General features: G+C 35.3%; 1 protein-coding gene, 2 long non-coding RNA genes and 2 pseudogenes across 6 annotated transcripts; 2 read left to right on the top strand and 3 right to left on the bottom strand.

Moving 5' to 3' along the window:
• Nucleotides 1-92,085: 92,085 nt before the first annotated feature.
• Nucleotides 92,086-204,957, bottom strand: LOC135969815 (uncharacterized). Its single transcript, XR_010585221.1, has 3 exons — nt 204,702-204,957; nt 96,191-96,325; nt 92,086-92,484 (listed from the first exon to the last, which is right to left on the bottom strand). It is a non-coding gene; the product is annotated as an uncharacterized lncRNA (long non-coding RNA).
• On the bottom strand, nt 116,670-118,860 carry LOC102130964 (uncharacterized). The gene is made up of 2 exons (XR_012433150.1): nt 118,788-118,860; nt 116,670-117,415 (listed from the first exon to the last, which is right to left on the bottom strand). It is a non-coding gene; the product is annotated as an uncharacterized lncRNA (long non-coding RNA).
• An 18,883-nt stretch (nt 204,958-223,840) lies between the features above and the next one.
• On the bottom strand, nt 223,841-224,301 carry LOC135969814 (ATP synthase subunit f, mitochondrial pseudogene; annotated as a pseudogene).
• An 8,953-nt stretch (nt 224,302-233,254) lies between these two features.
• LOC102129925 (heat shock cognate 71 kDa protein-like) lies at nt 233,255-235,691 on the top strand (annotated as a pseudogene).
• Nucleotides 235,692-295,260: 59,569 nt separating this feature from the next.
• NCAM2 (neural cell adhesion molecule 2) lies at nt 295,261-865,894 on the top strand. Of its 4 annotated transcripts, none has more exons than XM_005548903.5 (18): nt 295,261-295,564; nt 607,858-607,932; nt 611,646-611,852; nt 613,772-613,915; nt 620,640-620,777; nt 652,937-653,054; nt 663,204-663,364; nt 665,895-666,040; nt 705,796-705,946; nt 737,547-737,734; nt 746,032-746,128; nt 758,905-759,078; nt 795,078-795,197; nt 797,121-797,242; nt 806,288-806,468; nt 838,273-838,477; nt 861,627-861,746; nt 864,964-865,894. In XM_005548903.5, exons 1-18 carry the CDS (start codon nt 295,510-295,512, stop codon nt 865,073-865,075), a joined length of 2,514 nt encoding a protein of 837 aa, XP_005548960.1. In that variant the 5' UTR covers nt 295,261-295,509; the 3' UTR covers nt 865,076-865,894. The 4 variants fall into 4 exon arrangements, with proteins under 4 accessions (XP_005548960.1, XP_065397541.1, XP_005548963.1 ...); XM_065541469.2 differs by having other exon boundaries at nt 861,627-861,782; XM_065541470.2 differs by lacking the exon at nt 295,261-295,564 and adding an exon at nt 595,705-595,891 and having other exon boundaries at nt 861,627-861,782.
• The last annotated feature ends 287,539 nt before the right edge of the window (nt 865,895-1,153,433 follow it).

Here is a 1,153,433-nt window from a genome sequence, read left to right as displayed (position 1 = left end):
TCATGTAGCATAGCCAGGCACAGAGTGAGCGATGCAGAAGCAGTTTGTACTAAATGTTATGACTTTCACCTTCTAACCAGTATATTGTCACCAAAATAAAAATAAAACTAGCAAATCTCACCATTTCTCCCTAAACTACCAATTCCTTTTATTTGCCTAGCTTCTCTAGAATAGTGGCTTAATTAATTAGAAATAATTACCTTTACTTAAGCATACCACACCGATGTTTTTGAATACTACCTTCTTCAAATCCTATAGCACTCTGTTGCTTTTTATCGGGACATTTAAGCACGCATGGGGAAACATTTCATATAAAAGCTATTTATAAAAAATTATGCCATCATTTCTTTCCAAAGTAGATGCTTCCTATTACTAGAGAATACATATTTCAACTTGTTATAATTATTACTATTACTATAATAATAATTTAATTGTGTAAATTTATACATGTTAGTGCTTAGGTGTTTTTTGTTATATTTTCTATGTTATATCCTGATTTCTGAAAAAGAATATTACCCAAAATAGTAAAAACAGAGAGCTAGAACTGAATTTACACTTTTATAATATATTAATCATACTGTATTTTTGTACTACTAAATTCACAATAAATTTTTATTACTTCTTCATTTTTAATATGTAATTGAATTTTATATGCATTTTAAAGTTACCTAACTACAAAAACAGGAAAATATAGCAGTGATTATCTCTCAGTAGTGGAATTATAGGTGACTGTTTTATTGATAGCCTGTAGTTTCAAATTATTTTAAGTAACTATTTATCATTTAAGAACATAAAAAATGATTAAAAAATCCAAAGCTGGCATCTGGACAGTTTTGAAAAAGATAAAGACTTTTTCACCAGTCATTATCAAACAATTTATAGGGAAAATAATGTCTTGACTCAGGCGCTCTGGGAGGAAAGTAATACAGAATATTTAAAAAGCAGGACACACCAGATAACTTTTTTCTTTTTTTCCTTAGATCTCAACCGAGATGAGTCAATCACTTTAAGACCCAGGGTTTTAATTTTCTCATTTAGGTACTCACCAAGTACATTCACTACTTTATCACTTTTTAATATCTGAATAATAAAATTATTAAAATAATAAATAAAAGAATAAAATTGCAATGTTCTTTTTACTTGAAAGAACTACTCTTTTAATACCCATGATTGCATCTAGGTCTTTGTAAAATAGCACATATATAACTATAACTCATTGTTTTCTATGTACCGGGAAGTCGTATTTCTACTTGTCAAAAGTACCAAGAAGTTTTGCTTTAATTAGCCTAATTTTAAGGCTAATGAAGATAGGTATCATTACAATAATTTGCCCAAGGTCACCTACAAGTAAGCAAAAGAATTAATATTCAGATCTCGTTCTTTCTCCAGGGTCACCACCTGCCAGCTCCAGGGAGTATCCTTCACCCGGTAGCCTAAAGGACAGGGCACCTCCATTCCATCAAACACGACTCCCCTCTGCTCTGACAATATGCCCTCTCAACATGCCGGGTTGCCTCTTAATTACTGACCGCCAAATGTGGCCAATGGTCTTGCCTTCAAGCATACTGCTAAGTGCCCAAGTGAGCACAGACTTATCTACTCCTCCTGTGAATTCATCAATGAACAGACAGTTGCATTATTGTTGCTATGAGAGGGGAAGCTACTGATGTAAGGTTGAATTTGCCATTACTCTCTTTCTGACTGACTCAGAAGATATATAAGACAGCTGTTTTGTTTGTGAATTCATTTTTGTACAATTTTCTTTTACAAAAGCCACAATCAATAAAAGTTCTAACATTCATATTTCCAGCTACTAGCAGGTAGTAAGGTTGCTCAATCTCTGCTGACTGTGCTGTGTGAGAGACTAAATTCCCTGAGTTCAAATTATCCTGGAAATTTAGCATAATGCTGAGGCTACAGGTCTAGACCCCAGGGAAATTTGCTTTTACTTTGATAAACTGAGATTTCTCAATACTCCTGTAACAGCTGAGTGACTTCCCTTGTTCTGGAGAGAAAGTATCCTTCTTTAATTTCTTCAGGGGATTCTCCCACTGGGTTAAATCAGAGCCTACTACCTCCTTCAGATAACACCAAGTAACTGGCAGCAGGGGAAGTGAGGCCAGAGAATAAAAGTCAACGGCATTTTTGGCATCAAGTAAAGCCTCAAGTAAAAATATTAATCACTTTGTGCTTAAGTACTTACAGAAAAAAACCATTGTTTCAGGAAATTACATGTTTTGAAAAATGAAACAAAAATCTGTATGTAGAAGCTTAATACTGCACTAACTGTTTACTGAACTAATATATTTTTGTCCAAGATTTTTACTTCTAAAGAATATACTCTAAATATTGCCATCTTTTCTATTCTGACTGATTTGTGCTGCATTGTACATAATGAAATCACACTGGACTAAGAATTAGTAACATTAACAAATTCTAAGATGTTTCAGTACCTCTTATTGATCCTTTTTTATATTAAAAGTGATTTTTTTTCATTACAGGGGATTGTAGAAATTATATAAACAGTAATATCAGTAAAATGAGTTTAAAATACTGTTTGTAAAAACTACAACTTTCCTCACAACTAGTTACCTTCACTGAAGAGAATTTATTCATACTTCTGTGGCAATGCATTCTCCAGGCTCCCAACAGGATAGATAATCTAGAACAAAAATATTTTTTAAAGTGGCAGAAAGATATACCCACTTTGAACATTCATCACAATGTTAGAGTCCATGGGAAAAAACAAAAGCGATTACACTAAATTTTAATGCACCTGATATCAAGCAACTTCAACCATGCTAAACAAATTTAGGTAGGGGATGGGGCTGTCTGGTATTGGCAAAGACAAGTGAGCAAAATATCTCACTTTACAGAAACCATTATTAACAGACATTGGTGTCTTCCTGACTCAGATGACTCTTTCTCTAATATTTGTTTGTCGCATGACATTCCTTACCCAATGGGTTATCCTAAACTTCAGTACAATGCACTGACCAGCTCACCTAAATATTTCCAACAACAAAAGTTAACAATGTAAGACCACATTTTTTCCCGTTGTTCTCAATTTCACAAGTAGTCTCCTTGGAAAGGGTCAAAACATATCTGGATCAGTTTCCTTCTAATATATCCACTTAGCTCAGAAAATTGCTCTGCATTTTTGCCAGATCCAACTTTGGAAACAAAAGTGGCTCTTACCAAAGTCTAAAATGGAAATTTTAACTAACATCACGGGTAGCTCCAAGCAGAGTCTCATATTTAGATGTATCCAGGAGACCGGGTGTGGTGGCTCACACCTGTAATCTCAGCAATCCCAGCACTTTGGGAGGCCGAGGCAGGCGAATCATCTGAGGTCAGGAGTTCAAGACCAACCTGGTCAACGTGGTGAAACTCCCTCTCTACTAAAAATACAAAAATGAGCCAGGCCTGGTGGTGGAGGGGTATGTAATCCCAGCTACTCAGGAGACTGAGGCAGGAGAATTGCTTCAACTCCAGAAACGGAGGTTGCAGAGAGCCAAGATCATGCCAATGCACCCTGCCTGGGGGACAAGAACAAGACTCTGTCTCAATAAAAAAAATAAATAATAATAATGAAATAGATGTATGCAGGAAAAATTCAGGCAGTTTTTATGCTCCCACAATCCCAATAATTTAAGTTGACTTCTAAAACCTCTTACACTGCTCTACTCTGGTCCCATAGCTGTATTAGACTATTGCTAAAGAAAAAAAAGTCAATGACATCTAAAGCATGGTTAGACTAACTTTTTTCAGGACTATCACAATAGATACGGGGACTATGGCAATGGGGCCTTGCAGTGGGGAGCGAGATTGGGCTTTGCTCCAAATATAGCAAGGGAAAATAAAAATTTATGGAGAAAGAGAAGGGTGGGGGTCAGTGGATGGAAAATTACTAAGAAAGGTCAGGGTTAAGGGGATTCCGATTCAGCTGATGTAACAGGATTCTTGCTGAAGACAGGCCCAACATGATTAGACATCACCTCGGGGAAGGTGGAAGATGAGGAACCCAACTAGATATCGAGCATGATTTGATAATAAGGGTGGTGGGATCTTGCTAAACTGACTTAGCAGGATTCTTGCTAAAAGTGAATTTTACAAGAAAGCAAACCTAGGTGAATACTCAGAGCATGACTAAAATTTGGTAAAGGAAGAATCTATGTCACCGCACAAGTCAGTGAGTATCCAGCTTCTTCCTACCTGGTAGGCACTTCCAAATTTTACTGTAAACATGTGTGACTTGAAGTTACAGAAAGGAGAGAGGCACAGCAATAGCTACCACTGTCTTCAAAGAAATAGTACCCGCCGTCCCAAACCTCTTCTTTGGTTGTATATACTGGCTAAAAGTGGTTGGTGGATGTGAGTCAGAGAACCTGTTTTTAGCCATTGCTCAGCAAGTCCTGCTAATGACACTTAAAGAAGCTCTCTTGAGAATGTCATCGATTGTCCCTAGCTTTGGAACTTTCTGAGTTATTATGAAAAAATTGTCATTTTGTTTTACTCGAGAGAAAGGCTGAAGCTATTCAAAAATGAACTGGTTCTTAAAAATATGTTAGGAAGTTTGAAAATGGACCTATGCAGAAGGCTTTATGCCTCACATTTCAGAGGGAAAAAAATCAGAGTGTATAGGCACAATCTCTTCCCTCAAAGACACCACAGTTTAAAACTAACAGCAGTGCTAATAGCAGGAATGAAGGAGACACAGAAAGTCAAAGGAAGCAAAGCAAGCTTTTCATTGAGGTATGCATAAAATTGTGATTGAATCCCTAAAGTAAGAAACATGATTGACATGGGCATAAAGCTTAATGGTAAAATGCAACTCACACCCTTCATATTTATATGTGTGTGTGTGTGTATACACACAAAATATTTTTGCATCAGATTCTACCTCAGAGACAAGAGTCTACAATTGTTCACATCTATAAAAAAGTTGCAAATTCAGTCATAAGGCAAATTGAAAAACTAAAACCTGCTTAATGGTGAAGTGCGGTTGGGGGTAGGGAAGAAAGATAAGTCAGTTGAAACTGAGATATAAGAACATTTGTATAAAGTCAGAACTAAGAATGCAGGGAGAAAAACACAAAAGTTAGGATTTTCTTAACTGATGAGACAGTTACCACATCTCAAAGATAATTTAACACAACAGTTCTTTAGATTTGGATTTTTTACTTTGATAACATTAAGCACTACTCACTGCCTACCAAAGAAAGAAAAGCAAGTTGACTATTCCTTCAGAAAAATAGTCTCTACTAAAAAGAATGAAAATAGTACTCAAATGCATACTGTGCCCAGATAATTAAGACTTATCAAAGGAGTATTTTGAAGAAAGTTATTTTGGGTCCTGGGATTTATTTTAAAAATCCAAGCCTTTCAATAAACTGCTTTTCCTAAAATTCAGATTTTTTTTAAAAATGTGATATAGGTTAGAAATTTTCAAAAATCTTTCTCTCTCTCTCTTCATCCACATTTATTCCAAAATGTTATCCATATTTATCTCTACATCTGGGTCCCTGGAAATTCTGGACTCTATGTTACCAGAATGAGGTATTTAGAACAGCTGAAAACATAAAAATTAACACATTTTAAATAATAACATGAAAGGATAGTCCATTCATTCATGAATTCATGTATTGAGAATGGATTGTAATCTGGATATATACGAGGTAGTGAGAATTCAGTGGTAAATAAAACCAGACTTTTTTCAATCTCCATGGAGCCCCGGATTTAGTAAATAAAACAATATTCAGATAATCACACACAAATAAAATACAAAATTACAAACTATAGTATCACTAGAAAAGAGAGATGAATTATGCCAGTAGAGTCTTAATAGTAGGATTTGACTTGGTCACAGCCATCATGGAAGACATCACCGAAGAAGCAACAACTGAGCTAAGAAATAAAGAAAGAACAAATGTGAACTAGACGGGAAGTTGTTCTAGTGCAAGATCTGCTTGGGTAAAAGTCCTGTCTCAGAAGACACATAGAGTGTTTGAGCAACGGAACGCTGATAGGAAGGTAGGAAATATTTGACTGAGGTTGATGAGATCATTAGATGCTTGTTTCAAAATAAACAATCTATTTTGTGATGTGTGAACAATTGATTTTATTGGTATAATATTAGATGGAAAGTTATTGTTTAGGAAGGTATTGCAACATACCAGATGAAGAAGATGTTAATAGTAGAGACAGAAAGAGAAAGAAAGATACCTTGAGATACAATTCTGATGTAAAATTGACAGGACTTAATAAAGAGTTTACTATTGAGGAATCTAAGAAAGGAAAATGTCAAAGAAATCGTCTAGTATTCCAGCTTTTTTTTTTTTTAATTGACGATGTTACACTAAAGTGAGTTCATACTGTGAATAAAAGAGACAATCATAATGTCAATTGGAAACATGTTGAATTTGAGCTACTTTTGTTCAAACCAAGTGAGGATTTCATACATAAGTCACATGCAGATTACAAAATAAGAGTATAGATCAGGTGCAGTGATTTTTTTTTTTAAAGGATCTCATGGATATAGGTAACAGTTTATTTTCTGAGTAGTAATGCTATAACTTAATAAAAACTATGGAAATTTTAGATTTTTGAGAAGGACTAGAGAAAACATTTTTTGTTTATGCTCTATTTCCCTAAACAGAAACAGAATCCACATTCTACCACAAGCCTCCCAGTTCAATGGAAAGAAAATGTGACAGAGCCGAATGAAATGGAATGGACTGAGAGAAATAAAGAAAGAAGAAGTATTTCCTATTGCAAAAACTGGGTAGAAAGGTTTGAGACAATGAAGAAAAAGAGAAAGAGATCATAGATAAGGGACTTCTTTGTATCTATATTGGGTTGCATGTAGATATGGATGGATAGGATTTAAAAAATAGAATGCTTTCTGTACTTTAAGTCAGAGCAAGAAGGGAGGACTGTTTGATCATCCAATGAGATCTATAGCTATACTTTGCTTTCTTCTAAACTTTAAGGATCAATCTTTAGAGCAAGAATCTATAGGAAAATTGATCTGAAATGTGATATGTAAATTTAAACTTGAACTCAAGCATACCTTAGATCTGAGTTTGATTCAAAGCTTATTATAGAATTAAGTCAGTTAGCAGGCCAAGACATCAACAAAACTGTTACTTATATAATGTCAAAGCAGAAAAGGCCAAAGTAATACTGGTCCCTGGAGTAACTGTCTTTGGAGATGGATATCAATGGAGGACAGTGATTGCAACTATAGAGCTTTGTTGATTGGTGGGCCATATTCTGAAGCTATCATTGAACAATAGTGAATCTTTTGCTTTGTCATGTGATTTTATCAAATAAAGCCCTGGAGGAGACACCCAGGGCAAGGCAGCTAACAGACAATGGTTCACATACATGTAGTGTCCAGAACATAACTATTAAAAAGAATAGAGTTGCCTTTGCAGAAGGAAGGAAGACTCCTGAGCAATACTGTGAAGTTGTGGGAAGGACTCAGAGCAACAGATATGGTACAGGAAGTGCCAGGTTTCTGGACTGATACCTTGGAATAAAAGATTCATGAAGTGAAACAACTTCACATGGGTCTCCAGTATTGACCCCCGGTTTAGTCGTGATTTACTAGGGGAACCCACAGGGCTCAGCATGTAGTCACACTCATGGCAATAATTTATTACAGCAAAAGGATGAAGCAAAATTAGCCAAAGGAAGATGTGCACAGAGCCTATTATTGACCAAATATTTGTACTTCCCCAAAATTTGTATTTTAAAGTTGTAACCCTCAATGGGATGGTATTTGGAAACGGGTCTTCTGAGAGGAAATCAGGATTTGATGAGGTTGTGAGGATGGGGCCCTGGTCTGGTGGGATTAGTGCCCTTAAAATAAGAAATGCCAAAGGGTGTTTTCTTGCTCTCTCTCTCTCTCGTGCTCTCACTCTCTCTCCTTCTATCTCTGCCACATAAGGATATATTGATAAGGTGACCATCTTCAAGCCAGGAAGAGGGCCCTCACTAGAACCTGACTTTGCTAGCACCCTGATCTCAGACTTCCAATCTCCGATACTGTGAGAAAATAAATTTCTGTTGTTTAAGTCACCCAGTTTATGATATTCTCTTATGGCAGGCCAAGCTGACTAATATAAGGCTTTTCCAGAGTGAACCAGGTGCAAGCTTCCAAGAGTGCTCCCTTAATTGAGTCACACAGTATGTGCTTAATTCCTCCAGCAGTAAGTTATGACAACACATGTAAAACATTGTCTACCAGAAAAACTCATTAGAGACTCAGTGCCCAGGGCTTTAATTGAGGGCTGCTCATGGAAGCAACCTCTGCCCAGTATGTTCCAAAATTTCAGACTCCTAGTAGTAAAGCAGGTGTTCAGCTATTGTTTGTACAAACAGATTAGGCATAGTAAGCCATTCTTATTAGTTCTGTGAATGGTAGAAAGCCTCCCTAAATCCCATATGCCAGCTAAGGGCCAGTCTGGCTAGCAGGCATTTCCAAAGATAGCAGTTTCAAGCCTGCTACGTTAACTCTTTTCTCCATATAGCCCAATCTAGACCCTGCCAGGTACAGAAATCCAAGGAATTTTTAAGGGAAGCAAAGTGAGTGTTGAAAGATGTAGCATTTGGATGGTGTATTGAAGATAAAGAAGAAAACAAATGACAGCATAAAATCTATAAGAGCTTGAGAAACACAGACAGTTTTTTGTAAACTGCAGTGGCCTTGCTTTGAGGTGGTAACTGGGGTGAAAGCCAAGACTGCAATGTTACCTGGATTTGACTGGTTACTGGCATTAGATGAAGAGTTTGACAGCATAGAAATTGCCAAGGAAACATATGCATATTGTGAGGCCATCTGGTATAAGAAGTTGAAAAGAATTTCAGCTTTGTAATAATATGAAAATATTGTTTGCAAAAGGCAGTGAAAAGGAAGACTGGGAAATATGGCTCAGAAAGCCAAGCAATGATCAAGAACATGTAGGTGGAGCTTACTTCATTTAAAACTTGGTTGTTTTTGCCTCATCCCCAGGCTTTCAAGGAACCTGAGAGCTTCTCTCCAAGATCTCTTTTATTGTTACAATTAATTTGGGTGAGATATTGCAGGAGAAAGTCATAACTGTGACACAAACACATCCCAGTCTTGGGATGACAGTATTTTCACTAACTAATAGATACTTTAAGAAAGTACAGGCTGGGCATGATGGCTCATGCCTGTAATCCCAGCACTTTGAGAGACCGAAGGACTGGCCCTTAGCTGGCATATGGGACTTAGGGAGGCTTTCTACCATTCGCAGAACTAATAAGAATGGCTTACTATGCCTAATCTGTTTGTACAAACAATAGCTGGATCACGAGGTCAGGAGATCGAGACCATCCTGGCTAACACAGTGAAACCCAGTCTCCACTAAAAAAAATACAAAAAAATTAGCCAGGCATGGTGGCGGGCGCCTGTAGTTCCAGCTACTCGGGAGGCTGAGGCAGGAGAATGGCATGAACCCGGGAGGCGAAGCTTGCAGTAAGCCAAGATCGCGCCATTGCACTCCAGCCTGAGCGTCAGAGCGAGAATCTGTAAAATGAAGAGCGAGAATCTGTGAATGAAGACTGAGGACATTGGAGAAATTGTCTAGCATGAGATTCCCTATTCAGGCACATTCCAAACAAGGGAAATGATGCTGAATTTGTTATTTTTAGAATTATTCAAATTGATGGAAATCAAAAATTCAACGACTATCCCCGGTAATGTTCAAGGATATTCCTAAACAAGTTATTTAACAGAAATGGAAAAAGAGAGAATTTTCAATACAGAACAGAGCAGTGAAGCTTTCATGTGTATTTTCTTCTGTCATCATTCAAAACCATAACCATCGGAAGCATCAGTTTCATACTTCATCTCTTCCAATTCAGGAGAGAGAGTACCCTAAGACCCATGCAGAAGTATATGATAAATTTAGGAACTATTTTCCAACTGGCATGTTAAGTATCAGCTTTGGCAGCATACCAATGACTTATATCTATGTGCAAACTCATATGAATAGATAAATCATGTATACATATTTGTGTATACACATACACACACACATATATATTTTAAAATTTATTAATATGTTGGGTCAGAGAATGAAAGTTCGGATATGGAAACTTAGAGTAATAAGTAGATATAAACTGCCAGGCTGCTACTGTGCTGCAAGTTCAATTTTTATGTCATTATGGACTCATTCAAACTCATTCATTTATATATTTAAAAAATGAAGCCAAAAAACATAACTAGAACCAGAGTCACAGTTGGAGTTTTCAACTACTTATTCAACTGCATATAATCAATCAACTAGGGAGCTGGCTTGTAGGGAATCTTCTAGGCTTTAGGACACTTATGATAACAACTATGGTCAGATTACCACTTGTCCTACCCTACAAAGATTGCACTTGAAAACCAAACTTTGAGATAATGCAGGTGGAAGCAACTGGCGCTACTCAGTGTAAATGTGTATTTCATACAACCACTACAACCACTGCTTCAGGAACGGTGAATGCCTTCTATAACCTGCTATTGAAGGTATAATGATCAAGAGTATGAGGCACAGTCAATGTGTCTAAGTCAAACAAAAGAAAGGGCAATTGAATTGTGTGAAGGGAGAAGGTAAAATTTCAGAGAAACACAGGAACATCTTCTCATAAATACAGACACAAATACACACACACACACACACACACACATAGCCCAAAGCATCAACAAATAAAAATATACAAGTATTTATATCATGAGTTAAATTTGCATCGGAACTGGTTTACAAAAGCTAAATTCAAGTAGAAAAATATATTACATGCTCAGAGAAAAATTGAGAAGTACCTGGGATTTACCTGTGGTTCTTTGTGGATTTTACATATAATGCTTGAATTAAAACTCTTCTTTCTTTTTCTTCCTAGAAAAGTGCTTTCCTAACATAATGTAGAAAAGAGATAAAAATAAAAATGATAGTTTTCTAAAAATATATTCTTTAGAACCATAATGTCCTTGGGCTAGTTAATAGCCATTATGAAAGCACACAAAAATTGTTGTGTTTAAATATGTGAAAAACATTAGATCAAACAATTACACAGATTTTCTTGGTACAGATATGGAAAGAGCTATAATATGATATTGCATATACAATCAGCAAAGAATATATGAAGTCTTATTTTCTAAAATGAAATCTGAGGTAGGGAACACTAATAAGCTACAAAAGACATTTGGAAAAATATTAATCTTGGAAGGTTTTCTCAGGCTTTTTCATACATAGAATGTTATTTTTAGGGCATGTGGTATAAAAATGTGTGTTTAGTCATTGTGGTCAGCTTCTGACATAGAGTTCCAAAAGCCCTTGGAATTCCGTGAGTGATAGGAAGGTCTTTTGTTATTCATAAAGAACCCTTTTAGACCACACCTGAGTTTATACTTGAGTTTATACCTTGGTGAGGTCCCTAGATAGCTTCAGGATGAGGACTGGTCACCAGAAAGATCAAGCACATAATTAGAGAACTGGAAATTTCAGCCCTACCTCCTGACTTCTGAATAGAAGGAGGGGGCTGTAGACTGGGTTATAAAAACTCCTCAATAGCAAGATTTGGAGAACCTCCAGGTTGGTGAACACATTGATGTGCTGGGAAGGTAGAGAGCACGGAAAGGGTATGTCAACTGTGCCACCGTCTGCCTCCTATACATTGTTTTACGTCTTCCATTTGTCTGTTTCTGAGTTAATCCTTTATAAAAAAAAAAACTGGTAATTTTAAGTAGAGCACTTTCCTGAGTTCTGTGACTCATTCTAGTAAATTGTTGAACCTGTGGAGTAGGTCCTACTACCTACTTCTCAATTTTTCTCTGAGCACGTAGGAAGCCCTGAACTTGTGATTGACTGGGATGGATGAAACCATGGGGAGGCCCCGGAAGTCCATTTGCAGTTGCCAGCTGAAGTGGGGGCAGCTTCGTGAGACTGAGCCCTTGACCTGTGAGTCTGCGCTAGGTCCAGGACTTAGTGTTAAATTCGAGTTGTTAGACACTCAGTTGATGTTGAATAATTAGAGCATGGGTTGTTGGTGTGGGAAATGGCCATATATTTTGTGTCACAGAAAAAAAGTACCACACAGGCTGAGGGAAGCAAAATAAAGAAGCCGATGCTGCCCAAGGTGATCAGTCCCAGCCACCAGTCCTCAGCCAGGCCTCACTGCCTTAAGAACTGGGGATGGTGAGTCTTAACCCTGGCAGCACGGAAGCACCATTTCCCCAGGCCCCATTTCAGAAAATGTTACTTTTAATTCTAAATGTGATTCTCCCATAGTATATAGAAAGTTCATATTTTATAGTGTACAACTTGATCAATTTTCACAAGCTAACTCATACAATCTAGTAAACAGCTTTTCCTTGATTTGTAAGCTTTCTTTATTGGTTCTGGCTATGAGATTTCTATTGGATATACGAAATGTGAAAATCGTTTTGCACTTTGTAGTTTAAATTTTCACTCTCTTCATCATGTTTTTGACGAATCAATGTTTTTAATTTTAATAAAGTTTAATTTGACACTTTTACAAGTTTTGGACCCTGCTTCAGAAATTATTGCCTATTCAGAGGTCAAGGTTATCCTATATTTCCCTCTGAAACCATCACCCCTCAAACCATGGTAATTTTATTATTAAAAGCACACATGCTATTTTTTTAAAATATTAAGATCTGCACTCCATCTAGATTTTATTTTTGTCTATGGTATGAGGTTGGTGTAAAGATACTATTGCCTGCTCCAAGATTAAAACAAATTTTTCTTCTTGAACCTTTATTATTATTATTACATTTAGATCTGCAATCCATCTAAATTTTGTTTTTGTGTACAGTGTGAAGTAGGGGTGAAGATACTACCTTTTCATATATCGATGTCTAATTTACATATATTGACAACACAATTATTTTCTGACTTCATTGAAGTGCCACCATTATCACAAATTAGATGACATTACATGTTTTTGAGGTACCCGTAGAATCTGTATTCTGTTCTATTTTTTTCTATCCTTTTGTCAGAATCATAACGTTTTAGTACAGCTTTATAATTTCATAGTAAAATCACAGCTGTTACTACAGTTTCCCTGAGTTTGTCCTTCTATGGGAGATAACTTTGTCTTTTCATGGCACGTTGTGTAAATATATGGATTCATAATCTGTCAATGTCTGAGAAAAAAAAAGCCTATAAGTATCTTGATGGTTTTGCAAATATATAGATAAATTTGAGCAGAACTGACATCTTTGCAACGTTCAGTCTCCAGAACATGTACATGGTATGTGCTTTGGTCATCATTAACTTATTTCAATTATATTTTATAGATTTTAACGTGATTTTACAAACTTTTGTTTTATTTTTAGATATTTAATTATATTACTGCTTTGTAAATAGTATTACATAACCTTTTTGCCCTTTATTCTTATCTTAAATTTCCAACTGTGTTGTTTTATTTGTGGTAGAAATACAATTGTTCTTTTTTCTATATTAACCTTGGACCCTGTGATGATTGTAAATTTGCTAGTTTATTGAAATCATTTCTAAAATAATTTTAGTGTTTTTTGTTGCCATGTTATAGTCAAGAAATTGACAGTTTTATTTATTTCTTTCCAATCCTTATGTCCTTATATATCCCCCTCCTTCTTTTACTTATTTATTTTTGCCTTATTGCAATGGTTAGTTTCTCCACCACAATATTAAAATAGGAACAGTGAATATGCTTATTTTCTTCCTCCTCTACAGGAAAAAAGTTTTCTATTTTTTTCTTTTAAATCACAGAATGTATACTCACTCTGGTTTTCTGTAGCTATCTTTTGCCATTTTAAAAACTTTACTTTTTCTCCTAATTTACTAAAAGATTTTTCTTGAAGGGGTGTTAAATTTTAGTCTAATGCTTCATTTTGGCTTCTATGATATATTATTTTTTCTCTAATGTTCTTGACAGGATTTAGAATTATGGTTTTGTTAGTTACCAAAAAGTAGTTAGGAAAGGTTGTCTTCATTATTCTATGTTTTGTACAAGATTGGGGTTGTATCTTTCTTAAATGTTTGGAAGAATTCACTAGTCTTTACCATCTGCTTCTGGAGTTTTCTTGTGGAAACTTTTCTGAAATAACAAATTTAATTTCTTTGACAGATGCCTCACTACTGAGATTGTATATGTCATCTCTTAACTTTGGTAAGTTGTACTTGTATAGTAATTTGCTCGTTTTAACCATGTTATCAAATTTCTTTGCTTACAGTTGTTTGTAGTGTTCTTTTTTATTTATATGTGTAGAGCTTGTGTTTATGTGCCCATTTTGATTTTTGTAATTCTGTTTTCTTCTTTTTCGTCCTCATCAATATTATTTATAAAATTGATTAATCTTTCACGTTTCAACCATTGCTTTGGTTACATTCTCTATTCTGCATTCCTTCTTTCTTTTTTCTTTTTTTTTGAGACGAAGTCTCTCTCTTGTCCCCCAGGCTGGAGTGCAATGGTGCAATCTCAGCTCACTGCAACCTCTGCCTCCCGGGTTCAAGTGATTCTCCTGCCTCAGCCTCCTGAGTAGCTGGGATCACAGGCGCCTGACACCATGCCCTGCTAACTTTTGTATTTTTAGTCGAAACGGGGCTTCACCATGTTGTCCAGGCTGGTCTTGAACTCTTAACCTCAGACAATCCACCCACCTCGTCTTCCCAAAGTGCTGGGATTACAGGCATAAGTCACTGCGCCTGGCCTATTTATTTCATCCATTGCTATTCTTTATTATTTCTTTCTCCTTTACATAGTTTTGATTATTTAGAAGAAAAATTAAATTGTTGATTTTTACCCTTTGTTCTTTCTCATATATGCAAACTGGGCTGTCGTTTTTTTTCTTTAAACAATGCTCTAGCTGCATCGCAAAATTTTTTATCTTAAAATTTAGTCAAATAATTGTATAATTTTGTGCTGATTTATTCTTTGATCCATGAATTGTTTACAAGTATATTCTTTAATTTCCAGGAAGTAGAACTTTTTTTATTATAATTTTGTTGTGATTATAATTAATCCCATAATTAGGGGACATATTTTAAATTATTGTGGTAACTTAAATTTTGGTGAGGCTTTGTTATAGCTTATTATATGATTGATTCTTATTAATCTCATAATTAAAGAACATATTTTAAATCATTTAAGTATTTTAAATTTTTTTGAGACTATTTTATAGCTAATTGCATGGTTGATTTTACTTAAGCTCAGATGTACACCTGAAAAAAAAGATAAATTCCGTTTTTCTTAGGTGCAGTGTTCTATGTTCTAAATATATCAATTAGTTCAAGTGTATTCATTGTGATGTTCAGATCTTATTTTGTCTTTTTTTTTTTGTGACTTTCTATCAACTATGTAAATACTCCAGACAATTAAAGTCAAAAATCCTTCCAGGTGGGCTTCAGGCAAGTGACTGTTTTAATATTGCCTCAGGTGATTCTAATTTTCAGCCAGCTTTGGGAAGCTTCAGTTGAGAAATTAATGTCTTGGTCATTGATGTAATCCTTAAACAGATGACAGTAATCCATTTAATGCATAAGTTTGTACTAAACACACATCTCAGGATGTTCTGCAGAATAATCCATTGGCATCTATTTTTTCAGTAAGACAGTTTTTCCAGTAAATTTAATAATGCAAAGGCATACTTCTTTCATAGAAAAACATTATTTTCTCTCTAACATTACAACATTTTCTAAATGGTTAAAATAGTAAGGGAGCCTAATTCCATAAAATCTATCTTGAAAATTTCAACTGTTGAAAAGAAAATTCAAATACAGTATTCTTCTGTTGCCAATTATTCAATAAATCACAAAAGGAATTCTTTATTGAGATTTATTTTTCTCACTAAATATGCTCAGCTTACGTTTGGTAATAGCAACTCATCAAAAAAATTTTTATAAAGAGGGAATAAAAGAGGCAAAATGAAATCCCCAAATCAGGCAGGTGTAACTGGTAGCCTAACAGCAAAATTCGGCCCTCAGACGTATTTTGTTTGGCCTGTAGAATTTTTTAAAACTTTGCCAATATTTTTAGTCGTTATATAAAAATGAAGATTCCAATTTGTTGAGCTATTAGAAACTTGATGGGACCACTACCATAATTTTATCAGCACCCCACTGCCTCCCATGTTGGAGCAAGCATCTGCATCCTAGTAGTTTTATCCACATAAGGATATTGGTTGGCAGTGTGGGTAGATTATTTGCAAGCCCAGCCATAAATAAGTTCTATAATTTTAAGCATCCTAATTATCACCATTCATTCCACACTTTGTCAAGTGGAGTGCGTTTAGGGTGCTGATTGGGTGGAAGATATTATAGATCAATCTATAGTAGAGATTGTCAGAGGCAACTGCAAATAATATATGGAGAAATATGCATCAAACTTGTAAAATTATATGATTGGGGATATTTCTAACACAGTTGTTAGTGGAATTTTAATTAGATGTTAAATCTGAGGGTTTTTAATTTTAAAAAAATGCAGATATTAACACAATCCTAGTAGGTGGAGACATGGTGTTAGAAATAGGAGTAACAATGCAAAATAGACCTAGAAGAAAAAACTGGGACCTAGTTATCGCCCTCTAAGAAATCTCCCTCCCTTCCCCAAGCTCCACGCCATTGAAGCAGAGCAGAAAAAAAGAATTTCCCACCATAAGCAACATATGTACATGTTGTATGGGTTTCTTGAAGTAGCCAGAAAGTTCAGTATTTAAAATCCAGGGTCAATGTCATGTAGCACTTACTGTTAATAGAATTTAATGAATGTGTTTGGAATGATGACTATCATAAAAGTGTGCCATTTCATGGAATCAGAAAATTAGTTTAGAGCGAACCTATAGGGAAGCAGACTTGATTACAAGCCTCTGAGTTACATAGAATCAGTTTATGGCATCATTCTGCCTAAAAATATTTTTAGTCCCATTATCTAAGATAGAAATACATCTTCAGGGAGGAAGGAGTTAAACTGCCCAGCAGCTGTGGCAAAATAAATATTCACATTATTTTCCAAGATGAAAGAAAGAATTTGTTTTGGATTCTATTGCTTCTTTAGATCCAGAGAAACACAGAGGACAACAGAATTTGGATATATTTTAGAACTAAAAGAAAATCCATAACCAGATTCCTCCGAGTCTGTGTAGATTCTAGAATGTGTATTAACTGGAAAAACAACAACAACAACAACAACAAAAAAAAAACAACAACAACAACAAAAAACCAGAAAGCAATATTGTGAATACCAACAACTCTCTCTTTCATTAAGAAAAATGGATAAGATCAAGTCATGGTTTAAATGTGAGACAGAGAAAGAAACCTAATTGAAAAGAGTGGAAAACATTCTAGATAACTAGACAAAAATGTTGAAACACATGGAGAGTGTTTCTATTTATGAACCTTACAGATAAAGAATAATTTCTTTCCTAACTCAATGCAATTATCTTTAGCTGACAGGAAGGGAAAAAATAATAATTAAAAAAATGTAGTATAAAAACATTTGAAAAAAATACTACAGTTAATCTTTGGATAACAGCACCAATGTAGCTTTAAAATTTGTGATAATACAGACTTTCTTCCACCTTAATTTTATATAATTTACTAACATATATAGATTGGAAAAGTCTTTATAATCCTCCAGCACTGTGTTTACTCACCCAGATATTTCCAGGATTAACTATTGAAGGCCTCCACAGATGTCTATATCTTACTCTTCACCTTCCATGAAATTAGAAACCATTCCCTGTGAAGAAATATTATGAAAAGTTACACAGATGGCCTTGAAACTTAAATCTGGAATTTCTCTTTTCCTCACCAAGAAAAAGAAACAGTTCTGGTTGGAGGTGGGGAGAGCTAGTTATCCATGACCCAATTTATAGCTCTATTTCTAGCCCATTAGATTCTATATAGGCAAAAGTTTAAAACTAGTCCAAAAAGGCAAATGACACACTTTTAAGCATTTAAGAGAAATTACCAACTTGTCTACTTTCTCATTGTAGGATTACTATTTTTTGGGTTGTCTTGTTGTAAAAATTTTTAGCGTTGAATGAATAATAAAAGCAATTACAAAATGAGTGAGCATCCCTTAACTTATTCCTAAGAAAAATCATTTCTTGTGATACAGCCTCATTTTCATATGAAAAAATTTTACTGATTTTTATAAGCCTTTTATAAATGAACATTTCAGAAAGAAAATGTGTAGTCTTGGGAAGCGTGTCTCCAATAATGCAAACAGTCTTTATTATAATATCGTCCTGGATTTTCTCATAGCTTAGACCCCTTTTTTGTTTTTAATTGACGCTCTATTTACATTATGCCGACATAATTACTCTTTGATATGATGAAAATTTGATGGCTGTTCTCTTTATCAAGATGTCAAGATTTTTTGGTATATAACACTTTATCATACATACTTTAAAAAATGGATACATGCCCACAGTCAACATGTAAGTCATTTTATTAGGAATAAATTTGTTCATTAAGCCAATATTTATTGAGATATTTTAATGTATTATAAACAACTCTAAAGAACTGCATGATCTAGAAAAGTAACCAGACAAGAAATATAAAATGAAATATACACATGTTATAGTACAGAAGAGATATTATTTGTTCACCTAGGCATGCCTCCCAAAGGGGATGTCTATGCTGAAATTTTAGAGTTGAGTGGAAATTAACACAGGAAAGATTTGGAGAGGCTGTTTGTGGTGATGAACACACAGAGGTGCAGGAGGATGGAATAGCTGTATGAATAACAAGTAGTTTGCTGTGTATGGCTGGCACAACGGTCTGAGTGGTGGATTGGTAAGATCTGAGTTAACTAGGTCATCCGAGACCAGCTCTCCATAGGCCAGGTGAAAAGTTTACATGGAAGCTGTTGAAGAATTTTGAACAGAGAGTAACCACGTAAGACTGTATTTAAAAACTAATCCAACAGCTGCCATGAGAATTAATAGATTGGAGGGGTTTGAGACAGTAGACAGAGAAAAATAAGGCAGTGAAAAGGAGAGAAAGAGGGAGTGAGGTTTATTACAGGGATAACAAGCACAATGGAAAGGATTTGGGTATGGAGAAGAGATAAAACTATATAAAATATTTATTGGGCAACAGACTGGGCTTAGTGGTGACTTCCTCTGAGGCAGAATATAAAAGAGGAAGAATAGGTTCTGGAGGGAAGACAGAGATGGATTTGGGGGATACTAATGGATGTTTCAGTATGACCCCTAAGTGGATAATTAATCAGTTGTGATATTCAAAATATTTAATAACTAATGCAACAAAGGCAATGCTTAATATCGTGGATGTTGGCAAATTTCCTACAGTAAAATGCTGGAGGCTTCCTGACATGCCAGGCAGCAGGAAGGGAGAAAGAAACTTAACTGCTATAAGGTTGGAAGGACCATCACACCAGAGTTGGAGAATTGCCAGTCCAGACAGAAGGTACTTAAAGGGTGTGACAACAGCTTTAATTGGCTTGTTAGTGCCGTTGACACCTTCACAGCCATACCAGTACACTGGGATGAATATCAGCCTTGTACATGTGCATCTGCGTATCAGGAGAGCAACCTGTATTAGACATTGTGTTTTGGGAGCCTTTCCCTTTGTGCCAGTTCCCAGAGTTCTTTGTAAGAAGACACTTCCTACTATTTCCATTTTATTATTCAATAATGAATGCTTTTACTCCATTTCTTACAGGTTTATTCCTAAAGAACAGGAGATTCCCCTTTCTCCATGCTCATATTAAATTAAGTGGTTCTTTTTTATCATAGTATCAAAGACAGATTCAAAACTAAAACAAAGACAGACAATGATATGGCATTTTAAGGAGGATTCTTTGAATTTTCTATTTAGAATAATATTAAGTAATGACTAAATATTACCTACATTGTTTCTAAATATGTTCTTGGTAATTTCTTTTCTTTTTTTTTTTATTTTCTCTTCTTTTTTAGAAAATTAGAACTGGTATAACCTAAGAGAATGTTTCAGAAGCACCAAGTACTGTAAAGATTCTTAGATTGTATTCTTCTTGCAAGCTAACAAGTTAACCTGCCACTGCTTCATGAATGCTGACACAAGATACGACACTCCTGAGTGAGGCACAGATACCTTTATGAGTCACAACAATTCCAGTAGCCCGAATATCAGCATTTTCTTGAGCAAGTTTCTCAAACTCCAATTCCCAGAGGGCAAGCCAGAGACAGTAGGTGAAGCTCACACCCGAAGTGAGTTGTGTTAACAGCAGAAAAGCCCAGAGTTTAGGGGAGCTAATTCTTCTATAAAAGCAGAAAGCGTGCCTTCACCTTGCTCCAGAGGTAGACATTATTTTACTTTACTGGACAGTAAACAAATCTGCCCTTTGTGCTTGAGGGAGACATTATTCCTATCATCCAAGGCTGTGCATTGTGCAAACATCATTGGAAGGAGTCCAGACCAACATGTACAGAAATAAACGAGATCATAGGGGGATTGTCTTCCTATATTATCTGCACATTCCTTTACTGTCCTGACTTCTGGACAATTTCTCTGTAAGTACAGCTCTTCATTGACCACTTCGGTTCAACTGACCGTTAGGAGCTGGGACCAAATTTGTTCAATTTGTCTCATTTAGCATTTAACTTAGGCCACTATCAGCATCACCTCAAGCAGCAGGATGAGGCCTGCCTGCATATTTAAAGCACGCCCCAGCATCCTGGTCTCAACCAGTTGAACAAATCCCATAAGCCATCAGGGTCTACCTTGGAAAGCCATGTAACTTTCTCCTTAGGTTTCCAAATGGACTGTTCCATAGGGCTGGAGACCTTAATCCAGAATAACAGAATATATTAACAATTACACTCTCCACCTTTGCATGCAAGAAGGAATTTAGGGCATTTTTAAATCTAAAATAGGTCACTGAATTGAGGCTGACCTGAAAGTCTTCTATGGCCAAGTAGTATTTCCTTATACACTTGAAGTTCTCTTATGACCACATCTAATGAGCAAGACATGTTGTTTGCAGAAAGAAAAAAGTTAACAACTGGCTTCTACTCAAGAAATATAGTCTGTAGTTCTCAGGGTTCCCAGTGTTAGCTTGAATAACTCGGTTTAATCCCTGTTTGCGGGAGCCTACTGGGGGCACTCAGTTCAAGCTATAATGTCTATATTATCAGCCGGATGGGATGCCTCTCCCCAGGGAATGACTAAGGAGCAGCTGTAAAAATAGGCATGAAGCAGAGACAGCACTCCTGCGTTGACAGGTTGCTTAGAAGATTCAGAAGAAGGAGCCATTCTTTACAGTATCTATAGATTTCTCCATAAGATTAAGGCAAATAGTGATCAAATTGTGGACAGAGATGTCTGTTGGGCATAACTAACCCAGCAGGTGGTTAAACTGAAACTTCTTGCAACAGTTCCAGAGAGAAGCCGCACGGTGATACTTTCATGAGGAAGGCTCCAAAGGCAGATCTGAAAGACAAAGGTCACCAATAGTCCTCCTTCCCCTACGCCTCTCTCAGGATCTGATATACTTGTCACTTGGCACATTAGGTACCTGGTTGTTGCTCTCCCTCTACTACCACAAAGTCCATGTGCCACGTTTCAGTGGATATAATTTTATCTATTTTCTTATCAGAATTTTTGTCTGGAAGAGTCAGGTGTATGAAGAACAAGGACAGTTTTATAGAATTTACAGAGATTTGTTGTGTTCTCTACATTGGCCCATGTCGCCAACAGTAGTGGATTGAACCAGATGATCACTATCTTTGTGATCTACGATTATGCCACTATTACAGGAGAATACAGGCAACTGAGCCAGAGTTAAGCCTAATTTCCCTAGGCAGGCTCAGTGTGTATTCCAATCAGGCTGAATTGGTGTTGCTTTTACAGGAAAAAAATGAAGCATCAGATCCAGAAGTGGTAATGGCAGAAACCTGAAATGCTTGTATATAACCTCTGACTTGTTTGTCCTGGTAATTACCCAGAAAGCATTTGAGAGTGGATTACTTATTTCTGGTGATAGCCACATTCATTCACAAAACTGCCTTGTATGTGAACCAAAAAGAGGTAAGGATGGTGGCAAACTTTTAATGTCAATTTTTAATGAGGCCTTTCTAATGCTCAAAAAATACTAGATGACTGTGGATGAGAACTGTGGATGACCCATTGAACACCTTGACAATCACTTATTTTTTTAGTAGGTTTTGTGATTAAAGGCCCACCACTGCCAAATTTCAAATGGTCCAGAAAATTGAAAATGTGACCCACGTTAGATTCAGGAGCTACAGCGATTTGGCCTGAGCCAGCAGCTGGACTACAGCTGCCACTCTCTAACCTAAAAAAGTGTCACTGATGCTGAGGCATGACTGATAGTTCCATATGAGGTTAAATGCCTGATATATTCATTCCGCCAAGAATGGGCCAGTGCAATACTGCATGCCATGCAGCTTCTTTACCTTGACACAAAAGAAAAAAGTCAACATTTTTGGGGAGTCACATAAGTTGCGTGTAGCGGTAGCCTCTGCACTAGAAACACAGAGTTTTTATTTTGTATCTAGTATACAATGGAGGATGTGTTGTCATGCACATGGGGACAGGAAGCAATGGTAACGGTCTAGGTGGTTGTTGATGAGCAGGTTGATTCCAATTGTCCTTATGAAAAAATAGACTCCTATTGGGGACATCTAGATGACTTACCCAGATCAGCATCATGATTTATTTTCGGTTTGTGGTTTCAAAGAGGGGTGATTTTAAAATGCTAGTCTGCAGCTTTCCAAACAGCAGATCCAACACTAAGCTATTGGAATGGACCTAAGAGTCAGTGCTGGAGAAAGACATTATGTTTAGGATAATGGACTATAAATAACCCTGCACTGTGCTGCAGAAGGACATACAATGTCTGTCTTCCAAGTCTGTTCACACTACAAACTTCATGAAACAATAGTCCAGAAGAAAGGCAGTCAGATGTAAAGAGATTTCCCAATGAGTAATAGTGGACAGAGGTTTAACTACTCTGAAGACATCATCTGTTAACTGCTTCATATGGTTGAAGTACCTTAATTCCTTTTTTAACCAAGATAACTGACAATGACAACCACCAATTACAACCTTTTATTCTCTAATCAGACCAATGACAAGTGGGCTTCCTCTATTCTCTAGTGGAATTTATTACAAGAACTGAGCATATACTTTTAAATATATAAAACTAAAAGAAACAATTTTTTTCAGAGCTTACCATCTGTTCATCCTCTCTGCTTGTTATTAGTTGTAGAAGTTATCTTTTGCAAACATAATGTTTGAGTTCTTATAGTAATATTTGTTCAAGGTTATACTTGAGCAAGCACAACTTATCCAGAGGAAGAAAGAATTGCCACATGAGGATGACCAAAAGACTTTTTAGAGTAAAAGTAAAGGATTTTCCATGGATATTCTAGGACATTCACACATGCTAATAGTAGGTGTTCTATATTTCAAAGTAATAAGTATTTTACATAATTGATGCTAAAATGGTTACTGTGGAGCAATTCCTAGCTCCTGAGGTCTCCTATACCATTTGAGCATGGGTCTTCTAATTTCAAAGGTAATTGAATGCTAATAGTTATTACAGAAAGGATGAATAAATTCTCTCTTTCCAATGCAGTCATAATTTCAGCTTTCACCATGAACTTCCCTATTTAGCATCTACATTAGTTTGCTAGGGCTGTCATAACAAAATACTACAGAAATTTATTTTCTCATAGTTCTGGGGGCTTGAAGTTGAGATCAAGCTGTCATCAGATTTAGTTCCTTCTGAGGCCTCTGTCTTGGGTTTGCAGATGGCTGCCCTGTTGCTATGTCTTTACATGGTCGTCTCTCTGAACATGTGTACCTTTGATGTTTCATTGTGTGTCCAAACTCTTGTTATGTGGACACCAGTCAAATTGGAGTAGGGCTCACACTAACAGCCTAAGTCAACCTTAATTACCTTTATAAAGACCCTGACTCCAAAGATAGTGACAGACTGAGGTACTAGAGAGTTAGGACTTCAACATCTGGCTTTTAAAGGGACACAATTCAGTCCATAAAGCATGTTTCTTTAAATATTAGCATTTGAGGTGTTCATTTCACCAGTGCTACCACCTCTCACACACTAGGTATCAGGGCAATTTCCATAATTGCCATGCACAGTCTCAGAGAAAGGACAATTAGAAGCCAAGATTCAGCAAAGAAAGAAAAGGTGTGTTTTGCCCATCTTCCCATCATCCCTCAAAGAGACATGGGGGTGGGGGCTGGGTGAGCTCCTGATGACACACATGGCTTTACAGTCAAGTGAAGGAAACTTCGATAAGGCAAGCATGAGAACAAACTGATTCATAGATGGATATGCACGAGTTTCAGATTTGAGAGCCAGGCTGTCTGCTTTGGTTGATAGCTTTTCTTTAGAGTTATCTGAAAACAGGGGTGTCTGGGAAATTTAATCCCTGTCAGCATTCAGGAAAATCAATGTCAGTGTAGTTCCTTCCATGAGAAGAGGAGTGGTGGCCGAGGTCCTGGGAAGCACATTTCAGACAAGGCCAAGGTCAAGGCCCGACTGATTCAGCCAGTAAAAACACAATGGCCTTTTTAGGTTCAGACAGTTTTATCACTTACATAGACCGTGCAAGTAAGTATAGCCAAGGATGCCAGCCCCCTAGCTCCTTATCCCACACACCAAACAGGATGACACTGACATAAAAGTCACAGAATCATCACAGTACCAGTTGTGGAAAACTCTGCTGAGATTCAGTTCTTGAATGCAAATAATTCCTTTTATGATCTGCAACTGTACCCTGAGATGGGGTAGGGACATACACCCTCAGAACCCCGGAAACAATGAGAAACTGTTTCAAAATAGCCTCCCAGGGGAAAAAGAGGATGATTTGGAAATGACCCTGAGATAGAGCCTCACAAGCCTGCGGTCTTTGCCTGTTGAGGGAAAATCACAAGCTATTCCTCCAAGACTCGAGGAACAGGGTTTTAAGCCTTTGCCTGTATGAATATATGGATAGGTGTAAGGTCTCCAGGCCACCATGCTGGTGTTGTTCCCCAGCAGATCTCCCTGGCTCACTGTCCATCAGCACAGAGTGAAGATTTAGGGTCATTTTTAGACAATCGTACCCTTTTATTACAGATGGATATAGTAAATCAATAATAAATACCAAATCAACATCCACCTGAATCATATGCAAAATAAATGATTTCTGGATATTGGTTTGAATTGCAAAATACAATTTAAATATTCTGTTGTCCTAATTTGATCCCCAGGTCACAACATAATTCATTTTAGGAAAAAAAGAAATCAAGTTTAAGACTGGAAGCAAGGATGCATTAATGGGGGTTGCCTATTATTTTCCTCTTTGATCTCCCTGACCGTAATATTACTGACAGGAATCCGGTCATGCTGTGGGAGGTTACAGGGTCTTTTGTGAAAAAACAAGTTTTTGTAGATGTTTTAAATTTTAAAACACCACAGTCCTTTTAAAGTCATTTTGCACTTAAATTATTCAATGTTGGCAGATAGTTGAAGTCATCTCATTAATGGCTGTATCTGTGGGTTGTTTTTTTCCCCTTTCATGTAAATTATAACACATTGTAATGATGGGTTAGGTCATGTAGGGCTTCTGGAGGCCAAAAGCTTTGAAAGAAACACAGGAATTTTTAGAACTGGACAGTGTCATTTTACATTTCACTCTGAAATATATTAAAAAAATGAGATTGGCATCCTCATGCTGTGATTAAAATAGATTCATTCGACAAAGTATCATTTTAGTTATGGCATGTGTATGATGTGATTTTTTTTCAAAATATAAGAAACTTCAATTTATTTCCTGCCATAACAGTATGTGATTTTTTAAAATACATATTCACACTGATAAATTAATATCATTAACCAAATGATCATATAATTTTCGTTCATCACCTTTGCAAGTTAAGAAGAAGATATATTGCATCCTAATACCTCTCACTAAAATACTGCAGAAGTAGACAATTTTAATAAGCTATAGTGCTCAGGAGACATGAAAATAGAGTACTGGGAGTCAGCTTGAGAATGCACAATGAGGATTAGTCACATTGCTTATTCTGCCTTATACTCCATAGCACCTAACTAAATCTGTACTATATTTGTCATTAACAGCAAAACAAGCTCACAGTAGAAAAAGGAGAAAATCATTAAATAGTAGGAAAAGATATATATTGGTCATTTAATACAGCAGTTTGTAATGAGAGGAGCAGAAATTCAAGGGATCTGCAATATGATCCAGTGATTTGCTGAAAGAAAGTATTAGATATTTCAATCACTTGTGTTACATTGATTCCATTTTCATCTTATTTTTTATATTTTAAATGTGTACATTTGTTTGTATAGGTATTGCATGAATATGATTATACATTATACAGTTGCACATGAATATAATTTATAAAGAAATATAAATATGTTATATATGTATGCTGAATTACTTTCGTTCTTGAAGATGAGAAAACAAATAAGTTTAGGAAGTGAAGGGATAACATATTTGTCTTCTTTTAGGCAAATCATTGAGTTATTCTTCATGTTGTGCCTGGAGAGGGAGAAGGCAAAAACTGTCACGCTACTTATATTACTTAGTACTGAGTATTCACAGTGTATTAATGACAAAAATATTTTTAACATCCAGTGAGCTCAAAAGTCAGTTGTTAACAAAATAAATACTTAACTGGCTTCTCAGAAAAGTCAGATTTCAAAATAGCACACGGTATTCATTTTTTATTGCTGCTGTAACAAATGCCTACTAGTTTAGGGGCTTGAAAGGACACATATTTGTACATATTTGTAGAATTTGATCCTTCTGGAGGGTAGAAATTTGAAGTGCATCACCTGGGCTGTGTCCTCTGCAGATCCAAGGAGACTTTGCTGCCCTGCACTTCCCCGTTTCCAGAGACTGCCTTTCTAGATGTCTTCAAAGCTAGAAGCACAGTGTCTTCAAGTCTAATTCTCTGCCCCTTTGCTTCTGTAATTACATTATCTTCTGACTTCAGAGGGGCCCACCTGGGTAATCTTGGATAATCTCCTCATTTCATATACTTTAACTTTATCACAACTGCAAATTTCCTCTTGTGGTATCAACTAACAGTCACAGATTCTGGGGATTAAGCCATGAACATCTCTGGAGACCATTATTCAGCCTCATAAGTCATTTTTAGCTTTCTAAAATCATCCTGATCAAAAATATTTTCATTTTGTTCTAATATCCACTCAAAAACTTGTCTTTACTCTCTTCCTTCCATTAATCTCTTCAACAGTCATTTAAAAATCAAGTTACTTTTCTACGCTGAAAGTGTAATCCAAGTGTCAGTAATCAAAGTGTCAGCTTCAACATCTTCATTTCTTTGAAAATCCCAAGAAGATTGTGTTTGAACATAGCATTTTTAAGTGATGGAAAATTTACTGAAGCTTTTGTAGCAAAGAAAGAAAAGGTTTACATTATACCTGCCCATTATGTGATTCTGTGGCCTAAAGAAAGAATACATGGTTTTGCGATACAAGGAAGAGAAGCAGAGGTCATTATTCTAATGACCCACCATGGGACTTTGTACTTCCCATGCCTGCAACTCTGGACGCCTTAGAGCAGACATCCAGGTTCTCAAAGGGATTAGAAAAAGCAAGTTTCCAACTGAGCTAGAAACTGCAGCTGTCCCCCCGGGCACTTTGAGGTTTTTGTTCCAAGGACAAGCAGACAAGAAGTGGAGTCACAATCTTGGCAACGGTAATTGACCTTCATGTTGAGGAAAAGGCAAAACTGCTGTTATGTGATGGAGCAGTGAATATTCGTGGCACCAAGATAATCTAGTTAAGTAGGTCTTGGTAATTCTTCACCCAATTGTGACAATTGTGAAAAGACAGATACAGCAATCTGGCCTGAGAAGCTGTGACGAACAGGAAGTCACACCCTCAGGGATGATGGTCTGGGTCTAATCATTAGGTAAGTCATCCATGAGGCCATCAGAGGGAGTAGCTGAGGATAAAGGTGAAAGAAAATGAAAAGTGGAAGAGTCTGTAAGTATCACTTGGTCCCTGAGAATTAAGTACAGCACTGGGGCTATAGTTCACTCACTTAACTAATCTGTTACTTTTACCCTTCAAAAAAAGAGTGTGGTGAATTCATGGAGAAGCTAATTGCTGAAAGTATATGAAAAGGTGGACCCAAGAGGCACAGGGGGTGCATTGTGGTAGAACATCAGGAGGATGTTCCATCTAGATGCCCCTTCGAGAAACTGCTCACTGCCAGGCTTCAGGGAACGCAGTCAGTAGACATCTCCAACTGTTACCTTTCTTGTGGTTTGTCTCAGCGGCAGACGGCTGCCTCCCTGAAGGTCACATGTCCGTATCCAGTTACCAGTGGAGGTGAGGATGTAAAAGCCTGAACATTTTATCTTGATAGGGAACAACACTGGCCAACGATGTTTGCTCTGGAGTTCCAGCTAACATTGCCCAGAACACTGTCATGCTTGCATTGCTCGTGCAACTGCCAAGTGGACAGAAAACTGAAGCAAATGCAAAGACATACACCGAAAGGAGCGGTGTTGTGACTTCACGCTAGATTCCCAGAGATTTTTCCCATTTGTCTGCAGAGTCCCTTCAGAAGACTGGTTACCCTTGAATTCTGTGGCATCGCCCTGGATACTTTCATAAAATACTCTCCCTATTCTGCTACTCCCTCCCTTCCCAGTCTTGGTTGTGGGGATTTCTAGTAATTTCAACCAAAAATTCTTAAATTTGGGCAAACAACCTATTTTTTGCTTACTCATTTATGTTTTCCTTTCATAAAGTCCACTTTTCATATGAAAAAATACACCCATTCTTTTGGGTTTCTGCAGTAGGTAACTTTCAGGTATTTGCTTTTTTCATTCATTTTTATGGTATCACTTTCTTCACTTTATAGAAAATTGTATAGAAACTGTGCTGCCTTTGTTTTATTATATTAAATTATTTATTATAGCTATAGCAAGAAAAATATTTTATTCAGATCCATTATTTTCACCAACCAAGAATATATAAGAGTATCCCCACCTGGGCATACTTTTCACATAAGTGCCGGTTAAATCTAGACTTGCCCATATCTACACTTGACAAGTTTATCTTTACAGTATGGTATTCTGTTCTATTCTCATAAGACAATTGCCTTCACAGAACACAGGTTTCCTGTATGCAGCCCTAAATAAGATTATTGCTTAGTTTTGTGATAATTTAAAATAAAGAACAACATGATGTTGAGAATTCACTATTTCCAAGAATATTCTCATAACCACCTTGCTGAAAGTGATTTTTTTTTAAAATAAAATCGCTTACAGGTTGTAATACTATATACTTCTACACCATTTTCAGTCTTTCTGACTCCCTGCTGCATTGATTTCTTAGAATCGAAATCCCCAAATGGCTATAAAACTGTGGGCAAGAGTACAAAAACCTCCTTAGAATGTATCAACTGTACATCATAATGGTAACTATCTGGTTTTCCAGTTAGTAGCAACCTGGGTCTCTGGGTAAGACTTTAAATGAAATTTATTTCTATCTTTTGTTGCTGACTCTGCTCCATTACATAAGTAAACTATTTGCAAGTGCATAATTACTTTTCCCAACCTAGTTCCATTAACCTTCTAGTTAGTGGAAATATCTTCCAACTGCCAAATTCGGATGTCAGTTATCTCAGTGTTTCTACGCTGGTGTTCGGTTGGTTTGTTTGAGCTAGCTTCTGGTCTGAGGCTACCACAGCTATTTTGAAGTCAACAATTATTATAATAACCTTTATATTTACCTCTTGGCTTGTGCCAATTCTTAAGCTATTGTGTCTCTGCTTCAAACTCAGCTTTCTGTATTCAGCTTTGTTATTCTAGGAACTCTACAAACGATCATTCCCAATTAGCTTGCTGGTGCCTCTGAGTTATGAGGAAACATGGATGAAATTTTGAAATGACATCTTGATTGTGAAAGAAGTCAGACTCCCCCATAATATGCAAGCTACATGATTTCATTTATGTGACAGACTAAAATTGGGCAAAATAAATTTAAGGTAATGGAAATCAGAAAATGTTTTTGTCTGTGGTGTGTGGGGACTGGCTATAATAAGAAAGCACAAGGAAATTTTATTAGATGACTCTTATAATTGAAGTATGTACGGAGGTAGGTACACTTGTAAAGCTCATCAAATTGTATACTTAATATTTGCAAATTTCACTGTGTTCAGATTTTAATTCAATTTTAACAATGTCTGATAGAATTGAATCATGGCTGAGAAAAAAAAATAAATTAGTTACAGAAAGTAAAAAAGGGGAAAATTCAGAGTAATAGTTTTGTTTGTTTGTTTGTTTGAGTCTGGGTCTTGTTGTGTTGCCTAGGCTGGAGTGCAATGGCACAATCTCGACTCATTACAGCCTCTGCCTCCCAGGTTCAAGCAATTCTACCACCCCAGCCTCCCGAGTAGCTGGGATTACAGGTGTGCGCCACCACGCCCAGCTAATTTTTTTTTTTTTTTTTTTTTTTGCATTTTTAGTAGAGACAGAGTTTCACCATGTTGGCCAGGCTGATCTCAAACTCCTGATTTCAGGTGATCCGCCTGCCTCGGCCTCCCAAAGTGCTAGGGTTACAAGTGTGAGCCACTGCGCCTGGCCGTAATGGTTATCTTTTGAGCAGGCAGGTAGTGATCTGAATGAAGTATTATAGAAATTTCTGGAATGTTGGCAATATTTGCATTCTTGATTTGGAGGCTAGTTTTGTGGGTATGTTCAATTTGTGAAAATTAAATATATATATATATAAAAGTTGAAAATGGCCTATAAATATTTGTTTTCTAAAGCCAATGATGCAATATTCAAATACTTCTTGAATTATTGTACTAAGGTAGGCATTGAATAATACAGTCATCCATGAATTTTATTATTAATAGTAAAAGAAATAAAAACAGCACAGTAGGGGAGATGAGTGACAAACAAGAGGAAAATAAAAGGTAACTTTGTGAGAGGCAAAGTTTTGAATCTTAAGGAGTAGCAGAGTCTGTTCTATGCTTCATGTGATACGAGCAATAAATTTCAGCTCTGCCCTCCTGGCTGACAGCTGTTTTCAAGATGAGAGAGAGAAATAAGAATGATTTTTTCTTGAAGAAAACAGATGGTTACTCAGGTGTGTAAATTTTTGCAACTGAAGATTACAAAAGCAGAAAGAAACATGCTTTGTACACAGTCTTTTGTTTTATACTTTTATTGAAACTGTTAGCTACATTGCCAACTGTCATTTTCAGTTGTCACTAATGTAACCAATGTAAAAATGAGAAATAAATATTATGGCCACTAAAACTGCTGTTGTGTTTGATGTGTATGTATATTGTCTGTTCGATAGATGTTTCTCTCTTGTTATATGTTTATTTTTCAATTTTACACATCTGTCTATACACATTGTCTTTCCATATATATTAACAGATGCACTGTTAAACGATTATTGGCATAACTATTAATAGTTGCAAATCTGCTCTAAAACCACAGTCAACCAATTTTTCTACACAAGAGAAATGATTTTACTCCAGTTTAGTAACTGAGCTACATTGGTATATAGCTGTAAGCACTTACGTTATTGCAAAGGTGTTTTAGCGATTTAGCAATATTCTTTGTGATCTTTACTGGAGAGGAACCAAAAATACTGAGGCTGTTATTCTATTGTAAATCTGTTACCCTTACTCTCTAGATTTCTAGCTAGTTCCTTCCTCAGGAGCAGTCCTAAATTGTACTCTGGTACAACAAGAGACTTAGGTGTAGGCTCTTGTTGAACCAAGTTCCTTTAATCCCCAAATGACAAAAAAATTAAGAAGCCATCTCACCCCCTCTCTTCAGCTCTTTCTAAAAACATGGAAAATATTTCAGCAGCGGGCTTACTTAAATGATATACCAGTTCACACTATCATAAAATTCTCAATATCTGGGTCCCCGCCCTTTATGATAGTAGTAGTGAGGGGAATCAAGTCATTGAGAGTAGTGTTTAAAGTTCATCTTCTGGCTGAGCCAGGGAGAAGACCATTTTCTCTGGAAAGTTTAGGAAATCTGGGTAAGTCTGAAAAACAAGGTTAATATCAGAGTAATGTCCTTCTATCTAACCCACAGGCATATAGGATACCTTAATTTGAACAGAATGATCACATCCATTCTGTCTTTATTAAGCATGACCTATTGAAAATTCTGTTTACATTGGCTTATATACCAGGAGACACATCCAGTCGCTCTCCAAAAAAAACCAAGGACACAAACCAAAACAGAGAGGAAAGAATCCAGTAAATTACAGTGATGTCATCCTACCCAAGGAATTTGAAATGTAGCAAGAGTAACATAGCTGCCATAGGCACCTCAGTGTTAAAACAAATACTCCCATCTTAATTTGGGCAACTTTATATTCTCCTGTCCTTAAAAATAAAGGTTGTTTTCAGTAATTTTCCGTTGCATTATGTCTAAATATTGAAGCATAATTGGAATATTTATCTATTTTATATATAATAGATATGCATGTACACTTAGCTTTATGTATATACATATATTCACCTGTAAAAAAAAAATATGTATCTATAAGTATGTATATATACTAAACTTGAATTGGGAACATGATCTTCTAAGCATGTATGTAACTAAAGATATCTATATGCCTAAATACTTCTCTAGATACTTAAATATATATTTCCTTCTTTCTTAGCATTGTGATTATTATAACTCTAGACAACTTCCAGCAATAACAAATGTTACATGCAGTATAAAGATTTCACATTCAGTGTAAAGATTTGAGACGACATTAGCTGAGGAATTATGTCAACTCTTCATTTTGTTTTGAATGGAAGTATCAATCACTACATGAACATTTACATGAAAACAGTGTAACTTAATTTCTTTCTGAAACAGAATGTTTTTGGTATTAGAGCATTACATTTGAAATTTAATAACTGTGTATAACTTAGCCACTTTTATAAGCTATATTCAACTCGTATGTCATGGAAATAGATAGGAAAAACCATGAGTAAAATACAGAAAATAAATTATTATCAAATTTTGTTTTATAAGAATGGAATATTAGTAACTAATACTTGAAAACAGATAACCTTTAATCATTATTTAATATGTGCTATGTGTTTTTCTAAGTAATTTATATCTCATAATTAATTTAATCTTTACTACGCTCCTGGCAGGTAGATGATCTTACAAATGAATGACATAGGGCAGAAAGAGAAAACATATTTTTCTCAAGTTTACCGCTGCTTTGTTGCATAACAGGAATTTGAATCCTGACATTGCAGCTAGTTTAAATCATAGGCTTAATTCTGTGTCATGTACTTTCTTTACTTCTCTTGTAACTGATTATGTCTCTCTAGATTTGTATTTTTAAATCTATGTTAGATTTACTTTCTACGTCTTTCAGTTAACATGTTATTAAATTTTTCAAAAGTTTTAAAATTATGTGTAATTTTATGTCACTTTCAAATTTGGGGAAACAAACTTGGAATGTAAATAAGTCTATAATACAATTAGAAGCAACCTTGTTATTTAAATGACTTCACTACTATGAATCAGAATTGTTTTCATCTTTGAGACAAATATATTAGAGGAAGTGGCAAATGCCCTACTATTTAGATTCTGAAAAATTCAAAAGCAGTGATTCAAAAGCAAAAATTCAAAAGCCAATAATTTCCTTAACATGATATGAGGAAATTTTCTGACTTTGCTTTCTGCTTTCAGTGATTGGTGATATGTTGAGGAAGATGAAGATTATGCAAACTGGTTCTTGACACTATCTTATGACTTTAGAACTATTCCTCATCTAGAGCTTGCTTTCAAAATGCTTTGTAAATTATAAACAGAGACAAAATGCCCCCAGACAGTAAGTAAAATGTAGAGACTTACATGATATGCATTCCCTCAAAATAACAACTACAAATAAAATACCAAGATGAACCATAACTTTAGCTATTCTTTCTGGAAACTCATTCCAGATAGCAAATGTAAAGTTTTCGACCTTTAGTCTCACCCTATTGCACTCTGTGCTTGAAGTTTCAATAAGTTTCAAGTGACACATGAGACTAGCTAGGAGACACCGTTAAGTGATGTTTACGTCTCAGTTCTTAATGGGGACTCTGTTCTTCTTTGGGTCTTATAAATGGCATTTCTTTCTTATTCTTCCCTCAGTGATGGCTTTAAATCCTTTGAAAGACCCTCTACCAATCACTCTTGTCATACTTCATGCTGAATAGCACTGTGCTGCCCAGAAAGGAAGAAACCAAATGTGTTTGTGGCACCGACCTGGAGGCATCTGTCAAAATATATATGTACAAAGCCATTGTCATTGTCAATATTTTGCCCTTGAAAATTTACAATTAGCTACATGGGAGTATAAAGTCATTCATCAAACTCTTTTGACTCATTCTTCTATAGTGTTTTCTCTTTCTCTCTTTCTCCCTCAATGAGAAGGATAAAAATATCATAATTTAGATGTGATGCAACATTTATCTTTGTAAGAAAAGAGACCAATAATACTGACATTTCAAGTAAAGTCTATAATTTCTTCAGAAAAAAAGACAATGCCATGTAAACACAGCCTGTCACCAGTCTTAATCTTTAGAAAACAAGGCATTAAATTCCACCAAAAAATGATCAATTACACTTTTCCAATTGAGAGGCATTAACTTTATTATCATTCATCTGTGTTCTATTTATCTAATTAATATTAAAAATATTACTATTTTCAATGATGAATTAAATTTCCTGTACACACATATACCCAATTTTCTATATTTTTGATATTTTTTACCTCTTGAATATCCAAAAATGAGCTTAAGTTAGCATACTAAGATTATGCAACATTGTTTCTATTTCTCTTGATAATTATCCATAACCAATTCAGCAAAATTTATCTCTAAAATATTTGCCTACCTTCAGGATCATCATCAACGGTGTCCCATAACAATCTCTCATCACCTTTCACTTGGACAATCTCATAATGGTTCTTTCTCTATTTGGCCCCCTTAAATAAATTTCCATGAAGCCTCAAGGATGATACACCTAAAAGGATATATGGCCATGCCATAACCCTGATTTAAATGCCTAATGGTCACCCTGGTACATATTATTGTTCATCAACAGCAAGGCTTAGCCAAAGAAACTGGTTTTCTTTGTTTTTTTTTTTGAGACAGAAACTCACACTGTTGCCCAGACTGGGGTGCAGTGGTGCGATCTCCACTCACTGCAACCTCCACCTCTTGGATTCAAGTGATTCTGCTACCTCAGCCTCCTGAGTAGCTGGGATTACAGGCACCCGCTGCCACGCCTGGCTAATTTTTGTTTTTTTTTTTTTTTTTTTTTTTTTGTATTTTTAGTAGAGACAGGGTTTCACTATGTTGGCCAGGCTGGTCTTGAACTCCTGACCTTGTGATCTGCCCACCTCAGTCTCCCAAAGTGCTGGGATTACAGACGTGAGCTACTGCGCCTGGCCAGCTGAGGAAACTTTTTTCCACTTGAAATTTGAGCCTACCCTGCTCCCTTCCCCACTACTATACAGCACCAGCTTAGAAGCTATTCCTTTCAATATTCTCCTAGGCAATTCTGCTTCTAATATCATCACTATAACCCTTTAGCCATTCTTCCTCACTCTGACTTACTGACAACAGTCAATCTGCCAATAGTGACAAAGTTTTTCATTCTTCCATCTCTTTGTATCACCTCATAGAACTCTCATGACTCTCAAACTTCCACTGTACACATTATTAATAACTGAAGAAGTGGTTATTAATAGGGTTAGGGTTAATTTTCTTAGAATTGGTTATTAATATGGTTATCAATGTTGGCACATTGATGATCAAACAATTAGTTATTAATAATGTGTAAAGTGGAAGTTTGAGAGTGATGAGAGTTAAACTAGGTGATACAAAGAGATCCCTCTGCAAACCATATTTATCTACCCTTTCATGCTTATATACTCGCCTACAACAAGAGTCAGTCCTTTGCCTGTGTGATTTTGTTAGAACACAGTTACCCTCATTACTGCATATGTTGTTAATGTCTGTTTTTGCACTGCAATAGTAAAGGTGAAAAATGTAAAGCCCACCACATGGCTTTCAACGCCTAAAATATTTGCAATTAGGACTATTATAGAAAAAGTGCCAACCCCCGACCTACAATGTACTTTTGTTCCTTTAACTATCTAATCTCTACTTACATTCAAGATTGAGACGCATTCGTTCTACACGAAAACAAAAGATTATGCATACTGCCCATTGAAATTAGGTTACCACTACTTCACTAAGCAAGCCTTTTTTCCCTGAACAGCCATATTCTTTACGCACACATTTATTCTGTAGAAATTTCCTGTATATTTTTCTGTCTTTGCTATAGTCCCCTTTGTAAGAGACACTTTTCCTTTTTCGATCTGCATCACAAATACCTAGAGCATAGCAAGCAGATAATATTGTTTGCAGACTTGAAATGCCAGGAATACTGCTGGCAAGTGAAGATCCCACCATTATTATCTGCGTAAAGTCAACGGATGACAAAGTACTAGGAAAAATGTTGTGGTTACTAATTCTTACAATACCGCATTATAATGGCACTAGTAGAGATAACAAGCCAAAAACAATGGAAGTTAATAAAGAGAAAAGACTTGATTGCCAGAAAGTAAGTCTGTCAGGAAAGTTCTGTACTAAGAGGAAAAAATAGATTTGAGATCCCAACCATGTGCCAAATGCATCTTGCTAGGATGGTATTAATGTTCCAATTTTCTTATTTAGCTAAAACCCCAAGAAAAGGAATAATATATCTATGTCCCCAAACTAGGAAATAGATGAATGTTATGCTCTGTCACTTTCTGAAGTTCACGGCTCTTTAGACTAGATGAGACCAAGTTACTTGAAAATCTCTTTTCCCAAAGCAGTGATGTGGGATCTGAATGGTTATTAAACAAGCTCAAGTATGGAATATACACATACAAAATCGTTTGATTTATCTCTTTTTACTACCCTACAATGTACAGTTTAAAATTTTCCTTTCCTAATGGGAGGCAGATTCCTTAAAGATATTTTAGTGTGATACCATGACTTTTCATTCACTTTGATATTCTAAGGATTCTGCCCAGCCTGAATGAAAATACTGACCTCAACCCTCCACAATCCTATCTCCTACACTTCCCTCAGTAGGCTTGTACTTGGGATTGTGAAGTGGGTGAGGAAAAGTAACTGGGTTTTCACTAGGTTTTGAACTATAGATTGTTAGAGTGGTGGATGAGGGGTGGGGAGGGTATGATTTGGTTCTAGGACAAACTTTTCTCTGTTAACTTCCAGTATCCAGTTCTCTCTTTTTAATATAACAGCATTTTAAGTATTGTTAATCTATCTCTATCCTATCTCTCGGTTCCTGCATCAAGAGAAAAAGACTAGATACAAATAATATATCCCTCATAAGTATCAAACTCAATAAATAATTGTACCCAATAAATACAGTATTAGAATATAAGAATAGATTTTCAGTATATCTGTTAACTATGTCATTTGAATAGATTAACTGAACACATTTTTAGTGTATTCAGGAATGTGAAGAATACATTCACAGAAATACATTTTGAAATGTTCTGCCATATTTTCAATAAAAGACATATGAGCAATAACACATATGCAGGGAAAATAGTCTTAAGGTTTTTTTTTGTTTTTGAGTAAGGAATTTATAAGGACTTTTAACATCCTCTATTTGTTTTTGAAGGCTGTTAATAACTCTGGGTTTGAAGGTATTCTCTTCTCCTTTGCAAGCATACGACTATCCCTTCTCATTCTGGAGACACGGGCTGCTTAAACACACATTTCACCCTCCAATATTTCCAGCAAAGAAAGAACCAGGCTCTGTGCTCATAGTTGCCCCCAACAAACAAGTGACACATGTCAAGTGTTCCTATGAATATTCTGCCCATAATGTCCCCAGCCTGGTTATACTGCTAATTCCACAACATAGCAAACTCCTTGCCAGGGATCAAAATCTCAGTGTCCTCTATCTGTACACAATGCAGCCATTACCAAGAAGGAGATCGTGTCCTTTGCAGGAACATGGATGGAGCTGGAGGCCATTATCCTGAGCAAACATACACAGGAACAGAAAACCAAATACTGTATGTTCTCATGTGTAAGTCGGAGCTAAATGATGAGGACACATGGACACATAGAAGAGAACAAAAACACACACTGGGGCTTTTTGGAGGGTGGAGGGTGAGAGGAGGAAGAGGGTCAGGATAAACGACTAATGGGTATGAGGCCTAAAACCTGGGTGATGAAACAGTCTGTACAACCACCCCCATTACAGGAATTTACCTGTGTAACAAACCTGCACGAATACCCCTGAACTTTTAATAAAAGGTAAACATATATAAATATACATATGGATATAATCTCTTGATATTGACATGTGTGTATATAATATATATATTTCCTTAATATAATATATATATTTCCTTAATTTCATCCCATCTCACCTCACTGCAGAAAGCCCTGCTCTGTCCCGAGTTTCCCTGAGCATTCTTGCAGCCCTGATTGCTACACTTCATGTATATATAAAATAATAAAATATATAACATACACTTATGTATTATATTTTATATACTTTTATATATTATATATAAAATTTTATATATATAAAATTTTATTTATAAATAAATAAAATATATTTATATATTATATAAATATAATATATATTATATCAATATATAATATATTATATAAATATAACATGATATATTATATCAATATATAATATATTATATAAATATAACATGATATATTATATAAATATATATTTATATAATATATCATATATTATATTAACATATATAATATACAAAATATTTATATATTAATATAATATATTATATATACACAAAGTGTGACAATCAAGGCTATAAGAATGCTCAGGGAAACTCGGGACAGAGCAGGGCTTTCTGCAGTGAGGTGAGACGGGATGAAATTAAAGAAATTATGGAAATTATGTTATTTCCATGTTAAAGGCGACCCAGAAGGCACAGAGCTTGGGGATGCTCAGATCACACCAGTTATCAAACTCTAATTCAACATGATCATATTTTCCTCCATCTTAGAGGTTCAGGATATTTTTTTGTTTTAAGAGATAAAGTCTTGCTATGTTGCTCAGAGCTCAAATGATACTCCAGTCTCAGCAAAATACATTTTAGTGGCTCATTTTCAAGTCTTAAGAGTTTCTGGAGTGATCATCTATTCTGTTCTACTCTAAACACACACACACACACACTTCAAAATCAAGAGATTGCCCCCTTCCTTGGTTTGAGAAATGGAAAATAAAACATTTCAGAAATCCCAAAGCAACATAATTATTCATTTATTTTTCTCTAAAGGCTATATAGATGGAGATAGATAGGTGGGGAACTGAGTGATGGTTGTGGAATACCAGTACCAGCGTGGCCATCTATTAATAAATTCTCAGAAACATTTTTGCCTATAATTTTTACAGTTTCTTGGTCATGTCTTTGGACTATAAAGTATTTAGTGTCTCTTTCTCTTCATTCTTGAATTCTAGTTGAAAAAGCCAAAGCAATTGGAAAGATCCATTCAAAATTACATCTCATAAGGATTAACAATTGAATTGTCAGAGAGGGAACACTGGTTGAGAAAGTCACATGGGTCTGAACAGTAAAATATATGGAGACACAAAAGGACATGGTATGTTGAACAATGCTGAATGCTTAGAATTTTGGAATGTAAAAATCGAAAAGTAAAGAGGAGAAGGTGAAGAGGGAAAGGTTTTCAGGAAACAGATGAACAAGTGTCTTACATGCTCTATTTAAAGTTTCAAACATAGTCAAGAAATGTGCTTTTTATATTAAAGCATATTCTCATCTAGATATAACAGAATTTTTCAGAAATGTGTCTCACATTATTTTCTGTAAGCAATTCTACCAAAATTGGATATCTTTATCCATTGGATCTAAAGAGCCTCACGGCTGGGCAAAGTGGATCACACTTACAATCCAAACACTTTGGGAAGCCCCAGAGGGAAGCCCTCGAGCCCAGTAGTTTGAGGCCAGTCTGGGCAATATAGGGATACCTCATCTCTACCAAAAATAATAAAAATAATAATAATAATAAAAATAACGAAGCATGGTGGCTCATGTCTGTGGTCCCAGCTACCCAGAAACTCAGTGGGAGAGGATTCCCAGGAGGCTGAGGCTGCAATGAATTGTGACCGTGCCACTGCACTCCAGCCTGGGCAATAAAGCAGATTATCTCAAAAGATATAAATAAATGCATAAATAACTAAATAATAGAGAGCTTCACAAGTATAAAGGGTAAAATTTATGTAAAACATATTTTTATTATTTTCACAATGTCTTTAAACAGGAAAGATTCTCAACATGATTTTTGTACACTTTAAATTTTAGCATCGAAATTTGAATAAAGATGTTGAAAATAGTTCAGTTTACAGCTCTGTGGGGAAACTCCCGAGAAGTAGATGGTTGGAACAAATATCAAATCAGAAAGATATTAAAGATGACTGAACAAGAGCAGACTATTAGGTGGAATATCTAGAAATCAGTTACTCCAAAAAAAGTAAGTGTGCTGCATGTTCTGAAGCTATAAATTACCCTGAATTACTCACCTATCTAAAGAATATGATCTCTGTGGGTTTTTAAGTGGATATTAAAGGAAGTCTCATTATGCAAAGAGCAGATTTTTATAACTCTGGAAAGAATATGCCAAATAGTATAAAAATCTGGAAGCATGGTTGAATAACATTATCAGTTTCCAAAGATAAAATAGGAAATTCTAAGAATAAAAGTGTTGTCCATTTTTATGCTACATTCTCCAGTAAAAATAGCCCATGTTTCAAGTGCTGACAATAAGTAGGGACTGAGACGTACAAATTTATTCTATAAGTAAATGATATTACATTGTCAAAGTGAACAATGTATATTTGATTAGAATGTAAAACTATGAAGAATCACAAAGTAGAATCTTTATAATAAGACTCAAATATTGAAATTTGATTAAAAATAAATGAAGCATGAACATGATTTTTTCTTTTTTATTGATACATATTCTCTGATGGGAAATATCTATTGAAATCATTTATTGTCTAAAAAGTTGTTTTTATTTGTAATAAAATGAATATTAAATAAGCATAAATATTTTACATATTAAATTAAAAATTTTTATATGCTTCAATATTACATCCATAAAAGATGTTTAAATAATCTATTGACAAGATAATCAGTAGAGTTACATTTATATTTTACAAATTTAAAAAAAGACCAAGTAAAAGGTAATTTTAATGTGTAGATAAGGTTTTTGAAAAGAGATGAATAAGTCTAAATATGTATGCCAATGAAATTATCTATTGTAATTGGATAAATTTTATTTTGAGATGTTAATATAAACTTTATTTAACTCAGGAGAAAAACATATTTAGGCAAACACTACAAAGCATAAAATTTGATGCTCAAAAACTCTAGATGGAAAGCTAGCCTTTAGAGAATTATACTTTAATTGTATAATTTTTCTTTTTTTAAATTATACTTTAAGTTCTAGGGTACATGTGCACAACGTGCAGGTTTGTTATATATGTATACATGTACCATGTTGGTGTGCTGCACCCGTTAACTCATCATTTATATTAGGTATATCTCCTAATGCTTTTCTAGTGTGTTATATTTTAGCTGAGAGTAAGAACCTAATTTCTTAGTGGAAAAAAGCAAATGTAGACAGTCAAGGTAAGGTGTTTCAAGTGAAAGCAGAAAGGAAAAGTCAAGCCTCATGGCCATTGTATCACTTAGAAGTCATACTTTATGTCATCATCACTAGTGACAACACACATCTCTTAATGTCACTAAGTCCTCTGGCTCTACTTTGTGTATATGGTGTGTGGCTATCAATCATTTCTAATATTTGAGTTTTGGAAACAACCTCACACATTAAGTTTATGTAATCTCTAATCATCAAAAATTGCAAAGTGTTCATTGTGCCCTGCAAGTGTCTGCTAATCTTCAGGTTTTCACTAGCTCTAAATTTACTCTTACAGTAATTTATATAAAACCATTTTATATAATAACTGCATATATAATTGAAAAGGATTTGCAATTATGATAAAATCGTTCTCTAATTGCTTTAATTCTCCATTATTTTCCTAGTAGACTGCTGAATTCCTGAATTTCCAAATCAATGTGTGCCCTAAATTTAACACAGTGTTACTGTCAACAACTTACTCTCCACATAGATTCTCATGCTATTTCATTGTAGTTATGAGCAAATATAACTATCTTTATTGAATCATGTAGGATGTTGATATAAAATTTGTTTTCAGCTTATCTATTATATTTTGAGAATTATAATACAAATCATAATACAAGAGATATGTGCGAGACATGAAGATCACGGAGTTTTAACCCACAGTTTCACAGTCTTTCAGGGAAGGCAGACACATATCAGGTAGTATAATAACATGTGACAAGTGCCATAACAAAGATTCAGATAACACCGTGAGTCCACAATGAAAATACACTTCTCAGACTTGGGAAATAAGAGGCAGTTTTCTAGGTAAGGTGATGACTAAGTTGGCCCTAAAAGAACACACTAGGAGAAGTGTAGTGTGGGACTGGAGAGATGAGGGAAAAGGTGTTTCAAGTTGAAAAAGCCATAGGAACAACAAGAAATAATTATATACAGTGGAAAATGTTCAGGAAATTAAAAGCAGAAACAGAAGCATAAATTCTAGAGGAAAAAGATTCAGATAATAAGGTAGAAGAGTGCAGTCATGACGATTCCTCTCAAGTGGTTTTAGAAACTGAAAGATTGGAATATAGAAATATATTTGATGTAGGGAGTTAGGGAGAGCGAGGTTGTAAACCTTACTCCAAGATTTGGACATTGGGTGGAAGATCATAATGGCAAAAAAACCACATAGGAATACAGAAATTAAAAAAAAAGGGTACTGCTTATATAGTTTATCCATTAGAGTTGTAAGGCTGCAATCAGTAGAAGACAGTGTTGGCTATCTTAGGTAATAAGGAAACATGTTGGGGATAGTAGGCAGCCTGTAAGATGTTTCCCAATCATGTCTCTCCCCGAGGATTCAGTCTTGTATAATCCCCTTCCACTGACTGTGGGCTAAATTCATTGACTTACTTCTAATGAATAGAATAAGCTGAAGTGACAGGATATTACCTCAGGGATTAGGTTAACAAGAATGCTGTGGTTTTAATCATGGATGTTCTCTCTTTCCCTCTTGGACCACCAACCCTTGTAAAAACCAGCTGCCATGCTGTTAAGAAAACCTTGTAGAGAGGCCCACCTAGCAAATTTGGAAACAAACTTTCTGAGGTCTGCCAACAGCCACATGAGTGAGCTCACCTGCTCCAGCCGAGGTTGGCAATGGCTGCGGCCCCGTCAACAGCATGACTGCAATCTCATTAGAAAACTTGAGCCGGAGGCACCCAGCTAAACCACTCCCAAATCCCTGAGCTACGGGCACTGTAAGAAACAATCAACGTGGTCATTTTGAGCTGTTTCATTTTGAGGTAATTCGCTTTACATCACCAAATAACTAACACAAGAAGATATCAGATGGGGCATAGTTAGAATAGTAGCCATGAAAATAGGACAGCATCCAGAAAAGAAACTGAAGCAGCAAGAACTGCTCAACCATGCAAATGGGATGACATCATTGAAATAAATGGACTTCAAGTTTTTGGTCCTTGTATTACAATATCCAGAATGATGGAGAGAGAATCCAATTGTCTGTTTCAGAAACATGCTCAGGCTTAGGCCACAATATGGTAAATTAAAATCCTGCAAAAATGGCCTTTTACCTTCTCTAAACACTCCTTTGGCATCTGCAGTGAGAGGGCAGAGCTCCTGGACTGACAAAATTGTATTCAAACGAGAGAGAGAGATTTTTCCAAAATAAAACCAAGCAGCCATTAAGAAAGACAACCTGGTGTTGGGTAGACAATACACAGGAAATGCCCACTGTCTGAGGAGGAAGGAATCTAGTATTGGGCATAGCAACATTTTTACGAGATCTAGGTGAAGATGTGCATGAACAGTTTAATATATGGGTCTAAGTTTAAATGAGAGAAGCCAGGACATAGTTGAGAGTCATCAGCACTTAGCTGGCATTGGAGTAAAGATAAAATTATTTTTTCATTTGTGGAAAGCAGGTCAAATAAGAAGAGACTTTAACTGATGAATGGATGCTATGAAATACCAATGATGCAAAGAAATATTTCAAAGAAATATCAACATTTTAAAGAAAAAAAGAAGCATGTAGTGATGAATAAGACATAACAGTAATTTGAGAAGAATTAGCAGAATCTTGGGCACCAAAGTCAAGAGAGAAGAGAATTTCAAAGAAGTGACTGGCAGTATCAGTTGTACTAGAATATTTCAGGAAAATATCAACTACAAAATGGCCTTCACTTTTGGAAATCAGTGTTGATGCATACCTTTCCTGAAAACATGTCAGTCATATCAACATCAATATCAGAATTGTGTTCATAAAAGTTGGTGGCTATTCTTTGCACTCAGAATCAAGTTCCAAGTTCTAGGCTTACTTTCAAAATTCTCACATAATATATCTGCTCAATTTAGCACCTGTAAAGACTGCTTATCTCCCTGGCAAGATTATATTTCACTTCAAAGACGGAGACTGTATCTTGCTTTTCTATCTACTATAATATCTACCTTAATATGAAGAATGTAGGAAGTTATCAATAAATCAATTTTTGATAAAAGATGTTTACATTGTTCACTCTCTCTATTACATATCATTTATCTTCCTCTGTATTTTTACAAAACCTAGACCATTAATAAACCAACTTGAATACAGTTTAAATTACAAGCTGACACTAAACAAAGTCTGCCTTTCTAGTTCACTTGCTCTCTCTCAAGCATGTGTGTCTGAATTTCCATGGAGTCAATAAAACAGAGTTATAGAGTTCACCATATCTTTAATCTTTTCCCTCTTGTCTACTAATTGCAAAGAAGGCAGGCTGAGTCTAGATACCGTTAGGATGTTTATAATTATCCACTTTTGCTTGACTGTGTATCCTTTTTATTACAGAAAACCAATCAACAAACAAAAATAAAAACAACCAATTGTGATTTATTTCCTAAACTAAACCACCATCAAACAGATAGCTACACTAATATGAACACAATTTTTAAACAAGAAACATTAAGTAATGTGTGAAAAATAAGCTTTAATATTGGGGAAAAAAAGAAGTAAGCCTTAAAAATGTTGTAATGTGTGCAATCTACACTATTTCTCTTTTTAATTTAGGAGGTGCTATGTTGGAATATTTGCTGGTCCATTGTAACAGCACAGCGAAGGGTTAGAAGAGTACTCGGGGTCAACAAGATTCCAGCTTTTGTTTACTCTTTAAGCCACTTTTCTAATAATCATGCAAACTTGGGGGAAATATTTCATAAACCTAGTTTTAAAAGTAAATCGTTTTTAGTGTTTGTTTTAGTTACTTTGGTTATATATTTGGAAGATCTTTTCCCAGGTTAATAGAAATACTGATTTGTTTCAGTGTCTTCCAATGTTAATATTTTATAAGTCTTACATGCAATTTGTGACATGACTTATTTAAAGTTAGCAGGAGAGCAGCCATCATCCTTTTGCCAATTCCAGTTCGCATACTAAACGCAGGTATTGTCATGCAGTACAGCACCTGCATAAATTTGAAAAATTGAGAATCATGAAAATGGTATTTCAATAGCAGTTCGGTTCAGCAAAGGGACAAAATTTATCATGCAACATCACACCTTGAACAAGGTTAATGCCCTGTGGAAACCACATTTCCCTGAAAAAGATTTTGTTGTTGATGACGATGATTTTAAATAAATACATACATAATCCTTCAATTACATATTTTTTCTCTCATATCTAGATAGTGCTAAATTATAGGTCAATATCATAAAAGGAAGAAAAAACTATAGCTGCAGTAAAAATAATGTATAAGACGCGTGTAAACAAATAACATACATACATAGCTAAATGGGAGAGAGCCAACAACTCTTTTTAAATAGTGAGTATCTGATGGAATTTTATTTTGCAAAAGGTATTAATGTTTGCTAATGTTTTCAATTTTTTTAACCATTCCCAAATCCAAAGGTCATGACATTTCTGACAAGAAATTATAATATAGTTACATGAATTACACAGCTAATAGTCATTTTGTGCTCTTTCTTTTTAACTAGGGAAAACTGTCCCATTTTAGTACACACACAAAGAAAGAGACACACAGAAAGAGTGAGAGACAGAGGTACACACACACACACACACACACACACACACACACACACACACACACAGAGTTAAATAGTCTGCCCCTACTGTCAAGTTAGAAATTATGAGGAATTTGGCAACTGCGAATACTTTGTAGAACTTTCTCTCTCTCTCGTACACAAACCATAGAATTTTTTTCCATAAGGAATCAAAGCAAATTACTGAAATTTCTGGAAGAGCTCGGTCTTTCTTAGCACTTAAAATAACAGATATGGGCAGAAAACTTCATAGGGAACTCTGGAAATAAAATAAATGTATTTTTGAACATAGCAATAATTTTTACTTGCCCTGTAAAAAATTGTAAAGTTTCTCTTTTGTTTGAGATGGAAGGGTTCATATGGTATAACTGCCCCTATGTTTAAAATTGCACCTATATAAAATTATAGTCTTCAAGGTAATTAATGTAGTACTTTGTAATTCCTATTTTTACAATTATTATTATTATTATTACTATTATTATTATGAGATGAAGTCTAGCTCTGTCGCCCAGGCTGGAGTGCAGTGGCGCGATCTCGGCTCATTGCAACCTCCGCCTCTCAGGTTCAAGCTATTCTTGTGCCTCACCCTCCTGAGTAGGTGAGACTACAAGTGCCTGACATGACGCCCAGCTAATTTTTTGTATTTTTTGGTAGAGACAGGGTTTCACCATGTTGGGCAGGCTGGTCTTGAACTCCTGACCTCGTGATCTGCCTGCTTCAGCCTCCCAAAGTGCTAGGATTACAGGCATGAGCCACCACGCCTTGCCTTAAGAATTCATTTTTAAGATGTGGGTTAAAACATGAGCTTAAAGCCGCCATTTTCAAAGGAAAAGTGAAAATTCTTTAGGGGGATATAGCGACCATAGTTGTCCCAGTAGTTGATGGGAACACCTTCCTCTTCAGTTGGGAAACTACCAGGGAGATGACAAAAGAAAGTCTGGCAGCTTTTCTGGGATGCTTATGCTTGATTTGATTTAACAATTATTTAAACGTTGATAAGTATCTCTGGAACTATTTTAGGAAATTATATTTGAACTTTGAATCTTCTTATTGTGCAAGAACGTATCTGTGATAGTATATATAATTGTATATACATATGTATCTTATGTGTATATATATGAATACACAAACGTATACAGATACATTTGTGGGGGATATTGGAACTGCCTCAAGGGCACACATACATACACACCCTCTCTCTCTGTCTCTCACTATCTCACACACACAAACAGGCACGTTAGCCTTCATTCAATGGTTTAAATTTCCTGTGGAATCTTATTTAAAGGATTTTATGGCATAATTTTTGCATATTAAAATGGCATAAGATTTTCTTTAATAACATTTTATTTGGATACTGTGAACTAGGTAGTACGAGAATATGATACATTTCTCACATTCAACTAATACAGGCATGTCTAACCTTATTAGCAGTGCATAACTGAATATCTATGACGTGCTAATAGGTAAATGTATTATTGCTATTAATATAAAAGTGACCTGAACTCGTATTACATGTATAGCTTATTATCCTGCTTATATAAGAAGGATATAGCTTATTATCCTGATGACATATAATAAATACAAAAATAAAAACAATATTATAGTTTGATAGATAGTGGAAAGACAGTAGTTTGCTTTGGAAGTACTAAGAGATGTGAAAGTCATTAGTATCGTCTTTGTACCATTTATCTTTAACTCTTTCTTCTGTCAGACACTGGTGATAGAAAAAAATGATCAAGATATATTTCTTCCCTCAGAAAATCTAGAGTCTTATTTTCATGTTCCCTATTTTCTGTCCTTCCCTCCCAAACATATTTTCCCTGCTTACCAACATTTCACCTTCTTTTCTGGCAACAGACACAAGCACATTCATACAACAACATCGTAGAATTTCCTTAAAACAATCTTGATTGTGTCAAGCATGTCAATGTCAATACTTCTGTGGTAGTCTCTTTACATCCTAAGTAATCTTGGACTAGCTGTAGTCAAAGATAATTCATTTATAAGAATAAGAAAATGCTCAAGAGCCCCTGTGTTTTCTCTAATGAATAGTTCAAAAATTCATTTGTTTTACAAATAGATGGGTTCATTTATGCCTTTATTCACTTTAGAAATATTTATAATCTGATCTATCTGTGCTGAACACTGCTATGAATTTAAAAATCAGAGGATTTAAGAGTCTAAAGTAGAAACAATTAAGTGAACAAGTAAGATACAAAGAAAAAAATGGCTACAGAAAATAATTTCAGACAGGGAGAGTATGCCAACTCTTCCTGCAGTGTTGCAAGAAAGCTTCTGTGAGGAGGTCATAATTGAGTTGATTATTTAAGGTTGAGTAGGATTTTACCAGATGGTACCTCATATTGGGGATGTGGGAGGGGAAGTCACTTCTGCCAGAGGAGAAATCACATGAAAAAGTGTAGAAGAGAGAAAGGATAATAATTTTAGAGACTTGAAGTATATAAGAGGCTTGTGTGTTAACACTAAGATACATAAATCCTAGACAATAGGAGGTATTTAAAACATAAAGTAGGGAAATGTCATCCTTAATTTTTGTTTTATGTTTTAACTTTTAAGTGTTTGAGTGAGCATTTTAATTTTGTGCTTTTAGTTATAATCCTCACACTTTATAGGGAAAATATTTTGAGTCATGTAAGATTGGCATTCCTCTGGAGTGTTTTCATAATATGCTGAATCTCATTTGTCCTTTAATTTGTCAGACTAAATTGTTATTTCTTGCTTATAGCTTTATATCCCTCATGATTTAAGGATAAGAACGATATTTCTTATACACTTAGAAGGCCCCTAGGATTTCAAATACAATAAAATTGTAACAATTATTTAGTGTATAAATGAATGAATGAACCACTCTTCCTCTTTCTTTGCTCCTGGGGGATACTTGCTCTTTACTCAGTATCTTATATCTCAGTAAATGTCACCACAATTTAATCAATTGCTTGGGACATTTACCTGGATTTTTGTTTTTGACTCCTTTCCTTCACAACACACATTAATCCATGAGAAAATCATATTATATTTTTTCTTCATATTATGTCATGAATTTAACAACTCTTCACATGCTCAACTATTGCCTGAACTATTACAATTCCTTACTGATTGATGTTCTCAGGTTACACTTGACAGTTCCCATACAGCAGTGTCATCTTTTAACATAAATGTAAATCTGATCATATTGCTATGATCTTCAACATGGTTTTTTTTTGGTTCCACATTTGTTTATGATATAGAAAACTGAAAAGAGCATCATTCCCACTTAAACAATTAAAGGCCATTTACACTACAAAATTAAAGCTTCCTTTGAACCCATAAGTCAATTTCTACTATTCCACATATAATATTTGACATTCCATAACAAAATAAGAAATAATTAAACCACAAAAAGGAAGAAAAAAGGATTACTAACGGACAAAGCAATCACTAGACCCAGACTCAGGAAAGACCCCATGTTGGAATTCACAGAGAGACAATTTACAATAACCATTATTAATATGGTAAAGTACCAAGTGCAGCATGGAAAAATACATGGGGAATTTCAAAAGATACAGAAAAGATATTTAAAATGGTGAAATGGGGATGCTAGCCAAAACACAGACACAGACACAGACAAACACACACACACATCAGCATTACTGGGAATAGAATTACTTAACTGGAAGCCAAAGCAATATACATTACACAAACAAAAACATGAGAAATATAGTATCTAAAATAAAAGAATTGTGGGACAAAAAACACACAGTATAATCTGCATGTAATTGGACAGAGAAGAGAAAGGATGGAAGAGAAAAACAGGACACCAGACCCCCCCACTAAAAAGCACATTCACACAAACAAAAAATGAAACTCTTCGGAAACTGTTAATGTAAAAGTAAATATAAAAATATTTGTTTTACTTATGTTCAATGACTCTAAAACAGAGATTCTCAAGCAGGAAAAATTTTGCCCCTCAGGGCACATTTGGAAATCTTTGTAAACACTTTTTATTTTTACGTTGGAGAGTAGGGGGTGCTGCTAGAATCTAGTGGGTAGAGACAAGAGATGGTGTCACTAAACTATATGTAGTATTATAACACAGGACAGCTCCCAACAATAAAGACTTACATGATCCAAAATGTAAGTAATGCCGATACTGAGAAACACTGTTAAATATAGTTGATGTTCTAAAGGAAAATGGTTGTGTATTATGTGGCTTTATAACATAGTTAAAATTAAAATATGTGAATATAATAGCACAAAATTGGAATAAATGGATTGGAAATAGAAATCTATGAGGTTTTACAATAAAAGCACATTGACATAATATTATTTGAAGAAAGGCTGTAATATTAAAGATGATATTGTAAATTCAAAGGAAACTATTAATATTGTTTTCACAAAGAAAATATGTGGGTCCAAATAACAAGGAAATATTGGAAATAATATTTAATAAAAAATAACCAAACACACATGACTAATCCACAAGTGAGAAAAAATATTTTAATGGAGGTCAGGGGATGGAAAAAAACCAATCAAATAGAAAGAAGTTACCAAGATGGTGGATTTAAATCCAACCATGTCAAAAATTGTATTAAATGTAAATGGTCTAAATACAACTATTTAAAAATATAGATGGTCAAATCAGATAAATAAAGCCACATTCAATACAAAGACATATTCAAGATTAAAGTACAAGGAAAAAAAAAACAAATACCATGCAAACAATAACAAAAGAATGCCATAGAGGCAAATTTTTAACTGACAAGCTTGACATTAGAACAAGGAATGTTATTAGGAATGAATAGCGACATTACATAACAAAAAAGATTAATTCACAAATAAAAACTTTAAACTTTATAAATGGGTAGAACTGAAATTAGAAATACAAAAATGTACAATTATCACTGAAAACGTGAACACTCCACTCTTAGTAATTGGTATACCAAATAAAGAATATAGAAGACCTGAACAATGCTCTCAATCAATTGACCTAATATTTATACCATACTCATTCTAAAATATCAGAGTGTATATTATTTTTATCCGCACAGATCATATTTAAAAGATAGATGGTTTTGTCAGCCAGACAAAACCTCAAAAATGTCAAAATAATTAAAATTAGAGCAACTGATGTTCTAATTTTAAAAGAATTAAACTGGAATTCAGTACCAGAAATCTGAAAAAATCCCCTCAAATTTAGAAGCTGAGCAATTTATTTTTAAATGGCAGATTTGTCAAAAAGAAAGACACCAGGGGAATTGACAAATACTATATTTGAATGAGAATAAAAACAACATATCAAACAATACTAGTTTAGTGTTCAGGGAAAATGTTACAGCCTTAAAAGTTTACAATAGAAAAGAGGAAAGGTAACTTCTCAAATAGAGGTTTAAATGTTCACCTTAAAAAACATTAAAAAGCAGAGAAAATTACACTAGAATAAAGTGAAAAGATTCAAATAATAAAGAAAAGAGATAAACTAAATTAATTTTGTAAAAGAAAAATGGTAGAGAAAATTTTTTTTTAAAAATGTGGTTATTTGAAAAGATCAACAAAATTTATAATCCCCTAGCCTAAACAGAAAACAATAAAGAAAGAATACATAAATCACCAATACCAGGAATGAAACAGTGGCCATTGTTACAGGTCATAAAGACACATTAGAAGTATAACAATACACTATGAGAAAAAATTAATGACCCTAAACTTGACAACTGAGGTGGAAGAGCAAATTTGTTGAATGACAAAAATTACCAATGCTCACTCAAGAAGAAATAGGTATAGTAAGCAGTCATAAGCCTATTACAGAAACTGAATTAATTATTAAAATATTTTCTGTAAAGAAAACTCTAGGCTCAGATGCTGTCAAAGCATTTTCCACCAAATTTTAAAGAAAAAATAATACAAATTTCCCAAAAACTCTTCTAGAAAATACAAGCAAGGGAAATAATATTCACCTCATTTAATGAGGTCATAATTATCCTAATAAAAAAAAAAAACTAAGGCCATCTACCAAAAACATACAAATACTATATTATACAAATATTATATGTAATGATGAAAGACTGAATTCTTATATACAAAGATCAGAAACAATACAAAGATGACCATTCTATATATTCTTACCACTTCTATTCAAAATTGTACAGTGTGAAACATCGATGAGAGAATTAAATAAAACGTATTTGTGGATTTGAAAATTCAATATTTTTAAGACGGCAGTTCTTCTGTAACTTGTCCATCCATTCAATTCAAAGACAATAAAATTACAAAAAATTGTTTGGCTTTTGTTTTTAGAAAACAATAAATGGATTCTAAATTTTATCCAGAAAAAGAAAGGAATTATAATAGGCAAAACAATTTTGAAAAATAATAAATAAGAGTAATATCGGCCGGGCATGGTGGCTCACGCCTGTAATCCCAGCACTTTGGGAGGCGGAGGTGGGCGGATCACGAGGTCAGGAGATCGAGACCATCCTGGCTAACATGGTGAAACCCCGTCTCTACTAAAAATACAAAAAATTAGCCGGTCGAGGTGGCAGCGCCTGTGGTCCCAGCTACTCGGGAGGCTGAGGCAGAAGAATGGCGGGAACCCGGGAGGCGGAGCTTGCAGTGAGCCGAGATCGGGCCACTGCACTCCACTCTGGGCAACAGAGCGAGACTCTGTCTAGAAAAAAAAAAAAAAAAGGTAATCTCTTCGAAGACTCCCTTAAAAAAATAAAGTGACAAGCCATTGATTGGAGTAAATTATTTACAAAACAAATTTCAACATGAACCTCTAACCAAAATACGTAAGATATTCTCAAAAGTCAATAATAAGACAAAAAGTAGTTCAATTTATAATGGGCAAAATATTTAAACAGAGAGTTGATTTTAGAAAAAGATATATGAATTGCAAATAAGTTTTTAAAAAAGAGGTTCAATATCATTAACCTATATGGAATTACAATGAAATATCAATATGCTTGCAAGTTTACACAAAGTTTTGGCTTATGGTTTCTTCTAGAAATGTTAGTCTTAACTTTCCCACTGAATTTTGTGATGCATTTTGAGTAAATTGATAAAAGACATGGGTCAAGTCAATGCTTTTTAGTTTTCCATACTGAGATCAAATTTTCTCAGCACCATCTGTTGAAAAGACTATCATATTTCCATTTGAATTTTCATTAAAATTTCCTTTGCATCTTTATTAAAAATTATTTGACTAAATATACCTGGTCTCTTTCTGGAATTTCTATTTGTTCCATTGTTTTAAGCTTCAATCCTTTTGTCAATGCCACACTATCTTAAATATTGCAGCTTTATAATGTGTTAGAATCAATTGTCATGACTCCTTTAACTTTATTATACTATTTGCTTTTACATTTTACTTATAATCCATAATGGCAAAGGCAAATATTGTCTATTTATTTCGATTTTGTTCACTCCATTTTTTTCTAGTCACTAGAATAATGCTGGGCATATGACAGATGCTCAATGAATATTTGTTGAATGAACAACAGCATATGAAAAGCCTTTCTTAATTAGAAGCACCATATGAATGAAGATATTTGTTATCATCAAAATTTTTTAAGAATATCAAGAATCTAAGACTGCTTAGACTTCTAAAGTTTTATGCTGCATGTTCTTTGAGTTTGTTTGTATGGACTCTTTTGGCAGTTGTATGACACCTTTCATGCCCTTCTCAGAATATTTTTAAATCCTTATAATAAACTCTTAAGAAAAAACCTACAAATATGTTGAAATAAATATACAAAATAATTTATAAATTTTTATGTTATACTAATATGAGTGTCTCACTGTTAAGCCCATTAATATGTTTTAGCAAGATGCAGTCTGGTAATCACGATTGCAAAGTAGCGATGAATGCAAAATTACATGTATATACAGTATCTCTAATGGGATAGTACAAGGAAAATATGTATGATTTTCATTCGTAACAAAGTACTCCAAATACTGCTGTGATCTGTTATCCTCAATTATAACTGAAATTAAAAAGATGTTAAATTTCAGTTGAAGACTAGAGAAAGCAAATGTATAATGTTTTTATTATTTGCCCATCTGAGTTTATGAACTCATGCAGGCATACCTGGAAGATATTGCAGATTCAGTGCCAGACTATCTCAGTAAAGCAAATATCTCACTAAAGCAAGTCACACAAATCTTTCGGTTCCTGGTGCAAATAGAACTCATGTATACAATATACAGTCGTTTAATAAGTGTACAATGGCATATGTCTAAAAATGTATATACCTTAATTTAAAATATTTTATTCATAAAAATTATTTAATAATCATGTGAACCTTCATTGAGTCTTTTTTGTTGTTGTTGTTGTTGTTGTTGATGGAGTGTCTCAACACAGATGGCTGCTGACTGATCAGGGTGGTGTGCTGAAGGTAGGGGTGGCTGTGGCAATTTCTTAAAGTAACACAAAAATGATGTTTATCAGATCAATTGACTCTTCCTTTTAGGAAAGATTTGTCTTTGACACACAATGCTGTTTGATAGCATTTTACCCATAGAAGAACTTCTTTCAAAATTGGAATCAATCTTTGCAAATCTTGCCTCTGCTTTATCAACTACATGATGGAATATGCTTAATCCCTTGTTGTCATCTCAACAATGTTCACAGCATCTTTGCCAGGAATAGATTCTGTCTCAAGAAACCACCTTCTTTGCTCATAAAAAGCAATTCCTCACGTGTTCAAATTTTAGAATGAGATTGCAGCAATTCCTTCACGTCTTCAGGCTACACTGTCAATTCTAGTTCTCTTGCTATTTCTACCACATCTGCTGTTAATTCCTCTACTGAAGTTTTGAAGTCCTCCAAGTTATCCAAGAGGGTTGTGATCAACATCATCCGAACTCCTGTAAATATCAATATGAATCTATCTCCCATGAATCACTAATGTTCTTAATGGTGTCTAGAATGGTGAATATTTTCTGGGGGGCTTTCAGTTTACTTTTCTATAATCCATCAGAGGAATCATGATCTATGACAGCTATAATCTCACAAAATAAGACTTGAACAGAGAGATTTCTCCTTGGTCATGGAGTGCGGAATGGATGTTGTGTTAGCAGGCATAAGAACAACAATCTCGTCATACATTTCTGTTAGAACTCTTGGGTAACCAGGCACATTGTCAATGAGCTGTATAATTTTGAAAGGAATCTTTCTTCTGAACATGAGGTTTCAACTGTGGACTTAAAACATTCAGTAAAGCACGTTGTAAACAGATGTGCTGTCATTTAGACTTTGTTTCATTTCTAGAACACAGGATATGTAAATTTAACATAATTCTGAAGGTCCCTAGGATTATCGGAATGGTCAGTGAGCATTAGCTTCAACTTAAAGTCAGCAGTTGCATTAATTACCCCACCAAGAGAATCAGCCTATTCTTCGAAGCCAGGCATTGAGTTCACTTCTGTAGCTTTGAAAGTCCTAGATAACATCCTCTTCTAATAGAAGATTATTTTCATCTACATTGAAAATATATTGTTTAGAATAGTCACTTTTTATCAATTATCTTACTAAACATTTTTAATAACTTTCTACAATTTCCACATCAGTACTTGCTGTTTCACCTTGATCTTATGTAGACAATTTATTTTCTTAAACCTCATTAACTGATCTTTGCTAGCTTCCAGTTTTGTTTTTTTTTCTGAAGCTTTCTCACCTCTCTCAGCCTTCATAAAATTGGAAAGAGTTAGGGCCTTGCTCTGGGTTAGGCTTTGGCTTTAAGGAATGTTGTGATTTGTCTGATCTTTTATCCAGACCACTAAAACTTTCTCAATATCAGCAATAAGGCTGTTTTGCTTTTTGATCATTTGCGTGTAACTGAAATAGCACTTTTAATTTTCTTCAAGTACTTTTCCTTTGCATTTACAAATTGGCTGTTTCACACAAGAGCCTTAGCTTTCAGCCTATCTTGGCTTTAGATGTGCCTTCCTCGCTAAGCTTTATTATCATTTCTACTTTTTTGTTTAAAGTGAGAAGTGTGTCTTTCCTTTCACTTGAACATTTTGAGGCCATTGTATGGTTATCAATTGACCCAATTTTAATATTGTTGTGTGTCTCAGGGAATAGAGTAGTTTGAAGAGAAGGAGAGTGATGGGGGATATGACAGTCAGTAGAGCAGTCAGAAGTCACACAACCTTTATCGATTAAATGTGCCACATTATATAGGCACAGTTTGTGGAGACTCCCCCCCGCAAATTACAATAAAGCATCAAAGTTCTCTGATCATAGTTTGTCATAACAGGTGATTTTCATGATGAAAATGTTTGAACTATTACAGGAATTATCAAAATGTGGCACAGAGACATGAACTGAGCATACGCTGTAGGAAAAATGGCACCAATAGACTAGTTCAATACAGAGTTCCCACAACGCTTCGATTTTCAAGGAAACAAAAAAAAAGAAAAGAAAAGAAAAAGGAAAGAAAAAATCCCACAATAACTTCAAAGGGTAATAAGCCTAAGTTCATTAAAATAATATATACCTACATTCTATTAATAAAATTCTTTATTTTTAATGCCTAATAGAATTCTATATTTCATAAAACCCTTGAATGACTTGAGACACCAGATTAAGAATCCCTGTCTGATGAAAACATATATTTCTTGAAATGCTACTCATTTGCAAGAGTAGAAGATACTGTCTTTAAAAACTTAGCAGCAAAGATCAATATCATAGAATATCTAACTATATATATATAGTTATATATATATAACTATAGTTTAATATATAGTTATATATATATAGTTATATAACTATATATATATATATATATATATCTCCACAGGAATTTTATGAAAGAATACAAGATAGTAGAAATAAAATTCGTACAAATTTTCTTACTGTGAATGAATCAGGGAGACTTCCCTTTCCTTACAAAATGGTGTTTGCTTTTAAAATAGGTGTCTTGGGAACCGTAGCTATTTCACAGAAGAAAGATCTGAAACAGTCTAGTGCTTAGGTTTCCAGAGTTGGCTGCAAAACAGCTGTCTTGAAAGCTTCTGATAGAATCCAGAGATAAAGAGCCAAAGGTAACAGAGAGGTCTGCCAAAAGAGTCTATAGAATAGAATGTATTTGTAGAGAAGTGCCCCTAAGGTAATTGATAAAAACTAGAGGTATAGTCCACTGAGATAAGAAACTACCAAGCATAAGAGAATAAAACATTTCTTCTGGGAAATACTGAGCTAATCCATCAACTTTATTTTTTTTTAGTACCTTTCTATTTCACTTTTCTTCAATAAAGTCTTTATTTTGACATTGTAGAAGGGTTTTCACAAACAGTTAGTAATGGAAAAATAAAACAATCCTTAAATTTACTTCCGAAGACAAGTTTACGTGCTACAAAAGAAAGTAGAAAGTTGACAATTTTTATTATATTTGAGCTAACTATAAGTAAGTAGAGTTTACAAAACCATGGTGGGGATTTATGTAGTTGGTTTAGCTAAATGGAATTCTGGCTTTTAGTGGAGAAAAAAGTAGAGGATGCATTAGACAACCAAAATTTATTTCTAGGCTAAGTATGGTGGTTCATACCAATAATCCCAACACTTCAGAAGGCCGAAGGGGGCAGATGGCTTGAGTCCAGGGGTTTGAGACTATTACATGCAACATGGCAAATCCCTGTCTCTACAAAAAATATAAAAAATTAGCCAGGCATGGCGGTATATGCCTATAGTTCCATCTACTCGGGAGGCTGAGGTGGGAGACTCACCCGAGCCTAACAGTTTGAGGCTACAGTGAGCCATGATCATGCCACTGCACTTCAGCCTAAGTGACAGACTGTGACCTTGTCTCAAAAACAAATAACAATAAAACACAAAATTTATTTCTCTCACCCAAGAAAAATGGCTGGCTTCATACAATATAACTCATATTTAGTGAAAATTTGTACATTAAAACTACTTTCTACTTAGATAGGATAGATTATAGAATTGTGAGGGAAAGAATCAATATTTCTTTATCGTTAATGTTTACCAGATATTTTACTTGGTGTAAACAAATGTACCATAAAAACTGATTGCTTAAGAATCATAGAAAAGGCACTTTAGATGCTTAAGAATCATAGAAAAGGCACTTTAGATGTTTGCCACTAATATTCTTGGATCACTGTACACCACTTTCCAAAAATAAAAACCTCACACCATTACTCTGCTTAGGACTCCAGGAAACCCCAAAGTTAGAAATTTCTCAAAAAATCCTACTGCTTGATGGCCTATAGATCTCTGACCTAATTGTTCTTTTACCATGCTATTGACTCTGGTTTCTTCTATTCTGTATTAATTCATCTGCAGCAATCTGCTATGTGAAGAGTATTTCTGTTGTTGTTTTAGCCTCACTGAACAGTACTTGATCTCTGACAACCTTAGAGAAATTAGTCACTGCAGTCACAGCTTTGAGCTCACCACCATCTTTGCCCACTTCTGTATCCCTGGGTTTACTTCTCTCTTCAGAATATAGGAAAATAATTCCCTTTACCATGTTTGACTAGTGTAGGAAAACATTAGAAAGCAGAAGATCTTACCACACAGTTACACAGGTGTTACAGATCTTAGCATGAAGTATTCTTTCCAGGATTCCCGAGATGAGAATGTTGACAGGTTCAGGAACCACCTTATACTCTATCCAGAATGGCTGCTCCATTCTAGCATGCAGGCCCTCTGCTGAGTCTAGCTCCCTACCCCAGCATTCTTCCTCATTAATAGGCAAATTTTCTCTAAGGCAGCTCATTGTGTTTTCCTGTGATCCATATTTTATGGCATTCTATTCCCACCATCATTCTGTCAGATGGGTTGTTGTTTGTTTGTTTGTTTTGAGATGGAGTCTTACTCTGTCGCCCAGGCTGGAATGCAGTGGCAAGATCTTGGCTTACTGCAACTTTTGCCTCCTGTATTCAAGCAATTCTTTTGCCTCAGCCTCCCAAGTAGCTGAGATAACAGGCGTGCCTCACTATGCTTGGTTAATTGTTTTGTAGTTTTAGTAGAGAGAGGGTTTCACGATGTTGGCCTCGAACTCCTGGTCTCGAACTCCTGACCTCAAGTGATCCACCTCCCACGGCCTCCCAAAGTGCTGGGATTACAGGCATGAGCCACCACACTTGGCCATCAGATGGGTTCTGAGTCTCTCTTTTCCATATTTCATGAGGACTTGTGACTGTAAATCTGGGAGTGTTGGGGTTACATACAAGCCTAAAAATTCTCACACATTTTATAATAAGGAGTTTGTGCTTGCCCAGAAATACATTTGGTAATTCTTAGGAGGCAGACTAATGACAGTGGCCAGCTTAATCAATTTATCTCAGACTCAGGGCAACCTGTTCCACAGTCCCTGACACACACATCATTTCACCAAAGTTCTTGCTATAACTCAGTGTTGTTCTTTAGAATTGTCATCTTATGTTTAATAATTTAAAAGATTGAAGTCAAATAAGAAATGGCAAAATTTGAGCAAATAAGTTGGATGTAAATCCTCAAATACAGATACCACCATTCAAAATGTCATCGGCATCTTCGTAACAATTAATTGACTAAAAAAAATAATACAGTGTAATGTTTTTCTTTGTAACCTCAGCACATGGACTAACATTATCAAATGAACTCAGACTGAGAATCTTTTTTCCTGAGTCAAAATCAACATAATTTTGCTTTCAATTTTGGAAACTCAGGAGAAAATATGATCTTCCTTATTCATCCTGACTCTTTATCAAACTGTTCAATCTCTTTTCAATATTTTGTGGAAGGCAAGTGGTTATATTCATGGTCTCTGGAAACCACAAACATCCAAATTCCATGTCAACTACTGACTGCATGATTTGAGATTTCAGATGAAGTATTTAACATCTTTGCCTTCACTTTTTTTTTTTTTTGAGACAGTCTCACTCTGTCACCTAGGCTGGAGTACAGGGGCGCCATCTTGGCTTTCTGCAACCTCTGTCTCCTGGGTTTAAGCGATTCTCCTGCCTCAGCCTCCTGAGTAGCTGGGATTACAGTCATGCACCACCACACTCAGCTAATTTTTCTATTTCTAGTAGAGATAGGGTTTCATCAAGTTGGCCAGGCTGGTCTTGAAATCCTGACCTCAAGTGATCTGCCCATCTCGGCCTCCCAAAGAGTTGGGTTTACAGGCATGAGTCACTGTGCCCAGCCAAGTCTTGTTTTTGAAGAAAGATGATGATATTTATCATCCCATTACTGGGTATATACCTAGAGGAGTATAAATCATTCTACTATAAAGACACGTGCACACATATGTTCATTGAAGCACTATTTACAATATCAAAGACATGGAACCAACCCAAATGCCCATCAATGATAGACTGGATAAAGAAAATGTGGTACATATACACCACGGGATACTATGTAGCCATAAAAAAGGAATGATATCATGTCTTTTGCATGGACATGGTTGAAGCTGGAAATCGTCATCCTCAGGACACTAACACAGGAACCAAGCACCACATGTTCTCACTCATAAGTGGGAGTTGAACAATGAGAATGCATGGACGTGAGGAGGGGAACATCACACACCAGGGCCTGTTGGGGAGTGGGGATTGAGGTGAGGGAACTTAGAGGATGGGTCAATAGGTGCAGTAAACCACCATGGCACACATATACCTATGTAACAATATAACAGGTGTATACACCTGCACATTCTGCATGTGTCTCCCGTAACTTAAAATAAATTTTGGGGACTGAGCTTGGTGGCTCACGCCTGTAATCTCAGCACTTTGGGGGGCTGAGGTGGGCGGATCACGAGGTCAGGAGATCGAGACCATCCTGGCTAACACGGTGAAACCCCGTCTATACTAAAAATACAAAAAATTAGCCAGGCGTGGTGGCGGCGCCTGTAGTCCCAGCTACTCGGGAGGCTGAGGCAGGAGAATGGCGTGAACCCGGGAGGCAGAGCTTGCAGTGAGCGGAGATCGCGCCACTGCAGTCCAGCCTGGGTGACAGAGCGAGACTCCGTCTCAAAAAAAAAAGAAAAGAAAAGAAAGAAAGGACAGATGACCAGGAATCTATAAATAAGAGCAAAAAAGAAAAAGAAGGAGAGAGATGGGTAGTAAAATCTGATGATAAATGTTTGAAAGCAGTGATGGGGAGGAGAGTGGGGAAGTTGAGGGGTCAGACAGGTGGAATAATAAATTTGAAGAAATGAGGAGCAAAAAAAGTAATTGTTCATTTTCAGGTTTAGTTTTTCAAAAACTTCAGGAGAAAACCACGATCTCAGATGAAAGCCAAGTATCATTGGAACAAAAAGGCGAGGGAAAGATGAGGGGAGATTTTTTGGCTAAAAACATTTCACTATTTAATAGCAAATCGTGCGATTTAAAAATACAACGGAAGAATTTCAGAATGTGGGGTGAATGTCAATGGGGTCAGGTTAAGCAATTCAAAGATACATATAGATATGTGTTTCAAGGAAACGAAACTTAACAGAATTTCATGGAGTTTTATGATACCCGATAGGCAAAAACAAAGGACATAATAAGATTTTTTTCCATGCTTTCTAAGGCTGATTGTCATGGCGACATTGTAGGAAGAAGAAGGAGGCTTTTGCTGGAAACACGGAGAATGTATTGGTTCCATCTAATCTTCATCGCCTTCACCATCACAAGTGTTGAAGAAGTCAAAAGGGTGTACAGAGTTATAGGATTGCACTATGGTACCAACAAATTCAAACAATAAAATCTTGGGATGCATTCAACCTTCCATGTAAGATAGCATTCCAGTTTACTAGCAAATCTTACCAGAGTTTATTTTCTATGTGGATGACGAGTCTAATAAAAGTCCCAATTAGCTTGACATTCACTTCTGTGAAATAAGTAATGGGTATGTACATAATTAGATGTTAGACTAGAGAAATTACTGGAATCATGTGTATGATTTCATTGCTAAAGATTTGTTACAGAGATGAGGTTTTTGCCTTTATATTTTATCTAGTAGAAAGGTTGAGTAGGTAATTATCTTAAAAAATAGATCTATTCAACTAAAGGATTAGAATTAAAAGCTATTAAAGAAGATAGTGATGCAATTGGTTTCTGAACCAGTAAATGGAAACTTGAGGAAATAAAAATTTTTAATCATTTAATTTATCACATAACTTTCTTTATTTTCCTATAATTTAAAAGCCTCATTTTCCCTATATTTATATTTTAAAAACTCTCTACTGATTAAATCAATCTGACTCTTCCTCTAAATTTCAATTATTAGATGCTTATACAGTAAGCATATCTATTGTATATTTCACATGATCAATTAAAAAGTCTACTATAAAATAAAAGGTTTTGAATTAAGGAACTTTTTTTTTTTTTTTTTTATTTTTTTTTAATTTATTTATTATTATTATACTTTAAGTTGTAGGGTACATGTGCATAACGTGCAGGTTTGTTACATATGTATACTTGTGCCATGTTGGTGTGCTGCACCCATCAACTCGTCATTTACATCAGGTATAACTCCCAATGCAACCCCTCCCCCCTGCCCCCTCCCCATGATAGGCCCCGGTGTGTGATGTTCCCCTTCCTGAGTCCGAGTGATCTCATTGTTCAGTTCCCACCTATGAGTGAGAACATGCGGTGTTTGGTTTTCTGTTCTTGTGATAGTTTGCTAAGAATGATGGATTCCAGCTGCATCCAAGTCCCTACAAAGGACTCAAACTCATCCTTTTTTATGGCTGCATAGTATTCCATGGTGTATAGGTGCCACATTTTCTTAATCCAATCTTTTAAAAGATGAACATTGTATGGTGGCCTTGGAATAAAAGTGTTGTAGTATCTTAAAATTAATAGTTTGACACAGTCCCTACAAATAATACAAAAATGGATATGTTTTATTAATATCCAGAAATGAATCTCAATAAATCATTTCTAAAACTTAATGGTAAAAGAACAAAAAACTAAATAACAATTATTCTAGCTTTATAAATAACAGACATTTTCAAGTCACTTTCTATTTGCCTCTAAAAATCAACCCACAGTGAGATTTTGGTTGGCAATGTGGAATCACCAGGCAGCCTCTCTTATACTTACAAGACAAAAAATGATGTTATTTACCAGGTGGGCAAATTTAACAGTATATTTCACCTGATTTCTATTTTTAATAAGTGTGTGTTTGCCTGATTAGCTTGTTTAATAAGAGAAGGTCTTAACCACCTTAAAGTAAAAAACATTTATAAATAGCTCAGGTGGGACATCTGAAATGTACAAGAAACTAAGGTTCATATCAAAAAAGTAAGTGTACTAGGCACCTTCTGTGTGCTTTATTATAGAAGTTTGTGCTCTATGTTTGTAAATCAGATTCACTGCTAGCTGTGAAAAAAATTAAAAAGAAATAAACATTTTGATATTTATACTCTTTAAAACAGATTTTGGGGAGAATTTGAAGATGATCATGAAGATTTTATTTACTTAATTAACTAAATATGCTGACTTGTGGTTAACAGAAATACAATTTATTTCTTCTTAAACAAGACATATAAATCCATTAAACTTAAAACTGCTGAGAAAAAATTCCATTGTTGATTTTTTAAGAGATTGGATGTCTTCAGCATTAGACTTCATTAACATGCTGGTAGGTTGATATTGTACTAATTTTCCATGGCTGAAATGCCATCAACTCAATAAAATCACACTTACAAGAACTGCTGAGTCATTTGTTGGTAATTCAATCACAATTGCAAACATGATTCCCTGATTTAGATGGGGAAAATTGTTTACAATATGTGTGAATGAATTATAAAGCTTCTCTCCTATATATGCATTTTAGATTCAAGTGTAACTGTTTGAAATAAGAGAAAACTTTTGCCGCAAAACTGATGGCATATCTGTAAGGTTTGGGGGACAAGTTCATGAACTGAAGAGCTATTTGGAAATTTTTAAACAACTCTGCTTCAGTTTGGAGCTTCTTGAACCTGTTTAACCTTTGATCATATAGAGGTCACTAATGTATAGTTCTTATTTTAAAAAAAACCTCCAATTCTCACATACCAGATTATTAAACACCTTAAAGTTTCTTAGATTCTTAAATACTGTCATTTTTCAGTGAAATTACTAGTAAGTACCTTTACTCTAATTGAATTAATAAAAACCTATCAATGATTAATATAAACCCTAAAACCATGTCATTGCTAAGAGTAATGTCAGTTTGAACAGTAAAAGCTATATTTATCCCTGTATCTTACATAGTTGATTTTGAGTTCTACAACATGATATTGCAAACCAATCATGAGTTGTACCTACCTATGCGTTCTAAACTTATCTCTTCAATATCCCACCTTATTCTTTATATACTATCAATTCAAATTTATTATAATGTACAGAATCAATCTGATACAGGAATTTTTGCTCCTTTGTTCAGCTAATATCTGGGTTCTTGTCTCATGACCAGGAAAAATTAGGCCCACAGACAATGAAAAGATGAGGAGAACATAATTTATTAAAAGAAAGCTCTCAGGAAAAAAGAGGGGGTCCTGCCAACAGACTCCCACCTCACAGAGTGAATACCAGGCCACCACACATGAGCAGAAGATGCCAGGCTCCTCCCCACTGCATAAGGCACAAATTCCTGTGGCTCCACCCCATTCTCCCAGTGCACAGGTGGGTCCTTAGTCTGAGCCATTCCATATTGATTTATCTCACTTACTGTGCATATGTTAAGGGACAGATTTTTTCACCATGGGCATGTTTAGGCAAGACCCTATGCAGGTTATCCTATGTGCCTCCTACCTCTATCATTCCCCCATCTAAAGAAGTACATCTAACTTCTGTTAGAATAAGGATAAGGATGAAGACCGATCTTAACTGCTTCCTGCTGAAAAGGAACACTGTTTTGGGAAAACAGCAGTCAGAGCTGCCTCAGAGGCCTATGCTAGGGTCCCTAGCAAAAGAGGCCATTGGCCGAGGCTCTGGTTGCATGATTCTTTGCAGTTTTATGGCCTGAGGGCAAGAAGAGACAAACCGGGTTATTAAAAAACATGTATCAAAATAAAACAAGGGGGTGCAGTGGCTCATGCCTGTAATCCTGACACTTTGGGAGTCCAAGGCAGGCAGATCACTTGAGGTCAGGAGCTCAAGAACACCCTGGCCAACATGGGGAAACCCTGTCTGTACTAGAAAAAATACAAAAATTAGCCAGCCATGGGTGGCATGCACCTGTAATCCCAGCTACTCAGGAGGCTGAGGCAGGAGAATTGCTGAAACCTGGAAGGAGGAGGTTGCAGTGAGCTGAGATGGCACCACTGCACTTTAGCCTGGGTGACAGAGTGAGATTCCATCTTAAATAAATAAATAAATAAATAAATAAATAAATAAAATTAAACAAGATCAGGGTAAAGACTGCTTGAAAATCTTGAGGACTTTTACCACTTTGCACAGAGAGAGGGAGTCCAAGAGCCCAACTGATTAGAAAACACTTTTACCCTTTTTGCCAGCAGGTCAGGCTCTGGATCCCCTTTCCCTGAGCCCAATCCTAAGTCAACCAGTTTAATGTTTGGGAAATTAACTTTTCCCAGTTTGGAAGATGCATCTGAGGTGAGTGTCCCATGGTACAGAGACACAATTACCTATCTGTGAAGAGAGAACTGAGGAGGAGAAAGTAAAAAAGATTTTTTTTTTTTTCCAAAGGAGTCCCAGGGGTGCAGGATGCATTTGAAAGTGGTACAGACTGAAGATGGATGGCTACTCATGTAGAAAGAGGGGAATGAGGCATCTCAGGTTGCCTTATCTTCCTAGTGAATACCTGAGGTATGTGAGAGAGAAAAAGTGAGGCACCCTTCTTTCTTTCTTTTGTCCTTATATCTCTGAGTCCCAGCAACTGTGACAAGGGTTTCACACATGGGTGTCAAATCAGCTTTCATCTATGTTAACAGGGGAGCTTAGGAGATAGGAATATCTGCTCTTACCCATGTACACCTATCTCCTCTGCTGCCAGTAGCCTTCGAGTTCCCTAGACCTTATTTATGCCACAGATACTAGCATGAACTTCATCCTTAAAACAGGAAGCTTGGCTCAATTGGCAGGAATTAGTCATACTCACCTATGCTATACCTTTTAACTTCTGTTATCATCTGCCTCTGGATCCCTCAGATCCAGGTTTTCCTAGAGCTTTGATCTGAAGCTAGGAATTGAGTTTGAGACAAAAATGTGCCTCAGGGTGTTGCACGGACTCCTTAACATAAGCCAAATGCTGAGGTGAGGATGTGGAATTGAGTCATCCTCCAACAAGGGAGAGAAAAGGATGTCTTGTGATATGCCCAGGTAACTGGTGGCTATAGTTATGCTTGCTAAGATGTGAGTGCATAGGGCTTGGCTTTGATTAGTTCCCTTGGTCTTACTTTCCTAAAAAGGAAACCTCTGGGTGATGGGCACCTTATTTATTCCCATTACCTGATTGGATTTGCAGAATAATTGATTAGAATTAAAATATTAATCCAAATTTTTACAATACCTATCCCTTTTGTTCCTGTGAACTGCAGCCAGAGATCACTGGTTGGCTCACAGGAATTAGCCGGGTTAGTCTAAAATGTAGGCAAAAACTTAAAAACAGCTAATAAGTCTAGAATTTAACGAAAAATGTATGATACGTTTTGAAACATAATTTCTTTCTCCGGTTCTCATCTTTGTTAAAAACAAATCATGATAGAACTGAGCTGTTTGTAAAAGAAACTATAGTCTTACACTTGGCCTGATTATTTGCATACAGTGCAGCAAGAATAATTATTTCTACATAGGCTTTTTAAATTGGCCTTGATGAAACACTGTTCCACACAGAATCTCACATAGGACTTCCTGAAGCTGAACCCACCCATGGGATTTTACTCTCAAATACCTGTAAATTGGGTAAACTCCACTCTTCTTGAGGTCCCAAGAACATAGAGTTCCTGGACCTGTTAGAAAGCGGCGTGCTTTACTCACCACAGGTTGGGAACCCTGTATGGAGACTGTGTAGACAAGGTAGGAGGCCAGTTTTTCCAGGTGGGTTTTATCAGCTCTGCAAGTTGAGCTTGGTTCCTCAAAGGGAAGTATATCCTTCCAGCGAAAGCCTTGGTAGAACAACCAGTTTCTCCAATTGCATCCTGTTGCAAAAGCAAATGGATTCTTATTATACTGATGCAAACAACTATATTGCCATAAGTTAGGAATACTTACAACTAGTTTCCAAATTCTGAAGAAGCCAGGCAGAGAGAGAGACAAACATGCTCTAAATTTTGTTCACAGGAGTATACCTTGCTCAATCATTAAATGCTATACATAGCTCAAAATAAATTTCCTTGACTCCAAAAAAGAAAACAAGGATCAGCAATGTTCCAAGCAAGTGTCAAAAAGATTACTTTCGTTTTATATTAGTCTGTTTAGTTAACTCTTGCTTTGCTTGATATTCGTGAACATTTCAACTCTTCATGAGTCCTGTACGTTTTTCCTTTATTCCAATGTCACAATCTCTAAAGTTATCAGAAACCTGCATTGGAGAGCACGTGTCAAACTTCTATAGCTGATTAGAAACCATCTTTTAAAGAGAATAAAATTAAACAATTTTCTGTGAATAACAAAATATCTACAATAGTTACAGTCAGAAACATGATTGACAAAGAAATTTGATTATCTCTGTGGTTTACAATAACTTAACCTAACAACCTTAATTGTGATTGATAGCATATATTCAGACCTTAGAATTTTAGACATCCCATACAATTTTGAACACATATTAATATTATTCCCTAAAATATAACCTGAAGAAGATTAAACATCATTTTGGCAATCCCATGTACCCAAACGTGTCAAATAATCCTGTTTACCTATCTTCTAGATGCTCCATGGGCCCTCTGTAGCAACCAAAAACTAGGGGTCAGGAAAGACAATTTTTGAAACTGAAGTTTGATTTTAGGAAGATCCTTAAATATTAGAGGCTTAAAACACTTGAGGTTATGAGATAGAATTCCAGAGTATCATAAGTTATTTATTTTGCCAAAATGTTGACTGGGAAATTTTAAAAAAGCAAAAACCTTTTATAACCCATTACAAATTTTGCTAAAGAGCAGATTAGTGCCTTAAGAGAACCGTTTTGGGCTTTTATTTCAATTCTCAATTTACGGAAATGCCATATAATACCCTTTTGAATTCAGTCAATATTTTGCACACAGAATTTCTTTTTCAATATTAACTTTTACAAAGCTTCTAAAACTTGTTTGAACTTTTAGCTTTATCTTATCTAATTCAAAACAAACCTTAACCCTAGGCAAAAATTCATATTTTGATGACATGTGCATTTTATCAATAATCTTTAAGCCTGTTTTTCATTCTCAAAGACTAAAGTCACATGAACTAAAAGGTACCATAGCTTTTATCTTTCCTTTAAATAATATTAGATCCAAGCACTTATCCTTCAAGTCAATTAATTAGAGCTTTTTAAAATACACACCATGCACACAACACTTACATAACTACAGAGACAGGCAGAAGAAGATCCAGTAGCTATAAGATTTTTTATTTGCCAATCTGCTAATTGGACTATTGGCCTCTGGGTTGAGCCCTATAAGAGCAAGGCAAAGGAAGCATGTGGTTTCTATTGCCCAAGAAACAGGTATAGCCGGAAGACAAAAACAGATTTTGAGAGGGATCCATCTGCCTCTAATTTCTGGGGGCTCCGTGAGGAAAACAGAGGTTTCTCCAAAAATGGAATCTGTGGCATCTTTTCTGCTTTTCCCAAAGAGTCCATCAGAAATTACCTTAGGGCCTCTCATGTGTGCATTAACAGTGGCAAGGCAAAATGGATAACAGGCCACCACACAGGAGCCAGGCTCCTCCCCTCTGTACAAGGCGCAAACTCCTGGTGGCTCCAACCCATTCTCCTAGTGTGCAGGTGGGCCCTTATTCTGAGGCATTCGCATTGATTTGTTTCCCTTACTGTGCATGTGTTAAGGGATGGAATTTTCCAGTGACTGAGAAAAAACCTTTTTCCAGCAAAGCAAGATCTAAGAAGAGAAAAACATAAAGGCCTTTTAAGTATACCTAATATTTGGATATCCACTTTTCATTAAGCTGAGCACTCTTTAAGAAAATCCTTTTAAATCCCTTATTACCTGACTTCAGCCATGCCAAGCGGCCAATAGTTCTGGCTTTTAAACTTTACCAAAAGTAACCTCCCAACTGCTCATATAATGGAAAATTCAAGGTGGCTCCTGGAGGGGAAGAGAATCAACACATGGTAAAGTTCACACAGATATCAAACCAGAAAAGACTCATTCTCTAAGCCAGGATTGAACCTGGGCTGCCATTGTAAAATGGCGGAGGCGAAAAGAAAGCACTGCCACGTCCTTACAGGTCATGCTTCCGAGGACACAAAACAAGATGGAGACCTACAGCAAAGTGTGCCCTTAAGCAAACAGCGCCTTGAGCAGTTTGCAGGACTGGCTTGAACAATGGGCCTATGGAGTCCTGTGCCGGCATTCCATCCAAAGGTAGCCCTGGTTCTGACAGAACCATACAGAAAGACATGCAAAGCACATCAACTGACTACAGCTTGAGACCAACCTCAAATCCTTTTTCATAATTAAATCTTTACAGAGAATATTAACAGTGATGGTCTCCTGACCTAGTAAAACAACTTCTAAAAGGAGGGGGAAGCCTCTCACATAAAAGTTAACTCCTGACCTGGTGGAGAAAAGAAAACAACAAAAACAAGACAGCTTAAATGAAGTGCTGGAAAGATGCCTGGGGGAAGAACCTCTATTCTTATGCAAATGAGTTTCTCCACCAGGGTGAGAAACCTTTCAATGCTGTTTCTTTTCTGGGGCTGGGACTGAGCTGGAGCCCTGCGCCTGGAGAGGGGAAGACGCCATGGGTAAGTGGTGGGGAAAGCTGGCCAGCTTGCTGCCTGGGGCCCTTGGAAGGGCAGCGGGGCAAGGAGCCACTGTTCGCCTGTCTGTCCCGAAAAAATAAGAAAAATACCACAGAAAAGACAGGTTTGGGGCCGAGGCCTGGTGGCTGACGCCTGTAATCCCAGCACTTAAGGAGGCCTAAGCGGGCAGATCGTAGGTCGGAGGTTGAGACCATCCTGGCTGACATGGTGAAACGCCGTTTCTACTAAAAACACAAAAAAATTAGCCTGGCTTTGTGGCGCGGCGCCTGTAGTCCCAGCTACTCCGGAGGCTGAGGCAGGAGAATGGCTTACAACCAGGGAGGTGGAGGTTGCAGTGTTAAATATGAATTCTAAATTTCTCTTCAAAGAAACAGTATGTCAGTATGTGCAATTTTTTGACTTCTACTTTAAACATCCTCTAAAGCAACCGTTTTCGATTACCTACCCCATCCTGACTCATTCCGATCACCTGATCACCTGCTCCACCACAACTCATTCCGGTTACCAGCTACCTGCTCCACCCTGACTCATTCTCCACCCTTCCCCCCGGCTCCGCCAAAGCACTCACCCCGTCACTCTCTTTAAATTAGCCAATCGGAATTAGTTCAGCCTGTGTGGTCTAACCCTAGCCAATAGGGGAAGGACAGGACACAGCAGCAGGGGCCACGTGCATCAGGGATAAGAACTGCTTCCCCTCCCTTGTTCAGGTGTACATCACTATTGCTCCAACGCCGATTTCTTCGTGTAATACTTTCTCTTGTATCCTCAGGTAGGTCACTTTAGCCTAAATCTCCTAAGTGGTACACATTATTTTGTTATACTTCTAATTTTATGTTTAACAAACTCTTTTATTGTTTACATTTTTTGCTACATAGCTCATTTTTAGATAATTAAATTATTAAACTAAGGACTCCATTTTTATCCATATATGACCAAAATATTTCCTGTACAAAGCTATATGCATAACAACAATTTATCACTTGAATGCATAAGCTAAAGTATACCAATAAAAAGTCAGGTACGACAAATCCATATGGTTACATCATTGAAAAAAAGCTTTTCTGTAGTTCTAAACAAATATTCCCTTGTAATAGGAATGCAAATAGTTGACGTTGTGGGCAAAAACGTTTTGGTGTAAAATATTTTATGTTATCTTTCCATGAATTTTCTTAATGTATTTTTCTCACTATTTATATTTTCCAAGACTTTACTAAACATAGTTTCTATGTTATTAAACAAAAACAGTCTATTTTCAGTTGGAATTTTTTTTAACAAAAATATATATAGGCTTCTAAAAAAATCAGTTAACTTTTATTTCACCTCTATCCTTGTGGAACTGATAAGAACATAGTAATTCTAATGTTTTATGAATCATAATATTTGAGAAACAACTGGTCCTCGATGTGTAAGCAGAAATCCTTCAGGGATATTGAGTTCATCCACCAACATGATTGGAATACAACTGATAAATCCTCATGGAAAATAGATGTGTTGTAGTCTCTGAAATATACTAAAAGTTGTAGAAGATACTGAGTTAGCATCAAAGTAGTCACAATCTATTCGAGAAGCCAATATTTACTAACCTGGAACAAAAGTTTGAAGTAAAAAAGAATGCAAAATTTAAAACATAAGGAGATATAACATTGAAGGAAATAGTGATTGAATAGATTATTGCACCATAGTAGTCTCTCATAGTAGACTTATACATTCCCACCCACTATCATACAACTTTTTCAGACATTCTGTGGGAAGAAATTATGCACTTATCTCCGTGGTTTTTAGCTTTTTATCATGCAGTGTGCTTTGATCAATGGAATGTGAGTGAATGTGATATTTATGTCAGAACAGACTTTTAAAGATTACTGCATGGTCTGACTCAGCCCTTCTCTTAGTTCTGTATTTTTCCAGGACAGAATACCATGTTCCAGATAGGGGCTGCTTCATTCAGTCCAAGAATGAGAAGAGACGGGGGAACAGAGCTAAGCGGCACAGCTGCCAACTTGTCATCCTTATTGTACCATGAGTGAGACATAAGTGTTGTTGTAAAATGCTGATATTTTCAGACTGTTGTAATTGCAGGACTCATACAGAAGTTAATACAACAGTAAGAGTGCTACCATAGCAATATAAAATCAATAGGAGTGACTGCCTTTGGGCTGACTGACAGGTGGTGTGAAAACCCTGAACGAAGTTTACACAAATGACAATCCATGTATTCAAGCCAAAATATTTGATAAGACTGTTGTCTGTTATAAAAATAGGTAATGGATGTCATAAATTTGTGTCCCTAGCTTTGTTACTAGCTGTGTTTGCTATGATACCGCAGGAAAGAGACAAGTTTGTAAAAAACTTAAACTGTGGGCAGTCAGAGATGAAAGAGACAAGAAGACAATCCACGCGATTCAGGACTTGTACATTTGAAAGATGTACTCAACTCCAATCAGTAAGAAGTAACCCTGAGAAAAGACATGAGCCACAAAAGCCAGTGAAGACAAACTCTGGGACAAACATCAAATCAAGGCAGCAGTGATGACAGGTGATCAAGCTCCTTGCTAAGATTTCCCATTTACTTATGATCAAGGGAAAGAGACCAAATATGTGGTCCTAAAGAAGCCTGTTAAGATCACCATTCCTATCACAAAATTTAGACAAGAGATATCATATGTCTCAAAAAGAACTGTGGGTGTGACTATTGGCATAAGGAGCTGACTAAAATCAAATAGCTAAAAGCCAAAACGGTTTTGCAAGGTATATATTTTCAAAAATGCTATAAGCCTAGTTTAAACGGGACTATAATTAGAAGGCAACACAATCCTTAGGCCCTCAATTTCCTAATGGTAGAAAACAGGCAAAGTTGCTCACCTGCCATGATTGACATATGCTCCATATGCCTTTCTGATATGGCCAAGGAAAGTGAGGAAAAGAGAAGAACCTCCCAGAGAGAAGAAACAAAGTTTTGAGAAGCAGAGATGGGTAATCAACAGGCAGGGATTGGAACTGGAGTCTAATCAGGAAACATTGCCTACATTCAGAGATGGCAGACTTTTAAGTGTCACAGAGAAATTAATTGCAACAGAGCAGTGACTTTGGGTATCATCTCTTCTTCCTCTATTTGACTGGGAGTGTTTATTTTAGTATCCCTGTTTCACAATCAAATATGGGGAATAGATAGAGAATATACTTATATTATTATTTCATGTTTCCAGATCAAAAAGAGCTGCATCTGCACCCGATTGAGATAATGAGCTACAGGACTTCACATATTATGTCTTGATTGAAAGAGTCATTTGCTTTATTCCTAGGGAAGTATTGAGTGTATTTTTCATGCAGGGAGAGATCAATTATGTGCCGTCAAGAGCACAGACTGGGGTAATTGCCATTACTATTTGAATATTGATTCTCTCTTCTTTAAGAGTATTATGTAATAGTATCTCCCAGAAAGTGAAGTATACTTTACTACTGCAGTTTGGTTAAATTACTTGTTTGGGAATGAAATAAGAGTAGACCTGACATTTAACAGGACAGTTCAGCAGGATCCTTGGGTACAACTATGTAATATATTTCAGGCATTTGCCTTAAGAGCAATAGGTCCGAGATAGTAGTCAGTCCTAGATTGTGTTCTGGAACTAGAAGATACATGGAGACAATCAGTCCAGTCAAATCCAGCCTAATCCAGTAGACCTCAGTTAACCCAGAGCTAACCTCTAACTTACCTTCAGTCAATACATATATAAACACATATAGTTTTTTTTTTACTAGAACAAAAATGGATGCTTCCTTTTACAGTAAAGAAAGAAATAATCAGAAAAAATTTGGTAGAAGAGGTGAAACCTAAGCCATATTGTGAAGAATCAGCATCTAAATAATAAGGAAATGAAGCAAAATATATTTGAAGCAAAAATAAGACCAATTGCAAAGGCAAGGGACTCGGTATAAAGTTGGCTTGTTAGAGACAAAATACAGAAATAATTCTGATTAGAGAGCCAACCACATGATGGAGAACAAAAAGAAATAGCTTAAAACTCTAAGCAAGTTGGTAAGATTCACCATCTTGGGGCTTTATGAATAATATAGCACAGCCAGCCTATATTGTATTCATGTGTTTCTAGCTTCTGTAGTCTTATGACTTCTTGCGTACGTGGTGAGATGTGTTTTCCTCTTAGAGTGCTCTTAATTGTCACAGATAGGATCTGGAAAAGGAAGCATATTTCACTGTTTTCACATTCATATTGCAATTTGTTAGTACCTATTTAAATCTGAATTTGTTAATGTGAAATCTTTTAAACTTTCATTGACTCTGAGTTCACACGCTTAGAAATTGGTGTCAATATTGATCTGAACATAAAAGAAAAACAGTAATGAAGTGGCAGAAAACAATATTACAGTTATCTCCAGCATTTAGCTAGATTTTTACACCTCAATTTAAGTATATATTAGTTTGTGTAACAGTAGTAGTAGTATCTTATTCAGTGAGAGAATAGCACTGTCAGCTACTGAGAAAGGCTATATTTGAACTATGTGACCTAAGTCCTGTGGTCCAGAGGGGAGAGACATCAGTGACATTTCTTTCAATCTTAACGTCACCAGAGCCAAAGTTTGGGGAACAAGAGTTTATTTTAAAATGACAGGTGAACATTGTAGCAATTTTTCCTTCTCCTTTTCTGAGAAATATCTTTCAGTACAGTTACATTATTTAATAACTTATAGATAGTAAGTAGCCTACAATAGAGAATTGTATGTTTGTTTTTATTTAACCTGTAAATTCTCTATGCCTTTGACCACTGAACTCATCTTCTAAAACATGCAAGTTTATGTATTGCTACAAAGAAGAGTTTTAATATGGACAGACATTAAAGTATTTGACAATGTGGCTCATTTCAATAATTCAGTGATTCCTTGATTCAATTTACTTATTTCATTTTTTATCCCCAACTGGCATCAGTTCTCTAGATTAAGATGTTACTTTACAGAAAAAATGAGCTGTTTATGTTTTCCTTTTCTGTCCAACTGTAAATCTGAGATTGGCTTAGCAAACTACATTTGAAAACTAATAATGCTACTTTAAGCCTCATGTAGATATTTACATATATATGAATTAAAAAGTAATTTTTAGAGTATTTATCTAGGCAGTGAGTGTTAAAAATATACTACATTGGTTTAATTGACTTAGTAATATAATTTAGGATTTTCATTGTGTAATACTACAATAGACAAAATGCATTTAGGTTTTCAGTAGCCCCCTCCAAATGCTTGTTCCTGACTCAAAAAGAGATATTTCCAGAGAGCTAGCCATGCAACTCAGAAAATTCCTTCCTTCATCTCCCTGATACCTGCCTACTCCTCTTACCATTTATCCTGGTCCTGTTCCCTGGAGGGAGTATGTGAAATTCCAGTATTATGATTTCTATTTAGTGTTTGGATGCTTATATATCTTTAAATTAAAACCTTATTAAAACACATATCAGATATTTTAGTACCAACAAAGGCTACACTTGACCAAACTCTGCCAAGCTCCTGTAAGCTCTCCAGGCTTTCACCTTAGGATCGGTGATTATTGAGCCTGCATTGCTCAACTGTAGTGAGAATCTTGTCCGGGTGTGGTGCTCACTCCTGTAATCCCAACACTTTAGCAGGCCAAGGCAGGAAGATTGCTTAAGCCCGGGAGTTAATTAAGAGCCTAAGTCACAAAAAGAGACCTGGTCTTTAAAATGATATAAAAAATTATCTGGGCGTGGCGACACATAACCTATAGTCTCAGCTACTTGCGAGGTTGAGGTGGGAGAATCCCTTGAGCCCAAAAGTTCAAGGCTGCAGTGAACTATCATTGTGCCACTGCATTCCAGTGTGGGTGAGAGCGAGACCCTGTATCAAAAAAGAAAAAAAAATCTTACTAGGTCAGCTTAGGAAACTTCACCATCCTTGATACCTGATCACTTTCAATATATGATCAAAGTTCTCATCCCCCACTACCCCCTGAGTGATATCTAATCATCCTGCCCTGCCTTCAGCAAAGAATCCAACCTAATTGTTAGAGTCAGAGTCTTCCCTTAGGCATAACGTTTCTGCTTATAAATATTTGATCCATCAACCCGGACCCACTTGGCTACGAATCCCCACTCTTCCTGTTATATTTAGATTTGGGCCCAGTTCTAAACAGAGGTCTCTTTTCCCTATTGCAATAGCTCTGAATAAATCTGACTTCACCACTTTGACTACTGTCTAGCTCTGATTTTCTTTAACATTACTTAGCAAGTGCTATTTAGAACTTTCAGACATTTTTCTTGCTTATAAGATATATGCTATCCTCCATATAATCTTGCTAAAATAAATTATTTAATGATATTTTGTTAAAGCAAAGTAAGGATGACTTTATTCAGGGCCATCATGACAACTATAGGGACCACTGCAACGGAATCTTGCAGTGGAGGAAAAAGATTGAGTTCAACTTAGAATATAGCATGGGCAAGTGGGAATTTATAGCAGGGAGCAGGGTGGGGGTCAGTGGATCAAAAATTACTGAGAAACTTAACAGAATTTTTGCTGAAGACAGGCCAGGGTGATTAGACATTACTTCGGGGAGAGCAGAAGACGCGAAACTTGATCAGATATCAAGGGTTAGTGTTCTTGCTAAACTGACTTAGCAGGGTTCTTTGCTAAAACTGGATTTTACAGATGGGCCTAACACAAGAATGAGAAGCCTGGCTGAAGTTTGGCCAACCAAATAATTTTTATCAACCTCAAATGTCCTGTACAGCCTTGTCTATGTGGCCTTTCTCTAGTATCTTTCTCTAGATGTATTCCATGCCACATATTGGGTGGTCCATTGGGTCTTCTTTTTATTCCTGGAAATTTTCACACATCACAGAGCCTCCAACTGCTGGAACACTACTGGTCCACCACACTACGCCTCACTAATATTGCCTCAATCTTTATTTCTCAAAACCCATGTCACTTTTTCTATGAAACTTTTGCTCAAGTTTCAGACTAATTTAGGTAATCTCATTACATACACTCTCAGAAAAAAGAATTGTTAACTCAGAAAATAACCCAAAATATGGTGCTTTGACATGTAAGTGCTTTGGAATAAAGAAAATTGAAAGTCCTCAGAAATAAGCCTCAGAATCAACAGCTCTCTCTAAGCTTCTCCTATCTCCCCATCCCTCTGATTTTTTTTTTTTCCAAAGAGGTAGGAGGGGTTCTCTCTGAACACTACCTTATCTGACTGAGGAAACTTCTTTCCAAAAGAAATGCAATTTTCTTAAGACCTCTTCCTATGTGTCTCATCAAATAACCAGAAAAGGTGAACCAGTGGTGAAGAGAAGAAACTGGAAATTATCACCATGACCAGATAGGCTTTTCCTCTATTTTTCTGAGGGTAATTCCTAGAGATTACCTGGAAGAATGTATCTGCATAATAAGATAACCTTGGTTCACAATGCAGTTCTTCCCCTCACATTCCTGTAACTTGTCTATAGCTGCTATTTGTCCTTTGGCCCCATTTAGCATCCAAAGAGAAATCATTTACAGTCCATTGTCTGGTCTTTTGGCTCATACATTTACAATCTCCCCACTTTCCTCACCCCAATGAAAAGGGTATTTAAGTGTCAATTATCTGGTCCTTCTCTGAGTTTGCAACTTTTTTATGTAGCCATCATGCTTATACATGTTAAATTTGTTATGCTTTTCTGTTGTTAACCTGACTTTTGTTAGAGAAGTGTTGGCTGTGACCCTTATGATGAAGAGAAAAGGGATCATTTTCTTTCTGAGCATAGACAGTACATCTTCCTAATGTTTATATTTTAATCTTAATTAATTAGTTTATGTTTAACAATATAATAAAGCATAGTATACTTGTCAAATTCTTCCTATTTCTTTATATCCGGGAAGAATAGCAGGCATCATTAATTTGTCTGGAAGTACTTACCTAAGTTGAAGAAAAGGTTTCTGGCTGAAATGGAAAGGTTGCTAAATTTTAGAATTACAAAATCAAACATGACTCAGGAGAATGTCTAGCACATAGGCAAAAAACATGTGACTGACTCTGCCAAATATTTTTGGAATTAAGTAAATGCCTTATTTCATTTAAGAGTGATATTTTCATTGAATGCGAACTCTTTACTAGCCCACTTTAATTGCCTATCTTGGGATATATTTGATCATTGCAATGCATAGGTCAAATAAACTTCCTACCCTGTTCTTGAGCAATTTCAGTAGGCTTCCTGCAAGTTAAATGAAAGTATCAAATAAAAAATTGTAATATCCTTTTTTTTTCTAATTGGAACATAGTTTCTATTACCACTTTGAGCATTGCTATTTCATCGGTGATCTTGAAGTAACTACTGCTTGATGACTCTGATAAAGGATAAAGGTCATGGCTAACTTTGTATTAGCATCTTGCTTTGGTCTGGTAACAGCAGGACCCCTTGCTCCCTGGCATGTTTAAAGAAAAGAAGAGATCTGTGGTATTTATGATGATTGAGAAACTGTAACAATGCCTGGATAGGGGGTTAATTAGGAATGAAAATGGCTTAACATCTCTCCAAAACATCTCTTCTGGGAGGTCATTTTCAGAGGAATGCAGACTTATGCATCTCTGAAGTGCTCTATAAAAAGCATACTCTTTTAGAAAATGAAGAACCAGTCAATAATCATGAGGCTCAGAACTAGGAAGGATTCATAATGAGTGAAAAGTAATTTCAAAAGTACATTAAGAAATCTAGTAATTCCTGTCTGTTAAATCATGCAGTTTGCATGTATTTTACTGCAGATATGAAAAAATAATCCTAATTTATGGAAGATATGTTGTAATGGATTGTTTCAGTCATTTTTCTCAGTTTGCACTACATGAGAGATACTATTTTGTTTGTATTTATGATTAAATTGTGTTCAGATTAATGAAAGATAATTATAAATTGTCTGCCACAGAGAGTCAGTTAATTTTATCCTATTCACATCACAAAATATAGACAAGGCATTGTTGTGACTGCTAAAGAAAGTTTGTTTATTCACTGACTGTCAAGTGAGTATAGGGTGCATTAACCACAAGAGAAAATTAAAATGTAAATTTACAAAAAAATACTTTCTACCTTATAGGATCTTACAGTCTACTAGAGGGTATATGATAGTTTCAAAAATTAATAAAAGATAGTAGTTGTTTATTTCCAGCAGTTGATGCTAAAAATACCATCAAAATAACCAATGTATAAATCAAATTCAGATTTACTCCTTCTGCAACAGGGGCAACCACTACCTTGACCATCTTAGTCAGTCGCAGATGGAACACATCAGTGGCAGTATATTCAAAAGGTATGGAAGATCTCATTTAAGATGGCTCTTTTCTAAGGACAAACACAATTTAAAAGTAAGAGGCATAGTCTTCCATGTTGAAAATAAGGAAAGAGATTTCCCTCCCCTCTTTTTACTTTGAGCATTTTGTTTATAAAACATGTAATTTTAAGTAACTCTTTCTCACTTTGAAATGTATATATATCATTTTGAAGACCAGATTGGCATTTTGTCAGCTTTGTGATCTAGGTATGTATTTCTAAAGGACCAAGAACCGTGTCTTTGAAAGGTAAACATCAAGAAATGTAGCACCATCCTCTCCCAGGTTCTGTGGAAAGTTAGGAGAATATCTTTAGTGGGCACCTGGCTCCGAGTTGCAAAACTACCTCTTGTCATAAAGATAGGAAAAGTTTGTTTCTTCTTTATCTAAAGGTCACCCCAATTATCAAGTAAAGTCAAGAAGAACTATGGGTGACAAATGATGCTGTCAAGTTCTCTGATTTCAGAACTAGTTATTGTTTATCTTGAAACATATAGAAACGTTCTTTGACTTACAACAGTTCAGCTGACGATTTTTTGACTTTACTATGTATATTAATGGTGAATACTCATACAAACATTCTGGTTTTCACTTTCACTGCAGTATTTAATAAATTGCATGAGATATGCATCACTTTATTATAAAGTTGGCTTTGTTTTAAAATGTTTTGTCTAAATGTAGCCTAATGTAAGTTTTATGAGCATATTTAAGGTCAGTTAGGCTAGGCTGTGATTCAGTAGGTAGCTAGTCAGACATGAGCGTGGCAGGAGAGGGCCCCCAAACCCCAAACGGGAATGTCAAATGACCATCAGGTGATGTCAGGTGGTTGTTACACGAGCTCGCTCACATAATAATTGGTCACAGCTGGCACCAGGCAAAGGCAGTCTCCCAAAAGATAGAAACACCTAAAACTAGTAATTAGCAGCTTCCTGATGCGATCTCAGAAGTTCGGTGAGTGGGCTCAAACATGTGCACTAAGAGGCAAAATGGTAGCATTTAACTGGTATTGGCCTTCTTCTACTTGACTAGTAAGGGAAGAAGGCCTCAAGTGAGCATGCATCTGTCAGGCCTCTGAGCCCAAGCCAAGCCATCGCATCCCCTGTGACTTGCAGGTGTATATCCAGATGGCCTGAAGTAACTGAAGAATCACAAAAGAAGTGAAAATGGCCGGTCCTTGCCTTAAGCGATGACATTACCTTGTGAAATTCCTTTTCCTGACTCATCCTGGCTCCAAAAGCTCCCCCACCGAGCACCTTGTGACCCTCACTCCTGCCCGCCAGAGAACAACCCCCCTTTGACTGTAATTTTCCTTTACCTACCCAAATCCTCTAAAACGGCCCTACTCTTGTCTCCCTTTGCTGACTCTCTTTTCGGACTCAGCCCGCCTGCACCCAGGTGATTAAAAAGCTTTATTGCTCACACAAAGCCTGTTTGGTGGTCTCTTCACACGGACGCACATGACAGCGTCCAACTCCAGTGAACACACTGCCCTTGTGGCTCCTCCCACGCACTGGCAGGCCGCTGTGTATACAGACTGCCAGTGTATAAGACCCCAAGTCAAAGGTCAAACTGCACTTGATCTCTCAGGTTGTCCATTTGGCCGTCTTCCAAGTATACTTTATTTCCTTTCATTCCTGCTCTAAAACTTTTTAATAAACTTTTACTCCTGTGCTAAAACTTGCCTCCGTCTTTCACTCTGCCCCGTGCCCCTCAGCGGAATTCTTTCTTCTGAGGATACAAGAATTGAGGTTGTTGCATACAGGTTCACCACTGCTAACAGGTTAGCTGTATTAAGTGCATTTTTGACTTATCATGTTTCCAATGTATGATGAATTTATTGGAATGTAACCCCATTAGAAGTCAAGGAGTATGTGTCTATAATGATATATGTGTTCTTGACTATATAAAAGGGTGGGATTTCTTTTTGTCTTTGAAATCTTTTAACGGATTGTCTGTAATGCACATCACATTCTGGTTTAATGCTTATTCAATAATAAAAGTTGTGTCTTTCCCCACTACCTTTGAAGAAAGGAGTTCTAAGTTGAGAGATGATTTTGTTTTTAATTGTATTTCCCCAGTGCTTCCAATGCACAGAGCGTGTTTGGAACTGGGCAAAGTTTGTTATGTGATAGTTTAGAATTCATGGGCACAATGAAAGAACAGCTTTAAGTAAATTTTGAACTGTAAAGATTTGTTTATTCAGCTGATTTGAGCCTGTATTGTTCTGAGAGAGGAGGTAAAGTAGACTTGTCTATTGTTCAGATAAATGGACAGTCAGGAAGTTTTTAAGCAAACCGGAAAGTTGTTACAGTGGTGGCTCAGAAAACAATACCCGCAAGTGTGACACTTTGACATGCTGAGCTACACAAGCAGTTTCAAGGGCTCGCTCTGTCCTTCCCCCACCTCCCTGTGTCTCTGATCTTCTTTATGAAAGCAGCAAGATAAACCTTTCTTGGAATTTCTTTGAGAAAATTTATTTCCAAAAGAAATGCTACTGCCTTAACATCACTTCCCTACGGATCTCATCAAATAACTGGGAAAGATTATCCACAGGAGAAGAGAAGACTGGGGGTTTTCACGATATCCAGACATATTTGTATCTATTCTTCTTGGAGCATCTCACTGAGAGATTATCTGGGAGGCTTTATCTGCATAATAAGAAAACCTTGGTTCCCAGTGAAGTTTAGCCCCTCACCTACCTGCCACCTTCTTCAGTGCTCAGAAAGATTTTGTCTCAAGTCATTGTTCTTTGGGCTCATTCGTTTCCCTTGAAAATCATTATGCCTACCTGCCTCACCTATCTCCTCTTGCCCTATAAAGGAGGATATATAAGCATCTGGAACTCATTGGGTTATTGAATAACCATTCTCCTGTGATTTTCTCATGCTCTGCATATTAAATACATCTGTATCCCGTTTCTCTTATAAATCTCTGTCTTTTGTCAGTTCATTTTCAGTGAACCTTCAGAAGGCAAAAGGGAAGCTTTCCCTTGGCCCCTGCAACATCTTCATCTTCCTGGCTTAAAAACTTTTGGACAATTAAATTCTTGTCAATTGCAGGCAGTGGAGTAGTAAATTCATGTTAGTTTAGACAGCAAACAGTGTCTGTGTGTAATGGTTTTAGTCCTCTTGTGTGAAATTGTCATTTGAATGATAGAAGCCAGATGTTGTTGGTGTTCAGGGTGAAGAGACATTGTGAGATAGAGCAAGGACCCTTGTTGGAACCGAACTGTCGATTCCCTCCTGGGCAGGGGTCGCCGCGAAGGATCACCGACACGAGATTCACAGCAGAGAGTTATTTATTACTAGCGCGCTAGGGTCCCAAGCTCTAAGTTGGCCCTGGGACCCCGACTGCTTGTTACAGGCTGTTTATATAGGCAAACACAAGTTCAAACACAGCTTAGGGCGCGAAATTCAAACAAAGCTTTAGGCGCGTGGTAATTGGGTCTGTCTATGGCCTGAGCAAGGTGTCTTGTTCTAATTGGTTAGAGCAGGACCTTATGAGGTTTTTTTCCTGGAGTTGTTGATTCCGGGAACTTCGAGGCAGGGTGGGACCCCCGGAATTGGCAGGGTGGGACCCCATGAGGTTGTTTCCCGGAATTGGCAGGGTGGGACCCTATCAGGGTGGGACCCTATCGAGGCAGGGTGGGACCCTATCCAGAGCCACCTGGTGTTAATTTTTTTAAGTTCTTTTTTTATGAGGCCTAGTTTCTAAGTTTTATGCGGCCTAGTTTCACCCCCTTTTTAGGAACCTGAAGTCCCCCAAGCATGGAAATAAAAGAAAATCCTGAGTTCCTTAAGGATAACTTCAGGTATGAAGCTAGCCCCAGAACCAAATAAGTAACTTGTTAAACAAGAAGGTAATAGTAGCTTAAAACAATAGCCAAAGAAGTTAGAGTTCTGGAGATACTTGCTTTCCTCATAGAAACGAAGGATAACATCATAACATGCGTCCCTGACTTGTCTTTCAGAAACTTGAACCCCCACTGAGGACCTTCACCAAAGGGATTTGTGGGAACAGAAAAGGGTGAAGTGAAGATGAACTTTAACCATTGTCTTTTTCTCTAAATTTCTTCCTGAGGGAATTGAAGAAATCACTCCCCACCCCCAGGCAGTTAATGTTTTTCTACTGACCCCACATTTTTAAACCAAACTTCTCTTCCTTAACTAATTGCAAATCAGAAAATCTTAGAAGCTATCTACCACCTGTAAGAGCCGCCATCCTTCCTTCAAGATATCCCACACTTTTAGGCCTAAACCAATGTGTAATCTCCATGTATTGATTTACGATTTTGCCTGTAGCTTCTGCTGTCCTAAAATTTATACCTGCCTTTAAAAACACTTGCCTGCAAGCCATTGGGAAGGTTAGGATTTGAGCACTTAGCTGCCTGGTCCTACTTGCTGGGTTCCTTGCAATAAACGCCTTTCCTTCTATTGCTGCAAACCTCCATGTAGATACCTGGTTTTACTGTGCTTTGCAAGTGGACCCCAGTTATTTTCTATAATATAACAATTATATTTAAGTTATGCTGTGATAAGTATGTTCATAAATTATTGGAATGCATGGCTGTTCTTGAAGACCAGAGAGAATTTCAATAGGAAGGAATGAGTAGGAAGGATGTCCTAGCTAGAAATGGCTATTTGCATGACAAATAAAACTATATGGAATGAAAAGGAGGTAAATCTGAATATGCAATTCCATTAAAAAAAAAAAAAAACAGCCAGAAATTAGGCTGGAAATAAGATAAGGGAGAGAACCTGACATTGACCTAAGAACTTTGGTCTTTACTTGGTAGAAATCAGGGGAAAATTTAAATCAAATGTTGGCTCAATAAAGACATGTCAGTTTAATAAAATCAGTAAAAAACCAGCTAGGATGTTCTTAAAAGCTGGATGTATTATTGTTGGTTTTAATTATTCAATATTAAAAGATACCTATAGTAGGTGCTTCATGGGTTAGATAATTCAGCTTCTCAACAATTCCAGGATTCTGGGGCAGCTTCATATTATTATCTTGTTCACAGGACAGCTGTCCTGTAGACCTGGCATACTATACTCATAAAATTAAGTGAAATCCAAGATTTAAAAATGTGGATCTCTATCTGCTTCTCTCTCTCTGCCTTTGTTGTTGTTGTTAATCAGAAAGGCAAATCTTTTCAGAAATCTTCCAGAAAACTGAACTTTAGGTCATAAGATGGATAGCATTAGGACACAGGCCCATGTCCTTGTTGTAAGGAAAGGAGTATGAAAGTAACAGGAAAGAAAAAGGAATGAGAAAAAAACTATTATCTTTTTCAGAAATCAAATTATATTCTACAAAGAATAATGTTCAAAAGTTTTATTTTACCTTCAGAAATGTTATTGAATTGATAGACAACTTAATGATACAGTCATGATAAGATAGAAACAAATGATAATGATTAAATGAAATATCAGAGAGGTTGTGATAATAGTTTAGGAAACAATTAAAGTATGCTCTAATCTCATGTCTTATTATTGCACAAATTCCAGAGAGATTAGCATAATTAATTGAATAACTTGAAGCCATAAATTAGATTTAAATAAATATATTTTCGATATTGAGATCAGAATATGTCTAACAATAAAAGTGAAATCACAAAGGAAAAGAGAGATCACAAATGGAAAACATATATATATATGTGTGTGTGTATGTGTGTATATATATACACATTTGGTTTAGTGACAAGATAAAAAGATTTAAAAGAAAAATGCTCCAAAAATATTTGCCATTTATTTGATGAGTAATTATATATTATTGCTAAAGTCAAAGAGTTTTATAGAATATATTTTTTAAAAAAACCCACATAATTTTCCCATAAAGGGGCAAAGAGCAGAGAAATGCAAATCACAAGCACAATAAGATACCACCTCACACCAGTCAGAATGGCCATTATTAGAAAGTCAAAAAATAACAGATGCTGGTGAGGTTGTGGAGAAAAAGGAATGATTTTACACTGTTGGTAGGAGTGTAAATTAGCTCAACCATTGTGGAAGACAGTGTGACGATTCTGCAAATACCTAGACGCAGAAACGGTGTTCAATCCAGCAATCCCATTGCTGGGTATATACCCAGAGGAATATAAATCATTCTGTTATAAAGACACATGCACACATATGTTCATTGCAGCACTATTCACAATAGTAAAGGCATGGAATCAACCTAAAAGCCTATCAATGATAGACTGGATAAAGAAAATGTGGTACATATACACCATGGAATACTATGCAGCCATAAAAGGGGATGAGATCATGTCCTTTGCAGGGACACAGATGGAGTTGGGGGCAATTATCCTTAGCACACCAATGCAGGAAGAGAAAACCAAGTACCACGTGTTCTCACTTATAAGTGGGGGCTAAATGACGAGAACACATGGACAGATGGGGAGAACAACACACTCCAGGGCTTGTCGGGGGGGGCGGGGGGTGAGTGGGAGGAGGGAAAGGATCAGGAAGAGTAGCTAATGGATGCTGGGCTTAATACCTACGTGATGGGATGAACTGTGCAGCAAACCCCGTGACACATGTTTACCCATCTAACAAACCTGCACACCCTGCACATGTACCCTTGAACTTAAAAGTTGGAAATTTAAAAAGAAAGTAAATTAAAACAGTAAAAAAATTTGTACCCCTATTTTTATTTTGACAACTTTTACAATAAATAGTGCTGCAAATGGAAAAGTGTAAAGAATAAATTATGAAAGAAAAACTATTAAAAACCAAAATTGCAAATTTGAACATGATTATATTTTCTATCATATTGTAAAAGGAGAATAAAAATGAATATATATAAGAGGTGTTAAGAATGTTGAAAATTGGTCTTTCATATTTAGCATGTTGAAACCAATTACAACTACAACTGTAATCTCAGCACTTGGGAGGCCAAGGCAGGAGGAGGATAGCTTGAGGCCAGGAGTTTGAGACCAGCCTGGGCAACACAGTGAGACACTGTCTCTACGAAAAATTTAAAAATTACCCTAGTGTGGTGACCCACACCTGTAGTCCCAGCTATTCAGGAGGCTGAGGTAGGAGGCTCACTTGAGCCCAGAAGTCTGAAGCTGTAGTGTGCTATGATCACACCACTGCACCCCAGCCTGAGTAACAGGCTATCTCAAAAATCTAAATTTTTTTTTAATTTGTTAAAAAGGTAACACTACTGCAACTAATTTCTGGAACATGTTTCAGTAACACATATTAAAATATTAAAAAATGCTTTTGACTTATTAGTTCTGTGGTCAAAATACTACTCTACATGCTTTGAAAATATTAACCTGTATAATCTTTCAAGTCTATTAAATAGTTATTTTTATTTCTCTTCTGCAGATGAGAAAACTGGGGTACCAAGGGGTTAAGTAAATGAACTCTGGGCTCACAGTTGATATGTATTAGAGTGAGATTTCAACACCATGGTGTCTGTCTCAAGAGTTCACATGCAGTTTGCCTCTCTACTCTTAGTAATCTCACTTATAGAAATAATCAGAGGCATTATGGAGATGTACATAGAAGGTATTTGCATAAAGATTTTCAATGTAACTAAAACTTTGATATGAAGTAAGTTCCAAACACAGGAGAATTTTGTTTAAAATGTTTACATTCATGACAATTGTCAGTGGTAATCTTATGCTTCAGGCTGGTGATTAATCCCATCAGCACTTTCTGTATCTTAAGTAAATGACGAAATCCATGTTCCAAAAACATCTGATCTGTAGTCTTTTTTAGCAAGAGTTTGGCAAATTCTTGGCAGTATCAGCAAAAGCATGAATCTTTGGACAGAGGAGGTAGGCTATAGGGAGAAGGAAGTGTTCAAATTGTATGATTGCTTGGTAGACATCTTCCTTTCAATTTTCATCCTTGTCTCTTCTTACCAGCCAAAAGATTTCATTGCAAAATTCTTTTTCTTTCTCCCTTTCTTTCTTTTCTCTTCTTTTCTTTTCTTCTTTCTTTCTCTCTCTCTTTCTTTCTTTTTTCTTTCCTTCTTTCTTTCTTTCTTTCTCTTTCTTTCTTTTTCCTTCCTTCCTTCCTTCTCCCTCCCTCCCCCTCTCTCTCTTTCTCCTTCCCTCCCTCCCTCTCTCTCCCTTTCTTTCTTGCTTTCTTTCCTTCCTGCCTGCTTGCTTGCTTGCTTGCTTTCTTTCTTTCTTTCTTTCTTTCTTTCTTTCTTTCTTTCTTTCTTTCTTTCTTTCTTTCTTTCCTTTCTTTCTCTTTCTTTCTTTCTTTCTTTTTCCTTCCTTCCTTCCTTCCTTCCTTCCTTCCTTCCTTCCTTCCTTCCTTCCTTCCTTCCTTCCTTCCTTCCTTCCTTCCTTCCTTCCTCCTTTCCTTCTTCCTTTCTTTCTTTCTCTTTCTTTCTTTTTCTTTTTGGTTTTTAGATGGAGTCTCACTCCGTCACCCAGGCTGGAGTGCGGTGGTGTGATCTCTGTTCACTGCAACCCCACCTCCCGGGTTCAAGTGATTCTCCTGCCTCAGCTTTGTAAGTAGCTGGGACTACAGGTGCCACCATCATGCTCGGCTAATTTTTGTATTTTTAGTAGAGACGGGGTTTCACCATGTTGGCCAGGATGGTCTTGATCTCCTGACCTTGTGATTCACCAACCTCAGCCTCCCAAAGTGCTGAGATTACAGCTGTGAGGCACCGCACCCTGCCACAAAGTTTTATTTCTGCATTGTTTTCTATTCAGAAAATATTTTGTCATTTTCAAATAGGGATCATAGATTCAGTGTGTTTCTCTGCCTAGTCTCTCTTTTACCCTAACCTGTCTTCAGGAGATAGACCAAAAGACAGATAGATGAGAGAGAACGATGTTATAGACCAGGATAGAGAAAGAGAGCAGGAGAACATGGGAGAGAGAGCAAGGCAGTTTTTTCCTGTGTGCTCTAACTTGATCCCTCTGTTTTATGGACTTTCTGTGTATGCTCTGCTGTCTAAAGTTTAGGGAAAAACTTTACCATGCTCAGCTTAAGTTAAGCATGTTTAATCTCTTAATCTATGTTAAGTGGTAGAACTGATAACCCTAAGAGAGTAACCATCATCTCCACTTTCCCTTGATGGCTCCTGGAATACTATATATCCTGAATCATCTAAGACAGGGGTCCCCAACCCCCAGGCCATGGACCACACAGCAGGAGGTGAGCTGCGAGTATTACTGCCTGAGCTCTGCCTCCTGTCAGATCCGCGGCAGCATTAGATTCTCACAGGAGTGCAAACCCTATTGTGAACTGTGCATGTGCGGCATCTGGATTGTGTGCTCCTTATACTAATCTATTATAATGTCTGATGATCTGAGATGGAAGAGTTTCATCCTGAAACCATCCCCACCCTCCCAATCTAAGTGAAAACCTGAACAAATGTTATGAACAGATGGGAACACTATTTTGCAGAAGATGGGGATTATAAAAGACATGTCATCATGAATTGATCTCCTCACATGTGGAGAGTCTGAAAATATTAATAAGAAACTAGCAGGAAACCATGCAAGAGAGAGAGAGAAAAAAACTCAGAGAAGTAACCATAGATCCCAAACAAAAACAAAAACTCCTCTGTAATGATTAAAATCTCCTGGCAAAAATATAGACATTGCCCCTTTCCCAGACCACTCTCCGTGTTATGCCCAGAGCATAACAGTTCCAAAGGAGTAAAATAAATATTATGTTTGAAATGCAGATGAAGTTTAACAAAGGGGCATTTAATGGATGCAGAGAATTTTAAAATGGTTGATTCCCTATTAACTTGGTGGGTGATCTCATTTACAAAGAGAGGAGTTGAGTTATTTTTGAAGAATTTAGAATGGCAGAGAATTTAAAGTTGTAAGCTTGTTAGATTAGAATTATGATAATTGATATCAAGGTCTAAGAGACTTCTGTTTGGGGGACTTCCAAGCAAACGTTTACTATATAGAAGTTTAAATTACAGAACCATACGAAGAAAATTCTGAGTTTTGGAAACATGAGTAAGAAGATTTTAAGCAAAACCTCAAAGCCTAACTTTGCATGCATTTGTTTTTGTTAACTATGTGGGGTTCTAAATTACATTAAAATTATCTCCTTGATCCCAGTAGGAAAATGCAAGGTTTTGATTGGTATTTGTCAAGAGGATACTTAATGTTTATATTGCATGTCTTATTTTAAAAATACGTAGCATGATGTATTAGGTTTGTAGGGGAAAGCAGTATAAAATATATAAGCCATATAAAATATATCTGATATGGTTTGGCTGTACCCCCACCCAAATCTCATCTTAAATTGTAACTCCCACAATTCCCACGTGTTGTGGGAAGAACCTGGTGGGAAGTCATTGAATCACGCGGGCGGGTCTTTCCCGTGCTATTCTCGTGATAGAAAATATGTCTCGTAAGATTTGATGGTTTTAAAAAGGGAAGTTTCCCTCACAAGCTCTCTCGTCTTGTCTGCTGCCATGTGAGACATGCCTTTCTTCTTCCGTCATGATTGTGAGGTCTCCCCAGCCATGTGGAACTGTGGAACTGTGGAAATTTAAGTCAAAATTTTACAGAGGGGATTTAAACGTTTTTTAAAACATGCAAAAATTGTGGGTTTAAAATTAAATGATTGGGAGGTAAATTCGTTTACGGAGCCAGATATCATGTATATACAACTTGTATCTGAAAAAAATGAATTACGGAATTATAGACTAATAAGTGTGCAGCATTTTGGAGAAGGTGTTATTAGAGCTTTTCTCATCATCTCTAGGTGGAAAAGAGCCTTATCTCCAGGTGACTGATAATCTCCACCAAGACATGCCTAGTAATAGAATATTAACTTTTTGTAATACTTTGGAAACCTTCATTTTTTAATATTTTAATGAATTCCAATGTCTTTCCATTAAAAATAATTGAATTAATGCTGTCCATCCCCAGTGTGAAAATATGATGAGAAATTCATATGCCACTTCATCAACGGAACTTTAGCTACAGGTTTAAAAATATAACATTCAGCTAGCAGAAAAATTCCTCCATGCGTTACTGTTTGATTGCGATATTACCCTTTGTTCTTCTGAAGAACTTCTTTTTTCTTTTTTTTTGCAGCTGTGTATCTGAATTACCTTTCAGATGATTGCCGTGTTGTCTGTGATTTCCCTTATAGTTAAACACTTTATGAATATGTGTTTTACATTATGAACTCAATCTCCATATTTTCAAAATCTACATTTTTGCTTTTCAAATCTGTATTATTAGCTTTTTAAAGTTTGTCAACTTGTGAATACAGAACTTTTTCCCCAAAGGGATCCTTAAAGTCCTGGAAGTGTGTGTATTGTGTACTGCGAAGGCAAATTTACATCAATGTATTAAAGAGAAGCCCCCCAGTTATGGATGGTAGTAAATTCCCCTAATTTCTTCTTGTATATGTATCTTAAATGTTGGGAACAGGGAGGTAGGAGGGAGAGTCTTGCTAAAACTATAAAAAGAAAAAAAAAGAGAAGATTTATGGATTTATTCTTAAATTAATGGTCTTTTAAGAGTGTTTAATATTATAGAAGACATTAGTTGTATTTAAGCTTTAAAAAGAGCATAAAATCTGTGTATACTTCCCATTTAATAAAATTTAATGTATATTCTACACATAAACATTATGAATTTGATAATGTTTTATTACTAAAATCCTATGTGTAGAAACAAGTCCATTAACTAATTTGTTTTGGCTCAGGAACCCAGTTGCGGGGTAACAGAAGCACAAAAAGGAACAATTAGCTAAATCAATGACTTTTAAACATCTGTTTTAAAAACAAGGCTTGGGTAATAAAACCATAAGTAATTCTTATTATTTTTAAATAAAAATGCGTACTTACTTGAATTTCTGCCCTTCCTCTAGCACTTCTCTAAGATGAGTTTTGGGATATCATTGAGAGCCTTGTACAACCGTAAACACTGTGAGCTCTACCTCCTCTTTGATTTTCTGAGCAGTGGTGTACGACTAAATGATTGAAAATTGTCTCTCTGAAAAATCTGCAAACAAATAAAAATCTGACTTGTCGCATTTGCCAGTTTCCATGGTGTAAATACTCTTATGATCACTTCTAAAACTTCCAGTATGCAATTGTTGAGAAGAGATGTGCACTACTGGCCCCAGGAAGCCAGCAGGAACCTCTGCCATACTTCACTGCTTCTGAGGCACAGTCTGCTCCAAGAATACCTCTCCCATATCTGGCAATTTTTGGAGGTGGTTTAATGTGTGACCTGTTTCTTCTAGGCTTACTCAGGACTGCTCTACTAGACCTTACCTTGTGCCCTGTCAAAGCTCTAGAATAGGGGTTAGAAACTTTTTCTTAAAGGTCTAAAGAGTAATTAATTTTAGACTTGCAGGCAAATGGCTTCTGTTGCAAAAAAAAAAAAAAAAAAAAATTAACTCTGCCCTTGAAGCTCAAAGGCAGTTACATAAAATGATGGATGTGGCTGCGTTCCGGTAAATTTTTATTTATAAAAACAGGCCCTGCAGCTGTTAACTGTCCCTTGTTCACAAACTCCTGAGTTTCTGCTACAGCCTTCGACCAGCTCAGTCCTGCAAGCTATGACACCATCAGGACTGCCATGAAAAGTTATCCCATCCCTGTATTCGACTGCACTGTGTAGTCAAAACCACTCTGCATTCTTCCTCAGTTCGAATTATCAAACGCTACACCAAGAGATGGGAGAGCAGAGCTGAAAATTTTGGCCACTTACCTTCTGTCTGTTTTCTTGTGTTTTCTTTTCTCTTGATCCATGCCAGAAAGAAAAGGCAATATTATTCCTGCTATGTCATGTTATCTTTCTACTAAAGAACAAAAATCACACAGTCCAGCTGGCATAGGCATCATTCCAGGGTGCAGTTCTCCGCTCTGAATCCTTCAAACTTGTTCTTCAGGAGCTTGAAATATCTTTCTGTCTAAACCCGAATTTCAAAATCACTGCCTTGCTAAAGGGATCAAATACTCCACCTGCTTGGAGATGGTAGCCTCAAGATTCAGCTTTCAATGGGAGATGATTGAAAAGGGAAATGAAAATTCATTTTAATAATTTCTATGATATATGCACATTAATATTAGAAAAACATCAAAATAACAACAGTACTTACGTGTTTCTGGTTTAAGTAACTTTTAAAAATTACACAAGTTATCACACAAATAACTGCAAATTATTTTAAATCAGAATAATTAAAACCTTAAAATAGTTAAAACTGAGAAGACTATGAAGAGCCTGTACAAAATATTCTACAAGAAATTCCACATTATTTTCATTATAATTAAGTGGAAATTTAGGTGGTAGACTAATTAGCAAATTTAAAAAAGAAAATATGGTTCTAGCAAAATGAAATAGACTCTCATGCCAAAGCTTGCCTGAGAGTTTTAGCTGTAGACAAGGGGGAATAGCTGTGTAACAGGGATGTTGAAGATGGTCCGATTTCCCTGAACCTAAACTGATCACTGCTCCTGCTTTGGTCTAAGAGAAAAAAAGCATCCCTTCAAAAGCATTAGCATGTGTGTTACATAAACCACTAGTTCTTTCTAATTCTTTTGCTCAGTCCTATCATTTAAAGCCTGAAGAGATTAGAAATACTCTATTTGAATTTTTACATTTAAACAGTAGTCAAATATATCTCACTGTTGTATGAAGCTTGATATTTACATGTGAATTGAGTTTCATGAGATATCGAAGAATAAAGATGTAGAAGATAATCCGTCAAATACACTTCTGAAGTATATTTTTTTATGAAAAAATCCCTTGCATCTGGCTTTGTCTGTGTTTTACTTAAAGGTCATTATATTTCATCCACATGAAACATATTCTAGAACACATTTTCCTTTAACTTTATAGGAGACAGATAAGTATTCTATGCATCATTGATATCTGAACATGATTAAGAAAATTAAATTGCCCAGACTTAAATAATTCCTTAAAAGTGTCCCATTAGAAAAATCAGAACATGTCACATTGTAATTATTACCTTTTATAAAACATCACTATATTTAGAAAAATAAGTACATTATGGTGAAATAGCCATTAGCTTTACAGACAAGGAAAACCCTACACTAATAAAATATATGCATACAGATGATATTTCTGAGTATTTTTAAATCACATTTATTAAAGGCAAGTTTGGATAAGTACTACTAACATTTGTATTTCAAAGAGTATTCTTCAATTGATGATATTTTTAAGTCTAGAGGTACTGTGGCATTTTTTTGAAATATCAGTATCAATGAGTATATGTCACAACTCACTAGCATCAAATTAATTGAAAGAAAAAGCATAGATAAATAGAAATTTAAAAATTCAAAGATGTCACCCAGCTCATCTATGCACATTTTCTCAATTTACAATTGAGGAAACTTAGGCACCTATATTTCCTGAACTCACAAATACTAGCAAAGATAGATACAGCACGTGAGTTTAGATTGTTTACATGAGGGTATTGGGGTATAGACAAAAAAGGCATAGGAAAGAAGAGGTAAAATTAAAATTATAACCAGTAGCATTTTATTGTCATTGTTCAAAGATGAAGAGGTGGGGCTGCGGTTTAGCCCTTTATTTTCTTGGCATGCTTGATTTTGAGATTTTCATTTCTTTAAACTGAAGAGAAACCACTGGCTCAGGGGAAACCAGGTTTGTTATTTGATTCCATGTGTGCTTGCTTGCTTGTTTGTTTTCCTAAGACTAATACCCGGGAGAAATGTCTCCAGGGAGCACCTAATGATATGGAGACATTTGTCCCCAAGGGTGTTCCTTCAAAACACTCAAGTGAGTGTTCATTACTATTGTATATAACCTTCCTCAGCGAAAGACAATTTTCCAAATGGCCAAACCACTTCTCAGCGTTCTAATTGTTTAATTTGATGGAAGAGTAAAATTGAGACTAGCTTGAGAAGTGATTATTTGATCAAGGCCAGTCACACAGTCTTTACAAGACTCCAACCCAGATCTCTAGAATCATACGTAAGAATATCACCAGTACTGAATTTTAGGTGTAATTGAGAATTTGCTGAACAACTGTGTAGGTTCAATCTCATTTTGCTTTCATTTTCCTTTATTGCTGTATTTATCAGGATAGTCTCTGGTAGTTTAATTTTTTCACTTTAGAAGGTTTATTCTTTGTTATTCTTCAGAAGCTCCTTATAGATTTCCCATGTTACAGCTGAGTAAATATATGCTATCTAAAAAATAAATTGACTGAATATTCAATTCAAACAACTGCATGTAGACAGTTTGAAAGGAATACATTTGCTAAGAATAAAGGTACAAGTTTCTTGCATTACCAGTCTTGAGACCAAGGTTACCCACAGCTCAGGTACTTTGCTATAATTTTACAACCTCACTTTATCATGGATTTGGGTACAGACAATTTGTTTTTTAACCCTTTATTATTTATGGTACTTCAAATAATGTGTAACATAGTACATGTGCTATGTTTACTGGATTTTGCATGAATAAATGATACATATAATTTCATAAATATTAAGTTTATAGGATTACATAAATTATAAAAGTCTTAAATCAATCACCCTGTTTTACTCTGTCTATAATTTGGTCCATCCATTAATTAATTATTAATATGCCATTCATATAATATTTCAGTAATGGGAGTAAGTCTTCTTATTGGTGTCTTTTAACAATGAAGATGATTTGGGGTATGAAGTTATGGGGGAAATAACAGTTGTATAAAACAGTAAGGAGATTTATTTATTCAAGTAACAAGAATATATTTTTGGAGGCTGAGGCGGGAGGATGGCTTGAAGCCAGGAACTGGATACCAGCCCAGGCAAGAAAATGAGATCCTTACCTCTACAAAAAAAAAAAAAAAAGTAACACGAATGATCCAGGGAAGGATGACTTTTCTATTGGTTAATTCATGGGCCCAGCGATATCGTTAATTACCTGAATCCATTTCACCTGTCTGCTCTGTCATTCTTAGTGTTTTTCCAGTGTGCCTCATGGATGCAAGAGGGCTGCAGTGGCTCCACACAACACATACTCACATTCTAATATGTAGAATGGCATGAAATGTCTAATCCCTAATGACTGCAATGGAACCACCAATCATAATTCTCCTCTGGACCTGGGGCTAGTTATTGGCTGTAGTGAAGAATTCTAGGGTTAAATACTGTTAGCTGGGAGCATAACTAAGAGTCTGCTGAATATCTGCATTGTACTGAGTTAGAAAGTTATTTTAATTTTCATAGACTGTGGCACAATGAATGATCACTGCTTGATGAGGAATGATGTAGGCGTCATTCAATAAATGATTTGAGGAAGCTGCAGAGACTAAAAGGTCTGTATTGTTTCCATTCAAACAGGCTGAGAAAAGCCATGTTATTATGTGCAGTCACAGTATTAATACCAATTTTTCAAGATGAGACATGAAATTAACAAGAAATGGAACATTTGACAATATATAATATGAAATGATGATCCGTAGGCCTGAATAAGAAAAGATGAGTTAGAATGCTACGAAGAATCTTTCTGTTCATTGATGGGACAATTATCAAATGCATAAATACCTCTTTCCTACCCATTAATTTAAATCCTCTTTAAGGCCCTGTGCGGTGGCTCATGACTATAATCTAATCTCAGCACTTTAGGAGGCTGAGGCCGGCAGATCATTTGAGGTCAGGAGTTCCAGACCAGCCTGGCCAAAGTTGTGAAACCGCATCTCTACCAAAAAATACAAAAACTTACCTGGATGTGGTGGCACATGCCTAACCCCAGCTACTTAGGATGCTGAGGTGGGAGAATCGCTTGAACCTGGGAGGCAGAAGTTGAGTCGCGATCATGCCACTGCACTCTAGTCTGAGCGACAGAGTGAGACCCTATCTGAAAATAAATAAATGAATAAATAAATAAAAAAAAATGTTTAATGTAATTTAAATCACTTTATTTCACATGAGTTCATGCAAATTTTAATACATCTTTTAAAAATCAAATTATGTATATGTATAAAATTTGCTTATAGACCACAAACATTTGGGTCAGTCCTGCCCAGAAATATGATAATGGTATGCGTGATCAATAAAATCATATGATCTGGAATCTGCTTTCTAATTTCCACTTCATACTCCACTACTGTGAGATTCTAGACAAATTAATCACTTTGTATTTCATTTTTCCCGTCTTCAAAATGGATAAATAATAGTACTTACATCATTGGAATAGTGTGAAAACTAACAATTCACATAGAATGCTTAGTAACTTAGTAACTATTATTACTGCTAGCCTAGTGCACTGATTAGTATGATTAATAGCAGTAGTGATGTGGATGGGAGGTTGGAACTTGAAGAGTTGATCAGGGAAAATTTCCTAGAGGCAGAAAAGTTTGAGGAAATTTTAAGAACACATTCTTTACAGTTTAATATGAGACTGCCACTTTGCCACACTCTTTTGTAAAATTCCTCTGTTGCCTGTAAGTTGAGTAAAGTTGGTATACACACAGCCTTGGGTCCAGGTCCCTGAGAGGAGATGGCTGGTGGGAAGTAGCACTGTGGAGAAATTGACTTCTGGAGAATGATATCATTTAGAAAATGGACTGTAGGTGCAGAAGAAAAAAAAGATCCAGAAGACAGATAGAGAAGCACAAGTATGAATTTAGAGGTTGAGGTCAGGAGAAATATATGTAGATGATCCTTCATCCATATAACCAGGGACCTCTAGGGGCATGGGAAACAAAGTATTCCCTCCACCCCCACCATTTATGGAGAGGTGATTAAAGCAAATTTTACCTAAACAGTAAAGGAAAAGGTGACACAAGCGAGCAACCTGGAGAACTTGGGAACATACAGCAAGCTGGCGTATCGGTTACATATTGAGTTATCTTCTATATTGTCAGAGTGAACAAGCCGCCTTAAAGCAACTCTCCACTAGTATAACAAATTGAAACACAAATTTGCTACTCTGTGATAAAACATTTTGATAATGTTGAAGGTTGAGTCATGAGCTCAGCTACGCTTTTTAAATAGTTCAGTCTGCTACTTATGACATATTTGTTTCATTAGCATTAATTTGCTTCTGCAATAAAACCTCCCTGAACATTATTTTGTTGCTACTATATATCAGGAGGCACCTCTGCGGCAGGAAAGTGTGAGCATTTCAAGGTTTTGGAACAGCTAATCTCTAAACCAGAATATCATTAGAGAACTTACAAGTTACAACTTTTGACCCAGCTTGAATTTGTCTTATTACTAGTAACAGATATACACTTTTCAGTGGCCCACTCAGTGTTCACACTCTACTATCGGCATTTACAGGTCTAGTTCCTCAGTATGCCACCCTGACCTCGTGAAATGGCCCTTCTATTCCTCTGTATTTCTCCATCCTTCATATTTAAAAGCTACTTCCAAAGCCTCTTTGTCAGATAGTTATTTCTGATTATATCTGTGCACTCATTCATTTATCAACACATATCACTTATTTTCTAATATGCTAATGCAGGGGTGGTCAACCCCTGGGCTGCCAACTGGTACCAGTCTGTGGCCTGTTAGGAACTGGGCTGACAAGTGAGCATAACCACCTGACCTCTGCCTCCTGTCAGATCAGCAGTGACATTAGATTCTCGTGGGAACATGAACCCTATTGTGAATTGCACATCTAGGTTGCACACTCCTTATGAGAATCTAATGACTGATGATCTGAGGTGCAACAGTGTCAACCTGAAACCATCCTCACCCATTCTTCCTGCCACACACACCATCCATGGAAAAATTGTCTTCCACGAAACCAGCCAATGGTGCCAAAAAGGTTGGGAACCACTTCACTAATAGCGCTTATTAAATGAATATTTTCTAATATTTTAATAGTACTGACTTGTGTCATTGTTATTTTTCCTTGTACCTAAAAGTATTGTGTTCATTAGCAGATTATGACTTAAGGAGGGTTAAGGTCCTTGTATTAGATTCCTTTGCTTAGCACAGTATTCAACATGTAATAGTAATGATGGAAGTCTGATTTCATATTTTCCAGTAAATTATATTGTATATAACAAGGTTGGGGAAAAGCTCTAGCAGGGTCACTGGTGATAGTTCAATAATATGAAATTTAAATCAAATTTTTAGAAATTAAAAAAGTAAAATATACATTGGAATTTATGATACAGCACGGTTATATTTTAGAAATAACTATAAGTTCTTTAGTAATAAAAAATGCATGAAAATTCTCTAGGCTTTTCATAGATGAGATGATAAATGTCTTGTCATGTTAATTAACAAATAAGCTAATAAGATGCTGATGAACAAATATTCATGAATTGGAATAGAGATTGGTAAAAATATTGATGGTCACTTAACTGGGAAAAAATGCACAGTTTTGAGTTTGGAATCTGAGACTGTTTGCAATGGAGCATCTACAAGATGTGTCAAATGTGAATATAAGTAACATTTTTTGTTTTGGAAAGAAAATGTTTTCTATACTTGCAGACTTTTTCTATGATGGCAAAAGGCTGTCAGAAGTACAGCAAGTAGCAAATTTATTTAAACATGTCTTATTCAATATACAAGTAATACTGTAACAATATGTGAACAAGAAATATCTCTGAAAGAGACATGCTATGGTGAGAGCATTTTGAAACCAGAATTTGGAATTTCTTTACTATATGCATTTTATGGTTTAAAGTGTTATGTGTATAAGGGTATCACATTAAAATTCTTATCTGTGAAGCGTAAGTACTTAAAAATCGTATTTTACAGCCTGTTGAAAATTTTAACATTTGAAGGGTTTCAGTGTGTTTTTCATTTATTTATGAAACAAAGAATGATAGATATGAAATATTAAAATAGCCGATACAATAAGCTATTAAGAATAACTTGGTAATAGTTAAAAAGATAGAAATTTCTTAGTTAAATTACAACTAAAGCCTTTGTTAAATTTTTAGTATTTTAGAGATCTAACTGAATCAAAATTGGTTTTCGAAAATTTGACATTTTCTTTCACATACCCATCTTTGATAATGATGGCCTATTAACCAAGCCCCACTGTCCTTAGAAAATGACAGAAATAGATTGAATTATGTGGTCCTGATTCAAAGATACTATTTGGTGAATTTAAGAAATAAAAATGAAAAGTCTTGGCCATATAAGAGGAATTCTTTAAAAGCATCTCAAATGATACATAAGTATATTATCAACCCCTGCAAATGCCTACTTGACATCACAAACAATTCAGTCATTACATTTGTTCATGATTCTATATGTTTGAGGCGATGTTAATACCATAAAACCATAAATAGTAAAATCATAAAATACTGATTAAAAGAAAAATCAGAAAAATGTACAGCTGATCACTGATTGAATATTCATATTGGCAAAATTGAGAGTTGAACAATATAGGATGCTCTAACTTAAATAATATCAATTTGTTATTTAATTACTAAATTAAAACTTTTAAATATATTTCAGTAAAAAGTCTCTTATTTAGTATGCTTTGGGCTACAAATAACAGAAAACTCAAGTCATGCCTTAATGATAAGGTTTATTCTCAGAACAAGAAATATTAATACAAGGACAGGTTATAGTTTGCCTCTGTGGTGTACATAGTTCTGAGCAAATATTTTTGGCAGAGACCTTGTCCATATGAACAATCTGACTAAAAAAAATAAGTCTTAAAATATCATGGTCCATATGAGATGTGGTGATTTATGGATGACTGTGTATCCTGATAGAGAAGAGGTCCATAGGTATTTGTTTATTGTACCAAAAATGCACTTGAAGATTTGTCATAATGTCCAGGCATTATCTCTTGTTATGCAGGTCCAGAAATCATTTCATCACCTAGTTCATCAATTAAGCTGTTCCTGGCTATATTATTTTCTATTGCTGCATAACAAACTGTTGCAAACTTATCAGCTTAAAACAACGTAAGTTTATATCTGTTTCCAAATGTCAGAATTCCAGACACATTATGACTACGTTCTCTGCTGAAGCTGTGGCTGGGCTGAAAGTAAGGTGTTGGCTGGGACTATGGCTCTCGTCTGGGGCTAGGGGTCCTCTTCCAGCTCTCAGGATAGTGGCAGAATTTATGTTCTTGCAGTTATAGGACTGAGCTCCCTGTTGTACTGACAAATGTTAGGTATAGATGGCCCTACACCACTAGAAGCCACTTGGAGTTCGGTACCACGTGACTTCCATAGACCGGTCACAGCACGGATATCTGCTTTTTTCCAAGGCAACCAGGCACGTCTCTCTGACTTCCTCTTCTGCACCCAGCCAGAGAAAACATTCAACATAAAGGGCTCACCTGTTTACATCAGGCACACCAATAACAATCTCCCTTTTGCTATGTAATGTAACATAATTACAAGAACAGTATCTCTTTGTGTTCACAGGCTCCACTCACACTCAAAGAGAAGGAGATATTTTAAGGGCAAGAGTCATCAGGGTTCATTTTAGAATTCTGCCCACCACACTGCCTGACTTTATATCCACCACAATGAGAAGAAGGTAGTGATATTATGTGACCACTCTGTAGAAGTGATTTGTACTAAAACAGTAGCAATCTTACTGCCTCTACAGTTCCCTAAAAGCATATTTTTAAATGTTTGGCTTCATCATTTTGCATGATGCTGCATCAAGCATTGTGCCACCCACAAACGCTGGCCTCTAGTGACTCCTTCAGAGGTTGCTATTGTGCTTTGTGTATCATGGCCACAAATAAAAGTCTCACCAAGATTATGCAGAAAAATGTGAATGATAGTACAGTTTTAGATTATGTTAAATATAATGTTCTGTATTTTATAGCAGTAAATCTCAATGGCACATTTGTCATCTGTATTTTCTCTTGAACTCCTTAGGTCATAATCATTCTATTTCTAGAATTTGATCTTTCTCATTGTTGGCCACATATCTGTCATCCACATACCACTACCAGTGGAGAGGCTAAAGAAGGAATGCATGATGTGTATCTATATCGGTCACATGTTGGGGCATTTTTTGTGTTACAGCAATAATCTCAAAAACTCAGAGGGCATAGGTGCAGCCACCCTTGGAGAACTGGTAGATATGTCGTCAGGAGCCTGAAGCAGTAGTGAGGTCACTGCCCAGGTGCCAGCTGTGGTGGCCCACAGGGTAAGGGATGCCTACTGCTATTCCTATGCCCTCTAATGTCAGAGACCAGAGATACAATCATGGTGAACACACATCTTCGCTCCCTAACTCATCACTCAATCCAAAGATCAAGAGATGAAATGTCAATAATCCAGAGCCCTGCACTGTAAGAGTCACCTAAATGAGGAGTCAGCACCATTTTGGAGTATCCTCATCATTTGTGATCCTGTGGAATAATATAGTCTTGACTAGTGAACTGATTGGCTCCCTGTGCCACCCCCTGGAACCCAGCTGTCCAAAGGACTTCATGTCACTCCATAGGGATGAGCCTGGAGCTCTTCTGGGCATCTAGTTGACTCCACTGAAGGGGTTATGAGCATGCCAGAGAGGCTCTAAAGGGGAGAAAAGGACCTTGAACCCATGCAGATCCTTCTCAGTCATCACAGGGCTGCATGAAACAACTACAGGTAATGGCAGGACCCAGACATTGGAGGAGGCCTTGGAACATTTCAAGGAAGGGCAGGGGAATGCTGAGGACAAGGCTAGAGCAGGATACATGCCCTGATGCTGGATCTATGTAGGTTCTGGGTCCCCTTTCTTCCACTTAGACTCTCCTACCCCTTCTCTGACTGATTTGCAGTTCATCCAAATTTCTTCCTGATGATCTGTGTACTTGCCTCATTCCTGGCCCTCAGGGATTATTCTGTTAACTTTCTACAACCAAAGTGGACCACGAAAATATTTTGCTAAACCCAGGGAGTCTTTCTGCATAAGAGAAATTCTGTTACCACTTTCTTTTTTTCCCCTGCTCTCGGCTGCATACACTTGTATGTAGCCACGATATTTTTTCCCCACAATATTTCACAAGCGTTATTAGAATTTAAAAGTCTTGCTCTGTATATGATAGAGACGGACTGCGTTAACGTGAGGTAGACAATAATTTCCTCTCATTTTTCTTGCTCAGAAATATCTCAAAATCAAATTCCTCCTCTAGTTGGATTTTATAATGAGGCATGACTTTTAAATCTGATTTTTATCATAGCCTACAAAATAAATCTTAAACCCACAGAGTTAGAAAATGTCATTTGTATTCATCAGATCTATTATTTTGCCTGTAGTCATAATCTCACCCAAACCATCACCTCTAGTGTAGCTAGGAGAATATTTTATTTTTCTAAAGTCCTCCAGTTCTACAAACTCCTTTAGGAACTTACATATTTAACAAGCTCTCCAGTCAAGAAATTATTTTCCTATGTCTCCCTCTTTTAACCTTGGTTATTTGCCCTTTGAAAATCTCTATAAAACTTGAGCTTAGCTGTTTTTTTTACCCTTTTAGTTTAACTACACATATATAGAACATAGTTAAATGAAGGAGGAAACTACAGTATCAATTTAAAATTCCTCAAGATTTGATTTGATAATACTAACCTGAATAAAAATGAAAAGATAAAGCTGGCATATGGGATAAAATATTTAGAAAGTTTCTTCTCTCCTTTAATTCTCCTTCTTTTTGAATACAAAAGTCATATTAAATTGCTGCAATAATGTAACATTGAGGTTGCATTGCAATTTCAGACCATATAATTATTAAACTATGAAAAATTGTAAGACATATATTTAAGGTAAGCTAAAATATATAATTATTTTACTTATGCAGGCAAAAATGTGCTATCTTCAACTTACATGTCTGAGTTCTAAAATAATATTTTCCAATTATCTGTTGATTAAAAATGGACACAATCTATTGCAAATAAATAAGATTAAGTAAATATGTGTTAGCTGTTTAGGTTTACCTCATACTAAAGGTAAATGAATAAGAAGTTTTCAGGTCCAATGGTCTCCTTTCATGAAAAAAATTAATAACTTGAGGTGTTATGTGATTTGTATACTGAAATGTACGTGCAATTTAAATCAGGCAAAAACATGTCTCATACTTCTGTGCTGACACAGCAAATCCAATTATTTGTAAATATATTGACATAAATATACATTTGTCATTTTCTGATATGTTGTCAAAAGAAAATCCCTGGACTTCATGGAAAGAGCACGAAATTCTCCATCCTTTTGTTTCACAACATCGTTTGCTTATGTAAGTATTTTATGACCATGTAATTCTTGTTTCATTCTTAGAAGAGCCAGTACTATATTGGAGTATTTGGGTAAGTGGTAGGAAATTTAAAGTCTCTACAGTGAAAAGGCAGAGCTAGAAAACAGCAATGGGCTGTGTGAGAAGGACAACCAGAGAGGGACAGTGATCTGGAAAATGGTAGATAAGGCTAGGGTTGGCCTGGTCTACTTCTCACAATGTTGCCCAGCTGCTAGTGTCATGTATACCCTGAGGAAGATGGGAAATAAACACAGCTTCCACAAACTTGGACTTGTCAGTTGCCAAATCATTAAGAATATTGATCAGGAATGTGACATACTGATTATAATTTTTCATGATATGAAAAAAGAGTGTTTTTGTCATAATAACTAAGTGCTAAGAGTAAACATTTTGTTACTGTTCCAACTTTTCACTCTACTGGGTCCCTACTCCACACTCTGCCGTCACCACATGTGCACATATGGAAAATAAATAAAAATTCAAACAACGGAAATTTTAAGCTTTTGAGAGGCTAGAATATCATAAAGATACTCTCAATTTCTTGGAACAAGATAACTACACAAACAGGATTTGCTATTTTTGCCATACAAAGAATTTTACAGTCAGCTATGAGAAACGAACAATAAGTAGCCTAAAATAATACTTAACTGGAGAGCTGTGAGTCGAGTTTCCAGGAGCTGCATATTCCTGGTCACATGTAGTGCGTACTTTGTTAAGTCTATGTTGAACCAGACTCAGTGTGCTTCCCCTGTCATTATAGTATTGCAGAAGCCTGCATTTTATTGTTACAGCTCTTGTGGTTTTTTGCTCTATACAATTTTCTTTTCTTCTCGCTTTCCTATGAAAGTTAAAAGAAGGTAGAAAGAACATAAACAGAAGCAGAGGGTATGATGAAAACTGTGTCTTAGTCCATCTGGGCTGCTATAACAAAATGTCAAAAACTCAGTGGCTTATAAACAACAAAAATTTACTTCTCATGGTTCGTAAGGCTGAGAAGTCCACAATCAGGGGTCCAGAAGATTCAGTGTCTGATGAGATACTGTTCCTGGTCATAGATGACACCCTCTCTCTGTGTCCTCACATGATGGAAGGAGTCATTTTACAGGGAATAAAGTAATGGCTTTAAGGAGATAAGCAATTTGCCAATTTTTACACAGCTAAGAACTGGTTTAGTATGGACCCCATGTCTCTATTACTTCAAAGCTTTGGTTAACATGTCTTATAGTCCTGCTCTAGTAAGGGAGGCAGTTAAGATTTATTAAGATTTATTTACAAATAACATGTTACATGGAGTAGAAAATGGTGGGAAAACTGCTTTGAAGAAGAGGAAACTTTGAAAATACAACAGACAAATGTAAAGGAACAAGTACGCTAATTGTTTCAAAGGTTAAAACACCATAAGAGGTTGACAGGTGCTGTGGGAATGGGACAGTCTCAGAATGGGATCTTACTACTGTGAGACTCAGAGTGTATGAGGATTTCATGCTTTCTTACTTCTTTTTTTTTTTTTTTTTTTCTTCCTCATGTACTCCTAAGCATCAAAAGGGAAATGTAATGAGAGTTTGTTCCATATGGTCATTCAGGAATCCAGGATTCTTCCATCTTGTGGTTTTTGTTGTTGTTGTTTTGTTTTTGTTTTGTTTTGTTTTTTCTCCGTGGGCTCCTTTAATTACTTTTCAGCTAATCAGTTAATTAGACATGAAAATAGGATTGGGTGAGAGAAGATTTTGTGATCTAGGCCTGCAAATGTCACACTTTAATGCATAGTCCATTCCCCACACCTAATTTTGGGTGAGGCTAAGGCAAGTAGGTTAGCTGTGTGTCTATTTCTACCGCTATATTTATACTGTAAAATATCATTTCTCATCTAGGCCACTTCAAAAGCTTTCTCACCATACTCCTCTCCTCAAATCTTTCCCCTCTCCAATATCTTCTCCAAAGAGTACTTAGCTTTGGAATCCTTAATATTGGCCTGTGATTCCCTCTATGTTCTCTCTCTTTTAATCTCATTTCTTACTACATTGCCCTTGCCTTCCAGAACTTAGGACTCTGTGCCCTTCCTGCACATGCTCTTCTCCCACCACAAGTCCTCCATTTCATTGGTTAACTTCGACTAACATTCAAATCACATAAAGTAATAATTAGCAAAATGAGATTATTAATACTAATAATATATTTACAGAGTATATACTATTATAATACATGCCAATGCTGAATACTTTATGAATATTAACTAATTCGATCTTCCCAATAACTCTGTGGGCAGGTACTGTTATTCTCCCCATTTGATGAATGACGTACTTGAGTATTAGTAAAATGGAAAAACTAGCAAGGTCACTAGGCTCATATGTGGCAGATCCATGATTCTTGAACACATGCATTCTGGTCTCTGATTCCAAATTTGCAATAGTTGTGCTATATTGCCCACAGGATGCTTTCTTGGGGAAGTCTTCTTAATACTCTAGTTCAGGACAGGTTTCCAAGGTATACATCCTTATGATGCTATATACTGTTGCTTCATAGCACAAAAGCAAATAAAATTTTTATTTTAAAAAAAATTTATTTAATTGATTATTTGATTATTGTCAATCTGACCTTTTGAGCAGTATTTTTATGGCATCTAAAACTATTAAACACTTCTGCTAACGTGTATGTTCCTGACACGTTACCTCAGTGGCTGACACATAGTATATGCACAACAAATTTATCTATAGCAAACAGTAGCTCCATTTTCCTAAGTTCTAGGTGGATATCATTTCACTGATTCTCAAATTTTAGAATTTTTAAAATTAAAATAACATGTCTGTCAATAACTAGATAAACATCTAAGAATCACTTGGAAGTCATGCCCGGTTAACTTTTTAAAAATATGTATATGAATTTGTTATTGTTAAGAACATAACTAATATTTTATTATTTTATTTATGTTTTATAGTACGGATTGCCATAATTTATGTTTTTTAAAATTTTCTTGATTTAGGGGGTGCCTGTGCAGGTTTGTTACATGGACGTATTGTATAACGGTGAGGTTTGCACTTCTAGTGTACCTCTGATCCTAATAAAGAACATTATACCTGATAGGTAGTTTTTCAAACCTCATCTCCCTTTCATCCTCCCTTTTTAAGAGTCCCCAGTGTCTATTATTCCCCTCTGTATGCCTATGTATACCCATTATTTAGCACCCACTTACAAGTGAGACCATGCACTATTTGATTTTCTGTTCTGAGTCATTTCACTTAGAATAACGACTTCCCATTCCAACTGTGTGGCTGCACAAGACATAATTTCAGTCTTTTTTTTGACTGTATAATATCCCATGATGTGCATATATCACATTTTCTTTATCCAGTCTAAGTGTCTGTTGATAGACACTTAGGTTGATTCCATGACTTTGCTATCATGAATTGTGCTGCAATAAACATATGAGTGCAGGTGTCTTTTTGGTATAATGGTTTCCTTTTTGATGGGGCATGGGGTTAGATGCCTAGTAATAGAATTACTGGATTGAATAGTAATTCTATTTTTAGTTCTTGGGGAAATTTCCGTATTGTTTTTCATAGAATTTATACTAATTTACATTCCCACCAAGGGTGTGTATGTTTTCTCTTTCCTCTACATCTTCTCCAACGCCTGTTGTTTTTTGAATTTTTAATGATAGCCATTCTGACTGGTGTGAAACAGCATCTCACTGTGGTTTTATTTGCAGTTTGTGATGATTAGTGATGTTGATCATTTTTTTCATATGTTTGTTAAACACTTTTATGGTTTTTTTTTTTTTTTTGAGAAATGTCTGTTCATGTCCTTTACCCTCTTTCTAATGGGGGTTATTTGTTTTTTATCTGGAGAGTTGTTTCAGTTCCTTGTGGATTCTTGATATTATTATTTTGTTGGATGCATAGCTTGCAAAGATTTGTGTGACAGACACTTTAGTTAAATGGATTTTTCTTATTTAATTTTCACAGGAAATTATGATATAGATACATTATCTTATTAACCCCTTTTTCCTGATTAGGAAATACGGTTAGTTTGGGTAATTGAATTGTTTAAGTTCACATAGACACTAAGGGAAGACAGGGAACACAACGAGTATAGCCAAAATCAATGGGCTTTTTGCCACCTATCAGCCTTCACTTGCAAAGATCTGGGAGAGAAGACTGGGACTCTGGGGACCTTCAAAGATTTGTGAGTGAAGCACTTGAGAGAGATAGAATCCACATAATCTAGAACCTAAGCACAATTTCCCCCTCACCCAATCACACCCTGTTTCTTACCACTACGCGTAACCCCTTTCTGAGGAGCATCCCAACTGGGGAGGAAGCAGATACTGATATTTGTCAGAAGTGGGCTAAGAACAGATTCCCCCTCTCCTGGGTTCTGGGAGGCTTTTTTAACCTTTCATTAATTATGTTCATACACGTTCAAAGTCTGATCAAATCAAAGCCTAGACGGGAGATTTGTTTCCAGGCCAAGAAGAAAGCATAGGAAAAGCATAAAGATATTTCTCATCCTCTGAATAGCATGTATGTTTTGAATACAGTTTCACTACCATCTGAATAGAGAGTCCACTCTGGAAAGACTAACAGCTCAGAGACTGTCCACCCTGAGTGTACTGGCCACACAGATATGCTCAGAACATAAACTGAGAGTCAAACTTGTCTCAGGAAGACTAACCTTTCCTGAAGGATGGTTCTCTCCAGATATTCTGAATGTCCTGATTCTAATACATACACATTAAAAACTTCATACACCCCAGTATAGCCATCTCAGATTCATGAACATCTCTGGTACCTTGACTTCTTCCTCACTCCCAGCCATCTCCATGATGGCATGAATGGAAGAGACTCTTACCTAATCCTCATGGGTAACTTATGAACGTTGAAAAAGTTAGCACCCCTACTTAGGAGAAGAATAGCATAGGATTCCAAAGTTTGGTCCATTTACAGTCTCGTACTACTTCATCAGCTGCAGTTTTGGGCTATTTACATGTTTTGCTGTCCAAAAAAGCATACAAACTGGCTATGATAAACTGGACTGACCAAATCATACAGATATGTGTACATTGAATCTCTTGCACATATTTCCACATTTTATGTGGATTCAGTTTACACCCTAAAAATAAAAAAAAGAAGATCTCTACTGTAGATTTTTTACTTGTTTTTTTTTTTTTTTTTTTTTTTGTACAATAACTCAGTATTTAGATCATCATTTTATATGGATATTAATTTTTTTGTCTTTTTTCTTTTTAATACAGATACAAATTTTGGCTACTGACAGACATATATAGTCAACATATCCCATCAGAAGAGATATTTTAACATAATTCTTCAAGGATATTAGTTCAGTGAAAACTCACAGGGTCCCTTTTTTTCTTTTTTTAGATTTTTAAATGACACATTTGACCTAAAAAAAAGATTTTCTTCATATAGAGTTTTTAAAACACATATAATTTTACAATAATGTCATTTCTAAATATATATCTAGAACACTTAGTCATCGGATGTACAGTTAATATAGCTCTCTCACATGGATCTTAGAACGAACTGAAATTGTGTGGATTTGCCTAATCTTAAAAATACTCACTGGGTAACTTTGAGATATGTATAATATCTCAGCTCAAACTTTTACAAGTGCTAAATCTTTAATAGGATTCTTAAAGCTACCCTCTTAAATATACAAATTTATTGAGAATATATTTATCCAAAATAAGACAGTAGTTCTTTAAGGTTAAAAATATTAATTGTACAAAAACTAAGCCTCATTTCAGAACGAATTTGAAAAAGTTTACAGTAAAAGTTCAAAAACATGTCCTCTCTCTTGTAATGTCTCTTAGAAGGTGAAAGAAATTCCAGAGGCTTTGACTGGATGATGTTTAGTGTGTGTGTGAAAAATGGAAAAATAGGGAGTGTCATTGCCCCTGCAGAAACTCTACTTTTTTTTTTTCCTGATATTCAAAATCAAGAACCAAAGCTGCACAAATACAGGTATAGTTTTCAGTTCATCAGAAGCAATGATTTTCTCTGAACTTTGCAATAGGTTTTTGGCCAAACAATAATGAGTCAAGGAAACTTTTATTTTAAAAATTTAGGAAAAAAAAAAGATAGTCCAAGTCATCATAAGACATTATTTTGGGTTGGTGTGCAAAGGACCAACAAATCTGTCAAAAAGTATTCCTTTGAAACTCTATTTTCTCTTGATTACAAAGAGAGTTTATATATTACGGTAATATTACTACCCAACCTCTGACTTTCCCCAATTTTTCTTTCCAGCCAAATATTTCTTAAATATTTCTACTTATTTTATTCCTCTATGTTCTTGTTCACAATGTTCCTTCTGCCTGAAATACTACATCTCCTAAAAACCTCTCCTTCCTTTTATCTCTGTCATTTTTTATTCAGTGTCTTGTCCTCCTTCCTTAGCCTTTTTAGAAATTTTTTAATTCTCATAAAAACAAAATAGTTGTACATATTTAGGGAGTGCATGTGATCTATTGATACAAGCACACAATGTGTAATGATAAAATTGGGGAAATTGGGATGTCCATAATCTCCAGAACTTATCATTTCTTTGTGTTTAGAATATTGTAATTCTATTATTTTTACCATTTTGAAATAGACAATAAATTATTGTTAGCTATAGGCATTCTCTTGTGCTACTGAGCACTATATTTTATTTCTTCTATTTTTGTACCCATTGGCCAACCACTCTTTATCCTCCCTTTCCCAGTACCTTTCCCGGTCTCTGGTAGCCATCATTTTATTCTGTGTGTCCCTGAGTTTGATTTATTTTTTAGCTGCCACAGATGAGTGAGAACATGCAATATTTGTCTTCCTGTGCCTGGAGTATTTCACTTAACATGTCTTCCAGTTCTTTTAATGTTGCTGCAGATGGCAGGATTTTCTTTTGTACGGCTAAAAATATATTCCATTCTGGATGTGTACTACATTTTCTTCATCCTTTTGTCTGTTGATGGACACTTCGGTTGATTTCATATCTTGGTTATTTGAATAGTGCTGCAGTAAACATGGAAGTGCAGGCATCTCTTTGATACACCAGTTTCCTTTTTTCTTGATATATGCCCAGTGGTGAAATTGCTGGATCATAGGGTGGTTCTGCTTTTAGATTTTGAGGAACTTCCATACTGTTCACCATAGTGGCCATAACAATTTACATTCCCACCAACAGTCTCTGAGGGCTTGCCTTTCCCACATCCTCACCAGCATCCATTATTGCATATCTTTTGGATCAATGCCATTTTAAAAGGAATAAGCTGATACCTTATTGCAGTTTTTATTTGCATTTCTGAGATTGTTAGTGATATTGAGCATTTTAGCACATACCTGGCCTCTTGGAAAGCTTATGCTTACATGTCTTAATGACTTCCTTAATTATGATTACACTTGTAAACTGTAACTGTCCATGTTGTATTTTCTATACTCTTTTACAATCTAAATTTCCAATTTAAGTTTTTAGTATTTATTTAAACACATTTTTATGTTATTCTAGGCCCGGGAATATTTTACTTATCTTTATACTCCTACCCAATCTCCATTCCCACGATAACCCCAAACATACAGTGCACACATTCAACATTTAATAAACATTTGTTTCCATTTATAGACTAAATGACAGTTCCTTTTTACTCTCTTTTTTCCTGTGCTGTTTTCCTTTCCTTTCTCTTGTTCCATCACAGTCATTAATATTTTTTAATATAAATTCCATATTGAAGCAATGCAAATAACCTGGGGCTCCAAGAAGCAAGAGTCCTAATTATTAATGTGAAAGTTTCAGAAGCAGTGAAGTGACAGGAGTACATTCCCCTCATCAAACAGGGCTGGGATTACAACAGGCAGTTTCCAGCTCATCTTGTTCAGATCTACATTTTCATTTCATGACTCTGGAAATTTGGTAAGAATAAGTTACTATTCGTTTCTTTCCCTTCATTCGTATGTTCACTCCATACAGTTATGTATGTGTCTCTATTAAGCTTTGCATTTGAAACCAATTGTCCCCAGTAAAAGCTCAAGTGGACAGACATTCGCCAACAAATACTTTTTATGAAAAGATCAATGTCCTATTATGCCGTACAGAGAAGAAGTATCTAAGCACATTCTGGTTTTTAACAAGCAGTGGGAAAATTACAAACTAAATCAATATGTCCAACAGAATGCCTGCTCATTTGCCACTGACTCAGGCTATTCCTGGAGATTCTTGTGCAGCTGTCTTTTTTTCTACATTTTGTTTTCGGAACTGACACATGGAAACTTGAGGACTGAAATACTAAGACTTCAAAGCTCCCACTCTGTGTGGGCAACATCTTTCACTGGCGGCGGGGATGACACAAACACTTTCATCATTGGGCTGAATAATAAGCCTTCCTCCAGGGGGTAACTCTATGGAGAAAGCGCCCTGCACCCATTATGTCAGACTACAATTGAGCAACTTGAGGAATTCTGGCCCACTTGCACATACGATATTTGTATATTTTGCAGGCTTTTGTCCCAATGATTATCGTAGGGCTATATTTTGAGGTTAAAAAAATAGTCATTGAAATTTCTGTTCTGGGCATCTAAAAAATACTCTGAGTCCTACAAAATGAAATTGTTGTTTTGTGCTAAAATATGACTCTTTAGATTTTCTTGCAGAGACTATTACAACCATAAAGAAATCAAAACTATTTCCCAAGCCTTTGAAGCCAAAATATTTAGTTTTTTTTTTTTTCTTTTCAAAAGCATCAGTTTGGTGAAAAACTGATTTTTTAAATCCAAATACAACAACAAAGAGCATGCATTACTGCTTGTAAACATTTATGTTTATATCGCAATGGCAATTAGGGTAATAAGAATTTCCGAGTGGTTATATTGTGTTCACATTTTTGGATTATACAAATATAGGTACTGCTTTTAAAGAACTACATTCAAATATATTATTCACAAAATTTCTGAATATGTAGCTTTTTATGGACATGGTAAATGCCTTCATTTAAACATCTTGCAGTCTATCTGTAACATTACAATCTTTTACGTAAACCTAAGTCTCCAAGGCAATGGTTTCAGCTACCTTCTTGCCACATAAGCCAACTGTCTGCAAACTCATCATATCTTTGACTCAGGATTGAAAATATAACCTTGAACTACAAAACATGGTCAATCTCTCTGTGGCAGGTAGAAGCTTAGCCCTTTTACACAAGTCTACCTAAAAGGTTCTACCTAAAAGGTTCCCTTACAGATTCATTTACTAATGAATCTACCTAAAAGGTTCCCTTACAGATTCATTTACATATATATGTGTATATATATATATATTTTTTAATGTGAAAGAAAATCACAAATGGTTCTGGAAGTTCTGGGACTTGTCTTCTGCAGCAAATACAATGCTTTTCTAAGACTACCAAGAGATGAGAAGAGTGCCTATAATTCTAGTATTATATAAACATTTGATATACTAAGGAATTTCCATTTAAAAAAACACAGAACCATTTCAACACCCTATCAAATTGGAAAACCTTATGAAAACAGTTACTACATAAAAATAATGCATGGAAGTGAAGAAGTTCCACTCACTACCTAGAATGAATAAATTAGTATTTATGTAAAGATATGATGCAAAGTTAAAAAATAATAATCATGTATTTTGGCTGTTGGATCTGACTTAAATGTGACATAATTGGGATTGAAGTGATGCAGAGAATGAGTTTGTGGTTGCCATAAGCAGTAGTAACATTAATTTTTTGTTGTTGTTTTTTTGAGAAAGGTCTTTCTCTGTCTCCCAGGCTGGAGTACAGTGGCACAATCATAGCTCACAGAAGCCTCAACCCTCCCTGGTAGCTGCCAAGGGTAAACTTCCCTTTCACCTTGTGAATTGTTGCAAAAAATCAATTCACAAAGGCAGATTAATAGAAGAAAAGGCATTCAAACATATTAGCGTGCCTGGAAATTAGAGAGTGATTTCCCCACCGTGCAATAGGGAACAAATTGTTATGTATTGTTATATAGCCTCCTTCTTAGAGAATAAGAGATGGGGAAGTGTGGATGATTTTAGGGGGTAGTAAATAATTTTCGGGGGAATTCCATGGGCTTAAACAACATAGAGTGGTGTGGGATAAAGTCTCTTGAGCCCCTGAGCAGACAATGGCTTGTAACAAAAATCTGTCCAGGTGTGTTGACAGACTTCAGTCTTTCTTCCCATCATATGATTTCAGTTAATGAAAATTCAGGGAAGACACCAGAGGTAATTGTTTTCTTATTTTGTAAGTCCAAACTTTAGACAGATAAGAGAACTTCAGAGAACAATTTGATCCTGCGACTTGGGAGACGCAGAAGATTGAGAGCCAGGAAGTGTGGTGTGGTCAGAGAGATCTTGAGTCTTTTTTAGTTCAGCGTGTCAAATAACCCTATTTTGGGGTATTGGTTTTTGAGCCCCAACACTAAAAATGGAAATGTATTTGAAAATAGGGTCTTTGCTTTCCTCTTCAGATATAATTAGTTAAGGATCTCAAGATGATATCATACTGGATTTAGGGTTATCCCTGAAGTCAAAGGTTGCTGTTAACCACCAGATGCCAGGAGAGAGAGAGGCTTGGGACGGTTTCTCCCTTAGAGCATCCAAAAGGAACCAACCTTGCCAACAATACTTTCAGACTTCCAGCCTTCTGAACTGTGAGAAAATACACTTCCTTTTTCTTAAGCCATCTAGTTTGTGGTAATGTTTTGATGGAAGCCCTAGGAAACTGATACAGCATGTAAGTAAGGTGAAAGCTAATAAGGACTATATTAGTCTGTTCTTATGCTGCTGTAAAGAACTGCCCAAGGCTGGGTAATTTATAAAGAAAAGATGTTTAATTGGTTCACAGTTCCACATTGCTAGGGAGGCCTCAGGAAACTTACAATCATGGTCCATGGCATAGGAGAAGCAGGCACCTTCTTCACAGGGTAGCAGAATGGAGTGGTTGTCAAGGGAAGTGGAAAGACCCTTATAAAACCATCAGATCTCTTGGCAACTCACTCACTATCACAAGAACAGCATGGATGATTCTGACAATTCTGATACAATTATCTCCACCAGGTCCTGCCCTTGACACACAGGGATTATTGGAACTACAATTCAAGATGAGATTTGGGTGGGGACACGGCCAAACAATATCAAGAACAAATTAAAGAACATAGGTCATTATAAAGAAATAAATTTAAATATTACAAAAATAGAGCTGTCTATAATGAACATCAAAATCCATGATTTAATAAGGCAGTAATGTTTTATTTGTGTTTATTTTATATTTTTAAGTATTCAACACTAGGATTGTATTTTTTAATTAAGGTTTTTATGTGCAAGAACTACATGTTATTCCAAGCATAATCTATGATGTTCATTGATATATTTTCATAGATCTGTAGAATTTTTGAGCAATAAGGCACTTTGTAGTTATCTATTCTGAACTCTTAATTTTGGAGAAAGTTCTGTGACTTATTTCAAAATCATGCATCTAGACAGTTATAGTACCTGGTTATGAACCCTTACCCTCAATTTCCAGTCCCATAACCATATTATCAATTAAAATAAGCCTGAAAAATTATTAAAGTCTAGTTAGTAAGTAATAACTCTGGTTCTGTTTCTATTTATATACTAGGAAATAGCATTTATTTTTTTACTTTGGGAAAAAAAGGTTCATTGGATATTTTTAAATTTCAGTGTGTATTTGGCTAGTCTCATGCTACTAATAAAGACATAACTGATACTGGCTAATTTATAGAGGAAAGAGGTTTAATTGACTCACAGTTCAGCATCGCTGAGGAAGCCTGAGGAAATTTAGAATCATGGTGGAAGGGGAAGCAAACACATCCTTCTTCACAAAGCAGCAGCAAGGAAAAGTGCAGGGTGAAGCGGGGTTGGGGGAAACCCCTTATAAAACCATCAGACCTTGTGAGAACTTACTCACTATCACAAGAAAATGATAGAGGTAACCATCCCCATGATTCAATTACCTCCCACTGGGTCCCTCCCACAACAATGGGGATTATGGGAACTAAAATTCAAAGATAAGATTTGGGGACACAGCTCAATAATATCACAGTGTTTTGTTGCTTTTTCTCTCTCTCTTTTTTTTTTTTCCTCTCTCTCTTGCCTTCTTTCTGTCTGCCATTTAAAAAATTTTTCTTTCTACTTCACAGGAACAGCATTTTCCATATTTTTTTAGGACTGTCGAGACTATTATGTTAGTTTGCCTGCTCAGTGGCCCCTTAATCAAAGAGATTTAGACAGAATAAAGAAACATCAGGAGGTAGTAAAATTACAGGCACAACAACAGATTAGAAGGCTACCAATGAGCATGGAGTCTGAACTACACTAGACATTTTTGCAACCTAATAGACAGTAGTCTGAAGAGGCACAACATCTCAGTTCTACAGACAAAACACTATGGACATTATGACAGGTTTCCATTATCACTCTATATAAGTCCATTCTCAGGCTGCTGATAAAGACATACCCGAGACTGGGTGATTTATAAAGAAAAAAAGGTTTAATGCACTCACAGTTCCATGTGGCTGGGGAGGCCTCACAATCATGGTGGAAGGAGAAAGGCATGTCTTACATGGCAAGAGATAATGAGAACGAAGAGAAACAGTTTCCCCTTATAAAACCATTCGATCTCATGAGACTTATTTACTACCATGAGAACAGTATGGAGGAAACCTCCCCCATGATTCAGTTGTCTCTCACTGGGTCCCTCCAACAGCACATGGGAATTATGGGAGCTACAATTCAAGATGAGATTTGGGTGGGGACACAGCCAAACCATATCTCACTCAAATTGAAAACATGTATATATCAATTTTCTAGAGAATTGTTTTTTGTAATGGCTATGCAAAATATGCTCTGCTAATTAAGTTTAAATAGGCCCAACCAAATGTGATTCTGCCCTCCTCCCTCAACCCCATCAGTAAAGAAAAGGAAAGATATTGACGGTCTTCACTGGTATGTAATTTTTATGTATTTTTATCTACGAGAATATGCATTCTTTTTGTAGTAATTCTTTTTTGTTGTTAGTTTTTATTTCATAATCATAAAATTAACTCTATAATCCAGCTAAGCATGGAAGGGAACAAGAAAAACATGGAACACAAGGGAACTGCAGCAAGAGCACAAAGATGATGGGATATTGCGAGCAAGTGAGGTGGAGAGGTGCTCTCCTGAGCAACAGAAGGAATGGTCTAGTGATGAAGATAAAACACAAGTCAAACTTATTAGAGTTGTTCACAGTCAGAAATGGTGATCTTCTTGCATGTCTTGCCATTCCCGGACCCAAAGCACTCCATGGCTTCCACAATACTCATGCCTTCTTTCACCTTGCCAAAGACCATATGCATGCCATCCAGCCATTCAGTCATGGCAGTGCAGATGAAAAACTGGGAACCATTTGTGTTGGATCCAGCACATTTTCCATGGACAAGATGCCAGGACCTGTGTACTTTAGTGTGAAGTTCTCATCATCACATTTCTCCCCATAGATGGACTTGCCACCAGTGCCATTGTGCTGTGTGAAGTCACCACCCTGACACATAAACCCAGGAATAATTCTGTGAAAGCAGGAACCCTTATAACCAAATCCTTTCTCTCCAATGCTCAGAGCACAAAAATTTTCTGCTGTCTTTGGAATCTTGTCTGCAAACAGCTCAAAGGAGACACGTCCCAAGGGCTTGCCATCCATGGCGATGTCTAAGAAGATGGTGGGGTTGTCCATGGCTGAAAATACTGGGCTCCTGGCAGTGGTGGCTTCTGCAAAGCCATAGTAATTCTTTTAATTTGTTGGCAATAATTAAGTAAAGTTAAATTGGGCATCACTTATGTTTTATATGAGAAAACAGAAGCAAAGTTAGGAAGGTCATTTACTTTATTTTTTAAAGATTTTCTAGCCACTATATTCATGGATGGTTTGCTGTTAATTCTGTCTAAAATATGCTTTGTAGCTTTTTTATTCACCATATTACACAGAAATTACATTGACTGCTGTTTCAAATTAATCACTAAGATTTTAGAAAACAGATTGTTGTATGAACAATATTCACATTTAATATTTTAGATAAGCCTCATTTTGTCTAACAGCTGATAAGCAGGAACGCTATAATTAGAATATTACAAAATATGGTCTTAAAATTCAGGTTGAGCTGTCCTTTGAATTCATCTCCACAATATCTCCATACATTCATTAACTTCAGATGTAATTGGAAGGCACATAATTAATGCAATGGTTCTGAATGTTTATCAAATTACCACCAATCATCACAGTTTCTTGATGATGCTCGGCAACACACTGCATGGACATCAATAAAATTCTAATTATGAATTACTAATTGTAATGACTCCACCAGGCCTAAAAAACAGCATCACTGTTTAAATTAAATTAAGTTCATTTTATTGACTTAATTATTGAAGGATGAGCTGTTTCAAGCAGTAAAATTTTGAACTGACATTTTAAATGATTTCTACTGTTATGATGAATGTCAGTTCTTCTGAAAGAGGGTACAACAAACAGAAAGATGCTGAGGATAATAAGTCACATGAATTAACACATGCTTGCTTATCAGATGCCTGAGGAGAAAGGAATGTTAAAATATATTCATCCATTTTTATTTTAGCTGTTCATTTTAAAAATAAGAAACATAAAATTATAGAAACAATGACCCATCATGGATTTCTAGACAAACCTTTTTTACATTCCATGAATGTAAATACACATAAAATTTATTAAAACAACAACGAAGACCACCACCCATTCTCTATTGTTTTCATGTACAGCACTGTTATGCTGAATCTGCGTCTCTCCAAGTTTGAATTCCTCTGCTTTCCATCAGTGAGGTGATCATTCTCTAGCAAGTCTTTTCATATCATAAACTCTAGAAGAGTAATCTTTTAATCAATTACATTATGAATTTAAGGAACAACTCAAAATTAATTAATTCCAGACCTCATCACATTGAAACTTGCCTCAGAAATGCAGGCAAACCCAAATTGTTTCCAACTTCAAACTATTAGTTGGAAACACATGTTGTTTAGGTATACCAAAATTAACGTCTTAATTATATTTTTCACATTCTTTCTGACAAGTGAGTACATTTGCCATAGAAGATATTACCTGTATTAAAAATACCTTCTGTCTGATATTCACATACTCAGCTCTCTTCACAGGTGATTTATTCATGTGCTCTCCGGCTATGAAGCTTTGGGTAAAAATAAGAACAAAACAAACAAACAAGAAATAACTTCAGTACTGATCAGCCTTCATGGTTTTATTCTTGGCAGTTTTACCACTATGAAATTTAAGTAAATATTTTCTAGACCTTGTAAAGTTAATAAAGGCCTCCTAGTTTATATGAAAGATGCTAATGCCCTCCTTCCTCATCTAAACAGTTTTCACTTTGCAACAAAGCTACCATATTTACTGCCTGTATATGTTCTTAGTGGTAAAATCAGTCTAAGAATAACAATGTTTTATCTTTCAGATTGAAGTAATCTACTCCTAAAGCTGAACCCATTAGAATTCTGGATCATAATCTTGGTGATTTCTTAAAGCTTCATTGCAAATTTTCCAAGGCAGCAATTTTGACTATAATAAATGCCAGCTGCTATCGTCTTTAAAAGCATAAAATACTTCAACATCTCAAATAGCATATGTCTTTTAAAATCTACATTACCCTATTTGCTAATTTGTTACTTCTCTCTTTTGTTGCATCATCTTGAGAGAGGAAGGGAGCTCAAATATCCCAAACACAGTTGATATCATCATCCTCTGACCCTGCTTTTTCTTTTCTCCTTTGTTCACAGAAGGCAATGGATAAACCCATGCCTATATCACAATTCCAAAGTAGCCAACCAATCATTGAATCTCGTGGTTCTCTCAGCAAGTATCATTTCTTACCAGTCCTTGTATTGCTAAGCTTCTAGCTATTATTTCTTCTGATTTTTTCCTTACAAAATAGGATATAGTGGCATTTATGTGAAGACTATTTCATGAAAGTTTACCTTGGTGCAAGTGATAAGAGCTATTAAACCCATCTTTTGACGAGATATTCCATTCTGCCTTAGAAAACCCAATACTAATCCAAGAAAGACATGGAAACATGAAATTCACACTTATTTCCAAGAGCTGAAATTGCTATGAGTTTTCAGAATATCTTAGCCCATTTGGAAAGATAGGGTTTTCTTGAAGCTTTCTCGAACCTGGAGAGCTTTTGGAATAGTACTTTCCAAGGAGTCCATGATATTTCTTTATTTTATTTTAGGATACCTTTGGTGCTCTCTCTGAGGGTGACTTAGGGTGAGTGGTGCTCTCTCTAAGGGTGGCTTAGGGTAAGATGGCCTTAAAATTCCCCTTAGCTTGACTGAACTTTATGCAGGCTTCTTTTTGTCTCTAGGTAACTGACCTCCCTCTCACTCTGGACCACGTGGGCTAACCACAGAGGATCCTGTCCTTCCTTCCCCCTATCCCTTACAGAACCCAGGTTACCCAATCACAAAGCAAAACATTCCAAGAAATAAGCCCTAATCACAAACTTAATATATAATTTAAGGTACTTGACACACCCCATTAATCAACCTCCCTGCAACATCCTTTGTTACTTTTCCACTAACTCACCACAGCCCTTAAAAACCCTACCATTCTTTGTTATAGCAGAGGTAAGTTCAGACTTAATTATTGCCTCTCTCCCCATTGCAGTAGTCTTGAATAAAATAATAATTGCCTGTTTAACATTGTCTGATGAAATGTTTCTTGACAACCATGAATAAAGGCAGTGATGTTACCATACCTGTTGCATGCAATGCTTGAACAATGATGTTCAATATGAGAATTTGAGTGACACCTTGTCTGTGATCACTCCAATAAATATGAACAGTGGTGGCTTCTTTGGAATAATTTTAATTCACTTTAACAAATAATTGGAAGTTGTATTGATTGTTGGTGTTAAAAGACAGAGCCTGAGAAATATATTAAAGGATAATGGAAAAGAGCCAGAAAGCAATAGATTTGCCAATTAATAGAAATTATCTTTATTAAGCTCTTACAGGACCCTTTAAAAGTGTTGAAATGGGAGCTGCAACAATGGACATGCCCATCAAATAGAATGTCCTGCTGTAATTCTTATTTACTAACCTCTGCAGTTAATATCAATTACTACATGGCATCAACCCAGTTCTGCACTATATTGTTGACAATAGGACACCTGTATTCTAGTTATTTTTGAAGTTAGAGATATGTCCAAGGTTTCCTCTCAACAAACCAGTATACTCTGTGTGGACATGCTCCCCCTGGCCTACTCTCTACAGTATTTATAAAACAGGCTTACAACTGAGATTTATTTTTCTCTGTTCAAATGAAAGACATGTTGTATTCTGATATTAATACTAATGAAGACTTTGGCTCTATTCACTCTGCAAATGATGCCCCCAGGGTAGATGAGGAAGAATCTTCAATCAGCGTATGCAGTTTTGTATTTGCTTATTTATTTTACTTTCACTGGTGTCCATAACTCCTGGCACTATTAGAATATTCAATTATAATTTAGTCCAAAGTGCTATAAAAATAATTTTCTCTTAATTACACTATGTCCTTTTATCTGCACATTACTTTTAAAAAATAACTCAATGTATTCCTCTTATGGTTATTCTGAACAACAATATGACTTTTTGAGTCTTTGGCAAGTCAATGCATATTTTCTAAAGAAACCTTAATGTAATTATTATTTCAAATGTGAGTATAATATCTTTCACAGAAACCCAGGAAATAACTGGAATAAAATATTAATGAGAAAATCTTAACAAAAGTACACACTAAAATATTCTAATAAATAAAATATAATCAAATTATCAAACTGGACAGTCTTGACTCCAGAGTCCTTGCTCTTAATTATTTTGTTCAGAACATACGTTAAGAAAACGGGCTTTCCTTCAAAAAACCTCACAGACGGGCCGGGCGCGGTGGCTCAGGCCTGTAATCTCAGCACTTTGGGAGGCCGAGACGGGCGGATCACAAGGTCGGGAGATCGAGACCATCCTGGCTAACACGGTGAAACCCCGTCTCTACTAAAAATACAAAAAATTAGCAGGGCGTGGTGGCGGCGCCTGTAGTCCCAGCTACTCGGGAGGCTGAGGCAGGAGAATGGCGGGAACCCGGGAGGCGGAGCTTGCAGTGAGCTGAGATCGCGCCACTGCACTCCAGCCTGGGTGACAGAGCGAGACTCCGTCTCAAACAACAACAACAACAACAACAACAAAACTCACAGATAGGTAGATAATAAAGATATTGCTTGGTAAGGATGAATGGTGGTACATGATTATGGGACATTTACATTTGGTAAGCCTAATATGGGTTAACTAACAACAATAATAGTATCAAAACTAATAATAGTTCTGGAAATAGTAAAAGCTAACATGTGATTAGCACTAATCATGTGCTGGGCCTTTTTCTAAACACCTTCCCTGAAGTATTTTTATGTAATTTTATTTAATCCTTTTTAAAGGCTAGGTGAGATTTACAGATGAAAAAAATGGAAAAAAAAGATACAACGTTTGTCCAAGGTCACATTTGTAGTAAGTGAGAAGACACCTCCTATATTTTCTATTCATTATTATTACTTTTTTACAGAATACTGATCTTAGCTTGGGGAAAATTTATACCGCACCTTTGTTTCTTTTCCAAGAGTTCCTAATTTGGTGTACAACCACCCTTATGTGTGTGTCTTTAAGAATCATCTCTAGTAAGGTAAAACAAGAATTAACTTACTGAATTCTAACAAAATACGCTATTGTCAAAAGTTTAAGGAGATTCTTCCTAACAATCTTCTCACACAAACACACACACACAAACACACACCACAACACCACAAACACAGACGTTTGGGACTCTTACATCTCCACACTTACAGATTGTTATTATTTTTACTTTTAAAAGCATTTTTAATATGTAGCACCACACACAGTGTCACTAAACACATTTTCTGGATTGGAAAATTGAACTAAAGCCTAGGCGTATTTCACTCAGACTAGAATATCATCAATGACCCAATGAATTGTGTGTTTGTGCCACTCATCACTTACCATTTTCCTTTAAGTGTTTTGGAATTCACTCTGAAAATACACAGGTGTTGTATGCTACAGTAATTTCTGCAACAGATAAGTTTTTATCTTGATCCAACACATTTTGGGTTTTGTTTTAGTTTTAGTTTTTGCTGTCTTGTATAATTTTGGTAAAGGAGTTACCATGAGAATTCATTGGAGATTGTTTTTTTCTTTTCAAAATTGTTGCAGGCTAGGTTCTCTCATGCTGATTTATGTTAGTTTTCTCGTATTAGAAGAGATGCATAACAGATGTATTTTGAATTGTATCTTCCCTGCTATCTAGAAATGCTTTTGTAGCTTAAAGGGGTGTAATAGCTCCCCCTTTCACATTATCTATTAAGTCTCTTTTGTGGCTGTTAACGGGTATTCTAAAGGCACAGACTTTGATGCACCATATTAGGGCTAACCTCTCAGAAGTGGAGGTTTGTTGTTTTTTTTTTTCAAGAAAACACTGTTTGAAAAGGCAAAGAAATATAGCTTCAGTCAAAATGGTTTGATAAAGAGCCAATGATTTTCCTTTTAGTGAAACAGTCTGAAAATCTTAGAAAATCACATTCTGAATGTCTGACTGGTTATGTTACTATTTATGTCACTCTAATGAAACAGACCTATAAGAATATCTACTACTCACTCTACCAGACTAAATCAACCAGACCTCATTAGTTCCATATAGCTAGAGAAATATCAAGCAAGTATATGTGTACACACACACGCGCACACATGCACACACACATATATTTAACTTTTATTTTAGGTTCAGGCATACATGTGAAAGTTTGTTACATAGGAAAACTCATGTCTTAGGGGTTTGTTATACTGGTTATTTCATCACTCAGGAATTAAGCCCAGTACCCAGTAGTTATATTTTCTGCTCCTCTCCCTCCTCCCACCCTCCACCCTCAAGTACTCAAGGAGACCCCGGTTTCTGTGACTTTATGTTCATATGTTCTCACAATTTATCTCTCACTTTTAAGTGAGAACAATGAGAGCAAGTGCATTTTATCAAAATTAAGACCAAAACATCTTGTTTTAAAGGATATGCAAATAGTTACTGGCATTAATTACGATTAGACCTAAGTGGAATCTTTTTATAATTTTGTGTCTTGTTTTAATTTGCATTGCCACTTTCAAAATAATGGTTGTTCTCCATATCGTCTGGTCTGATAGCAAAGCTCTTTCTTCTATACTCAAGATTAGCAAATAGAGAATATCCTGCAATACAAAATGTGTTACTTCATCTTAGGTTCTCAACTCTGTACAATCCTGTCACCCTTGTAAAGTGAGAGAGCTGTTAACAGCAGTGGTCTAAGAAATGCTGACTGAAATTAAACTTCATTTTCAAGTACATTTCACAGCACTTTGTGGTGACAAGTCCTTTCTTATTTGATGTGCTTGGAGACTGCCAGACAGGCCAAAATGGTAAAAGTTCATTATCATTTGGATAAAACTTCCTTAATTATTAAACAAAGTGAACAATACCTAGAAATTTATGGCAAGAAGGGAGAGGAAACGAACAATTAAGAACTCTAAACAGAAGAATCTAATGTGGGGTTTTAATTTGACAGCAACAAATGACAGGCCAACGTTTTCAATTAACAATTTTTACAATAATTCTTTTCTTACAGTGTTTGTTTTGGTTGTTCTTACTTGATTGGAAACATGAACCTAATAATTATATAAAAATTAAGAACACCTGAAAATATACACTTCTATTTCACAGGCAGATTGTAGAATTGCTGTACATACAGGGTTTTAAAAATATGTTGCATAGATGGGTACGGTGGCTCACTCCTGTAATCCCCGCACTTTGGGTGGCCGAGGCGGGTGGATCACCTGAGGTCAGGAGTTCGAGACCAGCCTGACCAACATGGTGAAACCTCGTCTCTATTAAAAATACAAAGGTTAACTGGGCGTGGTGATGGGCACCTGTACTCCCAACTACTCAGGAGGCTGAGGCAGGAGAACTGCTTGAACCCAGGGGTGGAGATTGCAGTGAGCCGAGACTGTATTGCATACAAGCTAATCCCTTTATAGCTTCTCATTGAATGTTCTTCATATTCTTGCCCAATTTATGTCCCATTAAAAAAATGTCTTAAAATCCTTCGAGGTTGCCATGTAGATTTATAATATGAGCTTACACGTGTTAGAAAGTGATTATTTTGTTTATTTGTTTTGTTTTGGTTTGATTGCCAGTCATGCAGAGTATTCTGTGTATGAAATACCTTTTACAAACTGAGGCTTACTAAGAAATAATAGAATCTTAGCACAATAGGCTTGGAATACATATTTACCTTTCCTTCAAGGTCAGTTTTCTCAAGGCCTTACTAACAAGTGAGATTCAACGTACTATTGCATAGACAGAAAGTGATCTGTCCTTTTTTGTGAAATTTCATTATTCAATATTTGAACAGATAGAAATGCACGTGGAATACATATCAAAAGGCACCAACAGGGCTATATCAACATGCTGGACTCTCTTCGTCAGTATCCCACAGCTGCTAGATTCTAATATCATAGATAAATTATATTATCAATTCCTCTCTATTTTTCCTGAGATATAATATGCTTTTATAAACATATGCCTAAGCACTATAATATTTAATGCTTTTTAAGTATCATAGCTTAGATATAATATATTATCAGTATGTAGACAGCTCTGTCATTTATTTTAAAGGAAGCTTAGTATTTCATTGAAAGAATGAACTTTAATGTGTTCTATCAATCTTTATAGATAAGCATTTAAATATATTTGCCTCAGGAGGCTGAGGCAGGAGAATTACTTGAACTCAGGAGTTTAAGAGTAGCCTGGGCAACATAGAAAGACTCTCTATAAATAAAATAAAATAATATGAAATATTTTCCCCCAAGTTTTCCTTTTACAGACGAAATCCAGTGGATATCTACATCAGTATGGGTTCTACCAGAACCTGATAAAAGGACTAGGGTACAAATAATTTATTTGGTAGTCATCTCAGAATCACATGAAAGGGATTGAGGAAGACACACAGGGAAAAGAGAGAATCTAATAAGGAGTGCAGTTTCAAGACACTTACCACTGTGGGAAACCGAAGCGCAGTGTTGCTGGGGGACTCTGGCAGACAGGGTAGAACATGCCTTGGAGTTATTCCAACTCAATGGCCAGGAAGCTAAGCATTTCTCCCATAATTCCCCATCCAGTCCATCATTAATTAAAGGCGGCCTGCAGGGGGTTCTCTCTCTAGCAGTTTCGGATTTCTTTGTGTATGGTCTGACCATGCTTTCATAGCCAGAAAAAAATCCTCAAACATAAAATGCAGGCTTTCACATGAAGTAGCCTTCTTCTTGTAAAGATGTAGAGAGAATATAAATAGGGAAATTGAAGCTATCATTTACATTATCCTTATTGATATGTCTTATTGTACAGGGGTAGGGCGTGTCCATTTTTGATTTTGCAAATGACCCTATGTACTCCCACCAGCAATGTGTGATTCTTTCCATTCATTTTTCCAATAGCAGAAATTTAATCAATTTCTTGATATTTGTTAATCTAATAACTGAAACAAATGTTCTTTTACTTTAGTTTCAATTTTCACTAATTTCATTAAGGTTGACATCAAGCTATTTCTTTTTTAATTGTCTGAATCACTTTGTTTTCTTTGCTTTTATTTTTATTTTTATTTATTTATTTTTTTTGAGATGGAGTTTTACTCTTGTTGCCCAGGCTGGAGTGCAATGGCGTGATCTCTGCTCACCGCAACCTCTGCCTCCCGGGTTCAAGAGATTCCCCTGCCTCAGCCTCCCAAGTAGCTGAGATTACAGGCATGTGCCACCACATCCAGCTAATTTTTGTATTTTTAGTAGAGACTGTGTTTCTCCATGTTGGTCAGGCTAGTCTCGAACTCCTGACCTCAGGTGATCCACCTGCCTCGGCCTCCCAAAGTGCTGGGATTACAGGTATGAGCCACTGCGACCAGCTGGAAGTCTGAGTCACTTTTTTTTTTTCATGAACTGTCTGTTCACATGTGACAATGTAAAAAATCAGATTGTTGGTCTGTTCCTTACAATTTTTATAAGCTTCTCACATATTGAATAAATAAAATACTTACAATATAAGAATTACAGTTAACTAGCATCATTCAAGTGTTTCAGGCGTTTAAGACTGCAGAAAAAGAGCATGGATTTTCACAAACTGATGGGTACGTGGATATTATTCAGCTCGGAGGAGAAATTTTCAAATTTGTAATATAGAAAGTCCTATCAGTTTGCATTATCTCCAGCAACTTGCATGATTTAAAAAATTATCTCATACTATTTTCCATGCCCTAATTTTTTAAATCTTATTTTTAATTGACACATAATAATATGTCCATATTTATGGGATACATAGTGATATCTTCATTCCATGTATATATGCATAGTGATTAGATCAGAGTAATTACCATATCCATCATCCAATTGTACACTTAATCATCTCAAACATTTATCATTTATTTGTGTTGGGAACATTTAATATCCTCCTGCTAGCTATTCGAAACTATATATCATTGGTAACTGTAGTCATATAACAGTGCTATGAAAATTAGAACTTATTTCTCCTATCTAGCTATAACAGATCTTTCCCTATTCCCTTTTCCCCAATCTTTCCGGACTCTAGCATATTGTGTTTTACTTTTACTTCTACACAATCAACTTTGTTTAGCTTCCACATGAGTGAGAACATGCAGTGTTCATTGTGTTCCTGGCTTTTGTATTTAACACAATGGCCTCCAGCTCCATTTCTGTTATCTCAAATGATCCAATTTTGTTTTTGTGGCTACATAATATTCCAATGTGGTGTATATGCCACATATATTTCATTCGTTGTTGGATCCCTATGCTGATTCCATATCTCAGATATTGTGAATAGTGCTGCAGTAAACCCTGAGGTGCAGGAGTCTCTTTGATGTACTGATTTCCTTTTCTTTGAACAAATGTTCAGTACTTTGGTAATGGATGATATGGTAGTTCTATTGGTAGCTGGCAGAGGAACCTCCATACTTTTCACCATAGTGTCTGTATTAGTTTACATTTCCACCCATAGTGTGTAAGAGTTCCCTATTCTCCACATCCTCACTAGCATTTGAAATTTTTTGTCTTTTTGATGATATCAATCTTAATTGGGGTGGGATGATAGCTCACTGCAGTTTTGATTTCTGTGTCTCTGAAGATTGGTGAAGTTGAGTATTTTTTAAATATATTTGTTGGTCATTAGTATGTCTTCTTTTGAGAAATGTCTGTCCAGATCATTTGCCTTTGTTTTAATTGGATGTCTGGTTTGTTTGTATTTTCTTTTTTTGAGAAGATTGAGTTCCTTGTATGTTCAGGATATTAAATTCTATCAGATAAATAGTCTGCAAATATTTTATCCCACTCTATAAATTGTCATTTTACTCAGTTGATTGTTTTCTGTGCTTTACAGAAGTTTGTGAGTTTGATAAAATCCCATTTGTTTAATTTTGCTTTTGTTGCCTGTGCTTTTGAGGTCTTATTCATAAAATATTTCCCCAGACTGATGTCTTGAAGCCCTAATTTTTAATATTAGAAATATCTGACAATTTAATAGAGTGCTTACTATTACAATAAAGTGGTATTAAAAAATAAATATCATTGCAGAACAATGCAATACAAAAGAAGCAGAGAGAATAAATAGAGGTTTGTGGCCTGCAAAAACCTTAGAAGACTCTGTGGAAACAGTAAGAATTCAACCAAAACTTGAAAGGAATAAAATTTAAATGGGGGAAAAAAAAGTATTTAGAGTTTGTCTGTTCTAAGAATGGCATAAGAGAAATCATGACTGTAGGGATAAGTATGTTGTACTAGCGAGAAGACCAGTCAGGCATCTATTAAAAATATTGATGAATGATAATGAATTCTGAAGACTTTGAATATATTAATACTTTGGGCAGTAGAAGGTCATTGGAGATTCTTGAATTATGCAGGAGAAAGGTGTTTTAAAGGATATTCTCCAATGCTAACCTGGGATATCAATATGATTTGTATTGAAAGCAGGTGAAATAGTAAACAGAGACACCAGATAAAATAATGTATCATAAAATATCTACTTAAAAGCATTACTAAAGAACCAGGTGTGGTGGTACATGCCTGTAGTACCAGCTACTTGGGAGGTTGAGGCAGGAGAACTGTTTTAACTCAGAAGTTCAAGTCCAGCCTGGGCAACATAGTGAGACTTTATCTCTTAAAAACTCTTTTTTAAGTAAATAAAGTCCTATGTCACTTAATCGTACACTTAAAAATTGTAAAGATGGTAAATGTTATATGTATTTTACCTTAATTAAAAAATTGGCTGGGCATGGTGACTCACGCCTGTAATACCAGCACTTTGGGAGGCTGAGGTGGGCAGATCACCTGAGGTCAGGATCCTGGCCAATATGGCAAAACCCCGTCTCTACTAAAAATACAAAAACTTGCTGGTGTGGTGGCACACACCTGTAATCATAGCTACTCGGGAGGCTGAGTCAGGAGAATCACTTGAATCCCAGAGGTGGAGGTTGCAGTGAGCTGAGATTGCACCACTGTACCTCAGCCTGGGTGACAAAATGAGACTCTGTCTCAAAAAAAAAAAAAAAAAAAAGAAAAAATCCACAAAAATTAAAAATAAATGAATAAATAAAAATATCTCAAGATAGTGAAAAGAAAAAAGACTTGGTAAAATTCGAGTGGCTCCATGATATGCGTATAAAACAATAAACTGAATGTCTTTAAAATATACATTTCAGAATGATCAGAAAAGATCACATCTTGAGATTATCATTGTATAATTATTATATTTAAACTTTCAGTCAAAAACTCAAGGATTATTCTAAGAGTATAATTATAGAAAAATATTAAATATGTATTTGTTAGCCCCTTAATATTCCGATATCTCATTGTAAGTGTAAAACACTGTCAAAATTTGATACTCAAACTGAGATTTAGTACCTGTATGCTGGTTTGTTTATGCAGATAAAAAAAAAATATTCTGTAAAACTTTATAATATGGATTTTGAGAAGTTTGGTTTTCTAACCTAATTTTGCCTCTACAACATTCAATCTACAGTAGAATTTTGGGATGATTTCCGTAACCTCTTTCTCATTAGAGAATGAAATATTCAGTCAACTAGAACATTAAAAGAAACTACTGTGCTCTTCCTCTAATGAGAGGAAGAACTTCGACCACTCTGGTTTGAGCTCAATTAATGAACAGATCCCCTTTTCCTTACTGGAGTATCTGTGATTGACCCTAACTTTTCTTGCCCTAATACAAAATCATGGAGATGTGATTTTCAGGGCATCCCAATTTGCTGTCTCATTAATTCTCATTTTTATTTGATGGCTTCCTAGGCACTGGTGCCTCTGCTTCTTTCATCAATACTACTATCTCTTTGACTTGGTCTTGGTGTTGGCCACTTGAAATTTCATAGCACATAAGTGTTGATGAAAGCTCATGGACATAAATCATTTCATCAGAACTGTTGTAATCAGATATTCAGCATCAGTTTTCTCTTTGTGAAAAACTAATGGGTTTGGTAACAAAGTGGTTATGAAATGCAATGGAATGAGATTTGCAGTTTATATTTCTCATTTAGCCCAATGCTTTTCTTTAAAGTATGTGTCATTATTAAAAGACAGTGTTCAATATAAAATTATGTTTATCACAACATTGAATATGTATACTCAAAGTTCTATTGATGATGTAGTAATTTGTTTTAAAGTTAACTTTATGTTTGAGAAAAATAGCAAGAATATTGATTTATTTCAAGGTAATAACACATTATCAACTGGAATAAATAAATATTACAAAACCACCAGAAGTCATAGAAAATTGAACAGTTGTAGGGGATTAGTTTAATATCAAATAAGAACCAAGAACTTTGACACAATTACTTTCGGTGTGGCAAAGATTGCTAGCTAACCATCAATACCATTTTTCTTCATTTTGGGCACACAGACTATATTTTACATCCTCTCTTACAGTTAAGAGGAGCAATATGGTTAAGTTCTAGCCAATTACTTTTAGCACTGGCCGCTTCCATGTGGCGTTAAGCCTTTCAATGCAGACGGCAAGAATTGAGGCTTGCGAGCCTCTGCCTAGATGTCCGAAGATGTATGGAAAAGCCTGAATGCCCCAGCAGAATCCTGGAGAACATCTATTAGGGTAGTGCAGAGGAAGTGTGCTTGGAGCCCCCACACAAAGTCCCCACTGAGGCACTGCCCAGTGGAGCTATGAGAAGAAGGCCACTGTCCTCCAGACTCCAGAATGATAGATCCACCAGCAGCTTTCACCCTGCACCTGATACCAAAAATCTTCCCACAAACTATAGTTCACCTCCACCTCCACTTTGTGACCTTGGAAGCCAGGTTTTAAAGATGAGGGGACCGAAAATACAGAGGGTGAACACAAGCCTTAACTTGCCACTTGAAGTCAATCTGCCTGTCAATTATGCATATTAACTCTGAGCTTTCCATGAGGGAGAGTTTACACTGTTTTAAACCATTGGGATTTTGCAATTTATGTGTTAGAACAACTAGTTTAATCTTAATTAAAATACTTAGAAAAAGTTATTTAAAAAGCTATCTTAATATAGTTAGGCTGCTTTAACAAAATACTTTAGATGGGGTAATTTTTCCATGATAGAAATGTATTTCTTCAGTTCTGGAGGTTGGGACGTCCAAGAACAAGGCGCTAGTAGATTTCGTGTCTGGTGAGGGCTTGATCCCTGCTTCATAGATGACACCTCTTGCTGCATCCTCACATGACGGAAGGATGAACAGCTCCTCAGTTCCTCTTTTATAAAGCTGTTAATCCCATTCATGAGAGCTTCACTCTTGTGACTTAATCACTTCCTCAAAGCCACACCTCTTAATACTATCATATTGGTGATTAAATTTCACATGAAATTTGAGAAGGTACATTCAGACCATAGTAAAGCAGAAAAATGGAGACAGACTTCAAAAGTGACTAAAGTTGCATTTTCCATCCATGTGGAAAATAGGTGGTATGGTTTGAATTTGTGTCCCTATTCAAATTTCATGTTGAATTGTAATCTCCAATGTTGGAAGTGAGGCCTGGTGGGAAGTGACTGGATCGTGGAGATGGGTTTCTCCCTTTGGTGCTGTTCTCGTAATAGAGTTCTCATGAGATCTGGATGTTTAAAAGTGTGTAGCACGTCCCGCCTCACCCTCCCTTCCTCCTGCTCTGGCCATGTGAAGACGTCTGCTCCTGCTTTGCCTTCCACCATGAGTAAAATCTCTCTGAGACACCCCGAGTCATGCTTCCTGTATAGGCTGTGGAGCTGTGAGCCAATTAAACCTCTTTTTTTTTTTTTTTAATCATGTAACCGGTCTAAAGAGTTTCTTCATAGCAACAGAAAAACAGACTAATACAGAAAATTGGTATCAAGAGTGAGGTATTGCTATAAAGATACTTGAAAATGTGGAAGCAGCTTTGGAATTTGGTAGCTGGCAAAGGTGGGAAGAATGTGGATGGCTCAGAAGAAGACAGGAAGATGACAAAACATTTGGAAGTTCCTAGAGAATTGTTAAATTGTTGTGACCAAAATATTGACAGTGATATGGACAGCGAAGGCCAGGCTGAGGAAGAGGTCTCAGGTGGAAATGAGATACTTATTGGGAACTAGAGAAAGGTCATTTTTGTTATGCATTAGCAAAGATCCTGGCAGCATTGTGCCTCTACTCTGGGGATCTGTGAAACTTTGAATGTGAGAGTGAAGATTTAGGGTATCTGGTGAAAGAAATTTCTAAGCAGCAAAGTGTTTAAGATGTGCCATCTTGAAAAGCCCGCTTTCATGGGTGGAATGCAAACTGGCTGCAGAAATTTGCATAAGAGGAGACAAATGCTCATAACCAAGAAAATGGGAAAAAAGCATCCAAGGCATTTCAGAGACCTTAGTTGCAGTCCCTCCCATCACAGGCCCAGATACCTAAGAGGGAAGAAGGTTTCATGGGGCAGGCCCAGAGCCCTACTGCCCTGCACATCCCTGGCTTACCGTTGCTTGCATCCCAGCTGCTACAGCTCCAGCTATGGATGAAAGGGCCCCAGATACAGCTCAGGCCACTGCTTCATAGTGTGCAAGCCATAAGCATTGGTGGCTTCCATGTGGTATTAAGCCTGTCAATGCACAGAGTGCAAGAATTGAGATTTGAGAGCCTCTGCCTAGATTTCAGAGGATGTATGAGAAAACCTGGATGTCCTGGTGGAATCATGGAGAACATCTACTATGACAGTACAGAGGGGAAGTGTGGGACTGGAGCCCCAACACAGAGTCTCCACTGAGGCACTACGCTAGTGGAGCTATGAGAGGAGGGCCACTGATATGGTCTGGTTCTGTGTCCCTACCCAAATTTCATTTTGAATTGTCATCCCAAATATAATCCCCATGTTTTGGGGGAGGGACCTAGTGGAAGGTGATTAGATTATGGGGTAGCTCCCCCATGCTGTTCTCCTGATAGTTTGAGAGTTCTCATGAGATCTGATGGTTTTTTAAGGGGCTTTTCCCAACTTTGCTCTGTATTTCTCTCTCCCCTGCTGTCACGTGAAGAAGGATGTGTTTGTTTCCCCTTCTGCCCTGATTGTAAGTTTCCTGAGGCCTCCCTAGCCATGTGGAACTGTGAGCTAATTAAAACTCTTTCCTTTATAAATTACCCAGTCTTGGAGAGTTCTTGATAGCAGTGTGAGAATGAACTAATACAGCCACCATCTTTCAGGATCCCAAATGGTAAATCCTCTGGCAGCTCACATCCTGAACCTGGAAAGGCTGCAAGCACTCAATGCCAGTCCTTGAGAGTAGCCAAGGGGGCTGAGCCCTTTAGAGCCACAGGGGCAGATCTGTCCAAGGCCTTGGAAGCCCACCCCTCGCATCAGTATGCCCTGGATGTGAGACATGGGCTCAAAGAAGATTACGTTAGAGCTTTAAAATTTAATGACTGCCCTGCTGGGTTTTGGACTTGCATGGAGTCTGTTGCCCTTTTATTTTTTTGACTGAGTTCTCCGTTTTGGAACAGGAGTATTTACCCAATGCCTGAACTCCCATTTTATCTTCCAAGCCACTAAATTGCTTTTTATCCTACAGGCCATATTCAGAAGGGACTTGCCTTGTCTCAGATGAGACTTTAGATTTTGGGTCTTGGAGTTAATGTTGGAATGAGTTAACACTTTGGGAAACTATTGGGAAGGCATGATTGTATTTTGCACTGTGAAAATGTCATGAGATTTGGAGGGGCCAGGGGCAGAATGATATGGTTTGCATTTTTGACCCCGCTCAAATCTCATGTTGAATTGTAATCTCCAATGTTGGAGGAGGAGCCTAGTGAGAGATGATGGGATCATGGGGTTGGATTTCTCCCTTTGGTGCTTTTCTAGAGGCAGAGTTCTCATGAGATCTGGTTTAAAAATGTGTGGCACCTCCCCGCTTCCCTCTCTTCCTCTTGCCCTGGCCATGTGAAGACACCTGCTCTCGCTTTGCCTTCTGCCATGAGTGAAATTTCCCTGAAGCTTCCTGAGCTGTGGTTCCTGCACAGCCTGCATAGCCATGAGCCAATTAAATCCTTTTTCTTATGAATTATCTAGACTCGAGGATTTCTTTATAGCAAAGCAAGAATGAAATAATGCAATAGGTAACTTTCAAAATGAAAATTTAGTTAAATTTTAGAACTGAAGTGTTACTGAACATATGAGTTTAAGGAAACAGATTTATTGAATTCACTTTCTAGAGCAATGTCCTTCCTTACTTTTGACTGTGTTCCACTCTGGGTCAATACTTAAGAAGAAAAAAAAGGAAGAAAGGAAGAGAGGAAGAAAAGGAAGGAGAAAAGAAGGGAAATACGGAGACAGTAAAAAAAAAAAAAAGAACAAAAAAGAATGAAAAAAGAAGGAAGATTGTGAAATTAAGAAAAACTACAACTTTATTTTTCCTTTCATCCTTTTGATCATGATTTATAAGGCTTTTATATGGGAAAGTAAATTAGTTAAGACAAGTCTCCATTCTCAAGTTGCTTATACTGAATGTTTGATATTTTTCTTACTTTTTAAATATAAATTTTACAGTTTATAGTCTTCATGCCTCTATATATGAAATCAGAACTTGAGAGGTTCAGTTGAAGTGAGAAATAGCAAATTCTCTTCACTACATTAGGTAGATAAATGCCAAAATTTCAGGTAAATATGGCATAGTAAACAAATCTATTTATTCTCATATACTTTTGGATCCCAAAAGAAAAGACAGTCTAGGGATACAGTTCTTTTAAAAACATAATATCATAAAGGCAGGCAACATTAAAAAGAAAAAAGTACAACCTTGAACTTTGAGAACAGATGGAGGGTTAGTAAAGACAGAGCATGCAAGATGCACGAGTGTGTAACCAGTGCAGTCACAGAGATCCCACACATAAAGGTGCCCAGCAGTTGGTTTACTGGTTTGTTGTTGTTGTCTTAAAATTATTAATGATTTTTGAATAAGAGTGTCACATTTTCATTTTGCATTGTGTCCTGAAAATTATGAAATTGTAACTTATATAATCTGGCAAATCTAGGAAAATTGAATTATATACCAAAATTGCAGACTGTGTGAAACACATAGAAGAATTTTGCATAACCCCAAGGGTTGAGGCATTAGGGTTCACAGAGATCCCAGGTTAGTGGGTGGTTGGTATAAAGTGATGAAAATGTGTAGAAAGTGTGTTAAAGAAACCACCCAAACTCTGATTTCCCTCTTCCACCCAATGAAGAGAGCTGCTTCCGTAGACTCCTCTTTCTAACATAGGAAATGATTGTGGTGTTATTTTCTGGAGAGTAAAAAATAACAAGGTTTGATGACTGAGAAAACTAGCAAGTTAGTGGATAGAAGGTAGAAGTATCATACTCCAAGGGTGGATATGTCAGTTATCCATTTATTGCCTTCAGCTCTAAATTTATACTTCATGGCCTATTCTGTGATAGTGGAGCTGAATCCTGTAAACATTTGTCCTTTGTAGTAGGCACAATGTTAGACTTTAGCAATAGAGGCTGCTAGAGATTACACTGGAGCTAAAAAGAGCTTTCTTTCCTGGTTTTGATGAACTTCAATTTGATTTTTTTCTCATAGCTATGAGCAGCTCACAAGGGAGACATCTGTGATACTCACCCTCGATCAAATTTTAGCAGCATCATGATGGATAGCTTCTTAGGACATTTCAGTATCACCTTCTTATCTGGATTTCTAGTAAATCTACCACATTGGTCCCCAGAAATCATTTTTGCTGCTTCACTCTCCTGCACCTTAGAGAAGTACTTCTTTCTAGCTTGTCCAAGACTTAGTATCCTCCCATCTCTAGCCCGAATGGGTATTCTTGATAGTTTGGCCTGTGGTTCCCTGACCACCAGCCTCAACCACCTATACCTCACAGGTGTGTTTTCTGTTCACCTAGCAACTGTGAACTAGCTCTGGCCCAGGGAAACCCAGCTTCTCCAGTGATACCGGAACTCCAGCCTTGATGAGAGGGCCTGTCTTCCAAGTTTGTTCGTTTCTTGGGGACAAGATATACTATTTAGAAGTTTCCACCAAGGTATATTCTTTGGAATTTTCCAGCAAGATATATTCTTTAGAATCTGCTTTGCCTCTTTATGCTTAACAATATGTTATAGTCAATATTTTTTATATACATATTCCCTGTTCAAATTACCATATGGTTTCTGTCTCCTAATTAGACCCTTATTGAAACAATAAGATCAATTTAGACTAAATAGCTTTATTTTACCAATAATATTTAAAACTCTTCATTTCTCAAAGTCACATTAACTAAAAGGCATTAATTACAGTTTTTATTTTTGATATGGTTCAGCTGTCCCCACCCAAATCTTATCTTGAATTGTAGTTCCCATAATTCCCATGTGCTGTGGGAGGGACTAGGTGGGAAATAACTGAATCATGGAGGTGGTTCCCACATAATGTTCTCATGGTAGTGAATATATCTCATGAGATCTGATGGTTTTATGAGGGAAAACCCCTTTCATTTTGTCCTTGTCCACCACCATGTAAGACATGCCTTTCACCTTCTCCTGTGATTATGAGGCTTCCTCAGCCACGCAGAACTGTGAGTCCATTAAACCTCTTTTTCTTTACAAATTACCCAGTCTTGGGTATGTCTTTATCAGCAACATAAAAACAAACTAATATAGTAAATTGGACCAGGAGTGGGGCACTGCTGTAAAGATACCCAAAAATGTGGAAACGACTTTGGAAATGCATAGCAGGCAGAGGTTGGAACAGTTTGGAGGGCTCAGAAGACGACAGGAAAATGTGAGAAAGTTTGGAACTTCCTAAAGACTTGTTGAATGGTTTTGACCAAAATGTATGTATCTTTGAGATACCCAGACATAATACTACAGGATTCCCTAATTGTCAGCAGCCGTAACTATTCTCTACAGATAGGAAATACCTGAATGCTCTGCTGGATACCTAATCAGCCCCAATGACACTGACAACTAAGTTTCTCCAACTAAATAGTTGAACCACATTACCCTACAGTGAGGCACACAGGAGGCAAGTGACATCCACAAGCCCAGGATTTAAACTCAGGTTTTCATTCTTCACTTTAAATATAAGCAGACAACAAAGGATTACCAAACATCCAAGGAAAACTTCTTAAAAAAAAAAAAAAGGCGAATAAAACAAAGAGAAAACAATTTGAGAAGTGAAAATTATGTAAAAAAGGAGAAAAGTTAAAAATAAACTAGCATTAATACTGTGAGAGTTAAGAAAACATAATACATGGCAACCATGAAAAAAATGATACTATATAAAAGATCAAAGAATATTTTGGTAATTGAAGCATAAAAACATAAAGCAAGGGTAAAATAATTAATAAATTAAATAGACAAATCTAACCAAAATTACCATGTAACAGAATTGAGAAGGCGAGAGCATGTAAGTAAGCAATGGGTGAGGAAAACAAAAATTTAATTATTCTTCTATGTCAAAAATCAATGTTTAAACCTACAAAATCAAAATTTACCAACCTAATCACAAAATTTAGCAATGAAGAGGTAAATTGAAAGACTGAACTGATGGAGAAGGAACCATAGAAGAGAAAGGAAAAAGAAGTGGAGAAACAGAAACCACCCTTTCTTTCCTTCCTTCTTTCTTTTTCTTTTCTTTTCTTTTTTTTTTTTTTCCCAGAGTTTCACTCTTGTTGCCCAGGCTGGATTGCAGGGGAGCGTTCTCTGCTCACTGCAACCTCCGCGTCCTGGGTTCCAGCGATTCTCTGGCCTCAGCCTCTCAAGTAGCTGGGATTACAGGCGCCTGCCACCACATCCGGCTAATTTTTTCTTTTTTAGTAGAGACAAGATTTCACTGTGGTAGCCAGGATGGTCTTGATCTCCTGACCTGGTGATCTGCACAACTTGTCCTCCCAAAGTGCTGGGATTACCGGCATGAGCCACCGCAACCGGCCTCCACTGGTTTTCATGAGAAGCCTTGGGGAGTTATTTTACTCTTTGAATTATATGCATGCATTAATGTCATAAAAACACTTTAAAAATACTAATGTTGCTGTATTTGTGGGTTAAATTTGAAAAACGTTGTTCTAACCACCTCTTAGATTGTTTCACATTTCTCATATATTTTGTAGCGGCAGTTTGAAGAAATGAAATGTTGATTATGTTAACTAACTTAAAATTATATAAGATAATGAAAGAACAAATATTCGTATGGTATAGAAATATTTTTGCTATTTACTGTAAACACCATTTTCTCTATAATTCAAAGATAGTCTGGCCATGATTTAGCCAGAGCGTTAGGTTCCTTAAAATGTTACCTGTAATGACAGAAAAATATATTTAGCTATTCTTCATAAAATATGTTCATCTTTACTAGAGTTTCACTTTTTGTAACAAATAGCTTCATTTTATTGTTAGCATAATCATGATAACAGAGGTGATGTCTTCAAGGGGTATACTTTCTGTTTTTATTTTTTATTTTTTTCCGGAGACGGAGTCTGTCTCTGTCACCCAGGCTGGAGTGCAGTGGCATGATCTCAGCTCACTGCAACCTCAACCTCCCAGGTTCAAGCGATTCTCCCACCTCAGCCTCCTGAGTAGCTGGGATTACAGATGCCCGCCACCATGCCAGACTGATTTCTCTATTTTTAAGAGAGACACGTTTCGCCGTGTTAACCAGGCTGGTCTTGAACATCAGGTGATCTGCCCACTTCAGCTTCCCAAAGTGATGGGACTACAGCCGTGAGCCACCGTGTGTGGCTGAGGTATACTTTTGAATGCCTTTGTTTCAGTCAAATGTTGATGGTATTACATAAATTGGATACACAATTTTTTTTAAGAGCTGAACTTAGTGTGTTTTCATGCCCATTACATAGGTTAATTAATAATAATTCTGTGACAGATTAGTGGGTATAGGGGGTATACCAGCATAGTAGGCATAGTAGCTATATCAGCACACAATTTGTGAATCTCCTCAAACTACTGATCTTGAATTCACTTATAAATTGCCTCTTTATCTACGGCTGTTTATGTTTTACACTTTTATTTTTCTGGCCTATGAATTAGTAGTCTCCAGTTAAAAATACACACTTTTAATTTGTGCATATGTGGAGACAAAGACTGCAGGTAATAAGTTACCCTTAAGATTACAGATGTAAATGCTAAATTTGCTAGGATACTATTTGTTATTGTATTTATTCTATTTCACTTTTCTTTTAAAAACAACAAAACCTCTATCAACGTGTTGCTTCAAATTAAATTTGGTTGCAGACTAAAAAAAGTTTGCCAGTTAGGTAATGTAAATAGGTTTTTTTCCTGTTTACAAGGAAAGAAAGGACAGTTTTACTGCTTTCGCTTTATCCGGTCACACTTTTATCTAGAAAATGGATTTCATTAAAAATACTTCTAGGAAAATAAGTGGGGGCTTGTTGCCAGTTGTCCCCCTTATAGCTCCTCCTGAATCCAAAGTTTTTTTGTCTTCTCCACAGCTATTTCTATTCTGTCCTATTTCTGGCTTCCAGATTTTAAATTAGTAAAACAAAAAAATGATTCTAGCAACTTGGGTTTTCAAGCAATTTAATAAGTTGCCTTAAATATTCTTTACCTCCTTTTCGTTGGACTTATTCAAGTAAAGATTGGATAAATTTTTTTTTGTCAGGAATCTTTAAGGAAGAGTTCCCATATTTGAAAGGAAACCAAATCACAGTAACTCCAAAATTCCTTCTAATTCCACATTATTATGGTTTTGAAGTCACCAACATTCTTACAAATATTTCCATATATCAGATGAACCTAACATGATGAGTTCAGAGTGGCAATAAAGTCGAGAATAGATGAATATACACAAATGGTTATATTACAAGATTTACACTACAACATAGCTACAATACGAGGTAATATTATATGCTTTATGTTTTCAGACTTTAAGTTCATGCTACATAATTTCAATAATAATGAACTTTTAATTTTGTCCAATTAGTACTGTGCAGGATATAGAATAATTCGAAATTCTCAGCCATTATACTTAAGGTTCATTCTACATAAATGTTAGATAATTATGCTTTTTAGCTAATTAAAACTGCAGTAATTGAATTTTGGACATCATTGTCCATGTAAAGCATTTTATAAAGAAATAATGGAACCTAAGGTCTTGGGAGCTGTTGGACAAAGATCACTGTGGAAAATCCAATATTTAATCTCACTACGAGCAAAAGTTGAAAGTAGAGAAGTCCATTGAAAGAGCAGCAATATCTTAGAGGTTCATCTGAATAGAGAATCAAAAATGATCTTGATCCAAGTTGTGTACATCTAAATATAACAAGGTCCTGCCACTAACTAGAGACTGGGCAAAATAAATACACATAACAGGTGAGATGAAATCTCATGTTTGTATTGAGACATGAGCATCATGGGCCTGGAAAGGTTTCAGCAGGACTAGTAATATTCTGATATTATACAAAACCTGTGTTCACCTGTTAATCTGCCTGAATATGCCATGGCTTGTTGTTTGTTTGTTTGTTTGTTTGTTGTGAAGAAAATATGTGAGTTGTTCCCTTTGTCTTTGCCTTTTTTTAAAAAAAAAAATCTAAACAATAGGTCTATCATTTGATATTTAAACCCTCTCTCTTTTATTAGTCCACAATTTCTTTTTTAATAGTACAGATGTTTTTGTTTTTCTGTAATGTTTCCTTCAGGGATTTCTTTTCCCCATTTCATTCATTTCTTACTCCTTCAACCCTCGTACTGATGCTGACCATTCTCAAAGGTAAATCACCTGACATTTAAAAGTGCTTGGCAGCATCGACGGCATTTCTAAAATCTATAAGAACAGCACTTTAAATTTTAAAGGATTTTTCCCTTCTTTCTGAGTAACAGTAAATCTGGTTGATGTCAATCTTGGACTGCTAGTGTTGAAGTCACTTGGAAGACTGCATTCATTGAGTAGTTCTGATGAGAACAGAGTTCTCTTAATGCATTTTCAAAATGGATAATTGCAACATCCACAACAGAAACTAAGTATTATTCTACAGAGAAAATGAACTAATTAGGTAGGAAGAACATGTAAAAATATTGGAGCAAAACCGGTTTAAAAATAGACAATGATGATGCATTCATATTTTACAATGGGTCTAGAATGAAGTTTGAATATGGGAAATTCTATCGAATTTTCTTTTAGCATTTTGACCCAAAGAACCAAGAATTAGATATGATAATAAGCAAAGTTTCTTCCAATTCAAAAAGTCTAAAATTCTAAGAAATGCTCTCATCTAATAAATCTCATTATGATATTGAATCATTATTGGAAGTGCTGAAAATTAACTCTTCTTTCTTACAGATATGTATTATGTTGTGTTAGAAATAAAAAGAAGACAGAAAGACACAAATTTATCTGCAATTCAACAGATTCTGAGAAACTTATGTGTATCTTCAAGCATCCATGGGAAAGTAGCCCTCCAAGAGATACGAAAGATATTTCAGGGTACTTTTTTGTGACAATTTTGAATACTATAGAGTTCAAAGAATGTTTGCTAGATTTATGTATTAGGTCCTTATTGACAAAAAAAAAGTATTAAATATTTTTGAAACCTCTTTTAGTTGAAAACAAAATGATAGTTTAATATTAAACAGGTAACTATTCATATAAATAGTTCTTAAAAATACCTGATGGCAAACATATATCTCAAATAAAAGGGGTGCAAAATGTTAACTTTCTTGAAATGGAGAATAACTGCTAATGTTATTACATTATTTATGACATTTATAGTCCAAAATATTTTCTGTGAATTTGAACTTTAAAACATTGAGGAGTCTCACTGGAAATTCACACTTGATAATTTGCACCCAAACTCCATAACTCTACAGTTTCCACAAAAGCCACTGAGTTCATTTGTGTTGCCATAAAGGAATACCCGAGACCGGGTAATTTCTAAGGAAGAAACGTTTATTTGACTCATGGTTCTGCAGGCTGTACAAGAAGCATTGCAGTGGCATCTGCATCTGGTGAGAGCCTCAGACTTCTTCCGCTCATGGTGAAGGGAAAGGAGAGCTGGTATGCTGAGATTATTTGGCAAGAGCAAACCAAGAGAGGGGAGGGAAGAATCAGGATCTTTTTAACAATCGGTTCTTGTGGGAACTAATAGAGCAATAACTCACTTATTACCTCAAGTAGGGCACCAAGTCATTCATTAGAGATTCACCCCCATGACCTAAATACCTCCCCTCAGGCCCCACTTTTAATATTGGAAATCAGATTTCAACATGAGATTGGAGGTGACAAGTATTCAAACTATATCACCAACCTTACTTATACAGATATTTGTTTAATTACAGTTATATTTGTGATTCCGTTTTAAAATGTAATAGTTGGTCAGTTAAACTGCAGACCTTACCCCTGAGATGCAATTGTTACCTCTGAGGTCTTAAGTAACTTGTTCAAGATCACGCAACTAGCACATCATCAAAATAAGGATGTAAGTCCAGGCATCTACCTAATGCTCTTAATCACTTGGCTGTATTGTCTCTAATCCATGGATTTAAGAAAAGGAAGTTCAGAGTTTTCAGCCTATATAAGCATAACTCAGTATCAAAGTATAGTTTGACAATGCATGATTTTATAAATTTAACTATACATCGGGTGAAAGATACCTCACTTTAGAGTAGAAACTCAAATGCTCAGAGAATATGGGAGGCATTCCAAGGACAATCTAAAACAAAATTAAATACAGATCAAGCAAATTTTATCTTTAAAGTAAAACTAAACATGAACCAGCTGTCAAATAAAATGTAAGGCTGAAGTAATGATTAGTGATATTCATAAGGTTTAGTCAGTGGTTTGTCACCATAGCTGAAGACTTTATTCATAATTCTACAAATAGTGTTGGAAGTGTGTCTCTTGAGAAAGAGGTAAAGCCAAATGGTGATTTTCTTTTCTTTAATTTAGAATAAGAAGGCAATGGATAAGGAATTAAAAATATTTAAAAAAAAGAGTAATTGATGGCAGAATTTCCCACAGCAGGCATTACCATCAATAAACTAGGATTCTGGATTATATTTTCAAAGAGTAATATGGAAGAAAAGAAGAATGACTAAGAATTGAGTATATAAAGGGGAGCAAATTGTGAATTGCTCATGCTTGATGTGGGTATGTTCAATTAGTTAAAGCGATGTCTTTCATCCTGTGAAATTGTCATGACGGTGAATTGAGTAATCTTTCACAAAGGAAGAAAAGCCTCTCAATGAATATCCAATTTTCCTCTTGAAAAATGCAAAATCCTTCTGATGTACAATTGTTGTGGTTAAACCAATAAGTAAGAACAACAACAACAGAGAAAGGAACATCAAATTTGCATTTGATGATTGCTTTTAAAAATGTGTGTGAACTATCATATAATAGATCTGCTGGCATAGGCATCACTTTGTTTCTATGATTATTTTAAGCAGGTTAAATAAGGTCTTCTCTTTACTTGACAATTACCAGCAGTAGACATGACATAATTATTAAAAAGTGAGCAAAGTTATGTATAAGATCTGACATCTTTGTGGAATCCCAAGAGTATTCCCACCCCATTTAAAAAATTTGTTTAGCTTCTATTTTATAAAAACTTTAAAAAAAAACACTGCTTAATCCATTTTTAAAATGACAAATAATACGTTATATATATTTCTCATTTCTCCTTGATTTAAGAATAAACGTATTTATGCAGCATGAGTCAGCAGCATGCTGTAATGTAGTAACGATCTGATCAGAGTGAAGTACCTATATTTTCATCCTTAGAGCTTGATCTGTCAGACAAAATGAACTTATATGGTTTTCACTCCTGTGTGGTGGCCCTCATTAGTGGCCACCATAATTTATAATATGTGCAATTATAATATTTATAATATGTGTGATTTTTTTATATGACTGGACTCTCCCAGTAGGTTCATCTGTCACTGCCCAAATAGAGCTGATTTATCAAGACATAGGAATTGCAATAGAGAAAGAGTGTAATTCACGTAGAGCCAGCTGAACAGAAGACCAGAATTTTACTATTACTCAAATAAGTCTCCCTCAAAATTTAGAGAGTGGGGTTTTTTAAGGATAATTTGGTGGGTATGGGGCCAGGGAATGGGGAGTGCTCATTGATCGGGTTGGAAATGAAATCATAGGAAGTCAAAGTTGTCCTCTTGCACTGAAGCAGTTCCTGGGTAGGGCCCCAAGACCACATGAGCCAGTTTATTGATCTGGGTGGTGCCAGCTCATCTGTGGAGTGTATGATCTGAAAAATATCTGCAGCCACAATCCTAGGTTTTGCCATATTGATGTTTTCCCTAGGAGCAATTGGGGAGGTTTTGAATCTTGTGGCCTCTCGCTGCATGACTCGTAAACCATAATTTCTACTCTTGTAGCTAATTTGTTAGTCCTACAAAGGCAGTCTGGTCCCCAGGCTAGAATCGGGGTTGTTTCAGGAAAGGGCTGTAACCATCTTGCTTCAAAGTTAAACTATAAACTAAGTTCCTCCCAAAGTTAGTTTGGCGTACGCCCAGGAATGAACAAGGACAGCTTGGAGGTTACAAGAGAGATGGAGTTGGTTAGGTCAGATCTTTTTCACTGTCATAATTTTCTCACTGTTATAATTTTTGCAAAGGCGGTTTCATGACCATCTCTATTTTTGAAAGACAAAACATACATTTTTAAAAAGAGAACATTTTCAAAAATAACTTATAGTCAGGATTTTTTTAAGCAAAGATAAGAATCTACATATAGAGCTCAATCGTGTTTGAAATTAGGAACCCAATATTATAAATAGTATGTTTTATTAATAAATGTAAGCTCTTGATAAGGTTAGGCCCTAGAACTCTAACTTATACAATAACTTCCCAGTTCTTCACATGAAAACTTTATTTTCATTCAAATGAAAAGCGGGCTTAATACAGTTTGGATCAAGTTTTTTCCCCAGTCTTGGAAGATCTGAGGCTATTGTATCATGCAGGATAGAATTATGTACCCTTTATCTGTTCCTCCAAGCAAATTATTGATATTCTTTTGAGAAACCATTATGGAATGTGTTAATAATGATAAATTACTTAAAATTGTGATCTAACACATACAACATATTAATGGATAATAAGCTAACATATATTGATTATTCTTGTGTGACAGCCATTCTTCTAAATGCTTTACATGTATAACTCATGTAATGCCCACAGCAACCCTGTGAGATAAAGTGTTAGTTGCTGCTGTAACAGATTACTATAATCTTAATGGCCTAAAATAACACAAACTGATTTTCTTGCAGTTTGGGAGGTCAGAAGTCTAAAATGATTCTTATGGAGCTAAAGTCAGGGTGTTGATAAGGATGGTTTCTTTCTGGTGGCTTCCCGAGAGAATCTGTCTCAGGCCTCTTTCAGTTTCCAGACGCTGCCAACATTCCTTGGCTTCTGGCCACATACTCCAATCTCCCCTTCTACTGTCACATCACCTTCTCCTTTTTTGTAGTACATCTCCCTCTGTCTCCCTGAGGACACTGTTGATCCAGTAGGCCCACCCAGATAATCCAGTATAACTTCCCTATCTCAAGAACCTTAACTTCATCACACCTACAAAGTTCCTTTTACCATGTAAGGTAACATATTTCCAGATTATGGGGATTCTGGTGTGGACATCTTTGGGGCACTATTATTCTGTCTATCACAGATAATTATGATTCTCAATTTATACATGAGAAAATTGAGGTTCGGAAAGAGATCAAATAACTTGTTGAAGATTCTACAACTAATGAACAGTGGAGCCTGAAATCAAATACAGTGAGTCTCCCACTCCTGGCCACTGTATCATTCTGCCTTTATGTTAGTTGGAGGGGAATAAAAGCACCAAATGTAAAATCTTGGATTATACAGCGTAGCTCTTATTTCCAGAAAAAAAGGATCTATATCCTAATACTGAGTCCAGCCTGAAATGGGCTCCGTAGGTATGGATAACCTGTGGCCCTCATTAATTTATACGTCAATGGTAATGTTAATAATGTCTCTGTCAATTGTCCCCAGGCTCCTTTGGTGACAGAAATATCTTTCTGACTCAGGTGTCCTCGATAACGTGCAGCAACCTTCCTACGCAGCAGACTTCCTATGATTTCTTTATTGCCGAGACTCTACCTTGTGTTCCTCTAACAGCAGAGCTGCGTGTTCCTTCTTCTCTGTGGCGGCCCTTTCAGCCTCCTGTGTGTGCCCAAATCACCTGGGGACCTTAGTATGAAAGTGACTGTCTGGACCCATAGCAGAGCTACTCATTCAGGACATTCAGAATCTCCCAATATGGGGCCCAGATAGGGGTGTTATAGCAAGGTTTTCACGTTTATTCTGATGCATGCCAAATTTTGATTGTCACTCGAGGATTATGTGTTGATTCGTAATCTAATACGAATGAGTTTACAATTCTAATACGAGTTGTTCACAATATTTTCCCCAGGGAACCTTTGCCAACAATTTTTGGAGATAATTTTTGCTCTCTCAGATGGGAACATGCTTTTGGCACCTAGTGAGTAGGGACCAAGAGTCTCTCCAAACATCCTGCAATCCACTGAACAGCCCCTGATAACCAACAGTTGTCCAGGCCAAGGGGAACTTTGTTAAAGCATGTGAAGAGAGGAGGAGATAGCTTATTCTTTAAACTAAATCCAGTATTCTCTGTGTAAATGTGTTTCTTCACATCAATAACCATTTAGTTTGGAGTCTGAAGTGAAAAAAAGGAAACAAAAAACATGAAAAAAGTTGAGAAACTTTGTACGTGTATAGGGCTAGAAGATATTAAGCTTTCCATGCTAATATTTAAAAAAAAAATGTTTTATTAAAAGGAACCGTGTAGTCTACTGTCCCCCGGAATGGACTCTAGGAAATAGCTGAGCAATCTTTACTCCTCTAATTGTGGTTCACTGTCAGTGTATGAATGGCTTCAGGTCTCTGATATAATAAGCAACAGATTGAGGCTGGGCACGGTGGCTCTCGCCTGTAATCGTAGCACTTTGGGAGGCCAAGGCAGGTGGATCATGAGGTCAAGAGATCGAGACTATCTTGCCTAACGTGGTGAAACCCCATCTCTACTAAAAATACAAAAATTAGCTGGGCATGCTGCTGTGCGCCTGTAGTCCCAGCTACTCGGGAGGCTGAGGCAGGAGAATCACTTGAACCTAGGAGGCAGAGGTTGCAGCGAGCCAAGATCATGCCATTGCACTCCAGCCTGGTGAGAGCGAGACTCTGTCTCAAAAAAAAAAAGCAACATATTGAGAGTGGGCATTTATAAACTTGTACCATTAGTCATTGCCAGAATACCTCAGCTTGATCCCCACAAGCTGTGGGTCCATGGGCGTGTTAATTAACCTCTCCAATCTCAGTTGCCTTATCTATAAAATGAATGCCAATTCAGGAACTCAAATATCACACAGATTCCTGCATCTGTAAATGAAAAAGGAGACTAATATATACACGGAACCCTATCTGTTTTATGGGAAAGTCTTTTTATTGAGAACTTATTATGCACCTAGCACTGTGTTTAAGAATGTATAAAATTCCTCTTCCATTTTTCCCCAGCCTCATTTTTAAAAATAGCAAACCTAAGAGAAAGACAGTATTTTTTTTTATTAATTCTGAGAAGCTCTACACATGGGCTTGCTTCCAGGAGGTAAGGAGGTATAAACCAAAACAGTGAGAAAAATGAATCTCTGAGCTGCTGACTTTCTGGTGGCAGGACAAGAGAAGACATTAGGATTCTGTATAAGTTGCTGTTATCTTACACTGTTAAAAAGTGAGATCTTCAGTAATGAATATTTATATTTTGAACAAGAGACTAAATAATCTAGACATATGAAGTTCATCAATTAAATTATCCAACAGAATTTCTGTTATTGATTTACATTATTTTAGACCATTGGAAATATAAACACAGAGAAGAAAAAGCCCATGATTGGTTCAGTTTCTCATCTAAGGTAACTAACCTTTGCTCTGAAGACCCACAAAAGTACCAGAAGTAAGATAGTAGCCCAGCTGTAGAGTTTGTGAAAGATAAGAAGAGATAGTTTTGGATTTTGAAATATATACGTTTAAAAATCTGTGTATTTTAGTCAATGTTGCCATTTTCAATCTTAGGAAACAAAAATAATAATAAACTTTTGTTATTCAAAATGTATAACACTAAAATGAAAGCAAATTAAATCACAACTTTCAAATTTTTAAGGTTATAGTATTTATACTTCTGAGGTTATTCAAACTTAAATCTGCACTAAGACTTTTCAAACATGGATATTACTGTTTCACCCTACTGGCCAGAGTAATCAACTCATAATCAAATATTGCTCTTGACAGAAGTAGAGAAAAAGAAAAGTAGTAGAACATACTGAAGTGTATCCACACAACCTGGTCACTTAACCTCCCTAAGGATTTCTTCCTACCTGTGACTTTATTTTGACACTTGACTCTAAATCATTTTTTAAGTCATAGCATCCCCTGTTGTGTCTTTAATAGAAGCAATAACAAGTGATTCTCATTTTTAATTCTTTTAGGCTCACAGAAAACCTGGGTACCTGAAATACCTAACGTTTTATTTATTTTAATTAGGCAGAAGCTGCAATTCATCACTTGCAAAAATATGCCACAGGCAAAAGCTATCAAAAATCTCTGTGACTCTGCACACCCTACTCTTGTTTGTAAAGGTAGGCCATTAAAAGGCAATTTGCTACATGAAGGGTGAATTGCAAGGCACATAATATTTACAAATATGAGCGATTAAATTTAAAACCATTCATTTCTGTTATAATACTCAACCATATGACATTCAATCTATAAATACTAAACTTAAATTGTATTTAAGGTCCAACAAAATTTTAGGGTGAAGGGGCAATTCCCCAGAATGCAATTTGAAAGCAAAATTTAGAAAAGTAAGAAAACAGACTTGAGAAAAAACTATTTATTAAGCACAATACTCTGCAATTTAAAGTAGAACATGTATTTATAGTTTGCAGTGTGGACTTCAGTGGGTTTCAAATGCTCTCAGTATAAGCATAAACAGAAGTCATATCCTTATGTTTTAATCATCAGAGTGTGGAGAAGCAACTTCAATTTAAAAACTCACAGGAAATTCTTCCATGCAACTTTCTTGGTATGGGATAGTCCCTTCAAGGTAAAAGGCATATTTCTGTCTGTATACTGGTTACTGTTATTTAATAATTTTGATAAATTCAACGAGTATCGTGATAACTGACAAGGAAAAATAATTCTTACTGAAAAACTTTATCCCATTCTTCACACCTCATCCCCAAACATATTGGTTGTTAGTTCCAAGTTTTTTTGTTCATGCTTTTCCTTTAATACAAAATTATCCTCTTCGTTAAGATGGTTGCATGTATTACCAAAACTATTGTTGGTAAGATGAAAACTGAGAGATGCCAGGGCTGGAGTAAAGCATCTGCTTCCAAGAATGACCCTTATCTTATTTGCACAGTACTCTCCAAACATCACAATCCCCATGCAGTCCCTGATTGCTCTGTCTTTGCGGAGATGTTTGTTTTACATGTTGAAATATCTGTTGTGTGTGTTTCTCTATCTCCTGTTTGCAATTAAGGCAATCTCAACAGTGTCCACTTTAGAAATATTACCTCTTCCACTCTCTCCCACATGAGACCCGTTAAGCAACTGTTACAGGACATTTTAAAACACTCAGTTTTTACCTGTATGATAATGGTAATTACATTGTGTTATAATAAATATTTATTTATAAATTATTATAAATAATTATTAAAGATATATGAATTAAAATAAAAAACTTTCTAAAATTGAAAAAATCTTGAAGATGAAGATTGTTATGTTTATTAGAATCTTTAGCAGCCTATCACAAGAGTTGATGCTTGGAAATTTAGGATTAATAATGACATTTTTATTTTTTGCCTTCAATATTGTTGCATTGCCCAGGCATTTAATAAATATCCAAATAGGTTTCTGTGAAGATAGATGCACACATGTATATCTGTCTACATAGACACCTATTTGCATGTACACATGTATATGCATATACATGTATAGCTACACACATAATGAGTAAATGCAAATATATGTCTATTTGTGTTTACATACAATTATGTATTAAGTAGGCTTTCTTCCATGCTCAACATTTCTTTTTTTGTTCTTGTTAAATCAGTACACCTATAGCTAGAAGAGAAGAATTCTAATGTTGCCAACACAAAGAACAAACAAATGTTTGAGGTGATAGAGACTCCAATTACCCTGATTTGATCATTATACATTATATACATGTATCAAAATATCACATATACTCTCAAAATCTGTACAACTATGACATAGCAATGGAAGATCTTGAAGAAATTCAGAATATCTAGCTTATGCTTGATCTTTAAATGGACTTCACAAAAGAAATCAAAAGTATGGTTGGAACTTATTTTTTAAATATTAAATAAATTTTAGAAATGTACCATACTGAACATAAAAATTGAGTATTCACCTAGATGAGCATATGAATTATTATTTTTCCGCTGGTGAACAAATTTATTCAGTAGGATGAGATGTGTGGGAAATTGCCTTTCACTATAAAATTAATGAAACAGAAAAAATTTCCTTTTACAATCTAATGCTTTTTTAACTTAACACGGACATTGAGATTCAAGTTTTTATTAAGTGCAGCTTGATCAAGTTTCAGCATGCATACATCACTGTTGTTCATCAATAATTGAAGAGGATTTTGTTGACTACATTATTATCAGGGATTTCATGGGAACATGAAAACAGAGAAAACGAGTGTGGGTTCATATAATGCCTCTGGAGGGTGCCAACGTTTTTGTTCTCATAAGCACTTATTTTCAGATGCTTTGAGAAGGTTAAACGATTTTCAAAACTTCATTATAATTTGGATTTCAGAAAGCCTGTCCTAGAAATAAACATTTAAATTAAATCTTCTTAAACCCTATGGTAAAAGATTGTAGAAATTGTAGAAGATTGTAGAAATTGTAGAAATTAAAATCATCATACAGGTGGGCTCTGAAGAGAAAATTTTTATTAGATGTAGTCAAAAAAGTAGAATTTTTTACATGAATAAAAATAATTAAGGTTTTTTATGTTTTTAGTATGTATGTATGTGTTCCCATGGGCTTAATTTTTAAGATTAATATTTTTACAAAAGATTACATATTTTCTTATGTGAAACATGTGATTACATTTTTTCACAGTATTAATGCTGAAGAATAGAGGCATGATATGTTTACCATATGCAAGCATTTGGATATTTGTTCTAAAATGGAAATAAATTTAACATAATTCTTAAGGTAGAGTGAAAGCTAAGTTTACACAAAAGAAAAATAACAGGTTCTCGTGGCTTGTAAAAAATGTTTGGTATTTCAGTGCTATTCCAAAAAGTTAATCAAGGGTTCAACTTGTTGCTTCACCATCATATAGGGCATGGTCCTGTTCTTCATCTTTGAGCATGAGTATAGCCATATTTTAATTCCAGGCCACAGCAAGACAAAGAGAGAATGGGAGACCTCACACATAATGCTTTAAAGTCATAGCCTGAAAGTGTTACTCATTATTCCTGCCCACCCCCCACTGGCCTGAACTCATTTACGTGACTGTTCATGACTGCAAGGAAAGTTGTTAAGTTCAGTCTCTGGCGATGTCAGTTTAAACTCTGGGTGGGAGATTCATTGATTAAAAGGAAGAAATGGAGAATACATGGTGGGAGACAGGAAGGTGTATCTGTCACCCAGATGTCTGGCAAAGGTTTTGTTATTTTAATCTCTTGGAAGAGGCTAAAGAATAACAGAATGAGTTGAATTCAGAATGTTATAGTTTGTGCCACAATCAGTTGTCTAAAAAACTATGTTTATACCTATGCCTATTTCTTTTGTGACTTAAATCTTGGAGGCCAGCCGTATTTAGTTATTTTTTGTAAAAGTTACCAAATTACAATATTAGGCATATTTTTCAAAATGATTTCTTGTCTTCTTATTAGGCTTGGATAGTTTATAGTATATTGAGGTTTTGCAAAAACAGACTGATGTAAGATACAGTGTATATTATCTTGTATCATACATACATACACACATATATATGAAAAGGAAGGAGAGACAGAGAGAGACAGTAATAGAGATATCTATGAAATTGGAATCAGGTTAAACATATTTCAACTGACCCTAAATTCCTTGAAAATATTTCTTTGTAAGTATTCTGATTTAAACCACTAGTTTAATGAAACGCAATCACTAATTAGGGTTAGTCTGTGTTATTCTTACAGTGATTCATTCTTCTAAGTTCCAAACACCTCAAGATATTTGTGTGTCTATATATTTTTTCTCTGTAAGAGACAATTTTGAGTATTCTTAACTAAAAGCAGCCCCTGTCACCATAAGAATAAACACTATCGGAATGTTGGGGAGGGAGGAGAGAGAGTGAGTGTGAAGATGCTGGAGCTTGAAGAAGGGCTTATGATTGTGATCTGCAGAACAAGCTCTAAGACCTAAGACAGGTGGAAGAGACTCAGGACCATAATGAAACCACCTGAGCCAAACCCATGAGAAATGATGAAAGTAGTAAGAAAGAAAAAGAAAGAAAGAAGAAAGATGAAATATATACACAGTGGGTTTCAGAATAAGTAGGAGTCTGCAGTTGACAATGAAAAGTAACAGAATTTTTTTCACCATCATCCAAGGCAGATCCAAACTATTTATGATCCTTTTTGCTATGACAGAAAACCCTTTTCAAACTAACTTTTATCATAAGGAACTTTTTAATGCTGATGTGTGTGTGCTGGAATATTTTTGAGATTGAGAACTGATTTATTTTCATGCCTCTAGCTCTATTTCCCTGATTCACCCCAAGTGCCCACTTCATCTTCAGGTGGTAACAAAATGATAACACCTGTTAACATTTTCACATAGGGCTTGAGGGAGAAAATGTCCAGAGGAGAATAAGAAGGAAAAAACTGTCCTAAGTCTCCAGCAAATACCTTTACAATCCACTGTCACGAATTGAACCACAGGCTCATTTTTTAACCAAACATGAGAAATAGTGACCTTACATCCCAGTTTGCCCAAAAATGTTGTTATCTGTTATTCTGTTGTAATTAAATAGTACCTTGTTTCACTTTCAAAATTGACCCAGTTTAAATAATAAATTATATTACTATTCCACCTAACGTCAATCTGGTCAAACTCTGAAATATGAGATGTGATCAACTGTTTGGGAGGCATGCGTGCAAGTTGAAGGAGGGATAGAGCTGAATGAAATCAAGGTTCTTTATGAAGGAAAAAGAAAATGATGTCTCTAACAAATCAGAAATGTCATACATGGAATCTTTTCCTGAATTTCCTCCCAAATTCACATGTTGAAGCCTGACCTCCAATGTAACTGTATTTTGAAATAGGACCTATACGGATGTAATAAGGGTTAAGTGAGGTCATGAAGGTAAGATCTTAATCCCATAGGATTGGTGTCTTTATAAGCAAAGAGAGTCTAAGTTTTTTTCTCTCTCCGTGTTTACAGAGAAGAGACTATATAAGGACATAGTGAGAGGGCAGCCCTCTGCAAGCCACAAAGAGAGGCCTCACCAGAAACCAACCCTGCAAGCACCTTGATCTTGGACTTCCAGCCTGCAGACTGTGAGAAAATACATTTCTGTTGGGTAAGCCATTCAGTCTGTAGTACTTTATTATGACAGCTCTTTTCAGACTACTACATATAGTATACAGGCATTTATAGGCACTTACCTGCCATGCCAGCTAGTTTCAATTGTGAGTGCTTGGGAGAAACATGAGCTTTACTTTTTTTTTTTTTTCTACTCCATCTGCCTCTGTGTTTCGAATTCTCTGTTTTTCTAATTATGGAGCTAACCTCTCAACTCCTTGAATGAAGAGGCTGAATGCCACACAGTCCCCAGGCTTTTAAAATGCCATATGCTATGTGAATATTCTTGGATAACTGTGAACCACTTTAGACTTCCCCTATGCCCCACTTATGGGTTGACTGATGTGTGGTAACTTGGATGGGCTCAATATAAAATCTCTCTGGCTTGTACAAGGGAAAAACAGAGAAAACAGAGAAGCTTTTAATAAAAGATGAAAGAATATTGAAGAGGGTTTAAAAGGGAAAGATTAAATCAGAATTATAGTAAACTTCATGGTCCAAATTTCAGAGAGAGATGATTTTTAAAACTAACCCCAGCTTGGATCTTCCTCATGTTGGTTCTAATGTACCTACTTTTACTCACTTTTTTCTCTCCTACTTGAAGAGGCTTTTCGATGGAAAACATCATTTTTCATATGCTGTCTTTGTCCTTAAATAAACAGAGAACCTCAGGTTAAATTCCCTTAAAGCTATGTTAGATTTGCTTTCCATCAAGTTTGTTATTAAGCCATATTTACCAAGATAGTGAGAATCTAATCTAGACACTCATTTTAAATTTAATGTACAAGTTCTGGAAAATGCAGGGCTGGAGTGGGTGGAAGACATCCTGGATGTACGTATTTCGGCTGGGCTGATAGTGTCACCACTGAATTGTTCGGGCTGCAGTTCATTCATTTCTAAACATTTGTTTACGTATCACTGTTGAGAAAGCAAAATAGCATTTTTTAAACATGTTCAGGAGAATCTGGGAGAGCAACATGTAAGTAAACGAGTATTTCTGCATTAAAACATGAATATTGACACTAAGTGCGCACAGTTCAAGTCAGCTTTTTCTTCTGAAAGAGCTAAGGTTGGGCAGAATTTGCAGCTGTTTGAGTTGCAAAAGAAGCTTTCATTTCTCTGAGAGTTTTGGGTTTCAGAATTGGATAAGGGGTTATAGATCTGCAATATCTTCACAACCCAGATTCATGAGGAAGAAACTGAGACAGAGAGTAAAGTAACATGCTTACAGCTGGTACCCAAGGAAGGCATGATTCAAATCCCTGCAGCGCAGATTCATTATGCCATCTCGGTGAAATGAATAATGAAGCAAGAGAAAGTCTCTCTTTGATGGGATAAGGAATATGTCTTGGAGGAGGTGGCATTTGAGCTTTACTCTGTTTGATATTTACAGTGTTTTATTACTCTATGCTTTTTCTCACCAAATAAACTTAACAGGTGTAGTAAAGGCACAATGGAAAGTAATTCAAAGGTGACCTATGAATGAGTTTAACTGGGGTAGTTGGAAATAGGACCTAAAAAGCAAAAGGAGCCAAATCTTGGATTAGTGCTTGGAAATTCAAACACTATTTTCAAGTAACAGGAAAATAATTGAATGATGAAATGGTATGGTCAGAGTTGCAGGAAGTTAACGAGATAACAATACATGGGGAGAGAGAATGGTAGTGATTAATTGAAATGCCCTCATGATATGTAACTTCCATAACTAAAGCAAAATAATTACTGCCCTTCACCCTGCTCTGTAGGTCATTGCAAAATTCACATGAACTTTTGTTCCTACATTTCTTTTAACAAACAAATTTGAACTAGGTCCATGAGTATTAAAATACGACATGGTCCTGTTCTCACCACAGTTGAGTCCAACCTGTGGTTCAGATTATGTTAGATATACAACATGTACTTCTGGAAATTTGTAAGTTCAAAACTAATTCGAGAGATATTTTTAATAGACTACCAGTCAACATTTGGTATTTAGTTAATACTTTGATGAATTTAAAGATTCACTATAAAAGACTTTGGAAATGGCAATATTAAGAAGAAATGTTTTGAGATACATGGTTATCTCACACTATTCCAAGTTGTAATTCTACAATACAGACACAACCTACTGCATTGAGTCAAGGGTCCTATCTAAAGATATCATTTATCGAGTGAGTATGATGCATTGAGGTAACTGAAAATGGAATGTTCCTGTAAGAGAAGAAGGGAAGAGAAAGTAAGTAATATAATTAAATGCAAAATATCCTTTCTCAATGTGTTGAAAAAAATCAACATTGACTACAGAAAGGGAATCAACAAAATAAGATGTCAAAATCTATAATAAAATATCAAAAATATAGAAGTAAATAAAAACATGTTAGCTGCAGGTTACAAGTTATTGTTGCTTTTGTTATCAGTATATAAGAGAATTAACTACAGTAGCACTCAAATGACACCAGGATAATTAAAGTTCTGTCAGATTTTTTATTAGGAACTCATACTTTCATACTCAGCCAAATAACTTGCCTCACAGCTGAAATTTAGGGCACAGCCGAAGAATAAGAAATTTTACTTTCTAAATGGATACCTTGGATAAAAATGTACACTTTCTATGTATGTAGGTGTGGGTATCTATGTATATGTATGTGTATTTCTATATACACATATACATATAAATTTGAAATAAAAATAATTATTTTAATATAAAATTTTCAAAAGTTAAGTTGATGTGAACACTTTAGAAGGTTTAGTCTGTTACTTAGTAGTCAACACTTTGTTTATGAGCTACCGATTCTCATATTTTGTGTGTTTTTTTTAACTTTCAATTTGAGTTTGGGGATACAAATGCAGGTTTGTTATTTAGGTAAACTTGTATCACAGAGGTTAGTTGCAGAGATTATTTCATCACCCAAGTACTAAGCATAGTACCCAATATTTATTTTTTCTGCTCCTTGCCCTCCTCCCATCCTGCACCCTCAAGTAGTCCCTATTGTCTATTGTGTTCATGAGTTCTCATCATTTAGCTCCCACTTATAAGTGAAAATATGTGATGTTTGGTTTTCCATTCCTGCATTAGTTCACTAAGAATAATAGCCTCCAGCTCCATCCATATTCCTTCATTCTTTTTTATGGCTGCATAGTATTCCGCGGTGTATATATAACATGTTTTCTTTATCCAATCTGTCATTGATTGACCTCTAGGTTGATTCCATGTCTTCGCTATTGTGAATAGTGTTGCAGTGAACATTCATGTGCAAGTGTCTTTATGGTAGAATAATTTATAATCCTCTGGGCATATACTCAGTAATGGATTGCTAGATTGAATGGTAATATTGTTTCTAGCGATTTGAGGACTCACCATACTGTTTTCCACAATGGTTGAACTAATTTATCCTCTCACCAACAATGTTTAAGTCTTCCCTTTTCTCTGCAACCTTGTCAGCATCTGTTATTTTTGACTTTTTAATAATAGCTGTTCTAACTGGTGCAAGATGGTATCTTTATGTGGCTTCGATTTGCATTTCTCTAATAATAAGTGATGTTGAGCTTTTTTTTTTCATATTCTTGTTGGCTGCATGCATGTCTTCTTTAGAAAAGTGTCTGCTCATTTTCTTTGTGCACTTTTTAATGGGGTTGTTTTTTTCTTGTAAATTTGTTTAAATTTCTTATAGATGCTGGACATTAGACCTTTGTCAGATGCATAGTTTGCCAATATATTTTCTCCCATTCTGTAGGTTGTCTGTTTACTCTGTTGATAGTTTCTTTTGCTGTGCAGAAGCTCTTGAGTTTAATTAGATCCCATTTGTCAATTTTTGCTTTTGTTCATTTTTTTTTTTGTTTTTCACCAGAACACTTTCTTTTCTGTGGTATCACTTTCCTTAAACATTACATTTACAGAAACTTATCATACTTGGTTTATAGTCATGCTTTTGCCAAGTTTTCTATTTACTTATTACTTGTTGCACTTTTCCCATCAACTCTAAAGGGCATTTTTGAGTTTAAATATTCAATAGTGAGTATTTTTTAATATCTTAAAGTGAAGATCATCCACAAAGGCTGACTATAACAGACCTTGGACTAATCCACCACCAGTTTTGCTTATGTGTAATTCATTAAAAAAAAACCTAGTCCCAACTTTATCTTCATGTGTGTACTTTTCATTATCGTCCTTTATTTTACTGATTGTTTTAAAAAAGTAAAACAAGAAATGCATAGAAAACTAAAAATATAAACTTTAGTGGTAAAATTGATATGGGTAAAACAAGAAAAAGGAAGAATATGCTGAGCAGGTTTTCCTGGACCCTTTTACATTTATTGTATGTCCCAGTCTCTACAACAGGGGTGTTGGAAGGAGCAAGAGACTTTTCTATGCAACATTCTTACAGAAATCATGTTTTGCAAAGTTAAGCTACTTGATTATGTTGAAATTCAAATACTAGCTAAATATAATTCCCAGATGAGCATATTTATGCATATCATCCATTATTAACTTCTGTACAATGTTAAATATAAACTACTTCCAGTCAGCCTGGCATGAATTAAAAATATGAATGCCACCATACTGTTGATTATTGTTCTACATGGTTACACTTTAATATGCATAGTGATGCAAAATAAACATGCTAAGAATCCTTCAATAATAAACACGCCATTCCTCTGAAAATGCTAGGATATATGCAGTAGAAAATTCATACACTATGTAAACTCTTAAATGAAAGAGCTTGTAAAATGATCTACTCTTTCAAATATCTCTATCACAACATAGTTCTCTATCACAACATATTTCAAATTATTAGGTGTTTTCTCTGTGGAGTATTTTCGATATTTTACAGATGTTGGCATAATTATGAGATTTCTGTAATACAGAATGCATACCATTATTATTCATAATAGTCTCCACTATAAATCACATCAATCACTATGTGAGCATTTTGCACATGTAATCTCAAATTCTCATAGAGAAATACTGTTGGCTACACAGACTCAGTAATTTCAATCATGATACTATTGTTTTAAACTCATCAATATGCAATCCATTCTGCCACGTGCAAGAGAAACCAAGGAGTAATAAAGTAATTTCAGAGCCTTCTGACCTCAAAAAGACTATCGTCCAACTAAGGAGATAGATTACAAACAAATAAGCTGTTGACTAATTCAAGGCTTCTCTGGCACGAGTGAAATATTTTCATAGTCGGCTACCTAATAGTTTCACTGTTAATTGTCAAAACAAAAACAAAAACAAAAACAAAACAGCTACATGATCTGTATGGGTGTGTATTAATTCATACACAAACTAAAAATTAATTATATTTATTACTCTTATTAGAATCAATAGATAGAACTATATTAATCTAAAAGAAAAATGAGAATTTCATCAGATTCAATATCAAAGTTAAGTTAATCTTTCTAAGGTAAAACAAGGCACAAGCATTCAGAGTTTATAACTGGAGTTGCTAGGCTAAAAAATCACTATAGAGAAGGAATAATTTCTAAATACAACCATCTTTATTTCCAGTCAGAAAGCAATGACTATTTCCAAGCTACATTGGGCTGAATTTCCTGCTAACAAATGTGATAATATAGAACTCTATGAAAATTAATGTTCCAATGAGAGCTCCTAAAATGATGTCCTCAAAAAATAATATTGGTGCATTAAAATAAAGAATTACACATTAAGTTCAAAGTTAAAACTCTCATAGCATTACTGCAAAAATAGGCTATGATGTATTTACTTAATTTTTTCCCTTTAAACACTTTCTAAAGTGTTAGAGGTGTTTATAGAAATTAATCTATACAAAGATTAAGAATGTAGTGAGGCTCATTTATTAGAAACTTTCAGAGGTATTTCAAGCAAATACAATCAAGAATTTCAGAAGTAGTATTCAATTACCACTATTGATCCAAGAAAACCCTTTTCACTGTCATTCATTCTATAAAAGTTCCTTGATGCAAGTTTCATGCCATTATGGTACTCAGTTTGATTATGCCTGAGCCATCATGTGTCCAATTACTTTTGTGTCTCAGAAACCAACCTCCCTCCCTCCCTCCTTCCTTCCTTCCTTCCTTCCTTCCTTCCTTCCTTCCTTCCTTCCCCTCTCCCTGTCCCCCTTTCTTTCTTTCATTCTTTCGGCTTTTAGTTAGACTTTAAGGCCCTATTGGGTGTTGTAAAGAATATTCTGTGCAGTTTGGAAATGAGCCAACTGTGAAAAACACATATCTTGCCACTACCCTTACTATACCACTCCCAACATGTATGCACATACTTCTGTATGGGTTGATCCTGCTTTAGCAACATGTTTGAATTAAAAGAAGATGAATATAAATTAGTGAACAACTTGTGTTAAATATATCGGTTGTGTTTATTATACAAGTATGTACAAGTAGCGTCGGCGGAGAACATGTTGAGGTGGAGCCTAATAATCAGCGGCATCATGAGCTACATAGTTATGGTTCCACCTCTATTCAAGGGCCCGTATTTAGGCTCCATGCACTGGCATGACTGTGTTCTGAATGACCCATGCCCATTCTAAATGAGTAATGTTCATTTTGATTGGCTGATGCATTGCTTTACAAGTCGTTAAATATTTTGAAATATCACCCCTTCCTCTGCTAGGTAATATTGGGCAAACCAATTATCTCTCAACCTCAGTTTTTCAACTGTGAAATGACGTTTGAACTGTAGAGTCTCCAAAGTCTCTTCCGGTCACCACAACCTATCATTTAGGGCTTAAGTACACACAGCAAAAAGGAGTAATGACTCAGAATCAGGGTGTCAGAGAGTAAAGTTTTCAGAATATTCTAACAAAACTAGTGCTTTAGGAAGGTACAATATCAACTCCATTTTTATGGGAGTGTTTTTTATTGTATTTTTTATTTACAACTTTTATATCAAGTTCAGGGGTACATGTGCAGGATGTGTGGGTTTGTTATATAAACGTGTGTCATGGTAATTAGTTCCACATATTGTCCCATCACCTAGGTATTAAGTCCAGCATCCATTAGCTATTGTTTCTCATACAACATCAACACTTAAACTAGCAATTGAGAGGAGACATTGCAGGGTCTTCTGGAGATTATCTTCGCAATTAGTTGACTTGGGCCTACGTGGAGCTGGAATTTTCCTGGCTTTGTAAAACCAAGCCTAAAGAATATAAAAACTGATGCTAAATATGCTATTATTCTACAATTCTGCCTTCTTGAAACAGAACTGCAGAGCTGGAAATTTCCAAAATAATGTCTACATTTTCATTTTTAATTTATTAGTTTTCCTTAAATAAAAGGGTGGAAATTGACTTCAACTGGCTTAATTGATACGGTACATGTAAAAACACGTTAGTAATAATATGAGTACCCTAAGCAAACGTTAGTAAAGTATTATTAGTTGCCATCGTATGCTATCATTCTTGGTTCATAAATATATGGTGTACCACATCTGTTATATTACAGGCATTGAATTACCTCTTGGGGACACAAATAAACTACTTTCACTCATATCTTTTTCTCAGTATCTGCTTCTAGAAAATCCCAACATAAATCAATATGTGTGCATCCATGCACGTGCACACACACACACACACACACACGTACATGCTAATACATTGAGGGACAGCGTACGACAGTATGACATTATGGGCAGCTGGAACACCATGTACAAAAGCATATAAGTGACAAATAGAGAGATGAATTATTGGAAGATGTAGTGATTCACAGAAAAACTAGAGAATACAGCATATACAGGGAATGCTAAGAGAACATTCTGTGTTGGATGATATGAGCAAGAACTTAAATCAACTTGTAAGCTCATTAAAAGTATTTTATAATTTCTCATGAAGGGCCTTGGAAACACATTGAGAAAGGGTTTTCCAATCAAAGGGACTAGCTTAGGCACAAATCCTATTGCTTAAAGAAGTTTTCTGTATTATTTAAAAATAACAGAGAGATCTAAATAGGCTAATGGGAAGAAGTTAGATGAGCAATGTATGGATACCACAGTTACTATAGTTGTTTAATATTCTTTATTTTAGATTTATCAACACGTATTTATTACCAGTGGGGGAAAAAATCTAAACTTTTGCTCTTTCTTCTCTTCTTTCAATCCTGCTACACCGCTGCCATGGAATCCCCGTCTAAGTCAATAGCAGCTCCATGCATCCAGCTGCTGGGGATAAGAAAACTGAATTCATCATTTATGTCTGTCTTTTACACTCCATCTATAATCTCCCAGAAAATTATATTCTTTCTACCTTCAAAATGTAGCAGAATTTAATTGTTTCTTGCCACTTGCGCTGACTCAACCTGTTTCAATCTCCAGTATTCCTCTGTCTGTGTATAAGGGAATGGTGGCTTGGATCAGTAACTTTGGAGGCCGAGGACAATCGCTTGAGGCCAGGAGTTCAAGACCAGCCTGAGTAACATAGCAAGACCCAGACTTCATCTCTAAAAAATTAAAATTAAAAATAAATTCTTTTTAACAAGTTCCCAAGCTGCTACCCATACCTTTCAGTCACTTGTCAACACAGTGAAATGAAACCTGAAGTCACAATAACATCATAGTAGACTTAATTTGTTTTTACTGGAGCAGAGCACTTTCTCCAATTTTACTTTTATTTACACCACACCCAACTTAAGTTTTCTTAAGCTGTTCAATTTCTTTTAAACACCTAGCATATTAGATATTGCTTAAAAGTTAATGTTATATGCTCCTCTTCTCAAAACCCATGAATCATTCCCCACTTTACTCAGTAAAAGTCAAAATCATTACAATTACCTACAAGGCCCTCTGTTTCTTTTTATCTTCATTCCTGCTATTCTCACTCCACCCCAGCCACATGGGCCTCCTTGCTTCTGTTTGAACAGACATCTCCCAGTGTTAAGGTCTTCCAAGATGACCCTCATGATGGGGTCCATGATGTTTTCTTGGCTAAGCTCTGATGATGTTCTCTTGGCTAATTTTTTTCCCCATGATAGTCTCTTGACTAAGCCCTGACTGTTCTTCACGTTTATGTTTAAATATCGTTTTTTATGTAAGTATTTTTGAGTAAGAATTAAATGACAGAAAATCAACACATTATTTTTTTAAAATAACACTCAATATTATTCTCCTTGGGGGATCATTTTGTTGTAATTATGCTTTCATGCTCTTTTATTAAAGATACCTATGGAGAACTTTATCCTTTCCTTCATAAGCCTGCCATATTTTTCAGTCAATCTTTGATAGATTTTTAACTAATCATTACATTATTGGAAATAAGTATAGATCTGGGATATAAAATGACTAGCGAAGGATTAAAAGAACACCGACTCTTAATTTTAAACATATCAGCATATCTTTTTCCTTTAAAAATCACCTGATATTTTGGATTAAAAATACATGTATTTTAATACCTTTTAATGGAGGAACCTCTTAGAGGTTTTTTTGTGGAGGAAGCCCCTTAGAATTTGGGGGCTTAACAAGATATATGTCTTACAGCCATGTAAGACCAACTTTAAACACTACTCATCATTTATTTTTAATTTAACGAACAAACTAAAAACTCACTCTCTGTCCAACTAGTCATGGTTTTTTATCATTTTATTTATGATTAAGTCATAAAACACTTAACATATATCAAGACTTGAATTTCGTTTATTAATAGATTAAATTGATATAACCTAACACTGCACTTGAATTAACTCAATTTCAGTAACCATAAACTTGTCCTGTGTGACTTCATTTATAACCATTTTTTACTTTGTTAACTCAGTGTCCTCTCACTAATGTGGATCAATGGCAATATACAGGCATATTACCTTTATAAATTCATATATTTTTTCAATGTAGTAACTGTTTGGTAATTTCTGTAAATTCTTTTCCCTTCCTTTGAATGAAATTAGAGAAATGTGGAATACAACTCTTTTATGTAAGCATATCTTCGAGGGCAATATACAAGAAAGTAGGAAAATATCCTAACCCTACATGGATGCCCAATGCTATTATCAATCTCTGTCATCACATCACAGTCTTGCAAAATAATTATTCATGACTCTCCCCTGCATCACTGAGATAGGCTCGTGTCAATTTATACCACCTAGTATTCCACGGCTATGGGCTAGCCACCATCTTTCACACCTCATTGAGTTCCTATCAGACTGTAAAGTACAGTAACTCAGTAATCTCTTGCCTCTCTCCTTTTTGTTAATGTATTGCACACTCTGCCAGTGTAAAGATGTGCATGAACGGGGGTTTTCTCTAGAAACCAAGAAAGAACATCCCACTGCTCATAGCAGCTAAACCACACTGCAAGCAATTGCTTGTCTCCTAATTATAACTATAAAACAATGTTGGATGCACTGGGTTTTAAATGTCTGGCCCAAATTCAGATATCGACTTAGTTTTGAAAAATTACTAGGACAGAGCTGGCACTTAAATGTTTTTGAACAATACCATGATACCATAAAGATATTCTTAAGCTGAGATTTTCTTTTTCTTAAATGAAGCAGTAAGCAAAAATCTCAGTGTACCATGTAAAATGAATTAATTTTAGCATGGCCCTTTGAGTCTATTTTAAATATTATATCCATTTATAAATGGGCTGCTGAGCTGATGGGAAAATAAGAAATGACCTCCCAAGCATTCAGAAATAAAACCAAGAATAAAACTCAGCAGCTTTGCTTGAAAAATAAGATGTAGTACCTCAAAATAATTTCAAAATTTAGTATAAGAAAAAAATTGTTTAGAAGATTTTGAATGAAACATGCAAAATTGGTCTTTGGAGTTGTTATGAACCCATATTTTGAGTAAACTTAAAATAAGGATATAACAGATGCACTATTACCTGGACTTTTTCTTCATAATCTTACTATCATACCCTTAAATCTCTGAGTCTGACATTTCTGGAGGGAGGATTCAGGAATATCCTGCAGAAGCAAGAATACAGAAGAAAGATTGCCTACTTTCAACACAACACTAATAGACTCTTGACATTCTGTTTCCAGTCCTCCAGGCACCCTCCACTCCCAATTTCTCCGCTCATAATGTCTTCATTCTAAAATGAAGTTGATACTTCCCCAATTCACTTCCCACTTTTTACTTAATTATCTACCTACAAAAATATGTTGCAACAACTAAATATAACTCCAAGGGAAGCACATGCACATATAAAGACACACACACACACACACTCCAACACCCTTAGGTAAAACAACATTTAGAGAAACGATGTTATTCTCTTAGGTTTTAAAAGTAAAATGAAAATATCTGTTGGTTTGATTTTGTTTTCCTGAGAGTTTTCCAGAGTGGTTAGCACATGGTTCACATTTAGGAATCAGTATTATTAATGGTATTGGAATCATACTAAATGTCAAACACTGAAGATGCCGTAGTCAATAATGGAATACCAGGCCGGGCGTGGTGGCTCACGCCTGTAATCCCAGCACTTTGGGAGGCCGAGGTGGGCGGATCACCAGATCAGGAGATTGAGACCATCCTGGCTAATATGGTGAAACCCCGTCTCTACTAAAAATATGAAAAATTAGCCTGGCGTGGTGGCGGCGCCTGTAGTCCCAGCTACTCGGGAGGCTGAGGCAGGAGAATGGCGGGAACCCGGGAGGCAGAGCTTGCAGTGAGCCCAGATCGCGCAACTGCACTCCAGCCTGGGTGACAGAGTGAGACTCCGTCTCCAAAAAATAAAAAATAAAAACAAATGGAATACCAAATATAATATCCTGTCAAATGGTCCTCAGGGAACTGATGGTCGCAAGATAGTCTATTCAATTTTTATTGCTTTATTATTATTTTTAAGAGACCAGGTCTCGCTCAGTTGTCCAGGCTGGAGTGCAGAGATGCAATTACGGCTCACTGCAGCCTTGACCTCCTTGGCTCAAGCAATCCTCCCTCCTCAGCCTCCTGAGTAGCTGGGACTACAGGCACAAATCCACGCCCAGCTAATTTGTAATTTTTAGTAGAGATGAGGTCTCACTATTGTTGCCCAGGCTGGTCTGGAACTCCTGAGCTCAAGCAATCCTCCCATCTCAGTCTCCCAAAGTGCTGGGTTTAAGGCAAGAGCCACTGCACTCAGTCCATGTTAATTTTCCATTTGCAGAACATTTTTCTTCCAAATAAAAAATGATTACTATTATCTTCCACCTACTCATACAGTAATATTTGTGCCCTAATGAAACATACAAAACAAGATTTTGTCTGAAAAATATCCGTTCAAATATTTGAAATGTACTATTGTTTCTTATATTAACATTTTCTTTTAAGCTGATATTCACAATACAGTGAACTATTTTCATGAAATGCTTCCCTCCGAGTTCAGCAAATTAGTGAACCCTTATGCCATATTTAATCTTTATTGTCAAACAGTTTTTCCTCTCTATCTAGAACTGTGTGAATTATTTTATTACTTATTTATTGTCTCATTTCATACATTGAAGTAAGTTCCCTGCAAAATGAAAATAATCTACTCTCTTCATGATTGACTCCCTAGTACACACAACAATTCTTGGCACATAGTAGATATTCAAGAAATAGCTGTGAAATTAGTGAATAAACAGATGTATCATGTAGCTCCAAATGATCTCAGATCACTGTGCACTTATAATGAAACTCTTATTTGACGTGAGATATTGAGCCACAAGAGGATATGAATTATTTTAAACCACTTAGATAGTTTGCAGCCAGGTTTGTACTAAAATGCAAGTCAGTTAACTCATTCCAGCGATTCTTGCCTTTCTCCTACATAACCTCTCCCCTGGTAACTGGAACCTGCATAATCTCCGTTCAAATATGACATGTATAGTTAGATATGATTCCATATATCATTTCAAGCAGCCTGAAATAATAATCACTGCTATGATTGCAATAGTTTTGATATAGTCTTCTAAAATTTTGTCAATTTTCTTTTGGCAATTTATGTTCTTGTTGCCACAAACTTGTGAGTAGCAAACACTCCACGATTTTTAACATCATTTGGAGTTTGTGCATTTTCACACTTCATTTATCCCCATTAAGATGATAGTTGTTAGTTGTTTCCAGGTTCTTGAGATAATTCTAAATCTTGATTCCGACATCTATGATATTAAGCAGCAATTTCGGGTTTGTGATAATGACAAACTTGACTAAAATACATCTTTGCTTAAGGATGCAAAACAAAGTCTCAAGGGCTAAATTAGATCCACATAAGCATTTTCATTAGCCAGGATAGGCTTCTTTAAAAATATCTATGAAGGTGTATTAATTTCCTGGGGTTCTCATAACAAAATACCAAAACCCAGGTGGCTTAAAATAACAGAAATTTATTTGCTCACAGTGTGCAGGCTAGAAGTCTGAAACCAAGGTCCCAGCAGGGCCATGATCAATCTGACTGCTCTTGGGGGAAATTCTTCCTTGTCACTCCTAGCTTCTGCTGTTTATCTGCAATCCTTGCCTTCTCTTAGCTCGTAGATACATTAGTCCATGTACATGGCCATCATCTTCTCCCTGTGTGGCTACAAGTCATTTTCCCTCTGTGTGTGTCATCTTGTGTCCCAGTTTTCCCTTTTTATAAGGATACTAGTCAGAATGGATTGGGGCTCACTTTAATGATCTCATCTTAACATGATTATCTCTGTAAAGACCTTATTTCCAAATAAGATCACATTCTGAGATATTCAGCATTAGGGTATTGTAGGTAGCAAAGACACTATTCAACCCCAAACCAAAAGCATTTGGATTAGTGATTTCTACTCAAAGTGGTAGATATATTATAATATTCATAATATTATATGTAATGTGCCATATATATCATATGTGTCATACATACATACCTGTTCTAAATGCATGATGTCCATATATATATGCACACATATATGACAAGTGTTTTGTGTGCGTGTGTGTGTGTGTATTAGTGCAAAGTTTTAAACTTTCTAGTCTCCATAAAATTCTTCTTGCTTTGGCAAAAGCCATTGATTGGTAATTTGAGGTAGTTACTCAGGACATAGTATCTTATCTGATCAACTTTTTTTTTTTTTTTTTTTTTTTTTTTGAGACAGAGTCTCGCTCTGTTTCCCAGGCTGGAGTGCAGTGGTGCGATCTTGGCTCACTGCAACCTCCGCCTCCCAGGTTCAAGCGATTCTCCTGCCTCAGCCTCCCGAGTAGCTGGGACTACAGGTGTGTGCCACCATGTCAAGCTAATCTTTGTATTTTTAGTAGAGACAAGGTTTCACCATGTTGGCCAGGATGCTCTCAATCTCTTGACTTTGTGATCCGCCCACCTTAGCCTCCCAAAGTACTGGGATTACAGGCGTGAGCCACCGTGCCTGACCTTGATCAACTTATTTTTGAACTCAGTCTATATGACTTCATTTTATACATAATACTATCACAAATCTTAAGGCTTCTTTTCAGTCTTGTAGCAGATTTTAAAGTGGGGCAAAAAGAGGAATCCATTATCATCACAATGCTAGAACACTGATGTGACATAATGTCTAGTAATGATTTTATAGATCCAATAACATCCAACAGAAAACACAATTTTGTTTGCATGACTCAACTTGAGAGAAAATAATTCATACATTAATGTGACTGAATCCAGGTATTTTCCAGTTAAAATAAGTCATTTCTCATTTTACTTATTTATAGCTTAATATTGGAAAAAGCAGAGAGCATCAACTTGCATATATGTCTCAGTTAAAAATATAGTAGAAAATAGCATATTCGATTAAGACCTTTCTATTCCTCTTACCAATGGTACACATGGGAAAACACTGGAAAATGGAGCATCAAGTCCTAAATCTTTTAAGCAGAATAATATATTTCTCTAATAAATCTGTGCAAAGTATTTTGAATAACATATGGGTTACCATGGGATTTACTGTGATAGGATAGAATATAATAATATATAGTGGAAGTCCTACTTGCTAGAAACTTAGTTTAAATTCCAAACATATTTACTTACCTCATATCTATTAAATTAAAGTGCCAATCTGTGATTCCCACTCCTGGCAGGTGGTTCTCTGTCACATTGTTCAACAGCAGCATCTACTGGCTGCAACATCCACATCTACCTTCTTCTGTTGCTTGGATTTCTACTGTTTGGTATGTTTTAAACGTCATTCCTTTACATCCCTTGTAAGTTGGATTCCTAGGTATTTTATTCTCTTTGAAGCGATTGTGAATGGAAGTTCATTCATGATTTGGCTCTCTGTTTGTCTGTTACTGGTGTATAAGAATGTTTGTGATTTTTGCACATTAATTTTGTGTCCTGAGACTTTGCTGAAGTTGCTTATCAGCTTAAGGAGATTTTGGGCTGAGATGATGGGGTTTTCTAAATATACAATCACGTCATCTGCAAACAGGGACAATTTGACTTCTTCTTTTCCTATCTGAATACCCTTGATTTCTTTCTCTTGCCTGATTGCCCTAGCCAGAACTTCCAACACTATGTTGAATAGGAGTGGTGAGAGAGGGCATCCCTGTCTTGTGCCAGTTTTCAAAGGGAATGCTTCCAGTTTTTGCCCATTCAGTATGATATTGACTGTGGGTTTGTCATAAATAGCTCTCATTATTTTGAGATATGTTCCATCAATATCGAATTTATTGAGCGTTTTTAGCATGAAGGGCTGTTGAATTTTGTCAAAGGCCTTTTCTGCATCTATTGAGATAATCATGTGGTTCTTGTCTTTGGTTCTGTTTATATGCTGGATTACATTTATTGATTTGCGTATGTTGACCCAGCCTTGCATCCCAGGGATGAAGCCCACTTGATCATGGTGGATAAGCTTTTTGATGTGCTGCTGGATTCAGTTTGCCAGTATTTTATTGAGGATTTTTGCATCAATGTTCATCAGGGATATTGGTCTAAAATTCTCTTTTTTTGTGTGTCTCTGCCAGGCTTTGGTATCAGGATGATGTTGGCCTCAACATGAGTTAGGGAGGATTCCCTCTTTTCTATCTATTGGAATAGTTACAGAAGAAATGGTACCAGCTCCTCCTTGTACGTCTGGTAGAATTCGGCTGTGAATCCTTCTGGTCCTGGACTTTTTTTGGTTGATAGACTATTAATTATTGCCTCAATTTCAGAGCCTATTATTGGTCTATTCAGGGATTCAACTTCTTCCTGGTTTAGTCTTGGGAGAGCGTAAGTGTCCAGGAAATTATCCATTTCTTTTAGGATTTCTAGTTTATTTGCACAGAGATGTTTATAGTATTCTCTGATAGTAGTTTGTATTTCTGTAAAGGACTTCAAGGAGAACTACAAACCACTGCTCAGTGAAATAAAAGAGGACACAAACAAATGGAAGAACATACCATGCTCATGGATAGGAAGAATCAATATTGTGAAAATGGCCATATTGCCTAAGGTAATTTATAGATTCAATGTCATTCCCATCAAGCTACCAGTGACTTTCTTCACAGAATTGGAGAAAACTGCTTTAAAGTTCATATGGAACCAAAAAAGAGCCCGCATTGCCAAGACAATCCTAAGTCAAAAGAACAAAGCTGGAGGCATCACGCTACCTGACTTCAAACTATACTACAAGTCTACAGTAACCAAAACAGCATGGTACTGGTACCAAAACAGAGATATAGACCAATGGAACAGAACAGAACCCTCAGAAATAATACCACCCATCTACAGCCATCTGATCATTGACAAACCTGAGAAAAACAAGAAATGGGGACAGGATTCACTATTTAATAAATGGTGCTGGGAAAATTGGCTAGCCATAAGTAGAAAGCTGAAAATGGATCCTTTCCTTACTCCTTATATGAAAATTAATTCAAGATGGATTAGAGACTTAAATGTTAGACCTAAAACCATAAAAACCCTAGAAGAAAACCTAGGCAATACCATTCAGGACATAGGCATGGGAAGGACTTCATATCTAAAACACCAAAAGCAACAGCAACAAAAGCCAAAATTGACAAATGGGATCTAATTAAACTAAAGAGCTTCTGCACAGCAAAAGAAACTACCATCAGAGTGAACAGGCAACCTACAGAATGGGAGAAAATTTTTGCAATCTACTCATCTGACAAAGGGCTAATATCCAGAACCTACAAAGAACTCAAACAAATTTATGAGAAAAAGACAAACAACCCCATCAAAAAGTGGGCAAAGGATATGAACAGACATTTCTCAAAAGAAGACATGCATACAGCCAACAGACACATGAAAAAATGCTCGTCATCACTGGCCATCAGAGAAATGCAAATCAAAACCACAATGAGATACCATCTCACACCAGTTAGAATGACAATCATTCAAAAGTCAGGAAACAACAGGTGCTGGAGAGGATGTGGAGAAATAGTAACACTTTTACACTGTTGGTGGGATTGTAAACTGGTTCAACCATTGTGGAAAACAGTTTGGCGATTCCTCAAGGATCTAGAACTAGAAATACCATATGACTCAGCCATACCATTACTGGGTATATACCCAAAGGATTATAAATCATGCTGCTATAAAGACACATGCACACGTATGTTTATCATGGCACTATTCACAATAGCAAAGACTTGGAATCAACTCAAATGTCCATCAGTGACAGACTGGATTAAGAAAATGTGGCACATATACATGATGGAATACTATGCAGCCATGAAAAAGGGTGAGTTTGTGTCCTTTGTAGGGACATGGATGCAGCTGGAAACCATCATTCTCAGCAAACTATTTCAAGAATAGAAAACCAAACACCGCATATTCTCACTCATAGGTGGGAATTGAACAATGAGATCACTTGGACACGGGAAGGGGAACATCACACACTGGGGCCTATTATGGGGAGTGGGGAGCGGGGAGGGATGGAGTTATACCTGATGTAAATGACGAGTTGATGGGTGCAGCACACCAACATGGCACAAGTATACATATGTAACAAACCTGCACGTTGTGCACCTGTACCCTAGAACTTAAAAGTATAATAAAAAAAAAAAAAAAAAAAAAGAAAGGAAAAAAAAAAAAGTCATTCCAGGGAGTGGTTTTGAATAGGAAGGTTGGATTACATTGGGAGAAAGAAGAGACCATCAAAAGGTCTTGAAAGCAGATTTCTTTAATAATTTGATTTTTATTAGGTACTTAGAGAAAACAAAATCTATCCATTCCGGACTTCCAGAGTCTCATTGCTTGTGCCAAACATGGAAACCAGCTTGTGGATAGTTATACATCAGAAACCCATTTATGATTACTGTCTCCGAGTAGCTACCTTATTGAGAGATATGAAACATAGCTATACATGGAAGGAACAACAGACTTTATAGAAATGATTAAAATCAAAATACACTCTATCATATATATTTGTATTTAAAGGCTATACTTTACCATTTAAAGGTGGTTGTCACAATGAACACAAGATTTGGGAGAATTGCTCATAACTTTATTCTCTTTTTCATTATTTTCAGCATATTAACTTTGAGTTCCAAACATAAGCTATACAAATTATCCAAAAACATGATTGGTACCTTTTGATATGGTACCTCTCAATGCACAGAATGACTGCACTGCCCTCTGATTTGTATTCCCTGCCAACACTCTGACATGATCAATAGCTTTAAAAATTTTTAATTTGAATATTCAGCTTGTTAGATTCCAACAGTTTGCTTCATTGATATTCTTCGATAATGAACTTTTATTTCTTTTAGGCAGGATGAAATGAACTTGGCATATGCCTTTAGCTTTAAAAAATTGTGTTTAAGGAAAATAAACATAAGCATTTAGTATTCTGGAATTTCTTACTACCACAGTGTAATTTACATACCACACATATGTAAGGGTTTCCTTTTCTACTTCTACCAAGTTATCATATAGTTAGTTACTTCTGATGGTTTTAAGAAAAAGTTATAGCAATAGATTCATTATTTGTTTTAATACTATGAATGTAGATTACTGGAAAAATTATTTAATTCACAAGTGATCACTGGTTTACTCATTTATGCATTTTAATGTACAAGTTCTTTTTTCAAAAATAGAGACATGGGTCTCACTTTGTGGCCCAGGCTGGTCTCAAACTCCTGGGCTCCAGCAATCCTCCTCTCTTGGCCTCCCAAAATGCTGGGGTTACAGGCATGAGCCACTGAGCCTGGCCAAGACAATTCTTATATACTATGTTTTGGGTCAGGTGCTGCCCTACTAGACCAAAATATTAATTCATTTAATTATCTAAAAACCTTAGAAGTCTCTGGAATAATTCAGATTTATTTTGCTCAGCAAATATTCCCTCCCTCCTCCACCTATTGTGAATAAGTGTATGATCCCACCCAACTGACATTGGGCTTGGATTTAAGACTTGCTTTGGCAAGTACAACACATTGACCAGAGAAGAGGTCTTCAATGTGTTTGCATGTTTTGGTGTACTTCTTAGGTTTTTATGATATGTCAGTCACTGTCCCTGTTTGGGCTCCAGAATAAACAAATAAAGACCTGGTCCCAACCTCTAAGTTCAGAGTCTAGCCACGCAGAGCCTTCCAACCAATCCCATCCTAGGTCAACTAAACCTTGTGTAGAATTTCACTAAATATAACTTTAATGGTGCTGCCTGGTCATTTGGCCTCAGTCCTATAGTGAAACAGCAAGCACCAAAAAAAGTTATCATTCTTATAGGTGTAATTGACTCTGGTTATCAAGAGAACAGTGAGTCATTGCGACACGATACGGGCAGGAGAGAGTATTGTTGGACCTGGGGTGATACTTTGGTAACCTTGGCATGTCTTTGGTAGAAATCACAAATAATCAGTCTGACAAGGGCATGGTAACCAAGTTCTCAATTCCTTGAGAATGAAAGTCTGGGTGGTCTTATGAAATGAGCAACCCAGATCTGATCAAAGATAGAGGAAGAATACATTGAGTATTATTGATAGCCTTAGTACCAATTTCAGCAGTGATTACTATAGATTGGCCTGCTACTTCTCCTTTCTCTTTTTTCTCCCTTAGAAATTATGCCTTACCACTCTCACGAAGAAGCATCGTCAGCAGAGAGAATATATTGTGAGACACAAGTGGTTATAAGGGGGCGGTATAAGGAATTAACTTGTCAGTGCCCTAGCATTACTGTGGGATATTCATTACAACTGATGAACCAATATTGATATATTATTAGTTAATAATAAAGAATTATTAGTTATAATTATTAGTTATTAATGATTAGTTAACAATAATGTATCAATATTGGTTTATCAATTATAATAAATAAAGTTTATAGTTTACATTAGGGTCCAAATCTTTGTGTTGTATAGTCTATGGATCTTGACAAATGTATCCTGACATATATCCACCACTACAGTATTATATAGAAGAGTAATATACAGAATGGTTTCACTGTCCTAAAAATCTCCCTTGCTCTGATTGTTCAGTTCTGTCCACTGAACCCTTGGCAACCACTGATCTTACTATCTCTTTACTTGTGCTTTTTCCAGGATGCCATTTTGTTGGGCCCACCATTTCCTTATTTTCAGCTGTTGAGGTTGGTGTCACAATGAGTTCAGGGACTCGAGTGATGCCACCATTCATCTTGGGTTATAGAGCTGGCTCCTCATGGCGCGTCTTTGAAGGCTTGGTATGAGCAGTTGTAGAAAACTGGGAGAATCTTTCTTTTATCTCTAGCAAGTAAGTTATTCATAACTTATTAACTGGTTTTATAAGTCTTTAATATTTCAACAGCAGTTGACAACCTGAGCAGCTTACCTCCATGAAAACAAATATTGAATATATATAAAATGTATGTGTGTATGTATCTACAAATCTACTCAAAATTGTAAGTAGAAAAAATTATAATTATGAGTCATAGGGAATAGGAATAGGATCCACTGCACATAAACAAATCAGGCCTTTCGGTTTGCTGCAAATGGTGCTTTGAAATTTATTCTTTTCATAAATATGTAAGTTAAATTTACTCTTTTCATAAATATGTAAGTTAAATATTATGATTATAATATTTTTCCTAAAATATATGCTTCATCAATATTTCCTGAGGGTGTTCTCCAATATACCCTGCAGTTACCCAGCTGAAATGGCCATGGACATCCCATTACATGTAAAGTACTTTTTTAAAGGGGTATTGTGTTATGCTACTTTAAAATATAATTATTATTTTTATTGTTACTTTATCTTCATATTTAGAAAAATATAACCGACAAATCCTGTACCTCTGTCTAGTTTCTTTTCGTTAGTATTATAACCACAAGCAAAGAAAACAGATGTTTTTATCACAAAAACATTCTGTAAATATGCAAGGCCAAGAAAGCAACAATTAACACACTGTGCAGTTAGCACCATTTTCTCTAATCCACTAAAGGCAGTTATCCAAGAAGGGACCTGTTTATGCTATTCCTATATTGCTAGGGAAGTTGCTGACTGATGACTTATGATCAAGAAAAATTAATTTTCTCTTGTAATATTGAAATTCCCAAAAGCATGAGTTTTGTATCAATGCCTGACTTTCTGAAGTCATATATTTGGAATAATACGTAATACGTAATTTGAATTCAGTTACTCCAAATATCATTATTAGTTATTTTCCAAGAAAAATACATATATTGTATTTGGTATTGCCTAATTTCTGAAATTGGTTGAGTTTAAAATAATAATCTCAAATATGATTTTCTAATAAACATGTAAAATTAGCCACAAGTTATATGAACAATTTTATACACTGTAATCTTATTAGGGGAAAAACTTTTGTCTATATCATTTGGATTGCCTTTGGATAACAATTATATGTTAGAAGGCAAGGTCTAAGGTTGGCAAGGTCTAAGTTTAGCAAGGTAAGTTACTAATAAAAAGTTGTGATGTAAGAATTTGAATAAAAATTTAAAGTATGAAAATTAGCCATTTTTGATACAATCTATACTTTGCTTTGTGAATAAAATCCACGTCCATCATATGTAACACTTTTACACACAGCGTACCAACCAGCAATCAGTGGAGAAATACGCCATCCCTTTGTATTTATTACTAATTTTCCTGAAAACTAAACCCCTTTCATATTATAAATTTAATAGTCTACAAGTTTATGTTGTTAAATACACTGAATATTTTCTTAGGAAAATTCTTAGAAATACAACTATCATCCAAAATTTGATTTTATATTTAAATATTTGGTTCACACACACAAAAAATATATTTGGTTCACATGGCGAAGAATCTTTCTATAAAATCTTTAGCAATTGAGATGCTTTCCAGAGATCTAAAGACGCCCAATTCCTCCACAAATATATTGATATTTAGCATTATTATTCTTCAATTAGATTCCAACTTAAGAAAGAAACACATATTTTACATTTAGTTAAATAATATTTTCTTTGATTAGAATTTGCATCCATATATTCTGGATATGATTATACTTGTCTATCTATCTATGTATTTATGCGTCTATCAATCTATCATCTATCATCTCTCTAGTCTTCATTGCAAAGTGCGTGATAATATTTCCCACCCACTTGTATCTTCCAGTGCTTTTTGTTACTATAGATTTAAATTAACTCCTGCATTAGTGATTAAAGCTTTGTATGTGATAAATGTGTCCCTTTTTTCTCAATTTTTATTTACCTTTTAATTTTGCTTATTTATTATTATTTAATGCTCAAAATATTTGTTTGGTTAAATCAGTCAACCTTTTCCTTTATAGTTTTTGTGTGTGGTGGTAAAGACGAATTTTAAAGCAAGAGTTTTTCTTTTCAATAAACTTTTATTGAGCACTACTGTAGTTTAAGAACACAGAGAGTCAATTAAGTGCTTGTCCAGCCTGCAATTTCAACCCAGTTGTGGAGATAGAAATGTAAGTGTATATTCACACAACATTAAGAAATATTTTAGCAGCAGCAATCTACCAATAAATGCAAAGCGATATGGTGCAAATTGAGAACATATGTGCTGAGAATAAAGGAATATGTCATTGAATGGAGCTTCTAAAGGGAGGGAAATTAGAGATAATAAAAAAACAAGGCTTTCAAAATTTTCATGGCATCTTTTTTCAGTGATTCTTCTATGTGTCTATGAATTATTCTACTTTGCATATATCGGAAGAAGCTGGATCTTGCTACATACATTTTATATATTTCTTCTAGAACAAGAGGAGTTGAAGTTGATATGTTATAAATGCTTAAGTATAAATGCAATTTTCAGCATTATTTTTCTGGGAAATTGAAAGTGAGACAGGAATGGTTAGGAAATAAAAATTAATTATTTTCTTTACTAGCCATGAATGCACTCTATACCTTCAAATCCAGATATACCTTCCCACCCTGTTGCCACCTAGTACTTTTGACATTTCATTTCAGAAGTAAAGGTATAATAAGAGAGGAAATTATGGAAGTGGTGATAGTATTGTGAAGTTATCAAAGGAATAACAACCACAAAATAAGGAAACAGAATTGCTTATTTTCACTTTCAAATATATACATCATAATCTAGTTATTATTGCAAGTTTGATGTTCATTTTGAGTAAGAATAAAACAACCTCAGTTTTGGAGAAATATGTTAGTGAAATGTTCTCAATACTTTGTAGTTAAAACTTGGTTTTGTTCTAATGCCTTAAAATGACTTCCTGAGAGCTGTTTCTGTGCTCTCTCTCTCTCTCTGTCTCTTTCTCTCTATCTCTCCAGATGTCCTCAACACTCATCACTGATGTAAAATTAAAAGAGGAAGAAGTGATGACATTATAACTGTGGTTTTCCTTTTAGTTCCTATGTCTGCTGTGTATTTTACCTTCTAATTTTCCTAGAGTTGAATTTTGAATGATCCAGTTCTAAAGCGTAATTTTCACTCCTTCTTGAAGCATCTCTCTTGAATACTTAACTTCCATATTACTCTGGGGAGCAAGACAGGCCACTCCAGGGAAAACCCTCAAGTGCATTCATGTTCCTTCCTTAAACCAAAGAAATTCAAATCATGTTTCCCTTCCTTGGGAGTTAATCTAATTACTCCATACTAAGGTACTTGCAAAGCAGAACTTTTCCAGATAAAAATTTATCCAGAACCCATAAAACTATTTTTTATATTTATATCCTTTCTTCTTTCTCAAAGTTCAAGGTCTACAGCTTTTTCTCCTCTTCCCCAAACACACAATGAAAAAGTAAAAAAAGACTTTTGTAACTATGAGGTTGCAAATTCACTGAAGATCCAAGTTATTATTCATTTTGGCATTTCTCTTTTGTGATGACTAACGTATGCAGTTTCATCATTACCTATAACCATTGATCCCATGTTGAATTTTATTTTTTTATAAGATAGTATGCAAGAGTAAAATAATTCTCAGTTAAGGAAACAGAAGACTAACGTTCCAAGAAATAAATATGAATAAATTTTAAGAAAAAAGTTCTAATTTTTGAAAGTAATATTCGTGTAGGATCTGTGTATGAAGTTATAGAATAAACAACACTGGAATTGTTATATAGAGTAATATACAAATATATAGCCCTTAGGAAAAAAATAAAATATTCTTGCTCTTGGCTCCTGCTGACTAAACACTTTGCCATTTTGGACTTATTTCTGGTAACTAAACTCTTGAAATCAATGGTCCATTTAATTTTAACTCTTTTCTGTTTCTGAAAAACCCTACACCTGCCCACCTACCCTGTGTTCTACCTAGCACACTTTTTTGTTTCCCTTCAATTATTTAGTTCTTACTTAACCTATTAGTTTGGTATTTCAGGATCAGTTTCTTGAGCCTTCAAATCTGGGTCGGTTCCCATTCCCATTGCACCCTCTGGTGGCCGTCTCCATATCCATCTCAGTTAATTAAGCCAATTTTGATTAATTCCATACTCTTACACTGGAGGCATGTTGGTTCAGAAAAAGGCAACTGATGCGATACTAACCAATAGAACCAGAAGCGAATTCTACAGGAAGCCGCCTAAGGAAAATTTTCTTATTCACAAACTAGAGTCAACGGAAACTATAGTATCTCTCCTATTTTCCAGAATGCATTATTATTATCACTGCTGCTGCGGTGGTTGATGTTGTTTTATTGTTTTGTTTGACATAGTTCTGCATCTGCTATTACTATAGTTATAACGGCTACAGGTTAAAATTTTTTAAATGGAAAACAGAGACATGAGAAGAAAGTCTGTTTCTGTTCACTTTGTGATATCAATGAATCAGCTGGTGTTAGAGGTCAACTTCAGCAGTCATCTTACATTTATTTTGTCCATTCAGAACGTGAATTGCCTTCTATGTTTGCAGAATCTTCTGCTTCTTGAAAAACAGCCTGAAACTCGTTACAAAATCTGAAATGCCGTATATTCACTTTCCTATCCCTCCTTGTGTTGGAAGACATTTCTCCATGGATTTCTTGCATTCCTGCATTGTCTGAATACTCTGAGTAAAAGCATTTACGGCCAATTTTTGTGTATGGAAACATTCCAAGACAGTAAAGTACGTTTTTTTTGGAGGATTTTTTTTTTTTTCATCTCAGGGTAACAAACATAGAAACCCCTTTCCCTTCTCCCCCAAAGATATTTACTTATATTCCAGATTAAACTGAATATTCCTGTCTCTCTTTTTCTCTCTGGAGGGGAGGATCGGCAAGACATCAGTGACCCTACCTAAAATCGGTTTCCTAATTTTGAGGATTGTTTTTCTGTGATGAATTCCACGGAAGGTACACATAACATCTGGCTCTCCTTGTATCATCCTGTGTGAATTGATGTTCAGAGAGCCAACATAAGAGAGATAAATGGTCTTTGTCTCTGACTAAGGAATCATACGTACTGTATTAGCCTGCTAAGGTTATATATTCAACACAGCAGCTGCTGTCTTAACACTTAACAGAACGGATTCAGCATGGCAGCACGGTCTGTGTTTTCTGTGGCAGACTGACTTGGTAGTTTACAACAGAGTCAAATCACAGATCTTTCACAGACTTAGACTTCATACTTACAGCCAGTGTATTGTCACATGACTTCGAATTCAACAGTTGGCAGTGCTTGCCCTATATTTTCAACTGGAAATATTGATAGGAAAAATCAGGTACCATGCTGAAATTATAAACACATTGGTTGACTTCCCCAGCATCCATTGGTAGTTATGTCTGTAGTGCAGTCTGACCACACTGTGCCTATGGGCTTTGTCAGCCCTGGTGATTCTAGTAAACATAAGTCAGCTGATGTCACTCCTAAGCTCTTCCCTACCATGAAAAGAATTCATTATTCTCAATAACACCTACCGCAGTTTTGTTTACTTCATTGTATAGTCTCTATATTCCACACTGGAATGCATAAAGGAAGGGATTGCATAGCCCTCTGTCAACACGTGATAGACTCTCACAACTATTTCTGAGGAAATACACATCAGGAATTTGGAGAAAACCATTATTGACCTTTAACATTTTTTGAGGAAATTATCTACTGTGAGGAGTGTATAGATATTTTAGCATCTATAAGTTAAAATTTTCCCTCAGATACTTGAAGAATAAGTAGAAATATATAAAAATTTTAGTACTAAATTGCCAGTATGATTAGCAGTTTTATTAATTACCTAGCTGCACGTAGATTATTCAAAAACTTGGCATCTTAAAACAGTAAACATTTCATTATCTCACACAGATTTTGTGGTTGAGGAATCCTGAAGTGGCTTAGCAAGGGAGTTCTAGCTCCAAATCTCTCATGTGGTCGTTGTCATGATTTGGTTGTGGCTGCTGTCATTTGAAGGCTTGGCTGTGGCTGGAGGATTCATTTTCATGACGGGCTCACTCCCAGAACTAACAAATTAATCTGCCTGTTGGCAGGAGTACTCAGTTTCTCATCACATGGACCTATCCATTGCAGTGTTGGAGTGGACTTACTCATAGTAGCCGTGTTCCCCCAAAGGGTGATCTGATAGAACAACACAATACCAAAATGTCTTCTACGACCTAGCCTTGGAGTCACATTCTGCAATTTCCCTCGTATCCTATTGGTTACACCATTTAGCCTGATTCCACAATGGAAGAGACCTAACCAAGGCCTGACCACCACAAGGTGAGAATGGAGGAGGGCAATAGAGGAGGCTGCTTCTCACTGCAACAATGCCAGTCTTGGAAGTCCCACCTCCTACCGAGGGAAGCATAGATCTTACAGGCTCCGTTAGGCATGTTTATATTAATTGACAAAGGGAATGACAAGGATAGGCCAAATAACGAGACTAGTGGGTTTAGTTTTGTGAGACTTTTAATTTCTCTAGGCATTATTTTTCTTTCATTCCTACTTAAAAGAACTGTTACGATAATCAAATTGAACATGTGTTGAAAGACTTGACAACTCGAACATAGTAGTAGTATGTATGTAGTATTAATTATTTACATCATCAAAACACCTCTTATCCACACAATTCCCAGGAGAGATAATTTAACTGACATGGAGACTGAATTAGTACTATTCATATATTCTTGACACATTCTTTTGGATGTTGGTAGGATAGATGTATGATAAACTGACTGAAAACTCAAGACTTCCTCACATACAATAAGTGCTCACGATACTTATTTACTAATTCTAATCCCTGGCAGACGTTTTCATTAAAATAATTATAGTGAAAACTAACATATGACCACTGATTGGGAGCAGCCATCTTGTATTTACATTTTGATCAATTTCAGAAGAATTGCATAGACTCTCATAAAGCATGTTGAAAAGAGACCTTAAAGTGCATTGTATAATTTATGGTATGTACAAAGAATTTTTTTTCTCAGTTTCTAGAAAGTCTGAAGAAAGAGTATCTGGGTAGAAAATCATTTGTTTTGGATAACCTTCTGTCTCACAATATTTATCTTTCAATTTGATCTCTTTTATAAACTGTTACTTGAGTTCCATTTTTCCTACTTGGTTAGTTAGGCTCTATTTTCCCTGCTGTACCCAGGGCCAACTGAATCTATTACAAAAGCCCCTTAGCATTTTCTTCTGATTCTGTTGTGAAACTTCTTGTAATCTGCAATCATTAATACGTTTATGAATTTTTAGTGAGAATATTGCTCTACATAGTTAATTAAAATGTAAAGTTACACCTAAACTTATGCCTAATATGATATATATATATATATATATATATATATATATATATATATATATAAAATTTCTAATTTTACTTTAGGTATAGTGGGTACATGTGCAGATTGGTCATGTGGGAATATTGCATGATGCTGAGGTTTGGAGTATGGATCGCATCACCTAGATAGCAAGCATAGTGTCTGATATTTTGTTTCTAACCCACCCCACCTCCAGTAGTCCATAGCATCTGTTGGTCCCATGTTTATGTGTATGTGTGCTGAAAGTTTAGCTCCCATTTATAAGTGAAAAAATGTGGCATTTTATTTTCTGTTTCTGCCTTAATTTGCTTACAATTACGGCCTCCAGTTCAACCCATTGTTGCTTCAAAGGACATGATTTCATTCTTTTTTATCATTGCACAGCATTTCATGGTGTATATGTACTGCATTTTCTTTATCCAGTTTACCATTGACGGGCACCTGGGTTCACTCCATGTCTTTGCTATTGTGAATAATGCAGCAATGAACACATGAGTGCATGTGTCTTTTTGATAGAATGATTTTTTTAATATTTTATATTAGATAGGTAGATGTAGATACAGATATGGATATACATAGATACTAAAATCCAAGTAACAGGATTGCTGGGTCAAATGGTATCCCTGTTTTAAGTTCTTTGAAAAACCTCCAAACTGGTATTCACAGTGGCTGGACTAACTTACATTCACACAAACAGTGTGTAAGTGTTCCCTTTTCTCTGCAGCCTCACCAGCATCTGTTGTTTTTTGACTTTTTAATAATAACTATTCTGACTGATGTGAGATGACATGCCATTGTGGTTTTGATTTGCATTTCTCTAACATTTAGTGATGCTGAGTATTTTTTCATGCTTGATGGTCACTGGTATGTCTTTCTTTCAGAAGTATCTGTTCATGTCCTTTGCCTATTTTTTAATGGGGTTGTTTGTCTTTTGTTTGTTGGTTTGAGTTCCCTGTAAATTTTGGATATTAGCCTTTGTTGAATGCATAATTTGCAAATATCTTCTCCTACTCTGTAGGTTGCCTGCTTGTTCTGTTGATAGTCTCTTGTGCTGTGCAGAAGCTCTTTATTTAATTAGGTCCCACTTGTGTATTTTTGCTTTTGTTGCAATTGCTTTTGGTGACTTAGCCAAAAATTCTTTGCCAAGGCTGATGTCAAAAAGAATATTTCCTAGGTTGTCATCCGGGATTTTTATAGTTTGAGGTTTTAATACACAAATCTTTAATCTATTTTGAGTTAACTGTTGTATATAGTAAAAAGCAGGGATCCATCTTCAATCTTCTCAATATGGCCAGCCAGTTATCCCAGCATCATTTATTCAATAGAGAGTCCTTTTCCTATTTCCTGTTTTTGTCAGCCTTGTCAAAGATCAGATAGCTGTAAGTGTGTGGCTTTATTTCTGAGTCTTCTCCTCTGTTCCATTTGTCTATGTGTCTGTTTTTGTACCGGTTCCAAGTTGTTTTGGTTACTGTGGCTTTATAGTATAGTTGGAAGTTGGGTAATGTGATGCTTCCAGCTTTGTTTACAAAGGTATTCTCACTCATGTCTTAAGGTAATTAAGAGTAAATGTTCTAAAATGTGACATATATTTTAAAGATATTTGAAGGTCTTTAATTGCTACTGTTAAAAGTACAGTGATTGTGTTTCTAATATTTAAAACATTCACTGTGTTAAAATATAACAGATTATCAGTTTTTTTTTCTCAATTTGAATGGATACCCTCATATAGATCAATGGCCTATGTAAATTTCTGATTTTATATAGAAGGTATTTGGGACTTAAACCTTTTATCCTTTTACAAGTTCATATAGCTGAATTTAAAATTTTTACATGATTCTAAATACATTTGAAAGGAAAATTCAAAACTGAAGTGTTTAATCCTTTTTAAAAAAAATCACATTATGTCTAATGTCTAACTCACTGTCTGTGACTATTAGGTATCTTCTGGCACTATAATATTCCAGGTTGTTCCCTCCCACTGAAAATCTGTTCTCATATTATTTTTCCCAGATAGCAATGATATTTCATTTTTCAAAGTTCAATCTTGTTTTTTTCTCACAGTTTATTTAAATAAAAGTTATTCATCTTATAAAACTACTTAACAGTTTACCTCTATCTTCATAGTCAACATTTTATGTTCTGTCTTATAACTAATTAATTAAAATGTGATAAAAATGCCCCCAAAATAAAACTGTTAAACTACGTGACTTGAAGTAACAAGAAAGAGGACAAACGTTTCCATTTTCTTCAAAGCAAATTCAAGGTATGAACTTTATATGATTCTCTATGTATTCAATAAAACACTGCTCTACACAACTAATTAAACATTTCACACCATGACCTTTATTTGTGGGATTAATCTATGTACTACGAGATTTAATTGGATACTGGGTCAAGCATTGGATGATGTGTAGAAAAACATGTTATTAAGCTACTATTGCCCACACAAAGAAATTCATGAAACCGAACAAACAAAGACATCGATTATCTAGAAATTTCAGGTTTAAAATGACCTTCTCAGTTTTAAATAATAGGTTTGCTTTCAAAATTAGGTTGACTTCAAAGTTTTAGATATACTGGCATTATCCTAATTTTAATGTTGATTATTCATAGAAAGAGCCAAGACCTATTTTTTTAAAGGGTTAAATGTGTCTCATATGATATCCTTAGATTTTAGGCTCTATTATTACATTTATGAAATACATTGCAATTATATATTTCTATCTACTCAGCTAAAGGTGAAGCTCTCAATGTCTGTTCATTTAGCATCTTCCATGTTAAAAATGCAAAACAATTATTATCATTCAATTAAAGTGTTCTACACTTTCTAGAGGCTGACTTCTAAGCAAATAAGATAACTAAAGAATAGTAGTCATTCAGGGTTAGAAACGGATTATGAAATTTAAGTGAATTTCTTATATATGAGGCTAATTTTATCAGGCATTTTTCATGGTCGTATGGCTGATTAATAGAAGGCAAGCTAAAATATATCTCAATCACACAACAAATTAAGTACCATGCCATATTTAATTGGTGGTACTCATGGGGTATAATAATAAAATTAACTTTATTTCTGTCTTCCATCTTAAATCTTTCAGTCTGGATTTTCTTCCTCTTAAACAAACTTGAAAAGGGAGAATGACTCCATGGCATATCTGATCACGATTAAATAACAAAAATTCCAACAGCCATTTAATAATAGAAACACAGTTTCAACTCAGTAATTACAAACATCTAGTATATTAATCGGCACTGTAATGATCATTCAACAGTAAGACTTCTTTTTTGTCATCTAAATCCAGCTGTAATGAGTTTTCAGCTGCCTTAAGGTAGAGGAGGAATCATGTTTTGGCTCTCACTCATTACTCGTTAATTTTTTTTTCTACTGTGTTAACCCCAAGGGGACAAAGGGATTGGAGAGAAGAGAGGTGAGGAAATCACAGAGTTTAATTCACTGGTGCTTTGTAAGATGGCTTTGCATTCGTCTCATTATTAAATATTTAAAGCTTATTCTTTCACAGGTACTTTCATGCGTCCTTTGCTGAATTCTTCGATTGTTAAGACATGGCCTCCACTTTTCCTTTAGCCAGTTGCTATGGTTTGATGTGTCCTCCAGGTTTCATATGTTGAAAAGTTGGTCCCTGATGTGGTCATTTTGGGAGGTTAGGTCTTTAAGAAGTGATTAGGTCATTAAGAAGAATTAATGCCACTCGCTTAAGACTGAGTAATTTCTCACAGGAGGGAATGAGAATAGATTAGTTACCTTCTCTAGAGACTCAATTAGTTACCTTGAGAGAAGGTTGTTATAAAGTAAGGCCATCCTTTGTGTTTTGTCCCTTTCAAACATACCCCACTTCCTTCTTTCTCTTCTCTGCCATGTTACAATGAATTATGAAAGCCCTGGCCAGAAGCTGCTGCCACACTTTTGGACTTCCCAGCCTCCAGAATCATGAATGAAAACAAACCTCTTTTTCATAAATAACTGATTGCAGGTATATTGTTACAGCAACAAAAATTGGGAAAAGTCAGCAACCACTTCAGATTTTTATTCTTCAACGTCTGCTCCACAGGGTTCCTACTATTGCTGGGGTTCTACAACCATAGCAGACAATCTCTTGGGCTGACTTTCCTATGGTGGTTGCTATTGATTTTGGGAACCACACCTCTTTGGTCCACTGTTTGAGAGTAGTGTAGCTGCTTTCAAGTTTTTAGGCCACCTTTCTGATGACATTGGTCACTACTTTCCACAAGTGTGAATTAGAATTTCATTGTCTGTGCCCTTCTAACTACATAAAGTATAATATAAGTTCTAGGAATGATCTAGTTAAAATCTTATATGGTCTGAATATTTGTGTCCTGCAAAAGTTGTATGTTGAAACCTAATCACCAATGTGATGATATTAAGAGGTGATTGGGTGATAGCAGTAGAGCCCTCATTAATGGGATTAGTATCCTTATAAAATGAGGCCAATGGAGCTCATTAGTCCTTTTAGCTATGTGAGGACACAGCTGGAAGGCACAATCTATAAATCGGAAAGCAGGCCCTTACCAGACACCAAATTTATTGGCACTTTGTTCTTCAGTTTCCTAGCTTCTAGAACTATGAAAAATAATTTTTTGTTGTTTATAAACTACCAAGTTTACAACATTTTGTTATAGCAGAGCGAACTTGCCAAGGTAAAAGCTCTCTGACTAGGCTTAAGGTTAGAAAAAGAACCCTATCACCTCCTCTCTACTTTTTCTTCAGTGGAGAATAGGTTAAGGTTCACAGCACTTCCTGAAAATGTGGCTCAAAACTCATCATTTTCTATCCATACTCTCAAACCCTTTACATTCATAGATATGAACAAGGGAACCATTTATCAGTCAATAACTTTAAATCTCTATATGGACCAGCAAATCTTTTGAGATAAAACAAATTTTGTACTTTGATAGTTTAGCTAAGAGTTTTGAGTTAAGCTTTTTGTTATAAGTGCTACATATTAGACATTATCATGGAGGTGCAATTCTGAACACAAATAATTATGGTATCTGTGCTCATGGAGCTTAGTATCTATTAATTGAAGGGAAATTAGACATTATTTAAATAATAATAAAGTGTCTACATATGGGAGATGCTTGGAAAGGGAAGTGAATGTTGTTGTGAGACATATTCTAAAGATGGTTGGATGAGTAGGAGGATAAGTGGAGCCTTCTCTAGGTAAGGAAACATTTCTTTGAGATTTGAATGTTGAGTAAAAATTCCATAAAAGGAAAAGTAGGGTTTAGGGAGAGTTATGAATAATATCTTAGGCAGAGGAAACTTCTCTGTAATGTTTTAAGTTGTGACAGACAGAACAAAAAAGGTCTATGGGGCTTGTTTGAGAGACCAAGGGGTTCTTGCAGGAATGATGTGAGGACTGAGATTTTCAAAGAGAGCAGAAAATTATGCAGGGCACAATGGGCCATGTTAAGGGTTTATTTTTAGATCTTAAATGCAGTGCAAATCCAGCAAAGGGTTCTGAACTGAAGGTAGAAGTTGAGGATGAAATTAATATTTTGAAAAGAGGCATTGGTTGTAATTGGAAAAAAATAGATTTTTTTGGAGAGAAGCATGCAAAAGTGGATGAGGAAGACAAAGAGGCAACTGCAACATTCTGTGTGAGTTTTGTTTCAACAAGAGTGAGGTAGCAAGATCTTGCAACTTTACCACACAGCTTATAACCTCACTTTCCCAGCTTTACTTTTTAGACTGGTTGCCTGGTTGCTAGAACAGACACATTTTGACAAGGTTTAGAGGGGCACATTTTATAAAATGATAGGAAGCAAATGTAGCCACCCAGTGAAAGTCTGCCTGATGGCTGATGCACAAAGTTCCACTGACTCTATACACTTCAGGCTCAAGTATCATCTATGGTACTTTACTAAATTTGATATTGTTCAAATAATCAAGGAGATTTACATTAGATAACTACTGAAAAACAAACTAAATGGGTGCTACCTTTATCTTCATGTCTTTCTTACAAAATGCTTGCACGACTTACAAGGCAGTAGCATGCATAGAATAACTCCTTAGTGCAAAATAGTGTATCTGCAGTGATATTTTGGGCAGTTTCCACCACCCACTCTTAATCCTTGCAGAAAAGAGCTTTCATGACATGGATGCTTTCTATTACTAAAAAATTCTGTAATCTTCCACTAGTCCCCACCTCACAGTTTATACTCCAACTTTGGTAAGCTATTTTTGTTCCCATGACCCATCAAGTCGTTTCACGTTGGTAGAGTTTTCCAAGTCTCTTGGCCTAAAAAAAGGTTGTGTCCCTCCCATTCTCTTGGATTTAGATTTCTTGTTCTTTAGCATTTAGCTCAGATGTCGTCATACTCAGGAAGCCCCAATATCTCTTGTCGCTACTCCAATTCCAACCTCAAAGCAGGTTTAAATATCCTCCTCTTGTCTTCTCTAAAGCCCATTAAAGTTTTATTCGTTTCAGTTGTCATGTGTAATTAGAATTTTCTCTTTGAATATCTAATTTTCCTACTGCAAACTCTTTGATGGGTTTGCTTTAATTCTCTTGTGCCTACTTAGAACTTAGTTCACTGTGTAAATGATAGATACTTGGAAAATATTTGTTGGAGTAAACTAAGTTGGTGTCCCATAAAATCTTTACAGTGTTCACTATGAAAACACTTCTTTGAAAAATGTGTCTCGTTCGATGTATATCGGCTCTAATGGTTATTATTGAGTGCAATCATTCATTCAGGACATGCACCTTGACTTTGACACTAATTAGATTGAATCAGTTAATAAGATTGCCATGGTATATTTATGACAACAGTTGTGGAAATAAGTTATTACCCCTGTAGAGATATTTCAAATTAATTTTATATTTTCTCTAGTTTCTTCATCTTTAGATATGCCAAATAAGGCAATTGAGCATTCACTTTTTTTCAGAATGCATTTTAGGAGCAATTTTGAAGTGTGAAGTGTTGAAATAATATGCATTTATCTTTTTCCTCTTATCTCAGGACTCAAAATGATAACTCATTATATTGAGTTTATAGGAGCTAGCACTATGGAAATGCATAAAAATAAAGAATGTAAAACTTTTTGTAATAATTTGCTCTCTGGCAAACAAAGTTTACATTTTCTTTAAATCCTAAAAGTATATTTGTAACAACAAGCTTTATACTATTAATATTTTATGTCAGTATGCATTTGCAACTGATAATCTCTTCAAATATAATATTATTTCATTCAGAATAATATTTTTAGTATTTGTGGATCTTTGTGCTGTGCTAAGCACTGAGGCTACAAATAAAAATGTGACGTAGTTTCTATTCTCCTGGATGTTTCATTCTAATTAGGGAGAGATATAACAATTAGGATGATGAGAATTAAGGGCACAAAGTGCTTGTTAGTGTTAAAGGCAGTGACACTGAGGGTTTTCCTAAAATTTTTGAGGTAAGACAACATTTTCTTTTGGTTAACAAACGAATTTACAAAGAAATAATGATCCAAAACCTGAAGATATAAGGAACAAGTTACTGAATGTAGAGATCATATTTAAAGAAGTGGCTACTCAGAACAGAGGTTGGACAGTGGAAAAAGAGGATCATAGAAGCATGCATAGTTTTAATCAAAGGGCTATTTAGAGGAATAAGGATTTTAGCCAAATTGTTTTAAATATTTTAGCTCACGGCTATTTAATTATATCACTAAAAATTATGCAAGAAGTTAACACAAAAAAAATTTTAAGAAGATCACACACTTTGTAAAGATGGAAACCATAAAACACGTTATTTTTTCAATTTTTTCCATTATTGTTTCATGCTAACCAAGCAAACTTTTTTTTTTTTTTTTTTTTTGGAGACATTGGAGATGGGATCTCTCTCTGTTGCCCATACTAGAGTGCAATGAGGCAATCATAGTTCACTGTAAACTTTAACTCCTGGGCTCCAGCAATCCTCCCACCTCAGCCTCCCAAGTAGCTAAGTCTACATCCATGTGCCACCAGGATCAGCTAATATTTGTATTTTTTATTTTATAGAGACAGGATCTCACTATGTTGCCCAGGCTAGGCATAAGTGATCCTCCCACCTCCTCAGCCTCCCAAAGCAATGGGATTACAGAAATGAGCCACTGTGCCTGACCTAACCAGGCAAACTTTATTATTATGTGGCTTCTAGGTCTCCTACAGGGCAAAAAGTAGTGCCAGTTAGGCCAATATAAATATTCTTATCTCAATAAAAATTAGACATCTCTTTATGTTGACAGATGATGTTCTGATGTGAGCTGATGTGAGCTAGTTTAATATAAAGCTACCATTAGAAATAGATAGGTCCAAAATGTTCTAAAGGAATCAAGTTGCAGTACCTGCAGAAGTGAAGACTATGGCAAATTTGATAACATAGAAGAGATTCTAAATGGCAGAGATTTAGGTAGAATTAGAGAGGGATCAGGTAGAATTTGAGAGAGAATGCTTCTTAAGTTCATTTCCTGGGTTAACTACTGGTCACCTTGAAAGATTTGCTTTCTGTTCCTCTGTTTCTTCATCCATGTAAAGGGAGGAGTATATTGTTTACCTTCTATCATTCTTGTCAAGTTATTAATCTACTTTAAAACAGAATACTGTATTTACAGAATTATAAACAGAGTAATATTTTCTAAAGCCTACTTAGAACTTTTCAAAACTTGGAAGACTGAGCCTCCCTGTGCTTCAATCAGAAAGCTAGGGAATCAATAAGCCATTGATGCAGCTGTTGTCTCCAGAAATACGCCATTGTCACTTCTGCCTATGGATCGGAGAGCAACTGCTTTAGTATTTGGTTCTAGAGCCCACCCTCTTTGTTAGATCATTAATAACAAATTGATATAGTTTGGATCTGTGTCCCTGCTCAAATCTCATATCCAGTTGTAATCTCCAGTGTTGGAGGTGGGGCATGGTGGGAGGTGATCAGATCATGGGGACGGTGTCTCATGTTTTAACACCACCCCCCTCGGTGGTGTTGTGGCGATAGTGAGTTCTCGTAAGATCTGGTTGTTTAAAAATGTGTGGCACCTCCTTTCTCTGTCTCTTTGTCCTGCTCCTACCGTGTAAGACACCTGCTACCATGTGGCCATCTGCAACGAGTGGAAGCTCCCTGAGGCCTCCTCAAAAGAGATGGTGGCATGCTTCCAGTACAGTCTGCATAACCATGAGTCGATTAAACGTCTTTCCTTTATGAATTACCCAGTTTTAGGTATTACTTTATAGCAATGCGAGAACAGACTAATACATAAATGAATGGGTCATATAGTACAAAGTATTGGCATTCTCTGTTTTCTTAAATAGACTCCAAGTGAAACTGCATCTGATTATCAGATCCTCAATAACACCCATAACCCCAGTCACAGGCGCACCTACGGAATTAAATTTAGCTTCCCAGACTTTGTAACAGAGGAAGAGAGAAAAGTTTGCTACAGGGGTTTGGTAGCCCAATCTACTATAGTAGATGGTACCCTTCTATCTTCTTTTAGTCTTTAAAATTTATATAGATTGGGTAATCAAAGAGGTCTGCTATCGCTGGATACTTATAAAATGATTTTTTTAAAACACACAAATAACCAAAAACTCCATCTTGAGGTACTAGGGTAGCGAAAAACTGTTAGGGACCCCCAGACAAAGAGAAGCAGGAATAAAATTGCCGAACCAACATCTTGTGGTATATTTGTTTATTTCCAAGCTAGTTGTATTTGTATGGCTAGAGAGCAGAATTTGAAAATAAAGTGGTGAATTAAGGTTGGAACTGTGCAAATAAGCCAAGGCGAAGCAAACCTTGTAGTCAGAGTAAGAATATAAATTTCATCCTGTAGTCAGTAGGGAGCTACTAGAATTATTTTAAGTAGAGAATAACTAATTATATTTGCATTCGTGAAATAACACTCCACAGCAGTGGGAAGCATGATTTGGGGCGAGAGGAGAGTTTTCCATGCAGAAGGCAGGCAAGACAAGGGCCAAGAAGATTAAGTAAGTATTTACAAATCACTGAATCCAAAAAAAAAAAGAAAAGAAAAAGAAAAAGAATGATGAGAATATCAGTGAAGGGTATACAAGTGGTAACCGGGATAGGAGATTTTGTACATTTAGGGAGCTATAATTTTGTAACAGTAAATATTTGGATGGATAGGGTATTGTAGGTTGATCATTTCAAGATTAAAATAATTTTTCAACATTGGAAACATTCATACCTAGTGGGGTGGGTTTAGGGAGAACAAGATGATTTGATCTCCCTGTACTTAATATATTATTTACCTGTCCGAAGGTCTTTCATAAGAAGATACTTTACATAGAGTTAAATATGGCAACAACTAGTGGACAAGGGGAATAACTGATGTGACTTAAGTATTTGTGAATCTTAAACATAAGCAGAAAATAATGCCATGAGCGTATGTAAGGTTTTGCATATGAAGCTATCCAGAAGGAGCAAATCAGGGGAAGAAACCCTCCAGAAAACCAGCTTTTCAGTACAGAAAAAAAGGAGCCTCCAAAGAGACTGAAAAGATGTGGGGGGGATAAAAGGAAAACACCACTGCAGGAACAGAGAACACTAAAGGTTACAGAGAAGTCAAGGAAGATAACATTGGAAAATATTTACAGAGGTAAACACTCTGCTGTTGCAAACATTGGCAAGAGTAGTTAGTATAAAATGACAAAGGAAGAAATCTGAATTCATGGTTGGAATTGAGAATGGAATGGTTAATAAGGGAAACCAAACACTAAAAATAAATGATTTTCCCCAAATGTTTTGCTCTAAAGCAAAAGAAATATTTGGTAATGGCAAGTTGAAGGTCCAGGATTATAGAAGCGAAAGTACAAGGGCTGTGCGTGTGTGTGTATGTGTATGTGTATGTGTGTGTGTGTGTATGTGTATGTGTATGAGTGCGTATGTGTATGCATGTATATCCGTGTGTGTGTGTATGCATGTATATGCCTGTGTGTGTGCTTGTGTGTATGTGTTTTATCTGCTTTGTTGATTTGTTTGTTATGATTAGAGAGAATTCATATATTTACACAATAGAAGCATAAGTATTAAAGTCTATAGATCCATGGTTTGTCTTGTTGGGCTGGTGTTGCTTTTTCTGGGTTTGTGTTTGGGATAATCATAGGTTGAGAGACAAATAATCAGGAGGAGGAAAATCGGAACAGTTGATTTTCTTTTTGTTTTTTTGAGACAGAGTTTCACTGTTGTTGCCCAGGCTGGAGTGCAATAGTGCAATCTCGGCTCACCGCAACCTCCGCCTCCCAGGTTCAAGCAATTCTTCTGCCTCAGCATCCTGAATAGCTAGGATTACAGGCATGCACCACCAATTTTAATTTTAATTAATTTTAATGTAATTTTAATACAAAATTAAAAATAATTCTGTATTTTTAGTAGAGACAGGTAGTAGAGACAGGGTTTCTCCATGTTGATCAAGCCGGTCTTGAACTCCCAGCCTCAGGTAATCTGCCCACCTCGGCCTCCCGAAGTGCTGAGATTACAGGCGTGAGCCAGCGCGCCAGGCCAGAACAGTTGATTTTTATTAGGGAATAGATTGAGAAAGACAAACCATTAGCTGGATTAAGGAATAAGTAAGAGAGAATGAGAAGGTCCCTCCATTTTTAGCATTTTAGGGGCCAGAGGGCAGCACCCAGTTAATACAGTAGAAACTGTGAAGTATTGAAAGGGAGTGTTAACACATCAGAAAGTAATAAAATTTCAGTATAAACCCCCTTTTGCCAAATGTTTAAGTATTTGGGGGTAAGATTTTATTCATATTTCAGAGGCATATCATAATGACATTACTCATTGTTCAAGGGATGGACAAGCTTTTTCAAGTTAGAGCAACATGATAATGGTAAAAAGACAAGAAAATGGTGAAATTGAAGAAGCCACTCCCTCATTGAATCCTTGCACCAAATCGCAGCAGATATGGACCTCTGTAAACTATAAATGAGAAAATGGTGACTAGCATAGTTACTAAAGGGTATAGCCAGGATTAGGAAACAATGTTTAAAAAATAAAATTAAAACTTTCTCTTGTTAACCCATTCATCAATGTAAGGCAGAGAAAAAAATACCTTTAGAAATGGCATAATGGAGGCTGTAACTGGTACAGAAAACTTCTTATTCTTTTTTATGTTCTTAAAAAAGGTAAAATGAATATTTACATATCTATCAAAATCCTTAAGTTTTACTCCAAAGTGTTACTTTTCAGGAACAATGATTTATTGAAAGAGGGGAGTAATAACGGATTGAATAGAACAACTTTGAAGCTGTTTGTAATTTCCTCTGAGGCAAAGATATTGTTCAGAAAACATTCACAGAATAAAGAAATGTTTGCTTATTTAAACTCACGCATGATGCTTACTACACTATGTTCTTCTGAAAGTGCAAGCATTAATTCATTTATTCTTTCAAGTATCTGTGTCTATTAACTCTCTTTTGGGAAAAGAGACCCAACTCAGTATTGCAAATGAAGCTAATTTAATCCAAGGAATTGATTACAAGTGGAAGAGCTAAGAACCTCAACGAGGGAAGATGAAGTACCCCAGTAAGCAACAGCAGAAATCTGTACTAGTTTTTGAGTAGAGATAAAAACAAGAGGAGCAGAGATTGCGAGATCCTAGGGCCCAAGTCATCCAACAGAAGCTGGAACAACAGAGGTACTATCCAGAAGTAGCTGGAGTCGCGGCCCTGGGAGCTGCAGCCATTGTCTAGGCGGAGATGCAGCGATGAACGATGCACAGTTGTTGTTAGAGAAGCCACCAAAGGAACAGAGAGTGTTAAGGGCTGAATCGTGGTCCCTCAAAATTCATACATTGAAGTCCTAACACCCGGTACTTCAGAATGTAACTGTATTTGGAGATAGGGTCTTTAAGGAGGTAAATATGATAAAATGAAGTTATATGGACAGGCTGTAATCCAGTAGGATTGGTGTCTTTATAAGAAGGAGATATTAACACACAGACAACACACAGGCTGAGAGGCCACCATCTGCAAGACAGTAACAGAGGCCTTGGAGGAAAAAAATAATAAAAATAAAAATAAAAACCACCTTGCTGACACTTTGATCTTAGACTTTCAGCTTCCAGATTTCTGAGAAAATAAATCTGTTATTAATAAGTATTTTGTTATGGCAGCCCTGGCAATTTAACAGAGAGAAGCTAGAGCTATACCCTGGCTGCTACTTTCCTCTAGTCTCACAGCCCCCGATCTTTGCCTGCCCTTGGCAAACACAACAGTTGACCTGGATCCTGGAAAGTGAGCCTACAGGAGTAGATCCCCTGTGTGAGATGAAGCAGAACAGCTAAAAGCACAGGGAAAGCAGACATCATAACAACCTTACATACTATGCTACCGTATTATGCCTATTTTAAAGAGAAGAAACTGTGAGGCTCAGAAAGGTCAAGCTACACACCTGAAATCACATCTAGTTATGGCTCCAAGTCCACCCCTTAACCAATATCTGTGCTGACTCTCAGAGTTAATAAGCTCCAGGATTGTTACAAGTTGATGGGGTTACACCTTTCCTTTGCTACCCCTTTTAACATTTTCAGTAAAAATATTGAATTTCGGTCATCTCAGAATACTAAGGTAATGTACAGCATCAAAATGTGTGTGTGTGTGTGTGTGTGTGTGTGTGTGTGTGTGTGTGGCATATAATATATAAACTCTCTAGAATGTTTTGCCAAACTGATTCCACTAAATCGAATATCACCGAATGTTTAAAATGCTTAACATTTTAAATGTTATGTCTTGTTTCTTTCTTTTTCTTTTTTTAAATCAATAAGTTGATTATCATGAGTTGATTTATTTTATTTTATTTTTTTAAGACAGGGTCTCATTCTGTTGCCCAGGCTGGAGTGCAAAGGTTCCATCATGGCTCACTGCACCCTTGACCTAATGGAGTCAAGTGATCCTCCCACCCCAGCCTCTCAAGTAGCTGGGACTACAGATGCACACAACCACACCCACCTAATTGTTTTGTAGAGATAGGGTCTGGCTTTGTTGCCCAGGGTGGTCTGTAACTCCTGGGCTCAAGTGATGCATTCACCTTGACCTCCCAAAGTCCTTGTTTCTAATCTTTTCCTTTGTTAAGTGCTATGTGATATGCATTTATTTAAATTGGGTGTGTGTGTGTGTGTGTGTGTGTGTGTTTGGGAGAATTTAACAGCAGCTTAAAATAAGACTATTTAAATTAGATGTTCTGTGGGATAAAAATTATATTGTTTAAATTGTGCCCAAGGGCATTTTATTATTCCTTTCATTGGCTAACCAGATTATCAGATTATTGAGGCTTTCACTTCTGTACACACATCAGTCTTAGTTTTGCCAAAATAATTGGTTAATTAGGAAGGAAACTCATAAACTGCTGAGGGTTATAAAATGATAGCAACTAGATGATTATCTAACTCTTTTATCTGATCCAAGATGATGAGTGGCTTATAGATAGGGGATCCGTCTTAGGTGTTAAGCGTTTTATCCATAACAGATCATCTGAACCTACTCTTCCATGATTTATCATAATTCATCAGGGTCTCCTAACTCATGCTTGAGTGGCAGTTGTATTGCCATTAATTCCAATAATTTGGAATTCATACTTTAAGAGCATTAATGAGACATCTAATAAATGCACTGATTTCTGCCAGACAAGTAAATACAAATTGTTATTGGGTAATATGTTGTGCATATTAATGAAAATGGTTTCAAAGTACATGCTCTATCCAATGATATCATTGGTGCAGTCAGGCACTTCATAAATTGTTCAAAAGTACTTTATAAATAGTGTTTTTGAACAAATGAGTGGCCTACTGAATAAATAATTTTGATTACTTCATCAAAAATGTTTTTTTCTGGAGCGTTTCTCTTCTACTAGCATAAAATTTGCAATATATCCTCACTATCCTATTTCTGTTTAAAACTTTCAAACTCTGAGGAATTCTGATAACTCCATAATAACCTTGAGAGGAAAGCTCAGATGGTCTTTCATGTCTCAGGATCCTGAAGATGTATCACCTTTTTAATAGAATCTCTTGGTTGTTTTGCATAATTCATGGCTCACATAAGACTTTAACAAGGAGAAATGCATAGTTTATATGATGTTTTGCTGGCGTTCTGCATATTGATTGTCTATTATATTTTGTGTCTTGATTGCAATATTTTTCTGAAATAATTCACTTTTAAGTGGTAAGACTATAATACTAAGAGTGACTCAGAAATATATATACTAGTGGTTTTTGATATTTGTACACTTTAATCCTTTTTCATTTCATATTTCAAAGCTGAGGCAATTCTAGATGCTATATGATTTATAAGACGTTAAGAAAGACCCCTTTTGGATAGAGAGCCTCATGATCATCTGTCAGTAATACTAGAACACCAATGCTTTAACCAAATCTTACATCAGACCCTCCCCAGAAAAGCACTGGGGCCATCAGGGGGTCTTGGGGATGTTAGTGGGAGGGGGAGGATCAGGAAGAATAGCTAATAGATGCTGGGCTTAATACTTAGGTGATGGGTTGATCTGTGCAGCAAACCCCCATGGTACACGTTTACCTACGTAATAAACCTGCACGTCTGGCACACGTTCCTGGAACTTAAATGTTGAAGGAAAAAAATCATTTAAGAACAAAGCCTTAATACCGTTTATTATCAACCATTGTTATTTCCCCAAAAATTGCAGTTATGGTACTATGCAAATAAATATTTATGCAATAAGTGTCAAGATAAAGAAATAATATTTTCATTGATATTTTAAGCATACCTCACTCTTCACTTTCACTTTAGAGGGGGAAAAACAAAACAAAGCAATCAACCTATAAACATAAGTAGAATCATGTTCAAAATACTTGATTCTTTAAAAATGGACTTTAGATCGGGTGCTGTGGCTCACACTTTTAATCCCAGCACTTTGGGAGGCCGAGACGGGCGGATCAGGAGGTCAGGAGATCGAGACCATCCTGGCTAACACGGTGAAACCCCGTCTCTACTAAAAATACAAAAAATTAGCCGGGCGTGGTGGCGGGCGCCTGTGGTCCCAGCTACTTGGGAGGCTGAGGTGGGAGAATCGCTTGAACCCGGGAGGCGGAGCTTGCAGTGAGCGGAGACCGCGCCACTGCACTCCAGTCTGGGCGACAGAGCAGACTCTGTCTCAAATTTAAAAAAAAAAAAAAAATGAACTTTAATTTTTTTACAATCTACTTTTACTAGTTGAATAATCTAAGCCTACTTGTGTGTGGTTGAAACAGCTATTTCTTATTACTCATTTTCTCTGTTTCCACTAATAAACAACGTGTAGAAATAGCATGAAATTCATAGACATCTTTCCTACTCCAACCTGCATTTCCCAGTGCAAATATGTTTGCTTTTGAGTTTTCTGAAATTTGATTCAGAATGAATTTATCTTGAATGACAGAAAACAGGGATATGCTAAATAAACGCTAATCATAAGGAGACTCAAAAATAGAAAATGTATTTATAAAAGATGTATGTAATTGAACCTTTACTGAAAATATATCTAAGTACATTTCTAGGTCATGCAATAGAATCGAATCCTTCCAAATGACCACTTAATTTATCCCTTACTCTTCAAGAATAATACTGTGATTGCTTCACCCTTTGAAGGTAAAGTCGATGATAAACATAAAATATTCAGGAATCTGAGCAAGTAGGCGTTAAAAAAAAGTCAGTAAAAATGGTTATTCTTCATTTTTATGCAGCTGTTTGATTTTTTCTTTTGTTCAAATGATGGTATTGTTAAGTAGATACAGCCTGAGATGACATGATTGTACGAATATGTGTGAGAAGTAAACAGATATTCAGCTCTAAAGACAATGCTGCCTTTCTTACCCCACTTTGGCATGTAAAAGAGAACATTTTGACCTAGTACAGTCTGTGATATGACAATGACAATGAAAGTAATATTTGAGTTAACATGCTAAGGCACAACCCCAGGCCACATCGTTTTCAAAGTTAACTCTTCTTAAATTTAATATAAAGAATAAGCACATCCATAGTACTGGGAAAACTAGTTATTATATCAAAAAATAAAATATCTACTTTATTTGTCTAATTTGCTTTAGCCGGATAGATTTCTAGATCATTGCATAAAAATTCATCAAGCTGCTTTGGGAAACACAAATGAAAATTCAACCTCAAAATCTGATATATTTGTTTTAGAGTTGTTGCAAAGCCGTGGTTTTCAACTGAAGATGATTATTTTTTTCCCTCCAGGGGACATTTTGCAATGCCTAGAAATATTTTTGTTTCTCACAACTGGGAAGGTGTGACTGTCATCTAGGGGGTAGCAACCTAGGATGCTGGTCAACATCTTAAAATATTCAAAGCCCTCTCATAATTATTCAGCCCAAGATGTCAATCATGCTGAGACTGAGAAGCCCTTTCCGAAATAAATATTGTTTTGTGGAATGTGAAGATGTGTCTCTCCTTGAAAACTCTGTTATTGTGCTAGATGTCTCTATAATCTCTAAGTCAGAATTGTACCTCTATCAAATCTCTATGGATCTATGTTGAGAAAACAATTATATGTCTCTTTGCTCTGTGACCACATTATGATTTATTGGTACGATTTAACTACTGCTGCCAGCCAAATGTAAAAAAAAAAAAAAAAAGTTTATTTGTAAGGAGTCCACTGTTTATGATTACGTGAGTAGGATGGATATAATATAAGAGGGAGAAGAAAAAAAGTAATAAAAACAGTAAATTTGAGAAGTACATCTTAACATTTTGAAATGAATGACTAACTAACTTGCTTAGTTATGAATTTTGAAGTGATAGCAAGCATGCCCAGGAACAGTGCCCTGTTTGGAAACACAGTGAAGCTAAAATAAGTCAATAGACCCAGAATCTAACACCATAAGCTTTGATGTTCTAAGAAATAAAAAGATTAAAATCCACTGGCTAATATTGATAGGCTGGGGGACGTGGAGGGAAGAAATAGATCATGATTTCTCACTATCAGTATTCTACCCACTGTCAATGGAGCTCAATGGAGCACTCGTGCAAATGATGCCAAAGGACATGGTTAAAGGCCTGTATGAGGTGTTTTCACCTTGATGGATAAGAGGAGATAATGAAGCAAGTGTCCATGTGTATGTTAGGTATGTTTTACATTATTCTTCTGAGTTTTCTTCTTTTTAAAATAAAGAGAAAGCTCACATTAGTGCTTTTAGTTTTCAATATGTTTTAGAACTTTTTTTAAACAATCAAGAAATAATATAAATGGTAATGTTGACCCAATTAGCAGAATGTTTTAAATTAAAGTTGTCTTTCTAAATAATACTCCTTATTGTGGAATCAAAAAAAATCCATCATTCAGTCTTCTGAGTGGGTCTTTATAAAATGAACTCCTTGTAAGTTAGCCTCCTACTACTGATAGGGCATCAAGGAGCAATTCATGTCCAACTTGTGTATGACCTGTGCAGTCCCATGGGACTCTGCACTCACTTTAATATTATGCTGACATTGTCTTGAAATTATTAATGATATTTGAAGAAAGAGCCCTGCATTTTTATTTTCCACTAGGCCCTATACATTTATATAGCCAGTCCTGTGGGAAATACTTGGGAGAAAGGACAGTGAAGAACTGTCTTTGCTCTCATGGACAGACACTGGTAGAGAAGTAACCATAAGGAAGGGTCTGAGTCCTGGTCCTAGCAGATGGGGGCCACTGTAGTTGGCATTACATTCATCCCATTAAAACAAGATTCTTTATATGAAGCCATTAAAAAAATGAAACCATGTCCTTTGCAGCAACATGGTTGGAGCTGGAGGCTGTTATTCTAAGTGAAATAACTCAGAAACAGAAAACCAAATATCACATATTCTCACTTAGAAGTGGGAGCTAAACAATGGCACACATGAATGTAAAGATGGAAATAATAAATACTCGGGGCTCCACAAGGCAGGAGAGTGGGAGGGAGGTGAGAGTTGAAAAATTACCCATTGGATACTGTACTCAATATTGGGGTGATGAATACACTAAATGCTCAGTCCCCACCATTACACTACATACGTGTGATGGTTAATACTGAGTGTCAACTTGATTGGATGGAAGGATGAAAAGTATTGATCCTGGGTGTGTCTGTGAGGGTGTTGCCAAAAGAGATTAACATCTAAGTCAGTGGACTGGAAGAGGCAGCCCCACCCTCAAACTGGGTGGGCACCATCTAACCAGCTGCCAGTGAGGCTAGAATATAAAGCAGGAAGAAAAATGTGAAAAGACAAGACTGGCCTAGCGGCCCAGCCTACATCTTTCTCCCTTGCTGGATGCTTCCTGCCCTCGAACATCAGACTCCAAGTCCTTCAGTTTTGGGCCTGGGACTGGTTCTCCTTGCTCCTCAGCTTGCAGACAGCCTACTGGGACCTTGTGATCATGTGAGTTAATACTTAATAAACTCCCCTTTATATAATATATATACACACATTACCTACTCTGTGTGTGTGTGTATATATATATATACAGTACCTACTTATATATATCTATATAATTATATTTATTATATATAATTATATATTTTTATATAATTATTTTATATAATTATTACTTATATATAATTAAATATATAATTATATATGTAATTATTTCTGTCCCTCTAGAGAACCCTAATACAATACCCATGTAACAAACATGCCTATATATCCCCTGAATCTACAAACAACAATAACAATAACAAACACAGGGTGCTTAATCTGGGCACTATTGATAATTTAGTTGCCTTGTTGCAGGGGCTTTCGGGAACATTGTAGAACGTCCAGACACATGCTTGACCTCCTTCCACCTCACGCAAGTAATAACAGCCTCCTCTCCTCCTCTATCCCCCATGAATTTGTGGCTCAGGTTTGGAACCAGACCCACCTGCTGGATGTATGGGCATACATACTGGATGGACCTGAAGTGGGAAATATAGTTGCCATGTACTAAATAGTTCCAAACACCTTTTCAACACAAGACTGGAGAGTAGTTGTATTTTAAGTAGCACCTATCTGTCGCCAGAAGATCCATACGTAGCTGTAGGAGATGTGATGAGAATGTTATAATTCTAGAAATCAGATTTGAGCTAGCTATTTATTGCTTTTAATTTAACGGAAATTTTCTTTTGTTGCATCCTCAAGTCTTCTAAGGAATCAAAATGTGCATCTACTAAGTAAAAGATGATATTTCAACCCTTGCAACTGAGTTTTGCTAGAAGGGTAAATATGGCTATAGAAATAAAACAATGTATATCAGCATAAAGAGGTATATATTTGAGGTATCAAATGAGTGCTAAGAGTGATGAATTCTAGAAAAGTTTAGAGATTTAGAAACTAGAGTGTCATCAGTTCTTCCAGTCTACCTGCACTCCTGCCCCCAAACTTCCAAGAAATGTTTGAGTCTTATGGGGGGGGGAGAAGGCATTTAAGGCCGAGCATGGTGGCTCATGCCTGTAATCCTAGCACTTAAGGAGGCTGAAGCGGGTGGATCACCTGAGGTTAGGAGTTTGAGACCAACCTGGCCAGCATAGTGCAACCCCGTCTTTACTAAAAATGCAAAAATCAGCCAGGCATGGTGGCGAGTGCTTGTAATCCCAGTTACTTGGAGGCTGAGGCAGGAGAATCGCTTAAACCCAGGAGGCAGAGGTTGCAGTGAGCTGAGGTCGCACCACTGCAGTCCAGCCTGGTGACAGAGTAAGACTCTGTCTAAAAAAAAAAAAAAAAAAAAAGCCAGAGAAAAGAAAAATGAAAAAGCAAAAAAGCATTTGAGTATGGTGGTAATAGTTCTTAAAGTTCTGCTGTCAAAGCAATATTTGTTTTTATTGAGGGTTGTAAAAGTATGTGTTAGGGGCCCTGTGGGTTTGCATATATTTGTATGTGAAAGAAAGAGAGGGAGGAAGTAGATTAATGTCTTTCACACATGTCCAAAAGAATCTAAGAAACAATGCTATGTCTCACGATTTTGATATACATTGTGGACATATCGAATATTTTTCTTTTGCCCATTCATTTGTTCACTAGTGAATTTATTCCTTTATAATTTAATTGTCTGTTGTGTGTCAGATACGGTTCTAGGCTTACAATAATAATGGCAAAATATGTACTGACACTGTTGGAATGTTCCATATGCCTTTTAGATTAAACTGGTGTGTAGCAGAAGTAGCATTTGATTAGCATACCCAGAAAGAGTCAAATTCAGTTCAATTTATGGCAGAAGAAATATTCAAATACATGGCACTTATTTTGTCATTTTTATGCTTTCTGATTGTCTCATAAGACATAACTTAATACATTCTATATTCATTAATATTGCAATTCCTAATTATCCACTCTTATTCCCAGAAAAAGAAGAAAAAACAACTTTTTTCTAATGGAATCTACTTCACAGTATGTTAGGTGTTTACATTGAAATGCAGCATTTGTTGATTTTTCTGAAAGGAAGTTACAGATAAATTTTCCCTAGTTTCAGACATTCATGTAAATTTCTCTTGAGCAATATTTTGATTGTTACATTGTATACATTGTGCTTACATTGTATTCCTGTTGTTTATTATATACATTATGATTCAGTAAATAAAGTTAGCTGAAAAAGATCTTCCGAGAATAAAAATACTGTCCACTCAATTTTTTTGTTTCAAACAGGTCTATATATCACATTCTAGGATTTCTTTTTTTTTTTTTTTTTTTTTTTTGAGACGGAGCCTCGCTCTGTCGCCCAGGCTGGAGTACAGTGGCCCGATCTCGGCTCACTGCAAGCTCCGCCTCCTGGGTTCCCGCCATTCTCCTGCCTCAGCCTCCGGAATGGCGCCGCCACCACGCCCAGCTGATTTTTTTGTATTTTCATTAGAGATGGGGTTTCACTATGTTAGCCAGGATGGTCTCGATCTCGTGACCTCGTGATTCGCCCACCTCGGCCTCTAAAAGTACTGGGATTATAGTCCTGAGGCACCACGCCCAGTCCAAGGATTTCTCACCCCTTGAACCATAAATTAACAACACATGGAAGAATCTATATGGAGGGGCAATGTTGGGGCTGTTTTGCACACAAAACTGGTTTTCAACTAGTGATATCCGGAACCCAGAAGTCACACCTCAGTTTATCCTGGGCCTGGGTTGAAGAGACAGTACTATTAGCTTACTTACAAAAGTTTCTAAACACTGTTGAAATAACAATGTAAAATCATCTATAAACAAATACATCTGTATCTTCTAAATAGAGTTTAAAAATATTTCCGCTTACTGTTTTTAATCTCGACAATGCACCAAGAATATTTATTATATTTCCTCAAATAGTTGGTACAACAGTGATTCCACATAGTCCAATCATACTTTAGAGGTGCCAGAGGGACAACGCTAGAATTCCTGTGGAAAATACAATGGCGAGTTCTGCGTGCTACATCTCCGGCTTTTAATTGGCTTAATCTGAATATTACAAGCACACACGTACACATACACGCATACACAAATGTCTAGTGTTTTAAGTAAAAATCAATATGAAATGATCATAAAGGTTTGAATAAATATTACAATATAATTTCAAATTAATTTGGAAATATGACATATTATGAATATTTTAAATGACTTAAACATAATCAGAATCATTGGTGATGTAGTTGGCGTTCTAGCTTATGTTGTAATACAGCTGCTGGGAATCTGAAAGCTGAGTTCTTCACTACATTTAGGATTATAACTTTGAGTGGATTTGGTAAACACTAGGCAATTATGTGTGTGTGCAAGTACATCCACGAGTGCAAAAATATCAATCATGAGTAACTTTTTAAATAGCAAAAGTGAAAAAATTACCAATCAAAAATTAGTGTTGTAATCAAAACCGTGTCAGAAAGAAAAGCCTTACCTTGACGTCTTCTATTTCAAAAGTTTACAAAAGGAAAATAAGGGGCCGGGCGCGGTGGCTCACGGCTGTAATCCCAGCACTTTGGGGGGCCGAGGTGGGCGGATCACGAGGTCAGATGATCGAGACTATCCTGGCTAAATGAAACCCCGTCTCTACTGAAAATAAAATGAAATAAAATAAAATTAAATTAAATTAAATTTAGCCGGTCGCGGTGGCGGCGCCTGTAGCGGTGGCGGCGCCTGTAGTTCCGGCTACTCGGGAGGCTGAGGCAGGAGAAAGGCGGGAACCCGGGAGGCGGAGCTTGCAGTGAGCGCAGATCGCGCCACTCACTCCAGCCTGGGAGACGGAGCGAGACTCCGCCTCAGAAAAAAAAGGAAAATAAGGAAAGCATTCATTTCACGAAGGTAAAATAATATTAAAGTCCATAGTAGAGATGTACTTGTTAGAATGCACTTTTTAAATTGTATAAAGTTGCAAACAGAAAAATTGAAGAATGAGTTATCTGTAAGTTATTGAACTCATCCGGTGTCTGATTTTGTGTTCGGTATTCTGAAAACCTCATTGTTTGAATCTTTTTAAGCGTTCTGTCACGCTGACACCTCCATTTCACTAAGCAACGAAGACATAAAGATATAACGGGAATACCCAAGGTTAAAGATACAGTAAATACTAGATGTGGAGTTGAAATAAGTCCTACCGGAGTACTTACTCTTTATAAATAAATTATAATGTTTATAATATACAAATATAATGATTCTTTCAGGAGGTCAATGAAATAAAATTGTTTCTGGACAGGTTTTAAACAAAAAGTGTTCCTGCTGCTCCCAACCACTTTATATATACTTTATATCTTCTACGCCTTTAGAATTAAAGAAATATTTAGGCACTCCTGAAGAATCGAAAGGAGAAAATTACGGAAAAAAAATGTGAGAGAGGGTTTAATAGGCAGCAGTAGATTGTCGAGAGGTCTTGGTTGCAAAGATCTGTAGACTTAGCATAGGTGAGTGTATTTTAGAGAATGAGAAAATTAGAAGTAGTTGATTCCTCTGTGGTAGGTGCAGCTGGGGAACTGGAGCTTTTGCCTACATTGGCAATTGAGCAGATAGGTTGGAGGAGAGATTCCAAAAATGCCACTGCCTAACTAAACCAATTGCAAGATACTGTGGTACTTCTGAACATGGTACCTCTGTTATTCCCACCAGCTAATTCTGAGCCTTACTGAGAAGGCAAAAAGAATAACGTAACCAATGAAAAACAATAAAAATATTACTGGTAAAAAATTTAGTATCTAAGTTGGAAGGGAGTGGTCCTGTGTTCTTTGAGATGTACATAATTATATAAAGAAATTTTATAGCTGTTAATTATATATTTTACAATAAGCAAGGAACCAGCAAACTGGTAGAAAGAGGAAGAGTGTATAAAACAATTAGGATGAAAAAACTCAGTCAATTAAACACACATAAGAAAAGCAGTGAGCAAAAATGAGACTGAAAAAGTGGTACAAAGAAGAACATAAAATGAGATGTTTAAAATTATCCATACAGATAAGAATTTACAATATATTACATGAAATAACATTTCTTACTAACAGACTAATACGGTGAGGTTGAATAGAGAAACAAAATCCAGCTGCGTGCTGTGTATAAAGATATATTGACAATATAAGGAAAGAGAAACACTGAAAGGTAAAGGATAAAAAATGCATGCTAGAGAAATGATAACAAAGGAAAGCTGGTTCAGCTTCAGTAATATAAAAATAAGTGACTTTCATAAGTGGAAATTATTATTAAAAATAATACTGTCATATTAAATTCACAGCAATGAGATAAAGATTCAAAAATTATCTGCAAAGGATCACATAACTCCAAAATACATGGATAAAAATTTGATAGAAAATGGAAGAAAAAAATAGATAATCTAATTTTTTTCTTTTTTTCTTTTTTCTTTTTTTTTTTTTTTTGAGAGGAAGTCTCACCCTGTCGCCCAGGCTGGAGTGCAGTGGCATGATCTCGGCCCGCTGCAACCTCTGCCTCCCAGGCTCAAGTAATTCTCGTGCCTCCACCTCCCAAGTAGCTGGCATTACAGACATGCACCACCATGCCCAGCTAATTTTTGTATTTTTAGTAGAGAGGGGGTTTTGCCATGTTGGCCAGGCTGGTCATGAACTTCTGGCCTCAAGTGATATGCCCTCCCAAAGTGCTGGGATTACAGACATGAGCCACTGTGCCCGGCCCTAACTTTATTTTTTAAAACATATTTCTCTCTTATTAAGCAGATTTAAATAAAAAAAGGCGGGCCTAGCATGGTGGCTCACGCCTGTAATCCCAGAACTTTGGGAGGCTGAGGCGGGCAGGTCTCGAGGTCAGGAGATCGAGACCATTCTGGCTAATATGGTGAAACCCCGTATCTACTAAAGATACAGGAAAAAAAAAAAAAAGACAATTAGCCGGGCCTGGTGGCGGGCGCCTGTAGTACCAGCTACTCGGGAGGCTGAGGCAAGAGAATGGCATGAACCCGGGAAGCGGAGCTTGCAGTGAGCCGAGATCACGCCTCTGCACTCCAGCCTGGGCGACAGAGCTAGACTCTGTCAAAAAAAAAAAAAAAAAAAAAAGACACATATAATAAAACCAACACAATAAAAATTAGAAATTATCTGGTGAATAAGTGTAGAATGCGACATCAAACAATTTGATGTATATATTTTTCTCCAGCACAATTACAATATTTATTTTTAAAGGCTGTGTGTTAATAGTTTTAAAAGGAGACTTTAAAATAGAAACAAAAATATAAAAAGTACACACACATTAAAAGAGGATTTAAGTCAATGGTTAGATGTACCAAATTCTCAACTAAGAAATATAAACTCAATTTAAATTTGTTAGAAATTTTACTTGGTTCATCATAGTATATGTTAAGTTAATTCTAAAATGTTTATGAAACAACTACAACAAAAGACCATAAATACACTAAGTACTTTTGAGGGAGTAGAAATAAAATGGTTGGCTTGCTTTAAAATATTTTGGTTTATTGTGGAAATAGAGGTCGTATTTCTTAGACAACAATTGAAAACTCATATATATAATCTAGGGTTTAACTTTTTTTTCTTTTTTCTTTTCCTTTTTCTTTCTTTCTTTCTTTTTTTTTTTCTTTGAGACAAGGTCTCACTCTTTCACCCAGGCTGGAATGTGGTGGTCCAATTTCAGTTCACCACAACAATCTCCACCAGCCAAGCCCAAGAAATCCTCTCACCTCAGCCTTCTGTGTAGCTGAGACTACAGACATCTGACTAATTTTTGTATTTTTTGTAGAGATGAGATCTCACCATGTTGCCCTGGCTGGTCTTGAACTCCTGGACTCAAGTGATCCTCCCACGTCGGCCTCCCAAATTGCTAGGATTATAGGCATAAGCCACTGTGCCAGGCCTAGGGTTTAACCTTCTTATCAACACAGGAAACATAGAAGCTATAAAAGAAAAAATGCATATTTAGGTATATAAAATTCAAAACTTTTATAAGACAAAAGATATGACAATGAAAGCCAGGATATACACATAACAAAAACAATATTTGAAACTTAGGGATCAAATAAAAGGTTAATATGGTTATTGTATAAAAAGTGTGTGCAATTAAATCCAACCCAGAATATAAGTGGGTAAATTATATGAAGAAATCACAGGTAGCAAAACCAAATGACCAGTTAATATATGATGTCAAGTGGTGGGTCAGTCTTCTTGATGGTTAAGGAAATAAAAATCAAATTGACAATAAAATATCGGTATGCTTCCAGCCTACTACCAAAAAAGAAATAGTTCAATAACATTTACATTTGACAGAGATAGTGAGGGGCTGAGGAGTATTTGAAATAGCTAAAAAAAGAGAGTGATAAAAAAATAAATTTTTACACAAGGATTTTAAAAACTACGTCGTAAGTGTGTCACACAAATGATTTTGCATCAAATAACAGCATTTGCATCCATAACAACTCCATGTGACAAGGAAAAATAAAATCAGAGGAAATGGAAAAAACAAAAAACTTTAACCTTCACCATTCTGTAATAGAGATAAACCAATGAGATAAAACTAGATATAAAGACTTAACAGCGAATCAGATCTAATTATAATATATTGTATTACACTTATTGAAAATAGAGATTAGGCATTCTTTTCAAATGTACATGAAACATTTAAACAGTGATTATATCTTTTCCTTTAAAAATCAATGTATTTCGAAAAGGAAAAATAGTACATAAAGCATTCTCTAATCTTACTGGAATAAAACTGGACATTGTATTAGTCCATTCTTGTGCTGCTATAAAGACCTCCCTGAGATTGGGTAATTTATTAAGAAAAGAGGTTTAATTGGTTCCCAGCTCTACAAGTTGTACAGGAGCATGATGCTGGCATCTGCTCAGATTCTGAGGAGGCCTCAGGAAACTTATAGTCATGGCAGAAGGCACAGGGGAAGCGGGCTTGTCTTACATGGCTGAAGCAGGAGCAAGAGTGAGAGGGAGCTTGGTGCCACGTACTTCTAAAGGACCAGCTCTCACAAGAACTCACTCGCTATCACCAGAACAGCACTAAGGGGGAAATCCAACCCCATGATTCAATCACCTTCCATCAGGCTCCACCTCCAATACTGGGGATTTATGATTTGACATGAGATTTTGGTGAGGACACAGATACAAACCATATCAGACATGGATAACAAATCAGAAATAAAAAAGCCCACCACATATGAAAATTTTTTGAAAATTCTTTTTCAAATATCTTAGATCAAAAGCAAATAAAAAATGAAATTTAATCTGGGATACAATTAAAGTAATTATCACAAGGACAATTGATATTTACAAAAGGTTATATTAAATTAAAAATAAAAATTAACATATAACTCAAAAGCTTAGGAAAAAGTACAAAATGAAGGTGGAAGAAAAAATAGAAATTAATAGATCAGCATCAAAATAGTGTTACATTTAGTACCTTAATGTTAAAGCCAGTTATTTAAGTAAAACACTAGAATAATTAAACAGCCATGATAATCAGAAATAAGAAAACATATAACACAAATACACAATTATAATGAGAAAATAACCACCTATATTTTAGACATTTAAAGAACCTGAGCAACAACTTTGCTGAAAACTGTAAAAATAAATTGATATCCTGAATGAAACAATTTTGTATGAGCATATATTCCTCTAAGAACTTCTAGTAAAATAAAAATAATAACTAGTTAAGCCATTCATTAAAAAAAGAGAATTTTTTTAATTCCACAAAACCCTCAAGGTGCCGATAGTATTCACATTTTAAGATAGTATTGACACTTTAAGCAACGTAAGTTTCTACAGCTATTCAAACTATTTCAGAAAAGAAAAAGAAATAATTTTTTTTTCTGAAGCTTGCATAGCATAGATGCCCAAAGTCTTCAAGTTGTAAAAAATTGGAAAACAATAAACCAATTAATTAATATGTCAGAAAAATGCCAAGCATTAACAAACATAAACCAGAAACACATTAAAACAATAATGACAAGGAGCAATTTTTTCTCCTCACCAATGCAAAATAGATTAATATTTGGCTAAGAAAATATACAAAATTTACATATCTGTCTATCTAATTTTAATAAAAATTTAACAGCCATTCATAACAAAATAAAATTAATCAAATATGAATAAATAGTTCTGTAATGAAATTAAATTATTAGAAAATATGATAATGTGTATGAACAGACAGGTAAATGGGGAAAAATGGTACATCCAGAAATGCACCTAAATAGCTGTAGGAATTTAGTATATGGTAAAGGTCAGGAGGTAGATTGTTATAAATCGAGAATAGTTTTCCAATGGAGAAAAACTTGAAAGGTAGAAAATAGAGTCATAAAAGTGACAGAAGAAATCATGAGGATTGCTTCGTAATCACACAGTGGATGAGACCTTCTGAACTATAACCAAATGTTGCGAAGCTAAAAATGACACGTTTGCCTACATGCAAATCGAACTGTTTCTGACCTTACAAAAATCAAAATATTCTACATGAGAACGCAAGTCATCAAAAGCAAGGACAATTTGTAAAATGGTAAAATTATTTGTAACACATAACTGAGACAATTATATAATTATAAAAACCTCCTTCAAATTATTAAGAAATAGAAACAGCAACCCAACCGTAAAAAATAGGCAAAAGGGTAAATAAATAGTTTACGGAAGTGCAGACACAATTGGCTTTTAAACAAAGAAAACATATTCACCTCCTAATAACAAATAAATAAATGGAAAAAATCTGGTATGATGTTCCACTTATGAGATAGGCAGAAACACCAATGCTGGGTATTGCTACATTGACAGTATGTAGTAGAAGATGCATTCTCATATACTGGTGATGGAATTGCAAAATGCTGCAAATACATCAAAGACAAAATGTCTTTATTCCTTTTGTTTCCACCTTTATTTTAGGTTCAGGGGGTATATGTGCACTTTTGTTACATGGGTAAATTGCATGTTGCTGAGGCTTAGTATATGAATGATCCTGTCACCAAGTTAGTGAGCATAAGAGCCCATAAGTAATATCCCAACTTATGCCCCTCACCCACACTTTCCCCTTAAATAGTCTGCAGTGCCAATTGTTCCCATCTTTGTGCACATGTATATTCAATGTTTAGCTCCCAATTATAGGTGAGAACATGTGGTATGGTATTTGGTTTCTGTTCCTGCATTAATTTACTTAGGATAATGGCCTCCAACTGCATCCATGTTGCTGCAAAGAACATGATTTTATTATATTTTATGGCTGCATAGTAGCCCATGGTGTATACGTACCACATTTTCTTTATCCAGCCCACCATTGATGAGCATCTTGGTTGAATGCATGTCTTTGCTACTTGAATAGCATTGTGATGAACATACACATGCATGTGGCTTTTTGATGGAACAATGTATTTTCCTTTGGTATATACCCAGTAGTGAGATTGCAGGTCAAGTGGTAGCTGTTTTAAGTTCTTCAAGAAATCTTCACACTGCTTTCCACAGTAGCTAGACTAATATACATTCCCACCAGCAGTATTTCCTTTCTTTGCAGCATTGCCAGCATCTGTTGTTTTTGACTTCTTGATAATTGCTACTGTGATTGGTGTGGGATGGTTTCCCATTGTGATTTTGATTTGCATTTCTCTAATGATTAGTGAGGATGAGCATTTTTTCATATATTTGTTGGCCACATGTACATTCTTTTCAGAAGTTTCTGTTCATGTCCTTTACTCATTTTTCAATGGGGTTATTTGTGTTATTTTGCTTGCTGGTTTAAATTCTTTATAGATTCTTGATATTAGGCCTTTGTTGAATGCATACTTTGTGAATACGTTTTCCCATTTTGAAGGTTGTCTGCCTGTTTGGTTAATAGTTTATTTTCTTGTGTAGAAACTCCTTTGTTTAATTAGGTCCACTTTCAATTTCTGTTTTTGTTGCAATTGTTTATGGGAACTTAGTCATAAATTCTTTGCCAAGGCCAATTTTTGGAATAGTGTTTCCTAGGTTTTCTTCTACAGTTTTTATTGTTTTCAATCTTCATTTAAGTCTTTAATACATTTTGACTTATTTTTTGTATATGATGAAAGGTAGGAGTACAGTTTCAATCTTCTGCCTATGGCTAACCAGTTACTGTAGCCCCATTTATTGAATAGGTAGTCCTTTCCCCATTGTTATTTTCAACCTAGAAGTAATGAATAAATTCCTGGAAACAAACAGCCTCCTAAGATTGAACCAGAAAGAAATTACAGACCAATAACATGCTCCAAAATGGAATCAATAATGAAAAGCCAGCCATGCCAAAAAACAAAAACAAGAACATCCATGGACCAGAAAGATTCACAGCCAAATTCTACCAAATGTATAAAGAAAACCTAGTACAAATCCTACTGAAATTATTCCAAAACACCAAGGAGTAGGGGCTCCTCCATAAATAATTCTATGAAGCCAGCATTATGCTAATACCAAAGCCTGACAAAGACACAATGGAAAAAAGAAAATTTCAGGCCAATATCCCTGCCAGAGATAAACCCAAAAATTCTCAATAAAATTGAGCATCCAGAAGCACATTAAGGTTTATTTCACCATGAATCAATAGGCTTAATTCCTGAGATGCAAGGCTGGTTCAATATATGAAAATCAATAAATGTTATTCACCACATAAATTGGATTAGCAACAAAAATCTCATGATCATCTCAATAAACACATAAAAGGCTTTCAGTAAAATTTAATATCCCGTCATATTAATAACCCTCAACAAATCAGACATTAAGGGAACGTCAAAATAATAACAGCCATCTATAACAAACCCACATTCAACACCATACTAAATGGAGAAAAGCTGGAAACATTCCCTTTGAGATATGGAACAGAACAAACATGCCCAGTTTCATCACTCCTACTCAACGTATTATTGGAAGTCCTTGCCAGAGCAATCAGGCAAGAGAAAAAAAAAAATAAATTCAAATAGGAAGAGAGGAAGTTGAATTATCTCTCTTTGCAGACAATATACTTCTATACCCAGAAAACATCATAGACCCCACCACAAGGCTTTTAGAATGTATAAACAACTTCAGTAAAGTTTTAAGATACAAAATCAATGTACACAAATTAGCAGCATGTATATACGCCAATAACATCCAAAGTTAGAGCCAAATCAAGAATGCAATATCATTTATAATAGACACAAAGAAAATGAAATACCTAGGAATACAGCTTCCCAAAGAGATGGGAGCTGCAAAACACTGCTGAAAGAAATCAGAGAGAACACAGACAAATGGAGAAACATTTCATGCTCATGAATAGGAAGAACTAATATTATTAAAATGGCCATACTGTCCAAAGCAATTTATAGACTCATGTTATTCCTACCAAATTATCATTGTCATTTTTGAGAGAACTAGAAAAAACTATTCTAAAATTCATTTGAAACCAAAAAGGAGCCCACATCACCAAAGCAATGGAAAAGACACATAGACCGATGGAACAAGGTAGAGAACCCAGAAAAAAGTCACACACCTACAATTACTTGGTTTTCAAAAACAAAATCTTTCAAAACAACAAATACACCCTTTAACTCAGGCAAAACCCATTGGGGAGTGTATAGTTAAATTATATTTACAGTTTTGAAATGATATGCGAGCATATCAATAGAAGTAAAGACAGAGTAGAAAGGGATTTAGGGATAAGCTGCATATAACTACAGAAAAGACAGGGAAATAATGAGGAAATCAGAAAAAATAAGCTCCAAAACGTTGCCAAAGGAAAATGGAAGGATAATAACTATTGTATATAGTATGTTTCTGTTTATGTACAAATATATGTATCTAGGTACCTATCATCTGTCCATCTATTATCTATCTATCCATGAATGCCAATAAAATATCTCTGAAAAAATATAAAAGAATAGATCTTTATTTACCTTTTGAATTTTAATGTGTCACCTCATTAAAATTAGGAAGAAGGTCAATAAAATTCAGTCAAAACTTTTTCTATAATTTTTTTTCTAGATTGAGCAAATAAATGCAATACGAATGATTTCTCTTTCAATGACATTAAAGATAATTGCTTGATGATAGTTATGCATCCAATTCTGCCAAGAATATGTTCCTCATATTTCACATGCTTTATTCCTAGAATTTCGTATGGGAATAGGAAAACAGCAAGTGCAGATGTTGAATCGGAGATAGGGAGACCCAGAGTCACTTTGAGACATGTGAAGCCATGGGTGAGCCTGCAGGCCTCTAGATCTTAGGGTTGACTTATCAAGCAGAGGAAGTGTGATTGTGTGATTTCGTCCTAGTCACATGTCCTCTCCAACAACTTCAGTTTCTCCATCCGATAATGAAGATTATACCCCGCCCTCCACCCACACACATAGTCAAATCAATGTCGAGCTTGTACGGAATCTGAGCAGTATCCCAGTGAGTTATAGCAGTCAGAGGCCCTGAGGAGAGAAGAGCAGGAAAGAGCTGAACGTGAAAGCTCAGGAATCCATTAGGCAGGGCAAATTTAAGCATAATAAATCAGAGAGCTGGGCTGGTTGTGGTGGCTCATGCCTGTAATCCCAGCACTTTGGGAGGCCGAGGCAGGCGGATCACGAGGTCAGGAGATTGAGACCATCCTGGCCAACATGGTGAAACATCCATGGACCAGAAAGATTCACAGCCAAATTCTACCAAATGTATAAAGAAAAATTTTTTTTTTCTTTACTGAAGAAAACTTTTCTTTACCGTCTCTACTGAAATACCAAAAATTAGCCAGGCGTGGTGGTGGCGCCGGTAGTCCCAGCTACTCAGGAGGCTGAGGCAGGAGAATGGCGGGAACCCGGGAGGCGGAGCTTGCAGCGAGCCGAGATCGCGCCACTGCACTCCAGTCTGGGCGACAGAGCGAGACTCCGTCTGAAAAAAAAAGAAAAGAAAAGAAAAGAAAAGAAAAGAAAAGAAAAGAAAAGAAATTAGAGCGTTAGAGAAACAATCTGAAATTCTTGATTAACTGGCAGAGAATAATTAGGTACAAAAGTCAAATTCCTAAGGAATGGTTTTTTAATGACCAACAATTCATTTACCCATCTTATGAGCAAAGAGTTGGGTGCCAAAGAATCTTTGTCTTGGCTATTTCAAAGTTAGAACATTATATATACACATAATTTTTCTATCAAGTAGCTGATAAAATATAACTATATATAATTTTAATTAACTTACAATTATATATAATTTTAATTAACATATAATTATATGTATATTATAATTAACATATAATTATGCATATACTTATATATATATTCATGTATTATGTTTTTAAAGCCTCTTTAATAGCTCAGCATTCCATAGCTTTTCACAGTTGACCCTCAAAAGAGATTCCCCATTTTAACTACAGGTTCTCTAAACTGATATCATTCTTTAGTACTTTAAAGAAAATCACCTGGCGCGGTGGCTCAAGCCTGTAATCCCAGCACTTTGGGAGGCTGAGATGGGTGGATCACGAGGTCAGGAGATTGAGACCATCCTGGCTAACACGGTGGAACCCCGTCTCTATTAAAAAATACAAAAAACTAGCCGGGCGTGGTGGCAGCACCTGTGGTCCCAGCTACTCCGGAGGCTGAGGCAGGAGAATGGCGTAAACCCGGGAGGCGGAGCTTGCAGTGAACTGAGATCCGGCCACTGCACTCCAGCCTGGGCGACAGAGGGAGACTCCGTGTCACAAAAAAAAAAAAAAAGAAAATCACTACGTATTTCTTATATCACATGACTTTTCCTTCAATGCATGTATTTTTTATCACCTTTTATTTTTATTTTTGATATAATATGTTCTTCTACATTAAGCAAATTAGTCATGGGGAGTGTGTTTGAAAGCTATGTTTTCTGCTTTCTATACTACATAAATAAATGTAAAATATAGCAATCTAAAATGTGACATGTTACGAAAGTTATATTTATTAGTCAACTGAGAAATATTTTATAAACATGTGCATGCAGGAGCCCAGTATTTTGTGTACTAAGAAGCAAATGCTAATTACTGAAAGGCAGACAACTGTGAAAATATTTTTCTCTTATGATTGAGTTCTCTTCACATCACTGATTTATTTGTAGCATAAAGATAAAGAATAATTTAAAATCCATATCAAATGAGAATCAACTGGATCTAGTTAAGTTGAAAAACAAAAAGTATTTAATAAATAAATTGTTTCAAGGGCACACAAAAAAAACAGGATAAAATTTTCGTGAGGTTGACGTCTTTTATTCATATGATAAATTGAGTACTAACCTTCTTTGTATATGTACCACGTTCTTAGAAAACAATGGTTTCATTTCAAAGTGTGGGCTTTTTTTCATTTAAACTTGAATGTGGAAAACTTTTTCGGGCCTTATTTTCACAAAGATACTTCAGCAGAGTTAAATATATGAAAAATATCCAACGAATTCCTATTTTACTCAGATTTTTTTTAAATGTGTAGCTTCTACATGAGGCCAATATGTCAATATTGTGATATGATTGGAGATCCACAATTTTGAGTCAAACTCCCCAACAGCTTCAATTTCTCTAAGAGTGGAGATGACAATATCATAGGTAGATTGATGATTGATTGATTGATAGATAGATAAGATATACACATACATTAAAATCAATGTCAAGTACATAAGCAACTATAAAGAGAGGCTATATCAATAACAATCAAAAACTTGAAAAATATTTATTAAATACCAGTTATGTGTTGGGCATATTATTATAATAGTCACTATTATTTTGGCATAAATTAACATTTTACACAAAATATATGTCACTTTTTAAAGGTATTATCAGTGAGAATTTCCTTTTGGAAAGTTAAGGAATTTATTTCTATGAGAACTCTTAAGAATATCCTTTGTGTTTTAGCAAATAAATTGTTCTTAGGCATCCAAATTCAAAGTAAAATGTGAAAGTTTTGATAATTCATTGAATTATAATCAACAAATTATGTCCAGAAGTCATAAGGGAAGGGAAGAGCAAATTGGAAGCAGTAAGTATGGTAGTTGTTGAAGAAATAAGTAAATGCACGTAGGACTGAAATGTTAAGCATTGATTACTGGAAACAACATGGAAATTAATTAATTCATTTAGAATGTTGTTAAAATAATTCTTATTACAGAGGAACAGTGGGTAACTTTTAGTATTTTTTTATTATATTTTAAGTTGTGGGAAACACGTACAGAACGTGCATGTTTGTTACATAGGTATGCACATGCCATGGTGGTTTGCTGCACCCAGCAACCTGTCATCTACTTTAGGTATTCTCCAAATGCTATCTCTCCCCTAGCCCCCCACACCCAACAGCCCCCAGTGTGTGATGTTCCCCTCCCTGTGTCCATGTATTCTCATTGTTCAACTCCCACTTATGAGTGAGAACATGCAGTGTTTGATTTTCTGTTTCTGTGTTAGTTTGCTGAGAATGATGGTTTCCAGCTTCATCCATGTCCCTACAAAGGACATGAACTCATCCTTTTCTGTGACTCCATAGTATTCCATGGCGTATATGTTCCCATATCATTAATGGGCATTTGGGTTGGTTCCAAGTCTTTGCTATTGTGAATAGTGCTGCAATAAACATATGTGTGCATGTGTCTTTATAGCAGAATGATTTATAATCCTTTGTGTATATACCCAGTAATGGGATTGCTGGGTCAAATGGTATTTCTTGTTGTAGATCCTTGAGGAATCACCACACTGTCTTCCACAATGATTGAACTAATTTCAACCATTAAGTGTTGCTATTTCTCCACATCCTCTCTAGCATCTGTTGTTTCCTGACATTTTAAATAATCGCCATTCTAACTGGTGTGAGATGGTATCTCATTGTGGTTTTGATTTGCATTTCTCTAATGACCAGTGACTATGAGCTTCTTTTCGTATGCTTGTTGGCCTCATAAATGTCTTCTTTTGAGAAGTGTATGTTCATGTCCTTCTCCCACTTTTTGATGGGGTTGTTTGTTTTTTTCCTTGTAAATTTGTTTAAGTTCCTTGTAGATTCTGGATATTAGTCCTTTGTCAGATGGATAGATTGCAAAATCTTTCTCCATTCCGTAGGTTGCCTATTCACTCTGATGATAGTTTCTTTTGCTGTGCAGAAGCTCTTTAGTTTAGAGTTGCTGGCAAGATGGCCAAACATGAATAGCTCTGATCTGCAGCTCCCAGTGAGATCAATGCAGAAGACAGGTGATTTCTCTATTTCCAACTGTGGTACCCCGCTCATCTCTTTGGGACTGGTTAGACAGTGGGTGCAGCCCATAGAGGGCAAGCCAAAGCAGGGTGGGGCATCACCTCACCCTCTGGGAAGCACAGGGGTTTGGGGAACTCCCTCCCTTAGCCAAAGGAAGCCATGAGGGACTGTGCCATGAGGAGCAGTGCACTCCAGCCCAGATAGTATGTTCTTCCCACAGTCTTCACAACCCACAGACCAGGAGATTCCCTTGGGTGCCTACACCACCAGGGCCATGGGTTTCAAGCACAAACTGGGTGGTCATTTGGACAGACACCGAGCTAGGTGCAGGAGTTTTTGTTGTTGTTGTTGTTGTTGTTTTCAGTTTTTTTTTTTTTTTTTTTTTTTTTTTTTTTTTTTTTTTGCCAAGTGGCACCTGGAATGATAACAAGATAGAACCATTCACTTCCCTGGGGCTGAAGCTTCACCAGGGAGCCAACTGGTCTAGCTCAGCAAATCCTACTTCCACACAGCGCAGCAAGCTAAGAGCCACTGGCTTGAAATTCTCACTGCCAGTACAGCAGTCAGAAGTTGACCTGGAATACTCGAGATTGGTAGGAAGAGGGGTGTCCATCATTACTGAGGCTTGAATAGGCAGTTTTTCTCTCACAGTGTAAGCAAAACCAACAGAAAGTTCAAACTGGGCAGAGCTCACCACAGCTCGGCAAAACCACTGTAACCAGCCTGCCTCTCTAGATTTCTCCTCTCTGAGCAGGGCATCTCTGAAAGAAAGGCAGCAGCCCCAGTCAGGGGCTTATAGATAAAACTCCCATCTCAATGGGACAGAGCACCTGGGGGAAGGGACAACTGTGGGAGCAGCTTCAGCAGACTTAAACATTTCTGCCTGCCAGTTCTGAGGAGCAGCAGATCTCTCAGCATAGTACTCAAGGTCTGCTAAGGGACAGACGGCCTCCTCAAGTAGGTCCCTGTCTCCTGACCGGGAGACACCTCCCAGAAGTGGTTGACAGACACCTCATACAGGAGAGCTCCAGCTGGCATCTGGTAGGTGCCCCTCTGGGACGAAGTTTCCAGAGGAAGGAACAGGCAGCAATCTTTGCTGTTCTGCAACCTCTGCTGGTGATACCCATGCAAACAGGGTCTAGAGTGGACCTCCAGCAAATTCCAGCAGACCTGCAGCAGAGGGTCATGACTGTTAGAAGGATAACTAACAAACAGAAAGGAATAGCACTGATGTCAACAAAAGATGTCCACACAGAAATCTCATTTGAACGTGACCAACATCAAAGACCGAAGGTAGATAAATCCACAATGATGAGGAAAAACCAGCACAAAAAGGCCGAAAATTCAAAAAACCAGAACACCTCATCTCCTCCAAAGGATCACAACTCCTCACCAGCAAGGGAACAAAACTGGACAGAGAATGAATTTGATGAATTAACATGAGTAGGTTTCAGAAGGTGGGTAATAATAAACTCCTCTGAGCTAAACGAGCGTGTTCTAACCCAATGCAAGGAAGCTAGGAACCTTGAAAAAAGGTAAGAATAATTGCTAACTAGAAAAACCCATTTAGAGAAGAACATAAATGACATGATGGAGCTGAAAAACACCACATGAGAACTTTGTGAAGCATGCACAAATATCAATAACCAAATCGATCAAGCCAAAGAAAGGAAATCACAGAGTGAAGATCAACTTAATGAAATAAAGCGTGAAGACAATGATAGAGAAAAAAGAATGAAAAGGAATGAACAAACCTTCAAGAAATATGGACCTACATGAAAAGACCAACCCTAAGTTTGATTGGTGTACCTGAAAGTGATGGGGAGAATGGAACGAAGTAGGAAAACTCTCTTAGGATATTACCTAGGAGAACTTCCTCAACCTAACAAGACAGGCCAACATTCAAATTCAGGAAGTACGGAGAACACCACAAAGATACTCCTTGAGAAGAGCAACCCCAAGACACATAATCATCAGATTCACCAAGGTTGAAATGAAGGAAAAAATGTTAAGGGCAGCCAGAAAGTTCGGGTTATCCGCAAATGGAAGTCCATCAGAATAACACCGGATCTCTCTGCAGAAACCCTACAGCCAGAAGGGACTGGGGGTCAATATTCAACATTTTTAAAGAACATGATTTTCAACCCAGAATTTCATATCCAGCCAAACTAAGCTTCATAAGTGAAGGAGAAATAAAATCCTTTATGGACAAGCAAATGCTGAGCAATTTTGTTTCCACCAGGCCTACCTTATAAGAGCTCCTGAAGGAAGCACTAAATATGGAAAGGAAAACCTCATACCAGCTACTGCAAAACCATACCAAATTGTAAAGACCATCGACACTATGAAGAAACTGCATCAACTAATGACTAGAATAACCAGCTAGCATCATAATGACAGGATCAAATTCACACATAACAATATTAACCTTAAATGTAAATGGGCTATATGCCCCAATTAAAAGACGAAGACTAGCAAATTGGACAAAGAGTCAAGACCCATTGGTGTGCTGTATTCAGGAGACCCATCTCACATGCAAAGACAAACGTAGGCTCAAAATAAAGGGATGGAGGAATATTTACCTAGCAAATGAAAAGAAAAAAAAAGTAGGGGCTGCAATCTTAGTCTCTGATAAAACAGACTTTAAACCAATGAAGATCAAAAGAAACAAAGAAGGGCATTACATAATGGTAAAGTGATCAATGCAACAAGAAGAACTAACTATCCTAAATATAAAGGCACCCAATACAGGAGCACCAAGGTTCATAAAACGAGTTCTTAGAGTCCCACAAAGAGATTTAGACTCCCACACAATGATAGTGGGAGATTTTAACACCCCACTGTCAATATTAGACAGATCAACAAAACATAAAATTAACAAGGATATTCAGGAGTTAAACTCAACTTTGGACCAAGTGGACTCAATAGACATCTGCAGAACTCTCCACCCCAAAACAACGGCATATACATTCTTCTCAGCACTATATTGCACTTATTCTGAAATTGACCACATAATTAAAAGTGAAACATGCCTCAGCAAATGCAAAACAATGGAAATCATAACAAACAGTCTCTCAGACCACAGTGCAATCAAATTAGAACTCAGGATAAAGAAACTGAATTCTACATGGAAACTGAACAACCTGCTCCTCAATGACTATGGGATAAATAACAAAATTAAGGCAGAAATAAAGAAGGTCTTTGAAACCAATGAAAACAAAGACACAATGTACCAAAATCTCTGGGACACAACTAAAGGAGTGTTTAGAGGGAAATTTATAGCACTAAATGCCCACAGGAGAAAGCAGGAAAGATCTAAAATTGACACCTTAACACCACAATTAAAATAACTAGAGGAGCAAGAGCAAACAAATTCAAAATGTAGCAGAAGACAAGAAATAACTAAGATCAGAGCAGAACTGAAGAAGATAGAGACACGAAAAACACTTCAAAAAATCAACGAATCCAGGAGCTGGTTTTTTGAAAAGATTAACAAAATAGATAGGACACTAGCCAGACTAATAAAGAAGAAAAGAGAGAACAATCAAATAGATACAATTAAAAAATGATAAAGGGGATATCACCACTGATCCCACAGAAATACAAACTACCATCAGAGTATACTATAAACACCTCAACGCAAATAAACAAACTAGAAAATCTAGAAGAAATGGATAAATTTCTGGACACATATGCCCTCCCAAAACTAAACCATGAAGAAGTCAAATCCCTGAATATTCCAATAACAAGTTCTGAAATCAAGGCAGCAATTAATAGCCTACTAACCAAAAAAATGCCAGGACCAGACGGATTCAGAGCCAAATTCTACCAGAAGTATAAAGAGGTGCTGGTACCATTCTGTCTGAAACTATTCCAGACAATAGAAAAAGAGAGACTCCTCCCTAATCATTTCACAAAGCTAGCATCATCCGGATACCAAAACCTGGCAGAGACACAAGAAAAACAGAAAATTTCAGGCCAATATCCCTGATGAACATCGATACGAAAATCCTCAATAAAATACTGGCAAACCAAATCCAGCAGTGCATCAAAAAGCTAATCCACCACGTTCAAGTTGGCTTAATCACTGAGATGCAAGGCTAGTTCAACATATGTAAATCAATAAATGTAATTCGTCACATAAACAGAACCAATGACAAAAATATCACATGATTATCTCAATAGAGGCAGAAAAGGCCCTCGATAAAATTTAACACCTCTTCATGCTAAAAACTCAATAAACTAGGTATTGATAGAACATATCTCAAAATAATGAGCTATTTATGACAAACTCATAGCCAATATCATACAGAATGGGCAAAAGTTGGAAGCATTCCCTTTGAAAACCAGCACAAGACAAGGATGCCCTCCCTCATCACTCCTATTCAATTTCAGTGTTTTTGAAGGCGTTTCACACAATAGCAGTGTTAATATATGTGTAAAATTAACAATAATAAGTTAGTAAGCTACTAACCACATGCACAGAATTTTGGCATACAAGGTTGGGAATTACCATTGCTACATAAAGCTACATAAAGTATAGCTTAGAGTATAATGTAAATTACAAACAACTTTCTTGTAGTATAAGTTAAGCTTAATGGTAGAACAAATTTTAAATAGTCACTATCTTTAAGAACTTTAATAAAACAATAAATAATACATAAAATACATTAAAATTTACATGTTATATATTTTGAACTAGTTTATCTAGTGAAAATATATAAACAAATTACTGGTATACTGTGATGTGTGCATGTTTGTGTGTGTGTGTAAGCCTTCTTGTATATCCATCATATGTTAACAAATATTTTGTCTAATCTACATATTTTGACAAGATAGCATAACACAATAATATGATATTTTATCTATATAAAGTTTCCGAAATACAGATAAAAACTACTATCTTGATGTAAATTTGAGTAGAAATTCCTTCAGATTGAGCTCTTGGAAAGCTTCCTTCTGTGGTTACAATCAATCAATGAAGAACATTCTCCAGTTGGAGTGCACATAACTGAGATCTCTGCATATGTAATGAAATAACAACCAAATGTACATTTGTGATTCTCTACACAAGTGTATATTCATCACCATAAGTTTTACACTTTAATACTCATTGTGTGATTTTCAAGACTGACTTCTGAGAAGAAGATAAAAAAAGAAATTGCTCTAATAGAACATTTATTCTGGAACAAGTTAAGGGTTATTGGTTTTTTGCTTTTTCATTCATATTCACTCTTTTTCATTCATGAATATTCATTCATATTCATATTCTTTACCGAGTCACCTCTACTTTTCCCAAGCCTCTTGTTTTTCTGTAAGGTCTTCTTTATGGCAAGTAGTCTAGCCATAGAAGGCTAGTCAAATGTCTAGCGTGGCATTTGCAATGTTACAGGTTTCCTTTCACCTCTGAAGAATCTAATGAAAGGGAAAGGCATTCTTTTTTTTTTTTTTTTTTTTAACCAGTCATCTTTTATTTGGAGGTTAATTCCCATTAGGACATGAAAGGATTCAGCAACGATCGAGATTGTGTTCCTCACGGAGGGGCTCAGGCCAAGGTCATGGGGTCAGGGGGTGGTGCATAGTGTGTCCTCTTCGGTGGTATTTGCGGAGCCACTCGTGCTTGAGATGCTTGTAGGAAATGCTGTAGTTGAAGAGCACGTAGCATGCCAGCACCATGGTAATCCCCGAGATGCTCCCCTTCTTCACGTTAATGTACTTGTTGTAGTACCGGTAGTAACCTCTTTGAAATGCTCCGAGAATGCCACTAGGGCTGAAGTCCCGCATCAAGATCCAGTTTGGCAGCTCCCCCAGTTTGACCTCCAGAAGTTTCTTGTCCTTCACTGGTACCACTGACGCCATCTTGGAGTCCTGGTGTCCGCTGTGCCTCGGGAAAGGCATTCTTTAGTACAAACATTTCTAATCTATTTAATTATAATAATAAATATAATAATAATATTATAATAAATAAATATAATTATAATAATAAATAATAAATATAAATAATTATAATAATAAATAAATAATAATCTATTTAATTATTCTTAGTGGAATAAGTGAGAGACAGGACTAGCTGGATTTCCTAGGCTAAGAATTCCTAAGCCTAGCTGGGGAAGGTGACCGCACCTACCTTTAAACATGGGGCTTGTAACTCAGCTCACACCTGAGGAATCAGGTAGTAAAGACGGCTAACTAAAATACAAATTAGGCTAAAAGCGGGAGGTAAAGAAATAGTCAAATCATCTATCATCTGAGAGCACAGGGGGAGCAACAATGATCTGGATATAAACCCAGGCATTGGAGCAGGAAGTGGCAACCCCCTTTGGCTCCCTTCCCATTGTATGGGAGCTCTGTTTTCACTCTATTAAATCTTGCAACTGCACACTCTTCTGGTCCATGTTTGTTCCGACTCAAGCTGAGCTTTCACTCGCCATCTGCCACTGCTGATGACTGTCATCATAGACCTGCCTCTGACATCCATCCCTCCAGATCCGACAGGGTGTCCGCTGTGCTCCTGATGCAGCCAGGCGCCCACTGCCACTCCCAACGGGGCTAAAGGCTCACCATTGTTCCTGCATAGCTGAGTGCCCAGGTTCGTCTTAATCAAGCTGAACACTGGTTGCTGGGTTCCAAGGTTCTCTTCCATGACCCATGGCTTCTAATAGAGCTATAACACTCACCGCATGTCCCAACATTCCATTCCTTGGAATCTGTGAGGCCAAGAACCCCAGGTCAGAGAACAAAAGACTTGCCACCATCTTGGGAGCAGCCTGCCCCATTTTCCAAAGGTCCCACCCCATCTTGGGAGCTCTAAGAACAAAGACCGTCCAGTAACATAAGCACTTCTAATTCACCCATAACTTTTATTATAAAATACTTAATAACATAATAACTTTGTGTTGTCTTAAAAAGTGCAGTGCTATGCAATTTGGAAATAAACTTTAGTTTCTCAGTTTACTTAACAGTTCACTTTTTTTTTTTACTTAAAATATCCTCTAAAATCTCTATGATTCAGAGATGCTGAGTATTATATTTCAGCTGGAAAGAATTTAAAACTATTTATGAAAATCTCTTTAAATAAATTTAGTAAGTTCAATTGCCAAAATGAAAAAGGTTGCAAAATTAACAGCTTACATGCTTATTCTATGAAAAATTTTAGCTTTGTCTTCAAGGGTTATGTTTTAAACATCATTTTGTGGATACTCAGCAATTCATTTTGATTTAGTCATTTATTGGTGATTACCTCTTGATTCATCAAAGTAGAAATCCTGGTTGGTTCGGGAGTGCTTCATTTATGCAAAATTTGGTTAAGTCAAAAAGGACCATTCTTGCAGCATGGTTACCATCAACCTTGTTAGCCTCATATGTTTAGGGAAATTGTCTGTTTCATGGCTAAAATTTTTGCAAATGATTATGTCCATGTGAAGTTATATGAAATATACAGTGGTGTGTGTGTGGAATACAGGGAGACTTATCTGGATCATGGGGACCAACATATGAATATTAGCTATTTTAATGAGCCTCCACAGATTTAACAGGTGTATGTTAACCAGTTGTACTTGCATTATTATTACATATAATATTATACACAATATATAGATATATACAATGTGATATACATATAACTGAATAAAACAAATTAATTATAAATGGAGAGAGAGAGAGAATATATTCAAAATAGAATGAAAAGTAGGTGTAGAAGGAATCATTGAAATAGGAAATCTCCATTTGGCAATCATGTTAGTAATAATTTACTCAAACATCTATGGTTGTTATCACTAGTATACAAAAGTTGGATGAACATTGAAATATTTGCATAGTTTTAAAATACTTCCCTCCAGAATTCTCATCAATTATAAAGAGGAAAAGTGTAACATCACAGCAGAGATAGCTAGCACACTAGTATAACTGAGTGATTAAAGTCAATATTCCCAGGAATGTGATAGATTGACAGGCAATGATAAAAACACAGAATTACTTCTGTGATATTCCTGCCAAAAATGCATAACATGAATTTCATCATGAAAAAACATCAGATAAACCCAAACTGAGGAATATTTTACAAAATAACTGGCCTATTAGTCTTCAAAAATATAAGGTCATAAGAATCAAAGAAACATTGAGGAATTATTTCAGAATAAGCAAAGCTAAAGAGATACGATGATCAATGTAAGGAATGATCCAGGATTAGATTTATTTTAGGATATTATTGGGACATTGCCAAATTTGAATGGGATGTCTTGGCAAGGAGTTTTGTGGGACTACTTTGTACTGTACTTGTCATTTCTCGTAAAGTTTGAAATTACATCAACACACACACACAAATGAACTGATACTGCTACTAATATCTCAAGTGACTCCTAGCCTATTGGAGGATGTACTAATAAAATAAAATTGTCATAAAAATTCGGGACTGAGGGTTATTTATTGTTCAATCCTTTGTTAGGCATATTTCTTTTCTTACATAAAGAAAGTGTTCCAATTTCTTGACTGAAACACAGATATACTAATTGGGGAGAATTAGAAGCATTCTGTGATTAACCACAATGCTGACAATCCAAAGGAAAATGTATTAAATTCATTTCTACCAGACTTTTTAATGAATTACTCATCTGCCTCATAATGCTATCCAATTGTATGTCTATTGCACATGAAATATATTTGATTATCTTTTATTTAAAATTATTAGATTCCACCATATTTAGCCATATAACTATCATGACATTTTCTAGCATTTTACTGTTTCACATTTGAAGCAGTCTGAGCAAGATAATATGATTCATAGTATCATTGCTCTGATTATGATGTTGAGGCGAGAGGTTTTCTAACACAAACTTAAAATAACCTCTTGTCACAAATATTACCTTAAATGGGAAAAATGTAATTACTTTTGCACTAACCTAATATAAATGACCTTACATCACATGTCCGGCAGTTTATTACTTATCAACTTTAAAATAATTTTGAAATTATAAATGATTGTCATATTGCTTTTTTTTATAGACTGTCTCAGGTATAGAGAGATATATAACAATTTGAAAAGACCCAATGAAATTTAAGTGTGTTTATTGTACAATAAGCTTCATCCCATGAAATTTTACTCAGATCACAATGAAATGTATTTTATTCGCCATTTCAGGAAAAGAAATCACCAGTAAACCTTCTGAATGTTATGTTTATTCAAGTTCATTATGGCTGAAAAGAAAAGAGGTTTCCTTTGTAGTTGTATTTTTTCAATTTCAGTACAACAAAATGAGATTATATTCGTTTTATGAAAACACCTGAGTTCAGGTATACAAATCTTCTTTTCAAGATTAAGTGTAAGTGAAAAGTTATTTAAAGAATATTATTATCTTGTGCACTCTACCAGGAATGATGAAGAAAGGGATATGTAGAAACGTATTTTTAGAATCAGTGCTGCCCAATTCTTGTTAAAGCCTAAGATTTACATTTGGAGAAAGAAATCTCATAATCACAAATTCTAGCCATCCCTTGTATTAGTTTTTATAAATTATAGTAAACAGATGTGAGGTGTTTATTTAGAGAATGTTTCAGGTATTGATAATGACAAATTTGGTGTACTTTTCTAAAAATTCAAATATAGTTGTAATAATGGACTTTTATGATAGATGCAATGCTATAATTTGATTGGACTGTTTCATTTTTCCCCTGGCACATAAAAGACTCCATTTCTTTAGTTTCCTATCAGCTGGCTGGGGCCAGGTGGCAAGTAGAATATGGGCAGAAGTTATATAGTGCATTTCCAATTCTGGCACTATGGAGGATATACTAATACACATTCTTCTTATACTTATTTTTTAGTAGCAGGAGGCAAACGACTCAGTGGAAGATGGCAAGAGTCAAAGTGGTCCCAGAACCAATACATGAAATTATCTCCTTCCCTAGTTCACCCCTTGAAGGATAAATGAGAATGTCCTGGATGTCCTGGATGGATGGAGATGTCCTGTAGAACGTCTGACCAAGAACATCCACATTGGACTTTGCATGAGTAAGAAATAAACTTTAATGATATTAATCCATTGTGATTTGGGATTGTTATAGCAACTCCGGTCTGGCCAAGGTCTAGTTTAATCATGAGGTTACCTGGAAACAAACGGGATATGTTTGTTCAAAAGTACGTCATAGTGTATAATTTCTCATTAATTGTCAAGCATAGAGTAACTACATTTTCCCTCCCAATTTCCAGGTTATTTTGTAAGGATGATATGCATTAAAAACAAAAGATTCTGATTTTGATTTATTTCTAAAAGGAACTTGAATCAACATAGATGTGGCCAAGGTTTCTAACCGTCTATATCTATAGTAGCATGCCACCAATGCTGACTGATAGTCATAAAGATGGCTCTAAAACCGTATCAGATGTTTAACCCTAGGGTTAAACAAGGTTAAACAAGACATTATCTGAGATCCAAATTATGAAAATATTAGGTCTAATGTGCCAATATTATCTTTAGATATTAATACCCACATAAATTATATAAAGTTTAATCTGTAGAGGTTGACGATTGGCAAGTTCCTCACACACTGCCCTTCAGAGAGCAATTTAAGCTCTCTTACCACACTAACAGAATGCACAACTAATATTTACACAGTGCTGGGCACTACAGAGAACCTTTTCCATAGATTATCCAGTTTACTCCTCACAACCAACCTAGAAACTGAGAATTCCGATCAGTTCTATTTTACAGGTTAAGAAACACAGCCAAGTGGTAGTTATTCTGAGACAGTCTTGTAAGGAACAGCTTTATTTTATTCATCAATGTAGCTTCAATTCTTATTCCAGTGTCTGTTAAATGGTAGACACCAGAAAGGAATTTTCCAAAGAGCTAAATAAGCAAAGAACTAAATAAACAAGGATATCTTTCATGTCCTCTGATCCTACACTCATTCTATGTGCCCATAACTCCCCTGGTATTTCAGTTGTATATCTTTTGCAGGGCTCTTACTGTACTTTTTTCTTGTATCTCCAATAAATGTAGACTATATGCCCTATAATAACTCAATGAATAACTTAACTTCTCCTCCTAAATTGAGGAAACTGGAACTCAAATGCACTCTTGGAACTTGTTTTAATTTTGTACTGGAGCAATCACAAACTGACTGATAAAGTATCCCCGTGCTTAGCAAACCCCACTACTCAATTTCAGCCTTATGAATATTTTCTAATAGTAAGAAATGAAAGTAAGAAAAATTAAAAACATATCTCAATTTCCAACTCCAAAAATTAATGCTCACTCCTATCAGATCTCAAAATGATGCCTCAGCCTGGCTAGGAAAAATGGCAATTTCAGTAGAATCTTCAATATTAAAAGAACATTGTATTGTCTGAGTTAATCAATAATGTTCTAAGGAGAAACCTTCTCAGTTATTCAACTGTTATCTAAGCAGAATTCCTCATTCCATTAATGTTTTAAGAATGGAATTTGAGGTTTATAAGTAAAGGTCATAATTTAAATGCAGCTTTTTAATACATTTAACATTTAGTGACTTCCTATACTAAGATATAGGGAAACAACAGTAAAATGCATTACTTTTCCAGCTTTACTGATTTAGGGAAAAAGAAGAGAAGTGACGCATCTTCAGGAATTGGGGGCCTGAAAATAATTGGCATTGATAGTAAATCTAGTAGCCATATATTGATAGACTGACATATAGGGAATTGTTTCTTTCAGATCAAAACTTCAATTTCTTTTGACACATCAAAGTTATTAATTTATGTTCAATTTAGTTTTAAGTCTAGCTTTAGTTTTGTATTGGGGTCTTTTTAAAATTTACACTTTATGAAAGGTCTGTAGCTCTATTCTCATCCAGTTAATTCAACAGGAGCTACTTACAATGTCTTATTTTCCGTGCATTAAAGATGGATGGCGATCTACACCCTATCTAAATGTTAAACTGCACCAGAAGGTGATGTGTACAATTCAAATTAAAAGAGACCCCATTGTCAGTTTGTTTCTATGTGACTGGAGGATAAAGTAGAAATAACTTAAAATTCATTTGTATTTTGAGAATTTTACAAGAGTGGCTAATTTAACTCTCAAGATAACGTCATATAAAATACATACTGGTTCTCTCTCTCTTTCTTGCCATATCCCTTGCCCCATTTTAGTTTAAGTTTAGGAAAGTGAAACTTTAAAACTTTAATTATGTCGATAATTACTCAGAGCTTTGTCTGCCTGATTCCAAAGTCACTAGTTTATTTTTCTTTATTTAAGAAAATAAGGAGTTTCATAAATCAGATCCCTGCACTGGGAGCTCCTTCTTATAGACTGAATTGAGGAAAATAGCACAACCTGCTTTGAGAGAATAACTCCTCTTTAATATAACTGATTAATTCTTCTCTTTTGAAGACCAAAAAAGGGATTAAATCAAGATTCAACAGAGAATTCTGATAACAATTTGCATCTTTTACCTGCCCAATCATTGATAGTATGCTTTTATCTGGTATTATGGATGTAAAATATATCATTAAATTGTACTTACATAAAACACGAATTGTGACCTAAACTTCAACTAAACTTTGTCTCCCATCATCTCTTTAAACAGTATTTGGTGAGTATAATCTGACTTGCTCCTTTATGGAAGCTCCTATAGATGGGTTGGCCTTTCTGCTCTCTTATAGGAAATAAACAAATGTATGATTCTCATTGTCTCAAGAAGTCTGACTTCAGGACATTAAATGTTCAGTCCAAGATGTGAATCAATACTGTGAATCTTATTTAATGTAAAATCTTCCTCCCTTTTAAGATAAGAACTTGATTGAATTTGAAACTCTACTCCATAAGACAAGAAGATTTAAAGGTCAGACTGTTGGGTTCAGTGACTTGCATTTATTTTCCTTTTTGTTCACTCCGTCCCCCAAATTAGCTAGCTAGTATATCTGTGCACCAGTGTTGGTTAAGTGGAAAGTGGGACCAGCCACAGGAAAGGGAACAGGGAACCTTTTATTTGATTGGGTCCCATTATGACTTGGATGCACTCTCACAGAATCTGGCAAACGTTTCTTTTGAAATCTCATTCTTAGTCTCCTCTCTCCTGCAGTTATCTCATTTTGAATGGAAACATCTCTGCATCTTTAATGAAAGTGGTTAGGTACAACACTCCTTAGCCCTAGGCACCTGGTAGCCCCCTGCAGCCTCTTTTTGTTGAGATTTCCCACCTATCTAGGTAGCCTTATTGGACAGGACAGGAGATAACTGCTCCCCAGATTACTCCCTCCTACATGGCATGTATCTGAGTCATGAAGAAAACATACCTTTTGTCTCACCACTCTGGAGTATCAGGGCAGTCCAGGGTGTTAAGACTCTCTTGGCCCTGCCGTACTAGAAGTCCACAGACCAGAATGATCCCAAATGCAGATGGAGCTGCTGAAACTCTAGAGAATCCCGCTGCCCTTTAACTGAAGGGAGGAGTATCACTCCCTTCTCCTTCCTGGGAGATGGGATGGAAATATCAGTGTGTTCCTTTCTGCAAAATAGCCTCCCACAATCATTCAGCTTTTCTGATTTTTTAAATGTTAGTTGAAAAAGAAAGCAATGCTTAAGAGTCATGAGATAAGTTTGGATGTGTTTTTGTTGTTGTTGTTGTTTTTAGCTATGCATGTTGATTTGTCTATTTTGGACTCTCATAGAGGATATTGGCACCTCAATTGAAACAGACCACGAGAGTTAAATTTAAGCATTCTATTACAGGTATTTGATAATTTTACCATTTGTCAAGATATCATAGCTAGCCATAAAAAACATGGAAAAAGCAGGGAGTAAACGTATCTGAAGCCTGTTTCATGCTAATGTGAAGGATAAGAAGATATTAGATCTCAAACCTACATGTAAATATTAAAACAGGCACTATATAGGCCAGGCAAACAAATAACACTCTGGGTGTATTTAATAGGAAGAAATACAATACAGACAATTAGAAGCTTGCATGGTAGTCTGGAAGAGCTGGGGAATCCAAGTCCCAAGAAACACCTGGCATACTATCTCAGCTGCCGGTAGAGCCAAAATGAACAATTTGCTCATCTGGAAACATAGAGCAAAATCTCACATCTAATATCTATAGCTCTCCTAGTACTTGCCTACCTGGAGAATGCACTAAAGAATAATGGCTTTCTTATTATTATTATTTTTTTTAATTTTTGTGACAGAGTCTTGTCCTGTCTCCCAGGCTGGAGTGCAAAGACGTGATCTCGGCTCACTGCAACCTCCGCCTCCTGGGTTCAAGAGATTTTCCTGCCTCAACCTCCCAAGTAGGTGGGATTACAGGCACCCACCATCATGCCCAGCTAATTTTTGTATTTTCAGTAGAGACGAGGTTTCACCATGTTGACCAGGCTGGTTTCCAACTCCCAGTGTCCCCGATCAACCCTCCTCGTTCTCCCAAAGTGTTAGGATTAAAGGTGTAATCCTAACAGGTGAGCCATTGCACCAGCAGGAATGATGGCTCTAAATGCCTCTCATCAGCAAAGCCTAATTTACAGCACAACTAAAAGGGATTACCCTGTGTTCCCCAGGGAAGAGTGTAGGAGGGGGTGAAAATAGTGCTGAGTGAACAACAGACATTCCCACACAGAGATGAACATAACTTAAGTTGCTAAAACCTAGCAAAGATAAAGTGGAAAAAATTCTTAAAACTAAGTTTGGCAGCAGGAGTGAAAAATTATAAATCATCTCAGCAACATGTGACCTCAAATAAACACATGAATTAACAAATACTCTGTAAAAATACTGCCATACTTTGATATGAAAGAACACCGAACATTCATTAAATTTGCCTGCAGCTCTGGGGGCTCCTGTGGCTTTCTTCTTTATCGGAGCCAGGCCTACACACCAGCAACCATGTCCAAGGGACCTGCAGTTGGTATTGATCTTGGCACCACCTACTCTTGTATGCGTGTTTTCCAGCACGGAAAAGTAGAGATAATTGCCAATGATCAGGGAAACCGAACCACTCCAAGCTATGTTGCCTTTACGGACACTGAACAGTTGATCAATGATGCTGCAAAGAATCAAGTTGCAATGAACCCCACTAACACAGTTTTTGATGCCAAACATCTGATTGGATGCAGATTTGATGATGCTGTTGTCCAGTCTGATATGAAGCATTGGCCCTTCATGGTGGTGAATGATGCTGGCAGGCCCAAGGTCCAAGTAGAATACAAGGGAGAGACCAAAAGCTTCTATCCAGAGGAGGTATCCTCTGTGGTTCTGGCAAAAATGAAGGAAATTGCAGAAGCCTACCTTGGGAAGACTGTTACCAATGCTCTGGTCACAGTGCGAGCTTACTTTAATGTGTCTCAGCGTCAGACTACCAAACATGCTGTAACTATTGTTGGTCTCAATGTACTTAGAATTATTAATGAGCCTGTAATCCCAGCACTTTGGGAGGCCGAGGTGGGCGGATCACGAGGTCAGGAGATCGAGACCATCCTGGCTAACACGGTGAAACCCCGTCTCTACTAAAAAATACAAAAAATTAGCCGGGCGTGGTGGCGGCGCCTGTAGTCCCAGCTACTGGGAGGCTGAGGCAGGAGAATGGCGTGAACCCGGGAGGCGGAGCTTGCAGTGAGCCAAGATCGCGCCACCGCACTCCAGCCTGGGAGACAAAGTGAGACTCCTCCTCAATTAAAAAAAAAAAAAAGAATTATTAATGAGCCAACGGCTGCTGCTATTGCTTATGGCTTAAACAAAAAGGTTGGAGCAGAAAGAAACGTGCTGATCTTTGACCTGGTAGGTGGCATTTTCGGAGTGTCAGTCCTCACTATTGAGTATGGAATCTTTGAGATCAAGTCCACAGCCAGAGACACACACTTGGGTGGAGAAGATTTTGACAACTGAATGGTCAACCATTTTATTGCTGAATTCAAGTGCAAGCATAAGAAGGACATCAGTGAGAACAAGAGAGCTGTAAGACGCCTCTGTACTGCTTGTGAATGTGCTAAGCATACTCTCTTCCAGCACCCAGGCCAGTGTTGAGATCAATTGTCTCTATGAAGGAATCGACTTCTATACCTCCATTACCCATGCCCAATTTGAAGAATTGAATGCTGACCTCTTCCACGGAACCCTGGACCCAGTAGAGAAAGCCCTTCGAGATGCCAAACTAGACAAGTCACAGATTCATGATATTGTCCTGGTTGGTGGTTCTACTCTTATCCCCAAGATTCAGAAGCTTCTCCAAGACTTCTCCAATGGAAAAGAACTGAATAAGAGCCTCAACCCTGATGAAGCTGTTGCATCTGGTATAGCTGTCCAGGCAGCCATTGTGTCTGGAGACAAGTCTGAAAATGTTCAAGTTTGCTGCTCTTTGATGTCACTCCTCTTTCCCTTGGTATTGAAACTGCTGGTGGTATCATGACCGTTCTCATCAAGCGTAATACCACCATTCCTACCAAGCAGACACAGACCTTCACTACCTATTCTGACAACCAGCCTGGTGTGCTTATTCAGGTTTATGAAGGTGAGTGTGCCATGACCAAGGATAACAACTTGCTTGGCAAGTTTGAACTCATGGGCATACCTCCTGCACCCCGAGGTGTTCCTCAGATTGAAGTCATTTTTTACATTGATGCCAATGGTATCCTCAATGTCTCTGCTGTGGACAAGAATACAGGAAAAGAGAATAAGCTTACTGTTACTAATGACAAGGGTCGTTTGAGCAAGGAAGATATTGAACGTATGTTCCAGGAAGCTGAGAAGTACAAAGCTGAAGATGAGAAGCAGAGGGACAAGGTGTCATCCAAGAATTCACTTGAGTCCTATGCATTCAACATGAAAGCAACTGTCGAAGATGAGAAACTTCAAGGCAAGATTAACGATGAGGACAAACAGAAGATTTTGGACAAGTGTAATGAAATTATCAACTGACTCGATAAGAATCACACTGCCGAGAAGGAAGCATTTGAACATCAGCAGAAAGAGCTGGAGAAAGTTTGCAACCCCATCATCACCAAGCTGTACCAGAGTGCAGGAGGCATGCCAGGAGGAATACCTGGGGGATTCCCTGGTAGTGGAGCTCCTCCCTCTGGTGGTGCTTCCTCAGGGCCCACCATTGAAGAGGTTGATTAAGCCAACCCAAGTATAGATGTAGCATTGTTCCACAAATTTAAAACATTTGAAAGAGCTAAATTTGCAGCAAATTCTGTGGCAGTTTTATAAAGTTAAGCTGCTATAGTAAGTCACTGGACATTCTCAATACTTGAATATGGAACATGCACAGGGGAAGGAAATAACATTGCACTTTATAAACACTGTATTGTAAGTGGAATTAAATAAAACTATTTAAAATAGGCACCAAAAAAAGAAAGAACATAGAATTGAGTTAGTTCTAAGAACGTCCATGTACGTGTGGATACATAGATACAATTATCTAAAGGATAATTGCTGTAGATGTCAATCTAGATAATTGTAGTGGATGTCAATCTATCGTCTTCAAAAACATATGAACTGAATTAACCAATTATCCTGGTACTTTTCAATTTTCCAGTAAAAGTGACCTTCCTTTAGAGAAAGCACATAATCAGATTTATGTTTTATGAATCTGAGATATGATGAAGAGCAGTGCATTGTAACAGGCTTAAACTCATCTTCTTTTAATCTTTTTTGTTGAAAATATTTAATTTGTTGTTACTCATTCTGCTCAATATGTTGACTTAAATCTTTTTCTTTGTTTTTATTTATTTTTTTATTATTATTATATTTTAAGTTCTAGGGTACATGTGCATAACGTGCAGGTTTGTTACATATGTGTACTTGCGCCATTTTGGTGTGCTGCACCCATCAACTCATCAGCACACATCAACTCGTCCTTTATATCAGGTATAACTCCCAATGCAATCCCTCCCCACTTCCCCCTCCCCATAATAGACCCCAGTGTGAGATGTTCCCCTTCCCGAGTCCAAGTGATCTCATTGTTCAGTTCCCACCTATGAGTGAGAACATGCAGTGCTTGGTTTTGTTTTTATACTTTAAGTTCTGGGATACATTGTCTCAGCCCAAAATCTCAGCAAAGTCTCAGGATACAAAATCTATGTGCAAAAATCACAAGGATTCCTGTGCACCAATAATAGACAAACAGATAGCAAAATCATGAGCAAACTCCCATTCATGATTGCTACAAAGAGAATAAAATACCTAGGAATACAACTTACAAGGGATGTGAAGGACCTCTTCAAGGAGAACTATAAACCACAGCTCAAAGAAATAAGAGAGTACACAAACAAAATGAAAAACATTCCATGCTCATGGATAGGAAGAGTCAATATCGTGTAAATGGCCATACTCCCCAAAGTAATTTACAGATTCAATGTGATTCCCATCAAGCTACTATTGACTTTCTTCACAGAATTAGAAAAAAACTACTTTAACTTTCATATGGAAGCAAAAAAGAGCTCATATAGCCAAGACAATCCTAAGCAAAAAGAACAAAGCTAGAGGCATCACACTACCTAATTTCAAACTATATGACAAGGCTACAGTAAGCAAAACAGCATGGTACTGGTGCCGAAACAGAGATACAGACCAATGGAACAGAACAGAGGCCTTAGAAATAACACCACACATCTACAACCACCTGATCTTTGCCAAACCTGATGAAAACAAGCAATGGGGAAAGGATTCCCTATTTAATAAGTGGTGTTGGGAAAACTGGCTAGCCATATGCAGAAAACTGAAACTGGACCCCTTTCTTACACCTTTTACAAAAATTAACTCAAGATAGATTAAAGATTTAAATGTAAGACCTAAAACAGTAACAACCCTAGAAGAAAACCTAGGCAATACCATTCAGGATATAGGTATGAGCAAAGACTTCATGACTAAAGCACCAAAAGCAATTGCAACAGAAACCAAAATTGACAAAAGGGACCTAATTAAACTAAAGAGCTTCTGCACGGCAAAATAAACTATCATCAGAGCGAACAGGCAACCTACAGAATGGGAGAAAATGTGTGCAATCCACCCATCTGGCAAAGGACTAATATGCAGAATCTACAGGGAACTTAAATTTACATGAAAAAAAGCAAACAGCCCCATCAAAAAGTGGGTGAAGGATATGAACAGACACTTTCAAAAGAAGAAATTTATGGGGCCAACAAACAAATGGAAAAATTTCATCATCACTGGTCATTAGAAAAATGCAAATCAAAACCAAAATGAGATACCATCTCATGTCCATTAGAATGGTGATCACTAAAAAGTCAGGAAACAGTATTTTATTGATGATTTTTGTGTGAATGTTCATCAGGGATATTGGTCTAAAATTCTCTTTTTTTGTTGTGTCTCTGCAAGGCTTTGGTATCAGAATGATGTTGACCTCATAAAATGAGTTAGGGAGGATTCCCTCTTTTTCTATTGATTGGAATAACTTCAGAAGGAACGGTACCACCTCCTCCTTATACCTCTGGTAGAATTTGGCAGTGAGTCCCTCTGGTACTGGACTTTTTTGGTTGATAGGCTATTAATTATTGCCTCAATTTCAGAGTCTGTCATTGGTCTATTCAGGGATTCAACTTCTTCCTGGTTTAGTCTTGGGAGAGTGTGTGTGTCCAGGAATTTCTCCATTTCTTCTAGTTATTTCTAGTTTATTTCTAGTTTATTTTCTAGTTTATTTACTAGAGGTGTTAATAGTATTCTATAAAATACTGGCAAACCAAATCCAGCAGCACATCAAAAAGCTTATCCACCATGATCAAGTGGGCTTCATCCCTGGGATGCAAGGCTAGTTCAACATACGCAAAATCAATAAACGTAATCCAGCATATAAACAGAACCAAAGACAAAAACTACATGATTATCTCAATAGATGCAGAAAAGGCCTTTGACAAAATTCAACAGTCCTTCATGCTAAAAACTCTCAATAAATTTAGTATTGATGGAACATATCTCAAAATAATAAGAGCTAATTATGACAAACCCACAGACAATATCATACTGAATGGACAAAAACTGGAAGCATTCCCCTTGAAAACTGGCACAAGATGGATGCCCTCTCTCACCACTCCTATTCAACATAGTGTTGGAAGTTCTGGCCAGGGCAATCAGGCAAGAGAAAGAAATAAAGTGTATTCAATTAGGAAAAGAGGAAGTCAAATTGTCTCTGTTTGCAGGAGACATGATTGCATATTTAGAAAACCCCATCGTCTCAGCCCAAAATCTCCTTAAGCTGATAAGCAACTTCAGCAAAGTCTCAGTACACAAAATCAATGTGCAAAATTCACTAGCATACTTATACACCAATAACAGACAAACAGAGAGCCAAATCAGGAGTGAACTCCCATTCACAATTGCTTCAAAGAGAATAAAATACCTAGGAATCCAACTTTCAAGGGATGTGAAGTACCTCTTCAAGGAGAACTACAAACCACTGCCCAATGAAATATAAGAGGACACAAACAAATGGGAGAACATTCCATGCTCATGGATAGGAAGAATCAATATCATGAAAATGGCCATACTGCCCAAGGTAATTTATAGATTCAATGCCATCCCCATTAAGCTACCAATGATTTTCTTCACAGAATTGGAAAAAACTGCTTTAAAGTTCATATGGAACCAAAAAAGAGCCCGCATTGCCAAGACAGTCCTAAGCCAAAAGAACAAAACAGGAGGCATCACGCTACCTGACTTCAAACTATACTACAGTAACCCAAACAGCATGGTACTGGTACCAAAACAGAGATATAGACCAATGGAACAGAACAGAGCCCTCAGAAATGATACCACACATCTACAACCATCTGATCTTTGACAAACCTGACAACAAGAAATGGGGAAAGGATTCTCTATTTAATAAATGGTGCTGGGAAAACTGGCTAGCCATAAGTAGAAAGCTGAAACTGGATCCCTTCCTTACACCTTATACAAAAATTAATTCAAGATGGAATAGAGACTTAAATGTTAGACCTAAAACCATTAAAACCCTAGAAGAAAACCTAGGCAATACCATTCAGGACATAGGCATAGGCAAGGACGTAATGTCTACAACACCAAAAGCAACGGCAACAAAAGCCAACATTGACAAATGGAATCTAATTAAACTAAAGAGCTTCTGCACAGCAAAAGAAACTACCATCAGAGTGAACAGGCAACCTACAGAATGGGAGAAAATTTTTGCAATCTACTCATCTGACAAAGGGCTAATATCCAGAACCTTAAAAGAACTCAAACAAATTTACAAGAAAAAAACAACCCCATCAAAAAGTAGGCAAAGGATATGAAGAGACACTTCTCAAAAGAAGACATTTATGCAGCCAACAGACACATGAAAAAATGCTCATCACCACTTGCCATCAGAGAAATGCAAATCAAAACCACAATGAGATACCATCTCACACTAGTTAGAATGGCGATCATTAAAAAGTCAGGAAACAATAGGTGCTGGAGAGGATGTGGAGAAATAGAAACAGTTTTAGACTGTTGGTGGGACTGTAAACTAGTTCAACCATTGTGGAAGACAGTGTGGCGATTCCTCAAGGATCTAGAACTAGAAATGTCATTTGACCCAACCATCCCATTACTGGGTAAATACCCAAAGGATTATAAATCATGCTGCTATAAAGACACATGCACACATATGTTTATTGTGGCACTATTCACAATAGCAAAGACTTGGAACCAACCCAAATGTCCATGAATGACAGACTGGATTAAGAAAATGTGGCACATATACACCATGGAATACTATGCAGCCATAAAAAAGGATGAGTTTGTGTCTTTTGTAGGGACATGGATGCAGCTGGAAACCATCATTCTCAGCAAACTATCACAAGAACAGAAAACCAAACACTGCATGTTCTCACTCATAGGTGGGAATTGAACAATGAGATTACTTGGACACAGGAAGGGGAACATCACACACTGGGGCCTGTTGTGGGGTGGGATGCAAGGGGAAGGGTAGCATTAAGAGATATACCTAATGTAAATGACGAGTTTACATTGGGTGCAGCACACCAACATGGCACAAGTATACATATGTAACAAACCTGCACGTTGTCCACATGTACCCTAGATCTTAAAGTATAATAAAAAATTAAAAAAATAAAACAAAGTCAGGAAACAAAAGATGCTGGAGAGGATGTGGAGAAATAGGAATGCTTTTATACTGTTGGTGGGAGTGTAAATTAGTTCAACCATTGTGGAGGATAGTATGGCAATTCCTCAAAGATCTAGAACTAGAATTACCGACCCAGCAATCCCATTACTGGGTATATACCCAAAGGATTATAAATCATCCATTTAATTTTTTTGATATTCACCAAACACTTCAGCAAAGATCTCAAGCAAGTAAAAAAAATTTTAACAAAAAAAATGACAAAAAAACTTGCTCCCAATAGCAGTGCTTGTATGTTAGTTGCCTGTCTATTAACTGGCAACCCATAGCAGATATTGTTTAAAGCATACCAAAGTAATACAATGGCAGAGACATCTAACAGTTTAACATAGTGCACACTTCATTAACTTTATCAAGGAGCCACTGACATACATCACAGTACATTCCGGATTGTTTACTTTACACACAAACACACATAAAAGAAAAAAAAAATGACAAATGGCATTTAAGAAATGAGATATTCTGACTTTTAAAAGCTATTGCCCTGCAGGAGAATCGCTTGAACCCAGGAGGTGAAGGTTGCAGTGAACTGAGATCGCGCCATTGCACTCTAGCCCGGGTGACAACAGTGAAACTCCGTATCAATAATAATAACAATAAGAAATAAAACCAATTCCCCTGAAAGCAAAACATTTTGTATTCTATTATATTGTTCACAATATTAAATCCAGAAACTTGAATTTGGCAAGTGTAAAGCCAAGTGTAACGTATTATTTATTGCTCTCTTCAGACTGGTATAGGGACTTAGATTTCACCTAAAATGCTAATAGTGCTGTTTCTTCAAACAATGTAAAATGAGCTTCCAAGTAAAAAAAAAATGTGTTTTTCTTGGGTGACTGCTATCCTTTTAAAAAAATAAACAGGGAATATATCTGCAGAAACAGAAAAAAAAAATTGATTCTGACAGATTTTAAGCATTTTTTGCCAAGAGTTGTATTTTGTATCAATGTGTATGTAGAATAATATTATAAGAGTTAAAAAAAAACTATTATTTCAAGTTATGCTTTTTAACTGATGGCAATTTCAAAGTACAGTAAATAACAACAACAAAAAACTTTCTAAGCACTGTATGTCCTTTTGTTTTATTCTCTCATTTTGCTAGTTTCTTCTGTTTGTTATTAGTTTCCGTAATTCACTTCTAGCAGGTCCTTTAGTTCCTCCCATCCTTTGCAAAAGTGGTGGGATTTATCTCCAGTTATTGTATTAGGCAGGTTTCTCCAGAGGAACAGAAACATTAGGATGTATGTATATACCACTCCACTTACTATGAATTCATGTCCTGACAAATTCATCGTGGATTGATAATATCATGTCAAAAATACATTTAAAACACCTAACTTATGGGACATCATAGCTTAGCCTAGGCTATCTAAACATGTTCAGAACACTTAGCCAACAGTTAGGCAATATCATGTAACACAAAGCATATTTTATAAAACAGTGCTGAATATCTCATGTAATTTATTGAAAACTGTACTAAAAGTGAAAAACAAGATGATTGTATGGTATTTTAGTCCATTCTCACGCTGCTATAAAGAGCTACCTGAGACTGGGTAATTTATGAAGAAAAGAGGTTTAATTGATTCACAGTTCTCAGGCTGCACAGGAGGCATGGTCAGGAAACTTACAATCATGGCGGAAGGTGGAGGAGAAGAAAGCAGGTCTTACCATGGCAGAGCAGGAGAGAAAGAGAGCGAAGAGGGAGGTGCTACACACACTTTGAAAAAACAGATCTCATGGGAACTCACTCATTATCCTAAAAACAGCAAGGGTTCCGCCCCCATGATCCAGTCCCCTCCCACCAGGCCCCTCCTCCAACACTGAAGACCGTAATTCAACATGATATTTGGGTGGGGACATAGAGCCAAACTGTATCATATGGGTACTCCCAGCATGATTTCTACTGAAAGTATATTGCTTTTGCATCATTAGAGAGTTGAAAAATCATTAAATCAAATTGTCCATAAGTCCATGTTTTTTGTATGTATGTATGTACATATTTGTTTATTATAAGGAATTAGCTCACCTGATTATGGAGGCTGAGAAGTTCAAACTCAGAAGAGCTGAGGATATAGCTGTCCTTGGTCTGAAAGTCTGAGAACCAGTAGAGCCAATGATGTAGTTCCAATCTAAGTCTGAGTGTGAAAGCAGGAGAGGACTAATATCCCAGATCAAAGACAGCCAGATGGACAGAAATAATTTTTTATTATTCAGTCTTTGTTGTACTTAGGCCTTCAATGGATTGTAAGAGGCCCACCTGCATTGGGGAAGGGAATGTGCCTAACTATCTGCTGATTCAAATGTTAATCTCATCCGGAAACAGCCTCACAGAAACATCCAGATGTTTAACCAAATATCTCAGCAGCCTACAACCCAATTAAGTTGACACACAAAATTAAGTATCACAGTTACCCATATAAAAATAATTGCATTTGACTGAAAGAACATTGAATATTAAAATTAAAGTTGTTGGGGGAGCCTGTCAGCCAGACAGTTGACTAAGTGGTGTTTGTGAAGTCAAGCACCTTGTTGTCCCTGTAGTGGATAAATTGAGAACCAGCATCATTTATCATGAGATGAAGTATGATGTTGCCACCTTTTGTACAATTTAACTCTGCAGTTGTAATATAATTCCAAAAGTTACATTCCCTGTGTTCTCCTCCCATCTGGGAGATGAAGGAATAAAAGCATTGAACGTAAGTATAAGGCTTCTACTTATACTTTAAGTACAATAAAAGCCTTAAGTATAAGACTTTTATTTGAAGGAACGGTCTGAAGCATTCATAGAATCCGTAATAATTATTAGTACTTACAGACACATTGTTCAGTAAATATTTAGTGAGTGCCTATTATATTCCAACCACAATTCTAGGATCTAGACATAGGGTAGCCCAGAGTAGAAAATGGCTTTGAGGAGACTGGAGTCTTGCCACATATTTTCTGTAATGAAATAAGTTTAATTGAAGTGAAAAATACCACAACCATCATCATATTCTGATGAGTTGACAGCTGTACATAAGGCACCAAGGTCAAATAATATTTGACCAGCACTATTTTTTACAATGTCAGGTTTTAAAATAATCCGAATTCAAACAGTCTTCACTTCTATATCAGGGGAAAGGCAGTAAATCACATGTCCTTAAGTCCTTTGAACTAGATCACTATACTTTTGTCTACCACTTACAGGTTACTTAATTCTAAAGACCAAGGGCCTTTTCTGTCACCAATACATCACACAAACCTGGTGTTGGGAGTTCAGTATCCATCATCTCTCCATCTTGTGACTCAAACCTATTTAACAATACATGAGAAAGTTTGGCCTTGTGCTAAATCAACACTTCCTGACAGGGGTATAAATAAATTCTGGGGTTGGGAAGCTTTGTCAGCTTCTACACACACGACTTGTGTTGCAGTGGGGACTAGGAGAGCCTTGTCAGCAATTTGTCTGACTTGATCTATTCAGATATGACTATACTTCCTCAGCTTATCTGTGAGATGGGAAAAATCCTACCAGGTAAGGTTATATTTACAACCAAAAATTAAATCACCAACTATTGCATAGAATCTGGAAATGGAGAAATAGCATCTGTGGAATAGCGGTGTTAGTATGAAATGCAGATGGGACAGTGAAGGCTGCAGGTGATGAGGTACTCTAGTTACATGGAAGAAGTGACAGCAGGACTCTTGCAGTTGTCAGGACTAAAAATAACCCCCATTCCAGAATATTTAAGCAGCATAGAGAATCTTCAAAACCAGCTCCTTCATTTCATAGGAAGAGTTCCAACTAGCATAAACATCTGCCGAAAGTGATTTTTAGGTTATTTATGCCAGTGATTGAAATGAAAAAAGAATTGACTGTAACTCTGTCTACAAACATTAAGGGGTAATGCATGGACAATTGCTTAGCTTATGTAATTTATATTCCCAGTTACAGATAAAATGTTGCTCCTGGTTTTCGTTTTATGGTTCACACATACACATACAGGTACATATATACACTTACATTCATATGTGTCAATTCAAATATTTAAAATATAATGTGACTTGCACCAGTATCCCAGAATGTCAACCACTTGATTGATTTATAATCTAGTTAATTCTACATGAACAATAATAGTTGCATTTCAGAGATGATGGCATTGTTTTCATAGCAGATGACATTTTTGTTTTATTAAGCACCACAGTTCAGACTGCTGTGAGTCGGAACAATGTGTCTGCAGTTACAAATCAACAGTTATTTCAGATTATTTTCAAATGTATTTCAGGACTCCTCTCTGGTTTCTTGATGTTTATGGGGTTTTGTTTTGTTCTGTTCCATATTGTTTTTCTGGCCAGCTTACTTATCTAATTCCATGAAGACTTCTGTATATTTACTTTGTATTGACATACAGCTGAGCAATGACAAAAAGAGGTAAAAATATTTTAAATATCCACCAAAGCATGTTTTTACATATTGACAAAAATAGGGACTGGAGAAATAACGGCATGCAGATCAGTTTGTGGCTTAGATATCTGAAATGTTTATTTTTACTGTTAAGCAGCCCAAGAATAGGAGAGCTGTTTCAGAATCTTTGTTCAATAAAAGGGATCGTGATCCAAATCAAACACTGTCTCATATTTTCAACAAAGCTACTTGACTTTTACAATGGAAGCATTAAGTCTCATTTATTTGTAATGTCTATTGGTGATCATTGTTTGGTTATGACATACATATGAACTCACATATAGCTGAGGGTCAAAATACGAGACTGTATTTTTGAAAGGAGCAGAGGCCTCAACTGTATTGTTCACACTTATTTTACGGACTGATGTATCAACCAGGGAATGACTCTCAGGCACAGTTACTTTCTCAGTGCTTCTCAGATGCTTCTTAGAGTCAAGGTTGAAACCAATGGACTACAGTAATGCTTCCAAATTTTTAATATTCATGCAAACCAGCTGAGTATCTTGGTAAAATGCAGATTCCGATTTAGTAGTATTGGTTGGTTCATGAGAGTAGGAATTTCTACAAAGTTCATTGGTGATGTCAAAATCACTGTTCCATACACTGCATGTTGTATAGTGGGGATCAACAAATATGGCAGCAATAATTGAAAGCTCAGCAAAATGCCACACTTTAAACCACAGCTATATTGTCCAATATTCTTTTGAACAATGCAATACAGAAATCTCAATATTTCCAATTGCAAATAGATGTATATTATAGTTGTTTGCATTTTCCAATGGAGATTTATGATGCATTGCCAAATTGGCCTTTCACTGGTTATGCTACCTATACTCATTTTCCCAAGATCTAATTGTTAATAAATATGCATTATGAGTAACAGTTACATGAAAACCTATAAGTGTTTACATATATTATAAAGCCCATTACACTAAATATGCTATAAGGTAAAAATATAACAAAAATTAATTGGTGTATTATAATAAGAGCAGACTTTTGGGTACTTGTTCGGGAGTATACTCCCTGAACAATTATTACATAAAATTATTACATAAAACATTTAAAAAATTATTGCTAATCAAGATGTTGTATATTATTTCTCTTTGTATTTTCCGATATATACAACTGCTATATATTTCTAAGAGAATTCTGAAGCATCTTAATCATTTTATGAATGAAGAAACCATTAGGCATCACATCAAATCTAGAATTTTTCCTCGCATTGATAGCTTTACAGTCACAATCTTCCAAATCCACCAAGGGTTTGCTTTGATTTCATATTGTGGGAACATCTATTTGGTGCAATACAGGAAATAACAAATGTGGTAGTTTGCTCTCATCCATTTCTTAAATTATTTTTTACTCCATATTATGTTTTCCTAGGAGCAAGGCCAAAGTTCTCATTTGTTGCATTTTGGCAATGTGCATTTGGCAAGTTCATTTTATTGCTTGGTTCTGACAAGATGTGTTCAGAAAAGTGGTGAAGTTTCATGCTATTTGTGCAGAATTCCTTCTTTGTTAGTGGTGTGTGCAAAGCCATCTGTTCTCTTTAGAGCAGCAGTGATGACTTGTGTAGGACAGTAAGCACTTGTCAGCGCCTGGAAGACGGTCCTCTGCATAAATCATTATCCTGTCTTTATGTCTCACAAGCAGTGAACCCTTTTTAGGCTGCATTTCTGGCTGAGGTTGGCATACACTGGGGGAAGAGTATCAGAGTCAAGGAGAGTTGCTTATTAAATTACTCATCTCACTTTTACAGAACAGCTGCTAAACCAAACTGGCTAAAATATCTTCGTTATCCACAGCATATGTTTGAATACTGATGCTCACTCTTAGCAATTCAAAGAGCTGAGGCCGTGGAGGTTGATAAATGTTCAGCTTTTAGATACAAAGCAGAGGTTAAACGGATATGTCAAGATGCTTAGCTTGCCCTGCTCTACTTTTAGCTGAAGAATAAATGGTGGCTAACTTACAGCTAGGCTACCATCTAACCCTAGCATGTGAAAAACATAGCGAAAGTATTCATCTATTGCTTTTAATAATGTATTGGCCCCATTTTATTGTATTAGTTTTTTAAATGACAAAACCCCCTTAAAATACTATTCAAATCAGGACAAATCATAGAGTGATATATTTATTCATGCAATAAGATGTGCAAGTACATAAATCCCTAATATAATTTCTTGTGAGGCTTGCCATATTGGAGGCAGACAGTTCAGTACAAAGGACTACTTATTAAAGGCTAATGCATTAAATTATATAACTGTCACAAGATATGGCAATTTGCCTTCTAGAACTTTAAATCAGACCACTAGCAAATTCTCATGGGTCACCGAATATCCATCAAATTACAGCAACTTTTAGTCATGCTTTATCTTGATAGTGTTTGTATCAGTGACCTAGAGATGAAAGGTTTTATAACTCATTACAAATCCCCAATCAATCAAGTGATTCTGATTTGAGGAAAGAAGCTTCATTTTCTTTTTTTATTTTCAGTCAATTCCTAAGTTAATTCCTGAGTTGATTTTAGCTGCAAAATGGAGGATAAAGAAAATCTAGTTTTCACTTTGAACTGTTTTTTTTTCCTACGTAAAGAATTGGCTCAGTTAAAAATTATCATTATTCTTAGCAAATTAAGAAAACATTGAAAATTATGCTGGTATAGGCTGAGTTAAAATTCTTTCTCCTGATAAGTCTTTATTAAATGCATTCGATGGAAGGTCCTTATTTTTAATACTTATGGTTGCATAAGTATTCAAATCTATAGCATTTCACTAGGGCATATATAAACCCATGCAGTATTTAATATATTCTTTGATTAGCCAGATATTTAATCATTCTTATCTATATTTACTGCTCAATCCACAATATCACTGCTAATTTAAACAAAATTCTGCGTCTGATTTCTTTTACACAGTCAGATTCAGTTCATTCTCAATTCTTAGTATTAAGAAAAAGGGGAATAAAGTAAAGCTCAGGGAAAGTTAAAAATAATCAAAGACTGCATTTTCTTCAAAGGAATTCTTAAGCCATTCTTTCAAATATTGTGAGAAATTCTTTTGTGAAGACTGAATTTATCATATGTGCAAGTTACTGATATTACAGAATATGTGGGAATGTGACCTAATACTAGCAAGAAAGATCAACGTAGAAAATTAGAGTGACAAGGGTCCATTCTTCTGTTAAAATATTGAAAACTGGATCACTTTCAAGAAATTGCAATATGAAACAAATTGTGCCAAAATAGGCATAAGATGTGAAGAGGCATAAAGTTTTATAGAATTTTTAAAAAATAATAATCTGTGTAATTTGGAAAATGTCACTTAAAAACATGAGGCGCAGAAAAGATTCTTCTACTTTTCTTATTTTTTAGGCCTGTTGAAAGAATTCCAGATATTTGCAAAGAAAGCACTTTTGATTTAAAAAATATGTACAAATGGGAAGAATTTTACCTATTCTATACCTACCTTCATTCTAAGTGTTATATAGACATATTCTCAATGATTACATGATAGAGTTGGCTACTCACTGCTTCTACTATTCTTTTCTATACTAGAAAAGTACCCTCATTGGCTATATTGGCTATTGGCAATGTTCGTTTAGCCTGCTCTGTGAATCACTTTTGTTCTAACTCTTCTCTTAATTCCTGAAGGCTGTCTACAATCTGTCTTCTGATGACTGAAATTTTGTGTTTTATACAGTTATTTATTTTCCCTTATATTACACTTACCTATTATTTTACAACATTTTTGAAAGAATGCGAATACAAAATTATGTTTTCTCATATTCTCCACAATACATCATTTTTATGATTAAAAATATTAAATTTATGAACTAGATACACTATGTTTTCATGACAATTATTATAGGATTGCAAAAATAACCTTTCTAAAATTTACTATATAATATTCTGTTTTACAGATACACGGTAAGTTCAGGTATCACTTCTCTGTTGTTAGAGGGCTTTTTTTTACTTTTCTAGCTTTGCATTTTTATAATAGTAGAATTATGAATGAACATCTAAGAGACTAAATCTTCATCTGCCTTTGCAAACATTACTTTAGGGTTTCTTTTAAATTAGTGTATTATTTTTCCACTTCATTGAATCTGTCATTTCAAGGCTTATCAATTTAATTTAGACTAATTCAATGTCATTTTTGAAATCCCATCTTCACTGACCTCTCTGAAGAATTGATTCCACTCAGTGAATTGGCCTTCTTGAGTCTCTCAACTCTTTCACTTTCGGTGGTTAATATTTGATCTAGGCATGCATACTTCATTTAAGCAGATGCACAGGTAACAACTTCCTTTCATCTCAAACTCTAGGATTACTCTCTATGTTAAATGAAAACAAACACTATGATTCTTAGTATAATAAAATATTGCCTCAAATTTTTGTCATTGTGGAGCTTCATCTTTCCTAATAATTCACCTCCTGGTCTCTAAATACTAGCATCTACTATATTTTGTTTAGTCTTATGAATACATTCATGATTATCCTGACACACTTTCTTTTTTCTTTATCTTCTTTGTCTTTCCTGATTAGTTTATTTTCCACTTTTTTGGGATTATTTGATAGGCGAATCTTATAGACAGAAATGTGCATAAGTCATAAACATACAGCTTGAGGAATGTGATGGCAGGTATTTTTTTTCCTCATTTCTAATTTCCAAAGAATACATGCAATTTTTAAAAATTATGTATTGTTTTTCTTTAATTATATGTGTGTGCATACGTACATGTGTGTTTTTTAACAACTTAAGAGAGTTTCCTTCTATCCCAGTTTGCTAAGAGTTTATATCATAAATACATGTTGAATTTCATCTTTAATATTTCTGTATCTATTTATATAAAATTATATCTTTTTTCGCTATTTTGTTAATAAAGGGGGGTTGATTTTCAAATATTAAGACATTTTTATAACTGAAATAAGCCCCAGTTGATCTTCATATTATCCTGTTTGAGTATAGATGCAGGGAATTTTTTATTACAGTTTAATAGTATCAAACCACAAAATTACAACAAATTTAATTTTAAGTTGTGATTGGCTTTTATTTCTGATTCTGGAATGGAGTAATACCTCAATCTATAAAATAGAAAAAATATTTCAGTGGGCTGGGCAGAGGAGACTGGATTTATAGATAGAAGAGCACTACAGAAAGCAGAAACAGGAAGCAATTAATTAGATTGGTCCTTTCAAAGTTATTTTCCTTATAGGGTTAAAACAGAGGAGACTTCCTTATTATGGTGACTGTGACTGACTAGAATCTCCTATTTTTTTTGCGATTTCAAAGTTCGATTTAATTGCATAGCACTTAGCACAACTGACTCCATTCTGATTTGGTGTGGTCAGCTGGGTATAGTGCAGGAGGCTAGTCCAAACGATGGCCTCTGATAAACCTTAACAATGACATATCTTTTTCTGCTTTGTAACTTAAATCTCTCTGTGTCCTTCACTTTGATGTGCAGCTCTTGTAAACAGTCTATGGTTGTGTTTATTTTTAATCAAGGCTGACCATCTTTGATCTTTATTCTTAGTATTTAGTTCATATTTAGATGATTAATTAATGATATATTTTGCATTCATGTCTTCCTTTCTAATTTTTTTATTTTACTTATCCCTTTTTATTTCTCTCACCATTTATTATTTTGCACTAATAAAAAAATTCTATTTTTTTATCTTTACAAACTAGTTATAGAAGTATTTAAAATTTTAAGAGTTAAACTAGAGGTTATATCCTGCATCTTTGCTTTATTATTACTTTTTCAAAATAATATTATTCTGAAATTTAACCAATCATTTGTTGATTCTCAGTTGTTTGCTTTTAATACAATTTTATTTCCAGAATATTTTCCACTTCACAATTGCTTTAAGATTTAATTATCAAGATTCAAAATTAGTAATCACCAGAGACCAGAAATCAAACTTCCTTCTGAGCCTTCCTTCAGATATTTGGAATAAAAATAATTGTTTTACTAGAAAATGATCTTCAGACTAAAAGCAGGGAAAGAAGGGCTAGGAGTGACAAAGACCAAGGCCATAAAAAGGTATTTGTTGTGAAATTCAGACATAGCTAGTTCCAACTAGCTTCCAGAAGTTTAAAAAAAGTCATCTAAGCAAAGAAAACCCAGAGAAAGGAATCAGAAATATTTTTAAATTTTTAACTTAATTGCTCCTATTCTTGATACATTCTGAGCTTCCCACAACAGTTTCTTACTTTTCCTTATTTAGGTTATCCTTTTCAACACCCTGCATGCACTAAATACTGCTTCTTCAATAATGTCTTTGCCATTTCTACTTACTACACCAGTGATATTTTCAAAATAATCATTTTTCTATTTTCCTAAAAATAATTCATGTACATGCAGTATCTACTTTAATTGAATTTTGTAAATTTCTAATTGTACACATCTTATCAATCAACAATATAATGTACTGTGTCAAAATTACTAATCATCCTGAATTTATCTAGAATGGAAATTCCAAAATTTTCCAACCCAGAATAGTGGCAAAGGGGACATTCTCCCTAATAGTTGTGGTGGTGGTCGTGGTGGTAGACGCTTGTTTTCTAAAATTTCATATTGAATAACCGGCCCCTTATAGTTTTAGTTTTACATTTTTGCATTTAATAAACTTTAAAAGGTTTCCTTTAAAATAAAAATGTGGTTGTAAACTAAGAACTACTTACCAATAATTTTAGGATCTCACAATATCTACCATACTAAGATTTCAAGCTGAGTTTTCAGCAAATTAGGGTAAAAATGATTCAAAATTCTAAATGCTATCTTAGATTAAAACTTGAATACAACTGAATTTCTGTGTCAGGTACTAATTTTATCTCTGAATTCCTGTCCCTGATTGTGCCAATTGTCTCTTTGGTACTTATTATAGATCTATAGAAAAATTGCCTAATACATTCATTCAGATAACACAAAATTCCTGTAATTTTTAAAAATAAAATTGTGTGCACTTTGCATCTTTTGTAAGTTGAGGTTAAAGTATGATAATATCTGTAATAGGCATATGAAAGCAAGTGAATTAAAGCATTTATTTCTTTCCAATTACAGATGTAAAATGGCTTCCCATGGAAAAGTAATAAACAATATGATACAGCAAAAAAATTGAAAGTTGTACTGATAGTGAAAGAATTAAATTTGCTTTTACAGGACATTTATTGTACATTTCACTGAAGCTATTAAACCAAACGCATTAAATTAGAAAAGACCACAAGGACTTTAAAGAGGATGCAAACTTTAGCAAAATATTTGAATGTAAAGCCTGTTTCTTTCAACATTAATAATTTATCATGTTTCAAAAAATGTATTTAGTTTTGCTCTGCAAGTATTAGCCCAAGTTTTTCATAACTTATCTAAGCTATAAGTATGAATTATTCGTCAAAATGGGAATTAAAATTCATAGCATTCCACTGACACAACCAAATACTATATTTGAATCCATAGTATACCACTGAAATGGCCAATATTACATTTTATGAGACTGATAACTTACATTTTTTTTAAAACAACTGTAAAAATAACTATTATTTTAAAGGGGGTATTTTTACTAGAATATTATTACATATCCTGGTGAAGATCTCCCCAACTTTTTTCATTATTTCCTGCTACAACGTTCTTCCCCATGTGCGTAATATAAAGAATAGCAGGTTAATGCTAACAGATGTCATCAAAAAACAAGAAAAAGAAAAATTTCTGCCTTAATGCTTTAGGGAAAACTATAAAGATAGCATTTGATTGTTATTCTCATGATAAAGACATTAGGACAGGCTACGTATTAGCAAGAGAAATTATTTCCATCACATAAATCTGTGACATAAACACTATTTATAGGGTGTAGGAAATTCTGCATATGTTTAATTACTTTTATCCTGAGGCCTCGATTCACCAATTGTCTTAATTTTCAGCCTAGACAAATCATGCTTGTTTGTTCTCAATTTCATTCAATTTTGGGTAGGATGTTTTGATCCTCTCCAGAAAAATTAAAATTTGAAAAATAACACTTGTCTTTCTTTAACAGTACAATTTCAATTCCTTCCATTTCAATGAATCTCGGATTGGAGCCTCAGGGTGGAATTTGCCTCCAATTCTGGATGTTTTTCTCATAATACGGGATTTTTTTTTATCGTTTTGGAAAAACAAAAAAAATAATCTGGGTCGGGTGTGGTAGCTCACACCTGTAATCTCAGCACTTTGGGAGGCCAAGGTGGGTGGATCACCCGAGGTCAGGAGTTTGAGACCTGCCTCACCAACATGGTGAAATCATGTCTCTAGTAAAAATACAAAACTTAGCCGGGCATGGTGGTGGGTGCCTGTAATCCCAGCTACTGGGGAGGCTGAGGCAGGAGAATCGCTTGAACTTGGGAGGCAGAGGTTGCAGTGAGCCAAGATCATGCCATTCCACTCCAGCCAGGGTGACAAGAGCAAAACTCAGTATCAAATATATACATATGATTACCTTACTTTTACAAACAATAAAAAGTGTAAGTTTGCATCTTTGGCACAAGAGGTCGCGCTGTACTTAAGCCTTTAGAGACATCTGAATGTATTACAAGGAACCTGTGCTTTATTATAAATGAAGAGGTAGTTTGTTATCCTGTAAGTTTACAAATGTTTATAGATACGTAAAGTTTCCTTTATGTTTGAAAATTCAAAGTTGTCCAAGGAAACATATGAGTTTTCTGTCTTCCTTTATTCTTATAAAACAGGGACAAGAATAAAAATATAGTATAAGGATATTGAATCTACTATTTTAAAAGACTTTTAAGAGTTCATGATTGTAGCATTTGCCTAATCACCATGGCCTTGTTTTGTTGGCTTGTTTGTTTTGCAAGTGAATAATCAAGTAAAGATGGTTATTGGTCTGCTCATTGTGTAATATATTTTGTAATTCAGGACTTTTAAAAATATTTACTGAGAACTAGGATTTGTGTACGCATGAACTGAAAACCACAAATTAAGCTGCTGCTTTTATTGTGATGTGACATAGAAATTCAGAGTATAATATGGGGACTGGGGCTTCATTTCTCCAATCTAGAGTTATCACCTATGTCTCTTCTTAGATAAGCTATTTCATATAGAAATCACTTTAACAGAAGTATCTTTCTGATGTCACTCCTGGAGAGACTCACCCACATATGTGGGGTTCCTTCTTCAGTCAGTAACCCTGACCTTATTTTCCTGAGTATTAAAGTTCATTACAATTCCAATCTCTCTCTCTCTCTCTCTGTCTTTCTCTGTGTGTGTGTGTGTGTATGTGTGTGTGTGTGCCTCTCTCCCTCTAGTTTATCCCTTCTTGTTCTTATTTTCCAGTGAAGTATAATATAAACTTATCCATTTAAAGTTTATAGGCTCTAGGAAGACCTTCTTTGAATCCTCATTCTACAAATTATCAGATAAGTGTTCTAGAGAAAGATCTGACTTTTGTTTTCTCATCCATGAAACAAAAATACAAACCATGACATACGAGTTTGTTGTGAGGGAGGAGACGTTCAATGCATTGTCCCTAGCATGATACCCAAAAACAAGAACTGGTTAATGAATAATAGATTCATCCTTAACCTCCTTGTCTTATATTTTAATCACAGAAAATTTGTTATACCTATGTTATATGGTGCCAAAATTGTAATGAAGTGGTATAAAATATGGTAAGAGAGGATATCTAAATTTTTAGATGAATGTTTTGCAGTAAACTTTTCATTTTCAAAGACATAGAATATATATTTGTTCTGTAATGAATGACAAATTTTCCAATTAATTTGAGAAGATATCAATTTAAGCCTCTAAGTAGTAAGACATCTTTTAACTCTTTACAACAGCATTTTGAAACTAAAGATCAGTTTGTTGCTAGAATATGTTTTGCCAGTTTTTAAAAAGATTAGAATAGTGATAAAAAGAAGAATGAAAAGGATTTAGTTACCTTTATTCTATACTGAAGAAGGTGAGCAAAGAACTAAAATCATAAGGAAGAACAAAGAGGAGTTAATAAAAATAGTTTTCAAAGTCATATTAGGGGTTACTCTCAGTCAAAGAAAAATTTTAAAAATGAGTATACAAGTGTCTGATACTAACCCCTGGAGAAAATACATTTACTATTAGCAAATTCTACCTGTATTTTATGGATGATCAAACTTATGTTTAGAGTTTAAGTTGTTTGCACAAAGTAATAATAGTAGGTAACAGCAGAGCTAGATCTACAACTCAGATCTCTTAATATGTTGTCTTTTTTTTTCCTGCTCTATCATGACACTCATAGCAAAAGTCACTAAACCAGCCTCTCACTGCCCTCGGAGCTAAAACAGCAATCCAAGTTCAAGAAACATAGGTTGAAATAATACAATATCAGTCATTTCTCAATCTATGTTCCAAATAACAGCAGGTCCTATGAGAGGCTTAATGGAAAGCAACGACAGTGGCTTTGAATTCTAAAATATTTAGAAAATACAATTATTCTTCTCCACTGTGCGCATTTAGTGTGTTAAGGGAGAAGAGGCATCCTGAAGCAAATAAAACCATTCAAATTGTTATAACTCCTTGTTATTACAATTAACACACTTTTGTTTACGTTCATGCAAATATTGAATGAACAACCTAGACACTATTCTATTAAAGAATATGCCTTGAGTAATGGAGCTCTTTGTCAATTCCCCATGATTTGTGAGAACCACACAGGAGCTCAGATTCAGACACAATTATCATTTCTCTGACTTCCAGTCCTAATAATGATTTTCTTTCACATTTGGAGTTTTCCTTGAATCCATAAACTAGAATGTTAGGGCCCTAGACTTTAATTTAATTTACTGAAATAATTTTGTTGCAAATATTCACGTGATTTATTATGAATAAGATGCACCATCTTGAAACCATTTAACAAGTCAGGCTTAAAGCACATGTGTCATGATTTGTGTATTATATTTAGAAGCAACATTTTAAAGCAAGTCTGTGGGGACTTATAAATGTAAGAACCTCCTGGCCGAGCCATAAAACTAATCCTCACTGATTTTTAAAATGTATTTTCTATTTGAACCATTAGTATATAGAGTTTATCTTCACATGGTACAGTTTATCTGAGTATTTTCGGGTGTCTCTCAGATCACGGTGTAATAATTTAACATCACTTAAGTACAGCCCCTCTAGTGTACTGAAGGTGATGTTCCTTTTGGCTTAACTGGATTTTTGGTGCAGCTGAATAAATCTTAAATTTAAAATCAGGACTCTGTGGTTCAAGTCCTTGCTAAGTCAAGCATTAATTAATGACTTAGTGTCTCAGTTTATCATTGGTTAACGCTTTACAAACTCACTAAGTAATGAGTATCAAACAGATTTGATATGTAAAAGTTCTAATTCTCCAACAAACATAAATTGGCATTTTCATTATAATTTTATGTAGACATGACCCTTCCATGTTCTGTGAATACCCTGAGAGAAACTCTAACTTTTTTGAGCAATCTAATCCCATATTTATTGCCAGAATCTGAAGGCATACTAAAAATACCAACAAAAATGAGTTAGAAATGAAACAAGAAGAGTGATTAAGGCACATTTCCCAGGACACATGCTTGAAAAGAACGATTTCCCATTAACATTTGTATGTCCACCTGAAACCAAATGTAAATGCATCCATAAGTGCTCAGTGAATTTCTGTTGAACTGGACTGTCGAAGGATTATTTATAACAAGTTTTCAAAATACTGTAAAATTAACAACTTCAGTGACAGCCTTTTCTTTCTGTTATTTACTACATTTTTTTAAGTTTAGATTACCTGTTCTTTTTTCACTTACATGGATTTCATCAAAGGAGTATAAAACATTGTAAAAGCATGTATAGAGTCTTTGTCCTTTTAAAGGTATTACATATATACAAGTTTGGTCATTTGTATGTGATTCTCTTGCCTCAGCCTCCTGTGTACCTGGAATTGCGCCTGGCTAATTTTTGTATCTTTAGTAGAGACGGGGTTTCACCAAGTTGGCCAGGATGGTCTCAAACTCCTGACCTCAAGTGATCCACTCACCTGGGCCTCCGAAACTACTGGGATTACAGGCATGAGCCACAGTGCCCAGTCGAGATCATAGATATTAAGGATCTGATCACTTATGAGGAGTCATAAAGTGTTATCTCCATGCAGATAGATTTATTCAAATGCATATAATATATATTTTACCTAGTGGAAAAAATGGTCTATATATATTTGTTGTCCAATGCGTTAGTCAGTAGTTATGTGTGATTATTTAAATTACATTATTAAAAATTAAACAAAATGTAAAAATCAATTTATTAGTTGCACAAATGACATCTCAAGCACTCAATAGCTATATATGGCTAGTGGCTACTGTATTGGAGAGCATCAATTATAGAACAGTTCTGTCACAGCAGAAAGCTCTATTAGATAGTGCTGGTGTTGTTAGGAAAAAACATACATCACTTTCATTCAGTAATCAGGTGGTAGATTCTAATTCTAGTATAGAAACATTTTTAAAATCTTTATCATTTAAATTTCTACTCATTTATTAATAGTGTACATTTTGCATTGTGATGAGAAGAAGAGAAAAGTGGGATATAGTGATATTATGATATGATATTATGATATCCAATAACCTCCATTCGTCTTTATGTGCATGAAATAAAGTATGACGCCCTCTCTCACAACTCCTATTCAACATAGTGTTGGAATTTCTGGCTAGGGCAATCAGGCAAGAGAAAGAAATAAAGAGTATTCAGATAGGAGGAGAGGAAGTCAAATTGTCTCTGTTTGCAGAAGACATGATTGTATATTTAGAAAACCCAATTGTCTCATCCCCAAAACTCCTTAAGCTGATAAACAACTTCGGCAAAGTCTCAGGATACAAAATCAATGTGCAAAAATCACAGGCATTCCTATACACTAATAATAGAAAAGCAGAGAGCCATATCATGAGTGAACTCTCATTCACAATAGCTACAAAGAAAATAAAATACCTAGGAATCCAACTTACAAGAGATGTGAAGGATCCTTTCAAGGAGAAGTGTAAACCACTGCTGAAGGAAATAAGAGCAGACACAAAGGAAAAACATTCCATGCTCATGGATAGGAAGAATCAATACTGTAAAAATGGCCATACTCCCCAAAATAATTTATAGATTCAATACTATTCCCATCAAGCTGCCATTGACTTTCTTTGCAGAATTGTAAAAAACTACTTTAAATTTCATATGAAACCAAAAAAGAGCCTATATAGCCAAGACAATCCTAAGCAAAAAGAACAAAGCTGGAGGCATCACGCTACCTGACTTCAAACTATACTACAAAGCTACAGTAACCAAAACAGCATGATACTGTTACCAAAACAGATATATAGACCAATGGAACAAAACCGAGACCTCAGACATAACATTTATCTCTTCAACCATCTGATCTTCAACAAACCTGACAAAAGTAAGCAGTGGGGAAAGGAGTCCCTATTTAATAAATGGGGTTGGAAAAACTGGCTAGCCAAATGCAGACAACAGAAACTGGATCCCTTCCTTACACATTATACAAAAATTAATTCAAGATGGATTAAAGATTTAAACATAAGACCAAAAACCATAAAAACCCTAGACGAAAACCTAGGCAGTATCTTTCAGGACATAGGCATGGGCAAAAACTTCATAACTAAAACACCAAAAGCAAAGGCAACAAAAGCCAAAATTGACCAATGGGATCTAATCAAACTAAAGAGTTTCTGCACAACAAAAGAGACTATCATCAGAATGAACAGGCAATCTATAGAATGGAAGAAAATTTTTGAAAGCTACCCATTTGACAAAGATCTAATATCCAGAATCTACAAGGAACTTCAACAAATTTACAAGAAAAAATAGCCACATCCAAAAGTGGGTAAAGGATATGAACAGACACCTCTCAAAAGGAGGCATTTATGAGGCCAAGAAACATGTGAAAAAAGCTCATCATCATTGGTCATTAGAGAAATGCAAATCGAAACTGCAATGAGATACCATCTCACACCATTTAAATTGGCACTTATTAAAAAGTCAGGAAACAACACATGCTGGTGAGGCTGGGGAAAAATAGAAATGCTTTCACACCGTTGGTGGGAGTGTAATTAGTTCAACCATTTTTGAAGACAGTATGGCAATTCCTCAAGGATCTAGAACCAGAAATACCATTTCACCCAGCAATCCCATTACTGGGTATATACCCAAAGGATTATAAATCATTCTACTATAAAGACGCATGCACACGTATGTTTATTGCAGCACTATTTACAATAGCAAAGACTTGGAACCAACCCAAATGCCCATCAATGATAGCCTGGTTAAAGAAAATGTGGCACATATATACCATGGAATACTATGCAGCCATAAAATAGAATGAGTTCATGTCCTTTGCAGTGACATGGATGAAGCTGAAAGCCATCATTCTCAGCCAACTAACACAGGAACAGAAAACCAAACATCTCATGTTCTCACTCATAAGTTAGAGTTGAACAATGAGAACACATGGACACAGGGAGGGGAACATCACATACCGGGGCCTGTCAGAGGGTGAGGTAAGGGAAGGGAGAGCATTAGGACAAATACTTAATGCATGTGTGGTTTAAAACCTAGATGACAGCTGATAGTTGCAGCAAGCCACCACGGCACATGTGTACCCATGCAACAATCCTGCATGTTCTGCACATATATCCCAGAACTTAAAGGGAAAAAAGAAATGAAAATGAAATACCCTTAAGATGGCATGAAAAAAAAAAAAAGAAACAATGAAACTAATATTACATGCATGACAGGACAAGGATCAAATATTCATTCTATAAAAGTTTTTTTCTTCTATGTGATTTGCTACATTTTCATACTGTTTGTGCATTAAGCTTATAGTTAGAAAAACAAAATAATTTAAGCCAATTTAAAAGGATTATGTATTATGCTTACTAAAATTGATTTCCTGACCTACCACATCCTTCTTTACTTAGTAGAGATTTTTCTTTGTTAGTTTTAGCATTTTATCTAAACCTAGTATCTGCTCCATTATTAAACTGCTTGATGTAACATTGTATTTAACTACCTAAAGACACTTTCATACTTAGAAATTCTCTTTTCAAAATGGAAGACACTGAGATTGTACAGTTATTTCAGTCTGGCTGCTCAATGTCACATTTATGAAGATTTCAGCACTACTTTTTATGAGTATGTCCTGGCCTGCTAAAATAGCTAGGCAAATTTTTCTTGATATTTGAGATAATGACATGCTTTCAGCTCTTCTGGTTTAGGTGAAAAAGTAAAGGACAATAGAAAAAGCATAGCTATTATCCTGTTGCCTGTATGCGCACACGCACACACATTACATATGTAAAATATTTTTCTCTTTTTTGTGTTTAATATGTTACAACCTTGGAGAATTGAATGTATTCTTTTCCTGTCTTGTCAGTGTCTAGTTATCCTAGTGTTATTACAATGAATAACACTTAAGTCACTAGTCTATTGAAGTCATTGTTCAACATAGTCTTAACAAATCCTTGAAAAATAGTGACCTTAATCATTGGATGAATTGCTAACTTTAAACTCAAAGCGTTTTCATAAGAACACTTGTTGGGTTTGTTCAGTGTTCTGCCTTTCACATCACTGGCATCTTAACTTTCTACAATTGGAAATAATGTGGGTAGTTGATGCATTGCCCTTGTCACCTCTATCCACACTGGGGTTTTTCTTCTCTTGTTATCATTTGTCTTCATTCTTCAAGACAGTTCTTTATCCAAGTAGCTGTCTTTCACTTCTCTCCATAACGATTGACCTTGTAGATTTAGTTTTCTATCTGGTCATTTAGGAAACGATTTGTACTGTAGGAAAATTATGTCCCCAATTTTCTCTGACAACTGTATTATTTTATCAAGCAAAGCACTATCAGGTTTGTCAGATGTGCCTGTCTTCCTGTGATGCAGGCTGATTTTCTTTAAACAATTTATCACTCTCTGACTGATCTGTTTTCTCAACTCTGATCAGCATTTCCTGTTATTTTCAGTGTACCTAAATTCTGACAGAAAATAAAGCTTTCAATTTCTTTTTTAATGAAAATACTAGATTTTTCTCAAATAATGTATTTCTCATATCTTTTGAATTTGTTATTGGAAAAACTCTATGTTTTGTTGGCAAAGGGCTTCAGAGTGGATAACACAGTTTTACATGCATTATCTCATTGAGATTTACACTTTTTACATGGGTTACAAGACAGTAGTAAAAGAGGCCTTCGGTGTTGTTAAAAGATGATTTTCAAAAAAAGTCAAAATAATTTTCAGGAAAACATATGTAAAATGAACCCACGTTAAAATTTTATTTAATTTAATGAAGAGATCACTCTTACATTTTGGTTAACTTAAACACTTATATTATATTTGATTCAAAAGAGTAACCAAAAGGTAGAAACACTTATAGATTAGGAATATTGAAATGAATATGTATATAAGGGCAAAGTTGAGTTTTCCACAAAGTGGAAGAGAAAATTTGAACCTCAACTAGAATCAGCAGAATTTGCATGTTAACCGGCTACGTACAAATTAGTTATAAAAGAGCTCAAAGACAACAAAAGACTAGAATCAGATAACTCAGAAGCGTGAGCTGTAGGTTATTCAAAAAAATGTTTTTTCTACAGTTTTTATGAATTAAAAAGTTGTTCTACAGTTTTTATAAATTAAATAGCAATGCTTGATAATAATAGTAACTTTTAATTACAGGCATATAGATATTAATCAAAACAACTACTAATATAGAGTGAACTAAATTTATTGTAAGTTTTTACGTCCAAATAAGGTATAAAGCAGCCTGTAAGTTTTACTATATTTTTTTCATTAACAGAATTCATGTCAACAGTGTGAGTCTAGAAAATGCTCAAGTTAAGAGCTTTATAAATCATATACTCTGGCATCCTAATGTGTTCCAAATGGGCAAACAGGAGGGCCATGAGAAATTGGTCCCCAGAATCTACAGGACACCCTGGTAGAGCCTGGGTGCAGGCAAAGATAGTAGGCTTGTCACCACTAATAACAAGCAATCTACTTTGGGAATCAGAGTGACTCAAAAGAAGCACAATCTGAGGTTGCATCCCACAGACCTTGCAGGTGATGCATACAATAGAAAGACCCAAAACTTGATGTTGTGTGCCTGTGGCTAAGAACTTGCACAATCCCTGCATCTTTTTCAGCAGCTAGTTGCGACACTTGACTTTACCCTTTATAAGTAAGAGGCCTATGGAGCTGTGGAGGAGGCGCTGGGGCCCAGGTGCCTAGGCAGTACAATATGGATCTAAAGGTACAGAGGGTAGGAGTTGGGGATAGAGGTGGGAAGATAGAAGGGTTAAAACAAATGGTGACCTAAGGTCTGTACCTTCATATATGTAAGATTTCTCTTCATTTGCAGTTATTATATTTTTAAGTGATATACAGTTTAGCATCATGATGATTTCCTTATTACAACATACTCGTTGTCCCTTGTTAATTGTAAAGTTTGGATTTGTAAAAGTTTGATTTGATTGGAAAATACTTCAAGTCACATAAAACATTCAAATATGCCCTAGGTATAGAAGAAAAAGGTAAAAGCTGTGAGTTGTGTGAATATAATTACAAATACTTTACATGGTTCAAAAATATTTCTTGTCAATAGGAATTGCTAAGTCACTTCACTGATATATGTCCACTTCATGTGACATTATTAGATCTGATTCTTGGATCAATGAGGGTCTGATACATATAATCATCTATCCTAAAAACCTATTACTTTTACTAGTATATACCATGGAATTATAGTGAAGAGTATAGACAGAATCTTTCTTCTATAATTTATCTCTGTGTGACCCTGGGCGATGCATTTAATATTTATAAGACAGATTTCTCATATGTAAAATGAGAATTAAAATAATACCTGCTTTATAAATTTGTTATGACAATTGAATAAGTAATCCATGTAAAGCACAAAGTAAAGCTTGAAAAACTCTTTGCTCTATGAATTAGGTATTTCATTTACTTACCTATTTTGTAAATCTCATCTGCTTCAGGGACATGAAGGAGAAGATAGCATTTTAAGGACTCCTTTGAAAGGACACCTTTTAATCTCTCTCCTAATGGGTACCCCATTACACTTAGGTGAGTAGTTGATATGAAGACAGACAAAATTAAGATTAAAAAATGTTTGAACAGCTATTTGACAATAATGATATGTAATACACTCACTATATTTAAAAAACACACTCTGTAATAAATTGCCAAAATGTTTATTATGAATAATAAAAAGTAGCAGAGGCACTGATCAATTCTTATCACTACCAAGTCTTTATGAAGAGGGAAATGACAAATTTCTGAAATTCCTTCACTTCTAATGTTTCAAAATTGAGCTTTAAAAAAAAAGTTTTGACTGGGTGATGTGGCTCACACCCATAATCCCAGCACTTTGGGAAGATGAGGCAGGAGAATCTCTTGACCTCAGGAGTACAAGTTTACAGTGAGCTGTGATCATGCTACCATACTCCAGCTTGGAGGTATACTATTAACTGTTAACTGTAAGGGCTGTTTATACAGCAGATCTCTAAAACTCATTTATCCAGCATAACTGAGACTTTATACCCTTTGAATAACAACCCCTCATTTTTCCCACTTGCCAGACCCTGCAACTACTATTGTATTCTTTGCTTCAATGAGTTTGACTATTTTAAATACGACATATAAGTAGAATCAAGCAATATTAAGTGTGGGCAAGGTGAGGTAGCAGAGAAATTGGAGCTCTTGTAGAATGTTGGTAGTGGGAATGTAAAATGGTGACAGTTCCTCAAAACATTTAAAATAAAATGACTATATATTCCAGCAATCCCACTTCTAGGTATCTATCTGAAATAATTAAGATTTGGACTGAAAGAGATAATCTGCACTTCCGTATCCATTCCAGAACTATTCACAATAGCCAAGATTTAGAAACAAACCAACTGTCCATCGGCTGATCAATGGATAAAAGAAAATGTGGTATATACATACAATGAATTTTATTCAGTTTTTAAAAAGAAGGAAACCCAGCCATTTGCCACAGCATGGATGAACCTGAAGGACATTTGCTAAATAAACTGAGCTTGGAAAAGATACATTTCTTCTGCCTAAATAACAATGGAACCGTGAAACCTCTAAATCATCTAAGGGAGTTCAGTCCACCTTCATCCTCCATTCATTTTACAAGGTGGTGAAAAGGGACCTGCTTAACTGTCAGACATGGAACATTGTTCAGAAAGACATTTGCTTTAGCCTTATGCCTTTGAAACACTGAAGGATCCCCAAACTCATTGTCAAAGGAAAAAAAAAAAAACAGAAAGGGAGGTTATACTGTGTTTCCCACTGTTAAAACATTTCCCAAATAAAATATTAAGCACTTGAGTGTCATTATGGATTAATCTTTAATGACATTTTTCTGAGCACTGTGATGACCTGGAATGAATCTGTAATAACATGGCCTGGGGATCCCATAGGCATGGGACCTTTGATATCTACGCAAGATTCACAACCAGAGGATGGTCCCAAGGGGTCTATCAAAATATCCATTACAGCAATTATTTGATACCCAATGTAATACTGCATTTTTAACAATGTCCAGTGTGTTTCCCATGAGATCTGTGTCCACACTTTTAGAAAGTAGACTTTAATACCATGAATTGAACCAACAGTCTTTATTTGCAATCTTGTTATCCATTTGAAACTCACACGGAAAGCTTCTCACACAGGGGCGAAATATACTTTTGTATTTCCTTTAATCTTCGTTGATTTTTATTTAAAATGTCTTCATGTCTGCCCTTAACAATTTTCGTTATTCTATGCACTTTTTTTGAGCTTTCAAATTTGATATTTTACTGAATCGCAACTGTTCTTAAGACAGTCTCATTACTTAACTTTTTTTGCATCAATATAAATGACTTACATGCTGCTGCTCTTTTGAATTTGGTCTATTTCCTAGGTGGCATTCATAACTCATGGCCACGTACTTGCTTCTTAATGAAATATTTTCATTTTTACTTTACTTCCAAAATTAAATGTTTTTGTGTTTACTTTATTTCTTGCAACCCACATGCTCTTTTCTCCTTTTAGCTTATTCACCTTATTATGTTTTTATGATTTGCCATGTGGTTGTCATAAAGTTCAATTTCTTTACTTTCTTAATTTTGCTAGTAATTTACCACTTAATTCAAACATATCTTGAGCAGTTATGGTCACATATACCTAACTTAGCTTTATATTTTTTCTTCTCGTATCTGAGCAAGTTAAAAACAACTAAGATTTTCTTAATTCCATGAGAAAGAAACATTTAGGAAATGTGTATAATTATCACCATATTAGTTTGCATGCCAAAGAAGTGAGAGCTTTGAGTATGAAAACTATAATCATAAAGATACAGAAATAATATTTAAAACATATGAATTCCATTTTTCAGACTTTGAGATTAGAATGCTTCATTTGTATAGAGTTTTGTATATCAAGATTGCCCTATCAAACTCAATTTTATTGTTTAAACTCTTTAGTTTTTTATGTTTATGTCACTCTTTTTGATGTTTTCTAAACTACTGACACACACACACAAACACATATATTTAACTATAAATATTTACCCTTAAGTTAACGCATCAGTTATTCTGCTTCCATTACATTCTCATATAAATGTGGATCTTGTTTCCATAACTGTGTATTTTTCAGACATGTAAAATGCCCATTCATAACCAGCTTCAATCACTAGGTTGTAGGATAAAACATCTCAAGAAAACACGTTATATTAGATGTTCCGTTAAATGTCTACATCTGTGCCTATTATTTTAGGGTAGAAAAATACTTCAAAAGAAAGAGGTAATATTCAGTAACTAATATTGTAAGATTTTGGACTTATCTTTACTATTATCCACCAATTCCAAATATGTCTATGACATAAAGCACCTGGAGATGAATATTTAATATGGTTTCAAATTCCCATCAAGGCCACTAAACGACTGACCTAACTAAACTAACCAAAATACTGACATTTTCTAACAATTGGTCTAGGTTGTATTTGGTATACCTTCATTATCCTTTTTTTTTTTTTTTTTTTTTTTTTTTGAGACGGAGTCTCGCTCTGTCACCCAGGCTGGAGTGCAGTGGCGCAATCTCGGCTCACTGCAAGCTCCGCCTCCCGGGTTCACGCCATTCTCCGGCCTCAGCCTCCCGAGTAGCTGGGACTACAGGCGCCCGCCACTGCGCCCGGCTAATTTTTTTCTATTTTTAGTAGAGACGGGGTTTCACCATGGTCTCGATCTCCTGACCTTGTGATCCGCCCACCTCGGCCTTCCAAAGTGCTGGGATTACAGGCGTGAGCCACTGCGCCCGGCCTTCATTATCCTTTTTTAAGTTTAGTTTCATATGTATATGTATCTTTTCTTCTAAATTTGAATTGTTACATACTGAGATATAGAAAATACTTAAGAAATATTAGCTGTGGCTTTCTTTTGGGATAGGAGGGACAGAAATGATTGAAGAAATTTCTGATATTGGAAACTACTTCAGAAAGATAAATTAAACATGTATTAATGTGTCTAAAACATAAAATGTGGTATAAAATTTCATAATATGTAGGAAAGGTACAATAGTTATTGAAAATAGATCCACTTGAAAAGTACAAATAAAGAAACTACGCTAGATTAATTTCTTCAAGTTGCAAATGTGAAGCTAAATTTATTTTAGCAATAAAGATTTTTATATTATTAATCACTTTGTATTATCTATGTTGTGGCTATATTCTATCCCTTTTGCTAAACAAACTTTTACTGAATGCTGAATTTTGGATTAATTGCTTACCAATCAAAACAATTGAAAAGGAATATAATCTATTACATGGAGAGATGAATTAGCTATTTCCTGACACACCATTTTGTGTAGGCATTTTGGAATGCATAATAAATGCCAAGAAAAATAGAAGAGAGAACAAAAAACTACATTTAGTTTCTATATCATGACTTCACAGTGTTAATGCTGCAATTAATTCAGTGTTAATGACAATGAGAGTTTTTTTGGTGTGTTCTTCCCCCCTACATGTGAGAAGCTGGCTAAACTCTTGCAAGATTGGGAGTGAAGGGAATCTATTTCAAAATCAGGCCTTTCCCAGTTATCCAGGCATAAATAGTTCTAGGATCTTCATTAGGAAAGAAAACACAGAAACTCAAGTTTTTATGGACTGCAGTGGCTTATGCAATCAGCAGTTGCTAGCCGAGCACGCTTCCCTTATTATTTTGCTGCCCATGGCAACCACCTGTTCTGTCTGGATGATCGAGAGTATAGAAGCATGAAGGAGATATGTCCTAGCGTAGTCTGGGCGTTGGGGAATTGGATAGCACCTTCCTTTTGCTGTAATTGAATGCCACATATCTAAATCAGTAGGTAACAAATGCACCATTTGAATACCGTGAAGACACAGAAACATCTCTTCACTAGGAGTTTGTCACACATTTTGAAAAGTGGTTACAATGTACAAACACCATTTGCAACAAGATTTTAAAAATAGGTTATTATCAAAGTAATGTTCATATTATGGTGACGCTGACTGGGTGATACAGGCAGGTCACAGGCTTTTGGAACTTTTTTCTGTTTATGCACTCTGGTTAATATAAGAAAACGATAATTCATTTGAAAAATAAAAGACATACTTTTTATTGCTGCTTTCTGGCATCCAAATTATGGTAAATAAACATGATATTCTTCAGTACACTGTAACTATTATCAATAATTTTCTGTATGTATTGCATAGTCATTCTGTGCTTCAGACTTTTTCCAGCTAATATTTAAGAGGATGACAGTATTTCATTTTGACTATATTTCCAACACTCATGATACATATTTATTCATCAAGTATTTAAATTAAACTAAGACATATGCTGCCAACAGAAACTAGTAATTCTTTTTGTCAAGTCTGTGACATGTTTTTTGAGCATTCACTTAATATTTTTATGGATACAGTGTTAAACCCTAAACAAGTCATCATAAAATGCTTGTGAATTTAGACTGGATATACTGGGAAATGTGCCTTGAGCTGAGAAAGGGATGCTCAGATGCCAAACTGGCTGCTGAGCTAAAAGTGGAAAGCAGTGCTAGGACCATATCTGTCACTGTGGTTTGTTAAATCTCAAATCTCAGGTTTGGACTTTTCTATCCTTCTCCAAGTCAGTAGAATAGAAAGGGAAACATCACTGATGCACTTTTAGTTTTGGTTTTGGTCTTTGTTTTTTACAACAAAAAAATCAGTATAATGAAAAGAGAAGGCCCAGAATCCAGACAGCACTGTTTCATGGGAAGGGCAGTGGGGGACTGAGGCGAGGGTAGAACACGGCAAGTGAACTGTAGCTACACATCTAAATAGCAACTCGTTAGGGTTTAAGGTAACACAGATATGTGCAGCAGAGTATAAATGGATTTAATATCTCAACAATTGACAAAAACATACTTCTTATTCGCTTACTACCAAGGCAAAATGTACATATGTAAGAGTGTTTTTAGGAAATGGTCATGTAAAACACATTTCTTACTGATCTGCAACATCTTCTTTAGTATATCAATGTGCTCAGTAAAATAGCCCTGTCTGTTTATCTATCCATCTATCAATCACCTAATCTGTCATCTATCTATCTAACTTCTGATAAAAGTTCGATACAATATGTTGGAGGGAAAACTTGTAAAGATGAAGGTTATTTCCAGTACAACTAGAGTATTCATGTGTAAAAAATTTTTAAATATATCTTATATTTATCCAGTGGCTTTTTAAAATATAGTATGCCAAATATTTCATATAAACCACCCATTACATTGAGACAACAGTGTCATGAAATGCATAACATTTTTAGAATTTACAAACAAGGAAATTGAGAATAAAAAGGGTCTAGGAAATGTCATCAAAATTACACGATTAATAGGTATTACCAGTATATATGATGATTTCTTACTCTGTTGTTGTTTGTTGTTTTTTTGAGATGGAGTTTCACTCTTGTTTCCCAGGCTGGAGCGCAATGGTGTGATCTCGGCTCACTGCAACCTTGCCTCCGGGGTTCAAGTGATTCTCCTGCCTCAGCCTCCCGAGTAGCTGGGATTACAGGCGTGTGCCACCACGCCGGCTAATTTTGTATTTTTAGTAGAGACTGGGCTTCACCCTGTTTGTCAGACTGGTCTCAAACTCTCAACCTCAGGTGATACGCCCGCCTCGGCCTCCCAAAGTGCTGGGATTACAGACGTGAACTACCGTGCCCGGCCCTTCACCCATCCTTTTTCTACTTGATAATGCCATATCCAGTTTTAAAATGTAGCCATTAGAGAAATTAAAGATTCTTTGGATTGTGAACATACAGATTTAATTTGCTACTTAACACAATTGCTAATATCTGTTTCTTTTCTTACAGAAGTTTGTTTTAGGAGACAGAGGAAAGAACTAGTGACTGGGAGGAAGGTGTTAGCGGAACCTCACCACATTATGCAGGAAAAGTGGTGTCGGTAAAAGGAGGCTCTAGGTAATTAAGATGAACTTTATCAATGGACAGAATGCATGGATGGAAAAATAAATTAATGAAAAGGGTCAGAGATATGCATTATAATTAGGAGAAAAAAGGATAAATTTCATTCTTGAAAGGTGTATTCCAATAATATTAAGTTTAAAAATCACTTGCAAAATTTTTTAAATTAGGATTTAACAACAGTAATGAAAACGTATTCAGGAATTTGAATGATTTTCAAAAGGAATTGTGAGAGTCTCATATCTGGACTGGTTGTAAATAAACCACAGTTATTTTTCTTCCACCACTATGAAACACATTATCCATTTGTCTTGACAGAATATACTTAAAAAAAAATTCAAAGACAAAACATGGAAAAAGGAAGGGCATTAAATATCTATGGCAAATAGAACATCATTTTCACATGATTATATGAATTTGCTTTAGAATTATTTGAAAAACATGCAATCAATAGCACTTTTAAGAAGCTGAAAAAGGGAATTTAGAAATTCCTTTTGTTGTTCAAAGGCTGAAGCTCCAGATGTTTGAACTGTAGCCAGTAAGCCCCACCAAACACAAGCTCTCCCTTTCTTTTGCCTGATGTGCTGGTTTCAAAGAGAGAACTTGTATCACTAAATCATGAGTATGGTGAAATGTTGGAATCTCTATTTTGTTATTGCTGAAGTCCAAGTGAAAAAGCGAATTGTCTTAGCTGTAGATATTTTTTATATGCATTAATTTTAGGGAAAAAATAAAGTCTGGCTGGTAAAGAGGAAGAAGTGGAAAAGAGGCTTATAGAAGGGCTTTATCATTTATAAAATAACAAAGTAAAATGATAAACTGAGAATACTGTAAACTAATATGTGTTTTGAAATGGGGGAGGGAAATAGACCATGTGCTCCAAGTACACTGAGGTTCACATCTTCAAGGATTCACATTATACCACGTATTCATTTTCTCACTCAAGATTCCAAGTTATTTTAGAAATTGCTCATGCCTTTGCATAAAAACACTCAAAGTAATTTAAGAAACTGCAGTATTAGTGAAAAATATATGTTGCAGCATATTTTTTATAAACTTCAATAAATCATTTTTTTCTTCCATTCTTAGCTGTGCTGAGCTGACTCTGAATATTAAATCCACTTATGAAGAGGATGACTGATGTCACTTTAGCTCCTGAGAACAGGGCTGGGTAACTTGGGCTCCCTCTGGTGTCAGCCTCGTCCCTTTTTCAGTAGCTAAAAGAAATAGAAAAAAATGATCATCATTTAAAAAAATCAACCTCTGTAATAAAAACTATCATAAAATAGTAAGAATAACTTATATTTTTATACTATCTCTCATAATGAGTGAGCATGACTTTAAGTTAATTTGAAACAAGGAAATGTATATTCTTATGATGAATGTTTAATATTCAGAGACTGTTTCTTGGAAATAAGAACATAAGATAAAAGTTATTTAGAAATATCCTTTAGTAATTTTGCCATAAAAGTATGTAAACTCCAAAGAAACATGTTGTTTATTGCTAAAAAAAAAAAATTAAAATACAAAACAAAAACTTAACTGCTTACATTGATATTTAATATTAAGGTGAGCTAATTGGCATCACTATTAACTATATTTAATCGAAATATTAGTACAAAAACCACACCATGTTTAACCATGAATACTTGCACCTTACAAATAAACAAAACTTTCATTTAAGTATAGAGATAATTTTAGTAAATGCTAGATAAAATCACTAGTTTTACAAGGTTTATAAACCTTATTAAAGGCTGTTATGTGATTTAGAAAAGTAAAAAAAAAAAAAAGAGAGAGAACAGTTTAAAACTATAAGGAAAACACTCTATTTTTGGATACTTTACCTTGTTTATTTCATTAAACTCTATGATCTGAATGTGTCTTAGAATTTACAATCCAGGAGGCCGGGCGCGGTGGCTCACGCCTGTAATCCCAGCACTTTGGCAGGCTGAGGTGGGCGGATCACGAGGTCAGGAGTTCAAGATCAGCCTGACTAATATGGTGAAACCCCGTCTCTACTAAAAATACAAAAATTAGCTGGGCGTGGCACGCCTGTAGTCCTAGCTACTGGGAGGCGGAGGTTGCAGTGAGCTGAGATGGCACCATTGCACTCCAGCCTGGGCGCCAGAGTGAGACTCCGTCTCAAAAAAAAAAAAAGAGAATTTACAAACACAGAAATGTGTTTAAATTTAAATTTACATGCCTTTGTTATATTCATGCTATGGAATTAGTTCTGAACATTTCAACAGCAATTTCTATTCAAAGACTTAGGCATGGAAATACATTACTCAATATTTATTTTTATTATTTTTCATACTGCCAAGTTGTAGAATATAAAGTTTCATTACTTTCATTGTTTCCATAAACCATATTACTATGCATTTAATATTCAATAAATGTTTATTATTTATATTTAAAAGGTATATATTATTAGGAGTCTGCTTTGTGTATACTTACATAATTACTTATATATAAATATACACACACATAAAAATATAAATTACATATAGCTATATGCTTATTTAAATGACATGTTTGTATAAATTAGTTACATTTATATAAATTATAATTATATAGATATATACATTATAAATATTTGTATAAATTATATATGAGATAAATAAAATACTAGCCACTGAAATTTACTTATATGTGATTATCATCCAGGTGGTGTTAAAGTAAATAAAATTAAATAAAATATTTTACAGAACAGAATTTAATTATTTAAATACAAAGTATAATTGTCTAGAACGAATATAATTATCTTTTGAGAATGAGGCCATCATTAGCACACATATACTCCAACTTGAAAGTAGAAAATAAATTTATAGAATACAAAAAAGAAAACACAGAAAAGATGATGATTAGAACATGACCAAGTGCATGATGAAGAAACAAGTAAATAATTTTGGAATATTTTACCCAGAGACAAGACGTGCTAGCATAGGGGTAGTTTCATAATGGTTCACTTAGTTATTTATTTATTTATTCATTAATTCATTCATCAGTTTTAAAATATGTATTGAGCACCTATTATGCAATACACATATTTTCTGTTGCTATAAGATTTTATAATGTTATCTAATTCATTACATGCTGATGGAAAGGAGGAATGAAACATTCATTTTATTTCTCAAGAGAGAAAACAAAAAGCAGAAATATATTTTAAAAAGTAAAATGTATCTGTTAGTATAGGTATGTAAGCAGTGCTTTAGTTCTGCTTGGTGTAGTTAAATCTAGAAAGCTTAATCAGGCAGGAACTGTTACGGGTTAAAACAGATATGAAAACAAATTCAGGATCAGTACAGACATGGGAACAAGTTTAGGATTTGGCAAGAATGAGAAGGTCACAGTTGGCAACTGTGACACACAACCAGCATCGGGGAGCTGGGTACCAAGTGTGCATTCTACTGAAAGGTAAGAAAGGGTGATGCTAGATCATTAAGAACTGCAGGCTTCATAATAGATTTGAGCTAAAACACAGCTGCAGGCTACTTGTGTAGATTTTAGTGATAAAGAAGAATCATTTTCTTTCTTTGTTTCACAGATATTAATTTCCTAGACATGGAGATAGAGTTTAGGGGCAAGAAATCAGCCTCGAGGACAGAGTGGAGTAGTGTACAGCCTTTTGAGTGAAAAAAAGAAAAAAGAAAAAAGAAAAAAAGGTATTCAGTTACTGAGATTGGAGCACAGATTAATGCAGAGAAAGTAGCAAGTTAACTTGGAACTTGACAATGCCCCCTATCTTACTATTAGCTACAGCAGCTCATTATCTTCCTCTGTATTTAGGAATGGAGACTGATCAGAAAGGTATAGATCCAAAGGCAGAAGGGAAGGGAAGTGGGGAGGGTGTTGACAGATGTGGGGTATTAGACATACATTGCAAATTTCAGGTTTTTATTAAGATACTATGGGGAGAATATCTCAATATATTAGTAGTTCATCAATTCTTCTCACCTATTGCTATCTGACTTGCACTTTGCAAGTATTCAAATATTTTGTCCCCAGTGAACTTTTCATTTGTTACTTCCCCCTTTTGTCGTGGTGGTAGATGTAATCTGAATGTCTTTCTACAAAACTATAGCAAACTACCTAACTAGATTGATAAATAGATATAAATACACATCTGATTAATCAGAGACATGCAACGTATTCATATGCGTATGTACATGTATACTTATAAGTGAATACATTCTATTAATATTTCATAATTATATAATAATGGAAAATTTACTTCATTATCATATTAAAAATATAGAAAACTTTTCTGAAAAAGGGTCAAGCATACACAAAAGTTTGATCATATAGGAATAACCCAGCATCCTCTAACCAAGGTTTGGAAAAATTTAAAATTAAAAAAAAAAAAAAAACCAATAACAACAACAAAGGAAAAAAACAAAATCTGAACTTGTGCTAATTCTTACTAAGTATACCTGGCCAAGACAGGAATCTAAAGAATTATAGTTAATGTTATTATAGTTTATTGTTGTTTTAAGAAAGTCGGTTGTCAAAAAACAAAAGGGATGTCTTTTCTTCCTTTGAAAATACAGTGTATTTTCTCTGGAAAAAATACAAGTTTTTCTCAGTAAGAAGTGTTTGCTTTTTTTTTTTTTTTTTTTTTGAGACGGAGTCTCGCTCTGTCACCCAGGCTGGAGTGCAGCGGCCGGATCTCAGCTCACTGCAAGCTCCGCCTCCCGGGTTCCCGCCATTCTCCTGCCACAGCCTCCCGAGTAGCTGGGACTACAGGCGCCGCCACCTCGCCGGGCTAGTTTTTCTGTATTTTTTTTTAGTAGAGACGGGGTTTCACCGTGTTAGCCAGGATGGTCTCAATCTGCTGACCTCGTGATCCACCCGTCTCGGCCTCCCAAAGTGCTGGGATTACAGGCTTGAGCCACGGCGCCCAGCCAGTGTTTGCTTCTTAGGTTAACTATTGAGAAATTCATCTCCAGATTTGTCTTTGAGAAGAATAAACTAGAGTTTATTCCCTCTTCCAATGACTCCAGCCACCATGTTTCTACAGGGATAGCAACACATATTTGCAAAGAGGAACTTTTTTTTTTTTTTTGGAGATGGAGTCTCGCTCTGTCGCCCAGTTTGATTAAATATGGACAGAGATAAGTTCAATTTTTTCCTTTTATTTTTAGTCGACACATAATAATTTTAATTATTTATGGGATACAGAGTGATACTTCAATACATGTATACAATGTGTAATGATCAAATAAGGGTAATTAGCATATCCATCACCTCAAACATTTATCATTTCTTTGTGTTGGGAATAATCAAAAATTTTCCTCTAGGTTTAGAAGAACTTACAATACACACAGATTATTTTTAACTATATTTACCCTACAGTGCTATGGACACTAGAACTTATTTCTTTTATCTAGCTATAATTTTGTATTCTCCCTATTGAATCTCTCATCCACCATTCCCAACCTCTAATAACCATAATTTTATTCTCTCCTTCTATAAGCTCAACTTTTTTTTTTTTTTTTTTTTTTTTTTTTTTTTTTTTGAGGTGGAGTCTAGCTCTGTCGCCCAGGCTGGAGTGCGGTGGCGCGATCTCGGCTCACTGCCAGCTCCGCCTCCTGGGTTTATGCCATTCTCCTGCCTCAGCCTCCTGAGTAGCTGGGACTACAGGCGCCCACCACCACGCCCGGCTCATTTTGTTTTTGTATTTTTAGTAGAGACGGGGTTTCACCATGTTAGCCAGGATGGTCTGGATCTCCTGACCTCGTGATCCGCCCGCCTCGGCCTCCCAAAGGCCAGTAATTTGCCAGTAATTTTTTTTTTTTTTTTTTTTTTTTTTTTTTAAGATTTGTGCATCTGTGCTCATCAGGGATGTTGGCCTGCAATTTTCTTTTCTATGTGTATCCTTATCTGGTTTTGGTATCGAGGTAATGCTGGATTTGCAGAATAAATTAGAAATACAAATTCTCTCTTCTTTAATTTTTTGGGGTAGTTTTAGAAGAAATCAAGTTAGTTCTTTAAATGTTGATAGAATTCAGCAGGAAAGCCATGCCATCTTGTCCAGGGTTTTCTTTGTTGAAAGAATTATTATCACTGATTCAGTCTCATCACTCATATAATAATCTGGTCAAGTTTTCTATTCCTTTTTGGCTCAGTTTTTATAGGTTGTATGTGTCCAGGAATTTTTCCATTTCCTCTAGGTTTTCCAATTGTTAGCATATAGTTGTTCATAATAATCTTTAATAATTATTTTTATTCCTGTAGTATCAGTTGTAATGTCTTCTTCTCCATTTCTGATTTTATTTGAGTCTTCTCTCTTTTTTTCCTTAGTGTATATAAATGTTTGCCAATTTTGTTTATCTTTCCAAAAACTTACTACGTTATTAATCTTTTATATGATTTTTATATCTGTTTCCTTTAATTCAGCTCTTAGCTTTATTCTCTCTTTCCTTCTACTAACTTTGGGTTTGATTTTTTCTTGCTTTTCTAGTTCATTGTGGTGCATCATTAGGTTATTTGAAATCTTTCTACTTTTTTGATGTATTTATTATTATGAATTGCTTCTGCTGAATCCCATAGGGTTTTGTATGTCATCTTGCTGTTTGCATTTGTTTTTAAGAGATTTTAAAATTTTATTCCTAAATTCTGTATGGACGCCATTGGTTGTTCAGAGCATGTTGTTCAATTTCCATGTATTTGTACAGTTCACAAAGTTCCTCTGTTTATTGATTTCTAGTTTTATTTCACTGTGGTCAGATAATATACTTGATATGATTTCAATCATTAAAAATTCTTTTTGAGACTTGTTTTGTAGCCTAACATCTGGTCTATCTAGAGAATATTTCATGTGATGAGAAATAAATATATTGTGTAGCTGTTGGATGAAGTGTTCTGTGAATGTCTGTAAGGTCCATTTGGTCCACAGTGTGGTTTAACTGATGTTTCTTTGTGGATTTTCTATCTAAATGATCTGTCCAATGCTGGAAGTGGAGTATTGAAGTTCCCAACTGTTATTATGTGGTTTTCTATCTTTCTCTGTAGCTCTAATAATATTTGCTTTATATAATCTGGGTGCTCCAGTATTGGATGCATGTATATTACCATTGTTATATCCTCCAGTTGGATGGATTTCCATATTATTATATAATAAACTTTATTGTGTCCATTTATGTTTTTTGACTTCTACACATTTTTGGTTTTTGTTTGCATGGATTATCTTTCTCTATCCCTTTACTTTTAGTCTATGTGTGTCTTTACAGATGTTTCTTGTAGACAGCATACAGTTGGGTCTTTTTTTAATTTATTCAGCAAATCCATGTGTTTTAATTGAAGAACTGATACTGATTATATTCAAGATAGTTATCGATAGACAAGAGCTCACTCCTGTCATTTTGTTAATCATTTTGTATATCTTTTGTTCTTTTCTTCTTCTCTTCTGGGTTTACCTTTATGGTCTGGTGGCTTTCTTTAGTGATAACATTTGATTCCTTCCTCTCTCATTTGTGCATCTGCTCTGCAAATGTATTTTATAATTTGTGTGTTTTCAACATGGTAGACATCGTTCTTTCACTTCCAGATGTAAGATTCCCTTAAGAATTTCTTTCTTTTTTTGTTTTTAATTTATTTATTATACTTTAAGTTCTAGGGTACATGTGCACAATGTGCAGGTTTGTTACATATGTACACATGTGCCATGTTGGTGTGCTGCACCCATCAACTCGTCAAAAACCCATCAACTCGTCATTTACATCAGGTATAACTCCCAAGGCCATCCCTCCCCCCTCCCCCCTCCCCATGATAGGCCCCGGTGTGTGATGTTCCCCTTCCCGAGTCCAAGTGATCTCATTGTTCAATTCCCACCTATGAGTGAGAACATGTGGTGTTTGGTTTTCTGTTCTTGCGATAGTTTGCTGAGAATGATGGTTTCCAGCCGCATCCATGTCCCTACAAAGGACACAAACTCATCCTTTTTTCTGGCTGCATAGTATTCCATGGTGCATATGTGCCACATTTTCTTAATCCAGTCTGTCACTGATGGACATTTGGGTTGATTCCAAGTCTTTGCCATTGTGAATAGTGCCATGATAAACATACATGTGCATGTGTCTTTATAGCAGCATGATTTATAATCCTTTGGGTATACACTCAGTAATAGGATGGCTGGGTCATATGGTACTTCTAGTTCTAGATCCTTGAGGAATCACCATACTGTTTTCCACAGTGGTTGAACTAGTTTACAGTCCCACCAACAGTGTAAAAGTGTTCCTATTTCTCCACATCCTCTCCAGCACCTGTTGTTTCCTGACTTTTTAATGATTGCCATTCTAACTGGTGTGAGATGGCATCTCATTGTGGTTTTGATTTGCATTTCTCTGATGGCTGGTGATGATGAGCAACCCTTAAGAATTTCTTATAGGGCTGTTCTAGTGGTGATAAATTTTCCTAGTTTTTGCTTATCTGGGAAAGAATTTTTTCCTCTTTCATTTCTGAAGGATAGTTTTGTGAGATATAGAATTCTTGACTGGCAATTTTTTTTGAACTTTGAATATATCATCCTATTTTCTCCTGGATGATGAGGTTTCTGCTGAGAAGTATGCTATTAGTCTCATAGTGATTCCTTTAACGTTTGATTTGATGTTATTCTCTTGCTGTTTTTATAATTCTCTTTTCACTTTTACTTTTCAAAGCTTAAGTATGATGGGCCTTTTTTGTTTGTTTATTTGTTTTTTGTTTGTTTGTTTGTTTTTACTGAGACATAGTCTCACTCTGTCATCTAGGCTGGAGTGCTCTGGCACACTCTCAGCTTACTGCATCCTCTGCCTTCTGGGTTCACGCTATTCTCATGCCTCAGCCTCCCAAGTAGCTGGGATTACAGGCATGTGCCACCATGCCTGGCTAATGTGTGTTTGTGTGTGTGTGTGTGTGTGTGTGTGTGTGTGTGTTTAGTAGAGATGGGAGACAGGGTTTCACCATGTTGCCCAGGTTGGTCTCGAACCCCTGAGTTCAGGTGATCCACCTGCCTTGGCCTTCCAAAATGCTCATATTACAGGCGTAAGTCACTGCACCTAACCTGAAGTGCCTTTAAAAGATCTTTTTAGGTGGAAAATATTTGATGAATTTTTAAGGTTTCTTTACCTGAACATCTGCTTTTTTTCCCCCAAGACTTGGGAAGATTTTTAGCTATTATTTCATTAAATAAGTTGACTATGACTTTTTCAATCCAGTCTCTTCACTTTCTGAGATTCCCAAAATGCCCACTTAATGGTGTCTCACATGTCATATACAGTTTCTGCATTCTTTTTCTCCTTTTCTCTCTTTCTCTCTCTCCCCTCCCTCCCTCTCTCTCTCTCTTTCTCTCTCTCTTTCTTTCTCTCTTGCCTGACTAGATTATTTCAAAACACCTGTCTTCAAGTTCCCAAAATCTTTTCTGCTTGTTCTACTCTGTTGTTGAAACTACACTTGTATTTTTTTTTATTTTATTCATTAAATTCTTTAGTTCCAATATTTCTGTTGGTCCCTTTATATGATATATATTTTATATATATATATATCTTTATCAAAGTTCTAACTCATGTCATGATCATTTTCCTAACTTCTTTGTATTGTCTGTGTGTGTTTTCTTTATTGTATTGCATATCCTTAAGATCATCATTTTGAATTTCTTTTCACGCATTTTATATCTGTTCCTCTCTTTGGGGTCTCTTTTAGGAGAGTTATTGTGTTCCATTGGAGAAGTCACGTTTCTTTGATTTTTCATGCATATTGTGTCTCTTTGCTGATATATGTGCATCTGGTGTAATCACTGCTTACTTTAATGTTATGGAGTCACCTTCATAGAAGAAGACCTTTTCTGTAGATATATCTATAACATTAGTTTGGTAAGGTGCCTAACTTTGTTTTGGGTGGGCACGGTACTGTAGTATTTATATTATTTCTTCAATTGTAATCAATGTCAGCAGTGTCTTTAAGTTTTTTAGTGGCTTAGGTTGTAGTTGTTTGTGGAATGGTGGGGCAGTTTTGTTGGTGATAGAGATGCTGGGTGGGTGGATCCTTGAGCCCCTGGGAGGCATTTGACATTTCTGTTGCTTGAGAGGGTGGGGCCAATGTCAGTGGCAACGGCTTCAATCAGGTGGCTCTGATTCTTGGGAACATGTGCTTTGGCTCCCTATGTCCTGGGGGTAGCCTCCTTAATGCACTAGACCACCTGTTGCCTGGTGTGTAGGGCCATGCATCAACTGGAATGCCAGGGACTCAGCTGCATCAACTGGTCTAGCTGGTATAGCAGTGCAGTAGAGGGCCTCAGGAATGTGGAGATGCAGGGGCTATTGAGCCAAAGGGCTCAATATGGAGATGAGGGGCTATTGAGCCAAGGCAGAGTGTAATGTCTGGTGGCTCTACTCTCAAAATGGTGCTATGCTGCAGCAGCCTGGGTCTTGGGGGTGGGGAAGACTTTCCTTTATAAGACAATATGGTCATGTGCACTCCAGTCAGCTCTGTATACTAGACTGAGGGTCTGTGAGGGCTGAGAGGATTATCTGTAGCCAGGATTGCAGGCATTTGTGGTAGAAATGTAGATGCTAGGGATCTCCAACTCAACTTTTCTTCTCAGTGAGGTGTTGCTCTTGGCTCTGAGCCTATCTTAGCTGTCTGCTTCACCTTCTTCTTTCTGCTGCCATTGTGAGCTTCTGTCCTTCACAGGGTCTGTGCCACTTCTTTGCTGAGTTTTATTGTTCTCCTTTACATTCTCTATTTTACCTGTGGTTATTTGGGTCCTTCTTTGTGAAGGAGGAAAGTGCTGGGTGCCTCTAGTCAGCCATCTTGATGGCACAGAGCCTTCTGATTTTACCTGTGGCAGAAAAATGTTTTATTACTTTTGATTTGGGACAAGGTAGCATAGTGAAAAAGTCGCCTGTCAATCTACACATGACTTTAGGCATGTCTCTTAGTATCTCTGCACTTCAGTTTGAAGCCTCTGTTCTTGGATGCGTTCTGAAAATTCTTGCATCTGTGGAATTCTGTGGTCCTAGGGCATGCTCTTTAGGTACTTCCATTGGTTATATAGTTTAAAAGGCCAGTATATAACATATGGATTGCCTAGAGGGCTGCATCTGCTTTGTGAACATCCATGCCAACTTTCTCAGAAAACATTCCGAAACAGTATAGCATGTGGTCCAGGTTCTTTGCTCTTTGATCTACACTTCATTCGTTTCAGAATTCACCACTTTATTCTTATCTTTTAGAAACAGAAAATGCACTCAGGAGATATATACAATTTTCCTGTAGGACAGAATGACTCAAGTACAGCACGTTTTTTGTTAAGCTAGTATATTTTCAATAATTCCTAGAAATAATAAATAGTTTCACTGCAGAACTACATATTTTACTATTACTAAACTGATTTATGTGGATTATTATTCAATGCTTACTGAAATTCCAACTGTGTACCAGGTGCTGTCAGAACACAAAGTCACATATCCTACACAGTGAGCAAAATATCTATCTTAATTACACAGGTATTTTCAATCAACACAAACACTGACAGCCTTCACAAACACAGTGATCATTTCTCATCATGAATGAAGTTTGTAAGGTAATGGTATGTATCAACATAGCTTATTATCAGTTTATTCTCTCAGTTTATTATCACACAAAATTTATTTATAATTGCTTTTAAAAAATATTCGAACAAAGTACCAATAATATATTTGGGGGACATTTTCAAACTTTTTTTAGAATTTGAATACAATAAATAATATAGTTGAACACTGTAATGTAATTTATGCTAGTGTCTCTTTAATTGTGTTTGCAATAATCACAGGGAAGTATTCTGTTTGGATAATTACTTCACTGGGTGAAGATCAGCAATTTGGCTCATGAGCACTTCAGAAAATGACTCAAAATGTTGTAGGAAGAGAATTTCCTACAAATACCCAGATCAAAAAAAAAAACAAAAAAACAATTCAGTTAAGTGCTTCTTTTATACTGTTTCCACCAGAATATGTTAAAGATTTCCTCCAACTATTTATTCTCCTTTAGGTTGTTCATAAGAGCATCACTGTTAGTAAAGAGAGAGCCAATTATTTTTTTAATGTGTTCAATGTATTATGTCATACACTTTTAGAAATTATAAATGCTATGACTTAGGAGAAATTAAATATATGCTGAATAAATGCATAATAAAGATACACTATCATTAATACTTATTTAACAGTATACTGGTGATTATTATTTATTTGTAAGTTGTTGACATTCTTCTTAATTGTTTACATACAAAAATAATTTTTTCTAAAATGATTACTTATGTCACTTAACACAATATGTACACATATTCCATTTTGTGCGCAAAGCTATAAATGTTGCAATGAGAATATAACAAAATATGTAAGGGGGGTATTTACCTTTATCAGGGAACTTATAAGCATACTGTCTCCCTTTGTGTATGTGCGCGTGTGTGTGTGTGTGTGTATGTGTGTATGTAAGTCATAATTAATGTCTCTAAACGTTATGACTGTCAGAGATAAGCAAACTAATATTGTGAACTTTTAAAATTTTAAGCTATCAACTTAGAATTTTTGTTGATGGTTTTTCTCATTTTGGCCTCTAAGTACACTGTATTAGTCTGGTCTCACGCTGCTAACAAAGACATACCTGAGACTGGGAAATGTGTAAAGAAAAGAGGTTTAATTGACTCACAGTTTTGCATGGCTGGTGAGGTCTCAGGAAAATTACAATTATGGTGGAAGGGGAAGCAAACATGTCTTTCCTCATGTGGTGACAGGAGAGAGAATGAGAGCAGTGCGAAGGAGGACGCCCCTTAGAAAACCATCAGATCTCGTGAGAACTCACTCACTGTCTCCAGAACAGTATATGGAAACTGCCCCTGTGATTTAATTATCTACACCTGGTCCCACCCTTGACATATATGGATTATTACAATTCAAGATGAGATTTTTGGTAGGGGCACAGCCAAACCATAATATACATCAAAATTGTAATCTGTGGGAAAATTTTTAATTTTTTTCTACATTTTCCTTTTTAAAAACATCTTTGTTTTCCTAAGAACATTCAGGAAGTAGCTTATGATTGCATTATAGTTAAAAGAGATGTTTTAAACTGATTGAAATAAAGGCCCTTGCACTCAGGGATGCCTGGGTCCAAGTTACATCTCTGACACACAGTGACTCTATGATCTTACCAAATCTCCTCCACTACATGAGAGTAACAATGTTACTCCTAATGTTGGGAAAAATAAATTGGATGATGTGTTTAAAAAGCTTAAATTAGTACTCAACACATGTCACCTATTCAAATTTACAAAATTGTTACTGAATGTGGATGTCAGTAAGTTATTTAAATTTAGATATGGCACATAGATTATATTATACTATAAAACATTAATATATTTAATAGAGGCATTCCTTCTGTAATTATCTTTTACGTATGTCCTTTTTTCTCATTTGTATTAGAGCCATCATAATAAGAGTTTAGTCACTTTAATTACAGGCAATTCAAATTTAAATTTTACTTTCAGTTGGTATCTATTAAGCACCCACAATCAATAAAGTGATTTTACATGTTACAAACAAAACCAAAACAGGGTCTATTTAACAGAAGTGACAGTACCTTGCTTTCTGAACTACCTGATGGCAGAAAACATATCTCTTTTCTCTTTTTGCATTATGCTTAAAGAGTTGGTTACAGCCAATTACCTATTATTTATTGAGCATCTATTTGTTGACCAGGCACCTTTAGAAAAAATTCAACTAGTTCTTTGAGATTTTTAGCCAATAAATTGTCAAAGCCTGTGATGATTTGGCTCAGTTTTATACTTTTAAATAAGATTTTGGCATTTGTAGCTATAGTCACTCTAGTAATTAGAGATGAAAGCTGAATTAAGAAGATAAGAATCTATTAATATATAATAATGGCATCAGGGTTACCAATAAATAAAACTGTTCTTCTAAATTATTAGCATAGAATTTAACTTAAAAAAAAGTTTTAACAGGCAATATTCTCACACTTCATTTAGGACATAAATTATAGGATTATGTTATGCAGTGATTGGGAAATTAATCTAACATTTTTTTCTTTTTTAAGCATTCTGTAGCAGAGAAATCATTACCCTGAATACAAGTTATAGTTTTCCTACTGAAGCTCTATGAAATTGAGCAGGTCATTTAATCTTTCTCTGGGTTAATTTTTTTCCTTTGTAGATTTAGAGTCAAACTTAAATGTTATATTTAAAATCTCTCATACTGTACCTATGACTAAGTGGCAATAGAGTACAAATGATGATGGTACAGAGAACAAAATTTTAAGTTTCCTACTTTTATTTGATTCTTAGTGAAAGAAAACTTGTGTATAAGGTAATTATAAAAAATATTGTGACTTTTCATTTTAAAGTAAAATAGTCTTACAAATCTAAATAATGTATTCAGATAAATGGAGTAAAGATGGAAACATTGGATTGGACAATATTTTGGCCTGTGTAATATTGAATAAGCCTAATTTTACCATACTTAGGAGTTACTGTGATACTTTTTGTTAAAGACATCACCTATAATTTGAAGAAGATGTACTTAAAGGTCAAATTTTCTGAGCATTGATTTTTCTTTCTTGTATGAACAATGAATTTTGAAGTTACATTTTATGACCACTCTTTAATATTGCCATTTGCTAATTTCAAGGTGCATTAGGTATAATTATTCTTTTAATAAAGGCAGCAGTAAAAAGTATATTTGAGTAGCAGGCTTCACTGAAGTTGCCATATTCCTAGTTTCTCCCTACAATATTTCCCATCTCTGCTCTGCAACCAGTATTAACACCATTTTCTCAGTACCATAAGATTTTCATATACAACTGCTCTATTTCAAAATAAGTTAAAAAACAGACCCTCAAGTGTTTTAAAACAATGTTGCTTTAGCTCTGATAAATCAAATAACTATATGATAAATCAAATAACACAAAGAACTCTGTGATAAATCACATAACTCTTTGATTAATTTCAGAATGACCATAACCCTTCATTACAAGTTCTGTAACATAAGTTAGGAGCACTGCTATGTTCACACTCCTGGGATGCTTGTTGAAGGCAATTCATTAGTGGTACAATAAAAATAGCTATGAGAACAATGAAGGGAATCAGCCCTAAACTAGCATGAAATCCAGAGAGGCATGGTGGTAGGTATGAGTCCTTGTCAAATATCAGAATACATGACTTGAAGTGGTAAGAAAGGGATAAGGTCAAAATCAAAGATGGGAAAGAGAGTATAAAACTGACCTGTAAATATGACATCCTGAAAGGAGATGAGTAACCAAGATACAAAGCCATTAATGGAGTAGAGAAACCAAGAAAGACAATGAAGTTTGGCTCACACCTGTAATCCCAGCACTTTGGGAGGCCGAGGCGGGCAGGTCACCTGAGGTCAGGAGTTCAGGACCAACCTGGTCAACATGGTGAAACCCTGTTTCTGCTAAAAAATACAAAAATTAGCCAGGTGTGGTGGCAGGTGCCTGTAATCCCCAGCTACTCAGGAGGCTGAGACAAAAGAATTGCTTGAACCTGGGAGGCGGAGGTTGCAGTGAGCCGAGATCATGCCACTGCACTCCAGTCTGGGCAACAAGAGTGAAATTCCATCTTAAAAAAAAAAAAAAGAGAGAGAAGAAAGAAAGAGAGAGAGAGAGAGAGAGAGAGAGAGGGAGGGAGGGAGGGAAGAAGGAAAAAAGGAAGGAAGGAAGGGAGGAAGGAAGGAAGGAAGGAATGGAAGGAAGGAAGGAAAGAAGGAAGGAAGGAAGGAAGGAAGGAAGGAAGGAAGGAAGGAAGGAAGGAAGGGAGGAGAGAAATGAGGTTTTAAGTGAGTCTGGAGAAATTCCATAGAGAGATTGCAGGTTCCCATAGATGCTTTCTTTCTGGTTTACCCAGTGCTATGGTTGGAATATTTGTGTCCCACCAAAAGTTGTATATTAAGACTCTATGACCAAAGTGATAATATTCGGAGGTGGGGCCTTTAGGAGATGATGATATCATGAGGGCAGATCCCTAATGAATGGGATCATTGCTCTTATAAAGAGGCCCCAGCCAGTAGTCCTGTCCCTTCCACCGAGTGAGGACATACCAAGTGAGTGTATAATTAGAAAGATAAGCCTTTCTGGAAGATACGTTTGTCTTTATTTTTAGAAATAAGGTAAGATGTTAGTAGTTTTAAAACTACGGTTCGTTCTCAGGACTTTCTTATCACTGTTTCAAAACCATGCTATTGACAAATATTTGTTTATAAGATTGAGAGGCACTATCCAGTAAGTAGAACTGAGCAGACTAGTCTTCTCATAAGTTGTTTAGGTTTATACCTAACTAAGACATTTCATATAAATAATATAGGTAAAGGCCCACAAATAGAGGTACTCTAACCCTGGCATTTTTCCCTTTGGGTGCCCCCAGATGATATAATTTGAGAAAAGAAACGATCCAAAATTAAATTTCCACATTATTATTGTCTTTATTTAGGTCACATGAGGTCATATCATAACCTGTATGGGATCAACTTTTGCTCTTAAAAGAGATTATGCTATTCAAAATGTTTCTGAGAAGGCTGGGCACAGTGGCTTATGCCTGTAATCCTAGCACTTTGGGAGGACGAGGGAGGTGGATCACTTGAGGTCCAGAGTTCAATACCCTAGCCTGGCCAATATGGTAAAACCCGTCTCTACTAAAAATTCAAAAATTAGCTAGGTGTGGTGGCACGCACCTGTAGTCCCAAATACTTGGAAGGCTGAGGAGGAAAATTGCTTGAACCCGGGAGGTGGAGGTTGCAGTGAGCCAAGATCGTGCCACTGCCCTCCAGACTGGATGACAGAGCAAGACTCCGTCAGAAATATATATACATACACACACACACACACACACACACACACACATATATATATGGTCATACATTTTTGCAAAACTATTTTCTAGTAGTCTGAGAATGTAATCTATATCTTCAAAACTCTGTGGATAGAGATATTCACACTGTGGTTTATTCATCATAATTAAAATTACAGATAAATGCTTAATGTCTTAGTATATATAAGAATATATATAAAAACTATATGTACATATATTATGAATATATATTTCTTATATATAAGAAATACATATTTAAATATATATATATTTCTGAGAAGAATATGGGGTGAGACAGGCTTTGGTTTTGGAGAAGCAAGCAAATTGTTCATTTTGTAGAGATTCAGGGAGCTGTTCTTATACGCAGCCTAAGAAAGGACAGTTTAGAGAGTTCGGAGTAGAGTTCTTGAATCTGACATTTTGGGCTGGATAATTAACTGTTGTGGAGGGCTTCCGTGTGCATGAGATGTTTAGCAACATCTCCGGCCTCTTCCCACTGGATGCTAGGAGCAACTTCCTCCCAGTCATGGCAATACAAAAAGTCTCCAAATATTGTCACGTTTCAAGGGGCACGAAACCCAATCTTGAAGCTCTGGGTTAGAGAAACTCTTCTTTGGGATGTAATTGGTGCCTAAAAATTTCATGGGACCAAGAAAGGAATCCATGAAGGGACTCTGTATAGGGAATCAACGTAGCCAATAGTCTCCAAGACAACGGGTAGGTATTCATTACTCAATACTGGGTTTCCCTCTAATAAGTTATTGTGTCTCTGTTATTCTCAATCTTTCCATAAGTTGTAATAAACATCTTTGCGACCGGGCGCGGTGGCTCCCCCATCTAAGCCCAGCACTTTGGGAGGCCGAGGTGGGCGGATCACGAGGTCAGGAGATTGAGACCATCCTGGCTAACACGAATCCCTTCTCTACTAAACATACAAAAAATTAGCCGGGCATGGTGGCGGCGCCTGTAGCCCCAGCTACTCGGGAGGCTGAGGCAGGAGAATGGCAGGAACCCGGGAGGCGGAGCTTGCAGTGAGCTGAGATCGCGCCACTGCACTCCAGCCTGGGCGACAGAGCGAGACTCCGTCTCAAAAAAATAAAATAAAATAAAATAAAATAAACAAAATAAAAATAATGTAAATAAATAAATAAATAAAAGTGTCTTTGCTTGAGCCCTGTCCTCAGGACAGGGAGGCAGGCAGATGTGCACAGGCTTCAAGTGAAGTGATACAGAAGGAAGGTACAGCCTGGGGAAGCCTATTATAATATGGCCAAAAACAAGGGACAGCCTGGGGAAGCCTATTAAATATGGCCAGAGAGTAGAGCAAAGATGGGGCCGGAATGAGAAACAGCTTCCTGATCTTGTGTGTGAAACGTGCCAACATTCCTCAGGTATCCTCGGAGATCCCTAGTAGCAAATGGATGGGGATACTTAGGCTTTATCTGTGTGGATGTAGTACGGAAAGTAGAAGAATTGAGAACTTTTGGTCACCCTAAATTATAGAGTTTTGCAACATCTTCTCCTAAAAAGTACAGTGGGAATTCCTGGATTCTAGAGAAGAAGAAGAAGGTTTTCAAATATAACATATTAAGGTGGAGATGTCCTTCAGTACACCTTAAATTTGACAAATATGAATATGAAAATTTATCTACAGCCTCACAATTGAAGATGATTAAAGGTAGATATTACAGAATGGAAACTCTCTGGATTAACTAACAAAATATAAAATAAAATATAGTAAACAGTCAATGTTGATAGAAATGAAGTGTTTTCACATCTTCCAGATGACAGGGTAAATTATATAGTTTGGAAATCAATTTAGGCAATGTGAATTCATTACCTACATATGGTCATACGTTTTTGCAAAACTATTTATTTTCTAGTAGTCTAAGAATGTAATCTATAATATCCTCAAAGCTCTGTGGATAGAGATATTCACACTGTGGTTTTATTCATCATCATAATTAAAATTACAGATAAACGCTTAATGTCTTAGTCTAGGAAAATTGTTAAGAATATTAGATTCAGTCCATGTCAGCAAATTAATTCATTAAATTTATGTTTGTAAAAATTACTAGGCAAGGCGTGGTGGCTCATGCCTGTAATCCCAGCATTTTGGGAGGTGGGCAGATCACCTGAGGTCAGGAGTTCGAGACCAGCCTGACCAACATGGAAAAACCCCGTCTCTACTAAAAAATACAAAGTTAGTTGGGCGTGGTGGCTATGCCTGTAATCCTAGTTACTCAGGAAGCTAAGGCAGGAGAATCACTTGAACTCGGGAGGCAGAAGTTGCAATGAGCTGAGATCACGAGCCATTGCACTCCAACCTGGGCAACAAGAGTAAAACTCTGCCTCAATAAATAAATAAATAAATAAATATGTAAAATTTATTCCCTTTACCAAACAAAATATAAAGATGCCAAATAGTATTTCCTTATTATGTAAAGAAAATATATGTTTATATGAAAGACTAGAAGAAAATATGCCAAAGTGTTCAAGAGATAGCCACTGTCTGGTTGATAGGGCATGGACATTCCTAATTTTTTTTATAACTAGCATGCCAGAATTTGAGAAGAGTAAACATTAATTTATAAATAAACAGGCACAGCTATTTAATTTTATTTTTTATTATATTATTTTACATAGCTCAACTATTCCTTTTGAAGTCAATTTCTTTCATAGGTGTTGAGTTTCTTAATTTTAGAAAGGCTGTGAAATCCAGTAGCAGGTGTTAGGTACATAATTATTTAAATATGAGGACCAATCAAAGAATGTTGGTAGGGGGAATATATTATTTTCTTAAAAATGAGTTAAGATTATTTCATGTAGATATAAAGTATAAGAATTTTCCCCAAGCATTAAAATTAAAAAAAAAAAGTGTATCTAAATAATGTGCCTTCGTGGATTATTAAGTAGAATATTAATGGTTTGTGGTTATATAGGAAAGAATCCTATTTCTACCACTAGCTTACCTTTTACTAATAGAACTGCTTATCTAAGTTGAAAATTAATGGAAGCACATCTCCATTAAGGAAAGAACCAACTGATCCTACCCACTAAGAGATTTTTGAATGAAATGCCTAATTTTATTGCCCTGCCAAAATGCAATTGATTACTATTCTGTCCTATCAAATTTATACTTGTATTGGATCTGTTGCCAGTGGTGAAGGATTTATTGTTACCCGGTATGTGATAACTCCCCTCCACATGGAAGGATTTGTGCAGACATCACCTTGGTCGATATTACCTATGGACAAAAATATGGTCCCTGAGTGCTGTGATCAATAATTGGGCAACCTAAATATCACATCATGATCCTTGTCATATCAAATAGGTTCATTGCTATCCATTGCTTGATTCCTTTTTCCTCTCTTACTTTGTCCTGAATATATTCTTGAAATTGTATCAATGACTGTTTTGTCAACATGTTCTAGGTTTGTTAAGTTTTCCGCTCTGTCCATCATTGTATTTCCCAGGAATGTCTTGGTGAAGAAAAATACAATATCCCCTTAGAGTTAAGAAAATATTATTCTGGGAAGTGGCAAATTATAGGCAGTTATTGCATAATTTCTGAGCGAAGTGAGCAGTTATTTGCCCAGAGGGAGCATGAAGTAGCCATGAAAGAAAATGACCCCATGTATCTTGGAAGAAATTAAAAAGTAAGAATCTGTGACAATGAGGGTGCCTCAGTACCATAAATCTGTCTCTTCCCTTTCTTAATTTCAAGTAGAACAGCCAAGAAAGTAAAACATTTTAAAAGAAAGGTGTTAAAATCTAAAATCTATTGTTAAAGTAGCTGCTGTTATATGCTCACAAATAGCCTGGTAAAGGGTCTAAAATGTTGTGTCAAGAAGTTTAAAATTATTTTCAAAGACACGCTTATTAGAAAAAAGTGGCATTAATGGAGAGGGGAAGGCAGTAGCAGGACCATCTATTTATAGAGGTTTTAGGCTATCTGTCTATATATACGCTGGATATTTTTCTTCCTTTGTGGCAATAAGAAAAGTCAAAACAGGCAATTTTCTAGACAAGTAAATGAATAGTTATAATGGCTTGTGACATCTTAAAAATATAAATGATCACACGGAATGTCCTATTTCTTAATAGTATGATCTTAACACACATGAATTCTGTCAACGGAGAGATTAAACAAACATAACATCAGAAATACACAAATAAAAATAATGTTCAAATACTATCCACAGCACAGCATTCATGCCTAGGCTCTATGTGTACGTTATATATCCGCATGCTTTTTGCAAGAGCAGATTGCAAAAGTAAGAAACAGAATCTCTCTGAGAAGATCATTTCCACATACAATGCGCCTTATCATTTTCTGTCTCTCTGCTACTCCTTTATGTTCATTTTATTGATTCTTTTAAATCAAATTTATCTGCTTTGGGTTAACCATGCATCCAGTCCTGTTGGTATTTCTTACTACTCAGCTTTTCATAGATTCCTGAGTTTTGTTCAACCGGCTCTTATTTTTATAAATGAAATAACTATCACCCCAACTATGCCTCTGATACATTTCCTCGGATAGATGAAGAAGTGGATAAATTGTCTTACATGTAAATGATGAGCTACCTAGAGGAGGGAGGATGCGTTTCTATACCTTTTATATCCTACACTGCACATGGCTTACTCATGTTCATAGATTTGGTACATTCAGTAAAAGTATTCAATGTCTACATAATAGAACACACTCCTTTCAAACGATGGAGGGTAATAGTGAGAAGAGGCAATTTTTCTACATGGTGTCCTCACATGGTCAATCTATTAAGAAGAAGAACTGACTAAGGCAAATGTCAGGCTGCACATTACTTTGTCACTGCAATGCGAAATAAATGTGCATCTGATAGAGCCCTGGAGAGGCACTTCTACTTTTGGCTAAGAAGCAGTTGAGGCAAGTTTTTTTTTTTTTGAGTCTATGACACTCTGCTATTGAGTCCTTATGGCAACATAAATTTAGGCTAAAAATGGAGAAAACCCTTGAAAGCCTTAGAATTGTCTTAGTTCATTTTGTGCTGCTGTAACAGAACACTACAGACTGGGTAATTTATAAACAATAGAAGTGTATTCGGCTCACAGTTCTGGAGCCTGGGAAGCCCAAGTCGAGGGATTACACCTGGTGAAGGCCTTCTTAGCTGCATCATTACATAGTGGAAGGAATCACATAAACGACAGAGTATGTTCAAGAGAGTGAGAGATGGAACCCACAACCATAGACCATTTTATAGTCAGCGTGAATCCATTCATGACAGTGTAGCCCTCTAGACCTAATACCTCCTAGTAGTCCACACTCCCAACATTGCTGAACTGGGATTTCAGTTTCCAACACATGCTTTTTGATAGACGCATTCAAACTGTAATCCTCATGTGGGCCTATGATTCACCATCAGGCCTATAGCCCCTGGGATGGACAGAGCCATCCTAACTTTTTCTGACTATGCATGCTAGGACTTACATTGTGAGAGGCTGTGAATATCAGGTTTGTTAGCATAACTCTCTCCCACCTTGTATTTTACACTCTGTACTTTTTTCAAATTAGACTTCTCTCTGCTCTCCACACATGCTGTGTGGTTTCACGCCCCCAGGCTTTGCTGAAGTTTTTCTCTGCCCTGCCCACGTCCCTACCTATCTAATTTCTCCGCTTTCTTCAAAGCTTCATGAATCCTTTCTTAATCTTCTATTCAGAAATGATCCCCTCCTCTTATGTCACAATAGCAGGGCATTTTCACTTTTCTTATGGCATTTTTCAAAAACCTGATTTATATGATTGAATTGTGTACTTATGCCTGATATCTTCAACAAGTGACTATTAGCGAATTGAGGGGCAGGATCAATAGCTGAATCACCTTTCTTTATATATTCCTGAGTACCAAGGGTTTGTCCGTTTATCTTTTCCATACACACAGATGCTCTCTCTTTCTCTCTCTCTTCCTCTCTCTGTCTCTCTTCCTCTCTCTCTCTCTCTCTCTCTCTCACACACACACACACACACACACACACAGAAGTTTGGACACAGAACAGTCTTACGATACAAACTTCTAATCAGAAATTTCATTTGTGTCTGATAGATTATTGCTATCATCTCCCTAACCTCACTCTAAGAAGATTTAATATCTAAATTACCTTACAGGATTCCAGTCAAATTTTCCTCTGCCATGGTTTAACCCATTGCCCGAGACAAAAGCAATTTCACTTTTTTGTTTGTTTGTTTGTTTGTTTGTTTAGACAAAGACTCACTCTGTCACTCAGGCTGGAGTGACGTGGCACAATTTCGGCTCACTGCAACCTCCGCCTCCTGGGTTCAAGCGATTCTTCTGCCTCAGTCTCCTGACTAGCTGGGACTACAGGTGTGTGCCACCACCCTCCCTCGGCTAATTTTTGTATTATTAGTAGAGATGGGGTTTCACCATATTGGCCAGGCTGGTTTTGAACTCCTGACCTTGTGATCCACCCGCCTCAGCCTCCCAAAGTGCTGGGATTACAGGCATGAGCCACGCCCAGCCTGAAAGTAATTTGACTTCTAATAACACAGAGGTGAATTCAGTTGTCAATATTTCCACCTGATTAACCGGTGTGTGTGTATGTGTGTGTATGATAGGCAATTGGCCACTCCCAGTGTCAGGTTGAAAAATTGCAGGTTGTGTGAAGATGCTATCTGACACAGGGAGTATCCTTTTAACTCTCTTCTGTGATTGTGTGTGTGTGTGCGTGTGTGTTACAGTCATTCTTTGGTATTCACAGGGGGACTGGTTCCAGTACTCTCACAGATCCTTGGGTGCTCAAGTCCCTTATATAAAACAGCATAATATTTGCATATAACCTTCTCCTGCATATTACATCATCTCTGGATTAGGCGTAATACATTATATAATGCAAATGTTTTGTAAATAGTCACGTTGCTGTATTTTTTTTAGTTATGTTATTTTGATTGTATCATTGTTTCATTTTTTAAAGTTATTTTTCATCCATGGTTGGTAGAATCTGAGGATGCAGAACTGTGGACGCAGAAGGCCTACTGGGTAGCATTTATCAGTGCCCAAGAGAGATAAAGAATTGGAATAAATAAATGAGTCACTGGTCTTTCACATCTATAAATGGGTTACTTCCACCTTTTCCTGCAAAGAGCTGACCATGAGCTTACTTCAGTGTGGTTAGCACATTCCAGAACCAGTAAAGGGTGTGAGAAGGGTACCTTGGCAAAATAACTTTCTAAATATATTGTCTGCTATGAGATCAGAGGAAAGAAGAGGTTCTCCAGCTGTGAGGTGCTGAGAGGGCCATTGCTTAAGGGAGTTCAGCCATGGTGGGAGTTGAGGGCGCCTTTCCCCTCCCTCTTCCTGATAACCCCATCCCAGGATGCCAAGTGAGTGAATCATCTGTATAAAGCGCTCTGCCTGGGGAGGACAAATCGCAGACAGTATCTCCCCTATGCATGTTAGCCTGTGTCTACTCTTGCCCCCTGCCCTCCCTGAAGGCAATGCAACGTCCATTTCAGCATGAAATCCTCAGGCTGGGGCTGGATTCTGAGCTCTACAACATTTCTATATCCTCCCCACCCCCGCTATTTCTACGTCCTCACTGATAAGGAAGGAGCTAGGGTCCTTGTGGAGTCTGGGGCGGGGCAGTTGAGTTCTCTAAGGAACCAGAGGGAAAGAGCAGATGAAAGAACCCATTGTCAGCTTTTGCAGGTCGCGGTAACCCCGGGCCAGATTGACATGGGCTCCCCCGGGCTGGGGATTCTGCCTCTTACCGCTCTTGCAGGAGAGGTGACTGACGTTAATCTCACAACCTTTTTCCTACCCTTCTAGGAGAAATAACGATAAGCCCCAATCTTAAGGAGCAGAGAGTTAGTTCTGGGCACTTGCCACGGCTCCCTCACTTCAATTTACACTTTCACACACGCGCGGGTACGTGGGTGTTGGGGGTAGGGCACTGATCTGGGGAAGGTTCCACCCGCCCCCCGCCCCACCTCATCTTTGCACATTTGCAGTCCTCCCTCGGTGCACCCCTGGCGGGGATCTGGCCAGTGCAGCTCCCTGGAACCGAGGGCAGAGCCCGCGGAGTGAGGCCAGGAGAGACTTCAGGCCTCTAAGGACACAGTTGAGGCGGAGGCTGAGTTGAACGCAGCTCCTCCCGCGGCTCGCCTCCTCCCCAGTGTCTCTCCCTTAAGGTGCCGTTCCCAACAGTAATGGGTCGAGATGTAGAGGAAACACTGTACATTATTTTTCCGCCCCCCCTTTAGCGCCTGAGGAGATAGACAGTGTAGACTTTAGGGTACAATTGCTTCCCCTCTGTCGCGGCGGGGTGGAGAGCGTGGGAAGGGGGACAGCCGCGCAAGGTGCCAGCCTGCTCCAGGTTTGAGCGAGAGAGGGAGAGGGAGGTCCACGGAGAGACAAGAATCTCCCTCCTCCCACGCCCAAAAGGAGTAAGAGTCGCGGGGCACACCGCCCGCCTCCAGATCCCCCATTCGCGTTGAGCCGGCGCGCGCTCGGGGCGTCCGTCTGCAGTATCAGTATCAGCATCAGCATCAGCATCTGCATCAGCATCAGCTCAGCTCACTTCAGCTCAGCATCAGCTCAGTTGTCCCGAGGCGGCTGGCAGCTGTGAAGGAGCTCCAGGCGGACCCCATCCTCACGCCCTTCTCGGCTCAGGGCGTCCATGAACGTGCGAATGACCGGCGGGCGAGTGGCGTCTTCGCGATCGCAGCTGCCCCTCTAGTTGGAGGCACTGGGGACCGAACCTGTGGCTTCCAGCTCGACTGCGGACGAATCCCGGGACCGCCAGCCTCGCGGGAGAGCGGCCGCCGTGCGGCGCGGAGGGATACGCCTCGGCCGCACCTCCCCTCGCCGCGCCCCCGCCCCCGCCGCCCTCCCCGCCCGGCTCTGCTGCTGCCGCCGCGGCGGCCGCTGCTGCTGCTTCTGCCGCCGCTGCCGCCGCTGCTGCCTGGATATAGTGCGGCAAGAGCGGAGCTTGTAGTCACTTTGCGAGGAGGAGCGCGCGGGCTGCGGGCGGCTGGGGCACCGCGGGAGCGGCGGCGGCGGCTCTCGCAGAGGCGGCCGGGGCAGCGAAAGGTTCTCTCTCCAGGGCTGGACTTAATAACTTTGAAACTGTCCACCGGTGTCACGTCCTGAACATGAGCCTCCTCCTCTCCTTCTACCTGCTCGGGTTGCTTGTCAGTAGCGGGCAAGGTAGGAGTGGTGCTTTATTGCATTTACTTTCCCTCCCCCTTCCACCCGGCCAAGAGAGGCAAAGAGGGAGGCGCAGGAAGAATTAAATGAAAGAACTAAAGTTACAGTTATTGTTGTTATTATTATTTTGGTTCTTTCTCCTAGCTGACTCTAAAATTGTATCTGTTGTGTGGAGACCCTTAAGAGAAGGGAAAATACGGAATTGGAGAGGGCAGTCAGTGAGCAGGATATCCAGGGAAACCACTTCTTCTCTTTCTTTTTTCTCTGGGATTTTGGCTTTCTCTTATTTTCATTATCAAAAATTGGATGAGTGTGTTGGTGTGTGTTAACAGTGAAATATCTGAGGTTGCGGAAAGGAAGGGCACGACGGTGTTTTACAGAAGCAGCAAAAACTATCAGCGTTAAACTCATTTGCAGATTATCTGTTGTGTGCAAGACATTCGATTCTTGGAGACTCTTTTTTTTTTTTTCCACCCCTTTCCCCAAACCCTAATTCCTGACCATGAAGTGAATGATGATGGCTTATTTCTGTTGGAAACTAAGAGAGTGGCCATGGATATTGTGTGTAAGAAAGCAAATGGATAAAACTAGGGATGTGTTGCAGTCATTCATTTTGACCCCCAACCCCTTATTAATACAGAAAGGTGGAATAATTTTATAACATTACATTGTAATTACACCTGTAAGGGATTTCTGGGGTTGTGGGAGAACTGGTGGGAGCTTTTATCTCTTAAAAAAAAAAAAAAAAAAAAAAAAATGAATAGCCTGGTAGAATAACCTGAGAGGGAATTTGTGGAAGCTAACACTGTTTGTCTCTAGAGAGATAGATATGAATTTATCCGGCTGTTTAGAGAGTAAATATTCACATGAAATATATTTACAATAAATGGAAGCATTTTCAACTGTCCAGACAAGTTTGGACGTTTAATTAGGGACACGAAATGCTAAAACATGCATTGGTGAAAGTCTTTAAAGGAAAAATAAAATAGCGCTAATTTTGAAATATGTAATGATTGCAAAGAATGTTATCTTGTTAGTGTAGCATGAAATTGGTTTTTTAAAAGAATAAAATTACAAGACAAGTTAAAATATCCCCACGATATTCAGTTCTAAGCATTTTTAGCCTCTTCTGTATTGCTCGTTTGGTCCAGCAGGGGGTGGTAGAACTCCATTTTAAGCCCGGAAGATGGTGGTTTCTGCTCTTCCACGGAGTCCTTCTATCATTCTTCAGCAGGGCTTGACATTTTGGATGTGAAGCCTTCCTTTCTCTGCCCTTCTCCTCCCCACAGCTATAGTGTTAGTGGCTAATGAGACACGATTGGATGCAGATTTAATGTTCAGAAATTAGTATGCAAATGTTGGAGATTCCTATAGTTTGTAAAGTGTCTTGATAAGATTCTGCTCATTTTCCCTTCCTAACATAGAGTATGAAATATTTCAGTCTTAGCAAAATTGCAGATATGTCCATCTGAAACAAATGCTAGTCAAATTCGTTAATTCAGTGGTTCTTAAGCAAAGATCAACATACACATATGTCCTACAGATACGCTGCTTTGATTTTCAGATAGCTGCTGATTGTGTTTGACTGTTCATTTATAGCATAGACAGGTATTTCTGAGCACTAGGAAACAATCCCTGAAAATTGCAGTTAAATACAACTGCAATTAAATAAGTGTAGATAGTGTGGGGCAGCATGGGAGAATAATAGGAAGCAAGTTTATGCAGACTTATGATTACATTGTGAGTGGTTTGGAGAAGAAAAATCTCTCAGTTGTGGAGTCTGAATTTATCATTGCAGAGGCTAAGTGTGTTGGAATTTGGAGACATAGGAAATCTAGAAATGTTAGATACATAGGTTTAAATAGTACACAGAGACATACAATTTGGATGTGTACATGTAACATAGATGTGAAATTGTGATTCAGCTAATTTATAAGTTCCAGGATACAAGGTGGTTATGAAGAGGCACTCTGAGACAAGCGTCTCTGAAGGGGAGCCCATATTCACTGTAATGAAACAGGGTAGAAGGAGACCATCATTGTAAAGATCTCTCTAGTACAATTTCACAATGCGTGGCACTCATAGAGGCACAGATACATTTCAGAGAGACCTAGCTTTTGTGCAAAGGAATATATAGTACCTCTATGCCATGTGTTCTGATGAAGTCAGAGATGCTTGGATGTAGACATCCTCATCCTGGAGTCCAATTCCTCTATGCTAGTGTTTTGTTCTCTAATTAAGGATGCAGCAGCAAGTATCAGACACACCACTGGGAGCTGTTTAAAAAAAATAGACCTAGTGTAACTCATAATTTTGTTTATTCTCTTGTAGAGAGGGCCATGGAAAAGCCACCAGTCAGAGATCCCTGGTCTTGCCTTAGAAATACTAAAATCCCAGCTTGCTGATTTATGTGTCCAACAATATACTTGCAGGGGATTTTATGAAGCATGATTGGAACTATTGCTTTGGAAAGTGGTGTGCAGTTAGACTGAGGAAAGGCAACAATGATGTATTCCCTTTTTAGGAGTCAAAACGTTTTGAACTGAAGCAGTTGAATAGGAGAAAATGACATTAAATGAGAAACTGACTAACTTAAGTGAATGCCAATACTATAATTAGCTAACGAGGCCTAATAGTTTACTTGTAACTCTCAACACAACCTTATTGTTGTACAGTAGTAAGATGCTTTTTTTTTAATGTAGCAGAAATACTCCTTTAAAAGCCTCTAATTTCCACTGCAAGATTAATGTCTAATGAAGTGAGGTTAGAATGTTATTGTGAAGTCTGAATTTAATTGTCAATGGAAAGAAAATTCTGTAACTTTTGCAATTATTTTTCCTTTGTGTTCAAAACTTGGTCACAACCTTTGTAATCATAAATCTCAAGTGATAACTTCAGTTTCTGATTAACTACATTTGCTCTTTGGATCTTTGTATATTCAAATTCCCAAACTGTAGTATGTACGGATTGCTTTCGTGAGAGTTTTTACATTTTTAAAACCACTTCCTTCTTTCTTTAAAAATTAAACAAGTATGATTAATAAACATTTTTTCTGGATGTTCACATGTATAAAATAGAAGCCCTGTTATACTAAAACCGAAGGTAAGAATAATGCTATTCATCTCTCTTGCAATCCAGTTCAAATATACCTACTGAGAACACTTCCCTAAGCCAAAATTGTGAGGAAAGGAGGGGTGAATTGCCTAGTCGATTAGTTAAAGCAGACATCTGCTTACAGTTATTCTCTTTGGTGAAGTGCTAGTAAGTCATTGTACATTAAAGCAATGTACCTTCTAAAAATAGAGCACAGGTGTGTGAGTGTCTACTAGTTTGAAGATTACAGGAGAGGTCTCCACAAACTCATCTTCTGTCTAGGCTGTTGCATGGCTCCAGCCTCTCTTGTATGCTTTTTCTATCTGCTCTGCTCTAATTCTTTGCTATCAGCCTCTTTGTGCAAAGTTTCTATTAAATCAACTGGGTCTTCTTTTGCACTTGGGGAAGATGGGCTAATGTAAATTAATATCTTTATTGTCAAAGAGTAACCCAGAGGATTTCCCTCCCTACTTCATATCAAAAGAGGGAAGCAGAGCATTTTCTCACTTTTAATGCAAAATCGGAGCCCGTAGAGCAAGAAGGGAAGTTGGCGGATCCCGAGAGTGTCAGATGAGTCTTTTCAATGACACAGGGAGCTAATTTTCTCCCCGAGGTACTGTCCTACTAGAGAAGCAATTAATGAAACAAAAGAACCTCATTCAGTACCAAAAGTTAGACTTCATAGGATTTTGTAAATAAAATGGCCTTCTTTCAAAAATAGGGCTAGTTTGTAAGGAAACTGCGAAATGAGCTACAGAGATTGAGGCTAGTAACCAAGCTGAACAGTGTGATTTGTTTTTGCCTGTCCTTGTGTGGAAGCAGCGCAAACAGTAACAGGATTGACAATCTGAAGGCTCTGGAACTGGTCCTCCTGCGTTCTCTGCCTTTTAAAATTTGGGGAATCATTGTAACTTATCTCTTTTCAGGGCCATCTCTCACTGCAATGAATTTTTGAAAGAATGAAGAAAAGTGCTCAATAACTGATAGAGTGATTCTAAATTGCATTATTTCCCCCCAAATGAAATTAATCCCCTGAGTGTTGATGTGTGCAAAATTAATTTAATAATTTGAATCTACTTCTCAAGGGACTATCATTGTTTTTCAAATTTTATTGTCCTAAATTTTAAATTTATTGTTCCCTTTATACAATCCCAATTAAACTGAGGATAGGGCTATTTCAAAGATTATAAATTTGTTTTAATTTTCCAAATTACATGATATGAGAACACTTTAAGATGCAACCAGTGCTTATATGCTTTTATTAAATGTAATATTCCTGCACTTTATAGAGCCAAGCTCTCTCTAATTGTTCAACAAATAAAAGTGCTTCTCTCTGGTGCTCTTTTAAATATTTTAATAACTTTTAACAATTTACAGTTATGATAAGAGTACTAATCCCAAAGAGATATCAACGTATTTCCTAGTTTTCTATGTTCACTTGTGCCACTTACAATTCATCAAACATTACAAGACATTTTACAAAGCTATGAAGTAATGAAACATCTTGATTTTAAATCAAGATGTTTGAATTTAAATCATTAAGAAAGATAATGGGGCATTTCGAGAATATAAGCATGGCAATCAAAACATTATAGTTTGAAGAATTTCAGGTCCACTGATCAAATCTTTCTTGGCACTATTTGATTTATTAAAACTCACAGGGATGAAGAAAATTCATTGGATTTGGAATCAGAAGACCTAGGCTACTAAGAGTCTCTTAACCTTGAAGAAGCAACTTACACTCTTAGAACCACTATTTGCTTATTTGAAAGTTTGATATCATAAAATCTGGCCAGTTGACTTTGGTGCTTGGCCATGAGGAGCAATTGTGACAATAAATATGTATAGGCAGGCACCTTGCCAAAGGTCAACCCTACTATGCTAGGCTTTGTTTATGTTTTTAAATAATGTGTGTACAGATAAATTTGTCTGTGGTTTACAAACATTTATTTAGTTTTAAAAAAATCATCATAAGCTGCTCTGTGGTTAGAAAACAATATGAAAGGGACAGAGATTTCTTATTGATAAGAGTGACTCATTCATCATTTATTCATTTATCTAACATTTACAGAATACCTGCTGTGTCCCAGACACCTCATTAGACAGTATTACTAGGAATGATTGCATGGGTTGTGTGAAGAACAACTCCAGGGGGCGTCACTCATTGTCCTAGTGATGGAACACATATTTATTTTTACAATTTGCCAGCAGATGGCAGTAAAAGGTTTTGAGGAATGATGCGCTTTTTTTTTTTTTGTATCACGAATCCTCTCTATGGACCAACATCAGGCTGGTGTTAAACACCCAGAGGCTTAGGATGGGGCACATAATTAAGACAAATGACTTACTGAAGATCAAACGGAAAAATAAAAGGGATAGTTACTAGAGCTCCAGTCTCCAAACTCTTCACCTAACACCAAACTTGTTCATAGATTTTATTTAAATGAATCTAATATATCTTCAGCTCAAAGTAAAATATATTTAAATTCTGTGCCATTTTGTCAGTGAATCAAATAACAAGCACTTTTTGAGGCCTTAAAATGAGTACATTATCAGCACCTTATAACAGTACAGACCACTTGTGCAAAGTGCTGTCATCTTGTAACTCACGATTATCAATGAGTCAAGGGACTATTAGCTTGGTTTTATGGACGAAGAAATTGAGGTACAGAAGAATTATCCGATTTGCCTATATCACTTATTTTTGTAGTTATCTGGAACTAGGAGTAGATTTTCCAGCTTCTGGTTGCATACCTATTTTTGATGTATTGTTGATTCATTTGTTTAAAAATTCGCGTGTTTGTGGAAAATTCAATGTTGATAATTGCAGAAACAAATAATACAAATGTAAAAACCCAAATAAGCATGAGAGAAATATATAACTTGTTCAACAAAATATTATAAAATGACAAAATATATCATATAATTAAACACCAAGTAGTCGGAGTCCTTAGCAGTTTAGTGCCTAGAATGAGCTAAAATTGATTGTGTTTACTGACAGACTCTCTTGTCATAATCCTCTATTATCTTGTTATTATTATGATTATTGTTTCTTTATATATGAGGGCCGTGAGACATAGGGAGTTTAAATAACTGAGGTTGTACTGCTTGGAAATGAGGGTTTGTATTTGGGACAGTTCAAAACCTAGCCTCCTACCAGGACATTACCTTGCCACTCAGTGAAACAGAAAGGGCTTCAATATAGTGAGAGTAAATGGAGAAAAGTATTAATACAAGGAGAAAAATAATGAGTAAACAAATTGTAAGAAGGGAGGTGCGTGTTGGGAGAGTAGAAGTAATCCAGTTTAATGAATCCAAGGATTCATGAAGCAATTTGGAAAGGTGAGCCTCTGCACTCAATTATGGAAACAGTGGTGGAAATAGAAGATAGAGTGACCTGGAGACCAAGCTGTGTTTGACTCTGGTGTAGATCTTTGGGAGCCATTGTTTGGGCAGGAGAGTAACATGATTAAATTTTGGTTTGTTTTTATGTCTACTGGCCATGCGTAGGATGAAGAAAAGAAAAAGGAGCAAGTGGACATGGTACATGTGTCTATGGAAGACTTAATAGGATCTTAGTAACAGATACAAATTGAGTAACTGTTAGGAAGGTGCCACATGAAGTTTTAAGTCTATTTAGCAGAAAAAAAGGTTATATCTTAATACAAATAGGAAAAATCAATGAAGAAGCACACCCATTTTAAGTAATTTTTAACTTGTTGTTTTTAAAATTATATGTCAAGTTGCTGTATTCATGGCACATCTAGATAAAAATGTCAATAAACTTGAAAATGGAAACTGTTGATCTTCTTATTTGGCCAATTCTTCAGAATAATTTCTTCACTTTTATTCGTCATCTGTCTTTATCTTGTTCTTCCATCCCCATTTATGCTTCAAATGTTGTGTAGTATACTTCTGGAATTTTGGTAAAATCTCAGATGTATGTAGGTAAAATTTGTTTTCATTATATATTCTTCATTTAAATCATTTTCTCTGCTTTATTTATAACTTCTTTTTCTTTTTAGCACTGGCAGACCAAAACAAAACAAAAACCAGGAGAACTCCCCCCTCCCCACCAAAAAAACTCTGAACACTTACATGAAAAAATATTTTTGGTATTGAATATATAAAATTTTAACATTTTTCTATCCGTGCCCAAGGAAGGAAAAAGGAACTAATATTTTTGAGCACCTCCTCTATGCCAGAGAGCTGTGTTGAGCATTTGTACTCATTATCTCATTGAATCCTGATTAGATCATGTTTTATAGATGACATTCCTGAGATTAAGAATGACTGATTTGCCCAGAGATTTTAAGTTCCTTCTTTAGGCTGGCACCCACATTTATAACAAGGAACATTAAATACATTTCAGATAGGATTCGGTCTTTTTTGCTACAGTGTTTGTTTCTTTGATGCATTTTACCTTGTTACACCATTGATAAACAGGGGGACGTGGTGTTATAATGCAGAAATTGTGTTGATCCATGGGCTGGGAGTGGTGGCTCACATCTGTAATCCCAGCACTTTGGGAGGCCAGGGCCAGCAGGTCACTTGAGATCAGAAGTTTGAAACCAGCCTGGGCAACATGGCAAATCCCCGTCTTTACCCAAAATACAAAAATTAGCTAGGCGTGGTGGTGCATGCCTCAGTAGTCCCAGCTACTTGGACGGCTAAGGCTGGAGAATCACTTGAGTCTGGGAGGCAGAGATTGCAGCAAGCAGAGATTGCACCACTGCACTCCAGCCTGGGTGACGGAGTGAGACCCCATCTCAAACAAAACAAAACAAAACAAAACAAAACAAAACAAAAACCAAAACATTGTGTTGATCCGTACATGATTTTCTCCGCTCATTAATTTTTTAAGTAAGAGCCAGGCTTCCTTACAACTAAGGAGAAAGCCTTAGCAAGCTGTGAAGAAATTAAGAAAATATGAAAAAAATTAACTCAAGGCCCTTCCTTTAGTGCAAGTATTCATTTACTTCGTAGCTTTAAGAACATCTTGATTTTCGCTATAATAGGCATCTGGTGAAGTGAAAGTACGGCTGAAGAAGCTGGGAAGTCATTTTGCCTGGTGAAACAATGATGTTTGCTTTTGTTTACTTTGTTGTTTTTATTTTTTAAAGGCTACACTGTGAATCACAGTTTGCATTTTAAAGTGAATGCCCTTCAGGTCTTGCATCCTGATAGAGTGTGCAAAAGCTAGGTGCAAATACCAGCAGAGATTTAACTATGCTAGTATTATAATGAAGACTTCTATGGTTTTTGTTAGTACTTGGTTACAGCTTTCTGCAGGTTTTGAATGTTTTGCCTCCTAATCCTGCCTTTTCCCATAAAGTATGATATTTTTTACTGCACAAGTTTTCAGACCCCAGAGATTTTCAGGGATGCAAATATGGTGCTATATCAGAAATGCATGTCTCTACTTGCAAAATCAGCCAATGTATTATGACTAAAACCTATATTATAATATGAATAGATCCCAATGTAAGAAAATAAGCACACTTGTAGTTTGGTCTCAGTATTAATGAGAGGACTTGGGGACATTTTTTCTATTATTATAACTTGTTCATTCCCAACGAGTTTTTTTGGTACCTCTGTTACCAGAAAGGGGTCCGAATCCAGAACCCGAGAGCGGATTCTTGGATCTTGTGCAAGAAAGAATTCAGGGCAAGTCCATAGAGTAAAGTGAAAGCGAGTTTATTAGGAAAGTAAAGGAATAAAAGAATGGCTACTTCATAGGCAGAGAACCCTGAGGTCTGCTGGTGGCCCATTTATTGTTACTTCTTCATTATATGCCAGACGAATGGTGGATTATTCATGAATTTTCTGGGAAAGTGGTGGGCAATTCCTGAAACTGAAGGTTCCTCTCCTTTTTAGATGATATAAGGTAACTTCCCCATGTTGCCGTGACATCTGTAAACCCTTATGGTGCTGGTGGGAGTGTCTTTTAGCATGCTAATGCTTTATAACTGGCATACTATGAGCTGTGAGAATGACCAGAGGTCACTCTTGTGGCCATGTTGGTTTTGATAGGCTTTGGCCGGGTTCTCTACTGCAGCCTGTTTTCTCAGCAAGGTCTTTATGACTTGTATGTTGTGCCAACCTCCTATCGCATCCTGTGATTTAGAATGCTTAACCATCTGGGAATTCAGTCTGGTAGTTCTCGGCCTTATTTTACCCAGCCGCTATCCAAGATGGAGTTGCTGTGATTCACATGCCTCTGACACTTCTAATACTAGGCTTTCTGATTATTTTTATATCCATTGTCTCACTTAATTTTTCTCTGATTATTATTCTCTACTAATCACTGCCTGAAGAGAGCAGTTGAGTTTCTATGTTCTAGCTATCATGCATGAGAGAAATGCTAAGAAGAGATTATGTGAAGATTAATATATGTAGTGAGGTATGTCCCAGATGCTTTGAACCGTGACATTTACAGGCTTTTGATTTAAAAAATTATTTACTTAGATAAATCACTTACAGCATTCTGATACCAGCTGAAATTAAGCACATTTTTAATCTTGTTCACTCTTTATCATACTATGTAGGATAGAAAAACTGGCTTCATGCTACTTATTCCGTAGATTATACACTAATCTTTACACCAGCTAAAACTTTTGAATCATCAAAGGGTAAGAATTATACTATGGTAATATTTTTAAATGTATATACTACACATTGTGGGACATGTTAATTGACAAAATACTTACAGTCAATTTTAATTTACCTAATAAAGCCCCACAGTTATCCTGAAAAGTAGATAGTATTTCTGATTTAGAATAGGATAATAAACTTCAAAAAGGCGAAATTACTTGCCCAAAGAGAATGCTTTAAAAAATGGTAGGACCAGACCTGATATAAACATTTTACTCTAGATACATCATATTTTCCTGTCATAATGTTTCTGGTTTTACTTAAAGGTTTGTTTTACTCGTATCCATGAAGCAGTTACCAAAAATTCCTTCTTGGTATGAAACATATTTAATATCATTATGTTCTTCATAGTTTACTTTTGGACTGTGTTTCTAAGATGCCATTAATTTTAATTGGAGATCTACCTTTCGTTTGAAATATTTGGGAGTGTGTGACTTAGAACTGTTAATACTTTTGCCTTGTATTCATTGACACAATCCTATTCTCTCAGCCTCATTGCTCGTTACTGCGCACAGTAGTTCTTTCAACAAATATTCATTAATTACTTGTACCAGTCATTGTTAAAGGCTTTGAGGAGCCAATCAGAGATGAGGTAATATACCTGAATTCTGCACTTCAAACTTACGGTACTTTACTGTGACCTTCCATGTGAACTCCATGGGAGCAAGAATGCCTTTCCCTGCTAGCTTCCCATTAAATGCAATGTACTTGAATAGAGAGAATAGAGAGTTTGCTGTAAATTCCCATGTGTATTCCTAGAACATGGTAGAAGCCCAGCAAATATATGCTGAATTCATATTTAAATATTACCAGGCAGGAGCCAAACTGACTGATTTTAAAAAGCATATTTACTTTTGCCTTTGTATAATGATTTGTTTTGTTGAAAATATATGATGTGTTGGCCTCTGTGTTTATTTCACACATTTTGTTTATGTCACTACCATGCATATAGCAGATCTTCCGTAAACATATCAACATCTATAAAATAATAAAGTCACAGTTATTATCTAATTCGGGAGGAATAACAAGGATGAATCACCTTATCCCTGCTCTTATGTCCTCATTGAAAATTAATTAGGCTTGGAATAGAGAAAACTGAAATCTTTCTGTGAGATTTGTTCATTTGAAGTCTTATCTGAGGCATAGGAGATTGTTATATAGTTGGGGTCTCAGAATTTTTCAATGTATGTTCATTTGAAGTCTTATCTGAGGCATAGGAGATGGTTATATAGTTGGGGTCTCAGAATTTTTCAATGTATGTATTGAAATATATAAATAAATGAGGGGGATATAACATGTTGATAAAGGTATAATTAACTAGATTAGATATGGTCAATAGTAAGTGTCTGCTGTGTCGATAGAGCAAGTATTTAAAGTCCTCAAAATCAAGATAATCCCCCATGGTTAATTAAAAGTTGATTATTCATTCTATTCTTATTGGAAACCAATTCTGAACTGTGTGTATAGTAAGAGAAGTCAGAAAATACTTGTTTTATCTTAATTTTTAAGAGATACTTGCATGTTTTCTCTTTTTTAAAAAAATGAAATTTCATTTAACCTCAAAAATCCTTTGCCATCTGATAGCTGTGTGTATGTGTTCGTGTGTGTGCGTGTGCATGTGTGTGTGTGCGCGCGTGTTTTAATGATTTTTATGGTGTTCTCTAGGTCCAACTTCAGTGATAAAAGCATTTAAGTTTATTGGGCAGAATACATTTTCGGATACCCCAGAAAATCTTTATCACCTATTTATCTGTGTGCCTACCATTTATCTATTAATGTTACCATTATTATATATGCTGTTTTTCACTTGAAACACAGTTTGCAATTAAAGAATTTACCAGTGCTTCTGATTTATCTATTTTTAGTTTCATCTCCCTCCTCAGATTTTACATATAATCACTTTAATTGATAATGTAGTTATTTTATTTCAAAGCCCCCTCGTAAGCGCTATACTAATACATTTTACCTCTGTGTGGGTTGCAAGTGGTCTGCAATTTAAGAACAAAACTTAACCTAGGTTGTTCAATGGCATTATGAGGTCCTCTGTGCTAAAAAAAAAACAAAACAAAAAAACTTCACCATCACAACCAAAGTGGATATGAAACGTTCAACTTACTGTGCTCGTGTTATTAAAATAACACTTCTTAGTACACAATTCTGAGCTATTATGCAATACCCTAAGTTGTTAATGTATTTTTGCTTTCAATCCCTGTATCATTTTTATTTTAATGAAACATTTTATGAAAAACAGCCTTCTTCCTACACTGTGCATTAATACAGCAATTGTTTGATGAACAGTGACTTCTTTAATCAGGAAATACCTCTTTCTTACTAGGAAAATTGAAGGATTAAACTATTGACTATAGGAGGAAAGAGGACTTTGTTATTAGTCAAGTTTCGCTTGACCTTTCCTGCTCAGCTGCCTCTCACTGCCATGCCTTTTACCTCATTTTAAAGTCTCTAAGTCTCAGGTGATGGACATGGATGTGGATGTGTGATGGGAGAAGATAAATCTTTGTAAGTGTAAAGTGTCATTACTAATTAGAACTCTGAAACACATTCTAACCTCCCAGTAGAAACGCAAGCAGGGAGCTGAGGTTGAATGATAAAGGGAAGTGAATACTCAAAGACTAATCACTGTTTTGTTTCCAGGAGGATAATTCATCAGCTAAAGGAGAATGGGAATGTGGGTGGTTGTGTTAGAAGGGTGAAGAGCTTGGATAAAATCTCATATAGTTTCATGCATACAGGGGGAAAATGATACCCAGAATGTATAGAATGATTATAGGCAACCTTATTTCCTTAATGATCAGTGTGTAGTTTTAAGTATTTGGTGAATTAATTGAATAAAAGAAGGAAACCTGCCATTTACTCTGCAGGGTTTTGTTTTGTTTTGTTTTGTTTTTCATAGGGATTACATCAGTTTAAAATTCAAAACATATAGGAAATCTGAACTATTATTTTAGAGATGAGGGAACTGATTTTCATAAAAGATATGTAGCATCTAATAAGGGAAGGATCTGAAATTCAAATTCAGGAATATCTGATTCTAAAATGATGCTCATTACACTGACTGAAACATAGTCCCTTGAAGAAATGAGGAATTGCAGAAGGAAAAAGACAAGCACTAGGGCTAGCTCTAGCTTCAGGTTTTTACCATTTTTTTCTGGCCAATTCTCCCCCCACCTCCCACCCAGCTCTACAATACATATATTTACAGTATATGGCATGATTTTGACACATGTATGTATTGTGAAGTTATTATATCAAGCTAAGTATCTATCACCTTACATAGTTATCATTTTTTGTTGTTGTTAGAATATCTAAGATCTAATCTCTTAGCAATTTTCAGGTATACAGTACATTTTTAACTATAGTCGCCTTGCCATGCAATACATCTTCAGAACTTATTCAACAGAATGAAAAGACTAACTATGGAATGGAGAACATATTTGTAAACTATACCTCTGGTAAGGGGTTAATATCCAAAATATATAAGTAGTTCAAATAACTCAATATCAAGGAAAAAAAACCCCAATTTAAACAAAGTGGGCCAAACACCTGAGTAGGTATCTTCTAAAAGCTGGCATATGTGTGGTCAACAGATGTATGAAAAAATGCTCAACATTAGTCTTCAAGGAAATGCAAATTAAAAACCATGGTGAGATAGCACCTCACACCTGATAGATTGTCTGTCATAAAAAAGACAAAATCTAATGTTGGTGAGGAGAACAGAGAAGCCTGATGCATTGTTTTGGGAATAGAGATTAGTACAGACATGATGGCAAACAGTATGGAGGTTCCTCAAAAATGAAAAAATGGAGTTGCCATATCATCGAGTCATTACTTTTGAATGGCCAAATCCAGGTTAGTGACTGCCAATTGGTAAATGAGTAACTCTTTTAGAGACTTAAAAGGTTAATAAGCATGGAGAACTAGCAGGATTTAGAGATAATAGGGTGGGGTTTAGAGTGGTTGTAAGGTGGGGAAACTTGATTGTTTAGATTAGTGTAATTCATTAAGAACTATGTAACATTAATATTTAAATATGAGCTGTATCTTTCAATGGCTTTCCTTATTGTGAATCACTATAATGATTAATAATTTAGTAAGCCATCAGTTTGTGGATGACTGACTGAATATTATCATAGTGAAATTACATCAGTGTAGGATGCTTTTAGGGGCAAAGAAGAGAAGGACAAATTCAAAATGGCTTAAAAATAAAAATCTGTTATAGCGCAGGAGAGGCCATACAGAGATAGATTTTAATTTCATGTTTCTACGCATGGTTTTGGCTGTTTTTACGTGGCTTTGTGGAAGAAACTTGTCTTCAGCAACTCAAAGCGTCACATACTTCCGTGCTTACCTGAAGTTGGGAAAGAAAGAAATACAGGCGTGGTTTATTTTGTTGTGTTTCCCTTTATTGCATTTCACAGATACTGCATTTTTTTTTACAAATTGAATGTCTGTGGCCTCCGTGTGTCACACAAACCTATCGGACTCATTTTTCTAATAGCATGTGCTGTCCTTGGGTCTCTGTGTCACATTTAGGTAACTGGCAATATTTCAAACGTTTTATTATTATTGTGTCTTTATGCTGATCTGTTATCATTGATCTTTGATGTTACAATTGTAATTATTTTAGGGTACCACAAAGCATACCCACATAATGACAAACTTAATCAACTTAATTTATAAGTGCTGTGTATACTCTGACTGCTCCACTGACTGGCTGTTTCTTGGTATTTCTCCCTCTCTTCAGACCTTCCCTTCCCTCAGACACAACAATATTGAAATTAGGCCAATTAATTAACCCTACAATGGCCCCTAAATGTTCAAGTCAAAAGATGGGTCACAGGTCTCTCCCTTAAAATCAAAAGTTGGAAATAATTAAGTTTAGTAAGGAAGGCATGTTGAAAGCCAAAAGAGGCCAAAAGCTGGACCTCCTGCGCCAGTTCACCAAATTGTGAATGCAAAAAAAAATTATTGAAGGAAATTAAAAATGCCACTCCAGTGAATACATGAGTAAGGAAGCAAAGCGGCCTTATTGCTGATGTGGAGAAAGTTTTACATGGTTTGGATAGAAGAGCAAACCAGCCACAATATCCTCTTAAAGCAAAGCCTAATCCAGAGAAAGGTCCTAATACTCCAGTTCTGTGGAGGCTGAATTGGAGTGGTGAGAGATATGAGGAAGCCACAGAAGAAAAGTTGGAAGTGAGCATACATTGGTTCATGAGGGCCGGGCATGGTGGCTCACACCTGTAATCTCAACACTTTTGGAGGCTGAGGTGGGCGGATCATTTGGGGTCAGGAGTTCGAGACCAGCCTGACCAACAAGGTGAAACCCCATCTCTACTAAAAATGCAAAATTAGCGGGGCATGGTGGCGCATGCCTCTAATCCCAGCCACTTGGGAAGCTGAGGCAGAAGAACTGCTTGAAACCCAGAGGCGGAGGTTGCGGTGAGCTGAGATCACACCATTGCACTCCAGCCTGGGCAACAAGAGTGAAACTGTGTCTCAAAAAAAAATTTAAAAAGTTCATGAGGTTTAAGGGAAGAAGCCATCTCCATAAAATAAAAGTGCAAGGTGAAGCAGTAGATGCTGATGGAGAAGCTACAGCAAGTTATTCAGAAATTTTAGCTAAAATAGTTGATGAAGGCAGGGCCACACTTAACAATAGAATTTTAATATAGAAGAAATGGCCTTCTGTTGTCAGATGATACCATCTAGGAGTTTCATAACTAGAGAAGAGAAGTCAGTGCCTGGCTTCAAAGTTTCAGAGGACAAGCTGACTTTCTTCTTCGGGAATAATGCAGCTGGTGACTAAGCTGAAGCCAATGCCTGTTTGCTGTTCTTATAGTCCCAGGGTCCTTAAGAATTATGTTACATCATAATCCCAGCACTTTGGGAGGCTGAGGCAGGCAAATCATGAGCTCAAGAGACCATCCTGGCCAACATGGTGAAACTCCGTCTCTACTAAAAATACAAAAAGTAGCCGGCCGTGGTGGCACACACCTGTAATTCCAGCTACTCGGGAGGCTGAGACAGGAGAATAGCTTGAACCCACGGAGGTAGAGGTTGCAGTAGGCTGAGATCCCGCCACTGCATGCCAGCCTGGCAATGGAGTGAGACTGTGTCTCCAAAAAAAAGAAAAAAAAAAAAGAGTTATGCTCAATCTACTCTGTACTCTACAAATGAAACAAAAAGCCTGGATGACAGCACATCTGTTTACAACATGATTTACTGAATATTGTAAGCTCACTGTAGGGACCTACTTCTTAGAAAAGAAAAAAGTTCCCTTCAAAATGTTACTGCTCATTGACAATGCCTCTGCTCAACCAAGAGCTCTCATGGAGATGCAGAAAAAGATTAACATTGTTTTTATGCCTGCTAACACAACATTCATTCTGTAACTCAGGGATCAAGGAGTAATTTTGACTCTCGCTCTTATTCTTTAAGAAGTACATTTCATAATGCTATAGCTGCCATCGGAAATGATTCCTCTAATGGATCTGGGCAAAGTCAATTGAAAACCTTCTGGGAAGGATTCAGCATTCGAGATGCCATTAAGAACATCTGTGATTCATGGGAAGAGGTCATATGGCAACAATAAGAATTTGGAAGAAGTTTATTCCTTGTATTTCTCCATCCTCATGGATGGCTGAGGGCTTCAAGACTTCAGTGGAAGTAGTAACTGCAGATCTGATGGAAAGAGGAAGAGAACTAGTTAGAAGTGGAGCTTGAAGATGGGACTGAAATTCTGCCATCTCATGACAAAACTTGAATGGATGAGAAGTTATTAGCTTCTAATGGGTAAGCAAGGAAAGTGATTTCTTGAGATGGAATCTAATTCTGGTGAAGATGTTGTGAACTTTATTGAAATGTAAACAAATTATTTAGAATACTACATGCACTTGGTTAATAAAACAGTTGGAGAGTTTGAGAAGATTGACTTCAATTTTGAAAAGCATTCTACTGTAGGTCAAATATGATCAAACAATATTGCATGCTACAGAGAAATATGTTAGGAAAGGAAGAGCCGATTGAAAGCACCAGACATCATTGTTGTGTTATATTGAGAAACTGCCACAGCCACTTCAACCTTGAGCAAACCTCTACCTTGATCAGGAAGCAGCCATTTACATGGAGGCAAGACCCTCTACCAGCTAAAGGATTAGGACTCACTGAAGACTTAGATGATCCTTAACTCTTTTTTAGCAATAAAACATTTTTAAATTAATGTATGGACATTTTTCGACATCATTCTGTTGCAGACTTAATATACTATAAGTATGGCATAAACATAACTTTTACATGCCCTGGAAAACCAAAAAAATTTGTGTTCTTTAATTTATTGTGATATTTGCTTTATTATGGTTTTCTGGAACCAAACTGCAATACCTCCAAGGTATGCCTGTATTTATGGGTTTTTTTGTTTTTGTTTTTGGGGTTTTTTTTTTTTTTGTCTTTTTGTTTGTTTGTTGGTTTTGAGACGAAGTCTTGCTCTTGTCCCTCAGACTGGAGTGCAGTGGCGTGATCTCGGTTCACTGCAACCTCTGCCTCTCAGTTTCAAGTGATGCTCCTGCCTTAGCCTCCCAAGTAGCTGGGATCACAGGCACCTGCCACCACACTTGGCTAATTTTTTTTTTTTTTTTTGTATTTTTAGTAGAGACAGGGTTTCACCATGTTGGCCAGGCTGGTCTCAAACTCCTGACCTCAGGTGATCTGCCCGCCTCGGCCTCCCTAACTGCTGGCATTACAGGCATGAGCCACTGCGCCCAGCCGCCTGTATTTCTTTAATTGATTTTCTTTGGAGGAAAAATCCCCTTACCCTGTGTTGTCTAGCCAACTTCCCTCAGTCCTCACTGGCTATAATCATTTCGTATGATCACTCCTAAATTAATTGCTGGTGAGGAAAACGACATTAACATGATTTCCCTTCCCGAATCGACTCCCTTTTGATGATGGAGAGATCTGCCTCCCTTGAAGTACATGATTGGCCAATCAAATTAGGTGTCCCATCTTTCAAGGAAGAATGAAGGAGCGAGAATATTGTAGTCAAATGTGTCTGCCACAGGAATGTTGAAAAGACCGTTTTTGACAAAGAATGCAAACAATATCAAAGCCAACATTTATAAAGCCCTTACAGTGTACCATATTTATGCTCTTTGTATGTGTGATCTCTTATGATTCTCCAAACTTTTGAGATTAATTCTCTTTTATAGATGAGGTAATGAAGACATTTTAAAGAGTTTAGATGACTTGCCTAACTGACAACACTTCAATAGCAAAGTTGGGATTTGAACTCAGTCTGATTGGCAAGAAGAGTTGTCTTCTACCAGTCAAGTTGCCATAAAAGAAAACCATTAGCATTGTGCATAGTTTTACTCTTGTTAAGTTTAAGAATGATACGGTAAGGGTATTAACTTGCTTTGTGAACAGGCTATGTTCTGGGCACTTTCCAAAAAAAAAAAAAGAAAAAAAAAAAGCTGTTATGCTTGATCTTATTTAATGCCGATATCTGCATACAGATTATTATTATTTAAAAAATTTTTACAAATAAGGAAATTATGGGACAGAGCAATAAGTAATTTGCTGCAGGTCACATAGCTAAGAAATGGCAAAGGTCGGGTTTGAATTCAGGCTTTCTTTGGCTTTGAAGATCTGGGTGCCTCCCACTACACAGTGCTTGGGGAGTATAGTCCACTGTATGGCAGGAGAAGGGTAATAGATTTGGAATAAACCAAATTGCATACCCTTGACTAGTCCTCCAAAAGCTTATGATATCAAAGAAGCTAACATTTTTCAAGGCAAATATTTTTATTGTTTTTATATTCTTTTCAAGAGTAGGTAGGAGAATAACATTTTCAAGTGTAAGGAGGCTTAGGAAAATATCCATTTTGTTTCTAGAAGAGGAAGAGTTGGTTAAAAAATAGAAATGGGGCCAGGTGCAGTGGCTCACGCCTATTATGTCAACACTTTGGGCGGCCAAGGCGGGCATATCATGAGGTTAGGAGATCGAGACCATCCTGGCCAAAGTGGTGAAAACTCATCTCTACTGAAAATACAAAAAATTAGCTGGGCGTGGTGGCACGTGCCTGTTGTCCCAGCTACTCGGGAGGCTGAGGCAGGAGAATTGGTTGAACCCGGGAGGTGGAGGTTTCAGTGACCAGATATCACGCCACTGCACTCCAGCCTGGCAATAGATGAAATTCCATCTCAAAACAAACAAACAAACAAACAAATAGAAATAGAAATGGGAACCAGTGTCCTCTGTAGAGGGAGAAGTTGTAACTAAGAGTGTTGATTTGAAATGGACCGATGAGGCAAGTTAAATATTGAAGCATGCGCGATTGTGCAGACTCACTAGTCCGGGTGCATGACTCAACCAAGCGGTGAGCTATACTATTCCTCACTTTGAATTTCTTCTGAAAGCTGCACAGTGAATTAAAAGTTAGGGTAATACAAAATCATGGTTTGAAGCACTTGGTGTATGAAACTATGCACATGCTCTGTAATTTCTCCTTTTTAGAATAGCTATACTTTTTCTTTGCCAGGCATTTGCACTAACACTGTTTTCTTGAAATAGCCAAATCTATAAAATGTTATGTAAAATATATTTTTAAAATTTATGTAAAAAATATATTTGTTTGTATAGGTCTATGTATATATGTGTGTATATTTATTTGTGTGTGTGTATATACTTATATTAAATATATATGCATACAGGAACTTGGGGAAACCATTCTATGCTGTATCAAAATCTTTTAGTGCTGTATCAAAATGTTTGCTATATTTGTTTCATTAGTTTCATTAGTACTGAAATTCATGAATATTTTATGTTATTAGTTCTTTGCTGATTTTTGCTTCTAAGAAGAAAATGTACTCCATTCTAAAATATTGGACTCATTATTCACACTTCATATAACTGAAGACTAATTAGCCAGTGTTTAATTTCTCAAGACTACAAAACAATATCTGCTGTCTCCTTGTTACACAAAACAAAGAGCTAAACACCTCTCCCCACTGTTTTTTCAAAGAAACTCCCAACACGCAAGTATCCATAATTGATGATGTTTTCCATCAAAACATAGTCAGTGAATATAGATAAAATCGGCTTTTGGAGTATGAATGTTTTGGTTCCAGCTCAGGGACTGTGATTGAACTGCATGCGCAGACTTGAATTCTTCATTGCAGTTTCTCCAGTTCGTAATTAAAGAGATGAAGGCTGCTAAGTTTCTGATGGTGTTATACTCTCTTTTTCATTGGACTGCACCACTGAATTATAACACTTCTTGTTACAGTGCTGCTGAACAAATTGAACATATTTGTAATATCACAATAAGTATTGCATCATAAAATTGTAGATGCATATTCTCTTGTATTTCAGGGGTCTGTTGTCGTGTCCCTTTTGAGAATTACTAAATAGATAATCTGCTTCTGTTTCTGTTGCCAGAGAACAGATTTCATTTGTGTAAAGAGCTTTTGTGAGGTACGTTGGTTCTGTTTTTCATATAAAGCATTTCCATATTTTCAGGTACTCAGGTCAACTAAGTACACTTATTTGCTGCATAATAAGAATGTTCAAATTAGAGAGTTTCTAGTCACTTTATTGCTGACAGGTTTATGGGTTTATGGAAATACAAATATTCAGAGAGGAGCTTTCCTTTTTCTATAACTAGCATTGAATGGTTCTATTTTGAAACAGTTCTTTGATTTACTTTTGCTTCTTATAGATTGGTGACACCAGTCAAAATTGTTTCTGAGGTTTTCAGAATTCACTTCACGTGGCTGGTCATTGAAGCATTCTGGCTGAATGGTTGGATGCTAAATGGATTTGTGCCAGCACATGGCAGTTCCAGGCATTGAGGCCAATGGCTGCTTAGTGCTGGGGTAAAACACTTTCCCATGCACAAGTTGCTGGTGGTTTCCTGTGAATAAATTTGGACCCTGTGACCTAAATAATTTCTTCAGCAAATAATTCAGTGTCTGTGTTTTGTTCCCATTTCTGTTCCATGCTCACTGAAGCCTCGTTCTGTATACTTAAATATCTAAATATTTTTTCCCTTAGCTTCAAAGCAAACTTTTTGATAATTATACCCGCAAAAAATTTATTTTTATTTGTAGACATGCAAACTTCAAAATTTATTTTTATCTGTAGATATGCAAACTTCAAAACATTCTTCCATGCCATAGGTTTTACAATGATTAAACAGCACGGAGTTTGAGATCTGGCAGATTTGCATATAAATCTTGCTCATCCACTTGCTGGATGTAAGGTCTTCTGCAAGTGATTCAATGTTTTCCTTAAGAAAAGAATGTTAAGAGTGTTCCTTAATATTTTCATCCATAGAATGAGGATAATATTAGTACTATTCACAAAGTATCCAATTAATATTAGCTCTTTTCCTTAATATTACAATAGAGCCAATTAATTTTTTGTTATTTATTTTCCAAGCCTCCATTTAAAATATTCAAAGAAAATTTGGATATATGAAAAATGATGTTCTGGTAAAATGTCAGAATGTTTATCTTCAGGTAGTTATTAGCTTTGGAAAGTTACATTACCACTCTGTCACCGAATACATTCTATTCAGTTTTCCCATACTTTGCTAAGTGCCTAGGGCAGCTGGTAAGTTTGGCCTTTCTGGGCTTTATGGTGTCTAGATCCTCTCTGCTTTTCTGTGTTAGCTGGGTGCCATCGTGGTGCAGGGCTTCATAGCTGAGTCAGAATGTGGAATTGAGGGTAATTACTCAGTTTGGTAACTGACCAACTGCTTAAATCCTGAATCCAGTACAAAGTTCAGTTTCTTTTCTTTTTTCTTTTTCTTTTCTTTTTTTTTTTTTTTTTGAGATACAGTCTCGCACTGTTGCCTGGGCTGGAGTGCAGTGGCATGATCTAAGTTCACTGCAACCTCTGCCTCCAGGTTCAAGTAATTCTCCTGCCTCAGCCTCCCGAGGTAGCCTGGATTACAGGCACCCGCCAGCACACCTGGCTGATTTTTGTATTTTTAGAAGAGATTGGGTTTTACCATGTTGGCCAGGCTGGTCTCCAACTCCTGACCTCAGGTATCTGCCTGCCTTGGCCTCCCAAAGTGCTGGGATTACAGGCATAAGCCACTGCACCTGGCCGACCAACGTTCAATTTCCCTCTCAGGGCTGTCCTCCACTCTCAAAGACTTCCCCTTTCTTCCCTCACGTTACTCAAACTGTTGTCTAGACTCTGGTGGGAGCTTATTGTTGTTATTTTTCTCCACTTCTCTTCATCTGTAACTCACCTATAGACGTCGGTTGTGCCTCCACTTTGGGCAGTGTCTGTACTAGCGGGATTTCACAGCATGACCACAGCACAAGCACAAGCCCAGATGTTTCCACAATTCTAAGTAAGGCTCCACCTCAGCTCCCACTGATCTGATCATGCTCAGAGGCTCAGCACGCTCTCCCTCAGGACTTGGCTGGTGGAATTTCTCCCATAACCTGTGTTACCAGGTTTCCCTAATCGAGTTCTAGTGATGCCCCCAGCCAGTTCCCTAACAATATATTCTCTTCTAATATATTCATCTTATTAAAGGTATTACAGGAACACCTTTAAATATCTTCCGCATTATAGTAGAGCAGTGAAGACAAAGAGGAGAGAGAAAACTTGGGCTCTCTGTGGCCAAGTAGACTTCCCTATCTTTGTACCCTCTGGTAGCCAGTCATTCTAGAGTACCATCCATGCTTGCAAAGACAAAGTCCATTTATCTCTCAAATCTTTCTGTGGTGGTGATATAAAGTTTGTGGCAGTAGGGTTGGCAAGGTAGGTTGACCAGTTGTGTCCTGCGTCCCACAGAAAATTACAACACAGGAAAGGAAGAGATAATATGCCAAGAGACATTTGATGATCGTCTGTTTTCATCCTTCCCAGCAATTTATTGCATTTATCTCTTTAAGGAAATGGGAAACTATTCTTTTTATTTTATTTATTTATTTTTTTGAGACGGAGTCTTGCTCTGTCCCCCAGGCTGGAGTGCAGTGGCGCGATCTCGGCTCACTGCACGCTCCGCCTCCCGGGTTCAGGCCATTCTCCTGCCTCAGCCTCCCAAGTAGCTGGGGCTACAGGCGCCTGCCACCTCGCCTGGCTATTTTTTTTTTTTTTTTGTATTTTCAGTAGAGACGGGTTTCACTGTGTTAGCCAGAATGGTCTTGATCTCCTGACCTCATGATCCACCTGCCTTCGCCTTCCAAAGTGCTGGGATTACAGGCGTGAGCCACCGTGCCCAGTCCGGAAATGGGAAACTATTAAGCAGATGCCTTCTTTTTCTATGGATCTTTTTTTTTTTAAACTCTTTGTTATGGGCTATTTAGTTATTGATATTTAAAGGGGTCCTTATTAAGAAAACATTCATCTCTTTCAAGCACATGGATTTAGACTTTAAAACCCCAACATTCAAGGCCATCCATTCTGCCATGCTCTATTTTAAAGTTTGCTGTGAAAAGCAAAGCTGATGATGACTTTTTTGGTTCCCAGCTTTTGCAGACCCCATCAAGCAATGGATGGCTTAATTTACTTCCTTGGAAAGCTTTAGAGAGCTTGTTTAGAGAGTGAGACGGACTCAACACACAGACATGTAAGAACGAAATAGAAACAAACAATAGGAGAGAAAATTGAGTCAGCGGTGATTGTTATGTTTATAAAATCTAGAAGGATTGATTTGATTCCCAGCTTGCAATTCTAGAATACTTTTCTAGGCGTAGCTTTTTAAATCTTTCACAAGCTGGTATTTTTAAATCTATTCATTTACCCCGATTTATCTTATAAAACCAAGCTCAAGCCATACTTAATTTTTTAAAACCCTTCTTAGTCATTTTAAAACATATTTCTCCATCTCTTATGAACTACTAGTACAAAGATTAGTACTGCCCATTTGAACATGTAATCTCATACAATTGAGTGATAGGGTTTTTAAATTGTATTAATCTTGTCCTCTAAATTTGATTCTAAGCGTCTTACATTCTAAGCTTTTTATACACAGAAGTTTTATGTCATGCACATAGTAGATGCTCAGTAAATAGTTGTTGAAAAAATAAATGGATGATGCTCTGATATTGTTATTTATACTTAGAATAAAAGGAGAGATTGAAAACTGTAACACAAACAATTTGGTTTATATAAAGTTAAATAAATATCTGGCTGTGATAGCTTTTATAAATGAACATATACTGATAAATGTCATAGAATGTAGTCTTGTAAAGACTTTAAAGATAAACATGCCCTTTTATCTTATTAGAGTAGTTTAGTTGAAAATGAAAGTAAAATAAGTTGTATCCAAGTCTTTTAAAAAATGCATACTTAAAAAATTAAACTCATGTGCTTTCCCTTCTTTATTTAGATTAGCTTAGTAGTTTATTAGAAACTTAATGAAGAATATATACAACACTCTCCTTCTCAATACTTTACTTCCAGATTGTTAGACAGCAAGTAAATGTAATAGTCAAAATCCTAGAAGACATTGTGTATATAATTTAGTTATGTTCATGTCCTGCCTAACTAAATTATTTTAATTTTTGCATGGCTTTAAATGCTCTATAGTAGAATTGATTTCAGTTATAAAAATAGGAAATTGATTTTCAAATGTGACTATTCAGATAAATAATATTTGAATTATTTTACTGCTTAAACTGTTACACTAGTTATACTTACACACAGGTGAATTCTTTGTGACCACCCACTGTATCTAAAGAATAGATTAAAACACATGTAACAATTTATTAATACAATTCAAATTATTTTACCATAAGTTCATTTAAATAGTCCATTTGTGTTCATGCAATATACAGTAATAATAATGAGTATTTTTTAATGTTTCAGTTTGATGAAATGAATGTTAAAACTTTATAATCTCTTTTCAGTTGGAGGAAATTTAGTTTTAACCAGGAAAAGGTGAGAATGTCAAGAAGTGATTGTCATAGGCATGTAGATCTTACAATAATTAAATAACAAAAGCAGCAGTAACAGAGGCATAGCATAATAAAAGCTAGAGTAGAAGAAGTCACCCATTGTAAATATGTATTTGATTTTACATAAAATATTTACTTTAAAATGAGTTAATACTTATAGTCTAAAAATATGAAAATATATATATGGTCATAGTCTGAAAGACATATATACCACAGTATGCTTTATACCTAAATAAGAACCTGGGAAGTAAGAAAGATGACTGGCACAAAAATCCAGTCTGTGGACTGTTTTACTCCATTGAAAGTTGCATTTAATTTTGAGTTGACTGAGAAAGGAGTAAGATGGGATACACTATAATTCTTATTAGGAAATGAGGTAGCTGTACTAATTATTAAGAAGGAATATTAAGACTGGGTGTGGTGGCTCACACCTGTAATCTCAGCACTTTGGGAGGCCGAGGTGGGCAGATCACTTGAGGTCAGGAGTTTGAGACCAGCCTGACCAACATGGTGAAACTCCGTCTCTACTAAAAGTACAAAAAGTAGCCAGGCGTGGTGGTGGGCGCCTGTAATCCCAGCTACTCTGTAGGCTGAGGCAGGAGAATTGCTTGAATCTCGGAGGCGGAGGTTGCAGTGAGCCGACGTTGTGCCACTGCCACTACACTCCAGCCTGGGCGACAGAGCGAGACTCCATTAAAAAAAAAAAAAAAAAAAAAAAAAGAAATATTAAAATTAAAATATTGTGTGGTTCTTCGAGTTAGATAACTTTAAACAGCTTAATATATGACGTCTCCAAAACTGGTTTTAGAAACGATCCAAAACCTTTTTAACAGTGTTATTTTAAATTAACCTTGGAAACAGCCTGGAGCTTAGTGGATTGTATTTGCCTATAATCTAATTTACTCATATATGCATACGTGCATGCATATTATAAATATGGAGATATTTGTCACAAAGAAATGAGCATTATTGTTTAGCATTTATTGTTTATATATTTTAGATATGTCATTTGTATCTAATTTTTTACATTAAAGCAAAGAGTTAAAATGTAATTTAAAGTGATGAATAATAAAACAATTTTCACAAATGTGTTTCTGAGGATTTTGACTTTAATGTCATATACTCATTTCTTTTTGTCAAATCCTAGCTTTGTGCAACCACTGAGCCCAGTGGGTAATAAAAAGATGTATAAACCCTGGATCATTTTCTCAAGGGATTTACCATCCAAGCATCAGTAATAATACACTTGTTCCCAAAGCAATAATACAAAGAATATGTGATATTTCCATATAAGTGACGAAATGTGATATCAGCCTGCGAATGCTATTTGATTGTATGTTATGTGCATGAAATACTGACAATCTGATTGAAACAACATAGTGAAAATGAGTCTGTCACTCAGGAAGAACTATAAAATAACCATTTGTTCTACCACCTACAGGATATCAGTTCCTTTGTGATACCACTATTTGTGGGAACAGACATACACCTTGCCTTTGCACATGCAGTTTTCCCCTGGAACAAAGGAGATGGTTAGGTTTTGTGTTCTCCAAGAAATCCTGGAAAAAAAAATGGAGAAAACTGAAGTATTTATTTATAAAACATGCAAACTATTTTAATACAGCATCCTGATTTTACAAATAAAGACAAAAGAAATCCCTTTAAAGGCATAAGTGACTTCAGTTATCCACAGCCAGCACAGAGAATGACTTGGTCCTCAATAAACTTTCCAACTTAGGTAGAAAAATACTTTAAAAAGTGTACATTAGGGGCCGGGCACGGTGGCTCATGCCTGTAATCCTAGCACTTTGGGAGGCCGAGGCGGACGATAACCTCAGGTTAGGATTTCAAGAGCAGCCTGGCCAACATGGTGAAACCCCGTCTCTACTAAAAATACAAAAAAAAAAGAAAAAAAAAAATTAGCCAGGCGTAGTGGCGCATGCCTGTAATCCCATCTACCTGGGAAGCTGTGGCAGGAGAGTTGCTGGAACCTGGGAGGCGGAGGCTGCAGTGAGCTGAGATCACGCCACTTCACTCCAGCCTGGGCCAGAGAGGGTGACTCCGTCTCAAAAAACAAGCAACATACAAAGAAAAGTGTACATTAGGAAACAAAAAGCATTTTTTTAAAATTTTATTTTATTAAAAACTACCTTTAGGTCAGAATTTTATGTGCTTTAAAAGTTGTTTTAAATATGGTAGATTATTGTTTGCATTCTTTCATCTAAATACACACTATAGTCTTTTATTACAAAGGAAAATGATATAAAAATTAAGGACTATAACTATTTTTGTTTTTTTTTTTTTGAGACGTAGTCTCGCTCTGTCGCCCAGGCTGGAGTACAGTGGTACAGTCTTGGCTCACCACAATCTCCACCTCCCAGGCTCAAGTGATTCTTCTGCCTCAGCCTGCTGAGTAGCTGGGATTGCAGTGCTCCACTGCCACCCGGCTAATTTTTGTATTTTTAGTAGAGATGTGGTTTCACCATGTTGGCCAGGCTGGTCTTGAACTCCTGACCTCAAATGATTCACCTGCCTCGGCCTCCCAAAGTGCTGGGATTACAGACGTGAGCCACCGCGACTGGCCCAAATTTTTTATTTCCTGAGTTGTAATTTCTTAATTGACTACATGCAGTATTAATTTATTTATTTGACCCAGGCTATCTGGGGTATTAATTTATTTATATTTTCCATTGCTAGATAAGGTGAGCTCATTCATGTATTTATTTATTTTAAAATATCTTTGGAGAATCAGCTGTTTACCAGTCATTATGGTAGCATTATCATAGAAATTTGATTCGTAGAAATGAATAAAACACTGTCTTTTCCCACCAGGAACTATAAGTTTCATTTAGAGAATTTACTTATGCAGATTGTTCCAATACAATTTCTAATTATGACCATACTCTCATATTTGGAAATAATTTGTAAACATGAAGTAATACTAATGCATCACTTCATTATATTATTTGACTAGTCTGCTTTCAATTTATAATGATTTCTTCAATTGTAAAATATTAGACTATAGCTTAATTTCAAGCATGTTTTATGTCAAAGGAAGAACTATGAATAAAAATACTTCTATGGGCTTAACACCTACAGGGAATTCACATTACAGGTGTTTAGCCTGGATACATCATTTGAGCCTTCTACACTTGCTTTTAATTACAGAGCCCATTATGCGTTAATATACATTATTTTGTAGTTACGTTAGTAATTTATAGTATGTCAAAATTGAGTTCTGAATATGTAATTGCCCTTTCCTCTGAATTGTTTCTTAAGTTTTTTTTTTTTTTTTTTTTTTTTTTTTTTTTTTTTTTTTGAGATGGAGTTTCTCTCATTGCCCAGGCTGGAGTGCAGTGGCACGATCTCAGTTCACCACAACCTCCACTTCCTGGGTTCAATTAATTCTCCTGCCTTAGCCTCCCAAGTCCTGAGCAGCTGGGATTACAGGCATGCACCACCACACCCAGCTAATTTGTATTTTTAGTAGAGATGGGGTTTCTCCATGTTGGTCAGGCTGGTCTCGAACTCCCGACCTCAGGTGATCTGCCTGCCTTGGCCTCCCAAACTGCTGGGATTACATGCATGAGCCACCACGCCCAGCCTTGTTTCTTAAGTTTTAAGAGCGAACGGAGTTTTTGCTAAAAGATCTCTTATGCTCACTGGATTGTTGTTTTTACAATTTTGGCATTTTCACATGTACCAAATTTGTTGTTTTGGTTCTCATTAGCAATGATGCAAGACTCCCAATTCCAATCATCTTGTTATTGAACAAATAATTTTAAAATTATAATCCGATCCAAAAATTTAGATTGTGTGAAGCGTATTTACTTCTAAGATTCTTTAATGAGGCCTGACCAGCTCTTTCGAGAGAAAACCAAACACAGTGATTCACTCTTCATAAACAGACTTTCAGTCTAAATGAATTTGGGTCATATTTGAGGTCACTTGGTTGTTGTCGTTGTACTTCATCTTCTCAGCATCTCTTCGTTATTACCAGAAAACTTTGGTGTGCAGCCTGCATATAATCAGGGACAGAAAACTGCAGCATAAGCCACCTTAACTGAATTTAAAATGAGACAGTGCAATACAATATGCAGAACTGTGCAAGACAAAAATATTAAACTGGCACACAAAATGCCCCAATAGTCTTTTATTTGTGCAATAAGTAACGTAGATATGATTTGTCTGTATAGTCTAATACTCTTATGTAAAAATCGGTGTTTTCATATGAAGAAGCAAAGACACCTGGTTATATTTAACAGTCTGTTGGGGTAGAGGGAAGCAAAACAAGTGTATTTGGGGTGTGTGTTTAACATTATAATAAAATTTAAAAATTATGTAAGCTACCATTATAGGTATGTAATCCTTTTTTCATAAGTCTGAGTATATAAATTTACATTTAGTATTAAAATTCAGCATGGAGAAACTATTATAATTTTTGACAGTATTTATTTGAATACAAACAGAGCTGTTTCTAAACTATCTTGAAATGTGAACTTAGAACTACAATGAAATGAAAATGTTTTAGTGTATGTAACAAGGTTATGTGGTAATTCATAAACAGAAACCCACAATCTTTGTTTTAAAAACATATATAAACTGTTCATTAAGAAAGATGTGCTTTTACACAAATATTTACAATGATCTTCTTTCTTCTTCTATTTGACTTCCTACATTGTCCCAAATTTTAATTGTCTTATTTTTCAGATGAAATCTGTGACAGTGGTCAAGGTGTACTCTGACTTAATCACAAGAATGTAATGCAATTCGGAGAACAATAGATTCTTTCTGATGTAAAATTCTTGGTTGTCATGTTGCTAGTGTGCTATTTGTGACCAGAATGGCAAGTAGTTTTAATCCATACGTCCTTTTTTCTGTGCTGGGATGCCTGCCAAACCTATGTCTGCGATTAACTTTTGAGGTTGTCAGTTGGAGACAAATTTAGGAGCAGGAGAACTTAGGACAGTGCATTTGTAGTTAATGCATATTTCACAATAGCATTACCTTTCAGAATTAGAAAACAAATAGTTATCTTCAGAAACTTAACCTTTGCTGAGCATTACATTTATTGTTTTATTATTATTATTATTTATTTTTTTGAGATGGAGTCTTGCTCTGTTGCCAGGCTGGAGTGCAGTGGCGCAATCTTGGCTCACTGCAGCCTCTTCCTCCCGGGTTCAAGTGATTCTCCTGCCTCAGTCTCCCCAGTATCTGTGACTACAAGTGCGCATCACCATGCCCAGCTAATTTTTTGTATTTTTAGTAGAGACAGGATTTCACCATGTTGGCCAGGATGGTCTTGATCTCCTGACCTCGTAATTCACCAACCTCGGCCTCCCACAGTGCTGGGATTATGGCATGAGCCATCACAGTCCAGCCACATTTATTGTTTTAAACTGCCCTATGCTGTTCATGTAAATCTGCAATAAATTTCATGTAAACTTGATTTAATGAAATATGTTGAAATCATATTACATACTTATTCATAATTATTCATGGTATTCGAGTGTCTAAAAATCCTGCTCTGTAGCTGGGGGCAAAAGACAGCAACATTGAAAAGCACTGGTTATCTGGTTTTCTTTCCTATTTCTTGAACATTTACTATGCCAGAATACTGTCCTAAGCATTAGCCATGTATTATGTCACTTGAGCCTAAACATAATCTTTTAAGGTGAATACTGTTACTAACACATTTTACAGATGATGAAAGCAATTCTCAGAAATTTTGTGGCTTAGTTTGAAGACAAGGTAGCCTGATTTCAAAGGACACGTCCTTGACTACCACGATATTAATTTTCTATTGCTATTGTCACAAATGACCATGAACTTGGAGGCATAAACGATACAAACTTTATCTTACTGTTCTGTAGGTCAGAAGTTTCCCTCCTCTTCTGTCATCACATCTTCATCTGAATGACCTGCCCTTTTTTTTTTTTTTTAATAAGGGCTCTTGGGATTGTTTTAAACTCACCCAGATTATTCAAGATAATCTCCCCATCTCAAGATTCGTAGCTTAATCATTCCTGCAAAGTCTTTTTGCCACGTTAAGTTAGGCAACATTCACATGCTGGAGGAATTTGAAAGTGGACATCTTGAGCAGAGTCATTCTGCCTATCACGATTATTATACTGACTTTTGACAGTGTCTTTCCTTTTAAAATGAGTGGTACTAAGGGAGGTAATTTGGAGAATGTGCTACTACTCTTATCTGTGAAGAGCTCCAGAGCGATGATTCAGTATCAATTGATGAGTCAGATAAATAGTAATACCATTTAAACACAGCAACTGACTTTGTTTAAAAGTTAGATAATACAGAAATAAAAAATATAATGGACTTTAAAAAGCTGCATACATTGTATGGCAAGGAATTCATCATCATAATTTTAACTGATAAATATTAATGTAGTTATGAATTTAAAATAAAAGAAGATAATGACAAGGACTAAGGTGAATAGAGAAAATTTTTCATTTTAAATGTTTCATTTTCTGCGGAATGAGAAAGCCCTTACATTAAGAAATACTTTAACTGCATAGTACTTTATTCTTTTTGAAAAACTTTCTAATCTATGATTCCTTTTGATTTTTAAATAATCTTGGAGTTAATAGAACTGAGGCTCTTAAAACCACTTTATAAATAATTATCTCTGTTGTGGTCTGGAAGCTAACATGTATTGTTTTACTATTTATTTTTTGGCCATTTTAAATTTCAAGTTTGTCATTTTATATTGAGTTGTTTTATAACCTACTCTAATATTTGTAGAGACTAGATGAGGTATTAATCCCAATAAATAAAATACCATAAATCGATACATGAAGAGCCTTAGTAAATTCCCCCGAGTCACACAACTAATTCACCTGCTACTTGGTTCACTGGACATCAGTCTAAAGTGGTTGCTGTTTGGCCCAACCACCTCCCAAATCTAAGACAGAGATTAGTGAGCTATTGGCCTTCTGATTTTATTGCCTATGCAGGTTCACATGTGTCATATACTAAATGGCAATAAATAGTTGTCTATTGGTGTGATCTATACCATCTTCGTTTGGCTTTGGAAGAGGAAATTTATATCTTATAAAGCTGTAAAGTATGTCTCCAATATGCAAGTAGGCAGTGATAGGCATTGATTTGACAAGCAAATTAAAGCTGTATTTAATATTCTGCTATAAGCCTTTTCAAATGAACTGAACATTTTTTTACCTTAACATTTACTAAATAAATTTTGTCTCTCTCAATCTCACACACTCTCTTATACACACACACACATTCACACACAGGTGTGCATGTGCAGTGCCTTTATTTGTAAAAGTAAAAGTTAAATGTTATATTCTTTCTGTGACTTCGGCAGATTTTTGTTTTTTGTTCATGTTTTTGTAAATCTCTTGCAGAGATCTTAACGGAGCATGCTACATAGAGGAATATTAAGGCAAATGTGGCTTGATAGATTTTATCATTGATTAGATATATTAATCTAATCAAAAATTGTCAGGCACCATTATTATGCCATCTCAATGTAATGGTGAGCATACAAATTTAGGAAAAAAACTAGCTGTTCTTGAGCCTTTTTAATTAGTTATTTAGAAAAGCATTGGTTACACTCTAACTCTATAAATAATACTTTCTTAGAAAATGATCTTTACCTGGTGGTAGCATGCAATAACCAGTGATTATGAAAATGGAAATAAATCTAAAGCAAATATGTTTTTTATTTATTATTTAGCAAGTAAATTAAACTGTAAGTTACGTTTTCTTTCGCCTAATATATAACATGGCTATTTAAAAAATTTAAACTTCATCGTGAGATTTCCCTTATAATGTAGGCTAATAAGTCTCTATGATTCTTTCTTCTAGAAACCACTGGCATTAGTCTGTAAATTACAGGGTACCTGTGCATTAGCACCAGCAAATGTTATTGTAATTGCCAGAAGCACCGTCAGCAATGTAATACTAATGTCTACATTACATCAGTTTGAAAAGAAAAATATGTGTTGACTACAGCAAATCAAAATAAACCTTCCCATGTTTCACTTCTAAATTCTTCATTTGCCTTAGTTATAAAATATAAATTAGTCCTTAGTTTTTTTAAAGAATATAATTACAGTGCATTATGAAACTATAAGGCATTGTTATTTCAAATACCAATTTACCCAAATATAGAACAGTCAGAAACATAATAATTATCTTATTTGATAAGGTACATTAATGGTTATTGGTACCTAGGAACAAGCTCATTAGTATTTTTGTGTAATCTGAATCCCTCGTTTTCATAAAACATATTTAGAACTTTATCTACATACTTTGGCAAAATACTCTACTATTTTGTTTCTGGTAACAAATTTAATTGCTAACAGCACATGGTTTCTTTTTTTTTTTTTTTTTTTTTTTTGAGACAGAGTTTCCCTCTTGTTGGTCAGGCTGGAGCGCAATGGTGCGATCTTGGCTCACTGCAACCTTCATCTCCTGGATTCAAGGGATTCTCCTGCCTCTGCCTCCCAAGTAGCTGGGACTACAGGCGCCCGCCACCATGCCCAGCTAATTTTTGTATTTTTAGTAGAGACAGGGTTTTACCAGGTTGGTTTTGAACTCGTGAGCTCAGGTGATCCACCCACCTCGGCCTACCAAAGTGCTGGGGTTACAGGCGTGAGCCACAGCACCCGGCCGCTTTCTTGGTTTTACACAAGATTAATAATGTGCGCCATATTGTTATCAGGCACATGGGATAAGTTGGCATGGGAAAGTTTAAATTCATCCCCTGCAACTTGGATAATTTAAGTCTATAAAATAAACTGATAAAAGATTAACAGGAAAAAAAGGCACACAAATTTATTAGCTTGCATATATAGTCACAGGAGTCATACAATATGTATAAGCTCAAAGGAGGTCCTGATGGTGGACACTTAAATATCCTCTTCACTGCGGAGAGTGGAGATGACAAAGAGTGGGAGTAAATAGTTTTTCAGGTGAAATAAATGCCCCCCCCCCCAAAACAATGGCTTGAGACCAAGTTTCTCTGGGCTTGGGGATGGCATCACAGGGTATGGGACAGTAAGGGGAGGTAAGTATGTGAAGCAAAGGCTGGTTTATTAAGCAGATGAAAATATCTCGGGTTATCTCAGAGCTGCCCTCAGAAAGAATAGATGGTAGCCTGACGTAGAGTTCATCTTTCCTGGATCTGGCCAAGACAGGAGCCACAGAGAAAGCTTGGCTGTTTATTTCACAAATCATAAGAGTTTTCTCTATAGATGCAAATCTCTTTCACACAAGGCAGCTTTTCAGAACTATCCCCGTCTGCAGACCCTGTGAATAGTCATCTGAAAGTGTATCAGAGTAGTATCTTTTGTGTTTTTTGTTTGTTTTCTTTAGTCCCCCATTTGAAACTTTATTTTCAGAAAGTTTTACATATTAAAGTAGGATTGGTACCTTGGGAGAGATTTAGGTTAGAGGTTGTGAGATAACAGGTAGGTAAAGGGGGGAGAAAACAAAATAGTAGAGTATTTTGCTATTTTGCCAAAGTATGTAGATAAAGTTCTAAATACATTTTATGAAAATGAGGGATTCAGATTACACAGAAATACTGATGAGCTTGTTCCTAGGTACCAGTAACCATTAATGTACCTTATCAAATAAGATAATTATTATGTTTCTGACTATTCTGTTGTTTGGGTAAATTGGTATTTGAAATAAGCAGATAAAAGCAAATTTGAGTACCCTGGTTTATACATTCTTGAATCTCCTAGTCCTGAGAATAGGTCAGCTTGTTAAACAGCTGCATCTCATTCTTGGAGTTGGCATTGCAGATGGGCTCCCATCGAGGTTAAATCTCTGTATGGCATAATTGTCTCTATATGGTGTCAGCATACAGGTGTTTAGTAAGAGATTTTTCTGTAGGAGTGTACGAAAAAAAGGTTGCTGTTTGGAGTATTTTTAAGCTCGTTTTCCTAGAGACTCTGAAGCATCTTCAGTTGGAGTTGGCAAGCAGTGGCAATCTGACAGATTTTCCTGGATTGCACTTTGAGTCAGGTATTCCCGTGAACTTTCTCAGTAGTCCATACATCAACTGGCACAAAGGCTGATGTTCAGTTTCTGTAGTGATTTCCACAGAGGTTTCCATCAAGATGTTTTCCTTCAGTTTGTAGGCCTTCAACAAGAGGACAGTTTTCATTTCTAATGATTTGAACTCAGAAAAATGGAAGAAAAATTTCAGCTATTCATTTGGAAAGTTAAAGTCAGATATTGGAAGAACCTTAAGTTTAGAATTTAGTTGAGTTAATAAAAACTCAAAAACAATGGATAGGGCTAGAATCTGTTAACTGGTGCACCTTAGATTTCTTAGATTTTTTTTCTCTCCAGTCCCTCATCTGCAAAACATATTTATGGCAAGGTTAATTTATTTGTGAAAAAAGTTTAGTTTCATTAACTTGACTTAATTATTTGCAGAAAGTATAGTAGGAACAGTGATTTAGCATATAGGCTTTTTAAAAGTTACCTTGCTGGAACTTTTCATAAGAAATCTCGTATTGGACTTCTAAAAGCATCTCTAGGTTAGGAAACCAGGAAAAGGATTTGCCATTCCCTCAAACTTGTCTGCAGCAAATGTATGACTTGGGTAAATTTCTCTCTTCTCAAGGTCTTCAAAGTATCTTGAGGTTCTTGGACCTGTCAAAAAGTAGCATTTTTTGACTTAACACAAAGTCAGAGACTTTATAAGGGAATTGTATAAACAAGGGACCAGGTTAATCTTTCCAAAGGACAATTTATTGGCTCCATAAATCAACCTCAGTCACTCAAAGCAATCAGGATAGATCTGAAAACAGGACATCCCAGTCAAAGCCTTAATAAAATAACTAGTATTTCCAATTGTGTTTGTTCCAGAAGAAAACAGATTCTATTGAACTTATGCAAATAACTCTACTGCCATAAAATAAGAATACTCATGGGTACTTACTGGATTCTAGATAAATCAGGTAGAGAGAAAGGTAAATGTTTCAATTTTGCTCTCAAAAACATACTTTACCCAATTGCTATAACTATAAATAGTTTAAAAGAAAAAAAGTTAGCCTAATTCTAGAAAACAAAACATAAAAATAATCAATGTTTTAAACAAAAAAGTCATAAAAATCATTTCAGTCCTTCATTAGTTTAGTGCTGTGTAATTAATTCTTGTTCTACTTGATGTTAAGTCTCGTGATGTTAGGTTAGCAATTTTATGTCTCCAGTTTTTTTCCATTGGGTTTCTTGAAATTCTTACCCGGTTCAATTATATGATCTCAAACTTGTCAGAAACTGTATTTAAGAGTATTTGATAAGAGCGTTTGATAAGGGTATTTGATAAGACTGTTTTCCATAAACCTGCTTGAACACACAATTTATGATTTGCAAAGAGCTTTTGGAAGAAAAAAGAAAGCATCAGTATAAAGCAGTTTACTTTGGACAAGACTTAAAATAACCATGGTTAAAGACACAATTGACAAATCAACTTATTTATTTTCTGTGGCCTATAGCAGTTTAACATATCAGACTTGGAGCACATATTAATGACGTGTCCATACAAATATAACTCAAAGAAAATTAAACATATTTTTATTTGACAGTGAGTGCTTCCCCCATAATTTAACATATGAAATAAGCTTGTTTATTCTCTTTCTTTTTGGAGCATTAAGGGCCCTCGATAGCACTCCAAAGTTAGTTTGTAGTAAAAAGATTTAATTTAGAATTTGAAACTTGATTTTGCGAAGCTTGTCAAATATGTCATGGATTTAAAGCACTTGATCAAAATATGATCACCATTCACTGTGAAATAATCATCATTGACTTAGCCAAATTGATAACTAAAAGATTTTGAAAAGTGAAGTCCTTTGCTCTTTGACAGACAAAAGTCTCAATTTCTGAGTAACTCAAGGACTTAATAAAGACAACAGGAGGCACACAAAATCTGTTTCTCTTTCTCTCCCCTCATTTACCTTTCCTGCAGTTTGCCCAAAAGTGAGCAAAAATATTTTCTTATCTCTTATGACACCAAAACGGTAGGGAAGTTTCAGTTTTTCCCTGAAACTTTGATAATTTCTGTCTATAAAACAAATTGATAATAGATTAACAAGAAAAAACATACATATTTATTAATATGCTTATGGGCACAGAAGTCATACGAAATATGAAAACTCAAAGAAGGACCAGATGGTTGACACTAAAGTACTCTGTTCATTTTGGAAAGTGTACATTAGGAGGTATAGGAGTAAATGATTTTCGGGGGAAATGAATGAAGCCAAAGAACAATGGCCTTGGGACCAGGTTTCTCTGGACGTGGGTGGCATCATAGGTTTTGCTGTTTATTTCACTAATACAGGTTTTTCTCTACAGAAGCAAATCTCCTGCACAAATGGCAGCTTTTCAGGGCTGTTCCTCTCTTTAGGCCCACTAAGTAGCAATATACGTCAAGTACCTGTATTTTGGGGTGAAATACTTTTTTTTTTTGAGGTGGTCTCACTCTGTCACCTAGGTTGGAGTGCAGTGGCACACCCACAGCTCACTGCAGCCTGGACCTCCCAGGCTCAAAGGATCTTCCCACCACAGTCTCCCTAGTAGCCGGGACTACAGGCATGCACCACAACGTCTGGCTATGTTTTGTATTTTTTGTAGAGAGAGGGTTTCCCCATGTTGCTGAGGCTTTTTATTATTATTATTATTATTATTATTATTATTATTAATAGCAAGTGACTATAGCTAAGGTCATGGTATTAAAAATTATTCATGTCTTTCTTACATATGGAATGATATTGGTTATAAAATATAATTTTATACCCATAGCTTTCCATGTTTTCCTGTTATATTGTATGTTGTTATTCTACTAAAAACTACTGAGCCATTTAACAGTTTTTAAGAAGACAAATGAAGGTATGGATGCTATTCAAACTCTTCAAATGAGAGAGATTAAATGATTTTTGTTTGATTATTCACTTAAAAGTTGTTTCAGTTTGATGTAATTCTTAATAATAAGAAATGCTAGGCATTTATTTGTAGGCTCTGTGTTAGGGTATGTGTTCAGTAAGAGACTACAGGTAAACACTAATTTTCTAATTTTCAAACTAACTGTTAAGGCATCATGATTACTATAAACCAAGCATAAAAGTAACACTGTAAACATATTACTGGAATTTGGATTTTGTCAGTTAAAAAGTCAAGCATAAGAGTAGAATGGGTATATAATGTTAGTTTGAGTGGACTGATTCATTTTGACAGATCCTTTATATACTACATACTTGAAGTTGGAATTTTAGATTTACTTGAGTAAAATTGGAACAGGTATAGAAGAATGATTTAATTTTTTGGTAGTGTTGAAGCAAAAAATTCTCTACCTCACAAACACAATTCCCATTTTAAGGATACATTAATGTAGATAATCTCAACATTTTGTCTTGTGATAACTGATTAAATTAATTATTCTGCTTTGCATATGACATTATGAAAAATGGGAAGAAAATCTATTGGATGTGATCCCTCCTCTTTTCTAGCCATAATCCATGGTTTACCTTGAGTTGCTTCTGTTCACGAATCTTTTGGGAACGTTTCAGTTGATACTGTTAACTTACCAATTAGCATGATCTAAATCTAAATTCATTTAAATAACTGACAAGATTGACATTTATTTCCACATAAGAATGATACAGATATATAGAAATATTATTTCAGCTGAAATTTTGTCTATAAAATAAAATGTATACTTACTAATTAGATACTTTAAAATGTTTTATTCTATGATGAAAGAAGAAAACATATTTGTTGTTCAGAAAATGCAATTCCTGACTTTCTACTGCCACTCCTTGATATGGTTTGGCTGTGTCCCCACCTAAATCTCTTCTTGAACTGTAATTCCAGTAATCCCCATGTGTTGTGGGAGGGACCGGGTGGAAGGTAATTGAATCATGGGGGTGGTTACCTCATGCTCTTCTTGTGATAGTGAGTTCTTACCAGATCTGATGGTTTTATAAGGGGCCTTAACCCTTTTACTTAGTACTTTTCCTGCTGCTGCCATGTGAAGAAGGATGTGTTTGCTTCCCCTTCTACCAAGGTTATAAGCTTCCTAAGGCCTCCCCAGCCCTGTGGAACTGTGAGTCAATTAAACCACTTTCCTTTATAAATTACCAGTCTCAGGTATTTCTTCATAGCAGTGTGAGAACAGACCAATACGCTTCTGAAATATACTGATTCATCAAATCCCATTTGACTGTAGACCAAATGCACAATCAGTGTTTATGATCCCCAGGTTTCAATTAGCATGGCTCTGCGTGAGGAATACTAAGGCCACTAAAACATGGCAGAACCTCTTTCTGCTGCAGGAAGACCTTCTTTTGAGATGTATAATCTTGGAATTGTAACCATTTGAATCACCTTTCCAACAATATCACTGAAGGATATATTTCTTGATCAGAGAAACTAGACTTAAAACTATAAGATTTGTTTATTCTGTTAATAATCTCCATAAAGAAATATATTTCTCTCACTTGTTACGTAGACTATATGTAGACTATATGACATGTAGTTAATTAACAAAGTACATGTAACAGGCCCATTTTTATAAACTTATTTCTTCTAGCTATATGTTTGCACCCATTAACCAGCCTCTCTTTATCCTTCCACTACCCATACACCCTCCCAGCCTCTAGTACCTATCATTCTGTGGTCTACCTTCATGAGATCAAGTTTTTAATCTTTCACATATGAGTGAAAGCATGTGTTATTGTTATTATTTTTACAAGATTTGTGGTTCCCTTGAAAAAGATATCCCCTATTAATCCACTATTGTGAAAGAATAAGTTCTAATGTTCAATAACAGAGTTGGATGACTAATATTAACATCAACTCATTGTATATTTCACAATAGCTAGAAGAAAGAACATGAAATGTTCCCAACATATACAAATGATAAAGCTCGAGGTGATGAACACTGCAAATGTCCTGAATTGATTATTATACAGTCTATACATGTAATACAATATCACATGTACCCCATAAATATATGCAAATAAATATTTGTATCAATAAAAAACATAACTTCAGGGAAAAAGGACTACATTCAAATGTGTGCATATTTTGAATTAATATTTAAATAATCATTTGGATTTTTCATGTGTGAAAACATTACAAATGGAAATGAGAACATTTTTCCACAGAACTCATAACTTTTTTGCCGTAGACATATGCAAATCCCTGAAGTTGCCGGAGGGTCACTTATGTGATTCTCTCAAGTACAGCACTAAATGTTAGGATTGCTTGTTGATACCTAATCCTCAGTCAACATCATAAATCAGCACTTGTCAGATCAGGGAAGCATATTAACTAGAGTTATTATATTTCAGAACAGTTAAGAGTGTTTTTTATTCTGACAGCTTCCCAGAGAGGGGACTCTGTGATGAGTAGCTGCAGATATTTCATACCAGTGAGGAGGATACACATTGCCAGTTATTACTGTTAAGGGCAACCTTTGCTAGCACATCGTAATTCTCTCTACAGTCCTCTATTTTAATTTCTGTCATACCACAGCATTATTTACTCCTCTTCTAGGCTAACAGCTGCCAGCCATGAAGATTTTTATAGAGGTATAGAATTTTAGAAAGAGGGAAAAAACTATAGAGGATATCTTACTGAATCTTTATTTTCCTTTTGAAGATACTGATGCCTTTTTATTATTAAAGACTCATGAAGCTTTGGCCAAGAGAAGATATTTAACTCACTTTCTTACCATTACACAACTGACTTCTCACTGCCAGTTTGAGTTCTAGTGTCCTACTCATTCTTTCTGACTGAATGCACCATGACTTTATGTGTGTTCATGTGTATGTATCATTATTTAGATATATGAATATATATATATATCTTTTCCAGTCTTACTGTACTGTTTTGCATTACAATATTAAACCAATGGAACCGTTCACTATAGAAATGGTGCAGTATTCTATAGTAAGTGCTCACAAACATATACGACAAACCTGCATGTCCATCAGTAGATGAACAGAAAATATGGTATAGATACACAATGGAATACTATTGAGTCTTAAAAAAAAAAAGGAAATCTTGTCATTCACAGCAACAGGAATGAGCCTGGAGGATATTATGTTAAGTAAAATAAGCCAGACCCAGAAAGACGAATATTGCATGTTCTCATTAATATGTGGAAGCTAAAACGTTTATCTTGGAAGTAGAGAGTAGAACTGTGGTTCCTAGAGGCTGGGAAATGTAGGTGGGAGAGGGGATGGGGAAAGGTTGGTTAATGGCTACAGAATTACAGCTAGTTAGGAAGAACAAGTTCTAGTGTTCTATGGCATGTTGGTGACTCCAGTTAATAAGAATTTATTATGTATCTTCAAATAGCAAGAAGAGAGGATTTTGAATATTCCAAATAAAAATCAATGCCAAATGTTTGAGGTGATGGATATGCAAAAAACCTTACTTGATCATTACATGTTGTATACATGTATCAAAATATCACTCCACTGCTCATAAATATGGACAATTATTATGTGTCACTTAAAAATAATTATAAGAAAGACTATGAAAAACAACAACAACAAAACAAACACAAAGAAAAGAAAGAACTATCAATTGAAAAGGATTTTTCTGGTAGATTCACATTTTCAAAGGGTCATATAAGAAACAGAACCTATGACGAATACAAAATAAGATCTTTTCTCTATAAGAATATTACAGAGTTAGTACAGTCTAGCATAAGATAAGTCTTTTGAATGGTGTTGACAACAATAAAAAGCCACTTGGGGAAGCTGTGTTATGATCTCAACCGATATTTTTCACTCATTAATTGTATAAGATTTTAAATAAAACAACTATATAGGGTGCTGGTGACAGAGAGAAGGTGGGCAGACAATTCTCTTTAACTTCTTTGAGAGGGATTTTAAGAAGAGATGGTACAAGAACATTAAAAGTGGAATTAGGTGAGGAGTCTTTAAACAATTACCTCGTATAAGTGCTTCTCAGCTTCCTTATCTCAACAGGTTATGTTAAAGAGTAGTTCCTGAACCTGGTGGGAACATTTCATTATGCAGTCTTTGAAGTAGCTAAAACATAGTGGTGGTGGTGTAACGATATGAATATTTTGAGTTTTTCACAAAGTAGATGCAGCAAATTGTAGATTTGTGAATTTGACTTTGCTTCAGGGAAAGACTTCAGAATATATAATATAGTAAGAGAGAGAGAAAGGAAGAGAAAAGTATATGTGTTTGTCTGTTCACAAACACTTGTCCTGGAAGACAGGTGAGAGATGATTATTCCCATCTTGGTTGACTTCATGGTAGTCATCAGACAAATAATGAGGGAAATTCTATATACCTGGTATATCAAGAATTTGAGACCAGCATTGAATCAGCTTACCTTGTGATTAAGATGGAGAAATATGGACTGAATAATCAATTTGTAACAGGTTGAATGACGATGCCAACTTTCATTAATTTTAAGTGCAGTAGAACCCTTCCTAACATATTTTCATGTTTCTTCTCAAACTATAACACATATACAAAGGCAGGGATTATACTCTCTAAAAAGAATATAAAGTTTGGAAAATGGGTCATTTTGACTCTACCATCAATAGACTGCTCTGTGGAATAAATAGAAATATCTCTACTTGCTTTCTTGGGTGAGCATTGCTTTCTTTCTTTCTTTCTTTTTTTTTTTTTTGAGACAGAGTTTCACTCTTGTTGCACAAGCTGGAGTGCAGTGGCGTGATCTTGGCTCTCCGCAACCTTTGCCTCCCAGGTTAACGCGATTCTCCTGTGTCAGCCTCCCAAGTAGCTGGGATTACAGGCATGCACCACCACGCCCAGCTAATTTTGTATTTTTAGTAGAGATGGGGTTTTTTCCATGTTGGTCAGGCTGGTCTTGAACTCCTGATCTCAGGTGATCCGCCCACCTCGGCGGCCTCCCAAAGTGCTGGGATTATAAGTGTGAGCCATCGGGCCGGGCCATCATATTTTGAGAAATTAATTTAACAGACATAAGGCTCATTTTTCTGAATTCAGAGGTAAATGCTAATATACAAAAATCTCAGGGATTCTTTTCAGATATCTTAAATTCTTTCAGCTTTAGTCTTGCCGTCTCTAAATGAGGAATGTTGCCAACTAAAAAATGAGGTGTGAACTGCTCCCTTCAGGCCCTTCATCTCCCAGAGCATCTGTTATACAGTGTTGATGTTAAGCACCTGAAATGGGCTTGAGGTTCTAAAATAAGGAAGAATTGGTGTGGCTAAGTAAACAGAATGCAAGCGTTGTGTAAATCTTCTTTTCTGCAAGAACTGTCCTTGATTAATAGGCTTAAATAACAACATTATTTATCTCAGAGGACATGTTACTGTACTTTATCTGTTTGAAAGCTTTATAAAAGGCAAGGAAAAGAAAATGTGTGAAATCCAAATACCAATATCATCATTCAATTTTATTGTAACATGTACTGTCAATATAACTTACTCAAGCACTTATGTTTTCTAAATTATTAGACTAATGAAATGGAAGGCATTCTTTTCAAAATGTCAAATTTCAGCTAATTTACAAGTGCAAATTTTATCTGGTTAAACATTTACATATCAAACCACTGTAAGATTTAGGGGAACTGCTTATTCCTTTAGTCCTGCCCCATGCCCTCTATTAAGATCTTTCTGCTAAAGTTCATGCCATTATCAAAAACATAGTAATTGAGTTAATATAGGAAATTTAGCTCAGTGGCTAAGAACCAGGACTCTGGACTCAGTATAATACGGAATTATAGTAACACAGGTTAGAATTTAGGATGAGTAATTTAATCATATGTAAAACAATCATTATTATAGTATCTCATGGGGTTATTTTGAGAATTAAATGAGATAATATATATAAATTGGATAGCAGCATATATGGCACCTTATAAGTAGCTGTTGCTTTTATATTACCCTTTTATTCTTTCTTCAACTGGCATGGAATTCAGAAGGTAACTTTTGTTTTAAAGACAAAAATTATTTTTGAAGAAAAAATATTATATACAATGTTAATAATTTTTATTTTTGTTAGATGATGTTATCAAATTATGTTTTCATTTAAAAAGGAAAGTATAGTGGGTGGGTCTCAATGTCAGGAGATCAAGACCATCATGGCTAACACAGTGAAGCCCCGAATCTACTGAAAATACAAAAAAAATGAGCCTGGAGTGGTGGCGGCGCCTGTAGTCCCAGCTACTCAGGAGTCTGCAACAGGAGAATGGTGTGAACCCGGGAGGCTTGCAGTGAGCCAAGATCGTGCCACTGCACTCCAGCCTGGGAGACAGAGCAAGACTGTCTCAAAAAAAAAAAAAAAAAAAAAAAGTAAATATGTGAGTCTTTGCAAATATTAAAATAATTTAAAAATGTAGATTATGGAATTTTCAACAGACTTTACTGGAATACTCCAAATCAAAGATATTTGAAAATTGGTTTTTTGATCATTTTAGCTGTAGAAATCATATTTTATTTGAAGACTTTGTGTGTGTGTGTGGCAGAGAGAGAAAGAGATTATTAATGAGAGCAGTCACTGCAAAACATACTAATACATTTTACCCACCAAAATATGAATTTCAGTCAATATAGCCTGAGGATATATATTTCATAGCTTCGATGATCTTTAAAAGTATCATCTTATTGCAGGTTTGTGTTCAGAGTAGTTGATCTTTTCAAGTCTGTGGAAGATCTTGAGCAACAGAAGAGCAGGGTTTCTAAGGGTATATTTCATAGCTTCGATGATCTTTAACAGTATGATCTTATAGCAGATTTGTACTCAAGGAGTTGATCTTCCTTTTCAAGGCTGTGGAAGATCTTGAAGAGCAACAGAAGAGCAGGGTTTTTAATAAATGGTTCTTCTTTGCTGCAATATTTAATATTTCATTATTGCATTTAAGAATGGTAACTGTTGCTCAATATTATAATTCAGAATGCTAATTAAATCTTTATATTGTATAGATAACCAGTCTGCTTCATATTTAAAGTCCTTCTGCCCAAACAATTAAGATTTTTAGATATATTAAAACCAAATAAAAATGAATCATTTTTAAAGAATAAAAATAAAAGAATTATGTTCTGTAAATTTGGGACCATACTGTTGTTTTTTAAAAACCCTGAAAGGATATGGCCAGATACGGCAGCTCATGCCTGTAATCCTAACATTTTGGGAGGCCTAGGTGGCCTTCCAAAAAAAAAGATTGTTTGAGCCCAGAAGCTTGAAACCGACCAGCTTGGGCAATACAGGGAGATGCTGTCTCTACAAAAAATAAAAAAAAAAATTGGTTGGGCATGGTGGCGTGCACCTGTGGTTCTGGTTACTCAGGAGGCTGAGGTAGGAGGATCCCTTGAGCCCAGAGAGAGACCCTGTCTTAAAATATGCATGTTTGTATGTATGTGTGTGTGTGTGTATATATATATGTGTGTGTGAATGAAAATACATATATATCTATATATAAAAACACAGATATAGAAAAATATGTGTGTGTACGTATGTGTGTGTGTCCTGAAAGGGTGTTGTAAATGTCAAGAATAAAAATCATCCAGTTTGATGTATTTTATAGTACATTTCTAGAATGTACATATTTTGATACTTAAAAATGTCAACAGACATTAACAAAAAACATACAGAAACTTTAAAAGATGGTCATGGTGGAGAAATTCAAGCACACTCCAGTCCACTCTTGATGTCACTTCAGTCTGCTGTTAAAAGTGAAATACAGGCAAAGCAAATAAATAAATAAATAAATAAGATACAAATATCATAGGATTTTTTCCCCAAGAAAGTTCACATGCAATTCCTGCCTCAGAATAGATAGAAACTAGGCTGGGGTTATGGAAACTCATGCCTGTAATTCCAGCACTTTGGGAGGCCAAAGTGAGAGGATTGCTTGAGCCCAGGAGTCCCAGACCAACCTGGGCAACATAGTGAGACCCCCATCTCTATAACAGCATTTTAAAAACAGTATATGGGGATGATGGTCCACACCTGTGGCTTCACCTACTCGGAAAGCTGAGGCAGGAGGGTCACTTGAGCCCAGGAGCCCAAAAATACAGTGAGCTGTGATCACACAAACTGCACTCCAGTCTGGGTGACAAAGCAAGACCCTGTCTCAGAAAAGACAAAAAAGAAACCAGATGTTTGTGGAGTGCATAAGTCAATGGTCAATGTTCTGTCATCTGATACACTGGCACTGAGTATTAAAGTAGGCCTATTTAAATGGGAAATAATTATCTGAACCTTTAGCTTCCTTAAATTTAATGTAAAATATGTCACATGATGTCAGCCACATTCCCTTCCTTCTTAGATATCTTGGGAAGTGTCTTTCAAGACTATTCTCTCTGACGTATCTGATAACCCAGCTGTATAGTGGATTCATATCAGATATACGTATTTTTACAACTGCTGGAGCCACACTGCCTGGATTCAAATTTTGGTAGCACCACTTGCCAAATTTCTGACTTTGAGCGACTTACTTACCTCTTCTGTGATTCAGTTTTCTTACCTAGTAAAGGTTTATGATCATAATGATACTTAAATGCAAGGATGGGTGTGCAGGCTAGGTGAAGTGATACATGTAAAGCACTCCGAAAAAACTCTGATCTCTATAGATGTTACCCATGTTTTTTATATAGCAGTGTCTCATGATACAAGTTTATTCATCTGTATTCAGCAGGACATTGTGAACTTGTGGCATCAAGGAAACTGTTACTTATCTTTTTGTATTTAAAGTTTATCTCAGTGTCATGCAAATGGAAAGGGATTAGCATTTGGGTTGTTGTTAGACTTAATTTTAAAAGAGGTTCCTGCAATTTCATAGGTATTCATTATGTCTTAAATATGTGACCTCAATGACCAGTACTAAATTTTGTTCAAGGTTCTATTGGATTATCTGTTCACAAATACAAGCGTTTAAACATTTACATCTCAAATTTCCCCCATATAACATTTGTTTTTCTTTTAAAACAGCTTTTCAGTGTGTCCTTTTCAACCAACACTTCCAACCAACGCTTACTGTCATACTCCAAACTGTTATTTTACAGTTTTTTCTTTCTATTTTTGCTTCACCATTTTGGCATCACCTCTTGGTTCAGATTTTCTTGCCAGCACCAAAACTCCTGTAGCTTATTTCTCAGTTATGTGACTGCATTGGTACTGCAGTTCAGGGAAACTTTATTCTTATTGTTTTGTTTTGTTTTGTTAGTTTAATAAGAGATAATGTCTGAAAGGACATGAGCAAAAGTAAAGAAACAAAAATCTAGTCCTGCTGCTTGACGAAATAGTATGAGAAAAAAGCGGACAAGCACCAAACCAAAAATAATAGCAAAATATCTAAGAAAATTTGATAATTGTTTTGTCAGAATGAAAACTTTTTCTCTAAGTGGTATTTTTCAGTGATTTTATTCCCCCTAATTTGTACATCTCCTTTATTGTATTAAATAAAACAATCTGCCTAAATGTTTATAGCTGCTTTATGCAACAGCCTATATCCTTTTTTTGAAAGGGGTTTGTGACATCACTTGGTTTGTACAAGTTAGAGAAGCTATGCAATTCATAGTGAAATAGTTTTATTAAGTTTGCTGTCAATGATAAAGATTTTACTTGAAAACACTCTCAGAAAGTTTCCGTTTTCACTGGGGTATTTAAGACAGTGCTTGTAAGTGTTCAGTGATTTCTTTGATATAATTTAGTGAAATTTGGCTAAACACATATTTTTAAAAACAACAATTATTTGAAAATAGAAAAATATGCCAGAAAACAAAACTGGTTTTCTAATGGGTTGCTATTTAGATTCTAAGTATTCATTAACCAGGAGGTGGCTAATGAGCAGATGTTTAATGAGCAACAGAAATGAATAGACAGGTTTTTTTGCTTGTTGATTTCAGACAGACTAAAGGTACAGACATGTTGATGAAACAAACAAAAAAAGAAAGTATTCAACTTGATGGGACTTAAGGAAAGATGTTCTAGTAATAGAATTGAATATGGTAGAGAAGCTTGCATTAAAATTTCAGAAAAATAGTTCTACAACTGTAGGGATAAATTAACACACAAAGAGCACTAATAGTTAAACTTATTGAAAGAAATGTAATCAACTCATATTCAATACATTATGCATTTTTTTCTTTTATAACTCATTAACTTGCTAATAGCCATTTTACTTCTTATTTTCAGGGGTAAGAAGCTGTGTGGATTTTTGTTTTGTTTGTTTTTGAGAATTAAGCTCTGATTTTTTTTATTTTGCCCAGATTCCTACTTAAGGGGCCTGGGGAGTCATGCCCTACAAATCATAAATTGTCATCACATGGATTTTATTTAACACTATATTTCGTAACTTACTTTCCAGTCTGACTCTGGTATAACAAGGAAGAAAATCAAAATGGTTTACCCCAAAATATATTTCCTTGCCATACATTGAAACTGCCCTGCAATGTCTCTTGTGGGAAAAATCCACATTCTATAGAGAATCTCCTTTCCCCTTTGTTTTCCTTTCCTCCTTTCCAAATCCAGGAGATAATCAACTAAGAGCCAGGCACCCTGTTAAGTCCAATAAGAAACATTTTACAACTTGCTCTCTTTGAAGTGTACTATCTGAGAGCTTCCTCTGTACAAAAAACTTGGTCTCCACAATCTTTTATCTTAACCTAAACATTTAATTTCTATTAATCCCAGGTCTTCAGGTAAACTCAACCAATTGTCAACCAGAAAATGTTAAAATTTACCCATAGCCTGGAAGCCCCCCTTTAAGTTGTCCCACCTTTCTGAGCTAAACCAATGTATTTTTTTTTTTTTTTTGAGACAGAGTCTCGCTCTGTCGCCCAGGCTGGAGTGCAGTGGCACAATTTTAGCTCACTGCAAGCTCCGCCTCCCGGGTTCACGTCATTCTCCTGCCTCAGCCTCCCGAGTAGCTGGGACTACAGGCACCCGCCACCACACCCGGCTATTTTTTTGTATTTTTAGTACAGACTGGGTTTCACTGCGTTAGCCGAGATGGTCTTGATCTCCTGACTTCGTGATCTGCCTGCTTCGGCCTCCCAAAGTGCTGGGGTTACAGGCATGAGCCACCGTGCCCGGCCTGATATATTTCTTAAATGTATTTGATTAATGTCTCATGCCTTCCTAAAATATATAAAACCAAGCTGTACTCCAACCACATGGGGCACATGTTCTCAGGACCTCTTGAGGGCTGCGTCACAGGCCATGGTCTCTTATATTTGGCTTAGAATAAATCTCTAAAAATATTTTACAGAGTTTGACTCTTTTTGTCAACATGTTTTAGATCTGTGTATCATGCATTCTTCTTTGTTGGGTTTAATTCTCCTGACCTTAGATTTCTCATACACTTTGTAGCTCTCATAAGATTATCACAAAGAATAGAAAAACAGAAAGTATTAGGAAATTTTGTATACTTTCTATTTACTATTATTATTATTACTAGTTTTTTTAGATGGAGTTTCGCTCTTTTTGCCAGGCTGGAGTGCAGTGGCACGATCTTGGCTCACTGAAACCTCCGCCTAACAGGGTTCAAGGGATTCTCCCACCTCAACCTCCCAAGTAACCGGGATTACAGGCGTGCACCACCATGCCCAGCTAATTTTTGTACTTCTAGTAGAGAGGGGGTTTCACCATGTTGGCCAGACTGCTGTCAAACTCTTGACCTCAGGTAATCCACCTGCCTCAGCCTCCCAAAGTGCTGGGATTATAGGCATGAGCCGCCACACCTGGCCTGGCCCTATTAAATGTTTTAGTTGTAAAACATTTGGAAAAATATATGAATTGAGTTTACATTATAGGAAGAGAGAAAAATCTCAGTATTCAGATGTCTTTTCCGTTTGAAAACTACTGTTTCTTCACTTTTTTTTTTTTCCCCGATTCATCATTTAAAACTGTCAGGTACAGAACTCTAAATTTTGGTCTCCTATATGATAATTTTCAAAGAAGCAAGTCATTACACGTTTGCCTTAATAAAATCTTTACTGGTCCATCTGTGCAAATGTCTTCCTTTTATGGGCTCTTAAGCACTACATCATTTAAACAATCAGTTTTATTTTACTCTGACTTGCTACAGTTTTCACCAAAGCAAAAATAATAGCTTTTCTCCAAATTTTACCTCATGCTTGCTGATGAAATCAGATTGCTTAAGTCTTAACCACACTCCCTCATTCAAATATGGAACACATTTTGGGATTACTGGAGTTGAATCAATCATCATTTAGTCAATAATTTATACCTATAGTTGTGAAGGAAAAGTATAGTATTTTGATATTTTATTTCCTTTATTTTTGTATATAATTTATATGCTGTTACAATTAAACTATACTGATTAAATACCATATAATGATCAAATTCTAACATAATTTTTCATGCCCATAAAACACCACTACATTAGGCTTCTAATTACATGTTTGATTCTTTTTAATGGATTCATAATTGATGGCATAGACCCTTCTGCATTGCCTAATAAAAAGAGCATGAAAATTAGAGCCAGCCACTGACTATCACACTGACTACTTTTTTTTTTTAAATGTTACTCTAAGGAATTTAGAAGTCTTCCATTTCCTTGTAATATTGTTGTTAGTTGGGCACAGGGGCTCACACCTGTAATCCCAGCACTTTGGGAGACTGAGGTGGGCAGATCACCGGGAGGATCACCTGAGGTTGGGAGTTCAAGACCAGCCTGACCAACATGGAGAAACCCTGTCTCTACTAAAAGTACAAAATTAGCCGGGCATAGTGGTGCACGCCTGTAATCCCAGCTACTCGGGAGGCTGAGGCAGGAGAATTGCTTGAACCAGGGAGGCGGAGGTTGCAGTGAGCCGAGATTGCGCCATTGCACTCCAGCTTGGGGAAAATGAGTGAAACTACGTCTCAAAAAAAAAATTGTTGTTAATATTACATAATTATGCATATAAATGGGTTTTTGAAGATGTAAATAGTGTGCAAGTGGAAATGTTATTATTAGGCTAGAAGCATTTGAAGCTAGCTTGATTCATTTCCTTAGGTTAATAGACGCACAGTTATTATTCTACAGTATGCAGCAGATCAAGTGACTGATCGAATGATTTCTCAGGTTGACTAACTGGACTTTGCAAAATTTGAATTTTTTTTTTTTTCATTTCACATGAAGCACTGTAAAGTGCAAAAAAAATGATTTTTCTCTTTAGAATCTGTTTTAATCTGATGTACTCCTTGATTTGCATTTCACACACTCTCCTAATTTGTACCAGACCTAAAAAAGTGAAAGGATTAACTTCCTTAAGGATGCACTGGAGAAACTGTCATTTTAGAACTCATGTAGTTCAAGTGTGCCAAAACCTGATTTTAGCAGTAGTTAAGTCAGGGATTATGTACCATTCATAGGATTGTTTTGGGGGATGGTTTATGAGTGTTAACAGAACTCCAGTAAGTCCGGTGCCACCATTTTGGTCAAAGTAAAGAAGGCACGTTGATTGTTATTGCTTTCTGTGTTCCTTGTTGACCCATTTTGGTTCCTTCTTTCATATTCCAACTCAGTGATGCCAACCCCCCTTAGCCTAGCAATTCAGTTTTAGATGTGTAGCATTTTTGTTTGTCCTGCCAGGATGGAAGATGTTAGCATCAACCACTGTTCTTCATTCATCTCTGGATTCCCCACAGCCCCTGTCACTGGAGGTCTAATGTTGGAGATTTAACAAGGAACCTGAAAGATGTTTTAGTATTAGAAGTGTTGCCTTCTCAGTGCCTTCATCTCCTGATCTGGGAAATGACAGTGAGCACCTTGCCCATACGCCTGTATGATTGTAAAAGTTAAATGAGTCAGTACTTGCCATACGTAGGCACTAAAAATGTTAGCTGTTTCAGTTATCATTAGTATTCTTTCTTGAGGTTGTAGGAAACATGATCACAATATCAAAATATGAATTTGGCTATGGAAATAGTTACCTATTTCTTTGGGAACAGCATGATACGTTTGATTTCCTCTTATCAAGATACTTTAAAGTTGTTATTCTTCAGACCAAAATATCTGGACCCAGTGCCACTTGGTGTCCACTATGATATGTGGTGCAAATGCCTCTTCAATAAAAGAAGTGTTTGTCCCAGTTGAAGGGAGGGATGTCAACAGTAGATTTCAGTCTCTTCAAGAATTGCTGCACCTCTAGATGGTCCCAGGTCCAAGGTAATACCCTTTTTATGGTTTTTTCATAGCCAGCAAGGCAGAATATAAAACCCTGACCATCTCAGAAAAGTTCTAAAGCATCCTTCAAGCTCCAGAACTCCCCGTGAAGTTAGCCAAGGCTGTCATTGGGCTGCTGTTGCAGCTTGACTTCTTCCCAATTCTGCATCCCTTTGCTTCCCCTTTCACATGTGTTGATCCCAAGGACACTTCTTATAAACTTCCTTCAAGCTAAACCGGCTCATAATTTGTATCCAGGAAACCCAGTCTGGGATACTCACACAGAGCTATGACTTTTCATATAGTGGATGCTTAATTACATGGATACCAAACTGAGCTGAAGAACAAAATATAAAACAGACTTCATTTTCAGAAGGCAAATTGTTTGCAACTCAGGTTTCTCAGGCTGTTAGGCTGGGGATAAAATTAGTCATAAGAAGTGTTTTGACTTAGCATTGTAGCTTCTGAACCCAGGACAGTGTCTTGTGCCATAATAGGCTCATGGCAAATAGTGTTGCGTGGAAGAACAAGCAGACATTTCTGTAAATTTGGCCACATTTGATAGTTTACAACTTCTGTTGCCCGTTTCTTTTCCAAGTTTACTTTCGGGAGTCTCATGCAATTGTAGGAACTTCCTCATCTCTATTGCTTCAAGACAATTAATAACTTCCCTTTTTGTTGCTCTCTGTAACTGATATTTCTGATGTAGTAATAACAGTGGCACAGATAAGCGCCAAAAACCTTTCTCCCACAGTTATTACTGCTGCTATCATGCTAAGTTTTCCAGAGAAGAACAGAATTCCTTTTTTTATTCAACTTTTATTTTAGAATCAGAGAGTATATACGCAGGTTTATTTATTTATTTATTTATTTTTATTTATTTATATTTTTTAAACAAAGGTATATTGCATGATGCTGAGTTTTGGAGTGTGAATGAATTCGTCACCCAGACAGTGCTCATAGTACATAATTTTTTAACCATGATTGAGTAAGCTGTATCATGGGAACTCAAACTCTTGATGGCCTTTTTTTTTTTTTTTTTTTTTTTTTTTTTTGAGACGAAATTTCACTCTGTTGCCCAGGCTGGAGTGTGGTGGTGCATTCTCGGCTCATTGCAGCCTCTGCCTCCTGGGTTCAAGCAATTCTCCTGTTATGCCCAGACCGTTTATTCCCCGAAGAAGACCACCAGAGTCCAGAGTCAAAGCTAAGCAGCAAGGATTTTTATTACAAGTTCGAACCTGGAGCTCTCACTTGCTCGTGAAACGAGACGGGCAGGAGAGCTCCCCCACTGAGCTCCAAACAATGTTATATAGTCTAAGGAAAGTAGGCATAGAATCATTATACAAATTAGAGGTATGATTGGCTGGAGTTTGAACAAAGCGATTTGGCAAACTATGATTGGTTCCCGCCATTTCTGATATTTCAGTACAACCCTTGAGGCGGAAGAGCAGTTTTACACAAAGGCAGTTAATTATATTGCGTCAGGTTGCACAACCAGTTTATGGCTATCTTGCTTAAACACACCTTGTGACCTGGCTATCTTACTTAAACATTCCTTGTGACCTGGCCTCAGAAAGAAAAACATGTACTTACAGAACTTACGAAACCTCTGGTACGTGCAGAGATTAGAAAGCAGAACAAAGAGTTTAGCAACATCGGGGGGAGGAAGGGAGGGTACGCATTTTTGTATCTTTGTGTCCTTTCATTTCCCCCTCCCATAAGTAACTGGATGTCCAATCTTGGATTTCCAGAGTCTTATAATGTAGCCTCACTTTCTGGGTGCAGGAGAGGCTGGTGATGGCTACGGAGGACCATTAGTTGGATGGTATCAAACCTTTCTCTGACAAATTGTAAAATTTTATTTACCACACAGGGGCCTATAGTGAATAGAAGTAGTAAAGACATTAGGGGGCCTAAAAGGGGTGCCAGAAGGGAAAACATTGAAGAGCTCCACCAATTGTTAGCGGCTGTAGTGAATTGTTGCTTTTTCATTTCTAAGCTTAGTTTGTGTAGGTGTTGGACCCTTTCCTCAACTAACCCTGACTCATTTATATAGAAACAGCATTCTTCTTTGAGGAACATACAGGTACCTCCTTTCTCAGCCGTGAGTAAGTCTAAGGCTCTGCGGTTTTGAAGGGTGACCTGTGCTAGGGAGGTGAGCTGCCGCTGAAGGGAGGCTAGGGAATAGGCGGAGTCTTCCATAGCAACAGAGAATTGTTGTAACAGCTTGTCGTTTTCTATCATGGAGTGTTGTAGGGCCCCTCCTGCTAACCCCGCTGCGACGACAGAGGTGGTTAAGGATATTCTGGCAATTAGTGGTAGAAAAACTGCTCGTCTATGTCGCGCAGTTTTAGTTGGGGCGGTCCCTGCCCAGCCTATGAACTCTGCCGGGGTTAGCAGTGTCAGTCGGGGAACTAGGGTAACAGGGATACACAATTGTCCGTCAGAGATGCTTTTGGACAGAGTTTTTAACAGAGTCATATTACACCAGAAGAACACACCAGGGGGAGCATATATGGGACTATTAGGCTATGTAGCCGATTGGTTACAGAGGCTGTTGCTAAATGCCGAATAACAATAGGGGTATTTCTCTTGGTATGGGTCACGGTACAGGGCCACATCGGGTATCGTGACTATTGATGAGTTAAAACCTGTATAGTTTGTGGGAGGGGAGGATAGAGGAACAGCCGTTAATGGTGGTCTTCCTAGGGTTGCACACATAAAGCAAGAGGACAGGTCGCCTAAACCGGTGAGGTTGGCGAATGCTAGCCCTTCCTGTAGTAGGGTTAGCCAGGAGAAGGGCTGCAAGTCTTGTGATAGCTTGGTTTCTTGCCTGTGGATTTGTGTATGGATTAAGGGTTGAATCTGGACTAGACTTCTCCACAGATATAAATGGCTACTGGGCCAGGTACTAGTTGATGAGTAATATACTCCCCCATGTTGTGGGGTTGTCCACCAAGAGTCCCATGGGTCTCTAATTATCCAAGTGTAAGTGACGGGAGACTCAGTTTTGTAAAAATACCACCCTTGTTGTTCTCTCCAGTATCGGACAGAGTGCGTCTTACAGTAGCTATATGGGCAACCTGCACTCTGGTGCCACCAATAATTTTTACAATTATATTCAGTTTGATCATATTCAAAACAGATCATGGGTATTGCTGGTTGGGCAATCTGGAACCTAGTGAAATTGAGGTAAACTATAGTATTACACCCTGAGGGGGGGGGGCAGTCTGCGCTAGCTAGCAGTTTACCCGCTTGGGGGGTTTCCCCGGGGTGAGTTTTGTTCTCATAGAGCCAGAACCTCCAGACATAGGGATTAGACGGCGCAGCAGTGAGGAGAGTCAGATGCATAAGGCATAAAAGCATAGGTAAGCTAGACATGGTTACGGTTATGGGGATGACGGCGCAGGGTTAGCTTTAAGGGATTGTTCTTAGCTTTGTCTACAGTCCATGTAACCAGTGCTCCAGACGGCCCGAGAAGGTCGGATGCTGGGTCCACTGGTTTGACGTGTGTGTAGTGGATCCACGAAGCGATGCCTTCTACCTTGAGAGCGGTGGGAGTAGTCAGGAGTACTTGCAGTGGTCCTTTCCACCTGGGTTGAAGAGTTTCTTGCCGGTGGCGCTTGACTAGGACCCAGTCTCCTTGCTGGAACGGATGAGGCGTCGGCGGAGGTCCTGCCTCGTACAGTTCTCGTAGTCTGGGCTAAATTTCCTGGTGAATTTTCTGTAAGGCTTGTAAGGAGAACAAGAGCTCAGAGACATTTTCAGTTTCAGGTTTGAGTAAGTCATCTTTTAGACTGGGGACCAGGGGTGGGGGTCTGCCATACATGATTTCATATGGTGTGAGGCCCAGTCTGTAAGGGGTATTTCGGGCCCGGAACAGAGCGTAGGGGAGAAGTACTACCCAATTAGCGCCAGTCTCCATGGTCAATTTAGTTAAGGTCTCCTTTAGAGTCCGATTCATCCTTTCTACCTGTCCTGAGCTTTGGGGCCTATAAGCACAATGTAATTTCCAATTTGCCCCAAGAATGGAAGCCAAATCCTGACTTACCTTAGCAACGAAGGCTGGTCCATTGTCTGACCCTATTTGGACGGGAAAGCCATACCTAGGGAGGATTTCTTCCAAAATTTTCTTTGCTACAACCTGAGCAGTTTCTCTCTTAGTTGGGAACGCTTCTGTCCATCCTGAAAAAGTATCTACAAAGACAAGTAAGTACTGATACCCATATTTTCCAGGCTTTATCTCAGTAAAGTCTATTTCGCAATAGATACCAGGCCTAGTTCCTCTACACCTGATTCCTGCAGCGGTCTGGGTTTGGGGGCAAGCGTTGTTCAGTTGGCAGGCTTTGCAATTTGTTGTGACATCGCTGGCCAGTTCAGCTATGCGTCTGATTCTGAACTTGGCGTGCCTGATTAAGTCTATCATTCGCCGGGCACCCAGGTGGGTTGTCCGGTGGATATGTTCCAACACCTGCCGTCCTAATTTTTCTGGTAGGATGGTTTGGTCATTTATATCAGTCCACCACCCATTTTGAACCTGTTTTAGGGGAAGCGTCTCCATCCATTCGCGATCCTGTTCGGTATAGTCGGGAAAACATGGCAAATTTCGCGGGCCAGGATCAGGGAGCTGGAGCGTGAGGAGCTGACTGGGAGCTTTTGCTATGCTCTTTGCGGTTTGGTCGGCTAAGAAGTTGCCTCGAGCAATTGGCGTAGTTGGTTTCTGATGCCCAGGGCAATGTACAATAGCCAATTTCTTTGATTTCCACAAAGCAGTTAATAGAGCTAGGATCTCTTGCTTGTTTTTTATTTCTTTGCCTTCAGCTGTTAATAGTCCCCTCTCTCTGTAGATGGCTCCATGTATGTGCGCAGTAGCGAAAGCATAGCGGCTATCCGTGTATACTGTTAGTTTTTTCTCTGCCCCTAGGGTGAGGGCCTGTGTGAGTGCTATCAACTCGGCTCTTTGGGCCGATGTCCCTGGAGGCAAGGGTTCCGCCCAGATTACCTCAGTCTCTGACGTTACAGCTGCTCCTGCATACCGCTGGCCTTGGTGGACGTAGCTGCTGCCATCAGTGAACCAGATGAGTTCTGTGTCTGGGAGCGGACGATCTTGCAGGTCCTCCCGCACCCCATGCACCTGAGCCAGTATCTCAGCGCACTCATGGGACGGGGCATCCAAGTCTGGATTTGGCAGCAGTGAAGCAGGGTTTAAGAGGTTGGGGGCAGAAAAGTTATTCTGAGGGGGTTTAACAGCAGTCCTTGATAGTGGGTGAGCCGGGCGTTACTCATCCATCGGTCCGGCGGCTGCCGGAGGACGCCTTCAATGGCATGCGGGGTTATAATGCGCAACTCTTGCCCCATGATAAGTTTATCAGCGTCTCGGACCATTAGGGCGGTCGCCGCGATTATCTGGAGGCAGGGTGGCCAGCCAGCAGCCACTGAATCTAATTTTTTTGACAAATAGGCAACTGGCCTCTGCCAGGGGCCTAGGTACTGTGTTAACACGGCTTTTGCAACACCCTTACTTTCATCCACGTATAAGTGGAAGGGCTTGGAGACATCAGGGAGCCCCAGCGCGGGGGCTGATAACAAGGCAGTTTTGATTTGCTGAAAGGCCAGCTCAGCCTCTTCCGTCCAATTGAAGGGCTGCCGTTCCTTTGTTGCCTGGTATAGGGGCTTGGCTAACTCAGCAAATCCGGGTATCCATAACCTACAGAACCCTGCTGACCCCAGGAATTCTCTCACTTGCCGTGTTGACTGGGGTCTAGGGATGCGTAGGACTGTTTCCTTTTGGGCTTTGGTTAGCCAGCGTTGCCCCCCTTTTAATAGGTACCCCAGATAAGTTACCTCCGACTTGCAGATCTGAGCCTTTGTTGCTGAGGCTCGGTAGCCTAGCTCCCCCAGAGTCTTCAGGAGGTCCTCAGTCCCTTGAACACAAGTTTCCGGGGACCTGGCCGCTATTAAGAGATCATCAACATATTGCAAAAGAGTTATTTCAGGGTGTTGCCGCCGGTACTCACCCAGATCTTCATGAAGGGCTTCATCGAACAGGGTTGGCGAGTTCTTGAACCCTTGTGGCAGTCTGGTCCATGTTAGCTGACCGTTGATGCCCCTCTCAGGATCCGTCCCTTGAAATGCAAAGAGTTCTTGACTTTTGAGAGCCAGAGGAAGGCTGAAGAAAGCGTCTTTTAGATCAAGAATGGTATACCACTGTTTTTCGGGATGTAAGGCACTCAGAAGGGTGTATGGATTGGGCACAGTGGGATGTATGTCCATGACCCTTTAACTTCTCTTAAATCCTGTACTGGCCTGTAGTCCGTACTGTTGGGTTTACGAACAGGTAACAGTGGAGTATTCCAGGATGAGTGGCAAGCCCGTAGGACTCCCTGGTCTAGGAGTCGGTGGATATGGGGCGTAATTCCTTCTCTTGCCTCCAGGGGCATAGGATATTGCCGAACCCGAACCGGGTCCGTCCCTGGCTTAACTTCCACAAATATGGCAGGTCGATGTTTAGCTAGCCCCAAGCCCCCAGTTTCTGCCCACGCTTCAGGGAAACGCTGGAGCCAAGAGTCAATTTCCTGATCGGGGGACTTTTGCTCTTGATGGAGTCGGTACTCATCTTCTAAGGTGACAGTCAGGATAGATATTGGCCTGTTTTGGGAATCAGTTATCTTGGGCCCTTCTGGCTCAAAGTGGATTTGGGCCCCCATCTTTGTCAGCAAGTCCCTCCCTAGTAGAGGGCAGGGGCTCTCTGGGATGACTAGGAAGGAATGGGAGACTTTTCCCGTTCCTAAGTCTACAGTCCTCTGGGTTGTCCAGGGGTATTTTTTAATGCCTGTGGCCCCGTGCACCCAGGATGTTTTCTTAGACATTTTTCCAATTGGTTTGGTTAGGACTGAGCGTTCCGCCCCAGTATCGACCAAGAAGCGAACTGGGGACCCCTCCACTTGCAAAGTTACCCTGGGTTCGGGGAGGGGTCCGAACCCCGTCCTCCCTAGTCAGAGTCCTGGGTAACGAGTACGGAGGTAGGGTTAGCTGGTCTCCGTTTCTTTGGGCAGTCTTTAATCCAGTGGCCACGTTCCTTGCAATAAGCACACTGATCTTTTTCTAATCCTTGCCTAGGGCCTTGCTTTTTCTGCTTTCTGTTTTGGCCATTTCCTGCCTGGGGGAAAGCTGCTACTAAGACTTTGGTCATTTCTTTGGTTGCCTTGAACTGTTTTTCTTCTGGAGTATCCCTATTATTATAAACTCGCTGGGCCATCTGAAGGAGGTCCTGAATCTGCTTTCCCTCTAAACCTTCTAATTTCTGGAGTTTTCTTTTAATATCTGGTGTTGCCTGGTTTACAAAGGACATTACTACCGCTGCCTGATTTTCCGGTGCTTCCGGGTCCATAGGGGTAAACTGTCTGAAGGCTTCCATTAATCTCTCTAAATACACAGCGGGGCTTTCTGTCTTACCTTGTAACACAGAATATACTTTAGCCAAATTGGTGGGCTTGCGAGCTGCAGCCCGGAGACCTGCCATTAGAGTCTGGCGATAAATGAGCAGTCGTCCCCTACCTTCTGCCTTGTTGTAGTCCCATCTGGGCCGGGTCAAAGGAAAAGCCGCGTTAATGAGGTCAGGATTTGCAGTTGGCTGGCCGTCATCTCCTGGAACCAGCTTTCTGGCCTCAACTTGGATTCTTTCCCGCTCCTCCATGTGAACAGGATTCGGAGGAGCTGTTGACAGTCATCCCAGGTCGGCTGGTGAGTAAACATGACACTGTCTAACAACGAGGTTAGATCTTTGGGATTATCTGAGAACCGAGCATTTTGGGACTTCCAATTGTATAAATCACTGGTGGAAAAAGGCCAATACATGAGACGGGAGAGCCCGGTATCATCGAGCGATCCTATTTCTCTGAGAGGCAGGGCTACAGTGGAGTCAGGGAGTCGGGAAGCTTGGTCCCGCTGTACGCGGCCTCGTGTTCGGCCGGCCGGCCCCCCCAGGTTACTTTTGCTCTCGGCTGCTTCCGCTTCTCGGTTTCCCTCTATGGAAGCACCACCCTGGGGGACTGGGTCCTGCGGGATAAGGTGCGGATATGGTGGGGGAAATGTGGGTTCTAACGTTAGGGGGTCCTGGCTGTCCGGCAGCACAGGGGCCGAGGGAGCAGAGGGAGTCCTTTGTCTTGTAGGTTGCATTACTAGGACCTTGCAAGGCTCAAGGATGAATGGAGTTATCCAGGGCGGTGGGTCTTCCACAAGATTTTGCCACACTAGAATATAAGGAATTTGATCAGGATGTCCTGACTGCCCTGGCAGGAAAATCTTAGTTTTTACCTTAGTAATAATAGAGAGACAAAAAGTTCCTTCGGAGGGCCACCCTACGCCGAAAGAGGGCCATTCCTAGCGGCAGAAAGTAACTAGCTTTCCTTTCTTTAGCTCTACGCTTAAGTTATGCCCCCGAGCCGTCACATCCTTAAAATTGGTAACAAGGAGTGAGAGCGGCGTGCTCTGGTTGTTGCCCATCTTTGGACTGCTCCTACAAAGAGAAGGGGGGACGAAAATGAGTGTGAAGCAGAGGGGAGTATCCGACAGGTCCGGTCCTGGAAGGGGAAGAAAAGGTTTTATGTTTCGTTTTGGGCTTACACTTAACACTTAACAATAACGGACAGACAGTGATAACGATGAGCATTCGCGAGCGCGTGTCGGACTTCCGACCTGAGTCAGACGGGGCAACCAAGGATGGAGGCCCCCAGATGGGCACTGGGGAACGTCTCCCACCAGTCCCGAGTGGCTGTCTTCTAGCGCGTCCGCCAAGACCGTGCCACTTACAGAACAGACCAATACAGATTACAGATTACGGATTTCGCGAAATTTCAGGGAGACAGACAGAGACAAAGACAGAGACAGTGACAAACCCGGCTTACCTACAGATTAAAATCCGTTGACTTGGGGGTCTGGTGGGCTTGGGGGAAATCCCGGACGAGCCCCCATTTGTTATGCCCAGACCGTTTATTCCCCGAAGAAGACCACCAGAGTCCAGAGTCAAAGCTAAGCAGCAAGGATCTTTATTACAAGTTCGAACCTGGAGCTCTCACTTGCTCGTGAAACGAGACGGGCAGGAGAGCTCCCCCACTGAGCTCCAAACAATGTTATATAGTCTAAGGAAAGTAGGCATAGAATCATTATACAAATTAGAGGTATGATTGGCTGGAGTTTGAACAAAGCGATTTGGCAAACTATGATTGGTTCCCGCCATTTCTGATATTTCAGTACAACCCTTGAGGCGGAAGAGCAGTTTTACACAAAGGCAGTTAATTATATTGCGTCAGGTTGCACAACCAGTTTATGGCTATCTTGCTTAAACACACCTTGTGACCTGGCTATCTTACTTAAACATTCCTTGTGACCTGGCCTCAGAAAGAAAAACATGTACTTACAGAACTTACGAAACCTCTGGTACGTGCAGAGATTAGAAAGCAGAACAAAGAGTTTAGCAACATCGGGGGGAGGAAGGGAGGGTACGCATTTTTGTATCTTTGTGTCCTTTCACTCCCACCTCAGCCTCCTGTGTAGCTGGGACTACAGGTGCCTGCCACCATGCCTGGCTAATTTTTTGTATTTTTAATAGAGATGGGGTTTCACCGTATTGAAGAGGCTGGTCTCGAACTCCTGACCTCAGGTGATCCACCCACCTCAGCCTCCCAAAGTACATGTCTATTTCTTAAATGTTTTCCAGGTATTTTAATCCATATTCTATTTCAGGTATGACTTGTACATGTCTCTCTAGCAGGTAGTAAAGATTCCACAAAGCCTAGGCTGGACAAAAAAAATAAAAAATCTGAGGAATTGTCCATAATACTGAGCATTCAAAATCATCCCTTTATGTAGACCCAAACACTTGATTTCTTGGAATGAATTCTTTCCCCAGAAGCATCTCATCCCTTGGGCAAATAGACCCCTGGTGGCCTGTAATCCTACCAGCAAACAAAGTTTGGACAGATTAGAAACATTATAACGGACTAAATTTGGACTCCATCTGGGGTTTCTACTATAGTTAGAAAATCAATCATTGCGTAATACCCTATGCACTCTCTTTTTTTTTGAAAGTGAAAATGGAAGTAGGTAATGTTAGACCAGTCAGCACAAAATTTGTGTCCTCTTAAAAAATTTAGACGAAATAAAGTATTCATAAGCCTCATATACTCATTTCTAAGGATTTATTTTGTGTGTTTTTGTATTTTGTTTTGCTTGCTTATTCTCCTTACCATTTCTTACCACCTATTTATGCTTTAAGAGCATGCATACATTTATTTTACTTAGAACAGACAAACTTGTTATTGAATAGTTGAAAAAAAAAGTAAAAAAAAATTAATTACTGATATTTCATTGTGAAGATAATAGTTATTATAATTCTATGAAATTAAGTATTATGGTAACAGACTCAAAGTAGCATTTAAAATTTGCTTCTGAGTAAATATTTATATAATGATTGTGCACTTAAATGTCAAAAGGACAAATGGTTTGCATTATAAAAATTTGTGGGGACATCAGAATATGGTTAATAGCTTTTTCTCATTCTTAGGTTTTCTCCATTTCCAGTATTATTTTCATTGCTTCCATCTTCTTAAGTGAATATGGCATATTATTCCTTACTTGTGTGCATTACAAAATTTTTTATTACCAATGCTGATGAAACTGACCTGTGAAGCATGTGGACCGGTTACCATTTTAAATTATTTAATTAATTTTCAAATCTTTTTTGTGTGTTTTCTTTGTTTTTATTTTTCGGAACTCTCAAGGTCAACTTTGTAGACTATGTGTTATTTTAAAAAATTAATTTGTTTTAATTTTTGCCATTTATTTACATATATCTTATAATACTATTTTCTACATATATGTGTATGCCCCTTTATATCATTTCCAATGCATTATAGTTTTTTCTCTCTCATTTTTTCATTTTTTTGTCATGAGCATATTTAAGAAACCAGTTTTGTTTTTATTTACTCCTTTTCTGTCATTTTGTGTTTTGTTATTCTAAATTCATCTTTTATCCATCTTAATTCCCCTCCTAAATTTTTCTTGGTTTATTTTGTTGTTCTTTTTCCACTTACTTTATATGTATATATGTACATATATACATTCATATATGGTATTTTTAATAATAAAACTTTTACTATTGTAAACATTGAGTACATATCTGTTCCTATAGGTTTAGGTTGAAACCATTCTTTTGTTTTAAACTCTGCACCTTTATATAATTTGGTATCTGTTATGATTTCCATGTAGGTTTGGAAGATGATCCTTAGAAACACCAGTTATTTACTCCATACCAACATCCAAAAGATCATTTGACATTTTCATTGGTTTGACTTCAGAATTAGAAACTCTAATTTTCATAAAATAAACATCATAAACTATAAGTCATGCCCATCCAGTCAACCAAAGCTTTTCATGACTTTGTGATTGAATAATCTGAATTAGAATTTTTTTCAATAATGTTACATTTTAGGAACCTAGACATAAGTACAAATTTATTGGTGAATATTGATTGTCACCATACAGGACAGTATTTCAGATATTCAAACAGATGGGTTATTTTAAAAAATGTGTTTGAACTTCTTTACTTCAGTTTGTAAATCTTACTGCTAATGTACTCCTGTGGTCTAACAGATTAACGTAAAATGTTAAGGTTGTAACTATGATTTAGTACATGAAGATATACTCCTTACATACTCAAATACTAGTTCATGATGATTAGAACAAAATTTAAAGGCATGGTTTATAATCATAGACGAGATAATGTCTATCAAGATGTATTGCCAGAGTAATTACCTAAGTATTAACAAACAGGCATATGAAATCAATATATATAGTGATTTAAAACACACGTAAATTGATTCCAAAAGATGTGATACCAATGTTTATTTTAAATTGTTAGGAGAGAAATAAATTAAAAGTTTGACATAACATACTTTTTGCCAAAATTAATTCAAGTCTCTCTGTTAAATTTAGATTTTGAATATTTGTCTCAAAGAGAACTATGAGTATAGGAAAACTGACAAAATCTGAACGGTGTACTACTTAAAACTAGCCTTTAAGTTTTTTAGATTCTTTTCTCTCAGTCCTGCAGAAGTAGTCCAGGTTACTGTTTCTGCCTCCTAAATTTTTAAATACTTTCTTAGAATGAAGTTTTCTTATGTGTAGAAATGAAGTTGGCTTAAGACCCTAAGTTGGGAATATTTTCTTTAGCTTTGAGATCCATTGGAAAAAATGTATCTCACGAACACCCTTAAGGAAAATGAAACTTAAAAATATTAGCTACAAGAGAGAAATACAAACATGGTATTTCTTTTTGTAACATCTCTTAATTTTCAGACAAACTTTCTTATCTATTAAGTATTGGTATATTTTTGATAGTACTGTGTAAATCGAGAAAGGTGATTAAAATCAAGAAGCGACATAAAGTCATCTAAATTATCTCCAAAACACTTAAAGAATGACTAAGTGATTCTCCTCTGAAATCATTCAGATAATTTGTATGTGTCTGTGTGATTATGCCCACTGGGCACCTTTAAAGATGCTTTAAAAATAACCTTATTATCTCTCTTGTCCAACAACGTATCCAGTAAATAACAAGCAGAAAATTTCATTGACCATTCCTTTACTAAAATAATGACAGTTTTAATTTATTAATAGGAGACTTTTTTAGGTATTGGGTAATGATAGGGAACCTGAACAGCTTTGAGAGCAGACTTGCTTACCTATTTTCTTCTCAGTCTAACTTCTTAATTTGTTTGAATTATAATGAACTCTAAGGAGGAAACACAGCTCCTTAGTAATACGTTAAAAACTAAAGCTCATCTCAACACAGTGGAGATCACTGGGGAACTGGTGTTGGAGGTTAGCAGTTAGGAGAAGGCTCAGGGACACCCCACTTGAGATTTGAGATTAGACTAAGTAACTCATCACTTAGTAGCTGTTATTTACACTTCCTAAACCTTACTTTCCCCATTTGTAAAGTAATAGTGCTAATCAAGCCTAACTCGTAGACTTGATATGTGAAGTGAAAGAGGAAACACGTAAATACAATGCTGGCACAATCCATGCTTAGTAATTAGTAGCTCTTGTCACCATTATTATGACACTTACACATCCCTAAATATTATGGGACTAAAAATCCATCAAGATGAATAAAAGATAAAAACAGGACACCTCTTCTTAAGGTACCTCATTTTGTTAGCAATATTTTTATGGTCAGTAAACCGTTTTCTCTCTAGGTAAAGAAATTCTGGCTTAAGTATTTTTTATTTGCACTGTATTAACTACTGTCTTTACACACAGTAACAACATAATTGGATTAAAAAAAGCCTGTGTCTTTATATATTAGAAATGCTACCTAGTACTGAAATGATGCATTGTAAGATCTAAACATGGAGTCAGGGAGTCATATTTATTCACTACACTTTCCAGTAGCTTTCCCCTTGATTGACAGTGTGTATTGAATATAAACTTGGGGAAAAATTACAGAAACACTATGGAATTCCTATTGGAATAAATGAGCAAATAGATTATATTTGACTTCTTTTTTTTTCCACCAATAATGTAATTTTAATTTACATTGGTAATGTTGCCCGTTCATCTGACTCAGTTATCAAGTTGCAAAAATTCTTCCAGATAACACTAAAATAAATGGGTAACTGACAGTTTCGAGCAAGTGACAGAGATATGTCTGTGTGTGTGTGTGTGTGCGTGTGCACGTGTGCATGGCTGGGGGGAGAGAGAGAGTCTTTTTAATCACAAAAATGATTACTTCTCCTAAAGAAAAAACAGAGGTTTGGCATGGCTCTCTAGAGGTCAAACTGATCTGAAAGGCAGGAAGAGTCAAAATTCTTCCACCATGGAATGCAACCATGAAATTGTTGCTACTCATAGAAAGTCTTAGTATAGTTTGGTTTAAACATTTTAAAATTGCAAATAAATGGAGACAGATAAATACTATGATGAGAAGGTCAGGGGAAGCCTGGAGATTTCGGAGTACTCTTTCATAATTCGAGAATCATGTAACAGTTAAGAAACTAAACTCTTGAATCTTCATAGTCTTTGCTTTCTCCCCATTGATTTATCTGACATTATATAGCCTCTTCAATTATAGACTGGACTGAAATGTTTTATTTTTGTTTTATTATAAAAACTCATACTTGTCTTTAAAATATTCCCTTAAAGAATGTTTCATATATGTATTTTCCCTCCAAAATATAAAGAGGCTAAACCACTGTAGTATTGAAAGATTGAAAGAAAGACCCAGGGTGTCTGAAACCAAATTTAAAGGCTCAGTTCTAAGAGGAGTTAAAATGCTTCCTTTGTAAACACTTTAAACTTCACCTTTAAACATTGATGAGAATATTATAAAGAATTCACCACAGCAGTTTCATGGAGGTAGAAAAAAGTATTGAGAAGAAGGAGGGTGATTGCAACAAACACAAAGAAACTACTGAGATGTACCAAAGAAATGCAATTATCTATGAATGGGTAAACCAGTTACATATTTTGCTTTCACAGCATGAGATCATTTTTAATTAGAATTGGTTTACCATGTAATGATACTTCCATTTTAAAGATTTTATGCATGTAACCTTAATATTCTCAAGGTTTCCAGACTTCAGAGAGGTAAGTGATACTTTTATTATACAATGTTGGAGCACTTATATTCCACAAGGGTAAGTGATCCCTGCTGGGACAAAGTCCTTATGCACCTGACAAATCCTTCCTAATCGTTACTTGTCATCCTTCATCTAATCTGTGCTCCTAACTTTTCCCCATCACGACTGGTTTTGGGCCCTTCTCCATGCAATTGCCATTCTTACATATTTAACAAAAGCATTTTTAAAGTTGTCATTTAAGAAAGACTTTCCTAAGGGCTGAGGATAATATAATGCAATTACGACATTGACTAGCTAAAACTGGATATCATCTACCTGTGCTCCTAAAAGCTTCAGGCCTCTCTCTTTCCCTGTGAGTCCTTTAACAGCTATTTCTTCAAATTCTGACCTTCTCTATGGGATATCCCTCATGTTAACTTTCCCTACTCCATATGGAGATTCCAATACGTGTCTCCTTTAGGCCTAGCCACTGGCAAGAGAGGAGCATGATATGATGATGTCTCCGAAGAATTTCCTGCTCCCAATCAAAATGACTTCTACATGATTGAACATAATGCCTTGTACTTAATCAAGAGCCATCTGCTCCAGTGATCACTAATGCCCAGGAACTCTGGGTGAATTGATTATATATACTGAACAAAAATAATATGCCAAAGTGGTCCCTAAGTCTCTTCAAAAAAACAAACAAAAACAAACAACAACAACAACAACAACAAAACTGGCTTCCACACTTAAAACCAAAGGGCAAAGAAAAAAACAAGATATAAAACAGCAGTTTGCTCCCACTTTCAGTTGATTAAAGTTTGAAATATTGGAACCCACTTGCTCTGTGTGTGTGTGTATGTATGTGTGCTTGTTGTATGACGTTTCATTGCACACATGAATTCCTAAACCTAGTTTCACATTTATATGTTGGGGTCACTTTGAATACTTATCTACTTTGCAATAAAGCAAATGATATTTTATTTTGGGAATATGCATTAAATATGTGTTAATATGTGTTAAAGATTATTACCAAATATGTCTATATTCTCAAGGAAAAATAAAAAGAAACATGTAGCTATTGGCTACAGAGGCAGAAGCATGTTGCCTCAAGTATTTTATTTACCTATGTAAACTTATGTAAAGTGTTTTGAATACTTTTGTCAGCCATGGATTCAGGTATTTGTGAAAGCTGACTTGCATTTAAATTCACACAGGAGTTTTTTTTTATTCATTGTACTTTTACATTGACCCACTGAGTCATGTAGAAATACATGTTGTTTTGCATACATTTCCATATGGAAAAACAAAGAAAAAGAAGAGTTTTCTCTTTCAGAACATTTTACTATTCACTGCATTTTTTGCTTTTCCATTCTTCATTGTATTTCTAACCGTTGCTTACTAATACAGATACCTCCATGTGAATTTCTATTAGACTGTTTTTAGACTTTCTAGTGCTTTCTTTGAAGGACTATCCATGGTCATCAGTTTCCAGTAGTTACTTAAAATATGGCATTTATAGCTGAATTTAATATCTCAGATATTTCCTTGACAGTGCATATCTCTGTCTTGTTTAATATGAAATGGACATTTTTCTTTTAAAGCAACTTAAGTTTATATTAACTCTTTATTAATCTGTCATGTCACATGTTTGACTCATTTTGTGAATCTCTCTGTCTTATATACTTTATATATGCCAACTTCTTTGCATTTCGTTATTTTTTGATTCAGTATACAGTATTTGAGATATAAGAGAAGTGTGTATAAAGGCAGGGAGAGGACCAGATCCGAGCCAGGAAAATAACTTTTTACAATGTCATTTGATTCAGAAGAGGATTTTAAAACCACATTTTTAAGCTAAATAAGTCAGAAACTTGGGGACATTGAGAGAGGGTATTGGAAGAAAAGAGTGCAGCGGAGATAGAGCATTTCAGAACTTCAGATAATGCAACTTTGGTTAGCTTAATTTAAATAAAATTAATATTTAACTCTAGACTTTGTGGCTGCTGAGTTATATATGCCAAGACTGTTTTATAAATAGGAACAATGGACTAAATGGCCATACTATTTAGGGAACCTAACATAAGAACCTTTTTATATTTGGAATATAATAGCTTCTTGTACATATTAATCTAGACTTCATCTTTTACATAGCATTTCTCATACAAGCCACATTTTATTGACGAGTTAAAAATGGTTTTGCACATAATCCTCTTTGATTTTAGATGAACAGACATTCTCATTTTTTAAAATAGTGGTTCTGAATGAGGGTGTTTTGTCCCACAGTACACATTAGACAATGTCTAGAGACATTTTTGGTCGCCACACTGCACATGGGTGTGGGGCTGCTAATAGTATGTAGCAGATAGAGACCACGGAAGCTGCTAAATATCCTACATGCAAAGCACCCCCACCCTTCACGAAGTGCAAAATGTTAATAGTGTCCAGACAGAGAAATTCTGGTCTAGGAGTTAAAGGGCTGTAATGGTGCAATTATTTTGGTAATATGTTAGCTCAGATATGGAAATGTCTAACCCTGTGGATTTAGTATCATTATAATTAATTATGTGAAATATGCCATTCACATATCTGAACTAATCTGATAATAAGGTGAGGATTGCGTTTGTACATGCTTGACGTGTTTGCGAGTGGCCATTATCACTATACTTATCACTGTGTATTTACTCCACTGCGGCTACATTGAATTGGATTTCTTACGCATAATGCCCACTTGAAGTAAGTCGTATTTTGATGTATTTCAACTTACCACATCACTGATAAACAGTAAAATGATTATACTATATGTGAAAATAGTCACAGTAATCAAATTATATTTTAATTTTGGCATTCAATAATATGTAAACAAACATATTATGTTTTAAATGCACCAGCATATCTGTATATGGGTTCTGTGTACTTTTTTAGTCTAAATCTTCTAGATTCTGGTAGTTTTTTTTTTTTAGAAAAACTATTTTATCTGAAGGAAAAAAAGTCTGTGGATTTATGTTTAATTTTCTTTCCAGATGTTTAAAATGTTGTCTTAAGCAGACAATTTTAGAAATCAAAACATTATCAGAAACAAGTTTTCAAGGCATATGGGAACATTAATAATACTTAATGCTAATTAAAATTGTCTATTATGATGGGATATAAATTTATCATGCCCTATGAATCAGGAGTAGAAAATGACAAAATTGGGATACTGCAATGTTTCGTTTTAATATGGCCTGGTGGGTATATGAGTAGCATAGACACAGACATTTACCCACACATACAGTTTTATTTGAAGAGCACATTTTTAACCTGTTTGTTGACTTATTTTTATGTGAGCTTAGAACAGGTACAGTGGAAGAATTGGAAGATTTAAAATGGAAAAGCCTTGGTTGATGGGGAATGCCCTTGAATGCAGGACAAGTCATCCAGGGCCCGGGTAAAGAGATTATTCTTGGACAACAGACATGCAACTAAAAATGCTAAGAAGAAAGGAAGAAGTCAAGGAAAGATGGGCCTAAAATGAATGTTGTATGTAAGGAAGCTTTTCAGATGCCATATTTTTTTCCTCCCTCTTTAAGGTATAAGTTTGCTGAGAGGAAAAGGAGTAAGGATTGTATAAGGTGTGAAGATATGTGACGTTTCAGAGTAGCAATTTACAGCAGTGGAAACAGCTGTAGGCATTAAGTGATAGTCTAAAGAGTTCAGCTAAATAGTACCAATCTACATCGTCGGCAGATACTTTGATATTTCTCTTCTAAAAGAGTTAAAGACCTTTATTAAATATTTCCTTTCGAAGTGTTCTTGAACATAGTCTAAGTGTCATTTAAAGTTATTGCTGGGTCTTGGCTTAATTACAAGGTGACTGCTGTAAAAAATCACAGTTATAGATGCTGAACATATATTTTCTGTCATCAGGTGGTATGCTTTAGTTTGTTCCTGTTTTAATGATAATCAGATAATTTAGATTTAGATGCATTTTATACTATCAGTCGTGATAAACATTCATGATACCTTTCTTATCTAAGTTTAAGATAATAGAACTTACCACATAAAAAGTATGAAGCCCCTTCGATTGATAACCTGATTGGAAATATTTAATCAATCTGTTCAGAGATGAGTTAAACAGAAGATACTACTTATGTTTGAATCATACAGTCTATTCTTTTTGGAGGTTTTCTTATGAAATATGTACTATGACAAAATAATAGAAATCAAGTCATTTGAATGTTTTAAAATGGATTGAATGTTTTAAAATATAAACTTCTTTTAACACATAGATATGTCTTAACAGTATGCCTACTTGCCATCCTTTATCTGGGCTTGTACTGTTATTTTACTTAGTTATGTTAATCTATTAAATATTCATCATAGATTTAAAAAAATTATGTATTTACTTACAGTGTTGTGATTTTCAATCACCATAACATCACAGGAATATTACTAGTATTTCATTGTAATAATGGTTGTCAAAACTTTGTGTTTTCTATGTTGGAAAGCAGGCATAATGGAGAGGGTAGCATAGAACTGACTTTAAAACATATGGATTGTCTAGACACCTTTAACCAAGATACACCATCTCTCCTCACTTAAATGATAAAGGGAAATACCACTCATGTATTTTCTTAATATTTAGAAATGGTATAATGTAAAGTTTTAATATTAATTTGGAAGGAAAGGGGCTTTACTTTAAGTGAGGAAAATATCTTGAAAAAGAGAGGGTTTGTTTTTGTTTTTAAATATTGGCATATACATAAGTATAAACAAAGTTGAAGGATAGTGGAATATGTTTAAAATTACTTCCATCTGCAAAATGCTGATTTACAGAAATATCTCAAAGTATTTTGTAGTAGTTTTTATTTTGCTTTTTTTCCGCCTAAGTATACAGAAATCATCATCCCCATCCATAAAGTTAGAAGCATAGTATTTAAATTTTAATCACAGTAATACAATCATGAAAATGATATTTGACTGGTAAATCATAACTTATGCATACTTTCACAAATCCCAGCGAGTTATGCATTCAGCATATATTAGGCGTCTATTCAGAGCCACGTGTTAGGCACTCCGGGAACAGCAAGCTTGCCCTTTAGGACTTGACCTCATAAGGAGCTAACCCTACCGATATCTTGATCTCAGACTTGTAGTCTCAAGAACTTTGAGATAAATTTCTGTTGTTTTAGCCGCCTAGTTTGTGGTACTTTGTAATGTTAGCCCTAGCAAACGAATGCACCAACTACTAAGTGAGTGTTTTTGAAAGACAAACGTGTTGCTGGTTTTTAATTTTATACTGATAAAGAGGTCAGTTACACCTCATATCTGTGGTTGAAAATAATCATACAATGTAATCATTTTCAGAAAAATTAATAAGTTTATCGCATTTAAAAACATTGCATCATATACAGAGAAAGGTGATCATAACTCATACACAGATAAAGTAATTGAAATACTTGATTTTGGTTCTCAAATATAAAGCATTTACATTCCATGTATCTTTGCAGTGTTAGTGTTATGTTGTATCATAATGCAATTCATGCTGGATAAAAATTCTTCTAAAAGAGAAAACATTAACACAAAACAAAAGATCTGAGTAGTTTTCTCGTTTTCTGCTAGTACAAAGTCCATCTTGCTTTACCTTCTTTTTTCCACCTACTGCTGGCAAAACCAGTTCTGCAGCATAGGTAAATAGCCCTGAAATCTCTTTGAATCCTTCCTGAAAATTACACTGGTCCCTCAAGTTATAGCACTATTTATCTTTACATTCTTTTTTTTTTTTGAGCCAGAGTTTCACTCTGTCACCCAGGCTGGAGTGGCGACCAGGGCTCATTGTAACCTGTCTCCTGGGTTCAAGCGATTCTCCTGCCTCTTAGCCTCCAGAGTTGTTGAGACTACAGGAGTGCGCCACCAAGCCTGGCTGATTTTTGTATTTTTAGTAGAGATGGGGTTTCACCATGTTGGCCAGGCTGGTCTCGAACTCCTGGCCTCAAGTGATCTGCCCACCTTAGCCTCCCAAAGTATTGGGATTACAGACGTGAGTCACCGGGCCTGGACATATTACATTCTTAATGCCAAATGAAATGTATAATTGGGAAGATTAAAAATGAATATCGAAAGTGTCAAAAGAAAAAAGTAAAATTTCTCGTCATTAAAATCCTTATCTTAGTATGTGTGTGGTACTTTTGAAAGAAAAGGAAACAAGCAAAAATAAAGAAACATAAAACAAAAATCAAAATGAATAAACTGAATATTTTAATACCCTAATATCAGTACTTTCTTTGGCATTTATTACTGGTATACATTACAATTATTATATACTTGGTTTTTTTCTGTGTGTGTGTATTAAGAGCTTATGTATGAGGCATATTACTTTTTTTCTTTTTTTTTTTTTTTGTTTTCAGACAGATTCTCGCTCTGTTGCCCAGGCTGGAGTGCAGTGGCGTGATCTCGGCTCACTGCAAGCTCTGCCTCCCGGGTTCAAGTGATTGTGCCTCAGCCTCCCGAGTAGCTGGGACTACAGGCGCACACCACCACCCCCAGCTAATTTTTGTATTTGGTTTTTAGTAGAAATGGGGTTTCACCATGTTGGCCAGGATGGTCTCAATCTCTTGACCTCGTGATTCTCCCGTATTAGGCATATTACTAAGCTCTGGGGTAAAATGTTAGCAAACTTTATAAAGTTTCCTATGTCAATAGCGTTTCTGTTCTGGCCATGGGCATGTGATATTTGCACACATACTGATTTCTTGGTAACAGCCAATGAGAAAGCAAAGTTAAATTGACTTTGGACATCCAGGAAGTGACTTGTTGTCTCAGACCTGAGGGATACTAGGAGATTCTTGCCAAAGAATTAGAGGGATACAGATCTGATAGAAGGAGCAGGGTGTATGAAGGCCCTGAGCTGTGAGATTTTAGTGCATGTTGGAAACAAAATTAGGTCAATGTGGCTACAGCATTGAATGTGGAGGCTATGAGGCTGGAGATATCGGTGGCAACAAGGTTCCACAAGCCACTGAGGGCGTGCTAAGAATTGTGACTTCAGTCCAAGTACAAAACCCTATAACTAATTTAGGGTATAATAAAAGGAGACTCAGTCTAGCTATCTTAAAGAACAACGTTAATGTTTATTCTGGTATTGATAAAAAGGACTGGCCTAGAACTTCTATGGAATGTGCTGGGCAGAAAGCTTCTTTAAATATCTTGGCTCCAAAGTTTCTCAATCACAGAACTCATTAAGAATTGTACTATATTGTATTATTGATGTCTTACTGAGGTCCCCCTGTTATGGTTTCTGTCATTTATTGTCTTTTCTCCACTGAAAGCATTGTCTTCCACCTGCAAGTGGTCACCAGCTAGGTTAGTCATTCTAGGAATTGCTGTGGGAACAAGTGTTCTCTTGCCCCCCAGTGATCATCACTCTGAGATGTGTCATTTTTTAAAATCACTTTGACGTTTTCAGTAGAAATTCATATGGACAGTTTTTCGTAATAAAATCCTGAATCAAGCTACAGAAAACTGAGAAACAGTAATCTCAAGGCCTCAGGAAATGAGTTTTAGCTTATTATGACTGTTTACTTTTGGGACTGCTACTATATTTTTCAGTATGTAAACCTAGATGTCAAATGAGATAACACCTTGATCAAGGGCGACCTGATTACTCTGTGCTCACTTCTTTTCTAAGGTTAAGAGTCTCACTTCCAAGTGTGGGAGCGGTGGCTCACACCTGTAATCCCAGCACTGTGGGAGCCTGAGGCAGGTGGATCACCTGAGGTCAGGAGTTTGAGAGCAGTCTGACCAACATGGTGAAACCCCGTCTGTACTAAAAATACAAAAATTAGCCAGGCATGGTGGTGCACGCCTATAATCCCAGCGATTCAGGAGGCTGAGGCAGGAGAATAGCTTGAACCGGGGAGGCGGAGGTTGCAGTGAGCCGAGATCACACCACTGCACTCCATCCTGTGTGACAGAGTGAGACTCTGTCTCAAAAAAAAAAAAAAAAAAAAATCTTAATTTCGAATAAGAGAAAATTGTAGAAGTTGTAAACCAATACTACTCCCTTCCTTTAATTCCATTGAACAAAAAATTATATTAAAACCCCAAGACATGTGGGTCTTTTTTTTCCCCACTTGATTACATGAGTCTTAAACTTTATTGCTTTTACTTATATCTGATCTGTGGATAACAAAAACTGCCTATTACAACGACAAAAATAAAAATAGCAAACACTTTACACAGCCCACAGTCAGTCTAAGCATCATAAACTGTAAGTGATATGGCACTGCGTGAATACTTCTTATTCTCCTCATTTTTGAATAGGTGGGTCTTCTTTACATTGTGTTTCTAATCATGTAAGTATCTCATTATTAAAAATGATGGCTTGAAAAATTATTCTATAATCAATATACTGCAGGGTTTCTGGAGCCCCAATTCATTGAGGATGGCTATTACAAGATAAATTCAATATTCACTGTTTAAAATTCGTTGAGTTCTAATTATATTCAAGGTCATGGAAGGTGCTGCATTATTTTGATGGGAGTGTGTACTGTGAGTAATATATTTATTCTTAGCCATTTACAAAATGGTTTATATGTAAGAATTTTATGTCAATAAATTTCAGCAAATTAGACAAAGGAGTGTTCTATTTCAATTCAAAGATAATTTTAATTCACTAACTCTTAGCTAGATTAATGATCCTAGTAAAAATTAAGCACTCCCCAATGCATGGTATGTGTACCAGATGACCTCATTAACTAGGTATATGGAGAACAGATGCCTCTATGACCTGTCTGCAGATTTACTGAGCAGGGAGTGTCCTTGTTAAGTACCCCTATGATCAGTGAATGAATTTCAAATTAGAGACACAAGGACGATACTTCCTCATGGGATATTCTATGTCATTTGGATATTTCTCTGTTCAGTTCTCTCTGCAGTTTGGTAGAATTTGAAATGTAAAAGAGATTCATCTTTTGCTGATGAATTTATCATTTTCTTACAAATCAATAGATGCCTGATTTTATGGTCAGAGTTTAGCCTGCGGATACAGTTTTTCATTAGCAAACCCCTGCTTTGCCAGACAATGGAGATGGGTGTTTTAAGTTAATTTTTGTATATTAGCACATTTAAAAATGACACCTGATTTGATTTGAATTATTCCATGTATAGAATGTATGACTCTAAGTGCAGTTTTTTATAACATACACACCAGATATATACATCTTTAAAGTACTTAATTCAAACCATGATTGTTTTCCTGTTGCTTCTGCTATTGTTATTGGCATTATAGGACACAGCTAAAAAACTATGTAGCTGTGAAAACACTGCTTGATCTTCTGACGTGCTACCATTAATGCCTCATGCACAAGAAAGTTCAATATAAGTATAAAGTAAAATTGTAAAATTCATTTTCTAATGCTGGATTTTAGGTCGTTGGCTTTTTTTGTTGTTCCATCTTTTACTTTAAAATCCAAAGGAAATTTAGAATGATTTTGGAACCAGATTTACATTTGGAAAATATTATAAATAGATTCACATTTAAGCCGATAGCAAGCTAAAATTTGTTTTAAAGTGTTTAATGTATCCAAAGCATTATTAGATGGTTTGAAGTCAGTTTTCTTAATGTTTCTATGGAAATATTGAATTACTGTGTTATTGATAGGAAGTGATCATTTGATCTTAGCAATGGAGGAAACTACAGTATAACTGTAGCATGTGTTAGAGACGCTCATTCCATTGGGGATGTTACCTTAATGTTAGCTAAATGTTATGTTGCTACTGGAAATCATTAAAAATATGTGCATCTATTTAAGTAGGTTTATGCAGATATGGAGTATAAATATTAAGAAAGTAGCTGTATGCATAAACAACTTTTAAAAATTATTTCTAATATACTTAAATTTATGTTAAAAATACATATATTATTATACAATTATATTTAAATATGACAAGATTTATTACATAGCAAATTTGAAGGCAAAACTTAATTGTTTGATGTAACGATCTATCTTTAAAGCTGGCCTGAGAGGAAGAATATTACTTCAATTAAAAATGTGTTACTAAAAAGTGCTCTTTTCTAGAAAAAATAAACTTGGAATTGTGTACCATGTTTGTAATAAAACATGAGAACTATGTTAATGAATATTACAAGTATAAATTTTACAATATGCTACTGGCATATATAGACAAATAATGGAGTATTGATCTTAAAATATGGGCTATCTCTTTTATATAGGAATCATGAATTTCCATATGAATGAGCATTTTCCAACATTTCACTCAGTTCTTCTCAATATGTATTGAAAACTTTGGGATAATTCACACTCTGATATTATGCAATACATTCTATATTCTTTCTTGCATCATCCTATTTTTCACAGACCCCTCTTTAAACACTGGTAAGACCTTTGTATAAATCTAACATAATTATTCTACTTATATTAATTACATACAATTATTTTAAATTCCTATGAAGAAAGACAAAAGTAGACTTGCATAAATTATTCTAAGAACATGAGAGAAAAAATAAAGTGGCAGGGCCAGATCTATTTCTCTGTTGATAAAAATAGAATCAGTATATATTTTGTTTGCTTATAGTTGTATAATCAAAGGAATTATGGAATATAGCCCCTTGACCCTTTTATGTGGGTTATAATAGAGATGAATGGTGTATATTGGGGCAGAGGAATTAGGTCAGGATACATAAAACAAAAATGAATTTCTTGTCTTCTTGTCTTCAAAGAAGTGTTATATTTGTAAAGCTCAGTTTCTTGATGAAAGAAATAACTTTCTGATTGAGTAACTTGGTTTTCATGTACGTAAGGTGTTCATTTAACTTTTTGTGAAAGACATACATAACCAAATAAAGACAAATTATTTATGTACTGCCAAAATAAAAACTTTTTTTTTTTTTTAGAGGGAGTCTCGCTCTACCCAGGCTGGGGTGCAGTGGCCGGATCTCAGCTCACTGCAAGCTCCGCCTCCTGGGTTCACGCCATTCTCCTGCCTCAGCCTCCCGAGTAGCTGGGACTACAGGCACCTGCCACCTCGCCCAGCTAGTTTTTTGTATTTTTTAAAATAGAGACAGGGTTTCACCGTGTTCCCCCAGGATGGTCTCGATCTCCTGACCTCGTGATCCACCCGTCTCGGCCTCCCAAAGTGCTGGGATTACAGGCTTGAGCCACCGCGCCCGGCCAATAAAAACTTTTTTTTTTTTTTTTGAGATGGAGTCTCACTCTGTCTCCCGGGATGGAGTGCAGTGGCACGATCTTGGCTCACTGCAAGCTCCACCTCCCAGACTCAAGCGATTCTCCTGCCTCAGCCTCCAGAGTTGCTGGGATTATAGGCACCCACCACCACACCCCGCTAATTTTTTCTAGTTTTAGTACAGACGGGGCTTCACCATGTTGGCCAGGTTGGTCTCGAACCCCTGACCTCAGGTGATCCACCCGCCTTGGCCTCCCTAAGTGCTGGGATTACATGTCTGGGCCACCACGCAACAGTGTCCTGTGGTAGTCATGGTATTGCTTCTTTTTTTTTGTTTGTTTTCTTGAGACGGAGTCTAGTTCTGTCACCCAGACTGGAGTGCAGTGGCGCAGTCTCAGCTCACTGCATTCTCCACCTCCCAGGTTCACGTGATTCTCCTGCCCCAGCCGCCTGAGTAACTGGGATTACAGGCGTGTGCCACCACACCCAGCTAATTTTTATATTTTTGGAGAGACGGGGTTTCACCATGTTGGTCAGGCTGGTCTCAAATTTCTGACCTCATGATCCACCCACCTCGGCCTCCCAAGGTACTGCATTTTTATGCAATGACCAATGACTTACTGTTATTACCCTCCTTTTTTGTATTATCTGGGTAATGGGTGCTTCACAGTTTTTCCAAGTTGTTAATATTCCAGTTTGTGAAGTCATTTCATATATATCTGAAATTTTCCTTTTTTTTTTCTTTCTTTTTTTTTTTTTTTTTTTGAGACGGAGTCTCGCACTGTCGCTCGGGCTGGAGTGCAGTGGCCGGATCTCAGCTCACTGCAAGCTCCGCCTCCCGGGTTTGTGCCATTCTCCTGCCTCAGCCTCCCAAGTAGCTGGGACTACAGGTGCCCGCCACCTCACCCGGCTAGTTTTTTTTTGTATTTTTTAGTAGAGACGGGGTTTCACTGTGTTAGCCAGGATGGTCTCGATCTCCTGACCTCATGATCCGCCCGTCTCGGCCTCCCAAAGTGCTGGGATTACAGGCTTGAGCCACCGCGCCCGGCCATATCTGAAATTTTCATACCACCTATCATTGCTTTTTTTCACTACTAGTTCAACCTTGTAGTTCATGATAAAATGTAAAAGTACTGTCATATTTCCGTGGCCAAATGCTTTCCTGGAATCACCTGCTGAGTTGATACTTTGTAATTTCCAAAGGGATGCAATTTCATGTGACTTTCAAAACTGATTTTATCTGATAATATACTCTAGATAAATTGCATATGATTAAAATTCAATTGTAATTATATTCACTATGGAGAATATTCAGAAACTCATGGAAACTCTGGAGAGTTTTTCATACATTGTGTGTTATGTCCCCGTGTAAAAATTTGATTGAAGCTAGTTGAATTCACTAATTCTTAAATCTAAGAAGAAATGTGGGTGATTTATTAGTATGTACTTAATACTGATGTGTCTTTCATTGTGTATGTCAGTTCGTTTTCTAGGAGCAGAGAGAATGTAAATTATATAGGAACAGTATTTTTATTTAACCTTTAAAATTACAGAAAAGACCTTTTAGGTTAAAAATGCATTAGCTATCAACATAATCTCCTTCCTTAACTTGACTGTTTTCCGAGAGTAGTAATTGCAAACCAAAAAGAGGTTTAATTCTCTTTCCGATAGCACAGAAAATGTTTTCTTTCATAGCCTAGCCATAGTGTAGTAATATGTCTTTGCCACAGGTAAGTTCTAATACCTGGTGATGATTCCCGTACTGTGTACCCACTCTAACACTTTTCGACCTACCCTTCCTTTAAAAGATGTTTTGAGGAATTCCAGAAATAAAATGTATGACCCAAATTATGGGGCTAGGTTAATACCATGATGCCTGTACTTTTGAAGGCAGGGAAGTGATAAGTGGTAAAATGAGACATTTCCTAGGGGTAGGGGTACAAAGCTAAAAAAGAAGGAAATACAGATTGAATTTTAGATTTCTTATTTCCAGCCCCTCTTGAAGTCTACCTGGAATATTTTCCAATCTTTAAGCATTCAACTGCAGTGAAATATCCTCTGGGGACCTTCTGTGACATCCCAAGACAGAGTTCATCACCCTTTTTTAATAGTGTCCTGTACTTTTCTTATCTTTCTATTGTATTTTCTTGCAATTACCTTCACATACACAGCGAACACCAGCAATTTAATGTGTGTGTGTGCATGTGTATGCATGCATGCTAAATAAGTTCCTTGCATGCTAAAAAATATTTCAACCTACAAAATAAATAGTAATGTCATTGCCTGGTTCATGAAAATTTGGTGATAATAGATTTCACAGAACCTGGAGAAACTTACAAAGATCAAGCTCCAGACATATGACTATGGAGGCCAAAATATCAAACAATAAAACAAAAAATGAACAACCCATTTATAAAAGTACACACACCTATGTAATCTGATGTATGTACATAGTGTGTATGTGTGTGTGTATATATATCTCTCTCTCATCTAATATGTAAATATGTTATCAATTTATGGAAAATCATGGCACAAATAGAAGATAGAAAAAATAAATCGTTAAATGACAATACAAAAAGTCTTTCCCTGTCAAAATGCTGTATAATTAGATGGATGCATTAATATAAAAAACAAAAACTAATGAATGGGGAGTAATCAGCAGTGATAAAAGGGTAGACAGAGGGCAGTGGAATTGAAGAGAGGAAGAGGAGGGTGAAATGAGGGCAAGAAAGTGAGGAAAACGTGATTATTTATTTACAGTGAGTAGTTGGAGGCTGAAAAGAGAAGTTGCACCAAGTTTGGGTCTAACATGTTGTGGTAATAACTGTGGTCTTCATGTTATAGGTGAAGAAACCATTGACTATTTTTAAATAGGGAGATTGGGTGGTCAGTGTAGAGTTGCTGGGTGAGTGCAATGCATAAATGTGCCTGAGTAACTAAAGATGGCAAGAATTATGCATATTCCAATAGCCTTTCCCACCTCTGTTGATGAATTGGTAGTAACCTACATCCTGTTGGTAAGTAATGAGTCTAGCTAGGAACGGGCTATCCAATAAATAAATATTGTGAGAGGACAATGAAAAGTAGTTAGATATTAAATTTGAAGAACACTTAGTAATTTGAAATGTCTCCAATGGGTTTGGAAAATTGGTAGGATGACAGTCTCATTAAACAGTAAGAAAAGAAGGCAAATGGGAAATAAAGTTTTGAGTACATTTCTAAACTTAGTGAAATAAATTGAGGGTTATTAAAGAGGAAATTTGAGCCAGCTGATTTCAAACACATAATCAGAGCTTCTGAGCAGTCACAAAATGAGATAAAGGTTTCAGCGTTTTCACAAAAAACTGATACACGAATTCATGTGAGTAAATGAGATCTTCAAGAAAGAGAATGTAAAGATTAAAGAACTTAAGGCATGTTGTTCAACCTTCGGGAACAGACATTTGAGAGGAAAGGAAAGAACATGAGGAATGAAAGGAACAAATGAGAAAGATGTGCCTGCTATCAATTTAGAGTCAATGAAGCAAATTGGTAAAAATTGGTGAATTGTATGGGGTTATTGATGACCCAAACTCTCAACTTCCTTGGAAATTGGGAATTTTTCTAAATAAAATGTTCTGGGAGATGGTAAAACAGATGTGGAGAAAGCAAGTCCAGGGTGCAGAGCCCAGGCTAAAAAAAAAAGCATTTGATTTTGTGTTTGAGAAGATAGCACTTGATATTTAAGATTTTCTTGTCTTTGAAGTGAAGTTGTGGGCATTGAATTGAAAAGGGTTTATGCAGCTATAGGATTGAAATATAGAATTAGAAGTTATTGAAAAATAGAAATGGATAAATAGAGTTAGAAGTGAAAATAATTTATCACCATCCGTCATAATATTAACTTGTTTTAGTATTTTTTTTCCTCTGGTTTTCCAAAAAGTTGTGGAAATTGACAGTATAATTATTCTAAGGTGGAATAATTAAAATGGCATTTTAATAAGCTGTGGAAAATGTTTCAATACCTGTGGAAAAATGGGAAATGGAAAAAAGATTCAGTAAATGTTAGCTACATAATAAAGTGTATACCGCCCAATTATTTGTCTCTTTTTTTTTTTTTTTTTTTTGAGGTGGAGTCTCGCTCTGTCACCCAGGCTGGAGTGCAGTGGTGCGATCTCTGCTCACTGCAAGCTCCGCCTCCCGGGTTCACACCATTCTCTTGCCTCAGCCTCCTGAGTAGCTGGGACTACAGGCGCCGCCACCTCGCCCGGCTAATTTTTTGTATTTTTAGTAGAGATGGGTTTTCACCATGTTAGCCAGAATGGTCTCGATCTCCCGACCTTGTGGTTCTCCCACCTTGGCCTCCCAAAGTGCTGGGATTACAGGCGTGAGCCACAGTGCCTGGCCTATTTGTCATATTTCTGAGGGTAGTGAATATAACATGTTTAAATGGAAATGGAATTATCAGAAACCACATAACCCATGTCGACTTCTTTCTCAGTAATATATTGTAAGGAAACAGTGGCCATGTACACACTGGCTGCTCTAAAGTGTTTCTCTTACATCAAAAATTAGCTAAGATCTCATGGACAAATCTAAGATCTTCATTTAAGAAATACTTATAGAAAACATACAAAATTTCAAAAGTTAAAATCAAACTATTATAACATAGAGGAATGGCAGGAAAAGTGTTCAGTGGCATTGTATGATAATGTAAAATATCATTAAAAAGTTTTATGGAGGACCAGATAAATAAATTAGACTTTTTGCTGGTAGGAATATTACCATCTACAAAGGGAAATGGATCTGAAAATGTTTCGTTGAAACTTTCAAACATGGAAATTCTGTTTGTAGTACTAAAGGAATACAAACTTGTTGAGTGCCCTTTATTAGTGTAAGTTGCCTAAAATTTACTGCTGCCCTATTTATTTCAGTATTCTGACCTCTATTTAATTTTAATAAATATATATTTATAATTTTTTAAAGATTTATTTATAACTTTTTCCTGTGGTAAAATATACATAATATACAATTATCATTTAGGCATTTTTAAATGTGTAGTTCAGTGGCAGTGAGTGTATTCACAGTGTTGTGTGACCATCCCACCATCCATCTCCAGAACTTTTTCAACTTCTCAGACTGAGACTTCATGCCCATTAACAATGACTTTCAGTTCTCTCCTCCCTCCAGTCCCTGACTATCTCCAGTGTACTTTTTGTCTCTCTGAATTTCACTACTCTGTGTACTTCATGTAAGTGGAATAATGCAGTATTTGTTTTTTGTGATCAGATTATTTCACTTAGCCTAATTACTTGAAGGTTTGTTCATATTGCAGCACGTGTCAAATTTTATTTACTTTTTAAGGCTGAATTATATTCCATTGTATGCATATGTCACATTTTGTTTGTCCATTCATCTCTTGATGGACGCATTTATAAATGCTGTTCACCAAGACTCTTTTAAAATTCCATAAAATTTTTAGTTCTACCAGTGAAACACTGTAATTGTTAAGATTTTCTGGTAATTAAGTTTTATAGTTGATAGTATACTATTATTAATCTATGTCTGAAAAAGAGTTGCAAATAGAAGATACAGATCACAATATTTAATCAAGTGTTTTTTTTCCCAGCATATTACTTGGAGATGGCCATTTATAAAGTCATAGTATGACTCTAAAGCTTAAACCTCACTGACAATACATTGCGTCATGTGTTATATCTAATGTATTATGCCTCACTCAGAACACATTCAGCGCTCCTGCAAAATTTCAGTGAACAGTGAATTTCTCTAAGACCTTGCACATGCTGTGACATGTACAACAGAGGAGCTGTGTCTCTGATTTTCACTGTACCTTTAATATGCCTCAGAGTAATGAAGTAATTAGTATCTGGAAGATGAAGCCCACTCCATACAACCACATTGTCCAACCCAGTTTTAGGAACAGGCATTCAGCAATTTGCTTACAACTCTGGCATAATAGAGTGGTCACCAACTGGGTGACTTTCCCCTAGCTTGTCAAGTGCAAGCATTTACAGGTCACATAACATGAGCAGAAATTCTAATATATGCTCGTTTCCAATCCTTATAACCACAATATATGTTAGGCAGGTTTATCGTCCATATTTTACAGAAGACGAACCTGAGACTCTGATTGAGGATTTGAAGTGACTAGTAGAGGGTCAAATACTTTTTTTCAGAGCCAGGAAAACAATGAAGACCTTCTGATTCCCTCCCTTAGCTCTTTCTACAATACCGTGCTCTTACTAGTTTCTACTGTTATATTGTTTTTATTACAAGTTTGTTTGCTTAACATTCATTTGATATAATTACACATCCATAATTGTGTCATAAAATTGTCACTAAGAAAATCACATTTAATATCTTATCTCTTTAGAAAAATTTCAAAGTATGCTATATTTCTGTCCATCATATAGCAGAAAGAAATGTAATTGAATATCAACTTAATATTAGAAAATTATGATGTATAATATAATTTAAACTACTTTGATGAATGTAAAATAAATTTTACATTTATTTTACATGAATTACATTTATTTTACATTAATTTACATTTATTTATTAGCATTTATTTATTACATTTATTACACTTATTACATTTCTTATTACATTTATTTTTTAACATTTAATTTATTTTACTTTTGTTTATTAATTTACATTTATTTTACATTAATTACATTTATTTTACATAAATTTGATAAAATGAATTTGTGTGATACATTTTAAGTGTAAAGACACCATGAAGATTTACTTTCCTATTCAGGATCAGGTGGAAAGGGATCTCCTCTAACCTAATCTTAGACCCCATGTCAATGTGCTGGACTCGTCTAGATGGACCAGGAACTGAATTTCATTATGGGAGTCGGGTTTGGCAGGTGGAGAAGGTAAGAAGCACTGTTTCGCTTCTACAGAATCTAGAGCCATCCCTGAGATTAGATGGGTCAAGCTAACACTCATTCTTTCTTGCTTCCTCTGTCTTTTCTTCTTGTCCATTCTGATTTTAATTAAATCAAATTAGAGAGATTTTTGGTGACAGAATCGATGCAGGGAAACTATGAAGGTCATGTCGCTGTTGATGATGGTGGTGATAGTTTTATCTTCATCATTCTGCAAAAACACATGCACATGTATGTTTACTGCAGCACTGTTCACAATAGCAAAGACTTGGAACCAACCCAAATGCCCATCAATGATAGACTAGATAAAGAAAGTGTGGTACATACACACCATGGAATACTATGGAAAAAAGATGAGTTCCTGTCCTTCATAGAAACATGGATGAAGCTGGAAACCATCATTCTTAGCAAACTAACACACGGACAGAAAACCAAACACTGCATGTTCTCATTCATAAGTGGGAGTTGAACAATGAGGACACAGGGAGGAGAATGTCACACACTGGGGCCTGTTGGTGGGTGTGGGGATATGGGAGGGATAACATTAGGAGAAATACCTAATGTAGATGACGGGTTGACAGACACAGCAAACCACCATGATACGTGTATACCTCTGTAAGAAACCTGCATGTTCTGTACATGTAATCCAGAATTGAAAGTATAATTTAAAAAAAAGGAAAAAAAAAACCTAGTTAATTTTCTTATATTGATACTGTCCTGCAACGATGCTGATTTGATGTATGAATGCTGTCTGTGATGAAGATACTCATCTTTTTTTAAGTATGTATGTTTTTAAATTTTTCTTGGCTTCAGTGCAACATTGAGTAGAAATGGTGAGGGCAGATGTATTTGCCTTATTCTTTATCCCAGAGGAAACTGTTCAGTATTTCACCATTCATTAGGTTGTGAGCTGTAGAGTTTTCGCAGATACCTTTTATTAAATTGAGGAAATTTCCTTTTATTCCCGGTTTGCAAAAAAATCTACGGGTTTTATTGTTTTATCATGTTTTGTTTTATTTTATCATAAATGGGTATTGAATTTTATCAAGTACATTTATTTCCTGGGTATGTTGAAATAAACATATAGTTTTTCCCCTTTAAGAAAAATAAATAAATAGAAATCTTCATGTTTAAAATGATGTAGCTTAAGAATATGATTGGCCAGGTGCGGTGGCACACGCCTGTAATCCCAGCACTTTGGGAAGCTGAGGCGGGTGGATCACCTGAAGTCAGGAGTTGAAGAGCAGTTTGGCCAACATAGTGAAACCCTGTCTCGACTAAAAATAGAAAAATTAGCCAGGCGTGGTGGCACCCACCTGTAATCCCAGCTACTCAGGAGGCTGAGGTTGGAGAATCCTTTGCACCCAAGAGGCAGAGGTTGCAGTGAGGCGAGATCACGCCACTGCACTCCAGCCTGAGCGACAGAGTTCTCCATCTCAAAAAAAAAAAAAAAAAAAAAAGAATATGATCATAAAAATCAACATTTTCAAAGTAAGTTCAATAAAAGTATAATTTATATTACAAGGGAAATGAGCTGAAAACTTTCTTCTCTAGTACTTTTATGAGATTTGTTTAAGCTGACTGTGCATTTAATGCAGCACATAATGAAACTCCATCCCTTATAATTTACCAAAAAATAAACTTAAACAAAAAGCATATTCTTCAGTTTCTGTTGTGATCTCTTTGAATGCTTTGCTAAGTAATTATTTTGGCCTTATACTTGCAAAAATTTGTTAGAAAATTAGAGCCATTTACTTTTTTTTACTAGGTTCTTTTGTGCATATTTTGCTTTGTCTGGTTTCCCCTTTTAAAGATCTTTATAGTTCTGTCAGTTAAGTTTGAAACATGCCATTCTCTCTTCCATCCTTTGTTTTTTCTCTCATCATCATTTGTTTTAAAACTGGGTCAGTCTACTTTGATCTCATTTTTCTTATTTTCTAACAGTTGTAGATTCCAAAATAAAGAATCCTCCTGATATCAGTGGTACATATAATTCACAAAGTTTAGTTTTTAGCATACTCACAACTAAGTGTATGAAGATATAAAACTGTACAGTTTTGTAATTGGCTTTGTTTTTTAGTGCTCAGTGAAAATAACATTTTTGGCTCTAGCTGGTCTTTTATGTTGGAGCAAAATGGGAAGAATCCAATAAGCCGTTTATGTACACAGCTTCTTTCTCAGTTTTCTTCTTTCATTGAGCCAGGAAGGGTAGTAGAATTGGAGGGCTGTCCTTTGCAGAATGAGTACATTGACATAGATTCTGAGGTGACTGCAACCTTGGCCCAATTGTTGAGGCTGATTTCTTTCCATGATCGGAGTTTGGTCATAAGAGAAAAAGAGGCAGTGTGTGGAGTGGAGAGGTCAGAAAAGTGAGATTTTGAATCATTTTCTACCACATGTATCGTCTGTGATCTTGAGCAAGTTACTCAACTTCTCTTGTTCTTAGATTTTTATTAAGGAAACTTTTCCTGTTTTTCAAGAAAACTTATGGCAACATATTTTAGATGAAGTGCCTGTTATAGATTATTTATTCTGTAATATGCAACTGATATGGTGATTATTTGATGTAAATTACGTGTGGCTTTGGAATTCACATTTTACTTCAACCCAGTATCTTCACATTAAATGATTTTAGCCTAAAAGAGAAAACATTTTGCCTTCTGTTATAACTTCATTTTAATGTTTATTGGTAGGATAGATCCTTGATAAACTTTGAAGGATAATTGAAGGATTATTGAGAAAGAAGCATCTACTGGTCATTGTACAGAAATTAAAACAATAGACCTCTGCTACTCCATCTGTTTCTTGATTTCAGATTAATGAGGCCCATGGTGTAACATTTTGTAGATGAGAATGCGCATATGTAACAAATTTTATATGCTCTAAAAAACCAGGACCTTTGCTTTCATGTTAGCAATGCAAATTTTATAAGTAAAAACAAAAGAGAAGTACAAAATAAATATTATGTTTCTCCTGTAAGAGTAAATAAAATAGTCTAAACAAATAGAGGCAGTAACTCAAAATTTTAAGATGAATTTGAAACGAACTTTCCCTGACTCCCTTAGAAACAGTTTCAGATGTATTTTAACTATTTTTAAAAATAGATTATTTATAGGTAAACCTTTTATATCACGTAAGTATATTAATCTATTGGCAGATTATTTTACACATTTACTCAAAACTCTCTCTTAGGGAAAAAATTGATATGTAACTTTTACTGGCCAAGTCTCATCTAACCTTTTTAAAATAAAGCATTGGTGAGGTGCACCAGTAAATTTTGAAGGTTACTTTATTTATAGAATCTTACAGGCAAATTTTGTTTTTTAGGTAATAGAAATAGTACCAAAATAATCTTAGTGATAGTAAAATTAAAATCAGTAAAATTCTGATGTATATTATACTGTGAATATAGTTTACTTATAAGTAAAAGATACTGTCTCACTTATAAGGGGAGTTTATTTGATTTTGTTTTATGCTAACCTGTAACAAAATAGAAGCATTTAGTATTATTACCTCTAGTTTGTTCTCAGCCATTTCTATTAGGGAAAAATATAGTGCGTTCATGTATTAGAGTGCTCAGGTATATATGTGCTTTAATCATGTAAAAATTATAATTGCTAAATAGATAAATTAGTTCATTTTATTATCTTGCCATCCTGCTTTGTGCGGATGTAGCCGAAGGTGAAGATTATTATAATATTCACAAACAATTCTTTATTTACTGGTGATGTTCCTTTGGCTGTAGAATGAAACAAAGCTTTATATTAATTCAGATGTGTAAAAAATGTCAGTTTTTTGCAAATCAAAACCACAATGCAGTACCATTGCATGCCGGTCAAAATGGCAATTGTTAAAAAGTCAAGAAACAACAGATGCTGGCGAGACTGTGGAGAAATGGGAACGCTTTTACACCGTTGGTGGGAATATAACTGAGTTCCACCATTGTGGAAGACTGTGTGGTGATTCCTCAGGCACCTAGAACCAGAAATACCATTTGACCCAGCAATCCCATTACCGGGTATATACCCAAAGGAGTATAAATCATTATATTATAGAGATACATGTTTATTGCAGCACTGTTTACAATAACAAATACATGTAACCAACCCAAATACCCATCAATGGTAGATTGGATAAAGAAAATATGGTACATATACACCATGGAATACTATGCAGCCATAAAACCGACTGAAATCATGTCTTTTGCAGGGACATGGAGGAAGCTGGAAGCTATCATCCTTAGCAAACTAACACAGGAACAAAAAACCAAACACTGCATGTTCTCACTCATAAGTGGGAGTTGAACAATGAGAACACATGGACACAGGGAGGGGAAGAAACACAGCGGGGCCTGTTGGTGATGGGGGAGGGGACAGGAGAGCATCAGGACAAATAGCTAACATATGCAGGGCTTAAAACCTAGCTGACGGGTTGATAGGTGCAGCAAAATACCGTGGCACATGTATATCTATGTAACAAACCTGCATGTTCTGGACATGTATCCCGGAACTTAAAGTAACGTTTAAAAAAAAATTCTTTTGAATTCAGTTGCATGAGAACGTCTTACCCTGAATTCCTGTTGCATCTTAGAGATGATTTTTGCTTTTATCTTTCTTAAGAGATAATTACATTCATTCACTAAACTTTTAGTAAGACACCCCTGTGAGTGAGAAACTATGACAGAATTTGTAGAAATGTCAAAGATGAAAACACTTTTCTGACCTCAAGAATTTATATTTAGAGAGAAAATAAGACTGCATTAAAATTGTGCTAAAAGGATTTCTTATAATAAAATATTTTAAAGGGGTAAACAATGTATTACAGTACTTGGTAAGGAAATGAATATCATGTTTTCTAAATTCTGCTTTAGTGAAAATTCTCTTGCCCTTTTTTTTTTAGTCACTGCGTTCTTTTCTTATTCAGGCCATCACCATGACACTCTTGTGTCATTGTTATAACTTCTTCCACCTCCCCTTTGTTTCTGACCCCTACACAGCTACTCTTTCCTTCACATTATCACTGGATTGTCTTCTAAAAGACTCATCTCCTTAAAAATATTGATAACTCCCCATCCCTATGACAGTAAGACTATCTTGCCAGCTTACCCTAAGAGTCTGCTCACCATCTGGGTAACACTGTGCATGTCACATTTTTCACATATTCAGTGCTATAACTGTTACCTACATGAAACATCTGTTTTCTAACTTTATCCGTTTTCTGTTCCTTGTGCTTAAAACATCCTTCACTTGCTGCTCCTGCCTGTTTAACAATCATGCTTTTATTTAAAGATGCTACTATTGAACAAAATAATGTCTATAGTTAACAATAGTGTATTATGAACTTAAAATTTTGTTCAGAGGGTAGATCTCAAGCGTTCTTATACATGCAAATGAGCTTCCCAAACAAAACAAAAACAAAAAGGGCAAAGGAATCTTTTGGAGGTGGATGGACATGTTTATTGCCTTAATGGTAATGATGGTTTCATGGGTGTATGTATTTGCTCAGTCCCATCAAATTGTGTACATTAAACATGTGCAGTATTTTTGTGTAATGATTACATCACCATAAAGCTATTATAAATAAACAGATAAAATGTCCAAAAAACCCCCTAATGACATTAACATTTCACCTTTACCCCAATTAAAGACTTCCTGGCAGGGCATGGTGGCTCACACTTATAATCCCAGCTTTTTGGGAGGCCAAGGTGGGCATATCACCTGAGGTCGGGAGTTCAAGACCAGCCTGACCAACATGGAGAAACCCCGTCTCCACTAAAAATACAAAATTAGCCAGGTGTGGTGGCGCATGTCTGTAATCCCAGCTACTCGGGAGGCTGAGGCAAGAGAATCGCTTGAACCCGGGATGTGGAGGTTGTAGTGAGCTGAGATCATGACATTGCACTCCAGCCTGGGCAACAAGAGCAAAACTCTGTCAAAAAAATAAAAAAAAAGACTTCCTAAGTTGGAATTGATAAGATCATTTTAAAAAAACATTGATTCATACCTCTAACATTTATTACTCTCTAAATTATTATAGAATTATTCAGGTAAATTTCTGTTGTGACTCTCTGTTAGCTTCTGGAGCTCAAAGTGTTACTGGAGGCAGATTCATACCGTCTGCAGCAAACCTCAGTTCTTGCCTCCTCAGAAGAAGATGTTCAACCAATGGGTATAAAGCAGAAGGAGAGATTGAGGCAAGTTTTAGAGCAGGAATGGAAGTTTATTTAAACGCTTTAGAACAGGAATGAAATGAAGTAAAATACACTTAGAAGAGGGCCATCCAGGTGACTTGAGAGATCCAGTGCACGGTTTGACCTTTTGACTTGGAGTGTTATAAGATGGCATACTTCCTGGATGTTGCATTGCTTCTGCCCTCCTTCTTCCCTTGTGGTGAGCTGTCCGCGTGTACAGTGGCCCGCTTTGGCTTGGGAGGGGAGCATGCGCAGTGTGTTTACTAGAGTTGTACGCATGCTCACTTAGGCGTTTTTCCCTTACTGGCTGAATGCTCGTAGGAGGTCGTTTACCAGTTCAATTCTGCCATTTTGCTTTTTAATGCACGTGCTTGAGCTCACTCCCCCAACTCCTGAGATCTTGTCAGGAAGCTGCTGAGTTTTAGGCGTTTTCCATCTATTGGGAGAGTTCTTTTCCCTGACGCCGGCTGTCACCAGTTATTGTTTTAGATAGACAGTTAACAACCATCCGACCATCACCTGATGGTTGCCTGACATTCCTGTTGTGTGTTGCGGTGGAACCATCTCCTGTCCTGCCTATTTCTGACTGGCTACCTATTGTAACAAAAGGACAATGTATTACTTATTAAGAATTCTCAACTGGGCGTGGTGGCTCACGCCTGTAATCCCAGCACTTTGAGAGGGTGAGGCAGGCGGATCACATTAGGTCAGCAATTCAAGACCAGCCTGGCCAACATGGTGAAACCCCGTCTCTACTAAACATACAAAACTTAGCCGGCCGTGGTGGCAGGCGCCTGTAATCTCAGTTGCTAGGGAGGCCGAGGCAGGAGAATTGCTTGAACTCGGGAGGCGGAGGTTGCAGTGAGCCGAGATCGTGTCACTGCAGCCTGGGCGACAGAATGAGACTCCCTCTCAAAAAAAAAGAAAAAAAAAAAAAAAAAACTCATGCTTTATACCTATCAGAGCTAAAAAACAAAACACTTTATTGATTGCAGTAAGTATAGAAGTGCTGTATGCATTCAATAATTGCTCAGTAATTTCTAATTTAAAAAAAAATTGGGCCGGGCGCAGTGGCTCATGGCTGTAATCTCAGCACTTCGGGAAGCAGAGGCGGGTGGATCAGGAGTTCGAGACCAGTCTGACCAACAAAGTGAAGCCCCGTCTCTACTAAAAATACAAAAATTAGCTGGGCGTGCTGGCAGGCGCATGTAGTCCCAGCTACTTGGGAGGCTGAGACAGGAGAATTCCTTGAACCCGGGAGGCGGAGATTGCAGTGAGCGGAGATTGTGCCACTGCACTCCAGCCTGAGTGAAACTCTGTCTGGGGAAAAAAAAAAAAAAAAATCTAATGCTTTATACCTATCAGAACTTTAAAAAAAAAAAAAAAAAAACACCTTCTTGATTGCAATAAATATAGAAGTGCTGTATGCACTGAATAATTGCTTAGTAATTTCTAAATTAAAAAAAAAAAAAGTTTTGGTCATCTTATGACCATTGCCATAGGTGGCATTTGCCTTAAGTGTCCTGTTTCACAGACTAAATTCTCTACCACGATAATTAAATTTTGTTTTAAAAGTAGCTAGCTCAATAAAAATTAGGTTTCATTTAAATAAAGTCTTCTGTAAAAGTTACACTGATTATTACTACTACCTATGCTGTTTTTACCACTACTATTACATCATTATATCATTGCTTCCAATACTTAAAATGTTTTATATTTGCCATGAATGTAGAGGGTAGTTTGGAGGTAACCTGAGTCTTTGATACCAACTGAAGGTTTTACTGGGCTGATTTATTATGTTTATCTTTATATCATGTGTTTTTATGTATTAGAACTGCAGTTTTCTCCTCTCATCTTTTTGTTCTAGTTGTAGTGCCTGCCTTAGATTTTCACAAATTCACCATCTCTCTAAGGTATTTGAACCTTTGTACTTCTGTTTCCTCTCCCTGAGAAGCCCTTCCACTCTGCTGGACTCCTATGTAACTTTCAGAATTGAGGTCAAATATCCAAACATCCTGTGTTCTGGAAAGCTTCCTGGTTTCTCTTTTTAGAAATCTGAGTTAGAGGTCTACTGTTTGCTCCTTGAGCAGCCTTTACTTCTATCAAAGCATTTGTCAGAACAGAGTATCTCTGTAAATTTGTCTGTCTCGCTGGCTTATGCATTTTTGAGGTCAGGAAGCTCTATTATAATTAGTAATAGTAGTAGTAACAACAGCAAGAGTAATAATAATGGCAGTACAGTAGTGGTAACATTTATATTCCCAGCTTCTTAATGTTGTATATGAAACCTGGTCTATGCCTGATATTTGGATAGATGAGTGAATGAATCAATGAAGTTGTATCTTTGATATTTGGTGGTATTTATTACTCCATTTTATTATTGCTTTGCTGGTAATTATTATTTCCATTTAACAGGGGAGAAAACTGAAGTTCAAATTGTTGAAACTAGTTTTTTATAGATATCCAAGCTGAACTTGGAATCTAGACCCCAACTGAGCACTGTAAGTCATCTTTTTTTTTTTTTTTTTTTTGAGACAGGGTCTCACTCTGATTGCCCAGGCTGGACTGCAGTGGTGTGATCTCAGCTCACTTCAACTTCTGCCTCCTGGTGATCCTTCCATCTCAGCCTCCTGAGTAGCTGGGACTGCAGGTGCACGCCACCACACCCAGCTAATCTTTCATGTTTTTAGTAGAGATGCGGTTTCACTATGCTGCCCAGGCTGGTCTTGAACTCCTGGCCTCAAGCAATTTGCCCACCCCGTCATCCCAAATTGCTGGGATTACAGGTGCAAGCCACCACCCCCAGCCTCATCTTGTTTTAAAATTCTATTTTTTGAGGTAATTATGGATTCACAGATAACTGTGAGAAATTATGCCAAGATTTTTTAATGTACTTTGCCCAGTTTCTCCCAATGACAGCATTTTGGAAAACTGTAATGTAATATCATAACTAGAATATTGACATTGATAAATTATACCTATCTTATTTAAATTTACCCGAACTTTACTGTATTCATTTGTGTATATGTTGGGAGAGTGGATGGTATCTTAGTCCATTAGGCCTGCTATAACAAAAACACCATAAATTGGGTGTCTTAAACAACAGAAATTTATTTCTTACAGTTCTGGAGGCTGAGAAGACCTAGATCAAAAAGCCAGCCAATTTGATGTCTGTTAAGGGCTCACTTCCTGGTTTGTAGAAGGCCATTGTTTCGCTGCATCCTTATGTGGCAGAAGGAGCCAGGAGGCTCCCTGGGCTCTCTTTTCAGAAAAGAGTGCTAATCTCATTCATGAGGGTTCTGTTTTCCTGACTTGATAACCTCCAAAGGCCCCTCCTCCTAACACCCTTACTTTGGGGTTTAGGATTTCAACATGTGGATTTTGAGGGGACACAAACATGCATGCTATAACTGATGATAAGTCCTGAACAGTTTTATTATCTGTTCAGATTCCTATTAACCACCATTGTCAAGGTACTGAATAGTTACAACATCCCAAGTATTTTTCATATTGTTCTCTTATAACCACACTCATTTCTCTCCTTCCTAACTCTTGCTTCAGTTTCTAACTCCTGGCAATTACTTATCTGCCTATTATTTAAAAAACTTTTGTCATTTCATAAATGTTTTATAAGTGGAGTCAAACAGCAAGTATGATTTTTAAGTTTCTTCCAGTTTGAAATTATTGTAATCAATAATGTAATAACACATTAGAAAATTACTTTCATTTTTGCGTGTCATACATGGATTACGAAACTGTCATATTTGGACACTTCCTCTTCATGCCATGGAGGTAGGGAATGTTATTTTTTTCCCCTCAAATCTTTTGTTTCCCAATTGTCTTGTGAGGCACTCATAATGTAATTAACATTCAATAAATATGTTTTTATATGGATGAATAATTTATAGGAGTTAAAATTATAGAGCTTTATACTTAGGGCTTATAGTAAAAATAGTACCTTTTCATATTTGAAAGTCTTGCTCACGTTAAATAAAATATAAATACAATGCTTGAATATAGGGTTTCAATAGTCACTGTGCTAGTGTGATTTTACAGGAACTAGAGAAACCACAGTTACCATCTTCAGTCAATGGGACAAATTCCTCCATTAAGACAGGATTATGAAAACCTGAAATCGAATCTCTTTATTCAAAATATACTTGATTAAGTTAAAGCCTGTACAAAAATCTTGCAAAGTTATTATTGTTAATGTTGTTATTGTAATTAACTATTATGTGTGTCTAGTTACGGGTTTTTTTTTTTTAAATTATAAAGAATGGAGAGTTTCTCAATTTAACTTCCTTCAAAAAGGGAGTTTCTTGAAAAGATGCATGCACTCAGGAACCTGGTAGCAGTAAAGAGCTTAGTGCAGGGCAGCTTGCCAGATTGGGCACTCTCTTCCATCTACCCTCCTTGCCCTTTCTGTCATGGGACTTTGCCCTCTGCGCATCTGCTCTGGTTATCTCCACTGACTGGGTTCCTCAGCTTACACTGGCCTCTTATGTTTCAGTTCCAGCCATGTTGCTATCTCAGGCTCATTTTGCTTGATTTCTCCCTTGTCCAGCTGGGCTCATGAGCCAAAGGCTGCTGTTCGGTCTCTGGATGGGCTTCTTTCTCATCAAATTTTCACGACCCTTCTAGCTGTCATGGTTGGAGACATGGGGCCCTCTGATGCAGAACACTAGTGTGCCCTTTCTGCTGGGGTGTGAGTGATTACAGCTTTCTAAAGGCATGTGAAGATATCTTTACAGACTCTTGCAACAGTGAATAAAGATTAGTTTCCAGTTGTTTATTGCTATTTTCTTGAAAGTTAGTATCACCTCACTGCTTTCAATCTGTGAGCAAATATTATTCAGCATATATTGTATATTAGAGAAAATCATGGGAGGAAATTAATTTATTAAGCACTTTGCGGAAACTATGTAAGACTTTCAGATTTAACTTAACGTGCTTAGATTCATTTAAAGGAAAATATGAAGAGATTTTAATGTTTCATTTGCAGTATAACCTTGTTATAGGAATACATTGAAGGCTTTCTCATGTGACTCAAGTGTAACATGGGACACATTCTTTACATGAGATATAGAATGTTTTTTTGTAATCAGTCAGCACTCTCCTGTTACCTCTCCTGTAAAACCGATAAAAAGTGAGGGAAATCAGGTAGCTGATGTGTCACCTAATATCACTGATGCTGAGATAGCAGGATGCTTTGCATGACCATGAAATATAAAAGACCATCTCGAAACAGAAGATGACTTTGGTGACACAGAAGAAAAACAAAAGAGGACAGTTTCACTGAAGGGCATTTTATCCTTTGATTCAACAGCTCGTTTTGCAGACATGAGAGTCTATTCATAACCATTTACACATTTTACATTTACATTTCTATTTACATGAAAAGGACTGTATAATTGGCAGAATCGCATGCATACAGAAGACATCTGTTCAAAATATATGCTATAGCATACATGGTCAGAGAAAGTTTATCTCTGACACCATTGCATTTGTGTAAAACAGAGAGAGTTGACTTTAGGGTACTTCAGAGATTAGAACCATCAAGAGAAATGAAATATTTTTCAGTGCAGCAAAATGTAACATCACAAACGATAATTAGACTTTTTGAAGTATTTTTTTTTAAAAATGGTTTTGGTTTACTGAAATGTGAGTCCTGAATGAAATGAACAGTTAATTTAACCAGAACGTTTGTAGCGGGCCATACTGTTGTATTTGTGTTAAAACTGCAAAGATTATGGTTTAAGAGGTTTCAGTTTAAATGCAGGGATGTATGTGTGTGTGATTTTCTTCCTATTCTTAATCTTTACAGTTTTATTCAGTGTACTTATTATGTCTTGCTAGGATTTTTTCAAATTGAATTTTATCTTTTTTTTTTTACGAATGCAGAAATAACTATCCTTTTGATAATGATATTGATAATTTTGTAGACATATCTAACATTGTAACCTGTCTTCCCAGAAAGGTGACAAGAATGACATGAACATTTATATTATCTTTAAGATTATGTGTTTTTGTGTGTGTGTGTGTGTGTGTGTGTGTGTTGTGTATTTTCCCCTAAGTCCTGTCATGGTAATCACTAGCGTTAGAAAGGAAATGTCAGTTTGTAAAAACAATCAAAGATAATCTCCACATTCTGCCTAGAATTTATGTTTTCTATTTTCCGTTTGCCCCTTTGGATTTCATCTACTGTCTTCTGTACTGTGCACTGGCTTCCCGAAACTGACTTGTATTTTTGCCAATTGAGATTGGCCAGTGGTGAGCCAAGTCGCGAGACCGAGGAGAAGAACAAGCTCTGAGTATTTTTCTCCTGGCTCCCTCTTTGAGGTTGTGTCCTCATCTACTGTCACTGCTCCTCTCATCAGAGCACAGTCCACACAACTCTTTCTCCTCCTGGGTTCTGATAACCTGTTCTCCTATTAGTCCTTTGGACTAAGGAGTTGCAACAGCTTTTCTAGTGTTATCTCTGGTCCTGGACCTCTCCCTTATGGTTCTTCTGTAGCTTGCCCAAAACTTTGTAATTAGTCCTTTTGTAAATAAGGTGTTATCTTAATTTTGGTGTGCCGTCTGTTTCGTGTTGGGACCACTGGGAGATACAGCACCCTGGGTCACAGACAGGAATGGGCATGCAAGGAGAGAGGAAATGGTGAGTTTATTGCATAAGGTACTAAGGTTGCATCTCATTTAGATCCTGGCCTCGCAATTTAGACCAGTCTTCTCTTTGGCTCTGGTTTTGGCCCTTGGAAGGCTGAAATAATGAAGGTCTGCTTAACGTAATCTCTGGCAGATCTGGGACTGTGTATGATCAATTGTTGGGTGATCACATAGGGAATCGAAATAAGAGTCATATGTCAGGAGTAAGTCATGTCATTGACTTTATCCATACTATCTGAATATCACCATTCAAATACACGTAAGCTCTGTAAATTCACCTTGAAATAAATATTTTCTCATGTGTTTTATGTATTGGAATTCTATAGAATGATGTGGAACTGTAATTGCATATGGTTAGTATATGATGCTGTATTAAATAATGATAAAATGCTTTAAATTTGTGTATTAGTAGCTTTCAAACTGTTAAATATAAACTGCATTAACTATCAATCCAAAGGTAAAGAAAATATGCTAAATCTAGATCACTTTAGGGCGAGCATTATATCTTTTTTAAGCCAAGCATTTGTTAATAAAAATTTAAATAATGCAAAGCCAGATATTAGGTTATGCCATAATTGTAATTCATATATGAATAGAATTGTTTAATATACTACTATTCTTAACATCAAATTAAACATCTTCAATAACTGTATTTAAATTATATATAATTGCATATATGGCTGTAGGTTTTTAAGAAAATGTGCTGGGTTGGAATTCATTACGTCTTGTGAGAATGAATTAAAAACATGATGCCAATTTTGTTTCCTCAAATTTTCACATAAAGGGAAAGTTCAAACTACATATAACAACTCCAGGATCTATAATGTTGCATGCAGACAAATTTCACATAGACGTGCATTCCAGATTTTGTGCTTATTTCTTTCTTTCTTCAGGATCAAATATGGGGGGGTTGTTGACTTTGACATTCAGGGTTTGGCAAACTTAATTGAGCCTTTCCAGTCTTAAGAAGAGACATTCTTAGGTACTGTTTTTCAGGCTTCAGGGATCATAGGTTTACAATTTTGGTATTTAGCTACATTATGTCAGTCATTTTTATTAGTTTTTTTTTTGTTGGTTCTGTTTTCCTTTTTAGCAAAAACTGGCAGTGTTAAACCTTCCACTGAATACAAGGATTAATTTGGAGAACTTATACTTTGTTAGAAAATAGATTCTTTATTTGAAAATATGATTAAAAAGTTACCCCAATATAAATATTTGGGAACAATTATTGTTAGTAAATGAAATTGCCTTTAAAATTTTTTTGGTTATTGAAGAATTTCATCCAAAAGAATTTTGCTGTTCTCAAAGTTATGATGCAATTGAAAGTATAAGTGATTATTTTGACCCAAAACCTATGAAAATTTTCTCTCCCTAATGTGTCTATACCATCTGCTGGCTATTAGTGGCAATCAAACCCACAATAAAAAAAACAAAAACAAATTAAAAAAACACACTTTTTTCCTGTTAGTTCCCTGAGCTCTCTCACTACAAATATTCTTCTTCTTCTTTTTTTTTTTTTTTGAGACGGAGTCTCGCTCTGTCGCCCAGGCTGGAGTGCAGTGGTGCGATCTCGGCTCACTGCAAGCTCCGCCTCCTGGGTTCACACCATTCTCCTGCCTCAGCCTCCCGAGTAGCTGGGACCACAGGTGCCCACCACCACACCCGGCTAATTTTTTGTATTTTTAGTAGAGACAGGGTTTCACTGTGTTAGCCAGGATTGTCTCGATCTCCTGACCTCGTGATCTGCCTGCCTCGGCCTCCCAAAGTGCTGGGATTACAGGCATGAGCCACCACACTCGGCTAATTTTTTGTATTTTTAGTAGAGACAGAGTTTCACTGTGTTAGCCGGGATGGTCTCAATCTCCTGACCTCGTGATCTGCCCGCCTCGGCCTCCCAAAGTGCTGGGATTACAGGTGTGAGCCACCACGCCGGGCCTCACTACAAATATTGATGTGGCAAGGCTGAATATTTCTCTGAACATCTGTTTCAGATTGAAACTAAATGCCTATGCCAGAATGACTTTATCTGGGATTTGGGCCTGTGTGTGCCTGACATCTAAAGCAACTGCTCTCTGCTTTCTCTTCTGTTTTCTCTATGTTTTTTGGTTCAGTGATTGTGCCACCTGCCCCTCCTTCCCATTGCATCCTGCACTGAGATCTACCACGACTCCTTACAAAGTGCATTTAAGCTGTCTGGCCATGGGTTTCTGAAAGTCAGCTACTGATGTATGAATGGTGAAAAACATGATAATATTATTTCTTCTGAGTTTAGACATATATGGCTTGTGTGCATGGAACAGTAATTCTTGGTTTAAAAATGGCCACTCTATTTACTTATTTTATCCGAGAAGCCATGTCATAAAAGCAGGGAATACAAACTCGAAAGCCAACGAACAGCAACACAGTCAGCCAGCCACATCAACAACAAATAGGTAGGGATGCAAGGACTGGGGGTGGGGGATGGAAACCACAACTACCCTGCAATGACTTTCTACTCAAAGCATGGACCTAGGACCTGCGGCATCGGCAGCAACTGGAGGCTTGATGGAAATGCAGAATCTCGGGCCCCACCCCAGAATCACAGAATCAGAATCTGCCTTTCACAATCTTCCCAGTGATGTGTGTGCACATTCAAGGTTAAGAAGCACTGCTTTTATCTATTCTTGTCAGATATGCTGACTTTTTAAAATATTAAAGATATACAGATTTTAAATGGGGAAGTTCTTAATTTTAAAAACTTATTGTCTAATTCAGCCTTTTTAATTATTATTTATTTATTTTTTACATTTTCTGGGAACACTAAAACATATTGAAAATGTCAATAGGCCTAGGGGCCCATTAGTTTTAAAAATCTGCAGCGTCAAGAGTGAATATGAATATGGACAGTTTTATTCTTGTTATTTTCTAGGAATAATGATGTCTAAACAAAACTCTTGATGGTAAAAAAACCAAGCATTGCCATAAGATGTATCTTACTTCCTTTTCAAGAAATATCCCATGCCTGTTTTAGCTGTAATGCTGCCTGCCTTCACCACTCTGCCCCCAGTGTGTGTATCTATATAGCAGCTAGAGTGACTCATTTAAAACTTAAGTTGAAACTATTCGTTTCTCCAGTAGCTTCTCTCTTTCCGCTCAGGAATAAAAACCAGTACTTTACAGGGTTTTTGAGAGCACCTCAGTTAGTTTTTCTTTTGGAAATTTATGTCCAGCCACCCCTGCAAGCTTGCAGTTTCTTCCACCCTTTAGACAAACTCTGCCTCAATATTCTCTCCTCAGATATGTGCAAGGCTTACTCCCTTAACCTATCCCAATCGGTTTCTCAAATGTCATTTTAAGAATCTGGACTTCCCTGATAGAAACCATAAATCAATAGACCACAACCCTACCCCCAAATTCTCCTCATTAATGCTGTTCCCCAGAGCATTCACTACCATTGAATGTCTGTAAGTTATTTCACTGATTTATTTGTTTACTCGACGTCTTTTGCCGCAAGAATGTTAGTTATTGGAAAGAAGAGACCTTTGGTCCCTTGTTCATGTTGTTTCCCCAATCTGAGTCTGATGCCTGGCACATACATAATTGGTTCTCAATACTGTGTGCTGCATGAATGAATGATATCTAAGCTTAAACATTACATGACACTGCTCACTGAGGTTTTTAATTTGTTTTTGTTAGTGGTACATGGTTGAAGGTGATTTTATTATGTAACTATGTAGTTCTGGTGTAACTTATTATTACAGTCTTTTTTTTATTCTATACATGAGATATACAACCTACTTCTGGGTTATTTATTTTTCTTCCATCTTGGAAATTTGTCATCCCTATTACTCACTTCCAAACGTGCCTGTAACAAATCTTTTTTTAAATTTACTTTTTAATTGACACACAATAATCGTTGATATTCGTAAAGTACATAGTGATTTTTTAATACATATGTATTAGTCTGTTTTCACAATGCTGATAAGACAAACCCAAGACTGGGCAATTCACAAAAAGGGTTTAATTGGACATACAGTTCCACATGGCTGGGGAGGCCTCAGAATCATGGCAGAAGGCAAGGTGGAGCAAGGCCTGTCTTACATGGATAAGGATTACATGGATCCTTTACTGAGGATAACATATATGATTGCAGGTTCTACTCAGTTATCAATTTAAGAAGGAGATTTGACACTGTACATTACTTTCAAGTATACTAGTTAGCCTCATAATTACCTGAAACCAAAATAGAACACTCATATATCTTAAAGTATAGAATGTAATTTATTCCTGTAATTAAGTTTCAATATTAGAAAATACTTTTTAAAATAAAAATACTATTCCTTTTACTTTTTTAAATAAAATGCTATGAAAATGTTCACAATGATATCTTTTTTTTTTTTTTTTTTTTTGAGGCAGAGTCTTGCTCTGTCGCCCGGGCTGGAGTGCAGTGGCCGGATCTCAGCTCACTGCAAGCTCCGCCTCCCGGGTTCCCGCCATTCTTCTGCCTCAGCCTCCCGAGTAACTGGGACTACAGGCGCCCGCCACCTCGCCCAGCTAGTTTTTTGTATTTTTTAGTAGAGAAGGGGTTTCACCGTGTTAGCCAGGATGGTCTCGATCTCCTAATCTCGTGATCCGCCCGTCTCGGCCTCCCAAAGTGCTGGGATTACAGGCTTGAGCCACCGCGCCCGGCCTTACAATGACATCTTAAAGGCTAATATTCATCTTTGTACTCCACGTTAACTAGAGGCTCGGTTTCAGATACCTCTGTTTTTAGTACTTAAAACAGGACCTGACAAAGTTGGTGCTTAATAAATATTTGAAAATAAACAAATGAATGAATCAATGAGTGAATTTCTGTTAGAAATATTTATTTGTGTATGGAATGGGTAGACCTTGTACTGAGTTCGCCGTGATACGTGAAGAAATTGCCTGTGATCACAAGGGTCTCTTTATTGAAATGAAATAGGTGAATGGTTAGAACTCTTGACTAAAGAGTTGCTTAAAATATACTCTCCACAGCATTGTTAAACAGTTTTATGTGGTAGACGCAAAACTTTAAAGAGAGGAAAGCTCTGAAATATCATTAATCTACTCTAATGATTTAGGAGTTTAAGTAGATTTCTTATAATAATTTCATTTGGGTGGAATATAAGTTTAAATATTAAAAATATTATAAATATTTATTTTATCTTTATATAATACAAATTCTATGGCTAGTTTAGACGAATTTACTGAATGAATAACATTATTAATTTTATCTGTCAGTTATAAATATGAATATTTATTAGCATGAATAATTGTTTTTATTTTAAACAATGGTGACTCATAGAAACTACCTGCTTTGATACTAGTAGAAGCCACACAAGTGAGCTAACATTTTTCTGAATACTAATATTATGTCAACTGAATATCAGATTGTTGACAAATTGTTTCTAAGTGAAAAACAAAATTTGAGGACAAAGGAGTGAAATATACTGGAAAATCTAGGACAAGAACTTGAGTGTCTTGATTCCTAGCTCAGACCCATATATAAATGTGATACATAATTACATACTGTAGATGTGTTTCAAAGACATTGAACTGATACCTAGCTCAATTAGTTTGTAATATAAAATAATAATGTATTTATATCTCTTTATAGATATTTGTGAATGTCATTTGTTAAGCAAAATTTTATTAATAATTATAGAAAATATTAGAACAAAGCTAACAATGTAAGTTTTCAAACGTTCTACAGAATTTTTGCAACAATGAGTAGAATACCAGTAACCTGACATTGCCTGAGTCTTTCTAAATTTTTTCATGACCTTCATAACTTTGTCAAACCCAAAGAGATCAGTAAATATAGGGATCAGAGGAAGATCAGGAAGACAATTTGTTATGTCCCGGAAAATTATTTAATAAGAATAATAAATTGGGTCAAGGTTTGAATAAGGTGATGCTTAAGACGGGCAAAGGACGTGAATGACAGGAAGGCAGACAGAGAGTCTGCCAGCTGTCTCCTGTGTGGAGACTTCTTTTGTCTCTTCACCCTTTGCTGCCTCCTGGAAATAGAATACCTCTTCTTTAGGGAACTGTCCCTTTATCTTGTGTCATTAGGGATCACAGTTACAGATGCTATTGGACATTGTCATTAATCCAAATGTGGACATGTGCAGATCACTGCCATCCTCAAACCTCTTGTCTTCTAACATTTGTGTCTGTGAACAGCGACTCCATTCATCCATTTGCCAAATTGACATCGTGGCATTATCCTTGACATCTCCTACTCAAAAAGTTTATTAACACATCAGGCAGATTTGACCTGTTAAGGAAAATTGTCTTTGGTTACCATTCACGTTTTTTCCATCTTTAAAACTTGAATCACAGTGTAAGCCACCATGCTGTGGTAACCTTGTAACTGTCTACATCCATTCTAGCATTGTAGGTGTGATTATACCAGATTTTTTTTCTGCTTAAAAAATTAGCGACTTCTCATTAGTCTTGGGGTGAAGATATAAGCAACTTAATGTAACAATACTTCCTTTAATGTTCTTTGTCTGCAATGCCTCATTTCTGCCTCCAAACCCAGCAGCATCTTTCTCTTTGTTACTGACATTGGAGTCTAGACTCCAAATTACTGCCCTTTTTTCCAGTCCTTTACTTTTTTCATCTGTGCTTCTTTGCCTAGAATGCTCACACTCTCCTTCTTTTGTTTACATTTTATCTAAAGTGTAATTTTCTCAAGGAAACATTTTCCTCAAGTAAATTTCTCTGAGTGGGTCAAATGCCTCTTTTCTAAGAATTCTTTATATCTCTCATCAAATTGATAATTGCACACTTATATTTATTTTGTTTCCATGTCCATGAGAGGAGATCCGGTGTCTCATTTTGTCACAAATTATATACTAAATCTTGATTATATATTTGATACACTTGATGCTAGGGAATTGAAGTTGAAAACCAGGCTATACATGCTGAATATTGAAAAAATTAGAACTTGAAAATTAAAATTTGTTGATGAATGAAGACAAAATTCAAATGTTTATTGTCAGTCTTATATACACAAATATCCATTTGAAATGAAAGAGAAATCAAATTGTTTGAAAGACATGCAAACAACATAGAAAATACATCATCAACTGGATAATTCAAGAAGAAAATGTACCAGGAAAAAGAAGGAAATAGTTTGCCCTAAAACATCCTTCAGAAAAGGTGATATATGGATAGTTAATTTTTTTTTTTTTTTTTTTTTTTTGAGACTGAGTCTTGCTCTGTCGCCCAGGCTGGAGTGCAGTGGTGCGATCTCGGCTCACTGCAAGCTCCGCCTCCCGGGTTCACGCCATTCTCCTGCCTCAGCCTCCCGAGTAGCTGGGACTACAGGCGCCCACAACCGCGCCCGGCTAATTTTTTGTATTTTTAGTAGAGACGGGGTTTCACCGTGGTCTCGATCTCCTGACCTTGTGATCCGCCCGCCTCGGCCTCCCAAAGTGCTGGGATTACAGGCGTGAGCCACCGCGCCCGGCCGACAGTTAATTTTTGAGCATTTTCTGTTACCTAAAAGCTAAACAATATACTCAGACATTGAGTATAATAATGGTTTATCTAGAAGATAAACTGTTTATCTAGTTTAAACTATGATTGATCTTCTAGATAAACTATTATTTAGAATTGCATGTGTAATTCAATAAATTGAAATTTTACTGTAGTAAAGCATTTGATGTGATTTTATGAATTTCAGTTATGTCAGCATTTCTAAACGTGTTCTCAGAATAAATGTATGTGGTGTTTTGTTTTGAACTGTAAAAATCACGTATATTTACAGGGAAAACTTTCCACGAGGATTTTAGATATGACATTATAGGAAGGCTTACATAATGATGTAAGTGGGTCATGTTTAAAGACTTAATTCTCAAAAGGTAGATTACCTATGAAGATTTCAGAAAATTTGAATTAAACATTTCTAGTTGAAAAAATTCCATAGGGACATTAATCACAATCAGTGCATAATGAAGAATATTGGTACATATTAAAAGCGTAACTGTTGACTTTTAAAAGAGTTTTAAGTTCCTCTGAACATTGATATTCACTAAACTGGAGTTAATTAATTAGCTTTCTCTATATAGATTAGTTAATAGTTGATTAGTCAAATACTATAAATATTCCCAGAAGTAGTGCTGCTGTCTTACAGTGTCTTCAAGAAATGTAAAGTCAAGTCAGGTTATGGCTTATGTTTTTAAATAGAAAATTATGTATTTCTATTTAGAATACTAATCTTCAATTAGAAAAATTATGTATTTCTAAAATAGAGTTCAGCTTAATTGTTAAATAATATAAATCAGCAAATTGATGCCTCCAAAGCATATGTACTCCAGTTTAATCTTCATTTGAGGACACATTTTCAGTGCAAATCACGGGTGACCTTCATCCAAACAAAAAATCCAAGGAAAAAATTTATACACAAAAATACCAGAGACTGTTGATAATAAAACCGAAGTGCTAGTGTAATTGATTATTGATTATGGTAAATGTATGTAATATTGTAAAAGTGATTTAAAGTTACATCTTGATCTGTCATCTTTTTATCTAGCGAGCTACCTATCTGTCTATCTAAAGACACAGATAATTTTACCTTAAAAAAAAAAAAGAAAAGCAGGGAAAATATCTTGAAGGATATACACAAAGTGCATGTCCAAACAGTAAGTATGGAGGAAAAATAAGTAAGTGAGGCTAAATAAGTTCTTTTAGGAAGAAAAGATGATAAGATACTTTGAATATATGCTTATTTCTGTAAGGAATGAAGATATTGAATACCTCAGAAAAAAATCACTAGAAGCAAGGGCATGTGAGTGTAATAAAAACAGTAAATCAGAAAATACTAAGTATTTGATTATCACCTATTTTAGAAAAATTGCATATTAACTTTTACTTTCATATTTCTCACAACTATTAGCTTCCGGAAGTATCTTTCAGTGAGCTGTGTTTTATGTATCTCCCTGTATATTACGAGTCTAGCCCAGTTACCTGATGCAGAGGAACCGTTAAGGGTTGGCTATTAAATATTACTATATGTATCATTTTAAGTGAATTGAGAATGAGAGATATGAGAGAAGAAACTATCGAGCCAAATATGCCTTCAAAGTAATAAGAACAGAACATCTGTTTATGAGAAACAGGAAAGTCCTCAATTACCCAGTGAGACTATCCATGGAGAGCCTTCATTTATTTTGTCTTTGTCTTTCAGAAAACCTCTTGGCTATTATTGTTAATTTCAGTTAATACCTTGGATAATGCCACACATTCTTGTCAGCAAGGGTAACCTTGCTAGGTGGTTCCAGTTTATTTTGGAAAAGATAAGTTGTTGACTTTAAATGTTATATATATTTTCTTAATTTCCAAAGTCCTTTATTTGCATATGTGAATTTATTACATTTTCACTAGATATTAAGGATCTCTGAAAGTGCATACAGACAGCCCTCACTTTGCACAGTAGTGGATTGTTAAAGTGGCTGTGCAAATTAAAACCGTGTAAACAAATCAGTTGAAAACTTAGGATTGTTCTATGACATTTAAAATTTGCATCAAAGCATTAAAACAATTCTTGCTCTTACAAATGTGTAGAAAGATAAAACACTAATATGTGTTTAACACTCTAAAACATTAGAAATATTGAGAATTAAAATGTTTTTTTCTTTGTAAAGTTATTATCAATAATAGTTGAAGTAGTGTTTCCCTTCTCCTAGTATCATTTATTATTAGTACCACAAATGAGTCTTTTCTATGCCTTGTTCGATTGTTACATATCTTTCTAAGTTTGGATCAGCTTCCAACATTTTATTCTTTACTCTTTGAATGTCATGAAATATCTGCAAGTGTTTATTTAATGTGTGTGTGTGTGTGTGTGTGTGTGTGTATGTTTGTGTGTGTTGGTGTTACTTCATCTGGAATGTCTATGTCTTCATTTGCAAGTGTTTATTTAATGTTCAGTTTTTTTTCTTGGCGTTACTTCATCCGGATTTTCTGTATCTTTATTTGTTACAACCAAATTTCTCATTTATGCCAATGTCAGCCTTAACCGATTTTCTCTGGCTTTCTATCTTAAAGCCTTTGTAATGGAGACAGTGTCAACATCCCTAAGCCCGTTATTTCTTCCATAACTCCATTTACCTTTGATTTCAATTTCACTTACAGCACTATCACTTTTAGCTTCTCCCTGGAATTTTTATTTTCCTTGGCCAATTCCTTCTTTCATTATGCATTTTTGATAAACATCACGTGGGTTTTTCTCTGCGAAACAAAGAGCTAAGGGAACCACAGGCTTTCCCTTCTGCACGTGAATTGAATACATGCTCAGCAGCCAATCAATAACAGACTATGAAGAAGTGAGGTGATTGGTCATTGGTCATGATAAGCATCTGTTATTTATATAATAATCCATGTGCTGAAGAGTTAGCAGTGAAATTTGTACTTTATGCCATTGTAGTCAATGTACTATAGTAACTGAAATTTGAAATGTGTTATGGAAAGCAGGTATTATTTCACTAAACAGTGGAAATGAGTTTCATGCATTTTAGAACGACAAAATTGAGGACTTTTAAAATTATTGGTTATTAATATTGGTCATTTTATTATATGTGGACAAATGTAAAACTACTTATTTTTTAACAGAGATACATTTTTTATATGCTTTTTTAAATACAGACTTTCTATATTTTATAAGTGTATACAAATTTCAGTAAGTGGTCCTATTTACCCTGCACAAACTTGGGTACATAGTATATATATGCTGAGTGAGCAGAAAAAAACAAGCTGGGTATTGCAGATCCACCAAGGCTGTATTGTGCAAGAGAGTGTCTGCAGCTTTGGAGGTCCAGAAACACTGTTACATCAGGACACTCATTGTTTACAGACCTTCTGAGATTGCTTTATTCTAATCAAAAGAGCCAGAAAGCAATTGATAAGCCAAATAAAAATTTTGAATTGACAATCACAGATATAACCAAGAATTGAACAAAAGTTCTGTGGTTGGTTTGTAGGACATGCTTTCCCAGATAGGAACCCCAGTTCTGTCTTCAGTTGATCATTTGAAGGGCTTGAACCAAGAGTAAAAATGTAAGTAAATGTTCCTATTTAATAGCCTTCTTGAGAGGAACTGTGCTGAATACCTTAAAGCCCATATTCTAAGGTAATACATCCCAGTGATAGCCATTAGGCATATATGAACTATCAAGCACTTGAAATTTGACTAGTTGCAATTGAGATGTAACTGCTGGATTTCGAAGACTACTATGAAAAAAAAACTAATGTAAAAACTTCAATAATTTTTGTCTTGAGCACATGCTGGAATTATATTACTCAGATATATTGGTCTAAATACATATATTATTGAAATTAATTTCATATATATTTTTACTTTTAAAAATATTGCTACAGAAAACTTAAAATTGCATCTATGGCTCACATTGTATTCTCAGGCAGCATTGCTTTACAGCCATAATGCCTGTGTTCAAATCATAACTTCACAATTTATTTGCTGTACAATGGACCTGATACTTAACCTCTCTGTTTCTATAAAGCAATAATTTATAGTAGTAATAATGTATTATCAATAATATAGAAATTAATTTAAATCAATTAATATTAACTATTAAGCACTTACATACATTGACGTTTAGTTGAGTACTGTCAGTTATTATTGAGTATTGATTTGTACAGGGAATGCGCTAAACGTAGTCTTTCTATTTAACTTTTTTTTGCATATTTTGTTTTCTAATAACTAGCTTCATTTGCTTTCTAGACATATTGCTATATAATTGGCTCAGATTACGCCTTCTTTACATCAGCCAAATCAAGGCTTGTTTTCATAAGAATACACACAGGACGGGGCGGAGCAAGATGGCCGAATAGGAACAGCTCCAGTCTCCAACTCCCAGCGCGAGCGACACAGAAGACAGGTGATTTCTGCATTTTCAACTGAGGTACTGGGTTCATCTCACTGGGGAGTGCCGGATGATCGGTGCTGGTCAGCTGCTGCAGCCCGACCAGCGAGAGCTGAAGCAGGGCGAGGCATCGCCTCACCTGGGAAGCGCAAGGGGGAAGGGAATCCCTTTTCCTAGCCAGGGGAACTGAGACACACAACACCTGGAAAATCGGGTAACTCCCACCCCAATACTGCGCTTTAAGCAAACAGGCACACCAGGAGATCATAACCCACACCTGGCCGGGAGGGTCCCACGCCCACGGAGCCTCCCTCATTGCTAGCACAGCAGTCTGTGATCTACCGGCAAGGCAGCAGCGAGGCTGGGGGAGGGGCGCCCGCCATTGCTGAGGCTTAAGTAGGTAAACAAAGCTGCTGGGAAGCACGAACTGAGTGGAGCTCACAGCAGCTCAAGGAAACCTGCCTGTCTCTGTAGACTCCACCTCTGGGGACAGGGCACAGTAAACAATAACAAACACAGCCGAAACCTCTGCAGACGCAAACGACTCTGTCTGACAGCTTTGAAGAGAGCAGTGGATCTCCCAACACGGAGGTTGAGATCTGAGAAGGGACAGACTCCCTGCTCAAGTGGGTCCCTGACCCCTGAGTAGCCTAACTGGGAGACATCCCCCACTAGGGGCAGTCTGACACCCCACACCTCACAGGGTGGAGTACACCCCTGAGAGGAAGCTTCCAAAGCAAGAATCAGACAGGTACACTCGCTGTTCAGAAATATTCTATCTTCTGCAGCCTCTGCTGCTGACACCCAGGCAAACAGGGTCTGGAGTGGACCTCAAGCAATCTCCAACAGACCTACAGCTGAGGGTCCTGACTGTTAGAAGGAAAACTATCAAACAGGAAGGACACCTACACCAAAACCCCATCAGTACATCACCATCATCAAAGACCAGAGGCAGATAAAACCACAAAGATGGGGAAAAGGCAGGGCAGAAAAGCTGGAAATTCAAAAAATAAGAGTGCATCTCCCCCGGCAAAGGAGCGCAGCTCATCGCCAGCAACAGATCAAAGCTGGACGGAGAATGACTTTGATGAGATGAGAGAAGAAGGCTTCAGTCCATCAAATTTCTCAGAGCTAAAGGAGGAATTACGTACCCAGCGTAAAGAAACTAAAAATCTTGGAAAAAAAGTGGAAGAATTGATGGCTAGAGTAATTAATGCAGAGAAGGTCATAAATGAAATGAAAGAGATGAAAACCATGACACGAGAAATACGTGACAAATGCACAAGTTTCAGTAACCGACTCGATCAACTGGAAGAAAGAGTATCAGCGATTGAGGATCAAATGAATGAAATGAAGCGAGAAGAGAAACCAAAAGAAAAAAGAAGAAAAAGAAATGAACAAAGCCTGCAAGAAGTATGGGATTATGTAAAAAGACCAAATCTACGTCTGATTGGGGTGCCTGAAAGTGAGGGGGAAAATGGAACCAAGTTGGAAAACACTCTTCAGGATATCATCCAGGAGAACTTCCCCAACCTAGTAGGGCAGGCCAACATTCAAATCCAGGAAATACAGAGAACGCCACAAAGATACTCCTCGAGAAGAGCAACTCCAAGACACATAATTGCCAGATTCACCAAAGTTGAAATGAAGGAAAAAATCTTAAGGGCAGCCAGAGAGAAAGGTCGGGTTACCCACAAAGGGAAGCCCATCAGACTAACAGCAGATCTCTCGGCAGAAACTCTCCAAGCCAGAAGAGAGTGGGGGCCAATATTCAACATTCTTAAAGAAAAGAATTTTAAACCCAGAATTTCATATCCAGCCAAACTAAGTTTCATAAGTAAAGGAGAAATAAAATCCTTTACAGATAAGCAAATGCTTAGAGATTTTGTCACCACTAGCCCTGCCTTACAAGAGACCCTGAAGGAAGCACTAAACATGGAAAGGAACAACCGGTACCAGCCATTGCAAAAACATGCCAAAATGTAAGACCATCGAGGCTAAGAAGAAACTGCATCAACTAACGAGCAAAATAACCAGTTAATATCATAATGGCAGGATCAAGTTCACACATAACAATCTTAACCTTAAATGTAAATGGACTAAATGCTCCAATTAAAAGACACAGACTGGCAAACTGGATAAAGAGTCAAGACCCATCAGTCTGCTGTATTCAGGAGACCCATCTCACACGCAGAGACATATATAGGCTCAAAATAAAGGGATGGAGGAAGATTTACCAAGCAAATGGAGAACAAAAAAAAGCGGGGTTTGCAATACTAGTCTCTGATAAAACAGACTTTAAACCATCAAAGATCAAAAGAGACAAAGAAGGCCATTACATAATGGTAAAGGGATCAATTCAACAGGAAGAGCTAACTATCCTAAATATATATGCACCCAATACAGGAGCACCCAGATTCATCAAGCAAGTCCTTAGAGACTTACAAAGAGACTTAGACTCCCATACAATAATAATGGGAGACTTCAACACTCCACTGTCAACATTAGACAGATCAACGAGACAGAAAGTTAACAAGGATATCCAGGAATTGAACTCATCTCTGCAGCAAGCAGACCTAATAGACATCTATAGAACTCTCCACCCCAAATCAACAGAATATACATTCTTCTCAGCACCACATCGTACTTACTCCAAAATCGACCACGTAATTGGAAGTAAATCACTCCTCAGCAAATGTACAAGAACAGAAATTATAACAAACTGTCTCTCAGACCACAGTGCAATCAAACTAGAACTCAGGACTAAGAAACTCAATCAAAACCGCTCAACTACATGGAAACTGAACAACCTGCTCCTGAATGACTACTGGGTACATAACGAAATGAAGGCAGAAATAAAGATGTTCTTTGAAACCAATGAGAACAAAGATACAACATACCAGAATCTCTGGGACACATTTAAAGCAGTGTGTAGAGGGAAATTTATAGCACTAAATGCCCACAAGAGAAAGCAGGAAAGATCTAAAATTGACACCCTAACATCACAATTAAAAGAACTAGAGAAGCAAGAGCAAACACATTCGAAAGCTAGCAGAAGGCAAGAAATAACTAAGATCAGAACAGAACTGAAGGAGATAGAGACACAAAAAACCCTCCAAAAAATCAATGAATCCAGGAGTTGGTTTTTTGAAAAGATCAACAAAATTGACAGACCACTAGCAAGACTAATAAAGAAGAAAAGAGAGAAGAATCAAATCGGCGCAATAAAAAATGATAAAGGGGATATCACCACCGACCCCACAGAAATACAAACTACCATCAGAGAATACTATAAACACCTCTACGCAAATAAACTGGAAAATCTAGAAGAAATGGATAATTTCCTGGACACTTACACTCTTCCAAGACTAAACCAGGAAGAAGTTGAATCCCTGAATAGACCAATAGCAGGCTCTGAAATTGAGGCAATATTTAATAGCCTACCAACCAAAAAAAGTCCAGGACCAGATGGATTCACAGCTGAATTCTACCAGAGGTACAAGGAGGAGTTGGTACCATTCCTTCTGAAACTAGTCCAATCAGTAGAAAAAGAGGGAATCCTCCCTAACTCATTTTATGAGGCCAACATCATCCTGATACCAAAGCCTGGCAGAGACACAACAAAAAAAGAGAATTTTAGACCAATATCCCTGATGAACATCGATGCAAAAATCCTCAATAAAATACTGGCAAACCGGATTCAGCAACACATCAAAAAGCTTATCCACCATGATCAAGTGGGCTTCATCCCTGGGATGTAAGGCTGGTTCAACATTCGCAAATCAATAAACATAATCCAGCATATAAACAGAACCAAAGACAAGAACCACATGATTATCTCAATAGATGCAGAAAAGGCTTTTGACAAAATTCAACAGCCCTTCATGCTAAAAACGCTCAATAAATTCGGTATTGATGGAACGTACCTCAAAATAATAAGAGCTATTTATGACAAACCCACAGCCAATATCATACTGAATGGGCAAAAACTGGAAAAATTCCCTTTGAAAACTGGCACAAGACAGGGATGCCCTCTCTCACCACTCCTATTCAGCATAGTGTTGGAAGTTCTGGCTAGGGCAATTAGGCAAGAGAAAGAAATCAAGGGTATTCAGTTAGGAAAAGAAGAAGTCAAATTGTCCCTGTTTGCAGATGACATGATTGTATATTTAGAAAACCCCATTGTCTCAGCCCAAAATCTCCTTAAGCTGATAAGCAACTTCAGCAAAGTCTCAGGATACAAAATTAATGTGCAAAAATCACAAGCATTCATATACACCAGTAACAGACAAACAGAGAGCCAAATCAGGAATGAACTTCCATTCAGAATTGCTTCAAAGAGAATCAAATACCTAGGAATCCAACTTACAAGGGATGTAAAGGACCTCTTCAAGGAGAACTACAAACCACTGCTCAGTGAAATAAAAGAGGACACAAACAAATGGAAGAACATACCGTGCTCATGGATAGGAAGAATCAATATCGTGAAAATGGCCATACTGCCCAAGGTAATTTATAGATTCAATGCCATCCCCATCAAGCTACCAATGAGTTTCTTCACAGAATTGGAAAAAACTGCTTTAAAGTTCATATGGAACCAAAAAAGAGCCCGCATCTCCAAGACAATCCTAAGTCAAAAGAACAAAGCTGGAGGCATCACGCTACCTGACTTCAAACTATACTACAAGGCTACAGTAACCAAAACAGCATGGTACTGGTACCAAAACAGAGATATAGACCAATGGAACAGAACAGAGTCCTCAGAAATAATACCACACATCTACAGCCATCTGATCTTTGACAAACCTGAGAGAAACAAGAAATGGGGAAAGGATTCCCTATTTAAAAAATGGTGCTGGGATAATTGGCTAGCCATAAGTAGAAAGCTGAAACTGGATCCTTTCCTTACTCCTTATACGAAAATTAATTCAAGATGGATTAGAGACTTAAATGTTAGACCTAATACCATAAAAATCCTAGAGGAAAACCTAGGTAGTACCATTCAGGACATAGGCATGGGCAAAGACTTCATGTCTAAAACACCAAAAGCAACAGCAGCAAAAGCCAAAATTGACAAATGGGATCTCATTAAACTAAAGAGCTTCTGCACAGCAAAAGAAACTACCATCAGAGTGAACAGGCAACCTACAGAATGGGAGAAAATTTTTGCAATCTACTCATCTGACAAAGGGCTAATATCCAGAACCTACAAAGAACTCAAACAAATTTACAAGAAAAAAACAAACAACCCCATCAAAAAGTGGGCAAAGGATATGAACAGACATTTCTCAAAAGAAGACATTCATACAGCCAACAGACACATGAAAAAATGCTCATCATCACTGGCCATCAGAGAAATGCAAATCAAAACCACAATGAGATACCATCTCACACCAGTTAGAATGGCGAGCATTAAAAAGTCAGGAAACAACAGGTGCTGGAGAGGATGTGGAGAAATAGGAACGCTTTTACACTGTTGGTGGGATTGTAAACTAGTTCAACCATTGTGGAAAACAGTATGGCGATTCCTCAAGGATCTAGAACTAGATGTACCATATGACCCAGCCATCCCATTACTGGGTATATACCCAAAGGATTATAAATTATGCTGCTATAAAGACACATGCACACGTATGTTTATTGCAGCACTATTTACAATAGCAAAGACTTGGAATCAACCCAAATGTCCATCAGTGACAGATTGGATTAGGAAAATGTGGCACATATACACCATGGAATGCAGCCATCAAAAAGGATGAGTTTGTGTCCTTTGTAGGGACATGGATGCAGCTGGAAACCATCATTCTTAGCAAACTATCACAAGAACAGAAAACCAAACACCGCATGTTCTCACTCATAGGTGGGAACTGAACAATGAGATCACTTGGACTCAGGAAGGGAAACATCACACACCGGGGCCTATCATGGGGAGGGGGGAGGGGGGAAGGGGGAGGGATTGCATTGGGAGTTATACCTGATGTAAATGACGAGTTGATGGGTGCAGCACACCAACATGGCACAAGTATACATATGTAACAAACCTGCACGTTATGCACATGTACCCTACTACTTAAAGTATAATAATAATAAATAAATTTAAAAAAAAAAAAAAAAAAGAGTACACACAGGACTCTTTGTTGGCAGTGTTGAAACACAGCCCACTTCCATCACCAGCATGCCTAGACTTCAACATGAACAAGTTTATGCGCAATATTTTTTGTTTATTTCTATACATGACTAATCTTATCCGTTGTGTATGTGTATATGTGTGTAAGTGCATACAAGCATATGTTTTGTTTCTTTCATTATTAGAGGGTGGCCTTTTTGTGACTAAAGAAAGGAAGCTTTTTCTTAGTCAACTAAGAAGTGATTAAACTATTTTGTTATCTAGTATCAGAAATAATGTAGAATTTACATTAAATATAATATTAAATTACAATATGTAAATATTAAATATAATTTTATATATAATAATTCAGGTTTAATACAAGTATGTGATTCTAAGCTTTCTATTGCGTTGCCAATCACAGGTGTTCTATAAATCATTACAGGTTTATCAACTGAAAGTTCTAAATTTTAGATATATTTTAAAAATAAATTTTAGTATAGGAAACAGTTTCTAAATATGGTTGTATTAACTAGACTTCTGTCAGTAGATTACATTCATTTATGCTTTGTGTTAGTACCTCTCTGTTAAATATCTTAATAAATCAATTTTTTTAGACATTTGTAATATTATTTTGCATTTCTTTGGCGTAAGTGATGAGCTGTGTATCTATATTTCTTTTTGGGGCTTTATTTAATATGCATTCATCATCCTACAACTGGAAAATAATTATCATTCAAAATATCAGTTTCTCTGTAGACTATAATGTTTCTATATAGTTATTATTCTGCAAGTCAGGGCTTATAAGATAGTCAGAACAATATATCGTTTCATATCAGCCATACTAATTTTTCTCTGTTGTCATTGAGAACATAGATTTTCACAGCTTTTATCTCATTATATATTTTTTCTGTTTAAAATATTTTCATCCTGATGTTGTTGCTGTCTCTTCTAAAAACACTCTGCTATCCTAATTCGTTTTAGTTCCCATTACATGGTATTTAATTTACCTATTAATACTGTGTGATGGATTCTCATCCAAAGCTTTTCTAAAGTCTAACTAGACTTTATGAATTGAATTTGAATTATTTTGGCAGTAATAACTTCAAAGCATTGTAATAGGTTTGTTAAGCATGACCTCCCCTACCTGAATTCATGCTGGCTGTAATTAATCAAGTTACGCTTTACCAGGTGCGCGTTTGCCATGCTCCTAAATATGTTTCCATGAGTGAAATTCTACAGTGGATGTTAACCTTTGTCACTCCTGATTCATTTTCTATTGTTCATTTTGTAACACATTTATTCATTTAATGAATGATTCATTTAATCATTCATTTAATGAACGAACAATATTTTATTTAGTAATAGGAGAATATATTATTTACTCCAGTTGAAGTTACCACTTATTATAACTGAAATTCCCCAAAAGATTTAATCTGAACTATATCCTTAAACTCTAAATTATTATGATGAAAAAATAGGAGGCAAATAATTATTGCAAAATATAGTGTTTTTCAAGCATTTAAAAGCCCATTTTGTTTTTTTCCAATTTCTTTTCATTTTTCATCACTTAGTGGAAATGAAGGACATTTAAAGGACATTAAAAGACAAAGGAAATGGCAGTTTCTCAAGTAACATTTATCTAAATAATGAGGTATCATAATCAATCACAGAAAGATCATACTTTGTCCTTAGATTTTACACTGGAGTCTACAGATAATGGAGAATTATTACTATTGTAGCAAATCTTAAGATGTACTTAATTTTACAAGTTAAGAAAATACATTTAAGTTATTTATAATCTGCTAGAAAAAGGCACTGTGACATATGAAATTAAGATTTTGTGTTGTTATATATGATTATGATTTAACTTTGCAACAGAAACTACTAAGAGCACAGAAAATAATATTCCATTTTCTTGTGAAATTTAAATCAAATTAACAGTATTTTTTCCTGTTGAAAACTGTATTATTTTCCAGGTGCAAATGATGGAATAAAAAATGTGTAACCTTACAAATAAAAAAAGTGAAAATATATTTCTAAGGCCAACTTTATTCAAATTGGAATTCTTACTAGTAATTTATTTCATTTTCATAAAGATTTAATTAATTTGATTTTGTATAATTAATGAATAATGATATTTACAACATGAAATTTTTTCCCCATGACAATACTGAAATCTTCAGTGTTCTTTGATTTCCTAGCTGTTTTCAGGAGGGAATGAGTATTTTATTAATCAAATGCATAATATTAGGCATTACTCAATAGATATTTTAATAGATAAAATATTTTGTCTATTTGCCTCACACAAACATGCATTACACAGACATTCAGATAGTAATAGTTATGTTGTAATTTATACTAATATGTACTCATGCTTTTACATTTATCAGAATTGTGACACTTTTAAATTTAAATTTGTTAAAATGACAAGGCAATGTTAAATCACTGTAGGTTTTTCTTATTATTATGGCAAAATACAATGAAAAGTATTTAGCTAGTTGAATATCTCTTTCAGATAGGCACATCTTAGAATTTAATTTTACAAAATTGAGGGTACACACATATATATAATTTAATTTTATAAAATTGAAGGTACACATATTATATAGTTTTAAGCTATTGTTAGTTAATTATTATTGGATGAGTACACTTATTTCATTTTGATATTTTGGTGCTTCGATGTTTCAGAAGTTAATCTTTGGAAACCTAATATTTATAAAGATGTGCATTGTTATTACTATATAAATACAAATTTAAAGATATGTAATGTCAAAATTTTAATATCATTGTATCTCAACTATAAAAGCCTATTAGATCTTTTTTCTGTATCTATCTTCATAATAGAATAGTTTTGTTATGTGATGCATTTTTGTGTGAATCTTTAGAGAATCAGTTTTATTATTGTTACTGAAACTTGATATGATATTAAACATATTCAAATACATTCCAGAAGGAGCACAATTAATTCTTGAATTTTTTATGGTATGTCAGGTATTGGACTAAACACTTCATGTGTATCATATTTAGTGTTCATATCCTCTCTATTAGGGAGGTATTATCCCCATTTTACAGACAAGTAAACTGAGGCTTAATATATTAAGCAGTGAAATTAGTTTGACTTAATTCTAAAGCTGAAGTATTTTCTAATATGTGCATGGAAAGGTGAGGGCCTGTTCTTCATAACATTCTCTGAATGTTTATTAACTGTACTAGTATGAGATGTGAAGATGGACAAAAAAGGATGCATTTTTAAGTACACATCGTGATGGAAGCGATTTTTTTTTTTAATTAGTTTTGTTCAGAGTCAAGGTGTCACGCAGGCCACAATTTTCAGCAAGCAATTGCCAAAGCCTGATAAAGGGAAAATTTCCTGCCTGAAATGGCCAGACACACGATGAGACTGGGATGAGTTTTGGTGAAAGCAATTATAAAAAGCTAAGAATCAAATGAGGAAACCAAGTCCAGGTGATATGACCGTCAATGGATTCATTTATTTACTTGTGTGTCAATGGATCTCCATTAATGAGCTATTGTCTTTCAAAGTGTTAGACATTATCCACAGGTCCAAAATGGGTGAAAAAGTAAAATGAAATAAAACGAATGAGTCAGTAAGTGAAAAAGAAAGGCAAAACAAAGGATCAGTAATCAGTTTTAGAGCATAGCAAAGTAGATGCTGGATCGTGCCTTAAATGGTACTTAAGTTTATACCTTTTGCCTTTATTGATCATCGGTATTGGGATCGCCTGGCTCAGGCCAGCTACGTTAAAGATACAAAGACATGAGATGGGCTTTGTATTAGTTCACTCTCACGTCGCTATAAAGAACTACCTGAGACTAGGTAATTTATAAGGAAGAGAGGTTTAATTGGCTCACAGTTCTGCATGGCTGGAGAGACCTCAGGAAAATTACAATAATGACGGAAGGCCCCTCTTCACAGGGCGGCAAGAGAGAGTAGTGCTGAGCAAAGGGTGGAGGGAAGCTCCTTAGAAAACCGTCAGATCTGGCAAAAACTCACTATCGTGAGAACCGCATGAGGGTAACAGCCCCCATAATTCAATTACCTCTCACTGGCTCCCTCCCATGACGTGTGGGGATTGTGGGACCTACATTTCAAGATGAGATTTGGGTGGGGATGCAGCCAAACCTTTTATCAGGCTTTAAGAAAATGGTGAAGGTTGTTGGCTTTAGCTGGTTTTCAAGTGTCAGCAGCAGTATTGTCAGTATTCCTGCTTTTCCCTTTTTCTCATGAACCCAAAATTTATATCAGCTATCCCAATTCACCTAACCCACCCTGCCTGTTATGTCATCTTTACTTCTACACTACGGACTGTACCTTACTCATGACACTTCGGTTTATTGCTGTTTTTTACTGTTTTAACTTTTGCTTTCTCCTGATCTGCACAGATTAAGGAATTAAATTGTGTGTTTGTTTATTATTGTGGTGTTTATTTCTAGCTTGTCTTTTTCCTTCCTTTCTAACCTTTCTGCCTTTCCAACTGACCATGGTTTTGTTTCAGGAAAGGGCCTACGTAGCCAAATACAGCAAAGAAAATGTCAAATTGTTAGTTTTCAAGTCTAAAATTTATTTTTCAAAATTCATGTCAGAAACCACAGTTCAAAAAATATTTGAGTTATGAAGACCATCCTTTTTAGGAAGGTAAAATTCACGCATTCGTTATTTGACCAAAGAAAAGAGAAGCCCCAAAGAAATCTATGCATGAGGTTAAAGAGATGATATCAAGAGGGACCAGTGATTTACAAATTGCATTTACTGAAGACAAGAGCCTGTTTAAGGAGCTATAGGCATGTCAATGGAGGTCAACAAGAGTATATATCAGTGACCTCCCAAAGCCAAGGCCAAGATAAGGCATATCATTGTGGATGCTGGTATTGAAAGACAAAGCCAGAAGTACAAGGTGGTTGCCCCAAGAAACATGATGCCATGTGGAAACAGGGAGAAACGAGCATAACATTGTAAATAGAAGAGAATAGCTGAAAGTGACTGAGTTTACCTATGTTTCCCTATGTTACATTTCCTGTCATGATGCAGAATGAAATCTTATAAAAGACAGTTACTTCAGTAGTAGAAAGTAAATTTCTAACACTTGAGTCTAGTTTCACTGAAATCAGTTCCACTGAATATGGCTTTTGGGTGTACTTGGCCTTTTATTGTGCTTAGACTGCCCTTTTCCCCCCCTTTCTGTTTAGGTGTCTGGCTTATGACTTCTCCCAGTAATTTTGCTCTTGTCCTCTTCCTTGACCATGCAAGACCTGTACACGTGGACACATAGCTGTTCTCTTGGGAGCACGCTTCATTCAGGAAGCTCTGTGCCATTTCATCTGTCTTAATGTTGCAAATAGATGCACTTTGCTAGGATCCAGTTTCTAGTGGCTTAGATTCTAATGAATTTGATCTGTTACATTGACTTACTGACTCTGCCTAAATGTTCCCAATCGTATTCCCAAATGAAATCTAAATAATGTGGTATTTTAGGACACACTGTGTATGTAATGTATCATATTGTCTATTTTGTGAGGTATTACAAAGAAAAGAATAATATTTAATGTGTGGGAGGCTATTATATTTACTCCTTATGCAGTGTTTTCACATGCATTACCTAATTTTCTCCTTAGATTTATGCAAATAAATAGTAAATGTTATCTTCAGTTTTCCTTAAGATATTAATATGCAGAAGTAGCATACCCATAAGTGTAAACATAATAGAAAACAAATATATGTTGATAGAACATGGAAAATATGTAAAAATATAGCAAACACATAATCATAGCTAAATGTAAGATAGAAATTATATTACATTTCCTTTATGTTTTCTATTCTGTGATTTCGATAACTCAAGATACTACTTTTTACTTTTGGAAGCATAACAGTGCACACTACCTCATTGACATGGACTCATGCATACTCCCGTAAGAATCAAGGTAGAGTCAACATAAGTAACTGATTTTTGACCCATGTATAAATTCCATCTTCACTACATACTAGCTATAACTTTAAAGCTTTCTTTTCTTTCGAATCCGTCATTCTGATTTAGTAAACATGGCACAGTGGTCGTACAGATAAAAACAGCAAGTTTTCTGTGATTCACTAGCCAATATTGATATACAATGGATTTAAATGTAATCATTTTTTCAAAAAGATCATCATCGTGTGTTCTTTGCTGATATTTGAGGTAACCAGAAGAATACAAGTGGAGGGGAACAATGCCTTTAGACCTATACACACAAGAATAAATGAACAAAACAAGTAAAGTTAACATAAGTCATTTTGTCTCTCAATCATGCTTTCATCTCTTAATTTTATAAAAGACTACTACTTGAAATCATAGCTTTGACAATTACAAATAGTGTTTAACAAGCATTTCCAGCTCTCACTGTTTTTGGATATATGCTAACCTGTTTCTGTTGGGCCCAGCATGTGACAAGCTATGGCCAATGAAATGTAGGAGTAGCTTGTGCCACCTCTTGTCTGAAGCCCTTTGTGCAACACTGATATTGTGGAAGCACTAGTTAAGGCGAAGGTCTAGCTTCCTTAGTGTCTGAGTACCATGATGAGAGAGCCCCCTGCTGACCTTAACCAGAGATGAAGCAAGAGTGAAACACACACTTGTGTTAAAACACACTTCAGGATTGTAGGTTACTGCATCATAGCCTCAGCAAACCTGACTGTGGCAATTCTTATTTCGATTGTGAATAATTGCATATATTTGTATTATAGTTTACTTTGAAAATTGTAAAAAAAAAAATTTACTAGAAACACTATTTTTACCTATATTTTTTAATTTAAAAGGTTCTGACAACTTGACAGTTTAATGTAGTTTAATCTTTTAACTCCTCACAATACAGGATTTTTCAGGTTATATTTAATATATGGTATAGATTTTATGAAGGTTTTGGGCACATACAGAATCCTTTAAGCATACAAGTACATTTGGGGAAGGTGAATTGATCATTCATATAATTTTTTGGCATTTAACTAACTAATAACTCATGGATATAAACCAAAACAATTGCAGTCAAAATCAATGAAGTTCAGAGACACTTTTCAGTAGTTAACTATGTGTAAAGCTCTGTGATAAGATTTGAGGGGGGGAAAAAGAAAGGAAAATACTCAAAATGAGTTGTTAATGTATGATTTTTTAAAAATTAATGATGCTCAGTTATAAAATATCCAGTGGAAAATAGTATTAATGTATTCTTAAACAGTTTGAAAAAGCCTCTCTGTGAATCAGCCTACTTTTGGTTTTAGAATTTATTTACTTATTTAGAAAGAAAGAAAACAGAAAGACGGGCACCATTCTCTGTATGTTATTTTCCTGAAAGGTGTTGATTAAGGCAAAATGAAAAAGAAATACCCTCTTCTATAACTATGTAATATATCCTAATCTCTTATTATGCGTTATGATTTTATAATTCTGTATAAAATCTGTCATAGTTTTAAGTCCCATCACCTAATGCATGCATTCTTGTCTAGTCTTTTTATGAAAGGATTCATTCTTGTGAATCAACAAGGCATAGACCCAGACTAAGAGAGCTTTCATCGTTTTTAAGAAAGTGACGCTAGCTTACAGTCTCCTAGGAAACTCAAAAATTCAGCAGCTGTAGAAAGTCCAAGTTTTACAAAACAGCTATTATTGGGGGTGAAATCTCCCAAGGATGGATTCCCCGCAATCTCACCTTATTTTTAAACATGGAATAAGAAATACTTTAATAGTGTTTATGGTTAGTCATTTGTTAGTGAGCAGAAAAAAAAAATAACAAAACCCAGATCTGGACACTTTTCATTTCTTGATCTGTGTGAAACTGCAATTAAACTCAGGAAACTTAACAAAAGGCTGATTATTTGAAGGGAATGGTCATCAAACAAACACTGAAAAAATACAAATCCAGAAAGCATACACAGAATAATTTATTAGGCAGTATAATAGCAATTAATTAAGAGGAATGTCTATATGTACTGGAGAAAGATGTATTCTAAAATATAAAATGTAAAAATGAACAATACATGAAATAGCCACATTATCTCCGTGAAATTAAGAGTTTGTGTTAAATGAGCTTCAACGTTGCTATTGGGGAAAAAATTCCATAATGCTTCTGTACTTTTATATGTGTGTTGCATGCTGAGTGTGTTGGTTATGTTGTCTTTTGGATGCTAAGAGCAGTACAATGGAATGTTGCTTTTAGACATATGTCTGTATGTTTTACACTATCATGCTACTATGAAAGGCAGGCATGCACTTGCTGTCGTGAAGAAAATAGAGTTTTTGTAATTAGGTGAACCTTGCCTGAAGTGAGTCATTTTATTTTTGTGTGTTAATGACTTATTTATTATCAATACATCTGGATGAGAAACATGCAGAGTCAAAAAATGGAAAATGCAACATGTTAGTACCATTTATCTGACCACAAAAATGCCAAATGAGAAAATAATCACGGTTGTGGAATTTTCACTGTATTGACTCAGGCTTGCCACGACAGAGTAGAAGAACAAAGAAGAGTGTCTTTGATATCCAGTGGCTGTAGGTCAAAAGTTGATTCTTTTTCAGTATTATTTCTTTGCCTTTGGAGAAGTTAATTAACTTTTTTGAAACTCAGTTTCCACAAGGGAAAAATACATATGTTATAGTGATCTCAAAATAGTTTTAAAAAGTTTCCAAATTTATGACGTGTTATCTTTTCAGTAAATGTTGTCCTCCCTTCTCCTCCGCCTCACTGTAGAGATGTAAGTTGTTTTCAAGTTATAATTGGAGATTTGCATATATATATTAGTACATTAGTGTATTGTATATAGATCTGCATGTCAAATGCAAAATACATAGGATGGAAAAACAAGAACAAAGAAATATTTGCCATACATGTTAAGAAAAAGGTTTTCTAGTACCTATTTTTTTCTCACAGAGATGCTAACATATCAGTAACTTCTAGTTCATACTTGTTATCTGCCAAGCATTTGTTTCATGCATCAGTGAACAATGTAGATATTCTTTGCTCTTGTGAAGCATCTATTTTAGTAAAGAAGAGAGAACGAGACAGTTAGTCAGTAAACAGAATTAGAGGGGTTAATTTTTTTTCAAAGAGGGTACATTTAAGCCAATGCAAAGTTCCTAACGCAAGAATGAACTTGGAACATGCAAGAAGCAGAAAGAAGGGCCTGTGGGTGGGGTGCAGTTAGCAAGGTGTGGTAACAAGCTACTAAGAGTCTGGTGATCTCTGCCTTGGATAGTCTATTCTTTCATTGTACCAGGATTGGTTTGCATAATCAATACAATATGGCAACATTGAGGGTATGTTACTTCTGAGATGGAGGTTATAAAAGAAATGGTAGCTTCTCTTATTGTTGCTGTTTTTTCTTTCTCTTTGATCACTTCCTCTGGGGGAAATCGTGTTGGGAGCAGCCCAGTGGGGAGGTTCACAAGGAGAAAAACTGAAGTCTCTGCCAACAACCCTGTGTGTGAGCTTAGAACAAATCCCCCAGCCCAAAACAAGTCTTCAGAGATTGCTACCCTAGCCAACTGCAAGTTCATTAACCATCCCAAGACAGAAATGCTTCGCTAAATTTCTTTCAGATTTCTGACCCTCAGAAGAAAATGGAGCAATAAATGTTTATTGTTGTAAACACTCATTTCTGAGGTAGCATGTATTCAGAAATAGATAATGAACACAAAACAGAGAGATTAGAAATGAAATGACATGATGTAAGACTTCGTAGATGATAGTAAGATTTGAATGCTGTTTAAATGAATGGGTAGTAACGTGAAATTATGAAGTGTCTGTGTAACATTATTTGACTTTGTTTTAAATAAAAATGAATCGATTATGGAGTACACAGTGTTTGAAGGGGCATAGAATGAATCAGGATGTCAAGCTCAAAGGAGTTGTCAAGGTATATATGAGACATTGATTAGAGTAGAACAGCCAAAATGTAAGCAAGTCGAGAGTTCTGCCATGCAATGGGAGACAGAACTGGCCATAAATACAGGTATCCTTCATATACATGATTGCTTACAATCAATGAGAAAAATACAAGGCAAGTAAATAATGAATTTACTAATGGCAAAAAAAAATGTTTTAAAGATGCTCAATCTCATTAGTATTGGCAAAAACATTAATAATAATGGCATATTTTTCATCCTGAGAAATTAAAAAGACTAATAGAACTCTTCATTGGCAAGACTGGAAAATTATTCACTTTCTTTTATTGTAGATAAGACACTAAATTGATATAGAGTCTCTAAAGCCAGGATGCAAAGTCCATACACTTTCTTCTAGGGAGTCCATTTCGAGGAATTTTTCCCAAGGAAATATTTGCAATATTAATGAACACTCATTGTTCATTGTAAGATCATTTATAATAGCGGATACTTGGAAGCACCTCATAGACTCATAGTGTTATATGTAATTAATCTTGCTTATGGCATAATATATAAAATACAAGTTCCAAGATGGTATGTTTACCATTAATCTATGTATGTAAGTGTAAAACTGTATATGTCCACGTTATATTTCATGGTGTGTATGTGTATGTGTGTATGTAGAATGGCAGTATTTACCAAAAAAAGGACAGTAGCTGGAAGCGGGGAATTTGAGACCAGCCTGAGCAACAAAGCAAGATGCAGTCTCTACAAAAAATTTAAAAACTTAGTTGGGTGTGGTGGCATGCTTCTGTCGTCTCAGCTACTCAGGAGGCTGAACTGGGAAGATCACCTGAGCCCAGGTGTTCAGGCTGCAGTGAGCTGTGTTTGCTCCTCTGCACTCCAGCCTGTGCAACAGAATGAGAGACATGTCAAAAAAAAAAAAAAAAAAAAAAAGAACAGCCAAATATGATTATTTCTGGGCAATATATTTAAAGATGATGTTTCTTTCATTTCTTTCTTGTTTACACTTTTCTTTATTTAGAGATTCTTTGTGCCAACATTATTTTTAAATATAAAAATAATCGAAAACTGTTGACAAAAATGTAAAACATAAAAAAGCTAAAACATTGCCTATATTATGACTTTCTATTATAAGAAATATTACAAAGTTAATTTCATTACATTTGTCATTTTCTCCAAATATTTTCTTTATGGTAATAATTTTAGATGCTTTGTAGTCTTTATGCTTACATCTTTAGGTCTGTAGAAAACATTATTTTTATCTATTGGTTTTAATTAGAACAGAAGAAAAAATCATTAGAGTGATGAGAAAAAATAAAACTAGACTGATCATTAATAAGAATAAACATCAGGATGTGTAGGAGAAAAAAAGAATACAGTTAACCACTACGGATTTAGTGGAGTTACCAATTTCTCTGGTTTTCAAATAAACCACAGGCTAGTCACAGAATTTTTAAAAATTGTTGACATGATACTTCTGTTCTGAGTCAATCTTTGAAAATCAATTTACTTGTATAAAAACTATTTCTCAAAAATTATTCTCCCATTGAATTTTAGTTTATTCAAAGTATCAGGTAGTTGTGATAAGAAAAATCTTATCCACTAAAATACTGCTTTGTATTTGCCTTTTTAGAGAGAGACCAAAGATCACATCTAAAATCAGTAAGAAATTTGTGCTTTACATATTTATTTGATACCAATCCATCTTATTTAGGGTGTGTTGGAGGTCTTAAAACATCTGGTAATAACAGCCATAATAATAGTGTGTTACTTATGTATTTATTAATCCTGTTTACATTTCACATGTATTATTTTATTTTATCATTATCACAACATGCAGTAGCTTTGATTAATGGCTTTCACTGGCAAGATAAGTCAACTGAAGCTCAGAAAGATTACGTGACCTGTCCAGCACTATAAATCTAGTAAATGGTAGTGCAAAAAAATAATATCAGAGCCCACAATGAAATCATGTCTTCAAAAACTATATCTGATTTCTTTCATGCAAGGTTAATAGACTTATTCACACAGCTTCCAAAATGTTTCATTTGGTTTCACTGTTGAATAGGGACAGGTCAATTTTTTTCAGAAAAGTGTCATTCCACTCCCGTTTCCCAGCCTACTTATTTCCCTCTGCATATTAACTATCTTAGTTCCCAAATTTCCTATTTAATTTTTGATTTAAATATAATTGTGGTCTTAATTATATTAAAAATAACTTCTAAAAACTTTTAACATATTTATTTACTGCATGTTAGCATTAAGGCAAGACTCTAATCCTAAAGGGGCTTTCTATGGTAACTCAGGACACAAAGTATTTTATAGAAAATGTTGAACAGTAAGAAAGAGCAACTGGTAATCAAATGCATTTGTTATTGACTTGATTCTTATCTGTTTGACACTACCTAGTGGATATGAGATGACTTTGCTTCAACCAATATTGCCAATATTTAATATATATCTAGTGGAAGAAGAATTATATATTTTTCTTGTCTAATCCTGGAACCTTCAGAAACTTATTTATAAAATACCAGTTGGATATTATCTAGTGTTGTTCTATAATTTATTAATATGTATTTGAATGTTCTTGGTGTACATTGTAGGTATTAGAGCACCAAAATTTCACACGATAAGCAGATATATATTTCCTCTAAAGTAAAAGCAGCTGCAATATATCACTAAACATGTAGTTTAATTCTTTAAATCCTGTACTTTAATTTTGTTTATAGTTTTTGTGTGTATTATGTCACAAAAGTCTTTATATCTGAAAAACCAAATTGTTCAACCCAACTGTAACCAAATATTTGAAAAATGTAATTTGACTCATACTTTTTTTTTTAAACAAACACTTATTAAAATGTACTGTGTGCCAGGCTTTAAGTCTCACCCAAGAATTCTGCAGAGTGAGGCCAGATTTTCATACAACTGGATTTCATTCACGGTTTTATTTCTCTTGTAAAAGTTGAAAAATAGCAATCTAGAATACATTTGGCCATTGACGGCACTTTCAATTTTGAAGCTATACTGAAGCTGTCACACTACCATCCAAATTGCTGTCAGAAATGAGTATGCTAATTGAAAAGCTCTGGCTATGGAATTAAGTGTTGCAATTTTGTCAAGCATAGATAAGAACACTATATAAAACATGGATTTTAAGGTGAATTGAATTTATCAAATTGTAAGGGCAGGCTATAATTTGAAATCCTACATTAGCTGGATTTTTCAATTTCTAATTTGTTGTGAATAATAATGTTCAGCAGAAGAGAAGAGCTGTATTTTCTTGCATTCCTTGGGATAGGATTTTTGGAATAAGGGCATTTCTACCAAGATTCAAAACTCCTTATTGGCATAGCTAATGAATCTCCTCTCTACTTATTGTATTGGAAAAACTATCCAGCACACAAAATGTTAGCATTTCAGGAATTTGTAATCAAACTTGTAAATCATAAGTATTTGTTTATAAGTCAGATCATACATCTCAAAACTTATAGGATAAATCAACCCCACTATTTGCTAACTCTCCGGTATCACCAAAGACTGTTTCGTGGGCAAGAGTCCATATTTTCATTGACTACAGTTATGATAATGGTTTCTAGTTTTACTCAAATATTTTTTTCTTCTGATGTCTACATAACTGTGAAAATAGCATAACATATCACAAATGTGAAAGTTACTTAGTTGCTAGGGTCACTGCTACTATGAAAAGATCAGTCATAATTTGTGCAGTGGTTGGAATATACTTTTAGATGTCACTGGGGGAAAAAATCTTAGAGGATAAGCCAGTTGTAAGGAGTGATTCCATTGTTAAGATTAATAATATGAATGACCTGTTAAATATGGGTCTGCATTGACTGGAAACTCTTGAAAAATGAAGTTCAAATCTTTGAATTGCGTTGTTTTGTATGCACATCTTATATATTTTACATTTAAAAGTTAGCTAAATGCATGAATCAGCTTTCACAGGATATGATTATCAACATCTCATGTACCCCATAAATATATACACATACCATGTACTCACCAAAATTAAAAATTAGCAAGTAAACTTCTTTGCTTCCTGTGGCAAATTACAATAGCTTTTTTTTCTAGAAGTATTTCTAACATTTTATTTCTTGTGTTTTTCTTCGTTTCATTCAATTATTAATTAAATATTTTAAATGTTCATTAAAGTTCAGTGGAAATGCCATTTCCACTAATTTTTTCTTTCACTTTTTACATTGCTGTAAGACTTTGACAATGTGTTGAACTTCTAAAATACTTGTTAATCATGCTGTCTTGTAAATGTATAGTCAAACTTGGATTCAGTTAGAATATGAGTTTCTGTTTCTATATCATGTTTGAGGATAGTAACAGTGTCAAGTGCATCCCTCTTTCCTCTAGCTGTTAACACAATATTTGACACAGGGTAACAACTCATTTAATATTTAAATATAAGAACCTAGAACAGAAAATGCCAGTCATATAATGTAAAGGAGACACAGGGTACGTATTTTCTGACTGTAATTCAAGCTAAGTGTTAAATATCACAGGCTCATAATTATTCTCTAAATTCAACTATATAATGTGTTTTGTCTTGCTAGAGTTGCCTCAAAACCAGTGGCTGGAGTTGCCTCAAAAACCGTGTTTGGGGGAGTTCCTTCAAGGGACTGATTCAAACCGTTCCATGAAGGGGTCAGTTGGGATTACAAAGAAGGAAGCACTGTAAGTCAGGGTGATGAATCCAAAGCATTTGCAGCATTAGGGGAACTTACATACAGAGGGTTAGCATCCTCATGACAGAAAAAAATACGTTCTACCCAAGTATGTCCTTAATCAGAGTGTCACCCCATGTAGTTTATATAAGAGTGTCAGGAATTTGGCCCAGGCCATTGCCAGATTCTATGTGTTTAGCAGCATGCTTGATATTTCAGGGCTTGGGAAAACAACCTAAACAACTTCATATGGGCCTTGGAGTACTCCTTGATACCTTCCAGGTCCCAGTTTGGTTTTAAGCCTGCAGGGGAAAACATGAAGCTGGCTGGGTCACTGAGCACTAAAGGCACTCTGACTTTCTAGGTAAGGACAAAGAAAGACAATAGGGGACACTGGGGACTCTACATAATAAAGATAGAATTTCCTCTGTGTTTAATAAACTCTGGGGTATACCAGATTAACGCAACAAAATATTATGAACAAAAAATAACTCATATAAGGCATTCCCTGATAGTTTCATGGATCTTTTCATGAGACTACCAGGGAATGCCTTGTGTGAGTTTTTTGGTTTTTTTTTTTTTTTGGAAAAAACTGTATATTTTGATTTTATTAAAACATTTATTTGGAAATTCCATCTTTCTCTACCACAAAACTACCAGTAGACATTGTCCTTTATGAGAAGGCAAGGGATATGTGACTGAATAATGGTTCTACCACTTATCGATGAACTGAACTTAGTTACTTAAACTAGTAACTTTGGCATTTAATTCAGTTAAATACCGATTATAACACAGAGTCAGTGTGAATATCAAAATGGTAATGTAAGAGGAAAAAAGGCTCCTGGACATGGTGTGTGTTTTTTAATAACAATAATTGAATAAAGGGATACATTAAAGTTCTACTTATGCAAAAAGAAATCATCATGCATGTATTTCAGGAAAAGTGTATTTGTTGTGGACTATTTTTGTTAAAAGGCAATAAAATTAATTCTTCGTAGAGCACTGTACTGTTTCAGGCAAAAGATTATTCTCCAAACAAAACAATATGTTTACGTTTACTTATAAAAAGGAAATAAAAAATCTATTGTATTTTATTTCATAATCTATATTTCTAAGAAACCCAGATTCAATAATAAATTGCAGTAGCCATATTGTAACAAGTTTTGATTATTCTATTTTATTTTGCTATTCATATATTACTTCTCTTTGAAAATGTAAGTCTGTATTCAGTAAAGGGATCAGTACTAGAGTTGTGCATTGAGGAATGAGAGCACAGAGATGTTATTTAATGCTGTGGGATGGGTTATGGACCCGTAGGCATGGAAGTGGGTTGGCAGAAGTGATACTAGGCTAAGCTCTGGGACACCCACAATGCGGAGGTCTGGAAGATGAGGTTAATCCCACAAGAAGATTGAAGACTGAGATGAAGGAGAACCAGGAGGGAAGGGCTCCAGAACCCCAGTGCAGGCAGTGCAGGGAGAGAGAAGAGCCACTGTGACACATGCTACAGATTAAGGAAGATCTGACACAGAGCAGGAGTAATCTATTCACAGGAAGAAGAAAGCACAGTGGATGGTTATAGAAGCAAGATGCTTGGTAGATTTGGTGGAAGGGAAAAGGTTAAAGTTCTCTTTTATTTCTTTTGTCTTCCCAACAAAATTAGAGGCACATTTACTTTTTGCATGGGAGGAGGTAGCAGGGGTTGTTTCAGGTTTGAGGAAAGCGGGAGAAGACATGGAACATTCCACTCCACTAAAAGACTAGGAGCTCAAAGGGGCGAGGGAGAATTTCTATCATCTCATTGGTCTGTGAATTTTTCAGTATTATGTTTATTAGATATAAAGTGCCATAAATGATTTCTGGCATAGTAGATTAATGTTTTATTGTGTAAATTACGGAGACATTCACTTAAAGAATCACATAATAGTTGCATTAAAGTCTGTGTTGTTAACATGTTGAATATTGCCCAACTTTAAATGACTGTAGACATTCTCTTATTTTAATTATGATAATTCTTTCATACAACATTTTAGTTTTCCTCTTCTCTGTTAAAAATACTATATTTTTAACATTTAAAATAGCTTTTGCTTTCTTTTTCTTTCTAAAAAGGCATAATATTCTGTAGTGATTCACTGTGTTTTGTTTCTACCCAGCCCCTATCCTCCCTCACACTTTCTCTCCTGTTTTTCTTTTTCTCTGGAACATATATTGCTTCTTTTTTAGTTTGCATTCTGCTCTGAATTCTGACTTTTGCATAGAGAAATATTTTTCATCTCTGGACAACAGAGAAGCAGTGTGAAAAAAGTAGCTATTTTTCTAAAGACCTGGCCTGTCCTTCTCATGTTTTCCCCTTGCTTACCTGTTTCTATTACAACTTCTATCAATAGTGTTGGTTTTCTATTTGAAATAAAGTTGAACCATATCTGGTGGCCTGGACATACTTTAAATATACCTCAAAATGAACTGAAATGTTTCAGGTCCTTCTCATACTTCAAAGGCTTCAGCCACTACTCTGGAAGTTATTTTTTGATGTGCTGATTGCTGGATGGTATCAGTCCTGATAACTCCATTTAAGAAACCTCTGAAGAGAAAACTTTTATCAGTCTGTCATCATCAGGCCTTATCACCCATAAGCAAGTGGTCAAGCTAAAAGAACAGGGCAGGTCATAAAGAATGCCCCATAGTAGATTATTATAGGAGATTGGCCAGCAAGATGAAACAAGTTGCACAGGATTCGTCTTTGCACTCCGAAATCAGTAACAAGTATTATAGTAAAAGCACATCTTTGAGGCTTCCTCAAACTACTTCCACACAGCATGGGCTTAGTAGGATTGGTAAGAATGGGATGTGTTCTTTTGCTCTCCTGCACGTGATGCTGAACCTGGGCTGCATGTGTTACTTTTCTGCACAGCATTCTTTTCTCACAAAACTTCGTCTTTTCCAGGTGTTAACATAAGTTCTCTTTATGTTACTGGTATTGTGGTTTTTAGAATTTAAGACATTATACCAGTGGTTCTCAAAGTGACAATATCCACCAGATTCATGGAATATAGCTTTCAGGGGTTCTGTGAAGTTAAAAACCAAACCAAACAAAACTCTTTTCATAATAATGCTCACCCAGTAGGTGGGATTTTTCAGTCTGTTGACCTTTGCACTAGTAGTGCACAAGCAATGGTGGACGAGACTGCTGCTCCTTAGCAAGAATCGCAGTGGCACAGAATTTTTTCAGTCATCATTTTATTCTTCACTATACATAGTCACAGGAGGGGAAAAGCCAATTTCATTTAAGAATGTCCATCAAGGCCGGGGGCAGTGGCTCAAGCCTGTAATCCCAGCACTTTGGGAGGCCGAGACGGGCAGATCACGAGTTCAAGAGATCGAGACCATCCTGGCTAACACGGGGAAACCCCGTCTCTACTGAAAAACAATACAAAAAATTAGCCGGGCGTGGTGGCGGCGCCTGTAGTCCCAGCTACTCGGGAGGCTGAGGCAGGAGAATGGCGGGAACCCGGAAGGCGGAGCTTGCAGTGAGCTGAGATCCGGCCACTGCCCTCCAGCCTGGGCGACAGAGCGAGACTCCATCAAAAAAAAAAAAAAAAAGAATGTCCGTCAAGAGGCAGCAAAATATACTAACGTTTTTTCCCTAAACGCTTAACAGTACACTATTCGACAAAATTGTAACTACATAGTATACATTTTCTATGGCAAACAAAGATAACAATAATTATCTTGAAGAAGCAGCAAGTGTGGATGATTTGAGTTGTGAGATAAACTAGTTGCTTTTTGTTTCTTTTACACACATGGCCTATTATTCTTATTGGAAAAAAAAAGATGACTGGGAAACTCTGATTATTAAGGTTGAGGTATTATAGCAGCCTTTTTTTTCAAAAATACACAAAGTGTGTATGTCAATTCAAGGAAATACTTGGAATTTTTGTCCATTGTTAACATTGACAAAATTTGTATTTTAAACAGTTTATCCTAAATAGAACTATTTTGTATTATAAATGTTTAATGTGTATTTTTCTCAAGTTATTTAAGATTATAAGGCTTAAATCAATGCCTTTTTTTTATTGGCCTCCTGATAATTTAATACCAATTCTGTTTTTTACTATGGATATTTATATTGTTAGATAGACTTTATTTCTATTTGTATGACCTCAACTTTATACTGATTGCTTTAATTCGGGAGTTAGGAAGGTCCAAAAGTTCCATATAATTCTCTACCATTGAGTTATAGTCAATTTTGCTGTAGCTTGTTTAACCAACATTTCTCTCTCCCTTTTAGTGTGTGAATGTATAGTACGTTCTCAATAGTCTGTGAATACTTGTGAACAAAGAAAAACAATTCATTTTCTATAGTATTTATTAGAAAAATCATAAATATTTGGAGTGTGCTTTTTAACCTAACTCTCAAATATCCTGATATATCACACAAGTTTTAGCAGAAAGGTGTGGCAAGCTTCTCATGAGAATCTTCAGGCATATGCAAATCTAAAAGAAAGATAAACTGTCTGGTATTTTATTTTATTTTATTTTTTGAGATGGAGTCTCCCTCTGTCGCCCAGGCTGGAGTGCAGTGGTGCGATCTCGGCTCACTGCAAGCTCCACCTCCCGGGTTCCCGCCATTTTCCTGCCTCAGCCTCCCGAGTAGCTGGGACTACAGGCGCCGCCACCGCGCCTGGCTAATTTTTTGTATTTTTTAGTAGAGACGGGGTTTCACCATGTTAGCCAGAATGGTCTCCATCTCCTGACCTCATGATCCGCCCGTCTCGGCCTCCCAAAGTGCTGGGATTACAGGCTTGAGCCACCGCGCCCGGCCTAGTATTTTATTTTTTAAAGTCCTTTGCTCTCTACCAAAATTGTATTATTTAAACAGAACTGTGGGCTATTATAAGCAATGTTTCATTTTGCTATTGTCTGTTTAAAAATATCATTTGTAAATTGCAATTGGTCTTGCATGAATGTGTTTCTAAAATTGTTTGGGAATACAAATGTAATTATGTACTAATAGACCTCCTGGGATGTACTCCTTAGTTTACAAGGGTCGGTGTTAATGTTTCTGCCATAGGAAAAGCTTAGTGACAGGAGTGGAGGTGTCCTCTTTGCCAAAAGCTCTTTCTTAAGTCTAAACAGCATGGCGGAACAAAGAGCTTGAGCTGTTTTAATGATGCCAATAGTGTTACAAAAGTGGTTTCCCAACAGCTGTTGCAATGAACCACTGATCGGTATCTTTTTGGGGCCTGGTGGGGAACAGAATAACAGACCAAACACAGCTCAGGGCTTCCCAGAGCTTCTTCCCCTTTAACATGAGTAATTCTGCTTTTTTTAAAAAACAAAACAAAACAAAGCAAACCTGAATCTCTCATTTTGTCTATTAAATTCTTTCTTTCTTTCTCTTTCTCTTTCTTTCTTTCTCTTTCTCTCTCTTTCTCTCTTTCTCTCTTTCTTTTTCTTTCTCCTTCCTTCCTTCCTTCCTTCCTTCCTTCCTTCCTTCCTTCCTTCTTTCCTTCCTTCCTTTTCTCTTTCTCTCTTTCTCTCTTTCTTTCTTTCTCTCTTTCTCTTTCTTTCTTTCTTTCTTTCTTTCTTTCTTTCTTTCTTTCTTTCTTTCTTTCTCTTTCTTTCTTTCTTTCTTTCTTTCTTTCTTTCTTTCTTTCTTTCTTTCTTTCTTTCTTTCTTTCTCTTTCTTCTCTCTCTCTCTCTCTCTCTTTCTTTTTTTAGACAAAGTTTCACTCTTGTCGCCTAGGCTGGAGTTCAGTGGTGTGATCTGGGCTCACTGCAAACTCTGCCTCAAGTGATTCTCCTGCCTCAGCCCCCCTAGTAGCTGGGATTACAGGCGCCCACCACCATGCCCAGCTGAGTTTTGTATTTTTAGTAGAGACGGGGTTTCACCATGTTGACCAGGCTGGTCTTGAACTCCTGACATTAGGTGATCCACCTGCCTCAACCTCCCAAAGTGCTGGAATTACAGGCATGAGCCAGCACACCCGACCATATTTCATTTGATTTCAGTACTTCAACTTTCATTCGAAGATGCAGTTTTCCTGAGTGAAAAAAATGAAATCCTGGCTAATGAGTCCTTCGGGTCAGTGTTCTATTTGCTTGGGGATATGTTTACTGCCAGTAAGTAGCATGAGAGAAAGAATTTTATTAGAGCTTTATCCAGCCCCTCCTTGTGGCATTACCTTTCAGTGTCTGTCTCGGCCCTGAACTCTCGGTCACCATTTAGAATCCTTATTGTTTAATTACCATAAAATAGAGATTCATGGTAAAAAAAAAATTCTACCAGAATTAAGTTAAATAAAAAGATTAAAATCTTCAAATTTACACTGAGTTTCTCTCCCTACTTAATTCTTTATCACTCTCTTCTTGGTAGTTAGAATATTAGTCCATCTTGGTCTGAATGGCTAGGTCAATGTTTGGAAATGCAGCTTTCAAAGATTGTTAAGTCCTGTTACCAGCTCCTGTGAATAAGTTCATGGACTGTCCCTGCGTTAATTGTCTTTGTTTCTGATTACAGTCTTTTAAGAAAAATTTCTCTAAAATAACTTCCTGATAGCTATTTTATATACTTCTCTACTCTGACTTAATTGTCTTTTTCCTTCAAGTAATCATAATTACGCACACCTCCTTCAGAACAATTCTACATTATTTTCCTGGGAAAGGTTAATTATAAGTTCAAAACAGTGGGGATGTGTGTGTGTGTGTGTGTGTACGAGAATTTGTAGTGTCTCATATTTAAAGAAATGAAATCAATTCAAATTGGATCCCAAACACTGAAATGTATTTTTGGAAATAACAAGAAGTTCATGGGTAGGGCTAGAGTTCAGGGCTTCTGGTCCACTTCTCTGAGAGAGTGTGTGTGTGTGTGTGTGTGTGTGTGTGTGTGTGTGTGTATGTGGGTAGGGTTTTTTCTGAGTAAGCTTGTTTGCACATAGATATGCAGTTCCAGACATCATATTCAGGAAAAGAAAATGTATTTTCTTGCATTTATTAGTTTAGGATCAATTTATTATTTTTCAGATGCTCCCAGCAGACATGTACTTGGTGAGAAGTGAGTCACATGCCATGTGTGAAGGGATTAGCATAATCATTTCAATGAAAACACCGCTCTGACCAGTGGGGTGTTGAAGGGAAAAGTACTTGACTACTACACATTACTAGATCCCATGAGAGATGATATAAATTAAATATAATGTAGAAAACCTGCTCTTAAGTGCTTTATAGTTTATAGAGAGTTAAATGTATATGTAGCATATGAATAACTCTGATATACCACAACTAGATGAGGCTGATGAGGTGTCTTTCACCTTGATAGGACGGCCTGTTTAGTTTAAGGCCTTACCAGTTAGGCACACTATCTTAGCACCTGCTTGGTCCAGTTAGCATAGTAGGTACTCAAGAAATACTCACCAATGGACTTAACAAATACTTGAATAAATGAAGAAAACTCAAAAAGAAATAAAATTTTAAGGCAGAAGTTTTTTTGGAATAAAAACCAGAAAGTCACTAAAATTCTTGTCTTTTTAAATTTTAAAATACTTATTTGATGAAAAAAGGTTATGTATATTCAAAGTGTACAATGTGATGATTTGATATATATCTACATTGTGATATATACATCTACATATGAGGAGCATCACAAATTAACATATCAGCACCACCCATGCTGTACATTGGATCCCCAGAACTTATTAATCTTATATACCAAAGTTTATACCCTTTGATCAATATTTCCCTACCTCTTTCATGTTCACATCTTGGCAATCACATAGTTCTACTCTATGTTTCTATGAGTTTGACTTCGTAAGATTCTATATATAAGTCAGATCGTACATTATCTGGTATATTCATTTTGGAAAACTTTACAGTTTCCTAAAGAAATGGAAATAAAACTATCATACAATCCAGCATTTCCATCTCCTGGTATATATCCAAATAAACTGAAATAAATATCTTGTAGAGATTTCTGCACCTCCTTGTTTATTTGCAGCATTATACACAACAGCTAAAATATAAAAACAACTTATATCGGTCAACAGATGAATAAAGAAATTGTGATATGTATGTATCATATATATGTAATGCAATGAAATGTAACAGCAATAAAAAGGTAGGAAATCCTGCAATATGCAACAACATGAATGAACCTGGAGAACATCATGCTAAGTAAAATAAGCCTATATTCATCTTCGACATGACAGGTTCTACTCTTCAATTATTTCACTCAGCCTGTGAAGTCTTATTGAGGATTATTGGACCTAGTCTTTTTTCTTCAAAGCATATATCTTTCTTTGTGATTCGGCACTTACATGTATGTTTCCTTGATTACTGGTGGTCTCCCTAACTTGGTTTCAAGTTCTGTGAACCCAGAGCCTTCTCTCATTTGATCACCAGTTTAAACAAGGATATGGCTTAGTGTTAGTCTATACTGAAAAGTTTATCTAATTCTATATAATAATTGAACTAATAAATGGATTAAACTAAGTTACCTGATATTTATGACTTTTAAATATGTTAATAGTGCTAGAATGACTTTCCATTTAGTTAGGGATAACTTTTCAAATCCTAATGGAAAATATCTTGGTGAATGCTAAAATTTTCCAATATTTTCCTGTTAAATGTTCACCTGCTCAAGTACCTACGTAGACTCTCAACAACAAATGCAGAATGTGTTCTTCTAATGAAGTTATTTGGTAACCTTGATGCTCTTCAGTATGAGAATACATCACCTTTTTCTTGTTCAATAGCCGTGATTAATTATATAGATCACTTAATCAGCAAGAAACTAGGGATAGGCATACAAGTCACTATAGTACATGCCTAACTATCTGTTCTAACAAATTATTTATTACAAACAACCCAAAGATGCAGCGGGGCAGACTATGATTAAATCTCAAAATAAGCTTAAGAACAAGTGCCTTAGTAGCTCAAGAAGGAGAGAGGAGATGATTCTGTCTTTCTGCAAGATGATCTGAACTGCACTCTGAAGGCTTAGCCAGTTCAGACAAGCTAAAGGAAGGGGTGAGGGACATTGTATGTGAAGAGAAAGCGGGAGGAAGAATGCTCTGAATTCATTTACTTCATGGTATTGGAACTGACCAGCAGCCATGTTAATTACCATAACTCTTAAACAAAGGGTATTGCTTTGCTTTTCTTTCTCTTTCCCTTTTTTTTCTTCTATTTCCCCTTGCTTCCTTCTAATTTTACTTTTCTTCTACTCTTTCTGTTTCTCTCCTATTCCTATCCTTTCCTTCCCAATGTTTCTCACCCACATCCATCCTCAACACACACATTATTTTACACTGTCGGACTTAGGATGTTTGATAGCTCCCTTACTTGGCCCCAACACACACTTCCTAGTTTCTAATATAAGAAGATAAAGCCTCCCTCTCCCCAGTGTTTTCAGGTGACTGTGTTGGCAAGAACAAAAGTACAAAATTATGTTTAATATTAAGGTTCTGAATTTTATGTCCATTTCTAGCTTTTTGGACTAGTGAGCACAAATGTAAATGTATCTATAGTTATACTCATCACCTCCTCCTTTTGTTTTATGGTTTTTTTTGTTGTTGTTTGTCTGTTTTACATTTTATTTTCTTTTGATCATACTGTGCATTATTTTTCAGAAGTTCAACTGTAATTTTTCATTTGGGAGATCATGATAATGCATTTGAAATTCATTCAGAGTCTAGATAATTGGGCATTTTCTTTTAGTTCTAATTCTCTTTTATATGTTCTCCTTAGCATAATGATTACTTCACAGTAATATTATAGTCCTTTCCTTGCTTTAATTAATGTCACATCTCAATTCTAAGTGCTTGTTTTCAGCCCAAGGGTACTAATTTCATATCTTGTTTCTTAAATTAGCCGGCTATGGACTCAGACTTCTGGTGGTTATGGTAGTCATACAGCTATTCCATTTCCTCATCAATAAGAATAAATTAGTGTTTTAATGAAGGATTTTTTGCTATTCTCTAAGGTATTTGATTTTAAAAGAATTGTAGTATTGTTTCTTGGCCTTAAGTTTATGTGAAGCAATAATTGCTCTGCAGCTAATATATTTTTGTTATTGCTAGAATCATTCATAGTTTATAAAATGGCAGCAAATGTATATAAACTAATTATATGTGTCTTAAAATAACTTTTATTTGATTATCATCCTGTTTAATAAACCAATTTAGGAAATAATGCAGATTTCTTAAGGAGCTTTAAGAAGATTTGTTTATGAAGTCTTTTTTTTTCTCTTTTAACATTATCTAGGAACAAAAGAAAAACAAATTATCCGGAGATGTTAATAGTACTTCTAAACTTTTAGGAAAAATAAGTAATTCTAAATGAAGCTTATAAAAACAGAAATTAGTATTTTTATGTTTATTACACTGAAAAATTTGAATCTTCAAACATTAATAGATAAGTGTGAATGTTTAAATAACTCTATTGTTTGTATTCAAGCATAACCTTTGTACTTTGTTTTCAATTTTTGTAAATTCCCATTGTGACCTTAACCTGCATTGGTCCCTAAGCACTGATACTTCTCCATTACCTCAGTGCTTGACTTCTTGTGCAGTTAGTGATGTTTATAGTAAAGTTCCACCATTGTTTGATAATTGCTTTAATCTGCTGCTTATTTTGTTGGAAAGATTTCCCTGTTATGTTTGTTCCTTGTATGCTGTAGAGAATGAAAGACTTTGCAAGTTTTATTAGTTTGTTAGGATAATGCATTTTCTAAGCGTATGGGTATTTGTTGGAATTAACAGCTTTATTAATGATTTGCAAGGATAATAACACAGATAAATTCAGAGTCCCAACACTTTATTTAAAATAAGAAGTTGAAAAACAGGATGATTCCACTTAACTGTTGGCAGTTATTACATCATGACTTTAAAAAGTCAAGTGATTTTCAATGAAGAAGGAAATAACATTAATTTTGGGATAGAAAACAGATTCATTGAGTGGCATTGTATGTGAGTTATTATGTATGTATGTGTCTATCTTTGTGTGTGTTTCTTCCTGAGAACATGATTTTAAACTGTATTGGAAGCATAAGGTAGATTCGAATAGATGGCTGATAAAGCCTGAGAGTTTACAGGTGGTGGACGCTGCTGAGGCAGAGACCCTGCAATAAAAAAAGAGCCTGTTTGTTATGAAGAATGGGGATAAGTCCAGCTTGGTTCAACACAGAGAGGAAAATTACTGTGGTATTTTTAAAGGCAATTAATTTTTTTAATGGATGTTTATTTTATTTATTTTATTTTATTTTATTTTATTTTTAGATGGAGTCTCGCTCTGTCACCAGGCTGGAGTGCAGTGGCGCAATCTTGGCTCACTGCAAGCTCCACCTCCTGGATTCAAGCGATTCTCCTGCCTCAGCCTCCTGAGTAGCTGGGATTACAGGCATTTGCCACCATGCCTGGCTAATTTTTGTATTTTTAGTAGAGACGGGGTTTCAGCATCTTGGCCAGGCTAGTCTTGAACTCCTGACCTCGTGATCCACCCACTTGGGCCTCCCAAAGTGCTGGGATTACAGGCGTGAGCCACCGCGCCCAGCCATGGATATTTATTTGTATACTGCACGTGTCTTTACTGAGTTTATATTTGCTCTTTATATCCCTGTTGGATTTCTCAGTTATGTACTAATTCACGTGACCATTATTTATAGTATATTTTTAATGTTGCAGATTTTCCTATCAAATATCTTAGATTATCTTTATGAAAGGATGAATGTTTGCATTCTGACATGTTAATTTCAGTAGCTTCCTATTAGTACAGTGAATAACACAGATCATTCCTTCTTTTCTTTGTCCTTCACTTCTTTTTGTCTTTAAATTCTACATTAAGAATTGTTCTGTAAAATGTATTTAAGACAATACCATAATCTCTGAGTACATTAACTGATGTCAAGGAGGGACAGGATGAAATCAGTAGTCTTACTTAATATTTACTATTTGACATAAACTCCAAATAATTGAAGAAATTTTGCACCATAATTTTAGATTCAGATGCCTATCATAGCTGAATATATGAATGACTTTCAACTGGGCTCTAATTATGAAGGTAAAGCTATAAGGGTTTATTCTTCCTGCTATGTCTATTAATCAACTAATATGTGGCTAGACATGGTCAAGGATACAACTAATATGTGGCTAAATATGACTAAGGATGCAAAGTATTCATGATCCTTCTTTGAGGTTCAGAATCCTTATTTAAAGATAGAAGGATTCACTCTAGCCAGTTGAAACAAAAAAGGATATATCGTGAATTATAACTTGCTCACTGAAACTTTTGGAAGTCTGATGGAAAAGGCTATATATAGGCTGAGCCTTCAGGAATCCCTGCCAGAATCATGCCATTCAAGTGGCCCATGGATGGATCTGCTGCCTGTGTTACGATTGGGTATATGATAAGTTAGGAAGCTAATACTACAGCCGAAGGCTCTAGGTCTACATTTCTTCTGAAGTGATGAGACAGGGTAAAGTGGAAAGGACAATTCATGGAGCTGAATCCAAAAGAGTTATCCTACCTGTTTCCAAGAACAACTGTGAAATATGACAGTATGAGCTTTCGAATGAGCAGTGCATTCTGATGAGGATTTGGACTGCTGGTTTTAGAGAGAACAAAAATGAGTGTTATTACTGGAGGTCTGGTAATGTCTAAAAACTATGAAGTTAGATATCAAAGGCAGCAAATACTCTTAGATTAGGAAAAGAAACTAAAGTCAACTTTTCAAGCAAGAGGAATTTTGTTCTTGATTGTCCATGCATAATTTGATAACTTAATATTTTAATATATGATGCTATATCTCATTATTTATTAATTTAACCTCTTAATATAATCTGGCAAGGTGATTACTTAGAATGGCACATGGTTAAATATGGAGAAAACATTCCAGGCACTCCATATACTGTATAAAGCCTGAGTTTTATGAAACACTCAATCTGGAGCCCTGATTTAGTAACAGGAAGAAGATAGTTTTGAATACTTTTTCCCATGAGGCATTGTCTCCTTATATTCATTGTGAATTTCCACAATAATGCTGTACAAAAGCTATCCCAATAATTACTGACATAAAACAACAACTGTTTATTATTTCTCACAATTCTTTGAATTGGCAGGGTGATTTCTTGTCATCTGAGCCATATTGTCTAACATCGGCTGGGTTTGCTCAGGCATCTCCAGTTAGTTGGTGGGTTGACTGGAAGTTGGCTGGACCATGAATGGACCTATTCAGTTCTGTTTCCTATGGCTTACATCTTTCCCCAAGGTAGCCCTGTATTCTTATATCCAAGGCAGGGGCCAAAGAGTTTTTGGAAGCATGCAAAACCTGTTATGTCCTAAGATCAGAACTGAGACATTGTGACTTTGGCTGCATTCTACTAGCCTAGGCAAATTAACAGCCATCCATAGTTAAGGGATAAATAAGCTCTTGACAGGAGGCTGGCAGAGCTGTGGTGCAAACTATCTACCGCAGCCTTGTGTACACTTGTGAGGAACAAATCCAACAAGGTGATTGTCCTGAATGAACATTCCTCAGCTGACTTCTTCCTTATTGAAACAGCAACTCAATTTCAAGTAAACACATTTCATTGCAGTCTTATGTATTTCCTTGCTAATATAATTAAACAAATATAACTAAATTTAAATTTAGTGAGCACATATGATTTGAAAATTTTGTGGCTGGGCAGGGTGGCTCACGCCGGTAATCCCAGCACTTTGGAAGGCCGAGGCGGGTGGATCACGAGGTCAGAAGCTCGAGACCATCCTGGCTGACACGGTGAAACCCTGTCTACTAAAAATACAAAAACTTAGCCGAGCGTGGTGGCACACAACTGAGTCCCAGCTACTCTGGAGGCCGAGGCAGGAGAATTGCTTGAACCCGGGAGGCGGAGGTTGCAGTGAGCCAAGATCGTGCCGCTGCACTCTAGCCTAGGCGACAGAGGGAGAGACTCCGTTTCAGAAAAAAAAAAAAAGAAAAGAAAGAAAGAAAGTTTTGCTATGTAAAATGCACATTATAAAAAAACACAGTAAATTATGTCTACAATTGTGGTCTCTTAATACCCATTCGATATTATTTACCTCTCCTCAGTCTAAATCCCACCCCCGTGGTGAGGAATTGTAACACACTGGTTCCCGAGAACAACCTGCAATGTTGTGAGATGCTACAAATGTCTTGAAATGCGTTCCTCTTCTGCGTTATTTCTTTAACAGATATCTATGATGTACATTTCAATTAATATATTTTGCTATGGGAATTTGATGAGCTAAGTAAATTAGAAGAAGTAATATTAATTGGATATTTATATTAATAACCTAAATTTTTCTTTACAACAACCTTATAAGTTAGGTGTTATCCTCATTTTACAGATGATGAAGTGGAGGTACAGAAAAATAGTGCACATTTGAATTCATTCTTTAAATGCTTCCTTTTTTTTTTTTTTTTTTGAGACGGAGTCTCGCTCTGTCGCCCAGGCTGGAGTGCAGTGGCGCGATCTCGGCTCACTGCAAGCTCCGCCTCCCGGGTTCCCGCCATTATCCGCCTCAGCCTCCCGAGTAGCTGGGACTACAGGCGTCACCACCGCGCCCGGCTAATTTTTGTATTTTTTTGATAGAGGCGGGGTTTCACCATATTGGCCAGGATGGTCTTGATCTCCTGACCTCGTGATCCGCCCGCCTCGGCCTCCCAAAGTGCTGGGATTACAGGCGTGAGCCACCGCGCTCAGCCTGATTGCTTTCTAATAACATTCAAGTAGATGATCTTTGACAAATATAAGGGCCATTTCAAAAATTAATCAACATGGGGGCAGACCAGGTAATGCTGACCAAACTCTTGCTGTTTTCCACAATATTTTAAAATTATTTACAATAAAATTATAATTCATTCTTATATTTAGAATGTAACATTATGTGCAAGTGGCTGTGTGTGTTGCAGTGATCACACAACTTGAATTTTACCTGTTTTACATAACAAAGTAACATCAAGAGCATTTTTTCCTCACCTGAAACCGTTTAGGATTTCCAGAAGCTAGAGTTGGCTTCTAAAATAGTAAACTGATGTCAGCTTTTGAGGGCTACATTTGCTAATTGAAATAGTAACAATGGAAAGCAGGAACTATTGTGGAGACATGGAATCGGGGTAAAAACTTCGGAAAAGTTTGAAACTTGATCAAAACTCATTGTGTTCAATTTCTGAATCATGAACCAAACCTAAGAAGTCGTTTAAAATTGAGTCATGCCATAGAAACTTTAAGTACCTTTTTTTCTTCTCCTAGGCTCCTTTTCTTTAGTCTGTGATAGCACACCTCAAATTCGCACCCTAGTGCCATCACCATCCGAAAACAAGTAAGAATAAAACTTGCTTCTGTTTCTATTATGAATAGTCTCAATGAGACATGTATGTTACCATTTTTACAAATGGCAGAATACGTAAAACTAGAAGGCAGGGCTATGCTGGAGCCTGATTGTATCACTTTATAAAAACTCACTGTTATATTTTCCAGGATTTTGTAAGCTGATTATTAAACACAGCCATTACTAAAGATTATATTATGTAAGCCACAAATATAAGCTAAATTAAAAGCAAAGGTAATAAATGCTCAAAACTCATCAGTTTCTGAGTATTTTATTACATACACTATTATCTATATTCTATAGTTGACATATCTATTGTACATGTCTGCGTATGGTAGAAATAATATATAACTCTGTATTACTCTGCATCTTTTGAATACCACATTCAGTAATGTCACATTGGTGGCTGGTGTGCCATTTTTGTGTGAGAAATATCATGAAATTTTTTCCAAATGAATCCTCATAATTTCTCCATAAAGAATATTCTTCAACTGTATCATACCCTTGATGTGAGATCTAGTTCATCTAACTGCTTCTTGGAAAGGGTGGGGAGATAATATTTTATATATATATATATATAGAGAGAGAGAGAGAGAGAAAATAAATATATATAATACATATATACATATATAATACGTATATACACGTATATATACATATACATATGATTGAGGTTTTCCAGGAAAAGTAGAAACCACATACTCTTTTTTTCAAACAAACCTATTTTTCAAAAATTGTTAAAATTAAATGAATTTAACACAGCACAATGGTCTCTAAATTGAAACTGAACTTCATTTTCCATTTTCAGATTCGATAGGAAGAAATGGTGGAAAGTTACGCAAATAACTCATTCCTTTCTTCACTAGTGTATGCAATTTAACCAACAAAAATTATCTGCAAAACTTTTGTTTTAGTATTTATTCCATTTAAGCCAGAGAATTATTAAGCTTGTTCAAATTTTGTAATGTTTGTCTAACATGTGCATGAAAACTGGCTACATCCAGTGTTTCCTAGTGAAGATGCTCTATTAGTCTTATTTCTCAAGTTATTCTTGTTAGAAACATAAAGAAATATTTGCTTTTGACAGAGTTTAGTGAAGAATCATTTACAGGGTAGGAGTTATGAGAAGATAAGACCAGATCTGACTTCTATTTCTGATACTATGATGGAACATTAAAAATAAATCAGAGAAAAAGTGTATTTGAATTAGCGTAACCTAGTGAAAACATTTTTGACATTAGTATGGTCCACTTCTCAGATTTTATAACATGGTGAAATACATTCAAATAAATTTGTTTATTTGGTAAAGCTAAACATACACATCCATACATATGCACAGATATATACATTCGGTTTAGATAGAGAAAATATTTTCTAACTTTGATGTAATGATTAAATTAGAGTAATTAGGATATCTATGATCTCGGACATTATTTATGTCTTGGTTTTGTTAACATTCCATATCTTCTCTTCTAGCTATTTTGAAATCTACTATAATTTCTCTGTAACTATAGTAGCCTTATTGTGCTATCAAACACTAGAACTTATTTTATCTAAATGTATTAATATTTTTATACTCATTAACCAACCTCTCTTCATTCTGCCTGCTTCACCTTCTCAGCCTCTGGTAATTACTATTATACTCTCTACCTTTATGAAATCTACATTTTTTAGATTCTACATGTGAGTAAGATGATGTGATATTTGTGTTTCTGTGCTTGGCATATTTCATTGAACATAATGCCTTCTAGTTCCATCTATGTTGCTGCAAATGAGAAGTTTTATTTTTATGACTAATATTTTATTGTGTGTGTGAGTATATGTATACACACACAAACTATATTTTGTGTGTATATATATGTATATACATGTATATATGTGTATATACACACACTATATTTTCTATATTTATCTCTCTAAATGTATACATTTAAATTTAAATATATGTGTAGTTTCCTTAAAGAACACACAATGATATTAACTGGAAACCTGGCTGACACTCAGCTCATTGATGAGACCTGCAGTTTTTTTTTTTTTTTTTTAATAAGCAGTTCATAAAACACCTGTTGTTACTACCTACCAGTTTCCCTTTGGATTTAAAAAAAAAAAAATGAATAAATGAATAAAAAGTAAGAACTGTATGCAGGAACGGAAATATTACATGTTACATCTGGGGTGTGAATTTCAAAGAAGGTGCAATCTGACAGAAAATATACTCTAAGTAGGGTACTGTAGTTCATATTGTGTTAGCTTGTTTGTGGTGGGTGGTTGTTGGTCAAAGAACAAATATAGAGTGAATGAGATTTGTGAGGGATTTTTTTTTTCTTTTAAGCACAGCACCACCGGAATAAGATAAAGTGTCTCTTCACTTTGGTATTAAAATAGCTGCATGCCTGGTATTCACAAGAAATTTGTCTAAGGGTTGTACATGTCACCTTGACTTCCAACTTAGCATCTGATAGGAGAACTTTATCGGCATACAAATGAGCAGACAGGGTGACTGATGTAATGAGCTCTGCATTTTGCTTGTACTGAAAAGATTAAGATCTTTCCTTAACTGAGAATTAAGACAAATAACGAAGAAGAGAAAAAATCGTAATTGAGCATTTTATACTACTATACCCAAAAGTTGGAATTTATAGATCCTGTAGAAACAGAGTAAAAGTAATGTCGAATAATGATTTGTTGATCTTCTGTGTAAGTCATTTAATTTGATTCTGAGTGAAATATAAAGTAAAATCTACAAATAAAATATAAAATAATTGGGCTTTGTAAGGCAAGAAAAGAAGAATGAGTTGAAAAGCATATGTGAAGAGATAAATGATTTGACGTAAGATAATAAAACAAAGGATCAATGCCTAAATTAAATGTACCTTGGAAATGACAAAAATATAATTATTACTATAAAAAATCAAATCAGAATTGTAGCAGAAACATTAGAAGACATCAGAAGAAAATCTTAGAGGGATTAAAGCCAATTTATTAGAAGATATGGTGGGAGACCAATGTAAAAATATCCAAAGAAAGAGTAATGAGGAGAAATGAGTTAAAACAATGGTAAACAAATTTGACAGCCAAGTACAACAAATATTATCAAATTTTAAATTGTTTTATGAACTGCTTATTAATAACTATCATTAATTTTTCAGGTAAACACATTTTAAAACTTATAAATTTACATGTAGTACTGTGGCAAGTTTATTGATCATATTAGTCTTTATAGTGTGAAAAATTTTAAGTCTTTAAAAAGACTGAAAACAATTTATATCAAATATTGTACAGACTTACCTTTATAAAACACTTTCTTTTACTTTTAAAAATGTATTTAATTCACAAATAAAAATTGCATATATTTGAAGTGTTATAACTTAATGCTTTAATCATTGTGTAATGATTACCACAGCCAACACATCCAAACATCTTATTAATTTAACTATAGCAAATAAAAAAGGTTAAAGTAATGATTCAACTAGTCTTACTAGATTTTTAAGTTGCTTGTAAATTCTGCTGGCAGTAGAATATTGTCTATTTTCTACTGCCAGCTGCTATATCACGTGGCCTGCTATATCAAAAATGCTGCAAACTGGATGGGTTACATACAACATAAATTTATCTCCACTCTCCTGGAGACTGAAAAATTCATGATCAAGGCACCAGTAGATGCAGCGTCTGGTGAGGGTTAGCAATTTGGTTTTTAGATGGCATTCTTGCTTTTTCTTCACATAGTTGGCACTAGCTAGCTCACTGTCGCCTCTTTTGTAAAGGCACTATGCCATCCATGAAGGCTCTGCCTCATGCGTAGAATCATAGCCCACAGTCCCACCTTTTAATACTATCCTGTGGGGGATTAGGTTTCAATATATAAATTTTAGAGGAGCATAAGCATTCAGTCCTTAGCAATAGTTCAGTGTAAGAAATGATCTTAAGTATGGTAAATTCATTTTGTGATGAATATGTATATTTTCATGAGGATCTGCTTATTCAGCTTCTGGTGATATGTAACGTTAGAAAATGCAAGGTGAATTTTGGACTTAGAAAATGCACCTATTGAATAAGAATACATTATTTTTTGCCTGGGATATTACTTAAAGGAACATCATTTTATTTAAATAAGAATACAGAACCCATGTTCTGGGAAAAACTAATATATTGTGCTAGATGTGGACCTCTCTTCTTACTCTAGATCATGTTGTCAGTTAAATTTTAAATAAGGAAGAATGAGAAAAAAGAAATACATAAAATAAAGGCTAACTAGGAATATGGTCCAAATATATTTTAAGTAACAGAATTTTGTGTGAAATGTCCTTTGAATAGTTTGTTACAATTTGGTGCACCGTGGAAGAGTGTTAACATTATAATTTGCCATCATCTAGCAGTTGGTAATACAAGGCTTTGTACAAATGGAAATCATGCAAAGGTTATCTTGTTCATCTGGGGAAATAAATATTGTCAATAGGATTTTATTAAATGTACTTAATAAAATATTTAGTGGAACATTTCTTTTTTAAGGGATTTTTAGTCAATACTGGCAGTCCTCAAAGATGTTGAATAATATATAACAGTACATGCATCAATCTCCCAAACTTTTATTTGACTGTGTAACTGTGCTTCCAATAACATTTTCACAAATGTAAAAGCCTAAATATATTGTATGACAAAGAAGTATGTATGATGACAACTAATTCCAATAGATTATTGATCATCTGTTGGGGATAGTCAGTAGACTTGAATTACTAGGTTTGTATTAACTTAATTTGACATTTTAAAACGTCATTGCCAAATGTCACCGTTCATATCTGAGGAAATGCTTTCATTTTATTTGCTTACTTTGTGTCATAACTTTTGCCTCTATATAAATTACCATTTTTCTTGGTATTTTCAATAGAGATATTAACTTATTAAATAAAAAACAGTTGAAACTATGTTTCTGGGTGAATATTTAAAATGGTAAAACATACATCCAAAAATATAAGCTGGTAATTTTTTACCATTTTAGTTCATATTTATTTAAATGGGCCAAGCAAAAACAATGATATTTAGTTCAACTGAATGTTTCAGGTATAATGTGATCAATGCTATTAATATTAAACTAAAACACAGAGTGATATGTTTAAAATTCTTTTGTGAAATTCATTAGATTTTTTTTTAGTTCCCTCTGTGATCCATATGTGCAAAAACAATTATATGAGAATGAAAAGGAATAGACAATTCATTTAAATAAGTTTGAAATCCTCATCTAAATATGTCAAGTTGTGTTAATACCTATGAAAGTCATAGCTAATATAGATATTTCTAATTGTTCTTTGGATAAATGGTGGGGTTTGTGATAGAGGCAGAGTTATCACCATTCAATAACCGTATCTACAACCAATATCAGATAAGTAACTTTATTTCTAGGGTTTAATTTTTTTGGGGGGGGTGGGACTTTAATGTTTTTCAGCTCTTGTTGCCCAGCCTGAAGTCCAATGGCATGATCTCGGCTCACTGCAACCTCCACCTCCTGGGTTCAAGGGATTCTCCTGTCTCAGCCTCCGAGTAGCTGGGATTACAGGCACGCGCCACCACATCCAGCTAATTTTGTATTTTTAGTAGAGATGGGGTTTCTCCATGTTGGTCAGACTTGTCTCAAACTCCCAACCTCGGGTGATCTGCCCACCTCAGCCTCCCAAAGTGTTGGGATTGCAGACATGAGCCACCACTCCCGGCTGGGGTATAATTTATATATACATATTAGCCTTCATACTTTACTCTTAAAAATTATGTATTGACTTATATGTGTATAGTAAAGAATACTGTTTTTTAATATACATCAATTACTACAATTCTATATATAGCTATATATTTGACACTGTCTATGCAATAGTGCTGTATGGAAATTGTACGCTTCTCAATTTTATGTGTATATTTTATTCAAAAGGTTTTAACTTAAATTGTTTCTCAATATGTATTGAACTTCTATTATGACCAAGATACTGGGCAAGATTCTGTATACAGAAAAGTGAATAATAGAAAGTTTGTATTTATATAAATAGCTAAGTGGCTTAATTTCCTATTGATAATAGTAACAAATTACCACAAAGTTAGCTTAAAACCACGCAAATCTGTTATTTTACAGTTCTGTGGATCAGAAATTCGAAATGAATCATACAGGGCTAAAATCTAGTTGTTGGCATCTGTTACTTCTCAAAGCTGAGGTGAAAAATCCTTTTCCTAATCTTTTCCGGGTTCTAGAAGTTTCCCACATGCATTTGCTCATTTCCCACATGCATTTGCTCATGGCCCCTTCTTCCATCTTCAAAGGTACCTGCTTGGCATCTTCAAATTTGTCTCCCTCTCTCTCCCTCTTTCTTGCTCTCACTCTCTTTTACTCTCACTCTCGCGTTTGCTTTCCCTTTCTCTCTGACTTCTGCTTCTGTGGTTACATAGCCTTCTCTGACTCCCACCCTCTTTTCCTTATAAGAACCCTGTGGTTACATCAGTGCCACTTGGATAATTCAGGATAATCTTCCCATTTCATCTCAAGATCCTTTACTTAATCACATCTGTAAAATCATATTTTTTCATATAATTCAACATATTCACAGGTTCCAAGGATTATAAAGGGAATACTTTGAGGGAAGAGGGATTACTCGGTTTACCATTGTCAGTATATCTGCATTTTTATTACGGCTTGTATTTATGTATGTGTACATACTGAATGGGAGAAAAAGCACCTCAGTATTCTGATTTCAGATTGTAGCACAGTCCCTACACACATTAGTAAGTACTACTAAATTCTATGAGCCTTACTGAAGACTTTAACATTCCTCATACTCCAAAATAAACGTAGATCCTGGTTTTGTGTTATCAGCATAAATAAATCTCACTTTATTTTTATGAACACATTTTTTTTTTTAGTTATTTTTTATTATTATACTTTAAGTTCTAGGGTACATGTGCATAACGTGCAGGTTTGTTACATATGTATACTTGTGCCATGTTGCTGTGCTGCACCCATCAACTCGTCAGCACCCATCAACTCGTCATTTACATCAGGTATAACTCCCAATGCAATCCCTTCCCCCTCCCCCCTCCCCATGATAGGCCCCGGTGTGTGATGTTCCCCTTCCCGAGTCCAAGTGATCTCATTATGAACACATTTTTATTAGGGAATGTAAAAGGAAGAGAGACAAGAACATAAGCTTAAACTTGCAGCGTAATGAATATTTTTAAAATGAATAACCACATAGCCACTGCACAAGACAAGAATAGAACCCAGCACTCTAGAATCCTTTGCGTGCCCCTTCTAGTGTAAAACCATTAGGCGTAACCACTTTTCCATCTTCTGAGAATCATTTTCTTGATGACGTTTATCACTTATACATAGATCCTTAAACAATATAATCATATCTGTTTTTATAATATTAATCAGTTCATTTTACCTATATTATGACAGTTATTTCCTTTGCTCAAATTATATTTTAAGATCCATCTATCTTTTTGTATGTAACTTTGGATTATTTTAATTTTTGTACGACATTCCATTGCTTTAATTTATGATGCAATCATTTCAGTAATACTAAGCTACAGTACAAACAAATAGTAAGACAAAATGATAATACTAACAATGAAGAAAGCATTCAGAATTGATTAGAATATACTGTGGCAACAATCTCCAGACTCCTTGACTTGTCTCTACACATACCTCACTAGTCTCCTCAACATGGAGTTTACACTAATACTAGGAAGTAGCAGCCATATCTGGGATATTGAGATGTTCTGTGGCAAAGGGAATGAACAAATGGACTGATCGTGCTCTGTCTTTTAAAGCTTCTGCCACGAACTGACACAGTTCACGTCCACTCCTAATTCATTAGCCACTGTAAGTCACATGCCCATATCTGATCTCAAGGAGGCAGAGGAGTATAATCACCTTTGTACCAAATGGGAAAAGACCTGTAAATATATGGCGAATCGCACTGACCAGTTAAACAACTGTGATATTAATTAGTCATCACATATTCAATCCACTGTCCTTTTGGCCCACAAAAGGCACTCACCGGCCATGATGGAGTGAATCCAAAACGATCTCATAGAATCATACTCAAAGTGCAAGATACCAGAATGATGTGCAGTATTTTCATCATCAGTGCATAATGCACAGTTGTTGGTACTTTGACCCTGATCTGGAAACATGAAATTAAAAACATATTAACTTACTCACATCCACATCCCTTACTCAACCAACTTTCATTGGTGGAATAGGAACAGGGTACCCATAGAGAAAACACTCCATCAGAAAGGGGAGAAAGTTGAGATCTCACTGGTACATATTGATGCTGAAGTAACACTGGGTAGATGTTGTGGATATTCCAGATCTTAGTGGTGCAGTGTATTCCTTGATTAGACCTCATTTCTGGTTGAATTTCTCCCTGGCCCTGGTCTCCATAGCCCTTATCTTCACACTTTGTGTGGCACTTCCTCTCTCTCTCTCTCTCTCTCTCTCTCTCTCTCTCTCTTTTTTTCCCCCTGAGATGATGTCTTGCTCTGTCGCCTAGGCTGGAGTGCAATGGTGCAATCTTGGCTAACTGCAACCTCCGCCTCCTGGGTTCAAGAGATTCTCCTGCTTCAACCTTCTGAGTAGCTGGGATTACAAGTGCATGCCACCAATTGCCTGGCTAATTTTTTTGTATTTTTAGTAAAGACGGGGTTTCAGCATGTTGGTTAGGCTGGTCTTGAACTCCTGACCTCGTGATCTGCACACCTCGGCCTCCCAAAGTGCTGGGTTTATAGGCATGAGCCACCGTGCCTGGCCAGCACTGTTCTTCTATTTGCTTCTTAAATACCTCTGAAGAAGACTGTGGAGACCAGGAGTGTAGGCCTTCTTGGGTTCTGGGTGGCTTTGTAGGATTGGTTTTTGTCTATAGGAGTTAGAGAGCCTAATGGTCCATTAAACTCTGAATATCTACAGACTCTTTAGTCCTGGATAATGCTTTCTTTTATAAAATAAAGTGTCCTAAAACTGTCTATCATTTTCATTACAACTTTTTAATGTGCTAATAGAAAATGAGATATATTCTTTAGATTTACCATAGTTTTTTGTTAATTTTTCATTTCATTTACTTCCAGTTCAATTATGGTTATATTACAACTTTTTTTTTTTTTTTTTCCCCTGAGTTATGGTCTCACTCTCTTTCCCAAACTGGAATGCAGTGGTGCAGTGATCAACAGCTCACTGCAGCACTTTGGGAGGCCAAGGTGGGCGGATCATAAGGTCAGGAGATCGAGACCATCCTGGCGAACACGGTGAAACCCTGTCTCTACTAAAAATACAAAAATATTAGCCGGGCGTGGTGGCGGCACCTGTAGTCCCAGCTACTCGGGAGGCTGAGGCAGGAGAATGGCAGGAATTCGGGAGACGGAGCTTGCAGTGAGCTGAGATCACGCCCCTGCACTCCAACCTGGGTGACAGAGCGAGACTCCGTCTCAAAAACAAACAAACAAACAAAAAAACACTTCTGAACTCAAACAATCCTCCCACTTTGGCCTCCCAAAATGCGGGGACTACAAGCATGAGCCACCATACCTTGCCAGTTGTATTTCATTTTTTTTGGCCTTTGATGAGAGAGCCACAAGTTAAGTCCATTTTATCTTGTGGCATATTGCTCAGTAGAAAGGATTTGGTAGGTGCCAAATATATTATTCGTGTTTTTGCTCTGAAACACCTTGATACAGTCGCAGTTACTTAACAGTGAATGTGACAGTCCTACCATTTATTTTGTCCCTGCTGCAAGTCTGAGTTCAATTGTCCTTGTCACTCAAAGCTCTTCTCATTTTATATGCCAGTTGGCCTTGATTAGCGGTTGCATCTTCTAACCATGACAATCCTTTCAATGCTTGTACTCTTACTCTCTTTACTATTTCCATGTCCTAACTCACTATTTTCTGATCTGATCTGTTTCTTGTGACAGTTTGCCAAATTCAGCTCGTAGGAACCAATGTATGCTTTTTTCAACCTTTTGCACTGGGACTCCAAGTTCATTAAGTGCATACATTTTTCTTCCAAGTTATTACAGGTGGCCATTTTGCCTGATAGTTCAGAACATGTGTCATAGATTCCATGTTCCCAGCCCTTCCTAGGAGTTTCCTTGCTGTACAATCCACAAATCTTAAGTCAGTGTCCCATGCATTTAAAAAAAATGTTATGACAGCATTTGACTTCTAGTTACCAATTGCTGGTGTGATGGACCATGTTATCCTGCAATTACAAACAATTTTGAAGTCTTAGTGACTTACCAAGAAATGTTTATTTATTGCTCTGTTTATATGTCCATCATGGCTTATCTGAGGCCTTTCTCTTTCTTTAAATCTGGACCCAGACTGTTTGAACTGACACTATCTGCAACATTAGGGGTCACTCTGGAAAAGGAAAATAAAGGAAATGAAGACTCCTCACTGTTGTTTAACATTTTCTTCTGATAGTGTTTGCTACGATTTGCATATAATAGCTAGAGGAAGTCATATAGCCATAACTAACTTTAAGGGTGAAGGGGAATACAGTTCAGCCAAGTATCCAGAAGGGAAAACAGCGAGTAACACTGGTGAGCAACACTATAGAACACCACAAATGATAACAGCATTGAACAATCTTTCAGATGGATTTATCTAAATATGGGATACCCACATGCTAAATTGTACTCTACTCATTTTATCTCTCTCTCTCTTTTTTTTGGAGATGGAGTCTTGCTCTGTCACTCAGGCTGGAGTGCAGTGGTGTGATCTCCACCCACTGCAACCTCTGACTCCTGGATTCAAGCAATTGACTGCCTTAACCTCCGGAGTAGCTGGGATTACAGGCGCATGCCACCATGCTCGGCCTTTTTTTTTTTTTTTTTTTGTATTTTTAGTAGAGACGGGGTTTCACCATTTGGCCCAGGCTGGTCTCGAACTCTGGAGCTCAGGCAATCTGCCCACCTCATCCTCCCAAAGTGCTAGGATTACAAGTGTGAGCCACCGCACCCGGCCCGTTTTCTTTCTTTCTAATTCTCTTTCTAAAAAAAGGCGACATGCAATGAAATCCTTCCTGTTGCAGACACCAGGCAAAGCAAAGGAAAAGTTAAGCAACTGTTCCTCAGAAGAAATTTTGAATGTTAATAGAAAATAATTGTTGTATTTTTTTTGTTGTTGTTTAAGGACAAAAAAGCTATAATTTTTAAGAATTGTTATTACCACCAACAGTTAATAGTGGACCAACAGTTAATAGTGGCAAGTGCCATTTTATGACACTGAGTTGCTTGGTCTCTGGTTACAATTTGAGATTCAGTTGTCAACTTTTTGGCTCAACCTTTGGTTAGTGATTTTACTTGGAGTTCTGTTGATTTTCTATTATATTGATGTGAAGGTATTGTGTCTGCATTTATTGTGTCAGTATCTCCTGCTAATTTATACTTGTTATGAAGATCCCCCAAACTCATATTTATAGAAATACTGTAGTTTACCATAATGATGCTCATCTACATTTTTTGAGTATAGAATTTTCAGAGCTCAAATATATTGAAACATTTAGATTTGGAAGGAGGTCAAAAGTGTCTACATCATGACAGGGTATTTCCATACTTCTGAGCCCTGAACACCTAGAAGGATATGGCAAATGATAACCCTCATCAGATATTATTTTCTTCCCAACCTTAAATGGCTTACTCTTTGTTTAACGTTACTTTTAAAAGTAGTACCTGGGCCGGGCGCGGTGGCTCACGCCTGTAATCCCAGTACTTTGGGAGGCCGAGGCGGGTGGATCATGTGGTCAGGAGATCGAGACCATCCTGACTAACATGGTGAAACCCCATCTCTACTGAAAATACAAAAAATTAGCCAGGCGTGGTGGCGGGGCCTGTGATCCCAGCTACTCGGGAGGCTGAGGCAGGAGAATGGCATGAACCCAGGAGGCGGAGCTTGCAGTCAGCCGAGATCGTGCCACTGCACTCCAGCCTGGGCTAGAGAGTGAGAGTCTGTCTCAAAAAAAAAAAAAAAAGTAGTAGCTGAAGGCACAATATATTTTGTACTCTGTTACCATTTCTAAAATATTCTGGCAATAGGTAAGAAAATATATACTTTTACTCAATATAAACATATTTTTAGTACCATTTTATTGATAGAAAATCTTGAGGCTAGGCTCTTCTGTGTATCTCTTGTTTTCTGAGAACTTAGTTTACAATATTACTAGAGCCTCTTCAAAAGGTGCAAGTGACATGTGCAATGCTGTTTTAGTTCTTTATCTTCTTTTTCCCTCTATATTACTTTTTGACTTAAAATATAGCTATAATTATTGCCAATATCTCATGTTCATCGTCATAGTCTAAAAAAACTACATTATTACATAGATAACAACAGTACTGAAAAAATACAATTAATAAATTTTCTTTTTTTCTTTTGAGACAGAGTCTCACTCTGCTGCCCAGGCTGGAGTGCAGTGGTAAGATTTGGGCACACTGCAACCTCCTCCTCCTGGGTTCAAGCGATTCTCGCACCTAAGTAGCTGGAATTAAAGACATGTGCCACCACACCCAGCTAGTTTTTGTATTTTTAGTAGAGGCGGGCTTCACCACGTTGGCCAGGCTGATCAGGAACTCCTGGCCTCAAGTGATCCACCCACCTCAGACTCCCAAAGTGCTGGGATTCCAGGTGTGAGCCACTGCGCCCAGCCACAATTAATAAAGTTTGTTTGAACATATTATAAAATGTGTTTAACACATGTTGCCTATACTGTCAAACTTAAAAATTAGAAAAATACACTACCATTATTATACTAAAATGTGACTGCTTATGTCAGAATACCATACAAAATTATATTACTTAAAAGAAATTATTTACAAATTAGAACTTTTCTAAGAAGTTTGTATTTACATATTGTGGCATTTCACAATACAGCACAACTAAAAAAAATGTTGGTACTTAAACATGTGCCTATGAAGTATTCTAAATCAGGTAAGAGGCTTCTATAGCATTCAATATGATTTATAAAAAATGTTGTCCAGATGCGGTGGCTCACCCCTGTAATCCCAGCACTTTGGGAGACTGAGGCAGGCAGATCACCTGAGGTAAGGAGTTCGAGACCAGCCTGACCAACATGGGGAAACCCTGTCTCTACTAAAAATACATAATTAGCTGGGCATGGTGGTGCATGCCTGTAATCTCAGTTACTTGGGAGGCTAAGGCAAGAGAATCACTTGAATCCAGGAGGCAGAGGTTGCGGTAAGGTGAGATTGCACCATTGCATTCTAGCCTGGGCAACAAGAGCGAAACTCCATCTAAAAAAATAAAAATAAAAATAACAAAACTGTTGAAAGTGTAAGAGTGAGTTTTTTCAGTTGCTTCCAAATCCAGAGGATATCCTTTGAAAGCAGTTGTCACTTCATTTTTTGTCTGTGTTGTGATTCTTTGTGTTCCTTGTATGACTTCTGTCCTTTCCCGTAATGAGTGTAGGATATCAGCAGGAAAATGACATTGCGGATTTGTGTTGGTGGACTTGGGGAGAACCTTTGTAACGGTGTTTCATTAGACTCAGCTCACTCCAGATACCAGCTTATTATCGTCTCCTCTAGCATCTATATCTGCAAAACAGAAAATCATGTCTTTTGCCCTACCTTTTGTCCTACTTCCAAGCTCTGATCAGGGCATATCAAAAAGCAGGTTCTGGCTCATGCTAGTTCCTTATCTTGGGAACAGCTGCAGTTCACATTCCCTAAGTGTGAGCAAGCACAGACGTCTTCATTGATTGTAAGGCACACGGTGAAAGAAAATATCCCTTACTAGAAGAAAAATGTCCCTTACTAGTATGTCTTGAGTTGGCCCAGACGTTCAAATCTCCTCAGTTCTTTCTGCAAACCAGCATTGCAGTACTTTTTAAACCTTGGGGTGATAGTAAAAACAAGACAAAGTCAGGGGTTTCAGAGTCAGATAGATGTGTTTGACCTGTCTTTTCTCCACCTCATTTTCATTATCTGTAAATTGAAGATGATTACAATAGTCATAGTTCCTCAATCTTAAGCTACGTCTCTACTTAGTGTATTTATTTGCCTACTACATAGTAGGAATCTATGAAAACTGGAAGAGTTGACTGGTGTTTCCCTCTCCATATTGTGAACTATATGAATATAAAGGTTGTGTTGCATCTTTTTTAACATTATTGCCACCCTCTCAAGTCTCCAGCAATATTGTAAACAGAGAGCAACCCACATCTACCCCCATTATGCTCTAACAAGTAACCGATTTTAGCAGTGACATATTTGTAATAAATAATTAGTGTATGCTGATTTGAAAAATAATCAAAACTGAATTTTATAACTAAACATTCTGATACCAAAATAGATAATTTTTGCTTCAATATACGACTGACACTTTCTTTGACACTGTGGAGGCCAACTTAGGTAAGGTAAAATAACCCTTTAATATAGTCATTGAAGTAATTTTTTGTCATACATATTCATCATTTTGTTAAGGTTACGGTATTTTAATGATAAATAATAGTTATATAATGAGGTCAGATGAATGGTGGTCACCCCAGCAGATGTGGCCACATCTGGATTCCCTGAATCTGTGAATGAAAATTTTCTTATTTTGAAGAAGGATCTTTGCTTATGTAATTTAAGATCTTGATACGTAGAGAGAATCCCAGATTCTCTGGGTGGGTTCTAAATTCAGACAAGTGTCTTTATCAGAACAAGGCAGAGGGGGATTTGAGACAGACAGAAGTGAAGGAGGCAGTGGAACTACAGAGACAGAGCAGGAGTGAGGCAGCCACAAATCAAGGGTTGCCGAAGGCCACCAGAAGCTGTAAGAGGCAAAGAACAGATTCACCCCTAAAGCTTCAGAGGGAATGTGGCCCTGCTAAAATTTGGACTTCCAGCCTGCAGAGCTGTGAGAACATACATTTTTGTTGTTTTAAGCCACCAGGTTTATAGTCATTTAGTTTGAAATCTTCAGAAAATGAATACAGATGTGTTAATGTCTCTAGTTCTTGGCATCTGTTTCTGAAGATTAAGCATGACTTTTCATAAACAACCTTGATGCATTTTGTTTTCTTTGTAGAATACAAGAAGGAAATTAATATACAAACTACCCAGGAAAAACATCTAATTGTAACAGTGTGTAGATATTTTATCTCACTTTCTGTCTGTTCACATGTGATGTAGGATAAATATTCAGGTAGTTTTTAAATTCACATTTTTGGAATTTTTACATTCTAAGGGAAAGATTAAATTGTTCGAAAATATGTGTGCAGAAGTATATAAAATAAATATATAAAAACGGCTATGTATATGTACATATACATACTTATGTGAAAATATTTTAACCATCGGTATATGAATATTTAGTTCTATGTGTGAAAAATACTTAATACCATTCTTTATTAAACTCAATTCTTTAATTATTAAAATTTACTTCTTTAATAAAAATAAATCTAAAATATTCACAAGTTTGTGTCTTACAAAGATTTACATGGTTGGAAATATTCTGGTAATTTCTATGATAAGAAAACATTCATCATGAACAATTGTATAATGTGTTCACTAAAGATGATAGTGTCTCCAAGAATTTAGGACATAAAATTGTCATGGTGTTTCTAAGATTAAATCCATAGTTTCTGTTTCAAGAATATTTTTTATAGCTAGAATAAGTTTTCAGATTATTCTTTAGAAAGTGATTAAAATAATGTTAAGATCCATTTTTTAAATCATTATAATTGGTATAATGTTATTGCTTTGTATTAATTATATATGCCATAGAGTAATAAGGATAAGGAACAAGACAGCTTGAAAAACAAATGACACTGGAAATTTGAACACAGGTTTGTGGATATAAAGACAAATAATTGCATCCTCCTAGGCATTGAAGCTAAATATTTCCATTTTGGTAACGTTAGCTAGAGCATCTGAAAATGCACACCAGGGCCTCTGGGCAGAACGAACACTTCCTGTAAGCCATCCCTTCAATAAATGATTCTTGGTGAAAATAAAACCATTAACAGAAATACGATAATCTTTTCCTTTGGGGCTTTAATAAATCATCCTACTGATGCTAACAAATGAAGTATATTATAATATATGAAATAAATATAAGTCTTCAAAATAATCTGAGACTGCCATTTCTTCAGTCCAAGCCTCATCAGCTCTTTCTCTTAGGAGGATCACTAGGGTCCAGAATCTCATACCCTGATTTACAGCTATTATTTTATTCAGAAGTGCTCTTGAAGAGCGTGTTCTTTGGTTTGCTCTTCTGTCATTTTTATTCAGACCACCATGAAGAAAGTCCTGGAAAATCACTTTATTTTTCAACAATTTTAATATGTTACAATTCCTGAATCCACAGGCTAGTTTTCAAAAATGAACACTAATGAAATTTGAAGAATCAACTTAATTCATTGATAAAAATCTGTGAACATTGCTATGAGGCCAGAGTGTAGGGGTTGCTCTGAGAAGGCTTACAGTGTGCATAAACAACAGAGAAAATGCAATTTCTTAAATTAACCCTGATTGAACATGTACCCTGCTGTGAAGGACTCTATATTTGAAAAATGGGCTATTTATCTATAGTCCAGGAGGCAAAGCCTCTCCATTCAGGAAGCAGTGGTACCCTCAACAATCCATACCTTCCCAGCATTGTACATTTTTGTAACTTTGATTTTTTTATTATGATAAAATTAGAAGACATAACCTTTCATAATTTCAAAACTTATAACAGTTTTGTAAAAATGGTTTTCAAGTTTTTATTTTTTGCTAGAAATTTTGTAAAGTTGCTACAGGTACCTATAAACAAACTTGACATGATGTAACAACACACTTCTCTTTATTTCCTGTAGATTGTTGTTCTATCAACAGGCACATATTTGTTGTCTGGTGTCTCCTTTAATGATGTTAGCAGCAATTGATGATCTTTGCTAGATCCACTAAATCACCGGCAGTTGGAAATGGTTCTGTTTTAATGCCACAATTCTTTTGTCATTTATTAGCAGATACTTTTATTTAAAAAATCCTTTTATCAATGATATGGTTGCCAATGATATCAGAAAGGCAGGATAAATGTTGGATTTTTCCTATCAGTTACTATATTCTAAAATAAAGTTTTGCATTCCTCACACCTTCATTAGTAATTAGTAGTTTTTATAAACATAATTGTTAACAGTTAGATATGAGCATATTTGATGGATTTCAGTCCACTCAAGACAGTCTCTTCATGCTCAGATTTTCTCCTCCTTTACTCCTGGAAGGCTCTTAAATTTGGCAAAGTTATTCTGACACTGCTCTGATAGTCTTGTGGAGGGCCTCCACACTATCTGGCATGACAAGGTGTCCCAGACCTAGGTTGTATATCTTCTGCCCTAGACCAGGAATCAGGCATTTCTCTAAAGTGAATTGATTAACTGATTACTTTTAGTGGGAAATTATATCTGAACACCATAAATTGGATTCAAGGTATGCTCATTAGTACTGTATTGAACTTTGTTTCCAGACATTTTAGAAAGCAGAGCCAGAAAAATAATAGATACATGAAAGATGATAGATAGATGATAGATAGAGATAATAAATAGATGAAATAAATCAAAAGTTCATCTGCGTGTTTTAATTCAAATTCAGCCTTTAAGAGATTTTTGCATAATTTATCATATTATATTTTGATCTCGTTTCTTCTGGTTTGTAACACTGGGAATAATTTAAAGTAACATTTGCTTTATTCCATGATGCACATAAAACATTCTCAGTTAGCAATAGCAAAAACAACTGATATGAATACTATAAACATTTGTGACTTTTTTTTGGTAGTCTTTCCTGTCCATAGAGTATATCTTGCTGTAAAAATATAGTCAAATTACTGTGACGAAAGTCGCTTGGATATTTTATGTTTGTGCACATGTGCATATTTAATAACTATAAATATATATTTAACTTCACTTTTTAAATTATTTGACCGTTATTTTATTTATTTATTTATTTTTGAGATGGAGTCTCACTCTGTTGCCCAGGCTGGAGTGCGGTGGCACAATCTAGGCTCACTGCAAGCTCCGCCTCCTGGGTTCACGCCATTCTCCTGTCTCAGCCTCCCAAGTAGCTGGGACTATAGGCGCCGCCACCATGCCCGGCTAATTTTTTGCATTTTTAGTAGAGATGGGGTTTCACCATGTTAGCCAGGATGGTCTCGATCTCCTGACTTCGTGATCCACCCATCTCAGCCTCCCACAGTGCTGGGATTACAGGCATGAGCCACCGCGCCCGGCCTTGAGTTATAGTTTTAAAAGGTTTTCCCTCTCCTACTTGGAGAAAAGTTAACCAAATTTTCCTCTGTGTATAGTTTTATACTTTCACATTTCAATCTGGTCCTTTTGGAATTTACCCTGATGCACAATATGATGAAGTCACCAAATTTTATCTTTTTAATAGTGTCTCTTTCTGTTTAAGTATTTTTTTCCCTTATTGTTCTACTATGCTGTTTTTCTATTTTGGCGCCTTGGTTTTTCCATCTGTTTATGCACCAAAAATGCATTATTTAAAGTATGTTTGATGTCTTGTAGGCCTTTTCTCCTTTTTGCTCATTTTTTTTTCAGGAAGTTTTTTTTTTTTTCTAGCAATTATTTGTATTTATTTGTTCTTTACGATAACTTTCTACTCATATTCTAGCAATTCAGGGGAAATAAGAATTGTGATCGTATTGGCATTGCTGTCAATGCTTAAATTAGTTAGTAGAAAACTCGATATGTTATTTCTCAAATTTTTTTGTCTATTTTCATACCTTTCTTTTATCTTTTAAAAAAATCCCAAGTCAAATTGTATATTATGTACCAACATCATACAATTAAAAATCAACATTTTGGCTGGGCGCGGTGGCTCACACCTGTAATCCTAGCACTTTGGGAGGCCGAGGCAGGTGGATCACAAGGTCAGGAAAATCGAGACTATCCTGGCTAACATGGTGAAACCCCGTGTCTACTAAAAACATAAAAAAATTAGCTGGTTGTGGTGGCATGCACCTGTTGTCCCTGCTACTCGGGAGGCTGAGACCACAGAATTGCTTGAACCCAGGAGGTGGAGTTTGTAGTGAGCCAAGATCGTGCCACTGCACTCCAGGGTGACAAAGTGAGACTCCATCTCAAAAAAGAAAAAAAAAATCAACATTTTAAATTACAAAGAAATCAAAATGATGAAAAGACATTCAAAATAACTTAAAAGATAATAGCCTTACCAAATTAGTTCAAGACTATACATGCCAAACCAAAATCATTGCTGAGAGAAAGCCAATGAAATTTAAACACATGCAGAGACACAAGGTGATCACAGATCAGAAGAATCAACAATGTCAAGGTCTCAATTTCCCAAAATTGATTTACACATTTCATTCAATCAAAATGTCTCTTTTTTTCTTAAAGTTAATATTTCCATTCTTTTGACATCTTTGAATTCCTCTTGTCATACAATACAAGAGAAATCCTCACCACTTTAAGTCAAACACCTCTGTTCCCAAATGTCCTACACATCTTCCTTCATTTATTTCTTCTTTCTTCTACTTGCATTCCTAGATTTAACTACAGACAAAGACAGCAAGACTAAGAAATCTAGTCTTGCTAGATGCATCTTGTTTAATGAAATGCCTAAGAAATGGAACATAGGAAAATGTAGAGGAACATAGGCATAAAAGCATGTCAACATTAGTACAACTGATCTTTGAAATGTCAGGAGTCGCCATGTAGTGAAAAGCAAATTAATATATGATGCTGAAAGAAATAATGATCATGAAGAATTTAAAAATATTACTGGCACTGATATGAATATTCTTCAAGCAATATTATACTAAAATGAATCCCTAATAGAGAGTCAAGTTGCTATCCACTGCAGGTTAGTACATCAAAGCCATTTTTTTTTTTATTACTCCACCAAATTTTTCATGGTTTCTTACCATTTAAAACCAAGAAAACCTGTGACAATAATGAAACAGCATTAGAACGACGGGCTTTGAAGCCCATGCTAATATGAATTACAAATGATTTTTATAATGGATTCATTCACTATAACAAGAAAAACAACACAAACAAAAATATTTTAAATTGTGCTTACTTGCTTTTGATTATGCGTAATGTCTTTCACCATCTTGAACATCACTTAGATGTTTTAAAATTGAATAGTTAATTTGAAATTGAGTATAAAGCAAGAACAACTTACTGAAATTCATGTGTAACCACAATGGTAATAACAATCTTCATAACAATTCTTTTGTCCATCAACGTATGCAATATGTCTTATAACAAATTAAATGTTGATCAAAACATTAGAGAAATATGCATACTTTTTATATAAGAAAACCGTTAGTACTTTGTTATTCTGCAAAATTTTAAAGTAGTCTATAAATCTGTATGCTACAAACAATAAAATGAAGCCAGAAAGAAGTGGGTAAGAGGATTATTGCAAAAGGAAGATATGGATAGTAAAGTATAGCCAACAAAAGAGAATGTATAAATTAAAGATGTATTCAGAAGAGATTTGGAATACCCAGTATGCATGGCACAATTCAGGACACTCAGTACAAAAAGATAAATAAATAAGATGGTTATTTATAATCCATGGATTTAATATTGTAGGGAAGATAGACAGTAACTCAGGTAGAGTGTGATAGATTTAACAATACCATTGTACTCAAGGAGCTTGGTAAAATATTGGCGAGTGTGATTAAATTTGCCCGAGGGAAGAAGAAAGGCCGGTAAGCCTTCGAAGAGAGGCTGGCAGGTGGACAGCAAAAATGGCAATGTCTTTAAATAGCAGTTCTGCCTGGAAACTTTTGCAATAAAGTAGCACGTTTTCTGACAGTTTTTATAAGTGACAGTGGCTAAAGTGATAATTTCTGTCACAATATGCTGTTGTAAAAATTTTTAAAGGTAAGATTTTAGAATATGTGATTATATATTGGTTATATATAATATAAACCTATAATATTGGTTACTGAGTAAAATATTTTAAAATATTATAGTTCATACAAATATACTTTAAGAAAATGCACTATTTCTATTGGTTTTATGACAGCCTTACTTTGTGTTTAGTTTATATCCAGGGTTTTTTTGGTTTTGTTTTGTTTTTTCATGGATTATAAAATGTTATAAAGGGAAAATTGTCTTTCTGACATGAATTTTGATCTGATTCTTCTGATCATATGTTTAGGTCTTCTGCAGTGATACTTAAATAATCTATAGGAACTGAAATTACTTGGATGTATTAGGCAGCATTTTCCAGAGAAACAGAGCCAAAATATACTCAATAGAATATGTGTGTGTGTGTGTGTGTGTGTGTGTGTGTGTGTGTGTGTATATGATTATGTAAAATACTTATAGGATATATATGTGATTGTATAAAATACTTGTGTGTGTGTGTATGTATTTCCTTCACTCAGCACCATTTAATGTATTAAAGAACAGCTTTAGAAAACACTTAAATTCACAGTTTCTTAAGAGCAGTACATTTAATACCTTCTCAAGATTTCAAATGAAAAACACACATTCATGCTACCGGTTTTAAATTTTCCTTGGATAACACCAAAGACGTGGTACTCAAACTGCATAAAACATGAGGAACACGAACTATCATTTTGACACAAAGACAGGTGAAAAAAAAATAAAGGCAATGTGGAACTACTCCAGCACCAGTGGACTTCCTGAAATCTCCCACTGTGTCCCACTCCGGAGCTCATACCACTGCCTTCTACTCCAGCACATGGAGCTCTCTGCCTCCGCAGTTCCTAGTCCATACGCGTCATTTCTACAAAAATGTAAATATTTAGAGATGTGTCACTGAATGAGAATTATTACAACATACTTAAAAAAATATATTTGTTGGGGAGGCTGAGGCAGGAGAATGGCGTAAACCCTGGAGGCGGAGCTTGCAGTGAGCTGAGATCCGGCCACTGCACTCCAGCCTGGGCGACAGAGCGAGACTCCGTCTCAAAAAAAAAAAAAAAAAAAAAAAAAAAAAAAATATATATATATATATATATATATATTTGTTGAATGTTGAAAGAAGGGGCTAGAATCAGTTAAAATTTTGAGTAGAAGTAAAACTGTGGAGTGACTTTTCATTTTACTATTTATTTATTTTTTTATTTTTTTGAGACGGAGTCTCTATCGCCCAGGCTGGAGTGCAGTGGCGTGATCTCGGTTCACTGCAAGTTCCGCCTCCTGGGTTCACGCCATTCTCCTGCCTCAGCCTCGCGAGTAGCTGGGACTACAGGTGCTCACCACCACGCCCGGCTAATTTTTTGTATTTTTAATGGAGACCGGGTTTCACCGTGTTAGCCAGGATGATCTCAATCTCCTGACCTCGTGATCCTCCAGCCTCAGCCTCCCAAAGTGCTGGAATTACAGGCGTGAGCCTCTGCCCCTGGCTATTTTTTTTTACTGTTTGAGACAGGGTCTACCTCTGTCCCCCAGGCTGGAGTGCAGTGGTATGCTCATGACTCACTGCAGCCTCAAATTCCTGAACTCTAATATATATACATTTATATATAATATATATTTGTATACACACATACCCGTGTGTGCACACATGTATTTTATATAATCACATATATATCCTATTGATATATATTTATATTTAATAATATATATTACATCCCAAGAAATAGAACCAGTATTTAATCAGAAGCTATCTATACTATATATATAATGTTTTTGATGTGTGTGTGCATATGTGCTAGCGTGTATATATATAAATTTATTAAATATATGTATCTGTTGATATGTTTATGAAATACTCTATTATATAGGATATTTAAATTGGGATGATTTTTCATTCTCTATATAATATATAGGATAATAGGATGAATAACATATAGGATATATATAAGATGAAAAGTCAGTGCTGTGATTCCAGTCTGAATCTGAAGACCTGAGAACCAGGAGCACTGAGGGCAGGGTAAGATGGATGTTCTAGCTCAAGCATTCAGGCAGAGAGAGTGCCAATCCTGCCTTCCTCCCGTTTTCTGGTATTCAGGCTCTCAATGTATCTCAATGTATCCTATGCTGCTCAGCCATGTTGGGAAGGGCCATGTGCTTTATTTACTCAGTACACCAATTGAAATGCTAATCTTTTTAAAGAAACAACTGTATAAACATACTCAAATTATGTTTGATCAGATATCTGGGCAGCCTGTGTCCAGTCAAGTTAACACATAAAATTAATCACCACAGAGGGTCTGTGCTTAATTATTATAACCTCATAAGTGAAGGCTTTCTCTAACTTTAGTATTGTGGAGCAAGCAGGGATGTACATCATGCCTAAGCAAAAATGCAGATAACAGATCATTTCTACTGGAAGATACTTCATGGGTAGGGGCACCTCTCTTTGACCGCTTTGTCATCAGACAGCCTCTCTGGAAAAATTTGTTTCTCCTTGTAGGGAGAAGAAGGTACTGTTAAAGTGGAGATTTAAAAATAAGCCTAAAATGTGCAAATATACAATATTTAACACCAAAAACCTTAAAAGTAGACATCTTCATTTTTAGTTTTCCTTTAGAATCATTAAAAGTAGAGAAGAATCCTGGGCCTGAAGCTTTTTCTGAGAGAAGCGTTTTTAGGAACTGCAGGAAGAAGTATTCATTAGTACTTAAGTTGTCATAGTTATTAATAGTTCTGAGAATTTCCCTTAGATTTCTCAGTATATTCGGTTGATGTTCAAACCTTTGCAGAAAAGTTGACCGGAAAGAGAATTAGGAAATTAACAGAATTAGAAGATAATTATAATCTGGGAATTATTCTTACAGTAGAAATGAAGTGTCAGTCTAAAGCTGTGTATCTCATACCATATTTACTAAAATTATTTATTTTGCTGGTAAAGCATGCATAAGCCACGTTTGTATTTCCAAAAGGATATCCAGCTCTTTCAGTGACGACTACTAATGTCTCTTTTCAAATATAATGATTATAGGACCTTAGTTCAAATAAAACTAGCGTATATATGTGGTTCTATTTCTGGACTCTAATATGTTCCATGAATCTGTATTTCTATCATTATTCCAGCACTAACTTATCTTGATCTCTGTAAGTTTGTATAAAATCTTGAAATAAGGTGATGCACACTGCCTTTGTTCTTTATTTAAAAACTATTTTGGCTATTTGAGGTCTTCCTTTTCCATAGAAATTTAAAACCTTCTTGGCAATTTCTCAAAAAAATGTCTGCAGTTCATTTTTGGGGAATTATATTGAATCTATAGGTCAATGTGGAGATAATTCATATATTAGTAATATAGATTTTTCCAATCCAAGGTCATGGAGTATTTCTCAATTTATTTAGCTCTCTTTTGACTTCAGGAACTTTTTCTACTTTTTGATTTTTTATTTTACTTCAAGTTCCGGGATACGTGTGCAGAATGTACAGGTTTGTTACATAGGTATACATGTTTCATGGTGATGTGCTGCACATATCAACCCGTCATCTAGGTTTTAAGCCCTGCATGCATTAGGTATTTGTCCTAATACTGTCCCTCCCCTTGCCCCCCACCGCCCGACAAGCCCTGGTGTGTGTTGTTTCCCTCTCTGTGTCCGTGTGTTCTCATTGTTCAGCTCCCACTTTTGAGTGAGCACATGTGGTGTTTGATTTTGTTTCTGTGTTAGTTTGCTGAGAATGATGGCTTCCAGCTTCATCCATGTCTCTACAAAGGACATGATCTCATTATTTTTTGTGGCTGCATAGTATTACATGATGTATATGTGCCACATTTTCTTAATCCAGTCTCTCATTGATGGGCAGTTGGGTTGATTCCAAGTCTTCACTATTGTAAATAATGCTGCAATAAACATACATGTGCATGTTTCTTTATAGTAGAATGATTTATAATCCTTTGGGTATATACTCAGTAATGGGATTGCTGGATCAAATCGTGTTTCTGGTTATAGATCCTTTAGAAATTGCCACACTATCTTCCACAATGGTTGAACTAATTTATACTTCCCACCAACAGGGTAAAAGCGCTCCTATTTCATCACAGCCTTCTACTTTTAAATGTTCAGGTTCCTTATAAGTTATGTGAAATTTCTTTCTAAGTATTTTGTGTTTTTATTACTGTAAATGGTATTATTTTTATGGCAAAGATATTTTTCTTTGTGGATATAGAAATACAATTAATTATTGCATATTGAGCAGTACCTTGCTCAAAAATATATTTACTTATTCTTACAGATTTTTAAAATGTAATTTCTGTGAGTTGCTTACAAATTATCTGTGAATTAGTTTTACTTCCTGACAAGATTTATACTTTTTTCTTTGTTTTCTTGCCTACTCTACTGCCTAGGGATTCCAGAAAAATTATGAATAGAAGTGGTGAGAGCAGATATCCTTGTCTTGTTCCTGATTTCAGGGAGAAAATATGGAAATTTTCACTGTCAAATATGAGGTTAAATGTAGATTTTTAAAAGAGGTTCTTGATCAGATTGAGGACATGTTCTTATATTCCTAGTTTGATGAGATATTTTATTATTAATTGATACTGAATTTTGTCAGATTTTGGAGGCATCTATCTTTATGATTATATGATTTTATCTTTTGTTTTATATATGTGATGACGTCCATTGTTTTATTTCCATTCTTGGGATAAATCCAGCTTCATCATGGTATTGTCTATGTTATATACTGTTAGATTCATTTTTCTTATATTTTCTTTTGGATTTATGTGTCTATGTTAGTGATGGTATTATTGTTTTCTGGTATTATATTTTTCTGCATTTGGCATAAAGATAATAGTATTTTTATAAAATTAATTGGGAAGTGCTCACTGTTGATTTTATGAAAAAGTTTATAGACGCTGGATGTTATTTTTTCTTAAATGGTTGACAAAATTTATGGGCTATGTCATCTTGGTCAACTTTTTTTGTGGGAAGATTTTTAATATAGATATATTTTTAATAGTGGTATATTTGATTGATACTATTCTTGTGTCAGTTTTAGTGGGTTTTGTCTTTCAAGGAAGTTAGGATGATTAAATTTATAGTTTTATTTTCCAATGTAATTTAAATCAATTAAAAAAACACTTCTGTATCTGGCAATTTAGATATATTTTTATTGGTGATTCCTTATGTTTAGATAATATAATCTGGAGGATTTAGTCGTATTACACTTATTTAGACTATTTATGTTCCAGAATATTAAGTATCTTAGATAATATTTAATGTATTTAAAAAGACTATTCAGGAGTTGTTGGTTGTCGTGTATTATTAATGTTTATTAGGTAAATTTTGCTAATAGACGCATTCACATCTTCTAAATTCTGATCTAGTTTAGTCTACCTGTTTTACTTTCTCAGAGTGGAATGGTATAGCCTCTACCTATAATTGTTGATTGATTCCTTTTACTTCTGTCAGGATTTCCTTTCAGTTCTTCAGGTATTTGGAAGCGCTGGTAGTGGCATACACATACAGGATTTTTATGTCTTTCTTGTGAAATGATTCTTATTATTTTGAAATGATCCCCATTATATCTAATCATGTCGTAATGAACTTGGGCTCTGATACTAATAGAGACTTCCCAGCCATCATATGATTGGTGTTTGCATGATGTGCTTTTCCATGCTTATGTTTTTAAATCTGTTTCCAATCTTTTCCAGTTTGCATTATTTCTGATGCACTGTCACCATTGTTCTTGTTTGTTCTTTTGTGCATTAAGTGACTTTTTTTCTCTAGCTGCTCTCAATATTTTTATTATTGATTTTTAGAAATATTATTATGATACACCTCATTATAATTTCTTTATGTTTATCCTAATTAGAGATTATTAAGTTGTTTGAATTTGTGGGTTTGTATTGCTTCATAAAATGTGGACATTTTCCACTGTCTATTTCTTCGGTCATTTTGTGCCCTCTCTTTTGGAACTCTGACTCCATGTATGTTGGACTGGCTGATGTTTTATCACAGTCAATGACTGATGCTTTGCTCATTTATATTTTTTCTCTCCATGTTTCAGTTTGGATAATTTTAATTGTAATGTCCTAAAGTTTACTATTTTTCTTCTGTTAAGCACAGTCAGTGAGCATTTAATTTAGATTTTGTACTTACAGCTTTAAAGTTCCATTTTATTTTATTTTTTCAGTGGTTTCCATTTCCCTTTATCCTGATTTATGTGTTCCTTCAAATCCTTGAATATGTATGCTAATTTCATTTTATTTTTCATTGATATATATTTCTGTGGATATATTTTCTCCTGCCTGTGGGTCACATTTCCATGAATTTTCAGTAGCCTATTGTTTTTTTGTTATATGTTGGTCATCGTGATTATCATATTGTTGAGTTCCTAGATGTTGGTATTTTCCTTTAAAGCAGGTTGTATTTCTTTGTGGCAACAATTGAAACATTTCAGGGTTAAGGTGATCTGCTTAAGCCCTGTTTTAAAGTATTTTAGGCTAGACTTTGTGGAGCCAGTACTCTAGAAGTAGCTTAGTTCTGCTTCAATGTTTTGGCCTTTTTGGGATCTATACTGAATATTCCAGTTACCCAACAAATCACTCTACTCTGCCTTAATGGAACTTGGACATCTCTCAGCAACCTGAGTTCTGGTAGCGTTTGAGTTTACCAGTCTCCAGTAGTTGTTCTTTGCCTCTGTAAGATTAGCTTAGTATTCAACTACAGACTCAGTGGGACGCTTATGCTGATTTCTGCAGCTCCTTCTATGTAGCCTCCTGTTCTATAATAATCTGACCTAAACTTTAGCCATCTTAACTCCTGTAAAGTTGCCTATGTATCTTCACAGCACGTAGAAACCACTGTGCCCTGCTCCCTCTCAGTATTGTGTCTAGTAAATGTCTCCAGGAAGAAAGTCGGGGTGATCTAGTTTTTCCCCCTTCTCTCAGGGATTAATATTCTCTACTGCCTGTTTACCAGATGTGACAGTATTTATTTTTTTAATTCTGTTTTTTAGTTGTTTAGATGAGAGGGATTGTCTGGAGTCAACTATACCATCATGGCCAGCAATGGAAAGTTCACCTTTTTTTTTTTGTAATAACGTATTAGTAATTGGGCATGTTTACAAAGCCCTTTCCTTTACATCTGGAAGACAATTCCATTATCATTTTGTTTGACTCTTTCAGATCTTAGTTTAAACGTCGTTTTTTTTTTTCATGAAGCTCACTGGAATCTGCATGTCCAGATGTCTTCTTTATATGCTGTCAGTACTCTGTGCTTTCTCCATGACTGAACTTACAGTACTATGCTGTGTTTATTTGCCCCTTGCCTTATATATATGCATAACTGAATTACACACAATATAAATATATAGAAAAGTATAATATAATAGAAAAGTATGAAATATTGAGTGCCATAAATATGCATATTTAAATTAAAGTTTGGAGGAGAAAGAAATCCATTTTAAGTAGTGGGAAAGAAAGTATCATGACTTTTATAAGACATGGTGAATGGGAGAATTTTGGAATGGGAGGGAGCCACATGATAGTCATGGTCGGGGAGACAATGTGAAAAATGGAACCAAAATTTGCAATTTTGAAAACATAGAAGTGAATGTTTGAATATAACTTGGGTCAAAATGTGAAGAATATTGAATGATGGAGCGATGATGGAAAATTACATTCAGTCTGTCAAGGGGTTTTGCAGTAAGAGACTGATGAGTTTAGATCATTCTGAAAGCATTTTAAAGGCAGAGGAGGCAGACTTAATTGGGCAGCTTTTAAAGTAGCTAGGTCAAAGTATGATAACCAAATAGAGTGTGGGAGAGAGAGAAAGGGCATGTTCAAAGTGTATTCTTAATTTTTGTTTTTCTTAGTTAAATATATGGTTAAGTTTATAAATGACATAGAGCATATGTGATAAGTGAAAAAATGTTTTAGGGAAGAGGTCATATTATTTTTAGCATGTAAATGTGGAGATGCCTGCTGCTTGTTCATGTGTATTGTCTGTTTGGCACTTAAATTATGGGTTTCCACGATGTATAGGGGCTAGAATAACAAGTTAGATAACATTATAAAGAAATAATCAGCCAAATCCATATGGGGGATTACATAAATCAAATGGCTTATTTTGTCTAGCATATCAATTATGTGAGGAAAGAAACATTATTATTGAATAAAAAGTTTTATGAACTTTGGTAAAGAATGCAGTATGTGAAATTTCTTTAATCATGATATGCACAAACCAACTATAAATATATTTTGTAGGCATTTAGGGAAAAAGAATATGGATGGCATAGTATATGCTATTAAAGAAGGATTTTAACTTAATTAGTTGTGATGATTTTATAGTGGTTCCATTAGAAAAGAGTTTTATATTAGTTAAAGATGCATAATGAACTTATAGATAAAAAGGTATGGTATCTCATATTTTCTTTAAAATACTGTAGCAAAGAACAATAAAGGAAAGACACAAAACAAAAATGACAATGTTTTGATTATTCTTGAAACATGAGTGTGATAGGTACATGGAAATGCTTTGTGCTACACTTTTCTTCATCTGTGTATGTTTGACATTTCTGTGACATTAAAAATAGAGTCTGCCCAGAAAACTCATATATATATATATATATATATATATATATATATATATAGCTAAATATATATAGCTAAATATTTGTGTGTATGTTTATGTGCATGTGTAGGATACTTTGAGTTACAAATTGTGTTAAATACCATTAGAATAGAGTATAGAATTAGAAGGTCAAAACCAGACATCTTGGAGCCAGCAATAATTGAGGTTGTTGGAAAAATATTAGACATAGAAGAAGCCATACCAACATCTGGAAAAGTAGTAGTGGCAGGGAATGGGCTTTTACTATGGCAATGAAAATTTAAATTATGAAGAAAGGCATGATGCAAGATGCAGCATTGTCTTGGTGAAATCCAAAAAGTGGCAACTGTTTCATATTGAGAGCAAAACACAGGGATAAATGCAATATTGCAACCAAGATTTTGTACTTGGCTGAACAGGAAGGATAAGTGGTAATGGCATCAACCAAAATAACAGACAGAGAAAGAAGTGTAGCCTTGGGAGGAACTATGATGAATATTGGTCTTATTGTAAAATACTACACTAAAGAAAAGGCACTTCAGAAGATGCTTACCATGTGAGCCCTCACAAAGGCGAGTGGCACCCCATTATCTTTCTGTGCACTCTTAAATTTTGAGTCTGTTTAATTCCACTATTGAAATATTTTGGTTTAAATATGTTTAAGAATTCTATTCATGTAAATTTTCTCATTTTAATAGCAGCTCATTACAGTGTTAAAATTATTTATCTATGTGTCAAGGTCTTGTGGGTATTCCATTCTTTCCTTTTCCTTTTATTTAAACTTAATACATGCCAGTCTGGTTTTGTGTTAGTTACTCATGATTATTCATCACATCACTATGACTGGCATAGTGTGTGTTACTCTTTTTATATAAAATATTCAACTCTTGGTTAAATAAATGGTGTATTAATGTTATAATGTAATTGCGGAGTTAGCATTGGCTTTAATATATGATATGAGCTCCTTTTTCAAAATAATATCTTTAAATTGATAATTTAATAGAAACTATAGTAATATACAGCATATACACAACAGTTTCAGATCATTTAAACATAATTTGTGTAATTGCAGCACAATTTAGTTTGATTATATTTTTACAAATTAAATGAGATACTGACTCTATTCTTATACAGCCACGGGAACATGTTTGTCAAAATAAGTTTTTTAAAAAATATTTTCATTGCCTGTGAAGATGCATAAAATACTAGCAAATACTTTGGGAAAAAATCCTTAGAGTAGTCTAAAACCAGTTAATCTGTAATTAATTTAATTTGTCCTGTGGAACCACTATCAGACCCCTTCATTTTCATCTATATGGAAAGTTCTTTCTTTAGTTAAGTCTTCACTGGTGAGTTTTTAATAGTCATACTCTCTGCTTCCTGCCCATGACTCAGTATGTGGAAAAGATTCAGAGATAATCCCAATTCATATCCAATCTCCACCAGTTCTCTAAGGCACTCATATACAAAAATGTCAAAAAAAAAAAAAAAAAAAAAAGAAGACTTGCTACTGTAGCACGCTTGTTCTGTAGTATTTCTGTCTCATTATAAAGAATGACGCATTTTTTTTTTCTGTTTAGCAACAGAAACAAACAAAAATAAGGTAAATTCTGCATTATTCATCTTTGAATTCCAAAGGAGTAAATTTATTTTGGACACATTCAAACACTGTTGATTAGACAGTAATATATTCAAGAAAACAACAATATTTTGCCATCAAATCATTCATAATAAATGTTTGCCCTACATATTTAGTCTGGATATGCAGAGTATATAGGACAATACAAATATAGTATACCTAGTCAGAAAAAAATAATTGCTTGATAATCCTATTATGTTAGTCTTTTGTTTGCATGCATATAGTAAACACCAAAAATTTTACTATGGAAGTCAAGTGTAAATAGATAGGTTATAGATAGATAGATAGATAGATGTATATATAGCTTTAATTATAGATATCATATTCCCAGTATGGTATTCTTTGATGATATTTTCTAGAAACCATAGAGAAAATGAGTTGAGAGTAACTTAACTTCATAAGGTAATTTATTCCAGAAAACAGAATCATAATTATATACAGAGCTATGAATATAAACCTAAACATAAAGTTACAATTGCACGTGTAATGTGTCTCACAACAAAGACAATGTAGAAAATATGATCCAGGCTTGACTAAAAAGATGGCATGTGTTTTAGTAAAGGCTTAATATCTTCTTATTTATTAACTTTCACCTCTCTTTTCTCCCACACTGAGCTAATAGCTCTTCTTTGTACAAAATCCAAATTATTATTGGTAAAAAATTCCAGTTTCTGCACCCACAGGTTTTCAATTCATTGCAGAGCAGCAGCTATATTCCTACAGATTTTTCTTTTTTCACTTTTTTCTGATAGACTCTGTAAGATGCCTGCCACGTGTTCCTTATCCCCAAGAGTGACTTCACTATTTGTCTGTGGACTCATGGCTGTATCTTTCACTCAACTGATGTGTCACTCATTGTTGGGTTAATAGAAAGGAATTATATATTTCCCTAAATTTTGGCAGGAAGTGCAATTCACTACTTGAACCTGAGCTAAAATAAACTTCCACATTTGATATAAAAATGAATACTTTGCTGTGTTCTAGGCAATACCTTTGAACATTTTTCCTTGGCTGCTGTGCGTGAGGTTATAGTCTTAACTCTTTTTGGCACACAATATTATAGATTACAGTAGCCCTATGCATTAATGAAAATTCGGCTTTTGTATTTTTACAGACTATTTTGGAAGCAGATTAGTTGGCAGGTTTGAAGATACTATGTAGGGTTATGATCAAAAAGCAATTATATATATATAAAATTTTAGAAAGTAATCCTATATCATCATCTTTGTACATTGCCGAATAAATGAAGGAGAGGAATTAATTTAATTACATTTTATAATGTGTTCCCTCTTATAAAATCTCCAAAGTGAGATTTTCCTTTATATGAAATCATCTGCATTTAAAAAAAAATTCATAAAACATGCAAAGAGCAGCTGCCTATATTTGCAGCTGCAAGACAGAAATTTTTACTACACAGTTTCTAATTGTAGCAGGACAGGTGAAGTTTAAAAGGACTCATTCTAGGCAAAATGGTTGTCTTTGGAAAGCTTTGTTGTTATTGTTCTTGTTTTATTTCTAGCCCAGTCAAGCATCCTTTTTGGAAAGTTCTTTCTCCAGTTTCAGAAATGTAGAACCTAGATATGCTTCTCGTTCCTCCTAATATAAAAGATGCTTGTATTTAATACCAGGGAACCATTTAGGTGAAAGGTTCTGGACTCTGAAGTCAGCCTGGGCCTGAACCTCACTTCTGAAACTTATTAGCCATGTAATCTTCAGAAATTTAAATGTTTCTCCCTATGTTTGCTTATTCTGAAATAGTTACTGAACTGTAGAAGGCGTATGTATAGAATACTGGCAAAATTACCCTTTTAAGAATTAAATAAAATAATTTAAAAAAGACAGACTATGGAATATAGTGTGTACTGAATGTAATCTAGATTTTCCTCTCTTCTATGTTAATCTGATTAATTATATTTTAAAACAGCACATTCACCCTGTTTTACTTGAATACAGCTATATGTGTGTATACATGGACCACACATACAAATATGGTCCCGTAAGATGATAATGGGGCTGGGCATGGTGGCTCACGCCTGTAATCCCAGCACTTTGGGAGACCAAGGTGGCCAGATCATGAGGTCAAGTAATCGAGACCATCCTGGCCAGCATGGTGAAATCCAGTCTCCACTAAAAATACAGAAATTAGCTGGGTGTTGTGGCGCACGCCTTTAGTCCCAGCAACTTGGGAGGCAGGAGAATCGCTTGAACCCAAGAGGTGGAGGTTGCAGTAGGCCGAGATCACGCCACTGCATCCAGCTTGGTGACAGAGCAAGACACCATCCCCCTTCCCCCCGCCCCCAAAAAAGAAAAAAGATTATAATGGTTCTGAAATATTGGTATCACTTAGTGACAAAGTAGCTGTTGTAACACCTTAGCACATCGCATTACTCACCCATTTGTGATGACACTGATGTAAACAAACCTACTGGGCTGCCAGTCATATAAAAATATAGCACATATGTCTATATATAGTACATAGTCTTTGATGATGATAATAAATGACTATTTCTGGCTTATCTAGTTATTACTCTGTACTTTTTACAGTCATTTTCGAGTGTATTCTTTCTGTTTATAAAAGAGAAAACTTAAGTATTAAAGAGCCTCAGACAAGTTCATCAGGAGGTACTCCAAAAGCAGAGCTTGTTATCATAGGAGAGGAGAGATCCATGATGTTGTTGCCCCTGACGACCCTTCAGTGGGATAAGATGTGGAGGCGGAAGACAGTGCTATTGATGATCCTGACTCTCAGTAGGCCTATGCTAACGGCGAATGTGTGTTTGTGTCTTAGTTTTTAAGAAAACATCTTAAAAAGTATAAAAGATAAAACAAAAAAATTGAAAGTAAAAAAAATTTATAAGGATGTAAAGAAAAAATATCTTCGCATAACTGTACAATGTGTGTTTTAAGCTATGATTACAAAAAGAGTCAAATTTAAACAATAAAAACGTTATAGAGTAATAAATTACAGTATTATTATTTAAGAAAAAAATATTTTAATAAATTTAGTGTAGTCTAAGTTAACCATGTTTATAAAGTCTGCAGTAATATACAGTCATGTCCTAGACAATCTCATTCACTCAAAACTCACTCACTGACTCACTCTGAATGAGGTCATGTCCTGCAAGCTCTGTTTATGGTAATTGGTCTCTTCAGGGGTTCAATTGTTTACCTTTTATATTCTATTTTTGTTAGACCTTTTCTATGTTTAGATACAAAAATAATTAACCATTGTATTACAATTGCCTCCAGTATTTAGTATACTAACATGCTGTACGTGTTTGTAGTCTGGGAGCAATAAGTTATACCATATAGGCTAGGCGTGTAGTAGGCTATGCCATCTAGGTTTGTGTATGTCCCCTCTGTGACATTCACACAATGGCGAAATTGCCTATGCGCTTCTCAGTAAGTTTATCTGTCATTAAGCAACACATGATACTCTCTCTCTCCCTCTCTCTCTCTGTATGTGTATGATGCATGTACGTATGTATACTGTGTGCATGTATTGTGTATGTGTATGGTATTCTGTTTGATTTTTGTGGTTTAAACATTTATAATGTAAAAAAATGAGTATACATAGACATGTATATGTGAATTATGTTGAACTCCAACATTGGTCTGGGTGAGAGAGACATACTGGGGAAGGAAGAGCCCCTAAAGTATAGAAATTTGTTATTGCCTGAGATATAGAAGACCTGAGAAAAGTCAGTTTATGCTGATCATGAATTCAAATATTTTGTGCCTCGGTAGATCTCAGACTCCTGAAGTTTTGATTTAGCATTTCTCATTAACAAGTCTTTTAAATATATGTACCGTGTAAATTTTCTGGCAGACTCGATTGTTTTATATTTTATTTAATTTTTGCAATATAAATATTTTCATCATGTGGACATCATATGGACAAAAAGACAAAAAGATAATGAATGAATGTTTGAAATAAGCATAAACAGTAGCTTACTTAGTAATGTCACTGATCGGTATACTTCTATAATATATAATGATCTATATACTTCTTTAACATAAATATATTATTGTAGCATAAAATATTTGTTTTCAATACATTGCCACTGCAGGCAAGAATTTTACCAATTGGATTTCTAGTGAGTATTTGTGTTGTATTACAGCAAAATATGAGAATGGCTATTTTATTAAAGAGTAATATTTATTTCTTACAAAATATCCTGAAGTCTTACAACATTTTCTAAAATCTTTATATTTAATATGAAAAAGGTTAAAATTAATTTAACAAAATTTAAAAGTGAAACAACTTAGGGACTATACTGCAACCTTATATCAGTAAAATTGGATGAATCTCATCTGTGAAATCATTTCTCTATTTCTTACTGTTTACATTTGGAAACTTAAGTTCTATGCTATAGTGTTGTGTATGCAAGACAATACTGACTATGGGAAAATTTCTAGAACATTGTATAAAATGTGAAGATACAATAACAATATGACTTTATTAAATGGAGTATCTGCATTTCATATACACCATGAAATGTGAAAACAAGGACCCAGTATCATAATTTTGATACACAATGACATTTTGCTTCAATTATTCCGTTTAATTGTTTGTTCTTGACTATATTATATTTGAGTGAGCCCTACAGCACTGACTGATGTTGGAGAGATTTTTGATCCAATCTAAATTATTGAGTTCAAATATTTCAGTATACATGAGATCACTCCATACTGTAACAAAGAACTCCCTGAAATACTTATTGAGAACTTTGGACTATTAATGTATATTTAGGTTTTGTGTTACTATCTAGCACACCTCTGCTACAAAATGATGGAAGAAATTGTCCTGTGAATTAATGTAAACAAGAAAAGTTAGATCCTTGAAAAAATTTATAAAACATGAATATTATTTGACAATAGATAGGAAAAATATCAATAATCTTAAGACAGAATGAAGATTTGGGAAAACAATGATTATAAAGAAAAACAGATCAAAAATTTTAAGATGTAAAAAAGACTAAGTTAGAAATACAATGTCAGTAAGGCATTTGGTGGATTTTATTTATTTATTTATTTTTCACTTATTTGTTCAATAAATATGAACTGTTTACTATTTGTCAGATTTCAGATTAAACAATTGTGTGGTAGGGTTGTTTTTAATATATTCACACCTAGATTGCCAAAACGATTATTTCAGATGATAGCCCACTGAAGCTGGACTTAACAACAATCTCATAATTGAGAATGGTTGAGAAATACGAGGGAGTGCAGTGCTCTAGTGTGTGTGTGTGTGTGTGTGTGTGTGAGATAACCTGTATAGGTTATATATGTGTGTGTTTAAAAATATATATGCAATATTCTGTATCTGTACTGTTAGTGTCATATACATGTGATATATCCGTATATGTATCTATATCTATTAGTGTTACTGGAAGGACCAATATATATGCAAAGTCCATAGAGTAATTAGAAGAGCTAGGGAGCTGACGGTGCACTTAGTACATAATTGATAATTAATGCAGTCAGGCCAGGGGAAGGCTAAATGAGTAGAGATGTTGCAGTAGTGCCAAGTGAGCAATATCTTAGGTCTGTATGACAGATACAAAATTAGTTGCCCCAGTAGTGTTTAATCATATTAGTTTTGTGTTTATAACAAACTTTCAATAAAGTTGGGTTTTACAGTCAGTCTGTTAATAACTGAAGAGTTTCTACCAAGTTCTTCAACTTTGGGTGCACATGAGAATTGTTTTTCTTTAAGATTAACATGTAATTTTATGTTTTTAAAAAACCTACAAACTTACTTTTTGAAATAAATATTTAGGGTATATAATATGAAATTATTGCCCACTCTTCTGTTTCAGCCACAATTGGTGAACTGCAATTTAATTCTGAAACTAACTACCTGAAATTAGTGCAGACTCCACAGGTTAAGGGCCCAGTGCTCCATAAGACTGTTTCAGTGCAGACAGCAGCTGCAAATAAAGGACCAAGGCCACGCAAACTTCTGAATGATACAAATTCAGGGGTCCCCATGAGCCTCTCAGATTCAATAATTTGCTAGAATGACTCATATAATTCAAGAAAGTTATTACTCATGTGTAATGTAAGATACGATTTAGGAAGACCTTAATGAAGAGACACATAGGGTAAAGTCTCCGAGGGTCCAAATACAGAGCTTTGGTGCCCTCTCCTAGTGGAATCAATATACTCTATTTTCCTGGCGTATCGATGTGTTAAACAGCCCAGAAGCTTCTCTAAGCTAGAAGTCCACAATCTTTACTAGGGTTTTATTGCACAGACATGGTTGATTCAACTGTTGGCCGCAAGACTGAACTCAGTCTTCAGCTTGCTTTCTTCTCTGGAGGTTGGGCTGGTTCAAAGTTTCAGTTTTCTAATCATATGGTTGGTCTTTCTTGCATGACCAGCCCCTATCCTGAATCTAGGGGCCCACCATGAGTCAGTTCATTTGAACAAAATATCAGATGTGATCCAAGAAGCTCACGAATAACACAGGCACTCCTGTTATTTGGGAAATTCAAGGATTTGGAGTCTTCCTCCCAGGAACCAGGGACAATGGCCAAATTATTTATTACACAAAAGCCACCATTTGTGTCATGTTGGAATTCAAGGTCATGTCTATGAGGATAAGAAGTAGGTTGTTGGGTACAGTTTAGATAATTTTGGAATAATTTATTTCACCAGATGTAATAGAATATAAAATAGTTAAAAATATTTCATTTCATATTTGTTTCTTACTCTCTGCATTATAGCTTTCAGAAATGATGAGAATTTTTGACAGAAGGGATTCTATACCAGGATCTTACTGTGTGTGTCACTGAACCATTTGATAATATATTTAGAGATACTTATTACTTTGTTGATATTCCCATATTTAATTCACCTCGTAGTACTTAAAGAAAACTTTCTTTTGCCACATCCAGTTACAGAAACAAATTCAGGGAAGGATTTACTTCACACAGATATTTATCTGTAACACACTTGAAGTGTAATTATATTTTCACAAAATAAATTCTAAGATATGATTTCAAAACCACTTTATAGAATGAATGACAACTCTACCGGCAAGTTAAGAAAAATATTTTTCCTATTAAATACAGAAATAAAATGGGTCATGAGTTTGAAAAATATACATAAAACATAAAGATGAATGTTTGCTGATTCACCAGGTTGTAAATTTTCATGAGCAGTTGTGCTTAAAACTTTGTTTAAATACCAGTTTAGCAAATTACTAGCATAAAATATCACAATTTACATATGACTGTGGGCTGTTAAGAGAATGGAATATATTTGAATCAGCAGAAATTCTGTATGAAAAAGAAAGGTCCTCTCAAGTTCATACAATTTGTCTCCACACATTTAGTGTGAAAGTCCAAAGTGTGCATTACTATATTCCAGTCTTATGTTTGACATATGTTCTTAAATGATTGCAGCCATGGAAAAGAAAAAGAAAGTTCTTAGTAGTGATTGGCATGTATCATGGTTCAGACAAAACCTGGAAAAAAACCTGTCAGATTATCCAAAACCTTAGGAAGCAAGTAATCTTTATTTCTCAAAGTTGCCAACATCAGCACTGATCCGAAATGTATCCGTTATTGGTGAAGAAACCGGATTGATGTTTTATCTGTCAAAAAATATCATGAACAGTAGTTTAAGTTTGCCACTTAGAAGAAATTTGGCAGTTCCTGTGAGGAGATTAAACTGCCTTTATGAATAGATAAAAAAAAAAAAAGGGAAGTCCCAATTGCTTACTCAGTGCTTGTGCTTAAAATAATGAAGAGTCCAATTAGCATATTCTTTCATCCCCTTTTCTAAATACTAATGTTGAAGCAAAAGAGATGTTCATATAATCATGTATTTCTGTCCTTGGTGTACGGCATTGGATTAATGATGTCAGGAATATAGACTAAGGAAATATAGTCAGCAATTCCACCGAAGAAGCTTACAGTTCAGTAAAAATAAAGATGAATGCATTGCATTCAGTGTTGACAGCCAAAATAGAGGTCAGTGAGTACCTGTAGGAAAGAAGAGATTGAAGTACTTCAAAGGCAGTTTACTGAAAGAAGGGAGGCTCTAGAGGGATGTAGGAAGGTAGAAGAGAGATGAAAAGCTCCGATATTATCCAGAGTACAGCTAGTCTGTTTGGTCTTCTTCTCTGCTATGCTAAATATGTTTTAATTAATCAGCACTCTTCCCTCTTGAAAACATTTTTGTTTGCTTTATTTATTTATTTATTTTTTGCTAAGGTTATTATTGTTAGATTCAAAACATTGAATTGCCACAGTGTTTTTCTTTGCTATGCCTGCGTTGCTTGATATAACATACATGAATTAAGCATTAATGAATTTAGGTCTTTTAAGAGTCGTTTTCTGTACAGTTACCAACATGACACGATAATAATAGTTTCTTGTTTGTTTGTACTTTTGTTTCTGTTTGTTTGCTGAGTGTCAGGAACTGTTCTCAGAATTTACATGTGTTATCTATGTAATCATTACGAAAACTTTAAGGAGAAATCACTATCATCACTGCTATTTTTCAGATAAACAAATTGAAGTGAGAAAAATTTAAGTAAAAACGAAAGTTTCGTATTTAGTAAGGTGGGACTGAAATACAATCCTATTTTTCTGCTCCCAGAGTCTCTGTTCTAGCTAATAATTAGTACAGTGGGACCAGTGTGGGTTCTGATGGCCCCAGTTTTCTCCTGGCCCAGTCTGTCTAGATTAGACCAACGCAATGGGTGAAAACTAACAATGATTCCTGGAATCGCTGCTAGTGTACTTGGAAGTCTCAACCAACACCCCAGGACCCAGAGAAAAATCTATTTATATTTAGCAAGACTGGACAGCCGCCACCAGGTGGCACTAAATTCAATTAAAACTACATGGCTGCAGTAGCATCCCTGATCATCCTTGGCTGGGCAAATTCAGCCTTATTTTTGTAGTACTGTAACTTACAGAATTGAAATATTTGCACTCCAGTAGTCTTGCTTTGATGGAATTTTCTGTATTTTTATTTGAAGTTAAAAAAATATTGAAAATAGATTATTACAATTTCATGGATGATTACAAATACTTTTTTGGAAAAACTATAGAAGTTTGACCTTTTGAAACAGAATGTTAGATTTGCAAAGAAGTTGGAAAGTCATTAATTTTAAACATAAGGAATGACTGAATTACATTTGCAAGATATTTGCAAAGAAGAATTGATATTGCCTGACCTTTCTAGTGAGTAATATAACCCTTAGAGACTAACTGGGCTACCTTTGGTCAGATGACAGAAGTTAGCAGTTATCAAATTGAGTCAAAAATCTGTGTTTTCAACTATTTTGTTTCTCTACAAAGTTCTGATTTTAGAAACATCATAAGACCAAATGAGGCAATTGCAAATCAACTTTTCTTCAGATATTTTTTAAAAACCATTATGATTTTTAGTTATGTTTAAGTTAATTTATTGCAACTTCCGTGCTTCTTATTTATTTTTTAATTGATTTACTTATTGAGGAAATGTTAATCGAGTGATTATTCTATGCCTGGTGTTAAGAGTCAACTAGTGAATCAAACAGATAAAAACTTTACCAATGTAGAGTTTACTGCCATGTGAAGAAAAGACAGTTCACAGATAAATAAATACAGTGACTATCAATTGTGTTAGTTTTATACATGCAGCATGTAAAGACTTAAGATAACTATAACTACAAAAAATGACTGAATTTGTATCATATACCAGGCACTATCTTAAATGCACTGTTGTATTTAATTCTTATAACAGCCTTGTTAGAGTTTTGTTTTACTCCAAAGCAATCCTTGGTTTTGGTAATTCACTAGAAAATCTCAGAGGACTCAGAAAGTCTGTGGTGTTTATGAATACTATTCATTCAGGGAAAAGATACAGATCAGAAGGGCAAAGGAAAATGGCAGACGGGGCAAATAGAAGCCAGGCATACATTTCTCGGTGTCCCCTACCAGTGTAATGACACCGGACACACTTAATTTTCCCCTAAATGATGAGTGACAGCACATGCAAAGTGCTGTCCACTAGAGTAGTTCATTTCAGCTTTGGTGTCCAGAAGTTTTATTGGAGTCTCTTACATAAGCATTCAGCACCCTCTAGACTGATTCAGCTACTCACTCCAGCCTCCTTCCAGAGCAAAAACAGATGCTCACATTAAATCACATAGTTTATCCAACTGGTACTCTGACCAAAGGCCTCAGGCATACACGTACTGGTGGTCAACAGAAATACAGGGTGGCTCAAGGCCTCAAGCATACATAACCACTCTTACCAGGGAGAATATTCTAAGGAATATATTGTCTCCAAAAAGCCAGCCAATTCTTTCTTTGGAATTTGGAGAGTTGGGGTAACTGAGACCTGCTGACTTTTAACTTATTCCACCCATCTGGCACTTGGCATACACTCTCTTACAGTAAAACTATCGTATTTTCCTGAGCATTTATATTTATTATAACATTTATATTTCATCACAGAGCAAATCAGTAAAAATTACAGATGTATTTGTCACGCCTTCCCTAATGAATTGACCCTTGTACATATACAGGATATTATTATAGAAGTAAGTCATTACAATTCATTATTTCTGGGTTATAAGTCAGTTGGGGTCAAAGCAATCTTTCTGCCTTGGTCACAGGCTTGTGCTAAGATTGATATAATTAAGTTTGACTATGCTATGAGACCTCCCCATAACCTTTCCTGTCTAATGTTGGGGCCATTCTCTAAGGGAATTTGGACCCACCCTGTGATGCCTATTGCTTTTTCCCTGAGAAACCCATTGTATTTTTCAGGTCTGCTTAATAGCTTTCCAGGTACCAAAATAAGGCAAGATATATTTATACAAAGAACACTTTGACGTTTAGGGCATACAGCTTCCTGTTTAGTACGTTGTAACCTGGAGCTCCTTTAAGCATTTGGTCATCAAGACTTATATAGTGATAAGTTTCCCAGAAGTTGTATACCATCATATTCTCTGATGGGCCAGTGGGGAGTAGTTTCTTGAAATATCTTTTCAAATGATAGCATTTGCAATAGATGTAACCAGAAGAATAAGAGTCAGGAGACTCTTGCTAGCATTGCTGCAATTCCACTCAGTCATTAAAAATTAGTTACTTTAATATTACACATTGCTAGAATTCCACCCAGTCATTAAAAATTATTGCAGATCGTCACCACATTGTATGACCATATTGTTACCCAGAATGATGCCTCTTAAGTATGCCAGATTTTAATTTGAAGTTGCTTGGTTCAAATAAAAGCACTGTCTTCCTGCTGCATGGATTCCCAAGCAGTAATTTATCCTTCAACATATTGCATCTCTCTCAAAAAGTTTGTTTGGTGGAATAGAATCTTTCTGGTCAGTCACAAAATTCAGACTTAAATGCCATTTCATCAACTTGTATTGATAACCTGTATACCAATATTTAAATCTTTTACCATAACCTGCTAACTACCCTTCTCTAAGTATTGCTTTATCTCCAAATGATGCTATTTCGTTGTTTCATGTCCTTTGTCTTTCTTTTATGTGATTAAGCTTTATATTAATGGCTTTCTAGATTTTTTTTATTGTGTTTGGGGGTAAGCTGGGAATTACTACTGGATGAGTGGGTGGGAATTAAAGTCAACGTTCTTGTATAATTTGCAGAGAGGATTGCCAATTTTCTCTCTCTCTCACCCTCCCCTTGAAATCTATTGTGCTTTATAACCAGATCGTTAAAAATTTTAGCCACGATTAGATGTAGATTTTGAAGGAAAAAAAGGATAATCCAATATGTATGATTACTTCTATATAATGATTTAATCTTTGGTTTTAGTTTGAATAGCATAAAAGATATATTTATAGTGTATTTTTCTTAAAATTGTATAAGCTTGGACTTTAGGAAACAGAAAAAGAAGAGCACATTAACCTAAAGTAAGCATAATAAAACAAATGCATCATTGAAATTGAAAACAGGAAATCAAAAGAGGAAAATCAATGTTTAATAAGATTAGATAAGATTAATAAGATTGACAAACTTTGTTCCATTCAGAGTTCCTCAGAAAAATAGAAAAAAGAAACAGATGATTGATACCAGGAAAGAAAGTGGGGGCACCACTACAGATCTTATGGACGTTAAAATAATAAATGAATATTATAAAAATAATCTGCTTACAAATTTTATAACCTACACAAAATATACCAATTCCTTGAATGACACAATCTTCCAGAACTCACAAAGGAAGAAATAGATTATCTGAATAGGCCCTTATTAAATAAATTGGATCCATAATTAATACAAAATAGAGAGTGCCAATCCCATATAAATTCATGGGTGAATTATACCAAACATTTAAGGAAGCAGTTACACTAATTCTGTATAATCTCTTTCAAAGGATAGAAGCAGAGGGAATACATCCTAATTATATATGGTCAGCATTACGCTAATACTAAACTACATAAAGATATTATAAGAAAAAAAACTACAGTCCAATATAGCTCATAAACATAGATGCAAAAATCCTCAAGAAAATATTAGCAAATAGAATCCAACAATATATAAAAAATAATTTTACCTCACAACCAAGTGGGACTTATTCTGGAAGTGTAAGACTGGTTCAACATTTGAAAATCAATGAATACATTTCCTCCTATCAGCAGGTTAAAGAAGGAAAAACACAGGATCCTAGATACAGAAAAAAAAAATCTAATAAAATCCAACTCCCATTCATGATAATAATTCTCAGCAAACAAACAATAGAGGGTAACTTCATCAACTGAAGCTGTACCAAAACCTACAGCTAACACCATACTTGGTGTTAAATTAAAGGCTTCCCCATTAAGATTCAGGAATAAGCTAAGGATACCCCTTCTCATTAGTGCTTTTCATCATTGTACTGGAAGTCCTTGCTATGCAATACAAAAAATAGAAGAAAGGAAAAGACATACAGACTGGGAAGGAATAAATAAAGCTGTCTTTCTTCACAGATGACAGGGGTGTTTATGTAAAAAATCCAAATAAAATTTTTAACGATCTGATTATAAAGCACAATAGATTTCAAGGGGAGGGTGAGAGAGAGAGAAAATTGGCAGTCCTCTCTGCAAACTATACAAGAGCGTTCACTTTAATTCCCACCCACTCATCCAGTAGTAATTCCCAGCTTACCCCCAAAATACAATAAAAAAATCTAGAAATCCATTTATATAAAGGTTAATCACATAAAAGTAGCAACGTTGAAGAGTATAAGGTTAATGTGTATCAATTACTATCTTGTATATTAGCAATAACCAAATAAAATTTGAAACTAAAACACATTACTATGTTAATACCTTCTAAAATGAAATACTAGAGTATAAATCTAAAAAAGGCTAAGAGCTATATGAAGACAATTACAAAAATATGATGAACGATATCAAAGGAGAACTAAATAAATTCAGATACATTATTAACTTATGCATAGGAAATCTGAATATTGTCAGGATGCCAGTTTTTTTCCAACTCGATCTATAGATTCAACATAATCTCAATAAAATCTTATTCTGTAGATACTAAGAAATGGATATCTGAAGTTCATGTGGAGAGGTAAAAGACCCAGAATGACTAACTCAATATTGAAGCAGAAGAACAAAGTTGGAAGACTCCATTATTAGACTTCAAGATTTACTTTATGTCTACAGTACAGACAGTGTTGTTTTGAGGAAAGGATACAAAAATAGATCGATGAAACTGATAGAAGTCTCAGAAATAGACCCACATCATTATAGTCAGCTGATCTTTGATAAAGGAGCAAAGGTAATATGCTGGAACAAGTATAGTTTTTACAACAAATGATATTGGAACAACTGGATGTCCATTTGCAAAAACTGAATCTAGACAATGACCTTAAATCCTTCACAAAAATTAATTCAAAATGATCGATCATAGCCCTACATGTAAAATGTAAATCTATAAAACTCATAGAAAATAACAGAAAAAGATCTACATGACCTTGTGCATCATAATGATATTTTAGGTACACCAAAGGCACACTCTGTGAAAGAAATATTTGATAATCTGGACTTCATTACAATGGAAAACTATTGCTCTTGATAGACCCTGTCAGGAGAATGAGAAGGGAAGCCACGGACTGAGAAAAATATTTGCACAAGATACATCTGATAGATAATTGTTATCCAAAATATACAAGTAACTCTTAAAATTCAACAAGAAGATGAACAACTTGATTAAAAATGGTCAAAACCCTGAGCAGACACCTCACCAAAGAAAATATAGAGACAACCAGGTATGGTGGCTCATGCCGGTAATCCCAGCACTTTGGGAGCCTGAGACTGGAGGATGACTTGAGCCCAGAAGTTTGAAACTAGCCTGGGCAACATGGTGAAACTCACTCTCTGCAAATAAAAAACAAAATATAAAAAGTAGCCAGATGTGGTGGCGCACACCTTTAGTCCCAGCTACTCAGGAGTCTGAGGTGGGAGGATCGCTTGACCCTGGGGAAGTTGAGGCTTCAGTGAGCCAAGATCGTGCCACTGCACTGAAGCCTGGGTGAGAGTGAGACTCTGTCTCAAAAAAATAAAATAAAATATACAGACAGCAAATAAGCATATGAAAAGATGTTGAACGCTGTATGTCATTAGAGAATTATAAATTAAAACAATGAGATACCACAGCACCCTTATTACAATGGCCAAAATCCAAAACACTTGACAACAAAAAATGCTAGGGAGGATGTGAAACAAGACGAACATTCATTCATTGTGGCGTGAATGGAAAATAGTACAGCCACTTTGGAAAACGGCTTGGCACTGTCTTACAAAACTAAACATATTCTTAATATATGATCCAGCAGTTTCACTTCTGGGTATTATCCATATGAATTAAAAACTTATAACTGCACAAAAACCTACATACGAACATTTATAGTGACCTTATTTAGGATGTCCTGTAGATGAATGAGTAAATTGTAATACATCCAGATAATGGAATATTATTCAGCACCAAAAAGAAATGAGCTGTCAAATAATGAAAAGTCATGGAGGAAGCTTAAGTGCATATTAACAAGTAGAAAAGCCAACGTGAAAACACTACCTACTGTACGATTCCAAGTATATGAGATTCTGGAAAAGGCGAAACCCTGGAAACAGCAAAATGATCAGTGGTTTCTGGGGTTTGCAAGGGAAAGGATGAATAAGGGGAACACAGAGGCTATTTAGGGCAGTGGAATTACTCTGTTTGATACTTAAGTGGTGAATACACATATCACTACATGTTTACCAAAATGCATGGAATATATATTGAGTGAACCTTAATGTAAGCCATAGAATATGCATGATGTTGATGTATCAATGTAGGTTCATCAATTGTAACAAATACAGCACTGTGGCATAGTGTTCCCAGAGGAGGAAGGCTGTGCTTGTGTAGGGACAGGGCTATGTGGGAACTCTCTGTACTTTCTTGTCAATTTTGCTGTGAACTTAGAACAGCTCTGAAAAATAACATTTATTGATTGCTAAAAAGAAATCTTATGAGTTGTGAACTTCTGCCTTTCATTTGAAGGGTTTTGGAAACACTTTTCAGCTTTAAATTTTGATATTGTAATAGATTACACAGTCAATTAGACAGGGGTGTGGTAATACATTTATAATGTGATACTTTCAGCCACTGTTGTGATTAATTGCCATGCATTAAACATTGGCTGAGAAATGACTTGAAAATGATGATGGGATTATTACTATTTAAACAGGTTCTAAACTAGGGGATGACAAGGACTTGTAGCATGTTTTCTTAAGGAAATATTCCAGATTACAAATGCCTGTATGGCAATGTTCAGTAAAAGATGAAGCGTATAAAATTTAGGGGGAAAAAAGTAGTTAGAACTAAACTGTAATGAACACTCATGGTTGCTAGACACTGGTAGTAAGAGAATTTGCATGAATAATTTTATTTAATCCTTCCTTTATCCCTAGTTGGTAGGGTATATTTTATCTTATTCTGATATAATCCTTCCTTTATCCCTAGTTGGTAGGGTATATTTTATCTTATTCTGATATTGAGAAAACTGTGAGGTACTCAGAGGTAAATAAATTGCGCTAAGTCACACAGAAAATGTTGAAGTCAGGTGTCATATGGGCACTCACCTCTGAAGTGTACCTTGTAGCAATTTTCTCATACTGGTTCCCACTTTCCTGTGTTGTTTTTCTTACTCACCCTTGACTGCCACGGACTGGAATAGCGAGGGCACTGAGTTTTGAAGAAAGTATTTGATGCAACCATTTTTCGAGGTCAGTAGGCATCTGACAAGATTGATGGGCAAAGAGAAACAAAACAATAAGGAATATTTTGAAAATTTTTTATATAGCTAAAAGGTAGTAGAGTACAGTTGATTGAATTAAAACACAGGATAAATTATTGTACTCGAGAATACTAATGGGGGTAGAATCAAAGGTCAATATTCAATCAGCAGAATCATTTTTTTTCCCTTGGTAGGTTAAATGGAAGGAATTATTCTAATTAGTATAGTGCTGTAGCTTGTACATTATTTATATTTCCAAATTGCGAGACTTCAGTCCCTTATGTTTTAAAAAGCCTAATCACTGTAAGCAAAATAAATAAATTTTATGTCTTTTATTCTCAAATAACCTTAATAAATCAGCATAATACACATGGGCTGTGGCTTTTCCACATTTTGATTTTTTTTTCCTCACCAAATATAGATCATATTTTTTCCTTTTTTTTCTGTGTAATGCCCTATTTAATGGGCATTTGTTTCTGATTGTTTTCTGACAGAAGAGTGACAAAATCATCAGTTTGGTAAATTAAGAGGAAAAAGTAACAGATTTTCACATACTGGAATCTCAGGCCAAAAATTTTTAAAAAGTTTTTAGATGCACTAACACCACCTTTATTTAAAAATATTATAATATTTGTAACATTTTACAAACCTTTAAACCATAAAATGAACTTCCTTAGACATGTGTTTCATTTTGACCTAACATGTTTGAATCATGAGGAGATTTTTTAAAATGTCTTTTTTCCTAAACTTTTTATTCTAGTCATGTGCCATCTGTAAGTCTGAAAAGTTCTTCTGTGAAATGACACTTTAAAATAACTCTTTCTTAGCATATACTTTACATGTGCATTGCATATTGTACAGTTTTAGTCACATATAACTATATAATCACTTGATTGCCATTTATAAAGTTTGGCATAATTATATGTGAGAAGCAAGTGCATTGGTTTAAAAGTATTTCAGCATTTAACTGGATAAAGTGTTTTCTTTCACTAAATGACACTGTCAATTTTATCTAGAGCTGCAGGCGATTCATTAATACTTTAGTAGTTGAATATATGACATTTAAAATATTTATCTAACTGAAAATTGGACACTTATAAACTGCATCAAACATGCTGTTGGCTGAGATTTTTCTTAAAATTTACGAACATTTGAAGTCTCTTCACAGATACTTCTCAACTTAAGATATTTTTCAAATGCATATTTTATAAAGAAGAACTACTAAAGAAATAAATTAAAAAATAAAACATTTTTGTTTATTTCACTTTTCCTGTTTGATCCTTTAAAAATTTACCCTGTATATTATTTATGAGACTCAATAAGGGTGGACTTGACTAATGGTTATAGTGTGAAATGTGTCTTCACTTCTTGCAAGGGAATTTGAGAGGGCAGAGTACTGTAAATAATTAATGTAACATTATGCCTGAAGCATAGAGGGTATTCAAATGTTGTGGAAATGAATTAGAAAAATTATTCCTTTTTTTGTATATTTAGTAACATACAAGAAAATTTATCTACTGATGGTAGAAAGATATCCCAGGGAACTATTTGTAGTTAGTTGCTAATTCCTTGGTATTCATTGGAAAGAAAGTAGACAATGTTCAATGGAATTAAATGTGGCAAATAATGTTATGAAGAGTTATATATATATGGTATTATACTTCAGAGTAGTTGCATTTCGGAGTAATACAGACTTGCTTAGAGACATATTAGTAGACTTTTATCCCATTTCCTTTATAAGGTTGTCAATAGCAATAAATCTTGTATTTAGTTAGAAGTGTACCACGGCAGTGAAGTCTGAAATAATGTATTTTCTGCATCTTAATTTAGTGAACATTGAAAGACAGAGTAGTGAATGACCATGAGAGTATTCTTTTGAAACGTGCTAAATTGGGTTTATTTAGTCGTTTCTGTAGATTTCCTTAGGGCAAGGCAAGAACGTATCCCTAAAAGAAATGCCATAAAACCTCTTTTGAGAGAGGCATAGACAGTTGGATGTAAATACACTCATATCCTGGTATATTAAATACTGAATCACCCTACATCTTTGGAATAATGATTAGCATGCTTAGATAAATAAACATCCCACATACGCTTCAAACTATCTGCCATATGTGTCATTTTTTATAAATGAGACTTCTGATGAAACTTGAGGCTACAGCATAAAGATTCTGTGTGGCATGATTAGCATACCCCCAGATTTGAAGGGTTACAAGACCTAGGATTGGCATACAGGTGTGAAAATTAGAGGCTTAAACGAAACTTTTTTTTTTTTTTTTTTTTTTTTTTTTTTTTTTTTGAGAGGTTTCACTCTTGTCACCCAGGCTGGAGTGCAGTAGCGCAATCTCAGCTCACTGCAACCTCCGCCTCCCAGGTTTAAGCGATTCTCCTGCCTCAGCCTCCCGAGTAGCTGGGATTACGAGCGTGTGCCACCACGCCCAGCTAATTTTTGTATTTTAGTGGAGACGAGGTTTTGCCATGTTGGCCAAGCTGGTCTCGAACTACTGACCTCAGATCGTCATCAGCCTACCTTGGCCTCCCAAAGTGCTGGGGTCACAGGCGTAAGTCGCCGCGCCTGGCCCATAAAACCTTTCTTTAAAGAATCAGCCATCCATTCCTTTAGTGAAAAGTCAAATTATATAGATCCTTGCAAGATATAGTAATAAAGTTTTTTTTTTAATTTAAATTAAAGAGAAATAGGATGGCTTAAAACAGAAAAATAACATAATTTGCTATGTCTTTTTAGATGAGCCTGGTTAACAGAATAGATGGTAGAAGAGCAAGAACACAAACTGGGAAACAAGTTAAGATGTAAATGCAGTAATCCGGGATCAAGGGGTGGGGAAGGCTGGTGATGGTAGACTTGAAAAACCAGGGTGGTGGCTGGGTGCGGTGGCTCAGGCCTGTAATCCCAGCACTTTGGGAAGCTGAGGCAGGCAGATCACAAGGACAAAAGATCAAGACCATACTGGCCAACATGGTGAAGCCCCGTTTCTACTAAAAATACAAAAATTAGCCAGGCGTGGTGGTGGGCGCCTGTAGTCCCAGCTACTCGGGAGGCTGAGGCAGGAGAATGACGTGAACCCGGGAGGTAGAGGGTTGCAGCAAGTGAGGATCGCACCACTGCACTCTAGCCTGGGCGACAGAGCAAGACTCCATCTCAAAAAACAAACAAACAAAAACAGGGTGGTAACATTAAAGATAGCAAGACGTGGATTAATTTAAGGTTTGCTTTGGAATTAGTGAGCAGGGCATGTAGAAACTGTTAAAGATTTAGTTGTTAGGTCTGATAGAAAATGAGAATGAATCAGGCTGATTCTGTGTTTTAGCTGAGAGTAGCTAGTGTATTTATTCAGAGAGGGAAGCCATGGAGAGAAGAGATTTGTGAAGTAGAATTCAGTGTTAGTGATCGGTAGTGACAAACTAGTTTGTACTGTGGTAGGGTATCCACATTACTTCTGGATTGATTCCTAAAATGAGTAGCCCAACATTTCCATCTGATACCCAAAACAACCAATTTTATGTCTTTAACCTTTTGTTTCTTTCCTTGTCCCCAGAAGACTAATTCTCTGCAGAAAATTTGGTTTAAAACAGAAATGCCTGCATTAACTTTCTATTTAAGAAATGTCCAGTACTCATTCTAAAAATGTGCATTAGACGTTCTGTGAGTTACCAGGAGTGCAGAAAACTAAAAGAAATAGAGAGAGAGAGAGAGAGAGAGAGAAAGAAAGAAAAAAAAGAAAAGAAAGAAAAAGAAAGAAAGAAAAAGAAAGAAAAGAAAGAAAGAAAGAAAGAAAGAAAGAAAGAAAGAAAGAAAGAAAGAAAGAAAGAAAGAGAGAAAGAAGGAAACTGTGACAAACTGGACTCTTTCAGTTAAGAAATAACACCTGTGAATTACTGGCAGCCCTAGGCTATTTGTATGACTGTGTTACCATCTCTGAATCACTTGACTGGAACTCTTAGAGCAAATCAATCATACATTATCAGCCTGCATTGATAACACAATGCCATTTCCAATGTATTGGACCAAAAGTATCACCAGAATAATTCAGAAAAAAACATAAATACTGAGAAATAGAGTGTCATTCCAACCATCTATATATAGTTGAAATATCCTCCTAATGGTGATGGATAATCATAACTGAATTTCATTATTAAACATCTATCTTTCATATATATTCTTAATTTGGTGTTCTAACAAATTCTTACCTAATATCAATCTAGTTTTAGCAAAATATTAACTCTACAGTTTGCCTGAAAATGTGAATGGATTCTTGACACATTTATACAATGTAACAAAGAATATTGAAACATGAACAAAATAAGAGTCAAAATATTTTGAGGGGGAAATTGATAACATTTTAAGACAATTTGAAAGTCAGAATGTTTTAAATGTTTTTTCTAAATTTTGCTTTCCATTAGGAATGTTTGAAGTTATTTCCTAAATACAAATATTATATATTTAATTTTCCATGTTGAATACAATCAGGAAATTAAACCAAAGTTTGGTTTAAATCGGCATTTTTCTGTACTGCAGAATTGCTGTACTAGTTACTTACGGCTCAGGATTATAGAACTGTTTGTTGATGGGATAGTTAAGAAACAAAAAGCAAAAAGGAAACAACAGAGGCTGGAAGTTGAAATCTCCTAACAGATTATAACCAAAAATTACACCTAAATATGAATGTCTAGCCTGTATTCAACATCAGTGCCTGTTTACTTAGAACATTTATAGTTACTTTATTGGATCAATCATACTTAATTTATTCTGTAAAGGCAATTTCAGCCCCATTTTAAAAAGAAAGAAAGAGATAGAATATATTGTAGGAGCAATTGTGAAAATTATCTCCCAGTGAACTTTTTTTATTCAAGAGATACAGCAGAAACTTAAATGAAAATCGTGTAGATCTTATGTTTACTAATTCAGTGCTAGCAAATCATATCCTACAAATAAATCAGTGTTACACCCTGTTTGTTATTTTCCTTTGAAATTACTATAACTACTTTCTAAATATGTTATGTATTTGCTTAAAGATTTCACCCATCATATATCTCTGACTCAAAATCCGTATTTATTCATTATCTTTAAAAGTGCATTTGCAGACTGTCTAGAAATGTACTATTACATGCTTCACTGGGTTTTTATGAACAGTTTTAGAAATATTTATTAATTAGCATTACAAAATGCACCCGAAATGCTCACCATTTCACATGAACAACAACCAATTATAAGTAAATTATAGTGCTGGTTTTATTTCATAGTCATCTACCAAAAATAGCACATTTTACATATACATTTAAAGTCAGTAAAGTGAAAGGAAGTCATGTATGACATTAATTTTTAATGAAATCCTTATTTTATAAAAAGTAATGGAATGTTAACATGTATTCCTTTCCCTTTCATTTTCTCACCTACTCTCTTTCTCTCTCTCCTCTCTCTCCCTCTCTTTTTCCCTCCCTCTCTCCCTCCTTTCCCTTCCCCTCTCTTCTCATCCCCTGCCCTTCCCACTTTCCTCTCTTTCTTCCTTCCTTTCTTCCTTCCAACAATGAACTGGACACTTTCCTCTCAATGAAATGAATTGACTTCATCTTCCTTGTCATATTGACCATAACTGCTTTTGCCATGGGACAATATAATTATAGGTAAGTTTATAAAATAAAAATAGAATATGTTGCTTGATAATGTCTGTCACATATTTTATAAAAACAGTTTATATATTATTTGATTTTAGATTGAATAGGAATTAAGGTGTGTTTTAATGCCATTGCGTTGAAATTAATAATTTAAGTTGAAAATCATTTTATCTGATTAACTTAAACACAAGGGTATTAACAATTTAGTTACATAATAAAAACAATTTATTGCTGTTTTCTTCTTACAATGAAAAGCAATTCACATTTTTTAAAATGAAAGCAACTAATCTGGATGAATTAATTTATCTATATTTTTATTTCTAATAGAACAATGATAAGGCTGAATTTCGTTGATATTCTTGATTTTTCTTTTGCTAAAGTAAGAGAGAGAGAGAGAGAATTTGAGACAGAGAGAGCAATGGCTAGTTCAGCTAGTGGTAAATACAGTCACTACTGCCTTCTTTTAATTTCAATCCAAACATTCAGATTTTTAAGTTAATTTCTGATTGCTTCATATTTTCCTCCACAATTGTTAAGTTTTAGATAAATGGTTCATTCAGCAAAGCAAAACCTTACTTTTCTGATTTTTTCCAAAGAAGCAAACATTTTCTATGAAAGGAATTTCATACAAGAAAATACTATACATTATGTTTATGCTATGAGCCAGACACTGAGGTGGAAAGAGATGAATTAGACACATTTACTAACCTCATAGTCCAAGATCTCCATATCTGTATTTTTAATGTATGTTAGAACTAATAATCTACCTTTACCTATACTAAATTTTATAAGCTTTTATTCTAGTCTATATTATTTTACAGAAGTAGAAATCACTTAAAAGTATCATAATTACATTTTTTAAATAATATATTTTTAATATGTATATATTTTCTAAAAAATAATTAACTACTGTCACTACCTATGAAATGGTTCTATTATGCTTGGACTTCAGGCTTGAAGAGACTATACATTTTGGCAGTTCATCAGTATCAGATATTTGCATAGTACAGGGTGAAATTTTCTCACAAAGGTGGTGTCTACCTTACAAGTCCTTGAATTACTGAGGGTAGATTCAGAGATGAAAGCTCATAATATTCAAATGTTGTTCAGGCCAGAGGGGCTAACACATAAATTCTAATAATTATCAGAGCTTTCAGAGCTGCCTGTGAACTTTTATGCAAGAGTTTCATGAAATTAAGGTTTGACATGAATTCTAATGAATTTAAGATTAGGAGACTTTATATCTTAATGAATTTAAGATTTAAGATTCATTCTAATGAATGAATGAATAAGATTATGAACCTTTATATCTTAAACAAAGTAATAATTACCAGCTTTATCTTGATTTCTTTTTCAACAGCTACTTGGAAATGTCCACTGACTGTATTTGCTGATTGTATTATTAATTAATATTTTCTGATAGTCTACTTGATATATTTCTTATGCTCTATATTTGAAAGCAGTACAAAATCGAGTATACCTGAAACAAATTGAATTTTTTGCCTAGATTTCTTTTTTTCCTCCCCTCATATACTCCTTTGCCTTAAGAAATTGTTCTCTTGGCATGAAATCACTAATCAGAAATTCCAGTCAATTCTAAAGTGACATTCTCCCCACATGCTATTGGTGTTAACTATAATTAATCCCAACAGCTGTTGTCTTCTTTTATGTGTGACACTTGTCAAGAAGCCATCCTCGTGGTTTCAGCTAATTATTTTGTATCTGGACTGTTTTATTCAAACTAGAAAATATATTTACTTCCTTATAGAAGTAAACATCTCTGGTTACTATATGTGTCAATTTCATGGGTAATAGACAGTTGTTTTCAGGTCAGTTTTTTTCAAGTGCAGATGTAGGACATCATGGATTGACTCCAGTATAAACTGCAGTGTCAGACATATCCCCAGGATGTAGCACAGTGGATCCACAGAGGGAGGACTCATCTGTTGTTGCAGTTTTCTGTTGATGTATAACAAAACAGAACTAAACTTCATAGCTTAACAGAAAAACAATTCATTATTTCTCATAATTCTGTTGGTTGATTGAAAATTCCCTTTCATTGTCAACTGAACACTGGACTGCCAGACAGTCCCAAATGGCCTCCCTGAAATGCCTGACTGTTGGTGACACTGCCATCTGGGAGATCAGCTGGAGCTTTTGAGCAGGACTTCATTTGTCCTTCATATTGGCTTCTCCTCATCACTACTTGGCCTTCCTCACAGACTAATGGCTACCATCCAACAAAGGATAGTTCCAATGGGTGATGAAAACCTGCGTAACTCTTAAGACCCAGACCTCAAAGTTATACAGTGTTACATTTTCCCAATAAAACAATTAAATAAAAAATTATAATTTTATGGATACATAATAGTTGTACATTTTATGAGATACATGTGATAAATTCTATTTAGATATTCTACCCATTTTTAATCAGATCTGTTTGCTATTGCGTTGTTTGAGTTCTTTATATATTTTGGTTATGAAGCCTTTGTCAGGTGAAGAGTTCGCAAATATTTTCTCCCATTTTATAGATTGTTTCCTCACTTTGTTAACTGTCACTCTTACAACATTCAATTTGTTGAAAGAGTTTGTGAGATGAGATTACAGTCGTAAATCTACTTTACCTTCTTTTAACTACTAAATAATAAAATTTCTTTATTCAACAAATATTAATTGCTATGTTGAAGATACAGATGTCTCCAGAGAAGCAGACATTTTCTATGAAAGGAATTTAATACAAGAAAATACTACACATCAAAGATTAGCTTTTTATCTATTCAAACATTCATTCACTAATTAGTTTTTGCCTTGTTTCACAAGAGGTTAACATATTTATTGTGGTTTTTGGTAAAGCACTCTAAGACAATACCATAAAATGAAGCAAGCCATCATCCTAGAAAGAAGGAAGATTTATATAGAGAAATGAATACACTGTATTAATGTCTCAAGCCTCAAACCTGTACCAATGCTGTGCGAAATTCAGGAACAAAAAGTAATTTAGTATGAAGTTATCAACATGATATTTCTCAGAAATGTGTGGTATGTATGCACATGTGTTTTAAAGAATGTTAGGATATTCTGTGATCATTGCAAGTATATGAGTGGGTCATTTTCTTTTCTCATGAGTAGTTCACCTTTAGTGTTGTTGAAAACAAGCTATATTCTGAAACCTAACCTACTGATCAAACTATACATTTGTACATTAGAAAAGGGCTTGCTTTGATTACATTTTTAAAAATGTAAGCACAGTTTTGTATGCCTTTGCCTGGATATCTTTCCATTGTCTTGAGTTTCACTGAAATAAAGGAATATGCCAGTAGGAAGGAAAGGACTTTTGATTTGAGTTCTAATTTTTTATCATATTTAATGGAACACAGCTACTGTGTATATTTAATAGTTTCCTCTGTAAATAGGTAGTAGTAAAATGTGTCTCTTTACAGACTTACCATTTCTTAGTCCATAAATAATCTCAGCATTTTATACAACTGAAAACCTATTTAGTATGAGAATGGAATAAATAGTGTTAAGGCAGAATTACCCAGTTTACAATAACTAATTTGTTCTCATGCTTACCCAGTTACCAAAAACTGGTTGCATGCTTGTTGTGTGCATTGTCAAAAATTAAAATAAAGTCTTATTTCTCTTAAAATGTGAATTTTGTGAATGTGCGAATGACTGATGGCCACACATCCTTTGTAGGACAGCTGCTCATCAATTAGGCCCTTTCCTATCTTAGGGCCTTTACACTTTCTGATGCTTCTACTGAAAAGCCTTTCTGCAGACACTTTCAGAACTTGGCTTCTTCATTCCTTACTCAGTTCTTTTCTGTAATGTTTTCTTCTTTGTGACCGTTCCTTTAGTCCTTCAGTGTTTCTTATCCTCTTCCTACGTTTTTTTCCTGCACAGTATTTATCACCATCAGACAGATCTTGTATTCATTTATCAGTCTGCGGCCTGTCTCCCTGTTCCATTGGATATAATCTGTGTTACCACAGGAAATAGCTTTTTGTTTAATATTGTTCACAGCCAGCCTTGGTGGCTTATGCCTATAATCCCAGCACTTTGGGAAGCTGAGGTGGGAGGATTGCTTGAGCCCAGGAGTTTGAGACCAGCCTGGGCAACCTGGTGAGACCCCTAAAAAAATACAAATAAAATCTCTAAAAGAATACAAATAAAAATATTGTTCATTACTGCATCCCCAGCATCTGGAATAGCTACCAACACATAGTAGTCACTTAGTAATATTTTTGAACCAATAAATTGATCATTATTTAGGAAATGATAATTCAACATTAAAACTAACAAAATATTTGACAAATATATTTTAACTGGTATTGATATAAACCTTCCCATGTTGATTCATGTAGAGTATTATTTAGTAACTTTATAATAATGTTAAATTGCCTAAGAGTAGTTGGAAATATATATTAGTTTCCACATTGACACACCTCACACAGTGTAAGAGGCAAACATCTCTACCATGAATTCTCCGAAGAGTAGAAAAATGTTTTAGTAAATGGTTAAGGTTGAGTGTGGTTACTATTTTCAGATTAAATCCAGAATATGTATTTTCTGATGAAATGAATTCCTCCAGTTTTACTCTGGCCTTAAGTTGCAGAGACAGTAGCTTCAACTTTGATATTCATCTCTATTATCCCAGCTATTAATGTGATTCATGGTACTGAATAACATCTATAAATTTTGTCATGTGTCTGTTTTATCATTTTCATTAGTGTTTTGCTCTAGTTGAATTGGCTTTGATAAAATTTGTATTAGCTATCTTCACCAACCCAATTTTATTTTAGCTGTTCAATTTAGAATGTTACTTCACATGCAATTGCTATCATACCCCAGTGCACTGGAAAGGCAATATCTTTGTAAAATATACTTTGGTTATGATTTTAACAGAGATTAGCACTTGGCAACTTGACATGTCGGGCAACGTTGTTCCTACTAAGATACATGTAGGCCTCATCCAAATCATTTTAGTCACTTACTCAAAGTGTGCTATGGAACATTTGCTCTTCTGTGAGATAAAATAAATAGTCCAGGAAAAGTAAGATAATTTAATAATTTTTAAAACCAAATTTTGAACGTGTACTTTTATCATGTTTGTATTAAGTAATGCAATACAGATGGTAAATCATTCAACCAGCAGTAGCTATGCATACATTCTGTGATATACTTGGTGCTAAAAATATGGTCTGGGAATAAGTAGCAGTTTTTGAGAAGCTACTAAATCTTAGGCACGGTGCTAAGGATGTTATATAAATTACTTTATGCAGTCTGTACTACAACCATATGAGACAGGCATTTATTTATTATTTCCATTTTACGGAAGAGGAAATTCAGGGACAGCAAGGTTAAAAAGTTTGCCTGGGTCACATAACTGATACATTATGAAGCCAGAATTAAAATGCTTGTGGTTTGACTTCAGAAGCGACTCTCTTAATCTCAGTGCTGTGATGGCCCCCACGTAGCTGTGAATAACAGAGCCACTGCGGATAGTGTGTATGAGAGAGAGAAACAAACAGATCTGTCTTTACTGTGAAGTGAATTTTATGGCAATGGTAAGGAAGAGATGCCATGAGGACGTATTAGTGGGGGCAGCTAAATCAGCTTTGGGAGGTAAAGACATGAGGAAATGGTAAGGGGAGAGGCCTTGTGTATCTTTTCACTGTCATATTCCCCAACCTGGCCATGGCAGTACTTGGCAAGAGAATGTGCTGAACGGGTACTGCTGAACTGGTAAATTAATCAAGTGCGACATCTAAGCAAAATCTTAAAATTTCAATGTAGGAAATCCCAAGAGGTCTCTGAGAAATTCATGATTATAATGTAGATGAGTCTGAGACTACTTGTCCTACACCTTGTTATATTCTTACTGTATTGTATCTAAAACAACACCTCAATATTACTGACCAAGAAGACTAAGTGTCACTGCAATTTGCTATAGTAAGGCTACATTGGAAAAATAACAAAAAAGTAAAATTAAAAGAAAAACCGACCAATTATATGATCCCACATTTTCATTTTAAAGATCTAGCAGTTGATACATGTAAAGAGATGGGATTGAATGCTGACCACTACATTTTAATCAGTTTATGATCCTAATAAGAATTTACCAGAATGTTTATTATCTTAGGCATTAAAATGATAAAGGAGAAAAACATTTGTTTTCTAATACTTATATAGTAATAAAAATATTACTTGGGAAATGTGTTTCGACTTTGAAGGGATTTTATTATTATTGTACAATTTTTGTTTGAATTATATACAATGCTTTGAAAAGAGGTAATTTAGCTTATTGAGGTCATACTTCTGATAAAATTAAGGTTAGGGAATTTGTGAAGGAAGGGATACAACCAGGGAATTCGTTTCTATAACGACATAGGAAATGCTAATGACTTCACTTGCCAATGGAGTGCTTTAAAGTTGGGATTTATAAAAGAAAAAAAAAGCAAAGGAAAAAGTAATCTTTTATGATACCTTCAAAGAGTGTTGAACATTCTTTGTTTTCACTGTAGAGTACATTTTGGCACTTTAAAGACTGATAGCGTCATACAATGGTTCTCAAAATGGGCTGCTGCTTAGAATCACCTTGGAGATCCTTTAAAATCTGATGCCTGGGCTCCCCCTATAGATTCGGATTTAATTGGCACAGGATGCAGACCTGGGCATGAATACATATGGTTAAGCTCTCCAGGTGATTCCAGTGCACAACCATTGTTAATAATAACTAATCCAGACCTCTATAGCACATTAAAATCAGGATGGTTATTGATTGGAAAGAGTTAATATTCAAATAACAGTGTCTCTATGTCACATTCCAGTTTCTTGACAATTTTCCATTCTAGTAAATACCTAGAGTATTAATATTGAAAGAAATTGTTCCTTGTTCTCTTGTTCTAATGAAATGAATCAACATTGAAAACCCTAGGCTATTTCTAGGAAGAGAAAATGAATTGTATTATTTTGAAAATTGTTCACCAAATACTGTCATTTTAGCACTTCTACAGCCTATTTTTAAAAATAAGTTTCTGACTTGGAGTGGGAGGGATGGCTGTAAATACACCACACTTACAGATGCATTTGTCTGAGGTGATAGAGGAGTCAGCACTAATTTAGTCAGTGTGGACAAATGACACCATATTTTCAGTAGGATGAGAGTAATGTGCATATGCAAAATAATGATACATTTCCCAGACATTTGATAGTACCTCAAAGCAAGTTAAAATGACAATTTAATCTTCTGCAGTTATGAAATAAAATCTAACATTTAACACACTCTTATAAAAACTGATATTCACTGTTGGTGGGTTTTGTTTTTTTTTAGATTTATGGCTGAAATTAATAAGAGTGCCTGTCTAAAAATCATGTTCATCCATATGTTGTAGATGTCATTTTTGTTCTATACTTTGTTACTTTTGAGAGTAGTTGGAGATTAGCAAAGACTCATGTTGAAGGGTCTTCAAACTTAAGGCATGTGGTTATGAGCCATTTTCTTCAGGTACTCAATTTAATGTTTAGCTAACTGTCTTGTAATGACCCATGTCTAGTATGACTTTTGAAATTGCATATTTCCTTCTAGAATTATTTCTACTTTACTTGTAAAAGATTACCTTTTCCCTTATATTTTCTAGTTTTTATGGAAAAATAATTATCAACATTTATTATTTGCTTTTCACTTTCAAAGTCAGCCAGACGATCACTTTGGGAAATGGTTTAGTTACATCTCCCAAAGCTTGTGTTGTAATATGACCCAACTGTTCTACTCTTCCATATACTTGCAACAAAAATATATTCATAGCAGCACTATTAAAAATAGCCTCAAATTGGAAACTATGTGACTGCCAATCAGTATTAAAGTTTTAAGTGTGTTGTATTATGTTCACACATAAATATACTGTACAGTAATGAGAATTAACGTCTAAAGGAATATGCATAAAACTGGGTAATTTTCAATATATATTGAAGAAAAGGAATAAGAAGAATGTGTAATATACAGCTCCATTAATATACAATAAAAATACAGCCCAAACTAACATTTTAGAAGACAGGATAGTGATAGTCAGCCAGGTCAAAGTGAGGAAGCAGGTTGCAGTGGTAATAACATAAGAGATGCTTCTGGAGCACTGATATGGTTCTCTTTCTTGACGTAGATTCTAGTTATTTTCAGTTTGTGACAGTTCATAGAGAGATAACTTTATAATGCATGCATTTTTCTCCATACCTATTATATTTTAAAAACATTATAAGAAAAATCTAAATTTTTTCAGAGCCCAAACTGCAATTCTAATCATACTAAATATAAGGATATCTCTTATATTTGTCATTTTTCTAAAAATAACTTACAGTATACATAAAAAGTAGAATTTGTGATTACTTCAAAGGACTTGTTAAAAGGGAATTTTAATTACTGCAAAGGGATTGTTAAAACATCAATATTTTCCCAAGTCAAAAATCCACACCTCTCTTTTATATTTCTACTAGTTGAACTAATGGTTGGTCAGTCTGGGTTTTGTCACTTATATGTTCCAGTAGAAGGCCTAGGATTTCTTCTAAAACTGCCACTATCCTACTTTTTCCATCTAATAATCTTCTTAAACTTTCAAATAAATTTTATGAACATACTAAATGAGATTTAGGCTAATTTCTAGGGGGAAAATACAGTTTTTAAAAGGTTCAAATGTATGAAATAAGGTGATTGATAGATAAGAAAACTGACTCTTTTTAGAATTTATTGTGAATTATGGAAAGCAAGGTTTTTTGGGGGAAGGGAAATACTAGTCCTTTATTTCCAATTTATTGTCTAGTAACTAATTTAGATAGGTTTTATGTTACACGATCAGCAGATTACAAAATTTAGTAAATGGAAATTAAGATGATCACAATTTAGAAATCATTAGTATGGGAAAATAAATTGCTTCCTGATTTTTTGAAGGTAGTTGGATCACTGCCCTTTAAAAGGGTAAATCATGCTAATGAGGACAAGTAGTAGAGTTTTTACTTGTTTTACATGCATTACAACATTGCCTGTTTTTTATTTGTGTATCTGTTCTTCCGAATTGCCCCAGGTAAGCCAATCCTGGGGTAAACATACTGAAGAGACATATGACAGTATCATAAATACATAGTAACATTTAAATGTAGTTGTTGGCCAGTGGCTCACGCCTGTAATCCCAGCACTTTGGGAGGCCAAGGCGGGTGGATTGACTGGGTTCAGGAGTTCAAGACTAGTCAGGACAACATGGTGAAACCCCGTCTTTACTACAATACAAGCAATTAGCCAGGCGTGGCGGCGTGCACCTATAGTCCCAGCTACTCGGGAGGCTGAGGCAGTAGAATCGCTTGAACCTGGGAGGCGGAGTTTGCAGTGAGCTGAGATCACGGGATCGCGCCACTGCATTCCAGCCTTGGCGACCAAGTGAAACTCCTGTCTCAAAAAAAAAAAAAAAAAAAGAATAATATTTCAGATCAAATGACAGTGAGATTCTTAAATATGACAATTAAGTATGTAACCAATATTATGATTGAAAACTTGGAATTTCAACCTTATTGCTAGATATTCAACTGATTCTATTGCCTCAAATATACAGTAGTTCCTGTACTATAATTTAACACAATCAGTTTTCAGCCTTTAGAATATAATGTTCTTAGGAAAGTGAGTGTCTCTGTGTGTGTGTGTGTGTGTGTGTGTGTGTGAGAGAGAGAGAGAGAAAATTAGTAATTTAAATGACATTTTAAACATGAATTTTAAATACTGTAAAACATGTACATTTAAGATGCACCTATTTACTTGAAATCTTTATGAGTGTTTTGATGATTATGTTTCAAGTCATTATGATGAAAGACAATTGAGCACCATCAGTTCTTCTCATATTGCCTTTAATTCATCTTATTTTTCATTCACACCTTTTCTGCTTATGTAGTTTGCAAGACCTTGCATTTTGTATTATCTACTGTATAATAATGAAATTTGCTCTAGCTCTTAATATTAAAAATTGTCTCCAAAAATTATAAAAAATCCACAACTTTAAGAAAAGTTTGCAGACATTCACTGTTTCAAACATACTAGTAGTTTTTTTCCCTAGTTTGCAAAAGTATGTGAATAATATTTGATAAAAGATTACTTCAATATTAGCCCCATTATTCTGAAATAGATCAGGTTGAATAACTAGATGTGATTGGGGCAGGAGGGAAATAGTTTATTATTAATTGCCCTGAAAATGAGGAAACATTATAATCAGACGTGGTTAAATTTTTGTAACATACAGTATGTGTTTGTAGGGATATGTTGACATTTATTAAATATTTATATAAGTCTGAAAATGATATACCATTTAAAGATAGTTATGCAAAAAGTAATTTATGATATGAGTTTAATAATTTTCAGTTTGTCATGAGTTCACCATTTTTTTCTTTCTCTTTTTTCCCCCAAATGTATTGTTTTTAGAGGAGCATTATGGCATAGACAAAGCAAATTATCGCTAGTCCCATTATAAAGAGAAGTGAATTATGTTAAAGCTATGAAAAATTAGCTTTCAAAAGTCGTTTGTGTAATGACTCAAATTTATGTCTTCTATTTTTTTGTCTCTTTTCTAAGAAACTTAAAATTTGTGCTCTGATTTGGCCAGAAAATTATAAAATGTGATGGCTATTAAATAAATGTTTCAAGTTTACATTTGAAATTAATTCAAGTCAATGAAATAAAAGAAAACCTAAGATTTTATGGATTCTTTGGCATCTAATTAAATTCATAATTTTGGGAATAATTTTATTTTCATAAAATTTTGAAAAATGGATAAGACCATGCTAACTAATACGCTAATGGATAAGAAACAATTTAATTATTGGCAGTAATTAATTTAATCCTGTTTTCTATCTATACAAAACAGTAATACATATGAATCTCAAGAAATTATATCATGTAAGTGTTTAAAATAATTTATATTTAGTAAAAGTTTACAATATGAAAAGAATTATTTTGACAAAAACATGATTTATCTGAGTATAGCCTATACTTGTAATTTTCTACAATTTTTATTCCTTCATGTATAAAAGATTATCTACATGATGATTAAGAATAGCTTTATTTAATGTATCTTTGAAAATACATTGAAAAAAGAACAGAAAAATAATTTTCTGTGAAATTTCTGCCTAAAAACAACAATAAAAATCTAAATATACAAATTAGTTTCTTTTTTATTTTAAAAAAAGATAATAAAATTTGGGAAGGAAAACAAAGTGGGTAGGTATCCTTTTAAAAAAAAAATGTGAAGTTGGGCGCAGTGTCTCACGTCTGTAATCCCAGCACTTTGGGCGGCCAAGGCGGGGGGATCACCTGAGGTTAGCAATTCGAGACTAGCCTGGCCAACGTGGTGAAACCCTGTCTCCATTAAAAATACAAAAATTAGCCAGGCATGGTGGTTTGTGCCAGCTACTCGGGAGGCAGGCGAATCCCTGGAACCTGGGAGGCGGAGGTTGCAGTGAGCCGAGATAGCGCCACTGCACTGCAGACTGGGTGACAGAACGAAACTCCATCTAAAAGAGTAGCCACAACTAAAGAGAGCGCTGTTTAATTTTACTAGACAACATCATTTTAAAATTATACTTATTAGTTCATATAGTCATGCTGCAGCACATACTTTTTAACATTTATTTCCCTGATGAGTTTTAGCCTCCAACCTCCATATTGTGCTTCTCCAATAGCAACAACCACAAAAAAAGGAACTTCTATGTCAATCAGTTACATTTATCAAATTTCATCCTATTCCCGATAATATGTAGGCTCTGGGTCATGGAGGGCTTTGAAAGCCCTTTTTACTTTCTGTTGTTCAATGATGTCATTTTAAACAAAGAGTTAAACAAATGATTTGGAAATAATAGAACTATGATATGACAAACCATGCAAATAGAAGATTATGACGGAAATGGTGCTAGTTATTAAAACTTTATTTCTTCCTGGGGATTACACCATCCCAGTTTGTATAATTGTTATGCCTTGGGTATTCATTAAACCTGACTCACTACTGAATGAGCACATTATTGAGATAACACATGGAATTGTCTTGAGATTAGAAATCTATAGGGGAAATTATGTTGGCAGGGTCAGTTAGATAGTGTGTCTGAACTTCTAGACTGCAAACTTTATTATAAAATTGTACTTCTAGACAATTTTATCATAAGCTAAATGAGTATGATACGTGTGATTCTCACTGTGTTGATACAAATAAATACTTCTGCATAAATGGGGGATATTTAATTATTTGACTCTGTCTGAGTGTTTTACAGGCTCAAAATGAAGTGTTTATAACTTTACCCAGCCTGGTTACATGTGATTTAAGTAGGCTTCCCCTTTTATTGTTCTAGAATGTTAATATTATATATTTTAAGTAGGACAAGCCGATTTCCCATAAGGAAGTACAAGTGAGGGGCTGGGAAAGTGAACACGGAACAGATGATGCAAACAATAGCAATACTTAAAGCAAATAACTATTTAGATATACGTTAAGATCCACTAACAGCTACAATAGATAACTACTTACGAATTTTAGCCAATTTTCAGTAGTGTATGGAAGTGAGAACAAATTTGGAGGTAATTGTTTTTCATGTTTGATGATGGTGTTATGGTATAATTACATATCCATAAAAATATTTAATAAATATACTTTGAAACAAAAAGGAATATTTATTTTAGAAGACTAAATTTTTTTTATAACTAGCTATGGGTTAAAATAGCACCAATATTCTCTTTTCATTGTGTTATTCTCTAAAGGAAGCTTATTAAAAATAATGCAGAATATAATTCTACTGATGTCCCCTTAATAGTAAGCAAGACTCTGGACTAAAAGAAGTGCTTGATAAATAATTTCATAGGGGCTCTTGGACTTTTAAATCATGAAGCAGATACTCAAATTTATGTGCATTGTAGATGACAAAATTACATAATGCCCGGAAGGACAGAGCTAATTACATCATATGCATCTTGTGGATCACAGGATACACAAGACAAGATACGTGACTGACTGGTTCTGTCCATTTAAGAAACAAAGGCATATAAAGAGCTAGATATAATGTGCCTTGAGTGGTAATTAAAAAATAAATTTTAAAAACCTGCAGAGCACAGAACCTTTTCTTCAAGTTCAATTTGATGTAAGGCCCCATTATATACAAAGTATAAAAGTAAGGCAGAATAAAACGGGCAGGTGTCTTGGAAACTAGCCCAGAAACTTATGGGAACCCCCCAGGGAGTCCAGGAATTCAACAGAACACATGTGCATTTTAAATTATATAGTGTTAGAACCAATAAAACTTTAGCATTTATCTCATCTCACTTCTTTATTGTACAAATGAGATATTAAAGTTCATCAGGTTGGGGGTTTGCCTTTAATCCCATAGAAAATGATAAGAAACTGTGTCTTTTGAAGCCAAATCAATGGTATTAAACCATTCTATTTTTAATGTTTTGTTCAGTTGGTCTCTATTTTAATAGCAAATATGTTGAAAGTGAAGTTTTTAATATATAATAAAATAAAAATAAAACTGGGTCATTTCTTAAAGGGTGCCTTTGAAGTTAATAATGGCTGAAAATATAACACTCTTTTGCTTCTAGATAAGATTTAAAAGTTGTGTAAATGAGGATGTCAAGGATTAATAAGTGGATGTTAGAATTTCCAAACTTGGCCAGACGTGCTGGCTCCTGCCTGTAATCCTAGCACTTTGGGAGGCCAAGGCAGGAGGATCCCTTTTTTTTTTTTTTTTTTTTTTTGAGACGGAGTCTCGCTCTGTTGCCCGGGCTGCAGTGCAGTGGCCGGATCTCAGCTCACTGCAAGCTCCGCCTCCCGGGTTCACACCATTCTCCTGCCTCAGCCTCCCGAGTAGCTGGGACTACAGGCGCCTGCCACCTCGCCCGGCTAGTTTTTTGTATTTTTTAGTAGAGACGGGGTTTCACCATGTTAGCCAGGATGGTCTCGATCTCCTGACCTCGTGATCCACCCGTCTCGGCCTCCCAAAGTGCTGGGATTACAGGCTTGAGCCACCGCGCCTGGCTAGGAGGATCCCTTGAACTCCGGAGTTTGAGACCAGCCAGGGCAACATAGCAAGACCTTGTCTCTATTTAAAAAAAATACATAAATTCCAGACTTAATTTTAACAAGTTTTGGAAAGTATCATAATTCAAAGTTAAGCAAGATTCACATTTTCAAAAGTGATCCTACACCTGATTATTTTTGCATTGCTCTTAAATCCTCACCCACTAGAAATCATAAAATGATGAATTTGTTGGATATGTTTATAGAAGGGTATTTTTGAAATGAATTTCTTTGGAGAAAATTGCCGGTAATTTACTCCATTCTGACGCAAAGGCAAGGATGTGAGTTCATGCTCTTGTCTTTTCTGGTCAGCCTTTAACTAGTCTACATAGAAATCTCAGTATGTGTCTCTTAATGTCAGAGCAATGCCGTAAAGTGGTGTCTGCCTAGTTTCTGAGTGGTCTGTAGGATGATAGATGGGCAAGGTGGTTGTATTTGTATTTGTAATGGAACAAAGGAGAGCGTTCTGCTGGGTTGCGATCATTCTTAATTTCTGCATCATATCCAAGAGAAGAATGCATATGTGTTTACACTGACCAAATTTGGACTATGCAGAAGAGGTGCATTCACTGGGGAAGAAGGGACTTGATTTAGGCTCTACGCAATTGGGCGATGAAAACTCACCAGGCAGAAGTGGGGGAGAAACCACTGGACCCCTGACTGTTAAAAAGTGAATAAGCAATATCTGTAAGTGTTAGTGCAAGTGAGGAAACAGTTCCAAAAACCTACAGAATGTGTGCTCTGAACAAATGAGTTAGTTTTAAGCATCCCCCAGTTCCAAGAATCAAGAGCGATCTTTGGGCATTACCAATCAAATAAGATCTTAGTTGCTTTACCTCTCTTATCTATCCACCCATCTTCAATGCCCAACTTTTTATCCAGGGGCAAGAGAAGAAATTTCATCACTAAGTAAGTTGAATGAAGCAATAGGATAAAAATAAATTTGCTCTTCTGGTTCGACTCTGAGTCCTCTTCTTTAGTGTTCTGGTTATTTATTACCACTGGTGCTAACAATACACTTGGAAGGAGATTAAGTATGCGCTATTGGTTTGGATTAGGAATCTTCCCAGTTCTCTTCCACTGACATAATTAAGTTCATGTGTATATTTGAGACAGTCTATTGCAGGAAGCGAGAAGAAGCTGTAGAACAAGCCTGCCTGGGATCAAGTTTTAGCTCTACTGTTTACTAACAGGATGACTTTGGACAACTTATTTATCTTCTTGGTGCCTTAATTTTCTTATCTGTAAAATGAGTCTAAGAATAGCATGTACCTTATATGCTCTTTTGAGGAATAAATGGGTTGCAGAATTCCTAGCATATGTAAAGTGGCATATGTAAAGTACATGTAAAGTTCCACAAAATTATTGTTGCTAATGTTGTTATAAATTACAGTTACTTGGATATCTTGTTACTGACAATGTTAGATCAAAGGCCGTGTATATTTACGTACAGTATTTATTAGATACTGTCAAACTACCATCTAAAAGCTTTTTACAAATAATTCTCTCTGTAGATATAATATAAAAAGCTAATTATAAATGGAGGCTGTGTGAAGGAAACCGTCAGGAGGTCCCTTTAGCAATGAATGATAGTTTCTAGAAAGTCAACCACTTTGAAAGTTATTTGGGAGAAATATACAGAACAGGTGGACTGCCTGACCTGTTTGCCCTGTGAAAATTGGTATTTGAAATGACCTGATTCTCAACCTGAGAATTTTCAAAGTGACAAATTACACTCATTTGGCTTGTAATGATGTTCTGATTATAGGCTATAAGACCAATGATGGATTTCCTTGACTTCTTTTCTTAATGTTCTCAAATCCTGTTGTGACCTTTCCATATTCAAGCATGTAACAATGTTTTCAGAAACAATTAAAATTTTCATAATTGTATAGTTAAATATGTATTTATTTCCTTAGGACAAACTGATATGCTTTACTTTAAATCAATTATTCTATATGCAACTTAATTTTAATGTTATGCCTTTAATTTACATACATACAAAACTGTGTTATATTGAAAGCAGTTGTAAGAGTTATCTGATTTCTGTTGTCTTTGGTAGGATTTGTGAAGCTCTGCAAATCAGAGATATTTTAGGTACAGTTCTATGAAAGATATTGGCACTATTTGTTTTGGCTTGTTTTCGTTAATTTTAATTATCATCATTAATTTATTCTACATCCTCAGTATTTATTGAGTTTCTTCTGTGCAGCAGGAAATAAAGCTAGGTACTGAAAATACAAATGAGAACAAGAGAGATGAGGTCACTGTCCTTATGATGATTGCAACCCAGTGGGGGGATGAACAATGTTACATTTTGACTTGTTGACATAGAGAAGAAATGGGTTAGATCACCTAAGCCAAATAGAGAAGAGGACTGATATTTAAAACCTGAAGAGAGGCCGGGTGCGGTGATTCATGCCTGTAATCCCAGCACTTTGGGAGGACGAGGTGGGCGGATCACCTGAGGTCAGTAGTTCGAGACCAGCCTGGCTAACATGGAGAAACCCCGTTTCTACTAAAAATACAAAAAAATTAGCCTGGCATGGTGGTGCGCCCCTGTAATCTCAGCTACCTTGTAGGCTGAAGCAGGAGAATCATTTGAACCCCGGAGGTGGAGGTTGCGGTGAGCCGAGATTGCATCATTGCACTCCAGCTTGGGCAGCAAGAGGGAAACTCCGTCAAAAACAAAACAAAGCAAAAACAAAAACAAAAATGAAAAACCTGATGAGAGGAGAAGAAGCAAATGAGTGAGAAAGAAAAGCAATTTAGATGGGATAAAAATCATGACCGTGCTCTAAAGCAAAGTGTAGAGGAGACTGTTTCAAAAGAAGGTGGTAAATAGAGCATTTAGAGTAAATAGAGTAAATAAATAAAGTCCACATATGACATTAATATATGGAAGTAATTGAAATATTGAGCAAGCCTGTTGGTTGCAGTGGTGGGTGCTGAAACTAAACTGAAGAGGATTTAGAAGTGAATCAGAGAATTAGAGGCAACACAAATAAGCATTACTTACAAAAAGTTTAGCTGAACAGGATGTGGAGAATTGGGATGTTTGTTGTAGAGAAACGAGGAATAAAGGGAGAGTTTTGGGGCCGGGTGCGGTGGCTCACGCCTGTAATCCCAGCACTTTGGGAGGCCAAGGCGGGCGGATCACGAGGTCAGGAGATCGAGACCATCCTGGCTAACGTGGTGAAACCCCGTCTCTACTAAAAATGCAAAAAATTAGCTGGGCGTGGCGGCGAGCGCCTGTAGTCCCAGCTACTCGAGAGGCTGAGGCAGGAGAATTGCTTGAACCCGGGAGGCAGAGGTTGCAGTGAGCCGAGATTACGCCACTGCACTGCAGCCTGGGCGACTGAGCAAGACTCTGTCTCAAAAAAAAAAAAAAGGGTGAGTTTTGGACAGGACAGCATAACAAACAAAAATCCACAAAGGTCTGAGATTGATGATGAAGGAAAACAACAACAAGAACAACAAGAACAACAACAACAAACAACCCTGAGTGAATAGAGTGAATAAGACATGGTTCTAGCATGGGAAGAGGTCACAATGAACCTGCAAGTTGAGGTCAGGCATACAGACCTAATAATTACACATAAGAAGAGTCTTGAGAGAAAGAGGTTTCCTGGACCAGAACACCAGGTTTCAGATAGTATCTGTAGATCCTGGCGTTGTGAGGCAAGGGGAATAGAGTGATAGACTAGACACAGGCACACAACTTTAAGAAAGATGCAAAAATACTTTACTCACACTTACCAATCATGGACTATATCCTTCTTCAGATTAACTTTTCTATTCAAAATACGTAGTTTTGAATTCAATAGATACTGGCTCTAAACAAAGCTCCTTTTATAGATTATTCAAGTTAACTATCCCCATCTCTCTGTTTATCCCAGTCCATTGTAACAGAAAAATTCTCTGTGTCTATCTTGTCTAGCCAGTCTACATCCATAATAAGCACTCGGATTACAGTTGAAGGAATGAAAGGATTATAGGTATGCAATATTGGTATTTTATTAGATTATTATCTGTCTTAATATATAACAAAATAAATAATAAAATTTCCTGTAAAATCTGTCCTGTTATAGCCATACTAAGGGGAAGAAAAGACAAAGCTACTTAGTCATGATTGCAGAAATGGGAAGTTAAGTACAGCCTGTCCTGGGAATAATTGTGGTCATAACAAGAAAAACATAAGTGAAAAACCTCATAAAACAGTTGAAAATAATGTGAGAATATAAGGGTAGTTCTTTTCTTTTTCTTTTTCTTTCTTTCTTTTTTTTTTTTTTTTTGAGATGGAGTCTCACTCTGCCACCAGACTGGAGTGCAATGGCGCGATCTCGTTTCATTGCAACCTCTCCCTCCCGGGTTCAAGCAATTCTCCTGCCTCAGCCTCCCGAGTAACTGGGACTACATGTGCGTGTCACCATGCCCGGCAAATTTTTATATTTTTAGTAGAGACGGGGTTTCACCATGTTGGCCAGGAGGGTCTCAATCTGTTGACCTCGTGATCCATCCACCTTGGCCTCCTTGCCAAAGTGCTGGGATTACAGGCATCAGCCACTGCACCCAACCTCAGTTCTTTTCATTTTTATGACAGTTACAGTTCTATTGAGAAATTCCCAACATATTGTTATTCTTGCATTATTATATCAAATTTTGAGGAGAATATAACTGTTACAATTAAATATGGGTATTGAATTTAAAGGGTTTTTATTAATCTTGCTGATTTTTATGTGCCTTGTATTAAATTGTTTTAATTTCATATGAAAATACCAAAAAATTACATAATTTTCTAAAAACAAAGAAAGCAATTCTGAGAAAGAATGAAAATATGATACATACAATCTACATTTAATCTTATCATTAGACATACTTTCCTAATGTCTAGCTCCATATACATGGAATACAATGTATAATTTCATAGTAGGAGAAATTCTAAGCTTCAGCAATAGCTCTAATTTCTCTACTATTAAAACTGTAATTGCAGTTAGTATATGTTTTGTTTTCATTTAAGTATATTTTAATTTGCCATGTGGTTATTCATTTCTCTGATTCTTTATCAGAAAATTATTTCAGGCTAGAGGGACTTGGAAACATAAGGATATGAATGAAACCACATTTACAAAGAGAGTTGCTGAGTTCTGATTATATCTTAGGACTTGACCTAAACTTTTTAAATCTATAAACTCATATACTTTTATTTTATAAAGATGTGAAAACTGAGATAAATGGACACACAATTTAACTAGTTCAAGTTAGTTTAACTAGAAAGGGGCAAACCCATCCTTATCCTTATTACTCTGTTGTACACTCAGTGTTTCCACAGAGTGCAATAGCACTAATAAATCTTACTGGTAGCCATGGTATTAAACTTGTACAAAATTGGTAGCTATGATATTAAATATGTACACAATTAAATTGAGGAAACACAAACTTGACAGATTTAAATATTTTATTTTATATTTTTAAATTTTAAATATTTAATTGACAAATATGGACTAAAAAATATCTATTTTTTCAAGGTATACAGTGGGGTGATTTTATATCTATATATATAGATATATACATATACACACACATACATACATACACACACACATTGTCTAATAATTACTGCAATCAAATTAGCTAACATCCATCACCACTCATGTTGTACATAAGATTTTCTGAACTTCTTCATCTTTTGCCTAAAAGTTCATACCCTTTGACCAACATTTCCCCATTTCCATCACCCTGAGCTTCTGGCAACCATCATTTCAGTCTCTGCTTCTGTGAATTCAAATTGTTTAGATCTGTATATAAATTAGATTATGCAATGTTTATATTTCTGTGTGTCCAGTTTTATCTGTGAAATGAATGGTAGTGAAAGGAGTAGAGAGGATGTTATGAGTTTAAGATTAGGGAATGAGTGTTACAGCAACCACTGAGGAAATATAGAAATGGAGAACAGAAACAAACATCATTCATTTGTTCGTATTGCTGTATTTTGGTAGGAAACAAACAGAACCTCAAAGAAATAAACATGCATAAGTATGTAAAATTGCTAAGATGTAGGAAACATAACCCCCAACTTAGTGTCCTAAACTATAGAATTAAGGGGAAAAATCTGAATTTTAAAAGTATGCCATGTTTACAACTTTCAGTAAAATTGTTCTACAGATAAAGCTTTGGGTATGTATCTCATCCTTAAAGACCTGTACAGAAGTGCATGCATAGAAAATGAAATATTCAGTTAAAAACAGAGTTCAAAGGAAAAGCAGAATAATTAATGCATGTACATTTTTCTTTTCAATATCACTATATTTTTGCTTCTATTATGACGTGAGATTCTGTCTGTAGCAAATCATCCCAAGGGCATAAAACTCTAAAAATTGACATTAATATAACACCATTAGCAAGAACTAGCTTTTTATATGATAAATAAAAAGCAAAATCTAGAATCTGAAAGACATTTTCTATTTTGTAGAAAATGATAAGAAAATGATATGACTAAAAATTATTCTGATGTGTGTTTGATCAACTGACTCTTGAACATGTATTTTGACAGCATGTGCAGTACTCCAGACATGATTGCTATAGCTGTAATGCATTCTCCAAAGTGTAAAAATGAAATGTTAGACTCAGGTAATAGCTTCTCAGTTTTATACATTCAAAAGTGCCAAACCTAGGAATTAAGTCACTGAATGATGAAATAAAACTGTGATCTACATTGATCATATGTACTTATAATGAGGATGGAGAGGTAGTTTAAAATTGTGACACAGGTGATTAATATCTGAGTTTAAATAATTAAAATAATCTGACTTCTTAAAATATATTTTACATTCTCAGTCAACTTTAGCTGGATCAGTGTATGAAGTTTTTGTAATCCTACATGATTTAAATTCTAACCAAAAACCCTTTGGTGTGATTAAGGTCCTGTGGCATGATAGACACTGAGAAACCCCACTCAGTTCCCGCTTTAAGAAAGAATTTGCTGCTCCTCGTTCTGTGAATTTTGTCAGACTTAGCTGTCAGCACCTCTAAGGACTGCCTCAACTGCAGAGAGCTACCTCACCAGGAGTCATGTCCTTCCTGGGGTAACCCACATCCGATAACTGATTGGGACTGGGCAAAAAGGACTGACCTTTTCTTCCCAACACAAGATAACTCTTTTGAGCCATTTCAGCTCCACAGCTTCCTAAGAGGATTGCTGAACCTGTTGGGCCTTCATTTACATCACAGTTGAATTTTCCTTTCTTCTCAATTCTTGCTTCCTGACCTCCTTTCCACAGGGGTTGGTTCTTGAGCACTAGATATTTCTTGGAGTCTGCTTCACCAAGAATCCAACTTGTGACATCAGATGTATGGATCTCATCAACAAATGTATAGTCTAGGCCCTAGGGTCACAAGATCAAATTCCAGAGGAGCCAAGTGAATAGCCTGTGGAGTAAGTGGGTTCAAGTATCAAGTGGTGAGTGTGGTGGTGATATGGCAGGGATCGGAAACTGGAGAGCACAGACCTCTGAAAAGTCACATTTTATCAAAATAAAATGTTGTGATTGTATTTTGAGGTGAATTGGTTTGCATCTGTGTCTCCACTCAAATCTCATGCCCACTTGTTATCCCCACTGTTGGAGGCGGGGCCTGGTGGCAGGTGATTGGATCATGGGGGCAGTTTCTCATGAATGGTTTAACATCATCCCCTTCGGTGCTGTTCTTGTGGTAGTGAGTGAGTTCTCGTGAGATCTGGTTGTTTAAAAGTGTGTAGCACGTAGCACCTTCCCCTCACTCCTCCTGCTCCAACCATATGACATACACTTGCTCCTGTGTTGCCGTCTTCTATGAGAAAAGTTTGCTGGGACCTCCCCAGAAGCAGAAATCATTATGCTTCCCATAGAACCAGTGGAACTGTGAGCCAGCTAAACCTCGTTTTTTTGTTTGTTTTGTTTTTGAGACAGAGTCTCACTCTGTCACCCAGGCTGGAGTGCAGTGGCACGATCTCAGCTCACTGCAACTTCCGCCTCTTGGGTTCAAGCGATTTTCCTGCTTCAGCCTCCTGAGTAGCTAGGATTGCATGTGCCCACCATCATGCCCGGCTAACTTTGGTATTTTTAGTAGAGATGACATTTCACCATGTTGACCAGACTGGTCTTGAACTCCTGACCTCAATTAATCTGCCCACCTTGTCCTCTAAAAGTGTTGGGATTACAGGCATGAGCCACCATGCCCGGCCCCTCTTTTCTTTATAAAGTAGCCAATCTCAGATGTTTTTTATAGAGGTGCAGAAGCAGACAAATACATGAGGCAAACAAAATATGTTTTATAACCAAAGAGAAGACTCTCTGTTAAATCTTCCAAGCATAAAGCCATAGGTGAAGAGGCATAGAAATAAAGCAATACTCAGGGATTTCAAATCTAAAGTCCTGATGAACACGTTGCATTTTCTATCTAAAATAGGACTGTGCAAGGTCTAACACATATTATTTCTGTGTTTTCTCATATGAGGAATAAGCCTTGCCAATTCCCTTCCAACTCTGTGGCCAATGAGTTGAGAATCTAGAGATGTTTGGGATCATAAGAAACACTAAACACTAGCTGAGGGATTTTCTAGGCAACCACTGAGGGGGTTGGGAGGGAAGCTCTTGAGCATGGCTAACATGGAGTCAAGTATCATTTAACCATTGTGAAATGGACAGCATTGCACCTTTCGTGACAAAATACCGAGTTTGAAGATTGCCTTTACCGTTACTATGACTGGAGATACAACCAGTGGTCTCCATGCCTGTCTCCTCCTCTGCCGAATTATGTTAATATTAAAACTTCCTACTTTACCTGGTTCATATCACTCTTATGGGTAATCATGTGAGTTAACATATATGACAAGTATTTTTATGTCTTTTTTGTATGTATTTATTCCTCAGAATTTTTTCAGCTGCTACTCATCTACCTAAACAGAATGTAGTAATTTTTTAAATATGTAAAGTATGTGTGTGTGTGTGTGTGTGTGTGTGTGTGTGTGTGTGTGTATTTATTTGGTGGTCTGTCCTTTCTACATTTTTAATATAGTTAACTGGATTCTATCAATTTGCATTTTAATGCAATTAAAGTAAGTATAAGTTTCTTTTTTCCATTTACTTTAAGTAATAATCATGTAGAATACAGTGGATGAAAATGTTCTGTCAAGTTGGCCGGAATGTATTTTACTGGAAAGAAAATGATATAAAAGTGCACCGAATTATCGCTTTCTCACCTTGAATAGAGAATAACCTTATAGAAAGGTGAATTAAATTGCTTTAGAAGTTGAATGGAAACCTACTAGTTCACTTAATAAAATGAAGCGTTGACTCTCCAAGGCTAGCAATGGAGAAAAAATAATTCTTATCATTCTGACTCTTGTCCTCAAGATTCACTTTCTTCTCAAGGTCTGTTGATAATAACCACTGGAGTAAGGCTGTGGGAACAGAAAAAAACAGACCTCATGTGTTCTTTAAGACCCCTGCCTAATGTGGCTATAAACTTCCCTGTTTCTCTATATATTGTCTACAGTACACCCTTCAAATCAACGGCATGGAACTTAGCACATAAAAAAGTACTTGCTATGAGATTTCTGAATGAACATAAATGTCAGAGAACAGAACGGAGCATTCAAGAGAGTTTTTACCACTGTCTCAGAGATCAAGTAAAAGGACACAAACATGGAAAATTAACTTTCCATTATGTATCTGGGTGGCAAATTCAGGCTCAGTTAAGAGCTCCTGTATGTAGGGTTGCCTTCTGTTCTGGTTTGCTGGAACCGTCCCATTTATGATTTTTGTCCTAGGATTAAAAAAAAAAATCATTTCTCTGTAAAGTCTTAAATGTAACCCAGTTTGTATGCATTATATGATCACTCTACATTTCAATATCCCCATCTTCATTTATAGTTTATGGAAAGAGTCAGTCCTCCTCCACTTCTAAGGAACATTTGATATGTCCAGAATATTTTTTTGATTCAGGTTTTATTAATGTCTTTCATTGCAAAATGTTTCCAATTATAAAACAATCAGAGAGCTGTGCATTAATACACTTGCCTGTTTTTCATAAGGGCCAGAGATTTTGAAATGCCTGGTGGACAAACAGACATATGCAAACACACATACACAGTGCTACTAGCAGGTTGTTACAACCGTATCTAAAATATCCCAAATGCGGACTTGTGTGGCTCAGACGTGGGTAGGGATGAAAAACCTCACGACTGAGCTTGGAGAAAAAGCAGCTGAAGCTTAGCATCCAGGCCCAAGGGGGCAAGACATGGAGGCAAACAGGATTCTTACCCCTTCCTGTCTTGGGTCTTCCTCCAATTCTGATGACCTGTCTGAAGAGCATCTTCCTGTGAAAATGACTAACCTTGAGAGTAGTGATCTCATTCAGACTATAGACCCAATCAACTTTGAATGATTTTACTTCATGACCTCAGTAAAGAACACAAAAATAGTGAAGTAAGATTAATATCTACATAAGAAATACACATTACCACTGCATAGATTATTTCCAGTATAATAGGATAGGCGTATGTCAGTTTGTAAAAACTTTGTTAGTACAAGTTTTGTTGTCCTGTTCTATCATTGTCTGATATTCTTATACTTATGAATGTGAGCTATTTATGTCACATCTCGTGTCTTCTGTTTGACAAAATGGTTCACCATTAGAGCCTGGCCCTTTAAATACTCCTAAGTATTTATACAATGGCTTACACACTCTCATAAGTGGCCACTAAAGAGATAATTCACATGCTCTTAATTATATTGCTGCGCATATTAACGCAAGATAATTTTTGCCACTCCATGAAGACCACCCCCAAATTGTCAGGGATTCCAAGAAAGGAAATGTCTCTCTCTCTCTCTCTCTCTTTTTTTTTTTTTTTTAATTCACAAGGAGGCAGCCCAAAAGAGAAAGGGAAGAGAGTAATAACCAAAGTAAAGTTAAGATTGGACTAATTCAGCTGACAGATAACTATCCCCATGAAACCCAGGCTTGACCCCTAGTAACAATGCCGTGAAAGAATAAATAGAATTGCACTTTGAAAAAAATGACACTTACTTTGGAAAACAATCAAATGGACTTCCATGGGTCACAACGCTTACTTCATACCAGGAAACGCTGCATGAGGGTTCTCAGAAGTCGCATGACTCATGTAGTCCATCAGCTCTCAGGAGTGGGTTCTGAGAATTCCAAATAAGACAACCCCATGCCAAAAAGAAAAAAACCCAGAAATCTTTATTGTATTTCATTAGCAGTTTTTCTAGCTGTTACTTTACAAGGTTTAAGAAATAAAGAAGATAGAAACCAATAGGTAGACAGATAAAACTGTCAAATGCAATTTGTAAAGCCTTAGAACTTTCTGGTCACTGTGAAACATAAAATCAGACACAGAAAATGCAGATTATATTTATAAACTTTTTTTTTTTTTTTTTTTTGCCGTTTGACTTACCACAGTGCTATCTTGTATTTTATAGAAAATCATTTGACTCAATTAGTGACGAAAACAAAAAAATGATTGTCTTAAAAAATAGTTCCAATTAATGTGGTCTTTCTTTTTTTTTTTTTTTGAAGTGTCAACCCTCCCAACAGCATTGTGGTTCCATCTTTGAGAAATAAAATTAGTCTTATAAATTGTGTGTGTGTTTGTGTGTGTGTGTGTGAGAGAGAGTTTTCTTATCTGATTCTTTTCTAACCCTAGTCCACAGATTCTTGGCTGTAGTGATAATGTGTGTATAGATCTTTCTTCTCCAATATTATCTATCAGAGTACATATTAATGAGTGCATAATTGGAGAATACTTTTTATGATTTTAATATATATTTTCACTTTCAAAGCAGTTTGATAACAGAATACCCTAATGAAAGTGAAACTTAATGAGAGACTACAGCTATTTCCTAATACCGTGTGTGTGGATAACTAAGCACATCTCCAAAGTGAAACAACTTTCCCGTTTTCATCCCATTTCTTTGCCATGCATGTGTACAATTTATTTTATTAGTTATTAGGAAATACGAGAAGCAAGACTACGAATATGAGTTTATTATCCAATTCAGAGAAGTTTATCTTTGAACTGATATGAAATAGTTTATACCTAAAGCAACACAATTCCCCAAGATCATGATTTTTCAATTATACTCCTGCCACTGCCTTTTTGTAAGGAATACTCCTAATGACATAGATACCATGCCCTGTGACCAGTAGGTGAATGCCAGAATCACAAAACAGCAAGTTTACCTCCTAGGAATCCCAGCTTAGGCAATCTGAATAGGACTCCATAATAACAAGTGACTATGAAATTCTGGCAAATTAAAGGACAATAGTGATATGTTTGTGTAGTGACTTAATGGAATTAAAATTATTATCCAGAAGGAGAGAAGTTGGAAGACTCAGGCCGATTAAATATTCACTAGATGGATATCTATGATCCTTAAACTTGGGTACACAATGTAGTTCAACCCCAGTTATTGTTAGTATATATTGTTGTAATCTTCCACAGCATGTTTAACGAAGTAGATAATGTAAAGCCGTGGTTCATTCCTATCTGCACGTTTGAATCCTTTAAGGAGATGCACTCACTCCAGATTTTCTGTTTCCGGTATTCTAGGGCAGCAGGTCTCAAATAATGGTCTCTGGACTTCCAGCTTCAGCATCATCTGGGTACTTTTTAGTAATCTAAACCCTGCTATTTCTCTAGACCTTCTAAATCAGAAAATATGGATGGTCTCAAAATCATGTTAAAAAAGACTTCCAGGTGGTCTTACTGCATCCCAAACTTGAGAATCAGTATCTAGGATGAGGTCTCTGCATCAGTATCGCCTAAATGTTTCTTGCAAATCTCATGGAATCTGGAGTTGAGAAGCACAAGCCTTATAGGACCTTCTTTAAAAGGGGAAGGAGCATAACATAGTGGTTTTAGAGAGTCGTGAGGAGCCAGTGCTGGCTTTGGAGCTGGAATATCAGGGTTAAAATTCATTCACCTCCACTTACCAATTTTGTGACTTTGTATAAATTAATCTGTGCCTCAGTTTACCACCATACAAATCTGGTGATGATAATTGTACATACTTCTTAGTGAAGTTCTGATGATTAAATAGGCCAAGAAATGTAAAACACCTAAAATAGTGCATGACACCAAATAAATGCTCAATAAATGTGAGCTACAATACTTATCATTACAGTATTATAACTACATGCCTTGAATATAAAGTGATTTTCCATGGTTTTTTTGGTTGTTGTTGGTTTTTTGTTTTTTGTTTTTTGTTTTTTGTTTTTTTTTTTTGAAGCAGGGTTTTGCTCTTTTTACCCAGACTGGAGTACGATGGTATGATCTCAGCTCACTGCAACCTCCGTCTCCCGGGTTCAAGCAGTTCTCCTGCCTCAGCTTCCCGAGTAGCTGGAATTACAGGCATGCACCACCACGCCTGGCTAATTTTGTATTTTTAGTAGAGACAGGGTTTCTCCATGTTGGTCAGGCTGGTCTCGATCTCCCAACCTCAGGTCATCTGCCTGCCTCAGCCTCCCAAAGCTCTGGGATTACAGGCGTGAGCCACAGATCCTGGCCCATGCTTTGTTTTTATGCTTTAAAAAGTAATTAATTTTGAATAGGTTGAACTTAAAAAAATTAGGTTAAATTCTCAAACTGTTAACTTGCACTAATGAAAACTCCTAAATATTAATAAGTGGATATTTTCCATTTCACCAATATCTATTAAAAATATTATCTTAATTTAGGATGGATGAATTTCTAGGATATATATTTCACATATTTTTATCAGGGTATATCAGATATGGTTATTTGCCACTGTGACCATCACTATCAATAACAGTTGTTTGTCTCCAATTTCACAGGCTACTCCAATCTTCAGTTTTTAACCTGGAGTCCAAGAGCACCAACAATTTAATGGACTGAACTCTATATGAATATAGTTGGTATTTTTGGAACTCTCTCTGATTTTATAGATTTAAATTATAATTCTGAGAGTCACTAGACTCTCAAATGAATTATTGGCACAAATATTTTAAAAATTAAAATATGAAGGACTCCCGTCTAAGAGGAATCTGACTTTTAAATTAATTGGCTCCTTTTACCTATCTATGGCCTTTGCTTTGTCTTGTTTTCTTCCCTCTGTTGTTAATTACTAGCTCTAGATCTGATTATTATTTATTTATGCTCACATATTTCACCTAGAAAATCTGAAAAACAAATCTGTATACTCTAAGATAAGAATATACAGTTTTTGAAAGCCTGTAAGCCTAAACTACACAGACTTTCCACACATGGATTTAATGGCATTTGTTTTTGCCTATACAAAGTTCCTTTGGAGTATCATTTCATATATACAGTAATGATGTCAGGGTAAGTGAATTTAGAACTGCTTATACAATTGCCCAGTAGTCTCACTTCCTATGGGTTACAAGTTTTGTATCGTTCATTCCTGGATCACAGAGTCTATTGCATTTCCTAATACATGCTATTGCTCAATCAATAGTTTATGAGTGAAGAAACTACAAAAACTCTAGGAGATGCTGCTTTTCTGTGGAAGTTCTATAATAGGCAACAGTGTAAAGAATTAAAATATCAGTATTTGAGACAGATAAGACTTAAGATTTTTTCCTGATTACTTTTTAAAATGTGTAGGTATTGAGATCTTTTTATGTTTTATCATTGTGGTTCGGATTGGTTAGTTTATGACTGTAGAGGCTTATTTGTAACTTAAATTTATTAAGTATTCATTTTATATGAGTTCTTCCTTTGAGCTATGCCAATATTTACTCAGTTTACTTACAACCATGAGATTTTTTCTTGTCTGTTTCCTCTTATTAATGAACAAATCATTTTGATATTGTGGCAGAATACTTACCATAGTTAACACGGAAAGTTACTCATTCATTCAATAGGTGTCTATTGAGTATCAACAAGTATCTTATAACATACCGGTTTACTTTTACCTCCAGTTACTGCATATGCCCCATCTTCAATTTTGCCATAGGTATATTTGCTGAGTCAGAGCTCGCGTATAAGTTATTCTACCTTTATCTCCTTTGGTTCTTACAATTTTAGCATCTCGTTCTTTGACATCTACCGCTGCTGCCATCTTGGCATAGCAATAATTTATAGAGAGCCATGCTGTGTAATGAAAATATAAATATTATTATTTATGATGCTCTAGTTATTGCTGAATTTATTTATATGGTCATATTTTATTTTTGAGATTTTCAGTAGCTTTCTTATACAGGGTACTTGATAGAAAACACGTATTATTTAACCTTGTGTTGCATAATCTTTTAAAATCAATTTGACAAAGGGATTTCTTTGGAAGAAAGGTATTTGTTTTGTTCACTGTTTTGTAAATAACATTTTCAAACTCATGATGCTTTTTAAGGCTGAAAAGAAAGCCATATTGGAAATTAGAGTTGGATTCTAGCCAATATTCTGACAATGTGTCATCTAACCTTGACATTCAGATTAACACAGATCCCTTAGTTTCTGCCATGAATATTTACATATACCAAAGTTCAACTGTCCACTTTATTTGAAAGAACCTTTATCAGACTGGTGATACATCTACTCTCTATTATATAGAAAAAAATTTTAGAAAAATTGGGCTATTGCCAATTTATTCATATCATTGCATACAGCCATCTGGCAAATATTTTCCTTAATTGCTTTTTGGTGTGTTATGCACAGCAAGGAGCTGCTGTAACTCTCCTGACTACAATTTTTACGTAAATATAGAACTTATCCTTTTTAAGTAGATATTTCCACTTTCTGTTCACTCTTTGCCTCCTTTGTGTAAGTTCGAACTCTCTTTTTCTAAGCACACATATCATTCACTTTAATGATGGACTTCTGAGATATTTGATGGAAGTTTCTGCAAAATGACACATATATATATATATGCAGGTGAACATTCCCGTGTATATGTATGTGTGACATGTACACACAAGAAAGAGTCTAACGGTAAACCTTTTTCATTTCTTGTTCTCCTAAGCTACCATTTATGGTGTGGATATTATATTTCACCTGTCAACAAAAATTAAATATACTTTAATACCCAAACTGAACATTTGTTGATCTTCTACATACACCTGCAGACTCTTCATCACAGTTTTCTCATAAAACTGTATTTAGTTTTTACATTGTTTATCAACATGTCAGAATTAACTGTGACACTTTAGAATTATATTTTAATTTATATTAGTCTGTGAACACTACTGCATACGAGTTGAATCAGAATCGGATGGAATATAGCCTTTAAGTTTTTTGGGGCATTCTGATGTACTTCATTTTGTTTAAGACCTCTTTTGTTGTGTACATTATGTGGCTTCTATCTTAAGTTTAGATGATTTTTAATAACTAGTGATGCATTATAAAGCCTACACTTGTTTTCATTTGAAATGGAAAACAAGGAAATGCAATTAACACTCTACATTACTTGCATTTGACTACTTAGAAGAAATATCTAGGATCTTTAATTTTTTAAGAAAAACTAAACTTTTAAGAAATGTTGAGTGATTTTCTTACCCTATTCAGCAGCTATAACAAAATACCATAGACTGAAGTAGCCTATAAACAGCAGAGATGTATTTCACACAGTTGTGGAAGCTGAAAAGTCCAAGATTAAGGTGTCAGCAGATTTGGTATCTTGTGAGGATCAGCCTCCTGTTTCACAGGCAGCTTTTAGCAGTGTACTCACATGGTAGAATGGGCGAGGTAGCTCTCTGTGGCTTATCATATAAGAGTTCTAATCCCATTCATGAAAGCTTTGCCCTCGTAACTTAATTAGTTCCCAAAAGTCCAACTCCTGAAACTATTACATTGGTGATTAGGTGTCAATATATGGCATTTAAGGGGACCCAGACATTCAGCTTGTAGCAGTACTCTCAGCAACTTATTCAATTTCATGTCTTCTAAAATACATACTATGCTTTTTAGGACATCAAAGGTGATTAGCAAATGTTAGTTAAATGAACGAAGAGTATTCAGAGTAGGGTGTGGGTGATAGAATGATGGTTAACTTGCATTTTGTTGTTTTCATTTGTAACACATTAAATTTCATATCAAAGTTATAAATTCTTACTTTATAATAATAAATTCACTATTACACCTTGTGTAGGACAGATTTTTTACAACATAAAGTTGTGAAAGCTCTTGAAAACTTCTGTTATCACTTAACTATTCAAACAGCATTCAAAAACTTATTTAAATTACTTGTATATGGAAGGATATAAAAGTGGATTCACCTAATTATTCTAACCTAATTATAATCCATGATGCTGCTGTGACCTTGAAGAAAGACTCGTTGGCATGTTGAAATATCACATAGTCTTACTGGATTTGAACATTTAATGGCATCAGAAACACCACCCACATTAAATTCATGGGGCAAAACAAGCTTTAAGAACTAGGCCTAGGGAACTGATTTTTTTTTAATGGCTTTAAGTTACAAGTGTTGTTATATGCTTCTGCGACATAAAATTACATGTTTTATAACTTTTTCAAATTTATCACAATTAGGAATGTAGGATATCTTAAATTTGTACCTTAGTTCTTTGGTATAGAAATTGGAGAAAATGTAACTATTTTTGTAAGCCTTAATAATTAAAGGATGAATGTACACATGACACATGTATTCAACAGGAACCCAATGGAATAATATAAAGTGCTTCTTGGTCTGGTATCTATAACATTTACAGTGAAATCAGATTATTATAGATATTAATTATGTTTTATTAAAATTATAAGCAAATAATTTGCACATGGATGAAGAGATTGCCAATATCCTTTTCTGTAGACTATACAAGGTATTTATCAGTATCTCAACAAGCCAAAACCACATCCATTCACATCTTTAAGAATTTTCACATTTATTTTAGAAAATAAAATATTAAACTATAGACATTGTGATTATTATTGAGTGTTAAAATAAAATGGAGGTGCAGTACAAGACACCTTATCAATTATGTAGTCATAATTGTTTGCATGCATACAGCATTTAACACAGATTAATCAGAATATTGTTATGTTGAAATAAAATTTGTCTTATTAATTGGGAAAAGGTTTAGCATACTAGAGGTTTAATTTAAAGAGTGGGAAAGAATGTGTACATTGGTAATTTTTGGCACTTAGGAAGAAGCAGAATGTTATCTGTCTTGGATGTTTTTATTGGTCTGTATATCTGCACAATTATCCTGTGATCTACCACTAGGGCGGGTGTTGAGAGATGGAACTTGAATAGTCAATGGGAATTAAAGACACTGTGCTTGAATCTGTCATGCCAAGCAAGGAATCAAGACTGTGCCTGTAACACAAGAGAACAAAACGAGAGTGTAAACTACTTGAACGAAGGTGTAAGGTGCGCTTTCCCACAGATAATTTAATAAGATCCTGACTGTTGGGAACAGGACACAAAATTATTGACAGCTTATAAAAATCTCTGACCTGCAAGTGCAAACTTGAGCTATGGGTTATGTAGACTGATTCAGGTACCCATTCCAAATACCTGTTCCAGGATGGCATGAGGACCGGCCAATCAATAGGAGACTGAGAGTATGTGAGGAAAGAAAACTAAAACTTTAAATACAGGAAGACACTCCCCTCCCCAATAGTAAAATATCATATAACTCATATGCATAAAAATTGGCTGAACACTAAATATTATAGTTGAATGTAAACTGCATATTATCAGGGCAATACAGATGCTTTAGTCTCTTCCTTTTCATATGCCTTGTCAAGAAGAATTAAACAGAAGCTCTGAAACATTGACCTAATTGTGCTTTTTAATGGGTTCTGTAAAACAGGTATGACTGTCATTCTTCCAACTTAAATAAGCAAAACTATTCCTATGAATTATTAAATAACTGTTTAATACATTATTAAATGTTTGTGTCTGTGAACTTGAGTAACCAACTTAATTGAAATGTTGTGTTAGATCATAAGCCCCTTTGAAGTTATTTATAATCAGTTGCTAGAAAGAATTTTCCAAGATATATTGAAAATATACTAAGCTATAAGTATTTCCAAGGTACAAATTACAATAAAAATGTTTAAATTGTGGAATGTACCAATGAACAATGATGTATGACCTTGAGTCAACTGACAATGAATAAAATAGAACATATTAAAAGTATGTTTTAATTATCACTTCAAACCATTTAAATGTCTTTAGACTAATAAAATCCAATCTGTACTAGGCAGCAGGGGAGGGAGGAATTGATGTCTCTGTTGTAATATTAATACCAGTTAGAAGACTTTGTAATATTTAGAGCCCGAGTGGGCTGCCATCTACTAAATGTCATAATTTTATTTCTTGTTTTCACTGTTACGATGACCTTGGGTAAAAGACAGCATCTTTTTATTTTAGCTTCTTTATGGTAAAATATACATGGTTGTAAGTTTCAGCTTTTATTCAGTCGGTTTATTTGATGATATCAGATTCTGATTCTAAAACCGTGAAAACTTGAAAGGTGGAACTACTTTTGTGGAGATTGTTGTAGAAGAGACCTTAAGAAAAAAAAAAAAAAAACCTTTGACATTTTCTCCCTGTATCTGCTTAGCTTATAGGCTAAAATAACCATATAAAAATAAGTTACAATTTAATTATTAAAACTCTCAATATAATTTTTCTCATTGCATCATTTTATATAATACTCAGTAAGTTTTTAGATTCAACCTAAAATGATCTGCTTACTGTTATAAATATTTTTTCTTTTTCTTTGTTCTATGTTCAATAATGTAAACCTAGTTGACATTGGGCTATAAGATTTGTATCCTTAATAGGCAGGGGTTGAACAGGATCATTTTTTTAACCTAGACTGGCACATTGATGCCTCATGTATGCTGTGATTTCATGTAAAAATAATTCTGAATCTGTGAAATATATTGATTTTGTACTTTAATGTGATTGCTTTATCGACACCTTGACATTCCCCACTCTCAGCATCCTATTAAGAGATAACTTTGAGAACATGAGATGCTAATGGTCGCTAGGCTAGGGTCAGGAATTTATTGCCATTTCTAGGGTTGATAATGGATTTGGCTTGGGTTTTATTTATTTACTTATGAGATGAGTCTTGCTCTGTCACCCAGGCTGGAGTGCAGTGGCACGATCACAGCTCACCGCAGCCCCGAACTTCTAGACTCAAGTAATCCTCCTGTCTCAGCTTCCCAGATAGCTGGGAATGTAGATGTACCACAAAATGCCCAGTTAATTTATTTTTATTTATTTATTTTTCATGAAGACTGGGTCTTGCTATGTTTTCCAGTCTCAAATTCCTTGGCCTCCCAAAGTAATGGGATTACAGGTGTGAGCCACAATGCCCAGCCTAGCTTGGGTTTTAAAGTATAGGGAGACATCTGGTATGGGTGGGAGCTTGTCCTGGTCACATGAGGCAGGATGGGAAAAGGACAGGGAGCTTGCAGCTAGTCATGGAAATGGATCCATCAACAAAGGTCTAGGTTATTGCAGAGATTGTCTGTTATAAAATTCTACTCTTTTAGAGTCTGCTATTATAAAAACTCTGATTCTGCTCTGTGTTAAAAAATTGAAATAATATGTGTTTTCTACACATAAGATAAAATATACAAGGGCTGAGTAGTGTCCCTCAGAAAACTGAGGAGAAGAAACAGTGGCAGACACTAGCCGAGTCTTGCGATGTTCCCCAAAAATGATTGCCATATTATTGCTTTCCCCTCAACCCCCAAAGACAGCAACATAGCATTATGTCAAGACATTAGGACTAAAATATCCTGGAAAACCTGTCCAAAACACCTACTTAGAATTTCTTAGCCATATCTGAGGATTAGTATGGGATTGGAAGGACTGGCCAACCTTCCATTGTGGAAGTCAAGAGCTCATACTCCATAATGTGTCTTAGAGGAGGACACAGAAAATAAACAATTGCTTTTCATGCCATGAAATAATGGAAGTGCATTGATAGATCAAACTTGAATGTGCAATATATTGTTTTCTCTTATCTCTAACCAAATACAAGTTACATTAAGACATTTTATTAGAAAAATGGGTTAATTTGGCAAGACCGTATCCATTGCTAAATATTGACTCTTTTGTACTTACTGAACTTAGGCAATAGATTGAAAACATAAAAGGTTAAAATGCAGTGTTTATTTACAAATGGAAATAATTCTAAACTACCTGATCATTTGAGGTTCATAACCGGAAAACACTTGAATCACCTAGATTCTATAAGTTGATGAATTAATTTATTTAACGATTTTCAAAATACTGAGATATTTAAGAGCGCCAGCACACTCCATGACATATTTACTCTAAGAATTCTTCATAAAGTACAAGTAATTAAAAACTTAAGGAGTATAAGAGACTTCAAGAACAATTTCTTCTTTCAGAGTTATTTAAGAGTACCACGATGGTGAGATCTGATTCAGGAGGACAAGTTTACCTTGGTTATCACAACAGGCAGGGCCTCTTTGTTGACTGGAAATACAATGAAGCACTTTATCTTGAAGAAGGGCAACCAGAGACTTATTATAGGACAGGTCAGCTGGACCGTTGCCCAGGCCTGTAATCTATAAGGAATGTCAAAATGTCATTAAAAGGCAATGAGGTGGAGAACAACTTATTTACTAGAACTCCCCTAGAGGGAGAATGTGTTGTAGTTCAAAGGGATACTTTGATAAATTACCAGTGGTGTGGGGTAAGGCAGAGGAGGGGAGAGTTGGGAGGGTGGGAAATGGGAGAAACCACTAGGCTGGATGCCAAGGTAGCTTCCATATAGGAGAAGTACAGGAGTTTACTAATACTCTCCCCAAACACACACACACACACACACACACACACACACACACACACGGATTGGTATTATCAAGTGTTTCCACCAGCTGTTTATTTCATAGATTGCTAAATACATTTTAACAATCTTAAACTCAGTACTAAATAAACCTACACATTAATACTATTTTAAAAATTATACCTTTATTAGGATTCAGTTCTAAGGTCAACACCATCTCCTCCCCGAATGCGAACTTAGCAGTTCTTGAGCCATTTCCTCTAAAAAGCACAGAAACTTCTTGCTTAACAAAAGCATGTCTGACGTCCAGCAAATTATTTTTATGAGGAGAAACAAAATACTGTGGTATTTACCAGGAATTGTGATAATTCATTTATACACACACTTTATTTAATCCTTACCATGACCGTAGATGACTTACATATGCTAAGAGCCAGGACTCTAGTCCAATTCAAATCTGACCCCAGAATCCTTAGCATGTTCGATGTGTTTCTGGAAATAGCCTTAGTTTCAGTACCATAAACCGCAGTTGCACTTTTTAACCACCTAATGTGTTAGTGGGGATTATTTTATTATTACATTTAGTTACAGAAAATAACTAGGCTAAGTATACTGAAATATGGAATACATGCTGCATGAAAAACAAAGCAAACAACAGCAACAACAACAACAAAAACAACAACGACAACAAAAACAGGGCACACATTTTCCAGAACAGCTTGGTCCAACATTGAAGTGCTGTTAGTTTGCTCTATGCTGTGGTCATTGCTTCTTTCTACATGTCCCTGTCCTTTTTTTCTCTCACGGAATATTGACTTCCCTTGTTCCTTATCTCCTATAGTAGAAATATACTGTCCACTGGCCTGGCTTGACGATACGCTCCTGAGGATAGGAACTTGTTAAGTCCTGTTAACCCTGATTCCCAATTCTTTACCTCAACTACTGGCAAAGATTTGGAAAATCTGGATCTATTATTCATTGGTGATGGGAATGCAAAATAGTACAGCCACTTGTGAAATCTGTTTGGAAGTTTCTTATAAAACTAAATGTACAAATACCCGTATAGCTCAACGATTTCATGCTTGGGTGTGTATCCTAGAGAAATGATAGCATACACTCACACAAAAACTGTACGTAAATGTCCATAGCAGCTTTATTTGTAATAGCCAAAAACTGGAATCAACCCATATGTCCTTCAAGAGGTGAATGGTTAAATAAATTGTAGAAAATGCATATCACCAAATGTTAGTAATAAAAAGTAATAAACTAAACTTGCAACAATTTGGATGAATTTTCAGGGAATTATGCGGAATGAAAAAAGCCAATTCAAAAAGTTGTATATTATATAATTCTACTTATCTAAAATGTTTGAGATGGTAAAATTTACGAGATGAAGAAGAGATTATTGGTTGTCAATGGTTAGTGACATCCGAGGGGCAAGTGAGAAGGAAATGAGTGTGAGGACAAAATGGCAAGATGAGAGAGAGCCTTGTGATGTTGGCAATGTTTGGTGTCATGCCTGTGACTGTGGTGGTAGACATGCAAAGATGTACAGATGATAAAACTGTAGAGAGATTAATACCCACACCTATACACACATACAAATGAATACAGGTAAACCTGGGGAAAGCTAAGAGAGGTGGGCATATCAGTGAAGATATTATGGTTGCGATACTATAGTTTTGCAAAATGTTACCAATGGAGGAATTGGACAAAATATACATGAGGTATCTCTACATTACTTATATTTGTATGTGAATCTGCAATTATCTGTGTTTGTTTTTTTTTTTTTTTTGAGACGGAGTCTCGCTGTGTCACTCAGGCTGGAGTGCAGTGGTGCGATCTCGGCTCCCTGCACGCTCCGCCTCCTGGGTTCATGCCATTCTCCTGCCTCAGCCTCCCGAGTAGCTGGGACTACAGGCACCACCACCACGCCCGGCTAATTTTTTTGTATTTTTAGTAGAGACGGGGTTTCACTGGGTTAGCCAGGATGGTTAGCCAGGATAGTCTCGATCTCCTGACCTCGTGATACGCCCGCCTCAGCCACCCAAAGTGCTGGGATTACAGGCATGAGCCACTGTGCCCAGCCTATCTGTGCTTTTAGAACATAGATCACTAACTAGTTGTCCCCCAAATGAGTGAATGTATGAATGAATTAATGATATTTAGTTGCCTGTTAATCTATAAGGAATGATGACTCATCTTCTTTTTTACTTTTTAATTGATGACCTAAAATTACATTTAGATTTGCTAGATTCATTCATACCAGCTGTAGCAAATAGAAAGGTGAGCATTTTTCTAATGGGAATGAAATGGGTGGTATATTTAACTTCTAACGTTCATACCAAGTTCTAAGGGGGCAACCATTGACTAAAGGTTAAACTAGAGTTTAAATTATTTTGGAGCTAAAGACACAGTTCTTGATAGATGATTCCCAATATTAAACAGATTTATGAATAGCATTATAATACTGTTAAGTTATTTAACATATGATATATAGTTCGTGATCTCTTACCAATATACTGGGAAACTACATTGCCCAAATTCTGAGTAATGCGTACTTTATCAAGAATTTTCAAGATAAAAGCGCTAAGTAGATGCTATTAGGAATAATGCTTTAGAGATGTGTCACATTACAGCATCCGTATGCCTTTTACACCTAAAAGGAATCCTGTTCTTCTGTCTACAGTTCTCCAAAGACTCAGGCCCATTTTAAAAACATTCTGTTAGTATTCAGGTTTTATACGAACATGGCTGCCCATTGTGTTTTAATGTTATATTAACATATGGATATAGCATCAACTGAAAACATAAAATAACAAGTTATACTCCAAGTACTTATGAAGAAGTACATAATCTGCTCTTTGATATCTCTTATAAAATAAAACCTGCCTAATGTAAACATACACAGAGTATTTAGGGGTGATTGGAGGACGTTCCAGGCCTTCCGATCATAGACCTTTTGATCAGCTCAGACCAACAGAACTGAATATTTGACAACCACATTTTGACGGTTGACACAAAGTACACATTTTTTCCTTGAAACCTTTGTGATTTATTTTGGAGGACAGTACCTGAACACCAACTTCTACTTTAAGCTCAACCTGGTAAGACATAACAAAACTACATTCTAAATGTTTATATTCCTTGCTTCTCTGAATGAATTTCACTCATACTAAAGATGTGTAGGAAGTGGAGCTCATGGTGATGTGTGGGTGTATTTTGTGCTTTCCACTTATTTTTGTGTAGCTTTCCAATTTTTGAGAATTACAGTCTTTCCAAGTAAAGAATTTTATGAAAAATGTTTATAGATTGAGATTGTTGAAATAAGCATGGTAATTACCCATTTTCTGCATTCTTTAGTAATGTCAGTATTTCTAAATAGCTAGCTCCATTATTCTTTCCATGATATATCATTTTGGAGACGCACTTACTATATTTTGCAAAGCTTAGTGAAAACTTAATTTGAGTAGGGTCACATATGTAATATGGGTGCCAGGATAATTGGCCAATTAGCTGCAGTGCCTTGAAACTTGATTTCTTCTTACCAATCCCAGTAATTGTCTTTAGGAACTCCTAAGTGGTGTTTCTTGAGAAAATACAGAATGTGCTATCAGCACAAGGCATTATAAGGAAGAACTACTTACAATCAAGTTTTAGACCCTCAAATATATTTGACATGTAATTTGGGCAGAGATAGTCAATAAATAACTAGTGTGTTTTGACTATGTGCTAGACACTGCTCTGGGTACCAGGGGGAATATATATATGGGGTGTGTGTGTATATGTATATATATTCTATATGTATGTGTATATATACACTATATATACGTGTATATATGGTTGAACAGAATTATTACTGCCTCAAATATGTAACAAAAATGAAAAGGAAATTAGGATTGTCTTATTAGAAGGACTTCAACTCTGATATAATTAATTTCAGCTTAAAGTAGTACTAAAAGAAACTCTTGGCAAGTGGAGTGATGTAATCCTGGAAATACGCTGATTTTAGAAGTCTTTTGAATACATTGAGGGACGTGAAATATTGAAGGTCAGAGGCTGGTACTGAAGTTTTACTGATCATTTTATTTGTGATGATCAAAGCCTTAAACAATTGTGATAATGGAAATATGGTGCAGTATTGGGAGCCGACCCAGATACTGCCTGACTAGCGAAGTTATGTGCATAAAATTATCGGTGTATGCATGCGCTCATCATTATGCAAAGAGGAAAGCATACTGCATCAGAACCTTTCAGAATACCATGATTTTGGCAATGCTGCATGGAACACAGTCATAGAGATGTACTCATGTGAGAGCAGCATTGTTGAGGTATTCAAAGAATACATATAAAGATCATTTTTAACACAGAAACTCTACTAAACTAATAATTCTTAAATGTTGCTCTAATAAATAGAGTTCATACATGTTTTCAGTCTCTTCAAGAGTATATGTGTGCCTGTAATCCCAGCACTTTGGAGGCCAAGGTGGGCAAATCTCTTGAGGTCAGGTGTTCAAGACCAGCCTGGACAACATGGTGAAACCTCACCTCTACTTACAAAAACAAAAACAAAAGCAAAATTAGCAAGGGGTGGTGGTGCAGGCCTGTAATCCCAGCTACTCAGTAGGTTGAGGTAGGAGAATCGCTTGATCCCAAGAGGCAAAGATTTCAGTGAGCCGAGATCATGCCACTGCACTGCAGTCTAGGAAACAGAGCAAAGATTCCGTCTCAAAAAAATAAAATAAACAGAGTAGCGTGTGTGTGTGTGTGCGTGTACATGCATGCTTGCCTGTGTTTATGTGTATATGTTGTAAGATGTTTGATGAAGATTCTTTTCATGAACAGAAAAGAAACAATATTGTTTAACTCCTTTTCCTGCCTCTTTCCACTTGGATGGGAAAATATATAAATAGTATGGTAAGAAGAGAGCTAAAATTTAATATGAGCTGAATTTGAATGCTGATAAAATATTCTTTTATAACTAAAATAGGCACTGTTTAAGGAGCTTCAAGGAAAGCTAGACCTGTTCTTTCAAAACCCTGAGACTATGTATCAGGACTTTGGGTCTCAGTTTTACTGTCCCCAAGGCAATTTTTGACATGTAATTTGGGCAGAGATAGTCAATAAATAACTAGTGGCTTTGGACTATGTGCCAGGCACTATTCTGGGCAACAGGAAAATCAGATAGTCAAAATCCCAGACCCTTAATTCTCTGGCATGAGGAGTCTCTAACATCTGGGAAAGAAAATACAACAAAAAACAGAAGAAGTAGAAAAATCACAGTGAATAAATGGAGTATGTGGGGGAAGGGTCGATTAAAAACTAGAGCAGATGTAGGGTACTGCTGTGTTTTGAGGGATCATAATTAATCACATTTTTTTCTTCCCCTGTGAGTTACAAACCAACTGAGAAATAGACATGGAGTTGGACAGATGGAGAACAAAACTTTAGCTTTATTACTGCTAAAACTGGTTGGAAGGACATGACCTAGATACGTGGCCACAATCTGGTGTTCTAATACTTGCTCTCTGAGTTGCACTTCTCCATACAAAACTACAGCTTGCCCCAGTAGCATTACTGTAAGATTAGGGAACATAGCCAAATGCATTGTCCTGTCCTTAGCCAGGGGCTGAACCACACATGCCCAGGTCCTTCTCTCTAGCTTATCAATTATATCTCATCAGTCTTGGTTATGGTGAATAAGGGGGCTTCAAGGATAGGTAGACATGTTCTTTCAATACACGACCTTGGTGAGGATTTGAATGAGGATTTCTTTCCTCTGGAAATATGAAGAGAGTTTGCTTCAGGTTCCTTTAGGTACAGGTAGGAAAACCCTGGATAATAGGCCAGAGTTACATGACACAAATTAAAAGAAAAAAATAATCCTAAAGTCTTTAGCAAGTGTCTCCTGGTTGGAGCAGGTAACTTGGAAACCTTGGTTGAAGTTTTGTCTGTTAACTCAGGGCAAGTGATTATCTTTGAGAATCATAAACTCCCCAAAGAAACAAAGCCGTTTTGTTTTGTTTTGTTTTGTTTTTGTTTGTTTGTTTTGAGATGGTGTCTCGCTCTATCCCCCAGACTGGAGTGCGGTGGCGCGATCTCGGCTCACTGCAAGCTCCGCCTCCTGGGTTTAGGCCATTCTCCTGTCTCAGCCTGCGTAGTAGCTGGGACTACAGGTGCCTGCCACCTTGCCCGGCTAATTTTTTGTATTTTTAGTAGAGACGGAGTTTCACCGTGGTCTCGATCTCCTGACCTTGTGATCCGCCCGCCTCGGCCTCCCAAAGTGCTGGGATTACAGGCGTGAGCCACTGCACCCGGCCACAAACCTGTTTTTTAAACTTAGAAGGACTAGCAATGTAATGACTGAAAGTGGAAGGGGTGTACATAGCACAGGAGAAATGCTGAGGGTGATAGGGAGTTTTTATCTGGGTAGAAATTCCAGTTTCTGTTGTCACGGTATGTGAGACAGTCAGACAAGAAGGATAGAAGTAAACAATATATCTGATATTTGACCACAATCATAACACACCATACCACCAGGTCTTTGCGATTGCTCAGTATAAGCAACACTTATGGAAAATCAATACGTAGGTAAATTACATATAGTGGTCTAAGCCTGTGCACAAACCCTAGAGCACAAAGTCCAAAAACAAGAGTGTACAAGACAGCCCATCTGACCTAGAAACATAGAATAAAGATTCCTAGCTGGGTATATGTTACTGGTACCTAACTAATATTTGGGTATACGTTTTTATTTCTCAGATTTACTTAATTATGGCTCTTGCATAAGTGAAAGTTTGAAAGCTGCTATAGAAATGAAAAAAAATCTTAAAAAATGGTTTCTACATGTAGTCAGGTGAATTCTGAAAGTGGTTTCTCAAGATTCCCATACTTCGGTTATTCAATCAAACACGCATCTAGGTACTGCTAGGAAGGGACTTTGAAGGTAGAATTAATTAACTCATAATTGATTTTAAACTAGGGAGATTATCCTGGATTATCCAGGTAGGTCCAGTGTCGTCACATCAGTGTTTACAAGCAGCAGAGGGAGCTAATGGATCAGTTGGATAAATGCCTCAAAAAATAATGGGTGAGGTGAGTTGATGCAGAAGGGGAGAGTGGAGGGAGTCAAAGTAAGAGAAAGGCGCCACCACATCTGCTGGCATTGAAAACAGGACCAAAAACAGGGGATGGAGGTGACTTTAGGAAGATGACAGAAACCACAGGCTGAATGCTGGGAAGAAAATGGAAACCTCAGCCCCACAACCACATAGAACCAAATTCTGTAAACAGCCATAGAATCTCCAGAATGGAATGCATTCCTACCAGCACCTTGATTTCGGCCCTGTGCAGAGGGCTAGCTGTTCCATATTGTGCCCATACTTCTGATTCACAGAAACTGTGAAGTAGTTAATGGGTGTTGTTTAAGCTATTAAGTGTGTGGTCATTTGTTACGGCAAAAATAGAGAACACTTTGCACAAATGCGTTTAGGATATTCTATTAGGTAGGTCTTAGGACTTGTGAGCATGGCCTATAAGCTGAACCAAGAGCTGTTCAAAGAGTCCAGTGCATAGTAAAGTTAAGTTACCACATCCCATCTAGCATATATGGAAATAGAAATGATAAGAGAATTAGTTCTCACTTTAGAGATTTGTGACCAAGTATACTCTCAGACAGCTCTCTTGGTGTTCAATATGGAGGGCCACAAACTAGATAGTTAAAGTTGTGGTAGGCAGAATAATGGCCCCAAAGATGTCCATGTGTCTGGAACTGGTGATTATATGTCAAAAAATAATTAAGGTTGCCAGTGGAATTAGAATTGTTAATCGGTTGGTCTTAAATAATCTTAAAAAAAGATTATTTTATAATAAAAAGTAGGTGGGTCCAATGTAATCCCAGGAGTCCTTAAAATAGTTTGAGTGAGATATAACTATGGAAGAAAGGCAGAGATGTGCAACTTTACTGGCTTTGAAGACTGGAAAGAGGGCTCTATAACCTGGAAAAGGCAAGGAAGTGAAATCTCCCCTAGAACCTTCAGAAAGGAACACAACCCTGCTGGCACTTTAATTTTAACCCAATAAGCTGGGCACAGTGGCTCATGCCTGTAATCCCAGCACTTTGGGAGACTGAGGCGGGCAGATCACCTAAGGTCAGGTGTTCAAGTCCAGCCTGGCAAACATGGTGAAACCCTGTTTCTACTACAAATACGAAATTAGCTGGGCATGGTGGCACATGCCTGTAACCCCAGCTACTTGGGAGGCCGAGGCAGGAGAGTCACTTCAACTCGGGAGGCAGAGGTTGCAGTGAGCTGAGATCGCACCATTACACTCCAGCCTGGGCAATGAGGGTAAAACTCTGTCTCAAAAAAATAAATAAATAAAATAAAAAATAAAATAAGTAAATAAATAAATAAATAAATAAATAAACATTTTACCCCGGTAAGACTTGTGTCAGACTTCTGGCATATGTCAAATACAAATTACAGATTTGTGTTGTTTACCAAGCTTGCCCAACCCGTGGCCCACGGGCCACATGCGGCCCAGGATGGCTTTGAATGCAGCCCAACACAAATTCATACACTTTCTTAAAACGTTATGAGATTTTTTTTTCTTTGCAATTTTTTTTTAACTCATCAGCTATTATTAGTGTTAGTGTATTTTATGTGTGGCCCAAGACAATTCTTCTGATGTGGCTCAGGGAAGCCAAAAGCTTAGACACCCCTGGACTTGAAAGCCACCAAGGTTGTGATAATTTGCTTCAGCAGCAAATAGAAAACTAATACAAAAGGCAATTGGCTAAAGTAGACCTTACATTGTTTCTACTCAATTTAAAACATTTACCGTCACATGAGAATGTTTTAGTCAACCATGGGCTGCGTATATGATGGTAATCTCATAAAACTAGAATGGAATGAAATTTTCCTATCACCTAGTGACATTGTAGACTTTATTACATCATAGTGAAAGCACATTATTCATGTGTTTGTGATGATGATGATGTAAACAAAGCTACTGTGTTGCCAGTCAATAAAAGCATAGCACATACCTTTATGTATACTGCATAGTACTTGATAATGATGATTAGTGTCTTTGTTATAGGTTTTGATATTTACTACACTATAATTGTGTCACTATTTTGGAGTGTACCTTTTCTACTTGTTAAAAAAAGTTGACTGTAAAACAGCCTCATGCTGGTCTTTCAGGAAGTATTTCAGACGGCCGTTACCATAGGAGATGAAAGCTCTATGCTTGTTATTGCCATCGAAGACCTTCCAATGGGACATGGTGTGGAGGTAAAAGACAGTGATATTGATAATTCTGATCCTAGGCTAATGTGTGTATTTGCATCACAGTTTTTAACAAAAAGGATTAAACAGTTAAACCTGAAGAACTTTAAAAGTAGGAAAAAAACGTATAGAATAAGGTTGTGAAGAAAGAAAATATTTATGTACAGCTGTACAATGTGTTTGGGTTTCAAGCTATTACAAAAGTCAAAAAGTTAAAAAAGAACTTTATAAAGTAAAAAAGTTATAGTAAGGTAATTTATAATTAAAAATTAAAATATTTTTTATAAAGTGATGTAGCGTAAGTGTACAGTGTACATAAAGTCTACAGTAGTGTATAGTAATGTTCTAGGCCTTCACGTGCACTCACCACTCATTCATTCAGTCACTCTCAGCAACTTCTAGTCCTGCAAGTTCTATTCATGGTAAATGTCATATACAGGTGTATCATTTTTTTCTTAGTTTTTGTAGTATGTTTTACTGTACCTGTTCCATGTTAAAGATACAAATACTTATAATTGTGTTATGATTGCCTATAGTATTCAGTACAGTAATATACTATAAAAGTGTTTAGTCTAGGGGAAATAGGCTATACTATATAGCCTAGGTTTGTAGTATGCTATAGCATCTAGGTCTGTGTAAGCAAATTCTATGACGTCACACAATGATAAAATTACCTAAGGACACATTTTCCAGAAGTTATCTCCATCATTAAGCAATTCGTGAGTGTATTTAGTTCAGTCCCTTCAATGAACTATTCATCTTATTTCATCACTTTCATGTATTCTACTCTACCTCCTAAATCTATTTCCATTCCAATAATTCTTCAAAATGATCCTCTTATGTATTTCATAATTTAATGTGCCCATGAATCACCTTCTTATTATGTTAGAATGTAAATTCTGATTCAAACTGGGGTGGGGCCTTAGATTCTGCATGTTTTATAAACTACTGGGGCACAAAGCATACTTTGCTATACTGAGCTGGTAAGATTGCCACAGGTGGCACTAAAGGTGTAACTTGTTTTATTACACCTTGCTAATATTGCTCTTGACAGATATTTCATATTTTACAAATTGAACTTTTGTGGCAACCCTGCCTAGAGTAAGTCTGTCATTGTTATTTTTCCAGGATCATGTACTCACTTCATGTCTCTGTGTCATGTTTCAGTAGTTCTTACGATACTGCAAACTTTCTCACTCAGATATCTGTTATGATGGTCTGTGATCAGTGATCTTTGTTTTTTTTGTTTTTTTTTTTTTTTGCGTAGACAAAACGTTTTATTCTGAACAACTGTTTACTTTTTCTTTTCTTTTTTTTTTTAAATTTATTTATTATTATTATACTTTAAGTTGTAGGGTACATGTGCATAACGTGCAGGTTTGTTACATATGTATACTTGTGCCATGTTGGTGTGCCGCACCCATCAACTTGTCATTTACATCAGGTATAACTCCCAATGCAATCCCTCCCCCCTCCCCCCTCCCCATGACAGGCCCCTGTGTGTGATGTTCCCCTTCCCGAGTCCAAGTGATCTCATTGTTCAGTTCCCACCTATGAGTGAGAACATGCGGTGTTTGGTTTTCTGTTCTTGTGATAGATTGCTAAGAATGATGGTTTCCAGCTGCATCCATGTCCCTACAAAGGACACAAACTCATCCTTTTTGATGGCTGCATAGTATTCCATGGTGTATATGTGCCACATTTTCTTAATCCAATCTGTCACTGATGGACATTTGGGTTGATTCCAAGTCTTTGCTATTGTGAATAGTGCTGCAATAAACATACGAGTGCATGTGTCTTTATAGCAGCATAATTTATAATCCTTTGGGTATATACCCAGTAATGGGATGGCTGGGTCATATGGTACATCTAGTTCTAGATCCTTGAGGAATCGCCATACTGTTTTCCATAATGGTTGAACTAGTTTACAATCTTTGAAGATAAAATTGTAATTGTTTTGGGGTACCACAAACTGCACTCATATGAGATGATGAATTCTTCAGTAACTGCTGTGCGTTCCTACTGCTTCATTCATTGGCCATTCCCTCGTTTTTCTCCCTCTCCTCTGGTCTCCCTATTCTCCAACACATAATAATATTGAAATTTGGTCAGTTACCACCCCTACAATGGCCTCTAAGTGTTCAAGTGAAGGAAAGAGTTAAACAGGTCTCTCAATTTAAAACAAAACATAGAAGTGATTCACCAAATTTTCCAGGAAGTCATGTGAAAAGATAGGCTGAAAGCTATCCTCTCGTTTCAAAAAGCCACATTATTGGAGGAAATTAAAAGTGTTCCTCCATTAAACACTTAGGTGAAAAGCAGGAAAGACAGCTTTATTGCTAACACAGAGAAAGTTTTATTAGTCTAGCTAGAAGATCAAACCAGTGGTAATATTCCTTTAAACCATTGCCTAATCCAGAGCAATACCCTAATATTATTCAATTCTGCAAAGGCTGTGGGAGCTAGAGAAGAAAAAAATTTGAAACTAGCAGAGATTGGCACATGAAATTTAAAAAAAGAAGCCATCTTCATAAAAGTGTTAGGTGAAATTGGAAGTAGTGATGGAGAAGCTGCAGCAAGTTATCCAGTAGATCCAGATAAGATCATTGATGAAGATGGCTACAGTAAACAACACATTCTCAATGTAGGTGAAATAACATTCTATTGGAAGGAGATACCATCTATATGACTTGCATAGCTACAGAGAAGTCAATGTCTGGCTTCAAAGCTTCAAAGTACAGATGTTGCTCTTGGTGTGGGGCAGGAGGTGCTAATGCAGCTGGTGACTAATTTGAAACCAGTGCTTATTTACCATTTTGAAAGTCTAATGCCCTTAAGAACTATGCTAAATCTCCTCTGCCTGTGCATATAAATGGACCAACAAAACCTAGATGACAGCACATAGCTTTATAGCATGATGGACTGAATATTTTAAGCCTACAGTTGAGACCTACTACACAAGAAAAAAGATTCCTTTCAAATATTACTGATTATTAATTGACAGTGAATCTTGTCACCCAAGAGTTCTGATGTAGATGTACAAGCAGATAAATGTTTTCATGCCTGCTAACACAATATGCATTCTACAGTTCATGGATCAAGCAGTAATCTCAACTTTCAAGTATTTTTAAAGCAATACATTTCATAAGGCTATAGCTAATGATTCCTCTGTTGGATCTGGGCAAAGTAAATTAAAAACTTTCTGGAAAGGATTCACCACTCTGCATGCCATTAAGAATATTTGTAATTAATGGGAAGAAGTCAAAATGTCAACAGTAACAGGAGTTTGGAATAAGTTGGTTCCATCCTTCATGGATGACTTGAGGGGTTCCAAATGTCAGTCAGAATGTAACTTCAGATGTGGTGGAAATAAAAAGAGAACTAGAGTAAAAGTGGAGCATGAAGATTTGACTAAATTGCTGCAATCTTATGACAAAACTTTAACAAACAAGGAGTTTCTTCCTGTGGATGAGCAAAGAAAGTCGTTTCTTCAGATGGAATCTACACCTGGTCAAGACGCTATGAACATTGTTGAAATGTAGCAGAGGATTTAGAATATTGCTTACAGTTGATAAAGCAGCAGCAAGTTTTGAGAGGATTGACTCTCATTTTCAAAGAAGTTCTACTGTGGATAAAATGCTATAAAAAAATTGAATCCAACAAAGAATTTTTTTTTGTGAAACAAAGAGTCAATGGATGCACCAATCTTTACTGTTGTCTTATTTTAATAAATTGGCACAACCACCTCAATCTTCAGTAACCACTGCCGGATCAGTCAGCAGCCATGAACGTTGAAGCAAAACCCTTCACCAGTAAAAAGAATATGACTTGTTGAGGTTTAATGATTGTGTTAGCATTTTATAACAACAAAATATGTTTTAATTAAAGTATGTACCTTTTTACTTTAGACAAAATGCTATTGTCCACTTAATAGATTAATGTATAGTATCAGCATAACTTTTATTTGAATGGGGAAACCAAAAATTTGTGTGACTCACAGTTTTGTGATACATACTTTATTGCCGAGGTCTAAAACCTAACCTGCCATGTCTCTGACATATGCCTGTGCCTTTAATGTGCCAACCGGTTGTTACAGAAGTATCTCTATATATGTTAAGAAGTGGTTAATAAGGCCGGGCGCGGTGGCTCAAGCCTGTAATCCCAGCACTTTGGGAGGCCGAGACGGGCGGATCACGAGGTCAGGAGTTCGAGACCATCCTGGCTAACACGGTGAAACCCCGTCTCTACTAAATAATACAAAAAACTAGCCGGGCGAGGTGGCGGGCGCCTGTAGTCCCAGCTACTCGGGAGGCTGAGGCAGGAGAATGGCGTAAAAACCCGGGAGGCGGAGCTTGCAGTGAGCTGAGATCTGGCCACTGCACTCCACCCTGGGCGACACAGCAGGACTCCGTCTCAAAAAACAAAAAAAAAAAAAAAAAAGGAGTGGTTAATAATATATGTGTATATAATTTTATTAACCACTTATTAAAACTACATTATATATATATAACTATATATCAAATATATTTGTTACATATATTAACAACAACTCATTCTTGGAAAATTATTATGTAAACTAGAGACTCTAAATTTCTAACTTCCATATTGAGGAAATAATAATTGAGAACTTAAGTAACATTATCAGGATTAGATTTGCTTGTGATAATCTCCAAAACAGTGTTCCTCAAAGTACCCACAGTACTATGAAAAAATGCTTGGGTACTTTCCTGTCTTGTTTACAAAGCAGACCTCTTGTTAATTAGTGGTTAGTCTCTAGGAAAATGTACTGAGACATGAAAATTTCTTCTGTGTTGTACTTTTTTAATTTTATGAGTTCTCCAGTATTCAATACCAATTAAAAACCAAATGAATCTGTCTGATAGTCTGACTTAGTGCAAAGATCATCACTTCCTTTTGAAATTCAAAATTCAGTCTTTACACATAGTCATTATCCCCAAGGAGAGGTACAGTTAGATGGTGGTTTAAGAAATAACTTTCTGGTAATTTCAAGAGATGATTTAAATAAAGCAGTGCACACCACTCAGTTTATGCTCTCCGTCACTCATCCTTCTTCCAGGTAACTCACATGATTTTGCTTGAGTCTCAACCCAAGATTTTCACTATTTTCAATCATAAAGGGGCTTTTAAAAAGCAGTATTTATGATAGAATGATTTATATTCCTTTGGTTCTGTACCCATTAATGGGATTGCTGAGTCGAGTGGTAGTTCTGTTTTAAGTTCTTTGCGAATTCTCCAAACTGTTCTCCAGTTGGTTGAACTCATTTACATTCCCACCAGCAGTATGTAAGTGTTCCCTTTTGTCTGAAACCTCGCCAGAATCTGGACACCAAATCCTGGTGACACGCAATTTAATCATGTAACATGCACATGCACCCCCTGAACCTAAAATAAAAGTTGGAAGAAAGTAACTACATAAAAAGCAGGATTCAAGTCTCATTCCAGACCCTAAAGCAGAATCCCTCGTGGTAGACCTGAAGCATTATTTTTGTTTGTTTGTTTTTAAAAGCTCTCCAGATGATTCTGTTAGTCGGTCAACTCAGGGTTGAGGTTCGTTGGTCTGTAACGTCACTGCCTGATACAGTAACCACTCGCCAAATGTCAACATGGAACACTGGATGTTTTCAGAGTTTGAATTGAGATGTTCTATACATGCAAAAGTGCACCCAATTTTGAAGATTATTGTGAAAAATGAATGTGAAATATCACATTTTAATTTTGATCATCTGTTGACATACTAATAAGTTGTATATACTTGGTTAAATAAAATACTTTGTTTAATTTCTCTTATTTATTTTTATTTTATTCATGTAGCTACTAGGCATTTTAAAATTATGTATGTAGTTCACACTTACGGCTTGTCTGAGATTTCTATCCAGGACTGGTCTGGAAAGGCATATACTTGTCTATTTCATTAACTCACAGAGCACCTCTTTCTTCTGCTGTTATTTTACTTCTCCTTTTAACACACTTCAATGTGCTGGATGCTCAAGTCATCCTCCTGCTACTTTAGTGAATAGTTTTACATTGGGTGAACCAAATCAGCTAACAAAGACATCTCCAGAGCATTCTTTATAGAAATTATCTTCTTCTTATTTCTGAAGTAATAGGTGAGCTCTGAAAATGATAATGTCATTATTTATTTCATTGTTCATGGTCATTAGAGTTTCACTACATAAGGAAGCATGATACACATCAATACTCTAAAAGAAATTCTTGCAGGAGAAATCCTCCTTCCAAAAATAATAATTGAAGAAATAGATTTGTAAGTACTGGTGAAGGAAAAGTAGAAACATGTAACCTCCTTTATTTTGGAAATTGTTCGTAGCTTCATGTGCGTGAGAGGAATATGGCAATCTGTGATTATTTACATAGTAACTATTTGTTTTTCCATTCTCTTCTTCATCTGCCTTTTGATTTCTTCTACATCTTTAACTTTATTCATATTATAGAGAATGGGGGAATGTAAAGCTTTCAAAACTGTATTTTATCTAGTGAGCTGGACAAATTATTTTACCCTTTTTACGGTACATAGGAAGGGATTTCCCCCTGAGCCAGTTCACTTTCACTGAATGAGAAAATCTAAAGGAAAACATAAACTCTTGAATTCTGTTTTTCATTCATTTTCTGGACTCTTTCTTGGAACATACTGTTTTACTGATCCACATGAACTCTGGCTTTTATTAGTAGTATCTATATGTGTCATTACTTTTAATATTCCTTTTAAAAAAACAATAATTTTATAATGAATCCATAAAATCTTGAAGGTTTAATTTTCATATTTTTATGAAAAACCAAAATTATGTACATTCTGGGAGAGTCTGTGTGTGTGTATATATATATGCGCGCACACACACATATATCATGGTTCTCCAGAGAAACAGAACCAATAGCAAGTGTGTGTGTACACACACTTACATATATAGACACTTATATATACATGTATACACCCATACCTACACACACACACACCACACACACACATAGAGAGATTTTAAGGAATTTATATTAAGGATATATATCTATGTGTGTGTGTGTATATATAGATAGATAGATACACATATATAAATATGCATATATATATATGAATATATGTACCAGGTCTCACAGCCACATGAGTTAATTCCTTTTTATATATAATATATAATATGTAAAATAAATGTATCAAGAAAATATATAAATATAAAATAAAAATTATATATTTATTTATATAATATATAAATTATATATACTTCTACATATTAAAATATGTAAAGGAATTAACTCATGTGGCTGTGAGAGCTGGCAGTTGTGAAATCTGTACGGTTGTCTGTCAGTTGGAAACTCAGACAAGGTTTTCATGTTACAGTCTTGAGACAAAAAACCTCAGTTTTGCTCTTAAGACCTGCAATTGATTAGATAGCTCCCACTCACATTATCGAGAGTAATTTCTTTTACTTAAAGTTGAATGTAAATGTTAATAACATATGCAAATGGCATATCTTCACAGCAACATTTAGACTTGCTTTTGATTAAACAATTGATACCATAGCCTAGCCAAATGGATACATAAAATTAAGCATACGATTGTATTCATATATATTTATATGAATGACTTTATTCAGTGTGAACAATTTATAATACAGTTACTATATTCTGAAGTGATTAAGAGCCTCACAAGATGAAGTGAGTAGTTATCTTAATTTTTCATGAAAATCTCATATATATGTGTGTATACACACACACACACACACACACACATATATGTTTGGAGAGAGACGGATGAAGTCTTTAAGAAGCCAATGGAGTACTAAATCCATCCCTCCAAGGGATGCATACATAATTCAACGCTCCCATTCTCTTAAGTTATGGAACTTCTATGGTAATGCAATTAAAATCAATTCTATTTTTTAATGTATTTTAGTAAGCTTTTTAATAGTATAATACTGTTGGAAGTAGGCTCATTAACTAGAATGCAAAAATTTGTGCCATTTACAATTTTTTAAAAAATATGTCCAATTTGGAAGTGCAAATTTAATATACCTGTATAATTGTTGGTAAAAGCACATGTTTTTGGAATGTATCAGTTAAGATGCGTAGAATACAGACAAGTGCTAAAGGAGATGTTATTTTGAAATACTCTATAGTTACAGAAAGTAAATATAATCCAGATGGATCTACCCTACCACCTTGGGAGAAAGTACATAGTATGAATTAAGTTCATTTAGTTTAAAAGTTCTAAATTTTCATGAATTATCTCTTCATAGAAACATCAGGATTACATTATGTAGTATACATTGAACTATGGAATAGTTATGTATTTTTGATACAGTCTTACTATAATGAAATGTCAATTAATTTATGTATTTGATCTCCTATCAATATATTTACTATCTTTGGTTTCCAGCTTTGTATTGATCCCCTCTATACTTGGCTATTTCTATTCATTTTGACATGTTTCTTCAGTGTCACTCACGTTTTAATCCTTTGCCTTTCCTGAAGTTAGATTTTGTAGCTACGAGCAAGTTAATAAATAGATCTAAACACGTGTAATTGTATTCACTAAAACATTAAATTTCCTTATATCTTGGTAATGCCTGTTAAAACACATCATAAAATCTTTTTCATTAATTTCAATTGCACAAAAACTAATTGAGTGAATACAGTGGAATGAAAATATAATGTACTAATTGGTATGCAAATCATTAGTAAGATAAACCTGAAAGATTTAAAAATGGAATCGCTTCACAATTTCTATTAAAGGAAAACTGTATATTATACACATTTAGGCAGAATCCCATGTATTTTCTGTATCTTCATGAAAAAAATGAGAAAAACTGTAGGGAGGAGAACATCACACACCGGGGCCTGTTGGGGGCTGGGGGGTCTAGGGGAGGGATAACATTAGGAGAAATACCTAATGTAGGTGACGGGTTAACACCATGGCACGTGTATATCTATGTAACAAAACTGCACATTCTGTACTTGTACCCTAGAACTTAAAGCATAATAAAAAGTAACAATTTAAAAAATTATGAACACTCTAAATATCCCTTCCCTGTCCCTTTTTACTGAAATTTATTGACATTTAGCAATCAGGTTTTTTTTTCCCCATTAATTAAGGAGGTGTGATGCCATGAAGCAGGGAAAAAACAAAATTCCCTGGTAAATGTGGATTTGAGTCCCTCTTCTGGTAGTGACTAACTGTGAGGTCACAGGCAGCTAACTTAACTCTTTGTCAGACTCTAAGAAAGATAATCTTATAAAAATGAGGAAAATAACATTTTCCGTCTAGCTGTAAAACAATGTATAATTCTTTGCATACAATAAATATTCAATAAATGGAAGCTATACTAACAGATATATAAATGACACACTTACATTGTTGATGTTGCCTGAATACATAAATGCATAGAATATAGTTTATGCCCTGGCATACAAAATTATATATCGTATTATCCCTTCTGCTTAGTGCTTTACATGTTATATTAATGCCCATAAAAACTTTGATGAGGAAGGATGATTACCCTCAATATTGATAAAGTAACTGGTGTTCACAAATGCCAAGAAACTCTAATCCCTTCAAACGGAAGTCAGGATTCACATGTGAGACTGTCTATGTCTGTTCCTCTGCAGTGTGACATCTGCTTCTTCCAAACTACTGAAATTATTCATTTAAATTTTATCAGTGTCTGAAAGATCACCAAATCTAATGCTTTTGTTTCTGGTTTTGGTTTTGTTCTGTTTTGTTTTAAATTGTCTGGGTGGGGTGGCCCACACCTGTAATCCCAAATATTTGGGATGCTGAGGCGAGAGGATCACTCGAAGCCAGGAGTTTAAGACCAGCCTGGGAAACATAGTGACATCCCATCTCTTAAAAAAAAAACAAAAACAAAACAAAACAAAAACAAACAAACAAAATATATATATATGTATATAAGCATTGTGGTGCATGCTAGTAGTTGGGAGGCTGAGGTGGGAGGATCACTTGAGCCTAGGAGTTGGATGCTACAGTGAGCTATGATGGTGCCACTGCACTCCAGCTTCAGTGATAGAGACCCTCCCTCAAAAAAATAAATTAAAAATTAAAAAGTAAACTAAATAAGAAATTGTATTTTATCTCAGGAGGCATTATATATGACTTTTATATATGAATATATATGATATATATATGACCTTTATATGTGAATATATATATATGTATTCAATTTATTTGAGAATACCTCTGCAACCTATATTCCTAATTTATCATAACATGTACCTCTCCTGTAGAGGAGCAGAACTGTTTGTTGTTTATCCAGAACAGTTTGCCCAAAACCTGATTTGCTTATTTTGAATAGTAGACTTTAAAAAAAAAGTTACTGTTTCTGAAATTAAAAGTGCTCTGTCAGCACTTTTCTCTCTCCCCCTTTCTCTCTCTCTCTCTCTTTTTTTTTTTTTTTTTTTTTAACATTATGGTATTTGACATGCCCTTGGACTTCCTCCTTTTTCCCTGAAGTCAGATCAGTTTGTTGTGATAATGCATGCTGTGGTAAAAAGAATGAATTATGGAAACAGATCTGTATTAGAATCTATGATCTTGAGCAAGACACATACTTCTGAAACTTGTTTTCTCATCAGTAGATAACAATGACGCTTATCTTGCAGGGATAGTATAAAGCTTAAATGGAAAACATTTGTCAAGCATCTAACATAATTCACATCACGACATATCATATCACTTCAAAATTTGGTTACACCACATTACATACTTATTTTTGAGATTGTGGCCACAAGGTATATGGGTTTTCTAAAGTTCTGCCATGGAACCTTTTTCACCCTATGTATTTTATTTCTGTGGAAAATTTCATCCACACTCATGTTTATAAATATTATTTTATTATTAGGCTATCCATAATCATTCTGCTTTTTTGATCCAGATACATCTTTCTCTTCCTCACTGCCTGCTTAGTCTCTGTTCTGTTTCCTCTATTTTATGTCTATTCTCTACCCTTTTCTCAAAATATCCTCTTAATGTATATATTTTACCTTAACAGAGTCTAAAATTATCAATGAATATTCTTGCTACACAAAAGACTAAAAGTCAGATAAATGACTTTTATATATGAATATATGATATGTATGACCTTTATATATGAATATATATATTTTTTCAATTTATTTGAGAATACTTCTGCAACCTATATTCCTAATTTATCATAACATGTACCTAACCTGTAGAGGAGCAGAACTGTTTGTTGTCTATCCAAAATATTTTGCCCATAACCTGATTTGCTTATTTTAAATAGCAGACTTAAACAGTCTACTGTTTCTGAAATTAAACCCATTATTCAAAGACGAATTCTGATTTTACCCTATAACTAAAGTTATTAAAGCTCCTTCTAAAGAGAATGGCGTCTTCCCTTATACACGTTTGCTTCTTAAATACTCTGTTGATTACTTGTGTGGATTATTATTACCATTTTCCTTTTGTTTTTATGCAACACACATATATGCATAATCATTTAGCACTCTTAGTCCTCATACTATTTACTAAACTACCTTATTAAGTGTCAGATTGTGTTGAATCACTTTACATAATTTCTTACATGATTTTTCATTCCATAAATATAAAATTTAATTAGGAAATTCCTAGAATCACAAAAATATCCATGCAATAACAACAGATTCAATAGCATTTAGTATTTTTAAGAAATTTACTCTTATTTTTCAGATGTTTTCATTTTGTGTCTGTGAGAACCATTATACATAATCAATACTATGCTTTAAAATTCGTTACTATCTAGTTATATTCTCTATAATAAAGTATTTCTTTTCCGGTGTGTCACAAAGCTCATGATTTCAGGTTATATAAAGGAAATGGTGAATAAATTGCAAGGAAAATATTACCCTTCTTTCTTTCAAGCTAAATATGCATATTTCCATTCAGTAATCGCCAACATAGAGAGTGCCAGTATTAGATTTTTGTGAGCCATGCAGTGCCCTGAAGAATTTATAAAACATGGAAACATAAAGTTTGAGTGAGTGCACCATGCTATGTTATGTGATATATAGCAGATTTTGTCAGTACTGTGGAAGCAGCTTGCTCTGAAAGTTCTTTTCCAACTAGGGTTTGATTGAAGTACACGACTGAAAGAGAAAACAGTTATATTAATAAAATTCAGAAGTCAATGCTTTATCTCAAAACATTGCCGAACTGCATACAATATAAACAGAGATAAAGTGACATGCCTAAGACGAATAAAACATCATCTAAAAACAGAAAATAAAGCAGAAAATGCATTTGCAATCATCACATTTCAAACACAATTGGAGAGGCCTGAAAGATAGTCCATATGAAAGAGAAAGCAGTCACGGAACACAGTGCAGGACAAAGTGGGCAGTGGGAGGCCCAGGGCTCTCTGGAACATTTATTATCATCGTAGAGCTCAGAAAGTATTTTTCTTAGGAAGCCACTGACACTCGGTTTTCAATCCAGCCATAGAAATGTGCAGCAATTTGACAGTCAGCACAGAATGTTAAAGACAAAATTTTCCCCCATGGGTGTTATCAAATACTACAAAGTCTTTAAGACTTGAAAGTTTTTCACATTTCCACGCTTCTGTGAATAAGAAAGAAAGTTCTCCAAGAAAGAAAAGCAATTTTGGCTGGGCGCGGTGGCTCACGCCTGTAATCCCAGCACTTTGGGAGGCCGAGGCGGGCGGATCACAAGGTCAGGAGATCGAGACCACAATGAAACCCCGTCTCTACTAAAAATACAAAAAATTAGCCGGGCGCGGTGGCGGGCGCCTGTAGTCCCAGCTACTCAGGAGGCTGAGGCAGGAGAATGGCATGAACCCGGGAGGCGGAGCTTGGAGTGAGCCGAGATCACCCCACTGCACTCCAACCTGGAGGACAGAGCGAGACTCCGTCTCAAAAAAAAAAAAAAAAAAAGAAAAAAAAAAGAAAAGCAATTTTGTTTGCTGTAAGAGTTAGCGAATGGCCCTCCATTGTGCTTCAGATGTTACTGTATTTCCACTGTGCATAAGATGTCTTTGTTTTATCCTAAATATACAGAATATTTACAGATAATCCAGGTAGAATATAAGCAACGATGTAGGTGCTATTCTTTTATCTATAGTTTGTACTTTCAAATAGCTGTACTTCACCAATGAATTGTTTGAAATAATTTTTTGTATGAAATACTTGTAATCATTGCAGAAGCACATATAAATATACATTAAATATGTTTTTAGAGGTAATATAAAACTTTACCTCTAAATTTCACACAAAAGTTCTCATTTTATATTATGTACATTCATTGAATCCTAAATAAAATTAATATAAAGAGGATATTATCTATACAGTGGAAATATTTACTAAAGTTTTGTTTGTAATATATAATTAGCAGACAAAGACTGAACCTGAACAGATGCCCTTATCTTGGGAAGCCTATTGTAAAATTAGTAGATTTTAATGTTATATGTAGAACCATTGTCCATAGCATTCCTCTTAGCAATTGCAAAACCATTAAAACCAGTGATGAAATAGAAAAGATCGTTGCATATTACCTTAAAAATTATCAACTATACAAGAAAAATAAGAACTCTGCTTCATTATATGTTAGAATGGCATGTATGAAATGTTGGCTCCTTTCCAAATCATACAAAATAATTTACAGTTTCTGGAGAGGACTTAGAATTACCCCCATAAAAGATGTGGAATCAACCCAAATGCCCATCAACAATAGACTGAAGAAAACGTGGTACATATAAACCGTAGAATACTATGCAGCCATGAAAAGGAATGCATTCATGTCCTTTGCAGGGACATGGATGAAGCTGGAAACCATTATCCTCGGCAAACTAACACAGGAACCGAAAGCCAAACAACACATGTTCTCACTTAAAAGTGGGAGCTGAACAATGAGAACACATTGACACAGGACAGGGAACAACACACTCTGGGGCTTGTCAGGGGGTCAGGGAGAAAGAGTATTAGGAAAGATAGCAAAATCAAATACATGCTGGGCTTAATACCCAGGTAATGGGTTGATAGGTGCAGCAAACCACCATGGCACATGTTTATCCATGTAACAAACCTGCACGTCCTGCACATGTACCCCAGATCTAAAAAAATACAAAAACAACAAACAAAAAATCAAGTACCCAACATATATTGTTTATTTTGAAGATGATGAAATTTACATATCAGGCAGTTTGTAGAATTTCTCCAAGCTCACATCATGAATTAATGTCATACTTATATCTCAGTGTGTTAATTAAATGGTGCTAAATAACTTATTACAGGGGTCAGAACATGTAAGCATATTTTATCACTAGTACTAGATATGAACCTGTTTATTTTATTTAAATTTCAGTTTTTTATTCTATTTAATATCTTAATCTTTACTCATAAATTTCACCTAAAATTAAAGTTGTAAAATATGCAGCAAATTAAAATTAAATTGAATTTCCAGAAATCACAGCATGTAGTAATATTCCAAAATTGATTTGGAATGAGGCCAACACACCAAAGAATTAATGAACATACTTATCTATTATCATACATAGTAATATCTAAATTGTTCTACCGAAAAGAAACCTGCGTTTGTATGTTTATCACAGCACTACTCACAATAGCAAAGACATGGGATCAGCCTAGGTGGCTATCGATAGCGGTGGTACAAACACACCATGGAATAGTAGGCCGCCATTAAAAGAATGAAATCATGTCCTTTGTGGCAACGTGGATGCAGCTGGAGGCCATTTTCGTAAGCAAATTAACGCAGAAACAGAAAACCAAATGCTGCATGTTCTCACTCATAAGTAAGATATAAACAGTTAGTACACACAGACACAAAGACGGGAACAGTAGACACAGGGGATTTCAAAAGCGGGGAGGGAAGAAGGGAGGCAAAGGATGAAAAACTACCTATCGGGTGCTATGTGCAGTACTGGGACGACAGGATTATTAGAAGCACAAACCTCAGCATCCTACAAAATGCCCACATAACAAACCTGCCCCAAATTCAAAATTAAAATAAAAAAATAAAATACTTTAGTTTTGGATTTCAGAATAGGCAACATAAAGGGAAACAGAAACAAATGTATGTGAGCTACGTTAATACTGATTACCTCAGATTTAATTTTGAGTAAACACAACTTAGAATAACACTTCGAAATCCCTGATAGAGTTTTCACTGCAAAGACTAAAGGAGAAGATAGTATTTGAATTTTAGCAAGGCAGTTTGGTTGAACTAAATGCTACAATGCCTATTCTGTATATTTCAGAACTAAAAATATATAAAATACTACCAAACCTTAAAAGTAACAAGAAAGCCAAATGCCCTGATGAGGTCACAGTCGATTTGCCTTGAACCATCTGAAGATGTCTGTATCTGTGATTGTTACTCACAAAGGACAGCCTGCTTACAGTCAAAGGCTATATTAGTAGTGAAGAATAACAAACAGTAGAGCTTTTGGAATTCTGCGCAATATAGTTGAATCACTTTAGAAACAGAGCTCTTACAATTCACACACTGTCCGTCTTCACCTAGGAACAACACAAGGGTACTTTAACATTAGAATGCGTATTAATACACTTGATCACCTTAATAGATCAACGAAGGAAAAATATGCATATGATTATCGAAGTTGATGGAAGAAGAGAAAGAATTTAAAACTCATGTATAAAAAGAACTATTAGCAAGTTGGGAATAATAAATAATCTTACTCTGATAAATTCTAGGAAGAGCCTATGGCACATATAATTAATGGAGAAATTTAGTTCACATCATCTTTGAAGTAAGACATAAGACAGTGTTACTGCAAACAAGTACTCTGTTGAACATAGATGTAAAGATATTAATAAGTGCCATAGTGAAATAATAATAAGTAAATAAATAATTTAAAAGGACTGGAAAAGAAAAATAATGCTATCATTGCAGATTATATAACTGATGACAGTAAATTAAGAGAATCTACAGGCAAACTATTAAGGTCCATTAAAATGTTCACCTAGATCGCTGAATCTACATCTCATATAAAGAAAAGGTAGTTACTATAAAAACATAAAAGAAGATATTTAAGTTCAAATAAAAAGATACTTTTTAGAGTTTAAATATAAGTCATGTAGAAGTAAAGTTAGAAATAATGTACAAGTGCTTTGTAGAGATATAGAAAAAATAGTCAAAACCCCAAGGATCTAAATAATAACAAGATATATTTATTGTTAGAAAGATGAAACATAATGGTGAATAATTTAATAAAATAATATGCAAATCCAATGCAGTTCCGAACAGCATTTCATAGTTTTTCATAGAACACAAGCTTCTGAATCGAAAATGAATTTGGAAATGTAAATGTTGATGAATAGCAAAGATTATTTTGAAGAATAAAACAAGGTGGTTTATTTCTCTAGCAGATATGTCTAAATAAAAGATGTATTAATTTGTTGTTGGCATTTTAAATTGTGGAGAAATCATTCAATTAATAATTTGTAGAAAATTGGCTATCTGAATGGAAAAAATTGAGTTATGTCCCCATCTCATCCTACAAATTAGAAAAGAAGTCTTTCCAAATTAAAGAGCTTTTGTGAGTAGCACAATTTTAAAACTTAGAGATATGTAAGTGATTTTTTATGATTTTTAGGTAAGGGAAACAAGATAAATAATACAACTAATGACTTTTAGTGAATTTGATTTCGTAAAATTTAAAAATTCCTGTGAGATGAGAAAAATCATAAAAGCTCAGAGTGAAGGTGAATCACAGATAGGGAGTGGACAATCCAACCCATGTCAGTGATAAAGGGTTGGAAAGATTTGCGTCAATGACAAAAGAACAGTAATCTAATGGAAAATTGCTAAAGAAAGTCAACAGAGAATTTATAGAAAATGAAAACTGAATGGCCAATTATGGTCTCACTAGTAATCAGACAAATGCTTATTTTAACAAAGACATTGGTAAAAAGGTAAGTCTAATAGCATCAGGGGCTGTCAGATTAATACATGATTAATGGAAATAGAAAGTCATACAATTTATTAAGTTCAGGAAATTAAAGTTTACAATCATGATACATCAGCAGTTTTCTGGCTGATACCTAGTCTGCAGAAACTCTTGAATATATAATTTGTATTGTTTGTCATTGCAATGATCTTAATAACAAAAAGTAAAACCAACATAAATATGTTTCTGTTAGAGGATAGACAAATAAACTACAGTTTATTCCCACAATGAAATAGTATATACTGATGAAGAGGAATGAAGTACCTCTTCATGAGTCATGATGAAAAAAAAATTGAAAACATTGAGAGAAGTACTCAAATATAAAATATTTCAAAATTGTACGTTAAAAAGAACAGTTCATGTAAAACTTTAAAACATAGAAATGATGTGTTTTGTGTGTTTAGATTGCATATATGTAGCCTAAAGATAAAACTCTTCATAGGAACCATCAATATTACTTTGGAGATAGTATTTAAACCTGGGAGGGAAGAAGGGCGAAGGGATGGCAGTTGGATATTAGCCATATCTGCTGCAACTTTTAACACTTTGTTTAGTAAATAAAAATCCAGACAAACTATGGCAAAACATTATATCTTAACACTGGGTCATAATTTTTGTTACATTTTTATTTTGTGTTTTCCTTTATGTTTGCATTTAATTGTTTAAACATTAAGTAATTTCTAAATTATATTTAAAGTTATTTTGTGTAAACATATGATTTAAGTTACTATTTTGTGTATTTCAAAATGTATGTGTGTGTGTTCTTGTGAAATGGCTTTAGATTAATAATAATGGTGGACATTTACTTCTTCAATTATTTTCTCTACCCTTTATTGCCCACAAAACACATTGAGCTTGCTTGGAGATGTTAATGTGGTATTTGAGGGGATTTTAGTTTATCAAAATAATTTAAAAGTAATAAAATATACCTAAATGCATTATCAAATGCCTGTCACTTTAATATCTTAATAACCTATATTTGATTTGCTGCATTGCTTGCAATAGAGCATAGTAAATATAAAGTTATAGACACATTTCTCATTTACATGCTGTTGACTTTGTTCATGTCAAAATTATATTTGAAATATATGGAAAACAACGAAATATGATAATGTCTTTAATAAGAACATTTTTACTAAAAATGTATATCTTAGGCATTATAGTATTAATACTTTCTATTGGTTTCTTTGTGTTGTGGACATTTGCAAATACTTTGCATACATATATTTAATTAATATTCATGCACCCGATGGCTCAGCTCTTATAGATGAGACACGTAGAGTCAAGAATGTCAAGTAAGTTGCCCAAGTTTGCATAGTTGGGAAGTGGTACATCTGGCAATTGCGTTCTAATAGTTATCTTCCGGATTAAGTGCTTATTTCATTATCTCATTATCTCATTCTGCCTATGAGTCTCTTTTGTTCATACCATATTGTATGCGAATCTAGTCCCTAACTAGTTCAATAAGTACTTAGTGAATCCATTCTTGTATCAGTTATTGTTCTTGGGCTGGTAGTATGGAAGCGATAAAGATTTTTCATGAACCAAAAATATATTAGCCATCTCAGACGTATTTTAAGCTTCTCTGAACTATAAATTGGTCAGTGTTTTGGAGATTACATTAAGCCTTGTATAAAATCAATAAAAATATCATATAAAATTATTAAAATATATGCACAAGAACTGTTCTAACAGATTTATATTTATTTGAGAGAAACACACACAAGTAAGAGGTAATTATTATTATTATCATTTTAGCAATGAGTAATCTTAGGCACATAAATTGTATGGACTTTGTCTAAATTCTCATAGTCATGAGGTGCCTGAGCTGGGTGATTAGTCTCTGTCAGTAGTCATGAAATGCTATTTGTTGCAAAAAGAAAAAAATTAGAAAATATATTATTTTTAGTTATTTTAATTACTATATAATGTATTAAAAAATTGAAAGAAGCAACCATTATTCTGTATTTATCTCTTGCATATTTATTGTATATTTATCTCATCCATATTCTTCTAAGTTTTTTAAAAAATCATTGTCTCACTTTTTTTTGAGATCGTGATGATAAAAGGTAGTTTCAGATTTGTTTGATTTTAATGTCTTGTATAAAAACATAAAAATTGGCCATGTTGCCTATTCCCAAAATATTTATTTTGTTTCCATTATGTGATTTTACTGGACCATGTATTCCAAGCCTGAGGCCCAAAGATACTAAAGCACTCCTTTTCAATCACAATGTGCTTTCATCCTGTAAGTACAAATATTATTCTGTGATGTTTCTTCTTTCCTCTCTATCCCCTCTCTTTCCCACTCTCATCTCACCACGATGAAAAATATCAAATCTATCTTATTCATCTTTGTAAATTGTTTTGCTATCAGTAGGGTGCTTAGCCATAATCTATTTTTAAGAATTGTGTCAAAATTTAATCATGTTGCTCTCCAGAATGTTCTCAGGTGATGTTAGAACCAGGAAATAGGAAAATCACACTTTCATGAGTGTTCTGTTTAAGGTCTTATAATTTAAGCACAAAAATATTGCATAAAATATACGTCGGTCTTGGTTCATTAACAACACTTCTGGTAATACCTATGGAGTTCCGAACCACGGACAGAGTATGCTTTCCTACCTTATGCCCATAGTTGTAGGTGACTGGAATATTTCATTATAGAAAGAGATATGAGAGAGATGCAGACACAATTTGGGAAATTACAGCATATTTCCGAGGACATTACTCCAGTGCATGCTGGATGTCAAATTTTGAAAATTGAAAAATTTGCAAAATTAACAGGCAATTTCTGGCAAGATGAGTGATTGAGAATTAATTATTGCTAAAACCCTAGAAGTGATATATTGATGTTCACTAAGAAAATTTGAAAGTACAATGCCAAAAGTACCTAGTTGCCTAACTCTTGAAGCTATAGAGCTGATTTAGTAGATGAGGGAGCAGTAAATTTAGCAGAACTTTTCATAAAACAGAGATGTGCATGGAACATCCAAAATATTACCTAATAAATTGAACTTCTCTGGGATTTATATGGCAGTTATCCCTTTTATAATTTAATGGGCAAAGTTCTGACAAAAAGCTTACAGGAATATATGTATCATTATCATGTACTTCCTGGGAAAACAGTGTAAGATTTTCACTTTTGGAAAAAGAAACAGAATATAAAATTAAATATAACTGCCAAAAGACTTGGCTTATTATAAGTATAATTTTTTACTATATAATTAATGCATATAATTATGGGCAACTGCTAATGACTCTATGTATTAAACTATGTTTCAAGGACAGTTTTAATAGTTTAATAATTGTTAGAAATTTTTAAGGGGCAAAATATAGGAAAGTTTATTTAATATATCTTGGTTCTAAAATCTTGAAAAAATTTCCACTGGAGCAAATATTATAGAGAATAATTTTGTTCGATTTGAGGGAACTCATAATGAGATATTATTTATGGATATTATGTAGGTCATACTGTTTCCAGCCACACACATCTTACGTTAATGCGTCCTTTTCTCATCTATTGAGGTCTGAGATTTCCAAACAACTGATGAATATCTCTTTAAATGTAAAAGCTTATTTGTGTATATAATTACCACTTTACATAATTATTTTACATTCATTTTGTATGTTTTCTGCCTACGTACACAGCATATGCTCAACACAATGGCTTTTCTTGATGAAATTTTACCATTATGAAAACCAGCTTTCTTAATTGTAATATATTTTCCTCAGTCGTATCAGTTGGTTAGCTCCTAACTCAGAAGCACCCCTTCACATATTCACATCACTCTTAAAGATAATTTTAAATCCTTTCTCCCCAGTTATCTTGCAGGAAGGGTGAGCTCTGATGATACTTGATTGATAGAGAGGATCGTAAGGAGCTTTCTGATGGTTGAGGGCTGTAGACACCTGTCACCCAAATAATGCTGGAGTTACTTACATTTTTACCAGTTAAGCATGTTTGCATTTTTTTATACTCAAATTATATGAAGAAAATGTAAACAAATAATTTTTGAAGAATACATAGATAGATACACATTCATATATAAATTACCAATAAAAAACAGATTACTGACTTGTGAAAACTTGTTACATTAATATTAACAATTCTATTTATAAATGCACTGAATTAAATTTTGTTTTAGGTTTTAGAGGAATCAGTTAATAATCACTGTTGAGTTTCAATTGTACAGCTGTATCTGAATATTGCTTGAGTTGCCACTTGATGGCAGTCATGTCTTTGGCATCAAAAGGGCAGTTTGCTTCTCTTCTGGTAAATAGGATTTAGAGTATTTAAAAATATAGTCAATGATCTTAGGAAAATTTAACTTGTTATGGGAAAAATAACATCCATTAGTAGGACTAATTTTTGCTCTATACATAAACATATATTTCATGCATGATTTTTAATTATGTGTAGACATTATTAGAAAAAGTTTTCAAAGTATTTTAGCTTTTAAAATTATTTTCTGGTGGAATCCCAACATTGCTTTAGTTTTATATGCCATCCTTTCTATCAGTGTCATAAACTGTAGGAGCAATTCACCCATGTGCTGTATTTGGCCCAGAATTTAAAAAATTCCAAAGTCTTTTGGCATATTTAATTACAAAATGGTTTCCAAATGTTGTTTCTTGAAGACCTGAAAATTTCCATAGTCTTAAAATTATGAGAATTTTGCAGAAAATTTCTGTATTTCTACTTTTCCTTTAAGGTATAAGGACTTAGTTGCTTTTCCTGAAATGTTAACTAATTTTCTTATTTTGCACTTTTATTTTTTAAAAAAATTATCAGTTAAGTTTGAGAGGTAGTTGTTGGTTTTTTTCTGTGACTTCTTTCTATATTAAGTTTTTGTTTTCCACTTGACAGAAGAAAGAAGATTGATAAAAAATTGGCAAGTTCTTCTTTCTTTGTTTTGTTTTGCTTTTAGTTCCGTCTCCCTCTCCAAGACATTCTTCACAATCAGGATGAAAGTTGACTTTTTTACCTTGGAAATGTCCTACGGCTAGCTGCATTAAAAAGATGTTCAACCATTCTTCTGTTTCCCATAAAGCTCCAACTTTTACATTTTTCTCAGTTTATGTCATTTAAACTGGAGTTCCCTTACTGATGACCTCTCATAGTATATGATTTTTCTTTATTTTAATAGTCAAAAATACATGTTTCTTAACTCTTTAGAAGCAATAGAGTATTTTTAATTTGACATGCCATTTTCTCTTCATATAGACATTTTAATCAAATGAATTATTGAAATGATCAGCTCATAAGATACTACAAAATTTATATTGTTTAGATAAAAATAATCATATTAAATATTGATTGCTGTCTGGACAATGGTATTGAATGCACTTAAATTTCAAAACTTGTTTTAAGGTTGATTGTGAGTGCAAATGATGTTTTGGCATTGCCCACTATGGATACAAATAACATGTAAAACACAATAAGTTGTATGTCAGCAACCTCTAAAAATGCTGAAATTCAATAACATGTTTCCCTACGGAAGTGGTAATTTGGGCCATAATACAGTTTCTCTTTGCTATCTAAGAGTATCAATAAAAATTACCATTTTTTTCTTTGGTATTAGAATAGAAGTAATAGAGTGAAATCTGGTGATATTACCATATACAATTATCAATAGAAATATCTAATTTTTGAAAGAAGTTATACTTTTTATGTAGTGTGTGATGGAGAGTCCATTTATCAGTGGATATATACAGTACTCTATTTAAAGAGCATATAAAAGTTCATAATTTTTACATGTTGTCAATTGTCATATACTCCAATGACAAAGAGTGTATTTAAAATACTCATAGACATTTTACTAATATTAGTTTCAGGAAAATTTATTAATATTGGATTGCCACTCAAGTGAAATGTGTGGGGGATATTTCTGCACTATTTTGTAAGTCCATTCATTAACAATCTACAATGCACTAGAGAAGCACCTTGCCCTGGAAGTATTCTAGTTAATGCAGGAGTAAAATAGGACTCATGAACTTAAAGTCTATCAAAAAAAGAAAAAAGTAATAAAAAAATGGATAAATATGTGCAATGCTAGAAAAAAGACAAGACACTATGTGAGCACATAATAGATGCATCTTGCTTAGTTTAAAGACAGGATCAGTAAGACTCCTTGTAAGAATATATATTAAATGTACGCTTACATTTTATTTAAATGGGAATATGCGTAAGAAAGAATTTAAATTAACTTAGAATGTGTATGAACTCTTTTCTTAAGAGAGTGTTGAAGTATTGATTTATTTCCAAAGAAACATTTTCTGTGTTCAAGTGCTCACAGAAAAAATATGCTGATTTTCAATTTTATAATAACTTTTTTTAGTGAAGACATTTCTCATTTGCACATTATCCATGGTGTGAATCATACATGCAATTGTTTTCCTGGCATTAATGACCTCCTAACCCAAGCTTTTCCTATGAGTTAATGAGTGTCTGGAGTAGAGGGAGCTTTTAAGCAGAGTAGAGGACCCTTGATCCATAAGATCATTACCTTACGAGAAATGCCTGACCAACAGGTCATTATTGCTGTTACTGTGCTGAGAATTTAAATGAATGATGAATAAATTGTTCAGTAGATTCTTTTTCAATTCAAGTAGATATTTAGTAATAAGCAAATTGCAGCTAAGGGTATTTTAATTCCGTCTTTACTTTTATAGTGCCTACTTTTATAATAGCATAATGTCTGCTATAATATTTTCCAGTTTTAAAAGTGAAACACTGCAGCAAAATAGTTTTGAAGTTATTTCCACATATCCATCAGGCAAGACAGAATAGGGCATGGAATTCAATTATTTAAGCATGTTTTGTCTTAGGTAATCTTATGGCAGGTACACAGTTAAAACATTTTTAAAGAGTGGGGAGAGATTTAACATGAATTTTAACATGCTTTAGTAAGAAAGATTTTTTTAAAAGCTTCATATCTTTGCTTTTTTAAATCAATTCAATTTTTTATAAGAACTTAATGAAATGTGTTACATTTTATATTGAAGCTTTTGGCAAGGAAGAAGTACTTGGGATTGAAATGTTACAGGAACTTTGCAGGGAAATTTAAGAAATAGTTTTATTCATTTCTTCTCTGATTAAATAATATCAAATTTATTTGTTATATAATATATGTAAATTAATGTGACTAGCACTTGAAAAAATATGTAAGTAGGTAAACCTAATCCACTTCATTTTCTCAATTCATTGTATTAAATTGATTAATCATAAAATTCTCTAGAAATGCCTAAAATTATTAACTGAAAATGCTATAGTTCAAGTAGTCAATCTATCCTCAAATCAGTTAGGACCCTTTGTATTGAATATAACAGAAAATTGAAATAAAAATTTCAATTTGATTTATATAGTGAACAGAATTACTTGACTCATCTAACTGAAATGCATACAGGTTGTAGATGAAACTTTATCTAACACCTTAAATTCAGCAGAAAATTTGCTCCTCCATCTGTGCACTATTGTTGACTAATACCCTGAATTCAGATCTCAGCTTATGGGTCAATGCCACTAAAGACTCATCCTCAACCCCTGTCTTTACTGAAATAGATCAAGGCCCCTTGTTATATGTCCTCATAGAACCATCGATTGTCACTCTTACTTATTATTAGTGGTAATATAGTCATTACATTTCATAACTGATTATTTCCTTGGTTGGCATATCATAGGCATGTAATGTGTACTTATTGAATTAATGAATGCTTGAATGAAGTCAAGCATCCATTACCATTCTTAACCCATAGAATGACCAGGGACATAAATATCCTGAATAGTGTTCCTTTCTCTTGGCCTTGTTTAGTGCTTGTCATTGCATCTCTGATGAAATTTTACCCTCTATGAAACTTCCTTGATTATCCAAGCAATAAATAAATAAATAAAGCACTTCCTATCTAGGAAATCTGAAGAAGATGTTATCTCTCTCTTTTGATATTGATCACAATCATAAATGTAATACAGTAATTTCTGCTAAATTACAGTTTGGAGAACAAAAATTGTGTCATTTTTCCTTCTATTCTCCATGGTGGAGAATTCGTTGATATCACAATCGTCAATAAATATTTTTAAGTCAATAAATAAATGAAATGAAAGTTACGTTATACCTTTTATTGGGTGATTTGGTTGTTTTAACTGTTTTAAACTATCAGCTTTTTTTTTCAAATGTGAAAGTAATTTTATTGTGATTTGTGCAGTTAGTGGTCTGCAAAATTGTATTTAATCAAATTTGTGCAAATTAAAACATAGAAGACTAGCTTCTTTTAAAATAATTATCCCCTAATAAATAAATACATTTTCATTACTTAATAGTCTCCAAATATCCATTTGTAAATAAAGTGAGATAAACTCGGGTCTTTTTATGATGCCTAGTATTTAATAAACTTTTAGATACTCATTAGGTAACTTTATAGGTCCTCTTTCCCATGAGATAGATTCTCAGAGAAATCAGTAGATATGTAAGATCTAAATAATGAAGACTTAACTACACAATATAGGTAGTTACTAAACCCAGTGAGATGTAAAATGAAAATGACGCTCCATGTTTTCCACACTGGTCCCTGCAAAAATATTTTTCAGGTTTTAATATCAAAAGAGTATGTATAGCCGTAACAGTGAAGATGTGTATTTTGATAAATGAGAGAAAACTATTTCCAAGATAATCTGTGCTGTATATTTATATTTATTCTTAATAATTTTACCTTCCTTTAGGAACATTGGTAATTTATTTATTTTACCTTCCTTTGGGAACATTGATAATTTCTTTATAACAATTAAAGCATGAACACAGAGTTCTGATAAAATAAGTATTTTTATAAACTAGTGAAAGGCCATTGGTTCCTACTTTTGTAGGCATTTTCAAAATCAAATCTATTAATCTAGCGGGCTTTGGATTTAAGTTTATGATACTGCAGTAATTATAAAACCCTTTATTCGGGATTGTTTTCCACAGCATCTCAAAGGACATATCAATAAACTTATAAGGTCCTTACAGGTTCAGGCAATAGGCAGTAGTCACAGAGGTCACTCTGTACATGTGTGTATGTGTGGCGTGGGGGATGCATGCACACGTGTGCATTTTACAAATAAAATTTGGAGCCTTGATGCTTTCCCTAATGTCCACAGTATCACTAGGAACAAAGTAATCTTTAAGTACTTTGGCAGAGTTGGACGTTTAGGATAGAAAACTAGAGTTATGTAGACAATAGTGTTTCATTACAATTCCTTGCCACATTTGTCTATTTTCAACATTTTTCTGTCTTTTTATTTTCCTTAAGGCCAAACCTGCTAACCTTAGACTTCTGCTCATTATTTATGTTTTTATCCCTGCTTTCTCTGCTTTTCAGATCATTAATTACTGATTGATATTTAATCCTATTTCTGGAGGCACGTGGTTGGTATTTTCACAAGAATGAACAGAAAGAATACAACTATAATGGGCATGACTACCTAATTCTATAATCCTTTCATTAGTCGGGCATCCCATTTAGTAGAGTATTTAATCCTGCAGAGAGCCCTGAGAAATCAGCTCATATTGTCACTGTATTTTCAAATTTTTTAAGGTTCCATATCAATGCATCTTCTACGGAAAATTCTACCTAGCTACTTTCTGTAATTAGCTATGTCAGTAGGTAAGATGGAACGTAAAACTCTGGGCATATTTAAATATTTTATAGCAAACGATATTATAATTATGAACATTGTGAGTACTATTTTCTCTTTCTGGCATTTGAACTCAGAGATAAAATTTTTATTTTTCTATGAATTAGGAGGAAAAAGTGTTTCTTTAAATGATCTTTTAGCTTACCTTTCAGCCTCAAGATTGTGTTTAAATAAAGGATTTATATCCTAGATTAAGGATTTCTATTTCGTTTTGTTTTTCCCTCTTATGAAAGCACATATTTTATTGGACCGCTGAAGGTTTACTGTTTTTCAAATTAATTTGAGACTTGTCTTTTCAGAAATTTTAAGTAAAGATAAATTCATTTTCCCATACAGCTATATTTCCTAATAAAGGGCATTAATGCAAAAACAAAGAAAGCAAATTTCACAAATTATACAGTATAGTTATGGTTTCAAGGGAATTTCTTAACCAATATTCATATTTAGCATTACTTGGTAGTTTTATACTTGTAAAATGCTGAATCACATATACTAAAAAGAATGATACTTCCTATGAAGAATCTTTCATTTCTTTGTTAAATTTTATCCAGGGAATTGTAATTCTTTTTTTCTTTTTTTTTTTTTTTTGAGACAGAGTCTCACTCTGTTTCACAGGCTGGAGTGCAGCGGCACGATCTCGGCTCACTGCAAGCTCTGCCTCCCGGGTTCCCGCCATTCTCCTGCCTCAGCCTCCCAAGTAGCTGGGACTACAGGCCCCACCACCACACCTGGCTAATTTTTTGTATTTTTAGTAGAGACAGAGTTTCACCATGTTGACCAGGATGGTCTCGATCTCCTGACCTCGTGATCTGCCTGCCTCGGCCTCCCAGAGTGCTGGGATTACAGGAGGGAGCCACCATGCCTGGCCCTTAATCCTTAAAACCAAATCTCCCATCATCAAGGTAAATTTACAAAATAATAATAATATATATGTTTTTTGAGAATGAGTCTCACTCTATTGCCCCAGCTGGGGTACAGTGGTGCCATCTCAGCTCACTGCCACCTCTGTCTCCCGGGTTCAAGCAATTCTTTTGCCTCGGCCTCCCAAGTAGCTGGGATCACAGGCGCCTGCCACCACACCCAGCAATTTTTTTTTTTTTTTTTTTTTTTAGTAGAAATGAGGTTTTGTCATCTTGGCCGGGCTGGTTTCAAACTCTTGACCTCAGGTGATCCACCTGTCTCAGCCTCCCAAAGTGCTGGGATTACAGGGATGAGCCACTGTGCCCACTCAAAACAATATTATTTATTTTAATTTGCCATAAGAACTTATTATTAGAACAAAAATTAAAAAGCTAGTTTGATTTACTTCATTGTTTTCATTTAAAATAATACATAAATTTATTTGCTTAGTCAAACAATATTTATCTAACATTATTCATTGGAAGTTTGACAGATTGTTTTACTTGATCTGGTGAATGAAAATATATATTCTGTATAATCTGAACATGGAAATTACAGAAGTCCAAATATATTATTACACATAAAACTCAGAAAACAGATAATGTGAAATCATGAACATGTTCATAACAGTGAACATTTTAGTTTTGAAGGGAAATTAAATTAAAAAATAGATTTTTATTTTTAATTAAATAGAATGTGGTGTGTCAATACTCTTTTTCTTCTTAATATCAGTATTTATTAACTCAGGCCTACATCAGAGCACTTTTCAAAAGAGTTAAAGCATGTAAAAATTGAATCATTGGTCATTTCGGTAACAAACAGTAGAGTGATTTTCTTTCTTGTAAGTAATAAGTTGGCCATTTTCTACAGACGTAATCAACTAGAAGTTCAAAGAGTTGTTTACGTCAATTTCCTGGGGTTGCAAAATGGCAGCTCCTCAAATATGTATTAAAATACTGATAAAGGCTTCAATCACATGGCATAATCTTCTCAGAGCAATTCTCCTCAGTGGGTCATTATAGCAGATAATGGAAGCATTTGTAATCTCTAGTTACAATTTGACTAAATGAAATTAGATTCCCAATTTCCTTCATATAAGAATATTTCAAAATGTTGTCAGCATTTATTGAGCAATAAACAGGGGGTGGGGTTGACATTGTGCAGAGATACACAGAGCTCCCTCATCTCCTTTATCTTTGCCTCTAGGATGTTTATTCTTTAAATTAAACATTTATGCAAACAGCAAGTTCAGATGTTGGGTGAGCTCGATGCTAAAAGGGTTGGCCAGAAATTTTTCCCTGAGCAACCCATATTAAAAATATATATAAAATGTTTCAATGTGGAAAGGGAGAGAGTGCCTCCCACCACAGCCATCTTCAGGCAATGCTCATCCAAGTAGACATCTAGAGCAGAACATTTTAAAAGGGAAAATATGTGGTGGATGCAAGAGACAGGATGCAAGCAGTCTGATGCCCATCATCTATATGTGGGGTATGGCTCTTTGTAACCAGCAATGTTACAAAAAATTATCTCCCTTTAAAGATATTACTAGATATTATGGATAATGGTTCAATATTAGGGTGATATTAGTAAAAGTAGGCTTTCTATTGTTAACCATTGAATTCGAAGGTATTATATAGATCACCTAATTATTAAACCCTCCTTTAAAACTTTCAGGTGATGTGTTCCTGTACATGAAATTAGTGGCCATTCAGGAATAAATTTAGACACTGATTCCTAAATGGTGGAATTTTTTTTCTCTGCTGTTAAAAGCACATTTTGTTATTAGTCAGTCTTTTCAAAAACTATTTTTGAAGACTATACCTGGAGGACAGGTAGACTTAAAAGGAAAATTCCCTAATATATAAAATATATACACCTTAAATAGAGGTGGACTAGCGTTTTTAAAATTAAGGTTGGGATTCTTTTAAATCTTGTGTCTGTATTTATGTAAATGCTAATTATGTTAGGTAACCTCAAGTGTTTTTTTTTTTTTCCTTCCAAAGGATACTTGACTCAGGAAAATCAATCTCTTTCTCTCTCTCTCTGTCTCTCTTCCCCTCTTTTTGTCTCCCTTAACGTTTCTGTCTCTTTTAAGCTTATACACACATACACAATATGACACCATCATCTACAAAATGGTATTATCACCTGTCTTCTGTTTCTTCTAGAAGAAGATGTGTTTGAGCTAAACATGTATTTTTAGTGTTGCAAAGTGTCTCTAGTGAAGAAATGTTAAAAGCAAGATTTAAGCTAAAACGGTTTTAAAAGGGACTATGTCAAATGCCCAACAGATTTCTTTCAGACGTTTATGGATTGTCCTGTATTCCCATTGGTGTTGGCATACATTCTTAAAACGTAATGTGCCAAAGCATGCCATATTTTCTCAAAATTGTATAGAGTTTTAACTACTGAAACATTTGCATGCAAAAATATATTACATAATTTTGCTAAAATGCTAAAAAAAAAAAAGCAAAAAAAAGCTACAATTTTGCGCAAATTCTTTCTGAGAAAAAAAAAATGGATTCTTACATAAGATTATTGGATATCCAGCCAAAGGGAAGGCTACTTCAGTTTTCTCTCTCTTTACCAGAGAGCTTTATGGTGTGGTGGAAAATACATATAACCCAGACTCTGGTTCTGGCTCCGTCATTAATTACCTACATTGTCTCTGGAGAAATCCCCTAACTTCTTTGAATAACAACTTATTCTTCTGTGAAATTTTGAATTCTATAATAGTTTATTATTCTTATATTTGTACCTACCATGTCATATTTTTCCCACATCAACCCCAGTGAGTTGAATATCCTTGTCACTTAAAATGACACTGTGACCTGGTTAAGTAAAAATAATTTCTTTGGGATTTATAGTGAATTTAGGCAAGCTACTCACCTTCTGTGTTTCAATTCTTATCTGAAAATAATGGGGATAATTATATATATATCTATCTCACAGGATTTTGAGGATTAGTTAATATTTATAAAATGTTTAGAACGGTCTTTGGGACAAATAAATATTTCAATTAATATTGTTGTTGATGGTGTTTTAACAGCATCATTACTGTTAGCATTATCATGTTACAGTTACAATTGCTTGGGCCTTATATGACAATATTATAGTGATTTGATGAAAGCAAACTATATATGGCATCTGAATGTATCTTGAAGACTATAATATTTTCCATTTGTAAAGTGTGATTTATAAATTCAGAATACAAGGGTATAGGATGCAAACACTTTCAATTAAAAACACAAAGTCATTGGACATTTAGAATGTCAAGAAAAGAACAATGACAACAAAAAATGGCTTTTAAAACATATATTGTGCTTTTGGAAATGACTTCTACTCATTGACCTTAAAAAATAAATTTCTGATGATTTATCAATGGAAAAATCCTTTTCTAAATTATTCTAAATAATAAAAACATATAGTACTTTCACACTTTATATAGGTTGGGTCTTTTTATATTAAATTCTAAGTTCTCCTTTGAATTATATAGCATATAAGTTGTTACCTTCTATATTTTATAAATTATAGAATTAAATGCATATAAGCTAATTAACTTGGACAAGCTCATTGAAAATATGTGACGGAGTTCAGGCTGTAGCCCAGAGTTATTCAGTGCAAATCACATGTGCTTTACCCACTGCAGTAGGGCAGATGGTGAAGAGGGGTCTAATGGCAGGCAGTCTCGGAAACCTTGCCAACTCCATTCATGTGAAGGAACTGCCAGGTTGTAAAGGGCTTATTCCAGGTAATTTAAATAACAGAAACCAAGGCTCTGATTTTTTTTTTATTAATAACATAATCTGTAGTTTGGTACAAAAGGCTGCATACTTCTGATCTCCATGTTGACCAGCGTCTGCTTAGAGAACATTTTGTTTTTGATCGATAAAATTTGATGCTGAATGTTCAAAAACTGTCATTATTTGGTTAGCTTCTACACTAATTGATAGTACAAGTAGGAAGAAAAAATATTGCTCATTGTAAAAATTGTCTCTAGCTAGAAATCTATTTTGAAAGCTTGAAGACTAATAGTCAAGTAAAAATTCAGAAAATATTAAAATAATGAACCTCAGAATAAGAATGTGGAAAGTAAATCATTCAGCCTGCCATTATACTAAAGTTGTCAAATACCTATTAAATTTCTGGAATTATGTTAAATGGTGAAATACACATTTGATATATGCAAAGTACATAGACAAATGTTTAACAGATGTTTGTTATTAAAAAAAGAAAACCTCCCTATTGTCTTTATTTTTAATTTAACTTTTTATCTTTCAAAAATATTTGACAAATAATTGTATATATTTATATGATACAACATGATGCATTGATATATGTGTGCATAGTGGAATTATTAAGTCAAGCTAACTGGCAAGTCCATCACTTAACATACTTATCATTTTTTGTAGTGAAAACATTTTAAATCTACTTTTTAAAACAATTTTGAAATATGCAATGCATTATTATTTATCATAGTCATTCTGTACAATAGATCAATAAATCTTATTCCTCATATCTAACTGAAACCTTTTTATCCTTTTAGCAACATCTCCTCTTTTCTCAACCACCTGTGTTTCTATAACTCTGATAATCTCCATTCTGTTGTCTACTTCTATGGGTTCAACTTTCTAAGATTCTAGGTGTCAGTGAGATCCTGCCTCAGTAGTCTTTCTGTGCCTGGCTTATTAGCATAATGGCTTCTAGCTTTATCCCTGTTGTTGGAAATGACAGAATTTCCTTCCTTTTCAGCCGAATAGTATTCCATTGTGTATATATACCACATTGTATTTATCCATCTATCTGATGACAGATACTTAGTTTGTTTCCATATCTTAACTATTGTGAATCATACTGCAATGTTTGAATATCTTTTTGGCATAATAATATTTGTTTCTTTGTTATTTGTTTTAATATTTGAGTAGGAGGAAAGGCTTTTGGAATTGCTATGAAGGGAAATAGGTATATGGGAAATATATCAAAGTAGAAATGACAAAAGCAGGAGAAATTATAGAAGAAAACATATAGGGAAAGATAATTATTCTCTGTGTATTTCAGACTCTCTTATTTCAAAAAATAAAAGCAGATGAACTTTCAGCTAAGGTTTCATAAATAATTAAATTCATACTTCATACATAGAATGTAAAGATGAAGCAGGGAATCTTAAAAGAGACACAGAAAACCCACAGGGCAAAATACTTCCTATGTTTTAAGAACCAAAGAAATAATATAATGTCAGTGCAGGCGGCAGTTGCATGAAACTCAGTGTCCCAGAGGTTCAATATTTCTATTAATAAAGAGCAAAAGTCTTAGAACTACGGGAAGAAATAATTTAGAATGCATAGATACGTTCCAGGCCATCTGAGAATGAGAGTTACACCTTGAAAAAAGTCATAAAATACTATTAGATTTTTTTGTAGGGGAAATATTATAGCTCATAAAGTTTAGCACAGGTTGAATTATTACTGATTGAAATGTGTTTGGTGCTGTATTACCCTTTTTCGGGTTTTGGGTTTTAAGAAGTACAGATATGCTTGGGCTAACCAGCTGATGAAAATTTATTTTACAGTTAAGATATGTCAAGAAGGAAGTCTTCAAAACTGTTTCCCATATTACAGTTGGCTGACTTTGGCTTTGGTTATGACACCTGGTTCTGATATTTGTGCCCATGGTGGCATGCCCACCATCACATGACTATCTAGCTTAAGAAACCTGAGACCATTCCTCTAAAAAGAATTCTAGGCCATTCAAATGCTGCTTAGAAGCTGGACATGTTCCATGGCTTACAAATCCATATTGCATCCACTAGAACAGGTCCTAAAGCTCACACACATATGGGAGCCTTATGATGGAAAGAATAGATAGAGGATGGTATGGGTCCTATTCAAGGAAGGTTCTATTCAAGGAAAGTAAGATAGAATTGATCTTTAACATAATAAAATATGAGGAAGATAAAGAGCAACGATTCCAATTACTGTATGCACATAAGGATCACCTGGAGAATGTTTTTTAATGATTATATTTGTTCCCTTAAATTATGAGTAAATAGATCAGGGAATAGGACCCAAGCACTGGTAAATTTTAAGAGCTTCCAGTGTAATCTAATGTATAATCAGAGGTGATATTCATTGGTCTAGATTAGGAAGTATGTTTGTTTGTTTAAGTAACTGTAACAATGTGAGGGTGATTTAGATTGGTGGTGAGTTCTTGAACAAGGAACACAGGCTATCCTCTTTTATCCATCTCCTGAAAGTTTCGACTAGCTAGTCAAAAGAATAAAATCCCTTTACTATAAAAGGAAACCTTTTATTGCTCCCAAGAAGAAAAAAAAAAAAAATAGAAGTCACAAAAATGTCAAAGCCCATAGTGACTGGAAATGTTTATTTAGTATAAATTTGATGAACTGTAGTCAAATACTGTACACAATTTATGCATATTGGAATAAACCCATCGTAAACTCTCAGATACCTTGGTGCTTTTCCTTCTTAGAAGAAGATGAAATTTTGTTATAGATAATATGAAGTTTTCACACAAAAATTAGCTTTAATAATTTTGTTTTTAGTTGAATTTATCATGTGCTCTCCATATTAAATGCCAAAATTATATATAAACCACAATTTAGAAAACAGGCTGGGCGCGGTGTCTCATGCCTGTAATCCCAGCACTTTGGGAGGCCGAGGCGGGTGGATCACGAGGTCAAGAGATCGAGACCATCCTGGCTAACATGGTGAAACCCCATTTCTACTAAAAATACAGAAATTAGCTGGGTGTGATTGTGGGCGCCCGTAATTCCAGCTACTCAGGAGTCTGAGGCAGGAGAATCACTTGAATCTGGGAGGCAGAGGTTGCAGTGAGCCAAGATCATGCCACTGCACTCCAGCCCGGACGACAGAGCGAGACTCTGTCTCAAAAAACAAAATAAAAAACAAACAACAGAAAAAACAAGGACATGCTGTATTACAGCACTTCAATGTGATATCCGTTAACTTCATTGAATATCTGTTTTCCCAACTGCTTCCTTGAATTGAAACTGTCACACACAGAACCAGAAGTCCAAATTATTCAAATCACCATATAAAATAGACACAAAATAACCAGTATTCAAGGGGGTGTACACCCTCCAAGGACTGATGTGAGGACTGAGAGTGTCCAGAGACATCTGGGATCATGCCTTACATGTTTCTTTATTTTTCTATGTGCTGGCCGTACCACTCATTGCCACTACATTTTATGCACATATATTCCTCTGAGCTTTTGCTATTCTGTTTGCACAGGTACCTTTTTATCTCTGTATCATTCATTCTTCATTCAGAGGTCAACTATTATCAACTTCTCAGTATGCTACCCTCACCATTTCCATGCGTCAGATAATTAATGGCTAACTCCCTTGCAATTCCACAAATTTTTGCTGTCTTACCACATTCTGTGTTCATATATGAGTGATTGCATATATGTTGAACCCGTCTTGTGTTTTGTTTGTAAGTTATTTAATAACATGGGCATCACTTTTCCTTTTGACGTAAGCATAAGTTTTCGCTGTTGTTGGATGTACGTGGGAAGTTGTTTTCTCACAGACAGAAAAGTAATGGCATCCAGCTGCAGTGGCCAGACATGGGCCAGACTCAGGCAGATTATCAGGTAAAGCCATGACGATAATGTGGGTCAGGGTAACTTCTTCTTTGGACCAAAATTGCCCGACATTGCCTCTCTAAACATGTGCCTAAATATTTCACGGCACTGATTCCCCAAAATCATGTTGTAAACACCAAAGTTCATAAGCTGTTTGTTTCATAACTTTATTTCTCAGGTGCTTTTTCATAAAACCCTCAGTTACATTATTTCTTTCTTTCTTCCTTGAGGGAGAGGAAGTTAGGTGGATGGTAGATGAGAGATAGGGAGATGGTAGAGAGGTAAATGGCAGATGGTTAGTGAGAGAGATAAGGAAGATAAGATAAGGAGGATATGGAAGAGAAGGAAGGAAGATAAGTAGGTAGACAGGTTAGATATGTGTTGATAGATGGTAGATGTGGTTTTAAAATACGTCCATAAATTTTGGATACCTGTCTTTTAAAGTTATGAAGTCGAATTTCCTCCACTTTGGTGTGGCTTGTACTTAATGACTTACTTCTGACAAATAAATTATAGCTAAAATGACAGTGTACTACTTGGAAGACTAGTGATAAAAGATACTGAGCCTTTCTCCTCCCTTGCTCTCTCTTGGATCCCTCAATTTTGGGGAAGTTATCTGCCCTGCCGCTCAACCAGCCCATGAAGAGTCTCATGGGAACTGAGGTTTCTTTACCACCAGTCATGTAAGTGAGTGATCTTGGAAGTGAACTGTCTAAATGATATCTTGACTGCAAGCTCATATGAGACCCTAGCCAAAACCACTCAGCTAAGCCACTCTTGAGTTCTCGATCTCAATAAACTATGAGGTAAATATTTGTTGTTTTAGGTGATTATTTTTGGGGTAATTAGATATGCAGCAATAGATAATATAGTGGATGAGAGACAAATTGATAGATGATAAATCAGAGATAAGTAGAAAAATTAACATATACCAATAGATTTGCATACAAAAGATATGTTATTACAGAAATATGTTTGAAAATTCAAAAACATATGTAATAATAGAGTGATAGTTACCATTTTATGTAAATTAATTTTGCCACAAATTTGAGGTTTTGGTAATAACCAATTTGATATCAATCTGTGAGCTTTTATTCTCTATTTCATCTTTAGTGTACTTTCTAGATATTCTCAATAATCACATTGAATGAAAATAAGCAAAATAAATCAATGAAAAGTTGTCTGTTCAGTGTAATTTTCTCACTCTCAATATTTGATTCAAATTTTAAATTTAAACATACATTTTTGAAACTTTTGAGAAAGCTGTCAATTATTATCTTTTTCCATCTTCTGAAGTGCAGTGGCTATAAACGTACTGTGTGGATGGGGAAGACTAAGGCAACATAGCTAGTGAGTGACTAGTATGTAAATTATGGGCTAGCATGTGAATTATTGAACTTGCACTTTATCTTGAATAATAGCATTTAACTTACGGGGTAAACAGCTTTCCATTGCACTGTCTCTGTAGTCCATCTCATAGAGTTTAATATGTTTTTAAAAAAACTTTTGGCTGGGTACGTTGACTCACGCCTGTAATCCCAGCACTTTGGGAGGCTGAGGCGGGCGGATCACGAGGTCAGGAGATTGAGACCATCCTGGCTAACAGGGTGAAACCCTGTCTCTACTGAAAATACAAAAATTACCCGGGCGTGGTGGCGGCACCTATAGTCCCAGCTACTCGGGAGGCTGAGGCAGGAGAATGGCGGGAACCCGGGAGGCGGAGCTTGCAGTGAGCTGAGATCCGGCCACTGCACTCCGGCCTAGGAGATAGAGCGAGACTCCGTCTCAAACAACAACAAAAACAAAAATAATAAATAAATAAATAAATAATTTTTTAAAATTTAAAAAAATAAAAAACTTTAAGCAGAGGGATTTTGCTTGCTTTTAGGGCTGTTTCAAGGAAGTCTATTAAAGAGAAACGAAATACAAAATCAATTTCTGAAATTAAAAGTTTAAGATCTATTTTATCTTAGAATATCTGCGTTTCACTAACTATGCTTTGGGTGAATGATCTATCTTGGTATTCCTAATATTATTACTGTGAATGTGAAATATAGCTACTCTGTAATTTATGGTGAATTATTTTTATCTCATTAGGAATTTTGTGTTGAATGAAATGAGTCACCATGTAATCACATTGTTTATCTTAACCAGTGTTTGCTTTAGATAGATTCATATTTCTACGTAATTACAGTATTACATGTTTAAAGGTATGAATAATGCACATTTATTTCTACTCACATCTGCTTTATTTTGATTGTCCAGTACATACTTTTTATGATTTTATCATAATCGGAATCAATTATCATGGTAGGAATCAATTTGTCTGAATGAAAATATTTTTCTTCTAATGCTCATCACTGCCAATAGGATTTGTTTTCCTGCCTTCCTTCCTCCTTCCATTCCTCTTCCTTTTCTTCTTTCCCTTCTTCCTTCTTTCTCTTCAATTCTTTTAATTTATGAGTTTAAACTGACTTTAAATTTCTGTAGTTGGGGATAGGGCATATAGAGAGGACAGAATGTGAGGGAAGAGGCACTTGCGCATTTGTGTGTGGTATCTTTTTAGTTTTTCAATTCCTGTAAATAGACAATAATATTATATAAGTATATGTATAAATAAGTAAACTCTACATGTATATGGAATTCTTCCCTGAATTGACAAAAAAGTATTATTTCCATTTTATAGATATAAATCTTCAGGAACCAAAAGTCTAATTGACTTGTTTGTTTGTATGCTTAGTTCTTCTCAGGGCTTCTTTTTTTTTTTTGTTAGACCATGCAGTGATATAAAACTAACCTGAATTATGATTTCCAAGCTACGTTTCTATTTATTTGATGAATTAGCTGTTAATATTCTGTCACCACTTAAATAATTTCATTCTGATTATCATTAAGCAATTGAGTAACCTTACTTTTCTTCCTCTTTATAATCTTCCAATGTTCTTTTTTAAAATTTTTCCTTGAATCACAGGAAAAAATTGTCACGTTTTAGACCTGCCTTACAATAAATGGCTTCTTAGAATCTAGTACTTTCTTTAGCAGACAATCAGTACCTCCACAATTATTTATTTATGTGTTTATTTTTGCCTGTGCTTTAGGTCAATAGCAGAGTGTCCCTGCAAGAAACAAGAGATTTTCCACAGATGAAATGACAGTTGTTAAAATTTGATATGAATCAACTGTTCATAGTCTTCTTCTATTAAGTTATTTAAATCTATGAATTTTTCTATGACATTAGACTGCAGTAAAAAAAATGACATCTGATTTAGCACATCCACATGTATTTAATTATTTTAAGAGTAACGAATAAAGCATACCACCAAGTGTAACCTGCCTCTCTATGGTCTGGCATTTGAATGATTTCAAGAACCACTGCCCTGAGGTCCTCTTTTGTGCTGGTTGAAAATGTGCAGTAATAGGTTCAGATAGACTAATTTGTGCCTAAGTGATAGCTAATATATCTTCCTCCCAGGTAGTATTTAGCTTGATTAAAATGGACAGGTCAACATAAGGCATTTCTAGTGGGAATTTCAAGCACCACTGAAAGCTAATTGAGCAAGACAAAGCTTATCAAGAAGAAAGTACACTTGGAATTACCAAAATTCTAACTGGATGCTCGAAAAAAATTGTATCTGCATTAAATTTGTTACAAGCACTGTGGTCCTTCTCAACTCATGCTCTCTAGGGAGGTGCGTACTTGTGAGTTTAATCTCATTACTCATTAGCAAATTGGAGAAAAGTTGCTGTTGACATGCCATATAATGCAACCATATGTGCCATGTATTTACAAAGTTTGCATTTGATGGACAGAGCTTTTTGAAGAATGCATAAAAATATGGTTAGACTTTTTTTTTTCTAACAGTAAGCAAAGAAATTATGAGTATATGCAACACCTGGGTAAGTCAGTCTAGGTCTTACACAGACTGTGGAAGGTAACAATTATTAGTGAAGAGACCAGGTGGAGACCCCTGCAAACCTAAGTGTGAATGATTTATCAAAAGTCATAAGTTTTTTTCAAATTAAAATTCATGTTTTTGAAAAACAATGTTGTGGGACAAACAAAACATTTCTACTGGCCACACTATATCCACAGATTTCCATTTTGTAACCTGTGACAGAAAATTTCAACTGCAAACTTTCACTTAATTATGAGTATATTATAAAGTACGTTAAATTTCATCCAATGGTAAAGGATGATCCTAGAATATGTAGAATAACTGTTTAACGAATTTCTTTCTGGTCCACTTGTATTTTATTCATGGAAAACAGTTTTGATCAGAGATTTTCCTCTCTAGCTATCCTAATGTTACATGTTCGTAATAGCTTTTTGTTTACGAGATTATATGTCCTCCACTAGTGCAGAACCAGATGAAACTTAAGTTTAATCTGGCATGATTCTTTTTAACACCTGGCTTATCTATTCTCTTTCCTGGAGAAAGGATTAAATGTGCTTTTTTGTTTGTTTGTTTGTTTGTTTTTTCTTATTGATTATATGTCATTAGAGAAAGCTAAGTGCTCTTTATCTAATATAAGCTAGAATTACTATTTTGTTTCATTTTATTTTACTTTAAGTTCCAGGATACATGTGCAGAATGTGCAGGTTTGTTACATAGGTACACATGTGCCATGGTGGTTTGCTGCACCTATCAACTCATCATCTAGGTTTTAAGCCCCACATGCATTAGATTTTTGTCTTAATGCTCTCCTTCTCCTTGCCCCCCAATCCCTGTGTTGTTCCTCTCCCTGCATCCATGTGTTCTCATCGTTCAGCTCCCACTTATGATTGAGAACTTGTGGTGCTGGTTTTCTGTTCCTGTGTTAGCTTACTGAGAATAATGGCTTCCACCTTCATCCACGTCCCTGCAAAGGACATGATTTTGTTTTTTGTGGCTGCATAGTATTCCATGGTGTATATGTGCCACATTTTGTGTATACAGTCTATCATTGATGGGCATTTGAGTTGGTTCCAAGATTTTGTTATTGTGAATAGTGCTGCAGTAAACATACGTGTGCCTTTGGGTGTATACCCAGTAATGGGATCACAGGGTCAAGTGGTATTTCTGGTTCTAGATCCTTGGGGAATCACCACGCTGTCTTCCACAGTGGTTGAATATCCTTTGCCCACTTTTTGATGTTTTTTTTTTTCTTGTAAATTTGTTTAAGTTTCTTTTAGATTCTTGATTTTAGACCTTTGTCAGATGGGTAGATTGCAAAAATTTTCTCCCATTCTGTAGGTTGCCTGTTCACTCTGATGCTACTTTCTTATGCTGTGCAGAAGCTCTTTAGTTAAATTAGATCCTATTTGTCAATTGTGGCTTTTGCTGCAATTGCTCTTGGTATTTTAATCATGAAGTCATTGCCTATGCCTATGTCCTGAATGATATCGCCTATGTTTTCTTCTAGGGTTTTTACAGTTTGGGGTTCAAAGGATATGAACAGACACTTCTCAAAAGAAGGCATTTATGTGGCCAAGAAACATGAAAAAAAATTCAACATCACTGTTTATTAGAGAAATGCAAATCAAAACCACAGTGAGATAACATCGCATGCCAGTCAGAATGGTGATTATTAAAATGTGAAGAAATGATAGATGCTGGCGAGGTTGTGGAGAAATAGTAACACTTTTACACTCTTGGTGGGGATGTAAATTAGAATTATTCTTAACAAGATAACTTTGTGTATCCCTGAATCAGACTTTCTTTGCTTTATAAGCTATCCAAATTTGCCCCTAAAATATAATCTTTATTATATAAAATTATGTAATACAATATATGATATATACTCTCCTTTATTATATAAAATATAATCAATTATATCCCATATAATATATACAATATAATCTAATCACCTTCATTGTATAAGACATAATCTAGTCAATCGATTATAGAATATGCCAAAGCACCTGAGAGTGATGCAAGAAAATTTTTCAAAACCGAAATCAAAATAAAACAAAAGAAGAGTGACATATGTAGAGTTACTTGATGCTATAAGCAGTAATGCAGTTTTATATCAAGCAGCTAAACAAATGAAGCTATTTCCACACCCATACACTCTTACTACATTTTTAAACACTTGAGAAATTATGCTGGATAAACCAGTAGCCAAAGTAAAGTGAAAATGAATTCATCTCGTGTCAAACCTCCAAAACTGTTATTTTTCTTTATATTCTCCTGTCTACTCTCCCTCCCCTCATTTCCTTCCTTCCTGCTCTTGCAGGAACATTGCTGTCTTACCACTCAGACAAGTCAAGCCTTACATTTTATGTCTCACATATATATATATATATATATAGAGAGAGAGAGAGAGAGAGAGAGAGAGAGAGAGAGAGAGAGAGAGAGATGATCCTCTCTTTTAATGACATCCGAAGCATTTTCATAATCTTACTCCAGATTGTCAAATCTCCTAGCACTAAAAGCTCCTGGAAAATTGGCCATTTTTCTCATTCTATGTGTTTTTTTTATTTTACTCTTTCCGTTTTCCCTTGTCTCTGATCTTAATTTCTCAATAATTAGAAGCCTACGTTATTGGACTGCTTCTTCTAAAGTCCTTTTACAATTCTCTGCCAGTATTACTGTTACCCGTCTTTTTACTACTATCACACTTTACTTATGGACTCTTCTCATGTTCTTTCTTGAATATCAAAATGGATGGTTATGTCTCAGGTTTCCTATGAAATTCATTCAGCAATTTGAATGGAAGTGGGTTCATTTTGGTGATTTTTAACAGTACATGGTGGTTCTTCCTTTACGTGGTGGTTCCTCAGTAAGCACTACTTATTATGGTCTGAATGTTTGTCTTTTCCAAATTTATGTGCTGCAACTTTATTACCAGTAGTATAATATTAGGTGATGGGGCTTTTGGGAGGTGATTAGATCATTGGAGCCCTCATAAATGGGATTGGTGTCCTTTTAAAGAGACCTCAGAGAACTGCCCTGCCCCTTCCACAATGGAGGACACAGCTAGAAGGTTCCATCAATGAACCAGAAAACAAACCTCACCTGAATCTTTGATTTGCCAGCCTTCAAAACAGTAAGAAATAAACATTTGTTGTTTATAAGCAATACAATTTTTGGTAATTGGTTATAGCAGCCCAAACATACTAAGACACTGTTTGGATGAACTAGCCTAGATTCAACCAAAATTTAGAAATGGTTTTGTTTGTTTCTATACTAGAAAATTATTCAAACTTAAAATGCGTACACTATGAACTTGTAGATATCAGGGAAATCGCTTAAATGCTTGAGTTCTGAGGCCCAGTAGGTAACTAGCCTAGATTTCATACACAGAATTACAGTGATTTATATGCTCAGGCTTTTGTCATCGGACCTCAGTGAAATATCATTCAATTTATCCAAGTATACAGGAGATTTCAAAATGCAGAGGGATTATAAAATGTAAGATCTGTGGAGGATACCCGATTTTAAGAATCAGAAAGAAGAACATAAAAATGTGTCAAACCAAAAGCTTACACCAGAAAATAAAGTAGTACCGAAACAAGGGTTCGCTCTTAGGAGTCTGAAAATCAAGTCAGTAAATATTCATTTTAATTAGTTTCATTTGTCTTATTTATATTTTTGTCTCAGCTTAGTATCAAACGCCGCACTTAGCACATTTAGAGTATTATTCCTTTGATTTCTTAGACAGCATGTATAACATAAATGCTACTCCTCTGCCACTTGGCAAGTGAAGAATCTGAAACTGTGAAAAATCATGAAATTTGACTGAAGTTACACAGCTATTAAGTCGAAATGTCAGCCTATCTACTCAGGTTTGATGTTGAAACTTGAGCTTTTAATCACTCATAACCCTGACTCAGAAATCCAGATCAATTGCCTGTAATAGAAGATGTTCTTTATAGTTTGAATTTTAATCTGCTAGTTAAGTCGTGTTTGTGGTTGATCAGCAAATGGCATATTGATAACTTGATACACTTTTCTCCTCAAGTTTCCTCTTCTTCCTTCTTCTGGAGCATTATTTAGAAAAAAGGTGAACTTTAATGTCTAGACCATAGCAAGTCATTCTGGACCATAATCTTCTTTCCATGCTAATGGCTGAAGTTTACTGTATGATATTATGCAGCTCATTTCACCTTTTCCTTTGCCCATTCTAGTTGTAAAGAGCTGTAATGGAACAGGATACTTCTAAAGCAGGAAAAAATATGCATGAAGTATGTGTAGGGGTGTTATAGACGATCACCTCAGTGATAGGGTTATAGGCCCTCCATTTTTGGCAAGGTTGTTTTTGGCACAACAGTTGTGAAGATAAGCAGATGTTACATATGTTATTTCTAACATTATGTACCCACTGGGTGTTTGTGCGTATGTGTGTGTGTGTGTGTGTGTGTGTGTATGTGTATGTGTACCCATACAGCATATATGTGTGTGTGTGTTTGTGTGTATGTGTGTGTGTGTGTGTGTGTATATATATAGTGTTTATATAAAATACTGAAAGTTATCAATAATGTTTTGCATCAAAAAAGGTTTGGGTGCCAACTGGTATCTTGGATAGAGTACATACCAAGCTATCAGAATAATATGAACAGTTTGGGAAGGGCACAGGTTAAATGTCAGGATCTCATCGTTTTTTGAAGGCTGGGATTGCAGTAGCCCTTTGTCCTGTAGGATTGTCTGTGGTCTTAGCACTGGATCAGAGTTACCCCTGAGTACACTGGAGTACACTGGGACAGGCCTTAGCTCATGAGTAGCTTACAGACATCCCTGTGAGGTGTGCTCTATTTATTGAAGAGACTGAAATGTGAATGTGCTTCTCATGTTGCACTTTGTTAAAGACTGCCTCCCAGGATCTAAGGCTAGCCGTTCTGTAAAGCAGGGCTTCGCCTTCTGTGAAATCTCAAAGCTGTCTCTGCTCACTTCCGCCTCTCTGGCACCAGGGCCAGGAGGGAGTAATCCATTGCTGTCATTATACTGTGTCCTTCAGCTGATGGTGTTCCTGCTTCTGTGATGGGAACCTCTTGGAAGTGTTTGATTGTAAAAATCTTTCAAACTGCTCTGAAGAATGCTGTGTGTTTCCTTAACTTCATAGCACTAACCACTTCCTAATATATAATCTACTTCTCATCTTTCTTTGTGTCTCAGCTACTAGAATGTAAATTTCACAGTGGCACAGTTTTCCATCTTTTGTCTTGACAAAGGTGACCTAACTGCCTAGCATGGTTAACTGGCATGAGTAGGTTTCTCTAAATATTTGTTAAGTAAACACAGTCCCACTTAGTTGACATAGACTGAGATGTGCCTTATCAACTCTAGGCTGTGATGATTAGGTTTAAGAGTCTCAGGGCGCCGGAGTCCCTTGGAAATTGGCTCTTTCCTCAGAATACAGGTTCATTCTGTCCTTGGTGAAGCTTGACTGTGACCTCAACATAATCTCCAATTATGACCAACAATATAGAGAATTATGGTAGTAACTGCCTCCTTAGTGTAAGTCCACGGCCCTGCCTAGGCCCATGTTTAAAGCCAAATTTCAATAATGTAGTGTATACTGGGTTAGGTAGATTAGAATGGAGACATAAAAAATAATATTTCTGGCCGTGCGGGGTGGCTCACACCTGTAATCCCAGCCCTTTGGGAGGCCGAGGTGGGTGGATCACCTGAGGTCAGGAGTTCGAGACCAGCTTAGCCAACATGGCAAAACCTCATCTCTACTAAGAATAACAAAAATTAGCTGGGCGTGGTGGCGAGTGCCTGTAAGCCCAGCAACTAGGGAGGCTAAGGCAGGAGAATCACTTGAACCTGGGAGGTGGAGGTTGCAGTGAGCTGAGATCACGCCATTGCACTCCAGCCTGGGCAACAAGAGCAAAAAACTCTGTCTCAAATAATAATAATAATGATAATAGTAATATTTCTAATTACTAGCCTACTATAGACACTACTGGGGACCAGACTACTCCTGTTCATTGCCTGTAGACATTTATTATTTTAGCTGGGTGGTATAAGGTTTGATGATGGACTATTCATATCTTCTTGCAAAAGGAGTGAACTATATTACACACCATTAATTATTGAAGTCTTCCACACTCAGATTCTGTGAAAGTCCCCCTTATTTGTTGATGACATAAAGCTCCACCTCTACAATCGTATGCCTTTTTTTAAGGAGTGTCGTGGATCCAAATACTGAGATCAGAGACTCACATAAGTCCAATTAAAAGAACCCTTTACAATGTATTTTACATATATTATAGTTTGTAACTATAAACATTCAACTACCGTTCTGTTAATGGACTTCTAAGAGAAGATGAGTCATTTCTGTGTGTTGGAACCTCCTGTGATCATCATCCAGAGGAAGTTTCATATACGCTGGAAGTCCAGTTTCATAAAACACTACCTAAAAAGTAATGACCTCAAGTGAAGTGTACTCAGTAACTCTAGAATAGGAAGGGTCTTCTGATCTTTGCAAAGATTGCAGAGGCGTCTCTGATGAGATAATTAAGTTCCTCTCTTGATTTTCTGAATTGAACCTGCAGCAATTCATCTTTTTAATCAAGCTGCTAAAGTACAACGGATCTCTGCAGTGATTCCAGATGTCCAGTTCTAGGAAGCATTGTTCTGGGCTTTCAAAATGTAGGAGGAGATCTTTGTAATATTTCAGTCTTTTTGATAAACAAGTCATAAAGAAGAAACCAGTTGTCTGAGATTGCCATAAACTGTAAACTCTTTGACAGTAAAATAAAGAGATGGATTGAATTGGAATACAACCAAATGTACCTGGAGGTTCTGAACAAAGGCTTGTCACTGAAGTAATCACAGAATTGACAGCCAGGCACTCCTTTCCATCAGTTAAGTAAAGAATGAAGTATACTGTTTACATGATTTTATCCCCCATTCTGAATGGAAGAGAAAAGCTTCAGGAACCCTTGATGGCAGAAAAAATGTCCTGTAGAGTCTCCTTGGTAATAATTAGAGCACGTGACTTTATAATCTGAGACAGTAAGAACCCAAACAATTTAACGATGTCTTCAAATATTTTGCTAGATTAGACAATACAAAAAATAAAAATCAAGAATATGGAAACTATGATGTACAAGAAAGACCATTCAATGTTGATTCTTTCTCTCTCTCTCTCTCTCTCTCTCTCTTTCTCTCTCTCTCTCTCTCTCTCTCGACAGAGTCTCGCTCTAAGTGCAATGGTGCGGTCTCAGCTCACTGCAACCTCCACCTCCCAGGTTCAAGCAATTCTCCTGCCTAAACCTCCTGAGTAGTTGGGGTTCCAGGCACTCGCCACTATGCCCGGCTACTTTTTGTATTTTTAGTAGAGACAGGGTTTCACCACGTTGGCCAGGCTGGTCTGAAACTCCTGACCTCGTGATCTGCCCTCCTCAGGCTCCCAAAGTGCTGGGATTACAGGCATGAGCCACTGCACCCGGCCCACGTGTTGATTGTTATGTGATTGGTCCACTCACACACATATGGTGAAGAGCTGAGATCCACATATGCAGGCTTGCAGTTATTGGGGGAATCTTAGATAAAAGCATTGTATCTTTGTTCTTGGTTGTTATTTCTATTTAGTTTCCTAATGCCTTGAACTTGTGAGTAAGGGGACTGATTGATGAAGTTTAAAAGCAAAAGTTCAGGACAGATTCACACACATTTAATTATCTTGAAAAACAACTTGGGTAGAAAAAGTGGAACTTACCTGTGAGTCACAGAATGTGTATTTTTTTGCTGTGGATTTTCTACTTTAAAGTATAGGTATTTAATATGCACTAGTAATACTTTCTTCACATCTGCTAAAGTTCTAAGGTAAGTAATAAAATATTGAGGGGATTTTCAAGATGACTGACTAGGAACATCAGATGCCAGTTCTGCTCAGAGCAAAGATCAAAGTTACTGATGAATGGACATTTTCCTAATGGAAAACTAAGGGAGAGAGCCAGGAATTGTCAGAGTGCCCATGGGAACTAGCTGGGGGAAAAAAACAAAAGCAGAGAGAGTCTGGTAGAGACTGACTCTTGAGGTAATCACAGCCCCACAGAAAGGGCAAGTGGGAGAGCTTCTCAGCTTCATCCACTCCTGCAACAACCTGCTGACTGCCAATCTTCTGGGGAGACCCTCCATCCTCAGGACCTAAGGAAACAGTCAGTGGCAATATAGGAACTTGTAGGGTTAGAGAACCAGGTGGCTGGCTTGCAGCTGAGCCTGCCCTCTCCTCAAACATGAACTGAGATGGCAGGCGCCATACTGGTTGTGCACACATGGTGGACCACTGCCCTCCCCAGGGAACCTCCACCTGTGAGTCACTGCACCCTCAATTTTCCCACAAACATACCCACGTGACTCTCTCTGACTTTGGCAAGCACAGTGGACTGGTAGGTGCCTGGGGAGCTGTAGGACCCCTGGACATCTACACCTAGGTTTGGGCTGCCCCTAAAGGAGAGAAAAGTACAGCTCCGTAAAGCTCCTCTTGGAACAAAGGAAACACAGACGGGGCACCAATTGCCGAATGGGGAGGTACTGATGGCCACGAACAGATATGGAGGGAGGGCCATCACTGTCCCTTGCCCCATTCATTGCTGAAGATGAAGCAGTGGTTCTCCCTGCAAAGGTCATCATATTTGCACCTGGAGAAAGTGCTCTTCACACTTTTTGTGGTGGCTCCACTGCCCCTGAAAATGAGGATGTGCAGCTTGGACTTACAAAACGAGTGGGGCCCAACTTCCCCTCCCAACAGTGTGGCAGCATCCCAGCAACAGAGGACAGACAAGCCATAGGGTTGTCTGCTGTGGACTGAGAAGAAGAGTCTCTATGCTAAGCCCATTTTGGTGGTAGCCATCAGAGGGGCATATTCATGGTCCACAGCCCCACTGTGGCCAGGAACCAAAGCACAAAAACCATATGAACTGAAGGTCGTAAGTCCTGCAGTAGCAGCGTGTTAGGGAAGAGGATTGCAATCTTGCCTACTCAGGATGAGGAGCTGGTGCACCCCCGCTACCCCTTCTCTGAGACCTCAGTACACTCCAATACAATCTCCCTCTAAACTCCACCCCTAATCAGGGTGGATGCCTCCAAACTTAATCAGCTTACCAGATGACGAGTTGGTTCCTACTCTTAAATGCCGCCTACTGAACTGGAGCCCAGAATTTACCACCAAATAAAAAACCTGCTGCCAGAATGGCTTAGTGCTAGTTTATGTGATAGGATTACTGAGATCTCTGCACCCTCAGCCCAGCAGGACATAATTTGTTGGGTCAAATGTTCAATGGATTGCTACAACAACAGCCATCTGAGAAAGCCACTGCACAGAAGCTATCCACAACCAAAACACTCATTACAGAGCCTTGGGCCCCTGAAAACACCCAGAAATGAATCCAAACAACCATACACAACATAAATCACAGTCACACCCTCAAGGAAAAAATAATTGTTTAAAAGTTACATCCAAATAAAAATTATAAGCAACACACACACACACATATGCAAATAATTCAGGATGTGAAAGACAAGATAGCTGTATTAAAAAAATGTAACATCTGCAATTTAAATTTCACGAAAGAAATTTCAAAATAAAAGTGGAATTATGAGCAATAGAATAGACCAAGCAGAAGAAACAATTTTAGAGATAGAAGGCAAATTTTTCGAATGAACCCAGTCAGACAAAAATAAAGAAAAATAGAATTAAAAAGAACAAATCCTTCAAGAGATGTAGGATTATGTAAAACAACCAGACCCATGACTTATTGGCATTCCTAAGATAGAAGAAAAAGTGAGCCACTTGGAAAACATAATTGAGGGAATAATAATTCTGAAAAAACTTCCTAATCTTCCTAGAGAGGTAGATATCCAGATACAAGAAATTCAGACAACCACCTGCAAGATATAGTACAAGGCAATCATAACCAAGGTAAATAGCCATCAGACTCCAAAGTCAACACAAAATTTACAAATCTTAAGTCAACAAAGAAAAAAAAAGGTACAAATTACCTGTGAAGGAAATCTCACCAGAATAAGAGCAGACTTTTCAGCAGAAATTTCAAAAGCTGGAAGAGACGAGGGGGTTATTTTTAGCCTTCTTGAAAAAAAAAAAAAAAAAAAAGGCAGCCAAGAATTTTATTTCCTGCCAAACTAAGGTTTATAAATAAAAGAGAAATAAAGTCTTTCCCAGACAAGCAAAGAGTAAGGAAATTTGTCACCACCAGACCACCACTACAAGAAATGCTCAAAGGAGTCCTAAACATTGAACTGAAAGGACAGTACTTCCTATAATAAAAGCATATGTAAGTACAAAGTTCACAGATCCAGTAAATCCATTACATGACTGAGACTACAAAGTAAGTAGCTAACAGCACTATCACAAGAACAAAACCTCACATACCAATATTAACCTTGAACTGAAATAGTCTGATTTTTATACTTAAAAGACATAGATTCGCAAATTGGATTCAAAAAAAAAAAAATACTCAGCCACCGTCTGTTGCCTTCAAGAGACCCATCTCATGTGTATTGATACCCATAGTCTCAAAAGATTGAAGTTATGTCACACAAATGGAAAACAAAAAAAGGGCAAGGGATACTATTTTTGTATCATATGTAACAGATTTTAAACCAAGAACAGTAGAAAAAAAAATAAAAATAAGAAGAAGGGAATTATATGGTGATAAAAGTTTCAATTCAACAAGAAGATTTAAGTGTCCTGGATATATGTACACACAATATCAGTGTAGCCAGATTAAAAAAGATAACAAATACTACTATACCTAAGAGGTAGATAGCAATCCGAAAATAGTGGAGGACATCACCACCCCACTTACATCTCTAGATCATCAAGGCAGAAAACTAACAAGAAAATCTGTATGCAAATTGAGCTATTGACAAAATGTACCTAATAGATACCTACAAAACATCCACCCAACAACTGGAAAATACTTTTTTTTTCCCTCATCTGTGCATGGGGCACTCTCTAAAATTGACCACATGCTTGGTAATCAAGCCAGTCTCAGTAAATTCAAAAAGATCAAAATGATATCAAGTATTTTGTCGGACAACAGTGGAATAAAATTTGAATGTAATACCAAGTGGAACTCTCAAAACCACACAAGTACTATGGAAATTAAACAACCTGTTCCTGATTGACCTATTTCTGAATGACTTTTAGGTAATTAAGAAAGTTAAGAAAATAATCAAAACAATTTTGAAACAAATGAAAATAGAGACACAACATACCAAAATCATTGGGATACAGCAAAAGCTGTGTTAAGATGAAAGCAGTAGTGCTAAATGCCTACATCAAAATGATAGAAAGATCTCAAATTTACAACCTAACATTGCACCTTATGGAACTAGAAAAGCAAGAAAACATCAAACCCAAAGCTAGCAGAAAAATGAAACAGCAAAGGTCACAGAAGAAGTGCATGAAACTGAGATTAAAAAATCATACAAAGGATTAATGAAAGAAAAAGTTAATTCTTTGAAAGGATAAACAAAGGTGATAGATGGCTAGCTAGATTAAGAAAAAAGAGAAGATTCAAATAAGAACAGTCAGAAATGAAAAAGGTGACATTACAACTGATACCACACACAAAAAAGAAATACTCAAAGACCACTATGAACATCTCTATGCATACAAACTAGGAACCTTAGAGGAAATGTGTAAATTCCTGGAAACACACAACCTTCCAAGAATGAACCAGGAAGAAATAGAAAGTCTGAACAGAACAGTAACAAGTTACAAACTTGAATCAGTAATAAATAATCCACCAACCACAGGAAGCCCAGGACCAGACAGAGTCACAGCCACATTCTACCAGATGTACAAAGCAGAGCTAGTACTAATCTTACTGAATATGCTTCTAAAAATCAAGGAGAAGGGGTTTCTTCCTAACTCATTCTATTAAACCAGTATTACCCTGATACCGAAATCTGACAAGAATACACACACATACCAAAGAGAAAACTACAGGCTAATATCCCTGATGAACATAGATGCAAAAATATTCAACAAAATACTTGCAAAAAAAATCAAAAGAATACATCTCAAAATAATAAGAGCTATATATGACTAACTAATGGCCAACATCATACTGAATGAGCAAAAGTTGAAAGAATTTCCGTTAAGAACTGGTTCAGGAACAGAATATCCTCTCTCACCACTCCTATTCAGTAAAGTAGTGAAAGACCTAGCCAGAACAATCAGTCAAGGAAAAAAAAAAATAGAAGTCTTGCAAATAGGAAAAGAGGAAGTCAAATGTATTAGTCCATTTTCACACTCCTGATAAAGACATACCTGAAACTGGACAATCAACAAAATAAAGAAGTTTAATGGACTCACAGTTCCATGTGGCTGGGGAGGCCTCACAATCATGGCAGAGGGTGAAAGGCAAGTCTCACATGGCAGCAGAGAGAGAAGAGAGCTTGTGCAGAGAAACTCCCCTTTTTAAAATCAACAGCTCTCATGAAACTTATTCACGGTCAAGAGAACAGCATAGGAAAGGCCTGCCCCCATGATTCAGTTACCTCCCACCAGGTCCCTTCCACAACAACAGTGGGAATTCAAGATGAGATCTGGGTGGAGACACAGCCAAACCATATTATCAAATTATCCCTGTTCTCTGACAACATGATCCTATACCTAGAAAACACTAATGATTCCTCTAGTGGACTTCCAGACCTGATCAATGATTTCAGTAAAGTTTCAGGGTGCAAAATTAATGTGCAAAAATCAGTTGCGTTTCTATATGCCAACAATGCTCAAGCAGAGAATCAAATCAAGAGCTCAATTTTATTTACAACTGCCACAAAAAAAAAAAAAAGAATACATTTAACCAAGGAGATGAAAGATCTCTAAAAGGTGAACTAGAAAACGCTGATGAAAGGAATTGTAGATAATACAAAGAAATAGAAAAACATCCCATGCTCATGGATAGGAAAAATCAATATTGTTAAAATAACTATACTTTCCAAAGTGATCTACAAATTCAATGAAATTCCTATAAAATTATGACCCACATTGTTCAAAAACTTTTTTTAAATTCTAAACTTCATAATGGACCACAAAAGAGCCAACTACCCAAAAATATCCGAAGCAAAAACAACAAAGCCAAAGGCATCACATTACCTGACTTCAAACTATACCACAAGAATATATAACCAAAACAGCATAGTACTGGTTCAAAAATAGATATGTAGATCAATGGAACAGAATAGATAGTGCAGAAATATAGCCACACACCTACAACCAACAGATCTTTGACAAAATTGACAAAAATAAACAATGGGGAAAGGATGCCTATTCAATAAATGACGCTGAGTAAACAGGCTAAACGTATGCAGAAGAATTAAACTGGACCCAACCATGTATAAAAAGGAGCTCAAGATGGATTAAGGAATTAAATATAAAATCCAAAAATATAAAAATCCTATAAGAAAACCTGGGAAAAACTCTTTGGGGCATTAGCCTAGTCAAAGAATTTACGATGAAGATCTTAAAGCAAATGCAACAAAACCAAAAATAGACAAATGGGATTTAAGTAAGCTAAAGATCTGCACAGCAAAAGAAACTATCAACAAAACCCACAGACAACTTACAAAATTGGGAGAAAATATTTGCAAGCTATGCCTCTGACAAAGGATTGATATCCAGAATCTATAGGGAACTTTTAAACAAATCAACAAGAAATAAACAAATAACCCTGTTAAAAACTGGGCAAAGGAAATGAACAGGTACCTCTTAAAAGAAGACATACAAGTGGCCAACAAAGATGTGAATAAATGCTAAACATCAGTAATCAGATAAATGCAAATTAAAACCACAATGCAATAACATTTGACACCAGCCAGAATGGCTATTATTAAAAAGTCAAAAAGTAACAGATGTTGGTGAGGCTGAGATGAAAAGGAAACGCTTATACATCGTCAATAGGAATGTAAATTAGTTCAACCCCAGTGGAAAACAGTCTGGAGATTTCTCAAAGAGCTAAAAATAGAACTACCATTTGACCTAGCAATTCCATTACTCAGTACCTACGCAAAGGAAAATAAATCACTTTTTCAAAATGACACCTGCACTTGTATGTTTATAATAGCACTATTCACAATAGAAAAGTTATAGAATCAACCTAAGTGTCAATCAGTAGTGGATTATATAAATGAAATGTGTGTGTGTGTATATATATATATACCCACACATACACATGCATATATATCATTTTATTATGATCTTTGGCATAAGTGTGTGTACATATATATATATACACATATATATTTCACTATATATACATATACACATGTGTATGTGTGTATATATATAGTGGAATATATACGTGTGTGTGTGCATACATATATAGTGAAATACTAAACAGACATTAAAAATAATGCAATCATGTCCTTCACAGTAACATGGAGCTAGAGGCCATTATCCTATGTGAAATAACTCAGAAACAGAAAATCAAATGCCACATATTCTCACTTGTAAGTGGGAGCTAAGCAATGGATACACATGGATACGTAGGTGGACACTGGGGACTTCCAAATGCAGAAAAAGGAGAGGGGGAATGTGTTGAATAATGACCTATTGAGTACTACTCACTATGTTCACCATTTGGGTAATGGGCTCAGTAGAGGCCCAAACCTCAGCATTACTCAATTACTCATGTAACAAACCCTGTACATGTACACCTGAATCTATAATAAAAAAAGTACAAAAGATTGTTTTATTGTTAACACAAGCAGCTCTGTTGTATCAGATGTAATGATTGAATGAAAAATATTAATGAATAAATGAGGGTGTTATTTTGGTTTTGTAGCCTATCATAGAACTCACTGATACGGTAATAGTCACCTTTCTTTAGAATCACTTAGAATAAGTTCAAATGTTTTTGCTTCCTTTTACCACATATTTAAAGAAAATGATTTGATTTTAAAAACCCTTTCAAAAATATAAGTAAAATAATTAACTTTCCTTTTCTGAGGATGAGAGTGGGGAGTAGAGTTGCATCTTTTTATTTGGGAAATTTAGACTTAAACATACTGTTTTTTTACTCTTTCAACTAATTCAGCTACTGTATTCCTACATTATTTAAGAAACATTATAGATGTCTGCATTGTTGCAGCCTCTGAGAATGACCCTGAGGTTTAATAAATTCAGTAAGACGTTGTCTTTTCTCAGCACAAATTGCATTCTAATTAGAGATATGTCCATATAAACAAATAATTATGCCCCAAATGAGCTGTGGAAGCTCATTTGAGAGACAGACATATGCAGGTTTGTTGCATAGGTAAACTTATGTCATAGGAGTTTGTTGTACAGATTATTTCATCACCCAGGTATTAAGCCTAGGTGCCCATTAGTTATTTTTCCTAATCCTCTCCCTTCTCCCACCAAGGAGGTATCCGATGTGTAAACAGCAAATCACCAGGGGAAGCAGTTGGGAAAGGAGTCATACTTCCATGTGATCAAATTTGAAGCATACAACATACTTGAATATTTCATTATGTTTCTTATCATACTAGTTAGATATAAATAAAGCACTTTTGATACTATTTCACTTTTTCTTACAATTGATCAAGAAACTTGGTGACTCCAAGCATACTTATTACATTATAATAAGCTTTGTTTAGTACACAGTGTTCTTCAAATATTTACTAAGGCAATAGACTGTTTTCATTTTGCTTTATAAGAATGAAACTTTAAATTTTGCACTGCATTTCCTATTCCTCACCAGGGTAATAGAGTATTTGAACATTTGCGTATATAATGTCTACAGCTTGTTGTACAACCTTTCCAAGGCTGGTAATCTTAAGCATGTCAATCAACATCATCAAATGCAGGAAAACTAATTTTGCTTAAATAAATTCCACTTCAGTTTGGATTGTGTAAAGATGTTCTCAGTTCATTTGGAGGGAAAAGATTGCAGACACAATTTTGATTGGCAATCTCCACTCAGTGGTATACAAATACGGAGCAATTTTCTTACGTGAAACAAAAAAAAAAAATTATATACATTTGTCTTTGTGAGCTCCTCTAGATTTAAGAGGAGGAGTTACTATTACAGCATTTAACATTTATTGATTATTTACTATGTGTCAAACACTGATTTAAATTCTTTCTACTAATTCTTAGAAATATCATGAAGCTAGTATTATATGCAGAGTTTTATGTAAGAAAGTACTAAAGACAGAAGGTTTGTTTCTTGCAGTTTAGACAGTTAATTGGATACCTCACAGATAGACTCTTGGTTTAATATCCCTTCCTGAGATATCATCTGTGTATCTGGTGAGGAGGGAAAATGAGCTCGTAGACAGCTGTGGCTACCGGTGGGACCCTTAGATTCATGCTCATATTCTGCTCATGGGTTCAGCTGCGGTATTTTTGGCTCTTGTGAATTTCTGACTCTTTGAACTCCTTATTTAGAGAAATTTCTGGTGAATATGTGGTTTGCTCACATGACTCGGTTTGAGTCAAGGGGCTCTCTCATGCTGCCACAGCACCATCTCAGGTTTTTTTTGTTTTTTTTGTGTGTTTTTTTTTAATTGTTATTATACTTTAAGTTCTAGGGTACATGTGCACAACGTGCAGGTTTGTTACATATGTATATATGTGCCATGTTGGTGTGCTGCACCCATTAACTCGTCATTTACATTAGGTATATCTCCTAATGCTATCCCTCCCCCCTACCCCCTCCCCACAATAGGCCCCGGTGTGTGATGTTCCCCTTCCTATGTCCAAGTGATCTCATTGTTCATTTCCCACCTATGAGTGAGAACATGCGATGTTTGGTTTTCTGTTCATGCAATAGTTTACTGAGAATGATGGTTTCCAGCTGCATCCATGTCCCTACAAAGGACATGAACTCATCCTTTTTTTATGGCCGCATAGTATTCCATGGTGTATATGTGCCACATTTTCTTAATCCTGTCTATCACTGATGGACATTTGGGTTGATTCCAAGTCTTTGCTATTGTGAATAGTGCTGCAATAAACATACGTGTGCATGTGTCTTTATAGCAACATGATTTATAACCCTTTGGGTATATACCAAGTAATGGGACGGCTGGGTCAAATGGGAACAGCTCCAGCCTTCAGCTCCCAGCGTGAGCAACACAGAAGAGGGGTGATTTCTGCATTTTCAACTGAGGTACCGAGTTCATCTCACTGGGGCGTGTTGGACAGTTGGTGCTGGTCAGCAGGTGCAGCCCGACCAGCGAGAGCTGAAGCAGGGCAAGGCATCGCCTCACCTGGGAAGCACAAGGGGGAAGGGAATTCCTTTTCCTAGCCAAGGGAAACTGAAACACACAACACCTGGAAAATCCAGTCACTCCCACCCTAATACTGCGCTTTACCAAGGGTCTTAGCAATCAGCACACCTGGAGACTATATGCCACACCTGGTCCGGAGGGTCCCATGCCCACGGAGCCTCCCTCATTGCTAGCACAGCAGTCTGAGATCTAACTGCAAGGCGGCAGCCAGGCTGGGGGAGGGGCGCCTGCCATTGCTGAGGCTTAAGTAGGGAAACAAAGCCTCTGGGAAGCTCGAATTGGGTGGAGCCCACCGCAGCTTAAGGAGGTCTGCTTGCCTCTGTAGACACCATCTCAGTTTTTATTGGTGCTGAGGATTTTTCGGAATTCAGCTCCATGTTCCATCCCACTCCTGGCTGCTGTGCACCTCAAGGTCAGTCACTTATCTCTTACCAAGGACTTTCTCACAGCAAGTCTAGTGATGGAAGCTACATTGTGCTGCATGGAGTTTGTTTGGGTTTGGGGACATTGCACCTTCCCACACCACACAGGAGCCAAGAATTACTCAACAGCATGACACTATTTCTCTTTTGGACTTACTGTGCCACAGTGAAATATTTTCTTTGCTGCCTCGCATTGTTTAACACTGATGCAGGATCACCGTCTTGGGAGTCGCCTCATCCTGTTTTCTCTCTCTCAAACACATGCATTCACATTCTCACACACACACACACACACACACACACACACACAGCCAAACAAAATTGTGAGCTCCAATTTCTTTATATCAGCCTTTCTCTCAATATGTGGAAAACCTCTCACTGTTATTGTAGCTCAAGCTGGGAAGCCATTGTACACAAGAATATATCTGATATCCCCATAATCCTCTCTTCCGATTCACTCTGCTTCGTAGGAGAAGGGATGGACTGTTTGTTGCCTCTTCCAATCTGCAAGGAATCCCCCAAGGTTAATTTTTTTCTTCATTCTGAGAAGGTACCAAGTTTGCCTCTTCACTTAAATTCTTTAGCAACATCAACAGAATAACACCAAGTATTTTGGAGATCGAAAGTTGATTCAGGCTAGGAATTACAGTCTAAGCACAGGTGCACTTAAATCTAACTATGGATCTTTCAGAAACAGATAAACCTGAACCCTGTCCCCACATGTAACCTGAGATTGTTAGACCAGAGATCCTGGAGACACCTTCAGGCTAGAATTATCCAAGATTCTGAGATGCCTGAAATACTTTCACTGAAAAACATAAACAAAAGGTTGTTTCTGTATTTAGCCACTCAATTCATTTGCCGTTTTAAAACTTATCTGTCATTCTTTCCCTATGTTTATGATACTTTGGAGTACATTCTTTGTAAACTATGTTTTCTTTGTGTAATACTTAATCTTGGTACTAAACATAAATGTCTCTGGCTATAATATAAAGAGCTCCTACAACTGATTGGAGGCCTGAGAAACAGAATTGCTGTTTACTACTTAAAACATTTAAATGGTTGATTTTATGGAAAGTGGGAGTTTTTCAGCCTGGTGAAATATTTTTCCTCTGGCTACATCACAGCAAACTTCATCAGCAGTTGAAACACATCTCCTCAGTGAGTCTATGCATGGCTTTTGAATGAACCGATTAATTAATGAGTAAAATTGTTGGATATTTCTTTGATTACAGATGTCGATTTTATTTGAGTAATCACTGTTACCATGTGCTACAGAAAACCTACACATGCCTTGTAAAATTCTTTCTAAATTGTTTATTTTAAAGAAGGGTATGCCTTTAGAAATATTTTGGAATCTGTAATGTAAAGTTCATGTTACCGTAATTTTATGATTGGCGCTAAACAGAAGAAATGAGTATATTCTCACATTAATGGTAACATCTTTCATAGGTCTCTCATTTTGGTGCTTCTAATTAAAACCATTATTTTTCTAATGTGGAAGAGGGTGTTTTCCTTTTTTTTCCCACATTATTTTGTAGTAGCATTTGCAGTACTCTGATCAAGGTTTCACATTTTCTGACAATGTACATCAAAGTTTACTATTAAGCAATGTAAGTGTTGAATATCTAGTAGTATCATATAATTCACGAAAGAAAGGAAGGCAAAACTTTCTGACTGAACCTTTATGTATCAGATATATCTGATTTCTGATTTGTCAGGTTTATAAACAAGGTTTATGCTAACCTTAATCTGAAGAGAGACTACCTACATTGGAGAAGACAAAGCACTTATATAAGCGTCTGGAGACTTAAGTATTAGGCACAGTGCAAACACTCCTATAATTTAATTTAGTACTGCATAATATTAGTGGTGATAAAAAAAAAAACAACTTACACTATGTCCTATGTTGGCTTCATCAGGGCAGCTAAATAACTTACATGTCTAAGTGTTGCCTATTTAAATAAACTTGGATTGGATGTAGAATTTGGGATTAGCTGCCTCTTCAAGATATTTTAGTTCTAATTAACTATCACTCTCAAAGTAAGTGATGAGTGACCTGTTCCTGGTCTCATAATGTACTCAGGGCCTAACTACCACATAAGCACAGATTGGTTGACTAATCTCTCGGACAACATTCCCCAGCCTAACTGGCATTAAGATATATTTCCTACTTTTATTTACTTTAAATGATAGAAGACAAAAAGGATTTACTTTAAAACAAAAATATGAGACAGGTGGTCATATTGCTTACTGGTTTTTAAATATTAAAGTAATGATTTTACTTTTACTGATAAACTAATTGCTAGGTATTTCTATGCAATAATGTTTATTTAATTATGTTTGGAGTTGTAACTTCTATATTTACTTCTTAAATGTATTGCATGCTACTTAATTCATACAGTGCATTTTAGGAAAATAATCATTTCTCTCCCTTTTCAAAACAAAAGCATATTAAAGCAGCATAAGCCTCATTTCATAAACATTTCCTTTATAGTATGACATATTTCACTTTAATTTTTTGGTGAGCCCAGGTTTCTACATGCTTGACATTTGGGAGATTTTCAAAATATATTTGATTTTTTTTTTTTTTCAGTTTTGTGGCTTGATGTCTGATGGGCTTGTAACAATTATGTAATACATTGCCTGACCATCATGGCCTTCCCTAGTTCATCATCTCTGCACTTTTTAAAACATATATTCTAATCTTCTCTTTTAGTTCTTTCTTTTATTTGAACCTTATTTTCCCTTTTTATTCACATGGCCTCTTTTGGACATCAATTAATTTTTCAGTACTGATTATTTAGATGACGTTTTTGTACATTTTATGTTCACATGTGACGTGTATATTTGAAATGAAAAACACACACATGCTACTGAATAAAGCAAGTCTACTGAGAATGATATAGATTTAAAATTGTTTTTTATTGAATTCAACTTTTAAACCCAAAAAAGTCTAAAAAGAACGTATTTAATTTTTGTTTTATTTTTGCTAAAGTACATATTCATTTATGCACAAATATTTTCGCTTGTATTTTCTTCCAGACCTGTGCTGGGTTTATAGACTAAGATTAATGAGGCAGACATTGTCACCATTTTCTGAGAACGTATCATCCAGTGGAGAGACAAATGTGTGAATAAAATTACATATATGTTATGTGCTCCTAGAGAATAGTACAGAAACTAAAAACAAACAGCCTTCTTCAGTTTTAGATTAATTTTAACTTAAATAGCACTAAATTATTTTGTATAGGGTAATATCATGTCTTTAAATTTTCTTTATGTTTTCTGAATATTAAAAATTATGTAACACTTATCAAGCTGTTTCTGTGCAATGTGTTATATGCTGTAAGAAAAAGTATTACAGGATTTTAGAAGACAATGAAAGGCTATTTGGAGTACTATTCAGAAGACAATGTGGCTATTTGGAGTACTCATGTATAACCGATAGGAATATTCATAGTTGAGAAAAAGGAAAGAGTTCTAATAAATAAGGAACAAAATGTAAAAGGAAATAGAGTGGGGCCTTTAGCAAAATGTCCTGATAGTTTACTATTTTTTGTTTGTTTTATTTTGATTTTGTTAGAATTAAGTTCTAGTAAGGTCAGGTGATGTCCAGATTGTTAAAAACCTTAAATGGTAAAGTGTGAAGGAGTTTGGGTTTTATTTATGTACAATGGGAAGTATATTTGTCCTAGAGATTGTAGACATATTAGACTGCCATAGTCCAACCCAATGCTGATCATATTTTAATGTGTGCTGAAATCAACTTAAATTATACATTGTGATTACTCTGAAATGGCACTTGAGATTCTGCACTATCAAGAAGCTTCTAATTGAAGTCACTAGTATTGGACTTGTAACCCCTTTCTGAGTAGTAATGGTTAGCATCTGTAAGTTAATTACTTAAACATGAGACTCCTTGGCCTTACACCAGATATATTGAATCAGAATTTCCAGGGATGAGACCAAAACTAAATTTAAAAACTACACACATATACCAGAAACACACACACACACACACACACACACACACACACACACACACACACACACTTCCTCAGATGTTTCTGATAAATTCAATACCTGACCTTACTCAATTTTGCAGAATATTCACTGGACCAGCCTAGCAATGGGGAGACTAAAACTAAGCAAGAATGCAAAAGAGAGGCATATTTAAGGGACATTAAAAAAAGAATGAGTTAGATTTTTTGAGTATTTATATTTGGGACAAGGAGATATAATCTTATACATTTCTTAATTATCTGGCAAATAGGCTCAGTGGATAAACGTTACATCGCTGAAGATGAGGAATAAGGAATAAGGTAAGACAGAAAGAGACTGCTCTTGAGTTTTGATATGCCAAATCTGAGAAATGTAAATTTTTCAAAGTAATATAGTATTTAATGTATTAGCAAATATGTTTCCAGACTCCAAAATGATAAGAGGGACATGCATTCACACACACACACACCCACACACACACACACACACAGACTAGGGACATGCATTCACACACACACACACACACACACACACACACACACACAATCTGTAATTAAAATATAGAAAAGGTGATTAAGGGATAAGGAGATGGTGACCATAGAGAAGCTGAGTCTCAAGTGCTTGTGAAGGACCAAACAAATGGCTGCATTCAAATCTGGTTTCACCATGTATTGGCTGAGTGGCTAGTAGCAATAACACAATCCTTTGCCTCAGCCCTCTCATCTCTAAAATAGGAGTGAAGTAGTATCTACTTGATAGAAATGTTTGAGGAATAAAGTAGTTACTGTGGGTATGCATAGTAAATATCATATGTGTTTGTAGCACAGGAAGATAGAACACCAAGAGAAGAAAACAAAGAAGATATTGCTAAGAAACAAATATTTAAGGGATATATGCTAGAAGAGATACTATATACTACTATATACTATACTATATACAATCCTTACTAATAGAATAGGAAAGTGAGCAAACTATAATTATGTAGGTGTCAGGAAACAGGAGGGTTAAAGAACAAAGTAGTTGGCAGGATCTCATTCTTATGTCAAATAAAAATGAAAACTGAAAACTGTTATTGAGTTTGAAAATTTTGGTTTATCTTAAGAGCACTAAACTTATTAGTAGAATGGAGAGGACAGAATAAAAAATAAAGAAGAATGGGTACTAGAAAGTTCATTTTTTAAAACAATGTAATGACAAGTAGGATATACTGTATTAATCTGAGAGAGGGTTAGGGAGAGAATTTTTTTATATTATTTGGTTATTGTTTTATTTTTTCTTTTGGTTTTAAATTATTCTTGTTTAGGATGAAAATTATTAAACAGTGTGCATAGCTTGACAGGAAAAGTGCTATCGAAAAAGAATCACTAAGAAGTTTAGGCTGGGTACGTTGACTCATTCCTGTAATCCTAGCACTTCCGGAGGCCAAGGCAGGCAGATCACCTGAGGTTGGGAGTTCGAGACCAACGTGACCAACATGGAGAAACCGCCGTCTCTACTAAAAATACAAAATCGGCCTGGCTTTGTGGCACATGGCTGAATCCCAGCTGCTCCAGAGGCTGAGGCAGGAGAATTGCTTGAACCCAGGAAACCGAGGTTGCAGTGAGCTGAGATAGCACCATTGCACTCCAGCCTGGGCAACAAGAGCGAAACTCCGTCTCCAAAAAAAAAAAAAAAAAGGTTTAATCAATTAGGCCTGGAGGGATTCACATGACCTAGTAGCAGGGATATTTACTTTCCTAATTGAAGATGAGAAGATCAAAGAGGTTTGAGTACAGATATAAAGAGGTATGCAGGTAAAGAGGAATTACAGTAAAATCTTAATTTTCTTGTTACAATTAAAGAAACAATAAAAATTTTAAAAAAATATTCATGAGTTCCTAAAACATTTGACGTGAGAGAATTTCTCTAAGTGATCCAAGATTTCTGAAATTGTTTGAATACTGTAGCAATTTTCAGAATCAAATAACCCACCTTACAGTAGATAACATTTTAAAATATGTTTCAATGAGAAAATTTTATTCATTTGCTATAATCAATAATTTATAAGAACATTTTAAGGAATAATACTCTGAGAGTTTCTATAATTACTAAATAAATATCTTAGTCTTTTAACTCTGTTAATGTGGAAGCCTAGAAAAATAAAAAAGTGCTTGTTGAAAAATGTTGCAGCTCATTGTCCCAAGATCAATCAGTGTCTTAAGTTATCTCCCCATGTCTCATGAAATTCTAAGTGAACCAAAGTAGGCGTTGTGTCAGATGGTTAGAAGACTGTTTCAGTTGTCAGTTTTTAAATCTCTGTAGGTGATAAACTCATTTTAAATGCCATTGCTAAATGTTGTATCAAATAGCAAAGGGCTCTTGGTACCCTGATGGAACTTAGAAATGCTAATACATTCATTATATTTATATTACTATAAATTTTAAAAATCTCTTTGTTTGCTCTGGATGCTTATATTATAAATATTTAATTTCTGTTATGATATTGATTTCCTTTGATATAATGTTACCTGTTTTATTTTGAGAAATAATCTTTATTTAAAAAATAAATTTGGGCCAGGCACGGTGGCTCACGCCTGTAATCCCAGCACTTTGGGAGGCCGAGGGGGGCGGATCACGAAGTCCGGAGATCGACACCATCCTGGCTAACACGGTGAAACCCCGTCTCTACTAAAAGTACAAAAAAATTGAGCCGGGCATGGTGGCGGGGCCTGCAGTCCCAGCTACTCGGGAGGCTGAGGCAGGAGAATGGCGTGAACCCGGGAGGCGGAGCTTGCAGTGAGCCGAGATCGCGCCACTGCGCTCCAGCCTGAGTGACAGAGCAAGATTCCGCCTCAAAAAAAGAAAAAAGAAATAAATTTGTGGCCTTATATTTTTCCCTCCATTAGCTGATTATGAGAAATACTCAAAATTCTGTCTCCCTACCTTTCTCGGAGGTAAACACTCCATAGTGAAATTCTTTGTTGTATCAATAACCGTTTTGTTAACAGAGGTAGAAAATCGTAACCTCTTTGACTTTTCTCCTTTATCACTAATGTTTTAACTGATCACAGATGTAACTTACCTTGAATCTTTTGTTACATCTGTTCTCTACCTTTTCATATTCTTTGCCACAAGTCAACTCATATATTTATCACAACATACCCTCGTGTTTTTATCTCCCTTCATTCAATTTGTCAGTAATTTTACCTCACAACCAATCTTTACTAAATGCCAATTTTATCATGTAAGTTTTTGTTTATAAGTAATTAATGGACAAAAGTTCAAGTCAGTTGTTTCTGATATTCTCCTGAGTCTTTTCCAAACTATTTTTCCAATATTTCAACAATATTCTAGATGAGATGAACCTTGTCTATACTGATCTGCTAATTTCCTAAATGTTCCTTGAACACGTCTGCCTTACCCACTATGGAATGCCCTTATTCTTTTCTTTCCTTTTATAACAATATCTATGGCATTTTTTATATTTTTTATGTTTTATTTTCCTCTATAAAGTCTTCTTGATCATAAATTTTATAATGGCCGAAATTGATACAACCCATCTTATTTTATTTTTCATAATTTTATGTACCCCATAGTCCTCACAAATGCATCTTAAACCCCTTGATATTAGAAAGTATTTCTTGCTATTTTTGTGTATGATCATATTTAGAAGAGGGATTTGGAAAATACATGTAGTTAATAAATACTTTTGAGCATAGTACATAATTTTTAATTTACCTAACTCTACTTTTAAGATTGTTATGCATGCAATTCTTTGGGATTTATTCACAGAGAATATATATTTATCATGCATTTACTTTTGAGTCCTTTGGTTTAAAACTTTTCCTTACCTTAAGTAAGAAATTTGTGATGATATTTATAGATAGCTATCAGATGTTTCATTCTTGAACAGTTTTCTCCAAACATAACTTTTTGACATTAGGAAACCATTTAGTTTTCTTCTGACTGCTATAGGAGTATAGTTTATACTCATCACCTACATTATATTGATGTGGGTCAAAAATCAGTCACTAGGGCAATGATTAAGGCATGACCTCAAATTTTAGTTCTGTAGGTTTTTACTAATATGTCAATGTTTATATATATATATATATATATATATAGTTCAATTAGAGCAAATTTGGTCTTTGGGAAATATAGTGAAGTGGAGAATTATATTTTCTTTATATATTTTAAACATATATAGCAACGAAATATATCATTGTGCCCAGTCACCAAAATGTCCATGAATAATATGTCTTAATATATGCATTGGTGATTTGTACTAAATGAAAAATTAACCAGATATTTAATATAAATTAATTCCATGCTCAATTTTATTTTATTAAAATGAATTAATGTTATTTTTCACGTGCATCGACAAATCAGTATAAACAGTTTTCAGAACTGTGTTTGACTTTCAAAGTTGCTATATCTTTCAAGTTCTGTCTTTTTTATAAACCCTTCCTTAGAAAAGCAAATTTACTCCTAAGGTCAGTGGTGGGCATTAAGTAATAATTCTCACACATTTCTTAGATGCTCTGAAATCCTTACATGAAGTCATTCCAAAATCATATGTTGTTAATGCAGTCAGTGTTCTGTACCCAGCACACGATAAGCTCTTGGTAAGTGTCAATTATTTTGCCGTTCATTCATGTATTATTATTAGTTTGGGAGAAATAAAGTTTGATGAATGAGCCCTCAGTTCCAGAAATTTATATTTAAATAAGGTAGAAAACCAAATAGAATGATCAACAAAATGTTTTATTTGTGTAATGGAAATTCCTACTGATCCAAGATATTTATTTATTGATACCATAGATGGGTCTATCACACACTGTTTTGTAAAGTTCATGATATTTTATGTTTTCTTTGAAGATAGAAAGTAGGAAGCCATGAGGGGTTGTTTAAAAAAAGGAGGTTAGAACAGACAAAACAGTTTGGGCAAATGGACAGTGGTGGGCAAGTGTGAGTCAGTTGGAGAGGAGAGGAGAGAGAATGAATCCTAGGTGATCATAGCATTGGAAATGAGTAATAGCAAATAAACTTGGAAAAGCAATTGTCCTTCCAATTATAATTCATATGGTAAGGGACAAATTAAATCCATTCTGAAGATTTTTTAGAGTGAAATTAAACATAGTTTTAGAAATATATGCATGCAGTAGCCTGAGAAATACATTAGAGGGAAAAGAGATTAAAAAGGCAAAAGTGAGAAAAAGATATGCACTGGTAGATGAAATATATTGAATTAAAATTAATGAGTGCATGTATTTAAAAATTAAAAAAATGCATACAAGTAGTTTATATTGGCAATGCTTGGAAACTGATTGATGGTGACTAAAAATGGGATAGTGAACAGTGAGCAAATTTTGATTTTAGAGGAATGTGTTTGGTTTGCATATAGAAAATTCAAAATTAAAGTATGCTAATGTTAACTGCAGATTGCAGATTGCAAGATTAGATTTTGAGAAAGTACAGTTTTAGGGGATTATATCTTAAAGAAGAAAGTAAAGGGAAGAAAGAAGAGAGAAAACACATAATTATAATTTCCCCCCTTTTTTTCAAACTTGTAATATATTTTCTGCTTCCTTTCCTTCTATCCATAAACATTCTCAAGTCTTCTCAATTTATAAAAGCTATGCCCTACTGCCCAGAATTCTGGATTCCAGTAACCCTATACATCTTTTCAGATTCAAGCTTCTTATAAGGGCAATCTCAAATTTCTTGAGTTCTGCATTTTGCCTGTGTTGACCTCATTCCACTTAAGCTGACTTCAAAAAGAAAATTAGTTACTTATTTAAAGGAAAAAGAAATCTGAATTTTCATTGGAATTGGCATTAATGGTTTATCAATAACAAAAGCAGGCAAGGGAAAAAGAGAGTTTAGGTACTCTTACTCTCTTTTTCCCTTGCCTGCTTTTCTTATTCTTTCTGATTTGCACTTTTCTTTTTCTTTCTGAAACGTTAGATATATTTGAACATTTATTGAGCCTCTATAATAGCACAACCATTCTCTGAGTATTGGTGAATTATGAATAAAAATAGGACCCAGGAAAGTCACGTAGACCCTGCCCAAGTTTCCCAGAGAAGTTTCTGGAAAGGAGGAGGGAATTTAACAATTTAAGATGGAGAGTATGAGGAAACATGTTTTAAAGAGCTTAAACAGCATAATTACCAGTTTATTTTTTTTCCTCAATAAATATGTTGTTCCTTCCTCCTGTTCTTGATTACACATTTTATTTCTTTAAATACTTTCATCATAGTTGTGTTATATCTTTAGCATAAAAATTATGTTAGTTGAAATCTCATGGGTTTATTTCTCCTATATGCTGTTTCAACTGACCCCTGCTTACGGGCCTTATTTCACCATGTGTTTTATAATGTCAGAATATACCCCTAGATTGAAGACAGCCTCATTTATAACATTATTGGCCAATATGGGCCTATGGTATGGTTCTTCTGAATGGTTTTTGTGATTGTTTTTGTCACTTAGCTGTGAGTCCTACATGTGAGACTGCTTTTTAGTTTTTCTCAAGTTGAGGTTTTCCAAAGCACACATGTCTATAATTAAAATCCCAAACATGGGATATGGCAGAACTTCTGGTTTATCTAATGAGAAACATTTTCCCCCTTCCCAGCTTGGGGGAGACAGGTTTCCTTGTAATTTCCCTTCACCATTGGGTTGATTGATTTTATACCCTCCCTTGATTGTAAATCTTATTCCAGTCCAGTGTTGCCTGGTGTTCTTTTTTTGTTTTTGTTTTGTGAGACGGAATTTCACTCTTGTTGCCCAGGCTGGATTGCAGTGGCGCTATCTCGGCTCACCGCTACCTCCGCCTTCTGGCTTCAAGCTCCTGCCTCAGGCTCTGCAGTAGCTGGGATTACAGGGTCCTGCCACCACACCCAGCTAATGTTTGTATTTTTAGTAGAGACGGGGTTTCACAATGTTTGCCAGGCTGGTCTCAAACTCCTGACCTTGTGATCTGCCCTCCTCGGCCTCCCAAAGTGCTGGGATTACAGGCGTGGTCATTATCTGGCGTGCTATCACAGCTTGTTGTTCTGGGAACACTTGGATCCTATCTGTGTGTAGTCTGTGTTCACTGAAATAGGCGTTTTGGTTACTATGATCAATAAATTCCCAGTGCAGGTGTGTACTCTAGTTTCAGGTCTTCCTTTATTTACCTCTTGCAGCTTTGTCACTTTGCCAAAAGCTCAGCTACATGCATTTGAGCGCATGGAAGGTGAGACGGAGTTTAGAAAGTAGTCATGCTCTCTTTTCTATCATATTGTTAGAAATACGTCAATTCATATTAAAATAACACTTTGTTTATCTTCTAAAATTCTAGATATTCAAGTATTTTATTTCAAATTTCACAAAAAAAAAAAAAGATTATTTAAAATATCAGGCATCTCCTCTCTTTTATTGTCCTGGATCCTTCACTTAACTTATTGATCTTGTGAAAATCAGTGCTTCTTCATCTTACTCTGTGCAGTGCTTTCTTTCCTTTGTATGCCTGCGTTCACAGACATTTTTTTAGTAGGTGTCTACATGTAGTTAATTTACATATGTGTGTGTGTGTGTAGTTCTTGTAATGATAGTATAGGATTTATGCAACTGTTGGGCAAACATTTATTTTTAGCTATTGCCCAATGTGCTTTCACATATAAGACCTAATCTCTGAATAAGGAATAGATTGTCTGAGTGTGAATTTGTTCATTTACCCTGACTAACCGAATATCAAACTATCATCTTGACTAAGTGCTGTATTTAGTCTGATTGTTAAATGCATAATAAAGTACCATGTATAATGATAGATCATGTTTTACAAAACTTGCATTTTTCTTTATAGGTTATAAAAAATAGGGGGGAAATAATCAGCATTTGGACCACGTGGTTTACATATCATGCATTAAAATCTTACTACAAATCTTGTTTAAAAATCACCATTAATTGTTTCTCAATTTTTTTTCAGCTCTTCTTCAAGTGACAATTTCACTTAGCAAAGTAGAGCTTAGTGTGGGAGAATCTAAATTCTTCACATGTACAGGTATGTATTTCTATAAATATCTTCAGATAACTTGGTTTCTGTTAAAATATTAATAAAATACATTGGCTAAATTTAAGTAGTTAAAAACTCAATTCTCTAACAGTAATATCTTACTTTTTTGTTGTTGTTGTTGTTTTTGTTGTTGTTTTTGAGATGGAGTCTCACTCTGTCTCCCAGACTGGAGGGCAGTGGTGTCATCTCGGCTCACTGCAACCTCCCTCTCCTGGGTTCAAGCCATTCTCCTGCCTCAGCCTCCTGAGTAACTGGGACTACAGGGGCACACCACCACGCCTGGCTAATTTCTGTATTTTTGTATTTTTGTATTTTTTTAGTAGAGACGGGGTTTCACCATGTTGGCCAGGCTGTTCTCAAACTCCTGACCTCAAGTGATCTGCCCGCCTTGGCCTCCCTAAGTGCTGGGATTACATTCTCCTGCCTCAGCCTCCTGAGTAGCTGGGACTACAGGTGCGCACCACCACGCCTGGCTAATTTTTGTATTTTTGTATTTTTTTAGTAGAGACAGGGTTTCACCATGTTGGCCAGGCTGGTCTCAAACTCCTGACCTCAAGTGATCTGCCCACGTTGGCCTCCCCAAGTGCTGGGATTACAGGTGTGAGCCAGCTTACCTGGCCATCGTTGGGTTTATAATTATTGGAAAAGTGTTAATAACCATAAATTGCGTATTAAATGATATGAATTTTATTTTTGTTAATTTAATTTGTTAATTTAGACTGCTAATCTTGATCATTTATTTTGAAAATAACTTATGCATGCATTATATCTGATAATAACTTAAATCAATTTAAATATTATTTCTGTCTAAGCAGTAATATTAGGATGAATATAGAGATTATAACTGAACCATTTTTGTAAATATGCAATGAATAAATTTGGTATGGCACACTGCACTGTAGTTATACTTGAATGAAAATATTAGGCCAAAAATTTCTTCTAATATTCATTGATGAGATAGATAGTTATTTAGTCAGGAAAGCTTTGGCCAGATTTTTATGACAATGGAAAGAATCATATGTCATCATGCCTATAGCATATTTTATCGGCCTCATTCAGTATAATAATATACATACGGTGTTCTTTCAAAAGACATTTAAATATTTCAGCATCACAGTTTAATTAAACATATTATAGAACTGACAAATGAATACATTATTTATTTAGATTCAATATATTCATTTTTACAAATACAAGTCTTCATATCCAAACTATGATATACCTAAAGAATTTTTTAAACCTTAGTGCTAAAATTAGTTATGAGACTACTTTAGAATTGTTTCTAATCTTGATTACACTACAACTACTTAAAACTGGATTAAAATAGACACTAGAAACAAAATGCATTATAAATATTGTCTTGAGGATGACGTGATTTATTTAAGCCAAGATTCAAATTTATAAATATAGAGATATAGTTACAACATTTTATAAATCATATTCAGAGTATATATGTATAAAATATCACATTTTATAGAAACATTAATAGAGCCCATGATTCTTTATCCATTTTCCTTCTTCAAGGTGTGAATTGATAGTTATGTTAATACAAGTATTTGTACATTGACAAATGAAAAAATCAGAGAGTATGGAAGAGATTGATTCAGCATCACATATGATGTCCGCAGAAATTTGACACAAGCATATAGGTCACTGTTTCTAAATCCCATCCATATTTTATTAATGTCTTCATAAATTATGACACACTGAATTCTATCACATAAAGATAGAATAATAAAATAGTTTAAAAATCAATTTTGAAAATACAATGAAATTGTTGTACTTTTATGTATTTGTATATTACTATGAAATATGTTGCATAGACTAATTGCCTGTATGTATTGCATAGCTCAAATTAAGACATGCTTTAAAAGTGAATTAAGGCCATTCATTGGTGATGAGTTTTGCTCTTAATAAGAATGTAAACTGAGTAAGCATTTATTTTCTTTTATATAAAAATGTATCACCTAGAGCTTTTCTATAGTATTGGAAATAGTCTTATTTATATTAAATATAGTAGTAAAACAAGACTGTAAAAATAAAAATATTGGAAAACCATGCAAACCACTATGCTTGTGTGTATTTTTCTGCTACAATGCTGAAAACCTAGATATGCCTCCAAAATTTCCAGACACCTTAAAAATACTGAATCTAAAACTCAATAAAGTAAACATCTTAAATTTAAACTAGAAGGATGTTATGCCCTCAAAGAGCTAAAGAAGTGTCATACAGAAAATTGTTGTAACTACATTTTAAGAAAGTAAAAAGTTTAATGCTATTTATAAATAATCTGTACAATAATCCAGCCTTATCAAAATGGAAAATTTTGATAGAAATTATTATTTGTTAGAGATACTTGAAAGAACACAATTTTAACAGCTTTATGAAAATCCACAATAAACTGTCAATGAAAATGAAATTTATATTATATTAAGAATGAGAAGGTCCAAAATATTTATCAGAATATCCTGTTTAACCTGCTATATAAAGTATTATTTTGTATTATTCAAATGTAAAGAAGTACATATTTAAATTATTTTTTGTAACTTCTCCATAGATGAATTAAATAAAACACATCCCTCCCCTTCAAATGCATTACTGTGTAACAACTATGGTTTTATGATTTGTTTAGAAAAAACTGAAGATAACATAACTAAGATCTATTTAAGATTCACTAAACTTTCATACTTTTACTCAAGCATGTCTAATTTCTTATAGAAAGGAGGATAATTTGTTTCTAAAACTATTTCTTAGGAAAAATGAGAAGGGATAATTTTCTTCAAAGAGGTCCTGCAGATGTTAGTTGACTTTATACATTTCCCCACCGATACTTTTGAGTTAATAGTGTATGCTGCTTTCATAAATGCTATCTAAAGTAATTAGGTGAACTACATCCTTTTGGTGACTAAAAGCAGACACAGAAATCTTTAGCTTTTACGAAAGGATAATAACCTAGATTCTGAATTGGAAGACTTAAATAAATGTTTACCCTGTAATGATTTGGTTATAATTACCTAGAAGTGTAAGTATCATTTTGATGCATTGTAATTATCATACGATAAAGTAGTTAACAGTTTTAGATTAAAATAATGAAACTATTTCTCTTGGGAAAAGAGATTAGGACATCATTATAAAAATGGTCATTGGCTTTATCCAAGTTTAGCAACTAGGGAAATTAATTTCAAATTTAGTATTATCAAAGGCCAAAGTTTGTTTTGTGAAAGATTTACATTTTTTTAAGCTCGGCATTATCAGAGTTTTAAGTGCTATCTCCTGACCCTAGCAAAGACAATTGAGCAAATGAAATCGTATTAATAATTGTGGTTCTGTTCAGATATTATCTTTAAGTGGGTTTTATGCCTGGCTTGGTGGTCAAGGAAGTTTCAGAACTTAAATGTAATAATCCATTGATTACTAAGGGAAAATTTCAACAATCATAGCTTAAATACTACACAAGAAGTTTGCTGTGAAAGTTTTAGGTATTGCTTACTCAAGCGTGAATCCTCCATGTTGGTTAAACAAAGATGAACATTTGCACTAACGTTTGCATTTACTTTCAGTTTTGTAAGCTTCTCAGATTTCCGGTCTCTTACATAATTTTTTTCTAAATTGTTAATATTATTACATAATAGTAAATGCCAAAGCTCAAACAAATATTTGCAACATATTTTCAAACCTTTGTTTTCCATGGCTCTTTGCAGCGATTGGTGAACCTGAAAGTATAGATTGGTATAATCCTCAAGGAGAGAAGATAATTTCAACACAGAGGATAGTAGTGCAAAAGGAAGGTGTTAGGTCACGGTTAACCATCTACAATGCAAATATAGAAGATGCAGGGATATATCGTTGTCAAGCAACAGATGCCAAAGGACAGACACAAGAAGCTACAGTAGTTTTGGAAATTTACCGTAAGTCATGTGTTTTTATGTTTTAGTTTATTAAATTTCAGTTGCTTATAAATAATTGAAACAAAATAAAATGTTTGATAATAAAACTTAACACTTATTAAGAACTACATGCTTTAAAAATAAGTATCATTTATTTATGCTTTACTAGACTGTATCTTAGAATACAATAGATAACAGATAATAAGTGGTTATAAACATATATATGGCATCAATTATATTAATAATATTAATAAAAATCTTTTCATTTTCTCAAGCCATTAAGAATTTACTGGGTATTTAGATAATAGTGGTTTATTTAGTGGTATGATATTTATTCAGTGTTTTTTTTTTTTTCACTGTAAAATAGAAGGTCATGATTAGAATACATGAAAATGTGTGACAGCCCTGACCATTGTAGAATGAGAATCTGGGGAAGGGTGAGTGAACAGGAGTAGTCAGAAAGTTGAAACTAATCTAGTAGCCAATAATATTAAGCCAGGATTCTCTACCACTAAGTGTTTTTATGAGCAAAGTTTTCCACATTTGCACTTCTTTTTAGGTACTCGGATAGATTTCTTCCTATGTTCCTTTCTCCTTCTCATATTTAGGAATCATTAACCTGTTTAGGAACATTGAAATCTGTTGACTCCTGTATTTTAAAGCAAGATATTCCAATTACTTTTGTGACCTTGAGCAAATCATGTAACCTCTCTGTCTTTAGTTTCCTCATATATAAAATGAGGATAATAATGGTACCTGTGTGATACATGGAGTTTGAGTACTACCTTAAATTATATTGCATAAAGTACTTACAACAATGTCTTACAATTAATAGGTAGTTAGCATTTCTACCAATGATAAATTTTATATATATATATATATGTGTGTATGTATATATATATATATTTGGAATGCAAGCCCTTAAATCGTCTCATATCTGTAGCTTTGTGTTTTATTATTCTAGAAATAGGATATGATAAACAGAGTCAGAACATTCCTACAGCAGGACTTCCTGTTTGATGACCAGGGCAATTTGTGGGCACATTGTTGCTCTTGTGTTTCCTGGTTTGGAATTTTTCCCTCCCATTTGATTCTAAGCTTCTGAAGAAATGATATTGTCCTAATTTATGTAACCCCCTGGAGTATCTATTTCGCAATAGCAAATAATTAAATTGAAATGGCCATTTTATAGATATAGTGTTTGGAAATACTTTTATTATTTTAAATGATGCAAAAGAAGAATCCTGACATTTCATTTGTGAAGGTAAACAACAAATTTTTGCAAGAAGAATTCATTACTTCTATGAGAATTTCTCATCAAGCATAAATATCCATGTTCACTCATTCATTCATTCATTCATTCATTCAAGACACTTACTGGGTGTGTATACACTATAATTCTGAGTCCCAGCCAGAGACAGACAATAAATAAGCTGAAACAAATACACAGATGCTAGCTAAACATGCTGTGGAATTCTATGGAAAATGAATTACGTGGAGTGGAAAGGTAAGGAACCTTGAAATGGAAAGGAATATTGCTATTTTATATAGGCAGGTTGGATAAGAATCTGAATGAATTGAAGGGGGTGCAAATGCCCTGTGGTGAGAACAAACCTGGAAGGTTCAAGGAACCTCCAAGAAGACAGTTTTCCTGGAGCAGAGTGACATGGAAGAGAGAGGAGAAACTGGGATTGGAGTTGAGGAGATAGACTCCAGTTTATATAGAACCTCATATCGCATTGAAAGATCTTTGGATTTTATTCTCAGTGAGATAGGAAGGTATTAGGGAGAAGAAGTAGACTATCTAGTTTAAGATTTTAAAGTATCTAGGTTTTCCTAATGATTTTATTATAGTATCAATGGAGTCTGGATTATGTTATTGGGAGAAAGAAGCAATGATACTTTTGTGATTTGTGATTTGTTTTACTTTGTTGATACAGAAAAACTCACTTTCAGAGAAGTGGTATCTCCACAAGAATTCAAACAAGGAGAAGATGCAGAAGTGGTTTGCCGAGTTAGCAGTTCACCTGCGCCTGCTGTCAGCTGGTTGTATCATAATGAGGAAGTCACCGCTATTTCCGACAGTTAGTATTTTGGTAACTCCCTAAGTTATATGTTCTAATACTATTGCAGTTTGTAAAAATCTGAATCTTTGTGTCTAATTGTAGAAATTGGAATTTTTGACCCCAAATATTCAACAACTAGTTTGAGAACCTGTAAGCTCTACATTAGGATTTTTTAATTTAGGGGTCTCAGGGCAAATTCACTGCCCTTTACCCCTCCGTTGTAATCAGAACACAGTTATGCCCATTCGCCACATATTATCTGTGGCAGCTTTGGAGGCAGAGTTGAGAAGCTGTGGCACAGTTGATTCAGCCTAAACAAATATACAATCATTAGTATCTGGAGGTTTACAGAAAAGGTTTGCTGACCTTTGCTCTAGTGTCAAGGAAAGTTTATATATTATAAGCAGTACTAAGTACATGAAGGAGTACATCCTGCTGTATTCAAATTCTATATAATTTATACATGATTCTATGGGATCACTATATGTAAACTTAATATCGATGTGAATTACGTTTATTATTCTGGGGCTGTACTTTCAAGGATACTTACCTGTTCTAAATATTATGGGAAGATCCGTATAGATAATAGAAATGTACATTCATTCAGATTGTCCTCATGATTTTGATTTAGACTGAGCTAAAATTTCAGAGTAATATGACATCTGAAATCAAATGTATAATTTGCTTACATTATGTTCCTTTACCATGTGCATAGGGAGCATTTTCAATTTAGAATATTTTTCAATGCACCTGCATTGCAGAGCGGTACAAAATAATTGAATCTTTTAAAGTATTTTCCATCTTCGATGATTCTGATTTGTGTCCAAGGTATGAAGATTCTACAGCATAAAAGAGAGACAGAAAATAATATCTATTTTTGAATATGTGGGGAGAATGTATGATAATCATGTTCAATAGTCATTTTTTTAATTTTGAAAGATTTTTTCTGAGCTTAGCATATTCAATGCTTGTCAGTTTCCATTATAATACATTAATGAGAAATAACACTTTATTTCCTCTTGTTTCAGCATAACTCTGTAGAATGTATTAACAAGTCATATGAGTAAATGGTTTTGATGTATTTTTAGCTCTTTTCCCCTCAATAATAAAGAAAAAGCAGTGATTTTGTAATGGTGGAATGACAATGTCTAAATATTTTCAGATTGTCTAATCTTACAATCTGTAGGTTTATTGTAAACCTTTATTAATAGAATATTTTGAAGTAAATTTTATTTTTAAAAGGCATGTAGAGCAAAGCCTCAAAGCAAAGACTGATGACAACAGGAAGTGGTGATGGAGAAGTGATATTTCCATGCTGCAACTCATACATATTTCCCCAGCATCCCAGGACTAAATGACGTACAGCCAAATTTCCATTTTGGCTTTCCTCCTTTCCTTGACCCTGAAGCTTTGAACATCTTTTCTAAATGTTCTGTGCCTAAATCAGACTCATTATCTGTTAAACATAGATGATTGCCTTCATTTAAAATAATGGCTTTGTGTCATAAATGAGACATTCGACATAAAGTTGTTTCTTGACATCTATGGGTGATTTGTTCCAGGACCTCCCACAGATACCAAAATAAGCCGATGCCAAAGTCTCTTATATAAAAAAGGATAGTATTTGATATAACCTGTGTATATCCTACTATATATTCAAAATTATATCTGGATTATTCATAATATCAGATAAAACATAAAGACTATGTCCATGGTTGCTATATAGTATTATTTGGGAAATCATGACAAGGAATAGCCTGTACATGTTCGATAAAGATGCAGTTTAAAAAATATATATTTTTCATCAGCAGTTGTTTGAATCCACGTATGTGGAATCCATAGATAGGGGAGCTAGCTATACTTCATTTGTTAAGTGAATGAATAAAATAATTTGGCTATACGTTAGATTCTTAATAAATGACATACATCACTGTCATTCCTTCTCTATGAGTTTTTACATCTTAGAATCGGTTTTGCTAAAATTACATGCATTTAGGTTATATCTAGAACCAGAAAATCCAATGTAGAAGAAATGGGTATAGTTTAACATGAAACATAACACTAAGTTGTGTGGCAGGTGAAAAAAAATAATAAAATAAATAACATAGTATTTTTAACTATAGAATTTAAAGTATTCAAGTAAATTATCAGGAACAACACACTTCTCTAACCTTGTAATAGTGTAGAAACTTATCACATAACTCATTATTGAACAATTTGTACATTTATAATGGATTCATATGAAATAGTATTATTCACTGCTTATACCTCATATAGTCGCTTTATTAAAGCTAATGAAATAAGATCAAGATTACAATTATGTATGAGGATTTAGAATAATGCCACGGACCCAGATATCTTTTTGTTTGCTGTAATCTGATTCAAAAGTAAAATATAGATATTCCAGAGGAAACAATGAAAGCTTGGAAATGCTCATCTTATTAGCTATGCTTTTGATTGTAGCTGTGTGGCAGATATTCAGAATTAAATTTCCTGCAGAAAAACAGTGGAGATTTTCCATGTTGCTTATAGAAAGGAGATTCATATTCTAAAGGATCCAAGCATTGTGGGAGTAAAGATGACATTTTATTATACAAGTTGAATATCCTGACTTTTACTGTCATCCTGATGGAAGGATATGCTATTTGCTGATAACAGTTCAACCTTGGCCTGTTTGGAAATTATCTCTTAAATTTTGTAAATGCTTTAGTCAACACCTAATTGATATATTCCTTCTGCATTAAAAAACAGATTAAAATTACCTTGTTCAATACAATTTTTATATAACCTACTTCTAGTATAAAATACTAATTCTACAATTATTGAATACATAGGATCTATTCTGTAGTGCACCAGATGTTTATGATTCATGGTAAGCAAGATAAGTTCGCTGCCTTCAAAATACTAACCATCTAGAGGGAAAAATAAATAGGTAAATCAGTGTGAAAACAAGATACATTGAGTCTATGATAACGAAATTGTGGTAATAAAGGATGATAAAATAAATGTAAACTACTTAGGATAAGAGAGAGTATCAAAGATGCCTGTCAGGAGGAAAAAGTTACCTTTATATATAGAGACACATATTAGCCAGGCAAACATCGGTGCGGAATTTTCAGGAAGAGAGAAGACCATGTGCAATGGCGCAGAGGTGAAAGGCAGCATAAAAGCATATTTCTGAAACTGGAATAAGTTTATTATTACTAGAACTTATTAATAAGTGCAACTTAAATACTTATACAAATGAGTAAATCTAGCTAAGATTTTTCAATAAAGGACTAATAAGAAAGGAAGCTGAAGAAGGAGGTCAAACCAAGTCAACACAGCCTTGATATCTGCTACAGAGTTTGTAATTTATTCAAAGGGGGCATCATTAAAGGGATTTAATCAATGCAGTGACATAACCTAATATGCAGTTGAGAAGAATATTTGTATGTCAGTGAAGAGAACAAATTAGATGGGAGACAAGGCAAAACTCCTGAGACTGAGAATAGTTCAGGTCATAATGAAATATTGCTGAGAGAGAAGAAGACTTAAATAATGATGAACAGAGAAGTGATGAGACATGGAGTCTGATTGGGTGTTCAGACTCAGAGAGATGAAGATATCAAGAATGACTCATGGAATTTGCCTTCCCCGGAGTTCCATCACTTATGGAATATTCCTTTGGCAACTAGTTCCATGTAAAGGCATGTGAAGACAGAACTGTCAAATGCCAGATGATAAATTTCAGGTGGAGATACTGAGCTAAATTTTAGATATACTGATATCGAGGTACTTAAATTCCTCCTAAGTATGTATATCTAGTAGACTGTTAAAAATGCTATGGAACTCACAGGAATGATCTGATCTGAAGAAAAATGGTGAATCCTTAAGATACAGATGGTGATTGAAGCCATGTGGATAGATGAGACAAATCATTGAGTGGGCAGCTAATAAGGAAAAAACAGGACTTAGAAATAACTAAGTTATTACAGGTGTGGTGGCTCACACCTGTAATCCCAGCACTCTGGGAGGCCGAGGGTGGATCATGAGGTCAGGAGATCGAGACCATCCTGGCTAACATGGTGAAACACCGTCTCTACCAAAAATACAAAAAAAAAAAAAAATTAGCTGGGTGTGGTGGCCGGCACTGTAGTCCCAGCTACTTGGGAGGCTGAGGCAGGAGAATGGCGTGAACCCGGGAGGTGGAGCTTGCAGTGAACCGAGATCACGCCACTGCATTCCAGCCTGGGCAACAAAGCAAGACTCTGTCTCAAAAAAAAAAAAAAAAAGAGAGAAATAACTAAGTTAAGGAAACAAAGCAGACACTTTATTGGTTATTATCTGATTACACTTATTTTCTTACTTTGATAATGAAAATTGGGTTTCTGTATAACTGAGAAAAACAATCTAAAATAAAATTTCAAATAAAATAGTTATTTGTGACTGATTAAAGCTATGCTTTCTTCAAATGTTTTCTGGAAACACCTATTATGGGCTTTGTTTTGATGATAGTTTACTAACAATATCGAATTCATGGGCCTCACAAACACATTTGGAATCTGACATGCAATTTTCACATAGTTTTCTGTGTGGAAAATATTTTACATATATAAACATATATATAGTATGTATTTCAATTTAGCAGGTAATTAATGTTGTCCTAAAGTTTTAAGTTTTCATTCAGTAGAAATAATGCATTAAAATGGCCATTGCAAACTCAAATTTTTCAATGAAAAAAATGCTGATATATTCCCATAAAATATGTATTATGTGATTCTAATTATTGCTCCTTAATGTAAAGCACTGCCTCTCTGATTAAAACAATATTTCTCCTTACTATTCATATTTTTCCTAATTCACATTAAATATCAGTAAAAATCATTATAGGTGAAGGATGATAGGTATTTTAGCAAGTTAGAAAATGCAGTAATACAATGATCTAAGTATGATAATGTTCCTCTTCATTTTAAATTTTATTTATAATTGCCTCTCTTCTAAATTTCTGGCCACACACTTGACGAGAGGATTTTTAATTGACTTTGAAACTTTATGACATTTCAGGAGTTTTGAGTTATTTCAGGACCACTTATGAGTTATCCTCTAACCTTTCTTGTGGATTGGTTTTCTTTCTCCCCGGTCTTTCTTTCGATGAGGGCATTTCATGTTTATGCTTTAATTTACTAGGGGAAAGAATCTGAACAAACATTTTTTGTCTCTCTTCTTAGGTTCAACCTAAGGAAAAAGTGAACATTATGGAAAAGTTTACACCTCATGGGCTGCAAGTCATGTGGCCATAGCATTAGAACACTATTTTCACTTTGGGGGAGCCTCTGAATCTGTGCATTTCCACCCCTGATTAGTTATCTCTTAAACAAAAAGCAACCACATGCTTGTCGGTTTAATGAGTATCTATGCCCTGATGGCTCTTCTATTTGTTATTTCTAGCCCAAACTTCTCCCCTCTCAGTAAGGAACTACTATGACAAATTCAGCCCCAAATCAGAGTGGCCTACTACCCTAGCAGTTTATGGCTGACTCCCCTAGCAGTTTATGGCTCATGCAAAGTCCAATTGGTGGCAGAGGTAGAGGAAGGATCCTACCATATCCCTTCCTTGATCAGGCTGATAGAGACTCTGCCTTTTTCACACGTGGCTTCAGTGGTTTTCCCAACCTCATTATCAAGCCAATAGAGAGGGATAAAAGCAGTAAACATTGGAACTGGCCCAAAGAGTAAACAATCGACTGTAGATATGTTAAAGGCTGGGTACCTTAAAATATCAGCTTTCTACCTGATCAAAAAGCTAAAGGGATAGAAGCGGCGTGTTTCTTATTCATCAAAGTGTCTTATATACAGTATCCAGCAAACAGATAATAGTCAATGAGATCTATGGATGTGTTAATTAAGGAAATTTAAGATATTGCCCATACAAAGAGTTTCAAAATTGGACTATATGTAAAAGCATTCTTTGAATGGTAAGGTGAGAGAAGGTTTTAGCATGGCAGCAAGATTGTGATGCTTATAAAATCAGGGCAGACACAAAAAATAATGCCAGGCTGAGATGCTGCTTAGGCGTCACAGATTACTGTAGCGGATTACTTTACACGATCCGTGAATGCAGGCTGTATACCAGCTTATTTATATATATATGCATGTGCGCATACACACACACACAAATGGAATCTTGAAATAAAATAACAAAATATAATCGATTTGCTCCTTTACAGATTATCTTGTTAGCCAAAAAAACCCTTAAATAAATTTGAGATATAATCATTTTGTGTCCTTTATATGACTCGAATATTATATCATTTAGTTGCCTCAACAGAGACGCAAAATTTTTAATTATTGTATAAAGAAGGATGTTGAATAAATTTTCTAGCCCTTTTCAACCCATGTTGCCACATATTTGCAGTCAAAAGTTTGCACATCTGTGATACCTAATCTCTCTGCATTGTTCTTTTGTGTATCATTTCTGCATCCAAAGTACCAAGGGGAAATAATAGCCTGACCATTTTAAGTGGATATAAAGTCTTGAATGTATTTTTTTTTTTTTAGAAAAAAAAAAAAGGTGTAACAAAGCAGTGTAGAGTGGAAACATTGAAGTCATGAAATTACATTTTACTTTCAAATTTGAATTTGCTGATGAAAAGCTTGATAGTGTCAGACAGTGCCATATTTTAACTATTAACAATTTAGAGCACTCTGAACTTAGCCTTCAATTACTGATATCATTTTCTCCCCTTTGCTTTCTTTCCAGATCGGTTCGCTATGTTAGCAAACAATAACCTGCAGATTCTCAACATCAATAAAAGCGATGAAGGTATATACAGATGTGAAGGAAGAGTGGAGGCCAGGGGAGAAATTGACTTCCGTGATATCATTGTTATTGTTAATGGTAAGCAGTAAATAATTTGTACATGTTTTATGGTTTCATTTTAGCAATGCTTTTTACTAAATGGCAACCATGTGAACTCAAAATACAAGTTTTATCTAATAAAGCTCTTCAATACCAGGAAGCAATCTTTCCATCTTTATTATGGCATCTGTAACATTGTATTACAGCCTCAAGGCAGGATCCATGACTTATTTTACATTGTCATTCTCATAACCGTTTTCAAATAGGCCATATGTGAGTAATTGCCTTTTGCTGGAATTGTAGTTGTTGAAAGAATATCAAATAAACATAGTACAGTATCATACTAAATGTCACTTTTAAATTACATGAAGTTTTTGTTGCTTAAATTTACGTGTTTTACACTATTTACATTTTTCTCAAATTTAAAAATTACATTTTTATGGTTTTATTTAGAAGTATTAATGGACATTATTGACTGGTTTTATGAAATCTCTTGCTCCAAAGTGGCTTCTTCTATATAGTTCTTGCCTGTGTTAACATGACATTCTATGCAGCTGGAAAATATGTTAGACAGTTATCTTGGATGTCTCCTGTACTAGCCCATTTTCGCACTGCTGTAAAGAATACTCGAGACTGAGTAATTTATAAAGAAAGGAGATTTAATTGACTCACAGTTCCAAATGAATGGGGAGGCCTCAAGACACTTACAATCATGGCGGAAGGCAGAGGAAAAGCAAAGGCACGTCTTAACATGACAGCAGGCAAGAGTGTGTGAGAAAGAGTGAGGAAATGCCACACTTAGAGCCATCAGCTCCCATGAGAACTCCCTCACTGTCGCAAGAACAGCTTGGGGAAAACTGCCTCCACGATCCAGTCACCTCCCACCAGTTCCCTCCCTTGGATACCTGGGAACTATTAGTACAACATGGGATGAGATTTTGTTGAAGACACAGAGATTTTGTTGAACCATATCATCTCCATTTTATCAATCTAATCTGTTATCAAGACATATCCATTGTATATTTTAACATCTCTTAAATATACTCTATTTTCTCTAACATCTTGTTTTCCATGAGAGTGCTGATCTAATTTTTTTTTTCTTGAATTCATACAACTTGGTTTCTCTGCACTTCATCTCACAATTCCACCTTTCTCTCCACCAATACTTTCAACTGTCATAATTCTTCATTGCTTCTCACTACTGTCAAGACAAAATCAAAATGACTTTTCATGGCATAAAAAACCCATTATGATCCACCCCGTCCCTAAGCATTCTGCCATTAGATGTCAGTCACAGGGAAACTAGGTCTTTAGAGGAGATCTAGCATTTTTGAATGGCCTTTTTAGAAGTACAGAGTCTAATGTTTTTTATTAAGGGTGCCATAATGAGAGGAGTAGTTAACCTTCAGTGCGAGAGGAAGATTTCAGTGCATAAAGGATAGGTTTAAATAGGGAGGTGTCTGTATCTATACCTTCATCTAGATCTATATGTAACTCTTTTTTTCTCTTTATTATATACAATAAACAAGGATAGTATATAGTGGCTATTTAGTTTGTTAATTATCAAATTGTCTACCATACTTTGTATCCAAAAAGATTTATGGTGAAATACGTAAGTGTATTTTATCATGAGCAGTCTTTGTGTTAAGTGCGTACTTATGAAAAAGGGAATTATAATAAAAATTAATATATGTAAAATTCTTTAAAATTGGTAAGCTTATGGGAAACAGTATATAAGTATTTCCTATTATAGTTATATATACATATAATTACACTAAAATATTAATTCAAGTTTGATATTAAAATGAAATTTATACAGTAGGCATAGTAACCCTTTGATATTCATTCTGCTATTGTAGTTTCTACTTTAATATGTGGTTGGTGCAAAAGTACTTGCGGTGTTTATCATTACTTTTAATGGCAGAAACTGTACTTATTTTTGCACCAACCTAATATTTTCTTTAATATATTTATAGCATGTAGTAATCTATTTCCCTACTAGAATATCTGTGTTTGTGTACTTATGATTACATTCATTTTAAAGGAATCATTATTCAGGTATGAATATTCTTTTAATAAAATGTCAATCTTCATGTCCATCATGGTCTGCATTTAAACTGGAATATTTGGTTTTATATTTCTATACTTATTTATTTCAGGATTTATAAAGAGACAAATATAGGAATATGTTTTTATGTGCCATTCTGATCAATCATGCAAATAATTCCTGTTTTGTCTGTATAGTTTGACCCTCCCAAAAGCAAATTCTTCTTCTCTGTCTCCCACTTTCCTCTAACAGAATCAACCATAGATTCTAATGTGACTTTCTTTGCTTGGACATTGATGATGAGTCTCATTTTTTCCCTTTAGGATCACAAACTCTAATAGCTTAAAAGTCCTGGTATCTCTTTTATTTTAAATAAGTGTTCATAAAATCAGGTATCAATTGATTTTTGTTCTGGAGGATGCAGTTGGACACTGCCGAGAGAATGCATTGACTAATGCTATCAGACGACTGTGCTTTTCTCTCACATTTTGCCTTAACTTAAGCCAGAAAAATCATTTTACTTCAGTCTTATTGACTTTCACCCTGCTTACTGGCTCCTTTTAAATCTTGAGTTTTTTTTTTAAAGTTTTCCCTTATTATGCCTCTTTTATAAAACTCCTTAATGATGTTTCAGTGAAAATTTTGAGGCTGCAAAAACTAATACCAATAAAATAAAAGCACTACTTTTATTCATATTATTTGATCTTTAATTACAGACTCTGACTACTGCCGTATTCTCTTCCTCTCACTTTACATTCCCAGTCCTCTCACTTAATTGCTACTAATTTTTATCTTTACCAATTTGACCTTTATTCTGGTCCTCTTTCATTCATCCTCTTCCACCTCAAGTATACCAAAGTCCCACCCAAATGCCCCAGTCAAGTGTTTTTCCATATGCAACGTTTCCTTGTCAAATCTTGGCCTTTGTAGGAGGACCTGCCCTTTATTCTATGTTTTGTTCTTTGCAAACTTTTCCATCACATTTCTATCATACCAATTCATACTCTTTTGCTTCAATAATTAGTTGAAAGATATCCTTGCTGGCTTCCTTTGTAGTACCAGCAATAATAAATGTTTAGGATCTTATTACTTATTTTATTTTTGTCTTACCTCCCTCTATGACTTTCTTAATTTATTTTTGAATGCCTGGGTATTGTTTTTCACAAATATTCTTCCCCTTCGTTGAAGAAGGTTATACATCAGTGCCTTTGATGTGGGAAGTATGGCGCCTCCAATGGAAGGATTATGCCTTGTCACCCAGTTGATCATGTGACTTGCTCTAGCCAATGGCATAGAAGCAAGCAAAATACACACCATGACTGAAATCAAACTACAAGAAAACATCACATATTTTCTCTTAATTCTCTTGTTTTTTTCTTTCTGCCATGAAAATAGCATGACCCAAATAGGGACTTCCCTTCATTCTGGGCACCTTGATGGAGATGGGAGGAGCAGAGTCACAGATGATCTGCTGGTGCAGGCAACATAACATGAGTACATAAAACATGATTTTAAGCACTGAGATTTTTAAAGTTATTATTGTACACACACACACACGCATACAGACAAATGCAAAACCAGTGCTTTTGTCTGTTTTGTTTCTCTCTCTCTGTGTGTGTCTTTAAACATTAAATTTAAGCACCATCTGACCAAGGTGTACCTTTGAAATTACCTAGGTGTCCCTTGTCACCTTCCCTAATAGTGATCATTTATGACAATTTTTATCACCTTATTGAAATACTGGAAATTTAGCTGAAGGGTTTTTACTGTCATTTCAAAATTATTATTATTATTATTTTTTTTTTTTATTTTTATTTTTTTTGAGACGGAGTCTCGCTCTGTCACCCAGGCTGGAGTGCGGTGGCCGGATCTCAGCTCACTGCAAGCTCCGCCTCCCGGGTTCACGCCATTCTCCTGCCTCAGCCTCCCGAGTAGCTGGGAGTACAGGCGCCGCCACCTCGCCCGGCTAATTTTTTTTGTATTTTAGTAGAGACGGGGTTTCACCGTGTTAGCCAGGATGGTCTCGATCTCCTGAACTCGTGATCCGCCCGTCTCGGCCTCCCAAAGTGCTGGGATTACAGACTTGAGCCACCGCGCCCGGCCTCAAAATTATTTTATATTTATTTCATACATTTATTCAACAGGTATATACAAAGTGCTGGCTATATGTTTTACACGATATTGTGCTTGGACTACTAATATTCCTAACACAGCATCATTTCCCTTGAGACACTTAGAGTTTTATCTCAACAACTTAAAAGAATCAACTTTACTAAAGTCCTTTATTGTTTATGGGGTAGCTGGATTCAAAAGCATTTAACAAATGCAGTTTTACTAGATATTCACAGACTATGGACACCCAATGAGAATGGACACCCAATGCAGCTGAAGACAGGAGAGTTCCCTGGTATTAAAGATAAATATAATTAAGGAAAACTGTTATTTCAGAGAATAGAGCAAGAATATGTTACAGACAGAAAGACCAACACTTGTAAAACAAACAAGAGCATAAGATGTGAAAAAATCCAAGCACCTAACTGTGATTGAAATAATACTGTTTTTAACAGGAACAAGAGTAATGGTGTGTTGGTTGGTTTGGAGATTAGGTGGAGATGCAACTGAAAAGCAGGTAGCAGTCAGTCATGGAGGACCATCAATGCTTTCTTAAAAACCTGATTTGTGGGACAAAGAAGAGCTGCCATTGAGAAGCAAGTAATCCAGAGAGCAAGGGGATTGACACAAGGATATTGGCAGGGAGAAAAAGTGAGTTCATGTGAGAGATAATTGGGGCCTTTACTAAAGGACAGGAAATGAAGAGGAAGGCCTACAATAACACTAGATTTATAGCAAAATCATCATGTTATACCTGTGTCACAGAGATAAGAGGAAACAAGGGTATTTTTAAGACTTCTAGTGTGGTTTTTAGGGCTTCTGGTTGTCAAATGCAAGCAGAAATGACCAATAGAGTGTGCACAAAAATAAGTGTGCTGAATTTAGAGATTATGAGGTTGCAAGAGACATTGTGGTAAATGATATTTCTTAAGTAGCTTGGGTCAAATTCAGATTACAAGGACTTGAAGCATAAAGGTACACATATATTTTTTAAAGGATGAAAGCTAAAAAAAAAAAAAAAAACCTCAGGTTTTTGGACTTAGCTATTAAATGGGGAACATCCCAAAGCTGAGCTATAGGATATTGTTGGGGTTTTAGGACAATATTAAGGAATATTACCTTAAACATAAGGAGAATATGTTTTATATTGAGCCTGGAGGAAATGAGTTAAAAAAATGAGTGAGGATGTACCTAAATTCATAGGTAGATTTGGTCAATAATTTGAGAGAAATCCTGCTACATGACTTCAATATTCTGTTTTCAGTTAGCTGGTTTCCCTCACCAAACAAACATTGATATATTCTTAATAGTCATAAAAAATGTATACGTGCTTATATTAAACTTTTTATTGGATCTTCAGGTAAGCTCTCCAACCTGCCTAAAACCTTTCTGTTCGTGAACCTCCCAGTAAATGCTTTCCTCGTGTCATCATACCTTCTTTCACTCTGACATACTATGTGAAATCTTTCAAAAACAGATGAACAGAGACATTGACTGAATTGGCTGGCTGCCTTTTCCATAAATTCATTCACTCTTTTAACTAGATAATTGTGCTATACTTGTAAACACACATGCCCACTTACACATCACGGATACACTCTTCTGAAAGAGGATCAGTATTGTCTCTCTTACTTTAACCCACGTATATTCTCCCACCATCTGATTCCTAGGCCTTAGTTAAATAATACACACTGTACTACTCAAAAACAAATGCTCATATAGATGAAAGACCTGGAAATAACTTTTAAATTTAAAATATAGTCAGTAGAGTGTTCATATGTAAAATGCTCTTCCAATGTATAGTGATTTATTATTTCCTGAATATTTTGTAAATTTGTGAAGAGTGATTCACTAACTGCAGGTTCAAATTTGGGGTAATGGAAGCAGGAACAATTGAGATCGGATAAAAAACACCTAGTAATGCAACTGGAAAGCAATTGTTTCTTTAGTCGGTCTTTGAACAGTAAAATCAACAGTAGGTGATAATGGCCAGAGATGTCTGTACAAATGAGTGTCTGAATGTGTAGTGCACTTTGTCATGTCAGTAACCCCCAGGCAGTGATTTTTGTATTCCTACCTGTTTCTTGCAATTTCTTAAAGTCACGAAAATGAGGAAAAATACTTTTTTCTTTACAATAAATGAAAAGTTAAGTCAAAATTTTCTCTTTAAGTAGTATGCAGTGTTTTATAATGTAAAGCACATACAAGTATGAAAGAGTGAATTTGTCTCTTGTAGATGAATCATGTAATTGAATCAACCATGCAGAGAGCTATTTTAAGTCAGTTTAATGAGTGCAAATTATGAGGGAATTTGTAATTTGTAACAATGTTATATAATATACAATATATAATTTACCCAAATCAGTAAATATTTACCGAAACCAGAGTATTTTCTAATTTTATTAATTTTGTATCCCTAATGATTTCATTAAATTTCAAGAATAGGCAGTCTTGGAATACAAAAAAGAAAGGTATGTCTTTTTCTCCTTATCTGTTATATAACTATCATTTCAGAAATTTTTAGTTTATAGAAACTAGAGAAATGATAAATAGAAGATAGATAGATAGATATAAGATAGATAGATAGATAGATAGATAGATAGATAGATAGATAGATAGAACCTGCACTGATCTAGGCACATCTTTCTTTGCTTTTCTCTTCCACATAAGTAATTTATGTAAGTATTTAATATAGTTCATTACTTTTACTTAAGTCTCTATTTCTCTTCTACCCAGATTTTCTAAGTACACTTAGTGGCATAACATCACATTTGAAAGGCTGTAGAAAAGCATGTATTCATTTTTCACCGTTGTACTTTTAATCTCTGATTAAAAATATGGCAGAATTTTCTCATTGTTTGAATCGGATTCCCATTCTGAATTTATCTGTTTCAAGTGTAACATCTTCTGCTTGTCGATTAGGGATTGATCTTTGTATTTTGTTCTCTAAAACTTATATATAAGTTGTGGTTTCACAAATGATAGGATTCACTTCTGTACTCATCAAATAAATTGTAGAGAATTTTTAGGATTTCATAGAATCAATAAGTAAAATAAAAGTCACCATCAAGGGACAATCTGCCATTGTGGAGATGAATGGCATTCAGGAAAATTAATATCTAAATAACTTTGGAGAGACATTCATGGGTCCTGTTCCTCAAAATGTGCTGCACTAAAGGATAACCTACGAAACCACATCAGTATTTTATTCACATTGAAGTTCACGTATGATCAGTATCACCACTATCTCTTGCCTTTTTTTTTTTTTTTTTTTTTTTGCTTGTGTCATATCCTATGGCTTTTAATAAAAGCATAGGTATTCAGAGAATGTCTGTTTCTAATGGTGAAAGTAATTAAGCAGAGAGAATTCAACTCACATTACATAAAAATGAAATAACCACTCAGTTATAAGTAAAACTAGTTCCATGTGCTACATCATCTTTTTAAGCATAGTTTGTTTTTGTTTTTATGCAGATATGCTTAATTTCTCTAGGATGAGATTGCACAATCTCCGTCTAAAATATGATTCTCTCTCTGTTTCTCTCTCTCTTCCTCCCTCCTTCCCTCCGTCTCTTTTTAGCCAGCCTCTCTTTTTGCTATTTGTCTTATAAAACTTAGTCCAAGCACCATTTCTAGAACTAGAAAGCAATTCTAAATATGATCTGCCTTATTGCAAGATTTCTCCCCATGAGATCTCATAGTACTAGGTCCACTCTGTAAACTTTTTCAAAGCTAAAGTATTTGAAAGGATTCAGCAGACTTCACAAAATACAGTTGTTCCTCGGTATCTGTGGGAAGTTGGTTCTAGGACCAACATCCATGGGATACCAAATCCACGAATGCTCAAATTCCTTTATGTAAAAAGACATAGTATTTGCATATAGCCTACACACATTCTTCCCATATACTTTAAAGCAACTCTAGATTAGTTGTAATACTTAATACAATGTAAATGCTGTGCAAATAGTGTTACACTGTATTTTTAAAAAATTGTATTTTTTTATTGCTGTATTGGTATTTTAAATGACTTTTTAAAATATTTTTGATCCCTGCTTCATTGAATCCTCAGATGCAGACTGGGTTACAGGGGACTGATGGTTTAGTCATGTAAATGTCCTATTCTTTAAAAAAGGATGTGGTGCAGCCAGAGAGAAAGAATGCAAAGTGTCAGGCCTTTGAGAGACAATCCCCTGCAGCACAAGATTTCCAAGGGCCCTGTTTGCAAACAAGATGATGTGTATGTTCACCTTGAACCACAAAAATCTGAATGAGGCACCTCAAAGAGACTCCCAGGTAGAGGCCTTTAAGTAATTTAGCCAAGCTTCACAAATTGTTTAGGTCAAGCGCAAACTATAAGTGCAGAAAATGACTTTGGAGGTTGCCGGGAAACTTTCTGGTCCATCATAAATTCCAATGTCCTTACCTTAGCCAAAAGTCATCCACGTCTTTGGAGATATTGATAGAACTTTTCCAGCTGAGCCAGAAACCAACTCTATTCCAACAGCCTCTTTAACAGTGTACCTATCACATTGACTTGAAATTATCCATTTATGTGTGACATTATCTCACAGATAACACCATTAATCCTTCAAGGAAAAAGGTGATATTTTATAACCTTAAGGTATACCTTAGAGATTTGCATATAAGAAGTGGTCCATAACTTCTGGAAAGATTTCTTTAATTTTTAATTATTTTGTGCAAATATGTGATTATCTCAATCACAAAGATATTTTATTTCATAACTATTACTACTTAGTTTTTTTCTCTATCCCTTTAGATTAAATAATCCAAGTTATTTAGTATTATCTTGAGGACATTTCCTCCTTAAACTACCAATCTAGTAATGCACTTCCAGATATCTTGCATGTATTTTAACAGTTTGTCGTGTACAATAAGCTGCATAGATATTAAAATGTCAACATATATTTATTAATATATGTATATATAGATATGTGTGTTTGTGTGTCTGAAAAACAATCACCACAGATAGTGAATATATCTTCTTTCGAGAAGTATTTGTTCATGTCCTTTGCCCATTTTTTTAAATGGGATTATTTGTTTTTTGCTTGATGATCTCTTTAAGTTCTTTAGAGACTCTAGATATTAGATCTTTGTTGGAGGCATACTTTGTGAATATTTCCTCCCATTCTTTAAATTGTCTGTTTATTCTATTGATCACTTCTTTTGCCGTGTAAGAGCTCTTTAGTTTATTTGGGTCCGACTTAGTCAATTTTTATTTTGTTGCAGTTGTTTCTGGGGACTCAGCCAAAAATTATTTGCAAAATTGGATGTCTAGAAGGGTATTTCTTAGGTTTTCTTTTAGGATTTGTATATTTTGGGGTCTTTTATTTAAGTCTTTAATCCATCTTGAGTTAATTTTTATATCTGATGAAGGGTAAGGGTCCAGTTTCAATCTTCTGCATATGACCAGCCAGTTACCCTATCACTATTTATTGAATAGGGAGTTCTTTCCCCATTGCTTGTTTTTGTTGGCCTTGTTGAAGCTGAAATGATTCTAAGTGTATGATTTTTCTATTGTGTTCCATTGAAGTATGTGTCTGATTTTTTTGTACCAGTACCACGTTGTTTTGGTTATGCTTATTATCACTAATCATTAGGTAAATGCAAATCAAAACCACAATGAGATACCATCTCACACCACTCAGAAGGCTGTTATTAAAAAGTCAAAAAACTACAGATGTTGAAGGCTGCAGAGAACTGTTGTTGGAAAAGTAACTGTTGTTGGAAAAGTAAGTCAGTTCAGCCACTGTGGAAAGCAATTTGGAGACTTCTTAAGAAACTTGAAACAGATATACTATTCAACCCAGCAATCTCTTTACTGGGTATATACCCAAAGGAATATAGATCATTTTACCAAAAAGACGTACAGATTTGTATGTCATCACTGCAATATTCACAATAGTACACACATGGAATCAACCTAGATTCCCATCAAGATTGGATTGGATAAATAAAATGTGTTACATATGCACCATGGAATACTGTGAAGCTATAAAAAGAATGAGATCATGTTCTTTGCAGCAACATGGATGAAGCTGGAGACCATAATCATAAGTGATCTAGTGCACGAACAGAAAACCAAATACCACATATTTTCACTTACAAGTCAGAGCTAATCCTTGAACACACATGAACCTCCACACGGTAACCACAGACACTGCAGAATACTAGAGCAGGGAGGCAGAAAGGGAGGTGTGGCCTGAAAAACAACCTTTTGGGTACTATGCTCACTGCTTGGTTGTAATACGCCCATGTGACAAACCTGCACATGTACCCCTGTATCTAAAGTTGAAAACAAAAAAAGAATGTAAAGCTTTATAAAGGAGTAAGAAATGGAAATGAAAACATAATAAACTTTATGAAATGCTGAAAAAGATAGTATTATGAATATATCCATTATCCATAATAATTTCTAAAAATGTTATATAACCATGCAATATATAAGTGGATTCTTACCCTTTTTTCATTCAAAAATTATTTTGAGATTCATTTCTGTTATCCCATGCCATACTATGTCATCCCATTTTATTGCTATTAATATTCAATTTTAAGAATATTTCACAGTTTTCTTACCCATTCACCAAAATGGCTTTTGGGAAGTTTCAGGGTTTTGGCTTATAAATATATACACATTTATATATTAGTCTCGGTATGGGCATATGTTTTCATTTCTCTTGTTTAAATACCTGTGAGAGGTAATGGCTGGATCACATGCTAAGTGTATGTTTGTCACCTTTAAAAAACATTTCCTGAAAGTTTTCCACGGTGATTGTACTATTTTACCTTCCCCAAAGCAGTATACGGGTATTTCACTTGCTCCACATCCTCACCAAAATTTCACGTGCTCAGGACTTTATGTTTAGACATCCTAATACGTGTTTAGTGGTTGCACGTTGTGGATTTAATTTGCATTTCCCTAATGCCTCAGGATGTTGAATGTCTTCTCATACACAACTCAGCATTGATCATTTTTGGTAAAATGTCTTTTCAAATATTTAACCTAGTTTTAACTGGGCTGTTTTCTAATCATTTAGTTTACTGGATTCTTTATTTTGAATGTAATTTGCTTATCAAATATGTGATTTAGAAATATTTTTATCCAATCTGTGGCTTGTCTTTCTGTTTATTCAACCACTTCCTTTCAATCGGTGAAAGATGATGAGGTTGAATTTTTATTTTTTATATGAATCGTGCTTATTGTTTCAAATCTACAAATGTATTGTGTAAAACAAATACATTAATACTAAGATTTCTCCAATTCCTCTTTCTGGAATTTTTGTAGTTTTTGGTAAGTTTAGGTTTACGAGAATTTTTTTTTTAATTTCTTATGCTATTGTGACAAATTGGCGAAAGGTTTTGTTTGGTTTGTTGTATTTTTTTGGCATGCGAATGTCCAATTTTTCATCATGGGCTAAAAAGACCATACTTTACCAACGTAATTGCCTTTTCATTATTTAAAATATAATATATGTGTTTTAGGGAATCTATTCTCCTCCATTGATCTATTTATTTGTCCCTTTGCACCAACAAAAGCTGTTATGATAAGTTGGGATAATGTATTATAAGTCCTCCAACTTTGTTCTTTTCACAGTAGTTTTAATATAGAATAAAATACTCTAGGTTCTGTTCTCTTCCATGTTAATTTTAGAATCAAGCTTTCAATTTTTACACATACAAATGCACTAACACACACATACACACCCGTTACCATAACTTTGATTAGAATTGTGTTGAAGCTATAGATCACTTTGAGGAGAATTGTCTTCTTGACATTATTGATCCTTCTGTTCCAGAAACACAGAAAATCTCTGTATATTCAGGTTTTCTTTAATTTCTCTCAGCAGTGTTCTTAAGTGTTTTTTATACAGTCCTAACTCGTCTTTTGTCAGATGTATCTCTAATTATTCTATATATTTTGATGCTATTGTAAACCACATTTTCTTTTAATTGTTAATTGTAACATCATATGTAAAGATAATGTATTCTGAAATGTTACTAAATGCATTTATTTTAGTAGCTCATAATTAGTTTATAGTTCCACAGTATTCTCTACATAAATAATAATATCACTGTGGGCCAGGCGCAGTGGCTCATGCCTGTAATCCCAGCACTTTGGGAGGCCAAGGCCGGTGGATCACCTGAGGTCTGGAGTTCAAGACCAGCCTGGCCAACATGGTGAAATCCCATCTCTATTAAAAATACAAAAATTAGCTGAGCGTGGTGGCAGGCACCTGTAATCCCAGATACTTGGGAGGCTGAGGCATGAGAATCGCTTGAACACAGGAGGCGGAGGTTGCAGTGAGCCAAGATTATGCCAATGCACTCCAGCCAGGGCAATAGAGCAGGACTTTGTCTCAAATAATAATAATAATAATAATAATAATATCACCATGAATAAAGACATTTTTACTTATTCCTTTCCCGTCTGTATGTTTTTCAACTTTGCCTTATTGTACTGAGTAGACAGACTCTACTGGTGAATGGAAGTGATACAATTGAAAACACTTGGCCTCATCCATACACTTTGGGGGCCAGGGCATTCATTCTTGTAATATCAAATATGTTTTTAGACATAGGCTTTTCAGGGATTTTTTAATCAAGCTGAGAAAGTGACTTTTTACTAGATTACTAAGAGATTTTTTATCAATAATGAATTTTTCTCTTTCTGCCTCCTTTCTGATCAGACTGGATAGAGTTTTATTAGTTATATTGATCTCTCAAAGAAACAGCTTTTGGTTTTTCTTGATTTTTATATTTGTTTTTCCTTTTCCTGTTTTATCAGCTTGCCATCTGCTCTTTATTATTTTATCTTTTCTGGCTTATTGGGGGTATACTGATCTTTTTTTCTGTTTTCTTAAGGTTCAACTTGAGAACACTGATTTGAAATCTTTCTTCTCTTCTAATGCGTGCATTTAGTGCTGAATAATTCCCTATATGTCTACCTCAACTTTATTTCACAAGTTTTGATATATTGCATATGCATTGCCATTCATTTTAAAATGTTTTGTAATTTCTCTTTTGATTTATTATTTATCCCATGAAACATTTAGAAGTATGTCACTTAGCTTCCAATTGTATGTGAATTTTCCAGATATAGTTCTGTCATGAATTTCTAATTTGATTTTAGTGAAGTCAGATAACATACTACAATTTAGGTCATTTCAAGAATATTCCTATGCACTTTAAAAGAATGTGTACTTTGTTGATGTAGGTTAATGTTTTGGTAATTATCAGTTAGGGTGCGGTCAATTGGTAATGTTAATCAAGTCTTCTGTATCTATTTTATCTACTTGCTCTATTATTGAGAAATAGCTGTTTAAACTGTAACAAAATTTAGAATTTGTCTATTTCTCTTCACAATTCTATCAGTTTGTTCTTCTTTTTTTTTTTTTTTTTTTTGAGATGGAGTCTTGCTCTGACACCTAGGCTGGAGTTCAGTGGCACAGTCTCGGCTCACTGCAAGCTCTGCCTCGCGGGTTCACACCATACTCCTGCCTCAGCCTCCCTAGTTGTTGGGACTATAGGCGTCCGCCACCACGCCTGGCTAATTTTTGTATTTTTAGTAGAAACAGGGTTTTACCTTGTTAGCCAGGATGGTCTCAATCTCCTGACCTCGTGATCCGCCCGCCTTGGCCTCCCAAAGTGCTGGGATTTCAGGCATGAGCCACCACACCTGGACTATTCTTCATGAATTTTTATGCTCTCTTATTATATAGATAAAAGTTTAGAATCATGATGTCCTCCTGATGAACTGACTTCTTTCTCATTAGGAATTGATTCTGTTTCTCCCAGATAATATTTGTTCCAATACCTGAGTGTTAGCAATCTAGCTACCCCAGCATTTTTTCCATTAAGGTTTACGTTGTGGATCTTTTTTCCTTTCTTTTAATTTAAACGTATTTTAATTTTGAAGGTACATAGTAGGCATATATATTTATAGGGTACTTGAGGTTTTCTGATACAAGGATGCATGTGAAAGAAGCATCTTTACATGAGAATGGGGTATGCATCCCCTCAAGCATTTTTCCTTTGAGTTACAACAATTCAGTTACACTCTAAGAGATTTAAAAATGTACAATTGCATTGTTATTGACTATAGTCACCCTGTTATGGTATCAAATAGTAAGACTTTTTTATTCTTTCTATTTTTATACCCATTTACCATCCCCACCTCCCCCTCCAACCCCCACTACAATTCCCAGACCGTGTTAATCATCCTTCTACTCTCTGTTCCGTGAATTCAATTGCTTTGATGTTTAGATCCTAAAAATAAGTGAGAACATGCAAGGTTTGCTTTTCTGTGCCTGGCTTATTTCACTTAACATAATGATCTCCAGTACTATCCATGTTGTTGCAAATAAGCATTTATCTATATTTAAAGTGGGTTTTTGTAGGATGTATACAGTTGTGTTTTTTTCATCCATTCTGACAATGTCTGCGTTTGAATTAGAGTGCTACATATTGAATATATTATTGATGTAATTGGGTTTAAGCCTACCATGTTGTTATGTATTGTCTGATATCTTATTGGTTCATAGTTTTCTTTTTCTTCTGTTTCTTTTTTTAATTTTTTAATTTTTTTTTTTTTTTTTTTTTTTTTGAGATGGAGTCTCGCTCTGTCGCCCAGCCTGGAGTGCAGTGGCGCAGTCTCCGCTCACTGCAAGCTCCGCCTCCCGGGTTCCCGCCATTCTCCTGCCTCAGCCTCCCGAGTAGCTGGGACTACAGGCGCCGCCACCACGCCCGGCTAGTTTTTTGTACTTTTAGTAGAGACGGGGTTTCACCGTGTTAGCCAGGATGGTCTCGATCTCCTGACCTCGTGATCCGCCTGCCTCGGCCTCCCAAAGTGCTGGGATTAGAGGCATGAGTCACCGCACCCGGCTCATTTTTGAATATTTTTAAAGAATCAATTAATTTCCTATTTTGTTTTATTAACTATAACTCATTCTTACTTTAGTACGTGGTTTTCAGTCTTTTTTCAAATGATGTTGCACTACTTCACATATAATGTAAAATGTACCCCCTCCAGCCTTTGTGCTAAGTTTATCAGATAGTGTTACATTAATCATAAAACTCATAATAGTTTTCTATTTCTGCTCCAACAAATTACAACAAATTTTGTGGCTCAAAACAGCATAAATTAATTAGTAGGTCAGAAGTCCACATAGGCTCTGCTGGGATCTGCTCAGCATATTACAAGATCACAATCCAGGGGTCAGGAGGACTGTGATCTTTCCTGGAGGCTCTCGGGCAGAATCCTTCCTAATATGATTCAGGTTATTGGCAGAATTCAGCCTCTTTCTTCTGTTGGACGGAGGTCCTGTTTGCTTGCTAGAAGTCACCTGGAGGAGGCTGCCTTTACCTTTGAGCAACTCCTTTCTGATCCTTGAATGGGAGTCTCTGAAGCTCTGTGCCAGCAGCAGTATATTCAAGCCAGCCTATACTTGGAATGTTTCCAACGCATCTCTCTTCTGCCGCATCTCTTCTGCCCTCCTCTTCTTACAGCGGAAGAGAAATCTCTGCTTTTAATATCAGATGAAAAGAGGATCGTGTGATTGGCCTCCCCTAGATAATTCATGATAATTTCCTCAGTTAATGTCTGTAACCTTAAAAAACACCTGCAAAGTCTTTTTTAATCATGATATTTAATGTGTTCATAGGTGGGCAGGTGTTAGGGCATTGACATCTCTGGGAAGAGGCATTATTCTTCCCCCAACAACTGTGCTATGCATACACACACACACACACACACACACACAATGTATAGCTTCAAACTTGCAATTAGCTCATATTAATAAATGATTACATTAAAATTAATTATTAGAAAAAAGTATTTTATATTTATCTGCATAGTTAGTATTTGCAAGGTTTTTCAATACTTTGTGTAAATCCAGATTTCTGTCTGGTATAAGTCCCCAGATGCTTCAATGACTTCCTTTAGCATTTCTTGTAGTGCACTTCTGTTGCTGACAATTCGGTTCACCTACCGTATGTCTGAGAAAACCTTTATTTTACTTTTATATATAAAATACATTTTTGCTTTAAATAGAATTCTAAATTAACAGGTTGTATTCTTTCAGTACTATACAAATTATGAATCATTATGTTTGCCTGAGTTTTTTTAGTTAGAAACTCCTCTGACATTTTGTTCCTCTGTACATAAAGTACCCCATCCAACCAGTCACCCCCAGATTCTTAGAGATGTTTGCTTTATCGCTTTTCTTAAGCCGTATGGGTACATTATACCTTGGTGAAGCTTTCTTCATCATACCTGTACCCAGGTTTTGCTGATGACCTTGGTTGATCATTTTTAACAAATTTAGAAAAGTTTTAGTCATTAGATGTTCACATATTGTTCTCTGTCCCACATTCCTTTGGGACTCCAATTTCACATATATAGGCCACTTGAATGTACCCAACTGATCTTGATCTTATCTTTCATTTTCTGAGTAATTTTCAGAAAAAAATCTTATGTTTCATTTTTGATCATTTTCTTTCTTTTTTTTTTCTTTGTGTATTAATTTTTGGATTTTCTCTCATATTTCATGTTCTAGTTTACTAATCTTTTCTTTGGCAGTGTTTAATCCACTGTTCATTCTGCTGAAGTCTTCATCTCAGGCACTTTAGCTTTTAATATGTAGACACATGATTTTTAAAATACCTACCCCAGAACTGAAAATAAAAATAAAAATAAGTTAAATTTCTATGAAGTCTTCAACATGATCAGTCTTTCATCTAGATTTTTGGTTGCATGGAATGCCATCATAATAACTGATCTAATGTTATTGTGTACTATCGTCTATGTTATTCCTGGGTTAGTTTTCGGCCGATTATATTTTATCCTTATTATATCTTATATTTCCTGCTTCTTTTCATAATAATTTTAGCTCGGATGCTAGACGTTATAAATGTTACCTCTTTATCTGCTGTTTTTTTTTGTTGTTGTTGTTGTTGTTGCTGTTCTTTTCAATATTTTAGACCTTTTTTTTCTGGAAATATAGATGAACTACTTGGAAACAATTTAATCCTTCAGTGTATGCCTTCGAGCTTTGTTAAGTTTGATCAGAATAGTTCTGGACTTTCTTTGCCTCACCCATGAGATAAGAATGTTTCTGAGTTCCTTATCTGTCATGCATTAGGAGTTGGTTTTATTCTGGCTCATGAGAATATGAACTTTTGTTTGCTCTGTTTGAGCTTGGAAATTGTCCCTTCCAATTCTTTTGCATAGTTCTTTCCCTGGCCTCAGTTAGTTTCCTCTCATGGGTGCACTCATCAGTACTCATCTGGAGACTCCCGGGTTAATCTCTGCAAATCTCAGGGAATCCTCACCTTGCCATTCAGTCCCGTCTGGCACTGTGCCCTGTGAACTATAGCCAATATCCACTTCCCTGTACTACTAGCACTACCTCTTGACTCAGGGAGACCTCTAAACTCCAACTAGGATCCTCATTCCTATGCTGCAGTCTAGAAACTCTCTCTAGACAATAAGGTGAGGCACAGCAGGACTCACCTCATTTCCCCCCATATTTTAGGAATTTCTATTGAATGATTTCATTGACTGATTCACAAAGTCTTGAAAAACAGTTGTTTTATACAATGTTTCTGATATTTTTAGCTGTTTCAGTTGCTAAGATAAATTGGATACATGTTTCTGCATCTTGGCTGGAAACTGATATTTTTAGATATATGTTTCAGTACAGCAAACAAAATTTCAGTGTTTTAAGGTTTTGAAAAATGTATCCTAGTAATAGGACGACCTGACTTCTAAATATTTTTGTCTCTTATACTGTACTAAACTCAAAGCAATTTCAGATAGCTATTGCTGTGTCTGAATTTCACTTTCTGCCTACTTTATCCATACATTTTGTTCTATAATTAAATTTTTTTTATTAGCTAATTACTTTAATTCTACCTGAGGTTTGCCAGTGAATTTTTAACAGCAGGATATCACAATGGTTTTTCAAAATATGTTGCGCTATGAATTGAAACATGGCCCACATTTTAGGTGTCTCAGGAACATGAAGAATATACAACCAGTGCAATCTGAAGTTCATAACAAACAGTAGGAAGTGAAGGAATCTTCCGAATACTTTGGTTAGATCAGAGCAATGATTTAAAGAAAGAGGAAGAGTCTGATGAACTGAAGTAGAAACAGGCATTCCTTGAACAAGAGTCATGATTCCCTCACATAGGCAGAATTAAAAATGTTTTTCTGCTTTAGAACAATCAGGAACTGACTTCTCCAGGAGGGTGGGCTGTTTCAGAGCATCAGCTTATTGAATCTGATTGTAATTGTTACAAAACACAATGACAATTTTTTAAACTATCAATATGGTTTTTAATGTTTGTTTTCAAGTTAACATACAGTAAAATTCACTTTTTTAATTGTAGAGTTCTATGAATTTTAACGTATACATAGATTCATATTGGCACTACTACAGTCAGTACAGAATTGTTCTTTCATCCCAAATCACCTCTAATCCCTTTGTAATGACTTCTTCTTTCAATCTCTAAACACTGACAAGCACCACTTCTTTCCCTGCCATTATAATTTTATCTTTTCCAGGGTGCCATATTAGCACAGCTTTAGAACAGCTTTATAGTAAGTCCCACAGTTGAGACCTACTGCTCAGGAAATATTTCTTTCAAAATATTACAGTGCATTAACAATGCACTTAAAGTCAGGTAGTATCATTTATCCAACTGTTCCTTTACAAAAGGGTTCTAGAAATTATAATTTATTTGCCTTCCATTTAAAATTTCACAACAATTTGTCTGCACAGACGTATCAGGCTGGGATTTTAATCAGAATTGTGAAAAAGCTTTATATTAGTTTTGAAAGAATTTGACTTTATTTTCTATCTTGAGTCTACAAATATATTAATATGGTATGACTTCTTATTTATTAAAGTCTTTTTTTTTGTTTCTGTTATCAGATCCATTGTAGTTTTCAGCATTCAGATAGCATACATAAATTTTGCTTGACTGGCACCTAAGTATGATAGTTTTGGAGCTGTTGTACATTTTTTTTAAAATTTTGATTTACAAATGTTTATTGCTAATATGCATATAATATTTGATTTGGGGTGTTTTTCTTTAGTCCTTTGACTGTGTGCACTCCATAATTAGTTCTAGCAATTTTTTTTAAGATTCCTTGAGCTTATATTGTATATAACAATCTATTTCTAATTTCAGCAAATTAGAAAACATTTATTTTTTTTCTGCCTGTGTGTCTTAAATCTATTATAACTTGCCTATACAGAGTTGTTCTATCAGTATGAGGTTTAATAGGAGTGCTGACAGTGAATTTCCTTACTTGCTCCTGGTCTTACAGATAAAGTATTCACTTCTTTACCTATATATCAATGTTAGGTCTAAATTTTTTGGCAGATGTTTTTCATCATGATAAAGAAGTCTTCTTTGTTCATAGTTTGCTCAGAGTTTTTATCATGAATGGATGTGAAATTTTGTTGTTTCTGTGTTTTAGCATCAACTCATATTATTAAATGATTTTTTCTTTTTTTTTTTTTTTTTTTTTTTGAGACGGAGTCTCGCTTTGTTGCCCAGGCTGGAGTGCAGTGGCCAGATCTCGGCTCATTGCAAGCTCAGCCTCCCGGGTTCACGCCATTCTCCTGCCTCAGCCTCCCGAGTAGCTGGGACTACAGGCGCTAGTAGTCACCCGGCTAGTTTTTTGTATTTTTTAGTAGAGACGGGGTTTCACTGTGTTAGCCAGGATGGTCTCGATCTCCTGACCTCGTGATCTGCCCGTCTCGGCCTCCCAAAGTGCTGAGATTACAGGCTTGAGCCACCGCGCCCGGCCCATGATTTTTTCTTTAAACCGTTAAGTTGGGTAAATTAATTGGGTATTGATTAATATGCTTAATATACTTAATATAATTTAATTATACTTATTGTAATTAATATGATTTAAATATATTCAATTAATTTATCCACCTAACAGTTTAAAGAACAATTGTTTAATAATATGAGTTGATGCTAAAAGGTTCAGAGGTTTCTGAAGTTCTATTCACTAATGTTGTATAACTAAATTATATTAATACGCAATCTATCCAACCTAACAGTTTAAAGAAACTGTTTACTGATAACAGTATTGTGTCAGCCTTACATTCACAAAAACTTAGTGTTGATATATTTCTATTTACAGCTAGATTCTATTTACAGCTAGATTTTTTTTCTAATTTTTTTTTTTATAAAATGCCTATTTTCATGAGATATTGATATGTAGGCTTATTTTCTGGTACCATATATGACTTGTTAAATTATCAGCATAATGCTGTGTTCATAAAATGAGTTGAAAAACATTCTCTTCTCTTATATTTTCTGAAAGAGATTGTATAGAAATGCTATTATTTCTTCTTTAAGTCTTTTTTTAAATTCAACAGATGAACTATCTGGGTCTAAATATCTCCTTTCAGGAGATTTTTGATTTATCTTTAAATAAATGTATTTTTTATATTTTTAATAATTATAGGATAGTTTTTGTTATGTATTTTATTTTGAGTAACTTTGTGGTTTCTGGTTTTCAAGGAAGTGGTTCGTATTTTCAATATTGATAAGTTTGTATGCATAACATTCTCTGGAATTTTTTTTTTTTTTTTTTTTGAGACAGTCTCACTCTGTCGCCCAGGCTGGAGTGCAGTGGTGCGATCTCAGCTCACTGCAAGCTCCGCCTCCCGGGTTCACGCCATTCTCCTGCCTCAGCCTCCCGAGTAGCTGGGACTACAGGCGCCGCCACCACGCCCGGCTAGTTTTTTGTATTTTTAGTAGAGACGGGGTTTCACCGTGTTAGCCAGGATGGTCTCAATCTCGTGACCTCGTGATCCACCCGTCTTGGCCTCCCAAAGTGCTGGGATTACAGGCGTGAGCCACCACGCCGGGCCCATTCTCTGGATTTTTAAAAATATTTTTATTATCTGTCGAATCTGTGCTGATATCTCTTCTTTCAATCCTGATATTGGCAATACGTGTCATCTCTCCTTTGTTCATCCTGAGTCTTGCTGGAGGTTTAATTATTGTATTATGATTAATTATAATCAGTTATTCCAAATAAACTTCATTTAAAAAATTTTTCTCATTTTGTTTTGTTTTCAGTTTCATTATTGTCCTTTTCTTTTATGTTGTTTTCTTCCTTCTGCTTAATTTTTGCTTATTTTGCTCATGTTTATCTAGTTTATTAGGCTTTCCCAAACAGTAATTGTGAATTTGTTCCACTTGTTTTTGTCTGTCAGATTTTGCTTCATATATTTTGAAGCACTTTTTCAGGTTGATGCACATGTTTTCCTGCTTGTCATGTCCTGATTGTCATGTTTTTCTGCTGAATTGGCCCTTTTATCATTATGTAATATTCTCTTTTACATCTTTTTATTTCATTTGTTCTGAAACCTTCATTTTCTGATATTAACATAGCCACTGCAGCTTTCTTTTGATTAGAATTTGAATGGCATATTTTTCTATTGTTTTTATTTTATCCTGGCTTTATCATTACATTTCAAGCAATTTTTTATAGACAGCATATAGTTAGGTTATATTTTATTCATTATGCCAGTTTCTGTGTTTTTATTCACGAAATTAAGCCATTTACACTTCATTCAGATGTGCCATTTTTAAAATGTTATTTTAGTTTGTTCTTTTTGTCTTTCATTCTTCTATTTTCCCTGCTCTAAATTCTCGATTATTGAACATTATTTAGAATTTGATTTTATTGTATCTATGATGCTTCTGGCTATATCTGTTTTCACAATTTGTGGGGAGGGGGTGTTGCCCTTGTAATTCAATGTCCCTATTTAACTTGGAATCAATGTTTACCATTTCAATTTGAATGTAGAAAGTATAGCATCATATAGGTCCCTACATCTTCTCCTCTTTATATCATACTTTTCCTATGTATTATACCTCCATCATTGAAAATTCCATCAGAGAATTTGTTTTTTCTTTCAACCATTAAATTACTTTAAATAACTTAAAAAGTGAATAGTGTGACATATTTCTCAGATATTTACTATTTGTAACTCATTCTTTATTTCTAGAGTTTGATGTTTCCTTTGATTTAATTTACTTTCTCTTTGAAAAAGTGCCTTGAGCAATTCTTTTATATCAGGTCTGCTGGGAGAAATTGTAATAGTTCTCCTTTACCTTCATGTCTGAAGGATATTTTGCTGAACATAGACCTTGCTTTGACAGTTCTGTTCTTTCAGAACTTTACAAATTTTGTTTCATTTCCTTTTGGCCTTCATGATTTCTGGTAAGAAATTCACAGTCATGTGAATCATTGTTCTCCTATAACTATTGCATATTTTGGTGTTTGTATATTTTTGGTTTGTAAAGGTTTGATTATGATGTGTCTCTACATGAACTGTGCTGGGTTTGTCTTGGGTTTGATGCTGTTGGCCTATTTGAGAAGTTTTCAGATGTCAGATGCATTGATACATATGTGTGTGTGTGTGTGTGTGTGTGTGTTTGTGTATACCTACATTATTTTGTACTGGTTCTCTTTCTGTTTTCCTTCTTAGATTTCATGACATTTTGGTATTGTCTAAGAAGTTCCTGAAGGCTATTCATTTTTTCTTTAATATTTTTCCTTTTGTTTTCAAAATTGGATAACTTCCATTTCTAATTCTTTGTGTTTGATAACTCTCTGTCAGTCCATTCATCACATCCATGAATTTTGTTGTTGTTGTTAACATAAGTAGAATGCTAATATTTATTTGGGGTTTTAAAAATATATTGTATGCCTTTGGAGAGATGTTCCATATTTCCATTTATTTCACCTAATTATTTAGAACATGTTTTAAACAGTTGCTTTAAAATAGCTTTTAGATAATCCAACATGTGTCAGCATGCCATTGGCATTTCCAATGACATGATTTTCCTAGTTCTTAACAGGTGAAACAATAGATTATATTTAGGACTTTCAATATTACATAATCAGACTCTGGATCTTATTTCAGCATTATGGAAAATGTTCACTTTTTTTTGTTATTTTTGTAGGCAATCAGTTTGTTTAGATCAGACAACAAATTCTGACCATCCTTCTTGGTTTTATATACAGACTGCATTTTCGTTACCTTTCAGTATTTGTCGGTGTGTACCAATGACCATTCCACGACCTTTGTGGAGGTTTACCTTTTAGTTAAATTCACAAAATCTTGGCACTGTTTAGAATCAGATTCAATAAGCACAGCTCAGGACAGAGCTCAAGATTTCATAAAGAACTTGCTGTGGATGCTTTTCTAAGACCTTCCTACTCTATGATCTCCGATGTACTTTCCTGCTCCTTAAGTCGCCACTTTTTAGTCCTCCGACTAGAAAGCCGGGATATGCCCTTATTCTGGTTCAACTGTTCCGATAAATGAGGAGGATAAAAGCAATGGGAGATTTTGCTCTTAGGACTGCAGTTTATCTGATTGAAGAAGCATGTCATCTCTCAGAGAATTGGGTGTTTGCACCTTTCCTCTGTTGACATTGTCACTGCCAGATTTACTTCCTGCTTCCTGAGTCTGAACTGGAAGGCTTCTCTTTCTTGGACCTTTCTTGAGCAGTGTTGATGACAACTTCTGGGTTTTGTGATGCCGTCAATTCAGGCTATGGAATTCTGAAAAAAAAAAAAAAAAAAAATTGTTACCTCACAGTTTGTCTGGTGATATTTTAAATTCTGTTATGTTCTTAGTAGGAATATTTCTACTGCGATTTACTTTTAAGAGTCTTCAAACAGAATTCATACACATTCTCTCCAAATATAATGGTCATATTAAGTGGGGAGATAGGACACTGCAAGATTTCTCAAATTAACTTCAGTGTGACTTTGAACATTTAGCCTACCATTTAGGATTCTTACTGCCTTTTGAAAGCTTTGTATTTAAAGCCATACTTTTCTTAGTTAATGGGATAAAAATTAAAAGATTTGTAGGGGAGAAAATGAAAGTGTTTCCAATTCTTCTCTCTTTCTGGCAGTTTATCAAAGGTAGAAATAACGCTATTCTTACAAAATTTGTTATTTTATTTATTTTGTTATTATTATACTTTAACTTCTAGGGTACATGTGCACAACGTGTAGGTTTGCTACATATGTATACATGTGCTATGTTGGTGTGCTGCACCCATTAACTTATTTTAAAAACATGCAATAATAACTTGCCAAAATTGAAACACCAGTTCATATATTTATTTTTTGTATTATTAAGATATTACAGTAAAATGACCAGTTTTTGAAACCAAGATAACTCTCCCTGACATCTCCATCATCTTCCAATTTTATCTTTATTTCATTTTATTTCTTTTTGTTATAGAGTCTTGCTCTGTTGCCCAGGTTGGAGTGCAATGGCTCAATCTCAGCTCACTGCAACCTCTGCCTCCCAGGTTCAAGTGATTCTCCTGCCTCAGCCTCCCGAGTTGCTGAAATTACAGACGCCCACCACCACGTTTGGCTAATTTTTGTATTTTTTTCACCATGTGGGCCAGGCTGGTCTCGAACTCCTGACGTCAGGCGATCTGCCTGCCTCAGCCTCCCAAAGTGCTGGGATTACAGGCATTAGCCACCGTGCCAGGCCATTTTTATTCTTGGTATATAAATAAAACAAATATAGCCCCTGTATATTGGTCCTTGGACCATTAGCACATAAACCCGCGAATGCCAAATTCAAAAATTTACACATCCGGCTGTTTAAAATTACCCTGCATAAGCCTATTTTAAACATTTACAATCAGCCTGCTTTGGAAACTGCAAAACTGCACCCAACTTCTGCTAGCCATATGCAAACTCCAAGGGCAATACAAGACACCAAGCCTATAGCTGCCCTTCTACCTTCTGAGAGAGTCTGAGAGACTCTGCTGTACTGCTGAGTGACATCACCTGGACACATGAGCTCCCTCTCAGATAATTCACTCTTCGAGGAGTTCCCTTCCCCTTCTCCTACTCTCTGAGTGGTGACTGGACATGGTGTCTTTAAACAGCCCCCTGCTATCAGGAACTTCCCATGTCAAGCAACCTGTATGAGTACCACCCAAGTCAAATTCATTGTGCCTTAATGCCTCCTATCATCATAGCTTTTTCCTTGATCAGTCCTGAACTCTTCACACTTACTTGTACTTTCCAACAGAATATTTTCTGCAGAATTTTGCAAAAGTATTACCAACTCTAAAAATATGTTCTGAAATCTTACACCTTTAGATCACTTTTCAATACACACTATGACTTTTATTATACATTATTTTTCTTATAAGTTTTATAAGATTTTTAAAATTAGTTAATTATTTTTTTGAGACAGAGTCTTACTCTGTTGCCCAGGCTGGAGTGCAGTGGCACAATCACAGGTCCCTATGGCCTTGACTTCCCAGGTTCAAGCTATCTTCCCATCTCAGCCTCTTAAATAGCTGGGACTACAGGTACACACCATCCTATCCGGCTAATTTTTTCTGTTTTTTTTGTAGCGACAGGGTCTTATTATGTTACTCAGACTCATCTCAATCTCCTGGGCTCAGGCGATTCTCCTGCCTCAGCCTCCCAGATTGCTGGGATTACAGGTGCGAGCCACCATGCTAGGCCTTAACTTCTTTTTAAATTTGAATTACCAACTTGTATTCTAATCCATTTTGTATTCCAGGCGGTCTCAAAACTTTTCTTTAATGTATACGTTGACATAAAACAGGTGGATTCTCAGATCTGTTTCTGCATTCAGTCTTTCCTAATATATTTCAGAACCTGAGAAAGACTTTCGGATAAGGAGATAATTGCACTTTTTCTCCATTAGCACAATCCAATAGCTGACTTTCTCAGAAGAAAATCCGTCTGCACGCAGATACTTGGTTGGAAGAGGGGTGACCCAAGAGAACTTCTGAAAGGTGTTTGGGACCTCAAGGTTTCTTGAAACATTCTGGGGGCCTTTGATGTAGAATATTATTAACTGTAGAATGTACGCTGAAAGAGTATAAAAATTGCTGTATTTAATGGTGAAATTAGCTTTCAAGAATTAAAGGAACATTCAAGCTTGCATTTACTTATTTACGCATTTATTGACTTGAGAGATCTTCCATATTAACTATGGCCTTTTATTTAATTATTATCTTGTACTGTGGAAAGACTTCTTTTGATAAAAATAAAGTCACAGTAATGTTTTCCCTACTTTCAACTGTATCTTTTCACTTAGATTTTATTTAATAAGCCCCTTAGCTTGTTGGTAAAATGTTGTAGACGTCTAGTGATGGATTAGCTTTAGTAAATTGTATTAAATATTTATTAAAATTTTTGTTTTTATGTTTTTTAATTTGTTCATTTATACTTCTCTGATTATAAAAATAATCCAATGTTAGTATAGAAAATTGCATAATGTCTATTAAGGACAATTCAAAAGAGCTGATTAGTATTCTTAAATCAGCATATTAAACATTCATTTACCATTTTACCTATGAATTTCAATTATGGTTAATTAAATGTAGAATTGATTGTATAAACAAATGCCGTAATAGATATATATCTGGTCATATTTGGCCAGGTGTCTTATGCTTGCCCAACAGTGTAACCACAGGGTTTGGAATACTGATCAGTTTGAGTGAGAGTGAGGACTGATTTATATACTGACATAAATATGTCTTTTACATGTAATGTCAACTTGATAAAAGAAGCAGAATACAGAAACAGGTGTGTTTTTAAAAGAAAGAAGAAAATATTGAAATATTAATCAGTGTTTACATACATAAATGCAAGTGCTGGCCAGGCTCTGTGGGACACTCGTGAGGCAGGAGTACTGCTTGAGCCCATGAGTTGGGGACTGCAGTGAGAGGCTGCGATCACACCACTGCATGTCAGCTTGGGTGACAGAGGGAGATCCCGTATCAAAACGAAAAAAAAAAAAAAAAAAGAAAAAAAAATGCAAGCACAGTCAGCTCTTCATATCCATGGTCTTACACTTGTGTTTTCAACCAATGTGGATGGAAAAAAAAAAATTTTTTTTAAATAGCAATAAAATTAACAATACAACAATGAAAACATACAATAAAGAACAATACATTATAACAACTATCTGATGAATTTCCTGGAATCAATCCTCTGTGAATATCAGTTAACAACTGTAATTAATAAAAATAACTAACCAAGGCCGGGCGCAGTGGCTCACGCCTGTAATCCCAGCACTTTGGGAGGCTGAAGTGGGTGGATCACGAGGTCAAGAGTTTGAGACCAGCCTGGCCAATATGGTGAAACCCTATCTCTATTAAAAATACAAAAATTAGTCATGATGGCTCAGGCCTGTAGTCCCAGCTGCTCAGGAGGCTGAGGCAGGAAAATCACTTGAACCCAGGAGGCAGATGTTGCAGTGAGCTGAGATCACACCACTGCACTCCAGCCTATCTGACAGAGTGAGACTCCATCTCAAAAAAAAAAAAAGAAAAGAAAAAGAAAAGAAACAATAATAACTAACCAAGAAAATGATAAAGTCAGTAATTTTAATTGCCTCTTATTTTATTTTATTTTTGATCTTGTACATATGATCTATGTAAAGAGCCAATGTAAAAGAACATAATAATCAGGTTCCTTTGGCAAATACTTAGAAAATGCAGAAAAGCATAATTATGAAAATGCAACAAAGCTTCAGTTAACAATTTTTGATTATTTTTATACTTGCTGTCTAAGGAAGGAAATACTTATTTGATTAAACTGCTGATTCCTCTTATATTAACTTTCACTAACAATGTAATTTTAAATGTCAATGGAACTTTTTTTTGATTTTTCTTAAACCAACTTAATGAGGCAATTTGATCCTCACTCTTCTACAGTATGATGGTATTGTGTAAAGCCCTTACTGTGTTGTTCAGATAGGTTTGATTTTAGAAGTCAGTACTCAATACATTATGGCAGTTATGTCACTGCTTTACTCTATTCACAAATTAGGAACAACCATGTAGAAAATGCCCAAAATTTGCTATTAGTCAAATATGCGTAGAAATGCTCTATTGACTAGATTTTGTAACAGGACAGATAGACCAAATCAGTTGACACTCAAGATTGAAGACCACTCAGATACATTTATTTAAAAAGAATTGTATGTACGTATTTAGTTTATAGTAATCAGGAAGATAGACTTTTTTTTTCCAAATGAAATTATAAAATTAATTATTGTTCTTTATGCCTATCATTTTATACTTTGCATTTTTTAAATTTTGTATGCATTTTAAGTTCCAGAATAGTATTCTCATTAAATAGCACTTTAAATTGATCACCCTCATAAATTCAGAATGGAGGATTATGACAATTAACCAGAAGCAATATTAATGAAAATTGAGAGCTGTTAGATCGTACTACAGCATTTGCAGCAGTAGGGAAGAGCAAAACATACAAATTTTTTAAAAAGAAAACAGATGGATTTCATTGATGCCTGATATGACTATATGAAAGTAAAAATTTCATGATCAAAATCATGATGAATGCATTCTCCATAATTGAGATGTCTTATTGTACATTGAGAGGCTATATAATATTAAAATACTAGTCATTCTTTACCTCATATTATAAGCAGTTAAGTATCTGAAAAATTGTCAAAGATGTAAATTGTAAAATGAGGGTGCTTGATTTGTTATCAAAGGAAGGTTCTTAAAATTAACTGAAAACATGTAATTTCTTACTATCCATGAGTAATAAAAATCAGCTTTGCAAATGTGGTTTCCCAGGTGTTTCACTTTTCTAACTTCATATAATAAAATGCAGTGGAAAGAAGTGTGTTAATGAAATTATGGGAAGACCCAAAGAAATAACCTAATTAGCTTTTCATACAGACTGAGAATATAAACAGCGAATGTTAGAACTATCAAATACTTTGGTGTTAATCTGCTGTATCTATTCTCTTGGCCAGGAATCAAGATCACTTCTGTGACTTTCTAATGGACACACAGCCCTACATGTAAAATCATTTTTCTGATGACTAGTGATAACGAGCATTTTTTCATATGTTTCTTGGTCGCTTTTATGTTTTCTTTTGAGAAATGTCTGTTCATGTCATTTTCCCATTTTTAATTGGATTTTTTTTTTTTCTGGTTGACTTAAGTTCCTTATAGATTCTGGATATTCGACCTTTATCAGAGGTATAGATTGCAAACATTTTCTCCCATTCTGTAGGCTGTCTGTTCATTCTGTTGATAATTTGTTTTGCTGTGCAGAAGCTGTTTAGTTTAATTAGGTCTCACTTGTCAATTTTTGGATTTGTTGCAATTGCTTTTGGGGACTTAGCCATAAATTCTTTGCCAAAGCCAGTGTCAAGAAGTGTATGTTCTATGTGTTTTTATATACTTTTTTTTATAGTTTGAGGCCTTACATTTAACCCTTTAATCCATCTTGAGTTAATTTTTGTGTATGATGAAATGTAGTGGTCCAGTTGGTTCTTTTGCATATGGTTTGCCAGTTATCCCAGCACCACTTACTGAATAAGGAGTCAACATTTTGTTAACTTTGTCAAAGTTCCGATGGATATAGGTGTGCAACTTTCATCCTCAGCAAAATGTAAATCAAAACCACAATGAGATACCATCTCACACCAGTCAGAATGACTATTATTATAAAAGTCAAAAAATAACAGATGCTGTCAAGACTTCAGAGAAAAGGGAATGCTTATACACTGTTAATGGGAATGCAAATAGCTCAACCATTGTGGAAAGTAATTTTGAGATTTTGCAGAGAACTTAAGCAGAACTGCTGTTTGAGCCAGCAATCCCATTATTGGGTAAATACCAAAAGGAAAATAAATTGTAAGAGACACATGCACTTGTATGATTATCACAGTGCTATCCACAATAGCAAGGACATGGAGTCAACCTAGGTACCCATCAGCAGTGGACTGGATAAATGAAATGCAGTACATATACACCATGGAATACTACACTGAAAAAAAAAAAAACATGAAGTCATGTCCTTTGCTGCAACATGAATGCAACTGTAGGCCATAATCCTAAGCAAATTAACACAGGAAGAGAAAATCAAATACTTCATATTCTCACATTGAATACTTATGGACATAAAGATGGGAGCAATAGACACTGAGGACTACTAGAGAGGGGAAAGAGGGAGGTGGGATGGTCTGAAAAACTACCTATTGGGTACCATGCTCACTACCTGGATGACAGAATCACCTTTACCCCAAACCTCAGAATCATGCAAGATACCCAGTTAACAAACCTGCCCGTGTGCCCCCTGAATCCAAAGAAAGAAAACGTAAAAACAAGTAAAGAGAGAAAAAGGGTTGTGAGTCTTAAGATGAGCAGTCCTCTGCTAGATGAAAAATCTATGTGTGCATTTATTTGTTGCTTTATATTTAAAACAATTGGAATTACAAATGAATATACTTCCTGACTCTGCTTGAGTGGAGTTAGCTTTCCTTGGCTCAAATACATTTGAAGGAATTAGTGGGTGCTGATTAATCTGAACCAAACAAGCTGGGACATGAATAGGCATTTCATGGTTAATATCATCTTTATCTTCTGAGAAATATTTGAGGGTTGGGGGGAAGACTTGGAAGACTCAGAAAATATAGGAAGTTGCTGAATGCCATTATTGATAAAAGGTAAATCCGTCTGTCAAATTAGTGGTATCTCTGTTGCCGAAGCAGCCAGTCGGGGGAATTACAACTTGAAGGTAGACTAATATGTCCATGTTAGTGGGAGTTAATAGAACTACTTCACTATACATCCCCGTGTTCCTTCCAGCTAAAGAATAAAATAGAAACTTTCCAGAAAGTGTTGACTACTCAACACATACAGAATACAAATCCTTGAAAGAATTCATTTCATTATAATTCTCTAAGGGATGAAAAGACTTCACTGTACTAAAGAGAGTAATACTGCTTTTGCAACTAAATGTATAAATAATGATATGCAAAATATGCATTTTGTTTAAAATGTTATTTTCCATAATTACAAAGGAAGAAAAACAGGGTACAGATAGTCAAATGACAATGTACTTAAAATTCAGAGTTAATATCTGAGAAAGTTCTATCTTTTGTAATACTAGTAATTATTATGTTACTTTAGAGTCAACATGTCAGATTATGTTTCTTGTTTCTAAATTCATACAGGCAGAAGCTTGATCTATTGTGTTTAATTACTAAGTTACATACCAGTTCTTGTCTCTACCATCAATGGAGGTAATGCGGCATAAACGCTGACCTGAATTGTAGAGATATTTGAGTATAATCACACTTCTAAATGCCTGTCTGATATTGTTCAGTGTATGTAAAAATTATTAATATACTTAATTTTAGGAATATTGTTTTATGATATTCAGCTTAAAATTATGAAAGTGTGCATCAAGTCACAATTTATGCTCTGCTTTGAAATTTAGCTTCTATTGTGGATGCCAGTGATTTGTTTATTGCAAACAGTGCATTTCAGTAACAGTTTCAACATGTTCCAAATATGCAGCATATACAGTTTTTCCAATGTAATTAGTTAGAAATTGAAGATGCTTAATTTTAAAATTGAATAGTTCATGAAAATCTATTTCCATTTTCTGTATGGCTTATGCAGTTTCTCTTCATAAAATGTTCTATAGTTGCTTGAAGAAATTAAGTGTAGTTAATCAGAAAGAACATTATGGTTTGACACCTAATTTGAAAGCCCTGTTTTGAAGCAGTGATTGATTGCTTATGGCATTACACAGACCAATGAGAACCCAAATAGGAAATCCACTTATGCTCAAAGTAGATCCCCAAATTGGTGTAAGTTAGGGTGGTGGTGTCTTTTTCTGAGACATAGTTCCTAAAAGTATATATGTTTGCTAGAATGTATACTTTATTGTTTAATTTAATAGATTTAATAGTGAAAAAGCTTTACAATGAATTGATATAATTATTGCACATTAGAATGAAGATCAGTGATAAAGTTATTTTACTATGAAACCAAATCAGTTTCATTAATATAAATGGAGATGTGATGTTTGAAAGCTTAAAGTGTGGCAAAAATTATCTAAATGATGTTAGTGAAGGTGTTTTCATCTCTATTGATTCTATATTCATCTCTCCTTCAGTGCCGCCAGCAATCTCAATGCCTCAGAAATCTTTTAATGCCACGGCAGAGAGAGGAGAAGAGATGACGTTTTCCTGCAGGGCCTCAGGCTCTCCAGAACCTGCCATCTCCTGGTTCAGGTAGGTTATGCACCCCGTTCCCTCTGGCTTGTGTCCATTATCAGGCTTATGGAACAGTATTGGGATCTTAATCATTTTGGTAGAAAGCAAACCATTGCATTTTAGTTTCATTAAAAAAAAAAATCCTGGTGCTATTTTTGGGGCTTAAAGTGGTTAGATTAAACTGCTAAAGAGATCAACAGTGTGACCCCTCACTAATATTCTGAGTCAAAGGCTGTACCCATTATACTTATTCTGTCTGTAAAAGCAGACTTTTGGAAAAATGGGACCAGGAGCACCTGTGACTTAGTCAAACATTTTATTATCCCTACAATGCCTACAATGTATCTTGAAATAGATATTCTAGTGTTATTGACACCACTGTCATATGTATACAATATCATATTTTATTATAATTGTGTATATTTGTATTATACACAAAATATTGTATTATAGAAAAAAGCTGATTTTATAGAGTTAAAATTCCGTGAATTTGATACGTAATTTTTAAAAATCAGCTCATCAAATGAGTAACTTCTGTATTCTACATCTGTAATTTGATAGTTTACTTACTTTTTTTAGAATTTTAAAATACTATTTGATTTTTATTAAGATCAAAAATATTTTTAAATATTCCATTCTTTTAGATTGTGTCTCAAACTACTAACTTGGAGACAATAAACTTTAAAACTGGACCATCTTGTAAACATGCATTAGTAATGCAGGTTACTACAGAAGCATTAGGTACGAGTATTTACAGAATCACTTCATAAACCATATAGTGAAAAATAATTTTAAAAGATTAGTAAAATATACATCAAATGTGCAAAAGTGTCCTTACTAAGGATGAGGTTATTGTTTTAAAAGTTCTTTGAAGGGCAATAATTGAAATCCCAAACTAACTTTTATTCTTTTGTGCTTGAGCATGTACTGACATTACCTTCAACTTTAAACCCTTTGTTTATACTGCTTATCATTTTAATAGAGGATTTAACAATACATGAGATGTTTCTTCAAATATTATGCGTTTAGATGTTCTTTTCAGACAATAATTTTCTTGCGACAAACTGTTGGTATTTTTTCGTAGGATTACACCTTGAATATTAACATATTCACCCCAGATAATCATCATCTGTCCCAGTGACTGCTGGTTTACTCGTGTGGATCCTTAAAAGTCTATATCAGACCTAATTGTATCACAGAAAAGCCACTGAATCATTCATTCCAATGAACAAATATTGTTCTACAATCTTTTTTCCTATGGTTTTGTATTTCCAAACAGATTTATTTTTTCTTATTTGAACAACATTGATGTAACAGATTAAAGAAAGTAAAGCACAAAAATACTATGAGTAGGAAATTGAACAACAAAAATGAGCTTGCGTTACTCATAGTTCCACTTTGGTATGTAGTGGGAAAAACATCCTAAACTTCAAGCCTATGCCGATCTTAGCTAATGTAATTGACGATTCCACAAACCAATAGTAGGACTAGTAGCTGGTTGGAAAGTACAGGTGAATAAACTTGTTTTGAAATAATTTTTCAGTCATTTATTAAGGAATGCTATAAAATGTAAACTGTTCTGTGTAAAGGGGCTAGAAGTCTTCCTGCATTCAAGAGCAAGAAGGGAGCATGTATCTTTATCCTGTGAATTCATACTTAAGGGCACTTCATCATTTCTGAGGGAGAAATACATGGAAACTGGGTGTGTGATTGTTACAGTGTTAGAACATATGCCCTTGAAAAATATGATTCCAGGTTTAAGAAGAAAATCTCCTTTACTTCTGAGATAACTTGATCACAGAGATTCCAAGTTTGATAGTAATTTCAGATTCCCCACCTGTTAATGTTGATGTTAAGTTATGCAGATTCCTCATTAGTCCCATCTTTAGGACAATATTAGAACACTTACCATCAAGTGAGAATAGTAATTGTGAGACTGGATGCTTTTAGTTTGGTCATATTTAGTTGTCTACACCACAACCCTTTCAAATAACAGCTTACCAATTACTTCTCACCAGAATACCAAGATTCTCCAGCAGATGGGAAGTTTTAGCTGGCTTGGTTTTTCAGCGAGACTTCTTTTCTGCTGAGATTTTTTTCTGAAAGTTTTCCATTTCTTCAAAATTGTTTTCTCCTATTTAATTGGAAATATTACTATATAGACGAGTATAAATCAGATTCAGAGAATAATATAATGAGTAATTTAAATCTATATTTTTTCTTCTCCATATCTTCATATGGTATTATTTCATCCTTCCGATAGAATGAAATAATAATTTATTGAAAACCTAAATAATTGTTCTAGTCTCTGGATATAAAATATATACTGGGAGGATGAGAATGTGTGGTTGTAACATTAACAAAGGTAAAATTTGTGTTAGAGGGAAATTCTGACCTTTCATCTGTACATGTAGACATGTCATGTTTGAGGAAAAGAAAAAATTCCCACAAGTATCAGGAAATGTAGGGTAGTAGCCCTGAGAGAAATGTCCAGATCGTTTCATAGAGATAATATTTCCAAGCGAGATAAGTGAAGTCAGTTGTACTAGTCAGCTTGAGCTGCCAAAACAAAAAGCCACCCACTGGATAGTTCACACAACAGGAATTCCTTGATCTCTTGGCCTCGTGATCCGCCCGCCTTTGCCTCCCAAAGTGCTGGGATTACAGGCTTGAGCCACCGCCAACATGGTGAAACCCCGTCTGCACTAAAAATACAAAAATTAGCCGGGCGTGGTGGTGCACGCCTGTAGTCCCAGCTACTCTGGAGGCTGAAGCAGGAGAATCACTTGAACCAGGGAGGCAGAGGTTGCAGTGAGCCGAGTTTATGCCACTGCAATCCAGCCTGGCAACAGAGTGAGACTCCATCAAAAAAAAAAAAACAAAAAAAAAACGAATTTCTTTTCTCACAATTGTGGAGGCTAGGTGTTTAAGATCAAGGCACCTGCAGGGTGGCCTTCCCTCTGTGTACAAACTCATAGAGAGAGTTCTGGTTATCTTCCTCCTCTTTCAGAAACACCAATTCTTTTTTGCTTGTTTGTTTTTTAATAATCTCAACTTTTATCTTATGTTACTGGTTTATATATTACTATAGTGTACTTTTAATCATTATTTTAGAGTGTACTCCTTCTACTTATAAAAGAGAAAAGTTAACTGTAAAACAGCCTCAGGCAGTTTCTTTAGGTAATATTCCATAAGAAAGCATTGCTATCCTAGGAGATGACAACTCCATGCCTGTTACTGCCCCAAAAGACCTTGTAGTGGGATGAGATGTGGAGGTGGAAGACATTGATGTTGATAATCCTGACCCTGAGTCGGCCGAGGCTAATGTGGGTATCTTCCTTTATTGAAAAAAAATTAGTGATTAAAAACTTAAACAAGAAAAAATATATATCCTTATGAAATAAACGATAAAGAAAATATTTTGTATAGCTATACAATGTGTTTGTACTTTAAGCTGTTATTAAAAAGGAGTCAAGAGTTTAAACATTTTAAGAGTATATAAAGTAAAAAAAGCTAAAGTGAATTTTATTACTGAAGAAAGAAAATGTTTAGTGTAGCCTAAGTATACAGTGTTTATAAAGTCTAGGGTACTATACAGTAATGTCCCAGGCCTTCACAGTCACTCACCACTTACTCACTGAGTCACCCAGAAGAACTTCTAGTCCTGGAAGCTCCATTTACAACAGTAAATGTCATATATCTATATATACACACACACACATAGCATTAACTTTATTTATTTATTTATTTATTGAGACAGTCTCGCTTTGTCACCCAGGTTGGAGTGCAGTGGTGCAATGTCAGCTCACTGTAACTTCTGCCTCCCGGGTTCAAGTGATTCTCCTGCCTCAGCCTCCTGAGTAGCTGGGACTACAGGTTCATGCCACCATGCTCGGCTAATTTTTGTATTATTAGTAGAGACAGCGTTTCACCATGTTGGTGAGGCTGGTCTTGAGCTCCTTGTGATTAGCCTGCCTCGGCCTCCCAAAGTGCTGAGATTATGGGTGTGAGCCACCGCACCTAGCAAGAAAAACTTTTATACCATATTTTTTACTGTACCTTTTCTATGTTTTGATATATTTAGATACACAGATATTTACTATTATGTTACAATTGCTTCCAATATTCAGTATAGTAACATGCTGTACAAGTTTGCCGCCTAGGAGAAATAGGCCATACCATATAGTTTAGGTGTGTAATAAGCTATACTATCTTGGTTTGTGTAAATACACTCTATGATGTAAACAGTGCTACAAAATTGACTAGGGACGTATTTCTTAGAACATACCCCTGTGGTTAGGCAAAGCATGACTGCATTATCCTTTTTATGCATTGGTGAAATCAATGTGTCAATAATTTGTTAAGAATTTTTTATATTCATGATTATGAGAAATATTGTTCTATCAATTTCTTGTTCTTGAGTTTTTAGGGGTCAGGGCATTACTAGTCTCATAGAATGAGTAGTGAAGTATTTCTTCCTCTTCTGTTTTCTAATATAACTTTTATATAATGTTTATTATTTCTTACTTAAATGTCTGGAAAAATTCCCGTGAAACCATCTGTGTCATGATTTTTCTTCAGTTCACATTTAAGTACAAATTCAATAATATTTTCCATAGAAATTGGGCTATTCAGGTAATTTTCTTTAGTGAGCTTAGATGATTTATGCAATTCCAGGAATTTGTCCATTTCTTTTAAATGATATTTACTAGCATTAAGTCATTCATAATATCTCTTTGTTATGCTTCAATTTGCATGTTTTCTGTAGTATTCTCACTTCTCTCATCTTGATAACCTCATAACTGGTTATTTGTTCTACTCTCTTTTTTATCCTGATTATTCTAGATGTAGGTTTACATACATACTAATTTCAGTGAATCTGCTTTTGGCTTCAATTATTTTTTGTTTCCTATTCTCTATTTCATTAATTTCTGGTTTTATTTTTATTATTATTTTCCTACTGTTTACTTTGTCTTTAATTTTCTCTTCCATTTTTGGTTGCTTAAGGTGGACTTATGCCATTGATTCTAATCACTTATTCTTTCTAATATAAGCATCTGTTTTTCCTCGCTAAATATGGCTATAATTGTACCCTGCTAATTTTGATATGTCATATTTCCATTTTAGGGGGGTTTAAATATTTTTTAAAATTCTCATGTTATTTTTAATACTCTTCATTTAAAAGTATATGCTGATTTGTTTCTAGATATTTGGGTATATTTCATAAATATTACTGCTGTTGATTTTTAACTAAATTCTATATTTATCAGGAAATAGACTTTTTAATGGTTTCAATGTATTTAACTTTATTGAGTCTTAAATTATAGTATGTGTATTTCACTATTATTGTATGGAGAAATCCCTAATATTAAATAGATCAACTCCCTTGATAGTATTGTTGAAGTCTTTTATATTTTTTGTAATAATTCTTCTCCAACTTTATTTTTAAATGTGTCTATTTTTATATTAAGTTCTCTCTGTTTTGCTTCATATTTTTTGAAGCTCTAGTATTATGTGTTTAAATATTTATTCATGTAGATCAGTACTGTGAAAATTATTATTTAAGGGCTTTGTTTAAGGATGGAAAAAATGATACCATATAGAACTTTGTTTCAGTCTTCTGTTTTTCATTTTGCTGTGTCTTCAAGTTAACTAAGTTACGTCACTGTATCTTCAAGTTTACCAATATTTTCTACTGTAATGTCTAATGTTTTTAATCCCATCAGAGTATTTCTCTTCATTTTATTTTTCTTCTCTGAGAATTTCAAAGAGATGTTTTGTATGTCCTCCATGCCTCTCTTACCATTCTCATGTTTTACTTCCTTGAAAATATTGGAATATATTTCTAATAGTTGTTTTAATAGGCATCTACTCACTTACCCTCTGTATCATATCTACATTTTGTAATTGATTGATTTTTCTCCTCCTTTTCTTCTTTATTTTTTGGAGACAGGTTCTCACTCTGCCACCCAGGCAGGAGTGCAGTGGCACTCATTGCAACCTCCAACTCTCGGGCTCAAGTGATCTTCCTGATTCAGCATCCCCAGTAGCTGGGACTATAGACATGTGCCACAATGCCCAGTTAATTTTTTATTACTATTTAGAGACGTGGTTTCAGTATGTTGCCAGGGTTGATCTTCAAATCCTGGCTTCAAGAAATCCTCCTGCCTCGGCCTCCCAAAGTGCTGGGCATATAGGCGTGAGTCACTGTGCCTGGTGATTTTTCTCTTTCCTCTGGGTCATAGGTCATATTTTCATGTTTATTTACTATCCTGGAAATTTTTTTTTTTTTTTTTTTTTTTTGAGACAGAATCTCGGTCCGTCGCCCAGGCTGAAGTGCAGTGGTGTGATCTTGGCCCACTGCAAACTTCACCTCCCTGGTTCAGGAGATTCTCCTGCCTCAGCCTTCAAGTAGCTGGGAATACCGGCACGTGCCACCACATGGCTAATTTTTGTATTTTTCGTAGAGATGGGGTTTTGCTATGTTGGCCAGGCTGGTCTTGAACTCCTGACCTCAGGTGATCTGCCCGCCTTGGCATCCGAAAGTGCTGGGATTGCAGGTGTTAGCCACCACGCCTGGCTGTTTCCTGTTGTCCAGGCTGGAGTGCAGTGGTGTGATCTTGGCTCACTGCAACCTCCACCTCCCGGATTCAAGTGATTCTCCTGCCTCAGCCTCCCAAGTAGCTGGTACTACAGGCACCCGCCACCATGCCCAGCTAATTATTTTGTACTTTTTGTAGAAACGGGGTTTCACCATATTGGCCAAGCTGGTCTGTAACTCCTGACCTTATGATCTGCCCACCTTGGCCTCCCAAAATGATAGGATTACAGGCATGAGCCACCATGCCCAGCCAGGAATTTTTAATTGGGTTCCAGACATTCAGAATTTTGTGTTTTGGGGTGCTGAATATTTTTGTATCATTTTACTTTGTTTTTTGTATTATTTTACTTTGTTTTATAGATGTAGTTAAGTGACTTGGAAAAAGTTTTATTTCAGGGAGAACTTCCATTTAGACTCTTTTAGGTGGATCCAAACCACCTTCAGTCTAGGGTTAATCTGGTTCCATTACTGATGCAATATTATTCTAAGGACATGATTCAAGTCCTGTGTTTTAGGATATCTTTTTACTCTGGGTGGTTGAGTTGCAGATTATTCCCGGTGCTATGTGAGTTTCTGGGATTATCGTACTTTATATTTTCTAATGGTTCTTTCCCTCATCTGAGAAAGCCTTACTAGTACACATTCATTGATCAATACTCAGTTAAAGATTTGTTGGGAACCCTCTGCAGATATCTATAGCTCTGTTGCCTGTGCAACTCTCTTCTCTCACATTAGCTGACCTGCACCTTCTAGTGGCTTTGACCTTCCCCAACTGCACACTCTGTCTTGCGACCCAGATACACTGCCTGACTCTGTTCGTGTTCTCTCCCTCCCCCAGATGCAGCCTGAAAACCCTCTGCAGGCAGTCAGCGATGGAGGTGCTCATAGGCCACTGTCATATGCAATCAGTTGGCTAATGTTTGAAAACTATTGTTTTATATGTATAGCCAGTGTTTTTGTTGTTTAAATTGCAGGCGGATAGTTCCTGTTACTATAATATTGTCCAAAATGAAATTGTCATTCAATTCTTTACTGTTTACATTAATTCTGTGTTCCTGACCCCTATATTCTTGTACCTGAAAAATGGGGCACTTAGAGAAGTGGTTTGAGTTTGAAAGAATGGGCTCCATGCATGTATCAGAATCCCTTGGAGTGATTTTTAGACATTAACATTTCACAGACAGGGACTGTGAATAGCAATAGGAGCATATTCTGTCCGACTTTACTGGGAGGGAGTAATAAGGTATTTATTGGGAGGGAGTAATAAGGTATTAGTAATATTCCCTTATTTATGGTGGCTTAATCATATTTCCTATTGAGCATTTAAAGTGAATGTAATTTGTACACACTTATGTTCTCTAAATATGTTAAGTTTTCCCCCTCTATTTCAAAGGCCAAATCAAGGATTTTTATTTTCCCATGAAAATTCCCAGAGTAGTACAACCATCTTTCTTGTCATATCTCCGGTTATAACAGATCACCTCCCTCTCAAAAAAGTTGTAAGTCCACTAATGGAATCTGCATTAGCCTCTATTAATGCCAGCCAGATTATGGATTCCTCATGATGGGTGGCAACTAATTTGCTATACATCAAACATTTAGCACAATATTTTATATGAAGTAAGGAGATAACCCTCTTTATTAGAAAGAACACTGGAACTTAATTAACCTGCCGCTTTTATTAATGAGTGAGCCTGTCTTTTTATTTGTGAGTTGAGGAGCGGAGATATACATATACTGTAGTTCTCTGATTTTGAATGAGTATGCAGAGGGAAAATGCACATTATTTATAATTGTGAGTGCTGAAACCTCTACCGTGCTATGATGATGATTATTATTATTAGGAAACAAATGAATAATTTTCATTGAAGATATTGAGAAATATATCACTAATTATGATAAAAACCCTATCTACATATTAAATTCTAGACGAAAACTCTGAAATGTCATTTTTATACCTGTTGTAAAGATTGCATTAGTAATAATATCAAAAATATATATAAAAGATACTATATATGCATTTATTATTATTATTATTTCTTTTTTCGGACAGTCTCACTCTATAGCCCAGGCTGGAGTGCAGTGGTGTGATCTCAGCTCACTACAGCCTGCCTCAGCATCCCTCCCAAGTAGCTGGGATTACAGGCGCCTGCTACCACGCCTGACTAATCTTTGTATTTATAGTAGAGACAGAGTTTCACCATGTTGGTCAGGCTGGTCTCGAACTCCTGACCTCAAGTGATCCACCCGCCTCTGCCTCCCAAGGTGCTGGGATTACAGGCGTGGGCCACCGCACCCTGACCCATGTGTTATTATTTTATTAATCCTAACTTTGCAGTCTTCCACTCCTCTTAAGAAATGTTATGTACTTCATGTTACATTTAGAGATGTGAGAAACTGGAAAACAAATTCTATTGAGCATAGACATATAAAGATTATGTTCATATATGTATTAGTGGTTTCTGGAAAGTAGAACCAGAATTCACTGGAAGGAACTGTGTAGTGTATCAGAGAAATGTTTGATTTTATTTTAGGAAATAGCTTTAATAATATTTATAGAGATTTGTTTTTTAATTTAAACTTGTATGGACAAGCAAATCTCTCCACCCCAATGGACAAATTCCAAAACTTTTCATTAGTGGTTTTAAAATCAATTCAGTCATCCAAAATACTATTATAAGAAAAATACAGGAGGGGATGCAAAGAAGAGAAAAGAGGAAAAAAGATGTATAAAATGAAAGTGAGGAGAATGCGCAATATAAAATGATTTCAGAAATACTGAGGGAAATCATAGAAATATTTCAGATTTTAATATATTGAAAATATTTCTTACTGTAGATTATAGTAAAAATGTTTGAAAGCCATGGTTTTAAAGGACAGCATAGACTAGAATTGAACAGAATGAGATGTATTTCAGTAGAGAAAAAAATCTTAAAATATTGATAATTATTGGTGACTAAGAGGAAACAGAAAAACTATTTTCCTCATTGAAGAATAAAATTATCATATTCAAAATAGTTTCTAAATTAATTGTGTTTTCATATAATTCTCCAATCTTACTATTTTATTGTCAGTACTTACATGCAATATACATTTATGATGTATTTACATTGTATTTACTTTGAAGCTTCTTTGAAGAAATTTTCTATGTAAATTATTTTAAATGTGTCCCAGGAAGGGAGTAAATAAATATATATAATTAGTATATATTGTTTCGCCAACATTTAATTGTGTATGGTGTTAAAGACAGCAAACAAATTTTTTTTTTTTTTTGCTAATTAAGTACAAATTGAACTGATAGACTTTTTGCCTGGTAACTGTAGAGATTTTGACATAGCTCAAATGTTATTCTTGTGTCTATATTCAAAAACAATTTCAAGTATAATTTTATTGTGTATTCATTAGGTTCTGAGGATACTAAAAATATACTTTTGATTGGAATATAGCCCTATCTTTCAATGATGATAACCATGTAGTCATCAATGCCTATAGATAAAAAAGTTGATTATAATCTCCTATATTATAAAGTCAGATTTGTGAGGATGAACCTCTTTTTTCTTCTTTAGGAATGGCAAGCTCATTGAAGAAAATGAAAAGTACGTATTGAAAAGGAGCAATACAGAACTGACTGTCAGGAACATAGTCAATAGTGATGGTGGTCCTTATGTCTGCAGAGCCACAAATAAGGCAGGAGAAGATGAAAAGCAAGCTTTCCTCCAGGTCTTTGGTAAGTATTATAGCATAGTGGTTAAACCTGTTGTGTCTAGTGGAAGATCAGAGTCAAATTCTACTCTCATCATTTGAACTATTTAAACTTTCTGTATTAAACCCATTTCATCTTCTCTGTAATACGTTTTACATTTTAGCTACCAGATAGAATTATCTGAAGAATAACATAAAATTACACATGCAAATTTTTGATACGCTTATAACGGAAGCTGGAAAAAATTCTTTTAAATTACACCTAGTGAGGTTTGTCATCCATATCTGTAAGCCTGGATCTTTGTAAGTCTCTAAATGACATGTTAGGATCAGTTTTACTTACAATATATTTCAAGAGGGCACATTTATAAGGCTACAGTTTAAAAACATTGACTTGTAACTGTACTTAAATATTCTCTTTCATTTAACTAAATGAAAATATAAGATAAATATCTTCCGTATTTACCAAGAGCCATATTATCTTCTTTGGGTAACTTATACAGCATAGAAAACTAGTACTTTACAAACATATATTGATGTAGCTTCAATTATGTTGACAAGAAGAAAGACAATGTTGGCAGTGGGTGTTTCTAATAGAATTTTTCCCTTTCAATAGTGTAACACTAAAAACTATATGCCCTCTTAACATTTAATATGTTTTCTCCAACTTTAAAAACATTGTTATTGAAGTGCTTTCACAACAAAAATAAGGAAAAGGAAGGAAGGAGAAATCTGAGAGTAAGAAGAACCAGTGTTTGCAGTTGACAGGTGCAGAAGTGCCCCTTGCACTGACCATGAGATGAATGGTAACCCCTGCATGGGCGTGTGCTCTGCGGACTGGCCTGTAGTCACTGCTGGAAACATTTTCTGAACTAGAAAGATATTTATAAAGCTTATATTCGAGTGGAGCGGCACGGAGAATAAACAGCTATACCAAAATGTATTAAAATAAAAAATACAATTTTAAAAGTAGAGATGTTTTGAGAGTGAAACTGGATAAATCAGGTAGCATTGGATAAAGAGAAGTATTGTTTTGGATAGCATGGTGTTGGAAAGTTATTCTGAAGGATAATGTTTAGGTGATGTTTACACAAAAGTCTAATGATCAGAAGTAGGCCAAGCTAAGTCTAAAGAAGATTGTTCACTTAGAGGGAAGAGTAAATATACTTAACATTTTTAGAAATTGTTGAAAGTCCCTACCTTGTTCTAGCAGTGTTCCTCACTTGAAAATATTTTTTTTTCTAGAAAACCTACAAAATTGAATAAGTATGACTCAATATAAAAATAATCGTATTAGAAATTGTATTGTGTGAGATTATTCCCAAGGGTAGACGGTCTTAATCTGCCTCAATGTACTCATCTGAAATAGTAGTTACATCCTTTTTATCAGGATTGGAATGGAAAAGAAAAAAGAGATTTTTTTACATTTCTGATATTTTCATCCTTTCCAGTAGAAAGTAATACATGAAAATTTTACATGTTATGTTATTGTTGTAGTCACTTTTGTGTAGTAACATTCAACAAACTTTTGTTGCTCTTGACACAAAATTGTATGCGTATTGTGGGAATATAACTAAATCTATTAAAGTGAATGAAATAGTGAATTGTTAAAAATTCTGTATGCTGTTTTTCTGATACCAAGAATGTTATTTTCTGAGCTTAAGAACACCTTATTTGTGTTTCTTGGTTAAACGTGTTAAAAGATGTTAAAAGTAACTCACACTGAAATAATGAGTACTCGATTGTATCCATTTTATATCTAAACAAGCAAAAATTTAGGAAATGCAGATAACACAAATTTCAAAAAATGAAGCTCTCTGGAACTATTTAAGTTTATGGAGGGACATATTTCAATATTGAGATAATTAAAATTAGTAGACATAATGCTTTTCTTTTTATACAATTTATGATTAAAATTTAGTTCCGTTATCTAATATATTATTAAGTAAACTGAAGTCCAAATAAATCAAGTGAAATAATATATATAAGTAACATGTAAATATATTTACTTAGTACATATTTCAAAATTTTATATGATTCTACTTGCTACATTTTCAGGATATATCATCATTTACTTCTTTGGTGAAATTGTTAAAGGTTAAGAGAGAATTAAAACAATTGTGTGTGCATGTGTCTGTATAAATATATTCATGTGTATGTATGTGTGTATATACATATCTGTGCACACATATGCACCCATATACATGTGTGTTTAAAAGAAATTTTGATTTTGTGTCTTTAAGATAGGAAAATAAATATAGAAATGGCTTTTAAATTGGCAAAATTTTGAAACAAATTATAATTTGGATGTTGGTTTCTAAGCCACCTCAAGTTATTTTGCATAATGATAACAAATGAATATTATTTCCTAAATGTTTTTTCCTATCCTATTCAACTGTCCTGGCACAACTGTAAAGCAAAGCAGGTCACTGTAATTCTGCAGAGCTGATAATATCATACTATACTAAAGTAGACTTAAATACCTGTCATGACTTTTGTCTGAGAAGTAATATTTTCGTCCAATACCGATTGAGTAATATATATATTCTTTACAGTACAGCCTCACATAATACAGCTTAAAAATGAAACTACATTTGAGAATGGTCAAGTCACACTCATATGTGATGCAGAAGGGGAACCTATTCCAGAAATCACTTGGAAGAGAGCTGTGGATGGCTTCACGTTCACTGAAGGCGACAAGGTAACCACATCTCAATATGTAATACTTCCATTACCATAGAATTTCAGTATTTTCAATATCATTAAATCTCAAATTAGTCTTCAACGTACCTAGTAACCTGTAGGATCAAATAAATGGTTTAATTTTTAAAAAGGTAACTAACACAATGTCGGCCTTACAACTTTGGCGGGGGGAGGAATGTCAATGTGAAATATTTAAAGACGTTCTTTATTAAGTCACAAACGTTTAGGCTATTGGTATTATTAACGTTGCTTAACTAGACTTTTGTTATACATTGAATCTATAATATATGTTATTGCAATTTTAACCCCTGCTGTATAAATATCTGGCCTTTGCAAATTCACTGACCATGAGAAAAGTGCTAGGACAAGTAATATTGCCATTTTAATAACAGGAATAAAGATTTACAAACCAGTACATTCGACTTTAAACCTCAGCAATTTCAGTTTATTAAAGAAATGATTGTATATTTAGAAAATACTGTGGTGAGTGATGAGCGTTGGAAGAGATTTGTGAAGAAGATTTACTTCAAATTAATTTAATGTGTTTTCTGCTTAGACAGGTGTCAACAAACTACAGTCCATAGGGCAAATGTGGCCTCCGGCCTGTTTTGGTAAATAAAGTTTTATTTAAACTAAAGCAAAAAGTAATTTAAATTCAAAGAAGTCTGGCTGTCATTCAATGCTTTACCCTTTAGAATTGTCTTTCTGCAGTAGAAGTGTAGGTTCTGCTTTCGTATAATTTAGAATCTAATGTAGAGAAACAAGTACAAACAAATTACATGATTGTCATGACCTTTAACCAGAATGCATTCAACTTGCTTAGAAATTAATGAAACATTACTATATGTTTCACTATACTTCATGGATTTTAATTACTATTCTCTTTCACAACTATTCGTACGGACTTCAAATACAAACAAAAGAGAAAGAAAAAGATGGTGAAATATTGAAATGATAGAACTCGCAATTTCACATAAGTGAAGATTATAAAATTAGGGTATTACATTGCTTTTCTCTACTCAATGTTAAAGAGAAAACTCCTTTAAACTTTTTTCATTATTAACTTTATTTAGGTAAAGAGTCCGATTTCTAAAGTATTCATACACCTCAATATGACTTTGATTTATTAACATTAATAGTAAAAAAAAAAAAAAAAAAAAAAAGAAATAGAAATGTTTGTCCATAGTACACTTTACGTCAGTCCGTCCCATCATGTTATATTTAACAACTGGCTAAACCCATACATTCACCAAAAAAGTAATCTCTCTGGTCAATTTATTACGTTCCTTTTGAAAGGCTGTGTTATCATATATATTACCCTTTTTTGTCTCATTTTCTCCTCGTAATGGCATTTTAAGAGATTATGTCTATTTGATAATTGTACTGTTATGACATACTTATTTTATATATTCAAGTTGAAAATCAAATTTATAAAATGTGAATGACAGTCATAATCTTCTGCAACCCAGATAAGTTATAGTTTGTTTTAATATATTCTTAAGAGAAAATCATGTATGTTACTATGACACAGTTGCCACATCTGAAAAGAATTAAATTTCTGTGAAATTAAAAAAATACAATCAGATATCTGAAACCATAGAGGATTGTTTTTATGTTTCAGTTTTGCACGTTTATTTAGATTAGATCATTCAAAAGTATTTACTTTCATGCCCTTAGACTGTATTTATCATACCTCCATATTTCTAATGCTGTTTTCTAATTATTTTTCAGCTTACTTTAAAATTCTTAAAAGTTATCTTCTCAAAGATAGTTTTTACTCTTCATTTAATGAATGCTACCTTACATATTATGCAGAGAATGAAAGATAAATTATACTCAGTTATTTTATTAATAAAATGTCAACAAGTAACAAGAAAGCTGTTATATTTTATTCTTGGATCTATGCCCCAGGCCACCCCAAACTACACATACATATTTATTGTGTAGTAACTGTGAAAAATAATCTTAAAGCTTTTGTTTCCTAAGGAGTATATTAAAAAACACCTCTTGTTTTAAGAAAATCTGACTTGGTTTCTTTGCAAAAAAAATTATAGAATCTCAAATATGCTTTTCTGCACAAGTTTAATCCAGTCAATAAAGAAATTAAGTCTATTGTATTTCTATTATATTTCTCCAAATAGATTTTAAGATCCTCTACTTATTTCTATCTTCCAGTAAGCTTCTTTTCCCCTAATATTTCCTGTTTCTTGAATAGCATAATTCACAAATCAGTGGTTAAGCTAAACTTTGAAGTAAACTAAATCTAGTTTTGAATCTCAACTCTGTCATTTATGATGCCTTAGCATGATAAAATTGAGTTCAAAGCGTCCAAGTAACATTGTCAGTGTTGTTTGAACTCTTTTTAATATGAATTTTTAATATGATTTTTTTATCTTTAAAATGTTGATAATATTTACCCTCTTGTTATAAGGAAGATGAGTACATTACAAATGCATATCAGTATTTACCATATTATAAATATCCAATAAACTTTAGTTTTTGCTTTGTCATATTACAAATTTACAGTACAAATTTACAAATTTTACTTTGTCATATTACAAATTTACAGTACAGCCTCATATAATACAGATTAAAAATGAAACTACATATGACAATGGTCAAGTCACACCTGAAGCATGGTATATCTTGTTGCCTCCATAAAGTATAACACCTAAGGTTTGATTAAATTTAATGAGATCGTATTATTCCTATCATGGAAAGTAGCATGGGATTGTACTTTCCATAAGAATCACTTGGGAAGACTATGAAAGTGCAGATTCTATATTCCCACTTCTTAAAGTTGATTTAGTATGTGTAGCCCAGGGTATATGAATGCATATTAAATCAACTCATTAGTTGATGTCATACTGTTAGTCTTCAGGCCATATTTTGGGAAACAACTTCAAGTAAGGATGAAATTTAACAGCTAATATTTTCAACAGAAAAATGATCTTAACCAATTAGTTGACACCTGATAGGGGCTTGGGAAGTATAAAACTAAACTAAACTAAGTTTTCATTATGCATGTATCAGTCAAGTTTTGATGAAACTGAAATATATAGGTCAAAAATAGTGAAATATGATCGATGTCATGTAGTGAAAACTAATAATTTCATCCAACAACATGGCATTGTATTTAGCAAATATGTTCATTCTTTTAGATTTTTCAAAGCGGGAGGGTCTCAATTAACAATGTTCTTTTTTTTTTTTTTTTTTTTTTTTTTTTTTTGTCTAAGTTCTCAATCACCAGTTAAGACAAAAAAAAAATGGGGATAAAATACCATGTGACTTAAATGTATGGATAAGTGAATCCTCTTATACTGAGCTCAAGAATTAGATAAACATACTCAACACAGTCCCAAGTAGCATGAAACTTACTGCCCTCCCCTGTGTGAGAAAACATGCTAAGATAACCTTGACCAAGGGGGGCAATGGTGAACCCATGGTCTCTTTGGGATGGTCCTTTCTGAAAAGAAAAAAAGGAGTAGTTAGGAAGTGTATTTAATTTTTTTGTGTCTCCATAGTTATCAATCAGATATCTCTTAACTTCCCATGGGAGAAATAAGGAAGGGACTTGAAAAGTCCAACTGTGGTATGTTAGAAGACCTTCCTCCCCATGGAATAAATGATTAAGAGTTCATGAATAGCATTCACTGCCCAACTAACAATATGCTAATAACCTTTAAATCACCATATACATAACTATCTCGATTTATCTTCTAGTATTAGTACTGCATAGTAAATGACCTGATAATATAATGGCATAAACCAGTAATTTTCTCTCACTTCTGATTTTGTGCATCAGAAGTTTGAGTAAGGCTTAACCAAATGGTTATCACTTGGAATCTCTAATGTGCTTGTATCAGATGTTGCTACTAGTGTTGCTTGTAGTTGTAGTTATGAGAAGGTTCAACTTTGCTGAGAAGCCAACATGGCTCACTTAAGTGGCTAGCATTCAGTCTTGACTGTGGGCTGCAAGCTCAGGTGGAGCTGTTTTTGGAACACCTATATGAAGCCTCTCCGGTGTGGCTCAGAGCAGTCTGCTCTCTCTTGTGGCAGCAGGCTTTCTCCACAGAGAACATTTCAAAAGAATCAGGCCAGACAGACACTACCTGGTCTACTCTGACGTAGTCTTGGAAGTCACACATTGTCACTTCTGCCACAGTATATTGGTTACAAACAAATTATAAGGTCCCCAAATCCAACAGGAGAGGAATTAGGCACTCTTCTTGATGGGGAAGGATTCACAGTCATATTATAGATGAGTATGTGGAGTAGGAGATATTGTTAAGGTCATCTTTGAAAATGCATCTACAGTTTATCTCAAAATATTCCCATGACTTAAGTCCAAGCATTTTCCCAGGCTTGTAGATGAGGAAACTGAGGCTCAGGAAAATTCAGGGATTTTCATAAGGTCACACAGGGAGTAAGTGGCAGTGCCAGGATTTGAATAGTGGTCTCTCACTCTGCATAGTGCATGCCCATGCAAGGGCTTCAGAATTCTACTAAAGTGTATGGCTGGCATTCTCATATGAATTTAAATGATATTTCTGTTTAATCAAATATAATTGAAAAGTCAGAAAAAACTTTGTTTTTAAACTTATTTATAATCTGATATTACCTATTTTAAACTACTTATAATGTTCAGTAAAAACTATTTACTGGTTTTTGTTAAAATAGGTATATGTAAAAAATTACTTCATATAATGGGTGCTACCAAAATGTTTGAAAGCCTATGCCGTATAAAACACTCTAGAAGTATGGGAGGGGGAGCAAAATGACAGAATAGAAGTCTCCACCGATCTTCTCCCCAACCCTCGAAGGAGACCAAGTTAACAACCATCTATACACATACACACAAACAAACACATACACACACACAAAAAAAACACACCTTCATGAGAACCAAAAATCAGGTGAACACTCATAGTACTTTGTTTTAACTTCATATTGTTGAAAGAGTCACTGAAGAGATAGAAAAAAACAGTCCTGAATCAACAACACCATACCTCTGCCACCCTCAGCAACCTTGACATGGTGTAGAGAGCTTCTCCGGGAGCTGGGGGAGAGAGAACATAGCAATTTTGAGGCAGTGAACTCAATCCTGACCTGTTAGAGCAGAAAGGAAAACAAGACCTAATTCAGCTGACACCTACCCACAGAGGGACCATTTCAACCAGCCCTAGCCCGAAAGGAATCACTTATCCCAGCAGTGCAAACTTGAGTGCCTGCAAACCTCACCAGTGAGGACCAAAGTGCTCTGTGTCTCCCAGTAAACTTTAAAGGAAGTCTAGACCATAAGGACTGCAACTCTTAGGAAAGTCCTAGTGCTTAACTGGGCCAAGAGACAGTGGACTGGTGTGGGGTGGGGAGGAATGTGACATATTGATACACCAGCTGGGGTGGCCAAAGGAGTGCTATAATCACCCCTCCCCTAACCCCAGCCTGCACAGCTTGTGGCTCCAAAAGAGACCTCTTTCTTCTGATTGATGAGAGGAAAGGAAAGAGTAGGGAGGACTCGGATAGTAGCTCTGCCACAGCAAGATAGGGCAACTCTCAGAGTTAGGAAGACCCTGTTCCATGTCCTATCTCCCAAATGGTGTTTCTATAATAGACAAACTCTGGGCCAGATGAGAACACACTGGTTTTCATGAAAGGACCCAGTCCTGGCAGCATTCATCACCAGCTAACTGAAGAGCCCTTGGGCCCTGAATAATCCACAGCGATACCCAGGTACTACATCAAGGGCTTTGGTAAGCCTCTGAGACTTGCTGGGTCCAAATAATAGCATAGCCACAGGGGGTACAGCATGAAGTGGGCTCTTAGGGTCTCCCAATCCAGGACCTGACTCTTGTATGCCATTTCTGGACCTGCCGTGGGTCACTGTCCTGAAACATGAGTGCAGGCCAGGCAGCATTCACTACAAGCTGACTTAAGAGCACCTCAGCCTCAGGGAACATTGTTGTAGTCTAGCAGTACTCCTTGTGGTCTGGGGTGGTGGTGGCTACAGGGTAAGGCTCCTCTGCCTTTGGAAATGCAAGGGAAGAGTGGGAAGAACTGCATCTTGTGGTTTGAGTGCCAGATCAGCCACAGTACCATGGGACACCAGGTAGACTTCTAAGGTTTTAGACCTCTAGTCTCTGACTCCTGGACAGCACCTCTGGACCCACCTGGGGCAAGGGGAACCTTGCTTCCCTGAAGGGAAGCATGCAGGCCTGACTGGCTTTGCCTCCTGCTGATTGTAGAGCCCCAGAACCTTGAGCAAACATAGGCAGTAGCCAGGGAGAGGTTACAACAGGCTTTAGGTGAGTCTGTGCTCTGGTGGCTTGAGGTCTAATACAGCACAGCCTTACTGCTGGTGGCCACAGGAGGGTTTGTGTCATTCTTCTTCCAGCTTTATGTGAGTCAGAAAATAGAGTGAGACTGTGTTTGGGAGAAAGTAAGGGAAGAGAACAAGAGTCTCTGCCTGGTAATACAGATAATTTTCCCAGATCTTGTCCAAGACAATCAAGGCAGTACCTCCATGAGTCTGTAAGAACCTCAACATTACTGGGCTTTGAGTTCCTCTAAAGCAAATACAACTTAGATCACAACACCCAAGGCTTTTCAAATATCTGGGAAGCCTTCCTAAGTAGGATGGATACAAATAAGCCCAAACAGTGAAGACTACAATAAATACCTAACTCTTTAATAACCAGACACTGAAGAACAACTACTAGCATTAATACCATCCAGGAAAACATGACCTCACCAAATGAACTAAATAAGACACCAGAGACCAATCCTGGAGAAATAGAAATATGTGAATTCTCTGACAGAGAATTCAAAATAGTTGTGTTGATGAAACTCAAAAAAATCAAGATAACATGTAAATGGAATTCATAATTGGAATTCATATGGAATTAATTCCATGGTTGGAATTCATAATTCTATCAGATAAATCTAACAGAGATTGAAATAATTACAAAGAATCAAGCAGAAATTTTGGAGCTGAAAAATGCAGCAATCATATTGAAGAATGCATTAGAGTCCTTTAATAGCCAAATTAATCAATCAGAAAAAATAGTCAGCTTGAAGACAGGCTACTTGAAAATACACAGAGGAGAAAAAAAAAAAAAAAGAATAAACAACAATGAAGCATGCCTATAGGATCTAGAAAATAGCCTCAAAATGAAAATCAAGAATATTGTCCTTAAAAAGGAGGTAGAGAAAGAGATAGGTATAGAAAGTTTATGCAAAGGGATAATAATAAGGAACTTCTTAAACCTAGAGAAAAATATCAATATCTAACCACAGGAAGGTTATAGAATACCAAAAGATTTCCCCAAAGAAGACTACCTCAAGGCATTTAATACTGAAACTCCCAAAGGTCAAGGATAAAGGAAAGCATCCTAAAAAGCAATACGAGAAAATAAACAAATAACATAAAATGGAGCTCCAATATATCTGGCAGAAAACTTTTAAGTGGAAACCTTATAAGTCAGGAGAGAGGGCCATGGATGAAAGAAAGGATCCTAAAAACCAACAAGAGAAAATAAACAAGTAACATACAATGGGATTCCAATACATCTGGCAGAAGACATTTAAGTGGAAGCCTTACAGGCCAGGAGAGAGTGGCATGACATATTTAAAGTGCTGATATTAAAAAAACTTTTACCCTAGAATTGTATATTTGGAGAAAATATCCTTCAAGCATGAAGGAGAAATAAAAACTTTCCCATATAAACAAAAGCTGAGGGATTTCATCAACACCAGATCTGTTCTATAAGGAATGCTAAAGGAAGTACTTAAATCAGAAAGAAAATGACATTGATGAGCAATTAGTAATTACCTGATGGTACAAAACTCACTGGTAACAGGAAGTACAAAAGAAAACACAGAATATTATAACACTGTAATGGTGTACTCTTATCCTAAGTAGAAAGATTAAACAATGAAGTAATCAAAAATTATAACTCCAACAACTTTTTAAGAGAATCAGTACAAGAAGATATAAATTGAAACAACAAAAGGTTACAAAGTGGGGGGGACAAAGTTAAGGCATAGAGTTTTTATTAGTTTTCTTTTTGCTTGTTTGTTAGTTTGTCTATGCAAATAGTGTTAAATTATTATCAGTTTAAAATAATGGGTTATGAGATGTTATCTGCAAGACTAAAACCAAAACAACATACAGTGGAGACACAAAAAATACAAAGCAAGAAACTAAATCGTATCACCAGAAAAAACCACCTTCACTAAAGGAAGACAGGAAGGATGGAAAGAAGGAAGAGAAGACCACAACACAACCGGAAAACAACAAAATAGTAATAGTAAGTCCTAACTTATGAATAATAACACTGAATATACATAGACTAAACTCTCCAATCAAAAGACATAGACTGGCTGAATGGATGAAAAAACAAGACCCATTGATCTGTTGCCTACAAGAAACATGCTTCATCTATAAAGACTCACATAGACTGAAAATGAAGGTGTAGAAAAAGATATTCCATGCCAACTGAAACAGAAAAAAAAACAGGAGTAACTATACTTATGTCAAACAAAATAGATTTCAAAATAAAAACTATAAGAAAAGACAAAGAAGATTAATATATAATGACAAATGTGTAAATTCAGCAGGAGGATATAATAAATAAATATCTATGCACCCAACATGGGAGCACCCAGATACATAATGGGAATATTATTAGAGCTGAAGAGAGAGGTCCCATTACAATAATAGCTGGAGACTTCAACACCCAACTTTCAGCATTGGACAAATGTTTCAGACAGAAAATCAACAAAGAAACTTCAGATGTAATCTGCACCATAGATCTAATGGATCTGGTAAATATAGAACATTTCATCCAATGGCTGCAGAATACACATTCTTTTCCTTATCACATGGATCATTCTCAAGGATATATACTATATTACAAAGCAAGTCTTAATATATTTTAAAAATTAATATCAAGCATGCTTTCTGTCCACAATGCAACAAAACTAGAAATTAATAATGAGGAATTTTGGAAAGTATACAAATACTTGGAAATTAAACAGTATGCTTCTGAATGACCAGTGTGTCAATGAAGAAATTCAGAAGGAAATTTAAAAACTTCTTGAAAGAAATGATAATGGAAGCACAAAATACAAAAATCTATGGGATATAGCAAAAGCAGTTCTAAGAGGGAAGTTTATAGCTATAGAAGCCTACATCGAAAAAAGAGGAAAAACTTCAAATATGCAATCTAATGATAAATCATAAAGAATGGAAAAGCAAGAGCAAACCAAACCCAAAGTTAGTGGAAGAAAATAAATAATGGAGAACAGAGCAGAAATAAATGAAATTGAATGAAAAAAATACAAAAGGTCAATGAAACAATAAGTTGCATTTTTTTAAAAGTTAAACAAAATGTGCAAAGCTTTAGACAGACTAAGAAACAAAGAAGATACAAGTAAATGCAGTTATAAATGAAAAAGACATTTCAACTGATACTGATGAGCAACTATATGCCAATAAATTGGAAAATCTAGAAGAAATGGACAAATTCCTATACAAATACGACCTACACATAAACAAAATTTAGTGACATTTTTCACTATAGAAATAGAAAAAACTTTCTAAAATTTATATGGAAACACAAAAGACTCAGAATAGCCAAAGCTATCTTAAGCAAAAAGAACAAAACCAGACAATTCACATTACCTGACTTCAAATTCTTCTGCAGAGCTATAGTAACCAAAACAGTGTGGTACAGGAAGAAAGCCAAAACCTGAACAGACCAATAACAAGTAAAGAGATTAAAGCCATAATAAAAAGCCTGCATAAAGAAAAGCTTGGAACCTGATGGCTTCGCTGCTGTATTCTACCAAACATTTAAAGAGGAGCTAATCCCAGTCCTACTCAAACTATTTCAAATAATAGAGAAGGAAAGAATACTTCCAAGCTCATTCTACGTGGCCAGTATTACTTTCATACTTAAAACGAAGACACATCAAAAAAAGTGTCTGATGAATATTGATGCAAAAATCCTCAACAAAATACTAGCAACCAAATTCAACAATACATTATACAAATCATTCATCATGACAAAGTGGGATTTTTCCCTGGGTCAACATACATAAATCAATCAATGTGATACATCATATTAACAGAATGAAGCATAAAAACCATATGATCATTTCAGTTGATGCTGAAAGTGTATTTGATAAAATTTAACATCCATTCATGATAAAAACCCTCAAGAAACCTGGGGGATAGAAGGAATATATGTCAAAATAATAGGGGCCATATATGACAGACCTACAGCTAGTATCATACTGAATGTAGAAAAACTGAAAGTGTTTCCTCTAAGATCTGGAACATTACAAGGACACCCACTGTCACCACTGTTATTCAACTTAATAATCGAAGTACCAACTAGAACAATCAGACAACAGAAAGATATAAATGATATCCAAATTGGAAAGGAAGAAGTCAAATTACCCTTGGTTTTAGATGATATGGTCATATATTTGGAAAACTCTAGAGACTTCACAAGAAAACTGTTAGAACTGATACATTCAGTAAAGTTGCAAGACACAAAATCAACATGCAAAGATCAGTAGCATTTTTATATGTCAACAGTGAACAATGTGAAAAATAAAAGCTATCCCATTTACAATAGCTGCACACAAAATTAAATACCTAGGAATTAACCAAAGAAATGAAATGTATCTCTAATGAAAACTTTATAAACAGTGATGATAGAAATTGAAGAGGACACCAAAAAATAGAAAAATATTGCATGTTCATGGATTGGAAGAATCAATATTTTTAAAATGTCCATATTACCCAAAGCAATTACAGATTCAATGCAATCCCCTTCAAAATTTAGTGACATTTTTCACAGAAATAGAAAAACCTTTCTAAAATTTATATGGAACCACAAAAGACTTAGAATAGCCAAAGCTTCCCTAAGCAAAAAGAAAACTACTGGACAAATCACATTACCTGACTTCAAATGACACAATAGAGCTATAGTAACCAAAACATCATGGCACTGGTATACACAGATACATAGACCCATGGAACAGAATAGAAAACCTAGAAACATATCCACACAACTACAGTCAAGTCATTTTCAGCAAAAGTACCAAGAATATACACTGGGGAAAAGACAGTCTGTTCAATAAAAGGTGCTGGGGAAACTGGATATCCATATGCAGAAGAACAAAACCTGACCCCCGTCTCTCACCAAACACAAAAATCCAATCAAAATGGATTAAAGTCTTAAATCTGAGACCTCAAACTATAAATCTACTACAAGAAATCATTGGGGAAAATCTCCAGGACATTGGCCTGGGCATAATTTTTTGAGCAATACCCGACAAGCACAGGCAACCAAAGCAAACTTAAGACAAGTGAGATCACATCAAATTAAAAACCTTCTGCACGTCCAAGGTTATAATCAACAAAGTGATGAGACAGCCAACAGAATGGGAGAAGATATTCGTAAACTACCCATCTGACAAGGGATTAACCAGAATATAAAGCTCAAATAATTCTATAGAAAAAATACAATTATCTAATCAAAAACTGGGCAAAATATTTGAATACACATTTCTCAAAAAAGACATACAAATGGCAAAGAGATATGTGAAAAGGTGCTCAATGTCGTGGATCATCAGACAAATGCAAATGAAAACTGCAATGAGATATCTTCTCATCCCAATTAAAATGGCTTATATCCAAAAACTATGCAATAAGAAATTCTGACAAGGACGTATAGAAAAGGAAATCTTTTGTACACTCTGAGTGGGGAGGTAAAATAGTAAAATAACAATGAAGAAGAGTTTGGAGGTTCATCTAAAAAACTAAAATTGAGCTACTATATGATCCAACAATCCCACTGCTGGGCCTACGCCCAAAAGAAAGGAAATTAGTACAACAAAGAGATATCTGCACTCCTATGTTTGTTGCAGCACTGTTACAATAGCTAAGATTTGGAAGCAACGTAAGTGTCCATCAAGAGATGAAATGGATAAAGAAAATATACACAGTTGGGTACTATTAAGCCCTAAAAAGATGAGATCCCGTCATTTGCAACACCATGGATAGAACGGGAGATCATTGTGTTAAGTGAAATAAGCCAGGCATAGAAAGACAAATATCACATGTTCTCACTTATTTGGGGGATCTAAAAATCAAAACAATTGAACTCAAGGACATAGCTCATAGAAGGATGGTAACCAGATAATGGGAAGTGTAGTGAGGTGGGGGGTGGTAAGGATGGTTAATTGGCAAAAGAAATAGAAAGAATGAATAAGACCTACTATTTGATAGTCCAACAGGGTGAATATAGTTAATACTAACTTAATTGTACCTTTTAAAATAACTTAAAAAGTGTAATTGGATTGTGACTCAAAGGATAAATGCTTGAGGGGGTGAATACCCCATTTTCTTGAAGTGCTTTTTTCACATTGCGTGCCTATATCAAAACATCTCATTTACCTCACAAAAACATACACCTACTATGTACCCCAAAACTTAAAAATTAACAAAATCTAGAATCTTAACACTATTCTCACTGTAAAATAAATGATTAAGATAGTAAATAAATATTTTCGGAGTTCATCTTCAACAATCGTGGGTTAAAGTTTTAATAACTGTAACTCACTAACTACTATGTGTTCCTAATTGTTTTTATTTTATTATTGGGCACAATTTTATACTACAATCCAGGACAGCTTCAAATAGTGATAGAATTATATTATTTCACATAAATGCTACTGGGAAAAAATTATGGCTTTTATATGAAATTTCTAATATTCTATTGGTTTCTGATGCTAATAACCCTTCATTGCTTTGAGGAAGAGACTGAACTGTTGAACTGTGCGTATGAATACAGCATAAACTAGCCTTGTATAATGTGTTATCCTTCAGAAACAACTACAGAATTCACAGTGGTTAAAAACAGATCTATTTTAAACTAATGACTATTGTTATCTGTAATCCAAAGCATTTGATGTACATGTAAAATAACATGTGTAACTTTTAAACCTGTTCAGATCAATTTCAGATATACATATAAGCATATCTATTTTCCTTAGAAATATTTTCTAATATCCAGGCCGGGTGCAGTCACGCCTGTAATCTCAGCACTTTGGGAGGCCGAGGTGGGTGGATTATGAGGTCAGGAGATCGAGACCATCCTGGCTAACACAGTGAAATTCCATCCCTACTAAAAATACAAAAAAAAAAAAAATTTGCCGGGCGTGGTGGCAGGTGCCTGTAGTCCCAGCTACTTAGGAGACTGAGGCAGGAGAATGGCTTGAACCTGGGAGGCGGAGCTTGCAGTGAGTGGAGATCATGCCACTGCTCTCCAGCCTGGGTAACAGAGCAAGATTCTGTCTCAAAAAAAAAAAAAAAAAATTCTATTATCCAATATTATTTCAAGATAATTTTTTCTGTATTTTATTGAGTTAGTTGTCACTAACTTTTAATTATTAGTTTATTTTAAATTTCTAGGCAATTTATTTTAGTGATAACTCAAATATTATTGGCGATATTTCCATTAAAATATAATTGATGTACAGTAGTAGGGTGATCCAAAAATATATTAAATCAACAGCTTAATCTTTTTGTCATAATTTAGCATTTTCTTAAGATGCACTTGTGTATACAAATTAGAAACCTCTTTAATTAATGTTGTGTACTTAATTGTAATATTTAAATGTATATAATAAAGCTTAAGACAAACCAAAGCTCTTTCCCCAGAATATGAAATAGCCATAAATCAAAATTTTGAATTGTCTTGTACATACTAAGCAATCTGTTGTTTTTATTAAAAGCCTTTCTTTATTAAATTAAGCCATGCTTTTTTCAAAGCCTTGATCTGAGATATATGTGAGATTGTATGTTCAAAGTGTTTTAACATAATTTTGTCACATAACGAACACCCACTAAATGTTGCCACTTTATATGAACATCTCTCATCTATTTGTTCATTTGTTTGTTTCTGTTTTGCTTTGTTTTTTCAGACAGAGTCTAGCTCTGTTGCCCAGGCTGGAGTGAAGTGGCACGATCTTGGCTCACTGGAACCTCTGCCTACCAGGTTCCAGTGATTCTCCTACCTCAGCCTCTCGAGTCGCTGGGATTACAGGCACACGACATCACGCCCGGCTAATTTTTTATTATTATTACTAGAGACAGGGTTTCACCATATAGGCCAGGCTGGTCTTGAATACCTGACTTCAGGTGATCCTCCCACCTCAGTCTCCCCAAATGCTGGGATTACAGGCTCTCATCTGTTTTTGAACCAAAGCTGGTTTGTTGTTGTTGTTTGCTTGTTTTTTTGAGACAGGGTCTTGCTCTGTCACACAGGCAGGAGTGCAGAGATGCAATCACAGCTCAGTGAAGCTTCAACCTCCCAGTCTCAAGCATCCTCCCACCTCAGCCTCCTGAGTAGGGGGACTACAGGCACATGCCACCATGACCAGCTAAATTTTGTAGGCTTTTATTTTATTTTATTTTATTTTTTATTTGGCTGTTATTGTTGTTGTTGTTTTGTAGAGATGGGATTTTGTCATGTTTCCCAGGATGGTCATGAACTCCTGGACTCAAGTAATCCACCTGCCTGAGCCTCCCAGAGGGCTGGGATTACAGACGTGAGCCACCTTGCCTGGCCCCAAAATTTATTTAGATCATCTCTTATTATCATTCTTCATGATAAATAAATGTTAGTATACATAGAAATCACAGATATTGATGAATTATAATGGGAAGTCATGGAAAGTGTTACAAAATCAAAGTTTAATTCTGACTTTCTTGCTTTTGGTGTGTCGTTGACCATGTTAGTTCTCATCTCTGATTTCAGTTTCTGCATGTACAAATCAGGATAGAAGACCTACCTGAAAAAGAGTTCTGAAGATGAAATGAGATTACATGTAACAATATCTCAGATACAAGCCAAACAACTTGAAAGTGCTTTTTTGTTTGTATTTGTTTTTGTTTCTGTTTTTGTCTTGAGATGGAGTCTCACTCTGTTGACCGGCTGGAGTGCAGTGGCACAATCCCGGCTCACCACAACCTCCGCCTCCCGGGTTCAAGCAATTTTCCTGCCTCAGCCTCCCGAGTAGCTGGGATTACAGGTGCCTGCCACCACGTCCAGCTAATTTTTGTATTTTTAGTAGAGATGGGGTTTCACCATGTTACCATGTTGGCCAGGCTGGAAAGTGTTATTTTCCATTATTCTTGGAGTTATCTTATCTTCATTCCATATTATACATACTGTGATGTTGCAATTAAATTTTTCTTAAAGAAAAATTAATATGTTAACTCCGTTTCAATGATTGCTGTCACACAAGAGACTAGATAAAACTTTTTTAAGCATAGTCATATGTACTTTATGATGGAATACCATCTAAAAAACGACTGAGTCTTCTACCCCTAGTTGTCAGAGATTGTGCTTTCTTATCATAGCTACAAAGTTTGCTCTAAAATAATCTCTAGCAATATTAATTCAAGGATTCCTGTATCAGGTTTTGCCACACTAAATTCCAGACCTTGTGACTGTATATCACATTTCTCTTGGAAGTTGACAATGTCGAAAGTCTGCATTTGGCTCTTGTCATCACCGTCTTGTGTTTGCCTTCAATCTCCATCCATACAGGGGAGTGCAGATGAAGTCTTTAGGGTCCTGTGCTAAATGAGAATAGATTCACAGGCCTCTGTTAAGTGATGAAGGACGGTCTCTACCTATGAGACACAAAATCAGATTAGAAATTTCTTATATCATCATCTTTTTCTTCCCTTTCTCGCACATCTGTCTGGCCTAACGCCTCCAAATTTTTCCTATGTGGGAAGTGAGTCAGTTTTTTCCTTCTTTGGGCCATTGTACACCTTTCACATTTTATAGCAGTATATACTGATTTGGAATAGATTCTTCAACATTCTAAGAAGTACCTAAATAGGGCATTAAGGTAGGAAAAAAAGAACACGTTTTGCTCCACAAAACAAGTTATTGAAGAATGCTTTGTTCTTCATCTGTTTTTCAAAATATGTTTTTATATCATGTGATAAAACTGGGTTTTTTAGATTTGTCTAAAAATATTATGTTACTTGTCAATTTTAGTATTAAATTGAAGTAAAAAGTTCTACCGAGGGAGTGATTTTGCCTCTAGAATTCTTACAAAATGACAAACATAACAGTAAGTAATTTTATATATATGAATAGAATGTTTTATATCATAAATATAAAGTGCTTATTATATCATCTAGCAGATGACATCTCCCTTGTATCATTTATCATCTCTTAAGATACAGAATCTATAATTATTTTATTCCTGTTGTACGTGTCCTACCTAGTAAATTATAGACCTACATCCATTAGAAATTAATCCCACTCTGCATTGAATAAGTATCTGAAATGTACAGCAATAAATTATAACTATCTTAAGGCAGCATTTCTCAACTTCAGTCATTTGATAATCAGTTTCATCTCTTTTCTGTATTCATGTGCTGCCTGAACTGTTACATGTCCTCTTTCTTCTTTAAATTGAATTGTTTTTATTTATTCTTATCTTTACCCAAATGATCAATGAAATTAAAAGTATGGTTCATATGCCAGTTATATTTTTAAATGCACATTAAAATTAATACAAAATATACAATAAAATTTTTTTTGAAAATATTACCTAACCTCTCCCAGGGGTTCACAGATCACATTTTTAGAAATTCTGCTTTTGTGTCCAAACATATTTCAAATTAATGTGATACAAAATTTAGCTATGAAATATTGAGTGGGACATGTTTGAAGATGTTTTATTTATTTTATTTTTTTAATTTTTATCATTATTATTATTATACTTTAAGTTCTAGGGTACATGTGCATAACGTGCAGGTTTGTTACATATGTATACTTGTGCCATGTTGGTGTGCTGCACCCATCGACTCATCAGCACCCATCAACTCGTCATTTACATCAGGTATAACTCCCAATGCAATCCCTCCCCCCTCCCCCCTCCCCATGATAGGCCCCGGTGTATGATGAGGATAGAACCCATTTTCCATCCTCCTATTTGTGGGTCCATGCACTTTTCTCCAGTAAAAAATATGCTTCACTTCACTAATGGGTACTGAGTTTATTCACAAATCATTGGAACAGAAACTCTTTTAATTCCAATCCTTAGAGCTCAATGATTCTTTTAGGATGATGCCAATAAACTGAATAAATAAGGCAGTGGGATTAGCTTTAAAATAAATTTCTTTCCTTTTTTCTGCTAAAGTGAAATAATAAAATGCTGGCCTTGGTCTTAGGCTAGATCACCTGCATAACTTGTAATCACAATAGTAGTATTTTCTGTTATTTTGCATTTATTGAGAAAATGTATCTTTCTATATTAAATAAAATAAACTGATTCAACATTAATTTTTGTACTGTGAGTGCAGATTTACCTTCTGTTCCTTCCAATAAGTAGAAATATTAAAATTGAAATTTAAGATTGTTTCATGACCAGGCATGGTGGCTCAAGCCTGTCATTCCAGCATTTTGGGAGGCTTAGGTAGGTGGATTGCTTGAGGCCAGGAGTTCGAGCCCAGCCTGGCCATGGCAAGAACCCATCACAACCAAAAATACAAAAAATTAGCCGACGCTGGTGGTGTGTACCTGTAGTTCCAGCCACTTGGGATGGGGCGGGGAAAAGGGGGTTGCAGGAGGCTGAGACAGGAGAATCACTTGAACCCAGGAAGCATAGGTTGCAGGGAGCCAAGATCCTGCCACTGCACTCCAGCCTGAGTGACAGACTGAGACTGTGAAAAAAAAAAAAAGAAAAGAAAAGACAGACAGAAAAAAGAAAGAAAGAAAGGAAAGAAAGAAAGAAAGAGAAAGAAAGAAAGAAAGAAAGAAAGAAAGAAAGAAAGAAAGAAAGAAAGAAAGAAAGAAAGAAAGAAAGAAAGAAAAAGAAAGAAAAGAAAGAAAGAAAAGAAAGAAAGAAAGAAAGAAAGAAAGAAAGAAAGAAAGAAAGAAAGAAAGGAAGGAAGGAAGGAAGGAAGGAAGGAAGGAGGGAGGGAGGGAGGGAGGAAGGGAGGAGAGAGAGAGAGAAAGAAAGAAAAAGAGAAAGAAAGAGAAAGAAAGAAAGAAAGAAGAAAGAAAAGAAGAAAAAGAAAAAAGGCAGGGAGGGAAGGAGAGAAGGAAGGAAGGAAGGAAGGAGAAAATATTTCTTTGCATTGTATTACTATTATTATTATTATTATTATTATTATTAGAGATGGAGACGGAGTCTCACTCTGTCACCCAGGCTGGAGTGCAGTGGCACGATCTCGGTTCACTGCAACCTCTGCCTCCCGAGTTCAAATGATTCTCCTGACACAGCCTCCAGAGTAGCTCAGACTCCAGGCGCAAGCCACCATGCCTGGTTAATTTTTGTATTTTTAGTAGAGATGGGTTTTGCCATGTTGGCCAGGCTGGTCTTGAACTCCTGACCTCAGGTGATCCACCCACCTGAGCCTCCCAAAGTGCTGGGATTACAAGCGTGAGCCACTGCTCCTGGCCTTAATTTTAAATCAAAGTAGGGATAGTCACCTTTAACAATTAGCTTTACATCAGCACACACAGATACACATAAATTGTGGTTTTACCAAAGTGGACCTTGCTGTTTCCATAGTGTAGAAATAGTATTTTCCTCCATTAATTTAGACACAATGATCTGAAGAATACATAGTTAAAATATTTTTGCAGATTAAAATACCAGTTAAAAAGGAATTTCTCTCAGTAATAAAGTTAGACAGTTCCTTAAATACAAGCACGTGAATAAAATATGATGCTTTAAAATTTCTAACAATTTAAATATCTCACCATGTAAATATTTCTTATAACATGGCTGCAGTCATTATTATATAATTATTTTATTCTCAATTATATTATTCTTTGTTATATACATACAAATATTTTATTGCAATTTAATATTGTCATTTATGGTTCAGGGTTCCTGCTGTGGATTTAAGCAAACACTATATATATATATATATATATATATATATATATATATATATATATATATATATTTTTTTTTTTTTTTATTATTATTATTATTATTATTATACTTTAAGTTCTAGGGTACATGTGCATAACGTGCAGGTTTGTTACATATGTATACTTGTGCCATGTTGCTGTGCTGCACCCATCAACTCGTCAGCACCCATCAACTCATCATTTACATCAGGTATAACTCCCAATGCAATCCCTCCCCCCTCCTCCCTCCCCATAATAGGCCCCGGTGTGTGATGTTCCCCTTCCCGAGTCCAGGTGATCTCATTGTTCAGTTCCCACCTATGAGTGAGAACATGCGGTGTTTGGTTTTCTGTTCTTGCAATAGTTTGCTGAGAATGATGGTTTCCAGCTGCATCCATGTCCCTACAAAGGACACAAACTCATCCTTTTTGATGGCTGCATAGTATTCCATGGTGTATATGTGCCACATTTTCTTAATCCAGTCTGTCACTGATGGACATTTGGGTTGATTCCAAGTCTTTGCTATAGTGAATAGTGCCACAATGAACATACGCGTGCATGTGTCTTTATAGCAGCATGATTTATAATCCTTTGGGTATATACCCAGTAATGGGATGGCTGGGTCATATGGTACATCTAGTTCTAGATCCTTGAGGAATCGCCATACTGTTTTCCATAATGGTTGAACTAGTTTACAATCCCACCAACAGTGTAAAAGTGTTCCTGTTTCTCCACATCCTCTCTAGCACCTGTTGTTTCCTGACTTTTTAATGATTGCCATTCTAACTGGTGTGAGATGGTATCTCATTGTGGTTTTGATTTGAATTTCTCTGATGGCCAGTGATGATGAGCATTTTTTCATGTGTCTGTTGCTGTATGAATGTCTTCTTTTGAGAAATGTCTGTTCATATCCTTTGCCCACTTTTTGATGGGGTTGTTTGTTTTTTCTTGTAAATTTGTTTGAGTTCTTTGTAGGTTCTGGATATTAGCCCTTTGTCAGATGAGTAGATTGCAAAAATTTTCTCCCATTCTGTAAATGGCCTATGCACTCTGATGGTAGTTTCTTTTGCTGTGCAGAAGCTCTTTAGTTTAATTAGATCCCGTTTGTCAATTTTGGCTTTTGTTGCCGTTGCTTTTGCTGTTTTAGACATGAAGTCCTTCCCATGCCTATGTCCTGAATGGTATTACCTAGGTTTTCTTCTAGGGTTTTTATGGTAGTAGGTCTAACTTTTAAGTCTCTAATCCATCTTGAACTAATTTTCATATAAGGAGTAAGGAAAGGATCCAGTTTCAGCTTTCTACTTATGGCTAGCCAATTATCCCAGCACCATTTATTAAATAGGGACTTCTTTCCCCATTTCTTGTTTTTGTTAGGTTTGTCAAAGATCAGATGGCTGTAGATGTGTGGTATTATTTCTGAGGACTCTGTTCTGATCCATTGGTATATATCTCTGTTTTGGTACCAGTACCATGCTGTTTTGGTTACTGTAGCCTTGTAGTTATAGTTTGAAGTCAGGTAGCCTGATGCCTCCAGCTTTGTTCTTTTGACTTAGGATTGTCTTGGCAATGCGGGCTCTTTTTTGGTTCCATATGAACTTTAAAGCAGTTTTTTCCAATTCTGTGAAGAAACTCGTTGGTAGCTTGATGGGGATGGCATTGAATCTATAAATTACCTTGGGCAATGTGGCCATTTTCATGATATTGATTCTTCCTATCCATGAGCATGGTATGTTCTTCCATTTGTTTGTGTCCTCTTTGATTTCACTGAGCAGTGGTTAGTAGTTCTCCTTGAAGAGGTCCTTTACATCCCTTGTAAGTTGGATTCCTAGGTATTTTATTCTCTTTGAAGCAATTGTGAATGGAAGTTCATTCATGATTTGGCTCTCTGTTTGTCTATTACTGGTGTATAAGAATGCTTGTGATTTTTGCACATTGATTTTGTATCCTGAGACTTTGCTGAAGTTGCTTATCAGCTTAAGGAGATTTTGGGCTGAGATGATGGGGTTTTCTAAACGTACAATCATGTCATCTGCAAACAGGGACAATTTGACTTCTTCTTTTCCTAACTGAATATCCTTGATTTCTTTCTCTTGCCTGATTGCCCTAGCCAGAACTTCCAACACTATGTTGAATAGGAGTGGTGAGAGAGGGCATCCCTGTCTTGTGCCAGTTTTCAAAGGGAATTTTTCCAGTTTTTGCCCATTCAGTAAGATATTGGCTGTGGGTTTGTCATAAATAGCTCTTATTATTTTGAGATATATTCCATCAATCCCGAATTTATTGAGAGGTTTTAGCATGAAGGGCTGTTGAATTTTGTCAAAAGCCTTTTCTGCATCTATTGAGATAATCATGTATTTTTTGTCTTTGGTTCTGTTTATATGCTGGATTATGTTTATTGATTTACGTATGTTGAACCCGCCTTGCATCCCAGGGATAATGCCCACTTGATCATGGTGGATAAGCTTTTTGATGTGCTGCTGGTTTCGGTTTGCCAGTATTTTATTGAGGATTTTTGCATCGATGTTCGTCAGGGATATTGGTCTAAAATTCTCTTTTTTTGTTTTGTCTCTGCCAGGCTTTGGTATCAGGATGATGTTGGCCTCATAAAATGAGTTAGGGAGGATTCCCTCTTTTTCTTATTGATTGGAATAGTTTCAGAAGGAATGATACCAGCTCCTCCTTGTACCTCTGGTAGAATTCAGCTGTGAATCCATCTGGTCCTGGACTGTTTTTGGTTGGTAGGCTATTAATTATTGCCTCAATTTCAGAGCCTGCAATTGGTCTATTCAGGGATTCAACTTCTTCCTAGTTTAGTCTTGGGAGAGTGTAAGTGTCCAGGAAATTATCCATTTCTTCTAGATTTTCTAGTTTATTTGCGTAGAGGTGTTTATAGTATTCTCTGATGGTAGTTTGTATTTCTGTGGGGTCGGTGGTGATATCCCCTTTATCATTTTTTATTGCATCTATTTGATTCTTCTCTCTTTTCTTCTTTATTAGTCTTGCTAGGGGTCTATCAATTTTGTTGATCTTTTCAAAAAACCAACTCCTGGATTCATTGATTTTTTTGGAGGGTTTTTTGTGTCTCTATCTCCTTCAGTTCTGCTCTGATCTTAGTTATTTCTTGCCTTCTGCTAGCTTTCGAATGTGTTTGCTCTTGCTTCTCTAGTTCTTTTAATTGTGATGTTAGAGTATCAATTTTAGATCTTTCCAGCTTTCTCTTGTGGGCATTTAGTGCTATAAATTTCCCTTTACACACTGCTTTAAATGTGTCCCAGAGATTCTGGTATGTTGTATCTTTGTTCTCATTGGTTTCAAAAAAAATCTTTATTTCTGCCTTCATTTCGTTATGTACCCAGTAGTCATTCAGCAGCAGGTTGTTCAGTTTCCATATAGTTGAGCGGTTTTGATTGAGTTTCTTAGTCCTGAGTTCTAGTTTGATTGCACTGTGGTCTGAGAGACAGTTTGTTATAATTTCTGTTCTTGTACATTTGCTGAGGAGTGCTTTATTTCCAATTATGTGGTCAATTTTGGAGTAAGTGCGATGCAAACACTATATTTTAAAAATTATTTACTTAAGCCAGTTTCATTGGAAGGCAAAAATCAATGGAGTGAACTTTTCACATCACATTTAACTGTCCACTGAAAATTCTTAGATTATTTTTATTTATAAAATGTGAAATTACATTAAATTGTTTTCCTTTTTTTATTCTTAGGAAAATGTAACTTCTTGAAAATAAATTTTATAAAATATAAGCAGTGAATCAATCAGTCATAGGAATTTATGTAATTAACATTTCCTTTATTACTAACCCTAATTCACTTAACAACTATCAACAAATATTGAAGACTTTTGTATTGGCATGTGCTAATGTAGACACAAGGAATGTAGCACTAAAAAATATAAGTTTCGCCAGGCTCAGTGGCTCATGCCTGTAATCCCAGCACTTTGGGAGGCCCAGAAGGGTAGATCATCTGTGGTCGGGAGTTTGAGACAAATGTGGCCAACATGGAGAAACCCCATCTCTACTAAAAATACAAAATTAGCTGGGTGTGGTGCCACATGCCTGTAATCCCAGCTACTTGGAAGGCTGAGGCAGGAGAATTGCTTGAACCCCGGAGGTAGAGGTTGAGGTGAGCCAAGATCATGCCATTGCACTCCAGCCTGGGAAACAAGAGCAAAACTCCGTCTCTAAATAAATAAGTAAATGTTTCTTGCTTCGTCGTGCATACAATTTAGGAGGGGAGATGGAATTAAACTATATTTAAAATTAATAGTCATTTTTTATGAATATACACTTTTGAAATATGCAGTTTTCATAAAGAAAATACCAGTGTTGAGTATGGACTTTCACAAGGTCACAAATATAGCTTTGGCATATTTCTTTACACTTACACAGACCCCATTCAATGAATTTGCCTCACAGTCCTCCTTTTCAGTGTATTTTGCAAGCTATATCACGAAAATATCTCCTCATAATTTGTTTCAGGCTGACAAAAATTACTTAGACTTTGATTATAAAGAATGCAAAACTTAAAAAATGTGTAATAGTATACTTAATTGGAAGCAACTTAATATTTTAGGGAGCATTTTCAGATTTTGAACTTCCTTTTTTCTGCCTCAAATAGAAATCACCAAAAGGAGACCAACAAATCCATAATTATTGATTTAAAATATGGAGTCTGTAACATTTCAAATGTCTGCACTTTTTAAAAAAGCTCTGGTGAAATGAAAAACTAAAATATAAAAAAAAGATATATTTATAGCACTGTCTTTAAGATTGAAGGACAGTATATAAGTCTTTTTTTATACATCCTTGTGAGTAGTTATACTTCTGGGCAAATTTTTTATAACTTTATTTTTATTACTTTTATGAGGAATTTTATTTGTACCATTTTACCAGACCCTAAAGGTGCATTCTGGGATGCAGTTATAGACAATTCTTACTGTTTGATTCTAACACGAATAAAAAACCAAATAATACAGAACAAAAAGCCAAGAACAAATGTCAAGGAGAGAAGCCTAATATAAAAATCAAATAAATAAATAAACTTAATAAAATACTTTAGCAAATAACTGAAGTCACAATAATATGTTCAGATATTTTAGTCATACATACAGTGGAACTAGACACATTGCTTACATACCATGCATGGTAGTACGTCAGCAGGGTTGTAATCACAAAAACGTGTAGAATTTCCAACAATCAGAGATTATGGATAATGGAATGCATTACATTCCAAACAAGAGAATGTCTATTCCTTTGAATTTCTCTAGCATTATCTGCAAGATCATCAATGTCTAAAACAAAATATTTTCATTTGACGTGATGTTGCCTTAGAGGGTCTCAAATAATCTAGATTTCTCTGATATTCTGTCTTGTTTAGGATTTAGATCTGTGAGTTAATATTCGGCATAGTGGGACTAACTCACTTTTGTATAGAATCACATAAGGAGCTGTATACAAGTAAACCTGATTGAGCCTCACTCCCTAAGATATAACTGCACCTACCTTTCAGATCTTTTGATACACTAAACTTTCGGTTGGGATCAAAGAGCTTTATTTTGCAAATGTCCAGAAATGGTTCTTGTGTATATGTCCTGTAGAGATCCTCTGTCTTTGAAATTACTGTATTTATTCCGTCGCAGACACACACACGCACGCAAAACACAAAAATACACACACATCCACATTCATGAAATATTTGTTACTTAGAAAAATTATTATGATTTTGGTATTAAATACAACTGCATATAGAATAAGTTACATAAAACAAATTAGTTAATATGACTCCTGTCTTCCTGATCATAATAGTTTTGGCATTCCAAGTTTACATAAAATAGAGCTTAATGAACTAGTATTATGTGGTAGTTGTAACACTGATTTGTCTGCTCTGTGATAGCAGGTAAATTGTTATACCTTTTTCTGATACAAATCCACCACTTATAAATAAGTTTCCTTCAATCTGCAACATTTCCTTGTTCTGTAGGTCTTCCAGTTGGCTCAGTAAATATTAAAAAATTTTAGATAGTTTTTATTCATATAAATTAGATATTTACTAACTTTTTAGTTGATGATTTTCTAATAACATTGTATAGTGAGGGAATGTTTCTTCAATTTTCTTCTGTTTAGCTTTTCATATAAATCAATTAGTAAGGAAAGCCAAGGTTACTTGGATGATGTCTTTGAATTGGAAACAAAAGTCAATTTCTGATTGTAGAGAAGAATGCTAACCAGCATACCACCAGTTCCTGGCACCTGTAGATTTCAACGCTGTGTGTATGCTTTTCTTTTTTCTTGGTGTTTTTTTTTTTTTTTCCAACAGAGATAATGGACTTTTCTGAAGGATTTTTTATTTGAATGACATTTTAAAGATCTACCTAATGCATTTTTTCATACTAGTGCTCCGAGAGCAATAATATAGGTCCCTGCTGGGCAGTAGGCAAAATGGATACTTCTATTCCCCATCTGATGTAGGTGGTAGAATATAATCAGGCCTGTTAGAAATCTTCCTTGATGCTTCTGAGCTTGCTGAGAGGTGGGTTTTCAATCATTTACAACTTTCTGAAATCTTTTTCTGCACACAGCTTGAATAAAGATTTTCAGAAAAGTCTAGTCGTATGTTGCAAAAGTCATTTTAAAAAATTTTCTTTGAAATAATTCTAGATAATATTTTAAAATTGAATATGTCTTTTTAAAACATCATTTACTAATAAACGATTATTTTGAAGTCTATAATAAGTCCTTTCACTTAAAAAACTGTCATCAGTTTTATAAGATGATGTGATAGTAGTTTACAATTTTATAATACTTATTTGGGGGAAGATGTTGTTTATATACTAAAAGTGATTTTAATAAGGCTTTGCAGCAAAACATGTATTATTTTCTTCTTATAAATACCATATTCTACATGCAGATTTCAGTTAGCATTTACATCTGCTTATGAAATAGTCTACTACTACACTTGAAGAAAATATATAATCATATCACTATAAAGAAATTCAAATACATCAGTGAATATTAATAGACTTAACAAAAAGAACAAATTTCTGGTAATGTAATTTGAATTAGGTATGTGGTATTCTAGTGAATAATGTTAGATATGTTTAAACAGCAAGATGAAATAAATTTGATTGAATGTATGTACAGCAATGTGTTTTGGTTCAATTTTTAAAAAATATATAGAAAAACAATTTGAATAAATTGTATACAAGTAAGTACAATATGAAAATATTTGAGCACACATTCTAATAAAAATTGCATAAAAGCATACATTTGATGAATTTCATTGTCGAGGTTAAGCATGCAACAAAAACCAGTGTGTAAGATAATATTGCTTTCACAATAATTAATGAATAACTTTGAATCCCTTACAACAAAAATTGCCTTAACACAGAAGTTGCAGTGGATTCATTGCTCTTGACTCAGGGATTAACATAATAAATTTTAAAAAGATATATTCAGTGAACATATTCAGTTATACCATGTGTTTAGTAGCTGTGTTTATTGAGGGTGAAAACCTCTTAGATAAGAATCTTTCTTCACTATGATATTATATCCTCATGTTCTATCTCTTATGATAGCGTCATTGCTTCTGTTTAGTGATCTACAAAGTTTTTGTCTAAGTCTTTCATTCTCGGAAGTTAGATGATTTTTAGATTGAAAATAATATATCTACTTATAAGATAATGTATTTCATACTCTATCAAATAAGTAGGAATAGTAAAATTCTAGTATGCATAAATCCTACCATTTCCCCCAAGGTAAGTGAGCACTTACCTTGCTCACTCCTTTTAATCACCAACTTATATTTTACTATTATAATAATCAGTGCATTGTGTATATGCCAGACTTTTTTTTTTTTCGCTTAAAGAAACATTTCTGGCAAAACACAAGTCATGGTTTAATTTACTTTTATCCCCTTTCTCCACATGCAGTAGCACAGCTGAACGTAGCTGAAGAAAATCCCACAGTCATTTTAAATAGTCTCTATTTAAAATTATGATCCAGAACATAACGTGAATTCTTTCTGCTGCCTAGAACTCATCCTACCTTTTCTTGGTTAATTTTCTTGATCACTGTTTTAGATAACTACTTCAAAAATTGTTACCGCGTGAACCTGGGAGGCAGAGCTTGCAGTGAGCAGAGATCGCGCCACTGCACTCCAGCCTTGGCGACTGAGCAAGACTCCATCTCAAAAAAAAAAAAATATATATATATATATATATATATATATGTATTCTCAAATTTATAAAACTCTGTTATCAAAAAGCTCAGCTGATGATTCACTTCCTCTTTTACTAATTAGTTGGAAACAGAAGAAAATTTTAATAAATCCTGACTACTACACCTGCACGCATACCCAGTGGAACCTGTATGTTAACATGAATGAAATATCTGAGTTTTCACGTGGAGTCTAGATTTCATCCTCTCTAACATATTGTGGACATCAGTCCAGTAATTCATCTCTCTATACCCAGCATGTTTTATAATCATACCTCATTGATCATTACCGTAACGTTTGAAGTTATTCTTATTTATCTTGATACACACACACACACACAAATGCACACACATCCTTCATACGTATGTGTATATTTACGTGTGTGCCTATTCCTCCAATTATCTCTTGAACATACTCCAGTTAGATTTTACCACTCCACTGAAACTCTCTGGCAAGCTTACCAGTAAGCTTCACTTTATGAAACCTAATGGTTGACCTAGTTAAACAATCTCTTCTGTTTGTACCATGTTTTTTGGCTTCTAGTGAACTCTCTTGGTTTTTCTCTTACTACTCTGTTCACTTCCTCAATCTCTTTTGATCATTCTTTGTCTTCTAGTTGACACCTAAATAATTGGGCACCCTAGTCTGGCATTTGTTCTTGGATTTCTCTAATGATGCTGAGTCCTTGGTGATTTCATCTAGTCTTATGGCTTTAATGATCAACTGGATGCTGTAATCTCCAAATTTCAACTGTGGACCTCTCTACTGAACTCATCTTCTATGTCCAATGACTTACCAGACAGCTCCACTTGGATATTAAATAAATCTTTCAAAGTTAAAATATTCAGTTCAATACTGTACTTCTTTTTCCCCTAGGTTGGCTTTTCCCCCAATCATCCCATTCTCATTAAGTGGTGTGTTTTTCCATTTAGGAAAATGCTTGAAATCATCTTTGGCTTTTATTTATTTTTATTTTGGCTAGAAATGCAATTTTTAACTGTTACTTTTGGTTCAGAGGTACATGTACAGGTCTGTTATATAGGTAAATTATATATCGTGGGGGATTGAAGTACAGATTATAGAAATCCGTATTTTTAGCAAATTTTGTTAGCCCTACTTTAAATATATCCATAATTCAATTACTTTTCAACAACCAGCTGTTACTGCCTTGGCCCAAGTCATCCATCAGTACTTGCCTGCGTTATTTCAATAACTTCTTAAGAGGTCTTAATACATCCACACTTGTGCCTGTTATTCTCATTAAAATGGTTAGATTGATTCACCAGAAACAAGCTATATAATATATTGTTCTGTTCAAAAGTGTTTAATATTCTCATATTATGTGGAATTCTCTGCTCTTACTTAATGGTTTTACATGATAGACCACTTTTCCAATTGCTGTTACCATCTGCTTTGCCTCATATTCTACTTAAAAAAAAAAAAAAAAAACACCTGAGACAGGGTCTTGCTCTTTCACCCAGGCTGAGTGCAGTGCTGCAATCAAGGCTCACTGAAACCTCGAACTCCTAGGTCAACCAATCCTCCCACCTCAGCCTTCTGGGTAGCTGTGACTACAGGCACATGCCACCATGCCCGGCTTATCCTACTCTTAAGATCAATTAATTTTAGCTAAATGAAATTTCATGTTTCCTCCATCAATCCTAGGGCATTGCAAACTCTTCAATGGTAATTTATCCATTTAGAAGACTGAAAATTGCAAGTCTTAAATTCAGTGAAAGCTATTTCAAAACTTTAATATGCTTACTGCAGTTTTGAATGATTTTTTTGTATTTTCCAAGAGAGTGCTTGAACTGTCAAACTGAAATCTATATGATAGACTATTGATTTTTAACAGGTAATAACTATGAATATATTTAGGTTAATTGTTGGATTCTTTAGACAAAAACTAAGGATAAAGTTCAGTCCACTGTCATTCAACTTACAAAATGAAAAGTCAATTCAGAGCTTAAGTATATGAAACACTATAGTTAATTTTCTGTATGGCTATTTGCATTTAATTCCAAAGTTCACTATACCCAGTAGAGTGACAAGAGCTTTGATAATACTGGAATCAAAATTTAAAACCAAACACAAATTTATATTAATTTTCTAGTAGCATATTCATTGATAAACATTTGAATAAATAGATGTAAATGTTTGATTGATTGGTGAATAATTTGTTTATAAACTAGAATCTCTTTTGGGGCCAAATGATAGAGAAAGTGATAATTAACATATCATACACAAGTTTGTAGAAGCAAGAGACTAAAGAGCAATGAAACTGCATGCTTTCATTGTATGTATTATAGAGAACATGTTGGAGATTTATTGTGACATAACTACCTCTTTCTACGTTACTGGAAACATGGCTAGCTTTGTTTAAATCAGCATCATGAGTTGGCACACTGCAGATATTACCACTAGGTAGAATACTTTTTAAATACCCACTCATACAATTTGCCACAATTTTCCCTGTACTATAAATACTCAAACACTTTTCATACCTGCATATCCCGACACAGTATTAGAAGCTGGATAAAGGCTGTTTCTCATCACTTTTATATGTTAGCAAAGATACATATAATTTCCTAGACCATTTCTGCTTTGTGGGTCTTTAGCACCCCTGTCACCAGATTTACCTTTAATGAAAATATTCATAGTGTTTTATTAATCATCTGGTGATTGATATATATTAGTGTAAAGATTCATCACAACCTGACACACAATTTTCCTTGATTTTTATAGAAAAGTTATCATATGGAATATATACTATGCCTTGTATTCTTTTAATTTTTTTTTTTTTTTTTTTTTTTTTTTTTTTTTTTTTTTTACAAAATCCATACTGTATCAATGGTTTATGGTTGTTGCAGCATTGTATATTTTATCCAACACTGGGAAGGTGTTTTAATAAGACTTCTGGCTTTGCTTGAAAAGGATACATTTTATCAGCATTTCCAATCCTGTTTCTCCAATACACTATTTTATCTTAATAACTTTCTGTTAGATCCTCTCTGAAGAGTTTCTTATCTTTTAATTGAAGACTTCTAACAATTACAAGAAGCTTGATCTGTATATACAGTGTTTATATAAATTACCTATTCTTCATGGAGGGTTACTTTACGCTAAGACAAACAAAAAGCAAAAACAAAACCAAACAAAAGCAGCTCAATGGAGTTCATCTATGTGTTATCCAGTTATTCAGTTATTGGTTGTTTCTATATCTCTATAACAAAAATAATTTGATGAAATTGCAATTTTCAGATTTTGATTGTTTTAGTAGTTTTGATGTTTCTTTCATGTTCTATATAAAATGTTTCCAATAAATATAGGCATATTTATTTAAAGATAAATGTTATAAATTATGTATGAGTTAGGCAGAAAGACAGCCTGAGGATCATTCAAAGCTCACAATATGGATATATTTTACCCTTCTTGAACTTCTCACCCAATGTGTAGCTATAAGGCATCATGGCAAATCAAGTGTATGAACCATTCAGCATATCTCCATATTCAAAATAAAACACTTATTTGCTATAATAATATCAGCACATACAACAATAATTATACACATAGGTTATATAAGATTTCTTATACATCTAATGACATAGACATGATAACATGTATTTAGTATAATGTGATTGTTTAAAAAGAAAATATGTGTGTGTGTAACCTGCATATAAATATACATATATGTATGTATATATTGCCAGATACTTTTAATTTTCTGGTATCAGTGCAATTAAACCAATGCTATTAATAATGATGTGTTCTATAACATAACAAATCTCATACTGGTGACAAAATGTGGTCACTAGATGGCACTGATATTATGGAACTAGTGCCAATTTAAAATACTTTTTGGAACTTCCATAATGGACGAAGTAGAGTCTGATTTGCACGATGAACTTAAAAATCCTCAGCAACAACAAAACAAAATGTACAATCTGTTGGGCAGCACATCGATCCCCAAGAGAAGAGAAGCATGTGATGTAAGCTGCATTATTGCCGAAGCCTACTGTCTAGAGAGAGGTTTCAGGCTGGAGCACAGGGACGAATCATTCAATTCTTTTCCCTGTTAGGAGACAGTGTTCTGAGTTTGGGTGACAACGTGTGCAGGAATTCACACAGCGGGGTAGCAGAAAGGACAGAGTCCTGTGAAGAAGACAGAATTTCAGAAAGAGAGAGAAATGGCTCTGGAGATCTTCAGTGCTTGCTGTTGGAGATTTCAGTTAATTATTGCTTAGTGACCGTGTGTGTGGAAACAATGCAAGGCCATAGAAAGAACCACTGAAATGCTAGAAGTGTCGCTTTGGTTGTGCGGCTGTAATAGGCCCAAACTAAAGGCTGTTCCCAACTCACCTAACAGCTTCAAAGCAAACCTCAAAGGAATAAAATTGTTTTCAAGTAACTTAGTGTCTCAGAAGAGACTGGACATACTTAAGGAGTACAAAAACGTACAGCACTCAAAATATATCAATTACAATGTCTGGCATAAAATAAAAAATCATGGCATATGGAAGGTGAAAAAACCCATAATAAGGAAAAACAGAAAGAGTATCAATAGAAACATACCACTGATGACATAGATGATGGCAGTAGACAGGAACACTACCCAATCCATTTTTTTATGTGCCCTGCATATGTATTTAGAAGATACAGAAAAGACAAGCAAAACAAGGAGAGATGCCGATGATATAAAACAGTTCAAATACAATTTTTATATATTAAAAGAACAACATTTTCAATATTGAGAAAGACCTTGAATAGGATTAGTAGCATAGTGGATACTGCAGAAAAAGACTAGCAAAATCAAGACATAGCATCATACTCTTTCCAAAGGTCAGGTGCTATGATTTCCTCTTGGGGGAGTAGATACCCAGTAATGGGACTGCTGCGTCGATTGGTATGTTTAGTTCTTTGAAAAAGCTTTGTACTGTTTCCTGTTTTAGGCAGGAAAAAGATGGATGTATCATTTGACCTGATCTGTGTCTTTTCCATGCTGTGAGTATGGAGTGGACAAAGGCTCAGAATGGGACTTTTATTTGTCCTGGTAGATAAAGCAAGAAGCATAGAGAAGTAATGTTCCCAAAATATTCTGAATTTCTTCATAGTGTATTTTTTGACAATAGACTGTTTTATGGCGATGTATGTGAAAACATACTGAAGGACAAGCACAATGACTAGAGTTAACATTTGTTTAATAGGTGCTATACGTCACACATTGTTACAAGCATATCATCTGATATTGTAGCATCTCCTGTAGGGTATTGTGCTTCTTGCTTAAAAAAAATCTCTCATTTGTCTGTAATTTCAACTAGATTACTATACTGCTTAGGCACTGGGCATTAATTATATCACTGATTATAACAATATTTATCATGTTGTTAATATTTATCAGTGCTCGGCTCAGTACCTAGCACTGAGCCTGCCTAATCTTATTTAATTCTCACCAGACTTGGATTAAAGCAACCAACACTAAATATGTGTATTAGTCCACTTGTGCTGTCATAATTCTTCAAATTAAATGTCATCAAAATCTCAGTAGCTTTCAATACAAAAATCTGTAGGTGTCTTTTAAGTATGCTGTAGCAGCATGCTGTAGACTTGAGTCTGAGTTCTGCTCTGCTCCACATATTCTCTTAATTCAGGAAACAGGCTGCAGGAAAAGATCCCATCTGGGGTGTGATGTTTGAAAATTTCCATGATAAAATACCAAATGTAGTTTTAAAAGAAGACAAATACTAGAGAATAGTGTGATAAAATCCTATGTATATGTCACCCAGCTTCAATAGTTATCAATACTTTGCCCTTCCAATTCACACATTTTAAGTATCACACTTTATCTGTTTTCTAGTAGGGAATTTTGACTTTGTATTAGATACCAAAACATTTTAAATTTTAGATTTTAAAAATAGTTGATCCATATGATGTATGACTCCCTCAAAACCTTGAAACAATGCGGTCAATACTTACTGGTGACTAGTTGCGTGACTTGAGAGCAGTATGGTTTAATAACATGGTATCAGTGTTCACAGGGTGAATTCAATTGTGTGGCATAAATTATCACCACATCTCTGACCATGTTATAATACAGTTTTAAAAGGAAGAGCTTCATAATATAATTTGGCTGATTCTTTCAGATCTCTGTTTGCACTTTTCATAGTTTTATGACAAGAAAGTAGATTTTACCTCAAGATGTACATTTTAGATCTGACTATCTTCTTGGCTTCTTTATCTCTTGGTGATTTTTCTTTTTATAGATTTAGGGGGTACAACTTAAATTTTGTTTTATCGATTTTTTGCATGGTAGTGAAATCTGAGCTTTTATATTAACCATCATCCTGATAATGTACCTTGACATGGAGTCATGTGAAGTGTTTTATTATTTATTATAGGAATTGTCTCTTCCTGTAGTCATTTTTTGTCCTAATTGTATTTTGTCTTTTACTAAATATATTATGTATTGGCCATGGACAAATATTATAAACTATTTGCATGTGGTTCACAGGATTAAGAGAAAACTCTAGCAGCAAAATACATTGTCAATTAAATAGAGTATGGGAAAGTTATTACTTTACTTTGAGATGGAATATATGTAGAATGCTTTTGGAAATCACAATGAAATAGATGGGTGTATGAAACTCCTATTTGTTGCTTAGATCTGCATATCGGTAGATTTAGCCAATTTATTATGTGCTTTACAGATGCTAAAATCTTTACAAATATTCATTCATTTAATCTGCATAGGTATCCTTTGAAATCTATATTCTTATCATACCCATTATACAGAAAAGCAAACTGAGATACCGCTAAGTAAAGTATTGAGCATGGAATATGGAATAGACTGTGTACATGTATTAAAATATGGGTACTTATATTAAAACTTAAATGCATTCAGCCATAGTATAATTTTATATAACTATAATAATCTAATGTAGATAACATTTTATACTTAAGGGGTCTGTGACAGAATGCTAGAAATGTTTCTTTTCTCCTTTCTTTCATCAACACTTCCCCATTTGGTCATTTACTAAAAACACTATCAATTCCACCTTAACATATTTCTGGAATCCACTCACTCCTTTCCATTTTCACTACCGTTGCCTTTCCCAGCGTGTCATCAGTGTAATGTATTCCCAGTTGTTCTCCCTTGCCACCATCTTAGTCTTTTGGGCTGCTGTAACAAAATACCATAAAGTGGCTTACACACAACAGAAATTTATTTCCCACAGTTCTAGAAACTAGGAAGTCCAAAATCAAGGTGCTAGCAGGATGGATTTGGTGTGTGCCGAGGGCTCACTTTGTTATAGATGCTGTTTTGTTCTTGTGTTCTTATATGGTGGAAGGGGCTAGCTTGCTTTCTGTGGGCTGTTTTATAGGTCACTAATTCTAATAACAAGGGCTTTACCCTCATGATCTAATCAACTCCCAAAGGCCCAACCTCCAAAAATACCATCACAGTGGGGCTTAGGATTTCAACATATGAACTTTGAGGGGACACAAACATTGAGACCATAGCACCCTCTCTAATTTACTTAATTTTTCCCGCTGTGTGAGTGGTCTGTTTAAATCACAAGTGCATCTACCTTACTCCTCTGCCTAAAACCTATCCTGTCCTTTTCCAATTGTTCATAAAACACCCAATAACCTTCAATAGGTATTTACCTTTTCACAGTGTTATTTACATATAAGTCACATAGCACACAATTCACCCATTAAACTGTACAATTAGAAGCCTTTATTCCTAGAATTGTACAACCATAAGCACAATCAATTTTGGATCATCTAATCACTTCTTTTGGTCATCACCCCCCAATCTCCTCGCCACCACCTCCTATTCCCTTGCCTGCCCTAAGCAGCCTATTCTGGAAATTTCAAAGAAATTGAATTATTCAATATTTGCCCTTTGTTATCAGCTTTTTCCTCTTACTGTAACATTTTCATGGTTCATCCATGTTGAAGCATGTGTGAGTACTTCATTTCGTTTTTGTATTTTTTGTTTTGTTTTTTGTTTTTGCCAAATAATATTCCTTTGTATATATATACCACTCGTTTGTTTCAATCCATGAACCAGTGAATAGGCATTTCAGTTGTTTATGCTTTTTGGCATTATTAATAATGCTGTTATTAGCATTTATGTACAAGTTATTGTGTGGACATACATCATCATTTCTCTGTGGAATGTAATTGCAACTCTCTGTTTAACATTTGGAGGAACCGTCAAATATTTTATCCAAAACATCTGCACCGTTTTACATTCCCACTCACAGCGCATGAGGGTGCCAATTTCTTCACATCCTGGGCCAACATGTGTTACTATCTGCCTTTTTCATCATAGCCACTCCAGTGAATGCAAAATAGTATCACGGTTTTGATTTAAATGTCCTTGATGGCTAATGATTTTCAGCATCTTCTCTTGATCTTATTGGTCTTTCTTTGGCTTTGGTACTTCTTATTGTAGTCTTGTTTGTTTCTCTAACTCTTTCATATCTTACCCCTTCCACTTCTTATTTAATTTGATAGCTCCAGTGAGCTCCTTTAAACTCTTTCAATACAGCATTTTTTCCCTTCAAGTTCAAGCCCACGTAGTTCCCATTTTAATCCTACTTTTCTTACTTTTTTCTTGGTGAGGACTGACTTTGGAGGGGTACAACCTGTGCAACTGCACAGGTTTCACACTCTGAAGGACCCCAAGTTTAGGCTAATATGCTGCGGTCATCATCTTGACATTTTAATAGATTTTGAATAGAAACCCCCATGTTTAATTTTGCAGTTGACCTTTAAAATTCCATAGCCAGTACAGTTCCTGACTTATCATTATGACTTGTCCTTCCATTTGACATAAATAGCTACAAGAAACTCTTCCTCACGTTTGTCTACCAAATTAGGTTTCCTTTCTGAATGTCATCTATATCAGCGTGCATTATAATTTGTAATTTTTTCCTCTGATCCTTATGAGCTGAGAGACCAAGGGCTTTGCTTTTCTTATCCATTTTTCTTTTTTAGATATGTACAAGTAAACATGCTACTTTATTGATTCCCATTAAAGCATCGAAAATAAATGTTTTGTGTCTAATTTTTGAAACCAAATATTGTACATGCCATCACATGTTTAAAATATCTTATTGGCATGTTTTGGTGTTTGAAAGCCTCATTTTAAATTGAATCACATATTTTAAAAATAAAAATTACAAAAACCACTAATGAAATAAACACATTTAGTAGGCAAAAAATGTCCACTTTTCAATTTGAATGCAAGCATATTTCTAGCCCCAGAACCCAGCTAAATGTCTGTTACATAGCTGCGGTACATACATAGTTCAGCCTCACAGTTGTTACTCAGGTGGTAAATCATATATCAGAAATAATTAAACATGAACTCCAGGGCCAGACAACCTGGGCATTCAGCTGCTAAAGCTTATACGCTGTGGGACGTGGGCTAGTTACTGAATATTTCTGTGTCTCAATTTCCTAATCTTAAAATGGAGATACTAGCCTCAACCTCATCGTGATATCATGGAGATTAAATAGACTAGGACATGTAAAGCTTTTTGGATGTTGTCTGACAAGTATAATTTGTCATAGGTATGTATTGCCTTTTATCATTATTACATTCAATTCCTATTTGTTGAATAAATTTTTGATTTTATTATCAAAGAAAAGAGGAAGACACCAGGACCTAATGAGGAAACTACCAAAGTGAAGAACTTTGATTGCATATATTTATCTTTCTGACATCATTTACACTGCCAGGAGAAAGGGTAATTATACAAGAGGTCAGCTCATGAAATTGAAACAAGAAGAAGATTAGAAAGCTAGGAGCAAACCCAGAGGAAATATCATTATTGCTAGTAGTAGATAGAAGAATCTTACAGGGAGGGAAAACAGTATTTCTGTTTAAAATTCTTAGTATGACTGTAGAAACTGGTGGATGTGATATAATATTAAAACAATTTTGAGAAGGTAGTTTGGATGAATTAATTCTAATAACTTTTGGAGAGTGTTGGTTTTTCTGTCTACATATTTAGCAGTTATGCATTGTCTTTACCTCAAAGTATTCGAAGTTCAGTTTACTTACTCATCAGAGAAATAATGTCATTAGAAATGAGGCAAACAGAGTATCTAAAGCAGGGGTCCACCTGGGGTGCATATTCTTTTGTGGATCTGCATTGATCTTGGGTTCTGCCTGTGGTCCCTATTTGTCTGTCCATCATCAGGAGAACCTCATGACCCCACTCTCTTCTGATCATATTCTTGCTTCTCTCACTTCTTTCTTAAGTCCTCTTAGGGCATCTGCCTGGAATTCCTTTCCTCAACACCACCCTTCTTTCACTATTTACAGATCACAATCCACACTTTGGTTTATCAGGAAACATACCTACCCCATTCCTCCACTTACTCCTAGAAAGATACAGTTTGCCTACATGGTACTTTTCACATTTATTTGTATTGTACTGTAAAATTAGTATCTATCTTATTTGTTTAACTTTAATGCCACCAAGGATATAAACTATTACAGTTCACTCAGCACTGCATTCCAGTGCCTGGCTGCTTATTGTAAAATGCATGTGCGCACGCACACAAACACACACACACACACAGACACAAAATAATTGTTGAATGATTAAGTGACATGATCCATCAATCTCCCAAAAGGCCAAAGGAGTTAATGGTTCTAAAAATGTTCCATGACACAGTGAAAAGAAAAGAAAGTTCTGTAATACTGGCCACCTCAAATATGCTGTGAGCTATAATCAGATTCTAAATTTGGCAATAAATGTCTAGTCAGGTGAGGTCACAAAAAATAACCTATAAACATGACACACTATATAATTTCAATTGTTTGACAATTAAAATAGTCAAAAAAAACTTTGTTGGAAATAAGCTCAGGAAGTGGTTATCACATAGATATTTGATTAAGGGATTTTTGAAAGGACAATAAACTCTAAAAATAATCATATTTTTAAAATATTGAAAAACCGTTTAAGCGGTTCTTAAATTGACCTTCTAGAAAGGCAAAGAACATAAGATCAAATCAAATTTCAGAGAGTGCGTTTTTGTAAAGGATGGAATAATAATGTACAGTCAGACACTTTGCTTTCTAATCATCTTAATTCTGTGATAGAACCTGGAAATACTAGACAGACAGCTAAAATGCCCATTAACCTGTCTCAATCAAGGATCAGATGCATTAAATGAATCTTCAGTAGGTGTTGAATCAGAGCCAAGATATAAATGAATTTTCTTTCTGATATTTGTAATGTGTTTCTGTAGCACAAAGAGAGACATGTCCTTTAGAATGTCAGAAACGGAAAAAAAAAATGACCCTGGACTTTTAGTGCAAATATTTGACTCAAATGCATATTGCGCATCATTACAGAGCCAATGGTGATTCTGAGAATGGCTTCTAATTTTCCTAGGAATCACACACTTGGGCAAAGTGCCTGTTTTTCCAGAATTTAAGTTAATAATTTCAGGTATATTGATAATAACTTTTAAATGCCAACATTTGTACTGATAACATCTATATACACCAGTAGTTTTTCACAAGTCAAAACCTTATCATGTATAACAGGTAATTACAAGAGAACATGTTTATTTTCAAGCGAAGATCATGTAACTTTAAAATTTACTTTTCAATACTGTGAAATAATTACATTTTCTTTATAAAAATGAATAATTTGCTTTGCATTGTTAATAATGTATTTTGTTGTTATATTGCAATAAAGTTAATTAAGTACAAATGTTTAACCCATAGTAAATAATAGCTGCAGGAGTACATTTTCTTAACGCAACTGCATGTAAATTTTACTATAACATAATTTGCTTTCTAAAAATATTGGAATATAATGTTTCTGTCCTAGAAGTTTAAATGATTTTTACATGAAGTACCATAAATATTTTCTCACATTTGTTCAACTATACTATCACACTATGGGATGAAATCTGAAGTTCCAACAAGACTTTAGTAAAAAGCAATTTATTCCAAGAAAAGTATGTAGTTCACATAAGTCATAATTATTTATTTAGGCAATCAGGAACTATTTTTAATATAATATGAAAATTTGCCAGTAACTCAAAGGAAAGTAGGATGTTGCCATGTAAATAGAGAGAGAAGAAAAGGGAAAAAGTGTAAAACAGATCTGTGAAGAGTATTTATTCAAAGCACAGGATATTGTGGAGAGTACAAGTAATTCAAAATAATTGGAATTGATGACATCTAAATTGTAAAGTGCACTTGGACAGAAAGGTGATACCACACGAGAGGTCTTTAAACATCAGGCTGAGTGATTGGGTTTTATTTGGAGTCACTGAAATGCTTTTTATCATTATACAGCCAGGGTACATGAAACCTTCATGAAGCTATGAGAATGTAAAAAGTGTGCTTTTTTAAAAAAAACTTATTCTTAGCTATACAAGAAATACTTTCTACATCAGGAATGGTTTCTTTTTTCTTTTTGCCAGAGAAACATAGGAAGTAACATAATGTTATGTGTTTGGTCACCATTTTGCACACACAAGCATAAAATCTTTCTTTTTCCTGAATCGATGTAAACAGAGCCCAGACGGCCGTATCGAAGTCAAAGGGCAGCATGGAAGCTCGTCACTGCATATTAAAGATGTGAAGTTGTCAGATTCAGGGAGATATGACTGTGAAGCTGCAAGTAGAATTGGAGGGCACCAAAAGAGCATGTACCTTGATATTGAATGTAAGTTGCTTTCCTTTTGTATTTTCATTAAAAGAACTTTGTGTGCTTTGAAAAAATATGATTTTTAGAGGAAAACCAAAATATATATGTAGTTCATGTTTCAGTATTTAATGCATAGCTTTAATGCATATCTAAAATATATGATTTTTAGAGGAAAACCAGAATATATATGTAGTTCATGTTTCAGTATTTAATGCATAGCTTTAGAGAAAATATAGGAAAATCATTCAGTCAGTTATTGGAGACATCTAGTGGATATTACGAGACATTCCACAGTGCTGTATATTTCATCATTTTGATACTGCTTTTTCTGAAACTGGTGACTTTCTTTTTTTGCAACTTTGAACTCAAAACACAATATAAACTGAAAAATATTAATTATCAGTAATTGGTCAGTATCACTTTAGATTTTTTTATTTCTTTATAATATTTATGATTATGTCTCAGATATGTAGTGTTTACATATCTTATTCAAATTGTTACACTATTTTACATTTTCAGAAACTATAAATAGTATTTTAAATGCAGTGAAATGTACTCATATGATATCTTATCAAAATAGTGTTTATTTTCTGTCTGGAAGAAAGGACCATGATGAGGATAGTTTTTAAAATAAATTTAAAAATGTACATAACTATGTGAGATTTGGGAAATGCGAGGGCTAATGTAAGTCAAGCTTTCACAAAACCCCGCTGGTCACTGCATGGAATTTAAAAATAATTTAGTATACATGCTATTTAAAAAGGGAGAAACTTAACATCGTTCTCAATAAATATTTATGAAGCATCAATATTGGAAAGTCTCTGATGCTTGAAAGGACATAGCTGTTCTTAGTGGAATGTATGAGATATTCTTATTGACAAAGTATTTCTATTGGAGCATGTCTAGTACATTAATATTGATAGAATGCAATGGTAACTGTGAAACAAGATGCATTCTCTTATCAAGAATGCCTTCAGAAAGAAAATATTTTCTCAAGAATACACATAAGTTATCCATATTATTTTACATTTTTATAGACTGTGCTTGTCAAGAAATTCATGGAAAAACCAATCAGAAACTTCTAAAGGAAAAAAGGATTATGAAAGATAGTCAACAATAGAAGGCAACTTCATTCTGACACAAATTACTGACTTCATTTGCTGATATTAGGCAGCTTCTAAAAAAGGCACTTTATCTCCCTCACACTTTCTAAAAAACAGAAAAACGAAAAGCGTTGATAATATTGAGAACACACAAAGGAGGAAGTGATGCCAATAACTTATTTAGCTTTTTCCCCTAATAGTTTTTCCTGCTTTTTTTCCATTATTACAGTATATTTCTTTTTCAGATCAACAATATCATTAGCAAATTATAAATGCTTTACACATTTACAGTACATTTGTTATATTTTTAATTAAAATTTGTATTTTTAACCCAAAATTTACTTTATGATTTTTAAAAATGTGAATCTAAATGAATAAAAGAAAACCTTAAGAATGCCAAGATATGATTTATATGAGACATCCTGGTCTCTTCTACTGTCCTACAAAAGTCCTAGGCAACACATTATCTTTTTTTTTTTTTTTTTTTTTTTTTTTTTTTTTTTTTTTTTTTTTTTTGAGACGGAGTCTCGCTGTGTCTCCCAGGCTGGAGTGCAGTGGCGTGATCTCGGCTCACTGCAAGCTCCGCCTCCCGGGTTCACGCCATTCTCCCGCCTCAGCCTCTCAAGTAGCTGGGACTACAGGCGCCCGCCACCACGCCCGGCTAGTTTTTTGTATTTTTAGTAGAGACGGAGTTTCACCATGTTAGCCAGGATAGTCTCGATCTCCTGACCTCGTGATCCACCCGCCTCGGCCTCCCAAAGTGGCAACACATTATCTTAATGAAACTGTATTTAGGGCTTTTCTTCTTTGCATTTCATTTATATTTTAAAACATTTGATATATCATAGGATTAGTACTAAATCTCTGTTGCAGGTACACAGAAAAGTGGAGTTTATGAGAAATGAGCACTGTTGATATTTCCAAAGCACAATAAGGCAGAGTGGCTCATATAAGATATGCTAGTATCAGAATAACTGGACTAGCTAATATGCTAATTAATAGTGTGTTATGTGTCCCTGGGTCCTCAATTTCCTTAGTTATAAAATAAAAGGGTTTAAAGAAGAGACTCTTGGGAGCTATTTATACTCAAGCATTTAAAGATACTTTTATTCAAGCGTATCCACATTCTCCAAAGATGCCCTGGGATTTCTGAATTATTGTCCATGCATGACAGCATAGGTATTTGTATAAAACAAATGAAAACCTAAACTAATATTATAATTTATATATGTTTATGTTGTAAAACTTGATTGAAAACAGTTCTAAAAACCATACTAGGTCCACGTTAAGCTTCAGGTTTTGTGCTCAGTGATAATGGACACCAAGATGAATAAAACATAGCTCCGCCTTTATTAGAAGTCTACCATCAACTGGAGTTTAAATTAAACCGCAGCATGTATTTAGATTTCAAAGTGAGAATGAAGAAAATATAAAGATAATGTAAAATGCTGATATATAATTACATGAGATTTTTTGTTATTGGTTTTAGCTAGGTAGAAAATAATGGTATAAGCAAACAACTGTATATTACAATTTTAATTATCTGCTGTTGTAATCTATTCATACCATGAATTAATAACTAACAGAAAAATGTACATTGGATACTTTATTTTTCAAGGACTGATTTCTAACAAAGTACAAGTTGCTTTGGATCACATTGCATTCCTTCTTTATAGGTTTAAATATTGGTTTATGTTTCTGCTTAATTATTCTGAGGTAAATGTGTAGACTTAAGCTCACCAGAAAATTATGTAGTTTAGTTTATCTTTTTTAAACAGGGATGAAAGGTCTTGATTTGTAAAAGGATGTTTTGAGAATTCTTTGAATATCCCCTGAGATTATTATTGCCACCGTGTTAATTAGAGGGTAACTAGGTTAATATACTTTGAAAAAAAAATATTTTTCCTACTATTAAACTATCGTTTAAATGTAACTACTTTTTGTTTTCCCTAAACATTATTTTTCTGCAAATATTGTTGAAAATTAGTTGAATGGCTCTGATAACACTTCACTATTTTTCCTTTTTTCCAAAATGAAACATTTAAATTTATTCTACTTGAGTGGGGATAATTAGGAAAATAAATATCATCTGTTTTAAGGCATTATTCAAATATATTTAAGTACAATAAAAGCCCATATATCATGTAAAATATGATGAGTTTTGACCTGTGTATATACCACCAAATCTATCATAATCTTCAAGATAAACATTTACACCACCCTCAAGAATTTTCTCAAGTCACTTTAAAATCTGTCCCTACTTTTTACAGTTATCCCTAGACATCTATTTACCTACTTTTGATCACTATAATTTAGTTTACATTTACATGTAAGAATGTATATACATGGAATTATGCAGTATTATTTTTAATTTATTTTATTGGCTTTGAAATATACTTATTTTCTTTTATTTAGGTATAGTTGACAAATAAGAATTGTATATATTTAAGGTGTACAAAAGTGATGCTTTTAAAAATATAACATTAACATTATTTTTGATTGACAAACGATGATTGCATACATTTATGGGGTACAATGTGATTTTTTTTATATGTATGTAGTGTTAAATGATTCAGTTAAGCTCATTAACATATCCATTACCTCACCTACCTATTATTTTTATGGTGAGACATTTAAAATTTACTCTTAGTTACTTTGAAAAACACATTATTATTGACTGTAGTGATCCAGCTGTGCAATAACCCTCAAAACCTATTTCTCCTGTCTATCTGCCTGTCCACCCTTTGATCAATAACACCCCATTTCCTTCCTCCCCGTGCACCCACCCCAGCCTCTGCTGACATAATTTTACTCTCTGTTTCTGTGAGTTAACCTTTATAAGCTTCCACAGTTAAGGAAGATTATGAGGTAGTTGTCTTTCTGTGTCTGGCTTATTTCAGTAAACACGATGTCCTCTAGATTCACCCATGTTGTGCAAATGACAAGATTTATCATTTTTTATATGCTCAATAGTATTCCACTCTGTATCTATACTACATTTCCTTTATCCTTTCATTCACTGATGGACGTTTAGGTTGATTCCATATCTAGGCTGTTGTGAATAATACTGTCATGAACATGGGACTACAGACACCTTTACCAGGTATAGATTTCTTTTCCTTTTGGTATAAACCCAGACAAAGGATTCCTGAATTATACGGTGGTTCTCATTTTCTTTTTGGGAGGAACTTTTATACCATTTTCTATGACGGCCATGTTAATTTACATTCCCAACAACAGTGTTCCTTTTTATCTACTTCAATACTTGCTATTGTTCATCTCTTTCAATAAGGCCATTCTCATGAAGTGATTTCTCACTGTGGTTTTAATTTGCATTCCCCTAATGAGTAGTGATGCTGGGCACTTTTTTATGTACTTGCCGGCCATTTGTATGTCTTCTTTTGAGAAATATCAGTTAAAGATAATTTGCCCATTTTAAAATCAGGTTGTCTTCTTGATATTGATTTGTTTGAGTTCTTTGTATATTTCGGATATTAACCCTTTATCAGATGTGTGGGTTGCAAATATTTTCTCACATTATTGGAATTGTCTCTGCTGAGCTTTCACAGCTGGCAGACATTGGCATGTGGATGTGTTCATCAGTAATTTATACTACTTGTTCCTGTTGTTACATCATACAGATATAACAGAGTTTGTGTATCTAGTACCTATTGATGGACATTTTATGTGTTTTTAGTTATTGACTACTATGACAAAAAACCTCTGCGAAGATTTTTGAAGATTGTGTACTTCAAAAATTTTTAAGATTGTGATATATAAGTACTATTCTGTGGAATAAATATTTTTCTTTGATTTCTTAAGTTCGAATTTTCAAAAGCAAAGAATTATAATTTTGCTGTAGTCTAGTTTATTAAATTTATCAAACTGGACTTTTACGTGTTATACTATTAGTGTTTTTTTCTGAAAAAAATATTGTTTAATTTAAGGCCATGACAATTTACGTCTATGCTTTCTTTTTAAAAGTTTTGTAGATTTTAGTTTTACCTTAGGGCTGTGATTCATTTTGATTTCATTTTTGTGGAGTAGGTATTCATTGTTTTTCCATGTTTATGTCTAGTTGATCAAGCACTAGTTAATAGAAAGGACTTTTCTTTTTCTAGCTAAGAGTTTGACAAAATTGTTGATCATTTCAGAGTATTAGTCCATTTTGTTAATTCATATTTTCTGTAATCTGACTGTTTTCCAGTTTGATGATTCCGGCTTTATCTTCATTATTTCCTTTCTTCTATGTATTTTGAATTCACCTTTCATTTGTTGTAGATTTTTAGGTGGAATCTTAGTATAGTATTTTAGATAATTCTTATTTTCTAATAGAATCACATAACTCCAAATTTTCACTAAGCAGTGCTTTAACTGAATCCCCCAGTATTGTAGTATGTTCCATTTTTGTTGTGATTCAATTAAAAATATAATTTTCCTTTTAATTTCATCTTTGGCTCATAGCTATGTATAAGAATCTGTTTAACTTTCCGACATTTGGATTTTTCCTTGATATTTTGCTGTTATTGAGCTCTAATTTAGTTCAGTTGTGCTCAGAAAGCACTTTATTTTTTATTTTTATATGTATTAAGATCTGATTTATATTCAACCATACTATTTGGTGAATAGTCGATTATACTTGAAAAGTACATATATTCTGTAGTTGTTGTGTTTTAATGTCAGTTAGATAAAGGTAAATTATGGTATTTGTACTAGTCAGGGTTCCTCAGAGGGACAGAATTTTTTATATATATACATATATATATAATTATATATATTATATAAATTATATATACACAATATATTACAGAATTTTATATACATATATATATGAGTTTATTAAGGAATATTAACTCATGCCATCACAGGGTGCCACAATAAGCCATCTGCAGGCTGAGGACCAAGAAAGCCAGTCCGAGTTCCATAGCTGAAGAACTTGGAGTCCGATGTTCGAGGACAGGAGGCATCCAGCATGGAAGAAAGATGTAGGCTGAGGGCTAGGCCAGTCTAGTCTTTTCACATTTTTCTGCCTGCTTTATATTCTGGCCATACTGGCAGCTGATTAGATGGTGCCCACCCAGATTAAGGGTGGGTCTGCCTCTCCCAGTCCACTGACTCAAATGTTAATCTCCTTTGGCAACACCCTCACAGACACACCCAAGATCAATACTTTGCATCCTTCAATCCAATCAAGTTGACACTCAGTATTAACCATCACAGCATTGTTTTAAACTTCTGTCCTTACAAAATTTTGAATATAGCTCTTCTATCACATTAAGAGGTATTAAAATCTTCTACCACGACTGCGAACTATTTTTTCTCTCTTTTGTTGATCTTTGCATTATGTATTTGGAGGCTTACAATGAGGCACATACACATTTATACTTTGTGTGTTGTGTTACTTTCCTGTTGCTGCTGTAATCAATTACAAAAGACTTAGTTGTATAATAAAACAAACTTACTGTCTTAACCATTTTGGAAGTCAGAGGTCTGAAGTGATTCTCAGTGGGTTAAAATCGAGTGTGGGTTGGGCTGTGTTCCCTTGTGGAAGCTCCAGGATTCTGTTATCTTGCTTTATTTCAGCTTCTCAGAGGCTGCCCACATTCCTTGACTCATGGATTCCTTCCATCCTCAGAGCCTACAACGGCAGATCTCATCTTTCTCACATCGTATCACTCTGACTCTGTTTTCTCCTTCACAAGTCCATCTCTGCCTCAGACTTTCTTGCAATTAATTGCATCCACTTGGATAATTCAAGATAACCTTCTCATGTCAACATCTTTACTTTAGTCATAGCTGGTAATATGTTTGCAGTTTCTGAAGGTAAAGATGTTAGTATCTTTGGGAGGTCATTATTCTCCCTCCTGTTTGTGTCATTATGAATTTCCCCTTTTATTGGGATAAAATATCTCTTTTTCTCTGCTGATCTCTGACTTGACCTATCTTAGCTAATAATCAAATATCTACGTTAGCCCTCTTATGCTTTTTGTTTGTATAACATTTTCCATTCATTTACTTTTAACCTATCTGCATTTTTATGTGAAGTTAAAATGTGTCGTTTTAGGCAGCATATGATAGAATATTGCTTTCTCATTGACTGTAAATCTACCTTATAATTGGAGTGTTTAAACAAGCAGTCAGTAATTAACAGGATCAGGGAATAAATATTTAACTTTTTCTGGGCTACATACAGTCTCTGCTATATTTTTTTTTTTCTCTCGTAAACCACGAAAAAAGTAAAGACCATCCTCATCTCTAAGCCACATATAAAAGAAGCCCTTGGGCAAGACTTTGCCCATGGGCTGTAATTTGCCATCCACTGGTCTATTAAATTTAATCCCATTGTTGATACTCTTTCATTTAGGCCTACAATTTTTATTTATCTTCTGTTTTATTCCTATGTTTTTTCACATTCTGTGCCCATTTTTCTGCCTTCTATTGAATTATTCAAAGTTTTAGTGTTTTATTTTAATTTATATATTGGCAATATTTGTGGGTTTTGTTTTGTTTCATTTTGTTTGGTTTTAGATGATTCTATAGGAATTATAAGATACAAACCTACATTTTGAGAGTCTCCTTGAAATAGACTTGAGTTCATATTTTGACACTTTACATAAAATGTGAAACATTGCTAAAATCATTGAAAATCCCATCAGGAATTATGATAATTTTTCTTTTAAGTAGTTACAAATATTTTAAAGAACTAAAGAGAAAAAAAATTTTTATACATATTCATCTGTATGTGGTTTCTTTGTTCTCCCTTCATTTTTGAAGATCCCAATTTATGTTTTTCATCTGAAAAAGTTTCTTCTCCATTTCTTTGAGAGCAGATTTTCTGGAGATAAATTCCATTTATTTATCTTTCCTCAAATGTCCACTACACCTCTTCCTTCCTGTTTCTGAAGGATTGTTTTTCTTTGCTCTTGAGAATTCTATGTTGACATTTCTTTAAGGTTGGGGTTTCACTATCTTCTAGTCTCCTATGTTTTCTGTTTTATATATATATAATACTTTAAGTTCTAAGGTACATGTGCGCACGTGCAGGTTTGTTACATAGGTATACATGTGCCATGTTGATGTTCTCAGTCATAGGTGGGAATTGAACAATGAGAACACTTGGACACAGGAAGTAGTCTCCTATGTTTTCAAAGAGAAAACCACATAAATTGACTCATTGTTCCTTCATGTGCCATGTATTATTTTATCTAACTGCTTTAAAGCTATTTTCTTTACCTTTGTTATTTATCAGTTTGATTAGGATGAGTCTCAGTGTTGCTTGTTTGAAATTTCTTGTTTGGAGTGTACTGAGCTTCTGGAATGTGGGGATTTCTGTTTGTCAGCATGCTTGAGCCACGGTTTCTTTCTGGCCACTATTTCTTCAATTTGTGTGTGTGTGTGTAATCTCTTACTCATCTCTGGGACTTTACGTACACATACGTTATACCCTTTGAAATTGTTTCACAGGCTCATGAGATACCTCTCAGTTTTATCTATCTCATTTCTCACTGCCCTTCCAATTAGGTAATGTTCTCTTATTTCCTCTTCAAATTAACTGACTCTTTACTCCACCATCTCATTTCTGCTGTTGAGTCAATAGTGAATTTTTGGTTTTATCTCAGATATTATTATTATTTATTTATTTATTTTTAAGATGGAGTCTTGCTCTGTCGCCCAGGCTGGAATGCAATGGCGTGATCTCCGCTCACTGCAACCTTCGCCTCCTGGGTTCAAGCGATTCTCCTCCCCCAACCTTCCGAGTAACTGGGATTACAGGTGCGTGCCACCATGCCCAGCTAATTTTTTTTTTTTTTTTTTTTTTGTAGTTTTAGTAGAGACGGGGTTTCACTATCTTGGCCAGGCTGGTCTCAAACTCCTGGCCTCGTGATCCACCTGCCTCAGCCTCCCAAAGAGCTGGGATTCAGGCGGGAGCCACTGTAACTGCCCCAGATACTTTTTTTTTTTTAGTTCCAATTTTTCAATTTGCTCTATTTTATTCTTTCTGTCTTTTTACTGAGAAGTCCTATAGTTTGATCCATTTCATTCTATTTTAGAATATATACATTTTCTTCACCTCATAAATGATAAGCAGAGCTGCTCTAAAATAGTTGCTCTAAAATCTACTATCTGATAAATTCAACATCTAGGTCATTTTAGCATTTGCATATGTTCGTGGTATTTTTCCTTTACAATTCACCTCATTGTTCTGATTGTCAAAAAATATTGAATCGTGTCCTGGATATTGTAAATATTATGTTGTGCCTTCTCTACATCTTTAGATAAACATCTGGGGATTTTATTTTTCAAGCAGTTAATCACCTCTAAGTTCTGTGTTCCATCCTGTCAGCAGTGACTCAAAACCTCTAGTGATTTCTCGAAGCTTTTGCTATGCTGGCTTGTGCATGCAGAGCTAGGGCATAGACTGAAATTTCTGTGGGTTTATACTCAGAATTTTGACATACCCTTCTCTGTCTCCTATCTGAGATTACCCTCACACTCTCCAACATGATGTATGCTTCTTTCCAAGATACCTCTGTCCTTCTGGACAAGTTTTAGTTACCATGATCACTTTGAACCTCCTCAACTAGGGCTTGTCCTCTGGGAAAAGTCTTGAGAGAAAAATAAAGAAAAAAAATGGAAACCAGTTTTCATTTCCCATCACAATCTTCCTGATTTTTTTTTCCTCTTAAGAACCCTTGGATAGTTGTTTTTTAAATTTATTTCATATTATTTTCAGAGTTCTAAATTCTTATTAGTAGTGAAGATATACTATCTTGGGTTTCAGCTGCCATTATATAATGAGAAATCTTTATATATTCTACTTCTAATACAACTTTAAAGCGTAAATATATTTGGTATGTGTAACCAATAACCTACATGTTTTAGTTTCAGTTTTCAGCAGTATTTTTATTTTTCTTTTATAAAATTTATTATTCAAATTGGTTAGAGTATTTTACATCATATATTCTCAGAAACATTATGTTTGTAATGTAAGATGTTTAAACTACAAAATTTTTAAAAATGTTTAAGTATCTTTTCTTTCTGTCAGTGTATCAGTCCTTTGGACAGTCAGTTTTGTTTAATATTTTCTTCATTACCCTGGTGTTTGTTGACATGTTTACATATAGACAAAAACTTCGTGAAAACTGTAATAAGTTTACTGGTAGATATATAAGTATTTTAAATTTTAATTTGAAAGATATTCTAACTTTAGCTGAATTTAGAATTATATGTTTAAAGTCTTAAATAGTATCCTTTAACTCTAAAATGTTATTTCTACTCATACAGAATGAATTTCACATAAAGCAAAAGAAAATCTTTAAGATCACTAAACAAATTCTCAAATTTTATCATGGATTCTATTTACATATTTTATTTTTTATTTCTATTGAAAGTTTTTTTTTCTTATGGATCTAACCTATGCTTCATGAATGCCATATTTAGAGTGTCTGGTTATTAACATCTTCCATGTTTGTTATAAATTACTTGTGAGTCTCTAGCAGCCTAGTTTCCTTTTTGATTAATCTGAATTTTTATAGTATTTCTTTACATACATTCATGAAAATTTATTATTTTTCACAAAGTTACTAATGAATTCCAGGAAAATACCAAATATATTGGAAATCTACCTCACTTTTCCAAACTTTTGCTACATTTAAGAATACATTTTTAACTTTAGCATGATACTGATTTGCTTGTATATTTGCCTAGCCTCTTCACTATTGTATAGATACAAGATTATTACCTTCTAAGTGACTTATAATTAATTAAAAGACCAAATCACGTAGTAAATAATGTTTAAAGTAGATGAATATGATGATAGAAAATTCACTTATGGTAAATTATATAAATATGCTAGTGAAAGATTGATGAATACTTAAGTAGAAAGTAATATAATTCTTTTTTTTTTTTTTTTTTTTTTTTTTTTTTTGAGGCAGAGTCTCGCTCTGTTGCCCAGGCTGGAGTGCAGTGGCCGGATCTCAGCTCACTGCAAGCTCCGCCTCCCGGGTTCCCGCCATTCTCCTGCCTCAGCCTCCCAAGTAGCTGGGACTACAGTCACCCGCCACTGCGCCGGGCTAATTTTTTGTATTTTTAGTAGAGATGGGGTTTCACCGTGGTCTCAATCTCCTGATCTTGTGATCCGCCCACCTCGGCCTCCCAAAGTGCTGGGATTACAGGTGTGAGCCACCGCGCCCGGCCGTAATATAATTCTTAATATTAATTTCATTAGTTGCTACAGTTGAGGTTTCATTTTTTGTAATAGAAATAGAGAAAATATCACAAGATATATGTCTACATTTAGTGGGATATTGGGTTAAATAACCATTTGGAATATGTTACCATGATTGTAATTTAAAATTTAGCCTATCCTCTCTTTTAGTTACACTTCTAGTAAACCTGTATGATTGTATTATGAAAGTTGAAACTTGTTTTTTGTTTTACAGTTATGCCACCACTATTTATTAAATCTTAATTCTTCTTATGTGAAGATTATGACACATTTTTAGTTGTATATTGCAATCAATTGCCCATGATATATGCGGAAGTTGTCTAATAAGTATATTTTTTGGCAGTTGAAACCTGATTTGTCATTAAATATTTTATTTAGCAACAAATTCATAATAGTAATAAACCTCTTAGTACCTTATATGAAAGGCCGCAGAAAGCTATTGTTGTGAATAAATATTTTCCTATTAGTAAAGTTCAGAATAGTTTTGTTATGCATCATTGCCATCAAAGTTGTATGGAGACAAAAAATTACAAAGATATTACACAATGTTAAACACACACACACACACACACACACACCCCAGAACAATCTTATACTATCTGTACCAAGCAACTACAGGTTAATATTGCTAAGAGTGAGTAGAAAAGAGTCAAACCATTTATAATTTAATAGAAGCAGCATTTACTGTAATAGCACTAAACTTAAGGTGTTAGAAGATTAAGCCTCTTTTTGCTCAAAACCTCTTTTGTGAGAACTCAAACAAATTTACAAGAAAAAAACAAACAACCCCATCAAAAAGTGGGCAAAGGATATGAACAGACATTTCTCAAAAGAAGACATTCATACAGCCAACAGACACATGAAAAAATGCTCATCATCACTGGCCATCAGAGAAATGCAAATCAAAACCACAATGAGATACCATCTCACACCAGTTAGAATGGCAATCATTCAAAAGTCAGGAAACAACAGGTGCTGGAGAGGATGTGGAGAAATAGGAACACTTTTACACTGTTGGTGGGATTGTAAACTAGTTCAACCATTATGGAAAACAGTATGGCAATTCCTCAAGCATCTAGAACTAGATGTACCATATGACCCAGCCATCCCATTACTGGGTATATACCCAAAGGATTATAAATCATGCTGCTATAAAGACACATGCACACGTATGTTTATTGCAGCACTATTCACAATAGCAAAGACTTGGAATCAACCCAAATGTCCATCAGTGACAGATTGGATTAAGAAAATGTGGCACATATACACCATGGAATACTATGCAGCCATCAAAAAGGATGAGTTTGTGTCCTTTGTAGGGACTTGGATGCAGCTGGAAACCATCATTCTTAGCAAACTATCGCAAGAACAGAAAACCAAACACCGCATGTTCTCACTCATAGGTGGGAACTGAACAATGAGATCACTCGGACTCAGGAAGGGGAACATCACACACCGGGGCCTATCATGGGGAGGGGGGAGGGGGGAGGGATTGCATTGGGAGTTATACCTGTTGTAAATGACGAGTTGATGGGTGCAGCACAGCAACATGGCACAAGTATACATATGTAACAAACCTGCACGTTATGCACATGTACCCTACAAGTTAAAGTATAATAATAATAAATAAATAAATAAATAAAAACCTCTTTTGTGTTTCAGCTTAAGCAGATTTCTTGGCATTCTGCCAGTTCATTTTCAACATTTCAGAGGCATTACTTTACTAAGAAGCGGGAGTTGAACTAAAGTTCCAATTTCTAAAACAAAGGAGATAACAGGCATGTGATATACAGTTTAATGCAGTAAGCACCGGTTACATAGTACATTTGAGTACAATTAGAATATCATTAAGTGTTGTGACTAGGTAATCATTACATAGTAACTATTAATTAGACTCAATTATTTTATGTATACATTTAATTTAATAGTTACATGCTAACAATGCATGCTAAGAAATATTAGAAAATTTCATTTACATTTTTTTTTTCTATTTGAGCTTGCTGCACCTGCCTTTAATTCTCCTTAGACATAATGGTGATTTGTAAATGCATTTTCTCCTGTGGCATAAAAGAGGGATTTAGCAGTATCTGATACATTCTAGGTTATGGTTACATTAAGTAATCCCATAACACAGAATCATGTTACTTATTTACATGCTGTCCATATAATTAATAGATGTGTGCTTTATTGAGTAATACTTAACTCAAATTCTCTCAATATAACAGTGAATATATATTCTCTCAATATAACAGTGATTTCACTAGCATGATTGGTTAGATGTATAGGACGAGGTAAATAAGATGCGAACATGCTTTAAACATTTAATGAAACTTATTTCAGTAAACACTTAGAAATTAGAAAAATTCCTTGGTCGTAGCAGACATATATTTTATATCTGTGATTAAAATCTTGTCTTATGACCCTGACTTTTACACTCGCCATAGCACATTTAAGCCAATGAAACTTTAAAGAAGATGGCTCATTTGCAGACATAAATTGGTTCTACTGCCTGCAACTATTTAGGTTTTATGTCCAGTATGGTAATTTCAAGGACAGCAACTGAGAAAAATGTAAAGCATATCTCTTCATCCAGAAGATAAAAAGAACAGAACATTAAAAAAAGAAAGGTGAAAAGTCTTTTATTGTTAAGCTGTACATTTTTAACCCAAACTTTATGTGAACCCCCTGGGAAAATGTGAAATACCACATTCTTCATGCGCATCGATACTATCGTTTATCCTCGTTTTATAACATTTTTGTCTCTCTGACAGGTTTTATTTGATTCAGATCAGATCTTGTTAAAATGTATTTCAGAGATAATGGTAATGAAAATTTTTAAGGAACTTTAGGAAATACTCAATCCTTGAGATGATAAGCCTTAGAAGTGAACAAACAGCAAACAAATCAATAAAAATAGATATTTTGTAACTGGATTTATCACTGCCTCCTGGCATCTGTTTAACTCTAACAGCCAGGAATACTGATGTCTGCTTGAACCTTGCCCTTACTTTCTATCCTTTCTCTGGAATGAAGACTTGCCCTAGGAATCCCAGTTCTTGGCAGGACAATGAATATCTTAGTTCAAGCTGCTATAATAAAATAGCATAGATAGGGTGGGTTGAACAACAAACACTTATTTCTGCAAATCTAGGGGCTGGAAGTTGGAGATTAGGATGCTAGCAGGGTTGGGTGATTGGTAAGGGCCCTCTTTTTGGTTATGTACTGGCATGTACATGGCATGGCCTTTACTTGGTGCACATACACACACACAGACACACACACACACACACACACACACACAAATCTGGTGTCCCTTTCTCTTTTTATAAGGGCACTAATCCCATCACAGGTGTTTCATCCTCATAACCTCACTTAAACCTAACTGCTTCCCGAAGGCCCTAACTCCAAAGACCATTCATTACTTTGAGGGTTAGGAATTTAACATAGGAATTTAGGGAGGACACAAGCATTCAGTCCATAGCAGTGAGCTTTCTGGGTTTACCAGAGAAGGCGCCTCACACATAGGAGAAGTACAGAATTTCCACAACGTGAGGGGACAGTAAGTCATCTGCCACAAGGTCTTAGTGTATCTTTCAGGATATTCAAGACAAAAAAAATCAGTGAAGTCGGTAAAGGCTCAGCATGATGTGATCTCAGCCTCACACTGTTCATGTGGATCTAATCCTAAAACATTGGTTAATTCATTTAAATTACCAAGTTTCAATTTCCTATTTTGTAAAGTGAAAGAGACTTATCTATGAATTAAGGCATACTGTGGTTAGGGTTGTAATTAAATATTTTCAACAATATGAATCAGCCATATCGTACACACCAAGCCCTTTTCTAGGATTTTAGTATATAGAATTGAATAAAGCAAACAAACATCCCTGCTTTCATGGACATTGGCAAGAGAAACCAATGATTTTAAAAAATAAAGTAGAAAAATGCATAATGTAGGAAACAATGAGAAAGTCTAAGGAAGACAAAAGTAAAACAGTGCAATGAGACACATCAGTCAGCTTGCCATAATAATTATGCATAATAAACACCCCAAAACACAGTGTCATACGATAATTATCACGTTGGAAACTGCTGATCAAAGCCAGGTTTGAATAAGGAGCTCGGCTTCAAACAGCAATGCTTGACTCATTGGTTTGGATCCAGTAACACATATAACCAAGCTGAGGAAGCAGTGAGTACAGAGAGGATATTATCATCTTATGGTGATGGCAGAAGCACAAGAAAATAAGCCCAACAACAAAGACATATTTAGAGTGTTTGTTCACATCACATCCAAAAATGTCATGTGGCTAAGCCAAACATCAGTTCATCAGGGTAATACACTAGCTTTCTATTCGGAGGTCTTTTGGAGTGGAATTTTGCTGAACAATTTAATCCATATCAGACGTATATGCCTGTGGGTGAAATTTTGGATAGATGAAGAAAATATTGTAAGAGAGGGACCAGCTGCAAATGTAGGAAAAGAACATACCAGGCAGAGGGAACAAGGGCAGATTATTCAAGCAAGAGCAATTCTAGGAAATTCAAGAGGCAGCGCAGAGGCTAATGTTGCTGAAGCTGAATGAGCAAGGGTCACAGAGGAGGGGAAGATGAGGCCGTGAAGTTAACAAGATGCCAGATGTGATAGAGACATGCCGTCCAGTCCGGCAGCCACTTGTTACATGTGGCTTTGGAGCACTAAAAGTGCTGCCAGTACAACTGAGCAACTGAAATTTTGGTTTTGTTTTACTTTAATTAACTCAAATGTAAAATATGATGCTCAATTTAGTTATTGGAAAACTTTTTAGTAATTTTGAAACAAATTGGGTATGTGAATCTGCGTATTCAGTTGTACGTTATATAAAATCCAAAGGCAGAAGAGGCTTTCCCAGTACAAATCTAGTGGCTTATTTGAGATATGCTGTAAGTGTAAAATACACAATAGGTTTTGAAATCTTAGAACAAAAAAAATAAAGGTATAAAATATCTCACTATATCTCACTAATGTTGTTACTTATTTTTAATTTATATGGATATGTATTAGTTGTATGTATTTAAGGGGCCCATGTTACATTCCAGTGCAAGCAAAAAATGTGTAATCATCAAATCTGGGTAACTGGGATATACATCATTTCAAACATCTATCATTTCTGTGTGCTGAGAACTCTATGAGTCTGTTCTCACGCTGCTAGTAAAGACATACCCGAGACTGGGTAACTTATAAAGGAAAAAGATGTAATCGACTCACAGTTCCACATGACTGCAGGGAGGCCTCACAATCACGGCTGAAGGCAAATGAGGCGCGAAGTCATCTTACATGGTGGCAGGCAAGAGAGTGTGTGCACGGGAACTTCCCTTTAAAAAAGCATCAGATCTTATGAGACTTAGTCACTATCCACAAGAACAGCCCTGGAAAGACCCACTCTCATGGTTCAGTTACCTCCCACCAATCCCCTTCCATGACACGCGGGAATTATGGGAGCTACAATTCAAGATGAGATTTGGGTAGGGGCACAGCCAAACCATATCGGGAACATTCTAAGTCTTATAGCTATTTTGACTTATACAATAAGTTATCGTTAACTGTAGTTGCCCTCTTGTGCTACCGAACCCTACATCTTATTCCTCCCATCTAACTGTAATTTTGTACCAATTAACAAATCTCTCTTTATTTTTCCCTGCCCAGTATCCTTTCCAGCCTCTGGTAACCACCATTCTATTCTTCATCCATGAGATCAATTTTTTTCAGCTCCCACATATAAGTGAGAATATTGCCTTTTAGCTAAGCCTGACTTACTTCACTCAGTGTCCTCCGGTTTCATCTATATTGCTGCAAATGATAAGATTTCATTCTCTTTTATGACTGAATAGCATTCCATAGTGTACATGTCTCACATTTTCTTTATCCATTCATGCATTGGTGAACACTTAGGTTGATTCTGTATCATGGCTATTGTTATTATTATGAGGCAGAGTCTCGCTCTGTCGCCAGGCTATAGTGCAGTGGCACGATCTCGGCTCACTGCAACCTCCGCCTCCCTGGGTCAGGCAATTCTCTTGCCTCAGCCTCCCGAGTAGCTGGGACTACAGTCACGTGCCACCACACCCAGCTAATTTTTGTATTTTTATCAGAGACAGGATTTCACCATATTGGCCAGTATGGTCTCAATCTCTTGACCTCGTGATCTGCCCACCTTGGACTCCCAAAGTGCTGGGATTACAGGCGTGAGCCACCGCACCACCTGGCTACTATTTTTTTATATTGACTACATGTTGAAATTATACCACTCTAAATATATTCATTATATTATTACAATTAATTTGACCTTTATTCTGTTTCTTTTTCAGTATGGCTCTGAGAAAATTTAACATTGCATAGGTGGCTCCCATTGCCATTGTCTATATTAATAGCACTAATATAGAGCTTTATAATATTAAGGAGGACTTTAAAAAGGATGAGAGGCCACTGGAGAGTTTTGATCAGAGGTGCAAGCAATCTTCTCAGATCATATTTTAAGAGAATGACGTTTGCTACAGAGCTGAGAATAGACTGAAAGGGGTACGAAGGCAGAAGCAAGGGATAAACACCAGTAGGGAGACCATTGCAATACATCCAGTGAACTTCATAGTATTATTTTAATTTGACATCACTTTAATATAAATTTATGTAACTATTGGTGAACATCCTTTTAAAAAGAACAAATAACATATTCAGCATATGTTAATTAGAATGGATTACATTAAAGACAAGAATTGAGTTTTTATATATTTTTCTTTATTCAAATTATTTCAAGAATTTATAAAAACAACTCATTGACTACATTTAAGAAATGCATGCAGTTCTAGAAAGCAAAAGGAAAACATTAATCACAGGGAAATATTACATTCTAGGTATAATGTAAAATTGTGTGTTTTTTACGCTAAATGCATGGTCAAAAGAGTAATGTGCTTAGTTTTAAAATAGTGTTCACCTTTGTGAAAATATGCACATTTATATTTTTCTCTAAGTGGTTTCCAACTTGCTTGGATAATTATCACATATTAATAAGAAAAACAAACTATTTCTGTAAGTTGTTTTATTATTATTCAAGAAGAAAATGGTATTTCTGTATCTTCGTTTAAAAACCTTTGATTTTAGTTATTCAATTTAATAATAGTTAGTCAAGTGTGGTAGTGCATGCCTGTAATCACACCTCCTCAGGAGGCTGAGGCAGGAGGATCATTTGAACACAGAAGTTCAAGACCAGCCTGAGCAATACAGCGAGACCCCATCTCAAGTAATAATAGTAATAATAGAAATAATAATAAATAGCATTTCTTGTACAACATTAGAAATAGACTGTTAGTATTTTTCAAACATGCAAATAATTGAACATACTTACAAATATTTCAGTAAGCCTAGGGGACCAGAATCTACTGATGTAGAATAGCTTAGAAAGCATCCTAAAATAACATATAACTTAATGTGCTTATAAGAAAATATGTGTCATAGATAGTATACACATGAGCAATAAGAGAAAACACTCTTTGAAAGGTAACATCCTAAGTGTGGGTCATTTCTTTCTTGTTGCTGGGCACTCATTTTGGCGCTTCAGTCTGGTAATTAACATTCTTCAGTTGTGAAAATGTTTCTTATAATATTTCTTTGATAATTTATTTCCCTTGGTTTTCTCTTTCCAGTGCCTCTGTCAGTTGGGATCCTGTGCTCTGGGTACTTAGCTGTATCTCCTGTTTTTTTTTTTTTTTCCTAAAAGATCAGTTCCTTCCCATTTATTTGCTTTTAGTTATTTATTGATCTCTTTTTTTTATTATTATTATACTTTGAGTTCTAGGGTACATGTGCATAATGTGCAGGTTTGTTACATATGTATACTTGTGCCATGTTGGTGTGCTGCAACCATCAACTCGTCAGCACCCATCAACTCGTCATTTACATCAGGTATAACTCCCAATGCAATCCCTCCCCCCTCCCCCCTCCCCATGATAGGCCCCGGTGTGTGATGTTCCCCTTCCCGAGTCCAAGTGATCTCATTGTTCAGTTCCCACCTATGAGTGAGAACATACGGTGTTTGGTTTTGTGTTCTTGTGATAGTTTGCTAAGAATGATGGTTTCCAGCTGCATCCATGTCCCTACAAAGGACACAAACTCATCCTTTTTTATGGCTGCATAGTATTCCATGGTGTATATGTGCCACATTTTCTTAATCCAGTCTGTCACTGATGGACATTTGGGTTGATTCCAAGTCTTTGCTATTGTGAATAGTGCCGCAATAAACATACGTGTGCATGTGTCTTTATAGCAGCATGATTTATAATCCTTTGGGTATATACCCAGTAATGGGATGGCTGGGTCAAAAATTTTGGAATAACAAAAACAAAGAGAATTTTTTTTCAACATTTCCAGGACAAAAACTGCCACTCACAAATGGAAAGTCAGAATGAGATCAGGCATCTCTACAGAAAATGAAAGTTTGAAGAGTAAAGCAAAGCATTCAGAGTTCTAAAATGATTTAATGGGGAATTCTAAAGCCATACTATCAAGCCAGAGAGTAGAACAAAAACATGTTCAGACATACAAAATACTGTACCATCTATATATTTTTCTAAAATGCAAAACAAATTCTGTTCTTTCTATAAGCATATATATGAATATGAATAAACAGAGAATTTCTGGACATTTACACACCAAACTTAAACCATGGTTAACCTGAGGGAGGGGACTGGGATTAGGGAGGTGGCCAAAGGGTGCTTTGCAGCTATCCATATTGTTTGTTTGCAGGTGTTTACTGAAATAATGTATTTATGTATTATCTGGGTGATTAAAAGTATTCTTCATGTTAATGCAAAATAACCCCCCCCCCCAAAAAAAATGAAAGGTAACATCATCACAGTATTTTGAAGTAGAACCTAAGGAGGAGATAATATTGAATCTGAATCTAATACAACATTAAAACAATAATGATCAGATAATCTGAGTCAAATGTGATATTAAAACATATATGACTAATTCAAATTGGTGTATTTATTCACATAGATCCCTTCATTTCAAATTTACAGCTCACCAACACTAAGATGTCTTCTCTCTGTTTTAGTATTGTGGACATGAAAAATTTCCTGCCCTTGGAATGAGGATGAAGTCTTGATCAGAGCAAATCTCCTCTTTAAATAATTATTGTTAGTACTCTTGGTATCTCAAAATTCGTCACATGCATCAGAATTTGAAACATTTCTGGTTACTTAAAAGTTATTTTATTATCATCTGCTTTGTTTAAATGATCTTTGATGTTTCTTGGGCTGCTAATAATTTTGCTGAGATTGTAAGAGCAATTATCAATGAGTTCAGTCTAATGCCAAAAAAAAAAAAAATTCTAATTTTTAAAAAACTTTTAAATTCAGGGGTACAAGTACAGGTTTGTTACATAGGTAAACCTGAGTCAGAGGGTTTTTTTTGTGTGTGTGTATACAGATTATTTCATCATCCAGGTATTAAGCCTAGTACCTATTAGTTATTTGTCCTGATCCTCTCCCCCCATACCCTCCACCCTTTGATAGTTCTCAGTGTGTGTTGTTCCCCTGTATGTGTCCATGTATTCTCATCATTTAACTCCAACTTAGAAGTGAGAACATGCATTGGTTGTCTGTTCCTAACTTAGTTTGCTAAGGATAATGTCCTCCAGTTCCATCTAGGTCCCTGCAGAGAACATGACATCATTCTTTTTTATGGCCACATAGTATTCCGGGGTGAACTTGTACCACATTTTCTTTATCCAGTCTATCATTGATGGACATTTAGGTAGAGTCCATGTCTTTACTATTGTGATAGTGCTGCAGTGAACATACAAATGCATGTGTCTTTATACTAGAATGATTTACATTCCTTTGGGTATATACCCAGGATTGGGATTGCTGGGTCAAATGCTATTTCTGTCTTTAGGTTTTGAAGAATCCCCACACAGTCTTCCACAATGGCTGAACTAATATACACTACCATCAACAGTGTAATAGTGTTCCTTTTCCTCCACAACCTAGCCAGGGTCTGCTGTTGTTGACTTTTTAATAATAGTGATTCTCACTGATGTGAGACGGGTATCTCATTGTGGTTTTGATTTGCATTTCCCTAGTGATCAGTGATGTTGAGCTTTTTATCAAATGATTGTTGGCCACATGTATGTCCTCTTTTGAGAAGTGTCTGTTCATGTTCTTTGCCCACTTTTTAATGGGTTTTTTTTTCTTGTAAATTTGCTTAAGTTTCTTATAGATGCTAGATATTAGACCTTTGTCAGATGCATAGTTTGAAAAAATTTTCTTCCATTCTGTAGGTTGTCTGTTTATTCTGTTGATACTTTATTTTGCTGTGCAGAAGCTCTTTAGTTTCATTATATCCCATTTGTCAACTTTTGCTATTGTTGCGACTGATTTTGGCATCTTCATCATGAAATCTTTGCCGTGTTTATGTCCTGAATGGTATTATCTAGGTTGCCTTCCAGGGTTTTTATATTTTGAGATTTACATATAAGTCTTTCATCCATCTTGGGTTAATTTTTGTATACAGTATAAGGAAGGGGTCCACTTTCAGTCTTCTGCATATGGCTAGCCAGCTATCCCAGCACCATTTGTTGAATAGGGAATCCTTTTCCCATTGCTTGTTTTTGTGAAGTTTGTTGAAGATCGATAGTTACAGATGTGCGTTCTTATTTCTGGGTTCTCTATTCTGCTCCATTGGTTTGTATGTCTGCTCTTGTATCAGTACCATGCTGTTTTGGTTACTGTAGCCCTGTAGTTTTTCTGTGATTTTTTTTCAGATAGCATAAAATGATTAATTTCTATGATGCAAATACTAGGGTGTCATCAATGCTAAAACAGTTGTCCTGTACAATTTTTTCTTACCGGACCAAAATTTTTTGTTTTGGCACCTTATTTTAATTATTCTAAGAGATCTTTATTAACCTAATAAGTATTGGATATATAAAATTTAAAGATCATATCTTAATAAACCAAGATTTTAATTTTATTTAGGTATATGCAGGTTTTCTTTGAAATGCAAATTCTGAAATAAACAGGCATTATTAGTATTTATAAAACAACTTGAATACTGATATATCTATATCACCAATAATTCTTCCTTTGATAACTCAGAAGTTTTTATGAAAGAGGTTCATTTAAGCTTTGTTTTCTATATACATAGGTGAAATTATACTTAAAGATGATACACCTATTCACGAAAAATTCAATTACATAACGTAAAAAATAGAAGACAAATTAGCCATTAGAAGTACAGCTATAATATTTTTATTAGTATTTTATGTATGATTTGAGGGAGGAAAGATATTCTGATGAGAAAAGGGGGAATAATATTAGAAATATGAATAATTCACCTTACTTATCAAATTTTTCTTATGGCCAATAAAGATTTTATCATGAATGAAACTCAAATTAGAGAGAAAGCCAGTGTGTGCTAAGAAGTCACATATAGGTATTCCTTAATAAAAATTACTCTTATGATTCAAGGATCATAAAATATGCTGAGATTTATGCGTAACTTGGCTGTTCAAAATTAGAACAAACACTGCATATCCAGTGTTATGGTTAACTGGCAGTAAGCACACATCTAATTTAGTATTCCACATAGCCATTAGAATTCCCATGGTACATGGACGGAATCCAGTTAATTGCCATAGCTTTTTCTACATATGACAGAACACAGAGAACTGAATCTATGAAATCATTAATTGAATTATCCTTTAAATCTGCCAAAGGATATATTAGTTTTTACTCCCTTGGTAGCTTCCCTCAGCATAAGTCCAATGAGAAAATTTAAATGACTGAAAAAAAAAAAAGTCAGAGTGTTACAGGTTGTTTTAAATGTAGAGTTAAACCTTAGTTAATGTATAGGGCCAGCTTCTCTACAAAATAATAATAAAGGTCTAAGCAAGACAATGTGTTACAATAGATATAACACTGGATTGAAGTCCAGGTTTCCGTGTCTTTAGAAATATCAAACAAATGTAGGTGTATTTCTCATCCTCTTTTAAATGGAGTGATGACATCTAGAATACATACTTATCCTGGTTTTCATTCATCGATTTTACTGTTATTGACTGAATAGGTACTTATATTTAGGTGCTGTAGAAGAACTGAGAGGCAAGTAACATTGTTCTTTCCCTCATTGAATTTGTAAATTAGGCTGACCGGGTGTGGTGGTTCATGCCTGTAATCCCGACACATTGGGAGGCCGAGGCAGATGGATCACCTGAAGTCAGGAGTTCGAGACCAGCCTGGGCAACATGTTGAAACCCCATCTCTATTAAGAATACCAAAAAATTAGCTAAGCCTGGTGGTGCATGCCTATAATCCCAGCTCTTGAGAGGCTGATGTAGGAGCATCACTTGAACCCGGGAAGAAGAGGTGGCAGTTAGACGAGATCATGCCACTGCACTCCTGGTCCATAAGTGGGGCCACAGAGCGAGACTTTGTCTTAAAGAAAAAAAAAAAGAAAAAGAATTTATAAATAAGGGAGATAGAACATACATGTGTATATTAAAATGAAATATATCAAAAGTGGTTAGGTTTTGACCATACTGCCAAAAGCAGTCTATAAATTCAACTCAATTCTAATAAAAATAACACCATAATTCTTCACAGAATTAGAAAAAATAATTCTAAAATTCATATGGAACCATAAAAGAGCCCTCATAGCCAAAGCAATACTAAGCAGAAAGAACAAATCTGGAGGCAACACATTACCCAACTCTACTATACGGCTATAGCCAACAGAACAGCATGGATTAAATAGGCGCACAGTCCAATGGAACAAAATAGAGAACTCAGAAATAAAACCAAATACTTATAGCCAACTGATCTTTGACAAAGCAAACAAAAACATAAAGTGGGGAAAGGACACCCTATTCAACAAACGGTACTGGAATAATTGGCAAGTCACATGTAGAAAAATGAAACTGCATCCTCATCTCCCATTTTAAGCAAAAATCAACTCAAGATAGATCAAAGACTTAAATCTAAGACCTGAAATCATAAAAATCCTAGAAGATAATATGGGAAAATTCCTCTAGACATTGGCTTAGGCAAAGACTTCATGACCAAGAACCTAAAAGCAAATGCAATTAAAAAAAAGATAAATAGATGTGACTTAATTAAGTTAAAAAGCTTCTGCACAGAAAAAAGAAATCAGGTAGTAAACAGTCAACCCACCGAGTGGAAGAAAATCTTCACAAACTGTGTGTCCGACAAAGGACTAATATCAAGAATCTACAAGGAACTCAAATCAGCAAGAAAAATAAATAATCCCATCAATATGTGGGCTAAGGACATGAATAGGCAATTCTCAAAGAAGATATACAAATGGGCAACAAATATATGTAAAATTCTCAACATTACTAACAATCAGGGAAATGCAAATCAAAACCACAATGTGATATAACCTCCCTCTTGAAAGAATAGCCATAATCAAAGAAATTAAAAAGCAATAGTGTTGGCACATATATGGCGAAAACGGAACACTTTTAGACTGCTGGTGGGGACGTAAACTGGTACAACTGTCATGGGATCTTTAGGGTGTCACTTTGCCAGCTGGAAACTTCTGTGGCTGGTGGTACCTCTGCTTGGGTTTTGCTTGCTTACACTGGGCTCATTCTGCCCACTTGGCGAAGCAGGCTGCACTCAGCTCATGCTACTGGCCTAGATCCCCTGCCTGCCAAGGGCAAACCAGGTCAGGAGTGGTAACAGGTGTGTGGGTGGGCGACTGCAGGGTCCAGCCACTGGGTCCATCCAGGCACTCCAGCTGCTGTGGTGGGGCAGGAAGCTCCAGGCGCCACTCCATGCAAGGCTGAACCAGGTGTATCTCAAGGGGCTTCCACTGCAGGCACCATCATCTGGACCAGGGGAATGCAATAGTACCTGAAAGCTCAGAGACTCCAGAGAGTGTAGAGCCCCAAAGATGGTGTTACATCATGCCACAGCCTTGGCATGGGGATCCCCAAGGTCTGGGCTCCCAGAAGAACCACAGCTCTTCTGTCTTTCTGTTTGTCTTATAGCTCTTTCAGTCCTGCCATTCCGCAGGTCCTGAGTTCTTGTCTCATGTCCAGGAAGAATGAGGTATACAGACAAGTGGTGGGTGAGCAAGGAGGAAAGGAGCTTCACTGAGCTACAGAAAGGCTCTCAGGAGACCCTAAGTGGGTAGCTTTATCCACCCGCAGGTCCTCCTGACATCTGTCCAACTCTGGCTGAGTCAGGTTTTTATGGGTTCAGAGGGAGGAAGTGTGTGCTGATTGATCCATGGTTGGCCATGGGTAGGCCTGGAAAAAGCACCATGAGTTATCACTCGGGGCCATGATTCCACGTGGAACCTGCAGTCCTACCCCCAGGCTTCAGGCTGTCCCTGGATTGAAGGTGGTGTTTCACAGGAGACCCTCAGCTTTCTGCCCAGGAGCCTGTCTGCCTCCTGCTGCCATCAACATGCTGTCCATGGCCCCAGGCTTTTCATGTCAAGGGGTGCCTGTAGGCCCCTGCTGAGCCACCCTCAGTCCTCCATCAGTCTCCCTCCTGTTCTCCTGGGTGCCCAATGTCTAGAGGGGGTCGAGGTAGCAGGGGGCTGGTGTGTCAGCACCTCCATGAGTGTGCAGACACCTAGGTGGGATGGGACAGCACCTGGGCTGGGCCACAACTTTGCTCCAAAATCAGAGCAGGCACCAGGAGTGAGGAGAGGCCAGGGATGGGAGCATGCACTTCCCAGCCTGTGGGGGAAGGGAAGCTTCCTCACCTCCTGAGAACAGAGCATGACTGTGTGGCTGCACCTGCACAAGGGAGTACAGGGCTCCCACCCCACCTACTCAGTAGGAGGCAGGGCTTCTTTCTGTTCCTGGCCCCTGCCAGCTCTGTGGAGTGCACAGCCCCGGCCAGACCTCCCCAACTGCAGCTGGCATCTTCACAGTGGCTGCTCCAGATGGACTGTCGCTGCCATCACAACCACTATGGAAAACTGTGTGGAGATTCCATAAAGAACTAAAAGTAGATCTGCCATTTTATCCAACAATCCCACTACTGGGTATCTACCCAGAGAAAAGAAGTCGTTATATGAAATAAACACTTGCACATACATGTTTATAGCATCACAATTAGCAACTGCGAAAGTATGGAACCAGCCCAAATGTCCATTAATCAATAAGTGGATAAAGAAAATGTAGTGTGTGTGAATACTATTCAGCCATATGAAGGAACAAAATAATGGCATTTGTAGTAACCTGGTTGGATTTGGAGACCCTTATTCTAAGTGATGTAACTCAGGAATGGAACACCAAATATTGAATGTTCATACTCATAAGTGGGAACTACACTATGAGGATGCAAAGGCATAAGAATGATACAATAGACTTTGGGGACTGAGGGAAAAGGGTGAGAGTAGGGTCAGGAATAAAATACTAGACATTGGATACAGTAGATACTGCTCAGGTGATGGGTACACCAAAATCCCACAAATCAGCACTAAATAACTTATCCTTAGAACCAAACACCACCTATTCCCCCAAAACTTACTGAAATAAAAAATTTAAAAAGAAGAAAAAATGTGATTAGGCAGATTGAGACAGCTAGAACAAAGGGCTGAAAGCACAAGACTTCAGGGTGATTAAGGTTTAAGAAAAAGAGTTAATCTAAATATGTGCAAGGTCACAAATAGGCATAGACTAGTTTATGTGAAGCTTTGTAAAGAGTCATAAAAGTTTGGATTAAAGGAGTGTGAATAGGATCTTTAAAAGATTTTAGGCAGGATAGTTACCTTTGCTTAAAGTAGAAACTGGTAGGTGAGTAAGCCAGCAAGGGGCTTCTAAAACTGACCAGGTGGTGACTATGAACTGGACAAGAGAGCTCATACCAAATATTGAGAGACATGAATGGTATTTCTATATATTCTGCTTTAGTGGTGAGAAATCAATGACAAAGCTTTTAAAATTGACACTATATTATAACCAAATCTAAGTTCAGCTGCTCACCACTTGAAAGCCAAACAAAAGAGATGAGCGTTGGCGGGAGGAAAAGCAGATTTATTCTGAGAGCCAGCAAACCAAGAAAATGGTGGACTAGCATCCTAAACTACCATATTAAGTCAGTACAAATTTCAGCCTCTTTTTTGTTAAGGGCAGGGAGGGGGAAGAGGACGGGATTAGGATCAAGAGGTGGCCAAGTGTTCAACCATTATGGAAAACAGTATGGCGATTCCTCAAGGATCTAGAACTAGAAGTACCATATGACCCAGCCATCCCATTACTGGGTATATACCCAAAGGATTATAAATCCTGCTGCTATAAAGACACATGCACACGTATGTTTATTGCGGCACTATTCACAATAGCAAAGACTTGGAATCAACCCAAATGTCCATCAGTGACAGACTGGATTAAGAAAATGTGGCACATATACACCATGGAATACTATGCAGCCATAAAAAAGGATGAGTTTGTGTCCTTTGTAGGGACATGGATGCATCTGGAAACCATCATTCTCAGCAAACTATTGCAAGAACAGAAAACCAAACACCGTATGTTCTCACTCATAGGTGGGAACTGAACAATGAGATCACTTGGACTTGGGAAGGGGAACATCACACACCGGGGCCTATCATGGGGGGGGGGGATTGCATTGAGAGTTATACCTGATGTAAATGACGAGTTGATGGGTGGGTGTTGATGAGTTGATGGGTGCAGCACGCCAACATGGCACAAGTATACATATGTAACAAACCTGCACGTTATGCACATGTACCCTAGAACTTAAAGTATAATAAAAAAAAAAAAAAAAAAAGAGGTGGCCAAGGGTTGCAGACATCTGAGTGTCAGTGAGGATCCAATGGTGTTGGAAACTTTTTTGTCTTTGGTCAAGTCATGATGCTCCTATAAATATTTAATGAGAAATATGGTTAATTTTTACATACTTTTCCTTTAACCCCAGAATTAGTTTTGAAAATTATATGATTGCTGTCTTTGCATATTATGAGTGTTATAAAATTATTCTAACCTACATGTAAGAATGGATGAAGGCTCCTTAAACAAAAATGGAGTTAGTTATGACAGTTCTTTTGCTGTTTCACTGTAACACTATTACTTCTGAAAATAACTATTTCTATTATTTGTAGTTCTTAAAATATAATATTAAAAAGGGCATTTGAAAATTGTTTGCCACAGAGTATTATGACTGGAAAAGAGGAAGATATTTCACTCTAATATGTGAATGCTTTGAAGAGTGTGTAAGACATAATCTACAACACAATCATAATACAGTTTTACATGGACAATGTCTATTCATATTATCAATATGATTTTTAAAAACTTATTTTTTATTATAAATTATTTCCCTAGTAATGCCTTTTCAATTTGATTTAGAAAGTGGATTGTATATCGTGAGTTTTATGGTGAATTGCCTTGTTCTAATATTCATCACCTAGTGGAAATTCAGTTCAAAGACTTATATATTTCAGTTCCCAGAGCCTGTGTTATGCTTTGTTATCAGCTTCACCCTGCTCAGACACAGGCAGAATTCAGTAATGCAGGCCAGCACTCATCAAGAACTAAGACTTTTCTTAGGTCACAGGTACCAACCACAAATGAACTAGGCTCAGAAAAAAGATTTCAGAGCCAAAGGAGGAATTACAAAAGAAAGTAGAAGGCTTGCATTAAGCAAGTAATCAAGTCAAGAAATCCCATACTGCAGGGGAATGCAGTGATCAGTACTGACTCCAAGTTCACCTCCAAGTCTCAGCAATAAGGAAAAAAAAAAAAAAAAAAAAAGAGGCAGGGAGGGGGCATTTATCAAAACAAGTATAACTTGGTACCAAGTCTAAAGACATGCTTAAAAGTTTCTTTGGTATCTCCTAGTATGGAAAAGATTGGGCTGAAAATAAGCTTATTCTGAATGAAGCATTGAGGAAGGTGACAGATTCAGATCCTGGCATATGTCACTGTTTCATGTGATGCTGGCAATGTAATGTCAGAAATTCATTCAAGGGCAGGGATTTAAGAATAAATGTTCTAGGTCAGACTTCTGTCTGTACAGCTGCCATTTAATTAAATCTAAATAATTTATCATTAGGGATTGTTTCATTGTGATAACAGCTAAAAGAGCATAGTTGCTTGTTTTTAATGTCTATAGACACATTACAAATTTTGTATGTTTGTATATTTTGAATGTTTGCAGTATTCCTTTTCTTACAGTCTATATAGTAATGCACAATTTTTATTAATTATATACTTATTAAGAAGATTTTGGACTCTTAAGATAATACATTTACCACCAAGGACCACTGCATTATTTACCCTCATGTAGTCTCTGTTTGAAAGATACTCAGTTATTAAAATATTTACCAAGTAACCTTTTTTTTTTTGTCGCCCAGGCTGGAGTGCAGTGATGCAATCTTGGCTCATTGCAGCCTCCGTCTCCTGGGTTCAAGTGATTGTCGTGCCTCAGCCTCCCAAGTACCAGGGATTACAGGCACCTTATTGTACAAACATATGCATGTCAATGCCTGCATGTGTATGTAGTAAACTACACCAGAGGCTTCTATAAACATGAAATAATTATTATCCCAGGTAGCTTACATAATTCTTCAGAAAAGCAAATGCCACTTTTTATATGGTCTAGTGCTACCTTATGTATCATAAAAGTGATATGCATGTTTATTTTTAAAATTTGTCCCAGAGTCATTTTAAAGAACTCTTAGAGGTTAAGGAATTTGGAAAGAATTTATCTAGTTCAACTCCCAAATTCTTTAAAGAAGAGAAAAAAAGGCCAAACTGATAAGCAGAAACTCAAGGTCACATCTTTGCTACTTGGCAGAGTTGGCCCTCAATTTTGATGGCAAGTTTAATGCTATTTCCAATACAAAGTTTTGCTTATAAGCACCAGCCACAAATTTTATTTTGTTTTTATCCACTATTGTGTGTGTGTATGTATGTGTGTGCCATCTCCAGACCTTTTTAATTTAGTTGTACATATTTATGGGGTACAATGTGATGTTTTCATATATGTTCAACAGTGTGTACAATGTGATGTTTTCATATATGTCCAACAGTGTGGAATGATTAAATTCTTCACCTCACATACTCAGGACTTTTTGTGATGAGAACATTTGAAATGTACTGTGTTAGCAATTTTGAAACACGTGATACACTAACTGTTGTCATCTTATTGTATAATACATCTCAAAAACTTACTTCTGTTGTCTAACTGAATCTTTGAACCCCTTGGCCAACATCTTTCTATCCCTCTTAACCACCACAGCCTCTGGTAACCACCAATCTACTGCCTTTTTCTATGAATTTGACTGTTTTCGATTCCATATGTATAAATTAGATTATGCAGTATTTGTGTTTCTGTGCCTGGTTTAGTTGTTGCTTAATTTATGACATCTGTGGTTTAGTAAAAATGGGAAATATGGATACTTTAGGGAAAAAATGTTGTTTAGTTGTATTGTGGCCATTCCAACTTAGATTTCATACCTGAGTCTTCAAAATAATTTATACAAAAAAGTGACTATGACTTAAACAAAATGAAAAGTGAGGAAAGAACCATTTATTTTGTTAGATTTTATCCTAAACTCTCACTTTATAAGGTAGTTTGTTCTAGAAATAGTTTCTACACAAGTAGTTATTAACATAATCAATAGATATTTTTTGTCAGATTAGTAAGAGCAGATTTAACTCTGGTTGTCTTACATTTTAATAATTGGTAATTTATGAGTGTTTGTATGTTAATCTTGTTAAACTTATGTGATAAAAGTATTCAAATGACATATATTTTTGTGAGTCCTGATGCCCTATGTTAAATACATGAAATTAGGCCAGGCACAGTGGCTTACGCCTGTAATCCCAGCACTTTGGGAGGCCGAGGTGGGCAGATCACAAGTTCAGGAGATCGAGACCATCCTGGCTAACAGAATGAAACCCCATCTCTACTAAAAATACAAAAAATTAACCAGGCATGGTGGCGGGGGCCTGTAGTCCCAGCTACTCAGGAGGCTAAGGCAGGAGAATGGCGTGAACCCGGGAGGCAGAGCTTGCAGTGAGCTGAGATTGCACCACTGCACTCCAGCCTGGGTGACAGAGGGAGACTCCGTCTCAAAAAACAAACAAACAAACAAACAAAAAAAAAAAAAACAAACATGAAATTAGAATTATGTGGCTTCTTTTTATAGTCAAGCAAAGATTACTAATGCTTATACTACTTAAATGATTATTTAACTTAAAGAAAATGCCTATAATTATTTTATTATATTGTATTACAGATGCCCCCAAGTTCATATCAAACCAAACAATTTATTACTCTTGGGAAGGAAATCCTATCAATATAAGTTGTGATGTGAAATCAAATCCACCAGCATCAATTCACTGGAGAAGAGAGAAATTAGTCTTACCTGCTAAAAACACGACCAATTTAAAGACATATAGTACAGGAAGGAAGATGATATTAGAGGTAAGTCCACGTGTATACTCAAACAATTGTATTATTTTAGCAACTATCTATTATTTCAGAACATATTTAAATATCTTCATATACCTGTATACAATGAGAGAGAGAGAAATCATAGTGTATATATTTTACAGTTATTTACTTAAAGGTCCATTGGATCATGGCTCATTAATGATGAGTGTATGAAAGTCTGTTCACTTATATAGAAGTGTGGCTATATAGCAAAGACCACTATTTTTATGAATGCACTTTTAGGAATGAAAACAATTACATGGCAGGGCGCCATAGCTCACACCTGTAATCCCAGCACTTTGGGAGGCCCGAGGCAGGTGGATCACAAGGTCAGGTGATCCTGGCCAACATGGTGAAACCCCATCTCTACTAAAAATACAAAAATTAGCTGGGTGTGGTGGTGTGCGCCTGTAGTCCCAGCTTCTCGGGAGGCTGAGGCAGGAGAATCGCTTGAATCTGGGAGGTGGAGGTTGCAGTGAGCCGAGATTGTGCCACTGCACTCCAGCCTGGCCACTCCAGCCTGGTAACTGAGCAAGACTCTGTCTCAAAAAAAAAAAAAAAGAAGAAAGAAAAAATATATATATGTATATATATATGGAAAATCTAGGAAGAAAAAATTGGTAATTTAATAGTTATTGAGTGCTACAAATTTGTCTTCAATGTTGATACTTTCATTGATTCTATTATGTGTTATAGCTTTTTTTCTTTTCAGTCTGGCAGGTGTAAATGCTATCCTTTGGATAGATTTTTACAATTCTAGTGTAAATTCCAAAATAAATGAAATTTACTTGTTCATTATCTTTTGTTTTATTACTAAAAATAAGATTTTGTATAATTATTTTTATATTGCAAAGTAATTGGCCTTTAAATACTGTTTGAATAAAATGCTTCTTATTTATTAATTGGAGTGCATGTATGTGTGTATCAACTTCCAAAACATATTAAAAATCTATGAAAATGATCATCACCCTTTCCAAATTATGATGTGGTTAGGAAAATTGGGAATCTTTTCCACACAGTCTTATTTGCTGAAAGGTTGCTACATTTTATTCACTAATTCAGTTTACATAAACTAAGTGAAATGCACGTTTTAGAATACCATCTAATATCCGTATCCGTACTGCATTAACTTAAAGTATCCTCATTGAGGCTGTTTAGACTTAAAAAGAATTGTTTGATAGGAGGATTTAGACATCACATCTGCAAATATTTGCATGGCTGAGTGGTTAGTAATTAAATCACTTTGTCTAAATCAATTTCAATGTAAAGAAGTTTCTTTGAAATTGTTTTAGAAGAACTAACTATTTGTGACTTGACAGGGATGTCAATTTCATAAAAACCTCTGGGCGGTTTTAAACTAAATGTTATGTGTTTTACCTTAGTGAAAAGCTCAGGTTAGATTTAACTTGTTTTGTGTAGGGTGTAGTCTCCTTGAATACCTTAATAAATTACCATGGACAGGATGGTTAAAATCACAGAAATTTACAGTTCTGGAGGGTGGAGGTTCAATATCATGGTGCCTGCAGGGTTGCTTTCTGTAGAGGACCCTTCCCTGAACTTGTACTTGGCCACCTTCTGGCTGTGTCCTCACATGCCCTTTCCTCTGTGCGCACACAGAGTTCTGGTGTCTTCCTCTTGTTTTACAAGGATACCACTCCTGTTGGAGTAGGTCCCACTCTTATTCTCATTTAACCTTAATTGCCTTCTTAAAGATCCTATCTCCAAATTCATTCACACTGGAAGTTAGGGTTTCAGTATATCAATGGGCAGAGTGAGGAGGCGGGCAGTTCAGTCCATAACAAGTGGATTGAAGTTCATGAGTAAATGACAGACTAATGTGTAATTTCTGCTTTGCTTCATCTTGACATTTTTTCGTTCCTCAGCCAACTCATAATTCTCTATATTTAATGTGAAGGAACATTTTATACATACAACATAGTATATAGCTTATGCTATTTAAGCTTCTGCCTGAAGACATCCCTCCGCACTCCAAAATAAAATTAAAAAACAAAAACACAATTTTTGTTTACTTGACACACAGCCAGGTGATCTGTTGGCTAAACCACTGACTTTAAACAGACATGTTTATGTGTATACTCTCACAAATTAAATTTAAATTCTGAATGAAAAATATACATGTGTGACTAACACAACTTGAAAACATAGCATAACAAAAAATAACATAAAAGAGAAAGCAACAATGAGCATTACTAATATTTAATTATTAGTATATACAGTTGCTTGAGACAGTTACTTTTTAATAATGATTGTAAAAGTCATATATGTGCTAATTCTTAAGAATATAAAATGAATATAGAAAAAAGTTTACACTTAACAAATTGTCAGTAATAAATTTATGGAATTGAGTTTAAGTTTTTTTTCTTTAAGTATATATATTCAAACTTAAAATTATGCATTTTAAAATTAACCAAATATTCAATACATTATTTAAGTTACTGCCAATAAATGCATCTGTAAAGGTCAAGATCATCAAAACTTTATTTTTTTAACTGACCACATCCTGAGGAAATTACACAACTTTTCAATATATGGGCAAGCATTGAAAGAAGGAATGGGTTTCTAATAGGCTCGTCGGAATAATATTGTACTTTGCATTGTCTGTATCTTTCTTTCATATCCTAAATAGGGATGCTGACTGTTGTGTCCATGACTTTCTTATCATGGAATATATAGAAGAAATAAATATTTTTAGGTTTAAGTAAAAGTCTAGCAAGCTTGTTTATTAATATTATACACTTAGCTTATATTTAGATATTCAAAACTATATTTGTTACTTCACTATACTCTGTCCAAACCTAATATCATGAATTAATATCAGTATTTTTAGCTGGATACAGATATACCTTGGAGATATTGCAGGTTTAGTTCCAAGAGCACCTCAATAAAGTAAATATCACTATAAAGCCAGTCACACAGGTTTTTGGTTTTTCAATGCATATAAAAGTTATGTTGGCACTATAGTCTATTAAGTGTGCAAAAGCATGATGTATAAAAAGGTCTATGTAACATAACTGAAAAATACTTAGTTACTAAAAATTGCTGGGAATAATTTGAGCTTTAAGCAAGCTGTAATTTTCTTCATTGGTGAAGAGTCTTGTTGCGAGGTTGATGACTGCTTACTGGTCAGAATGTTGATTGCTGAAGGTGGAATTTGCTGTGGCAATTTACTAAAATAAGGCAACAGTGAAGCACTTTGTTAATTAACACTTCCTTTCATGAAAGATCTCTGTGTAGCAGGTGATGCTATAAGGCTAATAACATATAATACTGTTTGTTAGCATTTACCTAGAGCAGGACATCTTTCGAAAATGAAGTCAATCCTCTCAAACCCCGCCACTGCTTTATCAACTAAGCTTATGTAATATTCTAAGTCTTGGGTGATCATTTCAACATTTTTCAAGCATCTTCAGAAGGCGTAAATTCTACCACCAGAAACCACTTTATTTGCTCTTTCATAAAGAGCAATTTCCCATCTGTTAGAGTTTTATCATCAGATTGCAGCAATTCATTCACTTCTTCAGGCTCCATTTCTAATCCTAGCTCTCTATTTCCACCACATCTGCAGTTACTTCCTTCGCTAAAGTCTTGAACCCCTCAAAGTCATCCATGAGGGCTGGAATCAACTTCTTCCAGACTCTTATTAATGTTGACATTTTCACTTTCTCCCATGAGTCACAAGTAATTCTTAATGGCGTCAGCATGGTGAGTCCTTTTCAGAAGATTTTCAATTGACTTTTACTTTTCCCAGATCCCTGAGAGGAATCACTGTTTTATGGCAGCTGTAGCCTTAAATCTTGTATTTCTGTATTTTATTATTATTATCTATTTTTTCTTTTTTGTGAGACAGAGTCTCGCTGTGTCGCCCAGGCTGGAGTGCAGCGGTGCGATCTCGGCTCACTGCAAGCTCCGCCTCCCGGGTTCCCGCCATTCTCCTGCCTCAGCCTCCCGAGTAGCTGGGACTACAGGCGCCGCCACCACGCCCGGCTAATTTTATGTATTTTTAGTAGAGATGGGATTTCACCGTGTTAACCAGGATGGTTTCGATCTCCTGACCCCATAATCCACCCACCTCAGCCTCCCAAAGTGCTGGAATTACAGGCGTGAGCCACCCCACTGGCCACACATTGTATTTCTTAAGTACTAGGACTTGAAAGTTGAACTTACTCCTTGGTCCACAGGCTTCAGAATGGATGTTGGGTTAGCCAGCAGGAAAACAACATTAATATCTTTGTATATGTTCATCAGAGCTCTTGAGTGACTAGGTCCATTTTCAATGCGCACCACTAGTTTGAAGGGAATCTTTTTTTTTTTTTTTTTCTCAGCACTATATCTCAACAGTGGGCTTAAAATAGTCAATAAACCATGCTGTAAACAGATGTCCTGTCAACCAGGCTTAGTTTTCCCATGGGTAGAACACAGGCAGCGTCGATTTAGTGTAATTCTTAAAGACCCTAGGATTGTTATAATGATAAATGAACAATCGCTTGAGCTTAAGTCACTAGCTGTGTTAGCCCCTAACAAGAGATTCAACAGGTCCTTTGAAGTTTGAAGCCTGCCCTTTACATCTCATCTCTAGCTATAAAAGTCCAGATGGCATCTTCTTGCAATGGAAAACTGTTTCATCTATTTTAAATTCTATTTTTTAGTATAGTCACTTCCGTCAATGATCTTAACTCAATCTTCTGGATAACGTGCTACAGCTTCTACATCAGCATTTACTGCTCCACCTTGTATTTTTAATGTTATAAAGATGGCTTCTTCCCTTAAGCCTCATGAACTAACCCCTGCCAGCTTCAAACTCTTCTTCTGCAGCTTCCTCACCTCTGTCAGCCTTCATTGAATTGAGGTGTGTTAGGTCTTTGCTCTGGCTTAGGCTTTGGCTTAAGGAAGTATTGTGGTTGGGTTTGTCTTCTACCCAGACCAATAAAATATTTCTCCATAACATGAGTAAAGCTGTTTAGCTTTCTTATCATTTGTGTGTCCACTAGTGTAGTACTTTTGACTTTTTTCAGGAACTATCTCTTCACATTTACCACTTGGCTGTTTATTGCAATAGGCTTCTGTTTTAGCCTATCTTGGTTTTGCCATGCCTTCCTCACTAAGCTTAATCACTAAGCTTCCTCACTTAAGCTTTTGATTTAATGTGGGAGATTGTGACTCTTCCTTTAACCTGAACACTTAGAGGCCATTGTAGGATTATGATTTGGCCTAATTTTAATATTATTGTGTCTCACAGAATAAGGAAGCTAAAGAGGAGGGAGAGAGAGATGGAAGTATGGCCAGTCAGTGGAACAGTCAGAATACACATTTATCAATTAAGTTCACTGTCTTAGGGGCATAGTTTGTGGTTCCCCAAAACAGTTACACTAGCACCATCGAAGATTACTGATCACAGATCACCATAGCAAATTTAATAATAATGCAAAGTTTAAAATATTGAGAGAATTACCAAAAAGTCAGAGAGACAGGACATGGGTAACTGTTGCTGAAAAAATGGTGCTGCCAGCTAGAATGGCGATCATTAAAAAGTCAGAAACAGCAGGTGCTGGAGAGGATGTGGAGAAATAGGAACACTTTTACGCTGTTGGTGGGACTGTAAACTAGTTCAACCATTGTGGAAGACAGTGTAGCAATTCCTCAAGGACCTAGTACTAGAAATACCATTTGACCCAGCCATCCCATTACTGGGTATATACTCAAAGGATTATAAATCATGCTGCTATAAAGTCACATGCACACGTATTTTTATTGCGGCACTATTCACAATGGTAAAGACTTGGAACCAACCCCAATGTCCATCAATGACAGACTGGATTAAGAAAATGTGACACATATACACCATGGAATACTATGCAGCCATAAAAAGGATGAGCTCATGTCCTTTGTAGGGACATGGATGCAGCTGGAAACGATCATATACCAAAACAAATACCGCATGTTTTTATATACAGAAATATACAGAATATACAGAAAACCAAATACCGCATGTTCTCACTCATAGGTGGGAATTGAACAATGAGAACACTTGGACACAAGAAGGGGAACATCACACACTGGGGCCTGTTGTGGGGTGGGGGAGGGGGGAGGGATAGCATTAGGAGATATACCTAATGTAAATGACGAGTTAATGGGTACAGCACACCAACATGGCACATGTATACATATGTAACAAACCTGCACGTTGTGCACATGTACCCTAGAACATCAAGTGTAAAAAAGCAAATGGTGCTGATAGATTGCTTGAATGCAGGATCGCCACAAACCTTCAATTTGTAAAAAGAAAAAAAACAAACACCATCTTTCAAGCACGATAAAAACAGACACAATAAAACAGGTATGCCTGTATTTAAATATGAAGAAGTAGTTTTATCAGTAGATGTTTCTAGTAGATGTTTATCAGTAAATGTTTACCAGTAGATGTTTCTTGATTAATATTTTCAATGCTTTGCACTTTTTAAACATTTAAATATTTTTACTTGATGTTTTATAATATACCCTTGTCATCTTATATTTTCATACAATTATATAACATTTCATTGTGCTGGGTTTAAGTGTAAAACCACTATTGGACTTTGGTTTTATGTTGCTTTCCTAGAATACATCAAATAAGCTTCAGGGTACATGATTTGGCCAGATTATATCTAGAGCATGTGTGCGGGTGTGTGTGTGTGTGTGTGTGTGTGTGTGTATGTGTATGTGTGTGTGAATCTATGCCATGATGGGTGTTTTCTTTATTTATTAAGCATACAACATGATAAAAGATTCCTTATTTAAGATAAACTTTTATCTGTTGATAGCTGAATTCCCAAGAACACCACCAAAAAAAAAAAAAGAATTGAGCTTTTAAGAAATTGTTCCAATGAAAATGGCTCTACTTAAATTATTAATCTTAAGGAGCTGTGTAATAGTCACGTTTCTTTGTTGTGGCTATCCTGTCTTGGCATTGTATTGATTCAGTGAACACATTCTTCTCTGTTGAATTTGCAAATAACTTTCTCATATGCATGTAGAATAAGAATTTTTGGTTAAATCCATTTCTCATTGGAACAATTAGTTTAGAGTTAAAACAGCCTTGCTTATTAAAAGCTACACATAAGAAAAAGGAATATTTTAATCACTTAGCAGTAATTATGTAAGAGCTGTTACAAATGCTAAGCTCATTCCTATGATTGTTTCTAGATGGACAGCTGACTAGAAAATGAATGACACAGCTTTTCTGTACTCTTTCAGAATTATCATCTTCAATGGACCTCAAAATTGCACTCTTAGTTAATAGCCTCCCATTACCACAAAATCATTTTTCCCTCTTTTGGGATAGAGTTGAAATTAACAGCAACTCTTGTAAGCATATTCTCTCTTAATAATAGTTACAGAGATTGAAAATTATATCTATTACTATCATCAAATCTCTTATCTAAATTGATACTTCAGAATTTCTGTACATTAGAATTACAGGGTTTGTCTCAGTGTTCACCAATAGAATCCCTAAAGGTTAACTTAATTATGGATTTCAAATGTGTAAGGATAGAGGTCAGCTATTTTCTACCTAGACTGAAAAAAGAATGATAGGAATTGAACAGAAATGCAGGCAAGATACTGTTATTAGATAGCGAGAAAAAGTACCTGTCTATAAGTATTGTTGCAAAGAGCAACATTTTCTTGCACAATATGTTCCTGGAAAGATTTCTTTAAGAATGATCCTTCCTCCTTCATTACTATTATATGTTCAATAACTCAAAACAGGGAGAGAAATATCACATATTTGGAGCCTTTCTTGAACTTTAAAGCAAACTGGTCTGAGGCCAAAACGTAGAAAACAGTTAACAATGCTTTTATTACAAGCTTCCTGTTTTCAAGTTTACACCTACATTGACTGCAAACTATATATATATATATATATATACACACACACACACACACACACATTTCAAACTGTGTGTGTACTACTTTCTGAGCTTTACATATATGTAGATCTATTGGTTTTGCTATTTAATAGATACATCAAAGTGGTGCCATTTGTTTACTTAATGAATTAATAGATAAATTCTGATTTGCCTAGTCCTATGGATATTATAGGCCCATGGATATATCATAAAAGGATTTATATTATTTAGTAATGCTTACTTGATAAAGAAAATTAAAAATATATGGTAAGGAGTTGTTGGGTAAAAAAATGAAACATGTGAAAGTGGTAGTCATACTGGGGTTTATTTTAAAACTTCTGTGATGTTTTAGAATTGTAACTTTTGTTATTATAATTATTTCAGATTGCACCTACATCTGACAATGACTTTGGACGCTATAATTGCACAGCCACTAATCGCATAGGAACAAGATTTCAAGAATACATTCTTGCTTTGGCTGGTAAGTGTAGCACAATACTTTGTGAGATCTCACACAATATTTCTGAAAGCAAATGAAAATTTCAGTTGATAAAGTAGTCTCATTTATATGTGGGAGATAAAACAATGGATCTCTTGGAGGTATCTGGTAGACTGTGGTTACCAGAGGCTTGGTAGTGTATTGGGAAGGAGGGTATACAGAGAGGTTACTCGAGGAGCACAAAACTACAGTTGATTACAAAGAATAAGATATACTGTTCAGTAGTACAATAGGGCTATAATAGTTAGCAATGAGTTATTGTATATTTCAGAATAGAAGGATAGATTTGGAATGTTCCAAACACAAAGAAATGACAAATGTGTGAAAGAACAGACATGCCAGTTACTCAGATTTGATCATTATATGTTGTCTGCTTATATCAAATTGTCACATGTTCCCTGTAAATATGTTCAACAATTTTGCATCCATAAAAATTTTCCAAAACCTTAGACTTCAGCGTGTCTATAAGAAAAATATGAACTTCCAAAAAGTGGGTGTCGTGTAATTTTAAATGTTAGCAAAAATATCTTTTACATTTTTATAAGTAACAATAGAGATTGCTTCATTGTGTCTGCTATACAGTGAGCACACAGAATGTATTTACTCATCAGGATTGACTTTAAACCCTGATTCAAATCCCTCCAACTTTAAAATTGAGATATCTGTGAAAGAAATAGAGAACATATGTTTTAAGAAATTAAATTATATTTCAAATAAAGACAGAATCCTGACAAAAAAATTAAAAATCAAAACACTCTGAGAAAAAATGAACTGTAATTGATATATATTAAACTTTTAGTCTTGAAAGTACAAATAGCTATCTTACTTCTGAAGGAAAATAGAAAATTGAAGGTTGCATAAATGTGGTGAAAATGTTTTATTTTGTGTGTATATATATATATATGTTAATATTCTAGTTTTACCTCTAAAGCTTAAAGATATAGAAATACTAACAGATAGAATAAAAAATTCAGGAAAACCAGAAAGCCAGATATTGTTTACTTATTTATAAAATTTGCCACTATGTTTTACAAGACTGGTGAGGAATCCTAAAATACATTTTAAAAAATAGTTTATAGGCCGGGCGCGGTAGCTCACACCTATAATCCCAGCACTTTGGGAGGCCGAGGCGGGCGGATCACGAGGTCAGGAGATCTAGACCATCCTGGCTGATATGGTGAACCCCCGTCTCTACTAAAAATACAAAAAAAAAATTAGCCTGGCGTGGTGGCGGGTGCCTGTAAGTCCCAGCTACTCGGGAGGCTAAGGGAGGAGAATTGCTTGAAACTGGGAGGCGGAGGTTGCAGTGAGCCGAGATCGCACCACTGCACTCCAGTCTGGGCGATAGTGCAAGACTCCATCTCAAAAAAAAAAAAAAGTTTATATAGCTCAAATGGAAAAAATGTGATTTACAGTCTTCTAAGAGTAAGTAAAGTAATATCAGAAAATTATTGTAATATTATATTTTAACAGACTTAAAAGCTTCTGTAAAGAAATTTTAAAACCTTTTCAGGTAGAGATTTTATGTATAACTTTAATTTTATATTAAATTCAGAAAGATGTTCATTTTTACTGCTATATAGATATATTGTAAATATTAATATCATTAATCATAAAGGCCACGAAGGGAACTTTTTAAGCTAATAATGTCAAATTATTATTTAACTTAGATAAGCTGCTATTCTCCAATTCAAATTTTACCACATTGATAGAGAAGGGAGAAAAGAGATTACATGGGAAGAATTGACAGAAGAAGGCAGGGAGAAAAAAAATCAAGATGAGAGTTTAGAAATGTGAAGAAACTGTTATACAAGCAAATTAAATTATAAGAAAATGAAGTGTGCTAAGTCTCACCAAAATGCATTGATAATAAATTGAAGAATCAACTATACTAATAAGAAGCATTCACTACTCAAATTAATTCCAAGCTTTTGGAAGTTATGCAACTTTTATTTAAATTAGTATATAATTTTATAAATAATTAGATATAGGATCAATATATGTGTATATATATGTATATATAATGTTATTAATATTGATCCAGTATTGTATATTGCCATTTTATAAATGATGTGTTTTTCCATTAGGTACAACTTAATAAATGACCAGAATTTTGGGGAGGGTGTATTAATACTTGGTATTTAAAACATTATGTTGATTAGGTTTAAATAATTCCATGAAATTCACAGGTAATGTTTAATGTGCACGCACCTTCATATCTCATGATACTGACTGCAATATTGTTCATTGAAAAATATATTTTACTCCTATCCTTCTAGTGAATATATTAAATTAGAGAGTTTTCTTCTGTCCAACCATAATAAAAATTAAAGTTTTGCATTAAAGCTGAGTTAGAAAATATTGGAAAACTTTTTTGAATATTATTCTGCAATTCTGCTAATATTCCAAACTTTATACAATTCCAGGCTAAGAATTTGTTTTAGAAGAAGGTGGATTCAATTGAAATTGTAATGAAGATCTAAAAATGATTCAGACACTCAGCCTTAGATAGGAAACATACATTTAAACATCAACATTTATAAATACGATTTATGTTATGGGACTGTTCTTTAATACTAATATTTGGTAGAAAACTTAATCTGTCCTGCAGCATCCAAACACTGAAACTGTACTGTGATTTTAAATAAGATGTAAGATATATATACATAAAAAATATAAATATTTCCAAATATATGAAGCTACCACAGTTCAAGATTTCATTGGCTTATTTGCCTTGTAAAAGGTCAAGATTATTTGGCATATGGTATTTTAGAGTGTAACAGAATACCTTACTTCCAAAGGGAATAAATTAAGAGCCAAAATTTAGTGTGAAATTTTTGTACACATTCAGTGGTAATATAGGAAAAATTTACTTTTTCAGCGTTCAAAAATCTTTTTACTTTTTCCTCCCATTTGTCCTCCTTTCCTTCTTACTCCCTTACGTTTTCCCTTTTTAATAATTCAGCCCTACATCGGAACGAGGTAGGCATCTGTGTGGGAGTAGGGTGAAGCACAGAAGCCTGGCATGGGGTGTCAAAGCCTGAGCAGAGTGAATGGAGTGGAAGGCGTGTTGCAGGGGTCCAGTGTTGCGATCCAGGCAGGGTAAAAAGAGTGCCCACGTGCCAAGACAGAAACAGCAACCCAAAGAGGCTTGTTGGAGGCCATTCACCTAAGTGAAATAATTCAAAAACAGAAATTCAAATACCGCATGTTCTCACTTGTAAGTGGGAGCAAAACAGTGTGTACACACATGGAAAAATAGACACTGGAGACTTCCAAAGGTGGGATGCTGGGAGAGAGATGAAGACTGAAACATTACTTGTTGGGTGCAATGTTCAATATTCAGGTGATAGACACACTAAAAGCCCAAACTTTACTAGTACATAATATGTGATTGTAACAAAACCCCCTAAACCTATAAAAAATAATATAAAAATGAAGTATTTTTGAAATGGAAATAAAATAAGTATATATATTTGGTTTAAGTCAGATAACCCTAAGCAAGGACTTTCCATTAAACTCTGACTTCCTATTAATGAGCAAGAGTTGGTGTAGTCTTCTTTTACCTATCTCCTCTGTCTTTAGAAAATTGGGAAAAAAATGTAATCTTTCTATGTTGTTATAGAAATATGAAATATTCCACGTACATGCTTGACAATTTTGTTTTCTTAACTTTTAGTCAAAATATTAACTAGAAATATAGGAGAGACAAATATGTATATGTTTTAAGACTTCACCATAAAATTGGGTTTTAAAATGTACCTCCTAGGTGTTGATCCTGCTTTCTAGTGGGAAACATTCTCTGTTTGGATTGAAGTACATATCTTGAATCAAATTAAAGTTGTACAGCTCGTAAGGCTAAATAAAAGTTTGACTATATAGTGTTATTTGTTCCTTACAGTTTTCTACTTCCAAAAGATGATTATCTGAAAAGGCATTCTGTATATTTATATGCATGTGTATTATTTCTTTTTTTGAAAAATCATTACCCTACATTTTAAATATTATTATCAAGTAATTGATAATATATTATTATCAAGTACTCAATAATTTATTATCGAGTAATTGATAATATAATATTATCAATATATTTCATTTATATATTTTTAAATTTCTTAATTCATTTCATCATTGTTATATTTTTTAACTGATGAACTTTTTTATATTACACCTTAATCCTAAATATAATAATCCCAACTTTGTTTCATTAATTGATGCACCTTTTCGATAAAGTCACCTTCTCCTGGGCAATGTGATGGGAGGGACTTGGCTGTAAGCTGTCATCAGGTAGTATGTCCAGCCCCTGGGGAATGAGAGCCTCAGCTCTCTAGGAGTTTCTGTGCAGTCATTCCAAGATTTACCTAATAACAGTATTGTGACAACTAAGTGAGTTAATGCATTCAAATAACCAGCACATGGCAAGTATTCAACAAAGATTAGGTAGGTATTATTATGGCATAATGATAGTTCTTATTGGTCACTTTTCTTTTAGATAGAAGTCAGTACCTTGATGCCTCTTTAGTTATTATACATAAATCTAGACATCAAGGACCAAGGCATAGTAAAATGAGATAATGACCTTACTTATTCTGAACATTATACTTCTATTAAATAATATAAAATTCATTTGACTTTTGTCATTTTTTTCCATTTAGGAGTTCGTCCTACCGATTTTTTACACAAACTGCTATTAAGAGAGGCCTCTGATACTGTGCTTCACAATTCATTTTTTTAACCTCAGTTCAGGACTCTCTACTTACCCCTATTAAATCTCATCGTGTCAGTTTTGACTCACTTTTTAACCTACTGAAACCCTGTCAAATTCAATATTTTAGCTCTTTTTTTCAGAATTAATTTAAGTCACAAGTACAGTACCGTGAAGCACTCATCTGTATTTTCACCTAAGTCAGGATAAGCCTGTGTCGGTCATCCTTGAGAACAGAGATCTGCTTACAGGTTAAACTGGATCAATTGAATAGATTTCTAAAGATATGGAATTATGGCCGATCTACTGGTCCGTGTACCCAGATTTTATCTTAGCCAGACCCATGCTCCATAACACTTGAAAGCATGTTAAAATTAGTTCATTTGGTATCACCCTTTCTTCACCTAAATATAATGCCAGGTTTCTTTATAACATAATCAGTTTTATTATCTAGCCTGGAAAAGTCTACATCTGGATTTTTTTTTTAAACTCATTAAGCAAACAGTGATATTCAGAAACTATTCATAACATATTCTTGATTTTCTCATTCTCATATTGTTATGAAGAAAAGGAAATCGGGATAACTTGACATTATTTTCAGAGAATCCATGTTTGCATCAATGCCTAATCACTTTTTAATTCATTCACTCAAAAAATAGTGAATTTCTAGTAGGTGCCAGACATTGTTCTAGATCTTAGGAATCTGAAGATAAATAATGTATGGAATCTGGTCTTTACCCATAAGTTAGAGTTCAAAAGATATAAGGTTGCTGTAGAAATGCGAATCAAAGGTTTGGGAGAATAAAAATGAATTCTGACTGGAGTTCTTGGAAAAGGCTCTCAAAAGGTGTCAACTTTTGAATTGAGTCTGAAAGAGGGAGTAGAAACAGGTCCAGAGAAGAAGAAAGGGAAAGACTGAAAGAAACATCAAGGTTACACTTGTACATAGGCACTATGCTCTGAAAGGATAGGTACTGTTAATGAGTAAGGCATTTAATGAAAGACTGGAAGGGTATATTGTGTGAGAAGACCCATGTTGGTAATGTGAATAGAGAGGTAGAGAGAAATTAAGTTATAGATCTTAAAAGCATTCATCATGTTGGCAGGGCAAGGTGGCTTATGCCTGTAATACAAGCACTTTGGGAAGCCGAAGCGGGCGAATCATCTAAGGTCAGGAGTTTGAGACCAGCCTGGTCAACATGTTGAAGCCCCGTCTCTAATAAAATACAAAAACAACAACATCAAAAAAATTAGCCAGGTGTGGTGGTGAGTGCCTGTAATTCCAGCGACTCAGGAGGCTGAGGCAGGATAATTGCTTGAACCCAGGAGGCGGAGGTGGCAGTGTGAGCCAAAATCATGCCATTGCACTCCAGCCTGGGCGACAAAAGCGAGACTCATCCTCCTCCTCCTCAAATAATAATAATAATAATTCATCATATTTACATTCTGTCTGGTATACAATGAGGGATTCTATGGAGAATATTAGAGGTAAAAATGGGAAAATCAAGATCAGATCTCTGGACTACTTCAGTTTAATCCATGGACTTGTAAGGACAAAAAAATAAAAGAAATTATTCAGGGAGATAGTGTATCTACTTTGAAGGATAAATGTAAATATAATTGGTGAATTACTGTGAAAAAAATCTAAATAATAATTTGGATTTGGCAGTTGGTAAAAACTAGGTGAGTAGTGAAATGAGAAGGAATTTACAGCATTCAGATGTATTGCAGGTGGGCTATAATATATTAAGCTCACAATTTTTCTTGCTCTGTTCTGGATGCTATAGCAAAATATATTAGACTCTGTAATGTATTAGCAACATAAATATATTGCTCACGGTTCTAGAGGCTGGGAAATTCAAGATCAAGGCACCATCAGATTTGGGTTTTGGTGCACGTTGAATAACCGAATTGTTTTTTATAGATGGTGCCTTCTGTGTGTCCTTACATAGTGAAAGGGGCAAACATACTTCATTCAGCCTCTTTTATGGGGGCACTAATTTTATTCATGAGGGTAGATGTCTTATGACTTTATTACATCCCAAAAGACCCCAACTCTTAATAATATATTCAACATATAAAATTTGGAGGGAAGCCAGCATTCAAACCACAGCATAATCGAAACAAGAAAAATGTATATAAAACCTTATGGAAGTAAGGTAGTCACTCAAAACAGAAGTAGATAGAACCTATCTCAGCACAGAAGTCCCTGAGTTGCAAACAATTATGGTGACACTGCATGTAACAGTGTTACTGGATCTAGTAAATTCAGTTACTTATGTTCCAATTCTTTTAGTATTTGAGACTTTTACCAGATAGAAATTGATGAGGAAATCAAGCAGAAACTGATTTATTATAAAGAACAAACTGGTTATAAAATCACTGGAAAGGCAGAGAAAAGACCAAAGATAGCCACCAATATTCTACCTTCAAGGTCACAAAATAGCATAAGCGTGGTCCACATGTGAGGTCTGCAGTGACTAACTAGAGGTCAGGGAGCCCTGCTGCCAGGTTACCCCTCAGCTGATAATCACAGCCACAGCACTCCAGAAACTGGATGAATAGGCTGCTGAGTGGGAGTTCGGATGCTTCCCTCATTCATATCTGCAGAGCTTCTTGTCCATGTGCACCTCCTGAGAAAAGTGGGACTGACATTCACACCCCTCCGGCAATTCCAAACTATATACACGTGCTTTTCATTCTAGGTTCACTACAGGAAACTTAGAACCATAGCAGCAAGTAAGTCTAGGAAAAGAAGATTTTAGCCTGTAATTTCTTATGATGAACAGGAGTATCTGAAATCATAGAATTTGAATCTGTGTGTTAATAGAAAAATATCTAGGATACAGTTTAAAACACCATTCTGAAATAATATTCATGATAGCGCTTCCTTTTGAAAGAGGGTTTACAAAAATCAGACTCTTCAGATTCCTGGATCTAAGTTCAGCAACACCACAGCCTCATATGTGGAAAAAGAGCACAGTTAGTGTCTATGAACCATGCATGCTAGGAGACCAAATTCTCAGAAATAAAGATGTTGGGGCAGAAATTAGAAATAATCTATTGAAACACAGCAACGAGGAACAAAGGAAGAGTATGTTTCCTGAGAAGAGGGTGGGATTGAAAAAAAAAAAAAAGAGATCTTTATAATTCATAGTAATAACACTGAGAAGAAAGAATAAAATTCCAAAGAAGAAGAAAAAGGAAGAGAAGAGCTATCTGATAAAAGAAGAGCTATCTGATAAAAAATGGAGAAGACAAAAGGAAAAAACATGTCATTCACAGATGGAGGGTTTAGTCTTGGAAAATGAGAAGATAGACTTCCATTATCAGTTAATCAAGATGTGATAGCTCTCCAAGACATTGATTACATTGAAGCATTACTCACTGTAGCCAAGATAGCCAAGATATAAAGATGTACAGCATGATCTCACTTATATGTGGAATTCTAAAACAGTGGAACTAATAGAAACAGAGAGAAAAATGGTAGTTGCCAGGGGCTGGGGAGTGGGAGAAATGGGAAGGTGTTGGACAAAGATTAAAAAGTTTCAGTTATGTAAGATGAAGAACTTCTGGGAGTTTAATATACACAAGTTCATTCAGTGACACCAGAGATTGTATCCATCTGACTCCTAGGTCATGGCACCAACTCCTTGCCATTACACAGCTCAAAAACTTCTGAGCTGAACATCGTATTGTACCCATTACCTACCATTTGACTAAAACATTGATACATGTCAGTGGATACAAAAGTATGTAATAGAAGGAGGCTGATGATCAGGGAGGGATAGAAAAAGTACAATGACTGACATTTGCTAAGAATTTTAATGTATTCTAGGGTCTAAGTGCTCAACATTACTTGATATTTCCAACAACACTAGCAGCAGTACTATTCTTATCTCCATTCGAGAGGGAAAACTACTGCAATGTGAAAAGATTAAGTGACTTGTCCAAGGCAGTAGTTGACGAAAGTGGCAAGGCCGGGCCTTGAATCCATAGACTCCCAGGACATACATATCCAGTCTTTTAATCCAACAGTTTACCAGCACCATTAGAGGTGAAGAGAAAGGGTAACTAAACAAATAAGTATATGCACAATTGGTTTTCTATTCATTTATTCATTCATTGAGTGGTGAATGGTATTCATCAATTTTTGGGATATAAGATGCTAGGAAATAGTTTAGAAAAATATGGTAACAATGAAGGGATAACAGTGTGTGAAACTGAGCATCCGATGAGCCTCAGTTGAAATATTGAGCTGTGTCTGAAAGTCTTTTAGAATAGATCCATATCTTTGCATACACCCAGTGCATTAGATAAGCCAGGATCCTGAGCATGAGACTGAAAAGACCGAGACTAATGTTGTAATGAAAATGAAGCTCCTGAATACCATTCCCAGGAAAGTGATGTGATCAGAGTGGTTCTTTACAAAGATTGATTTTGCATTTGCATGCCTCATGCATTGATGTTTTTATTGGACATCCAGTAGAAAAGGAAGCCAAGAGCCACTAATGGCATTACAGGAAAAGTCAGAAAGGGCCAGGGCTTGGGAGGTAACAGAGGAAATGGGAAGGAAGAAATGGATACAAGAATTATAATGCAGGAATTATTAAAATAGTGTTTGACTGATTGTGATGTATATGATAGATAGGAATCAAGGGTGAAGGCAATTACAGAACAATCCAGAAAGTGAAGAGAAGAATTAGAGATGTTGATTCTAGGCACATCTGACACTATTCACTTAGACATGTTCTGTATCTTTGTATATTATTTTTCATTACTGAAATATTTAATTCATCAAGTATTTCCTGAGAACTTAGTATATTCCAGTCACTTTGTTCTATGTTACATGTATCTATATGTATAAATGGATGTGTGTGAATGTGTGTTTTTAAAATGTTTTCTCTTTCCTCAAGAAACTTAAAATTTAGTAGTCAGTTGACAGTTGGACTTACAAAACCAAAATGTAAAAAATGTTTAGAAAGAGAATGAAATTCATAAGCATGCTTTTGCTTTAAAAGAAATAATAGAAATAAGAGGTCAGTGGAAAATCATATGAATGAAAGGCTACAGTAAGTGTCAGCAGATCTGAAAATGGATTGTATAGTTAGAAGAGACAAGCCACTGGCCCATATTTTGATGATAGTGGCTTTGTGCTGAAAGAAAAAAAAGTCTCTTCTTTCTCTGCAGGTGCACCATGTCAGGGTGCACAGTTGGTGAACGGTGCAACTTCTGCAGTCAGAGTAAAAACAATCATGTTTATACTATATATTCAAAGATGGAAGCCCAAGAGGATAATATCTCCCTCTCATTCCCCAGAATATACTGCCTTCACTTTTGACACATATCCCCAAACTGGAGTGTAATGCCTATGACATCCAACTTAGACCTAATGTACATTAGGGAGTCAGCCTCTCAGCACAGATTGAAGAATTGGCATTTTTTAAGGGGATCCATGTGCATTTGTTTGCCTTTCTCCTGTACTTTGGATCAAACTTACAAGTAAATTTTGGATCAAACCTACAGCTGAAAAGACATGCAGATTAACCTGGAGATTAAGGAAACATGAAAATTATTAGAATATTTGAAGGTCTACAAACATTATTTAGATATCTTAAAATTTGCATTTCCAGATGTGATTTTAATAGTTCTAAGACTTTTGGATGCATCAGAATTCTACACATGTGTTTTTGAACCTTAGAGTTATAACATAATGTACTTCATAGGCTCTCTAAATAATTTACAGTTACTCCTTAGAGTTGAAATATACACTGTGGCATTTCTTTACAGTATTCACATATAAAAGGCCTTAAAGCTGTTCTCCTGGCTTTTGCCCAGTATTATTTATAAGGCATATTTTTATGTGACCTACAGTGACCTTTTTTAACTCTAGCAAATAAAGTACATTTGACTTTTGAATGCCATATGACATTTTTGTTTTTATTTTTATTTGTATTTATTTATTTTTGAGATAGAGTCTCTCTCTGTTGCCCAGGCTGGATTTGCAGTGGCGTGATCTCAGCTCACTGCAACTTCTGCCTCCTGGGTTCAAGTGATTCTCCTGCCTCAGCCTCCCAAACAGCTGGGATCACAGGCACACTCCACCACGCCCAGCTAATTTTTGTATTTTTGTGAAAAGAGGGTTTCACTATGTTGAACAGGCTGGTCTCAAACTCCTGACCTCAAGTAATCTGCCCACCTCGGCTTCCAAAGTGCTGAGATTACAGGTGTAAGCCATGGTGCCTGGCCCCAACTGCAGATTTTTATGTAAATGTTTGATTGATATAAGAATTGAAACTCACATGTACTGCATATTTATCAGTCAAGTTTTATATATATATGTGTGTGTATATATGTGTGTGTGCGTGTCTATATATATATATGTATAGTTTATAAAGGACAGGAATTTAATTGACTCACAGTTCTGCGTTCCTGGGGAGGCCTCAGGAAACTTACAATTATGGTGAAAGGCAAAGGAGAAGCAGGCACCTTCTTCACAGGGCAGCAGGACAGAGTGAGTGCCAGCAGGGGAAATGCCAGACCTTTATAAAACCCGGAAATGCCAGACCGTTTATAAAACCATCAGATCTCGTGAGACTCATTCATTATCATGAGAGCAGCATGGAGAAACCACCCCCATGATTCAGTTACCTCCACCTGGTTCCACCCTTAACACATGGGGATTATGGGAATTAAAATTCAAGATGAGGCTGGGCGCGGCGGCTCACACCTGCAATCCCAGCACTTTGGGAGGCCGAGGCGGGTGGATCACGATGTTAAAAGATCGAGACCATCCTGGCCAACATGGTGAAACCCCGTCCCTACTAAAAATAGAAAAATTAGCCTGGCGTGGTGGTGCGCACCTGTAGTCCCAACTACTCGGGAGGCTGAGGCAGGAGAAAGGTGTGAGCCTGGGGAGGCTGAGGTTGCAGTGAGTCAAGATTGCGCCACTGCACTCCAGCCTGACCACGGAGCAAGACTCTGTCTCAAAATAAAAAAAAAAAATTAAAAAAAAAAAATTCAAGGTGAGATTTGTGTGGGGACACAGAGCCAAATCATATGATATACATATATTTGTATGTTTTACATATATATATATATATATATTCCCTCTCTGAAAAAACTTATATTTGTTTCTTTTCCTAAGTTTAAGATTATTTCAGATGTGATAGGAATAAAAGAGGAAGAGGTTCATAGAGAAATTAACATTAATGTGTCTCTAAATCTTGATGTTTCTGGAGTAGAGTTTTCAACTGTATCCTCATTGGAATTTTTTTCTTCTAATTCTGCCTGCTCTGCCTTTGAGATAATTCTTCCGAAATAATTTTTTATATTACACACTAAATTAAATGTCCACCTAAGATACCTTATGGAACTTGAAATAATGTAAGTAGTGGATAGATTAAAATAAAACAAGAAGGATTTTATAGCTATTTTGAAAATATGGGAATAAGATTTTAATATCTCAACCAAAGGTTTAATTTAATTGGATAATATATAAATGAAATTAGACCTAATAGTTTATAGTCTTATTTAGTTCATAATACTGACATTTTTCTCGAAACTTAGCACTTACCTATAATTTAATAATATAATTGTGGTGAATGCAAAGAAAATACATTTTGTATTTTCACAAGGTACCATTCATTATTTATGGTGATGGTTGAATAACTGAATTATGTATTCTAACATTTTAACTACCCTCTTTATCTCTCTTATTTTTTTCTTTTAAACACACACAAGATCGTTTTCCTGGACCTCAATAAAATGTTTATATTGTATAGAAAATGCATAAGTAACATATTCCCTCAATAATTGAAGTGTGATTTTCATTTTGCTGTCTGTTTTCTGTGTTAATAAAAATTGACTCGGGCATACTTTCTTGTAATTTCAAAAGAACATTCAGGTGTTTACGGAAGTTCTGTAACTCAAACATATTAAGTGATGCAGGTAGCAATTTTCTTTCACTCCTAGTTCTCATAACACCATAAGCCTTAATAATGGCCATTCCCATTCCCTTGGTTATGTTTTCTTTCTATTTGTTTGTCCATAGATGTGCCATCCAGTCCCTATGGAGTGAAGATCATAGAGCTGTCACAGACCACAGCCAAGGTTTCTTTCAACAAACCGGACTCCCATGGAGGTGTGCCTATTCATCACTATCAAGTGGATGTCAAAGAAGTAGCGTCAGAAATCTGGAAAATTGTACGCTCCCATGGAGTTCAAAGTGAGTCAGCAATTTCAAAATGTGTTGATTACTTCAAACTGATCTTCAGTATACCTGTATGATTAGCTTTTTCGATTTCCTCCAACATTTTCTTTTAATAAAGTGGTGTTGGGAAGATATTTCCTGTGCCACATTCTTCTTGATAATAACTCTAATACAGAGTGAATAGTTTCCATGTTCAGTAAAAATGAAAGAGCTTAGTAGAATCAGCAGAGTTCAATTCTGGAGGAAAAAGTCATTTTAAAAAGGCTCGTTGGTGGAAAGGCAATTGCTCACATACTAGATATGATGGCTGGATTTTATGAAATGTATGCTCATGTTTCATTTATTAATATTGCTCTCAAAAATAGGTGTGAAAATGATACTGCAAAATGTAGGTGCTTTCTATACTTATGAAGCCATCTATAAAAATCTGTGGAATTTCATATATTGTTTACTTTTTGTATTTTTATATTTTTCACTTTTATATTTCTATTAAAAATTAATTCACAGAGCTTCTTTTCACTTACATAAAATGTCATCATCTTATGAAAATGTAGTTTGTTTTCTCATTAGGAAGAGACAAAACGAAAGCAGGAAATAATAAGAAATTACCAGTTTTTGCCTCTGTTTTTTAAGACACAGAACCATATTGAGTGTTCCGAAAGAGTAGCATAAAATAGTGAGAAAATTCATTATCTCATTCATTATCATGAGATAATGCTCCATAGGTCTGTTCTATGAGGATCCTACCTTGACCCTAACACATATGGTGTGAGGGTTCAGTAAAAAGCAAGAGCCTTCCTGAGAAGGAAAGAGGGAACCAATTCTAGTGAACATAGAGAGAAAGCAAATGAAATCATCCTGGTATCCTCTGTGTTGACCCTGCTTTATCAGTTTTCACTGAGAGGAACTATGGGTTTTTGATAGAAGTATCAGAAACATTAATCAGTCATCTGTCATGTACCATACACTTCAAATAATGTCCTCAAGCTGATGAACTCATATTATTTCTTTTAATTATGAAATACTTGGATTATATTATCTGTGTGCGTTGTGTGGTTTAGGAGAGATTTATAAAGACAGTGCCCCAAAACAATGAGTGAGACGAAGGACTATAGTTTTCTAAAAAAATATATTAACCTGGATGCAGGAATATTGTGCTACTTTAAATTTTGTTTTGTTTTATTTTATTAAAAGAGATAAAAAGTTTACAATCCCACCAACAGTGTAAAAGTGTTCCTATTTCTCCACATCCTCTCCAGCACCTGTTGTTTCCTGACTTTTTAATGATCGCCATTCTAACTGGTGTGAGATGGTATCTCATTGTGGTTTTGATTTGCATTTCTCTGATGGCCAGTGATGATGAGCATTTTTTTCATGTATCTGTTGGCTGTATGAATGTCTTCTTTTGAGAAATGTCTGTTCATATCCTTTGCCCACTTTTTGATGGGGTTGTTTGTTTTTTTCTTGTAAATTTGTTTGAGTTCTTTGTAGGTTCTGGATATTAGCCCTTTGTCAGATGAGTAGATTGCAAAAATTTTCTCCCATTCTGTAGGTTGCCTGTTCACTCTGATGGTAGTTTCTTTTGCTGTGCAGAAGCTCTTTAGTTTAATTAGATCCCATTTGTCAATTTTGGCTTTTGCTGCTGTTGCTTTTGGTGTTTTAGACATGAAGTCTTTGCCCATGCCTATGTCCTGAATGGTACTACCTAGGTTTTCCTCTAGGATTTTTATGGTATTAGGTCTAACATTTAAGTCTCTAATCCATCTTGAATTAATTTTCATATAAGGAGTAAGGAAAGGATCCAGTTTCAGCTTTCTACTTATGGCTAGCCAATTTTCCCAGCACCATTTATTAAATAGGGAATCCTTTCCCCATTTCTTGTTTCTCTCAGGTTTGTCAAAGATCAGATGGCTGTAGATGTGTGATATTATTTCTGAGGACTCTGTTCTGTTCCATTGGTCTATATCTCTGTTTTGGTACCAGTACCATGCTGTTTTGGTTACTGTAGCCTTGTAGTATAGTTTGAAGTCAGGTAGCGTGATGCCTCCAGCTTTGTTCTTTTGACTTAGGAACATGGATGCAGCTGGAAACCATCATTCTTAGCAAACTATCACAAGAACAGAAAACCAAACACCGCATGTTCTCACTCATAGCTGGGAACTGAACAATGAGATCACTTGGACTCAGGAAGGGGAACATCACACACCGGGGCCTATCATGGGGAGGGGGGAGGGGAGAGGGATTGCATTGGGAGTTATACCTGATGTAAATGACGAGTTGATGGGTGCAGCACACCAACAAGGCACAAGTATACATATGTAACAAACCTGCACGTTATGCACATGTACCCTACAACTTAAAGTATAATAATAATAAATAAATTTAAAAAAAAGAGAGATAAAAAGGAGGGTGGTAGGTAAATAGAAAGAAAAAATACATTATTTGTTAAACTGCATAAAACTCAGTGTTTGTGCTCAAGCACAAGTGTGCAGAAAATTAATATTAAGTCTGAATATTATAGAAATTGAACACAGCACAAAAGTGCTGCCCCACTCTATCCCTGCCAAACCCAGGAGAAGGTTAATAGGCTCCCTCCAGACTTCTTGCAAAGGTGCAGCACTACGGAGAATTTATAGTGCCTTTGGTATGGCCAAGTTGATCAAGGTAAAAATCCTGACATTGTATCTCATGTATCCATCTGTCACAGGCAGATCACTATGTTTATAAAACTGAAATATAATAACAAAGCACATTGGTTACTTTACAATGAGAAATAACTATCACAGAAATTAGAACATTCAGAGTCTATATAAGTACATACTTTATCTGTTGGTACATTATGAAGATATGAAATGAGAGTCAGAAACTTGTTTGGTGAGTCTAGAATCTGAACTAGGGAAGTTGTGTGAATAGAATGTTTAATGGCTTCAGACTGGGACAGTTTAAAGCTTGCCAATGAGAATAAAATACTCAGAAGTCTTGTGGCTAGGGATTTCTCACTTTGATTTGAGGGAAATGACTGCCTTAATACTTTTTTACTGTTTCCATTGTTGATTCATCTTGCATAGGTATGTGAATGAGTACCTTAAAATCAAGTTACAGTTGACCCGGTGCGCGGTGGGTCACGCCTGTAATCCCAGCACTTTTGGGAGGCCGAGGCGGGCGGATCCCAAGGTCAGGAGATCGAGACCATCCTGGCTAACACAGTGAAACCCGGTCTCTACTGAAAATAGAAAAATTAGCCGGGCGTGGTGGCGGGAGCATGTAGTCCCAGCTACTCGGGAGGCTGAGGCAGGAGAATGGCATGAACCCGGGAGGCGGAGCTTGCAGTGAGCCAAGATCACGCCACCGCACTCCAGCCTGGGCAACAGAGCAAGACTCTGTCTAAAAAAAAAAAAAAAAAAAAAAAAAATTCAGGTTATACTATGTAATCAAACCATTGTATGATTTCAACTCACTGTAGTATAAACATGAATTTTAAGTTTGACTACTAATTTAAGCCTTCTTTTTGATTCTTCCTTTCAGTTATTAAATAATATATTTGGCTGACACTGTAGATATATTATCATCTTCAAGTATTAGGAAAAAAACAGTTCATTATTGGTGGTATAGTGGTGAGCCTAGCTGCCTTCCAGAATAAACAGTTCAGCCATGCAGTTTAAAACTTATAATAATGTTTAATTTTGCCTTCACATTGTCTCTAATCTCCATGAAAGACAGACCTCAACCTGGGGAGCTTAATGGTGACAAGAATTACATCATGTCTTGGGAAGGTGAAAGAGATCAAATAGCTCTTATCTTTCTGGTGCTGTGGAACTCATTGGGCTGTTGCTGTCACCTGCCTTCTGTGGCACAGGCATCTAAGCACCTGCCCCTTGGGCATGTGTGACTGGAGTGAAAGCACACTAGAAGGCTTTTTGGGCATAGAATATTCTTCATGGGGTGCTGCTTAGCTTGAGCTCTTTAGACACTTCCTCACCCTTTACTTCAGCAGGATTTCTTGTAAGTGTGAATGTCACCCACTAACGTTATGCAATATCCACTTGACCAAGAGAAATATTCCACATTTCTCACTTAGCTAAGATGTAAGAAACGGCATTACTTTGCAGCTGATCTCTTTCTCCAGTTTTTCTTTTTCCTCATTTTAAAGAGCCATAGTAGATGAATCCTGTGGATAAACAGAAGTCCATATTGAGATGCAAATATCAAATCTCTCATCTCTTGTGCCAAAAAATTCATGGGTTCTGTTCACCTCTTGGACTTACCTTCACTTACTGGGAGGGAAGCATCACTGCACTTTCTTCTGGGAGGAAGACTTACTAGTTTCTTCAGTGGATTTTTTTTCTCCCCCTAGTTTTCTTCTTACATTGTGGGGAGTGGGAAGGACAGGGGGCATGGGAGTTGACTCTCAAGGCTGGGGTTGCAAACCCAGTTTGGCATCTTCTTCTTTAACTCTGCAGGAGGTGCCTGACCTCTTCTCAAATGTTTACTATCTGATGTATTTTTTCTTCTCTCTATGAATTGTCTCAGTTGAAAATGCCAGCACTACAGAAACATGCCTGCTCAATTTCCATACACTTTCTTATGGCTGTGCTGGTGCTATTCTTTCTACTTGAGATTAAGAGTACCTATGTAATGGGATTTATTTATTGCTGCATTTACACTTTATATCTCAAATGATGATGTGATCTCATTTTATCTATAAAATCATGTTTTGGGGAAAACCAAGTTTTTAGGGATTTCTTACTGTAGACTCCATATTTGTATAGCAGGCATGAATGTAAATATGTAATTATAAGAGCACCATAAATGCAATGAGTACCCAGGGAAAGAAGCTGAGAAATTCCATTGGGACCACTCCTAACATTGTACGATACGTGTGTCTGGCACTTATTCTTTCTTTAGCAAAGAGGTGTGGTATTTTGTAATGATATAGTAAAGATAGTCATCAGAATAATATGAATTTTGCTGATAGAAATATGAAATGTGATGTTAATAAGCATAGTTATATTTACTGTAAATTGACAGCAATGATTTGATTATTGAAACGTGTAACATAGTTTTGACTTAAACGTTCTACTTTAATCAAACATATTTTTGTTGTGTTTCTGTGATTTCAGTGAGTCACTATGTCCTTTAAAGTAATATTTCAACCTTACTCACATTTTCCCATCTGACTGACTTAGGTCCTTTAACACTTCTCAGAAGTATTGTTTTACCCTGAACCACCTACAACATGCTTTCATAATCAGTCCTTGAAAATGCCCTCACAGTAAAATTCCCTCTTCCTCCAGAATGACTGACTGCCAAGTGACACTGGATTTCAGATGTTATATTGTATATAGTACGTATTTTAATATATAACATTATATTTTATAGTACTCCTCTTACCTTATAACTCTGAAGTATTTTTTCTCCTAGTTTATAAGCTCCATGAGTGGACCTCATATGCCTTGTTTATGTCATTATTTCAAGTACCAAAAGCATATTAGGGTAGAAGGAATATTGAAATTTGGTGGAGGTAGGAGAATGAAAAGGATTATTTTATAGCACCTCTGACTGGGTCTTCAGTGAATCCATTATACATCCCCTTCCAATAAATATGTGTCTACAGAAGCAACTCTTTTCTTTTTTTCTTTTTTTTTTTGAGACAGAATCTTGCTCTTGTCCAGGCTAGAGGACAGTGGTGTGATCTCAGCTCCCTGCAACCTCCATCTTCTGGGTTCAAACAATTCTCGTGCCTCAGCATCCCTAGTAGCTGAGATTACAGGCATGCACCACCACACCTGGCTATTTTTTAATTATTATTATTTTTAGTAGAAACGTGGTTTTGCCATGTGGCCCAGGCTGGTGTCAATCTCCTGAGCTCACACAATCTACCTGCCTCCTCCTCCCAAAGTGCTGGGATTACAGGCGTGAGCCACCATGCCTGACCAGAAGCAACTTTTAAATGGAAACGAAGGTTCAAAATGTTTATGAGAGATTAACACACTTTTGAAAAGAGTGAAGATGAAGGAGAATTCAGCAAATGGAGTGAGCTCAGGCTCCAGTGGCATGCCGGGAGTTGTCGTCGTCGTTGTCGTTGTTGTTTTTGTTGTTTTTAAGTTACACAACTCTCTACACTGCATATAACATTACCTTGATCAAGAAACCAGAAGACTTTACTGTAATTCTTCCACTGGGGCATGGCAGAAATTCCACACATTTCTTCCAACCTCTATTGTGTTGACCAATATCAGGCTCACCAGATCGATCATGTGAGCAGTTTATACTATGTGTGCAATTCAATGGTTATGAATTTTCAAAGAAGTATTTATCCAATCCCCCACCAAAACTCTGTGTGTGTGTGTGTGTGTGTGTGTGTGTGTGTTTCTAGCACACCCTTTTATTTCATTCCAAGAATATAAAGAGTCCTGGTTTATGCATGGATCCCCACTTCATCTCCCCATTTTGAATCTTTTTTTAACCCACTGAGGCCATTCAAAACCAATCTTCTACATCAGAGACCCACGCAAAAGCTCTGAGAATATGAATACCAGAAAACTGCCACAGTTTATAGAAAAACAATTATATGGTTTCTCCTCTAGCTCCTGGTCTTTCCACACACTTCATTTTTGATGTTTCAGAGTTTGCTTTCCTTTTCTGTGAGATAATCAGTGGATTTGAAAAGATTTTTGAAAATGATATGCGTAATTTCTAGGTGTACTTAGAAGGCTTGTTTTTCTGGCTATCTAGGAGAACATATTGTTGAAAATCAGAATACATATTTAAAGCACATATATATATTTGAATACTAAGGAAAACTTTGTGCCTTTGTTTCATAAAGTATAGGTTGTGTTAATCATATATCTTAAAGTTTAAGAGATCTATGTAAGCACAATTATACTCATTCTCTTTGAAGCATTTGTTAGAAGATAGATTTAGGTTTATCTCTGAAAATGCAGGTACATATGGTCTCAACATTTCAGCTATCTTTTCCCTCTGAGCAGCTTTATTTATTCCAATTTACGTGAGTTTAATGTTTAGTTACTTTTCCTAGGTAGTAAATATATACAATTTTTAATATACTTATTGATGTGTCCACTTCTAATTGCTGATGTCATCACCCAGAAATAATTGTCAGCTCTTGGTGGACTGCAATGCTATTGAAGATGAAAATTGTAGCATAAATACAGTCCTATTAGTAGATTGCAATCTTAAATAAATCATTAACAAATTCTTATTAATTTAACTTTCTCACTGTGTACCTGGTCCTGGGTTTAAGGTACAATGGAAGCCAGGCCTATTATTATATTATTTTTCAAAGTTTAGCTGAAGACGTACTAATTATCCCAACCAATTATGTGACATGAAACTAATTTTTAAACTGTAAGGAATTGTGAACCAATCAAACATCAACAACTCGAACTATAGAGATATAGATTGTGAGTCAGTGTGACTCTTCATTTTGAGTGAGAAACATGTATCACAACTGTAGCAAGACTTTTTGGTTGGGGAAGCTACAGGATGTATTCATTGCCAAATCATATAATATTTTATGGGTTTCATACACCTCACTGGCCACTTAATGAAGACAAGATAGTAATCTTACAAACAGCTACTCTTTTTTTTTTTCAGTTTTCTTAATAAAAATGACAATATCAATATTTTAAAATGTTAGACCGGGCATGGTGGCTCACGCTTGGGATACCAGCATTTTGGGAGGCTGCAGAGGAAGGATTGTTTAAAGCTGGGAGTTCAGGGTCAATCTGGGCAACAAAGCAACACCCTGTCTCTCTAAAAAAAATGGTTTTTCTGTTACTTGGGTGTGAAGGAATGGACCAGTCGTCTCAGCTACTCAGGAGGCTGCAGCAGAAGAATCACTTGATTCCAAGACTTTAAGGCTGCAGAGAACTAGGACTGTGCCACTGAACTCCAACCTGGGCAACACAAGAACACACTGTCTCTTAAAAAATATAAAAATAAGTACTATTGGCCGGGCGCGGTGGCTCAAGCCTGTAATCCCAGCACTTTGGGAGGCCGAGACGGGTGGATCACGAGGTCAGGAGATCAAGACCATCCTGGCTAACACGGTGAAACCCCGTCTCTACTAAAAAATACAAAAAACTAGCCGGGCGAGGTGGCGGGCGCCTATAGTCCCAGCTACACAGGAGGCTGAGGCAGGAGAATGGCGTAAACCCGGGAGGCGGAGCTTGCAGTGAGCTGAGATCCGGCCACTGCACTCCAGCCCGGGCGACAGAGCGAGACTCCGTCTCAAAAAAAAAAAAAAAAAAATAAGTACTTTTTTCTCTTTTTTTGATACAGAGTCTTGCTCTGTCTCCCCAGGCTGGAGTGCAGTGGTGTGATCTCGGCTCACTGCAACCCCCGCCTCCAGGGTTCAAGCAATTCTCCTGCCTCAGCCTCCAGAGTAGCTGGGATTACAGGTGTGCACCATCACACCCGGCTAATTGTTGTATTTTTGGTAGAGATGGGGTTTCACCATGTTGACCAGGCTGGTCTCGATCTCCTGACCTCAGGTGATCCAATCGCCTCAGCCTCCCTCAGCCTCCCAAAATTTTGGGATTACAGGGGTGAGCCACTGCCCCCGGCCTTCAGGTTTTAATTTTAGCAAAAGCTTTTATTTTAATAAAAATCTGGAGGAAAAAATATTTATGGTAGAGAATGGTATTTTCAGTTTGGTAGAAAAGTAGGGCTTTATTGTTTTCTTTTTTTTTTTTGAGACGGAGTCTGGCTCTGTCGCCCAGGCTGGAGTGTGGTGGCGCCATCTCAGCTCACTGCAAGCTCCGCCTCCCGGGTTCCCACCATTCTCCTGCCTCAGCCTCCCGAGTAGCTGGGACTACAGGCGCCCACCGCCGCGCCTGCCTAATTTTTTGTATTTTTCAGTAGAGACAGGGTTTCACCGTGTTAGCCAGGATGGTCTCGATCTGCTGACCCCGTGATCCACCGGCCTTGGCCTGCCAAAGTGCTGGGATTACAGGCTTGAGCCACCACGCGCAGCCTGTTTTCTATATGTTTTTTTCTGATGGGGTTTTGAAATACAGATTTTGATTTATAAACGATATGCCTGTTCTTGATAGGGCAGAAAACTGATCTTGAATAAAGGCCTGAATTAAAATATAGTAAAGTTTAGTAGATCAAATACTGAAATCTTAGGTGCAAATATGCAAAGTACCAGCAATAAATATAGCCAGCATTCAAAAAGCAAATTATTCCTATTTCTTTAAATGACATATGTTGAAATGTTTTTAAAATACCTATGGTAGACATTGTCAAAGAAAACTACTCTTGCATACTAATAAACAGCTGGGAATGTATAAAATGTATTCATTTATTCAAGTATAGAACACGTGTATGTTCATTCATATACTGAGTCATTGGTTTCATTAGTGAGAAATAAGAGGAGGCTAATGAAACTTTCCAAATCTCTTAAAACAGAGGAACTGACTCATGGAATATGTGTAACTCCTACTAGCCTAGTTGTACAGTCATAAAGTTCTGTGTTAGGGGTAAAGTTATGGTAGAATTTATCTTAGTATATTTGGCTCAACATAATTTAGTTCACTGCTGATGTAGAGATTCATGCTTACGTATTTCTAACAGCTTGACATTAAAAAAAAAAGTATCATTAAAATAAATTTTTACCTAAAAATAATTTGATTTTTATAGATGAGTTCAAAGATAGTACCAAAAGTACTCAGACACCCTTCACCCAGCCTCCCCTAATGATAACATACCATGGTACGTTTATCAAAATTAATGAATTATAATGAGTACATTAGTAGTAAATAAACTACAGTTTATTATGAAATGCCATTTTTAACAGTCTTCCTCTATAGCAGTTATCTTCTATTGAAAATAAATAGACTGGGCACAGCGGCTCATGCCTGTAAACCCAGCACTTAGGGAGGCAAAAGTGGGCAGACTGCTTGAGTTCAGGAGTTCAGGACCAACCTCGGCAACATGGCGAAACCTCATATTGACAAAAAGTACAAAAATTAGCTGAGTGTGGTGGCATGCACCTGCGGTTCCAGCTACTCTGGAGGCTGGGATGGGAGGGTCACTTGAACCCAGGAGGCGGGAGTTGCAGTGAGCTGAGATTGCAGCACTACACTTGAGCCTGGGAAACAGAAGGAGACCCTACATCAAAAAAAAAAAAAAAAAAAAAAAGGAGAAGGAGAGAAAAAAATAGATTAATAAGAATGCAAACATAAAAATAATCATATAATTTTTACCCATTAAAGATTTCAGAAATTCTATTCAACAAGTAAAACCTACATGTACTTACCAAGCTTAGTAAACATTTTAGATGAATTTTACTTTTCTGTTTGTTTAAGACAATTTTTAGGTAGAAATATAAGTCAAGTTAACAAACTCATTTGGTTGACTCATTTAAATGACTCAAATTAGCAGGATTTCAAATAAAAATTAATGAAAATCTTCATAACTCTCTAGTCCGCCATATCAAAATTTTCAAACATGCTTTTCTCTCTTGCTCGTCATACTTCACTCTCAATTTGTCGATTTTTAAATTCTGAAAGTGTTTCTGCTTCAACAATAGTTAATATTTACATTGCCTGCAGGTAAACTTTAATGTAGTTTTCATGAGAAACCCACACATGTTTCATGTCTACATAACTAAAAGGCAGTTATTATTTTATGAAGCATGGAATACCAAAAACAAAAACAATACCTCTTAAGTGACATCCTAGTGGATCTCCATTTGTCATGAGATCTCAAGCATTCCAGTTCTGGCACAAAGTGATGACTCATACCATCACTTCAAAATGATGATTATCTTCATTTTTTTTAGTGGTATTGAACAAAATATACATTTAAAAAAATCTAATTACTAAATATTCTCCAACAAATATATACTTAGTGTTTACTATTAGTGATGCATGCCTTCAAATATTTGGACTATATCAGTGAATGAAACAAAAAATCATTTGCCCTTAAGGAGCTTACATTCTATCAGATGGATTCAGATAATTTTATGCCCTATTTCATAGGTTTAAAAGAGAAATGGGGAAAAGGGAAGAAGAGAGGGATTGAAAATATTGAGAAGGCTGGGAGACTTGAGCAATTTTAAGTAAGGTAGTGAGGGTAGGTTTTATTGGCAAAGTGATTTGTCAGCAGAGACTGGGACAGATGAACATGGTATCCTGGAGGAAAGCCTCCCAGGCAGAGTAAGCTGCTAACAAAAGTGCCCTTAGGCTGGAGTGGGCTTGTTTGATAAGGAACAAAGAGGTCAGCATGGTTACATTAAAGAGAAAAAACCAGATGGCGTAAGGAGATGCAATCAGAAAGGTATGAGGTTAGGCAAAACGGTGCTTTATGTAATGAATATGACCCGGCAGTACTGACATCACCTGAGGGATTGTTAGAAGGGCAGACTCTTGTATCCTTTCTCAAATCTGTGAAATCCGGACTTCATTTTAACAAGATAACCAGATATTTACATACACGTTAAAGTTCCAGAAGCACTGATATAACACATTGTAAGATCGCACAGGACTTCAGGTCTTTTTCTGGTTTTTAGAGGGGATCCATTGGGGAGTTTTGTGCAGAGTATAATGATCTGAAATATTCTGGGATCACTCTAGCTACTGTCCTGAGAGAAGAGTGCAATAAGGCAGAAGAGTTCAGAGGCAATGGTGGTCTTCTGAATGAAAGATGCACAGCACTCAAACCAGGCAGTTGAGGAGGAATGGGAAGAAATGGTCAAATTCTAGATGTATTTTAAAGGTAGTGTCCAGAGAATTTCCTTAGATGGGTAGGAGCATAAAGGATAGGACATAGGGTGGAAATAAATGAAATAAAGAAGTTAGGCTGGGCGTGGTGGCTCAGGCCTGTAATCCCCACACTTTGGGAGGCCGAGGCGGGTGGATCACAAGGTCAGGAGATTGAGACCATCCAGACTAACATGGTGAAACCCTGTCCCTACTAAAAATACAAAAAAAAAAAAAAAAAAAAAAAATTAGCCAGGCGTGGTGGTGAGCACCTGTAGTCCCAGCTATTTGGGAGGCTGAGGCAGGAGAATGGTGTGAACCCGGGAGGCGGAGCTTGCAGTGAGCCGAGATCGTGCCACTGCACTCCAGCCTGGGCGACAGAGCAAGACTCCGTCTCAAAAAAAAAAAAAAAAAAAGAAATAAAGAAGTTGAAGCTGATTCTGACATTTTAGACCTCAAATCTCAACTAAAAGTTACCAAGATGGGAAAAACTAGGTGCATCTTTTTGGTGAGTGGAAATCAGCCTTGTAAATTAAGACTTAAAGTGATGTTTTTAATCCAATAGAAATACCATGAAGGCGGTAGAAGATGGCTAAAGAGAGGTCTAGCCTGTAGGTACAAATTTAAAAGTCACTTGCATTTGAATGTTTCAAGTCAGGATATTGTGAAATCAACAGGAATAAATGCAGAGAGGGAATAGAAAAGGCCCATAGACTGAGTCATCGTCTGGTTTACTTACATATTAGTATATATTTTCTTAAAGGTGTTTGCTGTATAATAATGAGTCATCTAAAGTGTGACTTTTCTAAATTTATGGGGAATTTTCTACATTGTGTTATGGTGCTACTCAAAATAATAAAAGAAATTATTGATAAGAGTCTATGTTACTTGAAATAATTTTTAGGGGAAGATGTACCTCAAAAGATATCCCACATAACATGATCCTTTGTCTTTCTCCCTCCCTCGCCCCTCCCACAAACACTGGATTACTTTAACTATACAAAAATTTTCCTGATTTCTCTTGTGGGCATTTAGTGATATACATTTTTCTCTACATGCTGCTTTAAATGTGTCCCAGAGATTTTGGTATGTTGTGTCTTTGTTCTCAATATGCAGCCATAAAAAAGGATGAGTTCATGTCCTTTGCAGGGATATGGATGAAGCTGGAAACCATCATTCTCAGCAAACTATCACAAGGACAGAAAACCAAACACTGCAAGTTCTCACTCATAAATGGGAGTTGAACAATGAGAACACATGGACACAGGGCGGGGAACATCACACACTGGGGCCTGTCGTGGGTGGGAGCCTGGGGGAGGGATAACATTAGAAGAAATACCTAATGTAAATGATGAGTTGATGGGTGCAGCAAACCAACATGGTACATATATACCTATGCAACAAACCTGCACATTGTGCACATGTACCCCAGAAATTTAAAGTATAATAATTTTTTTTATTTCTTCTTCTTCTCTTCCCTATTGTGCTTGCTTTCTGTGTTGCGGAAAAATATATTACTGTGTATTTTTATGCATATTAGCAGACTTCTTTTATAAGCAATGAGTGAAGGATTCATTTGGTCCAATGACATGAATCAAAGACAGTTATTGCATGTTTCAAATGTTGTAGCATACCAGATCTGAAGCTTCTTTGGATAACAGTTCTGATGGGATGGGTCTAAATTTATCTTTTTAAGTACTCAATAAGAGATAGCCCTTTTCCATTATATTACAGGCAGTTGTTCTCTAGAAGGACCTATAGATTTCTTAGAGGCTCAAGGTCGTTGTAAAATAATTTCCAGTTATGCTTCAAGGTGTTCATCCTGCAGCGTTTCTTTGAAACTAGGTCATATACAATTACCTGGGTGTAACTGGATTTTCCTCTATCATGCTACTCAATTTCACTGTTACAGAAAAACTTTAAGATAATCAGTCTTTGTACCGATTATCAAAGGGAATGCTTCCAGTTTTTGCCCATTCAATGTGATATTGGCTGTGGGTTTGTCATAAATTGCTCTTATTTTTTTGAGACGTGTTCCATCACTACCTAGTATATTTAGAGTTTTTAACATGAAGGGATGTTGAATTTTTTTAAAGTCCTTTTCTGCATCTGTTGAGATTATTGTAGTTTTTGTCAATAGTTCTGCTTATGTGACAGATTACATTTATTGATTTGTATATGTTGAACCAGGCTTGCATCCCAGAGATGGAGCCAACTTGATCATGGCGGGTAAGTTTCTTAATGTGTTGCTGGATTCGGTTTGCCAGTATTTTATTGAGGATTATTTTCGCGTCGATGTTCATCAGGGATATTGGCCTAAAGCTTTCTTTTTCTGTTGTATCTCTGCCAGGTTTTGGTATCAGGATGATGCTGGCTTCATAAAATAAGTTTGTGTGGAGTCCTTCCATTTCAATTTCAATTTTTTGGAACAGTTTCAGAAAAAATGGTACCAGCTCCTCTTTGTAACTCTGGTAGAATTTGGCTGTGAATCTGTCAGGTCCTGGGCTTTTTTTTTTTTTTTTTTTTTTTTGGTTGATAGGCTATTAATTATTGCCTCAATTTCAGAACTTGTTATTGGTCTATTCAGGGATTTGACATCTTCCTGGTTTAGTCATGGGAGGGTGAATTGATCCATTTCTAATAGATTTTCTAGTTTCTTTGCGTAGAGGTGTTTATAGTATTGTCTGATGGTAATTTGAATTTCTGTGGGATCCGTGGTGATATTCCCTTTATTTTTTATTGTGTCTACTTGATTCTTCTCTTTTTTCTTTTTTATTAGACTAGTTAGTGGTCTATCTACTTTGTTAAGTTTTCAAAAAACCAGCTCCTAGATTCATTGATTTTTCGAAGTGTTTTTGGTGTCTCTATCTCCTTCAGTTCTTCTCTGATCTTGGTTATTTCTTGTCTTCTGCTAGCTTTTGGGTTAGTTTGCTCTTGCTTCTCTAGCTCTTCTAAGTGTGATGTTAGGGTGTCGATTTGAGGTCTTTCTAGCTTTCTGATGTGGACATTTAGTGATGTAAATTTCCCTCTTAACACTGCTTTAACTGTGTCCAAGAGATTCTGGTACTTCATCTCTTTATTCTCATTGGTTTCAAATAAGTTTTTAATTTCTGCCTTAATTTCCTTATTTACCCAGGAGTTGTTCAGGAGCAGATTATTCAATGTCCATGTAATTGTGTGGTTTTGAGTGAATTTCTTAATCCTGATTTCTAATTTGGTTGCACTGTGGTCTGAGAGACTGTTATGATTTCAGTTCTTTTGCATTTGCTAGATTGTTTTACTTCCAATTACATGGTTAATTTTAGAATAAATGCCATTTGGCACTTAGAAGAATGTATATTATGATGATTTGGGGTGAAGAGTTCTGTAGATGTCTATTAGTTTCACTTCACCCAGAGCCGAGTTCAAGTCCTGAATATCCTTGTTGATTTTCTGTCTCATTGATGTGTCTAATATTGTCAGTGGGGTGTTAAAGTATCCCACTATTACTGTATGGGAGTCTAACTCTCTTTGTAGGTCTCTAAGAACTTGCTTTATCAACGTGGGTGCTCCTGTATTAGGTGCATATATATTTAGCATAGTTAGCTCTTCTTCTTGAATTGATCCCTTTACCATTATGTAATGCCCTTCTTTGACTTTTTTGATCTTTGTTGGTTTAAAGTGTGTTTCGTCAAAGACGAGGATTGCAACCTCTGCTTTTTTTTTTTTTTTTTTTTGCTTTCCCTTTGCTTGGTAAATTTTCCTCCATCCCTTTATTTTGAGCCTATATGTGTCTTTGCACATGAGATGGGTCTCCAGAATACAGCACACTGATGGGTCTTGACTCTTTATCCACTTTTCCAGTCTGTGTCTTTTAATTGGGGCATTTAGCCAATTTACATTTAAGGTTAGTATTGTTATGTGTGAATTTAATCCTGTTATCGTGATGCCATCTTGTTAATTTTGCAAACGAGTTGATGCAGTTTCTTCATAGTGTCATTGGTCTTTATATTTTGGTGTTTTTTGCAGTGGCTGGTACCAGTTTTTCCTTTCCATATTTAGTGCTTCCTTCAGGAGTTATTGCAGGGCAGGCCTGGTGGTGACAAAATCCCTCAACATTTGCTTATCTGAAAATGATTTTATTTCTCCTTCACTTATGATGCTTAGTTTGGCTGGGTATGAAATTCTGCATTGAAAATTCTTCTCTTTAAGAATGTTGAATATTGGCCCCCAATCTCTTCTGGTTTGCAGGGTTTCTGCTGAGAGGTCTGCTGTTAGTCTGACGGGCTTCCTTTTGTAGGTGACCTGACCTTTCTGTCTGTCTGTCCTTAACATTTTTTAAGTTTTATTTCAATCTTGGAGCATCTGATGATTATGTGTCTTGGGGTGATCTTCTAGTGGAGTATCTTAGTGGTGTTCTCTGTATTTTCCTAAATTTGCATGTTGGCCTGTCTTGCTGGGTTGGAAAGTTCTCCTGGATAACATCCTGAAGTATGTTTTCCAGCTTGTTTCCATTATCCCCATTTCCTTCAGGTACTCCAATCAGTCATAAGCCCAGTCTTTTTACATACTCCCATATTTCTTCTCTCATTACTCCTATTCCACATAGTATTGGAAGTTCTGGCCTGGGCAATCAGGCAAGAGAAAGAAATAAAGAGTATTCAAATAGGAAGAGAGGAAGTCAAATTGTCTCTGTTTGTAGATGACGTGATTCTATATTTGGAAAACCCTATCACTTAGCCCCAAAAGCTCTTAATCTGATAAGAAACTTCAGCAAACTCTGAGGATAAAAAATTAATGTGGAAAAATCACAAATATTCCTTTACAACAACAATAGACAAGCAGAGAGCCAAATCACGAATGAATTCCCATTCACAATTGTTACAAAAAGAATAAAACGCCTAGGAATATAGCTAACAAGGGAATGTGAAGGACCTCTTCAAGGAGAACTACAAACCACTGCTCAAGGAAATAAGAGAGGAAACAAGCAAATGGAAAAACCTTCCATTCTCATGGATAGGAAGAATCAACATTATGAAAATGGCCATATTGCCCAAAGTAATTTATAGTTTCAATGCTATTGACTACTATTGACATTCTTTACAGATTAGAAAAATCTACTTTAAATTTCATAGGGGATCAAAGAAGACCCTGTATAGCCAAGACAATCCTAAGCAAAAAGAACAAAGCTGGAGGCATAAAACTACCTGACTTCAAAATATAATACAAGGCTACAGTAACAAAAAGAGCATGTTAATTGGTACAAATACAGACATATAGACCAATGAACAGAACGGAGACCTCAGAAATAACACCACATGTCTACAACCATTTGCTCTTCTACAAACCTGACAAAAACAAGCAATGGAGAAAGGATATTCTTTTCAATAAATGGTACTGGGAAAACTGGCTAGCAATATGCAGAAAACTGAAACTGGACCCCTTCCTTATACCTTATACAAAAATTACCTCAAGATGGATTAAAGACTTAAATTTAAAACCCAAAACCATGAAAAGTCTAGGAGAAAACCAAGGCAATGCAATTCAAGACATAGGCATGGGCAAAAACTTAATGATGAAAAGCCAAAAGCAATTGCAACAAAAGCCAAATTTGACAAATGGGATCTAACTAAATTAAAGAGTTTCTGCACAGCAAAAGAAACTATCATCAGAGTGAACAGGCAACCTACAGAGTGGGAGAAAACATTTGCAATTTACCCATCTGACAAAAGTCTAATATCCATAATTTACAAAGAACTTAAACAACTTTACAAGAAAAAAACGACCCCATCAAAAAGTGGGCAAAGAATATGAACAGACACTTCCCAAAGGAAGACATTTACATGGACAACAAACATATGAAAAAAAGCTTAACATCACTGATCATTAGAGATATGCAAATCAAAACCATAATGGGATACCATCTCACACCTGTCAGAATGTTGATTATTAATAAGTCAAGAAACAATAGATGCTAGCGAGGCTGTGGAGAAATAGGAAAGCTTGTACACTGTTGATGGGAATGTAAATTAGTTCAACCATCGTGTAAGACAGTATGGAGATTCCTGAAAGATCTAGAATCAGAAACATAATTCTACCTAGCAATCCCATTACTGCACATATACCCAAAGGAATATAAACTATTGTGCTATAAAGACACATGCACACATATGTTTATTGCAGCAAAGTTTATTGCATATGTTTATTTATAGCAAAGTCATGGAACAAACCCAAGTGCCCATCAGTGATAGACTGGATAAAGAAAACGTGGTATATAAACACCATGGAAGACTATGCAGCCATAAAAATGAATGAGATCATGTCCTTTGCAGGGACATGGTTGAAGCTGGAAGCCATCATTCTCAGCAAACTAACACAGGAACAGAAAACCAAACACCACATTTCTTACTCATAAGTGGGAACTGAACAATGAGAACATGTGGACACAGGGAGGGGACACACACCAGGACCTGTTGAGGGTGGGGGGACAAAAGGAGGGAACTTAGAGGACAGGTCTGTAGGTGCAGCAAACCGTCATGGCACATATATACCTATGTAATAAACCTGCACATGTACCCTGGAAATTGAAGTTAAATAAATAAAGAAATAAGTATTTGGTCTTAGCTTTAAACTACTACAGATTTTAGAATCTTTATGAGTTACAGTGCTTTTAAAAATTTTTCTACTAGAGTATTTTCTATGATTACACTATTTCCAACATAAATGCCCAAAGAAAAAATGACTATCATTTCTAAATTACTGTATTTCATATGGTAAAGGAGAAATTGACTATAAAATTCATCTGACTATGTTAAATTAAATTGCAATAAACTTATGAATTGCAAAAAAGAAGAAAAGTAATCCACACTAATTCCATATTTTCAGTGAAAGAAAATTTGTTCTGATTTGCATGTTGTGGAAAGGTTTCTGTATGTTAAAATTCAAACAAGAATATCTTGGACTGTGTTCATTGCACCCATAAAGAGAACCATAGCTAAATTAGGATGTTGTATGTAATTACATTCTTAATGAATTTAAACCATGTAGATCAAAGTATACAGGCACTAAACTAAGAAAAACATTAAGCAAAATAACAATTTTAGGTAAAATTACTTGTCTGCTGGAAACCTCCTCACATATCTTAAGATAAAGACACAAATTCATACATAATTCTGTACTCAGCCTGGTCTCTGCTATATGTTAAGAAGAACTTCTGTGCAAATACTTTTTAAATTTTTCAATAAAATAAATGAGCTTTTCTGTGCATGCATAATTTTATGAATCAAACAAATAGTACAAATAAATGATATTAATTTATGTAAGAAAAATGTTTGTGAGTAGTGAGAAAACAAATATGAATATTTCATGAGTGTTTTATAGGAGTTTAATCCACAGGAGGAGAATGAAACTATTCATAGTTCCCAGAAACTTAAAAAAAAATATTAGCGCTCATCTGACTGCTCAAACATACACTCTTCTGGCAAATTTAAAATTCAGTGTAAATATGATCTTTGCTAGAATGTAGCTTTTAAGTCCCTAATCCCAGTGAAGAATTCTTGTGGGCTATCATGCATATTTTGATAGTGAATTTTATTGGTAGCACATTTTAGAAGATATTTAAATATAATAACTATAAAATTTTTGAAATTATGCCAGCATATACTATTGTATTAAACATTATTTGACTTTTTGATTATTAAAATTACTTACTACAAACATTAAATACTTTCTTTATTATAGTATATAAATGTCCTCAAAGGTTAAGGAGGACTGTAGAGCCATTCCATTATCCACTCAATGACTTAAGATGCTTATATCAGGAAGATTCGAATCTTCTCTTTCAATAGTACATCCTATAGGGAATGATGCACGCTGCAGACTGGCATGATCAGATATGATTTCAGAGGCTGGTACTATCTATCCTGGTTCTCACTGCTTTTACTTTATGTATAGATTATGGAGATAAGATTACTTTTTCTTATTGTTACCATCTTGTATTCTTTCTTTTTCTGTGTATCGGCAGCTGTTCATCTTTCTTTTAATCTTTTAAACTAATGTACTGTTTTGATTTTTTAAACTAATACACTGCCTGATTTGCCTTTTTGCAAAACCTCCATTGCATGTAACAGTGTTATTTAAGGATGCACACATTCCAGAGTATTTAAAAGATCAATCATTTGGGTACACAAAGATACACCAGAAAAATCTTTTCAATGTATCTAATCAAATAATATAAATTAAAATTCAAATAATCTGAATAAATGATTGACAGTACTTTGTATATATACTATTATATATGTATATGTTTATATGCGTGCGTGTATATATATATATACTATTTTAATATATGCATGCGTGTGTGTGTGTGTGTTTGCCTCATGTGTCTTAATATCTTAGCCTTTTTTATAAATTAGGAGACAGGGTCTCACTCTGTCATCTAGGCTGGGGTACAGTGGCACAATCATAGCTCACTGAAGCCTCCAAAACCTGGGCTCAAGCGATCCTCCCACCTCTGCCTCCTGAGTAGCTGGGACTACACCTGGCTAATTTAAAATTTTTTTCTTAGAGAAGAGGTCTTGCTGTGTTGCTTGGGCTGGTCTCAGATTCCTGGCCTCAAGTGGTCCTCTTGCCTCAGCCTCCCAAATCACCAGGATTATAGGCATAAGCCACTGTGCCCTGCCTTAGCCTTTCTTTTCTGCCTTATCTCATATCTTTTCTCTACATAAATACTTGGCACTTTCATGCCTGTCCAGTTATTATGTCCGACATGCATTTTACTTTCTTACAATCATACCTGAATTTGTGTTATTCTTCCTCCCCATCATATATATATACACACACACACACACACACACACACACACAGGAGATATATATATATATATATATCCTGTCACCAAAGGGGATTCCCTTTTGTCTTTAATGTTAGATAACCCAGTAGAAGTTGCACATGTTACATGGTGGTTAAATGCTGCTTTTAATTTAAAGGGTGGGAGAAAGAAGTAGGGGTGTGTGTGTGTGTGTGTGTGTGTGTGTGTGTGTGTGTGTATCCTGCAAGGTCCAATATATTCCAAGCATCTATATGAGAATTCATGAGATGCATTTTTAGTGGAAATAGTTTTCTCTTCCTTTGGTACCCTGTAGTAACTATTGCTCATATAGGGATTTTGCCAGCTGTTCACTTGCTAAGCAGATGACATCAGTCACGCCTCTCTGTCTTGACTGCACATTGGAGGGTCTGTTTACGGTTCATGTGGCTCTTTGAGTCTTCCATATCATTTGAGATGAATGAATGGATTATATAATTACTAAGTTGGCTTACACTCAAATAAAATTAAATAGTTACTATTTTCAAACATCTATAAATTATCACCATGTCCAGGTCAAATCAAATTAAACCATCTAAGTACACTGATTGTTTTATTCTTTCTTTGGAATTTGCAGAAAGAGAATCCACAAGCTTTTCTGGGAAGTAATGTTATGTAGTTAGCTGTTCTTCAATACTAATTCTTAATGAACATGAGTAAACCTTCATTCCACTTACCAAGATTTTAAAAAAATTATATTGCAACATTTTCTTTTATTCTAAGTGCAGACATAAGTAGACATTTTAGTAAAACTGAAATAGTAGTTTCTCTTCCTCCAAAGCACAATCTTAATTGTTACTACTTCTTTCTCCCACCCTTTAAATTGAAAGCAGCATTTAACCACTGTGTAACATGTGCTACTTCTACTGGGTTATCTACCATTAAAGACAAAAGGGAGTCAGCCTTGGTGACAGGACAAGCCTGTGCCGTTCTGGTAACCTGGGCATGTCAATGGAAAATAAGATCGATTTCACATCACAGAGAAAATAATGTGCTTCATGAAGCTGTTTCAACTTGGAAACCTCACCAGACGTCTTCATCTCCACAGTTTGTTGTGACACAGAAACACAAAGCAGAAAATGTAGGTTTAAGTTTCAAGGCCCATGATAGCGTTGTCTTTTCTCCCCATCTATTGGTTGGGCCACTCATACTACATTCTTTATCTTCAACTCTCTTTCTTGACAAATGATTCTCACTTAATTCTGCAAATATTTGTCCTGCCTACTCTATTTCGTGATGCTCAGATTCTGAATAACTTTAAAGAATGCTCCTTTTCTTTCATTTTAGGATGTAGTTTATTAGTGACTTTATCTCTTACGTTATGTCATTTTCAGGAAGTTACTTATCTCCTCTAATTTATAGATGTGAACTGAGCACACACACACACATATATATATATGTACGTACACATATATAATATGTATACACATATACATGCATAGTCTAACACAAATGACTTCCTACTTGGTCATCTTAATTGAAATGATATATGCCCATTCATTTAATTTAATAAAAATTGAAAAGCACCTACTATGCTTAGGGAGATTTTAGAATTTTGAATTGCTAGAGATTCCATACTGAAGAAAGTAATACATTGTTTGTCTTCATGGAATTTATATTCGGGGGGTAGATATATTTATAGATGCATCGATAGATAAAAATATCAATTTATATACATTAATATATAATGTTTAATATATCCAAATTTCTAATTTTGAAACAGTTAATGATATAAAGTATGAAGAAAAATGAAGCAGAGCAAGATGCTGTGTAAATGGTGGTAGGAGTGGGGACTAATTTTGTAAAGAGGAGTCAGCAGGAGTCTGTGAGGAGGTGATGCTTAAGCAGAGCCCCGAATGAAGTGAGGGCATGATCACATAAATATCTAGGGAAACCTAGCCTTGGCAGAGGTCAGTATGAAGGATGTCCTGCCTGGAATGACATGATCAGAGAGAGGAATTAAATGAAGTAAGAATAGACAAATAGCCAAGCCAATGTCCCATGGGGTCTTACAGACTATGGAGAAGACTTTGCATTTTATTCTTAATGTTTTGGAATGTTATTGAAAGTCTCGTAAGTAATTCTAGAAAGGAGTATAAGAGAGGTCATTTTCAAGTACTGACATTATCAAAAGAGGTCATTTTGAGTAGGGAAGAACCTTTCTCAAATTCTCCTTTACCACATGAAGCAAAATTCTGGGATTCTAATAGTAAGTTACCTTCTGCCATATGTTAAGTAAAGATGAAGAATCCTTAGTGCATTGTATCACTCTATATACATTTTCCTTCTTTTTCTGGATTAAACAAATGATTTTGTGCTATTTTTGAAACTCTTATCTTTACTAGATCTCAAAATATTAAAATTTGGTTTTCTCCTGTATTATTCTTGAATTAGTCCTTAGAATATAAGGTGATGTTTATAGTTAGGGTCTGTTTGTTTTTGTTTGTTTCTTTCTCTCGTTATGGTGTTTTTAGTCTTAAAACACAGAGGTCTACAATGATAATAATTCAGCATCCTATGAATGTTCTTTTTGAATTTTTAAACAGTATGATGAGGTAAGTTATGATTTACCATGCCTAGGATTTCTAGTTACATATTGTGGAAATTAATTGATCTAACTTTGTAGAAATTTGACTACCTACCCTTTTCTAAATATATATAGACACACACAGAGAAATCATACTTTTTCTATACTAATTACAGAACTATAGGGCGATGTTAATTTTTTCATGCATTAAACAACTAAAGCCTACAGTATGCCAAGGCACTGTTCAAGGAAGTGAGAATATAATAACAAAAAAATTCTTCTCTAGTTCATATTAAATTGTATGTATGGAATGTGTATGTTTGTGTATACCCACTGGAATTTTGTTTTATCCTGCCAACTGATCTGTTTAGAAAAACTCAGTCAATATATTTGAATCCCACATTCCAGCAGCTATTTTCTCCATTTGCTTTTATTACTGTTTGTGGTGAGCTTGACATATAATTTTAAGGTGTTAACATCCCTAACTTATGTATGGGTACAGCTCATAAATATGAACCCATGTCATGCAACTCATATATGACTGTGTTCAAAATAATGTGTATTAGACTTTAAAACTATTTTAAATAACTTTCCTACATTTGTCGGTTTCAGCATTAATCTCATTAATACTAAACTTTGTGATCCTAGGTTAAAAAACATATTCAAGATAGCTTCGGAATGTTTGGTATACAAATAGGTCTGGCTAAATATAAGTGTTAGCTTTCTCAAGCATCTAAATGCTGGCAGGCTTTTAAAAAACCAGGGCTTTAAGGAGAAAACACCTGCTCTGTGGTTTTGTAGCAGATATGAAGTATTCAAATTTTTTAATAAATAAAAAAAGAAATATATAACGGAAACAGGTTGCACTTGTCTTTCTCATTAAGCAGGTGGTTAGTACCACTATTTGCATTTTCATAGCCTTAATATACGTTTTCCTTCTCTAGATACAAAGGGAAATTATCACAAATTTGCCTAAGGATAGCAATTAGGACTACTAATTTATTCTTCTTTGCATTTTATTAAGCTTTACCAAATACAAATGAATTTCACAAGGGAAGATTATACTTGTTTTTACATCTACCATTATAAATTTGTATGCCAAATAAGATCACGTGGTTTCTTCCTCAAATTCTAACATATTATTCCATTCAGAGTCCTTTTAAAAGGGAACCTATTGGAAAAAAAAAAATTGTTTCATTTGTCCTGTTTGATGACTCAATACAGCAAGGATATCCCAAATCAAAAGTTATTGGAATAATATGATTTCATTATTTTTACATTTATACCTACAATTATTTGCATTCACTGAAACTTTAATTTAGAAATATTCATTTTTTGAGCTCTAAAATTCAAGGTTCAAGTGATTTCTTTTTCTTTTTAATTTAGGAGGAGATCCAATAGAATCATTCAAATAAGCATCTTTAGGGTCTATGACATGCTCATAAGAAAATAAATTATTCATAGAAATGTTTATTCATAGAATTACTGTCCTCATAATTTAACTTCTCCAGAAAACATGTTTTAAAGTGCTATATATCAAAATAACATGTAATCTTTCAAAATAGCATTAGAAAAATCTAATGCAATATTTTCCTAAAATATTTGAATTATTATTTAGGAATATAATTCTTGTCACAAATATTTAGTGATGTGAAAATCTTGGCAAACCACTCATATTAATTCATTTAAGACATTTGAATAAATAATTTGGAAATGAAAAATTTTTATTAAGCAACAACAAAGGACAGAAAGAAACATAAATATTTCCAAATATCTTCAAACATTAGTAGGTTTTTATGGCTGGAATTTCATTGAAAACTAACAAGCGATTTATTAGAGTTAATGGAGATATCTGTGTTAACTATAGAGAAGAATGACTTAGCAAAGACAAATTTTAAATATTATTATGAGTTTCTTCCAAATATTATATTAAAACTTCTTTGAAAATAATAGAAAAAATGTTAAAAAAAAAAAAAAAAAAAACCTGGCTAATGTTGCAATTCGTGCGTTGATCTCAAATCTTGTTCACGTTCTAACACGGCCTCTGGGCTTTCTGTGTAATTTGGTATGTATGTTCCATAGTAGAGAATATAAATGATATAGCAAGAACAGTTCATTCTTCAGTATTAGCAAATTTGACTGGAAATGCTGAATGGAATATATGAAATAAATGGATTGATTTCATAGACAGAATATGCTGACCAGAGCATACAATAGTAACAAGTGGCTGGTACATGCATCTTTCCTACAAGAGGCCTAAGAATCAAATCTCTAATTAACCAGAGAATCTGATTGACTTTATTCTGAATCTCTCTCCTCTGTATTTTTAGTGTGATTATAATGTGCTCCTGTGAACTATAAGGAAAATGCTGAATTATATCCATTTTATAGTGCTAGCAATTCATGAGGATAATCAGCATGGATTTACAGTTTTTAGTCTAATGAGAACTCAGAAACACATAATTAAGTAAAATATTCTGAGAAAGACACTGTATCCTCTAATAGTTTAAATTAAATTTTAAAAAGATCTTACATCATATGCAAAAATCAACTCAAAATAGATTAAAGACTTAAAGGTAAAACCTGAGCCCATAAATCTACTAGAAAAAAATTTCTGTAGAATGACTGTTTGTGTACCCTCAAAATTTATATGTTGAAACCTGGTCCTCAATGTAGTGGTATTGGAGGTGGGGCTTTGAGAGGTATTAAATCCTAAGGGCAAAATGCTCATGAGTAGGATTGGTGCCCTTCTAAAAGATAGATTCCAGGGAGTGGCCTCACTTCTCCACCTATGTGAGAGTGGAATGAGAAGATGTCTATAAGCCAAAAACCAGGCCCTCATCAGATATCCAATCTGCTTTCACCTAAACATGGACTTCTCAGGCTCTGGAACTGTGAGAAATTTCTGTTGTTTATAAGCCACTTAGTCTAAGATATTCTCTTATAATTATCTAAATGTAATAAGCCAAAAATGGGCACCAGAAAGTAGAGGTGCTGCTCTAACAAATACCTGAAAATGTAGAAGAGTGTTTAGAATTGGATAATGGGTAGAAGCTGTAAGAGTTTTGCAGTACATGCTAGAAAGTGTTGGCATTGCCTCAAACAGACTATTAAGGGAAATTCTTACGAGGGCCCACAGAGGAAAAAAGAGAGCTACATAGAAAGTCTCAATATTCTTTGTGAATACTTAAGTAATCCTGAACAGAATTCTGTTGATACAAATATAAACAGTAAAGGACATTCTGATGAGGTCTCAGACAAAAATTGTGACGTCTGATTGACAATGGAGGAAAGGGCATGATTGTTTAAAAAAAATGGCAAAGAGGCCTGACGTGGTGGCACACGCTTGTAATCCCAGCACTTTGGGAGGCTGAGGCGGGTGGATCATGAGGTCAGGAGTTCGAGACCAGCCTGCCCAATATGGTGAAACCTCGTTTCTACTAAAAATACAAAAATTAACTGGGCATGGTGGCATGCACCTGTAATCCCAGCTACTCAGGAGTCTGAGGCAGGATAATTGCTTGAACCCAAGAGGCAGAGGTTGCAGGCAACCCAGATCATGCCACTGCACTCCAGCCTGGGGGACAGAGGAAGACTCCTCAAGAAAAAAAAAAAAAAAGTGGCGAAGAACTCGACTGCACTATGTTAGTATCCTAGTGTTTTTTGTAAGTTAGAACTCTTGTGTGATGGAATCAGATATTTACCTGGAAATTTCTAAACAAAATGTTGAAGAAGCAGTCTGACTTTTCCTGACTGCTTATATTAAAGGGCTAGAGAAATAAATGATTTAAAGATAGAATTATTAATCAAAAGGGATGCAGAACTTAAAGGTTTGGAAAATTTTTACCCTATCCATTCTGTAACAAATGAGAAAAACTTGGAAAGAACATTAAGGATTTGGCCAGGAGGACATTTGATATAGAGATTGATTAGCATGGATCAGCCATCTCAGTCGAAGCTAGGAGTTATTTTTCCAGACAAGGGAGGAATGTCCATGAAGCAGATACAAAGATAATCAGAGCTGCCACTCCCATCACAGGATCAGGGTTCAAGTGCCTAGGGGACAGGAAGTTTCAAAGGAAGGTTTGAAGGTGCCTGCAGGATCTTCTAGTGCCATCTCACTTCGTGGACTCTGCTCCTGTTACGCCAGCACTGCCTCTCATTGTCTCAGGTGTGGCCCCATTGGGGCCTGGACTCGTGTAGAACGTGGTGGGTGCCCCTTCAGAGAGCATAGGCAGCAACTTTTGGTCATGTTCCTGTGGAACCATCTCCACCAGGGCACAATGTGCCCAGGCCCTGGGAGCATGGCTGCCTCCACGTGGATTTCAGGGGAAGGGCCTCTTAGCAGAGCTGCAGGCTCAAGTCCCTAGCGCTGGAGAGCCGCTGGGCCCAGGCAGAGAACTGCTGCAGGAGTGAGACTCAGGCACTGAGCATACTTGGGGATAGGGCTACTCAAAGCAATGGGAGTGGAGTCTTCTTAGCCTTGGAATGGTGCCTTTATTAGGTAGACCCCAGAGAGCTGCTTTGCCCCTTCTGCAATGTGAGGACCAAGTGAGATATGTATAAAACAGGAAGCAGGCCCTCACCAGGCACTGAACCTGCCAGCTCCTTGACCTTGAACTTCCCAACTTCCAGAACTGCAACAAATAAAATTATGTTGTTTATAAGCCTCCTAGTCTATGGTATTCTGTTTTAGCAGCCAGAATGAACTAAGACAGAAATATAGGGAAAAAGTTTCTTGCTGTTGGTCTGCACAATGATTATTTTACATATGACACCCAAAGCATAGGCAACAAAAGCAAAAATAAACAAGTGGGATTGCATCAAGATGAAAAGCTCCCGCACATAAAAGGAAACAACCAACAGAGTGAAAGGAAACCTATAAAATAGGAGATCGTATTTGTCAGCCATATACCTGATAAGGGGTGAATCTCTGCAAAAGTATGAAAAATTCATACAACTCACTAGCGAAAAAACAAATAACCCAATTAAAAGATAAGCAAATGATCAGAATAGCTCTTTCCCAAAAGGAGACATACACACGGCCAATAGGTATATGAAGGGGTGCTCAATATCACTAATCATCAGAGAAATGAAATCAAACCACATTGAGATATCAACTCACACCTGTTGGCATGGCTTTTTTTACAAAGAGAGAAAAGTTAAGTGTTGGCAAGCATGTAGGGAAAAGGGAGCACTTGTACACTGTTATGGAAAATAGTATGAAATTTCGTAATTCAGCAATCCCATTTCTGAGTATATATTCTCAAGTGAAATGTGTACGTCTATGTTCTTTGTAGCATTAGTCACAAGAGCCAAGATATGGAAACAACCTTAATGTCTATCTGTGAATGAATGGTTAAAGAAAATATGGCGTGTGTGTGTATGTATATATATGTATATGTGTGTATATATATACACACACACGCCATATTTATAATATATATTATATATACACACATATAATATTCTGATGTGTGTACATATGTATATAGAATATTGTTTATATATAGAATATATATAATATTGTTCATATATTAGAATATACAACATTGTTATATATTATTTATACATGTGTATACATTTATATACATTATTTATATATACACATATGTATATAGACATATTATTCAGCCTTTAAATAAGAATTACCACATGATCTCACTCATATGTGGAATTTAAAAGAATCATACTCATAGAAGCAGTGAGTAAAATGGTGTTTGCCAGAAGTGAGAGATAAGGGAAATGAAGAAAAGTTGGTCAAGGGATACAAAATTTCAGTTACTCAAGATGAATGCATTCTAAAGATATAATGTACCACATTGTGACTATAATTAACAATGCCATATTAATGATACATAAGGATATGTGCTAAGTTAACAAGAAATGTAACTATAGTTAACAATACACATTGAAATGTACTAAGAGGCTACATATTAAGTTGTACACATACAAACATATTAAAAAACTGGTAAATATGAGAATTGACAGATATGTTTAATTAGCTTGAATTTGTGGTGATTATTTCAGAATGTATGCATGTATCAAAACATCAAGTTAAACCCCTTAAATATATACAATTTTTATCGATAAATTATCTCTCAATAAAGCTGGGAGAAAAGTATATACAGTATTATCATTTTTCTTATTTATCATTTTTATTTTTCTTTGTATTTAATGTTTTATTGGGAGATAATTTTCTTATAATTCATGTTTATGAGGATTTTCATTTACTACAAAGTGCTCTCTGTACTCTAGTTTTATATTAATAGGTCAATATAAAGCTATGGGTTATGCAAAGCTTTAGCTTAAGATAGAGTCACGTTCAAATCCAAACTCTAATGCTTAGTGGCTAGTTTATCTTTCTGAGCTTTCCTTTGCTGGTCTAGGAAATGGAGAATGTAACCAAACTCTGTTAGTTCCGGTATTAAATGACACAGGATCAGATAGGACTTGAATAATAGATTTTTCCCTAAAGTAAATTTTAACTTGGACAAGTAAAATTTGTTTTCCATGTTCAGCAACAAGAGTAGAGTACATTTGTAATAAAAGGTAACTACTATAGATTTAACAAGTGCCTTCATTGGGTCAATTTCTTTAAAAGTGGTGTTTCATTTGGTATAATTTTTTAAAATGTAAATTCAAGAACTAACTACTGAATTATTATTTTACATTTAAAATGTGTAGGTTAGATGAGGGCTGAGGACAGAATTTATGGTATGTGATATGTGTCCTCACAAGATCCTTATAATAAAAAGATTCTCACAGTATGATAGCCAAATATAACAATGAGGGCATGATCAATAACTGAGAAAAATTATATAGAGATGTTTTTAGGAGGTTAAATAGCTAAAATGGAAGTTAGAGTTTCTGTCAGCACCAAAGAGAGAGGGGCATTTAATTACAAAACCTTAACTCATCCCAGTTCACCTGCTAAAAAAAAAAAATTAAAAAGTTTGTGGCAGAAAAAGAATTCGGCAATGTGAACATTTTGGGAAGTTAGCAATTTTGTGAGTGAAAAACAATTTTCTGGTTATCTGCCATCATCAAGATATTTTATGAATATTTTATAAAAACCTATGCATTTAGACTATAGAAAGAAATGTTTAGTAATTAGACATTTATGATATTTTACATACTCAATGGACCTTGAAAAAACATCAATTGAATTTTTCTTGAATAAATAATTGTACATATACTAAGAAGTATTATATTTGAAATGAAAATAGTATAAATTGTTTATGAAACGTATATTTTGTTCAATGAAACTGTTATGTTTTTAAATTAATGTTTTTATATAAGGGAAAGTTTTTCAATTTAAATAGGAAGCCATCTGATTTTAAGGGTAATATGTACTTTCTGTATAAAATCTCACAGCAGTTAAACTCCAATTGTTAAATTGTTTATTTTTATGTATAACTTATACTCATGATGGAAAATAACACAGGCAGTACAATAAATATATAATAAAAATGTGGATGTGCTGAACTGTGATCTTAAAATAATGCCATCAACATATTGTTTTGATAAACGTCCTAGACAAATGATGCATCATTATTAGATTAATTTTTCTTTCCACTGTTCATCAAAATATATATCCATATAAATTTTTTTACCAATAATCTATCCATAAAAGTTATTTATACCAAAATATATATGCATGCATGTTATAGTATGATTCATAAAATATTTAAATTACTTTTAAAAAAACTAAGATTATATTATTATTATGCAAGTAATGATAACTTCAAACACAACATAATTTGTGCAAAAATGCAAATGTAAATTTCAGAAGTAAATGAAAATATAATTGAACTGAGATGATTACATACCTAAGCTTCTTTAGGAAACTTAAAGACAATTTCATTAATAATGGAATTATCTCTGAAGTCATTTTTATATGTGCAGCTGGCGTCAAAGTATTAAAATGTTCTGCATGTGTATAGAAACAGTAAAAATTTACTTTTATTTTGCCAGTTGCTAACTCCTGCAGAAGTAAGTCAGATAATTCTCTCAAAAATAGACCTGCTCTGACTTCTTTTAATTGTTTATGGAGGAAAAGCTGTCTTAATTGAGAAACTTGAGGGACTTCCCTGTGTTTTCAGACCTATCTGAGGAGATTAACACCAACTGTTATTTTGAATGATCAGTTCTACCCTTGCTAAGCTTTGTAATTTCTCATAGCTCTCTGAATTGTTGCACAGTACTTGACAATATGAACAGTTCCATTGGGGTTAGGTGACAAAGCACTTCTACATCTGGGGAGACTGTATTTGCTTACACTAAATAGGACAAAAACCCCGTGGAGAGAGCCAGGGTTTGAGAAAGGAAAGAGAACATGGATAAATTTAGTATTAGAATTTACCTGAGTTTTATTAGTTACCGAATATGTATTTAGTTGATGTCATTGATGCAAGGGTTGTAAATATTCTATAGCCTCTGCTTCTTTTGACAGCCAATGGGAAGGAATTGATAATACAGGATAGGAACTAAAAATTATTTTAAATTCCCTTTAATAAAGCCTGGTTCTCTAATAAAAAGAGAATGAACTTTCAAATTCAAATTTTTCTCTGTACTGTGATCATTTCAAAACTGATAAAAAATGTAAAAGGATTTGTATTTTTTCTGCCATTTTTTTAGTTAAACTTTTAAAAAATGTATCTTGACTTTTTTATCTTTTTTGCCTTTATAGACAGGTGATAACATGTTATTTTTCAAATTCAATTGTATATAAATGATGTAGAAATATTAAATTAGTGCAGGAAACCAGATTCTATAGAGAACTCATTTCTGTTGCCATGCCAAAGAAAAATTCGTGATTGTTTATAATTTTCAGAAGAACTGTGTTAAGATTTGTAAATCATGCTGTAAATATAGCTTTAAAGTACCTTAATTTATACATTTGTCCTTAAAAGCTTTTACTCGTTTGTAATCTAGATCTGCTTTCTCCTGATTCTGGAGTTTGAATTTCCAATAAATTATAAGGCAAGAGCCCATCCCACACTACAGTTTAAGGTTCTGTTGTTCTATTTGTGTATGCAGATTTAGGCAAAGAAAGTCTTACATTAGCTTCATAATTTGAAGTACAACTCTATTATTGAGTACACAGCCTTTCATTTTCCAAGTGGTAGTTTGCTTTCAGTCCCTACCTTGGGTGTTCAGAAACCCTATGTTTGGTAAAATGCTGGTAAATTACAGATGATTTGATGTATATATCCTCTCATTTAAGAAAGGCAAGTCAAATTACAGATCCAGGCTTTGCCTCCTCCAAATCTTTTCCCTCTCACTTTAATGTAGTCTTAATGTGTGGAGTTTTTCTATTTCACACAATAATCTTCATGTTCACACAGTGTTAATAAGCCTCATAATAAGGGTTATTATATCAAAATCTGCATTCAGAATTCAAAAACAAACTGACTTCATGTATATAAACTTTGTAAAACTTGCATCAATAGGTTTATGTTATGCCTCTTCCCTATAATTTTAAAGGATATCTGTAAAACCTCTCTTTGGCCAGTTTCGGTTTGCATGTTTTAGCCCAGGACTGTAATAACAGTTTAGCCATCAGTGTGACCTCTTTGCTCCTTTCCTCTGCCAAGTGATGTGAAACTCAGTCAGTACATGGGTAAGCCTTGACTCTGAGAACAGAAACATGTGAGGAAACAGGGAAATTCCATTTTGAGTTGATACAATGTAACTAAGGAAATACTTACCTTGGCAGAGGTAGCGGGGCACACAGAGCTCCTCATAGCACCTGTGAAATGTTAAAGGAAGGGGATTGCTGACAATGCAAGCCAGAAAGAGCTTTTGCCTGAAATACTCAGTTAATTCAAGTGTGATCTGCACTTGATTTTTTGTTGCTGGGGTATGTGGGGTGAGAATGGTCTTTATTGTTTAACCTAAGTAATAACCTCAACTTTTCTCACATTAGATTTGCCCTGGTACTTTGGTAGCTCTGTTGTTACCAATTTTTAACCCACAAAGATGAAGAAATCATATCTAGAATAATGATCTCTACACTTACGATTTATGTAGTATTTTATTTGCAATTGAGAGTGTATGTTTACATTCTTTTGCTTCTCCTTTTGCCTTGTGTTAAGAAATATGATTGAATATAAGCATTACCAGATGCCATCACCAACGCAGCCAAGTCACAAACTACCGAATGCTCTTAAAACGGTGTTGCAGCAGCACCAGGATATCACAGAAATATGGAAAGGCATATCATATATCAAAGTTGGCTGTTTTATTAAAGGGCATTTATTCTTCAAGACTTATTCCAAAACGTGTTAGGCCTTTGGACAGTCAATGTGATGTTACGGCACAGTCTGTGTTCTCTTGCGCTCTTTACCCTAATGAAGCATGACTGGATAGCACGGGGACGTACGAGCCTAGTTCACCTTTGCTTTTGTTTTTGAAAACATTTATTATCTGATTAAATTAATAAAATATTGTGATTTTTAAACTCTTGTTAAAGGAGTTCAACACCAGCCTGAGCAACATAGTGAGACCCCATCTCTATTAAAAACAAGTAAAATGCTAAATAAATGCCTTGATTGTAAACATTGAGGAAAAGAATGGAACAAAAGGAAGTATCAAAACAAATTTATGTTATGCTGACTTTCAGCAGAGGCTTTTCATCTTAAAGACAGTAAAATTCCAGTTTATTAGCATTTTAGCAACCTTTGTTAAATTTCCTCTTCTCATTCCCTAATCTATATAAACAGCTCTATCTATGCACTCAGCTTCTCTTCAGTGTAACTATACACTTTTCTGGGGCTTAAATTATATACTCATTAACTACCAACTATCAAGTGGGTTTGGGTTTCCTGAAAAGCTTGCAGGCCATTACCCTGTGAGAAATCATTGCATTCAAGCCTTGGCGTCCCCATGTATCCTTGCAGCTTCTAATCGGTTGGATTTCTATGCCGATCAATCTATTCCCCATTGGCCTCTCTTAAATCTGAAATAATGTATTATAATCTGAGGCTTCAACAAGGTGGTACACTCCAAAAAGCAAGTTCAGTTTCTTATAAGGTTGAGAAATTGGCCGGGCGCGGTGGCTCAAGCCTGTAATCCCAGCACTTTGGGAGGCCGAGGCGGGCGGATCACGAGGTCAGGAGATCGAGACCATCCCGGCTAACACAATGAAACCCCGTCTCCACTAAAAATACAAAAAAATTAGCCAGGCGTGGTGGCGGCGCCTGTAGTCCCAGCTACTCGGGAGGCTGAGGCAGGAGAATGGCGGGAACCCGGGAGGCGGAGCTTGCAGTGAGCCGAGATCGCGCCACTGCACTCCAGCCCGGGCGACAGAGCGAGACTCTGCCTCAAAAAAAAAAAAAAAAAAAAAAGGTTGAGAAATTGAGAAATACAAAACTAAATTTTGCCAATTGGAAATTTATGTTTTTGTTGATTTTAGAACATCTGTACAGGATTAAGTAATATCTGATTGATATGTGTGTTATAGCCATTAATATTTATCTGGTATTAAGTAATTTTTATATGTTTTTTTACTTTTAATTTTGGACACAGTGCATTCAACAATGTATTATTTTCTTTTCTAGAATGTGATAAGTAATTCAATATAGATTAAATGATTACGATACAAAATGCTAGGCCAGACATAGTGGCCCACTCCTGAAATCCCAGACTTTGGGAGGCTGAGGTGGGCAGTTTGCTTGAGCCCAGGAGTTCAACACCAGCCTGAGTAACACAGTGAGACCCCATCTCTATAGAAAACAAACGAAATGCTAAATAAATACCATGATTATAAATATTGAGGAAAACAATAGAACAAAAGGAAGTATCACAACAAATTCATTAAGTATCCTCATATAATACAAAGAATATGTTATCTAGTAAATTATAATATAATTATTGGAAATAACATATTAATCAATTATATTACAATATTATTGCATGTATATCATTTCTGGTCATGGTTTCTGTAAAACTATAGTTCTGCAAAGATCCTAATTACCTATGATTTAATCTTTTATATCTCCTAATATTAATTGATCATGTGGCTTGGAGTTACTGTGGAAACCAAACATACCTTCCTTTTGATTTTCATCGAGACATTGCTATATCCCCTCGCTAAGTTTCCACTTCCTTTAGCAAAAACAGTTAAAGAAGTGGCAACAATAAAATTCTGGTAGCTCCATCAGGTGAATTTATGAAGATATAATATTTTGAAATCGGTAATCGCATCCAAAATTATCAAGGGTCAAATGACAAGGGTTGACATGACCCAGATATTTCCAGTAACCTTTATTTCCCTACGCCTTTTCATATTCTTCTTCCTTAGTGTCTTATTCAATCCAGGTCTGATAGAGTTGTAAATGAGAAGAAACTCAGAGTGAAAATACAAGTTATGAGTATGCTTCAAGCTAGAATTAAAACAATTCGATTTCATTTGAAATTGTAGAACTATTTTTGCTGTAGTTTCAACTTTGTCACACTTGTTTGACATGACTAAATCACCTCACATTGGAAGCCAATCTACATGTTAAATGCCATGATTCTATTAAATACTATAGAAATAATCTGCAGAGTACTTCTACCTGAGACACATACAGAATGTACGTATTTTAACATCATTAACATCATTCTTGGTTTTTGAATATTAAAAAGATTTAACTTTCTACTTTGTGAATGTATCACAAATGAAATGGGTAATTTTCTTTGAAAGTGCATGAGTTGGAAAGCTAAAATAGAGGTGAAAAAGAGAACTATTCACAAATCATTTTCTTCTTATATGACTTATCTATTTTTTAGGTATTTCATGGAAAGATTTCAGTGAAATTATTCACTCAGAATTGTAATAGTTTGATTCATTTTTCTTATTAAAATTTGTCAAATTATAAATATATATATATTTTTCTTCTTCTTCTTCTTCTTCTTCTTCTTCTAGCAATGGTTGTTTTGAGCAACCTGGAACCAAATACAACTTATGAAATCAGGGTTGCAGCTGTAAATGGAAAGGGACAAGGAGACTACAGTAAAATAGAAATCTTCCAAACATTACCAGTCCGTAAGTAATCATCTCTATTTTTTATTCTCTTTTGTCATTTTCTTTTCTTGCAAATGTAATAGATTTTAGAATGTAGGGAGATGTTTCAACACTTTTGGGACATGAATTGTGTCTTTGGTGAAGTGGTTTTTGAAGACAGTGACATCTCAGATTTATTAATATAAAAATAACTTTGCTTTAGAGCGAGGCAAAAAAAAGAGTGCACTAGAATACACCCAGTAAAAATTGTTCCCGGGAAATTGTCCTCATTGCAAAAGTGATTAATTGGATTGTAGTCTTTGACTATATTCTGGGAGAGAGAAAAAAAAACGTCTATGTAACATGTTCAATATTTTGTTCTTTTGTGGAGGCCTGACTATTGACCTTGTTCGACAAATTATATGGGCTTTAAGTGTCAAAAAAGGAATCATTATGTTAATTCATTACAACAGTGACTGCAGAAGACTTGTTCTGATAACTATCATGTTTTGAGGAATTGTAAGTTAATTGAGTTTACATAAAGTGAAGATTAAATTTTAAAAGACTTAACATTTCCTTTATGTTAAATAAATTACTTTAAATGTTAGAAAACAAAATAAATACGACCGAACCACTGTTATAAAAATCTATGCATAACACTGCCTGACATATATATGTATGTGTGTGTGTGTATGTATATGTGTGAGTAAATATGTATATATACACACACACATATAAAGACAGTCAAAATGGCCGCAATATATTATCTTACAGAATGTCTCTCTGTTGGTAATCATAAAATCTGTCTGGTAAGTTTCTTTTCTCCATGCCCAATGCTAGTGGTTATGATAACCTGCCCGATAGGGTGGCTTACACCTGTAATCCCAGCATTTTGGAAGGCTGAGGCAGGCAGATCACTTGAACCAAGAAGCTCAAGACCAGCCTGGGCAACACAGTAAAACCCTGTCTCTACAAAAAAAAATAATAATAATAATAATAAATCAGCTGGGTGTGGTGGTATACACTTGTAGTCCCAGCTACTTGGGAGGCTGAGGTGAGAGGTGAGAAGATCACCCAAGTCTGGGGAGGTCAAGGCTGAAATGAGCCGTGATCACACTATGGAACTTCAGCCTGGGCGACAGAGTGAGACCCTGCCTCAGAAAAAGAATAAAGAAAATAAGAAAAGAAAAAAGAAATGACAATATCCTGCTGAGAAGAAATAACAGGTCATTCTGGTTTAGAGATATGAAATCCTTTTCGGCCCATGGTCTTTGTTTTTCTTGGCCCTTCACATAGAAAATTATTGCACTTTGGTAGATCCCTGTTCTATTCAAAACAATATAAGCATCATTGTTATATGGCTATCTCTATGTTGAAGAAGAACATCCAAGGCAAGTATATGAATGAACCTAGAAGAAAATGAAATATTGAAACACAGGTCTGTAAAATTGGATACTGCAAATTTTATTCAAATTTGCACCCAGGAAGGAAAATGCTTATTAAAGCGGATTAACTAATTGCAAGTCAGTATCTTTCCTGGTAGGTATATATTCCATACAGATTGATGTGTTAATGTATTCTTATTAATAAATGCTTACAAAACACTTATAAGCTAAATTTACATTAAGAAAATAAACATGATTTAATACTATTAATAATAAGAGAAATAAAGTTTTACATTTGTGCAATGCTGTACTTTTCTCAGAGTATTTGCATATCAGTGAAAATAATATATTTGGTCCTGAGGCCACAGTTTTGGCATGACACTTCTAGATTTATAATGTTGCTCCTTCTTGGATGGGGAAAATGAGGATCAGAAATTATAACACAAAAGGGCAATATCAAATGATAAATCCAGGATAACACCATATATTTTGATTACATTACTGTTCTTTTTATTAAAATATAGTTTCTCTAGGTATCTGAAATGTGTGCAAATGAAGAAATGTTGTATTGCATATCTAGGTGAACCAAGTCCTCCATCCATACATGGACAGCCAAGCAGTGGAAAGAGCTTTAAACTCAGCATCACCAAACAGGACGATGGAGGGGCCCCTATTTTGGAATACATTGTGAAATATAGAAGTGTAAGTACCTTGTTTATTATCATATCATACTAGGTTTTTTCAAGTTAAATTGAATTGCACTGAATTTATAAACCTATCAGGAGAGAATGTGTATTTAGTAATTGTGATAATAAGAGCTAATCTTCCTTCCATTCCTGATAGTCATCATTGTGATTTTTTTAAATTGTATTGTAAAATCTAAGCATGGATCGTCAAAATATTCTCATGGTTTTCATCTTGTGATTTTTAGGTGTGAAATGGGACTAGTAAACTTTTCAGAAATGAGATATTATTTCCCCTGTTTTGCTGAGAAGCTTCTCATTTTGTCTGATATTAGTAACTTCAGGCTAAGCCCGTCAGTCATATGTTAGGTAGTATTATTAGAAAAATCACACCTCAGAATAAATTAATCAAATAATTTGACTTATTTAGCCATAACGTTTAACAAAGAATGGCCACGGTGAACTTGAGGAAGAGGGAATCGTTTTCTTCAAGTTTAATTAGCGCTATCTAGTAAGGAAGTTTGGAGAGCTAAAAACTGCACACAGATTTTTGATAGCGGTTGGAGGGAAACAATATTCACTAGTTGCAGAGTCATAGAGTGGCACTATGGGCACTGCCTTTTTGCCTTCAGTAAAAGATGATTTCAAATGCCACTGAAAATAATTTCTTCAAAATTTGTTTCCATACGTACCTTGGAGTATTGGCGTCTACTGTAAAATATGTTAAAAATGAAACATGATTTTAAGTTAAATTTTCTAAGATTCATACAACATGCATTTTATGCTTATGTTGACTGAATCCATGTTAGTGCTTTCCAAATTAATTATACTTTACCAGATTGTGTTTAAAATAATTGCTCCATAGTAGTGTGTGGGTTAATTTTCAATATTTTCTCACAAATCCCCAATTTTCTAAATTATAATATTGCTGCTTCTAAATTCAAACATCTACATTCTGAGGGGTAATAAAAAATAAAATTGGATTTTGAATGGCATATTTTAATAATTAATTTTAGATATCAAATCATTTTTAAAAATTTTAAAAATTAATACTCCTTTCAGAGGACAAGTGTTTGTCCCAGCTTTCACACTCAAGTGAGTTCTCTTGGCCATTCTCATTTGCACATTTGTAAACTCGGTAGAAGGAAGATCATTTTTTCTAGGGACGTAGGCTTGGCCAGAATTCATGAATTGGACTGGTAGAACAGACTTTCCGTGCAGATTGTTGCTCACAATTCTAGGATGAAAAAATTTATTGTACAAAATACTGGGGATAGTAACAGTTTGTAAGGAATTCTAATAAATCCCACAGTGGACTCTGAAATGCAGTGACTAGTTGTGAAACAACGTGTTGTATGTTTTTAATTGTACTATATTGTTAGTAGTGGCCCCAGTCGTTGATGTAAACAAAAATATTTCTTGAGTAGCACTACATCTATTTAGAGCAAAGTAGAGTCACCAAATGGAAATAATGACATTTTAGGCAGCCATATATTTATGTATACATATACATAGTTTAAAACGTAAATTACTATTTTAAAAATCTGACTTCAAATTCATATTGATTTCTTTAAATGTGGACTAGAATTAATATTTTTGAGAAGTTATGTGTGAAACACAGATGGATAGAAATAAGTAAGATTTTAAGCACAATAAGATTAGTAAGATTGAAGGGACTCAAGTTCATATAATGGTACTCAATAAATTTTACCTTTGCATATAGTTGGTAAGTTATAGTTGATATGGCTTAGTCATAAAGTTTAAACAAGAACAAATTTTGTCTCCAGTAAACTTATACCTTCCGTTTTCTCTCCTTTCTCTTTCTCCTCCCAACCTAATGGTAAATGTGCCTGGTTGGTTCCCATTTCCCCAATGTCTGCGCTTACCACTCTGATAAAAGTATGTCCTTTTCCCTCCTCTCGTTTCTAATTTCCAACCCTTTCTAACTCCAGAAGTACTAGAGGATCTGTTTTTCATGACACATTGGAAATGATTGATTGTATTAGTTCATACATAACTATAATTGTCTGATCAATTACTAAGTTATCCACCTTAGAGCTACTTTCATTTTAACAGGGGACATTGTTTTAATAGTAGAAATTTAGGCACCTATGGCAAATTTTATAAAAGGAGTGGTTCCGTATCCTTTGTATTACGAGATAGGCATTGCTCACTCTTGGATATTTTGTATTTTGTAATTAATCAAATATAAAGTGATACTTTTTCACATTTTTTTCAAGGACAACATTGAAGAATTTGAGTGGCTTGTATTCAAATAAAATGAGAAGCTTGTCAGCAAAACAGGAAAACTAGAGAATTTGAGTGACTTGGTGGGGAGAGGGAACAGACATCAGAATGTAATTCATAACGGTCTAAACATGGATGGCAGCAGTACTGGACAAGAGGCAACCCCTCTACCACTGTCTCATCTCAGATCAACTGCCCAGCTCCTAAGGCTTCAGATAGAGCCATCCTGGCACAGTTTCTCTTGACCATATCACTTGATAGTATGCTTTCTAGTTTCATCCATTAAAATACTCTATATATCCCTGTTTTGTCATCTTCTCTTCTCTTCTCCACCTCCTCCATCCTGTCAACATCATGCTCTGAGGATCCAATTGCAGATACCATGATTGAATAAAAAGTGAAATAACTACTTCAAAAAAGTTCTTGATCATCTGTTCTTTTCATATGATATCTATTAGGTTCTCAAACTACATGAACTCTACAGTGTAGTAAAGTGCAACTGAATAACTTGAAAAATGGTTTAGACATATTCAATATATTTTTAATAAAAAATGAAGAAAAAAGTACATAGAGGAATCTGGAAAATAAGGAACATCTCTAAGATTTTCACTTCTTGATTTCTTCTTTGGCCATCTCTTTCAACTCCACTGCGCACAGGGCTATATTCTGAGAACAATGTACTTCTGACAATATATTCCTTTTATGACTTGATTTCTAGCAAACAATGAATCTAAGCCTTTAATTTGGGTTTCACTGGGAAAGGACAAGAATAGCTATATCCTACTATAGAAAGTGTAAAACTTCCCATAGATTATGAACCAGGAAGCACCATTATTCTGTCAACCTGTAATACAGCACATGGCTTTGTTCACTCACCCATTATGAAGACAGAATTTATTAGAACAGAACTAGAGTAATAAAAGCAGAATTAGATATCTCTGTGGACTCTTCATGAAAATTAATGTCTCTAACAATAAATCAGTAAGTTTAAACCATGCGTTTGGAAAGTAAAGACAAACATATTAATCTCATGAAATGTTTGGAAGAAATCATGAAGTTATTTTTAAGTCTACTTTGTACTTATAGTGTCAATCTAACTTCATATAATTTAGTAAATAGATTTTTACATGCTTCCATGAGTTTTTCACCATTTTATTTCTAATTTGATGATAGCTATGGGATCATACCTATCACTTAGTGTTGGCATATTAAATACATTTCCTTAGCTAAAATAATTGGTAGCTAAAATCAATTGTGAGGAAGTACTATAGGGACTAGCATTTGTAAGTCTTAATTGAACTTTTTAAGTAATTTGGAGTCCAGGAAGTTGTACACTATCTCAATGTCCACAGGATAAGAAAGGTAATTTTGAAAAGGGCATTAAAATAATAAATAAGTAAAATGAAGCTTTGGTTCTTAAGAAAATGTATTTTCCAGTTAATAATGTTTATGTATGTACATGGAAATGTATTTAAAGCCATTATAGTTTAAGTTTAGAAGTATTTTTAAACAATAAATACTTATGGACATTAAAGAGTATCAAGCATTTTAGTAGTTTTTCTTTGCTGTGAGTTAAGAGAATGAGTTTTGTTTTTCCTTGTATGTATACGTTATCTGAATGAACAAATACAGCAATAAATCAATAAATAAATTAGCTCATTATGTAATTATAACTATATTATAAATAGTATTATAAATCGAATAATTAATATGGGAGACAAGAAACACAAGAAAAAATGCACTGCCAATGTTTATAGGTATGAGAACACAGAAAGTAATGAATAGGAAAAATTAGATTTATTTTGCCTTAAGTACTATGTGGGTGGTGGAGACTAGGAACAGATTATGTAGGACCTAATTAAAAAAAAAATTTACCAAGCATCAGCACATGGAACAAAGGCAAGTAGAATTTGTTATGATCATGGAAAAAAGATTTAAATTTAGAACTGCTAAAATCTTCAAACCTTTAAATCTTCCAAATGTATGTGTGTGGTGTATATATATATACACCATATATACACCACACACACACATTTGGATATATATATAATTTTGTATACAATTTGATGTTTTAAGCTGAAGATTAATATCCTTATCAAAGGACAACTTTTTGTCCCAGGTTCCATGCTAACAATGATGAGTACCTGTTTGTTTCTTTTGGATATTCTGATATGGAGATTTTTGTGCCTCTACCCAGGACAGCTCTGAAGGACTCACTGGTCTCTCGATGAATCTGACAGTGCCATGCTATTCAAGCCAGGTCCCTTGGCCCTTCTCGTTTGCCCATTTGTATTCTTCTTGAATTCTGTAAACGGTCTCTCTCTCTGTGTGTATGTGTGTATATATGTATATGTACACATATACACATATGTGTATATGTATATATATATTAATATATGCTTGTTTGTCTATATATGCAATTATATATATAAGGTATATGTGTAGATATATATTTTTTATATATATAAAATCCAGATTAATCAATCACCTCTCTGACATTCAGAGTAGCAAATGGAGTTTTAAATGCTATCTGGGCCTTCTGTGAGGTCATGTAAGTATGAATACCTGAACCATGCTACCAGGGAATCCAGGACCCGGGACCTGCTTTATATACATACAAAATCTTAAATCATACGACATGGGAGTCAGAGGAATCTATGCTTCATCTCGCTTATATGAGCTCACCTTCTCTATTGTCGTCTCATTTTAAAATTATTCAGTTTATATTTAAAATGATGTTGGTGATACACTTCATGAGACTTCAAAAGGAGTCAGTAAACTGTTTCTTGTTATGAATAAAAGCATCAAGGAGCCCCTGAAAATGAGAAAATAGAGACCCTTACACCTTGCCTCTAATCTCCTCCCTGTACAGATGATAGCCAATATTTTCCTAGATGCTGATAGTATGACTTCAGAATCATTATTAAGAAGTGCCCTGAATTGCCATGTGGCCCGCTATTTTCTGACCAAAAAAAAAAAAAATTGCTTAAGAGAAGCTATACCAAAGCCAAATGACCATTTTTTTTCAGTAGCTGCCCTTCAACATTTAATTGGCTTATTAATAATGGCCGTATTCAGCAAATCATCTCATTAAGTTACCTAGGGGAACGTTTTGCAACTAGATTATCTTAAATTGTTCCCTAGGCATTTAAACTTTGTAAATTAGACAGTCTACAGATATGCATACTTGAGATTTTGATGCCAGGGGAGTATTTGGTAACACCCACTTTAATTTTTTTCCTATTCCCTAGGAATAGCAATTAGGGGATTAAAATGCCTTCTTGCCTAATGTTGAAAGGAAAATGAAACTGATTTATATTGGGAACATGTTAGAGCTCCCTTTGGTTTCTTATACTATCAGCCCAAATACTTAGAATGATGGAGGGCCCTTTAATTTATCATCTTGTTAATTTACAAGAGACTGTCTTGTGTTTGTACAGAAGTTTTACCTTAAATGCCTAATTTCCAAAAATGATATTTTTGAAGTATTACCTGAAGGACATGACATCTATCTATTCCTCTAAAGAATACATTTTTTTTTTGGCCTGGAATAATTCATATCTCAGTTTTTGGCTTATTTTCTGGCTCTTTCACCCACATCTTCACTCAGATACAAAGCAAAACTGAATTCCAAGTATTTCCACGAAAATACTTACTCACATCAACCACTTCATCGTTACATAGAAAGTACTGAATAACAGGTAATGCGAGGGCCACAGGGACATGCAGCTGTCTGCTGCCTCATGGATCCCTTGTCTTCATACCACCCTTCCGTGTCCTTGCCATACACCCCTTCCTTGCCATATATGTGTGTGTATATACACAATTTATAACTTATAAAAATACATGCTATTTGTATATATGTGCATATTCATACTGAATATGCTATAGGTAGCATATACAATTACATGTTATATTTGTGTGTGTGTGTGTGTGTATATATATATATATACATATACATCTAATGTATCATCTCAAATTACTTTTGGGTTAACTTTTTAAGGTTTTTTGTTATATATAAGTATATATTTATTTATTATTATACTTTAAGTTGTAGGGTACATGTGCATAACGTGCAGGTTTGTTACATATGTATACTTGTGCCATATTGGTGTGCTGCACCCATCAACTCGTCATTTACATCAGGTATAACTCCCAATGCAATCCCTCCCCCCTCCCCCCTCCCCATGATAGGCCCCGGTGTGTGATGTTCCCCTTCCTGAGTCCGAGTGATCTCATTGTTCAGTTCCCACCTATGAGTGAGAACATGCGAAAACAAAACAAAACAAAACAAAACAAAATATCCCTAAGAATAGTTGCCTCTTCAGGCTCAGACGCTCAGCTACTCTATGGGCAACCCCCCTGCCACCTCCCGCTGTTGCAGAAAAAGCCATGGCAGCTTTTCAGCCAAGATTCTTTAGACAGGAGAAAAGTTCCACCCTTAAGTAGAGAGCAGGGAACCATACAATAGCTGCATCTACTTGGCGCTGAATTGTTTGGAATAAAGAAGATTAAAACACTTTAAAAAAAAAATAAGTATATATAACACATATATAATACATTATAATGCATATATAATGCACATATAGATACACAATTTTTAAAAATTTATTTGAAACAACTACAGTGTTTGCTTATACATCTCTCAGTGATTATGCATCTAAGGCTTAAAATCATTGTGTTTCTTTTTGGATTTAAAGCTGTGTAAAAAACTGACACCTTCTTGTCATTAGCTCAGGATAAATGAAAAGAAAAATGGTGCTAGCGTGTATTATTTCCAGTAAGGGTGATATCACCTCCCCACCGGTGACCTGCCTAGCCCTTGACTTTATTAGGTATTACGTGCCTCCATTGCACCTTCTCATTTTTCAAAGGCCTCATGTCTTTCTTCTGGGCTGGTTTGTAAACTCCAACATGAGGGTACTGCACATGTCTTGGTCACTTGTGTTCACGCCTTCTAGAAAGTGCTCACTAATCAATTAACTGAGTAAATGATTGATGAATGAGTGGGTGAAGACAGAGGGTGTTGGGATAGCTGTGGCTTTTTAGCATAGCTGCCTTAAGCATTTCAAAATTGCAACTAGGTTTGTTTCTCAACCTTACTGTTCATTGATAAACTTAGAAAAGTTACAACTTCTCTTCTCAGTTATTCCATCATTCATACACCTCATAATATCTTAAGTAGTACTGGCTACAGGCCATTTTTATAAAAACATATTCATAAGTTTCAAAAATCAAGGCAAGTGCCTCTTGTGTATATTGATAACTTGTACTTCTTGTTCATTTAAAACCAGGGCTTCGTTAGGGGTTCTAATAGCTTCAGTTTTACATGAAATAGCAAAATAGGCCAAACTTTTCTGTTCCTTTGTAATGGAAGTTCTACATCACCAACAAGTTTATTTCCTTTGTAATGAAAGTTCTATGTCACCAAAAAAATAATTAACTAGAAAAGGAGAATAATAGTGTGGTATCAAAATTATAATATCTTCTTGCCTTCTTTTGAAGGACACTCCATGTTTGAGTACTGTCAATTGAATGCAATCATGAATTTAACTTTCACAATTTTATTTTAGAGAACAAATAATTGTCATCAAAAATGGAGAAAACATAGTTTTTTTATAGTCAAAGAAGCAGTGTGAAGTTTTGCCTCAACATAGAATAATATAGGACTGAGCTATGAGGTTAAAAGACATGTCTGCATCTGTTGTTCTAGACAGGCTGTAATTTATCTATACTTATACCCTGGGAAAGTACGATTTGCAGTTGCAACGATAGATTATTAGATACATGATTCCAGAGAAAATGTTTCATTTCCATACAGTTTTTATGGAAACAGTTATATCCTAAAATAGCTGTTATTTGTTTAAGTGGTTATGATCTCTAAGGCCCTGAAATACACAACCTACTCAATTTTCCTCATTGCTCTCCCAAAAAGCTGACAGAAGCAGCTGCTACTATCCTTTTTGTTATAAAGAGGAGGAAGACAAGCCAGAAAGGTTAAGGAAGCCTTCTGTGTTGAAATTGTTAATGTGTGGCCCAACCCAGTAATTGCTCTGTTTTAGAAAATTTCATTTATAAAATTATATCCATTTATATTTCATTAGTAATTGTAGTTCTAATGGTAATTTTATCAAACAAAGGGAAATTCAAATGTCATATGGTCAAATTTATATTTTAGAAAAGCAGCGAGATAGTATTTAAGTGTAGAATGTTTGAGAATAGGATGGCATTGTTTTATTTTCTTTTGCTAATGATATATTTAAAACTTAGTAATTTTCTTTGTATATTATTTTCTTATGTCATAAAACATGATAGTAGTAAAAAATACCAGTGATAATTTAAATCTATCAATCATATCCAGACTTTATTTCAAGACACTTTATCTTTCTTCCCCCCAAAAAACTTTAACAATAGTCCCTGGCAATTCTTTTAAAGGACATATTAAGTTTTTTCTGTATATCATGTTTCATTTTCCCATTCACATAAAGATTAATAATCAACAAAATGGCCAAAAAGCAAACTGCTATATGTGAAATAAAAAAATCTTAATGGAGGTCAATTGTCAACCACTGAATAAAGGATGAATTACAAAACCACTTTTTGGCTAATATAAACAACATCATACTTTATATAGAAAAATGTTAGAAATAATACTGACTTCATTGACACAGCAACTTCATGTATTTCTGTGCCTATCAAACTTGTTCCAGTATCCAAAATAAGTATATTGTTCCAATTCCAATATAAATTATTTTTCTAAAAAGGTGCAACTTTAGTGTATGGATATTTACAAAATGCATTTTTATTGCTTTCACAGAAAGATAAGGAAGACCAATGGCTAGAGAAAAAAGTACAGGGAAATAAAGACCACATCATTTTGGAGCATCTCCAGTGGACCATGGGGTATGAAGTTCAGATTACAGCTGCCAATAGGTTGGGATATTCCGAACCAACAGTTTATGAATTCAGCATGCCACCAAAGCCCAACATTATTAAAGGTAAGCAAAACTATATTCTTTTTAGACTGAGCAATAAACATGATACCACCTTTTTATAACCCTTATTGACTTTTCTTATTAATAATTAAAACCAACTGAAATGTAAATTCCAGGTTCTAATTATTAGTGTGACGTATCACACACAAAGTTTCTCATCGCTCTTGCCATAGGGTAGTGCTTAATTTGCAAATATATTTTGACCCCATTCATAGCTGGAGTGGTGGGGAACGAATGAATAGGAGAACATAGAGAGTAAGAGTGACTGATGATAGTCAATGTGAAAAGTGTCTATTGAGACCATATGAAAGCTTTACTAAGAAGACAATTTCTCAGCCAATCATGTGGAGACTGGTGCTCCAATTCTTGTTAGATTTGAGCCAACCTGTGCCTGATCAAGCAGGTTGATTTTGGAAACATAAAATTAGTCACAAAGAAAGGCAGGAACAGCCACAAATATAATTCCATAAAGACCTATACCTAGAGTTTTAAGAAGGCTCATAAAATGGAAGAACACTGTAAATCAGCTTTTGCAACACACTGGTTAGATTCTACCATTGATAGGTAACAACGCTTACATTGTTACATCTTAGTAAGTTAGTAACATTATGAAAGTTCACAACAGGGATATTAAACTTTTATTCAGATAAATGCTCTTGAAGTAAAGATAAAAAATTTATTCTGACTCAAAATAACACTTAACTCTGTTCATGAGTTGCCAAATTGTTCATATTTCTACGTTTATTTTCCCTGTTATTACTTTTAATATTTTAATTTTATGCAGACATGTACAGATATTTATGTATCTATAGTATATTCTTTATTTGTACATATATGCAGAAAAGAGCAGCATATTAATCCATGAAACCAAGATTTATTTGTCTTATTATATTAGAGTATAAGTATAGATATATAATATTTTTGAAACGGGAAAAGAAATAAAACTAGCTAGTTCAACATGTTATTAAACCCTCTTGTAATTTCAACTTGATGTTCATTTTATATATTATGATTTTGTTATATCATACATCAGTTGTTTAGTAATTGAAAGCAGTTTTATATGACTAATCTTTCAATTAAAAAGTAATTACCATTGGTTATAAGGTTTAAAAGTAATTGATATTAGAGCTTTGTATTGCTAATATTAATTCATAAATTCTACCAAATTATAATTTAAAATTAGGAAGTAAAAAGTCTCTGGAAATAACATGGGTATCTTATATTTTAATGACTTTTTTATTATTTTCAAAGCACTTCCGCATTAATTATCTCATTTTATTCTTAAATCTGAGCTGGATAAGGAAGCATTATTCTCATTTTACAAATATGATTTTAAGAGGTTGAATGACATGTTTGAGGCCAGAAATACTTCTAGTTATATGACAAATCTGATGCCTTTACAAGATAACACATCTAAATAAGAATGACTGAATGTACAATCGAGTTCATTACATCTCTATGTTTGAAACATCAGAAACTACTTCTACAATTGTAATGAGTATGTAAGTAGTAATTATATTTCATGCAAATATCAGGAACATGCTATACATGTTCCCATACTGAGCCAGAGCCTCCTCCAAAGGAAAATTGCAACAGTATACTACAATCTCCCACATTTTTAATTTAGTGTATATATTTGGAAACATAATGAATTAACTTAATTCATTTAATTTAATAATGTATTAAATTTAATATTATATGAAATAGGTAACATAGATAAAACATGAAATCAAAAAATAGATTTTACACAGATTACTAAATGTTACACCCCCAGTGACCCTGCTATCTTTATGAGAAAATGTTGGCCCAGGGCGCGGTGGCTCACGCCTGTAATCCCAGCACTTTGGGAGGCCGAGGCAGGTGTATCATGAGGTCAGAAGATGGAGACCATCCTGGCTAACACGGTGAAACCCCGTTATCTACTGAAAATACAAAAGACTAGCCAGGCGTGGTGGCGGCGCCTGTAGTCCCAGCTACTCGGGAGGCTGAGGCAGGAGAATGGCGGGAACCCGGGAGGCGGAGCTTGCAGTGAGCCGAGATGGCGCCACTGCGCTCCAGCCTGGGGGACAGAGCCAGACTCCGTCTCAAAAAAAAATAATAATAATAATAATTGTTGATGATAAAAACCAATAATACATATAAACAAAAGGTGGAAAAAGTTAAAAGGTAATAAAAACAGATATGAAGGCACCAAAGTAACCAAGACATGCTGTGATTCATTTCCTCTCTCTCTCTCTATATATATTTTTTCAATTTGAGAAACTCGTGTCCTGAGAGCTTGTAGGCAAGACCTGGAAAGAAAGTGGACAGAATTCTGGTTTATACTCCCAGATTTGTTTCTGTCACATAACTTGTCAAAATAACTGTTTCCTCATCTCTAAAATGAGTTTCTTCTGGTTCTGCAATGTTAAGATGTGTTTGTTAATTTAAGAATTTATTGGAGTACTTCTTTGTGACAAACGCTTGAATGAGTACAAAGGATTTAAGGATTTATCTGTGAAAAATACAGAACTGACCCCTGTCCCCCAAAATCTCCACAATCTATTAGGGAAAGACAGATATTCAACATGAGTTAGAATAACAAATAACTGCAACTAAGAGAGATTTTTCTTAGAAAGTGGGTTTTCAAAGGAAACGTGCAGGAATGAACTTTCCAGGGAAAATGTGTTACATGGAAGGTATCTCTGAGACCAGAAAGAGCATGATCTGATCTAGGAGCTGGAAAAGGCATGTCTGGAAGAGAACCTGAAAGTGTGTGACTGAAGATAAGGTCAGAGAGGGAATGCAAACCAGATAATTCAAGGGCTTCTAAAAACATAATTGTAAAACATCTTCCAAAAGAAGTAAATAATTGTAAGCAGAAAAGTTGTATGAAAAGATAGGTATTTTAAATAGATTATTATTTCTCATATGGGTAAGAGCAACTGATGGATGAACAGCGGTAGAAAAAAAAAGAGAATGAAAAAATTCCCAACACATTGTAAGTGTAGACTAATCCTCCCGTTGCAATAGATTGGATTCAGTCAGTAATGACTTTTAGGTTCCTTGCTTGGGCACCTAGAGCATTGCTGATGTCATTTCTCAAGGTGAAGAATTTTGTAGGAGAAGCAAGATTTGAAGAATGAGGGTCAAACATCAGATCCATTTGGTATTTGTTAAATTTGAAATATCAAATTGTTGGTTAGATATGTGGGTATGGAAATGAGAAGATAACCACGGCTTGGAAACATACCCCATGATGCTGTCAGTGTTAACAGGTGAATGGTATTTGAGTGAGGATAAACCCATCTAAGCAGTGCCTAAAATCTCTGAAGAGGGGTTGATGTCTGTAGTACTCATTTATGTTTGCTAGTAACTAGAAGGCTGACTGGCACAGCATTGATTTCCAAAGAGTATTTCTCGAATTACTGAAGAGTAGCAAGAAGTTAAGAACTGAGTCCCAAGGAACTATAACATTATACTGGAAGAAGAAACCAGACCACTCCACCCCCATCATGAGACTAACACTTTACAGACTTACTGGCAAAACACGAGCATAGTATCTTGGAAGTTAAAAAAGGGTCATATTTCAAAAAGAATACATGTAAAGTGTCCAATGCTGCCGAAAGGTGAATGGCACTGAACCAGAACAGATGTGAAGTATCCCTATCACATGCTGCTTTGCTGACGTCATTGGGAGAGAAATTAGGTACAAGTGGGCAGAGGATTGTATGTGAGGTTAGGGAGTTTAGACTCCATATTTATTTAATGCTTTCAGGAAGTTTTTCTAAGGTGAGCAGAGGTGGGGAAAGGCCAGTGTTAGAAGGTCTTTTATGATGAAAAATGCTAGATGAAACAAATCAAGTAGTCATGGAGAAATCACACATACAGACACACAGACAAAGTCATCTGAGAAGGTAGGAGATGGTATTCACCCCTCGAATCTATGCAGCTGATACAAAGCCAACACAACTTATCAAAACGGCGAAAATGAAGTATTTACTTTATTTGTAAAAATGTCGCAGATTCGGCAGGGCGCGATGGCTCACACCTATAATCCCAGCACTTTGGGAAGCCCAGGCAGGTGGATCACAAGGTCAGGAGTTTGAGACCAGCCTGGATAACATAGTGAAACCCTGTCTCTAGTAAAAATACAAAAATTAACTGGGCATGGTGACACACGCCTGTAATCCCAGCTACTCAGGAGGCTGAGACAGGAGAATTGCTTGCACCCAGGAGGTGGAGGTTGCAATGAGCCAAGATCACGCCATTGCACTCCAGCCTGGGTGACAGAGCAAGACTCCATCTTGAAAAAAAAAAAATAGTTATAAAATCATGTCTAATTTACTGTTACTGACACCAGCTTGCTAAGGCCTCTTGGAAAGTCATATCAGAAACAAACCGTAAATTAAGAATTGTTTGATTTAGATCTAGGTTTTGTGAGGCAACTTTAAAGGCTGTAATGATGGGGAATTTGGGAACCTTCCAAATCTTATGGCGTTAACATTATATATTTGCAAAATATGAAAAAAAGATCATATAATTTTATATGATTTTATTTTTCATTTTAAAATAAAATATAAATTCAAACATATTAGAAATAAGTTACCTGTAATAAACTAGCACATCTTAAGTCTTTTCATTTAAGTTAGAGAAGATATAGAGTTCAAAGGTTAGTGTGGTTTTAATTTATTTTTGTATTTCATGCATTGTAGACTGTCAAAGTAAGTTTTCTGGAATTTCGAATTTAAAAACCCATTACTTATGTGCATTAGGTGTATTTAACTTTTTGTAAACAATAGGCTAAGTCTAGAGAACATTTACTTGTTGGACTAAAGCACTATTTTTTCTTTTTTTTCCCACCTACTCCCTTTACATTCATATAAAATTTTACATTGATAATAATTTTTCTTGTAAGTATGCTACTGGAGACTACATTTCTTATTAGTTTATAATTGCTTTTTTAAAATTTTGTAATTATTAATATTTTTCATTTTTTAGTTCTTATTAAAGATGTGCTTATTTTGAAAATGTATTTTGATTTATATGAAAACAGAGTTTCCATAATCAATCATGTTCCTTTTTGGAATATTCATGCAGCATAACTCCATCTTATTTTATTTTACAAGAAACAAGAATATTGGGAAACTATAGCAGATTAATTGTTATAAAATGACTACCATATGGATTTCAAGGCTGCTAGCATGGCATTTATTGATTTGTTGTATAATTTTAATGACTAAAAATACTAGTAAACTGCGGAACTGGATATAATCTAATGTTTAAAAAAAATCCTTGGATATAAATAAACTTACTTTGAAAAACATTTTCACCATTTTTTTTGGCCTGCCACATGTTTAATAACATTTTTATTTAACCAAAAAAGACCTTAGTATCTTTCAGCAATTACTTCCTCTTTTTCCTGAAGACATGTCTAATTTTAATATTGACTATCAATATAATTTGATGACAATAATTCTATTCAACATTTTTTATATCCAATGATAAAATAATTCTACTGTCTAGGAACATGTAATGCATACATTATACATACAAAATAGTTGTTTAGATTTAACAAGCTAAAAAATATATATAAATCACCACAAAAAATATTGCTAAAATATTTCAGTTACTTTGTACTTTCATGGGCTTTTAATTTGTACTTCCAATGAACCATACAGTAAAATTATTTTGATGACCTCCACTCTAGTTTCAAACAATAAATCTTTCATCACTAGATAATTCAACATGAACAGAAAACAACATTCAAGCACATGGTGAATATGAAAATATTATATTAGGGTTACATTTATGGTTGTTTTAGAACATAAGTTTCAAAATTCTAAAACAATGGTGAAATAGAAGTCCAATTACCTGGGGAAACTTTATCTTAACTCTCTGGAATCTGGAATTTTCAGTCTAACCTAAATATCGATACTACACCTGCAACAGTATTTCCGTAGTTTAGCATGTAATGAAAAAGTAGGTCTAAAAATTATTTTTATAATCTTTGGTTCCTAAAATTGTTTTAAAAGAGGTGCAGTGACATTTGTCTGGAGTTTACCTATGGCCAATAGGTTAATGCTTCTAGCTTCTATGCTTATTGCAAATTTTCATTATGTGAATATGCAATTTTCATTTATATTTGTTAGTAGTTTGTTTATTATTAAAATATAACTGCTTTTATTAAATATATTCTAAGAAATCATGGTAGAAAAAATTACCATCAACCATTGTAGGATATATTGAGCTCATATTAAAAGTAGCTCTGTGAATTCACAAGTAGCACAGAAAAATGACTGGTGACTTTTTTCTTGTTGTTTACATTTTCAACTTATAAATGAAAGATATTTACATGTAAAGGATCAATGACAGAATTAATGTCTGAGTAATCAGAATAAACGTCAATATTGACCTTTGTCTGTTTTTAGTATGTGACAATATATAGAAATGTTTTATACATGATTTTAGCCATTCTTGGCTTGTATCAAAGTATTTTTGTAGGTTTGCATTAATTGTTAATGACTTTGTGTAAATCTTGCATTAATTATTTTCTCTTTTTTTCTTTCCTGCTGTCACGTTTTTTCTCTTTTTATTTTCTCGTTTGTAACTCTACTCTTTATTTTCTTAATTATTTCATTCTTATTCTATTTTCAAAAACAATTTTCATCATGCAGATAAATGCTGTGAAGCAAATAAAGGTGAAAATGGAAGCCAGTCATGGCAGCTGAATGCTGCTGGGTTTTCTTTCATTATAGCCATAAGTTTGTCTTGTGTGTTTTAATGTCATTGTTATATCATATGATATATCCTCTTATGCCCTGAAAATTTTTTTAAAAAGTAATAACAAGGCTAATCTAAAATTATAATAAAATATTTTCTAAGGTCAATTAATTATGCATGTATCTTCACCCATGAACGATTAAGCTTTTTCCCCTTCCCCCTATTGTCAACCTTTTAAGTGGATAATTTGTCAGAAAATCAATGAAGGAGATTCAATCGGGATTGTTACTTTCAACTACCAGTTCACTGCATAACATACTTTATTCTAAAGTTTCCATTAATTCCTAAAGTTGACCTTGTTAAATATCATGTCACTTGTACTTGAAACTTAAACTTTTGCTACATCTAATCTTTCATTATTATTTTGCAAATAATGAAATATCCATGGCCATACTTTGTGAAAATCATAATTTTATTATGTAGAATTGTGGATCACTTTTATTGCTTTTTTACTGTTGCTTTTAAGTGTAAGTTTCCAACTTTATGAACATTTCTAATATTTCAATGTGTTTACCATTTATATAAAACATAGGCATTATATTTTATTAGATGTGTATCCCAATTGTATTGTTTATTTTCCCTTTGTTGAACTAAAATGTCTTAAGGAATAAATGTGAAAGTTTCCTATTTTAAATTTGAATACCAATTAATGTTTTTACATTAAGTGAAAATATCTCTGCAATTTTCCCAGAATGAAGATTAAATTAAATTTGAATATGTCTAAAAAGTTACACCCAATTCACTGGATTTAGATTATGTTTTGAGCTGACCTCAAGTCCTATTGTTTCTAACATAAGTAGTTATTTATTACATTTTTCTGGACATCAGAGAGTCAGAATTTTTGCAAGCATTAAAGAGAGAGAAGAAAATATTGTAGACACTCCTTTCAAGAAGTTGAAATCAAGATGGGAAGAAATTGAGGTTGGAACTAGATTTCAGATTTCAAAGGAATTTCGATTTGAGGGAGTAGCATGAAGAATGATTTTTGGTTTTTGCAAATTTTCATTATGTGAATAAGCAATTTTCACTTAAGTAATCTTTACTTAAGTAATTTCAAAACAAGTGAAGAGTGTTTGTGTTTTTCACTTGCACCCACATCTCAACAAGTGACTTTTACTACTTATTGTGGACAATAGGAAACAACCAGATTTACATATATGCATAAAAGTGACTATAACATACTCGGTAAATCAAATGATTGGATTCTGGACTTTGTGATTCATTCATCAAGAGCAATTATTTTGTTGAGCAGAAATATTTTTCCTGTCTCTTTTTAAAGAGATAGCTACAGAATCTTTTCATATGAGGGCTAGGCCTCCTTTTCATAGTAGATTGTCTTTTAACTTATCTTTTCCAAACTCTTAGCTGTCAACTGCTATCCTTTCTTGTAATCTAGTGATAGACCTGTAGACTGCAGAAGCAACGCATCAACCGATAAAACACACTTCTGGCGAGCCGGGCGCGGTGGCTCACGCCTGTAATCCCAGCACTTTGGGAGGCTCAGGCGGGCAGATCACGAGGTCAGAAGATCGAGACCATCCTCGCTAACATGGTGAAACCCCGTCTCTACTAAAAATACAAAAAATTAGCTAGGCGTGGTGGCGGTGCCTGTAGTCCCAGCTGCACGGGAGGCTGAGGCAGGAGAATGGCGGGAACCCGGGAGGCGGAGCTTGCAGTGAGCAGAGATGGCGCCACTGCACTCCAGCCTGGGCAAAAGAGCGAGACTCTGTCTCAAAAAAAACAAATAAAACACTTCTGCTTCCCTCCTTTCTCCCTTGCTAAGATAAAACAATATCTCAATTCACACATTATGGAAATATAATCCATTTTAGGGAAAGTTTTGTTTTTAAATCACCATAGCCAATATTCCATTTATTAAATAATTATCATTGCATATTAAATTTCTTGATATTTGAGACTGAAAAATTTGTTGATTACTAATTTGTAGAAAGCATTGAGAAAAAGATTTCTAGTAACACCTCCAGAAATTGTTTTTCACATTCATTCTAACCTTACTTGATCTTTCCAATAAATTAGAGACCTTTCTGTGAGAATTCATGTAGAAATTATCTTGACTTAGGAATGACAAAATATTTTTTTGGAGATCATGGAATACTTATTTAGTAAGTTAGTGCGAAGTTTATTTATCTTGAAGTTTTACATATCATAACTCAAGGTCACTAAGTGATATAAAGAACATTCAAAGTGAGGCATACACAGAAATAAGATATATCAATTTGGCATTTTGAAAAGATCCTAATATTAAAATTATGTTAGCAGAGTTATATACATTTAAACAGTTGTTCATTAGATTTTAAACATCTAAGTGTGGATCCAGTTTTTAGTCCTTAACTTTTTAAGCAGTCTGTCATTTAGCCAAATGTTTATTTTTAGATGAACACCTCTTTCACTACTCTGAGATATGCATAAATTCTTTTAAAAATATTATGAGATGCTAAAATAATAGGCTTTCTGCTTTGCCTTATTTCTGTAAGAAATTTAAAAGTACAAAACTAAACAGTAAAGCTATTGCATTCCAATCAATAAAACCTTAGACATTTTACATCCTAGTATTTTTAAAAAGTCTTAATAATATGTGTTGCTGAGTTATCTTTTTTATTATCTGAACCTTACTGTTGCTATAGGCAACCATAAAAATCAGTCAGTTTACTTTTTTATTTTAAAAATGAGTTTGTTACTTTTTTGGCTTTACTAGTATTGCATCTGTCTACACATATAAGTAAATGTGATTACTGGTAAGCAAGACATAAAAATTTAAACTTATTTCAAGTATCTTCTAGCCTCATCCAATACTTTTTTTTCATACAATGGAGTTTTACATAAAATTCTGTCTCTGAAGATGTATACATTTGAACTTCTGTGTTAAGGTGAGTGTAAGATTAGTCATTATATATAATCAGAAATACATGTCTATGTCCAGTGGTGTGTGTATTGTATTGTTTACTGTAAAAATATTTCAAAAGATTGTTTTGACCATATTGTACCAGTTATGAAGCTAGATTGATTTACCTATGCATGATTGCCATTATCTGCATGTAGAATATCAGGATTTTAAAAATATAGATCTGGATATCTCCTTCTTTCTCCTTCCAATCTCTTCTAGTCTATCTTCTTTCCTCCATTTTACAATCAATGTTACTGGCCTCCCTACCCCAATCAAAACTATAATTACTCATCAGTTCACAATAAGACCCACAAGTACCATGTTTCAGATATGCTAACAGTATGCCTAGGAGGTAGCAGTAAATTATTTCCTATAAAATGTATTATTACACAGAAAAACCTTAGATAAGTTGCCATTTTTGTTCATTTCCTTCCTAATACTATAGGTCATTAGGACAGACTAAGTTTAATTTTATAAACTCTATACTCATATTATTTCCAGAAGCATTTTGCAAATGCACATATATGCCTTCATTACTGGTATACATGAACAAGATTGAAGTTAAAATACGTAAACATTTTAAATATGCATATATATAGAAGGAACTAGATTGATGTTTAATATATATGCAATTTTCACTTATATATAGCAAATACATATAAAGACAAATAATTTTATTGCAAATAAATTTGACTTTTTAAATATTCAAGTTCTTTTTAACTTAATAAAGTTACAAGTATGCATCATAGTGCACATTAAACACAATAATGTGCAATTTGGGTCAATTGAGAAACCATTATAATTTAATTCTAACATTTTCTGTATAAGAATACTCATTCAATATGTTTAATTTAAATTAAAGCTAAAACACAAAAAATTCCAAAGTAGTTTCAACCATGTACAATTAAATTTATGATTAGTCATTTATATTAAATGAAATATACAAGAAAAAATTAAACCATGAACTTCTGAATCTGGAGGTATTCTTAGATACATAAAAATAATTTTAAATATTAATATGGTATATTTATACCGATAATGGATAAATAAAACCTTGAAATTACAAATCATTTTAATAATTTAAGATGGATATGGATATCAATACAATAATACGATATATTTGGGTCTAACTTTCAAGAATAATAGCCAGTATTATGCATGATAACCTTTAAGTTTGTAGCAATTAAGAAATATCCCCAGTCATGTAAAATTTTCTTTAAAGGTTTACATTTGATATTAATATAATATAAGCAACATTAAGAGCTTGAAATGATCAATTCTGGTATTATTTACACTAAATATTATCACGTATATTTTTGTTTGGCCCTTTCGTATTATGATTTCACTCACTGAATAAAGATAAAGTATAATATTGATCATACCTAAATGTGTAAACTTTATGTGTTTATCATGATTAATCTATGTAAGAGATAATGTAACATCCTTTAAATGATCTTTTAATAAGTCCAATTTAATTACGTTTTCTTTTTTTATTTTAATTTTTATTTATTTATTTATGTATTTATTTTCTTGAGACAAGACTCTTGCTCTGTCTCCCAAACTGGAGTGCAGTGGCCTGATCTCAGCTCATTGGCACCTCCACCTCCTGTGTACAAGCAATACTCATGCCTCGGCCTGCCTAGTAGCTGGGTGGGATTACAGGCTTTACAGGCACACAGCCACTACGCCTGGCTAATTTTTGTATTTTTAGTAGAGATCGAGTTTCACCATGTTGCCCAGGCTGGTCTCGATCTCCTGAACTCAACTGATCCTCCTGCTTCAACGTCCCAACGTGCTGAGATTACAGGCCTGAGCCACTGTGGCCAGCCTCAAGTTTTCACTTTTTTAAAATTTATTTTCTTTTATCCTTTCTTACTTTCTTATAATTCTTTCTTTTCAATTTTCTCCCTCTTTCTCTATTTCTGTCTCTTCCTCCTTTCTCTTTCTTTCCATTTCTCTCTTTTGTTCTCTCTCTCTCCCTCTCTCTCTCTGTCTGTTTTATACTTCCTTTCTAAATTTTTGGCCATGAATAAATGGAATATATTTCTTCTATTATGTTTCTGTTCAATGTTTGTAAATTTTAAAATCCTAACGTTGTGGTATAGAAATATGTCATAAAAGCTTCAGCAAATCTAATATATTGAAGAGATAGCTGAAATCTGCATATTTCAAATGACTGAATATACAAATATTCTACAAATTGTCTTTAAAATTATTATAATTTAAGTTGAAATTGGTGACAAGGCATTTCCAAATCTCATAAATAGTATTGTTTAATCATTAATATTTGATAGTTAAACATAATATTCAGAATATATTTCCACATTAAATTTTGGTACTTAACTAAAGAAAAAAATTAATGCTTATTAACTCATTCTCTGACCAATTACCATATAAATCGGAGTATTATTCTAAAGTTAATATGCTTTGTCTTTTAAATGTAAAGTTGTAGTATTCCTTCTATGTGTTATATTTACATAATCCCAATTTTTATCTAAGGAAAACATTCCCTAAGTTTAAATCTAGTTTTATTATTTTTCAAAATTAGACAAAGATGAGAGTTTAATATCCATGCTTTGTTTTCCAAAAGCCTTTAGTTTTGTTGTCTAAAATTAAGGACTCAACAAAGATCTCCTGTAATAATTCAACATATTCCCTGGTTATTAACTAATTTCCAAGGCTAAACTGTCAGTAAATGTTGCACATAGCCTGGAATAGTCTATAACATCTGTATTAGCTAATATGCTGTAAAACAAAAAAAAATCCAAGAAATACAAAAAACAAATATGTTTAAGAATTCTATTAGTATATCTGAGATGGTCTTAACTACATTTCATCTCCTTTGTTGGTAGACTATTATTTTATCTACTTTTAAAGGATACTTTCATCCAAGTAGAATAAAACTTCATTTTAAGTGTGAACTGATCTAATATTGGTTGTATTAAATTTAGATGTATTGAAAGTTCCGAAACTATGTATGCTTAAGTTAAATTCAGTTATTCTTTTTCATTTCATTTTAGTTAGTAAAAATATGTTACACACTAAAAACAATGCATATTAATGAGACATAAAACTTCCTTTTTAGAAAATATATTTTTATTTTTATTCTGTATATGTACTGAATAGGGGCCATGACATAAATCTAGCTAGTCTTATTTTTTCCTAAAAAGTAAGCAATTAAAACTACCTTTGTAAACAGTGTACACAATTCATGTACCTCCTTCAAGAATATTTTTCTCTCACATTTTCATTGATGTTATGTGTAACGCTTCTGTTTTAAAGTATTTCTGATCATTTTAATTGCATTCGTTTTCATCGTAGCTTATTTTCTTGAAAAAAAGTATGTTATAAGTGTATTGTCCTCAGTATCATCTTATTTAAAACCCTCAACATAATATCCAGCACTTTGTGTAATCCTATGCATGTGTTTCATAGTATATTAAATGTCATTTTATTTTCTGTACCTCTGTGTCTCCATTGTTGTAATAAAGAAAACTGAGGAAAAGCTTTGTTATACGTGTTTTCTTTATTACTGGTATAACCTTTTTTGTCCTTGTGGAGTGTTGTCATATCTAACTTGATCAAATTTAACATAAACATTTATTTACTTAGGAACAGGTAATAAACATACTCATTAAGTTATTCAATTTTTGGATAACCCATACATCATCAGCAGATTCATCACAATTGTATATTATAAAAATAATTTGGTGACAATATCAAACATTGTTACTTCCATTGTAAACTTGTTCTAGTGTCTTCATAAAAACATTGATCTCTGGTGGGAGGCCAAAATAATCATATATTTCAATAAAGCACATGAACATAATTAATAATTTTAGTAATGTAAAGATTATTAACTAGTCTCCACTGCTAGCAAAAGTCCATAAAGGAAATATAAACACGTAAAGTGATTTTTCTCCGATTCCTTTGGTTCATCCACTACAGTCCTTTCTTTTGTTTTGGACACCAAATGAATAAAGTTGCAGAAAATGATTAACATTCTGTGCTTATCCACTGCAAAGGTATGAAACAAAAATAGTAAGAGTTGAAATTTTGGAATAATACTATAAGTAATATAAAATTATTTAATTAGCTTTTATAGTGTAAAAATAACTTTTGGCATAGATATAAACAGAAAAGTCATATTTTTCTCTTAGAGCAAAATGTTTCATTGCCTGATAAATATGAAATAATGTCAAAATTCAAAAGAGAAAATTATCATTTCAGGATTTGGATTATTTTGGAGCATATTTAATTTCTCTTATTCCATGACAGTCCAGTCCAAAATGTATATTTTAATATAAACATTATTATACACCTTTTGAGACATGCTTGTGTATATTTCAAAATGGAAATTTTAATACAACATTTATAAGTTTTATATATTGTAATATTTATACTTCTTTTAAATGATATAATAGTTATAGTAGTTTGAAACATACACCAGAACAGTTGTTTATTTTTATTATTTTCATTTTTATTTTTCCTGAAGCCCCTTGACAATAGGATGATAACAAATGGAGGGTATCTGGGAATTCTTAGGAATTTTTATGGTTACTGTTAGAGTAAATATATATTACTTTATTAATTTTTTATTGTCCTACTATTCTGGGCCATTGTGAAGAAACTAAAGAGATTTGAGAAAATCTGAAGCTATTGTAACTGAACTCTATTATTTTATTATATCAAACTGAGGATCAGAAAAAGCAAATAGTCATCGATACAGTGAAGCAACTTCGATTCTCAGTTTTCCTCCTATCTTTGTTGTATTACAGTAAATCAAAGTTGGTACCAGTAAATTTCCGGCCTATAAGTTATATGGTCCTATGTCTTAGACCTAGTTCCTTTCCTATTTTCTTGATTGGCCTGTGGAGAGCAACAACAACAAAAAATCCCTGTGTGTTAGAGGAAAGGCTATGTGTACAGCAACCACAGTTTCTTCCATTAATCACAGTATTTCTATTAGTCAGTTTTTATCTTTCTCACTAAAACTTTTATGTATAGCTGCTTCCCCATGACCAAGGTAAAAAGCACACATTAAGTTTATGGTTTTCAGTGAATATCAAATTAAATTTTAATCTCTTTCTTGTTTTTTACACATATTTTGATAGCACCTTACTAAATTATTTATTTACATTGTTAGTAGAGATAGGTGATTTTTAATTAATATAAGATGATATTTTTATTTACTGTCCACTAAATGTAAGATATTTTCATCTCAATATGCATCCTTTTTATTTTAAGAATTCAAAATAAATAATTTCAACACATAATTTGCATAGCAGCCATGTGTGTTTGTTTCTCTACTGATTTCTTATTTAATATTACAAAGAGAAACAAAATGTTAAAAACAAGTATTCAAGATAGAGGACTTTATGTTTTCTGTTTAAATGTGGTTCAATAAAAAGTAAATTATCTTCAAATTGGCATTTCTGTTTTAAATAATCCATGAACAACACACCTAAATTTTGCTATCGTTTCTAGAGTATAATTTCACAATAGTTGAATGGGATATACCTGTCACACGTAATGTGAAATACAAACTACTCATGGCTCTTGAAAAACATCCTATTTCATAGTACATGTTGGTAGAAAACATTAAAATTTGTATGGAATTTTTATATAGTAGCCTGTGACTCATGGTTCTGTCAAATGACTCAGTCGTGAAAGAAAGTTTAAGTGAACAGGGAAAAATATTTATCTAAAATAGGACGTGGTATAGTTCACTGCTGAGTTCTATTACATAAAAACAGGAAGCTAAAAACATTTAAAGCACCTATATGAGTTACTTCTCACTTAATATGTGGAGTTTTTTTAGTTGTTAAAGGACAGAAAAGTAAAAGTTGTTTTTATAGGAAATCCTCAATCAATCTAGGCATAATAGCCATTTCCATGCAGGTAATAGAGATATCACAATTGCATGTTTTCCCTTTTCAATACACTTTAGTTTTTTGAACACTTTTAGATTTACACCAAGATTGAATGGAAACTAAGGAGGGCTCCCATATACTATCTACCCCAGTCAGGCACAACCTTCCTGATTATCAGTATCTCACACCCAAGTGGTACCTTTGTTACCGTGATGAACCCACAGTGGCACATTGTAATCACCCAAAGTTTACAGTTTACATTAGGGTGCATACTTGGTGGTGTACATTTTATGGATTTGGATAAATTAATAATGACCTGTATCACCATTTTGGTACCATACAGAATAAATTCACTGTCTTAAAAATCCTCTGTGTTCCAGCTATTCCTCCTTCCTTTCTCCACTAGTTCCTGGCAGTCACTGATCTTTTTACTATTTCCTAGGTTTGCCTTTTCCAGAATGTCACTTGGTCGCAATTTTCTATTATGTAATCTTTGCAAATTGACTTCTTTCAATTAGTAATGTGCATTTAAGGTTTCTACATGTCTTTTCATAGTTTGATAGCTGATAGCATAAAATGTCTTAATTTAGATGTGTTATATAATAGTAGACATTTATAGGGAACCCTACATGTTTAAAATATGTAGTTTTAATAATGTAGAATTGATGTTTTTTGTATAGCTCTAAGCAGAAATTGAAATATCTAAGGTAGAATACAGTGAATATCTCAAACTGAAAACTGTAAACATCTTAATATATTACCATAGATTCCATGAAAAATAATAATACATATCTTCTACGTATTTGCTCACATTATTCATTTATTCTGTTTCATGTTTAGAAAACTTATAAGTTTTATAAATAGGAATTTTATATTGGAGAAAATTAAACAGTTTGGACTTTCAAAAACAAATTATAAAATATGAACCGGAGTATAATCATATAGAGATATGTTTCAATTTTGTAGTATAGTCTAAGAAAATAATTTTCTGTTTGTACGATGAAAATACATTTTTCATTTTCTAGATATGGAGCAGCCTTTCAATGTTGACAGAAAAATAAAATTGGTCAGGTAGGGGATTAAACAAAGAACTAAATATAAAATTATTCCGTTCTTTTATACTAGCTAATACATGTTTGGGTCATATTCATGCAAATCTTTGAAGCTGCCTTTTCTACTAATCAATAAAAACACTCGTTGTTTTATAGCAAACAAACTGCATCCATCAACGTCAACCAGACATATAACCAAATTTAAACAGTATATGGAAAAGTTTAGAGTTAGTGAGATATAGTAAACATCAAAGGGAGCAATTCAAATGGATAGCTAAAGAACACAAAAGATATTTTATATGCTCTTTTATGCCATGTTTGGTGAGCTTTGTGCCAAAATGATCTCAGTTCCAACATACATAATAATTTGAAATGTCAGTGTAGTTAAGATAATAGATATTTTGTTGTGCAAGGACTTTAGATATTTTATAATTCGTCATGGTTTACAGTTGTACCAGATTTATTAAAAGGATATTTTAAAATATTTATTTCTAAAATTGTTAGCACGTTGTAATATCTACACAAAAGAGCAGTTATGTACGAATTTGTTTTTAGCCAATATTTTTTTCAAAATAAGCACAGCTCATTTTCATTCTTTTTCTTCTGCTAAAATCTGTTAAAGGATAACAAGAATTTGACAAGTTCTCATCAACATTTCTATACAAGCATAATAACTTTATATTTTAGTGGCTCACTTATTACATAAGATTGTTCTAAAAAGATAGCTAAAACTGTAAGAGGGATTGTGTAGATATTTTAAAAAGCAGGGTGACCATGGTGGACTACTTAAAACACCATTCCAAATAAATATATATAGAATAGTTATACATAAATATAAACATATATATTATATAATTTAATAGTATTTTTATGTTATTTAGTTTCTTTTTTTTTTTTTTTTTTTTTTTGAGACAGAGTCTCCGTCTGTCGCCCAGGCTGCAGTGCAGTGGCGCGATCTTGGCTCACTGCAAGCTCCGCCTCCCGGGTTCCCGCCATTCTCCTGCCTCAGCCTCCCGAGTAGCTGGGACCACAGGCTCCGCCACCACGCCCGGCTAGTTTTTTGTATTTTTTAGTAGAGACGGGGTTTCACCGTGTTAGCCAGGATGGTCTCGATCTCCGGACCTCGTGATCCGCCCGCCTCGGCCTCCTAAAGTGCTGGGATTACAGGCGTGAGCCACCGCGCCCGGCCTTTTAGTTTCTATTTTTAAAATATACTGATAGACCTTAATTATGTAATGATAATTCAATAACTAATCACATATAAGAGACTGAGTCTATTTAATTCCTCACCTCTTCAATCCAAACATTATCCAAGGAGTTCTTATTCTTATATGGTGTGTGGAAATGGGCGTGGAATAGGAGAGAAGGAGAGAAGGAAGACTGGGCAGACATTTAATAGTCATTACCATAGCCCAGGCCTCCTCTGGCTCTTTCCAAACGATTGCGGCAGATTGTGCTTCCCTCCAATAACTCCCTACCATCTGTTGGAAAATGATCAAAATTTCTAGTTTGTTTTTGGAGCTGTTTGTCAATATTGATTTGACTGATCTATTTATTTGTTACTGAATTCACTTGCAAGCTCCATCCTCTTTAACAGCATCCTTCACCACTAAAATCCCAACGCCCACCAATCACCTCTAATATCCATATATGTTTTCTAATCTCAGAATCACACACCGTTTCATACATCTTTTTTTATTCAAGCCATGTTCAGATTAAAATGGACTCCTTACATCAAACGGGAAGCTGATTCTTATTTTTGAAAACCATCTCAAACATTATTTTCTTTATTATGTTCCCTTGACCACTGACTACTAATTTGTATGCTTCTCCCTCCTATCTGCTAACCTCACATTATTTTTTTTTGCCAAGAGGTAAACAATAAATTACACTGCATATTAATTTCTAAATGATATATCTTACTCTTCCCAATACATTATCGAGTGTACATGTGTGTATATATATGTGAAATATATATATATATAAAATATATATATGAAAACATGCTCTTCAACAAAGTACAGCACAACGATGAACATATGAGTGCACGTGTCTTTTTGGTGTAATGATTTGTATCTTTCAGGTAGATACCTGGTAATTGGATTACTGGGTCAAATGGTAGTTCGGTTTTAAGTTATTTGAGAAATCTCCAGACTGCTTTCCACAGTGGCTAGACTAAGTTGCATTCCCATCAACAGTGTAAAAGCATTTTCTTTTCTCTACAGCCTCACCAGCATCTGTTGTTTTTTGACTTTTTAAAAATGATTATTCTCATTGGTGTGAGATATTATCTCAGTGTGGTTTTGATTTGCATTTTTCTGATGATTAATGATGTTAAGCATTTTTTCATATGTTAAATAGCCACTTGTATATCTTCTTTTTGAGAAGTGTCTGTCCATGTCCTTTGTGTATTCTTTAATGGGATTATTCGTTTATTGCTAAATGATTTAAGTTCCCCATAGATTCTGGATATTGGACCTTTGTAGGATGCATTGTTTGTGAATATCTTCTCCCATTCTGTAGATTTTCTCTTTGCCCTGTTGACCATTTATTTTGCTATACAGAAGCTCTTTAGTTTAATTAGGTCCCACTTGTCTATTTTTGTTTTTGTTGCAATTCCGTTTGGAGATTTAGCCAAAAATTCCTTGCCGAGGCCAATGTCAAGAAGAATATTTCTTAGGTTGTCCTCCAGGATTTTTACATTCCGAGGCCTTATATATAAGTTTTTAATCCATTCTGAGTTAAGTTTTGTATATGGTGAAAGGTAGGGATCCAGATAAAATGTTCTGCGTTGGGCTGGCCAGTTATCCCAGCATCATATATTGAATAGAGAGTTATTTCTCCATCGTTTGCTTTTGTTGACCTTGTTGTAGGTGAGATGGTTGTAGGTGTGTGGCTTTATTTTGAGTTTTCTATTCTGTCCAAGAGCAAAAGCATGGAATCAAGCCAGGTGCCTATCAGTGGTAGATTGTATAAAGAAAATATGGCACATCTGCACCATCTAATACTACACAGCCATAAAAATAATGAAACCATGTCCTTTGCAGCAACATAGATAGAGCTGGAGGCCATAATCCTAAGCAAATTAACTCAGCAACAGAAAACAAAATATCACATGTTCTCACTTATAACTGGGAGCTAAGCATTGAGCACACATGGACATACATATGGGACAACAGACACTGTGGACTACTAGAGGATGGGGTGTGGGTTAAAAAAACTACCCATCAATCAGGCTGTATGCTCACTATCAGGGTGATATGACTTCCAAACCTCAGCATCATGCATATTCACATGTAAGAAATCTGCACATATACCCCCTGCATCAAAAATAAAAGTTGAAATTCTAAAAGGTATACAGTTTTACAATTATAAATGCCATTCATATAATCTACTTGTTCACAGTTCCCCCGTTTTTAACCAAATATTCTCAATCAGCAACTTTTTCTTGCCCTGAATCATATATTAAGAAAAAATCAAATAAAACGATATGGTTTATCAGTGCTACCTTTTCACTGTTCCGAATCCCTGATAAACTTCCTAGGATTTTGAAGTGATTTGAAGGAAAATTTCAGATTGCCATTGAGTTTATTTACAAAACAATTATTTATATGTGTAACAGAACATTTTGACAAAACATTCAAAATGATTAGAAAATGGAGACTCAGTATTGAAGAATAAGTGTTGGAAAATACATACATCTACCCCCCAAAGAATGAGCACTCTGTGAAAAGAAATGTGGTAGTAAGTAATAAGATGTCTACATCAAGACTGTTCAGCAAAGTACACATAAAATGGTATATTAAAAAGACCTTATGGAAAGGTACCAAAAATAGCCTGAGGATGTAAAACATATATAAATAAACATTAGCCTTTTCTTATATATTTAAGTAATGTTGAAAATTGTTGATGAATTTTACTCAGGATTTTTAAAATCTAAAGTTTTCAAATTCCCCAAATAATATGTGGATGCTTTAAATAGTATTGTAAGGGACCAAAAAAGCTGGAAAAATATGTCAAATGATTTTACACAATCTACATCAGCGTATTAATCTCCAACATAAACTTTTATAATTTATTTCTAGATATATAAAGGGTTCCAATGAACTCATTATATACCTATGTGAAAATAGAGTAAATAACGTTTGCATGGTTCTAAAAACTAAAAATCCCTCCAACTGGCTACACAACATCCATAAGCTGGTGTAATTTCATAAAATTAAGTGCTGTATTCCTGACTATAATTCAATTTTGATTTTAAATGTTTTTAAGTATTATTATTTTTAATATTCCAAGACTCCTTTTATAGAATTTAGTCTCTCAAAAAGATACTCTTTGCAGTTTTCCCTTCATGGATAACAATGCTCTTTTCACAGCCATCACAGCCATTACTAGCATTACATACTTTTTCTTTTCAAATTATTCATTGAAAAATACAGGAGATTACATGTACCCATACAGCTCTCATTCAATTATTTCTGTAAGCAGTTTCATATCTGATGACTGTGAACTTGAGTGAACTTTAAAAAGTTGCTAATAAGTGCATTTTGTCAAGGAGCTGAAAGATGTAATGCCTTTTTATAATCTCATGAATACTCTGAGCTGCCCAGAGGGAACCGAGACATACCAGAGTAAAAGATTGGAACACAAAAGAAGTACAGTCTTTATTTTGGGGAGGTGATTTTGATTCACTTTGTAACAATCTTTTAAAAGTTATAATCTTTATGTTTTATTACAATGAAGATGAATTGATCTAAAATATTGGACAAAATAATAATACAATAAATATGTTAATGATCACAAAGACATAATAAGGTACTAGAGGGCAAAATGAATAATAGAAGAAGAGAATGCCTCCCAAAACTCAATATCTCCTTATCTCAAAACTGAGCAAAAGCCAAAGTCATATATGAGTGACAATAAGAGCATTTGTAAATGATATGGACTTCCTCCATCTTCACATCAGTTTTAAAAAGATGAAGAAATATTTTAAAGTGGCAGTTAGGAATACAGCAATGACCAAAAACAAAATTTGCTATATAAGAAGTGAACAAATAAAAAAAGGAATAATATTAAAAATTTTAAAAACTTGTTTATTCTGGTCACAGTAAAATGCATAGCTAAAAGTAGAAGGATGGAAATGATCTGAAGCCTTAGGCCTTAATGAAGATAACATATTAAACACGAAAACAATAATGTTTTGTTTGTTTGTTTGTTTGTTTGAGACAGAGTCTTGCTCCAGGCCGGAGTACAGTGGTGCGATCTTGGCTCACTGCAACCTCCACCTCCCATGTTCATGTGATTCTCCTGCCTCAGCCTCCCAAGTAGCTGGGACTACAGGCACGTGCCACCACGCCCAGTTAATTTTTTGTACTTTTAGTAGAAACAGGGTTTCACCGTGTTAGCCAGGATGGTCTCGACATCCTGACCTCATAATCTGCCCTCCTCAGCCTCCCAAAGTCCTGGGATTACAGGTGTAAGCTACTGTGCCTGGCCAATAACAATAACTTTTAAAACAAAATGTTTGTACTTACTAAAATCTAGGAAGGTTTTGGATAAAAGTGGAGAAGGTCTAGTTTTTAAAAAAAAAAAAAATTACTATAAGCAAATAATAAGTAACAAGAAGCTACTCTAAATTGAATGTTTTTAGAATAATAGGTTTAACAAATGAAATAATAACATATGTGTGTAATGATTTGGAATTCCCAAAGTACTTTCCTGCTTGAGCCTAAAAGACCATTTTCATTAAGATAACTGGATATGTATATCACCATTTTACCAATAAAGAAACTGAGAATGAAACAACAATATTATTTAGATATTTCCAATTGTATTACATGGGCCACAAAATGGGTGAAAAATATAATTCACCCTGAAGATTTAAAATGTTAGAATTTCCAAGTGCATTTATATTAACTCATCTTTTTATTTATCTGTTTTATAATGTGCATTACATATTTCAATGTATATTATAAAATACTACCAGTTTATAATTTAAAATAAAAACACTCATCTTGGAAGTATATACTCTTCTCTAGGCATATACCGGAAACAATTTTAAAAGTTTTCTAGAAGGAAGGAAGAATATAAAATTCAATCACGGTTGCTGTTGAGTGTGCTGTTTATTTTTTTTTAATTTTGAATGAATGTCAAATGTTATTTTTAATATCCTTGCTATTGAAATTTGCAATGATTTTTCTCTTTTTTCTCTAAATGATACAGTTAAAAGAGTATTGACTAGAAATTGGAGACCTCAAAAGTTCAAACACTTCTTTCAAATGGGGAGTTTTAATGTGAATTAAAATTGAATAAATCTATCCATTTAGGGTTGCTCTAGGTAGCAAAAATGCAAGAGCCCCACCCTCCTCTGCCCCAGGCGTGATACAGAAGGGAAACCAGTTCAGAGAAATGGAAATAGTGTTGCATTGTGCTCAGATTGCTAATATCAGTGGTTCCATATAAAATTCAGTGAATTTTATAAGTTGCATGAATCAAAATTTTCATTTTCCTTTTTTTATACCTGTAATTACAACACATGCAAATATGAACTGAAAGTCATGTTCTTTCAAATATATAAAGATAAATATTTTGGAATAATTTTTTTCTTAACACCCACAAATATATATATATATAAAGATAACATATATAGATATATTTCTAATTATCTATGTAGTTTAACTGAGAGAAGTCTATCAAAGTCCAAATATGAATGAATCTTAACTCATTTAAACTATTTTGTAAGTAAGTTTGTGACTAACAAGTGTGGTCTTCCCTGTAGAAAATAGGAAGTTTCGTTAATATAAGACATCTCTCTACACAACTCCATAATGTTGAAGAGTACTATTTTATTTCTTGACAAGTGGCTTCTGTTGAGAAATGTAAAGGATGCTGTTTGGTTTTATGCTGGAGGAATATTATGAATACAGTTTATTCTCAATATCCCCACCATTTTTAAAGCTGTGAGCATTTAATTAAAAAAAATATTTTTAAACAGTATTTTGCTCACCCAGTCTAGTCTGCTTTGATTGGCTCTTTCTACATTCTACTACACATTGACTCTTTGAACTACATTTTACTCTTTGTATATTCAAGGGAATTCTAGGGAAAATGCCACAAAACAAACATTTAATTTATCAATTTAATATCATATTCAGGTCTATAAGGAATAGGTAATCTTGGTAGACTGCTTGCCTAACATAACACAACAAGAAGCATGTGTAAACCTCAGAGATGTTCACTGGCTTTTAAATTAGTGCAATGCATTTTTCTTTAAAACTATGTATTATCTCAGAATGTATCTTCCATAATGCAAAATTTTTGCCATAATGTTAACAACATTTCTTACTATTACCAGTATACCCTTGTTAATACAAATATCATATCCCTTAGCTCCTTTTCATGTCTTTTGTTATCCAATGGATGAAATTATATAAGGGAATTTATAATGCTTCCAAAGTAAATGTGGACTTAAATTGAAGTATAATAATTCTAAAGAGTTTTGTTAATTTTATTAATTCAACTTTAGTAAATTTTAGGCAACCCTTCTGATTCTGCACTATTTTATTAGGCAGTCAATCAATGTTTGTGAAGCATACATGGATTAATGTTCCTTCTTTTTTTTTGCTATGTAGCTGCAGAAGTCTTTAGATTATCCAGATGTTTGACTTCTTAAGTAGCTGACAATTCTGACCTAGATGGAGCCCTGCTGCAGAAAGATGCCTGCTCCCCCTTTCTCCACACCAGAAATGCAATCAAAACAAGACTAATTGACTGTGTTCTTGTAATTTTTGAGAAATTGCCCTTTAAGTTTCAGTATACCAAATTCAAATATTAAAAATTATAATCATGGTAGTTTTACTTCAGTAATTTACAAAGCTATTCAAATTTGAATCAGCAATATTTTAAGAAGTATGCCTATGAAGTCCAACACTGATAATAAATTTCCTAGCAATTGGTAAATGAGAGTAATTAGATATCCTCCAAATATTTACAAAGACTATATCCCCTGGAGGAAACATTTCTACTGCCTGAAGTATTTTATGAGAGAAATTTTGCCTAGTTATTGTGCTTGACTATGTTAAGTAAATTTAATGTTTTCAACATTTTGACACTTTATATTATTTATTTATTTTTAAATTTATTTATTATTATTATACTTTAAGTTGTAGGGTACATGTGCATAACGTGCAGGTTTGTTACATATGTATACTTGTGCCATGTTGTTTCTCAAGCCATTTTGAATAGAAGTTAGTGAAACTTTGAACTACATGCCTCTCAAAGAAGATACTTTTTGGATATCTTTTATAATGGATAATTTCTAAAAATATTTTTTGAAACTCTAAAGAACGGTTATTAATTCTCTCAATGTTCTATCAATGTATCAAATTTATTTAATTGTAGGATTAATGCTCCACTATTTAAATGATTCAAATTTGAGGTAATTTTGAAGAGTATGTTTTAGAATATTCTGAACTAAATTTCATTTCATAAGATTCCACAAAAGTATTGTTGAATTCATTTCTATTGACCTTAATCTGCAAAGCAAACTGAAACATCCCCCATGATTATATATCACCAGATAGAATTTCAAGTTGCAGGAGATTTTTTTAATCTTCTTTGGTTTTTCCTCATGTATGTGTATGTATTTGCTATAGACGTATGCCAAAATTTTCCATATATCATTTGATATTAGGGAGTATATTATACTAGAAAGGGCAAAGTAAGAACATACAATTAAGAGTCACGTAGACTTATTTCCAGTGTGGAAAGATATCGTACGTAGTAATATCATCTACACCAATCAGAGTTATTTAATGTCTTCTCTTTTCTTTCTTTTCATATGCTTAACCTACTTGCCTTCTGCATCCAACAATATCTCTTACGAAAATATCTACCAGTATTCTGGAAACAGCAACCAATCACCATCTTAGGACTCTTTGAATTTTTTCTCCATGTCTTTATTGCAGTTTTCCATGTCCTGAAATTAATTTTCAATCTACCTGGAGAAGATTATACATGCACATAGAAAAAGGTTAAATAAAACATTGAACTATATAAGGCATCAAAAAGCATGGCTAGTTTTACGAATCTAATAGTGGTGTTTGAAAAGCTAGTATTATCAAATATAATACATTTAATGGACAAATAATTTAATATTCCAGTTGGGATTTAATTTATACAACAAAAACATGAAAAGACACATACAATAATCCCTGCTTTAGCCAGCGATACATTCCAAAACTCTCAGTGGATGCCTGTAACCTCTGATAGTACTCCCTACATACAAAGATTTTCCTCTGCATACATACCTATGATAAACTTTATAAGTTAGGCTCAGTAAGTTAACAATAATATCAGTTATTAAAATAGAACAATTACAACAATTTGCCAGCATTGCTAATCTTGCTAAGGGGCCATTATTAAGTAAAATAAGGGTTATTGAACATGAACGCTTTGAGATTGTGACAATATGAGGGCTGAAACAGCTCATAAGTAACCAAGAAGTGGGTGGTGTAGATAACACAGATGCACTGGATAAAGGGATGATTTGTGTCCCTGTCACGACAGAGAGGAATAGCAAGATATTTCATTGCACTACTCAGAATGGCCTGGAATTCAAACTTTATGAATTGTATACTTCTGGAATTTTCCATTTGATATTTTTGGACCACAGTTGACCATAGATAACCGAAACTACAGAATGCAAAACTGATTAAGGAGGGACTGCTGTATATAAGACATTTGAATGAAGCTTGGTTTCTGGTATTTTAATACTTTGATTTTATGTTTGGCTGAAAATTTGAATGCAATTACACGAAGATATGGGGAAACAGATTTAGTAAGTCAATTTCCAAATGTCATAGGGTTAGAGAAAATGCAGCTCAGAGGGAAACTGATTCTCACAGTTGCTTTTAACAGTAAAATATAAACCAAATATACTTTTAACTTTTTGTTTTCTAAATTATTTATTCTTATGCAATGATGATATGAAGCTCATTTTTCATAACAGCAATATAAAATGATCACTAAAGACGAAACTTAAAGCAGGAATATAAGTTAGATAAATAATTTACATTGACGTATTTCATTTAAATAGTTGTTAAATAGTTGTACCTCCACTAATAGTAAAGATATATGGATATTGACATTTTTCTATAAGAATAATACATATTTTAATGTATTTGCTCTACTGTATTTTATCCATATCTTTTCATTATTCGAAGGTGAATATCCAAGGAAAAATGTTGACTCTAACACAAGTACAAAAAATGTACAACCTGGAGGCCGGGTGCGGTGGCTCACGCCTGTAATCCCAGCACTTTGCGGGGCTGAGGCGGGTGGATCACGAGGTCAGCAGATTGAGACCATCCTGGCTAACACGGTGAAACCCCGTCTCCACTAAAAATACAAAAAATTAGCCAGGCGTGGTGGCGGCGCCTGTAGTCCCAGCTACTCGGGAGGCTCAGGCAGGAGAATGGCGGGAACCCGGGAGGCGGAGTTTGCAGTGAGCCGAGATCGCGCCACTGCACTCCAGCCTGGGGGACAGAGCAAGACTCCGTCTCAAAAAAAGAAAAAAAGCAAAAAGAAAATACAACTTGGAGTCAATTAGTGATTTGCTTGTGCAGTTCTAATTTTAGGGGTTAGTATGTGACTTAGGCCAATGACCTCTCTGGATCTCAGTTTTCTTGTATCTAAATTAGAACTGATAATATTGTTTTCCTACTTTATAAATTTACGATAAAAATTACACGATAAGTCATAAGTGGAAGTATCCTGATGATCTGAACAATAAAAAATGGATTTACAATTATTTAAATTATTACTTATGCTCAGGTTTCATTTGCTAAATAATAAAACCACAATTAACTAATAAAAATGAACTTTCTGGATGTTGTTGTGAAAATACATCATTAGTAGTTCCCAATCTTAATGATGTCATTTCGTATGTGCTTATGGTTTTATTTGTGAAACATCCAGAGTACAAACAGTGGACTTTTTATGACAGAGTAAATTGGTGACAGAAAATAATTAGAATATTTAACTTTTAGAGTTATAACAGCCTAACCTCATGAGATATAAGAAAGTATAAGCATTTAAATACATCCTCAAGGTGAAATTTAATATATATAATATGTATATACATATACATAACATAACTTTCAAAAGACAAAACTTATAAACCTATTTTTAAATTTTTTTTTCAGAGAATAGTACATTTGTATATTACTGGGGTGCATGAGAACTTTTGATACAGGCATACAGTGTGTAATAATCACATCAGGGTAAATGGTGTATCCATCACCTCAAGCATTTATCTTTTGTGTTACAAATAATCCAATTGTACTCTTGTAGTTATATTTAAATGTATAATTATTCTTGACTGTAGTCACCCTGTTGTGCTATTAAATACTAGATCTTATTCTATTTTCAGCATAAACCTATTTGAAGTTCACTTCTATCCTCTGCAATGACAAAAAGATACTTATTTTTTCATAAAAATAACTTCGAGTAACCTACAACAATTGTAATAAGCTTATAAAGTTTAACTTTCTATATATAGAAAAAAGTACTAGCTATTAATATTTTAGCAATTCTTCACCATAAGAAGATAGGGCTCCTAAGAGGCAGTTATAGTTAAAAAAAGAGTAGGATCTTAATCTGATGGGATCAATGACTTGATTAGAAAAGGAAAAGAGAGAGCTCTCTCTGAGTCTGTCCCACAAGTCATCACACAGTGAAAAGGAAGCCGTTTGCAAAGCCAGGAAAGGAGCCCTCATCAGAATCCAATCATGCTGGTACCTTGACCGCATACTCTAAACCGCCATAACTGTTAGGAAATAAATCTCTTTTGTTTAAGCCAAAAAAATTAAGATGTTTTACATATATAATTTTTCTGAAAGCTTTTCTAAAGTTAAAAGTGTAGCACATCATTATAGTAGTTTAATGCTAAAAAGGTCACAGAATGAAGTATTTGTCATTTAAAAGCTAACTAGCCAAACCTGAATTATTAAAAAAAACAGTTACTGTAGCCTCGAGAAAATAATCATTACTTAATGCGAGATACTTTTCTACTTTAGATTACTGCTGAAAAGATATGTTTACAGAATAGTTTAATGTTTAACATTAGATAATTTTTAATTTAAATATCATTTCTCTAGAATTTTATAATATTAAAATAATAATTATAAGCAATACTTGTTAAATTTTAACTTTGGGCACTGAGTGCTGGAGGTTAAGTACATTACCACATTCACAGCAATCTTCTCAACAAACCTGTGACCTATTTTTTGTTGTTATTTTTATTATAACTGTTTCCATTTTAATAAAGAGGCATTTTAGTCTTAGAGATATTAAATGGCTTACCCCAAAAGTTAATGATGGTAAGTGATGAAACCAGGCATTTCTTACTCCTGATGCAGTGTTTTTAAGAACAAAGCACGACTCTTCATACTTAGGAAAGGTAAATGGGAATTTGTTTAATAAATAATATATATTGTCATTGATCTATAGGATTTATTGCCTAGAACTATGTCTGCATGTGTGAAGAACCTAAATGAAGTAGCAGAAGAGTGATCAGTTCAAACCAACAGGATCATCAAGTAAATGTATACACCAGGGCTAAACCACAATTATACATTTTTTTCCATTTTTTTTTCCTGAGCTTTAGTTGTTGAGTAATGTGCAACATATCTAAAATGAATACATTTGAATATTGAAGAAAATATTGTATTTTCATACAATCAAATATTTTTCATAGGTAAGTTGACTTCACTGTATTGTAATGATAGATTCAGAAGTGAATCATTTATATTTGGAAATGGATAATGGAAGAAAATACATACCATGATTTTTTTAACTGCAAATGGAAATCCTAGTTTGCTTGATATGTTATTTTGTAGTGTGAGGAAATAGTTCTCTTTAAATCTTGCATAGAGATATACCTTTGAAAAAATGATATCTGATCTTTGGAATCTCATTCTACACTTGTTTATTCAGATTTTTCAAAATAAAAAAAAATTAAATCCCCATGGCTGAAAAAATACGATTCTTTCTCTAGTCATTCCTCAAGCGGTTTCATGTGCAAAGATAATAGTTCTGTCGAAACCAGAAATATTCCCGGATACTAGCTAAGCAATTTTACTAAACTGTCACCATCTAAGTAGCATGTTAAAATTTGGTATAGAAAGGAGATATTGAAATTGACATAAATACATTATTTTTTTCACACTACCTTGTGTTTATTGCTAGTTTTTCTTCATGAGAAGCAAAATAATTTCAATAAAAATTATACTTTCTCGGACATGAACATTCTAAATTTGTTAATTCGGTCCCTAAGTAATTCTCATTTGCCATATCATGATGACATTGTAGAAGTATATTTGCAAATGTGAACCACAAAGTTGCCCAGGTGAAGTGCTAGGCCACTGTGTCACATATTGAATGATTTCTTTTTTTTTTTTTTTTTTTTCAAAACTGTGCTGCTTGCTTTTAGAATGATAAGAAAAAAAAAACTTAAACCTATTTTTGGAAAAATAAATAAAATAATGTAGACATGACACTCAGTCATCCTACAGAACTAGTATTCAGACAAGTCTGACATACTCAAAGTCGACCTGCTAGTGGTTGCTTTTGTATGTTAGCAGTTGTTCTGATTCCTTTGGATCACTATTTCTTCAAGTCATTATTAAAATATTAAACCTAAGTTTAAAAATATCACATAGGAAAACTTTGTTTTATATACATATTTTTTCAGGAGTGGTTTTCTCACAATTCAAATTTACATCTATACCTGTATCTGTCGCCCGTGTTTCACATCAGTTACATATTTGAACATGCAGTTACTATGCTGAGTAATAAATGTATTTTGTCATTAAAAAGACTAAACTGGGCCGGGCACGGTGGCTCAAGCCTGTAATCCCAGCACTTTGGGAGGCCGAGGCGGGCGGATCACGAGATCAGGAGATTGAGACCATCCTGGCTAATATGGTGAAACCCCGTCTCTACTAAAAAAACAAAAAATTAGCGGGGCATGGTGGCAGCACCTGTAGTCCCAGCTACTAGGAAGACTGAGGCAGGAGAATGGCGTGAACCTGGGACGCGGAGCTTGCAGTGAGCTGAAATCGCGCCACCGCACTCCAGCCTGGGAGATAGAGCCAGACTTCATTTCACACACACACACACAAAAGACTAAACCGTTATGCAAGCTAATTCTTAACATATGTGTTAAGAATCATTTTGAACGCCTATAAATTGTTTCTTTTTCTTCTAGATAATACATTATCATCAGTTTAATTTATTTCTTTATATTGTCCTTATTTTCTGATCCATATTGTTATAGCTGTGGAGTCTACCCACAGATTCTACTACAAACACGTAACACTTGATTCATCTTCATTACTACTTGCTGCACTTGACATTTCAATTTTATCAGTCAGAATACTTCACCTTCCTTCCATTCGCCTCTTTCCCGGTTACTTTCTTTATGTGTTTTGGGATTTCCTGCAACCAATATACCAACGAAAAGTGGTTTCTGTCTTCTCCTACCTTCTCATGATAGGAACTAACAAGGGGTCATAAATACCATAGCTATGAAAAGTTGCCTCTAATCTAACATATTTGTTAAAATATTAACTGGAGAAATACAGGTAAGCCATTTCTTGCAAAATGATGATTCCTACAATATTCATAGAAAGGTATATTTAAATACATTCCCTGGTAAAGCAAAGCGCTCAGAACCATCCATTTACAAGTTTAACTTTTAAAACTGACATAATCTCATACAGAAGATCTATTTAACACTTTTCGCAGAAGTTTTGACTATAATTTTCTTTTAACATTGTGATGATCTATTAATGGGTGTCATTTTCTGATAAAGTACATTTAGGGATATGATAATATTCATTATCTTTCCCACAGGGATTCAAGAACTATATTTAAAAAAAGAGGTACTTAGATGCTTTTTCTTTGTTAATTAAAAAAAAAAAAGTTTGAAAAAGATAGTCACATACTTAACACATCAATTGCTTAAAATATTTGAAACAAGGGAATAAGTGTCAACAATCATGAAATTGAATTCTACCAGTTACTATGACTTTATTCTGTCTCTTGAATTACTGGGTAAGATTTATTTTTAAAATAATCATCTAATATTTTCTAATTTAGGGGTTTAATACTTTATTTTTATTTTTATTTTTTATTTTTTTTTGCTTTTTAAGACACGCTTTTTAATGGTCTTGGGCTTGGAGCAGTCATTGGCCTGGGAGTTGCTGCACTTCTTCTAATTCTTGTGGTAACAGACGTCAGCTGCTTCTTTATTCGGCAATGTGGGTTGCTGATGTGCATCACTAGGAGGATGTGTGGAAAGAAAAGTGGCTCCAGTGGCAAAAGTAAAGAACTAGAAGAAGGAAAAGCTGCATACCTGTGAGTATCAAGCATCTACATCATGTCATATTCAACAAGTGCCACAGTCAAGCTTGAGGGCTTTACCTGAGGGCTTTTTTTGAAGTAGGGTAGTGTTTGATTATGCAACATTGCACACTGCAGTGCCTGCTCTCTGACCTTAAAACTATATAGCATAGAGCAAAGTGACTTGGACAACAGTTTATTCAAAATGGGAGTTTCACTAAAAAGAATCACTGCCATGATTTATAGATGATAAACATATAGATGGATGGACAGTTGTGCAAATGTATTCCATTTTGATTTACTCCACTGGTTTTGTTTATATTAAATAAAAGAAAGGCTTCAACAATAATCTGAGCTAAAAACTCAATTGAACTGAGTTAAAAACAACAAAATTATGGCAACTTCTACAAATGTAAGGTGTGACTACAATATGCTTCATGATTTTTTGTATAGAAAATATATGTGCTATAAAATATAATATTACAGATTCTGAATATACTATTCTAAAATTTGATCAAAAGTTAATTACATTTTAGAATTTGGAGGTCTCTGTGTAGTTCTATTTACTTAAGCAGAACATAATTTTCAAGAAAATATGTAGATCGATTTTTTAGAAAATTATTTTGTCCTGTAAAAGGGAAATTACTATGTTTTAGTATTTCCATTTTGTTTTATTTTGTTTGTCTTTACATAGATATGGATCTAACTTTGAAAGTAGAATATGATCAATGCAAAAAATTCAGCAAGCACAGGAAATCATACCCAAGCATATGCACACACATTTGTGTGTTTTGTGTAGGTTTGTATACATGTACATGTGTGCGTTAAACACAGCAATCAAAAAATGAACAGTCTTAAGAGTTCAAGACATTCCCTTTATTATTATTTTTAACCTTAAGTCCTGTCTACTGCATACTTTTTCTAACACATACAAAAGTGCTGAAAGACTTTACAACAAACAACCATATACCAACCAGGTGGGTTCCACAATTAACATTTTGGGATATTTTGTCATATGTTTATTCATACTTGAATCCATGATATTTTCTTGAATTTCAAAAAATCAACACATAACCCCCACCTAATTCAGCCTGCATATCATTACATAGAGTCTAAAATGTGTTTTCATTTATTTAAGTAAAGCCACAGAATGAAATGCACCAAATGCTTCAGTTGAAGAGTTTTGACAAATGTTTTTATATGTGTAACGCAAAACCGTATCACAATTCAGAACCTTACCACCACTCTCTGGAAGTTCTCTCATTTCCTTATCCGGTCAACCCACATTAACCTCCCCCACCCAGGCAACTACTATTACTGATTTTTCACCATAGATCGTTTTTGCTTATTTTGGAACTTCATATAAGTGGATTCGTACGATGTCTACCCTTCTGTATCTGACATCTTCAAAAATGTTGTATTAAGACCATTCATGTTTTTTTTTAATTTCAAGGACTGATTCTTCTTTAGTGTTGAATAATTTCTATTCTTTTTCTATGCATATATGGAAGCATGGAAGGTCTCATACTGTTTTATAGACTCACTTGTCTTTGCTTTATCATATAATTTTGTTTCATGGTGTCATTTACACCTTAAATTTTAAAGATACTACTTTTATTTGAAAAGTTTTTACTTGAAAGTTTTTGCTTTTAAAATATATGCCAAAATAGATATCATTTTTTTTACATATTTTTCTATATTTGCTAATCGTTTTAACATTTTTACTCTCACGGAAGTATAATATTCAAAAAGGCTTAGCTATTATCAGTGTACAGTTTAATAAATATTGACAAGCTAAGCAAGCCCATTTTTAATGCTCAAATCAAGAAAAAGAACTTTATTATTTACATCTCCTTTCCTGTCCCTATTCAATCTCATGCTAAGCATTATCCTGACTTCATAGCACCATAGATTAGATTTTCCTGTTTTTATACTTTACATAAATGAGTTTATACTTGTTGGCTATGGGATATTTTGATACGGGCATACAATATGTAGTGATCAAATCAGAGTAATTGTGGTATCTATCACTTCAAACCTTTATCAATTCTTTGTGCTAGCAACACATTCCAATTCTACTCTTTTAGTTATTTTTAAATATGTGATAAATTATTTTTGGCTATTGTCAATCTATTGTGACACTGAATATGTGACACTGAATATGACACTGAATCCTATTCATTCTATTGAACTGTATTTTTATACCCATTAACTGTTCCTACTTAATCCCCCATTCACCCTTCCTTGTTACATTTGCTAGCCTCTGGTAACAAGTATTGTTTTCTCCGTGAGTTTAAGTTGTTGTTGTTGTAGCTCCCACATATGAATGAAAACACACAATATTTTTCTTTCCGCAACTGACTTATTTCTCTTAACAATTTTCTCCAGTTCCATCAATGTTTCCACCAATGATTTTCCACTGTGCTTGTACCCAATTTTCATCCATTCATCATCCACTCATGGACACTTAGGTCAATTTCATATCTTAGCTATTCTGAATATTGCTGCAATAAACATGGGAATGCAAATGTCTCTTCAATCCCTTTTGTACATATACCAAGCAGAGGAATCACTGGATCATATGGTAGTTTCTATTTTTAGTTTTTTGAGGAACTTTCATGCTGTCCTCCATAGTGACTATATTAATTTACATTCCCACTAATCCACAAGTGTATAATGGTTTTCATTTCTTCACATCTTCATCTGGATTCATTATTGCCTGTCTTTTGGATAAAATTCATTTTAACTGGGATGAGATGATATCTTATTATAGTTTTGATCTGCATTTCTCTGATGATACTGAGCATTTTTTGTATACTTGTGGCTATTTGTATGTTGTCTTTTGAGAGAAATGTCTATTCAAATCATTTGCTCATTTTTTATTGGATTATTTGTTTTGTTTTGTTTTCTGTTGAGTTGTTTGAGTTGCTCGCATGTACTGGTTATTAGTTCCTTGTCAGATGGGTACTTTATAAACATATCCTCCTATTCTGTGGGTTGTCTCTTCACTTTGTTAATTGTTTCCTTCAGTGTCAGAAGTTTTTCAGCTTGGTGTGACCCCATTTGTCCGTGTTTGCTTTGTTTGTGCTTGAGGGGTATTACTCAAGAAATGTGTGCCCAGATCAATGATTTGAGGTGTTTCCCCCATGTTTTCTTCTAGTACTTTCATAGATTTGGTCTTCGATTTAAGTCATTATTCTGTTTTTATTTGTTCTTTGTATATGGCAAGAGATAGGGGTCTACGATCATTCTTCTACATATGGATGTCTGGATTTCCCAGTACCATTTATTGATGAGACTTCCCTATCTCCAATGTATATTCTTGGCAGCTGTGTTAAAAATAACTCTACTGTAAATGCCTGGGTTTGTGTCTGGGTTCTCTACTCTGTTTCACTTGGTGTCTGTTTTTATGCCAGTAACATGCTTTTTTGTTTATTATACCTCTGTAGTATAATTTGAAGTTAGGTAATGTGGCTCTTCTGGGTCCTTTGTGTTTCCATATACATTTTATGACTTTTTTTTCTATTTCTGTGAAGAATGTCATGGTATTTCGATAAGAATTGCATTGAATCTGTAGATTTCTTTGAGTAGTATGGACATTTTAACCATATTTATTCTTTTAATCCACAAACATAAAATACTTTTTAATTTTTGTGTCATCTTCAAGTTTTCATCAATGTTTTATCATTTTCATTGTAGAGATCTTTTACTTCTTTGCTTAAGTTCATTCCTAGGTATTTCAACTTATTTGAGCTTTTATAAATGGGATTACTTTATTGGTCTATTTTTCAAATTGTTTCCCGTTGACATGTAGAAATGTTACTGATTATTGTATGCTGATTTTGTATCCTGAAACTTTACAGAATATATTTCTTTGTTCTAATAGTTTTTTGGTGGAGTCTTTAGCATTTTCTAAATATAAGATCTATCATCATAAGAAGGATTATTTGACTCCTTCCTTTCCACTTTGGATGCGTTTTATTTCTTCATCTTTATTAATTACCCTGGCTAGGACGTGCAGTACTATGTTAATACCAGTGGTGAAAGAAGACATCCTTGTCTTGTTCCAGATCTTAGAGGACTTTCCATTTTTCCTGGTTCAGTATGATACTAGCTGCAAAAGTGTCATATATGGCTCTAATTGTCTTGAAGTGTCTATGTTACTTGTATACCCAGTTTTTTGACAGTTGTTATCATGAATTGATGCATTTTATCGAAAGCATTTTCAGCATAAATGGAAATGATTATACATTTTATTTTGCTTACAGTCTGTTGATATGATGTATCACATTTATTTATTTGCATGTGTTAAACCATTCTTGAATCCCTGGGATGAATTTTACTTGATCAAGGTGAATGATATTTTCAATGTGTTGTTGAGCTCAGTTTGCTCATACTTTGTTGAAGATTTTTGCATTCTGCATTCATCGGAGATATTGGCCTGTAGTCCTGTAGTTTTCCTTTTTAGTTGTGTCTTTGTCTGGTTTTGATGTTAAGGTAACATTGACTTTTCCTTTTTAGTTGTGTCTTTGTCTGGTTTTGATGTTAAGGTAACATTGACTTTATAGAACAAGTTTGGGAGTTTTCCCACTTCCTCAATATTTTTGAAGAGTTTGAGTAGAATTGGTATTAGTTCCTCTTTGATGTTTGGTAGAATTCTTAAGTCAACCCATCAGGTCCTGGAATTTTCTTTAATGGGAGATTTTGTATTACTGCTTCTATCCCATTATTTATTTTGGTTTTGGATTTCTTTATAGTTCAGCCTTGGTAGGTTGTATGTGTCTAGGAATTTATCTAGTTTCCCAGTTTGCATATAGTTTCTCTTAATATTCCCTAATGACTTTTTTTTGAGATTAAGTCTTGATCTGTTGGCTGGATGGAGTGCAGTGGTGTGATCTCGGCTTACTGCAACCTTCACCTCCTGGGTTCGGTGATCCTCCTGCCTCTCAGCCTCCTGAGTAGCTGGGACTAAGAGCAAGCACCACCATCCCCAGCTAATTTTTGTATTTTTGTAGAGAGGGGGTTTCACCATACTGGCCAAGTTGGTCTCGAATTCCTGACCTTAAGTGATCTGCCCACCTTGGTCTCCCAAAGTGACCTCCTAGGGCCTCCCAGGCATGAGCCACTGTGACCAGCCATAATTTTTTGAATTTTTGTGATATCAGTTCTTATATCTCCTTTCTCACCTGTAATTTTACTTATTTCAATTATGTGTCTTTTAGTCTGGCTAAAGATTTATCATATTTTTATCTTGTGAAAAAAATCACTTTTTTATCTTTAGGTTTTCTAAGTCTAAATTTTATTTATTTCCGCTCAATCTTTGTTATTTATTTTCTTCTACTAAGAAGAAAATTTTGGGTTGGGTCTGCTTTGGCTCTTTCAGTTCTTTAAGATGCATTGTAAGGTTGTTTAGTTAAAGTTTTTCTGCTATTTTGGTGTAGATGTTTATTGCTGTAATGTCCCACTTAGTACTACTTTTGCAGAATCCCATAGGTTTTGGTATGTTGTGTTTCCATTATCATTTGTTTCAAGAAATTTTAAATTTTCCTTCTTAATTTCATTGACTTAATGGTCATTCAGGAGCATTCAGGTCATTCCAAAATTCCTCTTGTTATTGACTTTTAGTTTATTGTTTTCTGTTATCAGAAAATATGCTTGATATGATTACAATTTTTTGGAAGTTTTCAAGAATTATTTTGTGGCCTAACATATGATCTATCCTTGAGAATGTTTCATGTGCTGAGGAGAAGAAAGTGTATTCTTAAAAACGTGGATGAAATGTTCTTTAAATGTTTATTAGGTCCATTTGGTCTATAGTATATTTTATGACTTATGTTTCTCTGTTGATTTTCTGCCTGGATGTCTTGTCCAATGCTGAAAGATGGGTTTTGAGGTTCCCAGCTACGATTTTGTTAGGATCTTTCTCTCTAGGTCAAATACTATTCGCACTATATATCAGGGTTTTCCAACGTTGGGTGCATACATGTTTATAATTGCTATATTCCCTTGATTAATTAACCCCTTTATCATTTTATAATGACCTTATTTGTCTATTTTTACACCAACCCCTTTATCATTTTATAATGACCTTATTTGTCTATTTTTACAGTCCTTATTCAAGCATTTTAGTCATTTTCTATTAGGTTGTCTTTCTTTTCTTTACTGATATGTAGGTGTGTTCTTTTATACAACATGCTCTATGTACATAACCTGGGCTATACATATAAATTATGTATATGCAATTTATTATGAATATAGATAAACCTTTATGGTATAAAGAAAATTATATATGTAATAAAATATTTACATATGAAATACAATTTTACATATAACTTCTTTTCTTATTTTGTGGATTCTTTTAAGTGGCAAAATGTGTCTCTGGGGAGGCCGAGGCGGGTGGATGACCTGATGTCAGGAGTTCGAGACCAGCCTGGACAACATGGCAAAACCCTGTCTCTACTAAAAATACAAAAATTAGCTAGGCATGGTGGTGGGTGCCTATAATCCCAGCTACTCAGGAGGCTGAGGCAGGAGAATCACTTGAACCTGGGAAGTGGAGATTGCAGTGAGCCATTGCACTCCTGGATGGGCAACAAGAGCAAAACTTTGTCTCAAGAAACAAAAAACAAATTTTTCCCTGGTGAACAGAAGTGCCTGATCTTAATGTACTTTAATATTTTAATTTGTCTCTTTTTTGTCTTATTTTTAAAATATTTGCCTATCCTGAGGTCACTAAGGCCCTCTATATTTTCCAGTAAATCTTTATCATTTCACATTTTACCTTTAAATATACAATATACCTGAGTTAGGACTCCACACACTTTTCAGTTAGTATTTTTTACACTATGTTTAGAAAATAGCACCAGTAATTGAAAATGTCATTCTTTTCTCACTAATAGCAGTGCCATGGTTGTGACATCTCAAATGGCAGAATTCAAATAGGCCTGTTTCTGTTCTTATTCTATTCCATTTTTCACCTTCTCTATCCTTTCACCAACACCAGGCTTTATTAATCTCTAAATCTTTGCCATAGTTGTTTTCTAACTGATAGAATAAGTTCTCCAAGTTTGTTGTTCTTCAAGATTGTTTTGCTAGTCTTGATTCACGTATCCATTTAAACCGACTTGCAATTCCAAATGTTAAAAATGCTACAATTTTTACTGGGATTGCATTAATTTTGTAGATTCATTGAAAGAGAATTAATATCTTTGCAAGATAAACTATTTTAAGCAACAAATCAGTAATAACTTGTGTGAGCTTTTTAAAGAATCTAGATTTACTTATGAAGTGAAATTTTAAAAGTTCCTCATTCTTTCACATGCAGTCCTTTTAGGTTGCTGTATATGTTTAAGCAGATGGTGTTCTGCACAAATCCAAAGAGGGCTATTTATCAGGGTCATGACACCACTTGACTTATGCAGAAAATGAGTGCAGTAACCTTAGGACCAATTCCCTTACTTCAGTAAAGAGCTATTCATTAGAATGCATTATAACTAAACAATAAAATTTTAAAAAATATTTCTATCTATGACCACTCGTCTTAAAATACGTATACCCATGAAACATAGTGAAATCATCAAGATATTCTCTAAATTTTAAACAGAATTATTTTTATTTTTGCTAGAAACAAAGCAAATTGCTTTCCTAATTTAAGATATTTTCTCTAAGTTACTTTTTAAGTTTCAAAAATTGCTGACTTTTCCCAATTCTCATTTCATTGAATAAAGTAATTTTGATAGAATTAATTCAGTGGAAAATTTAATTTACTACCTGTAATACTATAATTCAAATGCAAGGTATTATGGACACTCACCCTGGATATGACCATGAACAGTAAAGAATACTGATAAGACACTATAAACAATGGCAACTTAAACTCATGTAAAGTACTGCACAATGACCAGACTTAGCTAGAATTAACTGAATGGTTTAGGTGTTTGAAATCCTCTTATTACATTTTATCATTTATAACTGAAGAAGACATCAATTTTAGAGTTTCTTTTTCCTTGCCTATAAAAATGAAACCATGGGCCATGCGATTTTAAACTTTCTTTACAAATCTACAATTATTTCACTCCAATTATGAACTGTTCAGTAAATAACTCTACAGTTGATAAGATCTCAGGAGTTTGTGGGAGCCAGAAGCATACTGTGTGTCCACGTATAGAATGGATGTAGAAATGACCAAAACACAATTTTAGAAAACAAAAGGAATAAAAGGCATCCTACCCTTGCAATTACTCCCCAAAGAACCACATCTACAGTTTGTACTCTTTAGTGTCTGACTTCCTACAGAAAAGTTTGGATTACTCAGAAAAGGAGAGTAAGGTTTACAATCTCTGAGAAATAAGAACAAAACCTTGCACAAGCATTTCATAACATCAATGCTAACAAATGGGGAGACCAATGAGATAAAAATTAGTTTGGCAAGTAATATATTTTATTTAAAATATAAACTAAAAATTAGTTTGGTGAATAATTATTAGTTTGGCAAATATTTTAATAATCTAATTATAAAAGTTTTTTTTTAAATTCTAAGGCAGACGTAATCATTACCTTTCTTATAATGAAACCCCATATGCCAACTGAGATTTATTTTTCAAAATTAAAAAACAAAGGCTTTTAATCTATTTTTTAAATACTAAAATTCTCCTGAACTTCTATGTACCTAAAATTCAAGAAACTTCACTTTTAAATGTTCCTGTAATGTCATATTTTATTTTGTATACTGGTGTTTTTTCTCTTTTTTCAAATCTGGCTCTTTCTATTGAGAAAATCTAGAACAGTCAACCATCTGTATTTTTTTTTCCACTTTCAACTTCCTCCCTCATTGCTCAATCTCTTCTATTTTTGGCTTATGCTTCACTAAAGCTGCTCTTTTCAGTTGAGAGATTTTATGTTGATCAAATCTCATGTCTTACTTTAGTTTTCAAATTCTCAAACCATCTTGGATAATGTGATATTGTTTACATGTTCCCTTAATGACATTCTACCATGCCCTTCCAAGACTCTGTATCATCTTAATTCTCTGTGTTTCCTCCTCAGCTCTCTTTCTTTAAGTATAATTTATCCCATAACTCCAAATATCACCTCTACATGTATGAATACCAAATAAATATCTGTGTCTGGTCCTTATCATTCTCCTGGGCATCAGGATGCCTGTGTGTGTCTATTTCTAAACAAAATGGTAGTAATTCAAAATGACTGAAATCTAACTTAGAATGATGACTCCCAAATTATTTTCTGTTTCTGTGGTCCCCATGTCTGTCAATGGAATAAGTATATTTCCAGTTCCACTTCAATTCCATTTCAAATGCTTCCAGCTCAATAAAGATTTTCTATTTCATTAACTTGGCTAAAACCCTGTTTCATCTGTGTACTCCTGTTTCATTCCATTTGTCATATTCTTATATCCTTTATTACGTATTTTTGGATTAATTTCTTAGCGTTGTTTTAAATAAGCCATTCTGAACAAAGTATAAGCTCCTTGGTCACTGGCATTTATTCATATTAACATTAACATTGCACAAAATGGTCTTTTTCTGTCACATATAAGAAGACACTAGTTTCTTCCTTCTATTCTGTAGTCTGCAAGGAACTAGAGGATTAGAAAGCTCTGTGTTCTTGTGACATATTGTTTTTAAAACCTAACTCGAGTCTGATCAGTTTTCCCTCACTAAGTACTGACTTAAAACTTTAACAAGGCCAGGCGCGGTGGCTCACGCTTGTAATCCCAGCACTTTGGGAGGCCGAGGTGGGTGGATCACCTGAGGTCAGGAGTTCAAGACCAGCCTGGCTTACGTAGCTAAACCCTGTCTTTACTAAAACTACAAAAATTAGCATGATGTGATGGCGCATGCCTGTAATTCCAGCTGCTAGAGACTGAGACGGGAGAATCGCTTGAACCTGCCAGTCAGCACTGCAGTGAAACAAGATGGCGCCACTGCACTCCAGCCTGGGCTATACAGTGAGACTCCATCTCAAGAAAAAATAAAAATAAAATAAAATAAAACTATCACATTGTAAGGGAGTACCATTTTCAGCCTATTTTTAAGTAGCTGTGAAAAGACTCCAAGAACCAGTGGAAAAATAGACGAGCTTGAATCCCAGTACCCTTAGACAAGTCATTCTGACTTCTGTGAACGTTAGTTTCTTTACCCATAAATTCTCATTTGCATTTCTGCTCCACATGTTGTGTGACATAAGCAAATGCAATATATGTAAAATTACCCTTACAATGCCTGGCATTTAATAATAATTATGCATCAGGGTTAGAAATACAGGAGAATCAATTCTTCATAGCTACATTTTTTTTTTTACATCACCAAGCCTGTTTCAATTTTACTAAATTGTTTGTCTATGACCATTTGTTATATACATTCTGTATTGTTACATATATATTTGTTATATATATTCTGTTATATATATTCTGTATATATATTCAATATATGTAAAATACATGCAATATATGTAAAATTACCCTTATAATACCTGACATTTAATAATAATTATGCATCAGGGTTAGAAATACAGGAGAATCAATTCTTCATAGCTACATTTTTTTTTTTACATCACCAAGCCTATTTCAATTTTACTAAATTGTTTGTGACCATTTGTTATATATATTCTGTAAGGGATATTTTTACTTCATGAGATGGTAATTAGTATATTTCAGTTCAAAAATTAGATTCAATTGTTCTCAAACAAAATGCAAACTGCATATTTATTAGAGACGGAATAAACTAAAGAACTAACATAAATTAGCCTCCACTGCACACTAAACAAGATACAAATAAGAGACATGGTAAATACAGTGGAATCAATTCATTTCCAATATCTTTTGCTTTCTTCATCAGTACCTTTTATGCTTACCAATAATTGTCTGTATTTTTACATTATCTTCCTAAATAAACAGATCACAAAAGTTAGTTTTAGTTTTATTTAAATAGAGGCACATGATAAAACACATTGAATAAATATTACATATAGTAACATCATTGCATATACTATATATATGTTATTACATATAAAGGTAGAGATAGAGATATAAATTAAATTTTGTAAGTCTTCTCTTTTGCTCATCCACTGAGCAAATATTTATGGAATAAATGCCAGGTTATAAGCACTTTTATAGAACTTGAGAACAAATTAGTAAGCAAAGCAAACAATAATTTTGTTCACATGGATTTCAAGTTGTTGTGGAAGATGGAAGTTCATAAATGTTAACTAAAAATGAAATGTCCAGTAGTGATAAGCAGTAAACAAATGAAAGGCAGGATGTTAAGTTGTTATTTGATACTGTGTCATAAACACCTCTCAGGGAGGTGACATTAAGCCTAAGGTTGGGTAATAAGGAGTCGGTAATATAACAATCAAGGGACAGAACATTCTAGGCAGATGTAAAACAATTAATGTAAAGATTCTAACATGGGAATAAGCTTGCTATGTTCAAAGACAAATGAAGCTTAGTGGTGAGAGTCAAAGAAAGAGAAACTGGTATAAATATCAGATTGGGAAATTATCTAGGGGCCAAATTATTATTCCATCTTCTTGCGTCAAAGAAAAGGGTCTGAATTTTATTTGAAATAGAAAACTACTAGAAGAGTTTTAAGAATATGACTTTTGCTATTGTATGAGGAATGTGTTATTGGGCCTGGTAGATTTAGGGGAATGATTTAAAATCAGGGAGACCAGGTAAGAGGAGCTTGAAGTAATCCAGATGAAAAATGTTGTTTTTGTTTGTTTGTTTTGTTTTGTTTTGTTTTTGGCCCAAAGCGGTGGTATTACACTTACATAAGAGTGGGTATATTACAGACATAGTTGAGGTAGTGTCAACTACCTGATTGATGTCATATTTGGGTTAGGGAAAGAGAGAAATCAAAATGTACCTTCATGCCTTTGTTTGACTGTGCAAACAGTCAGATGTATGCAGTTGTGCTGTTTATTTTTATATAACCCTACTATTTGTTAATTTGTCCACCAACACCTCTGTTTTTAAGTCCTGCTGAGTTTAATTAACCTTAAGGAATTGGGTAAATGAAAATATGTGGTTAATTCCACACATATTATTGATCACACAATATTTATATAAATTTCTTCTGCCTTGGGAAAACAGCTTTCAACTCTTAAAAAATGTAGTGTTCAAGTTGGAAAAAGATATAAAATCTTAATGAGAAGCAGGATATAATTGATTTGACTGTTCGGATTTATACTAGCTTCTAAACATGATCCCAAGCATTCTGAGACTAGCTCTTTCATATTTTCAAAACTTATGACTATGACAATTTACTAAAACCACATTAATTACACCTAGAGCATTTTTGTTTTAAGAGCATCTCACAGCAGAGAAAAAATAAATTAAGATCAATGTCCTAGAGGATAGTATTCATGTAAAGTTCTATTTTAATTTTAATTTGGTTCTTATTAATTTAAATTACTACATATCTTGCATTCTCAAAGTTTTCTTATCAGAATGACTAACAATACATTTTTAACAAATTATATTTTTACTGTTATTTACTCAAGCATAATTTACTAAGCATTAATATTAAAAATATTTATTGGACATCTATATAACAAGAGACAATTCTAACTTCTGTGACTACAACTTGTGAAAAAGGAGACTCATTCCTTTCTGTCAGGAAACTTTCATTCTGGCAGGAAACACATTTTAATTTTTAAAAAATCAAATGATAAATAATTTTTATAAATGTTATGTAAAAATTAATAATTTACCTACTCATATTTATCTAAGCAACTTGTGAAAGAACTAAAGCATAAGGAAGAGTAGGAATTAACTAGCTGAAATGTGTATGTGGTGGGGTGTGTGGAAAATGGTTCTTCAGGCAGAGGGAATGGATTGCATAAAAGGCTTTGTTATAAGAAAAAGTAGGATTTGATACAAAAACTGAAGAAATATATATGAAATATCAATTGTATTTTCTGAATAACACTGAAAAACAAAACAAAACAAAACAATACTCCCGGTTTTCAGCCCAGCATGCAAGGAGATTAAAAGTTGCCACTCTCTCCTAACAAACTGAAAGCTAAACAAACTGAAATCAACAATTCTGATTCTGTGAAATGCGAAATTATCCTTCACATGTGCAGCAGAAAGAATATCCTTTCTCAGACAAACAAAAGTAGAGGGCATTTTTTGCCAATGGATATGACTTGCAAGAAATGTTTGAACAAGTTCTTTTTTTTTTTTTTTTTTGAGACAGAATTTTACTCTGTTGCCTGGTCTGGAATGCAGTGGTGTGATCTCGGCTCACTGCCACCTTTCCCTTCCAAGATTCAAGCAATTCTCCCGCCTCAGACTCCTGAGGAGCTGGGATTGCAGGCACGCGATACCATGCCCAGCTAATTTTTGTATTTTCACCATGTTGGCCAGGCTGGTCTCAAACTCCTGACCTCCACCCACCAAGGTCTCCCAAAGTGCTGGGATTTCAGGTGTGAGCCACTGTGCCTGGCCCTGAAAAAGTTCTTCAGAGTAGAAAAATACTTTAAACTAGAAACTCAGATCTCCAAATCATTTGATCATTTTTCAATTGGACTTGTTTGTTTTATGTTTTGCTGTTGTTGTTATTTCTTGTTGTTGTTTTGCTATTGAATTGACTTCCTGAATATATCCTGGTTATTAATTCCTTGTTAATTGAATAGTTTGCAAATATTTTCTTCTATTCTGTAAGTTTTCTCTTCACTTTACTGATTGTTTCCATTGCTGTTCAAAACCTTTTAAGCTTGATGTGATTCCATCAAGTAGTGAAAAATTTCCCCAACTTTTTCCTCTAGTAGTTTCAGAATTCTAAACTACAGACTTTGCTAGTAGTTTCACGGGTGCAGATCTTAGGCTTGAGTCTTTAATCAATTTTGATTTGATCTTTGTATATGGTGAGAGATAGGGGTCTGGTTTTATGCTTTTGCATATGGATATCTATCAAGTTTGCCCAGCACAGTTTATTGAAGAGGCTGTCCTTTCCCTAATATATGTTTAAAGAAAGGAAGTGCATCAGAGAAAGACTAAGTGAAGGTAAATTAAAAACGTTTACTTTACTTATTCTTATTCATAAGATTATTGAAAATAATGAAAACAATGTATTTTATTATATTATGTATATATACTGTATATAGGATAAACGAATGATAACAATGATATAAGGGATGAGAGGAAAGACTTAGAAATAACTTATCATGAGGAACTCCTGCTACCCATGAAGCAGTACAGTGTTATTTGAAAATTGACTTCATTCAGTTCATTGGAAATGTATTTTGAAAATTCTTGAACAACAAATAAACAAATTTTAAAAAGTATAATTGATATGCTAAGGAAAGACAATTAAATCACATAAAATGCTCAATTGAAATCGCCAAAGACAGAAAAACAGTGAAAGACAAAAACTGAAATAAAGAATAAGGGCAACAAATAAAATAGTTACAAATATACCAGATATGAATCCATTGTATAAACAATTACCTTAAAATTATAATTATCTAAATAGATCAATTGCAAGGCAGAGACTGTCAGAGTAGATTAAAAAAAATAAAACAAGACAAACAAGACCAAACCAGATATTGTTCACACGCACAAAAAAAACACACAATAAGTATAATGACACAAGTAAATCAAAGATAAATAGATAGAAAAAGACATACTATGCTAACACAAATCAAATGAAAGCAGGAGTGGAAATATTGATTCCAGATACAGTCGACTTCACAACAAGGAAAGTTATCAGGTTTCTAAACGGGTATTACCTAATCATAATGGGGTCATTTCTTAAGGAAAATATAGCGATCTTTAACATGTATATGTTTAACAACAAAGCATAAAAATATGAGAGGCAAAAATTAATACAACTTAATGAGAAACACAGGTATCCACTTTTATAGCTGGAGACTTTAACATTGAATACATGAATCCAGGAGGCAGAGGTTGCTGTGAACTGAGATCGCACTCCAGCCTGGGCAATAAGAGCGAAACTCCATCTCAAAGAAAAAAAGGTTGGGAGGGGGGGTGGAATACAAAGAGGAAAAAAGTACGAAAAAATGGGAAAATTTTAAGAAAAAAAGGAGAAAAAAATAAAATCAGTAAGGACATTGCTTAATCAAACAACATCTATCAACTATATATGTTATCAGTGGACTACATCTAATAACAGCAGAATACATACACTTCTCAAGCTTGCCTAGGATATGCACCAAGATAGATCACACCCTAGGCCACATGACACACTTTAAAGCATTTTATAAATAGAAATCGTACAATGTCTGCTCTCATACCACAATGGAATTATACTACAAATCAATAAAAGAAGGCCAGAAAATACTCCAAATGCTTGAAGATTAAACCATGTACATTTAAGTAACACACAGGTCCAAGAAAACTATCTCAAAAGAAATTTTTAAATATTCTAAACTAAATGAAAATGAAAACACAGCAAATCAAAATTTTGGGGATGAAGTGAAAGCAATGTTTAGAGGGCAATTTCCTTGCATACATATATTAGAATATAAGAAAGACTTAAAGTGAATTATCTAGATTTCTACCTCAGGACACTGGGAAAAGAAGAGCAGATTAAGTTCCAAGTAAGCAGAAGAAAAGAAATAATAAATATTGCAGAAGAAGTTAATAAATTTCAAAGCAAAATCAATAGAGAAAATTAAAACCGAAAGCTGGTTCTTTTAAAAGATTAACAAAATTGCTAAGTCTATACCTAAGCTAACTTGGAAAAATAAAAGAAGACAGAGATAGAGAGAGAAAAACACAATAATATCAGAAATAAAGAAGGAATAATTACGGTAGACAGCATTGTCATTCAAAGGATAATAAAGTAATGCCATGAGCAACTTTATGCCAATAATTTGATAACCAAAGTGAAATAGAGAAATTCATTGAAAGACGCAATCAGCTAAATGTCACAAAGGCAGAAACAATCTGAACAGACCTTTATATCCATCAAACAAATTGAATTAATAATTAGTAGTCTCCCCAGACAGAAAGCACCAAGTCCAGACAGGTTCAGTGGTGAATTCTACCAAACATTTAGACATTAACTTATATCAATTATCTACATTCTATTTCAAAAGATAGAAATAGAGAGATTACTTTCTCATTCTATGAAGCCAGCATTACTGAAATGCTAAAAACAGACAGAGAGATGACAAGAAAACTACAGGCCAATATATTTCTAAACATAAATGAAAAATCACCATTTATAAAACATTAGCAAGTCAAATCCAACAATTTATAAATAAACTGTATATTACACCCATGTGGGATTTATCCCAGGTATGCAAGTCTGATTCAACATTAAAAAATCAATGTAAATGCAACACATCAACATAATAAAGAAAAATAATCATAAAATCATATTAATATATGCATAAAATTATTTCACAAAATTTGATACCCATTCATAATAAAGGTTTTCAATAAGAACAAGGGGTGGACCTTCCTTAACTTAATAAAGGATATCTAAAAAGCTACAACTTACATCCTTCTTTACATCTTAGTGAGTAACTAGAAGCTGTCCCCACTAAGATTAGGAAAAACTCAAGAATATCCTCTCTCCCTAATTCTTTTCAACATTGTACTGGAAGAACTAGCTAAAGCAATAAGACAAGGAAAGGAAATAAAAAGGCATATTCATTGGGAAGGAAGAAATAAAACTCTCTGTGTTTGCTGATGACATGATAGTCTACGAAAAAAGTCTGAAAAAACTCCTGGGTATAATCAATGATTATAGCAATGTTGCAGGCTAAAAGATTAATATGCAAAAATCAATTAATATGCAAAAATCAAAAATATACCAGCAATAAACAAGTGAAATTTGAAGTTAAAAACAAAATTATTCTTTTCATTAGCACCCCACAAAATTAAATACTCAGGCATATATCTAATAAAATATGTACAAGATCTATATAAAGAAAACTATGTAACTGATGATAGAAAATAAAAGAATAAAATAAATGGAGAGTTATTTCACGTTCATGGATAGAAAGACTCAATGTGGACAAGATGTCAGCTCTTCCCAACTTGATCTGTAGAGTAAATGTAATCCCCAAAAAAATCACAAGTTACTATGTGAATATTGACAAATTGATTCTAAAGTTTATTACATAGAGAGGCAAAAGACCCACAATAACCAAAGTAATATTGAAAGTATAAATTTGTAGGACTGACACTATCTAACTTCAACACTTACTATAAGCTACAGTAAACAAGACAATGTGATGTTGGCCAAAGAATAAACAAATAAATTAATGGAACCAAATAAAAACCCCAGAAATAGACTCACATAAATATACTCAAGTGAACTGACATGTCATACATAGTTAAGGCAGTACTATGGTGAAAAGATGATATTTTCAACAAATGGTACTGGAACAACTGTAATCCATAAGAAAAAAATATATATCTAGTCACAGACATTATGCACTTCATAAAAATTAACTCAAAATGTAATATCGACCTATATGTAAATCAAAAAATTGTAAAACTACTAGAAGAAAACATGGCAGATAATCTAGATGACCTTGGTTTTGGTAGTGAATTTTTGGATTCAACACCAAAAGTGCAATCCATGAAAGAAAGGTGTTTTTTTTGTTTGTTCTTTGTTTTTGTTTGTTTGTTTGTTTTTTGAGATGGAGTCTTGCTCTGTTGTCCAGGCTGGAGTGCAGTGGCCTGATCTCGGCTCACTGCAACCTCCACCTCCTGGGTTCAAGTGATTCTCCTGCCTCAGCCTCCTGAGTAGCTGGAATTACAGGTGTGTGTCACCATGCCTTGCTCATTTTTTGTATTTTTAGTGGAGATGGAGTTTCACCATGTTAGCCAGGATAGTCTCAAACTCCTGACCTCATGATAAGCTGGACTTCTATCAAATTAAAAATTTATGCTCTGCAAAAGACACTGTTAAGTGAATGAAAAGACAAATCACAGAATGGGGGGAAATATTTGCAAAAAACATAACTGACAAAAGACTATTATATGAAATATACAAATAATTCTTAAACTCTATATAATAAAAAGAAGAGCCCAATTAGAAAGTGGGCCAAAATATTTAATGCACACCTAATTAAAGAAGATATACAAATAGTAAATAAGCCTATGAAAAGATATTTCAAATCCTATGAACCAGGGAAATGAAAATTAAAATGAGCTACTGTACCACTGCAAGCCTGTTGAAATGATCAGCATCTAGAACACTGACAACACCAAATGCTGGATGTGAAGCAACAGTACATCTCATTCATTGCTGATGGAAATGCAGTGATACAATCACTTTGGAAGACAATTTAGCAGCTTCTCAAGAAAATAAATATACTTTTACCTTAAAAATTTGTTATTTGAGCTCCTTAATATGTACTCAAAGAAGTTGAAAGTGTCTGTCTACACCAAAACCTGAACACTGATGTTTTCAGAAGCTTGTTTTGTAATTGTCAAAACTTGGAAGCAATTAAGACATCCTTCAGTAGATGAATGAATAAACTGTGGTAGATCCCAATGATGCGACATTATTCAGCACTAAAAAGGAAAAAGATAGCAAGCCATGAAGAAACATGGAGGAAACTTAGATGATTATTACTAAGTGAAATAAGCCAATTTTAAAAGACTACCTACTTTATAATTCCAACTATATGACAAATATAGTTTTGCTTTGAGAAAAACAAAAGACACTGAAAAGATCAGTGGTTGATAAAATAATTGTGGGAAAATGTCATTATAAACATTTTCAAACACATAGAATGTACAACCCCGAGAGTGAACCTTAATATAAAGTATAAATATGGGGTAATGATGTGTCAATGTAGGTTCATTGATTGTAACAAGTGCACCACTCTGGTGGGAGATGTTGCTAATTGGGGAGGCTATGCATGTGTGAGAGCAGGGGATACATGGGAAATCTCTGTATCTCCCTCTCAATTTTGCTATGAAATTAAAAGTGGTCTAAATAAAGTCTACACAAATGGAATTCAAAAATTATTCCTTGAAGTTTATAATTGCTTGGCATCATAGCAGATTCTTTTCCTGATGTTAAAAAATTACAATGTATATGATTAATAGTTTGTAATAATGAATACATGTACATGGGAAAGTGGAAAGACAAGAAGAAAAAGAAAAACATTAATAAACAAGATTTACCTTCTAGTAGACATATACACGTGTGTGTCTAGAAATATTTATCATTACTCCATCACAGCCACACATTTACCACCTCAAAAGACTGGCTATTATACTGAATTACACTAATCTAAATAATAAGGAAGAAACAAGAAGAATCAAGGATGTTGGGGAAAAGTGAATATACAGAATAAAATCTATAAAAAATCCAACTATATAATTTCAAATATTTCAGAAAAGAAGTTAAATAACTTCAGCAAGTTATTATAATCCCTGGGAAACAAATGGCACACAGATTATAAAAAATGAGTGAAATTTTGCTGTTGTCTAATTGGCATATTTGAATCATTTTCATGCCTTCCATAATATGTAAAATGAAAATATCATGGTTGATTCAAAAAAACATAGATGAATGAGGTCTTATTGGATGTTCAGTCCTAATCTCCTTTTCATTCATTCCCCCTTACAAAGGTATCATAACAGTAGTATCCAATGGTTATTGTGAGTGAAATATTACACAAATACCTGCTGCTCAATTTTAGCTGTATACATGGGCCCAAACTTGAATCACAAGCAATTAATCAGAAAATCTGAGAAAGTAAAGAGAATATTAACTCACATGATGATACCTCCTGTCCAATGCGGGTATAAAGAACATGAAATTTTCCGTATTAAATTTGTTTTGGGATGTGTTTTATTTGGATTATTTTTGCATATCCTTCCATTCAAGTTAAAATTCTTTGCAAGTAAGTTATTCTACATAGTAGAGTTAAACTTTTTATAAATTATGCATTTTGAAATAAAACGTAGAACACATCAATGTTTTTAAAACCTTACAGCCATATTTGTATTTTAAGGTAACCACAGTATACCCTTTTACTCTTCTTCCCTTTTCTAAAGTAATCATTCTCAAAGCTGTTTTCATGATTAATTAATTGCATGAAATCCTTACATTCTGGCAGCGTGTGCTTATTAATTAATCAATAATATCACCTCTCATGATATACCAGATGACATCTGACAGGGGCAGAGTGCATGGACGTTTACTGTCTTTAATGTGTGGAAACCATGTCTCTCTCTCTGTGTTAATATTAATAAAACATAACATAGTATTAGTGTTTTTTAAGTAGCTAAATATTTTAGTTACAAAAGCGGTACCAACATATATAATTTATATTTAATTTAATAATATCACCTTTTATGACAGACTGGATACCATTTGACAGGGACAGAGTGCATTTAGACATTTACAGTTTTAATGTGAAATATGTTAATACAACATAACATACATTAGCATTTCTGTAAGTAACCAAATATTTTAGTTTCAAAAGCGGTATCTATATGTAATTTTATATTTAATTTAATAAAATTATATATAATTTTATTTAAACACTCAAAAATCAAACAAATGTAAAAAATAGAAATCAAAGACCTTAATCAATACTGATCCTATTTGCCACCTCATACATAAGCATTAATACTTTTTTTCTTTCCTTCCCAATAATTTTCCATGTGGTCTATAGTTTGTAAAGAAATAATATCCTAGATACACACACACACACAGATATTTCTATGTACATACATATATATGTATATAAATTTTAGCAAATTTATATCACATAGAAATGCAGCTGCAATGTTCCATTTCAGCACATAAATCTCTTCCTCATTCTTTTTATAAATGAGTAGTATTTCATAGTGTTAGATATGGTGGTACATACATACAGCAGCATAGTATGCAGCATGAAAAAATAAGAGACAACTCTAAATGTTCTTTTGTAGATTATAGCTAATACTCAGTGTTAATTCAAAAGCCTCAATTGCATAGTTAGTATATTACCATTTGTGTAAAAATAACTATATGCATTTTCATTCATATGTGATATCTGGGTAGAATGTCTCTGGAAAAAATTAATGTAAGAAAAATTAAAATTAAAAAGATCACTGAAAAAAATAAGAATTGTAAAGGCTACTAACTATTTCTCTTGTTAATATTTAATTTCCTTTCAGTAATATTTATTTCATTCTTTTTAATTTAAAGATATTTGTTTGCATATTAATTGTTAGTAAGGAAAACAAAATAAGAACTCACTAGTTCTCTCTTCTTTCTGCATTATGCTTTATTTCATCACATATTTATACCAATTGTTAATATAAGAAAATGAATCATTTTCTTGGTAAGAATCATCAATAGCCACTTTTCCACAAATAGTATAATCCTGTATGTCATCACAAACACTATCATGCAGAATTTTTTAAAAGAATCAATTGAAGAATAACAAAAACTAACACAGAGACAAGCAAACAAAACAACCTTAAGATCCAATGGTGGTGGGCTGTTCATCCATCTTTACTAACTCTATAGATCTTACTTAGGGCTGTTATCAGAGAATGTTGCTAAATGTGTCTTAATCACTGTCTTTTACAGACATCTGATTTTCAGAGCTAAAAAGTGTGTTCACTTCTAGATTTTCTTCTATTCTTATCAGCACCCATTCTTCAAATTATGATGCATGTGTATGTGAGGTACCTACCTACTCCGATAAGAGCAACAATATGTAACTGTGATCTGATCAAAAGTGTTTTATATCCTTAGTATTTTTTTCTATATAAATCTTAGCATTTGTAGAGTCTGTTCAGTCTTTGGAGCATTGTAGATTTGTTGTTTGCTTGCTTTTGTGTGTGTATAATCCTAGTTTACATGCTTCTTAAGAGCAACTTTTAATGTCCTATATCTACCATTATGATAAGAAATATAACAGTTTCCCTGCTCTGAATGTTCTGAATGTGCCACCCTTCCTGTCCCTGGCAACTACTGACTTTATTATTGTCACTATTGATTTGTCATTTCCAGAATGTCATATAGTTGGAATTATAAAGTATTTAGTCATTTCAGACTGCCTTAATTGCCATAGTAACTACATTTAAAGTTCTTCTATGTATTTTCATGGTAGATAGCTCATTTATTTTTTATTATGAGTAATTTTCAATTTTACTGATGGTCCACAGCTTATTTATCCATTGCCTACTATCCATTCATTTATTGGAAGACAAGTTGGTTACAATTTTTGGCAGTTTATAAATAGTGTTACTGTACACATTTATAGGAAGGCTGTTGAATGAATACGTATTGAAGTCCCCAACCCTTCCTTAGTTGTTTTCTTTTTTTTTTCCGTACCTACTTAAATCTTTATTAGGAGTACCTCATTCTCAAGTCTTCTATCTCACTTTACTCCTTGTCATCGCTAAATAACTTCCTTGTTATCCTTTTTTTGGTTGTTGTTCAGTTATGAGACATGAAACTTTGTATTGTTTTCTATTTTTCATCAATTATGAAAAATTACATTCACTGTCATATATGTTTGAAATTTGATAAAGATGACATTGGAGTATGAAGTTATAAATGAAGAGGTATGCATGTATGTTACAAAGATTACTTTATTTAAGCTATTTTCTTGAAAAACTTGAATATGTTAGAAGTCCATAATCATTTTACAGTTAAGATCTTTCATACAAATTGATAGAAATATTTAAAAGAAAACAACACACACAAATTTCGTCTTCTAAATTTTGAAATACAAGCAACATTTCCAAAGTATTTCAAATGTTTTAAAATTTTAAAATGTTTCTTTTTTATTATTTTAAAAATGTTTTAAAATAGTTTGAAATTTTAACATTTGGCTAGTAAGGGGAAAGAAAGCTACTTGATGCTATACATTTTATTAATAAAATATTTTCATTTTTTTCCAAATAGAAAGTGTACAATAGGATTTAAAATGTGTATCAGTTTTGCAAAATAGTTGATACAATTTTGATGAGAAAAAGATATCCAGAAAGAATGGAATTTCTTCCTTTTTTTCTGAGTAATAATATATGGTGAGATAAATTTAAACAGAAAAGCATTTTTCAGTGGTTTTCATAAATTAACCAAGTTGGATTTATTTGGAGGAAGGTAGGATTTGGTGATTTTAAACTGTGTTTGTTCCATAATGCATCCCTTTTTACATTAAACAGGTGAGATGTTTTTGTTTATGTTTCTAGGAAAGATGGATCAAAAGAACCAATAGTGGAGATGAGAACAGAGGATGAAAGAATTACTAATCACGAAGATGGGAGCCCAGTAAATGAGCCAAATGAAACCACACCACTAACAGAACCTGAGTATGTAGCTGGGAGTGCTTCCTTCTATTCACATGGGTATTGGCAAAATGATAACACATTATTATTGTTGTATTACATATTTAAATATTAACTATTTGTAAAAGAATAGTGCTTTTACTTTTTCGATGAAAGTACATATGAATATCTAAAATCAATTTTCTATTGAGACTTTTTTCATGAAAACTTTGTATGAATGTCAGAGAAAGTCTGATAAACCATATATCTATAATTTAATGCAAAAGTATAAAAAGATAAGTATCTTACAGAGTTTAGATTTTCAACAATAGTCTGTCTTTTTAAGATAGTGTTGTTTTCCCTTTCAAAATAAAATAATTATATTTACTGAAATAAAGACATGTCAGGAAATTTGTCATTGCTTCGAATATAAATGTCAGTGAAATATACGCAAGTCTATTTTAAAAATAAATAATGTTTGTGCAGAGGAGAAAATAATATTAAAGCGTTTATCATTGTAATGTCTATGCAGTAAATGATGCTTGGTTTCCACTCTTGACATTACTTATTTTGCATCTCTAATAGCTCTTTTAAAACTATAGTAGATAACAAAACCTGAAAAGATGAATATATGCCTAGATTCATGCATAGGTCAATTAGAATAATTCAAAGCAAAGACATTATTACGAAGTGTTAATAGTACTATTATATTGGAGGTATGCGATACTAACGAAGCCATAGTGATCAAACACTACTGGGCACCAAAATAACTTTATAATTTTATTATTTTTCAGAATAAATATTTATTTTTATAACACCTAATATTTCCTTGCAGAGTAAATTGATTTAGGTTTCTCATCCTAAATCACAGATAAAAGGTTTTCACAGATGAAGAAAATGATTTTATTTTCATAAATTCCCTCTATCTGCCCACAAGAGGCTGCAATAATTAATATTTACACAAACACAAAGCACTACTCTACAGGAAAAAAATTTAATATAAATCCTCGGGCCAATTTTAGTGATTGCGTTTAGAGATTATTACAATCTAAATTCAAATGAACTGTATTAGATGTGGGTTCTGTATTCTCTACTTTAGAAATAAGAGGTGTACATGAAAACTAGTTAAGAATATGCTCTTGGACTGGGGTATATTTTGGGAAAAAAGGGTAATTTAATAACTACTCTGTGTCTCCATTATAGAAAATAAATCACCAATATAAAATAATATGATTAACAGTAATATTAAAAATATTTTACCTAAACATAAGTGGTGAGAAACTCTATACACAGAAACAAGTTATCAGTTTGGTGAAAGCACTTAAGTCATCAAAAACGTAATATATATTTCATGAGTAAGAACTGTATTAAGTATTATGCTAACTTAATATCAGAACTCTAATCAGAACTGTTTTCTCTACATTTTGATGCTTGAGGTGACATATTGCTTTTGTGACTTTGTGTTGTCAATATTTTCAGTACTTGTGAATGCTAAAAAGGAATAACTGAGACTGCACTATTTATAACATATAAAATAGCCGCCTGCTGTCATTGGTACAATGTTTTTTTTCATTACCAGCAATGGATATTACTAGTTTTTGCCTATTTCTTACTTTGATTAGTTCTGATAGCTTTGATCTGCAGAATCTGTTTTAACCCTTCTCATTCAAAAATATAAAATAAATTACAAATAAATCCCAGAGGAACTAGTGTTGTAACTTTCACTCCATTATAAAATGGTAAGGCTAAAGTCACAGCGATGGATTGGAATACTTGGAATACTATTTCTTTCCTTCCTTCTTTCTTTCTTTTTTTCTTTTTGAGACGACTTTCACTCTTGTTGCCCAGGCTGGAATGCAATGGCGCTATCTCGGCTCACCTCAACCTCCGCCTCCTGGATTTAAGCTATTCTCCTGCCTCAGCCTCCCGAGTAGCTGGGATTACAGGCGCACACTGCCACACCAAGCTAATTTTGTATTTTTAGTAAAGACGGGATTTCTGCATGTTGGTCAGGCTGGTCTCGAACTCCTGACGTCATGTGATCTGCCCGCCTTGGCCTCCCAAAGTGCTGGAATTACAGGCATGAGCCACAGCGCCCGGCCTGGAATACTATTTCTAACTTAATTTTCTTGATGTGGAAAAAGTATGTTGTTAAGGGAGAAAAACTCATCTCCAAATGTCATGTACACAATGGTAAACAATTGAATTTGCAAGTTTTAGGAAAATCTAGAAAGCACAATTCATTGGCATCGAAGTAAGGTTTGTGAAACTGTCTTGATATGAAGAAATAAAGTTGTTATTGCTTCACAAGTTACAATTGCAAACAACTCAAAATCTGTGTTGCAAAGTGATATAAAAGTGACAAGAAAAACAATAGTGAAAAGAGGCAAAAGAAAACATATACAGTAAATATTAAAAAGTGAGCAAGTCCTAAAATATGTTCATTTGCATTAAGTTCCAAGGAATATAGTTAATTCACTCAGTTTCTGAATTTTATTTTATTTTACTTATTATTATCATTATTATTTGAGATGGAGTCTCGCTCTGTTGCCCATGCTGAATGATCTCAGCGGCATGATCTCAGCTCACTGCCATCTCCATCTCCCAGTTCAAGCGAGTTCCGGCTAATTTTCGTAATTTTAGTAGATACCTGGTTTCACTGTGTTGGCCAGGCTGGTCTTGAACTCCTGACCTCAAGTGATCCACCCGCCTCAGCCTCCCAAACTGCTAGAATTATAAGCATGAGCCACCATGCCCAGCCTGGTTTCTGAATTTTATGTAACAGAATATGGCAACAATTATTAATTGTTTTCACTGGAGAAAATGTAGTACTAATAAATCGTATCATTGACATTTAAAAATGTTTTGGCATTTTACCTTCCATAACATGTAATTATATTTTTGATATCAACAACTAGTTACCAAATCTAAACCACCCTATAGTGGACAATTTGCTGCATCTAAATCTACAAATATATTGTTTCATTCATCATTCTGCATTACATTTTTAAAAGGCCAATGTAATTGTTTTTACTCTCTTTTAGAACATTTTAAAATCTATTTTAAATAATTTTAATAAATTTAATTTGTCCTTTCTAATTATTGTAGCATGTTTTCTCTACAAAATAGTAACTTATTTAGCACGTATAAAATATTAGCATATTATTGGAGCATATTTTATTTACAAAATAGTAACTTAAATGTTAAGGTATATCTCTTTAAATACCTCAGAAAATGAAGCTTATTATTTTTTATCTTCCAGAAAATTGCCTTTAAAGGAAGAAAATGGGAAAGAAGCTCTAAATCCAGAAACTATAGAAATTAAAGTTTCTAATGACATCATTCAATCAAAAGAAGACGACAGCAAAGCATAACAACACTATTACAGGGGCTTGAACAACACTACGAAGAGTATTTGGATTGCAGTGACCCTATGACCAAAACTATTCCATTGACCTTAATTTCTTGGGAAACTTCTAGCTTGGAATAGCTTGTACACATATACATATGATCAAATACTCCTGCCCATGGCCCATTTCCTTTTGTTATTGTTGTTGCTGTTGCTGTTGTTGTTAATTTTAAGAATTTCAATATCAAGACCTGACTGGCACCACACTTTGGGTATTCAATTTGATTATATGACTGAAGTACTGGAATTCATTATATGGCTCAAGTACTCTATTTATTAAGAACTATATTTAATACCACCAACAAATATAGGGGTTAAGGAAAAAGACATGAGCTATATGTGTAAGAAGGCTCTGCATGTGTATGAGTCCTATTCTGGGCAAATAGATTCTTAAGGTGGCTTTCAACTTCAAGATGAAGGCACTTAATAACGGTTACTCATTTTATCAGGGGAATTTCAGGGAACATAGGCTTCAAAGAGCCAGTTTATCTTTAGCAGATATTAAAAATTGAAAACTTTGAAGAACTCATTTCAAGCTATGATTCGGTGCATTTTCAACATTGATTTTTGATAGACTGAAGTGCCAGATCAAAATTGTTACCCATTTGAAAGAATATTAGTTGTATATAAAATTAGATTAGAAAGACTTTCTAAATCTCTCTCTCTTTATATATGTCCTATTCATTCACAATGGATTATACACAAAAAATGTATTGCAAGTGAAATAATATTGATTTCTGCCCTCAGCTTCAAATAAAGTAAATTGAAATGGGAACAATATCAATATGGTGTCTTGATATATTTATAAATATGTGATTATCATTTATTTTTAAACAACTTATCAAAAAAAGTCTTTAGTGTTCAAATACTTCAAATCATATCCTCAGATATATTTTTAGCCCATGGTTTTATATAATCTTTGAGAACCAATTTTACCACTGTTACAGGTTCACCATTAAATGTAATTGGCTACTGGAAATTAAAATTTTAAGGTTGACTAAATTAAGAAGAAATTATTTAACATTTTAATGTGCCATAAAAGTGTAAATGATAAACAATTTCACTTCCACTATGTGTTCTATTCTGGATGTTCTAGCTAGAAGTCATTTTAAGATTTTGATAAACAATTTTGGTTGAAGAAATTCCTTAAATATTCAACACAAACCTTCTGATATCTTTTGTTAGGGTTATACCAGAATAAAATGCTTCTTTACTTCCAAGCTATGCAAGCTCCCAGAGGTAAGAGAGTGACACATGATTTAACTTATATGTAAGGTTTAAAAAAGTATTTATGATTATAAACATACATACCATTTGGGAGCAGGTTTACTAACCTTGAGAGCCAAAGGTTTCCTTAGGCCCTGTAACATTCAGAACCTTTGGTGTTTCAGCTCAAATAGTGACGGGATAGGGAATGTGTTCCAAAAGAATATCGGAGCAATTTTTAGCATTGCAGAAACCTGCTTTGGGCATGTGTCTCTGTAGAGATAACCTGATGATTATTAAATGTAAAATTAAGGCAACTCATGAATATTTTTATTTACGAAGTGCTTGAAACTGTCAGCCAAGGAGAGACGACTAAGTAATTTTATATAATTCCTCACTTTTCTGGCTACAGCAGGACAGAATATGACCATCTTCATTTGAAGGCACCAAATCGTCGCAGTGTCTTTGCCATAAATTGCAGGGTTAAATGCAGGAATCTCTCCTTGCATTCCTGTCTGGCATATTCTGAAGAAAAGAACAGAATTCTTGTGCCTACCTAAGAATTTGAGAAGCATCTAAAACAAACCAGTTAGGTCATTTTAACTGACTTGATTATCCAACTGGTCTTTGACAGATGTGACTGTTGTTATTTAGTTTATGTTTGTCTGATCATCCAGTTTGCTTTATTTTGCTGTGTTTTATTTTGTCGTTTGTTTTGTTTTGTACCAACGTACTAAAACTAGTCAAAATACTTGAATTAGTTTGTTTGTGCAAAGTGTACAAGCTTAGTAAAGTGTCCATGAAGCAATAGCCATGAATGATAATTATTTCTAAATAGGGCCACATGGTTTTAAACTAATGATGGTGAAAGAATTAGGATGACTGAGAAAGTCATTTCGCATGTTTACTATTGTTATATTTGTGCTTTACTTCAAGAGTGCAGAAATCATAATAAATAACAAACTATTTTTGTGTTTTCTCAATTTGACATTTCTGTTTCTCTCATTTATTTGGATTTTCCTTGTAAAGAAATTGACATATATTTCATATACATATATATATAGTCTATATATATATATGATGTTAAATTTCCTGCCACTCATGTGGAGTAATGATCTGAAATTAATAGATAATCTGAAGCTAATTATAGTCAGACTATTTCAAGTGCACTGTTTCAGTTGCCCGAGTGGTCCTTACCTCTTGTCCTTGAAATCCATGCCATGCTGAAGCACGGCAATACTGTGATAAAGTATTTTTTTTAATATTTCAATGGAATGCTCCAAATGATTTATAAGAATTTCAAAATAAAAGATGGCTTGTAGTAAACTGTAAAATATGAGTAGAACTGAAATAACCTGTTTCATTCTTATTCTAGATTAAACATATACATATAACCGTATAAATGTTATTTTTATTGTCTGAGAGTACTCTTAAATATTAGTATAAAGTGTCAAAAGAATTGACTGAATATAAGTACTGTTAAAATAATTTGAACCCTGTGATATTTTAAACCAAGAGGCAAAGATATCACCGAAAACTTGGTATTTCTTGATAGGTTAGGTGCAATTAGGCAGTGACAATCTATATTCAACAACATATAAGAGGAAAGAGTAATATCAGAATTTTAACACATATTTTGTTTTCAAAACTGGCACAAATTCATGTGTCAACATATTTTACAATAATTGTCAAAGGAATTTAATTAAGAATTGTATTTTTAAAGATTTATTTATTATTTTTTGTGGGGTAAGACATTGCCATTCTATTGATACTAACATCTAACATTAATGTATTGTTTCTTGTTTTCTTTTATGTTTAATATTAATAACTATAAAAGCATTTTTCAAAGGCTATTAGATCCAGCACACTTCATGTGGATCTTAGTCTTTGAATTAAATATTTATATAAATAGATTTTATTAATCAAATTATTTATTCGTGTGCCAACAATTAATTGTAACTTTATGATCATACCTATGTTTACGCTTCTTATTTTAAATAATTAAGATGTATCTGTGCCTTTTAATTAGCATGACATTCTGCTTTATTAAAAGAAAAAACTACAATTAACGTCATTACTAGTATATTTTGCTTAGATTTGAGATACTCGAATGATGCTGTCTTATTTACAGTCAGTAAATAAGTTCAATTCAAACTATTTACCTTGAATATAAAATCTAGATATAATAAACTATACTGTATAAGTTACTTTAATTCATGTCAAAATAGTTCTTTTTATACACACACATGAAATATTCTTAATTTGTTCTGTATTGTTTTTCTAAACAATAAATACATTCTAGATATTATTGAAATTAAATTTTGCCAGTTGTAAGACAAAGACAACAGATAACTTTTGAAAATCAAGCAAATTACTATGGTGTTTCTTGGGTCTTCATTATTTCCATTTATATATATTTTATTTAGAATAATAAATCAACCTTTATTTTTTGGCAATAAGATTATCACAGATGAAAATATGTACAGCTCAAGTGGTAGAAATAATATTTTCCATTAGTTAATTTAGGAAATATTGGAATAGCATATTAGAATTATTTATGAGGTTCACAGTGTTCTTTTTCAGAGAAAATAAGGTAAACATTTGACTTAAATCCCCCATGAAGTTTTTTTTACACTCATATTCATAATCATAATCATATAATGTTCTTATTCAACAAGCTTTGTATCTGGAAATATTTTTAACAATAAGTTTGCTAGCATTATTGATTTATCTTTAGAGAGAAAATATTTGCATCTGTTTATTAACCCTTTGAAGCATTAATACTTAGTCACTCACACTGAAATTGTATATGGATGTATCAACATAAGCTAAAATTAAATTATGGATGTCGCAGAAATGAAAAACTTCATCTTAAAAGGTAAAATTTTCAAGAAAGTATTTTATTTATGGACTTAATAATGTCTTAAGATGAAACAATTATAAGTTCAAATGAGAAATTTGTAAAAAGACCCACATATAGTAATCGCTGAACAAACATAATTTTCTTCCAGCTCCCGTCCTTCTTTTTTGAAAAATTGAATTTACCCATGTAGATGCAGCTATTTAAAATTATACAAGAATGTTAATAGATGAATTATTTCCTCTCATATAAAGGCAAAGAATTTTATATTATATATAATGCTAAATATTTATTTGATAGCACACATAATATTCTTAGAAAAATAGTTTATTACTCACTTTAAGATTTTACCTATAACATAAATATATTATCTGATATTACCTCTTTAAATTTTCATTTTACACAATTTTTGAGATTCTGACTACACACAACATTCAGAATTATTGCTCATGTAAATTTAAATATTGCTACTTAGTTTTTTCTTTTCTGAAATGAAAACATGTATCTTTTGGCATCTGTTTTCAGCCTCCCGTGGAAGACAGTAAGCAAAACCATTACTGTTGGAGAATCTCAGATCACAACCCGACACAGGAGATTAGAGAAACAAATAAATGAGTGGATCTAGAAAGGCAAACGGAGTTGCTATATTTGGAATAGCTAGAAAGGACCTGACTTTGAGAAGTGCTAGACCAGGGACTAGGACCATTGCTTAGATAAAAATTATGGCCCATTAAACTGATGCAAAGGAGAAAACAGTGTAACACAGAGGACAAAGTTAACAGAGATAGAATCTATTATTTGATTTTGCAAATAGTTTTTTTAGAGAACAACATGCATACTATAAAATAAACAATACTATTAAGAACAAACCTATTTGTTCCAACTCTTAAAGAAATATTCATGGTTTAGCATTTGCCTCTAAACCCTGTTAGAAATATGTGAAGTTAGAAATAAAGGTTTTTTTTTTTTTAAAAAAAAAAACATTTTTGGTATGTGAACTGTATGCTGTGCTCAGTATGTACTGAAACATACTATCTTTTATTTTCTTTAATTTATATATTCCATTCAAATTTTATATGCTTAAGTTAGCTATCACAACGTTTTCTTATTGTTTCAATATGGTATGTCCCAATGAAATGCTGTATATATATGTCTAAACTGTAAAAATTATACTGCAAATGTTGAAGTTTTGTATTTATGAGAGACATTGAAAGTATGGCTTACAGTATATCAAACTTGTCACACTTCACCATTTGTATATTAATAGTAAAGATACTTTTACTTTAATAAAGTGTTGCATTTTATGTTTATTTTGAATAACATTTCTGCAGTGAGCAAGCTTATGGTTTTTCAGAGACTTCTGTGTTAAGAAACTTCCAAACATATATCTAGATATTCTAAAGAAGAGAATGCTTTCTGCTATCTTATCTCTCAATGGGTTACAATCTTTTGGCTTCTACACTGAGCAGAGCTCAGAGAATTAAATGAATAAACAGTTGGTTTAGAGCAGTGGTTCTCAAAATGGGACCCCCTAGAGCAGCATTACCTGGGAACTCGTTTAAAATGTAAATTTCTAGACCTCACCAGAGACTCAATAAATCAGAAAGTTCTAGGAGAGGGCCATGGTAATTTGTGTTTCAATAAGAATTTCTGATGATTCTGATGCATTGCAAAATTTGAGATCCAATGGATTGGAGACACTTTTATTTTTTCATTTACCAAATTGTGTTGATCAATTTAAAAATGCTAGGCAACCAACTAAATATAGCCAGTTATGCTTTGACACAATGTGTGCATTCCCCAACAGCATCATATTCTGCAAAATAATGCACTTAATAATCAAAACACTTGAAGGAAAAGTAAGTTTGGAACAAACCAGTAAAAATGTAAGCAATTGTGAAACCATAGCATCGACACAAGTAACAGCAAACAACCATTCTGTAAAAGAAAGTATAAACGTTATTGAAACATATTGAGTGATAGTCCAGTGTTAACTTCTGTTTCAAAGCTAATCATTTCACATATGATTTTACAAGTTGTTTTCATTGTTTTAAACTAGTACAAATGTGACTCATTCTTAAAAAATAAGATTCTGAGTGGCAACTTTTCACAATGGGGCAATTTTCAATATAAGCTTAATACCTCAAAAATACATACACATATAGAGTAAAAATAACATCAAACACATTGAGAAGTGAAGAAATATATATATATTGTGCCTCATATTTCAGTATTCTATGTTTATTATAAAGACAATTAAAATAAAATACAAACTATGTCACATGAAAGAGGCCAAAATTAAGTCTCTGATGTATTTTGGAAATTGGGCAGGTAACCCTGGTAGTATTTTAGATAATTTCTTCTAGTTTTTTTCTAACCCAAAGCATTACCTAAATACAAATTCTCTTTATTATACAATAAATAATGAACATATTTATCCTAAGTACTTATACAAGAAATAATGAACATATGGCCTCAGCATTTGAAATTTGTTTTCTAACATGAGTTTTTAACACATAAATGAAAATATTCTCAAAATGTAAATATTACTTTATATTTTATATGAGGTGTCATATATGTACTTATCTTTGGCATAAACTTGTTCTTTAATAGAATGCATACATTTGTGTATTTTAACTTTTCTGGACAACTTAATGTCTTCCATAGATAGCCTTTTGCATTTTATTGTTTGGTAGAGTGGCCACTATAATAGTATAAAATTTATTACATTTTAATTTCATTTTAATTTAGGTTTTTATTAATATATGGTCTGTAAAGTCAGGTATTTCTAGTATTTAGATGTCTTCATATTTGGAAAACAAGATTAACTTGATTATTTTAGTTCACATCAACCTTTCCAATTCCACCTCCAATTTCCACACTTCCTAATTCTCTCATCTTTCTTTCATCTGTGTCAATCATGACCAATGTCAGAAACTGACCTGAGAAGTTTGAGATGTATAAAGAAAAGGATACTTACCCAAATCAGTCCAAAACATTTGTATACTATCACATCTGGAGATGAAGCAATTATCAATTATCTTAGAAGAGTCATTTTTGAAAATAGAGTTTTTGAAGGAAGTTGTGATTCTTTGTATTTGGAAGCATTGGCTGAAGAGAAGGAAATGGGCATCTCATTTGTAAGCACGGACACAGACTGGACCCACAGAGAGGACGCAGCACACACCCAGGGTTATTCCATGCTGTTTGAGGAGCTTTAGCAGTAGGTTTGACTATGTGAAGGCCCCCTACTAATTATAAGGGAAGCACTCTCTGAAAAGCATAAATAAAATTTTCACCAATTCAGAAACCAAGAGATCCACACATTTACTCACCAGAAAAAAAGATGGGAAAATAATTTCCTACGTCTTTGCAACCAGGATGCAAAACTGGGATCCTTGGAGTAATATGGAAAAACAGATGAGAACCCAGATATTGGAATTAAAATAAACCTAGGTTCACTTCCCAATTGTATCACCTATTACTAGCTCTGAATGTAATACATTTAGATACAAATTTACACCTTTATTTCCTCACGTATAAAATTGTTATCCTAAAGTGATTAATATTAATCTTCACAAGATGATTTAAGGATTTACTGAGATTGTATTTATGAAGTTCTTCATACAATGTCTACCACACAGAAAATACCAATAAATAGTAGCCGTGAGTATCTTTATATCTGCGATATTTCAACATTGATTCTCAGTGTAAGTTATGTTAGTTACCTATTACTGAATAATAAATTGAAATGTAGTAGTGACTTAAAACATTAACAATATATTGTTTTCTATGATTTCACGTACTGATTCAAATACATTTGGCAGTTATTTTGCAACATATGATGTAGCTGAGCTCGCTTATGTGGCTACCAGCTTCTAAAAGGAAACCTTCCAAATGGAAGTCCCAATATGCAAATGCTCCCGAGTCTCTATTTGCATCAGGCGTGTGATGTTCAGTCAGTCACATTAAATCATATGGGTAAGCACATAGTGGATGTGTTTGCCTAGAGGCTGTAAACAAGGCCATAATGCACTTAACACAATTCATGTTACAATATAGCTCAATATTCCTTGTGTCTCCTAATGTTTCACATTTTTCCACATGCTAAACTCACTCAAACCCTTCCTGCAACTTCCAATGTATATCATTGTGTTATCAGGATAAGATTTGAATTTCAGAATTTATTCAACTAAATTAATCCCAGGTAATCATATCATCTCAGGGATTACAGCTGGGTTGAATTCTTCAGTGAAGAGTTCTGTCCACTAAAAAGATAATGTAGCTCCTTCCAGAAAACTCTACAGATGATTATAAGGCAGGAGCAGGATATGACAATAGACACTACCATTCAAATAATAGAGAAGGAATTGGGGACATTTGACAGTTAAGTGTCTATAGAAATTTTGAGATCCAGCCAGAAAAAAAAAAAAATTACTAATTCCATCGCCCACTGCCCTCCATTATCAGCATAGGGTATTTTCCTTAATTAGGATATGATTCTATTCCGAGGGTAAGATAACTGTATCTATTGTTCTTCATATTGTTAGGGTTACTTTGAGATATTCCTACTTTTCTATAGGAAAGGGTACATGATTATAGCTGGGTAAATTTCTTGGCTTGTTTCTTGGCCAGATGTATTTACTGCCTAGAAATCTATTTACATTTAAACTTCTTAAGTCCCATTAAGTTCAAGCTGATACAACTTTTAGAAACAGTGTGAGTTCTAGATAGATAGATAGAAACACATATATAAACATGTATATATACATATATGTAAATGTATCAAATTATAGTCTACTACATTAGACAAGAACTACTCTTAGGAGTGTTTTCAAGATAGTTCCTTCTCTATGTGGGGCTGCGAAGGGAGATCTTATTATATGATTCCCTTAAAATTTTTTAAATCCCATTTATCCAGTTCTAAAGCCTATAAGGCACTGCCTTACATTCCCATGTGATCTAACAAAGGACATCCTTGATTTATTTACTTTTATCCCCAAACTATGTTTTACTGACAATACCCAGACTTTGATCTTTGCCTCTATGACATTTATTACTTTTGAGAAAGTTTTGACAGCTAGAAAGTGTGGGAAAGAGAGAACAAGTCTTTTGTAAGAAATAATCCTCCGAATGCTGCTTGAAAATTGAGCATACATCTCTTTAGCACATATGTCTCCTGCAACACCCTATCATACTTGAGAAGAAAATAAGACAATTAGCACTTTGAATATGCTGCCTTGAAATCTCCTTAGTCACATTCACAAACTCATTAGGTACATTTTCGGTTTTCCAATTAATCACAGGCAACAATTTTCCTAAATATTCTGCAGACATGGTTTCCTTTGTCTCCAGTCCCTAATAGCAATTTTCTCACTTCTCGAAGAGACTTCACTAACAGTCTCCTTTCCTACATTTAGGCCTTTATCTCCCACACAACCACAAAGCCGATGACAGAAGTTATATCGTTTTGTTATAATAAGAGCCCACTTGCAGTTACCAGTTTCGGTTCCACTTATCTATGTCTGTGTGTTAGCTTCCTCTTGCTACTGTAAGAAATTACAATGAAGTTAGTGGCTTTAAAAAGACCACAAATGTATTATTTTACAGTTCTAGAGGTCACCCTCTGATACGGACTTCACTGGGCTAAAATCAAAATGTCAGCAGTGTTATATTACTTTAAAGGCTTCTAGAGTCTGCCTGCATTCTTTGACTTATGATCCTCTTCCGTCTTCCAGGCCAGCAATTCCATTACTCTGAGCTCTGCTTTCATCAACACACCTCCTTCTCTGACTCAGACTCCCTGATTCCTTATTTTCTTTCAAGGAGCTTTGTGATCACATTGGGTGTACCTTGATAGTCCAGCATAATCTCATAATCTCCCCCCTCTTGTCCTTAGTCACACCTACAAAGTAATTTTGTTGTTGGTGGTGGTGGGGTTTTTGTTTGTTTGTTTTATTTTTATTTTTTTTAACATGGAGTCTTGCTTCATAGCCAGGCTGGAGTGCAGTGACACAATCTCGGCCCACTGCAACCTCCGCCTCCCAGGCTCAAATGATTCTCCTGCCTCAGGCTCCCAAGTAGGTGGTACTACAGGTATGCACCATCATGCCCGGCTAATTTTTGTATCTCTACTAGAGATGGGGTTTCACCATGTTGGCCAGGCTGATCTCGAACTCCTGACTTCAGGTAACCCGCCCGCCTCGGCCTCCCAAAGTGCTGGGACCACACGCATGAGCCACCATCCCTGGCCTAAAAAGTCATTTCATTCCATGTAAGATGATATATTTGCAGCTTTCAGGAAATAGGACATCCTTTTGGGGACCATGATTTTGCCCTCCACAGTCTATGTAACAAACCACTGCAAAATATAATGACTAAAGCAACCACATTTTGTTTTATCTGATAATTTTTTGAATTGACTTGGGTTGATTTTATGTTTTTTTCCCCTACCTTCCTGCTGTGTTGAAGTCAGTCACTGCATTAGTTGGGGTTCTTTAGAGGAAACCCCTACTGATACTCACATATTGGCTGCCCATGGGTGAGAATGAAGCCTCTACTAAGATCCAGTTTTGGGCCAAAAACTGTTTCTCGATAGAAGAATAGTTATCTTCATATAATGCCAGGGTCTTGCTCTAAAGTCCTAAAAGCTCATGCTGTGATTCTCTTACAGAGTCCTGCCAAAGCGTCCAAAAAATATCCCTATCTGCCACTGACATTTCAAATACGGTTGAATCTGCTGGATCATATGGTCCATGTGGCCGAACAGCTTGTCCAGAGCCTGGACCTGTCTTTCTTTTGTTCTAAGCCCTACACAAAACTAGCAGCTTTTGGGGACACTATGTAAATGGACTGAAGTAACATACTAAAATGTGGAATGTGTTGCATTAACAATCTAGGGAAGCCCACTAGGCACTGTGCCTCTTTACTTGTTGTGGGAGAGACCGGATGCGACAACTCATTCATCACTTTAAAAGACAGACCTTAACATCACTCCTCCCACTGGACCTCCATAAATTTGTTAGATACAGGATTCTGGATTTTAGTAACATTTATTTCTCACCTTTTAACATGTAAAATTCGTATCAATAAGTCTGGAATAGTGGCTACTTCTTTCTCACTGGATCCAATTAGTAAAATGTCATCAATGTAATGGATCTGCATGATATCTTGCAGAAGGAAAAGAGGATGAAGATCCCTGCAAGCCAAATTCTGACATAGAGCTGGAGAGTTTATATACCCTGAGGTAAGAGAGTGAAGGTAAAGTCTGGCTTTGCTACTTAAAAATGAAATGCTTCTGGTGGATAGACAGTATTGGAGAAAAGGGCATTGGCTATATCAATAACTGCATATGAGATATCAAGGGATGTATTCATTTGCCCAAGCAATGAAATAAAAACTCCAATGGCATCTACAATTTGAGTGACCACCTGTTTAAGCTTATGATAATCCACTGTCATTACTCAAGATTCAGGGGTCTTCCGCAAAAGCCAAACAGGTGAGTTGAAAGATAATGTGGGAATTACCACCCCTACAATCTTTAAATCCTTGATGGTGGCACAAAACTCTGCAATTCGTCCAAGAATATATTGCTTGTGACTTACTATTTTCCTAGGCAAAGGCAGTGATAATGGCTTTCACTTGGTCTTTCCCACCATAATAGCCCTAACTTTCAGAATAGACAAAATGCACGACTGGGAGTTTGACTTGCATTGTACTTCAGCCAGTCACTGGATAAGGTTTTGAGTTCGATATTCAGCAATTTCAGCCCTGTGACTACAGGAAATAACATTCTCCTTCTCAGTATACATTGAATCTCTTAAGTTGTTTACATGATACTCGAGCTGAGAACGCAAATGTCTCAGCTCATCTTTTATTCCCCTACTTTGCCCAGTGAAATTAGGAAGAACTAACCAATGCTATTATAATATTTGTTAGTTTCCCAAAAATGTTTGAAGGTTGTCATATACAGTCATCCATCTCCTTACTTTTTGTATTTGGTTGATTAGTAGTATGTATTATAGACAGTTTTCATATCTCTATAAAGAGTTCATGACATGGACTGTCAGTGCTCTTTACACTACTGGAAATAGAGACATTCGTATCTTTAAATTTAATTAGATTAGAAAGCTTGTTCTGGAAACCCCAGTATAAATTTTAAAATTCATTCTCAAAATTGTTTTCCTTTAGAACTTTTCTTGGTACCAAAGTTTGTGTTAGTCTGGGTTCCCAGATAAACTAATCCTTGAGTTACACTCTTCAGACTTTGCAATAGAGAAACATTACAAGAATCAGCTATACCATTGTAAGAGTATGCTCAATTACTGTATATTTAAGTGTAAAAAATAAAATACATATAATCTAAAAATATAAGAAAAAATTTTATAGAATATATTTTTGGGCATTGCAATTTAGAGAGAATTCCTTAACCTCAAATAAAATTGATTTAGATAATCACCTACCTTGTTTTCACATCAAAATGATCAGAAACTTTCAAAACTTAATTCTTCAGCCAAAAAGATAGAAAATAAGTTAATTTTAAATAAAAGACAACCATGCTTAAGAGAAATGGCTACCTTGTTTAGTTTCTGTTATGTCTCCTACAATTGACAAAAAGCCATTTTTTGTTAACTGAAATATGTATAAGCATATATATATATTTCTGACTGAAACACACATATTTCAATGTGTTTTTGAAATACATGTATTTATAATATGTGTGTTGGAATACACTTAATATTGAATGTGTGTTTGAAACATCCATACTGATTGAAATATATGCATTTATAATGTGTTTGAAATATACATACTTCACTGATTGAAACATACACATTTAAAATAATCCATGTTTCTTGAGGATTTCAAATTATTTAACAATATTCAGATCCTAAAATATTCTATATCTTATAAATTGAGAAACATTTATTATTTTTAATTGCACATTAATAGGTCAGTGAATAAACAAATTATGTTCAAAGAGCATACTTTGTAGGACTTGAATACATTTCAATAATCAGAATACAATCTATCTTGGCAAATGTTCCGTAGAAACTAGCACAGAATGTGTTTTTTGCTGCCGTTAGATTGAGTGTTCTATGAATGTTAATTATGTCACTGTGGATAATAATGCTCTTTATGTGTTCAATATCCTTACTAATTTCCTGTCTCATAGTTCTATCTACTATTCAGAGTGGTGTTAATATCGGCAACTATAATAAAGAACTTTTCTAGTTCTCCTTGCAGTTATATCACTTTTTCCTTATTTTACTTGAAGTTCATTATCAGATATAGAAAAGTTTCAGATTGTTATGGCCTCTTGATGAATCAGCTCCTTTATTACAATGAAAAGATTCTATTTATTTTAGATACAATGCTGTGCCTTAAAATTTACTTTATGTGTGATATTACAATAGCCAGTATAACAGTTACCAACAATAGAAATGAACTATTGCTATGAACAATACAACTGATTCTCAAAATTATTTTTCCATGTGAAGAAAGCCAGAGACAAAAGACGATATGTTTTCTGATTCCATTTATTAAACATACTCACCCACACCACACACACACACACACACACACACACACACAACATTTCTAGAAAAGTCAAACTAACACAAAATAAAATAAAGACTCTCAGTAATTTTCTGCGCATGAGGAAAATGGGATGTGGTAGGAGAGAGAGATTTGAAAGTGCTACAAAACAACTTGGGGATAATAGATATACTCCTTATCTTGATCGTTTTGTTACTTTCACAGGTGTGTACATCTGGTGAAACTGATCATATTGTGTACATAAACTTGTGCAGTTTATTGTTTATCAAATATGCCTCAATAAACCAGTTTAAATGCAACACACAGTCTTATTGCATTAGTAAAGTATAACAACATTTGTTCTGTGAACAATTGATAAGGTCAAATAGTAATTTCTCTGGAAAAAACATGCATTTTACTCTGAGGACATAAAATTATTCATGTAGTACATTTTAGTTTTTATATAAAAACCAAAACAACTAAGAGCAACAGATGAAATACATTTCAAAATATATACATAATCTGTTGTTTAAGTTATCCCACTTTGACATCTTTATTTTCCCAAAGGCACACTAAAATAAATATATATTTCTATTTCTCCATGGGGAAATGTAGATGTCTGTATGTAGGTGCTGTTTTATTTCACAGAGTTGTGAAAGGTTAGAGCTCAAAAGGGCTTTGGTTTTACAAATGAAGATAAGGTTCATTGAATCTTGTTAATAATTCTGTACTAATTGATACTGAGCCTAGACCTTGTGGGCACTATGTATATTTTCTTAAGAGGCATTCTGTAAAAGGCCTACTTTGAAAGATTACTAGCATTGCTTTTTCAGGTTTTCTCACTGATAAGGTTGGGTTTGTGTCCCCACCCAAATCTCATGTGGAATTTTCATACCCAATATTGGAGGAAGGGCCAGGTAGGAAGTGATTGGGTCATGGTGGTAGATTTCCCCCTTGCTGTTATTGTGATAGTGAGGTCTTTTGATATCTAATTGTTACAAAGTATGTAGCATCTCCCCCTCCACTCTCTTCCTCCTTCTCCAGCCATGCAAGACATGACTGCTTCCCCTTCACCTACTACCATTGTTATAAGTTTCCTGAGGTCTCCCGAGTCGTGCTTTCTGTATAGCCTGCAGAACCGCGAGTCAATTAAACCTCTTTTATTTATAAATTATCCACTCTTGGGTAACTTTTTATAGCAATGTGAAAACAAGCTAATACACTCACCTAGTGAAAGACTCAAGACCAGAACTCAGTTTTGCAGAATCTGCATCTGCCTCATTCATTCATATTGTCTTCATTAGTATGGGAGATAAGGTATCATTTCTTTTATTTTGTATTTCTTTTTCAACTTGTATTTTAGATTTGGGGGTATATGTGCAGACTTGTTACATGGGTAAAGTGCATGTTGCTGGGGTTTGGTGTATAAGTGATTTCATCACGGAGTTAGTAACACAGTATCGGATAGATCGTTTTTCTACTCTCCTTGGCGTCAACTATTCCTCTTTTGGTGTCTATGAGTACTCTACCTTTACCTCCCACCTATAAGTGAAAAAATACAGTATTTGGTATTCTGTTCCTGCATTAATTCACTTAGCAAAAGGCCTCCAGCTACATCCATGTTTCTGCAAAGGGCATGATTTCATTCTTATTATGGCTCTGTAGTAGTTTATGATGTATATGTACCACATTTTATTTACACAGTCCACTGTCAGTGGGCATCTAGGTCAAATTCATGTCTTCAGTATTGTGAATAGAGCTGCAATGAGATTGAGTTTTTTTCTAAATTCTTTATAAAATTAAACCTATTTTCTATATAAATTACTCAGTCTTGGGTATTTATAGCAACACAAGAATGGCCTAAAACAATAATATATGTTTGTTTGAGTACATACTTGTAATAGGATTGCTGGATCAAATTGTAGTTCTGTTCCAACTTATTTGAGAAATCTCCAAATTGCTTTCCACAGTGGTTGAACTAATTTACATCACCCTGGCAGTGTATAAGCATTCCTCTTCTCCACAACAATATCTCATCTGTTATTTTCTGACATTTTAATAATAGCCATTCTGACTGGTGTGAGATGATACCTCATTGCGGTTTTGATTTGCAAATGTCTAATGATTAGTGATGTTGAGAATCTTTTCACATGCCTGTTGGATGCAGGAATGTCTTCTTTTGAGAAGTGTCTGTTCAAGTCCTTTGCCCATTCATAAATATGGTTTTTTGTTTTTTGCTTATTGATTTGTTTCAGTTCCTAATTGAGTCTCAGTATTAGACCTTTATCAAATGCATACTTTGCAAATATTTTCTCCTGTCCTGTAGGTTGTTGATTAACTCTGCGATAGATAGTTTCTTTTGCTATGCAGAAGCTCTTTAGTTTAATTAGGTCCCATTTTTCTATTTTTGCTTTTGTTGCAATTGCTTTTGGGGACTTCATCACTAATCTTTCCCAAGGCCAATATCCAGAGTTACATTTCTCAGGTTTTCTTTTAGGGTTTTTGTAGTTTTGAGTCTTACATACAAGCTTTATTCCATCACAAATTGATTTTTTTTCTCTTCCTGTTTTTAGGACACCTCAAGGCAGTGAGTAGAGTTGATTTTTTGTATGATTTATGCTTTGTGTATGGTACGTATTTTGTGTATGGTTCAGTTTCAATCTTCTGCATATGGCTAGCCAGTCATCCCAGCACCATTTATTAAGAGGTCCTTTTCTCAATACTTGTTGATTTTGTCAAAAGTCAGATGGTTGTGGACGTGGGGCTTTATTTCTGGGTCCTCTAACTTGTTCCATTGGTCTGTGTCTCTGTTTTGTACTAGTACCATGCTGTTTTGGTTTCTATGGCCTTGTGATATAGTTTGAGGTAAGGTAGTGTCATGTCTTTGGCTTTGTTCTTTTTGCTTAGGATTCCTTTAGCTATTTGGGCTCTTTTTCGGTTTCATATGAATTTGAAAATAGTTTTTTTTTCCCCAGTACTGTAAATAATATAATTGGGAGTTTGATAGGAATAACTTTGAATGTGTAAATTGCTTTGGGCTCAATGGTCATTTTAACAATATTATTTCTTCGTATTCATGAGCATGAAATGTTTTTCCATTTGTTTATGTTATATCTAATTTCTTGCAGCAGTGCATCATAATTTTCATTGTAGAGAACTTTAACCTACTTGGTTAGATGTATTCCTTGGTATTTTATTATTTTTGTTGCTATAGTGAATGGGTTTGCATTCTTGATTTCACTCTCAGCTTGGGTATTATTGGTGTATAGAAATGGTAATAATTTTTCCACATTGATTTTATATCCTGGAAATTTACTGAAGCAGTTTATTAGTTCTAGGATTCTTTGGGCAGACTATGGGGTTTTCTAGGTATAAACTTACTGTCAGTAAGCAGAAAGTTCAACTTTCTCTTTTCCTATTTGGATGCCTTTTTTTTTTTACCTTGGCTAATTACTCTGGCTAGGACTTTAATACTTGTTGATTAGAAGTGCTGACAGTGAAGATTCATCTTTTTTCCCAGTTGTTAAGGAGAATCCTTTGTTTTTGCCCATTCAATAAGATGTTGGCTATGGGTTTGTCATAGATATCTCATTGTTTTGATGTCTGTTCTTTCAGAGCCTAATTTATTGAAGACTTTCAACATAAAGTGATGTTGAATTTTATTGAAAGGGTATTCTGCATCTATTGAGATGATTATGTGGTTTTTGCTTTTAGTTCTGTTTATGTGATGAATCACATTTATTGATTTGCATATATTGAACCAACCTTGCATTCCAGGAACAAAGCCTACTTGATAGTAGTGGATTAGCATTTTGATGTGCTGCTGGATTTGATTTTCTGGTATTTTGTTCAGAATTATTGTGTTTTTGTTCATCATGAATATTGGCCTGCAGTTTTCTGTTTTTGTTAGGTCTCTGCCAGATGTTGGTATCAGAATAATGCTGGTCACATAGAATAAGCTAGGAAGGAGTCTCTCCTCCTTGATTTCTTAGAATAATTTCAGTAGGATTGGAATCAGCTTTTCTGAACGCATGTGGTGGAATTTGGCTGTGAATCTCTCTAGTCCGTGGCTTATTCCAGTTGATAGGGTTTTTTTATAACCGATTCAATTTTGGAATTTGTTATTGGTGTGTTTAGGACTTTAACTTCTTACTGGCTTAATCATGGGAGGTTGTACGTTTCCAGGACTTTATCCATTTTTTTCTAGGTTTTCTTGTGTCTGTTTTTAAGAGTCTCTGAGGTGTTTTTTTTTTTTTTTTTTGTATTTCTGCATGGTCAGTAGTAATATCCCCTTTGTCATTGCTAATTGTGTTTATTTGGATCTTCCCCCTTTTCTGTTTTATTTATCTAGCTGGTGGTTTGTCAATCTTGTTCATTCTTGCAAAAAACCAAACTTTTGGTTTTATTAATCTTTTGAATGGATTTTTGTTTTTCAGTTTTAATTTAGCTCAAATTTTGGTTATCTTCTCCTTCTCGCTTTGGGATTGGTTTGGTCTTATTTTTCTAGCACCTCTAAGTATGATGTTAGGTTGTTAATTTGCAGTCTTACTAATTTCTTGATGTAGGCATTTAGTACTATAAACTTTCCTCTTAACAGTACTTTAGCTGTGTCCCAGAGATTTACTTACATTGTGTATTTTTATTAGTTACAATTTTTTTAAATTTCTGCCTTAATGTCATTCTTTATCCAAAAATCATTCAGGATCCAGTTATTAAATTTCCATGTCATTGTATGATTTTGAGAGATCTTGGTATTGGTTTCTTTTCTTTTCTTTCTTTTTTTTTTTTTTTTTTTGACAGAATCTCTGTTGCTGAGGCTAGAGTGCAGTGGCACAATCTCAGCTCACTGCAACCTCTGCATCCCAGGTTCAAGCAATTCTCTGCCTCAGACTCCCAAGCAGCTGGGATTACAGGCACCTGCTACCACACCCAGCTAATTTTTTTGTATTTTAATAGAGATGGGATTTCACCATCTTGGCTAGGCTGGTCTTGAACTCCTGACTTCGTGATCCATCTGCCTCGGCCTCCCAAAGTGCTGTGATTACAGGTGTGAGCCACCACACCCAGCCTTGGTGTCTATTTTTATTGCTGTGGTCTGAGAGTGTGGTTGATATGATTTCAGTTTTGTTTGGATTTGTTGAGAATTGTTTTATCACCAGTGTATGGTAGATCTTAGAGTGTTTGCTGTGTGCAGATAGGAAGAATGTATGTTTTGTTGAGGGTTCATGGAGTATTTCGTCAAAGCCTATCAGGTCAGTTTGGTCAAGTGTTAATTTTAGATCCCAAATATCTTTGTTAGTTTTCCGTCTTGATGATCTGTCTAACACTGTTAATGGTGTGTTGAAGTCTCCCACTATTATTGCGTAGTTATCTAAGTCTCTTCATAGGTTTCAAAAAACTTGCTTTATGAATCTGGGTGCCCCAGTGGTGGGTGCATATATATTTAGGATAGTTGGGTCTTATGTTGAACCTTTTATCCTTATGTAATGCCCTTCTTTGTCCGATTTGATAATTGTTGGTTTAAAGTCTATCTTGTCTTAAATAGAATAGCAGTGCTTTCTCTTTTTCGTGTTCCATTTGCTTGTTAGATCTTTCTTTGTCCCTTTACTTTGAGCCTATGCGTGTCATTTCATGGGAGATGGATCTCTTGAAGACAGCAGAAAGTTGGGTCTTGCTTCTTTATTGAACTTGCCACTGTGTGCCTTTTAGGTGGGGCATTTTTCCTATTTATATTCAAGGTTAATACTGATGTGTGAGGATATGACTTTGCCATTGTGTTCTTAGCTTGTTATTATGTACACTAAGTGGTATAGTAGCTTTATAGTGTCAGAAGGCTGTGTATTTCAATGTGTTTGGCAGGAATTTATTTTCTTTTAGGATGCTGAAAACAAGCCCATAATCTCTTCTGGCTTGTAAGGCTTCTTCCAAAACGTGTACTGTTAGCCTGATGGGATTCCCTTTATACACGACTTGCCCTCCTCTTTAGCTGCCTTTAAGACTTTTTCTTTCATGTTGATTTTAGAAAATTTAATAATTATGTATCTTGTGGATTGTTGTCTTGTATAGTATCTTGTAGGGTTTCTCTGAAATTCCTGAATTTACATGTCAACTTCTATAGCAGTATTGTGGAAATTTTCATATACAATATCCTTACATACTTTTTTAAAGTTGTTTCCTCTCTCTGTCTATTTCAGGAATGCCAATGAGTCATAGGTTTGGCCTCTTTATACAGTCTCATATGTCTTAGAAATTTGTTCAGTTTTCAAATTCTTTCTTTTTTATGTTTTCTACTTTAATTGAACTGAAGGAGCAGTCTTTGTGCTCTGAGATTCTTTCTTCAGCTTGGTCTGTTCTGTTATGAATGCTTCCAGTAGCATTCTGAAATTTCTGTAGTGAGTTTTTCATTTCCAGAAGTTCAATTTGGTTTTTATCTTAAAATGGGCATGTTGTCTTTCAATTATTGAATCCTTTTGCAGTGTTCCTCAGATTGGACTTGAAGCTTCTCACATATCTCCATGTGCTTCCTTGCTATCCACATTCTGAATTCTATCTCTGCCATTTCAACCATTTCATACTGGCTGAGAATCATTGCTGGGGAATTATTGCAGCCATTTGGAGGCAAAAAGACGTTGACATTTATAATTGCCAGAGTTCTTGCGCTGATTCTTTCTTGACAATGTGGCTGGATGTTCCTTTGATCTTTGAAATTGTTTTCATTGGGGTGGGACTTTTGCTTTTATACTCTTTGATGCCCTTGAAGGTTTGACTGTAGTATAAGTTGGGTTTAATTGATTGGCTTCTGATGTAGTTTGGCTGGGTCCCCACCCAAATCTCATCTTGATTTGTAGTACTCATAATTCCCACATGTTGTGGGAGGGACTCGGTGGGAAGTAATTGAATCATGGAGTGATTACTGCCACGATGCTGTTCTTATGATAGTGAGTGAGTCTCACGAGATCTGATGGTTATATGAAGGGTGATTTCCCTGCACACACTCTCTTGCCTGCCACCATGGAAGACATGCCGTTCTTCCTCCCTCATGTTCTTCCATGATTGTGAGGCCTCCCCAGCCATGTGGAACTGTGAGTCCACTAAACCTCCTTTCCTTTACAAATTACCCAATCTTGGGTATGTCTTTAGTACCAGCATGAGACAGACTAATACAGCTACACTTCTGGATGCTCAGCACTCCTGGGCTGCATGCTCTAACCTTGCAGGGTGTGGACCATGCCCACAGCTTTGTTGTTTGGCCTTTTGACATTAAACACCTACTCCACTGTAAGGGCTGAGGTTTTTTTCATTGTAATGGCATCAACACTCCAATGGGGGCTGCTGACTAAAGCACTTCAGTGGGTCAGTGGTGGGTTCACATGCATGCGAACACCAGCAAGGCACCTGGGGGAGGCTAAAGGTGAGTGCTCACAGGCTCCAGAAGGCTGCAGCCAGTGCATGCCATCTGGAAAAGCATTTTGATGAGCAAGAGGAGTAGGCTAGTAAAAGAGCTAAGGTAGTGGCCACTGGCAAACTGTGGCTGTGTTGCAAGCACGTGCAGCCAGGCAGGAACCCTTAGAGAGGTCAGCAGGGAGGGGGGGACACTGAGATTAGACTACCCCATCCTACCAGCACAACACCCCTGCTTTGTCCAGGTCTAGCAACTAACAAAAGCTAAAGGCACCTAGAGCTACATAGCAAGCATTCAGAGATGTACACTCATGGATATTCTCCACTATAGCTGTTCCCATGCCAAACCTGGGCTCCACATAGGCTGAAATTCAGTCTCTTCCAACTCTCTGGGAACTTCCTTCTGTAAGCTCATGGGGGTTGTGGGGTCTCCCACATCTAGGATCTAAGAAGTTTAGATTTCTTGGCCCCTCCATGTCTGTGTTACTCACCCAATACCTATGAGCTGTTTGGGGTCAGGAATGGGTCATAGTGCTTAGCAAGCCCATGCAGGGTCCCCAGCTTCTTCCCCAGCCGGGGGTCTTCATCCTCCCTCTCTCCACTTTCAATGCCTTCTTTCCAAAGAACGGATTACAGTGTGCTGCTCTGCATGATGGTATCCTCTGTCTCAGTGGGAGAAGCTCTTTCTGGCTGAATCTATTAGAGTTTTTTTGTTGATGTTTTGTTTTGTTTTTTTGAATAGAGTCTCACTCTGTCACCCAGTCTGGAGTTCAGTGGTGCGATCTTGGTTCACTTCAACCTCTGCCTCCTGAGTTCAAGTGATTCTCCTGACTCAGCCTCCCAAGTAGTGATTACAGGTGCATGCCACAGCACCAACTAATTTTTTAATTTTTAGTAGAGATGGGGTTTCACCATGTTGGACACGCTGGTCTCGAACTCCTGACCTCAAGTGATCTACCTGCTTTGGCTTCCAAAAGTGCTGGGATTACAAGCATGAGCCACCACACCCAGCTAGGCCATTAACTGTTAATCCACTTTGACATCTTATCTACTAAAGACTATTTTAATGAAAATACTCTTCTAGATGATCAGTTAAAATATTTCATTTATATTATTCAGATAAATTTGGTGACCTACAAGCAGTGAAAATACAAATTTTGAAACTAGTTGTAGAAATAAAAGTGACTCCAACTTGGATGCTAATCCGCCATGTTGACTTCTGATTAGCTCTACTCTTGGGAATACTTCTTGATTTCTACTTTATTTTTTCACTGTCCTTAGTGTAAGAATAAGGCAAATTGATGTTATCACATAAATATAGGGTAGAGGCATGTAACATAGTTACCTATTCTGGAGGGTCGCCTTTAATTATGTTGCTCAGACCACATATACCTTTACTGTATGGTATATAGCCCTTGGTATTGGGGGGTATCAATGTGGAGATCTACCTGTCTTGCTACCACCCAAGACCATGTTTTGCTGTCTATAAGATCCCAAATGAACTATCCTTTGGAGACTAAATATGTCTGTCTTGTTTTTTTGTTTCTAGACTACTTTGGCATTTGGGGTCACTTTTTATAGACAGCCTTTCATGGAACACTATTCAAAATTGATTGTACAAACTTGACTTTTCAAAAGTATTAATAAAATACAGTGGAAATGACAAGTAGAAATTCAGAAGACACAAAAATAATGAGGGCATCCAAGCAAAACTGGGTTAATTTTTTAAAATATAAAATAAATCATGAGCTTCAACACAGCCAAAGGAACAGTGTATCTTAACATAGGCCAGAAAAAAGTTACAGAGAAATCAAAGCATCATTATTACAGCTACCTTGTCATAAACTGAGATAATTAAAGTGGAAAAACTTGAAGTTTTTCAAAATGAAGTGGAATATTTATTTTGCATTTTGGACAAATTTTAATGCAGCTTTGCTAGAAAAATAAATTTTAATTAAAATAAATGTGCTGGGCACAGTGGCTCATGCCTGAAATCCCAGCACTTCGGGAGGCCCAGGAGGGTGGATCACCTGAGGTCAGGAGTTTGAAACCAGCCTGGCCATGGTGAAAACTCATCTGTACTAAAAATACAAATAGTATCCAGGCATGGTGCCACATGTCTGTAATCCCAGCTACTCAGGAGGCTGAGGCAGGAGAATTACTTGAACACAGAGGCAGAGGTTGCAGTGAGCCGAGATCGCACCACTGCACTACAGCCTGGGTGACAGATTGAGACTCCACCTCAAAAAAAAAAAAAAAAACAAATAAAAACCAAAAGAAATAAATGAGTAGTACTTAAAATTACATGTAAAAGTAATGGTTGTGAGAAGTTTGAATCATAGTTTAAAACTCAATATGGATATAAAAGTGAAATAAATAATGTTTGTCACTTTATTAAGAATAAATGAAGAAAATGAAAGAAGAAAGAAAAATAAATAGATTTTTTTTTTTTTTTTTTTTTTTTTTTTTTTTTTTTTGCTGCTATTGTAAAAGGGGTTGAGTTATTGAGTTGATTCTCAGCTTGGTCACCGTTGGTGTATAGCACAGCTACTGGTTTGTATGCTGAAATTTTGCTAAATTCATTTATCAATTCTAGGAGCTTTCTGGAGGAGTCTTCAGGGCTTTCTAGGCATTTGATCATATCATCAGCAGACAGTAACAGTTTAACTTCCTCTTTACCAATTTGGATGCCCTTTATTTCTCTCTATTGTGTTATTGCTGTGGCTAGGACTTTTAGTACTATGGTTGAATAGTGAGGAATATACCTAAACAAGGAGGTTAAAGACCTCTACAAGGGAAACTACAAAACACTGCCGAAAAAAATCATAGACAAAACAAACAAATGGAAACACAACTCATGCTCATGCATAAGTAGAATCAATATTGCGAAAACGACCATACTGCCAAAAACAATATACAAATTCAATGCAATTCCCATCAAAATACCACCATCATTCTTTACAGAGCGAGAAAATATAAAACTCATATGGAATCAAAAAAGCGCCTACATAGCCAAAGGAAGACTAAGCAAAAATATCAAATCCAAATCTGGAGGGATAACATTACCTGACTTCAAACTATACTATCAGGCCATAGTCACCAAAACAGCATGTTACTGGTATAAAAATAGGCACACAGACCAATGGAACAGAATAGAGAAACCAGAAATAAAGCCAAATACTTACAGGCACCTGATCTTCAACAAAGCAAATAAAAACATAAAGTGGGAGAAAGATACACTGTTCAAAAATGGTGCTGGGGTAACTGGCAATCTACATATAAGAGAATGGAACTGGATCCTCATCTCTCACCTTATACAAAAATTAACTTAAGATGGATTGAGGACTTACATCTAAGACCTGAAACTATAAAAATTCTAAAAGATAACATTTGAAAAATTCCTCTACACATTGGCTTAGACAAAGACTTCATGACCAAAAACCCAAAAGCAAATGCAACAAAGACAAAGATAAATATGTGGGACTTAATTAAACTAAAGAGCTTCTGCATAGCAAAGGAACAATCAGCAGAGTAAACAGACAACCCACAGAGTGGGAGAAAATCTTCACAATCTATATATCTGAAAAAGGACTAATACCCAGAATCTACAAATAACTCAAACAAATTAGCAAGAAAAAACACAAACAATCTCGTTAAAAAGTGGACTAAGGACATGAATAGACAATTCTGAAAAGAAGATATGCAAATGGCCAACAAACATGAAAAAAATGCTCAACATCACTAATGATCAGGGAAATGCAAATCGAAACTACAGTATGATATCAACTTACTCCTGCAAGAATGGTCATAATAAAAAAATCTAAAAATAATAGATGTTGGCATGGATGTGTCAAAAGGGAACACTTCTACACTGCTGGTAGGAATATAAACTACTGCAACCATTATGGAAAACAGTGTGGAAATGACTTAAAGATCTAAAAGTAAAACCACCATTTGATCCAGCAATCCCACTACTGGGTATCTACCAAGTGGAAAGGAAGTCGTTATAAGAAAAAGATACTTGCACATGCATGTTTATAGCATCACAATTCACAACTGCAAAAATATAGAATCAGCCCAAATGCCCATCAATCAATAAGTGGATAAAGAAATTGTGGTATATATATACAATGGAATAGTACTCAGCCATAAAAAGCAGCAAATTAATGGCATTTGCAGCAACCTGGATGGAACTGGGGACTATTATTCTAAGTGAAGTAACTCAGGAATGGAAAACCAAACACCAGTCACAAGTGGAAACTAAACTATGAGGATGCAAAGGCATAAGAATGATACAATTGACTTTGGTGGCTCAGGGAAAGGGTGGGAGGAGGGTGAGGGATAAAAGTCTACAAATTGCGTTCAGTGTATACTGCTCAGGTTATGGGTGCATCAAAATCTCAGAATCACCACTAAATAAGTTATTCTGGTAATTAAATACCACCTGTTCCCCAAAAACCTATGGAAATAAAAAATTTTAAAACAAGAAGGAGGGAAGGAAGGAAGGAAGGAAAGAAGGAAGGAAGGAAGGAAGGAAGGAAGGAAGGAAGGAAGGAAGGAAGGAAGGGAGAAGGGAGGGAAGGAGGGGAACAAGGAAAGAAGGAAGGAAGGAAAGAAGGAAGGAAAAAGGATAAAGAAAGAGAATATAATGAAAGGATTCAACCAAAGAAAATGTTATCTAAAGCAGCAGTTAAGATACTCTTCTCACATGTTCAATTATTTATGTTCAGTTATTGTTGAATATAATTAGAAATGGCAGCACAAAGCAAAACCCAAAGAAATTCAGACAGTCACTATCTAAAACTATTACATCTGATTCACTAGGATATTTTTAGTAATTTTTAAGGTTTATTTTAATGCTACTTACTAATATGACTTGATATTCATGATTAAAGTTCTGATGAATGACATTTAACAGTCATTTGGGAAAATAATGACAACAAAAGTTAAATCTCCAAAATTTAGGAATGCTCATTCTTAAAATATGGATAACTTGTCTTAGTGATCATTTCACTTATGTTTTCTTATATGTTTATGTACATATTCTCCTCCAGTTCCAAATGCCTGTAAGACAAATCAATACATACCATTTCTTCAAACCGTGGTTACTGAAGGTTTTAAGTAAGCACTTGGATCATTTCTTCTCCCACTTGGCTATATATTCCTAAAGTTTAAAAATAGTAATATCTGAGTCTCTCCTGTCTCTTTTCCCCAGAAATTCTGATTTAATTTGTATGAGATGCAACTTTATTCAACTGAAAGCTCTTGAAGCCATGCTAGTCTACAGCAGTTTTGGAAAGCATTGACTAAGAGTTTTAGTGTATAACAAGAAAACAAACTGTAAGAGCACCAAACACATTCATTGAGCCTGGCTTTTTTAGCATTACTCTTTGAAAATGTATGTTTGCATGAAAAAAAAAAAATATGCAATGAATTCTGTAAGCTTCCTCTTTGGACCGTGGGGTTTAAAAATATCATATCAAAATAAGTGTGAGACAAGTAACTGTAAAAATGGGAAAGAGAGTTTCAAAATCAATGAAAACATTTTTATCAATTTCATTTGAAAGTACTTTTCTAAGGTTCAACCTTTAAATTGTCAACTTACTTTATTTACCATGTTTTTTGAATGTTATCTTTTTATATAGTTTTATAGTAATTTTTCTGGGTATTTTTTATATATATATATGCGGTATATAATAATCTACTGGTATCAATATTTTTCCACTTGATGTGAAGCATAGAAACCTCAATTCCACTCAGGGCCATTTACTTCTGTCTTGCAAAATTTAGTTATATGTCTGCTCTGAATTTCTTTGTGTAAATTTTGTTAGGACCCGGTCAGCCTTTCAGATCTGTAGATTTTTATATTTTATCAATTTTGGAATGTTTTGAGACTTTTTCTCTTCAAATACTTTTATAGCTGCATTCTTTTTTTCCTCTTCTTTTGATACTCTGAAGATACACAAGTGAGATATTTTATTATTTTTCCACAGGTCCCTATGGATCTCTTCAATTTTTTTTGAGATCCTTTTTTTTTTTCTGTTTGTACTAGGTGAATTCTATTGTTCTGTCTTTGCAACTATTGATTCTATTTCCTATCATATCCATTGTACTACTGCTCCCATCTGGTGCATTTTTATTCTATTTTATGTTTTAATTTTAAAACATTCATTTGTGTATTTTTATAATGTTTATTTTTGTTGGGATTTCCTATTTTAAAATTTCTTTCAAGATAATCTGTAATTGATCATTGAAATGATTTTAGATAGCTGCATTAACATCATTTAAGATAATTCTGATATCTGATTCACTTCAGTGATAGGCTTAATTGATCATATTTTTTTCAATAAACTTATGAATTCTGAGATATTGGTATGATGGGTTACTTTCAATTGAATTCTAGTCAGTTTGCATTATTTTGTTAGCACTGGGTCTTTAATATCTATCTTTATAATTTTGTCTTGAATACATATATGAGGTGTTGTATTAGCCCATTTTCATGCTGCTGATAAAGACATACCCAAGACTGGGTAATTTACAAAAGAGAGAGGTTTAATGGCTTATAGTTCCACATGGCTATGGAGGCCTCACAATCATGGAGGAAGGCAAGAAGCAGCAAGTCAGGTCTTACATGGATGGCAGCATGCCAAAACAGAGCTTGTTCAGGGGAACTCCTCTTTATAAAACCTTCAGATCTCATGAGACTTATTCACTATCACCAAAACAGCACGAGAAAGACCTGTTCCCATGGTTAAATTACCTCCCACCTGATCCCTCCTATAATATCTGGGAATTCTAGATGACACTTGGGTAGGGACACAGCCAAACCATATTATTGCACCCCTGGCCCCTCCCAAATCTCATGTCCTCACATTTTAAAACCAATCATGCCTTCCCAACAGTCCCCCAAAGTCTTAATTCATTTCAGCATTAACTCAAAAGACAACAGTCCAACCCCTCATCTGAGAAAAGGCAAGTCCCTTCCACCTATGAGCCTGTAAGATCAAAAGCAAATTAATTACTTCCTACATACAGTGGGGGCACAGGCTGTGGGTAAATACACCCATTCCAAATGGGAAAAATTGGCCAAAACAAAGGGGCTGCAGTCCCCATGCAAGTCCAAAATCTAGCAGGGCAGTCAAATCTTAAAGCTCCAAAATGATCTCTTTTGACTCTATGTCTCACATCTAGGTCATGCCGATGCAAGAGGTGGGTTTCTACAGTCTTTGGCAGCTCTGCCCCTGTGACTTTGCAGGGTACAGCCTCCCTCCTGGCTGCTTTCAGAGGTTGGCCTTGAGTGTCTGTGGCTTTTTCAGGAGCACAGTGCAAGCTGTCAGTGGATCTGCCATTTTGAAGTCTGGAGGATGGTGGCCCTCTACTCACAGCTCCACTAGGCAGTACTCCAGTGGGGACTCTGCATGGGGGCTCTGACTGCATATTTTTCTTCTGCACTGCCCTATAAGTGGTTCTCCATGAGGGCTCTGCCTCTGCAGCAAACTGCTGCCTGGACATGCAAGTGTTTCCTTACATTCTCTGAAATCTAAGCAGAGGTTCCCCAACCTCAATTCTCAATTTCTATGTACCCACATGCACAACACCGTGTGTAAGCCACCAAGGCTTGGGGCTTGCACCCTCTGAAGCAATGGCCCAAACTATACATTGGCCCCTTTTAGCCATGAATCGTGCTAAAGTAGCTGGGAAACAGGACACCATGTCTTGAGGCTCCATTTAGCATGGGGGCCTAGGAACAAAAAATGGTTTTGTGGGCCGGACTCAGGGGCCCCCTGCTGTGTGCACCCTAGGGACTTGGTGCCCTGGGTCCAGGCCCATAAAATCATTTTTGACTACTAGGCCCCTGGGCCGGTGATGGGAAGGGCTCCTGTGAAGGTCTCTGACATGCCCTGGAGACATTTTCTCCATTGCTTTGGTGATTAACATTCAACAGTTCATTACGCAAATTTATGCAGCTGTCTTGAATTTCTATTCGAAAAATGGGTTTTTCTTTCTATCTTACCATCAGGTTGCAAATGTTCTGAACTTTTATGCTCTGCTTCCTCTTGAATGCTTTGCCGTTTAGAAATTTCTTCTGCCAGATACACAAAATCATCTATCTCAAATTCGAAGTTCCACAGATCTTTAGAGCAGGGACAAAATGTCACTAGTCTCTTTGCTAAAGCATAAGAAGAATGACCTTTACTCTAGTTCCCAAAAAGTTCCTCATCTCCATCTGTGACCACCTCAGCCTGGACTTCATTGCCCATATCACTATCCGCATCTTGGTTAAAGCCGTTCAACAAGTCTCTAGGAAGTTCCAAACTTTCCTATATCTTCCTGTCTTCTGAGTCCTCCAAGTCTCTAGGAAGTTCCAAACTTTCCCACATTTTCCTGTCTTCTTCTGAGCCCTCTAACCTGTTCCCATCTCTACCTGTTCCCCAGGTCCAAAGTGACTTTCACATTTTCAGATATCTTTACAGCAGCACCCCACTCTCTGTGGTATGAATTTACTGTATTATTCTGTTCTTGTGCTTCTATAAAGCCATGCCTGAGAGTGGGTAATTTATAAAGGAAAGCAGTTTAATTGACTCACAGTTCTGTATGGCTGAGAAGACCTCAGAAACCTTACAATCATGGCAGAAGGCAAAGGAGAAGCACGTACCTTCTTCATAGCACAGCAGGACAGAGTGAGTGCCAGCAAGGGAAATGTCAGATGCTTATAAAACCATCAGATCTTGTGACACTCCCTCACTATCAGGAGAATAGCATGTGGGAAATCGCCCCCACGAATCAATTACCTCCACCCGGTCTCACCCTTGACACGTGGGGATTATGGGGATTCCAATTTGAAGTGAGATTTGGGTGGGGACACAGAGTCAAACCTTATAATGTAGTAATCTTGAGAAGAACCAAGGTCAACATATTCTGCATCAACTAGGTGTAATCTTCATAAACTAACATGACCATGTTATTTTTGTATTTATTTGCTATTGTATGTTGGAGACTTTCTGTGGAAAAGCAAAGTAAAATCATATTCTTGTTAAGAGTGTAAGTAGGCTGGGCACTGTAGCTCACACCTGTAATCCTACCACTTTGAGAGGCAGAGGTGGGTGGATTGTTTGAGCAGAGGAGTTTGAAGCCAACTTGGGCAATATGGAGGAGCCTTGTGTCTACAAAACAATACAAAAATTAACTGGATATGGTGGTGCATGCCTGTAGTCCCAGCTACTTGGATAGCTGAGGTGGAAGGATTGCTTGAGGATAAGAGGTCAAGTCTGCAGTGAGCCGTGATAGCACTACTGCACTCCAGCCTGAGTGACAGAGCAAGACTGTGTCTCAAGTATTAAAATAAAATAAAAGAGTGTAAATAAAAGTTTCATTGTGATTTAAATTTAGATAAGAGTGGAAAACATAGAAGACTGTATCCTAAAATGTAGTGTAGAAATACAGGACAACACAAAATAAAAACAAACTCAGCAAAGCATTAATATTTCAAGTAGAATATTAACTGCCTGTGGTCCTTTGCCTCACTAGTGTAACTTTTTTGCAGGAGCAGTAAATACTATACAATTATTATATTTGATGGGTACATTATTACATTGATTAGCTCCTTAAAATAATGGAAATGGATAAAAATTGTTTTATAGGATATGTAATCATGGCAATAACGAAGACATCTCAAATGAGGTTATATGATTTTCTGAATAGACAGGACCAAGAAAAAAGTGAAATGTAAAACCTGCACTTTACTTTCAAACCCAACACGTGGACATAACAGTTTCAATAAAACAACAATATCCATTGAATTAATTCTGCTAGCTCAAGTTTCTTGGCATGGTGATTTTGTTTGTAGTTAATTAGTCTTTTTGTTTGTTTGTTTTACATGCGGAAAGGAGCCGTAAGCATAAAAGTTATTTTTGTGACTATGGTGTGAATGTGTCCCCCAAAATTCATAATGTTGAAAACATGATCCCCAGTGGTGGTGTTGGGAGATGGGATATAATGGGAGTTGCTCGAGTGGTGGGAGGACTGCCCAATGGATAGATTAATGCCATCATCCAGGAAGTGGCTTTGTCATTGTGGGGGTACATTCCTTATTAAAGGACAAGTTCTTGCCACCCTCACTCTGTCTTTGCACTTCTCTCTTCTGCCATGAAGCAATGCTGCCAGAAGGTGCTTGCCAGGTGCCAGCTCCTAGATCTAGGACTTCCCAGTGCCAGAAATGTGAGAAAATACATTTCTGTCCTTTATAAATTACCTAGTTTCAGGTATTCTGTTACACCAGCACAAAATGGATTAAGACAGTGACTGAAAATAACATTGTATAAAAATATTACCTTGGTAATTTTCAATATTGTGGTATGCAGAAAATTCACTTTCATGCAATCAATAGTTAAACCAACTACTCATCATCATCATTGATTTTTCACCATAGAAAAACTATACAAAGGATCCAGCCCCTAGAATAATCTCGAAACCATTTTAAATTAATTTAATCATTGAAGAGTTCTAGTAAAACACAAAACTAAATAAAAACTATGCTATGCCAAATGAACAATGCTGCTTCTTGCCCAGCTCAGTGTATTAGGGAACCAGAAACAAATCAATAAAATAAAGGCATGAAAAGGCTACTGTGAGAGCAGAAAGGAGTGACTGGGGCACTGAAACAAAAAGAAGCTGCCCAGAAATTAAATTACGAGCCACAACATAAAGAACTGAAGGAAGTGTTTGATGCAGAGGAGAGAGAAAGTACATTTAGGCCAAAAGAATCATCACAGGTAAGGGCCAGAGAGGGTCTGAGGTATTGAAAACAAGAATAGGAATTCCCTCGTGAACTGAACATACAGAGACTGGGACAGTGGGTAGAGAAGAAGCTAGGACAGTTTTAACAGCTTTACATGTATCAGGATGTGGTGTGTGCAACCAGTCCTGTAGACCTCTTCGAAACAGAACCGAAATGGACAGGCTGAACAACGAAGGCTGTCCTTGGCATGGAGCTGAAACATTTCCAAATGAGCTCTCTGCTGGCAACAGAGATAATATACTTGGTTTGCCATTGAGAACCCCTGCCGAATAATTATCATGGAGACTATTAGTATGGTCATTTAGTTCCTCAGTGGAATAAAAGCCTGTCACTGGGTTTGATACCACTATGGCTGTGTGACAGCAAGGTGACACATAAAGTGTGAGAATAGATCAGGTATTTGATTTTATTGGTGAACTGTCTAATCATCTACAAGCAATATCCGTTTGAATATATGTAACTGAAGCCAGAATACAGCTAAAGAATAAAATGTCATTTAGTTGTTTTAGAATTGCAAATCTGGAAAGCCTAAGCAGCATAATTATCTTTTAAATGTTTCAATTTTGATATAATTTATGTCACTGAGGCAAAACTTTTTATGGTTTATAATATGAGTATATTCTCCCTTAACCCCATTCCCATCTTAGGATGTCCTTTATTTAGTGTAAAATTTTAAATAGGGAAAACTTAATTACTCATTCATTTCCATAATCATTTATGGCCATTATAATATAGGTCACTCACAGCTTCTGCTATTATCAGAACATTAAAGACCCTGCCGGGGCCTCTCATTGTTATTTGCTTGACATCCACTTAATATTTACCATTGGGAACATCACAGATGGCCCACTTTTCTTCTGATCCTAGTAATGAAGAATAATCATTATTCTCATGGGTCCTTCTGGGGTACTCTATCTGTAAGTCAATAGCTTATGGAAAGAGAGAAATTATATTTGAAGAGACATTACCAATTGACCACCTCCACAAAGAAAAGCCTGCAGTTAAATTGGATCCAGATTCTTTAAACTTTAATCCACCAGGGAAGGTGTGAATACAGATAATGAGATAAATAAATATGAATTCACTTTGTAATAGTTGCATCTCTTAAGTATATTTGTATCCTAAATATTCCTAAGTAATGCAACTAATAACAAAACAAAAACACCTCACTCAAACTGGTTTAAGATAGAGAATTTACTATCCTCTATAACTGAAGATTCCTTATATTTAAAGGAAGGGATTGCTAGGGATTTCTTCAGGTACAACTTGTTTCAAGAGTTCAAGCTGGATGTGTTGGCTCACGCCTGTAATCCCAGAGCTTTGGGAGGCTGAGGCAGGAGGATAGCTTGAGGAAAGGAGTTTGATAACAGCGTGAGCCAAGCAGCAAGGACCTGTCTCAAAAAAATAAAAAATAAAGACTTGAATCATGTCATTAAATTTGGTTTCTCTGTCACTTGGCTCTGTGTTTCTAGATCATTTTGTTTTTACACATGAAATTCCATGTGGTTGCAATGTATCCCGTTTCTGAGATTACATCTACATTTAGTAGGAAAGTGGTTTTACCCCGACAATTTCTGTTGAAATGCCAGTTGATTTCTTTGAGTCAGATTGTATATTGTGCCCATCCCTGAACATAGAGCAATGCTCTAGGTGTTGTGAAAACTGATCGTTTCATCACTGGCTAATGCAGTACATACATGCTGAAAGATGAGAAAATGGGGAAGAGACCCGTACTTGTGCTAGGTAGCTAAAGCAACAAATCACCGCAATAATAAATACAGTGAAATAAAAAGCCTGATGTGATTGTGATCATTAGTGGATAGTTTGGTCATCAGTCAAAGCTAATGTCTTTAAAAATAATAAAATCATATATATTTAAATTTAAATCTTATAAAGGTGTACATTTTAAACAAATCTGTTGATATAGAACTACTAGGGAACGGTGTGCAAAGCGATTCTTAGAGAATGGTGTACAAGATTGTCTTTCTTTCCTGAAACACACTCATGGTATATATTCTGTAATTTCAGTTTCCATTCTTTAAAGTAAATATTTGAAGATACTTGCAAAATAATCTGATTCCATAATTGTTTTTGACAATTTTCCCTCTAATGTTGTAGTTGTCTCTTCCCCAGTGTTAACAGTGATTTTTTAGATACTCATAGAGCATGGTGTCACAGTTGTCCTCTTATCCTAAAATACACATGAAGTATGTATTATTGGATTTCTTTTTTTAATTTTTATTTTTAAATATTGTGGGTGCATAGTGGGTGCATATATTTCTGGGTATTTGAGAGGTTTTGACACAGGCCTGCAATGCATGCTAATCACATCATGGAGAAGGGGGTCTCCATGCCTTTAAGCATTTATCCTTTGTGTTACAAACAACCCAATTATACTACTTTAGTTATTTTAAAATGTACAATTAGGTTATTATTCATTATAGTCACTAAATAAACCAGGCACAGGAAGACAAATATCACATGTTTTCACTTACTCGTGGAACACAAAAATCAAAACTCTTGAACTCATGGGTTTCTAATTTTGTTGCCTTTGAAGTACAGTGAGAAACTTCCAGTCCAGAGAAATGGATCTAGAACTGTTCCTCTCTGTTCTTCCCTCCTCTTCCCCACTAACCACTATACTATGAACCCTGGAAATAGTCCAGCAGACAACCCAAAATGTACACCAACATGTGATAAAAAGGTGACTGGGTTAAAGAGACAAAATTGGAGAAACAACACAGTGACATGTGTATGCACACGCGTGTGCATAAGTGCACACACACAAGGAACACACACACGCACACACACACGGAACACACACATACACGCACACACACAAGGCCACGCAGATACATCATTTCCCAACCTAAGCCTAGCAAGAGAGGGCAGCCCACATAAGTTCATTTCTTCCCTGAATAAATCAAAAGATCCTTCAGACAACATCAGACATAAAGAATCAATTAGGAGCCCCCCTCCCCAAAATAAAGAGGAGGCTGTAAGGGAAGCATTGTCCTTTCCCTTCAAATGTAAGACTACTTTCCAGTAAACCTCTTCGTCTATATAGGACTAATACTACCCTTCGCTTCCGAGAGAAAGCTTGCCCGATTGGGGTAGGAAGGAAGGAGGGTTACCCCTTCCCCTCTATCTATAGCATCCAAATCTGGGGAAGCCCCTTTGACCTCCTCAACATGAGCAGGAGAAAGTAGCATGCCAGTTGCAACCAATAAGCCAGGTAGACTGCTATGATATGAATGCTGTATCTCCACATAGCTTATATGTTGAAACCTAATCCACAATGTGATGGTGTTAGGAAGTAGGGTCTAAATACCTATTACTTCCCGTTAGAGATTAGTGCCCTTTTGAAATAGGTACCAGAGAGCTCCCATGCCCCTTATACCATGTCAGGACACAGAAACTATGACTTTCTATGAGCCAGAAAGAGGACCCTTACCAGACAAGGAACTTGTCATCTCTTTGATCTTGAACTTTGGGGCCTTCAGAATTGTGAGAGATATATTTTTTAATAAGCCATTAAGTCTATGGTATTTTTTCTTAGAGCAGCCCTAACAGATTAACACACAGACCAAAACAAAACTACAAAAGTTCTGAAAATTCCACTGATAGCTTGTAAAAGTAGGCCAAGACCTATGGGCTAAACCTAAATAAGGTGACTGCCTGCTGAAATAGTAAATAAAAATAAAAGTAGTTAAATAGACCTAGAGTTTCCTAAGTGGGAAGAAATAAAACTGCCCTGGATTTCTCAGAATGTCCATAAGTCATAGTTTCCTGAGACTCTTTACACACCATGAAAGTTAGATCTGCAGACATTTGTTTAATTAATTGTTTTGATCCAAAAGATAGTGCAATTTCTTCTATCTGCTTGAAGGGTTCAAATGATTCTAGCACCAATACATTCCTAGATTAAATATCCAAGGAGCTAGGAAGATTGGCATTATCTTCTTCAATACTTACATTCCAAGGAATAATGAGGCCCTCGGACCTTGGAGAGAGCTCAGGTTATAATATCTGCAACATGAAAGCTACGTGGTGCTCATCAAAATTTTTATATACCAAAATTTTGTATATGTCAAATTTCTGAAATAAGGAGATGCTTTCAGTGGAGTAGGGACATCAATTTTTCCCCTTTATAAGCAGATACATTTTTTCTTCTCTTTAATCTATGACAGGTGTGCCCAGTCATGTAGGAAAAACTCCCATTAGCTTTCACCTTGTCTCCCTAGGGGTAAGACAAAGTCTCTTAGAAGAGCCTACTGCTTATCATTTACTGTGAGATTCTAAATGGAAATTTAACACCTGATATGGTTTGGCTGTGTCCCCACCCAAATCTCATCTTGAATTCTCATGTGTTGAGGGAGAAGCCTGGTGGGAGGCAATTGAATCATGAGGGCGGGTCTTTCCCTTGCTGTTCTCGTGATAGTGAAGAAGTCTCATGAGATCTGGTGGTTTAATAAAGAGGAGATACCCTGCACAAGCTCTCTCTTTGCCTGCTGCCATCCATGTAAGACATGACTTGCTCCTCCTTGCCTTTTGCCATGATTGTGAGGCCTCCCCAGCCATGTGGAAGTGTAAGACCGTTAAACCTCTTTCTTTCGTAAATTGCCCAGTCTTGGGTATGTCTTTGTCTTTATCATCAGAATCAATAAATTGGCACCAGTAGAGTGGGGTGCAGCTGAAAAGATACCCAAAATCTGGAAGCGACTTTGGAACTCGGGAACAGGAAAAGGTTGGAACAGTTTGGAGGGCTCAGAAGAAGGCAGAAAAATATTGGAAAGGTTGGAACTTCCTAGAGACTTGTTGAAAGGCTTTGACCAAAATGCTGATAATAATATCGACAATGAAATCCCGGCTGAGGTGGTCTCAGATGGAGATGAGGAACTTGTTGGGAACTGGAGAAAACATGATGCTTATTTTGTTGTAGCAAAGGGACTAGAGATATTTTGCTCCTGCCCTAGAGATTTGTGGAACTTTGAACTTGAGAGAAATGATTTAGGTAGAAGAAATTTCTAAGCAGCACATTCAAGAGGTGACTTGGGTACTGGTAAAGGCATTCACTTTTAAAAGGGAAACAACATAAAAGTTCAGAAAATTTGCAGCAGGACAGTGCAATGGAAAAGAAAATCCCCTTTTCTGAGGAGAAATTCAAGCTGGCTGCAGAAATTTGCATAAGTAACCAGGAGCCAAATGTTAATCCCCAAGACAATGGGGGAAATGTCTCCAGTGCAAATGACTGCATATTGCAAGCTATTTTTTTTTTCTTTTGAGACAGGGTCTCACTCTGCCACCTAGGCTGAATTGCAGTGGTGCGCGATCTTGGCTCACTGCAACCTCTGCCTCCCGGGTTCAGGCAGTTCTCTGGCCTCAGCCTCGTGAGTACTTGGGACTACAGGTGCCTGCCACCATGCCCAGCTAATTTTTATTTTACTTTCACCATGTTGGCCAGGTTAGTCTCAAATTCCTGACCGCAGGTGATCCACTCACCTCATCCTCCCAAAGTGCGGGGATTACAGACGTGAGACATTACACCCAGCTGCATGTTACAAAGTTTTGATTAATCACCATACCATGTTGATTTTCCTGTAGCTACTCATTGCACCTGTCTTCCATTTTCAGAGAATGCAACATGAGATTCTTTGAGTTATTCCCTTTTATTCAGTAAGTTTATCAATCAGTCAGTACATACTTCTATCTGTTTCCATATTTTGACTGTAGTTTTCTCTGTGTTTAGCTCCATCAGATTGGGAGCTACTATTGTGAATCTGAAAAGGTGTGAGTGTAATGGGAAGACCATAGTGAAAGCAGAAGAGCATTATGAGACATTACTTACCCTCAATGGCAATTCATTAGATACCTGGTAATTTAATGGCAAAGAATTGAATATTCTTGCATCTAACTTTTTCATTTTAAAGTGAATTACTATTATATATTTCCATCATTTAGTTTTTCCTCTAATATACTTTTTCCTAACAGAGGAAAAATTAGACTTCAGTAAAATCCCATCTTTTTTGAATTCCAACATTTATTCTATTAGAATGTGGATTTTATTAACTATTTTTTCCCTAAGCCCATGTAACATAGTGTTTTTAATAGCCTTAGGGTAAAGGCTTCAGTTTAGTTTAGTTTTTATTTCACCCTCAGCCTGTTGTAAGCCATTTTTCTTAGAGTTAAAAAATCCATTCCTTTAAAGCTAATTGGCACAGACTCATAATATAATTTATAGTTACTTTTGTTGTTATGGTTTATACCAACTATGCCCTAAAGAATATTAGGATAATTCAAAGCTACGAAACAAACATCTGAAGAAGTATTGAATAGACAGAATAAATGAAAATATTTTATAGGGTATTTGAGACTAAATGAAGAGTCAGTTAAAAAATGAAAAGAGGCTATTCCAACATGTGTAAATTGAGATAAGAAGAGTCTTTTTATAATAGAAGAAAGCTGCTAAATTTTTATAGAATTATAGATTTGCTAGAGAAAAAGTAACTATTTGACCTCTTCTTACTTTCTCTATTTTTTTTTTTTTTGAGGCGGAGTCTCACTCTGTCGCCCAGGCTGGGGTGCAATGGCGTAATTTCGGTTTACTGCAACCTCCATCTCCTGGGTTCAGGCAATTCTCCTGCCTCCGCCTCACAAGTAACTGGGATTACAGGTGCAAACCACCCGCCCTCAGCTAATTTATTATTTTTTTTGTATTTTAGTAGAGATGTGGTTTCACCGTGTTGCCCAGGTTGCTCAGGCAATCCGCCCACCTTGGCCTCCCAAAGTGCTAGAATTATAGGCGTGAGCCACCACGCCCAGCCCTATCTGACCTCCTCTACACTGTAGACCAGACATGGTCCCAGGATACATGTCAGTACAGGTTTACATGACCAGTAAGAGAGGTGACCAAGATGTGGGTGGGTCAGTGAGATGGATCTGCCTGTGGAGTCACAAATTAGGGGATATGTGTGTTCTGTAGAGAATTTTAAAAGTACATTTAAAAAGCCAGCTCAAATTTGTTTTGCATTTTTATTGTCATTCTATTGGTGTCAGTGATAAAATGTTCCTCTAGGACAAGGCTGACTGCTCCCATGTCCTCTCTCCCTTGGTTTGCCACTAATCAAGTGTCAAGAACGAAGCCTGTCTTGGGTGATGCCAGTGGTGCATTTGACCATAGGACAACGTGGACTCCAGTGGCCGCTGTGATTCTGCTTTCCACTCTCATGGTTATGAGCTGAGGTGGAAGGAGCTGCTGCTGCTTCCCTAAGTCATGGGTTATCTCTTAAATTGTATTTGCCTTTTTGAAAAAAAGATATACATAATGATGATCATTCATAGATGTATGTATATATGTATAAATTTGACTTTCCCTGTATTATATGTCATTGTACTGGAAATGAAATGAATTTCATAATAGCATAGTTTTTCTTGATGAGAATGGGTAAGCATAGAGCCTGAAGCAAAACTGGAACATTGAAAAATTTGTTTCAGAGCATTTAAGATATTAATTTCTTAAAGAGTATTTAATTTGTTACTAGGAGACATGGAGAATTGGGTGAAAGAGAAAAAAAGCTTGAATCTTTGCTGGGGTAACTTCTCACGGTGTTGCAGTGTAACAAATGTATTCATGCCTCAGTTGGCTTTGATTTTGGCTCAGAAAGTTTCATATTCTCAGTTTATTTTAACTTCTTCCAGGTGTTCAGTTTATTTTCCCCTTTTCATTTACACACAGACACAAAGTCACAAACATTAATTTAGGAGCAAGAATAGAAAATATTTTTTGAGATGTTAGTTTACAATAAAAGAGAGCTATTTTTGCTTGATACCTTTCCTTTCTACATGCAGTGAAATACATGGTGATTGTGAAAGGTGAAGAAGTGGGGTATGTGTGCTTTTGAGCATGTATTGATAAATATTATTATTCATTTAGTAGTTTTTTATTATTTGACAGGCTGTATAAATTCTGACATTTCCCAGTACAATTACATATAATACAGGGATGGTCAAATGTATACATACATACATCCATCTATAAATGATCATCATTATGTATATCTTGTTTTCAAAAAGGCAAATACATTTTTAAAAGATAACCCATGACTTTTCTTTCTTATTATTTCCATAAGCAATTGTAGTCTTTTCTTAAAAAATTCCATGACTCAAAAGAATTTCAGAAGTACCTGCTTCAAAATCCACTTAATACTGGAGTCACTTTCAACACCAAGAATACACAGAGTAAAGATGAAATCAGCCCCTCATAATATTCTCTACCATCTCTGTCCAATAGAAGTCTATGATGTTAATAATGTGACATGTGTTATCTAATAAAGTAGCTACTAGCCACATGTGACTATGAAGCACTTACAATGTGGCTATGTAACTAGCAACTCTACTTGTAATATTTTAATTTTAATTACCTTAAATTTAAATTGTCACAGGAAACCAGTTGTTACCATATTGGCCAATGCAGTGTGTGATGCTCCATTTAAATGGACTCTGTATGATGTTTATTCTCCTTGCTTTTAATAACACCAGGAAACTCCTGTATATATTGAAATTACAGTGGCTTAACAAAGCAAATTTTGATTTCTCTCCTTCTAAGTCGAGTGTCATTTGGTGGATGTGCTCAATAGGCATTTATGATTCAGTGTTTTACTCCATTTGGGTTACTATAAGAAATAACAAAAAACTTGATAGAATATAAACAATAGAGATTCGTTTCTCACAGCTCTGGAGGCTAAAGCCAAGATTAGGTGCCAGCACATTCGGTGTCTGGCAAGGATCCATTTTTAGGTTCAGTTTTGGATGGCACCGTCTCACTGTGTCCTCATGGTGGAAGGGGTGAGGAATCTCTCTGGGGCCTCTTTTATAAGAACACTAATCCCATTCATGAGGACTCCACTCTCATGAGCTAATCACTTCCAAAATTTCCACCACCTAATACCATCCCCTTGGGGGTTAGGATTTCAACATGTAGCACAAACATTCACCTGATAGCACAAGGCAGAGGGCGCTTCTACCTTGCAGCTCTGCTAAGTCATCTCATGGCCACAGCAGCTGCAGCATCAGTGAAGGAGAAGTTGTGGGAACTATCACGGCTCATAAAACTCCCACCAGAAGTGACACACGTGACTTCCCTTCACTGTCCACTAGTCAGGACAGTCACAAGGCTTCCAGAAACCTCCAAGAAGGCTGGACAGTCTTCCTAGAGCCCGAGAAGCATAGGGACAGCTTTGCAGTGAGCATAAGTAATCATTATTACCCCATATGTTAGCTTTGAGATCATGGACACATCAGTGAGACTTTCCAAGTTTCAGTTGCTTTATCCCCTTGAAACAGGGATATTACAACTGATTATATAAAATACTCAAGAATTACATAGGATAATCTCACAGAAGTTTCATAGCACAGGATCCTCCTTATAGTAAATATTCAATAAATGTTACTTCTATTATTTTTAGATCATCATTTATTTCCAAGGCCATTTTCTCCTTTGGCATAAGTTTAAATGCATACACCCTAATATTATTCACTTTTAATTTCATTCAGTGCTATGTTTGCATGTTTTTCTTAAAGAAGATTATTTAGGGGAAAATTAAAGAAAATATGAAATAGGATAAAACTCTTAGAATACCTGTAGATACAAAGCACTTATTACCTAGTCTTGGTATGCATATTTGGTAACTGAATTAAGGGAGAAATGCATATTAAAATTTAAGAATATATTTGCAGAGGCCAGGCATGGTGGCTCATGCATGTAATCCCAGCACTTTGGGAGGCCGAGGCAGTCAGACCACGAGGTCAGGAGATCGAGACCATCTTGGCTAACACAGTGAAACCCTGTCTCTACTAAAAATACCAAAAAAAATTAGTGAGATATGGTGGCACGTGCCTGTAGTCCTAACTACTCAGGAGGGTGAGGCAGAAAAATTACTTGAACCGGGGAGGTGGAGGTTGCGATGAGCCGAGATCACATCATTGCACTCCAGCCTGGGCAACAAGAGAGAAACTCTGTCGCTCTCTCTCTCTCTACACACACACACACACGCACACACACACACATACATATATGCAGGGTGTAATGGCTCCCACCTGTAATCCGAGCACTTTGGGAGGCTGAGGTGATGGGATTGCTTGAGTTCAGGAGTTCAAGACCAGCCTAGGCAACACAGTGAGACCTTGTCTCTACTTAAAATAATAATAATAAAAAAATAGCCAGGTGTGGTGGTGCACACCCATAGTCCTAGCTACTTGGGAGGGTGAGGTGGGAAGATCCCTGAGCCCAGAAGATTGAAGTTGCAGTGAGCCATGATCACACCCCTGCGCTCCAGCACGGGCCACAGAGCAAGACACTGTTACAAAAAAAGCCAAAATAAAATAAAATAAAAAGTTCAATCTAAGAGTAAAATAATTTTTTCTCCTTACTTTATTTCAGTAATAAAAATTCTGTAAATCTAAAAGGCCTTAAAAAACAAACCTTAGAGTGTTTTCAGGCATGGTGTGGGCAATTTTGCATGAGTGACGTGGAATTAAATGAGAATTCACCATGTAAAACGAAGACCTGAGAAAATATTTGAGTCAAAAGATGTTTCTGTAACTGGAGGGCAAGTTCCAGCTGCTCCCAGGCATGTCTAAATCATGCATTCTTACTTTAGGGGATATGTGACCTTCATATTTGCAATTTTTAAGAACTGTCTTTTCATGATTGTAAAATACTGTGTGTTTTTAAAATTTAATTGTGTGTAATCAGTTTCAAACCAGTATTCGTATCCTGCTTGATTAATGTCTTTCATTTTAATCAGAGCTCAACCCAAACTGGTTACATTTCTTTAGGTGAATATGCTAGAAAGACAAAAGCAGAGACAGTCATCTAAGGTTGTGACTAAGACTGATTGACCAATGTTATGTCTCATTAAGGTACAGTGTAAGCTGAGAAGAGTTTTAATCCAGTATTTGAGTGCAGAAGCAGATTGTGGAGTTCCCCTGACATTCTTTCTTTTTCTTCCTGCACAATTATTCTCATGCCCACAGTCCCATTTTACACACACACACACACACACACACACACACACACACACACACACACACACATCAGTACATACTCCTCTCTGTATTTTTTTTTTCTTTTTACATTTCTCTGATGCAGTTATTAGCATGGAGCCAGTTTCCATCCTGGTGTGGGCATGAATATGTTCCAAACATGCCTGCTATTTTTACAAGATTTTGGCCACCGTTCTTTCATCCATAAATAGTTTGACACTAGAAAGTATAAAGAATAAGCAAAGCCTAGTCCAGAAATATCACCTGTCAATTGCCATATTCCATCTTTAGCAATCTTCTTTCCAATAAGCTGCTATTTATCTATTGCTGTCCTACCTTAAATGTAATAGTTTTTACCATGTGCAGATATAAGAAAAAAATTAACTTGAGTAATTTTATATATGGCTCTAGTTATCTAATGTGGGTTTCACAATGTCTTCATTTATTAACTTTTATATCATTTTGAATATAAGTATTCTTTTTGAAGCAATATTTTGTCAACATATAATTGGAGACTAGAATTTCATGCAACTTCATAAATGCAGATTTAACATCAAGAACTTAATTTTGGTTAGTTAGAAAATTAAGCCTCCCAGTTGCCACACAATGCATATTGGTGTGTGTACACGGGTTTCATTTACTTTTTAGCCCGATATAATCACCTTGTTACTCTAAACTTCACATCTGAAGCACTGAGCATAAGAGACAGTCACTAACCAGAATTAGCTTGTTTCCCAAGTTCTTGTAAAATTATCTCCATAATTTTCTTGTTACTACTTCTAAAACTTATTAAGATATGTCTGTTTGTTTACCTCAAAATTACAATTAAACGTAAAGTTATATGCAACCCAAGGAGTCTCTAATTTTTTTCTTTTCTAGGTGGGAGGATTTTCAAATTAAATTATGTTCTCTATACCTTAATTTCATGTTGACAAAATCAGAAAAAAATAAGCAAATATACAACAGATGGACAAGGCTTTTGTAAGCGTGGTGTTGATATTATCCAAGGAGACACTTCAGCAAACTGCGTTTTTCAAATCAGTCTGTTCTGCCATAAGTTTTTAGGCAAAATTACTCATTAGCATTTAATCAAGATGGTTTTGGGCAGTGCATTTTCCTTCAGCAACTGTCAAGGTACTGTACTTGAATAAAGTGACAATGGACACCTGGATTCTTCAAAGTCAAAAGTGTCCATTTTAGAATGGAGTATAAACCATTATTCCTAGAGTGTGTGAACATTAACGTAACATGTTCCTGTCCAATTTTAGCACAATTTTAACACCATCTCATAGTGATAAATATATGAAGCATAAATTGAAATATGAAATATTTAAATCCATATAATACAAAGGATGCGGCCGGGCGCGGTGGCTCAAGCCTGTAATCCCAGCACTTTGGAAGGCCGAGACGGGCGGATCACGAGGTCAGGAGATCGAGACCATCCTGGCGAACACGGTGAAACCCCGTCTCTACTAAAAAATACAAAAAACTAGCCGGGCGAGTGGTGGGCGCCTGTAGTCCCAGCTACTCGGGAGGCTGAGGCAGGAGAATGGCGTAAACCCGGGAGGCGGAGCTTGCAGTGAGCTGAGATCCGGCCACTGCACTCCAGCCTGGGCGACAGAGCGAGACTCCGTCTCAAAAAAAAAAAAAAAAAAAAAAATACAAAGGATGCATCTAAGTATAATTTTCATAACAATATGTATATTTGAGCTCTACATGTTTTATAATTTTTTATAAAACATGAAGATATATATATATATATATATATATATATATATATATATATATATATATAATTTTTGTTTTTTGAAACAGAGTCTTGCTCCTGTCTCCCAGGCTGGAGTATAATGGCACCATCTCGGCTCACTTCAAACTCTGCCTCCCAGGTTCTAGTGATTCTCCTCCCTCAGCCTCCCAAGTAACTGGGATTACAGGTGCTCGCCACCATGCTCAGCTAATATTTGTATTTTTGGTAGAGACGAGGTTTCAGCATGTTGGCCAGGTTGGTCTCGAACTTCTGACCTCAGGTGATCCACCCACATCGGCCTCCGAAACTGCCGGGATTGCAGGTGTGAGCCACCATGCCAGACCAAGATTTATATATTGTATATCAGTCTGAGTACAGTTATCTGCTTACCCTCCTTTTCAAGGTCATGCCTCTCACTTTAAATCAAAAGCTAGTAGAGAGAAAGTTTGGTGGCCTAGAGAAAAGATTAAACTAGGCTCAACATCCCCTTAGCCAAAAAGGTGATGAAGCTGTAAAAGAAAAATCTGAAGCTTGTTAAGATTAGTTCAGGAGGTTTCATCAAGGAAGCTCTCTGTAACCTAAAAGTTCAAGGTGAGACAGCAATGCTAAAGTAGAAGTTGCAGCAAAGTCATGCAGAAGATCTAGCTAAGATAATTGATAAAGGTGGCTACACTAATCATCAGATTTTCAAAGTAGATAAAACAGCTTTCTGTTGGAAGAAGATGCCATCTAGGACTTCCATAGCTAGAAGAGAGAAGTCAGTGCCTGGCTTTAAAGCTTCAAAGGACTGGATGACTCTCTTGTTAAGGGCTACTGCACCTGCTGACTTTAAATGGAATCCAATGCTCATTTACCATTCTGGATATCCTAGAACCCTTAAGAATTATACCAAATTGCTTCTGTCTGTGCTCTAGAAATGGCATAAAAAAGCCTGGATGGCAGCACATCTGTTTAGAGCATGTTTTGCTAAGTATTGTAAGCCTACAATTGAGAACTCCTACTCATTCAAAAAGATTCTTTCAAAATATTACTGCTCATTGACAATGCAGTTTGTCACCTATGAGATCTGATCAAGAAATACAAGAAGATTAATGCTTCCATACCTGCAAATACAACATCCATTTTGCAGCCCATGGATCAAGGGGTAATTTCAACTTTCAAGTCTCAGTTTTACGAAATACATTTCATAAGGCTATACCTGCATTCAATAGTGATTTCTTCAGGAGATCTAGGCAGAGCAAACTGAAAACCCTCTGAAAAAGAATTGCCATTCTAGATGCCATTCAGAATACCCATGATTCATGAAAGGAAGTGAAGATATATAACAGTGTTTTGGAGGAAGTTGATTCCAAACCTCATGGACAACTTTGAGGAATTCAAGACTTCAGTGCAAAAAGTAACTGCAGATATTGTGGAAATAATAAAGCACTCAAATTAAAAGAGAAACCTTAAGATGTAACTGAGTTGCTATCACTTTATGACCAAATGTAAATGTGTGAGTTTTTTTTTTCTTGTGAATGAGCAAGCAAAGTGGTTTCTTCAGATGGAAACTACTCCTGGCACAGATGTTGTGAACCTTTTCAAAATGACAATAAATGATTTAGAGTATTACATAAGCTTACTTGATAAAGCAGTAGCAGGGTTTTAAATTGACTCCAATTTTGAAAAAAGTTCTCCTGTGAGTAAAATGTTATCATACAGTATTGCCCACTACAGATAAATCTTTTGTTAAAAAAAAAAAGTAAACCATTGAGGCTGATTTCGTTGTCTTATTTAAGAAATTGCCACAGTGACTCCAATCTTCAGCAACCATACCCTGATCGGTAAGAATCCATCACCACAGAGGCACAACCCTCCAACAGACAAAAGAATGTGACTTGCTGAAGGCTCAGATGATTGCTAGCATTTTCAGCAATAAAGTACTTTTTCTGTTAAGATCTGTATATTGTTTTTAGATATAATGCTCTTGCACACTTAGTAGACTACAGTATAGTGTAAAATAACTTTTATATCCTCTCAGAAAACAAAATATTTATATGTTTCATTTTATTATGATATTTACTCTATTGCAGTGATCTGGAACCAAACCCACAATATCCCCATGTATGTGATATGGTTTGGCTGTGTCCCCAACAAAATTTCATCGTGAGTTGTACTTCCCATAATCCCCATGTGTCAAAGGCAGGATCAGGTGGAAGTAATTGAATCATGGGGGTGGTTTACCCCATGCTGTTCTCATGCTAGTGACTTACCACGAGATCTTATGGTTTTATAAACATCTGGCATTTCCCCTGCTGGCACTCATTATCTCTCCTCTGCCCTGTGAAGAGGTGCCTTCTTCATGATTGCAAGTTTCCTGAGGACTCCCCAGCAATTCAGAACTGTGAGTAAATTAAGCCTCTTTCCTTTGCAAATTACCCTCCATAGCAGTATGAGAGCGAACTAAAACACTAAATTGGTACAGGAAAGAGTGGTGTGCTGCTCTAAGGCTACTCAAAAATGTGGAAGCAACTTTGGAACTAGGTAATAAGCAGATGTTGGAACAGTTTGGAGAGCTCAGAAGAAAACAGGACAATGTGGGAAAGTTTGAAACTTTCTAGATACGTGGAGGGCTGAGAAAACAATGAGGAAGATGTGGGAAAGTTTGGAACCTCCTAGAGACTTTTTAAATGACTTTGAACAAAATGCTGATAGTGATAGGGACAATGAAGTCCAGGCTGAGGTGGTCTCAGATAAAAATGAGAAACTTACTGGGAACTGTGAAGGTCACTCGTGTAATTCTTTAGCAAAAAGACTGGCAGCTTTCTGCTCCTGCCCTAGAGATCTGTGGAACTTTGAACTTGAGAGAGATGCTTTAGGGAATCTGGCAGAAGAAACTTCTAAGCAGCAAAGCATTCAAGAGGTGACAGAGTATAAAAGTTTAGAAAATTTGCAGCCAGACTATGCAGTAGAAAAGAAAACTCATTTTCTGGGGAGAAACTAAAATCTGCTGCAGAAATTCACATAATTAGTAAGGACCCAAATGCTAGTCACCAAGACAATAGGGAAAATGTCTCTAGGGCATGTCAGAAACCTTCCAGGCAGCTCTTTCCATCACAAGCCCAAAGGTCTAAGAGGGAAAAATAGTTTCCTTCCTGGGCCAGGCCAAGTTCTTCCAGCTCTGTGCAGTCTCAAGACTTGGTGCCTTGTATCCCAGCTGCTTCAGCTCCAGCCGTGGCTAAAAGAGGCAAAAGTACAGCTCAGGGCATTACTTCAGAGGACACAAGCCCCAAGTCTTGGCAGCTTCCATGTGATGTTGAGCTGGTGGATGCATAGAAGTCAAGAATTGAGGTTTGAAAACCCCACCTATATTTCGGAGGGTGTATGGAAATGCCTGGATGTCCAGGCAGAAAGTTCCTGCAGGGGCAGAGCCCTCATGGAGAATCTCTGCTAGGGCAGTGCAGAAGGGAAATGTGGGGTTGAAACCCCCACATAGTGTCCCCACTGGGGCACTGCCTAGAGGAACTGTGAGAAGAGGGCCATTGTCCTCCAGACCCCAGAATGGTAGATCCACTGACAGCTTGTACCATGCACCTGGAAAAGCCACAAGAACTCAATGCCAGCCTGGGAAAGCAGCCTGGAGGGGAGTTATAACCTGCAAAGCCACAGGGGCAGAGCTGCCCAAGGCCATGGGAGCCCACCTCTTGAATCAGTGTTAAGTGCATGTGTAATGCTGGAATCATGGAGTCAAAGGAGATTATTTTGGAACTTTAATATTTAGTGACTGCCCTACTGGATTTTGGACTTGCATGGGACCTATAGCATCTTCATTTTGGCCAAATTCTCCCATATGGAATGGGTGTATTTATCCCATGCCTGTACCTCCATTGTATCTAAGAAATAACTAACTTTGCTTTTGATTTTACAGCCTCATAGGTGGAAGGGCCTTGCTTTGTTTCAGATGAGACTTTGGACTTGGAAATTTGGGTTAATGCTGGAATGAGCTAAGAGTTTGGGAGACTATTGGGAAGGCATGATTTTATTTGAAATGTGAAATGGAGATGAAATTTGTGGGGGGACAGGGGAAGAAAGATATAGTTTGGCTGTGTCCCCACCCAAATCTCATATAGAATTAGTGGGATTAGTTCCCATAATTCTCACATGCCAAGAGCAGGTTTAGATAAAGATAATTGAATCATGGGGATGGTTTCCCTCATGCTGTTCTCATGATAGCGAGTGAGCTTTCATGAGATCTGATTTTTTTTAAGTGTCTGGCATTTCCCCTGCTGGCATTTATTCTCTCTCTTGCTACCCAGTGAATAGGTCCCTTCTGTCATGATTGTAAGTTTCTTGAGGCTTTCCAAGTAATGCAGAACTATGAGTCAATTAAACCTTTTTCCTTTTCAAATGACCTGTTCTCAAGTATTTCTTCATAGTAGCATGTGAACGGACTAACACAGTCTGTCTGTATAAAAAAATTAATAAAAGATTCAAAGGCAAGACCCAGATGCTAACTTAATCATCCTTTATGAGACAGGGTTTAGTACATATTGACAAAACTTTATATATTAAGAAATAGAAGAATAGTTGTTAAAGAAGTAATAAAAACTAATACCATTAGCATAGGTCATTTCCGTGAATTGAGATTAAAGGTATAGTGAAGAAAGGAAATGACTTAGTTTTCATGTGTATATTATGTATTATATATAAATTAGAATAATCTGAAACTGTTTCCACTGTCCTCCCAGGTATTCACTTTTTTTTGACAAACATATGAGAACTGGATTTTTTCGTTCAACTGACTCCATCCATAAAGAGGAGAAGCACAAATATCTCAGCAATTCCTTGATCCTATACTTAGATCCTATACTCAGTTTTGGTTTATGCATTTACAGGAAGTGAGTATATCCATTACTTGAATTTGGTAACTACTTCTCTGTGGATGAGTCCCCAAGTCTCTAGTGCAGTTCAGTGTCTTCTCCTAAACTTCAGACTCGTTCCAGAGCTCATCTCATCTTTACTTGAGGAACTCACAGTCATCTTAAACTCATATCCAATACTGACTATTTAAGTTGTTGGAATCATCAGGGAACTAAAAGAATAATTGGTCTTAGTTGGTAGTTCTCCCATACAAATAAATCTTCAAGTTCTTTGTATTTAATTTTTCCACGCAAATATTTAACATTGTCTTTTATGTATTTTATTCATTGTTTTATTTCAGCGTTTCATCTTTTCTGATCTAGACCCCTACTTATCATCTCCTCCCATATCCTCTGCTCTGAGATGCATTTACAACATGGCCACCAGAGAGACCTACCTAAAAATAAAATCCAAATATGTTTCTTCTTTGCTGGAAAGCATTCAATGGCTCCCATTAACCTAGAGTTTATAGGCCAAAACCATACTGCAATGATTATGTGACCCTCCATGTTATCTGTATCTTCAAATCTTTTTAAACTTCCTCTGTTACATTTTCTGTTTGGACAATTTCGAATAACATACCCTATCCTACTATCCTACATACACGCGAATACTACATTGTTTCTTTTTTCCACACCTATGTTACCTTCTCACTCTCCTGTTCCTTAGACTCTTAACCTCCTCTAAAGTTGTCTCTATGACTTGTTCTCCAAGGTTGGTGATGTACACTTTCTAAATACTCACATCCACATATGACCATGTATACTTAGTACACATTTTACTTTCCAGTTTGTCTTAGAATAATCTTTTCTGTGGATCTGTTTTTCAACCAGATTGCTGAATTCTTGGTGTCCACATATATGTCTTGATTACTCTCATCTTATTAACAACATCAAATCAACATCAATAATTAAATAATTATTTAATGAACAAATGGCCCATTGGTGGTTCTGTTATTAATGGCACAAAATAACTTCTACATGTTAGAAGAGATATTCTTAAACTGTCAGTACTTCTAAGCACTTAAATGAACACCTTTAAAAATAATTATAGCTAAGTGTATTCCATGGAAATTATTTTTAAGAGATTGAAAATGTTAACTGGAATATTTAATGCAGAGGAGGGTAAATAAGAAACTTTCTTTCTTATTTTGTGGGTTGCTCCAGTCCTAAGAAAACTGTTTTTTTGTTTTTTTGAGCAGGTGCCTCCAGTTGTTAGTCTGCAGGAGGTTATTCAAAACTCGGGCACACTGGGATAGTTTCCATGGAAGCAGAAATTAACCCCCAGGAATCTCATATGTTTTTAAGACCATCAGGAGCACATCTGGGATAGTGCCCATCAGAAACAACAACTGAGGCAAATTCCCACTATAAAATACAAGTAGAAGAAAGAACAGTCACCTTCATAATCATTTCTTACACTACTATAAATCTTCCTTTGAAATGATGTATGTTTTATCAGAATATTCAGAGTAAATTGCTATAATTTAATTTTTGAAGTATTCTTTTCCAAAATCATAAATTATCTCAATGTAAATTATTATAGACTAGTCATAAATATTTAAGATGGATAAGCTTTTTGGCAAATACTTTATCTGTGCTTTTACTCTTTGCATGGATAAATTTTAATTTTTTTTAAAGCATTTATATACGCCTTGGCCATATTTTTCAAGAAATGTTTCAAGAATTCAGAAAAGGATTGGACAAAGATTATACAGTTGTTAAGAAAAAAATTCTTCAAGGATTATATTGAATTTATTTAACAATCTGTGCCAGGCATTGTTGAAGTGTTTTGTAATACTATCTCACTTAATACTACATATTTGTAAACATTATGTAATTTATTCTTATAACAACCCACTAAAGGGAAATATTATCATCTACTCCCTTTCACAAATAAGGAAGCGCAGGCTGAGACTGTTTATGACATTTTGCTATGTCAAACAGTTAAATGGTGGCAAAGTCAGAATTTTACTCGTCAGTCTGGAACCAGAGTTCAAGCCACCTACAACTGCATCATGTTACTTCCCTCTTGCTTTTGTCAAAGACAGGAAATGAATGCTCCAAGAAGCAAAGGATTAAGGAGGGCTGTATGGATCTCATATCATGCAGAGATTTGAGATTTTGAAAGAATGGAAAGGACATGAATGGAATTCTTATGACAGATTCTTCCTCTTGTGTTTTTTCTTCATCTTATCTGGAATCTGGAACTTCTTAAGCTTCTCTTTCAGCCCTTTATTTCTGTGACCTTCACTGCAGTAAGATTGCCTAGTGAACCTCTACATCAGAAAGAAATAATTTCGTTTAATAACCAGATCTGTAGCAAAACTGCCTCTTGTTTTCTCACATCTATTTCAAAATTGACTTCGAGAAGTACAATGAAAGAATCAAGAATTTAAGCAGAACCGTATCCTGTTGCAGGCATTGTAAATGTCAACATATTGCAAAATTAGATTAAATTCAAAGTAGTATTTTTCCAGCTATATCAATTGAAATTTCCCGGGATCAATTTTACTCCATTATTCATACAAGCATCTGAATTCTTGTTTCTAATACTGCTTCCCGCTAAACAGAATCACGACTCCTTAGAGAAATGGCTGATTTGCTGTTTGGAGTGAAAAGGTAAAAGGTTAGCCTTTAATACATTGCTATGTCAGAAAGCAAGACTTCTTTTAAGTATAAAAGGTTTGTATTGAAGAGCCAAGCTAAACTTACAGAAACATTGGCCAAGTAGAGACAATTTTAGATTAAAAGAATATTGAGTTTGTCTAATTTACAGTGAATATGAAAAATTATAAATATATAACGAAACAAAAAATACTATGTTAACCAAGTGTATTAATGAAGATGAAGAAAACAAAAATGCATTTCCATTGAGTCTTGTTCATTAATCATTTTGTTATCACTGACTAATTTCTTTTACCAAGAAAAAGGTGAAAATTAGTAAATGTAAATAAAATAGTTAGAAAGCATGGTCTAACTTGACTGACTTGGAATGACCTTCTGTTTGTCATGGCTGGTCATGCAAGTATGCCAAATTCAAATGGATACAATTTTAAGTACCTTTAAGAGTTTTATTCCCCTAAGATAATAGAATGGTGAACATTTATGAGGTTCAAATGAATTTATAATTACATTTCCATTTTTTAAGGCTAGGACGTTCAGAATGGCAGAGTGATGATGAGGGGAGGTTGGAAGACACTCTCCCTACTAAATAACCGTTAAGGATGTGGAAATCATAAACAACCATTTGAAGTCTCTGTAAATGGTGCTAAGGGCATACATCAAACGGAGAAACATTTATTTGGAAAATCTGCTCTGAGTAGAAACAGTGCCAGTGACATATGGCCACAACTTGTTCCCTTCAACTGAAAAGCAGTATGATGGAAACTCTGCTTCAGCTTGGTGTAATCAAGAAGATGGTCTCCTTCTCCCTATAGGTCTCATCACAATTTAGGACTACAGTTTTATCTAGGGAGGGACAGGAGACTAGAAACTCTTATACCACCTAACCCCGTATTATAGAAGCTGTATTTCAGCAAATCCATTAAAGAGTAGAGCACTGGGGCTCATCTCCCCGACAAAGCCCTCAAGAGTAACATAATACAGAAATACTGGACTCTAGTCACTCTGACATAGTCCACATTTTTGGTGAAATTTCCAAGACTGACTGATGTTCCCCTAAAATAAGGAATAAGGCAAGGATGTCATCACTCACCACCTACGTTCAACATTTTATTAGAAGTCCAAAACATGGAAATTAGGCACAACCATGAAATGAAAAGCCATTTAAATTGGAAAAGAAGCATTAAAACTATTTCTATTTGTATACGGAGTTATATATTAAAAATTCTAAAGAAGGTACATCTGTCAATACACACACATGCACACAAATTAGAATAAATGATCTCAATAAAATTATAGGAAATGAGATAAATATAAAAAATCAATTTTATTGCTGTAGACTAACCATAAAAATCCAAAAATGAAATTAAGACAACAATGCCACTTATAATAGTATGAAGAATAAAATACTTAGAAATAAATTTAACAAAACAAGCTCGAGACTTTTACATTGAAAAGTAAAAATAAATATTGAAAGAAATTAAAGAAGATCTAAATAAATGGAAACACAACCCAAGTTTTGAATCAGAAAACAGTATTTTTAAGGTGGCGGTATTACCAAAATCTAACAATCCATATGAAAACCCTGGATATGTTATATGACAAACTGACCCTAAAAATCATGTGGATATGTAAGTGTTATGGAATAAATTTTGTTCCTCAAAATTTTTATTTTAAAGTCCAAACCACTAGTATCTCAGAATTTGACAATATTTAGGGTTAGAGTCTTTAAAGAGGTAATAAAGTTAAAATGAGGTCATCGAGATGGGTCCTAATCTAATATAAATAATGTCCTTGTAAGAAGAGAAAATTCAAACACAGGTAGACACAGAGGGAAGACCATGTGAGGACACGGGAGAAGATGGCCATCTATAAGTCAAGAAAAGAGGCTTCAGGAGAAATTAACTCTACCAAAACCTTGATCTCAGATTGAAGCCTTCAGAATTGTGAGGAAATAAGTTTCTGTTTTTTAAGCCACCTAGTTCATAGTACTTTGCTTTAGTAACCCTAGCAAATTAACACAAAAAGAACATAGAATAGTCAAAACAATCTTGAAAAAGGAAAAAAGTTGGAAGTCTCATACTTCCAGATTTCATAACTGACTGTGAAGCTAAAGTAATCAAAACAGTGTGATACTGCAATAGAACAGACATATAAATCAATGAAATAGAACTGAAAGTCCAGAAATAAGTTATCATATTTACAGTAAATCAATTTTCTTACAAGGGTGCCAAACCAGTTCAACATATAAAATGTCCTTTTCAAAAAATGATGCTCTGATGACTGGATTTACACATTGAAAAGAATATGTAGGAGTCCTTCTTCACACCATACACTGAAATTTGCCAATCATATACTGAGGAATTAAATGTAAGAGATTAAATTTTTAAAAATTTTAGAAAAAACAGGAGTAAATCTTAGAAGAAAACTTAGGAATATATGATTTTAAGTTAGGCAATGTTTTCTTAGATCTGACACCAATAGCAAATGACAAAAGAAGAAAACCATAAATTATACATACTCATAATAGTAAATTTTTGTGCTGTAAATGATAGTATCCAGGAATTGAAAAGAAAACAAAGAGAAGGGAAATAAATATTTTAAAAGTATGTATCTGATAAGCCATATGCTTCCAGAATATGTAAAGGACACTTACAGATCATTAATAAAAATATAAATAATCTAATTAAAAATGTACAAAAGGTCAGAGTAGAAATTTCTTCAAAAAATATTTATAAATAGCTAATAAGCACATTAAAACTGCTCAACATAATTAGTTAAATGGGAAAATGCAACACAAAACCACAGTGAGATGATGCTTCATGCTTCCTAAGATGGCTATGACGAAAGACATCTTACAAATGTTGGCAAGGATGTGAAAAAATATTATTCTCATAAATTCCTGGTGGTAATGTAAAGAATGCAGCTGTTTTAGAAAACATTCTCGCAGGTCCTCAAAGGGTTAAACATAAACTTACCATATGACCTAGTAATTCCACTTCTAGGTAAATCTAAGAGATATAAAAACATTTGTACATTAATCTGCATAGTAACACTATTCTTAATAGCCAAAAAGTTGAGACCACCTCAGTTTTCATTAACAATGGATAAATAAAATGTAGTATATTCATGCAATAGGGTAACATTTATTAATACAAGAAATAAAGTACTAAAGTATGCTCCAACAGGGATTAATTTTGAAAACATTATGCTGAGTGAAAAAAGTCAGTCACAAAGGACTACATATTGTATGATTCCATTTATCTGAAATGCCCATTAAAGTCAAATACATACAGACAGAAATTAGATTGGTGGTTACCTAGGGCTGGGGATTTCAGGTGCAAGAGGAAACAACTGCTAATGAATATGGAGTTTCTTGTTGGGGTGTCAAGTACACTGTAAAACTTTTTTTGCCATGATGGTTGTACAACTCAGTGAATATGTATTTTAAAAATACACTAAGTAGTACTCTGTAAGGGAATAAATTGTATGTTAAGTAAAATATCTCACCAAAATTGTGTAAAAATTATACTTCTAGGATCCCTTTAAGTTAAAATTTTAGGGCTAACAGGAAAAAACTTTAAATTATTAATATGGTTAGAAGCTACAGTCTTCTATTAGAAGAACTAAATAACCTGAATAACCAGAAGTGGCATAATAATCACTTCCCTCTTGGAGTTCTGGAATCATTTATAGAATGACTATAAACAGAGCTTAGCACATTCCATAAGGGTCTCAAGCAAGGAGTTGGGAAACTTCAGATTTAAACCTTGGTGGCTGGTAAAAAACAAATAGAAAAAAACAAAAAAAAATGTGGTGAGTAGTCTCTAATGATAGTGATAGTTATGTGAGCTCAATTTAATTGACAGTGGGGCTTACACCATATACATTGATTCTTCCAGTGCTTAGAGTCATTGCTCAAAACTACCTTCTCTTTTGACGTCCTTTTCAACAGAAGTGAGGACTTCTAGACGAAGGCTCGACTTCACACAATCATAGTCATACCAACTGAATCTTCTGTAAATTAGTAATACCACAAAAATTTGGAAAGCCCAGAAGGACAGTGTTATGTTTCCAGTATACAAATGGAAGCTTTAGGATTACAGCTGAAAGAGAGAATAACTGTGGTATCCAGAGTTAACTGAGTGAAGACCACAATAAAGACTCAAAAATGGTGTAGTGGAAAAATTACTGGACAGTAAATCCAATATGGCATTTACAATCTTGTTTTCAGTTGAGTGATTCTAACAGATCTTCTTTTGACAATATTTATTTTCTTCAAATAATTATACTGAACAATTACCGTTCTCATGTAATATGCAACAGTGTCACTGCCTTCGTGGAATTCCCTCTCCTAGAGTGTGAATTGGATTTAGAGACTCCCCTGTAACAAATACAGAAAATCAGAAGTTAGTGGTTGTCAGCCCACTATTAGGCCATTTTCATGCTGCTGAGAAAGACATACCTGAGACTGGGAAACTTACAAAAGCAAGAGGTGTAATAGACTTAGAGTTCCACATGTCTGGGGAGGCCTCACAATCATGGCAGACGGCAAAGAGGAGCAAGTCATATCTTACATGGATGGCAGCAGGCACAGAAAAGAGTTTCTGCGGGGCAACTACCATTTTTAAAATGATCAGATCTTGTCAGACTCATTCACTATCACAAAACTGTGCAGGAAACCATCAGATCTCAAATGACTCATTTACTATAATGAGAACAATGCAGGAAAGACACGCCCCCATAATTTAATTCCGTTCCACTGGGTTCCTCCCATAACGTGTGGGAATTGTGGAAGTTACAATTCAAGATGAGATTTGGATGGTGACATAGCCAAACCATATCAGCCATAAAAGACCATGAGAGACTATCTCACTCCTTTTGTTCCCTCTCTCTCTGTCTTCCCTTGATTTATGCTTTCTGTCTCTCAGATTTCTTATTGTGGGGAAAGCAATATCTCACACAGTGAGAAGTTCTATGGAGAGGTGCACAAGGCAAGCAACTAATAATTTCAGGCAACAGCTTTGTGAGTGAACTTAGAAGAGGAATCTTGCCCAGTCAACCCTAGAGATAAACGCAGCCTTGGTTGATACCTTCTTTATAGCCTTGGAAAGACCTTGAACAGGAGACACCCAGCTAAGCCACTTTCAGATTCCTGATAATCAGGAACTGTGTTTTTTTTCTTTAAGTCACTAAATTTTGTGGTAATTCCTTATGTGGTAATAGATGATTAATTCCCCTAATAAAGAAATTATAATAGACTAAGAATAATGAGCTATAAATGTGTACATTTATATATTCACAGAGGGAAGAATGATGAGTTATTTTTTACTCCCCCAAATCAATAGGAGATTATGTCACAGATTCTGACATTTTAAATCTTTTAAATCTTTACTTACAAATATTCTGATGATTTTCTCCCTCACTGTAAAATTCTTTTGTTTATTCTTCTGAACAAATATTGTGAGTCTCCTTATTTTCACACATATTTGAATATTTTTTAACAAATACAAGCTTTACAATATTTAATTTATCAGACTTGTTTTTGAAATACATATTTAATCTTGCTTACTCATCTCCTTTCTTCAAATATACATTTAAAATATCTTTAAAAATTCATATGTACTTGACTTTGTATCTTTATATTCCTCATATTTTCAAACTGTACACTTCAATAATTTTAAATATGTATATACATAGATATAGATATTAGCCAATGCTTTTATGTTTGTGTATTTGTGAGTAAAAGAGCCTTCTTATTCTATGGATAAAAGACAGGAGGTGATTGCTAGCATCTTGGATTTTATTTATATATAAAATAAAGACAGCTATGTGTTAAGACATTGTGTGTTCAGTATTTCAATTTCTTCCACTTTCAATCTTGGGAGATTGTGTGTTTCCAGGAATTTATTAATTACTTGTAGGTTTTCTAGTTTGTGTGCAAAGAGTTGCTCACAATAGTCTCCGATGGTGTTTTTGTATTTCCGTGAGGCCTGTTGTAGTGATACTTCATCATTTCTGATTGTGCTTACATTAATCTTCTCTCTTTCGTTTTTTAACCTAGAAAATGGTGTATCAATTTTGTTTATTCTTTCAAAAAAATTTTTGTTTTCACTGAATGTTTGCATGGATTTTCGCATCTTAATTTTGTTCAGGTCAGCTCTGATTTTGGTTTTTCCTTTTCTTTTGCTAGCTTTGGGGTTGGTTTGCTCTTGTATTTTTTGTTCCCTTTAGTATGATGTTAGGTTTTTAATTTGAGACCTGTAACTGTATGGTTTTGAGAGATCTTCTTGGTATTGACTGCTATTTTTAATGTGGTTGAAGAATATGGTTGGTATAATTTTGATTTTTTGGAATTTTTGAGATGTGCCTTGATAATCTGTCTAACATTGTCTGTGAGGTGTTGAAATCTCCCACTATTATCATGTGCTTGTCTAAATCTGTTTGTAGGTCTCTAAGAACTTGTTTTATAAATGTGAGTGCTCCAATATTGAGTGTGTATATATTTAGGATAGTTGCGACTTCTTGTTGAGTTGAAACCTTTATCATTATGTAATACTTTTCTTTTTCATTTTTGATTGTTGTTGGTTTAAAGTCTGTTTATCTGATACTAGAATATCAACTGCTGCTCTTTTTGGTTTTCCATTTGCTTCTCATTTCCTTTCATCCTTTTACTTTGAGCCTGTGAGTGTCACTGCATGTGAGATAGATCTCTTGATGACAGCATACAGTTTAGTATTGCTTTTTTATTCAACTTGTCACTCTGTGTCTTTTAGGTGGAGGGTTTAACCCATTCACATTCAAGGTTAATATTGAAATGTGAGAATTTGATCATATCATGTTGTTATCTGGCTGTTATGTATGCTTGATTTTTCAGTTTGTTTATAGTGTCAGTGGGCTATGTCCTTAACTGTGTTTATGCTGTGGCAGGTAATAACCTTTCATTTCCATGTTTAGCATTCCCTCAAGGACCTCTTGTAAGACAGGTCTAGTGGTAATGAATTCCTGTAGCATTTGTTTGTCTGAAAAGATTTTATTTCTCCTAATCTTTGAAGCTTCGTTTTGCTAGATATGAAATTCTTGGTTGGCCTTTCTTTTCTTTTTTGTTAATTTTGAGACAGAATTTCACTCTGTCACCCAGGCTGGAGTGCAGCAGTGTTATCTTGGCTCATTGCAACCTTCACCTCCCAGGTTTAAGTGATTCTCATACTTCACCCTCCCAAGTACCTGGGATTACAGGTATGTGCCACCATGCCTGGATAATTTTTGTATTTTTAGTAGAGATGGGGTTTCACTATGTTGGCCAAGCAAGTCTCCAACTCCTGGCCTCAAGTGATCTGGCCACCTTGGCTTCCCAAAAACTGGGATTATAGGTGTAAGCTACTGCTCCTGGCCAGGATTTCTTTTCTTTAAAGATGCTGAATATATGTCCCCAAACTTTCCTGTCCTGTAGGGTTTCTCCTAAAATGTCTACTGTTAGCCTAATAAATTTCCCTTAGTAGGTAACCGGCCCCCTCTCTCTAACTGCCTTTAACAATTTTTTTTTTCAGGTTGTCCTTGAAAAATCTGATGACTATGTATCTTGGGAATAGTAATCTTGCATAACATCATGCGAGTGTGCTCTGAATTTCTTTAATTTGCATTTTGACCATTCTAGAGACATTGGGAAAATTTTCATGGACAAAATCCTCAAATATGTTTTCTAAGTTGCTTACTCCCTCTGCTTCTCTTTCAGGAATATCAGTGAATTTTAGGTTTAGTCTGTTTGAATAATTCCATATTTTTCAGAGGTTGTGTTAATCTTTTTAAATTCTTTTTTTTCTTTATTTTTGTTTGCCTATATTTATTCAAAGACTTGGTCTTCAAGCTCTGAGATTCTTTTGTCAGGTTAGTCTATTCTATTTTTAATGCTTATAATTGGATTTTAAAATTCTTATAGTAAGTTTTTCGATTCCAGAAGTTCATTTGTTTCTTTCTTGAAAGGACTATGTCGTATTTCAGATTTTGAATTATTTTATCTCATGAGCCTCTTTGCCATCCAAATTCTGATTCTATGTCTATCTCGTTAGCCAGTAATTAGTTCAAAAATTGAAATAGTAATAAAAAACTTACAAACCAAAAAAGCCTGAATCAGATGGATTCACTGCTGAATTCTACCAGGTGTACAAAGAAAGATTAGTACCCATCCTACTGAAATTATTAAAAAAAAATCAAGTAGAAGAGACTCCTCCTAGATTCAGTCTACAAAGGGAACATCATTCTGATACTAAAGCCTGCCAGAAACGTCATGAAAAAGAAAACTTTAGGCAGGTCGATATCCCTGATTTACATAGCTACAAAATAATAAAATGCTGGCAAACCAATCCAGCAGCACATCAAAAAATTAATTAACTACAATCCAATAGGCTTTATTCCTGGAATGCAAGGCATGTTCAACACACATAAATGTGATTTATCACATAAACCAAATTAAAAACAAAAACCACATGGTCTTCTTAATAGATGCAGAAAAGACTTTTGATACAATTTAACATATATTTATGTTTAAAACCTTTGACAAATTAGGCATCAAAAGAACACACCTCAAAATAATAAGAGTCATCTATGACAAACACACACTAATATCATACTGAATGAACAAAAGCTGGAAACATTCCCTTTAACAACTGGAAGAAGACAAAGATGCCCATTCTCACCACTACTATTCAACATAGTGCTGGCAGTCTTAGCCAGAGTAATCAGGCAAAAGAAAGACACAAATGCCATCCAAATAAACAAAAGGAAGTTTGCAGATGATATGATTCTACACCTAGAAATCTCACTCTACCAAAAGCCTCCTAGAAGTGATAAATGACTTCATTAAAGGCTTGGGATACAAGATCAATGCACACAAATTAGTTCAATTTCCATAACTAATAATGTCTTGGTAGACAGCTAAGTCAAGAATGCAACCCCATTTACAATAACCACAAAACAATACAATACCTAGGAATGCATCTAACCACAGAAGTGAAAGATTGTTAAAATGAGAATTACAGTGCACTGGGGCAATAAATGAGAGATGATACAAACAAATGGAAAACCATTCTATGCTCTTGAACAAGAAAAATCAATATTATTAAAATGGCCAGACTGCCCAAAGCAAGTATTGATCGTCACTTCTATCAAACTATCAACATAATTTTCAACTGAAAAAATATATTAAAACTAGAAAAAATCTATTCTAAAATTCATATGGAACCAAAAACGTGCTTGAATAACCAAAACAATCCTGAGGAAAAAGAACAAAGCCCAAGGCATCACACTACCTGACTTCAAACTAAAGGTGACAGTAACCAAAACAGCATGATATAAATACAAAAACAGACACATAGATCAATAAAACTGGATAGAAGACCCAGAAATCAACCCACACACCTACAACCACTCGATCTTTGAAAAAGTTGACAATAACAAGCAATGGGAAAAGGATTCCCCATTCAATAAATGGTTCTGGGATAACTGACTAGCCATATGCAGAAAGTTGAAACTGGATGCCTTCCTTTCAAAATGTACAAAAATAACTGAAGATGTAGTAAATACTTAAGTGTAAGATCTGAAACTATAAAAATCCTAGAATAAATCCTAGGAAATACCATTATGAACATTGGCCTTTGCAAAGGATTTATGACTAAGTCCCCAAAAGCAATTGAACAAAAACAAAGATTGACAACTGGGACCTAATTAAACTAAAGAGCTTCTGAACTACGTAAGAAACTATAAATAGAAGAAATGGACAACTCACAGAATTAAAGATGTTCACAAACTATGCATCCAACAGATGTTTAATATCCAGAATCTATAAGAAACTAAAACAATTCAACAAGCAAAATACAAATAACCACATTCAAAAGTGGGCAGAGGACATGAACAGACACGTCTCAAAAGAAGATATACAAGTGGCCAACAAATACATGAAAAATTCTTCAACATTACTAATCAGTAGAGAAATGCAAATCTAAATCACAATTTGATACTGTCTCACACCAGTCTGAATAGCCATTTTTAAAAAGTCAAAAATAGCAGATGTTGCTGAGGTTGAGTATCAAAAAGAACATTTATACATTGTTGGTGAAAATGCAAATTAGTTCAGGCACTGTGGAAAGTGGTATGAGCTTATCTCAAAGAATTTAAAACAGAACTACCATTTGACCCAGCAATCCCATTCCTAAGTTTATTACCAAAAGGAAAATTAATTATTCTACCATAAAGACACATGCACTCATATGTTCATTGCAGTAGTATTCACAATAGCAAAGCCATGGAATCAACCTAGACATCCATCAATAGTTGAATGAATAAAGAAAATGTGGTAACTATACACCAAGGAAAACTACACAACCATAAACAAGAAAGAAATCATGTTCTTTGCAGGAACATGGAATCAGCTAGAGACCATTATCCTAAGAAAACAAGCACAAGAACAGCAGACCAAATACCACATGTTCTCATTTACAAGCAGGAGCCAAACATTGGGTACACATAGTCACCAAGACAGGAGCAATACACAGTGGAGACTATTTGCTGAGAGAGGTGGAATAAGAGTGTGGGTTGAAATGCTATCTGTCAGGAACTATACTCACCACCTGGGTGATGGAATTACTCATACACCAAACCTCAGTGATATGCAATTTACCCATGTGGCAAACCTGCACATGTGTCTGTGAACCTAAAATAAAAAAGAGAAGAAAAATGAAAGAAATTGTGTGACATAGTCTATATCCTTTGGCTATTTAATGCTTGTGTTGTTTCTTCCAATCTATAGGTTGTTCTTTTGGGCTTGTTTGTTTTTTAGTTATTGGCAAAATCATACACAGTTAATCTTTGAGCAATATGGGTTCAAACTGTTCTAATTCACTTACAATAGGAGTTTCTTTGGCCTCTGCCACCCCTGAAACAGCAAAACTAACCCCTCCTCTTCTTGCTCCTCCTCAGCCTACTGAACGTGAAGACAATGAGGATGAAGAGCTTTAAGTTTATCCACTTCCATTTAATGAATTGTAAATATATTTTCACTTCCTTATCATTTCCTTAATAGCATTCTATTTTCTCCTAGCTTTCTTTATTATTAGAATACAGTATATAATACATCCAATGAACAAAATATGCATTAATTGACTACAGGTGTTACCAGTGCTGTTTCTGGTCAACAGTATTTAAATTTGGAAGGAGTAAAAGTTATAAATAGATTTTCAACTACATGAGGGTTAACACCCCTAATCCCCACATTGTTCAAGGGTCAAGTGTATATATAAGTATATATATGTTATATATGTATATAATAATGTGTATATATGTTATATATATATAAATGTGTATGTATATGTATATATGTATACTCTCTGAACATTTGCCTTTTTGGGAGAATTTGACAGTATTTTTTTTCAGTTAGGGAAGTGGTATTGCAGTGGAGCCATCAGTTGCATTTATGCTGCACTGTTTCAAGAAGTTAGCTGCCTTCCTCTTCTTCATAATATAGGACAGAATGCTCATCGTCCATGTATTTATTAATTCCTTTATTTCATAGTTCATATATCCAAAGGCATTCATTGACTTTTAGTGGATAATAAACACTCTGTCAACTTAAAGCCAAGGAGTCATCTTTTTGAAGTGAATGTCCAGTACAGGAGATGGACAGGGCAACATTTAAGCTTGTTTTTGCTGGCAGCAATGAAGATTGAGAATAAAGCCGTTTCTAACGAGTAGATAGCTTAGCCTTAAACAGGATCTAACCAAGCTATGAAAATTTCCTTTTCAATATAATCCAAAATTTGGCTTTGTCTTTCTATAAATGCCATGTTTTTATCAGATAAAAATCTCTACAGTTTATGTTTAATTTATATACAAAACCAAGTTCTCGGTTTATTTATTAATTGAGCATGGAAGATTATTTTTTAGTTTTCTTAATTAGTAAGTTGATTCTATTATTTAATTATTTTGAAAAAAATTATTTTCATTTGTTTCCCCAGTTGTGTTAGCCTCAATTTACATTTAAACATTTAAATACTTTTTAATGATTTCACACATCACATTCTATTTTCTATTTTCTGATCCTAACTAAACTTTTTTTCCAGATATTCATACATTCAGGTGATTTATGCTAATCATGCTTCTTGTTTAAGCTTTTTCTTTTCACCGAAATATACTCCACTTTCTTAAGTTGTGATCAATTCTTCAGCATTTAATTACTTTCTTAGCCCCAAAGTAAAAGTTTTACTTGTGAAAATGATGTGTTAGACTAAAATATGCTCTATCACTTTACACAACTTTAATTAGAGAATTCCAGATAAGTTTTTGTCAAAACAAATTTATTAATACATTGACTTTTGGATCCACTGAAAAATGAATTATTCACTGGAATCCTAGATTCCTGGATTGTATTGTTCTTTATTTTGTTTTGTTTTAAATTAGCCTACTTATTTTTAAAACCGAGTTTGTTGTAATACATGGGTGTAATATTATATTAAAACATTCATAAATTTCTAGGACACGTTAACTCTATAATTTTTAATCCATAATCATCATATTTTCCATTTTAATTCTAACAATATCTTATTTAGTTGATGAATACAAATTATTACTAGGATAATTTAGAATAAATAATCCTAAAACTATGACTTTACATTTTTTGTGACACTAAAATAAATTTTATGCATATTTGCTTTAGTTAAAAGTTATTTTCCTGTTTTAGAAATTATACAATACAGTCTCTGATGTTTTGTATACAAGAACATTGACTGCTGTAGATCAGTGTAAGAATCAGTTTTACTCATTCATCAAACTCAAATTCCTAAATTACATCATGCCAACATTATGGTAAGCATTCTAATTAAGTTTTGTTAGAAATTAAAATATCAAATTTTATCTTTGTTAAGATTATATGATTAGACACAAGTTTTATCCTGAATTGTAGAAAACAACTATACAAAACAAAAAAATTATAGGCAGTAAATAAGGTCATAATGAACTAGCAGGTAAAACTTTGATTTTAATAGCAATTCGTATAATGATCGTTTTTAAGAGATGTGAGCCATAAATCTAAGTTTTGTTTTCATCTGAAATTTTCAATGAAATATCATTTGGAAAGTTTTGATTTGACAAATTAGCTTTTGATATATGTAAATAATGTAAGACCTACATATGCATTGTTCCATTTTCATCTAGCGCTTTCATTTGATAGGAAATTAATAACAAACACTTCTCCAATCTCTCCCCTAATTTCTGTCTTCACTGATATATTACTCCTTAATCATCTTATCTCAGACTTGTATATTCTTTATGTTCTAGATGGTATCTATCAGCATCTAGTGTTATATTTTTTGAACAAATGAACAGCTCTCAAATGCTATAATATCTCCTGTTTTCCCGGGTTCATAAATTTTAGATGTCAGATTATATTCCCCATTGTATTCGTATTAATGGTGATAAGTTAAGCTCTCTTTCAGAAAGAAATCAAAATGTCTTAGAATGTTAAATAAGACCTTTCACAATGAGCTTAAACTTTTTACTAACAGAAACTACTTCAATGCCCATCCTAATTTTCTCATCACTTCTTTATTGCTAATACTAATCTCTGCATTGTGTCTTGCAAAATCATGAATTCTAGGCTATGTAAGAAGTTCAGTTTCTAGGAAGAACTTGGGTAGGCTATCAAGGCCTTAAAGAGGATAAACAAAAAAAAACCCACTCTAGATGAATTTGGGTCAGTAAAGGGATATGCAAGGAGAGTCAATGTTTTGCAAGGGAATAAGTTAAGAACCAAAGCAGAAAAGGACAGTGATGGTGAGGGTGGGAATTTGGGGGTGGTACAAGGAACGTTATAAGATATAGGTCAGCAGATCTTGACTTTGGCTGTAAGTAATTACAAATAAACAGCAGCAGCAGCACCATCAATTACAACAGTGACAAGAAAAACTGGCCTAAACAGTTTGTAGCTGGATTGTGTTTTATAATTTGAAGTCCAGAGGTGAAACGAAAGTAAGATCAATTGTTCATTAATGTCATAAAAAATCATTTTCATCCATCTACCCATCCTATAAGGGAGCAATTATCTATGTGTGGTTTCCTTTCTGTTCACAAAATAAGTGATCATTGCAACTACAATTGTGTGTTTCATTGTTCCTACTTAACAGGCAAGTTCCCAATGCTATTGCCTTCAGCTAGGTGTGTTCAATTTAAGTCATGTGCCTGGTCTTAGATTAATAATAGTCACCATTGAAATATCATGCATTAATTGGCTTAGAACAAACAGAATACAATTCCGCAGATAAAAATAGAGACCCTGAGTCATATAGGATATGGGATCAGTAAATAGAAAAATTACAGTTTCCTTTACCAAGGAAACAAAATGATTCCAATAAAGCAAATATATGCCCAATATAAATAATAAATACATGAAATGAACAAGTAATACATGGCTAACAAATAAATAATTTTTAAAAATGTATAAGAAGAAAATTAGTTTAAAAAAAAGCTCAGAAGGTTCAGAGCAAACTATATGGATCACATTGTATTTTGGGAGATTTCCTGTATTGTTTGTAAACAGATGGTGCAATAAAACTGAAATGGTATCACCCTTGGAGTAAAATCAGCTTGGGCCAGTTTACTACTTGCCATTTACTTTCTATACAGCTTCTATTGAGTAACTTATTCTTTTTTGAATTTCAGTTTCCTTCACTATAAAAATCTTAATTTTCTCTAAATAGTGTAGGTATGAAGATGAAATAAAATGATTTATAAAATACGTTAAACTCAGAAATCATCCTTGTCCTTAGTGAGTGTTGTAAGAGAATGCTATTCTTTTCTCTGATTTATTGGCAAACTTCAAGACACAGGTAAAAATCACTATTTGTTTATTATTTCCAGTAAAGAGTTTGAAAAAAAATAGACACCCTTTTACCTTTTTCTGGATCCATGGCCCTTTCCGACATATCCTTGCAGCTCTTCCAAACAAAAGACGGAGTCCATTTTCCCAACCGTTGACTCTGAGCAGGGCCTGTAACTTGCTTTGACTAATAGAATGCTGTGAACATGACATCATGCCAACCTATGTCTGGATTTCGAGTCCTTTCACATTTCTCTTAATTCCCTGTGCCTACATGTGAACAAGTTTAGGCCAACATGCAGAAGGATGTTGATTGCATCGACCAGAATTGAATTAGCCTAGTTTTTCAGCTGTAGTCCTAGACATGAGATAAGCCAATCAGAATCACCATATCTAATCACAGACACATGAGCTAGGGCAGTTGCTAGCTGTTCTGCAATTGTGAGTGCTAACTAAGTACTTGTTATTTTAAACCACTAAATTCTGGTGATAAGTTTCCCAGCAATAACTAACTAGTGCACAAGTACTAAATCCTAAGGCAGATTTAATCGACCCTGCTCTGTTAACAGCACATTGCACTCCTTCATTTGCCATTGTCCACATTATTTTGACTTGATATTGTCTGTCTTTCTCAGTGGATCATATATCCAACAAGGATAGTGGCCCTTTCTTGCTCTTCTTTATAACCTTACAACTAGGTTAAATGCCCGAGACATAATAGATACGTAGTAAATGCTATTCACTGGTGAGTTCAGTCAAAGTTCTCAGGCTATTTGTAACATGTTGGCACAATTTAAGGATCCTCTTGTTTCCTTAGCTCATCTAGATAATGCAGTGATGACTTGCTTTATGTTTTCTCATCACTGCAGAGGCTTGAAACATCCTGAGAGATTCAATGACATTTGCTATTCAAACATTTTTGTTCCGATTAATAGTGGTGCTTCTCAAGGGGAAATGCAGCACAAATGACTGGTCTCAGAGACATTCTCTTTTTGGGATAACTGAAGAAGAAAATCAAAATATGCCATAGTTTTAATGAAAACAGTCTGCATAACTCTCAGTAGAAGTGGGAAACCGGGAATTGTATTGTGAAATAGAGCGTGTCAGACAGAATGTGACCATTGCTCTCAGCTACTATCACTGGAATAAATCAACAGCACAATCAATGAATTGACCTAGTTATCTTTTTGACAAACCTGTAAGGATTCCATTATTTTACAGTGTTATTCTTTTAAAAATCAAAATGTATGTATTCTTCCTTTAAATTTCCTACCTGTTAACAATAAAGCAAAAATAATTTAAGTAGGTTGATGCAAAAGTAATTGCGGTTTTGTCATTACTTTTAATGGCAAACACTGCAGTTACTTTTGCACCAACATAATACATTAAACTCACTACCACCCTATAGAAATTTAGCTCATTCACACAGACATATTATCAGAACATATTTGTGAGGCATTTTAAAAGTATAAATGTCACTTTTGTTTTAATGATACCAACCACCTAGGAAGGCAGTTTGAGGAAGTATTGTTAATTGTATTTAATATTAGAGTCAGCAGAATCACAAATAATTAGTGTTTTGAATTTTACAAAGTAGTAAAGAATCAAAATTGGAAAAAACCTTTACTTCAAAATTGTCCTTTTCTGAGCAAAATAAATTTGATTTTACTTAATTAAAGAAACAAATCGTTATGTTACTTCCTCCTTTCTTTTTTCTTCTATCATTGAACATCTGGTTACTTATTTAACTCAGAGTTTTAGTTCAGAGTATCAAGGAGTACCATAGAAACTTCAAACCCTAATACCTAATGGTAATAAACACATGTGAAGTAAGGAAGACATTACCCATGACTTTAAAAAAACAAAAAAAAGCTCTAAGGTGAGGGTTATAAAGAGTACACATCTCATGGTTTCTCAAGTGATTAAAGTCTAAAGGGGTTTGCAGCCTGAGATGAATCTGGAGTTAATTGTTAGATATATGTTTTAGAGAAGAATCATTCTTCAACTTCATAGCACAACATCACCCATTCATCAATTAAATTAATCAATTTATTCACGCATCAATACTTTCATTGATGAAGTGTCTGCTATCTTCCAGGTGTCATGCTAAGATCTGGCTATATGACAGTAAACAAAACCGTTGTGCCTGGCTCACTTTTGTGGGAGATACAGATTTTCAGCAAATATACACACAATTATAAATTTTGAAATTATAATAAAAGTTACTGAGAAGGGGGGGGAAAAAAAACTTAGATTCCCTGCAAGGAAACAAACAGAAAAAGGAGGGAAGGGAAAGATATTTAAACAGAACTGAATGGCAAGCACACTAAGATAATTAAAGAAAAAAGTGTGAGAAGGGTGAAAGTGGGAAGCCCTGAGGAGCTGCTGGATGGTAGTTAGTGTATCCAAGACTGCCAAGAGGTAAATTTGGGAGTAGTGGGAGAAGCCAGGTCACAGAGAACACTGAAGATCATGTCAGAAGATTGATTTTATTCTAAGAGCTTTGAAAATCATGTAGACAGATTTTAAACTGAGGAATGACATGTTTTAAGAACATCATGGATGCTATGCGGGGACAATGGAAGAATGGACATGAGGAAGCAAGGATGCAAAGCTATTGTAATACTACAGGCAAAATATTTTTTTGACTCAAGTTATTGTCGAACCATGAAGGTGAGATGAACTCTACACAGTTTTAAATTATTTTGGGGTAGAATGACACAAGGTGAGTGGTTGCATATGGAAGTTGAGAAAATATATTTATATCAAACACGACTTAGAAGTTTCTACCTTGTATATAAAGGATATCTTGGCAGGGTGTGGTAGGTCATGCCTGTAATCCTAGCACTTTGGGAGGCTGAGGTGGGTGGATCACCTGAGGTCAGGGGTTCGAGACCAGCCTGGCCAACATGGTGAAGCCCTGTTTCTACTAAAAATACAAAAAAAAAAAAAAAGGTTAGCTGGGCATGGTGGCACATTCCTGTAATCTCATATTCTTGGGAGGCTGAGGCAGGAGAATCAATTGAACCCAGGAGTTGGAGGTTTCAGTGATCTGAGACTCCAGCCTGGGTGACAGAGTGAGACTCCATCTCAAAAAACAAAAAAGAAAAGAAAAGAAAGAGAGAAAGAAAGAAAGGGTATCATTTACTTTGAACACTTTCTGAATTCCTAGGAAAATTGTTATGGACGGATGTCGCAATAATTCAAGTCAGGACACACACTACAACATGGATGATACGACATGGGTGATACGATATGGATGAACATTAAAGACAGCGTGCTTGTGGAATAAGTCAGTCACAAAAGAACAGTTGGATGATTCCACTTATACAAGGTATCTAGAGTCAGAAATTAGTTTGGTGGCAGTCAGGGGCTGTGCCAGCAAGGAATTAGTAGTCAGTGCTTAACGGGTACAGCGTTTCAGTTGGAGAACACGAAAAAAGTTCTGGAGATGGATAGTTGTGATAACTGCACAAAAATGTGAATGTACCTATACCACTGAACTTTACATTTAAAAATCATTTCAATGGTAAATTTTGAGTTATAGACATTTTACCACAATTAAACAAAAACAGAAAAAAGTGTTGAACTCAGCCACAGACTATGAAATTTACCTGGATGAATTTATAAAAACTACCATGCATATTTAAGAATATATTCTATATCAATTTAATGTATAACTTTAATGTGTGTGAACTAAAATACAATGTGAGAAATTTTGCCCTCTTCCTGTGGCTGCATTATCTGGAAATGCTTTGAGAGTGTTTTGCATGTTCTGTGTGTCAGGTTTTAGGCATTTTTTTGTCCTTGTTAAGATGTGGTACTCCACTTTCCCTCATTTTAAATAACTTTCACTTGACTTTCATTTCCATACCAGTAAGTTCATTCTAGCAATAAAATTTTATTGTCACTCTTTCTAAGTTTTTATTTTCACCTTTTTATGAATACTATCAGGAGACAAGAAAGAATTTTACCCTTATATACCAATGTGCCACTCAAATTTATTTTCTAAAGTTAATCAAAAAGTTTTGGAGAATGTATTTTCCCTTATGATTATCTAAATGTGTCAATTCCCATAACATATAGGTATTCTAAAAATTCAGCACCACAGAAGACCACATTAATGCCATCGTAATATTTTAATCATTGGACTGAGTGGATTTTAGTCTTTTTAAATGAAAAGAGGATTCCACCCTCTCCACCCCCTACCCTGGCTCAATATCTTGCACATAATAGGTGCAGGAAAATAATTTACTGATATGGTAGATATGTGCCATCTGCCCATCAAGGGGTAGTAGAGGTGTCTGGTGTTAGGAACAGCAGTAAAGTTCAAGTTCCCAACTCAGAAGTAGCATCTCTGTGGGGTAGTGGTGGTTGCAGAACAGTAAAGGTCATTGTATTTTGTGCTAGGTGGTGGCAATGACAATTTCAACAGTGTTTTTTTTAGAACACATTTTTTTCTTTTTCGCATGCCTTCACATTTTTCTTCCTGGAAGCAGAGCCTCAATTCTGTGTTTCCAAGTTTCATAATGAATCTAATACACTTTTAATTAAGTATGTCTCAGTTGCAACAAGTAAAAATTGATTCCATTCTTTAGAACAAATAACCTGACTGATAAAATTGATAGAAACTTTCATTTATTCATCCAGTTGTTTATCAATTGTAAATGGCATTTATCAGTCTATCTTTCATTCAGTAACTTATACAAACATTTATTTAGCATCTACTTTTTCCCAATGTCTGACTTGGGTAAAGAGTAAGAAAAGATCTAAAATATATGTATCTGCTTCAAAAGTATTTAAATGTACTCAAGGGGCCTGCTATGTAAGTGGACAATCACAGCAACAGTGTGGTGAACATTACAAATAAATACTCAGAAAGCAATATATGAAAATAAAGAGGGACAACCTTGCCAGGCTTGAGTGATCAAGGAAGACTTCTCAGAAACAACAGTGTTTCTCAAAGTGTGATTTATAGATCATTTACGTTAGAGTCACCTGCTGGGGTTTAAACATCCCAAGTTGATTGCCTTTATATCTGTTATCTACTGAATCAAAATATTCAACTTTTTACCCAGGAATCCATATATGGAACAAACATTCTAGAAATATAAGTAAGTTGGGAAAGTGAAGGGAAACGATCTGGAAGATGCTTTTGCAAAGTCCTGGAAATAAGAGAGAACAGTTGAATGTTTAGTATCCCAAGAACAAAGGAGCTGGAGGGACAGATACAGTAACTTCAAGTATGTCTGGCTTAGTATATTTTGATATTTATGTGAACTATCAAAGTTTGGGGTCAAAGAGATGTGGATTTGTATCTTCCACTAAGGACACTGACCATGGTGCTTCAGTTTTGCTTGCTATAGTTTTTCCATCTTGACAGAAAGAAGAGTGAGAGCAACTCATAGGGAGATGGTGAGAATTACATTTACTTAATTGTATAAAGACACTCCCTCTCAATAAAGGTTAGTTTCATCATATTCATATGTATTTTTGCCAAAAAGAGTTGTTTGTTTGCTTGGTTAAATATCTTGCCAAAGAAGTGTTTATGGTAATTCACTTTATGCAGTGTACAGAGAGCGGCTGTGCAGAGGGAAACTTAATAAATGGCTTTTTAACAACAGTCATGATAGTGGTTTGTACATTCTTAAATTCTGTTTAATATTATCGAGTTTGTATTACATTCTGCTAAAAAAAAATGGGCCTTTGAAAAGCATACGGGAATGTATTTGTTGATTATATGAAAATTGGCTCTGATTCTGCTTGCAAAAAAATAGCAAATGAAAGATAGATATATTTGGCCAAATGTCAAACAAAATATTTTTAAATGTATTGGGAATATCTTAACAGATGTTTCCCAATGTTTAATATTGTTTTGGTGAAGTTTAGTTTAATATTGTATTTGGTGAAAATCATATTGGCATAATATTTTCATTCAGAGCTAAACTACTTTTTTTAAAGAATGTAAAAACGGTATCCCCCCCATCTGATTATGACCCTTTTGTTATTGATTTGAGTAAAAGCGAGAGGACTAGAACAATTATGCTTGAAATCACTCTTCATTGAGGCGTTCCATTTTTGGTGTTTCATGCTGCGCCTGTTTTCTTGATTTCCCATGAAATCAGATATTATTTTCTAATTATGGCAGCACAATAACAGCTGAGCTACAGCAAGCTCTTCTTGTTACTGGGTTTTGTAAACAAGGTACTGATGATTTCAGCAGATGTCCCGGATTTGAGATCTTTTACTTCTTCCTAGGCAGGGGATGCTCAAACCATAGACACAAATCTGCTATACCAGGAATAATGTGCTAATCACATGATCAGTAACCCTAAGATTTTTAGCTATTACTCCCGAAAACCTTGTCTGCACAGGAACTACACTAGCTGTCTGTTCCCCTAAAATGGTTTTCATTTCTTCTAACATTTACTTGTTACTTAATACTAATATATTTCAATGTTTTATGGCATTTACTGCTCTGCATAACAACTGTACTTGTTCACTAACATTTGTTCTCTGTTTTACGTCATGAACATGAACATATATGTCTTCTTATTGTCTGTTTTTTTTTTTTTTTTTTTTTTTTTAGTGGGGGGTGGAATTGCTGTTTTTATTATCCACGGTCCACTGGCTATCTATTCCTCACCATGTCGTGCAAAGCCTTCTACAATTTGATATTAACTGGCCTTTTTACAGGTTGAGTATCCCTTCTGTAGAAATGTTGAGGGGTCCAGAAATGTTTCAGATTTCAGATGTTTTTAAATTTCATAATATTTTCATATATATAATGAGATATTTTGGGGATGGGACCCAAGTCTAAACAGGAAATTCATTTTTATTTCATATACCCTATATAACATAGCCTAAGGGTGATTTCATTATATATATTATATATATAAAAATATATATAATATATAAAATATATATTAAATATATAAAAATATATATTATATATAGTTTAAATTATATAATATATAAAAAATAAATTAAATATATAAAAATATATTATATATTTAAAATATATATTAAATATATAATATACATATTTATATAAATATTATACATATTTATATATTAAATATATAAAAATACATATAAATATATTAATATGTAATTAATATATAAAATACATTAATATATTTATATATAATTAATATATATTAATATATTAAATATATTATATATATATTTTTTGAGACAGTGTCTCACTCTTTCCCCAAGGCTGGAGCGCAGTGGAGCACAATCTCAGCTCACTGCAACCTTAGACTCCTGTCTAATTTTTGGTATTTTTAGTAGAGATGGGGTTTCACCATGTTGGCCAGGCTGATCTCAAACTCCTGGCCTCAAGTGATCCGCCCACCTTGGCCTCCCAAAGTGCTGGAATTACAGGTGTGAGCCACTGTGCCTGGCCTCATACAATATTTTCAATACTTTTTTGGCATGAAACAAAGTTTTGACTGCATTTTGTCTGTGCCCGTCACATGAAGCCAGGTATGGAATTTTCCACTTGTGGCTTCATGTTGATGCTCAGAAAGTTTCAGATTTTGCAGTATTTCAGATTTCAAATTTTTGAATTAAGAATGCTCAACTCACACCACATGTTACATCCCTTACAAATCTCTCATTCTATCTGAAGTAGGTTCTTTGGGATGCCCGTAATTTTTCCATCTTTATGCCTTTGCTTACTCTGTTTTTCCCCTATGCACATTTTTCTCATAGTTCTACAAGTTTCAACTTTCAAACAATTATAAATGCTATCTTCTGTCCATGGATATTTAGAAGAGTTCTATCTTGCTATAACAAAGAAGCTGCAGTGGACAATGTTGCCTATGTCTTCATGTGTGTATGTGGAACAGTTTCATTGGGAATACACTCACACATATATTATATGGAATTAAACCATGTAAATGCTCATGTCTACAAATTATCTGGAATTTGGTCTTGTGTAGTTGAACAAATTTGTATTTCTATCCAACAGTCATGATAGTTCTCATGGCTCAATATTCAATGTTTCGTAATGCTAGATTATAAAAATATAATCATGATTTTTATAATTAAAAATTGCTGAATTTTTATACATCTAAATTTCTGAAACATTTCACCCAATGTGTTACCCTGTATGAGAGCTTATTTTATGTGACAATTTGCTTGCCACAAGGGATGCCCAAATAACTGATTAAACATTTCTGGGTGTGTCTGTGAGTTTGTTTTCAGGAGAGATTAGTATTTGAGTTGAGTAAAACAAATGGCCTTCTCTACAATGCCAGTGAGCGTCATCCAATCCTTGAAAGCCTGGATGGAACAAAATAGTGAAGGGAGGTTGAATTTGCTCTTTTCTTGACTCCTTGAGTTCCAAGAATCTTCTCCTGTTCTTGGTGCTGCTGGTTCTCAGTCCTTCCAACTTGGACTAGAATCTGCACTATGAACACTCCAGCTTCCAGGCCCCCAGATAGGGACTTCCCAGCCTTCCTACTCACTTGGGGCAATATCTTACAATAAGTATCTTCATATATATTCTACGTCGTTCTGTTTTTCTCTGGTTAACCTGTCTAACACATTCATAACCTCATTTTGGTTTAATTGCATTTCCCTGAACACCTGTGACATTTTCTAAATATCAGAAGAATGGATAAATTGTATTCATACAATAGAATAAAAATAGTGTAATTAATACAAAGAAACTACATCTATGTTATCAACATAAGTGAGTCTTAAATAATAAAATTTTTATTAAAAAACATGTGGAATATTTATCTATCATCTCCTACTACATACATAGTAAGATACCATTTATATAAAATCTAAAGATAGACTAATCAAGCTTATGTTGGCTTATTGATGCATTTATAAACAGTGCTGAGGCTCAGAAACTGATATCCCAAAATACGAAATTTTGAATGATGAACTCAAGAAGAAGCCGCATGGTCTCTCTGAACTTTCCCTCATCTTGTCTCTCAATCTTCTGTCTCTCCCAAACCACAGAATGAAGTTACTCTCGGACATCTCTTTATCGGCCTAAAATCTGTACCCACCAAAGAAGAAAACAATTACCTTTGCTCCCTTCCCTGAATCTTCATTCACAGGAAGAAAGAGTAAAGTCTGTCAACACACCTGGACAGACTTTTGTCATTGTATACTCTCTAAGCCCACAGAATTCCCCTAAAAATCATTTACTACTCCCCCTAAAATTATTCACTTTCCCAAATCTCTTTCCCCTAAGAAGTATACATAAGCACCAGTCCCCTGTTGGTTTGGGGTTAGTCACTCTGTGATTTTCCTCCATGCACATTAATAAAAATTTTCATGCCATTTCTCCTGTTAATCCGCCTTTTGTCAGTCAATTTTCAATGAACTTTTAAAGGTTTCTCTTCACCTTTACAATTGCAAAGATGATTACTTCTGGGAACAGTGGATAGAGACTGACACTGTGTAGGGATACACAAGACTTTATTTGATTCTGGAATAGTTTATATTACAGATGGGTCCACAGTGTTTTATTTTCTCAACAGTTTTCTAGCTCAGAAATATTTAATGATTAAAAACAAAAAAGGGATTGCATATAGATGATTCTACTTTATTCTCTTTATTTGTTTTCTTACAAGAACTTTTTTTTTAAAAAAAAGAAGTGAGAACGGTGCCTAACTCCATTTCACTGTTACATTCCTAGTCTAAGCCACCACAGTCATTTGTCACTATTACTGCAGATGGATGCTGAATGATCTCCCTCTTTCTATCTTCCCCTTAAATGGTCTATTTTATTTTGAAAATTACAATCCATTCTTCAAATATTTAAGTCATACCATATCCCTTTTCTGCTCTAAAACTTATAATCAATTTCCATCTCATTAGAGCAGCAAATAAACTCCATATAATGGCCATAAGACCTCCTGTCAATTATCTGTCTTTATCTTCTGCTAATCTACTGATCACAAATGCAGGAGAATATCTTAGAACTCTTGTTCTAGATAGCCATTTTGCTTGGAATACTTTTTCCAAAGATATGTGCTTGGCTAATCATGCATCTCCTTCGGATTTTTTCTCATATCTGACTTTCTCACAGGGATCTACCTAAACCACCAAATTTAGTGCTATAGCGGGTACTCCAATGACACCATCTTGCTGCTGATCTTCCCTTATTACACTCTATTTTTTCCATTTTTAGTAGCTTGTCCATTTAAACGTGCAACATAATGCAATTATTTGTTAGGTGTACGGGTTATTGTGCATCTCCTCCACTAGAACATATGCTTCTTAAGGCAAGAAATCCTTATTTGGTTCAGCAATGATCTCAAGTAGCTAGACTATGTGGCACTCAATAAATATTTGTGAAATTAATACATAAATACATAACTGAGAAAAGAGAAAGTTTTCGTATTTTACCTCATACTTATTCTGGGAAATTTCTCATGCAGCACTAAGTCGGCAGAGTAAGTGGCATTAAGTACAGTCATGCATTAATTAATGACAGAGTACACTTTGATAAGTACATTGTTAGATGATTTCAACATTGCGTAAAGATCATAGAGTGTCCTTACACAAGCTTAGCAGGTATAGTCTACTACGTACCAAAGCTATATGGCTTATCCCATTGCTCTGAGTTGACAAACCTTTACATTACACCATGTTATTATACTGAATATTGGAGACAATTGTAACATAGTGATAAGGGTTTGTGAATTGAAAAACAGCTAAACCTAGCAAAAATACAGCAACAAAGATAGTGTAAAATTTTTTTAAAAAGTGGTATACCTGCATGGGGCATTTACCATCAATGGAGCTTTCAGAACTGGACATTGCTCTGGTAAGTCATGGAGTGAGTGATGAGTGACTGTGAAGGTCTAGGACATTACTGTACACTACTATAGACCTTGTAAACAATGTACATGTAGGTTACACTAAATTTCAAAATAATAAAGTAATTGCACTATGATGTTATGATAACTACAATGTCACTGGGTGACAGAAATTTTTCAGTGTCCTTAAAATCTCATGGGGCCACCATAGTATATACGGTCTGGGGTAGAGGGTAAAGTCATTATATGGCCCATGACTGTACTTTCTCTCTCTCTGTGAATATGTGTACATTTATGATTTCATATAGCTAAATTTTCCCAAAGTCATATGTGCATAATGGTGCAAATCCACGGAGAATTTTGTAGGCACTGTACTAAAGATCTAAAGTATAAGGATTCTGAAATTGCATAAAATAGCTCCCTGCTCTAGGGTAGCACACAGTTATTTTATTCTTAATTCCTATTTACATGTCTTTGTCTAAAGTAAGCCATGTGATCCTGCCTACTTTCAAGATACAAAACTGCAATGCCACCACGTTGCAGGAGAACCAGAAATATCTGTAACAGGAATAATGATGACCTAATTGGTCATATATAATTTCAGGCATTTTTTTCTTCTCCATAGCCTCCTTGAAAATTTCTTCAATAAATAGCATAGAAAGGAAAAAGGTCAAGTTATGAGTGTCTTGTGTTATCTCAGTTTGAACATTGAATATACTTGTTCACCATCGAGAACTTCACCCTTATTTCTAAACAACGATGCCCCTCAAAAACATCAAAGCATTGAGTACTCTGGAAATTACCTTTTGACATGATTATAACTAGGAGAATATCTATCCTGGTGGTTTCCATTCCTGACATCCTTTTGGGATTACTTGGATCACTTATTAAACATAGACCTTTGGTATCACTTTAGAAGATTAAGACTGAGTAGATTTGAGGTGAATATCATAAATATTCAACAGGGTTGAACCCATCCAACAGGGTTCTGATATAGCTATGTGGGGACTATGGCTTGAATGAAAAAAAAAAAAAGCATTTGCAAAATGCTTCTGTGGTGAATGACAGTGACTGTTCACAGGACACTTTCTGCTCTTGGGGACCACAGCCTGTCTTGGGTTCAACCTGCTGCCTCTGAATTCACTTGATGCATTTTGGATATTTGTTCCTTCCAAATCTCACCTTGAAATGTAATCAGCAATGTTGGAGGTGGAGCTTATTGGGAGGTATTGGACTATGGTGGAGGATCCTTAATGAATGGTTTAGCGCTGTCCTCTCGGTGATGAGTGCGTCTTTGCTCAGTTAGTACCTGCTTGTTTAAAAGAGTCTGGGGTTTTTTAAAAGGGTTGTTTTAAAACTGGTTGTTTAAAAGAGTCTGGGGCCTCCCCACCTCCCACCCCCTTGCCCTTGCTCTCACCGTGTCATGTACTGGCTCCCTGTCGCCTCCAGCCATGATCCTAAGCTTCCTGAGCCCTCACCAGAAGCATATGCCCGCACCATGCTTCCTGTAAAGCCAGCAGAACCATAAGCCAATTAAACCTAGTTTTTAAATAGATTACCCAGCTTCAGGTGTTTACTTATAACAACACAAGAATGGACTAACACATTCGCTTTGTTTCTGCAGCAGGCCTCTAAATCTCAGTTGCTTACTATCTACCTTTGATAGCTTCTATTGCCCAATTCTCAGTATTCTTTTAGGCTCCTGACTTCCAGCTGCTGCTTACTGCTGTTAAAGGAAGCAAGTTTCCATACTGACTTACAGTATTTCTGCTCAACATTATGGATAGGTGGAAAATTAAAAAAAAAAAATTGACATAATAAAAGTTAAAACATAAGACATTTTATAAAGTTGTTGAAGTCATTTTTTTCTGATCTTTGATTGCTGATCTATATCCTAGAGAAATAACGTGGAATCTCTTCAAAATTTCACCCCCAAGTTTTTATTAACAGTGAAGAGATTCACAAACTTCTACTACCACATCCCGCTTTTTGCAGCAAAACTGCAAAGAATCACACATGCTTGACAATAGGAATCTCTTCCTTGATCACTGTCCCTTTATGAAGATACATTTCAGTTTGCATCTATTTCCCATTAGTTACCTGTGTCACATCCTAACCCATTGTCATATGAGACAGTAGCGAAATTTCTAGAATTCTAAATTCCAGTGCAATATTTAGTGTTTCACATTTTAGAAACAATGAAAGTACTACAGTGAATATGAATGAGTCTTTTTGAAAACTAAAACACAGAAAAAGGAAGAAGATATTTGAAAAAGTAATACATTTCTGTAGTTATTTTTAAATGCTATTTCCTCACTATTTCTCACTTTTAGCTTCTGTAGAATAAGCAAAACATAAGTAAAACCAAATTTCCAGATCCCGGAGTTCTTTCTGAAGCACGGGATGTGGGCTGTAAGCTTAAAATAAACACATTCCGTGAGTTCCATGGCCTTTGTTTCCACATTTCACCAGCAATCACATTCTGTTCCAGAAGCTCAGTAGATTCAGGCCTGGGAGAGGAACTCGAGCAAAGGAAAGAGAAGCTACTGAGGAGAGATGCGTCAGAGCCGATTCATAGATCCATCAGTCAATTACAGTTTGTATGAGAGAGTAGACTCCTTAATTTTACATACAGTGTTGGACTGTGATTAAGATAGATATTCTGGTTTTTAAAAATTTATATTTAGTTGGTATTTCTAACAGAAAAATGATTCAAACATGCATATAGTGTATATTTGTGCAACAACGTTAGGAAACCTAAAAAGAGTATTAATAATAACGTTTTAATATCACATCTGAAATTTATTAAAATGTTTCTGAGAGAAATTACATGGTTTGAAATGGAAAAGAAAATGAGAAGGGAGATTATGAGGAAAAGGATTCTTCTTGATTTTCCTCCAAAGAGATCATGAAAACAAAGAATGAATGGTCATGGCTCACGGTAATTAACTTTACAGCAGAAACCATCATTTATACTTGCCCCCAAGGCTGTTCTGTAGGTTAAACCCATTTTTTAAAGATTTTCTTTAACAAATTGTTCTTAATCATTTTGCCACAATTGTGGAAATGACTAATTTTTCTGTCTTAAGTGGAAAAACTATCAGCAATATCACCTGACTGCATTTTACAACTTAACAGCTTTTATGAATCAGAGAAGTGAACAACTGCTACTTCCCTGAATTAATATTATAGTTTTACATTTAAAAATCCCTCTCACAGTTGCCAGCTTCATTACTGAAAATCAATGAGTTTTCTTTTTTTTTAATAGGAATGGTTTATCTATAAAATATAAAACTACCCAGATAAAAAGAGTATTTTTTTGTCCTTACAGAGATCTTAGTGTTTTTGTATTTTGGCCAAAACTGGACTAGATGGTGTCAACTAGAGCAAAATTATTTTTGAATGACTGGCAAGTTTTGTAGACAGAACTGTAGTGTATTAGGATAGTAGAATTGATTACTTAATTCCCATTTTTTGTTCCCATTATAATTATAAATATAATTGGAGAAAGATAATTTTCATAAATATAATTAGGCATTTTGTCCTTGATTTAATCTGAATTTGCTTTATTTGGAGCACAAATGCTGCATTTACTAGAACCAGCAAATATGTAGCATTACCTAAATAAAACCACTTCACCTTATAAAACTTGCAGAGCCCTCTATCATTAATATGATTAAAAGTTGCCAAGAGGGCTCATGTAAATGCAAAATCCTAGCTCCCACCATTAGAATTCCATGGACAGTAGGCTGGAGAAGAGACTGGGCATCTACACTTTGAACAAATGCCCCAAGCATTTTGGGAATTGCATCTAGAGAAAAAGATTTTGAAACCCGGAAATCTGAAATGAAATCTGTTTTTCAAAACCTGAAGGAGCAACTGTTTCAGCACTTGAAAGCTACGTCAACATTTTCCATGCCAAACAAATTTGTTACCGGAAGTTTCTGGATAATTTTAGTTGAAATTTAATATTACTCGGTACTTGCAAATGCAAAGATTGAATATCATCGATTTGTCAAAAACTAATTGTTAAGTATTATGTTTGTAAATACAATATTGAAACACATTGGAAATAGGCATTTTAAAAATGAGACGTTCAAAACAGAAGAGTCTTTTTCATATGTTCAATGACTGTGTTCTTACTACAAATTTTTGTACAATATACAATTGGACTTTCAGAACAGGATCAATACTTGTTTTCCGCTTGGAAGTATTTTAATAAAAAAGTACATTTCCAATGTGTAAATGTCGGAGTAAATCATATTGTGAAGTATTTATTTAGATAGTAAAATCTCATTATTTCTTTATTTCCAAAGGTAGGGGTTGGTTATGATGAAATAGGACAAGTTATTCTTCAGTTTTTATTTATGTTCTAATTTTCAGTGCTTATAGTGCCGTCACAAGTGGCCACATAAGCCAGTATGATCTCCTTCCTCTGTGCTCAAAGAAATATAATGATAGAAGGGAGGAAACAAAATGGCAGAAGTGTCATATTTTAAAAATCTATCAGATACAGTCATTTGCTCCCCTAATATCTATCATCTTCTCCTCCCTACTCCCACTTCCTCCATCTCCCTACTTTAATCGTAAATATTTGCTCTTTTGCACCTCAGCATCACCGTGAAAAGGGGATGAACTAACCTCTGGTTCCAGGAGAAAGACGACAGACTTGGAAGCTGAATTGGCCCATCCACTGCAGCTGAAATCTGCCACCTGAACCTCCTGCAGAGCTTCAATGAGAAGCAGAGATGAGCCAAGGGCCTCTGAGCACCTAGTCAACTCACAGATGCGTGAATGGTAATACAGAGTTGCTGCTTTAAACCCCTCAGCTTTGTGGTAGTTACACGGGAATAGCTAATACAAGTAAGTGGCACAGACCCCGGACCCAGAGCTGATACACAGGATGTCACTGGGAGAAACAGAGAAAGAGTGTGGTTGTCTCCCAGTATCTACGGTTTCACATTCTGGGATTTCAGTTACCTGCATTTAACGGAGGTTGCCTGATAATATTAAATTAAAATTTCCCAAATTAACGATTCATAAGTTTTAGAATGCATGCCATTGTGAGTATCATAACTAAATCTCATGCTCTTTTACTTTGTCCTTCTCGGGATGTGATTTCAGCCAGTGGGGGGAGTCTCAGAATTTATCCCCTGTGGATAAGGGAAGACTACGGTAACCAGAAAAGCAGAAAGAAATACAGGGCAACTGTTAGCTTAAGCAATTATGGAAATAAAAAGTTAGAAAATAAACAATACCTGTTCCCAAACATGTATCCAAAAGTCTTAGGACTATATGTGTTTGAACTATAGAACTTTTCAGACTTCATAAAGTTATGAGAAAGGAAACACACTATATGTTTTAACAGTCATCAACAGGTTCTGGGACAATGCCTCAATACATCATTCTGGAAGAAAAATGAATAGTCACATAAAGCAAAATAAACAGAGGCTATAAAATTCATGTCATCTCAAGTTAGGTTTGGCTTCTAAATGAGTTATGAAAACTATTTTAGATTTTAGTGCTTTCTGGATTTCAGAACTACAGGTGAAGAACCTGTAATGTCAACAATGCAGGAAATTATAAGCATAAAAATAGGAGTATAAAAAAATAGGAGAATCATTGTCTTAGATGTTAAAGCAAATACCTTGTTGGATTAGTTAAGGTAAAAGAAAAATTCACAAATCTATGAAGTAGATATGTTCAGTGAATACTTCAAGCTCTTAAATAAACAGTTAAGGAGGATTATACAAGCACCCTCCTCCGATAGGCAGTTATCCAAAGGAATTACCCCTTGCCTTCAGTTCCTATTGTTGATATCATCATTATTTTTAAAAATTAGATGGAAAAAAATAATTTACTAATTTACCTCTGCACATAATAAGACAGGTCTGTTGAGCCTGAGCCGAGTGTAACGTAGAGTAGCAGGGGGACGTGAAGGGCTAATTTGAGTAATCCCACTCCCATCTCAATAGCGAGTGGCTTTTCACTGTGTGTTTTAAAGTAGACTCTAGTTCATGAAAGACGCAAAAATGTCATTATTTCCATAAAGGTAATTAAAACCGGCAGAAAATATAAAATTTTGTGGAAACCACAAGCTCAAAATGAAGACTCTTGTTCCAGCCCAATTCAAATATGTCTGATAAATGAATAGTATGCTACAGGCTTAACTCACATCTTCTCTAGTTATTTGTATGCCAATGACAAGAATGGTTCAGAACAAGTTACTAGGCTCATATTGCATGGTCTCTATAGTCATATTTTTAAAATTCTACACATTTAATTCTAATCATATTGTAAAATACATTATCATTACTAGTATTATTATTACTAATATTAGGATCTTAACATTACAATTCTATAAAATTACTTTGGAATGGTATTAAATTGGATAGCATATTATCTTAGAAATGTTAAACTGTAATAAGTAGTATTTTTCAAGTAAATAAATGCTTGTGGAAAATTATGTCCCATTTGATGTTATTCATTCATTTGTTTAATAATTATATATTTGTTGACTAGATGAATGAATGAACAGTATGTTTTTAACCACGTACTCATATTGTGTATCTCTCAAATAAGAGTGTTTCCTCTGTTATTTAAGCAAGCCACATTTATTTGAATGCTAATGTATTTCTGTTCTTAATTTGCAGTATTGTTCTTCAATATTCTTGTTAATATAAATTGAACTGAACGGTCATATCATCACATTTTTATGGATTAAGAAATTTTTCATAGAAGCCAATAGAAAAATCTTAGTCTGTATTTTGTATTTGTTAAGTTTGTTTTTATCAAGGTTTTATGGAGCCTTAAAACTCTATTATATTTCAATGCTTGCTTGGCTTAAATACAATGTTTTACAAAAATTCATTTCTACATATAGTGTTTTACAAATAATTGTCTCTTCAAAGGTTTGACTATATTAGAATCCAAAATAATTGTGATATAAGGTACAATGCTCATATTAAGGCATTCAAAAATACATTTTATATTACAATGTTAATATTCTATATTATCTCTTATAAGGTTAGTCTTCCATATTATCATTTTCCCCAATGATATTAATACATGAAAAGACTCTCTAGTGTGCCTTTTTTTTCTAAAAGCTTGAGAATATCATTGAGATTTCTTTAAAATATAAAGGACTTTAATCATTTAGCTATCTTGCATTATGAATGTCATTATTTCAGAGAGGTGGATATATTCTAGGAGTCTGTTGAAAATGAATCTAGTTTAGAAGAACATGAAACATAATAAAAGATACTTTTCACCATGTTGTAAAGAACAGATTTGATGTTTGTAGGAAATCAGTTATATGAAAAATTAATCATTCAAGATATAAAGAACAGAATAAAAATGCTAATTTTTGAAATTCAAAGATAGACTTCACAATAGAGAGAATACAACAAAATGTAGCAATTATAAACAAAAGAAATATAAACTCTGTAAGCCTTATCTAACTCTGGAGCTTGCCAAAAGTACAAAACAGGAATTAGGAAAAAAAATAAATTAGTTGTTGATGTCTACGGATAACATAATCTTTTTAGAAGAAATTGAAAGGTTTATCTTAAAAAGAAAAAAGTTTTGATTTTTAATATGAGTTTTGTTTTCAGATGGATACTTTCTTTAAAGATGTAAAATGAACCTTTGCTTGAGAGCAGAACTTATCTAAGAGATAGAAAAACTAGATTTTGTATTTTATTATATTGTATCTGATTATAACCAATCAACTGAAACTCATAAAGCACTCAATTTTAATAAGTGACCCAGCATGCCGGCCTCTTAGTGGACAGAAACAGGGCGTCTTCCTGATCAATGAGTAAAGAGAACAGCAGAGAGCTAATCTTCATTCCAACTCCTGCTTCTGAGGCAAAAGTAGCTCTAATGCTGTTCCCATTTTAATAACTCCATGGAGAGCCTCCACAGTTCATTTGAAGTGGTTGAAATTTTTTCCTTTGAAGAATGCTTACCTTCAGAATCACTTTTATGTGGATCAGGGCCTGTGAAGGAAAGGTCAAGAAAGCTCTGACCGTGACTTACTTGTGCTGCTAAACTGTAATTATTAAAAAGATAAAAGTATGATTCTATGAATACAGAATTAACATATGTTAAGTGTTTTAACTCATTAATTAATGTAGGAACTAGCAAGATGTTAAAACAAGTTCAAAGAAGAAGTTGAAAAACATAGTATAGTATGTATGAGTATACACACACAAAATCAAGAAATCTAAAATGAATTTGCTAATAGATAAAAAATATTTCATAGTTTATAGGGAAATGAAATGCAATAGTTGGGGTCATATTTTCTACAGAGCAGAAATCCATTTTATCTTCCCCAGAAAAGAATTCTGTTGCTATGAATAAGAATACTTTCAATTTTCATCAATTTTTACAATTCAACCTCCACTGCTACAGGGTTTTTAAACATCCTAGTGAATATAAAAAAAAATCAAAAGTGAAAAACACATAAAATCTGATAACTGTTCAAGGTCCACTAGAAAATGTCTTGAACCTCAGTGAAAGAAAATCCAGTAAGCTTGTTTGCCCATTTACATGTCTTGGAAAATTTATCCCAAGAGCCTTTGGATGTGTCTAAAGCTGAAGTTTTCTTGATCTGAAAATTCCATTTGGGCTAATTCATGTTTTTTTTTTTTTTTTTTTTTTTTTTTTTTTTTTTTTTTTAATTCCTCAAACCCATCTGTTAACAAATTGTGACATTATTCTAGAGTTTTCCTCCAAGTATATTTCAGTGCACAAAAGCAGGAAAATCAGTTGTCCAAAAAATAGGTTTAGAAGTTTACTTTTATCTCAAATGGTTACAAAATAACTAAAAACATAAACCTATCCTTTGGCTTAAATGACAATTTTAATTTCAAGAAAGATAAACTTCCAAAAAATTATAAAAGTTTTAGTAATAATCTTCCATGATACTACACATTCTCAGATATAGAACTGGAATTTGAAAAGTGCAAATTTTATCAGCCTCCACTCTCAACACTTCAGTGGAATCAGAATTGCTTGAATAAGTCAAAAGGACACAGGAAGGCTATCATAATACACACAAAACAGTAGCTAGAATTAAAAAAGGTAAAACCATACACTTCAAACACTTGTTGTTAAGACAAGGTCTCATTCTGTTGCCCAGGTTGGAACGCACAGGCGCTATCACAACTCAATGCAGCCTTCACTTCCTGGGTTTAAGCGATCCTCCCACCTCAGCTTCCCAAGTAGCTGGGACTACAAGTGCCCACCACCACACCTGGCTATTTTTTTTTTAAATTTTTTGTGGAGATGAGATATCCTTATGTTGCCCACTCTGATCTTGAATTCCTGGGCTCAAGCCATCTGCCCACCTCAGCCTCCCGAAGTGCTGACATAACAGGTGTGACACACTGCACCCAGCTTAACTCAGCATTTTCGACTGCATACCTTGCTTGGCACAAGTGGCACTTTGATAAATATTTGGCAAAATAAAGACATGAGGACTCTGAGAGGGTATAAAGTTGTAGAAGTGAATATCCTTCACTCCTACCGCATTCATAAATAACAGTTTTTTTATGGAAATGATAGAAAGTTATTTTCAGCCTTGTGTCTCCTGAATTGGAAACATAAAGATTCTTAGAGATACAAAGTACGTATGTACCGTTAAAAATAGGCATATTACATCAAGAGTGGCAAAATGAAGGTAACAGAATGGTGTAAGGAGCACCAAATGGTTCAGCTGTATAAACAGAAAGTGGAGGCGAAGGCAAAAAAAAAAAAAAAAAAAATACAAAAATACAATGAATATCACTTTCAAAGAAAAGACAAAGGATCAGTAGAACAAATAGAATAGTTACCATCTCAAAATGAAGTCCAGTTTACATCAGTCTATGTCTGAGACATTTCGTAGCCTCTATAATGTCTGAGAATTCTGTGTTTTATTAAATTCCCAAGTCCATGTGTATGCACAGTCTGTTTGTTTAGTTGTAGTGATGCACAATAAAATTCTTCGCTTCTGGGGCAAAATAGACATGAATAGGTTTGATCTCTGTTTTCAGTGGTCTTTTAGTTGAATAAGAAACATGGTGGGGCATCGGGGAGAGGAATATTGAGAGCTCCACACAGCAGGAGGAGAGGAAAGAGAGTCGGCAACCTGCGGTTGAAACAAAAGCTGGAATTTAAGAACAGAAACACAGAGCAGTTCTATGTGGCATCGATAAGTTATACACATTATACCTAAGCTTCTAACCTCAGGCAAGTCTGATGAGGGAAATGAGTAAGAGTATCTAAACTAGAGCCCTTTGGGTCATAGGTTTAAGTTATAAGAATCGTAAAAATGTTCACAACGTTACAAAATTGTGCTACTGACAAGTTTATGGTTTTCAAGGCCCAGTTGAATAAATCTCTCTCTCTCTCTCTCTCTCTGTGTGTGTGTGTGTGTGTGTGTCTGTGTGTGTGTGTGTGTGTGTGTATATACATATATATACAAACAGTTTGTTTGTTTGTTTTGTTTTTTAGAGACGGAGTCTCGCTCTGTCCCCCAGGCTGGAGCGCAGTGGCACGATCTCGACTCACTGCAAGCTCCGCCTCCCGGGTTCCCGCCATTCTCCTGCCTCAGCCTCCTGAGTAGCTGGGGCCACAGGCGCCGCCACCACGCCCGGCTAATTTTTTGTATTTTTAGTAGAGACGGGGTTTCACCATGTTAGCCAGGATGGTCTCAATTTCCTGACCTTGATTCGCCCGCCTCAGCCTCCCAAAGTGCTGGGATTACAGGCGTGAGCCACCGCGCTTGGCCTAAATCTTATTTTTTGAATCTTTTTCTTCTATTGTGTCCTAACTTCTGTGAGGTGATTTCAAATCACTTAAAAGTACCTACAAACTTTCTTCACTCTTGCTCACCCACAGCAGATAAACTTGGGGACTAATTCAATAGGAAATAAAAACTCTGAACTATGAAATAGCTCAAATTCGACCACCCTGCCATAACTAGCTGCTAAAATGTCCAAACTCTTCTGCACTTACAACTTCCAGGAGAAAAGGCAGAAACTTAATTTCTAGAAAGCAATTTAGTTGAAAGCAAATTGATAAAAACAGCAAGTTGATCATAACAGAGTACTTACAATATGTGGGCTTTCATGTAATAGTACCTTTTAATCAACAGAGAATATTTATTTTAATGAGTCAGAAACTTTTAAAACATTTTTAATATATTCAAATGTAGCATTTAAAATTTTTAAATGTATTTTAGTCAAATATGACAATATTTTAATGACATTATAAATTCTATTTTCATTTCAGTGGCTTTTCCAAAACAAGTTTATTAAAATAAATGCTCTAACCATTAAGACTTGTTTAAATAAAATTTGAGAAACCTAGAGTAACACAAGATTTTAAAATATTAACACATTCTTAATTATTATCTTTTTAATTTCATGTAATTATATAAGACTAATAGTTTGCATTTGGCCATGCTTGTTCTCTTACATGAAAAGTTTTTCCCATTTCTTCAATTAGCATACTTTGCTTCTATCTGATACAATTAATACTTGCAATTAGATTAATAATGTAATTTCTATTTTTAAGAAAATGTGTTCAAATTTTGGAAATAAGCAAAAGATTAAAAGATTCCAGGTTTATAAATGGAATAACATTTCTACCTTGAACTTAAAAGAAGTCTCGTAGTAAGTTAAATTTTAGTGTTTGAAAATTTAATGAATATGAATTTATAGGGCTAAAGGGTAATGTGTGAATACTATTTTCTACATTGAAAACTACACTAAGGAGCATTAAAAACAAAATAAAACTCACATTGACACTGTCCCACACCTGTTTTTCCCTAAAAGCATATAGTAGGAAATGTTGAATTTCCTTTCAGTAAATATAATTGATATATATACTCTGAATTCAGAATTACTAATGGATTTTTTTTCCTGGTTATTAGTCAAGCTACAAGAATGACTCCTGCTATTCTGTGAGGGAACATTGATACTTCAGAAGAAAATTTGTGCTGGGAATATTTTTTATTGTGATGAAATAGATGTAACATAAAACTTACTATGTTAACCATGAAGTGGACAATTTAGCTGCATTAAGTACGTATACATCATTGTGCAACTATCACCACCAGACATTTTCAAAACTTTTCTACTATCCCAAACTAAGCCCTGTAGCCATTAAAGAAAAATCCTCATTGCCTCCTATCCATAACCTCTGGTAACCACTCTGTTACTTTCTGTCTCTTTGAAATTGACTATTCTTAGTACGTCACAAAAACGGACTCATGCAATATTTGTCATTTTATATCTAGCTTATTTCACTTAGCATAATGTTTTCAAGTTTGATCCATGTTGTTTCATGTACCTGAATTTCATTCCTTTTTAAGGCTAAATAATAATCCTGCTGCAAGGACATGCCACATTTTGTTTCCATTCATCCACTGATTGACATATTTTTTCCACTTTATGCCTATTGTGAAAAACGCTGCTATGAATATTGGTCTACAAACATCGGGAAAGCATAGGTGAGTAAATATGTCAGGATGTTTCTTACCATTTTAAAGGTTGCTTTTTATTGATTAAGCATGTGTTTGGTAGCTATAGAGCTGTAATTGTTTTCTGAAACTCTTCAAAGGTTAGTCCAGCTAGGTCAGTTCCTGGTTTCTTTTTCTTAAATGTTTCTGCAAAGAAATGAAGGCTTGAAGCTGCTTAGTCAGCCATTTTGCTTTGCAAGAGAAACTTTTATGCATCATCTAAACAATTTTTGACCTAAAAAGGGAAAGTTGTGGTATCGTGATATGGAAAATAATGTACCTTGTATTTTATGAATAAGTTAAGTGTTTAATGATATTCACATTATATACATATAATTTAACAGACTGTTTATATACCAGAGAAATTTTCAGTATTTTCAAATAATGCCATACATTTTGTTACACAGCAACTGTGTAATAACAGGTGGGGTAGGTACTATTATCACTGTATGAAATAAAAAATAATTTAGGCTTGGAGACAAAATGTTATCTGCATAATTCTAAAATGATGGAGTTAGGAAGACTTGTGTGATTTTTCTTTGTCAGCACATTTTATAGCAGCCTTCTCTAATCACCTGTGTGTGTTTTCATTTACACACTCAAAAGTTTAGAGAAAACATTTCTGGCAATTCTCATTAAAGCACGCAAAGGATATGGTCAAGGACAGTAATCATTTATGATATAATCTTCTTGGTCTTCGTAGGCCCATAATAAGTTATTGAAGCAGAAATATTGGTTGTAGGTAGTTTAAAATAAATTTTGGTTGCTTTCATCTACTCAAATTTAAACACTGTAAATTCCCAGAATTTCTGTTCAATTTTAGTTAAAAGTCAGCTCTCAGGTTTAGATCAGGATCTGGTTCACGGGAAACTGAAATAATGGTTAGCTTTGGTCTTGGGATAAAAGGTAGATCAGGATGAGGCAAGACATGATTAGACCAAACCTAATAAATAAAAACTTCGATTAAACAACATTGGCTTATCATATTTATTTTTCACTTCTCAATATAAATATGAATAAATGTACCTTAACATACAATAATATATTTTTATTTTTAGTATCTAAAGACTTAAATAAATCATCTATCTCACAATGGTTAAACCCTTTGATTTTGTTATATTCTCATTTAATTGATGTCCTTTGGCATATGAAGCACTCTTTACTTCGATTTGCCTTCTTTCTTCCTACACCTTAGCACGATCTATTGCTGACTCTTCTTCTTCTCACAAACTAGAATTTGTTGATCTTCTTCCAGTTATCTTCGTCAGTCTTCTCAACTCTCTTTTCATGATCTGCCTGATGATCTATCTAACCTCATAATTTCAAACATGATCTTCATTCTGAAATGTACAAAGTCTTTCCTGAGATTTACAACTGTAGTTGCTCATTCACTCATTCACACTATATACTTATTTATTTATTTATTTATTTTTGTTTCTTTTTTTAAAAAATTTATTTATTATTATTATACTTTAAGTTCTAGGGTACATGTGCATAACGTGCAGGTTTGTTACATATGTATACTTGTGCCATGTTGGTGTGCTGCACCCATCAACTCGTCAGCACCCATCAACTCGTCAGCACCCATCAACTCGTCATTTACATCAGGTATAACTCCCAGTGCAATCCCTCCCCCCTCCCCCCTCCCCATGATAGGCCCCGGTGTGTGATGTTCCCCTTCCCGAGTCCAAGTGATCTCATTGTTCAGTTCCCACCTATGAGTGAGAACATGCGGTGTTTGGTTTTCTGTTCTTGTGATAGTTTGCTAAGAATGATGGTTTCCAGCTGCATCCATGTCCCTACAAAGGACACAAACTCATCCTTTTTTATGGCTGCATAGTATTCCATGGTGTATATGTGCCACATTTTCTTAATCCAATCTGTCACTGATGGACATTTGGGTTGATTCCAAGTCTTTGCTATTGTGAATAGTGCCGCAATAAACATACGTGTGCATGTGTCTTTATAGCAGCATAATTTATAATCCTTTGGGTATATACCCAGTAATGGGATGGCTGGGTCATATGGTACATCTAGTTCTAGATCCTTGAGGAATGGCCATACTGTTTTCCATAATGGTTGAACTAGTTTACAATCCCACCAACAGTGTAAAAGTGTTCCTGTTTCTCCACATCCTCTCCAGCACTTGTTGTTTCCTGACTTTTTAATGATCGCCATTCTAACTGGTGTGAGATGGTATCTCATTGTGGTTTTGACCATACTGCCCAAGGTAATTTATAGATTCAATGCCATCCCCATCAAGCTACCAATGAGTTTCTTCACAGAATTGGAAAAAACTGCTTTAAAGTTCATATGGAACCAAAAAAGAGCCCGCATCTCCAAGACAATCCTAAGTCAAAAGAACAAAGCTGGAGGCATCACTCTACCTGACTTCAAACTATACTACAAGGCTACAGTAACCAAAACAGCATGGTACTGGTACCAAAACAGAGATATAGACCAATGGAACAGAACAGAGTCCTCAGAAATAATACCACACATCTACAGCCATCTGATCTTTGACAAACCTGAGAGAAACAAGAAATGGGGAAAGGATTCCCTATTTAATAAATGGTGCTGGGAAAATTGGCTAGCCATAAGTAGAAAGCTGAAACTGGATCCTTTCCTTACTCCTTATACAAAAATTAATTCAAGATGGATTAGAGACTTAAATGTTAGACCTAATACCATAAAAATCCTAGAGGAAAACCTAGGTAGTACCATTCAGGACATAGGCATGGGCAAAGACTTCATGTCTAAAACACCAAAAGCAATGGCAGCAAAAGCCAAAATTGACAAATGGGATCTCATTAAACTAAAGAGCTTCTGCACAGCAAAAGAAACTACCATCAGAGTGAACAGGCAACCTACAGAATGGGAGAAAATTTTTGCAATCTACTCATCTGACAAAGGGCTAATATCCAGAACCTACAAAGAACTCAAATAAATTTACAAGAAAAAAACAAACAACCCCATCAAAAAGTGGGCAAAGGATATGAACAGACATTTCTCAAAAGAAGACATTCATACAGCCAACAGACACATGAAAAAATGCTCATCATCACTGGCCATCAGAGAAATGCAAATCAGAACCACAATGAGATACCATCTCACACCAGTTAGAATGGCGATCATTAAAAAGTCAGGAAACAACAAGTGCTGGAGAGGATGTGGAGAAATAGGAACACTTTTACACTGTTGGTGGGATTGTAAACTAGTTCAACCATTATGGAAAACAGTATGGCCATTCCTCAAGGATCTAGAACTAGATGTACCATATGACCCAGCCATCCCATTACTGGGTATATACCCAAAGGATTATAAATTATGCTGCTATAAAGACACATGCACACGTATGTTTATTGCAGCAGTATTCACAATAGCAAAGACTTGGAATCAACCCAAATGTCCATCAGTGACAGATTGGATTAAGAAAATGTGGCACATATACACCATGGAATACTATGCAGCCATCAAAAAGGATGAGTTTGCGTCCTTTGTAGGGACATGGATGCAGCTGGAAACCATCATTCTTAGCAAACTATCACAAGAACAGAAAACCAAACACCGCATGTTCTCACTCATAGGTGGGAACTGAACAATGAGATCACTTGGACTCAGGAAGGGGAACATCACACACAGGGGCCTATCATGGGGAGGGGGGAGGGGGGAGGGATTGCATTGGGAGTTACACCTGATGTAAATGATGAGTTGATGGGTGCAGCACACCAACATGGCACAAGTATACATATGTAACAAACCTGCACGTTATGCACATGTACACTACAACTTAAAGTATAATAATAATAAATAAATTAAAAAAAAAATTATTCACAAAGCATCCTCTTTAACGGCATCTCTATACTGTTTCTAATTTGATTTCCACAAGAAGCCCGAATTCTCATTCTCTATACTTCCGGTCCACTCCCCTTTCAATGTTCCCTATCTCTGTTACTGACATCCTCATGAGTTATGTAATCTAAAATTGTATGTTTTTTTCTTTTCTTCTCAGTGTAAATTGAATCAATGTTGATAGATTCAGTCTACATTTCAGGGAATTTCATTCATCATTGTCCTCACTAGTGAAAAGGAAAAAAAAAAGAATGTATTTACTCTATAGAAATGATTTACTTACCATAAATTATTTAAATCACTAAGCCACAAACAAGCTGAATCATGAGGTGTTACCAAGAATATGGAAAATTTGAGTTCAAAATTTATACTTGAATAATTAGAAATTGTCCAAAAGTTTCATTAGGCATTTCAAATATCTCAGATCTTAGAGCCTTTATGTGGAAGCTCATTTAGAACATGTTAGGATAACTAAATACAAACCAATACCCAAAAAAAGCTATCCAAAGGCAATGTGTTTGAACTTCTGGAACCAATCCTTAAGTGATTCTTCCTAAGGTCCCATTATATTGTTTTCAAATGGCATTGGAGAGTGAATAAAGGGAATAATAAGATTTTACAAGAGTGAAAGCATGTATGAAACCATATAACTGCCAAAGAATGGATGTTAAAGCATCCTAAAGAGTCTGATTAATGAATAATTTAAAAAGTCATTGTAGCTAACTACTGCATGTTATACGACCTTTACCCCTTGGGCATCCGATAAAGAGAAAGGTTCAGCTTTAAACAACCTTAGTTGAATTAGAAATTTACTTGCTTATCCTAAAGCCATCCATTTTATGACCCAGTTGATTACCTTTATTTTTCTCTCCTTAGATTTCTTCATGTCTTTTCATGCAGAATGAACCATATGATGATGATGGGCAGTTCAGAAAGGAGCAATAGAGAAGGATTCTTTAATAACCCACACATGCCTGGGGTAAAAGCAACTGGGTCTTCTAAGCTGTGTGTATGATTCCTAAATGTCAAAACTTCTTTGTGGCTGTGCCTGTGTTCTGTTATTCTCTGTGTTTAGATGATACTTTTCTTTTTCATGTCTAAATTCTACTTATCTGTCAACACTTTGCTCATTAGTCACTAACATTGTGAAAGCTGACCGGATTCTCCTTTTTATAACTAATAATTTAATACTTCAATAAATGCTCTTCCATAAACCTTGACTAGAATACTATGACATGTATAATATTAATGTGCATTACAACCGGTTACATACCTTTATATGAACTTAATATCAGCAGGTCTGTGTCTCCTTGGAAAGAGAAAAATGACTTGAACATAACAATTGCATTAAAATGTTGGCTTAATTGAATCTTATGTTCCAGAAAATTAATTTACTGCTCAGAGCAACTGGCCTGGGAATCCAAAATCTTCATGATTGCAACTCAGCTTAATTATAACTATATTTTGATATTAGCACAAGCAAGAATTATTTTATGTAATTTAAAAAAGGTTAAGTTTATTAAACTTAAACATATTATGTTTCTATTTATTTCATAAAACTAAATATTCATATAGAATATCTCATGATCACTGCAGAAATTATAAAAACATATAAAATAAATTTATAGAAACTATTTATAAAGAAACAAAGGAAACCTTTCTTACACTCCTTACACCTTTTGTGGATATTAACCACATTCAGAGTATTCTTGTGATCATTTCTCCATCTGGACATCTACTGAAACAGAAATGACTTTAGCTTAATTAAAGTCCCTATTGGTGCAATTGCCTTCAAAGTACAGGGTGATCCTTGTGAAAAAAGCAATGGTCATCCCACTCATTTTCAATGGCTGGGGATTTAATCCTGGTAGGGTTATCTACTGTTCACCCTACTTTTAACAAGAAATCACCTCCATTGGGCTACAACTCTCTTTTGTACATCTGGAGATTGGAAATGTGGATATTTATTGCAGTTAAGGAACTAAGAATTTTGAAGAGGTAATTTGCCAAAGCTGGCTGAAAAATCACCTCATTCTCCTTCAAGTTTATTGTAAACACAGTGCTGTGTTGACATTCAGAGATGGATAACGTGGTTCAAGTCTTTCAGCACAGGTTTCAGGGATATAGCTCTCAACAAGGAATTGCGCTTGAATAGCTGATTTTATTTACTTACTGAAAACTATCTCCTTTATAATTTAACAAGTAGAAAAATAGTTTTAAATAATCAGATAATTACAAGTGAAAACATCAAAACACAGACTTTCTCCCTGTGGTCAGGGTGGGTGGGTTTCAAGAGCTTGCCACCTGTGCAATCGCAATGGCCTCATGCTTAGAAGAACCCTGTGAATGGTCTCATGTTATGCTATCACTGTCTTGAAATTCTTGCTAACTTTTGGACAAGAGGTTCCTAGGTTTTCTTTTGGTGCTGCCTTTGCCTGCTGGTTTAGAATTAATCAAGAGGTTTTGGCTGCTAAAAGTGGCAAGTACAAACCACTTAGGTAAAGTGAATAAATCTCCAGTTTGTTGAATTAGCAGTTTATAGACTATGTCCCAGAAAATTGTATTGCAAACTTTTGTTTTGGCAGAACTCCACCACCTTTTTATTTTCTTCTAGTGAAATGTTATGAAGAAACCCAATCTTTGAAGCCATTAAAGGTGAAGCTGATGTGGTTCAAGTGCAGTTGGGAGGAGAGAAAGATCTAAGGTTCTCTGGGCGTAGAGTTGAGGAGGGTGGTTGGGGACAGTGAGGTAACATTAAATTAGAACCTTAATGTGAGGCAAACACTGTGTGAAAGAGCAATAATTATCAATAAAGGGTATTGGAATAATTGTAGGGAAGTATAGGCTTATTAATATTCAGAATCAAAGCACTTTATCTAAAGGACTAAAGAAACGCCTGAATTGAACAGGGCTTAAAAATGATACTACTCTTGGGTGCTTGGTATAAAAAGATACAGAAAAGGCTTTTGAGAGGCTTACAATCTAGTGACTGTTAGAACTGTAAATCTCAGGTAACTTTTGTCTTTCCATCTGAATATACAGTAGAACAGATTGCAAAGTGCACAATTATATGATATACAGACTCTAAAACATTGTGATGATAGTTTTGAATTTCTTGAGGAAATATGACATATACCTGACTATCAACTTTCAGACTGTTGCTCTGACCTTTTGCACGGTTGTTTAAAATTTTCTCATTAGAACTGGGTGTATAATACAGGTCTGTTTCCCTTTATTGGAATTAGAAATAGCTTGGACACCATGCCATTAACAGGAGATCAACAGGCTATTCCATCAAGAACGGACTTGGTAAACATTGCTCAGAGTCCAAATTGAGCTGTAGACTCAGTATCTTATTATGTAAGTGCAAGGCACGAATTTTATGTGCTGAAGCCATGTCAAGCACTATTAAACTGACAAGGTATAAAGAAGAAACAATACAGACCTCTTGGAAACTCTCATTATCATCAGGAGATTAGAGGTGTGTAGTTTCAACAGAGAGAGATGGAGGAATTCTTGAATGCTGTTCAACAATCAATATTCTAAATGTATATATTTTTTAGGAAAACACAAAACAGTGATTCTTTTTAATATGCTCATCAGCTTGGTTATCAAAGTCATATTTCAACATTGCCTGTGCTCATTAAATTTGTACTTGAATATAAATGTTTGAATATGCATTTTTATGTGGAAAAAAATCTTGAAATGAATCTAAAGTGGATTCAAGGACACATTTTGCAGTTGATAATTTACCAACTAAAGATATGACATTTTGATGATCCCTCAAATCTGTTTCTCAGGAGACCCACTGCCCTTTTGAAATGACGATGTGTCTTAATGCCTCAGTCACACCTGAGACGACTGGCTGGGTTTCTTGAGTGATAGAAATGACAACAATTACACCAGTTTCCCTAAAAGCCAACTTCAGTAACTTCAATGGCCCTGATATTTTTGTCTGTGGGAACAATTCCTGACCAGCTAAATGCTGTCATCCATAAAAAATTGTAAATTGTGTCCTATAGAAGTACTTAGAAAAATACTATTTGAACCAACGTTACAGTTAAGGTTCTCATCTTACTCTAAGAAATATTAGACCTTGTTTTATCCTTTGACAGTAAGCTATCTATTCATCCCAGGGTTAGTCCCGCATTATAGTCTACTGTTCAATATTTATTTTTCCTTATTTTATTTTTAAATTTTACTCATCATTATTATTATTATTTTTTTGAGACGGAGTTTCACTCTGTTGTCCAGGCTGAAGTGCAGTGGCACAGTCTCAGCTTACTACAACCTGTGCCTCCCGAGTTGAAGTGATTCTCCTGCCTCAGACTCCTGAGTAGCTACAATTACATGAGTGCACCAGGATGCCTAGCTAAGTTTTGTATTTTTAGTAGAGACAGGGTTTCCCCATGTTGACCATGCTAGTCTTGAACTCCTGACCTCAAGTGATCCCCCGCCTCGGCCTCCCACAGTGCTAGGATTGAGCCACTGCCCCAGTCTATTTTTTCTTATTTTAAATAAATAAATATTTGGAATGAAAAAGATAAGTGTCCAACTGAAGGATAAAATAATCCAGTAGCAGAGGCTTGAATACCAGAAAATTAAACAGCAAAAAAGGCTATCTGTAGACATATTCAAAGTCAAATTCAAAGCCAGAGTGAAGGTCACCCAGAGGCAGCATTTGGTATCAGAGAGGATATTTGTGTAGGTGAAATAGAATTCGATCTCTCTTTCATATTGCAATAGTTTTAAATAGAGTCTTCCTTGTTTGTTTAAATCTGTCCAGTACAATTTTTCTCAGACTATTGATAACTAAGTGTTGCTTACCATGTTAAAGAGGAGACCTTAAGTATGCTGCCGTAGGTAGGTGCTGGGAAAAGGGTGATAGGTTAATGTTGCTGGTGGTGAGATTTCACCACTTGTTAGCTTTGTTCACTATGCATGCACCGCACGTATAAGTAATGGTGATCCTGGCAGGAACAAGAATACAAGTGGATTTCTACCGAAACATCTCTCATTAATTTTCATGCAACTACTAACAACATTCCTTTATTAGAAAGTATAAAATCCAGGTTAAATGCTGGAGAAAAGTATAAATCAGAAGTGCTCCAGGAAAACGACCTAGAGTAGAAAAGAAATCGTGGGGATGAGTAATTGTCCCTTTCCTCCCAAATCTTGTAGTGTGGTCCACTGGCATGAAACTCAATTATCATAAAAGTATGATAGAAAAGATCACTAGAAATCAACAACCATATGGTCCTAAATCAGGTACCAATTAGTTCTACAGATTTAGTGCATTTTTTTGTATTGGAGTGGACGGTGATTGATGACAAGGCATAAAGATCAAAGGGGCTACCATTGATATGTATTAGTTTTTTTCTAGAACATCATAACAGAAACACCTTTTCATTTCTCTTTGGCGGTTTCTATCTCTGTGTCCATGTTGGAAAAGAGAATAGAGGAGAAAAAGGAGAAGACAGCTGCCACATTTTATAGTTCTTTCTCAGCTTTCATTGGAAAGCTTACTGTCAAGAGCATAAAAATATGAAATGAAAAAATAACAGTGAGTAAAACATGTATTAGAGAATAATTACATATGATCTATCTGTTTAAAAATAATTTAAGACATCTTTATAAAATGCATAGTTCTTACTTCATGGATCAAAGAAAGGCAATGGAATGTTTCCACTCTCTCCCATGACTTTCAATCTGTTGTTGCATGGATGTCGTGCATCATTATTAGGTATGTGAAGCTCTTCCTTCTTCAAGTTACTTTATATCAAATATCTGCTTGATTATTAACATTTTAAAAATCTGTTTCATATAATCAGTGAACAGTTGGGAGTTGCAGTCTTATTTCCTAAGTATTTGCAAATATATTACATATAAAACTCCAGGAATTTGTTTAGTGGCATTTTATAGGCAATTTTATCCTGTTCCTGGAATGCAACTATAAGGTGTGCTGAGCTATTCCTACTAGGCAAGACAGTAGTTTCCAACGTTGCCAGAAAGCTCTGAGCAGGAGTCAGTTTTATATGCCTATGTATGTATGGAGGAAGGAGAGAAGCCTTGACATATACATACACTTTAAGGAATCTTGAACTCTCTGAAGCCTGCCAGTCTACAACTGGGTTCAAATTCTGCATCAGAATTTGATGCAGCTTCATGACTTTAGACAAATTAAAAAGTGACTTAACAGTAAGAACTCTCATTTATTGCAAGCAATAATGCAAAATAGTATAGCCACTTTGGAAGACATTTTAACAGTTCCTTATAAAACTAAACTCATTCTTACCACACAATTCAGCAATCACACTCCTTAATATTTACCTAAATCAATTAATGACTTACAGCCACAGAAAAAATCTGCACAGAGATGTTCATAGCAGTTTCATTCATAATTGCCAACTATTTGAATCAACCAAGATGTCCTTCAGCAAGTGAATGGATAAATTCACTGTGTTACATTCGGAAATTGGGATATGATTCAATGCTGAAAGGAAATGAGCTATTAAGCCGTGAAAAGACACAGAGGAATCTTAAATGCATATTACTAAGTGAAAAAAAGCCAATCTGAAAAAGCTCTATACCATATGATTCCAACTATATGACACTCTGGAAAAGACCAAACTGTGGAGACAATAAAAAGATTAATGGTTACCAGGGGTTATGGGGGAGGGAAGGATTGAAAATGCAGAACACAGAGGATATTTAGGGCAGTGAAACTATATTCTGCATGATAGATACTGCAATGGTGGACACATGCCATTACACATTTGTCCAAACCCATACAACATGCAACACCAAGCAAGAGTGAACCTTCATGTAAATGATGGATAATGGGTGATAATAACATGTTAATTTAAGTTCATCAATTGCAACAAATATACCCCTGTGTTGGGAAATGTTGATAGTGGGGGGACATGTGGCTGTGTCAAGACAGGGGATATATGGGAACTTTCTGTACTTTCTGCTCAATTTTGCCGTGAAACTGAAACTTCTTTAAAAATAAAGTTTACAAATTTCAAAACAAAGTGACTTAACCTCTGCAGACTTCAGTTTCATCAAATTTAAATTGTAGGTAATAATAGTATCTATTTCATAAAATAGTTTTAAGGCCAAATCAGTTTGAAGACATCATTTGTATACAGCAGTGCTTATCACTTTACTCACATATTAGCAGTTATTAGAAAGAAGTTATAATTGAGATTTACAGTTATTAAAGCCTTTTTCATTTCTATGATCTTGATTGACACCAAACACCTATAATTAATCTGTGAGACAGACCAAATGGAAATCCTTAGGCGCTCTTTATATTGGGAAACAAAGGGTCAGCATTCAAATGAATTATGTAGAATCACAAGTCAGAATTGGAGATAGATCTTGCGATTCCTAGTGCAATCATTTCTCCATTATGCACATTTGTCTAAAGATACTCTTATACACTTAAAATTGTAGGCAACCCTCATCTTACACAATACTTGTTAGGAGAAACCCATTAATATTAGAGCCATGCAAGGCAAGGAATAAGTATATTGAAGAACCCAAAGAACTTCTGTGTACCTGGTTTATATCTCTGGATGTTCACTGTATTACACATTTATATTAATATATGTAAAACTCAAACAGATAAGCACACAGTCCATCAGTCCTCAAACTGATGACATCTTCATGCTGTGAATCTCTAGAAAAAACCCACTGTTTTCCTCTGAGAGAATGAGTTTAAAAAGACAAAGAACATCTTGATATTATTATAAATTTATGCCCCAGAAAAGACAAACTAAGGATGGTATGTTTGACCTCTTGGATGATATAGAAGGTACTTGGAATACCCAGGGATCCCCAGACAACACTTTGAGAATGACTGCAACATATTATATGCCATGAGACCACCTTTATACAGGTTGCCCTCCACCCCATCTTTCTAATCTGCTGCCTAACAGTCTCCCTGTTCTTTTGCAGTAGCTTTTCCACATTCTCCGGGTCATTTTTTAGCTTGATCATTAATTTCACACTAGACAGATTCTGAGTCCCTGTCCTCTTCAGGTCCATGGAGACTTTTCTTGCGGGCATATTCTCCTTCAGAATTAAATGGGATGAAAACAGGCCATAGAATGTCAGAGCTTCCTGCCTATACCAAACTCTCAGCTCAGTTCATGCAGAGCCGAGCCTGGGGTGAGAAGCAGCAGCTCAGTTCTCAGCTGGAGGCAGAGCCAGAGAACCTTGAGCTGTGAGCTGTTTTCAGAAGCCACAGCCGTGACCCTGGAAAAGCTGGAGAATGAGGTGTGGCTGCTTTGGATGTGACCAAGTGAATGAAGGCCACTGTGCAAGGCAGGGCAGGGTCTGAGCCAGATGAGATTGATCCAGATGACTCATGAATAATCAACAATGTGGAGGAGAAGAAGTGGTTGGCTACTTAATGCAGTTTATAGATTGTAATTTCCTTTGTTTTTAGAGCATCATGAATGTCGATGAAATGCCCTTTCATTTCACATTTAAGCTCTAAAATGTCACTACTATTTCCAGTTTATTAGATGATGTGTTTCTTTAGAACATTTGGTTTTACAAATACCATGCTCTATTGTTGCATAAGGTCAGAATTATTTTCTGCCTGTTTATGTGCAGCTTTACCAACTAAATCAATTTTTGGTTTTTAGGAGAATGGAACCACAGTTAATAGGTTAGACTTTGTTGTACATAACATTTCTTTGTAACAGATCCTTACACTGAGTTATGTGATGTGTATTAAAACATCTCATCATAGGCTTTCATGCACAAGATGGCATAAGATATGCTGATTGATTACTAAACATTCTTCTCTATAATTCTGCATTATCCACAAATGTTTATTAAACCCTTCATTGCCACAGATAACTGAACTGGTAGCTGCATATAAAAAGTAACTATAAAACATAGCCTCTCATAAAGTCTTAGGGTCTAGATGAGAAAACACATATGCATTCATAAACATACATTAGCAAACATAATGCCTCCACAGTAATATAAGCTAAATGTAAAATGTCAGGTAATATAAACAGGATATATAGAAGGGTAGAGGAGGGATCTAATGATGGAAGTTTGTCTTTTGTCAGCTCAGTTTTCCTTTAGTAATGTACTTCATCATTCTTCATATCATTGTGATAAAATAAGAGTAAAATGAACCTCAAAATCCAGTAGGGTGTTTACATGACTCCTGTCTGGTTAATTAGCATATTCTTCCCCTAGCCACTCTGCCTCAAGTTGGACCAGTGAAAAATCTGCTTTTTGATTTACCAGAAAAATGTGGAAGGAACTATTTCTATGTGGGTTATAGGCTGGTAGGAGGAAATTATGAAAGTTCTCCTGGTCGTATTTGTCTCTCAGTTAGAAGAGCCTTCTGAAAACAAAGTCAAGACTGAAAAAAGCAGGATTAAGAGGTGTAGAAGGAAGGATTCCTGGATACAGCAATACTTGGAATCTCTTCCACTCCTGGTCTTTTCCAAGGATATGAGCTGATAAAGCCCTTTTATTTGTAAGCTGTTTTAATTGGGTTTATAGCATCAGTAACTATAAGGGTCCTAATTCACATGGGGCAATGATAACTTAAGGACTGCCATTCTCAAAAACTTCTTCTAAGAATGTTTTGAGCAGAGCCCTGAGTGCTGTTTAAAACTGTTTAAATAAAAATTTCCACTGGCAGATTTCATGGGCTGGTATTGAGTATCTGTGGCTTTTCCAGGTACACAGTGTAAGCTGTTGGTGGATCTACCATTCTAGATTCTGAAGGATGGTGTCTCTCTTCTCACAGTTTCACTAGACAGTGCCCCAGTGAAGACTCTGTGTGGGGGAACTGACCCCACACTTCCCTTCTGCATTGCCCTAGCAGAGGTTCTCCATGAAGACTCCGCCCCCGCAGGAAACTCCTGCCTGGATATCCAGGCGTTTCCATACATCCTCTGAAATCTAGGAGGTTCCCAAAACTCAATTCTTGACTTCTGTGCACCTGCAGCCCAACACTATGTGTAAGCTGCCAAAGTCTTGGGGCTTGCACCCTCTGAAGCAATGCCTGAGCTGTACGTTGGCTCCTTTTAGCCATGGCTGGAATGCAGGGCACAAAGTTCTGAGACTGCATAAAGGGCAAGGCCCTAGGCCCACCCCACAAAACCAACTTTTCCTCCAGGTCTCTGGGCCTGTGATGGGAGAAGCTGCTGTGAAGACCTCTGACATCTCCTGGAAACATTTTCCCCATTGTCTTGGTGATTAACATTTGGCTCCTCATTACTTATGCATATTTCTGGAGCAGGCTTTAATTTTTCCTCAGAAAATGAGTTTTTCTTTTCTACCACATCAACAAGCTGCAAACTCCAAACTTTAATGCGTTGCTTCCCTGTTAAGCGTAAGTTCCAATTCCAAACTATCTCTTTTTGGATGCATAAAACCGGATGCTTTTAAGAGCACTGAGGTCATCTCCTGAATGCTTTGCTGCTTAGAAATTTCTTCTGCGATAGGCCGGGCGCGGTGGCTCAAGCCTGTAATCCCAGCACTTTGGGAGGCCGAGACGGGCGGATCACGAGGTCAGGAGATCGAGACCATCCTGGCTAACACGGTGAAACCCCGTCTTTACTAAAAAATACAAAAAACTAGCCGGGCGAGGTGGCGGGCACCTGTAGTCCCAGCTACTCAGGAGGCTGAGACAGGAGAATGGCCCGAACCCGGGAGGCGGAGCTTGCAGTGAGCTGAGATCCGGCCACTGCACTCCAGCCTGGGCGACAGAGCGAGACTCCGTCTCAAAAACAAACAAACAAACAAACAAACAAAAAACAAACAAAAAAAAGAAATTTCTGCTGCCCAATACTCTACATCATCTCTCTGAAGTTCAAAGTTCCACAGATCTCTAGGGCAAGGTCAAAATGCTGCCAGTCTCTTTGCTGAAGCATAACAAGAGTCAATCTTATTCCAGTTCCCAACAAGCTGTCCATCCCCATCTGAGATCACTTCAGGCTGGATTTCATTGTCCATATCACTATCAGCATTTTAATCAAAGGCATCGAACAAGTCTCTAGAAAGTTCCAGAATTTCCCAGATATTCCTGTCTTCTTTGACCCCTCCAAATGGTTGTAAACTCTGTTATCCAGTTCCAAGGTTGCTTCCACATTTTCAGGTATCTTATAGCAATGCTCCAGTACTGTGGTACCAATTTACTGTGTTAGTCCATTCTCATATTGCTTTGAGAAAATACTCAAGACTGGCTAAGTGGTAAAGGAAAGAGCTTTAATTGACTCACAGTTCAGCATGGCTGGGGAAGGCTCAGTAAACTTACAATTGTGGCAGAAGGGGAAAGGGAAGCAAGGCATCTTCTTCAAAAGGTGGCAGAAAGGACAGTGAATGCAAGAGGAACTACCAAACATTATAAAACCATCAGATCTTGTGAGAACTCACTCACTGTCACAAGAACAGCATGGGGGTAACTGCCTCCATGATGCAATCATCTCTGGTATCTCCCTTGGCACATGGGAGTTATGGGGATTAAAATTCAAGATGAAATTTAGGTGGGGGACACAGCCAAACCATATACCCTTAAAAGCAATTGCTCAAATTTCCCTTTCAACATTTCTAGTGTTTTAAAATATATTATCTTAGTGAAAGTAACACATTTAAGCACATAAAAATATGTTACTAAAACTTACGTGAAACTACTTTCTTCTGCCTGTTCTATTTTTGTTTCTCTCCACCAACACTTTCAGTACTAGAGAAAAATATTTTCAAGTCTTTCAGCTCTTCTTTCATATATTAGCTCTATGTTTTCAAATAACATGTTTATACTGTTCCTTTTTAACTTTTCAATTTCAAATATATATATAGTCTTCTTGTCAAATTAGTTGACAATATTAATCACCTACTTCCATTTTGCCTCAAATAGAATCTTGATTTTTGGTCAAATTATGAATTAGTATTTGCTTGAGCTATGTAAATATTGAGACTATGTTAATACTTTCACCAATGAGTCACATAGAGCTAAAAAGAGGGGAGGCTATAATTATGATTCATTTTTTAGTTAAATAGGTTTTGCCCATCTTCTGCATCAAAACTGTCAAATTGTTTTTGGAAATATTATTTCCCAAATGCTCAAGTGTGTCTGATGGTCTTCAATTTCAATTTTCTTCTTGACTCTTCTGCAGCCACCTCCCCCGATTCTGTTTCCATTCTCAACTTCAAGCTGCCAGTCTTCATTCTTATTTTCAAGTTACCTATCACCATATGTACTGAACCTTTCTGGTGTTTGATGGGGCTGATTTGCTCATAGGTGATTTCTTCTTTTACTCTGCTTTATTAGCTACTGGATCTCTATTGGGTTAAAAAAAAATGTTGAAATCTCATTGGGGTTTGTAAAGTTGATCCCAGAGCAACATAGCTTGAATTGCACAGCTTCACTTAGATAATGATTTTTTACAAAATAAGTTTCACCACATGTGCCTTCCTGTCCTACTTCTACTTCCATCTCCTCCACCTCTTCCAACTCTGCCCTCCTTGAGAGGGCAAACCCAGTCTGTTCTTTCTCCTATTCCTCAGTCTACTTACTCAATGTGAAGACAATGAAAAGGATGAAGACTTTTAAAACAATCACTTTCACATCATGAATAGTCAATGTACTTTCTGTTTCTTATGATTTTTGTCATAACATTTTGTGTTCTCTGGCTTACTTTATTGTAAGAATACAGTATATTATAAATTTAACATGCAAAATATGTTAATTACTATTTACTTTACAGATAAATTATCCAGTGAATCATAGGCTATTAGTAGTCAAGTTTGTTGGGAGTCAAATGTTTTATAGGGAATTTCGACTACACAAGGTATCTGCACCCCTACCTTTCACCTTGTTAAAGGGTCAGCTGCACCTATTAACACTTTTGTTTAACTTCTTTTCTTTATGCTAATTTTGAACAGGAGACAAGATAATTGCATGTGATCCACCTACCTAGATTTTCTGGAAATTTTTGCTATTCATTTTAATTTCTGTGGTTCCTGTCACAGTATACTTGAATTTCATATTTCATATTCCCTTTGGATTTTTGGTTAAAATATTTTTTAAAATTTTATTTGTGTATTTATTTATTTATTTATTCATTCATTCATTCATTCATTCATTCATTCATTGAGATGGAGTTTCACTCTTGTTGCCCAGGCTGGAGTACAATGTCACCATCTAGGTTCACTGCAACTTCTGTCTCCTGGGTTCAAGGGATTCTCATGCCTCAGCCTCCCAGGTAGCTGGGATTACAGGCATGCGCCACCATGCATGGCTAATTTTGTATTTTTAGTAGAGAGGGGGTTTCTCCATGTTGGTCAGGCTGGTCTTGAATCGTGGCCTCAGCTGATCCGCCCACCTCAGCCACCCAAAGTACTGGGATTACAGGCATGAGCCACTGTGCCTAGCTTTTAATTTTATTTTTAATTGACATAATATTGTACATATTTATTGAGTACATGGTAATGTTTCATCCTTTTAGTGATCTGATCAGTGTAATTAGCACATTCATAATCTCAAACTTTTATCATTTATTTGTTTTGGGAACATTCAGTATCCTCCTCGTAGCTCTTTGAAACTAAATATTATTGTTAGCTGTTGTCATCCTACAGCACTATAGAACACTAGAATTTATTTCTTCTATCTAGCTGTAATTTGTATCCCTTAATAAATCTCTTCCTATCCCCCTTCCTCCTACCCTCCCCAGTCTAGTATTCTCTGTTCTACTTTTTACTTCGTGAGATTACCTTTTTTTAGCTTCCACAAATGAGTGGTAACATTGCAGTATTTAACTTTCTGTTCTTGATTTATTTAACTTAACGCTGTCCTCCAGTTTGATTCATGTTGCCACAACTTACAATATTTCATTCTTTCTTATTACTGCCCAGTAGTATTCCATTGTGTATAGTTAACACATATTCTTTATCCATTTATCTGTTATTGGACACCTTGGCTGATTTCATATCTTAGCTATGTGAATAGCACTGTAATAAACATATGGGTGCAGATATCTCTTTGATGTACTGAGTTGTTTTTTTTTTTAATTTGGATAAATCCATAGTAGTGGGATTGCTGGATCATATGGTAGTCCTATTTGTATTTTTGTGGAGAATCGCTGTATTGTTCTCCATAGTGACTGTACTACTGTACATTCCCACCAATCATGTAGAAAAGTTGCTTTTCCTCTACATGTTCACCAGAATTTTTTTATTTTTTGTCTTTCTGATAATAGACATCCTAACTGGAGTAAGATGATACCTCATTGTGGGTTTCATTTGCATTTCCCAGATGATTAGAGAGATTGAGTATTTTAAAATATATTAGATGGACATTATTAGTGTGTCTTCTTTTGAAAAACGTCTGTTCAAATCACTCGTCAATTTTTATTTGGAATGCTTTTTTTTGCTATTGAGATGTTTGAGTTCCATATATATTCTGGATATTAATCTTCTGTTGGATGAATAGTTTGCTAATATTTTGTTTCATTCTGTAGCTTTTCTTTTCATTCTGTTGATTGTTTCCTTTGATGTACAGAAGCTTTTTAGTTTAATATAATCACATTTGTATGATTTGTATAATTTGTATAATTTTATATATATATATGTTTTTGTTGCCTGTGCTTTTGAGGCCTGATTCATAAAATATTTTCCAAGAGTAGTATCCTGATGTGTTTCATTTATGTTTTCTTCTAGTAAGTTTACAGTTCTGGGTCTTATATTGAGATCTTTGATCTATTTGGGGTTGATTTCTTTATAGTGGGAGAGGTGGAAGGTCTAGTTACAGTTGTTATTATTTTTTTTTTGCATTTGAATATCCACTTTTCCCAGTACCATTTATTAAAGAGATTGTCCTTTCTCCAATGACTGTTCTTGGCACCTTTGTCAACAATCAGCTGGAATTTGATACATAGATTAATTTCCAGTTTCTCTACTCTGCTTAATTGGTCTGTATGTTTGCTTTCATGCCAGTATCATGCTGGTTTGGTTACTACAGCTTTGTAGTATATTCTAAGTCTGGTATTGTGATGCATATGGCTTTGTTCTTTTTACTCAGGATTGCTTATGGGTATATAGTGTATTTGATCACTTCACACAATTTTTAAAATTTAATTTGACAAAAGTTAAGATTGTTTTTCTATTTCTATGGAGTATATTGTTAGGGCTTGCATCGAATAAGTAGGTTGCTTTATGTATCATTATTATTATTTTAGCAGTATTAATTCTTCCAAAATATGAGCCTGAGCTATCTTTCCATTTGTTTGCATCCTCTTCAATTTCTTTCATCAGTGTTTTCTTGCTTTCATTATAGAGGTCTTTTACCTCCTTAGTTAAATTTAATCATAGGTATTTTAACTTCTTTGTAGGTCTTATAAATGACATTGCCTTCCTATTTCTTTTCTATTCACTTTGCTGTTCATGTTTAGAAATACTAGAATTTAATGATATATAACATTTTATCAATATACAACATTTGTATATTGATTTTGTATACTACAACTTTACTAATTTTATTTAACTGAAGAGTTTTTGGTAGCATCTTTAGATTTTTCTACATATAAGATTATGTTGTCTGCAAGAGGGACAACTTGAATTCCTTCTCTTTAATTTGGATGCCCTTTATTTCTTTTTCCTGCCTAATTGCTCTTTCTAGGTCTTCTAGTACCATGCTGAATAAGAGTGGTATCCTTGTCTTATTCTGGTTCTTAGAAAAAACGCTTTCGGATTTTTCTCACTCAGTTAGATGTTATCTGAGGGTTTGTCTCGTATGGCCTTTATTATGTTGAGATGCTTTTCTTTTACATATTATTACTGAGAATTTTAAAATGAAGAGGCCAGGCGCAGTGGCTCACATCTGTAATTCTAGAACTTTAGGAGGCCGAGGAGGGTGGATCACCTGAGGTCAGGAATTCGAGACTAGCCTGGCTATCCTGGTGAAACCTCGTCTCTACTAAAAATACAAAAAATAAAAATTATCCAGGCGTTCGGCATGTGCCCATAATCTCAGCTACCCGGGAGGCTGAGGCAGGAGAATGACTGGAACCTGGGAGACGGAGGCTTCAGTGAACCAAGATCGTGCCACCGCACTCTAGCCTGGGCAATAGAGTGAGACACTGTCTCAAAAGAAAAAAAAAAAGGAAAAAAGAAAATGAAGAGATGTTGAATTTTATCAAATATTTTCTCCATTTATTGATATGATCACGTTTTTTCATTCTGTTGATGTGATGTATCACATTTATTGATTTGTGTATGATGAACCATCATTTTCTTCCTGAAATCAATGCCACCTGACCATTTTGTAAGTGTACATTGGATTCAGTTTGCTAGTATTTTGTTAAGGATTTTCGGGTCTATGTTTTTTAGGGATATTGGCCTGCAGTTTTATTTGTTGTGTCTTTATCTGGTTTTGGTATCGGGGTTATGCTGACATTATAGAAAGAGTTAGGAAGAATTCCTTCCTCTTCAATTTTTTGAAAGAGTTTGAGAAGAATTTGTAGTAATTCACTACTAGAGATTTTGTGGAATTCAGCAGTGAAGCCATTTGGTTTTGATCTTTTCTTTGTTTGGAGAAATTTTATTAGTGATAATCTTTGAACTTATTTTAAATATTTTTTAAGTCACTTTTTGGTGTTGAGTGATGTTGAGTGTTGTTTCCAAATGGACTCACTTTTAGCCCTTAAAATCTTCCTTTGCATTCCCAAGAGTCTTTGCATTTTGTAAATGTTTTATTAAAGCGTACAAAGAACTCAGAAATGATTTTTTAGGTCCCTAAGTTTCTGCTCACAGATTTTAGTAATATCCCTGACTTGCTTTATAGTCACATATAAGAATATATAAATAACTTTAAAACTGATTTTAAAATATTGCCTATGCTTTAAGAAGCTTCTTAAAATCAGTGGTCTACAAATATACACAGGTGTCTTGTTAAGTTAATCAGCATTTGTTCTTGAGAAACAGTCACCCAGAAGGCTGTGGGATATTGTAACTTTGGTGGCTGGAAATTTAGAACAGGAAAACTTTAGGAAAAATAGGTTTAAAATAATTTTGTATTTACTCTGGTGCTCCAACTTCACTGAACAGATCCATTGTCAATCAGTTAGAGATGGCAGCCCAGATTCCATAAAATACATACTGATTTTACCCATAGACTTACCCTGGTCAGGGAATGCATGTTTCAGATTAATCCTTCCATACTTTTTCTCTAAATTCCCTTTTAAATGGTGTTTGTCCCTCACAATAAGAAAACAAAATCAAAACAAAAAAAAAACCTCATCACCAACTTATGAAAAAGTGGTTACAGATACATTGTTTATTTTTAGTTGTTAACTATGGTCTTTCATGTCTGTGTTTAATGATAGAGCTCTGATTAATTTACTCTTAACAAATATGCATCTTATGTGTTTTTTTTTCCGTTTTGAGGTCTTTCAAGTGCTTTTGACAATAACATAAATTCTATCTGCCCATGTACATCGGAGCTCTGCTATCATGGACTGGAAGTGTAAAAAGAGAAGCAGTAGATCCTCATTATATGCGGATTCAGTATTTGCAAATTTGTCAATTTGCTAAAATTATTTGCAGCCCCTAAATTGATACTTCCAGAGCTTTGATGATCATTCACAGAAATGCCTAGAACAGCAAAATACTTGAGCTGTCCAAAGTACACATTTTCAGCTAAGGTCAAACATACCACTCTCTCACTGAAAACATTTTTGTATTGAATTTTGTGCATGTTTTTTGTGCATGTTTTCTTCATTTTGGGGGCTTTTTGTTTTTGATTTTGCAGTTTAAAATATTCCCCAAGTATAATGCTGAAGTGCTGTCTAGGGTACGTAGGTGCAAGAAGGCTACAATGTGCTGGAGAAAATAGTGTGTAATATAAGTTTCCTTCAGGCATGTGTTGTAGGGCTGTTGGTCTTGCAGTCAGTGTTAATGAATTAGCAAGATATATTACATAAGATCCCTTTAAATATAAACACACATAACACAAGGTGATGTAAAAGTTCGAGGAAAATATTGTGAGCAGAGTCTTGCAGCAACCTAACTCTGTATTTTCCTTAGGAGCAATGATTCTGTATTTGCTATACCAGTGTTGACAGTATAAAACATAACCACTGTGAATAATAGGAATAGATTTTATTTACATGTTCTCTCTATTGATGCCTATCCTATTATAATTTGCAAATCTTGTGGTAGAAGCTATTGTGTTTTTGTTTTGTTTTGAGACAGGGTCTTACTTTGTCACCCAGTTTGGAGTGCAACGGTACAATCTCGGCTCACTGTATCCTCCACCTCCTAGACTCAAGTGTTTCTCCTGCCTTCCCAGTCCCTCAGGTAGCTGGGACCACAGGTGTGCGCCACCATGCCTGGGTAATTTTTGTAGTTTTTGTAGAGAATGGGTCTCACCATGTTGCCCAGGCTGTTCTTGAATTCCTGAGCTCAAGCCATCTGCCCTCCTCGGACTCCCAAAGTGCTAGATTACAAGAATGAGCCACTGCACCTGGTGTTTTTTGTTTTTTTGTCATTTTAAATCCAAGTTGGATTAATGGGTTGCCCTCATCTCATTTGTATTGTCATTCTAAGATAAATAATAACTAAGTTGATTGTCTTATTTGTATTTATATTTGCTCACTTTTATAAACCATGAAAAAGAAAAAGATCCAAGTTTTGTGTTAAAATGAGTCTGTGTTTTGTTCTTATTTACAGAATTGTGTACATAATCTTAAAATCATCCCATTAAATTACTTTAAAACTTTTTCTCCTTGTTTTTGATAATTGTAATTAGAGCAATATCTGAACCCCTAAATCCTAAAATAATATGTTGTTTACCTGCTTCAGTGAGGATTTCTGAGTTACTTGGCTGGTAAAATCAATTGAAACATTTCTTTTTCTTGAAAAATTCATCATCTTTCTTTTAAGTGATATAGAAAGAAATATTGGCCTTTGCTTTTAAAATACAAGATTATCAACCAACTATAAACCTTTACAAAACTAACTGCATTTCACTGGCATAAGTCATACACAATAATGAAGTGATAATTTAAGTTAAAATTAGACAAGCTATAACTGAATATTTCAAATTATTATCCCAAGCTCTGATTTTATTTTATTTTATTTTATTTTCTAACTAAGAATTAGAGCTTCAGCAAAATATACTATGGACTAATACATGGATAGTAAGTTAGTGGTTTAGTTACTGGGATTTTTAAAATATTTAACTCTGTATTGTATACATTCAAACCAGAGTCTTTTTCGTTGTTGTTTAATGTTAATGGAAATGACTTTTGCCAAATATAGGCCTTTGAGAACTAATCTTGTAGGTCCATTATCAATAATTAAGATAAGATTGACCTTTTCTTGCCTTTCATATTTCTATTTTGGTGCAAAAATGACTCTTCTCGCATTAAAAAAAAAAATCTTTGTGGTTGCTGAAGCAGAACAATTACTTTATTTCCACTTCAGAGAAATTTCTTTTTTGGAGGTTGAAGCACCCGCTATGCATACATTATGTAAAGAACATACCAGTCATTTAGAATGAAAGTTTGAATATAAATGTCAGACATTACTGAAACCTGTTTCATAATGTGCTTATGCATCAATTTCATTGTTTTACTATTTTATTGCTATAGAAGCAGGCAGGTATACGAGTGTGTGTGTTTACGTATATATGTATATATATGTGTGTGTGTGTATTGTGTGTATGGATGTGTGTAACTAATAGACAAGTATAATAATTGGTAATTAACAAATAAATAAGATCAATTACTTACCTGTGTTAACATCTCCTGGCCACAGTTCTACCTAAATGATGGCAACATGTTTCCAATACATGACTTTTTGCTACATTCTATTTGCCTTGGAATATTTGCATTTACTCATCAATGCCTACAAATTTACTTACTTATTGTAGGGGCATGCAGATGTATTCCATGAACTTTAGTTAATAAACAGTTGGGACTAGAAAGGAAAAAGTAGAGAAATTGAAATTTGACCTACTGCCCAAAGCTTGTTAATTGCTTATTATATTTCAGTTTTAATTTTCAGGTCCTGAGCAAATTATCCATCCTAATCAGCTAATATGGTTTCGCTGTGCTCTCACCAAAATCTCAAATTGAAATGTATCTGCCAGAATTCCCACGTGTTGTGGGAGGGACCCAGGGGAGGTAATTGAATCGGGGGTGGGGGGTGGGGGCGCGGTCTTTCCTGTGCTATTATCATGATAGTAAATAAGTCTCATGAGATCTGATGGGTTTAACAGAGGTTTCTGCTTTTGCTTCTTTCTTATTTTTCTCTTGCCACCACCATGTAAGAAGTACCTTTCACCTCCCACCATGATTATGAGGCCTCCCCAGGCATGTGAAACTGTAAGGACAATTAAAACTCTTTTCGGTTCCAGTTTCAGGGATGTCTTTATCAGCAGCACGAACATGAACTAATACAGTTAATTGGTACCAGGAGTGGTGTGATACTGAAAAGACACTTGAAAATATGCAAGCGACTTTGGAACTGGGCAACAGGCACAGGTTCTAACAGTTTGGCACAGGTTCTAACAGTTTCCTGTCTTCAGAAGAAGACAGGAAAATGTGGGAAAGTTTGGAACCTCCTAGAGACTGGTTGAATGCCTTTGACCAAAATACTGATGGTGATATGAACAATAAGGTCCAGGCTAAAGTGGTCTCATATGGAGATGAGGAACTTATTGGGAACTGGAGCAAAGATGACTCTTGTTATGTTTTAGCAAAGAGACTGGCAGCATTTTGCCCCTGTCCCACATATTTGTGGACCTTTAAACTTGAGAGAGATGATTTAGGGTATCTGGTGGAAGAAATTTCTAAGCAGCAAAGCATTCAAGAGGTGACTTGGGTGCTGTTGAGGGCATTCAGTTTTGAAAGGGAAAAAGAGCATAAAAGGTCAGAAAATTTGCAGCCTAACATCGCAGTAGAAAGTAAAACCTCAGTTTTTGACTGGTAATTCAAGCTGGCTACAGAAATTTGCATAAGTAACTAGGATCCAAATGTTAATCCTCAAGACAATGAGAAAAATGTCTCCAGCCCATGTCAGACATATTCACGGCAGCCTCTCCCATCACAGACCTGGAGTCCCTGGAGGAAAAAGTGGCTTGGTGGGCCTTGCCCACAGTCCTTATACTGTGTACAGCCTAGGGACTTGGTGGCCTGTGTACCAGTTGCTCCAGCCATGGATGAAAGGGACCAAAGTAGAGCTCATGGTGTGGTTTCAGAGGGTGGAAGCCCCAAACCTTGGCAGCTTCCACATGGTGTTGAGCCTGTGGGTGCACAGAAATCAAGAACTGAAGTTTGGGAACATCCACCTAGATTTCAGAAGTTGTATGGAAACACCTGGATGTCCAGCTAAAAGTTTGCTGCAGGGCAGGGTGCTCATGGAGAACCTCTGCTAGGGCAGTGCAGAAGGAAAGTGTGAGATTGGAGTCAACACAGAGACCCTACTGAGGCACTGCCTAGTGGATCTGTGAGAAGAGGGCCACTGTCCTCCAGTCCCCAGAATGGTAGATCCACCAACAGCTTGCACTGTGCACCTGGAAAAGCTGCAGACACTCAATGCCGTGAAAGCAGCCGGGAGGAGGGATGTACCCTGCAAAGCCACTGCAGTGGAACTGCCTCAGACCATGGAAACCCACCTCTTCCGTCAGCGTGACCTGGATGTGAGATCTGGAGTCGAAGGAGATCATTTGGAACTTTAAAATTTGACTGCACCACTACGTTTCAGACTTGCATGGGCCCTGTAACTCCTTCGTTTTGGCCAATTTTTCCCATTTGGAATGGCTGTATTTATCCAATACCTGTATCCCCATTGTATCTAGGAAGTAACTAGCTTGTTTTTTATTTTACCGGCTCATAGGCAGGAGAGACTTGCTTTGTGTCAGAAGAGATTTTGGACTCTGAACTTTTGTGTTAATGCTGAAATGAGTTAAGACTTTGGGGGACTGTCGGGAAGTCATGATTGGTTTTGAAATGTGAGGACATGAGATGTGGAGCAGCCAGGGGTGGAATGATATGGTTTATCTGTGTCCTCACTGAAATCTTAACTTGAATTGTATCTCGCAGATTTCCCACATGCTGTGGGAGGGACCCAGGGGGAGGTAATTGAATCATGGGGGCTGGTCTTTCCCGTGTCATTCTCATGATAGTGAATAAGTCTCATGAGACCTAATGGGTTTATCAAGGATTTCTGCTTTCACTTCTACCTTGTTTTTCTCTTGCTGCCATCATGTAAGAAGTGCCTTTTGTCTCCCACCATGATTCTGAGGCCTTCCCAGCCATGTGGAACTGTAAGTCCAATTAAAACCCCTTTTGTTTCCAGTTTCAGATATGTCTTTATCAGCAGCATGAAAACTAATACACCAACTCTATATAATTGGAACTTATATATACCTTGTTCTTTCTCAATTTCTTTATCTAATCATTTTTCAGAGTCAACCACCTGAGAAGGTGTATATACTTACGATTTTTTTTTTTTTAAACAATCTGTTTCAGTCTGGATTACATTCTCATCTCTCTGCAGAATGTACTGTCACAATTGTTAGTTAACATTGGAGATCAGGTCCCAGATTTGATTCTCATTAAAGTCCTTCTTGAAACACTATTTTCACTTCACTTTTCTGATAGCACATTCTCTTGGTTTTCCTCCCGTTTCTCAAACTTCTCTCATCCTGTCTTATCCGTCTCTACCTAAACATCAAATATTCATATTGCCTGAAGCTTGGAACGTTAGTCTGGTTAAATTTATAATATTTTCAAAGTGATTTTTCATATTAACTGCTTCCTTTCTTCCTCTACTCTTTTGACTCCCAGCACTGACTTATTTTTGGATATCCACACTCATTTGCTCCAATGTTCATTTCACATCTCCATATTTTTTCCAGAGGCACCTTGAATTAAACCTATCCAAAAGTGAATCCATGAAACTTTATCAGCAGTCTTTCACAGCCAGTGTTAGCAATGACTTCACAACGATAAAGTTCAGAAAAGCTACAGTTCTCCCCATGTCCTCTTCCTTGCTCTATTTAATTCATTACCAAGCCCTATTTATTTTACTCATTAAATATCATTAGAATATGTTAAGATTTTCTGTATGTTTGAGTCTCTCCTAGTTCATGTTAGTATCACTTCCTGCCTAGACTACTGCAGTGGTTTACTAACTGCTTTCTCTAAACCCACTTTTGCTTCCTTCCTTCAAATGAATTTTCCACACCTACATATGTAGTTAATATTATAAAATGTGAGGCTGATGATATTGAAAAGTCAATTAAGTATGTAAAGTTTAATGTTGTTATCAGATCAATGCTAGAAAGATATTTGGTAGCAGTGAAGCATTTGAGTGAAAGGAAGATTCTCACTTTAGGGGAGTTGAGCTGATCTTAAGAGGCTGAGTTTAGTAAATGGCAACAGGAATGAAAAGGAGAGTTATCTAAGTGGTTAATCTTCTGCATTGTGCTTGGTGGTTAATAGGATATGGTGAAGAGTGCGATGGCAGGCCATGTGGGCCAATACAAAAAGCAGTAGCCGTCCTTTGATAAAAATTATTCATGATATTCCTGATTAGAGTTGATGCATTGTTCTTTACAGCTCCCTAAGAAAATTATAACACTCTCTTTGTCACCTATTAGCCATTATTTATTTATGTGGGCACATGGGTGTACATGCATGCACACATGAGGGTATGTATGTGCATAAACTTATACATCAGGTTATGACAGTATAGCAGTGTAACTTCTTTCTATTGGTCTTCCTCAGTGATCTACTGTTTTCTAGGAATATATTACATCTGGGAAACATATTTCAGAGACGAGTCAGCCAATAATTTCTAATCACATCAAATATCATTATCTAGAAATCATTTTCTTTGACTATTAACTTTTATACCGAACAAAAGTTTATTAATTTCTTTATGATGATAGCTGAAGTTATAGACTATATGTCAGAATTTGTGAGTTTAATATTTTCTGGTCTTAAAAATTGCCAAGTAAGTCATTTTTCATGAGTTATATGGCCTAAATTAGCACTCTGAATATCCCCATCTGTTAAAAAAAAGTTTTCAAATATCTAACAATAATGAAAGAAAAGAGAAGAGTTCTGTGACTTAGTAACTTAGCTAAGCAGAAGACTGAAAATCACATACATTTTGATCATCTGTTATTTTTCTTTTTATATGGTTACCATTTGTAATATTTAAAACTCACTAAATTCTGTATGAATACTTTCTAAATATGTACTATTCATCAACAAGGTGAGTAATAAATGTAAGATATTTAATTTACATATCAAATTTACTGGCATTTGTCTTTGGAAAACAATTTTGTATAAAAAATTCCTTTGAAATGTAACAAGTATTTCGTAGGTATTTAATACAATTTCTTTATTTTAATAATTATTTTGAATATCCTTGAGAGAAATTTAAGAAAAAGAATAAATACATTTTTCTTCTTACTTGTGTAGTTTCACTAGATTTTTTACTCCAAAACATTTTTCTATGTGTTTTCTATTTACTCCAAAACATTTTTCTATTCAATAGAGATGTATGTAATCTACAGTAATCATATGGGAAAATATTCATATTTATGTGGATGTATATATTTAGTATAAAATTGTTTAGAAAATAGAATATTTTCTAGTGTACCAAGGTACAAATGTATTAAGCATAATATTTATGTAGTTTAAGTTTTTCTTAAACATATAGAAAAATTATTGTAGCAAAACGGAAGGGTGACCAAATTTGACTTTCAGTATAACCAATTTTATATCACTGTTAAGTAGAATGACATTTGTTCAATTAAAATGGATTGAGTCTGGATTCTCTAAGAGAAAGAACCAATAGGAATATATATATATTTGTGTGTTTATATATGTGTGTGGAGAGAGAGAGAGAGAGAGAGAGAGAAAGAAAGAGAACGTTATTATAAGAAATTGGTTCACATGATGATGGAGGCTGAGAATTCTCAAGATCTGCAGTTGTAGAGCTGGAGGCCTAGGAGAGCCAGTGACACCATTCTAGTCCAAATCCAAACGTCTAAGAATCAGGAGAGCTAATGGTGTAACTTCCAGTCTAAGTCTGAATCCAAAGGCAGGAAAAGACTGATGTTTAAGCTCAAAGACAGGCAGAGAGAGAGAATGATCTTATTTTACCTTTTTATTCTATTTACGCCTTCAGAAGATTGGATAATATTCAACTGTATCGGGGAGGTCCATCCGTTTTAATCAGTCCACACATGAACATGCTCATCTTTGCTGGAAATATCCTCACAGAAACACTTGGAAATATCCTCACAGAAACACTTAGAAATAATGGTTAATAAGTTATACACTCATCCTGTGACAGAGTTAAACTGACACATAACAGTAACCAGCAACTGATGAGCACACTTTTTAAAAACTGTCCTTGTCTCAGAAATTGACAAAGATCAAAGCATGAAATAATTATGGTTAAGAGCACACCCCATGGTGACAGACTCCTTGCATTTGAATCTCAACTCCTCCACTGGTGTAACAGATCGATGATCACAGAAAATTCCATTATCCATTCAAAATGTTAACATCTTTATCTCTAAGAGATTATTATAACTCTGTCTCAGAGCTATAGGGAGTTTCAGTGACATAATCCATGGTTTTTTTTAAAAAAATAGGTAGCCTATTATAAGTGTGAATAAAAATTTTAACCCTTAAAGGGTCATTTTGCTGAATGATATAATGGAAATAAGTATATTGAGCCAATGGAATTCTACTTTACAATAGGGAAGTGGAAACTTTCAGTTTTACAATTTTCATTTACAGTAGGGTATGGAAGTTTACTAGTCATCAAATTGACCTAGGCAAATCCAAGCCACCAAAATCAACTTTTAATCTGACTGTTTAATTTATATAACTGTGCATGAATTATGGACAGCAGATACACTTTTAAGCAGACATCTACCATTTTCATTGTAAGTTTTGATAGTTTCATGGAGTTTAATACTTAGCATAACATGGATATTGACATTTTAAGATGAAGCTCTTACATCATATCTGTAAATATTTCCAATAGGATCAAAACACAATAATTGTGTAGTATCTACAATTACTTGCTTTTAAAAATACATGAACAATGTTTGGTTTAACAGTCAGAAATTTTATCTTTTTCTCCTCAAACCAATTTCACTCAACTATCACAATTTAATTATCATTATAATATAATATACATTTAAAAATAAATATTTTATTGATATAATTTATTAGTGACCATAAGCATCTGTAAATAAAAAAAATCAGGAGTAAGTTATTCCTCTAGTAATTATTAGTCCCGGTTATAAATGATGTAAATTTATCATATATTTTCATAAACAACTTAACACATTAAAGTGATTTTTGAAAACATAGCTCATTACGAGAATGTAATTTCTATTAATGATTAATTTATTGTTAGAATGGGACAGAGTTTACCATACATTCCCTTCTTATTATTTTTTAGGTCATTGATATGGTTTGGCTGTGTGCTCACCCAAATCTAATCTTGAATTGTAACTCCTACAATTCCCATGTGTCTTGGGAGGAGCCCAGTAGGAGGTGGCTGAATTATGGGACAGGTCTTTCCTGCACTGTTCTCATGACAATGAATGAGTCTCACAAGATCTGATGGTTTTAAAAGTGGGAGTTTCCCAGCACAAGCTCTCTTTTCTTGTCTGCCACCATGTCAGATGGGAGATGGGCCTTTCACCTTCTGCCATAATTGTGAGGTCTTCTGAGCCATGTGGAACTGTAAGTTCAATAAACCTCTTTATTTTTAAATTGCACAGTCTCAAGTATGTCTTTATCAGTGGCACGAAAATGGACAAATACAGTAAATTGGTACCAGTAGGGTGGGGCACTGCTGAAAAGATACCTGAAATTGTGGAAGCCACTTTGGAACTGGGTAACAAGCAGAGGTTGGAACAGTTTGGAGGGCTCAGAAGAAGACAGGAAAATGTGGGAAAGTTTGGAACCTCTTAGAGATTGGTTGAATGGCTTTGACCAATATGCTGATAGAGATATGGGCAATAAAGTCCAGGCTGAGGTGGTCTCAGATGAAAATGAGGAACTTTTTGGAAAATGGAGCAAAGGTGACTCTTGTTATGTTGTAGCAAAGAGACTGGCAGCAAAATGCCTCTACCCTAGAGATTTGTGGAACTTTGAACTTGAGAGAGATGATTTAGGGTATCTGGTGGAAGAAATTTCTAAGCAGTAAAGCATTCAAGAGGTGACTTGGGTGCTGTTGAAGCTATTCGGTTTTAAAAGGGAAGCAGAGCATAAAAGTTCAGAAAATATGCAGCCAGACAATGCTTTAGAAAAGAAAATCCCATTTACTAAGGAGAAATTCAAGCTAGCTGCAGAAATTTTCATAAGTAACTAGGATCCAAATGTTAATCCCAAAGACAACAGGAAAATGTCTCCAAAGCATTTCATAGCTCTTCACGGGAGCCCCTCCCATCACAGGACTGGAGGCCTAGGAGGAAAAAATGGTTGTGTGGGTCAGGCCCAGGGTCCCAGTGCTGTGTGCGGCCTAAGGACTTCGTGCCCTACATCCCAGCTACTCCAGCCATGGCTGAAAGGGGCACACATAGAGCTTGAGCTATGGTTTCAGAGGATTCAAGCCCCAAGCCTTGGTGGCTTCCATATGGTGTTGACTCTGCTAGTACACAGAAGTGAAGAACTGGTGTTTGGGAACCTCCTCCTAAATTTCAGAGGATATATGGAAATGCCTGGATGCCCAGGCTGAAGTTTGCTGCAGGGGCAGGGCTTTCATGTAGAACCTCTGCTAGGGCAGCATGGAAGGGAAATGTGGGGTCAGAGTCCCCCACACAGACTACAGGGGCACTGCCTAGTGGAGCTGTGAGAAGATCACCATTCTACAGACCCCAGAATGGTAGATCCACTGGCAGCTTGCACTGTGAGCCTGGAAAAGCTACAGACACTCAACACAAGCCCATGAAAACAGCCAGGAGGGAGGCTGTACCCTGCAAAGTCAAGAGGTGGAGCTGCCTAAGACCATGGGAAGCAACCTCTTGCATCAGCATGACCTGGATATGAGAAATTGAGTCAAAATATCATTTTGGAGCTTTAAGATTTGACTGCCCTGCTGGATTTCAGACTTACATGGGATTGTAGCCCCTTTATTTTGGCCACTTTCTCCTATTTGGAATGGCTTTATTTACCCAGTGCCTGTACTCCCATTATATCTAGGAATTAACTAACTTGCTTTTGATTTTACATGCTTATAGGCAGAAGGGACTTGACTTGTCTCAGGAGAGACCTTGGACTGTAGACTTTTGAGTTAATGCTGAAATGAGTTAAGACTATGCGGGACTGTTGGGAAGGCATGACTGGTTTTTGAAATAAGAGGATATGAGATTTAGAAGAGGCCACTGGCAGAATGATATAGTTTGGCTGTGCCCCCAAGCAAATCACATCATAAATTGTAATTCCCACATGTCATGGGAGGAATCTGGTGAGAGGTGATTGAATTATGGGGCAGGTCTTTCCTGCACTGTTCTCTTGATAGTGAGTCTTACCAGATTTCATGGTTTCAAAAATTGGAGTTTCCCTGCACAAACTCTCTTCTCTTGTCTACCACCATGTGAGATGTGCCTTTCACCTTCCGCCATGATTGTGAGGTTTCCTCAGCCACATAGAACTCTAGGTCCGATAAACCTTTCTTTTGTAAATTATCCAGTCTCGGGCATGTCTCTAACAGCAGTATGAAAATGGACTAATACACTCATTTTTATAGATGTAGGTATTGAAATAATTTGTTCACATAAACAAATAGATGAGGATAAGTATGCTATTCTAGCAATGTCATTGAATTCTTTCAACTCTTTTCAGGTGTTTGTAAATATCTCACTCTATTTCTTCAGCAAATATTATTTTTAAGTGGCCTATCAACAAACAATCCAAGTAGGGAACGTCTTTAATTTTGTTGAAAATTGATAGTTGGAATCACTTGATTTTCAAATGTATTTATTTTTTGTTCTGTCATTAAAATTCTTTACTTTTTCAAAATCATTAAAAATATTTTGATTGGTCTCACTAGTGATGCCTAGGATCTTTGTAATTTTCTGGGGCAATCACCCTGCGAATTTAGTGCTGGGCAACAGATATTTTACTTTGAAAAACTGGGAAAGGTTTATTATAACATGGCAGAAAATTAGGACTTAAAGCTCCATCAGAGGCCCTTAGGAAATATTTAACATAAAAGATGAAATTATTTAAATTAGAAATGAATTCCCTTAAATTATCTGTGCTCACACCCTTGAATGCCTGCAGATACTTCACTGAGCACCAAAAATCAAAGTGGTAGACTACTGATTTAAGCACCAACAATACATTGGCTGGGAAAACAACTTCACAAAGCATCTGTTGGCTGAGCATTCTAGATTTCTATTTCTAGACTCTTTCCTAAATAAAAATTCTAGGGACTGACTAAGGAAACTAAAGAAAAAAAAAGTCTTTAAAAACAGGTGATATATAATATTTTGTAAATCTAATCTAAAATTCATTAGGGTTGTTCTTTACCAAGGCTGGATATTCTCTTGGGGTATAGTCTCTTTTGTGTACAGAACAGTTTCTTATTTTAATTTCCTACATAATTTAAATCTTGATGAATTGATTTCATTAGCACATTAAATCTGCATAGCACTTACATTGCCCATCTCTCTTAACACAAACTAAAGTAAAAAAATATCCTCTGTTGTTGTTCGAGCTTTCATTTGGGTAGATTGGGTTCTGACTGATTGCCTGCTCTTCATTACCTCATCACAAGTTGCATTGATTAAGATTAAAGCAGCTACACTTACATCTTTTCAATGTCTTATTTAAAACTTATTTCAAACTTTTGTTCATTTCAGAAATTGTGTATTATATATACTGGGAAATAGTTTCCAAAAATTCTTTCTACCTACAATGTATTCACAAGCTCTTAATTTTCCCCTTGCCCAGTCTAATGCCTTTCAATCAAAAGCAATTTGTAAATAACTTGATCTTTACCATCAAGTGATAGTTGCAGGAGCTGATAAAAGCAAAGATCCATGGGCCATCTCCTAAAGAAAGGGGTTGTTTTCATGTCTCATGACCTTCCCTGCCCCCAGAGGCAGATTAGATCTCTATTCAAATGGGTGGCCACCAAAACTGACAAGTAGTAAATAAAATACCACAGGTCCAAGACCTCTCATGAAAATAAAACTCATAGACCCTTGTTGATTTGAGGAAACAGATTATGATGCTTTGCATATATATATATTATGTTTTAAATATCTCAAGTATATAGATCTAAGGAGGCTGGGATTTTTATCATTGTAATTGAAAAGGAAAAACTTAAAACAACCATATTATACTTACCTTGAATTCATGGTATATATATCATAAAATTCAAGTAATCTTATCGTATTATATAGAAAACACCCATATCAGTGATAATTTGAACACTGAATTTTCCATTTTTCTGTGAATTGTTGAATAATTAGTAATAAGTAGGATTTGCCCACCATTTAGTATGTACTGAGCACTGGGTAAGATTCTTACCTGCGTTATAACATTAATAAGTGTAAGTCCATGAGGCATGCGTTTTAATTGGCATTTGACAGAAGCATAAACAGACAATCTGGGATTGACAACACTAACCCACATGACTTTAAGATCTCTGTTCAAAACACCTACCTCTCTGAAAATAATAAATTGTTTATTCTCTTTAGACTGATTAATATTTAAAGAAAGATAACTAGAAAGAGGGGTGAGAAAAATGTCAGAAGTAATTAAAATGGACATGGTCATATTTTTGTTGCTGTATTTTTGATGGAAATAATAGTTTTTTTTCCTCAGTTGCTAACTTGGTTTCCAAGTTTGAGAGGTCATAAGAGGTCTGGGGAACACATTTTTTTATGACAAATTCAGTGTATTGTGATTCAATATGATGTTACATTTGTGAAAGTTTAAATCAACCCTTATGAGAAGAAAAACAAAAATGAATTATCTTCAAAAAGTAGTAACAGAGAGTGAATGATTGTATTTATTATTTGAAAACACCACTCACCCACCACCACCAAAGATTTATTGATTTGAAGCAGGGCTTTTTGATATTGTTCTTGAAGGTTCATCCTTTTGGTTGGGTAAGGAATTGGTGAAGTTTCTCTTATATTCAAGAAGCCATAATCTTATCTGGGTGGGGTGAAGTTGACAGTTCAGTAGAATTATGATAGCTTCAAATTGGATTTCTATATTCACATGAGAGGAGCTCTAATCATAGGAAAGAGGTTCTTTTTACAAGATTTAACAGAATGCCTTGGCTTGTTTTCCTTTACTATGACAGAATACCACAGACAGGATAATTTATAAAGAAAAGAAATTTATTTTTTACAGTTCTGGAGACAGAGAAGTCCAAGAACATGGGACCAGCATCTGGTGAGGGAAAGGTCAAGTTATCACATGAAAAGAGGGCAAAGGCATGAGTGTGAAAACGGCAAAATATAAAGACTGTCCTTGCTTTATAACAACCTACTCCCACAGTAACTAATCCTGTACTGTGACAGCAGCATTAATCTCTCTTAATGACCTAATCATCTCTTAAAGATCCTGCCTCCCAATATCACCACACTAGGAACCAAATTTCCAACACAAAAATTCTGGGGGACAGACACAAATCATAGCATATAGTTTCTGTGTTTATCATGAAAAGACTAACAGATACAGACACTGCAGAAATTCATTAACTGAATATATAACCAGTAAAGCATATGACAGAAGCCATTCCTCGTCACAAGCATCTATCCTCATTTAGTTCTTCAATTAGGCCAGTCAGTCAGCCAATCAGTCTTTGATGAGTACTATGCATGGCAAAATATAGGCAAAGCCTCTCGCCTCTTAAATGTGTAAATTAAAAGATAACTTTATGAAAACCATCTTTTTACACACAGCTATTATTTTGTTCTTCAAAATCATTAAAATGAAAATCTCTGTGTAATAATATTGTATATAAATAATGAGATAAGAGTTTCTAGTAAAAGATACCTAGTATTTCCTTCCCAAACCACCTTGCTCTGTTTGCCAGCTCTTTCCAGAGATTATCTGATAATAAAATGTTAACAGCTGCTTCACTGTGAGTTTCTTATGTCAAAGATCAGGTTATATGCAAATTTATTTCAGGGACACAACCACAGTAGAGACTGCCAATGTCTAGGATAACATTGCATTTACATGTAATTCAAGACCACATACACAGTAGGACTCTGTAATTGACTTTTGAATAAATCATTACCCCATTAGTTTTATTGGTAACTGAAACTTGTCATTTATCAAATGAAGATTTAGTAGAAAAGAAACATAAATTATACTGAAGAGTTACCCCATTGTCCAAGATATATTTAAGCTATATTTTAACTCCACCTTTAACAGGTGGGTTCAAAGATGCTTAAGAAGTTTTATAAAAAGCTAGTATTAATGCATCCAGTAGTCACATTCATGTTTAACTTCAGAACTTATTCTCCTCCATGGTACTATAATCTAATGTCTTATTAATGCATCTCTGATAGAGAAATATATGAGATTAGTAATATTATTATACAAATATTCTCTCCAAATACTGACTTGAAAAATACACAACCACTGAAGCTTGCTTCTAAATGAATCCTGTGCTCAATGGTTTTACTATGCAGGCATCATACAAAATCTAAATTCATCCATCTCACCTTCCAAGTTTTTGTTAAAGAACCATGAATATGTCAAGATATTATTGAAAAGGAAGTTATTTTAATTCAGAATGCTACAGTAATGCAGCATGCCATTGTGTCCCCTATCAGTCTTTTTTGTACATCCATACATCTTTTCTGAACTTTGAACATCCTTTGAAGTTAAAAGGTATTTCATGGATAGATGAGATGGATGGCTCTGTGAAAAAGTTAAAAATTGGAATGATTATTAATTTTGTCTCAAATTCTCACATGATATTTCTAGGAGAAATCTGAAGCAATAACATAGTTCTCATAAAGTGGAAGTTCAATCAGAGCAAGAAATTGATCATGTACATGTTCAATCACTAAACTTAAATCTTGACAGAATAATAATTTATATTCCACATTTTTAAATTGGTATGGCATGCCAAGTATAATTCTAAGCTTATTCCAGCAGCCTTGAACTCAATAATTTAATGGCAGTGTTACCTAGTAATTGGAACTAAAAATAGTTAACATGCTGTGTTTTCATTTTACTTATACAGGGCAAATTATTTATATCACTTGTCTTCAATTATGTAGGCTGCCTTCTTAGGGCAGAGTGGCTTTCCAGAAGCTGCCTCTGGGAATAGAATAAAGCAAAAGATAAGTTTTTTTTGAAACTCTCTGCTGTAGAACCATACTGCCCATTTCAAAATATACAATATCACTGTAACAAATATTTGGTGTTATTAAGAAAAACAAAGTTTTTGTGATATCAACACCATTAAGAACTAGAAACTGTGTTTTATACTCCATCGTCATCTGGAACTTGTAGGAATCTGAAGATTAAACATATTTTACATAGCTGTAAAACAGAATCCTTGAGGGCTGTTCTTGAACTCTTGAAGTCAGAAGCTGAGTTTTCAGTGGTATTAAGAAATTAAACATAACCTGAAACAGGAGAAAACAATGGTATAAAGATAAACTGTCCTTTCTGTTGCAGCAATTTTTCTATGGGTCTTTCAAAATTAAGGAAAGTTATAGAGAAGAACATACTTGCTACAGAATTACAGATCATACAAGCCAGAAAGAAATTCTGTGAGTTTATACTTGCATAAACCAATTTAATTTTATTTTTCCAGAATTTTAAAATTTGACGTACTTAAATCTTTACATAAATTACATTAACAATAATGAGATTATTTCATTGAAAATATATAAATATAAATGAATTATTAAGCATTTATTAATTGTCTGAGAAAGTTAGGAGTCTTTTTAGTGATAACATTTAAGTATGGGGTTTTCTTTGGTTTTTACATATTTATACAATTACTATTTTTGTCTACTTGATGAAGTAGTTGATGTAAGCACAGTTGGATTGAAAAAAGAAATGGGATTGAGCAAAGATGCTGGAACACCCAGATACTTTTTTTTTTGATCAAGATGATAATAAAAATAAAATTAGATTATATAGGATTTGTGAAATTATAATCTTTTTTAGACAGTTAAAAAATAGGCACAAAATTTCTGCCCTCCACACTGCATACGTGCTTTCAGTTTCCAATGATGCTGAAATTTAAACTTCACTAATACTTTTTCTTACCAATTTTTACAATAATAAAATGTTTTCTACAAAGAATCTTAATAAATTCTTAAATAATTTTCTAAGAAATTTATGTATTAGGGTTGTCTAGAGAGACACAACTAATAGGTTAGATGTATATATAAAGTGGAGTTTATTAAGGAGTATTTACCCACACAATCACAAGGTGAGGTCCCACAATAGACTGTCTGCAATCTGCCGAGCAAAGAAGCCAGTCTGAGTCCAAAAGCTGAAGAACTTAAAGTCCGATGTTTGAGGGCAGGAAGCATCCAGCATGGAAGAAAGGTGTAGGCCAGAAGACTAAGCCAGTCTAGTCTTGCCACATTCTTCTGCTTGCTTTTATTTTGGCCATGCTGGCAACTGATTAGATGGTGACCACCCAGGTTGAGACTGGGGCTGCCTTTCCCAGTCCACTGACTCAAATGTTAATCTCTTTTGGCAACACCCTCATAGACACACCCAGAAACAATACTTTGCACCCTTCAATCCAATCAAGTTGACACTCAATATTAACCATCACATGCTAGGATAAATTTGTTGTCACATTCCTGTGTATGTATTTCTAGGGGGGTGTACTAGTCTGACTATAGCTTACTGGATGACAGCCAAAAAAAGTATTAGCATAATAAAGTGGATATTGGAGTCATAGCCATTGACTCCAAGGTTCAAGTATTTTGACAGTGAATGTGTAGAGTAGACAAGAATCAATAATGGAAAGCAGTGTGACAGGAATATTAGTGTCATTAGAAGACTAGGAAAGGCAAATAATTAATGTCCTACTGCCAAGCTCAGTTAACTTATTGATTAATTTGGGGGTATGTCAGTCTACATCCTTGTTTTGTTGGGTTAAGTAACTTGTACATAATCACACTATGTAAGTGTTGGATATAATACATGGGCATCTTGTACGTACTATTCCAATAACCTATATAGGTTTTTACTGACAGGAAATTTACAGAAGCACAATTTATGGATGTTGATAGATGTAGTGTCCACCCTGGGATTAATGATAACCAGAACTGGAATTTAAGAGTTATAAACTATATACACTCAACCCTTAAACAACACAAGTTTGAACTTCACAGATCCACTTTTATGCAATTTTATTTCACGTCTGCCAACCCAATACAGCAAGATCAACCTGTACTCTTTCTTCTCTTCAGCCTACTCAGTGTGAAGATAATGAGGATGATGACCTTTATGAAGATGTACTTCCACTTAATGAAGTATGTTTTCCTTTCTTATTATTTTCATAACAACATGTTCTTTCCTCTAGCTTCCTTTATTATAAGAATATGGTGTATAATACCTTTAATATACAAAACACGGGTTAATCAACTGTGCATGTTATTAGTACAGCTTCTTGACAATAGCAAGCTATTAGTAGTTTAGTTTTGGGGGATTCAAAGTTATACATAAATATTTGACTGTGGGGGTATCAGCACTCCTAACCTCCATGTTGTTCCAGAGTCAACTGTACTCATATAGTCAATCAACTGAGAAAGGAGAGAAAATTTTTTAAAACATTGACAAAATGTAACTCATTGCTGAAGTGGGGTCATGAGCACATGGAATTTTATCTGCTATGAATCATGTTAATCTTCTCATTTTTGTGTATGTTTCAACATTGCCAGAATATAGGCTAACTTACAAAAGATTATGTGAAGAATGTTTTTTGTAGAACAAATAAAGACTAAAAAATTTTTTCATGTATTTTTTATTGTAATAATATGGCTCAGTTCCAAATAAGCAAGGAAAAAGATAAAACAAAAATACTAATGTGTGGAGATGGTAAATTTTATTTTACATTTTATACTACTCTGAGTAGTATAGAATAGTATATTATGAGAGATTCTATGAAAAAAAGATAACTAAATGGGCCTTAAAGAATATAGTTTATTTAAAAATTATGAGCAAGTTGAGCAAATAAAATATAAAAATCAAAGTTTTCGAGTTTATGATATGCTTGTGATTTGATCAAACTGTCAAATACCTACTAAAATACTGAGAGAGGGAAAAAGCTTGGCATCTGTAACCCAAATTCTACATTCACACTTTTTCCATCACTTCCTATATATGTGACCTCTTCTCTGCTTTTGGCCTCTCATTTTGCTTCTCATTCAAATTTTAGCATTTCAGGATAGCATGGGACCCAATTATCCAAATCACTGCTTTGCCATTCCCAAACTTGTCAATAAGGCCTTTTTAGGATTTCAAGAATGTTATGAAGCCAGCTTATTGTTGGCTCTGCCGTTTGTGAATTTCCACAGGTGTGCAAAGAGAGGCTCTTTCCTAGCCATTTTGATATTGGATACTTAAATCAGGGGATTTATGGATCATTTGTGAATTTTTAAAAAGTGGTTTGCAAATATCACTTTCTTAGTAGTAAAACTAGCTAGAAATAGAAGATGAAAATCATGTTTAAATGATTCTCTTATATCAATAATTAAAGCTTATCCTGAAAATGGTAAGTATCCTCGCATAGTAAGATGATCCCAAGTAATAAATTATATTGATTTTAAAATGTAAGCAAGAGAAGCATAATGTAAGACAGATTAATCATGAAGGCTGTTAACTAAAACGAGCAAGTAGGCTTACTCTTCAATAGGACTCTGATGAGGGCATATTGTAAAAGAGGCAGCAGAACTATTGACCACTCCAACTTTCAGCATAGCTCCTTTCATTTAGCTTGAACATTACAACTCTTTAAAAAGGTCAACAAGCTAAATAATGGAGATTGCAGAAAAGGCTATGACAAAATGTACTTAGATACAATTTGTCTGTGCAGACAAGATGAAAGAAGTGTTTGTACTCAGTGATTTCCAAGTTTGAGAAGTCATATTGAGGCTCTGGGCAAGTCCTGTCTTATTTTATTTTAACTTAATACTTGCTCAGGGTCTTCTCTCTGGAGACTGTGGTGTGCTTTCTCTCAAGTGGCATGGGAGGATGGGAGAAGCTGTACATGTTGTGGAACTTTCCAGGTGTTTGGGATCAGCTCCCAGTTTTCAGTGAGAATCACGTCGGAGTATCAAATTATGGAATTCTTGGATCCAAATAAAATCACTGTCCAGTGTTTCACTTACTTCTAAACCTTAAAAGCATTAAGTCAGGGTATTGCACTGAAAACATGGATTTACATCTTCTTCTGAAGTTGAGAATGATATTATAGCAAAAGAATAAGTAAAATATAGCTATAAAATCACCATATGGAATACAGATTGTAAACACATGGGATATTTTTAAACAAATCAATGGAACTAAGAGAAGGCAGAAGAATGTCAACTGACTGCCTAGAAAAAAGCAAGCCATAGTTTGAACATGTTGGGGAATGGGAAATTCTCTTTGGGACAGGGTAATAATTCTACTGGTAAAATCCCAGGGAAATTATTGTTGAAGTGAAAGCAGGTACCAGGTATGGCAATAGTGCGAAGTGATTCCCAAACTATAGGAATCAATGGAAAAATTATAAATGGGGAATTTATCTCCTTTATTTCTCACCTCAACCTTCCAGAAGATAAGAAGCTCCATCAGTAAAATAGCTAGTTGACTACCCATTCATCGAACTTGCCACCAAAACAGCACTGACAAACACATCTCTAATTTGATTTTAAAAAATAACTTGGCAACAAAATGTATGCATATTTTAAGAGATGATTTTTTAAAAACTAGAAAGAATAAAGAGGAGATAATTTATCTTAGTGTTATTAGAAAAAATTAAGAAACCAAAAAAAGCTTAATTACATCCTGAGAAAGATGGAAGATAATGAATCCATGAACCAAAATATGAACTGTTTAACATGAAACAATGAACCACAGCAATAAAGGCTACTTTGTCTTCACTAAAATCAACAATGATAGAAAGTTGGGAGAGAGAGCCAAGAAAATCTACTTTCAGAAACAAAAACAAAACAGAACAAAAAAGAGATGGAAAATAGGCAATAAAAGAGAAAGAAACATAAGGATAAAATAAGGAGACTCCATGCCAGACATAAAAGAGTTCCTAAAACAGATAATTAGAAAATAGAGGAGGGAAAAATAGAGGAGGGAAGAATTAATAGAGATTTTTTTCCATTGCTTAATAAGAACTTATGCCTTGAATTGAAATAGCCTATTCATTATTTAAAACAATTACTGGAACAACAACAAAAAGACCTAGTCATTATAATATTGTGAAATTTTCAACTACTTAAGACTGAAAAAAAGAGGTGATTGTTGCAGGAATTCAGGGACCCCAAATGGAGGGACTGGCTGAAACCATGGCAGAAGAACATAAATTGTGAAGATTTCATGGACATTTATCAGTTCCCCAAATCAATACTTTTATAATTTCTTATGCTTGTCTTTACTGAAATCTCTGAACATAAATTGTGAAGATTTCATGGACACTTATCACTTCCCCAGTCAATACCCTTGTGATTTCCTATGCCTGTCTTTACTTTAGTCTCTTAATCCCATCATCTTTGTAAGCTGAGGAGGATGTATGTTGCCTCAGGACCCTGTGATGATTGCGTTAACTGCACAAATTGTTTGTAGAGCATGTGTGTTTGAACAATACGAAATCTGGGCACCTTGAAAAAAGAACAGGATGGCAGCAATGTTCAGGGAACAAGGGAGATAACCTTAAACTCTGACTGCTGGTGAGCCGGATGGAACAGAGCCATATTTCTCTTCTTTCAAAAGCAAATAGGAGAAATATTGCTGAATTCTTTTTCTCAGCAAGGAACACCCCTGAGAAAGAGAATGCACCCCTGAGGGTAGGCCTCTAAAATGGCCACTTGGGGGGCAGTCGTCTTTTACGGTTGAACACGGAGGGATGAAATAAGCCCCAGTCTCCCGTAGCGCTCCCAGGCTTATTAGGATGAGGAAATTCCCACCTAATAAATTTTGGTCAGACAGGTTGTCTGCTCTCAAACTCTGTCTTCTGATAAGATGTTATCAATGACAATGGGTGCCCAAAACTTCATTAGCAATTTAAATTTTGCCCTGTCCTGTGGTCCTGTGATCTCACCCTGCCTCCACTTGCTTTGTGATATTTTATTACCTTGTGAAGAATGTGATCTCTGTGACCCACACCCTATTTTTACACTCCCTCCCTTTTTGAAAATCGCTAATAAAAACTTGGTGGTTTTACAGCTCAGGGAGCATCACGGAACCTGCCAACATGTGAGGTCTCCTCTGGACACCCAGCTTTAAAATCTCTCTTTTGTACTCTTTCCCTTTATTTCTCAGACTAGCTGATGGTTAGGGAAATAGAAAAGAATGCACGTGAAATATCGGGGGTGAATTTCCCCTGATAGTGATGGTATTCAGAAAGTAAACCAAAGACCTATAAATAGTGGCAACAATCAAATTGGTATCATATATACCATCGGTAACACCAGAGGCTAAAAAAGGGTAAATTGTCTAAAGATTCCTGGAAAAATAACAATATATCTAAATTTCCATATTCCTCCAAGGAATCAGTCCAGTGTGATAAGAGAAAAAAAATACATAGGTGAAAATTAAGCATTTTATGAAGAGAATGGAAACAACTAATACAGAAAAAATAAAACAGGAAAGTAGAAGAGGGAAGTCTCTTGGAGTGTCAATTTGAACTCAGTGCTGAAGGTAAAAGTGTCTCAGCAAAAGTAAGGCATGGATGGAAATGGCATAAATCTAAGCACCCTGAAAATCTTGAGGACAGATTGAAAGTATGTGTGAGGTATAAAAAGCAGAGATGCAACTTAAACTTGTTGACAGCAACATTCCCCATGAGTGGAAGAGACATAACATTGAATTTAAAGTGTAACAGGTAAAATCCTTGCTCATCCTCTGCTCAACAATGAGAAATACCATAGCCATAAGAATGTGAGTATTCTTTGTTGGTATGAATGTTTTTAGACTGATTTCATTGACGCATTCTAGCAAACATAACTGTGGTTTTAATACAGAACACAAATCTTCCCAAACTTGATGGGGAAAAATGAGAGCACAACCATCTGTGTATGAGAGCTATAATTAGGGGAAGATTGTGAAGGATAAGGATAGAAACATGAATGTCTCCTTTTTAGAAAAAGAGAATTCAAGAGGTACTACTTTCAGTAGAGTGGACAATATTGGGTTTTAAGCAGGAGAAAATCAGTGGGGCAATTTGGTACGTGGATATAAACATAGGGAAGGATTATGTATAGAAGAGCAACTGAAGCAGAGACAGGAAGGTGAGAAACATCTAACATATTTTGAGGATTTTTTTGGTCAAATTGTTTATAATGTTTTCCTGCTTAAGATATTAAACAATGTTGGGCATAAAACATCAATCACTCTTTTACAGTCACTCTGTTTGTAAAATAACAAGTTTCAAGAAGATTAAGTAACCTGCCAAGTTGATACAGCTAAAAAGAGATATGACTTACATTTGAATGTATTTCCACTGCCTACAAAGCTGCCCACACTTAATCCACTGTGCTGTACTCCTTTCACCATGGGTCACATCTTCAGCAGAAAGTGCTGGGACATAAATCAAGAACTTCTGGTTCCAAAACTGATTCACTTGCTGCCTTACAGTTCACATTCTGAATCAAGTGTTGTTGTGTTGGTGACAGTAAAAGCACAAAAGAACAGTCAGGTTTATTTTTTTTTTAAAGATTCCATTCGTGGTATCAAGACTCTGGAGTATAGCAAGACAAAAAAGATATCACTGTTGTTACAACTATACGAAATCACAAAAGTCAAAGCTGACCATTATTAACTACAGTAAAAATTTGACTCACATACTGAAATTTCCAAGCTTTAGGACAATATAGATATTATATTAGATTGATCCAGAGGAAATAAGTTAGACAACATTTTTTAAAAAGTATATATGGCATTAATGTGGATTTGTGAAATAAACATTATACCTTTGTATTCATATAAAGTCTTGTGTAAATAAATATATATTTTGTATTACCTTCTGTAGTTAACCTCATATATTTGTGGAAACTTATTACAATACATTTCATAAATAATTCTGCTTCACTACTTTTAAATTATCTTTTAAAGACATATCTTTTAAAACATTGTCTATTATTTTCACATTATAATATAACAAAATGAAAAATAGGATTGTTCATGTTGTGATACTTCATACTCTATAAGTTGTGCCTAAACTCTATATGAGAACTGATTAACAAGTAAATGTCAAAATTTTATTTTATTTCATTAACAAAACGTATTACATTGATATTTTTAAAGGAAGTAGTAGCAAAAAGAGTTCCTATGTTCATATGTGTAGCTGTTTTTCTTCAAGTACTTTTAAATCTTTATCAATCAGTTCCTGAATACTATTGGCCTTACTGATAATACATTGACAGAATTTTCCCTGCAGATATATAATTTTTCATAACTTATTTGTAGCATATCTATTTTCACATAAGGGTTTATGGGGATAAAGAACCAAAATATGGGCATTTTTATTACACTAAAACATTGCAACACGAAATCTAAAATGGTCATTTAAAATTTGTGCTCTACTTTCCTTTTGCATGTCTAGTAACAAAAAGCAGGAGAAAGAAAGTAGAAATTGTGATCACCTAACATTTAGTCTGTAATATTTTATGTATATTTCTAAATAAGAGAAGTAGATTTTTTACTAACACAAAGTTACACGAAAATTTATAATGTTACATAAGTAAGACTGAATTTGAAGTAGACACTATTATTATTATTGCATGTTATCTAATCTTGAAACTTATTTGAATAGGAAGCCTTGAAAGAATATTAGAGTATGAAAATAAATCAACTCGAGAGATTCGAAATAGCATTTCAGATTTAGTTTATTGAACAGAGAACTGGTAAGAGAATTATGGAAATAGTTTCTTAATCAAAATTTTTGGAATGGAGAAAACTTGAGAAAGGGTTGTTGGTGAATTAATAATTTTGTTTGGGACATTTAAATTTGAATTTCCTATTGGATAGCCACATCACAATGTCTGTGTTTTTCAGGCACCCAGTCAGGGATTCTACAACAAAAAAAAAATTCTAAAAATTTTTCCCTACATTGGAAGGTGGTGATAGGAAGGTATTTTAATCTGGTGGACTACAAGACAGAATTAATTTACAGCGAGAAACTCCTTTTTCAAACAACTTGGGCAGAAGAGGAAATTAAGATGAAATTTTGGATTCTACATGTGCTCACCTATCTTTTAATTTTCATTACCAACACTAAGAATATACATTTTTAAAAACGAAGAAGATAACATTTCAATTATGTAATGTAAGGATGAATTAATTGCTATATCATCATGCAGAAAGAACTGATTTAATCATTAAAAACAAAACAAATACGAACTCTATGGTTTCTTTCACACCAGAAAACTTAGAAAGCAACAAGAACAAGAAAAAGGCAGATATAAAGATTTTAAAAGAAAACATGTAAAGATCTCTTATGATAAAAGACAGACTTTCTGGTCTATTTATTACCACACTATTCACACTAGCAAAGACACGGAATCTACCTATGTGCCCATCAATGGTGGACTGCAGAAAGGCAATGTAGTGCACATAAGCCATGGAATTCTACACAGCCATAAAATAGACCAAAATTATGTCATGTGCAGCAACATAAATGCAGTTGGAAGCCATTATTCTAAGCATATTAATGCAGGAAGGGAAAATCAAATATTGCATTTCTTCAAATATAAGTGGGAGCTGAACACTGAGCGTATATGGACATGAGAACAATAGACACTGTGGACTACTGTGGTGGGAATGGTAAGAGAGAAAGGGGGGAGTGGTTGAAAAACCATCTATTGGGTTTTACAGCTTACGACTTAAGTGATGGGATCTGTACCCAAACCTCAGCATCATGCAACGCACCTATGTAACAAACTTGCACATGCACCCCAAGTATCTAAAATAAAGGCTGAAATTAAAAAAAAAAATCACAGCATTGTTATGCCTGAGTACACAAAAGAAATACTCATTAGGAATAGTGTGTTCAAATGTTTGATCTAATCAGAGATCCAAGGAAGGCAAATAAAATAGTGATGAAATAAAACAACAAAACAGATTCCTCCTGTTTGTTCTGAAAATAGAATGTCCCTTAAACTTATGGTTAAAGTTTAAATTTGTACAAACTTTATGATGAGAAATTAGCTGAAAAATGCTTACATTGCACTGAATCAGCCAGTTGGAGCGATCTTAGAAAGCCTTGGCTACTAGAATGATAGTTACAGTGCTATATGAAACGAAAAAAATTACAAAGCAGTTAACACTTAGTAGAAAGTGATTGATCAAGTAATCTATTAAGTGAAATATTCTAAGTCATTGAAATTACATTACAGATATAGTGAGCATCTGTTGTGGCTGCTGGAACCCCATCAATTCTACTATTTTTCTACTCATACTAATTAGCCTTTGTGATCTACCATCACTGCCCCTGATATAACACACATATTAGACAGAATCCTGAAGAATCCTGAGTCCTCATAGGAAGTGTCAAGGTGCCTACCCTTCTCTTGGATCTTGAATGGAGCAGCATAATCACCTTTAACAGCGAGAGCTGATGAATCCCAACAGAGAAACCTGGAATCAACTGTTTCTTGGTTTCTGTTAGTTATATTCTTGGTACTAACCCAGTTTCTATTTTAAATATGAAAATGAAAATAGTATTTTTAGCTTCTTTGTAAGTTCTATCAGCCCATCTATCTACATAAGATTGTATACTTGTTTAAAGTACCCTACTTTTGTTTCTATTGCTTGCAACCAGAGAGCTAAAAAAATTTTAGATGTATTTACTGAGAAAAGATGGTCACCAGATTTTGGTGACTGTGTTAGTCTGTTCTCATGCTGCTATTAAGACATATCTGAGACTGGGTAATCTATAAGGGACGGAGGTTTAATTGACTCATACTTCCACATGGCTGGGGAGGCCTCACAATCATGACAGAAGGTGAATGAGTAGCAAAGTCATATTTTAAATGGTGGCAGGCAAGAGAGCTTGTGCAGGGGAACTCTCATTTACAAAACCATCAGATCTCATAAGACTTATTCACTACCATGTGAACAGCAGGAGAAAGACTCACTCCCATGATACAATTAACTTCCACTGAGTCCCTCCCACAACATGTGGGAATTATGGGAGCTACAATTCAAGGTGAGATTTGGGTGGGGACACAGCCAGCCCATATCATTCTAACCCTTCCCCTCCCAAATCTCATGTCCTCAAATTTCAAAATTACTCATGCCTTCCCAACAGTACCCAAAAGTCTTAACTCATTTCAGCATTAACTTAAAAGTCCATAGTCCAAAGTGTCATCTGAGAAAAGGCAAGTTCTTCTCCCTGTGAGCCTGTAATATAAAAAGCAAGTTAATTACTTCCTAGATATAATGTGGGTACAAGTACTGGGTAAATACACCTGTTCCAAATGGGAGAAATTGTCCAAAATGAAGGGGATTCAGGCTCCATGCAAGTCCAAAATCCAACAGGCCTGTCAAATATTAAAGCTATGAAATCATCTCCTTTCACTCCATGTCTCACATACAGGTCATACGGATGCAAGACGTGGGTTCCCATGGTCTTGGGCAGCTCTACCCATGTGGCTTTTCAGGGTACACCCCTCCTCCTGGATACTTTCACAAGCTGGCATTCAGTGTCTGCACCTTTTCTAGGTGCATAGTGCAAGCTGTCAGTGGATCTGTCATTCTGGGGTCTGGAGGACGGTGGCCCTCTTCTCACAGCTCCATTAGGTAGTGCCCAGTAGGGACTCTGTGTGAGGGCTCCAACCCCACAGTTTCCTTTTGCACTGCCTTAGCAGAGGTTCTCCATGAAGGCCCTGCCCCTGCAGCAGACTTCTGCCTGGACATTTGGACATTTCCATACATCCTCTGAAATCTAGGTGGAGGTTCCCAAACATCAATTCTTGACTTCTGTGCACCCACAGACTCAACACCATGTGGAAACCACCAAGGCTCGCGGCTTGTACCCTCTTAAGCCATGGCCCAAGCTCCACCTTGGCCCCTTTTAGCCATGTCTGGAGCAGCTGGGACACAGGGCACCAAGTACTTAGGCTGCACGGAGCATTGGGGTCCTGGGCCAGGCCCAGGAAATTATTTTTTCTTCCTAGGCCTTTGAGCCTGTGATGGGAAGGTCTTCCACGAAGGTCTCTGACCTGCCCTGGAAACAATGTTCCCATTGCCTTGGTGATTAACATTTGACTCCTCATTACTTATGCAAATTTCTGCAGCCACCTTGAATTTCTCCTCAGAAAAAGGGTTTTTCTTTTGTATCGCATCTTCAGGGCTGCAAACTTTCTGGACTTTTATGCTCTGCTTCCCTTTTAAACATAAGTTCCAATTCCACACCAAAGCTTTGTGGATACATAAAACTCAATGCTTTTAACAGCACCCCAGTCATATCTTGAACACGTTGCTGCTTAGAAATTTCTTCTGCTAGATACCCTATATCATGTCTCTTAAATTTAAACTTCCACAGAGCTCTAGCGCAGGGGCAATATTCCACCAGTCTCTTTGCTGAAACGTAATAGGAGTCACCTTTATTCCAGTTCCCAACAAGTTCCTTATCTCCATCTGAGATGAGCACTTGGTCAAAGCCACTCAGCATGTCTCTTGTTCCAAACTTTCCTACATCTTCCTGGCTTCTGAGGACTCCAAGTCTCTAGGAAGTTCCAAACTTTCCCACATTTTCCTATCTTTTTCTGAGTCTTCCAAACTGTTCCAACCTCTGCATGTTACCCAGTTCCAAAGTTGCTTCCACATTTTTTGGCATTTTTATAGCATCATCCAACTCTACTGGTAGCAATTTACTGTATTAATCTGTTCTCATGCTGCTAATAAAGGCATGCCTAACACTGGGTAATGTATAAAAGACAGAGGTTTAACTGACTCACAGTTTCACATGGCAGGGGAGGACTCACAATCATGGCAGAAGGTGAATGAGGAGCAAAGTCACGTCTTACACAGCAGCAGATAAGTGAGCTTGTGCAGAGAACTCCCATTTATAAAACCATCAGATCTCATGAGACTTATTCACTACATGAGAACAGCAGGGGAAAGACTCACCCGCATGATTCAATTACCTCCCACTGGGTCCCTCCCATGACACACAGGAATTATGGAGCTACAATTCAAGGTGAGATTTGGGTGGGGACACAGCCAAACTGTATCAGTGATTGTAAAATGAAAGCTGCAAAGGATATATTTGGCAATACATGATTATAACTTCGATTTCTTTTCACTGTGTTGGCTTGCTTTCCAACATGAACAAGTATAACTTTTATTAGCATTTATAAAAAATACAAATAATAGCAATATGTGTTTGTCATGTTTAGCTTGGAAAAATCTTGAGTGTTCAGTGACTGCACTTCAATATACAATTGTCTCTGTAAATTTCAATTAAAATGCCTTATATGAAAAATGCCTATTTTCATTTATGGAGAAATGCAAATTAAAGTAGTAAGACACCATATTCCACAAAATAGATTGAGAAAATAATAAAGTTTGAAACCTGAAGTTGGTGAAGGTGTAATAAAATCCAGGGTAATAGTAGTGCTGGTCTTGCAAGTTAGGGAAAACTCATAACATGATAATTTCATAGGAGCTACTGAAATTTTTCAAATGGAAATAACTGGTGACCCAACAAGTTGTCATCTTCATTTATATTCACATGTATACATATAAATTTATGCACAAGGATGTCTGAAGACAAAGTGTTTATAATTTTAAAAGATGAATACAACTACATGTTCATTTATATAAACTTATAAAATAAAATAAAATTACCCTTTCCTTCAATGGAATATTAGGCATTGTTGACTAGGATGAGGTGCTATATTGAATATGTATTATTATTGTTAGATTCATAATAACTTGGGTATGCAATTATTTTGTTAAATAATATATTGGCAGGTTGATAAGTTGTTGAATCAATGTGATGTGTTTATTTTTATAAGTATATATGCTTTACATACATAAAAAATTTCTGCAAGGATAAACAAATAACTATTGAGTATACTTACCTCGAGGATTGAGATTGAGGGAAAGGTAACTCACTTTTAATACTATACATATTTGTTCCATGAGCTGATGTTATTTCAAAAACAAAAATTGAGATTATAAAATAGGTATTGCAAATCCCATTCTTGTAAAACACATTTATAAATAGAAAAATAGGAAGCAGATTTACAAAGACTGTTAACATGGCTATTTTTACCTGGCTTAAATAAAAGTTATTTTGACATTATAAGTTTTTATGAAATGTATTTTTTTTGTTTTTCAAAAGGTATGTAATTTTATAGTAAAAAGCAAATAGTTTGAGAAGATGTAGGCAGGTATGAGTGCTGTATGAAAAGAAGTTTTTTCAATAGAAACCAACCTGAAACTTAGGTAATAGGTAGGTATTTTCATACTTTTTTTTTAATTGACATTTTAATTTGGCCCATCCAAACATCTAGATAGCAAGGCTCTCTGCTTCTTCAATGGAAATAAGTTTCCTTCTCTGTGTAAAGGAAGGGTACCCCATTACCAGTGTCCTCCCTTTCATAATAGCTGAAGAAAATGGCCCACTCAGATATGTTCAAGAGCAACCAAAATGGCCTCAGGTTATGGTTGGCTCCACAGTCCCTGCCAGGGGTGCTGTCTTTACTACTAATCCCAGCTGTTACTATTTCCCCATTTGACACTGCTGAATCTCTTCTATCTCTATTTCATTCTGTGCCATTCTCTGGGTATAAACAGGAGTTGTGTGGATTTAACAAAAGCTAACACTCTTCTTTAATTTTTCTGTTGAGGATCTAGATATAGCTAAAGCTCGATTATGAGCTGCATGCACAGCAACTGAAATATTGCATATCAAATCATTTTCAAATAAAACGTAGATATATTATATGAAGTTGTGATTACCATAATTTTTGTTTATTATCAATGAATTATTTTCCTTATAAATTGGAACTATATTTATTTGTATAGTAAGAATAACTATATTGTTAATCTTGAGATTAAAAGATTGAAAAGCATATTTTAATATTATGGCAAAACTGAGGAAACATTTTAAAAATCCATTTGAAACAAACTGTGTACTGCATCAAATTATTGTGATGTTCTAAGATATTACTAGAAAATGTATAAGTGCTTTAATAAACCAAAGCATGCAATGGATATAATAAACATCTACGACTGTGAAACGCATTACCACACACTCAGAGGTTTAGAACAAAATATCTTAATTATCTCATAGTTTGTGTCAGAATTCCAGGAATAATATGGCTTGGTCTTCTGCTCAGGGTCTCACAAGGCAGCATTTAATGTACTAGCAAGGTTGCATTTCTGTCTGAAGCTTGAGGTCCCCTTCCAAGCTCATATGATTATTGGTAGGATTCTCTTCTTGCTACTGTAGGAGTATAGTCTCACTTTTCTGCTGGCTGTCAGCTGGGAGATGCTTTTATTTTCCAGAAGCCACTCAGAATTTTTTGCCATGCGGCCCTTTCTCAGGTTCTCTTACAGACCTCAGAGAACATGAGAGATTATTTCTTCAAGACTAGCAAGAGTCTTTCTGGCAGTACTCTGTTAATATGGGGTCTTACATAACATAAGAATCACAGGAATGGCTATCCCAGCACCTTTGCCATATTCTTTTGGTAAAAGCAAGTCAGAGATTTCACTCAAACTCATGGGGAAAACACCTTTTCAAGGGTCAAGACACATAGGGGTCACCTTGTATATGCCCAGCACAACAGGTTACCTTGTAAGTCTCTGTTTCAACATCTTATTAGCCTTGCTTTTAAGATAACCAAATTGGAGTGGGACTAACAGAGACTAATTTATTCATATAAGATTCACTCTTGTGATTTGGCCAAGCCTACCGCAATGAGCAAATTAAATATGTTCAGGACATTTGAACATGTCATTGTGGAGACAGGCATGGGAAATCCAATCTGATACAAAGTCTTATGTTTAGAGAGTGGTCAAACTTATGAACTATCTCAATCAAATATAATAATATTGACATAATCCTCCCTAAGGTGAAAAAATTATTAAATTGTTCAGGAAATACTTGATCTGAGTGTGTCATAAATAAATGTCCTTCAAAAAAAGAAATTTTAAGCTATTTTTGGAAGTAGTTTTAAAAAAGATAAGATTCAATCAATCTAAATTGAGACTAGAGAGAGATTTTGGTTAAAATAATACAGGATATTCATATCCATTCTATATTTATATTTCCTTGAGCTAAAAATCAATTGAGCCAAAATCATCATGTTTATTTATATAGAAAAAAGGATATGACATAAAGGCAAATATAATTTCTAACCTCATTTCACTTTTTCAAAGAGTAAGTATAAAATACACAAATAGAACATACATTTGAAAAAGTTAATATTTAATATGAAGTATAACAATTTTTGAAGTAGGTATTCTGCCTCAAGGACTTTTTGTATAAAATAAAACCTAATGACTGTTGAGATTCATCTGAAGAATATGACGGAGGATAGGTTACAGTATCCTCAAATAAAAATGAGGGTTTCTTGTATTAATTTTAGTGCCTATAATTCCTCTAATCAAAGTTGTATTTGATGGCTTTAGTAAAAACAAAACAACTTGACTTTCTTCTCATCTTTACTTTGTTATTGTCACTTTTGAATGGAAAAATCTTAATGGTATTTGCTTACAGAATTTCCTTTTGTTTTAATTTGTTTAGATTATAGAGCTCAAATTCATCAATCGGACATATGAGTTGTCCTAATTTGTAATTTTTTCCTAAATTTTATTCTAGCATGTAAACATGTAAGCTGTCTCAAATGAACGTCCTTGTCATTTTTGTGCTAAAGATGCATTTACAGATATCAAGTAATTGATATATGCTCCTTTGAATACAGGTTAGCACAAAGGTTTTAATAGAAAATGTAAAGAGTGATGTGATCATTGAAGGGAGCACTTATAGTACAGATAGCTATTAATAGAAGTAGTTGCTTTTATGATTTTTTTTTTCATTACAAAAGATGATTCTTTGAAGACTAGTCAAATACATATGAATAAAAACTCATGTTTAAGATAAATCCCAAGTGTTTAGTCACCAACAAAGGAAAAAGACAAATATGTTTACGTGACACTGTTTAAATATTTCATATTTCATAATATTGAATGCTGATTTTCTTTTAGAGAAAGTAAAACCAATTCATAAATGTCTGAATGGGTATTCAGTGTAAATTGAAGAGGTATTGCATCTTTGCTTAATTGAAATGCTGTTATATGTGGAAATATTAAGTTTGGTATACTTATAAATAGTAAGTTTCAATAAAGTCCCAACCCACAAGAGCTGATAAAAAGTGTGCAAATGAGGCTGGGTATGGTGGTTCACGCCTGTAATCCCAACACTCTGGGAGACTGAGGTGAGTGGATCATCTGAGGTCAGGAGTTCAAGACTAGCCTGGTCAACATGGTGAAACCCCATGTCTACTAATAATATAAAAATGAGCCAGGTGTGGTGGCACACACCTGTAGTCCCAGTTACTTGGGAGGCTGAGGCCACAGAATCGCTTGAACCCGGGAGGCAGAGGTTGCAATGAGCTGAGCTGTCACCATTGCACTCTAGCTTGGGCGACAAGAGGGAAACTCCATCTCCAAAAAAGAAAAAGAAAAGTATGCAAGTGAAATGACAAGGCTGGAATTTCTATAAGGAAACAAAGGTATTCAGTAAACATTTTAGTTAGGTTCCAGGCATCCACATAATTACACAAAAATGCTAGAAGAAACAGAAGTTCAATAGACAAATATTCATTGTGAAGGTAGGGCAAGAATTGCAATAGTTATGAAAGAAATGATTTGCATAGGAATTAGAAGGATTTTGAAAGTTATTTCCAAGGTAAAATGTCAAAAGCCTCTTATACATTCAATACAGCTTCTGTTTTGCTTAGGGCAGCGAATATAAGGTGACCAAATGTTTCTTTCTCATTCTTTCTCAAGAATGGTAAAAGTAAGAAAATCCATGGCCAAAACACGACAAGCTGGTCAACCTAGCAGTGGTTCTTATCTTTTCCCAAATTATCTGGGGAATTTTTTTACAAGAAAAAAAATACATTTAAAACACACCCAAGCTTCTACAAATAGATTATATTTGAACTGGTCTGAGATCAAGTCTGGTATTGTATTGTTTGTATATTAGTTTTATATTGCTGCCATAACAGATTTCCACAAATGTAGTGGTTTAAACACAAATGTATTATCTCATTGTTCTGTAGTTCAGACATCTTAGGTGCAATGTGGCTTGGCTAGTTTCTCTGGCTAGTCTCACAGGACTGAAAGCCAGGTGTCAGCAAGTAGGATCCTAGAGGCTTTGGGGATGAATCTGTTTCCTTACTCATTCAGGTTGCTGGTGGAATTCAATTGCTTGAAGTGAGTAATAGGAGTGAGATCCTTGTGCCCTTGGCTAGCTGCAAGCTACAGACTGTTCCCAAATCCTAGAGTCCACCCATATTCCTTAGGTGGTGACTGCTTACTCCCTCTTCAAAGCTCACGATGCCAGGTTGAACCCTGTTCATGCATCCAATCTCCATGATCTGTCCTCCCTCCGACCCCACTGCTTCATCTCTCCTGCTCTTTCTTCCACATCACTCTGATTCTTTTCCATCCTCTCCTGCTTGTTTAAGGCCCATATAATTACCTTGTGCTCACCTGGATAACCTAAGGCCATCACCTTATTTTAAGGTGAGCGGACTGGCAACTTATTTTCACCTAAAGTCTTTTTTATAGCAGTACCTAGACGAGTGTTTGCTTGAATAACCAAAAGATGGGAATTTTGGAAAATGTCCTTGGAATTCTGCCTAATCCAGTTTGTTCTACTATGTGTTCTCTGAGTAATTCTTTTTATTTTTTAAATTTTTTTATTATACTTTAAGTTCTAGGATACATGTGCACAACGTGCATGTTTGTTACATATGTATACATGGGCCATGTTGGTGTGCTGCACCCATTAACTCGTCATTTACATTAGGTATATCTCCTAATGCTATCCCTCCCCACTACCCCCTCCCGACAACAGGCCCCGGTGTGTGATGTTCCCCTTTCTGTGTCCAAGTGTTCTCACTGTTCAATTCCCACCTATGAGTGAGAATATGCCAGGTTTGGTTTTCTGTTCTTGTGATAGTTTGGTGAGAATGATGGTTTCCAGTTGCATCCAGGTCCCTACAAAGGACATGAATTCATCCTTTTTTATGGCTGCAAAGTATTCCATGGTATATATGTGCCACATTTTCTTAATCCAGTCTGTGATTGATGGACATTGGGGTTGGTTCCAAGTCTTTGCTATTGTGAATAGTGCCACAATAAACATACGTGTGCATGTGTCTTTATAGCAGCATGATTTATAATCCTTTGGGTATATAACCAGTAATGGGAGTATAGATTCAGTGCCATCCCCATTAAGCTACCAATTACTTTCTTCACAGAATTGGAAAAAACTACTTTACAGTTCATATGGAACCAAAATAGAGCCCGCATTGCCAAGACAATCCTAAGCCAAAAGAACAAAGCTGGAGGCATCATGCTACCTGACTTCAAACTACACTACAAGGCTACAGTAACCAAAAAAGCATGGTAATGGTACCAAAACAGAGATATAGACCAATGGAACAGAACAGAGCCCTCAGAAATAATACCACACATCTACAACCATCTGATCTTTGACAAACCTGACAAAAGCAAGAAATGGGGAAAGGATCCCCTATGTAATAAATGGTGCTGGGGAATACTGGCTAGCCATATGTAGAAAGCTGAAACTGGATCCCTTCCTTACACCTTATACGAAAATTAATTCCAGATGGATTAGAGACTTAAATGTTAGACCTAAAACCATAAAAACCCTAGAAGAAAACCTAGGCAATACTATTCAGGACATAGGCATGGGGGTTCTCTGAGTAATTCTAACTTGGCAGCCAGGTTTGAAAAGCATTTTTTAGGCATGCATCCTTGCTATTGTGCTACCTGATCACACCTACTTCCATATTTCTACAAGCATCAGATATTCTCAATATGGGAAGAAATAAACACTCTCTCTAGAACTTTCAATTTTACTATGACATACAAAGAACTTAGAAGTTAAATTACTTTCCTATTGCTGGTATAAGAAATTGCAACAAACACAGTGCCTTAAAACAGTGCAAATTTGTCTTACATCTCTGGAGTCAGAGATTCAAAATCAGTCTCACGAAGCTAAAAACAAGTGTCAACAGGGTAAATTCCTTCTTCAGGCTTTGAAGGGAAGAATCAGTTTTCTTGCCCTTTTACCTCCTAGTGGATGCCTGTATTATTTGGCTTGTGGACACTTCCTCACATCACTTTAATCTATCACTTCCATCATCACACCTACTACAAACTGAACTCCTGTCTCCCTCTTCCAAGGTCCTTTGTGATTATATCATACCCACATTAGTAACTCAATATAATCTCTGTTTCTCAAGGTTCTTAACTTAATCAGATATTAAAAGAGACTCTGCCATATAAGATAACATTCAGAGTTTCCAGGAATTAGAACGTGGACATGTTTGAGGGATAGTTTTTAAGCCTACGACGGAAATAATCATACTCATCTTTACAAAAAGAGCAAGTAGATGAATTTTAAGACACAAAGATTTTAGGTCCCTCAGATAAATGAGGTTGTAGAGCAGAATGCTGTGCCAAAATCTGGAAGGACTCACAGTCAAGATCAGCTTACTGAAGCAAAGGCATGGAGTCATAAACTAATGTAAGTACTTCAATGCTAATTTTTATCGATAACTGGAAACTGAGTGTGGTCCACTATGAGAAATTCTGGGAGGCCACAGTTTCAACCCTTTGTGGACATTGTCTCTAGTAACATCAACAAATTCTCACTGAGAAGGTCTAAGAAAGATGCCATTGTGACTCCAGTAGGTGAGGGAAATTAATTATGAAACATGCCGAGAGCCTTCTCTCTAACAAAGGTCTATTATCTATGGAAAAAGATTTCTCCAGTGTCTTTTTCAAGCTGAGGGAAAGGGATTCTTCCCAATCTAGTCCCCTCTAGGCTTCCTACATCACCTGTGGGTGAAAATGTAACCAAACGCTAGGGCTGACTGCACAGAAAGCCAACCACTGAGATGATGAGTATTGCTAGGAAAGATGGTTTTATTATGGGTAACATCAGCCAGAGATATGGGAGACAAGACCCAGATTATCCTTTCTTTACCTACTAAAGTTATGGGTTTATAGAGTGGGGAAGGAAAACTAGAGGGGCAAGGAAGAGGAGTTGGTCAACAACAGCAGGTGGTCAAATGAGGGTTCTAGCATCTTATTGTAGCCACATATGGAAAAACAGGAATTAACGAGGGGTAAGGAAGAGGTCAGCAGGCAGCAGGTAAATCCCCCCTTTTTTTTTTTTTTTTCTTTTTTTTTTTGAGACAGAGTCTCGCTCTCTCACCCAGGCTGGAGTGCGGTGGCATGATCCCAGCTTACTGCAATCTCCGCTTCCTGAGTTCAAGCGATTGTCCTGCCTCAGCCTCCAGAGTATCTGGGATTACAGGCCCCTGCCACCATGCCCGGATCATTTTTGTATTTTTGGTAGAGACAAGTTTTCACCATGTTGGCCAGGCTGATCTCAAGCTCTTGACCTCAAGTGATCCGCTCACCTTGGCCTACCAAAGTGCTTGGATTACAGCCGTGAACCACCACCCCTGGCCCAGATGCATCTCATTGTACATATGCAAGTTTCTCAAGCTTCAGTTTTATGGGTGTCAGGCTTGTAGGAATATTGGGCCAGTGTCAAAAAAAAAATAGTCAATAGGAGTCAGAGCCTCAAGGAAATAGATCAGGAACACTGAACAAGTGAGGGGACTAGGGAAAAGGGAGATTAAAAAAAATTCTCAAGACATATGCCCATTCAATGACTGAGGATTTAGAATTAAGATGGCTTCATTCCTCCCTGACAATTTGTCACCAAAGCAATGCAGTATAATAACTAAGGATTGAAACTTAAAGAGCTGCAAGATATGTATTATCACTGAGGAGTACTTAGGGAAGCCAAAAATCAATAAGAGACTAAAACAAAAGCATTAGAAAACTATAAATCTGTTGTTTCCTGACGTTTTGATGATCGCCATTCTAACTTGTGTGAGATGGAAACAACAGGTGCTGGAGAGGATGTGGAGAAATAGGAACACCTTTACACTGTTGGTGGGACTGTAAACTAGTTCAACCATTGTAGAAGACAGTGTGGCGATTCCTCAGGCATCTAGAACTAGAAATACCATTTGACACAGCCATCCCATTACTGGGTATATACCCAAAGGATGATAAATCATGCTGCCAAAAAGACACATGCACACGTATGTTTATTGTGGCACTATTCACAATAGCAAAGACTTGGAATCAACCCCAATGTCCATCAATCACAGACTGGATTAAGAAAATGTGGCACATATACACCATGGAATACTATGCAGCCATTAAAAGAATGAGTTCATGTCCTTTGTAGGGACATGGATGCAGTTGGAAACCATCATTCTCAGCAAACTATTGCAAGAACAGAAAACCAAACACCACATACTCTCACTCTACGTGGGAATTGAACAATAAGAACACTTGGACACAGAAAGGGGAACATCACACACCGGGGCCTGTCGTGGGGTCAGGGGATGGGGGAGGGATAGCATTAGGAGATATACCTAATGTAAATGATGAGTTAATGGGTGCAGTCCACCAACATGGCCCGTGTATACATATGTAACAAACCTGCACATTGTGCACATGTACCCTAGAACTTAAAGTATAATAATAATAAAAAAAGAAAACTATAAACCACTGGCACCTATAGCTACAACAAAACTTAAACTAGTCCATCTCTAGCAAGATTTACATCAATACTAATATAAAAAACCTATTTATCTCAGTTAATATTACAGGTAAAAAATGTCAAGTGTTCAACACAAATTACATGGAATGCCAGAGGCAAGAAAAAATATCCTTGGAGGAAACAATACAATTAACAGAACAAGACTATGATATGATAGATATAATTATCAGATGAGGGATTTAAAATAACAATAATCAATGTGCTGAAGGCTTTAGTGAAAAGTAAAAGAAACAAGTTGAAGAACACATGGGTAATGAAAACAGAGAGATGGAAACAAACTGTAGAAAGAGTAAAAAGAAAACGCCAGAAATCAAAAACATCCTGACAAAAATGAAGAATCTCTTCTATTGCTCAACAATAGATTTCACAAAATTGAGGAATGATTCAGTGACCTTGAAATTACAATTCTGTAAAGTAAAACTTAAAGATAAAAAGAATAATAATGTAAGAGAGAACTCAACATCCATGAACATGGGATGATTTCAAAAGGTGTTTTGTAAACAGAATTGGAATATCAGAACTAGTATAAAGAGACAGGAAGACATATTCCAAGTGGTAATGTGTGAGAGCTTTCCAAAATTATTTACAGATAAAATCCTACCACAAATCCAGGAAGTTTGAAAGAATAACAAGCAATATGAACACCAAATTTTTGATTTATGACAATAATATTACTATAGACACAATTTATCATATTGATTTTCAAAGGTCAAGTGTCGCTCTAAGTACTATTGTTTTTAATTTTTGTTTTGTATTTGGGGGTACATGTGCAGGTTTGTTATATTGGTAAACTGCATGTTGCCCGAACTTGGTGTATGGATTATTTTGTCACCCAGGTAATAAGCATAGCACCTGATAGGTAGTTTTTCGATGCTCACCCTCCTCCCAACCTTCACCCTCAAGTAGATCCCAGTGTTTGTTGTTTGCTTCTTTGGGTCCGTATGTACTCAATGTTTAGCTCTCACTTAACCAGAGAGAGCACGCAGTGTTTGGTTTTCTGTTTCTATGTCAGTTCACTTAGGATAATGACCTCCAGCTATATCCATATTGCTGTAAAGGACATTATCTTGTTCTTTTTTATAGCTGTGTAGTATTCCATGGTATACATATACCAAAATTTATAAAATCCACTCTATTGCTGATGGGCATTTACATTGATTTCATGTCTTTACTATTGTAAATAGTGCTGCAATGAACATATGTGTTGATTGTAGACATCAATTCAATGCTATTCATATGAAACTATCTTTTGGTATTCATCAAGATGAATGCCATCTTGTTGGCAGAACAATTTATATTCCTTTGGGTATATACCCAATAGTGGAATGGCTGAGTCAAATTGTAACTCTGTTTTAAGTTCTCTGATAAATTGCCAAACTGCTTTCCACAATGGCTGACCTAATTTCCATTCCAACCAGCCGTGTATAAGCATACCCTTTTCTCTGCAACCTATCCAGCATCTGTTCTTTTTTAAACTTTATTCAATAATAGCCATTCTTACTGGTGTGAATGGTATCACATTATGGTTTTGATTTGTATTTCTCTCCAATGATTAGTGATGTTGAAAATTTCTGTATATGCTTTGTGGCCACATAGGTTTTCTTTTGAGAAGTGTTCATGTTCTCTGCCCACTTTTTGCTGGGGCGGTTTGTTTCTTGCTTGTATATTTGTTCCAGTTCCTTATAGATTCTGGATATTAAACCTTTGTCACATGTATACTTTGCAAATATTTTCTCCCATTTTGTAGGTTATCTATTGATTCTATTGAATTTTTTCTGCTTTGCAGTTCTTTAGATTAATTAGGTCTCATTTGTCAATTTTTCTTTTTGTTGCAAGTGCTTTTGGTGTTTTCGTTATGAAATTTTTGCCAATGCCTATGTCCAGAATGGTTTTATCTGGTTTATCTTTCAGGGCTTTTATAGCTTTAGACTTTACAGTTAAGTCTTTAATTCTTCTTAAGTTGATGTTTGTATATTGTGTAGGGAAGGAAGGAAGGGGTCCAGTTTCCATCTTCTGCATATGGCTAGCCAGTTATCCCCCAGTAGCATTTATTGAATAGGAAGTCCTTTCCTCATCGCTTACTTTTGTTGACTTTGTGGAAGATCAGATGGTTGTAAGTGTGTGGCCTTATTTCTAAGCTCTCTATTGTGTTCTATCAGCCTATCTGTCTGTTTTTGTACCAGTACCATGCTGTTTTGGTTATTATAACCTTGTTGTATAGTTTGAAGTTGGGTGTTGTGATGCCTCCTGCTTCGTTTTGTTCTTTGTTTTTGTTTTTGGCTTAGGACTGCTTTGGCTATTTGGGCTATTTTTTGGACCCATATGAAATTTAGAATAGTTTTTTTGAATTACGTGAAGAATGTGAATGGTAGGTTGATATGATTCGCATTGAATTGTAAATTGCTTTTAGTGGTATGGCCATTTTAACAACATTGAATCTTGCTATTCACATACATGAATTGTTTTTCCCTTTGTTTCAGTCATCTCTGGTTTCTTTGAGCAGTGTTTTGTAATTCTTACTGTAGAGATCTTTCATCTCCTTTGTTAGCTGATTCCTAGGTATTTACTTCTTTTGTGGCTATTGTGAATAAAATTGTGCTCTTGATTTGGCTTTCAGCTTGTACATTGTTGATGTATAGAAATGCTACTCATATTTGTGCATTAGTTTTGTATCCTGAAACTTCATTGAAGTTGTTTATAAGATCAAGGATCTTTAGGGCAGAGATTGTGGGTTTTTTCTCAGTATAGAAACAAATCATCAGTCAAAGGAGATAATTTGACTTTCTCTCTTCCTATTTGCATGCCTTTTCTTTCTTTCCCTTGCCTGATTTCTCTGGCTAGTACTTCTAGTACTATGATGAATAGGAGTAGTGAGAGTCACTATCTTTTCTTGTTCCAGTTGTTAAGGAGAATTATTCCAGCTTTTGCCCATATAGTATGATGTTGGATGTAAGTTTGTCATAGATGGCTGCTATTATTTTGAGGTATGTTCTTTCAATAACTGGTCTGTTGAGGGTTTTTAACTTAAAGGATAAATTTTACTGAAAACCTTTTCTTAGTCTATTGAGATGATCGTGTGGTTTTTGTTTTTACTTCTTTTTATGTGATGAATAATATTTGTTGATTTCTGTATGTTCAACCAACCTTGCATCTTATCAATAAAGTCCACTTGATTGTCGTGGATTAATGTTTTGATTTGCTGCTGGATTCAGTGTTCTAGTATTTTGTTGAGTATGTTTGTATCTATGTTCTTCAAGGATACTGGTTTGAAATTTTCTGTGTGTGTGTGTGTGTGTGTGTGTGTGTGTGTGTGTGTGTGTGTGTCTGCTAGGTTTTGGTATAAGAATGGTGCTGACCTCACCAAATGACTTTGGGAGGACTCTCTCCTACTCAGGTCTTTGGAATACTTTTAGTATGAATGGTATCAATTCTTCCTTATACTTGTGGTGGAATTTAGCTGTGAATTCATCTGGTCCTAGACTCATTCTGGTTGGTAGCTTTTTTATTAAAACTTATTCCATTTGGAAACTTATTGTTGATTTTTTCAGAAATTCAATTTCTTCCTGTTTCAATGTTGGGAGGCTGTGTGTTTCCAGTTAGTTATCTATTTCTTCCAGGTTTTCTAGATTGTGTGCGAATTGTATTCATAGTAGTCAGTAGTCCCTCAGTTTTGTTTTGTTTTTGTTTTTTGTATTTCTCTGTGGTTGGTGGTAATGTCCCCCTTTTCATACCTGATTGTGTTTATTTGAGTCTTTCTATTTTTCATTAGTCTAGGTAGCAGCCTATCAATCTTATTTATTCTTTCAAAAAATAAATTCACAGATTCATTGATCTTTTGTATAGTTTCTCATTTTTGCTCAGATCTATTTTTTTTTTCTCCTTCTGATAGCTTTGAGGTTGGTTTGCTCTTGTTTCTCTAGAAACTGGTGTCATATTAGTCTACTAGTTTGTCTTTCTAACTTTTCAATGTGGCTGTTTTGTGCTATAAACTTCTGTCTTCATACTACGTTAGCTGTGTCCAGAGATTGTGATATGTTGTATCTTTTTTCTCATTAGTTTCAAATAATTTCTTGATTGTTGCCTTAATTTTGTTGTTGACCTAGAAGTCATTAAGGAAAGGCTGTTTAATTTCCATATAATTGCATTATTCTGGGAGATGTTTTCAGTATTGATTTCCATTATTATTGCACTGTGGTCTGAGAGTGTGGTTGGTGTGTTTTTGATTTTTAAAAGTTTACTGATAATTGTTTAATGGCCCATTGTGTGGATAATTTTATAGGATGTGCCATGTGCAGATGAGAAGATTCTATATTCTCTTGGTTTTGGATGGAAAGTTCTGTAGATGTCAGTTAGCTTCATTTGGTCAGTTGTCAAATTCAGGTCCTGAATATTTGCTTTAGCTTTCTGCCTCTCTAGTCTGTCTATTATTCTTTGTATGTTATTGAAGTCTCCAATTATTGTGTGGTCATCTAGGTCTCTTTATAGGTCTCTAAGAACTTGTTTTATGGATCTAGGTGCTACAGTGTTGGATGCATATACATTTAGGATAGCTAGGTCTTCTTGTTGAATTGAACCCTTTACCATTATGAAATGCTCTCCCTTGTTTTTTTTTCTGATAATTGATGGTTTAAAGCCTGTTTTGTCTGAAATAAAAATAGCAACTTTTACTCTTGATGATTTTTCATTTGCTCATGAGATCTGTCTCCATCCCTTTACTGAGCCTATGGGTATCATTGCATGTGAGATCGGTCTCTTGAGGACAGCATACAGTTGGTTCTTGCTTCTTTATCCAACTTTCCACTCTGTGCCTTTTAATTGAGGCATCTAACCCATTTACATTCAAGGTTAATATTGATACCTGTGGATTTGATCATGTCTTCATATATTATGCAGACTTGATCATGTAGTTGTTTTATAGTGCCAATGGTCTATGTACTTAAACTTTGTTTTACATTATCCAGAAATGGTCTTTCCTTTTTATAATTAGCACACTCTTAAGGACCTCCTGTAAGACAGGTCTGGTAGTAACAAATTCCCTTAACAGTTGCTTGTTGAAAAGGACCTAATTTCTCCTTCACTTATGAAACTTAGTTTGGCTGGAAATGAAATTGTTTGTTGGAATTTCTTTTCCTTAAGAATGTTAAAAGTAGACCCCCCAAACTCTTCCAGCTTGTAGGATTTCTGCTAAAAACTCTGCTGTTAGCCTGATGGAGTTCCTTTTGTAGGTGACCTGCCCGTTTCTCTAGCTGCATTTAACATTATTTTTCCTTACATTTCAACCTTGGAAAACTTGATGACTAGGTATCTTGGGAATGGTCACCTTGTGTAGTATCTCACAAGGTTCCTCTGCATATCCTGTATTTGAGTGTTGGCCTTCTAGTCTGGTTGGGGACATGTTTACAAACTTTATCCTCAAATAGGTTTTCCAAGTTGCTTGCATTCTCTCCCTCTGCTTCAGGAATGCTAATGAGTCATAGATTTTAATCGCTTTATATAGTGTCACATTTTTCAGAGGTTTTCTTTCTTTTTCTGTTTTTTCTATTTTTTTTTTCTATTTTTTTCTGACTGAGTTATTTTAGATAACAGTCTTTAATCTCAGATTCTTTCATCAACTTGGTTGATTCTGCTGTTAATACTTGCAATTGTATTATAAAATTTGAAGTGAGTTTTTCAGCTCCATCAGATCAGTTTAGTTCCTTCTCAAATGCCCATTTCTTCTTTAAGCTTCTGTATTATTCTGTTATATTCTTATATTCCTTGGATTGGATTTGTACTATTTATTGAATCTTGATGATCATCATTCCTATCCAGATTCTGAATTCTCTTTCTGTCATTTCAGCCATTTTAGCCTGGTTAAGTATCATCGTTGGGGAAATAATGCGGACATTTGGAGGTACAAAGACACTCTGGCTATTTGAGCTGCCACAGTTCTTGTGCTGGTTCTTTCTCATCTCTGTGTACTGAAGTTTCTTCAGTCTTTGCAGATGCTATATTTTGGATAAGATTTTTTTTTGCTTTTATTTTATTTGATGCTGTTGGGGTTTTTATTGTGGTATAAAGTGGGTTCCAGTCTTCATTTCTGGAATATTTTAGTGGGTCAAGGCTCAGCTCAGCACTCCTGGGTTGTGTCTTCCAATTATGGGGAGCTGGTACTGGGTTCTGGCTTTGTTTTCTGGACCCCCAACGTTAGAAATCTGCTATGCTATGGGGGCCAAGGTGTTCCCAGTCCGTGGCCCCAACACTCCCATCAGTGGTGCTGGTGTTGGCATGACTAATGTATTTGGTGCAGAAATGTTTACCTAGGAAAATAGGCCTGTAAATCAGTAAATAATTTTACATTTTTACTAAGAAATTTTTTCAAAGACATTTTATTTTTCCTGAAGTAAAGAGTTAAATCATTTAGGCAAGCAAGTCTCCCCTCAGACAACAGATTGCTGACCTGTCCAAACAGCTTGCTTATTTTACAACAGTTTACTTATCGAGGTTGTCATCTAACTGTGTCCACTAATCTTAATTATGTCTCCATCTTTGCACAAACCGAATTAGCTTCTTTCTTTGAAAGAGGCAAAATAATCAGCTCTATCACAGATCTAGACATCCTGTAAATACCGTCCTCTGTCCATTCCATTCTGAAATGCTGCAGACTCAAGACTCTTCTTTTTGGTAAGAACAATTTACTTATCTTTCTTTGGTGAACAGTTTTCTTTGTTATTTTTGATCTTTTGATGGTACCAGCAGTCAAAACTTATTTTATAGCAAATGTAGAAATAAGTTCTCATCCATGCTTTGACTCAAAGGTCTCAACAGTCTTCAGTCATCTTATTGAATGCATCTTATTAAAATACATCTCCACTGTATATTTTTCTCTATGGAAATGAGCTTCCTTAAAAAACTCACCCACTTCTATGCAACAGAATAATTCATCTTAATTTCTAGTTTTTACCATTCTTTGAACTCCAGTCCTGTATTTTCGACTGCCTGCAGGACTTTTCCACTTGACTGCATTTCCATCATCTGTCACCATTCAACTGACACTATTTAAACTAAACTCATCTATGCCAAAAATGTAATTCTCTGGACTTCATTATTATACCAAAATTTGACAGGCGTTTTAAAACTCTTATGCATACATTCCTTGTCACCCTATTAACATTGTAAATGTCCTGAGGAAAGGGATCTCATAAGATACTTCTCAATATTGTCCTTCTCTTCTGCTAAGCACAATGCAGTGCATGAGGTGCTCAGTAAAGAGAGAAAAAGTGAAAACTGAGAGAGCTGTAAGTCATTTTAATTACTACATAAAATTAGGTTCAGCATGACATTTAAAATTACAATTTAATTTGATTCAATGGTCATGAGCTAGTGTCATCAGGGCTGCTCAGAAAACCCCAGGGGTATTTATAATGAATAATTATTATACCTTGAACCCTAGGCAGGATGTTCTTAGGTTTTGGGTAACATGAAATGAACCCTGGAGGTGTTATTAGGGAAAAGAGAAAAAATGAAGACAGACAGGTAAGGGTTTCTCTTTAATCTTTTTGCTTTCTCTCACTGGAGTAGTCTACTGACAAGAGGCAATTAAATTTTCAAGGATATTTGAGACAGGAAGCCCATTTTAAATATGGAAGAGGAAGTAGAGTGATAGAAGGGTTAGATAAGTCAACTCCAGCAGTGCAACCTTAAGAATAAGTTCTGAAAGGAAATCCCTGTAAACTGTTTGGTTTTCTTTTATAGAATCACCTAAGTTGGTCACCATAGAGATGATACAAGCAAAGACAGTCCTCTCTTCCTCTAAGCTTGCAAATGCCTTCATAAGAACAGGCACCATCAAATTCCACCCCCAAAAAGAGAGCTATAATAGAAAGACAGCAATATTGTTAAACACCAGAACTTCTGATCTATGCCCCAGAAGTAGTAGTAAAAAGGAATCAAGACAACAAATGTATTTTTTTCTTCCTATAATATAATTGTAGGTAAACATGAGAAGTCATATATTATTAGGTCAGGAATAAGTAAAAATGATGCAGCATTCATTTTCATTCAATTTAATTCACCAAATACTTTGTAAAAGTCATGTAGTAGATATTCTAAGAACATTGTGTATACACAAAGGGAGTTAATACATAACCTATTCCCTCAAGAAGATGCATTTATTTGTAGTTAGAAGCCCCGGTGCTATGTGGAAATTCTATATATTTTTATTCCATTCCTCTTTCCACTCTCTTAGGTCATTTCACACTTTCTCATTCTTATTAAACTTCTCAAAAATCATTCTGACAAAATAACTTGTATAACTTCCTCAGGACAGAAAATATATAACAAAATGAATGTGTGAATGAAGTAAAATAATTTCAATATTTCTTTGTAATGCAAAAAAACAACTTATTTGTCAAATAGCTCTTATTCTCATAGCTTATTTGTTTTTATAGAAATATTGCCATAATTCTGGTTGCTCTTTTACACTAGCCATCACATAGGTAAATGAAAAACCTTTCTCATGTAATTTCAGAAGGTAATGCATTTTAATGTAACCCTATTTTTTAACATTTTGATTTTAGAACACAGCTTTAGTGTTGATAAGACATAATTATACACATGTATTAATAATTACACACATGTAGAGGTATTATATATAATAGAAATTTAATAAACTATAAACAAAAATAAAATTATAAGCAAATGAACATTATTGAAATACATTATTAATAAAACGGATGCAGTAGGTAAAGCTAATTAAAATCAAAATATTTACTGAATCAACTTACTCCTATAATTTGCATTGCCGGCTAAAACCCAGCTATAAAAATTTCGATCAAAGATTTTTATTTCATAGAAGATCTGACACAGCATAAATTTTAATCACATTTATTTTATTTGCAGATTAATTTGAGTAATTTGAAAAAGTATTAATGTTACTTAATTACTCTTGACACCTTACAGTGCCTCCTGTAAGCACTGTTAGTGATACTGAATTTAAGTTACATTTAACAACTATCAGAAAATAGTTTTTAAAGTAAAAATTATGATTTGGAGTTTACCAACTAAATCTTGTTAGCTTTCACTGTCTCTATTGAGAAGAGCAGCAATTCTTATCTTCCTCCTTTTTCCTCTTTAATTAACAAGAGAGTATTTGATCATAGCCATAAAATCAATTCAGGTCTTGCCTGACACCCTTGATTGCAATGGTGTACAGTTTGTTGTATTAGCCCATTTTCATGCTGCTGATGAAGACGTATATAAGACTGGGTAATTTAAAAAGAAAAAGAAGTTTAACAGACTCACAGTTCCACGCAGCTGGGGAAGCCCTCACAATTATGGTGGAAGGCAAAAGGCACGTCTTCCATGGCAACAGGCAAGAGAGAATGAGAATTGAGTGAAAGGAGAAACCCATGATAAAACCATCAGACGCCATGAGACTTACTGGCTACCACAAGTACAGTATGGGAGAAACTCCCGTGATCCAGTTATCTCCTACTGGGTCCCTCCCACCACACAAGGGGATTATGGGAGCTGCAATTCAAGATGAAATGTGGGTGGAGACACAACCGAACTATATCATCGATCAAAGCATTCTTGTTTTCTCTGATAAACTGATCTAGAAAGTGCTGCTTGTGATCAGCTTTGGTGATGATGATCAGTGAAATGGTTAAGGAAATCTACAGATTTCGTAGGTTTGTGCGTTGACAGCCAGCCAGCATCTATTTCTCTTTTCATGATGAAGTAACTAACAAAGCTCTGTCCAAAATTTTGAATTTCTCTTTAAATGCATCATGATTGTAGAACAGAGGTTACAATCAAGTATTCAGTCACACAATCACCCTCATCAGTCATTAAAGTGCATACCTGGTGTTCCAGTTATTCGGTGTGCTATAACAAACTACCTGGAACTTAATGGCTTGAAATAGTCACCATTTCATTATGATTGTCCATTCTGTGCATCAATAATTAGGATTTGGCAAAGAAGGAATGGTTTGTTTACGGAGAGACTCCAATGTCTGGGAATAACTTGAAAATATAAAGATTTCTTTTTAAAAGTTTTATCTTTAAATTTATTTTTATTCCATGTATTTAAGGTGTACACAATGATGTTTTGATATACACATGAATTTGGAGCCATGTTTTAAGATCACCGTCTGTATCTGGTGAGGGGTAGGAGAGGATAGAAGAATGCTGCTAGAGATGGCTCCTAAAACAGACCAGAGAAAAGAGTCTGAAGTAGCAACTTAGCTAGCATGTTTAATCTACATAGAGTATAACTAGAAAATAGTCATATTCTAGGTTGAGATACAAGAAATGGGATGTGTAAGAGAAAGATAATGAAGATGCAGATAAATTCTCCATTTTCAGTGTTATTTGGTTCTACATAGTATATTGGTAAAAGACTACAACTATTTATTTTTCTATTTATGACAGCATCATTGTAACATATTTTTTAACCCAAATGCATACATTATTGTAGCAGTTTGCTTAATAACTCTTTTTTATTCTGAAGCTTCCCAGGCAAATGCTAAGTGAACATAAAATGAATATATATTATCTACACACTTAATATAAAAAATAAATGAATGAATGGGTAAAGGTAGAGTTTTTAAAACATAAATGATTTAATGTTTTCAATAAAACATTTTTATTATAAATAGTTCAGGGATAATTTTTAATTCCTTATTTCCCTTAAAATAATTCAAGATCATTACTCTAAAAATATTCAACAAACCACTAATCATAGAATTAATATAAATGTAGCAATCCCTTCTGTACCTTGGAAAGAGTCAAAATCTACCACATAATTATTAGGGAATTAATATTTTGGAAAAAAGCTTAAATACACTAATTAAAGGGTTTGTTTTTAAGTGTAAAAGGTTATTACCAAGTAATGTGCTGGTAAGTGTCACTAACAAATGGTTAGGAAATGAAAGTTATGAACAATAAAAATTAATTCAAGTTCATTTTTTATCTAGGAGTATTAAATGCTTTATCGTTACACTTAGTTGTAACTTCACTTCATCCGACTCCATATCACTGATGTCAGAGATTTCAGAAGAAACGTAAGTATGATATTCCTCATGGATTGCTCGTCAGAGATGTTGATTATGCTCAATTATTTGCTATAAAAGCAGGATTAAAGTTTATGAGCATAAATGAGAGATCTTGGTGTACTATACTGAACCTTTACTTGAGAATTTTCTGCTAAAATATCAAAATGTCTTAATCCTCTGTATTATTATGATCATTCATTCATTCAGAATTTCTCGAGCACCTTTTAGGTACTTGAAATAAACCACTAACCACAACAAAAGTTTCTTTCCTTATCTTGTAGAACAACAAACACAAAATAAGTAAATTATATGATATGTTTTTATGTGATAAATACTATGAAAAATAGAAATATTAGAAGAAATAGAGGTTTGGGGAGTCAAGGATGTGTATCATGGTTTATAATTATGAAGATACTGATCAGAATCAATATAGGCCTCACTGGGAAGATGTCATTTGAGCAACAACTAAAAGGAGGAAAACCATTAATTTGTCAGGATATTTGCAAGTTCATAAAGCAGACGTGTGCCTTCCCTGTTTGTGAAACCTCTGAGATGTTGGTAAACCTGAAATGAGATATTCAAGGAAAAGGTACTGAGGGAAAGAGAGGATGGTGCAGTCTGCAAATGTATGTGGGAACCTGTGGGCTACTGTGATGAATTTGCTTATACTCTGACTGAAATATGGAGCCAGTATTAGATTTTGACATGTCTGACAGAGTCACTCTAACCACTGGGTTAAGTGTAGGTTTGTAAGAGTGGAGTTAGGGAAATTAATTCGAAGGCCATTGCAGAAATACAAACAAGAGATGACAGAGTCGAGGACCGGCATGTTAGTAATGGAGGTGGTGAGCAGGGGCCATTTTCTGCATATTTGCAAGGTAAATGCCACAGAATTGCCTGATGGATTGGAAAAGAAAAGAGATATGTGAAAAAGGAAAAAGAATAGTCAAAAAGAGGCTTGTTTGGGCCAAACTAATTGGAAGGGCCGCGTCGCCATCAGCTGGATGCATAGAAGACTGCAGCGCAGCAGATGTGGCAGGGAGTGGTGGGGAAGAGCAACGCTTCTGTTTTAATTAAGTGTGAAGACTCACCACATGTGTGGAAGTTTCTGTTCATTCAAAAAAATGTTTTGTTTGTTTTGGTAAGGCTAACACTGATTATTTTTTAAAAGAACTTAGTTTAATAGTCGTAGAATTGAGTCAATTTCTACCAGAGCATTGTATTGTGAAAAGAATTTGCCATATGACATGTTTTGGTTAATGGAAGCAGAGGTGAAGTAACCCACGGCTTGAAAAGTGGTCACCCAATGAGACTTGCCCACTCTTCTCTCTGGGATGTTTTTTGTCATTGTATGAACAGGTCGGGGATAATATTTTAAAGGATGAGAGACCACTCAGAGAAAGTGCCAGAGTGTCTTAGTTCCAGCTGGACCCTGGAGGGAAACCATACAAGACACCCAACCCAGATCAAACAAACCACCTAGCCAAGTAACAGTCAAAGAAAATCTTGTTGTTTTGTTTCGTGCTACTAATTTTTTGAGGGAAGCTGGGGGACACATTGTGATGTAGCAAAGGTTAACTGATATAAATACCAACCAGGTTAGTTATTTAGTTAATTTCATTGATATTATAATCTAGATGATTACAAAATCTCCAATTCATTGAAAAAAGACGAAACTTTTGAGACCAGTAAGACCTGACTTTGAATCTGGACCTTGATACTTTGCGGTTGCATGACTCTCATCTCTTAATTTTGCCGCGTTTCAGTTGGGTTCTAAGAAAAAATTGGGGACACAACCTTGTATACTTTTTGTACATGAAATAAACTCTATAAAATAGACTCAGCATATGCTACATGCTCAACAAACTGTTATTGTTTTTATTAATTACATGTCATTATTTAGACATCATGTAATTTACTTATTCTGTTTTTTTCTATTTATATTATGATTATTTTTAATATTTTGCTGTCAAAGTTTTAGAGCTTAGTACTGAGATTCTCAACTGGCATTAATTACATTTTTGAGCATTTTACTAACATTTCATGGAATTCCAATCAGCATTACAATTCCTTGAAAAAAAGAAAAACAAAAATAAAAAACATTATCTTGCTTCCTTCCTTGTATATGTACCCATAGTTGATCTTTCTTTCCTGGCAGAATTGTGGGGAAATTGAGTGGCCTTTGAAGGCAGTCATGACAGTGTCTGTAAAAGATTTACAGCACTTAATCTGTCAGAGATTTGTCCTTAGAATTAAAGAGCAGTAGGATATCTTTAGACCACAGGTCGCATGCCTAGTTACATTCAAAATATCTTGTAAAATTAGTTTCAATGTCAGCATACTAATGCCTATGTCAGCTTTTTAAAAAGAGTGGCAATGATATACAGCCACCTAAACTTTGACTGGAGACTATAAAATAGATGGAGTGGTCAAATTTAGTCCTAAGTAACCTTTTATTCAATGACAGTAATTACTTATTTGAACCTTTAATTCATGTAAATTTGCTTGAACTTTCAAGTGACTACCCACATATTTTCCATTTTGACAGATAAAATTGAATGACTAATATGTAGAACAGCCTACCTAATGGTTTGGTGTGATTGACAGTTAAAAAAAAATCATAAAGCACCTTTTCCTCTGCCAGATTTGAAAAGCTAAATCTTTAATGAGATCGATTTACATTTATTACTTTTTTCACTATTTTTACAGAAACATTCTCCAAAATAAAAATTAATGATCCATGAATGAGATTCAAGAGATTTATGAAAACATGAAAATTTCTTGTATATATACACTTTGCTTGTGAGCATTCTAAACTTTTCATCATTTTTCAAGTTTTGTGTGTGTGTGTGTGTGACCCTGGTGAAATTCCAATCACTGCTTTAATGACATTTTAAACTTTTGTGAATCAAATAACAAGTGACCTTACCAAAAATATATTACAAATGTATTGCTCCACTGAAAGAATCAAATAGAAATATTCTTCTTAATTTTTCCTACCAAATATTTTTCTCTAACTCACTTGCATTGGTTATAATATATGGACATATTTATTGATATAAAATGCATGTATTTATTGAATAAAATCATCTGAAATGGTTTGCTTTAAGGAGGCTGCTAAAAAAAATCATGTTTTAGTTTTACATTTGTGTTTTTGTCATTTCTGATAGAGCAGATGACAAATCAGTCATCTATTGGTTCACTATCCTGAATTTTGGAATACCAACTTTGTTCTTGAACACATTATCTGGAATTGTGGTAGTGCAGCCACATTTTCCCCCAGAACTAACACTCCGAAAGTCGATGGAATTGCACTGTTTTTGAGAACTTTCAGTCAGGTTGCTATGGGAGTGATTATAAGGAGTAAAGCTTCCTATGGTTTCACTGAACTATTTGAACAGACTCCCTCCCAACTTACTTGCCACCTCTCTGTTACTGTATCTTAAAGCCTAGCTCTATACTAACCTGAAAAATCTTGCTTAAGCTATAGAACCACAACATTCTTTCTAAGTTTATCAATTCAGGCTCCTATAACTTGGAACCAGTGGACATCCAGATACACAATAGATGACTCATGGCAGATTTGTTTTTTTTAAAGTTAAAGCAGGTATCATGATACCTGCCATTTTAAAGCAGGTATCATGATACCTGCAATTAAACTGTAATTTCTGTTTTTGTAGTTATTACTGGTTGCCGGGTTTTTTTTGTTTGTTTTTGTTTTGTTTTGTTTTTTACTAATTCTAATTACAGGTTGTTCTCAGATTTTATCAGCAATGCTTGACCAATTTACCATAAATGATGATTACTGAAATCCACTGTCACTTTCTAATCCAATAGATCTTGGATGTAGCCCAGGGATATGCGTATTTTCTGCGCTTCCCCTAATGAGTCTGCCTCTGGTTTTCTGAAGATCCTGGTTGGAAAAAACCATTTGAGAATGTAAGTTGGGTCTCTCACCTAAGAGACTGTCTCTTTTCCCTAACCTTCGTAAATTGCAGTCAGCAGATCCCTAACCTTCGTAAATTGCAGTCAGCAGATCCCTAACCTTCGTAAATTGTAGTCAGTAAATCTTGTACGATCATGGAGAAAATTTAAGGCATACTTTTAGAAATGAGGATTCTTATTTTTGTATGTAAACTTTTATGCTGTTTATGTCACCATCCTCCCCACTTCTATTTTTTCTCACGGATATTCAGGTTTATTATTATTTAAAATCAGAGGATAGTACAACTGGAAGAGACATATATAATGATGTAATAATGCCTCAATTACATATGAGAAACCTGAGCCTAGAAAAGATACAACTTTTACTTTAAAAGTAATGACTTTTATAAGGTCATTTACCTAAAAGGTATATATAATAATACTAGTTCTATTAGTAAAGCTAGATTTACTGGCACTCATTTTAGTGCTATTTTTACCAGATAATTTTAGGATCTTGTTATTAGAACTTTGCTCAGTGATAAAATTTAATTTTACTTTTAATTATGAAGCAATATATGCTTATTGTAAAGGCACAAATATTTCAAATATTCCACAATAAAGAACAAAAAAAGTAAGTAATGTTTCCTAGTTTTCCAATGTTAGTTTTCAGAGATAAAGTATATTTTCCATACGTTTTTTTTGTTTTTTGAGTCAGAGTCTTGCTCTGTGGCCCAGGCTGGAGTGCAGTGGCATGATCTCAGCTCACTGCAAACTCAGCCTCCAGGGTTCAAGTGACCCTCTCGTCCCTCAGCCTCCCAAGTACCTGGGATTACAGGCCTACACCACCACGCCCATCTAATATTTGTATTTTTAGTAGAGATGGGGTTTCACTATGTTGGCCAGGCTGGTCTCCAACTCAACCTCAAGTGATCTGCCCACCTCAGTCTCCCAAAGTGTTGGGATTACAGGCGTGAGACTGTGTCTGGCTTATTTTCCACACTTCTTAATGGAAACAAGGTTATGTATCTGTGTTTATGTATATATACAGCAAAAACCTATTAGATATATAGAACTGTTAAGTGTTTGATTGAACAATGTGTCATACAACATGATCCCTGATTTCAGAATATTGAAAAACATATATTGTTAAAAGAAGATAATATTGAATTCTAATACAGATCCTTTCAATTTCTAGTTGTGTAACTTTAAGTGATACAAGCAATTGAAGTGTTTCTGCAAAGCCCATGTTATAAAGTTGCAAGCACTGGACTTAATCACACATTTTATTGATAAATCCAATCCCCAAAATGTATTTATTCCTGACTTGTTTACCCGCAGGACATATGCTATGTCCTAAGAAGATGAGAATTATTCATTAATCTCTTCCTCACCTCAAATTCCTGTTTTTATGTCCCTTTTCTCATGAACAACCAACTTGAATTTTTCTCCTAGAAATAAAATACACTTAATAGAAAATTTCAAAAAATAATTATTGTAAATGCATACTAGTTGTACACATCTATGGGAATCATGATATTTTGATACAAGCATACAATGTGTGATGATCAAATCAGGATAATCATTATATCTATCACCTGAAACATTTATCATTTCTTTGTATTAGGAACATTCCACCACCACTCTTTTTTTTCCTCTTATTTTGATTTCAATAGTTTTTGGGATACAGATGGTTTTTGGTTACACGATAAGTTCTTTAATTATGATTTCTGAGATTTTAGTGCACCCATCACCCAAGCAGTGTGTAATCTTTTATTCTTTAGCCCCCACCAGCCTTTGCCCTAAGTCCCCAAAGTCCATTATATCACTCTTAATTAAGCCTTTGCGTTTTCACAGTTTAGCTCCCACTTTTATGTGGGAACATACGATATTTGGTTTTCCATTCCTGAGTTACTTCACTTAGAGTAATGGCCTCCAACTCCAGCCAAGTTGCTGCAAAATATATTATTTCATTCCTTTTTATGGCTGAGTAGTATTCCACGCTGTATATATGCCACATTTTCTTTATCCACTTGTTGGTCAATGGGTCCTTAAGTTGGTTCCGTTTCTTTGCAATTATGCATTGCCAATACCACTCTTTTAGTTGTTTTGAAATATATAATAAATCATTGTGAACTACAGTGGCCCTATTGTGCTACCAAACACTAGATCTTATTCTTTCTACCTAACTGTATTTTTGTTTCTATTTTGTATTTATTAAACATCCCCTCTTTATCCTCCCTCCCTACTACTTTTTCTAGTTGCGGGTAACCATTATTTTCCTCTTTTCTTGAGTTCAATATATTTTTTTAGCTTCCACATATCAGTGCAATCATGTGATATTTGTCTTTCTGTGAGCAATTTCAAAATCATTTCATAAGGTTTGCTTATTTTTATTTTTAGTAGAAACATGTGTTATTGCTAATGACATTACTTTTTGTGCTTACCTTCCCTTTTCCCGGGCAGTGTTATAACTTTGTCAAATCAATGCTCTTCCATACTGCAGCAGGTAATAAATTCAACTTTTGGTGATGAACAGGCTATTCTGATGGTCTTTGGGGAGCCATATTCTATATTTTTATGTCATATTATTACTATAATATTACAAAATAATCCTTTATAAAGCCAAATAATTAGTAAAATTAAAATGTTCCTGATTGTGATCAAATATTTCATTAGGCTGTAATGTTTTCCTTTATTGTCTAAGATTTCTTCATTTGGTCTCATTTCTGCAATGTAAATTATTTTGTAACCAATTGTTATTCACAATAGTCCGCAATTAATTAGTAAGTTGAAACAGTTATTACAAAGAAGTTGTCTGTAGATGTCTTCTAAAGTTTCCAAATCTTACTTCATAAACTATCTTTTTTCCTCTACACCAGATATTTATTTTTTTCTTTTATGCTGTAACTCTTAGGTTGTTAATTTCTGAATTGCAAATGCACACAAATAATCGAAGTTCACATCTCCTACTAATTAATTCTATGTTAAAGTTAATAACAAGTGCAATTACTTTAGCTATTCGTGAACACCTTCCACAGCTTTCAACATAAGGGCTTATTTTTAAGCCCTTTTTAATGTTAAGCATAAGAAAGATTATATGTAGGGTAATTCATGTCTAATTGAGTTAGACAAACTCTAAAAGGGCCTCCAATAATTCTCTAAAAGGGCCTCCAAACTCTAAAAGGGCCTCTACTAATTACAGGCGTGAGCCACTGTGCCCGGCCTGCAATATTGTTTTTACATAGAGGTTATATGCTAGCATTGGAATTGCAACGGGAGTGGTAAAGAGGGACTAGTGGTAAGAGGCCAATCATGCCTATAACTAAAAATCTAGTAAACTTGGGGTGTTCAGGGAGAAAAGAAAACAATCACCGAGGTTTAACTGCAATGGTGGAACTACTGGGTATTTGTATTATAGGATAGTTGGGAGGAATAGAAATATGGATTTAGAACGCACATAAGGCTACCTTACCTTATAAATGTCTTCTTAAAATGCAGAGGCTCGGCCGGGGGTGGTGGCTCATGCCTGTAATCTCAGCATTTTGGGAGGCCGAGGCGGGCGGATCACGAGGTCAGGAGATTGAGACCATCCTGGCTAACACGGTGAAACCCCGTCTCTACTAAAAATACAAAAACTTAGCCGGGCGTGGTGGCGGTGCCTGTAGTCCCAGCTACTCGGGAGGCTGAGGCAGGAGAATGGCGGGAACCCGGGAGGCGGAGCTTGCAGTGAGCCGAGATCTGGCCACAGCACTCCAGCCTGGGCGGCAGAGCGAGACTCCGTCTCAAAAAAAAAAAAAAATACTGTAATAAATGTTGTAAAATACTGCTTAGCATATCTCATTACTTTTTTTTTTTTTTTTTTTTTGAGACCGAGTCTCGCTCTGCCGCCCAGACTGGAGTGCAGTGGCGCGATCTCGGCTCACTGCAAGCTCCGCCTCCCGGGTTCCCGCCATTCTCCTGCCTCAGCCTCCCCAGTAGCTGGGACTGCAGACGCCGCCACCACGCCTGGCTAATTTTTTGTATTTTTAGTAGAGACGGGGTTTCACCGTGTTAGCCAGGATGGTCTCGATCTCCTGACCTCGTGATCCGCCCACCTCGGCCTCCCAAAGTGCTGGAATTACAGGTGTGAGCCATTATGTTTTCAAATTGTCTTATTGTCAAAGAAAACAAATATTTCCTCATTTATTCCCTCATATGTTTACTCAAGAACTTTAAATGTGAGTCTAGGTCAAGTCCCAAAGATTCCCTCAAAATCACCCTGAGTTTATTGGTTACTAAAAGCAAAAACCATTATTACCTCTGTAGGGTCTTGGTAGCATATGGGGGAGAGAGGTTATAGTTAGGATACTTATAAGAGCTTGGGACTGGTATAAGGTAGATTTTTAAAATTAGTATCCTAATCAGCATTTGCAAAAGAATGATTTACAAATAGTCCTCAAAGTGAGTTGAGCTAAATATTTTGTTGTGAGATTGAAGAATACAAGCATCTATTTCTCTGAGAAAAGAAAGATTACCCTGACCATGCAAGGGGTGGTGTGTTTGGATAAAAGGAGATTCAGACAGTTCTTAAACAATGTTATTTGCAATTTCATCTCACAAATGTTTTTTGCAATTTATCTGTCTGGATTAGAAATTTCTTGGAATAATAGAATCCCACCAATGTAGATTTTTAATTAGAAAATTTAAAGTTACTGTAACCCTTGTAGCTGTAGATGGTTTTAGTTTGCACATGCTATTGTAATATGTAACTTTATGGAACTAACTGTCTATAGGAGGAGAAGACTGGATATTTGACAAACTCAAGGTCACATATAGAATGTAGAGGAACAGACAAATATTTCTTGCTGGGTTCTACCTGTGTGTACAGTTTAATTATAAATCTATTATAATATTTATTAATGATGTGAGTCATAGTGATTTACCAATAAAGATTTATCAAAATAAATACAGAAGAGACACTGACATATTTGTTTATTATTCAGTAAGCTCCTGTAAACATTTTTCCAGTGTCCATATTTTCCTCTTTTGGTTAAGGAACCATCTCTCTCTCTCTCTCTTTTCTTTTTTTCAAGACAGAGTTTCACTCTTGTTGTCCAGGCTGGTGTGCAATGGTGCCATCTCAGCTCACCACAACCTCTGCCTCCTGGGTTCAAGTGATTCTCCTGCCCCAGCCTCCCGAGTAGCTGGGATTACAGGCATGCGCCACCACGCCCAGCTAATTTTGTATTTTTAGTAGAGACGGAGTTTCTCCATGTTGGTGAGGCTGGTCTCGAACTCCAGACCTCAGGAGATCCGCCCGCCTCTGCCTCCTAAAGTGCTGGAATTACAGGCATGAGCCAACGCGTCTGTTTTAAAATTAATTGTCTATTTTAAAATTATTTGTCATATGTGTGGTTACTGGCTAATTTCATATTATTCATATTGAAAAAGGGCAGCACAAGGTCATGGCATTTCAGAATCCATATTAAAACATTGCAGATCTTGCCATGTACATTTCCTCAACACCATTGCCAGTTACTCATTACACCATTACTCATGGGGCTGCATTATCCAATGTGCAACCGTTAAACATTGGCTTCTGTTGACTCACTGAATGTTTTTTACTATGACATTCAGCCACTCAATTATATAATGAGCACAGACTATGTGCTAGGTAATAAAGGTACTGAATAAGTATATCATCAAAAACATTTATATAATTTGTAAAAATTGATATTACTTTGATAAGTTTTACTAGTGGTTTTACTAGTCAAACTGCTTGTCTATTTAGGTCAGGTTAAATCTATTGATATATTTCTTAGCATTTTTTAGTTTTTGAAGCCATTAGCTACCTAAATGAACTTCATTCAACAAATAAGAAGAGTTTCCTTAATTTTTCAATCATTTAAATATTTAATGAACATGGAAGGTTTTATCTTATCCAATGTACTACACATGCACAAAGAGAAAAAAGATTTGCTTCTGCTGTTGTCTGATTTGATATAGGCTAGAGATAAGATATATGGTTAATGGATATTTCAATATTTTATAGATCTAGAAGAAAAATTAAATATTACAAACTCTACCTTATCATTTTGTGATTGAGGTAACTAAAGCCCAGACATTTTAAATGACTTCCCTAGAGGAAGACACAGATCTTTTCAGTGGAAGAACAAGAGATTTAAACTCAGCTTTCATGACTCCAGGTCTAGTTCTTGGTTTACTGACTAATATTTTGCTATAGGAAAAGGAAGATAACAAAAAAAGAGGGAAAATGTGTTCAACATCAGTGTCTTATCAAAATGGGCTATTGGTTGTAACACCTAGAGGGAAATAACCTTGCATTTTAATAGTACCTAGAGAGAAATAGAGTGATTTATAAGACATGGCAGCAATCTTTTTAGCCTCTACTGAAAGGACTAAGCAATATCTAGAGTTGCCATTCATTTATTAATTGTGGAGCCAAAAGAAACAGTTAAGAACGTAAATATTGGTGTAGAAGAAAAGAAAACTTGAAAGCAAATTGAGAAAATAATATTAACAGTCAAATAGAAGAACATGTGTAACATGACCTAAGAAAATTTTATTTCTCTATCCGAGATAAGAAGACTCACTAAATTGTATAGAACATAGCAATGCAACAAAGAGCAGGGTAGCAAGATCAGTGGCTGATGACAAATATAGGTATTGAAAGATTGATTAAAAAATCAGGAAGATGATTATGGTGGCAAAGTAAAAGGATTCTAATTGAAATAGTAGAATACTAGAATGAGATGTGAAAGGGTGAAATTATCAGAAATGCAATGTTGTTATGTAGCAATGAAAACTCTTTTCCTCATTGGTCTTTGTTAGAAGAGAGTAGCTGTTTGGCAAAAGTTCTTAGGGGTTCAAATATTATTTGAAAAGGAGTCACTTATGATAGAGCCATCTGAGGAATTTGGAAGATCTAGAGATGATACTTCCAAGATCAAGATCTTTTATGAAGTGCAATTAATTCAGCAACATATTAGATGCACAGAGTTTTAAAATAATATTGTATTACAAGACTTTTTAAAAAATATTACTTTAAATTCTGTACAGAATGTGCAGGTTTGTTACATAGCAATAGATGTGCCATGGTGGCTTACTGCATCTATCAACCCACACAAGACAAGTTTTAATTGCATTTTTTGGCATACATGTATTACAGAAATATTCAAATTAATTTGTGAAGTTACTTGAAATATGTGTATTTGTATCACCCTGTTGTAGATGGCTCTACTCCATATTTAACATGTTTCCTACGTGCTAGCATTGGGATTGTGATGGGATTGGTAAGGAGAGACTAGTGGAAAGAGACCAACCACACCTATAACCCAAAATCTAGTAAACTTGGGGTGTTCAGGAAAAAAAGCAATCAGTTACCGAGGTTTAACTGCAATGGTGGAACTACTGGGTATTATAGGATCGTTGGGAAGAATAGCAAACATTAGATTTATTTTAAAGACATTCGTAGATCATCTACAATGAGATTAATAGAGTTGGACATGAGATTAAAAAATACCGATGCAAAATAGGACTGAGGTGCAGATTTTGTTATTATTAGCTTAAGGGTCAGTGTTAATATTGACAAAGACTCTTTCTTTGACCAAATTCTAGACAGGTTCCTCTGAGCTTTTTGTTTCATTAGTTCTCATTCTTGGGCCTTGATGTCAAGAGCCTAGTTGTAGCATGAACCTTCTCAAGTCAGTTTAGCAAGAAGCCTCACCCTGGATATCTGCTCACTCTCAACATCTAATCAAATTCCTCATCCTCCACCACCCCCCAGGGGTATCTGATCACCCCATCCTGTCCTCAGCAAGAATCTTGTTTATTTAACCAGAATGTACCCTTATCCCTGATGTTTCCTTTTAGTAATTTTTCATCCACTGATCCTCTCTCTGTTCCTGGGATATAAATCCTACGTGTTCATGCTGTATTAGAAGTTGAGCTCAATTTTTCTCTTCTACTGCAAAACCCTATTGCAGTAGTCCCTTGTATAAAGTTTTCATTACCATGTGTAACAAGTGTCAGAACATATTTTTCTTTAACAAGATCACTGGAAAATTGCCTGAGGGAATTAATATAAATAAGCATGACAAAAATGACCTAAAATTAATACCAAGATGTGCAACACTAGGAGGTAAAGAGAGAATGTGTAATTATGTCCATATATCTTACAAGACATTCAGTTGTTTTTGTTTTTTTTTTTTTAATTATTAAGCCTAGCCCTCAAATATTATACAAAGAGCCTGTGGTGAGAAACTGTATTTGAAGCCAAATAGTTACAGGTTAAAATTTTGTTTTTTATCTTACCAGCTACTGCTTCTTGAGTAGGATTTAGAGCCCCTTCTCAGACTGGAGTTTCCTTATGTAAAGTGGAAATAGTATCTTCCCTTTCTAAACAAATAGTAATTTAAATGTTAGGGTTTTATTTTGTGCAAGCACTTAATTAGGAACTCACAAATACAGGTTTTATGAAATGCCTTGAAACCACTTTTCCTCTGATCTTACAACTTTTAAAGACAGAATAGATGATGTAGGTTGGATCCTCATGGCGCCCATGTGTTTCTAAGTTATTTTTGTAGAAAATTTCGAGGTGCTGAAGTAGTAAAGACAATTGTCATTTCTTCCCTTGAATGAGGCCTAGTAAAGATTTTATGATTAGGAATTAGGCCACCTACCTCACATCTGGAAACCGTGGCTCTGAAGATAGTGGATGACCCATTTGAAGATGTAGAGTGGAACTTCAGATAGAATAACACACTATTTTCAGTCTTAAAATAGCAGTCCATTGGTTCAGACCCTAAATCTCCACATTTAAAAAGTACACAAACCTTTTTGAAGGGATTTCCAAATATCCTGAGTGTAGAAAAAAATCTATCATTCTCATTTATATGTAGGGCTGCTACATAATGGATTGTAACACTACTAAAAGGAAAATTTGGATTAGAATCTCATCTCTTATGAACTAAATCTTTTATTCCAAAATGAAAGTGTGGCATTTTTCAATGAAATGTGGTTTCTTCAATATTTAGAATTCAATATCTGCAAAAGCCAAATTAAAAGGAGCTTAATTGCCAGAAGGGTGATGTGAAGATGGCAATGGAAAGGAATAAGATACTTGGCTCATTTATTTTTCCCCACTTTCAATGCCTTTCTTTTGTAATGATTATCTTTAGGCATGGGCATGTTAGTTTTTTTCTTCTCAATTATAAAATCTTTAATCATTTCCTGGGGCCTACAAAAATGAAATGAATTAGATGCAATTTTGAACTATTATATATAATAGTTATATATATTATATATTATATATAATACAGTTGTATATAATTATATATATTATGTATATAATATAATTATATACAATTGTATTATATACAATTGTATATATATATAATACAGTTGTATATAATTATATATATTATGTATATAATATAATTATATACAATTGTATTATATATATCAAATATTGTATATGTATACTATATATATTTTTATATATAATTATATACAATTGTATATAATTATATATAATAAAATTGTATATAATTATATATAATAAAATTGTATATAATTATATATAAACAGTTTGATATATTTAGTTTGATATTAAAAACTTGATATATAAATGCCATTTTATACCAAATTGACATATAGAAATTAAATCAAATTATAATTTGATATAAATTTTATATATAAATATATAAAATGTATAAATAGCAAATTTATATCAATCAAATTGATATATAAACTATATATATAATTGAATATCATAATATGGCAGAATCGGTAAATACTTTTTACTATAAGACTGGTTACAGAGATTCTATCCAACACTCAGTTGCTTACCCTTTGCACACATATTCAGCTACATTGCTGTTCTTTTGTACTTGCATCCAACTGCCTTAAGCCTCATCCTTTTGGTTGAATTCCCAAAAATCAAGTACTGAAATCAGTTTATAATTTATATTGACCACAGAGGGGCACACCTCAAAAGCAACGGAAGCTGATGGACCATTTTCCAAAGCATAATGTATCATCATTATCATTATCAGTGCTATCCTTTGGCCCCTGTCTAAACAGGCCAAGGCTATGTTAAAATGGCTTATTAAATGAAATATGTATCTCTGCAATTGAATGATTTATTACTCTCTTGAAATTGATATTATCTATACAAAGGAAAGTCGCATTTTCTTACAATTTCTATCTTTCTTTCAGAACATTTTAGTTACCCGTATTTTAGTGTCTTACTCATGTGTGCTCTTTGTTATAATACATGCATGCACCACACCAGGTAGTTGGTGAAAGCTTTCTTTCATTTTTTTAACTAAGTTCTTTTTCATATCTGTGAGTACCAAAATATGAAATAAAGGAATATAAATTTGAGAGAGAATTGATTTCCTAAGTGTCTACATTAAAAAAAGAAATGTAGTCTAGTTGACAGGGTATTTGATTTCTGTTAGCTCTTTATGTTGCGTGTATATCAATCTAGTTCTGACCTTCTCATAACAAGTCGTTAAAAAAAATTGTCTCTAAACATTTTTTAAAATATCTTTTTTGATTAAAGCAAACACATTGAAAATCCCTAGATGTGTATTCCAGGAAATACGACAATTATGATTCCTACTAAGTTTGTTTCTAGATGTTTTAGGCATGTAAACCTTCACTGGAGAGGGCAACTATAAACACCTGACAAAAATTCTCTGATTGGAGAAAATCACAGTGTACCTCAGCCATCAACATCTTTTCTCTTTGCTAAATTTAGGAGAGAAGAGAAATGGAAAGGATTTAAAACTAGGTCTTTGGTAATTAGCTATGACTGGAGTGATTCAAAATCACCACTTTATCATAATTCTGAATTGGTTTACGTTACTTAAGGCAAAATCTTCTCATATGAATCTATCATCTAATAAATCAGAGATATTAATAAACACTATTTAAAATACAAAGCTTAATTGAAAATTAGAGTTATAGAAGATAAGGACCTCTAACTGAGGGTAATTTTTACTGCCTACTTGGCAGAATATATTATCAAATCCAGAGGAAATATTTCTAGGAGATATTTCTAGAAGCATACACCAATTTCCAAGATGAAGCAGGTCCAATGGCTACTTTGTTTTCCAACTCTAAGTGACAACCAATTCTGTCAAACAGAATTTGACAAAGAGTCAAACAGATATATGCCCTCTTCCCTTGTAGGAGCAAACTGAAAGAATACTCTGGGTTCAAATGTATATCCTAATAAAATGTGTAAATTTTACAAAAGACTATAAGGACTTCCTTTCACATGGAGACCATAAATTCTTTTTATCTTTTTGAGTAACTGTGAAGTTCTTATCCCAGAAAGTCTATAATAGCAAAGCAAAATATAAGTTTTCACTCCTTCCATTAAAAAAGTTAAATATTTTTATTAAAATTATTTGTTTTTAAAAATGTTGAGGTTTTATGTCTATATAGTATTATAATGCCATCTGTAGTGTGCTGCAGTTAATCTAAGAAGGATATAGAACATAAAAATATTGGCTTAAAATAAACAAAACATGAAGGAATACACAATTGAAAGAGAAGCCTATCTATAATGGTAGAAATAAGATAGAGCAGACTTTGATTAAAAAAATAAAACTATGCTTTTAAAAATATTATTTGTTTTGTAAATTTTGTTTTATTTGAATTCATGCTAATATTGCATAAAATTATTACACAAAATTAAATTAAAAATCTCAAATAACACAATCAAAATAAAATGTAACAAACATAAGTGTGCACCCAGTTGGTCATATCCATACGTGTGAAAATTACGCCAAATGGATTTAAAACACAGTAATTTAACTATAAATTTATAATGGAGCAAAAATAGGTATAAAAATTTTTAAATAGTCATATTACTTGTGGTAATATTGGTATTTTTATTTTGAGATGGTTGTAGTTTTCTTTTTTTTGAGATGAAGTCTCGCTCTGTCACCAGGCTGGAGTGCAGTGGCACAACCTCGGCTCACTGCAGCCTCCGCCTCCCAGGTTCTCCTGCATCAGCCTCCTGAGTAACTGGGACTACAAGCGCCTGCCACCGTGCCCAGCTAATTTTTTGTATTTTTAGTAGAGACGGGGTTTCACCATATTGGCCAGGATGGTCTTGATCTCTTGACCTCATGATCCTCCCACCTTGGCCTCCAAAGTGCTGAGATTACAGGTGTGAGCCACCGCTCCCGGCCTGTAGTTTTCTAAGGTATAAAAATTAAGTAACTGTGTAATCTTTGAAATCTTTTGCTCCCAGTGTCCTAGAGAAATGAGCTTCTCAGCATAGGTAAAGGAGATACAAATATATAAGGTAAAATGGACTGAGTGTAAACCCTATAATCTGCATTTTAAATGGGAAGTATTATCATAAACTCATTTTGCACTTTATTTGGAAATCAGCAAAGAAAAAATAACAACAAAAATATCCTAATTTTTTACTATAAACACCTAGGAAATATGGGCTATCCCCTATTAATAATACTTTTACCGAGTGCCAATGTACGGAGCATAAATTACTTACTTAGCTATGGACAAGATAATATACAAGATGAGTTTGCAGCATCTGATATATTATATAACAAGGATACTTTCAAAGACACAGAAATTTAATAGACGTTTCCATTGACAAAAGATGACAAAACATGCATAGTTTCACAAAAAAAAATCAATCTATCAAATATAATTATATCCGTAATTTGATTATATTTCTTAAAAATAATTTATTTTTTGAAGCTTGAGAAAAAAACCATTTTGAAACCTGGTAAATTCAAAGAAAGAAGTATTTATTCTATATTTTTCCTTAGGAATTGTACCACTTGGTAATCAAGCAGAAATTGATGATAATTTCTATTTTTTAATTTTTTTTTTTTGAGACGGAATCTCACTCTGTTGCCCAGGCTAAAAGATTTTGCAGATAATATATATTGACTTTTTGCAATTTGCAATAAAAAAATCTATGCAATAATCACCAGTAGCTGCTAGCACCATAAAAAGATGATGACCAGCTAATATGTTTCTCCTAATACAAAATATGTATTTTCAATTAAAAAAATCACAACAGTGCATATATGTACTATAAAAATAATTATGTCAAAATATATAAAACCTGCATTTAGATTCATCTTTCAATGCATAAGGAATACAACGAACAGAGAATACAGTTTCATTGTTCTACATCAATACAATCAACGAAATCCAGAATGTAAGAAATGCTATAGAAATATAATTTTTAAAATGAGAAAACAAAAACAGTTTATTCAACAAATAAGTGGAAAGAAGAGAAAGCGACAGAAGGCAGGAAGGAAGACAGAGGAGGGAGAGAGAGAAAAAGAAACAAAAAGAAATAATCTTTGGAGTAAAAAGATCTTTAAAAAGCATCAATTTAAATATCTTCCAAAGAATGGTTAAAAATGTGTGACAATTTTGAAACGATTGGAAATGTGAACATTGACATTGAATATTAAATTATTTGCAGATATTGTAGGTATACTAATGACCGTGGGTACGCTTTCAAAAAGGCTTAACTTTTAGAGATTCATACTTAACTATTTGTGAATGAAACGTTGTGATGTCTGGAATATATTTTCTAAGAAAAATAGAGGGTAGACGTGGGTGGAAATGTAGATTAAACATGAATTGACATAAAATACAGGTACCATCATAAGCTGATAACTGTGAAATTTGAGTAATGAACACAAGGAATCCATTACATCATTGAATTTATTTTTGAATTTTTTAGAAATTTTCCATTATAAAAGTTAAAAACAGTATTAACATTTAGAGGAAGTGATAGCATTGTGTGTTTATTTTATTTTTAAGCAATATTTAATTTACTAGTTTGGAAAGAGCAATTTAAAGCCACAAAGTCAGCTAAGAACTACATCGTCTAAAATGGTATCCACTACCCACATTTCACTTCAAGTGAAAAGTGTGTAATTCAAATTGAAATGTAATGTGATATAAACACACAATGAATTTCTTTTGTAAATATTATTTTTAATTGATAAATTATAATTGTAATGATTTATGGAATACAATGTTATTATTTTGATAAATGAATATAATGTGGAATGATTAAATAAAGTTAATTAATATATATCATCTCACCCATCAATTTTTATGATGAGAAATTTGAAATTTGCTCTTACTTTAAAATATACACAATGAATTTCATATACAATACAAAAATGTAAAATATTTCATTTTTAATTTTCTATTATATTTGACCTAACATTTTGAATATATCAGTTTATGTAACATGGCTTACTATGCAAATTTCCCACTCATTTTACTTTCTTAATATGACTACTAGAAAATTAAAAATTAATTTTTAATTAATTTGCATGATATTTCTAGTGGTCAGTGCTGTTCTAGGTAATATAAGAAAGCAGGTTAAAAGATACTATAATATTAAGGACCTTTTGAAGTTTGCCTCTAAGGTAGAAATATAGTTGACTTTAAATACACAGATGATTATATAGGCTCAGGACATTTAAGCCATCAAGAACAACAAGACTGAGTAACATTACTCACTCAGATAGCAGGACAATTCAAAAATCTAAACTAGAATAATTATCATAAGAGCTCATTTCTTAAATATTGTCAATTAAGTATAGAAGGATAAAAAATATTTTGTTATACGTTATTTATGGAATGATTGTTAGGGCATATTCACAATTTTAATAAAATTTTATGTTTTAGCAAATCACTATGATAATTATAATATCCAAACGCTTCAGATGTCTAAATAGTCAATATTGAATACTTCAAAAAATAATCCACTTTATGCTTATTTTTTATAAACATCATCTGACTGGAGAACTGCATCATTTAAGAGGGAGTTTGGGGGTTTTGTTTATCAGTAAATTTTATATTCATAAAAGTTTAAATGCTAATTTGGAAAAGAAATAAAACAACACTTACAGGTTCAGATGGAAACAATGCCTTGCGCATATTAATTTATTTTACTATTCAAAGAAAGGAACATTTAGAAGCCATCTTTACAGATAATTAATTTACTAAAATAACTTTCCAGAATTGACCAAAACTTACTCCTTATATTTAATCATGTATCACTGCATATAGGTAGCAATATTTAAAAAAATAATTCTGACTCCTTTCTCTCAAAAAGGATACAGTTCATTCTACTTTCTGTTACTCTTTCTTCCTCTCCACTTATGTGTGCACAAAAGTCACAGTGGATGTGCTCTTCACTGAATCTGGATCTGAACTCTATTTATCTGCTCTACGTAAGTTCCCTGACCCTGTGGGCCCAAGATCTGACTAGCTGCAAAGCATTGGGATAATATTATCTTCTGTGATTTTTGAGAAATATGTGACTATGAGACACAGAATGTTTTGTCAAATGTGATATCCAAATCCATACAGAGGTCTTTAAGACAATGCTACTGTGTAACGAACGTTCAGACTTTAAGACCTTGAGTTTTTCCAAACTGTCAGAAGCTTTACTTCTGAGTCTGACACTTTATCAGGAGGCAAAGGTCACTGATAAAAAGTCCTGGCTTGTAGCAATTCTGCCAATATATGAACTGTGCCCACAGAACAATGTGGAGATAATGTTGTGTGAAGAATGGAAGGGAGCAAGCAGAATCTTCAAGCAGCTGTTTTGACGCGGGTGATGGTGAAGGTATTTTAAGCAGCAAGAGGAAAGTTCTTTGGGGATTCACAGTGACAGCCTCCGTCAGCCCTGCTCTGTGTCTGGATTATGGGATGGGGGATAATTGCAAATGTCAGTCGAGATTGGTATTCAGCTGCCAGGGGCTGAAATTTTCTACTTGAGCGACTTCCCAAACCTATGAAATAGAGTGTACTATTCGTGTCAAAGTTCAGGTATACACAACAGGCAACGATCCAAAGTCTTAACGGATAAACACTGTCCAGTGTGGTGTTCACTTTGAAAATGAAAATCATCAATATCAACAAGTATGCCCATCTACTTGTCTAAAAATTTACAAAGCTGATTTATTAACACAGAAAGGAATAGAATGTCAGGCGTCTCTGGGTTTACCACAACACGATACGGACCTCTTGTGGATATAAGTCTTCACAGGTTACAGGATCAAGAGGAGTAGTAAAATCACACAGTGATGATGGATAGGGGTCCTGGCTTATTAAAAAAAAAACAAAATCACACAGTTCCAGACAACTGGCTAGAGCTTTGTAAAAGAAAAAAGAATATAAATGTGAACTTATCTAATTCTCACAAAATAATAGTAAACTTGAATATCTATAGGGACTGTGTTATAAAACAGAGGGGGATAAATTCTACTGGCTAAGCTACCTCAGAAAACAAATTGCCTTCCTTCTATTTCATTCTTTCTTGGACATGACTGCCCTACTACATAGAATGATTGAACTAGATAATTGTGTGTAGGCTGCATGACCAAACAGAGAAAGTGGGGTTGCATTTTCATTGTCCAAGGAGTAGCCTGTTGTTCTGCATACTTCTTTGCATGGCTATGTTAAAAATTTTCCACCAAGTATTTATTTCTACCCATTACTGAAGAATACAGGGAATATATTTGAAGCCAATTCAATTTTTAATTCATTTACAAAGGATTCAAAATAAATTACTGTTCTGAGATTCTTGTGTTTTCTTAGGAAAATCTCTTTTTTAAGAAGAAATAAAACTAGAAAGAACATTTGAAGTTCATTTATATCAGCTTCTCACATCCTTCCCCTTTGGCACCATCAGTGTAAACGTATCTCATTCTATTTCAGTTTTCATTGGCATGGAAAAGGACTAGCAGTTCTTTTCTGGCAGCCAGCAAAACAGAAAACACAGCAAATCAGTCATTAAAATTTAAAGCACTCTTTTCTCTTCTTGGCAATTGTAACTGTGACTCACAGTTCAGGAGAGTGGTGAAAATGTAAGTGTGATTTAACATCGTAAAGTTTCTTGCTTAAGACCAACAATTTCACAAACTCAGGATGGCTTTAAAAAAATAAATCTAGAAGAAGTTCATTTCCTGTTCTAAATAATTTTTCTAATCTCTTATAAAACCTTCAAGTGTAATCCTAAAAAACAAAAAAAAAAAGATCTCATTTTTTATTTAAAAAAAGAAGACAGAAAAGAAATAACATTACAAAAATAACTTTATTTAGAGGGAAACTGTTATAAAGTACAGTCTGCCTGCTATTTCAAGATCCAATAGAATTTCCTAGGTTTTATATTATAAGCTTCAACTCAACTCAACAGGAACAAAGAGGAACTTCAAAGCCAACTCAGTTTGTTGAAAAACACATATCCTCTCAAGAATGATGATCTATAATTAGTGCCAATCATTTGAGAAAGATTAAAAATGACATACAGCAACCCAAAGGAAGAGTGTAGTGATTTCCACCCACTATTTTGATGGAGAGAAACTGTGATTACATTCAATGCAAGAGCAACTTTGGGGGTAATGAGGATGATGAGGATGGTGACTCAGAGCACTCCGGAACACAGTTTGAGTAAAGATGATAAAAATAATAAAAGCCAATGAGATACTCACTTTAGGTTGAAATAATAACTGAAATAATTATTTGTTATAATCTTCTGCTCTCTCAACTGATTTTCATTTTATTGTACTTGCCTTAGCTAAAATTTAACGTTAGATTAAACCCAACTTCATACTCAGGGCCCATACTTAGCTAATGAATATAGCTGGATGGCTTTATATATGGAGAGTTTACCAAAATAAACACTTTTGTAGACATTCAACAGTGTTTTATTTATCTTGCTGTATTCCTCTTGTTAACCTACTCTGGCACCCTGCGAAATAACATATTCAATGTTATTCTAATTATTTATAGTTGCATAGCAAACCACTCACAAAACTTAATGGTTTAAATCAGTAATTTATCTCATATATGTCTAATAGTTCTATGGATTGCTTGTGTTCAGTTGAGTAGTTATGTCTTTTCCTTGCATACGGATAGTATCTGGGGATGGAGTCGTCTGAATTCTTAATTGAATGCTTAATTGCAGCCTCATGAGTTGGCTCCAATGTGGCTTTCTTACTCACATGTTCGGTATTTCTCGGCTCCTTTCTTTAGCTCTCTATGTATGGCATCTGATCTCTGGGATCACTCGTCATGGCTTTGGCTTCTAATAATATGATGGACTTAGGACAACCACACTTCTAATACGGTCCTATCTTCCAAGAAGGAGAATCAAAGCTGAATTTCCCATTACAGGCTATATGTGGGATTGGCAGCGTCAGTTTGGCTGTATTTTATCGGCGAAAACAGTCACTGTAACTAGTGAGATTTGGGAAGGCTGAAAAATAGACTTCAATTCTTGATTGGAAAGTGGTAAAGCCACAGTGCCGAAGAGCATGTGAGATGGGAAATACTGTTTAGGCTGTCTTTGAAAAATTCACCTGCTATCCATTCACTATTATTTCAAATTTCTCAGTGTCATCCCTACTTTCTTCCCCATCTATACAACATTGCCCTTATAAATGCTGTCACTTCTTACTTTACGGTGAACATTGAAGTCATCAGGCAGATGCCAACTCAAGTTTACACTGCCAATTCTGTAAGGCTTTCGGCATCTGTACTCACCTCTTTCTTTTTCTCTCCCATCATTAATGGAGGAAGATCTGCTTTCTAGCAAAGACTCACGTCTCCATATCTTCTATAAAGGTCATCCCTATATTCCTTTCTGCACCTTCTCATGTTGCTTAACTGCTTTTCTCCAAGATCCCTGACTGCCAATTTTCTACTATTTAATTATGTGTTCACAAAACATGACTCAATATTCTCCCATCATTAAAACAAACAGGCAGACATTCACCAAAATACAGTGGAAGCTTCTTGGTCTTCAATGTACCCATTCAATATCCATGAGGACATAATCTTACTTGTTTCCTGTGTTTTACCACAGAAATTTTTGAAAGAGTTGTCTCCATTCACTTTCTCCATATATTCTAAAGGAGCTTGTGTCAGGGTCAAAAATAAAGTATCTGGTTTCTAAATACAAAGGCTACTCTTTAGTCTTTATCGTATTAGAAATCTCAAGCTGCCTTTGACAGAATAGACCATTTATTGTGGCTTAAAATACACTGAAGTATTGCTGTTTCTGACTCAATATCTTACAATCATTTTTAGAAAGATAGCTCTTTCTGAATTTAGTTAAATTTGCCCCAAGGCCTGGAGAAGAATCAGCAGGCAGAATTGATGACCTTTTTGTCCAATGCAAAGGGCTCAGTTAGGTCAGGTTCATTGTGTCTGGCTTCCTTATCCTTTAAGATGATTTCTCTCCCAGGAATTTCCTCAGTCTCTTAGAATTCTTGTGGTTCATCTCACCTAGCGCATTGGAGAGCTCTGCATCACAGTTTAGGCTAAGCTTGCACCAGCAATGTACCGGGTGAATTAAAAATATATATTTCATTCATGAAAACATATTGGACAGTGGAATCAACATAGTCAAGTTAATAACTACTAATAAAATTTAATTTCCTTAAAATGTAAAATGCTCACATTGTAACAAAAGTATTTGGCCAAGTAAAGGACGATAAAAGATAAAATTAAGTGTATTAAGGCTTTAAATGGAAATAAAAATTAAAAATGCATCAATAATCTGATCACTTTTTCATTAATTGTTTAAAATTTAGCCATGGAAGCAAATGCATGAGTCTTTAAAAAATTCTATAATTATGTTTATAATGGGTAAAAACCTCAAAAGTGTATTAAATTATCTTTTTCTTGTATAATTAAACAACTGTGGCATGCTGAATTGCTCAGCCCTCAATCAACTATTTGATTTAATGCTTCACTGCAATTCTAGCAGGTGGAAGTTAGAAATCAAAAATAAAATTTGGTACATTTTGTGCTGTGAAATAAACTGTGATTATATGTTATTTTATAAAATTTAGTAAATAAGAGGGAAAAAACAGAAGCTCCGTTGGCCAGTTATTCAAAAATATCAGAAAAAGCAAAGATCTAGAATCCTGATTAGGATTCAGAATTCTCAATAAATTAAGCTCTTTGTTCAATAATGGTAGAAGTGTAAGAAGGTTTATGGGACCCCAATTGGCAGAAGATGCTAACATTTGGCTCATTATTACTTATATTCAAGAGGTAGTGCTGGTATATAAATAAACATTCTAAAATATTTGTTTTCTTTTGTAACGCCGTATCTCTCAGGTACTGCACATATAAATCATTAACACATAAAGAATAAAAAGATTGATAACATTTAATTCTATATTTGCATTATCATTAATTAGTAAATTTAGATCAATATTGTGTGAACCATACATTTTCTATTCTCTATTATGGGATATTCATGTAGTTATTGTGACTGCAGACACAGGACCTGGAGCAAATCAATAACTAGGATAAAAATCACATTAACAACTAGAATATTGAGAATTTTGAGAAACTGAGAAAATTGAGAAGTTTTATGAAATGGAAATTTAGAAAATGAAGCAGACAATAATGCAAAATATTACTTTATGTACCTGTTTTTGTGTTTTACATAACTTATGGCTACTTTCTTTGGGAATATAATCATAATAAATATCTATAAAATTTAAGGCATATATCAGATTATACTGCAAGTACTATGAGTATCTATATGATTTTGAAAATCCTAAAAGTTTCCAGACAGTGCAAAGATACTAAAGACTTTTTACTAATATTATTTTAGCTATGTGTGTATATATAGTATAGTATACTTATATAGTATATTATGCTATACTTTACACACACATAGGATATAGAGTATAGTATATTATACTATAGATATTATATATAGTATATATACATACTGTATATACTATATAGTACTATATAGTGTATATACTATATACTCATAGTATATACTATGTTCTATATACTCTGTAAACAGTGTATATACTGTATGCTATGCATAGTATACAGTATATACAATATTCTATATACTCTATATACATATTGTATATACTATATTCGCTATGCTATGCATGGTATATAATATAGTCTATATAATGTATTTACATAGTATATATACTATATTCTATATACTATATATAGTATTTATACTGTACTCTATACTCATATATATGAGTATATACTATACTCTATACTCATATGAGAGTATATACTATACACTCATAGTATATATTATACTCTACATAGTGTATATTACTCTATACAGTATATAACATGTATAGATATTATATACTATACAGTATATACTATACCCTGATGACACTTTGATCTTGAACTTCCACTCTTAATCACACAGAACTTCACCATTTCCAAACAGAAAACTTTAACATTTTTGGGTCTATTTATTCTATCTCATCCTTCCCCTTTATCATACTCTGTATAGTATATACTCTCTATATATGGTATATACTCTATGTACTCTAAAGTATATACTATTCATTATATTATATACTATATACTATACTCTATACTCATACTATATACTATATGCTATGCTCTATACTCATAGTACATACTATTTTGTATATAATATATAGTATACTCTATATATATACTATACATCATAGTAGCGTATATTTCATCAATTATTTAGTTGCAGTTGTATAAAAATGTTATGATGAATGCTAGAGTCCTTTCCTTTCTTTCTCAGTTTGCAGAGGCATTGGTTGCCTAGTATTCACCAAATGCGTATAAGGAGTTATTATCAAGTTAAAAAAAATTATCATTTTTCATCAGTAATTAATTTCCACCAACTTTTCAGTAACATGAAGTGATGAAGTGTACACTACTATGGTATACTATAGTGTACAGTATACTATATACTATTTATTCCCATTATTAATGGGGTTATATACTATATACTATAGTATATATTATAGTACACTATACTATATATACACTACACTATAACACATATACACACATACTATACAAATTATACTATATACTATATAGTGTCATATACTATACCACACTGTTGATACACACATATAGTATATAGTATAGTGTGCTATAATATATAGTACAGTATTGTATATACCCAAATAGTTATAGTGTATAGTGTAGTATAGTACACTATAGTATGTATAACACATAGTTAAAATGTTAGAAAAAATTTTTAATATACACATATATGTATACACACATATATACACACACACATTTATATATATAGGTACATATATAATGTTATTTAGTTTTTATTTATATCTAAATTTGCACTATGGCTAGCCTTCATGTAACATTTTTGTGAGAAAAGGTTTTAAGAATCAGTTCTATGGTGAACTGTTTGAACTCTCTATTAACTTTCTAATAATAGAAAACAAAATATCATAGAGATCATAACAATCAACTGGGAAAGAACTGATTTGAAACATAAAACATAACCAACCTAATCCATATTTAAGTGTTTTTTTTTTTTCAGCTAGTTATGCAGCAGGTAGAAAAGCATAGGCTCTAAGGTGTTTGTTACAAATGATTTTTTAAAGAGTATTAGTTAGACATATTATTCAAACTCAAATAGCTTGTAAAATCCATAATATTAAGTCTTTAAGTGAAGAAAGACAAATTTGATAAGTTAATGTAGTTTTTGTGTCTGATAGTTCAGTCTAATAGTAAAAACTCTACAATTAAAACATTCTGGGTCTGAATCTCAGTTTGTCAAGTATTATTTTGTGATGGTGGACAATTTGCCAAGCCTTTTTTTCTGAGTCTTAGATTTTTTTTTATCTATACAAGAGGCTTAGCAATAGCACCAGCTTCACAAAACTGTTAGCAATATTACATGGTAAATGGAAATAAAGCAGCTATTCTAATGTTTGACAGAGGAAAGAGCCCAAGTACGTTGTTAACATAGCTTTAACCAATTAGCTACCTGATGTATTCCAAAATCATATGATTCAAATTTACTTTCATAGAGTAATTACTTTGCTTGCCTCTCTTCACCTTTGGTTAATTACTATCTTTATGTTTATTTCTTCCATTTTCTTGCTCCTTTTTCTCTCTAGTGCCCTTCTTACACCCACAGGCAAGGCTCCGACAAGATTACTATTGACTAAATTATGCCCTTGCCCAAATTCAGATGTTGAAGTTCTAACCCCCAGCCCACCTCAGAAGGTGATTGTAATTGGAGACAGGACCTTAATGAGGTGTGTAATGTTAGAAGAGGTAATCTGAGTGAGCCGTAATCCAATATGACCTGTGATATTTTAAGAAGAGGCAGAATCACTACAGATGCTCACTCACAGAGAGGTCATGTGAGAACACAGGGAGAAGGCAACCATCTCCAGGGCAAGGAGAGAGGCTTCAGGAAAAAATAACCCTGATGACACCTTGATCTTGGACTTCCACTCTTAAATCACACAGAACTGCATCACTTCCAAACCTAAAACTTGAACATTTTTGTGTCCATTTATTATATATCATCCTTCCCCTTTATCATCTGATCATGTTTAGTGCATCTGATATTTTCCTTCATCTGACCATGTGTTCATCAAAAATTTTCCATGTATTAGTTTTCCATTCTACTCTTAGTCTTAATTTTTTTTTCTAATCCTGTCTACATTGAACCATGTCAGCTGTCCTGTCCAGAACACCCTTGATTTTCCTCTGACCTTTAACGAGATCAAACATAAAACTTGCTATGTTGGATAAGCCTTTTTTCAGATACCACTGCATCACTGCTAACGGTTGCAAAGGAAAGTTGTAAATATAGATGATTGTCTACTTAAAATTCCTGTCACTCAGAATTAGGTGATTTCTCATTGTTAATTTTTACTCATTAAAATTATTTTACTTAATACATAATCTAATGTGTCCTTTTCCACTTTTCTTAAGCTCCCAAATAAGAGTTGAGTTTGTCTTTTTTCTCCTTCCTTCCTTCCTTCCTTCCTTCCTTCCTTCCTTCCTTCCTTCCTTCCTTCCTTCCTTCCTCCCTCCCTCCCTCCCTCCCTCCCTCCCTCCCTCCCTCCCTCTCTTTTTTTCTTTCTCTTTTTTTGACAGTGTTTTGCTTGGGAAGTGGGGCCAGAGTGCAGTGGCATGATCGTAGCTCACTGTAGCCTCGACCTGATGGGCTCAAAAGGTCCTCCCACCTTAGCCTCCAGAGTAGCTGCGAACACAGGCACCACTACACCCAGCTGATTTTTGTATTTTTGTAGAGATGGGGTTTTGCCATGTTGCCCAGGCTGGGCTCAGAATCCTGAGCTCAGGCGATGTGCCTGCCTCAGCTTCCCAACTACTGGGATTACAAGTGTGAGCTACAGCACCTGGCTAAGTTTGTCTTCTGAATAGCTTCCTCAACACACTGCATAAGACAACAGCTTGTCTATTTAAACTTACATAAGTACACACATGCACACATATATACAACAGTTGTGAATTTTGTCACAGAGCTCACAGAATTTCTATAAACTTTACGTTCTACCCATCACATTTATTTTGGTTTCTCAAGATTGTATTTTATTACCTTCCACCCTTCCCAATTTCTCTTTATGTCACCTTTATAGAGCGATTGCTCTATTGGAATGTATCCCTGGGTTTAAATGTTAACTTTTCTATGAAATCATTTATCTTATTGTTCTTTTGACACCACATACAATAACCAAGAACATGTCCTTCTCCACTTGTGTATCCAGGCCAGATACATGAAGCAACACAATCTGGTTCTCTGGGCCTGGTGGAAGAGGCTAAGTCTTCTCTCCACTGGGGAGATCAGTTACTTGACTTCTTTCTTTCTTCTCTTTTTTTTTTTTTTTTTTTGAGACGGAGTCTCGCTCTGTCGCCCAGGCTGGAGTGCAGTGGCCGGATCTCAGGTCACTGCAAGCTCCGCCTCCCGGGTTTACGCCATTCTCCTGCCTCAGCCTCCCGAGTAGCTGGGACTACAGGCGCCTGCCACCTCGCCCGGCTAGGTTTTTGTATTTTTTAGTAGAGACAGACTTCCTTATTTCATCCTGTTACTTTCAAAAGCTGACCTGGGTTACTAATTAATTGAAAAAATATAAAACTTATTTTTAGTATGTACTTTCAGAACTTTCTTCATGCGTGAAACTTTCGTTTACGTTCATCCACCTTCTCTTTATTCTGTTCTATCTTTGAGTGAAAAGTTGACTCTCATTTCACCAGAGCCAATTCCTCCATTTGTATCCTCTGTTCAATCTATTCTATCTCTGGGGATTTTGTTCCATTATTTTCTTATTCTACCATGCTTCTCAAAACTTTCTCCATGGAACCCTTTAACTACAAAAATTCTTATGATTTTCTAGCCTTCAAACTCATTTTCTGTTGCTACCAGTCTAATATAATATCTTCTCTCTTTCATTACAATTGACATCAAATTTCTCTGCCTATCCTTTAACTCTGCTACTCTTTCATCTCATTACTCTTTTAACATTACAACAATGACTTCACAGTGGCAACTTTCATAGCATTTCCAGAAACCTCTTCCTTCTCAATTACCCAGTACCATTTTATAAAAGGTTCCACTTTTCTAGGTCTATAGTCTCTTATATAGGATTGAAAAAATTGCAGAATGCTAATGGGAGTCACGTTCTAAAAATTGCTTTCTGGGAAATAAGTAAGCTAAGGAAAGAGAATTGAAACCCACAGACTTTAAGAAAGGATGAAGATTCAGAGTTCAAAATGATGATGATTGTAAGAGAGTGTGTGTCCCATATGAATCATTTGGTGCTAGTGATGATTTCATAGAAATCATTAAAAGACAGCTAGGGCTTAAGAATACAAGAACAACAACAAAAAAAGAAAGCTGCTTAACTGATAACTCTATAAAACACTGAAGCACAAATCAGAATACATTGGTTCTGCAGTAGCAAAGGAACAAAGAGTGACTGGCAATCTTCCTGTTTCACAAACTATTAGAACATGTTCATTCTTCATAGAACTTATAATATAATTAATTGATAAGAGTCCATTTTTCAGTAATGTAAAGTATGAGAGAGTCTACACACATTTTTAGATTTTTTTCTGGGGACAGTTAATAAAAAATGCTTTCATCTTTAGATGCAGTATTGACACCTAAGAATCTACACAAAAGAAATAAAAGTGAAATTATGTAAAGGTATATGTACAGGGATGTTAATTTCAGCATTTTTTTTTTTTTTTTTTTTTTGAGATGGAGTCTGGCTCTGTGGCCCAGGCTGGAGTGCAGTGGCGCGATCTCAGCTCACTGCAAGCTCCACCTCCCGGGTTCCCGCCATTCTCCTGCCTCAGCCTCTCGAGTAGCTGGGACTACAGGTACCGCCACCGCGCCCGGTTAATTTTTTTTTTTTGTCTTTTTAGTAGAGACGGGGTTTCACCGTGGTCTCGACCTCCTGACCTCGTGATCCTCCAGCCTTGGCCTCCCAAAGTGGTGGGATTACAGGCGTGAGCCACCACACCCGGCCTCAGCATTATTTTTAAGTAGCAAAAATTAGAAACAGGGAACTGGTCATTAATTTAAAAAAATAGACAAAGCATAGTGTATACACCGAGAAAGTACATGCCATCAAAATTACACAGCCATTAAAAATATAAATTTCTATTATTCCAGTTTAACTAGAAGAGTTCTCTAAGTCATTATTTTTTTCTTTTCTTTTCTTTTTTCTTTTTTTTTTTTTTTGAGACGGAGTCTTTTTTTTTTTTTTGAGACGGAGTCTCTGTCGCCCAGGCTGGAGTGCGGTGGCGCGATCTCGGTTCACTGCAAGCTCTGCCTCCCGGGTTCACGTCATTCTCCTGCCTCAGCCTCCCTAGTTGCTGGGACTACAGGCCCCGCCAACACGCCCAGTTAATTTTTGTATTTTTAGTAGAGACGGGGTTTCACCGTGTTAGCCAGGATGGTCTGGATCTTCTGACCTCGTGATCGGCCTGCCTCAGCCTCCCAAAGTGCAGGGATTACAGGCGTGAGCCACCACGCCTGGCCCCTCATTTTTAAGTTGAAAAGTCATTTTTAAGTTAAAAAAGTAACGTATATCAAAAGTTGTGTATCATTTTAATAGTTTTTTTAAAAGGAAGGATGCTTACTATGTGTGATGGTTAATTTTGCATGTCAGCTTGACTGCGTCACAGGGTTCCCAGACATTTGGCCAAAATTTATTGTATATCTGTGAGGGCATTTCTGGATAAAAATAACATTTGAATTGATAAGCTGAGAAAAACAGCTTGCCCTCCCTAATGTGGTTGGACCTCATCTAGTCTGTTGATGGCCTCAGTGGAACAAAAATGCTGACCATCCCATGAACAGAAAGGAACTCTGCAGACTGCCTTGAGCTGGGACCTTGGTTCTCTCCTGCCTTTAGACTTGAACTGAAATTCTGGCTTTTTCTGGGTCTTGAGGCTGCCAGCATTGGGACATTAACTACGCCACGGGCTCTTCTGGGTCTCCAGTTTGCCAACTTCTCTTTGTGGACTTGTCTGTCTTTGTATATGTACATCTTATTGGTTCTGTTTCTTTGGAGAACCCTGACCAATATAAAGTTGATTTAATCACCCAAGGCATCAAATTCACACAAATTAGAGATTTTAACCAAAATTAATTTTCTATAATTCCAAGTAAGTAAGTTACCACAAGGAACAGGGAAGCCTCAGGAAAAGGAACACAGCTCTCCAGGTGCTTCCTTATGACGTTGAGTACATTTTATTGCCAAAATTAAAATGTGTGCCCCCATGTAATAACTGTGGCCACATAAATTAAACACAGACACACACACACACACACACACAACGTATTTCAGTCAAGTAACATCTCCGTTTTTCTCAGGTGGTAACACAGCTTCCATGACATTTTCCAGAAGCCATGCCTAGCCAATGTCACCAACTTGTTTGACAGGAAGTGTGTCATTATCATGCTTACAAGCAGCATAGATCAGGTCGCCTGTCTGTCTTCTTTCCTGTAGAAGTGAATGCCCTCCCATCATTGAGGACAGGTAGCAGAGCTGCTGCTTTCAACATTTATTTTCCAAGTGCTGATATGCATGATCCCATAGGTAGCTGAAGGAGGAGCAAGCAAAATAAATAAGTAAATAAATAATAAAGCTTTATGAAAAAGAAAGACAAGTTATAGGATAAGGCTTCATTTGTGTAAAATATTTATATAATGAACTATATATGCATTTTTAAATGTGTCACCCATTACAGTTGTTACAGAGCCTTGCATATTATGGGTACTCAGTGTGTATGTATGGAAAGAGTGCTTATATCTACTGTTAAAATAATACATGAAACAATCAAAAACTGTATGTCATATATAATAATATAACATTATTTCAAAATTAAATGTTGGCCGTACACCCCATGTAAATAATTCTGTTGGAAAAACTTTGCTGAACTAGGTTAGACTGAGTAGAAAACATTTCACAAAAATATTATGTGGTTTTTATTTACCCATGAACATTAATGGAGGGCTGAAAGATAACACAAAATATCAATCCCCATTTCATAAATTGCTGGGGAAATGTGCTATGAATATTGAAATCATGAGCTTTTTTATTCTTCTACTTCTCCTAATGCACATGCAAATCTCATCTCTGACTCACATTGTGAATATTCACTACTCTCAACTGATTTTTCTCAAACAGTAAAAATCTAAAGGTGATATTTTTGGTTAAGGGTGTTATGAGAAAATTGAAATACTTTTTATACAATCAGATAAAATAAGAGGAAATCATGCAAATATAAAGTTTAATAAAGTTTAGTAAAGCAATGTTCCTCTAAAGTTTAACTCTTAAGCTTACAGTTTAGGAAGGAAAAATAATTTTCAAAGTTTGCAAGAAAAACAGGTGCAACAATATGGGAGTTTGTCTCTTTCTTCCTCCTCCTCCTCCTCCTCCTCCTCCTCCTCCTCCTCCTTCTCTTTCTCTTATTTCTTATTTCTCTCCTGCTTATTATGCTGTTGCTCCTCTATCCTCTAGCATTCTTGATTATCTATTGTTATGAGAAAAATATCCTATCAAATTCGATGAATAAATAATAGTAACATCTCTAATTTATGTCTTTTTTTACTGTAAGAAAATTGGCTGGCAGATTTTTATTTTAGATATCTTATTTTTGATCATCTATAATATGGCACACAATGAATGTACCTAATTAAGTGAACCAAAATGTTATCAACAAGATATAGTGAGGAGTTTTTAATGACACTATTTCATGAAATATACTTCCTGTACCCTACATCTCATTGAAATGTAAGTAAAGTTTTCAATGAGTATATCATTCTACCTAGAACTATTTTGGGTTTTTTTTAAGCTGGATTTAATGTGGTTAGGAATTTATTGCTTGTAAAACATATTTGTAATTCCTGGAATTATTTCATTAATGTATACAGGTAATTCTCCAAAATAGTAAACGATTTGCATGTCTATTGGGAAATATTATGGAGGAAACTGTATTTTGAAACCAGAGGGTAGAAAATTTAAGAGTGAATTAGATAGAATATATTATTCTCTCATAGTATGCTTTTATATTTTCAATTTGATTCCATTAATACCATTCTTTATTCATAGACTGCAGTGTCCTCTGTCTACTTCACACCCTACAGGACATACACATACTTTTTTTGAGAGAGAGAGAGTCTCCGTCTGTCACCCAAGCTGGAGTGCAGTGGTGCAATCTCGTCTCACTGCAACCTCTGCCTCCCAGGTTCAAGCGATTCTCTTGCCTCAGCCTCCCGAGTAGCTGGGATTACAAGCGCCTGCCACTGTGCCCAGCTAATTTTTGTATTTTTAGTAGAGGCAGGGTTTCACCATGTTGGCCAGGATGGTCCCGATCTCTTGACTTCGTGATCTGTCCGCCTCAGGCTCCCCAAGTGCTGGGATTACAGGCGTGAGCCACCGTGCCCAGGAATACACTTTTGCATTAACATTCGACTTATCTACAGCATTAAGAAATGTCAGAGAGGATTATTCCCTGAAGTGTGTACCTTTTATTACATCATTACTTTTTTAAAACAGCATTTTAAGATTGTTCAATCATTGGTATCCATTCCCATCACATTTATTTCTAGCTGTTTTGTTGCAAATTAGTATTGCACTAACAAGCTTTCAATATCCCACAAAGGAAGTTTCTGCAGGGATTTCTTATATACAGTAGTCCCTCCTTACTGCAGTTTCATTTTCTGCAGATTTAGTTACCTGCAATCAGGGCCAAAAGTATTAAATGGAAAATTCTGGAAATAAGCAATTCAGAGTTTTAAATTTCATGCAGTTCTGAGTAGTGGGATGAAATCTCACACCATCTATTTGGTCCTCCTCTATCACAAGAAGAGAAGAAGAGTGAGTGCAGTACAATAAGATATGTTGAGAGAAAGAGAGATCATACTCACATAACTTTTATTACAGAAGTTATGTTACAGAATGTTGTTATAATTGTTCTATTTTATTATTAGTTCTTATGGTTAATTTCTTCTTGTGCCTAAGTTATGAATTAAATTTTATCATAAGTATGTTTGTATAGAAAAAACATAATACAGTATATATAGGGTTCAGGACTATCTGAGTTATCAGGCATCTTCTGGGGGTCTTGGAATGCATCCACCAAGGATAATGGGGGACTATTATAATATCTGTATTATCTTTTTTACAAGTCTCTGCTTACAAAGGTTGAAATTTTTTTTCAATGGCATTAAAATGTAGTATTTTATCTAATCTGTTTGAATTTCACAGATTTTTTTCAGTCAGATTTTGAGTAACTCATATTTCTGTCATATTAGAACGTTAATACATAAGATGATCCCTGTTTTTAGTTCTCACACACTCCCACACAATCTGGCATAATTACTCACAGCTTCTTTTATTTTAGAAAGGAAAAGCACAACCTAATTTCATGCATTCCTCATTTTCTCCATAGAACATTTCATACTTGTTGAAAAAACATCATGTACTCTAAATTTCACCTAAGGATTCAAAATTATTTGGCCTTACTTAAAAGATATTTAAGTACGCAGTAAAGAAAAATTTACTGCCGTGTTATAATAATACTTTCTGTGTTATTTTTGAAGCTTGGGAAATACACCTTTCTGAAAATTGAATAACTTAATAATTTTCTTCTATTAAATTGCTAAAAAGAAACTGATAAAATGCTTGCAGCTGGGTGAATTTTTTTTTAATAAAAGCCTTACAAACTATTGTTAAGATGTTAGTGATAGTTAAAACTGAATCAACTTTCAAATCAATAGAAAAATTACCTTAATACAGTATATATATAAAAATATAAATTGTTTCATAAGCAACCTGTCCATCAATAATCACAGAAATGTCATTCACCAAAATAACCGAAATATTGGATACTTCCAAAGCCATTGGTGGTTCAGTGATATAATTCTTGCCCAAATATTGGAAATAGTTTTATTATCTGTTCTTATAATATTTTAGTCTGTTATTTTTCAACAGTAAAAAATATAAAACTGAAGAAATATTGTGTATCAACACAAAAGTCAGCATGTCTTTTACATGAAAACTTTTTTTTAAAAATGTATGTTTTGTTTCAGGGTTACATGTGCAGATTTGCTCTATGGGTAAATTACCTGTGGCAAGGGTTTTGGTGTACATGTAATAACCTCGGTACCTGATTGGTAGTTTTTGGTCCTCAGCCTCCTCCCACCCTCCTCCTTAAGTTATAATTTCTGAAAATTCTTTAGGTTTGCAAATCATTGATGTAGGAAAAATATTCTAGGAGAATGCATTTTCGAGGATAGTTTGTTCGGTAAAGATGTAGTCAAGAAAACAGAAACCAGATGAGGTATTTTCACAGAAGTAAGTTAGTGTAATTTGTTATATGGGTGCCGGAAAACTAACAAAGCAAAAGAGAATCATTCAGGTAACAAAGAAAGATGTCAGGCTAGAGGAGCAACAGGAGGAAGTTGGGGTTCTGGAAACCTATAAAATTGGAGAAGGGATGCCACGAAATGTGGCTAAGACCTTCAGGACAGGATGTTGGCAGGCTCTTGCGGGAACCTCTCGGGGGAGAATGTAGGAGACTAGTCTTGGGTGAGCTGAAAGAAGCTACTGCCAGTTTTTACGTTAATTTCTGGGGAGAAGCTGTTAGGAACAGCTTACAAATGAAACAGTTTCAGTCCTTTCTCTACCTTCCTGCCTTCCAGGTCTTCTTCTCCTGGGTCTTCTTCTTTTTTTTTTTTTTTTTTTTTTTGAGACGGAGTCTCGCTCTGTCGCCCAGGCTGGAGTGCAGTGGCCGGATCTCAGCTCACTGCAAGCTCCGCCTCCCGGGTTCACACCATTCTCCTGCCTCAGCCTCCCGAGTAGTTGGGACTACAGGCGCCCACCACCTCGCCCGGCTAGTTTTTTGTATTTTTAGTAGAGACGGGGTTTCACCATGTTAGCCAGGATGGTCTCGATCTCCTGACCTTGTGATCCGCCCGTCTCGGCCTCCCAAAGTGCTGGGATTACAGGCTTGAGCCACCGTGCCCGGCCTTGGGTCTTCTTCTTAACAGAATCTACTGGAAGGTGAGAAAAACAAAAAGAGACGCGTCTTGCCGAGATGCAGTCCCAACATCACTAAACAAAGCACAGAAACACCAAGTGTAATAGCTTCCAGTTCAGCAGCCTCTTTCAGCGGTTCAATCATTGAACCGTTAAACTCCATTATTGAGGTTAAAAGTTTTTGGTTTTTTTTTGTTTTCCAAAATAAAAAATTGTTATAGCCATAGGAGACACTAAGTTGTGCAATGTATTTTTTGAAGTATTTTATTTGTCCATATAGGCTGTGTATGAACTAACATACAGTTTATATCCCTTTACAACTACAAAGGAAAGAGATTAAAAATAGGTAAAATGACTGGGTGAGACTCTGTCTCAAAAAAAAAAGGTAAAATGTGTACTTTATTATTTTTGTCTTTTCCAATTAAAAAAAAATAAGTTTGTGATTCATGTGATTCATGACTGTTCATCTTGAATAATGTAACTTTTTTTTTTTTTTTTGAGATGGAGTCTCGCTCTGTCGCCCAAGCTGGAGTGCAGTGGCCCAATCTTGGCTCACTGCAAGCTCCGCCTCCCGGGTTCATACCATTCTCCTGCCTCAGCCTCCCTAGTAGCTGGGACTACAGGCGCCGCCACCACCACGCCCGGCTAATTGTTTTTTTTCTTTGTATTTTTTAGCAGAGACAGGGTTTCACTGTGTTAGCCAGGATGGTCTCGATTTCCTGACCTCATGACCCGCCTACCTCAGCCTCCCAAAGTGCTGGGATTATAAACGTGAGCTGCCGCTCCCGGCCATGTAATATGTTTTAATAGAGCCCAGATTTACCAGTTCTACTGTGCACGTCCTGAGGATGAATTTCTAATACTAATTCTCTGAATCTTGATTTACAACATTGTGTCAATAAATAATAAGGTTAAAGTGACACTTTTAATTTTAAAAGTATATAATCTCTTAGGTAATCTTTATTTTGTCAATGTTCAAGCAACATTTCCAATCATATAAGACCATGGTTTGATCAGTTTAGTTTCTTTGGCTTCAACAACAATGATTTAGGGAATCAGGGAATTTTTGAAGAACATTTTGCGTAAAATTTTCAAGAAACTATTGAGTTTAAAAATTGTATTTACTTGGTAAAACAACTGAGGCATAGCAGAGTGAAATGACTCACCCATGGGTGGTACCACACTCGGAGTGGATCATCCCTGGGCCCTAGATTTCATGATGTATAATTATCATAATAAACTCCTTGGAAACGACACTCTTTCTGGGAAACAACATATTCAGACTCCATGTCGGGAGTCCAGCATAACACATGCCAGCCTAGGGAGTTACACTTTACAGCTTTTTTTTTTTAAACCTCACTATTGATGATATTAACAATTTTTTTTTTTCTCTCACTTCATCTAATCTCTTCCAAAGTTCTCATTATATAAATTTTATTATCTTATGTGTCTGTTGAACAAGTTTCAGTCATAATGAGAGGTGACAATGCGCTAGCAGCCCTCCCTTGCTCTCGGCGCCTCCTCGGGCCTCCGTGTCCGCTCTGGCTCTTCAGCTCTCTGCTGCGCTGTGGGGGCCCCTCTCTGGGGCTGGCAGAGGCCAGAGCCGGCTCCCTTTGCTCACAGGGAGGTGTGGAGGGAGAGGCACAGGCACTTGCTGGGCTGCAGGCGGTACCAGGTGGGTACGGGCTCAGCGGCCCTGCACTGGGTGCGGCTGGCCAGCACCTGCTGGGCTTGCTTGATCAGAGGCTAGGTCCCTGTGCCTGGACAGCTGTTCCCTCTTTGCGGGGTCGTTGGCCACGATGGCAGGTCTCCATTTCTTTCTCGCTTCCCCTCTTTTCCTCTTGGTTGTCTGGGATAAGCTCCCTCTGGGCTGCCGGAGTGCCCGGCCTAGGTGCTGCAATGTCCAGCCTCCAGTGCCAGTGAGAGGTGAAGCCGGCTGGGCTTCTGGGATGGGTGGGGATTTAGAGAACTTTCTGGTCTCGCTAAAGGTTTGTAAATGCACCAATCAGCACTCTGTGGCTAGCTGAAGGATTGTAAACGCACCAATCAGCACTCTGTCAAAATGGACCAGTCAGCTCTCTGTAAAACGTACCAATCAGCTCTCTGTAAAACTGACCAATCAGCAGGATGTGGGTGGGGCCAGATAAGGGAATAAAAGCAGTCCACCCCCCCGCCCCCCCCCCCCCCAGCCAGCAGAGGCAAACTGCTCAGGTCCCCGTTCACAATGTGGGGTCTTTGTTCTTTTGTTCTTCTCAATAAATCTTGCTACTATTCGTTTTTTGGGTCTGCGCCACCTTTAAGACCTGTAACACTCACTGCGAAGGTCTGCAGTTTGACTCCTGAAGCTAGCCAGACCACAAACCCACAGAGAGGAATGAGCAACTCTGGGCGCACCGCCTTTAAGAATTATAACACTCACAGCGAAGGTCTGTGGCTTCACTCCTGAAGTCAGTGACACCATGAACCCCCCAGAAGGAAAAAACTCTAGACACGTCTGAACAAATGAAGAAAGAAACTCCAGACACACTATCTTTAAGAACTGTAACACTCACCATGAGGGTCCGCAGCTTAGTTCTTGAAGTCAGTGAGAGCGACAGCCCACCAATTCTGGACGCAATATTGTGGTGAAGCCACTATTGCTGTTCTCAATCCAAGGAATATTTAAACTTAAGCAGTCATCGTTTAACTGGGTTCATACTACAGGTATAAGATGTATTGTAGTTAAACATTTAATTTGATTTACTGTATGTATTGCTAAAAATTGAAGTCACAACCTGTCAAATACATATTTTATGACATGGATACTCAATGTGCTTTATGAATTAATACATAAAATATATGAGATATATTGTTTTATTTAGGAAAACAATTTCCTATGGCTTTGCAAGTTTGTGAATATTCACTGAGTTTATGACAGAACCCAAAGTTTTCTAGATTTTGCATCAAATAAGATCTGGGTTCTTTCTTTGCATTGTTAAAACTCCAAACAAGTTAAGTTTGATGGATTTTAATTGATCAAAGACAAATTCGCCAATTGGGTAACCTTCAAAATCACAGCCGATTTAGAGGGACTCCAGGGATGCCGCATGGTTAGAACAAATTTTTAGACGAAAATAGTCAAGTGACGTGCAGGAATCAGAAGTGAGGTGCAGAAACAGTGAGCTTGGTTACAGCTTGGCGTTTGCCTTATTTGAATGCAGTTTTAACACTCAGCAGTCTAGGCGTGGTTAAAATATGGCTACTGGGATTGGTCAACACTTAGCTTTTATTGCAGACGCACACTACTAAGTTAGGTTTTCACTTTCATCTGCCTATTAAGCTAGGTTGCAGTTTGTCCGCAAAGACTCAAATATAGAAATACAGAGGCTTTCTCATGCCACATTTAGTTTACTTTAACAACACCATAAAATAAAAGCTCCAAAAAAGTAGTTTCTTTTCTATCTTGTCCATAAATGTTTCCTCTTTGTCTGGAACAGTACTTGACTATAGTTGTACCTCGATCCATAAATGTATGAGTAAATATATACAAATACATAGATGAACAAATAAATTAATGAATATATATTTCATATCATATGACACATGCTATGTGTAAAAGAACATAAGCATAGGTGGTGTTTTCTTGTTTATAGAAATGGTGCATTTGCATTTTATATATAAAATATTGTTTGCAATATTTTGATTTGCAATTTGCTGTCATATTTTCATTAATATGGTCTGTAATATTTACAAAATAGAACATTTTGAGCGTTTCCTGTTTAGCATATGCTTTTCTGGCTCATGTCACAGAACCTCAGCACACGTCTGATTTCAACACAGCTATGGTGGAACTCCCTTGTAGGCCAACTCTTTTCCCAACTGAAAAGTGCTGTGTGAGGTTTCTTGGCTTTTTTTTTTGCCTGACGTATTTTTCTAAAGCTGAACAAGACCATTCATACTGCCTGAAGATGCCAGGTAGGAGTTCAAAGATGTTAAAAACACAGGTGATAACCTTATCCAGTAGGAATGGAAGTCAATGGATAAATGCTTCAACCTTTTAGTCATTCTCAGGACAATTCTCAGGTCTATTCTACACAGTTCTTGTCCCTAGAGGAATTGAATCCCAGATAATCACACCAATAACAGTATCAATCATCTCTCCTTCATTGTATTTTTTCTTCCTTTCCTCTTTATTATAAATTGTCCTCCTTTCCTCTCTGTCTTCCTGCCCTCCAGTGATGTGTTAGTATCATTCCCAACACATACTTGCACTCAAGTCATTATTCCAAGCATTGCTCCTAGGAACACAAACTAAGAAACAGCATAAAAATATTCATGCAGACTGATTAAAGTTTTGCTACTTTCAAAATATGAAGGTAGTGTCTGGATATTTTGCAGCAGCAGCTATTTTGATTTTGATATTATGGGACATCTGAAGGGTAGTCAAAATTTAGTTTGGTTTAACACTTACTTAACTGAGTTTTTAATCAGGTGTCTGGCACTGTTCAAAGTGTAGAAGGAACATTAGTAAAAGATAATCTGCTTTTCAAAAGTCTAAGAAGGAAAAGAGGATGGACTTTTTTTTTTTTTTTTTTTTTTTTGAGATGGAGTCTTCCTCTGTTGCCCAGGCTGGAGTGCAGTGGTGTAATCTTAGCTCACTGCAAGCCCCGCCTCCCGGGTTCACCATTCTCCTGCCTCAGTCTCCCGAGTAGCTGGGACTACAGGCACCTGCCACCATGCCCTGCTAATTTTTTGTATTTTTAGTAGAGACGGGGTTTCACCGTTTTAGCCAGGATGGTCTCCATCTCCTGACCTCATGATCCGCCCACCTTGGCCGCCCAAAGTGCCGAGATTACAGGCCTGAGGCACTGTACCCAGCCAGGATGGACTATTTTTTAGCAGAAATGCTGGAAATCATGGCGATGTGAGAAAATCGTGTTGTAAATTATTATTTAACTGATTATTAACATAGGTAGAGAGAATTCAAATAAAACATTTCTACTTATAGCTCATACGTTTCAGAACACAATGACGCTGAGGTTCAGGGGAATGATACGCCCATAGTTGTAAATACTGCTTCACACTATTGAGGGCTACAATAACATTTAATTAATTTAATGTAATTTTAAGTAAATGTCAATTATAATGTAAATTTTAATTTTTAATTAAATGTTATTGTAGCCCTCAATAGTTTGGATTTTTATGATACTAGTTAATTTTTTAATTAGAAAAAGGGATTGAATTCTTAGATTATTTGTTTAATGATATATTTTTATTTGAGACATACTTCAGTCTAGATCCAGAGACATGCTTCAGTCTAGATCCATGTTTTCTCACTTCAAATACATTTTCTCTCAAGTGTAATTATTATCTTAAGGAAGATATCTTGCTAAGGCTGGTTTCTATCACATGTGGTTGACAGCTCTCCATAGATCCCTTAGATGACCACATACGAGAGTATGTGACAGACACACTTACGGGACACCGGTTTCACTTTTATTATATCCTTAGGATGTTCATGCCTATTTTTGAATAGCTTGCCTTACTGCCCTTTCCGAATCTCTAAAACACAGACACTTTGCCCCAACTTGATCTGTCTTCTACTACTCTCCATCCCTTTGATATTGTAAGCACTTCGAATCATGTTGCAAACTTTCCTTTTCTTAAATTTCACTTCAAATTTCCATTGCGTTTTCATAGCCTCAGTCTACTTTAGATTTTTTCCTCTTTCTTCCTGATTTGAAAAACCCACAGGACTCCCTTATCTGGTTTTTTCTTTCTTGTGTACTATAGATTATCCTCCTTCCTCGTTTACCCTGATCTTTTGGAGAAAACTCAGATGTAATATTTTACACATTTGAGAAATAAAAAGCTTTAAATGCTGTTTCCGATTGTTCTCAGTGCAATGTATTGCTCTTATATGTATGGATTTAATACATTTAAATGTATTTATCTCTAGTGATTGTTTTTACCTATAACATAAACACTAATTTTACCAATAAGCCACTGATTCTGAGTCAAGTTATTACTGATAATAATACTTTAAAACATTCAATTAGTTTTGAAAAATACTTATCAATATCATTGAAATAACCTTCATCTAACTTTTCAAGGGTAGAATTTATTTTTTAGCTTTATACTGAAAGTACAAATTTATATACTACAATGTCATCATCTTTTTTGGAGATAAGGACGGCAGCGTTTTTAGAAATACAGCACATGGACTAATTGTTGGCAACATTTCTTCTTGGACTAATATCTTATTCTCATCAGAGCAAGATTGAGAAAGCTTAGGTCATCCTTTATTTCCCAAAGGTCAGTATTTCCAACTGCAGATGCATTTCTGAGACTAACAAGACTAAGAAAGAATTTCACAGGCATGGCACACTTCCATAGTGTTCTTTCTACACTCCCACAAAAATTATTTCTCATTCCACTTAGTAGAATGTGACCCATCGATGACTTTTATAATGTTGTTGTCCTTTCTGTGTGCATACTATGCAAGAGTTGGCAGTACCTCTACTTTTTGTTTTCATTCCAGAATTATTTTCCAAAGTACCGTAATAAGTTTATCATCTGAATATTTAAAATTATACACTTAAATTTTTCTTTCATCTATACATTTGTTTATTCCACAAATATTTATCCAACTCCTACCATTTGCCATGCATTGCAAATATCTGTAAATTGGTTGTTAGGCACTTTTTAATCTTTTTATGGGAAACTATAGAATAGCAATTGAGTAAGAAGATGGAGAATAAGAAGGAAGAAAAATTAGAAATGAATTAGTCCAATCCTTTCTATATTTGTTGTTGTTGTTGTAACATTGTATTAATAAAGCCCATGTTAAGTAACTTGTTCAAAGTCAGTATAGGGATTTACCAGAAAAATAGCAAAGGGGACGCCACATCTCCTAATTCTTCATTCAATGTATTTTCCAATAATCCAACACTTTCTAAACTCATAGTTGGATTAAGTCAATATCAATACCATTATTTTAAAAATTAATTCATTCATACAACAAATATTTAGTGAATGCCTACTGTGTGACAACAACTGATTTATTAACACAGCATACAAACAAAATAACATTATCATTGCAACTATTAAATACATGAATTATACTGTGTGTCAAATCGTTTTATGTACCATGGAAAAAGAAAGGGAACAGATTAAGGGGGATTGGCCTGCAGGGAATGAGTTTGGGGATTATTGAAATTTGAAGAAGGTAGTCTATGAACTTCATCTAAGTAGTATCATTTCAGTGAAGAATTGAAGGAGATAAAAAGTTGAGTAAGTGGACATTTGGGGGAACAACACCTCGGTACAGGAAAAAGGCAGTGCAAAGTCTTCAAACTGTGCCAGAGGAACAGACACACGGAAGCCAATGTAGCTGGAGCTGAGACAGTGAGTCATGGAAGACAAAGTTGAAGAAGGAGTGGGTAACCCGGAAGCCTATGGGTCATCGGAAAGATCTGTGTTTTTACCTGGATAGAATTGAGAACTACCGCAAGGTTTAAAGCCAAGGACTCACATGACTTACATCACCTTATTTATTGAAAACACCTTGTAAAGGTGCAACATTGAAAGAAGGTCAGCCCATCTGGTGGCTCATCCAGTAACCCAAGCTCAAGTCAGGGAAGTCAGATTAGTTGCTACATCTTATGGGGAGTACGGAGGCAAGAAAACAGTTTCTTTCAGAAAAATTATGGTATAAGAACTCATTTCTGTCACTACAAAGGCAAAGACCCTAGCAGCATCCCAGGTTTCAAATATGAAAAATGAGACTTTCCAAAAAGCGAAGTAGTGAGTAAAATGACATCCAGATAGATGTGACTTTCATGGGGGACAGTACTAGATGTAGGTCTAAGGTCAGAATGGTTCTTCACAGCTCTGGTCTTGCAACAAATTGCTCAGAAAGGGGAGCTGTATGAAAAACTTCAGACTCCTTTTATTTACTTACTTTAGAATATTGTCCCTAAAGTTGATATATATATAGAATATATATAGATTCTATATAATATATGATATATATTATATGATATATAATACATGATATATATTATATGATATATAATCTATATAATATATGATATATATTATATGATATATATAATATATGATATATATCATATGATATATATAATATATGATATATATTATATGATATATATTATATAGAATCTATATATATTCTATATATATCAACTTTAGGGACAATATTCTAAAGTAAGTAAATAAAAAATATATATATTCTAAATTGCATCTGGGTTCTAAATGCATCTGGGTTCATGGGTTTCAGATATATGTATATATCTCTCTCAACTTTACGGACAATATTATATATATATCAACTTTAGGGACTATATATATATGTGTATATATATATATGAAACCCATGAACCCAGATGCATTTTAGAATTTAGAAATTTGGAAATACTTTCGGTAGCAATATGCATATCTACTGTGTATTATATAACAATTCTAGGGAAGTCTGCAATCAAGCACAGCTTTATGTTCACAGCAAATCCTATGAATATTCACACTAAGTGGGTAAGAAAAACTATAAATAATCTCAAATCTATTTATTCACTAAGTGAATGCAGAGCAGATCAAATTTTACTGCCCATCGAGGAATAAAAACATTCAATTTTTTAGAGGGTTTTGGATTTTGTAATCACAGATAAGTGATTAAACGCTTGTATTTTATCAGATATTTTATCTCAGTTGCTGCAAATGTATAGTCACTTTAACCTAGCACTAGCTTAATTAAAGAATACAAATGTACATTATAGGGTTAAGCCTTAAGTTCATGCTCAGCGTTATGCATGGTCTTGACATGTGGTAAATGCAGGCTGCCTAAAGAATTAGAAAGCAGTTTAAAACTTCTTTGAATAGAAATACTTTGAGAAGACTGAGATTTAGTTTGTCAAGCCTACAATAAGACTAACTGTATAGAAAAGCTTAGGCTCTTTGATTTTTATCTGACCTGTGTTTGAATATTGGCTGAGTTAAAAAAAGATATTGACTATCCTTAATTTGCATCTGATCAACAGTTGAATAATGAAATATACATAAAATACACAGGATATGCTCAATTGAAACTTATACAAAACGTGGTAGTTTGTAAAAGAATATGTTTCTGGAAGAATGAGAAACAGAAAACACATACAGACATGTTAGGATATTTTTTTAATGATGTCCAGAGAATGATTCACAATGTATTTTGTGTTGCCGTAATTTTATAATACTGGAGACACTTGCTTTCTATAATTTTTAAAATACATTATTCTAAAGCCTCTGAAACAGAGAAACTTCAGTCGCTTCCACAAAAGTATAACTCACTTGATATTAGATTTATTGAGGAAAAGAAGCTATTATACATGTTTAATATTTTATGTTCTGGGCTACATTGCTATTAAATCTAAATATTTGGAAGGTAGATTCATAAAATATGGGTGTGATGAAATATTTATTCTATGAACACTTTCTACCAGTTTATTTTGGTAAATGATGAGTTACTCCAATTATTTTTACTTTTCAAATAGAGCACTTTTATTAATATTGTAAGCAGCAAAACATCCAACTGGAATTTCTTTTTCTTTACCTATTCTTATATGAAATACAGAAAAAAGATGACTTTTTCTTATACAACTGGAACAAATATGAATTTTTTTTCTTCTGCTACATAAATTCAAGGTATTTTTCAAAGCCCATACTTTTCAGCAAGAAAACAGTCTCAAATTTAGTAATGTTTAAAATCTTCCTAATATTCCTTAAGTCCTTGGGAAGAAAAGACAATTAAAAACATTATGAAAGATAAATATTAGCATATATTTAAAATCTATCTTTGCCTGCATTTGTCTCAAGGTAATTGTATTGTTATAACATTTTTTAAGACACTCTCATATTTATTGCAACACTACTCACAATAGCCAAAATGTGAAATCAACCCAAGCATCCATCAATGAATGATTAGATTTTAAAATGTGATGTATATACACAATGGCAAAACATGAATGAGCTTAGAGAACATTAAGTGGGATAAGGCCAGGAGCAAAAGGACAAATGCTGCATGATCTCACTCGTATGGAGAATTTTTAAAAAATTGATCTTGTAGAAGTAAGGAGTAGAATAGTGGTTATCAGAGTCTGGAGAGAGTTAGGGAAGAAGTCGGTCCCTTAGTACAAAGGTACTGTTGGATAGGAGGAATAAGTTCTAGTGTTCTATTGCACAATAGGGTGACTATAGTTAATCATATATTGTATATTTCAAAAGAGCTAAAAGAGAGGATTCTGCATGTTCTCACCACAAACAAACAAGTGTTTAAGGTGATAGATATCCTAATTACCCTGATTTGATCATTATACAATGTATACATATATGTAAAATATCACAATGTATCATAAGTATGTATGATTATTCATCAGTTAAAAACATTGACACTTTAAAAAATTAAAAATACATTTTTTTGGTTCTCAAGCAGATGTGAGGGTTATGTCTAATATCTTTAAACACATCTTGGCTTTAAACATGTTTACCAACTATGACTTCTTATTTATTCTCAGATTTTTCAAGTTTCTTCCTTTTTCATCTAACCTTTTGCCCTCTCTATTGACACTGGTCTTTGAAAAGTTTGTATAAGAATACCAAGATCATTTTTATATGAGTTCTGCCAACTTCATTTTGTAGTCTAGAAGTTATGTATCACGTATTTAAAAGTGCTTGAAAATAGCTGATGCATCCTTTTTTTCAAGATGATGCTAAAAGTCCCATCTAATTTAATGGTTGGAACAGTTCTTTACAAGTTATGTTGTAAAAATATTCATTAACATTGATGGAGAGTACTACTCAAACAGCAAAAATGTGTCTGTAAAAGCTTATTAAAATTCAGAGGCTCAAATAATGTAAGAATTCAAAATCTTTAGTAAAATTCAACTGCCGAGGTTCTATCAGATGCACATTTCAAAATGGAATTTGTTACAAATATGATTCATTTCTGAGTAACAATTTGTTTGTCGTGGTTTTAAATATAAAAGGTTTTCACGTTAAAATTGACATTTGCAAAATGGTCCTTAATTTGCATAGGTTATAAAGCTAATGTGAAATTGAGATGGTCTTACTTAGTTCATAAGTGTAACCTAGCATGTTATTTAAAATTATTTTTCACTAAGATATTTTACTTGGGCTGTAAAAATAATATTTCACACTTTATATAACTCTAATAAATTTGTGATAAACTGTGAAGTCTCCATATAATTCTTCCCGCCAAAATGCTATTTTCAAAATTTAAAATATCTTTTTAAGTATATATTATGCATTTTATTTTTAAGAAAATTATTTTTAATTGTGTTTTAATATTTGCACATCTACTTCTCATGTCCTGAATACATGTAAATATATATGTGTTTTATTATTGCTGGGGAAAATTATACTTTATTGTTATGTATTAAAAATCTTGTACTGAATTAAAATTTGTTCTTTTTATAAAGTACTTTTATGTATTTGGAACAGAAAACTAACTCATTGTCTAAGTTTTTTTTGCCATATTGAAGCAAATTTTCTTTTTAATATGCATATAAAAAGAAAATTTGCGGCCGGGCGCGGTGGCTCAAGCCTGTAATCCCAGCACTTTGGGAGGCCGAGACGGGCGGATCACGAGGTCAGGAGATCGAGACCATCCTGGCTGACACGGTGAAACCCCGTCTCTACTAAAAAATACAAAAAACTAGCCGGGCGAGGTGGCGGCGCCTGTAGTCCCAGCTACTCGGGAGGCTGAGGCAGGAGAATGGCGTGAACCCGGGAGGCGGAGCTTGCAGTGAGCTGAGATCCGGCCACTGCACTCCAGCCTGGGCGGCAGAGCGAGACTCCGTCTCAAAAAAAAAAAAAAAAAAGAAAATTTGCTTCAATATGGCAAAAAAATCTTAAGACAATAAGTACATATATGCATTTTATTTTTAAGAAAATTGTTTTTAATTGTGTTTTAATATTTGCATATCTACTTCTCATGTCCTGAATACATGTAAATATATATGTGTTTTATTACTGCTGGGGAAAATTAAAATTTGTTTTAAATTTGAATTAAAAATTTGAATTAAAATTTGTTCTTTTTATAAAGTAAGACACACCAATCTCTGTGCTGTTTCATCTTATAAGGACACTAATTCCATTGTCTCAAAAGCCCATCTGTATTAGTCCATTCTCATGCTGCTAATAAAGACATACCTGACACTGAGTAATTTATACAGTAAAGTGGTTTCATGGACTTACAGTTCCACATGGCTAGGGAGGCCTCACAATCATCGCAGAAGAGGAAGGAAGAGCAACGGACATCTTACATGGCGGCAGGCAAGAGGGCGTATGCAGCGGAACTCCCCTTTGTAAACCATCAGATCTTGTTCACGAGAACAGCATGGCAAAAACCCACACTCATGATTCAGTCACCTCCCACCAGGTCCCTCCTTAGACATGTGGGAATTATTACAATTCAGGTGAGATTTGGGTGGAGACACAGAGCCAAGCCATATTTAACATCTTATTTGACCGTATTTAACATCAATTACTTTCTTACTCAAAAGGCAGCCACACTGCATTTTAGGACTTTCACACATGAACTTTGGGGATGGAGGAGGTACACATACAAACAGTGCCTAAATATTATCAATTCAAAAAACAATACAGTAATTTAAAAAATATATTCCCACAATAGCATTTTTTATTACTTAGGTTTCCATTAATTTTCTCTATTGTTTATATTGCCATCACTTAGAAAATTGGAACATAGATTACCCTTATATTACATTTCCCAACTTCAAGTTTGTGTCTAATTTCTACACTCTCATTGTTGTGATGAAATTTTAATATAACTCTACTAAGGGCACTGATTTCACTAATCTTTTGCCCATTTTTAATATACTTATATATTAATAATGTTATAATCTATTTATAGCAGACATTATTAAAACACAGCCAAAGAGAACTCAAAACCTAATGATCTGATTGATAAAATATATGTGTAAAGAGCAGTAATCTAATCATCTGTGTTAGTCTGATAGGGCTGCCACAACAAAATACCATGGATGGGATAGCTTAAAAACAGAAATTATTTTCTCACATTTTTTTTTTTTTTTTTTGAAATGGAGTCTCGCTCTGTCACCCAGGCTGGAGTGCAGTGGCATGATCTCGGCTCACTGCAATCTCCACCTCCTGGGTTCATGCCATTCTCCTGCCTCAGCCTCCCAAGTAGCTGGGACTACAGGCACCTGCCACCATGCCCAGCTAATTTTTTGTATTTTTAGTAGAGATGGGGTTTCACCGTGTTAGCCAGGATGGTCTCGATCTCCTGACCTCATGATCTGCCTGCCTCAGCCTTCCAAAGTGCTGGGATTACAGGTATGAGCCACCATGCCCGGCTGTTTTCTCACATTTCTTTAGGCCAGAAGTTGAAGATCAAGATTCCATCAGGGTTGATTTATCATGAGGGCTCTCTTCTTGGCTTTCAGACACGTGCCTTCTCACCATGTCCCCACATGGCCTTTTCTCTGTGCACTTGGAGAGAGAGAGAGAAGAAAAGAGAAAAGAGAAAGAGAGAGAGAGAAAACTCATTTACTGCTGGTGAGAATGCAAAATAATTGTCACTTTGGGAGACAATTTGACAGTTTCTTATAAAACTAAGCATACTGTTACCACACAAGCCAGCAATCATGCTCTTTGGTCTCTACCTAGAGGAGCTGAAAACTTATGTCTGCACAAAAGCCTACATGCTGATAATTATAGCTTTGTTCATAATCGCCATTACTTGGTTGAAGCAACCAAGATGTCCTTCAGTAAGCAAATGAATGAACAAACTGTGGTGCATCCTAACAATGGAACATTCTTCAGCACTAAAAGGACATGAGCTATAAAGCCATGAAAAGAAATGGAGTAATCTTAAGTGCATATGACAAAGTTAAAGAAGATAACCTGAAAGGCTCCACACTATATGATCCCAACCATGTGACATCCTGGAAAAGTCAAAAACATAAAGACACTAAAAGGATCAGTAGTCACTAGGGTTTGGATTGGGAGAGAGGAAAGAGAGATGGCCATGCAGAGCACAGAAGATTTTTAGGGCATTAAAAATCCTCTGTATGATACATAATAATGTGTTCATGTCATTATATCTTTGTCCAACCCTGTAAAATGTCTAACACCAAGAATGAACACAATGTAAACTCTGGGTGACAATGGTGTGTCAATGTAGGTTCATCAGCTGCAACAAGCATACCACTGTAGTGGGGGATATTGGTCATGATGGAGGTTATGCATATGCTGAGACAGGGGAAATATAGGAACTCAGTACTTTCCTCTCAATTTTGATGTGAACCTAAAAGTGCTCTGAAAAACAAAACCTTTTAAAAAATAGCTGAAGTACTGAGAATATAATTTGAGAATCATATTGTCTCTGGGTGTACGTTTCCTACTTAGAATTCAGCACTGTATTTGCTTTCTCCAGAGCTGCATCACTGATCATGGCTAGCTTGTTATTTACTATGACACATAGCTGTGTTTCTGTCACACTTGTGCATATTGTATTTTTGCATTTTAAAATTATTTTCCTCTCTAGTTATATTTCCTTCATCTTATCTTTAATGCATCTTGTTCTGTGTGTCTTTCTATTCTTAGAGGTCATTTTAAATTGTTACCATACCCTCTTAGTTTTAAGCCACATCCTTTTTATCTCTTGATCTTTAATGTTATCTTAAGTTAAGGAGCACAGTTGATATTCTATTACCTTGATTTCAGAGTTTTTTCAGTTAAATGATTCACAGCTTAACACTGACCATACATTTCTTAAAAAAAAAAAATGTAATTGATGCAGTAATCATTCTGATTCACTTTAATTGACTACAGCATAGAACTTAAACTCATGTTTTTGTCTAAAGAGTTCTAAATTTTTTCAATGGCTCCACACTAACGAAGTAAGTCCAGTTTACTTTTGTTCAGATATTTTATTTGATCCCAATGTGTTTTTCAAGTTTACCTCTCACCACTTTTCTAGTCTATGAATACTGGATGGTGACATGTTGATGGAGAAAAGAAATCAAAGTGGAATAGATAAAACCAAGGATTTCTTTCATTAATGCATGCATTCACACATTCACTTAATATTTATTAATCATCTGCTATATGCTAGACATTTTGCAGGCCTTAGAGACAAAACAATGTAATGACATGATTAAGTTACGTTTTGGATGTAAATAATTGGAAATGCAATTTGGTTTACACTGTAGAGAGAGTGATCAGAAATATCTAACCTAGGGAATTACACATGAATAGAAGTTAGTTGGAAGGGGATAAGTATAAGAGTGAGCAGAAAAAGGGAATGACATGAACAACAGATTGGAGGAAAAAGAGAAAATGCCCCATGTTTAAAACTGAAAGAAAATTTTAGTATCTAGTGAAGATGCCATGAGATGGAATAGGAAAGGTCAGCTCATGAAGTCCTTCATGAACTCACTTAAGAATTCAGAGTGTGGAACAAGAGCATCTATGTAAATGGTTGTGCCATATACTGAGATGAATAGCACAAAAAGAAAATCTCCTTTGGATGGGGATGACATTTACTTTAGTTTGGTCAAGGTAAAATGAAGATGAAGTCATTGTTTCAACTGGAGATGTCAACTAGTTTATTAACTACATGGGTCTGGTATTTGATCTAGATTAGAGATAAAGATTTGGGACTTACCATCAAGCTGCTAATAAAAGCCATGCTAGTGGAGGAGATGCCACAGTGAATGTCCTTGAAGTTCTCATGTCATATCAAAGTCTAGAGGTCAGCAGAACAAGACTGGAAAGTTCTGTCAGGGGTCCAGGCCTCATGATACTTCTGTATTTTATTGCCCATTGAACGTGGCCATTGCATTGGACATTGTGATGCACCGTTGAGATCTCCATTATTGAACTACTTTTTTTTTTTCCTGGTTGTTGAGCTATCAGCCCCTTAAGGGGTTGTTTCAGCTGCAAAGAGCTTCCTCTTCCCGGGTCGCATGTCTTCCCAGGGCAACCCACAGCCAGTGAATAAACAATATAAGAGTATAAAGCCGTGACCACTTCAAACCACCATGAAACTGTTCTGATTGGCAACTTCAAATCCATGTATCTCCAGAGCCTGCGAGGGATTATCATGGGCCTCCATATCTGTTCGACTTCTTCCTCTGTCCAGTCCTGTTTCTTTCCCCACGTTCTACTGAGTGATATAATAAGCCCTATTAATAAATATCCTGCATGCCAAACTCCATTTCAGTGTCTGCTCCGGGAAAACTCAACCTGTGATTTCTGAAGTCCAAGATGGCTCCTCCAGCTACTAAAATTAGTTCCAAATTCTAATCGGTAAGAAGGAATAAAAAAGGGATAATAGCTGAACTCTTTCCTTCTACATTTGAACAATTCCAAAGATTATATAAACATATAGCCTAGTGTCCAGAACTTAGTTTCGAGACTGCAGCTAGCTGAAAACTAGACTGAAAAAAGTAATTTTAATTTTGATTGACCATGTACCCAGATAGAATTATCTCTGTGATATCTCTTTCCCTTTCTTCATTATCAAAAAATGTCTTAAGCCCTTGTCAGTCATCTGAGTGATGTTTGTAAAGTCAAGCTGTGAATCGAAAGGGTGGGAAAAAAAATGAGGAGAGTCTACCTTGTATCAGTGGCTAAATACTGTTATTTTTCCAAAGAAAAATATGACAGTTTCTTATTCAGCTAAGAATTTCTGATATGGAGTCCAATCTTTGGTTTATTTTAAAAATAAGTTATTTAGCTGTGTACAGATTAGGTTTTACAAATTGCATTAATGACTTACATTAATATAATTTTACTCATTCTTTAGCATCTATGTACCAGTTGCGATCCTATGCATTACAATAGGTTCAAAAGCTTTGCCTGAGTGATTTTAGAACACATAGATTCACTTTGAACTCAGGTTTGCCATTGTTGAAAGGGAAATGATATTTCTCTCAGAACATTTACTGCTGTGCATGATTATGTTTTATGCCTCAGCCATGCTCTATCCCATGAGGGACAAAAAAGCCAGTGGAAGAGATAACATATAAATATATGAGTAGTTAACTAACAGATGTCATCACGTAATAGCCCAATTTGCGACACATTTACACTGAGGTTTGTGTCTTTATCAGGAACTTATGAATGTCTAAATTTGCATACTTTTCATACAAAAATAAGCCCATATCAAAATATGCCCAGGTCTCTGATGCCAAAGGATGTATTTTTCATTTGAACTCATTTGAACATATTCCACCTACTGAGACTGATTTGTGCTTTTAACAAAACACTTAATTTTCCTCTACTGCTATCTAAAGAGATACGAGGAGACCAGCTTATGAATCCAAACTGTTATGCTATATATACTCGCAATGAGATCAATCACCAATTTTGCATATACATATATATATACACATACACACACACATATAGACACACACACACACACACACACACACACACACACACACATACTTTTCATTTTCCTCTACTGCTATCTAACAGATACCAGGAGACCAGCTTATCAATCCAAACTGTTGGGTTACATATACTCGCAATGAGATCAATCACCAATTATATATACATATATATATTTATATATATATACACACCCACGTATAAACAGACACACACAAAAAAATACTTTTCATTTTCCTCTACTGCTATCTAACAGATAACAGCAGAACAGCTTATTAATCCAGACTGATATGCCAGATATACTCGCAATGAGATCAATCACCAATTATACCTATGTGTGTGGATAGATAGATAGATGTGGTTATATTTGGGGGGTTCATTATTCAGCCTACCACATTATGTAAGGCACATGATAATCTAATAATCTGAAAGTAATAGCATATCCTGGGAAAATATATTTCCTTCTTTCTTTTTTTTTTTTTTGAGACAGTCTCGCTCTGTGGCCCAGGCTGGAGTGCAGTGGCGCGATCTCGACTCACTGCAAGCTCCGCCTCCCGGGTTCCCTTCATTCTCCTGCCTCAGCCTCCCGAGTAGCTGGGACTACGGGTGGCGCCACCACGCCCGGCTGATTTTTTATATTTTTAGTAGAGATGGGGTTTCACCGTGTTAGCCAGGATGGTCTCGATCTCCTGACCTCGTGATCTGCCTGCCTCGGCCTCTCAAAGTGCTGGGATTTCAGGCGTGAGCCACTGCACCCGGCCGGAAAGAGGTATTTGTTTATCAATATCCCAGGATCCTCTATTACTTTTTCCAAACATTACTGTCTTTGCATTTTTGACGCACATGTTTCTTGATGTTGACTTAACCTCCCGATAATCTGCTTTCATCTTTATATTTCTACTCTTTTGTCCATGGGCACACATTTGCTAGGTAGTGTCCTTGACACAATAATGCTGTAACCTGGAGATGCTAACATAGTTATCAGTTATGAGAGATTTGTAAGTAAAGGAAGTGACAGTCCCTCAGGGTGGAAACCCAGTCTCTGTTTTTTATGTATTTATAAAAACATGTTTTTCTAAACGTGCTCCTTTTAGTCTGCAAGTTTCAGTGTGCTCCTTTCAGTTTGAAAGTTCTCGACTATTAAAATTTTTTCTTGCAATTTCCTTTTTATAGACAAGATAAAGGAAAAAATGCATAGAAAAAAAGTTTTAGATTATTGTGTGCATTACATAATGTGGTACGTTGAATAATGAACCCTCTAAATATAACCACATCCTAATCCGTGGAACCTGTGAGTGTTATCTTACAAGGCCTAAAAAGGGTTTGGAGATCTGATTAAATTAACAATCCTTAGTTAAGGTGATTATTCTGAATTATCCAAATGGGCAGGCCCTTAAATGCAATCACATGTATCCATATAAGAAAGAGATTTAATACAGGCTACAGAAGAAGAAAACCACATGAAGGAATCAGAGGGAAACAATCAGAGAGAGAAGCTATGCTACTGACTTGGAAGATGCAGGAAGGGATCATGGGTCACTGAATGCAACCCTACAAGCTGAAACAATTCTCCCTTAGTGCCTCCAGAGGTAGCATAGCCCTTGGTTTCATCCCAAGGAAACTGATTTTTCACTTCTAGCTCTTCCAGAAGTGTAAGAGAATAAGTTTGTCTTGTTTGAAGCCAAAGAATCTGTGGTAATTTGTTATAACAGCTATACGAAACTAATACACTTGCTGTATAATAAATGAATATTGTAAATTTAATCCTTACAGATCATAGAATATTCAGAGAATGAATTTTTATAATTTTGGTTTTAAGAAGTTCTTGTTGTTACCTTAGCTTTTAAGAGAGTACATAGTTAAACTCTGATAAAAAATTCTAGTATATACTCCAGACATCTCTATAGTACATGGAATAATTCTACATCGAAGCACTAACTAAAATAATCATTATTGCAGAAGGACAATGCATCTGTGATTCCGACACAAACAATTTAGGTACAATTTTCCCTCACATCATCCTTCTGATTGTTGTACATGATTTGCGTCTGAATGTTCTTAGAACTCCTTAAAAGATTCCATAAACATATGTTTTGTTAAAGTTCTACATTAAGTTTAGTTTGTATAGAAATGTTAAAAATTATAGACTTACATTTTCCTAGTACTTTTTATGTACTTCGCAATGCCTAAATAAATTGGATGCTGCTAGAAGCAAATTTTAGTTGCTTTTTCTCAGTTTTAAATGATTTTCTTATATTGTTTTCTGACAAAAGTTGTGTAACATATTTCGGACACTCCAGCATGTGGAAAACAGCTTCATAAGATAAAAATTAAAATAATTAAAACTGTGTAATTAGAAAAATTAAATAAAATTTTTGAAAGTTAATTTGTAACACCTATAATTGCTAATGTGTGATACAGTAACAGTGAGATTCCTTACAGCCATTGAAACATTAATTGATGACAAATGATTCAGTGATTGACTTTATTGCCTTCTTGCAGCTCCAATGTAGATAATGGTAATTAATATTAAAAATTATTTCCTATTTAACATTTTATGCTGACACAAATCTTTTATTGGTTCATTAGAGAGCTCTTTCTTAAATTATGCCATTGACTGCCTACTTAGCACAACAAGTAATGGAGCATCTAATAATTATGACAGTGAAACATTAACCTTATTTTTAAAATTTTTAATGATGAAACTAATTAAAAACCATAATCTTACTTTAGATAGTAAGCTGACCAATAGATACCACAGTCTTTATTGAAAATGCTTCTCTTGCTGATCCTCTGATACACTTCCTTGCATTTTTCAACATTTTCCTCCTGATATGGTTTGACTGTGTGCTCACCTAAATCTCAACTTGAAATGTAACTCCCAGAATTGCAATTTGTTATGGGAGGGACCCAGAGGGAAGTAATTGAATTATGGGGGGCTGGTCTTTCCCATGCTATTCTCGTGATAGTGAATAAGTCTCATGAGATCTGCTCAGTTTATCAGGGGTTTCTATTTTTGCTGTTTCTTCATTCTCTCTTGCTGCCACCATGTAAGAAGTGCCTTTCGCCTCCTGCCATGATTCTGAGGCCTCCTCAGCCATGTGGAACTGTAAGTCCAATTAAAACTCTTTTTCTTCCTATTCTTGCATATGTGTTTATCAGCAGTGTGAAGATGGACTAATGCAGTAAACTGGAACCAGTAGAGTGGGGCATTGCTGAAAAGATACCCAAAAATGTGGAAGGGATTTTGGAACTGGGTAACAGGCAGGAATTGGAACAGCTTGAAGAGTTCAGAAGAAGACAGGAAAATGTGGGAAAGTTTGGAATTTCCTAGAGACTTGTTGAATGACTTTATCCAAAATGCTGAAAGTGATATGGACAATAAAATCCAGGCTGAGGTGATCTTCAGATGAAGATGAGGAACTTGGGAACTGGAGCAAAGAGACTGACAGCATTTTGCCCCTTCCCTAGAGATCTGTGGAATTTTGAACTTGAGAGAGATGATTTAGGGTATGTGGTGGAAAAAATTTCCAAGTAGCAAAGCATTTGAGAGGTGACTGGGGTGCTGTTAAAGGCATTCAGTTTAAAAAGGAAAGCCGAGCATGAAAGTTTGGAAAATTTGCAGCCTATGTGATAGAAAAGAAGAAACCCATTTTTGGGGGAGAAATTCAAGCTGACTGTAGAAATTTTCAAAAGTAGCAAGAAGCCTAATGTTAATCCCCAAGACCTTGGGGAAAATGTCCCCAAGACCACAGGGAAAATGTTCTCCACGTCAGAGACCTTCACGGCAGCCCCTCCCATCACTAGCCCTGAGGTCCAGGAGAAAAAAGTAGTTTTGTGGGCGGGGCCCAGGTCCTCGTGCTGTATGCAGCCTAGGAACTCGGTGTCCTGTGTCCCAGTTGCTCCAGTCATAGCTATAAGGTGCCTACAGCTCAGGTTGTGGCTTCAGACAGTGGAAGCTGCCAAGCCTTGGCAGCTTCCACGTGGTGTTGAGCCTGTGGGTGCACAGAAGTCAAGAATTGAGGTTTGGGAACCTTCCCCTAGATTTCAGAAGATGTATGGAAACACCTGAATGTCCAGGCAAATTTTGCTTCAGGGACAGGGTTGTCATGGAGAACCTCTGCTAGGGCAGTGCAGAAGGGAAATGTGGGGTTGGAGTCCCCACACAGAGTCCCTACAGGGGCACTGCCTAGTGGAGCTATGAGAAGAGGGCCACCATCCTCCAGAACCCATCCTCCAGAACTGATAGCTTGCTTTGGGAGCCTGGGAAAGCCACAGACACTCAATATCAGCACATGAAAGCAGCAGGGAGGGAGGCTGTACCCTTCAAAGCCACAGAGGCAGAGCTGCCCAAGACCATGGAAACCCACTTCTTGCATCAGCATGACGTGGATGTGAGACATGCAGTCAAAGGAGATCATTTTGGAACTTTAAAATTTGACTGCCCTGCTGGATTTTGGACTTCCATGGGCCCATAAACACTTTGTTTTGACCAATTTCTCCCATTTGGAATGACTGTATTTACCCAATACCTGTTACCCCATTGTATCTAGGAGGTAACTAGCTTGCTTTTGATTTTACAGGCTCATAGGCAGAAGGGACTTGCCTTGTCTCAGGTGAAACTCTGGACTGTGGACTTTTGGGTTAATGCTAAAATGAATTAAGACTTTGTGGGACTGTTGGGATGGCATGATTGCTTTTAAAATGTGAGAACATGAGATTTGGAGGGGCCTAGGTGGAATGATATGGTTTGGCTGTGTCCCCACTGAAATCTCAAATTGAATTGTATCTCCCAGAATTCTCATGTGTTGTGGGAGGGACCCAGGGCAACTAATTGAATCATGGGGACTGGTTTTTCCTGTGCTGTTTCTCATGATAGTGAATAAGTCTCACGAGATCTAATGGGTTTATCAGTGGTTTCTGCTTTTGCTTCTTCCTCATTTTCGCTTGTCACCACCATGTAAGAAGTGCCTTTCATCTGCTGCCATGATTCTGAGGCCTCCCCAGACATGTGGAACTGTAAGTCCAATTAAAACTCTTTTTCTGACTGGGCGCAGTGGCTCATATCTGTAATCCCAGCACTTTGGGAAGCTGAGGTGGGTGGATCACTTGAGGTCAGTAGTTCAAGACCAGCCTGGCCAACATGGCGAAAACCCATCTCTACTTACGATACAAATATAGGCTGGGCACGGTGGCTCACACCTGTATTCCCAGCACTTTGGGAGGCTGAGGTGGGTGGATCACGAGGTAAGGAGTTCGAGACTAGCTTGGCCAACATGGTGAAACCTGTCTCTACTAAAAATACAAAAATTAACTGGGAGTGGTAGCGTGTGCCTGTAATCCTGGCTACTCGGGAGGCTGAGGGAGGAGAAATGCTTGAACCCAGGAGGCAGAGGTTGCAGTGAGCCAAGATCGTGCCATTGCACTTCAGCCTGGGTGACAAAAATAAGACTCCATCTCAAAAATAAATAAATAAAAATAAAATAAAAAAACAAAATACAAATATTAGCTGGGTGTGTTGGTGCGCATCAGTAATTCCAGTTACTTGGGAACCTAAGGCAGGAGAATTGCTGGAGGTGGAGGTTGCAATGAGCCGAGATCGTGCCACTGCACTCCAGTCTGGGAGACAGAGTGAGACTCTGGTCTCAAAAAAAACAAAAAACAAAAAACAAAACCCCTTTTACTTCCCAGTCTCGGGTATGTCTTTATCAGCAGTGTGAAATGGACTAATATACTTCCATTCCTTATTTTAAAGAGATAAATTTATCTGCTACCTCTCTGAAGCCCTCGAGCTTAAAATGTTTTAGATCCCTACCCTGTATTTCCCAATAAACCTTTCCTTATGCTAGTTCACCCCTGACCTCTCACATAAAGATGGAGATCGCTGTTCTCATCATACATGTCTCAAGGAAGACAATCCATTCAGCATATTCTCCTCTATTTCTGCACTTACATTTCTATTAAATTAATAGAAATTCATTAATTTAAATTTCTCTATTACTTCCTGTATTCCTGCTTCTAAATATGTTCTAGTTTGTCTTATCCTGAAAGTTTTCTTCTTTAGATCGTTAAATTTCCTTTATCTGTTTCTTTTCTTTCTCTGAAAACATTTTGAAATGTAGACATACCTTGCTGCTCTCACTGGTTCATTATCTACTCACTTCTCAAACTCCTGAAATCTGGTTTATGTTAATTAATTATTCTCAATGGCTTTCTTCAATATGTTAATATCTTTGTGCTTTTGGCAACTCCTAGGAGGTAATTTTTTTTTTCCTTCTGAAATTCTTTCCTCTTTCTTTGTAGCTCTGTATCATTTCTTATCTCTACTGCTGCTTCTGATTCTTCAATTGATTACTCTTTTTCCTGAGTTGTTTTGGAATTCTTCTGTTCTATAGTGAACTTGATCTCTGACATTAAATTAAAGAAGATCTGTGGGTGAGTGAGAGAATATGTGTGAAAAGCACTCTAGCTATAAACTATAACATAAATGAAAAAATAATGAATTATTATGGAGGATGTTTGTAATAATTGTTTGATTATCATTATTATTATTTTCCCTCTCTTAGCTTAACTATTCCCTCTAGTAGATGAATTACAAATTTGTATTCCAACTTCAGTAGTGGCATTCAGCCCCACTTGTTTTTATTTTCAAATGCATTTCCATTAGGATGTCACTGCATTTAACATCTCAAACATAGCGTATGTCAAACTTTTTACTCACCTTCTCTATTTCTTGGGGAAATAATTTTGGAAGAGTGTCTGCTTTCCAAGCCTTCCCCACTTTAGAGCAGAAATCCTCATGGTCACACAGAACTGAAATGTTGGAATTGGATTAGACTTAAAAAGCAAGAACTCTGGTGTCAAACTGCATTAACTTGAATCTTGACTTTCTTATTATTAATGTCGTGACCTTGAGATATTTATAAAGTTATTTGTGCTTTAGTTTCCACATCTCAAAAGTGGGGATAATGGTTGATATAGTTTAGCTGTGTCTGCACCCAAAATCTCATCCTGAATTATAATCCCCATAATCCAGACGTGTCAAGGGTGGGACCAGGTGGAGGTAATTAGAGCATGGGGGCAAGGTCCCCCATGCTGTTCTCATGATAGTGAGGGAGTCTCATGTGATCCGATGGTTTTTGAAGAGTCTGGCATTTCCTGTGCTTGGACTCACTCTGTCCTGCTGCCCTATGAAGAAGGTGTCTGCTTCTTCTTTGCCTTCTGCCGTGATTGTAAGTTTCCTGAGGACTCCTCAGCAATGTAGAAACTGTGAGTCAATTAAACCTCTCTCCCTTATAAAATACCCAGTCTTTGATTTTTTTTCTCATAGCAGTGTGAGAAGGTATAATACATTGATAAAAACTTATCTCACATGGTTTTCATGTGGATTAAATGAGTTGACATCTGCAATACTTAGAAAGGTGACTAGCATAAAATAAGCATTATATTTGAGTTTATTATTATTGCACCTCCTTTCTCCTACTGCTATTCTGTTAATTTTTATTAGTAGGCTTTCTGCTCTTACAAAAATAAAACTCGACATAATTTCAGAAAATCTGTATCTGATCTTATTTTCAACACTTCCAAAATATTTTGGCAAATCACTTAAATGTAGGGAAAGTTAGGCTGGGCATGGTGGCTCACGCCTGTAATCCCAGCACTTTGGGAGGCTGAGGTGGGTGAATCACGACGTCAGGACTTCGAGACCAGCCTGGCCAACATAGTGAAACCCTGTCTGCACTAAAAATACACAAAATTGCCGGGCATGGTGGTGGGCACCTGTAATTCCAACTAGTTGGGAGGCTGAGGCAGGAGAATTGCTTGAACCCAGGAGGCAGAAGTTGCAGTGAGCCGAGATTGCACCACTGCACTCCAGCCTGGATAACAGAGCGAGACCCCATCTAAAAAAAAACACAACATATATATATATAGGGAATGTTAGAGTTACTGTATAATATTGTGAAAGAATAAACCCATATCTTATCCTTTTTAAGTTTCAAAAAAATGCTTTGTGATAAAATGTGAAGGCATTTTAATATTATCTCTTACATGTTTCTTCTTCCTTTTTATTAATATTGATCTGCAGCTACTTTGAAGCACGATTTAGAACAAGAGATGATGGAATAAGACTGCCTAGTTTAAGGTCTCAGTTCCTTCACTCAAGGTTAAGCTAGTACAAGTGAATTATCTAATTTATCTGAGCTGCAGTTTCCTCATCTATAAAGTATCATTATAATGGTATCTCTCTTGAAGGACTGTTAGGAAGACTGATGAATCAAGTACTGAGAATGGTGTCAGGCACATAGCGAACAGGCAATAGGATTTTTCTTTTGGTTTTGATTTTAAACATACTTCCATGTTCCTGCCTCTAATCCATTTTCAATAAATGCCAAATAGAGGTTTGTTAAATCAATAAACATGTGCCAGACAAAAATGAAAACATGTGTGGATGGAATTTCAACTTTTTCAATATTTTCTTTTTTCTTCTTTAACCGAGTATGTGATTTGATTTTATATTTTAATATAAACAACATTTTCAGTAACTTTTCCAATGAGATACGGGTTGAATAAAAAGAAAGAAAAAGGAGATCCAATGTTTAATTTTTACCTTATTTTATTTTTCAATGTTTGAGAGAGTCCCTATTTGAAAGGAAACATAAAATTTGGAAATAATGTAGAAAACTCTCATAATAATTATTTTTATGCATAAGTGAAAAGACACTTGCTTCAATCCAACTGAAATTATTATAAATTTCTTTTACAACAATCCAGCAATGCATTCCTTTAGCAATAATTTTTTTCTCTGTTTAGGAGAGACATTATGTGATTGACAGCTTAATATCCTAGAAATCTGATCTGCATGACACAAAAAATACAAAGGTCATGTTTAATTGAAGAATTATTTTAATGAATTGTTAAAGTTTAATTGATTTCTAAACTTGATTCTTAAGCTGCTTTCTTTTACAAGTCTGTTGTGTTGTTTAATATTTAAATTATAACTCATTTATTATATATTATAATATAATTTATTATTTATGTCAGCATACATCATTCTCATATAGGGTAATGAGACAATCTAATTCTTTTCTCATCTTTTCTTTGGCATGAACAATTTCAGACTTTTTTTTACTTGTTAAATCCAATGATTTTCCATTATGACTACTAGCCAATTCTTTTCTCATCTTTTCTTTGGCATGAACAATTTCAGACTTTTTTTTACTTGTTAAATCCAATGATTTTCCATTATGACTACTAGCCAATGCTTTCCCTCTCTGGAGTAGTGCAAAATGTTACATAAAATACTTTATCTTTACTTTTTGCTTCTTCCCCTACATTTGTTTTCTCCCAAACACAAATAACTGAAAGAAAATATGATATTATTTATTTACTACTACATTGAAAAAGGAAAATCCCTGTTAAGAAAACATCTGGCTTCATGGACACATAACAAAGTCTTTCTCCTTGCATATCTGAACTATTTCATTTATCATTTATTCCATGAATAAAAAAGTGTATTTTCATATGTAAAAAGAAACACAAAGGTCACTGTTGTTCAATAAACCATTGACTGCTTAGTAAATTATTAAGTAATAATTTGGAGATATGTGTGGTACTGAAAATAATTATTTGGTCATTACAAACTGATTTTTAAAGTTTTAATATTTTAAATATTTGTAATACAGTTTTTCCTTAACAATATCCCTGCAAGGAAAAAATATTATTTCAGTTTTCTCAGCATTGAAAAGAAAGTAATAATGTGTTTCCAACCAAAGCCACCAGCATCCCTTGGAGAAATCCTTGATTCCAAATTTGAGGCAGGCAAAGTAGAAGATGAGTATGTCACACTTTCTCCCAGAAAGCAAGGAACTTTTCAAAGTATGATTGGAATATATTCAAAGGTCCAGAACCTGATTAAAAGGTTCTCCCATGTGTCAAATTTAGGACAAATCATGAATTTTAGAAAAAGAAATAAAGAAATTTAAAAAATTGATAGTAACAGATTATAAAAATTTGAATGCAAAAATTTTCATGTGACGTGATGATGTTTTAACAAAAGAAGGTGGAGTGTAAGGAGAAAGTTCTTTACTGAACAATAAAACCTAATATACAGTGATTGAAAAGATCATCTTTTTGTCACTGTTGATGCTATAATTATCAATGGATCTAAATGACTGAATAAAATGCTATTGGAAAACAGGATATTTATAGCATATTTTACAGAATCTCAAAGTATCACCTTGCTAACTACTTATTGATCACAAAAAGAAATAAAATGTCTTTGTAATGGAGAATTCTGGTGAACACTACCTTAACCAAGTGGCTAAACTTAGCACACAAATAATGATACACGCTAACTCTATGTGCCTACATTGTGATGCAATGAAAATATGCCACCACTAGGGAAATATTTTACGCAACAAAATTTAACCTAGTTATGATTATGAGGAAATATCACATATATCCAGATTGAGTGTCATTCCGTATGAGGACTGATTATACAAATAGACAATGGCCGGACCACACATAAAAATAAAATGTTGGCCCACAGTCTGCAACAACCAGCCAACGAAACCAGCCTACTACTCATCTCCAGGTCAGATGTGTCATATGCCACACTGTTATCTCTAGCAACCAGTCTAGGAAGCTAAAAAACAATTAGCTCCAAGTGGCCAGGAGGTGATTAAAAACTGAGAGTTTCTCTAATTTCTACCCCCACATCCAACTTAAGACCAACTAGAATGATGGTTTCCAGCTTTCTAGTTGGTCTTAAGTTGGATGGAGGACAGAAAACCAAACACCGCATGTTCTCACTCACAGGTGGGAATTGAACAATGAGAACACTTGGACACAGGAAGGGGAACATCACACACTGGGGCCTGTTGTGAGGTGGGATGAGGGGGAAGAATAGCATTAGGAGATATACCTAATGTAAATGAGTTAGTGGGTGCAGCACAACCACATGGCACATGTATACATATGTAACAAACCTGCACGTTGTGCACATGTAGCCTAGAACTTAAAGTGTAATAAAAAAATTAAAAGATTAAAATTAAAATTAAAAAGACCAACTAAAGAAAGCTAAACATACACCTGTAACAAATCACATAGAATGTCTTATCCCATCTACAGCTTTCCCAATGTAACAGTTTACCACTTTCCTATCTCTCTTTGACTCTATGACAAAATGTAAGTCATGGGGGTTGGCTCCCTTGTGTATCAGGCTCTGAATGAATAGACCTCACTTGTTCTCCGTTTGGTGGTTTTTATTTATTTCTGCACATAATACATCTGGCCTACCTAGACTTTTCAAAAAATATCCATATTTTAAAAACAAAATAAATCATGAGGCTTACCGTATACTAGATAAAAATAAGTATTCTTGGAGCAAAGTGTGCAAATTACTTTCAAATATTTCAACGTATGTATGAGTGTATGTGTCGTATTGTGTCTGTGATTAGGTGGAAGGAGATTAACCAAATGTGGTAAAAAGGAAACAATGTGATTATTGAAATTAGGTAGTTGAAGGATATACACATATTCATTACATATTCTTTTATCTTTCTTACAGATTTTTGATTTTTATAAATAAAGACAAAGAGGGAAGAACAATATAATACTGTGAAGAGATGATAAATCACAGATACATCTATAATATAATCCTAAAGCTAACTGCTTTTTACTAAGATACCAAAGAAAACTAGAATTTATGTTCATGGACAAAGTTATAGTACTCTTATTTATTCAGGTCATGTTTTGATTTTAACTGAGGTGTGATCCTATGCACGAGCTAAAGTCAGGCCATTAGATGTTAATGTAATTTGTCATTATGTATACACAGTAAACAATCTATATATTTCTAGGTCAAGTGACCAATATCATAAACATTTTGAAATGTATGTTTATTTACTTAAGGACAAACACTTTTAATAAGCAAGAATGACTACAAGTTATTAAAACTAAAAACATGAACCTACATTTGTATATTTAGTTATGGGGGGACTCCTTGTTTATTTATAATATCTCAGGGAATGGTTAAGGTGCCCAAGAAAATGCTTTTTAAATTTATTTTAATGTAATGTAGTAATAATTTACAGTTTGTGCATTACAAATTTAATAATTTGTAAATTATAAAGCAATGTATACATAGAGTACTATGTGATCTGCACTCTGCTACACTCTACCCATAAAAAAGGAAATTAATATTCTAGTTATTGCTCAAAATGTAAAATTATTACTTAACCCATAAAATCAACATGCATACAAAGGCAAAATTTAAACTAACACAAATTTTACATCAAAAGAGAGTTGATGTAAATACATTATTATAAAATAATATTGGCTAGTTTTAACTAATGATATTTGTTGGTTTAATAATATTACCTAGTTTTAAAGTAACTTCAGTTTAAGTTGCTTTACCATCCAGCTATTTTAATACTCTGGTATTCCATACACTTACTTGGAAAAAATTAATTCAGAGATTAATACATAGGTGGAAGTATTACAAATCCTTAAAGACCTGAAAAAGTGGAAATGGTATTGGGGAAAACCACAGAAACAGTCTGGCAAATGAGAAGCCAAAGAGTAAACTAATAGTTGGCCACGGGAAATCAAAAGACTAAGAACCTTAAAAACGTGTCTTCTACTACATTAAGCATTATTTTTCAAAAGATGATTAAGTTAATCAAAAGCCAAAAACACTTATAAGGAACTGACTTTCAATCTATATAGTGTAGGGCATATTAAGAAGAGTTAGAAGTGAGACAGAGGTGAGTTTGAATTTTAATTTCACCCCTAACAGATGTGTATACTAGAAAATGTTATTTACTTCCCTGAGCTCCCTTTGCCTTGTCAGTAAAATAGGGTGTGGGTATTAAATGCCATAATATATGTAAAGTGGTTAACATCATGCTTAATTTCAAAGAAAATGTTAGTTATTTGAAGTAATAATTATGGGAATAGTTATTACTATTATAGTCAACCTTTAAATATTTATTATGTCCTAGCACTGTTAAAATATCTTTAAATATATTAACTCATTTACTCTTCATAATGTAACTACCAAGTCAATACTGTGAGTATCTTCATTTGATAGTTAAAAAAAGAAATTGAGGTCCAGAGTAGCTAAGTATATTGGCCAAGAGAGTAGAAAAGACAGAATAATGTACACTTTGCCCTGTTGGTTTCAGTACCCATGCTTTTTTATTTTTTTTGAGACGGAGTCTCGCTGTGTTGCCCAGGCTGGAGTGCGGTGGCGAGATCTTGGCTCACTGCAAGCTCCGCCTCCCGGGTTCCCGCCATTCTCCTGTCTCAGCCTCCCGAGTAGCTGGGACTACAGGCGCCACTGGCTAATTTTTTGTATTTTTAGTAGAGACGGGGTTTCGTTGTGTTAGCCAGGATGGTCTCCATCTCCTGACCTCATGATCTGGCCTCCTTGGCCTCCCAAAGCGCTGGGATTACAGGCGTGAGCCACCGCGCCCGGCCAAACCAAGCTCTTAATCATGATTTGTGTTTCCTGTTGGCCAAGTCCTGTGTTGGCCTGTCTCGCTTATAATAACACGGGGACTACTGTCCTCTAGACAATGTTAACTAAAAGTACTGAATTGCGCATGGCATGTGCTGAATATATGGGCTGATCGTAGGTGCAATTCACATAAAGGAGAGCTATGGGACACTGCGGACTGGGCTGTCTAGAGAAAGCTTGCAAAAAGAGTGGGAACTGATATGCTTGGGATTAGGAGTAAGAGTCATAAAGTAAGGGTGAGGGAAAGGATACGTGGGGGACATTCCATTTGAGAACTTCAGAAAAGATATGACAAGATAGGAATATAAAAGGAATATTTAGAAGTCAGCCTTGGAGGAGATAATGATTTTTATGCTTAGGCATAGTGGAAAATAAGTTTGGAAATGGGGTGTAGAGTTGGAAAAGGGCAAGAGTACACAGTCAGATATGAGATTGTAGAAAACTGAGAATAGTTGAAGGGAGCAATTTAGAAAAATTAATAAGATGGGTTTTATTTATGCTTTTGGGATAGGTCTACAAGGAGAGTCTAATGCTTGGGAATCATTAAAGTAGTCATTACAACAATCTAAATGTGGTGTTGGAAGCAGACATTTACAAGCAATATAGATGCTTTGGAAGAGAGTATTCCTAGTTCATGAGAAGCTACTGAAATTTGTGTCAAGGTAAAGTGAGGTTTTAAAAATAGCTTCTGGAATTAACCTAAATGAATGGAAGAATATGAGTCCTACTGAAAGAAATGGGATTCTCTCTATATATTTTAAAAATTTGGCTGATAACTATAGTAGAAATTATGCATCAGTTGAAGAAAGAAATAGCTAATGCTCATAGTAAGAACAGCAGCCAGTGGCTTTGGACATTTATCACCAGAGCTTCTGAAAATTATTTTTATTTTTCATTTCTTTTTTCTCTTTCTCCTTTCATCTCTTTCTTCTACTTTGCCTCCCTTCCCTCCTTTCTTTAATTTCCACTTTTCCTTCTTCTCTTCCTTTCTGCCTTCCTTACTATTTTTAATTTGTGTTTTTAAGAATAAATATTTATTAAGTGCTTATTCTGGGACTGTTTTATTTCTATTTTCAATTTGGGTCAGTAACAAGCCTTGTAAATTGCTTCAACACTGGGATTAGGTATTTGAGCTTTGGATCATGAAGTCAGCCAGTTCAGTCTGATAAACTACCACTTCATTTACATAGATAATGAAAATATCAGCTCCATTATAAAGATAAATTAGAAATGAATGTATGAATTATTGGGTGCAATAAATAAATCTGCATATTAAAGAAATCTGTGGACCAAAATTTATGACAATCATATATCAAAAATAAAGCATGTGTGCATGGGTGCATGTGTGTGTGGTTTATCTTATGAGTGTGTGTGGACACAAAACCAATTATTGTCTTTTGAATCAATTCTCCCTGACAGTTGAGGTTTAAGCTTGATGACATTTTGAACCTATTTCAGCCATTTGGGATAAATTTATCAATTTCAACTCACATATTCTTAATAAAGCTAAATTTGTATCCCTGTTTCTCCACTAATGCATGGACCATTGCTGATGCTCCTTCTCTCCACTTTGCAGGATCTTAAAGTTTATCCTTTCATGCTTCTTAAGATTTAATCACTAGCATTGTGAATACTGTATATTTCTCCTCATCTTTCTCCAGCGTAAAAATTTGAACGTCTTTGTCAGTTCACACAAATTTTTTATGTTGTTGCCAAGCACATGATAGATATTAGAACTGTGCATATTTCATGATCAGGTGAATTGAATTAGCTTATCAGATGAATGGTTACTTAATTTGTTTTGTGAAGGAGAGCTAAGTGAGTTAGATGACTTCCAACCAAAGGTGAATTTAAGGACACATGATTTCAGCCTTGAAATATTACAGAAAGTATGCCATGTTTAGAAATAAGACTGAATGATTTTTATTATAAATACTAATACCATTTTTATGTTCTCTGTAGTTCACTTCCTGCCTTGCCAACACATTTAGGCTATTTTGCGTTCCCCATATGCGGGAATGGATATTTTTAGCATTAAGAAGAAAAGAGTCACAGATAAGCTTGCAGTGATTTCCAAATCCCAGGGCAAGAAAGAAGCCAGGGACGATGCCCTTGGCCTTTCAATCGGCATAAAAGTAGCAGCCAGGGCAGTAGAATCTGAATGAAGTCAGTAGGCAGGAAAGGAGGATGCGTTAATGACAACCTGAAAGAATCAGTGACTGAAGACCAAATGGGATCAATAAAATCTCTGAAGATGCTCATATGGACACATTACTTCAGGGCTAGGTGGTTCCAACAACATCTCTGTACTGAGTAAGCACCCCAGTTTGAGTGAGTTCGGGTTGAAATGCATATCAAATTTCAAAAGAAAACAATAGGCTTACAAGGGTTGTATACCTTATTGCCATATTTTAACTGAACTTTGACTGTGAAATATTGAGTTACCACTTTTTAAAAAGACCTGGCATAACTTTACAGTGTCTATAGTTTTTAATCAAATGACCTAATTTCCTTTTCATTCATTTACTAAGCATTTCTTATTTTCCCTTCTTTTGCAGTATAGATTATGTTAGTCATAATACTTACTATAAAAATTGTATTGTCTGGTAATGGTAATAGTAATAATAGTAGATAATGGTGGTAATAGCAATTATAGAAATAGCAGCAATAGTGCCAAAGGTGGCAGAAAAACACCTAAAAATTTTGAACAGGCATTGGGTGAAGCACTTTCTCTATCAATTGTGCTAAGCATTTTCTATAGAGTAACTCATTTAATATTCTCAGCAACTCTTGAGGTAGGTGAGATTTTACCCTATTATATAAATGAGAACACTTAGGTTCAAAAAAATTAAGCCACTTCCTCACGTTATTCAGATGATGAATGTGAGCTATAATTCCCATTGAGAGCTTGCTCTCCCAGTCCCCCTAGTAGACAGCATGATACAAAGGAGAAAAATTAGGCAAGCAACAAATGTTAGCTCTTTCCCTGACTGTTACAGTGGCTTTCAAACTTTGGCAGGTCACCAGTATCTGAAGAACTTCTTGAAATGTGGATTACTGGGCCTTTCCCCCATGTTTCTGATTAATTAAGAGTGGAACAAGACCCCAAAAGTGTACATTTCTAGCAAGTTCCCAGATGACACTGCTGCATCTGGTCCAAGGCTCACACTTTGAGAGCCACTGTTCTAGGTTTAGATATGGGAGCGAAACCCATGAAGGTAAAAAAGTGGTCTTACTGAAGGAAGTGTAGGCACTATTTATGCTTGGATAAGGGCATCCAATCATCTAATTTTAGGGTAACGTTCAAAAGATATTTCCTCATGTCGGAAATGTAAACATTAGAAAATTATTTCTTTCTACTACTATATTTTCCCCTTGTTAAAATGGAATTAATATTATGAAAAGGATTGTATCTATTCATACAGATATGACTTCAGTAGACATTAATGTAAATATGAAATATATGGTGCTTGTTTTTAGGAACCTTAAAATATAGAGAATGAAGGCAAATCTATAAGCAAATAAGGCACCAAAGCTTATACATGTTTTGCAAACAGGCAAAAATATATTTCTGGCATATAAACAAAGTAAAAATATTCTACTTGAATTGGAGTATGCAGTGGAGAGTAAGATAGAAGAAAGGTTAGATAGAGAATTTGATGTCTTAGCTAAATGCTGAAAACCAAGAAGATTTGCACTAATCACTAACCACACAGAGCAAGGGCTTAGGATAGTAAAGTGTGGGATGGAGGGAGAATGATGTAATAGATAGTGAAGAATGTGAAGGTACCATATTAGCATAATCATGTATTTAACTAAAGCATTTGAACTTCATGCTGCACACAATAGCGAACCTTCAAATGTTTTTTGATGAGAGTAAGTTATTATCCACTTTGTAACTTATACAGCATGGTCTGACAAGTTTGAAGAGTTTACTGTCCAAGAGGCAGATCAAGATAAGTTTGATTAATTTTTACTAATGAATTAGTCCTAAGGAAAGCTGAGTTCCCACACAAGGAAGTGGTAATGTATATATAACAAGGATTGAATTTGACAGCTGATTAAGAAATGAGATTGACAAAGACTTGGAATCAACCCAAATGTCCATCAGTGACAGACTGGATTAAGAAAATGTGGCACATATACACCATGGAATACTATGCAGCCATAAAAAAGGATGAGTTCCTGTCCTTTGTAGGCACATGGATGCAGCTGGAAACCATCATTCTCAGCAAACTATCACAAGAACGGAAAACCAAATACCACATGTTCTCACTCATAGGTGGGAATTGAACAATGAGATCACTTGGACACCGGAAGGGGAGCATCACACACCAGGTCCTATTGTGGGGAGGGAGAGGGGGTAGGGATAGCATTAGGAGATATACCTAATGTAAATGACGAGTTAATGGGTGCAGCACACCAACATGGCACATGTATACATATGTAACAAACCTGCACGCTGTGCACATGTACCCTAGAACTTAAAGTATAAAAAAAAAAAAAAAGAAGAAGTGAGATTGACAGGATTCTTAAAAGTGTCTCTCGCCGGTGTTGATAGGTACCAAATAAAAAATGAATCAGGTTCTAGCTTAAAATTGTATAATCCAGTGGTTCTCAAACTTCAGCATACTGGAATTATATGGGAACTTATAAGTGTACTAATAGACAGGCCACACCACTTTCAATCTATTCAGAATCTTTGGGATAATTAGTAATTCCCAAGTGATTCAATTTGGCAGCCCAGTTGGATAATCGCTAGTATACTAAATAATGGTGCCATTTAATAATAGAGAACAGATCTGTAACATGGAGAGGACTTGTCAAAAAGAATGCAAGAGAGGAAGAGTTGGAAGATACAGGAGAAGAAATGAGATAACTGAAAAACAAATGGCCTGGAGACAATAGAAGAATAGAGAATGAAAAACAGAGGTCAAAGTATTAAACTTCAAATTTGAGTAAGTATGCTTCAGTTTCTGAGATTAAAGGAAAGTAGGTAATGCTCAAGCACCCAGAAAAAAACTAATAGGAAACTTTATGTTCATATCTTTGGGGTGTAGTCTTGAAAGCCCCTCCGATGCTAGAGCACAACCCAAATTTTGTATTTTCCCTTATAAACTTAATAGGTGATACAAATATGTATTAGATATCAGTCTAGGATACTCGGTGACATATGTCAATGACTGAAGAATGGGCATGCAAGGAATGTATAAACAAATATTTCATTTTTTGAAAGAAGCTATCAGCATTGCAGTTTATATAAAAAAGAAAATTCCAATAAAATATACAAGCCCAAAGTATATTATATCCATGGGTTTCTTTCAGCTTGTGGGTTGTATTTTGTAATCACTACCCAAAAGCATTGTTTTCAAGCCATTTTTTTTCAAGAAAAGTTTGTCCAAAAAGAATTACATAGAAATATAAAATGACAAATAAAAATCAACTAGATTTGAAAGGAAGTCATTGCTCCTACCTGCCCGTATCTCCACTAGAGATTGATGGTCAGTGATTGAGAATATATCAAGTTGTTTTCTGAGAAATCAATTGAATAATACTTGGGATTGAATGAAACCTCTCTTTTTTAACAAAATGCAGGACATGCATAATGTTTTACAGCTATTCTTTTTAATATGGGAGCTACTAACTACATGTGGTTATCAGGCCTTTGCAATATTGATAGTTAAAAAGATAGTCTGCACATTTGATTTTATAAACATAGTAAAACAGAAAGATAAAATACATTAATAATATTTACAATATTGATTACATATTGAAATAATACTATTTTGAATATATTAGATTAAATGTAATATATTGTTAAAACTAAGTTTATCTCTGTCTTTTCTACCCTTTAAATGCAGCTGCCAGAAATTTAAAATTAAATATGCATCTCACATTTTGTCTTTATTAGACAGCGCTAATCTCCAAGCATTTGGGCACTAGGGAACATCAATGAATATTAAGTTGGAACTTAATTTAGCTTATGGAGGATGGTCACAATTAGCTGTTTTCAGACTCTTAATATATGTATTTTTAGGATTGAATCAAAAGTTTATTTAGAGAAGGAAATGCTTTAAAGTTATTGCTGCTATAGAATCCTTAAAAAATTATAAATTACCAATACAAAAGGTACATTATATTTTTCTTGCATCTCTATTTCTCTTCAGTAGCTTTTCTGATTTTTAATAAAGTCTTGCTTCTCCATATATATATAATTTTGAACATCTTTTTCTTTATCCCATTTTATCCTCAGAATAACTCTGTGTGATAGGAAATAAATTATCTTCACTTTATCTTTACCTCTTTCTTTTACTAATCTGTCTACATGCAGGGAGCAGAGCATCTTACAGCAACATTTCTTCATTGAATAGCTTATAATTTAGACATTCATTCAATGATCAGTCAAGAGATCGCTGTCTTATTTTTGCATAATTGATATAATTTTGAAAGATTGACTGTCCTCAATATTGTTCTTTTAGAGCCCAACATACTACTTATTCATCCACAGGAATTCACTGTGCCAGGCAATGCAATCATTGAACTTTGGATAGTACGTCTGTGCCTATTAGAGATAATGCCATTGAAAAGCTCCTCCTTAGAAACACTGAAGACAAGAATGCACCGCAAGGTACACTGGGGAAAAAGATGGTATTATGAAGTCCAAAATTTCTACCTTTCTTAAATAATGCCCCGCATCTTCAAAAGGCTTGGCTACAGCTCTGAATTGAGGTCTTCTTCAATGAAACAATCTAGAAGTTCTAGCTGTGTACTAAGGTCACCACTGAACCAACTGAGCTGTGCTCGTAATTGCCTGCTGGTGGAAGCTATCAGTGGTGTGAACAAATACTTTCCTGTGCTAGATGACCTTATTTGAATAGTGCATTTTTAACTTCCTAGATGTGTCTCCATAGCATAATTACTTTGAAAACCTATGTATCAGTTTTCTAATGCTGCTGTTATAAATTATCACCGACTCATTGGCAGAAAACAATACAAATGTATTCTCTTGAATTTCTGTGAGTTAGAAGTCTGACATGGGCCTCAGTGGGCTAAAATCAAAGTGTCAGACCTACTGCATTGTGTTCTGGAAACTCTGAGGGACAATCTATTTTCTTGCTTTTTCTGGTTTCTAGAAACCATTTGCATTCCTTAGCTCACAGCCACCTTCCATCATCATCAAAACCAGTGCCTTTGCATTTGTTGACTCTTCCTCTGATTACAAATGGGAAAGGATTCCTACTTTCAAGGGTGTGTGTGTGTGTGTGTGTGTGTGTGTGTGTGAGAGAGAGCGAGAGAGAGAGACAGACAGACAGACAGAGAGAGATTAGATCAGACTCGAGATAATTTCCACATCTCAAGGACTTTTGCTTATTTTTACAAAACCTTTTTTTTTTCTGTATTGGATAATATATTAATATCAACTAGATCTGGTGATTAGAATGGGGACATCTTTTTAAAGAGGATTGCATTACTCTGCCTACAGCCTCCTCTACTGCTCTGAGTATTTTGATAGGAACTATATCTCTTACTAGCAGTGATCCTTTTTCCTTTCATTTTATATAGATATACTGTCAAAAAATGTCCCAGCCCATAGGACAATAAAATACCTGTTAAAAAGCCATTTGTCTCATAATGATACCTTTAAATCATCTAAATAGCCATTGAAACCAAGATTGAGTTTGATATAATTAACATAGATATATAAGGAAAGTTGGTTAAAAGTAAAATTGTGTGGGTTTTTTTGTTTGTTTGTTTTGTTTTGTTTTTTGTTTGTTTTTGAGATGGAGTCTTCTCTGTTGCCCAGGCTGGAGTGCAGTGGTGCAATTTTGGTTCACTGCAACCTCCACCTCCTACATTCAAGCAATTCTGCCTCAGCCTCCTGACTAGCTGGGACGACAAGCACGTGCCACCATGCCTGGCTAATTTTTTTTGTTTTTATTAGAGATGGGATTTCATCGTGTTACCCAGGATGGTCTCCATCTCCTGACCTCGTTATTCGCCTGCCTCGGCCTCCCAAAGTGGTGGCATTACAGGCGTGAGCCACCACACACAGCTTTAACACACATTTTATACATATGATATTTAATTGTTAAAAGCAATTTTCTAAAATTCCAGAAGATTAATCTTATTGAAAATTCAAAATAATGGGATTAGGACAGTCTTTACGTCTCCTATCCGAGTGGCCATTTTTAGGGCAGAGTAAATATTAAGCCATTATCAGTTAAAACTTATTCCCTGTATGAGTTAGGACAATCCAGAGAACCAATAGCTCTATCAATTTATCATCTATCTAGAAATGTATTTTAAGAATTGACTCTAGCAATGTGGGGGCTAGTAAATTTGAAATGTGTAGCCAGGAACCTGGAAATTCAAGTAAAGGTTGATGTTGCCATCTTAAATCTGAAATAGTCTGGAAATGAGTCAAGAGGCTGGAAACTCAGGCAAGGTTTCTATGTTGCGGTCTGGAGAAGAAGTTACTTCTTCTTTGAGATTCTTCCATCTTGTCTTTTCATGCATTCAATAAATTGAATGAGGCCCACTCTCCTTTTGGAGGGTAATCTGGTTTTCCCTTAATTCCTCTGATTGGAAATTTTAAAAACACACACAAGTATCTTCACAACAATATCTAGACGGATGTAAGACCAAACCACTCGGCATCAAAGCCTAGTGAAGTTGACAGATAAAAGTAACCGTCACATTTTTACAAAGCATTATAGAATTAAAGTTTCCTCTGAAGAACTCATTATTTTTGTGAAAGCCTTTTAAAATCAAATACTATCTTACAAGCTACTGATTCAATAATTTTCTATTGAGGGCTTACTGTACCGTGTGTGTATATGCACTTAAGTTTTTACTGCTTGCTAGTTGGTACATTTGGTTATATAAATATGAATGACACACTGTCCCTGACTTGAAGACAATTGTTGTTAATCATAAAGGTAAATGCATATAAAAAAATCACAGTGCAACATTCTTGGTGTTAAGAGGACTGGGAATGCGGTGGCAGGGCTTCAGCATGAATGGAGTGCAACTGACACATCCCTGGGGAGTCATATTTGAAGGAACTGAAGACACTGTGAATGAACAAAATAGGAAGCGGAGACATAGGCAGCTCATAGATCAAAAAGCATCACATTCTATTGCCAGTTTATATAACTGAGTATTTTGGTATATCTTGAAAGCAGGACGGATGTTAGGAACATAAGTGGAGTCGTATTGTGAAGAGCTTTGGATGTCGGACCACATTTTTGTCTTACAGGAATGAGAGGACATTAAGGTAGTAACTGTTAACCAGTGAAAGACCCAGATTTGCCTTTGCAGTTCTTGAAAAGGCCATTTCCTTTGCAGAAAGAGACTCAATTCTTGCTCTTTCTCTGTCTTTGTGTTGCTATAACAAAATATCTGAGACTGGGCAACAGATAACGTAAATATGTAAATAAGTAGATACAGAAATGTTTTAAACTTCTTTCTTGCAGTTCTGAATGCTGGAAAGTCTAAGAACCAGTCACTAGCTGGTCTGGTGTCTGGTAAGGGCTGCTCTCAGCTTTCCAGGATAGTACCTTGCTGTCGTGTCCTCTGAAAAGGACAAACACAGTGTCCTCACAAGGCAAAGGCGGAAGGGCAAAAAAATAAAAACCAAAAACCCTAGAACAGCCTCCCCCCAAAAAAAAGCCAAATGCTGTTTGAAGCCTCTTTTATATAGGCCTTAATCCCATTCATGAGAGTTTCACCCTCATTGACTTAACGTCCCAAAAGCCTCATCTCTTAATACAATCGCAGTGGGAATTAAGTTTCAACACTTAAATATTGGAGAACACATTCAGACCATAGCACTCCCCACACACGGTGTGTGAAAAAGAGAACATGAACATTTGCATTCAGCAATTCCAAATATTAAGGGTTGAGTCTAATTTTTAATTACTACTGTAAGTTTTTAATAACTTATAAAGACACTTCAGATTTATCGTACTGCTAAGAACAACAACATTTAGGACTGTAAATCACGAGAGAAGAATAACTCCTTTTCTTTGTCTAGTCTCATGCTAATTCTAATGGATCCAGGGCACAAAATATAGAAATGACATAATTTCCTCATTAAATATGTCTCCATAAAATGTTAAATGCATATTAAAGATGAAAGTTTTCTTCTTTTAATTGTGGCTGGTTTCATAAGATTCAGCTTTACTGAAATGTTCTACTTTGGCTGCAGGCACATTAATGTATGAGTATATTAATTTCTGTGCTTTATAACAAATTATCATACACTTAGTGCGTTAAAACAACACACATTTGGTATTTCAGTTTCTGTATGTCGGAAACCCAACTATAGCTTAATTGGACCTCACCAGGCTGCAATCCAGGCGTTGGTCATGGCTTCAGTCTCATCAGAGGCTCTGCTGGGATCAGAGTCACCTTCAGGCTCTCTCTGGTTGTTGTCAGGATCAATTTTCCTGGATCTGTAGGACTGGGATTCCCATTTCCTTGATGGCCACAGCCTTCAGGCCTCTCTTGGCTCCTATAAGTGCCTGAAGTTTTAAATTTTTTTTTATTTGCCACATGAGCCACTTTATAGGTCTTCTCACAAATAGAAGCTCACTTTCAAATCCAGCAAAGGTGAATTTTCCCGTTCAGTCTGCTAGAATGAAGTCTTACATCATGTAACCACGGGAACCATGGCATAGGCATTCCATTAACTTTGCCATATTATGTAACCTAACCACAGGCTTGACATGCCATTACTGTTGCCTTGTTTGCCGTACACTAATGGTTAGAAACAAGTAACAGTTGCCACCTCCAGCCAAGGGGCAAGGGTTGTGGGGAGAGCACACAGAGGTGTGATATACCATGAGGTGGGAATTACTCGGGATCCTGGGGAAGTCTGCCACAGTGAAACATAAAAACAGGTCATGTTGGTTATGTTGAAATATTTTGGAATCTCCATTCTTGAAGTATTCTGGATCAATATCTAACAATTTTTTCTAGAATGCATTAATGGAGAAATATTTTTTAAAATGTCCCAAACAATACATTCATCAAACTGCTAGGAAAAAAAGATGATTATACAACATTTTATTAAAAAGAAACTTAAACTTAACAAGGATTAGTAATCAGGGCCGATCAACACAGATAACGCCGATCAACACAGATAACTCTTTTCATTTCATAGTCCTATTTAAGTTATTTTATTTCGAGCTCGATATTTTCCTTAATATATGTACAGCTTGGTTGCTTGACTTGATTTTACATATATATGTATTCATGTATATGTGCATGTATGCATATTTTTACATACATATTTTCCAATACCTGAAAGCACTGAAATGGGAACTTTATCGTTATGGTAAATAGATATCTCCATGTTGAAATTTTGACTATCACAAATTTGCATTAAGCATATGCAAATCCAAAACAAGCTATATAATGATCCCAAACATTGCTTTTTTGCTACGTTAAGTTTAACGGCTCAGTCTCAAGCTCTCTGTAGGAGGGCAAGTATTTTCACCTCTGTAAGGCTTTGCAGAAAATAAACTTTTGGTAGAATGACCACACTCATATGCATACCTGGCAGCAAAGGGTACATGTGCTATATTCCCCATAATATAATGTGTCACTTCACAGTGAGAAAATGTCCACAGAAGAAGACCAACGCCCTATCAGGCTTCAAGACAGACAATAGTTATGACTAGAATGAGATGATCCTGAAGCTTATCAGTGGAACTTATGCATCAGTAGAAATGCTGTCTTGTTAAAGTTAACTATTAGATCTGCAAAACTGTAACCAACAAGCAAAAGCTGTTCATGTTCTCCTGTAGAAATGCATCTTTTATGCTATATTTACAATTATTATGCTGTGAGTCAGGATTTCCATCTCACATCCATCACCCAATTGTGTAACTCCTGATTTGGGACAAAATTACAATACTTATATGAAACATGAAAATGTGGATCATTTTTCTGTTATGATATTTATCAAATGGCTCTGTTTTGTTCCACTGAGAGAAGCCCATTTAATTTTTTTTTTTTTTTTTTTTTTTTGAGACGGAGTCTTGCTCTGTCGCCCAGGCTGGAGTACAATGGCGCGATCTCGGCTCACTGCAAGCTCCGCCTCCCGGGTTCACGCCATTCTCCTGCCTCAGCCTCCCGAGTAGCTGGAACTACAGGCGCCGCCACCAAGCCCAGCTAAGTTTTTGTAATTTTAGTAGAGACGGGGTTTCACCGTGTTAGCCAGGATGGTCTTGATCTCCTGACCTCGTGATCCACCCACCTCGGTCTCCCAAAGTGCTGGGATTACAGGCGTGAGCCACCGAGCCCGGCCAGCCCATTTAATTAAATAAACAAAACAAAACAAAACAAAAACCAAAAAAGTATGTGCTGATTTTTGCATGATTTTGTCAGGAAGTTATTTGTTGTTATGGCTTTGTATTTTTGCTGTTATGCATGTACTCTCTCAGTACTTGGCTACACAAAATTAATGCTCCTAACTTACCCAGATCACTGTGTTTTGGTAAGCTTCTCCCACACTGTTTTTCTTACTCTTCTGTGCCCAATTTCATATATGAACTAAAAAAAATCATCTAATATGCTTAATGTCTTTAAAGTGGAGTATGTACCTGAATCAAACAGAATATTTGCAAAACTTGTCACTCATATTTTGAGTTTCTACTTTAGTGTCTTAGTGCTTTCTTGACATGGGAGAATTTATGTCCTCCATTCACAAGTGTGCAGTAACTAAGAGGTATCATGTGTGTTTCCTGATTAGGGACTAATCTTGAAATATTATCCTACAATAGGTTAGAGCACATATACCTCCTGATAATATATTGAATATCATGTATTTAAATAATCGATTAACTAAATACTAAAGCAAATTACTGCACATATCATTTATTATCCAATGTGTAGAAAGTGCCTGGCTCAGTGTTTGGAAATTGTCTGACTTTTCATCATATATAGTGTGGTTTCATGTTATTGTATATAAGACCTGACATGAACTCTGTTTACAATAATCTCCCAGTGCCATAAAGACCATAATAAATAATATTAGCAATTGGTTTCTTTATGCTGTCATTATTAGTGCATATAGCATTAATGGAGGATTACCTTTATTACTCATAGTGCTTAGAGTATGAATCACACATGCACCTTGAAAGGAGGTGCAATGTAATAAGAAACCAGATATTGAAAATGCAAGTTTTGTTATGTCATTCTGGGTATGTTAACCTTTGTTCCCGCCCTCTATATGCATCTGTAGCAAAATCGGCCTATTTTTGCTTCCTCCCACCACTCCTTAGTTATTGTTCCATCTGCCTTAGTGATTAAACTTTATACAACATGAACCAGACTTCCCCTCCATGATCACACCAAAACATTCAATTCACAGGTACTTACAGTCTACAGAATGGGCCTAGAAAGGTGATAATACCTGAGCACCTCTTGTTTCATAAAAATTTGAACTCAGGCTATGTAACGACTTTGCTTTTAGTAGTACAGACATTTCTGGAAGGTCGTCAGTTGTATTAGAATAGAGAAGCTACTATCAATCATGTTTCCCTGAAGCTGGAAGAGCACATGACTCCCTTTTAGTGTCTGAGTTACATTACATAAGTTGAGGACTGTTATAAGTAAGTTGGAGTTAGTTGACCTGGAATTCTGCTAAGCAAGAAAATCTTAGCAAGTATAGTTATTTGAGTAAACAGGGATGGGAATAATTTGTAATAACGTAGAATATGGGTTTCCTTTGCATAAAGGTAAAATGCTGAAATATTTCATGCCCGATGATCATTACACTGTGTGTGATTTATATCAGGAATAAGCTGAGCCTCTTCCCACCATGTCATTTCGTATCAGCCATAAACGAGAAAACAAATGAGAAAGTTATTATTTGCCATGTGATTAAGTAGTCCGTCAAATCCATTCTCTCTAACAAGCAATTGATTTCTTTAAAATGGGAGCCAGAATTTATAAGGATGGGGTGATATACTTTGGAGTGTGGGGTATGCAATCAAAATTTTTGTGGTGTATTGCATTTTTCAATGATGATCACAACAGTATCTCCATTCCATAAGTTCTTTCTACAATGCAACCTATGATAGGTTCTTTGCCCTCTCCCTTTAAAACTCAATGGCTTTTTGTGACTGCTTCAACATATTACATAAAAATGCCATCATCATCCACTGTGATCTTTTGAGATGGTTGCTGTAGAAAAAGAGCCAGCATGCTGTGAGAATGTTCAAACAGGCAAAACACAGAGACTCCATGGAAAGGATGTATGCATGAATTTTGACTGACAGTATAGCTGAGATCCCAACTGATAGCTAGTACCAAATCACCACCTATGTGAGTTAACCATTTTGATAGTATGTTCTCCAGTTCTGAGATCAATTGCTTTAAACAGACCTCCTGAATCAAAGGCAAACTCCCTACTAAATGCTTCATGAGCCTTACCCAAGGAGTAGATACAGAAACAAAATAATTGTTGTTCTTTCAGGTCAGTAAGTTTTCTGATTTTTTTAACACATAGCAAAGAGTCATACAATCAGCAACTAATATATTGTGCTGTCCGTGATCTTTAAAAAAAATTTTTTTATAAATGGGATTTACTAGAATAATACCCTTGAAATGAGTCTTTATATGTGACCAGTTGTCCAATGGTGGAAGAAGACATTCAAAGGGGAAAAAAGGAATAGACTATGAAACATTTATTTTTGGAGGTCATAATTATTTAAGAATAGCTAAAGCTGGAAGTCCTAAATAGGACACAGTAAAAGATTACATTGGCAGTAGAAGCAGAAACCTTATGATGGAGTTATCTATCTATTATCTATCATCTATCTATCTAAGTATCTATCTATCTATCTATCTATCTATCTATCTACCTATCTATCATCTATCTGTCTCCCTTTCTACTAAGTTTAGATTTGATTTTGAAGGTAATGCAAAGCCATAAAGGACTTTCTGCATAGCATAGATAGTTGGATTTGCCTTTTAGGAATATTTGGAGAGAGAATGTTGAAATCTCATCACCAGGTATATATGTCATATATACTCTAACCGAACCTGAACCCTAGCCCTATCCCTAACCCAGTTAATAGATGCCTGGTAGAGATCTGACACAAATATATTAAGAACTTATAGTCAACTGAATCTGACTATTAATTAGATGTGAAGAGTGAAGGTAATAGAGTCATTCAAATGAATGACTTGCCAGGTAATGGAGCAAAGGGCCAGATTGGGAGGGGTTGCATGAGCAATAATAAATTCAGCTTTGCCTACGTTACACTCAGTCACATTCTTCTTCTTACTTAATTTCTCAGACCAAAACCTTGAGCACATCGTTGCTTTTTCTTTCTCAGTTACAACACTCTGAAGAATATCAAGCATGATTATATTCCAAGTCGAGGATACATCTTGTCGCCTTCACCAATGCATCTTAGTCTTCAAACTGTCATCAATTGCAAACTGATAAAGCATGTGTGTGTTAATGTTCTACCCTTTACCATGAAATCAATATTGTTGGAGCTTGTTGAATGAGAAGAGTACTAATGGAAGATGATGTCAGAAAGACAAGATTGAGCATGAGTTGGCTTTGCAGGCTCTAGTAAATCATTTGGAATTTATTTTGTATTTCAAAAGAAGTTATTGAAGTCCTTCCACTAGCCAAGCAAAGCATCTGATGATGTTTTTCAACAAACACTGCTGTCTGGAGAACTGAATATAGGATGGCAAGGATAAAAATAGCTAGGAAACTCTTTCTGTAATGTAATCATGAGACTGGTAATTCTTTTTCCTTTGCCAAATCAAACTTATTCCAATCAAGGCACTATCTTTGTTTATATATTTACCTAGACGGTCTTTTCCTCAGAGTTTCATGTCTTGTCAATAAGATGTAGGACATATCAAGATCAAAGAGTTCTTTCAGCATATCTTCCAAAAGTAGTTTTTCCTCTTGTCATACATTGACTGATATTTTTCCTTTGAATTTTCAAAGCACAGAGCACTCTAAGGAGTTAAATTATTTACTTAATTGTTTCTATTCCGTATTTTCCATCAGAATGTAAGGCATCTGAGGATAGAAAATATATTTTTCTTATGACATCATATTCCTAATGTTCAGCATAGTACTTAGAGTGAAATTTGTATTCAACACATGTTTGTAGATTAGCAAACGAAAATAAAATAAGACATAATTTAAAATTTGGAAGATATGTGCTTGGAGGAAAAAATTGAAGGAGATTTTCTAAAATGAAGATATTGCTTTAGACTTGATGAGGGGGAAATTTTTGACATCCATCATCAATTTATGGATTGATAGTAAATTAAATTATCTTTTAAAACATAGCAGAAAGTAAATCATAATCTTTAATAAAGAAGGGAAATTGAAGAAAACATGTCTCCATTGAGTATTAGGCACCCCGTTATGTACTTAATATATTTAAACTCATGCCAGTCTCCAAGAGCCATGACTTTAAAAAAAATTCAGTGATTTAATAAAATATTTATGTTTTAAGCATGAAGAGTTATATTTGTTAAAATTCATGTACTTACAGAACAATGAAAAAATCACATGTAAAACACACAGCATTTGGTGTACTCAATTTTGACAAATATTTATCTTTTTTAGCATTGAAAATAGGAACATTATTTGCATTTGGAAAAATATTTCTTGGATCTATTGGTCACTAAACAATGAAGTAACATGTCATGGTTGTTTTATGTTTACCTGTCTTGCAAAAAGCTAGATTTGACTAACAATAAAAATGTCTACTGTTAAAATGCCTGCAGAAACACTTTTCACATTAAATTATAACCAGATACTCACGTTTGCATTGCCAGGCCATCAATAAAACAATTCCAGGTTTATAGCACAGAGGTACCTTGTACCCAGTAATGTTATTGTGATATATTGTGTTGCCTTGTGCTGTATCATATTGTAGTTCAGACATTAACGTGTGTGACTACCACTCTTTATGTAGAAAATATGGTGTTCTCATTTGTTCAAAAATTGTCATATACATATTTCAAACTACAAAATATATCTATTTTCACGGTAGTATCAATTATTCATTGAGCTCCTTCATAATATACTAGTAAATATATTTTAAATTGTGAAAATAATGAGTAAATAAATAAAATAAAGAAAGAGCTGCAAGTTACTGAGATTCTGGGACATATGAGTATGTTATCTCAGTAAAGCACGACCTGTGCAGTTCCTTTCTATTTATGTTCCTCAGACTTGATTTTTTTAAGCTTTAAAATAATTGGATTAAATTTTTGTCAAACTTTAGAAAATACTTCTTATAGACAAATTTTGGGGCCAAAAAGGGAACAATAAGAAGCTGTGGGAAGTAAAAGTGATATTTTGGGAGTCAAAATTATCATTTCTCTATGCTAGGATTGAAGATGTATACACATTATCATCAGCATTCACATACACACTCACTCACTCTCACACACACATGCAATTTGTGCCTTAAAATACTATACAAAATAAAATTGGTGCCTAGGAAAAGATACAGAGTTCAAACAGAATTCTCCCATAAATACATCCCCATTACTATTTTAAATATGAACTCTCAGGAGGAGTATAGTGTTGGGGGAAAAATGTCAAATCAGGGAGTGAGCTGTTGAACTTTCAACTCATTACTAAATAAAACCAGTTTGATTTTTATTTGTTTCACACTTTGTTCATCCATAATTTCCTTTGAACTAGGGGTTGTGGAGCTAAATAAAATGGAGAAAATCCAAATTATTTGTGGAATTCAACATTAACATAGACACTGAAAAAAAGACAATGTAGGATATATCTGAAAGATAAAATGATAAAATCTAATAATCAATATTGTATCATCTTTTAGCATAAATTAATAATCTTGAGTAAGGTTGCTAATATATATTTCAAATGACACATTAAGATTTAACAAATAATTAAAATTTTTAGGAAGGGTTATAGGAAATTTAAATCTATTATTTCTAATTCACTGATATGTTTAATTTAAAAACTTTTACTCTCTCTACTAATACTTCCACTTTAAGAAGGAGATGGACACTCAGAAGTAAAATAATATACCCAATGTTACACCGTTAATTAATCGTTGGAAATATTTGAAAGCAGCTCATAAATACCTCATAGTCCATTCTTTTTAACTACATTACACTGCTATCAAATTTCATGAAAAATCTCAAAAACTTGTGTTAAAGTATTTAGTTCAGTTTATTTGGATACTTTTATTTTCTCCAAAGTTCCCTTAACTTTAGAGAGACCAAAGTAATTACATAAGTGAAATGTCTACAAGAGTAAAGAATAAATAGTAGAAAATGCTTCAGGAAAGGGATATTTTACTAGAGTATTTACCATGTCTTTAATTTGTGATTATCGAATATGAAAATACATGGGAAAGACCTTGAGACCTTTCAAAAGAGAGCAAATATAAAAGTAATGGAAAATATAATATGTAAAGAAAGAGTAGAATTGATAATATCTTGCCTGAAAGGCCTAGACAGATTTAATAACTATCCCAAAACATGTAAAAGGTTATGCTTATTAGAATGGTTCCAGGCATTTTACAGGGGAAGCAACAGAGTAAAACAGTTGTATGGTCTTAAAGAATGAGAAAAAAACATCCCCTGCCTCTACCCTGTAACTGTATCATTAGATTTGAATTTTTGTATTGTTTCTAGCATTCTTCATAGAAGAGTAACAATATTGGAAAGGATACATGGAAAAGAATAGTACTATAGATAAGAACACATATATTATGGTCATAATTTTGTAACTACCTGTGTGACTTTGTATAAGACATTTTATTGGTCTGAATTTTACATGCCTCATTTGAAAAGGGATAAAGCTGAACTGTAACAATTTCTTTTGATCTTTTTGAGTCATGGACATTTTGAAAATTTGATTAAAGTTATATCTCGTCTCTCTATAAAAATGACTTTCACTTTGCATTTTACTTTTAATTTCAGGAATACAATAACATCCTGTAGCTCATTCATGAGTATTTCCTAGAGGTTCCTGCTAGCTAAATAATTTTAGAATCAGTGTCTACAATTGCATACAATTCTAAAATTTCCTAGTCTGCTGTAGTATCACTATTTGGATGTTTAGATATATTTTTGCTAGTATCTCTTTTTCCTAGTAATAATACAAGCAAAACTTCCCTCTTAAATAATTAAGCATTAATCAATTTTCTAATAATTTCACTGGAATAAGAATGAAGAAACTCAGTCTACTTTTACATTGACTCCTTAGGTGTCTGGCACAGACTTTAACATAAAACAACAAACAGTAATATATTTGAAAAAATCTGTTGCTGAAACATTCATGATAGTTTATCTTGATTAAAAGACTCACTGTATTTTTAAGAATTACATGTGATTTTAATCTGTATCTTTCTCTATTAATTTTTCCATATCCATTTTAAAATGAGAGCACTGAATAAAATGTCTCCTATCAACTGTAAGTTTTATGATAAATTGAACTTAAAATTTCAAAATCCCTGTCATGAACACATTTAATCAATGTAGTTCTGGATCTTATTTATTCAGTTTAACCCCTCATTTAAAAAAAGTTCACTCTCCTATTTTCAATGACATTATGTTATTACATACTTATTACATAATCAGTTTATTTTATTCCTTTAGAGCCACTCATCCTCCTTTTGTTTCCTAATCTGAGACATTCCCAGGGCTCTGTTTTTGAGTATTGTTTCTTTTGTCCTTTTTCTTTCCTTTAGTGACTTTATTCATTCTCATTTTTGTTCCAACATTCTACATTTATTTTGTCAGCCTTGTTTTTGCACTTTAGTTCTAGAACTAAGAACTCAGTAAACTGCCAAAATAAATAATCAAATATCTCTGTGTCTTAAACACAACAAATGTGTATGTTTTGTTCTTCCTAAATCCAATGTAGATTTCCTAAACATGCAATTCCCTTGGACGGTACTTTTTAAAGAACTGAGATACAGGATATAGGTATTCCATCAAGTGATTCCAACATCCTCCAAAAATATGGAGTTCTCCAGACTCATTTCCATCTTCCCAGCCCTCAACAGGAAAGAGAGAAAAAGAAAAATCAGGCAATAGATCAGGAAGAGAGGTGCCTCATCTCTGCCCACATTTTATCAGCCAAAACTTGATCCCATGGTCTCACCTTTCTAAAAGATGGTGGTTGTAGGCAAGAAAAGAGTAGTTTGGCTTTGTGTTTAGGATTGAAAAAATGACTTGGTGAGCACTTTGGAGACTCTGCATTGCACTGCTTCATCATCATTTAATTAAACCATTTCCTTCCCATATTGGTTGACTCTGAATTAGTGCACCTCTCTTATTATTTTAATATCTTCTCAGCAACTGGCCTTCTCCATCCATTCTGCATTATGGCCAAACACTTCCTTTGGCTTCTCTCTGTTTGTTTCATACACACTAGTCTCCCTGGATAATTTCAAACTGGAAATATAGAGCAGGTCCTTGACTGAAAGACCTGTACCTCAATGGCTGAAGTCCTCTGTAATACTGAGCACATGTATATGCTCTTCCATTGCACTTTCATCTTCTTCAGTTTCAATCAGCCTTCTAGGCCTTGGTGAAGGACCATTTGATACCTTTGCCTAAATATTAGAAGGGAAATGTGCCTTGATAAAAAGAAGTATCAAAATGAAGAAGAACATTGTGTTATGGTAATTAGGGCTAATCGTAATCACTGGATCCTTTAATGTACAGAAGTACCTTCTTACAAGATATTCAAAGGTAACTAATAAATAGAGATAACTCTGTTCTTCAGTTCTGCATTTTAGCAGCAACCATTTTGAACAAGATGGTTTAATGTTCTCTTCAGCTTGACTAAGCCTTGGACAGACTTCTTTCTGATTCTAGGCCCCTGAACTCTCACTTCTTAAAGCATGTAGTTTTGACAACACATAATTGCAAATTCTTTCTCCGCTTCTTTAAGATGTCAAGCTGTTTCAAAAGTATCGTGGTGTTTTTATACCCTAGGACTGTCTTTTTCAAGGACCTGGGAGCCATCCCTTTGAAATGTAATCATTAAGGAAGATTGAGCCCCCATCTCCCAGTCTCTATCTGAGCACAGAAGCCTAAATCTAAGTTGTAAACTTTCCTTCAGTCATAAAAAGAGAGTTTACATTTTTCAAATAACAAGCCATTATTCTAAGTGAATCAACGCAGGAACAGAAAGCCAAATACATCATATTCTTACATATTATTGGGAGCTAAACACCAAAAACATGTGGACATAAAGGTGGAACCTTGCAGACAACTAGAGGGAGGAAGGAGGAAGAGAGGTGTGGGCTGAAAAATTACCTGTGGGGTACTATGCTCACCTGCTGGGTGATGGGATCATCAATACAAAAACCCAGCATCACACAGTATATTCACCTAGCAAACCTTCATATGTACCTGCTGAATCTAAAATAAAAGTTGAAATTACATTTCCTTTGAATGAGGCTCATTTGAAAACACACACGGCTTATAATCCAGCACCCCAGCTCTTCAAAACTGTCCAGCCTTTTGCTGCAACAGAGTTCAGTCCGTACCGCCTTTTGTTTTATCTTCCCTGTTGCAATAGTCTTGAATAAACTCTTCCTTAGCGTTTTTACTTTGTCAGGTTTAATTTTTCCTTGAGACTACCTGGGGACTGTCTTAATTCTTGATCCTTCAGACTTCCTCAGTTCAGTTCAGACTGCCTTTTATTTTCTTTCCTATTTCAATAGTCTTGAATTAAATCTTCCTTATCTTTCTAACTACGTCCATTTTAATTTCGCTTGACACTACCCGGGGACTTTCTTAATTCTTTGCCCTTCAGACTTCCTGATTATATATTCTGCTCCTGCCTCTGCAGAAGTGGTCTTTTCTTATTCTTTTCACCTTTCCAGAAACAGATTTGTTCTTGAGTAATGATATGACCTTAAGTTCTCCCACCTTGTTTGTCTCCTCTCCCGTGGCCCTTGCCATTGTAAGACTCTGACCAATGGCTTCATTAACTTTAACTTCATATATTTTCTATTTTGGACTAGGTGTCCTTCCTGGCCTGCTGCTTCTACGGGTGATGGATTAGGTGCGTGGGTTCATCTTCCTTATTGTAAGATCCTTACTTTCCTTTCCCACATTTGTAGACACACTTGTTGCAAATATTCTTCTACTTAGCACATTTTTCTTACCTATTTTGTCCTATTTTCTCTAGATTCCTGAGACTTTACTTAATATTTTCCTTAACTAGAAATGGAAAGGTGCATATCAACTATCAGAGATGCTAGAACATAAAAAGTAATGAAGTGAAGCTATTTGTGAGCTATTACTTCACCGAGTTGGATTCTTCTCTTATTCCCACTGAGTATTTCAGTGAATTTCTGAACTGAAGAATAAACTAATTCATAATTCATATGACTAATAAATAAACTCATTCATAATTCATAACCTAATAAATTAATTCATAATTCCTGTGATACATTGCAACAAGGAGAACTCCCTTCATCTTTTAACTTTTTGTGTTACCGTATTTACTACAGGTTTTCCATCTCCAGACGTGCTTACTTTTCAAGTTGCAATTTCTGAATGCAGGCAGAATAAGATGTGTTTATGAGGGGAAAAAAAGAGGGAGAGAGATATCAAGATGGACTACACAAAGTATTATATCCTCCCTACAAAATAAGTATCTCTGTTGTGGAAGAATAAGTACACAGTTCTAAGGTATACTTTGGGTCTTTAAGACACGTACTAAAATTTATGGGTTTTTTTTTTTTTTTTTTATTCAGTCCTGCTGATGGCCAGCTTTTCTCAGAAAATATAATTATGTAATGTATCAATCCAGATCCATTGATCAAGGTGAACTATTTCATGATTTTTTTTGTTATAAAAAATTGAATTAATCTGCCCAGAGAGAGAATATTATAACAATCTTCCAAATATACATCATTCAAATGATAAACATTATTCTAAACTTGTTTGATATCTTTTTAATATCTTCTTTGTTTCCTCACATATTTTTTTCTTTTGGTGATAAAATACTTCAAAAATATCTCAGACTTTTTATGGCCTTCCACATTTTCATATGTAAATGTAATACCATCTTCATGCATAGCTAAAAATGTATAATAATTCCTTAATATCCAATCTATACAGTAAACTTTTGATAGAATTTAAGTTTTTTCAGAGGTTGGTGCAAGGTGATTTAAATTGAGATGTTTAGAGTTCTAATGGGGGCAATGTCTGGTTTGTTTGACAGCCAGGGTGAATCATTTTTTAACAACCTCCTTGTCTATAGGACAAAATTATTTTCTGGGATATTAATAAGATGAAGTAACTGTGAATTATGGCAAAAAATTGTAGGGTAAGAATTTTGTGTTACTGAATTTCACATATGTGGAATCATGACAGAAAAATTTTTAAAAAATCCAAAAGGAAAATAATGGATAGTTTTAATTGCAATATTTTATTTAAAAAAGGAAAAATACATGACATACAGATTTGTTATATTTATAAATATTACCATTTTTCTTTTGAGTCTTAACTTATACAAATTTATCAATGACTTTATTAAAGTTGATCTTCTTGTCCTATAGCTATTATAACAAGATTTGTCCTTCTTCTTTCTCTCCTTGTTGGTCAGAGAACACTTATTATTAATTTCAGTTTTGAAAATGTTCTACTACACGAAGAAACAAGAAACACAAATTATTAAGAAAAGTCTTCAATATAAAGATGAGTTTTGCAGATGTTTATAAATATCCCATTTGAAAACATTTTATAATATTGTTTAATTTCTTACTCTTACAAACTTTCTCATAAAATATCTTCAACAGAAAATACACCATGAATTTTAATGATATTTATTAAAATATTGTTACTTTTTGTCTTTTATGAAAATTGTAGAAACAGCTGAATAATAGCAAATATTGGTGTTATTAATTCATCAATTTAGAATGAGTATCCATTTATTAAAGAGAACAATCTATGCAATAAACCATCCCAGTTTTGAAAATCTTTGGCGATATAAGATGAACACCTTTTTCAGTTCTCTTGGTCTTCTTCTTAGAAACTTGAGGGGGGGTGGAGCAAGATGACCGAATAGGAACAGCGCCAGTCTCCAGCTCCCAGCGCCAGTGACACAGAAGACGGGTGATTTCTGCATTTTCAACTGAGGTACCGGGTTCATTTCACTGGGGAGTGCCGGACAATCGTTGCTCATCAGCTGCTGCAGCCTGACCAGCCAGAGCTGAAGCAGGGCGAGGCATCGCCTCACCTGGGAAGCACAAGGGGGAAGGGAATCCCTTTTCCTAGCCAGAGGAACTGAGACACAAAACACATGGAAAATCAGGTAACTCCCACCCCAATACTGTGCTTTACCAAAGGTCTTAGCAAACGGCACACCAGGAGATTATATCGCACAGCTGACCAGGAGGGTCCCACGCCCACGGAGCCTTCCTCATTGCTAGCACAGCAGTCTGTGATCTAACAGCAAGGCAGCAGCGAGGCTGGGGGAGGGGCACCCACCATTGCTGAGGCTTAAGTAGGTAAACAAAGCCACTGGGAAGCTTGAACTGGGTGGAGCCCACAGCAGCTCAAGGAGGCCTGCCTGTCTCTGTAGACTCCACCTCTGGGGACAGGGCACAACTAAACAAAAAAAAAAAAAAACAGGAGAAACCTCTGCAGATGCAAATGACCCTGTCTGACAGCTTTGAAGAGAGCAGTGGATCTCCCAACACGGAGGCTGAGATCTGAGAACGGACAGACTGCCTGCTCAAGTGGGTCCCTGACCCCTGAGTAGCCTAACTGGGAGACATCCCCCACTAGGGGCAGACTGACACCCCACATCTCACACGGCGGGGTACACCCCTGAGACAAAGCTTCCAAAGCAAGAATCAGACAGGTACACTTGCTGTTCAGCAATATTCTATCTTCTGCAGCCTCCACTGCTGATACCCAGGCAAACAGGGTCTGGAGTGGACCTCAAGCAATCTCCAACAGACCTACAGCTGAGGGTCCTGACTGTTAGAAGGAAAACTAACAAACAGGAAGGACACCCACACCAAAACCCCATCAGTACATCACCATCATCAAAGACCAGAGGCAGATAAAACCACAAAGATGGGGAAAAAGCAGGGCAGAAAAGCTGGAAATTCAAAAAATAAAAGCGTGTCTCCCCCTCCAAAGGAACGCAGCTCATTGCCAGCAACAGATCAAAGCTGGACGGAGAATGACTTTGACGAGTTGAAAAAAGAAGGCTTCAGTCCATCAAACTTCTCAGAGTTAAAGGAGGAGTTACGTACCCAGCGCAAAGACACTAAAAATTCTGAAAAAAGAATGGAAGAATGGATAACTAGAATAATCAATGCAGAGAAAGCCATAAAGAAACTGACAGATAAAAACCATGACATGAGAAATACGTGACAAATGCACAAGCTTCAGTAACCGACTCGATCAACTGGAAGAAAGAGTATCAGCGATTAAAGATCAAATGAATGAAATGAAACGAGAAGAGAAGTCTAAAGAAAAAAGAGGAAAAATAAATGAACAAAGCCTTCAAGTATGGGATTATGTGAAAAGACCAAATCTACATCTGATTGGGGTGCCTGAAAGTGAGGGGGAAAATGGAACCAAGTTGGAAAACACTCTTCAGATATCATCCAGGAGAACTTCCCCAACCTAGTAAGGCAGGCCAACGTTCAAATTCAGGAAATACAGAGAATGCCACAAAGATACTCCTCAAGAAGAGCAACTCCAAGACACATAATTGTCAGATTCACCAAAGTTGAAATGAAGGAAAAACTGTTAAGGGCAACCAGAGAGAAAGGGCGGGTTACCAACAAAGGGAAGCCCATCAGACTAACAGCAGATCTCTCGGCAGAAACTCTACAAGCCAGAAGAGAGTGGGGGCCAATATTCAACATTCTTAAAGGAAAGAATTTTCAACCCAGAATTTCATATCCAGTCAAACTAAGTTTCATAAGTGAAGGAGAAATAAAATCCTTTACAGATAAGCAAATGCTTAGAGATTTTGTCACCACCAGGCCTGCCTTACAAGAGACCCTGAAGGAAGCACTAAACATGGAAAGGAACAACCGGTACCAGCCATTGCAAAAACATGCCAAAATGTAAAGACCATCGATGCTAGGAAGAAACTGCATCAACTAAGGAACAAAATAACCAGTTAATATCATAATGACAGGATCAAGTTCACACATAACAATATTAACCTTAAATGTAAATGGACTAAATGGTCCAATTAAAAGACAGACTGGCAAATTGGATAAAGAATCAAGACCCATCAGTCTGCTGTATTCAGGAGACCCATCTCACATGCAGAGACACACATAGGCTCAAAATAAAGGGATGGAGGAAGATCTACCAAGCCTTTCAGGTTTTGAATTTCCTTCTGGTTCAATCTTGATAGGTTGTACGTGTCTAATAACTTGTCCATTTCTTCTAGATTTTTCAATTTATGGGTATATAGTTGCTCATAGTCTCTATTAATGATACTTTCAACCTCTGTGGTATCAGACATAATGTCCCCTTTATTATCTTTGATTTTTTTATTTGGATAATCTCTTCTTGTTAGCCTGGCTAAAAATTTGTCTATTTCATTTAACTTTTCAAAAACCAACTTTTTGTTTCATTGATCTTTTGTATTGCTTTCTTCATTTCAAATTCATTTATTTCTGCTTTGAACTTTATCATTTATTTTCTTCTACTAATGTTGGGTTTGGTTTGCTCTTGCTTATCTAGTTCTTTACATGCATCATTAGATTGTTAATTTGAAGTTTTTCTTCTTTTTTGATGTAGGTACTTATAGCTATAAACTTCTTTCTTAGTACTTCATTTGCTGTATCCCATAGGATTTGGTAGGTTGTGTTTCCATTATCATTTATTTCAATAAATTTTTCAATTTCCTTTTTAATTTATTTATTGACTCACTGATCATTCAGCAGCATACTGTTTAATTTCCATGTATTTGTATAGTTTCCAAAATTCCTCTTGTTATTGATTTCTGCTTTTATTCCATTGTAGTCATAGAAGATGCTTGATATTTTTTCAATCTTTTTGAATGTTTTAAGGCTTTTTTTTTTTTTTTTTGACCTAACATATGGTGTATCCTTGAGAATGATCCATGTAAATATTTATTAGATTCATTTGGTCTATAATGCAGATTAAGTCCAATGTTTCTTTGTTGTTTTTTGTCTGGAAGATCTGTCCATTGCTGAAAGTAGGGTGTTGAAGCATCTAGCTATTATTGTATTGGGGCTTATCTCTCTCTTTAACTCTAATAATATATTTCCTTTATATATCTGGGTGCCCCAGTGTTTGGTGCATATATAGTTAAAATTGTTATATCCTCTTAATGAATTAAACCCATTATTATTACATAATGTCCCCCTTTGCTCCTTCTTAGAGTTTTTGTCTTGAAATCTATTCTTTTTTGGATAAGAGTAGCTACTCTTGCTCTTTTTTGGTTTCCATTGACATGGAATATCTTTCTCCATCCCTTTATTTTCAGTATATGTGTGTCTTTATAAATGAAGTGTGTTCCTTGTGGGAAACAGATCAGTGGGTCTTATTTTTTCATTTATTCTACCACTCTATGTCTTCTGATTGGAGAGTTTAGTTCATTCACATTCAATGTTATTATTGATCAATAAGGACTTACTCCTGTGATTTTGTTATTTGTTTTCTGGTTGTTTTGTGGTCTTCTCTTTCTTCTTTCTTTCCTTCATGTCTTCCTTTCATGAAGGTGATTTTCTCTGGTGATATGATTTACTTTCTTACTTTTTATTTTTTGAGTATCCATTGTATGTATGTGATTTGAGGTTAAAATGAGGCTTGCCCATACTATCTTATAATCCATTATTTTAAGCTGATGATAACACTGTCTGCATAAACAAACAAACCAAAAGATAACTAATAAAGATTGTACTCCTTAACTTTATCTCCCCATTTTTTAACATTTTGTGGTTTCTATTTATATCTTGTTGTACAACCTGTGTCTTGAAAACTTGTAGTTATTATTTTTAATTTGTTCATTGTTTAGTACGTCTCCTTAAGAGTAGTTTACACACCATAATTAGAGTGTTACAATGCTCTGTGTTTTTCTGTGTACCTATTTTTACCAGTGAATTTTGTGCCTTCACATGATTTCTTATTATGATTAACATCCTTTTCTTTCTGATTGAAGTACAACCTTTAGCATTTATCTTAAGACAGGTGGGCATTGATGAAGTCCTTCCACTTTTATCTGGAAAAGTGTTTACTTCTCCTTCATGTTCGAAGGCTAATCTTGCTAAATATACTATTCTAGGATAAAAGTTTCCTTCCTTCAGCATTTTAGATGTGTCATGCCATTCTTTCTTGGCCTGTAAGATTTCCACTGAAAAGTCTGCTGGCAGATATTGGAGCTCTATTGTGTGTTATTTGTTTCCTTCCTCTTGTTGTTTTTTTGTTTTGTTTTGTTTTGTTGCTTTGAGACGGAGTCTGACTGTGTCACCCAGGCTGGAGGGCAGTGGCATGGTCTCGGCTCAGTTCACTGCAAACTTCACCTCCCGATTTCAAGTAATTCTCTTGCCTCAGCCTCACAGGTAGTTGGGATTACAGGTGCATACCACCACATCTGGCTAATTTTTTGTACTTTTAGTAGAGACAGGGTTTCACCATGTTGGTGAGGCTGGTCTTGAACTCCTAACCTCAGATGATTCACTCACTTTGGCTTCCCAAAGTGCTGGGATTAGAGGAATGAGCCATAGCACCTGGCCTCTTGCTGCTTTTAGAATCTTTTATTCTTGACCTTTGGGAGTTTGATTATGAAATGCCTTGGGGTAGACTTCGTTGGGTTAACTCTGCTTGGTGTTCTATAGCCTTCTTGCATTTAGATAGTGATATCTTTCTCTAGGTTTAGAAAGTTCTTTGTTATTATCCCTTTGAGTCAACTTTCTACCCTTATCTCTTTTTCTACTTCCTTTAAGATCAGTAACTCTTAGATCTGCTTTTTATGAGGGAATTTTATAGATCCTGTAGACATGCTTTATTCTTTTTCATTTTTTTCTTTTGTCTCCTTTGACTGTGTATTTTTAAATAGCCTGTATTCAAGCTCACTAATTCTTTCTTTTTCTTAAACTATTCTGAGATTTAAAAACTGATGCATTCTTCATTATATCAATGGTATTTTTCAACTTGGGAATTTTATTTTTTTAATTATTTCAATTTCTTTGTTAAATTTATCTAATTTGGAATTCCTTCTCTATGTTATCTTGAATGTCTTTGACTTTCCAGAAAACAGCTATTTTAAATTGTTTATCTAAATAATCATATATCTGCTTCCCCACGACTGGTCCCTGGTGCCTTATTAAGTTCATTTGATAGGATCATGTTTTCCTAGATCATCCTGTAACTTGTAGATGTTCATCTGTTTATGGGCCTTGAAGAGTTAGGTGTTTATTGTAGTCTTTGCAGTCTAGGCTCATTTGAACCCATCCTTTTGGGAAAGATTTTCAGATATTTGAAAGGATTTGGGTGTTGTTATCCAAGGTGTATCTGATTTAATGGGGACCCCAAGCTCAGTAGCTCTGTCATTATTGTAGACTCCTAAGAGTAGCATCTTGATGATCTTGGACAAGATCCTGAAGAATTATCTGGATTACCAGACAGAGAGACTCTTGTTCTCTTCCCTTACATTCTCCCAAACAGAGTCTCCCTCTTTCTCTGCTCTGAGCCACCTGGAGCTGGGGGTGGAGTGACACAAGAACCCCTGTGGCCACCACCCCTAGGTGTGTACGGCATCACACCTGAAGTCTGTACAGCACTGGATCTTACGCAAGGTCTGCCGTAACCACTCCCTGGTACCACCTATGTTCCCTCAAAGTGCTGGGTCTCTAAAATCAGCCTTGTAGTCATCCAGACCTATGCCCTTTCCTTCAGGGCAGTGATTTCTCCCAGGCCCTGGGAAGGTCCAGAAGTTCAGTTAGGGAGCCAGAGACTAGAGTCAAAAACCTTAGAAGTCGTCCTTGGGTTCTATTGTGCTGTGGTTGAGTTGGCACTCAAACCACAGGACAAAGTCCTTCCCCCTCTTCCCTCCCCTTTCCAACGGCAGAGGAATTGCACCCTATGGCCACTGCCACATCACATTCATAGGACGTGCTGCCATACTACCTTCAATGTATCCTTAGGGCCCTAGGGCTCTTCAGTCAGTTTGTGGTGGGTGTTACCTGGTCTGGGACCCACCCTTCAGGGGAGTGGGCTCTTCTCTGACCCAATGAAGGTCTAGAAATGCCATCCAAGAGCAACCTACTGGAATCGGGGACCCCAAGAGCCTCTTTGGTGCTCTACCCTTCTTTGGCTAAGCTGGTGCCTAACGTGCAATACTAAGTCTCCTGTACTTTTTCTTCTGCTTTTTTCCAGCAGCAGGAGTCTCACCCTGTAGCTACCACAGCTGGGAATGTGCTGAGTTTCACCTGAGGCCAGCAAGTCTCAGCATCTCATCAGTGGCCCACAATGTAGTACCTGGGTATTGCTGTTGGTTATTCAGGGGCCAAGAGCTCTTCAGTTAGCAAGTGATGAATCTTGTCAAAACGGAGTCATTCCCTTTAGTGTAGGGAGTTCCCTTCTAACCCAGTGTGTTTCTAGAAATGTCTGAGAGCTAATGCCTGGGCAGGAGGCCTCATAACTTTAATTGGTGCCCTATCCTGCTGTGACTGAACTGGAATTCAAGAGGCAAGACAAAGTTCTCCCCACTATTTTGTCTTCTCTTCTCAAGCAAAATGATGGGCTCTTTCTTGGAGCCACGAGCTGTGCAGCCTGGGTTAGAGGAAGGATGATGTCAGCACTGGCTTAACCACCCTGGCCGGTGCCTCAGTAGGTTACATGCCACCCCAGTCCTCTATCTCTAGGTCCAGCTCAGCCCTAGGACATGACTTGCCTGGGTGTTGCAATTCTTATGGCCTAGACTCCTTTACAAGTTTATTTGGAGCCACAGACCACTTTAGCCTGTGGTGGAGAGGCTTATGACAACTCAAATTCTGATCTCTGGGATTAGTCATTCTCCTCTGACTAGGGCTGGTTTAAATGCACCCTCTGTGGATAGACACCAACTGAGTTTAATCTAGTTTTACTTTCTTCTATAAACAAGGGCAGCATGGAGTTCAATGCCTCAAAATTGCTGTGTCTCCTTCTCCCCAGGGCACAGAAACGCTCTCTAAAGAAAGCTGCTGCTGCTGGTGGGTGGGGAAAGGGTGGTGTCAGTGATTCAAGACTGTTTTTTCTACCTCTTCAGTGTCTCTTTCAGTGATACAAAGTAAAAGCCAGGGATTGTGAATGGTCACTTGAGTTTTGGTTCTTACGAAGGTGCTGTTTTGTGTGTAGATAATTGTTAAATTAGTGTCCTTGCAGGGGATGATAGGTGGAGCCTTCTATTCTGCCATCTTGCTTCTTTCTCAACCTATCCTCCCATTTAAAATTATTATGGTCTTCATTTTTGGAAACAGATGTAACAGGAATCAGCAGATGTTAACAGGAAACAATGGAATTTTCCTGACGAGACAATTTGGTCTTAGAACTGTTTTAGAAACCAAGTAAAGTGCAAAGTTTCGCTAGGGCCCTCAAATAAAAATGATGTAAACCCACAAATGACAGCTTAATGAGTTTAGGCAGGAGGATGGGGCTATATAATATCAAGATAGATGATGTTGAATCTCATGGATAGATTCGGTTACTGACTCTACAGATCAATAATGGCAATCATGATGATGATTTACTGTTAGGGAAACATATTTTGGTGGTATCTAGGGCTTGTCTGACAATGCATATTCAAAAGATAGATTGAATGCCCTGGAATGTTAACCTTGTCACTGATGATTTTAGCATTTTCTTGAGATGCACTAAAAAAGACTTTTTTTTTCCTTTTAAAATTATTGGGCTGAATAAACATATTTAGTTATATCAATTCTAGTTGAAGAATTTGGTATGTTTCAAAATATGACACTAAGGTTAAATTGCATTTTGTTCCAAAGGTCTCATATTAATTTTTATTATTTTAAATGAAAACTCACAGTAACTTGGAAAATAGAGTGGTTTCACCTCTATTTACTATACTACAAACAGTAAAAGTGATATTGAAGGATATTCATATAGTAAAATCACAAAATGATATATTGCATTGTATTCAGGGAAAGCATCAGGATTGTGCAAAGTTGGACACCCTTGCATCTTTTAGGAAAACAGTCATTGACATCCTTACTGTAAGAAATAATGCACTTTTTTTTTTGGAGATGGATAAAAATGTAATTAATCAAAATTAAATTTCAAGGCATTTGAAAGTTTCTCCTCCTTTCTCCAACATAACAAACAAAAGGATTTTCATAACTTTACTCCCTCAAGTTGTCAACTTTTTAACTACTTTTTTAATATTGCTACATGTTGCATATTATTATTATATAAAATAATATTGTAAATAATTTGAACAATTTGAATGCAAAATTCTTTTTATTTATCATTAAAATTAATTTTTTCCTGTGTTTATTGTTCTACTCACAGAGTGATACAGAGACGTGACGTAACATGTCTACCTACCAGGGAGGAGGTGTGGTTTTTACTGGAATATACTGGCAAGCAAACGTGAGTAGCTTAGTTTGAGTCCTGGAACTTCTCTCTACCAGGAAGTCATTTATCTGTGCCATTGTTTCCTTATCAGCAAAATATGAACTGGGCTGCCTACTTGACAGTTTTTCCATGACAAGCAAGTGAGCTGAGTCAATATGAGTAAGGGAAACAAATGCAAATCTCCAATGCCATCTCAGTGCTGAGTATTAACTTTCAAATGAAATACAAAATATTTACAGCATTTCCTCCATTTAATTTGGTATCATTGAAATAGTCTTTATTTTTCATAATGATATACTTAATGATTTATTATAATATAGTCTTTAATTTGTGTTTTACATCTTTGAAATGACAACAATTTTACTCTTTCATGACAAACTTTTTTATTACTTTATATATTATCAATATCTAAAACCTCTCCATAATTTTCATTTCATCCAACCCACTCTACCACCAGATCAATGTAAGGACCCAGGTTTAGAATGAATGTATCTCCTCTTATTCCCTTGTTTATGCCATTCCATGACCCACCAAACATACATTTTATTGATTCTCCATACCACTTTCTTTGTCAACTCATTTTCAACATTTTGATGGTTTTTCTCTCTTGCTTACTGGATTTAATGGTATAGTTAGTCACGACAGTCATTCCCTTGCTTACATTCTCAGATCTCCTCTCTCTCTTTGTTTCAAATATTTATTTTGAAACACTTGATTAATTTCACCCCCTGACTATTCCCTGCCTGTATTGCATGTAGCTGAATGAGACTGAATAGCAGTGTGACAGCAGGTAATTCTAATACCCCTTTTCTAATCTTCTTTTATTCACTTTTTAAATATTCCCAAAACACCTATTGCTTTCAACGTATTACATCATTTACCTACTGCCTCTACTTTACTAGGATACATGTCCTTACAAGGCTAGGATCTTTGATGTTTTTTCTGATACATCTCAAGTGCCTGATATATTAAACACTCAAATATATTTGTTGGATATATGTTGTTTAATATTTATGTCCTTATCTTCAGATTGTCTATGTGATTTAGAGTTTCCAGAAAACTATTTAACTTTGCATCCACTGACAATGGAAAGACCACATTTATTTTTCTGTGCAAAGGGTTATATATGTATGTGCTACAGGTAAAATGTTGATTCATTTTTCTTCTTCATTCCCATTCTCTATTCTAGGTAAGTATCTATAATGCTAGTGAAAACTCTAACAAAGTAATTGTAATGTGCTTCATACAGGTTCTCTCCTTTTGGCTTTCTCCCTGCTTCTGAAACACATCCCTTTCCAGGAATGCAGGCTTTCTGAGGTAGACAAAAGAAGAGTTGTTCAAGGTATGTCAAGATGAAATGTCAGTTTACTGAATTGCAGTTTCTACCTTTTTTCTCTATAAAACACTTCTCAATTAAATGCTTAGCTTTCAGTGTCAATAAGTCTGATACTATAATTGCTACAATCCTAATACATTTCTAAGTGCCACTATATTATATTTTTTTCTTTTCTTTTCTTTCTTTTCTTTTCATCTTTTCTGTTCTTTTGAGACAAAGTCTCACTCTGTCGCCCAGGCTGGAGTGCAGTGGCGCTGTCTTGGCTCACTGCAACCTCCACCTCCTGGGTACCAGTGATTCTCCCACCTCAGTCTCCTCAGTAGCTGGGACAATAGGCATGCACCACCTTGCCAAACCAGTTTTTTGTATTTTTAGTAGAGACTGAGTTTTGCTATGTTGGTCAGCATGGTCTCGAATTCTGGCCTCAAGTGATCTGCCCAAGTCAGCCTCCCAAAGTGCTGGGATTAGAGGCATGAGCAACCGCACACGGCTAAATGCCACTATATCATTTTCTTACTTTAAAAAATTGATTTGGGGGACACATAAAATCCTCGGTTATTCACATAGTGAGGGGACAATTTAGCTTCTATTTCTTACTTTAAGGATAAGGAAACTGAGGCTGTGAAAAATTAGGAAATTTGTAGAAGGTCACAAATATAAAGAACTTTTTACTTTGAAATGGTTCTTGAGACTTTTCCTTTTAGAAGCTTAATATAAACATTTCACACATGCAGGAAATTATACCATCATGTCTCCTTTAGGAAAGAAAAAAGTTACAATAGAAAATATTTCTCATTAAGATAGCCTTGATTCTATTCGACATTTTAACTGTACTATCTTTATCGTGTATAATGGATGGATCATGTAATTACATTACTCTATAGATTCTATTAGAAGAAGCAGACATTTGAATTTGGGAAACCAATCAGGCTGGTTAATTAGAAGAAGTTAGTTGAAATAGCCTGAGGAAATGAAAAATAGGATTTCTTTTATGTTAAGTCACAGATTACAAAATTATGTCTACATTGTTAAGGTTTTCTTTAAATAAATTATTTTATTCAGATTATAATACACACTACTACATTTTACACCCTATAGCGTGCCACAGTTTTCTTCCTTGTTACCTGATATGGTAATTCTCCTCCTTTAATGTAGTTAATAAAAAGGTCGAGGCGCCAAGATGACCTAATAGGAACAGCTCCGGTCTGCAGCTCCCAGCGTGAACGACGCAGAAGAGGGGCGATTTCTGCATTTCCAACTGAGGTACCGAGTTCATCTCATTGGGGCTTGCCAGACAAGTGGGTGCAGCCCACGGAGCAGGGCAGGGCATCCCCTCACCAGGGAAGTGCAAAGGGTTAGGGAATTCCCTTTCCTAGCAAAAGGAAGCACCTGGAAAATCCTGACACTCCCAGCCTAATACTGCGCTTTTCCAACGGCCTTAGCAAATGGCACAATAGGAGATTATATTCCACGCCTGGCTCAGAGGGTCCCACGTCCACTGAGCCTCACTCACTGCTAGCACAGCAGTCTGAGATCCAACTGCAAGGTGGCAGTGATGCTGGGGGAGGGGCGTCCGCCACTGCTGAGGCTTGAGTAGGTAAACAAAGCCACCAGGAAGCTCGAACTGGGTGGAGCCCACCGCTACTCAAGGAGGTCTGCCTGCCTCTGTAGACTCCACCTCTAGGGGCAAGGCATAGCTGAACAAAAGGCAGCAGAGTCTTCTGCAGACTTAAACGTCTCCCCATCTGACAGCTTTGAAGAGAGTAGTGGTTCTCCCAGCATGGAGTGTGAGATCTGAAAACATACAGACTGCCTCCTCAAGTGGGTCCCTGATTCCCGAGTAGCCTAAGTGGGAGGCACCTCCCAGTAGGGTGATGACTGACACCTAATAAGGCCGGGTGCCCCTCTGAGATGAAGCTTGTAGAGGAAGGATTGGGCAGCAACATTTGCTGTTCTGCAGCCTCTGCTAGTGATACACAGGCAAATGGGGTCTGGAGTGGACCTCCAGCAAACTCCAACAGGCCTGCAGCTGAGAGTCCTGACTGTAGAAGGAAAACTAACAGAAAGGACATCCACACCAAAACCCCATCTGTACATCACCATCATCAAAGACCAAAGGTAGATAAAACCACAAAGAGGGGAGAAACCAGAGCAGAAAAGCTGAAAATTCTAAAAATCAGAGTGCCTCTTCTCCTCCAAAGGAGCGCAGCTCCTCACCAGCAATGGAATAAAGCTGGACAGAGAATGACTTTGACGAGTTGAAAGAAGAAGGCTTCAGACGATCGGTAATAACAAACTTCTCTGAGCTAAAGGAGGATGTTCGAACCCATCACAAAGAAGCTAAAAACCTTGAAAAAAGAGTAGACGAATGGTTAACTAGAATAAACAGTGTAGAGAAGTCCTCAAATGACCTGATGCAGTTGAAAACCATGGCACGAGAACTATGTGACACATCTACAAGCTCCAGGAACAGATTTGATCAAATGTAAGAAAGGGCATCAGTGATTGAAGATCAAATGAATGAAATGAAGTGAGAAGAGAGGTTTAGAGGAAAAAGAGTAAAAACAAATGAACAAAACCTCCAAGAAATATGTGACTATGTGAAAAAAACCAAATCTGGTTGGTGTACCTGAAAGTGACGGGGAGAATGGAACCAAGTTGGAAAGCATTCTTTAAGATACCATCCAGGAGAACTTCCCCAACCTAGTGAGGCAGGCGTTGGCGTTCAAATTCAGGAAATACAGAGAATGCCACAAAGATACTTTTCTAGAAGAGCAACTCCAAGACACATAATTGTCAGATTCACCAAAGTTGAAACAAAGAAAAAATGTTAAGGGCAGCCAGAGAGAAAGGTCGGGTTAACTACAAAGGGAAGCCCATCAGACTAACAGCAGATCTCTCGGCAGAAACTCTACAAGCCAGAAGAGAGTGCAGGCCAATATTCAACATTCTTAAAAAAAAGAATTTTCAACCCAGAATTTCATATCCAGCCAAACATAAGTGATGGAAAAATAAAATCCTTTACAGACAAAGAAATGCTGAGAGATTTTGTCACCACCAGACCTGCCTTACAGCAGCTCCTGAAGGAAGCGCTAAACATGGAAAGGAACAACCAGTACCAGCCACTACAAAAACATGCCAAATAAGGCCATCAATACTAGGAAGAAACTGCATCAACTGATGAGCAAAATAACCAGCTAACATCCTAATGACATGATCAAATTCACACATAACAATATTAATCTGAAATGTGAATGGGCTAATGCTCCAATTAAAAGACACAGACTGGCAAATTGGATAGAGTCAAGACCCATCAGTGTGCTGTTTTCAGGAGACCCATCTCACATGCAGAGACACACATAAATGGATGGAGGAAGATCTACCAAGCAAATGGAAAACAACAAAAAAGCAGGGGTTGCAATCTTAGTCTTTCATAAAACAGACTTTAAACCAACAAAGATCAAAAGAGACAAAGAAGGCCATTACTTAATGGTAAAGGAATCAATTCAACAGGAAGAGCTAACTATCCTAAATACAGCTAACTATCCTCCAATACAGGTGGACCCAGATTCATAAAGCAAGTCCTGAGAAACCTAAAAAGAAACTTAGATTCCCACACAAAAATAATGGGAGACTTTAACACCCCACTGTCAACATTAGACAGATCAATGAGACAGAAAGTTAACAAGGATATCCAGGAATTGAACTCAGCTCTGCACCAAATGGATATAATAGACCTCTACAGAACTCTCCACCCCAAAACCACAGAATGTACATTCTTATGAGCACCACATCACTTATTCCAAAACTGACCACATAGATGGAAGTAAAGCACTCCTCAGCAAATGTACAAGAACAGAAACTATAACAAACTGTATCTCAGACCACATGGCAATCAAACTAGAACTCAGGAATAAGAAACTCACTCATAACCGCTCAACTACATGGAAACTGAAAAACCTGCTGCTGAATGTCTACTGGGTACGTAACGAAATGAAGACAGAAATAAAGATGTTCTTTGAAACCAATGAGAGCAAAGAAATAACATACCAGAATCTCTGGGATACACTTAAAGCAGTGTGTAGAGGGAAATTTGTAGCACGAAATGCCCACAAGAGAAAGCAGGAGAGATCTAAAATTGAGTCCCTAACATCACAATTAAAAGAACTAGAGAAGCAAGAGCAAACACATTCAAAAGCTAGCAGAAGGCTAGCTCAGATCAGAGCAGAACTAACTAAGATCAGAGCAGAACAAAAGGAGATAGAGACACAAAAATCCCTTCAAAAAATCAATGAATCCAGAAGCTGGTTTTTTGAAAACATCAACAAAATTGATAGACCCCTAGCAAGACTAATAAAGAAGAAAAGAGAGAAGAATCAAATAGATGCAATAAAAAAATGATAAAGGGGATATCACCACCGACCCCATAGAAATACAAACTACCATCAGAGAATACTATAAACACCTCTACGCAAATAAAGTAGAAAATCTAGAAGAAATGGAAAAATTCCTGGACATACACCCTCCCAGGACTAAACCAGGAAGAAGTTGAATCCCTGAATAGACCAATAACAGGTTCTGAAATTGAGGCAATAATTAATAGCCTAACAACCAAAAAAAGTCTAGGACCAGATGGATTCACAGCCGAATTCTACCAGAGGTACAAAGAGGATCTGGTTCCATTTCTTCTGAAGCTATTCCAATCAATAGAAAAAGAGGGAATCCTCCCTAACTCATTTTATGAGGCCAACATCATCCTGATATCAAAGCCTGGCAGAGATACAACAAAAAAAGAGAATTTTAGACCAATATCCCTGATGAACACCGATGCAAAAATCCTCAGTAAAATACTGGCAAACTGAATCCAGCAGCACATCAAAAAGCTTATCCACCATGATCAAGTGGGCTTCATCCCTGGGATGCAAGGCTGGTTCAACATATGCAAATTAATAAACATAATCCATTATATAAACAGAACCAAAGACAAAAACCACATGATTACCTCAATAGATGCAGAAAAGGCCTTTGACAAAATTCAATAGCCCTTCTTGCTAAAAACTCTCAATAAATTTGGTATTGATGGAACGTATCTCAAAATAATAACAGCTATTTATGACAAACCCACAACCAATATCATACTGAATGGGCAAAAACTGGAAGCATTCCCTTTGAAAATTGGCACAAGACAGGGATGCCCTCTCTCACCACTCCTATTCAACACAGTGTTGGAAGTTCTGGCCAGGGAAATCAGGCAAGAGAAAGAAATAAAGGGTATTAGGAAAAGAGGAAGTCAAATTGTCCCTGTTTGCAGATGACATGATTGTATATTTAGAAAATCCCATTGTCTCAGCCTCAAATCTCCTTAAGCTGATAAGTAACTCCAGCACAGTCGCAGGATACAAAATCAATGTGCAAAAATCACAAGCATTCCTATACACCAATAACATACAAACAGAGAGCCAAATCATGAGTGAACTCCCATTCACAATTGCTTCAAAAACAATAAAATACCTAGGAATCCAACTTACAAGGGATGTGAAGGACCTCTTCAAGGAGAACTACAAACTACTGCTCAGTGAAATAAAAGAGGATACAAACAAATGGAAGAGCATTCCATGCTCATGGATAGGAAGAATCAATATTGTAAAAATGGCCATACTGCTCAAGGTAATTTATAGATTCAATGCCATCACCATCAAGTTACCAATGACTTCCTTCACAGAATTGGAAAAAACTACTCTAAAGTTCATATGGAACCAAAAAAGAGCCTGCATTGCCAAGATAATCCTAAGCAAAAAGAACAAAGCTGGAGGCATCACACTACCTGACTTCAAACTATACTACAAGGCTACAATAACCAAAACAGCATGGTACTGGTACCAAAACAGAGATATAGACTAATGGAACAGAATAGAGCCCTCAGAAATGATACCACACATCTACAACCATCTGATCTTTGACAAACCTGACAAAAACAAGAAATGAGGAAAGGATTCCCTATTTAATAAATGGTGCTGGGAAAACTGGCTATCCATATGTAGAAAGCTGAAACTGGATCCCTTCCTTACACCTTATACAAAAAACAATTCAAGATGGATTAAAGACTTTTAAATGTTATACCTAAAACCATAAAAATCCAGAAGAAAACCTAGGGAATACCATTCAGGCCATAGGCATGGGCAAGGACTTTGTGATTAAAACACCAACAGCAATGGCAACAAAAGCCAGAATTGACAAATGGGATCTAATAAAACTAAAAAGCTTCTGCACAGCAAAAGAAAATACCATCAGAGTGAACAGGCAACCTACAGAATGGGAGAAAATTTTTACAATCTACCCATCTGACAAAGGGCTAATATCCAGAATCTACAAAGAATTTAAACAAATTTGCAAGAAAAAAATCAAACAACCCCATCAAAAAGTGGGTGAAGGATATGAACAGACACTTCTCAAAAGAAGACATTTATGCAGCCAACAGACACATGAAAAAATGCTCATCATCACTGGCCATCAGAGAAATGCAAATCAAAACCGCAATAAGATACCATCTCACACCATTTAGAATGGCAATCATTAAAAAGTCAGGAAACAACAGGTGCTGGAGAGGATGTGGAGAATCAGGAATGCTTTTACACTGTTGGTGGGACTGTAAACTAGTTCAACCATTGTGGAAGACAGTGTGGCAATTACTCAAGGATCTAGAACTAGAAATACCATTTGACCCAGCCTTCTCATTACTGGGCATATATCCAAAGGATTATAAATCATGCTACTATAAAGACACATGCACATGTATGTTTATTGTGGCACTATTCACAATAGCAAAGACTTGGAACCAACCCAAATGTCCATCAATGATAGACTGGATTAAGAAGATGTGGCACATATGCACCATGGAATACTATGCAGTCATAAAAAAGGATGAGTTCATGTCCTTTGCAGGGACATGGATGAAGCTGGAAAACATCTTTCTGAGCAAACTATCAGAAGGACAGAAAACGAAACACTGCATGTTCTCACTCATAGGTGGGAATCAGACAGTAAGAACACATGGACACAGGGTGGGGAACATCACACACCAGGGCCTGCGGTGGGGTAGGAGGAGGCAGGAGGGATAGCATTAGCAGATATACTTAATGTAAGTGACGAGTTAAGGGTTGCAGCACACCAACGTTGCACAAGTATACATATGTAACAAACCTGCACATTGTGCACATATACCCTAGAACTTAAAGTAAAATAATAAAATTTAAGAAAAAAGAAGGTCGAGATTCCCTAGTTCCTTCTTATGCTCTTCTTTATTATAATACCCCATCACTTGAGATTGGAAGCTAAATGAACTCCACCTTTTATACATTTTTTTCACTGCAGAATGTACATCATATGGTAATGGGGCAGCCTACTGTGTCTGTTGGATCTGTGGCCACAGCTGTGATTATTCATCTTAATTTGCTTATAAAAGATGCTGATTATTTCATATGGCATTCACTTATAAAATGGGAACCAAAGCAAACAGAAGCAGCGTTTTGTTGACATGTTTTAAAATACACAAATAATTCTAATTGAAACGTTAATTAAAATACATCATGTCCTTAAAAATCTTGGATGTTCCAGGTTTATTTGAGATGGTCTTCAGTCCTTGGAAAAATATTTATAGCTCCATCAAATTTGGTTTCTTATTATATCAAAGAAAGGAACAGTCAGTGAAACTTAAGCTCAGATACGTGTGTGACACACATACAATGTCAGATCTAGGAGAGTCAATATTTAAAAAATATATAGCTACTTTGGATTATATAATAAAAAGCTCTGTGCTTTAATAGATAATATCTAGTGAGCACTGACTACATGTTATATTAAAAACTCATTTTCTTACCAAACTATCGATGTTAGGAAATTGAGACTTTAATTTTTTGAAAATATTATGGCATGGCTAAAGTCTGTAACCAGAAAGTCTGAATCCAGAACCTATTTCTTAATTGCTTGTGCTACTTGCCTTTTGACTAGAAGCTTTATTGATGCTAATATTGCAAAACTCGATATGCATTTTCATGATTGCTATGATGTCTATTTTTCTCAAAGTCTTTTATCTGAGTTTCACATCTGTTTAAGACAATTTCAGAAATAAAATGATGTTTAATGTAAAGTGTTCAGAGTGTTTTTGAAAAAACACATATTTATTCCTAATTGATATTAAATAACAATTGTATTGGTAATGTCTTGTTATTAGTGACACTGTTAAACAATGTCAGGACTTTTTTTTTTTTTTTTTTTTTTAACCAGGGACGCATGCATTACTTAGAATTTAATTAATTGAAATGAAAAAGAAAATATTTTTCTTAGTGTATAATGCCTAAAAGTTTATTTTGTCTAGAAATTTTGTAAAAAATGTATTTTAACATATTAACCTTTTAGTAATGTTCATGGATTAATTAACCTAATGCTTTAAGAAAGTGAAGAGTTGTTTAACTACATTAATGGTTACTTTGGACACAAGCTAGTTCAGAGTAAGTTTATGAATTAAATCTCTAAAATATAAAGTCCTGGGAATTAAGCCAAGGTCAGGGTCTTGAAGCTAACCAAGCAGTCTAATAATAATAACTCTTATATTAGCCAAACTGAATTATTCAGATGTAACCAATAGTGTCTAAAATTTCCAAATGTCTTGGAACAACATCAATCTGATATTATGCTCAAATGTCTGGCTAACTTCTGGAAAGATTTACTACATATCTGTACTCTTTGGTCATTGCATTCTTGACAAGTGAATAGCATTTCTGTTAGGAGAAGACCTTGGTCTATCCCGAAGGAGAGAAGAGGATTATTGCTACCACATGAAAACAAAGTGAAATAGATATGTAATTTTCAGTGGGTTCGTTGCATTATGTAAACCTATTTAAGCACTTGCTCTTATGTACATCTTAAATGTATTTATTTTAAAGCACATAAGAATCAAATTCCTTCTTCCTAATCTTTGTGATTCTCATGAAGTAGCTCTTAGATGTGAATCAGGACTTTGCATTCTCAGCAAGCATCCAGGTGTTTCCGTTGCAGGTGAATCACATATGGTACTTTTAGAAATACTGAGAGTAGCTGTGTTTTCCAATACACATAAGTATAAGTTTTCAGCAAGACTTGGTATTGGGGGACGTTTAGTTAAAATGGGTAATGTGTTAAGGGCTAATAAGCCTGCCCTAATATTTGGAGTGGCTGAATTGGTTAACAATATTCTATCAGGGAAAATTCCTTTACTTGACCTTCATTTTCACCTTTGATATGTTCATACAGGTTAAGAGTAACAATGGTGATTTAATGTAGTTAATGTGCATTTGCAAAGGTTTAGATGATAAGAAGAGAATGTACTCTGACCTTGGACTAGACAAGGAAATGGAATGTTACAGAGAAAATGAAAGGGTTATACAAGGAAACTTAATCCTAAGCAGGGCTTTACCCATGGGACTAAGCCTGGAAGGGAATAACTGAAACTGAGACTGAGAGGAAACTGAAGCTTGTAGCAGATTTGTGGCCAGGATAATGGCATGATTCTAAAGATTCTGCTTGCACAAACATCACTAGAAGACCAGATTAGAAACTGCTATTAGGTCTCTGTAAAGTGAGAGGGTCTTAGAAAATTTCATAGAACTTCTGCACAATCTAGTATGTCTCCATAAAAAGTTGATGATTTTTGTGTAAAGCAAAGTAAGATAGGGTGGGCAGAAAACTGACTAATACCTCACTGAATTTTTTGTAGCCCTACAGTGGTGGAAGGAGGAAGTCTAAAGATGCTTCCAAGATTGATGTTGACTTATACCCAACCATCAGATGAGAACAGTGATTTCTCAGAAAATGCCGGAAATTAAAAACAAATTTTGTGTGTGTGTGTGTGTGTGTGTATATATATATATATATGAAGCTGATATCAAATACCACCATACTACCTTGTACTGTCTCAATTTATTTAGTCATATTCATTCTGCAGAGGCTTGAGATGCCATAAATTGACAACAGTGCAGTTCTTAACTTCTGGTTACATCTGGTATTTGGATTAAAACAATACATTCCTTTGTAAAAGAATAAGAAAAATATTTGTCAAACAACTGAAATTGTGTCTGGCAAAGATTCTAAATTATTCCTGAGAGAATTCATAAAGAATGAGTGAATATATTAAAGAATGATATTGACAGTACATTTATGAATACAAACACATGCTTCATTTCCTTCATTATTTCAAAAAAATATTTATTAAATCCCTAGTATTTGTCAAAAAACTGCTCTAGGCTCTGGGTAGATAAGAGTGGAGAAATTGGGTAAGATCATGCTTTTTAAGAACTTACAATACAGTGGTGAGAATACAGAAAGAAAAAGTCAGAAGGTCACAAATGCTAAGCAAATAATTTAAAATCGGAGGATAGGTTAAAAAGTGGTGGAGAGGTATCTCTGTTAGGGATGATAATGGAATCACTGTGATGAGATTGTTAGCTTTTGCTGCCTAATAAGCCCCTAAAGCTTAGTGAATTGAAACAACCACCTTTTTATCTCTGAACTCCTTGGAATGTCTGCCTGATTTTTCTGCTCTGAGATTTCCCATGTGTCTTCAATCAACAATCAAGTTGGCCGTGGTATGGGTGACATTGGTAAGTGTCTGTCACATATTTGGAGATCAGCAAGCTGTTTGCCATCAGATGTCAGCGCCACATGCCTCTCATCTTCCAGTAAGCTAGCTTGATCTTGCTTACACAGGAGTGGGATGGTTCTAACATCCACCAAAGAAAGAGAGTTGCAATGAGTAATTGGAAACCTCTGCTTGGATAACATTTGTTATTGTCCCACTGGCTAAAACAAGTCACATGGACAAGGCCAAAATCAGTAAGGAAGGGTACTACCAAAGGGTAAGTAAAGCCTGGGCGCAGTGGCTCACTCCTGTAATCCCAGCACTTTGGGAGGCTGAGGTGGGTAGATTACGAAGTCAAGAGATCGAGACCATCCTGGCCAACATGGTGAAACCCCATCTCTACTAAAAATACAATAATTAGCTGGGCGTGGTGGTGTGCACCTGTAGTCCCAGCTACTTGGGAGGCTGAGGCAGGAGAATCATCTGAATCCGGAAAGCGGAGGCCGCAGTGAGCCCAGATTACGCCACTGCACTTTAGCCTGATGACAGAGCGAGACTCCGTCCAAAAAAGAAAAAAAAAAAAAGGCCGGGCGCGGTAGCTCACCCCTGTAATCCCAGCACTTTGGGAGGCCGAGGTGGGCGGATCACGCGGTCAGGAGATGGAGACCATCCTGACTAACACGGCGAAACCCCGTCTCTACTAAAAACACAAAAAATCAGCCAGGCGTGGGGGCGGCGCCTGTGGTCCCAGCTACTCGGGAGGCTGAGGCAGGAGAATGGCGGGAACCCGGGAGGCGGAGCTTGCAGTGAGCTGAGATCCAGCCACTGCACTCCAGCCTGGGCGACAGAGCGAGACTCCGTCTCAAAAAAATTTAGTGGGTTTAAAAAAATATTTTTTCTTAACAGTCTATCTCAAATGTCATTTATTCCACGACCTAAAGGAAAAAAAGAGGAGCAAAATATACAAAAATCAGAACAGATCATTCCAAACAGCTGTAATAAGGTAATAGATAGTACAATGACCCATAGGGAAAGTGAGAAAAAAAATGAAGATGCCTAAACATCCTGAGAGAAGCAAGGAAAATAGTAGAAGAGGTTAGATAATCAGGCAAGTATCAGATGATAGAGGACATTTTTCTTTTTCTTTTTTTAGAAAAAGTATGCAGTTTGAATTTTATTCTAAGTGTGAGTAATTCTTTTGGAAAATTATAAGTAGGGGTGCTTATAACTCCAGATCTCTGTGGCCTAAAAATGTACAATTTTATTTCTTGCTCAATTACTTGTCAGCTGAAGATTGACTATAATTATGCCACCTGTCTTCTTTAGTATTGAATGCAGGTTGCAGAAATGTTTCCCTCTGAGAGAAGACATTCTCATGGAAAAGGAGAAAAGAAAAAAAGTAGAATTGCGGAAGCACATGATGGTTTAAAACTTCTACTTAGATGATTTAAACGTGACATATATCATCTCTGATCACCCTCCATCGGTTAAAGCAAGTCCTGATAACCCAGATGTTTTGGGAGGGTCATAATCTTCTTACAGGAGGGGTCAGTGAATAATTGGAGACAATATTTTCTGTATCAAAAACACTCACAACATCAGTGAATTTGAAGCTATATAAACAAGTGAATAATAAACAAGCAAGCTGAATGGAGGTAGAAAAAAAGTAAAATCCAGAAAAAGACCAAAGAGCTCCTCTTTATTTAGAGGCAAAGTGGTGGAGGAAGAGTTAGCGAAGATGATTGAGGAGTAAAATCCAGTATAGCAGCAAGACAACCAAAAAGGTATCTGCCATGGAGAAAAAGAAAATGTTTCCAGAAAAAGATTAACCATGTGGAAAGCAGCTGAGAAATTAAGATAAAATACATGAAACAATTAGATTTGTGAGTATTTGGCAACATTGTATTTGAAATGACAGCAATAAGTTTATCCTGTTGGTATTATTTTTTTTCCAGCAGCAAATATTGTGTACTGGGTGAGGAGATGTAGGATAAAGGAGAATGGTTTCAAAGAAGATGGGGGTGAGTTAGGAAGTAGATGGTAGATAAAAACAGCCCAGAAAATCAATGATGGTCGTGATAGTCGCACATGTTATTGAATCTATAGTTTGGGCTGTGGAGAAAGTAAAGTGAGATTTCAGGGGATAAAACATTCCAGGAAATAATAAAACTTAAGGGATGGGAAGGGTTTTGGTTTATTATATAAAGTTAAAATCCCAGTGTCAAGCGGGCAGCCCACATGAGTTTGAAATTAACCAGAATAGTGACAACAGTTGAAGTGAGAAAGTCTTTAAAGTGGATCTCTAAGTTCCTGGTGAATGAAGAGGTAGGACCACAAGGCTGGCAACTGGAGATGTTGTGTAGTGTGTGCACATATGTGTGTTTATGAGTAATCATGCCATTATTCTATATCACAGAATATTTACATATTAAATATAATGAGGTACCTTGGCAGTTATTACTGGTTTGTGTGTTTCATTTGTTGAGAAATGTTGAAGGTACAATTCAGAATGCTGGAAATATTTATAATGGCAATCCCTCCACATCTTAAAATTAGATGGTATGAACTTTACCAATTCATTAAGTGATGCGCAGTAAAATTTTGCACTTCTCTTTAATGGCAATTTGCATCATAAAGGAAAGAATAGGAGTATGTTAATTGGTTCAAGAATTATTTTTCTAAGTAACTGCGCTCATTTCCATTTTGGAATGAGGCTCCAAAACTGAACTCAAGCTCTCTATATGCAGTTATGTCCTAAGTGACCTTGTTAGAATGCATGGTTATAATTATACTGAATAATCAATGGAAAAACAGGAAACTTCAAAGGCTAATGAATAGAATTCTCTATGGTATTTAAGGTTTTAAAAAATGACTAGCTTTTCATTTATTTTCTTTGTGCTTTTTGCAAAACTAATTCCCACATTTCACCTGCATGAACTCTAACTGGGCATATGATGTTCTGTTGATCATATAGTCTGGTTCCATTAATAACTCTATTGCTCACAAATTTTTAGATTTCCGTTTTCACCCACCACTTATCACTATTTATTTTTTAAATAACTTTTATGTGATGCAAATTGCTTTTATGCTTCATCAAGACTGACATCCTAAAGAAAATAGTATTTTACGATCTTTTATGTAAGAACACTTCATTGACTTTGATCATATCCTCTGCCCTAATCTAATTTATTCCTACCATCTACTCTAATCTACTACTAATCTAACATTAAAAACAAAAAAAGTAAGAATTATCAATTTTCATTTATACTTAAAAATCCCTCTGGATTAACTATAATATTTGTCCTATTTTTAAAAAGTGCTTGCTAAAAATTGGAGTTCGGAAAATTGTGGTCTTAATAATTATTTTTAAACAAATTATCTCTAACAGCCAGATAGGACGAATAAGTTCTATTGCTCTATACCATTGCAGGATGAGTATAGTTAACAAAAATATATTATATAGTTTTAAAATAGCTAGAAGGAGGATATTGAATATCCCTAACACGAATAAATGATAAAAGTTTAAGATAATAGAAGTGTGGGTTACCCTTACCTGCTCACTATATGTTGTGTATTGAAACATCACTAGTACTCCAGAAGTATGTACAATTAATATTTGCCAATAAAAGAAACAAAAACTAACACATGCTTAAAATTTTAAAAAATTAAAAACACACTCTTCAAAGATAATAGTTCATTCAAAATTCTTCACAATATACCTTTCATTGCTATCAAAACAATAGATTTAAAGGACACTTGCTGGAATTAAAGCTGTTTACTGAATATAAGTACTTTCTTATTTTTTTTTCTTTTTGAGACAGAGTTTCGCTTTTGTCGCCCAGGCTGCAGTGCAGTGGTGCGATCTTGGCTCACTTCAACCTCCGCCTCCCAGGTTCAAGTGATTTTTCTGCCTCAGCTTCCCGAGTGGCTGGGATCACAGGCGTGCGCCACCACACCCGGCTAATTTTTGTATATTTAGTAGAGATCGTGTTGGCCAGGCTGGTCTCGAACTCATGACCTCAGGTGATCCACCCATCTCGGGCTCCCAAAGTGCTGGGATTACAGGTGTGAGCCACCACACCTGGCTGAATATAAGTATTTTTTTTTTCTTTTTTTTTTTTTTTGAGACGGAGTCTGGCCGGATCTCAGCTCACTGCAAGCTCCGCCTCCTGGGTTCCCGCCATTCTCCTGCCTCAGCCTCCCGAGTAGCTGGGACTACAGGTGCCCGCCACCTCGCCCGGCTAGTTTTTTGTATTTTTTTTTTTAGTAGAGACGGGGTTTCACCGTGTTAGCCAGGATGGTCTCGATTTCCTCACCTCGTGATCCGCCCGTCTCGTCCTCCCAAAGTGCTGGGATTACCGGCTTGAGCCACCGCGCCCGGCCGAATATAAGTACTTTCTTAACAAATCTGAGTAGTTTTTAAATCTGTGCATATGGATGATAGTAGGAAACAAATAAAATGTTTTAGTGAATAACGCAGAAAAAACTACAGAACACTTGGCAAATAGCTGTGTTAATATAGAAATTTAGGGGAAAATACTGGAATCAATTAAGAAAATAAAAAGAACATCTATTTACTAGATCACAAGTATCACGTAAAAACCCAGAAGCTAAATTAACAGGCTTTATGCTATGATTTTAGGGGATTTGGTTTCCAGCATTCTCTTGGTTCCTCAGGCCCACCAAGTCTGTGGCACCCTGGGCCCTGCTTCTGTAGCCATTGTGACTTGTGTTTCTGCCCCCTCTCTCCACCTTTCTCAAACTGGTCATTGATTTAAAATGAACTTACCGAGTGCCTAACTTTTTCCAGGCAATTGTGCTAAGGACAGCGTTAGGATTCGCTAACTCCCGTGAGGCATCATTTCTTTGAGAATGTGTTTTCTTCAATTGCCTGAATGTGGGCAGCTTCTCCTCCCCTTACAGTCAGAAATCATGGAGAGACGCCTTTAAACTTCTTGCGATGATAGATAACCACAGAGCACTGCACTTGAGAACTCAGATTTTGAAAATAGAAAACTCTGTGATTGAATCCTCATGTAGTTTTGTAATGTGTCAATTTAGCTACACTGAAATACGTTTTTTATTACTTCCTTTTCTGTATGTTTCTGGCTAATTGGATCACAGAAAAGACTGTTGGGAGAAATTCAGAGGGTGAAAGTGAAGGGGCAGACATTCTGTAGCCCTCACACTGTGTCACTCATGTGTACTTGTTTCCTTACTTAGAGGCAGTGGCCAAGCCTGCAAATGTTCCACCTTCGTTTTGTTCCTCTTTTGGCTTCATAAACTCCTATGTCAGGTGTGTGTGTTACGCCTGGCTTATGCAGAACACTCATACCAATGAGGTTCAGAGGCAGTAACAACTGACCTAGCATTTAGCCTGTCCTCATTTGCTACAGCTTGTGCTTTTGGGTTCCATTTACTGCTTGCTCTCACCCACCTGACAGCTGTCCCTCCTTCCTTGCTGCCTGTGTCCTGTGTTCTTCAAGGTCCAACACCAAATACAAAGACAAGAGATTTACAGATACCACTTAACCAGTTTGCATACGGTCAAGCCTCTGAAAATGCTGCATGAGGTCAAATCTCTATTGATTTATCTATTTCTGATTCTCTGACTGAACACTGAGTGATATGCTTGATATCACCAATGACTAGCTAAGTGATTTGGGAGTAATAAGTGATTTATCTTCATTAAATATGTTGTATTTACTACAAAATAGGAGTTTTGTGTGAAATGAAAATTAATGTATGTACTGCACTTAGCAAGAGATCAAACATTTTATAAACACTCGATCAATAGTAACAATTATCTTTATCCTAACAACCATCATGTTTTTATTTTCTTTTTGCTATTGAACTAAATATAAAACAAAATACAACAACAGAAAAAATAAACAACCAACAAATATGCAAAGAAATTACTACTATTCCCCAATGGCAACTTAATCTTCTTCTTCTTGTTTCCTTCCAAGAGCCTGCAAAACAAGAAAACTAAAAAAAAATCTGTTAGATTCAGTATTTATCTCAAGCTCATTACACATAAACAAATTCTCCCTAATAATCAAATGGGAAACATGCTTCTGTAGAAAACATTTGAATCATTTAAATAGCATTGGTTTTTGCCTATGTGATTCTTGTTGTAAGAACATTCTTTGCATTAGTTTGAAAATAGGAACATCTAGAAAATCTACTAGATGGTATTTAATGGTTTTTAGTATTTCTTAGTTTCTCAAGTCATGTAAACAAGCATATTTTACTGTTTTTAACATGGGATAAAGTTGACTGGGCTCCAGAGACCAATTAATTACATGGGAAAAGATAGAAAAATTAAAAATTGTGAAAATGAAAAATTATTTTTACATTACTATATATAAAAAAAATTCGTACTTAGGAATATAGGACCTGTACAATGGAGAAAATCATTAGTTGCCTAAAATAGTCAGTTAAATGTCCATATCTTTCTGTGGCTCTGGCGTATTAGACACAAAATGGTATATTTATTAAAACATCCTTGAAAGTGTCAAAATATTATAAAAACATTATAATAAAGGTGATATATCCTGGATATAATTTAATAAAATTTATAAATATATTATAACCTGTATATTATATGTATACAACAACATATATACAGAGAGAGAAAGAGCTACAGAGAGAAGAAATAAGAACACTCAAACATAGCTGATAGAAATGTAAATTGGTATAGCTTTTAAAAAGTTAAGGAAGAAAATGTTTTAGTATATATCAAAAAAATGTGTATTTACATTTGAATTAAGCAATTTCATTTTTTGGAGTTAAGACAAAGACACATTTCCAACAATATGAAAATGCACCTGCAACAGGTTGTTCATTGTTTTGAATAGCAAGATGTTTGGTGAAGATGCATTCACAAACGTAAGAGATTGATTGAATAAACTATTACAATTACACACTGAAAACTTTGGGAGACCAAGGCGGGCCGATCACGGGGTCAGGAGATGGAGACCATCCTGGCTAATACAGTGAAACCCCGTCTCTACTAAAAATACAAACAATTAGCCGTGGTGGCCGCTCCTGTAGTACCAGCTACTCGGGAGGCTGAGGCAGGAGAATGGCGTGAACCTGGGAAGCGGAGCTTGAAGTAAGCCGAGATTGCGCCACTGCACTACAGCCTGGGCGACAGAGACTCCGTCTCCAAAAAAAAAAAAAAAAAAAAAAGAAAGAAAAGAAAAGAAAAACTGAGGGAGATCTGTTTTACCAATAGTGGAGAAACAGTCCTACAATTTTTTAGTGAAAAAAGTTGTATAGAGTATATATAGCGTGCTATCATATGTATCAATAAAGGAGGAGTAATAGGAAATATACATATATTTGCTTATTTTTGCAAAACAAAACCCAGGAATGATAAATCTAAAACTAATGATATTGCCCATATTAGTGGGTTGAATAGTGTCCCCCAAAATTCATGTCTACTGTAAACCTATGAATGTCATCTTATTTGAAAACAAGGTCTTTGTACATACAGTCAGGTTAAGATGAATTCATATTGGATTACAGTAGGACCTAACTCCTTATTTTTGCTGTAACATTTTAGAGTAGTGGTATAGAGTAGTAGCAGAGTAGTAGAGTAGAGTGTTTTTGTTTTTTGGTTTTGTTTGTTTGTTTGTTTGTTTTTAGTAGAAGACTTAGAGACACAGACACACAGAGGGAAGAAGGCCATGGAAAGACAAAAGCAAAGATTGGAGTTGTACTGCCACAAGCCCAAGAACGCGGAAATCAACACGAGCTAGAAGAAACAAGGAATCTTTTCTGGATTGATGTTTCAAAGGGAGCGTGGCCCTGCTAACACTTTAATTTCAGGCTTCTAGGTTGCAGAACCATGAAAGAATAAATTTCCTTTGTTTCAAACCACGCTGCTTCTGTTGTTTTCTTATGGCAGTCCTGGGCAAATAATATATCTATTCATACATGGAAATGGAACTGGGGAGAAAAAGTGTTAAAGAGTGAGCTTCTCAGACTCCCCTTTTTGGTATAGATTTTACTTTTGGACCCATGTTAATATTTTACATAGTTAATAAAATAAAATTAAGAAGGTTGAGGGAAAAATCTTTAAAATGAAAAACAAACAAACAACAAACAAATGAACCTAACAGTATTTCCATTCAACCTAATGGAAAAATGCAACCAAACTGAAGCATGAAGCAAAGAACGAATCCAAATAAATTGCAAACACATTAGCACAGTATTTTGACTATAATACCTTCAGTGTAAAGACAAAAAAGACTTTCTAAAAGGTTCTGCAACCCAGTTAGCAATATTTTTGTATTGGCATGGATTGATAATTTTAGAACTGCTTTCAATGTAATCTAAGACTGACAAATGAGATTATACATTGTGGACAATAGGTTGCACTGCTGGAAAAGGGAGTAACCATATAAAAAGGAGTTGGGGAATAGAACAGATATTCTAGTGTGGAATTTAAATTGGGAATATCAGCTTATGAAATAGTTAAACAGATAGATACCTACATGTATATGTATAGATGTATGTATACATGTATGGGTCTATGTATATTATAGACATATATTAATATATTATCTATTCTAGTGCTCTCAATATCAATTCTCAGAGACAACTGGAGTCATTCAAGACTTTTTTCTTACACTATATGGTCAGTTTCATTTGGGTCTCAAAGTACAAGATCCGTCAGTTGCTATTTACTAAATTTTCCATGGCATATTTCACACATATTTTTACCTGCTTTGAAAGACCTTTTTTGATGTTATGTTTCAAAACTTATGAAAATGAATATTTGTAAGGATAAATGATTATAAAGTATTTAAAAGGTTGATGTAATATCATACAAATTGACAGATCAATCATATTCCATGAAAACATTATAGTTAATTAGAGGAAATATTTCTTAGATTTCTACCCCCAAAAAGTAATTCATTTTACCCTCCATTTTGAGTGGTGCTGAAAAAAAGTATTAAACAGAGTTCTTAAAATATGCCATAATGAGTAGAAATTTTTTTTTAAATTTCCAGTGTTTTCATTTTTCAAAGCAAAATTTATTTAAAATTTATATCAAAAATTAAGATTTATCAGACTATGTCTCCTTTGGCAAAATAAATATTTTTTGTGATCATTTTGTCTTTCACTATGAGGCAAATTATTAAGGTGAGTTTTCTTTTCAGCTTGTTACAATTATCCTAGTAGACAGCACAGGATGCTGTCAGAGTCTTAGTTTTGAGGGTTGATATTAAATCACCATTCTTATATTTCCCTTCCTCATTAGATCAATAATGCAAAAGGTCTAATGTAATGTCAAAGGACTTGCATTCATCAAACTGGAAATGTCTTGTGGCTGTTCATTAGGGTTATCCCCTCCCCCCTTTTAGAAAATATTACTGAGAGATTTTTATTCAACAAATGAATACCTATAGGATTTTTTATGAACCAAGTTACAAGGTAGACTGGGAGAAATGTATGGATAGTTAGTAAACAGAACAAAACAGAGTAAGTCCAAGATGATGAAACATAAATTCCTGCCTGTGCTAGATTAAAAATTATATAAATATAATATTATTCAAAACACATATACTGTAGATTTGGAGACTCTTGGTTATCACCTGTTGCCATATATAATGTTTGTATTTAATAGAAACAAAATAATTTGAAATTAACTTTGTAGTCATATTTTATTGATTTTACATTTAATTTTCATTTATTTGTTGGGTGACACTCAGTGTAGTGTTTACAGTCTGAAGCAGTTTCTTTAAATCTGTATTGAAACATTAAAAAAAATCTAGTAGAGCTTCCTTACATCATCCTTCAGTTTACCATTTATTTTTGTCAATATGCTAGCTTCTCACAAATGCTTTGCCTTGTGTTATAATAGTCCAAAAATTACCCTGTTTCCTTAAAAAGTAGTTTTTTAAAGAATCTACTACATTAATAACTTCACATAACATTTAACATGTAATTAAACAACATATTATGGATTTACTGAGTTACTGAGTTAGGAGATGTTCATTGAAATAATAAACTGTATAGTTCATTCAGTTAAAGCTGGTATGTTGTAAAAGTAGGAAACAGACTTATAGTCACTTAAAGTCATATAAACTGCATAATTTCTGTAATTTATAACGTTATCTTATGTAAATTGAAAATACACACATTAAAAGATGCTTCACGTCGTTAATTATTAATAAAATGCAAATTAAAAACCACAATGAGGTACTATGACATGCTTGTTTAAATGGCTAATATTAAAAGAGACTATCTGAAGTATTGCAGAGAATAGGGTGGAACTGGAATTCTGATACTCTGACTACGTGTATGTAAAATAACACAACAACTTTAGAAAAACAGTTCAACGACTTGTTTTGTTTTGTTTACTGAGCATATGTCAGCCATATGATATAGCCATTCTACTCCTAGGCATTTACCCAAAGGAATAAAAAGGAAATATATGTCCATATATCATGTATCAATTATTGTAAGAGATATTTGTAATAGTCAAAGCCAACCTAAATGCTTATGAATAGGTGAATAAATAACACATTATAATGTACCCATCAAATGAAATATTAGCAACAAAAATGGGTGAAATGCTGATAAAATCAACACCATGGATGAACCTGAAAATGTTTGTGAATAAGAGAAGCCAAGACCTTCCACTCCCCAAAAAAGAGTATGTATTAGATGATTCCATTTATACAAAGTTCAAGAAAAGGCAAACTAATTTATATTGACAAAAAGCGGGCAATGATTGTTTGGGGATGGAAAGGTAAAGTAGAATGGATGGGAGGCGGGTATTACCAAGAAGCATGAGGAAATTTTGGGGGATGATGACATGTTCACTATTTTGATTATGGTGAGTATTTCACAGTGTCAAAATTATTAAATTTTATCCTTTAAAACTTTGCAGTTGCAAAAGGTTTTACAGAACAGGTGTTATTTTAAAGCATCCTTTAAAATAGTGTGTTTTCATTCTCTGTTGTCATGTGTCCCATGTGGGGCTCCTTGAACCACAACTCTCTCAATACAGACCATACCTCTCCTTCACTGCCTTATTCCAAGTCTCAGTCACCACAGGCTGCTCTAGTCAAACTCCCTCCTTCATCTTTCTCAGGCATGGGTCAGCCATCAATTCCCCAAATCTCCAGCTGCAGGAAACAAATATTTAATCTTTTCAAGTGGTATTGTACCCATAGACTTTAAGCAAAAGGCACACATTCTTCACCTTGTTGAAGGTTAGAATTTAGGTCTTTCTAATTATACCTTTTATGATAGATATAAGTGAGTTCTCTAACATAATAATTTCTGTAAGTTATAATGTTATCTTATGTAAATTGAAAATACACACATTAAGAGATGCTTTACATCATTAATTATTAATAAAATGCAAATTAAAAACCACAGAGAGATACTATGACATGCTTGTTTAAATGGCTAATATTAAAAGAGGCTATATCTGAAGTATTGCAGAGAATACGGTGGAAATGGAACTCTGATACTCTGAGGATGTGCATGTAAAATGACACAACCACTTTAGAGAAACAGTTCAACAACTTGTTTTGTTTGCTAAGCACATGTTCCTGAGTCAGTATATCAGTTAAAGGGAAACTTCCCTTTAACAGTCTGTTGCAGCCTCTCATCTATTCTACCTTACCCTTCCGTCCCCAAACAATCATTGCCTGCTTTTTATCAATACAAATTAGTTTGCCTTTTCTTGAGTTTTGTGTAAATGGAATCGTTATCACCTATTATGGCTGCTTGGAGTTATGTCTTACAAGCTGCTTGGAAATGCAACACTTTTTATTGTTATGTCTCAGAAAAAAGTGAGTTAGGAAACTTCCTTTTAACAATCTGTTACAGGTATACTGACTGAGGAAATATTATTCAATATCTACTGTATTTAACATACTGTACCAGTTTCTGTAGAACATAAAGAGGTGATAAACATATACCTCAAATACTTTCAATATATATACGTCAAAATACTCCAAAGGTGTCCTTTATTCTGGATTTTCAGGATTTGGGCCAGTGGAGAGAATAAGAAAGAACAGTCCTGGGGAAACTTATGTGAGTAAGAGCTGAGTAAAATATGAAGTATGATAACTTTATAAGTAAAATAATTATTTACCACTGGTTACTTCCAATTAGAATAATAATTCAATTTTACAACCTCAGACCTCATGACTTTGGTGTTACCCAACTATCTATTAGTATGTTTCTGAATACATTTAAATGAACCAATTGAAATATTTATGTGCATATTAAATTATAAAAATATAATAAATCACAGAGTTTCATTTACAGTTTATTAGTGAGTAGATTACCTCTTCTGCTTCCTGGCTGCTTTCATATTGATCTGAGATTTAATAGCCAGACAGAAATGATACTTACAGATTGTAATTGCCCATAATAATGAGTCTTTCTTTTTGTATTCTATGAACGGCATAACAATGTCTTACGATTATTAAAATAATTTGCTATGTCATGAAAAGCACACAATTTAGAGATGACAAAACCAAAAAGAAAAAATATTATATCATGAATGTTATGTAATACAATTTTCTTAATTCTTGATCTAACTCTATGAAGATGTTTATGAAATGAGAATATGTAAGTCAAGCCTGAGATGCCAGGTACTTTAAGAGTAAGATTTTTCTGGTCACGATGGTTAGGTCAGGGAGGCTGTCAATCAGGAGCATGCCGCACAGTAACTGACCTCTGAAGGCTCACACTTTAATGACACAGCCAATAGAGTATGTATTGGATATAAGGAAAAGAAGAAACCATAAAATTGTGTGTGTATGTGTATGTTTGTGTGTATTCACCTGTATCTGTGTACACACATTCTCTTATTCCCAAACAGGAAGCAATGGTCATTGTCCAGGCTCCTTACTACTTCTTTAAACCACTCAAAAGTGCCGTCCCTTGGAATGCAGACCACATTGTTATTTAAACTGAACTTTCCTTTCACTTTTACCTCACTCAGTCCTTTTATTTCAAAGAAGTTCATAGAGAAGCAGTAAAATCAAACATTTAGATTTGGTGGCAGCAAAGAGGTGAGTATGATTAGCATTTTGACCTATGTAAATGACATGTTTGTTATAGCCTATCTAGGAAATTTGCCTCTCATAATAATTATTTAAAATATATCACTAGGGTTGCCATTGCTAAATTAGGCATTGTAACTTCAATTATATTTTAACCAAATAACAAAATGATAAACCAATTTTAAAAACTATTGACATCTACAGTAGCATACAAAATCAATATTTTAAATTGTTTTATAAAATTTTATGATATAGTCAGTTGGCCAGTAAGCAATGCAGTGAAGAGATTAATATAACTATAGAAAATTTACTTTGAGAGGAGATAGCTATTAAGGACAAGTGGGTGACAGGCCTAGACAAGTATGATAGATCTGGATTTTGTGAGACGGCTTTGCATTCTGACTCTGAATGCAGGTTTCGAATTGATAGAGAAAATTTGTGAAGAGGTAAAAAGAAATCCTACACATCTACCCTGGTGCCAATCAGGAACATGATCCCTTTATTTATCTATTGCTATATATATATATGTATATACACACACATATACATACACACACACTCCTTAGATATGCTAGAAAGCATAATAGTGTTTACTTTTTTTCCTTGTGGCTTACAGGTTTCCATTTCTGCTAAGGGCAGGGGAACTTTATAAAATTAAAGTTAAAAGAAATTAAGTTTATTTTCATTTTAAAATAGTCTCCTTTGGGGAAAATGCTCAGTCTTCTAATAATCCTTCTGCTCCTCGTTATCGCTGATATGTAGAAGACTCTTTATATGTCCTCATCATGATGGGACAATGGATCTATGCTCTGATTTGGATTCTTGTGCTGTTCTCTAGCTCATGAATTAATACTCCTTAGCAGTAAGTGTCTTCCTGCCATCTAGGCTGAAAGAAGTGGCCACAGTCGGAGACTTCTGGGCCCTCCTAGTGGATCCATCCCCGACATGACTCTTGCAGATACTGTTGAATCCTGAGTCCTCAAACATGTCCTTCATTCAGTATTTGTCCTAGGCTCTTTCTGATGGTTAATATTGAGTGTCAGCTTTACTGGAATGAAGGATGCAAAGTCTTGTTCCTGGGTGTGTCGGTGAGGGTGTTGCCAAAGGAGATTAACATTTGAGTCAGTGGACTGGGAGAGGCAGACTCACTGTCAATCTTGGTGGGTGCCATCTAATCAGTTGCCAGTATGGCTAGAATAAAGCAGGCAGGAGAAGATGGAGAGCATGGAGAGCAGACTTGCTGAGTCTTCCAGACTTCATCTTTCTCCTTTGTTGCATGCTTCCTGCCTAATATGGTTTGGCTGTGTCCTCACCCAAATATCATCTTGAATTGTAGCTCCCATAATTCCCTCATGTGGTGGGAGGGGCCCAGTGGGAGATAATTGAATTATGTGTCAGTTTCCCCTACACTGTCCTTGTGGTAGTGAATAAGTCTCACGAAATCTAATGGTTGTATGAGGGGAAAACCCTTCTGCTTGGCTCTCACTCTTCTCTTGTCTGCCACCATGTGAGACGTGCCTTTCACCTTCCACCATGATTGTGAGGTCTCCCCAGCCATGTGGAACTGTAAGTCCATTAAACCTCTTTCTTTTATAAATTGCCAAGTCTAGGTTATGTCTTCATCAGCACTGTGTAAATGGACTAATACACTACTCTAGAACATTATACTCCAAGTTCTTCAGCTTTTGGACTCTTGTACTCACAGCAGTGGTTTGCCAGGGGCTCTCTGGCCATTGACCACAGACTGAAGGTTGCATTGCCGGCTTCCCTACTATTGAGGTTTTGGGAGTTGGACTGATCCACCACTGACTTCTTTGTTTCTCAACTTGCAGACGGCCTATCATGGGGCTTTAACTTGTGAGTGTGTGAGTCAATTCTCTTTAATAAACTCCCTTTCATTTATACATCTCTCTTATTAGTTCTGTCCCTCTAGAGAACCCTGACTAATACACTCTTTAAGCTGGAGCCTTTGTAATACAGTCAACACCTACCCTCAGTACAAAACAGAACTACTGGTTCTAAACTATGTCTACACAACACTCAAGATTTGATGATTAACCCTATAGGTAGCATTTCCCCCAAATTCTTAAGTCCCTCTCTAAATCTAAACAAACCAAATACTGTTTCTCTTCTAAAATTATGTAGGTATATGACTTTCTTTAAGGTGGCCCCAATTCTCTAAT

The sequence above is a fragment of the Macaca fascicularis genome, chromosome 3 (genome assembly GCF_037993035.2).
Source record: "Macaca fascicularis isolate 582-1 chromosome 3, T2T-MFA8v1.1".
In the NCBI taxonomy this organism is placed as follows: domain Eukaryota; kingdom Metazoa; phylum Chordata; class Mammalia; order Primates; family Cercopithecidae; genus Macaca; species Macaca fascicularis.
The sequence above is the reverse complement of the archived record's forward strand: the minus strand, read 5'-3'. Positions and strand labels throughout refer to the sequence as shown.

Coding starts and splice junctions, on each gene's coding strand:
- NCAM2 (XM_065541469.2), top strand. CDS start 295,510: ATGAGCCTCCTCCTCTCCTTCTACCTGCTCGGGTTGCTTGTCAGTAGC. Junction 663,365..665,894: donor AGCTTTCCTCCAGGTCTTTG/GTAAGTATTATA, acceptor TATTCTTTACAG/TACAGCCTCACATAATACAG. Junction 861,783..864,963: donor GCTTCCTTCTATTCACATGG/GTATTGGCAAAA, acceptor TTTATCTTCCAG/AAAATTGCCTTTAAAGGAAG.